Consider the following 900,986-nt stretch of genomic DNA (forward strand, 5'->3'; position numbering starts at 1 on the left):
TCAAAGTTTAATATGACACACAGAATACGAACGCAAGTGTATACATCAGATATAAAAAAAAAGAAAAACATTAAGTTAGATTATAAGTGACAAATCATATAATAAGGTTTGAAAATGCACCTTTGTTTTCTTAATATAACTTTTGTAGTTCTTATGATAAAAATCATGCACTTATTTCACCGACACGTTTTTACTAACATTGAAATAAATAAATAAAAATGACATTTAATTCGTGCATCAAAATCAGGTACTGTATACGAAAAGAAGGATAACTAGTCAACATTTTTCACTCTTTATTTTCATAAAATTATAAATTTCGCAAGTTTTAATAGCCCACCTTTATATATACTGTGTATAATTAACATGACGTTAATAATGAAGATGTGTGGGAAAGGAGAAGTGCTAGTTTTCATTGGGTTAATGACTGCCGAGGTACACTTCGGCAGTCACTGGAGAATTTATTTCTGATTGAAAACGAGGTGAAGAATTTTAAGTAAAAAAAAAAATGGAGGAAAGCCGAAAACGATAATATTGCTGTAATTCAGAGTAGGTTGACTTTATACCGTCACTGGTCCAGTCATCCATCTGCCAATGTTATTCACTGCAGACATGCATTAAAAATCAATATTTGAAAATGTCATAAAAATGTTATCGCAGAGTATCGTAAAAGATGTATCGCAATGACACATTTCAAAAGCCATCCAGTTACCATAGCAACGCCAGAACACAGAGAGCAGAAAAAAGGCAGCACATCGACGATTGGAGTAAAACGCGCGCAGCCTGGCGAAAAGTTACTTGAAATCAAATCTACGGCTTAAACATCCCACGTTTAATTTCAAAAATGACTTCCAATTCACCGGAGTAAACCACCATTTCATTTGACACCTCTTCCGCATTCTCATTCGGTATATACTGAACATCACTAAGAAAATATTCGGCATCAAAACCATTGAACGTGGGATACATTTGGAAGCACGCGAAACGACAAAACCCTCTATTCAGACACGCATGTATGGTAAGTACCGATATGTTGAACAACGATCGAAGCCAGAAAGACTTTACTATCTTCGAGAACGGCACAGGACTACGAAGAGGAGCGAACACACTCCTGGGGTTGCATACACAGAAGCTATTCCCCCAAGTACGTCTGCTATAAAGATGTTTCTATGGTTACGGCGTATAGAGTGAGCGAATGGTCTTCGACCCCCCTCTGTATGTAAGCAAGGTTATCGCAAATGAACACGTATTGACATAAGGAAAGAAGGGGGGAGGGGTGCGTAGGAATTTTCACTTAACAGCAGAGTACAATGTCATTGGATAATTTCTCACTAATAGCATTAATACTTTTCCCTACCGTCTACGGTGAAACAGATAATTCCAACCGTATCATTTTTAACTGTTCAATTATATTTTAATTGTTTATAGTTTTAATGTATTTAGTTTGGATAAGCAGGCTATTGACGCGCAATATTTGTTTGTTTATTTTTGGGTTCGGATCTTATAGAGGGCGCTAGGGGCATTTCTGGGAGTTTTTTTTTAATCACGAAGGTAATCAGGTTTCAGATGGTGATGGAAAGGTGTTTTCCACTTAAAGAAATGGGCGTGAAAAAAAAAAATAGATGTCAGGTTTTTTCTTACTGAAGACGAAAAAAAATTAGCTTAATCGAACTAGTTTGTCTTTTTTTGTGGGATTGAAAACCCAGCTATCTCTGTATGAGACCGGCTAACTCCCCTTCAGTTAAAAAGCCCTTTATTGGGATCTTCACGTTCTAGGCGGGATTCGAACCCAGATCTTTCCAGCCAAAGGATATCGTTAATGACTCAGCTATACCCAATGTTCATCGATGATGGGATGTTAAGGAAAAAGAACACCGTGAACGGTTTTTATAATAACAATAATTAAAGTTTATATTTCATTTTTAATATACATGCATGTCGACATTCGAACCGTTTTAATTATTTATATAAAGTAATTAAGCTAAGTCGAATAGGATGCAGAATTCGACAGGATATTAAGAATTACAGTTAAACAAGACAAGCGCGGAGAAATGGTGGCCAACTTTCCCTGTCATGTGTCATCTTTTCCAGGAAAGTCGTGTGTTACAGATAGTTGGAACATGCGTCATTTTTTAGCATAAAGCGTTCTCACAGCACAACAAAAACGTGGCATTCGCCATTATTTTCAAAGTCACGTGTCCTTGTCTTGGTAAATTTTATTTACCTTCCAAAACACACTGACAAAGACATAAGAATTTTTTCTTAAAAAGTTAAAAACTATATTTAGATATAGAGACAATTAAATCAGCCGATACTGGATTATTAGTAAAATTTTTATTTTTTATTTTATTTATTTTATTTTATTTTTTGTCCATAGAGGCAATCAACTGAATGTATCATAGCACGAACTTACAAGCGAACTCACACACGTTGCGTGTGTATAAGGAAATCGAACCGAGAGAATCATCAACTATAATTAATTTCACATACGCACAATACCAACCAAATATCATTCTGAAATCAAAATTTTGATTTTAGTAACGTCTGTTATATTTATCCATTGCATATAGAAATAATCGGAAAACAAAACCTTGAACCTGACCTTGTCAATTAGTTTTTGATAACTGTACCACTTATACAGAAAGGTCCAAGTTCCTTTATGCCCTGTTGACAGAAACATATCACAGAACACACAAATTATATACTATGCCATTAAAAACATCTCAAGCAAGTTCCAGACGGTTCTGACTAATAAGCTATTCATTCAAGACATTTTGAAATCGGTAATCTCAGAAACATACACGATCATTTCAACAATATATTTAATCTACATTAATTAAATGATCGTGTATGTTTCTGAGATTATTGATTTAAAAATGTCATGAATGAATGGTTTATTATCAAATTACGAAATCATGCTGAACAAATAAAAAATAACTATTGTTTATCTATAAATAATATCTATTGTTTGATGATATATAATTATTTAATATTGGTTACCAAATATTAAATAATTGAACTGTTTGTTTTATGAATTTTAGGGCAAAATGCCAAACAAATTAATACCCGCTAACAAGCATTGTTGAAGAAAATTACAAATTTGTCGATTTCACTCTGTTACCAAGGCAACCGTTGAGTTTATACAAATATTCGACAGTATTGTGTCTAATTCCAAAATTGCCCCACATAGCGTATTTATTACTTCATTCTATTCATTCCCACTGGGGAGGGGACTTTTTTTTTTTTATTTCCTTTCGCCAGACAGGACCTGTACCACGAGGCAGGCACAAATAAAGAAAGAAAAAAAAAACGAAGAGAAGGACCTAAAAATAAACTCAAAGATGAGGAGCAAGTTAAGGATGCTTGTACACATGACACTAAAGAATGCACCTTGTTTGTGAGATTCACTAAATAAGTGTACTTACATTCTTCCTCCCAATTCATGATCCTAGAAGTCGAACACTAACCAGAAAATATGTTACGAAGATTTTTCTCAATGTCTCGTCATCGGATACTCTTTAACTATTATCGCTGGGTCGCCGCTCGTTTTCACCGGAATGCACACACATTCGCATACTCCGCACACACACAAACTCCGCTGCACTCCTTCGGATGAGATACGGAACTGTAGAACTACACAGATGCGCCAAGAGCTGAAGCACAGCGAATGGTAGCGCCACCGATGGATGCGTGAGTTTGCGCATACGATCGGTCCCGAAAACTTATACTTTTCAGTGTCGGGTACGAGTGAAAGGGTGGTCACGTGACATCCTTGGACCACAAAAACGTTTGAAATAAAGTTTCTCGACGAGACTCCGTAATTCTCCAGTCACACTGCATCTTATCTGCCACTATTCTCATGGGAGTTATACTTGCCACGTGATTGCGATATAAATTTATTCACGAAGCGGCATATAAAAAATAAATACTGTAAAGCACACACACACATACAGCCAATAGCCTCAATAATTCAAAACACAACGGAAAGGACACACTTCGGATAATCAAGTGCTCCGTTAATTCGAAATATTTGATTTTTAGCTTCAGTTTCATGAATAAGCAAAAAAAAAAAAAAAAAAAAGATTTCGCACAAGTAACTAGCAACAATGAAAGAAAAACACTTCCAAGTAAAATAAAATATACAGTATGTTTTAAACATTATTGACGCAAAAATGAAAAGATTAAATATAAACCTTAAACAATGGATGGAAAGTTTGTTTACATGAAAAAAAAAAAATGAATAGAATGCTGCTATTCGGGTTAAATCATCTGTTAAACCAATACGTGAAGAACTGTTGCTTCCATCAAATGTTCTTCCTCACACTTTTATGCTGGTGGATCGGTACAAATCCTGACGTATAGCGTTTCCCTACACTTTGAAAGGATGACGTAACATGTGGCCTTCAATGATAAAAAAAAAGGAGGATTGGTCGTAATAACAAACCAACCAACCAATCAAATATAACATATCTTGGAATCAGGAATATAACCCTCCCTCAAACTTTTTCAATTCGCTTCTCAAACATAAGTGTGTCAACTGCAACCTAACCGAACTCGTCTACAATATGTTAAACCCCACTTACTTTCTTTCAATTGGATCTTCCCCCCCCCCATCCATCCATGCCACTTATTTCATATCACCTCTAAGAATCTTTTCATTTCGAAGGAGATATTTAAGTGTATCTTATATCCGAATGTGTATATCTTCAATTTTTACCATTAGTCAGTTACAAACCAACAAAACACACCAATTTTCTCAATGACTTTGGTATTCATAATTAAAAGGGGGGGCCCCGACCCTTTTCTAACTATAACACAGCTTTGAAGATACCAAAACATCAGAAGAGAAAAAGAGAAAGGAATTTAAAAAAAAAAAATTAAATTCTTTCTGCTATTTGTATACTAATGAACCACACACACAGTGTTTTCTTAGACGATCAAAAATTTTTAAAGAAAAAGGGCTTATCCTTTGAGAAATTATTGCTACTACATCACGAAGCTACTTTTCAATATTTCTCAAGTATTCTGACTAATTCCTACAACAATGACGAAGGATCGGAAAAGTTAAGAGCTTAAAATTTAACAATCTTATTCAAGACTGTTTCATGTGAATGATAGGAGTTTCCGGACAATAATTAGAGTCGCGATTAATGACCATCTTATGACAGTTGCCCTGGAGGTATTGTAAACTGTGAGTCTCTCTCATTTCTTGATTGTTTTCGGTGTGTTTCAACTGTTATAATTAAAGGCAACATAAATTGGCAAAAGATTATTACAAAATTCAGTATTAACAATGATTTGTCCAACAATCGATTAATGCGCGTCGGTATTAGTCATATTATTTTCCTTTTCAATAATTACGCAGTGGTTCTATATCGTCTGTTAACATTGTTTAGACAATGTTAACTATATTTTTGGTAAGGGGATCTCTCTCTCTCTCTCTCTATCAATCATCTATCTATCTATCAGTTATTTATCGTGAGTGAAAATACGATAGTGTTGGGATGTTTACACGTCATGTTTAAAGTTATAAAAAATATATAAATTTAACTGGATTGTGCTTATCGATTTTTAAAAGCAAACAAAAAGCATAAAGTATTAAACCATGGAATCTTTGGTTTACAAACTGTCGATTAGGTTTTGAAATAGGATTAAAGTTCGTTAGAAAAAAAACACTATTATTAGTGTAAATCTTACCCTTTCTGGAATTTTTAATGCTACGATATCAAATTATTAAAATTTCGTATTTTATAAGTTTTATCATCAGCAATTATTCACTTGAAATTTTCCTCGTAAGTCACTGCCTAACTATAAACAGTATGACTGATTAATATTATATTTTAGTGTGACTCCGACCCACGAAAGGTTGAAAAACTATAATATATTAGTCGTGGGTGGTATTCATTCAAAATTCGTCATAATCAGCATCAGAAAGTGGAACATTTACAGCAACAAAAAAAAAAACTTTGCAGCTTGAATCCTGTAGATTTGAAACAGTTTCCAAAATAACGGTTTTTCACACGACTCTTCAAACCTTTATTTGGCGAAGAGTCACAAAATGCGAGTAGAAATTTATTACTATTGATGGAATAGTCTCGCATAGCTAGTAGAATGGATGTGCTCAAGGTGAGAACAGAAACTTGTTTACAAAAGTGAAACAAGTAATTTTGTTGTGAAATATCTTAAAAAGGCAGCGGAGAGCAAAGAGTGACAGAAAAATGTAGAGAGAAAAGAGAAGTTATGAAATATTTCCTCAATTCACGAAGACGATTTCCCACACGTTGATGCTGTTTCTACGTTAAGCGATTTGCCATCTGGCAAGTTTCACCCTTGCCAGCCAACTTATCACTGAGGGTAATAAACGACTTGCTTTTTTTTTTTTTTTTCATTTTTCTTTAAAGCATATAAACCAAGTATTTCTTTAAAGCTATCGCAACCTGTGATTCTACCAGGTGGCAAGAGAAAGAACCACGAAGATTAAAAAAAAAGTAGTAAATCCACAGTAATACGGATAGCAGAAGATATTTTAAATGGTATTCTTAATAAGTGCGGTTGCTAAGCAACACATACGATAAAATGGAAATCGCGTAGATTACAAGAATTAGCTGAAGTCACGTGGTTGAAATGAAATAGCAAACTTTTCCTGAATATTTTTTTTAGCCAGAATTACATTATCAAACAAAACAATCTGGCATTTGGAGCACCTTCATTGATTTGTTCTTATATATCCTGGTTGGTACTTGTATATTTCCCCCCCCCCCTCCATTTCACTTGCATTTATTCTTTTCTGTCATTTCAACCGATAAACAAGTGTCCTTGATGACTAATAAGTCTATTTAGTTCCACCAACTTTTTTCTTCGGACTTATTAAGACATCTACTGTTTTTAGTAAACAAAATTTAAATGCTCGGTAAAACTCAATTTAAAAAAAAAAAAAAAAAAATCAGGGAGGCGGGGGGATTCTTACTTCGTTAATTTCTATCGTTGGGTCAATTGCAAGGCAATTGACCTAACGATATTAAAAAAAGCACTCTCCATTTTCACGATCTAAAATTATTAATATTTTTTTAATTCGCAATTACCACAATTAATAATTAAGTTAAATATTAAAGTAATTTCTGAAAAAAAGAATGCTACTTTAATCTAGTAACAATAATAAAAGCATCAGTGTTTTACGTTGTAACAATGAGAAAATGACTATTATCATATTTGAAGTGAATGTGTGCGTTTGTGTGTGGGGGGGGAACAATGGCCATATATTTCGTGCCTAATTTTTATCTATTGGTAGAATTAAAGGGGAAAAAAATTGGTCACACTGTCTTAGCGTAACAGCGGTTCTAAACACACACACACACACACACACACACACACACACACACACCTAATTATATGCTTCAGCTACATTACATATACTGTTTTACAAAATAAATTTGTAGTTTCTACATACAAATAATAATAATTATTATTATTATTTGTAGTTTCTACATACAAATAATAATAATAATAATAATTATTATTATTATTATTATTATTATTATTGTGCATAGCAAGCAACTATTTATCGTAAAGCATTAGGATAGTTTGTCCTCAACCCTATTTAAACGACTTTCATGTGATAAAAGAAAAAAAAAAAAATCCTACACGCCCTTGAAAACGAAACTTGGGCAGCAGACGATGTTAAATAATAATAACAAACAACAATAATAATGTTTGACCATACTAAAGTAACACAAAGACAATCGTTATAACCATAATCCTATATGACAAAAATATTCATTTTTTTTCTTTAATCAAATTGTGTGCTGACTTGAAAAATGAGCCAACTTTACATAAACCAAGTTGGTTCATTTTTCAGATTAATAATGTTATAACTGAACTTATAATATTCGTTAATTATTTATCTCTACTTTGCGATAATAAGTACTCATTGGCACTGCAATTTTTGTTCTCAATTGTCTGAAAAATACGAACTAATTGGTTGAACCTTTGCATAGATTCAGTGGAGGATGACGTGGATATGACTCAGACTGAAGATGAATAGCTACATGAGTATTTTTTTTTCTTTTTTTTTTTTTTTTTCGTATAACTTCAAGAAAATAATCAATTTTTCCTTCTCCCTGACGCAGCAGATGCAGTCCGACTTTGAAAAATCAGTTCGTTGACTGCTTGAAACGAAGTATCAGAGCCACATGACGTCAGCAAAACTTAAGGAAGGAAGAGGCCCTAGTTTCAGTGAATGTGTATAAACCTATAAACAACTCACTCTCGTGTTTGGTTCGTGCGTGCGTGTACGAGCGCGCGTGAGATAACAGATCGCTGCGGGTCACTTAGAATTTAATGTTTGGTGTGCTCACAGCTGCGCTGGACAAAATGGGCATGTCTACTTTGTAAAGCAACGAACGCGGGCATGCCTTCGCCGCTTCTGTTCTGTTTTGCATTTTTAATATTTCACGAAATAAAAAAAAAAGTCCTGTCGTGGTAAAATGCTGTCCGAGATAGTCTTGACACATCGACAGCATCTGTCATAAAAGATCAGTCGTGGGATTGTTCATTGAACTGCTTTTTGTCATTTTAAAGTAATTAACGATTTTTCTTAGTCATCCGCTGGTATTCCATAACCTTCTCCTGAATATTAAAACTCGCTTGTGCCAAAAATAGACTAAATGCAAGGCTTTTCCTCAGTCAGTTCCTGAGTTAATTTGGCACAGGCAAAGTTTTTTCCATCCCGGAAACCATTTTTTTTTAAATCCAGCAATTAAAAAAACCATTAAATAACATTTTATTATATACTGTTTAAATAAACCTGTCCTATCTATTTCTTGGGTGTGTCTAGATTCACGAATTCGATCTCCACAAGACTTTGTGTCCAGCATGCAGTAAAATCGCAGTCTGTGTGCAAAAGTTCCTTGAAATTGGATGCTTAAACTGCGCATGACTGTTAAAGAGAAATTCACCAACAGGTTACGACGTCTGTATGTCACTTTATAGGAATTTAGTATCGTTTGGGGCATTAGCCCACTATATTTAATCCGAGAACAGTTTTAAATCATAATGCTAACTCGAAATGCAATGTAACAGAAAACCACTAACCTACTGCAGGGGAAAATTGAGTTACATACTGAATAATAACTAGGTTGGCCTTGTACATTCATACTGAGTTATTTCGTTTAGAATAGAACCATAATGGTATTTATAATCCCTCTCTTTTGTCCTTTTTAATTTTATAATTTTTTATCTGCATATTTATACATAGATACATAACAGCAATACCAGTATTTTATACAGACATCTGTATCACCTCTGCTCCCTTGTAGCCAGCTTCCGAGAATTAAATGTATACCAGTACATTATTTCGATCGGGTTGACAGGCAAGAGTTGATAGCGAACCTAGTCGCCAACCAACAGAACTGCGAATTTGAATTCCCTGTGGCATGGATGTTTGTGAATATTTTAGTTGGTAGATAAATTTCATTACTGCAGTGAGAGACCATTATATTGCTTACTTATCAGAGCCTGAAGTGGCTTGAAAACAAGTTTCGTGTTTGGTTTTTAGAGCAAGGTTGCCAGATGATGTAGCCTTAAATTCGATGACGGAACTAACGTACTACAGGTATGCAATCTTATGTGGGTGGAACTGCCGTTAAAAAAAAATGGGATCCTAACTTCCGTACTTTTTAGCGGGGGGAGGCGTATATTCATATGAGGTTTTTAATCTTTTTTTTTTATTTTAATATAATTTAAAATTAATTTAAATTAATAAATTTAAATTAATTTTAATTTAAAATATAATTTAAATTTATTTGTTTATTATTTATATAAAAAATAATAAATTAAAATTAATTTAATTTTAATTTAAAATATAATTTTAATTATATTACACAGTTTCTACTAATGACAATAATTATTACATGTTATTAATAAAAATTAATGGGATAGTATATTTATTTATTCGTATGGGATCCCCCTTTCCTCCACCGTCCCTTAGGAGGGGATGGAGCCCTCTTAATGTTCTGAGGGACGAAAAACCCGAATTTCCAAGTGAAAAAACCACTCACCTCCGTATGAGACTGGCTAAACTCACCGAAAGAGACCAGATAAAGATTCCTCACATCATGGACGGGAATCGAATGAACGGGAATTTCCGATCAAAGGCTTCGTCTATACCAGGGGTCGCCAAACTTCTGTGACCGTCGACCCCTTCAAGAGTTTCTTGACTTTTTATCGACCCCCTCTATTTTACTATTACGTAATTATAACAGGATAAGCAAAAACGACGCTTGTTGGTAAATACGTCATTTTGGCTTACTTGATTGGCCTCCGTAACTATTTTCATGACCTTGCTCCATCTTACAGGTCCTATTCATGTCGCTGTTCCCACGATTCACTCTTAATTGCGTTGGCATTCAGGATGGAGGTAATCCAAGTTAACCGAATTAAATATTACTCGTACAATGATGTCTTATATTTTTCTATCGACCCCCAATCGGCCCCTGAGCCCGAATCGACCCCTAACAATGTTATATCGACCCCTGGGGATCGATATCGACCATTTTGGCGACCACTGGTCTATACCGACTGAGCTACGGAGGCTCACCGTATATTCAACACTGCATTATAATTAAAAATATTGAGATATTTATTATTTTTTTAATTTATTCTGATTTCTTAGGGCCGGGGAATGATTGCAGTCATTGAATTCGCTACTGATTTCAACGATCTCGTTTTTCTTTTTTCTCTATTTTTCCTTCTCGCTATAACAGAGCAAGAGAGAGAGAGAGAGAGAGAGAGAGAGAGAGAGAGAGAGAGAGAGAGATTGTCAAACACAGACTTCAAATTTTCAGTCTGCTTGATGACAGGCAACAAGAACACTAATGTCACCAATACGCCGCATGCTATTTTCAGAAGTGAAGTTGACAGTCCCTTCAACACCTAAGGAATATCTCCTGTACCGATGAAAGCCCATACTAAGTCAGCAATCTTTTACATGCATTAAAAAAGAGACCCGTGTTTTTAAGAATCCATTACTCTTCCAAAAATATCAGGACACTCCTACACTAAATTTTTCCCCTTTTTTGAATCTTCCCTAAATGAATATGGTTGCATGATATTATTTATTTAAAAATGAATAAATAACCAATTACTTAATACCTGGGAGAAAAAAAAAAAAAAAAAACACTGAAAGCGCTAAGCCTAAATCTGTCAGATGAATCATTGAAAGACTCATGACAATAAAAAAATGCGCGATTTAATTTTTTTTATTTCTTTACACATACACACCGTTTTAATGGCTTCCGCATCTGGGTTACCTAAATAATAATAATGATAATAATAACTGAACTAAAGCGCTAAGCCTAAATCTATCAGATGAATCATTGAACGACTCATGACAATAAGAAATACGCGATTGAAAAACTGTTTCATTTCTTTTATATATATATATATATATATATATATATATACATACACATATACATACACACAATTTTAATGGCTTTCACTTTACACAAGAAAATTGCGGTTTTGTGTGCGTGTTCTTTTAAATTTAACCGGGGAAAAATTCCATGCTGTCCGTTTCCGAAATCATAACCTAATAAACTCTAGTGCAATGTACATAGAGCGGGAATATAAAGCTTGGTAAGTATATATATTACGCTCAAGGTTATTAAATTAGATTGTGCCGTCCGTCCAGACTGCACTGCAGGCAAGCATAAGGATCACGTAACCTCGGAGAGCAATACTGGCCTGGATTTCCTCCCCTCTCTCCCTCCCCCATTCCCGTCCCATCCTTCCCCAAGAAAGGACTTCTATTAGTCGATGTTATCTCCCATGTCACAGACCTACATCAAATACACATGATAAATTAGCGTCTTCTCTAAACGAAGCATTTACTTGACTAACGTGCATACCAATAAAGGAGGGGAAAGGACTGTAATTTGAGAGTAAAATATGAATTTATTTAGTTCCATTGACAGCAAAAAAAAAATAATATTCAATACTGTAGCAAAAGCGTGTTATCTGATATTTTGTAGTCCCAAGAGAGGTAAAATGCAGACGATCAAGCACAGCACGTGCACGCCATAAAATAATGAAACGAACATGCGCTATCCTGTATATTTCCTCATCATTTATTCATACGTTAAATATTGAAGAACAAACTACATATTAAGCAAATGTAAAAACTATTTCTTAAGTTTAATCTTAAGAGGTTTAAAAGGGGTAAAATATTAGTTTCGATTTTCTAATGGCTTTTGTATTGACCTGAAACGCACACTTTAAGGAGAAAATTATAACGTCGTAAAATCACTCGTCGTTTCGTGTATGTATGTATGTATGTATGTATATATATATATATATATATATATATATATATATATTCAAAATAATGCAAAAATACGAAATCAAGACAAGATGTACTTAACTGGTCTTAAATGATCGAAACTGATTCCGTAAAAAAAAAAAAAAAAAATAAATAAATAAATAAAATAAAAACTGCATAAAATAAAAAGTTAAAATTTAGTTACAGCGCAATACTAAGGAAAGTTACATTCGCCAAAATGGCGAACCTAACTAAGTCATGTGATAAACTTTTAGGCACTTGTAAAGCAAATAAAAAAAAAAAAAAAAACTGGGGGGGTTTCTTGTTGACGGACTTTCTAAGAGCAATTTTAGTGATTTATAAATCATTGGAGTAAGGGTATTCGAAACCAACCCGACTAAATAGGGTGGTTAATTCTTATACCTTAGTGTCTATATCTATATACTGTGAGTGTTCTTTGGTCGATTTGCCTGTATGAGGAGATGAAAAACCCGATTTCGGGAAGAAAAAAATCACCTTCAGTTAAAAAGCCATAATAAAGGTTCTTCGTGTCCTAGACGGGAATCGAACCCAGGTCTTTCCGAACCCGAATGAAGTTACTGAGGCTTCAGCAAGCCAAAATGATAGCAATGGGAAATAACTTCGTGTATTTATTATAAATCGTTACGGGCTATAATTAAAGTTATGGTGACTCATTTTCATTTTGTTATATAAATAAGCGATGTTTTTAGCATGCTGAGTGTTGCATTAATAGCAATGCCTTAATCTTTTTAATATATTCTTCAGAACTTACAAATTAACGTGAAGGATTGATTAACTTTCCCGGTTTCAATGACTTCTACTTCTTTCTTCATCTTAATAGGAATGAACCTGTACAGAAACGTAACCAGACATCAAACAAAAACTGTCTGAGGAAATGTCAACATTTCTACATAACTTAATAATAAAGGGAATTACGTGAATTATTTTCGGTCGAAATGATACCTGGATGGAATTTTTCAGTAAAATTACTTTCACTAAAGTTGCTCTGTGAAAACCAAGTGTTTGTCATGTTAATACAACTAACGATGAATAGAATTTGCCTGTAAATTCTCACACCCTAGTGACTGGAGAAAACCTTTCCTGATTTATAAGTTCAAGCTGTCGACTTTAAGAAAGACAAATTAATAATGTTATAAATATTAATGAAAGCTTTCTGATGCAAATATCTATTTACTTAGAAAGAGCGAAAGAATTACCAAAGTCGAGCATTTTCTTAAATAATCTTCTCGCATCGCTTCAAATAACAAGATGTTTGTTAACCAGACGAAAATTGGGTGTTTCTACTTCGTTATTATCGCCATCTGGTGGACACTCTAGGATCGTATGATCGCCATTGCTTTTATAATTAGAAGTATGTGGGGGAAAAGGAATAATTAATTTCTACTTTATGTTAGAATTAAATTATATGTTTTAAAATTTGGAATTCAGTTAAATTTATTATTTTTTTTTAAATCTCTATATTCCTAAAATAAATCTTTATTTAGATTTCAGAAACCAACAAATACAAAAGTTGTCGAATAGGAGTTTACATTCGAATAACTTACTGTGCCAAAGTTTGTAAGGTTCGTAATGAAACCACCACAGAAAAAAGTGTTTAAGACTATTTATGTAAGCTACTGAAGACATAATACGTAATTCAAAATTAGACACACAAAAATAAAAATAATGAGTGTGTAGAAACACTAGCGATCTTCGAAACTCTTCCTTATACTCACGCTACTCATCGCTTTATTTCTCATTTAGGATGTTCTTCTATCGGGAAAATGCTAGATAATTTTATAAATACAATAAATAACTTAAATAGCTATCACTGTTTTTTTTTTTTTTTATCCAAGCAGGTCTGGTTAGCTAAGTAGATAGCGGCCCTTCTACAGCCAACAGGGTGTCGGTTCAAATCCCTTGCAGGTGTCTGGTGTGAGGCCACTCTGTTTATTGAAGATCTGAAGTGACTTGAAAGGTATCACGTTTGGTCGCTAGAGGATCCCCACTTTAGCCCACCCACAGCCGCGAAAATGTACGATGGTTTACAACCTTTCCTGGGTGGAATTTACATAAAATAATAATAATAATAATAAAAATCTTCAATCTGAATGGAGCTTCTTTCTTTGCAACATTTCAGTGGCACTGGTCGAAGCAGCCTTGACCTTTTTCACGGAGAAAAAAATACTGCACTTTCCCTAATTTAAGGGAAGATGCTTAGGTTGCACGGTAAGTTGTAATGCAAACAGGTGGTGCGGGAATAATGATCAATGCTAGGGGCATTGTCATGCTGCAAACAAGTCGATATTCCATTGAGAATACTTTATAAAAATGCAATCATAGAGAAATAATTTAAATTTTCAATTATTTCTCTATGATTGAATATTCAAGTTCTTTGTTTTCGTGTATGCTTGTGCACGTCGCTGTACGTCATTGAATGCACAAATGACATTTGATCACATGATTTAAATGTTACAAAATGCCATTAACTAGGAAGGAAAGAAATTACTGACAATCTTTATTCGAAGGTTATAAAAAAAATCTCAGACTTCAGAATTAGCAAACACCGGGGCACAAAACATCACGAAAGTTAGGTGATGACGTCACATTTAAAAAAAAAAAAAAAAACGGAAATCGTTGTAAATTTAAACAGTTCGAAGTTTGAAACTGTTCAGTCATTCTTTTAATATTCCCAAGGGCCAAAAAGTGCACACCGATTGAAGTATTTCATTTTAATTTCCCACTACGGATTATTTGAACACTGCTATCTCACTGTAACAATATACCCAAGTTGAAAGACAGAGAGAGAAAGAGAGATGCTAGTCAATCTTTGTGGATATTCTATTCTTCAGAAGATGTGCTTTCTTTATCATTGACATTTACAACTGCAATATCTATTTGCACGAAACTCTAATTCATCCATAATATATTGGCCAAGAAACTTAACAAACATTCACTATTATCTGAGTGCTTCCATCTATTGATTTTACAGTCAAGTAAACGAATAGCAAGCGACAGTGCGGCAATTTAATATGCACCAGACGAAGAAAATGTTATAAGTTTTCAGTTTATCGATTAACATTTTGTTTATTCACCCCCCCCCCCTCCTTCAACATTAATAGAATTTGAAAATGCGCTGCTTACCCGCATTTCTTAAATAAATGATTGCCATTTGAAGAAGGTTTTACTTAACCACATACGAATGCTTATTTTATCTTTTGGGTTTAGTACATCGCAGGTGACTTTTTTTTTTTTTTTTCATTTTTATGGGAGGAAAAGGAGCTTAGAGGCTACAGTACCTTCTGTTGGACAACAGAGATTAGTAGATTATCTGTAAAAAGATGGCGATTTTTGCACAAACAAGTTAAAGCGTCCGTATTATAAAACCCAAGTTTCCGGGTGAAAAAAAAACCCTATAAGACCGGCTAACTCACCTTTAGTCGAAAGAGACCAGATGAAGGTTCCTCACGTTACTGACGGGAATAGAACCCAGGTCTTTCCGACCAAAGGGCTTCGTCTATACTGGCTGAGCTACCGAGGTTACACACAGTTTACAGTCAAAATATTCGATAGGCATAAAGGGTATGGGTATGGACAGCAGGGATTTTTCTCCCCAGTTTATCTGGGATTTTTTCCTCCCGCAAGCAGGCAAATCGGTCCCTTCAACACACGCAGCTACAGCCATAGAATACACAGGGAAGCATACCCATCCCGGGGATAGGGCTAGTGGCCTTATCTCCGGGATGGGTACGACTTAAAGGGCTTAAGATAGCTCTGTAACAGGCCAGTAGGCCTAACATGTAGAAGGGAGAAGAAGAAGAAAATATAATAAAAAAATAGTACTTGCCTAGAGGAGACATGTGATCTAACAAGGGTCCTGCTCTAAGTAACAATGATGATGATAACTAAACGTCATATGAAATTCTTGCAGATGAAACAGAGACACTATATAACACAGAATGGAATGTTTAGATGAAGGGGACGAGAGACCAATTCGTCTATCTCATCGACGATTAAGACGGGTCGCAGGGAAATAGATAAATTAGATAATGGACCACCCTAGGTCTATCTCATCGACGAATTATAAAACAAGTTTAAAGAACCACCTTAATAATCTGAGTAAAAGACAACTAAAGCAGCAAGGAGTATATCAATGTTAACTCAATCACAGTCGAAAGTATTCTAAAGATATAAATAATTTTGGAATCTCTGACTGCAATGGAACTGCATGCTTGCCGACTGCGTCCAGGATGATTCCGAAATAAATTTTTATTATTTCTGATGGAGTACAAAATGTTCAGCAAATGAGAAAGACGAATTTAATAAAACGCCCCAGCAAAATTCCATATAAGATTCTGCTCAACGAAATAAAGAATACTGATATCAAATAAAATAAACAAAATTCTTTAAAGCATTTTCATCCCACTAAATGAGGTAGGCCATTGGTCTCTGCTATCCTTCGTTATTATTGGTAGTTGAATTCATTTCTGCCAACTAATTGTAAATGGATTAAAACCTCCGTACTTGGGTGGGAAGATCTGAGTTCGAATTTCGTTTAAGGAATAATGTAGATTTAGAAGACTTTTCAACTAAAGGTGAATGAGTGGATCGCATACGGTGATAGGATTTTATCGTTCTAGAAATTGTCTTTATTTTTTTCCTCCCTGCAAAACAAACCAACCGTCAAAAGAACACACGCATTGGAAAGACGTTTACTTTTTAAAATAAAAATGTATTTTACTATAGGCGCACGCACACACACACACACACACACACACACGCACACACAGAGCGCAAGCTACAAAGAAGAAATCGTAATACAGAAAATAAGCCAAAAATAGACCAACTTGGAAGGCTTCTGTGCTAAACTCTGATGGAATGCCTTTATCTACAGCAACTCTTTCCGTTTCTCGGAATTCTTCGGTGGCATTTGCCCAAATAGGGTTGACGCAAGTGAACGTCCCTGCGGTTTAACAACTGCGAAATCCATGTTGATGATCGCTAATTAGATGAGTGGTTTCAAGTTAGTGCAGACGTTACTGTCAGCGAATTTATTTCTTCAAAGCTTTTAAAAATATGCAATTATCGAAGAGGGAAAGATTTTCAAAATCATTTCTATTGAGCCATAGCACTAACAAAATGAGTTTGCTATTTAAGTATATGGAAAATGGATAGTCTCGATATAAAGGCGATGGAAATATGATGATGCAATCAATGGTTTAACAGAGAAACCAAAAGCGCGAGTGTATTGGGATATGCCACAACGTAGTACTTTAACTAAAAGATTTAAAAAAAAAAAAAATTATTGTTGTTTTATGTCACGAATCCACAGAAATATATTTTCATTATAACTTATATATTTCTTTTTTACGAAGTGCAAATTGACTGCAACAAGTATATTTTTTTAAATATTCGGTCTTAAAGTACTCCGCTACCAAACTGCACTTTAATTTTTTTTATTATTTTACTTTATTGTAATTGCCGCTATCAATTCCCAAGTTGACAGCGTCAGAACACAGATGTTGTAAGTGATTTTACATTTGTACTTTTCCGCGCGGTAGTCTTTAACCATGTCGTGCCTTCCTTAGCCTGAACTAATATAACCTCACATCATAGCACTCGAGAAATATAACTGGAGGCTTGTCCAATTGCTTCGTTAGTCACACGAACAGGAAACCTCTATCAGTAACACATTAATCTTGGACTCATCACTAAAAATGACTTTAATCCAACCGTCCTGTGAACACTGGCGAACGAAGTGTCCACACGTCAATACTAACCACACGTCGATGTTCACCAAAGGAACTCACAACACTTTCGCATGCTTCAAGTTGCATTTCTACTCACAGAACCATGTTGACGAGAAAACGATTGTGCCAATGGACTCTACAACAAATTGTTTTGATGACATGAACCGGTTTCCTAAACAAACTTTGCGTCATATTACATCTGCCTTATGTGTAAACAGTCTCTTTCTATCACTGGTACTCCGGAGGAAAACCCTTAGGTTGGACTGTCCCAGTTGTCCTCCATCTTGTGGCTAACCTTGACACAGTGGACTTGTACTCCATTCATAAGCGCGACTTCAGATAAAGGTTAACCTACATCTGTCAAAGAGACAGCTCTCTTCTTTACGTTTTTTTTCCCCCCTCTCTCTTTCTTTAAGATTTTTTAATCTTAAAATCAAAGAAAACTAACAACGCAAATCAAAGGGGATGTGAGTTAACTTTTCCTAGAAGGGGGAAAGAGAAAGATGGCAGCACATATTGGGTATACCGTTTTAAAACTGGTTTACCTTTACACATATAAAGTAATATGACCTTGAATGCAACAAGGTGTTCAAAGTTACAGAAAAGTACATCTGCCACTAATGAATGCGAAAGCATATCTTTTCAGGGATGGGGGAGAAGAAAGACATACTTGTAACTTTTAATTTGCACCCATCAAAATATACATGCAATGGAAACGAGAGTATATTTGAAGAATTTCCCCCTAAATGCAGAATAAATAGCAAGTCATTGGGAATACATCTCCAGATATGTGCAGCGATATTGTTATTGATGTTTTGGATAACAATATCGCAAGTAATCGCTTTCGCAGTGTCAATATTATAAGGATGGTCCATAGAAATCTTGCTCAGGAGAATTTCTAGAACTCTATTCTTAAGTTGTCAGTTAAACCAATCGCGAACCGCCAGCTTCACTTTTCTATACAGCTGGAAGTACTCCTTTTGAGCCTTTGTTTCAGGGACTGAGAGAGAAAAGACTCACAATGGGAATTCCAAAGTATGTGGAAATCGTTCAACATTTCTCAATTCTTCTGCTAATTTTCTGGATGATTTGTGCCAGATATTGTTGCAGAGAAGGAGTCCCACATCGAGTTTCTTTGTGATATCGCATGGTCATATTTTTCACCAATGTTCCTGCAAGCGATTCGACAAATGGTTGAAATCATGAATCTCATGCAACTGCTGTTTTCTCTGCTCTGAAACACCCTGAAAAGGGTGGCTTTTCCAGTCTGCCGAAGATGTAAAACACGTATGGTGTATGTCGTATTCTTCTAAGTCCCGTTTATAAGCATTTTTGGTTGCAGACCTCTCCCATTTGTCTCCAGCTTTCTCTGTTGAAAGCTACCCGATGCCAACATTTTGAACAAGCTAGATGAACAAGATTGTTCATCTAGCTTTTCATCCCTACAAATACATCCTCCAATTTTGATTTTAAAATCTCTTCCCTTATATTCAACACGTTTGTTTCTGTTCTTATATCTTCATTGTTTTGTTGTCTGATGCTTAGCATTAGAATTTTACGCAGGATTTTTTTTTCCACTTTGCCAAAAGACGTTCGACCTATCTGAATTATTTTTATTTCTTCACAAATGCTTATTTTCGCCTAATGTAAAAGTTATTTCCAGGTAGATTGTATTATCTTCACTTTATTAGTTGTTCTGGTTTTCATTAATATTTATCGTTTTATTTTATATACAATCCTACTTTATTTGATATCGTATTTAATTCATTCATCATTTCTTCAACCTCTGTTTTCTTGTTTGCAATTACTACAATATTAATATCAGCATATCAAAAATTTTTTTTTTTTTTTTTTTTTACTATTTTAATATTAATTAATCCTTTCGTGAATAGACCAATAAGTCCTGTAATTGCCATCATACAAGTTTCTATAAACGTACCTTTTTGGTAATGCAAAACGGAAGAGACAATGAAGTTTTGGAGAAGAAAATATTTATGGGAATAAAATGAATTTGAAGATTTTAGGGAAACTAATGATACTGGAGTCCTAACGAAAGTATATAAGATCTATGGGTGTGATCTATCACAGAAAAAACTACATCTGATCATCCTTAAACAAATCACTCGCAACTCAGTGATTCATATGTGGATCCGTTTTACAGTTCGTTTCTTCCGTAAGCGACAAGGACAAGGTAAAGAAACTGGAATTCGTTAAGTTTCCATGTTACAGAATGAAAAGAATTGGGAAAGGAAGGAGATAGTTCTCAACTTAGAATCAGCAAAAAAGAAAACTCTAGAGGATTTTCTTTTCCTGTTTTCTGATTATTCATTTTCCTGTTTATTTGATCTATTCGTTTTCCTGTTTTCTGATTATTTGATCTATTCGTTTTCCTGTTTTCTGATTATTTGATCTATTCGTTTTCCTGTTTTCTGATTATTTGATCTATTCGTTTTCCTGTTTTCTGATTATTTGATTTATTCGTTTTCCTGTTTTCTGATTATTTGATTTATTCGTTTTCCTGTTTTCTGATTATTTGATTTATTCGTTTTCCTGTTTTCTGATTTATTCGTTTTCCTGTTTTCTGATTATTTGAATTCTAAGCAATTAAGACTGCATATTTTTGTTCTCATATATTTCCGAAATATGTCGCTTAGAATAAAATAAATCTATTACTAATATAAACTGCGTATCGTCACGAAGTTCAAATAGGGTAATTTCCTTATGTACCCTCACACAGTTTAATTCTTGCACCTTTATGAATATGTGTGTGTGTCCCGCATGTCATCGAGTTCAGTGTATAGGTTACTGTCCCAAACAAGGTCATTTAGTTAATCCGTAACTAACTTCCGTGTAGGGAGGTTGATTAACTTACTGCGTTCAGGTATCAACGACCGGAAGTAAGCCCTCATCAGTACCTACCAGAGTTCCGCGTTGATAAACAAAAAAGATAGACCGGGAACAAAGATAATTGAGTTTCAGTTTTTTTATTTATTTTTATTTTTTTTACCACGAAGACGTATTTTGTTATTTCTTTCATAATTAACCTTACAGTGTGGTTTATTGATCATGTACCGCACTTCCCAGCATGCAATTGCTATTTGAAATAACATCAGTAATAAACTAATTAATTTTTTTTTCTGTTCTTTATTCACCCTGTGCATATGCAAAGAAACATTTTTTTTTTTTTGAAAGGGCGGAGAGAGAGAGAGAGAGGAATTTATTACGGATGCTAGAACGTATTTTGAATTATCTTTTTTTTTTTTTAGAAATATTTTAAATAAGTGTATTTTCAATATTTCCACAACAAAATATAAACAATCCAGACTTTGCTGCAAGAAATTTAAAAAAAAAAAAACGCAGCCAATTCATAACGATTTTATTATTAATAGCAAGCGTAGTATTCGATAGAATGCGAAGTATAGATTCATGTAGCTCCTCCATTTCAAATAGTCGCTGCCTAACAAAACCATTCGTATTGTATTAGAGAATCGACTCAATATTGATTCTTTTTTTTTTTTTTTCTGGATGTCTAGAATGCAAAGTAAATTGCAATGTTGAGTTAACCTGCTTGAAGTCAGCAGCGCTGTATCTTCCAAAACAATTGATAATCCGAATTCTATTACCATGTACATGTTATAGTAATGCATACGTTGTTGTTGTCCTATAGGAATAAAGACAGCCAAAGTAATTATTTTTCAGATTACTTCCAATGTTATTGATTTTAGATACCTTCCTATTTGAATTTGTAAAAGTCTATCTGAAATGAAAGAGCATGCGAGGTACATTGCAAAGAAAGAAAAATAAATAAAAATAATCAGATGACAAGCTTAAACTTTTTCGATATGTCTCTAATCCAACTATGTCATACATCTTTCGTTATTAAAATTCATTTGATACTTAATTTAAATGAAAATTATCGCGAGACGCAAACCTCCGAATCATTTAATCATCGCTAAAAGATTATTTTGGCTTAAATAAATATCAAATCGATCGAATCGAGTATGAAGTTGGCTCATGAAAAGAAATAGCAACGAGTGAATTTGAAAGGAATGGAAAAATGCATTATTGTTTCATGATCTGCTTAGTGTAGTAGTAGATTCAAATCATCTTAAAGTTGGACCGATAAAATTAACATTGAACTGAATTAATGCTAACATACTGAACAGTTTGATTTTCAAAACAATGCACAGTACTAAATATGTTTCGCTTCAATATTGTCTATGGTTTCTTGTCGTATATAAAACTTCACATGTAAAAAATTAAACTATAAAAATTACATGATATTATACACAGTGGCGGCTCGTGCCTTCAGATCGTGGGGGTGCTGCAACTTTCGAAATATACATGCACACTGTAAGTAACAATGTATACGTGTTTGGATAAAATATCAAAATTATGGTAAAAATTGAAAAAAAAAATTAAAAGAAAAAATATTGTTTATTATCGATAAAATTATCTAGTTTGGTATAATTCAAAATTACTTAAAAATAAAATCCATTATCATAACCCCAATAATGTTCTAAAATAAAAACTATAACAAATGTTTTGTCTTTAATGTCCAAATATTTAAAGAGACGGAGTAAACACGATAAGCACTACGAACACTCTCCTACTGGCGCAAACTGCATATAAACAACAGTGGAACTACACGACGGACAGTGCCGCATTACGCTAATAGCTCGCATCTCATTATGACGTGTATATGCTTGCGCGCGTAGCAATATGACACTGTGGTAAACACGGTGCTGCCAGCATCCTTCGACCTCTTAAGTGCTACAAGATGGATTTTTATTATTTTTTATTCAAAATAAGAGAATTATATAGGATTGTTAATGATAAAATTAAATATTACAAGCAAATATAAATAAATTAATAAATGTATTTATATATCGAGAAAAATTGGGGGTGCTGTAATTCCGTAGTGTAATCAGGGGGTGGCTCGTGCATAAGCACATCACGCACCGGATGATGACCTCTTTTATACTGTAGTTGGTTGTCATAGCATGGATATCTGAAATCCACTTACAGCTGCACTGTAACCAGAAATCGTCGCAGCACACTTTTTTTTTTCTTTTTCGAAACAGACCTTAATTGAAATATCGTTTAAGCAACAGCTGAGCTAATTGCAAAACGGTTTCAGTTTTCTAACGGTACCGTACTACCTAAATAACACGTGCATTTTTTTTTTTTTTTATTTAATCCAAGTCGTAAGGTACAGGTGTTCTTCGTCAGAAAGCTAATAAATCACCGACCTACAAGGCGATTAGCAGTTTGTTTGGAAAAAAAAAAAAAAAAAACCAGATTACAAATCACCCTTAAAACCTTACGAACAGTTCATTCGTTTTCATATTAAACCGAAGTTAAAATATTTGAATTTACGGCAGTTATTTCACAGACCGCTTTCTCCTTAATGACCGTTCCAGAGATTTGTTTGTTTTTCTCGAAAACGACGGGGAGATCGAGCGAAACGTCACCAAGTTATTGATTTAACGTGGTCATTAGCAATGTTTACAGCTTGATTACCTACTTAAACTTGCAGAGTGGAGAATGGTTCTGGCAAATAGCAGTTACCACACTACGCAGTGCATTCCACGTCACAAACAGATACTGGGTTAACTAAAACAAACAGAGAGAGAGACACAACACAGGGAAAGTTATTTCTTTTTTCTCCCCTTTTTTATGAATTAGATGAATCAAAGTGAACAAAATGTCATCAAATGCTGCCAGCTGAATCAGCTCACGAGAATTCATATCGAACCCTGAACTTTGACAACAGCTGTGATTTAAAAATGAACATCATTTTAATATTCAAGTGTAGAGCCGAAATGTATCTATCCATAAACATTTCAAAATTTAGCAGAGAGTTTGTGAGAATATAACTTTCGGCATCGAAGTTGCCTTGATTTGCACTACTTAAAAGACACGGACTCTATCCACGAGCCCGAATATTCGCCTTTTATTAGTGCTTAAATTAGCTTCCCTTTCAGGGGCGGCTCGTGCATAGGCACTGGGGAACTGCAACACTCCCAATTTTTCTCGATATATAAATATATCAATTAATTTATTTATATTTGCATGTAATATTTAATTTTATCATCAACAATCCTATACAATTCTCTTATTTTTATAAAAAATAATAAAAATCCATCTTGTAGCACTTAGGAGGGCGCTAGCAGCACTGTGTTTACCACAGTGTCATATTGCTATGCGCGCAAGCATATGCACGTCATAGTGAGATGCGAACTTTAGGACGCACCTCATTAGTTCGCACTGTCCGTCGCGCAGTTCCACTGCTGTTTATATATAGTTTGCAAATTACTATAACATTTGTTATAGTAATTTTTTAAGTAATTTTGAATTATACCAAACTGTATAATTTTGTCGATAATAAACAATATTTTTTCAAGTTTATTATTTTTTTATTTTATGATTTTTTACCATAATTTTCTTATTTTATCCAAACATGTATACACTGTACTTACATTTCGAAATGTATGTATGTATATTTCGAAAGTTGCAGCCCCCCCCCCCCCATGATTTCCAGCCGCCACTTTTCCCTGACAGTTGTTTCGAACTTGTTGATCCTCAGAGACCAGGCAGAAACCTTTGGTTTAATATCAAATTTCTATGTCAGAAAGTTGTATTTTTTCACAATCAAATATTAAAATACAGAGCTAAAAGGCTTTAATTGTTTCGCTTTGGGTTTTGATATATTTATGTTTGTAGCGAAGTTGATGGAAGACGGCTAAAAAATAATTTAAAAAAAAAAAAAAAAACAGTACAGATTATAAGAAATATTTCCCTGCAAGTGGAAGATCGGTATAGAGCGAAATGCAATGAACTAAAGAAGGCGGTTATAAAAGACAATATAGGGTAGTTAAAATCAGCAATACCCGATGAATATTATATGGTAAACACACAAAACAAGATGATCAAAAACTTCAACAAGAAATGGAACCCAACGTAGAGAACCATAAAGGAAGATAAAGGTGAAATCTTCATGAAATGAAACATGAGAGATAAGGACAAGACACTGCTCGAAGTTATATAAGACACACAGGGAAATGTGAAATTCAAAGGAGGTTCATCGATGAATTTGAATGAAATTCAGCAGTAACTGAACACATAAAAGCCCTGAGGATGATGAGATCGCGAGGAAGATGCTAAGTATGGTGGTGAGATGATGAAAGATGAACGGCATCCATGGGAAGAAAGGAAAACATCAAGAAAATCGACAGGATTAATATTAAAATCTATCCCCCCAAAAAATGAAGCAAAAATCCCACAATTCCTCTAATGGTGTGGATAAAGTAGTTTTGATCGTATTAAAAGAAAGAATAAACAAACAACTGGAAGAAAATCTAGAAGATGAATAAACGGATTCAGAAGATATAGAAGTACAATGTATCAAATATTAACGTTAGCATTTAGAAGAAAACTACATAAAAATATAAATATTCACGCCTGCTTTGTTGATTTGCAGAAAGATTCGACAACACAGATCAGAAGGCGACATGAGCTGTACTTGAATGTTATGGAGTGGAAAGGAACACACGATATATCTATCATTGAATATCAGCAATAACGCAGAAGCTCGTGAGCAATTGTGAAAGAACAGGAAGATGGTACTGAACAATAAGACACGAGGTATGGAGACTCAATAATCTATGAGCATTTTTATCATGCTTTTGGAAACAACGATGAATGTTATAAGAAAAAATTTCAATTCAGGGTATGAAGATGCTAAGATTAGCAGATAGCATAATTGCAAGAAGTATGTTGATGTTTATGTGATGTCCCAAGGTAAAATGGTGCGATAAACAGACTGAGTGCGGTCACATTTTAGCCACCAGTGGGAAAGATATAGGCAGAATATCGCAAGTTATAGGTTGCACTATATGTAGAAAAAATAGCTGAATAGATCTATTGTAAGAACGAGGTAGTTCCAATAAGCTCGTGCAAAGTTATATCGATTATAGTACTTGCATCCTACAACTTTGTGACTAATATTGTAATTTGTAAATATTTCATTGTAATTTTCATAAAATTGTCTCTTGTTTGATATTTTCTTATATATTCCCATGTAGTAATAAATAGTTTTGTAACAACATATTGCTACCTATTTTAGTTATTTACCCTAGATAAGCGTATTTTTTTACTACACAAAACAGGGGATAGCTCCAAATTTGGAAAATTCATCCAGCTCTGAGGACAAAAATAGTGCTTAAAGGTGTATATTATACGTTAGTAAGTCGTTTCAAGTAACTATCAAATAATTATTTTTTTGTAGAAGTTTTTATAAGCGTGTGGACAAATTTTCACGTCTTTTTTTTTTTTTTAATCAAGTAATAACATCAATTACTGAGATCATTTTTATTTGAGAATTAAATATATTTGAATAAAATATATTTGAAAAAAATTTTTAATATTTTTTTTAAAGTTTATATATATATATATACACGAGCGTGTATGCAAATTGTAATTTCAAACATGTTAGAGATCCATTTCTAGAAATCTTAACGCTTTTACCTATCCACTCTCCCCCCCTCGATTCACAAAATAGATCGTTCTTACCGTGATCTTCAACTTGCAAGTACAAAATGGCAGCATTTCGGTTACCGGAGAATAAAAGATGAAAATACAGTATTTGTTTTATTTGTTTACAAGTTTTTCTGATTTTATGGATGGTTAAAAATAAAAATGTTCCATTTATTTTAACGCCTTCCCTCCCAATTTTTAATACTCGTGCTTTTGTATTGTATCTATTTCTATGGTTCTTGAAACTGCATTAAGCATAAACAGCTATTAAAACAATATGCCGTGTATATTATTTTAGCTTGAACAGCTGCCTCACCGAGTTCTAATAATAGATAAGTTAACATAGTTTCCTCAAACACAATTCGTTGAATTCGTGAATTTCATTGGTCGATGTTTGTCTCGTGACAAACATCGAAAGTTCATGAATTAAGGCTGCGTTATTCATTCCTATCCGCCCACACATATGCAGAAGGAAAACTTTATTATTATTATTATTATTATTCCTGATACCTCCAAGGAGTCCGAAGACTCAAAAAAAAACTTAAAAAAAAAAAAATCTTCCCGCTTATCTTTACTTAAAGTTGCAATAAAAATGCTATTAAGAAACTTCCCTTGCTGATAAGAGTGGTGGTAACACAAGATCGGCTGTGAGAAATGCCATCAAATAATATTTTTATTAGACCTAATAACTATAATCTAGGAAAGTTATCGCTACTTTGCAACAAAAAAAAAAATCTCTCCATATAATTTTAGTTTAGGTTTAACCAACGATAATTAGAATACTTTTAACAGATAAGAATACAAAATTCACACTTAAAATTACATTTCAAGTCACTTCATGCATTTCACACGAGATGGCAGCACAACTCCGTCATGAAATCGCTTTTATAAACTTGTAGCAACTGAATATCGATAATATAAAGTTCGTACTGGCTGATATCCGCTTCCACAGCAATTAAAAAAAAAAAAATGAGGTGATCAACTCATAAGTGTGCAATGAATAGTGATAAAATTGGCAATAGTGAAAACCTTCGTTCTCAGCGAGTCAGTGCTACCTAGTTTCAACGATGAACCAATTTAAACTAGTCGACGGATGTACATATATCAATGTGGCATCCGTCGATGAGTCCTGACATAGAAGGAGCGCTCCTGTAGCGAAGTCGCAAGTCTAGTCGATATTTGCCCTTCGGTTGGAAAAGTCTGATTCCAGTCCACGAAAATCATCTTTATAAATGGTTTTTATTTATTTATTGAAGGTGAGTGATCCAGTCCTATAGTAGTCGCAAACAGACGATACTGAACAGAGTTCGTGTATTTTAAGTAGTGCAAACCAAGGCAACTCCGATGCAGAAGATTATATTCTCTTAAGGCTCTCTGATAAATTTTCGAAACTTTTTAAATATTTCTTTCTATATTTGGCTACGAAATATAGTTGGATCCATGATATCCTCGCTTTTAGCATACTAAATTGGATTTGTAATTAAAATCCTATAAGTTTTTTTTTTATTTATTTTAAAATGTAAAAAAAGAATTAAAATACAACAAATATCTCCTTATGAGCTCACTCGAATGTTTTTCATTTTTTCCGTATTGAGGTCCCAGAATGTTACATAAGTGAATTTAACGGATAGAGATAGATCAGTCATTGTCATTCAGATTATAGGAAATGTGGAGTACCCTTTGAAAGGCAGCCCATAGACGTGTAACGTGCCAGCAAGGAGAACCTTCAAATGGGACATTTATCCAGGTGTCAAAATAATAATGGTAATAATAATAATAATGTGGGCGCCAGGAAATGAGAAGAGACAAGAAACCCAGCGACGTTCTTCTTGCATAGCTGGAGGATGTATTTCTCGGATAACATAACATCAAGAAGTCTTTTCTGGAGAATAAAGGGAATGAAAGAAGTGTTTATGAACGTTGACCAGTTGTACTCAGGTATTTATTAAAAAAAAAAAAAAAAGGAGGAATAATGAGAGCCACCATTCCTATGACGAATGGTAGAATAGCATCCAAGTACAGTTTTATCGCAAGAATAATTTTCGAACATTGCCCAAGTACGCCTTAGTCCAAATGTGATCAGGATCGTACTTATACTTCTCCGAAGGTCGGCGAGGCCCGAGACGTTTGTGCATAAGTACGTCTCTAATTGTGACCGTAACTTTTATTGTAGCTAGACAAGCAAGTTTATCTCAAGGAAGCTAATTTAGTCATCACACTTTACCTTTTTTTTTTTTTTTTTCTGCCGACTTCTGCATTGACGATGTCCAGGTGGTGATTTGTTGCAATTTGGATGGATTCTTTTCACCTTCTCAGTTAATGTTGAAGTAACTTATATGTTCGTTCATCTACTCTTTCTTTCCTCTCTTCTCATATCAATCAGTCACTGACTACAAATACCATTACTGTTTTAACCAATAATATGCATTACATTTGTAGTCTTCACTTGTCAAACGATAAGGCTTGCATTACATCACTAGTTAATCTACTTCAGGTGGTTGTTTGCTTTGGATTTACGACCGAATCAACAAAGGATAGTCTGTAAACTGCGTGTATTCTTCTGGTTGTTTTTGCGGGATGAAAAATCCTTGGTTTCAGAGGAGAAATCTTTGATATCTCTGTATGGGACCAGCTAACCCAGTTTCATTTGAAATTCCCTGGTATAGGTTCTTCTTCACGTCTCTAGACGGGATTCAAACTTAGGTCTTTCCAACCAAAGGGCATCGTAGATACTGACTGAGCTACGAAAGGATCTACAAAAAAAAAAAAAAAAAAATTGTGACACTCTCTCTTTCTCTGGCTTCTTCTTTTCTTTCCTTTTTTATTTTATTTATTTTTTTTTTTTTAAGATAACAAGTAGCTTCTTCCTAAGCCTTAGTACTTGCTAATTTATCCTTCTATAGAAGGATAAGAGAGAGATTTCTGCCTTGGGGGTACGGTTAAACAAACATCACTCCAGATGTAACAATCGACCCCAAACAAAGAAAGAAAAAAAGAGGCCCTGGCCCTCCCCCTAGTCTACTACGACCGATAAAGGTCAAACGAGGTGAAGTGGAAAAACATAGTCAACAAGTGCGGGTAAATAGTGCTCACTATTGGCTAGCTTGAAAATGCTGCTACGAAAGGGGTAAAATCACACCCCGTATTGCGTTGGGCCAGACCCAAATGAATTTGATCCGTACGGTATACGCTTATTAAAGCACCTCGTAGCCCTTTTGTAGCGTGTAACAAACGGGGCCTCACATGACAAAGGAGTTTTTTTTAAAAGCACGTGCAAGATGTATGGGGGTAACCTTGAAAGAGCGATGGTTAGTTTAGGGTTAACGAACATACATGAACCGTAAAATCTCGCCGTAAGGGGTCACGCTACAGACTAATTGGACCATCTACAATCATGAACTTTTTTCTTTCCCTTTACAACTTTACCTTGATAATATGCCCATATATTATCGAGGTAAACTCCATTTGTTTATGAAAGGCGATAAACTGTTTATGAAGGACTATAATGGCATATTTCAGTAGAGACTGTGTTCAACAATTTATTAAGCTGGTATAAAGACAAACTGATTCCAGCATTAAAAAAAAATGCATAAATCAAATACTCTATTATTTTTGAACTTCAGTTTATTTTACTCTCTAAAATTATATATATATATATATATATATATATATATATATTATTTATTTATTTATTTTTTTTTTAAATAGCCAAGTAAGAATATATAAACTAATTACTAAAATCGAAAAAATTACTTCGGCCGTAAACTAAAATCAAATCAGACAAACCAGCCGCAGAACACACACGTTTTGTGTTGTGGCCTGAGCTATTTTGACGGTAATCATAAACAACAACAACTCAATGAATAATCGGATTTACAAAAAAAAAAAAAAAAATCTATCTTGTATTAAATCAAAAACATAGGGACCAGTTTCCGTTATATGGAACGATTTCTGGCCATACCCCAACCTAACTCTGAATTTATACCGAACACTGCGCAGATCTATGCTGTAATAAAGTGAAGCCACAAGCTAAGCTGACGTGACACGATGCTTCGGCAACTCTTCAACAATCTCCTTTCAGAAATTAACCCGTCAACTTCTGGCAGAGCTCGTGAATCACCACTTAATCGATCTGGAACAGCAGCTGTTTCTCGTATATCTCGAAATATTTCAAGACGCGTCCGTAAATCACTTAACGCTATTTTTTTTTTTTTTTTGAATTTTTAGAAACTCCCCTTTCACAGCCATGGTCACAAATTGTCAGAAGGTAATCAATCTCAACTCCTACCAAAAAATTTACGTAACAAATAGAAATATCGTTCTTTTCCATTTCTCCATATATATATGGAGAAATGCACTACTAGTTTCGTCTAAATCTAGACTTCATCAGATGTGAGATAAACATATAAATACCAGTAACCAATCTAAAGAAATTGGCAGAGTAACGTATCTAACACTAAAGAGAATAAAGGCTAGAGTTTAAATAGAACAATGAATTCTGACTGCATCATTATATACATGTGCGCGTATAAGGTCTCGAGAGCGCCAATATTGAATGGTGGAGTTGTTAGAGTCTGGTAAGCTGTAGCTTAGGTTGTTATTAATATGGACGGGATTGATAACTATCTCTTTAGACTCTAATCTTCTCTCTAACTCGTCACAACATCGGTGTACGTTGACAGTTTCATCCCAGAGTATCTGATGTGGAAAACCTGCATCATTTGAGTTGGCTGAACATAACACATGACTGGACAAGGCACTGGCTCGAGTTCTGTTGTAGGTAATGTCCCTCTAGTGCTCCTCTAACCGGGTTCGATAGATTTCTCCGAAGTATGGCTTACCACAATCGCAAAGAATCTTAAAAACACCAGGATAGTTAAGATTACTGTTTAGTTTTAGGACGACTTAAGATGGAACGAAGTTTAGGTAGGGTTGTGAAGAACGTCTGAATAATTTTAGCCAATTTTGGAGAAGCGAGTCTAAGGAGATAGTTATCAATCCCGTTCCATATTAATAACAACCTAAGCTACAACCTACCAGACTCTCACAGCTCCACCATTCAATATTGGCGCTCTCGAGATCTTATACGCGCGCATGTGCATAATGATGCAGTCAGAGTTCATTGTTCTATTTAAACTGTAGCCTTTATTCTCTTTAGAGTTAGATACGTTACTCTGTGTTTTTTTTTAAAAAAACAATTCCTTTAGATTGGTTGCTAGTATTTATGTTTATCTCACACCTGATGAAGTCTAGATTTAGACGAAACTAGTAGTGTAATTAAAGTTTTTATTTAAACTTCGGTTCTAGTCATTAAATTATTTTTAAATATGATATCAGATCGAGTAAATCTTCACACACACACACACACACACACACACACACACACACACACACACACACACACACACACACACACACATATATGACTGATGCAGGAAATAAACCATACATCTGCATGCATTGTATCAACTGACGATAACGTGCACATATACTCCGATTTCCCCGAGAAGGGGAAACCACGTTCCTATTGATACTGTCACCTACAGCTTTAATTAATAGGATGATACAAAAGACCTCATTTTGCAATAACAGTCAGGAATTTATAATAACATGAACGTCATGTAGTGGTTGAACTGGAGCCGTAGAGTGTTCTCAGCACAGAAAGGATGAATGCGAGATGGTGGCTGACGTGAGAAAATGATTACAAAAAGGTCTTAAAAACTAATATGGATGCTAAAGGAATTCGAAGAGATTTCTGAGTAAAAGGTGGTGTTACGCAAGAGAAAAAAAAGATGCTATTTGTCTTTCACACAACTGGGATAGCAGAAGAGGGAGAAGGTTAAAGGTGAATTGAGGTCACGATGAGACAGGAGCAAAGAATGCTTCTGTACCAACGATAAACTACATTCCGTGTCGTCCGAGGAATCAAGTCAGCGAAGTGTTTGGTGTCAGAGAACAAAGAAAGTTCGGCTCCTTCTGAGATATTCGTCACTGGCTCTACAGAACCATCTTGAGCCCATTGTGGGGGGAATAAGAGAAATGTGGGAGTGAGAAGAAAGAGAGGATAATTCACTCTAAAAAATGAATACTTCGTTACAGATCCTTTTGTGTGCGTGTTAATGTTAGTTTTCGGCTTTTTATTCCTCCCCTCCCACCATCCTCTATTCGTGTTTTCGTGAGTTACTTCTTGATCCATCAATGTCACAAATCCATTATGTATAGATAACGATTGTATATATAATGCTAAATGAATGACTTACATCGAATATGATTAATCCTTTGGATGAAATGATCCTCATCTTCTACACTTTTACGCCGACCCTTATCTGGAATTGTTTGCCTTATCATCCTGAATCCTTGAAACGCCTAACACCAATCATGTGAGTTTTTGTATTTCCTGAAATAAAAAAAAAACGATATGAAAATAATTATTAATGATAATAATCCCTTATTTATTTCTCATATGTCTAAGTTCAATATCTATTCATTTTCCGCTGAAACAAAGTCGAGTACTTAATTTGTTTTTTATAAAACGAAAAAAATTCATAGAAAAATATTTTTAATTTGAATGGCATTATCTAAGGAGAATTTCCTCACATGGATAGCACTAAGAAATGTTCTATTGTGGACGATAGATGTTTCCAATGTTTTTATGAAAAAGTCAAATCGGGAATAAGTCTCTCATCTCACCAACTTCCATGCAAACCAGTATAAATCGAGAAACCTAATAAATAGGAAGTCTATGACAAAAGAGGTTATGTTGACAATAAAGGCAATAATAACATAAAATCACTATCTTTTGGATTGCCACTGATTATATACAATTATTTCAGTAAGCAATATCATCTATTGAATACACGTATAGACTAATGTTAAGAAAGGAGAGTAGGCTGAACATCTTAAATATTAGCCTCCTCTTCTATATTTAAATTCTCGTCCCTCTCATGACCAATCTTAGGTCGTTCAGCTAGCAATGTATATTAAAAAAAATACGTATTAATATTCTGTCATTATCTTTGTTGCACTAGAATGACAACTTTTCCTTTTTATGTAGCATCATTATCGCCATCTATCGGAAGTTTCTATATTCCTTCCCACCCACCTCCAACAAGTTTTCGTTGGATTCATGAACGTTTTCATTGGATGCCTCTAAGCTTTCAGATCCCCCTGTATATCAGTAAAGCATTGAAATCGGAATTGGAAGATTACGTAAGTAAAGATTCTCCCAGAATAAATAAGTGCAGGCTTGAAGAACATAAAACAATACAATTCTTAATGGTTGATATCTATTTGGCATTTTTCCTATTTCAGCAATGCACAACATACGTGTTTATGATGATGTGATTGGGTTTAGTTCGTGCGCGCGAAGTCTTAACTTTTTTAGGTGTGTTTCATATCACATGAACTTTACCCTTCTGTAGTTCGTTAACCCTACTTCGAAACAAGTGACTGTCTGCGCAGCTGTCATAACACACACACACACACACACACAACGGACTCACGAGTCTAGAAGCTGATGAGATAATTGCAAGTGCAGTAGACGACAACGAAGGGGGACATTTCAGTTATTAGTTTTTATTAAGCCTATTAAGCAGTGATGGACAACAAAGACGGAGGAAGTAGAAGTGAGGACGGGGGGGGGGAGGGTAAGAGTATCCTGCGTCACAGACAGTCTACTGGTTAGCCGATATGGTTACTCTAAACAGCAAAGTAGCAACAACCCGTTCGCTAACAAGTTGTCAACAGATCAAGCGCTAGAACTGACATTAACCTATATAGTTAGTCACGTGGCTAACTATTATCAGAATTACTAAAGGAAAATGCGACTCTTTAAGAGATAAATAAATCGAAAAAGGCAAACAGACATTGAGAGTTGACAGTATACCCGCCTCCCTCCTCCAAGTGCCTTGGCCTGCTATGATTAATATTCATTTGAAAGAAAGAAAGAAAGAAAAAATGAGCTGGATGAAACCTAAGGAGGGTGCGCCAACTTTAAAATATAAAGAGTTACGAAGTTACTCCACCTCTTAAACTTGGGCTACACCGGGGGTAACGAACTCAAAAATTCTCCTGGCAAAATGACTAGTAAAGGTCATGAACATAAACGAATTTTAAGATGAAGAAGTAATAAAAGAGATTTTTTAAAAAAATAAGAAACGGGTGAGGTAAATTCAGTGCATCTTATGAACGCCTAATATTACAAATGTCAAAAATAAAAACTAAATATATGTAGACGACATATAATCGTAAAGAAACTAGTCTTTATGGTCACTTAATAACTCATTGGCATATCGAAAAATTAGAGAAAAATATCAAAATAATAACAAAAAAATCTAACAGAAAATAGCAAAGCTTTTACGGTAATGGAGCTGCCTCTCTATTTCAACCTAAGACTAAAATTAAGTTCTAATTTATAATTTTTTCTATGCATTCAACAATTTAATATAATATTTACCATATTTGTCTTAAGTATTATTAAACATTATATTTTATACAAATATATTATACTATACAAATATAGAAATATTAAGTATTTGTATAATACTTGTATAGCATTATTTAATATGCTACGTATTAAATAATAATTAAATAAATACTAATTAAGGTCTTTCATAATCTTTGGTCTTTGACCCAATATTATCAAAGACCTTAAATAGTATTTGGGGAGGAGACGGCAGACAACCACCGCCATCTCGCGTACTCTAACACTATATATATTATTGTCTATTGTGGATTTTCTAGAGTTATGGCATGAAAAATCCGTATTTCCGAGAGAAAAACATTACTGTGAACATTCTTAGCATGGCTCGCTTATTTCGTTCTTGCTGAAGTATCTTATTATTGCTATTGGAGATTATGTCACGTCCACTTAAACCAATAAACAAACCAAACTCTTGCTATGTAGATCGAGTGTGCCATATTATTCAAGTTATTTTGAATAACTACAAATGAAAATTTGATATTATCAGAAAAATAGTCGACGAAATGAAAATCAAAATGAAATTTTTAAAAAAAAATGAATTCGCTTTGTATTAAAGCAGGTTCTACGATTTAAACATTCACAAATAACTCATTCAATAAATAACTCATTGCATAATGTACTTTTTAAGAAGCTTTTAAAACCATTTTATTAAAACATATCCAACATAGCCGCAGCTCATAACGCATGCGTAAAGAATAGAGAAGGGAGTCGCAAAGGGGAAAATTATATTTCATATGCGCATTTGATTCCTATAATGTGTCTTTCATTTTAAAATGTATTTCTTCGATCTTCTGAATTTTAAACCACTGAGAAATAATAATAAAAAAGATAAATATTCTCTTTTTCCATCCGGTTTTCATTTATCAACTTCCGCTGTATATTTACATCAATGAACAATATATATGAATTACTTTAGACATTAGTTCCTCCCCATGATAAAATTTGTCCCTCTAATTAAACTCTTGCGGAGATGTAGGGGAGAAGAGGGAACTTATGGGATTACATCCGCAGGGTATAATATTAAGTTTAATTAATATTTCCGCCTCTGCATTGATGGGATGCTAAGGGCAACGGACGAAATCGATGACAGCAACATTTCAAGGTTACTTGGATACAATCGAAAGAAATTGGACATGTGTTAGGGAAATAAATTCAAAGCACGGCACGTGAATTGCTATAGCAGCTTGCGATTATTAGCTTCAGCCCTATTTCGAGATAAATTCTCCAAAAATTACAATCTTAAATCTGGCCTGTTCGTTATTGATACTGCAAAATTGTATTGAAATAATGCAAAGTCCACACTTCATGTGTGTTTCTGTAACTCATCCTGTTCTAAGGATTTCAAATTAATGTCTAGACAAATAAGGTGAGTGAAAAACTCGGAAAATTTTAGGAAAATGAATATAGACACGAATCAACTCACACGGCGTACGTATATACACACGAGGTCCTCCAACCAGGCAGCTCGTGCATAAGCATTGCGGAACTGCAGCACCGACAATTTTTCTCGATATATAAATATCTTTATATTTGCTTGTAATGTTTAATTTTATCATCGACAATCCTATACAATTCTCTTATTTTGTATAAAAAAATAATAAAAATCCATCTTGTAGCACTTAGGAGAGCGAAGAACTCTGGCAGCACTGTTTACCACAGTGTCATATTGCTACGCGTGCAAGCATATGCACGTCATAGTGAGATGCGAGCTATTAGCGTAATACGGCACTGTCCGTCGCGCAGTTCCACTGTTGTTTATATGCAGTTTGTGCCAGTAGTAGTGTTCGTAGTGCTTATCGTGTTTACTCCGTCTCTTTAATTATTTGGACATTACAATTAAAGGATTTCATTGTAATGACCAAAAATTGTAAATCCATTCCTTTAATTACAATTAAAGGAATGGATTGTATTTTAAGTAATTTTGAATTATACTAAACTGTATAATTTTATCGATAATAAACAATATTTTTTCATGTTTAGTTTTTTTTTTTTAATTTTTTCCATAATTTTGATATTTTATCCAAACACGTATACAGTGTACTTACAGTGTGTGTATGTATATTTCGAAAGTTGCAGCACCGTCACGATTTCAAACCACGAGCCGCCACTGCCTCCAACTATGACGTATGCTTGATACTTAGGGAAGGAGCGAATGTTTTGAATTCATATAGGATATTTACATAATTCGAGATCTCATGTGATAGCAAATGAAGTAAGGCTTAATTAAATATTACAGTAGAAAATTAAGTAAGATGAATAATTTCCTTCAACTATTTATTTTTCGATATTTTTCAGATACGTGAGATCTGACGTTATCGATTATGACTCTTCACCTGTGGAGAATAAGGAAGAACGAAAAAGCATTTATGTGTGCTATTTATACTTTTTTCTATATATCCCATAAAAATTTACATTTAATTCCCTTTATTTTTCTAAGGATGCTGCATAGTTGTAATATGCAATCTGATGTACAGCAAAGCGACTAAGGCTATAATCTATAAATTGCGCGTGTTCTTCTGACTGGCTTGCCTGTATTGCAGAATGAAAAAAACTTGCCGGTTTTGTTTGAAGTCAACTAATTTTTAGATGGCTAGGCTTCACCTCTAGATGAATGCAATTAAAACAAGTCATTTTATAATTAAATAAAATCAAATACAATTTATTTTTATGTAATTAATTTTTTTTTAAATTAAACGTTTAAATAATTGTATGATTATTGAAGGCAGAAGGAAGTGAAATTAAAGACTCCTGTAAGTGGGGAGTTATTAGTGGGAAAAAGTTTGGAAATCTCAGATATAGATGCACTTCTTTTTAATTACTTTTATGTTTTAAAGAAGTCCAATAAAGTATTGTTTGAAGAATTCTTTCTTTTTCTTTAATATAATGGTGCAGAATCTTATTCAGTCACTAAGAAATCTTATTCAGTGTAACGTAAAATTTCAATTATAAGCATTATGCATCTTCCAGAAACGAAGCTTCTACTAAAAGATTTATTTTTGCCTTGTAAGAAAGAAGACTAATTCTTTGGAATATTTTCATATATCTTAAGGTTAGGCAAAACCGTGTGAATGGACGCTTTAAATGCAAAATTCATAACTTGAAAACAGTCAGCAAAGATAAATGTATTCCGACAAAGAAAGATTCAATGAAGTCGTAATCGATGACGCTATTTTGCACTAAGACAGACTTATAAATCCCCGTGCAATTAAGGCTTAGAGAAGTTATTATTAATAAGATGTTTCTATGGTGATAATACAAAGTATGGACACTTATGATTTATTATCCTAAAGCGGAGAGGAGTTGAAGAAACAAGAACAGAATTAGAGATAATTTAATATTCTCCTAATGTCCTCTGTGATTAATGCTAAATGCCCAATGAAAATCAAAAGTTTAGCCTCGATGCACAGTGGTGCCCTCTGGCGAATTATTTAGTCTGGTAATAGGTCCAATATATGTAGAAATACATTACACTTTCTCTATATATCATTTGATTCAGTGTTCTCACGAGCTGTTTCTACCTGCACAAATATGAAATGAGGTCGCCCTGGGGTATGTTGCTCGACTGTCCGTGCAGTTGTATCGAGAAACATCAATCACTACACTTTGTCAGCATTCACAAAACCAGTTCAGTGTCTTGATTAACCCGACAGCACTGGTTCGCCTTGGCTAGCGACACTTGTTACTCACGCCAGAATGTGACTATAACGGAATTCAGTGACACACCTAAAGGAACCAAGTGTTTCGGAGTCTTCTTGTTGTTCCTTGGGCGTCTCCTTTTTGCCAACTGTTTCTTTCACCATATTTTCTTCTTTTAGTCAACTCCATTATCTCGGAGTTCTCCGTCGCCCCCATGCTAGCGTTATTCAAATAACTTTCACTGTCTTTCCTGTTCCATTTTTTCATGCCTATTCTCTTCACTGGAGGTTCCTCTTTTAAATTTTTAGGCTGAAACTTAAGGAATGCTGCTGAACACGTACATTATTCTACAATAAAGTTATAAGATATCTGTAAATATAAACGATATCTTTATTGACAGAAATTGAAAACGTGCTACACTGGCTAATAATTGTCAGAGTGAGCAAAAAAAAACTCTTCTAATTCTGGCAAAAAAAACTTGAAAGCAGCTGTGTTCAATGACATCAAAGTGTTTAAGTCGTGAATCTGTGGTCATTGCGATGTTCAGATTCTCTCCCACCCCCAACCAATAACATTCATTGTTTGTAATTACTGTTTTGTGACATGGAGCATTATCGTATTGGAAGGTGTAAGGACTAGGACCATAAGATGTGCATAGTTATCCACAACAACAATACTTAGGTCTTAGCAGTCCATGGATTACAAGTGGACCTAATCCACAATCACACATCCTTACACTTGCACCATCAAACTTCGTCGTTGGGTAAGCACACGTAAGTTAAAAAAAAACATATTTCAAGTATATTCAGACAATGCGTATTCATTACCATTAATAAAGGTTGGAGGGTTGAAGCTCGTCCATAAAAATTCATGGCATACAGTTCTCTATGTAGTATGAAAACACTTATATGATTGCATATAGATGCTCGCATCTTCAGCCAGATTCTATGAGCCTGACAACGATCCCCAAGGAGCTTCGGCTCCTGTCAATCAGTATTATAGATTTACTTGGTCGTCTATTGGGCTCGATGTCACCAGTGGATTTCCATTTCTAAGGAACGTTGATAACTGAGAACTTAATTATTGAAAACAATAATTAAGCATAATTGAATGCTTAATTATTGAGAAATGGCATGTACGGATATATTTGATAAATGAAACTTGGCTGTCATTCGCCCTTGAAATGTTTACTCTTTTTATATACTTTGTTCGCAAACAAGATCAAAATTTGATTTCCAGTGGAACCGTTTATTGTACTCACAACCGTATACTATGTTGTTACGTCTTTTCCTGTAGTCCTGATATTTCCTGTCTTTTGGTAGGATAACATATGTTCAGAGTATGTATATCGATGGTAGTGCAGAGAAGTAAGAATTTTTGTCAAGTTGGTCTTAATGCATTTGCTGTCCTGGACAAAATAGTAAATTTAATGCAACTAGGAAATTAAAAACAGATTAAAAACTGAAACACGTGCCAATGTGCCTGAGAAAAACATTGATACTTGAAAAAAATTATTGTGTAAAAAGGTTTTTTTTTATTGAAACTGACACTTTAACTTGTGATATCAGAAGGAATTTTTTAAGAAAATTTAAATATATAGTGTATGACGTTCAATTTACACTATAGATGGATCCATAAATATTTTGATGTAAATCCAACTGTCTTAAGGTTGAAACTAATTAATCATAGGATACAATGTAACATAGGATATTTATTTTCAAAGTTTTCAAAATTATGCACGATTATCATGCAAATTACTGATATAAATTCACTGTGAATAATAATAAATATCTAAACACTTATGTACAGAAGGATAACAATTAAAATCACGCAGATGAATGAGATAGTTGATAAAATATTTATTTAGATTGTTCTAAAACAATAGGTTATGAGATCAATGTATGTCAGTAAATTGTGTTCTTTTGAATTCTTTCATGTTATTCGACATGAAAAACTCAGAATTTTGAAAGGCAAACAATACTAGAACTAGAAAAGATGACAACATAATTAAAATGGCATAACAACAAACTAAATAGAGCAAATTGGATGATGTATTATTACAAATGGCGCAAAACTAAAAGTGCCTAAATCGAACTGCGTTCAATTTGTACTGCATTCGCTTGTACTCCATAAAATAAACTATGGAGTACACTCCTAGATATAAGGTGAGAAATTTGTCGTACACAAGTCATTTATTTCTTTTTGATTTCCAGAAGAAATGGCTGGATATTAAGCAACTGTACATATTATAAATTTAATCTGAAATAATAAAAAGCGATATATTATTTATTGATTGATTATTATTTTTCTCCGGAAGAATATACCACTGGTAAAATGAGTAAGCAAAATGTTCTCTGGGGGTGGTGGTGTAGCTACAAGTTATTTCTTCGCTATGATATTATAAGTGTTGAATAATTCATCTGCTTACGGTCTATCTGATACTGTACATAGATATACTGCGGAGTGCCTTTGGCAAGGGAAAGAAAAAAAAAAGAAACGTAGTTACATTTCTCATTAGATTCAGTTTTGAGAGCCAACATACTTAGAACCAATCCTGTTGTATTTAAATTGTTAAAATCAGATTTCTGCGTAAGATAACCTATAAGGATGTTGCAATGAAAGTTGATCGTTCCTCTCTACCTCATCTCGTTTTCTGCAGATAGGTTAACACGCCAGGTGGTAACCAATAGGATCAGATACTATCAAGATCCGCCTGAAGGTTGCACCATGATCGCTACTTAAGGCATTGAAGAAGGGGGACATTATTCTCATATTAGAAGAGTCAGTGCAGATCTCTCTCTCTCTCTCTCTCTCTCTCTCTCTCTATATATATATATATATATATATATATAACTCATTGAGCTTTTCTCTCTCTCTCTCATAGACGACAACAATGAAGCAGACAAAAGAAATATTTTCGAGACAAACTGTGGCCTTCATTGTGTTATTTTTCTTGCCCGCAGCATATAAGTAGCCAAGGTCAGTTATTTTGTCATACACGGCAGGTCATTTTTATTTGATTCCCAGGGGCACTGTCTCGTTTGTTTGTACGTGAGTTGACTATATGGCGATTTTAAAAACCCAGTGGAGAAAGGAAGAAAGGTCCGATTAGAGTTGGAGGAAGAAACTTGTTTTTGTCAGTAATTGCCTTAGAAGGCAAAGGGGAAAACTTTGGGAAATTTATGACTTCAGCAGTATGCAAATTGCGATATCCTTATATTATCCAGAATTCCACGATGTGGAAAGTATTAAAAGCACACACACACACACACACACACACGTACATATAGTTGCAGCTAACTCTCGACGTAACCTATATATGAATAACAGAAATCCTGAACTTAGCTAAAGTAAATTAAAATGAAATAAAAGCCTAATCTATTTCACTTTGCTATTATAAAATAGCAAGGTAGTCTTCAATAACTCAAGTTCGAGACGGTGCAACTCTTTGTACTGCAGTATAAAAAAGTACCAAAATGTCTCAAGTGATTATCCGGTGTTTATTCTCTTAGTCTGGTTATTAATGCCTCACGAATATCAGGAGAAGCATCCCCATATCATAACAGGATGATAGTAAATAATGTTCTCCTGACAGCTGCCGTACACAACCACGTCCATCTCATTTGAGGAATATGTATCGTGATTCATCACTCCATATCAAAATAACTATCCAACGATGTACTGTCTCATAACAGCGAGGTCTGCCCCAAGTAAACCAAATCAAAGCAGATTATTTTGCGAATAATCATAGTTGGGAGGAGTCCATTCCTGATGGGTTAAAAGTAAGTTGACGCTTACCACCCGTGCTGAATGTAATGTCTATGACACCCCCTTTTCTTCGCAGAGGTCGAAGCTTTGCATACTTTTTTGTTTTTTTAAACAGCCGGTCCTGAATGAAGTCAAATGTTAATATTGAAATTCTCTGGGGAATTTCAATATTAACTAAGTTATTTTTAATTAACAAAGTTAATTAAAAATAACTTTGTTTTTACTTGCGTGTTTCACATACTACACTGGACACCTTGCACCATGTTATGATAATAGTCTTGCACAAAGTGCAACACAATTATCATAACAGCTTTGGAGTTGTTGTTGTTGTTTATATCAGTAGGTGTAAGAGCGGAGTGCAAATGATTGACGTTGTCATCGCCTAATATACAAACTGAACAACTTCGGTGATGTGAAAAACAAACGCGTGGACAGATCACTCCTTATAACACATGCTTCACTTGAAGGCCAAGCAAGGGACCGGAACTGTATCTCCATGCCCTTCAGAGCCAACACGTATTTATGAAAGACTTTTCAGAATATTCTAGGATGATCAGATCACGTGACAGTGATCTGATCATCCTAAAAAGTTCTAAACGTATTCACCAAAGATTACGACTATGTGATAACGTGAAAAAATAATAAAAACACTAAAACATTAAAAAAGCTATACCAAAGCATACATGATCTAACTCCAAAATTCCTGAACTATCTTCGGCAAAGTTAATTTCTTTTGCAATTTTAGAGTTAGATATCTGATTCCATATTAATACTGCAGAAGCTGGAAAATCAGTAAATCAACCTCGCAGATTTTATTCCCAAGTTTTTGGGAATAAAATCATTCCAATCTCCGTATGAGAGAATCACACTTTCAGTTGAAAAGTCCTTATAAAGTTCCTGTGTTTAAATCTTCCCAATAACAAACTCTTATACTGGGCTTTCAGTTGAAAGTAAGTTAGTAAGTAGAAGGATATGTATCCGAGTAACTCGCGTTTTTCCACCCGCAAACAGTCAGCACACATATCTGCAGATATATTATACGAGTCATTAGGGAAATGCAATAGCGAAAGTAAGCAAGCTGTGTTAAATATCTGTAAATCTCCAATGCAGTTGGCTGACACAACACATCCTACGATGGACGAGATAAAGAAAAAGGTATTTAATATCAATTTTTTTTTTTTTTTTTTTTTGCAAAACACAGTATGGCGCATTTCTTCCCTTCCAAATATATAAGCTTATTACAGAAACAAATTTAGGTTCTTTACATATTTCAGTGATGTGCCACTTAATCACGCGTGTTAAGGGATTACCATCGATGTTGCAGAGTGCCATGGAGAGTAGAATGGCCAGATGAACACGTCCAACTTTATTAAAGGGACTATAAGTATTTATTTTTACGCATTCCTATACCAAATAAATACTTGTTTCTGTTTTTTGAATATTTAATGAAAAGTCTCCTCATGAATGTGGTATCTATAACTGCTGCCCAATCAGTATATTAGGATTGTGAAAATAAAAGGAAGGGGTTAAGAAAATAAAACACGCATATGCGCAAGAAGCTTCCGTTAATTCAGAGCGGTATTGACGATGCCCCTCAGCCACTTTTTTTTTTTTTAGAAAGACCTCGGTTCTAATCCCGCCTAAGACAAAGAACCTTTATAACGTTTTTTCCGTAATGTGAGTTAACTGTCTCATACGAAGGTGGAAAGATTTTTCTTCCAGGAAAAGAGATACGCTGGGATCCCTCCAAAGAGTCCAAACACTCATCGCGAGAAAGCAATCAATTCCACATTCTACCATCCACCACTTTATTCACCATATACACATAACGCCATTTACTTCCTATTAATAGTAATTTGTGTGTAAATTGCATGTTTTCTGGCCGATTTGGCTTCATGCTGGATGAAAAAAAAAAAAAAATCCTGCTAACACCATCAGAGATCAGTTAATTCATCTTAATTTGAATAAATAAAAACTATGAAGATTTTATTTATTCAAATTTGAAAAAAAAAAAAAAAAAAAAAACTAAAAATTCACACAAATACGAAAAATTCAAGGGCAAACTATTCTTATTTTTGTTTCAATAGCAGACTGTTGTGTAAACTAATTTCTTAGTTTACGCAACAGTATACTGCATTTGGTATACTTTGTACAGTAATATACTAATATGTACTCATTACGAAGGTCTTGCTGAAATTTCATTTATTGTCTTCTTCAGAGGGTAATCAATTTTTTACTTTTAATTGTGAAAATATTTTTATTCATAATGATTTCGTACTGGATATGCACATATATCCTGCCTTTTCATTTGCTGTGTAAAATGCTGGACAGTACACGTATTCACACTGATTTCCTCCCCCCACTCTTTCCATATCTTAATATATGCCTGACATTTAATATTTTGATTTAACATTTGATCCTTTAAGCAACAAAATTTTACTCTTGAAAATGGACTGTTATACTCACGAAACATTTTCGCAACTATAAATTTATCTCTGCAATCCAGCCATAAGGCACAGTTGTTTTCTATTGCAGTATTATGGCTATTTATTCTACATTTGTTGTGAAACCAAACCTGTATAAAACTTGCTGAAAATAAAACTAAAAATCAAAATAAAAAATGTGAAACAAAGGCAACGGAAAATTTAAACTTTTACGGTGTTATCAGTTACTAGTGCAAAGTATAAAGAAGAAAAATTAAAAAAAAAAATACAGAAGGACAAAGAATGAAAGATGGAAAAATAAATTATATATATATATATATATATATATATATATATATATATAAGACATAACACTCGCACACTAACCGGTAAAATTAGTTCGCCTTTTTGAACTCCATTAACTTTGGTGTTTACGTCTGCTGAACTAGGCCACCTGCATGTAATCTGTAGAACTACAAGCTGTTGTTTTTATTTTGTAGCTAGCGCGCACGATCGTCTGCCGCAAGTCACGTCCTGCATGTTTTATGAAAAATGTTCATCTTTCCCCCCTTTTTTTAATCATTAATCTTCCATTCTATAAGCGATATTATATATGCTCTTATTTGTTAATATAAAAATGCGCATAATGTTCATAATTACGGTAAGTATCTTTTATAGTATTATTCGCAAAACTGAATCAACCTTTTTTTAAAAAAGAAAAGGCCTAAAGGTAACTTTGCGAAATCAATCAGGAAAAAAAAAAAATTAGAGAACGTCCTCTAAGTTTACATCTTTCTTTCCTAACCAATTCTTTCCTTTCTTCGGTTCGTTTCTTGGTGGGATGCCAGAGATAATTCAGATCTGGTTTTGATTATGAAATATCACGCAGTGTTATATGGGGATGACTGCTTACTTGCATTGTTACTTACAATAGACACTCAGAATAACCTAATTTATTTATATCTAGGTAAGACATCCATTCAAAGTAACATTTATTATCGTTCGCCTCACGGCCTCTTGTCTCCTTACAAACTCCCAATCCAACCGTGCTATCACTGTTAGTCCAACGTGAAGGATATGTGACCTTTCACACGCCATGTAGCGGTGACGAATGAGACATCAAATTTATAACACGAAGACTGTGTTAAATAGTGGCGTTCTTATTTTAATTCTAGGCATACATTTTAGAAATCTCAAACCTCTGATACAAAATTGTATGCACTGATATTACAAAAGATGTCAAATATCAAACGTTTGATAAGAAACTGATTAGTATATAACATAAAACTGCAATGAGTCTTTGCACTCCCTGGAGGTGTCACGTAATAATAATAACAATTTTGATATGAAACAAAATGTGGCCTTTAAAATGTTTTTTTTTTTTCTCGGAAATTTTCGCATTGAAAAAAATTGACAATAAGTAACTGAAATAATTAACTAAAACATAATATATATCAGCACTTTAATTAAAAGTGAAAAAAAAACTTTAATTCATAACATGTTTTAGTTATTATTATTTGTGCAGGCGTGCCTCAGAGAAATTATAATTAGGACAGAGAAACTACAACTAGTTACTCGGTCATAATGGCGTAGCTGTGATTTTTCCTTCCTCTCAGCAACAAGTTTTTTTTTTTATACCCCCCCCCCCCCACTGGACCTTCTAATCTCCGAGAATTCAGAAACTTGAAATTTTGCGAGTAGTTACGCCTGCTTGCCATGTGGTTCAAGTTACATGCAAGAAGCAGGGGGATTCTATGAATTATTTCTTTATTTATTTTGTAAATGTTTTCCTTTATCGAATAATATACTACCCTAATGTTGTAGCAAAAACTGACGTAACTATGATATCTCCGATATGTCCTGATTCAGACACTTATATTTGTTCATATACATCCCAGTTACAGAAATTTTCATCAACTTTAAATGTTCTGTTGCAACAAATAAGACTAGTTGCGTTTTTATTTCGAGTATCTATGAAAGTGGCATCTGGTGGTATGTCAATTAACTTAAATATATCAACTAAAATAAAACATAGAAATAGGTCATTATCATTAAATTATCTTATTAAGTACTAACACACCTTATTAATCAAAATTTATTCTGTTAACATAATATTTTAAAAGCAACAAAATGCTCACAAACGTATTTCAAATTACATTTAAGAGGTAAAAATGCTTCACTGAAAAGAACGGAAAGCTCGTTTAGGTAGCACATACACCTACACGCGGGATACCTGTAGAAGTCACTGAAATGTTTTAATAGCCTTATAATTGGGTGGTGGGGGGGTCGTTGGCAGGTAGCAGGCTGCAATTTCCGTTTCAAGTTTGTGTTCAGAGAGCTACATAATGTCTGTCGTTATAAAATAATCAAATATATTAACACTTACCTGCGGTTTTGAGCACTGACGTTGCTGCCTACTGTAACAATATACATCCTATGCCGACTCGACAACGCGATTAGTACCTCGAACAAGTCTCGCGCTTCGCGCACTGTTAACGTCAGAATCCGACTAGCATCGCAGAGGATATTTGACTCTAGTGTTTGTGACCTTTCACACCAAGCAAGATTCACGCTGACGGTACAAAACACTTGGTCTAAGAATTCAGTAAGAGATGGCCTTCGCAAAACACAAGAAAGCTCCAAGTGAGCAAGAGGTGGGAGGAGTGGAGGGCAGGATGACAGCGGGGATTAGCGAGGGCCATCAATAACTATGCCTAGCCAACTCCACGTTATCAGCAGTGGTCCGCCGCAACTACTTGTTGGCCGCGCCGCCAGCTGTATGGCCGCTCCTCGGTGACACAGTTCGGGGCTAGTTTTTTTTTCTTTGTTTTTTTCTTTTTTTTTTTTTTATTTTAAGGGCAGTAGAGGGTGAACGTCGTGAGAGCGTTGAATTCCAATGTTTAACTGCAGCATTAAACGCCAGACACGCAGAGTCCAGCACGTCTCGTGCAAGATTTCCTTATAGTGCCCAGATATTGGTTGTGATTCTTTACTCTCGCTTTCAAGAAACTTAAACGCACCGATACTACGTAAAGAAGAAGATTAGTAATGATCGTTCCGGTGCCATGGCAACGAGGATTTGTTTTTCGCTTTAACATTCTTCTTCATTTAACAACTAAACACAGAATTAAGTAAAATGTTTTATCTGGTAAAGAACTACACTGCTTTTTCAAATTATTAGGAAATTATTTCCTATTTCCTGGACTCAATCTCGGAAAAAAAGTGTTGATTAATAGTTTAATTTCAAATGAGCCTCCGTAGTTCAATCGATATTTCGATGTTCGGTTGGAAAGACATGTGTTCGAATCTCGTATAAGCAAAGGACTTTTATAGTGGCTTTTCAGTTGAATGTCAGTTAGCCAATTAACCTACCTTACTAAAAAGTTTTCTCTCTCTCTCTCTCTCTCTCATGGAACCTCGGTGTTTTTCAACCATAACCAAATCAACCGGCCAGGAAAACACGCTCACTTGCACACAAAAAATATATTAGGCATACTATTATCCAATACACCTTACCCTACAATTACGGTTACAAAAGTTGGAGTGGGTCGTAAGCCATAAAAGCCTGTAAGTAACGTGTATCATTATTAGTCTCAAAGAGCTTTCGAAATTAAAAGTGTATTATGGCTCACTTTTTTTTTTCTTTTCTTTTAATTATTATTATTTTTTTTTAACACGGATTCTCCCTATTGATGCATAACTGAATTTTTGCTGTACGAAATCGAAAAAGTCTATTAAAATTCTTAAATTTATAAAATAAAATATTTTTTTCCCAATTTTACATTTCTTATTTTTTCCATGAGATTGCCATTGATTATATTTTTTATCAATTTAAGTTTTCTAATGTCGATAATCGATATTTTTATTATTTTAAGAATTACGCCTCGTTCTTTTGTCATTAATTTAAGTAAAAATCGGTTTTTAAGCATTAAAAGAATAACGCTTTTATTGTAAATTTTAACGGTAACTCAACATAAAAAAAAGCGTGCTTGTGTCGATGTACTCTTGGGTTGGTGTGGATACTTCTTGTGTGTTAGTGCATAGGCACTGGGAATTGCAGAACCCCCAATTTTTCTCGATATATAAATATATTAATTAATTAATTTATATTTGCTTGTAATATTTAATTTTATCATCAACAACCTATACAGTTCTCTTATTTCGTATAAAAAATAATAAAAACCCATCTTGTAGCACTTAGGAGGGCGCTAGCAGCACTGTGTTTACCACCGTGTCATGCTGCTACGCGCGCAAGCATATGCACGTCATAGTTAGATGCGAGCTATTAGCGTAATGCGGCACTGTCCGTTGCGCAGTTCCACTGTTGTTTATATGCAGTTTGCGCCCGTAGTAGGGTGTTCGTAGAGCTTATCGTGTTTACTCCTCTCTTTAAATATTTGGACATCACAATTAAAGGATTTAATTGTAATGTCCAAAAATTGTAAATCCATTCCTTTAATTGTAATTAAAGGAATGGATTTTATTTTCAAGTAATTTTGAATTATACTAAACTGTATAATTTTATCGACAATAAACAATATTTTTTCATGAAACAAAACAAGAAGAATATATTTTATTTTTTTTAAGTAATTTTGAATTATACCAAACTATATAATATTTTTAAATAAACAATATTTTTTCATGTTTAATTTTTTTATTTTTCATTTTTACCATAATTTTGATATTTTATCCAAACACGTATACACTGTACTTACAGTGTGTATGCATATTTTGAAAGTTGCAGCATCCCCACCATTTCAAGCCAGGAGTCGCCACTGTTAGTGTCCATGCTCATACACTATAAGTTTTCCGAACATTCTGTCTTTCCACAGCATTAAACTTACAATGTTTCTGCGGTTTGGAATCTCCCACAAAATAAATAAATAAATATAAATATACAAGAAAATTTTCAAAAAAAAAATCAAAACAAAAATTTCAAAAATTATTAAAATATAAAATATCGCAAAAAAAATTTCAAAAAAATCAAAACAAAAATTTCGAAAATTATCAAAATATAAAATATCGCAAAAAAAAAAAAAACACCTAAAAGTACACCCAATAAATCGAAAAAACAACAAAAATACATGTAATTAAAAAAGAAAAGGAAAAAAAAAACATCAACCAACATCCGAAAGTTTAACACCGACATGAATGATGTGTATCACTTACGGATATCCAAACCCAAACTTCTACCCATGTTACATCCTCCTTACTTTTTAAATTTTATAAACATCACAAACATTCTAATATGAAAGACAGCACAAAAATTATAGCATTTTTGCTGTTATAAAAGTTACCGCAAAAACAACGCTTCCACGTAGACTTCATCAACATTTCTGGAGTTAATAGCAACACGAATTATGTGATAAGAAACGGATATCTGCTTTTGAGATGTGGTGCTACAGATGGCTATCGAGGATATCATGTACTGAAAGGCGTACAAACGAATAGGCGTTAGAAAAGATCAGTAGAACTTTAAGGCTCCTTAAGGATATTGACAGAAGAAAGTTAAAATATTTTGGACACATTGAAAGGATGGAAGGAGGACTTCTCAGAACAGTAATAAAAGGTAAAGTACTGGAAAAAGAGGATGGGGGTAGACCGTCAATGAGATGTTTGGTGTGTGTGGAGTGACTGATCTGAGAGTTGAAGCCCCCAGAAAAGCATACATCAGGACTACATGGCGAGGCCTAGTGCGGCACATCACCGAGCATCGGAGTGACTATACGGCATCTGTGGATGCCCAGTGAACAGATGATGAATTATGTGCACCACTACTTATAGATCATGCATGATGACTTTCATAAGAAGGGAGGAACATGCGCTTTTGTGAGGTCCAGTATACCATTCAAAAGATTATCACTCCTGGAATCTCAAGATTTTGTTCCTTCATTTGCTGTTTTCCCCACTCTCCTAATTCTGATGACTATATGGACATTTTTTTTTCGGTTATCTATCTCTGAAAGTGATTCCTAATATTCTTAGTCTAATCACTCAAGCAGTGAGATAAGCTTCCTTGATATTTCAGCATTCTCATTTCCGACTGGCCCCTGGTTTTAATTCCACAGACTAAGCTGGAAGAGAAGATGAATTTGTTTACTGTTAGTAATGATCTAATTGTTAACTTATCAGAATTTCAGTTAATCCCCATCGTTCTCCCTACACCATGGACATTTTCTTCATCAGCTCTCTCTCTCTCTCTCTCTCTTTCTCTCTCTCTCTCTCTCTCTCTCTCTCACACACACACACACACACACAGTGAATGCATGCACCACTGATGTTATATCTCCTCTTTTGCAACTCCGACTACAACTTTGTCATGGTTTCTTTTCCACAGGACATCGTTCTCCCGAACAATCTCAGGTCATCCAATAGACAACAATGATGCCAGTTGGGGCGATCTTCGGAATTTTTATGCCTCTTTCCATAATTTGATTATTGCTTTTGCTCTCTTGATCGAAGTACTTGCTCTGATCTAATAACTGAAATTCTTGCCCGGATGAATCTGTTCATTCCTCGTTCCCCCCAAAATCTCCCACCCAAGACCCAAGCTTTACTGTTTAAGAAATATGCCAAAGAAATCTAAGCTAAAAATGCAGCATACACTGAATGGCTTAGGCTAAATACTACAGCCTCTTACTCAACTTACAAATGAAATTGCAAATACAGGGAAATCTAAAGCTGCCTTTGTAAGAGTTAGATCTATATTAAGCTTGCCTCCAGTTAAATAGCAGTTTAGCCTTTTGATCTCTCACGAAGGATGTTGGGCAAAACCTCCTCTGCCCTGTGCTTCTCTCTCTCTCTCTCTCTCTCTCTCTCTCTCTCTCTCTCTCTCTCTCTTGTCCTGATGGAACAATGATAACATCCCATAAAAATAAGAAGTGATCAACAGAATGATCAACGCCAGTCTTCCAACTCTTGTTTAGGCGATCAAGGCAAATCTCTCTCTCTCTCTCTCTTTCTACCATTTCACAGATATTCAAGGTATGTCTCCTCATCTTCAGACAGAAGGACATCAGAAAAATATACAAATATTTTGCTGATGCTTTGATACTAATAAGTGCCCCAGTTCAGATGAAATCCCTACATCTGTACTAAGAACTTCTGCTCCAGAATTAACATCCATCCTGTATTGCCTTTACAAGCCAACAGCATGAAAATAAGCTTTTAGTCAGCCTGTTCCTAAAATGGGAGACAACAGTCAGCCATCGAACTATCATTATTTGTCCTCACCTCAGTATACTAAAAGGTGATGGAGGAGCTCATCAATAATCCTCTTATTCACAATCCAGAGCACCATCGGTTAATTAATATATGGAATCTGCTATTCTCGTTCTGCATCAGATCTACTTGGACACACGTTTGGACAAAGGCCATGGAAAAATTTGGTGAATGTAAACGATCTTTTTTCATCCAAATTTAGAACACTGCAATTACACTCTGGATGGTTCTCCAAAAACCTCCCTCAGAAAAATAAACTGAATATCCAGAAGAGCTATTCTCTTAATAGATGAACTTTCTCTCTTTCTTATTTCTTCCAGCGGCATTCCCATAGATGCTCTATTTCTGCACTGTCTTTTTTGTAGGTCGCTACTGATCCCTCACCTCCTTTTAATCGTGTGTAAACATTGGCAGCTGTTTAACATCCATGTGCCATTCAGATCTTGATTCCTCAACCGACTTATCTCTTTCCTCATTTTATACACCATTGTCTTTTAGGACACTATTCCCAATACTGTCTTCTCTGTTACATACATACAGACAGTCTCCAAATCCCAAGAAATACATTAACAGATTCCTTTCGTCTTTCCGGTCCATACATGGCACTATCGTGGTATATGTCTTGAAAATATTATTATCTCGGAATGAAATATAATAAATAAATAAATAAAACTTGGTAAACGTTTTCTTTATGCTTTAGCATGTTATGTAATAAATGTTACAGATGGGAGAGTGTGGTATGCTAATACAAAGATAATGCCAATGCTTATGAATACCATCCAGCTATTTGATGCAGAAGAGTGATGGTCCGGGCTATTTTTCTTTTTATGGGCTCAGACCTTTGGTTGTAGCAGCTGGAGTGATCAGCACTGATGCAATACTTCTATAACGCAATGCCCACACTTTAATAATTTTACAGAAGAGATCCACGTCTTTTTCAAAATTACGATATAACAAATTCTACTCAGCTGCTATTGCAACATTTTTATCATTCCACACAGTGAAATGATTAAGGAAAACTAATAGCTGCAAAGAGTACTAATTTCGAACTATTTGAACTAGCTGGAAGATCTGCAATGTACTGCATCACTGTCTCATCCTGCAAGAGTTCGTCGATTAGTATGATGTTGAAGGAAGAATGGACCGAATTATTTACCTAATACTACCACAGGCTGATAGAGAAAAATAAAAAATATTATAAGTGTCAGAACAGAAAAATACTACTGAGAGTTAAACAATTTAGGTTTCACTCAAATATACTGTGGACCCATTACTTAGTTCACCATACTGTACTCTACACATAGCAGCCACTGAATTAGAAACTTTTATTTAATTATTATTATTATTATTATTCGTGACACCTCCAAGGAGTTCGAAGTGTCATCGCGGGAGCACACCTATTGTACAACTCTCTCTCCACCACTACACCGAACCTCTACTACCAATCATCTCCATCAATGCCATCTACCGCCCACCACCACCTCAACTAGTATTTTTTGTCCGTAAATTGCGTGTGTTCTGAAGGGCCGATTTATCTGTATGCGGAATGAAAAACTCGAGTTTCCGGGAGAAAAAACCCTGCTACCTCCGTATGAGATTGGCTAACTCACCTTCGATTGAAAAAGTGCATATAAAGATTCTTCCCGTCATAACTAAAATCGAACGTAGGCCTTTTCTAATCGAAGGGCGCAAAGTACCGTCGTTCTTCCAATTGCGCTACGGAGGATTTTAAAAAAACTTCATTGGCTAAAGCATTGCCATCTGTTACCTTCTATCTCTTTATTCTTCCTTAACCACCTTTAGCCCAAATTACAACACACACCTGTGTTTAGGTGTGTGTTGATTCCACAAGGTGTTGGAATGCATCGACGTTTACAACATAAAAGGCATTCACTGGACAGTAGTTAAAAAAAAAATCAGCTAACGCCTTTTTATTCCCGTATATATATATATAGGGAGTAGGCGAGGCCGTTTTTAGCCCTATCTAACTGGACAGTACTTTATTATTTTATTATTACGGCCAACTCCAAGGACTTACACTCATCGAGGAAGGCCCTAAACATCATATCAAGAAAAACTATTCGGTATTTACACAGTATCTTATCATACTTTGCTTTGATTTCATTTACAGTCATGGCTCCCACAACAAAATCTGGCAGCTTCTTCCACTCATTCACCACTCTCCAAGTAAAAAACCTAGTTCTAACACCCTTGCTAACTACACTCTTGCTCAGTTTCCATGGATGGCCCCTAGTTCTCCCATCACCAGACCTGTTCTGAAAAATATCCTCTGAATTAGTTTTGTAAAAATCCTTCGGTAATTTGAATGTCTCAATCATATCACACCTTTCCCGCCTATCAACCAATTTCTGTAACCCACAGATCTTCAATCCGTTCTCGTAAGGTTCATTCCATAGTCCTGCTATCATCTTGGCCACTCGCCTCTGGATCCTCCCTACCTGTTCCCCATCAAGAAGAAACCCAGGGGCCCAGATCTGGGCACAGTAGTCAAGATGGGGTCTTATCAAGGCTCGATAAAGAGGAACCATAACTTGCTTATCTCTGCTCGTCAAAGTATTTTTCAGTAACCAAGTGATCTGATTAGCTGATTTAGTCACTTTTGCTATGTACCCCCTAAACTTCAACTCCCTATCCACCAACATACCCAAATCTCCGGCTTCATCAACCTCCTGGAGTACAGTTCCACCATTGTGATATACTGCGGCTAATTTTTTCGCCTCAAAATGCATAACCTTATACTTTGCTACATTAAACTGACTTCCATTCTCATTAGCCCAGACTGCCAATCTATCCAAATCATCCAACAAAATTTTGACATCATGTGCATTCACTATTGCTCTACTCAACTTTGCATCATCAGCAAACAAATGAACAGTTCCTCTCAGATCCTTTCCTATATCGTTAATGAACAAATTATATAATAGTGGTCCAAGAACAGAATCCTGCAGCACACCACTAGTCATAGGCCGTCTTTTGGACTCTGCTCCTGAATAAACTACTCTCTGATATCTCTCCATCAACCACCCAACTATTCATCTCACCAACCCTATATGCTGCAATTTACTGATTAGAATTCCATGTGGTATCCTGTCAAAGGCCTTAGCAAAATCCAGCAGTATCACTATAAACCCTTATCCAGTTCAGCTATCACTGTATTATAAAACGTGAGCAAGTTACCGAGGCATGATTTACCCTTCACAAAATCATGCTGTCCTCCACACATTATCCCATTTTCATCAATCCATTCTTGTATTTTGCTCTTGACTGATATCTCCAAAACCTTGAAAACGATTCCTGATATGCTGATCCGTCGGTAATTTACAATAGCAGTCTTGGAACCTCCTTTATGCAATGGAACTATCTTCCCCTCTTTCCACCCCCCCTCTGGACTAACCCAGAGCTCAGACTTCAATTAAACAATATGGTCAAGGGAACTGACAATTCCTTTGCCGCTTCACGTAAGACACGAGCTGGTATACCATCCAATCCCACAGATATATTTACATTAAGGTTCTGTAATATACTATTCGACTCCATTTCATTCACTTCAATTCCTGTATCAGCTATTCGCTCTCTCATTCCTGTAATATCACAGCCTGGATGATATACTCTTGCAAAGTGTTCGCTTAGTAATGCTACTATTTCAGCTGATTCAGTTACCTCCCTGCCGTCAGTATTCCTTAGAATCATTTTGCCGTATACATTTTTTTCTTTTACTTGCAGTATATCGAAAGAACTGTTTGGGATTCACTTTAGCTTGCATTGCTAATTTCCTTTCATAATCTGCTTTTGCTTTTCTTACCACACTAGTTACCCTTCTGGCCTGTGCTTTGTACTGTTCGTGTGCCTGCAGGTCACCTTTCTCCTTAAATTTCATCCACAATTGTGCATTTTTTTGCAGCTGAAGTTTAATGGTGTGATTCATCGATTTAACTGCCATTTGATTTACTCTCCGGACTCTATGTATGCAGTGCCATTACCTCCCTCAAACGCTCCTTAACCACTTCCCATGCACTATCAACATCCAGCCTTTGTAGTTTAACATGCCATGGCACTGATCCAAGCAATCTCCTAAGCTTGTCATACTTACCAGCCTGGTAATTCCACATGTACCCTGTCTTAATTGAGAATTCCACACATGTAGCCACTTCCCAGGTGATCATTCTCACCAATTGGTGGCAATATGGTCATATTCATAATAGTCAATTTCTCAAATGCAATTACTAGGTCAAGCACTCTCGAACTCCTAGTATATTCCATTACATGCTGTCTCAGGTAGTTATCCCTTAATAACTGTATAAAATTCATTTCCTTCCTCCCATTTGTCCTCTCCTCCCTCCAATCAATGTTCCAAAAAAAAAAAAAATCAGCTAACGCCTTTTTATTCACGTATATAGGAAGTAGGCGAGGGCGTTTAGCCCTATCTAACTTTTGGAGATTGAGTGGGCAGTTCAATCTCCACTGGCAGCCAATCAGAGATAGCTGATCCAAGGCTATCACTAAAAAACTTGAGTTTACCGGAAGAAAAACCCGAGTTTCCGGGAGAAAAAACCGCTTGCCCGTGCCAGAGATCGACTAACTCAGGAACCGGTCGGAAAAAGGCTTAGAAAAATTTCTTCTAGTCGTTGACTAGATTCGAAACCAAGAAGTCTTTCTTCATGCGGTCAAGCGCCGTGGTGTGCAAACACCACATCCACTGAAATACACAGTGGATCGTGATGTATACGCGTTGTATGCCAATCAATGTTGCCTTGTTGAAATCTCCCGTAATAATTACCTCCTCTACTTATTGAGTCTATTTGCCTATACATACTGTCTTCATCATCTATTCCATCACCTGGTCTATAGCAGCACCCAACTGTAAATTTTGTTCTGCTGACCTCAATCTCACACCAGATAGCTTCAAATGTGCTATTTTCACTCTCCTGAAGTTGAACTTCTATTCTCTTTGGCTGCAGTTCATCAGCTATCATCAATAACACTCCTCCCCATTCTTTATCTCTTTGAGATTTGACGGAAGGGGACTTTGCGCCCAAATCTGTTATTCTAACATGCCCCATACATTTTGAATGGAGTTCAGATCCTGGCTTTGTGGTGACCAAGGAAGCTGGTAGATGTGGCTGTCATGCTCGTTGAACTGCTGCTGAACAATTCCTGCACGATGGACAGTAGCATTGTCATCCATGAAACAACCGTCACCTGATGGATAAAAAGTCAACAGTGCAGAATAGACTTGATCGACAACATCAGATATCCCTTGGAGGACACCTGACTTTCTAGCAATATCAGGAGACCCGTTCCGCACCATGCCACCACCTCCAGAAGCTTAAACTGTATAAGACAAGTTGAGTTCATTGCTTCATGGGGAATCTGCCAAATTCTCTGCCTACTGTTGGTACCTAACAAGGTGTACCATGACTTGTTGGACCACATGACTCAGTTTTCCAGTGTCCAGTCATAGTGTTTCTGACACCACTGTAGACGAACTTTCCGGTCTTCGCAAAAATCAGTTTTTTTCTCTATAGGCTTGCGACTGAAAATACTGATCCTTTTCAATTCCCTGTGCATTTTTTGTGCATAGTTCATAGGCAAGTTTGTGATATAAGTCGGGAACTGACTTCATTAAATGCTTCGGTCGACTGCTGCACACAGGAAACTCTGCTTAATTGTACAGGCCTTCTCACAACGGCAATCTCGTTCCTGACAAGCACTCTTAGGACCATAGTTATGCCTCCTAGACAAGCAATGTGGATTATTTTTCCACTGATTAAATAACAGGGGTATCCCACCTTTTGAGAAATCCAATCTGCTCTGCTGTTTACGTGGCTCCAGCCAGATGGGCACTCACAATTAGCCATTTGTCGAACTCGGAGAGATCCTTTGTTTGTTTGTTTTTTTAAACTGTAATTAACACTTTCGATGATTACTGACCAGCAGCATTTTTAAATCTTTGCATAGAACACGTGGTGACGTACTTGACCAAGTATTTTACATGTACGTTGCGTAAGTGACTGCGTAGTTTCATCATCATCATCAATGGCTCTAAAAGGCACTTAAGTGCCCGTGACATTCCAAGTCTCGTTGGATTTCTTAATCGTAACGAGGATAAGTGGTTAGTCGTATGCTTACAAGTAATCTTCTGTCTCAAAATTGCTTATGTTCTACTGGTTTGCCTGATTGCGAGACGAAAATCCCGAGATTCTGGGAAGAAAAACCTGCTACATCCGTATGAGATAGGCTTTTTGTTGTTGTTGTTGTTATATGCCATTCAGTCGTCTTCGACTCTTGATGATCTTGCGAACAAAGGCTCTCCAGCTCACTTGGTCTCTTATCTTTTCTTTCAGCAGTTGTTAGTTCAAGTTTTAAATATTTCTTTTTTCAGGGCGATGGTTTATCCAACTCTTTTGGATGGACCACTGCTCTGAAAAAGAAATATTAAAAAAAGTGATCAGAATAAATTTATTTATTTATTCATGTGGGGGTTCCACCCCCCGTTCCTCGACTGCCCCATAGGACTGGTGGAGTTCTCCTAATGGGCCTCACTAAGCCGGTTTACCTGCCTGTGGTATAAAAAAAAACCAGATAAACTTGGGAAAAACCTTGCTGTCTACGCCCAAGACTAACTTGGCTATGGCTGAGAATCGGCGTCGACGGGAATCGAACCGTTCTTCCCCATATGCCTGGGGAAGAACGGACGGTTCTTCCCCAGGCATATGGTTGCGAAGCGCAAAGTCACTAGGCTAACCGCGCAGACATCAGAATAAATACTGAAGCAGAGAAACTTTGTTTGTTAGACAGAAATGTTATATAGGCACAGATCGCTGGAAATGATAGCGTTCCTACCAGCTGATCTGTAGGTAGGTGTTCATTTATAGCAACCACAGTTAATCGCTTCGGCTACTAAATCATTATTATCGAATATCAAGGATGGTGCTTTTTTACAGACAGACACTAATTATACATTTTTTAAACTAATTAAATATTTATCCACCATATTTACATATACATTGGCATGAATGTACATACAATTCACTATACAATGCAGTAATACAACTCACAGTTCAATAGTAATAATAATAATGGAATGATTTTATATCAAAAAAAAAAAAATCAGCTAACACCTTTTTATTCCCGTATATACGGGAGTAGGCAAGGCCATTTAGCCCTATCTAACTTTTGGAGACTGAGTGGGCAGTTCAATCTCCACTGGTACCCAATCAGAGACAGATGGCCCAAGGCTATCACTAATTAAGCGGTACGCAGTGAAGAGAGACGGCTCAAATGTGCCGCCATCTCGTGGTCTCTAACCCTAACACAATATATTTAATGTCTGAAATAATGTGGGTTCTACGGTCGATTTTCTTGAGTTTACAGGACGAAAAACCCGAGTTTCCGGGAGGAAAAACCTGCTTGCCCGTGCCAGAGATCGACTAACTCGGGAACCGGTCGAAAAAAGGCTTAGAAAAATTTCCTCTAGTCGCCGACTAGACTCGAAACCAAGACTTCCTTCGTGCGGCCTAGCGCGGTGGTGTACAAACGCCACATCCACTGAGCTACACAGGCTCTATGATTTTATATTAATATGTATAATTTTTCTGCATTTGTCTTTTGTGTATTTTTTTTTTCAATATTTTTCAATAGATGTTGTATTTAATACAGATATTTTACATCTCTACAAAAATTCATGTACAAGTTACTAAGTACATTCTTTTTTGATGTACATATTTGTTTGTTTGGGTAGAATTTCTGCCTTCTTCCTCAAAGCCTCTGTATAGCTTCTCAGGAAGATAATACTGTAGATCGTGGGGATTTCGTGGCTTTGTTTTAATATCCGTCGCCAGCCAGGTGAATATTTAACTGCTTATATGGGCTTGGAAACTTATATATGAAGATATATGTGTATATATGTAGAAGGTTTTTACCTTGGGTGTAATATACGTTAAAGATACCAAGAATTTTTTTTGTATATAAAATATATATGACTCTTTGTATATATATATATTATCATAATTCATTTTTACTCGGTGGGAAATATTATTAAAAAGTTTTAATGACTGATACCGAGAGGTAAAGAGATGATATGGTATATTTGAAAAGATACTACTAGTTTACTAGTTTCGTTGAATTGATCAGCATCTTCAGGTATCACAATCAAAGAAATATATAAAAACTTACAGAGACTTGAAATTGCATTAACAGAACAAGTACAAAAGACAGTGGCGTGTTTGAAAACAAAATGCGAGCTTGAATTCCAAATAAACGTAGACTACGCGCTGTCACGAGTGCGCCAATACTAAACAGAGGCAATGTGTAAGTCAGAGAGATTGAAACTTAGGCTGTTGTTGATATGGGAAGAATCTAGAGAAATTTCTCTGGATTCGACAATCTTTCTCTCGAGCTCATTATAGTACACATGGATGTTAGAAGTTTGAGTGCAGTTCGCAATGTGTTGGCGGCCTTCGTCTGAGTTAACTGAAAAGAGACGTGGCTAGAGAGAGCACTGGCTCTAGTCCTGTTGTAGGAGATATCTCTACAGTGTTCTTCCAAATGTAGAAGAATGGATTTAGTAGTCTGGCCATAGCATGGCTTTCCACAATCACATAAAATCTTGTACACTCCTGGAAACTGAGTTGGTAGATGTTTCTCTTTAGGTTTACTAAGTATTGAACGAAGTTTTGGGAGCGTAGTAAAGGAAGCACTTAAGTTAAACTTCTAGAGAAGTTGTGCCAGTTTTGGTGAAAGAGAGCTGATGTGAGGCAAAGAGATTAAGGCTCTGGGGAAAGAGGGATCTTCAGAAGTAGCTGAGTGACTGGGGGAAAGAAATTTGTCAATTTTATTAGGAGAGAAACCATTATTAAACGTTTTTTTTAAGAAAAAGGAGTTCATTTTCAATTTCTGCTTCTTCTGTAAGTAAAGATTTGGCTTGGTAGCTAAGGTGGAAATAATACCACATTTTTGTGGGGGGTAGTGATGGGAGGAAGCATGAAGGTATCTGTCAATATGAAGTAGGCTTTCTAAAAATTGAGAATTTAATGCTCTCAGCACATCTGGTAAGTTTGAGGTCTAAAAAGGGAAGACAGTCATCTGATTCCAGTTCGAGGGTAAAAGAGATTTTTTCATGATACTTGTTTAGGTGGTCTAAAAATAAATTGACGTTGTAGACACCATCTTTCCAGATGAAGAAAATATCATCAATATATCATCAATTGGATTGGTGTCGAGGCTAGCTGGTGAACAGACGTGCTATCGGAGAGCTCCTGAGAGATTTGTGATTTTTGTTGATTTATTGATGTTTTGGATTCAATTTAATGGACTTAAGTGTGTAATTTTGGTATATTATTGGAGCTTTATTATCGTGGTTAGTGTACTAAAGTGTTTTATAACATAATCTATGTCGGGAAGTAGCCGCTAGATGAATTCGTAATGTGTCGTGCAAGCTCTAGATAAGATAAGTATCATTTTCAGTTATCGATACAAATTACTTAATATTATGTAGTTTTGTTTTGTTTGCCTTGCGTATTTTAGTGCGTCTGTTTTTGGTGTGTTATAACGTATAATTTGACAAAACACGTTGCAAATAAGTATGGCACTGTGCGAAGGAAAATGGCGGCCAGTAATGATGGTTCGCCATCCTTATCAAAGAACGGTAGTATAAAAGAAATGAGTCAGTGTACTAGCTGTGAAATGTACGCTTTGCAGAGTGCGGTCGGAGTGTGGTTAGATGATAATAAAGGATTGAACGTGTGTAGAAAATGAAGGGAGAATGAGGAATTGAAGTGTATTTCGGATCGTGAGTGTGATATTTTTGTCAACCTTCAGAATGAAGGAAATAGGGATATGACAAGAAACGGCAAGGTTGTACATGAAAATTGTGAGAGTGTGAATGATAGTATAAATGGTTTCTCAGAGAATAAAAAAGATGAGATAGATGCATTGAGTGAGATCGCGTTGTTGAATAGTGCGATAGAAAGAGCAAAACAGCAGCTAGAGTGCATGAACAAAAGTAGACTGAATGAACCAACCAATAATAAAAGGTATGACAGGAAAAATAGACGTATGAATGTGAACATGAACAAAATGAAGGACAGAGTGCTGTATGGAGACTCGTTAGTACGAGGTGTGTTAGTAGAGGATTTGACAAAATCGTACCAACCTGGGGCGACCATAAAGGACGTAACTGAGTCTATTAGAGAGCAAAAGGAAAGGGTGAAAGAAATGATTGTTGTGGCAGGTACGAATGATTTGAAAGGAGATAAAATGGAAATGATAGAAGACCTGAATGAATTGTTTGAGGTAGCAAAAGAAAAGAGTGAGAGAGTTAGAATGATTAGTCTTTTGCCACGGTATGACAGTGAAATGTTTAAAAGGAGGGCCATAATTGCGAATGACTTTATGCATGGGTTATGTATGACGAGTGGTGTGGAATTTGTGGATGTGTGGAGTGAGTTTGATGGGCGAAAGGATCTATATAAGATGGATGGCTTGCATTTGAATGGTTACGGTGTAAGAAGACTTGAGAAAGTGTTGCTGAATGTAGTGGATGTGCAAATTCAGGGAAACTAGATTTGTTAAGGGGGGGAGTAGATATACAGTCCTTATGGAGGCAGTTGAATGTAAGAATGAATATAATATGCAAGAGCAAATAAGGACAACAAATCTGAGTGGGATAGTTAATATAAGGCATCAAGGTAGGGTTGGGGCTAATGGGAGTCTTAAATTCATGTACACTAATACTAGGAGTATTAGGAACAAAAGAGTTTTTGGCGATGGTTGGCACTTCCAGACCACAGGTTATAGGTATTAGTGAAGCATGGCTGACTGTAGATGATATAACTAGTGGGATTGAATGTGATGGGTATAGTGTGTTCAGGAATGACAGAGAGAATAAAATGGGGGGAGGAGTATTGTTGATGATAGCTGATGAGCTCCAGCCAAGGAGAATAGAAGTTGAATTGCAGGATAGAGAAAAGAGCACATTTGAGGCCATTTGGTGTGAGATTGTGGCTAGCAGAACTAAATATACAATTGGGTGCTGCTATAGACCAGGTGATGGAAAAGATGGTGGTGACAGTATGCACAAGCAAATAGAAGAAATGGGTGGAATGAGGGTGATTATTATGGGAGATTTCAACTATGGTCGCATTGATTGGAGTGAGGAGAGGACGCACGGAAGGAAGGAACTGGATTTTATGCGGTTATTAAGGGATAACTATCTGCGACAGCATGTAATGGAAAATACTAGGGATCAGAGAGTGCTTGACCTAGTAATTACATCTGAGGATTTGGCTGTATCAAATATGACCACATTGCCACCAATCGGTGAGAGTGATCATAGGGTCTTGACTTGGGAGGTGGCTAAAGGTGTAGAATTTTCAATTAAGACAGAGTACATGTGGAATTATCGGGCTGGAAAGTATGACAAGCTTAGGAGTTTGATTTGTTCAGTGCCATGGCATGTACAACTGCAAGGACTAGAAGTTGATAGTGCATGGGAGGTAGTTAAGAAGTGCTTGCATGAAGCAATGGCTGACTGTATACCTAGAGTCCGAATAATAAATCAAGTAGGGGTTAAATGGATGAATAACACCATTAAGCTTGAGCTGCAAAAAAAGAAACAACTATGGAGGGAATTTAAGGAGAAAGGTGACCGGCAGGCACACGAACGGTATAAAGCGCAGGCCAGAAGGGTGACGAGTGTGGTAAGAAAAGCAAAAAAGGATTACGAAAGAACATTGGCCATGCAGGCTAAAGAGAATCCTAAACAGTTTTTTAGATATGTAGCAAGTAAAAGGAAAAATGTACATGGCAGATTGGTTTTAAAGAATGTCGATGGTAGGGAGGTAACTGAATCAGTTGAGATAGTTGAGTTACTGAGTGAGCACTTTGCAAGAGTATATCATCCAGGTGGTGACATTGCAGAAACGAATAAACCAGTAGATTATACGGGAATTGTGGTTAATGAAGTGGAGGTGAGTAGTCTATTGCATAACCTCAATGTCAATACATCTGTGGGATTGGATGGTATACCAGCTCGTGTTGTACGAGAAGCAGCTAAAGAATTGTCAGTACCCTTGACCATTTTGTTTAATTTGAGTCTCGGGTCTGGGTTAGTCCCGAGCGGGTGGAAAGAGGGGAAAATAGTTCCACTGCATAAGGTGGTTCCAAGACTGCTGTTTTAAATTACCGACCGATTAGCATATCAGGAATCATTGTCAAGGTCTTAGAGAAATTAGTCAAGAAAAGAATACAGGATTGGATAGATGAAAATGGGATATTGTATGGGGGACAACATGGTTTTGTGAAGGGTAGATCATGCCTCAGTAACTTGCTCACGTTTTATAACACAGTGACGGCTGAACTGGATAGGGGTAATGGGTTTACAGTGATACTACTGGACCTTGCCAAGGCCTTTGATAGGACACCACATGGAACCCTAATCAGTAAACTGGAGCAGATGGGTATAGATATAGGGTTGGTGAGATGGATAGGAGGGTGGTTGAAGGAGAGATATCAAAGAGTGGTTTATTCAGGAGTGGAGTCTAGAAGACGTCTTGTGACTAGTGGAGTGCCACAAGGCTCTGTTCTTGGACCACTGCTTTTCAATTTGTTCATCAATGATATTGGAAAGGATCTGAGAGGAAGTGTTCACTTGTTTGCTGATGATGCAAAGTTGTGTAGAGCAATTGTGAGTGCACAGGATGTCAAAATTATGCTTTAATCTTGACAATTCGAAAGATTACTTTAAGGAAGATTACTGAGGAGCACTACATAACATTGCAATGTTGCAATAAACAATTAATCCACTAATTCCATTTATTATCAAAGGAAGTAAGCAATGCCATTTTACGTCTATCTGACTTTTGGAGAAAATTTCCTCTTACTTTAACACAAATAATTGCCCCAAACTATCAATGATTTTTAAATGTCATCTGGTGAGGAGAATACGGTACAACCTACCAGCACCCTGTGTTCCCTATCAAATATTTAGTTTTTATGGAAATATACATTCATTAGTTACACTAGTAACAGTCCACATGTTTTCAGGTTCTCTTCAAATCATACACATCTCATATATCATAAATTGGTCTTTTTCCTACAATCCTGAGTGAAATTAACTTAATAATACATACAGCAAGAGTGAGGGGATATTATGAGGGAAAGTTTTTTTGCTAATGATAGTAGAAGAATTAAAGTAAAAAAAAAAAGAGTAACAGCACATCAGGGGGAAGGGGACTCAGGGGTAAGTTCATTTGAGGTTATCTAGTGTGGAACAAAGGTAAACAGCGCTAAATATATAATTGACTGCTGTATAATCTAGGGCAGTGTTTCTCAAACTTCAGATATCCGCATATCCCTTCTTAAATTTTCATTATTACCAAGTACCCAAATTAATTAATTTAAAAATTAATTAATTAATTAATTAAAAATTAAATAATTAAATCAATAAACTAATTAAAATACTAATTAAAATTAAATATCTATTTTATTTGAATTTATATGTTTACGTAAACTAAAAATAAGATTTATTTTTAAATTTTAGTTCTCTAGAGACGTCAGACGACACACTCTTATCAATTTCATTTGATCCAGATACAATATCAACGTTACATAAGGAAATGTAAAGAAGCTGCAAACATGCTTAAAATACCAACACAATACAATAAAAATCAAGGATTAATCCTCCACAATGTTTGGTCAGCTTTAATAAAAAAATATACCTCAGTCAGACCTCGGACATTATGAATGTGAACAACAGAACGGGGCATCATCCAGCATTGTTTAAATTTCAGCACTGCTTTGAATCTGAATTCTGATTTTTAATTTTATGATTAGTCAGACGGCTACAACTGTATAGCATGAACTATTACTAATAATTTTATCTTTTTTGTGTTTTAAACTTTAAGTTACCTGTTACCCTTGAAGATGTAAGTCAAACGACTTACGAAACTTTTCGGGTTTTATTCATTGTGTTTTATATAGCTTATTAAAAAAATGTGGTCTAATTACCGGAATATACCATGTGAACTTCTAAACCACAGAAACCTTCACTTACAATATCAACGTTTTCTTGTTGCTTACAGCTACTTGTATTTGCTATATTGCTCTCTTTTGGAGGTTTTATAAATCCAATCTTTAACGATCCATACGTAAGAATTGGAAAGCTAAAAAAATACTGTATTTACTCGAATATAACTCTAACTTTTTTCTCAAAATTGAAGCTAAAAAATCGTGTTGCGAGATACGTGCGGGAATTTTCGGAAACTAAAGTTTTCAGAAAAAAACTAAAAATGGTGCGACTTACCAAGAAGCTCCTACTCGCTATCACTACTTTTGGCATCGAGAACAGTTTCTTTGTGTGCATCGTCAAAGTCATCTACCCAAATAGCGTCATCTTCTTTCCCATTATTTCAAGGAAAAATTACCACTAATTTACAAAGATTTGAGATACGTAGAGCAGCGAAGAACTGCATATGATTGGTGCGGTATTAACAAAAGATCGCGCGAACCAAAAACAAATTAGCATTTCAAGAGTTGAGTTGAAATGCTAATTCCCTTCAACCGAATTCAATAATATCTGAAACACATTCACTATATATTTCTTAGTTTTAACACGATAACGACGGGGGTGGTGTCAAGCAAAACCATATGTTCCACCAGCAACATATGGTTTTGCTCGGTTATACAGCAGTTTCTGTTGAAGAGGGGGATGTGATTCATTAGTTAGTGCCGTTTTATCCCGGTTGTCTCTAATTGCATTGTTTGTTGATAAATATAATTACTCCTTTAATTATGCATAGCCGAAAATTGCCACGTACCCCTAACGACCTTTCGCGTACCCCCAGGGGTACACATACCACACTTTGAGAAACACTGATCTAAGGGTATACTGGAGAATGTAAGTAATATGTACACGCAAATTAGCATGATGAGTACAGGTCGAGTAATTATTATGGGGGATTTCAACTATGGCGACATTGATTGGGGTGGAGAAATGGTCAGAGGCAGGGAAGGCAATTTAATTTCTACAGCTGTTGAATGACAATTACCTGAAGCAAAATATAATGGAGGGAGACATGAAGTACAAGAGTTCTGGATCTGATCATTGAATCAGAGAACTTAACACCAACCAGTTTAGCCACTCTGCCTCAGCTTGGGCATAGTATAGTGATCAACTAGTCTTAACCTGGGAGATTGCCAGACAGGCAAAATTTTCTATTAAGGGATGTATGTAGAATTGCAAAGCAGGTGATTATGACAAGCTGAGGAATCAACTTTCAGCAGAGCAATGGCATAAAAATTTTGATGGGAGAGATGTTGTTGTTGAAGAAAGCAACATCTTAATGTATACATCGAGTTAGAAGGATAAATCAAGTAGGAGGTAGATGGATGAATATTATCATTAAGCAGGTGATCACACAAAGAAATGGTTATGGAGAGATTACAAAGCAAACAGTGATGAGAATGCCCTGAGAAGTATAAGCCTCAGACAAGAAGTGTGACTGGTATCAGCAGGAAAGGCTGAAGCTAATTATGAGAGAAAGCTAGCTCACAAGCCTCATAGAAACACAATGGAGTTCTTTTGTCATGTCGTAATAATAGGAGTGCTGATTATAGAAGGATGACTTTAAAAATTGCTAATGGTAGGGAGGTAATAGAACCAAACCAAATAGTTGAATTACTGAGTGAGCATTTCGCAGCGGTGTACCATCTAGGTGATGATATTGCAATGCTAGATGTGACCTTGACTAATAAGAGAACAGAGGTTGAAGAAACTGAGGTCCTTAAAATATTGCAGAACCTCAATATGAACACAGCCATGGGATTGGAGGGTATATTGGCCTGTGTATTACGAGAATGTGCAAGGGAATTATGGAGTGGAAAAAGGGCAAAATAGTCATATTGCATAAAGAATGCTCCAAGATAGAAATAGAAAATTATAGGCTAATCAACATCTCAGGAGTGGTGATTCAGGTATTGGAGAAATTAGTAAAAGAGAGAATTCAGGACTGGGTGCATAAGAATATGATACTGTGTGTGTGTATGTGCGTGTGCTCGCGCACGCACGCACGCACACACACGCACGCACGCGCACGCACACGCACACGCGCGCGCACGCACACACACACACACACACACACACACACACACACACACACACACACACACACACACACACACACACACACACACACACACACACACACACAAAGAAGTTACTAACTTACAGCAAACCAATGTAGTGGCTGGCACAGGTCAAGTAATCTGTATATTCCTTTTGAAAAGATGGTGATTGTAGTCTTTGAAGAATATTCCAAAAAAAAAAAAATACAGCTAACGCCTTTTTATTCTCTTATAGGGAGTTGGCGAGGCCGTTTAGCCCTATCTAACTTTTGGAGACTGAGTGGGCAGTTCAATCTCCACTGGCAGCCAATCAGAGATAGCTGGCCCAAGGCTATCATAATTGAGCGTCACGCAGTGAAGAGAGACACTCAACAAGTGCCACTATCTCTTGGTCCATAACCATAACACTCGTATTCAAATCAGCTAACGCCTTTTTATTCCCTTATAGCGAGAGTAAGTGAGGCAGTGTAGCCCTATTTAACTTTTGGAGACTGAGTGGGCAGTGCAATCTCCACTGGCAGCCAATCAGAGATAGCCGGCCCAAGGCTATCGCTAATTAAGTGGCACACAGTGAAGAGAGATGGCTCAACAAGTGCCGCCATCTCGTGGCCCCTAACCCTAACACAATGTTTAATGTCTGAAATAATGTGAGTTCTACGGTTTATTTTCTTGAGTTTACCGGACGAAAAACCCGAGTTTCAGTGAGAAAAAACCCGCTTGCCCGTGTCAGAGATCGACTAACTTGGGAACCAGTCGAAAAAAGCTTAGAAAAATTTCTTCTAGTTGACAACTGGATTCGAAACCAAGTCTTCCTTTGTGTGGTCAAGCCGTGGTGTGCAAACACGACATCCACTGAGCTACACATTTGGAGAATATTCACAAAATCATGTGACATGAAAATGTCAGATGATTTTGTGAAGGGCACGTCTTGCGTAGTAATTTTCTTCCTTTTTTTCTAAAGTGACAATGGTGTTAGATAAGGAAAATGGCTAATCAGTGATATTGTTAGACTTCGCAAAAGCTTCTGACAAGATTCTGCATACACCCACTGTCCAAAAAGAAACCGAACGTTTCGAAAATAGAAGAAACTAGTGGCACCACCTGTTGTATCTTTTTTGTTGTCGAAAGCGGCAACCTTCATTCGTGTTGTGTCAATCGAAGGCCACAATGAAGGCCACAGACTTGGGCATGATTGTGGACAGTGAATTGAAGTTTAGAGGATATATTGTGAAGGTAACCAAAACATCGCATCAGGTTACGTAATTCCTGAAGAACACACTGACAAGCAGGGATAATAGTGGTAATTGTCCTTATATTGTTCCGCTATATAAGGCTTTAACAAGGTCACATCTTGACTATTGTGCAAGGTAATCTGCCACGTAATCTCCCAGATTATGTGGCGATGAAGTTGTGGATAGGATCCAGATAAGAACCAAGTTTCCTTCAAAGCTAGGTCTTCTTTATTTGCCATATGCTTCTTGGCTAGTTGCTACAAAAGACTCAGGTCCCTCTAAAAATGCTGTCACTTTTCCTTACATCCAGGTCCCCTCAGTAAACATAGGCAGAACTTTAAATATATAAAATATCTGTACTGCTTTTAAACTTCGTTTGAAACTTACTACCGTTTGCGTTTTTAATGGTCATCGTCTCCCTCTCCCGTTCGTGGTATTTATAAGGTTCCTTGGTCTTTCAACTCGTCATATTATCAACAAATTAGGAGATCTGCTAACATACATCTTGGAGAACACAAGAAGTACATTCGCCGCATTGGTCAGATTGAGCTGATTATGTCTTGGATATCTTGCAAAGAATCAAAGAGAAAAACTATGATGCTTCACCACAGCATATACAAACTTGAAAACCTCTTTTCTAGAATCAGCAGCAGATTTAATAATTAACTTAATCTAACCTAACCTCCTGCCCATCAGCCAATTGTAGCCAACAGCACTTACAGAGCGACTTATGCTTCTACTCTAACTACTTTGATTTATTGTTTTGTATGTGTTATCAAATAGAAAAAATCAGCTAACGCCTTTTATTGCGATATAGTAGCCAAAGCCGTTTTAGTCCTGTCTAACTTTTGAAGACTGAGTGAGCAGTTTAAACTCCACTGCTAGTCAATCAGAGATAACTGGCCCAAGGCTATCATAAATTCAAGCGGCCGCAGTGAAGAGACAAATCAACAAGTGCCGCCATCTTGCGGTCCCTAACCCTAACACAATATTTTTATTCTCTGAAATAGCGTTTGTTCTATGGTCGATTTTCTTGAATTTATGGGAGAAAAAACCAGCCTTGCCCGTGCCAGAGAGCGACTAATTCGGGAATCTGTCGAAAAAAGGCTTAGATAAAGTTCCTCTAGTCCAGTGCTTCCAAATTTTTGGATGTCATGGCCCCATCTTTGGAAAAATTAAAATATTTCACGGTCCCTTCCAAAAAATCGTAATATACACAGCGAATATTACAAAAATCAAATTCAAATATTACATTTTTAGCATCTTACATACATTTTTGACATGGCACATTATCTCATATTTTTTATATAGATAGATATATTGTTATTGTACATTTGCAGTACAAGCACATGAAACCTAAAACGATTAGTAATATAGAAAGAATTAAAAATATAAAAGAAGTTTAATAACAATATAATGTGATGGATGTGTTTCAATACTGCTATACAAAAAGTCAATCAATATCAGGTGAAATATTTGAAACTGCAATTCTTAGATTTCTGCTTTGAAATGAAACTTATATGAATAACTATACATTTACTAATATTCATTAAGCGCCGAAATACGCAGCAGGAAGCAAAGTTTGTGAACCCGCACCAGTGTGTGATTTTTTTCCCATTAAAATATAAAAATAAACAAAAAAGAAATAATAAATAATAAAAATTAAATACGTTTCTATGAGATAAATAAATCTACTTAGTCTTAAAACATTTTCAATTTGTTTTCATTATTTCACCGCTGCCCTCAATAAAACCTACGGCCCCCTAGAGGGCCGCGGACCACAGTCTGGGAAGGGCTGCTCTAGTCGGCGACTAGAGGTTGGGGAAAGCAATGGTGAACTACCCTGTAAATATCGCACCAGGAACAATTTGTGGGCAAAGCCTACAAGGTCACCTATGATTGAAAATGACTGAATGGAAAAACCACCACACCACCATCGTCGTAAATGTCAAATTTCCCTAAAAGTGCCGTTTCTGGAGTGAATGTGTGCTATATCTAAGAGGCCCAACTTTTCCAGATATCTCAGAAAGGTTTTTGGTATTGCTCCTAAGATAGACTTATTCAAGTCTAATTGCAGACTGGGGAACTTTTTCTAAGCCTGTTTTCGACCGGTTACCAAGTTAGTTGATCTCTGACACGGACAACCAGGTTTTTTCTCTACTAAAGAAAATGGACCGAAGAACCCAGACTATTTCAGACAATAAAATATCCAGTTAAGGGAAGAATTCATCATACAACATTATTACCAGAAATCGGATCTTCATGAAGTAATCAAAAATTCTTCAATAAACCTAAGATTCAAATTTACCCTGGAAGTAAACGATAACAATTGTCTTCCTTTTCTGAATGTTGTTATTCTATGTCAACCAACAGGTATTCTATAATTCTCAGTATAGAGAAAACCAAGTCATTCTATAATAAATTTAGATTAATCCTTTATCCAAGTGTAAGCAAGCAAAGTTTTGTGCCTGAAAATATCTTCAGGACTGAGGTAAGGTGGTACATCCTTCGGAAACTCGTAGTAAAGGCGAAACAAGCTCTCATCACTCCTTGTCTCAGTATCTCCCATAATGCAAAGCACATCTCCTTGCAGACATGTATACTGACATGCATTAAGGGAAGGGCCACTACCCAGACCGTTTCGAACTTTATTGAGGTCTCGTCAGTGGCAGGCAGACCCACAGTGGTGATACTAAGGCAAAATCAATTGAGAGGTCATATTTACCTATACGAGTTGCCAACCGGTGTACCACCTTATTATTAAATTACTCTGGATTTAGAGAAAGATGTTGGAAGTTTATTTTGCACTTGGTTAGACTATAATAAATTTAGTTTAATCCTTTATCCAAGTGTAAGCAAACAAAGTTTTGCACCTGAAAATATCTTTAGGACTGAGGTAAGGTGGTACATTATTTGGCAACTCGTAGCAAAGGTGGACCAAGTTCTCATCACGTCTTGTCTCAGTATCTCCAAATTTGCACAAATTTGCCTTGATGAACATCAGGAATGCGTTTCATTTAAAGAATCCAACAAATCCAGTTTAGCAAGCCATACATTATCTACTAAACTCAGGATTTTGCAGAACAAAACCAAAGTGTTACACAAAAGATTATTACAGTTGGCAACTCATAGGTAAATATGACCTCTCCATTGCTTTTCCTTAGCATCACCAATCTGGGTCTGCCTCCCACAGACGAGACCTCAATAAAGGTCGAAACCGGTCTGGGTAGTGGCCCTTCCATTAATGCATAGCAGTATACATGTCTGCAAGGAGATGCGCTTTGCATTATGGGAGATACTGAGACAAGGAGTGATGAGAGCTTGGTCCACCTTTGCTAAGAGTTGCCAAAGGATGTACCATGTTATCTCAATCCTGAAATTATTTTCAGGTGCAAAACCTTGTTTGCTTACACTTGGATAAAGGTTTAAACTAAATTTATTATAGTCTAACTAAGTGCAAAATAAACTTCCAACAAGTCATTCTAATTAATGCATACATTGTTTCTAACTCACATCGTCACCATTGTCAAAAATATGGTGTCATCAAATCTTTATTTTACATAGCATGTAAAATATGTTCACAGGTACTCTTTTAAACAAAGATCTGTTTATTATCAGGACTGCCTTTATCTCTAATGGTTATAATACAAAACCTATGGGAAAAATAATCAACAATTACGGTCCTCGTCCTAACTGGCCTAAAGAAAAAATTACCAGAATTTGTATTCCATGTGTTAGACTTTCAGAAAAAATAGCAAGATTAGTTTGACAGATTAACTCACAAGTCTCTCTCCATCCATTTTACAAACTTAATACCTTCCTTATCTCACCTAAAGATCAATTTCCTACTCTTTCTTATCCTGGAATTCACAGAATCATCTGCTCTTGCACCTCATGGACAGTTATTATGGACAAACAGGTCGTTTTGCACAAATTTGCCTTGACGAACATTAGGAATACATTTCATTTAAAGAATCCAACAAATCCAGTTTAGCAAGCCATACATTATCTACTAAACTCAGAATTTAGCAGAACAAAACCAGTGTTACACAAAAGATATTTTCTTCTGGAAAGACTGTACAAAGAAAGCTATGAAGCACATACTCAACACCCAAACCTGAGCTAAAACGATTCCCTGAAACTTTCTCAATTTTGGAAGTTATACAATTAACACTCGCTATTCATGTGTTCCTTAATTTCTAATTAATTTTTTCCTTATAAATATAATAAATCAGCTAACGTCTTTTTTATTCCCTTATAGGGGTGGGCGAGACCGTTTTAATGCTAACTAGCTTTCGGAGATGAGTGAGCAGTTTAATCTCTACTGGCAGCCAATCAGAGATAGCTGGCCTATGTCTATCACAATTATAAGTGAGTAAACAAGCGTTGCCATTTCTTGGTACCTTTCCCTAACGCAATACGTTACTGTCTGAAATAATGTGGGTGCTACGGTCGATTTTCTTTAGTTTATGGGACGAAAACTCCGAGTTTCCTGGAGATAAAACCCGCCTGTCTGAGCCAGTGATCGACTTATTCAGGAACCGGTGGAATAAAGGCTTACAAAAAGTTCCTCCAGTCAGTGACTAGACTTGAACTTAAGTCTGTCCTAGGGCGACCAAGCGCAGACAATCTAAGCACCACTTTCACTGAGCTCAAAGAAATTAGCTAACACCTTTAATTCCCCTATAGGAAGTATACACGAGGCCGTTTTAGCCCTATCTAACTTTTGGAGAGTGAGTGGGCAATTCATTCTCCACAGGTAGCCAATTAGAGATAGCTGTCCCAGGGCTATCACTTATTTAAGCTGCCTGCATGAAGAGACGGCTCAACAAGTGGCGCCACCTCGTGCTCCTTAACCCAAACACAATATTTTTAATGTCTGAAATAGTGCAGATTCTACGATCGTTTTTCTTAAGTTTACGGGACGAGAAACGCGAGTTTCCAGAATAAAAAGCATGCTTTCCCATGCCAGAGATCGACTAACTCGGGATCCCGTCGAAAAAAAGACTTAGAAAAAGTTCCTGTAGTCCACGACTTGAACTTACCGTAAAATCTATCTTCGGGTGATTTGACACTGATGAGTGCAAACACCACTTCCACTGAGCTACACAGGCTAATTTTTCCTTTATACTTTTTAAAAAATAATTTATTAACTGAATTATTTTATTGTAATTTATTTGTTTTGAATATCTGTAAATGCAGATTGGGCTCTTCTCGTGCAGCCGCTGATGACATAATATCATGTTCTTTCAAATGAATTGTTGTTCTCTTTTTGATGTTTTCCTATAATTGTAATGACAATGGATATGAAAGTTAGCCGAAAGTTTACAAATAAAGACATAAATTTAAATGTAAGTGATTCTAGTAATAATATTTTGTGATGAATATATTCTGACAGGGTTAGGTACCAAGAGATGCCATCACTTGTTTGCCAGTCTCTTCATCGGCTGTCGTTTATAATTAGTGATAATTTGGGTCATCTATCCCTGATTAGCTACCGGTGGAAATAGAACTGCTCACTCAGTCTCCAAAAGCTATTTAGGGTTAAATAGCTTTTGGAAACTGAGTGAGACTGAGTTTTCTATAAGGGAATAAAAGGCATTAGCTGATTTTTGTTTTAATTAAAGGATAATGGACTGAATACTAATGAAAATTCTAACTTAATGAATTTGTGTTTTAATATTTCTTTCTTGTCCTTTTTCACTCTCACAATCCATAGTCAATTCAAAACTTCTCCGCAATATCCAAGCCATGGTTTACAAGTAATGATAGTCCAGATAAAATAATAATAATAACATCCTAGCATACTGAAGTGGCTTGAGATAAAAAAAAATCATATTCACTCTCAGCCTATTCTGAAACCTGCATTTAACTGCAAAAGAACCACTGACTTTGAGAGAGTTAAATGTAGCAATCATATCGCTATCTCAGATAGCACTATTCCAACACCACCTAATGAAAAACACTGATGTCGATGCAGTACCGTCGACTGGGTATAGCATAGACGCAGCCTGCCTCAATGCGCCGCTAAATAAGGGCGTTCGTTCAGCCATATTGCGGTAGGCGCCAGTGCGACAAGAGGTCGTATGTCGCCATCCTCTACCAGGAAAATATCAGAAAAATATCGCAACCCTTTAAAGGTTGAAAATTACTCCTTAACCTAAGTTTTTCCAAGATTAAACTGATTAAAAATTATTTGCGAACAGCAATGACTCAAAAAAGATTGGTTGGCCTTGCAATTATATCGATAGAGACGGACATAGCTTATAATTTAAATTTAGAAGAGCTTTTGGCTCTTTATATATTTAGTAGCTTATAAACAGTTCTATGTGTGATATCTCCGTAGAGCAAACATTTAATTAATATTAAAATGAAATCGTTTTGCATTAATGTTTCTCTTGTAATAAAAACAAAATAGCAATTGGAGATTTTCTTATATTTTTGTCTTATAATCCACTAGGGGCAATATTTAATTTTTTGACTCAGGGCGCAATCTAAGCTGGCGACGACCCTGCCTCGATGCATCATTCTTCTCTTTCAACTCCTGCACAGACAGCAAAACAAATCCTCCATGTTAGAGACAATATGCCAGACATACGACCTCTTGTGATCCTCTACCAGGAAAATATCAGAAAGACATTGTAACCCTATAAAGGTTGAAAATTTCTTCTTAACCAAGAAGGGTTTTGAACGCAACCACCAGATAGTAGTTTAGAGTATCTATTTTCATTGCAGAACTTTTTTCATTATTATTATTATTATTATTATTATTATTACGGTCAACTCCAAGGAGTCGACAGACTGAGTTCCTAACATCAGGTCAAGAACAACTATTCCACATTCACATGGTAACTATCATACCTTGCTTTGAACTCATATATGGTCATAGCATCCACAACAGATTCTGGCAGCTTATTCCACTCATTCACCACTCTCCAAGTAAAAAACCTAGCTCTAGCACCCCTGCTAACAGCGTTCTTGCTCAGCTTCCATGTATGGCCCCTAATCCTCCAACCACCAGTCCTGTTATCAAAAATATCTTCTGGATTAATCTTATAGAAACCCTTCAGTAATTTGAATGTCTCGATCATATCACCCATTTTCCGCCTATCAACAAATTTTTGCAACCCACAAATCTTCAACCTGTTCTCATAAGGTTCATTTCACAGACCTGCTATCATCTTGGTCATTCGTCTCTGGATCCTCTGCACCTCCTCCCCATCAAGAACAAACCCTGGCGCCCATATCTGGGCACAGTAGTCTAGATGGAGTCTTATCAAGGCTCGATACAGAGGAACAATAACTTGTTTGTCTCTGCTTTTTAAAGTCTTTTTCAGAAGCCAAGTGATTTGATGAGCTGATTTAGCCACTTTTGCAATGTGCCCCTAAACTTCAACTGCCTATCCACCAAACCCCCAAATCCCTGACTCCATCAATCAATTGGAGTATGGTTCCACCAATGATATACTGCTGCTAATCTTTTCACCCCAAAATGCATAACCTTACACTTTGCCAGATTAAATTGACATCCCCTTTTCCCTAGCCCAGTCCTCCAAACTATCCAAATCATGCTGCAAAATTTTGACATCCTGTGCACTCACAATTTCTCTACCCAACTTTGCATCATCAGCAAACAAATGAACACTTCCTCTCAGATCCTTTCCTATATCATTGATGAATAAATTGAAAAGCAGTGGTCCAAGAACAGAGCCCTGTGGCACACCACTAGTCACAAGACGTCTTTTAGACTCCACTCCTGAATAGACCACTTTCTAGTATCTCTGCATCAACCACCCTCCTATCCATCTCACCAACCCTATATCTATCCCCATCTGCTCCAGTTTACTGATTAGAGTTCCATGTGGTATTATGTCAAAGGCCTTGGCAATGTCCAGTAGAATCACTGTAAACCCATTATCCTTATCCAGTTCAGCTGTCACTGTGTTATAAAACGTGAGCAAGTTACTGAGGCATGATCTACCCTTCACAAAACCATGTTGTTCCCCATACAATATCCCATATTTTCATCTATCGAAACCTGTATTCTTTTCTTGACTAATTTCTCCAAGACCTTGACAATGATTCCTGATATGCTAATCGGTCGGTAATTTACAACAGCAGTCTTGGAACTTCCTTTATGGAGGGAAACTACTTTCCCCCTCTTTACACCCCCTCGGGACTAACCCAGACTCGAGACTCAAATTAAACAAAATGGTCAAAGGTACTGACAATTCTTTAGCCACTTCATGTACGACAACAGCTGGTATACCATCCAATCCCACAGATGTATTGACATTGAGGTTTTGCAATAGACTACTCACCTCCACTTCGCTCACCACAGTTCCCGTATAATCTATTGGTTCATTTATTTCTGCAATGTCACCACCTAGATGATATATTCTTGCAAAGTGCTCGCTCAGTAACTCAACTATATCAACTGATTCAGTTATCTCCCTACCATCGGCAGTCTTTAAAATCATTCTGCCATATACATTTTTTCTTTTACTTACAATATATCAAAAAATTGTTTAGGATTCTCTTTAGCCTGCATAATCAATGTTCTTTCGTAATCCTTTTTTGCTTTTCTTAACACACTCGTTACACTTCTGGCTTGCGCTTTATACCGTTCATGTGCCTGCCGGTCACCTTTCTCCTTAAATTCCCTTCACAGTTGTTTCTTTTTTTGCAGCTCAAGCTTAATTGTGTTATTCATCCATTTAACCCCTACTTGATTTATTATTCGGACTCTAGGTATACAGTCAGCCATTACTTCATGCAAACACTTCTTAACCGCCTCCCATGCACTATCCACTTCTAGCCCTTGCAGTTGTACATGCCATGGCACTGAACCAATCAAACTCCTAAGCTTGTCATACTTACCAGCCCGATAATTCCATATGTACCCTGTCTTAATTGTAAATTCCACACCTTTAGCCACCTCCCAAGTCAAGACCCTATGATCACTCTCACCAATTGGTGGCAATGTGGTCATATTAGTTACAGCCAAATCCTCAGATGCAATTACGAGGTCAAGCAGTCTCTGGCACCTAGTATTTTCCATTACATGCTGTCGCAGATAGTTATCCCTTAATAACCACATAAAATCCAATTCCTTCCTCCCGCGTGTCCTCTCCTCACTCCAATCAATGCTACCATAGTTGAAATCTCCCATAATAATTACCCTCCTTCCACTAATTTCTTCTATTTGCTTGTGCATACTATCTCCACCATCTTTTCCATCACCTGGTCTATGCAGCACCCAATTGTATATTTTGTTCTGCTAGCCACAATCTCACACCAAATGGCCTCAAATGTGCTCTTTTCTCTATCCTGCAATTCAACTTCTATTCTCCTTGGCTACAGCTCATCAGCTGTCATCAACAATACTCCTCCCCCATTTTATTCTCCCTGTCATTTCTGAACGCACTATACCCATCACATTCAATCCGTCCCACTAGCTATATGATCTACAGTCAGCCATGATTCACTAATGCCAATAACCTGTGGTCTGGAAGTGCCAACCAAGGCCAAAAATTCTTACTTCTTGTTCCAAATACTCCTAGCATTAGTATACATGAATTGCAACCCCCGTTAGCCCCATCCCTACCTTGATTCCTTATACTAACTTTCCCATTCTGATTTGTTGTCCTTATTCGCTCGGGCATGTTATACTCATTCATATGCTCAACTGCCTCCCTAAGGTCTGCATATCTACTCCCCCCCTTAATTATATGGTACTCGATAAGGATTATTATTATTATTATTCCTGATACCTCCAAGGAGTCCGAAGACTCATCGCGGGAGGACATCTTCAACTATCTCTACACCTTACCTCTACTACGAATCAACGCCATCTACCGCCCACCTCCAACACCACTAGTAATTTTTGTCTGTAAATTGCGTGTGTTTTGAAGGGCCGATTTGTATGTATGCGGGATGAAAAACCCGAGTTTCCGGGAGAAAAAACCCTGCTACCCCCCTATGAGATCGGCTAACTCACCATCGATTGAAATCGACCAGATTAAGATTCCTCCCGTCGCGACGAGAATCGAACTTAGGCCTATTCCAATCGAAGGGCGCAATGTACCGTCGTTCTTCCAATTGCGCTACGGAGGCGCTTAAATATAAATGTAAAATATGGATGTAAAAGTTTTAATTTAAATCAATAAATAAGAATGATATTACTGCTGTAGTTTTTTTTTATTATTATTATTTAAAAATATGTATTTAGTGGGTAGTTGATGGCATAGTGTAATGAGCACTATAAAGTAGGAGTAAGTAGGCAGGTTGAGTGGTGTAGGATGTCCTGCTTTGATGAATACTTGTTCCTAAAGCTCTGTTCTCAGATTTTATAGAGGTATTACGTGTTAATGATAGTAAAGAATGACTTTTTTATGTTTTTGGGCGATGAACTTCTTAAATTCAAAAAAAAAAAAAACTACTTACGATAATGTTTACATTTTTTTTATCGTTTAGGTTTTAAAATTTCTTTACTGCTTAAAATCTAAGGGATCAAAAAAAAAAAAAAAAAAAAAAAAAAAAAAGCGCCCGAAATGATAATATTAAAAGAAACTTGCTTCAGCATAACAATCCGTTTTCATTGTAAATGTTGATTGTATGAATTTATATGGTTATTTCTGCATCTGCGTTTGGGGATATATTTGACTGAATTTTCAATTGTGTGTTAATACTCGCTCTAGTGATAAGTATTAGTTTTTGAGCGTTTATTATGGGAAATTATCGACAGTTCCTAAAGCTCTGTTCTCAATGGGGAATTGATAGTACAAAGCCAGGTAGAGATTTAGGTGTACATATTCGTCAAGAGGTTGGCAAAAGATTTCATTTGGGCGAACATACTCAAATTAATGATCCTGCTGAGTGCGAGAGATTTTATCGCAGTCTTCAGAATATACTGAACAATACATATGCAAAGAGTTACCCTCGAAAAGTACTATCTACTGCTTCTGGTATGACGCTCGATGAATGTCAAGGTGCTGTGTCCACTTGGTCACTTGATTTCTGGAAAGCTGAAGAACATAGTGGTGGGTTGCGAGTGAAATTTAATCTTAATATTTTATCTCGGAAGTAGAACTTGTGAGGTGTCAGTGGTGTTAATACTTGTAGGTAGTGCCATTAATGATATTTTAGAAGCATTTGCTGTTGCAACAGTGAGAAGTGTCTCCTTTCTCCAAAGAGAAGTAATTAAAATTTAGGAAACGGCATTTGGCTGTATGCACTATTTTATCTTGAGGGAAAAAATGCATTTAGGGAATACCGACAAAAGTAATTTGACTGTTAATAAGCATACTTAGTTTTTATAGAGATATTGCATTAGTAAAAATATTTTATAAAAGAAGAAATAGGCTTTAAAAATAGGAGCTACATATAGAACACACACACACACACACACACACACATATATATATATATATATATATATATATATATATATATATATATATATATTCATTTGCATGTGTCAATCATTTGGTACACATTTGTTGCTAAATGGCATATTTACATAAAGGGGAGGTTAAAAGAATCAGTTTGTTGCAGTAAGAATGCTGATAAACTCATATATACATAAATAGAGCATGACCCTATGTTTAGGGCCTCCCTCAATTAGTAAGAACTCCATGGAGTTGCCCATATAATTCTATGTTATTTCTGTGGAGACTGGAGACTCATTATGGAAGATCCAACTAACATATTCACAGAACTCGTGTCTCTCTCCTAAAACTCATTTACAGTCAGTCACTCAACTAATTTTGACAAAGTATATTCCACTCATGCAAAAAATCTAGTCCGCACACCTTTGCTGACCACATTCTTACACAACTTCCATGGATAATCTTTAGTTCCTTCATTATTTTTCACGTATTGAAAAATTTCCTCTTTGTCGATTTTATAAAAACTGAGTTTAGTCTATCAACCAAACTTTGTTATCCATGCACTTTCGACCTATTCTCATGGGGAATATTCCACAGATCTGTCAACAGCTTGGTCACTCATCTCTGAATCTGCTCAACCACTTCGTGATTCCTAAGAAAACCAGGTACCCAAATCTGTGCTGTGCACAGTAATTTGGATGTGGCTGAATCATGTCTTATAAAGAGAGACAATAACCTCCCTATCTTGTCAGAGTTTTTCAACTTTTGCAATATACCTTCTGAACTTTTACTCCCTGTCTACCATTATGTCCCAACTTCATTAATCTCCTGCAATCCAGTACCATCAGGGTGATATGCAGTATGTAACCCTTTAAACCAGCGTAACCTTTCATTTTGCAACATGAAAATGCCAGTTATTATCTTTCACTTATGATGCTGATTTATTGAAATCATCCTGCAAGATATATAAACCACCTTTATCAACTGTTATCCTCCCTAGCTTTGTATCATCAGCAAACAACTGAATTTCTGAATACCCCCCTCCCCATCCTTAAATCTTTCGCTATATCATTGATATACTGATTAAAGAGTAGTGGCCTTAGTATAGAACCCTGAGGTAGTATTCTTCTAGTCACTCTCATTCTCTTAGATTTCACTCCACCATTTACTCCTCTGGTCGCTTGTCAGCCCCTCCCTTCTCTTATTCATGCTACCAGCTTCATATCTATTCCTATTTGCTCCAACTTTTGTAAAAGTTTTCCATATGGTATTCTGCCAAATGTCTTTGCAATGATGATGCTTTCTTTGATTTATCGTTTCAAGCATGTGGTTGTTGGCAACTTATTTAGGATAAGTTGCCAACTCTTCTTAACATCAAATATAAAATAATTTAAGATAATAATTGTAAGTTAACAACTTAAAAGGTAAAAACCTGTAATATGCTAGTACTGCAGATGGAGTCTCCCTTTATTTCTAAATACTAGAATACAATAGCTATTTTGAACAAAGTTGGTGAAATCAGTAGACCAATAGAGGAGATTTTAAAAGTTTGTAAATGTATCATACTTCACTGGGTGGACTAAAAGTTAGATAATCCAGAATCCCTGCTCTTTGAAACCAAGCTGAAACTTTATAAGCTGCCTTAGGTATCTTTTAAGCAGGACAGTGGTCTCATGCTGGTTGATGACTGTCTGAGACCTCTCCAAATCCATAGTGGGATTCAAATCCATGACTTGCTGGTTGGAGGGTGGAAGTGATATCCACTCCATCAAATGTCTGTATGTTGTAATTGGATAAATTATGGATATTTTGCTTAAAACTGTGCTGTAGTACATTCCAGCTATATTTCAGAAGCACTTTTAATATAGCATTAAAAAGCATTTAATACAGCAGCGAAACAAAGAATTTATCTTTTATATTTTTGGACTAACCAGATTTCTTAATATAATGTAAAATATTAATATCAGTATCTCCTGAGAATGTGCATTAATTAAAACCTATTCAGTTAATCTTTCTCTTGAGGAGTCACCATAGTTAATTTAAGTCTCAGCCCTGGTAGAGTTCCAAGAGAGTGGAAAGAAGGCAAAATTATTCCTTTGCATAAGGGACATTCTAAGACTACATTAGCAAATTATATATCAATCAGTAACTCAGGCTTGGTGGTAAAAGTACTAGAAAAATTGATAAAAAAGAGAATTCAAGAATGGTTAGATAAAAATATGATACTGTATGAGGGTCAACATGGTTTTGTGAACAGTCAGTCAGGCCTTAGTAATTTACTACCTTTTTACAATAGCGTAACTGCTGAGTTGGATAAAGGAAATGGCTACACGATGATTTTGCAAAAGCATTTTAAAGAATTCCAGATGGAACACTGTTATGCAAATTTGAACAAATGGGGATGGATATGACACTGGTTAAGTGAATAAGAGGATGGCTTCTGGACAAATATCAGACATAGTATATGGAGGGGAAGAATCAGCAAAAACAGGTGACTAGTGGTACCACAAGATTCAGTGCTGGGACTATTGCTATTTAATTTGTACATAAATGATATAGGAAATAACTGAAAGGAGATATTCAGTTGTTTGCTGATGATGCGAAATTAGGGATAGTTAATCAAGGCAGCATGGGGAGCATGCAGATGATTTAAATAGACTATCAGTATGTGCAAAAGTTAATGGTTAAAAATTAACAGTTAATGGGTGTCAGTTTAATGTGGAGAAATGTAAAGTTATGTATTTTGGGATAAATAGATTACAAGCCGTGTATCACATTGATGGCACTGTACTCCAGGAAATAGATGAAGCTAGAGAGTTAGTTTAATGGACATATTGCTAAAGTAGCCCATAAGATTACTTGGCTATTGAAGAACACATTAACAAGTAGAGATAAGGAATCTGGATCTACGGACCAGGCTTGAGCACAGTGATCCACATCTGGATGACTGTGCTCAAGCCTGGTCCCCTGAGTTTCTTGGGGATGAGGAAGGGATGGAGAGGATTCAGAGGTGAGTGATCGAGAAGGTGAGTGGCCTGTGGAATGTTTCCTATGAGGATAGATTGAAGGTGTGTAGATTGCAGAAGTTGGTTGATAGGAGAAAAAGAGGGGATGTGATAGAAACATTTAAGTTGCTTAAAGGGTTTTATAGGATAGATGCAGAGGAAATGTTTCAGCACTTGGCTAGAGGGACCAGAACAAAAGGGGGGGGGTCATCCCTGGACGTTGATGAAAGGTGTGGTAAGTGTGGTATTTTTTGCTTGGAGAGTGGTGAATGAGTGGAATGGGTTACCATAGTCAGTTGTGAGTGCTTTGTCTATTAATGGGTTAAAAAAGAAGTATGATAGATTGTGTGGATAGCTTGAATCTCCCACAATGAATCTTTGGACTGCATGGAGGTGCACGTGTAATAATAGTTCAGTTAACACTGACAATTGCCCTTTGGTTATGAACACCTAGGTTTTAATCTCATTCTTTAGAAATTTTTTGAAAGTGAGTTAGGTGGTGTCCTACAAAGATGGCAGGTTTTTTTTTTTTAAATTTATCATAGAAACTCTGGTTTTTCATCTTAAAACTGGTAAACTGGCTAGAACAAATGCTTCTTTTAGCCAGGAGAAGAACAAGTGGTTAATCAGAGGCATGATACACTGGCATATGAGACCAGTGATCTGCTTCGGTTGCAATTCGAAACAAAAAATTAACTTCCATTTTGAATAATTAGATTTAACGCATAGAACTTGTTTTTTAATGGATGCTGCACTAACTAGCAATGCATTTATTATTATTATTATGTGACACTTCCAAGGAGTCCAAAGACTCATCAAGGAGGGCGCCTACTCTACAACTCTTCATCTTCACCACTCAGTCCACCAATACACCTCTCCTATTGCTTCTGCCTTAGTATCGGATCTCTCCTATTGCTTCTGCCTTAGTATCTCCACTCTGGGTCTGCCTCCCACTGACGAGACCAATAAAGGTCAAAACCGGTAGGGGTAGTGGCCCTTCCCTTAATGCATAGCAGTATTCATCTCCGCAAGGAGATGTGCTGTGCATTATGGGAGATACTGAGACAAGGAGCTAAGAGCTTGATCCACCTTTGCTGTGAGTTGCCCGGTGTTGTACTACCTTACCCCAGTCCTGAAGATATTTTCAGGCACAAACTTTGTTTGCTCACACTTGGATAAAGGATTAAACTAAATTTATTATAGTTCACCAATACAGCGAACTGCATCATCTACACTGACGCCATATACTGCCCCACCACCACCACCACCACTAGTATTTTCACAGACAATCACAAATCCATACCCACAGAAGGATTTGAACCCGTAGCCTTTTGGCTGGAGAGCAGGTATGATAAAACACTTGGCCAACCAGTAGTGTCAGCAAAGTTTAAAATGTCATATACTGACTATAAAAAATTCTGAAATAACTTTTTATTCTTTTGAAATAATCTTTACTAGTAATTATACCACTTCAAATTTACTATTAAATTGCCCTCATTTATATATGTATACTAACACACTAATGATTTCACTGAGAGCATGCACATCTAATATTGTGTGACTATTTTGGATATATTGTTGATATATTTAGCACAGAGGGTACATGCCATTATGAAAAAGGACAAGTATGGATATGATCAAGAAAAATCATAAAAAAAAGGTCAATTTTATTATAGCATTTTTGTCTGGTGATTCATGTCTATAGTACATTATAAAAAATGTTCACCTGACATCTGAAGTATGAGCAGCAGTTAGCTAATGAAGCCAAAAAATAATCCTAGGGAATTCTTTTGATATGTAGCAGCAAAAAAAAAAAAAAAAAAAAAAAAAAAAAAAAAAAGAATGATTACGGAAGGATGACATTGATTGGAGAAAATGGTATAAGAACAACTGCTGTGAAAGATATATTGGAGATACTTAATGAGCAGTTCATAAAGGTCTTTCATTCTTGTGAATGTGACACCATGGAGAGTTTGAGAGCAGTTAATGATGGAGCGACTGACTGTAAGTGATCAAGAAGTATATAGGGAATTGAGCAAACCCGATGTTAATAAAGCTGTTGGACTTGATAATATAGCACTACATATTCTGAAGGAATCTACCAGGGAGTTGGCATCTGCCTTCACATATTTTTTTAATGCGAGTCTTGCACTGGGTCGAATTCCAAAGGAGGGGGGCAAGATTGTGCTGTTTCATAAGGTGATAGAACTCGAGCATCAAATTATAGGCCTATCTGTGTGTCAGTTGTTGTGGTTAAGTTGTTGAAGCTCGTGAGAACTAGGATCCAGAATTGGGTTGACAAGAATGGTAAAGGGAGATCATGTTTTAGTAATTTACTTACTTATTACAATAAGGTGAGAGCTTCCTTGGACAGAGGAAAGTGATATACAGTAGTATACTTAGATTTTGCAAAGGCTTTTGATAGATTACCGCATGGTAAGTTGATAGTCCAACTAGAGTGGATGGAGTTTGATATTAGATTAGTGCATTGGATTGGAGGCTGGCTGTCTGATAGATATCAGCAAGTTGTGTATGGGGAGTAATATCCCTGTTTAACTTGTATACATTAATGATATTGTCGAAAATTTGGATGGGGATATTTAGTTGTTTGCAGATGATGCAAAGTTGGGATGAACTATGAAGAGTAGAGATGTTGTGACCTTACAAGAAGACTTGAATAGATTGAATGAATGGGCATGGAAATGGGGATGCAAGTTCAAAATTGCAAAATGTGAGGTTTTAAAATTTGGGAAACCAAGATGGGATATAGAATTTATGCTTGGTGGGGATATATTGTTAGAGGTGGAGGAAATAAGAGATCTTTAGGTAATAGTGGATAAGGATCTGAAATTTAGGGGCACGTTGCCAAAGTTGTGAGGACAGCACAAAGAATTCTTAGAATGATCTGGAGGACATTGACTTGTAGAAGTAAGTTCTTGTTCCATTATATAAGGCTCTGATTAGGCCATACATGGACTACTGTGCACAAATTTGGTCACCTAGTTTTCAAAAGGATGGAAAAGATGTTGGAAGGGTCCAGAGATGACTTACTAAGGTGGTTTCTGATCTCTGAAATGTTGATTATGAGGAAAGGTTGAGAAGTTGCAATTTACAGAATCTAGTGGATAGGAAGAGGGATGATATGATAGAGACCTACAAGTTAGTAAGGGGTTGTTATAGGGACATTGTTGGAGAGGTTTTACAAAAAACGGTAGGAAATCAGAGGAGAACCAGAGATTATTAATATTATTACCCCAAGACCTCTTGGAGTCAAAGACTCATCTGAGAGGTCCTTTTATCATGTGCACACACACACACAGCTCATCATACTGTGCCTTGAACACATTCAAACTCCTTGCAGACACCACGCACTCAGGCAAGGCATTCCAATCATTCTCAATGAAAAAACCTGCCTCTCGCTCCCCTACTCATCCTCGGAAGCTGTATAAGTAGTGTGTGAGCATGAGATAGAGAAGCAGGATTTTTTGCATGCAGAGCAGTGAATGATTGGAAGGCCTTGTATGAGAGGATGGTGTCTGCAGAGAATTTGAGTGTGTTTAAGGTGTGGTATGATGAGCTGTGTGTATCAGGTCTTGGGATAATAATAATAATAAAAAAATGATCTCATTGAAATCAAAAACTGAGTTTATTCAACAACTTAATTGTGATGCTTGTTAAATTTCATTTCAGTTTAAATCTCAAAGACCTAAAATATAAATTTTATTTGACATCCTAAATACCAGATTTCATGAATTCCATGAAGCCAGCACATTATTATTGCAATGATTTTGTAATAATTTTGCCATCAAAAATGACCTAAAACCATAACGAAATTTATATGCAAATTTTAGTGTATGATCTAATCCTCATTCAATTACATCCAGCCACAGTATTATAGCTTTGTATAATTTCAAGAGGTTTTGTCCCTTCAAATGGTCTCTATGAAATAAATTAAGATGCCTTAACAAATCAGAGACAAGTGACCAAGACTGATGACAGGTCTATGGAATGCTCCCTGTGAGAATAGATTGAAGGTGTATGGGTTGCAAAATTTTGGTGATAGTCAGAAAAGAGGGGACATGACAGAAACTTACAAGTTATTAAAGGGGTTCTATAAGATTGACACGAAAGAAAATTTTCAATACATGATGAATAGAGCAGAACATTGCTGACTTGATGGGCGAAGCATAAATGCTTTTCATATTCCCATTTGTCTGAGGGGGGGGGGTTCTTTGAGTGGAGAGTTATTGAGCGTTAAGCTCGCCCAGGAAGGGCAGTGAGATTAGCTGTGGTCAGCTGAGCATAAGATTGACTTGGGTCTTTTGTATTTGTAGAATTCTGTTTCATTGTAGTCTGAAGCTTGCTTGATCAACGGGTTCGGATGATTGTTTGTCTTGGTGAAGAACTTGACTGCTAGATTATGGAGGAGGGATGCAATGTAGGGAGTGTTGACTTTTTTGAAGAATCTGGGAGTTTCTGATAAACCATGGGGCATCCAGAATCATTCTCAGGCATTTGTTCTGTATCCTCTGCAGTTTTTGAATATTTGTATTCGAGGTGTGGCTTCATGTAGGAGATGCATAAGTGATGACTGGGCGTATTACCATCTTGTATATGAGTAGTTTGTTCCGGATATCCAGTTTACTTCTTCTGTTGATCATAGAGTAGAGCTGGGCGATTGCTTTGGATGTCTTTGAGCTTATGTGTTTTATATGATTGGTGAATTGGAATTTTTTTGTCAAGCATGACTCTGAGGCATTTGACTTCATTTTGCCATGGGATCTTGACCTAGCAGGCGTATGTCTTCCTTGATCTGAAACTTTTTTTTGATGAACAGGATGGCTGAACTCTTCAGTGGGTTTGTTTGGATCCATCAGCCATTTCTCCAATGTGTGAATACTGTTTTGGAGTCTTTTGATAGCTAGTTTGGGACTGAGAGATCTTGCTAATAAAGCGGTATCATCCGCATATAATGCTGTGATTATTGAACTTGGATTTTGTGGAATATCAGCTATGTAGATAGAAAACAGCAGGGGAGCCAGAAGAGAGCCCTGTGGCACACCTGCCAAAATTTTGCATCTGGTTGATACGGTTTCATTTATTTTTACTTGCATGAATCTGTCTTTAAGGTAACTATCTGTGATTTTTATTAGATTAATTGGCATGTTAAATTTGATGAGTTTGTCGAGAAGACCCTGGTGCCACACCTTGTCACAAGACTTCGCAGCAGTGTGGAGGTTCCACTTGAAACCTGTGGTGATAAATTCAACCAGTCGGTGTATCTGATGTGTGGTGCTATGGTTTTTTTCTGAATCTGAACTGCTCATTAGGGATAATACCTAGTTTATCTGTTGGTGATTGAAGCCTTGTAAGGATGACTTTTTCTGCAACCTTACCTAGGCTGGACAGTAGGCTGATAGGTCTGTAGCTTTCGGGGAGTTGAGGGTTTTTTCCAATCTTTTTGATTGATGTGATGTCAGCCGTTTTCCATGCTAAGGGAAGATATTTGAATCTGATTATTGCATTTTGATAATAGTGCACAATGGCTTTTCTGGGGAGTAATTTGATTGTTCTGTTTGTGATTCCGTTTGAACCTGGAGCTTTGTTATTCAAGTGGGTTATGATATTTATAACTTCTGCTGGAGAGGTGGATGTGATGGGTTCTGCCTTCTCCTTTTGTTCTGTTATAACCTGCCTGATTCTGCGGTGAATCTTGTAGATTAAACTGATGTTTAAATTCTCGTAAGAGGGGTTACACTGAGTTTCCAAATTGTCAACCAATGCTTCTGCTTTTTCTTGGTCAGTGTGAGCTGCTCCTTTCTTGGTCTGAATTGGGGGTATGAGTTGCCTTTTAGTGTGGAGAGTTCTCAAGAATTTCCAGATGGAGTTATCCTCTGGGTTCAGATTGTTCAGTTTGGTTTCCCAATCTTGATTTCAATGTTTTTGTAGAGCTTCCCGGACTTGTCTATTTAAATTATTCAGAGCTGTTTTATCTTCTGGGGCTTTTGTGTTATGGTACCTCTTTCTGGCTCTGTTTTCCAGCCTGATCAGGTCCATAATTTCCTCAGGGATCCGACCACTGGAATGAAACACTGTGGTTTGTGTGACTGAAGTTAGTGCTTTTTTAATTTGGTAAGTTAGGTTGTTGACAGCTATATCTATCTCCTCTTTGTTATGGATAATGGGTGTTGGGCCAATGTGGTCTGAGAGAGTTTATTTGGAGAGGTTTTCCCATGATATAAAGGAGTGTGGAGGAGAGAATTGTTCTTATGTACTGATCTTGAGCAGAATGGGGTTGTGATCAGATGATAATTCGTTTAGCGTTTCCAGTTGGTATTGGTATCTGATGTTTCTAAGGACTGCGATGTCCAGTACGTCTTATCTTCCATTTGGACTGTGATGAGTGGGCTCTGTGGGTCCGGCTATAACAATAGAATTTTGTGTTGAGTAATGGTTTAGGGTGCGGCCTTTGTCATTGATTGTGGAGCTATACCAAGCTGTATGCTTGGCATTGAAATCTCCAGTCATGATGATGGAGTCTGTGGAGCCGAGAATGGAGTCCAAGTCAGATACCAGTAATGGAATGCTGGGTGGGTTGTATACTGCATAGATTTTGATACTGCCGGCATTGTTTGTATAGACTTCAACTCCTGTTATATCTAGGTTCTTGGTTTGTGGATTGGTCAGTACATTGTGGCTTATGTAGTTTTTAATGAATATGGCTGTGCCTCCTCCACTGGCAGTGAGTCTGTCTGTTTTGTACATTGCGTAGTTATGTAATTTAGGGTTATTAGCTGGTCTGAGATGTGTTTCATTTACTAGAATTATATCAGGAGTATATCTGTGAGTGAACTCTTGTAGTTCAAGGAGTTTGTTGTTCAATCTATTTGCATTCCATGCAGTTATGGTAAGGGAGTTAGGCTTATATTTCCTATTGCTCATGATTGAGGGCTGTCAGAATGGAATGGGTACCTTGAAGGAATTTCTTCATGGAGGATGGTGTAGGATTTGTTTTGCTGAATTCCTGAAGCATGGTAGCTAGTGAGGCAGTTAGAACTCATGTAAGGTTGGAGTTTGTAAATTTGTTGGAGGAAGTATTCTTGGATCATGCAGCCTCGGCATATGTTTTGGTCTTGGTTTCAGGTTGATTTCCTTTCTGAGCTGTCAATGTGGAGGTTATTTGAACTGGATGGCGATTTGCACATTTGCCCAGGGTGCCACTGCTGGGTGATGGATGAGCGGTTTTGGAAGACCCGCGGTTCTTTGGGTGTGCTATGCATCCTTTATAGATGACGCTTTCTTTCATAGAGGTTCCGTAGTAATTCTGAGGCTGCAGACAGCAGTCAGCTCATATATTTTCTTCTGGGTGTTGTCAATCTCAACGAGTACTAAAGACATTGGCCTTTTATCAGACCTGAGCATCCTACTTACTTTGATTGGGGTCAGGCTCTGGTTATTTAAATCAGCTGAGATTTCTTCTGGAGTGATTCCTTCTGTGACTCCATGTATTATCACCTTAAAGGTGATAATACATGGAGTCGCTCGGTAAAGCGAATGTATGGTAAGGAAGACTTTTGGTGTCCAGTAACCTTGTCATCTGCCTGTAGTCAGCGATGGTGGCTGACTGGATTTTGACTCCTCATCTGAGTGTTTTGCCCAGGAGTATGTGATGTTTTGCTCCCTGAGGGCTGATATGACAGAAATCCATTTCTCCTTGTCCCGTAGAATAACTGGGGGGACCTTCTCAGAGTTTTTCGGCACGTCCTGTGTGGGTGAGTCATCCTCCATAAGATCGTCTGCTGTTCTCCGTTTGTTGGAGTGCTCTTCTTGCGAGTTGTTATGACAGGGATTTTTAGATGATGGAACAGTTATCAATTCCACTTGGGTTTCTTCATCCTCTACTTCTGGATCATTTGTTTGGGCGTACAGGTTTAAATAACCTGGCCAGTCAGTCTCAAACTTTGCCATGATAAGTTTTAAACTTCTAATGACTCCTCCATGTTTAGAGTCTTAATCTGTTCCTTGATACTTTCCATACCAATCGGGAGTCTCCTGGAGTTATGTAAGGGCTATGAGAAAAACCCTCAACAACGTGGGGCAATGAGCCTATGATTCAGTTGCTTTTAGTAATTAATCAACAATGGTGATTCCAATGGCAGTTAGGCCTATCGAATCTCCCCAATTACAGTCCACTTACCTGTGATGTTAACTTGCTGTGCTTGTATATAATTCAAAAACTATAATCGCGTCTCTGCTAATTAATCTAGCAGCTACAGTACAAAACTAGTTTCACATCATACTTGCATTACAGTGGTAGTCGACTTTAAATATCCTCGATCATTCACCTCCTAAACTCAGATCCATTCAAAAACTGATGAATAGAGAACTAGTGGTCATGACCCTTGTAAGTTGTGTAAGGATGCTTAGTAAAGGTGTGTGAACTAAATTTTTTGCTTGGAGAATAATGAATGGATGAAAGGTTGCAGAAGTAGTTGAGTGTTTTACAGTGAATGAGTTTAAGCAGATAAATATTGTGCATGTTAAGATTAGTGTGGGCCTCCCATGAGGAGTCTTCTGACCCCATGGAGATATCCATATAATAATAATAATATGGATCTTAAATTATGCCACTCTCCAGACTTTGTCCCTTCCAACTTTTGGCATTTTTTTTTTCTTTCTTTCATGGTTTTGGTGATCAGCATTCATTATGAATAATTATGGCAATCTACTCTGTTAGAGAACACTTTTTAATTAGATTAAAATAATATTTGACATTTTGATCTTTATATCAAGATCATCTTCAGGAATACATACACATAAACTGCTTGGAAAGAAACCAACGGATACCATAGTGTGAGGAACAAAAAGCCATAGTGCTAATCCTAGTAAGATTTAGGATCCTGTTGCTGTGACAACTGCAGCAATCCTATGGGGCATACTTTTCACAAGTGTACGGTAGTGATCAATGGGAATTTTGATTCATTCTACCTGTAGGCATGTAATGAGATCCTTGACTGTTGTGGTCATATGTTCCTTGACCTCACCTGATTCTCCATCCCACAGATGATTAGTAGGATTGAGATCAGGACACTGGATGCCAATAAAGCGTGGTAATGTCCACATACCACGTAGTCACAGCAGCAGCCTTATGACACAGTGCATTGTCTTGCACCATGTTCCTTCGTCATGTTGCACCTAGTTCCGTAGAAATACCACAAAGTAGGAAGCATCGTATTGTCCAGAATGTTCAGATACCTCTCGGAGTTCATTGTTCATGGCATCACAAATAAAGGTCCGAAGCCAAACCAGGAAAAACAGAACCATACCATCATACTGCTGCCTCCAAATTTCATAGTTGGGGTTATGCACTCTGGTAAGAGACATTCACTGGGCATCTGTCACACCCACACCTGTCCATCTGCTCGGTAGAGGATGTAGTGTGATTCGGCACCATAACTCCAAGCTCCCACTCTACGTGCTCTATTCACCATTGAAGACGACTCTGCATGTTGGTTCGGGTATTGTTATGCTTGCATGTTAATGCTTCCATGTAAATCCATGTTGTGAGCCTTGGTTCTGAATAATTTTGTGTAGATTTGTGTTTTACTTGATGCCTAGAACTTTTCATTTAATGTGTCAACTGACAAATGGTAGTTTTTACATATTAACCTTTCTAGTACCCCATGTTCATGTTCGATGAGTGTGGTGGGCAATCCAATGTGGATAGCACTTACTACTCCCTGTACCTTTGTCTCAGTATGCTATCACTGATTGTTGACCTGGAATGGCCTAGTTTGTTAACAATTTGCTGAACAGATAAGCCTATAACATGGCATCCAATCACAGTGCCTCTTTCAAACTCCGTCAGTTCCCTTCTCGCATCCATTTCACCCAGACACAGTTGTGCACTGACTTGGGAGCATCATATTCTTCTCATTTATAGTGGCTACAAACATGTGACTTGTTACATGGCACAATGTACTTGCCTGTGGGGGGGTACCCACTGACTTCTTTCCAGGCAGTGTGTATTGGATCACAAGCTATATCAGTATATATTACCATGGGCTACTTAGTATAACTTCTTTGGTCAACTGTTGATCCTAGGTGGGGGGGGGGGTAGGAAAGTTATAAATAAATTGGTAAAACTACATTAGCAGTTGCTAGTTGTTGAGATTGGGTCCTCAGTCTCATTCAATCTTAGCAAAAATAATGGCTTAAAAGTCTGTAGGATTTTGATGGCTTGTCTGTAATGCACATAGCAACCAGAACTCCAGTTTTTCAAGCATGAATAATCCACATGTTGAATACCAGGAAGAATAAAAATTTAATCTGATAATGATCCAGTTGCTCTTGAAGAACAAATGGGACTTAAAGTAACTGGAATCTAGGAAACTACTGAGGTGTTACCAGTTTGTTTAATTACTCTTCCTCCCCACCTTACCAGAAGTCAGGCTATGGTAATAGTCAACTAAAGCATTTATACTGTGTCCCACTGTAGTGTATATGTATTCCTGAGAATGACCATGAAATAAAGATAGAAATGTTGAATATTATTTTAATTTAATTCAAGTAGGTTCTCTAATATGGTACTTTGTCTCCATAATTATTCATAATGAATTTTAGAACTAAAAAGAGCATTTGTAGGCACTTTCCATTTTAATTTGGCAGGAGGATTTGGTTATTTTTTTATCTTTATGTAGTTCAGCATTTATTTATTCTAGTGGTTTCACACTACTCCTAAAGAATAGTTTGCTTTCAAGAGTGGCAAGAGTAGAGCAGTGGCAATCATGATTGGATAAAGGAGCATGTTTGGAATTATGACCAAGAGAACTAAAATTAAGGCCATGAGGCTAATTATTTGTTAATTGCATATGTTCATCTGGCATCTTTTCCTGTTTTGTAGGATTAAAATCCTGAGTTTGCAGGATAAGTTTAAAGTGTATATCTGGATGAATGAGATTTTTATAACAAAATAAGCATTAATTTATAACTATAACACACAACTGAGACAGATAAAATCAATTAGGAAAATTGAGAACAACTTTTAGTAAGAAACATAAAAATAGATTTGTGAAAAACTTTGTTAAAAATGCAAGAAAATTGTAAAAAAAAATTATGCTAATAAGCTTTGACTAGGAAAATTCCTTACAAATATTTTGTATTAGTTATATTTTGCCTTTAATTAAAGTTTACATTTAAACATGTTTCGCAAAAGATATTCATCTACTCAAATTTGATGCAACTCAGTTTAAAAATGTCTAGTTAATGTAAAATCAAACAAGTTACTAATTCCAGATGGACCACATCTAAGAAAATTCAGGAAAATAAACAAGTAGATAACATTTACAGAATTGTGCAATAGTGCGTTCATTCCTAAGGTTTGTAAACTGACTGTATTTATGAGGATTATTTTTAAAAAAACCTGTGAATCAGGAATTATCAAAATTCATTATTAATTGTCAGGGTTGCTTAAGGGTCAAAGCTAGATAACTGATAAGAGACCTCCACATAAGAAATGTGACGAACCAACTAGGGCTGCTGACCTGATATCCACTCCTCACCTTTTGTGGTACACCCTGTTAATAGGCATCTATTTGGCACTGAACAAATGATGATAATCAGCTGACAATTTGTGATTTAGCTAACCAAATTGCACTCGGGGTATTGGTTTAAAACCAAAAGCAATGAAACATTATGGTGTTAAACAAGACCCCCCCCCCTACTGTTTTCATCAGAGAACCAGGACAAACAATGTCAGTTCTGCAATAAATTCAATATCATCAGAATTCAAGAGAACTACCATCAGTGTAAGCAGCATCAGCAGAAAGGAAGTGAAACTGGTAGAAGAGTTAGGGAAGTGTCTTCTTGACATAATCAATATTACTGAAACAAAGAAGACAAAAACAGATTTGAGACCATTATTGAGATCATTATTGCTTTAAGTATGACAACTGTATGTCATATTCCAAGTATTCGACACTAAATTAAGATCATCTTGAATGGCAGGCAATTGTCATTACTCAGGTTTTTCATCCTGCATATAGACAAATTGGGCTTCAGAATACTGGTGGTGGGCAGTAGATGGTGTCGGTGTAAATGATGATGATAGTCAAGGCCGTCGCCAGATTAGATCGTTCCCTGAGGCAAACAATTAAATATCGCCACTGATGGATTATAAGACAAAAATATAAGAAAATCTCCAATTGCTACTTTGTTTTTATTACAAGAGAAACATTAATGCAAAACGATTACATAATAATATTAATGTTTGCTCTACGGGGATATCACACAATAAAATTGTTATAAGCTCGTCTAAATTTAAATTATAAGCTATGTCCACCTCTATCGATATAGTTGCTAGACCAACCAATCTTTCTTGGATCATTGCTGTTTGCAAATAATTTTTAATCAGTTTAAGCTTGGAAAATTTCTTTCCGTACTTACTATGCTAACAGAAATTGTTAGTGTAACAACAGCACCTACTGCAATATGGCTGAACGAGCACCCTTATTAAGCCATGTCATGAAGCAGGCTGTCTCAGTGCTACACCTTGTCGACGGTACTGATGATAGTAGCGGTTCAGCATGGATGGGGTGGTGGATACAGAGAGCTGTGTGGTGGGTACCCTCCCTCAATGAGTCTTCGGACTCCTTGGAAGTGTCACAAAATAATATTAATAATTGTACTTAGTAATGTAGAACAACATCAAAAAAGGAAAATTGAACCGTGAAGTTTATTTGTGCCTATTGCCCACAGAAGATTCTATTAAAGATTCCACTACTTCCTCAATCTAACAATTAAGGAAGTAATGGAGGAATTTTTTGAGTCATTCAAAACGGCAGCTGACTTAAAGAAATAGTTGGACCTTAGAGATTTAAACAGTACAGTAGGAAATGACTGCCAGACATATTAGAAATGTTTAGAAAAAATTTGGAGAATAGGGCAAAACTAATAATGTTAAGTACCTTCTGAAGTTCTATTTAAGACGTAGACTAGTCATTACCAGTTCTGACATAAAGATGGGCATGAATTCACATCAAGCAGCTTTCAGAGGTGGATTGTAGATTCACTGTGTGTATATTATTATTATATAACACCTCCAGGGAGTTCAAAGACTCATTGAGAGAGGGCATCTACTCTACAACTCTCGGTCTCTACCACTTCCACCAACAGCAACTACCTTCATCATCTACACCAACGACCACCACTAGTATTTTCACAGGTATCCATACTCACAGCGGGATTTGAACCCACAGCCTTTATGCTGGAGAGTGGATACGCTAACTACTTGGCCAACCAGGCTGGCATATTATCAAGAAAAAAATGGATTTGAAAATAAGAGCTAAATCTTGGACAAACTCTAAAGAAAATATCAATTGATTCAGACAGGAAGGCATGTAGTAAAGTTGTTTATCCTTACAAACAACTTGACTACATGCAAAAATCCAAATTACGTGGTGGACTCAGTAAGTTAAATAGGTGGTCCTGGAAAAAAAAGCACACTTTTAAGTTCTTAGTAATTAAGTCAGCACGTGTTCTGAGAGAATGTGTAAAAGTAGCTAAACAAAAGTTATGGGATGACTTCGGTTAGAATAATAGAAGATAAAGTGGATCATGAAGATAAAAGTCGTTCAATGCAGTTCAAAGTGTCTTAAAAGAACTAAAATATATGATCTGATAATATTAGAGTCTTGCATGCAATATCTGAACTTCAGTAATTCTGAATTAAAATTCAGATATCCCACACCTAACTGGAGGGAGACCATCAATTAAAAGTTAGTAATAATGTAAACATCATGTAGTATCATAGTGTCCTGTACGTTTTTTCATCATAGTGACCCATCCAATTTTCTCACTGGATGCAAATTGCATGTAATGGTTGGCAATTCTCCAGCATCTAACCATGTAACTAATGCTGGGGGGTCCCACAAAGTTCTGTTATTTCACCCACACCGTTTCTTCTATACATCAATACACTGCTCCAGTTGACCACCAGTCCAATACACAGTTTTGCCAATGACAGTACACCACATTCTTCCTTTTCACTTGATAAACCTTACACAAAACAAACCACCACAACTTACAGAACAGTAACCTCTTCAATCCTAAATTCTGATCTCCAAACCATTCTTCAACGGGGCTTGGGTAACCTTATCAATTTCAATGCCTGCAAAACACAGTTCTGGCTTATTTCATACAAAAAACAAGAACCGTATTATCCTATCCTTACCTTTGACAACACTCAAATCTCTAGTCAAGATACAATCTCTCTCCTTGGGATTACCTTGACATCAAGGCTCTTGGCATAAGCACATTACATAAACACTTTTCCATTGCCTCCTTGGCATTCAAAAAATTAGGATTCCTCTTTTGTTCAAAGCATTACTTTATCCACAAACAGCTATTGACCTTGTACAAATCACAAATCTTCCCATCCATTAAATACTACTCGCATATCTGGAGGAGGTGTCCCTAAGAGCTCCCTAGAAATACTCAATGCAATACAGAAGAGAACAGTCAGACTGATTAATGACTCATTTCTTACCAACTCACTCCAACCACTCTTGCACAGGTGTCCCAAGCCCCATTGAAGCTTTCATCCATCTTCTATAAATATTTTCATGGTTAAATGCTCATCAGAATTATCATCAATAATTCTGCTCCCCTTTCTCTCTCTCTCTCCCTCTTCCAAATCCATTGAAACACATGCAGCTACTACCCAATATCCTTTCCCAGTCAAACTCCATACTCAGACCTTTTTCCTCCTCCTCCTTTATTCCTACTGTTGCATTGTGGAACAGGCTTCCCTCCTATGTGTTTCCCAAGGAATACAATGCACAGGCCTTCAAATTCAATGTGAACAAGTTCTGCTTTCCTAATTCTCTTCCCATACACCTTACTGGTGTACTTTAGGATAACCACCCAACCTCTCTTGTATGGGCCCGACATTAAAAAAAAAAAAGAGAAAAAAAAGCTTTCCCTTGATGGTATGCACCAGGAAGGTAAAATTCTAAAGGTAAAATTGAATGTTGATAATTTTTCATTGCGATATTTTTCTGAGGATAAGAGCAGTTACCTATACCTTTATGTTTTATTAAGGACTTGACTAAGTTAATAACTTGATTGTATAGTAGACATGGATATAGTTTGATGAATTTTCAAACTGAATTGATGCTACTATTCTATTTAGATTTCACAAGTTGTTTATTAATGATCTAGATAGAAAAATAAATAGTAAAATTAGTAAATTTACAGATCTACCGAAGTACTGTATTTTGTTTTCCCACTACAACAGGATATGCAGTGTTGGCATACGTTCTGTAAAATTCTGTATATATAAAAAAAAAAAACTATCAATGTAAAGTAGTAATCAATGATCTACAGCTATTAAAATTCAGAAGGCAGGTTCGAGATGATAATCCTCAATATCTTGTTAAATAACACCACTAACAGGAAATCACAATGGACAATAAATTATATAAGCTGTTGGTGAGGTTGTTCATCATTCTCCCCAACTGCCTAAGGTGGGTTGAGGCTACTATGAATAACCCAGGTGACCAAATCTGTGCACAGTAGTCCAGATGTGACAGAATCATAATGAATTTTACCTTTTCAAATGGTATTGTAGAATGTAGTAATAGGATTGTAGCTGTTAGAATATCATGACATTTTCTAGGGAAATTCTTTATTAACTGGTTTGACCAGAAACTAGCATAACTTAATTGAGCAATTCTAGTTGTATTTTTTTGGACTCATTTGATGATATAGCATATCTGTCATCTGCACCAGACTTTCCTTACTCTTTGATAAATTGATAGATTAGAATAATAGATTTCCAGAAATTCTCAGTAATATACATTAGAAAAGCACTATAAATTGCGTAGCTTCTTCTCCAATGGTACTGTAAATGGATGACTGATTTGACTAACCAGATACTAAAAAAAGGATAGAGAAGGTTGAGAGAAAACATTAACATGCATTGTTCTTCTACTTTACAGAGACAGTCACTATAGTATAGTTAAGAAATGTTATGGCTGCACTAGAGTTGCATCACTAATATATCATCAACTTCGAGAAAGCATTTGACAGTGTCCAACACAATAAAATGATTCAATTATTAAAAAGAATTGGATTTGATGGTGAAGACATCAGGATAATTGAAAACTTATATTGCAACTAAAAGGTATCTGTTCAAGTTGATGACATTATTACAGACTCTATTAATATCAAAAGAAGAGTAAGACAAGGATGTGTGCTGTCGCCTCTCCTTTTTAACATATACTCAGATGCCATATTTCAAAAAATCTTAAAAGGAAGAGAGGAAGGGATTAATGTAAATGATGAAATCATCAATAACATCCAATATGCTGATGACACAGCTCTACTGACTGGCATATTCATCATCATCATCATCAAATTCCTGACATGTACCCTCAAGGGATGTATAATTTTCTTCCAAATCAATCTGTTACCTGTCAAGACTAAAACATTATCAGATCTTATATTTCTATCTCTAAGGCACTTTTTACTGTATCAATCCACCTATATTATTTTCTTCCTCTTGGTCTTTTCCTGCCAACCTAGTAGAGAACACTTGTTTTGCTAATCTTTCCTCTCCCATTCTCTTTAAGTGACCATACCACCTGAGATTAGCTCTGCAACACATCCTGGATATTAACAATGTCATATTCTTTCTGAATATTCTTGTTTTCAATATGATATTGCCATTGATGCCATCTGTTCACACCCCTAATCTTTCTCAGGACTCTCATATCTGCGGTCTCTAGTTTATGATCCAGTGTTTTATTTCTAACCCAGCTCTCAGATCCATAAGTTGAAATTGGTTTGAATACACTGTCTTGTACATAGCTAATTTAGTGTTTTGGCTAATTTCTCTCTTATTCCATATAAATTTATTCAGTTAACTTGATACCATACCAGCTTTGTTGATTCTGTTGTCTATTTCCATGTTTAATTTACCATCTACACTGAAAATTGGGACTAGTAGCTGAAATTGTTTACTTGTTCTATAGGTTCTCCATTCACAATGCAGTTAATATTTTAAATGAATCTGCCTATTTTCATTGTTTTGTTATTGCTGACCTTCATACCAAATCTATTACAACAATTATTCAATTTATTCAGGGAATCTTGTAGACTTGCACAATTTATTTAGAAGTATAACATCATCCGCATAAAGTAAAGAGATGAGATTAACATGTCCAATATTGATATCAGGTTTAATACCACTTTCCTTCATAATGTGATCCATATAAATAATGAACAACAGAGGTGATAATGTACATCCTTGTCTGACACCAGATTTAATATTAAACCATATTCCTGTACTTCAATTCTAACTGCTGACTTACAACTCAAAGACTATGTATTGCTTGATTTAATGCCCCTTTGATACCATATAACTGTAGTGTGTTGAATAGCTTTTTCTCTTGGCACCTTGTCATATGCCTTTTCTAGATCTACTAAACTTAAATATGGACCTTTGTTATATTCCCATGATTTCTCAACTATTTGTCATAAAGTGAAAATCTGATCCTGACAGCCTTTATTTTGCATGAATCCACTTTGTTCTTCAGCAAGCTTCCCTTCCACAATCCTTCTCAACCGTTTCTGAAGTATACTTATCCTACAGGAACGAATGATTTGAAAGGGAAAAAAATGGCTATGAGAGAAGATTTGAAGGAATTACTTTAAGGTAGCAAAAGAGAAGAGTGAGAGAGTTAGGGTGGTGAGTCTGTTCCTTCAGTATAAAAGTGAAGAGTATAGAAGGAGGGCCAAAATTGCTAATGACTTTATGCGTGGATTATGCAGGAGGAGTGGTGTGCAATTTGTGGACTGAGTTTGATGGGCGAAAGGATTTATATAAGATGGATAGTTTACATTTGAATGGATTTGGTGTTTCCAGAAACTTGAAAAAAGGTGTTGTTGAATGAAGTGGATATGCAGAATCAGGGAAACTAGAGTTATTAAGGGGGGAGGGGGGAAGTAGATATGCAGACAGTTGAGTGTTTGAATGTGTGTAATATGCCCGAGCGAGTACAAAGGACAACAAATCAGAATGGGATAGTTAGTATAAGACATCAAAATAGGGATGGAACAAATGGGCTTCTGCAATTCATGTATACTAATGCAAGGAGTATTAGGAACAAGAAGGAAGAATTTTTGGCCTTGGTTGGCACTTCCAGGCCACAGGTTATTGGCATTAGTGAAACATGGCTGACAGAAGATATAGCTAGTGGGATTGAATGTGAGGGGTATGGTATGTTCAGTAGTGACACGGAGAATAAAATGGGGGGGGAGGGTTATTGATGATAGCTGATGAGCTACAGCCAAGGAGAATAGAAGTGGAACTGCAGGATAAAGAAAAGAGCACATTTGAGGCTAGCAGAACAAAATATACAGTTGGATGCTGCTATAGACCACGTGATGGAATAGATGGAGATAGTATGCATAAGCAAATAGAAGAAATGAGTGGAAGGAGGGTAATTATTATGGGAGATTTCAACTATGGTAACATTGATTGGAAGGAGGAGAGGACACATGGAAGAAATTGGATTTTATGCAGTTATTAAGGGATAACTATCTGCGACAGCATGTAATGGAAAATACTAGGGGTCAGAGAGTTCTTGACCTAGTAATTGCGTGTGAGAATTTGGATGTAAAGAATATGACCACGTTGCCACCAATTGGTGAGAGTGATCATAGGGTCTTGACTTGGGAGGTGGCTAAAGGTGTGAAATTTACGATTAAGACAGGGTACATATGGAATTAGGCTGATAAGTATGACAAGCTTAGGAGTATGATTGGTTCAGTGCCATGGCATGTAAAACTGCAAGGGCTGGATGTTGATAGTGCATGGGAGGTTGTTAAAAAGTGTTTGCATGAGGCAATGGCTGACTGTATACCTAGAGTCCGAATAATAAATCAAGTAGGGGTTAAATGGATGAATAATACCATTAATCTTGAGCTGCAAAAAAAGAAACAATCGTGGAGGGAATTTATGGAGAAAGGTGACTGGCAGGTACATGAACAGTATAAAGTGCAGGCCAGAAGGGTAACGAGTGTGGTAAGAAAAGCAAAAGCAGATTATGAAAGAACATTAGCCATGCAGGCTAAAAAGAGTCCCAAACGGTTTTTTCGATATGTTGCAAGTAAAGGAAAAAATGTATATGGCAGAATGATTTTAAAAAATGCCGATGATATTACCATCGGCATTTTTTAAAATCATTCTGCCATATACATTTTTTAGGGATGTAACCGAATCAGTTGATATATTTGAATTACTGAGCGAGCTTGGCAAGAGTATGTCATCCAGGTGGTGACATTGCAGGAATGAATGAACCAATAGCTTATACAGGAATTGTGGTGAATGAAGTGGAGGTGAATAGTCTATTACAAAACCTCAATGTCAATACATCTGTGGGATTGGATGGTATACCAGCTCGTGTCGTATGTGAAGTGGCTAAAGAATTGTCAATGCCCTTGACCATTTTGTTTAATTTGAGTCTCTGGTCTGTGTTAGTCCTGAGAGGGTGGAAAGAGGGGAAAATAGTTCCACTGCATAAAGCAGGTTCCAAGACTGCTGTTGTAAACTACCAACCGATCAGCATATCAGGAATTGTTGTTAAGGTCTTTGAGAAAATAGTCAAGATAAAAATACAGGATTGGATAGATGAAAATGGGATACTGTATGGGGAACAGCATGGTTTTGTGAAGGGTAGATCATGCCTTAGTAACTTCCTCACGTTTTATAACACAGTGACGGCTGAACTGGATAAGGGTAATGGGTTACCCTTATCCAGCAAGGTCCTTGCTGGATAAGGGTAATGGACCTTGCTAAGGCCTTGCTAAGGCCTTAGCAAGGACTTGCTAAGGCCTTTGACAGGATACCACATGGAATTCTAATCAGCAAACTGCAACATATGGGGATGGATATAGTGTTGCTGAGATGAATAGGAGGGTGGTTGATGGAGAGATATCAGAGAGTGGTTTATTCAGGAGTAGAATCCAAAAGACGGTCTGTGACTAGTGATGTGCTGCAGGGTCTGTTTTTGGACTACTACTTTTCAATTCGTTCATTAATGATATAGGAAAGGATCTGAGAGGAAGTGTTCATTTGTTTGCTGATGATGCAAAGTTGGGTAGAGCAATAGTGAGTGCACAGGACGTCAAACTTTTGCAAGATGATTTGAATAGTTTCGAGGAATGGGCTAAGGAGAATGGATGTCAATTTAATGTGGCAAAGTGTAAGTTTATGCATTTTTGGGTGAAAAGATTAGCAGCAGTATATCACATTGGTGGAACCATACTGCAGGAGATTGACAAGGCCAGGCATTTGGGAGTGTTGGTGGATAGGCAGTTGAAGTTTAGGGGGCACATTGCAAAAGTGGCTAAATCAGCTCATCAAATCACTTGGTTGCTGAAAAATACTTTAACAAGCAGAGACAAACAGGTTATTGTTCCTCTGTATCAAGCCTTGATAAGACCTCATCTAGACTACTGTGCCCAGATTTGGGTGCCAGGGTTCCTTCTTGATGGGTAGGAGGTGGAGAGGATCCAGAGACAAGTGACTAAGATCATAGCAGGTCTTATGAGAACAGGTTGAAGATTTGTGGGTTGCAGAAATTGGTTGATAGCTGGAAAATGGGTGATATGATTGAGACATTCAAATTACTGAAGGGTTTCTATAAGATTAATTCAGGAGATATTTTTGAGAATAGGACTAGTGGTGGGAGGACTAGGGGCCATACATGGAAGCTGAGCAAGAATGTGGTTAGCTGGGGTGCTAGGGCTAGGTTTTTTACTTGGAAAGTGGTGAATGAGTGGAATAAGCTGCCAGATCTGTTGTGGCTGCCATGACTGTGAATGAGTTCAAGGCGAGGTATGATAGATACTGTGTGAATGTCAAATAGTTGTTCTTGACATGATGTTAGGTCCTCCCTTGATGAGTCTAAGGACTCCTTGGAGTTGCCCTTAATAATAATAATCCTTGGCAAAAACAACTGGGTCCTCATTTATCTGGCGAAGCCCCAGCCGGCATGAAATTCTGTCGTGTTGTACTGTCATTTTAAATTGTAGTTTAAGTGAAATAAGAATACAATTTGTTCAGCTAAATCTCAAATCTTACCAGGAACACTCAGTAGGGAAATACCTCTGTAAGTTTTATTTCCCTTTTTCTATATGCACACTATGAGAGCTCTTCTCCAGTCATCTGGAATTTGTCTCTCTCTCCAGGCCTTCTGAACTATGCAGTGCAGTCACTGTAAGAATTTTATACCTCCATACTTGAGCATTTGTGGTCAAATATCATCTACTCCAGCTGCCTTTCCTCATTTAAGGCTTTTGATGGCTTTTTCTACTTCAAGTATGGATATGTATTCCTGATTTGCATGCCTGTTGAGTGTTTTTTTTACCACTGTGCTATCACCAATTGTTTCATTTAGCAATTTTTTGGAGTAATTGCTCCATACATCAAGAATATCTTTTTCTCCAGTTTTCATGTCACTTTTATCTGGTTTCTTTCTCTAATTCCTTTTACAGCACTCTTTCCTCCATTTCTGAGCTTTCTCAACAGCCTCCAGAACATCTTGCCTCCTTCCTTATATTATTTTCTATGTTCCTGCCAAAGTCTTCCCATGACTTTTGTTTAGCTAGGTTTACACAATGTTTAGCTTTCTTACATTTGTCGCTGTATTCTCTAAGAGCACAAGTTGACTTATTAGTCAGGAATTTTGATATGATTTCTTCTTTTCCTTCACTGCCTCTTTAACTTCCTCTGTCCACCACGGAGTTGTGATTTTTCTATCCTTGTAGACAACCTCATCACATGCCTCTCTGGCTGAATCAATCAGTGTTTTCTTCAGGACTTGCCACTGAATCTCCAATGTTTGGTTCCTGTTCTCAAACTCTTTCATTTTTTTCTTGAATAATGTTTGTGTATTTTAATCTACAGTTCATATCTGAGAACTGCTCAACTTTTATTTGCTTTAAAACTTTCTTACATGTTCTTTTCAATACAAATTTTAATTTTATCCTGCTCGAGGCTAAATGGTAATCACTTCCAATTTCTGAATCTTCGTAGCTCACTTGGTATAGACGAAGCCCTTTGGCTGGAAAGATCTGGGTTCGATTCCTGTCTGCGACGTCAGGAACCTTTATCTGGTCTCTTTCGACGAAAGGTGGGTTAGCTGGTATCATGTGGAGGTAGGGAGTTTTTTCCACTGGAAAACTCGGGTGTTTAGTCTCCCAGAACAGGCAAACCTGTCCGGTGAACATGCACGGATTAAGTTAGAAATACTTCAGACAGTCCCTACAGCCATAGGTCTGATTCATCAGTTATGCCAGTCCCGAGCCCAGTTAAAAATAGGGAGAAATTGAGATGGTGCCATACTTGCCTGTCAAGGTGGCTCATAGCTGTTGAATCATCATAGAAAATAAATATATATATATATAACTTCCAATTTCAAATCCTCTGTACATTCTAGTTTCCTGCACCAGGGAGAAAATATCGCTATCAACAATAACATAGTCAATGAGACTTTTCTTATTCCTTGCCTCTTCTCTCCATGTGAATTTGTGCACATTTTTATGTTGGAACATTATGTTAGTAATAACCAATCCATGTCCTTAGCAGAATCCAACAGGTATTTGCCATTATTATTAGCTTTGCTCTTTCTCCAAATTTTCCCAAAATATTTTTATATGTCTGACAATCATTTCCTACTCTGCTATTTAGATCCCCAACAAGGACGAACTTTTCCATTTTCATTGTGTTAGTTGCTTTCTCTAAAGTCTCAAAAAATTCCTCCACTTCTACCTTAGCAGAACCTTCTGTGGGGCTGTAGGCACAAATAGGTCTCATTGTTGAGTTCCCCATTTTCATATTTGCCTACATCACTCTATTTGATATTGCCTGCCATTCAAGAAGATTAACCTCATATTTAGTGTTGAATACTATAGCTACTCCTTTCTTTCTCTGATTGTTATTGCCTGAATATAACATTTTGTATTTATTGATCAGAAAGATCTCGCTTCTTTTTTGTTTCAGTTGATCTATTATCATGTCGATCTGGTACTTGTCGAGTTCTTCAGCTAGCTGCATTTTTTTTGCCATTCAGGCTTCTTATGTTGATTGTACTGATCTTGAACATTGATGTTGATTTGGGATGTATTTTAGCATTTGTTCCAGTAGCTGACTTTTTTGCTGTTCACCCTGGTTCCTTGGCAAAAAACAACAGGGGCCTCATTTAACTGGCAAAGCCCCAGCCGGCATGAAATTCTATTGTGTTTTTCCATCATTTTAAATTGTGGTTTAAGTGAAATAAGAATACAATTTGTTCAGCTAAATCTTAAATTGCCAGCCCATCCTCGTTCTTTCCAGGTAAATACCTAACAGGGTGCTCCATGAGGATTGAACATTAGGTCAGAAGACCTGATCGGTTCTCCACATTCCTTTAAAGGCTATGTGGTCTCCTCTCAGTTTACGGCTCTAACCCATAAACACCCCGCTGACATATTCAGGATTTTCAGAATCCTCTCGAACTAGTTAATGAAGAGAATGAGAAAATGGGATTAAGAATAAATATCATCAAAACTGAATTCATGGTCATAAGCAAGAAACCAATTAATTCAGCACTTTCTTTAAATAGGAAACAAATAGAAAGAGTGACAAAATTTAAAGATATCAAATGCTAGTTAAATGGTAAGGAAAAAAAATTTTCTCCTGATGAAATCAACATTTTGTGACTGCAGTTTAAATCTAGAGATTCGAATATGCATGATTAAGTACTAAGTATGGTCTTTACTTCTGTACGGTGCAGAAACTTCGACCTGAAAACAACATCAATTAAAAAAAAAACTTGAAGCCTTTGAAATGTGGTTATACAGACCAAGGTTAAAAATCCCTTGGATAGTAAAAACATCCAATCTAGAATTACTGGAACAAATGGGGAAATCACATAAACTTTTAGATACCATAAAAAGAAGGAAAATTGCAGTGGCATAGCTGGGGGGGGGATGCAAAGGCGGCGGTCTCCCTTCCCATAATTCTATGCATTATGGGAAGAGTCACCACCCAGACCGGTTTTGACCTTTGTTGATGTCTCATCAGTGGCAGCCAGACCCAGATGTGATACCAAGGTTGAAGTAATGCAGAAGTCATATTTTCATATACGAGTTGCCAAAAGGTGTCATACCTTATTATTAAAATACTCTGGATTAGAGATAGGTAGTTGTTGAAAGTTTTTCCACTTGGTTATATTATAAATTAAAGATAACAAGAAATTATATACTTGGTTTAATCTTTTATCCAAGTGTAAGCAAACAAAGCTTGTGCCTGAAGTATTTTCAGGACTGGGGCATGTGGTAAAGGTGGTATAACTTCACATTACTTGCCTTAGTATTAACCGAGTATATAATTTCTTGCTATCTTTAATTTATAGTATAACCAAGTGGAAAAACTTTAAACAAGTACTGGGTTGTGATCGTTCCCATAATGCATAGCATTATACATCTCCACAAGGAGATGTGCTTTGCATTATGGGATACTAAGGCAAGTAATGTGAAGTCATATACCACCTTTAGCACGAGTTGCCCAGTCCTGAAAATACTTCAGGCGCAAACTTTGTTTGCTTATGCTTGGATAAAGGATTAAACCAAGTATGTAATTTCTTGGTATCTTTAATTTATAAGATACTTCAGTTGATTATGAAAGGGAAGATAAATGGAAAAAGAGGACAAGAAAGAAGATGATCTTGGCTGGGAGACATCAGACAGTGTTCTGACACGAGCTTCAAACGACTTCAGAATGGCTGAAAATCAACCAAAATTTGCAAAGGTAGTGCCAACCTCCAATTGGAGATGGCATTTGAAGAAGAAGAATATATCATATTATTATTATTATTCAGGCCTCCATGGAGTCAAAAGACTCATCGAAGGGAGGCCCCCCCCCCTAAGAAACACAAAGTCTATCATACCACTCTTTAAACTCATTGACCGTTCTCGCTCCCACCACTCCATCAGGCAATGCATTCCACGGTTCAACCACCCTCCACACAAAGAAACCACTCCTTACCCTCTTGCTCATAGTTTCCTTTCATAACTTCCAGGGATGGCCTCTTGTCATCACTCCTTCCTGCTGTTCAACCAAGTGAAAGAACTCCCAGGTGTCAACCCTGTAACCACCTCTCAACAGTTTAAAAGTTTCAATCATATCACCTCTCCTTCTTCTATCCACCAAACTCTGCAGTCCACATTCCCTCAGCCGATCCTCATAACTATCCCTGTACAGTCCTGAAACCATCTTTGTCATCTGTCTTTGTATCCTTTCCATAGTTAATTTATCCCCTTCAAATCCTGGGGACCAAATCTGAGAACAATAGTCCAAGTGTGGTTTGATTAGAGACTTATACAACGGAATGATAACCCTCTTAACTCTGCAGGTCAGTGTCCTTCTCATAATTGCAGCAATCCTCTGTGTTACCTTCACCACCTTTGCAATACGTCCCCTAAACTTCAGGTTTCTATCAATCATCAACCCCAGATCTCTTGTCTTCCCTACTTCCTCCAGTATAACTCCTCCCATAGAGTATGCAGCATCCCATCGATGTTTCCCAAACCTCAAGACCTTTCATTTTGCTGCATTAAACTGACACCCCATTCATTTGCCCATCTATCTAGCTTATTTAAATCCTCTTGCAGGGCTACCACATCTGCACTATTATTAATAATCCTTCCCAGCTTCGCATCATCCGCAAACAACTGAATATCCCCTTGCAATCCACTGGCAATGTCATTGATATAAAGGTTAAACAATATAGGTCCTAGTACTGAGCCCTGTGGGACCCCACTTGTTAACCTTCTGCCTCCTTGAAACTGCTCCACCATATACCTCTCTGATACCTATCAGACAGCCAATCCTGAATCCAGTTAACCAATCTGACATCCAGACCCATGTGCTGCAACTTAAATATCAGCTTATCATGTGGCACCCTGTCAAATGCCTTTGCTAAGTCTAAGAAAATTGCAGTATATGCCTTTCCCTCATCTAATGTTCTTGTAACTTATTATAAAAGGCTAGCATATTGCTAAAACAAGAGCGCCCTTTCACAAATCCATGTCGACTCTCACAGATAACATTACCCTCATCTGCCCAATGCTGTATACAGTCCCTCACTACTTTCTCCAAGATCTTAACAACTACTGATGACACTCAGACTGGCCTGTAATTAGACACTTCCAGTCTGTTACCACCCTTATGCAATGGCACTATCTTACCTTCCTTCCATTCCCTGGGCACCTTTGCCGAAGCCAGACTTTCATTGAAAAGCCAGGTTAAAGGCACTGTCAGTTCCCTAGCACATTCTCTTAAAACTCGTGGTGAAATACCATCCGGTCCCACAGCTTTACTGACATCCAGAGTACTCAGTATCTGACACACTCTCCTCCTGTACCTCTAAACCTCGAACCAGCCCTATCCCTCTAGCATTAAAACTGACTCCTCTAGGATGAAATACTCCAATAAAGTGTTCATTGAACAATTCCACTATGTCCTCTGCATCAGTCACTCTATTCCCATTTTTATCCCACAATATCATTCTTCCACAGTCATTTCTCCTCCTACTGGCCACATAGCTAAAAAATTCCCTAGGATTTTCTTTGGATCTTAGGGCCAATCTCCTCTCATATTCCAGTTTCGCTTTCCGTACCACAGTAGTCACTCTTCTGGCCTGTGTCTTATATTCTTCATGCATCTTCTCTTCACCTGTCTCCTTATATCTCTTCCATAGCCTCTTTTTCGCATGCAATTCCTGTTTAATATTGTTTGTCATCTGCTTTACTCCAAATTGTGTCCTCTTCTTCATTCGTGGTATACAACTTACCATTGCTGCTAACAAATATTCTTTCACAATTTCCCACGCGCTAATGATATCCGGCCTTCCAATTCCTCCCTCCATGAAACTCCCCGAAGTTGACGTCTAAGACTATTATAATCACCTGCATTATAATTCCACATAAGTTCCCGTCTCTTTGATACTCCTGCATGTCTATTCATTTTCCAAGTCAAAACCATATGGTCACACTCTCCAACTGGTGGGAGAGATGTCATCTCAGTTATTATCAACTCTTCTGATGCTATAACTAAATCCAAAACTCTTGAACCTCTTGTTCCCTCTGTTACATGTTGCCTAAGATATTTGTCCCTCAAGAATTCTAGAAATTCCCCTATCGCTACGTGCATCTTTCTCTCTCCAATTTATACTACTGTAGTTAAAATCTCCCATAACAATTATTCTTCTTGCACTTGCCAAACTTAGCTGTCTAAACATCTCCTAGTCCCCATCCTCTGTGCTCCTGGGTCTGTAGCAACAGCCCACTAAATATCCTGTCTTGCCTACCTCTACCTCACTCCATATGCTCTCAAAATCATTTGTCTCGCTTCCTTCCAAAGCCTCCACTCTTAGAGGACATAGGTCACTACTTATGATAAGTGATGACCATGCTTTCCCCTCCTATCCTGATGAAAAATGCTATGCCCAGCGACTTCTATTCCTATTGTTATATCCCCTTCTGTCAACCACGTCTCAGTGATTGCAATAATTTTTGGCCAGGCTGATGCTATCTGCGCCACCAATTCCTCTCCCTTATTCCGGATGCTCCTGGCATTAGTATAAAGCATATAAATGCCATTGTTTCTATACCCCACATTGTCCCTTCTAGACTCCACTGGGCTCAGTGTTACCTGACATCGTCTCCCTTCTCCCAAGTATCCATACCCACAAGAGGCCACCCCTGCTATCATCCTCCCTGGGACACACTGACTCGTTCAGAACAGCAATCTCTCCAGATGCCTACGTCCTTCCTCATTCAAATGTAAACGGTCTCTCGCATACAATTCCTCTCTTTCCTCAAACGCACTCCAAGCATCCACATATACCAGTCCTCTCTTGTCACACATTCTCGCTATTATGCAATTCAATATCACCGCTCTTCTGCTGAGCTCATCATTATCATACCTAGGCAACACGCACACTATTTTTCCTCTCTCTGTCTTCTTCCGTACGGTCTCGAGCAAAAATCTCATATCTCTCGCTGCCCGACTTACATTACCACTCAAGTCATTCGTTCCTACCATCACAATCATCTCATCCACCCTTTCACCTCTCTTAATTGCCATAGCCACCCTTTCTATTGTTCCTCCTGGCAAACACTCCTCACGCATCCTATCTTGAACACCACGGATCATTGAGTCGCCATACATTATACCGCTTACCATTCCTCTCTCCTATTGTTTCCATTCTCTCCTCTTCTTTCATTCCCATAGGTCTCTCTCATTCCCTCTCCTCTACTGCTATTCTCTCTTCTAGCATTCCCATACCCCTCTCTCTCCTACTGTTTCCATCCTCTCGTCTTTTAGCATTCCCATACCTCTCTCTCTCTCTCATTCCATCTCTCCTACCGTTTCCATTCTCTCCTCTTCTAGCACTTCCATATCTCTCTCTCATTCCGTCTCTCCTACTATTTCCATCCTCTCGTCTGCTAGCATTCCCCTACCTCCCTCATTCCCTCTCTTCTACTGTTTCCATTCTCTCCTCTTCTAGCACCCCTATACCTCTCACTCATACTCTCTAAATTCTCTCTCTCCCCTGCTCTGATTTGCCTTGCATTTATCTCTTCCATTCTCCTTATCTTATCTTTCATACTTCTGCTCTCATTCACAAGACATTCCACCTCCTCTTTCAGCTCATCTATCTCCCTCTGCAGGTCAGTCACTCTTAATCTAAATTCACCTCTACCAAACAAAACCATCCTCTAAACTTTCACAGTCACTCACACCTTCCACACTATCAACTATTATTTTCTCATTCATATATATATTTTTTTCATTCTCTCCTATCACACTACTTGTCTTCCTACATTCATTCACCGTTCCTGGAGCAACAAGGTTCGGATATCGATATTTCTAATGCACTTATTTCCTCCAACTGCCTACATTTTGCGCACATACGCTCTCTGCTCTCTTTCACAAGCCACATATCCAATTCCCGAGACACATACATGCCGCAACTGTTATTAAAATAACTGTTATTAAAAATTTTTTTGTGAATGAAAATCATAATAAAATTTTTAATATAACTTGTCAGCCTGGCTAGCTGAATATCATTTCTACACCATCCAGCAAGCTATGGGTTTGAATCTTGCTATGGATACTAATGTTTGTGAATGTCTTTATGAATGAATTTCATTGTACACTGTGGGACTATCATGCTTATTGGAATACTGATTGAAAAAAGTTTTGTTTGGTCTCTATAGCAGGATTTTCAGATTATCTGATCTTTAACCCATGCATGGTATTATCAGATTATAGGTTTACAACACCTTTCATGGTGGAATTCACATTAAAAAAATTCATTTTTTTTTTAGGTGAGCGTGTCTTAGTGCTACTATAGCACTAAGTGTGTGGTGTGTGTGTGTACACACTACATACTGTAATAAGCTATAGCATTATGGCTCTGTTCAATTGTTGACCCTAGCCTGACTTCTGCAAAAGGAAAGGAATAAGAGAAAGAAAAAAAATTAGATAATAAAAAAAGTAATAATTAAATACTTAAATAAGTGGAACTAGATTGGTTGCTACTAGTTTTGATTTAATTCTATACAGAGATGCCAGATGTTAGTGTAGGGTCAGATGAATGAAAAGCATTCTCATTAAAAATCTGTGTAGGATTTGAGGTCAGTGAGAGAAGATTTTTTTTTTATGAAGAAGAGGATGTGTGAAATGAGAGAACCATGAGGAATAGCTTCATTAATAGGAAAATCTAGGTAGACATTGATGTAGTATGGAGAACCAAGTAGTGGAGTCTGCGATGTGCCCTAATGCAATGAGTTCTTGAAGGTGTTGTATAATAATATTTAATGTTATCAATAAAAGTTAATATTTCATTTAGGTTAATTCTTTTATGGCTAGAGTGCAATACAAAGTGCTTTCGTCAGGAAACCAGGATGAATAGGAAAAGCTTAGTACAGAATTGAAGATGACACTATCAGTATATAAAGTTTTATGAAATATTATTACCAGTATCACTTATATTTAATATTTTTATTTGTAAAATATTTTGCTAAATTTCAAAGCCGTTGTCAATACAGTTATAGGAAAACTCTAAAAAGAACAATTTAATTGAAAGCACTTGATATTATTTGCACCATTGGCTTTAGAAGAATAGCTCCAACTGCATTAAGATATTCAAAATAAATTACAATAAATTAATTTATTGTAATTTTTAAATATAAACAAATTTTAACCAATATTAATTTTTAAATATAAAAAAAAATTACAATAAGGAACACATGAATGATGAGTTTCAGTAGAAAAGAAATAAAGCTAGCAGAAGAATTGCAGAAATGCAACATTGATATAATGTTGCATTTAAAGAAGGCTAAAACAAGTGAGGTCCTTCTAAATATTAAGTTATTTATTCAGAATAGTAATGACAAAGAAAAGGAGTAGTTGTAGCATTTAACACCAAAGATAAACTTCTTGAATGAGAGGCAGTTTCAAGTCTAGTGGCGTGTTAGCAATTTCAAAATGGGAAATTGGAGTGTTCCACTTATTTGTACCTATAGTTCCACTAATAGAATCTATAATGAAGAAGAAAAAGGGACTGTGTGTGCGCGCACGCCCTATTAGAAAGGACAGCCAATATGGATGTGTGCGTGCGGGGGGGGGGTAAACTGATACTTGATGAAAATGTAAACAACAAAGGTTTAATAGAATTGAGTGAAAATAGTGTGACAATAATGTGGGAAAATAGTTTTGCATTAAATTAGGTGTAAGGCAGTATTGTATACCATCTCCACTTGAATTTTAAGAAAATGATATGAAGCTAAATTATATCAAACCTGTGATTGTAAAATGGTATGCATAACACTAGTTTACTATTTCAGGCTTTGAACTGTAATAGAATAAATTTTAAAACTCCATCCCAGAATTTAAGTACAATATTGGCGTTAGCTGATTTTTTAAAATTTTTTTTTATTTCTAGATGTTGATTTGCCCTTAATCAAAGAGAGAAATGACAGTTATCGAACTGCATTAAGTATAGCCTTGCTATGTGTGCTGTAGAGAGAGCAGTGTGTATTTCATGGTTCCCCCACCAATGTTTTCATGGAAGATTTTGAAAAGCATGCTCTTTACTCATCTCCTCTTAAGCCTTTCATCTGGTTAAGATGCATAGATGATGTAATCTGTATTTGACCTCATTGTCCAGACACGTTTGTGACTGGACAATGTGACCAGACACTCTTTGTGACTTCAACACAATAGTCAACATTCAGGAATCCATTTTAAGTTGGAGAAGAAAACTAATAATATTATTGCCTTAATTAGGCACCTTAGTAAAATACCTTCCTAGTGGTAACCTTTCTTTCTTTCACTGTATACAAAATTCCTACTCATGCAGACAGATATATTCACAAACTTTCCTGTCATTGCCCCCATCAACAGCATGGTGTTATAAAAACTCGAACCCAGTAGAGCCAACAAGCTTTGTTGCAGTGCAGACGTCTTTCAGCAGAACTCAGCTATATTTACCACACATTATTATTACGGGCAACTCCAGGGAGTCAACAAACTCATCGAGGGAGGCCCTAACATGTCAAGAACAACTATTCGACATTCACACGGTATCTAACACACCTTGCCTTGAACTCATTCACGGTCATGGCACCCACAACAGACTCTGGCAGCTTGTTCCACTCATTCACCACTCTCCAAGTAAAAAACCTAGCTCTAACACCCTTGCTAACCACACTCTTATCCAGCTTCTATGTATGGCTCCCTAGTCCTCCCACCACCAGTCCTATTCTCAAATATATCTTCTGAATTAATCTTATTGAAACCCTTCAGTAATATGAATGTCTCAATCGTATCACCCCCTTATCTGCCTATCAACCAATTTCTGCAACCCACAGATCTTCAACCTGTTCTCATAAGGTTTATTCCACAGACCTATCATCTTGGTCACTCGTCTCTGGATCCTCTCCACCTCCTCCGCATCAAGAAGAAACCTAGGCGCCCATATCTGGGCACAGTAGTCTAGATAGGGTCTTATCAAGGCTCGATACAGAGGAACAATAACTTGTTTGTCTCTGCTTGTTAAAGTATTTTTCAGCAACCAAGTGATTTGATGAGCTGGTTTAGCCATTTTTGTGATGTGCCCCCTAAACTTCAACTCCCTATCCACCAACATACCCAAATCCATGGCCTCATCAATCTTCTGGAGTATGGTTCCACCAATGTGATATACTGTTGCTAATCTTTTTGCCCCAAAATGCATAACCTTACACTTTGCCACGTTAAATTGACATTCATTCTCCTTAGCTCGGTCCTCCAAACTATCCAAATCATCTTGCAAAATTTTGACATCCTGTGCACTCATTATTGCCCTACCCAACTTTGCATCATCAGCAAACAAGTGAGCACTTCCTCTCAGATCCTTTCCTATATCGTTAATGAACAAATTGAAAAGTAGTGATCCAAGAACAGAACCCTGCAGCACACCACTAGTCACAGGCTGTCTTTTGGACTCTACTCCTGACTAAACCACCCTCGTATTCATCTCACCAACCTTATATCCATCCCCATATGCTGCAGTTTACTGATTAGAATTTCATTTGGTATCCTGTCAAAGGCCTTAGCAAGGTCCAGTAGAATCACTGTAAACCCATTACGCTTATCCAGTTCAGCCGTCACTGTGTTATGAAACGTGAGCAAGTTACTGAGGCATGATCTACCCTTCACAAAACCATGTGCTCCCCCATACAGTATCCCATTTTCATTTACTCAATCGTGTATTTTTCTCTTGACTAATTTCTCCAAGACCTTGACAACGATTCCTGATATGCTAATCGGTTGGTAATTTACAACAGCACCCTTGGAACCTTGTTTATGCAGTGGAACTATATTCCCCTCTTTCCACAAATGTAATATTATGTAATGGCCAGAGTCCATACAGAATCAGCAAAATACATAATCATTCCCCCCCCCCCCCTCAAAACCTTAACCTTCTCTTCAGAAGGATTTTAGTAATGCTAATCACATTTATGTTTGGAGCATATCTGAAAACATTTTAAAAGACACAAATGCTGTGCATCTTCCTTCAAACCTCACTTGAAACTGGCTACCTTTATTCTTTCCACTGAGGATTAGTTCTCTCTCTCTCTTTCTGTGTGTGTGTGTGCATGCGTGCTTGTATAGAGTTCCTTGTTCCAGCAAGTTGGCCTACTCTGGACAGACACTTAAAGATCAGCCATCATTTGCAAGGCAGAATACAAGAAATACATCTGTAATCATGACTACTGTCAGTCAGGTCTAGTAGATCATGTTTTAGATAGTCTGCTTCATACAAATAAGGAAAAAACTATCATTCTCCATCTCAGAAAATTAGTAATTAAATTACTTCAGTATAAAGAGCTAATAAGCTTCATTTCGGCAATGAAAACATTACTTAAATTAAAAGAGTATAGCAAAAAGAACTTATGTACTCTGCGAACGAGTTTTCCAAACAGGTGCAACCATTAACAGCACCTGCAACCATAAACAGGTGCAACCCCTCTGGAAATATCCACATCCCCCACCTTTGCAACGAGTTGCCCCGGTATTGTACTACGTACTAGGATCACTTGCATTGGCTAACGCTAGTGCCGCCGATACTTTATAGTTTACTATATTCGGCAAGAAACTCTCTGATTCCGATCTTTGAGTTTCTTATTCGGTTTTAAAACTATGTGGGATTTAATATCCCCTTAATTTAAGTAATGTTAGTAATTAAAGACTTTAATAATTTTCAATTATCCTCAAAAACAATCTGAATAAGAATGCCCTTCTGTGATGAGTCCTTGGAGATGTCACATTGTAATAATAATTATTATTATATAGATGCATTAAACTTTCCAAAATATCAGAAACATTAATTCTCAGAGATTCTACAGTGTGCCTGTTAAGTAATGAGATTGAGTTTTTACAGACAACCCATTGAATGAAAGTAACAAACTTGTTTATAGCTTTGACCACTAGAGGGTCATAATCGCAGGTGCAATGTTTGAGTCGGGTGACAGCAGTTTTAGCTTGGCAACCATTGAAGTAATAGTGTGGGAGTGGAGTGTGTCAGAAGTTTCATCATGGAGCAAACAGCTGTGATAAAAGTTTACTGTAAATTGTGAAAAACTGCCACAAAAGTGTACCAAGACTTAAAGATGTTTATGATGATGACTGTCTGAGCCTTGCTCAGATGTTCCGCTGGTTTTCAACATTTAAAGAGGGGAGGGAATCCCTGGATGAACCGCATTGCAAACGTTTTTGATACCGCTGGAAATATCCACTGCAAATATGTTCCTGGTGGTATTACAGTGAACGGTCAGTATTATTTAGGAGTAATGCAATGTCTGTATGCTTGCATGCCATGTGGCAGGAAAGAAAGGGAAGTGCTTTAGCCACATTGTGTGACCCAGACACTGAAGGAGGTTCTTGGTCAGGACTTCTTCCATGGCTTTGAATACCTGTACAACATGTAAACGTTGTCTGGAGTTGGAGGGAGATTATTTTGAATCTGCATAATTGAGAATTCCAAAAATAGTTCTTTGTTTTGATATAATAATTGTTGTCTCATTACTTAATAGGTGCCTTGTGTATATTACAACCAAGGTATCCAACTGGTACCCAATCTAGTTAAGTGCGTGGATAGGCTTATGTGTTCGTCACACACATGTTGAATTGGATTTAAATGGTATTGATGCATACCATTCCTGGAAGCTGTATGAGGTGAGCATGATTAGGGGGGTGAAGAATAGATTTTTTGAATGGGGAGTGGTGGTTGATTTGAATGCTTTTCCTGAGAGTGTGGGGACAGTGAATGCATTTGTTGAGAAACGATGAGCTGTGCATGTGAGAGAGACTTCCCACAATGAGTGTTCTGACTCCATGGAGGTCTGTTAATAATAATAACATGAATAGTATATCGAAAGTATAAATATATATAGATTTTTAAAAATTAATCAAATTCGAGGAACTTTATTATTATTAAATTCTTGTTTAATGGAGCCTGTGTAGCTCAGTGGATGTGGTGTTTGCACACCAAGGCGCTTGACTGCACGAAGGAAGAGTTTGTTTCGAATCTAGTCGTCGACTAGAGGAAAATTTTCTGAGCCTTTTTTCGACCGGTTCCCGAGTTAGTCGATCTCTGGCACAGGCAAGCGGATATTTTCTCTCTGAAACTCGGGTTTTTCACCCAGTGATAGCCCTGGGCCAACTATCTCTGATTGGCTGCCAGTGGAGATTGAACTGCCTGCAGTGTCTCCAAAAGTTAGATAGGGCTAAACGGCCTTGCCTACTCCCTATACGGGAATAAAAAGGCGTTAGCTGATTTTTTTTCAGCTGTATTCTTGTTTACATTTTCCTCCACTAGTTTTCTTACAATGATGATTATATAGATATTGGAGAAACATAGGATTTTGAAATCAAGAACTAAACCTAATAAACTTAGTGACAAATTTCAGAAATGGCTGATTGATTCCAGCAGGGAGAAATTAGGTAGTAGAATTCACTGCAAAGTTTCGAAATCAGAAATATATGGTGAACTGAAGAAGTTAACGAATAGTCCTAGAAAATAAGAAATGGTATTGAAAGTTCCTCTGAAGTAGGCTCCCCATGAGAATGCCGAAAAAAGTAAGCTAATCTACATGTAAATATTGCTAAATAGATTTAATCCAAACCATATTAAAAAATTTCGGAAGTCTTTCATTAAATTTTTTACCTGCATTTTTATATAGTTCTATATTTATATTGTCTTCTTGGTGTTTTCCTATTTTACATCTTCTTTATTGTATTTTTCAGTTCTAACATTGTGATACTTTCTGTGAGATCATTCTTTGTTTTATAAAATTTTATTTCATTGTTTTCATCCGTCCCCAGAATTTACAAGTAGGTCACCCATTTTCTAAATATATTGTTTGTATTTTTATCTTTAATTTTATTTCTTTATTCATGTATTTTATTACTTTATAGGTTTTGGGTTGTGTCTTATATCCGTTTCTAGGTTCTGTTACGAAATTGTTCCATCTATGTTTTTTCCTTACTCCTCGTTTTGCAATTGCAGTTTCTTTTATACTCTATTTCTGCTTCAATTGTTTTGGAATTTTGCTATTTCTGATAACTGTCCTTTTTTGTTTTTATTATGTTTTATATTTCTTTGTTCCAATCTCCTAGTCCTCTTTTTAATCGATTCGTGCTTTATTCCTAAGCTATATGTTGTTGCTTTTGTGGAAATTTGTTTCAAAGTTTCCTATTCCTCTTCTGTGTGACTTGATTCATGCGTATTTTCTATTTTTAAGTTTGTGTATTTTTGATATTGTTCTGTAACCTGGGGATCCTGTAATGAAGACATTTTGTAAACTAGGTTGATGAGAATTTTCAATTTTATGTATTTTTAGCCACTTCGGCTTAAGCCGAATTTTTGCTGATACCATATGATGATCAGAGTTTAATTCAAAGCCTGGATATACTCTTACATCTAAAATTAACTCAGCTAATTTAAAATTTACGATAATGTAGTCAGTTACTGATTTGCATTCTCTGGCTGACCAAGTATATTTATGTATTTCCTTCTGTTTAAACACTAAATTCATTATTCTCATATTATCATAAATGACAAAATCTCGCAGTCTATGACCGTTTTGATTACATATATCTTTGGCAATTTTTTTTTGTTTCCTATTCTACATTTAAATCTGCTAGTAGTAAATAGTCAGTTTTGTGTGCTCTATCTATGGCATTCTGTAGTTCTTTATAAAATATATTACTGTCATCTTCTTTTCCTTCTTCTGGTGCATATGCACCAATTGTTGTTATGTGGTCTCTTAATGTCTTGAGTTTAATTTCTATTAGTCTTTCTTTTAAATAGTTATAATATACAATATTGTTCTTTAGAGATTTATGTATAGGCTGACCATATTTCCTTGAGACAAAACCTGGACATTGGGATGGCAAAAATGGGGCAGGGTAATATTCTGCATTCATGAAAAAGTAAGACGATAAAGAAGTTTTATTACATAAACACATTATTTTTGCCAAGTTTTTTGCACCCACCAAAATTGGTGTTCGTGTTATCTGCACACAAAGCAATCATTTTTGTTTTGTAAGGCAAATTTGTCACTTCTTCAACTTCTTTCACCAGGTAAGGAAATAAAGTCTATAATTTTGTCTTGAACACCACAATTTGGCAAAAAATACAGCAAAATAATTGGAAAAAGTTTGTCTTTTTTGTTTGATGCATCTAAACTGGCTATAATGCTTTTTGTTTTATTCAAATCCTCTGTTACTTCGCCCAATATGTGTGTGGTGATAAAACATTCATAATTCCTGCTTCTGATTTGGTACGTGCTGAAGAAAATTTTGGTTCATAAATGTTATTTATCAATGTCGACAAGCAGTCATTTGCGCGAAAACTTTGGCCGTGACGCACAGTATAATAAGCAACAAGAGTTTCACTTGCTGCAATTTTATCGCTTTCACTATCACCATGTCTCACCATAAACAAGCTGATGTTTTCAACTGAAGCCAGAGTCTTTTCAGCATCCTTATGTTTCTGGCTACGTAGATTTTGGTTGATGTCGCTTCTGTCTCCATGAGCATTTGAAAAATGGACAATATGCCAACAAAGGTTGGTCGATTGGTAGAGCCTCTGCCACTAATAGCTTGAGCAAGTTTGAGCGCAGTTAGTAGTTGGACAGGATTCAATCGTTCGATGCTGTTGGCACCTCCAAGGAGTCCGAAGACTCATCGAGTGAGGAGACCTACTCTACAACTCTCCTTCTCCACAACTATATCAAACCTCTATTACCATCATCATCTACATCAACGCCATCTACTGCTCACCACCACTAATATTTTTTGTTAGTAAGTTGCGTGTGTTGTGAACGGCCGATTTGTTTGTATGCGGAATGAAAAACCCGAGTTTCCGGGAGAAAAAGCCCTTCTACCTCTGTATGAGATCGGTTAACTCGCCTTCAATTGAAAAAAAAAAAAAACATATAAAGATTCCTCCCGTCACGACGAGAATCGAAGTCAGGCCGTTTCCAGTCAAAGGGTGCAACGTGCCGTCGTTCTTCCAATTACGTTATGGAGGTGCTTATCAGCTATCAGTTATCTTATCAATTTGATAGCTGATCAGCTATCACCTATCAGTGTATATATTAATACTAAAAATAATAATTTCCAGCCAGTATCTTATTGGTAAGCGCCTGTGTAGCTCAGTGGAAGTGACGTGTGCCGTCCACAATACTAGACTGCCCGAAGAAACGGCATCGTTAGTTCACCTCTAGTTGCCTTTTTATGACCGGTTTCTGAGTTAGTGGATCTGTGGCATGGGCAAGCATTTTTTTCTCCCAGAAACTTGGGTATTTCGTTCCGCAAACTCAAGAAAATCGACTGTAGAACCCACACTATTTTCAGACAGTAAAACATAGTGATAGGATTAAGGACCACGAGATGACGGCACTTCTCAGCCGCATCTCTTCACTGGTGCTATCTATAATTAATGATATTCCTGGGCCAGCTATCTCTGGTTGGCTACCGGTGTGAGATTGTACTTCTCCCTCAGTCTCTAAAAGTTCGATAAGGCTTAAATCCTCGACTACTCCCTAAAGGAGAATAAAATACATTAGCTGATAGCTGATCATGTTAGTTGCATTCGCAGTTCATCCATATCATGATATAGCGTTTCTTTTACCTACCTATTCGTCTCCTTGACCTTCTTTACATTCACTGATTGGCATGGGCATAGCGGGTTTAACTTTTCTATCATTTTCTGATTACTAGATGGCCCGGTTTAATGTGAGCGGGAGTAACGAATCCAAAGCACATGGTGCGAATTACTTCATCCAATATGCATCTGTTATACTATCTATGGAGTCCCTACCCTTCTTTCCCCCTCTAATGCTGTTAGAGTAATCGAGAGCTAAGGGTGAATCATACATAATTTACTATTTCTTTTCATCTCATGCAATAGGAGTCTGTCTCACTTAGTAGGCTGAGACTCCAACCCACCTAGTCAGCTTGAGATGAATTGGGACCAACCCCCTCCCAGATTTCTGGAAAGGAACTCTGCAACCATACCACTTGTAATGACTTCACTCCAAAATGGGTGCTAGAAATAGAATGCTGAGTATCCTTAAGGATATTCTTCTTACTGTGCCATCTTCTATCGAAGGTCAGCGAACAAACTGCATTCTTGCGTTGATCTGAGTAGTTGTATGCTGCTCTTTCCTGTCCACGTCTTGGTGTTGTCAAACCAAGATATTCTTTTTCTTCCTCTAGTTCCTTTGCCATCAATTCTTTCTATCAAAATGGTTTATAGAAGCTGATATTTGCCGTTTCCAAAAACATCATACCTTAACCCTTATATGGCCAGGGTATGATGTTTTTCGTTTCATGATTGTTTGTATGAGATCTTTGGCTTTTCCAATGGATTTAAGACATCTTCATTGGTTATTTTTTCTGTCCATGATATCATTAGCATTCATCTATATACTTACATCTCAAAGGATTCAATTTTCAATGGTTGCCGCCTTCAGTGTCCATGTCTCAACTCCCAAAATGGACTAGACGTAACATTTCAGCATTCTGCATCTAACTTCTATGTTTAGATCTTTATTGCAGAGTAATGTTCTCCTTTTCATCAAAGACTGCCGCACAACTTCAATCTTTGTCTTTATATATGTCTTTCAGGATCTCACTTTCATTAAGCCAGCAACTAAGATATTTATACCTTAACACTTCATCGATAGTTTCTCCATTCAGTGTCAGTTTGGTTGATGAGACCATGCATTTCGTCTTGTTGATGTTTATATTTATTCCCATTCTTTGGCTTTCTATGTATACTCTATCAATGAGTTTGTCTGTAATTTTAATGGTGTCATCTGCATATCGTAGGTTGTTAACAATCTTTCCATTCCATTTCCATTTCTTCATGAATGCAGAATATTACCCTGCCCCGTTTTTGCCATCCCAATGTCCCGTTTTTGTCTCAAGGAAATATGGTCAGCGATTCCCTCTGGACATTCTTCCAATGCCTTTTTAAAGATTACCTCTAAGCACATGTTGAACAAAAGTGCTGTTAAGGGTACAAATCGTGAACTGAGATACTTTGGACACATTGAAAGAATGGAATGTAGACTTCATAACAGAAGAATAGAATATAGCTTCTGATATAAGTGGAATTCGTAAACCTTTTGTGAAGCGCCTCCGTAGCGCAATTGGAAGAACGACGGTACATTGCACCCTTCGATTGGAATAGGCCTAAGTTCGATTCTCGTCGCGACGGGAGGAATCTTTATCTGGACGATTTTAATCGAAGGTGAGTTAGCCGATCTCATACGGAGGTAGCAGGGTTTTTTTTCCCGGAAACTCGGGTTTTTCATCCCGCATACAGACAAATCGGCCCTTCAGAACACACGCAATTTACAGACATAGAATACCAGTTGTGGTGGTGGTGGTGGAAATGGGCGGTAGATGGCGTTGATGGAGACGATTTGTAGTAGAGGTTCGGTGTGTGGTTGAGACAGTTGTAGGTGTCCTTCCGCGATGAGTCTTCGGATTCCTTGGAGGTGTCAGGAATAATAATAATAATATGGTTGGATGTACGAAGTGTAGAGTGATTGGCCTTAGAAAAGCATACAGGAGGAACACATGGCGAGGATTGATGTGGTGTATAATCGAGGAGCGAAGTTACTATACGGCATCTGAGGATGTTCCATGAATGTATGGATAGATGGTTACTTTATTATAGAAGCTAAATAAAGCCAGAATCTCTCCTTTACGATGCTGGGCTTCAATAATACCTCTTAAATTCAGTATTGATAAGGTGACCAATCGTCGTCCTTTAGGGAGGACAGTCCTTTTGTAGGTTCTGTCCTTTCTCGAAAAGTTTCCTCCTTTTCGATATTTTAAATCTCTGTATTGTAGTTAATCTACAATACAATACATTTAATCTACAATATTCTGTTAATCTCTGTATTCAGAGATGCCGCGCCGAACTGTTACGCGTCATGTGACGGTACAGTTCGGAAAGACGCGATTATGAAACTCATGCGCAGGGCATAGGAGAACTTCACGTGTCTCGCACCATTGCGCACTTCACTTTGTTTACTTTATCTCTATATTATACTTCGTGTTTATTTCTAACAGAAATACGAAATTATTTCTTTCTCAGTGAATATTATACTCAGGTAAGTACAATTCACGTTTTATTAATTCAATTTTATACAACCCTGTTTTCAACACAAGTGTAAAATAATTTAAATATAGATTTAGTAAAGTTTTATCGCTTTTGTTATTAAAGTTTTAGTTTTAATTATTAATTTTATTTATCCATAATGTGCTTGCATCGTTCGTGTGGCTCTATATTTTATTTTTAATTTTTAATTTCATTTAAGGGATGGAAAAATCAAGAAAGAGGAAATGCCATTTCAACGATCAATTGAAAAAGGAATTTCCACTCCTCATATCAAAGAGAGACAACATTGTTTTCTGCAATATTTGCAGAGGAGAATTTTGTATTGCAGTTGGAGGCAGAGCAGCTATAACGAAACACTTGAACACCAACAAACATAAGCAATCATTAGATGCATCAGCTTCCAGTAGTAAAGTAACCTATTTTTTTAAAACTTCTAATTATTCTGAAGATGAAAACAGTTAGCTGTAATGGAGGGAACATTTGCATTTCATACCATAATTCACAATCAAAGTTTTCGTAGTATGGATTGTACAACTAAATTATTGAAAAACTTTCACAATGCTAAATTTTCATGTGCCAGGACAAAATGTGAGGCTATTATTAAATCCGTATTTAAAAATTACTGTGATAAAATACTTGCAGAAGACTTGAAAAATGCAGCATTTGTAACGGTTTTATCTGATGCATCAAATCATAATGAAACCAAATTGTATCCAATACTAGTAAGGTATTATAATGTTACCAAGGGCATTCAAGTAAAAATTTTAAATTTAGAATCCATTGAGAGAGAAAGAGCCTATGTAGCTCAGTGGATGTGGCACACCACTGCGCTTGGCCGCACGAAGGAAGACTTGGTTTCGAGTCTAGTCGGCGACTAGAGGAAATTTTTCTAAGCCTTTTTTCGGCCGGTTCCCGAGTTAGTCGATCTCTGGCACGGGCAAGCAGGTTTTTCCTCCCGGAAACTCGGGTTTTTCGTCCTGTAAACTCAAGAAAATCAACCGTAGAACCCACATTATTTCAGACATTAAATATATTGTGTTAGGGTTAGGGACCACGAGATGGCGGCACATTTGAGCCGTCTCTCTCTTCACTGCGTACCGCTTAATTAGTGATAGCCTTGGGCCATCTGTCTCTGATTGGGTACCAGTGGAGATTGAACTGCTCACTCAGTCTCCAAAAGTTAGATAGGACTAAATGAATAAAAAGGCGTTAGCTGATTTTTTTTTTTTTTTAGAATCCATTGAGGGCGAAACTGCTGAAATTTTGTCAAACCACCTATGCAGAGTAATAAATGAAAACAATTTGAAATCTAGAGTTGTTGCACTAACAGCTGATAATACAAACACAAATTTTGGGGCGAAGACGCAAAGGAGTGAATAATGTCTATGTAAAATTACAAGATTTACTCCTAAAAAAAATACTAGGAATAGGTTATAATGCACATATTTTGTCAAATGCAATTAACACAGCGTCATGTGCCATGCCAATTGATGTAGAAATAATAATAACGACAATTTATTTGTATTTTAGTCGTTTTACTGTTCGTGTGGCAACTTTAAAACAATTTTGTGAAGGCGCAAATGTTGAATACAAAAAACTTTTAGGATATTCAAAAGTTCGATGGCTCGCTCTAACACCTGCTATAGAGCGTGTTTTACAATTATTTGAGCCTCTCCGTTCATATTTTTTAAGTTTAGACAAATGTCCAAAAATACTGGAATCTTTTTTCAATTATGAATTATCAGAGATATTAATGTATTTTGTACATAATCAGGCATCCATTTTCCACAAAACGAGGCAAAAGATTGAAGGTGAACATATTTCAGCTACCGAAGTTAGTCTTATTTTGAACGATTTTGTCCTTCAATATAAATCACGATTTGAAGAAAAATTTATTCCTTTAATAATAAAAAGAAAATTGTCAAACTTAGAGGAATCAAATCCGGGCATAACGGAAAAGTTTACCAAAGAAGTGCAGAAGTTTTACCAAACATGTTTCCAAATATGTCGAAGAATGGTCTGAAACAAATGTTACGGGAAATAACAGTTTTCAATGGTGTTTCTTGACTTCATCGCAATTAAATTGGGCAGATATTGAAAATTGTGTTGAGTTTTTATCAAAAGAAATGCGTGATATTGAAATCGATGACAATTGTCTGTTTGAAGAAATTAGAAGACTGAATGTATATTTAAATTCTGATAAATTAGAACAATGGGAAAATCAACATGTTGAAATTGATAAAAGATGGGTGGAAATATTTAACCATTTCAAAAATGAACACATTCCATATGAAAATTTAGTTATTCTTGCTGAATTTACGTTGTGCTGCCCTGGAACTAATGCAGCAGTTGATAGAGATTTTTCAATTGGTAATGATTTTTGGACAAGTGAGAAATCAAGATTGAATGTTGATACTCTAGCTAAAAATTCAATATGAAGGATATTTCTTGCTCCGAAATTTCCAATATATTGTTAGAAAATGATATATTGACAAAAAATATTCATTCAATGGAAAAATACTCGTTTAATTAAATAATTTAAAGGGATGTAAGCATAATTAGTTTATTTTTGTTTAAAGTAATAAAATGTTTCATTTATTTACGTTGTACTTTTTTCTTAAAATTTTTCGTCCTCCTTTTCATTGTAAAAAAATTGGTCACGTTAGTATTGGCTATATCTCAACGTGATATTTATTATTATTTATTATTATTATTACCACACCAAGACCTCATGGAGTCAAAGACTCATCTCCCAGATGAGTCTTTGACTTATTTTATTATTATGATTATTACTTGACACCTCCAGAGTTTCTCAAACCTTCATTTATATATTGTAATTATGTCAATGCTATAATACATGTAGTTTTTTTTTATTTTTAATTTTATAAAATTATTTTAAAGTTTTATCTTCTTTTTAGCGATTTTTGAGGCTCTCCCCGTGATATTTTTTGTTGTTAACGATCAAGATTACAATTGCAAATAAACGATATGAGGACCAGGTGGAGTATCGGTTGCGATTCTTAGCCGCAGTTTGCAGTGCTGTGTTAGAAGTTAGCATAAATTTCTTAAGTATGTGTAAACTGTGTTAAGAAAATATTAGCTAATTTATGCGTAATTATATTGAAATTACGTTAGTTTTCGATTTTTATTACACGTAATTGCTTATTCATAGCGGTGCAAGGTGAAGTGCAGTTCATCCACGCGTATTCTGATGTACAGTTCAGTATAGTTAGTGTGATTGGTTTTATTTCATTTCGTTTATCTATGTGCAACGTCAGTCTTTTCCTGAAATAGCTTCCGCCACTCAGCTTTTGGCATAAGCTTATCCACAATCCTTCCTGCTATCCATTTTTTTTTTTTTTTTTTTCAAATTAACACTTAGTTTAGATGCTCATTGTTTACTGCATCTGGCGGATCTCTTCCTTCATCGTTCATTTGGAGTAACTTCCAACCAAAGTTTTTCCCTTCAAACTTGGAAGATTGCAGCACCATACTCCTTTCCAAAGTAACCTAACTATTCTTACTCTTTATTCATTTCTCATACTTCCATCTATGAAGAACATTTTATTGTAGTTTATTTTAAATTTAAATTATAATCAGTGGAAATTTGGGTCCAACATTAAAACCTGAAATGCCTATTGGTTGTAATTTCTTTAATATCAGCCCATTTAGTGTAGTATACTATATAGTATTCTACATGGTACAGTGGCATGCTGGAATATTCTGAGGAATGAGAATACCAGCTTTTGAAGATTATCATTATGTTATCAATTAATAACACAAATATATAATAACAAAATTCGTGAAATGATTATTATTTTGACATATACTGTATACCTTTCTTAAGGATTGGTTCACACTCCGTGGATGCTGCTACACCTGCTGCCATATTGTTGATTGAGTAATCTTTCATGTTTGAAATTGTTTCTTAGTAACACATTGTCCATCTGCCATTAGAATGCCAGATGGTCTTTAACATCCTCCCTGAGTCTCCCTTTTTTGTTTTTCTTTTCTTTTCTTCTGGATATACTGTTAATATTTCCTCTACTCTTTTGTAACTTTGACCATGGCTTTGCCTGTTTTCTTTTTCTGCAGACTATTCTTTGCCTACTCATTCGTGATTTTATATCTTTTAATACTATACTGATATTGAATCTTGCAGTCTTTATCTAAAACATGTATCCTTAATTTTGCTGGGAAAAAAAAAAAATATGGAAAATCTCCTTTGACATGAAGTTTGAATTTAATCTTCATCCCAGCTTAGTAAATAAGTAAATGCACACCTGTGAAATTATGCAAGGCTGCTATATTGTATTACAGTTTAAAATATTAAATATGCATTTAATATCACCGTTCATTTGATTAGTTGGTGTTGGTTGATTTACATTATGCCAAGGCCACTAAGACAATAAGACCATATTTTCTATAAATTGCTTGTGTTCTTAGATGGTTTGCATGATATGTAAGATGAAACAAATGAAATTTTGATGGTAAATCCCTTCCTGTTTTATTTTTGAAAACAGTTTACCTTTTTTAAAGTTTAAAATCTATTTGCTTTAAAGTAATTAAAAGAAAATTTAAAGATAAATTGAGAATCTGATTTTAAATTAGTAAATGCACACCTGGTTAGCAGAGTGTTAACATATTTGCTCCAACCAACAGGCTGCAGGTTTGAATCCTGCTGTGGGCATGAAAGAAAATTGCCAAATCTATAGTCTAACTGTATTGTATATGGACAAGAGGTTAAAGGAAAATAGAAATCTGTTGCCATGTTTCTTAGACCAGCTGGAGGTATAGTGTTTGGGAAAGACAGTGCAAGGGAGGCAATTCCAGAGGCAGGTGGAATGAAAGAGAAGGAAGCAAAGAAGGTTTAGTAGGTTTGAAACTCAACAATAAATGAATGTTGACTAGCAACTGCTTGTGCACTTACAGTTGCTCTTAACTTAGAAACGAAGAAGAAAATGGAAGAATGTTACCTACCAGTTCAGCTGTGTTGGCCTAGTTGGCTGGGTGGTTAGTGTATCTTGGTCTATGATTATGTAGAATTCTAGATTATGTAGAAATTAATAAATAATGGAAAAAACAACTTTATCCCACTCACAATACTCATGTACTGTGGGTTTATTGCCTTCCATGAGTGAGGATCACATAAAAAAGATAGAAATAGACTGTCTGTGAGAGTGAATACTGAGATCTTAAGAATAGATTTTTCTGTTTCAAATAAGGTTAATCTCCATCTTTTGGCTTAAGCATATTCTATCTATTTTCGTCAGTATTCCAAAGCCTGATTTTTTTTCTTTTTTTTTCCACATGCAATTTCTATTTTCTTGCTGCAGGATAACAACCTTACATCTACATATGGTAAAATTGGGTTAAAAAAAGTGAATGAAGCAGACATGAGGTTTATAAGTTAAAGATGCCAAGAAATTATATTCTTGGTTTTATCCTTTAAACAAGTGTTAGCAAAACAGACTTCACATCAATTGTCATAGCATTCCATAATGCAAGGCACACATCCTTACAGACATATATAATGCTATGCATTATGGGAAGGGCTGGTTTCATCTTTTATTGAGGTCTCATCAGTGGAAGCCAGACCCAGAAGAGATACCAAGGTTGAAGTAATGCAGAAGTCATATTTCCCATATATAAGTAGTTGAAAGGTGTCACATCTTATTACTAAAATACTCTAGATTAGAACTAGTTGTAGAAAATTTTTTCACTTGGCTATATTATAAGTTAAAGATGATTTCATCCTTTATCCAAATGTTAGCAAACAAAGTTTGCGCATCAACTAATTTCACGACTGACTTTAAGATTGGTTTTATCCTTTATCCAAGTTAGTTTGTGCATGAAGTAACTTCATGATTGGGCTACTTGTATATAGAGGTTAATGACTTCACATCAATTGCTTAGTATCCCATAAAGTGTCCCATAATACTGCTTTATTATTATTATATGGGCACCTCTATGGATGCCAAAGACTCGTTGCAAGAGACCCAATCTATCCACACAATCATACCTCTCCTTGAACCCATTAACAGGCAAAGCACTCACAACTGACCCTGGCAACCCATTCTGCTCATTCACAATTCTCCAAGCAAAACATATAGTCCACACACCCCTACTAACCACACCTTTATTCAACTTTCAGGGACAACTCCTTGTTCTGGTCCCTCTAGCCAAGTGCTGAAACATTTCCACTACATCTATCCTATAAAATCCTTTAAGTAATAACTTAAATGTTTCTATCATATCCCCTCTTTTTCTCTTATCAATCAACTTATGCAATCCACTCATACTTAATCTATTCTCATAGTGAACATTTCATAGGCTACTCGCCTCTAAATCTTCTCCACTGCTTCCTCATCCCCAAGAAATCCATGGAACCCGACTTGAGCAGAGTAATCCAGATGTGGGCTTATCAAGTCCTTATAAAGAGGAATAACAACCTCCTTATCTCTACTTGTTAATTTGTTCTTCAAGCCAAGAGATCCTCTGTAGCTCAGTCAGTATAGACAAAGCCCTTGGATTGGAAAGTCTTGGCTTCGATTCCGTCAGTGACATGAAGAACCTTTATCTGGTCTTATTTGACTAAAGGTGAGTTAGCCAGTCTCATACAGAGGTAGGGGATTTTTTTCGCCTGGAAATTCGAGAGTTTTTTGTCCCTTAGAACAGGCAAACCAGCCTATGAACATACAGGAATCTATAGTCATAAAATACATACTTAATCCCTGATTAGGAGGGCTCAACTTGTCCTAAGGGATGGTGGAAGAATTGGGGGGGGGGAACCTCATACAATATAAATAAATAAATAGCTATGTAATGTTATGGGTTATCTTAGCAATATGTCCTCTAAATTTTAGCTCTCTGTCTACTACCACTCCTAAATCTCTAGCTTCATGTATTTCCTAGAGTACAGTGCAGTCAATATAATATCGTACATGGCTTGTAATCTGTTTATCCCAAAATGCATAGCTGTACATTTATTCACATTAAACTGACACCCATTATCTTTTACCCATACTGACAGCCCTATTAAATTGTCCTGAAAGCTGTCCACATTGCTTTGATTGAATATTACTTTCCCTGATTTTGCATCATCAGCAAACAACTGAATATTCAAGGAAATAACCTGAATTTCTGGTTATTTCCTATATCATTTATGTACAAATTAAACAGTAATGATCACCTATTTTTGCCTCGATTCTGCCCTTCCATATATCACGTTTTGATCTGTCACTTAACCAGCGTCATATCCCTCCTCCCCATTTGTTCTAATTTGCATAACAGAGTTCCATGTTGTATTCTGTCAAATGCCTTTGCAAAATCATTGTGTAGTCATTTCCTTTATCCAACTCAGCTGTTTCTATATAATAAAAAGTTAGTAAATTACTAAGGCTTTACAGAGCCATGTTGACCTTTATACAATATCATATTTTTATTTACCTATTCATGAATTCTCTTTTTGACTAATTTTTCTAGTATTTTTTCCACCACTCCTGAGATACTGATTGGTCTATAATTTGCTACACTTATGCAAGGAAATTACTTTGCCCTCTTTCCTCTCCTTTGGAACTCTACTAGAGCTAAAGCTTAAACAGCTTAGTTAGAGGCATTGCCAGTTCCTTTGCACATTCTTGCAAAATCCTAAAATGCAAAACTTGTATATGGGAAATATTACATTATGAGGTACTAAGGCAATTGATGTGAAGTTATTAGTCTACCACCAAATCCAAAATCTCATTAATGAGGTTTTGGATTTGGTGATAGCTTCAGATGTATGTAATTGTGAATGAGATATCTACACTATTGGCTGGATCATAATGTGTTGAATTAAAAGGTGCTGGAAGGATTAGTGCAGAAAGAGAGATATATTTTAAATTGTAAGGTGGGTTATTATTAAAAACTGCATGGTCACCATACATGATCATTTGCAAAAGCAACAAATTAACAGAGTATGGAAATTAATTGCAACACATCTGAAACAAGCAATATACTTGTATATGCCAAGTTTTGAATAAGGTGGAAATGAAATGACTGAGGTGAAATTAGATATTTGTTTTGAAAAAAATTATGGAAGAGATATGAATGCAGTCACGAACTAGATGCCTGAGAAATACAAGGCTCAGGCTAAAAAAAAAAAAGTAGCAAGCATTGTAAAGAAAGTCACAATATGAGAGGAGATTGGCTAAAGAAAATCTCTATTGTGTCAATCAAGAGAAAGAATAACAGAAGGATGATGGTCGTTGTGGCAAAGTGAAACTACCAGAAGAGCTACCATAGTCATGGAGGTCACATGTGAGTATGCACATTGCACTTGGTTAAATATAGGAAGCACCGATATTAGGTTAGTTAGTAGCTCGTCGTAAGATGTAAAATTACCTTGCTGAAGGAAACCGTGATAATAACAACAACCTGATTGCTAACATCAACTGATGGATTGGACAAGAAAATTGAAAACCTGGAAATGCGATTTGAAAATAGTGACACTTTATTTAATGGTATGAATTCACAACACAGAATATTAGAAAATAATAATTATTTATTTCACTTATTTGCTAATATTTTGCTGGTATTATATCAGTTTGATATTAGCAAATAAATGAAATAATTATATTCTTATATTCTCTGTTGTGAATTAATACTGGTAAATGCACTGTCATGTACTGCCAACATTTAAGCCTTTTTACTCACTTGAAAATAGTGATTTGGAATGCATGATCATTAAATCTGAAAGAAAATAAACTAATCAAAAATTAATAATCAAATAAAAGAAATATTAAAATTGCACCATCTGAACCAGAAAGGAAAAGAAATGTAGAAAACAAAACTATGATAGCATAGGGTAAGTAAGGAAAAAAAAAGGGGTGAATGCAGAAGTAACAGTGATATGCCAGCATTATCATTTAAAATATAAAATAACATAATGGCATCGGAATTTTATCTATAATGTGATTATAGATAAAAGAAAATTCATTAATATTTATAGTCCTGAACAGTAGAAACAGAAATAAATGCATTTTATAAAGAATTACAAAAAAATTTAGATAAAACCAACAAAAAGATCATTATAGCTTGAGATTTCAATACACAAATTGGAATGAGATAATATCAGGAATATGGCTAAGATTTAACTAACCAGTTCAAAATAAAAATGGCATGAAATTATTTGTACAGACACTGAATTCAGAATAAATTGCATGTTCTACCAACATAAATAATGGAAAAATATCTTAGGAAACTTATATTTACCCATACATGAAAGATAGAAGAATGTGTGACACAGTGCCACATGTGGGAATCCAGGTGAGGATTGAAAAAGAAGAAATCAGTTGATATTTTTCTTGAATTGGGGATTGTTGTTGGGAAACACTTAATGATGAAAGTTGTTTATAGAGGACAGAAGTATATGGAATAAATCAGGAGGTGGGAGGGATGGAGCAATTACTGTGCAGTTAGAATGTTGCCTGCTTCACTTGTTTTAACAGGCCATGATTGGCTGCCAGTTTGCTAGTGTGGTGACCATGGAAGTATCTCTGGAAAAATAGAGCTGAAACAGTGCATCTGTGAGAATAGAAGTTGAAGTGAGTTGAGGAAGGGGTCATCTGTGAGCAGTGCTCTCATCTGAACATCATCAAGAATTTTTAGGGAGGTTTTAGATGCACCATCCAAAATGTGAACAGTATTCTAAGGATGGGTGGATTTGGGATTTGTATGAAGTTAATAGTTATTATGAAGTTAGGTGAAAGTAGCATCTTGAGCATAAGATAATGCCAATTTTTTAGAGATGGGGAGCTATTGATGTGATGTATTTATGCTAGGAGAGGTGAAAATAAATGTCATTCCAAGGGAGAAGATGATCCTGTCTGGTGATTTATATTACCAAGAGTAAGGGGATGCCATCTGAGATCTCTTGTGAGAGAGAGAGAGAGGCAAGACTGCATTTTGGTGGCATTGAAGATGACAAGTTATCCTTGCCTCACTGAATGATGGTATAGAAATCAGTATTTAAGGTATTGTTTCTGAGCACTACATGATTTGTTGAAAGATAATTAGGCTATAATTTCCTTTGGGTCATTCATCTCGATATCCAAAACGTACCATATAAGACAATTTCTTACCTTTCGATAATTACAATGCAACACATAAAAATTGGCGCTCATAATGCATTTTTTTTTTAAAAATCCATTTCAAAAATCGGACCAACGGACGGTGCGTTAACATGGAAGCAACCAGATGTGAGACCAAGTTGACGTTGCCATGACGTGAAGCTCTGCTGGCGTCTCAGCGACGACAACTGCCCGGCGATAGCTTTTAGCGGTGATGTGCAGCCTCAGCTAAGGCTCTAAATAGAGCCTTATTCACCAACAATAACTGCCCAGCGATAGCTTTTAGCGGTTCCCATCTCTCGTACGGGAACTTGTGCCAGATCATTGATTAGGTTAGGTTAGTGTTGGTTAAGGTGGATTTGTTTGGTCGGTTGGGTTGGGTTCGGTTAGGTTGGTTTGGTTAGTTTAGGGTAGGTTTTGTTTTGTTTGGTTAGGTACCAGTGAGATACTTTCCTCCTCCTAACCTAACCTAATTGAGTTTATAGCAATTAAGACCTAGCTATATATCGGCTGCATTTCTTCTTATTCCAGATGCTTCTCGTCATCTAAAGATCGTGCATCACAATGACGTCTATATATGTCACTTCCGTTTCTTCTTCCTTCCAGTCACGTGACTTCAAGTTGAGAAGCGATACGAGGTGCCTCTTCACGAGTGTCGTGGAATGACTTAAAGGAAATAAGACCCAATAATTAATACCATATTCCTGGTATTATCTCATTCCAATTTGTGCATTTAAATCTCAGGCTATAATGATGTGTATTATCATCAGCTAAGCTAGATAGGATTTGAGAGTAGATCATTGATGTGTAAGAAAAAGAGGTGATATTGTAGAGTGTAGACAATAGAACAGAATCCGAAGGCACCATCTACATTGGGGGAGAAGAGATCAATTAACTGCATTCAAAACATGCAAAAGATATCAGCCATGTAGTATATGCTTACTAGTTCTTGTGTCTGTCACAACTGAGTGTTGACAGGAGAATGCACTATTAGAGTTCAGAGGAAGAATGTATTGGATAGTTTCTCTAACTGAAAATTAAATCATTTAATCTGTATTTAAAAAAAACAATAACCAAGATTGCAATCCAAGAACATTTGGACTACATTACATTTTTAGGATCTGATAAGTCTTGCCTTGCTTTCCATGCCATAGACACTAGACTTCTTTGGAACCAGACTGAGATTCTTCATTCCATCAGATTTGAATATGATTGTTTGTTACTCGAACTGCGAAACCTTTTGTCATCGTCCAAACCTTAACAACTCTGATTGTATATCAAAGTTCTGGGAAGTGATTGCTCTTAACCTAATTTTTATTATTTTTTTGAAATATTGATTAGGTTATTTAATTTTTAGTTACAGAAACTATCCAACATTTTTTTAACTCCTAGTACACTCCTATCAACTCAGCTCTGACTGAGACATCAAAAGATGTGAATCACGTGATTCATATCTTTTGATTGATGTTTTGAATGTAGTTAACTGATCTTTTCTCTCCCTAATGATATCCATGTCACACTGGATGACATATATGGGAATTATGTGACATGAACATCACTAACAATAAATTCTATATTTTTCTACACGTGTAGAAAAATGTCAGTGTTTAACAACAGTCTGAGTTATACTAACTATCAAACTATCAACCATCAGTGGAGTTGGTTGATAGTTTGATAGTTGGCTTTTATCTCATTCTTTTAGGCTAGGTTGGGTTGAATATATGCTTCTGTAGAAAGCTTTTGGTATTGAAATTACATGTTTATACATAATTAATGATTTTAATAAAATAAACAAATATAACCCTACAAGTTTTGTAAGCCATTAGACTTATGTCAGGGGGCTAGTAAAAATTATATACAAAAAATACTAGAAACAATTAATTGTACTTACTAGATGTTTATCAGAACTTCACAATTGGTACATACAAATAAGCAACTAGAATAAAAAATGTTAAATTAATTACTGTATACATGGAACAGTGCTAGTTGTTTCTCTCACATTCTGTTGCTTGGTGCATGATATACATCCTAGATCCTCTGTAGTTAGATTTTTAATGAAGGCAAACCAAACTTGGTGTAGGATTAAGGCTGCCTTGGTTTTTGTTATATTGTGTGGGGATTTTTTAGCATTTCAGAGACTTCCTTGAACTTTCTTATTAAACAATTATGATCAATATAAGGCATTTTTGTTTGTTGCTAAACTACTTAATGGCTTGTGTTAATTGTATGTGATATCACGCTTGATTTATGCTGTCTTCTTCTTTTCTTGATGTCGAAAATATCATCAATGTAATGTAACCAATTGTTTTGTTCTTGTGATCAATTATTCGTCTTGAAATATGAATAAAAGTGTTTTCCATACAGTGGTTGAATAGTGTGACTGTGTCTGGTGGGAAAAGGCTTAGAAGTAGATTCACTGTCATCCCTAAGTGCATTGGTGAATGCACTTAGGGATGCATCTAATGAAAGCAGATTGCATCTAAACTAGTTAGGATGTCTCAATCTTTTACCTTTTCAGTAAAATGTAAGCTATAGTTGGCTGCAACGGAATATCTTTTTTGTGTATTTTTAATGCTCCATAAATTCTTGGGATTAAAAAAAAAAAAAAACTTCGATTATGTTACATTGATGTTTTTGTTGTTTGGTCAGGAACAGTGGATGATAATTCATTTTAAACTTTATCTGAACAGTTTAAATCCAAACATAAAATTCACTATTGGACCGGAAGATTGCAAAAAATTACTGTTCCTTGATATCCTTGAAGTAAATGAAGAAGAAAGAAAGATTGACTTTTTCCAGTATATAGAAAACCTACTGCAATTGGAAGATTTTTACATTCTGCTTCACATCATCATCCATTACAAAATATGATTAAAACATTATGAGATGGGACATACATTATGTCCAGCATATCAATTAACAGGAATAAAGAACTTTGTTACGTGAGGCATAACCTCACCCTCAGTGGTTATGAACCCATGGTGATCAACAAAATTCTTAATACACGTCTGCTACCTTACATCAAGAATGTTACAAAGTGGCAAAATTGTTCCATGTGTACAACATTAAAGTGACTTTTTTTTTTTACCATTACATAAAATTTTCTTATATCTACTAAATCCTCCATGTCATTTCATGAAAAAACCAGGCATTTGAGATTTATTGCTCTTGTGGCATTTGTTATGTAGGCCATATGGGGAGATCTGCAAGTCTGAACATGTAAAAGACATTGAGAAAATAAGAAAGTAATATCTAATATCTATAATTGTTTCTAGTCTTTTTTTTTTGTGTATGTGTGTGTGTGTGTAACTTTTGCTAGTACTTTTGACAACTTACGAAACTTATAGGATTATATTTGTTTTATGAAACTTATTACTTATCCATGAACATGTGGTCTCAATTCCAGTACTTTTCTACAGAACCGCTAAAAACCACAGAACGTTATCAGTATATGATTATTAAATATGACTTTCATACTGTCAGGTAGATGCTTTCCCTACAGGGAGCACATCCAGTCTCAAGTTCATTGCATGACCTTTGCATTTATGGTTAAGGTAGCAAAGAGAGAGGGAGGGAGGGAGGGTGTTTAGGACACATAGAATATAAGATTGGGTTTGATATACATAGGATTTTCTATGAAGGTTTATAAAAGGTAAGTCTTACTTTAGGATTTTGGTGCTTGCTTTATATAAAATGACCGATGCTGGAATAAGAGAGATGCATAGTATATGGTGATTATGTTGGATTTTGTGAAGGCATTTGATAGTGTCACATGCTGATCCAAGTTGAGAAAGATGGTAATATATAGGACATTAGCTCTGTGATAGATTCCTGCAAGTTGTATTTGAGGGTAGTGTCCCAGAAAAAAGAAGGAAAGTAATCAGTGCATGCTGTTGGGTTTTGTTCTTTGGCCATTACAGTTTAGTTTATTTGTTAGTGATAAAATTCAGGTGGTTATATAGGAGGTAGTCAGTTACTTGATGCAGAGTAAAGAAAAGTTGTAAGAAATTTCTTCAGGAAATTTGAATAAACTGGTAGCTTGGATTAATGAGTAAGGTTGCAGAGTTTTGCATGTCAGACTGTATGACTATACTACTGTAATGCATTGTTGAAACTGTGCTTCAGGAGGTAGATGAGTTTGATGTTTTGGGGGGGATGATGGCCAACCTGAAGCTTAGTAGGCATGTTGCACAACTTGTATACTACAGCATATTGCTGTTATTACAAGGAGAATATGGATAAGTAGAGATAATGAGGTATTTGTACAACTGTATAAGTTTTTGACTATTAGACCATATTTATTGTGCAAAGATGATCACTTGGTTTCTGCACTGATAAGGAACTGGCAAGGATCTACATACATGCTAAGGCAGTATCAGAACTATGGAATGTTGATTATAAGGAAAGACTGAGGGAATGTAAATTGTAGAGCATAATGAATAAACAGAGAAGACCTTCAAGGGATCACTTTAGGGTCAAAGTCAGATAATTGGAGAAGACCTCTATGTAACTTGTAAGGAATGCAGAGAACTGACATGGGCTTCTGAACTAATATAATCCACGCCTTCATATGGTGCACCCCTGTTATTATGTATCTACTAAATACTGAATGAAAGGATACGCTGGCAATTTGTGTTCTGTATTGGTTTAAACCAGAAGTAGCATGATGAAATTTCATGCCAGCTGGGAAATTGTCTGGTTAAACAAGACTGTGTTTTTGTCATGGAAGCAGAATGAACAGTGAAAAGTCAGCTGCTGGAAGAAACTCATTGTCAGCAGAATTGAATATATGCACCACCAACATTAAGTATCAGTAGAAAAAAAGTTGAACTGGTAGAATAATGAGATAAGTACCATGAAGAAGACTAAAATAGGTGAGATCATGCTAAATAATAAATGTGAGATGTTCAGGTAGCATAACCAGGGAAAAGGAACAGCAATGAACTAGGCAGTTTAAAGTAGAGTTATTAAAGAAGGCAGCTGACATAAAGAAAACAGAAAGCTGGTCTTTATTGGAGATCTAAACAGCAGGATAGAAAACGAATCTCATCATATAGAAATATTTTGGGAACATTTAGAGGAAAGGGCAGAGCTAATAATGATGGTAAGTGCTGTCTGGATTTCTGTTCAGAATACAGAGTAGTCATCAATCGCTAATACCATGTTAGGCGTAAACAAATTTGCACAGAGAAAACACACAAGAATAGTCTTATTGACTATATTATCATTGACAGTGACATCTTCACATTGGTTCAGGATAAAAGCATACAGAGCAGTGGCAGCTCGTAGTGGTGGAGCTGCAATACTACCGGCCTAAACTGCATATAAATCATGCATTACCCCCACTACGTTATCCCCACTGGGTAGCAGTTTGGTGCTGTCTGCATTGAATGCAGCTCCAGCGTTTCAATATACTAGCCAGTACTGATACCAGCGCATATCAGTACTGGCACATTTGCAAAATACAACTATTGCTACAAAATGAATTATAAAATACTATTGAGTGGTATTGTATTAGAAACAAGAAAATAACGGTTTTTTTAGATCCGTTTTAATGACAACGCTGTTAATTTGTTTGATGCATTTGGTTATAAATATTTGGTTTTAAGGATACTTGTGACATAAAGACTGAATAATATATGCACGTAAACACAAGAAAGATATTTAATTAACCAAATATTTTGGCCTGGAAATAGCAGACTATCTTCTTCTTCTTTTTTTTTTTTTTAAACTGTTCTTATAGTGCCACTGAAGATGGGCTGCTATTTCCAGACCGAAATGTTTGGTTAATTAAATATCTTGTGTTTACTTGCATATATTATTCTGTTAATTTGTGGTGTTGTTTTGTACTCAGGTAATAGCAACGTATTGGGCTGCAATGCTACCATCCCAAACTGCATGTAAATCACTTGTTACTCCCTACTGCGTTATCCCCACTAGCAGTGGCAGCTCATCCATAAGGGCTGCATTCAATGCAGTCCTTATGGATGAGCTGCCACTGCTATCACTATATAGTGGTTTGCTGCAGTCTGCAGCTCCAGCATTGAGAATACTTGCCAGTACTTGATACTAGCCCTAGATGGCACAGCACATTGACTCTTGCAAAATACAACTATTGCTTCAAAATGAATTATATAAAATACTATCGAGCAGTATTGTATCGCAAACAAAAAACTAACATTTTTTAGATAAATATATACAATTTAAGAATGATGACAATAAAACAGGAACTTTCATTCTATACTGCTGGAGCTACAGCCCTTATGGATGAGCTGCCACTGATACAGAGAATTTGAAGTGATCATGACTTAGTTTTAAGCAGGATAAAAATGAATATCACAATGAAAAAGAAATGTAAGAAACTTTTACAGGAGAACTGCAGACTCAATTATACAAACAGTATTCAAGGAAAAATGAAAACAAGAACCAAACCATGGAGACCCATTGGCAGAAAATAGTGATTGATTTAAAGAGTCATGTGGTGAAGTTGTCTGCAAGAATAGAAAAATCAAAATTGAGACTTCATGGTAGACTCAAGAAATTAGAGACAGTTCGGGAAAAGAAGAATAAAGTATATTGAAAGTTCCTAGTAAGTAAGTCGACAGATCCCCTTAGAGATACAGAAAAATGTAAGAGCTAAACAAAAATCATTGGAAGACTGGTAAAGAATATAGAAAATAAACATCAGTGATATTGTAAAATGTTCTGGAGGTTATTGAAAAACTTAAAAATGGAGGAAGGAATACAATAAAAGGAATAGATAGTGAAGGTCACCTTAAAATTGAAACTAGAGATAATCTGGATATCTGAAGTGATTACTTTGAAAGACTGTTAAATGAAACAGTGACAGAAGAGTGGTTGAAAATGTTCAAGAGAAATGCAGTCAGAAGTACTCTCAATATTTGAGGTAGAAACCTTCCAAAAACCTGAATGTGGAAAGGCAGCTGAAATAGATGATATTTGACCAGAACAAGTTTAATACTGTTTTGGATTGTTTTATTTAATAATCACTTCCCCAAATCATTTTTATCCAGACTATTTGCATTTATTTGTAATCCTTTCTATTGAAATCCAAAGCAGTGCAAACCTTAAATATCCTTTGTTGTGGTGGTTTATTATTGTTAAATAGCATGAATAGGTATAAGCTCTTAGAATTTTTAATTTAATTTTTCAGCACACAGCATAATGTTGGCAACCAGAGCTACTCAGCTGTTTGGGAGGTAAGTTTTAATATACTTATTTTATTTTTTTTTAATGTAACTCATTATTAAGAATAGTATCCTGTGGCATGTATTTATCTAGAATCAGCATTTGCTTACCTTAATCTGTTATAATCTAGTATGGATTGTCTTTGTATGATTCTGTTTTCATTTTTCGAATATCTGACATATCTTCCAGTTTTTTTATCCATTTTCCCAGTATAGTTAAGAATCTTGTTCATTTGAAATTTTTTGCAGTGTGTTAAAATTATAAAGTATTACATTTTTGGTATAGCTTCTGTAATTGCAAGTCACAGCGTACTGAGTTCTCCCTGACAATCCATAATATTGATACTTTACTGTTATCTGCTGTGGATGGAGTGAAATTTTATTCGCTATCCAAATGCAATCAAAAGATCTTCTAGAATAATATGTGATGATGCTCTATTGTTTGGAAAAACCTAGTTTGTGATTTCTGCTGCAGTAAAGGAGAAATATATTTATAAGAGCTTTTCATCTAAAGGTGGATTAGCTGGTCGCATATGGAGAGCGGCAGAATTTTCACCTCACATAATATGCAAATCATCTAGACAATACATGCAGTTCACAGTTATAATTCCTTTTTTATGGCTTATGCACGAGTGCGCATTATTATTATACCTGGACTTCCATGGAGTCCAAAGACTCATTGCAGGAGACCCAGACTATTCACACAATCTATCATACCTCTTCTTGAACCCTTTAACAGACAAAGCACTCACAACTGACTTTGGTAATGGGTTACATTCCACTCATTTACAACTCTCGAAGCAAAAAATCTAATCCTCACACCCCAATTGTCATTACTTAATATTCTACCTGTTCAGTGCATTGTCTCTCCTCTGCTTAACTTTCCTGTTCTTCCAATGCTCCTCTAGATGCCTCTTGATTTTTTGTAATTCTAGCAGCATATATCTAATATCATTATCATTCCAATCACACCTCCAGGGAGTCCAAAGACTCATCGAGGGAGGGCATCTACTCCACCACTCTTCGCCTCACTACACCACCAACCTTCATTATCTAACACCTATGCCATCTACTGCCGATTACCACCACTAGTACTTTTACAGACAACCACAACATCCATGCCCATGGCGGGATTCGAACCGCAGCCTTTTGGCTGGAGAACGGATATGCTAACGTTTTATTACCATATTGTGCTTTAATCTTGAGATTTTGGAAGTTAATTCATCTTCAGTATCCAGATGTTTCTCTTCAGCAGGACAAGCCTTTAGAGAAAGATGTTGGAAGTTTTTATTCCACTTGGTTAGACTATAATAAATTTAGTTTAATCCTTTATCCAAGTGTAAGCAAACAAAGTTTGCACCTTAAGTATCTTCAGGACTGAGGCAATTTGCGGTAAAGGTGGGCTAAGCTCCCATCACTTGTCTTAGTATCTCCCATAATGCAAAGCACATCTCCTTGCTGGCATGTATAATGCTATGCATTAAGGAAAGGGCCACTACCAAGACCAGTTTTGACCTTTGAATAATTTAATAATAAGGTGAGAGACCTTTTGGCACTGGTATAGGTAAATATGACTTCTCCATTGCATCTACCTTGGTATCACCACCTCTGGGTCAGGCTCCCACTGACGAGACCTCAATAAGCTTGAAACCGTTCTGGGTAGTGGCCCTTCCCTTAATGCATAACATTATACATGTCTGCAAGGAGATGTGCTTTGCATTATGGGAGATACTAAGACAAGGAGTGAAGAGAGCTTGATCCACCTTTACCACGAGTTACCTCAGTCCTGAAGATACTTCAGGCACAAACTTTGTTTGCTTACACTTGGATAAAGGATTAAACTAAATTTATTAAAGGATAAGCCTCCTTTGTTCTCAACTTCATTATACACATTACTGTTCTGTTTTGTTGCTGCTCTCATCTTGTACATTTTTGGCTTCATTTTACTGCACTACTTAATGTAAAATATACATTATTTTGCAATATTAATTAGTGCATTAAAATATAAAATTTACAATATTTTATTCACAAATAAAATATTGTAAAAATATTTTACATAAGAGAAAAATGTTGATGAATGTGCTTGTTGCATTCTTTTAGAAAATTGTGATTTTTCACTTTATGGAAATTGGCTTCGAGGTTTAGAGCTTCCATAACTGTCTTAGTAATGATGACCTTTGAATGGAATGATCTAGATTTGAATCTCATCTAGGATGTGAAGAGATTCAAATGTTTTCTTGAAGGTGAGTTAGCCAATTTCATACCTTGGTAGAAGGGGCTTTTAATCGTGCAAGACTGACATAGCAAGCTATGTAGACAACGTTCTGTTTTAGAATAGCATTAACCTTCTCCCGCTCACCACAAATAGTCATCACATGATTCTACTTCACCAGAAAGACATCAGAAGAATTTTGAAGTATACCAGTTTTATTCTTGTCCTGATGGTATCTCCAGAATCTTTCATACTTATTTGACATCTATCTTACAACATAGAAGCAGGCTTGCATTCACTCCATTTTAGAAAAGGGAGATATTAAAGTCAGCCATCAAAACTATCATCTGATTTCTGTCACCTCAACTTCAGTTCTTTCTCTCTAGAATAATGGGGGTCAACAGCCAACTTATTCACTATCTTTGGAGATCCTACAGCATGGATTTATCACTCCTGCTCCACAGTAGATCTCCTGGCTTACATTATCTGCCTTTGGATATAAACCACAGAAAGGTCTGGAGAAGCTTGTGTAGTCACTCTTGACATTTCCAGAGCATTTGTTTGAGTCTGATGTATTAATCTGCTTATCAAATCTCACCATCTTATGGTTTACTTTCCACCCTTTGCAGTTGAGTTGCCAGTTTTATCTTTAGTCGTTCATTGTGTGTTAGACTTTCATTCTTCAGATTTTCCTACCAGTATCAGATTACTCTAGGAATCTGTGCTTTTGCTTGCACTTGTCCTCCGTTGATTAAATAGCCTTCTCTCATTAATCTCAAATCTATAGATAGTTTTGATGAGGATTTTGCACTCCGTATACTGTATTTACTCGAATATAACTTCTCCTGACGTATATCTCGCACTCCTGACTTTACTTTACGAGAAAAGAAATTAAAAAGTTTCACATATACCTCGCACATGAAAAAGTTTAAAACTTTAAGAAATAGATAGTGAATGTTGTTATGGCAGATGCAGATATTTTGGAATTCTGTTGAAGAGAATCAGCATTTTGACTGAACAATCATAGGCTTGCCTTTCTTGTTGAGTCATGTGATCTTTTGTTAATGAAAGTGAGCCGAGATTGGATTTACTTTTAACATATAACCAAGAAGTAAATACTTTTCCTCTTCATGATTGAAATTCATGAAGAGGAAAAGTATTTACTTCTTGGTTATATGTTATCACAAATAGCTAATGCTGACAAACACCCCTCAATTTCGATATGCTGCACCAAACAACAATAACAAAAATAAGATGAAAAAAGTCTGATAATGTGCACAACTGGAAGTGAAAAATAGCAATGCATCACCATGCTTGCAATTACTGCAGATGGAAGAAAGTTGCCTCCTTACGTATATTCAAAAGGAAAACAATGCTGAAGGGGGAAATTTCCCCCTGGAATTCATGTAAGAGTTCAAGAAAAATGATGGATGGACACTACAATGATTCAAGATTGGATTAGAACAGTTTGGGACAAATAGCCAGGGGAGGCCTTATTTATTTCAACATACGGCTCTCCTCATAAGGGATAGTTTCCATAGACACTGAAATAGAAAAACTTTTGGATGAGAAGACTGATGTGGCCATTATTCCTGGTGGTCTTACACCTTGTCTACAGCCCTTGGATGTATCGCTCAACAGATCATTCAAGAACTACATAGGAAAATTCTACACGGAGTGGATGGCAGCTGGTGGCTATGACCTGACTCTGGCAGGGTAGATTAAGACACCATCATTAGAACTGTTATGCAGCTGGATTTTGAGAGCTAGGGACATGATTTCGCCAGAATTAATTGCCACGAGTTTTCTAAAAACCAGCACCTCTAATGCCCTGGATGGGAGCAAAGAAGACGCTATTTGGGTAGATGACCTTGACAATACATACGAGGAAACCGCTCTCAAAACTGGAATTAGCAAAAGTGAATAGGAGATTCTTGGTAAGTCATACCCATTTTCATTTTTTTTAAATCATGGTGATCTTATGATTCCGAAATGATAAAAGGACGAGCAATAATGAACGGTGATTTAATTTTGGGGAAAAACGTGCGAGTTATATTTATGTAAATATAAACTAAATTTATAACTGAACTTGTAGACCAAGCTTCAAGATCTTCCATAACTTGTGGCATGAACACTGTTTTCCTTGCCATTTTCCATTGACAGTGACTATTGAACTTCAGTGCTATGATATAGTCTTTTCATTGTTTGTAAGAAAATCTTGCTTCACCTCTCCTTACTTGAGATAATATCCAAATCTCCAGAAGATAAAATTTACCTTCTTTCTTGGGTTGACACATCTAGCCATTCCTGGTGTAAACACATTACATTTATATCCTCATTCCTCTAAAAAAAAAAAACTTGGTGCCCTGTTCCACTGTATCACCTGCACAACTGACAACATACTCCAAATCAGCCATCCTCACATTTAGGGTATTGCATCAAAACCTTGCACAAAATGCTTGATGCTGTTCAGATCTCTCTCTCTCTCTCTTTCTCTCTCCCCTTTTTATTTCTTGCAGACTTAGTATGGTCACTTTTCAATATTCATCTTCTGCCATATGGTATTTTTTTTGGGTATTGTTATGATGAAATTGGTACCAGCATTCCTCCACTTTAAGTTTGTAAAAATGCACATTGTTCATCATCCATCCATTTCCTGTCCAGCTTCTATACCAGTCCAACTTCTTTTCCTCTTTCTGTTTTTTTGAAGCAGCCTTCTCATACTGTTTTCTCTATGGACTGCAACCTTGAACTGTTCAAGAAACCAGATTTCTTCTTACTTTTTAATTATTTGCCCAACTATAATGCTTATGTGCTTACATATTTTGCAACCTTTTGTGTTTGGGGTTGATATATAAAGTAATTAGGTGTTTTTGATGACAGGAAGACAAATTACTTGTATATAATAAATCATTGGGTCTAAGGCATTTAGGAGAATAAACACTAAACTTGTTAATTTCATCTAAACACAGTAAATTATCAAGCATCTGGCAACAAGATATGTGGATTTAGTTATTCCAGATTCTGTAAATTATGGAATCATTTACTAGTAATCATATACAAGCAAAAATACACAGAAAAAAAAAATCAAATTTTATCTGTATATTTATGGCACTGTAAATGATTTATTAGGATTAAGAATTTTTTTATAGAAAAATTATATGATTCTTATGCTGATTATTATTATTATTTTTGTTGTTGAATGATTTGATTTTAAATCTTCCAGTACCAGGTTTGTGGCTCCATTTCTCTGTTCCTACCATAAGAAGCATACATTGCCAGATCTTCCATATGATTACAATGCTCTGGAACCTACAATTTCAGCTGAAATAATGAAACTTCATCATCAGAAACACCATGCTGCATATGTAAATAATTTGAATATTGCAGAAGAGAAATTATTGGATGCACAGGCAAAAAGTAAGCAGGTTTATTTAACTTATTTACAATGCAAATTACAAATCAGATATTTTTATCTTAGGTCTTTCTCATTGTTTTGAAAGAAATTTATTTCCTCTACCATCTATATAATTTTTAAGTATTTAGAAATACACTGCATTGCAAAAATTATACAAACCCTATAGTTTTTCTCAACTGATACATACCAGTGACAAACCACATACCACAGAAAGCACAAAGGCAAGGGATGCATATTATGAATGCTTATGCTAGGGTATGAAGAATAGGTTTAACTGACTTCCACAAGTGTTATTAGAATTGTTGCACTAAGATCAAGCATGGTTTGTGATGTTGGAGGTTTAATGGACTAAGAACAGGCACTGGGAAAAGATTAAAAAAACTTTGTTTGCCAAAAATTTATTTTTCACTTGGTTAGAGTATAATAAATTTAGTTTAATCCTTTATCCAAGTGTGAGCAAACAAAGTTTGCGCCTGAAAGTATCTTCAGGACTGGGGTAAGGTGGTACAACACCAGGGCACTCCTTGCAAAGGTGGAGCAAGCTACCAACACTCCTATCTCAGTATCTCCCATAATACAAAACACATTTCCTTGCGGATATGTCTGATGTTATGCATTAAGGGAAGGGCCACAACCCAGACTAGTTTTGACCTTTATTGAGGTCTCTTCAGTGAGAGCCAGGCCCAAAGGGCCTGGTTGGGCCTGGCTCCCACTGAAGAGACCTCAATAAAGGTCAAAACTAGTCTGGGTTGTGGCCCTTCCCTTAATGCATAACATCAGACATATCCGCAAGGAAATGTGTTTTGTATTATGGGAGATACTGAGATAGGAGTGTTGGTAGCTTGCTCCACCTTTGCAAGGAGTGCACTGGTGTTGTACCACCTTACCCCAGTCCTGAAGATACTTTCAGGTGCAAACTTTGTTTGCTCACACTTGGATAAAGGATTAAACTAAATTTATTAAACTTTGTTTGCATATATGTGGATAGTATAATTTCTTGGCAAGTTGAAATTAAAAAAACTATTTTAATTCTTCCCGTATTTTATCTCACTCAGTGTGACATCTTCAGGAAGTACAACCTAACATTTGTAACACACACACATGCAAAGGCAACACAAAACTAATCGAAACACAGTCTCCTAACTAGGTGGGGGCGCTCTCTGTGGGCACCTGTTGACAGCTTAGGATGTAAACTGGGATCTCGAAGTATTAGTGTTTCCCATATTTTGGGGAAAATGGTTCATAGAATCAATTGGAAAAAAGACCACTGTGCTCCATTGCAGTAAATTTAGGAGAGAAAGACTATTTTTGGAATCTGCAGCTGCTCTGAGAAATAAGCCTAATTTAAATAAATATGGTTGCATTACACTTCCCAAAATATGGGAAAAACACCAATACTTTGAGATTGCAGTTTACATCTTAGGCTGCCAACAGGTGCTCACAGAGAGTGGTCACCTAGTTAGGACTGTAGTCTTTTGTCCATGTTTCACTTAGTTTTGTGTTGTCTGTGTGTATATGTGTTACAAGTCTCACATTGTACTCCCTCACAATGTCTCTCTATGACTGAGATGATATATTGGAAGATATAAATAATATTTTTAGTATTGTTTCACTCCATTAAGCCTCTAACATGAGTTTCTCTGAGCACTTAAGTCTTAACACACAAATAAAAAAGCCTCATTGATTATGTTAATAGTGATATCTTCATTCCAGTTCAGGATACAAGAGTGCACACAGAATTTGAAATTGGAAGTGGCCAGTTTTAAGTAGGATAAAGCTGAATATCACATTGAAAAGAACAGTATATATATATAAAAAAAATTAAAGAATTAAAGTTGAGTAGCTTTTACAGGTAAACTGTGGACTCAGCTATACAAATGTTATTGAAGAAAGAATGAAAGTTCAAAACCATGGAACAAACATTGGAGGCTCATTGGCAAACTCTTTAGAAAATATTGATTGATTCAGCTAGGTGGGCATGTGGTGAAATTGTCTACAAGGATAGAAAAATAAGAACGCCATGGTGGACAAAAGAGTTAAAGAAGCCATCCTGGAAAAGAAGAAAGCGTGCTGAAAGCTCTTGGCAAATATGTTGGCATGTGTCCTAAAAGAATACAGAGAAAAAAGTAAGAGAGCTAAGCTATGTACGAAAGTAACTAAATAGAAGCCATTAGTAATAAAATGTCTGGGGTAATTACTTTGAAAGACCGTTAAATGTGAAACAAGCAGTGACAGAACCATAGGAGAAAATTTTCAAGAGGAATGCATACAGGAGTGCATATCAATACTTGAGGTAGAAAAAGCTGTCAAAAATTTAAAATGTGGATGGCAGCTGGAGTAGATGATATTTGACTAGAAATGCTCAAATATGGAGATATAAAACAGGTTTGCATTGGCTACACTATATAATTCCCCATGATTGGAGTATATCTCTCACAGTTGCCATTTATATTAAAAAAATAATAAAATAAAATCAATAAACTTGAATGTAAGAACTACAGAGGAATTTCTCTACTTAGTGTTCCAGGTAAGATTTATGCAAGCATACTTGAAAAGAGACTGAGGAACATTGTGGAAGAGAAACTGGCAGAAGAAAGGACAAGTTGGATTCAGGCCAAATAGATGTTATCAGGATCAGATTTTCACTTTACGACAAATAGTTGAGAAATAATGGGAATGTGACAAGGATCTGTACTTATGTATTATAGCTCTGGAAAAGATATATGACAGGGTGTCCAGGGAAAAGTTTTCTAAAACGTTACAGTTATATGGGTAAAATAAAACATTATAGGCAATACATAGTCTATATGCATTAATATATTATATACTTTATCTCTCTCACCCTATTTTGCTGTGCCATTTTTTTTTTTTTTTTTTTTTTTTGTTATCTTATTATATTATTCATCTCTACATACCATATTTATCCCACTGGCTATGCAATTTTTTTATTTTAATTTATTTTTTATTTTTTATAATTAAAGTGTGTGAGATTTTTATACTATAATAAATATGTCTGGGCCTATCCTTTGCTCCACATATGTTATTCCTCTCTTACATCCAATTGATATTTAATGACAGTCATGGAGTAAAATAACAATATATTAAATTTTTATCTCTTTTGTTGATTAGATTAATACATATTCATATCCTGGGATAGTGCATTGATGCATAAATAATTAAGCTCAATAAATTATAAAAAAAAAATACTTTAACCATTAATTTATATATAAGAGATTGTAATCACAAGAAACATTTTTATAACTAATTTTTTAAATTTTAATGTTAATGAACTCAAACAGACCTCTCTCATATCCTATTCAATAGAACCAACTACAAAATAATTCAATCAATAAATTAGCATTCAGTTCAACATGTGTGACCTCACTTCGCTCATTTTAACGTATCTGTCTTTCAACTAACCAAATTAGACGTGGAAAAAGAAGATCTCACAAACAAGAGGAATATATTACTTGAGCAGTCCAAAAGCATTTCCAATTTTCTGAGCTTTCACAGCAGATTCCAAATTTATTACTTGCCTTTAATTCAGCATGCATTTGCTGTAGAGTTCCTTATCCTTGGAGGGTAACTATTAAAAAGTTCTCCAACATTTTTTAAGCTTAACTCAGTTTGAGTAATACAGAGTACATAATTACTATACTGAATAACTTAACATAACAGAAATGGATTTCTCACAAACAACAAATTCTCACCAAACAAAACTTGTAAATATGAACATATTACACAAGACATTTATGTGAGATTTTACATATTACCCACGGCTATTTCTGAATCATATAGATGATGAATTCAGCAATTACAATTGAAAGAAATCAGGTGTAAGACAAGGAGGCACATTATCTCCACTCATATTCATCATCTATATGGATCACATTATGAAAGAAAGTGGTATTACACTTGATATTAGAAATGGAGATAGCAAACTTAGGAGTACAATAGCAGATGATATTGTACTCCTAAACAAATCCAGTGCAAGTCTCCAAGATTCTTTAACTAAATTGAATAACAGATGTAAAATTTGACATGAAAATCACCAATAAAAAGACTAAAACTGTAAAAATAGACAGGAATATAGAAAACTTTGGCTGCATTCTGAATGGAGAGACTGTAGATTAAAATATTTCAGCTATTTAGGCACAGTTTTTAGTGAAGATGGCAAGTTAAATCTGGAAATAGACAACAGAATAAGCAAGCTGGTATGGTGGGGAGACAGTTGAATAAATTCATATGGAACAAGAGAGAGAAATTAGCAAAAACCTATAATACTAGCATTATACAAGACAGTCTTCAAACCAGTTATGGATCTGAGAGTTGGGTTAGAAATAAAGCACTTGATCAAAGATTAGAGATTACAAATGTGAGAGAGAGTTCTTAGAAAAATTACGACCTGAACAGATGCCATCAATGGCAGAATCATATTAAAATGGAGACTTGACATTGTTTGCATTGAAGAATGTGTGAGCAGGACTAATCTAAGGCAGTATGGACACTTATTCATCATCTATGTGATGTAGAATGGGAGAGGAAAGATTAGCAAAACAGGTGTTTGATGCCAAAATGTCAGGAAAAAGTCCTAGAAGAAGAAGACCATGGCCTAGGTGGATTGATTTTCAGTCAGAAGTGCCTCAGAAGAACAAAATGTGACATATGACAATATTGGAGTGCTGATAGCTGATAGACTAATTTGAAGGAAAATTGTTGATAGGAGATTAATAATAATGTAAACTCAATCATATAGTGCTGCCATAATAGCCTACTCCCCCTTTTGAGGATACACATCGGGAAATTGATGGCTTTTATTTGTATTTTTTATCTTTTCTTTTATTTCTTTGTTCATATATTTTATTATTTGATAAGTTTTCAGTTGTGGCTTTGATATATCCTTTTCTATTTCTGTTACAAAATTGTTCCATCTCTGTTTTTTTCCTTCTCTTCTTAGAACAGCACTATTTCTTTTGTACTCTGTTTCTCCTTCTGTTGTCTAGGAATTTAGCCATTTTTTGAAACAGCCTTTTTTTTTTTTTTTTCATTTTATTATATTTTAAAATTCTGTGTAAGGGTCTAACTGTATAACTGAAAGGAGACCTCCACATAGCCTTTAAAAGAATGCGGAGAACCGACGACCTAATGTCCAGTCCTCACTTTCTCATAGTGCACCCTGTTAAGTCTCTACATCGATATTGAATGAATGAGGATGGCTGGCAATTTGGGATTTAGCCAACCAAATAGTATTCTCTTCTCATCAAATTCCTGATATATATATATATATATATACAGGGTGTTCGGGATAAATTTGACATATTTATAATTAATTATATTTTTCCGTAAGTTACATGTATTAACACACACTTCTCTTCATTTAAAAGTTTGGACCCTTCTTCATTCATATACAAGATGTCAGAAAGGATGGATAGCTGGAACCCACCTGAATCATGGAAGAGAATAACTTGTATCATGATGATTCGTGCCCGCCATCAAAATAAGGATATTACGACTGCTGCCCAATGCTCCCTGAATACAGTAAAAACAATCAGGCATGAACTAGAGACTTGCAATGGTGACTACGAGGATGTAGCAAGAAGAAAGATCCCTAGCAGACGATCTGATTGCGTTCGTACAGCAGAATTCCTCGCAAATCTGCAGGAACAGGTGTTGAAGAACCCTGGCATTGGAATTCGGGCTTTGTTCGTGGAGTTGCTAACTGTAGTCAAGCCCTGGATAACAAGGGTAGCCAATGGTAGGCCGTATGTATGGCAGCAGGATTCGGTCCCTTGCCACACCTCTGGGAAAAGTCAAAAATGGTTGTCTGAAAATTTCTACGACTTCACCAGTCCAAATGTTTGGCCTCCAAACTCCCCAGACCTTAACCCCATGGATTATTTTGTATGGGGCGCAGTTGAAAAAGACACCAATCGCACTTCCAGTAATACAAAAGCCCAGTTAATGGATAAAATTAAAACAGTTTTTGCGGCCCTTCCCAGGGAGACTGTAGCATCAGCTTGTTCGAGGTTCCGAAGCAGAATTGAAGCTGTGATCGATGCTAATGGTGGTTATTTTGAGTAAATCTTGTTGATAGTATTGTAATTAACTCTGCCTGTAATGTTTTTTTGTCAATTCATTAAATTTAATAGATACAAAGAAGATTTTCTTTTTCCTTACGAAACTGTCAAATTTATCCCGAACACCCTGTATATATATATATATACCCTCAAGGGGTGTACAGGATATGATAGGATGTGATGACAAATCTGTTATCTGTCAAGATTCCAACATTGTTAGATCTTATATTTCTAAGATCTAACAATGTTGGAATCTTGACAGATAACATTTCTAAGATCTAACTAAGGCACTTTTTACTATATCAATCCACCTATATCTTGGTCTTCCTCTGGTTCTTTTTCCTGCCAACCTGGCAGAGAACACTTATTTTGCTAATCTTTCCTCTCCCATTCTGTTTAAGTGACCATACCACCTGAGATAAGCTCTGCTAACACATTTCTGGATGCTAACAAAGTCAAATTCTTTCCTAATATTCTCATTTTTAATATGATATTGCCATTGATGCCATCTGTTCACGCCCCTAATCTTTCTCAGGACTCATATCTGCGGACTCAAGTAATTTAACCATTATTCTCTAACCAGCTCTCAGATCTATAAGTTAAAATTGGCTTGAACACTGTCTTGAATACGACTAATGTAGTGTTTTGGCAAATTTTTCTCTTAGTCCATATAAATTTATTCATTTGACTGCCTATCATACCAGCTTTGTTGATTCTGTTGTCTATTTCCATATTTAATTTACCATCTTCACTAAAAATCGTGCCTAAGTAGCTGAAATGTTTTACATGTTCTATAGGTTCTCCATTCACAACGCAGTTCATCTTTTCGTTATTTCTGACTATTTTTTCATTTCATTTCAGATCTTTTCATTATTTCTGCCAATCGACCAATCTTTGCCAGCAAAGATTGGTTGATTGGTAGAGCCTCTGCTAGTAATGGCTCACGCAAAAAGTTAAACAAGTTTGAGTACGGTTAGTAGTTGAAAGGGGACAATCGTTCGATACTGTTGGCACACTCTCCCTCGATGAGTCTTTGGACTCCCTGGAGGTGTCACATAATAATAATAATAATTTTCATTGTCTTTGTCTTTTTATGCTGACCTTCATACCGCATCTATTGCAGCAGTTATTCAATTTAGTCAGGGAATCTTGCAGACTTGTAGCGGATTTATTTAGAAGTATAACAGCATAAAGCAAAGAGCTGAGATTAACATCTCCAATTTTGATATCAGATATAATACCACTTTCCTTCATAATGTGATCCATATAGATAATAACAGAGGGGATAACGTACATCCTTGTCTGACACCAGATTTAACATTAAACCACCTTCCTGTACTTCTTTCAATTCTAACTGCTGACATACAACTCAAATAAAGACTAAGTGTTGCTTGATATAATGCCCCATTGATGCCATTTAACTGTAGCGTTTTGAATAGCTTCTCTTGGCACCTTGTCATATGCCCTTTTCCAGATCTACAAAACTTAAATACAGATCTTTGTTATATACCATGATTTCTCAACTATCTGTTGTAAAGTGAAAATCTGATCCTGACAGCCTCTATTTGGCCTGAATCCAGCTTGTTCTTCACCAAACTTCTCTTCCACAATCCTTCTCAACCATTTCTCAACTGTACTTGCATATGTCTTACCAGGAACACTCAGTAATGAAATACTTCTGTAATTCTCACAATCAGTTTTATTTCCATTTTTATGTATGGGTACTATGAGAGCTCTACTCCAATCATCTGAAATTTGTCCATCTGTCCAGGCCTTCTGAACTATGCAGTGCAGCCACTGTAAGACTTTTATACCTCCATACTTGAGCATTTCTGGTCAAATATCATCTACTCCTGCTGTCAACTTTAATGAATTAATATACTTTATTTGCGTTGTTAATTCCATAAGCTTATTACCAGTTATGTATGACTAACGTATAAGCCTTGCTACTAGAATTACTCCTGCTGTCTTTCCACATTTTAGGCTTTCGATGGCTTTTTCTACTTTAAGTACTGATATGTATTCCTGACTGCATGCCTGCTCAGAGTATTTTACAAGTGTGCTGTCATCACTGCTTGTTTCATTTAGCAATTTTTCGAAGTAATTATTCCATACTTCAGGATATCTTCAGGAAGAAGCTCAGCAATGAAGGAAACGGTGCTGTAAAAGGAATCTCTAATTTCTTTTACAGCACTCTTTCCTTCATTGCTGAGCTTCTTCAACAACCTCCAGAATATTTTGCCACCTTCATGATATTTATTTTCAATGTTCTTACTAAAGTCCTCCCATAACTTGCTTAGCTAGTTTTACAGAGTATTTAGCTTTCTTACATTTGTATTCTCTGAGAGCACAAACTGACTTATTTGCCAGGAACTTTTGATACGCCAGCAAAGGTTGGTCAATTGGTAGAGCCTCTGCTACTAATGGTTCATGCAAAAAGTCAATCATTCGATGCTGTTGGCACACTCTCCCTCGATGAGTCTTTGGACTCCCTGGAGATGTCACATAATAATAATAGTAACTTTTGATATGCTTTCTTCTTTTCCTTCACTGCCTGTTTAACTTCCTGTGTCTACCATTGAGTTCTGATTTTTCTATCCTTACAAACAACCTCACCACATACCTCTCTGGCTGAATCAGTCAGTGTTTTCTTCAGAGTTTGCCCCTGAATCTGCAAGGTTTGGTTCCTGTTCTCAAACTCTTTCATGTTTTCTTCAATTATGTTTGTGTATTTTAGTCCACAGTTCGCATCTGAGAGCTGCTCAACTTTTATTTGCTTTAAAACTTTCTTATGTGTTATTCTTTTCAATATGAAATTCAATTTTATCATGCTGAAGACTAAATGGTGATCACTTCTCTGTACACTCTGGTGTTCTGCAACAGGGAGAAAACATCACTATCAACAATAGCATAGTCAATGAGACTTTTATTATTCCTTGCCTCTTCTCTCCATGTGAATTTGTGCACATTTTTATGATGGAACATTGTGTTAGTAATAACCAGTCCATGTCCTGAGCAGAAATCCAATAGGTATTTGCCATTATTATTAGCTTTGCTCTTTTCTCCAAATTTTCCCAAAATATTTTTGTATGTCTGACAATCATTTCTTACTCTGCTATTTAGATCCCCAACAAGGACCAGTTTTTCCTTTTTCATTGTGTCAGTTGCTTTTTCTAAAGCCTCAAAAAATTCCTCCACTTCTACCTTAGTAGAATCTCCTTTGGGACCATAGGCACAAATAAGTTTCATTGTCCAGTTCCCCATTCTGATATTTGCCCACATCACTCTACTTGAGACTGCTTGCCATGCAAGAAGATTAGCCTCGTATTTAGTGTTGAATACTATGGCTACGTCTTCTTTTCCTTGATTGTCATTGCCTGAATATAACATTTTGTATTTATTGCTCAGAAAGATCTCACCAGATTTTGTCTTTTTTGTTTCAGTCTCCCCTATTATGTCGATTTGGTACTTATCCAATTCCTCAGCTAACTCCATTTCTTTGCGATTCAAGCTTCTTATGTTAATAGTACTGATCTTGAACTCTGGTGATATTGAGTTGGGGGTGTGTTTTCAGATTTGTTCCAGTAGCTGACTTTTCGCTATCTGCCCTGGTTCCTTGGCAAAAACAATGGGGGCCTCATTTAACTGGTGAAGCCCTAGCCGTCATGAAATTCTGTCATGTTGTACCATCATTTTAAATTGTGGGTCAGTATCCAGGTAGATTCCTAACAGGGTACACCACGAGAAGGTGAGGATTGACATTTGGTCAGAAGCCCTGATCGGTTCTCCACATTCCTTTATAGGCTGTGTGAAGGTCTTTTCTCAGTTATGTAGCTTGGCTTAAACCACAATATAAAATGATGGTACAACATGACAGAATTTCATGCCAGCTGGGGTGTAGCCTGGTTAAACAAAGCCCCCGTTGTTTTTGCCAGGGAACCAGAGCAAATAGTGAAAAGTCAGTTACTGGTTCTGTTGATAGTACCAACTCAACATCATCAGAGTTCAAGGTTGGTACTATCAACATAAGAAGCCTAAATGGCAAAGAAATGGAGTTAGCTGAGGAATTGGATAAGTACCAGATCGACATAATAGGGGAGACTGAAACAAAAAAGACAAAATCTGGTGAGATCTGTCTGAGCAATAAATACAAAATGTTATATTCAAGCAATGACAATCAAGGAAAAGAAGGAGTAGCCATACTAAATACGAGGCTAATCTTCTGGAATGGCAGGCAGTCTCAAGTAGAGTGATGTGGACAAATATCAGAATGGGGAACTGGACAATGAGACTTATTTGTGCCTACAGTCCCACAGAAGGTTCTACTAAGGTAGGAATGGAGGAATTTTTTGAGGTTTAGAGAAAGCAACTAACACAATGAAAATGGAAAAGTTGGTCCTTGTTGGGGATCTAAATAGCAGAGTAGGAAATGATTGTCAGATATATAAAAATATTTTGTGAAACTTTGAAGAAAAGAGCAGAGATAATAATAATGGTAAATACCTGTTGGATTTCTGCTCAGGATATGGTCTGGTTATTACTAACACAATGTTCCAACATAAAAATGTGCACAAATTCACATGGAGAAAAGAAGCAAGGAATAAGAAAGTCTCATTGACTATGTTATTGTTGATAGTAATGTTTTCTGCCTGGTGCAGGACACTACAGTGTACAGCGTATTTGAAATAGGAAGTGATCACCATTTAGTCTTGAGCAGGATAAAATTTAATTTCATATTGAAAAGAAGAACATGTAAGAAAGTTTTAAAATGAATAAAAGTTGAGCTACTCTCAGATGTGAACTGTAGACTAATATATGAACATTATTCAAGAAGAAATGAAAGAGTTTGAGAACAGGAAAAAACCTTGAAGATTCAGTGGCAATCCCCGAAGAAAACATTCATCGATTCAGCCAGATTGGCATGTTGTGAAGTTGTTTGCAAGGAGAGAAAAATAGAACTCTATGGTGGACACCGGACGTTAAAGAGACAGTGAAAGAAAAGAAGAAAGCATATCAAAAGTTCCTGGCAAATAAGTCAACTGGTGCTCTTTGAGAATACAGAGACAAATGTAAGAAAGCTAAACATTGTGTAAAACTAGCTAACCAAAAGTGATCGGAAGACATTGATAAGAACATTGAAAATAAATATCAAGAAGGGTGACAAGATATTCTGGAGGTTGTTGAGAAGCTCAGAAATGGAGGAAAGAGTGCTGTAAAAGGAAGTAGAGATGATAAAGGTGACATGAAAACAGGAGAAAAAGATATCTTTGAAGTATGGTGTAATTACTTTTAAAAATTGCTAAATGAAACTAGCAGTGATGACAGCACACTTTTAAAATACACTTACCAGGCATGCAGTCAGGAATACACATCAATACTTGAAGTAGAAAAAGCCATCAAAAGCCAGAAATGTGGAAAGACAGCAGGAGTAATGATATTCAACCAGAAATGCTCAAGTATTGAGGTATAAAAGTCTTACAGTGGCTGCACTGCATAGTTCAGAAGGCTTGGACAGAGGGACGAATTTCAGATGATTAGAGTCGAGCTCTCATAGTACTCATATATATATAAAAAGGGAAATAAAACTGAATGATGTGATAATTAGAGGTATTGCTCTACTGAATGTTCCTGGTAAGATTTAAGCAAGTATATTTGAGAAACGGTTGAGAAGGATTGTGGAAGGGAAGCTTGTTAAAAAAAAAACAATCTGGATTCAAGCCAAATAGAGGCTATCAGGATCAGTTTTTCACTTTATGACAAAGAGTTGAGAAATCATGGGAATATAACAAAGATTAAGTTTTGTAGATCCAGAAAAGGCATATGACAAAGTGCCAAGAGAAAAGCTATTCAAAACACTACAGTCATATGGTGTCAATGGGGCATTATATAAAGCAATACTTAGTCTTTATTTGAGTTGTAAGTCAGCAGCTAGAATTGAAAGAAGTACATTAAGATGGTTTAATGTTAAATCTGGTGTCAGACAAGGATGTACATTATCCCCCTCTGTTATTCATTATCTATATGGATCACATTATGAAGGAAAGTGGTGTTGAACTCTGAATGGTCTTCTTACTTCGTATCAGCAAATCATTCAGATTTCAACAGGTACAACTCAGCAAACTGAGTATTTAATAGTAGAAGGTACCTTGCATTTAGTTAAAATCAAATAATATTGTGTCAAAGGTGTGAAATTATAAGATAATGAAATATAACACTAAGAATGTATCAGTTTATAAAATTGTAAAGAAGTATAACAGATTGGAATTATATTGTATTGTTTAGATTTTTTTAATGAATTATGAATCAAAATTTACTATTATACAGTGCAGCTGAAATTAACTTGAACATTCCACTGAACAAAGTGTAAGAGTGGGTCCAAAGGTTTGATATGTGTTAGTGTAAGCACCTGAGGCTGCGTAATACTAGGAACAGGTATGCGTAATAACAGTTCCGTGATTCCTACCACAGAAAAAGTGCTGACATCATCGGAGATAGAGACTAACATAGCACCGCACAGGAGAGGATAGGGGGCGCTATCTGATGAATAATATAAGTGATTGCAGGAGGAGGCTTTTTTCCCCCTGGGATTTGAGGTTGTGAGGAGGCCCAATCGAGGTAGCTGTTTCCAGGCAGAACAGCGGGAGAGGATGCGTGGCAGCGGGAAGTTTGAATCGGTCAGTCCATGAAACTACGGACGGAATTCCAGCGCGACGCAGCTAACGCTTTCATTACAAGCAGGTGCTATGTCGTAGATGATCCCATAAAGTCCTCAGATGACAAAGGTAGCCATTGAGTGGATAGAGGATAGCCACTTAGCAGGATTTTAACGCTGCGTGTAATCCAAACAAGGAATCGAACCTCGGGTACTTCCACAACAATATCAACCAGCAGACCCATTCTGTAATCGAGTGAAGGTAATGTAAACGTTTGTTATTTATGTTTTGGGAGCCTGTTTGTATGAAGAAATTTAGATGCAAGAAGTATGAAATGTCAGGACAATATTAACTAGTGAACTCTTTTGATTGTTCCAGTAGGCAGATATCGAGATTGTTTAAAAGAATTTAACAGAATTTTAAAGAGAGGAATTATGAGCCATAAATTAATGATAATTTAACTCAGTGTCCCCAGATTTATAGCGGGAATTGTTATGAGTGAATTGTGTTAATGAAGATTAAGTTTAGCAATTTACTAGATATCAAATTTTGCATGCATTAGGCAGCGCCCTTGAAAGAATCAAGTTTCCTAACATTTTATGTATTTTTTATGTATGATTATGTATTACTTTTATTATATTATGATTATGTATTACTTTTATGTATGATTGTAATCTTAGCAAGAGTGAACTTATATAAGTGTATAATGTATTTTAAAGTTGTAAAATAAACATGTATTTTACCTCAAACTGAGTCTTGCCTGAGAGCGTCAACTCACCACTCTAAAATTACGAACTTGTTGCGGGAGGTAAGGTTAAGTTGAGAAGTTTTGCCACAACTATCTGAAGGAGTTAGCAGGTATTTATATATTTGGGTTATTGGAATTGTCTCCCTGAATAGTGCATTTTATTATTATAGGGCATAGACTGGCACAGTCATAAAAAAAAATACGTGTTTATGCCTAAAAAGGAGATAGGACCAAAAATCCAGGCCAGTACTTAGAGCAACTGCATAGTAAGTTTGATAGATACGATTTAAGTGAATTTGCATAAATAACGACACAACAGTGGTATTAAACCTGATATCAAAATTGGAGATGTTAATCTCAGCTCGGCTTTATGCGGTTGATGTTATACTTCTAAATAAATCTGCTAAAGTCTGCAAGAGTCCCTGGCTAAATTGAATAACTGTTATAATAGATGTGGTATGAAGATCAGCAGTAACAAGACAATGATAATAGGTCGAAGCATGGAAAATATCAACTGTATTGTGAATGGAGAATGTATAGAACAAGTAAAACATTTCAGCTACTTAGGCATTTTTAGTGAAGATGGTAAATGAAATATGCAAATAGACAACAGAATCAACAAAGCTGGTATGGTAGGAAGTCAACTGAATAAATTTATATGGAATAAGAGAGAAATTAATCAAAACACTAAATTAGCTGTATACAATATAGTGTTCAAACCAATTTTAACCTATGGATCCGAGAGCTGAGTCAGAAGTAAAACACTTGACCAAAGACTAGAGACCGTAGATCTGAGAGTCCTGAGAAGATTAGGCATGTGAACAGATGGCATCAATGGCAATATCATATTAAAAATGAGGATATTAGGAAAGAATTTGATATTGTTAGCATCCGGGAATGTGTTAGCAGAGCGTATCTCGGGTGATGTGGTCACTTAAACAGAATGGGAGAGGAAAGATTAGTAAAACAAGTGTTCTCTGTCAGGAAAAAGACCCCCTTGAGGATACCTGTCAGGAATTTGATGATGATGTGTTCTAGATATGTAGTCCTCTTTTTCTGTTCCATTTATTCTTTATTCTTAAGCTTTTTGTTTCAAATTTCATATTCCTTTATCAGTTTTCATCAGTACGATGAAGAAATTTTGTAACTGTTGTAAGCAGTTTCCATTTTTGTTATTTTTAGCCATTTTTGTTTAAATCACATTTTTGCCATTGCCATGTAATAAGTTTAATTCAGTACTTTGATATACCTTTACATCTAGGATAAACTTAACTAGCTTAAAGAAAAACTGATTTGTATCCTTTGGCTGACCATATATATTTATGTGTTAAGTTCAAAAACTAATAAGAGACAAATGTATAAATTTTTCAGTTTGTGTCTTTTTGGTTGTGCAATACTCAGGCAGGCTGTGACTCATTATTACACACCCAAAAACGGTTATGTAACTTTTTAAGCTATCTGTTGTTTTTAAAACTTTGGAAATTTCAAATTGTATGGTGTATAAAATAAGTGAATATTAATTATCCTCCATTTTTAATTATCCACTTAAAATTTTTTTTGCATGATTTTTGTATTTTTGTTGATTACAGTTAGATATTGATTTTCTTTATGTTGCTATTTTTACCTATAACAATACTAGAAGAGTAGAGGAGTGAGACTTAGGAATATCAGAATATTCCTAAGTCTCACCTCCTCTAATCTTCCACACCACCAATTTTTGTTTGTTTAAACCAGGAGGTGAAATGGTTTTGAACCAAAATAAAATGTTCTTCTCAGAACAATTCGAAAGGATTTTTTTCAGTTGTGAATTTTTTATCTATATGGATAGATAAAAGTGAAAGTGAAAGTGTGATATATTCAGTAGTGCATTTGTGTGATATTTCCTGTTGTAGGGTATTAAGGAGAAATTGAGCTCGGAACGTTGTTATCCTGTTGTCAATGGAGGTTAAGTTTTGTCCTCCATCTTTGAGAGAAGTACATAGTTTGGAGTAGTAAAGCCAGTTTGTTTTGTTCCATATGAATCGATAGATGGTTGACTTTATTTGTTTGATGAATTGCACTGGTGGCGTGAGAATCTTTAGTGTATGCCAAAGGACACTAGTGGCTATTTGGTTAACGATTATTGTTCTTCCTCTTGTGGAGGCAGAGGCTTGTATTGCTGCCCACTTTCCTAGTACTTGCTTGAAACGTTTGTTTAGTCCCAGTTCTTATCTACATAAGAGGGCATGCTTCCTAGGTAAATCCCCAGGTATTTGTTTCCCCTCTGCGGACCAGCCAGACATTGGGGAGTCGGTTCGGTTTGTCCATTTGCCACACCACAGTCCTGTGGTTTTATGTGCGTTTAGTTTGGCTCCTGAGGCTGCCTGGTATTGTTGATATGCTATTTGTATATTATGGAAGTCCTCTTCTTTGCGGGCTATAATTGTAACATCGTCAGCATATGCTGTCAGGGTTATGGTTTGGTAGGGAATTTTAGGACAGGATGCCCTAAGCAGCATGCTGAGTCTACATAAAAAGGGCTCAGTAGCAATTGTGTAAAGAAGTCAGGAAAGTGGACAGCCTTGTTTAATACCTCTGCTATATGGTACAGTTATGGTAAGCCTGTTGTTTATTTTCATGCAAAAGTGTGCCTTGCATACAACATCTTAATAGAGTGAATGATGCCTGAGCCAAAGGCTTTCAAGCAGCTGAAGAGGTATAGATGTTCAATGTGGTCGAAAGCTTTTTCTTGGTCTAATGTTACAAGACCCATTGTTTCACTGTTGTTGTTGTTGGCTATGCTTATGAGATCTCTTATGAGGTGTAAGTTTTCATGGATAGATCTTCCAGGGATGGAATAACTCTGATGCCTATTTATTATTTCGCTCATAGCGGGTTTAAGTTTGTTGGCAATGGCTTTTGATATAATTTTACAGTCGGTGTTTATGATGGAGATGGGTCTCTAGTTTCCCAATTTTATCGCATCTCCTTTCTTTGGAATGAGTTTAATCACAGATGTTGTCATATTAAGTGGGAAGCCATTGGTATTTGCGTCGACAAAAATTCTGTAGAGGATAGGTCCAAGCTGTTCCCAGAAGGACTGGTAATACTCAGTGGTGAGCCCGTCAATGCCAGGAGATCTATCTTTAGGTAAGGAGGTGCAGGCAGTTGTCAAATAGTGTAGCATAATGTGGGGTTCTGTATTTCGCCTTGTTGCTGGTGAGAGTCTTTTCACATCGGAGAGAATTATATTTGTGGCCTCCATAGATATTGAGTTGGCTTGGTATAAATTTTTATAGTACTGCAAGGTATATAACAGGATTTCGTCATGATTTTCTATGATGTTTCCACTATCTGTTGTTATAGCAAATATAGTGGTGCACTCTTGTTGGCATTTTTCTAATGAGAAGAAATACTTTGTGGGTGCATCTGTGAAGTTAACGTGTTTGCATCGTGCTCTTATTAGCGCTCCTCTTGCAGAGTGCTCTAGGTGTGAGGGTATGGTAACTTCTAGGGACCGGTATTCCTCAGATTCCTGATGATGCAATTGCTGTTGTTGTTGCAGATTTTTAAGGACTGAATGCTTATTCAAATTCCTCTGGTGACTATTTTTGGGTAAATACCCTAACTTTGGATTTAAAGAGTGACTGCCACTCAGAAATTGATTGGAAAGTAGGCATATCTCTGATGAGAGTTTCGATATAGATTTTGGAGGTTCTGAGATATTCTGTATCATGTAGTAGGCTGTTGTTAAATATCCAGTATGCTCCTCCTTTGTGTCCACTGTGTCCAGGAATGCAAATGCTCAGAACAATGGAATCATGGTCTGATGCATGAGATGGATGGTATGTGACTCTCCTGACATCGATATCGAGCCGTGCCTTGTATAGGTCACTGGTAGCACCACCTTTGGCTCTCCAGGAGAACACTTTCTCATGTGGGTGCAAGTGTCTGAAGGTATCAGTCAGCTCGAAGTTATTTATTACATCCTGGAGAAGCTGAGCTAGTGGTTGTTGTTCTTGGCATTGTTGTCTGTCCGTCGCAGGATCCAGAGTACAGTTGAAATCCCCCTGCCAGTATGATGTGGTCATTGATCTCGCTGAGATGGTTTCGGACGAACTCTAGTACCTGCACTGCAAGCTGTTCGCTTTGTGGAATGTATATATTAATGATATGTATTTTCTTTCCTGTCTGAGTTTTAATGAGTACATATATAGCACACCCAGGAAAGGTATCGATTATTTCTAATTTTAGAGTGCTGTTTTGTTGAATTCCAATGCTGACTCCTGATCCATGAAGTTGTATGGATCAGGACAGTGGTGCATGGTATATGGCCAGTTCCTCCAGTGTTGATCTGAAACTCTGCTGTTGCAATGGAAGTTTGTTTCCTGCTGCATAACTATTTCTGGCCGGCAGGCAAGGATATGCTGCAGGACCAGCCTGTTTCTCAGTGGTGTGGCACATCCTCTAGCGTTTAGAGAGAGAAGGTTTACTGAGGTGCTCATTATTTTATGATTTAGTTTTATTTTGGTGTGGTAATCCTCACTTCTTTATGGATATTTATGCTGCTGCTGAGATTCAAGCCCGTTGATCAGATAATATATTCTTTTCCTGAGATTGGTGGTTTTTCTTCCTCTTTTTCCTGCCAGAACTGTTCTTAATTCTTCCAGGTGGGTGATAAGGCCACTGATGTCGGCAGTGTAGTCATATGCTGTCAGCAGTTTTTGTGAAGAGCCTTGAACTTTTTTAAGAAAGCTCTGAAGCTGCTCATTTGTAAGTGGGCCTTCAGTGTGAGGAAGACCTGCATTTCCAGTTTCCTCTTCGTCATCTGAGGACTCAAGAAGCTCGATCTCTTCATCCCCCCCCCTCTACAGGCTGTAGGGAGGGTTCCGAAATGCTTGGAGGCAAAGATTCATTGTTGCAGCTGCGCTGGTTCGTCTTTGGCTGTTTTTTCGTTTTTGTTTCTTGCTCCTCTTCGTTATTTTTATCTTTATCAGAGTTAGTTAGTTGTCTGTGTTCTGTTTCCTTTTCTCTAGGATTGCTTTTAATCAATGTTGGTGGAGGTTCTTCCGAAAGTTGGGTTTCGTTATTGCCACCACTTGATTTTGTCTTCTCAGTATTCAACTGAGAGTTGTTTCTATGAGACTTTTGTTGATTGTTAGGGATGCTCTGTTTTTTTGGGGTTGGCTGCTTGTGATTCTCTGATCTGCTAGGGTTGGTAGTATTGTTAACCGGTTTCTCATTTTTGGGTATATAGTTATGCTCGTTTATCTTGATAAACGGGCATAACTTCCTTACATGACCTTCTTCGTGGCAGTAAAAGCATTGAGTAGCAACAATAATATAAAAGGTGTAGGGTACGCCATCTATTTCTATGTTGATTATTTTAGGCATGGAGCCGATTGTGTTGTTGCCAAAGTGTATTAGAGCCTGTCTTCTAAAGCTCTTGATGTGAGCAAATTCAGGCTTAGTTGTAGAGGCACGTAGCGTTTGGATTTTACCTGTCACTGCACCGTATTTTGAAAATAATCTGCGAAGCATTTGATGGGTTATTTCCGGTGGGACATTTGACACTATTACTTTTGTGGGAGGTAGCGTGATTGGTGAGACATTCACGTGTGCATGCTTTGATGTTTATTCCCTTTTCAATTAATGTCTCAGACCAAGATACATTGTTAAAGTATATTTGTATGGTTCTGGCAACTCTTGAAATGTCAGTTATACTTTTTGCTGGAACATGCTTCACTACTGCGTCTAGGTACTTTTCTAGTGGGATATTTTCGATTGCGAAAATTACTATTCCGTTGTCTCGGGAAATGCGGTTGGTTAGCTGTACATTTGCACGTGCGGTGGTCGTCGTCCCAGTATTAATTCGTGCGGAGGTATTAGCTACTATGTTGGCATAAGAGAGAGAGTACTGACCTTTGTCCATTGTTGTCTGGGGGGGCTGAGACTGATGTCTTTTCTTTCTGTGGAGCCGTGGCTGTCTTTTCCTTGGTTTTCGGAATCCTTAGACCTTGGACCGATTCCTGCTGAGCTCGGGCGTAGACCGGCTGCTGGTGGTGATATGCTGGGGTTTTTACTGGCCATTGCTTCAGGCGAATCCGGGGAAATGTAAGCTATCACAATTTCCCGGCACTCGAGGGCATACCATTGTAACAATAACCGAACGAACAATGAAGATTTTAAAAATTTAAAATAACAAATTTAGAAACCTAATTTTATAGTGCGATAGATCAGGTGCTTACGATTACACAGGTATAAAACTGGAAGTTGATTTAAGTATTCGACCACACAATATTCAACTTTAGGCAGGAGTGACCTTGGACACATCCGCACCCTTCCTCAGATAGATAGATAAATCCATATAGATATCCAGATAACTATCCACTTATCCATATAGGTACAATTTGTTCTTTCCTTTGAAGATATATTTCCAGATTGGAGCAAAAAATTTCACTTTCAGAAAATAATGTTCCGTTTGAAAAATGTGCACATGCATGTACATATACACTGCTTGGATAGAAGTCAATGGACAAAGTGCATTGTGCCATATAATAAGTCACGTGTTTGTAGCCAGTATAAATTATGATGCTTCCAAGTGAGTGTAACTGTGTCTGGGTGAAATAGCTGCAAGAAGGGAACACATGGAGTTAGAATGAGGCATTGTGACATCATGCCATGTTACAGGCCTATCTGTTCAGCAAATTGTTGACATATTGAGCATCCCAGGTCAACAATTAGTGATACCATATTGAGATGGAAATGCAGGGAGTCCACTGCAAGTGCATCCACCACACTCATCAAACATGACTGTAGGGTGCTATTAAAGATAATATGTAAAAACTTCCATTCATTGGCCATCATGTTGAATGTAGAGTTCTGAGCATTGACTGGAACATGAATCTGGAAAAAAAAAAAAAAAAAAAAAAATCAGAACCGAGGCGCTCAACATAGGTTTCTGTAATAGGACTTCAATATGCAAGCCCCACATTATCCAGACCAAAATGCAGCATCATCTCCAGTAGTGGAAAATGATTCATTCACTCCATAACTCCAAGCATGATTCATCATGCTTGGAGTTATGGAGTGATAATTCATGCTACACTCCTACTGAGTGGATGGATGAGTGTGGCAGATGCCCGGTGAACATCTCTTACCAGAATGCATAACCCCAACTACAAAATTTGGAGGTGGCAGCATGATAGTAAGGTCCTGGTTTATTCTTGGATCTCTGTTTGTGGTGCCACAAACATTGAACTCCAAGAGGTTTCTGAATGTTCTGGGCAATGTAGTACTATCTACTTTGTGGTGTTGCCATGGAACTGACCATTATCTCTTTCAGGAAGACAATGCATTGTGTCATAGGGCTGCTGGTGTAACTGCACACTTTGTGAACATCAGCACATCATCACCACACTTGACTGGCCTTGCCTTCTCAGAACTTTGATCTCACCCTTATTGAACATCTGTGGGATGAACTGGAGTGTCGGATGAGGTCAAGGGACATCTACCTCACAACAGTCCAGGAAGAATGGTCTGAAATTCTCATTGATCAATATCATACGCTTGTGGAAAGTATGCCCCATAGGATTGCTGCAGTCATTGCAGCGAAAGGGGAGAGTACTACATCTTATTAAAGTGGGTGCGATGGCTGTTACTTCCTCACACTATGATATTCATTGATTTCTTTCCATATACTTATATTGTTTGTATATGTGCGTGTGTGTGAGTATTTGACACAATAATGTGAACACCATTGTTATAGGGTTTAATGTTATTAGTGTATGCGCTACACTGTAAAAAAACAAAGAATACAAATATCATTATTTTTTTCTTTGTGTTCTCTAGGTTGTACGTCAGTGTAGTACAGGTTGTGCTCAGCAACAGTTAGTCTGAGCTGTAGGTGAAACTGGTGACTTGTTAGACTTCCAAAGAAGACAAATCCTGGGTTTGACTCCTTGCACTTCCATCTCAGTATAGTAAAAATCTGGTTGACCTGGGATGGCCCAGTTTGTAAACAAGTTGCCAAACAGATAGGCCTGCAACATGACATAGTATCACAGTGCCGCTTTCAAACTCTGTCAGTTCCCTTCTTGCAGCGATTTCACTCAGACATAGTTGCACTGACTTGGGAGCATTATATTTCTCCAATTTATACTGGCTACAAACACATGAATCGTTACATGTAATGATACACCTTGCCAATGGGAGTGTCCATTGACTTCTTTCCAAGCACTGTGTGTGTGTGGGGGGGGGGGGGACATGCACACAGTATATGTTTATCCCCCCCCAAAAAAAAAACAACGTTCCACATTGGAATAATTGTCTTAAGACAAAAAAAGGATTCATTCTTCAGATGTTTATTTCAACCTCTGGTTTAAACTTATTGTTCATGTTTGCTATTCCACATCCATCCCTTATCTATTCACATAAGAAGGACAGGCTTCATCCTGTGGTGCATTCACGAGCGTATGAAGCTATGTGTCCATAATTTAACCTGTTTTGGACAGACAGAACGATTGTTAGTATCCTTCTGCAGGAAGATAGGAAATGCACATGCTACTATCATTATGGCAAGTCAAAATTTGGTTTAGTCAGTTCTTCACATATAGCTAGAAGGAAAAATTGAAGTCCTGCATAGAAGCAAATTTAGATGATATCAGAAGAAATGTTGTCTCCTAATCTTAAGTATGGCTGCATTAATTTACCTAAAACCTAGATGACTGTAATTTTATTACCTTCACCATAACTCATTAGTTGCAGTAGCATAGAGCTTGTACATTAAAAGTATGAATACATTCTTAAGGAAAGATTACTGAATTCCTGCAGAATACTATAAAAAATATAGCACGCTGTGTTTCTGAAGCACAGAAATCCAAACATGATAGAGACAAATTTGGACTCTTCAAGATGTGGTGTTGGAGAAGAGTTTTGAATAATGTTGCAGAGGTTTTTTAAAAAACAGCAAGAGAGAAATTTTCAGTATTCGGATGAAGATTGAAATGGATAGGCCATAACTTAAGATATGTCAATCTGCTCATAACAGCAATTGAATGAAAACCAAAGGGAAGAAGACCATGAGAATTCCCAAGAAAAAGAACATTTATCCAGCAACTCGAAGACAAGAAGGCGATTTTATTGAGATTAGACACTTGGCAAATGACAAAGCTATTTGGAAAGAGAGAGAGGGTGAAAGATACTGTCAACCTGTTCAAATGCTTTGTGTCCCTGGTATGGTGGTTTAAATCTAGCAAATCAGCACACCTCTTTATGTGACTCCCATTCATGGAAGGTTGTAAACTACATTACATTCATATCCTGGTGAGTTAAATTTATTTTTATTATTTTTTTATATTTGTTTATTTATTTATTTTTACATAATTCAGAAACTCCTGTAGAGATCAAATGCAGTATTTTATCAAGCCATTTCAGTTTTCCTATAGTGGAGTGGTTATTTATCTCACACAAAATGAAATTCATTTTCTACCTGACGTGATGAATTCTTAGTTCATTTTATCCTGATGTGGGATTTGTACATGCCCTTAATTTTCACCGACTTCGACTGAACATTTTTCCTGTGGGAAATTTTTGGTTTGGCAATCAGTCTCATGGGAATAGGGAGCTGATTGCCAGATAATAAAAAGAAACTTGAGTCATATGGAATAACCTACTTCTCTATGGTATATGAAAGTATACTCAATCTACATAATATTGTATGTGGTAGCTGTATTTATGAATGACTTTCTATTTCTTCCTTTGCAGATGATGTGTCTACAATTATAGCATTGGGATCAGCACTTCGATTCAATGGTGGTGGACATATAAACCATTCTATCTTCTGGCAGAATCTGTCTCCTTCTGGTGGAGAGCCAAAAGGTATTGTTAATTTGCATTTTTATAGCATAGAATATTAAAAGTAATTATGTATTTTCCAAGAATGTTAAACTTTTGGAATGCTGAACTGGACTAAGGTCACAAACTATTTTCAGCTAAGATACAGACTAAATTTAAACAAAAAAATAAATAAAACTAAGCTAGCTTCCAAGATTTAACTTTGATAATTTTAGTCACTCATAGCCAGAAACAATATGAAGAAGAAAGATCATAATGCTGAACAGAATGAAGTAGAGAAATCTTAAAGAGATAAAAACAGATGTAATCAGTATTGCAAATAACTGTCTAGGATCATCACGTTGCTTAAATCATCATGCTGTGGATGGTCAGTTTCTGAATGTACAAATGAAAATGTGGTGAAAGTTATGGAAATTGTTTCCATTAACAGGTGAATAACCACTAGGCTACTCTCTATACAGCTTGGTATCGATAAGGAAATGGCCAGGTTAATCTTAGAAAGAGATTTGTTTGAGGTTTGTGCTGTGCACACATTGATACACAAACAGAGAGAGAGCACTGGGTTGCATGTCAAAATTTCATATTTCATCCATGCAGTTGATCAAGATCATGATGTGTTGCAAAGAATTGTTACCGGTGATGAAAGGTGGCATTTTCAGTTTGATCCGGAAATGAAACATCAGGGCATGGAATGTCTTCTCCCCAGCAGAAGAAAGCCAGGTTGCAAAAATCATGTGTCAAGACAATGAGTTTTTTTTTTCAATGCTGCTGGAATTGTCCATCACGAATTTGTTCCTGAGGGTACCACAGTGAACAGTCAGTATTATTTAGGAGTAATACAACATCTGTATGCCCTTTTCTGACATACATGCAGTATGTCAGAAAAGAAGTGTTCCACAACAATTGGTTTTTGTTGTGCAACAAACATGCCCATGCACTGTGCATTGCTTGTAAAGCAGTTTCTGGCTTCGAAATTGATCTGTGTGATTGAACATCCCCCCCCCCCCCCCATTCTCCAGATTTGGCTCCCACAGACTTTTCCCAAAGATGAGGCATGCCTTGAAAGGAGAGCACTTCTGTGATTTCTATGTGGAGTTGTAGGGAGATTATTTTGAATCTGTGTAATCAACAATTCCAAATATACGAGGGCTGTTCAATAAGTAATAAGACTAATTTTACTTATTTTATTAATTTCTGTTGAATAAAGAAATGTTACTGTCTGTATTAACAAAAGAGGTTGATAGGTGGCGTATACAGGCTGATGTGCCAGAGTGTCAGGTGATTAAACGCAAGCTTGTTTCGGCACGCCTATGAGCTGCGACCAGTCGTCGAAATGGAAGCGTCATTGGAACAGCGTTATGTGATTAAATTTTGTGTGCGTTTGCAAAAATCGGCATTGGACACTTTTAACATGATATGCGAAGCTTTCCACGATGAAGCAATGTCGAGGGCAAGTGTTTTTCACTGGCATAAAACTTTTAAGGAAGGAAGGCAAAATGTGTTGTACCATCATTTTTTTATTTTATTTATTATTTTGGTTTAACCAATAAGAATACAATTTGGTCGGCTAAATCCCAAATTGCCAGCCCATCCTTGTTCGTTCAATATCAAAGCAGATACCCAACAGGGTGCACCATGAGAAGGTGAGGATTGGACATTAGGTCAGAAGCCCTGGTCGGTTCTCCGCATTCCTTTAAAGGCTATGTGGAGGTCTCCTCTCAGTTATACAGCTTTGACCCTTAAGCACCCCCATGAGGATATTAGGAAAGAACTTGACATTGTCAGCATCCAGGAATGCATTAGCAGAGCTAATCTCAGGTGGTATGGTTATTTAAATAGAATGGGAGAGGAAAGATTAGCAAAACAAGTGTTCTCTGCCAGGTTGGCAGGAAAATGACCCAGAGGAAGACCAAGATATAGGTGGATTGATACGGTACAAAGTGCCTTAGACGATAGAAATATAAGATCTGATAATGTTGGAGTCTTGACAAGTAACAGACTGATTTGGAGGAAAATTGTAGATAGGAAGTTAGTAATGATGTAATTTTTTCATGTAGTACTGTCATATCCTGTACACCCCTTGAGGGTACATGGTAGGAATTTGATGATGAGGCAAAATGTGGAAGATCTTGAACGTGAGGGAAGACCTTCAACGTCCATCACAGAGACAATGATCAACACAGCAGTGATTATCATCAAGAAGGATCGCAGAATTACAGTACACCAGCTGCATGTTGTCCCTGATATTTCTGTGGGAAGTGTTCACTCAATCATGGCTGAACATTTGGGACTGAAACGTGTTTGTGCCGATGGATTCCCAAACTCTTGACACCAGAGCAAATGCAACATCAAGTGGATGTGTGCACAGAATGGAAAGAAAGACTGGAACAAGAAGGCGACAACTTCTTAAAACGCATCATTACAGCAGATGAAGCTTGGTTGTATCACTATGACCCTACAATGAAACAACAAAGCAGTGAATGGAAGCATCCGTCTTCGCCTACCCCCAAGAAAGCAAAAACTGTAAAATCGGCTGGTAAAGTTATGACCATAATGTTTTTTGACTACGAACATTGTTTACCAACACGCTGTAGAACCTGGGAATACTGTAAACGGCTCATACTATGTGGATGTTTTATGGACAATGGTACAGCACGTCAAAAGGAAGTGTCCATTGCTGAAGAATAGCTTCTTATTGCACCACGATAATGCAAGGCCACATATTGCTGATTGTGTAGTGGACGTTTTGTCCACTACACAATCAGCATCCTCCATACAGTCCTGATCTTGCGCGCCGTGCGATTTCTGGCTGTTTCCTCAGCTCAAGAAACCACTAAGAGGCTGCCATTTCAAAAGCAACAAAGCATGTGTAAAAGCTGCGGAGATGGTTTTGAAAGAACTCTCAAAAAATGGACTTTCGCATGTGTTTAAGAAGTGGACGCAATGTTGGGACAAATACATTGCGTCTCACGGTAGTTACTTCGAAAAAGACCATGTAAATGATGACGATTAAAGGTAATCTGTTTTCTGTATAAATATAGTCTTATAACTTATTGAACAGCCTCCGTAGTTCTTTGTTTTGATATAATAATTGTTGTCTCATTACTTAATAGTCACGCTGTGTACATGATATTCATTATGAAATGTTACATGAATACGTAACATCTTGTTGAGGGTACAGCTTTAAAATGGTTGTTCTGAATACCCAGACACCTGTAAGGAGATGGGCAAAGTTATTCATGTAAAAAATCTAAATACTTAGTCAAGAATCCATTGTTGCATATTCCATTTCCTGCCAACTTCATCTTACCAGTTTCATCTTTCATTGTGGATGCTTAAGAGAAATAGATTATATGCAGAAAACACAAGCCTCCCAAAACTTTCTAGATCAGCCTCTTAAAATCATCTTCCTTGCTCCTCTCAAAGATGATATTTGTGTATATGTTCATTCTGATATCCCAATTTTATTCTAATAGCAATGGGGAAGGAAGAATTATCTCTTTGCTCTCTTAATGGCATTATCCTTTCTGATAATGCCATTAAGAGAGCAAATCATTATAAAGATTATAATTTTGATTTTTTTCTTTAAATGTTGGTTTTCTCCAACCCAGATTTCTTTGAGATTTTACAGTGTACATATTCATATAGTTTTCCAATAAAATAGTTGGTAGAGATCCAGTGGACATTTCCACTGTTTTTTTTTTATCATTCCTATTCACAGAAGGTTATAAACTTAAGTACTCTGGGTGAGGCAGTGGGTTATAAATCATCCAGGATCATCTTCTAGATCAGGAGTGGGGAACCGTTTTAGTATCAAGGGTGAAAATTGCTAATGTAAAAACTTCTGCAGCTGACTGACAAATTTTTTTCTCATGCAATACTTGTAGTACTGCATGAGAAAAACAAAGTCAATCTGTTTTGACATATGGGAAAATGTCATGGTGGTAATTGGGAAGCAACCAATCAGAGAAAGTCTGAACTTTGTCCGCGAGAAATGCTCCTGATTTCTTTTTATTTTAATGGCTGGTCTCGATTTGATGGTTGCCAGATGTATGACGATCATATTTTATGTAATATAGTTATTTTTGATATTGTATATTTAAATATTTACATTTAATTATTATAAAATTCTATTTACATGTACATACGAGTACATCAGCAAAGGGGCGAATTGAAATAGACTCTCGAGCGAAATTTTGCCCACGGGCGAGGGGTTCCCCACTCCTGTTCTAGATACTAAACACAATGCTTTCTCAAGTTGTTCAGGGTCTCCAATAAGCAGGACACATCTCTCACGAGGCAATAAAATTTGTACCACCTAATATGAGAACACTTCAGGCAGTCTTAATCTCATTCCCTACTAATGATTATTCTAAGTATATGCTCTGGATGTTTCTTCAATTTAGATTTCAATGTTGATTTCTTCCCCTAAGGAGCAATGCTTAGTCATGTCTTGCCTTGTTTACTATTATAAAAATGCAAAGTGGGATAAACATCATGATTTCTGTGATCCTCCTCCCATTTCAGAAATTTACAATATTTGGTGTTGCGTCTGATTTTTTTTTTTTTTTTTTTTTTTTTGGAAAAGGGGGGGGGGATTGAAGAAAGCTGAAGAATCTCATTCAAACATCATTTCTATACTTGTTCTGAAAGTTTGTCTCTGTGTTTGGTGGAATTTGCCTGTTTTTTAATATCCTATTCACTGAGAGTTATTCTAGAAATCTGCTTCTACTCAGCCTATTCGTAAGAAGGGTGACAAATCTTTAACATCAAATTACCAGTTCTCATATTTCTTTCTGAAGAAATGTCAGCACATAAACACATGAACATTTATTAGTTTAAGTTTTTAGGTAGCTGCTATCCAAAAACCTCTCAACTAATAAATGATCACCGCTGTGGATTTTGCTACTGTTGTTCATCAGGAGATGGTTACATACGTGAACTATCATTCAGCAATAAATGATGATCAAGTTTGGAGAAACTTAATTGGTTGTTCTTGATATTTTAAAGTAAACAAATTGTGGACTTGACAATATAGTTGGTTAAAAGCACTAAAATAACCTGCATCCACTTTATTTTAACATGATCTGCATTAGTCATAATTTTGTCCAATTACATTATGTAGTTTAAGATTTAGAAAATTTCCAAACTGTATACATTTTATGTTACAGGAGACCTTCTTCAGGCCATTAACAGAGATTTTGGAAGTTTAGATAATCTTAGAACTCAAATGTCAGCAACTGCAGTTGGTGTCCAGGGTTCTGGCTGGGCATGGCTTGGATTTGATTCCAAATTAAAGAGGCTACAAATAGCCACTTGTGCTAATCAAGATCCTTTACAAGCAACTACAGGTATAAATTCTGAATTTTGCATGCATTTATCATTACTCATTATGATATGCAAAAGTTGACTTAGTGTCTAAATAGTACATAATATTTTCCTAGATGAAAAAAAGATTCAGGTATGGAATGTACACTATTTCTTGATTTAAAAAAAAAAAGCAGATGTGATTAATTTGTATTTTAGTAAGTGTCCTTTATATCATATTTCATCTAATTATGTAGGATGTAATTATAACTGATCAATAAAGAGTTCAATTTGTAATGATTTTTATGGTGAATTTTAAAATAAATTTTATTGGCAACAATTTCAAGTAGGAATGTGGGCACGTTTTAAAATGAACTTGGACAGTAAGACTTATTTGTATCTGTGGTCCCATAGAAGGTTCTATTAGGGAAGGAGTAGAGAAATTTTTTGAGTCATTAGAGAGAGAGAGAGAGAGAGAGCGAGCAGTTGACATAACAAAAAGGTACAACCTAGTCCTTGTTAGAGATCAAAATAGCAGAGTAGTTAGTAAATCCCAGACATATAGAAATGTATCTGGGAAAACTTGGAAAAAGCAAAGTGAATAATAAGTACTTTTTTTTTTAAATTTCTGTTTTGGCCATAGCCTACTCATTACTAACACCAATGGCATGAATTCATATGAAATAGCTTATTAATTATGTTGTTGTTGTTGATAGGGATATCATTACGCTAGTTCAGGATTCATTATTAGACAAGTGATTTGAAATAGGAAGTGATCGTTTCTTTTTGAGAATGATAAAACAAGTATCACATAGAAAAGAAAAACATATGGAAGTTTAAAAAGGGAATTGAAGTCGAGCAGGATTCAGAGGCTCTAGACTCAAATATGCAAACATTATTAGAGAAAAATTGAAAGTTTATAAACCTTAGACACCTGATGGCAAAATTTGGAGTTACACTGAGTCAGCCAGAGAAGCATGTGGTGAAGTTGTTTATAAAGATTAAAAAATCATAATGATAGATTGCACAGTCCTGAAAAAGAAGAAATATCAGAAGTTCCTAGCAAGTGGTGCCCTTACAGAATACATACAGAAAATAAAATATTGTGTGTAAAAGTAGCAAAACTAACATGAGAAGACCAGGAAAAATATAGATCATTATCATGAAGATGCAAAATATTTTGAAAAATTAGAAACGGAAGAGAGAGTAATAAAAAAACATTAGAGATATAAAAACTGAAGATAATGATATTCTAAATGAGATAAGCAATGGACAGAACTATGGTATTAAAAATCATCAGAAACCAGAAATGCAGCTGGAACAGATATTCAGTTAAAAATAGTGAAATACAGAGGTATAAAAGTTTGTGTAGGTGGGTGTGTTTATAACTCATTGGATATTTAATGGAATGAATGAAGACAAAGGAATGAATTAAACTACAGTTTAATGCTTCCAATATTTCATATGCCACAGAGACATTTTTTGGAGTACAGTATGAATTGTATCTTTGACACAAGTAATACGCAAAGGAAATTTAATGGACTAAAGTCTCAAGCCCTAGGAAGCCTAAGTTGTTAACTGAGTTAAGATTTCTAAAAATTACTGTTTCCTATAGCATATTCATACTTATTTAAATGAAGTTTTAAAGGCAGCTATAGATTCTACTAAAAGCCTCTCACATTTAAAGTCTATGCTGCTATGAAACAGTGGTTTTTCTTTTGATTCCACAGGCGTCTAGGGCATGGTTGATGAGATCTGACTGTCCATAGTCATGATTATAGGTGTATTTTATGTTCTTTTAATAATTATGGTGAGCCTCCGTAGCTCATTTGGTATAGACGAAGCCATTTGGTCAGAAAGACCTGGATTTGATTCCCGTCCATGATGTGAGGAACCTCTATCTGGTCTCTTTTGATTAAAGGTGAATTAGCCAGTCTCATATGGAAGTAGAGGGTTTTTCTCCAAGAAACTCGGGTTTTTTGTCTCTCAGAACAGGCAAACCGGCTAGTAGAACACACTTACAGACAAGAATAAGGGACATAGGTAACTGCCCTATCCTTGTATTATGGTTAGGAAATCTAAGGATACTTGGAAGGCCGTGGGCACTTAAGTGCCTATTAGAGTCACTTATTGATGGATGGATGAATTGGAACCAAGAACTGAGAGACAAAAGAGTTGTCATTAGTGAAAATGGATAAGGGAAGCAAGTCAGTTTAAAGTGGAACTTGAAAGCAATGCAGAGACTAGACTTTTTCCAGAATTTTAATGAGAGTATGTATGTGCGTATGTATGTATAGCATTCCTGGTTTTCAGCAAGTTGGCCTGCTCTGGGCAGAGAAGATCAGTTAACATCTCCTTGAAAGAACATAAAAAAAATGCATCTAATCATGAGTATGAACAGTCAGGACTGGCAGAATAGTGCCTTGGATATTACATAGAGAATCAATTTGGAAAAGCACAAAGCTGTATCACAGCAAATTCAAATGTAAGAAGTAATTTAAGAATCTGCAGCTGCCATTAAAAAATAGCCTTATTTAAATAAGTATGGATGTGTTATACTTCCCAAAATACTGGACTTGGTAATTCCTAGGCAATTCTTACTAGACTTCCTACTAGTGCTCACAGAGGACACTTAAGTTTGTGGATCTGGAAAAGATCTCTGACAAAGTATCAAGAGAAAAGCTGTTCAAAACAACAGTTCCATTTATATGGTATAAATATAATACGAGGGGGGGGCAAAAAGTTCTGATAAACACCTAGACAAAAATGATATTAAAGCAACTGATATAACAAGAAAGAACATACTAGTAGCAGAGTTATGAAGGTAATTTATGTTCTTATTTCTTCGTACGTTCTTTCTTGTGGTTATATCAGTTGCTTTAATATCATTTTTGTTCTATATCAGAACTTTCCAGACCACCCTCGTATTATATATATAAACTTTTTTTATGTTGCTCCCATTCCTGAAAGGTTAATGGACTAAAGTCTTGAGCAACATACAGTGCTTGGAAAAAGGATCAACAGACAAAAATGGCACTCATGAGTATTACCTCCTTTCACTGCAATGACTGCAGTAGTTATACGAGGCATACTTTCCACAAGCATATGATAGCAATCAATGGAAATTTTGAACCATTCTCCCTGTAGGCATGTAATGAGATCCTGAACTGTTGTTGGGTAGATGTCCCTTGACCTCACCCAAAGTTCCACTTTATCCTACAGATGTTCAATAAGGTTGAAATCAGGGCTCTTCGGAGGCTAGTCATGTCCATAAACCACACAGTTACAGCAGCCTTAGACATGATGCATTGTTTTGCTGAAAGAGACAGTAGTCACTTCTGTAGAAACACCACAAAGTAGGAAGCATTGCTAGAAGTATTTTTCCACTTGGTTAGACTATAAATTATATATTTAGTTTAATCCTTTATCCAAGTGCAAGCAAACGAAGTTTGCATCTGAAGTATCTTCAGGACTGGGGCAACTCGTGCAAAGGTGTACTAAGTTCGCATCACTTTACTTAGTATCCCATAATGCAAAACACATCTCCTTGCAGACATGTATAATGCTATGCATTATGGGAAGGGTCACTACCCAGACAGGTTTCGACCTTTATTGAGGTCTCTTCAGTGGGAGCCAGACCCAGAGGTGATACCAAGGTTGAAGCAATGCAGAACTCATATTTCTGTATGCCAGTTGCCAAGAGGTACTCTAGATTAGAGAAAGATGTTGGAAATCTTTTTCCACTTGTTAGACTATAAATTATATATTTAGTTCAATCCTTTATCCAAGTATAAGCAAACAAAGTTTGTACCTGAAGTATCATATCTTCAGGACTGGGGCAACTTGTGGCAAAGGCAGACTAAGTTCTCATCACTTTCCTTAGTATCCCACATAATATAAAGCACATCTCCTTGTGGATATGTATAATTGTTTGCTTACACTTGGATAAAGGATTAAGCTAAATATATAATTTATAGTTAAACCAAATGGAAAAAAGACTTCCAACATCTTTCTCTAAGCCAGAGTATTCAATAATAAGGTGTGACACCCTTTTGGCAACTGGCATATGGAAATCAGTTCTGCATTGCTTCAACCTTGGTATCACCTCTAGGTCGAAATCGGTCTGGGTAGTGACCCTTCCCATAATTCATAGCATTATACATGTCTGCAAGGAGATGTGCTTTGCATTATGGGATACTAAGGAAAGTGATGAGAACGTAGTCCACCTTTGCCATGAGTTTCCCCAGGTCCTGAAGATACTTCAGGCTCAAACTTTGTTTGCTTACACTTAGATAGAGGATTAAACTAAATATATAATTTATAGGAAGCATTGCATTGTCCAGAATGTTCGGATACCTCTCAGAGTTCAGTGTTTGTGGCACCATAAACAGAGGTCCGGGGGCCAAATCAGGACCATACCACCACCTCCACATTTCATAGTTGGTGTTACGCCTTCTGATTTTAGGTGTTCACTAGTACCTGCTGCACTCACACCTGTCCATTTGCTCAGTAGAGGGTGTATCATGATTTGGCAATGCTTTAAAAGACACAGCTTTTAAAGCTTTCATGTCTCACTGTAAATGCTCCTTGCACCACTGCATGTTGGTTCCTGTAATGTGGGGCTTCCATATTGGGGCCCTGCCATGGGAAACCTATGTTGTAAGGCTTGGTTCTGAATGGTTGTGTGTAGGTTTGTGTTCCAAACCTGCACACAACCATTCAGCATGTTGGTTTTTGGCGGTTTTTGCATATTATCATTTGCATCACTCTGTTTAACCTTGTTTCTCTTTAAGGATAAACAGGATTCCACTCTCCTCCACAGTAAGCACTCATTGTAGAAGTCATAATTCTACAAGTAGTAGAATGGCATATCATCATGTTATTACAATAATAGAGATAGATGTCACAATTTTTTTTGCAAGGAAGGAAAGTAAATTTTACTTGACCAAAAATTATATTTTTTCATCTTTGCTATACTCAGGGGAAAAAAAAAATTTGCAACTTAGGTTCCTTGCATATGTAGAGTTAAGTGACTTCTTTTTAAGTTGTTCTTTATATATTCTTGAGTGGTAAGTCACTACCCAGGTGTCATATCAAACTGTAGACTATAAGCTAAACTTGCATGCAGATGAATTAGAACAGCATTTCTCAAAGTGTGGTCTGTGACCCACTAGGCTATGTGGTTTTCCTGGTGGTCTGAGAGAAGTTCATTAGTAAATATTTTTTATCTTATTTTTAAATTTTCAGATACAGTTTAGAATGATATTAAACGTTCTTTATCATAATTCATTTAATTTCAGTATAATAGTATGCATAATATTTTGCCAAAATACACCAAGTTTTTTTTGCCAACTACTCTACAAATTTAGATTAGGGCAGCATGTAAAGTCTCCCCTCTGGTGGTAAAATATAACCTGTCAGTAAAGTGAGTATTGGGGCTAAGTGGGCTGTGTCCAAAAAGCTTGAGAAACACTGAATTAGAATATTAGTTCAGGCATGTTAGACTAATATAGTGATGGATGTGTCAGGTACAAGTAATCTGTAGCACAGGCAGTTCTAGAATAAAAAGAATATATATATATTTTATTTCTACATGATTTTGATTATCCATAATAACGAAATGACAATTTAGAAATTTATATGTGATCAGTTTATTTTTCTATGGTATATAACCAAAAGGAAGTGCCAATAAAAAACATGCACTAAAAAGCCATGTTTATTTTTTCATATTCACAGCTTTTATTATACTTGTATAAATGTATAAAATAATACTAGATTGCTTTTTTCTTTCTTTTTTCATAATATTTATCTTACCTGTCTTTATCTTATTTAGATTGATTATAAATCTATCATAACTTTTCCAACATAAAATGTCAGAAAAATTATTTTTTTTTCCTCTAAATTATTAAAGTGGTTTAAAAAGGAAGTAGTACCTTTGAATATATTCATTTATAGTAATTTTGATATTTTAATAGGACTTATTCCTCTCTTTGGAATTGATGTCTGGGAACATGCCTATTATCTGCAGTATAAGAATGTCCGTCCTGATTATGTGAATGCTATTTGGAACGTTGCTAACTGGAATGATATTACAGACAGGTTTAAAAAAGCCAAAAGTTCATAATAGAAGTCTGATTTATATGAAGCTTAAAATATATGAAACATAGTACAAAATAACTGCATTTATAATTTGTTTTTAGCACTGATAAAGAGATGAGAAGGATTTGTTAAAAAAATCTTTAATTTATGCTGTTTTAGCACTAAATCTGATCTAGCTGTGGAAAGAATAAAAATCTTGTCATTATGCATTGGTCTATTTTTTTCACTTCTAAAACTAGGTTTGTAGATTATCAAACAGAGGCAAATCTCACTATAGTATAGATGTGGGAAAGTCTTTAAATCAGTTTTATCACCTGGCACGAGACTGCCACTTTGAAGATAGTAAGTGTCTTAAAGTTCTGCGTTTGGCCTCGAGAGAGAGTATCTAATCTATAGCCTGCATTGTTAGAAACTGAATGATAAGGCATCTCTTAACCAGTGATTATAAAATATGTTTAAGTTTGAGAAAGTCTTCATTTTATCAGCTGTTATTCAGCAAGATACTCCTACTCTCTCTTTCAAAGATGATATGTTGCACCCATTTTTGGAGCCTTCCAGATGTAGGAAAGCCTGCAAGCTCTACTGTGGGCTTTCTTAGCTATAACTTTACTTGAATGTTTTAAAAATTTTGAAATGAAAAGTTTTACACAAAACATTAAATTTCACAAACTTTTACTTATTGTGAATTTATATGTGATCAGTTCATTTTTCTATGGTGTGTATGGATGAGTATATTTCTCCTTCCCCTAGTTATGGATACCCACAGAGCTAGACTGACTTGAATTTGGTGATAGGAATGAGAGCTTTAATTTTAACCACTTTTCCACAATGTGAGAATATGGAAATTTGCTTCCTACTTTTAAATATTTCTTGCAGTCTGTAGCAGTTATGGCAAAAAAAAAGTACACGAATTCTATAACTGAAACATGTTTTCTGGAAAGGGAAAAGGCTGTATTGCCTTTTAGGTTCCACATTTAAAAACAAAAGGAAAAAAATAAATACAATAAATAAAAGGTTGGTGCCTAATACAGTCAGGTTTTTTTTAAACACTACAGAGAAAGTAAACAGAGGAGAATGGAGTAACAGTCAAGCAGACAGACACCATATTGATTATCATATAAATTATATTAGCCAAGATAATTTATTATGAAATAAGGCAGAGCATCAAATAAGATTCTACTTTTGTATCAACTGAAGAAAAAAATTCTTGAAACCCCCCCCCCCCCTTTTTTTTTTAATTGCATTGCCAACCTGGTTGGTCAAGTGGTTAGCGTACTTACTCTCCAGCAAACCTATAATTTTGAATCCCGTTGAAGGCATAATGTTTATGAATATCTTTAGGTGGATATTATCACTCAGTGTGAGAACACTCTCCCATGAATTGGAAGCCTGAAGTGTCTTGAAAATCCTTGCAAGTGACACTGAGTAAGTAGGTCTAAAATAAACTCCTGTTAGTGCTTTATGTAACAGTAAGATGGGATAACCAGCTTTGAGAAGGCTGGTTACTCCATCTTGCTGTTGGACCCTTGAGTACCTCTTGGCAAATGTGAGCATTGACAAGCAGTCCACTAAATGTTTCTGTGACAAATAAAAAACTGTATGACACATGTAATGCCAAAGCTATAGCCCAGAAACCTTGAACATCAATTCATTGGTCAATTTGCCATGATACAAGGCACACAGAGCCTGTGCAAGAAGTCCTGTGCAGTAATGATATGAAGTTGGGTACTAAGTTTGCAGCTATACACAAAATCATGATTGCTTGGTCATACACCTATTTTCTGGACAATTGTGCATGTTATATGGTAGTTGTATTGCTTTTTATTTAACAGATTCAGCAACATCATCAAATAACAGTGGTAGATCAATAATATTCAACTCAGAACTGGAGTTATATACTGGGTTGAATTTTGAACATAAAGTCTTATGAGTGACTAGTTATAGCACTTAGCTGGGAACCACTATTTTGATATATATTTCCTCAGAAGAGAAATAACATTTTATTATCATTTTTCAGCAGTTATCTGAAAAAGCATTAGTAAAAAAAAATGATAAATCAACAGATATTATTCATTATTAGTATCTAATTTGATAAAGGAATCTAAGTTGCAATAAAAGTTTCACCTTATGAAAGAATTTAAGTAGAATATAGGAAAAATAGCAAAGGATAGGCTTTTAGGGTTCAGGACTAGTCAAGTGCCTCTGACTTTCACAACCTTCATTAGAAAAAAGGCAGTTAGCTTATGCCTGTTGAAAATTATTTTAAGTTGCAGTTCCACTATCCTGGGTGAAACGTTTCCCAGAATCTCAGGATTTTCATCGCTGACTCTATTAGCATAATGGAAACACCACACTATTAATAGAGACTTTCATTTTCATGCCTACAGCCTAATGTAGACATAAATTTATTGCCAGCATACTAATAAATTATATTACACAAAAAACGTGTTATCAATTTCATACAAATTAAATTGTAACACGTTTTGCAAAAGTTACAAATTTCCTAAGGACAATTATGGAATTAATGTACAGTGCTTACAGAAATGTGGAGAGACATTTCAGTATGGAATATGTCCATCTCAAACTGTGATGCAGCTCTCACAATGTCGTATCATGCTTAGCACCAAGTGATTCAGTCCTTGAGACAAACTGGTCCACTCCTTCAGAGCAAGAATAAGGCCTTGTTTATTTTCTGGAGGGGAATTTAGAGAATTTTAGATCTGGGGAGCATGCTGGTCACTCGATTTGATCAATATCCTTTGTCTCTGGAAGTAGCTCCACTGCTTGTGTATGATATGGTGTGGCATTGTCATCCATAAAAATGAATTCTTCACTTACAATCCCACAGAACAATCGAATGTGATGTTCAAGAACTTCATTGCAGTATTGTTCCAGCATTTGTAGCTCGGTGCATCCATTAAGCATAATGCCTCCCCACATCATGATCCCCAGCACTGTATCTTTCTCGTGATGGTAAACAGTACCACTCTCATGCCAGATCAAGTGTAGTCTAGAATCTGAGGAAAGACTAAAATGACTCATCTGTAAAGTCTATTCAATTTTAATGGATACACCCACTGAAAACATGCTCAAGATGAGCTGTGGATAAAGGGACACACTACAATCCTTTGGGTGCATAGGCCTACTTGTCATAGATGTCTTGCCACAGTTTGTTGAAATATCTATGTACCTGTGCTTTAATGAAGCCAACTTGCAAGCTGACCTGCCATGGTGCATCAATTACGTTTTGCTGTTATAACCAAAAATCTGTCTTCATGCTCCGTGGTAGAGCGGAGAGCACTCTCTTATCAAATGTCTGTAACAGATTCCATTGGTCTGAAATGCTGCCCCGAATCTGGATACAACACTATATGAGATTGCAAATTCTCTGGTAATTCTGTGACCTCCTTCAAGCTTTCCAATAATTCTTCTCCACATGAAATCATCTACATGATGTCTTTTAGACATTAAAAGACATTCAAGTTTGCAACTTTATCCATTCACAAAAAGTGCATACTTCAAACAAAATTTGCTTAGTGCAGCCTTTTATCCTGTTGAGTGTTACTACGTGACCCCTTTGCACGTGATTTGAACATGTACCTGCTTTCTACTCAAAATTGTCAATTATACAAATTGCCACAATCTGATTTGTCTGAATTTGCAGTTGTAATCTTCAGAAATAGTTTGTCTTAAAGTTTTGGACAGCAGTGTAGTTCTGAAAGCCAAATAAAACTTATCTTGTCAAGTTAAGAATCACTAGAGAATTACCAAAGAAAACGTTTTTTTTTTTATTATTATTTTTAATTAATTAAAATATTCTCCATTGCTTATTTCATAACTGAATGTTAGTATTCAGTAAGTACTGAAATATGTATAACTCTATTAATGTTATTGCTCATAATACACAGAAAGATGTGTCCTCTGTATCATTAGTGTTGAAATAATAATATTGTAATGTAATATTACTAAATGTAAAAGATTTCATTCATAAGCAATATTTTTATATTTATAAACAGCATTATAAAATTAAAAATATTGGTGTAATGTAATGTATGAAATAATTTGGATTCTGAAATTATGAATATACAATGTTGACCATGATTTTATTAAGTTGCAAGTCATTCATTTAAGCATTTAAATTATATCTTTAAAATGATTGGCAAAAGAAATCAAGAACTGCTGTATGCATACATGCACATACAAACACACAAAGTAGTTATTTATTTTAATTAAGGAATTCTAAAAGACTTGCAACGGATTTATTCAGAAGTATAATACCATGTGCAAAGAGCTGAGTTGAATAACTGCCACTTTTATACTTAATGTGATCCATATAGATTATGAACTTTTTTTTTCTCTTTCCTTCAATGAAACCATAGGCCAAATAATTTTGTTTCTTTGTTCAATTCCCCATTTTGATATCTGCACACAACACTACTTGACATTCAAGAAGATTAGCTTTGTGTTAAGTGTTGAATATCATGGCTGCTCCTTCCTTTATCTGATCATTGCTGCATGAATATGTTATCTTGTGGTTATTATTTAGAATTTTGCCTGTTTTCATCATCTTTGTTTCAGTAACATCAATTATGTCAACATGCTATTCCCTCTAATTATTCTCCCAATTCTACTTCCTTCCTGTTTGAAATCATAGATGTTGCGTTAGCTTACTTTTCACTGTTCATCACAGTCTGTGAAGAAGAAGACGGTGCCTTAGGAGTGGGGGGAATGTTTAATTGGTCAATGTGCCAGTGACCATGATGTTGAACCAACATTTCCTTTTGGTTTAAGCTAATACAAAATGCAAGTTTGATTGGCTAAGTCCTAAATTGCCAGCCCATCCCCATTTGTTCAGTATACAGGTGGATCTAATGGTCATGAGTGAGGACTGGATATTAGGTTAGAAACCTTCATTAGTCTCACATTCCTTAAAAGGCTATGATGTCTGGCTTTGATCCTTAAGTGACCTAAAATCATTTTTATCCTGCTCAAATATAGATACTGATCACTATCTCTTAAATCCTCTGTATTTTCTTGTATCCTGAATCATTCTGAAGATGTTACCTATTAAAAATGATATCACATTTCTTGTTTCTTATAAATTCTACATGTTCATGTTGAAGGATAATGTTAGTAATGACTAGTGTATGTCCTCCCAAACAGAAATCCAGCTGGTACCTTAACATTATTAGCAGCAGCTTTCTTCTGTTCTCAACATTTTTCTGAAAGATTTCTATATGTCTATAATTCATTTCCTACTCTGCTGCTTAGGTCTCCAACAAGAATGATGTGAAAGAAATTTCATTTTCTCCTAAGCAGATCTCCTATTGGATGACAGGCAGAAATAAGCCTCTGTCCAATTTTCTGAAATTTGATCCCATCACTCTACTTGAAATTGCTTGAAACTTCTTGAATGTATTCTCTGATTCCTTATGAGAATACATTCATATTAGATGAGGAAGCCTCTCAATTATTTAGCTTTGACCCTTAAGTTACCCACTGTAATTTTCACATCCCACATCATTTTTACTTTCAAAAAAAACTGCAGAAACTTCTGAGAGAGAAAGATTTACAATGATGGATGTTAAATAAGTGTTTAGTTAACAGGGAAGTGAGAAGTAAATTTTTCTTATGGTGAGTGAATTAGTTTGAGACTGTAGAGAAATTTTCTGTATTTTTTTTAATATTATTAATGGCTCTGGTACTACAGCAAATTAATTTAATTTTATTTTATTTGAAATATACAAGCATCATGCACTTCATATTTATTTATTTACAATTCTGTACTTGATTATAAAAATTTCTCTGACATATTTTCATTATAGAATTAGAGAGGATTTGCAATAATTTTGGTTCTAATTCAATTTCATTAATAATAAGTTGTAACAAACCAACTGCAAAATTGTCATTCAATGGAATTTGCCAGTGTTACATTACTTTCACTAATTTTCCTTATTACAGAAATAGATGCTGTTGAAAGACTTTGTTAAAAAAAACTTAAGTTGAAGAGGACTAAAACTAGAAATTTACTCTAAACAAAATTACCTCAATGAGGTTGTCTTGCATGAACAACTCTTAGGTGAATTATTTTTTAAACACATTCTTCCTATATACATAAGAGTAATATTCTGAGGTAGACCACTGAATAAATTTGAAGCTGTTGGCACGAGTATGAACTTTTGCAGCATCACTGTTATAAAAATGTTTAAAATGGATCCTATGTACATATTTACAATTTTTTTTTATCTACTCTAATAATAATTCATTGAGAGTAGGTCAAATCTTCAAAAGTGATTTTTCACATCTGTCACAAATTAAATGCATTTGGGGAAATGCAGGCGAAGAAATTAATATTATTTTGGAAGATTTAATGCCATTGTTCAGCTGAGTTTATAAATAAGGTTGCCATCCATAATAAAGACGACACAGATTATCTGGATCACAGGCTTGCTGAATAAGAAGATTGACTTGCCCATTAATACTAAGAGTAACTCCATCTTCCACTCCTTGAAGTTTTTGCCGCACTCTCATTAGTGCTCTCTCTGCTAGCCTGTTTATTTCTGTAAATGAAAGTAACTGTTAACATTGAGAAAGTTTTAAAATTAACTATGATTTTTAAACTATTATTAAATAAAATGAAAGAAAAATGTGACAAAATGTTTCATTTTTCTTATCTACTTTTATTATTTGATAAGACATCAACTTAAGGCATTTTACGCAGTTTAATCACATAAATGGAAGCCAGTTCATTAGGTAGAACATAATTGATAACAGATCCTAGCTATTTAGCAATCAAAGAATGCATGAGTAGTGAATGAAACTAATTATTGTGAGAATCACAGTAAAGATCCAGAAAGACTGAATTATTATTATGTTAAATAAATATCCATTGTTATTTTATAGTCAAGTGGGCAAAGAACGTTTGCCTTTAAGTTTCAGTGACAGACAAACAGCTTGCAAGAATGTAATCTTTGGCAACTCTTGCTGAAGACTAATTTAAAAGATTTTTTCTGCTCAGTAGTTTCTTAACATGTCTGATTTGTAAAGGCTATCAAATATCATGCTTGGAACATGTCAAAAATGTTTCTATAAGGAGGATAAAGGAATGCTAAAACTGATACTTTGAATTTTGGAATTGGATATAGATGTTGCAGCTTAGGCAATAACAGAAAACAATACAGATTTTCATATGCAGACAAAATATTAATGTAAACCAATTCTCATGGGCATATTTTCTTTTAAAAATTGGATATCATCAATTGATTATGAAGTTACTCGATGACTAGTTCTACTGACGTAACCCCACTGGTTCGGTTCTTTTCACAGACTACACAGAAACCTAAAATATTTGCAGTCTGTCTGAAAGTGATATTTTCTATACACATATTAGTTAGTGTAAAAATTAAAATAAAGAAAAAGGCTTGAAGACTTACTTCTAAGAGGTAACTCATACCAAATGTTATGTAACTGTAAGCTATTAATTACTTTTTGAAATTACTTTTCATACTGTTTTTGTTTTACTTATTTCTCAAAGCCTATGTGGAATACCAAACAAATGGATATTTATTATAATAAGGTTCAATGCCAAGTTGAAATTTAGGTTCAAAATACCACTTTAGCGAGCAAAAAATTGTTCTTTTCACATGGGCTGCTTCAACTATTCTAGGTTTCTACTTGATCGCTAAAGGGAACTGAATTTGAAACTTGTCAATTTAGTGAAATCTTTTAGTCAAAAGATTTCACTAAATTTCAAAAGGATGAATATTGATGTTTGGATTTATGCTCAAGATTATGTAGCTTTGTTAGCTGATTAGTTTCAAAACTTTAAAAGTGTACAAATTCTGGTTAGTTGAGTGATTAACTTACTCGCTCTCCAACAAACAGACTGTGAGCGTGAATCCTATTTTGGACATGGTCTGTAATTATCTTGAGGTGGGAAATGAATTTCAGTGTCTAGTGTGAGGCTACCACCACCACACTTATTAGAAGTCTGAAGTGACTTGAAAAATGTTCCATGTTTGGTGTCCAGAGAGCAGGGTTTCCAGATCATATAAAAAATTAAAAAAAAAAAAAATCCTCAGCCTATCTATGTTATTAATATACTATAGGTTTACATATTTTGTGAGTGGAAGGCATATAAAAAAAGGCATTTATTATCTTCTAATTCTTAAGTTGAAAGGAATGTTTTAAAGCTTTTTATTAGAATTTTTACTCCCCCCCCCCTCCCCAGATATATCCTCTGATTGCACTGTCCAAGTTTTCTAAGCCCTGACAGCTAACATAAAGAATAACTGTATTTATATTAGCTGTCAGGGTTTAAAAAATTAATATTGTGATAAAAAAAATTATAATTTTTTTTTATATCACAAGCACAATTTCAAAGTTACATTTTGAACAGCTCATCTGTAACAGTAATTAAAAATCTTTCCATTACTGACCCTGATAGTCTTGTTCTCCAGGCTCCTCTGTATTAATTACAGATGGTGTTTCATCTTGATGATGCTGTATAGTAGCTGCTCTTGATGGTGACATTCTCCAATCACACAGGGGATCATACAACAGAACTTCAAGAATTGTTAATAGCACTTCTTGAGATGTTCTCATTACTGCCATGGTCTTTTCACAGCATCTATAAATCACACAAAGGGCAGGCAAATGTTAACTTTACAATTCTGAGTCAACACATAGTTTAAATGTTACATTAATTGCCATTTTAAAGCTTTTAAATTGTGCGGCTGGTATAAATACTATTCATAACCACATATTTTGAATAATTCAGATAAGCTGTCCAATTATTGATAACAGTGATAAAATGTACATGGATTTTATTAGATCAGAATAATTACAGTTGACCCTTGAAGAACGCAGGTTTGAACTGTGCAGGGCCACTTATACGTGTTTTTTTTTTGAATAAATATATTGGAAATTTTTTTAGAGATTTCGACAATTTGAAAAAATTTGCAGACAAACCTGCATAGTCTAGAAATATTCGAAAAAGTTAGGTATGTCATGAATGCATAAAATATACATAAATCTATTATAAAAAAAGTTAAAATTGATCAAAACTTACACATAATAATTTCCATTCACAGTCCAGAGAAGTGTAAACAAACATAAAGATGCAATATTAAATCATAACTACATAAAATAGCTGTTAATTAGTTAAATTAATTAGTATAAAATTATAATTCATTAATTAGTGTATAGGCTAGAGTACTGTGAAGTAATTGTATCGACTGCACTAGGCTACCCTAAAGCAATCATATTGATGCTGCTTCGTTATACCTATATATGAATTTCTTTTTCACATTATCTTTTCATTTTTGATGTCTAGTGCTAGTAATATGTATGACATCTACAGTGTTTTGTATCATATAAGACAATATGATGTATTGCCTTTCAGTAAGTACTGAAAGACCTACGATTTGTCTCGTAAACATATGATGTAAATTTACGTATTGATAAATACAGTACATTTCTGTAAATGTATTTTCACCTCCTTATGACTTTCTTAATAACATACAGTGTATAATACATATAACATTTTGTATGTATTATATGTTATAATTGACTGTTTATGTAATTGTTAAGAATTCTGGTCAACAGTAGGCTATTAGTAGTTAAGTGTTTGAGGAGTCAAAAGTTATACGCAGATTTTCGAACAACACTGGGGTTGGCATTCCTAACTCCCACGTTGTTCAAGGGTCAACTGTATTAGTCTTTGCAAGCATACTTGAGAGGCACTAGTGCTTTTTGGTTGGAAAGGACTGGGTTTAGTTTCTGTTGTAGTACAAAAGGGATTTTTGCAAGGGCTATGCATCCTGAAAATAGGAATAAAGCACATGAAATTTATAGATAAAATGATTTCAGTTGCTGGCTAGTCAGTTTATTGAGACCATATGGATAAATTAGGTTTCTGCAGCAGCAGCAGCACCATTAGGGAAAATTTGTGAAAGAGCAATGATACTTCATAGTGGCCATTCTCATAAAGGAAATGGATAAATAATTATTAAATAAGAATTCTTTGTTTCATAGAGAAATGGAATGGTGAACAGCTGTTCGACGCATCTAAAACTGATTTTGAAAGTGTTCAATGCAAGAAACTTGCATCATGTCTAACTAGTAGCCGTTTCTGATCTCTCACAAAAGCTACTGGGCTAAACTTTTGTCCAACCTCACTACCATCCTTTTTTTTTTGCACTCAAAGAGTTCTATGGCATAATTAAAAAGAAAAAGCCATTCTTCTTCTTTTTACTTTTCCTCCAATTCTCACTTGACTACCATTCAAAATATAGAAATGACCTAACACAAATAGTCCATATACAGTCTGCAGGTTTTCTCGAATGTTGGAAATAATTCTAAATGAAATGAAGGCTATCAACCCCATTCCACTCAGAATCCCCAATCATTATCCAAACCTTGGTTTTCTAAGTGTGTCAAGGCAGTCTAAGAAAAAAATTCTGCATACTTCAAGTGGCTACAGACAAAGACTCCAGCTTCACACTCAACCTTTGATGCAAAAAACATGAACAAATGTGATTTTGAAAGGGAAAAATGCAGAAAGCCCACGTGCTGTTCAAATGGTAGCCAAGCCTTCTGGTCTCTTGTCAGGGCCATTGGGTGAAACCTCTGCCCTTCCAAGCTCCTCTTCCTCAGATTTTTCCATCAATGATGTAGTATCCCAGGACAAATTACTTTCCCCTTTTCTCTTCTTTATATATATAAATTCTCTCACCAATCTCAAATCCTGTTCATTATTTCACTGATGACAGCACACTCCATTCCTCTTTGTCATTTGAGGCAGTGCACAATTATTTGAAGCGTCAAGATCTTCCATGACCAAGACCTTAACAAGTTCGCTGCCAACTATGAGTATACTCATAGTTGGTAAACCAGCTACACAAGCCAGCTATGAGTATACTCGTATGATGCTTACTGCCGGCAACGAGATTACCGTACTGACCTTGAAGAAGTGAAAATGCTCGGCGTACGGGAACAGACCATGCCGAAGTAGCGTGGCAGCGAACGTGTTAAATTCTGATCTGCTTTTTATTCTTCAGCAGAACAAAAATAACCTTGTGAATGTCGGTGCTACCAAAAACCAGTCCTTATTTCTCTCAATTAAGATCTCACTGTTCTTCCCCATTACTTTTGTTAATACCAAGATTTCCAAATGTGATCAGATTTCTCTTCTTGCAATGACCTTCAGCTCCATCTTTCTCTGGCACTAATACATCTCAGTCACAGCTTCTTCAGCCTCCAGAAAACTACGTGCACTTTTGCTTAAAACATTACTTCTCAATTCTACAACTACTGGGTGTATAAATTCCAATTTTGAAATACTGTTTAATGGATGCTCCTCTTTCACAGACTCACTCTAATCACTCTCTCATACATAGAGATCTGATTTTTGCCTTTTCTATAGGGTCATGGATCATGTCCTGAACTGGTTACCATAATTTGTTCACTTTCTTCCAAGATTATAAGAACATAAGCATGACAGTCAACATCCATTTACTGTTTGGCTTCAAACCTAGTGAACCAACTTTTGCTCCTTCTCTATCATTTCATCTATCTTTAGAATCTATCTCTCTGTTTCCCTCCATAACTAAAACCCTCTGTTGTTCAAGAAACATGTTAACAGATTCCTTCTTCCTCTGTAACTTCCCTGTCTGTACAGCACTAATGTACTTGAGGTTTTGCATCCTTATATGCATGAGCAATAGATATATAAAAGAAACATTTAAGTATATATACAAAATTATTATCTATACAGAAACTAGTAATTCTAAATATACTGGAATTGCCATCTTTGAGTGCTGGTTGAAGATGACTAATGGCAGTCCAGCACTACATGGTTGGAGTGGGATGAAACTGATGGCTTGAGCAGGTGAAGGTAGTTTGGTAGTGCTTGGGATTTTCATCCCATCATTCCACTGAGATCAGGACAGAACAGCCTGGCATGATTCCTTTCATACCATGCTTTGGTATCATGGGGAGGCTTTCAGGCTTATTTCAAATTAATTCTCTAGTTGGTAATTTCTCCAAAGCCTGGATCAAAAGAGTAGATTTGGCATAGTGTAGGAATGTTACATATGATAATGATATTCCTATTGTTCTATTAGTAAAGAGTGACCAGTTTCTCTGCCTTCTATCCTTATCTGGATTCTGCCAAATTTCAGTGAGATGCCATTTGTATAATGAATTACTGTTGCCTTCCTATATTCAAAGTTTCTGTTATTTAGGTTATATCTGTATTAATAAATTCTGAATGCACCATTGATTATGTACCATTGTTTATAAATATGTTTTTGGTGGTTTTTAATTCTTTTGCAAGAGACAAATCAGCAGGACAAATAGATTTGGCTCTTTATTGTTAGACATCTTGATGGCAGAGTAAAATTATATTGATTGCATTGTTTTGTATGCAGTAAACCAAACTAATAAAGGTCATGAGAAGGTGCTGTGTAACATTTTTAAGAATGGAAGCAAGTAATTTATTTTCTCTAGTTCCATAGTGAAATGCATGTATTGATGCTTTGTGTTTAGGTGGTTAAGGAAGAAGTTGGATGTTACGTTGCTTACCACATCACAAAAAATCCAGTGTTTTCACAAAAATTCATGTTGGGAGAGGGGAGAAGCTATGCCTTCTTACTACAGGTATCATGCTGCCAATGTTTCCAGCTGCTAAGTTTTTAAAACCCAGCACCATGAATCTTATCATTAAGTCTATCACATGCTGCTTTCTTCTAATTAGGATTGCAGGAAAACAAAAAATTTTCAAACTTAGAATATTAGCTCAGTTCTAGGTAATATCATATATGCATTTAATTAATATTTATGTGAAAGAGCAGAACTTCAGATCAACCAACAGGTTACACCTATATTTAATAATTATCTTTGGTTGATTATATGTATCAGAGGATTCCACCTGCAGAATCCTTCCTTTGCAAATTTAGCCCTAATGGCTTATTATACCAAAGTAATATTTTTAGTCTGTTAATGTGTCAAGCTAGTTTGTTATGTAGAAGTGGAAAAGCCTTACCACTGTTGTGTCGTCCTCTTATGTTTTAGGGCCCCTCTTTCGTCTCTTGTACACATATATATCTCTTATTTCTTTCAATAATTCCTACTTATTACTTTCTTATCACCTTTTCAATATCATTTATCTTTTAACTTCTATCTCACTATACTTATTACTGGCTGAATCCCTGACAAGAGTGAAGTTGTTGTCTGTGAGACAAAGAAATGCAAATGGCGAATGCCTATTTCTTTTTTGTCTCAGCAAAAAAGAAAATATGGCGGATGCCTATTTTCTTTTGCTGAGACAAAAAAGAAAATATGGCGGTTCTATCTCCCTTTTCAAATTCAGAGAAAATTTATTTATTAACGCTGCACCACCCTGAATCCTAGGATATACTAACCATGTAAGACCAAGGAGTTAGAATCCAGTCAGCATTCACTCTTGTCATTTATAAATTTTAAACTTGCAGTCATGACCTGATAATATTTAATTTTCCCGCCTTTCGAGGTTTGCTATATTTTATGAGCAAATGCAGGTAGGATCTAAATACAGGCAAGACAACACTTATATTTAAACAAAACATTTTAATTGCAAGTAGAATACATATAATACAGTTTGAAACACTGAGTTAATCATTCAATAAAATTTAGGTACAGCATTAGTACTCTTACATACAGTTATTTATCCTTTCCATAAATTTCTATCTGAGAAACCTAATTAATAACATTTATCACTTAGTCTCGTTGTATCACTCTACTCGATCAAATCTCATTCTTAATATATATCAAATTCCATTCACAATCTTCTCTGACAAATCTTATCCAATTTACATATATCTCAGGCCTAATTAAGAACTCTAGTATAGCTCTCTCTCTTAAGGTACATTCATGAGACAATATTCTATTTCTTTCTTAAATCTATCACTTAACAGTTCAAAGAGTCTCTAGTAGCACATACAATAAAATCTTCTTCAATTCCATTAACTCAGTGTTTCAAACTGTATTACGTCATATAAAGACATAAAGTTTTCACCTTACCAATTTGCTGGTTTGCTACTTTAACCGCTTCACTTCACACTTTACGAATTTTCTCCATACTTCATATTGGAAGATTTCTGTAGTTTTCCACTATCATGATCTGCTGGGCTTTTTCTTTCCGACTGGTAAGCTCCCTTGGTCATTTAGTCGTAACTTCCTCGAAAACAAAGGAAACCCATGTGGAGGCTCCATACCAGCTGGACTTCCGAGGCACAGGAATACAGCAGCAGGAAAACATCTAAAAGCCCTGTGCGCAGCATTACCGCTCCTTTTAAACGGCGCGCCACTTTTCTCTTTCGTCATCTGATATCTATGTCATACGTTCTCTACGTCACACAGCACTAAGCGCCGCTCGCGGAATCCTCTCATAACTTTCGTAGCGTCATGGTGGAGGCACCATGCTACATAACAGATGTACCTGTACTCTCACTATGTGTTTCTGAAGTCGACCATTTCACACTTTGGTTATTATCTCTCCCCCAGCAAATGGTTAGTTATTTACATAGCATCTGAGACTAAGCAGCTATACACCAAATTTATAATGAAATTTCACATTACAAAATAAGATAAGATATAAAACTAAAGGTAAAATTTCTATACAAGTGCTTCTACATTTCTGATAAATCATTAATTCTTTTAAGAGAGTGATAACGATGTTAAGTCCGAGTGAAACATAATTTTCCTTAATATTCTGGTTCACTCTGACTTAACACCACATCTGTAAGTTGTTTTTTTTCTTTTTTTAAATTTTATTTCACAGATACGAGAGGTACATAAAAGAACCTGTAAGCACGTGTGGGGTACAGGTAATGGTTGGGAAAGAAGAAACTTATTGATATTTTTTTCTGCAGGTTGTAGCTGTTTATGTCTCTAAGGGAGGGATCATCTATGAGTCAAACTGCTCTCCTCTGGTAAACATTAAGAATTTTTAAGGAAGTTTTAAGTGTACCATTGCAAACATGTGAGCAGAATTCCAAGAATAGGTGGATTTGAGATTGGCACAGAGTTAGTAGCTGGGTGGATGAAAAATAGCACCTTGAGCAGAAGGAATGCCTTGTTTTTCAGACGCTGAGGAAGGTATTGATGTGCTGTGTTTATGCCAGAAGAGGCTGAAAATAAAATGTCTGTCCAAGGAGAGAGATCTAATCCTGTATAGTGATGTGTGTATTATTAAAATAAGAGTAGATGACCTGAGATCTCTTTTGTGAGAGAAATGGCAAGGCTGTATTTTGGTGACAGTGAAAGTAACTAGATTCTCCTTGCTAGTAATTAAGTATTTATGAAAGACTAGTTAATGCCTTCTAGTTGAAAAGCCCTTATAAATGTCCATACAGTTAGCAACAAAGATGCTGTCAACACTACTGAATGTGCTAAGTGCTCCTCCTTCACGACTTTTTTTAATGCCAATGTAAGTCAGGATAATATTTAGCATGATCAGTTATGTGTGTATATCCACTTCTGCTTGATTATATCATAACAATGATATAATGTATATATATATCATTGTTATGATATATATATACATTATATCATTGTTATATCATAACAATGATATAATGTATATGGAAGGTATAAATATATATCTTCCATACAGTCATATTTCATGTCATCAAGCAACAGTTAAAAATCTTAAAATCATGGTGAAGAAACTATTAGCATGTGCCACTTTATGCTACCAACAAAAATTATACAGGAAACCTCAGCTATGGAAACTGGATCCCCAAGACATAATATACAAGGAAATTCAACAGAAAATTCTGCTGGGTTATGATACGTGTACTGTGTGGTAAACATCAAACAAAACTACTGGTACAAAAAATATGCTGAATAAAGTGAATGCTGTAAATGGCAAAACATCCTAAAAGAATAATTATGCAGATTGATTAAATCAAGTGAAATTTTTATCACGTATCAGTTATTACCTCTTAAATACTCCTTCCACACCACAAATGCCCATGCCATCAACAACATCACGGGTAAGACGAAAAGGCACAGTTTCAGGAGTTGGCAGAATCTTGCCCTTTTCAAATGCTATTCCTGAATATAATTTCAGAAAAAAAAAAAAAAGATTTACACTTGAAAATTAAAGTAATAAAATTGGCTTGAAATGCTAAATATTTAAATCAGTTATGCAAAATTATTAAGAATATAGAGTACATAATGCCAGGTTCAACATTTATTCCCATATGCATAATACAAAAAGCTGAAATATAACATGAATACAGTAATTTAAAATTTGCTTTCATTTCATATGAAAAATTATCTGTGTGCAGTGCCTCTCTCTCTCTTCACACACACACAAGAAGGAAGATTAATATTTAATGATAACAAAACCAAATTTATTGTACAACAATGCTATCACATAAGTTGAACTGCAGCCTTATAACAATAATAGGATTTTTTCAAACGAAATCTTTTTAACCAAAATTGAAAAGTCCAAATTTTAGTGAAGATTCAAATTGTTAAATATACAGCACTTGCTCAGAGTACTCAACAACTTGATGTTGAGAAGTAAATATGTTAAATATATAGCGCACAATGTAATAAAAAAAGCCCATAGATAAGTGCATTGCTACTACTACGACTTCTAGAGCAGTATTAGCTGGAAATGAGTAAGACTATCTCCAGTTTTGTCCGCACATACAACAGTATTTCTGTTGTATGTGCAGACAAAGCTGGAGAAACACAAGCCTTTCTGCAGTAGAATCTTGATATCATCGATATTTTGGCAAAACCCACGACAGTTCCACCATAAAAATTTTTCTATTGTTTTGGCTTTGTAGAACTTGTCCAATTTCCAAGAGGTCTTACCCTTGTCAAGTTTATAATTATCAAAGTATGGACAGCCACTGTCCATCTCTTCCTCTGGAAAAATGTTCAATAGATCATCTGATGTGTCAAGATCATTTCATTAATTTAATTTACTTTTGGTGGATATCAAAGTATCCATTATTTTTATGGGAGTGTCTGGTGTTTTATCTTTAAGTGATATTCTTTAAATCATTTTTTTTTTTTTTTTTTTTTTTTTGACAAGTGGGTTTTCACTGAATGGGACCATTTCTCACTCCAGAAACAATAGGCTGTGTGACTGATTTGCTCCACAGAGAAGCACTCATGATTCTAAAGTTCAAGTATGATGAAATTATAAGATGGTGGAATAGACATACGAGTGTGAGTTGCTGTTTGATATTTTCTTAACTGTCACTTTTCAGCATAAGTATGGTGGAGGCTATCCTTTTTTGCATCCTTCCACTTCTGACATACATGGGAGTGAGCTGGATGACCTCCCCGACAGTTGACACATTTAGCTTTCTTTGCATGTTATAATTATCACTTCCTGATCTTTAAGTTCTGAACATATCTCCTCATCTGGAACATTGAGGAGATCTCATTCTGATACCACTACTCTAGAAAAGTTTAGTGTTTAATGAGGTGCCACTGTAATTGGTAAACACCATTTATGTTGCTTTTCATAATTTTTCTAAGTGTTTCCACAGGGATATCACAAGCTTAGTTTCTTGACTATTTTGGGAGATCCTGCCAGTCCTGAATAAAGGACTTGGCTTTTCACCTGTCATGCATGATCAGAAACACCAATATATTTATACTAGTATCTTGTCTTTTGTTTCCTATTTCTGTGATCAAATGGTATCAGGACTTGGTTAGGATCCCTAAAATATCTGAGGATGAAAAATTCATGCCCAAGAGTTTTTTTTTTTTTTTTTGTTTGTTTGTTTGGCACCAGTGCTCCCCACCCACCTCAGAGCCACATATGAATGCCCACTATCCCACAAGCAATAAATGTGGCTTGGAAGCACCTGACGTTATCCTAGCAGCACAATAAGCCTTGGGCCCTTTCTCCAGACTATGGGGTAGGAGACTTATTGCAACACCCTTGACCCTTGAAGGCAAGCCTACTAGTTGATTGACCCTGGCTAGGCCATCCAGGATTCCTCTTTCTGGATGTCCACATGGCAAATTTGGCATTATATTATCCCAGTGATGGTGGTCTGGAAGATGGGATAGTAAAAAAAACTCAACAGAAGTGGAGCAAAGACTATGTGAAGAAAAGCAAAGGAAAAGAAGAATAAAAAGGGGCCAGTACCATCACTTGGAGATTCCATCTGCCACAATCAGGTGCCACATGGAGAGGGAGGTAAATTTGTCAAATCCAGCTAACTAGATGGAAATGTGATATGTATATAAATGGATAAAACAAATCTAATGGGTGCACATGTATTCTGCAGAATGCAGTTATACAGGATTGGCTGGCTCTAGCACTGGTTTGGGTTTGGTTTATTTGGATTTATGACTGAAGCAACTCATGCTACGAAGCCAGTGTATTATGTCTATTAGTTGTGTGTGTGTTCTAATGGCTGGCTTGCATTCTTTGCAGGATGAAAACCCAGCCACTTCCATATGAGACTGGCTAACTCACTTTTGCTGCTAACAGAATGTTATACATTAATAATGTTGTGCACTTAAATACAGATATGGGAGCCAAATAAATTCTGAAAAATCAAGTAACTACTGCATTGCATCGCTTCTTAGAAACAAAATAACTAGAAAAAGAGCTTATAATTAAATATAACAGAATAACTACAAATAAAAAATTTCCAATTAAAATTTTGCATCCAAGTGAAACAATTTCCTATTTTTAATATGATAATATATTTATTATTGATCACAGTAACAAAAAATGTCTTTATACCTAATAAAATGTGTTAAAATAATGGCAAAATATGATTACAGCATGTATGAGCAAACAGAAATGATCATATCATTATGTAGCATTTATATTAATATTCACACTTACTAATTAATATTTACACTATATTAGAAACACTGTATTAAACTGTTATTTTGGATCAAATTAAAATTCATCAGCATTTTCATTATTTAGCTTAATGGTTTTACTGAACTCAACAAACAGTTAATTATGAAAACAATGATACTTTTTTAAACCTAAAAGTTCACTGGCATAAAAAGCTGCGAATAATAATTATGAAAAAATAAAAATAAAGTAGGAATGATATAAAAAAACAAAGGTAGGAAGTGTGTGTATATGTGTACACATAACACTGCAAAAATTATATAAAACCTACATTTTCTCAAATACTATATATTAGGGCAATCACATCATACAGGAAGATATAAAAGAAGAGAATGCATGCTAAATGATTGTAGCTCAGTGGAAGTGGCATTTGCATCCTCTGTGCTTGGCCACCCAAAGATAGACTTAAGTTCAAGTCTAGCTGGCGAGCGGAGAAACTTTTCTCTGAGCCTTTCTTCAACCAGTTCCTGAGTTAGTCAATCTCTGGCACAGGCTAGAGGGTATTTACCCCTGGAAACTTAGGTTTTTTGTTCCCTAAACTTGCAAAAATTGACCATAGAACCCACACTATATCAGACAATAATACAACCTGTTAGGGTTAGGTAGCAAGACATGCCAGCACATCTTTGTCAGTCTCTTCATCAGTTGCCACTTATAATTAGTGATAGTCTTGGGCCAGCTATCACTGATTGGCCACTAGTGGAGATTGAACTACACACTTGTCTCCAAAAGCTAGATAGAGTTAAAAGGCTTCGCCTACTCCCTATGAGGGAATAAAAGGTGTTAACTAGCTAGTTGAATAGTTTGGAGGCAACTCTCCTCCAGAGAGATGTTATTATCAGTTGCAACAATCAGTTCATGCAATGCGCTTGTAAATGCTCTCAACTAGAACTTCATATTCCAGAATACTATGTGAAGAAATTTATATTCTAGGTTTCCATGGAAGGGTTGCTGTGAACAAGCTAAAATACTGCCCACAATGCTTGTGGCAATATTACTTGCATGGCTCACATGTAAGTCATATGAAGTCAAAGTCAATGATGGACAGTAGACAGTAGACCAGAATAAATGAATCATGATACCTTGTCTTAAAATCAGATGGATGTGCTCAAGCATGATAACTGTCAGGAGAATGTTATTTATCAGAGTTAATCATAGGGATGCTCTCCTAGTTTGGACCACTTTTTTTAGCTTCCAAAAATATGAGTATTCATTATTATACTTATTCTGAACAATTCACTGTTGTCTATGCAGTGGTGCTTGTGTTTCTAAGAAATGATCCAGCTGAACATCATCACAATAATGCATCGTGTCATGTTGTGACAATAATATGACAATATGGGAATGCAACAGGGTTCAGGACAAGTCCTGATAAGAGCACTATCGAGAAGAATTAGAATACCAGATGAGGTTAATATGATACAGGAACATATTAATTTTTTAAAAAAATTTATTTATATATATCACTTTAAAAAAAAATTATATAAAGGCCACGAAGCCTAAAGCAATAAATGCTGTGTGGGTAAAGAACAACATAATCTGTTGTTAATGCTCTCTTGAAGTGCTGGAGGTAGAACTGCCGTGTAGTCTGTGGAGGAATATTTCATGAAGAAGACTGTTCAACAGGAATTACAATTCAATCTGGTGGAGAAACAGGCCTATATGTATCAATACTGAGTGGAATGTCCATCTAGGAGAGTAGCATCTGCAACTGCAGCCAAAGTAGTTTAATTACCATTACATGATATGCAATGGTGAATCAGTTTTGCAGGTCTCAAATTTGAATGGGTTGGTAGTGAACCCCCAGTTACACAAGGGTAACTGGGAGTTCAAAGAGATGCTGAAATGCATGTACACAAATGCCGAAATAAAGGAAAGGAGTTTTTGGCATTGGTCAGTTTAACTATGATGCCTATAAAAATTATAGGCATCAGTGAGACCTGGTTGACAAAAAAATGATATAGTTACAGGAATAGAATGTAAAAGGTATTGTATTTTCAGGGAGGATAGAGGGAATAGACAGAAGGTTACAGATGATACATGAAAAACTTCAACCAACAAAATTAAAAGTTAAAGAGGATTTTACCTTTGTGGGGGGGGATGGTTCATTTGAGGTTATATGGTGCAAGATAGAGGCCAATAGGACAAAGTATTGATGGTTGCTACTATAAACCAGGAGGTCCACAGGAAGATGTAGATGCCATGCATCAGCAGATTAGCACAATGAGTGCAAGCTGAGTAATTATTATGGAAGACTTCAACTGTGGTGGGGGAGAGATTGGAGGGAGGAAATGGGACATGGCAGGATGGAAGTGGAATGGGACCAGGGGTTTGAGAGTGTGGAATCTGTAATAGTATCAGAAGATGTGCCTATAACCAAGGTTAACTTTGCCTCCAATCAGGGAAAATGACCATGCAGTCTTGTTCTAGGAGATTGCTAAACATGTGGAATTCTCTACTGATAAAGGGTTTATATTGAACTATAAAGCTGGTAATTATGACAGACTTAGGAGGCATATTGGAGAGTGCCATGGCTTGAGAAGCTACAAGGAAAGAATGTCAGCAGGTGCATGAGAAGTTGTCAGGGATTGTTTGAGAGAAGCAATATCGGACTGCATACTAAAAGTCAGAAGGATATACCAAGTGGGGACTAAGCTAAGTGGATAAGTAGAGATACAAAGCAACAGTGTCAAAAAAAAAAACACTGGGAAGGGAATATAAAGAAAAAGGCAATCAGCATACTCATTAGTAGTACAAAGTGCGCAAGCAAGCAAGAAGGGTGACTAGTATGGTAAGAAAGGCCAAATCAGATCATGAGAGAAAATTAACTAAGCAGGCCAAAGTGTATCCAAGAGAGTTTTTTTTCATTATGTAGCGAGTAAGAGGAAAAATGACCATGGTAAGATGACTTTAACCAATGCTGATGGTAGGAAGGTGACAGAGACAAAAGAAATAGTTGGGTTGTTAAGTGATCATTTTGCAAAGGTGTATCATCCAGGTGGAGAATTTGCAGTTGCTGATGTGACAGAGATGCATATCAAAATTGAAGCAGATAAACAGAAGGTGTTCAGCACACTGAAAAGTATCAATGTGAATACAGCAGTGGGACTGGATAGAATGTCAGCCTGTGTACTATGTAAAAGTGCAAGAGAATTGGTATTGCCTCTGATTAAGTTGCTCAATCTAAGTCTCTGCTCTGACAAGGTTCCAAGGGAGCGGAAAGAGGGTAAGATAGTTTCACCACATAAAGGTGACTCCAAGACAGAAGTAGAAAATTACAGACCAATTAATATATCAGAAGTGGCGATTAAAATATTGGAAGTTGGTTAAAAATAAAATCCAGTAGTGGGCAGATGGGAATACAATACTCTATGGTGGGTAGCATGGATTTGTAAAAGATAGGTCCTACTTTAGTAATTTACTAATGTTTTACAATAGAGTGACAGCAGAATTAGATAAGGGAAGTGGCTACACTTTGATACTGCTGGACTTCAGAATATACCACATGGACAACTATTACAAATGTTGGAGCAAATGAGAATGGATATGAGGTGTGTGTTTGACAGCCAGACACTAGAGAGTAGTATTTGGTGACGTGGAATCTAGGAGAATGTGGGTGACCAGTGTAGTACCTCAGGGCTCTAGACTTGGGCCATTTCTCTTTAATTTGTATATTAATGATATAGGAAAAGATTTAAAGGGAATACCAAGCTGTTTTCTTTTATTAACTATTGCCAACCCAAGTTCAAAAACTGGGGTTGGCAATAGTTAATAAAAGCAATGTAGCTATCCTGTAGGATGATTTAAATAAAATGGCATTGTGGAGGAAGGATAATATTTGCTAATTTAATGTTGCAAAAATATAAGGTTACGCATTTGCAGTTGAAAATGTTACATACTGTATATCACATTGATGGTAATGGATTGCAGGAGATTAATGAGGCTAGGAACTTTGGGGGGGGGGATAATGGTAGATAAGGAGTGGAAGTTCAGCAGGCATATTCAGCTGACTCCTTGGAGATACTTATGTAATAATAATAATTATATATTAAGATTAGCAAAAATAAAGATTCTAGGAAAGATTTATGGAAATAAAGATTATGCAAAGCGCTCAGGTCATGAATATTTGAAACAGTTTGTGTGAGTGTGTGTGTGAGAGAGAGCATAAAACACTTAGTATTAACACCTAGTATTAACTATGGAAAATTTTCTGTGAAAAATTTTTTTCTTTCTCACATACTTTTAAAACATTTTAAATAAAATTTAATCACTGATGTCATATTATAATCTATTAATGAGATTTATGTTCAAATTTAAAAAATATATAATAAATCTTACCAAAGTCAATGTGAATAACTTCAGCAGTATGATTGTCAATCAAAATATTGTTAACATGTCTATCTCCTAATCCGAGAATATATCCAACTAAAAAGCAAAACAGGTAAGTGATCAATATTTCATTGAAAAACCTGCTTTTTTAATATCTAAGAAGATTACAATTCTGTTCATGATAAGCAACTTACTTAACAGAAACTACAGCTACAGGATTTTTACTCATGGATTTATTGTAATACTTTTAACAGCAACTACTTTTGAAACATATAACATTAATAATAACATAAATTGGTTATTTGGTTGTTTGACATGTAAAATGGGTACCATTCATTGTTGCAAAAGGTCTTGATGATTCTTGGTATAATGGAGAAGTGTATACAAGACTTCCAAATGTCATGAAGTTTGAAATCCTGGTTCCTGTTTAAGGTGCCAATACGACAATATCACCTCTGAGGATTCCTTAATTAGAAGTTTTAATTCTTTAAAACTCTTGAAGAGATTTTGTCTTCCAGATAAGCCATAGGATCAATTCATTTCATGATGATCTGAGAAAATATGTGCGGTGAAGATACGTTGAGCATAAAGGTTCTTTCCTTTTATATTCAATATCCCCAATGTTCTTTTTTTTAAGGATTTCAAAGCTTCTTCCAGTTTGTCTGAAGTAAGCTTTACCATAGGTATAAGAAATCTTGTATATTTCAGGATGTTTTTCCAGTAGAATACTGTCTTTTGACAAAGATAGAAAATTCTATAGAATGTGAATAGGTTTAAAGCAGTTCTGATATTGACTTGTTTCAGAAATTGCACCATATAACTTAAAACTTCGCCAAATGGTACCTTTATAATTTACTACCGCAAATGTACAATTTAGGTTTCTCAGAAAAGAGTAATTCATTTATTATTTTTTTTGTTGTGTGTGTGTGTGAGTTTGCTATTTTGAAGAAACTGGTGAAATAAATTAGGTTATCTTTCTTTTTTGTTTCATCTTTAATTATTCTAATAATACGATTCTCGTTAAGGCTATGATAGGGTTAGCAGAGCTACTTCTAGTAGAAATACTTCTTCTAAATAGATTGTAAAATCTATTTAGAAGAAGTATTTAGGGGAGCCAGCAGAGCAAGAAATGAATACCAGATGTAGGTCAGGTATTAATTTCCTGATCAATTTTCTTCACATTTTCATACTGAGTGATGAACTTCATTGCCCAGTGTGAGACCACTATCCCACTTATTGGAAGCTAAGAAGTGGCTTGAAAAGGTTTTGCATTTGGTCTCTAGACAGATCTGGTAAGAAACGAAAAAAAAAAATTCTTAATCCATCCACAGTATGAATGCACTATAGCTTTACACCTTATGTGTGTGGGAGTAACATAGAAAAAAAAACGTAAAATAAGATGTAAAGATGGACATTAGATCAGAAGCCCCAATTAGTTCTCTACATTACTTAAAAGGCTAGGTGTTATCCTCCCAGTTATTTAGTTTTCATCACTAAGTGTCTTCTTGTAATGCACATATAATTTCCACTGTCAACAATAGCCTGCAGCTTTCTCTGGAGACCCCTTGGAGTGACTTGGCTTTCTAGAGAGAGAGAGAGAGAGAGAGAGAACCTCTTTCCTGATGTACATTATTTGATGATTTTATGGAAGTAAATGATATATTTTATGTTATGTTCTGTTATATGTTACTCATTTCGATGCATATTTCATAATCTTCAGATATTCCATTTCAGTGTGTTTTTAAATAGTAGAGAATTTTCATTTGCATGTAACATCAGTCTTGCTTAATGAAGGTTTAAAATGGTATTAAATAAAAGTTAAATCTATATGCAACATTTTTGACAGATCCAGGATATACTAATGCACTATATGTTTTTAAACTTTTTTTTTCTGGACATTGTTATCATAAGGGGGATAAAAATATTTATGGTACCTCTGATTTATATTTTCTGTTGTTTTGTACTAATTTAATTAACTTGGTATTCAGAAATACTGCTGATACCTACAGACTACAAATAACATTTATAGAGAATTAGATTGAAGACTTCTGAACTGTTAAGCTGTTCTTACTTATGGAGCTTGTAGCTGCACTTTGGGTGTATGCACGTTGGCGTTCAAACCATGTAGCTGGATCAAGGAACTTTTCCAAAAAGAAATATCGAAATACTGGAGGGAAGTTTCTACATATTTCCAAAAATGTTTGCTTCTTCTTTGTAAATGGCTTGCGCAAAACAGCCTAAAAACAGTAGCAGTATAAAAATATTATAACATATATAAATAAAATTAGCAAGCATCTATATAGCTTAGTGTATCTAATCTTAAAAAAAAAAAAATTACTAATATGAATTTCAATATCAGTACAAGGCTTCAAAATATCTCAGCAGCGTGCAGATTTTTTTTATTTACATGACTTGCAACACTAATTTTAGATAACAGAAGTAATAACAGAAAGCAATACCAAAATATGTTATTCCAAAATGCCTAACCTTGCTTAAGTATTCTGCATGTACCTGATAATTTGAAAGGAAATCTGGTTTCTCATACCTATAAGTTAAGAACTTTGAAAATGCTGATTTTCATATTTATATCTGAAATGCTTAGGAAAATAGCAAACACTCAGAAATGAAACAAACAGTTTGTTATGGTGCATGGTTTGCTACTGCAAATTTGGGAGAAACAACAGTTCCTCCAAGACTAGAAATAAATATATTCAAAAGTACTGTTGTTGAGTGCAATAACATAAGGGTTTTATTTATTTATTTTTTTAAAGCCTTGATTTTTTTAGACCTTGACTGACAGTCCTCTCCAAGCACCACATACACAGTAGCTATGCAACTGTCAGAATTTGCATATATGGACAGAAATATATGTTGGGGAGGAGAAAGGTTAGACGACATGCAAAATTATGAAGCACTTCATACTGAATCAAATGACATCCTTGACTTCTCTTTCCTCCAGTACTACCTTCCATTTTAACTCTTTCTGTTTAGCCCTTTTCTTCTTGCCTAATTTATATCCTCCAAACTCTTTTTCTATCCATCCATGAAAGTAATCAACCCCTACAAATTAAATTATAATCTCCAATCAAGTTCTTAAAAGACCAGAATTTGCATATATAGAGAAACATATAGGTAAGGAGGAGGAGAAGGAAGTAATAGATGACATGCAAAATTAGGAAGCATTTCACATTTTGAACGAAATAATATCCTCATCTCCCCACTGCCAGAACTACTTTCCAATCACTCTTTCTATTTAGCCCTTTATTCCCCACCTAAATTTTTATTTTTTAGTCTTTTATTTATATTCCTCCTTAACAGTACCTGTTCTCTGTAATTCAAAAGACTCTAACAGTCTGTCAATTAAAACCTTCAACTTTCCTTTATCTAAAATGCTGTTCCTCTAAACATAAAGCACAGCATTAAGGCAAGCAATATGTACATTTCAATTTATTGGCACTATTTAGATATGAAAATGCTATAAGTTTAGGTTAGAAAGAAAAATGAAACACTAAAACCGAAATCTTCAGCATTTACTATAACGACTTTTAACCAAATTAGACATGAGAAAAACAATGAAGCAAATACGATCTTCCTAATGCTTGCACCAAGACAACTTGCAGAAGTTTATCATTGCTTATCATCCAAAAGAAGTAGAGTGAAAGTGTTAAATAGTTTGTATCAAGTGATGTATGCTCAATTACAAACTGCAAGAAAAGTTTTCCATGGCACCATCATAGACTCTAACAGTCTGACAGTACAATAAATTTAGTTTAATCCTTTATCCAAGTGTGAGCAAACAAAGTTTGCACCTGAAAGTATCTTCAGGACTAGGGTAAGGTGGTACAACACCAGGTCAACTCGTTGCAAAGGTGGAGCAAGATACCAACACTCCTGTCTCAGTATCTCCTATAATGCAAAACACATCTCCTTGCGAATATGTCTAATGTTATGCATTAAGGGAAGGGCCACTACCCAGACTAGTTTCGACCTTTATTGAGGTCTCTTCAATGGGAGCCAGGCCCAAGTTGAGATACCAGGCAGAAGCATTCGCAGTGTATATATACTCTAACCAAGTGAAAAATAAACTTTCAACAGTTTGACAGTACTATGCCAATCTATATTTAGAATCTATTTTAATGTTTTAAGTCAACAAACATTTTAGTGCTCTCATTAAGTTTTCAATCAATAGTTGCAGAACTACTGATTGAACTTAACTTTCTTATATTACTTTTTTTTTTTTTAAAGTAATATAAGAAAGTTAAGTTCTGCATACTAGTCAAACAAACTAACAACAACAACAAACAAACAAGTTGAAGTGAAATGCGGTTTCTTCATGAAGACTAATAAATCAAAAATGTGTTGGCTGTAATATGAGCAGTTTCAAATTAAGTGACTGAATAATCTTTCCATCAGAGCAATTGAATACTATGAATTAATCAATATTCAATTTTGGTATTCAATTGCTTTGATGTCAATGCATAAAAGAATGGAAGAAAAGAAAAGAAAAGAATGAAAAAATTGCCTATACCTTCGATTCGACTATTGGCCAGAGTGTGTTTTGTCTGTGAATCTTTGGTAAACCATAAATTCTCGGAGAACGAGCGTAGTGCGGTATCTTAGGGCCATGTAGTGACCGATTTGAGTAGCTTCTCTGTTTTCTTTTTTATTTGATTGGTAGGGTCATAGTTAACAAGTTGATATGTGCTGTTTTCAGAGACTATTAGATTCATTTTTTCCAAATAAGTAGTTCGATTTACAATAAATGTGGCACTGCCTTTATTGGCTATGCTAATTACGATGTCCGTATTTAATTTTAGTGATTTCACCGCTGTCAATTCCAATTTTGTTAGGTTTCTGGTTATTATAGAGTCCATAATTTGTGTAAAATGAATGCTGATCACTGTGTAACACTAAAGGAAAGGAAAAATTAGCCTAAACACTAAACTAGCTGTACAGAAGACAGTGTTCAAACCAATTTTAACTTATGAATCTGAGAGTTGGGTTAGAAATCAAACACTAGAGACTATAGATATGAGAGTTTTGAGAAAAATTAGGAGAGTGAACAGATGGTATAAATGGCAGAATCATACTAAAAATGCAGATATTGGAAGGAATGATCATGTTATTAGAACTAATTTAAGGTGGTATGGGCACTTAAACAGGATGGGAGAAGAAAGGTTATTTATTAGGTGTTAATATATGAAAAATATGTTAACATCTACTGATTTTAATCTAAAAAAGAACTGCTGGCTTCATCAGGTTTTAATAATCATCAAAAACAAGTCAACTAAGTGCTGAAAAGCCATTACAAGAAAAATAAATAAATTCATGTTAACAAATAAATGTGAACAAGCCAGCCAATGAGATATTTTCCTTCATGCCATGTCGTGTAGATGGGTGGAATATATTTAGTTGTTATTAAAGATGTGGAAAACAGAGACAAACCATTATGGTTTGTACTTGTTTTACATTCCAAGGTAGCAAATAACACCTATAATGGCAGGACCTGTAAAAATTGCTTAAAGGAAGAGATTTCCAATTGAATATATTGAAAATTGGCAGTGACAAAATCCTAATCCAGATATTCTCAAACTGGGAGAAAATCACTAACATAATTTTTTTTTTTTTTAAATAACGAAACCTGTGGTGAGATCATAATTAAAAGAAACACACGTATTAACCACAGTGAAAATTATTTACTTGTAAATATTTCATCCTAAGTATCTTAGGACATCATCAGTACAGTAGTTTAAACAATAATAGGAATAACATACAGTTAGGACACATGATTACAATAGAATCTCATTAAACGTGCGTAACGTGTTACAGAAGTAAAAAAAAACATAATAATAATTATTTTACACAATTTTGTATGACAATTTCCCATACTTTAGGAATAGTAAGAACGTTGTTGCGGTTTAAATTTGATCTGTGTGGTAGGGCTTCAGAACTTTCTTTATATAAACATTCACATTTATATAAAGATCTATATAAAAGTTTAGACTTTTCCCAATGGATCCTATGGCGTGGATTTTCAATTCCATGTCGAGAGAGGCCAGATTTCTGCAGTTTAAAAAGACGAATGTGGTCTTGATGTTCCGAAGTGCGTTTCTGAACAGACCTACCTGTCTGTCCAAAGTAAGACAATTTGCATGAGCATGGAATCTCATAAACACCAGGCAACATCAAAGGTGAGAGTTTGTCCTTAGGAGAAGGTAACAAGTTGTAAATTTAGTTGATAGGTTTGTAAGTAGTGACAAAATTGTATTTCTTCATAATTTTAGAAAGACGTTCGGAGATGCCTTTGACGTAAGGTATGGGAATCCTATAGACTTCTTCTTGTCTGGTTTGATGTGGCATTATTAAATCACTAGTTTCCAGAGCACACAAATTCTGCTCTTCTGAAGAATCTCTAAACCAAGAATTAGAAGTAATCAAAAATACAGCCATCCTAAATGGATATAATCCTAAAACAACTCAAAAAATCATCAGTCACTTTCCCATTCATCAAACCAGACAAGAAGAAGTCCATAGGATTCCCATACCTTACGTCAAAGGCATCTCCGAATGTCTTTCTAAAATTATGAAGAAATACAATTTTGCCATTGCTTACAAACCTATCAACCACATTTACAACTTGTTACCTTCTCCTAAGGACAAACTCTCACATTTGATGTTGCCTGGCATTTATGAGATTCCATGGTCATGCAAATTGTCTTACTTTGGACAGACAGGTAGGTCTGTTCAGAAACGCATCTCGGAACATCAAGACCATATTCGTCTTTTTAAACCGCAGAAATCTGGCCTCTCTCAACACGGAATTGAAAATCTAAGCCATAGGATCCATTGGGAAAAGTCTAAACTTTTACATAGATCTTTATGTAAACATGAACGATTATATACAGAAAGTTCTGAAGCCCTACTACACAGACCAAATTTAAACCGCAATGACATTCTTACTATTCCTAAAGTATGGGAAATTGTCATACAAAATTGTGTAAAATAATTATTATTAGTTTTTTTAAAAAATTTTTTTTTTTAAATTCTGTAACACGTTACGCACATTTAATGAGATTCTATTAATTATTATTATTATTATTATTACGGGCGACTCCAGGGAGTCCTTAGACTCATCGAGAGAGGCACTAAACATCATGTCCACACAACTATACGACATTCTCACAGTATCTATCATACCTTGCCTTGAACTCACTCACCGTCATAACACCCACAACAGATTCTGGCAGCTTATTCCACTCATTTACCACTCTAAAAGTAAACAACCCAGCTCTAACACCCATGCTAACCACACTCTTGCCCAGCTTCCATAGGTGTCCCCTAGTTCTACCAGTCCTGATCTCAAAAATATCCCCTGAATTAATCCTATAGAAACCCTTTAGCAATTTGAATGTCTCAATCATATCTCCCCTTTTCCACCTATCAACTAATTTCTGCAACCCACAAATCTTCAACCCGTTCTCATATGGTTCATTCCATAGACCCTCTATCATCTTAGTCACTCGCCTCTGGATCCTCTCCACCTCCTCCCCATCAAGAAGGAACCTAGGTGACCAAATCTGGGCACAGTAGTCGAGATGAGGTCTTATCAAGGCTCGGTACAGAGGTACAATAACTTGCTTGTCTCTGCTCATTAAGGTATTTTTCAACAACCAAGTGAGTTGAGGAGCTGATTTAGCTACTTTTGCAATGTGCCCCCTAAACTTCATCTCCCTATCCACCAACACTCCCAAGTCCCTGGCCTCATCAATCTCCTGGAGTACAGTTCCACCAATGTGGTATACTGCTGCTAATCTTTTCACTCCAAAATGCATAACCTTACATTTTGTCACATTAAATTGACATCCATTCTCCTTAGCCCAGAACTCCAATCTATCCAAGTCATCCTGCAAGATTTTGACATCTTCTGCATTCACTATCGCCCTCCCCAACTTTGCATCATCAGGGAACAAATGAACTATTCCTCTTAGATCCTTCCCTATATCGTTAATGAACAAATTAAACAGTAGTGGTCCAAGAACAGAACCCTGCGGCACACCACTAGTCACAGGCCGTCTTTTGGACTCTACTCCTGAATAAACTACTCTTTGATATCTCTCCATCAACCACCCACCTATCCATCTCACCAACCCTATATCCATTCCCATATCTTGTAGTTTACGGATTAGAATTCCATGTGGTATCCTGTCAAATGCCTTTGCCAGGTTCAGCAGTATCACTGCAAAACCCATTACCCTTATCCAGTTCAGCCGTCACCTTGTTATAAAACTTGAGCAAGTTACTGAGGCATGATCTACCCTTCACAAAGCTATGCTGTCCGCTGTACAGTATCTCATTTTCATCAATCCATTCCTGTATTTTTCCATTGACTACTTTCTCCAAGACCTTGACAACGACTCCTGATATGCTGATCGGTCAGTAATTTGCAACTGTAGTCTTGGATCCTCCTATATGCAGTGAAACTATTTTCCCCTCTTTCAACACCTTCGGGACTATACCAGACCCGAGACTCAGATTAAGCAACATGGTCAAGGGCACTGATAATTCCTTAGCCGCTTCACGCAAGACCCGTGCCGGTATACCATCCAATCCCACAGATGTATTCACATTAAGGTTCTGTAATAGACTATTCACCCCCATTTCATTCATCACAATTCCCATATAAACTAATGGTTCCTTCATTTTTTCAATGTCACCACCTGGATGATATACTTTTGCAAAGTGCTCACTCAGTAACTCCACTATATCGACTGATTCAGTGACCTCCTTACCATCATCATTCCTTAAAATAATTTTGCCGTGTACAGTTTTTTCTTGCTTGCAGCATATTGAAAGAACTGTTTGGGATTCTCTTTAGCTTGCATAGCTAGTTTCCTTTCATAATCCGCTTTTGCTTTTTTTACCACACTCGTTACTTCTGGCCTGCACTTTATACCGTTCGTGTGACTGCAGGTCACCTCTCCCTTTTTTTGCAGCTCAAGCTTAACGGTATTATTCATCCATTTAACCCCTACTTGTTTTACTATTCAGACCCTAGGTATACAATCAGCCATAACCTCCTGTAAATGCTCCTTGACCACTTCCCATGCTCTATCAACATCCAGCCCTTGCAGTTGTACATGCCATGGCACTGATCAAAGCAATCTCCTAAGTTTGTCATACTTGTCAGCACGGTAATTCCACATATACCCTGTCTTAATCAAAAATTCCACACCTTTAGCCACCTCCTAGGTCAAGACCTTATGATCACTCTCAACAATAGGTGGCAACATGGTCATATTCATTACAGTCAAATTCTGAGATGCTATTACCAGGTCAAGCGCTCTCACACCTCTAGTATTTTCAATTACATACTGTCTCAGATAGTTATCCCTTAATAATTGAATAAAATCCATTTCCTTCCTCACATGTGTCCTCTCCTTCCAATCAATGTTACCATAGTTGAAATCTCCCATAATAATTACCCTCCTTCTACTCATTTCATCAATTTGTTTATGCATACTATCTCCACCATGCGCCCTAACTGTATGTTATTCCTATTATTGTTTAAACTACTGTACTGATGATGTCCTAAGATACTTAGGATGAAATATTTACAAGTAAATAAGTTTCACTGTGGTTAATACATGTGTTTCTTTTAATTATAAAAAAAAAATTATCTCAGTGAAGGCCTCAATGCCAAACTCTGTTAATATTGGTATAATTTGAGTCACAGAGGGTTATCCAGAAGTGCAAAGGCTGCCTCATTATGACTTATGTGATCACATAGGTGTAAATTGCCTCAAATCTAAATGTTTTGACCATATAGTGCTTTCATACATCTCCAGCCATCATTCTAACCATGCTAAAAATGCTTAAGTTCTGAGAATTGCTACTACCTGCCATTTGAATACTCACTGAAAGAGCCAAAGTCACGATTGCATCGGTATCAGAGGCCAGCAAAGAGGAGTTCCTGGACCTTCCAATTCAGTCTAACAAAGAGAATACTTTCAAACAAACTCTACTTGCCACAATCACAAAACAGTCAACTAGAAATGAGTCCAGAATCCCAGAACAACTGCCTTCCTTGTAAACCATAGAAAGACTTCTTTTAAGATATATGCTTAGAGCCTGTTTTGGCATCCTATGTCTCTTTCTACCTTCAGTTTATACTTTGTTACTTCTTTTGGTAGCCTTCCATCCTCCATTCTTTGTATATGTTCTATCCAATCCATTTGGTGTTCTTTTATTTTATCATTTATTGCTTGTATTTATAATTCCTTTCTGATTTCATCATTTCAAGAAATCAATGTAACAGCTGAAGAAATAAAAGACTGCAAACACAAGAAAGTCTTTGAAAACAAGAAATTACATACGAGAAAACAGAAAAGTAACTTAGTTATCTAAGAACTAAGTATCCACATAAGATCATCAAATGATAAATTAATAATAAAAAAAAAAGACGGATAAACAGAAGAAATTAAAAGAGGTTAAAAACCAAATAAAATCTAAAAGAGTTTAAAAAAAAGGGATAAAAAATGTAGAGATAAAGATGACCATGGATCATTGCATGAGGACTCTTTGGACTCAGCAGAGTTTGTGAACTTTAATGAACCAACAAGTACACTATTGGGCTCTTTTCTCCTCCCATACTAATCTAGATGAACATTCCTTTCACTTTTTCACCTCAATAAAGATCAAAACCAATCAAGGTGTAGTGACCTTTCCCATAATGCATGACATCATATACACACATCCCTGAGAAGGGAATACTTGTAAGCTACACATTACAAGATAACACGACAACTTGATGCAAAATCAACTGGCTCTATAAGCAAGTTCCTGGTCATAAAAGTATTTTACATGAAAATTGTTTGTTTGTTCATTCCTGGGTAAAATAAGGATTAGAATATGAACCTCATTTTTTTTTTTTTTTTTTTGTCAAGTATAATTTATTAAGGAACGAGACATGACAACAATGGGAAAAGTGACTTTTTAACATCAAAAATGAACATGTTTTTGGGGGGGGGGAATGATTGTTATTTGAACAGTATCAATGTATACAGATGGAGCTGCAACAGAAATGACCAATTAGCAGAGTACACTTATTGCTAACTAAAAAGTTGTCAATATTCAATTATAGAATCATTATCCATGGATAGGCAATGGTTGCAAAACAACTCAGTGAGGATTTATATTATTTACTGCAAAGTTGCTATGAAATACAATAACTTCCCAACAGTGTATGCTTTGCATTCATGCCATTCTTCTTCATTTTTTATTTTTTTAAAATTATTGGGAATTATGTTATAATATGAGATCATCTAACTCATCATCAATTGAAATCCCATCTAGGATGGAATGCATGAAATCAAATCCAAGTCTTTCCAACTGGAGAGCACTGCTACTAACTGAGCTACACTGTTCAGCAGTAGTACTGTACATTTTTACTACTTATTGTTAACTAATTTTACTTACCGCAAGAATGTCACGGCACTTCTGAGCAGACCATTTTTTGGGAAAATATTTCTGATGTGCTCCTCCGCTAGCATGACATAAATAATTTCCAAATGACTGTGTTCCTTCACACCACTGAAGCACACCACTTCGACGAGACAGAGGTACAACCTGTGGAAGAATAGTAAAGGTAACAAATGTCAACCATGTGGCTACCTTAACAAGCTTAATTTGTATATAAAAATCAACAGTATTCTACATTAAAAACATAAATGACAAGCATTTGTCTCCACATATGCAAAATAACAAATGACATTGAAATTCATTTAACTAGAACAGCTTTCTTATACATATAGGGATGGATTGACAAATAAAGTGAAGCTCATACATGTATCTGCATTATCTACAAAATGCAAATTGTAAAGTACTGACTAATAAATGGTAATTAATAAAGGTAAGAAATCTTAAGAAGCAAGTAGGAAGTGTTTAGAGTTTATAAATAACTATGTAAGTTTCAGTTATTTAATCTATAAATGAAGTTTTTATTTAATTTTAAAGGATATTATGTAATTTGAAGTCATTGTTCAATATGAGGTCACTTAAAGGTTGAAGCTGGATAGTAGAGAGTAGGCATCCAAATATTCTATCAGGAATGCAGAGAATCAACTGGTGCTTCTAACTTAATATTCAATCCTATTGTTTCCTTACTTTGCCAATTCCTAGCAATAACTGGATGCTGAATGAATAAGAATGGGATAGCAATTTGGGATCTTGTTGACCAAACCAAAAATTTTATATCAGCAGAACCAATATATAAATAATGATGATATAACCTATGACAGCACTCTTTAGTGTTGAAGGTAATTTTAAACTAATGTTGACTGAAATTTTGGGTACACTTGTACCCTTATTTATTGACGTTTGAGAGAGTGTATGTCATTGCTGATGTTGACTCCATACATAGCCTCTCAGACTGTGTAATAAAAGTAATGAGTATCAATAGAAAATGCATAGTAGAACTGACAAAAGAATTAGAGATGTATTAAGTAGACATAATTAGTGTTATTGAAACAAAGAAGGCAAAAACAGGTGAGATATTCTAAATAATAAATACAAGATGGTATATTAAGGTAATAATAATCAGAAAAGGAGAGAGTAGCTATAGAGTTCAATATTAAAAATGAGGATAATCTTGAATGGCAAGCATCAAGTAGAGTGATGTGAGCAAATTTTAAATTGAGGAATTGGATAATGAGCCATATTTGTGTCTTTGGGGATCTACTAAGAAAGAAGTGAAGGAATTTTTTTGAATCATTAGAGATCTAAACAGGAGAATACAAAATGAATACCAGATATATAGAAATCTCATGAAAAAATTTGGATAATGAGAAAAGCTAATAATAATGATAAGGACCTGCTGGATTTGTGTTCAGGACAGGGACTAGTCATTAGTAATACCTTGTTTCAACATAAAGATTTGCACAAATTTACATAGATAGGAGATACAAGGAATAAGAAGTACCATTGACAATATTATTGTGGATAATGATATCTTCACACTGATACAAAGCACAAGGGAACACGATTTGGTTTTTTTGAGCAGAATAAGAATGAATATCAAATTAAAAAGAAAAATATGTAGGAACATTTTAAAAAGAATCAAAGCAAGGGAGAAAAGTCAGAACTCCACTGTGGACCCAAGAAGTTAAAGAGGCAGTCCTGGAACAGAAGGAATCATATCAAAAGTTCTCAGTAGTAAGTCAGCATGTGTGCTGAGAAAATACAGAGAAATATGTAAGTGGAGTAACTTTAAAAATGGAGGAAAGAATAAGTAAAGGGAATCAGAGATAATAAAGGTGGCAAAAACAAGATATTCCAAATTTTTAAAGTAATTACCTTTAAAGATTGCTAAAATGAAACAAGAAGTAATAGACAGTGGTAGAAAACATCCAAGAGGAATGTAATCATATTAATACCTGAAGTAGGAAAAAGTCTTCGAAAATTTGAAATATGGATAGGCAGCTGGAGTGGAATATTTAACCAAAAATACTTAAATATGTAGGTATAAAAGTTTTACAGTGGCTACACTGCACAATTCAGACATGATCAGAAGGTTGAATTCCAGATGATTTGAGTAGAGCTCTAATTGTTCCCATCTATAAAAAAAAGGGAATAAAGTTGAATGTGAGGAATTTCTCTAATAAATGTTCCAGGTAAGATTTATGCAAGCATACTTGAAAAGAGGTTGAGAAAAATTGTGGAAGAGAAACTTGGAGAAGAACAAGCTGGGTTCAGGAAAAACAGAGTTGTTAAGATCAGATTTTCACTTTACAACAAATAATTAAGAAATCATGAGAATATACCAAGGATCTGTACTTAAGTTTTGTAGATCTGAAAAAGGCATATGACAAAGTACCTACAGAAAATCTTTTCAAAACGCTACAATTATATCGAGTAAATGTCCCATTTACTCAATATAATATATAGAGCAATATATAGTCAATATTTAAGTTGTAAGTTAGCAGTTAGAATTAAAATAATTAAAAGCAGTACAGGAAGATGGTTTGATGTAAAATCAGGTGCAAGATAAGGATGCACATTATCTGCACTCTTGTTTGTCATCTATAAGGATGACAGACATATTATGAAAGACAGTGGCATTAAACCTGATATTAAAATTGAAGATATAAAACTTAGCTCTTTGCTTTATATAGATGATGTTGTACCTAAACAGCTGTAACAAATTTGGCATGAAAATCAGTATTAAAAAGACCAAACCTATGAAAATAGGCAGGAACATAGAAAACTTCAGCTGAATTCTCAACGAAGAACTTATAGAACAAGTAAAATATTTCAGCTTTTAGTGAAGTTGGCAAATTAAATTTGGAAATAGACAATAAAATAAGCAAAGCTGGTATGGTGGGGAGCCAGCTGAATAAATTTATATGAAATTACACAGAAATAAGCCAAAACACCAAACTAGGAGTATATAATACAGTGTTCAAATCAGTTTTAAATTATGGATCTGAGAGACAGGTTGGAAATAAAACACATGATCAAAGACTACAGACCAAATATGAGTGTTATGAAAAAAATGAGAAAATGAAGATATTAGAAAGGAACTGGACATTGTTAGCATTCAATAATTTGTGAGAAGAGCTAAGCATTTAAATAGAATGGGGAAGGAAAGGTTAGCAAAACAGCAGTTGGATACCAAGATGGCAGGAAGGAGACCCAGATGAAGACCAAGATCTAGATAGATTGATTTAATCAGAAGTGCTTTGGAAGCATGAAATGTTAGATACAACATTGGAGTGCTGATAAGTAATGGAATAATTTGGAGGAAAACAGTTGACAGAAGATTAACAATAATATAAACTTAATCATGTAGTGCTGTAATAGTAGCCTGTACACCCCTTGAGGATACTGTACATATCAGAAAATTGATGATGATGAGATGGGTTAAAAATAAAGTATTTCATCAAAGAGAAACAACACTATGAAAGTTCTAAGAAAAATTAGAGGAGTGAATGGATGGCATCAATGGCATAGTTATATTAAAAATTTCAATAACAGAAAGGAATATGACAATTTTAGCATTCAGTAATGTGTGTGCAGAACTAATCTTAAGTGGTAAATAAATAGTTAGAAAGAATGGGAAAAGAAAGGTTTAGCAAAACAGGAATCTGATGTCAGCATGGCAGGGAAAAAACAAAAACCAGAGGAAGAAACAAAATCTAGATGGATTTATACAGTTAAAATATATAGATGAAATATAACATCTGATAATATTGGAGTCCTCATAGTTCTGTGACCTAAAAAAATGTAATTATCATCTATCAGTACATTTCCTCTCTAGATTAGTACATATTAGTCACACACCTGTCAAATAGTTTGCTATCTTTCTCTCTCTGTTTTTCTCTCTCTCTACAGACAGCCAACACATATGCACACTGGAAGACACAAAATAGTCATATCATGTTAACACATATATGTAGGCCTCTTTGATCCATTTCTTTGATCTAATTCAGAGAAACATCAATAATGGTTAGTAATAATGTAAACTTTTCTTGTAGTACTACCATAGTATCCTATACACTCTTTGAGGGTACATATCACCACCTGATATGTACCCTCAAAGAAGATTTTGGAATAGATGATGATGATGATGATGGTGACAGTCAATTGGGGGGGGGGAGTCATTAATCAAAAAATTGTGGCATAGATAACTGAATTCTGCAGCAATAGAAATGGATCAAAGAGGCCTACATATATGTGTTAACATGATATGACTATTTTGTGTCTTCCAGTGTGCATATGTGTTGGCTGTATGTAGAGAGAGAGAGAGAGAGAGAGAGAGAGAGAAACAGAGAGCGAGAAAGATAGCGAACTATTTGACAGGTGTGTAACTAATATGTACTAATCTAGAGAGGAAATGTACTAATAGATGATAATTAAATTTTTTTAGATTACGGAACTAAACATGCTGATATGAATAAAATTTAAGTGAATGTTGAGAAAAATGGGAAAGGAAACCCACTGTAGACTAACTGTTGAAAGTTTTTCCACTTGGTTATATTATAAATTAAAGATGCCAAGAAATTATATTCTTGGTTTCATCCTTTATCCAAGTGTAAGCAAACAAAGTTTGCACATGAAGTAACTTCATGACAGGGCAACTTGTACATAGAGGCTAATGACTTCACATAAAGGATAAAACAAAGAATATAAATTCTTGGCACCTTTAATTTATAATATAATCAAGTGGAAAAACTTTCAACATCTATCTCTAATCCAGAGTATTTTAATAATAAGGTGTGAGACCTTTTGGCTACTTGTATATGATTGAAACATGACTTCTGCATTACTTCAACCTTGGCATCACCTCTGCATCTGGCTCCCACTGATGTGCTTTTGTGCTGAAGTGATTGCTTTCTCTGAGATATGAGTGGCTCTGCTCAGTGGTGAGGTGGGCCTGCCATCGCTGAGGGTTCTTCTCGGTGGTAGGATGAGCCTATCACTGAGTGGGACTACTGCTGAGTTAAATGATCCTTCGAGTCACTCATTGTTGGGTTATCTGAGGAATTGCACGAGTTTTTGGAAAAGTATTCCTGCACTTAAACATACCTCAATTAAGCTTGAAACCAGTCTGAGTAGTGGCCCTTCTCATAATGCATAGTATTATACATGTCTATAAGGATATGTCCATTGCATTATGGGATACTAAGGCAATTGACACGAAGTCATTAGCCTCTATATGAGTTTTCCTATCATGAAGTTACTTCATGTGCAAACTTTGTTTGCTTATACTTGGATAAAGGATGAAACCCAAAATATAATTTTTTGGCATCTTTAATTTATCACTAATTGCTTCGAATATTTTTCTCTCCCATGTAAAATATCTAGCACAAATAGTAAATATGAATAATTTTAAATGTTCTAAGAACAAACTTCATCCTTGACTCATCCAGGAACATATAGCATCTTGAGTCTGCAACTTACTCAGCCAGTTAAGTGATATTAATGGGAAGAACTGTCAATATCCTGTTAACAGTAAGAAATATATACATTATCATCATAGATTAGGAGTAGCAGAAAATATCCCTTCACAGGAGTAAGGGGAGGGTTCCAGTAGTAAACAGAAACCATTAGAAAGACGAGAGTCTGTTCGTTGAGTCAGCATCAACAATGAAGCACTCCCTGAACGACACCATTAAAGCTGTATTAATGTATGAAAAATCTGGAAGATAGTAGAATTTTAAGGCTGCCTTCATGACCATAGACTACTTTACACCCAACAACAGAGGCACTGTAATACATTACAATTTGAATATTTCCACAATTACTTGACTGCAATAATGAATTTCAATGATTTTTTTATTTATTTTTTTACACAGTCTGGAAACCCTGCTCTAGAGACTAAACAGGTAACTTTTTCAAGCCACTTCAGACCTCTAATAAGTGAGATATGGTCTCATGCCAAGTAATGAAATTAATCTCCATCACAAAAACAATCACAAATATCCATGTCTTATGGCAGGATTCAAACTTACAGGCCTGTTAGCTGGAGAGCAAGTATGTTAGCTATTTATATATATATATATATATATATATATATATATATATATATATATATATATATATATATATATATATATATATATATATATAACATATGTGTGTGTGTGTGTGAATATATATAGGACAGTAGTAAGGAGGATATGAATGAAGAAACAAAAAATTATTTTATGAGTTTGGAATTGAAATGTAAAGCAGTGTAAATTAGTTACTGTGCATGTTTTAACAGATTTAGAATAACTCGGAAGAATTACTGATGTCTGTCTGCAGAAAATGCAAACAGTAGCAAACCATGAAAGATGGATCGTTAATCAACATATTTGTTGTATACAGAGTTTCAAAAATCACATTCCCAATGCGAGAACAACAATATTCAGTGTCTGATGGATACTTGGTAACTCTGTATATATCACAAAATAGTCATTCAGAAGTATATTAATGGCTTGAGAGAGAGAAAAACTAATTTCTTGGAAGCTAAGTGGTGATACTTGTAATATGTTTACTGCAAGTATTACTACCTCAGCTTCCAAGAAATAAGGCTAAATGTATCCCATGTTGAGGAATGTCTTACATTTAAAAACAACTCAGATTTGGGTGTTGTTAAACCTAAGACTTTTTTTTTTTTTTTGATGGGTGTTGTTAAACCTAAGACTTTTTTTTTTTTTTTGATGCAAGTAATAAGGAATTATGTATGTTCTAAAAGGAAGTGTGTTTTGTACTGTGGAATATCAAAGCAATTGATGTAATCAGTATACAAGTAACTTAATCATGAAGATAATATACTTCACGTGCAAACTTTGATTGCTTACACAAAGTTAAAGGATTAAACAAGAACATAGTTTCTCTTTAATTTAACAGTGATCAGAAGTTGTCATGGATGTCAGTATGGTATAGAAATTAGAATTCTGGATTGCAGAAGTATGTTATTCTAGAAATTTGTAACTTGTATAGTGTACAGTTTGATAAATGAGAAAGAGAAGTTGCAAAAAGACAAAAGCAGACAATGAGATAGAAGCTTACTTAACAAGCCTTTGAGTCAAAAACTGATCAAATGCTCTTCAGATATTAAGCATAACCAAGTTTCTCCAGGGGTGCTTAAGAGTCAGAGATGTATAAATGAGAGGAGACCTTCACATAACCTTTAAACAAAATGCTGAGAACCGGGCTTCTGACCTAATGTCCAATCCTCATCTTCTTATGGTGCACCCTGATAGGTATCTACCTGGATACTGAACAAACGAGGATCGGCTGGCATTTGGGATTTAGCCAACCAAATTGTCTTATTAGCTTAAACCACAAATAAAATTATGGTACAACATGACAAAATTTCATGCCGGCTGGGGCATTGCCTGATTAAACAAGGCCACTGTTGTTTTCTCCAGGGAAACAGTCTGCTACTGGAACAGATCCTGAAATACGCCCCAACTCAACATCACCAGAGTTCAAGATCGGTACTATCAACATAAGAAGCCTCAATGGCAAAGAAATGGAGCTGGCTGAGGAACTGGATAAGTACTAGATTGACATCATAGGGGGTGACTGAAACAAAAAAAGACAAAAACTAGTGAGATCTTTCTGAGCAGTAAATACAAAATGTAATATTCAGGCAATAACAATCAGTAAAAAGAAGGAGTGGCTATAGTATTCAACATTAAATACAAGGCTAATCTTCTTGAATAGTAGGCAATATCAAGTAGAGTGATTTGGGCAAATATCAGAAAGGAACTGAACAATGAGACTTATTTGTGCCTATGGTCCCACAGAAGGTTCTACTAAGGTAGAAGTGGAGGAATTTTTTGAGACTTTAGAGAAAGCAACTCACACAATGAAAAAAAAAAGTTGGTCCTTGTTGGAGATCTAAATAGCAGAGTAGGAAAAAATTGTCAGACGTACGGAAATATTTTGGGAAAATTTGGAGAAAAGAGCAAAGCTAATAATAATGACAAATACCTGTTGGATTTCTGCTCAGAACATGGACTGGTTATTACTACACCATGTTCCAACATAAAAATGTGCACAAATTCACATGGAGAGAAGAGGCAAGGAATAAGAAAAGGCTCATTGACTATGTTATTGTTGATAGTGATATTCCCCCTTCCCCCCTGGTGCAGGACACCAGAGTATACAAATGATTTGAAATTCGAAGTGATCACCATTTAGTCTTGAACAGGATAAAATTGAATTTCATATTGAAAAGAACAAGTAAGAAAGTTTTAAAGTGAATAAGTTGAACAGCTCTCAGATGTGAACTGTAGACTAAAATACACAAACATTATTCAAGAAAAATTGAAAGAGTTTGAAAACAGGAACCAAACCTTGGAGATTAAGTGGCAAGTTGTGAAGAAAACGTTGATTAATTCAGCCAGAGAGGCATGTGATGAGGTTATCTGCAAGGATAGAAAAATTGAAAATGTGAGAATTACAGAGGTACTTACCTACAGGAAGTTAAAGAGGCAGTGAAGGCAAAGAAGAAGGCATATCAAAAGTTCTTGGCCAATAAGTCAGCTTGTGCACTTAGAGAATAGAGAGACAAATGTAAGAAAGCTAAACACTGTAAAACTAGCTAAACAAAAGTCATGGGAAGACTTTGGTAACAAAATTGAAAATAAATATCAGGAAGGTGGCAAAATATTGTGGATGCTGTTGAAAAAGTTCAGAAATGGAGGAAAGAGTGCTGTAAAAGGAATAAGAGATGATAAAGGTGACATGAAAACTGGAGAAAAGGATATCCTTGATATATGGAGCAATTACTTCAAAAATTGCTAAATGAAACAAGCAGTGCCAGCACAGTGGTAAAAAATACTCAACAGGCATGCAATCAGGAATAGATATCCATACTTGAATCAGAAAAAGCCTGAAATGTGCCTGGAAAGAGGGATGAATTCCAGATGATTGGAGTAGAGCTTTCATAGTAGCCATATATAAAAAGGGAAATAAAACTGAATGTGAGAATTACAGAGGTACTTGCCTCCTGAGTTTTCCTGGTAAGATTTATGGAAGTATACTTGTGGATTAAGTATATAAGAAGGATTGTGGAAGGGAAGCTTGGTGAAGAACAAGCTGGATTCAGGCCAAATAGAGGCTGTCAGGATCAGATTTTCACTTTACATCAAATAGTTGAGAAATTGTGGGAATATAACAAAGATCTGTATTTAAGTTTTGTAGATCTAGAAAAGGCATATGACAAGGTGCCAAGAGAAAAGCTATTCAAAACACTACAGTTATATGGTGTCAAAGAGACATTATATCAAGCAATACTTAGTCTCCATTTGAGTGGTAAGTCAGCAGTAAAAACTGAAGGAAGTACTGCAAAATGGTTTGATGTTAATTCTGGTGTCAGACAAGGATATACATTATCCCCTCTGTTATTCGTTATCTATATGGATCACATTATGAAGGAAAGCAGTATTAAGCCTGATATCGAAATTGGAGTTGGTAATCTAAGTTCTTTACTTTATGCAGATGATATTATACTTTTAAATATATCAAGTACAATTCTGCAAGATTCCCTGACTAAACTGAATAACTGTTGTAATAAATTTGGTATGAAAATCAGCAATAACAAGACAATGAAAATAGGCAGAAACATTGAAAATATCAATTGTATCATGAATGGAGAACCTATAGAACAAGTAAAACATTTCAGCTACTTAGGCATGATTTTTAGTGAAGATCATAAATTAAATATGGAAATAGACAACAGAATCAATAAAGCCAGTATGGTAGGAAGTCAATTGAATCAATTTATATGGAATAAGGGAGAAATTAGTCAAAACCCTAAATTAGCTGTATACAAGACAGTGTTCAAACCAATTTTAACTTATGGATCTGAGAGCTGGGTTAGAAATAAAACACTTGACTGGAGACCACAGATATGAGAGTCCTGAGAAAGATTAGGGGCATGAACGGATGGCATCAATGGAAATATCATATTAAAAACGAGGCTATTAGGAAAGAACTTGACATTATTAGCATCAAGAATGTATTAGCAGAGCTAATCTCAGGTGATAATTTCACTTAAACAGAAAATACAGAAAAAATTCTACATAAGGAATGGGAGAGGAAAGATTAGCAAAACAAATGTTCTCTGCCAGGTTGGCAGGAAAAAGACCCAGCAGAAGACCAAGATGTACGTAGAGATGTAAAGCCTTAGAAGACAGAAATGTAAGATCTGATAATGTTGGAGTCTTGACAGATAATAGATTGATTTGGAGGAAAATTGTTAATAGGAAGTTACTAATGATGTAATTTCTTCATGTAGTACTATCATACTATCCTGTACACCCCCTTGAGGGTATATGTCAAGAATTTGATGATGATGAATTTTCTCCAAACTTTTCTGTAGTATTTAATCAAAGATGTGATTGAGTAAGATGATCCTGTGGTGAATTTTTCCAGTGTTGAAAGAAACTGTTATTCCTTTTAGGAATAGGCTGGATATACACTAAATGTCAAGCTGCAGGATATCCATTGAACATTCTGAAAATGTGTATTATCACAAGGAGAAATATCTGTCAGCATCACACTATAAATAAGAGAGAGAAAAAGGCTCAAATTAAACATCCAAAATTTACAGACAAAAAATACTATTAATGGGCGTAAAATTTGCACTGTGTGTATTTGATGTATGTGATCTGTGTGTATAGATGGTTTATGTAGTGTAGACGATAGGTTGCATAGAATGGAGTGTCCTCTCATGATGAATCATTGGACTCCTTGAAGTTGACACTAATAATAATAATATAGTGTTTAAAATTAATTATAAAATATAAAATCATAAAAATCATTCTTTCTTTCTTTCTTTGCCAAGTCACATCCTGTCGCATATCTTCTTGACCCTGAAATATTTCATTGTATGGAATTAAATCATAAGCTAAGGAGAAAATACAGAAAAAATTCAGCATGTAATGAATAATAAAACTATGGAAGGTTAACACAAGAGTATATTATTTTCATACTGCAAACACTTTAAAATGCTAAAGTAAAAATTTTTTTTAATTATATAAATGCACAATTCTAAAACCAATTAATTTGAGAAGAGTGAAGTTTTATTGAAGTTTTGAAAATTTTAAAGGGTAAAAAATATTTTTTTATTTATTATCATACTTTAAATCACCTTATAAGTCCTTATTCCTAATTTACGCTTCTTAGTCTCCCTGTCCTCACCAAGCAGACAATTCATTAGATTAAACACTTGCTGCATGACAGCATCCTGTCGCATATCATCTTGACCCTGAAATATTTCATTGTATGGAATGATATAATTAAATCATAAACTAAAGAGAAAATATAGAAAAAATTTCCACAAATAAAGAAAATATACAGTATTCTTAAGGAAAAAGCTTATAATAAAAAAGACATTGCTAAAATGTTGAAATTGGTTGAGCAACAACATTTAAGGAATATTTAAGGATTGAAGATAATTCAACCTGGTTTTTATCTGGTTTTTTTTTTCCAATCCAGTGTTTAATCATGTTATGGAGTGCTTTTTTAGTGAGTATCCTTTGAGATGATGTATAAAGGATTGGAAAAAAAAAAAAGACTAGTAATTTGGTGATTATTCTGCAGATGCTTAAAACTAAAAAATGCACTACTGTGGTATAACATAAAAATCATACTGGCACTACCCAAATTAGCAATGTCCCTGTTACTGATGAAGAATTAAAATGAAGATTAAAAAGATGGTTATTGGTACAACTTCAACAGACAAGTAAGCAAGCACCACCAATGTACAAAGTTGAGATCCTACTAAATAAGGCTGTAGGAGGATTTATTTCTTAAATAAAGTGAAACTATTTAAAAAAATATTGTGTTAGGGTATTGAATCATATTCTGTGATTATTAGTTTTGTTCATGAAGTGAATCACCAAACCAGATGAAACAATGCATTTCAAACTATACCTTAACTAAATTACCATTTCTAATACAGGGAGATTGGGGGGAATAAAAGTGCATACATAATTTAGCAAAAATCTTTGTAATTATGTCAATCTATTTTAGCCTTAGCATTCTCCTTGAAGGTGCAAGATACGAAATGATGTTGATTATATGGCATATATATGCCGGCCTGGTTGGCCGAGTGGTTAGCGTATCTGCTCTCCAGCCAAAAGGCTGCGGGTTTGAATCCTACTGTGGGCTTGGATGTTTGTGATTGTCTGTGAAAATACTAGTGGTGGGTGGTGGAGATAGAGAGTTGTAGAGTAGATGCCCTCCCTCGATGAGTCTTTGGGCTCCCTGGAAGTAATATTATTATTACTGTCAAGTAATAATAATATATCTAATACAGAGGCGCTTCTCTCTGTTCTAAGTACTAGGTAATGTATGGTGAGAATTTAGCTGGTAGAGTGACAGGAGATCACAATATCAAGATTCATGGCAATAACTATAAGCCAAGTACAGTAATTGAGAGTTCCGTGACTACTGTTATTTATCAAATCAATAGGGTGAAAATTTGAACTACTGTAACTCAAGTTAAATATTACTATTTTGCTATCTATATTCGAAAGAGTGAAATGTTGACATCAATTAATGAAACAACTAAAGGGAAAAAAAAATGAAAACATTGAAAAACACCCCCAAAAAAATAATATCCCCAAAATAATCTTTCTCGTATTCCCCTAATCCTCTGCTGACAGTTCTGCAGGTGATTCTGTTCAACCATTTTGACCAAATCTGGAATAATGTGGCTGTTTCTGACACTGCTTAAGGTCTTAAGTAGTATCAGGAAAAAAAATCAACCCAAGCACACTAAAGTGAAGGGGAGGAGAAAATTTTCGAATATAGTTTATTTTTATTATTACCAGAGACCCCAGGGAGTCAGAGACTCATTGACGGAGGTCACATATCACTCACACCAGCTGTCATACGTTTCCTAGAATTCATTCACATTATCTGCATTCACCACCTTCAAAGGCCATTCCAAATCATGCACTACTTTGAGAAAAAAATTTAGTTTTCACCCCTTCTTGTCAACCTTCATTCTCAACTTCCATGGATGCCCTCCCAATCACTCCCCTACTTTCCATAAAATGAAAAATTCTATTTACTGGTATACTTCAAGAGTTTGTAGGTCTTTATTATATCATCCCTCTTTCTCCTGTCTGTTAGAATCTGTAGTCTACAAATTCTCAATCTCTTCTCATAATCTATATTCCACAGTTTGATATCTTTAAACTCTTTCATACACCTTCATATCTTTATAATTTTTATAACTGACATCATCCTCTTTTTCTTGAGAAAAAGATGACGTAGAGTGAATTTCTTGCTTAATAAGACTGCACATAAATTTCACTCTTATTCCATTTTTTCTTCAAATTCTAAGGACATTCTGATATTGCATCATTTAAGTATTTTGAAATGCTTCTCATGCACTGCCAATATCTTTACCATCTAGCAACCAATTATCATTAGATTGATCCTAGTATTCTTCTCAGATGGTCATAATTTCCTGCACTACTTCAGTATTGCAATATCTCAACAAATATATTAGAAAATATACCTAATACAATAAAAAAATGAAAATCAACAGTAATGTACTATAAAACACTAATATTATTTATTTATGAAAGAAACACAATAAAACTCACATATTTTACAGAAGTATTAAACAAAATGACCTTTTATAATATAGCTTTAACCCAATAGTTACTTCTCATATTGCTAAAGGTCTCAGAAATTTAGCACAATCAGATTAAACTGAAGGGAGAATTACAGGGGGAAGGACTTTCTATGGACACCTCTACAGTTCACATTATTTGAATGTTTGAACAATATGATCTGTTGAATAGAATTGTAAGATAAGAAGAAGATTGTTCAACCAATATTTTTACCAGATATTTGTGAATTGTTTTATCTGATTCATCTAAATAGGCTGCAAAAGAAGAACAGGAGACTGGCTGAAATTTCACGATACTTAACTCTCATTATCATTAATTGCCGAGAATGTAAATTCTCCTCTAAAATTAAAACAGTATCAGAAGGCAGCCGACCTTCTGCCTTCTCAGTAGAGCTAACTTTTTTTTACATATTTTTTTAAAAATGAGATTTGACTATAACAATATTCCTATTATTTATTTTTTTAAATTTAGATGTATATTCTTAGATATATGTCCTTATTTTTAGTCAATATTGGTAATATTGTTAAACATTAATAGTGGAATTTTCTTTATTTCTGACTGTGTTATTAAGTGTGTTGTTCAATCAAAACTATTATTAGGTGATATTGTTTCAAATGCATTCTATGTTTATGGCACTGACTAGTACAAGAAAAATGGCAGTCAAAACATTGATGCTGAATTTTTTTTTTTTATGTTGAGTCCATACACAAGAGGTTGGTTAATCAACCTATAGTATATTAGTACTGTGTATGAGTAGTGGATTGGGAAAGGAGAAACTTGTTTAAATTTGATTTAAAAGCCTATATATTGTATTCCTTGGGAAATACATAAGGGGGAAGACTGTTCCACAGTACAGCAGTAGCAGGGATGAAGAAGGAGGAAAAGAAATTTGTTTTGTGAGTTTCAAGGTGTACTGTGAAGAGATGTTGGGCAGCAGCTGAACGTGTTCCAATGGACATAGTAATGAGTTGGAGAATTATTGATGCTATTTCATATAACATCTGCCATGGAAATATTGATCCCATTCATTCATGTACCATCTTGTATCTAGGAGGCTGACTACTATGATGTGAACTCATAGTTAACTATGGGTGTAACAACATGTGGTGAGGGCCCCCATCTCTTCCACAATTTGCCAAGTATTCATGGCTAAATCCATGTGTGTGTGTATTCACATGTTCTGAGGGACGAAAAACCCTCTACTTCTATATGAGACTGGTTAACTCACCTAAGAGACCAGATAAAGGTTCCTGATGTCATAGATGGAAATCGAACCCAGGTCTTTCCAACCAAAGGGCTTTGTCGACTGAGCTATGGAGGCTCTCAGAAATATTTATAGAATACACATATTGCAGAAACCAAATGCCTGTGCAAAAGTGGAAGGAGTCAGTTGATAAGAGATGGGTTATTAATCAATGTAATTGATGGTTGTAGGTTGAAGTGATTTGTATAGAGTAAATTGGGAACTGATCAAAGGAAGGCTTAGAAAAAGTTTCTCTAGTCAGCAACTAGATTTGAACCTAGGTCTTCCTTCATGCAATCAAATGCTGTGTAGCCCACTTCCACTGGGCTACACAGGCTCTTATAGGAACAGAATGTAGCTGATATTGTATTTTCAGAGAAGAAAGAAGGAATGGTGCAGGAAGAGGGAGTGTTATTAATGATAGCTAAATAACTTCAACCAACAAAAATAGAAGATAAGGAAGATTGTACAGCTGAGGGAAATGGTTCATTTGAGGATGTCTGGTGTGACATCAAGGCCAATAGGACAAAATAAATTGTTGGTTGCTGCTATAGACCTGGAGTTCCAGAAAAAGATGTGGATGACGAGCATTGGCAGATTAGCACAATGATTGCAGGCGAAACAATTATCCCAGGAGACTTCAACTATGGGGATATAGTTTGAAAGGAGGAAAGGGCAAATGACAAAATTGAAATGGAGTTTATACAGTTATTACTAAGGAATAATTACCTGAAACAGCACATGATAGATGAGGACCATGAGTTTCAGAGTGTTGGATCTGGTAAAGAGCATCAGAAGATCTATCTATAACTACAGTAGTAACTCTGCCTCTGATCAGGGAAAATGACCATACAGACCTGTTCTGGGAAGTTGCTCAACATGTGGAATTTTAAGAAAGAAAGGGTTCATTGTAGCACTACAAAGCTGGTGATTATGACAACCTAAGGTGGCAACTTGGAACAGAGCTACGACATAAGAAGCTATATGGAATGATGTCATCAATGCATGGGAAGTGGTCAGGAATTGTTTGAGCGAGGCAGTATTAGACTGCATACCCACGGTCAGAAGGACAAACAGAGCAGGGATTAAGTGATGAGAAGCAATAAAAAAGCAAAAGCAGAAGCTACAAAAAAAGAAAGCATTCTGGAAGGAATATAAACAATAAAAGTGATCAGCATGCTAATGAGCAACTAGTATGGTAAAGCATATTTTGAAAGAAAATTAGCTAAGCAGGCCAAAGTAAAACAATAGTTTTTTTTTTCTGCATAGCAAGTAAGAGAAATAATGATTATGAAAAGATAAATTTATTCAGTGCTGATGGCAGGAAAGTGACAGAAGCTGAAGAAATAGTTCAGTTACTAAGTGATCACTTTGCAAGGGTATATCATCCAGGTGGGTTACTTTGCAATTACTTATGTGACAGAGACTGATATGAGAAGTGAGGTAGATAAACTGGAGGTACTCAGTGTATTGAAAAATATCAATGTGAATACAGCAGTGGGCCTGAATGGTATGTCAGCTTGTGTGCTATGAGAATGTGCAAGTGAACTGGTAGTGCCTTTGACATCATTGTTTAATCTAAGTCTCAGTTCTGGCAAGTTTCAAAAGATGTGGAAAGAGGGTAAGATAGTTCCATCAGATAAAGGTGGCTTCAAGACAGAAGTATCAAATTACAGACCAATTAGTATCTCTGAAGTGGTGGTTAAAGTATTGGGTGAACAGGAATATGATACTTAGGCACAGTAAAAGGTAGGTCCTGCCTCAGTAATTTATTCACATTTTATAATAAGGTGACAGTGAAATTGGATAAAGGAAACAGCTACTGATACTGCAGGCCTTTCTGCAAAGGCAACTGACAGAATACTGCATGGAAAACTATTACATAAGTTGAAGCAAATGGGAATGGATGTGAGGCTGGTGGAATGGATAGGAGTAGCTAATAGACAGACATCAGAGGGTGGTGTATGTTGGAGCGGAATCAAGGCCAATGATTAAAGTGGATTACCTCAGGGCTCTGTACCAGGACTGCTAAACTTTAATTTGTACATTAATGATATAGCAGAAAATTTGAGATATTCAGTTGCTTGATGATACAAAACTGGATATGGCAACAATTGGTAAGGTAAGGGATGAAAAGATTACATACTCTGTACCATATTGATGGTACTAGATATCAGGAAATTGATGAGGGGATCTAGGGGTGATGGTGGATAAAGATTTAAAATTCAGATGACATAATGTAAGAGTTGAAAAAATTTCCGAGGATTACTTGGCTGTTGAAGAACACGTTGACAAGTAAAGATAGTGAGGTTATTATCCCTCTTTATCAGGCATTCAGCCATATGTTGACTACTGTGCACTGATTTGGTCACCTGTGTTTCTTGGGAATCAGGAAGTGATGGAGAGGATTCAGAGACAAGTGACCAAGCTGGTTATAGGTCTACGGAATGCTTCCTATGAGGAAAGTATGTGGGTTGCAGAGTTTAGCTGACAGGCAAAGGAGAGAGGATATGACAGAAACTTATTTAATAAAGGGATTCTATAAGATTGACACAAATGAATTTTTTAATAAATGAAAAGTAGGGAGAGAACAAGGGAGTCACACTTAGAAGTTGTCTAACAGTGTGGTTAGTAGGGGTGTATGGACTAGGTTCTTTACTTGGAGAGTGGAATATATTTGGGAATAGGAGTGGGACAACTATCATTATTATTCGTCGCTTGGGATATTGGTCGCTTGGTGTCGCACTGATTAGATCGTCGGCTTGTCGAGAGCTCCTGAAAAGATTAGTATTATTTTGTGTTAACATTAGATATTTTACTAGAATTTTAAGTAGTATTGTTTGCTTTTGTTTCTTGGTGTGTCTGTGCAATTTTTGTGTGTTTTTTCTGTTATTTTAATTATTATTTTTAAGAAAAGATAGCGTACACATGGCACCGATAAAGAAAAAAATGGCGGCCAGGTGAGTTTTGATGTAAACGAATTTATGCAATGTGCTGTCTGTGAGATGTATGCCTTGCGAAGAGCGGTGGGAGTCTGGTTAGAAAGTGATAGTGGAGTTAATATGTGTAGAAAGTGTAAAGAGAATGAGGACTTCAAGCGTGTTTCGTGTGTCGAGAGTGATATCGTTAACGATAGTCAGAATGTAGAAAATGGCGGTGTGCTAGAGAATTGCGTGGTAGTGCCAGACAGGTGTGAGAGCGTCGCTGAAAGTGTAAATGAAAGTAGAAACACAGAAAGAATGGATGATTTGATCGATAATGAAAATGGTGAGATAAATGCGAGTAGCGAAATTGCCCGTTTGAATGGTGCGATACACAGAGCCAAAAGACAACTGGAGCGTATGGAAAAATGTGTGTTGAACGTACCGACAAATAACCGGCGGAAGTCTGTGACGGCAAATAATAGAATGTTCGTAAACGTCAATAAAATGAAGGAGCGAGTGCTGTATGGGGATTCGCTATTAAGAAGCGTAATAATTGAGAGTTTAACGAAGTCGTACCAGCCGGGTGCGAACATAAATGACGTCAGCGAATCTATTCGACTGCAAAAACAGAGGGTGAAAGAGATGATAATCGTGGAAGGAACGAATGATTTGAAAGAGGACAAAATGGAAATGATAGAGGATGTGAGGGAGTTGTTTGAGGTAGCAAAAGAGAAGAGTGAGAGAGTTAGGATGGTGAGTATCTTACCGCGGTATGACAGCGAAGTGTTTAGAAGGAGGGCCATAATTGCCAATGACTTTATGCGCGGGTTATGCATGGAGAGTGGTGTGGAATTTGTGGATGTGTGGAATGAGTTCGATGGGCGAAAGGACTTATATAAGATGGATGGGTTACATTTGAATGGAGTTGGTGTACGGAGACTTGAAAGAGTGTTGATGAATGATGTGGAAGTGGATGTACAGACTCAGGGAAAGTAGATTTATTAAGAGGGGGGGGAGTAGATATGCAGACTTTAGGGGGGCAGTTAAGTGTATGAATGAGTATATTATGCCCAGGCGAGTACGACGGACAACAAATCAGAATGGGATAGTTAGTATAAGGCATCAAAGTAGGGATGGGACAAATGGGCTTCTGCGATTCATGTACACTAATGCCAGGAGTATTAGGAACAAGAAGGAAGAATTTTTGGCCATGGTTGGCACTTCCAGGCCACAGGTTGTCGGTATTAGTGAAACATGGCTGACAGAAGATGATAAAGCTAGTGGGATTGAATGCGACGGGTATAGTGTGTTCAGAAGTGACAGGGTGAATAAAAAGGGGGGAGGAGTGTTATTGATGATAGCTGATGAGCTTCAGCCAAGGAGTATAGAAGTTGAACTGCAGGATGGGGAAAAAAGCACATTTGAGGCTGTTTGGTGTGAGATAGAATCTAGCAGAACAAAATATACAATTGGGTGCTGCTATAGACCGGGTGATGGAGTGGATGGTGGGGATAGTATGCATAAGCAAATAGAAGAAATGAGTGGAAGGAGGGTAATTATTATGGGTGATTTCAATTATGGTAACATTGACTGGAAAGAGGAGAGGGCACATGGGAGGAAGGAATTGCATTTTATGTGGTTATTAAGGGACAACTATCTACGGCAACATGTATTGGAAAATACCAGGGGACAGAGAATGCTGGACCTAGTAATTGCAACTGAGAATGTAGCTGTAACGAACATGACCATGTTGCCACCAATTGGTGAGAGTGACCATAAGGTCATGACTTGGGAGGTGGCTAAAGGAGTCGAATTTACAATTAAGACAGGGTACATGTGGAATTACCAGGCTGGTAAATATGACAAGCTTAGGTGTGTGCTTGGCTCAATGCCATGGCATGTAAAACTGCAAGGGCTGGATGTTGATAGTGCATGGGAGGTGGTTAAGAACTGTTTGCAGGAGGCAATGGTTGACTATATACCAAGAGTCCGAATAATAAATCAAGTAGGGGTTAAATGGATGAATAACACTATTAAGCTTGAGCTGCAAAAAAAGAAACAATTGTGGAGGGAATTTAAGGAGAAGGGTGACCATCAGGTGCAGGAACAGTATAAAGCTCAGGCCAGGATGGTAGCAAAGGTGGTAAGAAAAGCAAAAGCAGATTACGAAAGGAAATTCGCCATGCAGGCTAAAGAGAATCCCAAACAGTTTTTTCAATATGTTGCAAGTAAAAGGAAAAATGCTCATGGTAGAATGATCTTAAAAAATGCTGAGGGTAGGTAACCGAATCAGTCGATGTTGTGGAATTACTGAGCGAGCACTTTGCAAGAGTATATCATCCACGTGGTGACTTTGCAGAAATGGAAGAACCAACAGCTTATAATGGAATTGTGATGAATGAAGTAGAGGTAACTAGTCTATTACAGAACCTCAATGTCAATACATCTGTGGGATTGGATGGTATACCAGCTCGTGTCGTACGTGAAGCGGCCAAAGAATTGTCAGTGCCCTTGACCATTTTGTTTAATTTGAGCCTCAGGACTGGGTCAGTCCCAAGGGGGTGGAAAGAGGGGAAAATAGTTTCACTGCACAAAGGTGGTTCCAAGGCTGCTGTTGAAAATTACCGGCCAATCAGCATAACAGGAATCATTATCAAGGTCTTAGAGAAAATAGTCAAGAGGAAAATACAAGATTGGATAGAAGAAAATGGGATACTGTATCGGGGACAGCATGGTTTTGTGAAGGGTAGTTCATGCCTCAGTAACTTGCTCACGTATTATAACACAGTGACGGACTGTGTTATAATACGTGACCTTGCTAAGGCCTTTGACAGGATACCACATAGAATTCTAATCAGTAAATTGCAGCATATGGGAATGGACATAGGGTTGGTGAGATGGATAGGAGGGTGGTTGACGGAGAGATATCAGAAAGTGGTTTACTCAGGAGTAGAGTCCATAAGACGGCCTGTGACTAGTGGTGTGCCACAAGGATCTTGAACCACTGCTGTTTAATTTGTTCATAAATGATATAGGAAAGGATCTGAGAGGAACAGTTCATTTGTTTGCGGATGATGCGAAGTTGGGTAGGGCAATAGTGAATGCAGATGACGTCAAAATTTTGCAGGATGATTTGGATAGATTGGAGGTCTGGGCTAAGGAGAATGGATGTCAATTTAATGTGGCAAAATGTAAGGTTATGCATTTTGGGGTGAAAAGATTGGAGGCAGTTTACTGCATTGATGGAACCGTGCTCCAAGAAATTGATGAGGGGCACGAGATTTAGGAGTGTTGGTGGATAAGGAATTGAAATTTAGGGGACACATTGTAAAAGTGGCCAAATCAGCTCATCAAATCACTTGGTTGCTGAAGAATACGTTGACAAGCAGAGACAAGCAGGTTATTGTTCCTCTGTATCGAGCCTTGATAAGACCCCATCTAGACTACTGTGCTCAGATTTGGTCACCTAGGTTTCTTCTTGATGTGGAGGAGGTGGAGAGGATCCAGAGGCGAGTGACCAAGATGATAGCAGGTCTGTGGAATGAACTGTATGAGAACAGGTTGAGGATTTGTGGGTTGCAAAAATTGGTTGATAGGTGGAGGAGGGGAGATATGATTGAGACATTTAAATTACTGAAGGGTTTCTATAAAATTAATTCAGAAGATATTTTTGAGAACAGGGCTGGTTGTGGGAGGACTAGGGGACATCCATGGAAACTGGGCAAAAGTGTGGTAGTAAAGGTGTTAGAGCTGGGTTCTTTACTTTTAGAGTAGTGAATGAGTGGAATGCGCTCCCTGAGTCTGTGGTGGATGCTGTGACAGTGAATGAGTTTAAGGCGAGGTATGATAGATACTGTATGAATGTCGAATAGTTGTGATGAATATGATTTGGGGCCTCCCTCGATGAGTCTAATGACTCCCTGGAGTTGCCCGTAATAATAGTAATAATAATAGTAATATTTCCAGAAGCGGTTGTGAGTGACCCTAGTGAATAACGTTAAAGAGATGTATGATAGGTATTGTCTGAATAATGGTTAGTGTATGTCTCCCATAATGAGTCTTTAGACTCCATGGAGATACCTGTCAAAATAATATTAAAAAAGAGTTCATTTTTCCAATAAAAATTGGAAATCCCCCCCCCCACCCCCAATATTTAGAGATATATTAAAGAAAAGAACAAGCTAAAAAGAACCCAGCAATATGTAGAGAAAGTATGAACACCATCATTTTGCATCGGGTGATTGTTAACAAGGATGTTGTTCTGATGTACACAAAAAAAAATTACAATTTCATTTTCATTTAACTGTATGAGTTTTTTAATTAATAATTAGTCTGTTTTTAATTAATTGTGTGTGCACAGCTGAGTGCTTTTTTAATTATTTTATAATCATATATAAATATGCACACACTTTATCAATATATATATATATATATATACATATATATAGATAGATAGATAAAGTGTGTGTGTAGTGATAATGAAGGCTGTAAGTACCTTTGAATTTGATATGAAAAACTTTGTTTGATATAGTATGTGGAATGCATACATTGTTGAATGTGAATAGTTTATGAGAAAAGGAGATAATGGTACAAGGATATGTCAAAAGTATGTGTTGGATCAGGCTCATTGATGAGGATCATTAGTTAATGAATGCAAGCAGGATTAAGAATGGAGGAGAAAATGAAATGGTGTGGCATAGAGCAACAAATGCCAGAAGGAATGTGAGTGTGAATGGAGGTAGCAGCATGTAAGAAGGTGATAGCAGTGTGAAAGAGGTAAAACTATGTGTGTGTGTGAAAGGTTTATATGAAAATAGTAGAAAAATATAAGTTTGGTATGATGTTGAAAATATATCAGAAATTAAATGAGTTCTTCATGCCACCACATGGAATAAGAGAGACTAGAACAGTGCCTTTATTACAATTAAACAGGAGCCTACATAAAAAAGAGAATGTGTCAATTTGATATCATGAGAGGTGTGATGATGAGGGGGGGGGTTAGGGATAGAATAAAGAGTTGGTCAGGAGAGTGACTGCTATGGTGAGGAAAACAACAAAACTGGATTATGAAAGGAAGTTAGCTGAATAGCACAAGAGAAATTCAAGAAACTGTTATTGTTATGTAGGAAGTAAGAGAAAGAACAACTATGGAAAAATAACCTTAGTGAATTCAGATGGGAAGAAAATGTTATATGTACTAGACATAGCTGAGTTTCACTTTAGTATGGTATATTTTTCATGTAGATATGAATGCCAAGGGTGTATTTATGGTGGTAGGGAAGGAAACTAGGATGAAAGAATATAGGTAGATGAATTAGTAGTATATTCAAGCTATTGCAACAGCTTGATCTGAACACTGCAACAAGAACAGGATTGGATGGAATACTAGTACTAGTGCTGAAGGAATGTACAAGAGAGTTGGCAATCCCCCTGACTTGATCATTTAACTTGAGTCTCAACACATGCCTTATTCCTAATTAGTGGAAGGAATGCATGATAGTTCCATCATATAGAGATGGAGCAAAGAATGATGTAGTGAATTATAGCCTAATCAGTATCTCTGTTTTGGTCATCAGTGTACTGGAAAGGTTGATTAGAAATTGCATCCAAAGGTGAATATATAGCAGTATGATCCTCTCTAGAGGGGTAGAATGATTTTGTTAATAATAAATATTACTAAAGCAATCTGCTAATATTTCATAATAGAAAGAGAGAAGAGCAGGGCATGGGAACTGGATATACCATGAAACTTCTGTATTTTTTCAAAACAACTGAGGATTTCACATGCACAATTGTTATTCAATCTCTCATGGGCATACAAAACAGATTTGTGCCAATGATAGGAGAGTGGAAGACTGGCAGGTATCAGAAAATAATGTTTGGAGGGTAACCCAGTTGCAGAGGTCAGAAGACAGACCATATGATGGGAGCTTACTTAACAAACCTTTGTGCTACATCTGATCAAATGCCTTAGAGATATAAAGGGCAACTACTTGACCTTCCTCAAACTTTTCCATGGTATTTGTCCAAAAATGGGTGAGTGGCATAAGTAATAAAGTCCTCTGCTGATCAACAGCTTGCATAGCTGTTGATCAGCAAAACCCACAAAGGTTAAGACACTTCAAGGCAGTATAGAATTGAGTGTTAATGGTTTTCTTCATTACTTTAGAAAAGACTGAAGTGACTAAGTGAAATTCAATGTTAATTTGATAGGAGATATAAATATAGGCTAATTTTCAGGATGCAGGATAGATACTAATGGAAAAGAGAGAATAAAAAGATGGCATACAACAGGAACCAATTCTGGACAATACAAACTTTTAAAAAAAAAAAAAACAGAAATGCTATCAAGAACAAAAATCTCTTTCTAGTGAAAAATCAAAGAAAAAAAAAATCATTAAATGTTGCATATCTATGCAAGAATGTGAGAAAAAGTAAGAGCCGAGGAGATTAGTTTTCCTGTGAGTAACTATGTAATATAACCATCTGGGTGCAAAAGAGATGGAAGCAGGGTGGGGAAAAAGTTACAGACAACAGCTTTGGAAAGCATGACTATAATCATGGATATGATACACATTTCTTGCTTCTTTTAGCCCTTTCAGACACAGTTTTGGGTGTGTTGATAGTTTGTTCAGTTATTCTATTTCAGGCTTTGGTATAAACAGAAAAGAAAAATGGAGATTTTGATGAAAGCCAAATGCAATATTCCTGGTTTTTCTCTAGTACAGCCTTGCAAACTTCTTACTGAGCTTAGATAGGGGATAAAGATTTAAAGTGAAATGAGGAATAAATATTTCCAAACAATGAGAACTGCTTCAGTAATATGCTCAGTACAAATGTTTGGCAATGAAAAAAATGAGAATAGACGTCATGAAGATCTTCCCACTTGGCATTCTTATAATGTCAGACAATGAGAAGGAGAATGGCTGTGTGAAATGTTGCACCATAGAAGAAAAAATCCATGCTAAATTGTGGTTCTGAAATGCCTAAAGGGCAAACAACTTCCTTCAATAGTATATATTCAGAAAGAGTTACTAGTAAGAAAAAGATGTAGTGTTTGGTGAGTGATTAGAGTTATCTAGAGCAGCGTTTCCCAAACTATGTTCCACAGAAAGTGAATAAGTGTTGCGTGAAACATTATCAAAATTAATATGAGCCTGGAATGGTTTTAAATGATGCGACAAGTTCAAACATGTTTGAAAATCAGGCACTCCTCACTTTGCATGTGGATTGTGCTATTAAGGCCAACGCGCGCTGGCCATGACTCAGCCGCCCGAGGTTATCGACACCTCCGAGCACGAGTGAAGTATGGTGGTATCTATTCTAGGAAATGTGCGGTCACAAGCAAGGTCAATGCGATGCAGCCCAGCATGATTGTAGTGTGCACTGTCGCATTTTTGCAATGCGATACAGCCTGCTGCAGCAATAGTGTGCACTTAGCTTTACATTGAATATGAGACAAATGATACTCGACTCTAACCAAGGTGTTCCATTAAAATTTCAGGATTTATGAAGTGTTCCGTCATAGGAAAAGTTTGAGAAATCCTGATCTAGAGTATATAAGCAATTTGTGTAAGATCATTAGTGACAGAAGATGTCTTGGTGAACATTAAAATCTCCACCGAACATGATGTCAGTATTAGGAAATTTGGAATGGAGAAAAATCAACATTAAGAAATGAAATTAATTTGCTGTCTCTATCATTTTTCTAAAATCACCAACCATTCTAAACGTTAATTTCATTAACGTTTAGAATGGTTGTCATGGGAAGTTAGAATGTTTAGAATTGTTTAGAATGGGAAGTCAAAGAATGTGTAATTGGGGAAATGAAGATGAGTATTACTTGAAGAAGTAGAAAATTGAGTTTATGTTAGGAAAAGTAGATGCAGTTTTACAGACACTGAAGATGGAACTATGAGTATGTATATTTGTGATCGGGAGGTTTTTCCATATTGGCATGTAATCTGTTTTGCTTTGCTTTGATTTTCATGGTTGTTGCTTGACTCACAATTGGGAGGCATTTAGAATGTACAATAATGGCATGTAAATTATGGTCTCAGCAGCAGTAATGTGGCTGTAAACTAGTTAAAATTATTGGAAATATTAATTCTTTCCAATTTTTCTTTAAAAATGTTCAAGTCATATTAACAAAATGGCTCTTGGAATGTTATTTGCTTACCTTCACTAACTGGGTTCTTGGTTTTCCATCAGTTCCAATACACACAATCATTTTAGGTGCATTAATGCCACCAACCAATTGAAATTCTGGAATGAAACTGTAGATTCCTGATACGTTTTTGTATGCGCAACTACGATCAACCTATGAAACAAAATATGTTAAGTATATATTATATGCTTATCATAAACACATGTATGTATGTATGTATGTATACTAGGGACTATCCATCATATTTTGGATTTCTCAATGAAATCCAAATCATGAATGAATCACATCCACTTAGTGTAGGTATTCATTTTGTATTGCAGCATCTACACTATTACCTTAGCTGAAATATTAGTGTCTTCTAACAACCTAAGAGCAGTGGCGTAGAGTCTGCCCCCAGACGACACTTTTCACGTGAAATACAATTTTATTTTTCAATGATTCTTTTATTTATATTAACTTAGTAATTTTTATTACTTAATTAATAATTAGTTTTTAACAACTATACTTACAACTTAAGTATAAAGAGCTAATAAGCTTAATTTCGGCAATGAAAACATTACTTAAATTAAGGGGATATTAAATCCCACATAGTTTTAAAACCGAATAAGAAACTCAAAGATAGGAATCAGAGAGTTTCTTGCTGAATATAGTAAACTATAAAGTATCGGCGAACACTAGCGTTAGCCAATGCAAGTGATCCTAGTACATAGTACAATATAGGGCAGCTCGTTGCAAAGGAAGAAGTTGAGGAAGAAGTTCAGATCGCTATTCTTGGGTATTTTCCATAATGTAAAAACACATTTCCTAGGAAATGTATGCTGTTATTACATTATGGAGGGAGGTCACTACCCAGACCGGTTTCAGCCTTTTTTGAGGCTTCATCAGTGAGTAGCTAGACCTAATACCAAAGTGTATAGCGAAAAGAACTTATGTACTTTGCAAACGAGTTTCCCAAACAGGTGCAACCATTAAGTTACTTAAGTATAAAGAGCTAATAAGCTTCATTTCGGCAATGAAAACATTACTTAAATTAAGGGGATATTAAATCCCACATAGTTTTAAAACCGAATAAGAAACTCAAAGGTAGGAATCAGAGAGTTTCTTGCCGAATATAGTAAACTATAAAGTATCGGCGAACACTAGCGTTAGCCAATGCAAGTGATCCTAGTACATAGTACAATACTGGGCAGCTCGTTGCAAAGGTGGAGGAAGAAGTTCAGATCGCTATTCTTAGGTATTTTCCATAATGTAAAAACACATTTCCTAGGAAATGTATGCTGTTATTACATTATGGAGGGAGGTCACTACCCAGACCGGTTTCAGCCTTTTTTTGAGGCTTCATCAGTGAGTAGCTGGACCTAATACCAAAGTGTATAGCGAAAAGAACTTATGTACTTTGCGAATGAGTTTCCCAAACAGGTGCAACCATTAAGTTACTTAAGTATAAAGAGCTAATAAGCTTCATTTCGGCAATGAAAACATTACTTAAATTAAGGGGATATTAAATCCCACATAGTTTTAAAACCGAATAAGAAACTCAAAGATAGGAATCAGAGAGTTTCTTGCCTTTGCAACGAGCTGCCCAGTATTGTACTATGTACTAGGATCACTTGCATTGGCTAACGCTAGTGTTTGCCGATACTTTATAGTTTACTATATTCAGCAAGAAACTCTCTGATTCCTATCTTTGAGTTTCTTATTCGGTTTTAAAACTATGTGGGATTTAATATCCCCTTAATTTAAGTAATGTTTTCATTGCCGAAATGAAGCTTATTAGCTCTTTATACTTAAGTAACTTAATGGTTGCACCTGTTTGGGAAACTCATTCGCAAAGTACATAAGTTCTTTTCGCTATACACTTTGGTATTAGGTCTAGCTACTCACTGATGAAGCCTCAAAAAAGGCTGAAACCGGTCTGGGTAGTGACCTCCCTCCATAATGTAATAACAGCATACATTTCCTAGGAAATGTGTTTTTACATTATGGAAAATACCTAAGAATAGCGATCTGAACTTCTTCCTCCACCTTTGCAACGAGCTGCCCAGTATTGTACTATGTACTAGGATCACTTGCATTGGCTAATGCTAGTGTTCGCCGATACTTTATAGTTTACTATATTCGGCAAGAAACTCTCTGATTCCTATCTTTGAGTTTCTTATTCGGTTTTAAAACTATGTGGGATTTAATATCCCCTTAATTTAAGTATACTTACAACTAAAATAAACATAAACATAGTGTTTTAATTTATTTCCCTATATGCCGTTTTGACTTTTTTGTTGTATTTTTGGAGTGTATTGAGAGGGATGGCAAAAGCTCTATCTACGCCACTGTCTAAGAGAAATACAGAAATTACACTGTTAACATATTATATAACCATGAGATGAACTTGCTATAAGAAAAAAGAAAAGCACCAAATATGTGCATCCTATGCATTAGAATTATATGTTGACATGCAACCAAATTATGACTACCTGCCTAATATCATGCTGAGCTGCTTCCATGCATGCCCAACATAATATTAAGCAGGTGGTCATAATTTGAAGAAGATGGATAAAAAGTTTGAGTTCTCTTACAAAGTTGCAAGGACAGCTTCTATCAATGATTTCAGATCTTAAAAAGGCTAAAGAAAATTCTGAAAGGAATAAATATAAAAGATCTGATCAATCTTTATAGCACAAATACAAGAGACAGCAATTGAAAAGGGAGAGTGCATATTGTTACAGATATAATGAAAAGGTTTGCACATCAAGGTTTTGACCTGAAGTATTTTTCAAAACTTCAACTGCCCAATCTAATTTCTCATAATTTAAATGCATTGCAAACTCATAAGCCCCAGAAACATTATTCAAAAAAGGACAAAAATAGCAATTCAGCTCATATTTCCAATCCTAAATGCTTAACTATGAGGGATTTCTGAAAAGCAAGATAATGCATTTTTTTCCCTCAAGGATGTTTAATAATATGAAGCTAAAAAAATTATCACCAAGAAATAAGTAAACAAGAAGTACTTCTCCACAAAAGTCTCCAAATTTATTGATGCACTGTCCTAATGATAGATCAGTTTATCAATACCAGTACCGAAGAAGTCCATGCCCATACCCAATAGCCAACATTGCACTACCTGATGAACTTCCTCATCTGTAGGTGAAATGCCTTTCAGAAAGGTGTTTATTGAGGGAGTCGAACAAATTGAAATCTGAAAGCACTAAGTCTGGGCTGTAAGGGGGGGGGGGTATGTGTGTGTGTGTGTGTGTGTGTGTGGCAGAGTTTCCCAATGATTACAGCGCAACCACTCGCAAGTGGCATGCGCAGCATGTGGAGTAGCATTGTCGTGCACCAAAATCACGCCACTTGTCAGTGGTCTGGTCCTAGTCATGTGCATTGAATGTTGGCTTTCAGTTTGTCCAATGTTGCACAGAAAAGCTCAGCATTGACTGTTCCTCCCTTTTGCAAGAAGTCCACCAACAGAATGCCTTGGTGATCCCAGAACACTGTGGCCATGGCTTTTTTTTTTGACAGTGGGAACAGTTTTCAATTTTTTGACCACAGGAAATGAGGATGTTTCTGGGTAATGGAGTCTTGTTTGCTCAGACAAGACTCCATTGTCTTATCTGAGCAAGACTCTGGGGTAAAGTGATGGACCTATGTTTCATCTCCTGTGACTAGGTGAGCAAGAAAATCTTCACATTTGCCGCTGTATCGCAACAGATTCTCTAGACACATCACCATTCACGTTGTCTTGTGCTCCTCTGAAAATTGTCAGGACACCTAGTGGGAGCACACACCTTTTTGAAAGCCAACGACTTTATGAACAATTTTGTAAACAGTGGACTTACTAAAGTTCATCACTTGTACAATTTCACTCACTGGTCTTCAAGAACGATGTCCTTAATGCGTGAAATGTCTTTTGTCTTGCTAGATGAATGCTGTCTGTCTCGTGTCAATCTTCAAAGTCACCACAGCCCGGTTTAAATTCCCTGCACCAAAAACACACCTGCTTCTTTGACATCACCTTTTTGCCATACACAGCAACCAGTTCACAGTGAATGTAACTTAGTGAAGTCCCTTTTGCTTGCAGAAAAGAATAACTTCATAAACACCTATTTTGAACCACAATTGCACAGTAGCCTTATTTTGCAACTAGAATTAGCTGTAAGGCAACAGTAGCACCACACTGCAATGGCAGTCTTTTTGAATGTTATTAATGGGTCTATCTGTCCACCGTGTTTTATCTCATTCCTTTTCACATTTATCAAGGAAAAAAAGTGTTACCGTACTTTTTGGAAGCCCTTCATGCTTTAGTCTACAATTCAAAGACTGAAAATTTCAGCATGACTTGTAGCAACAACTGGGAATTTTTTTTTTCTGCATGTGTGTGTGTGTGTGGAGACTAGAATATAATATAGTTTGGAGAGGAAAGAGTAAAAAAAGAAATGGAATTGGAAACCTATTGATTTATCTGAGCATCTCTTTCAAATGATGACCGACCATTATAAGAAATAAATCTAAAGAAGGCCTCTAAGCTAATTTTTTAAAGATGGATACTTTTTTTCTGAATTAAAGCAAGCAGTTCTCACTTCAACTGACTGCATGTACATATGATTATAGGGGATAACTAATTTTTGTAAAGCTTAGAAGGTTTAACAACGTTTTTTTTTGAAGATTATTCTGAAGTATATTCTGAAGTAATTTGTGTGTGTGTGTGAGAGAGAGAGAGAAAAAGAGGATCTCTCATATTTGGATAATTTTTTATACTAGTTAAACATTTTTTTTTTTTTGTATTATAATTTTCCTGTCTTACTTATGAGACTAAGTTTAGTGAATGTAACAAATGAGCTTTGCTTAATAATTTTGGGAAACTAATATTCATCAATAAGTAAATAAATTTTAGATACTGAGAAAAAAAGCAAATACTCATTATAAATCTATTAGTATAGATAACAGAAATGTGTGTATATATATATATATATATATATATTTTTTTTTATACATTATTGACACTGGTCATGATTTGATGGGAAAGAAATAATTACTAAAGGTGATATACAGATCTTGCATGACGATCTAAATATACTAGTAGTTTATAATGGATGCCAAGTTGGCAGTTATTCGTCTTGATATTTGCAATTAATTCACAATACAAAGAAAATACGCAAGATATTTATTTAGTTACTTCACCATTTTTTTTATTATGCTAAGTAAATCATTGCATTTATCATTAAAATACCAAATACCTAGCCAACAGATTAAATTCTAATTGAGATATTTACAAAAATAAAATCAAGTTTACAGGGACAAAATAAATAAGATAATTTATTTAACTCCTGATATTTTGCTGAATTTAAAGCTAGCACCATGTTGTACAATCATATTTGTTTCTGGTTTAAATATGGAATGCAATTTAGTTGATTAAGCCCCATGAGATTTACTTTCTTTTAGTGCATGTGCTGTCAGTTGCCTCAATATGTAAATTACTCTTTTGATTTTGAATGGTTTTACTCTTAATCTTAAAAAGAAAAAAAAAAGCTAAACTAAAAATTAATTTGCACACAGATCGGTGTCCCATAATATTGTTTATGTACCTTATCCTCTTAACTTATTAAGAGACTAAGTCTTTGGGTGCCTTTACAAATAAAATAAATAAATAAATAAATGTGTGTGAGAGAGAGAACATAAAATCAATAGAACTATGCAAGCTCCAATATACACTTCAGATCACAACATGACAACCATCCATACATTGCTTCTTTTGATTATATAATCTAAATAGTTTTTATTCTCTTTGGACAAAATTTTGAGATTTTAGTCTTTTGTTTCAGCAGAATTTTACTCTCTTAGGCTCATACAGGAGCAATGTTAACATAGAAACTGTTTATTACTTGTGTAAGAGCAACATACATTAAATACAATTTTCATCCATCTTCAATTACTTCAGAATGATTTCACTTTTCATATAAACATGAGCATTTCATTGAAGAAATAACTAAAACAATATCAATAGCTTCAATTCACCCTTCAAACTGAGAATCTTAAATAACATAACAAGTTTAAGACTCAGAAAAATGAATTTTACTGGACCCATTTCTATATGGAAAGCAATAAAGTTGATTTTCAGTTTATGAAGAAATGGGTCCAGTTAATCTTAACTAATAAATCCTATAAAGACTAATGATACAATAAACTTCAGCCATATCTCTTTTTTAAAGATTTCCTCTCTTAGTCATTCATTACTAAACTATCTTAAAATTTCTCTTCAATTTTCATATAATGAAGACACAGAAACCACAATTCACCTTCTACCATGCTCTCTCTTTCCATTCCCACCTCTAACAGTTGATAATCTGCAACATCTATTAGCATTCTTTTTTCTTGTGCATGCTTGCAAATACAGTAAAGCAAATTATGCTAGAATCCACCACTATGCTTCCATTACTGGTTTCAATATTCTGCTTGAAATAGTGACAAAAATTTTTTTCATAGTATAGGAAAGTTATTCAGTTCTAATTTTGTCATGAAATAATCACAATTTTTAACATTTTTTCATTTGTAAGGTTTATTTATATACTGAAGTATGTTCACTTAATTATTTCCTTTATTGTTCTTTATTATTACAGCAACTACCCTGTATAATTCTGAAGGCCTGGATGTCAAATTCTAGATCATTTTATTCAGTTTTGTAATGATGACAATTTTTATAATTCTCATCAATATAAAGTTGAATAAAACTTGTGAGAATTACAGAGGAATTTTCCAACATAGTATTCCAGGTAAGATTTATGTATGCTTGAGAAGAGGCTAACAAAATTGCAAAAAAGAAACATGAGCAAGAATAAGAGTTCAGGCCAAATAGGAGTATTTGACACAATCAGATTTTTACTTCAAGACAAACAGCTGAAAATTCAGGGGAATAAAACATGTATTTAAATTTTGTAGATCTGCAAAAGAAATATGATATGCTAGGAGTATGTCAGTGCATTCTTCACCAGAGTGAAGAATGCACTGAAAAAAGAACCTATCAACCAATAATCCCTATTCTGTAATACATATTGGATTTAGAAAACAAATAGATCTACTCATGATCAGATTTTCACCATAGAACTGCAAAAAGAGCCTGGGAAAAAAAAAGACATTGATCTTTATTGTTCTATTGATTTCAAACAAGCACCCGATTCTGTTACTGAAGAAAAACTGTTCTTAAGTGTATATAATAAAAATATAGATTATGAAATTCCTAAAATACTATATATCAGAACACTAAAGTAAAGATGCAATATGGTAATATCAATGCATAATTATTGAACATGAAGAAAGGAGGGATGCAAAGCTGCCTATTCTCACCTGTAATATTTAACTTCTTTATAGAGTATCTTATTAATAATGCAGCAGAGGAAAAAAATAAAGAATAATGATAAGTGGCAAACTCACATAAGATACACTGATGACACTGTCATAATTGAGATACTCAACCTAATCTACAATATCAGATAGCAAAATTCTATTTAACTGTTTCAGTATTGTCTAATTTAGATGATACTCCAACAATTAAACATTTGAATCTCAGCAGGATGGACAATGATGGCAAAAATAATAAATTATCCATCCACTTGAAGCTCTATGATTCAATAATTATCCCACTATCTCGTTCTGTAGCTGAGATGTGGCCAATTAGAAAAGACTGCTAGCCCTTGAAATGAAATGTCTTGAGAAAATTAACATAACACACTGGACAGAATTTGAACAAATGAACTTGATAGATCACATGCAATTATGGATAATATCAAACAACAATAACAACTGAAGTGGTACAGTCACATAGTCAGAATGAATCCAGAGAGACTACTGCATCACATGTGGGTGAACTGAAGAACTGCGATACAACAAAGGAAGATGACACTGAACATAGTTATAGATGTTACAAACAAGCACAAACTTTGTAAGCCAAAAGATGATGAGGAAAATCCTGCAGAAGTCAGAAGAAATGGCAAATAACTATCCACGAGAGATCCAACATGCTTTAGAACATAAGAGATAAGAAATGTTTTGTAGTATCTCATGTATTTTGGGAAAGGTGAGGTGTATGTAGTATTTCATCTGTCTGGCAGAGGTTGTAGCCACTGGCTAAAGCATGTAGTATAGCTCTATTTGTTCCAATGCCACTGAGACAAACAGTTCTGGATTTGAGTGTTAGGCTTTAAAGACAGTTTAATGTTGGGCTAAGTAGTGAATGATTTTGTATCTTCTATTGAGTGTTCTTTGTGCATTTGACTTTGTATAAATTGAATAATGATACTGAATCATTTGAAAGAACTGTGCTTATCAATATGTCCATTAAAGGTTTAAAAAAAAAGGATAACAAAAGCAGGAGGAATCTGTTCACATTTTGTTTGAACAACTGAGGGTTGTATTCTTTGGGAAAGGTAGAGTGGGGATGGGGGCAGATTGCCCTCTTCTGGATAGAATCAAACAATCTTAGAGAGGATTTTAGTGTATCACCCCAAATATGGGAGCAAGACTGCAAATGGCTTAAGCCATACAGCTAGTCACTGATTAGTTCATAGGTATCTAGGTGGTAAGAGTTGGTTGTTGATGACCTTCTCCATAATTTTTGAGAGAAGAGAATAGAAGTGAGAGCAACTGGACGGCAGTTTGATGGTTGACTTTTATCACCTGTCTTTGGGATGGGTTGGATGTGGGCCTGTTTCCATGCTGTAGGGTTGAATGAAGAGGCAATACAGGATAGGTGTTAGTTCAGGGACACAAGTTTTCAGAGGAAAGACCACAGGTGGCACAGAGAGAGCAATTTTTGGTGGAGTGGAGAGAACTTTGGTAAGGTCATCAATGCCGGAATTGGAAGAGAAGAATGATGCCAGTAAGTTGGCCTTGTCGTTAGGTGAGGTGACTACAGTACCGTCCAGATGTGAGAGTGGTGGAAACCTGGGTAGACTAAAGTTGCACCCAATGGCCTTGGTAGGGGACCAGAAAGAGCACCTGCCATTTGGACAGGAAGAAGGTTTCCAGCATTTGGCCCTTTCAGTCTGATTTGGATTTGGTGACGATTCTTTTATGACTGTTGTGAGCTACAGAATAGGTGGGTAAGCAGCTGGAGTTTTAATATTGAGCCATCTGTGATATTGCAGAGGTTTTTTTCTTTTACTGCATTGGTACACTTTTTTTGAGAACCAAGGCTTGGATGGTGACTGTGAATTTGGAGTGGAATAAGGGATGATGGTGTTCATTCCTGTGAGGATGATTTCTGTTATTTGGTCAGAGTAGGTGTTTTTTTTTTTATCAGGAGAACTGAAGCAGTATTCAGACCATGAGAAGGAGGAATAGAAGTCACAGAGGTCATTCCATTTTGCATCCTCGTATTGCCAAAGGATACGAGACTGGTTGGTGAAGGTTGTTCTGTAGCAAAAGAAACTTGTATGAGGTTGTGATTTCAGGTACCAAGACGGGAACTGACATCCACAACATACCTGGAAGAGGAGCTCATTAGGAAGAGACCAAGTGTATTGGAAAATTGGAAGGGAGAGGTTGACAGGTATTCTGGTAGAGAGATTGATGATCTGTGATTAGGCTGCTGCTAATGGCAAATACCTCAGCATTCCTACCTGCTTGATCTGTGAAACTGCAGAAGGGAAGCCAGTTTGACTTGTGGACATTGAAGTCCCCAAGAAGAATGACCTTACTATTAGAGTATTTCGATTGTAGAAAGCCAAACTTTAGCAAGAGATAGTTGAAGAGGTCAGAGTGGTTAATGGCAGAGCACATGAAAAGAGTAGGTTGATTTGTAGGAAATTTTGGACAAAGCAGATAGGGAAGATTCAAGGTTTTGCAATCTCTGGCATGGTATGTCAGTTCTGATTAATGCATAAGTGCCACCCTTGTGGTGGGAAGAGTTGTGTTACGTTTGTTTGGACATTTGAGGCAGACAGTGGTTACTGAGGTTGTCAGTTGGGGTTCTAATAAAAACAGTAATTCTTGTTTGGGTGACTGTAGGTGGTGGTGGTGGTGCACAATGTTTATATTACTGTTCAGGCCACAGATGTTGGTGAAGTGGATAGAGGTAAAGAATTATTTAATTTCTTGTCTATAGTGAAGTATATTTTTGGATGCTGGCTGTTTAAATATTGTAAAAATGTATTTAATATATATCATTAACATAATGCATCCAGTCTAAAGGTTTGAGTATGGCTTACTAAAGAAGGAAAAAGAGGGAGGGGGGGGGGAACCTACTGCAGTCCTATGAAGTTTCTGGCATTTATCTCCTTTCCACTTAAAATAACACGAAAAATTAAATTAAATTCAAAAATATTAATGGTGGAGTGGGGTGGTTCACAGACAATTCATTTTGCGAACTATTCACCACAGAAAAAATTCGCTGAAAATGTTATTCGCTAGAAAATTGAAATGATATTGCATTGATACCGATTGAAAAGTAAATGCAGTGCAAGATAAATTTCACAAAATATAGTTTTTTATGTATTTATGTATTATTTATTTAGATTTTAATTAGATTTTCATAATATTTTTATTGTTATACAATGAAAGTAATATTTTATTGATTGGTGAGTTTCCTAATTTCTGTTGTCTTAAAAAGTTATAAATATTCTTTCTTACTTAGATACTACAGGTTCTGCTGATGGAATATTAATATTTACAAAACTGGAATAGGATGTTTTAGGGAGAAAGGGCACCATATTTAAGAATATTTATTCTGCAAACCATTCACTATTTTTATGCACACTTAGATGTGATATATATATACACACATTTTATCTGAACTAATTCAGAAGAGGAGGTGTTTCAGTTATTGAATACACATGCATTTTGAAAATGACTCCACTTTTCCTACATAAGATATGCTGCATGCTGTTATCATTTACAGAGCTAGTTTAAAATCGCAGGTGCAATTTTAAGTAATTACATTAAAGCAAATGATAATAAAATTACGTAAATGCTATCATAATGATGTAAATCAACATAAGCTTAATTGCCATCTGCGGCTGCAATACTAGTCTTTACTATTTCCTCCAATGCTAGTATTTATAGACAAAGAAATTCATCTCTCACTTAATAACAATTACAAACAACCATGCCTATTGTGAGTTTCGAATTCACAGCTCATTGGTGGGAGAGGGTACACTGCCTAGTCGGTTGTTAATGACATGATATTTCTGATTACAGTTTATTTTTGAATGATTCACAAAAGAAGTGATTAATTACGTATTTCACTTTGGGAGCATCCATCTATATCTATATATATATATATATATTTTTTTTTTTTTTTTCAGTAAAAAATACTAAATATAAAATTTCTTAGTGTCATAAAATACTAGTATTGGAGGAAAAGATAAAGACTAGTATTGAAGCCGCAGATGGCAATTTAGCTTATGCTGATTTACATCATTATGATAGCATTAATGTAATTTTATTATCATTTTCTTTAATATAATTACTCAAAATTGCACCTATGATTTTAAACTAGCTCTGCAAATGATAGCAGAATACAAGATAGGATAAAGGATGCAGGAAAAGTGCAGTGATTTTCCAAATACATGCGTATTCAATAATTGAAACACCTTACCTTCCGAATTTGTTCAGATATAAAATATATCACACCTGGATGGATGGCTAAATGCGCCGAATAGAAAGATAGTGAATGGTTAGAAGAATAAATATTCTTGAATATTGTGCCTTTTCTCCTTAACTATTAATAGAATAGTTAATAGGAATAAAAGGAATAAGTAAACAGTTCACTATAAATATTAGTTGGAAATAACTATTATTTCTAAATATTCTTAAATAAGGTCTTTTCTCCCTAACGACACTATCAATTTTTGTAAAAATGAATATTCCATCTACAGAGCCTGTAGTATGTAAGTAAGAAAGAATATTAATAACTTTATATGGAATAAAAAATTTCAGAATGCTAAATATAATCAAAATAATAAATAATACATAAAATATTTAAAAAAAATTTTTTTTTTCCACATATGGGAATGACATGAAATAGGATTTCAAATTTTCCTGTGAAGAATTTTCTCGTGATGAATTGTCCAGACACGGAGTTGGATTTAACAAGTTTGAATATCTTGTAGTGATATATTGATATATATAAAAAAACAAACAAACAAACATGAGTTATGAATTTCTGAGGATGGATTTTTTAAAACTGGTTTTGAAATTAACAGAATTTTTTAAGAATTTTTTATGAGAATTATTTTGTAAGTCCACCCCCAACTCTTTCTGAAGTTTGTAAGTGGGCTTATCTATATTGGGTACCATATATTTAAATATCCAGGGTTTTTGGAGATAGTAAGGTTTCAGAGTGCTTTTATTTGGGCCAAGAAGTAACTTTTTTTATTTATTTTTTATAGTAATTTGCAAAACTTTCCTTTTGTGTTAGTGGGGTTTCAATCTATAACCCATTAAGTTGCATGATCTTTTAAAAGATTGTAGATTTGTTTTTGTTGTATTCTGTTATAAAATATATTTTGAGAAACAGTCACATAATTACCTAGTTTATCATTATGACATTACACTTCAAGTGCTCATTGCAGGATATTACTCCACCACAATTTGTTTATGCAGCTGCTACTCACAAAAAGCTTTTGTAAACCTATAAATTAAAGATGTCAAGAAATTATTGGTTTAATCTTTTATCCAAGTGTAAGCAAACAAAGTTTGTGCAACTTGTGTATAGAGGTTAATGACTTCACATCACTTGCCTTAGTATCCTATAATGCAAAGCACATATCCTTACGTAATACTATGCATTATGGGAAGGGCCACTACCGGGACCAGTTTCGACCTTTAATGAGGTATATTAGTGGGAGCAAGACCCAGAAGTGATACCAAGGTTGAAGTAATGCAGAAGTCATATTTCCATATACGAGTAGCCAAAAGGTATCATGCCCCATCACTAAAATACTCTAGATTAGAGAGAGATATTGGACATTTTTGCACTTGGTTATACTATAAATTAAAGATGCCAAGAATTATATTCTTGGTTTAATCCTTTATCCGAATGTAAGCAAACAAAGTTTGCACATGAAGTAACTTCAGGACTGGGCAACTTGTGTAGAGAGGCTAATGACTTCACATTACATTTGCAATGTGAAGTCATTAGCTTCACTTAACATTCCTTACACATGGATAAAGGATTAAACCAAGAATATAATTTCTTGGCATCTTTAATTTCTAGTATAACCAAGTGGAAAAACTTCCAACATTTATCTGTAAACTATAGTACAATTGTACTGTGGGCAACTGTCTACACTACTTAATCCTTCATCTACATACTATGCCATATACAGCCCACTAATAATTTGTGATGTGAAGTCATTAGCTTCACTCCACATTTGCTTACACTTGGATAAAGGATTAAACCAAGAGTATAATTTCTTGGCATCCATTTTTGTCTATTAATTGCATATGTTCTATAGCTGATTTGCTTGAATGTGGAATGAAAAAAGCAAGTTTCCAGGAAAAAACCATGCTGCATCCATATGAGACTGGTTAACTCACCTTCAAAATAAAAAGTTATATAAGATTCCTCTCATCATAGCAAAAAAAAAAAAAAAAAAGTCAGGTCATATATTTCTAACTGAAGGATGTATTGTTCTATCTTTACACCTAACAATTAATCCTGCTTACAATTCAGCCTGCAGTGGAACGAAAGGAAGAACCATTAATATCAGCTTGAAGACTATAAGATAACTTTCAACCAAACAGTTAGACAATATCTTATATCCAACAGCAGAGACTGTTAGGTTAGTTCATTAAAAAAATTTTTTTAAAATATAATCTTATTTGTTTTTGTAATGCTTTATGTTCTGTAACAAGTGTTGAATTGAGTCTGAGGATGCCCGATTTAAATCCAGTAAAATTTTCTTGTGAAGTGAGAGTCAGTATCATAAAAAGTTAATATGAATAATAATCAACCAACAGCTGAGCTTTTTTCATGCACAAAAAAATTTAAACAAATGAATAATGAAGGATATAATACTTACTTTGATATCATCAGTTATAACAGACACTGATTCAAAATTTTTCAATCTCCGGATTGGTTGGTTATTTGGAATTTCATACTTCTTACCTAGATTTAAAGTATATAGGTCAAAACAATTATTTAATTCTTAATTATATACATTACATCACATGATATGATGTGTAGTACATTCTTTATCATCACTTAGACTTATCTGTCAGACTAGTCAGAGTGATGGTAAAGTGATGATAGTTGGTTCTATGCTTCCTACTTATATTAAAATACATAAGTCATATAAATTATTCAGCTCTTAATTGTATATACATTATAAAAATAGCACCATACAGGGATGATGCTAGTTGATGACACTGCAGATTAGTAATTAATGCAGAGGATAGTTGAAGTATTCAATGATGTTGAATCTTCATCATCATACAACAATTAATGTTAAAAACTGAGTACTGTGCTGTGATAAAGTTTTTCACCAAAGAAGAGCTTTCTCCAAGTACTATCAAATAGCAATTGGATGGTGTTTATGGGAAAGCTTCTCCTTCATATTCCACCATGATGGCATGGGCTAAACAGTTTTGCCTAGGAAGAGAGAGCATTGAAGATGATCCTTGTGGTGGTAAGCCTGTGGAAGTGATGACTGAGGACTGGGAAAATGTCTCTCTTGTTGAGGAGGAACTGCTCAATGACAGATAGCTGAAGCTCAAAAAAATCTCAGCAAGGTTGGGGCTTTCTATAACAACCGTCTTTTGCATGGCTCATGAGAAGCTTCACACGACAAAAGTCAGTGCAAGGTGGGTGCCCTGACTTCTTTTCTTCAGTTCAGAAGGAGCATCGTGTGACATGTTCCTGTAAGTTTTTAGAGCTTTGTCAAGGGAATCAGAGAGAAGTGCTGGAATCCATTGTCACCAGGGATGAAACCATGGTCCTTTACTATGATCCACTTTCCAAAAGGGAATTTGTGGAGTGGTGCAAACCAGGCAAAGTACAGCTGAGAAAAAAAACCCAACGTCATTCAGTCCACCAAGAAGATCATGGCAACAATTTTTTAGGATTACTGAGGAATTCTATTGATTAACTTCAAGGAAAGGAATACCGCCATGAATGCAGAATATTATGCTTCACTCCTACACAAACTGCACAATGCCATAAAGGAGAAGAGACGAGGAATGCTGATTCATGGTGTTTGCTTGCTTCACGACAATGATCCAGTCCATACAGCTATTGTTGCAGTGAAAGACTGTGGCTTCCAGGAGATTGAACACCCACCCTATAGCCCAGATCTAGCACCCAGTGACTACTACTGCTTCTTAAAACTGAAAAAACTGAAGAAAGACCTTCAAGGAAGAAATTTTGCAGATGACAATGAAGTGAAAGATGCAGTTTTAGGTCATTTTGCAAACAAAAGTACAGACTATTTTTTCAAAGGAGGCATAGAAATGTTGATTCAAAGATATGAAAAGTATGTTGAAGTAAAGGGAGATCATGTTAAAAATTGACACAGTTGTTTTCTTTCTATCACATCAGAAGCTTATGAAACTACCTTGTATATGATAACATTCTCACTTTCAGACTGTTTGGTTTAATAGCAGACATTAGCTGGCTTACTTGTTGAGAAAAATGAATATTTTATGATACTTTATATTATTATTACACCCTCCATGGAGTCGACAGACTCATCGTGGGAGGTTCATTCAACTGACAACATGTTTATCATATAGAATCTTAATACTCCATGAATTAACAACACATTCTGGTAATGCGTTCCATTCACTGACAATTCTCCATGTAAAAAATCTGCTCCTCACCACACTTTTACATAAATTCCAGAGGGGAAGAGTTAGATAATTCTTCCCCTCTCACCATCTACTCGTTTTATAATCCCCTCTGGATTAATTAGATAAAATCCTTTCACTAACTTAAATGTCTCTATTATTATTATTATTATTTGACACCTCCAGGGAGTACAAAGATTCATCGAGGGAGAGTGTGCCAACAGCATTGAATGACTAAATCCCTTCCAACTACTAACCATGCTCAAATTTGCTTAACTTTTTGCGTGAACCATTAGTAGCAGAGGCTCTACCAATCGACCAACCTCCTCCTATCCACTAAACTCTGCAATCCACATTTCTTCAACCTCTTTCCATAGTCATATTATAATTATGAACTTATAATTCAAGTTGCTCCTTTTGTAATTTTTGATATAAAGAGATAAGCAAAGCTTTTATGTCACTTAATACTCCCAATACTTCCACATGGCACTTCATTTTATGGATGTTATTTGAATGATGTTTGTATTTGGGAAAAACAAAACATTCTAAATTTACAAACATCCCTGAATAACTTCAGTGAGAGATTGCACTTCACCATCGAATATAAAGACAAAAACAGTTCGATAAATTTCCTAAAACTAATGATTACTCAATCAGGAAACAGTATTCATACAAAAATCTATCATAAACCCACTAATGTAGGAAACTACCTACACTTTGATTCCTACCACTCCTACACTGCTAAAAAATCAGTACCACTTTCTCAATTTATCAACACATATAAATATACAACAGTTCATGAAGATTTAAATTACCCATCTAAAACAAAGTTTCTTAAGCCATGCTTGCCCCAACAATTAATCAACTATGTTAATTCGATAGCCAAAATAAGAGCCACCAACCCTTGGGAGAAAGTAAATATTTCCTATAACATAAAATTTCATAAAATAATAACATAAAATTCACATAAAAACTAAGCTTAAAATTTCCATATATACAGAATATACATCAAGGTATAAGACACATATTCAAACATTCTGATTATAAAATTGTTTTTACCAGTGATTCTAAATTGTTAAATTAACTAAAAATAACAGAAAAGAAAACAATCCATGACATTCTACAGTACTGTAATGTTGTTTATCACTTCCCTTGTCAACTGAACTACAATGCTACCTATATTAGATCCATAATAAGATCCCTTCATTTCAGCTTGCAAGAGCATTAACGGGATTGTCAATATACCCATACCCGAATTTTTCAAAAGAAACTAAAAAAAATCTACCAACCAACCCCAATAGCAGCACATGTAATAGAATACAACCACATTCAAAAGTAACCATTCTTAGTTTCCAAAAAAAATGAAACAAAGTTAAGAATATCAGAAGCCATAAAAATAAAAACACATTGCAACACTGTCAATGTCTATCACTACATTATATCTGAGGTCTGGCAGCTCCCCAACAACAAAAAACTTTCAACCAATCAAAATACCTTAATGGCATTAACACAGCCTACATCATATATATTACAAAATTTATTTTTATTCTGATGATGGCTTTTGTGAAACAGCTTTATTTCATAAATCAATTTCATCTTTCATCATATATTTTTCTTTCTTATCCTTTAGAGTTTTTATGTTCTCATTTTTAATATTTTTCATTTTTAAATTTTACAAGTTTTGTAGTGTATTTACTAATCATATCGCATCATTCATCATGGGATTTATTCTCATCTTTTAATAGTATCCTATTATTTTTACACTTTCAACTCCTTTATTCATATCTGTTTTAAATTTTACAATTCGATGGCGTACAAAACTCATATAGTGGTAGCATAGCAGATTCACAGCCTTTACCTGCTCACTCTACTTTTTGTGCCTCCCCCCCTCACACACAGCAAGCAACTTTTTATCTTCTCTCATTGCATATTTCTTGCCTTTAAAATCATTTGTGCTGGCAAAAAACAATCAATACTTTAACTTCTCATCAGTGAAACTAACAGCTTCACTGACATCCTTGATCTTCACAGCCAGGAAATACACTTTCATCACATTCTCATCATAGAATCTCCACATAATATCCTCTACTAACTCCTAGTTTCTTGCTGTTTCATGCTCTCTACTTCACCTTTTCTTTTATTCTTTTTCCTACTGTGCCACATGCAAATGTTTCTCAAGCTGCTTGAGCTCACATTTTCTCCTGTAAAGGATTCCACATAAGCATGCTATTTTTCTCCTCACTACCATCTCATCATTCACTTTACCTTCAAACACTTTTTTCATACTCTCATTCATATTTTGTCCACTATTGCTCACTTCTTCCACTACATCCTCTACAGCACTTTCACTATCATACCTTAGATCATTAACATTCATCATTTCATTCTCCTGCTTAACACATCTCACATTTCTTGCACTTATGAAACATTTTTGACACACCCTCTCCCATTTCGTCTTTCTTTCATACCATAAGTCATTCATCCTTGGTAGTACATAGATTGAACATATACCACATTACATAAAATTCATTATATTAAATGCTTTGAATAAAGAAGTCTTGGCTGACACTCTTCTTGTTACACTTGTGCCATGTAAAAATACTACTGTTAACACAATATATGCAATGTGATGCAAGGTTTGTGATTATTCCTAGCCTGATGGGCTGAATGGTAAACATCTCAGCTTTCAAATCCATTAGGTCATCTATAACCTAAAGACATTCATGTTTGTGAATGTCTTTAGGTTACAGATGAAATTCCACACTCCAACTATGAGATCAACATCCTGTTACTGAAAGTGTGAAGTGGCTTGAACCAGTTTCACATTTAGCTGTTAGATCAGGTTTTCTGGATCATTTAACCCTGAGCCCACCCAGATTACTAATTGTGCTCTAGGTTTACAACCTTTCATAGGTGGGACTGATATAATATATGAATTTAATTTCAAATCAATTACAGAAATTTCATTACTGTATTCATATTAAACATTTTGTCCTATTTACCTCAACTTCACTAAATATCTTCGGCCGATGGCCAGTGGCCCCCCTCCCCCAACCCCTTAAAACCCTCTAATTATATGCAAATCCCACAAACAAAAGGCTGTAAACTTATATTACATTAGTATCATGAGTGGGTTAAGGGATAGATAATCTGGCCTGCTCTAGAGAGGAAGTATAATGCTTTTTCAAGCTATTTCAGATCTTTAATAAGTAGGATGGTAGTCCTGCATTGGATGATGAAAATCATTTATAACCTGAAGACATTCACAACCATCCATGTCCACAGCAAGTTTCAAACACACCACCTGTTAGGTGGTTGGCAAACTTGGATAAAGGATTAAACCAAGTATATAATTTCTTGGTATCTTTAATTTATAGTATAACAAAGTGAAAAAACTTCCAACAATTTTCTCTAAGACACTAACAATTCAGCCAACCAGCTGGTTTATGATATATATATATAATACTAGAATATGAACATATAATACTAAACCTTCTGTACTTTAGTGGAATATGTAATATATGACAATCTTCTAATTGATGCATTGTTTTTTTTATGAAAATGTATATTTTATTGTTCACAGAAGGTTGTGAACAATAGCATGCAACTAATGTGAGGGTTTCATTGTGAAACAATCTGGGAACTTTGCTCTTGAGCCCAAACATAGTATTTTTTTTTTTGTTTCGAGTTCTTTCAGTTCACTAATATGTAGGATGGTAGTCTCACACTGTGCTATGAAAATCAACTATGACCTAAAGATATTCACATGCCATGAGATTTGAACTCATGCACTGTAGGATAAAATAATAAAACCCAATTCATTATAGTAAGTTTACTTCATCACAGATTAATACATGCAACCAACCACATATCAAGGAAGTCTACTACAGAATCTCTTTAATGCCAAATTTAATAATCATCCTTTATGTGTTAACTGTCACCATCATTCTCAACACTCACCTGGATGGAATACACAAACTTGTTATCTCATTCTTTTTTCACCATTTATTTCTATTAAACATCCACACACAAATAAAAAACAAAATTAAATTAAAAAATTACCTAGTCTTTTTGTCTGATCATCAAGTTTGAGATATGCAATATTAATATAAGATTTGCATACAATCTCCAATTGTGATACTAACTCTTTCAAACTAGTAGTTTTCACCACATTGATTATAGCTTGAGCTGCTGCAATGCGTTCCTAAAAAGTAATAATAAAAAACAAGACTTATGTGGTTGTGAATGTTTTAATTTAGAAAATGTTTATTATATACTAAGGAATTTGAAAACTGTTAGTTATTTAGTGTGAGAGAATTTTAAATTAATTATTTGTTCTTTCAATGTCAATTTTTGTCTTTAACTGTAAATATGACACTACGAGCACACCCACACACACAGTCTATTAAGAGGAAGTGATATCTGAAAATAACTTAATAAATAAAATGATAATGCTTTTCTAAATTAAATTTTTTTTTATTTCATTAAAACTACTTGACTTTAAATCTTACCTCACCCACAACCATACTGGATGTAGATATATTAGGTTTAGATTCTAGATCGCCTTTTGGGTCTTTGTTAGCATGACAAAGAGCCAAAATAACTGGTATAGAATGATGCGGGTGATCCAGACAAATTTTCTGTATAAGCTGAAATAAATTTAGAAAATATTAAATGCCATCTGGAATAAAACTGACAATTTTTAAATTAACAAAGATTTTGTTATTGTCTAATTTTCATTTTGCATTATTAATTTGCAATTATATTTTTGATTTATGTTTTATTTTTATTTACATAAAGCAAAAAGTATGAAGTGGAGACTAATAGGATGAAAAACATGGTGTGTTGCTGCTGACCTTGTGGTTCAGTTTCTGGGGATGATGAAATGCATCACCAAATTACATTGAGGGGTACTAAATGAGTAATCATTATCAGTTATGTAAATTATTCAAACACTGATTGGGTAGCAGAGGAAAAAACTCTTGATAAAAATGAAGGAAAATTTATTGAGATGTTGCAATATTACTTTTTCAAGCATCAATTATGGATGTGACTATTTTGCCAGTACAACATGATCAGCTGGTTGCAGTGATCATGTTGTACTGACCTGGAAGGTGGCTAAGTGTATGGATATTCCAATTAGGAGAGGGTGAATACTTAACTAACTCAGATACTATGTTCAACCCTTTGGTATCAGTTATTGAATGGGAAGTTTCGAAAAGATGCATAAATAATGCAATATGTGCCCTAGAGTTTGAAGAAAAAATAGAGTAAGAGTGAAATGGATGTATAGCCTTATTAAGCAAGAGATCCATAAAAAGAAGATGGTATGGAAGGAATATCATGAGAATTAGCGTAAGATGAGTAATGACATATATAAGGATCAGGCAATGAAAGTTATCAAATATTATAAGGAAAGCTAAGTCAGAGTATGAAAAAAAAAAAAAAAGGCTGTGCAGGCTAAAGGCAACTCAAAAGAATTTTATCATTTATCATTATACAGCAAATAAAAGGAAAAAAAATGAATGTGGAAAAATAACTTTATTGAATGTAGACAATATTGTTGTGTCAGAAGCAGATGTGATTATTCAAATAATAAGTGATCACTTTGGATATCACTTTGCTAAAATATATCAACCTAGTGTATGTAACATGGTGCATGATACTACCACTACATTAAATGAAGAGACAGAGATGCATGGGAGGAGGTTCAAGAGATTTTTCATAACCTGGATAAGAATTCAACAATAGGGACAGAAGGGATAATAGCATATTTGTATAATTTGAGTCTCAGCTCAGGCAAGATCCCAAAGGAATGGAAAAAATAAATTGTGCAATGGAAGAGTGGTGCAGTAACTGATGTATCTAACTACTGATCTATCAGTATCTCTGGAGTAGTTGTGAAGATTTTAAAGAAGTTGGTAAGAACTCACATACAGTAATAGATTGAAAGACAAGCTATGCTTTGCAAGAAGCAACACAGGTTTACTAAAGGGAGATCATGCCTGAGCAATTTGCTGATATTTTAAGTTATAGCCGAGATGGATAAAGTAAAAGAATACACTATGATACTGTGGGACTTTGTCAAGGCATTTCATAATATTGCATTAATTAGAAAATAATGGGATTGGAATATAAACTATTGAACTGGGTAAGCGGGTGGCTGATGGACAGGTATCCAACCTGCCAGATTTAATGTGGGGTATCCCAGGGATCAGTCCTTGCAATATTGTTGTATAGTTTCTACATTAATTATATTAGTAAGGACAAGACAGGAAATGTTCAACTGTTTGTGCAAAGATAGTTAAGGCAATGAGATATGCAACTGATATTCTGCACTTACAGAATGATTTGAATAGGCTGGAACTGTGAACAAATGATAATAGCTATCAATTCAATGTTATTAAGTGTCAAGTTATACACTTTGGCATAATGAGATTTGAAATGGCATATTATATCAATGGAATCATGCTTGGAGAAACTGATGAGATTAGGGATCTTGAAGTTATGGTGGTAAGAATTTAAAATTCAGAGGTCACAGTAAAAATTTAAAATTCAGAGTATAACTGTGATACTGAAATGATCATTAACATGCAAGGATAAGAAATGCAATGGTTATATCAAACCTTGTAAAAAGGCTTTGATATGACCATGCCTGAATTTACTGTCGGATCTGGTTTCCTGGCCCTGGCTTCTGAGAGGATGAAGAAGCAGCAGAAAGGATGCAAAAAGAAGACTTATAAAGATGAGATCAGGATTACTGAATGTAGATTATAAGGACAAATTGTACTGCAGCATCTGGTAAACAGGAGAAAAAGGGATGATCATTCCTTACACTTCTGAAAGGTTGTTATAGGACATCAATTGATGAAAATTTTCATTATATGGAAGGTGAAGAAACAATAAGCGAGCACCTGTGAAAATTAAGTTTGTGTATGATTAAGAAAGGAATGACAGATTTTTTTTCCCCTCACAGAGTAGTGAGTGGAACAGTTTGTTTGTTATTAAAAATAGGCTGATTTTTAAGAGCAGTACCAGATTCTAAAAATAGTCTTTCTCTTCTTTATTTAGTAATGCTATCACCATCCCATATGTCTGAGGCACATCATAAAAAATATCCAGAATCTTAAAGAAATACAATCTTTGCACTACTTTCAAGCCTCAGTTAAAACTAGCTACACATCTGTTCCACTATTGATAAACTCCCTCCACTCTCAGTTCCAGGTGTATATAGAGTTCTTTCTTATAGAGTCAATCTGGCCTTGTAGACTATGCTTTGGATACAGCTCATAGCATCAACTGGAAATCATACTCCATCACAGTAAATTTAGAAGACTATTTTTAAAATCTGCTGCTGTTCAAAAAAATCAACCTAATTTGAATAAATATGGTTGCATAAAACTTCCCAAAATATGAGAAACACTAATACTTTGAGATCCCAGTTTACATCCTAGGCTACCAACAGGTGTCCATAGAGGACACTCCTCCTAGTTAGAACTCTAGTTTTTCGTTCATGTGTTTCAGTTAGTTTTGTGCTGCCTTTGTGTGTGTGTGTGTGTGTGTGTGTTACAGGTCTCATTTTGTACTCCTGACAATGTCTCTGTAACTGAGATGAGATATTGCAAGCATTAAATACTATTTTTAATCATTTCCTAGTGCTGTTTTGCTCCATTAAACTTTTATCATGAGTTTTTGGTAGGGTGCAAGTCTGGTATGGTGGTGTTCGTTGTAGTGAGAGTTGACTGTATTACCATTTAACTATGAAACAACAAAACTCTCATAGTTCCTATCTGAAAAAAGGGAATAAAGCTGAATGTGAGAATTACAGAGGAATTTATCTGCTAAGTGTTCCAGGTAAGATTTATGTAAGCATACTTGAAAAGAGGTTGAGAAAAATTGAGGAAAAGAAATTGGGAGAAGAACCAGCTGGATTCAGGTCAAACAGAGGTTGTCAGGATTAGATTTTCACTTTACAACAAATAACTGAGAAATCATGGGAATATGACAAGAATCCTTGTGCTTAAGTATTATAGATTTGAAAAAGGCATGTGACCAGGTGCCCAGTGAAAAGCTTTTCAAAATACAACAATTATATGTTGTAAATTGGACATTATACAGAGAAATGTATAGTCTATATTTAAGTTGTAAGTCAGCAGTTAGAACTGAAGGAAATGCAGGAAGATGGTTTGTTGTAAATTCAAGTGTAAGACAAGAATGCACATTATCTCCACTCTCATTCATCATCTATATGAATCACATTATGAAAGAAAGTGGTATTAAGCCTGATATCAAAATTGGTTAATCTAAGCTCTTTACTTTATGCAAATGATGTTGTACTAGGATATAAACACATCAAGTGCAAGTCTCCAAGATTCTCTAACTAAACTGAATAATAGCTGTAACAAATTTGGGATGAAAATCTGCAATAAAAAGGCTAAAAATAGGAAGGAACATAGAATACTTCAACTACATTCTGAATGAAGCCTACAGAGCCTACAAGTAAAATATTCCAGCTATTTAGGCACAGTTTTTAGTGAAGATGGCAAGTTAAATCAGAAACTGACAACAAAATAAGCAAAGCAGGTATGGTAGGGAGCCAGCAGAATAAATTTATGTGGAATAAGAGAGAAATTAGCCAAAACATCAACTATATGCAAATGCAATATGATATTGAAACCAATTTTAAGTTATGGATCTGAGAGTTGGGTTAGAAATAAACCACTTGATCAAAGTTTAGAGACTGCAGATATGAGAGTTCTGAGAAAAATTAGGGGAGGTAACAAATGGCATTAATAGCAGAATCATATTAAAAATTAAGACATTAGGAAGGAACCTGACATTGTTTGCATTTAAGAATGTGTGAGGAAATATTAGAAAAATAGGTGTTTGATGCCAAGATGGCAGGAAAAGACCCAGGTCTAGGTGGATCGATTTAATCAGTAAAGCCTTAGAAGAAAGAAATGTTAGCTATCACAATACTGGAGTGCTGACAAATAATAGACTAATTTGGAGGAAAATTGTTGAAAGGGATTATTAATAATGTAAACATTCATATGGCAGTGTCATGTTATTCTGAACACTCCTTGAGGGTACATATCAGGAAATTGATGATGATGATGACTTTTTTGGAATACTAATAATAATGCATTTGGGATATATATATATATACATATATATAAAACAGTGAAAAGTTTCCAATACAAAAAGGCATCTGGCAAGGCGATTCCCAAATTATTTACAGCTGCATTAGAGGACGTTTTTAGAAGCCTTGATTGAAAAACAAAAGGAATCAACATAAATGGAAAAAGGCTGCATGATCTGAAATTTTTGGATGAAGTTGTCCTAATAGCAGATAATCTTGAAGACTGAAAGAAAGGCTAAATCAGCTAAATGAGGCCTCCAGAGTAATTGGATTAAAAATAAATAGAGAAAAAACAAAAATAATGATGAATAAATACATAAACCAAAGAAGTGTCAAAGTTGAAAACCATGAAATAGAACAAGTTACTTCATATGTATATTTGGGCCAGCTGATTCACCTTGGATGGATGGCTTATGGGAAAATGAGAGACATATTCAGAAGTGACATCCCTTTGAGTCTAAAAAGGAAAGCTTTGAACCAGTGCATACTTCCTGCCCTAACATATGGAGGAGAAACATGGACTTTAACAGAAGCCCTAAACAAAAAGCTGAGAACAACACAACATTGAATGGAAAGAAGTATGCTAAAAATAACATTAAGAGATAGGAAAACAAATACCTGGATAAGATCTCAAACAGGTGTCACAGATATCATAAAATACATTAAGCAGGCTAAGTGAGCTGGCCATATTGCCAGATGCAATGATGGAAGATGGACTAGAAAAATAACTGAGTGGAGACCACGAAGAGGAAGACCGAGAAGAAGATGGAGGGATGAATTGGAACAAATTACAGGAGTGAGATGGATGGGAGAGGCAGAAAACTGAGTGGCCTGGAAAACCATGGGGGAGACCTTAGTCCAGCAATGGACAGAACTGAAAGGTTGAAGAAGATTTTTTTTTTTTTTGTAGAATTTTGCTTGCTTTCTATATGCTAATTAATTCATTCTTTCATTAATTTAATTCATTTCTTCTCATTCTTCACAGAAATAATGGGAATAGATTTTTTTTGTTAAATGACATGAATCTGTCTCCCTTTTATGGGATGGATGGATAATTCTAGGATAAGATTTTAATGAATAAATGCATAAAAAAAAAAATGAAATAACTGACGGTAAATCTCAATTCATTAGTAAAAGTTGCTTCATTGTTTAGCTTTTCTAGTTACGTGCAAAATTGTTGTTTTGTGTTCACACCAGATTTGAATTATGATGGTATTTGTAATAAATACATTTTATAGTTATCCAATTTCTTTAAAGGCTATAGGATCACAAAAGAACTTAATGCTAAATAAACTGACTGCAGAATAAGTTTTCTTTCATGATGATAGAAAAATAAGCTGGTCAATGATATACAAATTTACTGACAATTTTTCAAGATTAATGAAAGTAATAAATTGCAACTAACCTTTGTTAACACAGTAGAGAATGGACTGTTAGAACTCTGAGTACCCATTCTTGCTGCCAACTGATATATGAGTGGTAAAAATTTATATGTTTCAATAGTTTTAATTCCGTCCTAGAAATCAAAACAACATAAACAGTTAATGTAACTTTATAAAACTGTCAGATAGTTAAAAAAATCAAAAAACTTTTCTTAAATCATAAATATAACTGACTACAATTAATTTTCTGGATAAAAATTCTTTTTTGCAATGGCAAGTCAAACAAGTATCTATAGTACATGTAATAAAAAAAACATTTTTAGCCAAAAAATTGTAAACTATAACTTTATAAAAGGGAACATATATCAGTTAAAATATATAAATTCTTATTTTAAGTGCATGAGGACGAGTACCTTAGCACATGAAAAACTTACACAAAGTATGTAACATGCATAAAAAAATAAATAAATAAAAAAGAGCTCTTCAAGTATCCTATTAACACAAAGAATAAGAATTCTTTTTAATTGTGATTTTTTTTTCCATAAAACACTTATTTCTATTTTATAGGATGAAAAGTAAATTCAAACATGCATGGACTAATTTGTATTTCATATACTTCTATTCTTTTAGGATCTGTTTTATTTATCATTAGATTTTTCTGGTTTGGTGTTGTTCATTTTTCATTTACAAGCGATGTAATTATGATTAGAGCTCTAGAAATCCAACTTAAAATCTATTAGCCACAAAAAAATTTTAATCACATAAGGTATCAGTCTAATTTTCATAAATATTGTTAGGTGACATTTTTAAAAACTAAATGTTATGATGACAAAACAAACTAATACATTCTTTAACTACACTTTACACATAGTTATATGTAAATACCATTTCCTTTAATGTGGATTTAAAACATATGCGACAACATTCATCACAACTCATTTTGTGTTTTCTTGTATTTATTGTTCATAATGAAGGGTAACACAACACTCATCACAACTCATTTTGTGTTGTCCATGACTTATTTTTAATGGTTTTAACAACACCAAATGAACCATTTTATAAAAAAAGGTTTTATTAACTACTTATATTTTGCTGAATTTCAAATCAGCATCATCAGAGCACAACACAGCATGCATACACGACAGCGACTAAAACAATATAATTGTAACAGACAAAAGATTTCAAGTCCTATTTTGGCACCCTCTAATGTTGTAAAAAAAATAAATAAATACAGCTATGTGGGAGTTGCTCTTAAGATAACAGTCTCCCAAATTTTTGACAAATTAATGCAACCATATTTGTTCAAGTTAGGAGAATTCTTCATAGGCATGGCTGACTCAAAAAATAATTTTTCAGAATCTATAATGACTTCTAAATAGCACATTAGTTTTCTACCATCTAATCCTGTGTGAAGGAGTGTCCAAAGTATGGTCTGCCAGTCCTTACTTGACATAATAATGGTAGCGAATGTATTTTTTATGTTCTTCCAGACAGATGTTAACAGATCTTCCTGTCTGCCCATAGTAGGCCAAGTTTATCCTTAGGTGAGCAGATCAGAGTTGTTAATTTAACATGAGGTTTGACTGTGGCGCAAAGGCCATGTTTCATCAGTACTTTGGCTATCTTTTCTGATGTATTTCTGATATGGGGAATAGAAATGGTAATGTTGTGTTCCTGTGTATTAGGTGAGGGAGGGGTAATGGGGCTATGTAGTATTTTATCTATTTTGTAGGAATTGTAGCCATTGGCCACGAACATATGCCACGGATATTTGAGTTCTGTGGACAGAGCTGTATCGTTAGAAAAAATGGCTGTGACTCTGTAAGTGTTTTTAAAAATGTCATACTGTTGGACTGGATGATTCTTCCATTCTATGAAAAATTTCTTCAACATTAACCTGCTAACAACCCTTTACCAACTTAAATGTTGCAATCATATCCTCTTTCTTCCCCCTTTTCACAAGGCTTTGCAAACTTCATTCTCTCAATGCATCCTCATATCCTACATCCCAAAAATCAGTTACAGCCTTAGTCAGTCTTCTCTGGACCCTTTCCAATATATCATCATCAGCATGAAAACCAGGTAGCCAAATCTGTGCACAATATGAGGACTGATCAAGGTCTTATACAATGGAACCAGAACCTCTTTATTTTTATAAGTTAAGCTGCTCCGCATCATTACTGTAATCTGATGTGATTCATTAAAATGAAGGCCATAATTATTAATTATTTTATCAAATATTTTTTGTATTATAATCGAAATGAAAGGTTCCATATGTTCAAGGACTATGTTCTATATGTCTAATTTCCAAGATGTTGAAGGCTTACAAATTATCCCATTTGATTTAGGGAAGTATGGATAGCAGCATCCATCTCTTCTAAATAAACGTTTAATACTGATGTGTCAGGATCAGTTGGTGACTTTAGTTTATTATCTGATACAGAAGTGTCCATTTTTACTATGAGGTGGTGGTGGTTTATCTTTAAGTGATATCTTGTCATAATTTTTTAACAAGTGAGTTCTCATCAAATGGGATAATTTTGGAGTTGTTTTGGAAGCGAGACCTTAAGTGATGTGACCGATGTACTCCACAGAGAAGCACTCACAATCAAGTTTAGGTATGGTAAAATTATCAGATAGTGGAATAGACGTACAGGTTTGAATTGCTATTTTCTTAAGTGTCACATTCTCAGCATAAGAAGATTTCACAGATTGGTGTAGTGGTGGTAACTAGTTTCCTCTTTGCATTCTGATATGATATTTTTATTTTATTTTTATCTTTTGTATTTCTTTTTTATCCTTTCACCTCTGCAATTCATGGGAGTAGGGCTGGATAATCTCCCTGACAGTTGATACATCTGGCTTTCTTTACAGAGCAAGATTTATTATCATGCTCTTTACTACCACATTGAGCACAGGTGCAACCCTGCTTTTACAGATGTTGAAGGATTAGGTGTATCAAAAGTAAGGATGACGTTCTTGGTCAGAACTAGACGACCATCTCTTCATATCAGGAATGAAAGAATGATAGATCCCATTCTGATATCACTCCTTCTGAGTGTTGCTGACTAGATGTTTCCACAAGGATATCACCAGAACATAGTTTCTCGACTATTTTGGGAGATCCTACCATTCCTTATAAACCTATTTGAATTTTATTTATTTATTCATGTGGTTTTTCCCTACCCCCATCCTTGACTGCCACTTAGGACTGGTTGAGCACTCCTAATGAGGGATTAAGTACAGCAATACCTCGCATAGTCTGGCTTTGATCAGTTACCGGATTCACTATAGTCCAGTTTTAAATCCTAAATAATTAGTACACAAAATTATTTCCTTTATACATAAATGTTCGTTTTTTTCCCTTTATACAGTCAAGTCTCTTTTTGTGTGGTTTATTTTTATGGAGTTTTAAAGTTATGCGATACGATATTTCAATTTTTTTGGGGTTCCCGATTGTATATGTATGTACCTAGACTCGTGGAGAATGTAAATACGGCATTATGTTCAACGTCTTAATGTGTAAGCTATGTATAGCACGAGTAAGCAGTGGATGTTTGTGAACTTTAATGTTGAATTTGTGATAATTAAATTTTAATCATCATCATCATCAAATTCCTGCCAGGTACCCACAAGGGGTGTACAGGATATGATAGTACTACATGAAAAATATTACGTCATTACTAACTTCCTATCTGCAATTTTCCTCCAAATCAGTCTGTTTTACTTGTCAAGACTCCAACATTATCAGATCTTATATTTCTATCATCTAAGGCACTTTGTACAGTATCAATCCACCTATATCTTGGTCTTCCTCTGGGTCGTTTTCCTGCCAACCTGGCAGAGAACACTTGTTTTGCTAATCTTTCCTCACCCATTCTGTTTAGGTGACCATACCACCAGAGATTAGCTCTGCTAACGCATTCCTGGATGTTGACAATATCAAGTTCTTTCCTAATATCCTCGTTTTTAATATGATATTGCCATTGATGCCATCTGTTCATGCCTATAATCTTTTGCAGGACCCTCATATCTGCGGTCTTTGATCAAGTGTTTTACTTCTGACCCAGCTCTCAGATCCATAAGTTAAAACTGGTTTGAACACTGTCTTGTATACAGCTAATTTAGTGTTCCGACTAATTTCTCTCTTATTCCATATGAATTTATTCAATTGACTTCCCACCATACCAGCTTTGCTGATTCTGTTGTCTATTTCTAATTTACCATCTTCAGTAAAAATCATGCCTAAATAGCTAAAATGTTTTACTTGTTCCACAGGTTCTCCATTCACAATACAGTTGACATTTTCAATGATTCTGCCTATTTTCATTGTCTTTGTCTTTTTATTGCTGACCTTCATACCATATCTATTACAACAACTATTCAATTTTGTCAGAGAATCTTCCAGACTTGTAGCAGATTTATTTAGAAGTATAACATCATCCACATAAAGCAAAGAGCTGACATTAACATCTCCAATTTTCATATCATGTTTAATACCACTTTCCTTCATAATGTGATCCATATAGATAATGAATAACAGAGGGGATAACACACATCCATGTCTCACACCAGATTTAACATTAAACCATCTTCCTGTACTTCCTTCAATTCTAACTGCTGACTTACAACTCAAATAAAGACTAAGTATTGCTTGATATAATGCCCCATTGACACCATATAACTGCAGCGTATTGAATAGCTTCTCTCTTGGCACCTTGTCGTATGCCTTTTCCATATCGACAAAACTTAAATACAGATCTTTGTTATATTCCCATGCTTTCTCGACTATTTGTCATAAAGTGAAGATCTGATCCCGACAGCCACTGTTTGGCCTGAATCCAGCTTTTTCTTCACCAAGCTTTTCTTCCACAATTCTTCTCAACCGTTTCTCAAGTATACTTGCATAGATCTTGCCAGGAACACTCAGCAGGGAAATACCTCTGTAATTCTCACATTCAGTTTTATTTCCCTTTTTATATATGGGTACTATGAGAGCTCTACTCCAATCATTGGGAATTCGTCCCTCTGTCCAAGCTTTCTGAACTATGCAGTGCAGCCACTGTAAGACTTTTATACCACCATACTTCAGCATTTCTGGTCGAATATCATCTACTCCAGCTGCCTTTCCACATTTCAAGCCTTTGATGGCTTTTTCTACTTCAAGTATGGATATGTATTCCTGACTGCATGCCTGGTCAGTGTTTTTTACCACTGTGCTGTCATCACTGCTTGTTTCATTTAGCAGTTTTTCAAAGTAATTACTCCATACTTCAAGGATATCTTTTTCTCCAGTTTTCATGTCACCTTTATCATCTCGAACTCCTTTTACAGTACTCTTTCCTCCATTCCTAAGCTTCTTCAACAACCTCCAGAATATTTTGCCACCTTCTTGATATTTATTTTCTATATTCTTGCCAAAGTCCTCCCATGACTTTTGTTTAGCTAGTTTTACACAGTATTTAGCATTCTTGCATTTTTCTCTATATTCTCTAAGAGCACAAGCTGACTTATTTGACTGGAACTTTTGATATACTTTCTTCTTTTCCTTCACTGCCTCTTTAACTTCCTGTGTCCACCAGGGAGTTCTGATTTTTTTATCCTTGCAGACAACCTCACCACATGCCTCTCTGGCAGAATCAATGAATGTTTTCTTCAGAGTTTGCCACTGAATCTCCAAGGTTTGATTCCTGTTCTCAAACTCTTTCATTTTTTTTCCAATAATCTTTGTGTATTTTAGTCTACATGTCACATCTGAGAGCTGCTCAACTTTTATTTGCTTTAAAACTTTCTTACATGTTATTCTTTTCAATATGAAATTCAATTTTATCCTGCTCAAGACTAAATAGTGATCACTTCCAATTTCAAATCCTCTGTACACTCCGGCACCAGGGAGAAAACATCACTATCAACAATAACATAGTCAATGAGACTTTTCTTATTCCTAGCCTCTTCTCTCCATGTGAATTTGTGCACATTTTTATGTTGGAACATGGTGTTAGTAATAACCAGACCAGTCCATATCCTGAGCAGAAATCCAACAGATATTTGCCATTATTATTAGCTTCGCTCTTTTCTCCAAATTTTCCCAAAATATTTTTGTATTTCTCACAATCATTTCCTACTCTGCTATTTAGATCCCCAACAAGGACCAACTTTTCCTTTTTCATTGTGTTAGTTGCTTTTTCTAAAGCCTCAAAAAATTCCTCCACTTCTACCTTAGTAGAACCTTCTGTGGGACCATAGGCACAAATAAGTCTCATTGTCCAGTTCCCCATTCTCATATTTGCCCACATTACTCTGCTTGAGACTGACTGCCATTCAAGAAGATTAGCCTCGTATTTTGTGTTGAATACTATGGCTACTCCTTCTTTTCCTTGATTGTCATTGCCTGAATATAACATTTTGTATTTATTGCTCAGAAAGATCTCACTTCTTATGTTGATAGTACCGATCTTTAACTCTGGTGATGTTGAGTTGGGGTTTGTTTTCAGATTTGTTCCAGTAGCTGACTTATCGCTGTTTGCCCTGGTTCCCTGGCAAAAACAACAGAGGCATTGTTTAACCGGCGACGCCCCAGCCGGCATGAAATTTTGTCATGTTGTACCATCATTTTTTTATTTTGGTTTAACTAATAAGAATACAATTTGGTCGGCTAAATCCCAAATTGCCAGCCCATCCTCGTTCGTTTAGTATCCAAGTAGATACCCAACAGGGTGCACCACGAGAAGGTAAGGATTGGACATTAGGTCAGAAGCCCTGGTCAGTTCTCTGCATTCCTTTAAAGGCTATGTGGAGGTCTCCTCTCAGTTATACAGCTTTGACCCTTAAGCACCCGTTAAAATTAAAATTAAATTTTAATCCCATTTAAAAAAAACTATATAACTAGTGCAAAAAGAAAATGTGAAAGTGATTCTGTCACCAAGAAACGTAAAAAGACTTAACTCAAAAGCGAGGTTCTGCTTAGTCAAACGAAAATTCAAGCCAAAGCATTAAGTCTTTACAATGACTTGAAGACTATTGATGATATAGAAAACGAAGGTGAGGGAATTAGTGAAAATTTTACGGCAAATCGTAACATACATTTTTTGTTTAATTATTTTTGATAAAGACATTTGAATTTATTAATCTCGTTTTATTTATTGAAAAACAGGAGAATTTTTTTTTTTGGAATCAATTATTTTTTGTATGTATTTAGTTCCTTGATTAGTCCGATTTCAAACAGTCCGGGATATCGGTGGAACCGATTACCCGGACTATGTGAGGTACTGCTGTATGTATTTTTGACTGTAGGAGCATGTGTTCACAGGGCCGGTTGCCTGTTTTGAGGGAAGAAAAACCAGAGTTTCTGGGAGAAAAAACCTCCACCTCCATATGAGACCTGCAAACTCAACTTTAATCGAAAGAGACCAGATAAAGAATCCTCACATCATGGACGGGAATCGAACCCGAGTCTTTCCTACCAAAGAGCTTCATCTATACCAACGGAGCTATGGAGGCTCTTACCTATTTGAATAAAGAAGGGGGATATTTTCTCTATTTGCTTTTCACCTGTTGTATGGATGACCTGAAACAATGGTACATTTAAACTAGTATCACATCTTTTGTTTCTTACTGCTGTTATCAAATGATGAATCTACAGTGTCAGTATTTCGATGGGAGCTTATCTGCTATTGTTATATGTCATCTAGTCATTTTCAACTCTTGATGATCTTGTGAACAAAAGCTCTCCATCCCACTCAGTCTCTTGTCTTTTCTTTCAGCAATTGTAAGTTTTTTTTTTAAGTTGGTAATTCTTGTAGAAAGGCTTAAAGGTTGGTTATACATACTTACTAAATGACTTAAGCAAATTACAACGTAAAATAGAATATACGTTAAATTAAACTTTAATATATTTCGACTACGTCATGTTGCCATCTTCAGAGGAACTTACAATAAAGACACGTGCACGCAGGCACAAAACAGTAAATGAGAAACAAAGCGAGGAAGCTACGGTTTTCCTAAAAGTCCTGATGGTGCCTCCTAGTGGACTATGTAGGTATTCTTGGCCAATGGGCTAAAGGTCTCATGTAAGCCTCCCAAATTTGGGGCAATCTCATGCAGCCAAATTTGTTGAGGTTTGGCATGTTTCTTAGGGCTTTTTGAATTTGAAAGGGCTTTTTAGGGCTTTTTCACTTTGGAAGACTATTCATTCGATGAATAGTCTTTCAAATTTGAACTTGCTACGGTGTATTATTGTGGCTTTCTTCCACTGTATTCTGTGGCACGTATCCAGAGCATGGTCTGCAAGACCAGAGTGGCTGTATTGGTGAAACCGAATGTAATCCTTGTGATCTAAAATTCTGATATTTGCTGTCCTGCCTGTTTGGCCAAAGTAGGACAACTTACAGCTGCAAGGGACCTGGTATACACCAGGTAGGTCTTTAGTGGAGTGGATAAAGGATACCAATTTTCTATATGGTCTGTAACAAGAGGTCAAGTCATGTTTTTTTAAGATTTTGATAATTTTTTCCGAGGTGCCTCATATGTAGGGAATGGTGATGCATTTAGAGTAATCCTTGTTGTGAGGGGGGGGGAGGTTGTGGTTTACTGATTTCAATATTTTTTGGATTTTTTTTTTTTGGGGGGGGGGGAGCCATTGGCTGAGGATGTGATTTAGTTCATTGGTTAGGGCATTGTCATTTGAACAGGTTAGTTTAGCCCTGTTGTATAGTGTGTCTTAACAACTCCATATTGTTGTGAGGAGGGATGGTTGGTGAATGTATCTGCCTGTATGGATGAATTTTCTATAAACTGAGAAAACCAAGGTTCCATCAGGTTTGCGAGTGACTAGTGTGCCTAGGAAAGGGAGGCTGTTTTTCTCTTTTTCCAGGGTGAACTTGATTCTGCGGTGTTGGTTGTTTAAGTGTGTTAAGAAAGAGAGGAGTGTATCAGAGCCAAATAGCGAACACATCATCAACGTAGCGAAGCCATATGGTAGGTTTTTGTGGGGCAGAGTTTAAGGCTTTCACTTCAAAGGTCTCCATAAAGAAATTGGCAAAGGGTGGGGAGAGTGGTGAACCCATGGATGTCTCCTCTATTTGTTTGTAGAATTTTCCCTGCCAAACGAAATAGCCTGAGTTCATTGTGAACTGAAATAGGGCTGAGATATCTGGAGGAAATTTAGCTTGGATTAGCTCTAAGGTTTCCTTGAGTGGAACATTTGTGAATAAGGAGGAAACGTCAAAACTGACCATTATGTCAGTATGTTGGAGCATAAGGTTATCTATGCTGGCTTTGAAGTGGGCTGAGTTTTTTTATGTGTGATGGTGTGTTGCCAGTATAGTGTGTGTGAGCGCTTTGGCCAAATGTTTAGCTAATTTGTTTGTGAGGGAATCAATGCCATCCACTATGGGATGTAATGGCACATTTTATATAGATATAGAGTTATACAGTTTTAATTTATTAGCAACTTCTACAGGCCAAGAAGTGACCTTCTTAAAGAGCCTGTGGAGTCTTCTAATTTGTGAGTTGGTGGGATTGTATTCAATGGGGAAGGTAAGTAGCCCGATCTAATAATAGAGCATTAAGCTTACCTGTGTAGTCCGTTTGGTTGAGTACTACGGTGGCATTTCCTTTATCCGCTTTGGTGATTATTATTTCTTTGTTTTTCCTCATTTCCTGCAGCACTTTATATTCCTTATTGGATATGTTGATTTTTGGTGGTCTTGCTTTGGAGAGAACACAAGCTACATCCAGTCTAATATCGTCGGCCAGTATTTTTCTGGGAGTAGTGGTGAAGTTGTGGCCACATGAAAGCACGTTGAGTGCTTCAGGCTTCAGAGTAACTGAAGAAAGGTTGAATACCGTGTTGGTTGGAAGTTTTGGTTCGGAGGTAGAGTTATTTTTTAATTTCTCAAATTTCTCGATATGTCGACTCTGTATTTTCTCGAATTCTTTATCCTCCGCACTGCACGAGACGTCATATAAAATTGACCAAAGCTCGTGATTTAACGTGCTGGAAAGCTTTCCTTCAAGCGCCTGAATAGCTGTGTTAGCGTCAGCCAGGAGAATGCGAGTGGCGGCAATTTGTTCTCTTATGCTTGGCTTGGACGGTTATAATTTCGGAGAGCCTTTTGTGAAAAGAAACAGTGCTTGAATTTAACATAATTTGGGATTACCTGATTATCCCCACAGCATTTTAGGAAAGTCAGAGGATTCAGTTGTCTTGATAGCTTCAGCTTCATTGTACTGTATTGGTGGGCCTTGCGTGCGATGGAATCTCCGTGGATGATAGTAATTCTCGCAGAAAGGCTTAAATGTTGGTTATACATGATTACTAATAACTTAAGGAAATTACAACGTACAATAGAATATACATTAAATTAAACTTTATTATATTTCCAATATTTCGCCACACGTCATGTTGCCATCTTCAAAGGAGCTTACAATAAAGACACATACACTAAACACAGTAAATGAAAAACGAAGCAAGGAAGCTATGGTTTTCCTAAAAGTCCTGATGGTGCCCCCTAGCAGGCTATGTAGGTATTCTTGGCCATTGGGCTGAAGGGCTCCTGATATAAGTCTCCCAAATTTGGGGCAGTCTCATGCAGCCAAATTTGTTGAGGATTGGCATGTTTCTTAGAACTGAGGTCGATTCTATGAATAGTCTTCCAAATTTGAACTTGCTATGGTGTATTATTGTGGCTTTCTTCCACTGTATTCTGTGGCGTGTATCCAGACCATGGTCTGCAAGACCAGAGTGGCTGTACTGGTGAAATTTATTTAATGAAATTAAATTAATGTATATTCCATTGTATGTTGTAATTTCCTTAAATTTAGTAAGGATGTATAACCAACATTTAAGCCTTTCTACGAGAATTACTATCATCCATGGAGATTCCATCGCACGCAAAACCCACCAATATGGTAAATGAAGCTGAAACTATCAAGACAACTGAATCGTCTGACTTTCCTAAAATGCTGCCGGAATAATCAGGAAATCCCAAATTGTGTTAAATTCAAGTACTGTTTCTTTCCACAAAAGGCTCTCCAAATTTATAACTGCGCAAGCCAAGCACTGCTACGAGAACAAATTGCCGCCACTCGCATTCTCCTGGCTGACGCTAACACAGCTATTCAGGCGCTTGAAGGAAAGCTTTCCAGCACGTTAAATCATGAGCTTTGGTCAATTTTATATGACGTCTCGTGCAGTGCGGAGGATAAAGAATTCGAGAAAATACAGAGTCGACATATCAAGAAATTTGAGAAATTAAAAAATAACTCTACCTCCGAACCAAAACTTCCAACCAACACGGTAGTCAACCTTTCTTCAGTTACTCTGAAGCCTGAAGCACTCAACGTGCTTTCATGTGGCCACAACTTCACCACTACTCCCAGAAAAATACTGGCCGACGATATTAGACTGGATGTAGCTTGTGTTCTCTCCAAAGCAAGACCACCAAAAATCAACATATCCAATAAGGAATATAGTGCTGCAGGAAATGAGGAAAAACAAAGAAATAATAATCACCAAAGCAGATAAAGGAAATGCCACCGTAGTACTCAACCAAACAGACTACACAGGTAAGCTTAATGCTCTATTATTAGATTGGGCTACTTACCTTCCCCATTGAATACAATCCCACCAACTCACAAATTAGAAGACTCCACAGGCTCTTTAAGAAGGTCACTTCTTGGCCTGTAGAAGTTGCTAACAAATTAAAACTGTATAACTCTATATCTATATAAAATGTGCCATTACATCCCATAGTGGATGGCATTGATTCCCTCACAAACAAATTAGCTAAACATTTGGCCAAAGCGCTCACACACTATACTGGCAACACACCATCACACATAAAAAAACTCAGCCCACTTCAAAGCCAGCATAGATAACCTTATGCTCCAACATACTGACATAATGGTCAGTTTTGATGTTTCCTCCTTATTCACAAATGTCCCACTCAAGGAAACCTTAGAGCTAATCCAAGCTAAATTTCCTCCAGATATCTCAGCCCTATTTCAGTTCACAATGAACTCAGGCTATTTCGTTTGGCAGGGAAAATTCTACAAACAAATAGAGGGGACATCCATGGGTTCACCACTCTCCCCACCCTTGGCCAATTTCTTTATGGAGACCTTTGAAGTGAAAGCCTTAAACTCTGCCCCACAAAAACCTACCATATGGCTTCGCTACGTTGATGATGTGTTTGCTATTTGGCTCTGATACACTCCTCTCTTTCTTAACACATTTAAACAACCAACACCGCAGAATCAAGTTCACCCTGGAAAAAGAGAAAAACAGCCTCCCTTTCCTAGGCACACTAGTCACTCGCAAACCTGATGGAACCTTGGTTTTCTCAGTTTATAGAAAATTCATCCATACAGGCAGATGCATTCACCAACCATCCCTCCTCACAACAATATGGAGTTGTTAAGGCACACTATAGAACAGGGCTAAACTAACCTGTTCAAATGACAATGCCCTAACCAATGAACTAAATCACATCCTCAGCCAATGGCTACCCCCCCCCCCCCAAAAAAATCCAAAAAATATTGAAATCAGTAAACCACAACCTCCCCCCCCCCTCACAACAAGGATTACTCTAAATGCATCACCATTCCCTACATCCGAGGCACCTCTGAAAAAAATTATCAAAATCTTAAAAAAACATGACTTGACCTCTTGTTACAGACCATATAGAAAATTGGCATCCTTTATCCACTCCACTAAAGACCTACCTGGTGTATACCAGGTCCCTTGCAGCTGTAAGTTGTCCTACCTTGGCCAAACAGGCAGGATTGGTTAGGTTAGCAGAATTTCAGAACACAAGGACTACATTCGGTTTTACCAGTACAGCCATTCTGGTCTTGCAGACCATTCTCTGGATACATGCCACAGAATACGGTGGAAGAAAGCCACAATAATACACCGTAGCAAGTTCAAATTTGAAAGACTATTCATGGAATCAACCTCAGCCCTAAGAAACATGCCAAACCTCAACAAATTTAGCTGCATGAGATTGCCCCAAATTTGGGAGACTTACATCAGGTGACCTTCAGTCCAACAGCCAAGAATACCTACATAGCCCACTGGGGGCACCATCAGGACTTTTAGGAAAACCATAGCTTCCTCACTTTGTTTCTCATTTACTGTGTTTAGTGCCTGCATGTACATCTTTAATGTAAGTTCCTTTGAAGATGGCAACGTGACGTAGTCGAAATATTGGAAATATATTAAAGTTTAATTTAATGTATATTCTATTGTACATTGTAATTTCCTTAAGTTATTTAGTAAGCATTTAAGTTATTAAGTTCCTTTATGTTGTCCATCCAACTCTTGTGCATTCTTCTTCTCCTTCTCATGACCTCAATCTTTCCACATAACTGCCTTTTCCAATGATTCATCTGTTTGCATAATATGTCCAAAGTACATTAACGTGTGTTTAGTGATTATTTCCTCCAAGGAGCATTCTGTCTTTATACTGACTAAAATCATCTAATTAGTCATTCTTGCAGTCAATGGGATTCTTAATAGTCTTCACGTCCATAATTCAAATGAATCAATTCAGTTTCTGTCTTTCTTATTAATAATCTAGCTTTTACATCAATACATCACTATTGGATATACCGTTGCTTTGACAATTCTAACTTTTGTGGCCTTACTCACATCTCTATCTTTCATAATTTTTGTCAGGTTTAACATAGCTTTTTTCCCCATGACTATCCTTCTTTAAATTTCATTTGCACATTTACCATCATTTCTTATTCAGACTGCAGTAAATCAATTTACAATGATATCTATTTTATCTCCCTCTATCATAAATTCATCTAAATTGTCAGAAGCTATCACTTTTATTTTGCTGATGTTTAAATTAAGCTTGGCTTTGTAGCTTTCATACTTAACCATTAGAAACAACTACTCCAGACCTTCCTTAGTTTCTGCTATAAAGGCTGTATCATCTACATATCTTAAATTATTTATTTTTCTGCCACCAATCTTAGCCATTCTCATAATGCATTCAGTATAAATATTACAAAGATAGGGCAACAGAGTATACAACTCTGGTGAACTCCTTTTCCTGCTCAAACAGTTTGTTTTTACTGAAGCTTCTGGGTTGTTATACAGCTCTCTTAACAAGAGAATAAGATGCTCAGGTATTCCCATTGATCTCATTACAATCTACAGTCTGTTGTGATCCATGCAATTAAAAGTTTTCTTATAATCAATAAAACAGATGAATACTTCCTTCAGAAATTCTCTTGTTCTTTCTATAATTCATCTCACGTTTGCTATCAGGTTTCTAGTTCCTCTACTTCTCCTAAAGCCTGCCTGTTCTTGTGGCATTTCTCTATTCACATATGGCTCCAGCCTTTGTTGGATCATTTTCAGCATAACTTTACTCGCATGTGAAATTAAAGCAATGGTTCTATAATTCTTAGGGTCCCTTACATATTTGAGGATTAAGAATTCATGCTGAAGAGATTTTTTTTTTTTTTTTGGTTCAGTGCTAGAGCTCCCCAACCACATGGAGTTACACATGGATGACCACTCACCAACAGGCAATGACTGCACTTGAGAGTGGAAGGGCTACCCCATATGCTATACCAGCACCACAACAAGCCTTGGGTATTGTCCCTGGACTGTGGCATAGGAGACTTACTGCAACATCATTTACCTTTGCAGGCAAGCCTGCTTCCCTCCTTGTGGGGCACCACAGACAGGTGCCCCACAAGGAGGGAAGCAGGAGGTATAAATGTGGATATTATATAATGCTGCTTGTAACTCTAACAATATATATATATATATATATATATATATATATATATATATATATATAAAAGCATGCTCATTTATAAACCATTTAAATGGAAAACACAGTGAAGCTAGCAAAGGGGAACAATTCCATAATAAAAAATATCAAACAATAAACTGCAAACCTAAATAAATTCTTCAATAACACACTATAAATAATCATGGATGATAACAAAAACTTTTTCACAATTTATACATGCTAACTTTCTAAAAGATATCATATATATTGAAACAGAATTGAATAACCATGAAAAACAGAAAAGAGAAGTTTAAATTGCTTCCACCTCACTGGAAAAAAAAAAAGATTAATTATATGGATAAGAATTTAATTAAATGGCTTACTGTTGCATCGATTTGGAGAGAGGACCATTAACTAGTGGAAATAGGAAAATAAGACTAAATGGAGACAAAAGGTAAACTGTATTATAAAAGAGGCCCATTGACAGGGACACCAACCAGAAAAATACACATATATATATATATATATATACCTTAAACTCATTTCACATTTACAACCCACTTGAACAATACATTCCATCATCTGCCACTACTATATTCACAACACCCTCAAACAACTTCATGGATAATCTCTTATTTCTTCCCTCTACTTTAGGTATAATTAATATGATATTAATAAAATGTTTCACCCACTTAACTTTGCATATCTAACCAAGTTTTTTTAATCTGCATTTGCACAACCTACAGACTTCTGATATCCATAGTTACTTATCTATGGATTCTTTCTTGAGAATATTCAAAATGAAAGCCATTATTTTTTTTATTTTTTTTTCTATGTGAATCTAACCCAAAAAACTATAACCCTGAAGTCCAATGGTGGTCTGATTAAAGCCACCTATTGAGGTATATGTGTCAATGTATTCCTTAACATAGCAGCATTAATCTGTGTGATCTTTATGACTCTTGCAATGTGAATCTCATCAACCTCCTACAAGTATATTGCCTTATACTTCTACAGCCCCGAAGTGCAAAACTTTTCACTTATCATCATTAGTGAGAGACTGCTATTCATTTGTCCAAGCTGAAGTCTATTTAAATATTTCTGAAGGGACTTGACAACATCACTCCGAACTACTCTCCCTATGCACAACTCGCTGGAATCTTTCACACAACCAATCTCCTATCCATCTCATTAATTCCAATCTCCCTTCAGAGAAATCTGAAAGATTACTGGATCTGTAAAAATGTCACTGTAAAATCAAATTCAAAAAAAAAAAAAAAAAAAAAAAAATACTGTATGCGAGTTTCTGTTATCTAACATCATCATCACATTTTTCAGAGAATGAAAGGAGATTTCTAAACAACACTTTCCCTCAATAAAATCATCCTATAATACATGCTAATTAATTTTTATCTGACTCTCACTCATGAAAGGTTGTAAACAATATTCTCTCTAATTTTTGCTGGTTCATGTGCACATGAAAAATATTTTGTATGCAAGTTTCTGGTCTCAGGCTCAATATGTGCAGTAGCTTGTGATCACAATAGCAAAAGTCACAAACTTTTAAGTTGATACATGTAAAATAAGTGATAACAACTTTGTTAAAAGATTTTGGTTTACCACATTAAAACTGCTAATGTAATGTGTTTCATCTTAATGTTGCCCTTTTTTCATCTGACTATAACTTGTAAAAGTGCAAGCACTAAATTAATTTTCTTAAATCTGTAGCTACAAAAATCCATCACTATTTGCATGAGTTCAATTGACTGCACTGTCTAGACACTAAACAAATATGCTTCAGTAACTTGATGATGTCAGTATCAGTTCTCCCACACAAGCTAAAAATAACTAATGAGAGTGTACCAAGTTGGAATGGGTTAGAACAATATTGCAGTGGAGACACTGGATAAATTACTAAATAAAACAAGTAACAAGTATGATTTTCCATAAAATTCATTTTTATAGTATATTTAAAAATTAATGACTAAATTAGAAATTCTGAAAGCAAAACATTTTGTACTCGCAGTTACTAGACATGTGTGCTCCTTTTTTTGACATTGCATGGGTGCAAATGTGTGCAGCTTAGAGGGAACATTGGCTGTAAAACTATAATATATTAGTACAGGGGCGTTCAACCGGTTGATCGCGAAGCGATTTATGGTCGATCTCTTGTGTATTCCTCCTTACTTACAAATTTAATTAAAACTGAAAACATAATATTTTATTTATCATTATTTTGTATTATTTTTAATTCGCTTTAAGTGTATTGTTTATTTATTTTTCGTTACAATTGTCAAATCAGTAATTTGGTTTGATAATGAATGAAAGTAAATGAATTAATTTGGATCAGTGGAAGTCAAACAGCGAGCCGAGTGAATACGATTATAAGCAAAGTGTAAAAACTCGATTGTAGTTTAAATATTAAATATTCCAAAGCACATTACATCGATTTTTTACTTAGGTTAAGTCCCATGTGAATATTGTAAAAAAATAAACTTTGTTTGTCTCGGTATAGTTTGTATTAGATGTTTTTGTAAATAACTCTTTCGAAGCTAACTGTATATACTGCTTTAATAAGAATATGTTAGAGTGTTAAAAACAAAGGCGATGTTTTTGTCGGCAAAGCTGTACATGGCAGCATTAGAAAGATTGTTATTGAAACTTTTATGTATGAAAAAGGCTTGCAGGCTCTAAGTGTAAACATCTCCGAAGTCAGAAAGAGTTCAAACAACTTTCCGATGGCCGGCAACTTACAATCAAAAGAAAGCAGAGGAGAACAAAAGGCGTGCCGAACTTGAAACTTAAGATGAAAGACTCATACCGATTCTTTGGGGGGTTGCCAAACTTCATGTGAGGTCTCAGAGGAGGCCTAATAAGGGACTGCAGCAAGCAGAAGTCATCCCGGTTCCAGAATTGCTGTCAGAGAGGAGGCCTCCCGGTCCAGAGTCGCCGTCAGAGAGACTGCCCGGATCCACGTTGCTTGAGAGAAGAGTTTCCCGCTTCTAGAAAGGAGCTTCTCGGTTTCGGATGTCACTAGAGAGAGACTACTTCTAGGCCACAGACAAGGTTTCAAATTGCTGAAAGGAAGAGTTCCAATTGCCGGAGAAAAGTTTCCAGACCAGGTTAATGTCAGACATTCACCAGTGTGTTGTGTTGTCATTACAATTTGATGAATCAAACGACTTCACTGATATCGCTCAGTTAATGGTATTTATTCGCAAGGTATTTCAAGATTATTCAAGTAAAGAAGAACTTTTGAAAATTATACCATTATTGGTATAATTTTCAAATGGGAAAAGGCATTTTTTCAGCATTTGATGAATTTGTATCTATTACTACTGATGGTGCTCCTGCAACGATAGGTAATAAATCAGGCTTCATTTCATTATGTAAAAACGATGACAAATATCCAGATTTTTTAACGTACCCTATATTATTCATCAACAAGTACTGCGTAGTAAAAGATTAAGCACAAAAGATGCTTTGGATATTACATTTAAAATTGTAAATTCTGTTCGAGGAAAAGCCCTGCAACGGCGGTTATTTAAATTACAGGGAACTTCTGTTGTAGAATAATGTTTGCTGGCTCAGCAGAAGTCAATTTTTAGAAAGATTTCTGGTATTAATTAACGATATAAAAATTTTTCTTGATAAAAAAGTAGATATTTATCCACAATTGAGTGATAAAAGATGGTTGTTACACTTATCATTTTTAGTAGATTTCTGTACGAAATTAAGCAATTTAAATTTAGAGTTATGAGGTAGAGATAAAAATTTAATTGACATGTTCGCTATGATTTAAAAGAATTTATTCGTGAAATAGAATTAGTTGAGGAAGAAATAAATTCAAGATTTAAAGATTTTGATAAAACTGAAATGATTGTATCTTTTATTAATAATCCATTTCAAGAAAACTTGATCACAGAAATTTCAAATAAAATTAGTGGGCTGTTTGATATAAGCCAAGCTGAAGTAGAACTTGAGATAATAAACATTCAGAATAGTTTACATTTCATCATCATCATGTGTATCAAGGATTTAGGCCTAGCATGGCCTGTTCTGGCCTTAGTCGTCATCGTTGAATCTTTTAAGAGGACATCCTGGTTTTCTTTTTCCTAATGGCTTGTACTTTAAGGCTTGTTTTGGTAATCTTTCTGTTTTCATTCTTTGAATGTGTTCCATCCATTTATGTTTATATTTTCCAATTTTTTCTATTACTGGTTCTTGGTTTAATTCTTTCATAATTTCTTCATTTCTTTTGTGATCAAATAGGGTATACTTTGCAGTTTTTCTCATAAACTTCATTTCAGCTCTTATTAATCTTTGTTTGTCTTTTTGTTTTATTGTCCAGATTTCGCTTCCATACATTAAGACATAGTTTACATTTAAAATCAATAAACAATGAAGTCATTTGGAAGTATGCACATGAAAAATTCCCAATATTAACTGATATTGCGCAAAAAATTCTGTCGTGTTTTGGATCGACATACTTGTCAGAATCCACTTTTTCAAATATGACCGTCATAAAAAAGCAATTAAGAAACCAAATTACAAATGATCATTTGGATGATTGTCTGCAATTGACCACTTCTTCATATCAACTTGACTATGAAAATATTGCGAGGTCCAAACAACGCCAAATTTCACATTAATTTTTTTTTTTTTAATCAACCAGCATTTCCTGTAACTTGTGGGTTTGTAATCAATCTGTTGTTTTTTCTAACTTTGGTTTTCCAAAATAGAGAAATAAATATTTTATTCCAATATATATATATATTTTTTTTTTTTTGTTGTATTAAAATAATTAAAAGTGATAAATAAATTTTTAAAAACACAAATAAAGTTTTTAGTTGTGTATTTTTTTTAGTTGTTTATTTGTGCGTAATCAGATATCAGGTTGGGGGAAAGCTATCTATATAAGAGAGTAGATCACTGAATAACTTATATATAAGAGTAGATCGGCGAATAACTTTTTATAGAAAAGCAGCTTGCGTAGTAAAAAAGGTTGAACACCACTGCATTATTACCATGGGTGGGCTAAGTATTTTTCTCTCCTATTTTTTAATAATATTTGTTTATAATTTGTTTTTTTTCGCATTTTTAAAATTAATTTTTTACCAGATCTGGAAGTCCTGCTCTAGAAACTAAATGGGAACTTTTTAAGCCTCAAATAAACAGGGCAGTGCTGGAAGATGAAATTCATCTACCACCTGAAGTATTCGAAATTACAGCCTGTCTGCTCATTGTTGAAGAGTGGATATGCTAATCACTCAGCCAGCCAGGCTGGCAATTGCATTCTTATTCTGTTTCCATGGATGCCTTCTTCCTTTTCCATTCCTATCATGTATTAGAAAAAAAAAATCTCTTCTGTGCCTATCCTGAGATCTTAGCATGTCCAAGCCTGGTAGAACAAGTAGATGACAAATCTCTATTCTCCAACTTTATCCATTATATCAATGGATTTTTTTTTTTTTAAATATTAGTCCCACATAAGAGATTAGAGAGAAGAAAGCAATTTGCCAACCTGTTTCTTGAAGAGCTAAGGGTAGTAATCATTGAGGAAAAATAGTATGGGAAAGACTATTCCAAAGAGCAGAGGTGTAGAAAATGAAGGAGAAGGATGAGAAGTTGGTTTGATAAGTATAGATGTGGGTGTTGACCAAAAGCTGCTCATGTTCATACATGATTTAATAAAAGTGGAGAGATAGTAGTGACCAGTTCAGTGGATCAGCATCCATGGATATACTTACAGTAAAGACATAATGCAGCAACAAGAGCACCTATGGAAAAGCAACTGAAGGAGTCAGTAAGAGAGGAGTCATCAATTAGGCAAATAGCTCTTCTGAATACAATCAAACATTCTGATGAAAGTATTAGGACCAACATCAGAATGTTTGATTGTATTCAGAAGAGTGGTCCTAGGACCACCCAAAATGTAAGAACAATATTCTAAGGTTAGGCAAATTTGAGATTTATAAAATGTCATCCTAATCTTCCTTAATCTAAAAAGATTACTGGTGAAAATCTGTAACAATGTCATTGCAAAAAAAACAACAACAACAATATATTATTTTATGTATTATAAGTAAGTACCAGATTGACATAATAGGGGTGACTGAAACAAGAAAGACAAAAAACAGGTGAGATCTTTCTAAGCAACAAATACAAAATGTTATATTCTGGCAATAGCAATCAGGGAAAAGAGGGTGTAGCAATAGTATTCAACACTAAATATCAGAATAATCTTCTTGAATGGCAGGCAATATCAAGTAGAGTGATGTGGGTAAATGGACAATGAAACTTATTTGTGTTTATGGTCCCATAGAAGGTTCTACCAAGGAAGAAATGGAGGAATTTCTTGAAGCATTAGAGAAGGTAGCTGGCTCAATGAAAAAGGAAAACCTGGTCCTTGTTGGAGATCTAAACAGCAGAGAAGGAAATGATTACCAGACATATAGAAATGTTTTGGGAATATTTGGAGAAAAACACAAAGTTAAAAATAATGGAAAATGCCTACTAGATTTCTGTTCAGGACAGACATGGATTAGTTATTACTAACACCATGTTCAAACAACATGTACTAACAACATAAAAATGTGCACAAATTCACAAATGTGCAAGAAATAAGGAAAGTCTCATTATGTTATAGTTGTTAGTGATGTTTTCCCACTGGTTCAGGACACACAAGAGTATACAGAGGATTTCAAATAGGAAGTGATCACTATTTAGTTTTTAGCAGGATAAAATTAAATTTCATATGGAAAAGAAGACTGTGTAAGAAATTTTAAAAACGAATCAAGGTTGAGCAGCTTTCAGAGGTGAACTGTAGACTCAAATACACAAACATCATTGAAGAAAAAATGAAACAGTTTGAAAACAACAACCAAACTTTGGAGATTCAATGGCAAATGCTGTAGAAAACATTGATTGATTCAGCCAGAGAGGCATATAGTGAGGTTGTCTGTAAGGATAGAAAAATTAGAATTCCATGATGGATCCAGGAAGTTAAAGAAGCAGTGAAGGAAAAGAAGAAAGCATATCAAAAGTTCTAGCAAGTAAGTCAGCTTGTGCTCTTAGAGAATACAGAGAAAAAGGCAAAGCATTGCGTAAAACTAGCTAACTAAAAGTCACGGAAGACTTTAGTAAGAACATAGAAAACAAATATCAAGAAGGTGGCAAATATTCTGGAGGCTATTGAAAAAGCTTAGAAATGGAAGAAAGAGAACTGTGAAAGGAATCAGAGATGATAAAGGTTATATGAAAACTGAAGACAAGGATATTCTAGACTTTAAAAGACTGCTAAATGAAACAAGAAGTGTCAGTATGATGGTAGAAAACTCCCAATAGGAATGCAGTCAGGAATACATATCCATACTTGAAATTGAAACAGTCATAAAAAACATGAAATATGGAAAGGCTGCTAGAGTAGATGAAATTCAGCCAGAAATGCTCAAATATGGAGGTATAAATAGTTTTACAGTGGCTGCATTGCATAATTCAGAAGGCCTGGGTCAGAGGATCGAATTCCAGATAATTGGAGCACCGAGCTCTCATAGTACCCATATGTAAAAAGGGAAATAAAATTGACTGAATGAGAAAATTATAGAGGTATCTCCCTACCGAGTACTCCTGGTTAAGATTTATGCAAATATACTTGAGAAATGGCTAAGAAGAATTGTGGAAGGGAAGCTTGGTGAAGAACACATTGCATTCAGGTCACAAAAAAGAGGTTGTCAGGATCAGATTTTCACTTTAAGACAAATAGTTGAGAAATTTTGGGAATATAGCAAGGATTTGTATATAGGTTTTGTTGATCTTGAAAAGGCATATGACAAAGTGCCAAGAGGAAAGCTCTTCAAAACGCTACAGTTGTATCATGTAAATGGGACATTATATCAAGCAACACACAGTCTCTAATTAAGCTGCAAGTTAGCAGTTAGAATTGAAGGAGGTATACAAAGATGGGTTGAAGTAAAATCAGGTGGGCAACAAGTGTGTACATTATCTCCACTGTTATTCATTATCTATATGGATCACATATAAAGGAAAGTGGTATTAACTTGGTGATGTTAATTTTAGCTCTTTATTTTATGCAGATGATGTCATACTTCTGAATAAATCTAGTACAAGTCTGCAAGATTCCCTGACTAAATTGAACAACTGTTGTAATAAATTTGGTATGAAAATCAGCAATAAATGAAAATAGGTAGAAACACTAGAAACATCAACTGCATCCTGAATGATGAACCTATAGAACAAATGAAACATTTCAGTTATTTAGGCACAATTTTTAGCAAAGATAGTAAATTAAATATGGAAATAGACAACAGAATTAGTAAAAGGTGGTATGGTCGGAAGTTAGATAAATAAATTTATATGGAATCAGAAAGAAATTAGTCAAAACAGTAAATAAGCTGTATACAAGACAGTATTCAAACCAATTTTAAAATTTTAACTTATGGATATGAGAGCTGGGTTATAAAAAAACAAACATTTGATCAAAGACTGTAGACCTCTGATATGAGAGATCTGAGAAAATAGTGGATTGAACAGATGGCATCAATGGCAGTATCACATTAAAAATGAGGATATTAAGAAAGAACTTGCCATTGTTAGCAATTGGGAATGTGTTAGTAGAGCTAATCTCAGGTGGTATGGCCACTTAACAGAATGGGAGAGGGAAGATTAGGTTTTTTCTTTGCCAGATTGGCAAAGGAAAGATCCCAGAGGAATTTACTGTATCACTCCATCTACATCAAGATGTAGATGGAGTGATACAGTAAAAAAAAAGGACCTTAAAAAACAGAAATATAAGATCTGATAATACTGGAATCTTGACAGATAACAGATTAATTTGAAGAAATATTGTTGATTGGAAGTTAGCAATGGTGTAACTTTATCATGTAGTACTATATCGTAATTATTCCCCTGAGGATACATATCAGGAGTTTGATGATAATTTAGCATATTCAGTTTTTTTTTTTTTTTTTGATAAAATGAAAGGAGATTGCTAAACAACACTTTCCCTTCACAATCCCATGTTAATTAATTACAGTTCCTTTTCCATTCTTACTACTATTGTTATTGCTTACTAAATAGCTTAAGGAAATTACAATGTACAATAGAATATACATTAAAATAAATTTTAATACACTTCCAATATTTCGGCAACGTCATGCTGCCATTTTCACAGGAACTTAGAAACAAGACACGTGCATGCAAGCACGATATACAGTAAATGAGGATGAAGCAGGGAACTTACATTGCTTCACAGCCCAAACGGCCAAGACTACATTGCCCGCTAGGGGGCACCATCAGGACTTTTAGGAGAAAGAATAGCTTCCTGCTACGTCCTCATTTATTGTGTATTGTGCTTACGTGCACGTCTTGTTTCTAAGTTCTTATGAAAATGGCAACGTGATGTTGCCGAAATATTGGATGTATTAAAATTTATTTTAATGTATATTCTATTGTATGTTGTAATTTCCTTAAGCTATTTAGTAAGCATGTATAACCAATGTCTAAGCCTTTCCACGAGAATTACTATTATTATTATTTATGGACACTCTATGGAGTCAAAAGACTTATCATGGGAGACCCACTCTATCCATTCTTACTATGCATAAGAAAATCTCAGAGCCTATCCTATGCTAGCTCGTTAGTAATGCAGCATATTTCCATTCTCCAATCAACAGACTTCAGATTTGATGGCATGAATATATGGGACTGTCTTTAGGCAGTAAATGAATTTCATCATCTGGTGTAGGTGGGCCAAGCCTCAAATAATCCAGTAATGGTATTAATGAAATGTAGGTTGACAAATGTTTTGTAACACAGATTCACATTTAAAAAAAAAAGAAACACTAATTCTTTAAACTTCCTTTATTAATTCATATCTGCATCAGAGGCTGATCACTCTGAGATGAAGTCCATAGTTACTCTTAGTTCATTCGACCATATTTAATGAACTAAGATCATATCATTATGATCATCTGAAGTGTAGCCCACTAAGATGTATATATTTTTCACAGCCTGCAATTTTTTTTGGCTTTTCTACTCTGTATTCTACTCTCTGATATTTAATACTATGACATGCTTTGCATAACCTGGCATAAACTTCTTCCTTCTGTAATGATTTAATCAATTATTTTCATTAAAATAATGCAGTGTAGAAAGCAAATCTTTGGGTTAACCCTCTTATTTGTGACCTATGCACTTCTTTATGAGATTCCTATTATGGGCCTTAACCCCCCCCGTACCCAATTTTTCTTCTTCCCTTGATCAGATTTTTGATGCTTTAACCCCCTGATTCAGGTAACTATTCCTTAGACCAGTGGTCACCAAAGTGGTCAATATAACATTGTCAGGGGTCGATAGAAAAATATAAGACATCATTGTACGGGTAATTTTGAACCCAGCATTGCTAACCTTGTCAAGAGTTACGAAGGACACCCTTCACATTGACAACGTTAGTAAATTGTATACTAAGTTAATAAAAGTCTTATTTTCATATATATAAGGAAGATTGTATTATTGTTATTTTGTTATCTAAATTAAATTTTATATTTTATATATTATTTATCCCTCCTATTAAATATGTAATGTTAAATAGGACGTCAAAAACAAAAACGTATTCCTTTGATGTTAAGCCAATATAATAATATATACTATATTATACATATAATGAACACTGTAACTATAAAATAAACAATCTAAAAACTCACATAAGCATCTTTTTTGCTTGTCCTATTATAATTACGTAATAGTAAAATAGAGGGGGTCGATAAAAAAGTCAAGAAACTCTTGAAGGGGTCAGCGGTCAAAGAAGTTTGGCGACCTCTGCCTTAGACAATTCCCAGACAACACCTGAATAAGAGCTATGTACATTCTCAGTCATTTAGTCTGTGGAATGAAAAATCTAAGCTAGCTGAGATCAAAAACTTGCCACCTTCATATGAAACTACTTTTTCAATTTCAGTTGAAAAGCTCTTTTATTTCAAGATGAAGATCCTCACATCAGTGTGATGAGAACTGAATCTGCATTTTTTCTAACCAACCAACAGAGACATGTCACATCATCCATTTACTGTAATCTAGGGACTGTTGAGCTGTTTTGAATTATAGCCAAAGCAAGTAAAGCCAATGTATTTTATTTGTTAATTGTATAAATGAAAGATGCCAAGAAATTATATTCTTTGTGTCATCTTTTATCCAAGTGTAAACAAACAAAGTTTGTTTACACTTGGACATGTATAATGCTATGCATTATGGGAAGGACCACTACGCAGGCTGGTTTTGACCTTTATTGAGGTCTCATCAGTGGGAGCCAGACCCAGAAATGATACCAAGGTATCATTAAGTAATGCAAAAGTATTTTAGTCAAAAAGTGTCATACCTTATTACTAAAATACTCTGGATTAAAAATAGATGTTGAAAGTTTTTTTAGTTTTTTTTCACTTGGTTATAGTATAAATTAGAGATGCCAAGAAATTATATTCTTGGTTTCATCCTTAATCCAAGTGTAAGCAAACAAAATTTGTGTGTGTGTGAAGTCACTTCACAACTGGGATTATGTATATGTTTTATGATTGGCTGTCTGTTTTGCAGGAAGAAAACTTGAATTTCTAGGAGGTAAAGTCTGCCATCTCCATATGAGAATAGCTAACTCACCTTCAGTTGTTCCTATAAAGGTTCTTCATGTCCTAGAAAAGATTCAAACCCAGCCAAAGGGCATCAATGATTGTGAATGAGCTATAGAGGCTTGAACTCCAGGGATGTTCATTGATTGGGTTCACTATATATTAAATTTTCCATTTAGAACTTTACACAGTTTATGAAAGGACATTTCATATTACCATAAAGATTATGGATTTGCAGTAACATTTTCTATTTCATGTTATCATTTTCATATAACTTCCCTTCCAGTGTGAATTAAAATCAAAATGTTGCTTTTAATTTTTACTTATTTCTATTATGGTAACAATGAAGTTTGACTAATGCTGTTATATTAATAGTTACTTAATATTTTTTTGTTTAAACAATAATAAAATACCTCAATTAATTTATTAACTACATCACTGCCTGGATTCTGAAACCAAAGGGCTGTCAATCGAAAAATACGAATGTTATGACTATCAGTTCCTCGCAGACATTTGATATAATTAGTGATTGCCTTTTTCAAAAAGTTATTTTGATCTTGTTGTAATGAAATTACTTCTTGTTCATCAACTTGACTTTGCCTCATTAGAACTTGAATACTTTTTTTTTGACTGAACATAATAACAAAAGAAACAAATTTGAAAGAGTATTAGCATCTGTTGAGAAAATAAGTAAACAGCAAACAAAATATGCATTCTATCTTCACTAGGTATGTACAGCTGACTCTCAACTATAGTGAGTTCATTCACTATAAAAAAACTATCAAAAAGTTCTATAGCAACAATACTATGTTAAGGGAAGTTCAACAAAGAAAACTATTCCTGTGAGGTTGCTATAGTGAGAATCAACTGTATTAATAGATAAATGATACTAGTTAATTTGTTTTTAGAAAAATAAAATTTTAAAAAAATTATAAAATAAAAGAATATATATGAATGAATAAAAAATTCAAATTTGTGGTCTTGAATTTAATATTGCAATAATTAAAAATGTAGTGAATTTTGCCCATCTGAAGTATAAAATATAATTAGTTGTCTCACATTCTAAATAGAAACCACACCTCTTTGAAGCGTTGATCAAAGTGCTCTGTCATTCCAATATCTTTCTCAGGAAATGTCAATAGGATAGATTATCCCCTCCCTCCAGGAATTGGTCTATTACATAATGATGCAACAAATCAAGTAGATTCATGATCTGTTGAATGGGTGGTGAAGTTTTTTTGAAGTAGGAGAACGAAAGAGTTAATTTCTTTATGGACTGAAATGCCACTCCGATGGTTTAGCAGTGTTGTGTTAATTTTGCTCTCTAAGATTCAAATACAATCATCCCTCGACTTACATCCGGCAGGACGTAAGTCAATACATTAAATCAACAGTTATAGGGATTAGGGATTACAGTATATTAGAGATTATAGGGATGACAGTATACTTATTACTTAACTGTAATAAGTATACTGTCATTTTAATTAGTGTTTGGAGGAAGAAACATGACCTTGAACTTAGTGAAGATGTATAAGACAGATGACCTGGAGCATTATCTAGAATTAATAAAATTTTAAATTCTACATTTTATTTCACTCGCATAACAGTTGACTAAGGCATCTTCAAACAATTTTTGAGTCATCTATGACTTCTTATTGCTCCGATAATGAACTAGGAGTATGCTTTCTAATGTTTTTGAAGATTTGTGGGTTCTCACTGTGCCATATCACAAATGGTTTCAGTTTATATCCAGCCACATTACCTCCCTAATAGAATCGTAATATGGTCTTTAAGAGCTTTGAAACCAGACATAGATTTTAGCTTTTTGTTGATGAATGTCAGCTCAGGCATTTTTTTTCCAAAACAAGGACTTCTCATCCATATTAAATATTTGCTGTGGCAAATAATTTTTCTCGATAATAATTTTATCCAATTTTTCCACAAACTCTTTGGCAGCCTTCTCAGCACTTGCAGATTCCTATATGTTTTCACATTATGCAGCGCAAAACGTTGCTTGTATCTCATGAACCAACCGGAAGAAGAGTTTAATTCATAGTCATAATCGGGTTCTGATTTCTCCGTCAACACTTTTGAACTGTTGAAGAGACTTAGTGCCTTAGCAGTTATGGTCAGAGTGCTAAGGGGTATGCGCTTTTGGTTCAGGTCCTCTATCCATGATGCAAGTAGCTTTTCCATATCACCAATTGGACCTTGTTGTTGCTTCATCACTATCGTCGATTTAATGGAAGCAGATCCTTTCACAGCCTCTACGATTTTATCCTTATTTTTCAAAATGGTCATCACTGTAGAATGAGACCATCCAAAGTCATGTCCGATCACATTGATTCGCTTATCAGCTACATGTTGCTTTATAATTTGCAACTTCGTTTCAAGATCAATTGCTTGCCTCTTTTCCTGTAATTCTTCACTAGGATTTTTGATTGTGTGTGTAGGAACCATGTTGCACAAAACATCATGAAGTATTAACAATAAATACACAAATAACCCATTTCTCAAACACAAAATCAAAAGAGGAACTGTTGAAGACACGTGCCGACTGCTGAGGAAGGTTGCTGCTGAAAGCACTGTTGCCACTGTGCATGCTTTACTTTACATTTACTTGCATCTTGTTCGAAAGTATAGCCGAAACTGTTATTTATTCCCTTATGGAATCATGGACGTATCTTTGAAAATATTTAACTCGAACGGACATAAGTCAAGGGATGACTGTATACAGAAGTACTTTTTTTGTAGATTCCATATATTTATAGTGTTTGCAGTTAGTTTTTATTGTATTCATTTAACTGAGAATAGTGGAATTATCAAACACATAAGATTCTTCCATCCACTAAATAAACAGATCTCAAAATATTACACTCCCTCCACTTTAATCACTTACCTTCTCTTAAAAATTCAAAGCCAAATCAGCCTTCTCACTGATAAGTGAAGTCCAGTACTATAGGAGCTAGGATATTTGTCTTTCACCTCAGAGTACAATTCTCTGCATGGAAAATATTTTGAATTAACATGGTAGAGAGCAGAATAGTACAAGTGAGGTGAATTGCATCTGAATGGATATGACATTGAACATTTGGAAAGGCTGCTATTAGGCAAGAGAGTATTACAAAAGAGCAGGGGAAAACAGGTTTCCTTGGGATACAATGAGAGTGGAAAAGTGTGCAAATGTGCATCTATAAGTTGGCAGAGGGTGATGAAACAGAGAAACAGGATCAAACAAAACCAGAGGTATTGTATGCTGGGAAAAACCTCAGAGAAATTTATCACTCTAAGGAGGAAAGGTTGGATCATGCACTCACAAACCAGTATTACTAGTATAAGTAATCAAGGATAGTTTGCAGATCTGGATGGTTCTAAATGTGCTATATAAGAATGACAAAAATACAAGGTTTGTGGTAGTAAATGATTCAGTTTGTCCAAAAATGAATGTAATGATAAGTGAAATTTGTTGGAAGATGACATAATGACAGCAACAGAATTTGGCGATTCAGGATTTTTTGGGGAAATGCAGGAGACAATCTTGTTGATAATACAGTAGAAGAATTTATGTCCGCTCCATGCAGAGAATTGAAAAGAAAGTAGTGATAATCACTTTGATTCTGCTTGGTATGAGACTGAGGCAATCATGACAAAGGTATTAGAAAGGGTGTTATACGAGACAGGAAATGCAGAATATGATTTTTGAAATGTTCAGTTAATGAGCACAAAATAGTTAATTATTATAAATGATTTATTAACTATGGAAGTATAAAATGAAATGAGGAAAATGACATACAAAATAAATAGAATGAATTTGAGTTTTCAAGAAGTAACAGCTCTTGAGACATCCATGCTAAAGGATATACTTATTGCTTCTATTTGATAAGAGCATCAGAGAGAGTGTTTGTGAATGAAGTGTTATGTTTGCTTTACAGCAGACTCAAGAGACAGCTTAGAAAAATGTAATAAGAATATAAGAGTGAAAGATTAATTGTACTTGGGAGTTAAGGTACATTTGAGAACAGCAATGTCACATTGAATTTGAAGAGTTAGATGGTTAACTGAGTGGAAATGAAATGGATGAACAGCAAAATTAAGCAAAAATTGTGTGGATTAAAAATATATAAAGTAAGTAAAAAGCAGATAGATAAGGAAATATGAAGTGTAATTAGAAAAATGGCAAGTAGTAGAAAGAGAAGGGCAGAGTATCAGAAGAGAGTGGTGGAAACTCAAAGGAAAGGAAATTCACTAGTAGACAAAAGAATGAGTATAAAAAAGAATTACTTCATTGATGGGGGTAGCAAGGTGAAAAATGCAGAAATATAGTGGAATTACTTAATGAGCATTTTGTTTGGGTATTCATATACAAAAATGAATAACTGAAGAAAACAATGTGTCATTCCTGGAAGTTATGCAAAGGTGTAAGAACTCTCCAAGCAAAAATTTCTTGGGGAGTGTTAAAACCTTATGAAAAAGTATGATAAAACACTATGTCAATAATGGTTAGCAGATGGAGGGGAAGGCCCACATTAAGTTTTCAGATGACATGGAGATGCCCATAAAATGAATAATAATTTGAAATTAATTAATATTGGCTTTATACAAGGCACATCCAGAAAGTAAGTCCATTCTGAAATACTGTATTTTTGAATACAGTATACGATAGCACAGAGTGACTCATTAGCTGGCTGTTGATAATTTTACTTTCATTCTATTATCGTTTGTTGTCTTCTACAAATAATTTATAATGAGTGCTCTGATAAAAAATGCCGCCAGTTTCGAGGTCCATGGTGTGATATGGATTTTGTTGGCAGAAGACAATGGTGTTGCAGAAATTCACTGACAACTGTGTAAGGTTTAGGGGCCTGATGTAATGAGTGACAGCAAAGTTAGGCAATGGTATCATTGTTAAAGAAGGGCACAACAATGTTTGCAATAAAGAGTGCTGTGGCTGGCTAAGTGTGGTGGCAGATGATTTTGCAGAAAGAGTGAACACAAAGTTTACGAGATTTGTCATTTCAAAATTATGGAAGTTTCACACTCAGTCATTCATGAAACTGTGATAGAAAAGCTGGGGTATAAGAAACTGTGTGCCAGATGGGTCCCAAAAATGCTAATGATGTGCACATAAACAGCAACAAGTGGAATCAGCACAAAAATTTTTGGAGTGTTATGAAAATGAAGAAGATAAACTTTTTTCTCATATCATGACTGGTGACAAAATGTGAATTTTGTACACAACCATTGAGTCAAAACAAAATTCAAATGCAGTGGTGCCATTCACTATCTCTGAAAGCAAAAAAAATTCAGGCACTATTGGTCAAAAAAATTATGGCCACTTTTTTCTAGGACTGAAAAGGGATCTTGCTTGTTGATTTTCTTCAGCAAGGAACCACAATTAATGTTGATATGTATTGTGAAATGCTGAAGAAACTCAGATGAGCAGAAATTCATGCAGGTATGAAGAAGCTACTGTCATGATACCAAAAATGCCCGGAAGTCAATGGGACGATGTGGAAAAATAAAGTATGTAGATATTTTAGCACGTAATAATTCTTTTTCTCTCCCATTTTCTCATATATTCTGTGGAATAAACAAGGATCCTTATTTAATCCCTGTTTATTCAGTGGAATAAACAAGGATTAAATAAGCTACCCTAAGAATATTAATATGATATCTTCAAAAGACTTTGGCTAACTTGATGATATTACTGATTGCAACTAGCTTTAAATGAAAGATACCATAATCCTTTATACAATCTAGGAATAAGTATTAAAATCTAGATCTAGGAAAAAGCATTAAAATTTTTGTTAGATACAAGATAAATAAAATAATTTGGCAAAAAAATTTTTTTTTTCAGAAAAAGATGAAACTGATGTAAAAATAATCATAATTTAAAATTATGAATATTTTTACAAATTGTTTATGTTAGTATATTATTAGTTTTGGTTTTTTAACACATATTATCGGCATTTGCGATGTGCCAGTTATTGATATTATTATTATTGTCAAAAAGAAATGTAAAGCATTTGAGAAGTTGATGTATTGACTAGATTTTGATACTTATGTTACTTTCAATCCTTTTATTGTAGTTTAAAATTATTAAGTTTTGTGTTTTATAAAGCCATTCTCATTATGCTAACGGAGACGAATCAGCCATTATACCTAATTTCTTGCTTGCCACTTTCATTGAGTGCGCATACTCGCTGAGGAGTTTGATGGGTGATTGACAGCTGACAGAGAGAGTGTTCAGTATCTGGGTAACGAGGAAAAAAAAAAAAAAGAGAGCTAATGGAAGTTTAAGAATGCAGACTGGAGAAATTTTGTTCTTATGAAGTTTATAAGTTTTATGTGACAGTCGGAAGAATATTAATAGAAGATTCCAAAAAGGAATCGTAGAACTGTGAATCTTTAAACTGGAGGAGTTGAAACCATCAACAAGAATTTAGTAAATAAAAGAAGATATTGCAGTCGATGTTCTAAAAGAATGTTCGAGGAAACGCTGATTGGAACTTTTCATCTATCTTAAGGACACCAAATAATTTGTTATTTCTACTGGAAAGGGAGACGGAATTAGCTCAACTTAGATATGAAAGTTTATTTTTCACTTGGTTAGACTATAATAAATTTAGTTTAATCCTTTATCCAAGTGTGAGCAAACAAAGTTTGTGCTTGAAAGTATCTTCAGGACTGGCTGCCAGTCCTGAAGATACTTTCAAGCACAAACTTTGTTTGCTCACACTTGGATAAAGGATTAAACTAAATTTATTATAGTCTAACCAAGTGAAAAATAAAATTTCAACATCTTTCTCTCTAAATCCAGAGTAATTTAATAAAAAGGTGGCACACCTTTTGGCAACTCTAGGTAAAGATGACCTCACTATTGCTCTGCCTGGTATCTCCACTTCTGGGGCTGGCTCCCACTGAAGAGACCTCAAGAAAGGTCGAAACTAGTCTGGGTAGTGGCCCTTCCCTTAATGCATAACATTATACATATCTGCAAGGAGATGTGTTTTGCATTATGGGAAATACTGGGATAGGAGTGATGTTAGCTTGATCCACCTTTGCAACAAGTTGCCTGGTGTTGTACTATCTTACCCCAATCCTGAAGATACTTTCAGGCGTAAACTTTGTTTGTTCACACTTGGATAAAGGATTAAACTAAATTTATTATCAACTTAGATATGTTGTTTTTGAAGTAGTAGAAGAAACTTTTTTCCTCTGGTACAGTAAACTGTGTGGGAAATAGAACTGTAAGAGGTAAGAAGTATTTATACTTCAGTGAGTCAATGAGGAATAATATTGTATAATACATAAGGGTATTAAGAAAGGATCCCATGGAAAAGAAGAAGGAAATGTTAATATTTTTGGAAAAGGCCCTAACAAAGAAACTATGAACATTTTGTTATTGTGAAAACAAGTTGTTTAGTCTGGTAGATGTGATTAAGTATATGTTAAACAATCCAGTAATAGAATGAGTCAGAGAATGGATGATTTTAATATTTTTGGATAAGAAAATCTCTAGTGTAGGTTTATTTTAGAAGACCTGGGATCCAGTATTTTTTAGTTATGTAATTTTATTTCAAGTGTATATATTGTTTTAGTTTTATTAAATGTGTATATATTTTGTATTTGGTCTTGAATCAGTGATTTTCCGGATTCTAAAAGAAACAGTTAAAAGTCATTGCACCAATCGGAATTGAACCCTTGTGTAAATTAATAAATGCTCAGAATAAAAATCTTTATAAGAACAATCTCTTTACAGAGATTAATCTCTGTAAAGAGATTTCTTTTTTAAAATATATTGTTTTTAGGTAGGCCAAGATAGTAGGAGGGAAAACCATAAGTTAATTACTCTTATCCCACAAAACAGAATGTCATATTCACAGAATGATTTATTATTCAAAAAAGAACACAGAACTGCTTGTTAAAAACACAGATATATATATATAAATTCTAGGTTTGTTTCTCATGATGCATTTTTAACATTTATTTGAATCTGAATTGATAGGCTGAAGAATAAATGCTGAAAAATAATGCTAATACTTACTCCACACTCAGATTCCTTTGACTTGTTTTAATTCTTTCTGCTTCTTTTCGACTCTGCTCAATTAACTTTCTTGTGGCCTGATAATCTTCAGACTTTATATAGTTAAAACAATTCTGATACTGAGCATCAGCATATCGTGCAATAGCTAAATGAGCATCCCAAAGTGCTGTTCTTTGATTGCCACTGGTTTCTTCTAATATGTCAATAGCCTAGGGAAAGGAAAAATATAAAAATGAAACCACTAATTTTGTATTTTCTAAATGTTTGCCAAAATACTAATGAATAATAAAAGAGAATTATGAAAAATAATCTAACTTTTAAAATTCAGTCAACCACAGTTATAAAGATTATTTGTTATAAAGATTTGGGGAGAGTGACCATGAAGTGATTACCTGAGTGGTTGCTAGTAGTGTGAGAACTTCTGTGAGGCTATATGTGGAACCACAAGGCTAGTGATTATGAGAAGCTCAGGAGAATGCTTGCAGTTGTAGCATGGAATAAGGAGTTGGATGGAAAGAAGATCATAAGGTAGATGTGACATGGATGAATGAAGAGATTCAGCATATGATACAGAGGAAACAGGCATTATGGAGGCAACATAAGATGAGTAGTAATAATCAGTTCCATGAGGATTATAAAGAACAGGCAAGGAGGGCGAATCAGTTGGTAAGGGTAGCAAAAGTGAAGTATGAATGGCAGTTAGCTAATGAAGCCAAAAAAAAAAATCTCAGGGAGTTCTTTTGATATGTAGCCAGCAAAAAAAAAAAGAATGATTATGGAAGGATAACATTAAATGCAGAACATGGTATATGAACAACTGCTGTGGAGGATATAGTTGAGATATTTAATGAGCAGGTCATAAAGGTCTTTCATTCTTGTGAATGTGATATCATGGAGAATTTCAGAGCAGTGGATGATGACTAGGAGAGATTGACTGTAAACGAGCAAGAGGTGTATGGGGAGTTGAGCAAACTTGATGTTAATAAGGCCATGGACCTTGATAATATATCACCACGTATTCTGAAGGAATGTGGTGATATATATATAAAAATCCATTAAACCTCCAACATAATGTCCTCACAGCACTTAAGCCTCTACACAAGAATCCTTTGAAACTTACAGGATAACATATCACCACGTATTCTGAAGGAATGTGGCAGAGAGTTGACATCTGCCTTGACATATTTTTTTAATATTAGTCTTACACTAGGTCAAGTTTCAAAGGATTCTTGTGTAGAGGCTTAAGTGCTGTGAGGACATTATGTTGGAGGTTTAATGGATTTTTTACAACACTCAAAAAAGAATTAAAATAGAATTTAATACTTCCTATATTTTGTCCTAGTCACTAGGACATCTACGGGGATTACAAAAACAATTAATATAACATGCACATAAAAACTTACAATACTAAGCCCAACCACGTGGGTGACACTAAAGTCCTATCTAGGTGGAGCACCCTCTAAAGGCGGTAGTAGGTGGCTTGGAATGTAAGGTGGGACCTCTGGTGATGAGTTTCCCAAATCTTCGGAAGCTTAATGCAACCGTATTTGTTAAGATTTGGTTGGTTTCTGAGAACTGCTGCTGCTTCTAAGAAAAGTCTCTCTTTCTTGAATTTGCTGTGGTGGAGCATGGTGGTTTTCTTCCATGATACTCTGTGGGTGGTGTCCAAAACATGGTCAGCCAAGCCTGAATGGCCATAGTTGTGTTTAACGATGTACGACTTGTGTTCCTCCAGGCGGATGGATGCTGATCTGCCTGTCTGTCCAAAGTACGCAAGCTTACAGGAACAGGATACAATTTGTGGTTGTGGTTTGTCTTTAATCAGGTTGCTGTATTTCTAATACAGTAATGTAAATCACAAATTCAACCACTCCAGACAGTAATAAACCTCTCTTCCAAAAGGCTCAACGATGATGCCGTCAGCACCCTTTGCCTCGGCCGTAATTTTGCCGTTGCCCCGAAGGAAGTGCCGGTGCTCGATGTAATGGTTAACGTCGAATGGGGGATCGGTCGCTTACCGTCGGAGGTAGCCAACAACATCAGACTCGACGTAGCCAACATCCTCGCTCACTCTTTGCCTCCAAAAAGTAACTTATCGTATGCCCAACGCATGGCTCTCCTGAAACTATGCAAAGAAAAAAGTATCGTCATCACCAGAGCGGATAAGGGTAATGCCACAGTTGTTCTTAATACCAGTGAATACAATCGTAAAATGAACATTATCCTCCGCGATCGCGCTACCTACATCCCACTAGAACATGACCCCACAAAAACTCAAGTTAAGAAATTAAAAATCTTACTTAAAAAAGTAACCTCCTGGCCCCCTGACGTCACGAAAAAACTTAAACCTTTCCGCTCCCGTCCCCCGAATATACGGTTTACCAAAAATCCACAAACCCAATTCCCCACTCAGACCTATAGTAGATGCCACCAATGCACCTTGTTACAGACTGTCTAAACAGCTGGCCAACTCTCTGTCCCCCCTCACCGGAAATTCCGCTTCCTATATAAAAAACTCAACCCACTTTAAAGCCCTCACAGAAAATTTAACATTGAATAATACAGACATATTAGTAAGCTTTGATATCTCCTCTTTGTTTACCAATATTCCCTTAACTGACACTTTATCTCTCTTAGAAAACGTTTTTCCCTCTGACATCGTAGATCTCTTTTCCTTTGCCATCAACTCTGGGTATTTCTCTTGGAAGAACAAAATCTACAAGCAGATAGAGGGAACCGCCATGGGTTTCCCCCTTGCCAATTTCTATATGGAAGATTTTGAAAAACGAGCCAATGACTCAGCCCCACTCAAACCATCTATCTGGCTAAGATATGTAGATGATTTGTTCTCTATTTGGCCTCATGGCCCAGACACGTTAGACTCCTTCCTCAGTCATCTCAATAGCCTACATCCAAGAATCCAGTTTACTATGGAAAAGGAAAAGAACAATTGTTTACCCTTCCTAGACACCTTAGTCACACGCCTGCCTAATGATAACTTGCCTTCACTGTATACAGAAAACCCACACACACACAGGCAGATACATTCACAAACTCTCCCACCACCACCCCTCGCAACAATATGGCATCATTAAAACTCTTACCAAGAGAGCCCACAATCTTTGTTCCAGTGGAACCGCCCTCACTACTGAGCTTAACCACATACACAGAACTTTCCTCTCCAATGGCTACAGCAAACACAGTATCAAAAAAATAATCAATTCCTCCCCCATTCCCCGTCCCTCTCGTCAACAATACTTTAAAAATGCCATCACCATACCCTACATCCGTGGCACTTCGGAAAAAATAGCCAAGATACTAAAAAAATATAACCTACACACAGCATATAAGCCCTACCGCAAACTTGCTACCCTTATCCGTTCTACGAAAGATCAGCTCCCTCCTCTCTCTCTCTCTGCCTGGAGTTTACAAAGTACCCTGTTCCTGTAAGCTTGCGTACTTTGGACAGACAGGCAGATCAGCATCCATCCGCCTGGAGGAACACAAGTCGTACATCGTTAAACACAACTATGGCCATTCAAGCTTGGCTGACCATGTTTTGGACACCACCCACAGAGTATCATGGAAGAAAACCACCATGCTCCACCACAGCAAATTCAAAAAAGAGAGACTTTTCTTAGAAGCAGCAGCAGCTCTCAGAAACCAACCAAATCTTAACAAATACGGTTGCATTAAGCTTCCGAAGATTTGGGAAACACTCATCACCAGAGGTCCCACCTTACATTCCAGGCCACCTACTACCGCCCTTAGAGGGCGCTACACCTAGATAGGACTTTAGTGTCACCCACGTGGTTGGGCTTAGTATTGTAAGTTTTTGTGTGCATGTTACATTAATTGTTTTTGTAATCCCCGTAGATGTCCTAGTGACTAGGACGAAATATAGGGAGTATTAAATTCTATTTTAATTCTTTTTGAGTGTTGTAAAAAATCCATTAAACCTCCAACATAAAGTTTCAAAGGAGTGGAAGGAAGGCAAGATTGTGCTGCTTCATAAGGGAGATGATAGAACTCAAGCATCAAATTATGCACCCATCAATGTGTCAGTTGTCGTGGTTAAAATATTGGAGAAGCTGATGACAACCAGGATCCAGAATTGGATTGACAACAGTAGTATTATCTTTGATGGGCAGCATGGATTTGCTAAAGGGAGGTCATGTTTTAGTAATTTACTTACTTATTACAATAAGGTGATGGCTTCAATGAACAAAGGAGAAGGATACACAGTAGTATACTTAGATTTTGCAAAGGCTTTTTGATAGATTACTGCATGATAAGTTGATAGTTAAACTAGAGAAGATGGGGATGGATATTACACTGGTGCAATGGATTGGAGATTAGTTATCTGATGAGTATCAGCAAGTTGTGTATGGGTGAGCAGTATCCCAGAAGAGGAAAGTCACCAGTGGTGTGCCTCAATGATCTGTTTTAGGGCCACTGCTAATTAACCAGTATGTTAATAATATTGGTGAAGATTTGGATGAGGGCATTCAGTTGTTTGCAGAAGATGCTAAGTTGGGATGAACTATGAAAAGTATAGAAGATGTTGTAGCCTTACAAGAAGATTTAACTTTAGATTATTATCATCATCATCAAATTCCTGCCATGTACCCTCAAGGAGTGTACATGATATGATAGTACTACATGAAAAATTTACATCATTACTAACTTCCTATCTACAATTTTCCTCCAAATCAGTCTGTTACTTGCCAAGACTAAAACATTATCAGATCTTATATTTCTATTGTCTAAGGCACTTTCTACTGTATCAATCCACCTATATCTTGGTCTTCCTCTGGGGCGTTTTCCTGCCAACCCTGCAGAGAACACTTGTTTTGCTAAATCTTTCCTCGCCCATTCTATTCAAGTGACCATACCACCTGAGATTAGCACTGCTAATGCATTCCTGGATGCTGACAATGTCAAGTTCTTTCCTAATATCCTCGTTTTTAATATGATATTGCCATTGATGCCATCTGTTCACATCTCTAATCTTTCTCAGGACTCTCATATCTGCAGTCTCTAGTCTTTGGTCAAGTGTTTTACTTCTAACCCAGCTCTCAGATCCATAAGTTAAAATCGGTTTGAACACTGTCTTGTATACAGCTAATTTAGCGTTCTGACCAATTTCTCTCTTATTAAATATTAATTTATTCAATTGACTTCCTACCATACCAGCTTTCTTGATTCTGCTGTCTATTTCCATATTTAATTTACCATTTTCACTAAAAATCGTGCATAAGAAGCTGAAATGTTTTACTTGTTCCACAGGTTCTCCGTTCAAAATGCAGTTGACATTTTCAACGATTCTGCCTATTTTCATTGTTTTTGTCTTTTTATTGCTGACCTTCATACCAGATCTATTACAACAGTTATTCAATTTAGTCAGGGAATCTTGCAGACTTGTAGTGGATTTATTTAGAAGTATAACATCATCTGCATAAAGCAAAGAGCTGACATTAACATCTCAAATTTGGATATCATGTTTAATACCACTTTCCTTCATAATGTGATCCATATAGATAATGAATAACAGAGGGGATAATGTAGATCCTTGGAATCTTGTCTCACACCAGAGTTAACATTAAACCATCTTCCTGTACTTCCTTCAATTCTAACTGCTGACTTACAACTCAAATAAAGACTAAGTATTGCTTGATATAATGCCCCATTGACACCATATAACTGTAGCGTATTGAATAGCTTCTCTCTTGGCACCTTGTCATATGCCTTTTCCAGATCGACAAAACTTCATGCTTTCTCAACTATTTGTTATAAAGTGAAGATCTGATCTCGACAGCCTCTATTTGGCCTGAATCCAGCTTGTTCTTCCACAATTCTTCTCAACCGTTTCTCAAGTATACTTGCATATATCTTACCAGGAACACTCAGTAATGAAATGCCTCTGTAATTCTCACATTCAGTTTTATTTCCCTTTTTATATATGGGTACTATGAGAGCTCTACTCCAATCATCGGGAATTCGTCCCTCTGTCCAGGCTTTCTGAACTATGCAGTGCAGCCACTGTAAGACTCTTATACTACCATACTTCAGCATTTCTGGTCGCATCTACTCCAGCTGCCTTTCCACATTTCAAGCCTTTGGTGGCTTTTTCTACTTCAAGTATGGATATGTATTCCTGACTGCATGCCTGGTCAGTGTTTTTTTAACACTGCGCTGTCATCACTGCTTGTTTCATGTAGCAGTTTTTCAAAGTAATTACTCCGTACGTCAAGGATATCTTTTTCTCCCATTTTCATGTCACCTTTATCATCTCTAACTCATTTTACAACACTCTTTCCTTCATTTTTAAGCTTCTTCAACAACCTCCAGAATATCTTACCACCTTCTTGATATTTATTTTCTATGATTTTGCCAAAGTCCTCCCATGACTTTTATTTAGCTAGTTTTACAGTGTTTCGCTTTCTTACATTTGTCTCAGTATTCTCTAAGAGCACAAGCTGACTAGGAACTTTTGATATGCTTTCTCCTTTTCCTTCACTGCCTCTTTAACTTCCTGTGTCCACCATGGAGTTCTGATTTTTCTATCCTTGCAGACAACATCACCACATGCCTCTCTGGCTGGATCAATCAGTGTTTTCTTCAAGGCTTGCCACTGAATCTCCAAGGTTTGGTTGCTGTTCTCAAACTCTTTCATTTTTTCTTCAATAATTTTTGTGTATTTTAGTCTACAGTTCACATCTGAGAGCTGTTCAACTTATTCACTTTAAAACTTTCTTACTTGTTCTTTTCAATATGAAATTCAATTTTATCCTGCTCAAGACTAAATAGTGATCACTTCCAATTTCAAATCCTCTGTACACTCTGGTGTCCTGCACCAGGGAGAAAACATCACTATCAACAATAACATAATCAATGAGACTTTTCTTATTCCTAGCCTCTTCTCTCCATGTGAATTTGTGCACATTTTTATGTTGGAACATGGTGTTAGTAATAACCAGTCCATGTCCTGAGCAGGAATCCAACAGGTATTTGTCATTATTATTAGCTTTGCTCTTTTCTCCAAATTTTCCCAAAATATTTTTGTATGTCTGACAATCATTTTCTAGTCTGCTATTCAGATCGTCAACAAGGACCAACTTTTCCTTTTTCATTGTGTCGGCTGCTTTTTCTAAAGCCTCAAAAAATTCCTCCACTTCTACCTTAATAGAACCTTCTGTGGAACCATAGGCACAAATAAGTCTCATTGCCCAGTTCCTCACTCTCATATTTGCCCACATCACTCTACTTGAGACTGCCAGCCATTCAAGAAGATTAGTCTCATATTTAGTGTTGAATACTATGGCTACTCCTTTTCCTTGATTGTCATTTCCTGAATATAACATTTTGTATTTATTGCTCAGAAAGATCTCACCAGTTTTTGTCTTTTTTGTTTCAGTCCGATAATTATGTCGATCTGGTACTTATCTAATTCCTCAGCTAGCTTCATTTCTTTGCCATTCAGGTTTCTTATGTTGATAGTACCGATCTTTAACTCTGGTGATGTTGATTTGGGGTGTGTTTTCAGATTTGTTCCAGTAGCTGACTTTTCGCTCTGGTTCCCTGGCGGAAACGATGGGGGGCCTTGTTTAACCGGGCGACGCCCCAGCGGGTATGAAATTTTGTCATGTTGTACCATCATTTTGTATTTTGGTTTAAGCCAATAAGAATACAACTTGGGCTGCTATATCCCAAATTGCCAGCCCATCCTCGTTCGTTCAGTATCCGGGTAGATACCCAACAGGGTGCACCACGAGAAGGTGAGGATTGGACATTAGGTCAGAAGCCCTGGTCGGTTCTCCGCATTCCTTTAAAGGCTATGTGGAGGTCTCCTCTCAGTTATATAGCTTTGACTCTGAAGCATCCCGATTATTATTATTATTATTAAAATTAATATAACTAATTTAAAGAGATTTAAGTAAATATCCATGAACAACTAAAATTTAAATGGCTGCAAAAACTTGTACCTTTTCAAGATAATCTTTTATAATGCACGCTGTATTTTCGGAATGTGTCTCAGCTAACCAAGAACCTTTCACTATTAATGTTTCAGCATAAAGATCCAATAAATCCACGTTACTTTTTGCCTGCTGTATCATCAAATAAAAATGGATGAAAGCATACAATGTTTTCAAATCAATATTGCTGTTATTACTACTACAGTTACAACTATAATATAGAATTGGTTTAAAAATTTAACATAATATTTAACAGTTATTAACACTTAATTACTTACTCAGTTTACCAGAGATTTGCAATAAGAATGTAAATGAGGTATTTGTTTGAGAATTAAATGTTTTTAAAATTTTTAAAATGCAGTCAACTCTCATTATAGCAAGCACTATTATGATAATACAAAAAAAACCTCAATGTCTTGCAGTCACAAGACCATTCTAAAAGAAAATTACTAGATCAAATTACAAGTGGAGCGAGGAAATTCTGTGATAACATATGAAGACTATGAGGAACATTATCTAAGATAATAGACTACATACAGTACCCACAAAATCCTTAAAATAATTTGTATGTGTATGTGTTTGCAACAAGAGGAGAGCAGATCCCGGCATCTCTACAAAACCAATTATTTGAGATAGAGTGCAAATAATCTAAAATGAGAACAATTAAATCTAAAATTTGGGGGAAAAACCATTACAAAACAAACTTAATTAAAAAAACTTTATTAAAGAAAAAACACTCAAAGAAAAACTGCATACCCAATGCAATGCATATAAGGAAATATTCAGTAATAATTGCATTACATCCTCAAAAACATTTAATACAAGAAAGTACTAACAACAAAAAAAACACAGAAACTATGATTCTGCTATTATAAGTGAAATTTGTGACTATCAGAGCATTGGAGTGGGTGGGTAAAATAGGTTCAATAGTGTTTAGCAGTATTTATACAAGTCTGACTGGTCAGTGTCATATGTTGGCTAATTGATACTGATGTTTTTAACTGTTATATTATAAATGTTATATTAAAATACAACATTTGCAATGGCACATCATTCATCTACTGTGTGTCACACCATTGATTGAGAAACATACATGTTCTACACAGAAGAGATTTGTTTTCATGATTTGCATCTAAACTCAAAAAGCATATCAGCAAGACATCATCTTATGTGAAATATTCTGCATACTTTAAAACTGCTATACAGAACTTCAATTGCAGGGAAATGATTTTTAAGTGTCATTCCTTTTTACTAGAGTATCAGTAGATGACACACTAGAACTCCTTTTCAAAATATTTCTCCCTGATATTTACATATTCTTTAAGCACTGCCTTAAATCTGGGCATTTCAGCTGGAACAACTACCATGTTAGAGCAAAACTTTAGTTTAATATAAACCAAAATGAACACTTTACGTTCCGACCTTCATATCAAGGTCATCACCTTGATATGAAGGTGATGACCTTGATATCACCTGGAGCATACACATATATATAAAGAAACAAGCTGCACTAACAATCTACATGGTTTGCTAAAAGTTACTGACCAACCGTTACAACAATTATTGGCCTGACCTCTAGTGAAAGAAAAAAAAACCTTTACTACATCAAAGCTAGAGTCCTATTATTATCTATTAGATTACAAAATTGGGCTGGAGAGCAACATGTTTATATATATATATATATATATATATATATATATATATATATATATATAATTATGTAAGTATACATATAAATTCCAACCAATTGGTATGGAATAACTTCCAATAAAAGCTGAAAATTGCTTGGAGTCCTAAAGTATGCTGGAAACTAAGTAATGTGCCACCGAAATTCTTCGAATTTTTATGCCACCATTATTGTTGAGATTAGGGTAGTTAATCAGAATTTCACAAGCTTTTTTAAATTTCTTTCATACCAGGTTTTTGTATGATGTAAAGAGCATGATCTGAGAGGCCTGCTTCACCAAAATATACATAAAAAAGAACACAGAAGACACATTAAATATAAAGGGATTGTACGTCCAGTAGATGCAATAAACTCCAGGATGTGCCAATGGGAGGAGAGGATCCTTAGAGGAGTTGAATATGTTTTTTAATTTTATAGGTGGTTTAAAAGTGGCATTAATATTATAATGGTGTAGGATTCTACTGATTTTTTTCTGATAACCCTGTAATGTATGGAATGGCTATGGTTTTACTGTAATCTATATTCTTTTTTTATGAAGTTTTATGAAGAACTTTATTAATAGTATTTTTGTTACAGTCATTATTTATAAATGTGTTGCTAATAATCTTTAATTCTTTTTTAAGAGCTTGTTGATTAGAGCCATTTGTTATAGCTCTGTTTTTAAGGGTGTTAATGACCACAATTTTTTTGCGAGGGGTGGTGATATGAGTTAGCATGTATATATTGGCCAGTATGTGTCAGTTTGAGGTAAACCATTTAGGATAGACTGTCTGAGGGAAGACGTGGGACCAGTGTATCCAGGAACGGGAGCGACTTCTGATTTTCAATTTCAATAGTAAATTGTATGAATTCATGTTGTTTGTTCAGGTAGCTCAGTTTGTTGACTGTGTGGCCAGATAATGAAAACATCATCAACGTATCTAAGCCACACTGTAGGTTTTAGAATAACGGAATCAGAGCACTTTGCTCAAAAGCTTCCATATAAAAGTTAGCAATTGGGGTGTGTGTGGGGGGGGAGATAGTAGTGAGCCAACGGCCGTACCCTCTTTTTGTAGGTAAAATTTATTTTGCCACACGAATTAACCAGAACGTAGTACGTGGACAAAGAGGGCCGTAATTTTGGACAGAAACTTCAAAACTGACTAATAAATCATCTTTGCTGAGCGGTATGTTTTTAATTTTGTTTATAAAGTGTTGTGTGTTCTTTATATAGGAGGGGGAATGACCTACCAACTCCTTGAGTGTTGATGCTAATTTCTTGGCTAGGTGATAATTAGGGCTGTCTATTCATTCAACTATCAGCTGAAGCAGAACGTTTTGTTTATTTACTTCAGGAACACCATATATTATGGGAGAACAGGCGTAATGGGATATAAGTTTTTTAACAGTGTCTGACGGCCAAGAAGTGATGGACTTAAGTAATTTCTCAGTTTTTTCCTTTATTCTGTTAGTTGGATTATAGTTTACAAGCTGATAGGTGCTGTTATCAGAGACTAGTTGTTTCATCTGATGGATGTAAGTCGATTGATCTGTGAAGAATGACAGTAGCATTACCTTTGTCCAATTTTGTTATATCTTGATTTTACGTACAAAAAAAAAAGGTACGGCCATGGGCTCACCACTATCTCCCCCCCCCTCCAATTGCTAACTTTTATATGGAAGCTTTTGAGCAAAGTGGTTCCTTTACTCTAAAACCTACAGTGTGGCTTAGATACGTTGATGATGATGTTTTCGTTATCTGGCCACATGGTCGACAAACTTCAAATACATTCCTTAGCCACCTGAACAAACATGAATGCATACAATTTACTATTGAAATTGAAAATCAGAACTCGCTCCCATTCCTGGATACACTGGTCAACATCTTCCCTCAGGCAGTCTATTCTTCATGGTTTACCACAAACCAACACATACTGGCCAATATATACATGCTAACTCATATCACCACCCTTAGCAAAATTTGGAGTCATTAACACCCTCAAAAACAGAGCTATAACAATTTGCTCTAATCAACAAGCTCTTAAAAAAATAATTAGAGATTATTAGCAACACATTTATAAATAATGACTGTAACAAAAATACTATTAATAAAGTTCTTCATAAAACTTCATAAAAAAAAGAATATAGATTACAGTAAAATAAAACCATAGCCATTCTATACATTACAGGGTTATCAGAAAAAATCAGTAGAATCCTACACCATTATAATCTTAATGCCACTTTTAAACCACCTATAAAATTAAAAAACATATTCAACTCCTCTAAGGATCCTCTCCTCCCATTGGCACATCCTGGAGTTAATTGCATCTACTGGACGTACAATCCCTATACATGAAAAAGAACACAAAAGACACATTAAATATAACAATTTTGGTGAAGCAGGTCTCTCAGATCATGCTCTCAACACCCTACACCAAATTGATTGGAAAAGTACCTGCTCTTTACATCATACAAAAACCTGGTATGAAAGAAAATTTAAAGAAGCCTGTGAAATTCTGATTAACCACCCTAATCTCAACCATAATGGTGGCATAAAAATTCAGAATTTGGATGGCACATATTCAGCCTACTTAGTTTCCAGCATATTTTAGGACTTTAAGCAATTTTCAGCTTTTATTGGAAACTATTCCATATCAATTGGTTGGAATTTATATGTATACTTACATAGTTTATATATATATATATACTAGGGGGGGGGGGGTGCTGTCCCCCTGACGCCTATGGCACCCAACTCCCCGAGTTCCGGATGGGTAGGCCGGTTCTCCTTGAATTCTGATGACTCAAAAGGGGTCCCCCCTGGCACATACGGCACTCAATCCCCAGAGTTCTGGACTGGTAGGCCGGTTCTCTTTGAATTCAGATGACTCGAATTTTGAAGACTCAACACTCAGGGTAGCCCTGAGTTTCAAAACATTTCAAATAACTTGACAAAAAACGTTACAAAAAAAGGCTTATAATTTTATATTATAGAGTAGATATATATATATATAAACATGTCACTCTTCAGCCCAATTTAATTTTGTAACCTAATAGATAATAATAGGACTCTAGCTTTGATGTAGTAAAGGGTTTTTTTTTTTCACCAGAGGTTAGGCATATAATTGTTAATGGTCGGTCAGTAACTTTAGCAAACATGTAGATTGTAGTGCAGCTTGTTTCTTTGTATATATATATGTGTATGCTCCAGATGATGACCTTGATATGAAGGTCTAAACATCGAGTGTTCATTTTGGTTTATATTAAACTAAAGTTTTGCTCTAATACGGTAATTGTCTCCATAATTTTTCATAACGTATTTTGATCACCATGTAAGCATGAAGGAAAGGAATCAGATCTTTAAACAAACTGAAGGCATAGTAATGGATTCCATATACACGGAATTCTTTGAAACATTTTCACTAAGTTCAGATCCCTCAAGCCCAAAGTATGGCTGAGGTATATAGATGATATATCTCACATATAGATGGAAAACTTTAATAAAGATAATCCATACAGCACCTCTGAAGTACTTGGAAAGAAAAATAAAATATTAACAAGAAAAACAAATGGCATACAAATCACTCCTTCAAAAACAGAAGAAATATAGCTAATACCATAGTACAGAAAACTTATCAAGATTCTTGAGACAGATTTATTAATAAAACAGAAGAAGACATACATGGAAGACAAGACATAGCCTACAAAATATTAAGGAAATTAAACTATGAAGAAAGAGATACAGTACAAATTAGCAAAATACAGGAGAAACGATGGGTAGAACATTATAAGAATTTATGGTATGACTCAAATTTAATAACAGAAAATAATTATGAAGAAATCAGCACTGATATAGAAACAATAAAATTGGAAGAACTGAAAGAAGCAATAAGAGTATAAAAAAATAGAAAATCAACTAGATTAGATGGCATAAATACAGAGATTTGGAAATATGGTGGAGAATATTTACATCACAAATTCTTAAAATTATAAATAACTGTTGGAGGAAATGTGAGGTTCCATCAGATTAGTTAAAAGCTAAGGTTATACCTATATTTAAGAAAGGAGACAGAGATAATTGTGGAAATTAATTACAGAGGAATAAGTTTATTCAATATAGGTTACAAAATTTACAAGTCTTTTATTCAGTAAAATACTGAATAAAAGACTTGGAAATATTGCAAACAATCTACTCTCAGAAGAACAAAATGGGTTAGGACATGGAAGATCATGTATAGACAATATTTATGTGCTAAAACAAATTACTGAAAAAAAGATGAGGATTTAATTTAAAGACTAATGTCGTCTTTATAAATGATGAGAAAGCTTTTGATCAAACATACAGAGAAAAATTATGGAATATAATGAAAAAACAAGGATATCCATAGTTTTTCTCTGTATGTTTGTCTGTAAGATACAAAAATGCAGTAACAATTAGGTAATAAATTAACAGAAGAGATTGAAATAAATTAGGGTGTCAGACAGGGATGTAGCTTATCTCTAACTCTATTCAATATATATATATTGATCAGATTATTAAAATATAGAAAATAACAATAAAACAAGGTATCCAGTTAACCAGATTATCAATACAATGATGTTTAGATGATTAGATTATATTACAAGACAATGAAGATAACCTTCAAAAATCAGTTTACAAATTAAACAAAATAAGTCAACAATACAATTTAAAAATTTCACAGAAGAAAACAAAATCATGGCATTTAAAGGTCAGGATCATGTTAGATCAAAAATAGTTATAGAAAATAAAATAATAGAACAGATGACACAGTTTAATTATTTAGGCTGCATAATAACATATCTAAAAGATAAAGATATATTTAACTTATACATATTATTGGTCGTAAAATGTTAAAAGATATAAGACTTATTAATAAACTGACCATAGATATTTAATTCATACATATATTTGTACAATATTGCCTACCGGTTTTGCTAGTAACCGACTAGCTTTCTCAAGGCTTGCACAGTACAAAAAAATGATAAATGCAAAAAAGGTTTAAGAATACAAAAAACGTTAGTACCTGTTAGGTAGCTAAGGTAACACTTTTGCGTGACATGTCTGTATGAATCGTGACTTTCTACTAAGTATCATGAACACGCATTACAGGCAAACGCGTAATATGATTATTTGCGTACTGTAGTGCTGTTGGACTGAGAGAATTAATTAGATTTTTCCATGTCTCGTTCAGTATGGCCTCTTGATTTCTGTTTAGGTTGCTGCCTGTACATAGCACTACTGCTGCTTCTTTGAATAATCGATGTCTGTAATCATTATCTACATAGGGAATAGAGCTGTTATCCCAGTCTATATTGTGGTTTGAAGTTGAAAAATGATATGCTAAACCGGAGGTGAATATTCTGTTGTGATTTACATCACCAACATGTTCTTTCTGTCTTATTTCCAGGCTTTTCGAAGTTTGTAAAATGTAGGAAAGACCGCACGTGCATGGAATATTATACACACCTGGATATTTATAAAATGGAACACTGTGCTTAGGAGATCTTAGAACCTGTCTGATGCTAGTAGTTGGTTTAAATACAACCCTGATGTTATGGGCTTTTAACAATCTCGTAATTTTGGTGGAAATTGAGCCCATAAAGGGAATGACAGCTGTTGAAATTTGCTGGGAGACTGTTCTTTCTTGTTGGTTATCTTTGTATAGAAATTTGTTGATGATGTTAGGATAACCATTTTGCGATAGCGTTATAGCGATTTGGGACAGTTCTGTCTGAACTTTTTCATTGTCAGAGATAAAGTTTCTGACTCGATTTCTCAACATGTGGATGATGCTCTGTTTATGTGACCTATGATGGTTTGAAGAGTAATGTAGATATCGTCCAGTGTCCGTAGGTTTTTTGTAAATAGACAGTTTGAAATTGTTACCTTGTCTTTTAATTAGTATGTCCAAGAAGTGTAGTTGTTTTGTTTTCTACTTCTAGAGTAAATTTGATTTTATTGTGGAGTGAGTTGATTTTATTGACAAACATATGTAGGTTTTCCATGTTGTCCTGCCATATGATGAAGATATCATCCACACATCTCCACCATATTGAAGGTTTAGGAGTAATGTTGGTGAAGATTTCATTCAAATTTCTCCATGAAAAGGTCTGCACATGGCTAGGCCTTCTAATTGTTGGTATATCTTGTTGTTAACTTTGAAGAAATTTGATTGTAGGCAGTGCTTGAACAACTTTGTAATATCAGCAGTAAAGAGATCTTTGATAATGTTCATGACTTCTTCTACTGGTACATTCGTGAATAAGGATACTACGTCTAGACTGGCCATTATGTCTGTTTGTGTTATCTTCACATTTTTGAGTTTGTCAACAAACTGTTGAGAATTTTTTATGTAGGATTCTGTTTGTCTGATTTTTCCCTTAAGTAAGTTAGCTAGGTGTTTAGCTAATAGGTAAGCGGGGGAGGACCTGCCATCCACAATCGGACGAAGTGGCACTTTAGGCACCCCATACAGTCTAGGAGTAATGGGATGTGAGGATTTAAGCTTTCTTTTTTACACCAATTTCTTTCAAGTTTCTATACAAAGATAACCAACAAGAAAGAACAGTCTCCTAGCAAATTTCAACAGCTGTCATCCCCTTTATGGGCTCAATTTCCACCAAAATTGCAAGGTTGTTAAAAGCCCATAACATCAGGGTTGTATTTAAACCAACTACTAGCATCAGACAGGTTCTAAGATCTCCTAAGCACAGTGTTCCATTTTATAAATATCCAGGTGTGTATAATATTCCATGCATGTGAGGTCTTTCCTACATTGGACAAATTTTGAGAAGCCTGGAAATAAGACAGAAAGAACATGTTGGCAATGTAAATCACAACAGAACGATCACCTCCGGTTTAGCACATCACTTTTCAACTTCAAACCACAATATAGACTGGGATAACAGCTCTATGTCCTATGTAGATAATGATTACAGACATCGATTATTCAAAGACGCAGCAGTAGTGCTAAGTACAGGCAGCAACCTAAACAGAAATCAAGGGGCCATACTGAACGAGACATGGAAAAATCTAATTAATTCTCTCAGTCCAACAGCACTACGGTACACAAATAATCATATTACGCGTTTGCATATAATGCGTGTTCATGATACTTAGTAGAAAGTCACGATTCATACAGACATATCACGCGAAAGTGTTACCTTAGCCACCTAACAGGTACTAACGTTTTTTGTATTCTTAAACCTTTTTTGCATTTACCATTTTTTTGTACTGTGCAAGCCTTGAGATAGCTAGTCGGTTACTAGTGAAACCGGTAATCAATATTGTATGAACATACATACGAATTAAATATCTATGGTCAGTTTATCAATAAGTCTTATATCTATTAGATAAAGATATAGATAAGAAAATAAAGAAATTTCAGAAAATCTGTGGAAGAATTAAAAGGACACCGAATAAAAAAAAAGATGAGAAACTCATTTAAAATTTTATAAAGGACTGGCCACTCCCACTCTGTTATATGGTTCAGAAACATGGACGGTTAAAAAGAAAGATGAAAGTAAAATACGAGCTGCACAGATGAGATTTTTAAGAACAATTAAAGGATGCACAAAGTTGGACCACGTAAATGAAGACATCAGGAAAAAACTAGATATTTATAACATAAATGAAAAGATCAAGAAATATAGAGAGAAATGGAAAGAACAGCTATCTAGGATAGAAAGATATTGGCTACCAAAAGAGGTGGACAGATATAAACCAAAGAGAGAGAGAGAGAGAGAGGGGAAGACCAGTGACAAGATGGAAAAACCAGTGAAGCCAGAACAGGCAAATGCCTAATCCTTTTAGAGAAGAAGATATAGATGATGTCTTTACCATTTGGCCACATGATCCACAGGCTCTTGCCAACTTTTTATAATTCCTGAACAATATCTCCCCTCCTTTCCCTCTCTAAAATTTACTGCAGAAGAGGCTCTGGCCTTCTTGGATACTTTAGTTACAATTGGAATGGTCCACACTGGATGTCGGAAATCCACACACTCATACAGGCAAATAATTACATGTCACTTCATCTCACCATCCTGTCAGAAACTTGGGATTTTCAAAACTTTAGCTTCCAGGGAAGAAAAATTTCATCCTCAGGACCTGCATTATATCACTTACACTATTGGAACAGCATGGTTACAAGAAAAAAATCCATGACACATGGCTCTCCTGAAAGAAGATAGCAAATCCAAATTTCCCCAAACCAGACATAAATACCATATCTCTGCCAGTATTCTCAGGAGTCTACAGTATCCCATGTCAATGTGGGATTCAATACTTTGGACAGACAGGATGAACCATCACAATAAGAGAATAAAATAAATGCACAATAAGAAAATAAAATAAGAGAATAAAAAATATATTCTCAGGATCATTCTCAGACACAGCCAAGTTAGTCAGTCTTGGGAGTGGAAAGAGGGTTTTTCTCCCCAGTTTATCTGGGGTTTTTCCTCCCACAAGCAGGCAAACCGGCCCTGTGAACACACAAGCTACAGCTACAGGATATACCGGGAGGCATAGAGCTAGTCACCTTATCCTCGGGGTGGGATATGACTTAGAAGGGCTTAAGTTAGCCCCGAAACAAGCCAGTAGGCCTAATACGTAGACGGGAGAAGAAGAAGAAGAAAAAATATATTCAATATGGACAACCAAACCGATCTCAGTTTAAATCACAATGACTGTTTCTAGAAGCGGTTCATGTACTACAGAACCCAGAGGACTATAACAGAAATTATAGTTTAATTCTATCATTAATTTTGAAGCACTGTCCTATCTGCCCACCAGCATTAATCACAGAAAATTACTGCAGAGAGCACCACTGTTGCCCTCCAATACATGTGACTGTCCTTGCTCTGGAGCCCATTTTAATTTTCAATCTTTGTTGAGTAAGTTTGAATATGCCTTTGAATATTCAGAGGCATATTCAAAATGCCTTTGAATATACACACTCAACGATGACCGAAAATTAAAATAAATTTAAATAAAATAAAATATTTAAATTCCATTATCAAAAAAATCACAAACTCGAAGAAGCTATTATCTTATCCACAGAAGGATTTATTAACATTATCATTGCACTGGCATCTCCATGGAGTCTGAAGACTCAGCACAGGAGACCCAAACTATCCACACAATCTGCCGTACCTCTCCTTGAATCCATTAACAGAAAAAGCGCTAACAACTAACTCTGGCAAACCCATTCTATTAATTCAAAATTCCCCAACCAAAAAATCTAGTCCTTATGCACCTATTAACCACACTTTTACTTAACTTCCAGAAATGACCTCTTGTTCTACCCCAATTGCTAAAACATTTCCACCGCATCAATCCTATAAAACAATTTAAGTAAAGATACCATATTAAAGATGCCAAGAAATTTTATATACTTGGTTTTAATCCTTTTCCCAAGTAAGCAAAACAAGATTTTGCATGTGAAATATATTCATGTCTATATACTTGTATATAGAGGCTGATGACTTCATATCACTTGCACAAAACAAAGTTTTGTGCATGAAATATATTAACATTTGAGCTACTTGTATATAGAGGCTAATGACCTCATATCACTTGCCTTAGTATGTATCCCATAATGCAAAGCACACTCCCTTTCAGGCGTGTGCTTTGCAATGCATAATGGAAAGGGCCACTACCCAGACCGTTTCGAACTTTATTGAGGTCTCTTCAGAGGGAGACAAACACAGAAGAGTTTTGCATTATGGGATACATACTAAGGCAAGCGATATGAAGTCATTAGCTTCTATATACAAGTAGCTCAGACGTTAATATATTTCACACGCAAAACTTGGTTTTAATCCTTTTCCCAAGTAAACAAAACAAAGTATATAAAATTTCTTGCCATCTTTAATGTATATTACACCCAAGGTAAAAAACTTTCTACCATTTAAGTAACTTAAATGGTTTTATAGGATTGATTTCTATCATATCCTCTTCATTTTGCCTATCAACCAACTTCTGTACACTACACCCTCAACTTGCTTCTGAATCCTCTTCCCCACTTCCTTCTCCAAGAAACCCAGGAGACCTTAGCACAGCAATCTAGATGTGGACATATCAAAGCCTTATAAAAAGGAATAACAACTTCCATATCTCTACTTCTTAGTGTGTTGTTCAACAGCCAAGTAATCTTATGAGCTACCCTAGCAATATGTTCTCTAACTTCAACTCTCTGTCTACTACCATCCTTAAATCCCTAACTTCATCTATTTCCTGGAGTACAGTTCCATCAAGGTGGTAAACAGCTCATAATCTATTTATTCCAAAATGCATAACTATACATTTCTCCACATAACCATTATCTTTTGCCCATACTGACAGCCTATTTAAATCATCCTGCAAGCTTTCCACATCACCTGGATTCATTATTACTCTACCTAATTCTGCATCATCAGCAAGCAACTGAACATTTCCTTCCAGGTTATTTCCTATATCATCTATGTACAAATTAAACAGTAGTGGTCCTAGCACTGAATCTTGCAGCACACCACTAGTCACTAGCTTTTTTCTGGATTTGCTCCTCTATATCACTTTTTGATATCTGTCCAGCAGCCACCCTCTTATCCATATAACCAATGTCATATCCATCCCCATTTGTTCTAATTTGCATATTAGAGTTCCTTGTGGTATTCAATCAAATGCCTTTGCAAAATCCAGCAGAATCATCGTGTAGCCATTTCCTTTATCCAACTCAGCTGTCACTCTATTATAAAAAGTTAGTGAATTACTAAGATATGACCAACTGTTCACAAATATGATACCCTCATAGAGTATCATATTCTTATCTACCCATTCTTAAGTTCTCTTTTTGACCAATTTTTCCATTACGTTTACCACCACTCTTGAGATACTGATTGGTCTATAATTTGCTACTGCAATCTTAGAACTTCCTTGGAACTCTATCAGAGCTGAGACTTAAACAGCATAGTCAGAGGCATTGGAAATTTCCTTGCACATTCCTGCAAAATGTGAGCTGATATCCCACAGCTGTATTTACATTGAGATTCTGCAATATCCTAAGAACCTCCAATTCATCTACCTCTATTCCCATATAAGTCTCTGTCACATATGTCACAGCATTAACCTCACCTGTATGATATACCCTTGTAAAGTGGTCACTCAATAACTCAACTATTTTATCTGCTTTTGTAACCTCATGACCATCAGCACTCATTAAAGTTATTCTTCCATAGTCATTCTTCCTCTTACTTGCTACGTAATGAAAGAACTCTTTGAGATTTCTTTTGGTCTGCTCAGCTAGTTTCTTCCCATAATCTGATTTTGCCTTCCTTACCTGAGCCTGAGCAGTCATCTTTCTTCTTATACACCTTCCACAGCCTCTTCTTTTTCTACAGCTCGTGTTTAATGATATTACTCATACATCCAATTCCTACCTGATTAACCTTCCTTACTTTAGGTATACAATTTAATATTGCTTCCTCTAGATGCTCCTTATCCTTTCCTTGCAAGGGTTTTATGCACTAGCACAGCTTCTGGCGTCATCCTCAGCTTGTCATCATCATCACCTGTTTTATAATTCCACATATACCCCTTCTTGACAGAATATTCCTCATGTTTTACAATCTCTCAAGTCAAGACCACGTGGTCACTTTTGCCAGTCGTAGGCAATGGGTCCACTTTGATTATGGACAGCTCTTCTAATCCTATGACCAGATTCAATACTCTTGTGCCCCAAGTTCCCTCCATCACATGAAGCCCCAGGTAATTATCTCTCAGTACTGTCTGACTACAGATTCGAGACCTCGACACTTCTGTGCATGGCAGAAGAAGACAAATTCATTCCGATAATAGGATAATCAATGATGAGTGTTTATTATTACATGTCAGAAAATTAACTTTTCTTTTATGAAAATTCTAGTTTTTAAAGTGGTAACTATTTTGCTTGTACAACAGTTGGAAAATTTTACATATAAAGTATGTGATTTTGCGTGTTGTGATGAATTCGTACATTGCCTTATTCCTTTCTCCTTTTCAACATGAATTGACTCTTCTTGGCATTGTGTCAGCCAGGGTTCTTGAATATGTGGCCGACAGTAGGTATATAAATTCCATTTCCTTCCTGCCAATCTTCATAGTTGAAGTCCCCCATAATAATCACTTGACTTGCATTCATTGTACTAATTCATGACTTATGCAGGAGTGGTGTTTACCAACTTCTGCTGGGAATAATGGAAAGGAACTGTTATTGTACTTGTGGAGATAGTATTGATACTATATAGTTAACACTTGATAATGAAAATATTGCAACTATCTGCCTATACATAATGAAATAGCAACAGAGACTGTTTCCATCATATACACTGAAAATTTATCTTCCATTGAAGTCACTAACCTACTTAAAAATCAGAGTTGCTTACAAGCCCATCCAAACTCTCCCCATCTCTGAAAGACTATAGCTAGCCTCTTCTATAAAAACATTCAGGTGTTTCCAGAATTTCCAGTTTTTGTGATGTACCATACATAGGTCAGACATGCTGGAGTTTTGAAATAAGAAAGAAAGTATATATCAGTGATGTATCATATCAAATGGAAGAAAAATATGGACTTACACATCATCTGCCACATGTCACACACCATCATTTGAGATACAGCCATCATATTGTTTCACCAAGGAATCCACTCTTGTCATTCACTTACATAACTCCCTAAACTCAAAGAGCTATCATACTCGTCTAGAGCATGTAGCTCTAGATAATAGGATTTAATAAACATCCATGCCTAAGGTGGGATTCGAAACCCACAACCTGTTGGTTGGAGAGCAGATATACCATCCACTCAGTTAACCAGGCTGGTGATATTATTTAATTACAATTTTTAAAAATGGCATAAAAAAAGCATGACACAAAAATACAGTAGATTTGAAGGCTAAGAATGTAGTACAAGAAAAAATGTGATTCATGAAGCCTAATTTTTTCTGATTAGAGGTTAAATTCTAACCTCAAAGGTGTGATAAGCTGCCATGTTAGTCTGCTGAAAAGGAAGGCTTATGCAAAAGACTATCAAGCATAAAGCTCAAGCAAATCAGCACTAATCACTTATTTATGAATTAATCTTCATGAAGATCAATTCATAAATACAGGGTGTTCGGGATAAATTTGACATATTTATAATTAATTATATTTTTCCGTAAGTTACATGTATTAACACACACTTCTCTTCATTTAAAAGTTTGGACCCTTCTTCATTCATATACAAGATGTCAGAAAGGATGGATAGCTGGAACCCACCTGAATCATGGAAGAGAATAACTTGTATCATGATGATTCGTGCCCGCCATCAAAATAAGGATATTACGACTGCTGCCCAATGCTCCCTGAATACAGTAAAAACAATCAGGCATGAACTAGAGACTTGCAATGGTGACTACGAGGATGTAGCAAGAAGAAAGATCCCTAGCAGACGATCTGATTGCGTTCGTACAGCAGAATTCCTCGCAAATCTGCAGGAACAGGTGTTGAAGAACCCTGGCATTGGAATTCGGGCTTTGTTCGTGGAGTTGCTAACTGTAGTCAAGCCCTGGATAACAAGGGTAGCCAATGGTAGGCCGTATGTATGGCAGCAGGATTCGGCCCCTTGCCACACCTCTGGGAAAAGTCAAAAATGGTTGTCTGAAAATTTCTACGACTTCACCAGTCCAAATGTTTGGCCTCCAAACTCCCCAGACCTTAACCCCATGGATTATTTTGTATGGGGCGCAGTTGAAAAAGACACCAATCGCACTTCCAGTAATACAAAAGCCCAGTTAATGGATAAAATTAAAACAGTTTTTGTGGCCCTTCCCAGGGAGACTGTAGCATCAGCTTGTTTGAGGTTCCGAAGCAGAATTGAAGCTGTGATCGATGCTAATGGTGGTTATTTTGAGTAAATCTTGTTGATAGTATTGTAATTAACTCTGCCTGTAATGTTTTTTTGTCAATTCATTAAATTTAATAGATACAAAGAAGATTTTCTTTTTCCTTACGAAACTGTCAAATTTATCCCGAACACCCTGTAAGTGATTAGTGATAATTTGGTGATGAATCAATGCATGTGGTGATGAGATTAACCATTTTCATCAGAGAAATGAAATGAATTGATCTTCATGAAGATCAATTCATAAATAAGTGATTAGTGATAATTTGGTGATGAATCAACGCATGTGGTGATGAGATTAACCATTTTCATCAGAGAAACCTTTCTCAGGAGAAATAATGTTGAATCAAATTATATAAATTTTTATAATGATGGTAGTTTTATATTTAGTAGGAAAATTATTGTAAATACTCATGAACATAGCTTGCTAATTATTTTTTTTCCCCCCTTTTGAATCAAGCATAAAGTCACTAAAAATATGAAATAAAGTAAATTACAAATGTAATTTTTATTTTCCTTACTTGTGCCACTTTTTTTAAGAGAGAATTTAGAATTTGCTTGGTGGGAAGATTTTCTGATTTGCTCCAGCAGATTTTGGCTTCTTCTAATTTTGTTCGTAATGCACATTTTTCAGTTCCAATGGATAGATTACCTAGCTGGTGGACAGCTCTCTGTGCTGCCTAGAAGTTGAACAATTAAATCAGCACTAAATTTATAATAAAATACAATAAAAGTTTTTTTAAAATAAATTATAGGAATTACAGTAGTAAACATTAGTATAAATTGTGTTGTCAAAATGATGAAGACTCAAGCTGGTATGAGTTTTGCTACATATAAATGATTTATTCAAGCAATAACAATCATAGAGATGAAAAGAGTAGCATTTAATATCAAATGACTGATCAATGCTGGCAAACAAACACCATATACAAAGATAAATTTGATAGTCCACTGAGTCTAACATGTAAGGCAAAACAAGAAGATAAACTTCTTGAATGGGAGCGATGAAGCCAGATTTCAATACAGGAAACTAGATAATGCAGCATTTGTGTTGCCTAGTTCTGCTAAAGATTTCAGTAGTTAAGTAAAGGAAATTTATGTGTCACTAGACATACATACACAAAAACTGTTCCATTTTAGAGTTCTAAACAGTAGAGGAAGCCATGGAAATGGTTTGGACAAATTTAGAGATGATAGCTCGAATGGTTTAGTTGTTCAGATGAATCATGCGTGTAATATTTTTGTCAATTTTTTCAAAGTGAGCCAGTTTATTATGATTTTTTTCTATAGTGAGAGTCTGTATTTTAAGTAAATAGAGCATGTTTACTAGGAGCTATAATAAATGATCTAAATAAAGCTATGTAAGAAAAATTACAAAAATTCCGAGGTGTTCAATGTTGGTGGGAAGATGATTTCAAAGTAGGATTATTTAAAAGACTGCAGGATGATTTTTTTTTTTTTTTGGCATTCCTATTTAGTTGCTAAATCAAAAGTTATACAGGTTAATTTCAAGTCAGAAGACACAGACTCATAGCCTTCCTGGCAAACAACATTAGACTGGATGTAGTGAATGTCCTTACACAAGCAAAACCACTGAAAAGCAACTTTCCCAGCCAGGAATTAGAAGCATTACTAGAGATGAAAAATAACAATTACAAAAGCAGATAAGGGGAATGCCACATTAATTCTTAATATATGATTAAACACAAAACCTCACCCTCTACGCTTAAGGATCACTGCATCTAACTGCACAGGCTCCTTAAAAAGGTCACATCTTGGTCTGTAGAAATTACAAATAACTTTAAACCATGCAATTGCAGACCCCCCCCCCCTTCCCCAATATAAAGGCTGACAAAAATCCACAAACACAATGTGGAAATTACACCCTGTGGTTGACAATGATTCACACATATACAAACTAGCTAAACATTTAGCAAAAGTGTACACACAATATACTGGTAACACCTCTTCACATATTAAAAACTCGCCCATTTTAAGGCCAAAAAAACCTCACACTCCACTGATAAAATGGTCAGTTTTAATGTCTGCTCTCTACTGATTTTCCTCTTAAGGATACTTTACACCTTATCTACACAATTTCCTTCCAATATTCCAGCCTTGTTTAAGTTCATCATGAACTCAGGCTATTTTGTTTGGCTGAAAAAATTCTATAAACAAATAGAGGGGGACAGCCATGGAGGTTTCTACTCCCCCATCAGTGAACTTCTTGATGGAGACCTTAGAAAAAAAGCCTTAACCTCTGTCTCCCCCAACATCTTCATAACACATCTTAATAACCAACACTTCAGAATCCAGTTTACCTTGAAAAAAATAGCAGTCCTGCTAGACATCTTGATATTACTCACCAACCTAATGGATCCTGGGTATTCTCAGTTTACAGAAAATCACAGCCTAATAAGGAGAAGAGTTTGGGACTTTAGACTTGCCTTTGCTGTTCTGCTTCAGACGTACTCTATGCAGTGTTTGCATGGATATATCAATTTGTTCATTATTTCCTGATAATAGCAGTTTGACTCTGCCAAAATACTGAAAACATTAAATAAAAATTATTCTAATTAATATATAGTGTATGATATAACTTCCTTAAGTAATATTATTATGAATAACCAATGTATAAACCTTGTTACCAGGATAATTCATCAATGTAATACCCAGGTAGAGAAAAATTTATCATCAAAGCATGAGCAACTAAATGGATTCTAAGTAGACTATACACTGAGTGGCCATTTTATTAGAAACACCTCTCCATTTTCCTAAATGGGGAGCTGTTGCTAATAAAGTGGCCACTCAACATATATTGTACATGACTGTGGCTGTATGATTTATGGAAACAGAAGTGAACTATTAAAATATTGTTGGATACACAGAGATAAGAAAGCAATCAAGTCCATTATGTTTTTAAACTATTTAGAAATGAAATAAAGAAAATTTATGGCAAATGACCAGTAAACAATATTGCAAGTAATATAAAGAGTGAATGCATGTAGCTTAATGAAAATAATATTGATACTGGAGTCTTAGACAATATGGTGCTTAATAAGCATGTGGACCACAGTCGAGAATAAGTTTTAAAAGAGGTACACCGTGAGTAGACATATCAATACAAAATTAATAACGGAAAAAACTCACGTACAAAGATTATTTAATAGTATAATTTTCGCCTGTGTGTCACAGGCATCTTCAGTACATTAAGCTCAAATTACAATAACTGACAATTCCAAAAAGCGCCACCTAAGTAGCTGGTGTAAGATAACTAAAAAGGTCAAAAACTTTCCTAAAAATAAAAAATAAAAATAAAAATTAAAAAAAAAAATAAAAAATAAATACAATAAAAAGTTAGGAAAGATTAGCTGATTTGTAAAGTACTATCTCCCATAAAGGGGATAGACATAAGCCGTCGGATCTGTTTAAGTTAGGAGAATGAAGTAGAGTTTCACATGTTTCTTTATAAAGGCATTCCATGAGAAACTGACTTTTGTGAAGAACTCTTGTCTTTTTCCAATGAACTCTGTGTCTAGTGAAGATGGCATGTTCTGCAAGTCCAGACTTTTCAGGTTTAAAGTATTCAATAAAAGATTGGTGTTCTTCTAGCCGAATAGAGGCAGATCTTCCCATTTGTCCAAAATAAGATAATCCACAAGAGCACGGAATCTGGTAGACACCTGGATGATTGGATGATTAAGATGTGGAAGCTTGTCCTTAGGAGAAGTGAGAAAGGTGGAGATTTTTCTAAACGGTCGAAAGGCAACAAAAATATTCAGTGGTTTTAAAACTTTTGCTATATGTTCACTGATGCCTTGTACATAAGGGATAGTAATGCACGTTATTTCTTCTGTGTTTGAAGAGGAAGACATATTAAAACTACTCAAAGTTCTTTTAATGAAGCAATTCTTATAACCATTAGATAGAAAGGAAGAAGTTATATATTGTAGTTCTTTCTATAAAAGAACGTCTGAAGAACAAAAGGAGTGGGCCCGATGAACCAGTGTTTTAATAGTTCCTGCCTCTTGACTGGGATGGTGATGAGATTCCACATGGATATAATGGCCTGTATGAGTCTTCTTTCTATAAACTGAGAAATGTAGGTTACCATCTGGTTGGCGAAGAATTAGAAGATCTAAACAGGCTAACTGCTTATTTGATTCTACTTCTAGGGTAAACTTGATCCTAGGATGAAATGCGTTTAACTTAGTGAGAAATTGTTGAAGTTCATCCGAAGAGCCCTTCCATACAGCAAAAATGTCAACGACATATCTGAACCAATGAGTAGGTCTGGGAGAAATGTTGTCAAAGATACGTTGTTCAAAATGTTCCATTTTACAGAAAGAACTACAATATATAACTTCTTCCTTTCTATCTAATGGTTATAAGAATTGCTTCATTAAAAGAACTTTGATCAATTATAAATTTATAAATTATATATAACAGTTACAAAGTTATCAAAACATCTAATATGTGTAATTAATTGTTAATAGGATTTTGTTATAAACTTTTCTGTACCCGTGATGATGTAAGTCTTACAACTTATGAAACTTGTTGGGTTTTAATTGCTTATTTTTATTAAACTCTTTATTTACACCATAATGTGGTCTCAATGCTGAAAACTTCCCACAGAACTGCTAAACCACAGAAAGTTACGTTTATAAGTTTCATTTTGTCTATTTTCCATTTCAAAGTTTGCTCACATATCTCTACTTGAAACTACCTTCCAATCAAGAAGCTTATCTTCGTGTTTGGTGTTGAATGTTATCACAACTCCTTCCTTTCCCTGATCATTATCATTACTGCCCAAATATAACATCCTGTTACTTATTATTTGGAAAGATCTCACCTGTTTTTGTCTTCTTTGTTTTAGTGATTCTAATTATGCCCACATGGTATTTTTCCAGTTCTTCCACAAGCTTGATTTCTTTTTCATTAATATGATGGTGCAACATGTTGCACCATTCATATTATTTATGGTTTAAGCAAATAGAGAGTACAATTTGGTCAGCTAAGTCTCCAAATTGTCATCCCATTCTTGTTTGTTCAGTACCTAGTGGATACCTGCTAAGATTGTACACCGAGTGAAGGTGAGGATTCGACATTAGGTCAGAACTGCCCATCAGTTCTTCACATTCCTTGAAGGCAATGTGGAGGTCTCCTCCCAGTTATTAGGCTTTGACCCTTAAGCAAGCCCTATTTTTTTTCATCTTTGGTAAATTAGTCTTTTACTTTTAGTAAGTGTCTCCCTCATCTTTTCTTAATAAAAATTTTTGATCTTGCTAATCTGTAGAGACTACCTATATTGAAATTATTTAGTATATTTTGATCCTTGGAGAATATATTTTTCTGGTGGTTAAAATATAGTATATTTCATTATCAAGGCATTCCTTAATTCCCTTTCCAAGAGCAGATGATCACTGTGAAAGGTTGTAGATAATTAATATTCTTCTGATTTTGTTATTAAGATCATCTTTCCTCTAATAAGTTTGAATATTTGTTACTTGTTGTCAGAGTAATTCCAAACATTCACTCTCTGTTCACTTATCAACTGTTTCCAAGAAAATTTAAAGAAGCCTTGCAAATGCTTAGGATCCCTACACAATGCAATAAAAGTCAAGGCTTAATTTTATATTAAATATGGTCTACTTTCATCAAAAATTTAACTGCCACAGACCCAGGATACAACAAGCATGATACCACAGAATGTGATAACAACTACCAATGTTCCAACATGCACACAGTAACAAATTTACCATTTGTATTCTGGTTTATCAATTATATGTACCATTCATTCTCTCATTCATTATCTCTCATATTAAAATCCTTGATAAATAATACCTGACTTGTCTCTCTTTCATTGAATAACTACCCTTCAATCACTACCTCCAATATTATAACACATCCATTCTCAACTGTGGATACAAAATTAATAACGGAAAAAACTCACGTACAAAGATTATTTAATAGTATAATTTTTGCATGTGTGTCACAGGCATCTTCAGTACATTAAGCTCAAATTAAACAATAACTGACAATTCCAAAAAGCGCCACCTAAGTAGCTGGTGTAAGATAACTAAAAAGGTCAATAATTTTCCTAAAAAAAAAAAAAATTCAATACAATAAAAAGTTAGGAAAGAAAAAGTCAGGCCCAAGTGGAGATACCAGGCAGAAGCATTAGCAAGGTCATCCTATAGGAGCTGCCAAACGGTGTGCCACCTTTTTATTAAATTACTCTGGATTTAGAGAATTACCCCAGTCCTGAAGATACTTTCAGGCACAAACTTTGTTTGCACACACTTGAATAAAGGATTAAACTAAATGTATTATAGTCTGACCAAGTGAAAAATAAACTTTCAACATAGAAAAATCTAGTTACCACACATGAGTGGGGAAGCGCATTTGTTGAGTCTTGGTGATTGGCAATCTCACTGATTTCAAAATTCCTACTTATAAACAAAGAAATAAAAAAAGCAGAAATGAGCATTAAGGCTACTGCTTTAGAAATCTAATGTTTCAGAAATCCATACATATCACTTAGTAACTAGTTTGTAAATTGGTGAGATAACTTTTAAGTGACTGTTTTCATTAGATGTGTCATCATTTATATCAATGATGTCCTCAACAGTTAATTAACAATTACAGTGACTAACTGGGCGCTACTAATATCTACTAATAAATAAAAGATTTCTTAAAACACATAGACCAAATTAAGGATTTTCTTGGTCTATGTGTTTCTAGTGTTTTTGAAAAAGCTCTATTAATTTATTAACAGTTATACATGGAAATTGGAGCAGGTATAATGGCATTGGAACTAATGTGATAAGATACCAATGAATATTGGTATCTTATCACACTGGTTCCAAACTAAAGGTAATGGATTCTCTATTATCTGGGATGCTGAAAGGATAGTCTGGAGCCTTAAGTAAATCTTTTCTGAATGCTGGTCATGAATAGTAAAGAACCAAAGATTTGGCAGCATACCTTAGAGCCCTAAATAGATAACCTTCTGAATGTATAAATCCTAGTGAGGAACTAGTTCTATCAGTTAAATGCTCAATACTGCATAAAGTGAAAATACACGGTACATGAAGTGAAGCACCACCTTTGAGTAATGTAATATAGGAGATGATGAAATTATTATACCCATGAATTATGTAAAGACAAAATAAAGCAGTTAATAACATGTAATTATAGGATGGGTCAACAATTGGAAGGTTATGTAGAGATGGCCTAATTTTCAATGACATTATTACTGTTAACAGTAATAATGTCATTGAAATCTATGATGAAACATCTAGCATAGATAATTAGTTATCTATTATTTACCTATCATATTTTTCAAATTAAGTCTGGTGGTTTATTATAAAAGTAACATCACTGTACCACTCTCTTTCATCTCAGGGAATGGAGGTAAAAATGGTACAATGGTGAAACTATTCAAGATTTTGGAAACAGTAATTTTTAGACCTCCAGTCCAACAGCCAAAGATACCTACCAGCTCCTGTAAAGGGCGTGACTCTATGGTTACCAAATTTGTTATCAGTGTAATATTTTGATGGGACCTGTAATTCTGTTATCAGCTTCTAAATTTGTCTTTCAGCTTTAAATAAGGGTTTTGTTTAAAGGATATGAGGACAATATATTATATATAATTTGCATATGTTCTGATCCATTTGAATGAAAAAACTATGAAAAAAAAAAAAGCAAATCCAGTGATATGGTAAACCTTATGAAGAGGTATATAGCTCTGTTACCACTAGTTTAATCTGTCTCAACTACAATGAATTTTTATCAAAATTGATTCTGGTGTTTTACATCAACAGTAAAATTCCTTGTCATAGTGAAACTAGTCACAAATCTTTTAATATATTTTTTCCTGCAGTGGACAGTCTTTTGATTATGCCTTATGGTATCAAACCATGGGTTACTACTTAGAGTTGCAGTAAAAAAAAATGGAGAGGCCATATTTCACTGCTACTTATGATAATGTACAAACAAACATTCCTCACCTTTAGACTTTTAGCATTCAGAGACTGTCTTACAATTTCTGTCAATCCTTATGTTTCAGGGCACACAGATATTGGGATTATTATTATTATTATTAGAACTCCACGAAGTCAATGATTCATTGTGGACTATCATTTCTGCAAGTGTCATTTATTTTACAACGTACACTGTCATACATAACTCAAATGCTGTTATGCACCAGTCCTTTTCAATGAGTTCTTCAAGCTGATTCTTTTCTGACATTATTTTCTTTTTCCTGCTTTTTAAATGCACTAGCCACCCAACATCTAACTCAGTCCATCAACACACACATAAATAACCAGATAATTTTTTTGCACTCAGAAAGTTAATAACTGTTCTCTGCTTCTGAACCTGAGAGTAGAAAGCTATTTTGAAAGTAACAAATAATTATTTACTGATCATAAACAAATAAGAAAACCACAAACATCGAGTCTAGTATTATATTTCAAAAAGGAAAACATACTTCTAAATAGCCATTCTCTCTTGCTTTTTTAGCATATGTTTCCAATAATTTTGAAAGTCCTTGAATGAGGTCCATCCTTTCATGTTTTGATACCAGTTTTTGCAATATTACACACTGCAACCAAGAAGAAGGTTCTGAAAATTCAAAATCACTCTCAGGAATATAATTTTGGGATTGCCATTTATCCAGTAAGTCGGCACCAGTCAATCTGCTACAAAATAAAAAAAAAATGTATCTTAATTTATCTGAATCAAAATCAAAGATACATTTTACATGATATCAAAATCAAAAATATACCTCACATTTATCTGAATCAAAATTAAAACTAGCTCACAGGTAAATATAACAATCATGTATTTATGCATAAGGGTTGACTGAAGAAGCTCATATTATGGTTTAATGGAATGTTTTACAAAGAGATGTACAATGGCTAAGACATTCCACTTGAACTGCCCAACTCCAGAATCTGATTATAGAAAAAGAAAATAGCAATAGTCTTTCTTTTCTAGACAATTTCTTTCTTTCTTTCATTCTCAGGTTACAGAAAACCAACTCATATGGGTAGATACATTCACATCATCCAACCTCTTAACAAAACAGTATCATGAAAACTCTTGTCAACAGAGCCACCAACCCCTGTTCAAACCAGGCTTCCCTCACAGCTGAACTTGACTTTATTCACTGCTCTTTCCTTTTTTTTGGGGGGGGGGGGGGGCATTGTAACTATTGGATAGGAAAATCCAATAGTTACAATGTCCAAAAAACACTTATTCCTCTCCAACACCATCTCACATCCCTCTCAACATACAGATTGCAGTAATGCTATCACTATTTCCTATATCCATGGCACCTCAGAAAAAATGGACTTTTAAAGAAATATAATCTCTGTACTGCTTTCAAATCACATATCAAGTCAGTTATCTTTAACTCCCTTAAAGACACAACTCCCTCCACTCAGTTCCAGTGTATATAAATAAAAAAAATATTATGCTTTGCCACAGTATATACAAGTATGAAAGACTTTTCTGGAATCAGCAACTGATTTGAAAAACCAACTAAACTTCAATAAATAAGGTTGTGTTAAACTATCCAAGGTTATGGAAACAGTAATTCTTAGACCATCCCAACAGCCACAGCACCTAAAAGGGTGCTTGTCTATGATTGCCAAGTTTTTTATTTAGAATTCTGATGATTATAATAATATTTGATTGGAACCTACCAGTTTTTACATCATGCTGTTTAAAGAAATTAACAACTTAGACTAGATAATAACTAAAACTTATATATATATATATATATATATATATATATATATATATATATATATATCAGTGGCGTTGTGTGCCCATTTCTGCTGTGATATGTGCTTACATGTGGGTTATGCAACCCGCGCTACAAATTTCAAAACAGAAATGGGCACACAATTTGACCGTATGCATGGGCGTGCATCCGCAGAAAATTTTCCTGGAGGGGGGGGAGGGGAGGGAGGCAAAGCTTGGAGACAAAAAATTCAATCAATAAATGTCTTTTAGCATTTTTTGATGTAATTATTTGTCGATTTAAACAACCCATACATTATTTTCATTTTACATTGATTTTAATGATCTTTAATTCTTGGAAAAAAAAAGTATTTGAAATTAATAGTGTTTAGCACAATTTCATATATAAAAAAATTGACAGGCATATTTAATTAAAAATCAACTAATTAATTAAACCCAAAATCCTAAATTAAATTATTTCAGTTTAAAAGCAAAAATATCATAAAACTAACAAGTAAAATAATATTATTACATTATATACACTTACCTTTTAAAAATGTATTTTTCTGTTTAAATTTGTTTCACTAAAAATTTACAATTCACACTTCCACTCAGTGACTCACTGGACACAGAGGGAAAATGAACTCGGTGCTGTTCACACAGTAATGAACATTTTTTTTACAAATCAGAAAAAGATGAACTAAAAACAGGAACATGTTTTATTGCTGCAATAAAACACGTGTACTATAGCTACCCTGCCTTGTGCTGAAACAGGCCAACTCATAACAAAATTTTAAGACAGACAAAGCATCCCATGGCCAAGGGTGTAAGGTTACATATCTCAATCACTTTTACGATTATAATTTGTGGAATTCCCCCCCCCCCCCAAACTGCGGACACCCATGACTGTGTGATTGCATTTTTATCGATGTATGAAAGTTTTGAGAGTGCACTGCGCATTAGCACTAATCTTAATTGGTCCAATGCAATTAACTGCAAGATAACTTTGAATACTTCTACGTAGAGTGGGGGCACAATCTGTTTGTTTTAGAATATATTAGAAAACAACAATGAAGGAGGTGCTTAAGGGTCAAAGCTGTAAAACTGAGAGGAGACCCCCACATAGCCTTTAAAGGAATGCGGAGAACCGACCAGGGCTTCTGACCTAATGTCCAATCCTCACCTTCTCGTGGTGCACCCTGTTGGGTATCTACCTGGATACTGAACGAACGAGGATGGGCTGCCAATTTGGGATTTAGCCGACCAAATTGTATTCCTATTGGTTAAACCAAAATACAAAATGATGGTACAACATGACAAAATTTCATGAAGGCTAGGGCGTCACCTGGTTAAACAAGGCCCCCCGTTGATTTTGCCAGGGACCCAGGGCGAACAGCGAAAAGTCAGCTACTGGAACAAATCTGAAAACATACTCCAACACAACATCACCAGAGTTAAAGATCGGTACTATCAACATACGAAACCTGAATGGCAAAGACATGGAGCTAGCAGAAGAATTAGATAAGTACCAGATCGACATAATAGGGATGACTGAAACAAAAAAGACAAAAACTGGTGAGATCTTTCTGAGCAATAAATACAAAATGTTATATTCAGGCAATGACAATCAAGGAAAAGAAGGAGTAGCCATGGTATTCAACACAAAATACAAGGCTCATCTACTTGAATGGCAGTCAGTCTCATATTTGGGGAATTGCCCAGTTCCCCAAATATGAGCATGGGGAACTGGACAATGAGACTTATTTGTGCCTATGGTCCCACAGAAGGTTCTACTAAGGTAGAAGTGGAGGAATTTTTTGAGGCTCTAGAGAAAGCTAATGACACAAAGAAAAAGGAAAAGTTGGTCTTTGTTGGGGATCTAAATAGCAGAGTAGGAAATGATTGTCAGACATACTAAAATGATTTGGGAAAATTTGGAGAAAAGAGCAAAGCTAATAATAATGGCAAATACCTGTTGGATTTCTGCTCAGGACATGGACTGGTTACTACTAACACCATGTTTCAACATAAAAATGTGCACAAATTCACATGGAGAGAGGAGGCAAGGAATAAGAAAAGTCTCATTGACTATGTTATTGTTGATAGTGATGTTTTCTCCCTGGTGCAGGACAGCAGAGTGTACAGAGGATTTGAAATTGGAAGTGATCACTATTTAGTCTTGAGCAGGATAAAATTGAATTTCACATTGAAAAGAATAACACATAAGAAAGTTTCAAAGCGAATAAAAGTTGAGCAGCTCTCAGATGTGAACTGTAGATTAAAATACAAAGATTATTGAAAGAAAAATGAAAGAGTTTGAGAACAGGAACCAAACCTTGGAGATTCAGTGGCAAGCCTTGAAGAAAACCTTGATTGATTCAGCTAGAGAGGCATATGGTGAAGTTGTCTGCAAGGATAGAAAAATTAGAACTCCATGGTGGACACAGGAAGTTAATGAGGCAGTGAAGGAAAGAAGAAAGTATATCAAAAGTTCCTGGCAAATAAGCCAGCTTGTGCTCTTAGAGAATACAGAGACAAATGTAAGAAAGCTAAACATCATGTAAAACTAGCTAAACAAAAGTCATGGGAGGACTTTGGCAAGAACATAGAAAATAAATATCAAGAAGGTGACAAAATATTCTGGAGTTGTTGAAGAAGCTTAGGAATGGAGGAAAGAGTGTTGTAAAAGGAGTTCATCATCATCATCAAATTCCTGCAATGTACCCTCAAGGGGTGTACAGGATATGACAGTACTATATGAAAAAATTACATCATTATTAATTTCCTATCTACAATTTTCCTCCAAATCAGTCTGTTACTTGTCAAGACTCCAATATTATCAAATCTTATATTTCTATCGTCTAAGGCACTTTGTACCATATCAATCCAAATATATCTTGGTTTTACTCTGGGTCGTTTTCCTGCCAACCTGGCAGAGAACACTTGTTTTGCTAATCTTTCCTCTCCCATTCTATTTAAATAACCATACTACCTGAGATTAGTTCTGCTAATGCATTCCTGGATGCTGACAATGTCAAGTTCTTTCCTAATATTCTCGTTTTTAATATGATATTGCCATTGATGCCATCTGTTCACGCCTCGAATCTTTCTCAGGACTCTCATATCTGCGGTCTCTAGTCTTTGGTCAAGTGTTTTACTTCTGACCCAGCTCTCAGATCCATAAGTTAAAATCGGTTTGAACACTGTCTTGTATACAGCTAATTTAGTGTTCCGACTAATTTCTCTCTTACTCCATATGAATTTATTCAGTTGACTTCCCACCATACCAGCTTTGCTGATTCAGTTGTCTATTTCTATATTTAATTTACCATCTACAGTAAAAATCGTGCCTAAGTAGCTGAAATGTTTTACTTGTTCCACAGGTTCTCCATTCACAACACAGTTGACATTTTCAATGATTCTGCCTATTTTCATTTTCTTTGTCGTTTTATTGCTGACCTTCATATCATATCTATTACAACAGCTATTCAATTTAGTCAGAGAATCTTGCAGACTTGTAGCGGATTTATTTAGAAGTATAACATCATCCGCATAAAGCAAAGAGCTGACATTAACATCTCCAATTTTGATTATCAGGTTTAAAACCACTTTCCTTCATAATGTGATCCATATAGATAATGAATAACAGAGGGGATAACGTACATCCTTGTCTTACACCAGATTTAACATTAAACCATCTTCCAGTACTTTCTTGAATTCTAACTGCTGATTTCAACTCAAATAAAGACTAAGTATTGCTTGATATAATGCTCCATTGACACCATATAACTGCAGCGTATTGAATAGCTTCTCTCTTGGCACCTTGTCATATGCCTTTTCCAAATCGACAAAACTTAAATACAGATCATAATAAATTTAGTTTAATCCTTTATCCAAGTGTGAGCAAACAAAGTTTGCACCTGAAAGTATCTTCAGGACTGAGCTAAGGTGGTACAACACCAGGGCAACTCGTTGCAAAGGTGGAGCAAGCTACCAACACTCCTGTCTCAGTATCTCCTATAATGCAAAACACATCTCCTTGCGGATATGTCTAATGTTATGCATTAAGGGAAGGGCCACTACCTAGACTAGTTTCGACCTTTATTGAGGTCTCTTCAGTGGGAGCCAGGCCCAAGCTGAGATACCAGGCAGAAGCATTCGCAGGTCATCTCTACCTATAGGAGTTGCCAAATGGTGTGCCACCCTTTTTTAATAAATTACTCTGGATTTAGAGAAAGATGTTGAAAGTTTATTTTCACTTGGTTAGAGTATAATAAATTTAGTTTAATCCTTTATCCAAGTGTGAGCAAACAAAGTTTGCACCTGAAAGTATCTTCAGGACTGAGCTAAGGTGGTACAACACCAGGGCAACTCGTTGCAAAGGTGGAGCAAGCTACCAACACTCCTGTCTCAGTATCTCCTATAATGCAAAACACATCTCCTTGCGGATATGTCTAATGTTATGCATTAAGGGAAGGGCCACTACCTAGACTAGTTTCGACCTTTATTGAGGTCTCTTCAGTGGGAGCCAGGCCCAAGCTGAGATACCAGGCAGAAGCATTCGCAGGTCATCTCTACCTATAGGAGTTGCCAAATGGTGTGCCACCCTTTTTTAATAAATTACTCTGGATTTAGAGAAAGATGTTGAAAGTTTATTTTCACTTGGTTAGAGTATAATAAATTTAGTTTAATCCTTTATCCAAGTGTGAGCAAACAAAGTTTGCACCTGAAAGTATCTTCAGGACTGAGCTAAGGTGGTACAACACCAGGGCAACTCGTTGCAAAGGTGGAGCAAGCTACCAACACTACTGTCTCAGTATCTCCTATAATGCAAAACACATAGGAGATACTGAGACAGGAGTGTTGGTAACTTGCTCCACTTTTGCAACGAGTTGCCCTGGTGTTGTACCAACTTAGCTCAGTCCTGAAGATACTTTCAGGTGCAAACTTTGTTTGCTCACACTTGGATAAAGGATTAAACTAAATTTATTATACTCTAACCAAGTGAAAAATAAACTTTCAACATTTAAATACAGATCTTTGTTATATTCCCATGCTTTCTCGACTATTTGTCGTAAAGTGAAGATCTGATCCTGACAGCCTCTATTTGGCCTGAATCCAGCTTGTTCTTCACCAAGCTTTTCTTCCACAATTCTTCTCAACTGTTTCTCAAGTATACTTGCATAGATCTTGCCAGGAACACTCAGTAGGGAAATACCTCTGTAATTCTCACATTCAGTTTTATTTCCCTTTTTATAAATGGGTACTATGAGAGCTCTACTCCAATCATTGGGAATTCGTCCCTCTCTCCAGGCTTTCTGAACTATGCAGTGCAGCCACTGTAAGACTTTTATACCACCATATTTCAGTATTTCTGGTCGAATATCATCTACTCCTGCTGCCTTTCCACATTTCAAGCCTTTGATGGCTTTTTCTACTTCAAGTATGGATATGTATTCCTGACTGCATGCCTGGTCAGTGTTTTTTACCACTGTGCTGTCATCACTGCTTGTTTCATTTAGCAGTTTTTCAAAGTAATTACTCCATACTTCAAGGATATCTTTTTCTCCCGTTTTCATGTCACCTTTATCATCTCTAATTCCTTTTATAGCACTCTTTCCTCCATTCTTAAGCTTCTTCCATAACCTCCAGAATATTTTGCCATCTTCTTGATATTTATTTTCTATATTCTTGCCAAAGTCCTCCCATGACTTTTGTTTAGCTAGTTTTACACAGTGTTTAGCATTCTTGCATTTGTCTCTATATTCTCTAAGAGCACAAGCTGACTTATTTGACAGGAACTTTTGGTATGCTTTCTTCTTTTGCTTCACTGCCTCTTTAACTTCCTGTGTCCACCAGGGAGTTCTAATTTTTTTTATCCTTACAGACAACCTCACCACATGCCTCTCTGGCAGAATCAATCAATGTTTTCTTCAGAGTTTGCCACTGAATCTCCAAGGTTTGATTCCTGTTCTCAAACTCTTTCATTTTTCTTTCAATAATCTTTGTGTATTTTAATCTACAGTTCACATCTGAGAGCTGCGCAACTTTTATTCGCTTTAAAACTTTCTTACATGTTATTCTTTTCAATATGAGATTCAATTTTATTCTGCTCAAGATTAAATAGTGATCACTTCCAATCAGATCTTCACTTTACGACAAATAGCGGAGAAAGCATGGGAATATAATAGAGATCTGTATTTAAGTTTTGTCGATTTGGAAAAGGCATATGACTAGGTGCCAAGAGAGAAGCTGTTCAATACGCTACAGTTATATGGTGTCAATGGGGCATTATATCAAGCAATACTTGGTCTTCATTTGAGTTGTAAGTCAGCAGTTAGAATTGAAGGAAGTACAGGAAGATGGTTTAATGTTAAATCTGGTGTGAGACAAGGATGTACATTATCCCCTCTGTTATTCATTATCTATATGGATCACATGCAGATGATATTATGCTTCAAAATAAATCTACTACAAGTCTGCAAGATTCTCTGACTAAATTGAATAGCTGTTGTAATAGATATGGTATGAAGGTCAGCAATAAAAAGACAAAGACAATGAAAATAGGCAGAATCATTGAAAATGTCAACTGTGTTGTGAATGGAGAACCTGTGGAACAAGTAAAACATTTCGGCTACTTAGGCACGATGTTTAGTGAAGATGGTAAATTAAATATGGAAATAGACAACAGAATCAACAAAGCTGGTATGGCAGGAAAACAATTGAATAAATTCATATGGAATAAGAGAGAAATTAGTGGGAACACTAAATTAGCTGTATACAAGTGTGTGTTTAAACCAGTTTTAACTTATGGATCTGAGAGCTGGGTCAGAAGTAAAACACTTAACCAAAGATTAGAGACCACAGATATGAGAGTCCTGAGAAAGATTAGAGGCATGAACAGATGGCATTAATGGCAATATCATATTAAAAACGAGAATATTAGGAAAGAACTTGACATTGTCAGCATCCAGGAATGCGTTAGCAGAGCTAATGTCAGGTGGTGTGGTCACTTAAACAGAATGGGTGAGGAAAGATTAGCAAAACAAGTGTTCTCTGCCAAGTTGGCAGGAAAACGACCCAGAGGAAGACCAAGATATAGGTGGATTGATATGGTACAACGTGCCTTAGATGATAGAAATATAAGATCTGGTAATGTTGGAGTCTTGACAAGTAACAGACTGACTTGGAGGAAAATTGTAGATAGGAAGTTAGTAATGATGTAAATTTTTCATGTAGTACTATCATATCCTGTACACTCCTTGAGGGTACATGGCAGGAATTTGATGATGATGATGAAATATGAAAATATGTGAACCATCATTTATAAGACATGTAAGAATAGGAAATGAAAGGAAAGAATAAGTGTGAGTAGAAATACTTTCATTAATGGTAAACGAATTATCAATAACTAACATTTGTGATATGTGTCTCCTATAAGTTGCTGGGTAGAGAGAATAGCACAATCCTATAAAGTCTAGACATGAATAAGTGAATTTATGATGGCATAATTAAAAAAAAAATTACAAAGAGACAGAGTATGGAAGGAATAAATATAGTTTGGTGGAGCAGCGAATCATCTCGTAAAATTTGTTGCACATGTTATGTGTATTTCTCTGGTTTGTGTATATTTCACTTCATTTTCCAAGTATTTTCTTTTGTTTACTGAGACTCGGTATACATAACATTGGAATTATCCACACTTTCAGGAATCCTACATTCATTAGTGTTTTCTTTCTTCTTTTTTTTTTTTTTAGTATCAGAGGTTCTTCTGTCTTATCAATCTCACATATGCTGGTATTTTGTTGTAGATCAACAACGTCTTATAAATCACAGAATATTCATTTTTATTCAGGAATAGATAATTTTCAACTGTCTGTAGTTTTCGAAGACTAGAATAAAAATATCTCTATACCGTTAAAAAACTTTGCAACCTCAACAGATGCTATACTGCACAACAAAGAGAAAAAATAATTATTTTCTTCCTCCTAGCTTCCACTTTCAAATTTTCAGTTCCAAAATACATGTGTAACAGCTGTTTGTAATTCAGCCATTGGATACAGAAAGAGCTCAACTCATTACAAGTGACAACGTTCAATTAGATTGGTTCACGATAACCAATCACAGCCGCTAGGTGAGCTCAAAACATGAGTGCACCCAGCCTTGCCTTCTCAGTGGTTTAAAAACACCAGCTTGCTAAGAATTTGATCCACTGTGCCCTCTTTACATCTTTTCAAAGGGCGCAAAGGTGGATGCATTTTGAAAGCACACCCGGGCTATTAACGTGAATGTGACTCGTAATTGCTCCAATTAAAGGATCGAAAAGTACCCTTTTCATGTAGCATTAATGCTTCATTACTCCCGTGAAGAGGACAATGAAGCATTAGTATATTGTGTTCAATTTTAGGAATCACGCGAAGTCTGCAAACAATTAGGGGAGTCTTTTAAGGGAATAAATGCAAAAATATAATATCGGTGATACTGATATTTGATGGATGAACATCAGACACCTAGCACACCTGGAATATTCAGCCCTGATATATATCTGATTCACACATGAAAGGCCACAAAACCTATAGCACATAAGTGCCCTGTGTGAGCAAGGGGAATAGAAGAGAGAAGGAGTCTGTTCACATTTTGCTTGAATAGCTGAGGATTGTAGTCATTGGGGAAGGCAAAGTGGGGGGTGACATTGATTGGGTGACTTTTAAGGTGGACTGTAAAAGGATGTTGGTTAGCAGTGGCTCTTGTTTTAATGATATTGGTGGAGAGTGGAGGAATAACAGTAGGCCAGTTCAGCAGAGCACTGTCCATGAAAGTATCTGTAGAAAATACACACAAGACAAAACTGAATGTCTCTGAGAGAGGAATTGAAGTAGGTTTTGAGAGAGAGATCATTAATTAGCCGGATTGCCCTCTTCTGGATAGAATTGAGTAATCTTAGAGGAGTTTGGTGAACCACCCCAAATATGGGAGCAATATTCAAGGGCTGGGCAGATTTGGGCTTTGTACAGAGTTGGCAGCTGTGGAGGTATGAAGTAGTGTCTTGTGCGAAAAAGTACACCAAGTGTTTTAGAGGCTGCAGAAGCTATAGTTGAAATATGGTTGTGTCAGTAAAGATTGAAGGTGCAAGTCAGTCCAAGAAGAGAAATCTGATCATGTTTGGATATCTCAGTATTACTGAAGGTAAGGAGGAGGGATGCAAGCTCTTTCTTGCAAGAAATCAGACTGAATTGGGTTTTGGTGGCATTGAAGTTTACAAGGTGGTCCTTGTCCCACTGGGATATAGCTAGGAGATCTGAGTTCAGGTCCCTGGTCATGATAGATCTTCAGGATTCTAATACTTGAGTACTAGCAGGTAGGAACTCCGTTCCTACTTTTCATTTGATACTGTCATCAGCAAAGCTACGGATAGGATTGGAAATCTGTGAGAGCAGATTGTTTATATACAAGAGGAAGAGAATGGGTGAAAGAACAGAACCCTGGGGTACTCCTGCATTAGTGGGAAAATCTGAGGAGAGTAAGCCATCCACCATGACATGTGAGTGACCAGTGAGAAAGTTGGCGATAAAGTTGCAGAGTGAGAAAGGCAGACCATAGGATCGCAGTTTGGTGAGTAGGCTCTCGTGACAAACCCGATCCAATGCCTTTGAGATGTCGAGGGCAACCATGTGAGTTTCTAAATTTCTCCATGGCCTGAGTCCATAGGTGTATGGTGAAAGCAAGAAGATCTGCTGTAGATCACGAGTGGTGGAATCCATACTGCTGGTCACTGATCAGTTGGTATGTCTCTAGGTGGTTCAAGAGTTGGTTGTTGATGGCATTCTCCATAATTTCTGGATGGGCTGGATGCGGCCCTGTTTCCAAGTTGTCGGGTAAATACCAGTTGAATTTCATTATGGTTTCCTATATTTTGTCAAAGTTAAATTGGCATCTTCAGGGATTAATACACTGATATTAAACAGGTGTCTGCGTGGTTAGCCTAGTGGCTATGTGCTTCGCAACCATATGCCTGGGGAAGGAGTGTCCTAGGTTCGATTCCCGTCGACGACGTGAGGAGCTTAAGGATCTTCCTCAGCCATAGCCAAGTTAGAGGGTCTTGGGCGTGGACAGCAGGGTTTTTTCATCCCACAAGCAAGCAAACTGGCCCCGTGAACATACACATGGATCTAGTCATAAATACTTAATCCCCCATGAGGGAGCTCAACTCACCCCAGTAGGGACAGGGGAGAAATAGGGAGGAAACTCCATATGAATAAATAAATTAAACAGGTGCAAGCAGGCCCACTTCAGTAACAAAGAACTAGAGAGATACAGGAAGACTTGGTCTTGTAAACTATAGAATAACACATATGTCACAGTAAATAAAATCCTTCTATGTATACAGTCGCATGTTCATGGATTAAACCTAATGGGCTGAAATTAAAACTAAATTAAACGGGGTACTAAAGTCGCCGAAGAACATGGCAGGAAATTTGAGCTGTGCTGAAAAAAGTGCTTTTTTAATCTGTGAATAGTGTGACTTAATATTTATCAATGATTAATCATTAATTAATATTTTCAGGGCAAATAATGTTTTTAATCTAACAAAAATGTAACTGCATGTATAGAGGAATTCTGATGTAACACATGCACTGTGTGTGTGTGTGTGTGTGTGTGTGTGTGTGTGTGTGTGTGTGTGTGTGTGTGTGTGTGTGTGTGTGTGTGTATATTATTGTAATCAGGATTGACTCGGGATGTATACATTTATAAAAGTAAAATTTAACTGGCTAGAACCTGAGAAAGTATAACAAAAACCTTTAATAAATCACGACTAGTTTCATTGGTGTTCCGACTTCTTCAAGTGAGTAAGAAATAACATAAGACTTATAAAAATAACAAGGTAAAAAACATGGACTTTCCAGCTTAATAAAAAGAAGCAGAATAGTAACAGTCATATTTGAATAGGTGACCACGTGCTACTGTTGGCATGAGTTGAATGTGTGTATGACAGCTAATTTTAGAGCGCCAGTATTGGATTACTGCGCTATGGGAATCGGGCAAATTGTAGCTTAGATTGTTGTTGTTCAAGTGTGAAGGATCCAGAACTATTTCTTTTGATTCTATAATTCGTCTTTCAAATTCGTCCTTGCATATATATAAATTGGTTGTGCAGTCCCAATCAACTTGGTGTGGCCGTTCTTCGAGGTTAGAGTTTGCGGAGAAGAGAACATGACTGGAAAGGGCGCTCGCTCGTGTTTTACTGTAGGAGATGTCACGTCTATGTTCCTCAAGACAAAGTGGTCCTCCTTTAAGACCTATTGTGGAAGGTATTGACTCACCTACGTACAATCTGTCTAAATATCTTGCATCTTCTTTAAAACATCTAGTTGGCAATTCCTCCTCCTTCATCAAAAACTCTGAAGATTTCATCTCAAAAATAAAAAATTTAAATCTCACAGACTGACAGAATGGTGAGTTTTGACATCGTGTCTCTTTTTATGAATGTACCTACAGATGAAGGTCTGACTCTTCTTAAGGACAAGATTTCTAAGAAAATATTTGCTCTTCTAACTCACTGCATCAATTCCGACTATTTCTGCTATGAAGATAGAATATATAAACAAACTAGCGGGTTAGCTATGGGCAGTCCTCTATCGCCAGTCTTAGCTAACATTTTTTTAGAAAATTTTTAAGAGAGAGCTATTTCTATAGCTACTTTAAAACTTAAACTGTGGTTACGCTACATTGATGATGTCTTCCTTATCTGGGAACATGGTTTAGAGGAACTTTCAAAACTTCCTAAACCATTTAAATAATCAACACCAGAACATTAAATTCACATCAGAACTAGAGATTAACGGCATTCTCCCCTTCTTGGATCTAAAGATCAGTAGATTACCTGATTGTCTTAAATTTTCAATTTTTCGAAAAACCACCCACACTGATAGATATTTGCATGGCTCTTCTCATCACTTCCCTCCTCAGAAACTGGGCATCATCTCCATCCTTGCCCATTGAGCAAGATGTCTCACTTCCACAGAAGAAGACCTTCAAACAGAGCTTAACTTCCTGAAAAACACCTTCTTAAATAATGGATATTCATCTCGTAACATCACTAAACGTTTGAGACCACGCCAACAATAAACTCGACAAGAAGATGAATCCAACCCTATCACTCATATACAGTTACCATTTATCAGCTCTCTTACCCCAAAACTATCTAGGATTATGAAGAAATTCAACATAAAGACCGACTATACTACTCTGCCAAAACTTCGTTCTTTTCTGATTCGACCAAAACCAAAACACAACTAAATGCATTTTCCTGGTGTTTATAAAGTTATGTGCAACTGTGATCGACCTTATTTTGGCCAGACAGATAAATCTGTTTCACTTCGTCTTGAGGAACATAGACGTGACATCTCCTACAGTAGAACACGAGTGAACGCCGCTTCCAGTCATGTTCTCTTCTCCACAAACCCTAACCTCAAAGAACGGCCACACCAAGTTGATTGGGACTGCACAACCAATTTATATATATATGCAAGGATGAATTTGAAAGACGAATTACAGAATCAAAAGAAATAGTTCTGGACCCTTCACACTTGAACAACAATCTAAGCTACAATTTGCCTGATTCCCATAGCACAGTAATCCAATACTGCCGCTCTAAAATTAGCTGTCACACACATTCAACTCATGGCAACAGTAGCACGTGGTCACCTATTCAAATATGACTGTTACTATTCTGCTTCTTGTTTTTTACCTTGTTATTTTTATAAGTCTTATGTTATTTCTTACTCACCTGAAGAAGTCGGAACACCGATGAAACTAGTCGTGATTTATTAAAGATTTTTGTTATACTTTCTCGGGTTCTAGTCAGTTAAATTTTACTTATATATATATATACTGCTTCTATTGTTCAAATTCTTCAATGTTGTTCCTCCACACTGATGCTGTCTTACAATATGTATGACGAAATATTGGTACAAGAAATAATTTTTACTGTGGTATACATCTGCGATTTTGTAATTAAGGATCCACATGTCTCACTACACAAGAAAATTATTACTAATTTTCACTGAGAGTTTTGAGAAGACAGGTAGTATCTGATACACATTCTTTGTTCTTTCAATGTTATAATTCTAACAATGATTTTTTTTTTTTTTTAAAGCAGAAAGAAAAAGCAGTTACGAACCCAAAAATTAGAGATGCAGTATCTTCTACTATACCTAGCATCTTCAATTTACTCAGAGCCGGATATACACTATGTGCTGATTCCAAACTTGTATGCTGAAGAGAATCCATGATGGTTGAACTACATGAAGAATGTTTACAAAAAAGGCTTTTTACATTAGCAAAAAATTTCACTGACATTAAATACTTTTTTTAAAAAAAAATCTACAGAAAAATTATTTAAAGTGTATGATGAAAATTAATTCTGAAAGAAAAACAAATATATGAAAAAGGACATGAAAAAATAATGTTTCAACAAAGTAATTTTATCATTATCTCCCTAGTAAATATCATCCTCATCATCTTGTAACAGCCCCACTGCTTTTAATACCTTTCTTACAGTAAATAAGATACCAACAGTAATGACCAAAACTTGTATTTTTGCAAACTAATGAGTAACCAAAATCTAGCCTCTTGTCAACACCCATATTTAGAATGAATGCATCTCTTACATAATGCATTTCACTTTTTTTTGGCTATGTAAAGGACCCCAATTTTTAACGGCACATCTAAAGTTTGGTTGGCTCTTTGAATTTTTCAGGATTTTTTTCTTTTTCTGCTTTGCTTTATTGGGCAAGGAACTCAGTGGGATTAAAAGGTGTTGTTGATATTTTACCAAAAATTTCTCTGGGTGTGTCAGCAATCACTGTTGAATCAGCAACTGAGCATTCGTTGTGTTCAAGGATGGAGAGCGTGGATGGTATATCTGTCTGTCATTTTCTGGATTTTATCCCAGATTTCTTTTGTGTTGGTTGTTCTTGTTATGGAGGAATTATATTGGACCCAGGATTCCTTCTGACTCCAGAGGTCCAGAAGAAAGCATCAAATATTTGATGCTTTCTTCTGGGCTTCTTTGTTGTGTAACTAGATGTTTTAGGAACTGCAGTTGTGTAATAAACTCACTGCATCAATGATGAATAAAGAAGAGCTCACTGTGGCAGAATCAAATTCTGCTAATGGTGAGAAGGTGGGGCAGTCAGTTTGCTCATTTTTCCATCATGATATCCATGATGAAATGCATGGATGCTCATGCAGATAAGTGGATATCACAGGAAAGTGATCCCTCCCAAATAAGTTTTCTTCACTACGATAAAGAGCCAAGAGATTATTTTTCCTGCGGCGTAAATTAAGTTAAGGGGATAATAAATCCCTCATTATTTTAAAGCCAGATACGAAACTCGGAGATAGAAATCTATCAAAATCTAAGAGTTTCATGTCGAAGAACTATCGACGAGTCCAAGCGTAAGTCAACACCTGGGTGGTACAACACTAGGGCAATTCAGAGCAAAGGTGGAGTAAGATCCATCACTATCCTTAATATTTTTTCATAATGTAAAATGCAGCTCCTAGGTGATGTATTACTGTTTTACATTATGAGGAGAGGTCACTACCCAGACCGGTTTCGATCTTTATTGAGGTCTCATTAGCGAGTAGGTAGATCTGGATAATACCAAGGTTTAAGTGAACTGCACTCACATATACCCCTACTAACGAATTGCCAGACCGGTGTACCCATATATTATTATTACTACAATAAAGAGCCAAGAGGCTATTTTTCTGGCGGCATAAATTAAGTTAAGGGAATAATAAATCCCTCATTATTTTAAAACCGGATACGAAACTCGGAGATCGAAATCTAAGAGTTTCATGCCGAAGAACTATCGGCGAGTCCAAGCGTAAGTGAACACCAGGGTGGTACAACACTAGGGCAATTCAGAGCAAAGGTGGAGTAAGATCCATCACTATCCTTAATATTTTTTCATAATGTAAAATGCAGCTCCTAGGTGATGTATTACTGTTTTACATTATGAGGAGAGGTCACTACCCAGACCGGTTTCGATCTTTATTGAGGTCTCATTAGTGAGTAGGTAGATCTGGATAATACCAAGGTTTAAGTGAACTGCACTCACATATACCCCTACTAACGAATTGCCAGACCGGTGTACCCATATATTATTATTACTACAATAAAGAGCCAAGAGGCTATTTTTCTGGCGGCATAAATTAAGTTAAGGGAATAATAAATCCCTCATTATTTTAAAACCGGATACGAAACTCGGAGATCGAAATCTAAGAGTTTCATGCCGAAGAACTATCGGCGAGTCCAAGCGTAAGTGAACACCAGGGTGGTACAACACTAGGGCAACTCAGAGCAAAGGTGGAGCAAGCTCCATCACTATCCTTAATATTTTCTCATAATGTAAAACGCAGCTCTTAGGATACGTATTACTGTTTTACATTATGAGGAGAGGTCACTACCCAGACCGGTTTCGACCTGGATAATACCAAGGTTTAAGTGAACCGAACTTACATATACCCCTACTAACGAATTGCCAGACCGGTGTACCCAAATGATTTCGATCTCCATTTGCATATCCAGCTTTAAAATAATGAGGGATTTATTATCCCCTTAACTTAAGTTTTCTTCAGTTTCCTACTTGAAGAGTGGAAAAAGCAAGGGTGAGCAGATAGTTAAGCCTATGGCAGTGAATGTTCATATGTAAAAAGCATAGAAAGCATATGTAAGAAGGTGTTGCTTCCTGTGTTTAGAAGAGAGAAATTATTAGGGATGATAACTGCAATATGACATAATTAAGGTTATCTAGTAGATTCAGCATATTAGAGTTTTTAGTGAGAGTTAGATAGCAACTGCATCTGCAATCATATTGAGTGGGATTTGCTCAAAAGGGCTGCCCACAAAAATGGCTCCACCATGGTCAGGTCTATGCCCTGTCTTTATGAATGATGGTATTATTTTGTAATGTCAGATTGTCTCTTGACTTTGATAGAATCCGCGACAATTCCATTATAAGAATGTTTTCATTATTTCTTTCTTCTTTTTTTTTTTAGTGATATCATCTGGCTTCCTGTGTTAAATACTTCTGTTTTCACTAGCTTGGATTTTTTTTCTTTTTAGAGAATTGAGGATGGCTAGTATCCATTTTTTCTTCTTCATCAGGTAAAATATCCAAGACATCATCATCATCAAATTGTGCTTCTTCTAGAGCACTAAGTGTGTGAATTTCAGTAATAGCCTGCATTAACACTTTGCTTTATGATGATTTGCTCATATGATGCCCTTTAATTATGACCGATGCCCATTTATACTATGCTACATTCACTCATAAGACATTTTTAGCAATGTGATGTTCTCAGTTTTCATGGATTCAAAGTTTGTTTACAACATTATTGCTCATTACGTTGATATTTTGTTGTGAATTATAAACTGTTTATAATTATAATTTTATTTTATTATTTTTAATAATGGCAGATAAAAATCAAAACAAGGGAGTTGTCCTTCCAATGAAAAGAAGATGTGTAAGCCTATTACATTACATATGATTAAAATGATTAAATTTAATGATGACGATGGTGTATCGAGCAATGTAATAGGCTACAGGTTAAACTTACTGTAACAACAGTAATTACAAAGATAAAGTTCTTAGTGAAGTGAAAAGTGCTACACTAGTTAATACTACAGTTATCCAAAATGTGACAATCTTATTGCTGAAATGGAAAAACTTTTAATGGTGTAGATTGTTGACCAAATAGGTTGGCATGTTCTCTTAACCACCTTACCAGCCATTAAAGATCAAATATGGATCCTCAAAAGCTTCGTATCCATCATAAATTTCAAAGTAATATCAATGGTATTATTTTTATTAATTTATTGGAGATGTTAATGTCAGCTCTTTGCTTTATGCGGATGATGTTATACTTCTAAATAAATCCGCTACAAATCTGCAAGATTCTCTGACTAAATTGAATAGCTTTTGTAATAGATATGGTATGAAGGTCAGCAATAAAAAGACAAAGACAATGAAAATAGGCAGAATCATCGAAAATGTCAACTGCGTTGTGAATGGATAACCTGTGGAACAAGTAAAACATATCAGCTATTTAGGCACGATTTTTACTGAAGATGGTAAATTAAATATAGAAATAGACAACAGAATCAGCAAAGCTGGTATGGTGGGAAGTCAATTGAATAAATTCATATGGAATAAGAGAGAAATTAGTCGGAACACTAAATTAGCTGTATACAAGACAGTGTTCAAACCAGTTTTAACTTATGGATCTGAGAGCTGGGTCAGAAGTAAAACACTTGACCAAAGACTAGAGACCGCAGATATGAGAGTCCTGAGAAAGATTATAGGGGTGAACAGATGGCATCAATGGCATCTGTTCACCCCTATATTAAACGAATCTTTAACCAACTTCTCCAAGACATTTAACATACTTCCTTACATTTACTGGCCTATAATTCATTTTGCCATATCCACAATGAGATGATACAATATTCTAAGTACCATTAATTTATGTTGTTGTTTTTTAATCTCTCTCTCTCACACACACACACACAAAGAAGTTACTAACAGCCAACCAATGCAGTGTGTTGACAGTGGTCAAGAGAAAAGTAATCTGTTGATATTCTTTTTGAAAAGCTGGTGGTTGTAGTCTTTGGAGAATAATCAACGACAATGGCTGTACTATAGAATTGAGGTAGATGTAACGAAAGAGGAATGGGAGTAGCAGGTTGGATGAGTCAGTAATTCAACTGCAAAAGGATGTTGAGCAGCTGTTGTTCATGTTGCATAAATTTAGCAGAAACAAGGGTATGATAGAAGCAGTTCTGCTGAACTGCACATGTGGAAATATCTGTAGAAGAGACACAATGCTGAGAGTGGCCATCTGTGAGAGAGAGAGAGAGAGGAGTCATTAATTAGTTTGTTCTCTTTTGAACAGTATCAAGAACTTTCAGAGGTCTTAGGTGCATCACCAAAAATTTGAGAACAGTATTCCAAGGCAGATTTGTGATTTATACAGAGATAATAACTAGTCATGAAAATATACTGAGTGAGAAAGGATGCCTAGTTTTGGAAGTTGCAGCTGCTACAGAAATAATGTGTTTGGATACTTAACTTTCTCTCCTTGATGTCAAGGAGAGAAAGTTGTTTAAGAGAATGAGGATGAGTGAAATAATAAAGCTCTAAGGAATACCTGCATTAAGAGGAAATTCTGAAAAGAGAGAGAGAGACAGAATACTCTCTACCATTACACAAAATGAAGGGCTGGAGAGAAAATTAGCAATCCAATTACAAAGAGTGGAAGGAAGACCATAAGGTGGCAATTTTCAAAGTTCTCTATACCAAACCCTATCAAATGCCTTGTTGGAAATATCAAGTATAACAGCACAATTTTTTCTGTCTTTTCATGGCATGCGTCCCAAGATGAGTACGATGTTCAACAAAATCTGTTGTGGATCTTGACTGGCAAAATCTACATTGGTTGACAGTTTTCCAAGTGTTGAAGAAGCAGACTGTTGATATCTGGTATTAGTATACATAAAAGTGCAGTATCTTCTTAGGTCCCACAACAATTTAGACTTTGCATTGGCTGTGCCATTCAAATTCATTATCTGAGAGATTGCATTTAGTATTTTTGGACAATCCTATGCTTGCTTCATGAGTGTCTACAGACACATTCACCTGATTCCTACCTTAGTGGACCTAACTTTGCACTTCTTACTGAACGATGCTTTTGCTAGGTGCTAAACTAAAAAAAAAAAAGTGTCTTTTTTTTTTTTTTTTTTTTGTAATCAGCTCTATATTAGCTTGCTTTCATGCTCTGGAGTGGATGCCAGCCAAGTGAATAATGTGCATTAGGTCAGTCACTTCTTACAGAAAAGCATGCCTCAATTCATTTTCAGACTAGTGTTACACTTTGAGAGTAATGACTGTTACAAAACAGGGATTAAGTAAAAAATAAATTATAAAATTTTAGTATTATTGTTAAATAATACTAAAATTTGTGCATCAAGGTTGTTCAAGAGAAAAGCTTCAAGAATATGTCAAACTTACTGTGGAGAGCCTGTCTTCTCCCACCTTCAAGGTACAGCAATAAAGCAATTCTGCAGGATGGCAATCAATGACAGTGCTAATTCTGACTTTGAAAGGATTAAAAACAGAAAACTTTCTGCCTGTGCCAATGGCAATTGTGTCTTCCAATCTCTTGCAAAAGTTGCTGGGTACAATTTTTGTCCATTTGCACTCTTATTGCATATTTGCACTATTATTGTTAAATAATTCATGGTAAAATATTTTAAAACTCTGAAAAATATATACTGTCAAGATGATAAAGAATAGGTGTTAGTTTAAGAGCTTATCTCTTGAGCACAATATCCAGAACCGAGGATATTGTGCTCAATATCCTCGGTTCTGGATATATCCAATATATATCCAGAACAGAGGTTCTGGATATATGACCGTTTCAATGCATTCGATAAGTGCCAGCTGAGTATATAGAAGATTGTAGAGATGACCAGAAACCGTTTCAGGTTGTTTAGTATTCTTCTGATGTATTTTTGCTGGAAAAACTACAGGAGGCATAAAGTGCTTAGTTTCTGGTATTGCCATACCAGAAACTAAGCACTTAATTTTCCTTGGTGATCTATGCAGGGGTTGGGAGGAAAAGAGTGATGCCTGGAGATTACATAGTTCTTGTTTTCTTAGTTAGGTGTTCACTGCTTATGGTCACATATCACTGATAAAATGTATGAGTTTTTCTTCATGTCTCACAGACTGATAAACATACTAATATATAAACAGCTAACATTGTAACTTCAACTAGTATATAGGGTTAATATTAGTTGATGGCATTAACAAAAGCTTATAATGACCAGGTTTGGTAACAATGCCACTATGACTCACACACACAAACACAGGCAAATCAGTCAGGGAACACACGTGCAAATGACAGACAGAAATACTATTTGGGGGGGGAGGTAGGTGGTGTAGTGTGGATTAAGTTACAAATGGTGGGTCGTGGGGGTATATAGTGCCTTATGGCAGTGAGTCCTTAGACTCAATGGGTCTAAGTTACTTAATAACAATATTAGGTAACCATGGTATTTCACTCAGACTGACACATGATTATTGAGATATTTGCCTGATTATGTCTCACATGGGTAATCAATCATTGTTAAAATATTTCTTACCATGCTACTTCCATGTTTTCTGCAAAACTTTCTTGGTCTTTACACATCACATAATAAAGACTCTTATATAGAGACTGCTGGAATCCACTACTACAGCTATAATCAGAAATATACAAGACAGTTTAAATATGTATTTGTAAAATGTATTAGTCATTATATGTTTTGGTTCATGCATCTGAAACTTTCTCTCACATCCACACACACACACACATATGCCATAAACCTTTATAGCATATACTGGCTGAATGATTTAAATCACATAATTCAATTGCACATTGATAATAAAAAGATATGAAGGTCACAAAATTGTGCAACTTATTTTGCTAAATAGTTATTAGTTATTATTATTTTTGGCTATACTACAATCAGGTGGAGTATATATGAAGTGCAAAATGTATGAAACTAAAATAATTCAAAAATTATAAACTGAACTTGAAATCTCATGAAATGTAAAGAATTTGAAGTTACAAAACTAATTTATTACATAACTTCATCGAAAGCTGTTAAAATTTCAAAACTGTTAAAAGAAAATAAAAATTGTTTGCAATAATAAAAAAAGGAGAAAATTCATAATGTAAGAACCAATGTTTGATAACCAAAGAAAATATAACTGATGAAGGTATCAAAAAGAGTATTTATAGAGGCAGCAGTGCCTCTTCTGCTAAATTGATCCTATTAATTATCTCAAAGAGTTGAGATCAATAAATCTAGTAAGAGAAACAAAATAAAGTAAAGGTGAATGATAAAAACTGGCAAGAAGAAAAAAAAAGAAGAAAGTTTTAGAGTACATAAAAGAAGTGCTGAAGGTAATAAATGATAAACTATATAAAGGAAGAAAATAGTATGCCAAAAAAAAAAAAAAAGGGATATAGCAAGAAGGGCTCTCCACTAAGCAGAAATCACAATCAGATAATATACTTTTATCTGTGGAGAAAAGATACACCTCTCATGTGTTTATAAACTTGCAAAACAAGTTCCTACAAGACAGTCAAGGAACCTATATTATCTTGGTTTGCAAGTTAAAAAAGTGGTAACCTGATAATAATAGTCTTTACTATTATCAGGTGTCCACATGAAGTCTGAACAGACAAGTATGGTTTGGCAGTTTGGGACATAACTGACCAAACTCTATTCTGCAAACCCCACACAAATACGACAATACATTATAAATGTCATGCTGGCTGTGTTACTAATGGTTAAAAAGGGCTGATATTTTCAACAAGAACAAACAGTGAAAAGTCAACTATCAGAAAAAAAACAAAGCAAATAGGCACCATCAATGGAAAAGGAGTTACTACTCTATTATGGCTGTTCAGACACTGATTATCACTTGTTGTTTAGAGGAGGAAACACACACACACATCCAGGGATAATAATTAACCAACTAATTTCAGTTGTTAGATTATTACAACAATATTTTGCATTGGTTTCCAAGGCAAAGATATACTCAGAACATTACTGTTTCATAGGGTGAAGCAAGATGCTTTTTTATACTCCCCATTGTCTGATACCTAAGAAACAATGAAGGGGAAAAATTTATGAACTATTAGCTCGCCCTATGAAGGCAAGTGAGTTAGGTATCTTCACTTAATAATAAAATGGCTTTAGGTCTTTTACGTAGAGGTCTGTTTCAATGTAGTTTGCAGTTTGTTGCACCAGTTCACTAGGGTGTATAGGCGTTTAACACAAAGATATAAACATTAATGCTATAAGTCATATATTTCTCATATATAATTAGCAAAAAGGTGTATCATTTTATTATTAGCAACACTCGGAATAAGAGATAGTTAGTTGCAAAGTAAATTCTATTTGCCAAAAATTATATAATTGTTTAATCCTTTATCCAAGCACACAGTATGCCTGTAAAGTATCTTCATGGTTAGGCTATGTGTATAATAGATACTACTGACTTCACATCAATTGTCTTAGTATCCCACAATGCAAAACACACATCCTTTCAAATATGTACAAGGAGTACCCAAAAATAACTGGAACAAGAACTTGGTGCATACACATTTTCTAGTTACAGATGATGCTACTAGGCATTGTGAGTGTAAAGTTTTCCAAGCCAGTCTGGCAAGTGGCTTTACCCTGTGTGAACTGATTTGTTGTTCTAGCTGCTTTTTTGTTAGTGCTTATAAATAGTTTGGTAATTTTGTGATGGCTGACCACAAGGAACAGAGTGTATGCATGAAATTTTGTTTTCGTTTGGATAAAACTGCAGCTGAAACTATTGTTTTTGCTTTGGCAAAATGCAGGTCTACAAGTGGTTTTCCTGTTTCAGAAATGGGGGACATGTCAGTTGAAGACCAACCCTGATCTGGCCAACCTTCGACAAGCAGAAATGATGAAAACATCGAAAAGGTTTGCCAGGCAATCAATGAAGATCATTGAAGGACCATTAAGCAAGTTTCTGAAGACTCAAAATTTGTCACTGAGTTGGTGCCAGTGAATTTTAACAGCAAATTTGCAAATGAAACGTGTCTGCTAAATTTGTGTCTCATTTGCTTACCTCATATGCCTCATTAGAGGATAATAATTAAAAAAAAAAATTGTGAATGTTTGCTGCAATTGAGGGAGCAAGTTCTTAATGACCAGTACTTTCTTTCAAAAGTTGTAACCAGGGATGAGTCTTGGTGCTACGGTTATGATCCAGAAATAAAACAAGCAAATTCACAGAGACTCAAGAAGGTATGTCAAGTTTGATCAAATGTCAAGATTCCTTGAAAGCTTTCATGAGTAAGTTGCAAAACTGGAAGAGAAAAGTCAAGCTATAAAATGTTGAAATAATAATATAAGAGGTATATTATTACAAGATATAAGAGGTTGAAGACAAAGTGCTTTGAAAATTTATGAACAATGAAATTTTGCAGCATTTGACAGCACTGGAAAATGAATTTAGCTGATATTTTCCTGAACATAGTGATGAGGAGTTGGATTTAGTGCAAAATCCATTCCAGTTATCAGTGGAAAAAGTTCCTGAAGATCATCAAGATGAATTTCTGGAGCAAGAGGAATGAGAAATCAATCACAGAATTTTGGCCTTTGAGATGTGATAGCTACCTAAAAGTCAAGATAGAGCCATAGAAAATGTTGATGGATTTTAAAACTTGAATAAAAGTAATTTTCATATACTCATAACTAATTAATGGATTACCTCAATAAACAAAAAGTTCAAAAGAATGTTAAATAAACATGATATTGTAATGGGCAGAAAGAGCTATTCATACATTGCTTCCATTTGTGTCGACATATCTTTGTGAATCAGGCTTTTCAACTTTGATGCAAATGAAACAACAAAATAGGTTGGAGGTTGAAAATGACTTGCATTGTGCCCTTTCAAGCACTCCTCTTCATATTCAAGAATTGGTAAAGGAAAAACAATCATAGGTTTCTCGTTGAAAATATTTAAAAGTTCAAAAGAATTAGCATTCTTTTGAACTTTTTGTTTGTTGAAGAATGCTTTAGTTTAATCCATTATTTAGTTATGAATATAAGAAAATTACTTTTATTCAAGTTTTAAAATCCATCATTTTCTATGGCTACTAAATTTGTAAAACTCCACTATAAAAATAATCCCAGTAAATAAATGCATATGTACTAATATAGAAAATGAATAAAATATTTTCAATATTGTGTCCATATTATTTGAATGCACATTTTAATCAGACAATTTTGGAAAGGGGGGGGGGATGATATTCAGGCATATGGTAAAAGGGATGCATGGAGCAAAAAAGGCAGGGAACCACTGGTCTAGATAGTCGATTCGTTGAGTATGATGCAAAGTTGAATACAATGAAAAGGGACATAGCTGAGAGAGAAACCCTGTAGGTTGATTTAAATAAATTGGTAGTATGAGCAAAATAATAAGTCTAAGTTCAGGTTAGGTTAGGTTATGCATTTCGATGAGGATGTTGCAGCAAGTGAGTATTATATTAAAGATAATTTGCTACAAGTGGTTAACAAAGGTAAAGACCCAGGGGTTATGGTAAGCAGTGTCATGACATCAAACAACTGCAACATTAAAGAGAACACTAATTTGTAGGAATAAGGAAGTTATTCCCCTACTTTACAAGACTAAATCTGGGCTACTATGTTTAGAAATGAACACCTAGGTTTGGAGGAGACAACAGAAAAGATCAAGAGCAAGGAATATGGTCTTCAAAATTTCAGTAATAGACAGAAGAGAGGAGTGATAACACACACACACACACACACACACACACACACACACACACACACACACACACACACACACACACACACACACACACACACGTGCACACCAGGGTTATCCCTGGAAGCTGAGAAAAAATGTGGTTAGGAAGCATATGAGATCCATGTTTTTCTTATGGTGTGGGGTGAGAGTTTAAAATAAGCTATCAGTGAGAGTATTAAGTATATATTCAGTGAATGTGTTGAAAGAGAGATATAATAGATATTTAGGTGATCTGGAAAGGACCTTCTCTTGATGAGCTCTTGGGCTTCCTGGAGAAGCCCATATAACAATAATAGTAAGAATAATAATACTAAAGATCATTTGTATAAGTCTAGGCTAGCAAGTATTATGTGATGACAAGTAAAGTAATAATGCATTATTGCATTAAGCTGGCTGGGAAACTACTGTTCTTCTTTCTGAAAATATAAAGAAATTATATTTTAAAAATCACTTGACAACTTCTTCTGAAACAGCAGCAGGATGACTCCAAAGTCAATTTAAGGCATAGGAAATAATTAATCTTTCTTCATGAATGAATATCAGCTATGATTTGAGGTTAATTGTAAACACAATAATAATTCTCTACACAGCATGCCTCAACTACTATAGCTGCTGGCATTTCTTCTAGCATGTTTTGGGACTAGTTCTAGTCTCAAAATACTTTAAATGTACACATTTCTTATTGTATCTTTCCTAGTTTTGCCAATATTGTCCTCACAACTTTGTTCTACTGCATGTCTGCTACTTATCTCTTTTTGTTAGTTTCCAAGTGTTAAATTGTGAATGAAGAATTTTATGATTATTAATACTTCATTCATGATTTAACATGAATTGCATTTCCTGAGCTAAGTTTACTCCTAAGTAAATTGTAATTTAAACACTTACTGTTTTTTGTTCATTGAAATAATAATTGGAATTTTTTTTAGTTATTTATCTTATATAAATTCTTTATATTAACTTGTAAATGTATCCTAAGCAAACTGTAACATATGCATTTCAGTTGTTGTTACTGAAAGTGAAAGTATTTCTAAGGGACTCTGCTAATGTGATTTGATTGGCTGCTATCAGAAAACTAAGTCATTTTAAGATAGCACGTGCCTTAGCATTGGCAACTGTACAACAATCACGTGGGAATTTCATTGTAAACTGAAAGAGCGGAGAAAAACAAGTTTGAGAGGGAAAAAGAGAGAGGATTTATAAGATAGAGGAAGAAGGAACCAAAAGGAAAATGGAGAGAGTATAGGAAGATCGTGAGATGTGATCTAACCTGGGATCATACAACATAATAAAGATTTGGAAACTTGTTCCTATTTTAATGAATCTTACTTCGAACTCATATTTATTTATAGTTTCCTGTCACCTTGTAAAGGAATTTACCTGAGTGAAAGGATAATAATATGATTGAGATTTATCATAAGACAAGTTATTACGACCAAGAAAATACATTTTCCAGTCTTAACAAATAAGTTATTGAACTCAGGGATACTATAAGTTTTGTGTTGCCTATAGTGGAAGATTATCAAGAGCCTAGAAGTGTTGTAAGAGTTTTCCATAATGTGCAAGCTATGATAATCATACCGGTAAGAATATCTATTCTATAGCTAACGTGTGATAGAGTTGCTTGTGTCCGGAGAACTTGGTCAAATTTCGTGTTGCTGGAGCCAGCTAGTCAAGCTTGAATGAGTGATATTATAAAACATTTCCTTGTGAAACTAACGTAAGAAACTTCATTGAAGAATTAGTTCGTGTTTGAATGTGTTTTCTCACAATGTATATGTAAATTTAAGACTGAGCCTTTTAAAATCTATTTTAATCCTCTGATAGATATTGATGATGTCAACTGTTTGATAAAATTGAAATTTGTGATTATTCTGTGAGACTAAAAAAAGAATTAATTTTTAAGTGTTTTGCTGAATATTGTTGTTGTTTAAGGTGAAACTAAGTTGAAATCCTAACGGATGAGAATTGTGATAGCCTTATATATATGTTCTAGCAGTAAATGATGCACTCAGCTGAGTATAATCTAAATACTTTATAGAATGCATAAATTAATTTCTAATTGTATTGATCTTAATAGAGTTCTTGTTTCTTATGTAAGAATAATTTTGAGAGAGAATTAAATATCTTGTTTAACTTGATTCTTGTGCTTGCTTAATTTCAGTTTCATTGCACTGCTCATTAAAATACGAATCATGCGGGAAACCCTATGTATAAGTAAGAAAATTTCAGTCTGTAGTAAATTCACATTGCTGTTGTGCTATTTGATGATTGATTCCTTCACAATAACTGTGTGATTTCAAACACAGAGTGGCGCAGTATAATAAAAATTTTCATTATGTTTGAAAGTGGGGTCAACCAACAGCTAGCAAATATAAGGTTGGATGAAAGACAAAACCAACACAAGTCTTTGCTGCATAAGATAAAATGGGTATAAAAGTAACTTCTATTAATCAAAAGCTTACACTTAAAAGTGTCCCAAAGTAGATTACCTACACTGTTAAAAAAAGCTTTGGACCAGTGAAATTTTCCTTCATACATCCTGATCTAAACTTCCATCACTAGAACATATACTTCTCCAATATTTTAAGTTAATTCGTTATCTCCTAGCTCTTACATTTCGCATAGCTATTCTTGGGCATAGCTATTTCTTCTTTTCCTATGCCTATCTTTTCCAAACGTTTTCAGACTTTATCCCATTAAAACCAATTAAAGGTTTTTTTTATATCAAGAAATGCTATAAGTAAGTTTTTTTTCTCCATAATTTCTCTTAGTGAAAATCAAATCAACAGTTGACTGCCTTTTTTCTAAAACCAAACTGCTCTTCTCTTAGACCTTTCTCTATTTTATACTTTATTAATGTTGTCATATCCTACTGCACATCTTTCTATTATACAAGTATATACAGACACTGTATAAAAAAAAGAATACATTTAAAAGTATATAAAAAGCACATAAGACATTTACAAAAATAAAATAACTAAAATAAAATTACGACAAAACATACTTGTCTATTAGTGGAATATCCCACTGTGATGCTCGCCATGCACATTCACACTGATATTCTAAAAGTTCTGAAGATGGTTCACCCCCTTCATCTGAGATATTTCTAATATATCCCAGCTGAACATGATAGAGTCCACATTTTTGTAATGACTGAAAATAAATTAGAAAATAAATGCACTTTTCAGACAAATAAATAATCATTATTTGCTTGGATTATCAGTATTCTATGAAAAACTGTCTAGTTCATATTTTCAAAATGGAGAATGTATTACTAGTAAGGGAATAGAAATACAAAGTTCAGAAGTGTGGCAAGACTTTGGTGCTTATGATTATTCATTCTACCTCTTGAAGTATTAAGTTATGGTATTCTGTTAAGGCAAAATAAACTATGAATTTATTAGCTACAGGAATACATAAACCATATCCAAATAATTTAAGTAGTGGAATGAACCAAAACGGTTCATTCCATGTACACGGTTTAAGTTGAGGGGACAATAAGGAGTAAAATGGATGTTGTAATCTTGCAAGAGAACTTGAATAGAGTGGGTGAATGGGCAAGTGTGTGGGGATTCCAGTTCAGTGTAGCAAAGTGCAAAGTTTTAAAATTTGAGAAGCAAAGATGGGATGCAGATTATAAAATTGGTGGGGACATCTTGGAGTAGATGAAAGATTTGAGGGGTGATGCAGGATAGGGACCTGAAATTTCAGAGCCATTTTTATAAATTTATGAGAATGGCACTGGGCATTAAGGCAATGATGCAGGGAACACTGACATGTATGAATAAGGATGTTATGATTCCATTATATAAGGCTTTGATCAGACTGCACATAAATGACAGATTTGGTCATTTTGGTTTCTAAGTGATGAATGGATGTTGGAAAGAAGAATGACCAAGTTTTCTAGTCTACAGAATGTTAGGTATGAAAACAGAATGAGGAAATGTAATTTGCAGTGACCAGTAGATAGAAGGAAGAGGGACAACATGATCGAGACATATGGGGTTATTACCAGATTAATATGGATTAGACTTCGTATAGAATGAGCAGAGACAGGGGGAGAACAAGAGACCATCCCTAGAAGCAGTGTAAGGAGGGCGTTAGTAGTGGGTTTTTTTTTAATGGAAAGTGGTAGGTAGTTGAAATGCATTGCCTGAGAGTGCAGTGAGTGTGCAGATGGTGAGTGCATTTGTCATTAGTAGACCTTGGATGAGTTGTTTGACTCAACAGAGGTCTGACGATGATGTGTATTTTCCCTTCAACCTTATGGTTGGTGGGGTAAGGAGATCATTACAAAGTAAGGTGGTTTCCCATTGCCTTCCTTGCCCTACAGTAAGTGTTTATGACTGAAGACGTCATAAACACTATGTTCTCCGTCCCCTCCCCATCTCTGCTCATTCTATATGAAATCTAATCCATATTAATCTGGAAAATCTGAGTTTCAGGGCAAAAAAACCCCTCCAACACTGAATGAGACCAGTTAACTCTCCTTTAGTCAAAAATACCTGATAAAGGTTCCTTATGTCATGGACAGGAATTAAATCCAGGTCTTTCTGACGAAAGGGCTTTGTTTATACTGACAGAATTACGAGGGTTGTTTGAAAAGTTTTGTAAAAAAATAAGTTAAACACATTTTTTTTGAAAAATCACCTTTATTTCTCAACACAGTCTCCATCAAGGTCTACACATTTGGTTCAGCAAGTTTCCAATTTTTTTCATCCCATCTAAAAAAGTAGGATTTGTCAAATTGTGTAAAATAGTCATCGACAGCCTTGATGACATCCTCGTTTGAAGAAAATTTTTTCCCACCAAGCCAAATTTTTAAGTTTGGGAACAAGAAGTAGTCACATGGGACCAAGTCCGGAGAATACGGTGGATGTGGAACCAATTCAAACCTCAATTTGTGCGATTTTGCCTTTGCGATGGCCGATGTGTGGAACGGTGCATTGTCTTGATGAAAGAGCACTTATTTTTGTGCCAATCTTGGCTGTTTTTTCTTCAGTTCTTCTTTTAAACAGTTGAAAAGTGATGCATAATAGACTCCTGTTGTTGGCTTACCCTTTTCCAAATAGTCTATCTTGATAATTCCTTGGGAATCCCAAGAAACAGTGGCCATCACCTTCCCACCTGACCAAATGGTCTTGGCTTTTTTTCGGTGATCTTTCACCGGGCATTGTCCACTGTTTTGACTGTACTTGAACCAAGGTGTATAGTGGTGGATCCAAGTTTTGCCTGCAGTCACGAATCGATGCAAAAAAATCCCGCAAATTGCAGTTAAATATTGCCAAACACTGCATTGAAATGTCTTTTTACATGCGTTTCTGATCGATAGTCAACAATCGCGGCACCCATTATGCACACAGATTTTTCATGTGCAATTTTTCATGCAGGATATTATACACTTGTTCAGTTGAGATGCCTGCAATCTCATGCACTTTCACTCGGCAGTCTTTCATAACGATACCATGGATTTTGCCAATCATTTCCTTCATAGTGATCTCAGTCAAGTGTCTGGAGCATGCTTTATCTTCGATGAACTTACGACCATGTTTTAAACTCATTTATCCAAAAATAAATAGTCTTTAATATGCAGAGTCCCCATGAACTGGATGTAAGTTAGTTTTGATCTGCACGGCCATCCACTTCTTCAAATAAAAGTGTTTTATCACTGCACGAAACACGATTTTCTCCATTTTTATGAAAAATATGAACATGGTCATTTTAAATGTTTGTCAAACGAGAACTACATGTCACATGTGGCTAAAATTTCGCCAGTGGTCAGGAAAAAGATTTGTGCCAACACTGGTATGAATGAATGAATTGCATCACTGTCTATTGGAAATTTACCAAACTTTCAAACAACCCTTGTATAGAGGCTCCAATGATGATGATGATGATAATAACTTATTATTAGAGGTATTAGTTCCTTCCTAATACCTCTATTTTTAACATGCTTTTGCCACTAATGCCATCTGTTCACTCCCCTAATCTTTCTCAGAATTCTCATACTGGAGATCTCTAATCTTTGATCATGTACTTCATTTCTAACAACCCAACAATCACATCAAAACTTAAAACTGGTTTGGACACTGTCTTATATACTATTAGTTTAGTGTTCTGGCTAATTTCTCTCTTTTTCCATATAAATATATTGAACTGGCTTCCCACCATGCCAGCTTTGATTATTCTGTTGTCTATTTCCAACTTTAACTTGCCATCTTCACTTTAAAACTGTGTCTAAATAGCTGAAATATCTTACTTGTTCTATAGGTTCTCCATTCAGAATTCAACTGAAGTTTTCTGTGCTCCTGCCTATTTTTATAGTTTGTCTTTCTTCTACTTTTCATGACAAATATTGTATCGTTGTTATTCAATTTAGTCAGAGAATCCCAAAGATTTGCAAAGAGCTAAGTTTGATATCTCCAATTCTAATATCAGGTTTAATGCTACTTCCTTTTATAATGCAATCCATATAGATGATGAATAAGAGTAGAAATAATGTTGACCTTTGTCTTACAGCTGATTTAAAATCAAACCATCTTCCTGTATTTCCTTCAATTGTAACTGCTGAATTACAACTTAAATATAGACTATGTACTGTTCCATTTACTCAATATAACTGTAGTGCTTTGTAAAGATTTTCCCTGGCCACCTTGTTGTATACCTTTTCTAGATCTATAAAACTTAAGCACAGATCCTTGTTATATTTCCAGGATTTCTTAGCTGTTATAAAGTGAAAATCTGATCCTGACAACCTCTATTTGGCCTGAACACGGCTTGCAAATGTAAGTTTCTGTGGTTTGGCAGTGCTCTGTGGGAAGTTTTTGGTATTGAGACCACATTATAATATAAATAAAGATTTTAAAAATAAATCTTTATTTATATTATAATGTCCTTTCCTTCATGTTTATAGGGTGATCAAAATACATCATGAAAATTATGGAAAATTATTTCCATAAATTACAGAGAAGTTTCTCTATTAAGTATTCCAGGTAAGATTTATGCTAACATACTTAAGATGAGGCTGAGAAAAATTGTGGAAGAGAAACTTAGAGAACAACTGTGTTCAGTGGGAAGTTTTCAGTATTGAGACCATATTATAATAAACAATGAAAATTATGTATACTCCATTCATCTGGAATATGACCTTCTGACTGGCCCCTCTGAATTATGCAATGTAGTCACGTCAAAACTTTCATACCTCTATATTTAAGCATTTCTAGATGAATATCATCTATACTGTTCAATCTATATACCAGTAGTCCAGTCGTAAGATACTTCATATACAAACTTTGTTTGCATACATTTGGATAAAAGAATAAACAATATAATTTCTTGGCATGTTCAATTTAACTTAAGTAAAAAAAAAAAATTCTGCAGGTTTTTGATAGCTTTTTAGTACCTGAATATTCATATGTACTCCTTTTTTGCAGTACATATCAATATTCAGGTACTAAAAAGCTATCAAAAACTTGCAAAATTTTTTTAAAAATATTTTCTTGAATATTTTCTACTACTGTTCTGTCTACCGCTGCTTGTTTCATTGAACAGTCTGGATGTCTGGAGTAATTTCTTTGAAATTACTCCAGACATCCTTGAACCAGTGTGAAGATATCACTATCAACCATAACACAGCAATAAGGTTTTTCTTATTTCTGGTGTCCTCTCTCTACATGGTGTTAGTAATGACTAGTTCATATACTGAGCAGAAATCCAGTAGGTACTTACCATTATCATTATTACCTTTGCTCTTTTCTCCAAATTTTCCCCGAACATTCCTATATGCCTCACAGAACTCCTTTCCTGCTCTTCTGTTTAGATCTTCAACAAGAACAACCTTTTCCATTTTCTTTATGTCAACTGCCTACTCTAATGACAGACTCCCTCCTCCACTTCTTCCTCAGGAGAACCTTCTGTGGTACCATAGGCGCAAATAAGTTTCACTGTCCATTTTTTCCATTTTGATTTTTGCCCACATAACTACTTGAAATTGCCTTCCAAACAAGAAGTTTATCTTCCTGTTTGGTGTTGAATGCTATTGATATTCCTCTCTTTCCTTGAACATTGTTGCCCAAATATAACCTCCTATAGTTATTATTTACTAGGATCTCATTAGTCTTTTTTTTTTGTCTCAGTAATGTCAATTATATCCATGTCATACTTTTTCACTTCTTTTGCAAGTTCAGTTTCCTTTTCATTAGGAAAAAGTCTTAAATTACAAACTATTAGGAAAAAGAAAACCAGGACGTCCTCTTAAGAGATTCAATGATGACTTCTAAGACCAAAACAGGCCACTCTAGTATAGGCCACCTAAATCCTTGACAAGCATGATGATGATGATTTCCTTTTCATTAATATCCTTACATTAATATTTCTCACCTTCAATTCTTCTGATGTTGAATTTATTCTTCTTCTTGTAGATGTGAGTTGGAGTTTGTGTCAGTAGCTGACTTTGCGCTGTTTGCCATCCCTGAAAGAGAAACAGAAGTAAGCTTATTTAACCAGGCAATGCCTCATTCAGTATGAAATCCCATTATGTTGTACCATCATGTGTATTTCTGCTTTAAGTCAACAGAGAGTATAATTTGGTCAGCAAAGTTCCAAATTGCCAGCTGATCCTTATTTGTTCAGTACCCAGTGGATAACTACTAATGGAGTGCACCACATGAGGGTGAGGACTGGACATCTAGTCAGAAGCTCAGTAGATGATTCTCTGTATTCCTTAAAGGTGGTATAGGACTGGGAGGAGATCTCCTCCCAGCCCTATACCACACATTTTTCTTTAGGGTTGCTTAAGAGTCAAAGCCTCATAGCTGGGAGGAGATCTCCTAGAACTATACCACCTTTAAGGTAGTATAGATATGTGGCTTTGACCTTCAAGTGATCGCAAATAAAAAACCCCAAAAAAAAAAAAAATTCATAGAAAAAAACCAATATACTACCCACAGTACAAATCTTCTATAGGATTACCACCATTCATGTGGGAGTCATAAAGCAAAGTAACAAATAACAGATAATCTGATTTCACTAAGAGCCATTTTACTGTTATCTCTCAATTTTAAATGCTGATTTATTACTTACAGATAATCTAAATATCGCCTTATATATAGTGCCATTTACACCATTTAATTTTAACATTTTTAATAATTTTCCTCTTGGAGCTTTATCATATATTTTTTTTTCAAATCCTTGTTAAATTCTGAGCATGAATTCTGAACTATTTACCTGCAAGTAAAAATCTGGTCTTGACAATGTTTGGATCAAACTCAACTTTTCTTCCTTAAGTTTCTTTTTCACAACTTTTCTTATCCACTTCTCATAATTCTAGAACAATGATTAATGAAGTTCCACTATAATTTCACATTCAGTTTTTTTTTTTTTTTTACAGAATTTTTGTATGATATGGGAATCCAATTATCTGAGATTTAATCCTTGAAGAAGCCTTCCATATTAAACTGTAGAATTTCATACATTAACGGTACATCAGATAAAATAAACAAGAATACATTATTCAAAAACAGAAAAGGAAAGTAAACGAGATCACAATTGTAGTAGGTACTAACGACTTAACTAACAATACGTTCAGTATGAGAGGACATGAAAGGGTTGTTGGAAAAGGCGAGAGCGAAGAGTGAGAAAGTGAAAATCATCAGTATTTTACCTGATGATAAAAATTAATTAAGAAGAAGGACTATGATGGCAAATGATTGAATGCGTAGGCTGTGTAGAAGGAATGGATGCAAGTTTGTGGATGTGTGGAGTAAGTTTGAGGGAAGACTGGATTTGTATAAGAGGGGATGGCCTACACGTGAATGCATTTGGTATCAGGAGTCTTGAAAAACTAATAACTGGTATGAGACCTAACACAGAGAGTCAGGGAAACCAAATGGGAGGAATAGTAAGAATATGAGTGTAAGAGTGACAATGTTATATAACTATGTTAAAGATGGGAATGGGCTTTGTCATGTAAATGTTGACGAGGAGAGAATGATTTCAACTTTGTGTTCGTCTGGTTCGGACCCATCAAACATGTGCAAAGATGTCTACATGTATAAGGCACTAGAGAAGAATAGAGATCTGCAAGTTGTCCAACTGTGTCATGTAGACTGCAGACAAGAGTATACAAAAGAGCATGCAGGTAGATTATTATGTCTGTACACGAATGCTAGGAGTATCATAAATGAAGGGGTAGAGTTTGTTGCCTTAGTCAATATGTTGCGACCTTAGATTGTAGGCATTAGTGAGACCTGGCTATCAGAATCAAATATACTAACTGCTATCAAGTGTAAAGGGTACAGTATTTTTAGGAAGGATAGACAGGAGGAGGCATGCTGCTAATGATATTGGATGACTTGAATCCAGTTAGAGCTGAGATGTATGACTGTGCTACTACTACTACTACTAACAGTATTTCATGTGGCATGAGTTTGAAGCCATCTAGTGTGAGGTGGTATCTAATAAGATCAATTACATAGTGGGGTGCTGTTACAGACCTGGTGAATTGGTTGCTAGTGATAAGAAATGCATCATCAAATAGGAAAGATGAGTGTGAAAAGAGTAATCATAATGAAAGACTTTAATTATCCAAATATTGAATTGAGTAGAAATAGAATCTCATGAGAAAAACGAAAATGCATTTATTGAGCTGTAGTGGGACAACTTCCTCAAGCAGCATGTGACAGAAGGAACCCAAGGTCAAAGAGTGTTAAATTTGATTATAGTGTCAGAGGTCGTTTTAGTTAAAGAGGTAACTATTCCACCTAAGGTTGGTGACAGTGATCATGTGGTACTCACTTAGGAAGTGACTAAGTTTATGAATGTTCCATTCAGAAAAGATTACATGCTAAACTACAAAGCAGGAAATTATGACCAACTGAGGACTTACTGAGTTCAGTGGAATGGGATCGATTGCTGGATGGGAAGAATATTGACAGTGCATGGAAGCATTGAACAATACTTAAATGATGCAATATCAAAATATGTCCCAAGAGTTTGAAGAATAAATAGGGCAGGAGTCAAATGGATGTGTAATCTTATTAAGCAAGAGATTCATAAGAAAAGGATGATGTGGAAAGAATACCATTTGCATAATGATGATGTCCATTATGAAAATTATAAGCAGCAGGCTAGAATAGTCACAACTGTTATACAGAAAGCTAAGTCTGAGTATGAAAAGAACTGGCTCTGAGTGTGCTAAAGACACCCACAAGAATTCTATTGATATGCTGCAAGTAAAAGAAAGAATGAACATGAAAGAATAATTCTTCTAAATGCAGATGCCATGAGAGTTACAGATGCAGAAAAGGTTGCTCAACTAATGAGTGCCCATTTTGTTAAAAGCTATTGACATGGTGTACGTGACATTGAGCTCACTGCTACCTCTTCATTGGATGAAGAAACTCAGGTGTATGAGGATGAGGTATCAGAGCTGTTGCACAAACTGAATAAGAATTCAGCAATAGGGACTGATGGGATATCGGCATGTGTGCTAAAAGAGTGTTCAGCTGAACTGGCTATTCCTTTTACCAGGCTATTTAATATGAGTTTCAGAACAGGAAAGATTCTGCAGGAATGGAAAGAATGTATGTAATTCTATCACACAAGGGTGTCCAAAGACTGATGTATCCAGCTATCGACCAATTAGTATCTCAGACATGGTGGTGAAAATTTTGGAAAAATTGGTTAGGGCTTGCATTCAGAAATGGGTTGACAGTGAATCTCTACTTTGCAATGAGCAACATGGGTTTACTAAGGGAAAGTCATGTTTTAGCAACTTGCTCACATTCTATAACAATGTTACTGACAAGGGAAATGGATACACCATGATACTTTTGCATTTTGCTAAGGCTTTTGACAGAATACAGCATGGAAGACTGTTGCATAAATTGAAGAATATGGATTTGGATTATAAAATATTAGCGTGGATAAGAAGATGGCTGACTGATAGATGTCAAAAAGTGGTATACGAGGAATGTGAGTCTGCAAGGTTTAAGATAACAAGTGGTGTACCACAAGGATCAGTGCTTGGTCCACTGTTATTCAATCTGTACATTAATGATATTGGGAAGGATTTGACAAGCGACATACAGCTATTTGCTGATGATGCAAAGATAGGTAAGGTAATCAGAAATGCTGCTGATATGCAGTACTTGCAGAATGATTTGAATAGGCTGAAACTGTGGGCATGGGGAAATGGATGGATGTCGGTTCAATGTCAGTAAATGTAGTCATTCACTTCAGTGTGATTAGATATTCAATGTCATATTATATTGGTGGAATTATGCAAGCAATATACAGCTATTTGCTGATGATGCAAAGATAGGTAGGGTAATCAGGAATGCTGCTGATATGCAGTACTTGCAGAATGATTTGAATACGCTGGAACTGTGGGATGGGAAAACGGATGTCAGATCAATGTCAGTAAATGTCAAGTCATTCACTTCAGTGTGATTAGTATTGGTGGGATTATGTTAGAAGATAGGAAGTTGACATTCAGGGGCCATGTAGCCAAGATTGCAAATACAACTCAAAAGATAATTGCAATGCTCAAACAAACATTCACAAGTAAGGATAAGGATGTTATTTTACAAGGCCTTGATAAGGCCTCACTTGGACTATTGTGCGCAGGTCTGGTCTCCTGGTTTCCGTTGTGATTCTGATATTCTGATATAAAAACGATATCAGGATTGTGGAATACTGATTGAGAATTTGTAGACTGCAGACACTAGCAAACAGGAGAAAGAAGGTTGATATAATTGAGACTTACAAACTTCTGAAAGGGTCATACAGGATTTCAATTGATGGAATTTTTTAATTTATGGAGGGTGTGGAAAGGATGAGAGGGCATCATTGGAAGCTAAGAATGAAGGCCACCAAGAAGGGTGTGAGGGTTAGATTTTTCTCTCAGAGGGTGGTACATGACTGGAATGGATTGCCATTGGATGTTGTGAGTGCAAGCAGTGTGAATGAATTCAAGAATAAGTATGATAGCCGGTGCATGTAATATGTGGCTTCTCTCGATGAGCCCCTAACTCACTGGAGTTCTCTCTTAATAATAATAATAATACTATAGAAATACAACCTTAATGCCACCTTTAAACCTCCTGCAAAATTAAAAAACTTATTAATTTCATTTCGCGTTACCCGGTAATCAGCATTCATTTCAGACAAATTATGGAGACTATAACTGTGTTAGAACTAATTACTTTAATTTCCCGATGTTTCAACCTTCATATTAAGACCATCATCTGGAGTACACACACACACACAGATATATATATATACACACACATATACACACACAGAGAAAAGTTATATTATATTTCAAGCAGTATGCCAAAGAGACAATGATTTGCTCAACCGTTATTCTACTGGCCTGACCTCTAGTGGTTAAAAAAAACTACATCAAAGCTATATTCTATTTATAATATTATCAGAGAACAAATTCATATAGATAGATAGTTTTATTACAACAAAAGTGGTGTCCTAATTTAATATGAGAGTTGTTATATTAGAGTTAAGATCCTGGATTAATTACAATCCTATTTATAATTAACTCTTGGTCGTAAAGGTTATGTGGGTAGAATATGTGCCTTCCATATTCTTGGGATTTTTAGACCATCATTATTGTTAAGATTAGGGTGGTTGATAAGAATTTCACAGGCCTCCTTAAATTTACATTCATATCACGTTCATACGGAAAGGCATCTGTTGTTTACATCACACCAAAACGTGGTACAAATGCAAATTTAAGGAGGCCTGTGAAATTCTTATCAACCACCCTAATCTTAATTACAAACTGAATTCCATTTACCTTGCACAACTCAGCAATCTTACTATTCATTATTTCTGAGCAGCACGCTAACAACTTTTCCAAACCTTTATCTGCTGCAACAACTTCCTCAAGTCTCTATTGACATGCTTTTTTCCTCTAACTTTTTTCAACTAAGTCATTTGTGCCTACGACTACCTAATTTTGATACCTGCTCCTTCCTTTTCTGCAATTCAATTATTTGCTTCATTGTTATAGCAGGAAAGCATGTTTTGTGTACTTTATTTTCATCACACCTCTAATGATAGAGTTCCCATAGAATGATATACAACTATCCTTTGACTCTTTCTTCATAATACTAACTTACTCCTTTTCATTCTCATCAGCCAATGTTTTCTTTAGTTGTTTAATATTCTCTTCCAGATGTTTCATTTTTTCTTTTTCACTAACCCTTGCCTAACCTCTTCTACTATGGGCCTGACTCTTGCTCCCATTTCTAATCTAAAAAGACACTTTTCACATACTCATAATAAATAACTAATATAATATGTTTAATTTATACTGAAAGATATACCTGGTTGCATATTATTTTTAGAAGGTTGGGATAACAAAATATTTTGTCATCAAATACGTTTATGACAAAATATTTTTACTCATTGCTCGTCTGTTCCTCTCTCATCCATTCCAAATTTACCCAACTTTCACTTCTGATGTAAATCTTCCAATCTTGATGCTGAAGTCTCCTATCACTATTAAGATTTCTTTTTTTTTTTCCTTCTTTGTTTTGTCAATAAGGATCTTGTAGTTGCTGGTAGGAAGAATCTAATTCATCATCTTCATATGATTGATCTGGAGCAGAAATTTGGATACTTTTGAAAAAAAAAAGATAAAAGAAAACCCTTTTCTTTTCTGTTTAGCGTAATTGTTATCATTCTTGGACTGTGTAGTTATCTAACTAAGACAGAGTTCTGTAAGTGATTATTGACTATTCTGACAACTCCCTGTGCACACACCTTCTCCTGGCCACACCTTTGCCACACCTTCTACTGGCCAGTGGTTTTTGGCAATACCAATTATTCCACACTTGATCCCCTCGAGCTCTTTCCTGAAGAGGATTTCTATAATTTTGTTTAAAAAGAGTCCTTACATTCGAGGTTAAGGAGTCAGTTATTTTTTGATCGTTGTGTTGAATATTGATAGAATCCAAAATCTAGCATAATGATACTGTAACCTGGAAAATTATTGAAGTATAAATGATCAGAGTAATAACTAAGTGCAGCAAATAATGAAGTTAAAAATAGTAACATATCCAAAAGTAATAATTTTGTTAAATACTCAATGCACAATACAAAATCCAATATTATTCAACAATCTTTCGTCATTGCCAAACAAATCTGTTTTTAAATATGGAAAATTAAAGGTTTTATGTTTAGCTTACCTTCAAGATATCAGCTTGAGGTTTAACATCATGGGAAGCATTAAGATCATAAACACTTAGTACTCTGTCCCACATCTTTTGATGCAAATAGTAATTTATTTGTGTCATCTCATGATTTGGAGATATTTCATCACATCCATAAACTCCATCAGGATCTCCAATACTACTATATGCATCTAATAACAACTGGTGACCCATTCTACCATTTAATGGATTCTGAAATGTTAGAACTGACATTGTGGAAGATCCTTGGCTACTCAATTCTGAATTCTCTATTTCTGAAGTGTGTTCTTCTTCTTCTTCTTCTTCAGAAATCCTTGTTCTGTATTAATAAATAAATAATGTACTTCTAATGTTTCTATGATTAAGATACAGTTCAGATAATAATTTCTAGTATATACATTATTTTTATTTTATTTTTTTAATGTGAATCCCAAACCACAAAAGGTTGTAAACTAAATGTATATTAATACTGCAGGAGGGGTAAAGATTTTTTTCCCTATTTTTTTATTAATTACACACACACACTTTTTTTTTTTTTTTTTTTTTTTTTTTTGCAGTTGACCCTTGAATAACATGGGTTTGAACTGTGCAGGTCCACTTATATGCTGATATTTTTTCAATAAATATACTAACATTTTTTAGAGATTTGCGACAATTTGAAAAAACTGGCAGATGAACTGCATAGTTTAGAAATATAAAAAAATTAAGAAAAAGTTAGGTATGTCATGAACGCATAAAGTATACACAAATCTATTATAAAAAGTTAAAATTTATTGAAATGTATGCACACAAACCCTTACAGACTGTACATGGCTTCATTCAGAGTCGAGAGAAATGTAAACAAATGTAAAGATACAGTATTAAATCATAACTGCATAAAATTAACTATTATCAATTTAATTAATTAAATTAAATTAATTAATTAGCATGAAATAGAAAAACTTATAATGATTCATTCATTAGTGTATAGGCTAGGCTACCTACCATAAAGCAATTCTATCAATCACACTAGGCTACCATAAGCAATCATGCTGCTTCTTCATTATCAATGCATGAATCATTATGCCTATAAATAAATATGAATTTCTTTTCACATTATCTTTTCATTTTTGATTCCTAGTGTTAGTAATACGTATAACATCTACAGTGTTTTGTATCTTGTAGACAGATGAGGTACACTTACGGTATTGATGAATACAGTACTGTACTATAAATGAAATGTGTTTTCTCTTCATTATGGTTTTTTTTAATAACTTTTCTTTTTTTCTAGCTTACTTTATTGTAAGACTACAGCCCATAATACATATAACATACAAAATATGTGTTAATTGCCTGTTTATGATATTGGTAAGTTTTTGGTCAACAGTAGGCTATTAGTAGTTAAGTTTTTGGGGAGTCAAAAGTTATACATGGATTTCTGACTGCATGGGAGGGGGAGGGGTCAACGTCCCTAAACCCCCATTTTGTTCAAGGGTCAACAGTATTTATTTTTTTTTTTTTTCATAATCCAGAACTCTGCTCTAGAGATCAAACATGGAACTTTTTCAAGTCTACCTTAAGACTAATAAATATGAATGTTTCTTCAATAAGCAGGGTGGTGGTGGTCTCACAGCAGGCTATGAAATTCACCTCCCACCTAAAGCCAAACATTCATGCTTATAGCAAATTTGAACCCACAACCTATTGGTTGGAGAGTGGATAAGCTAACAATGCACCCAACCAGACTGAAATATTTAGAACATATTCAGATTATTAAATTTGCCCCTGCACTTCCATCTCTCTCTCAACTAGATATCACCACTGTTACTTAATACAAAGATAAAGCTGACCTCCTGGACATCCCTCTTTTCTTCAAATTCCTGCATAGATGACCAAAGGAAATCACCTCCTATACCGGAATCTAAACACCATATACTTTTTATAGCTTTTAGAAAGAAAATCTTCAGAAAACTACTAGATTGGATATTTAATTCTTAAACTTTATAAAACTGTACTGTGTATTAATGCCACTATAACACAGGAGAATAATGACTCAAATCTTCCTCCAATCACATCTTCATTACCTTCCCTATGTGAAGGACCAGGCTGCAGCTCTTCTGGTGTAACCTTTTTTTTTTTTTTTTTTGATGAAAATGTCCAATGCACTTTGCTTATTCTTCTTCTTTTTACCATAAATTTGTTTATAGCAAACAAGCGCATCACGTACTTTCCTTTCTACTAATAAGTAGCATTCAACATTGGGGTCCATGTCTTCAGCCATTCTGAGAACATTTCTGCAAGACCCTTCAATGTGAATTGTTTAACTACCTCTTCCTGTTTCTCTTTTCCCTCTTCCTTTTCTCATTCTTCTTCTTCTGCAACACACTGTTCCTCCAGTTCGACCAACTTTTCAGGGACACATTCTATGATTTGAACTATGTCGTCATCATTCACTTCAAGATTCAGAATGTCTGCTAGGCCCACTATTTCTTCACACAATTTACAAAGGTCTTCATTTTTTTCAAAACTTCCAAAATTGTGCACAAACCTTTTTAATGTCTTTTTCCATATGCCACTCATACATTGTGAGGTCACTTCGTCCCAAGCCACAGCGATATTTTTAATAGCATGATAAATATTGAATGCTTTCTAAAATTGCAAGAGACTCTGGTCATTTCCTTCAGTGGCAGAAATGGCTCGAGAAAAAGTGTGAAAATAAGCCTTAAACACTGCAAGAACTCTCTGATCCATCGGTTAGATCAATGAAGTAATGTTTGGAGGAAGAAACATAACCTTGATCTTGGGGTGAAGATCACCGATGTAAGGTGGATGACTTAGAGCATTATCTAGAATTAATAAAATTTTAACTACATTTTCTTTCACTCGCATAACAGTTGATTAAGGCATCCTCAATTTTTGAGTCATTCACAATTTCTTATTACTCTGATAATGAACTGAAAGAGTATGCCTTCTAAGGTTTTTGAAGGCTCGTGGATTCTCAGTGTGCCATAATCACAAATGATTTCAGTTTATATCCCGCCACATTAGTCCCTAACAGAATCGTAATAAGGTCTTTAAGAGCTTTGAAACTAGGCATAAATTTTAGCTTTTTGTGGATGAATGTCTGCTCAGGCATTTTTTTCCAAAACAAGGAGGTCTTATCCATATTAATATATTTGCTGTGGCAGATAATTTTCCTCCATAATAATTTTATTCAATTTTTCCACAAACTCCTTGGCAGTCTTCTCATTGGCACTTGCAGATTCACCATACATTTTTCACATTATGCAGTGCAAAATGCTGCTTGAATCTCAATTCAACCGGAAGAAGGGTTGAATTCATAGTCATAATCGGGCCCTGCTTTCTCCTTCAACATGTTGAAGAGACAGTGCCTTAGTGGTTATGATCCTTGTGCTAAGTAGTATGCGCTTTTGGTTCAGGTCCTCTATCCATATCACTGATAGGACCTTGTCATTGCTTTATCACTATCGTCAATTTAATGGAAGAAGATCTTTCACAGCCTCTACGATTTTATCCTTATTTTTCAAAATGATCATCACCATAGAATGAGATTGTCTGAAGTCACGTGCGATCACACTGACAGGCTCACCAGCTTCATGTGGCTTTATAACTTGTAACTTTGTTTCAAGATCAATTGCTCATCTCTTTTACTGTGATTCTTCACTATATTTTTTGATTGGGCATGTAGGGGCTATGTTGCACAAAATATCGCAAAATATTTAATGACAAATACATAAATAACCTATTTCTCAAACACAAAATCAACAGAGGAACTGTTAAAGACACATGCCAACTGCTGAGAGAGAGAATTTGCTGCTGAATGTGCTGTTACTACTGTGCATGATGCATTGTTGCTAAAGAAACCTTTTTACTTTAAGCTCACTTGCATCTTGTTTGAAAGTATAGTCGAAAATGTTATTTATTCACTTATGGGATTATGGATATATCTTCGAGAGGACGTAACTCGAACGGATGTAAGTCAAGGGACGACTGTATACCAAATCTGCTTTTATGAAAAATGGCTTTAATGAATCCTTTATCAAGAAAGCTGATAAAGAAACTGCTGAATGTGCTGTTACTACTGTGCATGATGCATTGTTGCTAAAGAAACCTTTTTACTTTAAGCTCACTTGCATCTTGTTTGAAAGTATAGTCGAAAATGTTATTTATTCCCTTATGGGATTATGGATATATCTTCGAGAGGACGTAACTCGAACGGATGTAAGTCAAGGGACGACTGTATACCAAATCTGCTTTTATGAAAAATGGCTTTAATGAATCCTTTATCAAGAAAGCCTTTAACACTCTGGGCAATCTGTCTCTAGATATCCTGAAGATATCATTCCGATTCCACTCCCATATATTAAAGGAATTTCTGAATGTACTGCTAAAGTTCTAAACCTCTTAATATTGCAGCATCCTTTCATCCTGACAGGAAATTTTCTACCTTCCTGACAGGAAGGTAGAAAATTTTCTGCCAGGATGAAAGGATGCTGCCAGGAAGATTCCTACCTTCCTTTCTTCACCTTTCTTCACTCAGCTTTCCAGGTGCCTACCAGATTCCTTGCTCCAACTGTTTGACTTACTTTGGACAGTCATCCAGTATCATGAACATGAGCGGTCTGGCCTATCAGAACATGCCAACTCGACTAAACATAGTCTTTTGGAAGAAAACTAACTTTTAAATAAAAGTAGATTCTTATAGAGCATGTTATATAAGGAGAGCTATGAAGGCAGATCTGCAGCTATCTGCCATGATGAACATAAATCTTACATCCAGTATCATGAACCTGAGCAGCCTGGCCTATCAAAACATGCCATCTTGACTAAACATAGAGTCTTTTAGTTTTCTTCCAAAAGTAGATTCCTTATAGAGCAGTTATATAAGGAGAGCTGTGAGGCTTTTCTACACCATTTTTATGCAAATTCCTGATTATTAGTCTATTTTTTTTTAATAATTGGAAATTTACTGACCATCTGTTGTCTTATTGAAATTAATTATTTTATTATAATTTTATTTTGTGTTCCATTGTTGTTATTGTACTAAGGATACCTATGATACTTTGGTAAAAATTTTACAACTGATAAATTTATTTCAAGTTTAGGTTTCTGTCTTTAATTTTCCAAGTATCCATATGACTACATATTTGTCAGTCATGTTAATACCATTTTAGTGTTTCAAAAGACTTATACTAATTAAATCAGCACTGAATAATAATTGAACTCTTTGAATTCTCACTTGTGATTTTTTCAGAAAACTCAGAAGTGAGAATAAACTTAAAATTGAACCATTTATGGATCACAATAAAAATATAAGCAAATCTGGATCCTGATTTAACTATAAATTCCATTTCATTAAAAAACATTCAAGTTTAAAAAATGCCACAGAATTTTGCATTACTGTTGTTTTATATCTTACCTCAAGTTTTCATCCCACCAGATATGAATATATAAGATAGTAGTAAAATGAGCTGAACAGAAGTGAGCAGCTTGAGCAATATAAAGAAAATTGACTTCTGGCATAAAATGGTTTCCTTGAATTACTGATCTGCTATTACTGCAAATTAAGCACAATCATATGAAATGTTTTTATAAAAAAATTCCTTTGTCATTGTCATCATGCATATTAAATGCCAAAACTTTATTAAGATAATTACATGATATAACATGCATTCGCAATTTCTAATTATGAATTACAAGTAAAGACACCAAAATACTGCAAAGGAAATATATTACAGTTGGCTAAGGCTGCCAAGAATTAACAGTACACATCAGAAAATGACAGAAAAAACTTGCCAGAGGAAGGAAATCATAGAGATATGCAATTCATTCAATATCTATCATATCATATCATTCAGTGAATTCTCTCAATACATTCAGTACGCTTTTTCAGATAATGCATTCTACTCATTTTATTGAAGAAGCTGGTGCATGCAATCTCTTCTATGAAAACCAAAATGTTTGGTTATGGATGAAGCAACCACGGATACAAGGCCAATATATTATGTCCAACTGGTTTGCTTGTTTTGTGGGAAGATGGAGGGTGGTAGTGGAAAAAAAATTAAATTAAATTAAATTAAAATAAAATAAAATGTACTCTTCATAGCAGTGACCTGACATCTATTCTTCTTAGTCCACTATAGAATGGAAAAGGATGCATTATGATTTATCCAATCAGATGAGTGAACATGATTTATTATTATTATGTGAAAGATTTAAACTGCAAAGTTTGGTAGAAGAGATGTAATGGTCTAGAGCTATGTCACCAGAATATATGACTTGGAACTTTATTTATGTGCCTCAAAGAATGAATGTTAACAAATATGCAGCATTTCTGAATAATGAATATACAGTACATAATATGATACCTATCTGATAGCTAGTCACTGATCCAACTCAGAAATCTGTTATCCAATTCCATCTGTTTCAATTTATTTACCAGATTGTCATGTGGCAGTCTATCAAAAGCTTTTGCAAAATCCAAGTACACCACTGTATAAGCATCTCCCCTGTCCAAGGTATTTGTCATCTTGTTATAGTACATAAGTAATTTAGTGAAACATCATCTCCCTTTAACAAACCCATGCTGATAACCACAGAGAATACTGCTGTTATCAGCCCAATGCTGTATCGTACCTTTCACCAATCTCTCTAGTACCTTCACCACAACTCCAGATATACAGATTGGCATATAATTTGAAGCTACAGCCTTATGACCACCTTTATGCAGTATAACAATTTTACCCTCCTTCCACTTCCTTGGAACCTGTGCTGTTGCAAGACTCTTATTAAACAGATATGCCAATGGAATGATCAAATCTCAGATTCAGGTTTTAGTCTAATTTCACTCCATGTAATCACAAAATCACAACAATAAGATTGACTGACATAGCCTGGAGTGAAAACCATAAGGAACTTCACTCGAAATTGCTTCAATACAAGATGAATGCCTTAGCATCATACAGAAAAAATGAAATCATAAATATAAAGTATAGTAGCTTTTGCAAATGAAATATATTTTAATATACGGAGAGTTATTATTCATGTGAAAGTTTATGAATAAATTTTGGTCAGTTTTGTGTAATTCTAATTCTGACTACTTTATACAAAGAGGTTGTTTTTCTAATCTATACATGAACATATAATACCTTAAGCATATCAGAATAAATTTTATAAATTAATTAACTTTATAATGTTAGAGTTCATAATTAAATTTAAAGATTAACTGATTGAAAAAAAAAGTTGCTTTATAAAAATTCATTAAGAAAACATCAACTTTTACAATAGTGTTACACTGCTAACAAATAAAGCAGAAATTAATAAATAGTGAATTGCCCATCATATGTACAATTCCATAAACATTGGTTCTACTAGTGATTTAAATTTACGGCATGCAAAATGAAAAAAAAAAATTAATAAACATTTATATAATATTTTACCTCTCACTTTGGTGGAGTCTGAGATGGTGAATTATGCTGAGCATGGTCTGCACTGATGCCCTGCATAAATATACAGGAGGCACAAACGATTCTTCTGGGGAAAAAATAATAAAATAAGAGTGAAAATGAAAGCTAAAATTCTAAAAAATTAACTTTAGATTATATTCTGAGTGCTAAATTAAGAGAACATTAAACTGAATTAGCATCAAACCATGCAATCCTAACAAAAGTGATGAAACATCTTTCCAATCTGAGGAAAATGGATGCAAAAAAGCAATGTGTAAATTTTATGGTTTACTTAAAGTCATTTTAATATGATATGCAGAATGATAAAGCAATGAGTATGTAGAAAGCGTAACTGCATTTCAGAGGAGAACAGCAGTTGCAAGACATTTGGGGAAAATGTTTACATATATAACCACCCAAATAGCCAAACAAATAAAATATATCAAAAATATAGGTTTCATATTCATGTTATTTCAATAGTATCCAAATGCTATATTAACTTAATGGGAACTTTGCATCCATGTAATTACTAACTTATTAACATGACAAGGATGATTTGGAGGTTAAACATTCCCAAGTGTACAGCCAGCTGAAGTAATTGATGTGTATAAGTCACACTGAGTTCAAGATATAAACAGAAAGGTCTAAATGACTGATTAACAGGAACAAACAAACACAGTTCGAGAATATTGATTACCTCAGCTTGTTGTCAGAGCTTAGAAATCCTAGTACTTAAGAAAAAAACAGCCACAGGCAATCAAAGTAGCGTTTCCACAACATGTAGAGAACTGCATACCATGAATTTTTACAGAAGAGGTGTAGCAACCAAGCCGTTATTAACAACAAATACACACTGTTGACTATCGTGTGTTTGTACACAGTACCTGCTGCAGAAGTAATAGGTGGAATGAACAAATCATGCAAATCAATCATGTGGAGTAACAAATGTTGAAAGTTTTTTTTCACTTGGTTATATTCAAGATGCCAAGAAATTATATTCTTAGTTTCATCCTTTATCCAAGTGTAAGCAAACAAAGTTTGTGCATGAAGTCACTTAATGACTGGGATTGCCTTAGTATTCTATAATGCAAAGCACGTATCCTTACAGACATGTATGGGAAGGGCCACTACCCAGACTGGTTTCGACCTTTATTGAGGTCTCATCAGTGGGAGCCAGACCCAGAAGAGATACAAAGGTTGAAGTAATGCAGAAGTCATATATTTCCCATATACAAGTAGTCAAAAGGTGTCACACCTTATTACTAAATACTCTTTAGATTAGAGATGGATGTTGAAAGTTTGAGAGGGGTAGTGGCCCTTCCCATAATGCACAGCATTATACATGTTTGTAAGGATATGTGCCTTGCATTATTGGATATCAAGGCAATTGATATGAAGTCATTAGCCTCTATATACAAGTAGCACAGTCGTAAAATCACTTCATGCACAAACTTTGTTTGCTTACAAGTGATAAAGTAGATAGTATCATTTGTTACTCTAAATTAAAGATGCCAAGAAACCAAGAATATAATTTCTTGGAATCTTTAATTTAGAGTAACAAATGATACTATCTCCTTTTCCAGAGACTGACAGATTTTTTTTTTGGGCTTGGAAGATGTTTGGAGAATGCTTTTTATCTGAGTGTGTTGTTCCAGTGATGAGGACTGGAAGCAGCTGTCTAATTATATAAGGTTGCTTTTCATTGTATGGTTGTAGTGAGTGGAATTAACTTATAGTTCCTATATTTGTGTTTCTGCTGTAAAGAGAGCTGTTCTCTTTGCATTGGAATGCAGAGAGAACAGCTCTCTTTACAGCAGGAGCTACTACAAGTGACTTTCACTATAGCAAACACTGCTTTATAACAAACTAGTAGTATAATAAATACTATTAGTATTTGATGACAGAGGAGTGCTTCATACTAATTCAAAAATTCTCTCTCTCTCTCAGACCTACAGCAACTTCTATGCAGCAAAGCTGTCTTCTTCCATCTAATCCTGTGTGAAGAAATATCGAAAGCATGATCTACAATTTCCAACTTGCCATAAACTAAGATAAGCTGCAGGCACGGGGACCTTTATATACTCCAGGATGTGCAAGAGAATAAAGCTAATCTTATGAATGTGTGATTTGAAAGTGATATGGAGATTATACTTGCACAGAACTTTGCCCATTTTTTCAGGGGTACCTTGAGTATAAGGGAAGGAAATAGTTTTGCTGCAATTTTGTTCGTTGCAGGAGGGATAGGTAGGGCATGCTATATTTTGTCTATATTATAGGGGTTATAGTGCCTTCACAATGCCATGAAGATACCCGATTTTATTTCAAGGGTTGTGTTGTCATTAAAACATATATCCCTGGGTCTGTGTGTGCTTTGAGGATGCCATACTTGTGGAATGGGTGGTCATGATGCTTATGTAAGTATCTTTTGTAAGTTCGTTATGATCCTTTTCTGTAGGTATAGGTATAAACAAAAAAAGGATCATAAGAAACCATTTGGTAGTCAAGTCACTAATGTATCTAATAAGGGAAGATAGTTGTTAGTTTCTTTATCCATAATGAAGCATATTTCTAGATATTGGCTGTTTAAATGTACTAAAATGTATCTAATACGTCTAGGCCATGGGAACAAATAGCAAACACATCATCTACATAGCCAACAGTTGGTTTATGTGTGGCTATGCTGAGTGCTTGGTTTTCCAGAACATTGGCTGGCAAGGGGGAGAGGAGAACCAATTACAATCCCATCCAGTTATTTGTATATTTTTCCTTTCTATGAAAAATGATCTGAATGCTTAAAATATGTATGTCACGGAGGAAATATGACTAATTAAGTCAAGGATCTCTGTCAAAGGTCATTGGTAAACAATGACACAATGTCAAACTGATCATAATGTCTGAAATTTTCAGGGCAAGATTTTTAAAATTATTATTATTTTTTTTAACATTCAGGTTTTAAACTGATAGTATTTTTAATATAATATAATCTATTTGATTATTGATAGGTGCATCATCCTTATCAACTTTGGCTATGACAATTTTTTTTGTTGTTATATAAGTTTTTTATGGCTAATATTTCTTTAGGTGGAATGCAGCATTTAGGAGGATTATATTCTGTCAGAATTCCAGCCATGTCAAAGAAAATATTGTTAGCTACTGTGGAGAGAGAGCCTATATACACCACATTCAACACTAATCATCATTTCTAAAACAGGTATTTTAGAAATCTGCCCTATATACCAGATTACAGACTGAGAACTTACTATACGAGGGTGGTCTGAAAAGTTCTCGGCCTCGACCACAAATGGCAACACTATAAGCAAGATTTTTTTTTCTAAGTTGGTACATCTGTCATAGCCATCCATATGAAATTGCAAGTTATTCTTTCAAGTAGTTTGTTTATACAGCTGTCTGAAGCAAAAGTGTTGTCTGTATCCATTGAAACGGATAAAATTGAGTATTGTGGGTTATAAAATTCTTTGTAAAAGAAGTTTTAACGCCAAAAGAAATTCATTTGAAGTTCATAAAAGTTTATGGGCAGCATTCTTCCCCTTCATTTTCGACAATTAAGAAATGAGCTGTCAAGTTTAAACATGGCTGTACAAGCCTTGAAGATGATCCATGTGAAGGGCATCCAAAAAGTGTAACAACTCCAGAAATCATTGATCAAATGCACGATATGGTATTGGATAACCGGCAAGTCCATTGCGTGAAATTGCTGAGACTATAGGCATTTCAAAAGAACATGTAAGATATATTTTGCATGAAGAATTGCATATGAAAAAGCTTTGCACAAGATGGGTGCCACGCTTGCTCACAGCAGATCAAAAACGTACTCGCATGAAAATCTCTGAACAGTGCTTGGAGCTTTTTAACAAGAATAAAAACTGATTTTGTACATCAATTTATTACTATGGATGAGACTTAGATTCACCATTACACACCAGAATCCAGTCAAAACAGTGGACAGAAGCCGGTTGTTCAGCACCAAAGAAGACAAAGTCGGTTCCATCAGCAGGAAAGATCATGGCATCGGTGTTTTGGGATGCTAAAGGCATTTTGTTTATTAATTATCCTGAAAAGGGTAAAACAATAACTGGGTAATATTATTCCGATCTTTTAACCAAACTAGACGAAAAAATTTGTGAGAAAAGACCTGGTTTGCAGAAGAAAAAATTCATCTTTCATCAGGACAATGCACCTTCTCAAAAAAAAAGTGTTTTGACAATGGGAAAATTAAGGGATCTGCACTATGAATTGTTGGAACATCCACCCTATTCCCCAAATTTGGCTCCCTCTGACTTCTATCTGTTCCCAAAAATAAAACTCTTCCTCGCTGGTTAGCGTTTTTTTTCGAATCAAGAGGTTCGATAATGGTGCTGGGATAAATGTATTAGTCTTAAGGAAGATTATGTTGAAAAATAAAAATAATTTTGAAATTATAAATTACGTTTTTCGTTGTTAGGCTGAGAACTTTTCAGACCACCCTCGTATTTTAAAAAGTATATATAAATTATTTTAAAGAAATATATATATATATATAAATATATAATATATATAGTTATATCCTGGCTCAAAGAAATTAAGCTAAAACCTTACTATGTCAAATCATCTCGAATATATAGGGTTCACAAAACTTTACAAATCTAATACTGTACTCCTCCCCATACCTTCCCAATAGACAATCCCACTTACAAACTTGCCAAACAGTTAGCAAAATCACTTATCTTCCACTCATAATTCTTCCTCCTTTATTAAAAATTCTGTCCACACGGTTAGTCTAGTGGCTTTGCGCTTCACAACCATATGCCTGGGGAAGGAGTGTCCTGGGTTCAATTCCCGTCACTGACGTGAGGAGCTTAAGGATCTTCCTCAGCCATAGCCAAGTTAGCTGGCCTCGGGCGTGGACAGTAGGGTTTTTTCCCCCAGTTTATCTGGGATGAAAGGGTTTTTTTCATCCCACAAGCAGGCAAACTGGCCCCGTGAACACACAGATCTACAGCCATAAATACTTAACCCCCTATGAGGGGGGGCTCAACTCGCCCCAATAGGGACGGGAGAGAAAAGGGAGGAAACTCCATATGAATAAATAAATTAAAAATTCTATTCCATTTAAAATCTTAATTTAAAAATATAAATATATATACAGTGGTACCTTGGATTGTGAGTAACTTGGTCTGTACGCTTTGTCTGCGAGCATCACGTGATCACAAGCCGCTCGGCATTGTGGGAAATCATCTCACACGCTTGGTCTCAGTCGGCATACCTCATTCGTATAGTCAACATTCATGCTAGCATTGTGACCACATATGTGAGCGTAAAGCATTTTTTTATTTTGTGTCCAAATGTAGTGACTGTTCTTTATTAACTGTACTACGACAATGGCCCCAAAAGAAAAGGGTTGAAATGAAAGGCTTTAAGAAGAAGGAGATAATTATGGTGGAAGTTAAGAAGGAAATCATCGGGAAGTACGAACAAGGTATGCAAGTGGCCGCCATCGCAAGATTTTATAAGAAGTCTACGTCAACGATTTGCACAGTATTAAAGAAGAAAGAAGAACTAAGGGGCTAGATGTAGCAGAAGGATTCACAAGAGTATCAAAGTAACGGCCACGTATTCTGGAAGATGTAGAAAAGTTGCTTTTGGTGTGGATAAACGAGAAGCAAGTAGCAAGTGATACTGTGACCGAGAATTTGATTTGTGAGAAGATCCTTGTACGCCGACCTCGTAAGTAAACTGTCAGGTACGTCTACAGAAAACGAAGAAGGCTTCAAGGCGAGAAGGGGATGGTTTGATGACTTTAAGAGGAGAAGTGGCATCCATAGAGTTGCGAGGCATGGAGAGGCTGCGAGTTCGGACGTAAAGGCAGCTGAGGCGTTCATTGCCGAGTTCCAGAAGCTCATGGTTTCCGAGTGTTGCCTGCCACAGCAAGTTTTTAATTGCAATGAGACAGAGCTTTTTTGGAAAAAGATGCCAAAGAGGACCTACATTACAGCAGAAGAGAATGCAATGCTTGGTCACAAGCCCATGAAAGACCGTCACACCCTCTTGCTTGGTGTTAATGCAAGTGGTGATTTCAAAGTCAAGCCCCTGCTCATGTATCATTCTGAGAATCCACGAGCCTTCAAGAAATGGAAGGTGCAGAAGAGCCAGTTAAATGTTATGTGGAGGTCCAACAGCAAGGCTTGGGTCACTCGTATCTTGTTCGTTGAGTGGATTAAGGAGGTCTTCGGTCCTGCAGTGAAGAAATACCTTTTAGAAAAAAAAATTGCCACTCAAAGTCTTGTTGGTTATGGATAATGCTCCGGCTCATCCTAAAAGCCTTGAGGACGACTTACTGGAAGAATTCGAGTTCATTAAGGTCACATTCCTTCCTCCCAACACTACTCCATTACTCCAGCCCATGGATCAACAGGTCATTTCGAACTTTAAAAAGCTTTATAACAAGGCACTATTTTAGCGATGCTTTGAGGTGACCGAAGGAACTAACCTTACCCTCTGAGAGTTTTGGAAAAATCATTTCCACATCGTAAACTGCGTCAAGATCATCGATAAAGCCTGGGATGGGGTCACCAAGAGAACCCTTAATTCTGCTTGGAGAAAACTGTGGTCTGATTGCGTCAAGAGGTTTGCTCATGAACAAGAGCTGCCAGTTGTCGATGAAATTGTGTCCTTGGGAAAGACCATGGGACTGGAGGTGAATGAGGATGACATTCAAGAGCTGGTGGAGGAACATGGCCAGGAGTTTACCACCGACGAACTGATGGATCTGTATCACGAGCAACAGCAAGAGGTTATGGAGGAGATCTCGTCTGAGGAGGAGGAGAAAAAGATGGAGACATCCCTCTCTTCAAATGAGATTAGGGAGGTGTGTAAAATGTGGGAAACAGTGCAAACTTTTGTAGAAAAGCACCATCCGAGTAAGGCTGTGGCAGTGTGAGCGATGAATCTGTTTAACGACAATGCAATGTCATATTTCCGTGAAATCCTTAAAAGGAGGCAAAAGCAAGTGTCATTGGATAGGTTCCTTGTTAAAGTCGCACAAAAAGAAAAAGAGTCAACAGATAGCAGTGATTCCGTTAGTGACAATGAAAGTCGTCCTACCCAATACAATTACTGTAATATGTAATTGTAATGTAATGTAATTAATAAATTAGATTACTTTATGTATAATACATTTAAATAATAAAAATATAAAAAAAGTATACATATATAAGGTATACGAAGGTATATGTATTTTGTGTTAATCATTTTTATATGAATATTTTTGAGTTTTGGAACGAATCATCTGAGTTTCCATTATTTCTTATGAGGAAATTTGCTTTGATATACGAGTGCTTTGGATTACAAGCACATTTCCGAAATGAATTATGCTCGCAAACCAAGGTACCATTGTATATATTATCCTGAAAAATATGGACATTATAGTAGGCTTTGAAATTACTGCATTGTTTAACACAGCCCACATTTAGACACATGCCCTGGAAAAGTTTGGAAAAATCTGTGCCCTGCAGTTGGTGTTTAGGGTGGGAAGCTCAGTAAATCTACTTCTCTTTCTTTTTTTATTTCCACTGCCTCTGTTCAACCAACTTCAGCGTTTCAAGAGAAATTCAACAGAATCACATATATATATATAATATATTTATATATGTATATTTCTGTGCTTTCGATCAGCAACATGTCTATCATAATGAACTTTAAAGTTATTTATGCTCTCTACATTCACAATGCATTCCACCCGGCCAAAACTCTCAACATAAAAAATTTACTTCTCACTCTCTTCTTCACCACATTTTTGTACAACTTACACTGATGGCCTCTCATTCTTTCCATGTTAATCTCCACTCTTTTTATAAATCCTTTAGTGTTGATGTGGTAGAATCCTTAACTAACTTGAAGTTCTCTATTATATCTCCTATTTTTTTCCTATTCACCAAACTCTAATCCGCATTCCTTCAACCATTCTGCATAAACAGCATTCCAGAGTCTCTTTATCACGTTGGTTATTGTCTTTGGACCCTCTCTAGTGTTTCCACATCACAATGAAACTTAGCAACCAAATCTGAGCACAATAATCCATGTGTGGTTGGACCAATGCCCTATATAAAGGAGGTGGTGGTGCCTCTATAGAGGCACCACCACCTCCTTATCCCTACATGTTAATGTACTTTTTATCATAGCAGCAATGTGATGTGCATTCTCCACAACACTTGCAATGTCCTCAGAACTTCAATCCACTGTCTTCCATCATCCCAAGATACCGAATCTCATCCACTTCCTGAAGTACAGTCCACCAATACAGTACATAGTCTTATATTTCGGTAACAACACCTTGCATTGTTCTATTAATACTAAAACAACAACCTCACTCATCTGTCCAAGCTAAAAGTCTATTCAAATCTTCCTGTAGAGAATTAACATCAGCAATAGTTCATAATTCTACCTAATTTTTCACCATCAGCAAAATTTAAAGATTCCCCAGTGAATCCACAATATCATTAACAAATAATATTGTTAATGATATTGGGCCCTACTATTAAGTTAAATAGTAGGGCCCAAGAACAGAACCCTGAGGCATGCCACTAGTCACCTTCCTTTTCTGAGACACTGCTCCATCATATACAACTTGCTAGTATCTTTCAGAAAGAACAGTTCATCTAACCAATCTATTATCTAATCCCATCTTCTGCAGCTTATACACCAATCTGTCATGAATCTATCTATCAAATGCAAAGTTCAAGAAAATCACAGCATACAAATCTCCATTATCCAACACTTTTTTCATTTTATCGTAAAATGTAAGTAGATCTAAAACAAGACCTACCCTTCATAAACCCATGAAGACCTTCATAGAGAATGTTATATCAATCAACCCAATCCTGTATTCTATTCCTCACCAATTTCTCCAACACATTGACTACAACTGGAGATATACAGACCAGTCTATAATTGTAAACTTCTGTCCTAGACCTATGCCTGTAGAGATATAGTATTTTGCTTTCTTTCCACTCCATTTAGGAACCTTCACTACTGCAAGATGGTCATTCAATAACTAGGTCAAGGGCATTGCTAACTCTTTTGCACATTCTTTAAAATACATGGTGATGTGTCATCCATTCCTACAGCCTTATTTGCATCTAACCAAAACTTGATACACTTCTGAATCTTTCACTTTTAATTCTCCTAACTTTGCCTCTATTTTATATGCTACATAGCATCATTCACATTAGTCAGACATATATTAATGAATTGCTCATTAAATAATTCCACTATCGTTTGCAATGGTTACTCTGCCACTATAACTATCTACCAGTGTCAACCTACCATATTTTTTTTCTCTTTTGCTTGCTACATACCAAAAAAATTTACTTGGATTAGCTTTGACCTACCTAACTGGCTAATCTCCTCTCATATCTTACCATACCTTGCCCACCCAGGGGTTTGCAAAATTCAGTGCACCTGCAACCTACTTGACATAGGGGGGAAACAGGGTGCACATCCCAATAAGAAAAGATGAACATAAATGCCACATTAAATTCTTTCACTATGGTAAAACAGGCCTGTCAGACCACACACTTCAAACATGTCACAGAATTAACTGGAAAAGTACCAAGTCCATACACCACACCAAAACCAGGTTTGAGAGAAAGCTGAAAAAAGCCTGTGAAATGCTGAAACATCATCCAAATCTAAATAAGAATGATGGATTAATAATTCCAAGAATCTGGAGGACCTATCTTCAATCCATGTAATAATTAACAACCTCAGACAGAAGAAAACCTTAATATAAGAGGACTTTAGAAATTGTTTAATGTAGTTCTGCTATAAAACTTTTTTTTTAGTCATTGGTATATTATTATACTGATATGTATGAAAAGTTTATTTTATTTTGTGAATTAATTTTTAATTTTGTATATATTTTATTTATTTTATTTTTTCCACCAGAGGTCAGGAAAGGGTAAATGATTAACAAAACATTTAGATTCATCTTACTTCTGTGTAGTGTCACGTACATATGTATGTTTTCCTGATGATGATGATCTCAATACAGAGGTTTAAATGCCAAATATTATTTTCTTAATTACAAGTAAAGTAATTATTCCAACATGTGTGTTTTTGTCACCATAAATTCTTCACTATGAATGCTGACCACAGTGTAACTTTAAAAGAAAGAATCCTCTCATATCTTACTTTTTCTTTTTTTAACTATGCTTGTCACTTTTCTGTCCTATAGTTCACAGCTTATATTCTTCATGCATCTGTTCACTACAAACTAGTTTGTACCTCCACCTCCATAACTTCTTTTGCCACACTGCTTGCTAGAATTCACTATTCCATCTCACCCCTACTTTATTTATTCACTTAACTCTTGGTATGCAGTTATGTATTGCTTGTGTCAGATACTGTCTTATCATTTCTCATGCACTGTCAACGTCTTAGCTACACAACTTATTAACTCAACATATTGATGCTAGTTGAATATGGAGCTTCACATAATCACCCACATTATAGTTCCACATATATATATACCTTCTTGATAACAACCTTTTCCATTTGACTACCTTTCAAACCAATACCACATGATCACTCTCACCAACAGGTGGCAGTGTTGATATCTATCCTGCGAGGATAACACAAAATCCAACACCTGAAAACCTTGTGTTGTTTCCATCACATGCTGCTTAAGATAGTTATCCTACAGAAACTCAATTAATTCTCCTTGTTACCTTACACTACTCTTCTTTCCAATTCACATCCCTATAATTAAAATCTCCCATTAGGATCACCTTCCTTTTTTTACTTACTAAACTAATTTGTCTAAACATTTCACAATCAGTACTCTCCACATTCCCTGGCCTATGACAACATCCTATTAGATATACTATTTGATTAATCCCAACTAGTACTACAATTTTCCACTTCCACTCTTGTAGGACAATTCCTCTGCTATGATCAGGGCTTCAGAAATACAACTTAAATCTATTAGCCACAAAAAAATTTGACTCTGACAAGATTGGTCTACTTTATACGAAAATAAGGGATGTTTTAAAAAACTAAATGTTATGATGACAAAACAAAGTACAGTAAAATCTCTCGTAACCTGCAATACCAAAACAACGGCACTTTCAAAGGTCTAAATTTAAACCAGAAATTTAAGCCTATGAGATAAGAAAATGCAATGGGCTTGCATTTTGGCAATATTTGCCGAGCAATATTCATCTATGTCAGCACATGATGTTATGAAACTTCATTGTATACACAGTGAATTTTTAAAGCTCTGGTGACAATCTTGTAAGCAGGGAGACATTCAAAATTATGTTATGTCATCACTAAGAAATTCACAACAACTTTCATGTGATAATACGTACTGTAATTTTTAAATGCTGTTTAAATTTGATTTTTTGAAATATAAAAGTATGTGTATGTGTTTTAAATTTTAAAAAATCTGCACGATTTTTGATGTTATTTATTTAATTATGGCCAGAAGATCGAAAAATACGACCAACGAACTTTGCATGCTGCAATTTCTACGGAAGTCATCACAAAACATGAACAGGTAAGTTCTCGAAATATATATTCAATTATCTGGCAAAATCTTGTATCCGGAATCAGCAAAGTCCCGTTGTTGCCGGTTAAGAAAGATTCTACTGTACTACATTTTTTAATTTTCTTTATATTGAAACATGCTTTCCTTTAATGCAACACACATTTTGCATGCCACAACTCGGTTTGTTTTCTTTCATTTATTGTTCATAATGATGTTTATATAATGTTTATCCATAAACAATCATTTAATATGAAAGACAATAAAATTCAAGACAAGACAGTAGGTTGCAATGCATGTAAAGCTTGACTCACCTTTCAGAATGTACTCAGTCTCCTGATATGGTCTTTGACTTGTCTTTTGCAAATAAATGTATTTTTTAAATAATAGTGTTTAAAAGCATTTTTGTTATGTAAAATTTTTAGTGATAGGTAGTCAAAAAGGGCATTTGACATGACAAAATTTGACATGATTGTCGAAGTTAGGAGAGCAGTAAATTCATGTTGTGAGCTGCAAAAATAAGCTTAAGACAATACTCTATTACAAATGCATAACTACTCTACTTAATAGGTGTTAGAAGAATAAGAACTATAGCTATGATACAATATTTAATTAGATTGTGCCAATTTTAATCTGTGTTTATAAATACCTGAGCCTCCATACCTCAGTCAGTATCAGTAGCGGCCGGTGGAATTTTAAATGGGGTGCTGCCTATACAAAATAATTTTAAAAAAATCTTTTTTTCCTAATTAGTAACCAATTTATTAATAAATAAATCTGTAGATTTATTTATTAATAAATTGGTTACTGATCAGGAAAAAAAATTTTGTTTAAAAATTATTTTGTATAGGCAGCCCCACTTCAAACTTCACGGGCCGCCACTGGTCAGTATAGACAAAGCCCTTTGGTCAGAAAGACATGGGTCTGATTCCCGTCCATGACTTGAGGAAAGTCATGTTTCCTTAACTCGGGTTTTTCGTCCCTCAGAACGGACAAACTGGCCAGTGGAACACACGCAATTTACAGACAAGAATCATGCCTTATCCTCGTAATACAGTTCATCCTTGGATTTCCTAACCGCTATGGGCACTTAAGTGCCTATTAAAGCCACTGATGAATGGATGGTTTATAAATACCAGTTTAATTTGTCAATGAAATCATATTCTGAGAAAAGTACAATTATTGTTATTTTTTAAATAATAGATTGTCAATTATTTTCCTTATCTCACTGCACAGCCTTCATTTGTTGCCTTTACTGCTCTCCTAATTCTGACAATCATGTTGCCCTTTTTGACTATCTATCACTAAAAATTGATTTTTTTATAAACTAATTACCCAAACTGTGAGTGTGTCCTCCTTGGGGATGTCTATAACGTAAAGTCTATAACATAAACTGACTCCTCTACTCCAACTTCACAGATCAAGCTAGAAGGGAAGCTGAATCATTTGCTATCAGTCATAACCGAACACAAACAGTCAATCTATCAACCAGAATACCAGACAATCCTCATCATTCCACTAACATACTTGACCTTTTCTTAACTAGCTTTCCCTCCAAATACACTATGGACATTTTCTCTCTCCTTGGCAATTCTGACCAAAATCTTATTCAAGTCTCCTTCTCCATAGGTCATCCTCCTCCCAGCCAATCTCAGCCTCATGCCCTATGATACTATAATTGTGCTGCTGGAATGACCTCTGGAATTTTTAAGCCACTTTTCCATAGTCAGATTACTGCTTTCATTCTCCTGATCCAAACATCTGCACTGAACTTATAACCAAATAAATCCTCACTGGAGCCTTCATTCCCCACTTCACAGCAAACCCCTGACCAGTATCCAAGCCCTAGTTCTCAAAAAAATGTGCAGAGGAATTTTTTTTTTTTGAGAATCAGGCAGTTGAAAAATGCAACTTATGTTCAATAGCTTAAATTAAAAACTTCAGCTTACACAACAGCCAGAAATGTGTAAAAAAAAGTTACAATGATTCCAAAGCAGACTTCATAAGAATGAAATGCAATAAACATGCCTCCTGCTCAAGTGGCATTCATGCCTTCTGATTCTTTGCTAAAGCTGTTGGGCATAACTTCTGCCATTCCTTGTTGCCATCTCTCAGGCATTCTGATGGCATCATGGTAATCTCACCCAAGAAAAAGGTGGACCTCTTGGCATCAGTTTTTTCCCCTGCAACTTTTGCCTAGATGATCAAAGCAAATCATCTCCCATACTACCACAAACTATCCACTGCATGCCTCCTCTGAACTTTTGGCAAAAGGACATCAAGAAACTCCTTAGTAAGGCTCCTGGTTCAGATGGTATTCCTTCGATTGTGCTCAAGACTTATATTCTGGAATTGACACATATCCTGTATTGCCTATATAAACAATAATATTCTACTAGCATCTGCCCAACAACATGGAAGCAAGCTGATATCCAGCTTGTACCCAAAAAAGGAAGACAGAAGTTAGACATCTATGGACCCATTGCTCTCACCTCAGTACTTTCAAATGCGACGGAGAAGGTTATCAGCAACCAACTTCTTCAATATCTGGAGACCAAACAATTAATTAGCACTTACCAAATATGGATTCTACCATTTTCACTCTACAGAAGACCTCCTAGAACAACGGCTATAGAAAGATTTGGAGAAAATCATGTTATTGCTTTTGATATTTCAAAGGCATCTGATTGTGTTTGTCACCGAGATCTCCTGAACTAGCTGCCATCTTATGGCCTCCCTCATGCACTCTGTGATTGGATTACCAGCTTCCTCACTGGTCATTTATTGTGTGTCATGGTGGATGGCTTACCTTAATCAGATTTTTTCTCCATCAATGTTGGAGTGCCCCAGGATTCTGTGCTCTCACTCATGCTCTTCCTTCTTTATATCAATGACCTCCTTTCTCTGATTTGAAATCCTATTCACAGTTTTGCTGACAACAGTACTCTTTATTGCTCGTCTTCATTCAATAAACCCTGTAGTAGTAGTCTAATATTCATTTATTATTTACAAGAAAAATCCTAACTCATCTCCTCACTTTTGATAATGTTCCAGTTTCCTTTCAAGATCAACTTTCTCTTCTTGGTTGACTATCACATCCAGTCTATCCTGGCACAAACATATTACTTACATAGCCTCTAAAAAGCTTGGTGTTCTTTTCCATTCTAAATATTACTTCTCTTCCTCTCAATGCCTAACACTTCATAAGTCTCAGACCCAAACAACTTGAAGTACTGTTTCCACATTTAGGGTGAAGTCCCCAATTCTAAGAATTCTATATAATATTCAGAAGAGGGCAATTCACTTAACAGATGACCCTTTCCTCAAAGATTCCATTCAGTCACTTTATCATAGGAGCTCTGTTTCAGCACTGTGCCTTTTCTATAGGTACTTTCATGGGCATTCCTCCACTTTCTTCTAACAATGAAAGAACTAGAGAAGCCACTGGCCAGCTCCAAACACACTGAAATAACTTCTCGATAGGTCTTGACCTTTCATATGCAGGGTCATCATAAAAATAAAAAAACGAGCACATTGATTTGATCAAAAATTTATTTACTGAAATGATAACTAATTTAATTCTAATGTTTTCATGATAAAACGTACTTGTTTTGAGATGTAAAACTTTCATGTTTACTCGCACATTTCAAGTGTGCAAGATTTGCTGTTTTCAAGTAAGGTGCCTTAACTATAATACATGGCAGCTCATTTTTCTCACTTCAGAATTGAAACAAAAACCAGAAGTGTCAAGCACAGTGGAGCATGCATAGAGTAAAAAAATAATACAGCAGTAATGCTGAGAGAGAAATTGAGGAGTTTTTTTTGGAACTCCACAGTGGATATTTCTATCATATAGAAAGAAAAACTTTAAGTTAAATTGCTTTATGTTACAACAATGATGAAGGACAACTGTTGAGGGAGAAAAAGATATGGCACATTGACTTTTTAATGACTGTTCATGTTTTCATAGTCTTTCACATAGAAAGAAAAATAATGTTCTGAATCTTACAAGAGATAAAAAGATGGAAGAACATGAAGATTACTGATGCATGTTATAACTTTTAAGAAAAAACTAGCAACTAAAATTGCAAGTATTTTTGTGATTCTTTAAAAGGGAAAGGATTTCAGATCCAGAAGTTTTTCATGATTATTTTTATTTCCAACTCTTCAAACATAAAATTGCTTTTTAATAAATTTATTGGCACCACCCATAATTAATAACTTGACAGTAAATGAGATGATGTTTAAAAAAAAGTGTAAAGTATGCAAAGAAAATAATATATTCTGAAGGTATACAGAATAAGGCTAAAAATTCGCTTGTCTGATAACTAACCTGTGATGAGTGGACAAGTGGATTTCTGAAACTCTGGCTATCATTAACAGTGCTAACCATCCTTACTTCACCTTGCTATCCTTTCAGAAAATTCTATATCCTACGATTCCTATGCCTGCAATATACCATCCTCATTCAACCAAGTTTCACTTATACCAAATAGCATTGGGCATACTGATTTGATCCGTTAATCCATGCTTACCATAGCAGACTATGGATTAACTGTACTATCAGTAACAATCATGTTTAGAAAAAGCCATGTCATTTGGTCATTAACCAGTCATTTAGCCTAATAATGAAGCTGAAATATTCGAAAAACACTAGATTTCATTCTCATCTCATTTTCCTTTTACCCTCTTTTACTTTGCGGTGTCGAAGGTTTATTAATCATCGGACCTCAAACAGTTCATGGGATAAGGTGGTCAGCCCTACGCCTCAGTGTATCCTATGTCCGTAGTGTTGAGTTCTCAAGGCTGGTTTGCCTGCTTTGCGAGATGAAAACCCCCAGAATAAACTGGGAAAAAAACCCTACTGTCCATGCCCAAGGCTAACTTGGCTATGGCTGAGGAAGATCCTTCAGCTCCTCACATCACCGACAGGAATCTAACCTAGGACACTCCTTCCCCAGGCATATGGTTGTGAAGCGCACAGCCACTAGGCTAACCACGTAGACACTAGATTTCATTAATATTCAGAAAAGTGGAAGTGGAGCTAAGTCAAGGTGGTAGAGTTGTCACAAACAGAATAAGAAAGGTTTGCAAACCAGGTATTTGAATCAAAGATTACAGGAAAAGAAGATTTTAAAAAAAAAATCTTCTTCTAGAGGAGATTTTTTTTTCCATGGAGAAAAACCAAGATATAGCTAGAATGATGTAGTTAGGAGTACCTTAGAATTCTGAAAATACGAGCTGATCAAACATAACTGGTCAATTTATAACATAGCCTTACTTTTAATTGGAAATAGTCAAGTAATCTTCCTTATGACTATTACAGTATTTTATAACTTCCAGCCTCCTAATTTTTTTGAGGGAACATTGTCCAGGAAATGTAAATGAAATCTTAGACTGATAAATGATTTAAATTCAGTCCAAAGCAAAATGTGTAAATGATTTTTTTTTTCCTTTTCATTTTGTCATCAAATTTCCCTTAACAGGATTAATAAAATGCTAAAGAAGATCCTTACCGTATATGTCGGCGTATAAGACAAGGCCTAAATTTTAGGCTATTTTTAGGTTTTAAGCTTATGTCGGTTGTATAAGACAACCCCCAATTTCTTCTTTCTTGTATTAATGCAATGTTAGGTATTGTTGTTATATCCATTATTTTTATATCTATGCATATCCGTTATTTTTTGCATAGCATAGATTTAGTATTTATACAAATTACCCCAATTAAAAGTGATTAGCCCCAATTTTAATTAATTATTAATTTTGTATTTTTTAAAATTTTAGGATTATTAAAATTGTTATCATTTAAAATCATGGAACCAGCAATAAAAGAAGAAAATATGAAGCTCAATTTAAAATAAGGGTAATTGAAATGGCAAAGCAAACTAATAACTATGCTGCTGCAAGAAAGTTTGACATAACCGAGAAGATGGTAAGAGAATGGAGGAAGAATGAAGATATTTTTAAAAAATTGCCAAAGAAAAAATGTGCAATAAGAACGGGGATTGCCGATGGCCACAACTGGAAAATCATGTTGCAGAATGGGTATTCGAAAAAAAGCAGAATGGTTAGCTTGTTACAAGAAATATGATTAGAGCACATGCACTAAAATGGTCAAGATTGAATCCGGATGAAAGTATAGAATTTCAAGCTACTTCAGGATGGTGTAATCATTTTATGAACAGACAAAATCTGGTAATATGACAAAAAACGAAAATTGCTCAAAAACTATCAGCAGAGCTTGACCACAAACTTACCAGTTTCCATAAATTTATTATTCAGTTTAGACAAGAACATAAATTTCTATTGTCAGCTATTGGAAATATGGATGAAACTCCTTTGAGCTTTGATATGATAAGCAATAAAACAGTGGAGTATAAAGGTAGTAAGAGTGTGCTAGTTCGAAGTACAGGTCATGAAAAAACAAGGTTTACAGTTGTGTTGTCATGTTTGGCTGATGGAACCAAGTTAAAACCAATGATCATCTTCAAACTTAAACTAAACCTAAGATAAAATTTCCTTCAGGTGTTTTTGTACATTTTCACAAAAAAAGGATGGATGGAAGAAAATGGTGTGAAATTATGGACTATCAGCAGAGCTTGACCACAAACTTACCAGTTTCCATAAATTTATTATTCAGTTTAGACAAGAACATAAATTTCTATTGTCAGCTATTGGAAATATGGATGAAACTCCTTTGAGCTTTGATATGATAAGCAATAAAACAGTGGAGTATAAAGGTAGTAAGAGTGTGCTAGTTCGAAGTACAGATCATGAAAAAACAAGGTTTACAGTTGTGTTGTCATGTTTGGCTGATGGAACCAAGTTAAAACCAATGATCATCTTCAAACTTAAACTAAACCTAAGATAAAATTTCCTTCAGGTGTTTTTGTACATTTTCACAAAAAAAGGATGGATGGAAGAAAACGGTGTGAAATTATGGACAAATAATGTGTGGAACATGCGACCAGTCGGTATAATGAAAAAACGCAGTTTATTAAAATGGGATATGTTTTGTAGTCATTTAACTGAGAATACTAAAAGTCTTCTAGAAAAAAATAACACAAAAATTGTTGTTATACCAGGTGGTTTAACTTCTATATTGCAACCACTAGACGTCTGCTTGAACAAACCATTTAAAGATCACATGCAAGAAGAGTGGAATAATTGGATGTTGACTGGTGAAAAATCATTTACAAACAGTGGATCTATGCATGCTGCATCACTTGATATGTTGTGAAATTTTGTGATCAAAGAATGGAATAAAGTAAAAGTACACTATCATTTAAAGAGTGTGGTATCTCTAATCTTATGGATGGTATGGAAGATGATCTGTTGTGGGACACAGATGACAATGAAAACGAAATCAATTCACCGGATTTGAACTGGAATCCATATGATGATCATTTAAACAATGAATCTGAAGAACTAAGTTTTAAAAGAGGTAAACCGTGAGTAGACATAACTATACAAATAAATAACGGAAAAACTCACGTAGAAATATTATTTAATAGTATAATTTTCACCTGTGTGTCACAGGCATCTTCAGTACAATTAGGCACAAAAATTAAACACTAACTGACAATTCCAAAAAGCGCCACCTAAGTAGCTGGTGTAAGATAACTAAAAAGGTCAATAACTTTCCTAAAAAAAAAAAAAAAAAAAAAAAAAAATAATAATAATAATAATAATAATAATTTAATACAATAAAAAGTTAGGAAAGATTAGCTGATTTGTAAAGTACTATCTCCCATAAAGGGGATAGACGTAAGCCGTCGGATCTGTTTAAGTTAGGAGAATGAAGTAGAGTTTCACATGCTTCTTTATAAAGGCGTTCCATGAGAAACTGACTTTTGTGAAGAACTCTTGTCTTTCTCCAATGAACTCTGTGTCTAGTGAAGATGGCATGTTCTGCAAGACCAGACTTTTCAGGTTTAAAGTATTCAATATAAGATTGGTGTTCTTCTAGCCGAATGGAGGCAGATCTTCCCGTTTGTCCGAAATAACATAATCCACAAGAGCACGGAATCTGGTAGACACCTGGATGATTAAGATGTGGAAGCTTGTCCTTTGGAGAAGCGAGAAAGGTGGAGATTTTTCTAAACGGTCGAAAGGCAACAAAAATATTCAGTGGTTTTAAAATTTTTGCTATACGTTCACTGATGCCTTGTATATAAGGGATGGTAATGCGCGTTATTTCCTCTGTGTTTGAAGAGGGAGACATATTAAATCTACTCAAAGTTCTTTTAATGAAGCAATTCTTATAGCCATTAGATAGAAAGGAAGAAGTTATATATCGTATTTCTTTCTGTAAAAGATCGTCTGTAGAACAAAAGGAGTGGGCCCGATGAACCAGTGTTTTAATAGTTCCTGCCTTTTGACTGGGATGGTGATGAGATTCCGCATGGATATAGTGGCCTGTATGAGTCTTCTTTCTATAAACTGAGAAATGTAGGTTACCATCTGGTTGGCGAAGAATTAGAAGATCTAAAAAGGCTAACTGCTTATTTGATTCTACTTCTAGGGTAAACTTGATCCTAGGATGAAATGCGTTTAACTTATTGAGAAATTGTTGAAGTTCATTAGAAGAGCCATTCCATACAGCAAAAATGTCATCGACATATCTGAACCAATGAGTAGGTCTGGGAGAAATATTGTCAAAGATACGTTGTTCAAAATGTTCCATAAAGAAATTAGAGATAGCAGGAGAGAGAGGATTACCCATTGCTGTTCCTTCAATTTGTTGATACAACTTATTTTTAAAAGAAAAATAACCAGAATTTATTACAAAATCAAATAAGTTTACAATGTCTGAAGGAAATTCCTGTTGTAGTAATTCAATACTTTCCGAAAGAGGCACATTTGTAAATAAAGAAACAACATCTAAACTGATCATGATATCAGAAACGTCCAAATGAAGATCTGAAATTTTATTTTTAAAATCCAAAGTATTTTTTATATAAGTATCAGTTCTTCTAGTTGAAGAGGAGAGTAAATTAGATAAAAATTTTGAGATTTTGTAAGTTGGGCAACCTATACAATCTACGACTGGTCTTAACGGAATGCCTGGTTTATGAACTTTTGGAAGACCATACAATCTAGGTGGACGACCGAAGAAGGTTTTAAGTTTTTTCTTTTGATCTTCATTCCATGTAGATACATTATCTATAAGAGAATTAAGTCTCTTCAATTGACTCCGGGTAGGATCCGATGTAAGAGGCCTATAAGTTGAATAGTCGCGAAGTAAAAGAGACATTTTTCTCTCATATTCCTTCCTATCTTGAATCACTACAGCCTTCCCCTTATCAGCTTTCGTAATTATTAAATTATTGTTATTCTTCAGTGATTTCAATGCTTTAAATTCAGAGTAAGAAAGATTAGGACGAGGAGGCTTGGCATGAAAAAGAATTTGTGCACATTCAAAACGTAATCTGTTGGCTGTTTTTTGGGGTAAGGATCGAATACCCCTGTCTATGTTATGAAAAAAATCCATAATAGGCACCTTATTCGGCGTAACAGCGAAATCATATCCTTTTGATAAAACAAAACGTTCACAGTCTGTTAGTGGACGTCCGGAAACATTTATGACTACTTTATCTATATCAATAGTATTATTACTGGATCTAGGTAAGCTGACTAGTGATTCAAATTTGCGTTTCAGCTTGTCACGAGAATCATTGAAAACCTTTAAGTAAGAACTCGAAGATATACGCATTACAGTAGTAAAAGTTTCAACAGTTAAATTAGATTCCAGAGCAATTTTTATATCCATAATTTCTCTATTTAAGATGGCAAGAGATTTTTTAGCTTCGTGTAGCTGAATATTTAAAAGAGACTTACTAGCTTTGAAGTAGATCCGATGAGCTTTTGGGGACCTAAAAACTTCTTTTATTTTACAACAGGTTGGAATAACCTGGGCCATCTTACATCGTTTAAGAAATATTAATCTGTTAATGCATTTGGCCTTCTTTATCAATACTTTACCGTATCTAGCAGATTGTCTGGAAATAGACTCTCCGTGAAGTCTAGCAATAAGTTTTAAAAGAGGTAAACCGTGAGTAGACATAACTATACAAATAAATAACGGAAAAACTCACGTAGAAATATTATTTAATAGTATAATTTTTGCCTGTCTGTCACAGGCATCTTCAGTACAATTAGGCACAAAAATTAAACACTAACTGACAATTCCAAAAAGCGCCACCTAAGTAGCTGGTGTAAGATAACTAAAAAGGTCAATAACTTTCCAAAAAAAAAAAAAAAAAAAAAAAAAAAAAAAAAAAAATAATAATAATAATAATAATAATAATTTAATACAATAAAAAGTTAGGAAAGATTAGCTGATTTGTAAAGTACTATCTCCCATAAAGGGGATAGACGTAAGCCGTCGGATCTGTTTAAGTTAGGAGAATGAAGTAGAGTTTCACATGCTTCTTTATAAAGGCGTTCCATAGCAAAAATTTTAAAACCACTGAATATTTTTGTTGCCTTTCGACCGTTTAGAAAAATCTCCACCTTTCTCGCTTCTCCAAAGGACAAGCTTCCACATCTTAATCATCCAGGTGTCTACCAGATTCCGTGCTCTTGTGGATTATGTTATTTCGGACAAACGGGAAGATCTGCCTCCATTCGGCTAGAAGAACACCAATCTTATATTGAATACTTTAAACCTGAAAAGTCTGGTCTTGCAGAACATGCCATCTTCACTAGACACAGAGTTCATTGGAGAAAGACAAGAGTTCTTCACAAAAGTCAGTTTCTCATGGAACGCCTTTATAAAGAAGCATGTGAAACTCTACTTCATTCTCCTAACTTAAACAGATCTGACGGCTTACGTCTATCCCCTTTATGGGAGATAGTACTTTACAAATCAGCTAATCTTTCCTAACTTTTTATTGTATTAAATTATTATTATTATTTTTTTTTTTTTTTTTTTTTTTTTTTTATTTATTTTTTTTAGGAAAGTTATTGACCTTTTTAGTTATCTTACACCAGCTACTTAGGTGGCACTTTTTGGAATTGTCAGTTAGTGTTTAATTTTTGTGCCTAATTGTACTGAAGATGCCTGTGACACACAGGCGAAAATTATACTATTAAATAATATTTCTACGTGAGTTTTTCCGTTATTTATTTGTATAATCTGAAGAACTATTCTCAACAGATGATGAAGAAAATAAGCATGAAAATTGAGGTTAATAATTATTATTTCTTTTTTAAGACTTACATCTATTGTAATATTTTAAATAAATTTATTTAACAAAAAATTAATTTGCTTTGTTTATAAACACTGCTTATTTTCTTATATAATGATGTATTGTAACTACCTAAATGTTCATCCAAGAAATTAAGCTTCCCTTTTTGTACTTGCCATATAAGACGACCCATGATTTCGAGGGGTTTACTGTAGTATTTGAAAGTCATCTTATACGCTGACATATACGGTAAATATATCAGTCAAATTACTATTATACACTTATAAATGTTAAAAATCTTACCATCATGGGATGTCTGTGAAGATGAGATGCTTTTCTCCTTCATGCTATTGCAATGTTTTTCAAAAAATAATGAAATCTGATGAGATATTATATATCGCAGTGAATCATCATCTTGTAACAAGATTGAATGGATGAGATGTGGCAGAAGTTGTTCACAAAATTTGGCCTAAAAAAAATAAAAAAGAGAGAGAGAGGCTGCATTAGGTTTTTATGCAACAAATAATTGTAAAAAAATTCACATGGTGGTTGACCAAAACAGATTTTGAAAACTCCCTTAATAGGCATTATTCACCATAAACAAATATAAATATATAATTGACCATTGAACAATGCAGGGGTTAGCATCCCCCGCATGTTGTAGTTTGAATATCTGCATATAACTTTTGACTTCCCAAAAACTTAACTATTAATAGGTTACTGTTGACCATTAGAATGGGATGTTTCATAGTTATTTATATGTATGCAAGTATATATGTTTCGAAGCCTTATCGAAACATAAACAGTCAAATAACACATTTTATATGGTATGTACGTATATATATATATATATACAGGGTGTTCGGGATAAATTTGACAGTTTCGTAAGGAAAAAGAAAATCTTCTTTGTATCTATTAAATTTAATGAATTGACAAAAAAACATTACAGGCAGAGTTAATTACAATACTATCAACAAGATTTACTCAAAATAACCACCATTAGCATCGATCACAGTCTCATCGATCACTGATGCTACAGTCTCCCTGGGAAGGGCCGCAAAAACTGTTTTAATTTTATCCATTAACTGGGCTTTTGTATTACTGGAAGTGCGATTGGTGTCTTTTTCAACTGCGCCCCATACAAAATAATCCATGGGGTTAAGGTCTGGGGAGTTTGGAGGCCAAACATTTGGACTGGTGAAGTCGTAGAAATTTTCAGACAACCATTTTTGACTTTTCCCAGAGGTGTGGCAAGGGGCCGAATCCTGCTGCCATACATACGGCCTACCATTGGCTACCCTTGTTATCCAGGGCTTGACTACAGTTAGCAACTCCACGAACAAAGCCCGAATTCCAATGCCAGGGTTCTTCAACACCTGTTCCTGCAGATTTGCGAGGAATTCTGCTGTACGAACGCAATCAGATCGTCTGCTAGGGATCTTTCTTCTTGCTACATCCTCGTAGTCACCATTGCAAGTCTCTAGTTCATGCCTGATTGTTTTTACTGTATTCAGGGAGCATTGGGCAGCAGTCGTAATATCCTTATTTTGATGGCGGGCACGAATCATCATGATACAAGTTATTCTCTTCCATGATTCAGGTGGGTTCCAGCTATCCATCCTTTCTGACATCTTGTATATGAATGAAGAAGGGTCCAAACTTTTAAATGAAGAGAAGTGTGTGTTAATACATGTAACTTACGGAAAAATATAATTAATTATAAATATGTCAAATTTATCCCGAACACCCTGTATATATATACTATATTCTTACAATGTCATCTCCAATTAGCAGGGAAGCGATCTTACACCAGACAATGAAATTCATCTCCTTAAAGACAATCACCCATATATATGCTCATTATGGAATTCAAACCCACAGACTGTTGGTTGGACACTGGATATGCTAACCATCTTGCAAACTATTCCAGAGCAATCAAGTCAGATGTAACAGTCAAATAAAAACTTAATTTATAAAACACAATAAACATATATAAAGTATGACATTATTCTACCTAAGTAGAAAATGATACAAGAAATAGGCAAATTTCTTATTGGCAGTTTGCTTGCTGTGTAAGTATACTCCACATTAAGCACTATACGAACGTTCATCAGAGTTGAAAAGAAAACACTGTGATGAGTTTGAATATATGTGTCTGTTGGATGTATGTTTGGCAGATGCTTCTGTGACAAAGACTGCATAAACTGGTGGTGTATCACAAGGAACTGTTTTCAGTGTAAGCTAAGGTCAGCTGGGATAACGAAGGATAGTGGTACAACCATCATCACTGCAGTGGACTGAAATTCCATAACCATGTTGCGTGAACAGCACAGAGAGGTCATCACTGGTGTGACCAGTAATACTTAACATATTTTATGCAATCATTGGTAGACTATACAGTTAAACAGTTCAATGAGCACAACAGTGTAGGGTATTGGTTTATAGAACAAAGATGAATGAATTTACTAAGCTTCCATGTCTTTCACAGACTTCACAAAGCATTTGTTTATAGACAGATACCAAAAAGCATTTAAAACAGTAGTTTTCATCCCAACCAATGAGAATTAATTAACTTCTAGATCTAAAATTTCTAATCTTTCACATGACATTCATATCATCTTGGATGTAACATGAAGAGAAGCAAACAATACCTGAGTATCATTTAAATGATAAAAGCATTAAAATGAAAAGCCAAAGCTGTATAAATATGAATTACTTGTTGAATAATGCTAACAGTTATTCAGTTTGACTCTACCAAGCCAATTTGAATAACTGTTCTGACAAATTTCACATGAAAATCAACAATAAAAAGATTAAAGTGTGAAAACAGATAGACAGAAAATGAACTGCATTCTCAGTTGCCTATAAAGCACATCAACATATCTTAGCTATTTAGGCACATATTTTTAACTGAAGATGGCGAAATAAATATGAAATAAATAATAGAATAAATATATGGGAAAGAATAAACAAAAAGCTAACAATATACAAAGTAACATCCAAACTAATTTTACCAAATGCATCTGAGAACTGGGTTAAAAATAAAACTGATAAAGATTTATAAGATCATGGACATGCAAGTTCTAAGAAAAACTGGAGTGAATAGATAAGATCAATGGCAGGGCCATATTAAAAATGAGAACATCAGAAGATAATTTCATACTGCTAATATTAAAAATGAAGAAACTAGAAAAAACTTGACACTGTCAATATTCAAAAATATGTCAGCAGAGTTAATTTGAGATGTTGTGCTGACTGAAAAATTAGCAAAACAAGCATTTGAAGTAAAAATGGTGGCAAAAAAAGATCTAGAAGAAGAATGAGATATAGGTGTATCACTTTCTTTAAGTGATGCAGTTTGGTGCTTTTAGAAGATAAAACATAATACTTCATCCAATCAGAGACCTGACAAATAACAGACCAAGTGGAACTAAGCTGCTGATAGGAACCTTGTTATAAAATATTGTGTTGGACTATTGTAATATTTGGTACTTTCTTGCAAGTATGCACCAGAAAATAATGATCATGAAGAAAAATCATACTTAATTCATCCACTCTAAAAAAATTAAACAGCTTATTGGATTTATCTTTATATTTAGTAAGGCTCAAGTTTTTTTTATCTCACATGCAGCAGTTTAAGTCATGAGACAGTCAGACTTAGGTTGCAGTTGTGAGCTACTTTCTCTCTTTAAGTGAATTATTATCACTTGATAAACAAATTTCAACATAAAAAGTATAATTTACCTCAACCCTGCATACTGGAATCAGTTCCTGAAAGATTTCATTCCTAGTAACACCAGTTTCTAAAAGTGAGCAAACAAGCTTTACAATCCACTGTGAGTGATTTACATGATCAGGAGACCAAAGATTAACATCATCCATCATTTCTGCAAATTCTGAGCTAGTGAAAGACTGACGGATGATTCCTGACTACAAAAAACAAATAAAAGAAAGAAAAGGATTACACACATATAAACTGCATGCACATGTGAACATGCAGAGATATAAAAGTTTCTTAGGAAAGATATATATATATAAACAACTGGTAACTGAAAACATAAAGAACTGAACCATACATGCAATTACAAAAGGCATTGTTATACACTAAAATGTTTTGTGTGTGAAAGAGAAATTTACTTTCTGTTCAAAGAGGAGCATTATGCTGTTCATAATACCAATGGTCATAAGAATCAGTAATAACAAAATGATGCATTTCCAAGAAGTAATCATAACAGAATTTCATGCTCTCACTTTATGAAGAAATTATTCATATTTTTGAAGACATCAAATATATCTTCAAAAACATATCAGTATCTATAACTATACTAAGGGTGAAATACAAATAAAAAATATAACTATACAAAGGGTGAAAGAAATGATAGTGGTGGCAGGTACAAATGATTTGAAAGGAGATAAAATGGATATGATAGAGGACCTGAAGGAATTGTTTGAGGTAGCAAAAGAGAAGAATGAGAGAGTTAGGATGGTTAGTCTGTTGCCGCGGTATGACAGTGAAGAGTTTATAAGGAGGGCCATAATTGCTAATGACTTTATGTGTGGGTTATGTAGGATGAGTGGTGTGGAATTTGTGGACGTGTGGAGCGAGTTCGATGGGCGAAAGGATCTATATAAGATGGATGGTTTGCATTTGAATGGATATGGTGTAACGAGACTTGAAAAAGTGTTGTTGAATGAAGTGGATGTGCAGAATCAGGGAAACTAGATTTATTAAGGGGGGGGGAGTAGATATACAGACCTTAGGGAGGCAGTTGAGTGTATGAATGAGTATAATATGCCCGAGCGAATAAGGACAACAAATCAAAATAGGATAGTTAGCATAAGACATCAAGGTAGGGATGGGACTAATGGGCATTTGCAATTTATGTATACTAATGCTAGGAGTATTAGGAACAAGAAGGAAGAATTTTTAGCCTTGGCCGGCGCTTCCAGACCACAGGTTATTGGCATTAGTGAAACATGGCTGACTGAAGATGATATAGTTAGTGGGATTGAATGTGAGGGGTATAGCGTGTTCAGGAGTAACAGGGAGAATAAAATGGGGGGGGGGGGGGAGTATTACTGATAGTAGCCGATGCCAAAGAGAATTGAAGTTGAATTGCATCATAGAGAAAAGAGCACATTTGAGGCCATTTGGTGTGAGATTGAGGCTAGCAGAACAAAATATACAATTGGGTGCTGCTATACACCAGGTGATGGAATAGATGGTGGAGATAGTATGCATAAGCAAATAGAAGAAATGAGTGGAAGGAGGGTAATTATTATGGGAGATTTCAACTATGGTAACATTGATTGGAAGGAGGAGAAGACATATGGGAGGAAGAAATTGGATTTTATACAGTTATTAAGGGATAACTATCTGCTACAGCATGTAATGGAAAATACTAGGGGTCAGAGAGTGCTTGACTTAGTAATTGCATCTGAGGATTAGACTGTAACGAATATGACCACATTGCCACCAACTGGTGTGAGTGATCATAGGGTCTTGACTTGGAAGGTAGTTAAAGGTGTCGAATTTACAATTAAGACAGGGTACATGTGGAATTATTGGGCTGGTAAGTATGACAAGCTTAGGAGTTTCGTTGGTTCAGTGCCATGGCATGTAAAACTGCAAACGCTGGATGTTGATAGTGCATGGGAGGCAGTTAAAAAGTGTTTGCAGGAGGCAATCGTTGATTGTATATCTAGAGTCCGAATAATAAATCAAGTAAGGATTAAAGGGATGAATAACACCATTAAGCTTGAGCTGCAAAAAAAGAATCAACTGTGAAGGGAATTTAAAGAGAAAGGTGACCTGCAAGCACATGAACAGTATAAAGCCCAGGCCAAAAGGGTAACAAGTGTGGTAAGAAAAGCAAAAGTGGATTATGAAAGAACATTAGCCATGCAGGCTAAAGAGAATCCCAAATAGTTTTTTTATACGTTGCAAGTAAAAGAAAAAATGTATACGGCATATTGATTTTAAAGAATACCGATGGTAGGGAGGTAACCGAATCAGTTGATATAGTAGAATTACTGAGTGAGCACTCTGCAAGAGTATATCATCAAGGTGGTGACATTGCAGAAATGGAAGAACAAACAGCTTATACGGGAATTGTGGTGAATGAAGTTGAGGTGAACAGTCTATTACAAAACCTCAATGTCAATTCATCTGCAGGATTGGATGGTATACCAGCTTGTGTTGTACATGAAGCAGCTAAAGAATTGTCAGTGCCTTTGACCATTTTGTTTAATTTGAGTCTCGGGTCTGGGTTAGTCCCAAGGGGTGGAAAGAGTGGAAAATAGTTCCACTGTATAAAAGAGGTTCCAAGACTGCTGTTGTAAATTACCAGCCGATCAGCATATTAGGAATTGTTGTCAAGGTCTTGGAGAAAATAGTCAAAAGGAAAATACAAGATTGGATAGATGAAAATGGGATATTGTATGGGTTTTGTGAAGGGATCTACCCTTCACAAAACCATGCCTCAGTAACTTGCTCACATTCTAAACACAGTGACGGCTGAACTGGATAAGGGTAACGGGTTTACAGTGATTCTACTGGACCTTGCTAAAGCCTTTGATAGGATACCACATGGAATTCTAATCAGTAAACTGCAGCACATGGGGATAGATATAGGGTTGGTGAGATGGATAGGAGGGTGGTTGATGGAGAGATATCAGAGAGTGGTTTATTCAGGAGTAGAGTCCAAAAGTCAGCCTGTGACAAGTGGTGTGCCATAGAGTTCTGTTCTTGGACCACTACTGTTTAATTTGTTCATTAACGATATAGGAAAGGATCTGAGAGGAACTGTGCATCTGTTTGCAGATGATGCAAAGTTCGGTAGAGCAATGGAATGCTCAGGATGTCAAAATTATGCATGATGATTTGGATAGTTTGGAGGACTGGGCTAAGGAGAATGGATGTCAATTTAATGTGGAAAAATGTAAGGTTTTGCATTTTGGGGTGAAAAGATTAGCAGCAGTATATCACATTGGTGGAACTGTACTCCAGGAGATTGAAGAAGCCAGGGATTTGGGAGTGCTGGTGGATAGGGAGTTGAAGTTTAGGGGACACATCACAAAAGTGGCAAAATCAGCTCATCAAATCACTTGGTTGTTGAAAAACACTTTAATGAGCAGAGACAAACAGGTTATTGTTCCTCTGTATCAAGCCTTGATAAGACCCCATTTAGACTACTGTGCCCAGATATAAGCACCAAGGTTTCTTCTTGATGGGGAGGAGGGGGGGGAGAGGATCCAGAGATGAGTGACCAAGATAATAGCAGGACTATGGAATGAACCGTATGAGAACAGGTTGAGGATTTGTGGGTTGCAAAAATTGGTTGATAGGCGGAAAAGGGGTGATATGATTGAGACATTCAAATTACTGAAGGGTTTCTATAAGATTAATTCAGAAGATATTTTTGAGAATAGGACTGGTAGTGGGAGGACTAGGGGCCATCCATGGAAGCTTCGTAAGAGTGTTAGAGCTAGGTTTTTTACTTGGAGAGTGGTGAATGAGTGGAATAAGCTGCCAGAGTCTATTGTGGGTGCCATGACTGTAAATGAGTTCAAGGTGAAGTATGATAGATACTGTGTGAATGTTGAATAGTTGTTCTCGACATGATGTTGTGCCTCCCTCGATGAGTCTAAGGACTCCTTGGAGTTGCCTGTAATAATAATAATACTGAACAGATAACTATACTAAATAAATACAGCTTAGCTGTATTTTTTTTAACATTCTCATATAATTTTTATACCTAAAGAAGAGCATTTTACTACTAATTAGCAACATAACAGATTGTTGCATTGCTTGATTCAGATGCAAGACTGAATTATGGCCAGCTAATAATTAGCATAAAATTTTTTTTTATTTCTTCACTTTCATAGCATTGAAGACACACTTCTTTTTTCTAAGTATGTACTAACTTTGCAGATCATACCAACAGAACTTATAAACAATCCATAGCTGGAGTAAATTATACTGTGCATTTCTGAACCTATTAGAATATAATAAATATAATTACCAATCCTAAAAAGTCATTAGAAAAAAAAAAACTTGAAATCATCATAATCCAGGCAAGGTTTATCACATATGTGAGAAATCTATTTGTGTATACACGATCAATGCAATGCAGTTTTGTATTGCAATAATGAACTACATCACTTACAATGATTACTTCATATTGTTTTCTACAGATCTGTAACAACAGTGGCTACTTGTTCAAAACTCCTACATCCTACATGAAATCACATTTTAAAGGAATATGTGCACTAGACATATTTCTAGATACTCATACAACTTACATATGTAATAAAAAAAAAATAAAATAAAATAAAAAATAATTATAAAAAAAAAATATATATATATATATATACATATATACACACACATATACACAGAGGATGATCGGTTAATAAACGTAATCCGTTCAAAGACAATGTTCGCTACCCGAATTGTTCGTTAACCTATCATCGATTTACCATAGATTTTTATGGCAATTTGATTAATTCCTTCTAGAGACCCCAAAAAATAAATAAAAAATTATATAATTTCTTACTACATTTATTTATAATAACAATAATACATGCATACACAGTGTTGAATTTTCATCAGTAATGTTTTTTTTTTTCGTTTGTGGGGCGTTAAAGAATCTGTCTAATGTCAATTGCTTTTCTCTCTTCTTCAGGATTTTTCGGAAGTGATTAATAACACTGTCGTTGTAGAGATCCCCAAGCCTATTGACCTTCTCAATCTGGCTTGGGTGCCATTTAAGACTGTTGTTCTGACATCCTCCCACTTCTTCAAAAGATCTTTAATAGCAGATGTCAGCACTGGTCCTCTTTAGTCTTCCTCTTTTTCAGAAGAAAACACATCTCACTGAGTTTCTTGGTGTTCTTAATTCAAGCATTCTTGGAGTTCTTCTGTTGTCAGATCATTTTCATGTTCCATTATGAGCTCTTCAATGTCATCTTTATTCACCTCCAATTCCAGATCTCTAGCACTTGTCACAATTTCATCCATAATTTCAGGGACATCGTCTCTGTCTCCCTGGATGTAGGATGGACACAGCTTTCGCCAAGCAGAATTCAATTGTCGTGTCATTTCGTGACTTCTGACCACGCCTTTTGAATGAGCCAGATAGCTTCAAGAATATCAAATTTTTCTTTCAAAACATTTTTAATGTCATCGTTGAGGAGAACTTGCATGCTTCAAAACACTAACGAAACAGCGCATGGATGTACAATTTCTTGAAACCCACAATAATCTCCTGATCGATTGGCTGAATCAACGAGGTGGTATTTGGAGGCAGAAACTAAACTGTCCGCCAGGGAAAGTCTTCCAGCAAATTTTCTTCAAGGTCTTTTGGGTGTTCTGGTGCATTGTCCAATAGCAACAGTGCTTTCAATGGCAATTCATTGGTCTGAAGGGGTAATCCTTGATGCTTGGGGCACAAACTTTAAACAGCCATTCTTTGAAAAGAACCTGCGTGACCCATGCCCTTTCATTCAATCTTCACATCACTGGCAGTCTTTCTTTAATTATGGAATTTTTGTTGAATGCTCTAGGATTCTCAGAGTGATAGACAAGAAGCAGTTTAAGCTTCATATCATTACTAGCGTTAGCTCCCAAAAGTAACGTCAATCGGTCTTTCATGGATTTATGCCCAGGAATATTTTTCTCATCTTTTGTGATGTAGGTACGGTTCGGCATGCGCTTCCAAAAGAAACCAGTTTCATCATAATTGAAAATTTGTTGTGGACAATATCCTTCTTTTTTAATGAATTCTTGAAATTTGAGACAGAACTTCTCAGCTTCTTCTTTATCTGAACTAGCAGACTCACCATGCATTACCACATGTTTAATGTCAGATCTCCTTCTAAACTTTGCAAACCATCCAGTGGTAGCCTTGAATTCTATCTCCTCATGTGGAGTTTGTTTCTTCAGTTCTTCAAAAATTTCTCTAGCCTTCTCTTGAATGATAGTCATACTAGTTACATCTCCTTTCATTTCCCTTTCTTTTATCCAAACTAAAAGCAATCTCTCCATTTTTTCATGGATGGCACATCTTTGTTTCTCAGATGTAATTTTTGTTACTCCTTTAGCTGCTTGAGTCTTCTTGATAATATCTTTCTTAGCTAAGATTGTGCCTACTGTTCAAGCCATACTGCCTAGCAACATCAGACATCTTCTGCCCACTCTCTACCTTGGCTATTATCTCTTGCTTAGTTTCTATGGTGAGCACAGTTCTTGACACTCCACTCTTTTTAGGTGCCATAATATTGTCAGTTTTTTTTTTAAATAAAATGTTCAGAAAAGCACTTACAAAAATTCAGAGAACAGAAATCAACTAGCGCACAAAAAGGTTATGTATACAACTGTCAAAGTCTCGTTCCAGAAACCATTCATAGATGGCAGTAAAATACATTTCTACAAATCTTACACACAGCGTCACTTCTTCTTGTGTTTGTTCTGTGAGGTGTTCGTTATCTGAACATGTGTTTGTTGTCTGAACATAAAAATCTTTCGTGAAGGTATTCGTTAACCGATCACCCACTGTGTATATATGTATGTGTGTGTATATATATATATATATATATATATATATATTGTGGAATCTAAAGAAATCATCCTCAATCCAGAACATTTCAATACTAACCTCAGTTATAATTTTTCGGATTGTCACTGCACTGTTATCCAACTTGGGCATTCACGAGATCATGAATGTGTACATGCACCTAACAGTGAAGTGATATACAGAATACCTTCAAATGTCAATACATTGGTGTTTTAATGTTTAGATATTCTCTCATATCTCAATGTTTGTTTGTATTTCTCTCGTGTAATGTACCCAATAAAATCTTCTAAGAAGACGAAACTAGTTGTGCAGTTTATTTAAAATAAAATAGATCTGCTATATTTTATTGAGATATGAGAGAATATCTAAACATTAAAACACCAATGTATTGACATTTGAAGGTGTTCTGTGTATCACTTCATTGTTAGGTGCATGTACACATTCATGATCTTGTGAATGCCCAAGTTGGATAACAGTGCAGTGACAATCTGAAAGATTATAACTGAGGTTAGTGTTGAGATGTACTGGATTGAGGATGATTTCTTTAGATTCCACAATATATATATACATATATATATACATATATATATACATATATACACAGTGGGTTAACAGATGTTAACGAACTGTTCGTTAACAGATGTTAACGAACAGGAGTGCAAACAAATCGATTTTAAACAAAACAAATTTTATCTCTTGGTTTCTAGTCATTTAATCTACTTCAAAAATATGTCTCTCAACTGAGCCAATCAGTTATATCATATATATATATATGTTAAAGATACCAAGCTATTTTAAACCAGGTTTTACTCCATAGGTTTAAAATAGCTTGGCATCTTTAACATTTATTATACCCAAGGTAAAATACTTTCTACATATATATATATATATATACAGAATTTTATTTAAAAAAAACTCCCATATATTTCATCCAATGAAACAAAAAAATACTGTTTGGTTGAGACAATAGAATAAGTTGACCTTGTTTTTTATCATGTTTAAAAGTAAATCATAAGTAAATTTTGCTTCATGAAAATGCAGTAGCAATTCTTAAAAGGATTAATATAATTGAAAAACACATAAGTACCTTTTAATTGTCCCAAAACAGTCTTTTTATTAAGGATATAGGCTATGTGCAAGCACCCACTAATACCTATCACATTAAAAAGTAAAGATGGTGACAACAACAACAATGTCCTACAATGACAGTGTGTTCCAGATACATCGAACTCAACACAGCTGCCCAGCACTGATAAATCCAACAATATTATCAAGTGTCATAGCTGTAGAGTAGACATTAAAGACACCAAAAAAGGCCTGCTAATAGTAACATGTTCACTGCATAAAAATCAATGAAACGGCACTGATTCGAATTCACTCCTTGTGAATTTGAACCAGCCTTTCTGCCCACTGCTGCACCTCTTTTTAGTAAAAAAATTTCTGAAACATGTTGAGAGCTTGGAGCATTGCTTCACTGATATCAATGAAACTTTCTCAAGCAAAATCAATTGAAGAAAAGCTAGAAAAGATCCACAATCAGTGCTTTGATGTAACACCAGCCAGCTCCACAGCCTCATCGTATTGACAATGCATGATTCGATCGACGCTGAAAAGAAAAAATACACTGACGTTATACTCAACCTTCACTGAAAGCAATGATAAGCTGAAGTTACACATCACCAAATTAATGGAAAATTATGATTTTGACTACAGAAAAATCACCAGATGCCATCACTTCAGACCTACGGACAAAAGAAGAGACAGGACAAACTTCCTGTGACACACCAGTAAGTGCATCAGAACTAATGGCAGCTGTGAACAATCTCAAAGTCAGTCTTCTCAATAGCATACATGAGCCCAGCCCTTATCTTCAGCCAGTGTGAACAACACTGACAACTTTGCCAATAATTGGAAGAAAAATGACAATGCAGTGACAAAATATCAACTATAAAAGAAGAATACCAGTGTGGATATTGAGCACTATTAATAGCAAATTTGAAAACTAAAGTACAAGTACTGCATAGGGAAAGTGTATGTTGATCAACAACAAACCCCAAAGACGTCAAGATCCACTTTCCAAGTAGACATGGTCTCAGCTCCTACCTCATCAGTGTCCACATCAACCTTCAGTCCTCAAAAACCTCACTTGCATTTCCTGACAGAAATCCAAATTTCAGCCTCTCCAAACACTACCCATCGCAACTTTCAGGCACTCTCTTTGGCTTAGGGCAGCATTTGTGCATAGTTTGCTCTGATATACCAGCCAGAGAGTATTCAACTTAGAATCTCATGACTATGATCTTTTTTGGCTGAAAATCTCTCTGCTGCACTTTGTCAAATATGTATACTGTCTATATTGCTCTCCCAGTGTCACCAACCATTCTTTGAAAGTTGATGTCCTTCAGTCCAAATTTCCTAACAGTGAGGCTATCTCCCTCAGTGATTTTAATGTCCACAACATTAAATGGGTTTCCTTCTCCAACTGCACAAACCATGCAGGTAGAGAGTTTTTGCATTATGAGAGATACTGAGATAGGAGTGATGTTAGCTTGCTCCACCTTTGCAATGAATGCCCAGGCATTCGTTGCAAAGTCTAGGCAGGATGAGATTTCTTTCCATGGGATTACCTCAACATCAAAACTCTCCTGGCATAAACACATTACAACCATTGTCTCTTCGGCATCCAAAAACTTAGGATTCCTCTTTTGCTCAAGACATTACTTTATCAATTAACCCTGTACAAATCATAAATTCATCCATCCATTGCGTACCTTTTTCCCCATCGATGGAACTACTAATGTACTATAAGTACACAGTACTAATGTACTATAGGTTGAACAAACTTCTTGTATATGAACCCAACATAATACATAATGAACATCATCAGGAAGAAAGACAGACAACTACATTCAAAAAAATGAATCATAAGAATGAGTCAAAAAATGTGCTTACTAGCTCATGTCTCTGTTGCAGCTGAGTTGACAGCATTACACTATTAGAGTTCAAAGGAGCAATTGTGAAAGTTTCTGCAGATTAAATAATGCAAATTAAATTTTTTTTTTATATAAAAAAGAATATTATCGTGAGGAGTTAAAAGTAATCAGTTTCCAAAACCCTGAGATTAGTATAGTTAGAATGGTTAAGGTTTGGACAATTTCATAGTGTTGCATATGTTTCATGGAAAAGATTGATGAAATCTGCACTTGCTGGAATGAAGAATATTGTCTTGTTCCAAAGAACTCTGTATTTACTGTCAATGGCATGAGAAGCAAGGCTGGACTTGTCAGATTTCAAAAATGCAATACAGTCTATAAAGACTGTATTGCATTGATGTTCTTGGATTCTAATCAAAGCAGAGCAACCAGTCTGTCCAAAGGAGCAAAGATGACATGAGCAGGGTGCTTGATAAACACTTGGTAAGGAGAAAGGTTATAATGTATCCTTTGTGGATGATAAGAAAGAAGACAGTTTCCAAGCTGCTCTGAAGAAAGCCTATAGATTTAATTTGCAAAGAATCCATGCTATTTGTTCAGACATTCCTTTAAAGTAAAGTACTGAAATTCTTTTCACATCGGATTGTAGACTAGTCAGCAGATGATTGGCTATGAACAATTTTCTGAATGGTAGTTTCATTGTAACCATTAGACATCACAATGCTTTTAATTTATGTAACAAAAGGAACTTGGTGAGTAGAATGCATGAACTCAATGTACAAGCCTTTAAATAGTGCCCATCTTCTGCAAAGAATGATTGTGTGTGTGTGTGTGTGTGTGTGTGTCAGAGAGAGAGAGAGAGAGGACAAGTTGCAAAAAACTGAATATTTTCAGTTTATTGAAAAATTTGAATTATTAAGGTATCTAAAAGGCTAGATGGTTGTTGGATTCTTGTTCAATAGTGAACTTGACAGGAAATTTGTGGCACCAGACCACAGAGACATCATTAATAAAACAAAGCCATATATATATATATATATATATATAAGGTTGGGGGAAAATGGTATGGAAGAATAATTGGTTTTCTGGATGCTCCATAACATAATAATCAACTAAGCAAGTGAGGGGACTGGTCATCATTGTTCCTTCAATTTATTTGAAGAACTTGTTCCTGATGCAAAATAGCCTGTAAAATAGATCCATTTAAATGACATTACAATGCCTCTAGAAAAATCAAACTGTCTAATAATGAAATCATGGTTTTGTTTGATGCAGTCTGACATCAAACTGCATCTGGAATGAAGAATACAAATATTCTTCATTCCGGCAGTTCAAATTGATTGACTTTTTTCTTTGAAACACATGAAACATTATAAAATTATCCAAACCTTAACCACTCTAATTGCATGCCAATCTCAGTCTTGGAAAGTCATCATCATCAAATTCCTGTACAGGATGTGATGGTACTACATGAAAAAAATTACATCATTACTAACTTCCTATCTACAATTTTCCTCCAAATCAGTCTGTTACTTGTCAAGACTCCAACATTATCAGATCTTATATTTCTATCGTCTAAGGCACTTTGTACCATATCAATCCACCTATATCTTGGTCTTCTCTTCCTCTGGGTCGTTTTGCTGCCAACCTGGCAGAGAACACTTGTTTTGCTAATCTTTCTTCGCCCATTCTGTTTAAGTGACCATACCGCCTGAGATTAGCTCTGCTAACACATTTCTGGATGTTGACAATGTCAAGTTCTTTCCTAATATCCTCGTTTTTAATATGATATTGCCATTGATGCCATCTGTTCATGCCTATAATCTTTCTCAGGACTCTCATATCTGCCGTCTCTAGTCTTTGGTCAAGTGTTTTACTTCTGACCCAGCTCTCAGATCCACGAGTTAAAACTGGTTTGAACACTGTCGTGTATACACCTAATTTAGTGTTGCGACTAATTTCTCTCTTATTCCATATGAATTTATTCAATTGACTACCAGCTTTGCTGATTCTGTTGTCTATTTCTATATTTAATTTACCATCTTCACTAAAAATCGTGCCTAAGTAGCTGAAATGTTTCACTTGTTCCACAGGTTCTCCATTCACAACACAGTTGACATTTTCAATGATTCTGCCTATTTTCATTGTCTTTGTATTGCTGACCTTCATACCATATCTATTACAACAGCTATTCAATTTAGTCAGAGAATCTTGCAGACTTGTAGTGGATTTATTTAGAAGTATAACATCATCTACATAAAGCAAAGAGCTGACATTAACATCTCCAATTTTGATATCATGTTTAATACCACTTTCCTTCATAATGTGATCCATATAGATAATGAATAACAGAGGGGATAATGTACATTCCTGTCTCACACCAGATTTAACATTAAACCATCTTCCTGTACTTCCTTCAATTCTAACTGCTGATTTACAACTCAAATAAAGACTAAGTATTGTTTGATATAATGCCCCATTGACACCATATAACTGTAGCGTATTGAATAGCTTCTCTCTTGGCACCTTGTCATATGCCTTTTCCAAATCGACAAAACTTAAATACAGATCTCTGTTATATTTCCATGCTTTCTCGACTATTTGTCGTAAAGTGAAGATCTGATCCTGACAGCCTCTATTTGGCCTGAATCCAGCTTGTTCTTCAGCAAGCTTTACTTCCACAATTTTTCTCAACCGTTTCTCAAGTATACTTGCACAGATCTTGCCAGGAACACTCGGTAGGGAAATACCTCTGTAATTCTCATATTCAGTTTTATTTCCCTTTTTATATATGGGTACTATGAGAGCTCTACTCCAATCATCAGGAATTCGTCCCTCTGTCCAGGCTTTCTGAACTATGCAGTGCAGCCACTGTAAGACTTTTATACCACCATACTTCAGCATTTCTGGTCGAATATCATCTACTCCAGCTGCCTTTCCACATTTCAAGCCTTTGATGGCTTTTTCTACTTGAAGTATGGATATGTATTCCTGACTGCATGCCTGGTCAGTGTTTTTTAACACTGTGCTGTCATCACTGCTCGTTTCATTTAGCAATTTTTTGAAGTAATTACTCCATACTTCAAGGATATCCTATTCTCCCGTTTTCATGTCACCTTTATCATCTCTAACTCCTTTTACAGCACTCTTTCCTCCATTCGTAAACTTCTTCAACAGCCTCCAGAATATTTTGCCACCTTCTTGATATTTATTTTCTATATTCTTGCCAAAGTCCTACCATGACTTTTGTTTAGCTAGTTTTACACAATGTTTAGCATTCTTGCATTTGTCTCTGTATTCTCTAAGAGAGCACAAGCTGACTTATTTGACAGGAACTTTTGATATGCTTTCTTCTTTTCCTTCACTGCCTCTTTAACTTCCTGTGTCCACCAGGGAGTTCTGATTTTTTTATCCTTGCAGACAACCTCACCACATGCCCCTCTGGCAGAATCAATCAATGTTTTCTTCAGAGTTTGCCACTGAATCTCCAAGGTTTGGTTCCTGTTCTCAGACTCTTTCATTTTTTCTTCAATAATCTTTGTGTATTTTAGTCTACAGTTCACATCTGAGAGCTGCTCAACTTTTATTCGCTTTAAAACTTTCTTACATGTTATTCTTTTCAATATGAAATTCAATTTTATCCTGCTCAAGACTAAATAGTGATCACTTCCAATTTCAAATCCTCTGTACACTCTGGTGTTCTGCTCCAGGGAGAAAACATCACTATCAACAATAACATAGTCAATGAGAGTTTTCTTATTCCTTGCCTCTTCTCTCCATGTGAATTTGTGCACATTTTTATGTTGGAATGTTGTGTTAGTAATAACCAGTCCATGTCCTGATCAGATATCCAACAGATATTTGCCATTATTATTAGCTTTGCTCTTTTCTCCAAATTTTCCCAAAATAGTTTGGTATGTCTCACAATCATTTCCTACTCTGCTATTTAGATCCCCAACAAGAACCAACTTTTCCTTTTTCATTGTGTTAGTTGCTTTTTCTAAAGCCTCAAAAAATTCCTCCACTTCTACCTTAGTAGAACCTTCTGTGGGACCATAGGCACAAATAAGTCTCATTGTCCAGTTCCCCATTCTCATATTTGCCCACATTACTCTACTTGAGACTGACTGCCATTCAAGAAAATTAGCCTCGTATTTTGTGTTGAATACTATGGCTACTCCTTCTTTTCCTTGATTGTCATTGCCTGAATATAACATTTTGTATTTATTGCTCAGAAAGATCTCACCAGTTTTTGTCTTTTTTGTTTCAGTCACCCCTATTATGTCGATCTGGTACTTATTTAATTCCTCAGCTAGCTCCATTTCTTTGCCATTCAGGTTTCTTATGTTGATAGTACCAATCTTTAACTCTGGTGATGTTGAGTTGGGGTTTGTTTTCAGATTCGTTCCAGTAGCTGACTTTTCACTGTTCGCCCTGGTTCCCTGGCGACACCCCAGCCGGCATGAAATTTTGTCATGTCGTACCATCATTTTTTATTTTGGTTTAACCAATAAGAATACAATTTGGTCGGCTAAATCCCAAATTGCCAGCCCATCCTCGTTTGTTCAGTATCCAAGTAGATACCCAACAGGGTGCACCACGAGAAGGTGAGGATTGGACATTAGGTCAGAAGCCCTGGTCGGTTCTCCACATTCCTTTAAAGGCTATGTGGAGGTCTTCTCTCAGTTATACAGCTTTGACCCTTAAGCACCCCCTTGGGAAGTGATTACTGTTAACTATCCACAATAATACATTTTTTAAAATTTAATTTATGTTATTTTATATGCAAAAACTTGGAGGAAATTATCCAAGTTTTTTTAAATAAAATTCTGTATTTTTTCTGCATGTGTAAGTGGTATGAGAATCTAGAAATATCTTACATAGAATGTTGACTGACAATAAGGTACAAAACCACACCATTCGTATTGAATAAATTAAAGTATGTCTGCTTTCAACTCCATTTTTAGTTATGCTCTTCTCATTTGTTCATCAACTGTTACTGAATTAATGTTTCCTATTCATTCAATGCAAAAGACCAATCTTTCATTCTTTCTTAATGTGACATACTTTGTAAAAACTTATTATCTGTGACATCTAATATTTCTGTGGTTTAGCAAACATTCATGTAACTTCCAATATGGAGACTACATGTTTCTTAATGATAATTAGTTATTAAACTAGACAATACAACCTAACAAGTTTTGGAAGTCATCAAACTAACAGCACAAGATGTATAAGAAAACTGGAAAAACAATTACAAATAACAGATTTTTCATGAACTTCAACAGTCTAGTACACATACAAAGAGTGAAAAAAAAACTTGGATTAACTAACGTGCAAGCATTTGAACAGTTGTTGCTATCATGTTCTGTGGCATAAAGAGAGTGTCATTGCCAGCTCGTGGTTGTTAGACTTTTTTTTTTTTATAAAGCCATATATACAGGGTGGTTCAAAATTCCACGTCCAAACTTTGAGCGGAGGTAGAGAACATCAAAATCAACCATATTCACATAGGAAAGTATGACCAGAAATGCCACTCAAAAATGATAGGTGGCGCTGTTCACCAGCACTCCAGATGAGTCTTTTGGGGCTTCCTCGTTCAAGCTTTCAACGGCTTACGAAGAACATGCGTCATTTTACGAACACTGAGATGGCAGACATGCACCTCGTTTACGGGTAAGCTGATGGTAATGGATGAGCCGCTGTACGAATGTATTGCGAAAGGTACCAAAACAGACATGTACCTCATTACCAAATGTTTTCGCATTTGCATCAGAATATGTGTGACTATGGATCATTCAGGGATCGCAGGCATGATAGTGGGTGGCCACAATCGATGCGAAATCCCTCCATGGAAGAGGAGGTGTTGCATGTGATGGACAATAATCAAGAGACAAGCACACATGCCATTGCCTCTGCTATAGGAGTATCTCGATCCAGTGTATTGCACGTTTTTCACTCTGAGTCCTTACATCCATTTAATCTGCAACGGGTCCAGTTACTGATGGCAGAAGATTATCCTCAACATGTGGAATTTGCACAGTGGTTTCTGCAGAAAAGTGCCGTAGACCCGGAATTTTCAACTTGTGTTTTGTTTATGGATGAAGCTTCATTTACCTGCGAAGGGGATCTTCAATCATCACAATGCTCATGTGTGGGCCCATGAGAACCCACAAGGTGTGCGATCACATGCTGCACAACAACGCTTAGCCATTAATGTATGGGCAGGTATCATTGCTGACTGTTTAGTTGGCCCATACCTGTTACCACCCCAACTGGACTCCCAGAAGTATCGAACCTTTCTGGAAGAAGTTCTGCTGGATTTACTGATCAATGTTCCAATGACTGTGCATCGGCAGATGTGGTTCCATCACGATGGAGCTCCAGCCCATTTTGTCATTTCTATGCATCAGTATTTGGACAGGTCCTTTGGGACTCGATGGATTGAACGTGGTGGATCTGTCGCATGGCTCCCATGCTCACCTGATTTATCGAGCATTGATTTCTTTCTGTGGAGGACCCTTAAAGCCATGGTGTATGAAATGCCTGTTGCCTCTGACATGGACCTCGTGGCAAGAATTGCCATCGCCGCTGCTAATATCTGGGAAACTCCAGGTATTTTCGAAAATGTACGGCAATCAATGCATTGTCGGCGTCAGGCATGCATCACTGCTAATGGTCGTAACTTTGAGCACCTGATGTGAAACCATATTATCTATCCAACTACTGTTGAACTGTTCAGTTATGCCTAATAAAGTTTTTTTACACTACTTACTGCCTTGTGTTATTTCTGCATCTTTGTGTCTCTGTTAATACCTTCTGGTGGTGTTTCCAGTCATGCTTTCCTATGTGAATATGGTTGATTTTGATGTTCTCAACCCCCCCCCCTCAAAGTTTGTATGTGGAATTTTGAACCACCCTGTGTGTGTGTATATATATATATATATATATAGTATGTAAGGATAGTGCATTTCTGAGGATTCTTTGAATTTTCTTATAAAACAGTTATGATCAATACACAGCATTTGTTTTTGCAAAAAATATTTGGTGATCTGTATTTGTTGTATAGAAAGCAATCCCAATCAGTGTTTTCTTTTCTTTTCTTCTCTACATTCTTTACATATTTAGACATGCAGATCTCTCCAGACCAATCCATCTGGCCTACATATACCACTATAAGCAATGAGTTTTATATACTGCTGGTTTCTTTATGGGAGATTTTGGTGGATGTAAGAACATAGAAATCTTATATATTGGAAAAGAAGCCACTTTAACTTTGTAATTATGAAGCAATGCTGCATTCTTGATGTAAGGAATGTGACTAAATTTTTGAAATCTTGTTTATTAGAAGGAACTGTCAGAGGCATGTCTAAAATTTTGTTAATCATGTTCAATTTGTGCCAGAGGAAGAGAGTATGCCTAATATAATGAAGGTCTTCATTCCTGCCCACCCTCCTATATGTACTAGAGATGTTGTAAGCTCTGTCCACAACATTTCCAAGTACACAATCTTGCAGTTCTGCAGTGAATTTTATATTTGGGTGCAAGCTACTCGATAACCTTTAAACTGCTCTAATTCTTTTATTATTCCTAATCAAATAATGAAAATTTCACTAATGTAACAACCAAGATTATAGTTTTTATGATATCTTTCAACAGTGTTCATTTTGAAGGGTTCCATAAAGTGATTAGCCAGGACTGGTTATGGGATGGAACCCATGGCAAGTCCTTCTGTTTGTTTTCAATATCTATACTGAAATATAAAGAATGTGTTTCATCCAATGTCTGAATAGGCTAACTGTGTCAGGAGGAAAAAAATGTCTAAAGAAGATCTACTGTGTCATCTTTAGGGACATCGCTGAATGGACTGATAACATCTAAACATGCTAGGAAGTCTGACATTTCTATTTTTAAATCTTTAACTTTTTCATTAAAATGTAAACTATTTTTCATATATGACGTAATTTTTCTAATATGTGGAGCTACCAATTGACAGATATTGTGCTAAGTTTGAGGTTGGGGAATTTCTTGCATCTATAATAGGGCATACTGGAACCTCTGGCTTATGGATGTCAGGTGCTCCATAAGCTCTTGTGACTTAAGGATGTTCTGATGTTAGAGATTTTTTGAATTCTTCTGGCTAACTGAGTAATTTTTTAATTATTTAGTTGAAAACTTTTATACTTTCATATTTGACCATTTTTGGTTTCATACCATCTACTCCAGCTGCCTTTTCACATTTCAGGTTTTTGATGCCTGCTTTTTTCATTTAGCTATCTTTAAAAGTAATTACTCCAGACATCAAAAATATCTTCATTTTACAGCACTCTTTCCTTCATTTCTAAGCTTTTTCAATATCCTCCAGAATATTTTGCCAGTTTCTGATTTTATTTTCTATGTTCTTACCAGTCTTCCCATGACTTTTCTTTTTACACACTGCTTTGTTTTCTGATATTTATCTTCGTATTCTCTCAGAACACATGCTGACTTTCAGAAACTTTCAATATGCTTTCTTCTTTCCTTGCAATCAATCTCATCACATGCTTCTCTGGTTGAATCGATAAATGTTTTCTTCATGGGTCTACATTTGAGTCTCCAAGGTTTGTGTCCTGTTGTCAATATTTTTCATTTTTCTTTAATAATATTTGTGTATTTGAGTCTACAAGTTCACCTCTGAAAGCAGTTCAAACTTTGATTCTTTTTAAAACTGTCTACATAATTAAGTTTATTAACAAAATTAATGCATTATTACTAAATTCCAATCAACAACCTTCCTCCAAATTAACATATTATTTGTCAAATTTTCTAATACTATCAAATCTTACATTTTGGTCTTCTAAAGCAGCGCTTCCCAAACTGGGGGCCATAGGTTTTGTTGAGGGGGGCCGTGAAATAATGAAAACAAATTTAAAATGTTTCAAGACTAAGTAGATTTTTTTTATCTTAAAAGATTTTAAGATTTTTTTTATCTTAATGTATTTAATTTTTATTATTTATTATTTCTTTTTTCTTATTTTTTATATTTTAATGGAAAAAAAATCACACATTGGTGCGGGTTCGCAAATGTTGCTTCCTGCGTATTTCGGCACTTAATGAATATTAGTAAATATATGCTTATTCATACAAGTTTCATTTCAAAGCAGAAATCTAAGAATTGCAGTTTCAAATATTTCACCTGATATTGACTTTTTGTGTAGCAGTGAAACACATCCATCACATTAAATTGTTATTAAACTTCTTTTATGTTATTAAGTCTTTATTACTAATCGTTTTACGTTTCATGTGTGTATACTGCAAATGTACAGTAACAATATATCTATCTATATAAAAATATGAGATAATGTGCCATGTCAAATGCGTATGCAAGATGCTAAAAATGTAATTTTTGTAATATTCACTGCGTATGTTTTGTAATGAATATAAATACAATAAATATTATAATAATATATGTCTATATTATGATCTTTTTTCGAGGGGGGCCGTGAAATATTTTAATTTTTGTAAAGGGGACCCTGACATCCAGAAGTTTGGGAAGCACTGTTCTAAGGTATGACTAACTAAGGTTACATCATTTTTAAGAAAGGAGAGATCACTATGAAAATTAGAAAGAAATAAGTTTATTAGTTTATTCCTGTATAATTTCAGGTTGACAAAGTTTGAATAAAATTCAAAATTTTGAATAAAAAACTTGGAAACATTGCAAACTCTTTGCTCTCCAAAGAACAAAACCATTTTATACAAGGAAGATCATGTACAGACAATATTTATGCCATAAAACAAATTACTGAAACAAACAAACAAACAAACAAAAGATAATTTAATTAGGAAATGCATTTTACGAGGGTGGTCTGAAAAGTTCTAGGCCTAACAATGAAAAAAAATTTATAATTTCAAAATTATTTTAATTTTTTAACATAATCTCCCTTAAGACTAATACATTTATTCCAATGATGCTCTGCGCCATTATCCCATCCCTGTAGTGGTTCTCGGTAAGATCTGCAAAATACCCCTCCACAGCTGCAATCACCTCTTGATTCAAAGAAAAACGTTGACCAGCGAGGAAGAGTTTTAGTTTTGGGAATGGACAGAAGTCAGAGGGAGCCAAATCAGGAGAATAAGGTGGATGTTCCAACAATTCATAGTGCCGACCCCTTAATTTTCCCATTGCAAAAACACTTTTGTGGGCAGGTGCATTGTCCTGTTGAAAGATGATTTTTTCTACTGCAAACCGGGGCTTTTCTCACAAATTTTTTCATCTAGTTTGGTTAAAAGATCAGAATAATATTCCCCGGTTATTGTTTTACCCTTTTGAAGATAATTAATAAACAAAATTTGTCCAGTGCACAGTGTCACAGTTTTGTACACCCATTCCACACTAGTCTTTTATATCATCTATCCATTCTCTGTATAGTCTACCTCTTCTGTTTAAACCATCCAAAATACCAAACATAAATGTCTTTATCTTTCGGTCCTCACTCATTCTACAGATGTGTCCAAATAATTGCAGCTTCCGTTTTATAATCTTCTGCATTAGATTTTGTTTTGGTTGTATCTTCTGATAGATCTCTTCATTGGTGATTTTCTTTTTTTTCCATTGATATCCCTTTTCCTTCGACCTCTTTTCCATTGATATCCCTTAAAAAGATGGTGCCTATTTTCAATTCTGATGATGGTTTAAAATTTTTCAAGAAGCTGATTTTCATATTCAAAAATCGGCAGGCTTTGTTTAACTGGATGATGGTGAGTCAGCATGAAATTAGATCATGTTATACCATCATATTTATTTGAGGTTTAAAGCTAATATAGAATAAAATTTGGTTAATTAAATCCCATATTACTAGCCATCCTGATTCATTCAGTATCCAGCTGGATACCTAATAATGAAGTCCTTATCTAATACTTTTCAGTCCTTGGCATCATGAGATGCTAAGGGCTGAACACTTGGTCAAAAGTTCCAGGCAGTACTCTGCACTTCTTCTGCTATATGGAGGTCTCTTCTCAGTTATCTGACTTTAATCCTTAGGATGATCCTTGTAATTACTTCTTAAATTACTGATAATGTCTTATAAGACATTCTTCTTCTTCTTCTTCTAGTTTTCCAATTCTTTATGAGTTTTAGCTTGCAAAACAATTTTTAGTCATTCTTTTCTTTTCTGTGCAATATTCTTCCAATTCTTAACTTTTAAAGTTGTAAGATCTTTTTGTACATTATCAATCCATTTTTTTCTTGGTCTACCTTTCTTCCTTTGTCCTAATGGTTTCCATTCAAATATTTTTTTTTTTAACTTCTTTATCTTTTTCCATTCTTTCTATATTTCCCAGCCATGCTATTCTTTGTGTCTTTATATATCTTACTATATCTTCACCATTAATTAGTTGTCCAAGTTCATTATTTGTTCTAATCTTATAAGACATTGACTTTTAGAAATTTATTCAATGCTATTATACTTCGTCAAGTTTCCTCAGATAACTTATTTTATGGGAAAAAGAAAAATTAATAATAATAGCATGAAAAACATACCTTTAATTTTAAACGATAAGGATAGAGATAACAAAATAACTTATCATTTTCCTTTTTCTCATAGGTATTTGCAAATTCATAACCTGTTTTTGTAGCCAGAGTAGCTTTGAGGACACCAGCAGCAGCAATGGCAACTTCTATCCTATTTGATGAGAAAAACAACATAAAGGTGGTTATATTATTTATTATGTTACAACAAAAAAATTTCATTATACTTCAAGCATGCCATATAAGTAATTTAGTTAATTATATGACATACTTGTTAATGCAAGACTATCTGTCAACCTGATTTTTTTTTTTTTTTGAAAAAATTTTTACAATGCAGTGATTATATGAACCAGTAGCACACTCAGGATTTAATCTTTGGGGAGGGAGGGAGCTGAGTAGACGATTTGAGAATACACACTACACATTGCATACAACCAATAACTAAGTAGTTGCAATGATCGCTAATTCATAAGTAGTATAGAAATAAAAGACACGACACAACATAAATAAAAAAATGAATTTTAATTAGGAAAAGATTTTTGGAAAATTTTTTAATGTTTTTTTTCCCTTTTTCTTTTTTTTTTTTGGGGGGGAGCACCTTGGTCCCCCTCTGGGCACACCACTGATGTGAACCATAAGGAATAAAAAATAAATCCTCTAATGCCTTTCTTAAAGGGATTAGGCAAGGCCACTTTTGCCATGAGAAAGTGGCTGTGCCTACTTCAGAAAGAGCCAACTTTCTGAAGATGTGTAGGTAGCCATCTGTGGCACCCTTAGCCTTCTCTGATAACTGGCCTGGCTATCAATGATTTCATTAGCATAATAGGGAGCAGAGACAACCGCTGTTATCTCATGGTCCCTAATACTACATATTACTGTCTCAAATAGGGCAAGTCCTATGGTCAATTTCCTTGAGTTGCAGTGCTAAAAATCCAAGTTTCTGAGAGGAACTAGATGAAAAAATGGCCTAGAAAAACTTCCACTAGCTGGCAACCAGAATCGAACTTATAATGATATTTCTTTGGGCAGTCTAGCACAATGGAAGCAAATACAATTTACACAGTTCTAGTAGCAAGGCTTATACGTTGGTCATACATAACTGGTAATTAGTTTACGGAATTAACAACGTATATAAAGTATGTTAATTAAAGGTAACTTTAATAAATAACTTCTATATTTTGGCAACGTCATGTTGCCATATTCAGGAACATAAAGATATGGTATGTGCACGCAGGCACTAACAAAAGCAAATGAGGAAGAAAGCAAGAAACTAATATTGTTCCTAAAGTCCTAATGGTGCCCTCTGGTGGGCTAATTTGGTTGACTTGGCAGTTGGGCTGAAGTTCTCAAAATGTAAGTCTCACAAATTTGGGGTAGTTTCATGCACCCAAATTTGTTGAGGCTAGGAACGTTTTTAGAGCTGCTGAAGATTCCCTGAATAATCTTTCGTATTTAAACTTGCTGCGGTGTATTATTTTTGTTTTCTTCCAACAAATTCTATGGTGGGTATCTAAGGCATGGTCTGCCAGCCCAGAGCGGCTGTACTGGTGAAACCAGATGTAGTCTTTGTGTTCTGAAATCCTGATATTTGTTGTTCTGCCTGTTTGGCCAAAGTAGGACAATTTGCAGCTGCAAGGGACCTGGTATACATCAGGTAGGTCTAGGGGAAGTGGTTGGTCTTTGGTAGAGCGGATAAGGGATGCCAACTTTTTATATGGTCTGTAACAAGAAGGTCATATTTTCTGAGGATATTGGTTATTTTCTCCAAGGTGCCCTGGATGTAGGGGATGGTGATAGATTTGGTGTAATCTTTATTGTGGAGGGGGAGGGGGGTTGTGGTTTACTGGTTTGAGTATTTTTTGGATTTTTTTGGGGTTAAAATCCAAAAGGAAGGAAGGATAAAATCTAAGGTTAATATCTAAAGGAAGGAAGGATAAAAGGATCACTTAAAGGTCAAAACCTCAACTGGGAGGACACCTCTACATCACCTTTAAGAAATATCGAGAACCAAATAATGAACCCTATTACTAGGTATCCAATGAGTACTGAACAAATTAGGAATTGCTGGCAATATGGTGCTTAGCTGACTATATTTCACTCTGAAATGGCTTAACATAATGAGATTTCATGCCAGCTGGGAGCACTGCCAAACTGCTTTTATCAGGGAAGCAGGCCAAACAGTGAGAAGTCATCTGGAACAAAATTCCAACTCATAATCTAGAAAAAGAACAAACCCAGCATCAGAAAAGTTGAAGATAGGAACATTAACATAAGAGGTATTAATGGAAATGAAATCCAACTTGCAGAAGAAATTGAAAAGTATTATGTGAACATAATTGGCATTACTAAGACAAAGAAGACTGCAAACACAAGTGAGATTGTACTAAATTATAAGTACAGGATGTTATTTTCAGGCAATAATGATCAATAGCATTCAACACCAAACATGAAGATAAAACTTCTTGATTATAAGGCAATTTCAAGTAGAGTCACATGGACAAACTTCTTCAAAATGGGGAAACGGACAATTTGTGCTTATAATCTCACAGAAGGTTCTCCTAAGGAAAAAGTGAAGGAATTTTTTTTGAGTCATTAGAGCAGGCAGCTGACAAATGGAAAAAGAGACCCTTGTTGAAGATGAAAGCAGTAGAATAGAAAAAGAATAGTACCAGCTGTATAGAAACGATTTGGGAACATTTTAAGAAAATGGCAAGGCTAATAATAAAGGCGCCACCTACTGGATTTTTGCTCAGGATATGGATTTGTCATTACTAACACCATGTTTAAACACAAAGATGTACACAAGTTCACATGGAGAGAAGACACAAGAAATATGAAATGCCTCATGAACTATATCATTATTGATAGTGACATCTTCAAGCTGGTTCAGGTGTATACAGAGGATTTGAAGGAAGTGATTATCCCTTCGTTTTAAGTAGGATAAAAATGAATATCACATGAAAAGAACAATATGTATGAAACTATTAAAAATAATTCAAGTTGAGCAGCTTTTACAGGTAAACTGTAGACTCAAGTATACAAACAATATTATGAAAAAAAAAAATCAAGCAGTTCAAAAACAAGAACAAAACTGTGGAGTCTCATTGAAAAATTTTGAGGAAAACATCGATAGATAAATCTAGGGAGGCATATGGTGAAGATGTCTGCAAGGAAAGAAAACTAAGAACAATGGTACACAAGAAGTTGAAGAAACAGTCATAGAAAAGAAGAAAGCATACCAAAAGCTGCTAGCAAATAAGTTCACAAATGCCCTAAAAGAATAAAGAGAAAATGTAAGAGCTGAGCTATGTGTGAAAGTAGCTAAACAAAGTCAGGGGAAGACTTCATTAAGAATAAATATAGAAAGTAAATATCAGGAAGTTGGTAAAATGTTCTGGAGGCTATCAAAAAAGCTTAAAATGGAAGAAAGAGTACTGTAAAAGGAATCAGAGATGATAAAAGATGACATGAAAACTGAAGATAAGGATATCCTAAATGTCTGTAGTAATTACTTTGAAAGACTGTTAAATGAAACGAGAAGTTGACACAGTAGTAGAAAATATTCAAGAGGAAAGCAACAGATCAGCATTTGAGGTCGATAAGGCCATCAAAAGCCTTAAACATGGAAAGGTAACTGGAGTAGATAATATTCAACCAGAAATGCTTAAATATTGAGGTATGAAAGGTTTGTAGTAGCTACACTGCATATTTCAGAGGGTCTAGTCAGAAGGTTGAATTCCAGATGATTGCAGTAGAGGTCTGATAGCTACTTTCAAAAATGGGAATAAAGCCAAATGTGAAAATCAGAGGGATTTCTCGAATAAGCATTCCAGGTAAGATCTATGAAAGTATACTGAGAAGAGGCTGGAAGAAAAAAAAAAAAAAGGTTAAATCCAAATACAGGTAGTCAAGATGACATTTTCACATTATTACAACAGTTGGGAATTCATGGGAATATAACAATGATCTGTACTTAAGAATTTTGTAGATCTGTCAAAGGCATACCACAAGGTGTACAGGGGAAAAGCTTTTCAAAATATTAAAATTATATCTGGTAAATGAAACATTATAAAGTGCAATACATATTCTATATTTCAGCTTGTATTGTCAGCAGTTAGAATTGAAGGAAATATAGGAAGATGATCTGATGTAAAATTTGGCATGAGACAAGAGTACCTCCACTCTTCATCGTCTATATAGATCGCATTATGAAAAAATGTGGCATTAAACCTGCTATTTGAATTGAAGATATCAATTTCAGCTCTTTACTTTATGCAGATAATCTACTCTTAAACACATCCAGTCGTAGTCTCCAGGATTCTCTAACTAAACAAAATTATAGCTGTAAAAAATTTGGCATGAAAATCAGCAACAAAAACTATGAAAATATGCAGTAATGTAGAAAACTTTAGCTGCATTCTCGACTGACAACCTGGAGAAAAAGTAAAATATTTCAGCTGTTTGGCACAAATTTTAATAAAGATTGCAAGGTTGGGTGGGATACAGAGTATACAATTAATGGAGAAATTTTGAAGGAGGTGGAGGCAATGAGAGATCTGGGAGTGATGGCAGACAAAGACTTGAAGTTTAGGGGTCACATTTCTAAAATTCTAAGAACATCCCAATGGATTATGGCAATAATGAGGAAGACATTGACATCTATAGGCAAAGAGGTTATGATTCCCTTGTATAAGGTTTTGATCATGCCACATATGGGCTACTGTGCACAGATTTGGTTGCCAGGTTTTCAGGGGGATGAGGATGTATTGGAGAAGATCCATAAGAAGTTTACTAAGTTAGTGTCAAGTCTATGGAATGTCAGATATCTGGAGAGATTGAGGGAATACAATTTGCAGAGCCTTGTGAATAGAAGAAGAAGAACAGGAGATATGACTGAGACTTAAGTTGATGAGGGGTTGTTACCAAATTAATGTGGAGAAGATACTTCATAGAGTAGAGGACAGCAAGGGTAGAACTAGAGGCCATCCATGGAGGTTGTATAAGGAGGGTGTGAGCAGTGTAAGCTGAGTGAGAAACTGGAGTTTATAACTTGAGCCACTATATGCTGCATTTTTAACCAGGATTAGCAAATTTGTTAAAAACCTAGCTAAGATAAGGGTCAGAGATTATGAGTGGCATGGGGAATAAATGTGCTCATTCCAGCAAGAATAATTTAAGTTATTAGATCAGAATAAATCCTTTGATCAGATGAGTGAAAGCAATAATCAACCATGGAAAAGAAGCATAGAAATCCTAAAGATTATCCCAATTGGCATGAGGTAATGTATGAATGAGGTATGAGGATGAGAGTGGGGAAGAAGGACAATTTGTGGATTAGGTAATGGTCATTGTTGCCAAGAGAAGAGTTGATTTCAGTGGTATTTCTGGAGAGAAAGTTGGTCAAGAAAAGATTGAAGTGTTCAGAGAATGATGAGGATTATCTGATATCTGTAGGTAGGTGAATAATTTGCATTAGATATTTATGCAAATTATATCTTTCATGCAAATCATTCACTTACCTATTACTGACAGCAATCAATTCAACTTCCATTTCGGCATGGTCTATTAAGTTAGAGAAGGGAAAGGAAAGACAGTTGGAATTATGGATGCTGAAATATCCAAGGAAAGTTATGTCTCCATTTCAGTATAATTAGACTACATATGTGATCATTTCAGAGATAGATAATAAAAAAAAAGGTCAGTATAGTCTCATCAGAATTACAAGAGCAGTAAATGCAGCAAATAATGGACAAATCGAGGCAAAGCTATCTTGAGCCAAAGCAGATCATTTAAAGGAAATTCAAAGTCTGATAAACTCATTGGCAATGGTATTAGATCTGAAAAATGTGCATGTTCAATCCTTTTTATAGAAAGCAACATGCATAATGTAATGCATGAAATATAAATTTAAACGGGCTGTTGTTGTGGAAGGTGCCACTAGAAGTTCATTGATGAATAACAGATTTGATTTGGATGCTGGTAAGTAGTTGAGCATATTATTCTTCTGGTATTAAACCCATAGATGCTGGTGAGGTGTATGTAGAAGTGTATTTTTCTTTTATAGATATTGTTGGATTTTTTTGGAGTGTTTCTTTATTTATTTCATTTTTTTGAAATTTTTGATATTTTTTGAAAATTTTTGTAGGTTTTTGTGGAGTTTTTTAACCACAGGAACAATATATTTTTTTGTTGTCTTTCATGGCAGTTGAACAGAAAAATTAATAGAGGGATAGACGACTTGTAAAGAAAACTCCCACAAAGAGAGTGTTTAGACTTCAAGTTTGACTTTGAACAGTGCCTACTGAAATCGTCTATATTCAGCCCCCTCACAATATCCCAGACACAACTAGACATTTAATAAAGAGATGTACATTAGACACAGTATAATGTTTAAATAATGACTTCACACATGTAAGCGAAAATTAAATAGAATTTATTATTCCTATATATTTTGTTCAATATGTCATGATTTTAATTCAGCGAGAAGATAGGAGAATGTATGATTGAATATGTCTGAATGAAGCTCATGACATATTGAGCAAAATATATAGTAATAGTAAATTCTATTTAGTCTTTTCTTAATGTGTTAAGCCATAATTTAAAACATTATACTACCCCAGACACAATCTGGCAGAGTAAGCAGCAGCAGTAGGATTATTTATCAGCTGATCAGGATGCCTCCCAGAGTGTGCTAACTGGTAGCTGGCCTGTGAAAGTTGCTTTACTATTGTACACTTGAACAGAAGAAGTGCTTGCTCTCGTTAAATAATTACAGTGCAAACAGCATGCCTAGCAAGGCACCAGCTGCACTGCACATAAGAAAAAAGGAAGGGAAGTGAAACTGGAGACTGTCCTCTAGAGATGAACCATTCTGATATGCAGGGTGATGGTGCAATATGCAGATATATGACTTTCATTATCTTCGTCAGACAATGAAAGTTATCTACTACCTAGAGGTCTAGTTAGCATTTCCTCCAAGTAAGGAAGGTATGCTTTTAAGGTTGGAAATACTTGCCTTGCCATAGCCCTATTTGTGGAAACAGGCTACACCACAGGCAGGGTGGAGTTGACTTGGCTGAAAGAGGCTATTTGCTGCATGTCAACAAGCAAATTAATAGTCTCCATTAGTCTGAATATGAAACAGGGAGTAAGTTTTCTTCTTCTTCCTTTCCAGTAACAGGCCAAATGGCCTATTACAGTCTCTTCCCATCTTTTCAAAGACCATCCTCTATTCCTTCTCCCTTGAGATCAATATCTTTGTATCTCTCTAGGAGTCTTCCTTCACTCATTCCTTCTGTATGTTGTTTTCATCTCTCTCTCTCTATAAAGATTGATGTAGTCTAAAACAGATATCACCTCAAGTTCCTTTAAGATGCTGCTATTTCTTTTGAAGTCTAGTCTATTATATTCAGCTGTTTTGCACATGAATCTCATTTCAGAGTTTATCAGTCTTTTTCTATCTGCTTGAGTTATGGTCCAGGCTTCTGAACTATAAGTTAGGATAGGTCTTACTATTGAGTTAAGGATTCTTATTCTTGTTTTCTTGCTTATTAAATTTGGATTGAATATCTGATTAATAGTTTTTGTTATTTCTATATAACTGGTTAATTTATGTCACGTCTTTCTCTCTTTCATAAGATAAGTGGTAGCCTATATATTTGAATGTATTAACCTGTTCCATAATATCATCGCTGATGCAAATTTTGCTTATAATAATTGAGTCTTGGCCTTTAAATGCCATGACTTTGGTTTTAGAAGTGGAGATTTTCATATTGTATGTTTTTGCTATTTCATTTAATAAAAATTTTATTTACCAACAATCAGGTTTTAATTAAATTTTTATTATCTTCAATTAGAACCTGATCGTTGACAAATAAAATTGTATCAATGTTGGTGTAATCATTTATGTAAATGCCAAAACTGGTTGTTTCCCTCCACTCTCTTATAATATTATTAATATAGATATTAAAGAGGAGTGGCAATAGACTATACCCTTGTTACACAGCTGCTTTTATGTTCTGTAATTCAGATTTTGCACAGCTATCTTTATTTTAATTTGGTTATTGTTGGTTATTGGGATTAAGTTTTTTTTATTGAGTTAGGATTCTTATTCTTAAACAGTACACATTAATTAATATTTTGATTTCAATATTCTGATATGAAAATAAAAGGGAAATAATAAAATGAAAATTAAATAAATTTTAACAGAACTTACATAAAGACTAGTCAATGAGCCAAGTAACTGCAAAGCATGAGAGTGTGGTGGGGGAGTGGAAGAAGAAATGGCCATGCAGTGAATACTGCATGTTATAGTGTAATGTATCAGCTTTACAGATCTCATTCAAAAAAGAGTGCAGGTTATAAAGGCAAAGTAAACAGTATTCATCTCATGTCTAGAACAGCCCATTAAAAGCAAAGTTTAAATGGCTGGTTGCTTGGATGTCTTTTAATCGCAAACATTCTTTTGGCCAGTTGAAAATTCCTGTTATCTCCATGTAAGACTAGTTAACACACCTTCAGGGATTCTTTGCATCCTAGGTGGGAATGGGATTCAAACCTGGATATTAAGAAATATATACAGTAGGGAACAGTGGTTCAACCCCTTTTCTGGTCTACACATTAATAAATATATATGACCTTTATTGATATTTCATTGGAGTTTTTGCTTTTCAAATGTTTGAATATATTTGAAGACGTGTTTTTATTAACATCATCCTGATACGATGTAAGTGAAGTGAAATTTATTTTTGATTAACTAAGATATGCAGAATAAAAAAAAAAAGGAAATACTTACCGTTGATCTTGTAAGTAGTCACAAAGCAAATGAAATATCATAGAATAAATTTGATAAAATGATGCTCCACCACTGGAAGAATTCTTTAAATTATATGTATCTTCACTGTAGAGAGAACTTGGCTGCAAACTGATGGTAGACAAATCCAGTGGCCCAAGTTCTTCTAAACATCGTACAGCTTCCTTTTGCACCTGTTTCAGATCATAATAAAAATAACTGAATATATCTAAAAATAATTATATGCAAAAGAAAAATGAAAATGTTCGTAGTAAAGCTTATTTAACTGGGATGGAGCTCCCCTTCAGAAATCCAAATGGTGGGCTATGTTTAAAATATGTTAATAAACATAAACTGCCAAAAACCAAGGTATTTATGAAGTTATATTTAATGTATTAGAAGGAATATAAAACTTTAACATAACATGATTTTTTAAAAATGATGTTACATGCAGTATGGAATTTGATAATGTATCAGATTTGAAATAGAATAAAATACAGAGACATTGTTAGCATCCAGAATGTGTTAGCAAAGCTAATCTCAGGTGGTATGGTCACTTAAACAGAATGGGAGAGGAAAAATTTAGCAAAACAAATGTTCTCTGCCAAGTTGGTAGGAAAAAGATCCAGAGGAAGACCAACATAAAGGTGAATTGATACAGTAAAAAGTGCCTTAAAAGAGAGAAATATAAGATCTGATAATGTTGGATTCTTGACAGGTAAGAGATGGATTTGGAGGAAAATTGTAGATAGGAAGTTAGTAATGATGTAAATTTTTCATGTAGTACCAACATATCCTGTACACCCCTTGAGAGTACATGTCAGGAATTTGATGATGATGATGATAAAGTACAGAGAAGGTTGCTTAAGGGTCAAAGCTAGATAAATGGTAGAAGACCTTCACATCACCTTCAAGGAATGCAGAGAACCAACCAGGGCTTCTAACATAATGTCCATTACTCAAGTCCATGTGGTGCTCCCTGTTAGTAGGTATCCACTGGTTACTGAATGAATAAGGATGGGCTGGCAATTTGGGACTTAGATGACCAAATTTTAAGCTCTAGTGACTTAAACCAGAAATACATACAATGGTACAACATAACAAGATTTCATGCTAGCTGGGATGTTACCCAGTTAAACAAAAGCCTCTGCTGTTTTCGTTACAGAACCAAGGCGAACATTGAAAAGTCAGTTACAGGAACAACTCCAGCTTAACATTTATAAGAAGAAGACAAACCAACTTCAGAAAAATTGAAGATAGAAACTATCAACACAAGTAGTATTAATGGAAAGGAAATCCAACTTGCACAAGAACTGGAAAATGGAAAAAGAGGTTCTTGTTAAAGATCTAAACAGCAGAGTAGGAAATGAATAGCACCAGTCATATAGAAACATTATGGGAAAATTTGGAGAAAATGGTAAGGCTAATAATAATGATAAGTACTGAATGAATTTCTGATCAGGATATTGACTAGTCATTAACATTAAATAAGAAACACAGCATAATGAGATTTCATGCCAGTTGGGTGCATTACCAGACTGTTTCAATCAGGAAACCAGGCTAAACAGTGAAAAGTCAGCTAATGGAACAAAATTTTAACATCTAGACAAAGGACAAGCACAACATCAGAAAAGCTGAAGAAAGGAATCAACATAAGTAATTTTTACTAAAATAAAGAACTAAAAGGTTTCAGTTCGATGATGCAAAATTTATAAAAATCAAGTGGATATTAGATCCAGCATTATTTCAAAGCCGAATATAGAAACTATGAGTAGTATTAATGGAAAAGAAATCCAACTTGCAGAAGAAATGGAAAAGTGTTATGTGGACGTAACTGGCATTACTAAGACAAAAACAGGTGAGATCTTACTAAATATAAGTATACGATGTTATATTCAAGCCTGGTTAGAAGGTTGAATTCCAGATGGTTTGAGGAGACATCCAATAGTTCTCATCTATTAAAAAAAAAATAAGTAAAAATAAATAGAATAAAGATGAATGTAAGAAATATAGAGAAGTTTCTCTACTAAGTGCTCTATGTAAGATTTATGCAAGCATACTTGAAAAATGGTGCTGAAAAAAATTGCAGAAGAGAAACCTGGAGAGGAACTGTTATATTTTGTCTGCAATTTTTGTCATCTTTTATCTTACTTTAAGCCTCGAGTTTCTTACTTTTGCTCACACTCTGTAATTGAACGAATTATTTGATTTCCGACTGCACCAGTTAAACTACTTATTGAGTGCGAGTTTGTAAGAATTATAAACAAAGATAAAGTAGATGCTTGTCCCCGTTGACTCTGACCTTTAAATTATATCAGTCATGGCTTAACTTTATCATTTAGAATATTATAAATACCTTCCCCTTATTAGTCAGATATATTCAGGTTTGTAGTTTTCAAATTAGTGCATTGACAAAATAGTCTCAGTGTATTGTTCACAAACTAATTTTAATCAAATCAAGAAGTCTATTTACACAATCCAATTTACATATGAATATTGGATGCAATGAAGTTTCAAGTATTAGATAGTTACAAGTAATTCTACTTTAGCTCTCCTAAAATTCTATCTTATAATCTAAACACAACTTCATGTACTCTTATACTCTTACTAGTCATGCTTACCCATTAAGCATTAAACTTGTCAAGCATATGCTCGGTCAAAAACAATTTATGTTTACTACATACAGCAATAAGATGACTCTTAGAATAGGTATTTATTCATTTACACTGATAATATTCACATTAATACAATTAACTGTGGAACAAAACACAGAATGTGATTTGTTCCAAAGTACTTGCATATCTTTCTTCATACTTACAATGAATTACACATCATATACTTCTTTCATTCACTACAGTCCTTAATTTATTCCTTTGTCTACTTGTTGAAATTCCCTTTCTTTCTTCTTTCCCGCCATTTTTCATTGTCTTCTGTCGTCAATATTCTTTTACCTTCAGACTCTAGTACTCAGCAACATGGTGGCCTCGGAAGTTCGGCGAATGCCTTTTTGATGAGCTCTTTGTGGAGACTAATTCTGACCTCCTGACGCAAGATGTTCCAGCAACAGCCAAATGCCCTCACATGGCGGTGGACCCAGGGAAGGAACAGGACTCAAAAAATAAGCCCAAGATGCTCTCCTTCGAGACATGAGAGCTTATATAGGCCCTGGACTCTGCGTAGTAATGCATGCATGACAAATTTCCATATAAGGAAATTCTCTAACATCGGGACACAATGACATCAGTTTGTGCAATACACATTTGATTAACACAGTTTTATAATAAAATTATTACATACAAAGGATTTTTGGTAATTTTATGCACAATGACAAATCTTTATATATATATTTATCTTTAGAGAAAACTTGTAAAATGAACATGATACATAGTTAATCATGTGAGATTTTACAGAACAAGCTGGGTTCAGACCAAACAGAGGTTCTTAAGAATGTCATAGGAATATAACAATGATCTCTGCTGAAATTTTATACATCTGAAAAGAATATGACAAGGTGTCCAGAGAAAAGCTTTTCAAAACACTACAATTATAGTGGATAAATAGAATATCATGCATGCAAAATACATATTCTATATTTAGGTTGTGAGTCAGCCACTTAGAAATGAAGGAAATACAGGAGGATGGCGTGACGCAACAAGTGAAACGATGCACATTATCCACTCTTATTTATTATCTATGAATTGCATTATGAAAGAATGTGGCATTGCACCTAATATTAGAACTGGAGATATCAAAATTAACTGTTTACTTTATGCAGATGATGTTGTACTCATAAACACTTCCAATGTAAATCACAAGGACTCTCTAACTAAATTGAATGTCTGCTGTAGCAAATTTGAGATGAAAATTAGCAATAAAAAGACCAAAACTATAAAAACAGGCAGGAGCATAGAAACTTCAGCAGCATTCTCAGTGGTAAAATTATAGAATAGTTAAAATCTTTCAGTTATCTAGGTACCTTTTTAGATGATGGCAAATTAAATTTGGAAATAGACAAGAGAATAGCCTGATATGATGGTGAACAGTTGAATAAATTTATGTGGAATAAGAGAGAAATCAGTCAAAACATTAAATTAGAAGTATAAGACATTGTTCAAACCAGCATTAAGTTATGAATGTCATAGTTGGATTAGAAATAAAGTACTTTATCAAAGATTAGAGACTACAGATATGACAGTTATGAGAAAAATTAGAAAAGCCTGAACAGATGGCATCAATGGCAGAATCATATTAAAAGTGAAGACATTAGGAAGGAACTTGATGTTAGCATTCAAGAATGTGTCAGTAGGGCTAATGGAAGAGAAAAGGTTAGCAAAACAGATGTCTGATGCCAAGATTCCAGAAATGAGACGTAGAGGAAGACCAAGAACTAGATGGATTAATCCAATTAGAAGTGTCTTAGAAGACAGAAATGTTAGATATGATGATATTGGAGTGCTGATAAGTAATAGACTAATTTGGAGAAAAATTTTTGATAGGAGATTAATAATAATGTAAACTTAATCATGTTGAGCTATCACCATGGCCTGTACACTACTTGGGACAAAAATAGGAGATATAATAATAATAATAATAATAAAAGACTCAAAAACCATTGATTTGAGAAGGAAAAAAAATCCCCTGAACCTTGCAAGAATGCATGACAAGTCAGTAGTATGATGGTGCACTGGCTATTTCAGAGAAATCATTCAGATAGTGGAGAATGTGAAAGCTAGATGTGAGCTTGTTATGTGCAAGTAGTGGAAAGCAATTTATTTTAGTTAACTGCAATGAGGGAGAGGTCAGATATTGTCTTTTTGTGTTTATAGCAATGCATTCAGGACCACACTTTTCGGGACCTGAGTGCTCCCTCCCTTACACAATGAATAAAGACAAAAACAATCAATATATACAAAACACATTTATTACATTTATTAAAAAAATTTATGCTAAGTAACAACACTACAAATGCTTTTTTCTAGACTTCTCTTTCGCAAATGTATCAATAATATCATCATAATTCAAATTATTCACAACATTCTTTTCAATAAATAATAGTGATAAATTTTACATTTCATCCTTTACATTTCCATTTGATGCAAAGAGTTTCGTAAATAATTTTTCTCTCTTTTAAGAAGAGAAAATGAATGTTGACCACTAGCATTATTAATGGGCATTGTTACAAAAATTTTCAGTACTGTTTCCACTTTAGGAAATGCTGATCTGAATCCATTACTTTGGAGCCCTTAAACTGGCCTGGTTGGCTGAGTGGCTAGCGTATCCAGTCTCCAGCCAAGAGGCTTCGGGTTTGAAATCTATCATGGATGTTTGTGATTGTCCTATTAATTCTGTGTGAAAAGGGCATCTGTGACCCTACCACTTCTTCTAGCAGAAGGCTTCACTCCCAAAACCGGTGAGGTATGGGAGTGACTATACGGCATCTACTGACATCAAATGTGAAAATTTTTTGAAAATTGGCACTAATTTTGGGGGGTCCTGGCTAAAGCCTCTTGTGCCTGGCACAAGAGGCTTTAGCCAGGACCCCCCAAAGCACAGTACTCTGCTTTCATTGTTTTGGAAGTCAACAATTTCAATCTTCCCAATTTGAGGGTTGTGTTTGGATTGTAGTACATAGTTAGGTATAGGGATATTAAACCACGTTAAATATTCAATTACATGTGATTTTAAAGAACACGTAATTTCTCGGTTTAAAGCCATGATGAATAATGAGTATTTGTATACATTGAAAAATTATGTTAATATGGCAGATTATTTTATATAGTACAGGTGATCAGAATTAAAGTGCAGTAATTGTCAATATTTGTAGGTTTGTGGTATACTTTAGTGCATGACAAGCAGATCTAGTTAAGGCTAACTTTAAAAAAATTATCAATTTATCTTTCTCATGTTTAATTGGGAACTATAATCTATGGCTAAAGGTGTTTAAAGAGTGTTCAGAAAAATGTAAATGCTTAACGTAAAATATTACCTTTTTTTCATAGAAAATTTATAAGTTATTTTTTTTTTACATCCAAATGTTTCATTTGATACTAATTACAGGGATGCATACAGAATAGAATCAAGAAAATTTTCTACAAAATGGAGAAATAATTCAATATGCAACTCGTTCTCAGTGATAAGATGATTAACAATCTGTCTACCTATGGACTATAAAATAAATAACTACTAATTATTCTATTCATTCATTCTTATCTTATATGAATAAATCTGTCATTATTTATGATCACATGTCTCCAAAGGTCTGTTCTTCATTTATTTTATTCTGTATATTTGTTACTGATTTTCTTCAAAATGATTGCCAAAATCATTCACAGTTTTATAGAAGATAATGTCTTGCTCATTTCATAGAACTATAATCTATTACTTGTCTGTCAAATGAGAGAGAGAGAAGTAGTAATAGTAATAGGCAGTAGTACCTTAAATTTTAAGGAGTTATTGCATACTACTTCTAATTAAGCTTGGCAAGAGAAGAGTAAATAACCTATATATTCAACCAAATCACTTGCCATATAAAAAAAATTAAAAATCTTTACATAATTTCATATTTTTGACAATGCCTAGTTTTAGAGTAAAATATATTTACTTCATAGAATAAATCTTTCAACTTTTAATTTTTTGCTCTTAACCCTTTAACTGCTGATTTTATATTCTACTGACATTGTACCATGTGCTGAATTAATTTTGCAAAATGTATAAATAAAATCAATTAAAATTCTTACTGAAGTAAGAAGTCCGAACAGCATCATACATTCTTGATATACATTGTTCACTCACAAAAATGACAATAATAGCGTTTTATAAAATTTGCATAATCAAGGGGTGTTCATTTGATTAAGCAAATTACACACATTAATTTATGTGGAATCACCAGGATCTTCTTCATCTGAAGTACATAATTCATTTAACACGGACGATTCTTCTCCCGACTCATTTGTTGTTAACAATTCATCAATTTGATCATCAGTAAGATAACGCGGATATTTACTAGTAGATGCCATACTGTGACATTACGGAAATCCCCGCAGTCACGTGGTTTATGCATTGTGCTGCATATTAGTATTATTCGTGACACCTCCAAGAAGTCCAGAGACTCAACGCAGGAGGAAACCTACAGTACAACTCTCAGTCTCTACCCGAACCTCTACTACCAATCATTCACATTAACGGCATCTACCGCCCTCCACCACAACTAGTATTTTTTGTCTGTAAATTGTGTGTGTTCTGGTTTGTCTGTATGCGGGATGAAACTCGAGGTTAAATCGATTTTTCATCGACCAAGTTAACTCGATTGTAGCAAGGTTGCCTTTTTTTTCCGCACTAGAGTTAATTCGACCATAGCAGTTAAAGGGTTAATGATATTTCTCTCCTAAACAACAATTTACAAGAGGACAACCTGGTCTTCTTTTTTCTGAATAGTTTATATCAAAGTATTTGTCTGAGCAATCTTTTTCTTTGCATTTTTTAACATATTCCATTCGATTGCATGTATACTTTTTTATATTACTGATTCTTTAGAATAGCTATTCATTTAAATAGTCCATTCTGCTGTTTATCTCATAAATTTCATTTCATCTGCTTAATATTAATTTTTGCTCATCTATCTGTTTTATTGTTCTAAATTTCATTTCCATATAGTAGTGTTGGTATACCATTGTGGAATCCCTCCAATAATAGGAAAATCCTATCAAAAATAAAGAAAAATTGGATTCCCTGTTTTCTCTCAGGTCATTCACCATTATATGAAGTGAATGACCTGAGAGAAACTTGGCAATCCAATTAGAAAGGAAGGAAGGCAGACCATAACTGAGTGAGATCGCGTTGTTGAATAGTGCGATAGAAAGAGCAAAACAGCAGCTAGAGTGCATGAACAAAAGTAGACTGAATGAACCAACCAATAATAAAAGGTATGACAGGAAAAATAGACGTATGAATGTGAACATGAACAAAATGAAGGATAGAGTGCTGTATGGAGACTCGTTAGTACGAGGTGTGTTAGTAGAGGATTTGACAAAATCGTACCAACCTGGTGCGACCATAAAGGACGTAACTGCGTCTATTAGAGAGCAAAAGGAAAGGGTGAAAGAAATGATTGTTGTGGCAGGTACGAATGATTTGAAAGGAGATAAAATGGAAATGATAGAAGACCTGAATGAATTGTTTGAGGTAGCAAAAGAAAAGAGTGAGAGAGTTAGAATGATTAGTCTTTTGCCACGGTATGACAGTGAAATGTTTAAAAGGAGGGCCATAATTGCAAATGACTTTATGCGTGGGTTATGTATGACGAGTGGTGTGGAATTTGTGGAGTGAGTTTGATGGGCGAAAGGATCTATATAAGATGGATGGCTTGCATTTGAATGGTTACGGTGTAAGAAGACTTGAGAAAGTGTTGCTGAATGTAGTGGATGTGCAAATTCAGGGAAACTAGATTTGTTAGGGGGGGGGAGTAGAGATACAGTCCTTATGGAGTCAGTTGAATGTAAGAATGAATATAATATGCCAGAGCAAATAAGGACAACAAATCTGAGTGGGATAGTTAATATAAGGCATCAAGGTAGGGTTGGGGCTAATGGGGGTCTTAAATTCATGTACACTATACTAGGAGTATTAGGAACAAGAAGGAAGAGTTTTTGGCCATGGTTGGCACATCCAGACCACAGGTTATAGGTATTAGTGAAACATGGCTGACTGTAGATGATATAACTAGTGGGATTGAATGTGATGGGTATAGTGTGTTCAGGAATGACAGAGTGAATAAAATGAGGGGAGGAGTATTGTTGATGATAGCTGATGAGCTCCAGCCAAGGAGAATAGAAGTTGAATTGCAGGATAGAGAAAAGAGCACATTTGAGGCCATTTGGTGTGAGATTGTGACTAGCAGAACTAAATATACAATTGGGTGCTGCTATAGACCAGGTGATGGAAAAGATGGTGGTGACAGTATGCACAAGCAAATAGAAGAAATGGGTGGAAGGAGGGTGATTATTATGGGAGATTTCAACTATGGTCGCATTGATTGGAGTGAGGAGAGGACACACAGGAGGAAGGAACTGGATTTTATGCGGTTATTAAGGGATAACTATCTGCAACAGCATGTAATGGAAAATACTAGGGATCAGAGAGTGCTTGACCTAGTAATTACATCTGAGGATTTGGCTGTAACAAATATGACCACATTGCCACCAATCGGTGAGAGTGATCATAGGGTCTTAACTTGGGAGGTGGCTAAAGGTGTAGAATTTTCAATTAAGACAGGGTACATGTGGAATTATCGGGCTGGAAAGTATGACAAGCTTAGGAGTTTGATTGGTTCAGTGCCATGGCATGTACAACTGCAAGGACTAGAAGTTGATAGTGCATGGGAGGTAGTTAAGAAGTGCTTGCATGAAGCAATGGCTGACTGTATACCTAGAGTCCGAATAATAAATCAAGTAGGGGTTAAATGGATGAATAACACCATTAAGCTTGAGTTGCAAAAAAAGAAACAACTATGGAGGGAATTTAAGGAGAAGGGTGACCGGCAGGCACATGAACGGTATAAAGCACAGGCCAGAAGGGTGACGAGTGTGGTAAGAAAAGCAAAAGTGGATTATGAAAGAACATTAGCCATGCAGGCTAAAGAGAATCCCAAATAGTTTTTTTATACATTGCAAGTAAAAGAAAAAATGTATACGGCATATTGATTTTAAAGAATACCGATGATAGGGAGGTAACCGAATCAGTTGATATAGTAGAATTACTGAGTGAGCACTCTGCAAGAGTATATCATCAAGGTGGTGACATTGCAGAAATGGAAGAACAAACAGCTTATACGGGAATTATGGTGAATGAAGTTGAGGTGAACAGTCTATTACAAAACCTCAATGTCAATTCATCTGCAGGATTGGATGGTATACCAGCTTGTGTTGTACATGAAGCAGCTAAAGAATTGTCAGTACCCTTGACCATTTTGTTTAATTTGAGTCTCGGGTCTGGGTTAGTCCCGAGCGGGTGGAAAGAGTGGAAAATAGTTCCACTGCATAAAGGTGGTTCCAAGACTGCTGTAGTAAATTACCGACCGATTAGCATATCAGGAATCATTGTCAAAGTCTTAGAGAAAATAGTCAAGAGGAAAATACAAGATTGGATAGAAGAAAATGGGATACTGTATCGGGGACAGCATGGTTTTGTGAAGGGTAGGTCATGCCTCAGTAACTTGCTCACGTATTATAACACAGTGACGGCTGAACTGGATAAGGGTAATGGGTTTACGGTGATTCTACTGGACCTTGCCAAGGCCTTTGACAGGATTCCACATGGAATTCTAATCAGTAAATTGCAGCATATGGGAATGGACATAGGGTTGGTGAGATGGATAGGAGGGTGGTTGACGGAGAGATATCAGAGAGTGGTTTACTCGGGAGTAGAGTCCACAAGACGGCCTGTGACTAGTGGTGTGCCACAAGGATCTGTTCTTGGACCACTGCTGTTTAATCTGTTCATAAATGATATAGGAAATGATCTGAGAGGAACAGTTCATTTGTTTGCGGATGATGCGAAGTTGGGTAGGGCAATAGTGAATGCAGATGACGTCAAAATTTTGCAGGATGATTTGGATAGATTGGAGGTCTGGGCTAAGAAGAATGGATGTCAGTTTAATGTGGCAAAATGTAAGGTTATGCATTTTGGGGTGAAAAGATTGGCGGCAGTTTACTGCATTGGTGGAACAGTGCTCCAGGAAATTGATGAGGCACGAGATTTAGGAGTGTTGGTAGATAAGGAATTGAAATTTAGGGGACACATTGCAAAAGTGACCAAAACAGCTCATCAAATCACTTGGTTGCTGAAGAATACGATGACAAGCAGGTTATTGTTCCTCTGTATCGAGCGTTGATAAGACCCCATCTAGACTACTGTGCTCAGATTTGGTCACCTAGGTTTCTTCTTGATGGGGAGGAGGTGGAGAGGATCCAGAGGCGAGTGACCAAGATGATAGCAGGTCTGTGGAATGAACCGTATGAGAACAGGTTGAGGATTTGTGGGTTGAAAAAATTGGTTGATAGGCAGAGGAGGGGAGATATGATTAAGACATTCAAATTACTGAAGGGTTTCTATAAAATTAATTCAGAAGATATTTTTGAGAACAGGGCTGGTTGTGGGAGGACTAGGGGACATCCATGGAAACTGGGCAAAAGTGTGGTTAGTAAAGGTGTTAGAGCTGGGTTCTTTACTTTTAGAGTAGTGAATGAGTGGAATGCGCTCCCTGAGTCTGTGGTGGATGCTGTGACAGTGAATGAGTTTAAGGCGAGGTATGATAGATACTGTATGAATGTCAAATAGTTGTGATGAATATGATTTGGGGCCTCCCTCGATGAGTCCAATGACTCCCTGGAGTTGCCCGTAATAATAGTAATAATAAGATGGCAATTATCTAAGAAACCCCCTGTTGCACTTGACATTTCCAAATGCCTTGGAAATATCAAGTGCAACAGAATGTTTCTCCACAAACTTTCCACACTATGTATTCAGAAGTGGATGATGTAGGTAAGGAGATCTGTTGTGCATCTTGATTGGTGAAATCCACGTTGGTGGGCACTGATTAGCTGATAGTCCACATGTCTAAGAAGTTCACTATTGAACAGATGTGAGAACAAAAGAAAAATTTGTGTGGTGCACAATGAAATACATATGAGTTAATTTTCAATCTCTCTTTCTCTCTCTATACATATATATATATATATACACACCATATTTTTCCATGTACAAGATGCCCCCATGTATAAGACCAGGGGTGGCTCATGCATAAGCACTGCGGAACTGCAGCACCCCCAATTTTTCTTGAAACATAAATATATTTATTTATTAATTTATTTATATTTGCTTGTAATATTTAATTTTTATCATCAACAATCCTATACAATTCTCTTATTTTGTATAAAAAATAATAAAAATCCATCTTGTAGCACTTAGGAGGGCAAAGGACGCTAACAGCACTGTGTTTTCCACAGTGTCACATTACTACGCGTGCAAGAATATGCACGTCATAGTGAGATGTGAGCTATTAGTATAATGCGGTAGTGTCCGTTGCACAGTTCCAGTTGTTTATATGCAGTTTACGCCAGTAGTAGAGTGTTCGTAGTGCTTATTGTGTTTACTCCCTCTCTTTAAATATTTCGACATTACAATTAAAGACATAACATTTGTTATAGCTTTTATTTTAGAACATTATTGGAGTTATGATAATGGATTTTATTTTTAAATAATTTTGAATTATACCAAACTTTTTTTTATCGATAATAAACAATATTTTTTCATGTTTAATTTTTTTTAAAAATTTTTACCATAATTTTGATATTTTATCCAAACACGTATATACACTGTACTTACAGTGTGTATGTATATTTCGAAAGTTGCAGCATCCCTATGATTTCAAGACACGAGCCACCACTGTATAAGACGAACCCTACTTTTTTGAACCCAAAATTAAGAAATCAATATTTTAAACATAACACAGAACACATTTGATATTTTTTTAAATATTCAAAGTATATTTAGTAATTAGGTAATATTTTTAAGATACATACTAAGAAATTATGAATCACCCTCAGTTCCGGGCATTTCATTTTCTTCATCACTATTAGTTCCAGACATATTACTTTCTTCAACCTCTACTGTATGACTGCTGTCTTCTGAATCACTGTCTATATATATGAGATCATCTTCAGTTCCATCCAGCATTGCTGATTCCACATTTCTTAAAGGACTTCACAACCACCTCTTGCTTGACTCCATTCCATGAGTTTAGGACCCATTTGCATACCTCAGTAATAGTTGGTTTTTTCACTCTTCCTGTCAGTGTCAAGTTATTACCTTCTTTTAGCATCCATTTATTTCCATTCTTCTTTCATCAGAACTTTGAAGGGCTTGTTGATAGAAATATCTAGTGGCTGGAGCTGACATGTAAGTCCACCAAGAATAACTGCTAGCTGTGTTTGCAAATCTGCTGCAACCCTTTTTGTCTTTTCTGTTAAATGTGCTTGGAACTGATCAAACACGAACAGAGCTGGCCTCTTCAAGAGCCCTCCTGGTCTTCTGGACCAAATCTTTGCAAACCAAATAGCCATTATCTCTTCATTCATCCAGCCGTTCTCATGAACTTGGAACAAGAACGCCAGGTGGTATGCTCTCTTTAGGATACATTTTCCTCTTAAAAATGAGCATAGAAGGCAGTTTTTGGTATACCGTCTGCACAGCATGAAAGGACAGCAGTACAGTGTGTCTTTTCATGATCACTTGTTTTGATTTCCACTTTTTTTAACCCCTTTCATATCAACAGATCTGTTGGAAAGCACATCAAAATTGAGAGGGACCTCATCCATGTTTGCAATCCGACTTAGTTCAAAAGCATATTTTTTTCCAAAGTTTTATGCCACAGGAATAAAAGTGTTGGATTTTATCCTCATAAGCTGGTGGCATTTTCTGGGCTAACTTAGTTCGTTTTCTCAAGGTCAACCCTTCTCTCCTCATGAAGTTGAAGCACCATTTTGCCTTTCCTGTGAAATCAACAATGTTCATTTCTCTTGCAAACCTTTTTGCCTCATATTGAATAAGCTTGGTTGACACACATATCCCACTCTGGCACTGCTCCATAATCAAAGTCTTAAGCCTCTGCTCCAAGTTTGGCCATTTTGCTGTTTTTTTCCTTAAGGTCCTCTTCTTTTTTTGGCATCTTGAGTAGTTGTTCTTCATGTTTTCTCCACTGTCTAATCATACACTGAGTGGGAGGAGGTCCAAACTGTCTCTCGGAAGCTTTATTTTCATTTTCTTTCGCATATTTAATGACTTTTAACTTGAATTTTGAAGAATATGACAATAGTTTTTTATTTTCGGACATTTTTATTGGCTAGTGCTCAAAATATTGTTAATGCGTTAACTTATCCCGCCAATGAGTTGCAGACGTATGAATGCTTTTAGAGTTCTGATTGGTTTATTCAGAATCAGCCGTTAATGATGTCAATTGACAGAGTTAACAAAGGCTAGTGATTGGTGGAAGCTTGTTAGATGAGAGGTACTGGCAGTTTCGCCAAGACAACCGCAGGTCTCTCAACCAGTTACCCCCCCCCCCCCCCCATGTATAAGATGACCCCCAATTTTTGGTCTAAAAATTTTAGAAAAAAGTATCGTCTTATACACGGAAAAATATGGTATATGTATCATTGTGATTGCTGAAGGCATATGGCAGGAGAGATGGCAAATATATTATTTAAAAGAGAAAGACAGTGTTAGCAGAGAAAAACTAAAACCAGCATTTTTGCTGAATATTGAGGTTAGGCAAAAACAATAGTGAAACTATTGTTTTTGCCAGAATGCAACTTTTGACTTTTTCTGACTTTTTGCCAAAAGTTAGAATGCGATAGAAAATTGTGATGTAACGCCAGATAGCATAGAGAGTGAGTTTAAAAGTGATACAGTTGATGGTGAAAGTAAAAGTACAGAGCGAGAGAATGGTTTGACTGATAAAAAAAATGAAGAGTTAGCTGCAATGAGGGAGATAGCTCGGTTGCACGGAGTATTACAGATAGCATAGGGCGAAGTGGCAGCTGGAGCGATTACAAAAATGTCTACCAGGTGGATCAGCTAACAAAAAGAAGCAAGTGCATGATAAGATACATGAGAACATGATCGGGAGTGAAAGAAAAAAGAAGCAAGTGTTATATGGTGATTCAGTAGTAAAAGGTGTAATAGATAAGAGTTTGACAAAATCGTGCTTTCCGGGAGCGAAAATTAATAATGTAAGTGAGACTATTAGAGCACAGAAGCATAAGGTGAAAGAAATGATAGTAGTGACCAGAAGATGTGATTTAAAAGATGAAATATTTGCTATGAGAGAGAGGACTTGAAAGAATTACTAGAGGTAGCAAAAGGAAAGAGTGAGAGAGTTAAGATAGTTAGTCAGTTGCCGTGGTATGACAGAGTATAGTTGACAAGGAGGGCCATAATTGCGAATGACTCTATGTGTAGGTTATGCAGGAAGAGTGGTGTGGAGTTGGTGGAATGCGTGGAGTGAGTTTGATAGGCGAAAGGACTTATACAAGAAGGATGGTTTGCATCTGAATGGATTTGGTGTTAGGAGACTGGAAAAATTGTTGCTGAATGAAGTGAAAGCCAATGTGCAGAATCAAGGAAACTAAAGCTTTTAGGGAGGGTGGAGATGCTGTTAAATAGACATGCAGACATCAGTGAGGCAGTTGACTGTAAGAATGTGCCTGAGTTAGGATGAAGGATAACAAACCAAAATGGGATAGTTAGTATAAGGCATCAAAATAGGGGTGGGGCTAGGGGACCTCTGCGCTTTATATGTACACTAATGCCAGGAGTATTTGGAATAAGGAGGAATTTTTGACCTTGGTTAGTTCTTCCTAGCCCACAGGTTATTGGCATTAGTGAGACATGGCTAACAGAAGATGATATAGTTAGTAGGATAGAATGTGAGGAGTATGGTGTGTTCAGGAAAGACAGAGAGAAAAGAATGGGGGAGAGGAGTGTTATTGATGATAGCTGATGAACTGCAGCCAAAGAGAATAGAAGTTCAACTTCAGGATAATGAAAACAGCACATTTAAGGCATCTGGTGTGAGATTGAGGTCAGCAGAACAAAATTTACATGTTGGGTGCTGCTATAGACTAGGCGATGGAATAGATGATGGAGACAGCTTGCATAGGGAAATAGACCCAATGAGTGGAGGAAAGGTAATTATTATGGGGGGGGGGGGATTTCAACTATGGTAACATTGATTGGAGGGAGGAGAGGACTAATGGGAGGAAGGAAATGAATTTTATGCAGTTACTAAGGGGATAACTACCTGAAACAGCATGTAATGACCAGCAAGAGTACTTGACCTAGTAATTACATCTGATAAACTGACTATTATGAATATGACCATATTGTCAGTCATTGGGAGTGTTCATAAGGTCTTGACCTGGGAAGTGGCTAAATGTGCGAAATTTTCAATTAAGACAGGGTACATGTGGAATTACTGGGCTGGTAAGTATGACGAGATTAGAAGATTGCTTGGATCAGTGCCATGGCATGTTAAAATGCAAGGGCTGGAAGTTGATAGTCCATGGGAAGTGGTTAAGGAGCGTTTGAGGGAGGTAATAGCTGACTGTATACCTAGAGTCCGGAGAGTAAATCAAGTGGGAGTTAAATGGATGAATAACACCATTAAGCTTGATCTGCAAAAAAAGAAACAATTGTGGATGAAATTTAAGGAGAAAGGTGACCTGCAGGCATATGAACAGTACAAAGCACAGGCCAGAAGGGTAACTAGTGTGGTAAGAAAAACAAAAGCAGATTATGAAAGTAAATTAGCAATGCTAGCTAAAGTGAAAAGAAAAATGTATACGATGAAATGATTCTAAGGAATGCCGATGGCAGGGAGGTAACTGAATCAGATGAAAATAGTAGAATTACTAAGTGAACAATTTGCAAGAGTATATCATCCAGGCTGTGATATTGCAGGAATGAGGGAACCAATGGCCGATACAGGAATTGAAGTGAATGAAATGGAGGTGAACAGTATATTACAGAACCTTAATGTAAATACATCTGTGGGATTGGATGGTATACCAGCTCGAGAAGTGAAGTGGTATTTCTTACGTGAAGTGGCAAAGGAATTGTCAGTTCCCTTGACCATACTGTTTAATTTAAGTTTCAGCTCTGGGCTAGTCCCAAGTGGATGGAAAGAGGAGAAAATAGTTCCATTGCATAAAGGAAGTTCCAAGACTGCTGTTGCAAATTACCAACTGATCAGCATATCAGGAATCATTGTCAAGGTTTTGGAGATATTAGTCAAGAGCAAAATATAGGAATGGATAGATGAAAATGGGATGGTGTATGGAGGACAGCATGGTTTTGGGAAGGGTAGATCATGTCTCAGTAACTTGCTCGTGTTTTATAATACAGTGAAGGCTGAACCGGATAAGGGTAATGGATTTACAGTGATGCTGCTGGACTTTGCTAGGATACCATATGGAATTCTAATCAGTAAACTGCAGCACATGGGGATAGATATAGGGCTGGTGAGATGGATAAGAGGGTGGTTGATGGAGAGTGATTTATTGGAGTAGAGTCCAAAAGGCAGCCTATGACAAGTGGTGTGCCACAGAGTTCTGTTCTCGGACCACTACTGTTTAATTTGTTCATTAATGATATAGGAAAGGATCTGAGAGGAACTGTGCATCTGTTTGCGGATGATGCAAAGTTGGATAGAGCAATAGTGAATGCTCAGGATGTCAAAATTTTGCAGGATGATTTGGATAGTTTGGAGGACTGGGCTAAGGAGAATGGATGTCGATTTAATGTGGAAAAATGTAAGGTTTTGCATTTTGGGGTGAAAAGATTAGCAGCAGTATATCACGTTGGTGGAACTGTACTCCAGGAGGTTGATGAAGCCAGAGATTTGCAGAGATTTGGGTGTGTTGGTGTATAGGGAGTTGAAGTTTAGGGGACACATAGCAAATGTGCAGGGACGCGCCAATAGTGTCCGGCACCTGTGTGCAAAACTTTAGTTGGCATCCCTATTCCCCCCCCCTCCAATAAAAAATCACTTTAAAAAAACGTTTTTTTTTAAGTATTTCCTCCTCTTTGGCGCCTGTGCGCGTTGCACGCATTGCACATATGGCCGGTGCAGATCACTTGGTTACTGAAGAACACTTTGACGAACAGAGATAAGCAAGTTATTGTTCCTCGTTATCGAGCTTTGATGAGACCCCATCTTAACTACTGTGCCCGGATCTGGGCCCTGGGTTTCTTCTTGATGGGGAGGAGGTAGAGAGATTCCAGAGGCGAGTGACCAAGATGATAGCTGGTCTATGGAATGAACCTTACGAGAACAGGTTGAAGATCTGTGGGTTACAGAAATTGGTTGATAGGCGGAAAAGGGGTGATATGATGAGACATTCAAATTACTGAAGGGTTTTTACAAGATTAATTCAGAGGAAATTTTTCAGAACGGGTCTGGTGATGAGGGAACTAGGGGCCATCCATGGAAACTGAGCAAGAGTGTAGTTGGCAAGGGTGTTAGAACTAGGTTTTTTACTTGGAGAGTGGTGAATGAGTGGAATAAGCTGCCAGAGTTTGTTGTGGGTGCCATAACATGTAAATGAGTTCAAAGCAAAGTATGATAGATACTGTGCGAATGCCGAATAGTTATTCTTGATATGATGTTTAGGGCCTCCCTTGATGAGTCTAAGGACTCCTTGGAGTTGCCCATAATAATAATAATAATAAAACACTCCCCTCTCTCTATTATAAAAAAATAGATTAAAAAAAATGAAAAAATACCAGATATGCTTATTTTGTTGTCTACTTTTGATTTAACTTGCCATCTTCACTAAAAAATATGCCTAAATAGCTAAAATATTTTACTTGTTCTATAGTATATCCATTCAGAATGCAGCTGAAGTTTTCTATGCTCTTGCCTAGTTTCATAGTATTATTATTTTTTCATGCCAAATTTATTACATCTTTTATTCAATTTAGTTAGGGAATCCTGAAGACTTGCACTAGATGTGTTTAGAAGTACAACAAACTTAATGCAAAGACAACAAACTTTATGCAAAGAGCTAAGTTTGACAACTCCAATTCTAATATCAGGCCTAATGCCACTTTCTTTCATAATGTTATCCATTAGATCAGGGGTTCTCAACCTTTTCCAGTGGCGTACCACTATATTTAATTCAAGATATTAGATGTACCAGTAAGGCAGGGGCTCACGTGCCACCAGTGGTACGCGTACCATAGGTTGAGAATCAATCCCTGCATTAGATGATGAAAAAGAGTGGAGATAATGTGCCTCCTTGTCTTACACCTGATTACACATCAAACCATCTTCCTGTATTTCCTTCAATTCTAACTGCTGACTGACAACTTAAATATAGACTGTGTATTACTCTGTATAATGTATTCCATTCACCTCATACAGCTGAAGTGCTTTGAAAAGTTTTTCTCTGGCTACCTTGTCATATGCCTTTTCCCAGATCTACAAAACTTGAGTACAGATCCTTGTCATATGCCTTTTCCCAGATCTACAAAACTTGAGCACAGATCCTTGTCATATTCTCAAGATTTCTCAACTGCTCGTCTAAAAGTGAAAATCTGATCTTGACAAACTCTATTTGGCCTGAACTGAGCTTGTTGTTTTCCAAGTTTCTCTTCCACAATCTTTCTTAACCTCTTTTTCAGGTATGCTTGCTTAAATCTTACCTTGAACATAGAAAAATTCCTCCATAATTTTCACATTCAACTTTATTCTCTTTTTATACAGATGGGTACTATGAGCTCTACTCCAGACATTGGGAATTTGACCTTCTGACAAGGCCCTCTAAATTATGCAGTGTAGCCACTGTAAAACTTTTATACCTCCATACTTAAGCATTTCTGGTTGAATATCATCTACTCCAGCTGCCTTTCCACATTTCAAGTTTTTTTATTTCGTGTGGCAAAAATAATTTTTGCCACACGAAATACCCGGAGCGGAGTGTGGCAAAATAATTTTTACCTACAAAAAGAAGGTATGGCCATGGGCTTACCACTTTCTCCTCCAATAGCTAACTTTTACATGGAAGACTTCGAGTAACGAGCTCTCCATTCGGCTAGCCTAAAGCCCAAAGTCTGGCTCAGATATGTGGATGATATTTTTACCATTTGGCCACGAAACATTAAGTACATTCCTAAGCCACCTGCACAACCAATGCAAACGTATCCAATTCACCATTGAAATCAAAAACAACAACTCTCTTCCTTTTCTAGACACACACGTCACACATCTTCCCTCAGGGTACATCTCCTTCACTGTTTACCGCAAACCTACACATACAGGCCAATACATACATAAAAATTTCTACCAGCATCCAACACAAAAACTAGGAGTCATCAACACCCTCAAACACAGAGCACTAACAATTTGCTCCAATGAACAAGCACTGAACCAAGAATTTGAAATTAACCAAACCTTTATAAAAAATGGCTACAATAAAAAACAGTTCACAAGATCCATCCTTCAGTTCACATAAAAATGCCATTGAAAGCAAAAAAGATTACAAGACATAGCCATACCCTACATTAGGGGCATTTCAGAAAAAAAAGATAGACGACTATTAATTCAGAAAAGATGAACACAAATGCCACATTAAATACTTCCACTATGATAAAACAGGCCTATCAGACCACACGCTCCAAATATGCCACAGAATTGACTGGAAAGGCACAAAGTCCCTACATCACACCAAAACCTGGTTTAAAAGGAAATTCAAAGAAGCTTGTGAAATGCTGAAACATTATCCAAATTTGAACAAAAATGATGGATTAATTTTTCCAAGAATGTGGAGGACCCATATAGCAACCAGAACCCCTAGACAGAAGAAAATCTCAATATGAAAGAACTTTAGAAATTGTTTAATGTAGTTCCGTTTTTTTTCTCATCAGAAGTCAGGCTAGGATAAATGATTAACAAACATTTAGATTCATTTTACTTTTATACAGTGCCGCGTTGTGTCATGTAGCTTGTAGCTTGTACATATGTATGTTTTCCTGATGATGACCTATACAGAGGTCGAAACATCAATTCTTACTTGATTAATGTTAAGTAAAGTAATTATTCTAATGTCTCCATAAATTCTTTATTATGAATCCTTATCTTTAGTTTTCATGTCACCTTTATCATATTTGATTCCTTTTACAGTACTCTTTCCTCCATTTCTAAGCTTCTTCAATAACCTTCAGAACATTTTGCAACCCTCCTGACATATATTTTCAATATTCTTACCAGTCTTCCATTGACTTTTGTTTAGCTACTTTTACACATAGCTTAGCTCTCTTACATTTTTCTGTATTCTTTTAGGGCATCTGCTGACCTATTTGCTAGGAACTTTTGGGATGCTTTCTTCTTTTCCAGGACTGCTCCTTTAACTTCTTCCACCTTATTTTTCTGTTCTTGCAGACAAGCTCATTACATACCTCCCTAGCTGAGTCAATCAATGTCTTCTACTTTTTCTTCAGAGTTTGCCACTGAGACTCCAACGATTGTTTCTTATTTTCAATCTGTTTCATTTTGCCTTCAATGTTTGTATAGTCGAGTCTACAATTTATCTGTAAAAGCTGCTCAAATTTCAATTCTTTTAAAAGCTTTCTTACATACTGTTCTTTTCAATGTGATATTCATTTTTATACTGCTTAATACTAAGTAATGGTCACTTCCAATTCTCTGTACACTTTTGTATACTGAATCAGTTTGATATCACTATCAACAATAGCATAGTAAATGAATCTTTTCTTATTTCTTGTGTCTTCTCTCTATGTGAACTTGTGCACATCTTCATGTTGAAACACAGAGTTAGTAATGACTAGTCTGTGTCCCAAGCAGAAGTCCAGTAAATACTTACCATTGTTATTAGCTTTGCCCTTTTCTCCAAATTTTCTCAAAATGCTCCTATGTCAGATGGGATTCATTTTCTTTTCTGCTGTTCAGACCTAGTAGGGACCACTTTTTTCCATTTTCTTTATGTCAGCTGCCTGTTCTAATGACTAAAAAAAAAAATTCCTCCACCTGTTCCTTAGAAGAACTTTCTGTGGTACCATAGGCACAAATAAGTTTTCTTATCCATTTCCCCATTTTGAAATTTTCCCACATAATTCTACTTGAAACTGCCTTCCAATCAAAAAGTTTATCTTTGTGTTTGGTGTTGAATGCTATTGCTACTCATTCCTTTCCTTGACCATTATTGCCTGAATATAACATCCTATACTTATTATTTAGTAATATCTCACCAGTTTTTTTGTCTTCTTGTCCACGTGTTACTTTTACAATTCTTTTGGAAGTTTGATTTCCTTTCCATTAATACTCTCTTATATTGATGGTTCCTATCTTCAGTTCTTCTGATGTTGGGTTTATTGTTCTTCTTCTAGATGTTGAGTTGGAGCCTGTTCTTGTTCGCCCTGGTTCCCTGATGAAAACAGCAGGGGCTTTGTACCCTATTGCTTTAAGCCAATAGAGAGTACAATTTGGTCAGCTAAGTTCCATATTGCCAACCCATCGTCATTCATTCAATACCCAGTAGATAACTACTAACTAGATGCACCATGTGAAGGTGAGGATTGGACATTAGGTTAGTAACCCCAGTTGGTTCTCCGCATTCCTGAAAGACAATGTGGAGGTTTCCTCCCAGTTATTTGGCTTTGACCCTTTTTTAATAAAAATCAGTACTACTACTGAATACATTTCTTTTACATTTTGTTATTTTTTATTCATATTATTCATTTATATTTTATATATTATATTAAGATTTATATATTTATTTATTTATACATAACATACTGAGTAGTTGGTTTATTCAAGTATGGAACCCATTGTTTTGTCAAAGACAATATCATGTGTCTAGTATACAATAATGGCTGACCAAGTGAGCTAAATTGGCCACCAGTATGACAGTTTGAATCGTGCCATTAGGCATAGATGCTTGTGAGAGACCCTTGTTTACTGGAGGCTCAAAGTTTCTTGAAAAAAGTTGAATGTTTTGACTCTAGAACAGAGTTTCTGGATTATCTGACCATTAGTCAACCCACAGTACTAATAAAAATGTATTATATATAGATTTACAACCTTTTTATGAGTGAAATCTATATTAAAAAAAAAAAAAACTGTGTTCATTTGAGTGCTATATAAAATGCTATATGAATAAAGGCAGATAATGAAGAGAAGTGCATAATAATTGCAATATACAAAAATAGACAAGCAGTGTGACCTAAGTGACTGAGTGCGGTATGACAGTCAGAAAAATACTAATTCAAGGATCCCATCTGGGATAAAGAAAGAACCATGAACAATGGGTGTTACAAGAACTTTTAAGCTTCCACCACTATGTGAGATTGAACAGCCAATCTCACATAGTGGTGGAAGGTTTTCCATCCTGAAAACTTGGGATTTTCATCTCTTGAAACAGGACAAACTGACCAATGAATATACACAATTAGCAAACACAGCAGGCTATACAGACAGCCAAGTTACTTACCTATTTTATGGGTTTAGAAGAAGGTAAGATGTAATATATTCTGACTGCTTAGTTTAGTCAGTTTCAATCAGAATCAATCTAGTGAATAATTTAAATGAATTCTTAGCCTTAATTAGAATTATGCTGTCACATACTTCTAATTAAATTAAACCTAGCAGTCAAAATATATTATACTTCATCTTCCTCTTAACACATAAGATAGACAAGTGACTTGAATTATGTTCCAAGTGACTAGCATTATGCTGATATATAATTCTAATTGAGACTATTTATAATTAAGCTATATTTTATAACCTTGATTAAGACAGTAATTCTACGAGAATCGACAGTAATTCTAATTAGGTTTAATCAGAATCAATTTAGTGAATAATCCAATTAATTTTTAACATTAATCAGAATTTATGCTGTTGCATGCTTTTAATAAAATTAAATCTAGTAGTCCAAATATATTACGCTCACTTTCCTCTTAACGCACAAGTAGACATTATCACTAGCTCTTTAAACATGAGATAGACAAGTGATTTGAATTATGTTCCAAGTGATTAGAATTATGCATCAGCATAATTCTAATTAAGGCTATGAGGTCATATTACTGTTAATTGTGTTCTCTGATCAATCTGAGTTTTGTGGGATGAAAAAAGTGAGTTTCGGAGAGAGGAGTGAAATCTGATTACCTTCTCTCTTTCAGTTGAAAAGTACTTGTTTATAAAGGCTTGTTGCATCTTAAACATGGTTCCAAACCCATGTTTTCCCAGTGAAGAGCAAATGTTGCATGGCCCTTGGGTGGTTTCTGGTTAAGTTGCTACTAATATTACCATACTTCAAATTATATAATATTTCATATACATCTTAATGATTATCTACCTACCTGAGGGACTCCTATAGTACACAAATGAACTAATCTGCAGAGAAGCTGGTGAAGAACACTTTTTTGTATATCTTCAGAAAATAACTGTTTTGCTGCATGACATTGCAATTAAACAAAATGAATTACTTCACTAATAAGTTACTAAAAATAAAAGCAATGCAAATTTTAATGCTGATTCCAAACAAAAACACACTAGAACTAAACTGGGATTATACCAGTTTAGAAGAAATACCAGTTGTACAAAAAAGTGCATTCATACTAAGTATTAAATTCTTGAACACACAATCACATATACATACACAATCATAAACTATTTATTAAATTCTTAAATACATGTGCATGCACACGATACACAAAAAGAAGAGCTCATCTATTATTATTATTATTACATAACACCTCCAGGGAGTCCAAAGACTCATCAAGGGACACCCACTCCACAACTTTCTGCCTCCACCACTCAATCCACCAACCCCAACTACCATCAACATTCAATCATCTACACCAATGCCATCCACCACTGACCACCACTAGTATTTTCACAGACAATCACAAACATCCATGCCCACAGCGGGATTTGAACCCACAGTCTTTTGGCTGGAGAGCAGATATGCTAACCACTCAGCCAACCAGGCCGCCATAAATTATTATTATTATTATTATTACGTGACACCTCCAGGGAGTCCAAAGATTCATCGAGGGAGGGCACCTACTCTACAACTCTCTGCCATCATCATCTACACCAATGCCATCTACTGTCCACCACTAGTATTTTTCATAGACAATCACAAACATCAATGCCCATGGTGGGATTTGAATCCACGGCCTTTTGGCTGGAGAGCAGATACGCTAATTATTCGGCCAACAACGCCGGCATTAGGACACACACAATTTATAGACAAAAATGCTAGTGGTGGTGGGCAGTAGATGCCATTGGTGTAGATGATCATGATAAATGGATGTCGTGGAGAGGGAGAGTGGTAGAGTAGGTGCCATGAAATAATAATAATTATTATTATTATATACTACTTATAATTGAGTTATTAGTTATATTATATAATTAGTTATTATTAGTTAATAATTATTATATACTAGTTTAAAAAGTTACATCAGCAATAGTTCTGAGCAAATGCTTCAAGCTATTACACAAGAGAGCCTTCTAAACAACAGGAAAGAAATCTAACTACAAAAAGAACAGCAAAAGAACTGATGTGTATGCTGAAAATATAAACCCTTGCATGGCCAATTTCTTTGAGATACTGAGGAAAAAATTGGCATGAACAAGACGTGGCAATGGCTATAATATGGATATATTAATAAAGAAATAGAAGGATTTATTTGAGCAGGAATTACAAACTAATGCAATCAAAGCAAAAATTTTGATCATCAATAACAACAGCAAATGCAGATTATGAGGTCAGAAAGATGAGGCTGTAGAACATCTAATTAGTGCCTGCAGCAAGATAGCTCAAACTGATTATAAATACAGCCATGATCAAGTGGCTAAAATAATTCATTAGCATGTATGCAAAAATATGGCTTTCCTTCTTCTGATAACTGGTGGCAGCATGAAACAGCATTGGAAAATGAAAGAACAAAAATTCTCTGGGACTTTAGAATACAAACTGATCAGCATTTGGAACTCAATAGACCTGACATCACAATTATCGAACATCAACAGGTTTGGATTATTGATATCGCTGTACCCAGTGATAACAACATTAACAACAAAGAACTGGAAAAAATGACTAAATATCAAGATCTGGCAATCTAAATTGGCCAGCTGTGGCTTACACACACCAAAGTCATTCCAATAGTGATCGGTGCACTTGATGCAATTTCAAAAAAGCAATTCAACTATATACAAGAATTAAACATCAATGAAGTGACCCCATGTGATCTACAAAACATGGCATTACTTCAAACAGTCCGTATTTCAAGACGCTACTGACAGACTATTCTTAGATTCTTGGGCAGAATCTGAATTGCTCTGTATCACCAGTCAAATTGTTGTTTGAAAGATATCTTGTTTTGACCATGTATCAATTATGTGAATAAAGTAATAATAATAATTTCATTTGAATATGTTACTGTAACTACAAATTTAGCTCAACCCTCAATCAAAATCAATCCCCTCTGAAGTCAAGAAAGTCAACTTAAAAAAAAAAGAAGTATTTATGAAAAGGTGTAAACACTTCTCAAGCTTGTGTTTGTTTGCAAAATAGTCTTACTGCCTGCCTAAAATGTTGTATCGATGATAAACATCAAGTAACTACTAATATTCTCTAAAATCACCTCACTTATCAAGATCACGTTAGCTTCAAATACAAACACAACTGTTTTTGTTGTGTTTGAATGAAGTGTATGCTTTGCTACTTCAGATGGAAAAAATGGCATATCTTTCATCAGTAAGTGATATGTCACAAAATTCTCATATATATGAGATTTTTTGATATATATATATATATATATCAAACTGACAAGTTTCATCTCCAGATGCCCCCCATGTGTGTGTGTGTGTGTGTGTGTGTGTGTGTGTGTGTGTGTGTGTGTCTGTGTGGATCCTGAGATAGCTGGAGATTTAAGTACTGACATTATTTTTTTTTAATAATGAGTAATACTGATATTGCTACTGTTATGGTATTTGTTCAACTTTCAAAGGGAAATTTATATTCTCAAAAAGGCTTTCCATTATGATGTTTCATTCTCATCATGACAAGAGGAATCTTTATATGGGGTTTATCAGTTGATCTCATACGGAAGTAGCATGGTTTTTTCTCCCAGAAACTCAGGTTTTTCATCTGGCATACAGAAAAATTGGCCTCGAGAACATACACAATTTACAGACAAAAAATACTAGCGGTGGCAATGGGCAGTAGATGACATTGGTGTAGATGATGATGATGGTAGTGGTGGTTCAGTATGGTTAGTGGACTAAATGGTGGAGACAGAGAGTTGTCGTAAAAGTAGCTGCCCTTCCTCGATGAGTCTTTGGACTCCTTGGAGGTGTCATGATAATAATACTAATAAAATATATCACTTAATTTCTTTACATGAAGTAGATAAAACATCCAGGAATAAACTGGAAATGGTTGAACAATGTGATATGTAGTGGTGTGTGCATTGTTTCTCACACATACCACAACTCAACATTCCATTTTGACGCAGCTGTGTGGAAATTCTTCGAGGACCTTAAAGACTGTTACAACAATCATCATCAGCCTCTCCCAGCCAAGTTATTCTTCACACTCTCTGTTTCCACAAATGGGGTTTGAACATGGCGAGTATTGCCGCCTTAAATGCATATATATTTCCTAGTTGTGAGGAAATACTAATTAGACCTCTAAATCATTTGTCTTTCATTACCCAGTGAAACATCACCACTTTGGTTTTGTACAGGTGTGAAATGGCTACTGACAAGTTTCATCTCCAGATGTCCCCCCCCCCTTCCACATGCAGCGTGATGATGGCCTTGCTGGGCATGCTTAATGCACCATTATTATTATTATTCAACTAGGAAGCCAGTATCTACATGATTTGAGGGTTTACAGTAATAAAACACTTTCCACAGGCTGGCTGTATGATAGTGTGCATGGGATAGAACTGTCCAAGGTCACACTTGGACCAGAGTGCACATCCTGTGAGTGAGTTATGTACACAAGTCCTTCACCCCAGTTGCATGCCCTAGCTCTATGTTTCCTGAATCAATAACTCTAATATGAAAGATAATCATACAAATATTAGCATTTTAACTATGGATAAAAAAACTCCCATAAAAAAACAACAAAAATATCAAAAAATGTGAAAAATCCAACAAAAAAAAAAAAAAAAAAAAAAGAAAGAAAGAAAAAAAAAAGCCCCCCCCCCCCTCCCCCCCAGAATAATACCAAAATTTCTTCCAATATAAAAACACTGCCACATCCATTTCACCATATGAGGCATCAATAACAAACATCACTGATATGCACCACCACTTATAGACATCAAAACCTGATCTCCTTTTCCTAACAGAACTGCAATTAGCATCCTCCATGACCACAGTCCATCTCAACTGTCCCAAAATCTTGCATCATTCCACTCTGCAAAAAGGGCGAAACGTACTCTTATAAAATCTGATATCCCATGACAAAGGCTATCCAACCTGGAATTACTGCTTTTCAATCTGCTCTGGCTCAAGATTTCCTTACTACACTTTATAGCCTTCATTTGCCACCTTTACTTGATCTCCTAACTCTAACAACCATGCTGCCCTTTTTGACTACTCATCAGTAAAAATTGATTTTAATACAAACTAGTTCCCCTGCTCCAATTTCACATATCAAGCCAGAGAGAATGCTAAATCATTTGCTATCAGTCATGATCTATCAACCAGAATACCACACAATCCTCATCAACACTCTGGAACTTTTCTTAACTAGCTCTCCTTTCCCTCTAAATACACTGTGGATGTCTGCTTTCCCCTTGGCAACTCTGACCATAACCTTATTCAAGTCTCTTCTCTACAGTGGGTTCTCTTAGAGCCAATTTCGGCCTCTAGAATTTTTATGCCTCTTTTTTTTTTTCCCATGGTCAGATTACTTTTCACTCTCTCCTGATCCAAACATCTGCACGAAGCTAATAACAGAAATAATCCTCACTGGAATGAGAGCTTCCATTTCCCACTCCACTGCAAACCCAGAAATTGTATCCAACCCTTGGTTTAAAAAAAACTCCAGATTCTTATTCAGCTTACATAACTGTCTGAAACAAGCGCAAAAAAAATTATTGATTCAAAAGCAGAATTCACAAGAATGAAATGCAATATACTTGCTTCTTCCTCAACTTGAGTCAAGTCTTCTCGTACCTCACTAAGGCTGTTTAGCATAATTTCTGCCCTTCCTTGTTCCCACCTCTCTTGCATACAGATGGTACCATGGTAACTTCACCCAAGGAAAAGGGAAGCCTTCTTCCTTTTTTTTAGGTTCTGGAAGACAAGTGAAGGAGAAGGTTAATCACCAGTTTCTTCAATACCTGGAGATTCATCAATTAATTAGTGATTACCAATATAGATTCTGCTATTCTTGTTTTAGAGCTGACCTCCTTATTAATCTCACCCACCTTTGGACACAGGCCATGGAAAGATTTGGAGAAATCCATATTGTTGCTCTTCATATTTCGAAGGCATTCAAATGCATTTGGCATTGAAGCCTCCTAAACAAGCTACCATCTTATGGCCACCCTCCTGCACTTTGTGATTGGATTGTCAGCTTCCTAACTATCGTTCATTGCATATCATGGTGGATGGCTTCCACTCATCAGATTTCTCTATTAATGTTGAAGCATCCCAGGATTCTATACTCCCACCCACATTCTTTCACCTTTACATCAATGACCTATTTCTCTCTCTCTCTTTCACTTCAAATCTAATTCAGAGTTTTGCAGATGATAGTACTACTCTTCATGTAGTACTCAAATGACAGAAGCCTCAAGATCTTCCATAACCAATAATTTAAATACTGATCTCTTCAACATCTTCAAGTGAGGTGAAGATAATTTAGTAAATTTCAATTCCATAAAAACTAAACTTGCCTTATTACCTCCAAGAAAGATAATCCTACTTCACTCCACTTAATTTTGATAATGTTCCAATTTCCTTTCAAGATTAGCTTTCCTCTTCTTGGGCTGAATGTCACAACCAATTTCTCCTAGCACAAGCCTCCTTAGCCTCTAAAAACTTCCACGTTCTTTTCCATTCAAAACATTATTTCATGTAAGAGTCTATCTTCTCTCACTGCACTCATGATTAAACATATGAAGACTTCTCCAAACAATGACAGTAACACTGCAACAAAAATGAGTCCCCCCCCAATAAACTAATCCCATCAAAAAAGTCACATCACAAACAGATAAAACATACAAACCAAGCCAGAATCTCTTCACTAAAAACTCACTTCTACATCGACTTTACTAACACCCATGGCATTAACACAAACATAAATTATGTTCACCACCACTTGCAGTCTTCCAGACCAGACATTTATTCATGACAGAAAGACTGCAAACCCAGACTGCAGTTGTTGTTGTTGTTGTTAATCTTATCCTATAGCACATTAGTGGCATGTGTAGGGGAATAGAAGAGAGGAGGAGTCTGTTCACATTTTGCTTAAACAACTGAGGGTTGTAATCTTTGGGGAAGGTAGAGTGGGGGAGAGACTGCTCCTAAGGACAGAAGTAGATGGAATGAAAGAGGAGGCAGTGAAATTGGTTTGGTGAATTTCAAGACGAACTATAAATGGGAGTTGGTTAGCAGTGGCTCTGATTTAATGATTTTGGACGAGAGTGGAGGAATAATAGTAGGCCAATTCAGCAAAGCACTGTCCACGAAAGTATCTGTAGAAGAGGCACAAGGCAGAAACTGAATGTCTGAGAGAGAGAGAGAGAGACCGAAGTGGATATTTGAGAGAGGGGAGGGATCATTAATTAGCTGGATCGTCCTCCTGATTCTGGATAGAATCAAGCAATCTTAGAGAGGATTTTGGTGCACCACCACCCTAAATATGGGAGTAATATTCCATGGCTGGGCAGATTTCGGCTTTGTGTAGAGTTAGTAGTGTGAAGGTGTTAAGTAGTGTCTTGTGCAAAAAAGTACACCAAGTTCTTTGGCAGCTGCAGAAGCTATAGTTGAAATATGGTTGTGCCAGGAAAGATCAGAGGTGCAGGTCAGTCCAAGGAGAGAAATCTGATCATGTTTGAATATCTCAGTATTAGTGAAAGTAAGAGGTAGGGATGTGAACTCTTTCTTGCAGAATATCAGACAGGACTGAGTTTTGGTGGCAATCAAACTTACAAGTTCGTCCTTGCCCCACTGGGATACAGCTAGGAGATCTGAGTTCATGTAGAGTTCATCTGAGATCAGCTGTAGATCTTGAGGGATTCTAATACTTATGTGCTACAAGGTCTGTAAAATGTAAAAGAGGAATGAAGTGTACTGTTGTCAACAAAGCTATGGATAGGATTGGAAGTCTGTGAGAGCAGGTCATTTATATACAAGAGGAAGAGAGAGTGTTGGTGAAAGAACAGAATCCTGGGATACTTCTGCATTGGTGGGGAAATCTGAGGAGAGTAAACCATCCACCATGATGCAAAGTGAGTAACCAGTAAGAAATCTGAGGAGAGTAAACCATCCACCATGATGCAAAGTGAGCAACCAGTGAGAGAGTTGGCAATCCAGTTGCAGAGTGAGGGGGGACAGACCATAAGATGCAGTTTGTTGAGTAGGCCCCTGTGCCAAACCCAATCAAATGCCTTTGAAATGTCGAGGGCAATGATGTGAGTTTCTCCAAATTTCTGCATAGCCTGTGTCCATAGGTGAGTGGTGAAAGCAAGAAGATCAGCTGTAGATTGTGAGTGGCAGAATCCATACTGCTGGTCTGTTTTGGCTCAGATCCACCTCCAATGTTCAAACTACGTTTCATGATTCTTTCTGCCTCAAGGATGGCAACATATATATATATATATATATATATATATATATATATATATATATAGGTTTCTTTGCTCCATTTGGTAACATTCATTTGTTGCATTTACTGGTCTCCAAACACTGATAACCATTCAGACCTCTTCACATTCCTTTCCATGAAATTCAACCATCTGCAATTCAGCTATCTGAATAGGGAGATCATGTAATAACAAATTTCACATTTGGCATCCATAGATGCCATATGATCACTCCTGCACCTCACTGGGTTTTGAGAGTGAAGCTTTCTGGTAGAAGAAGTGGTTGGGTCGCAGATGCCCTTTCCACACAGAGTTAGGACAATCACAAGCATCCATGCCCAGAGGGATTTGAACCAGCAGCCTCTTGGTTGGAGAGCGGATATGTTAACCACTCAGCAATGAGATCATACCAAAGACAAATGGAACTTGGTTTGAAAGTAATAATAGTGGTGGAAAAGTGTGCTGACTATGAAAGCAAGGGTAAAAAGTATGGGTCAGGTCGCAAGACTGAAGATGGTAGATGGAACACAGAATATGTGTGAAAATGTTTGTGATGGTATAATGGCAGATAGAATTGAAACAGGGGTTAAAAGTCACACAATTGAGAGAGAGAGAGAGAGAGAGCAAAAGTGTTGATCAAAAGAATAGTAATATATGGATGTAAAGAATGAAAAGTTGGTGGTAATGAGGGAGATAGCTTGGTTATGTGGAGTGATACACAGGATGAAGTGGGAGCTGCAACAAATGCAGAAACGTCGGGTGAGTGGATCAGCTGATATCAGAAAGAAAGAAGTGCAAGATAAGAGAAATGAATGCTTGACTAAGAAACAAGAAAAAAATCAAGGAGTGAGTCTGTATGGTGATTCTATCATAAGGGGTTTGATTGGTGAGAGAGTGACAAAATCATGCTTCTGAGGTGCAAAAATCAATGATACTAGTGAGGCTATTAGAGTGCAAAAAAGGGTAACGTGAAAGAGAGATGAAGTTGATCGTTTTTTTGCTGGAATGAATGATTAGAAAGGAGCAAAGTATGGCATGAGGGAAAATATGAAATAATTACTGAAACTAGCAAAAGAAAAGAGTGAGAGAGTTAAGATAGTGAGTCTGTGCAGAAGTATGACAGAGTAGAGCTGAGAAGGAGGACCATAATAGCAAATGACTTGATGTGTACATTATGCAGAAGGAATAATGTGGAGTTTGTGGATGTGGGGAGTGAGTTTGATGGACCAAAGGACTTATACAAGAAGAATGGCTTGCATCTGAATGGATATGGTGTTCAGAGTCTGGAAAAAAGAGTTGTTGAATGAAGTGAAAGTGAATATGCAGATATCAGTGAGGCAGCTGAGTATAAGAATGTGCATAAAATGCGTAAGTTAGTACCATGGTAACAAACTAGAATGGGATAGTTAGTATAAAGTGTCAGGATAGCGGTGAGCTTAAGGGACTTTTGCACTTTACGTACACTAATGCTAGGAGCATTCAGAACAAGGGGAAGAAGTTTTTGGCATTAGTTAGTTCGTGCTGACCAAAGGCATTAGTGAGATATAGCTGACAGAAGATGATATAGTTAGTGGGATAGAATGTGAAGGGTATAATGTGTTCACGGAGGAAAGAGAGAAAAGACTGGGAGAGGAGTGTTATAGATGGCAGCCAATGAACTGCAACCAAAGAGAGTAGAAGTTCAACTGCAGGCCAGTGAAAATAGCACATTTGAAGCTATCTGGTGTGAGATAGAGGCCAGTATAACAAAATATGCAGTTGGATGCTTCTATAGACCAGGGGATGGAAAAGATGATGGGGGATAGCATGCATTGGCAAATAAGCTTAATGAGTGGAGGGCAAGTAATTATTATAGGGGATTGAAACTATTGGAACATACATTGGAAAAAGGAGAGGAAACATGGGAGGAAGGAAATGGAATTTATGCAGTTACTAAGGAATAATTACCTGAGACAGCATGAGATGGAATATACTAGGGGTTAGAGAGTGCTAGATCTAGTAAATGCATTCTGATAACTTGTCTATAACCAATATGGCCACGGTTCCACCAACTGGTGAGAGTAATCATATGGTCTTGATCTCCGAGGCAGCTGAATGTCGAATTTTCAGTTAAGAGAGGGTATATGTGGAATTATGGGGCTGGGAAGTATGAAAGCTTAGGAGATTGCTTGGATTGGTGTCATGGCATGTGAAACTGCAGGGGCAGAATGTTGATAGTGCATGGGAAGTGGTAAAATAGTGTTTGCGAGAAGTAATGGCAGACTGCATACCTAGAGTCAAGAAAATAAATCAAGCAGGAGTTAAATGGATGAATACCATCATTAAGCTGGAACTGGGAAAAAAAAATTGTCAGGGAAGAAAGGCGACCAGCAGCCACATATGAGCAGTACAAAGCAGAATCCAGAAGGGTAACCAGTGTCGTAAGAAAAGCAAAAGGAGAGTATGAAAAAAAATTAGCAGTTGTAAAAATAATCATAATTTAAAATGATGAATCTTTTTACAATTATTTCTCTATGTTTGTATATTATTAGTTTCATAATACATACGATTGGCACTTGCGATGTACCCATTATTGATACTGCTGTTGTTAAAATGAAATGTAAAGCATTTAAGATTTGATGTACTTACTATATTCTGATAGTTGTAATAATTTCAGTCTTCTTTATTGTAATTCATATCTATTAAATATGTTGAGATATTTGTCATGTTTTGTGAAGACATTCTCTTCACACTAATGAGACAAAGTTACACAGAACTCTGTTATGCAAACTGGAACTGGTGATATGGATATGGCGCTGATGGACAGATACCAAAGAATAATATACGGGGGGGGGGGGGGAAACAATCCAGGAGAAAACAGGTGACTAGTGGTGCACTGTGAGGCTCTATGCTTGAACCATTAATTTTAAATTTTAATTTGTACATAAATCATACAGGGAATGATTTGAGGATAAATATGATGCACAGTTGGTTAGCATAAGAAGACAACATAAAGAGATTCATAATCAATAATATGGGCAACTGGTTTAATGTGGAAAAAGTATCAAGTTATGCATTTTGGAAGAAAAGATTACAAGCTGTGTACCACATTGATTAAAATGTATTTGGGAAATTGATGAAGCCAAGGATTTGGGGATGTTGTTTGTAGACAGATGAACAGACAAAGATAGTTCATATGATTTCTTGATTACTGAAGAATATTAACATGCAAAGATGAGGAAGTTAAGATCCCTGTTATAAGGCTTTGATATGGCCACATCTGGATTATTGTGCTCAGGTTATGATGGCTCTGCTCATCCTCCAAGAAACCTAGATGACTGACTACCTGGGTTTCTTAGGGACAAGCAGAGCAATCGAAACCCACTAAGTAGCTAAGGCACTGTCTAGGGATAGCAATAATTGAAACTCTAAAAATGAATAATTAGATATATTTTATTATTTTATATTGTATTTGTTATCTTAAATGTTTAGAATCGGCTTAATAAAGCATTCATTATAATATGCACAATCATGAACATTCAGATAGCAGTTTATTAATTGTTACTTATGGTCAATATATCAATCACTGTGGCAATATATTCAGACACAGTTTTTGCAATGATTGCTAACAATTGATTGTATATATGTAATCAATGAGTAATATAGTGTTTATTTATGTACAATATTATTAACTTTTCTAGTCCATTGCAACTAAAAAGTATTGATAGCAAAAGAATAATAAATTCAATAAAATCAACAATACAAAAAAAAAAGTTTGTAATCAAGATATGCATTTAGTGAACAGCTTTTTAGAACACTCGCATATGAATCTGATTATTAAGGCTAAATTAATTAGACACAATGAACTTACTATATATGTAAATGACAAAGAAAAATACAGCATTTAATATAAAACACTTGTATTTCATGAGTATCTCATCACATTAGAGTGAAGACAAAAAAAGAATGGACAATTAGAAGCAAGAATGGAATGACAATAGACATTATCAATGTCTATTGTCATTGAAAAAGTGCTATCTTTCTAGAGCTCTCTGGCCAGTGGCATAGCTAGGTTTATAACGCCCTTTGCAAATTCTTAGCTACATTCCTTTTTATTTAGTGTGACAATTATGATAAAAATATCCTGTCATGGGCACCCTTGTCAACAGCCCAATACCATAGCATACAGTAACTGTCTCAGTGGCATAGGAAACTGTAAACACAGTCATTAACACAGCAATAAACAAACTTCGACTACGGACAAAGCAGGCCATGGGTTGCTAGGATGTAGAAGTAAAGAGACAGTTTAAAAAGAATATTTTAGTAAATTAAAAATAAAATAAAATTATACCATTTGCATAAAATTTGATCAGGCAAGCATATTTATTCATAGCTTGATTTAGTTTACAGATTCTTTTTGACATACACTTCTCATATTCGCTTTACGTGAATAATGTATTAAATGAATATATACTCTATATATGAATTTTCTGGAAATGGTATAATTTTTTTTTTTAATTTATTAAATTCCTTATTTTAAACTATTTTTTTACTTTTGCATCCTAATAAACCATGCCCACTGGCTCTTTTACATATTGGCTAAGTTTGTTAATTACTGTGTTAATGACTATGTTTACAGTTTCTCCGAGTGTTCTAATAAAATTATGTGACAGACTGGAAACTGGTAGAAAGAAATACTTCGTAGCGCATATTGTAATTTCATTCTACTTCATGTAATTGTCTGTTCTTTTTGGATCTTCGCTCTGATCATGTGATGAGATCCAATGAATATTTTACATTCTTCTTCTTCTCCCATAGTCCTAAATGAACCGTTGGGTCATTCATGGCTGGTAGGTGATACTCTTTGCTAGCCTCCTCCAGTCGTCTCGGTCTCTTGTTCTTGATGTCAGTTGAGAAAGGGAGGAATTTGTCCATTTTTTTGATGTTATCAGTCCATTTTAATTGAGGTCGGCCCCTAAACCCTTGATCCTGGAAAGATTCCTTCTAGTGCATGCTTTGGAATGCCATTAGCCCTCTCCATGTGTCCGAACCATTTCATCTGTCTTCTTCTGATGACTGCCAGAATATTTTCCCCTTTTCTCCCATCTATTGAGTCAATCAGTTTTCGGACATTTTCATTGGTTTCGTGAGCGGTATAGGGAATTCTCAAAAGTCTTCTGTAAGTTTTCATTTCGAAAGACAGGAGTCTCCTCTCATCTTCCTTCAATAAAGTCCAGGCCTCACAACCATACAAAAGGACAGAATTCACCAAGGTGTCAATTAGTCTTAGTCTGGTTGTGATTGTTATTCTGTTATCTCCTAACAATGGTTTTAACTTCTGTAGGGCCACGGTTGCCTTGGCAATTCGGTTTTTAATGTCGGTTTTTGAACAACCATCTTGGCTCAACGTGCTTCCTAGATAAGTGAACTTCTTTACATTCTCAATTTGCTTATTGCCAATTTGTATCTTTAAGAATTCAATGTCTGATTTTGAGGTTATCATTGTTTTTTGTTTTTTGTAGGTTTATGTATAATCCATATTTTTTTAATGTTCCGAAAACACAGCTGGTTATCTCTTGTAATTCTTCTTCACTTTCTGCCAGAAGGCCAGAAGATCGATATTGTCAGCAAAATGTAAGTTATTTATTCTTAGTCCGCCAACTACTATTCCAGTGTCATATTCATAAAGAGCTTCATCTATGACATATTCCAGAAAACAATTAAAAAGAAGAGGGGACAAGATGCATCCCATCTTACCCCCCTCCGTTCTGCCAGGAACGGTTCACTGCTGTAATTTTTAATTTCAATTCAGTGTTATGTTCTAAAATTTTCCATAATGCCTCGTGCCATATTGAGTCAAAAGCTTTTTGAAGGTCTAAGAAGTTGTGACAAATTATTTTGTTATGTTCTATGTATTTTTTGCCTAGTATGTGTATTGTAAAAGTATGGTCGATTGTACTTCTGGACTTCCGGAAACCTGCTTGTTCATCTGATAGTCTGCTTTCTATTTTCTTTTCGATTCTTGAGAATAGTATTTTTAACAGGATTTTGCTTGGATGACTAATAAGGCTTATTGTTCTATAGTTGCTACATTTATTGCTGTTTCCCTTTTTAGGGATAGGTACAAGGACAGAAGTCCACCAATCAGAAGGCCAAGTCTCTGTGTTTCGTACGTCCTGGAATATATTTAGCAAGGTGTCTATGATGATGATGTCACCTCTTTTGCGTATCAGCTCCACTGTGACACCATCATTTCCCGGTGATTTTCCAATTTTTGAGGAGCTAACTGCTGCAATAACTTCTTTTAATATCGGGTAATCTCCTTCCTCCGAACCACCTGGCAAAATTCCATCCAAAATATCATCGGTCAGTTGAGGGTCCTTTTGAAAAAGCTCGGTTGCGTAACATTTCCATCTATCAATTTATTTTCTGGTTATCCGTGATAAGAGTTCCATTTTCATCTTCTATGCTCCAATTAATTGTGGTTTGGTTAACTTATTGATAATTTGAAAAGCACTTTTAGAATTATTTTTATTTAAGTCCTCTTCTATAATTTTGCATTCATCCAATATCCATAAGTTTCTAGCATGTTTGATTTCTTTTTTAATACTCTTAATATTTTTATACTGTTCTCTATTATCATCACTATTAATATGAGATTTCAAATATCTTCTTTCGTCGCATAGGTCTAAAATATTTTTGGTTATTCATGGTTTATTTATTTTCCTTTTGTATCCAAGGATTTCTTCAGCTGTCTCAGTTATCTTTTGTGAGAAGTATTTGGTTTTAGATTCAATACTATTATATTTCTTGAAGCTTGTGTCAAAAATGTGTTTTAATTTGTATTTATATAGTGTATTTATTTGGGGATCTTTTAATTTTTCTATATTATATCTTTTACGAGTTGATTTTGTAGGTAATCTTTCCCTCATTTTCATATTCACAGTTGCGATGACCATATTGTGGTCGCTGCCAATGTTGGCTCCAGGAAATGATCTGGTTCTTGTGAGGTTGATGGAGTTTTTAAATCTTGTGCTTACAAGGATAAAGTCAATTTGGTTGTGTGTTTTACTATCAGGGGAAGTCCATGTCCATCTTCTGGAAGGTTTATGGGGAAATAGAGTGTTAGTAATGGTAAGTTAATTTTGTGAGGCAAAATTGATCAATTCAAAACCTCTTTCGTTTGTCTCCGCATAGCCATACGGTCCGACAAATGGGAGATAATCCTTGCCGATGTCTGTTCCAATTTTGGCATTCCAATCGCCCTGTACAATCAAAAGGTCTTTTCTATTCACTCTGGTGATTGTTGCATTAAGTTGACCATAAAAACTCCTCTACTTCGGAGTCCTCGTGATCTGTGGTTGGAGCATAGACCTGTATTATGGTGATATTGAGTGGTTTTCCTCTCAGGCAGACTAGAGCAATTCTGCTATTGATAGGGTTGAATTCCAGGACAGAATTTCGTGATGATTTGTGTATCAAAAACCCGACACCTTCTTTTCCACTGCAGTCATATCCAGAGTAAAAAATCAAATGTCCTTCATCTGTTGTAGCTCTCCTGTTTTGGGCCATCGAATTTCACAAAGTCCCATAACAGTCCATTTATATCTTTTTAGTTCATGCTGTAGTAATTTGAGTTGACCTGATTCTAGTAGAGTCCTAATATTCCAAGTTCCGGTCATTAAATGGTTGCGGAGTCTGAATCTGGATCCAGTTTGTTTTAATTTGTAATGTTTTACATTACATTGTTTTTTTAAAAAAATTACTTAATTTACATATATAGTACGTCCATTGAGGTTTTCATGTGTACTTCTGCATGTTTTGTAGAAGAAGCATTCAGGTACATTTTTTAGCATTACATCACTTGCAATAGAAATAGAAGTTTAAGCAGATTCTTTCGAATGTCGAAATGTTTTTTTTTTATATTTAAAAAAAAAAGACTGATGCTTACAGGAAATAAATTAAGAAATCAATTCATGTAAACAACTATCTGGTGTAGCATATAAAAAATATGTGTAACTAAAAAGTGCAATTATCCAGTCAAATCAGTAATCTTTTTCCAGTATTTGTGGAATTTACAGAATTGGTTACACTTGCAGAAAACAGAAACATGAAAAAGATAAATCAGCATCCACATCCATAAGGAATTGTGCCTCCAGAAAAATGGATGCAAATTGAAAACTTCTGGTGCAGAAAAAGTTAGTGGAACTCCTATTCAACATGAAAATATATCAATTTTTACATTCATATTGACTGCACCTACAGAAGATGAGATAGAAGAGGTTGTAAAGGAAGTGGAAACTTCTGCTAAACAGGAAAAATATTTTCAACTACTGGAAGATAAAAATGTTTCAGATCCATTTCTGGCCATTAATTATAGATAATATATTATGTGATGGATTTAACAAAAAAAAAAAAAAAAAAAAGAGCTAGTTCAACTAAAATAACTTTTTCCCATTGACAAATGTTTGCAAAAGTTATCTAATGCATTTTACAGACATATTTTGAAAAACAAAGAGGTAGCTGAATGAACTTGGTTGATTTATTCTATAAAACAAATAGCGCATACAATTAAGTACTTTTTGAATTTCTTTAAAAATGACTACAGAAATTGAAAAAATCTTTCCAACACATTGCAACGTCATGAAAAGTCTCAGTTGCACATATCTAATTTTTTCAACGGGACAAGAAATGAAAACTCACTTAAAATTATAAGCTACAGATTTTGAACAGCAATATCAAATTGATGTGTAAGAAATTAAACACTGGAAAGCTTTGCTTGTCCGTTTCTTCTTCTTCTTCTTCATTCCCACTCAAGTAGCAGATTAATCTCCTCCACTGTTCTGTAAAGGCCATTTTAGGTCTGTTTAGGTCTCCCCCTTACTTCTTTTGCCTAATGGCTTCATCCCCAGCACTCTCCTTCTCACATAACTTTTATTTTGTCACGTAATACGACCAAACCACCTCAAGTCTTGATTCCCTAATCTTTCCAGATACTTGGGTTAACTTCATTGTTCCCATGCTCAGTGAGTTTTTGATCTTGTCCAACCCTGTTACACCACTTTCAAGTCTCAGCATTCAAATTTCAGTTACATCCATTCTCTTCTACCATCACTTGGTCATCTGTCAGGTCTCATTGCTATATATCAGTGTAGGTCTTACTACCATATTGTAGAGATCTTTCCTTTCAACTTACTAAACACCTTTGTATCATACAAGATACCTGAAACCTTTTCCCAATTTATCTGCCCCTAATAATTTGAACAATAGAATCCCATAATTTATCCTTTAGAGGAGCAATTCTCAAAATGTGGTCCACTGTCCAATAAAGGGCCACAGTTTTCCTAGTAGGCCGTGAGATAATTTTATTAGTAAATAATTTTTTTTTATCTTAGTTTGTAAATTTTTAGATATAGTTTAGAATATGATATATTACAAATCTATTAATTAAAAAAGTTCTTTTATATAATTCATTTTAATATAATTCTGTATAGCATGTTGCAAAGTATGAATAAGATATGAGAATACACCATTTTTTTTACTTATTTCCTTGAATTTAGGGATGGTATATAGCCTAACAGCAGCCCTGGGGATAAGGAAGTGGTGGATAGTCCTGAGGTGACTGACCATGATGGTAAGTAATGTGGAATGCTCCTTACAATGATGGAATGAGAGTTTGTGAGTTGCAAAAGATGGGTGAGAGGTGGATAAGAGGAGATATGATTATGATAAAAGGGTTTCGTAGGATTGAAGCAGAGAAAATATTTCAACACTTCGCTAGAAGAGGACCAAAGAAGGGGATCATCCCTTGAAATTGAGCAAGTGTGTTGTTAATAAGGGTGTGAGAACTAAATTTTTCACTTGGATAATTGTCAACAATTGGAATGTGTTGCTAGAGTCTATTGTAGAAGAGGCATCATAGATATCATATACATGATTTGGCTTTTCTGTGATGAGTCTCTGGACTCTATTGAGATAATCATATAATAATAATAATAATAAAAACAATGGAACCTTAAAAGTGAATTAATAAAAGGTGACTTAAAAATGAACTAATAAAACACAAATAGAGAGATGACCAAATGGTGATTATTTCTATTAGTTTGACATTAAAGATACCCATTAAGTGTACACAATCAACATACTATGGAGAAAATATCATTCATTTTCATTACAGTTTTGCATTTAAAGCTAGGTGTATTCATACATGATTCAAGGATTTCAAATGGAATAATAACATATATGTACATATAAAGTCCGGGATCAAGGGTTAAGGGCCGACCTCGATTAAAATGGACTGATAACATCAAAAAATGGACAAATTCCTCCCTTTCTCAACTGACATCAAGAACAAGAGACCGAGACAATTGGAGGAGGCTAGCAAAGAGTATCACCTACCAGCCATGAATGACCCAACGGTTCATTTAGGACTATGGGAGAAGAAAACATATAAAGTGTGTGCGCATTTATGTATACACACAAAATAAACAAAACAAAACATAGTGAATCTATCCTGTGGCTCATATGAATATCAGTGAATGGATATTCACTGATTTTCATATAAGCCAAAGGATGGATTCACTCAATGAATATTCTTTACATTCAGTTCTGATACACACGCTATGGAGTGGGAGGAGGGGGAGAGAGAGAGAGAGAGAGAGAGAGATGTAATGAAAAGCATCAAGCTTCATTTTTTAACATTTTTATTGCAAAGAAATTAATTTTCATAAAATTATTTCAACAAGTAAGTGAATGAATGTGTTTGCACTATCATCAAATAAACAATTGAATTAAATTTACCATGTAGTACCATTATATTATGCTATATAGTAAACCAAAATAAAATGCAGTAACTAGTAAATTATAATTGAAATACAACTTACTCTGCAAACCTTCAACTAGCTTTTGAATTTCACTTCTTCTTGAAACCAACTGAGAGTAAAGATGTTGCAGTTCTTCAACTCCTTTTGCATATGTTTTGGAAGAATAAAGAAATTTTTCTATTTCCTAAAATTAAATATTTAAGAATTGTAAATCAGAAAATTACTAAAAAATTCAATTTTGGGGAAAAAAATAAATATAAATATTAAGAAATAAATACCTAATGGAGAAGCACTTTGGTTTTCATATCACTTTTACTTCTAAAGTTATAAATTAATGAATTTAAGATATAAATCATTATTTAAGAAAAGCCTGTGTAGCTCAGTAGAAGTGGTGTTTGCACTCTATGGCGCTTGACCACACGACGAAAGGCGTTCAAATCTAGTCGGCAACTAGAGGAACTTTTTTCTAAGCCTTTTCTCGACCAGTTCCCAAGTTAGTCGATCTCTGGCACAGGCTAGCGGGTTTTTTCTCCTGGAAACTCGGGTTTTTCGTCTCGTTAACTCAAGAAAATCGGCCGTCGAACCCACACTATTTTCAGACATTAAAAATATTGTGTTAGGGTTAGGCACCATGAGATGGCAGCACTTGCTAGCCACCTTCTTCACTGCCTACTGATTAATTAGTGATAACCTTGAGCCAGCTATCTCTGATTGGCTACCAGTGGAGATTGAACTGTCCACTCAGTCTCCAAAAGTTAGATAGGGCTAAACGGCCTCGCCTATTCCCTATATACAGGAACAAAAAGGTGTTAGCTGATTTGATTAGATGATCATTATTTAAGTAGAAGGTAGGTGAAGAATATATTGTATTTGTGTTCTTTACAGTTCTGTTGGGTAAATTTAAATGTGACTCATTTAGATAAATTTATCCCATGTAAATTATGATAGTGTGTTAAACAGCTCTTTAAAATTCATAGTACTGGTTATTTTCCATAATTCTTAAGCCATAATTTAATTACACATTATCTTATTTTAATGAATATATAATTTGTTTTTCTTAAAACATTATATTAATAATAACTTTATACAATTTATTTAAGTTAGCAAATATATATTTAAATCAGGATATTTATTATTTTAGCATTAACCCAACTGAAAAGAGCTACAGAATTTTCAGAATTCCACATGAGGAGGGAGGGAGGGAGGGAGGGAGAGAGAGAGAGAGAGAGAGAGAGAGAGATCCTTTGTTATTTGAAATGACATTCAGTTTATCTCCTAGTTGAGAGACAACTATTAATCCTTGACTAGTCACAGCTATAGTGTACACCAAGCATGTCAAACTCAAAGGCTAATATGGGCAATAAACAAGGTTTAAATTTATTTGCATCAATAAACAAAAACTTCAATTTTCATAAAAAAGCAGGTTTATTTTGAAAAGTACAGTATAAAAAAAGAACAACGATAAAACTGATGTTTTCTCCCTGATACTTGGCATCTCTTCTCTGCTACTATCTTTCCTACTTCGGGGGAAATCTTGTTTGCAGTGATTACTTTCAAAACTGATCCAAGGTGAATGTCAGTAATTCCGGATCTGACAGGAGACTTATTTCCCTTCATAATTGTAAATAATTGCTCACACCAATAAGTACTTCCAAACATGGATATAATTTCATATGCGAATTTTCGAGTATTTTTAAATCTGGTAGGTAAATATTTGTAAAATCCAGGCATACCAACTTCACTGAATTTTGCCTTCAAATCTGAATCGCATTGGATCTCAATTACCTCCATTTGCATTTGATTAGGTACTGATTCAATATTTATTGAAAAAATCGAAGAAAACAAAGAAAACTTGTCTTCCAAAAATTTAAAATCTGCAAACCTTGTTTCAAATTCAGTTCTAAGGCTTACAATTTTTTCTGCATATTTTTGATATGATGCAGTTTCACTTAAACTTGATTTGTTCATGTTGCATGTTGGAAAGTGCGTTAAATCTTCATTTTTCAACTGCTTTTCCCAAAGAACTAGTTTACATTTGAATGCCTTAACTCGGTCACACATGTTCGTAATGATCTGATCTTTTCCTTGCAGTTTTAAATTTAAATCATATAAGTGTTTTGTTATATCAACTATGAAGGATAAATCTTGCAACCATACTGTGTCAAAAAACAGGCTTGTGTCTTTATTTTTAGTTATTAAGAACTGACATATTTCTTCTTTCAAGTCGCAGAATTGTTTAAGAATCTTCAAGCAGGATAGCCAACATACCTCGGTATAGTAAGACAAACCGGAATATTTGCTGTCTAATTCACTTAAGAAAGCAGAGAACTGTCGCTGATTTAAGCCTCGAGATTTTATGAAATTAATGATTTTTTTGATAGATGTCAACACATTTTCCATGTTTATTACTTTCGCGCATAATACTTCTTGATGTATAATGCAATGCGTATGATGAATCTTGGATCCGTCATAAATTTCACTTTGTTTTTTTTTTGCAGTAATGCCACAAAATCATTGTTTTTTCTGGTCATAGAAGGAGCTCCATCTGTAACTACAGAAGTTAATTTTGACAGAGGTAGATTGTATTTTTTGCAGAAGTTCAAAAACACAATTAAACATATCTTGTCCTGTACTAGTGTTATGCACTGGTACTAGTTCCAATAATTCCTCAAAAATGTTGAAATCCGTGTCGCAAGCATGAAGAAACACAGCTAATTGAGCTACGCCCCCAATGTCCGTACTCTCATCACAGACAATGGAAAAAGCTTCAAAACTAGATGATTTTGCTTTAATCTGAACACTTAAATTGTCTGCCAAATCAGTAATTCTTTCTGCAACTGTATTTCAAGACAAAGAGATTGTTTGAAAAGCCTTCATATTTTCAGGACAAATAATTTCTGCAGCTTTAATTAGACATTCCTTAATGAAATCACCTTCAGTAAAAGGTTTTGAGTGTTTAGCTATCAATTCCGACAAGACATAGCTTGCATGCACTACCACTTCACTTTCTGGTGATACTTTAGTAAACACGAACTGTTGTTTTTTAAGTCCCGACTTGAGCTCTTTCAAATTTTCTTGTCTCATTAATCCCTCGTAATTATCATATTTGATTTATGTTGTTCATAGCGATGATTAATGTTGTATAACTTTGGTACACTGATAACATTATTACATATTAAGCAGATATTTTATTTTTTACTTCACAGCAAAAATACTCCAATTCCCACTTTTCGTGGAAATTTCGATGTTCATTAATTTTTTGTTTATTACCATCACTGGTTTCAATAGAGACATGCTGAATATTTTAATAAAAACTGATATTTTTTCTTGAACATCAACTTACCAGACACTAAATAACTGCATAAATTAATAAGCGTAACATAAATAAACTTATTTTTCTCGTTCACCGAAAGCGAAATATTTCCTGTTGCGCACACCAAACAAGTCAGTTCAAACAAGACTGATGACTAGATGTGGGCGTGGCACGTGATAGTAGGTATATAATCGGCTGGTAGAAATAGTGGGGGAAATGGTTCCCTGCATGTAAAGGAAATGCATGCAACACGACTAAATGTAGTAATCACTTTCATTGGCAAACGTTTGTCTGGGCCACAAAAATATTCATCGCGGGCTGTGAGTTTGACACCCATGGTGTACACCAGTGGTCTCCAAAGTGGGTACGCAAGTCGATATGTGGGAGGGGGGGGGGGGGGTATGCCAAAAAAAAGTTTTATATTGATAGGAAAAAAATTAAGTAATTAATTAAAGATAAAGAATATTGCTTTCTTTCATCAATTAAACATATATCTAATATAGACAAAGACATTATAAAGATCCTGTAAACTTAAATTTGCGAGTAGCGCACATTGGGCGACTTTGCACACATAATCATCCATGGCAAAGCTGTCATTTTTTTTAAAACTAGGGACAAGACCAACTAGAGAAGGAAAATTGCTTAGTTATCCTGCTATCTACAGATGACACCACAGTTGTATTAATTATTTGACTATTATAGTAAGTTTAACGATTTTTTAGTATATATTGTTTCTGTGCAATTCCAATGCTTTTTGTGCTTACTTTTACGTTTACACTAGAAATAGTGAAGTAATATTATCAAAATTGCTTACATTTTTTAAAAGTGTTTGATATTATCAATAGTAAATGAATTATATTTAAATTTTACAAATTAATCCTCACAAAATGGATAAATGGTTAAAAAAATTTCCTCCAAAGAAACTGTGAATTGAAGATAATTATGATAGTACTTCTACATCAGACGAACAACAAGGAAAAAGATAGGATTGATTCTTCTATTCAAACAAAGTCGTTATCGGTCAAATTAAGTGATAAAAACATTAATCTGAAACTTAACAAAACCTTGCCCAAGAAAGTTCGAAATTATCAAGAAGACTACTTGAAATGGGGATTTACATCGATGATAGTCAACAATGAACCTCGGCCTACATGTGTATTGTGTCATGAGACGCTATGTAATGGAAGTATGAAACCATCATTATTAGTAAGACACTTAAAAACTAAACATCCTGAACATGAACACAAATCTTTACAATTATTTGAACGATGTTTGAAAATATGTAATTCTCAATCCAACAACTTAAAAAAATTCACTAAAATTAATAATAAATATTTGGAGGCATCTCTTGAGGTTGCATTCTTAATTGCAAAAGACCAAAAGCCACACACCATTGGGGAAACACTTGTACTCCCAACCGCCATAAAAATGGTAGAAATAATCCATGGAAAAGAATATGCAGATAAATTAAAATGTATTCCCTTATCAGCAAATACTATTGGTAGATGTAAAGAAATCATTGCAGATAATTTAAAGAAGCAACTATTAAAACAAATGACTCAATATGGGAAATTTGCTATACAGCTTGATGAAAGCACAGATGTTGCCAACATGTCTCAGTTATTGGTATTTACTAGATATTATTTTAATAATGAATTACACGAAGAACCACTTTTTTGTGAGGCAGTTCAGGAAAGATGTACAGGGGAAGATATCTTCTCAACAGTAAATAACTTCTTTGTTAAAAACAATATTTTGTGGAAAAACTGTTTAAGCATAACTAGTGATGGAGCAGCTGCTTTAATTGGTACAAAGAAAGGATTCAAAGGAAAAGTAACCGAAATAGCACCACATGTCAAATTCATTCATTGTATTATCCACAGGCAAGCTATTGCAGCAAAATAAAATGCAGCCTGATATACACAAAATACTGCAGGATGTATAGTTAATTTTAATCAATATAGTTAATTTTATAAAAATGAGGCTTTTGAATAGTAAAACATTTACAGTACTATGTCAAGAGATGGGCAGTATCCACGAAAATCTTCTATACCACACGGTGGTTCGTTAGTTATCTCGAGGAAAAGTGCTTAAGAGAGTTGTGGAACTAAAAGATGAGTTACGCATTTTCCTACTGGATAAAGATAAGAAATTTGCAGATCTTTTCAATGACGATAAGTGGTTATTAATACTATGCTACCTAGCTGATATTTTTGATAAAGTAAACATGCTTAATTTGTCTCTTCAAGGAAAAGATAACATTTTAACAATGAATGAGAAAATAACTGCATTTCGAAAGAAAATGGTGCTGTGGAGAGAGAAATTTGAAAAGGGATGTTTAGAAATGTTTCCATCTTTATCTGATTTCGTTACAAAAAATAATGTAAATGTAAAACAAACAAAAAGTCTAATATCTGCACAGTTAAAAAGTTTAGAGACATATTTTTGTAACTTATTCACAGATCTTCCTGGTGAAGAATTTCAATGGATTTTATACCCATTTGCAGAAAATGTAAAAATTGACCACCTTCCGATTATTTTTCAAGAGCAATTAATTGACATTAGATACAACACAACTTTGAAAAACGAATTTCAACAGTAATTTCTTCACAATTGGTGGATGGGACTGAAGTCTGAGTATAGCAATTTAGTAAACACAGCAAATGATGCACTCCTACCATTTGGTTCTACGTATTTATGTGAGGTATCATTTTCTGCGATGAGGTATTAAAACCAAATATTGAGATAAATTAAACTTGGAACCAGACCTTTGTATCGCAGTATCAGAAGCCATCAAACCAGAATTTCCAGAAATTAAGAAAGAAATGCAAGGCTATTGTTCACATTAAATATTGTAATAAATATGTTTGTATGCTGTTAATAATAAAAATAATGTGCAAAAATATCTAGTGTTTTTAATTATTATATGATGATACAAGGCATATTTCCTCTTTATAATACTCATTACAATAGATTTTTGCTCAATCAATTGGGGGTACGCTCTATTTATTTTTTCTGTCTTGGGGTATGCGATCAAAAAAGTTTGGAGACCACTGGTGTACACAATAAAATATCTAGCCATGCACCCAGTAAATATGAAAAAATGAACTTTTTTAAAATTTGAACATTAAAAGTAGTTCATTGTTTAATGGTGAATTTAGAACTATTTTAATATTCAACTAATTAAACATGCTTATTTGCTCTAGTTAACATCCCCACCAAAATTTATATGTGGCACTAGTGTTGCGAGTAAACACAGTGGTAGATTTGAGCTTGTTAAAAAAGTGTTTTTTAATTAGCGTATAGTGTGTCTTTTTTTTTATTGCAAATTGTGATACAATGTTTTTCAGTCTGGATACAAGTGTCCTTCAGTAGTGTTGGAATTTTTGTTGTTTATTTTGTGTTTTGCTAATTGTTTATTCTTACTGCTTCCGCTTCTGAAAATGGTGTCCACAAAGAAGCTCACATCAGCTGCATGGAAAGCTTCGGTACGATGCACATTGAGTTCTGCATTTGCATTTTTTGCAGTGGATGCATTGTGTAAACTGATATATGTATGCACCAAAAAATGTGAATGATTTGTGGACTTTTGAAAAAGTGAAAAGAAGAAAAGTATTAACATATGTGAAAAGTATCTTGATAGATCAGAGACATTAGAAATGGGAGCAAGAGTCGGGACTGTATTAGAAGAGCTTATGCAAGATGTGAAAATGAAAAGTGAAATGAAACATCTGGAAGAGGATATTAAACATCTAAAGAAGAGATTGGCTGATGAGAATGAGGAAGTCAGTATTATGTCAAAGGATAGTCGTATAACATTGTATGAGGACTCTATCATTAGAGGTGTGATGATTAATAAAGTATATAAAACATGCTTTCCTGGTAGAACAATGAAGCAAATAAATGAAATGCAGAAAAGGAAGGAGCAGGCATCAAAATTCGTGGTAGTCATGGCCACAAATGACTCAGTTGGTGAAAAAAAGAGAATGCTGATAGAGACTTGAGGAAGATGTGGCAGGTAAAAGATAATAGTGTTCGTGAAAAAGTCATTAGAATGTTGCCCAGATACGACAATGGTGAATTGAGAAGGAGAGCAGAGATAATGAATAGTAAGATGTCTGAGTTGTGTGAGGCACAGGGGGTTCAATTTGTAAATCTGTGAAGTGAATTTGAATGAAAAGTTGGAATGCTTTAAAGTTGATGGATTGCATTTGGGGTTTGGTGTTGGGCATTTAGAAAGGCTATTGTTTTCTGATGAAGGTACAGAGTCAAGAAATTAATGCAAGAAAGTAAATGATCAGAGTCTACTTGTGCAGAAGGAAAGCATAACTAAACAGATTTTGTGATAGGAGGAAGATGGATACAAGACTGAAGATGTGCTTGCAGCAGCAGAAGGTGAGGATGAAAGAGGTAGGAATGGAAATCAGAGAAAAAGTGGTTAGACCGAAGAGACAGGTGTATAGTATGGCAGTTAGAATAGAGAATGTTGGTACTGGTAGTATGGCCTGAAAGACACAGGGATTGTTATGTTTGTACACAAATGTAAGGAGTATTCGAAACAAGAGAGCTGAATTTGTTGCATTGATTGATTGAGTTAGTATGTCCAAAGATAACTGGAATAAGTGAAACTTGGTAGTCTGAGGAGTATGTGATGACAGGAACAGAAATAGAAGGATATATAACTTTCCGGAAAGATAGGAACGTGAATAGACGAATGGGAGTGGTGTTAATGATTGCAGAGGTATTGTGTCCACAAAGTGTAAAAGTTGATAGGCACAGGGCCGAATCAACACCTTCTTGGGCCCCTGGCAGGAAGAGAAATGCGAGACCCCTATTACATTTCCTAATGTTCAGTAATAATAATAAGATACTCACTGATTCTGAAGTCCCAAGTAATTCCATTGGTGGATATGAAGTTGGGTATTCGAAACAAAAATAACACAACAATTCACTCCTTCCCACCTACATGCTTCCTCATAGAAAAACTAACATTATAACGTGACTTTTCTACATTTTGATGTGGCAAAATCATGTATTAAGTCATCAAAGTTAACTAAATATATGAAGAGCCAAAGGCTTCAAATCAGCAACATACAACTTGTTTAAGTTAAGGGATATTACATCCCATATGGTTTCTTAGCCGAATAAGAAACTCAAAAGAGTTTCATGCTGAATATAGAAATTATATAAAGTTTGGCGATTCCAAGAGTAAGCAAATACCTGGATAGCAGCAACTGACCCTTAAGGTAGTGCAAGCTGAGACAACTCATAGCAAAGGTGGAGCAAGCTCCGATCACTATTCTTGATATTTACCCATAATGTGAACTTAGCTCCTAGGAGCTGTATTACTGTTCTACATTATGAGAGAAGGTCACTACCCAGACCGGTTTCAACCTTCATTGAGGTCTCATCAGTGAGTAGGTAGACCTAATTAATACCAAGTTTGTAGCGAACAGAACTTACATTCCTTCTATGAGAATTGCCAAGTGGTGTCCTAATAAATTACTAAATATATGAAGAGCCAAAGGCTTCAATTCGGTGACATATAACTTGTTTAAGTTAATATGAAACTCTTTTGAGTTTCTTATTCGGCTAAGAAACAATATGGGATGTAATATCCCTTAACTTAAACATCAAAGTTAATATTTTGTAAAATCTCATATTCAATGCTCATTAAACTTAGGTGGTTTATTGTGACTGTGCCATGCTGTTTCTTAATTCATTTGAACTATAATTTCATTTTAGTTCACAATATGAGAATGGGGCCCCCTAAAGAGCAGAGCCTCCGATGGCTGCCAGGTTCGCTGTTACTTTAAATCAGCCCTAGATAGGCACGCACAGATTTTGAATCTGTGTGGTGTGAAGTTGAAATTAACAGGCTAGTATATCTGATAGGATGCTGTTATAGGCCAGGAAACATAGAGAATACTGACTGCAAAATGTTTAGGCAAATTGGTTAGACGTAAAAAGATGATGATCCTGATGGGAGACTTTAATCATAGGAATATAGAATGGAAATAGAAGATAGTGCATGGGAACAAGAAGACTGATTTTGCTGAATTTCTGAGAGATAAATATTTTAACAAGCATGTGAGTGAAGCAACTAAAGGATTTAATGTTTTGGATTTGGAGATAACTTCACAAGATGTAGTTGTTAATGAGGTACTGACAATGCCGCCAATTGGTGAGAGTGATCAGAAGATACTTGTTTGGGAAGTGATGAAAAAAGAAAAAGTTTCTGCCAAAAATGGATATTTGTGGAAGTATAAAGTGGGTGATTATAAGGAGCTCCGTAGTCAGCATCAGTGTAAAATATCACGAGAAACAAGTTTTGTTTAATGGATTTTCACTAATTATTTTACAATTAGAATTTTGTCTAGAATAATAAAATATAAGAATGTACTAAGTAGCTGCAATAATAAAAGAATTGTAAAGATGTATATGATGTTAAAAGTACACCTGCACTAAAGAAATATTACTAAGAGCTTAAAAAGACATAAGTCGGATTAGCGCCGAGCACCAAAAAGATCATAAGGTCAAAGCCTGCAATGACGTAGGTTCATTCAATGCTCGTGGCTAATCCTGGAATGTTCCGAATTGAGAACAAAGAACTGTGATTTGAATAAAAGGGCAATACAGCACGTGGTTGGGGGCTTTTTTCGACCTGTGGCTGACTTTCTGGACTTTAGCGCAGCACCTACGAGGGCTCCTTCCGGAATAGAAGGATGATAGTTTTTCCCGCTGCCGATGACGGATGTACTTCTGCCACCTGCTTGCTCTAGGCTGCGGATAGCCACAGCAGAACTCCAATGCATAATTCGAAGGAAGACTATAAAGGATTTGACCTGATAGAAGTGGCCACGTGTATCATTAAGGAATTGCACTTTCCTCTCAGGAAATTGTTAACAAGTAAGCCCTCGTTTTATTTTGCAGTATGTGATACGATTGTGTCTAGAAATCGTAAATAGAAAGAAAGAGGCTAATTGTTAATTGGCAGCTATATGTGAACTGAATGTCTTATTTTTTTGAAGAACTTGTTTTGTTAATGTTATCTGATTCTCGGGATGCTTGATACAATATCTGAATTAACCTTTAATTAAGAAGTAAATGTAATGCAAGAGAATTAACTGTGATAACGATAACGTTCTTATAGCAATTGTGTATGCTTATGAGTTATATTTGTCCCATAGAGGATATTCTGTGATAAGTAAGATTGAGTAATTTTGCTAGTAAAAGTGTTATAATCTATGATGTTCAGATAGTGAATTAAAGTGTGATATATATGGTGCATTTTGTTTAAGTTAGTATTTAATCATTCTTTCTATGCTTTGTATCATGTCTTAGAAGTCAAAATAAATAATAAATATTTTGTTTTTACAATTGCCTGATTCTAATTCCTAAGCAAATGCACTACCCCAAAAATAATTAACGAACATGCAGGAGTAAATTATAACAGCAAATCACGACTTGCATTTTTTGGATATTTGTGTAGAAGTGCAAGATTACATTTTGTCTTCTTCTCGCCCTGACTGTTAACATAAATTAGATCAATTAAGTGTGCAGTCGGAATTAAAATAAATTTCTTAATTGATTTGTGTATGATTGCTCAGGGAGTTCCATGCCAGATAGATCTTAAAAACGAGGTCAATCTAGCAGCAGAATTAAAGGGGGGGGGGGAGAAGAAATACTAAGTAAGGAAGTAAGATAGATAGAATAATAGAAGACATGGAAAACATTACAATGGCACAGTTGGCAGGATAAAATCCACATAATAAACTTCAAGTGAAGTGGATTGGGATGGTTTTGGCTTAAGGAACAGGTAAAGTTTAGCAAGTAAGAATATTTCCTTTTTGCAAATGAAATTGAATTTATATGAATTGTGATACTACTGATTGTAAAGTAACTAGCACTAACATAAGAATGGATGACAGGGAGTTTTTTAGGAAATCCTCACCTTATTATTCCATTGTTCTCTGGGGACGAAAATGACGACATTCATTCCTATTTTGGTTTTGTAGAGGAATTAAGAAACATTGGGAGGTGGACGGACTTCCAGTTACTGATTCTCCTAAGAAACAAACTGGTTGGTAAAGCAAAGATCTTCTTAAATGCTTCCCCTATTCTTAGAGACACGTTAGAGTATTCAAAGTTTAAGGATACTTTAATATCTCAGTATTCCAACGTGAGGAACGTAAGCCCCAATCTTTGGAAGTTACAGAAATGTGGGCAAGGAAACAAAGAAAGTGTAACAGACTTCTATAATAAATTACTAACTCTTGCAAGTAGTCTGAGTGTTTCTGAAGAGGATAAGCCGCATTTAGATTGGGCAGTCTTCCATCAATTTCGATTGTGATTAAGGGAAAAACTAAAAGAAACAGCATAAAAAAAGAAAATAAAGAACTTGGAAGAGTGTTACCTTGCAGTCAGAGACAGAGAGGAAAGGCTTGGTGATATACATCCTGCCTCTATCCCCAAACAAGTACACTCTATTAAACAAGTAGGTGATTCCTCCTGTAACTCCAAAAAAGGTTCTTGATATGCTGAAAGAAAAACCCCAAGAGAAGTGGAAGGAAAGGACATAATACTAAGTAATACTAAGTAAGGAAGTAAGATAGATAGAATAATAAAAGACACAGAAAATATTATATCAGTACACTGGATAGATGAGCTGAGAAGTAAAGCTGTTGACAGTGCATGGCATTTCACAAAGCAGTATCTGACATAAGCAATGTATAACTGCATACCAAGAATTAAGTGAATAAATAGAGTAGGAGTGAAATAGATGAATTGTGAAATCAAGCAAGTTGTGCTGGAAAAGAAAATGTTATGGAGGAGGTACAAGACAGTTGATGGTGATCCATGAAGAGTATAAAGTGCAGGCTAGAAAGATGATGAATTTGGTAAAGAAAGAAAAGTTACAGTAGGAGAGGAGATTGGCTGGTCAGGCCAAGGTTAACTCAAAGAAATTTTTCTGCTATATGGCAAGCAAGAGAAAGAATAAATATGGCAGGTTAATACTGGTGGATAGTCAATGACAGAAGAAAAACCGTTGCAAAGGATATTGGGAATTATTGAACACACACTATATCAGTGTATATCGTACTGTTGCAAATAATGTGGTGCAATATATAGAAGAGAGAGGCAACTATTAGGAGAATTGGAAGTGAAAGAATCAGAGGTATGAGGGTTGTTAGAAAAGTTTGGTAAATTTCTAATAGACAGCGACACAATTTGTTCATTCATACCAGTGTCGGCACGTGTCATCATTTTCATGACCCCCTGGCAAAAATTTAGCCACATGTGATGTATGGTTCTCGTTTGGCAAACATTTAAAATGACTGTGTTCGCATTTTTCATAAAAATGGAGAAAAACTAGTTTCATGGAATGATAAAACACTTTTATTTGTGAAGAAGTTGATGGGTGCGCAGATCAAAGCCGAGTTAGATTCAGTTCATGGGGACTCTGTACTAGCATTAAAGATTATTTATTTTTAGATAAATGAGTTTAAACATGGTCGTAAGTCCATCGAAGATGAAGCGTGCTCCAGATGCCGACTGAGGTCACTACAAAGGAAACGATTGACAAAATCCATGGTATCGTTATGGAAGACCACCAAGTGAAAGTGCGTGAGACTGTTGAGATTGTAGGCATTTTAACTGAATGGGTATATAATATCCTGCATGAAAAAGCTGTGTGCACAATGGGTGCCATGATTGTTGACTGTCGATCAAAAATGCATGCGAAAAGATTTCAACGCAGTGTTTGGTGATGTTTAATCACAATTCGCAGGATTTTTTGCACTGATTTGTGACTGTAGATGAAACTTGAATCCACCACTATACACACCTGAGTCCAAGCAGCAGTCAAAACAGTGGACAATGCCCAGTGAAAGAGCACCAAAAAAAGCAAAGACCATTTTTTCAGCTGGGAAGGTGATGGCCACTGTTTGGAAAAAGGTACGACAATAACAGGAGTCTATTATGTGTTATTGTTGGACCGTTTAAAAGAAGAACCAAAGAAAAACTTCCAAGATTGGGGCACAAAAAAAGTGCTCTTTCAAGACAATGCACAGTTCCACACATCGGCCACCACAATGGCAAAATTGCATGAATTGAGGTTCAAACTGGTTCCACATCCCCCTGGACTTGGTATTCTCTGGACTTGGCCCCGTGTGACAACTTCTTGTTCCCAAACTTAAAAATTTGGCTCGGTGGGTAAACATTTTCTTTGAACGAGGATGTCATCAAGAATGTCAATGACTATTTTGCACAATTTGACAAAATTGTGCAAAATGCTGCTGGTCTAAAATATTGGAAACTCGCTGGACCAAATGTGTAGACCTCGATGGAGACTATGTTGAGAAATAAAGGTGATTTTTTCCAAAAAAATGTGTTTAACTTATTTTTTTACCAAACTTTTCAAACAACCCTCGTATATCAGGTGTTGATTGGGTTAGATGTTAATAAGGCTGTGAGAATGGATGATGATGTATCACCACGTATTCTTAAGGGATGTGCATAACAGTTAGCTATGCTCTTTACCTTCTTATTTAATGAAAGTGTTGCACTGGGTAGGGCCTAAAGAGTAGAAAGAAAGCAAAATAGTAACACTACAAGCATGGTTCAGGACAGAGGTTTCCAATTTTAGACCAGTTGTATAACTGCAGTTGTAGGTAAGGCGTTGGAGGCATTGGTTAGGAATAGAATAGAGGAGTGGGTTGATGGACATAGCATTCTTTATGATGTTCAGCAGGGATTCATAAAGTGTAGGTCTTGTTTTAGCAATTTACTTGCATTTTATAATAAGATAACAAGTGTGTTAGATAAGGAAAAATCATATACTCATATCATATCATATCGTATAATCATATTCTCGGACTTTGGAAAATTGCTTGATAGATTACCACATGATAAGTTGGTGTACAAGCTTTAGAGATGGAAACAGATAGTATATTGGTTAGATGGATCGGAGATTGGCTCTCTGAACGATATTAGCAAGTTGTGCATGATAGGTCAGAGTCTCAAAAAACGAAGTTCTTTGGGCTCCCTGCTGTTTAAAGTGTTTGTAAATGATATATCATGTTTATTGATTGGGCATCTTCAGTTGTTTGCCAATGACGCAAAGTTGGGGAGAATTATAAGTAGCACTGTTGATGTTAGTTCCCTTCAGGAAGATTTTAATAGACTTTTGACTTTGACATAGGAGTGGGGTTGTAGTTTTAATATTAATAAGTGCAAGGTGTTGCATTCTGGAGTGCAGAAATATAAGGCTGTGTACTATATTGACAGTACCAATCTACAGGAAGTGGGTGAGATTAGAGATCTGGGAGTGATGGTTGACACTAGACTGAAGTTTAGAGGACATAATGTGGAAACATTGGAGAGGGTCTAGAGACAAGTGACTAAGACAATATCAGGACTTTGGAATGCTGGCTCCAGAGAAAGGTTGAAGAAATGTGGATTGAAGAGTTTGGTAGATAGGAGGAAAAGAGGTGATATGATAAAGACATTTAAGTTAGTGAGAGGATTTAATCGGATTAATCCAGATGGGATTATAAAAAGAGTAGAAGGTGAGAGGGGAAGAACCAGAGGTCATCCCTGGAAGTTATGTGGTGAAGTGTAAAAGTGTGGTGAAGAGGGATGTGAGGAGTAGATTTTTTACATGGAGAATCGTCAGTGAATGGAACACATTACCAGAATGTGTTGTTAATGCAAGGAGTATTAAGGATTTTAAGATTTGTTATGATAAATATGTTGTCAGTTGAATGAATCTTCCACGATGAGTCTGCCAACTTCATTGGGGGTGCAATAATAATAATAATAATAATAAACAAAAATCAAACCAATTTGTGCAAATATATCTATAATGTTAAACTTACTTCCTCAAGAGATTGAGGCTTAACCTTTGTTTTTGTGCATTTATTTTTAAGTGCTTCAAAAACAGGCAAATTAGGAAGAGAACCCAGACATGAAATTTCTTCAGTAAACTGATCAGCATTTTCAATCAACAAGAACTCAAACAATGACAATATCTGAAAGGGGGGAAAATAAAATAAATAAAACATACACATATATATACATACGTATTTAAGACACACACACACACACACCTTATTAAGTAGAAAACTATGCTTTAAATCTTATATTTCAGCACTTTTTGTAATTTAAAATTTTACTGAATAAGTTAAATTATGTACTGCTGTGAATGATGCATATAAATTACCATTTCATTATGCATAAATAAGATGAAATACTTTAGCTTCCAATGTTAACTAAAGTGGAATAATATAGTACAACCATTATTAAAATAGAGAACATCCATTATTCATAAAATATCTATTATTATTTTATATATTTTATATCAAGTAGACCATCAAGGTCTAAGCATTAAAAGTTTAGAAGTTTCACAGCTTAAGAGATTATCAAGGGAACTTATGCTGAATATTTGAATTTTAATACTTGAAAGACAAAAACTCTGCAAAGAATTACAAGTAGTCCAGAAGTGGTATTTTCAAAGCCTTGCAAAGTAGGAGAATAACTTCATTTTTTCTTATAAATCAGTGTTCTCTTCGTCTGCAATTATTTGATACAATGGTCACCTTAGCAATGAGGCTTTGGCATTAACATAATAATACTTGCTTGTAATGTCCTCCTCAATGTTTATTCTCATATTATTATTGAATTGACATTCATTGTCATTTTCTCAACTCTTATAACCAGCCTGTTCAAGTAACCCTGCAGGGATTTTGCATCAGCAACAGCCTTTATCATTCTTCCCAACCTAAGAACAAATCAGTTCAAAAATCTATTCATCCAACATATCTATGGTGTACCTAAAATACAGGAGGGTGTTCCACTGATATTTATCTACCCTTCTGTCTCCATATGCAAGAAAAACATTATCTCTCTCTCTCACACACACACACACACACACACACACATATATATATATATATATATATATATATATATACACATACATAGACATTTAAATAAATTTGAGTTTGGACATCACAAGCCTCTTTGCTAATGTTCCAAGATAAGATCATACTAATCTTAGACAATATGTTTCCACCAGACACTATCATACTCTTCAAACATTGCCTAGAAAACACTTTCTACAGGTTTCATGAACTGTTATGAATGACAGTTCATGAGTGCATGAACATGAAGTTCATGAGAAGGTCACGAGTGCATCCATTTCACCACACTAGGAAAATATGTACATGGAATCATTTGAACAGTCCTCAATATGTATCATACTGAACCCAGACTGTGGCTTAGTATGTCAATGACATTTTTGTCATTTGGCCATGCTCTGAAGAAATCCTCAACAGCTTAAATCATAAAATCCAATTCACATTACAGATTAACAAAAACACATCACTTCCTCCCCTAGATTTTCTCATTTCAATAGAAAATCATGGCAAACTTTCTTTTGAAGTCTACAGAAAAAAGTTCAATACAGGAAAATATCTACATGTCACATCACATTATTCCCTGCCCAAAAACAATCAGGGCAGGAATAATGTAATGATAGGGACTTCACAATATCCAGTGATGACAATAAAAGACAAAATGACAACAAATCTTAAAGATATATCCTAACAAATGGATGCAATTGAGAAACCATCAATAACTTCTTAAATAGACCATCTCATATTCCAGTGCAAATACAGCAGCAAACAACTATAAAGATACCATTTCTTTATCCTACATAAAAATGTTACAGATAAGATAGCAAAAATTCTCAAGCCACATAACTTAAAAGTTGCCTTCATGCCACTACACAAAGGATGCATGATATTAAGCTCACAAAAACAACCCTATCCTCTCTGGGGTATGCAAAGTTTTTGGTTTTATGTATTATGTTGGATAGATAAATAGATCAATCTGGAGAATATACCAAAAATATGGAAAAGAAACAAGCATATAAGTCAGGAGTGGCATTTCAAACCACCAAAGAAAAGCATGAAATACCCTGGCAACCTACAAAAATACCATACATAGAATTCAACCACTATGTTCACAGATTTAAAGAGGCTAGCAAAATGATACAATGTCCAAACAAATGTAATAAAAACCCAGGTCTCATATTAAATCAGCTTTGGTTAGCATATATCAAAGATCTACATATTAATGAATTAAGCTTGAGAAGTTACACACCATATCAACAATGAGCCACACAATTGGCATCTTGAGACTATATTCAAGATCTGGTTTTCTGGTTTATGTCCGTTTCATCTATAACAGTTGTTAATTTAGAAATCTCTCTGTTAATAGCTTTTTTTTTCTATTGTATTTAATATTTAATCTGAATATGTACATGATAAGATGTATGAGATCAGTAAATATGCATTTTTCTTTCTAGTAAGTTGTATGTGGTGCTTGCTAAACAAGTATGGATATTTCAAGCCATGGGAACCTCAATGCATCCATTTTATTTATTATTCAGCTTAAAAAAATGATATAGTAGAAACAGATAAAAAAAAAAGATATTTACAATAAGAAAAAAAAATTATGCCTGGAACTAATTAAAATAAAATGTTTGAGGAACATTATGCCAATTGTGAAATAAATTAAAAGACTGCATTTTAATCAAACCTGAATCACAGTATTCATTTGGAAAGACAATTTTGCAGGCTATGGTAACTTCAGTACAGAATTTGTTTAAACACTACACTTAACTGGCTAAACTAAGTTTTCTAACTGTCAACCTGTCAAACCAGAAGGGCACATGCTCACTCAAACCCAAACATATAGGAGTTCTATTGCATTTGATAAATTCTGTCTCTGCTCTATGGATTTTATCCCCGAGGCAAAAAAATCTCCCAACATAAAAGAATATTTTAGTGTTTTCTTTGTTCTGAAGATAACCTTGGAAAGCCTGATAAATGCTCTCTCCATAACTTTGGACTACAAATAACCTTAATCATTAGTATTTTTTTGAAGCTTCATTCTGAAGTGAGAAAATGGTATACCTCAAACGTTGTCAAAAAGATGAAGTATTTTCTTAGAATGTCATGAATTTTTCGGATTAAAAAGACAATAACATAACATTATAAAATATAACAGTTTTATAAATTAAAATTTTTTAATTTCAGCATTTTGTTTTAATTTTAAAAACTGCTGAAAACAAATGCAATCAAATTTACAACATCTTCAATTATTAGAGTAATTATTGAAGTGTAGAGCAATAAATGTATCTAGATATTTTCAAGGCAAAATTTTGTATGACTTGTTCATTTTATAATTTGATGTAAAATGCAGGAGGAAAGGTGAAAAGAAAATTTAACGCTGAGTAGAAGTCTTTCCTACAATAATTTTATTATATTACAAGATGAATAGAGACCATTATTTTGAACATATTTATAATAAATACATTGTCAGTCTATAATTGCACGAGTGGGATGATCTTTGTGAGTTCTATATCTTATGGATTACTGTGCTTGATCATCTATCCAAACATCTGCACTACACTGAATGTATCACTGAAGCAATTCTTATTGATTTGGAAACATTCCCCATCTCTTATCTAAGCCTTGGTTCTCCAAAAAGTTTCACCAAGGCAAGAACCAGGCACATTGCAGTTATCTTCCATCGACATCTCCAGCTTCTTTTTCTGTTTATATCAAACACCAAAATGGCTACAAACTGCTGTCTAGTCTTGCCTAATCTAATGGCCATTACTTTTTTTCAATAGTGCTTCCACCTCTTCTGTGCTTGGATTGTTCATTGCCTCATTACCCAGAAAACCTAATCTCATGGCATTTCAATTTCCCTTTAATTCTTGTATAGACAGACTTTGCAAATGCCTTCCTATCATTCCTAGCAGATAATATTTGATGCCACTTTGATTTTTTTGGCAGAAAGAGAAACCCAAAACCCACCCGGTCCTGATGCCATTACACTAACACATATGCTACTTTGAATCCTCTCAACTAATAAATGATTGCCAGTATGGATTTCAAGCCTCCGTAGCTCACTCAGTATAGACAAAGCCCTAAGGATGAAAAGACCTGGGTTTGAATCCCATCTATAACGTAAGGAATCTTTATCTGGTCTCTTTTGACTAAAAGTGAGTCGTATTTTCACCCAGAAACTCAGGTTTTTCATCCCTCAGAAGGGGAAAACCAGTCCCATGAACACATATGGATCTAAACCATGAATACTTACAAAAATGTGGAAGAGATAGGGTCTTCTGGTCTCTTTTGACTAAAAGTGAGTCATTTTTTCACCCAGAAACTCAGGTTTTTCATCCCTCAGAAGGGGAAAACTGGTCCCACGAACACACATGGATCTAAACCATGAATACTTACAACAATGTGGAAGAGATAGGGTCTTCACCACATTATCTTTACACCCATAGTCAACCATGACTATGGGTATAAGGACACAGTCAACTCGGAGTCACATCATGGTAGTGAATCTCCTGGATGAAGACGATGCTTGATGATGATTAGTATTGATTTCACTCCTGTTGATCAACATTCTGGCTCACATTGCTCACCTTTGGGTAAATAGCATGAAAAAGTTTGCAGAATTCGAAGTGGTGGCTCTTGATATCTCTAAGGCATCTAATATTGAGTTTTGCAGAGAGGGCTGTGAAGTAAGCTTTTATTATATGGCCTGTCAAATGTAACTGGGTTACCATTTTTCTCTGTAGACACACATTATGTATGATGGTGGATGGATCTTTACCATCAAACTTTACAAACATTGCAAAGTTTGATGCAAAGGCCAATGTTTCATATTGGTATTTGAAATGAACTTCTCTACATTCAATACACAGTTTTGATCATGAGAGTGCACTGCATTCCTCTTTTTTGTTCCACAAGCAATGTGTTATACAATCACAAAAACTGACAGAATATTTCTACAAGCTTAAGTTTTGATCTTCAAAACACTGGAGAATGACACGGAAATTAGAATTTTATCAATTTCAATGCCATATGAGAAAATAGAGGATGCTATTCAAAATATTGGAAGAGTGAAAGACAGGGTGTTAATCGATATGGGTGGCTGGAATACCAAAATAGGAAAGGAAAGAATAAGTTCTGTTGTAGGCCCATATGGATATGGCATAAGAAATGACAGAGGTGGTAAATGTATTGAATTTTGTTTAAAACATAAATTGATAATTGAAAACATTTTTTAAAAAGAAAAATGTGGAGATCTCCTGATGGCACACATACTAATCAAATGGATTTTATTATGATCAGTCAGAAATATAGAAACAGAATAACAAATGCAAAAGTTATGCTAAGTGCTGGCTGTGGATCAGACAACAGACTTGTGAGAATTACAATAAGTATAAAGTTAAAAAAGATAACTAACAGAATTAGAACAATTAAGTGGGATAAAGATAAGTTAAATAACAGTAACACCAAGACTTTGAATTTCAGAATAATATAGCACATATAATACAGCATAATGCAAAGTAGGATTACCCCAACAAATGGATTAAGATAAAAGAATACTGACTACAGCAGTACTGATTCCCCACTCTCTTCAAAGTGCAAATTTAAAAAAACATGGATGACTCAAGAGATACTAGAACTAATGGATAAAAGAAGAACCTGTAAAAAAAACCCTAATGGAAATGAAGAATATAAAAGATTAGATAGACAAATAAAAAATAAATGTACAGAAATAAACATAGATGGATCAATAATAATTGCTTAGAAAGTAGGAAAATTAGATAAAGAAAATAACAAGCCAACATTTAAAAGATAAGAATGTTGTTATAAATCCAGAAGACAAGATACAAAGATGGAAGGAATACCTAACAGAACTCTATATTGATCACAGGCCTGGAAAACCTAGGATCAGTGTTAACTCAAATAATCCAAGAAAGAAAAAAGAAGAAAAAGTAACTGCAATAAAAGAACTACCTAATGGTAAAATGATGGGATGGAACAATAAATTACTAATGACCTCTGGAATAAATAAATAGACTAAATTCAAATAATAAAATCCTATGTACGGTCCACATTGAATTATGGATGTGAGACATGGACATATACAATATCCATAATCAGTAAATTGCAGGCCTTTGAGATATGGCTTCAGTGCTATATGAGCACTGAAGATTTCTTGGAACGAGAAAAAAACTAATGAAGAGGTAATGAAGTTAATAGGAACCAAAAGAGCACTGATGAAAGACCTTAGAAAGTGCAAATTAACCACTTTGTCAATTTATTAACTTTTTAGAACTTTTCAATTTTAACGCCAATAAAATTCAAGCCTGTTTTATATCTCAAACCAATTTTACTTTTTAACAACACCCAAATCTCTAGACAAGATGAGATTTCTCTTCTTCAGATTGCTCTGGACACAAACATCACCTCCTCAGCAGCCAAAAAATTAGATTATCTCTTTAACTCAAGGAATTACTTTACCTCTGAAAAGCTATTAATAGAAAATTAATTTTGACTCTACATATGATATATGTAGAGTTAATAGAAAAGCTATTAACCCTACATATATTATATGTAGAGTCAATAGCTTTTCTATTAACTGTATTAAATGCATCCAACCAGTGAATAGTATTTTTACATTTGAGTGGATTTGACAAAAGCTCCCTAAAAATACTTGATTCAGTATAGGAAAAGAACAATCAGGTTGATTAATGACCCATCTCTCAAATGGATGACCCAATTTCTGTTAACATTGTCCACAAATTTTTACATGGGCACCATTCACCAGAAATGATATAAATAATTCCCCCTCACTGTTCAACTCACAGAAGACATTTTTCTTCTTTTTTATTCATTCCTTCTATCTTTTGGAACAGTCTTCTTTCTTACATATTTCCTAAAGAAGGCCTTGTCACATTCAATGTTGACAAAGTCTTCTCACTTTTCTGCCCATCAAAAGTACTGCAAGTCAAAAACTTCTTATGAATGGGACAGCATTTCAATATTTCATTCAAATATGAAATGCATTCATTTGAGAAACATATGACAGGTTTCATAAAGTTCACTATACTGTGTGCAGGATAATAAATAGTACATTCACCTATGGTGCAAAAAGTTTTTTTGGGAAACATTTATGATCTCATATTCTGAAGTAAAAATTTCAACAGCAATACCTTCTCATATCATCCCTTCTCATTTCAGTAGGGGGGGGGGGAATAATGCACTAACTCTTAAACAGTGATAACAGCAAATACACCTGAGTGGCTCTTCTAATTAAGGTGCATCTAGGTGGCATGATTTTAAGCAGCAGAACTAAAACTGCAATTTTTTATTTGTTATTTTTTTCATTAGGGCATGATATTGATATGTGGCAAGTTTATTTTAGTGGAATTATACCATGAGTATCTCCTTTCTAAAAGTTTTGTGTAATTACACAAAACTTTTAGAAAGAAGATACTCATGGTATAAATCTGCAGTTTCAATGCCATTATTAATTTCTGATATTTCATAAATTAGCAAAATATATTACTAAGGAAAGAAAGAAGGAAAAATATTACCTTTTAAGGCAAGTAATTTTCATTTTGCATAGTATCTTGGCTTAGCATGTGTGTGCATAAATACAGTTAAAACTGTGTACTGCTATTTACACAGAGAACTTCAAGGGAAAAAAAAAACATCATACTAAAAATAGGAAGGATGTTTAAATTTGTGGAGGTAGTAAATACAAGAAACTTACTATTTGTTTCAAAGATGGCAATTTATCAACATATGGAAGTAGACTGCTAAATATAACTGGAAGCATAATGGCAATGTCCTAAAAGAAACGAAATACAATATATCGGATTTAATTTATCTGAAATATTTATTTTATTTAATTTACAAACACTTTTTTTGACTCTTACATTCATTTTCCATTATTAGTGCTTACCAGTATTTATACTATACAGAATTCAATTTTATACAGTGTGAAATATATATATATATATATATATATATATATATATATATATATATATATATATATATATATATACAGGGTGTCCCAAAATTCATGCAAGAAGTAATTTTAATAGAAAACACAGGTTTTTAATTAAAAATTGTAATTTCTTATTGATTCATAAAGTATACAGTATAGGGTTATGCATGGAATAGCATATCGGGTAAATGGCCTCCACGGCTTTGCTGGCACATACGCACTCTTTTGTCAAAATTTTCCATGACCGTTTTACATAAATGTGGCTGAATTTCCTTGATACAGTGCTCAATTTCCTCCTTCAAGGCGTGGATGGTCGTGGACTTGTTGGCATAAACCTTAGACTTCAAAAAACCCCAAAGAAAAAAGTCCAATGGCGTTAAGTCACATGATCTGGGCGGCCAATTCTGATCACCAAAACGGGAAATTACACAACCAGGAAATTACACAATTACACAACTCATGCAGTAATTGAATTGCTTCTCGGGCTGTATGGCATGTGGCACCGTCTTGTTGAAACCACATGTCGTCCACATCCATATCTTGCAATTTAGGCACAAAAAACTGGATTATCATGTCGCGATAGCGAGCACCATTAACTGTTATTGCCTTACCAGCTGCATTTTCGAAGAAGAATGGACCGATGATGCCTCCAGCCCAAAATCCGCACCAAACAGTGACACGTTATGGATGCATTTGTTTCTCAACAATCACTTGTGGATTTTCTGAACCCCAAATGTGACAATTATGTCGATTAACGAAGCCATCAAGGTGAAAATGAGCCTCATCGCTGAAGATGATTTTGTTCGAAAAATAACCATCCACTTGTTTTCCATAATCCATGAAAATGCATTGTTCTTTCGTGTAGTGCTCCATTTTTAATAACCCTGAACTGTCAGCTGTCACGCTGTCTTTTTTTTCTCGTTGGCAACACTTTACCGCACAAATGGCGCTAAATTTAAATCTTGCGTGAATTTTGGGACACCCTGTATATTGTCTGGAAGTTCTCGTTCCAAGCCCTCCCCATAAGAAATTCAAGCAAAGCTTATTAGAAGGCGAACGCTTTGAGGGGTTATTACTAATGTGTTCACTATCTAACACAGGGGTGGGGAACCTTTTTAGTATCAAGGGCGAAAATTGCTAATTTAAAAACTTCTGCGGGCGACTGGTAAATTTTAACTCATATATATAGTGTATGTAGTGTGCAATATATATCTTACCAGACATATGACGATCATATTATATGTAATATAGCTATTTTTGGTTTTGTATATTTAATTATTTAAATTTAAATAAATTTAAATTATTATAAAATTTTATTTACATGTACATATGAGTACATCAGCAAAGGGGCGAATTGAAATAGATCAGGCATGGGGAACCCCTCGCCCACGAGTCTAACATAATACCTTTCCTTAACAAAAACCCATAAAGATATAGGCTTGTTGGATTTTACCCTCAGACCATACAGATGATACCTACTTTAGCTTCAGAAATGTATTAATATAGTGCAAATAAGTTTTCTTCACCTTCAATTTTTTTTTTTTTTAGAAAAATGCCACACCGCGAACAAGGGTGAGATAAAGTTCTGGAGTGCACCAAACTCCTGAAAACGACTAGTTTTTCCTTGCAAACAGTAGAGGGCCATTTCAGAAGACATCACCTAAAGGGAAAATGTAATTTTTCATTCATAGTGATGGGCAAAACCATATTTGCCCATCACTATAAAAACAGTTCGTCAGGTGCTTCCACTTTGGTGGAAAATACCAAAGTATACCCCAGGACCACTGTCGAAATTATCGAGAATAACTTTGTGATTTCTCATAGAAAGTACTTTGGTATTTCACTACCTGTGGATAAAGGCTGATGATATCAAATAACTCCCCCTTCTAATTGGGTTTTGTGATCCATTTTATAGCAGTTAGTTCTACCCCTGTATAAAGCTTTTCATAGCTATGCTTTAAGAAATTTTGGCATTTAGCTGACATTCATAAACTGAGATCACGTCTAACCCTTTACTACGAAAACAGGATTCGCGATCCTTCAACCAAATAAAGTAATTTTTAACTTTAAAGTCTAATTTTTCCATCAAACTGTTGAGCTGAGTTGCTATGACCGTAATACAAATTGGTCAATATCAAGCATTGTTTCATGATTCTTCAAAGAGGATATTCATCTTTATAAATATTTATCTGAAATATTTACTGAAAAGTATTTAGGTCTGTGCACTGCTGACAACTGTGTTGGAAACAACTGTAGAATTCACATAGAAAGTTTCCAGTTTTCTCTTATTGACAATATATGGTCCAATGTAGACCCCCCCCCCCAAAAAAAGCACATGTGTGTTGAATGAATATGTTCTAGCGATTTTTTGACCCATGCCAAAGCCTTTCGACTTTGAAAGTTTGCCGTTACCTCGAGCAGGAAGTATGGGCAAACTGTTTTTTAAAAGTTCAGGAGAAATACTCTCAAACATACCCATGCAATTATGTTATAAAGAAATGGGTAGATCTCAGTGAGCACTATGAAGACAAGTCAGAAAGTATTGCAGGCTCACGTAAAACACTCATCATCCTTCATATAAGCCAGAAGTTCTGATTTCAGACAGTATTCCATGTCTAAACGATTTTCGTACCAAATCTCGAAATCTGTTAATTACCCTACACATAACATGGTATAGAATTCTAAACTCTTGTGGTTGTTGATATAAGTTTTTGCACACAGAAGGCATAAGTTGTCCTGATGGTTCTCCGTTTTGTTTTTCCCCCCTCAAAAATGTACTATTAGCCACTTCAGAAAAAAAAAAAGAAGAAAAAAAAAATATATATATATATATATAGTCTGTGAGCAGAATATGTTTATTCAAAATCTTACAGAATCTAATCCTTCACCACCCCTTCTAGAATTTGCTGCATTTTCTACATCAGCAAAATATTCTAATAAAACAGGAAAACAAAACCATACTATTGTTATTAATCGCAGACTTAATTGCTGGGAAAAACCCAACATCTACACTGTACTAATCCTTTCTTTCATAAATTAAAGATGCCAAGAAATTATATTCTTGGTTTCATCCTTTCTTCAAGTGTAAACAAAGTTTGCGCATGAAGTCACTTCATGACTGGACTACTTGTATACAGAGGCTAATGACTTCACATCAATTGCCTTAGTATCCTATAATGCAATGCACATATCCTTATGAACATGTAAAATGCTATGCATTGTGGGAAGGGCCACTACCCAGACCGATTTTGACCTTTATTGAGGTCGCGTCAGTGGGAGCCAGACCCAGAAGTGATGCAGAAGTCATATTTCCATATACAAGTAGTCAAAAGGCATCACACCTTATTACTAAAATACTCTGGATTGGAGAAAGATGTTGAAAGTTTTTCACTTAGTTATACTAAAAATTAAAGATGCCAAGATATTAGATTCTTGGTTTGATCCTTTATCCAAGTGTAATAGTATAACCAAGTGAAAAAACTTTTAACATCTGTCCAGAGTATTTTAGTACTAAAATGAGACACCTTTTGATTACTTGTATCCAGAAATACGACTTCTGCATTACTTCAACCTGTTGAATCTGGTTCTGGCTCCCACTGATGAGCAATCTCAATAAAGGTCTAAACTGGTCTGGATAGTGGCCCTTCCCACAATGCATAGCATTATACATATCCATAAGGATATGTGCATTACATTATGGGATACCAAGGCAATTAATGTGAAGTCATCTGCCTTTATATATACAAGTAGCCCAGTCATGAATTGACTTCACATGCAAACTTTGTTTACTTACACTTGGATGAAACCAAGAATATAATTTCTTGGCATCTTTAATTTATAGTATAACCAAGTGAAAAAGCTATCAATTTATAAAATTTATAAATTTATAAAATTTCATAAATTTTATAAATTTATGAATATTAATTTTATAAATGAATGTTGATGAATGTTACAGTCATCAACATTCATTTATAAAAATTATGTAGACAACTATGGTGTTATCATAAAATTCTTTAATATAACACAAACTGTATTATTTCGACCTTCATATCAACATCTGTAGTATATACACATATGAACAACAGGCTTTGTTGCAATACATATAGTATGCTAAAGTTAAACTATATGGTTAACCATTAACACTACAGGCATGACTCTGGTGAGAGAAAAAAAAAATCCTAACTACATCAAAGCTGTGTAAACTACATCAAAATCTACACGTGCATAATCTGCAGGCAGGAACTAGCTTTGGCATATGCTGCTTCTGCAAGGGCCATATTTTCACAAATCTTATAATGGCATGTTTATTGCAACTTTTTTGGTAGAATTTTTTTGTAAAATAAGAATTTGTCAAGTATTTTGATGATATTGAATACTCAAATGTAATTTGAACTGACTTCAAGTTTTATATATATATCATCATCAGCCATTGTCAATCCACTGCTGGATGAAGGCCTTTCCAAGATTACTCCAAAACTGTCTATCCATGACTCTCCTTTCCCATGTCACTTGTGCAAATCTGATAAAATCATCAATCCACCATGATTTAAGTCGACATCATGGTCATATTTCTTCTTGTGGAAACAATCCAGTACTTCTTTTATCCATCGTCGATCTTTCCTTAGAGCAATATGTGCAGCCAATTGCCACTTCAGATGTTTCATTCTTCCTATGATGTCAGAGACTTTGGTTTGATTTCTTATCGACATATTCTTTTGGTGATCCATTCTTGTGATACCAAGCATACTTCTTTCCATACTAAATTGTCATTTTATTATAATTACAGCTATTTTGCCTGCTTCAGTTTAGGAGTACCCCTGTTTAAATGTCATTGGCTATTTACTCATGGGTTCTTAGGGCATTATGAGTGTAGATGTACTAAAAAGTATATGTAGCTTAAGGAATAGAAAATTGCACATACCTTTTTCTGGGTGTTGTGGCTTTTCCTCTGTCTGCGATGTCGAGAACTGCAGAGTGTGTGTGGTGTGGGGTAGGCAGTTTGGTATAATAAGTTAGAAAAACCCGGGTTTTTTCCGTAATATATAGAAACATATACTTTTATATAGGGTGGGGAAAAAAGTGAAAGGGTTAATTTTTTAAAATAGGGAGGGGGAAGGGGAAAGGTAGTTGACGGGGTGTAGACCGTTTCGACTATTCGTGGTCATCATCGGAACATATTGGGAAAGTGGAAGCTATGTCAGGTCAGGTGGGTGCTTCAGAGGTGTTTGTGTTGTCTCCTATTGGTCGGGATTGTGACCTCAATTTAATGTTGTGAAGCTTCCAAACCTCGGAGATTATGTAGGGCCTGTGTACGTTGATCGAGTTCGCGTCACACTTTATAGCTATTGTTTCCGATATTCTGAGCATTGTTTCATTGTCTTGTCTGTCTATTATGATGGCCTTGTCTATCTGCGGGGTGTGTTTTTGTTCAAGGGCGTGAACAGCTATTTCCGTTTTTCCAGTGCTTTGTATACGATTTTTCTTTTTAATGTTGCGTTTTTTAGTGTTTAAATGTTCTGGAATAGGGATGTTACAGGGATGTAGTCTATAAATTTCCCTGCCAAAAAGACTGTGACATCACCTACACAGGTTCCACCATCAGGTCTTTATGGGCAAGACTACAAGAACACTTCCGTGACTGTAACATCCCTATTCCAGAACATTTAAACACTAAAAAACGCAACATTAAAAAGAAAAATCGTATACAAAGCACTGGAAAAACGGAAATAGCTGTTCACGCCCTTGAACAAAAACACACCCTGCAGATAGACAAGGCCATCATAATAGACAGACAAGACAATGAAACAATGCTCAGAATATCGGAAACAATAGCTATAAAGTGTGACGCGAACTCGATCAACGTACACAGGCCCTACATAATCTCCGAGGTTTGGAAGCTTCACAACATTAAATTGAGGTCACAATCCCGACCAATAGGAGACAACACAAACACCTCTGAAGCACCCACCTGACCTGACATAGCTTCCACTTTCCCAATATGTTCCAATGATGACCACGAATAGTCGAAACGGTCCACACCCCGTCAACTACCTTTCCCCTTCCCCCTCCCTATTTTAAAAAATTAACCCTTTCACTTTTTTCCCCACCCTATATAAAAGTATATGTTTCTATATATTACGGAAAAAAACCCAGGTTTTTCTAACTTATTCTACCAAACTGCCTACCCCACACCACACACACTCTGCAGCTCTCGACATCGCAGACAGAGGAAAAGCCACAACACCCAGAAAAAGGTATGTGCAATTTTCTATTCCTTAAGCTACATATACTTTTTAGTACATCTACACTCATAATGCCCTAAGAACCCATGAGTAAATAGCCAATGACATTTAAACAGGGGTACTCCTAAACTGAAGCAGGCAAAATAGCTGTAATTATAATAGTTTATAATGAGGAGTAACATGGGAGTTTTCCCAGAAATAATATACTAAATTGTCATGTTTTTAATTTTAAATTTCCTTTGCATTTAGTGTCCATGTTTCACAGCCATATGTCAATATACGAAGAATAAATTGATTAAAAGGTTTTCTCTTTGGGCATAATGGTAGTTGGCTTTTGAATATTGACTGTAATTTTCCAAATGCTTTCCATTTAAGCATCACGCACCATTTAATTCATCCAAGATATTTTGTTACATTGATATCTGTTGTCCTAAGTATACAAGGGTGGTTTGAAAAGTTCTTGGCCTAACAATGAAAAATTGAATTTATAATTTCAAAATTATTTTTATTTTTCAACATAATTTCCCTTAAAAGCCTGTGTAGCTCAGTGGATGTGGCATTTGCACACCATCGCGCTAGGCCGCACGAAGGAAGTCTTGGTTTCGAGTCTAGTCGGCGACTAGAGGAAATTTTTCTAAGCTTTTTTTCGACCGGTTCCCGAGTTAGTCGATCTCTGGCACGGGCAAGCAGGTTTTTCCTCCCGGAAACTCAGGTTTTTCGTCCTGTAAACTCAAGAAAATCGACCGTAGAACCCACATTATTTTCAGACATTAAATATATTGTGTTAGGGTTAGAGACCACGAGATGGCGGCACATTTGAGCCGTCTCTCTTCACTGCGTACCGCTTAATTAGTGATAGCCTTGGGCCATCTGTCGCTGATTGGGTACCAGTGGAGATTGAACTGCCCACTCAGTCTCCAAAAGTTAGATAGGGCTAAATGGCCTCGCCTACTCCCGTATTTACGGGAATAAAAAGGCGTTAGCTGATTTTTTTTTTTTTTTTTTTTTTTTAATTTCCCTTAAGACATTTATTCCAGCAATGCTCCAGCTCCATTATCATATCATTGTAGTGGTTCTCAGTAAGATCTGCAAAATACCCCTCTACAGCTGCAATCACCTCTTGATTCAAAGATAAACGTTGACCAGCAACAAAGAGTTTTAGTTTTCGGATCAGATAGAAGTCAGAGGAAGCCAAATCTGAGGAATAGGGTGGATGTTCCAAGTGCAGATCCCTTAATTTTCCCATTCCCAAAACACTTTTGTGGGCAGGTGCATTGTCCCGATGAAAGATGATTTTTTTTCTTCTGTAAACCGGGTCTTTTCTCACAATTTTTTCGTCTAGTCTGGTTAAAAGATCGAAATAATATTCCCCGGTTATTGTTTTACCCTTTTCAAGCAACCCAAAACACCGATGCCATGACCTTTCCTGCTGATGGAACAGACTTGGATCTGCTGTGAGCAAACGCAGCACCCATCTTGCGCAAAGCTTTTCATATGCAATTCTTCATGCAAAATATATCCTACATGTTCTTTTGAAATGCCTAAAGTTTCAGCAATTTCATGCACTTTGACTCGCCGGTCATCCAATACCATATCGTGCACTTGATCAATGATTTCTGGTATTGTGACACTTGTTGGGTACGGCCACATTTAAACTCGGCAGCCCATTTCTTAATTGTCGAAAACGAAGGAGAAGATTGCCCATAAACTTTTATGAACTTTGAATGAATTTCTGCGCAGCAGCTAGGTTCTTGTTCCTATACCCTGTTAATACCCATTAGGGGAAGCTAAAGCTGCTATCAACCAAACGCAAGTGATCGAACTAAAATGCTCCCAAATTTCTGCTCTAAAGGATCCTGCCTGGGGCCAGGCCTAAAAATAATATCATTTAATATTGAAGGTTTCTCCAGTGTCAAGCACGATCTCATTGCAAATATTTGCAGAGATAATGACTGAGATGTGCTCTGTCTGCAAGAAACTCACAGAGGAGAAGGTGCTGTAAAACCTTACATCCATGGCATGAAACTCATCAAAGAAATACCCCACGATAAATATGGTAGTGCAATATTTACAAAAGAGAACTTGATCCCATCGTCCATTGACTCAACGAACAACAGAAACATTGAGATTATTACAATCACATTTAAAAATATCTCAATCATCTCAGTCTAGAAACCACCAGAAGAAGCTTTTTCCTTCCCTGACATCCTCCTCAATAATAATGCATGCATGACTAATGTTGTATTAGGTGACTTTAACAGCCATAGTGTTAACTGGGGTTACACAAAGTCCAACAAAGATGGAGAACTTGTTGAAAAATGGACTGAAAACCTTTCTCTAAACCTGATACATAAGCCAAAACTCCCTGCATCTTTCAACAGCAGCAGACGGAAGCAAGGCTATAACCCTGACCTCATATTTGTTAGCTCAAAAATATCCAACATTTGCATTAAAAAGGTCTTAAATCCGATTCCACATACTCAACATAGACCTATAATGCTTCAATTCAACCCAGCAATTATGCCTAACATAGTTGCTTACAGACGATGATTTAATTTCCTAAAAGCTAATTGGAAGGGTTTCATGGAAGATCTCGACCACACCATAGAACATGTCCCTCTAAACCCTCAAGAGCATCCTGAATTCATAAAAACACCGAGGAAAATCTCCACCAAACACATCCCCCGAGGATGCCACACAAACTACATTCCAGGACTTTCCTGTGACATACAAGCCCAGTATGCTGATTACTTACAACACCAACCACTTCTAAGAAGAGACTATCCAAGCGGGAGAAAAATTATGCTCCAAGATGGCTCATGGAAAAAAGAAATAGAAGTCCTCCTTGATATGACCCATTGTAGCAGAAAGACATGGAACTTTATCAACAGAATTAGGAAGGATTTCACTAAGTCATATGAGCATCCCCAGTTAACAGCTAATCAAATTGTTCACCAGCTGCTGCTGCTGAATGGAAAATTCCCTAAAAAGCACACAAAAAAGAAGATACTTAGAACCCCAAGTGAGGAACAAAATATGATTAACTCAGATTTCATCATCACTGAACTCAACGCTGCCATAAACCTATTAAAACCTAGAAAATCTGCAGGTCTTAATGTCTGTAATGAACAGATTAAATATTTTGGAAACAGGACTAAAGAGTGGTTATTAAACCTATACAATACTTGCCTCAGAATCCTAAGGATATCAACTATCTGGAGGCATGCCAAAGTGGTGGCCTGTCTGAAACCAGGGAAAACTCCAACAGAAGCAAAAAATTACAGACCTATATCACTACTCAGCAGCCTCTTTAAACTCTATGAACGATTAATTTTGAATAGGCCACAACCCCTAATCGAACCCCATCTTATTGTTGAGCAGGCTGGCTTTAGACCAGGCAAATCCTGCACATCACAAATTCTCAACCTCACTCAATATATAGAAAATTGTTATGAGCAAAAATTAGCCACAGGAGCAGTCTTTGTAGATCTAACTGCAGCATATGATACCATAAACCATTTCACACTTAGAAATAAAATATATAGAATAACTAAAGACTATCGCCTTGTCCTCCTGATCCAATCATTCTTGGAAAACAGATGCTTTTACGTGGACCTGGGGGGTAGGAAGAGGTGTGGCACCTCCAAAAAATTGGCCTCCCACAGGGAAGCGTGTTATCACCATTACTTTTCAACATCTACGTCAATGATCTCCCCATTTTTCCAGGAACTAGAAATTTTATCTATGCTGATGTCCTTGCCATAGTCAATCAAAAAATTTCAAGTCCATTGAAACTACTCTATCACTTGCCTAAACAGTCTAACCACATATTATACCAGCAATCAACTAAAACCAAACCCCCTTCAAAACCCAGACTGGCCTTTTCCACCTTAACAATAAGGAAGCCAACAGGAAGCTACAGATTTCTTGGGAAGGCTGTAAAATAGAACATTCCTGGAACGCAATCTACCTCGGTGTGACTCTCGATTGCACCCTCTCATATAAAACCCACATAGAAAAAACAAAGGCAAGAAAAAATATACCAAAAAACCTTACCTCCTTCAAATGGGGTGAAGATCGTAACATACTGCAATCTTCTGCCTTGGCCCTTTGCTATTCTTCTGCTGAATATGCCCAGCATGGTCCAGATCCTGCCATGCTGAAAAACTTGATCCAGCATTGAATGAAAGCTGTCACTTAATTACAGGATGCCTGAAACCAACACCACTAAAAGACCTGTATACTTTGGCTGGTATTGCACCCCCTTCAATTTGAAGATCTGAATTCTCAGCTGATGAAAGAAGCAGCCAAATGAATGATGAAAGCCACCCACCATTCGGACAGACCGCAGTGCCCCAAAGACTAAGATCCCGACATAGTGGCAACTGTTGAACCACCTAAAAACCTCCCAGAGACAAGACTTCAACAATGGCTTACACTATATCCTGAAATAATATTGGTATTCCAACAGCTGAACATCTTCCACGTGGTGCCCACTTGGACTGGAATACTTGGAAAAGCCTCAACAGACTGAGAACGACAGAACGCTGCAAACAAAACCTCATCAAATGGGGCTATCTCACTAGACCAGACAATTGTGAGTGTGGAACAACCCAGTCCACGGAACACCTTCTTTCTTGCCCCTTTCTTCTATCATCTTGCACAAAAGAGGACCTTATATCCTGCACAGAAAGAGCAATTGATTGTGCAAGATACTGGAGGAACATCTGACCATATTGATTGTATGTAAGTTATGTATAGTTTCCTTTTTTTCATATTTAATTATTATTTCTCTGTATAATTCACCTACCAAAATCTAAGCTTGTAATGTATCCTAATTTGTTGTAAATCACGTTGTATCACTTACTTACTAACGTGCCACTTGTGTTTGGATACGAAATAAATAAATAAATATGCAATTCTTCGTGCCAAATATATCCTACATGATCTTTTGAAATGCTTATAGTCTCAGAAATTTCACGCACTTTGACTCGCCGGTCATCCAATACCATATTGTGCACTTGATCAATGATTTCTGGTATTGTTACACTTTTTGGATACGGTCACGTTTAAACTTGGCAGCCCATTTCTTAATTGTCGAAAATGAAGGAGAAGATTGTCCATGCATTTTTATGAACTTTGAATGAATTTCTTTTGGTATTATACCTTCTTTTACAAAGAATTTTATAACCACACGACACTCAATTTTATCCATTTCAAAGAATACAGACAACACTTTTGTTTCAGACAGCTGTATAAAATAAACTACTTGATAGAATAACTTACAATATTCGAATTCCCTTCTGAATCAAGAAGTTCGAATATTTCTTCTAGACATGCTGTGAATAATTTTGGAGATATTGTGTCAACCTGTCTTATACCTCTCTGTATTTCTAGAGCAGAGATGTTTCCATTGAAATGAACTGCTGCTGTTGCATTGGTGTATGCTGATTTGATGGCCCTGATGTATGGCTCCTCCACTTACTGGTTTTGTAATGTTTTAAGTATTGCACAAGTTTTTACTGAATCAAAGGCTTTCTCATAATCAATAAAACCAAGACCTAATGGTAACTGATATCCATTACACCGTTTGATAATCTGCTGTACAACTTGAATATGGTCCACTGTACTAAAGCCACCTTTTGAAAACTTGTCTGTTCTTCTGGTTGTGCTAGGACTAGAGTTGAACAAAGCCTATGAGCGAAGACTACTTTTGTAAATCACCGATAATAGACTAATGGGTTGGTAGTTCATCATATATATAAATGTTATATATATATATGTATGTAGGAAGATTGATTTACTCGGTTGATATATATTTTTTAAAAAACATTGAATGACTAGAAACCGAGAAAAATGACAACAAAGTTTAAGCTTGTATCAGCCTACTTCAGGTGCATATTACACCAATAAACATAGAAGAAAAAACTGTAAACAACACGGAAAGTTAGTGTATATATATTCAATGTAGAAACGTTGAAGTCTGTGCATTCAAAACTGTTCTCTCATTGACTTCATTGTTGGGGCATATGCATGCGTATAGCATCTCGCGAACGCCAGTATTTGATTGTAGCAATTCAGGTTGTTGTTGTTGTTGAGATGTAGAGGGTTGAGAATGATTTCTTTTGATTCTATTATCTTTCTTTCTAATTCATCCTGTCAACGGAAAATTGATCAGACTTGTCCCATAGGACTGTATGGGACAAGTCTGATCAGTTTTCTTCATTAGAATCGACCGAGAACAGAACATGACTAGACAAAGCACTGGCTCGCATTCTCCTGTAACTGACATCTCTCTTATGTTCTTCAATGCATAAGTCGATTGATTTCTCTGTTTGGCCAAAGTATGGTATATCACAGTTGCACCAAATCTGGTAAACACTGGGATATTTAAGGTTGTGATGTCCAGGTTTCGGATGGCTCACTAAGGATCGAATTTTTGGAAGAGGAGTAAATAAAGTTCTTATGTTGTATTTCCTAAGAACCGTGGCCAATTTGGGTGAGACAGAGCTTATGTATGGTATAGAAATATTACCTTTCACCCTACTGGTCTCTTCATTATTGTGAGCAGGTGGATTTAATAGGAATTTGCCAGTTGTTTTTTGTGAATAACCATTTAGTTGAAAAGTAGACCTGAGAAAATTGAGTTCCTTATTAAGTTCTATCTCATCATCAAGAAGAGAGCGAGCACGATGTCCTAGTGTAGAAATTATTCCAAACTTTTGAGGAGGATAATGATGAGAGTGACCGTGAAGATATCTGTTGGTGTGGGTAGCTTTTCTGTAAATCGAGATTTTTAATTTCTCTGAGGAACGGGTCAATTTGATGTCCAAAAGAGGAAGAGAACTATTAGCTTCAAACTCAGCCGTAAATTTTATGTTCGGATGTTGATTATTCAGATGTTCTAGGAAGTTCAGGAGAGATTCACTGCCATATATTGATGACATTTTACATTAATTCCAAATGTAAAATGTCATCAATATATCTTTTCCAAATTCTTGGTTTTAAAGGATAAGAAGAGATGGCTTTAACTTCCAGATCTTCTAAATAGATGTTCGCAAGTACAGGTGACAACGGATTACCCATAGCAAGGTCAAAATTTTGTTTATAGATGGTGTCCTGAAACTTCAAGTATCCTGATTGAATGCAATGAGTAAGGCCATGATCTTTTTAGATTATTTATCTTTGAGTAGTACAAGAACTTTGTCCGTAGGAACATTGGTAAATAAGGAGACTATATTAAAACTAGCCATTATTTCATCTTCCTTAATAATAATATCTTTTATACATGAAACAAAATCTACAGAGTTTTTAATGAAAGAGACGATGATTTACCAGAAAAACATTTAAGAGATTTAGCCAGATATTTTGAAAGGTTATATGTTGGAGAATCAATTCCGTCTACGATAGATCAAAGTGGGGTATTTTCTTTATGAATTTCAGGAAGTCCACATAATTGTGGAATAAGCAGATGGAGAGAATGAAGAGAAAGGCATATGTTTCTAGGTAGGTCAGAGGTGGTTTTCAGTAGGTCCGGTTGTGGAGTTCACGGGTGGGATCTCTCTCGAGTATCGAGTAAGTGTCACTCTGTAACAATTCCATCATCTTGTTATGATATTCATCAATGTAAAGAACAACTGTGGTGTTGTCGTTATCTGTGGGAAGAATAATTATATTTTTGTTGTTTTGTAACTTCTTAACAGCCTGTCGTTCTGATGAAGAGATATTGTCTGTAGGGGGTTTGGCATTATTGATGATGAAAACAGATTCAATGCGGAGTAGGTTTGCCTCTTGGGTAGGAAGAAAGGAGGTAGCTTTTTCGATCTTTGTAAGTAATAATTCTTTAGGAATAGATCTGGGAGATAAAACAAAAATTAGGCATTTACTGAGGACACTTTTCTCTGCATCTGAAAGATATAATTTGATTTGTTAATAAAAACTTTGTCGGGATGGAGGTGTGATTTCGAAGTAGTTGAATTTCTTTGTATTTATTTAAGGGCTTCGAATTTTTGAATAAGTTTCAGTTTATTGTCATTTTGAATTCTGGCAGCTTGAGATTGTATTGTATTATAAACAGCTTAATAAATTTAGTTTAATCCTTTATCCAAGTGTGAGCAAACAAAGTTTGCGCCTGAAAGTATCTTCAGGACTGGGTTAAGGTGGTACACACCAGGGCAACTCGTTGCAAAGGTGGAGCAAGCTACCAACACTCCTATCCTAGTATCTCCTATAATGCAAAACTCATCTCCTTGCGGATATGTCTATTGTTATGCATTAAGGGAAGGGCCACTACCCAGACCGGTTTCGACCTTTATTGAGGTCTCTTCAGTGGGAGCCAGGCCCAAGTCGAGATATCAGGCAGAAGCATTTGCAGGTCATCTCTACCTATAGGAATTGCCAATTGGTGTGCCACCCTTTTTTTAATAAATTACTCTGGATTTAGAGAAAGATGTTGAAAGTTTATTTTCCACTGAAGAGACCTCAATAAAGGTCGAAACCGGTCTGGGTAGTGGCCCTTCCCTTAATGCATAACAATAGACATATCCGCAAGGAGATGAGTTTTGCATTATAGGAGATACTAGGATAGGAGTGTTGGTAGCTTGCTCCACCTTTGCAACGAGTTGCCCTGGTGTGTACCACCTTAACCCAGTCCTGAAGATACTTTCAGGCGCAAACTTTGTTTGCTCACACTTGGATAAAGGATTAAACTAAATTTATTATACTCTAACCAAGTGGAAAATAAACTTTCAACATCTTTCTCTAAATCCAGAGTAATTTATTAAAAAAAGGGTGGCACACCAATTGGCAATTCCTATAGGTAGAGATGACCTGCAAATGCTTCTGCTTGATATCTCGACTTGGGCCTGGCTCCCACTGAAGAGACCTCAATAAAGGTCGAAACCGGTCTGGGTAGTGGCCCTTCCCTTAATGCATAACAATAGACATATCCGCAAGGAGATGAGTTTTGCATTATAGGAGATACTAGGATAGGAGTGTTGGTAGCTTGCTCCACCTTTGCAACGAGTTGCCCTGGTGTGTACCACCTTAACCCAGTCCTGAAGATACTTTCAGGCACAAACTTTGTTTGCTCACACTTGGATAAAGGATTAAACTAAATTTATTATACTCTAACCAAGTGGAAAATAAACTTTCAACATCTTTCTCTAAATCCAGAGTAATTTATTAAAAAAAGGGTGGCACACCAATTGGCAATTCCTATAGGTAGAGATGACCTGCAAATGCTTCTGCCTGATATCTCGACTTGGGCCTGGCTCCCACTGAAGAGACCTCAATAAAGGTCGAAACCTGTCTGGGTAGTGGCCCTTCCCTTAATGCATAACAATAGACATATCCGCAAGGAGATGAGTTTTGCATTATAGGAGATACTAGGATAGGAGTGTTGGTAGCTTGCTCCACCTTTGCAACGAGTTGCCCTGGTGTGTACCACCTTAACCCAGTCCTGAAGATACTTTCAGGCGCAAACTTTGTTTGCTCACACTTGGATAAAGGATTAAACTAAATTTATTATACTCTAACCAAGTGGAAAATAAACTTTCAACATCTTTCAATATAAACAGCTGTTATATGTACTTTCTGAAACTGAAAATTTGAAAGAGGATGTTAAGAGAAATTTGTTTAGTTAGCTACTATGTTTAGTGTTCCAATAAGTCTGTTTTGCTTGTATGCATGCATGCATGCAGCATAATCTTTGGGAATGGAATGTTTTTTACTAGCAAGTGTCATTCCAGTTGTCTCTAATTACAATAATTGTTGTCAAATATAATACAAAGACTGTCTATTTATTTAGTGATACAATATATTGCAAAAGTAAGTTTTTCTTACTTTTGCAATATAGTGTTTGTTGGAGGTTGGAATGTTTAGGACAGTATAGGAACATTTTTATTCCAGTCTTTGAAAACAATGGATGTAAAAATTTATCTATTCCTGAATAAAAATGAATACTTCTATATATTATAAGTGATTGATCTACAACAAAATAGTAGCATACATGAGATATCTATTAATAAGACAGAAGAGCCAATGACAAAAAAGAAAAAGAAAGAATAGTAATGAATGTAGGATATTCACAAAAGGGTGAATAATTCACATGACGATCAGAAATTATTTATTTATCCTGTTATTGGGTAAAAAGTACATACTGATCCTCAGTAAACAAGACAATTCTTAGAAAACCAAGCAAAATATAAATAATAAAAAAAAAGAAATAAATACACATAAGCACTACAAATTTTACAAGATGATTTCTTACTCCAACAACCAACATGTATTTCTGCCATGACTAAATGAATCACCTGATTAACCTGAATGATGAGCGCCACCCACTGTTCGGCCAGACCGCAGTGCCCCAAAAACTATGATCCCGACATAGCTTCCTGACAACTGTTGAACCACCTATAAACCTCCCAGAGACAAGACTTCAACAATGCTTGCACTATATCCTGAAAATAATACTGGTATTCCAACAGCTGAACATCTTCCACGTGGTGCCCACTTGGACTGGAATACTTGGAAAAGCCTAAACAGACTCCAGACGACAGGATGCTGCAAACAAAACCTCATCAAATGGGGCTACCTCACTGGCCCAGACAATTGTGGGTGTGGGACGACCCAGTCCATGGAACACCTTCTTTCTTGTCCCTTTCTTCCATCGCCTTGTGCAAACGAGGACCTTATATCCTGCACAGAAAGAGCAGTTGATTGTGCAAGATACTGGAGGAACATCTGACCATGTTTATTGTATATAAGTTATGTATAGTTTCCTTTTTTTCATATTTAATTATTATTCCCTGTATAATTCACCTACCAAATCTAAGCTGATCTCATTGTAATGTATCCTAATTTGTTGTAAATCATGTTGTACCACTTACTTACTATGTACTACTTGTGTTTGGATACGAAATAAATAAAACCTGATTAACATTATTAGTTCACTTGTGAACTAATGATGCTAGTTCACTAAGTGTAAGCCCCTCCCTATAGTTATTTATACTATGCGAACAAATCTTTTTTCCTTTCCTCATAACTTTTTTTATGCCATCACAGATGCACATATACATGTCTAGGATTTACAGGATCACGTATTATTCACTCCACCCAGCAACTTATAGGTTACACATATGATATCACAAATAATAATTATTAATAATTTGTTTGCCAGTAATGAAAATATATCTATTCACACTTGTTTTTTCTCTCCAGTAATTAATGTACAGTTACATCGATAGGACTCAAAGTGTTAACGATGTAACTGTACATTAATCGCGTGTGAACCCAGAATCCCATTGATGTATATATATTTACATTGCTAAATTAAAAATTCCGAAAATAATAATATTTGCTTGAAATTCATTATCAGACTGTTAAATTTGAACCTTCAGCTTCATTATCCATGAGGATGGTTGAATTTTACCAATAACGGAAAAAGAACTTGCTAGGATTAAATGGGATATTGTGGGTGTGGCTGAAACCCACTGGACAGGAGAAGGAGTTAAAAACCTAAATTCAGGAAAACTATTTTACACAGGCAGAGAGGATAATATACATACAGAAGGAGTCGCCATTTTAGTGAATAACAGTTTACAAAATGCAGTCATGGCCATATAACCACATGGCCCAAGAATGATCACTATTAGATTAAAAGGTAAAGAGAAAAATGTTCACTTTACAATAATTCAAATCTACGCCTCTGACCAGTCACATGAAGATGAAGAAATCGACACTTTTTTGATGAGTTGCAAGATTTAATAGACAAGCCTAATAAGAAAGATATATTAATTGTGATGGGAGATTTTAATGCCAAAATTGGGGAAGTTCACCCCAGGATGTGATGGGCAGGTTTGGAGTTGATAACAGAAATGAAAGCGGAGAAAGATTATCAGAATTTTGTAAAGCAAATAATCTATTTATCTGCAATACCTTTTTTTTTTTCCATAGACCTTCCCACAAATACACATGAACCTAACCAGATGGTACAATAAAGAACTGTATTGATTACATTTTAATTAAACGCAATTGGAAATCATCAGTGCAAAATGTTAGAACTTTAAAAACTCCAGACTTCCGACACTGACCATGAACTGCTTGCTGCAAAAATTAAATTAAAATTCAAGTACTGTAAATCATGAGTTCTTATCAACACTAATAGGAAATGAGCTTAGACAATTAACCTATGAAAATATAGAAAATACATGGAATTAAGGGTATAAAAATTGTTACGAGTACTGCAAGAAACATACTTGGTACAACATCGAGCCAAATCATGAATGGATAACCCCTGAAATTCTAAATACAGTCATACCCCGACTTATGCAAATCTGGAGTTATGAGGTTTTTTATATGTATGTATTCCTGTCCCACTTCATGCCTCACCACTAGTTCTGTCCGGTGTGTGCCGCACATGCTGGGAACAAGCAAGCACTCACATGTTTCGTGCGGTCTCCATTCATACACGATTTTTATAGTCTACAAACCTTGCGATTGTTTAATGATATGTTCTTGATAAAAATTTTATCACATAAAAAATAATAATGTCATCCAAAAGAAGCAAGTCCGATTCTTCTACAGCTAGCAAGAAAAGAAAAACATTGACTTTGGAAACAAAACTCAACATTATTAAGGATTTTGAAGGCGGAATGAAAATTTGTGAGCTAGCAAAGAAGTTCGATCTACAGGAATCCACAGTAAGAACAATCATAAAAGAAAGGTTTACAGATTTTGGAGGACATAGATTATATTGAGGAAGGAATTGTAGCCACAAGGCAAGGAATAAAAAATCATTAGCTTGCTATGAAGAAATTTTGAGTGACAAGAAAAAGACATTATGCCATCAGGCGAATCCATTAGATTTTATGAAATCATTGACATCGAAATAACTTTCTTTTTTTTTATGTACGAAAAACTACAATTATGATTATAATCTTAAAAAAAGATTATATAAAAAAATTAATTGGGACCAAAGGTTTTTGTAAACCTTTGGTCCCAATTAACTAATATTTTGCATGTTTGTATATATAAATTACATGCAAAATTATTCCCCGAGTTATGCAAATTCGACTTATGCGCTTTTTGTTGGTCCCACCTACCGTGTAACTTCGGAGTATGACTGTACTTTAGAAGAAAAAGGAGCAGCAAAGCATATATTAAATATAAAAAATACAGAAGAAAATAAACAACATTATAAGAATCTTAAAAACAAAATTGATAAAATGTGCATATCTGCTAAATATAATAGGATGGAGGAAAAAGCAAAATTGTGTGAAGAAGCTAATAAAAGAAATGACAATAAAACTGCATATAAAATTATAAAAAGAATCAACTATGATCTATAAAGATAAATCACTAACAATGAAAGATAAAAACAATCTAGAAACTGGATCAATACAAAATATTAAAACAATTTGGAAGGACTACTATCAAACATTATTTCAAAAAGAATAAGAGGAGGAAAGTATAACAGAAGAGATGATATATGAAAAGGCACCACCCATAACTGCAGCAGAAATTATAAATGCAATAAACTAAATGAAACTTTCGAAAGCTACAGGCAAAGATGAAATATCTATAGAACTCTGGAAATATGGTGGCAAGGAAGCCATTAACTTCTTAATGAAATTATTTAATCAAATTCTTTATACTGGAGTAATTCCAACTGACTGGAAAACAGGACTTATTATACCAATTCACAAAAAAAAAGAGACAAAAGAATATGTGAAAATTATAGACCCATAACAGTGTTAAGTCATAGTTATAAACTAGTCATCGAATTATACAAAAGAGAACACAGGTGCTTAGCGAAAAAATCATAGAGGAAAATAAGCGGGATTCGGGCCACATAGATCCACTATAGACCACATCTTCACCATTAATAATATAGCAGAAAAATATTGGGAATACAACCTGCCCATATACTGTTGTTTTATAGATTCAAGCAAGCATTTGATTCAGTTAACAGAAACAAATTGATCACTATCTTAAAAAACGTAAAAGTGGATTCGGATATTTCAACATTTATTACAAATTATTATGGAGACACCAAAGCTTTTAAAATGAACAACATTAAAACTGAGGATTTCAGAGTTGAGAAAGGTATAATGCAGGGTTGCCCTCTCTCACCTCAACTCCTTATCATCATCCTAGAAGAAGTCTGTAAAACCATAGCTGATGAACCAGGTGTAAAATCAATGGTACCAACATTAACCACATTGAATATGCTGATGATATCATTATCCTAGCAGATTCTAAATCACAGTTAGAAAAAACTATTAATATTCTAAATGCCCCTGTAAAACTTATGGTATGAAAATAAATCTTCATAAAACAAAAATAATGAAGATAGGTAGAGAAGAAGAAAATATTTCCATAAATCTCGAAAATCACCAGTTGGAACAAGTTAATAAATATGTTTATCTTCGTAGTCTCATTTCTAGTAACCTAAACAATACAGAAACAGTAAAATACAGGCTAACCTAGGATGGACCAGCATCAATGAACTAAATAAAATATGGAAAAATAAAAAAATCCCAACAAGTCTACAATTAAAATTATAAAAAACAATTATCATCCCCTCGGCTGCTTATGCTTCAGAAGCCTGCAGATTAACTCAACAACCAATCAAGAAACTTCACGCATTTGAAATGAAATATCTCAGAAAAATTAATAACACCCTGTAATATATTGATGATTCTTTATCTTGTAAATTTTCTAATGTTTCTTTAATTCGTGGTTTTTTTATCCTACCGGCTGCGCCATTGTAAAATATCTATGTTTGTTATTCTATCTATCTCTATCGATGTTATATTACTATTTCTTTAAACTTGACTTCTATATTTTCATCCGTTAGCTTTATTATACTTTATCATTATCCGTTACCTTTCCATATACTCAGTTAATTTTAATTCCCTTTCTCTACTTTTAGTATTCTATACTTATACCTGAGATCTCTAGAAATTTATTTGATTATTCCAGACTGCGCCACTAAAAATCTCTAATTGGCATAAGAAATTATTTATACTTCCAGTAAAGCTCCTCTATACAGTTAATTACAGTCATGGCTAATTCCTAACTTAAAATTCGTACCAAGGTTTAACTTCTTTCCGATTTACAGGATCGGATTTTATTTGAGAACAGTGCAGTTGCTAAAAAGATCAGACGGCACTTCTTATAAATAAAACAAACATTTATTCACACTAAGACAGTAATACAATGTATACACTAAAATGATGTTACTATCGTTTCCTCTCAAGGCTAAGCACAAAAATTAAAATCATATAGGACAATTCTTAGGCATGCTACAAACATCAAGGACGTAAATCATCAACCAATTAATTCTATATATATCAAATAACTATCAGCCCATTTACAATCTAGAAATTATCATGCTTTGACTAATAAAATTTCCAATTCTAACTTTCACAAAAAATTTTGTAACACTCAGTTAGCAACCAACTTCTCACACCATTACAATTCTAAATTCTATAATTTTCTTATCAGTTGTTCTAAACCATTTCAATACACTACAACGTAAGCTTAAACTTTCATTAATATCTTTTCAATTATTCTAAAACCAGATTCACTCCATGCGAATAAGTTTTCAATCTATTACATCTTTCAGTTCTAAGAATTCAGTCTATCCAAAACAGTCCTTCGCATCATAAATAAGAGAAAGTTTTTCAACAAAAAATTCAACTCACATTAATTCTTTCATAGGCACAATGTACTTAATCGTATCCTCTTTTCAGGCTTATTCTGGACCCGCCTCTATGCTAGGGCTTGCTCTATCACTTTAGACAATTCATGGAAACCGTGTTCTCCTCTGGAATTTCTCGCGGGGCTGGAGCACGATCTTTCGCCGTTGTAGGCACTAGGACGTACGGTCTGACGGTCAAAGCCTTGCCATCTTGGTCCTGGGCTGCTACTTGCTCTATAAGGTTTTGCCTCCAGTTACCCTCCACAAATTCACCTGGGATTCCATGGATCGACTTCCCCCTCTTCTCCTGGCGTCAAGTCTGCTGATGCACGATAGTCGATGATCTAGTTATTTGGCTTTTCACGGGACCCTGCGCGATGTTTTTAGACCCCAGATATTCCCGTGCAAACTTTGAATTAAGGTCTGAGATCCCCATACCTATCATGTGATAACTCCTTTCCTTCTAGAAAGTTCCGACTTCTATCTCCCTGAAATGTAGGTTAATCCCTTTTTCAGCATAGTGTAACAGCTTCTGATGTATACTGCCCCTTTGGCTATCGACTTTGACGGCGGTGTCAGACTGCTTTAGTTACAATGGGTTTCTATTCTACTCTATACCAAGTGATAACATCAAATACATTTCTGAATTCTAAGGTAATGCCCCTGAACTTCTATTTTTAGATGCTTGTTTCCTTTAATTTAGCATGTTTAATTCCTCTGGATCTCTACAGATGGGCATTTTGTATTACTTATGCAGATAATTCTAACATACTTCTGATCTCTAAGGGATTTTCTTTTGAATTACACATTTATATATCTTCTATCTACAGTATCATGTAAATTTTTCTGGGCTAATTTTATATGGGCTGATATTATTACTTACATCTATTATATAAAAGTTTACAATTCTTTGAATTTGGGATGCGACTCCTGTAAAATTGATGCAATAAAACCTTGTAAAAATTATGACGATGCATCGATTTTTACAATCCATTGGATGCAACACAAGACTAATGATCAAGTCAGAATAGATTTAAACTTCCCAGATGACATAATATATGTAGATACAATCATTAGGCATCAACTGAGATGGTTTGGTCACATCCAGAGAATGGCCACTCATAGACAGCCATATTTAGCTCTGAATGGATATATATGAAGTAAAAGAATTAGAGGCAGACCAAGAAGTACTTGGATCAAGTTGCAAAAAGAACATTCCCATCTGTCCAGCAGTAGAGTCATGACCACGATGGCTAAAGATCATAATAAGTGGAGAACTTTTCTTCTTAGTGGACTCAACCTGTTATCAAGCGGATGAAATGATAATGATGATATCGTAACGCCAGCCCATTGGCTGTGCCACGTATAATCGCACATATTCATGTTCATATTACATCATCATCAAATTCCTGACATGTACCTTCAAGGGGTGTACAGGATATGAGAGTACTACGTGAAAAATTTACATAATTACTAACTTCCTATCTACAATTTTCCTCCAAATCAGTCTGATACTTGTCAAGACTCCAACATTATTAGATCTTATATTTCTATCGTCTAAGACACTTTGTACCATATCAATCCACCTATATCTTGGTCATCCTCTGGGTTGTTTTCCTGCCAGCCTGGCAGAGAACAGTTGTTTTGCTAATTTTTCCTTGCCCATTCTGTTTTAAGTGACCATACCACCTGAGATTAGCTCTGCTAACGCATTCCTGGATGCTGACTTCAAATTCTTTCCTAATATCCTCGTTTTTAATATGATATTGCCATTGATGCCATCTGTTCATGCCTCTAATCTTTCTCAGGACTCTCATATCTGTGGTCTCTAGTCTTTGGTCAAGTGTTTTACTTCTGACTCAGCTCCCAGATCCATATGTTAAAACTGGTTTGAATACTGTCTTGTATACAGCTAATTTAGTGTTCCAACTAATTTCTGTCTTATTCCATAAAAATTTATTCAATTGACTTCCTACCATACCAGCTTTATTGATTCTGTTGTCTATTTCCATATTTAATTTACCATCTTCACTAGAAATCGTGCCTAAGTAGCTGAAATGTTTTATTTGTTCCACAGGTTGTTCCCCATTCACAACACAGTTGACATTTTCAACAATTCTACCTATTTTCATTATCTTTTTAATGCTCACCTTCATAACATATTTATTACAACAGTTATTCAATTTAGTCAGGGAATCTTACAAACTTGAAGCAGATTTATTCAGAAGTATAACATTGTCCGCATAAAGCAAAGAGCTGACATTAACATTTCAAATTCTGATATCATGTTTAATACCACTTTCCTTCATAATGTGATCTATATAGATAATGAATAACAGAGGGGATAATGTACATCCTTGTCTCACACCAGATTTAACATTAAACCATCTTCCTGTACTTCCTTCAATTCTAACTGCTGATTTATAACTCAAATAAAGACTATGTATTGCTTGATATAATGTCCCATTGACACCATATAACTGTAGCGTTTTGAATAGCTTCTCTCTTGGCACCTTGTCACATGCCTTTTCCAGATCGACAAAACTTAAATACAGATCTTTGTTATTTTCCCATGCTTTCTCAACTATTTGTCTTTAAGTGAAGATCTGATCATAACAGCCTCTATTTCGCCTGAATCCAGCTTGTTCTTCACCAAGCATTTCTTCCACAATTCTTCTCAACCATTTCTCAAGTATACTTGCATAGATCTTGCCAGGAACACTCAGTAGGGAAATACCTCTGTAATTCTCACATTCGGTTTTATTTCCCTTTTTATATATGGGTACTATGAGAGCTCTACTGCAATCAGTCATTGGGAATTCGTCCCTCTGTCCAGGCTTTCTGAAGTATGCAGTGCAGCCACTGTAAGACTTTTATACTACCATACTTCAGCATTTCTGGTCGAATATCATCTACTTCTACTGCCTTTCCACATTTCAAGCCTTTGATGGCTTTTTCTACTTTAAGTATGGATATGTATTCCTGACTGTATGCCTGTTGAGTGTTTTTTACCACTGTGCTATCACTGCTTGTTTCATTTAGCAATTTTTCAAAGTAATTACTCCATACTTCAGCGATATCTTTTTCTCCCGTTTTCATGTCACCTTTATCATCTCTAACTCCTATTACAGCACTCTTTCCTCCATTTTTAAGCTTCTTCAACAACCTCCAGAATATCTTACCACCTTCTTGATATTTATTTTCTATATTCTTGCCAAAATTCCTCCCATGATTTTTGTTTTGCTAGTTTTACACAGTGTTTAGCTTTCTTACATTTGTCTCTGTATTCTCTAAGAGCACAAGCTGACTTATTTGCCAGGAACTTTTGATATGCTTTCTTCTTTTCCTTCACTGCCTCTTTAACTTCCTGTGTCTGCCATGGAGTTCTGATTTTTCTATCCTTGCAGATAACCTCACCACATGCCTCTCTGGCAGAATCAAACAATGTTTTCTTCAGAGTTTGCCACTGAATCTCCAAGGTTTGATTCCTGTTCTCAAACTCTTTCATTTTTTCTTCAATAATCTTTGTGTATTTTAGTCTACAGTTCACATCTGAGAGCTGCTCAACTTTTATTCGCTTTAAAACTTTCTTACATGTTATTCTTTTCAATATGAAATTCAATTTTATCCTGCTCAAGACTAAATAGTGATTACTTCCAGTTTCAAATCCTCTGTACACTCTGGTGTCCTGCACCAGGGAGAAAACATCACTATCAATAATAACATAGTCAATGAGACTTTTCTTATTCCTTGCTTCTTCTCTCCATGTCAATGTGTGCACATTTTTGTTGGAACATGGTGTTAGTAATAACCAGTCCATGTTCTGAGCAGAAATCCAACAGGTATTTGCCATTATTATTAGCTTTGCTCTTTTCTCCAAATTTTCCCAAAATATTTTTGTATGTCTCACAATCATTTCCTACTCTGCTATTTAGATCCCCAACAAGGACCAACTTTTCCTTTTTCATTGTGTCAGTTGCTTTTTCTAAAGCCTCAAAAAATTCCTCCACTTCTACCTTAGTAGAACCTTCTGTGGGATAGGCACAAATAAGTCTCATTGTCCAATTCCCCATTCTGATATTACCCCACATCACTCTACTTGAGACTGCTTGCCAATCAAGAAGATTAACCTCGTATTTTGTGTTGAATACTATGGCTACTCCTTCTTTTCCTTGATTGTCATTTCCTGAATATAACATTTTGTATTTATTGCTCAGAAAGATCTCACCAGTTTTTGTCTTTTTGGTTTCAGTCACCCCTATTATGTCGATCTGGTACTTATCTAATTCTTCAGCTAGCTCCATTTCTTTGCCATTCAGGCTTCTTATGTTGATAGTACCGATCTTTAACTCTGGTGATGTTGAGTTGGGGTTTGTTTTCAGATTTGTTCCAGTAGCTGACTTTTCGCTGTTCGCCCTGGTTCCCTGGCGAAAAGAACAGGGTGGCCTTGTTTAACCAGGTGACACCCCAGCTGGGGCGTTGCATGTTTAAGCCAATAAACAATTAGTTTAAGACAATAAGAATACAATTTGGTCGGCTAAATCCCAAATTGCCAGCCTATCCTCGTTCGTTCAGTATCCAGGTAGATACCCAACAGGGTGAACCACGAGAAGGTGAGGATTGGACATTAGGTCAGAAGCCCTGATCGGTTGTCTGCATTCCTTTAAAGGCTATGTGGAGGTCTCCTCTCAGTTATACAGCTTTGACCCTTAAGCACCCCGTTTATATTACACATATTATGTATATTACACAGTCATAACTCTGGCTGCTCCAATCTAAACAATATAAGAGATTCATGACTCTCTGCATAGTGACTTGAGAGATCAGTTTGAATTTCTCTGTCACCATGGATAGACCAGGACCCAGTGGTGCCCAAAGCAGGGGTGTAAAATTGTTCTTGAGTAAACACAAATTAGAACAAATGCTCGAGGAAATACTCGATAACGAAAGATCTGAATTAGATGATTGGGCAGACAGTGATCCAGAACTAGGGAAAGCAGATCTCCCCTCAAATGTGAGCTCTGAGTCAAGCAACAACAGTGACATAGAACTTCAAACGAGGGATGACCAAATTTGAGGCCATCCAGCGAGTTGTGGTCATGATTGCACGTGAGGTCATGGCATTTCAAAAATTGAATGGCCTAATTCAATAATTTACATCTCGACTTTTGTGGCCAATAGTGGATAATTATAGTGATGTACACACCCCTATGCAAAATAATATTTTCATCATTTATATAACATCTAAGCAATATTTTGACTGAATTTGTTGAATTTTGAATACTATAGAAGTAAATATAGGTAGAAACTAATAAAAAATTAATTTTTTTATTTTTTTTCAAAAACCTTGATTTCTTGCAACCCGTTTCTGGAGCCCATACCACATGCATAACTAAAAGTTTTGTTCCAATGAATTGTCAAAGATGCTAACTAAAAGAAAAAAAAAATAAGTATTTGGATCTTCCATAGAAATACTGCACAGCAATTTTTTAAATAGAGCTAAAAATGTCAGGCCACAGGGTTCTTTAAGTCCCAGTAGGACTCCAAGTGTTAATAAGGGTTCACATATTTACACCTTTTAGTAATTCAAATATACCAATCAAATATAGTATTCTCCTTAATTACTGTTTTCTAATATATCCTAAAAGCAATCACAAAATTTCCAAGGGGCACGGTGTTTTCTCTCACCCTTCCAGACAGTTAGTGTGATGGTAAGAGAGTGATGATTGCCCCAACGTGAACGTGTTAAAACTTACAGTTTTGCTGAGATATGTTGGTGAAGTTTTTGTTATCTGGCCACATGTTTACCAAACTTTAAACACCTTCTTCAGCCACCTGAACAAACAACATGAACACATACAATTTCCCATTGAAATTGAAAATCAAAACTCATTTCCTTTCCTGAATAGACTTGTTACAAGTCTTCTCTCAGGCAGTTTATAATTTACTGATTACTGCAACCTCACAATATATGCATGCTAACTCTTACTATCATCACTCCCAACAAATTGTTATAGCTCTGTTTTTGAGGGTGTTAACAATTTGCTCAAATGAGCAAGCTCTTAAGTAAGAATTATAAATTATTAGCAACATGTTTGTAAACAATGGCTATAGCAAAAATCTATTAATAAAGTTTTTCATAAAACTACACCTAAAAATGCAAGCAATACAGATTACAGTAAAACCATAGCTATTCCATACATTAAAGTTTATCAGATAAAATAAACAGAATGCTACACCATTACAACTTCAATGCTACTTTTAAACCACCTATAAAATTAAAAAACATATTCAACTCCTCCAAGAGATCCTCTCCCCTCCTCCAATGTTTCTGCAATACTATAAAATTAACCCCCACACACATAAACACTAGGAGATAAGCCTGTCATATGGTCAGTGAACTGAATTCTTACAATTAACTTAACATTGTGTGTTTACATATTGTAATATATATGCCTGAAGCCTTGATACTTGTTTTCTTAGAATTAAAATCACACTTCTATGACATAAAATCATACAAGTGATTTTTATTAGCACAATAAAACTGTGTTCCTTGAATACACTCTTTACTACTCTTATGAAGTTGAAAGCATACAATGTCATTTCAGATATACTGACATTTATTTTATAATATTTATATAAGAATATAAAAATTTCAAATATAAAAAAATATACCTCACTGTACACTGGAAGGGCATTACAACAGGTTTCTTTGATAAGGTCCACACACAATGCAAAAATATCTTCTTCTTCTCTGATGAAAGATCTAATCAAGAGATTATTAACATTCATTAGAATTAGGATGATTGCCATAGTAAATAAATATATATATTTGAAAGATACTAATACTCAAAAAACAAAACAAACAAACAAAAAAACAGGATATTATTTTCAAAATCATGTAACAAACTTCTTTCTACTGTTCATTAAACATGACATAGAAACATTTTATAATCAAATGCAGCAAATGTAATATAAACGCCAGCCAAAATCATAGATTCTCTATTCTTGTTCTTTTTTTATCATAACAGTCTAAAACTTGATGCTCTTCAAATTCATTGCTACCATCATCAGCATTATCATCTTTTTTTTTCCCCCACAGAAAAGCAAAGTCCAAGATAATATGATAGCCTAACATGATTAACATTTAACTCCTACTTTCTCATCAACAATTTTCTTTTAAATTAAGATATTTTTCATGTCTCTAATTTGATCAGTTCCCCACCCCACACACACACACCCCATCTTCTAAAGTATCTGAATGATCAATTTAGCATTATCTTGATTCCTCAATATCTTTCCCTCGCATTTTGTCTTGAACAACATTCTTCTGATATGATCTCCAGAGTAACAAAGCAACATCAAACAGCATATTTTTATCTTTAGGGATATATTCTAACAGCAGTCTAGTCAAGATCAATTTTAGTACAGTGAACTCAGTATTATCGAAATAGCTTGGGAAATGGCATCTTCAGATAGTGGATTTTTCTGCAAACTAAAGGCTCCTAGAATGATGCTTACTGTGATGCAGAAGCATATGCTAAAGTGGTGCCATTACTCATCATATATTTGAATTTTGTTATCACAATAATATTCATTGTCTCGTCTCATCAAGTATTTCATTTAAAAAAAACCTATTCTATAATGCAGAACAAAAATTATTGACAAAAAAAAAAAGTAAGGTGCATGATATTATCATGGGGGGAAGGGAAAAAACAAGAATAGAAAGAAACCTGGAACTACACTTTTGTTCGGAATAAGAAATATTAATTTCTTAAAATGAATGTACAATGCTTATAACACGAAACAAATATTATTATTATTATGTAACACCTCCATGGAGTCCAAAGACTCGTCGAGGGAGGACATCTACTCTACAACTCTTGGTCTCCACCACTCATTCAATCCACCAACTACAACAAACTGCAACTACATCAACACCATCCACCAACACTTTCACAGACAATCACAAAAATTCATGCCCACAACGGAATTCGAACCCGCAGCCATCAGGCTGGAGAGTGGATATGCTAACCACTCAGCCAACCAGGCCGGTAAAGCACAAAATTCATATTGCATCCATCTTGCATTTAGTGAAGTAACAGCAAACCAAAGTTTGTACTGTAAAATAGGAAGTTTTTCTATACAGTACACAAATGTAAGTGATTGTGGACAACTTTGCTTATATCTGCCAATTTAATTTATTTTTTACAAATTTAATGCAATTTACTTTATGCAGTTGAAAAAAGTTTATAAAAGAAAAAAAAAAACAATATATTTCTCAATGAAATAAGAGCAAACCACAGTTTATACTAATATAAAAAAATAATTAAATTGAATTGTGATGATTCAGTGATTTCTTTCAATTTTACAACTGACAGGCGAAAATACGAAAAGAAAAAGTGAGAAAAAAATGTTCTTCTTCTCCAAATGCTTGGAGTGCATTTTTTTCCCTGCCAATTCATAATTTTTTTTTGTTTTCTATAAAAAAAAAACTGCATAAACATGGAAACTATACCTTAATTCTATAAATTTTTAACTAGGATTATGAATTCACAAAAATTAATTTAGAACAAACAACAAACTTTTTAAAACTAGGACATACACAATTAATTTGGGCTAAACAATAATTATTGTTTCATAATTATCTGTAAGAAAATTCATCATGAACAAAAAATGAATCTTCAGTGAAGTGTAATTAGCCAAATACAATATTTATGAGTACATAAATACTGTCGTCATCGTCCGGTAGCATCCTCTAGCAAGAGGGTTGCAGCAGATGGGCAGCTCTTCTCCATTTCTCTCTGTCTGTCGCCTCCACATTCTTAAACCAGTCCATTCCACGATGTCATTGAACCACTCTCTAGTTGGTCTTCCACGTCTTCTCTTCCCCTCAACTTTCCCTTTTAATATAGTTCTTGTCAGGTGTTCCAAAGAACCTCTCAGAAGATGTCCTGCAAATATGGTCTTTTTTTGCATAATATTCTTGAGCAGTGTTCTTTCCATCCCAACTCTTCTTAAAACTTCATGATTTGATATTCTGTCTGTATAGCTAATCTTTTCTATCTTTCTATAACACCACATTCCCAATGCATTAATTCTTTCCATATCTCTCTTTCTGAGTGTTCATGACTCACTTCCATAACTTGCAATACTCCAAACTGTTGCTTTAACTATTCCAACTCTAACATCTATTTTAATATTCTTGTTTATTAAAATTTTCTTCATTTCCATGAATGCCGATTTAGCTTTGCCTATTCTATTTCTAATGTCCAACTCTGAAGTTCTTTTCTCTGAGATCCAGCTACCTAAATATTGAAATCTATCCACTTCTTATTTTTCTGCCCATTATCATTATCTTGGTCTTCTTTGTGTTAATTCTTAGTCCATACTCTTTACAAGAGTTTTCAATTCTTTGAACAATTTGTTGTAATCCATTTTCACTTTCTGCCATCAACACTACATCATCCGCATATCTTAAGTTATTAATGATTCTTCCATTTATTTTTCTTCCTTCTTCTACATCCTCAAGTGCCTCTCTAAGCATCTGTTCACTATAAAGGTTAAACAATAATGGTGATAACTTGCATCCTTGTCTAACTTCTCTCTCCACTGGGAATTCTCCTGTTTCCTCTCCATTTACACATACTGATGCTGTCTGTGACCAATATAATCTCTTTAAAATTTCCAAGTCATAAGAGTCAATATTAATATTTTCTAGAATGTCAAAAAGCCTTTTATGTTTCACTGTATCAAATGCCTTTTCAAAATCTAGAAATCCCCAAAACAACTTTCCACCATGGTTTAGTGTTTTCTCCCCAATAATTCTTAGACAAGTTATAGCCTCTGTTGGTTTGGAATCCAAACTGTTCCTAATTCATTTAATTTTCAATTTTATTCTTAATTCTCACTAAAATTATTTGTGCCAGAATTTTTGCTGTGTCAGTTATAAGACTTATCGTTCTAAAATTGTTACAGTCTAAAACTCCTATCTTTTTTGGAATGGGGATAAAAATTGACTTTCTAAACTCCTCTGGTAATTCTTGTCCCTCATAAATTCCGTTAATAATTTGCCATAACACTTCCATACCCTTTTCACCTATATTTCTTATAAGTTCTATCTGTATACCATCTATTCCAGGGGATTTTCCTTCTTTCATCTTTTGAATTGCTAGATTCAATTCCTCTCTCATGATGTACAGCCTCTGCCCACTATGCTCTTTCATTTGATTTTCTCTTCTTTCTCTGTCTTCTTTTTCTATCAGAATTTCACCTCTTTCATTCTTGACTGCTCCAGTCCTTTGCATCTTTCTTCTTCCTATCATAATAATGTTTTTATTAGCACCTTTTATGTTTTCTTTCTGCCTTTGCTGCATCTAACCACTCTTCCTTTTTCTTTCTTATCTCTCTCTTTGTATCTCACTACTCAAGTCTTTATACTGCTTTTTTTTTCTCATCTGTTTTACTACCTAATAAATACTGTATCTGACTGTAATGTTTTATTACAATTTTGTACATAACCTACAATGCCCTCACCTTTTTTTTTTTTATATAATAAAAAAAAAAGTCATATTACAGTATGGAAGTTTTTCTCTTATAATATAAAAGGACCAGAAATAGAAAGTATACTGTATATAGTTTACTTTCTCTAATATCTGTGTTTAAAATTAAAGCTATATGTAAGGGATTTTTTTTTTTTTTTAAATAACGAAACCTGTGGTGCGTTCATAATTCATAATCACACGTATAAACCACAGTGAAAATTATTTAATTGTAAATATTTCATCCTAAGCATCTTAGGACATCATCAGTACAGTATTTAAACAAAATTAGGAATAACATACAGTTATGGCGCATGATTACAATAGAATCTCATGAAAACGTGCATAACGTGCTAAAGTAGTACAAAAAAAAAAAAAAAGTTAATTATTTAACACAATTTTGTATGATAATTTCCCATACTTTAGGAATAGTAAGAACGTCGTTGCGGTTTAGGTTTGGTCTGTGTAGTAGGGCTTCAGAACTTTCTTTGTATAAACGTTCATGTTTAAATAAAGATCTATGTAAAAGTTTAGCCTTTTCCCAATGGATCCTATGGTTTGGATTTTCAATTCCGTGTTGAGAGAGGCCAGATTTCTGCGGTTTAAGAAGATGAATGTGGTCTTGATGTTCCGAGATGCGTTTCTGAACAGACCTACCTGTCTGTCCAAAGTAAGATAATTTGCATGAGCATGGAATCTCATAAACACCAGGTATCATCAAGGGTGAGAATTTGTCCTTAGGAGAAGGTAATAAGTTGTAAATTTGGTTGATAGGTTTGTAAGTAGTGGCAAAATTGTATTTCTTCATAATTTTAGAAAGACGTTCTGAGATGCCTTTAACGTAAGGTATGGGAATCCTATGCACTTCTTCCTGTCTGGTTTGATGTATGCAGAAGTGACTGATGATTTTTTGAGTTGTTTTGGGATTATATCCATTTAGGATGGCTGTATTTTTGATAACTTCTAATTCTTGGTTTAAAGATTCTTCAGAGGAGTAGAATTTGTGTGCTCTGGAAACTAGTGATTTAATAATGCCAGATTTCTGAGATGGATGATGAGCAGAAGAATTGTGAATGTAGCGACCTGAGAATGTAGGCTTGCGAAAGACGGACGTGGCGATGGAACCGTCTTCTTTTCTTTGGACGTGTAAATCCAAAAAAGAGATACCCTGTGGAGATTCTTTTTCTAACGTAAAGTTGATGCGATGATGAAGAAGGTTAATTTTATCTAGAAACAGTTGTAATTCAGGTTCGGGATGATTCCAGACTGCAAATACGTCATCGACATATCTTAGCCAAATTTTTGGTTTGGGTTTAAAAGTGAATATTTTTTCCTCAAGGTGTTCTAGAAAACAAATTTGCTAGGTTTGGTGATAAAGGAGATCCCATTGCTGTTCCTTCCTCTTGCTTGTAAATTTGACCTTTCCAGGTGAAGTAACCTGATGCAATAACAAACTTGAACAATTCAACTATATCCGACGGAAATTTTTGAGTTAGTAATTCTATTGTTTCTTTATGGGGAATGTTTGTGAAGAGGGAGACAATGTCGAAGCTGATTAACAAGTCAGTTTTTGATAGTTGAATGTCTTTAATTTTTGTGTGAAACTCAGTAGAATATTTGATTGAAGAGACTGAGTGGCCTATGTGAGAGCGGAGAAGGTTAGATAAGAATCTTGATAACTTGTACGTTGGACAGCTGATACAGTCTATGACGGGTCTAAGTGGAACATTAGTTTTGTGTAGTTTAGGTAAGCCATAAATTCTAGGAGGTCTTGCATGGTATGTCTGAAGTTTTTTGATTGTTTCTTCATCTAAGGAGGAAGTTTCATTAAGTAGCTTATTTAATTTTCTGAGTTGACGATTCGTAGGATCAAAATCCAATTTGGAGTAAGTATTACGATCTCGAAGAAGTAAATTCATTTTTCGGTCATATGAATTGGTATCAAGAACCACAGTGGTATTTCCTTTATCAGCTCTAGTAATGATTAAATTTTTGTTACGTTTTAAGGAAATAATAGCTTTCAATTCCGACGGTGGGATATTTAATTCTGAAGGTTTGGCATTGTAGATCACTTTAGCTACTTCGAAACGAAGTTTGTTGGCTTCAATACTGGAGAGATGCTTGATGTTTCTTTCTATATTATGTATAAAGTCTAAATATGGGAAACACTTTGGTGAAATCGCAAATTTATGGCCTCTTGCTAGAACATTTAATTCATCTTTTGTTAGTTGACGGTTAGATAAATTGACTACCCATTTTTCCGTTGGTAATTTGTTAGTGATCTTTTTTGATCGATTTAATAGATTAAGGTATTTAATATGTAAAGCACTATTGCTTTTATCAAAAGCTTTTTTTCCCGAATTCTTTGAGGCAGTTATAATTAATTGTAGCAATTCTTGATTTAACGTATTTGACAAATCTGTTTCTAGTTCTGTAATATTTAAATTGTTTGTTGCTAGTTCATGCTTTGACACTCGTAACTGATTGAGTAGTAAGGAATGACTTGCTTTTTGATAGATTTTATGGGCACCTGGAGATTTGATGGTTTCTTTCAGTTTTGCAAAGGTTGGAATAAGATTATCACGTCTGCACTTTTTTAAAAAAGATATTCTAGCTCGTAGCTTACCCTGTTTTAATTGCAGTTTTCCTAGTAAGTTTGTCTTCTGCACTGTCATTTCCCCGTGAAGGAATAAAACTTTTTTAAATAACGAAACCTATGGTGCGTTCATAATTAGAAGAAACACACATATAAACCACAGTGAAAATTATTTAATTGTAAATATTTCATCCTAAGTATCTTAGGACATCATCAGTACAGTATTTAAACAAAATTAGGAACAACATACAGTTAGGGCACGTGATTACAATAGAATCTCATGAAAGCGTGCATAACGTGCTAAAGTAGTACAAAAAAAAAAAAAAAAAGTTAATCATTTAACACAATTTTGTATGATAATTTTTTTTTTTTTTTTTTTTTTACTACTTTAGCACGTTATGCACGTTTTCATGAGATTCTATTGTAATCATGCGCCATAACTGTATGTTATTCCTAATTTTGTTTAAATACTGTACTGATGATGTCCTAAGATACTTAGGATGAAATATTTACAATTAAATAATTTTCACTGTGGTTTATACGTGTGTTTCTTCTAATTATATGTAAGGGAATCTGTATTTCTTGCTTAAGGCAATAAATTGACTTACTGTTAGCACATCTATACATATACAGAACACATCTGAGATTACTACACAACCTGACCATGAGCGAGTTGAAACATATACTAACATTCGAAAGATTTATATCTTACTTTGCTGCAGATGAACAAAATTTCATTTAATGTTATTTTTTGTTTATCATAAACAATGACAAACCTCTCGAAAATGATTTTCTCAAATCGGGTATTACAAAATTACATTTTTGTGAATGAAAAAACTGTGATACAGGGAAGTAATTTTAATATGTACGTGCAACAAGCACATAGATATTATGCATGCATATTTAAGTAGCAGTTACAGTGCCATCTGCAACACATGCTGACACAGGTATCTCATAAGCAAATTGCTGAAAAATTACATCACAGCCACAATCATGTTAAATAACCATCCTCCCACTTATCAATCAATAAAAGTAAAATGCAAGGCACACATGTTAGTTAATACTAAGATAGTTGTAGGTAGGAAATTAATTAGAAGTTCAGATGTTGATGAGATAGGCAGGCTGTTTGTATGAAGAGAATCATGGAGGATATAGCACTGTTAAGAGAAAAAGAACCCGATGGATCAATCTAAGGAAATACCATATGCTGTATAAAATGAAGAGTTTTACTAGAGAGAAAAGCACATTTTCAAAATATACAGTTAAAAGTTCTTCAATTGCAATGTTATGTGATAAAAAAAGGCAATTCTAAGTAGTTTTTGTCTGCTACATATGTGTAAATTAACAATATAGTAAAATTTACCTGGCTTATCAATATATTAACTGCTCACTGAAATGGACAAGATTCCCCCCCCCCTCACTTTTTTAATGAATGAGTTTTGCACCCCCCTCCTGCAAAAAAGTGTAAAGATCTGGCAAATAACAATACAACTAAGCAAATAACTTAACCCCCCCCACCTTTCTTCCCATGTTTTATATACTCATTCCATCTGAATGATTTCTGCAACCATTTTTTGGTAAATAAGTCAAAGAAAATAGAAATAATGCTTTGAGAGTAGAAGAATACATTAAGAAATTAGATGACAAAAAACACAGATTGCAAAGCCCGAAAAGAAAAAGTTTCATCATCATCAAATTCCTGACATATATCCTCAAGGGGTGTAGAGGATATGATAGTACTACATGACAAATTTACGTCATTACTAACTTCTTATCTACAATTTTCCTCCAAATCAGTCTATTACCTGTCAAGACTCCAACATTATCAGATCTTATATTTCTATATTCTAAGGCACTTTTAACTGTATCAATATATCTTGGTCTTCCTCTGGGTCTTTTTCCTGCAAACAGGCGAGAGAACACTTGTTTTGCTAATCTTTCCTCTCCCAATCTGTTTAAGTGACCATACCACCTGAGATTAGATCTGCTAACACATTCCTGGATGATGACAATGTCAAATTCTTTCCTAATTTCCTCATTTTTAATATGATATTGCCATTGATATCATCTGTTCATGACCTTAATCTTTCTCAGGACTTTCATATCTGCTGTCTCTAATCTTTGGTCAAGTGTTTTACTTCTGACCCAGATCTGATCCATAAGTCAAAATTGGTTTGAACACTGTATTGAATACAGCTAATTCAGTTTGACTAATTTCTCTCTTATTAGTCAAAATTGGTTTGAACACTGTATTGAATACAGCTAATTCAGTGTTTTGACTAATTTCTCTCTTATTAGATATAAATTTATTCAGTTGACTTCCTACCACACCAGCTTTGTTGATTTTGTTGTCTATTTCCATATTTAATTTACCATCATCACTAAAAATTGTGCTTAAGTAACTGAAATGTTTTACTTGTTCTATATGTTCTCCATTCACAATGCAGCTAATATTTTCAATGCTTTTGCCTATTTTCATTGTCTCTGTCTTGTTATTGCTGACATTCATACCATATCTATTACAACAGTTATTCAATTTAGTCAGCGAATCTTGTAGACTTGTAGTGGATTTATTTAACATGATGAAGTATAACATCATCCGCATAAAGCAAAGAGCTGAGATAATAGCGCAAATTTTGATATCAGGTTTTAATACCACTTTCCTTCATAATGTGATCCACATAGATAATAAATAACAGAGGGGACAATGTACATCCTTATCTGATACCAGATTTAACATTAAACCATCTTCTGTGCTTCCTTCAATTCTAACTGCTGACTTACAACTCAAATAAAGACTAAGTATTGCTTGATATAATGCCCTAATGCTTGATATAGTGGTGAGCTATGGAAATTTTAACAAAGGGCTCGCATCGTCGAGAAGAAAAAAAAAAATGATATATGACATTACACCAATACCATATATCGCCGACTGCCACCACTAGTATTTCTAGAGACAATCACAAACATCCATTCCCACGGCGGGATGTTTGTGAACACTAATGGATGTTTGCAGGATGTTTATGAACAAAATAAATTTCTTTTGTTTGCGATAGAAGTTTTTATGACAAACAATCGATAAATAATACATAAAGATTATCTAAACACAATAATATTGAAATATGTTATATTTCTCTTTTGTTTTTTTACTTCAAGTGATAATCAGTGGTACCAATCATGGGCATTATTTTATAGTCCTATTTATTTATATGAGACTACCAAAAGTGAATTCTTATTTGTAAAATGGTAGTAACAGTAACTATAATATTTTATTTAATAAAATCACTTTCAAAACTATGAGACGATTTTACATGAAAAAAACAAACAAAAAAACTCACTGTCTGGTGCACATTTACCCAGAAAAAATTCTCTCCTTTACAGGTTAACATTTACAAATATTTACTTTAAGGAAATATTTATGAAAACAGCTGCCACATCTTATTTCCTCCTTCACGTCTTGTGTTCTTCTAGGAGGATCTATAGCCGAGTGATGATTTTCTAGAAAAGATTTGACATAGGGATTCAGATTAAATTCATTCAAAGGTTTCCCATTTATACATATTGTCATTAAATCCGAAATATGTTATAGTGAGAGAAGATCTCTTCGTCATTACAATATTATTCATCACGCTAAAAGCTTGTTCAGCTTCAGTGTTGCAAATTGCAATTGTTGCCATAATCACTTTGGCTTTTTTTTTTCAGTGTGCTGGGAATTTCATTTTGTAACTTTCCAGTCAAAGCCATTTCCACTAAATCTCTAAAATCGTTAATTTTAATTTCATATTTCAAAATAAAATTTAAAGATCTTATCTTTTTTTTCCTTCTAACTATGGACATGGAACTTCTTCCATGTTTCAGGATAACATACATTTAAAATGTTTTTGAGTTCTTCATCTTCCAAATCCTCATAATTTTCATTTATTACAAAATTTATTATAAATTTCAGTCACCATACCAAGTGACAATAACAAAAGGGAACAAGAAATGAATGACCTCAGAGCTGTACTCTTAAAAAATGGCTATAATCTTAAAGCTATCAAGAACATTTTATAAAGGCCATCTAATGTTTCAGCTCATATACAAGAAAAAGTAGAGTACAAAGGTGCAGTTTGTATGCCTTACATAAAAAATCACAGATAAAATTGTTTACATGTTAACACCATACAACCTAAAAGTTGTCTTCAGGAAGATGCCAACCATCTTCATGATGCTGAGGTCACCAAAACAACCATATTCACCACTTAATAGACCAGGTGTATATAAAAGTATTGTACAGCCTGGAAGCACTAGATTCATATGAAAGAACATATTAAAGATGTAGAGCAAATGTGAGCATACAAATCCTGCCTAGTACTCTTGGCAACTCACAAGAATGCAAGACATTGAATTCAACAGCTATGTTTGCAAATTCAAAGAGGCTGTTGAAACAACACATTCTCCAGTGCAACAAAAATCAAGACCCTATTAAACAAATTATAGTCGGTATACATAAAAGCTAAAAAACCTGAATTACATTACATTGCTGGTCTGTTTAGCTGAGTGGTTAGCGCACCTGCTTTCCAATCAAACAGGCTGCAGGTTCCAATCTTGCCATAGGCAGGGATGTTTGCGATGGTCTTTAGGTGGGAGATGAATTTCACTGTCTGGTGCAAGACCACTGCCTAGCTTAATTGGAGGCCTGATGTGACTTGAAAAAAAAGTTCCATGTTTGGTCTCTATAGCAGGAATTCCAGACTATTTAAAAAATAAATTAAAATTACCAAAAAATATATATAATTAATAAAAATAGGAAAACAAATTCTTACCTAGAATACAAAATGTATTATAGGTTTGCAATTAAATCTTTAATGAGTGGGCGCCACATTAAAAAAACAAAACAAAACAAAACAAAAACATACTACATTTCAACGGACTTTTTTTTTTAAACAATAGATGTCATGAACTTACTTTTCACACGATGGTAGAAAATTCAACATTGTATACACAATTTCTTTTATAACAAAAACAGAGCAACTTCCTAGACCTTTTTTAAGTTCTGGAAGGAGTAATTTAACAAAGAGGTTGTACATGAGAATAACACGTCTGTGTTCATACATCCTGTGTGATGAATAAAACTGCACTCTAAGGGATAACAGTATCTTCTGAATACCATCCTAAAAAAAAAAAAAAAAAAAAAAAAAAGAAAAATCCTATGATAAATTATAATCAATGCAAATTAAACAAACAAACTGTAAATAAACAAAGCACATTTATCTTCTAGAATACATTACACCAAAGAAAGAAACAGATACTATAATTTGAAAAAGACAAAATGTGGTCACTATATCCAACAGTCTTACTAGATGCAACAATTCTGCTAAAGTATACGTACAAGATATTTGTATGTGAATGTAAGAAAAATTTGTTCATTCTCCTTCGCCTTCACTTAAAGCATTAACTACTTAATTCCGAAAGAACACAGAGAATCAGTGAGAATTTGATTCCTGATACAAAACACTCCAGATAAATTCAATGGAATTAACATTGACACTACGTAAAACAGTAATGACACATTTTTTACATTATTGTCTCCAAATTTTGTTATGGACCAGAAAACATAACAGACTTTGGTGATAATCTAGAGAGGCTAAGATTTTCTGCAAAGAATTTCCTGAATGCATGTCAAGTCTTCATTAATATGATATATGATTCTGCATTAAAATATCCATATAAACAACTGTAAATAGGTGCAAATTATCGTCATAAGCAAAAGAATTAAGCTTCTAAAAATACAGTAACTAATTCATATTGTTTTACAAAAAAGTAACAATGAAAAGAGACTTATTCCTGTGAAATGCATTTCATTTCCAGGTATTTTCTCTGGAGATCAGATACTAGATACAATCAACTCTCATTATGACAAGCTTGGAACAGTCACACAAACAGTTTGTTATAACAATGTCTGCTATAATGAGAGCTGAATTTAGCTGTTAGTAGACTTCCATAGCAAGCGAGGAATGTACAGAGTGCTAACCAGGATTTCTAATTTATGTTCAATCCTTGCCTTTTCTTGATGCTCTAACTACTAAATATCCACCTGGATATTTAATAAATATAGGGCTTACCAACTCAAAGTATATTCTGTGTAGATTAAAAAGCACAAACAAATGTGATGGTATAACACACACATACAAATGCCATGCTGGCAAGTGCAGTGGCAGTTAAACAAAATCCCTTGGTTTCATACAAGAAGAAGTATAGGAATTTTTCAAGTCATTAGAGAGGGCAGCAGAGTATGAAATAAAATTGTAGATTGCAGGGTTTCTGAGAGTAACACAGGAGAAGGAAAGAAATTTATAAGAAGATAATAACTACAAACAATTATAATCAAATTTTAAATACAGTAATGTCTAAATTTCTGTCATTAGATCAGAGCAGGTGTCACGATGAGACCATGGAAATAAAGTAGAGAAGTCCCAAAGGTCATCCACTGACACTATTGTAGTGCAAGAGGATATGATGCTGAGATAAACTGAAGGAGGATAATTTGTAGAAAAGGAGACAAGGACAAGGTTATGGTCAGACTTGCCAACAGGAGAGCTAACAGTAACGTAACAGTGTATTTGGAAGAAGAGCTAGTTAAAAAAATGCTTAAGCTTTTGGTAAAATGAGGATTATTCGGAATTCTGGTGGGTAAGTGAACAATCTGTGTTAAATCATTACTGAAAGCAAACTGGTTTCTTTTTCAGTTTTGTGCTCACCAAACTGAAACTTTCAAACTGAACCAAACTTTCACGAAAAAAAAAATTATCTCAGAATTAAGTTAATTGGACTGTATGTGATCAACTCCAGAGGCAGATAGTTAAATAAGTCAGTATAGTCATCAGAGTTAGAAGAATGGCAGAGGCAACAAATGAAACCAACAGAGTTAAATAAGGAAATCTTGAGCCAAAGCAGATCATATAAAGGGAATAGTAGACTTGAGAAATGCACAAATGCCACCCTTCTTAAAAAGGCATAATGGAAGATGATCAGGCAAGTTGAGGTGATGCTGCAGAATATGCCAGATGTGGTTTAGTGATGAATAACATATCAGGTTTGGGGACATCTGTATGTGGTGAAGTGCACATCACTGATATTAGAATTAAGACCTCTGATTAAGTTAAGGGGATAATAAATCCCTCGTTATTTCAAAGCCGAGTAAGAAACTCGAAGATCGAAATCCAAGAGTTTCGGCGAGTGCAAGCAACATGCTTGGACTTGCCGAACGTTCTTTGGCATGAAACTCTTAGATTTCGATCTTCAAGTTTCTTATTCGGCTTTGAAATAATGAGGGGTTTATTATCCCCTTAACTTAATTTATGTCGCCGAAAAAACAGCCTCTTGGCTCTTTCTTGTAAGACCTCTGATGTTGGTAAAGTCAACCTAAAAAAATTTTTTATTGCATTATGCTGGATTTTTTTTAGATATATTTTTTATTTTTTGTGAAGCATTTTTTATTTAGATTTTTTTATTTTTATTTTATTTTTTTAATTTTGGTGGCTATTTTTGTGGGAGTTTAACTTCAGCAACTCTGGAATTGCCTGTAATGTTTATCATGGTTGCAAGTAAAATACAACGAAATTTAAAAGAGCAAAGAGTGAAGGACTTGGGAGTTACAACTCCCAGGAGTGCCCAGACTCCAATTCAACCATTGCCTCATACAGTATCCCCTATGCAAGCTGCTGCTGCTGTACTCAGACTACTTCCAGGCACAACCTGGCAAGGTAAGCAGCAGCAGGATTATTTGCTGCAAAGGTATCTGAACATTTTGGACAATGCAATGCTTCTTACTTTATGGTGTTTCTACAAAATTGCCTACTGTCTCTTTCAGCAAGACAATGCACCATATCATGAGGCTGCTGCTGATGTTGTGAACATGAGCATCACAACACTTGACTTGCTTCCACAGAGCCCTGATCTCAACCCTAATGAACATCTGTGAGACAAACTGGAGCATTGGGTGAGGTCAAGGGACATCTGCCCTACAACAGTCTGGGACCTCATTACAAGCCTACTGGAAGAATGGTCCTAAATTTCAATTGATTGCTATCATATAAGCTTGTGGAAAGTATGCCCTGTACGACTGCAGCAAAAGGAGGTCCTATTATTTTAACATCTTATTAAGGTGGGTGCCATGGCTGTTTGTTCGTCACACTATGGTGTCCAAGCAGTGTATTAAAACAGTATGACTTCAAAACTGCCTTTACACCTATGATAAAATTTCCATGATGCTTAGGTAACCCAAGCAAATACATTCACTTCTTAAGAAATCAGGTTTATAAAATATTCTGTAGCATGTAGCATGTTACATCAGACAAATGGGGTTTATGGGAGAAATTCTTATGAAAGAACAAAACAAGAACATATAAAAAAAAAACATATGAGTCAGTCCAAGTTACCAAGGAAAAAAGGCAGTATACTGAATTTAACAACAGAAGCTTTATTTGTTAGTCCAACTAAATCTTCAAAATGATAATATCCAACACAGCGCAATAAAAATCATGGCTTTATCCTCAACCAACTGTGGTCAGCATACATAAAAGACTTAAAATATACATAGTAGGTTATGACAAATGTCACAGCACAAATTAACAAGGAAGCATGTGTGTTTCCAACATGATATACTATCAGTTTATCAGTGACATTAATCAATGTCAATTTATGTATTAAACATCATTCTGTTACTTATGTTTTAAAATTGATATTTTGATTTATTCTTGATAAAATGTAACAAAGTGATAAGTGGCCAAATAAGTTTTTACTTTCACAGTTATAATATTAGAATCATTACAAAAAAGAATTCTTATTTCTTTCCACTAGAACCACTGGTGGGACCAGTGGCAATGTATTTATTGCCACTGGTCCAATGTATTTATCCACATCATGCAATTTGTGATGCTATTGCTACTCTTTTCTTTCTCTAATTCCTAGTCTCTGAATAAGTTATCTTATATTTATTTTTAAAAAGGTTTGCATCTATTTTTTTTTCTTCATAATTAGTAAGACCAATTATGTCGACATGGTGTTTCTGTAATTCTTTGCTAGCACTGCCTCTTTTTCACTCACTTCTAACAATAATAGTGGAAAATTTCAATTCTTTTGATTTTAAGACTGATTCAATTAAAATACTTTTCACTATTCATCTTGGACCTTGTCTAACTAGGAAACAACATTGTGTCATCTCTAATTTATTCCTTACTGAATTAGAGAAAATTCTGCATATGTTGTGCCCTGTGTAGAATGAAATATATGTTTAAATTATTTTATCATTATAAGATGTGAGGAAGCTTTATCAGGGTTTTTCAATTAAAGGTGAGTTAGCTGGTCTCATAAAGAGGCAGAAGGTTTTTCTCTCCCAGCGCAAATTAACAAGGAAGCATGTAAAAATACTCTCCCTCTGTGGGTATGTCTTTTTGCAGTGACTGGCTTTTCTGATTTTAGGGATGAAAAACTCAAGTTTCTGAGAGAGAAAAACCCTCTGCCTCTTTATGAGACCAGCTAACTCACCTTTAATTGAAAAAACGCTGATAAAGCTTCCTCACATCTTATAATGATAAAATACTGAGGAATGGCAAGTAGGCTGCATTAAATTGCACAAAAACCCCTAATTAAGAACGGATTACAAGAAATTCTTCTATCATATTTATGACAGCTTATAATCGAACTACTTTATTTTATAATTTTATCACCTCCCCAAAAAAATCCACTATTTAAATTGATGAAACTCGCTAAACTTTATTTTCAGCATAATTTCCTGCTAGTATGTGCCAGTATGAAAGAAAGTTCTTTCGTTTTTTTTTTGTTTTTTTTTACTAAGAAAACTATAGAAAGATCTGCCATATAACTAAACTGAAAAACAAATGATTGAGATTAATGCTTTCCCAATTTTTTTTAAATACTCCATAAAGGTAGTTTTTAATATGCTTAATTATCCTTTTTTTAGCTTTAGCCTACCAGACTCTTATGGCTGATTTGGGGGGGGGGGGTATGTTGAGGTCACATTCCTAGAGATATACCAGTTTGTGCAGTAAATAGAATATGTAAAAAAGGAACATAGTGTATGACATTTCCAGGCTACAAAATCCTATCTCCCCCCCCAAACTACATTCCTGCCTATTTTACCCAAGAAAAATTTTTGCCGACCTGGTTGGTCAAGTGGTTAATGTATCCACTTTCCAGCCATAAGGCTGCGGGTTTGAATCCTGCTGTAGGTATGGATGTTTGTCATTGTCTGTGAAAATACTAGTGGTAGTGGATGGTAGATGGCGTTGGTGTAGATAATGCGGTTCTCTGTAGTTAGTAGATTGAGTGTGGAGACGGAGAGTTGTAAAGCAGGTGTCCTCCCTCAATATGTTCTTGGATTCCCTGGAGGTGTCACGTAATAATAATAATAAAAATTATACAGAAAACAAAACACTTGTGTGAGGATATTCAATCTCCTCCAGAATGCATTTAAAATGCAACAGAAATTCTTATGAAGCCTCTGCATGAGCATTTGTAGCCCCCTCCCCTCATGTAACTTTAACATTATGAATTTTAATTTATTATGCAATTCAAAGAACAACCTCCTTCTTCCAGTAAAATACCTATTTCTACCACCTCCTTCTTCATTCAGTTCAATAAATAACTTCAATAAATAACTTAATGCCTGTATTACAGGGATACTGTATGAATTCATAACATCAAAAAAAAAAAAAAAAAAAAAAGCAGTATTTTTAACCACTTCATCATTCCTTCCTTCACCAATCTCCTTATAACATTGGTTTTTTTCTCTAAACTTATAGACTTGCATATTTTTTTTACTGCCATGCTTGCTGGGCTTTCGCTACAACTGGCCAATTTATAAAGTAAAATAAATTTTACTTTATAAATTTCACAAATTTATGTTTTTACTATAATTATTAAATAGCAGTTTATGCATCTAGACTTAATTCACTTATAATAATGGAAATAAAAATTGCATTTGAAATGGTGGTACAATCGCACTTCAAATTTATGGGATGGTTGGAAAAATGTTGAATAAGAACTGACAGAAAAAAAACTGCCTAAATGCTTCATTTCTGCAGAAAAATTAATAATAATGGTTTCCTACAGCTGAAAAGATTTGAATTCCATCTAATAAATGATAAATCTTTTCAGCTGAAAGGATAACCAATGTCATATGGAGGTGAAGGAATTTTTCCCCATGCGACAAGCTCAAGTTGTTCATCAACAAAACAGACACACCAGCAAGATACACAACTGGACAAGATTAACAACTGCATCATGACATTAACTTTACCCAACTTATTTAGCTGTGACAGTTATTTAGCCAAAGATGAGATCCCACTCAATGCTTCTGACTCATTTTTCCTATGAGTTACACTGGGTTGTTTTCAACATGGCAAATAAGGCTATGTGGCCAAAGTGTGTTAACTGAACTTTCCTATTGGCACAATGATGGTCATGAGACTTGACTGAAAATAGTTTCATAAGTTGTATTATATGTTTAAACGTTACTGATTACAATTTCTGCAACTACAAATCAATTCATATCCTTATATCAGTAACTTATACATCTACATATAGCCAGTTCCCGAATTCACGAGTTAATTCATTCCTAGTGTGCCCTTGTAATGTGGAAATTTATTTTCCATAGACGTAATTTGAAAAACGGGGATTACATTCTTAACAATGAAATTTCACACAACAGTAATATTAAATAAAGGACAACAAAGCAACAGTTTAAATAAATATGAGGGTGGTCTGAAAAGTTCTCCACCTTGACCATAGATGGCAATACTATTGGCAAGATTTTTTTTTCCAAGTTGGTACATCTGTCATAAGCATCCATGTGAAATTGCAAGTCATTCTATCAAGTAGTTTGTTTTATACAGCTGTCTGAAGCAAAAGTGTTGTCTGTATCCCTTGAAATGAATAAAATTGAGTATCGTGCAGTTATAAAATTCTTTGTAAAAGAAGGTTTAACGGCAAAAGAAATTCATTCGAAGTTCATAAAAGTTTATGGGCAGCACTCTTCTCCTTTGTTTTTGACAATTAAGAAATGGACTGACGAGTTTGAACGTGGCTGTACCAGCCTTGAAGATGATCCACGTAAAAGACGTCCAAAAAGTTTAACAATATCAGAAATCATTGATCAAGTGCACGATATGGTATTGGATGACTGGCGAGTCAAAGTGCATGAAACTGCTGAGACTATAGGCATTTCAAAAGGACATAGGATATATTTTGATTGAAGAATTGAAAATGAAAAAGCTTTGCACAAGATGGGTGCCGTACTTGCTCACAGCAGATAAAAAACACACTCGCATGAAAATCTCTGAACAGTGCTTGGAGCATTTTAACAAGAATAAAACTGATTTTGTGTGTCGATTTATTACTATGGATGAGACTTAGATTCACTATTACACACCAGAATCCAAACAGCAGTCAAAACAGTAGATAGAAGCCAGTGGTTCAGCGCCAAAGAAGACAAAGTCGGTTCCATCAGCAGGAAAGGTTCGTGGCATCGGTGTTTTGGGATGCTAAAGGCATTTTCTTTATTAATTGTCTTGAAAAGGGTAAAACAATAACCGGGGAATATTATTCCGATCTTTTAACCTGACTAGATGAAAAAATTTGTGAGAAAAAACCCGGTTTGCAGAAGAAAAAAATTATCTTTCATCAGAACAATGAAACCTGCCCACAAAGGTGTTTATGCAATGGGAAAATTAAGGGATCTGCACTATGAATTGTTGGAACATCCATCCTATTCCACAAATTTGGCTCTCTCTGACTTCTGTCTCTTCCCAAAACTAAAACTCTTCCTCGCTGGTCAGTATTTTTCTTTGAATCAAGACGTGATTGCAGTTGTAGAGGGGTATTTTGCAGATCTTACTGAGAACCACTACTGGGATGGGATAATGCACTGGAGCATTGCTGGAATAAATGTATTATTCTTAAGGGAAATTATGTTGAAAAATAAAAATAATTTTGAAATTATGAATTCTTTTTTTCATTGTTAGGCCGAGAACTTTTCAGACCACCCTCGTAGTTAATGTAACAATAGTTTGAGTGTGTACATGCAGTTGAAATGTTTATGTAACATTATGCAGAGAAATTTCTAACAGTCACTTCCAATTTTTTTTTCTGTTTTATGTGACTACCCATAAAAGTTTGTATATAAGTGGCCTAAGGATTTTTTTCTTCCTATTTTTATACTTTTTTTTGTATTTTTCATTGATTTTTTTTATATAGGCCAGAAACTCAGCTCTTAAGCCCAAAATGGAACTTTTTTTAAAGCCACTTCAGGCCTCGAGTAAACAGGGTGGTGGTCTAACACCAAGCAATGACATTCATCTCATGTATCATTTCGCACGTTTGCTTATGAGCTCATATTTTGTTTCCGATGTTATTCCTTTTCACTTATTTTATTAGCATCACTCATTGTAGTATTACTTCATTTTAGTATACTGTACAGTATTGAATAAATAAGGAAGCTAAATTTGAAATAAGAAAAGACAGCAAAAACAAAGAGCAACACAACCATTCTTTGTAACATCAGCATGGTAACTGCTTTATGGTATGTTAGTTGAGATGCTCTTATCTGTCTAACAAACAAATGCATGCACAGTAGTAATATGCTGTAGGTATGCACATGGTCTGAAATGACAAAGTTATGTATGTTTTGTTTGAATGTCTTGTATTTATTTATTATTATTATTAACACCAGACCTCCATGGAGTCAGAGATATATATTGCAGGAGGTACACACTATTGCACACAATGCTCATCCAACCATGCAATAAACTGATTCAATGTGTCTACATTTACAACACACTCAGGCAATGAATTCCACTCACCAACCACTCTCCATACAAAGAACCTGCTCCTCGCTCCTATACTCACACCCCTACTTATACAGTTTCGAGCGATGGCATCTTGTTCTATCCCCACTCCCATTCTATGAAAAATCTCTTCCATGTCAACCTGATAACAACCACCTGACTAGCTTATATGTCTCAATCATATCCCCCCCCCCTCTTCCTATTCACAAGGCTTTGCAATTTACATTTTCTCAATCAGTCCTCATATTCCAAATTCCAAAGACAATTGACCACTTTTGTGAATCTTCTCTGGATCCTTTCTAACATATCCTTGTCACCAAGAAAACCAAATCTGTGCACAATATGAGGCCTGATCAAGATCTTATACAATAGCATCATAACATCTTTATTTCCGCATGTCAGGGTCCTTCGCATCACTGCCATTATAAAATGTGATGTCGTCACAACTTATGCAATGCAGCCCCAGAATTTCAGGTCGTTATCCACCACCACTCCCAGCTCTCTCGTCTCCTCTACCTCCTTTAAAGTTCCCCCACTAAGTGCATATTTTGTATTCCATCGCTGCTTACCAAATTTCCAAACCTTACACTTTGCAACATTGAACTGATAATTCCACTTACCTGTCTATTAATGAAATCTATTCAAGTCCTCCTGTAAGGCCATAACATCTGCCTCACTCTGCATTGCTCTCCCTAATTTTGCATCATCTGCATATCACTAGTTAAACCCATCCCAATGTCATTAATATACAAACTGAACAATAATGGTTCCAAAACTGATCCCTGCAGCACAGCACCAATGGCCGTCCTCTTTTGGGATACTGCTTTCCTGTATACAGCTATCTGATACCTATTTGACAGCCAGTCACTGATCCAACTCAGGAGTCTGACTGGCTGTCAGATAGGTATCAGGAATTGCATATGATGGTGCAGTTATCCAATCCCATCTGTTTCAATTTATTTAACAGCTTGTCGTGTGGTAGTCTATCAAAACCTTTTGCAAAATCCAAGTACACTACTATATATGCATCTCTCCTGTCCAAGGTATTCATCACCTTGTTATAGTAAATAAGTTAGTAAAACATGATCTCCGTTTAACAAACCCATGCTGATAACCACAGAGAATACTGCAGTTATCAACCCATTTATGTATCCTACTTCTCACCAATCTCTCTCTAATACCTTCACCACAACTCCAGATATACAGATTGGCCTATAATTTGTAGCCATAGCTTTATCATTATCTTGATGCAGTAGAACAATTTTACCTTCTTTCCACTCCCTTGGAACCTGAGCTGTTGTAAGACTTATTAAACAAGCATGCCAATGCTATTGCCAAATCGCTGGAACATTCCTTTAAGACGAGTGGTGATATGTCATCAAATCCTATCGTCTTATTGATATCAAGGTTATTTATTTATTTCTTCAAATACATCGTGCTCACTCACGATTAAGCCATCCTCTCCTATGTCCTCTATACTTAAGTTCCTCACAATTCCACCCTGATGAGGATGAAACACCATTATAAATTGATCACTGAATACCTCAACAATGTCTTCTGCATCAGCTACCATTATCATCCATTAACATCATCTTACCATAATCATTCTTCCTTCTACTTGCCACATATCTAAAAAACTCTCTAGGGTTTTTCTTCACCTAATTTGCCAATTTCTGCTTATACTGCACTTTTGTTTTCCTTAATGAGCGAGTCACTCTCCTGGCTTGTTCTTTATACTCCTCATTAAACTGATGATTACTATTATTCAACTTGTACTGCCTCCAAAAGACCTTCTTCTTCTTCCAGATTTCATGCTTAAGCCCTCATTCATCCATTTTACACTTACCATATTCAGCCTTTTGGCCTCCAGAATACATTCACACATTAATGTTGCTACGTATTTCTTTGTCAGTTCCTAAGCAGCATTTATTTTCTTACTGCTGAACTTTTCATTCCATGCTATAGCTCCAACCATCTCCTAAGTTTGTCATAATCACCAGCCTTTATACTTCTGCATATCCTTTCCTCACAGAAGTGTGTATGTGGCTAGCCCAAACCCAGGTGATCACTTCATGATCGCTCTCACCAACTGGAAGAAAGTGCGAAACACCACCACTCACAATTACATCCTCTGATGAAATGATCAGATCTAAAACTCTCAACCCTTGCGTCCCCCCCTCCTTTACATGCTGTCTGAGATAGTTATCGCTCAAGAACTTGAGAAATTCATTTTCCTTATTCCCAAATGCTATCTCTTCACCATCTATCCATCAGTATCCATCTATACTGCCATAATTCAAATTGTCCATAATAATTATCCTTCCTTTCTTTATTAATCCAAGTTGTTTATACGTTTCTTCATCACCACCATCCACATTCCCTGGCCTATAGCAACATCCAATTAAATATGTCTTCGTGTCAACCTCCACTTTACATCACACTGCCTCATAACCATTGCCACTATTTCCCCTCTTTCATGGCTACCTTATGTGGATATAATTCCCCTGCTATCATCTGCAGCATTCTCCCTCCTTTCATGTCCTTTCTATCCTCATGAAAAATATTGTATCCTTCCATTTCTATTCCCATTAGGAATAGAAATGGAAGGATACATTATTCAACCTTCATTCAACCATGTTTCACTTATTCCAACGATTTTGGGGCAAATAAACTAAATCAGTGAAACCATTTCATCTCCCTTATTTCTGACACTCCTGCCATTTGTAAATAAACACAGCAACTCATTTTTAGGTCTATTACCAGTCTTACTCAAGTCATTTGTTGGTTGTGATTTCCCCACCATATCTGCCCTCGTGCAATCACCTTTATATCTGCTTACCACATATATCCATTCTATCTTAGCTAGCCAACTCGCATCCTGACCTATATTATTTCTAAGCTGATCACCCCCATACCACTACCACTTACCCATATACAGCAATAATGTACTAAAGGTTGATCAACCAATCTCTTGTGTATGGGCTGCTCAACATAAAAAAAACCACATTCACTACTTCCATCATCCACTCTCCCTATGCCATGTCTCCCTGTCCACCTAAGTCTCCTCAATACCACTCTCCTCATCTTTCACCTCATCTCCTACTTCTGATCTCTTGCTTGCATCACATACTGCAATTCCATCCAGGTACATTCACTCCAAAGCCATTTAAATGCAACCCATCACATCTGTATAATTCCATTCTTCCCTCAAACACATGCCATACATACACAAACTCTATTCTCTTCTCTTCACACAGCTATGCTAGCATACCATTCATGATTTTAGCTCTCCATCTCAACTAATCATTGTCATTCCTTGGCAATATACCAACAACCTTTCCCACTATACTGTTATCTTTCATTCTTCTCAACAATCTGATATTCGCCATTACATACTCCTATGTACACTTAAATCATTTGTTCCCATGACCACCACTAATTCTCTTGCTCATTTCCTCTTCATGTCCAACACCTGACTTATCTTGCTCATTCTCTCTCCCTCTCCTGGATAGCAGACCTTATGGAATCTCTCATTAACTAACCCTCTAACTACAGAACTCCATACACTATTTATTGCAATTTGTGCTTATATTTTTCGATTTTATTGATACCTGAAAAAAATAACTCATAAACCTGGAAGCACATAAAAAGAACACCCGAAAAAGCTGAAACTGCCACTATATATATATACAGATATCAAATTACAAGAAGCATTTTGATTTTTTTTCTTAGGCTCATCTCATCTTGATGACCATTAATTATATTATTATTATTATTATTATGATAACAGTGTCTTCATGGAGTCAGAGTCAGAAGACTTACTGTGGAAATTATAGATATTTATTAATAAAATTAAACTGGAGACCTGAATCACCTTCAAGCATGTGTTTTAAATATAAAAGGAGAAATAAAGAAATACCTGTTTTTGTCCTAGCAAACAAATCAATGACTTTTTCTGATTGCAGGCTTCCATTAAATAATCCAAAGTTGTGTGTAATGTATCTGCAGAGAAGTAAGGTGGATTTGGAAGTGGAAGGCTAAATATAGAAAAAAAAATATCCTAGTATGAATTTGGCATACCAGTTTTTAAACCAAACCAACACTATCACACTTGTTTAAAAAATGCATACTTAAAGTAATGTAACTATTTTCAATAATTTCTGTGTAAGCACCAGGACTTAACTATACATTTAATATGTGCTTTTTGAAATAGGCCTGTGTAGCTCGGTGGAAGTGGCTTTTGCATCCCTCTAGAGTAGGCCACAATAGATAGACTTAAGTTCAAGTCTAGTTGCCAACTGGAGGAACTTTTTGTAAACTTTTCTTCAACTGATTCCCAAGTTAGTTGATCTACGGCATAAGCAAGTGGTTTTTTATCCCAGAAACTCTAGAAAACCCACACAATTTCAGACAATAACATATCCTATTAGGGTTTGGTACCAAGAGATGGCAGTATCTTCATTGGCTGTCACTTATAATTAGTGATAGTTTTGGGCCAGCTATCTCTGATTGGCTACCAGTGGAGAGTGAGCTGGCCACTCAGTCTCCAAAAAGATAGACAGGTTGAAAAGGCCTTGTGTTAGCTGTATTTTTTATGCGCTTTTGAAATTGTATACATCTATTCTTAGATATCCATTTGATTGACTTTTTTTACCCATTATATTCAATTCTGGAAACTGAAATGATACATTTCTAAAGATCAAATACACCATTTTTTTTCATTTTTTTTTGTTTTCAATAAAATCAGAAACTATAAAAGTACACCAAAGTTTCATGTTGGATCAAAAAAAAAATGAACAGTTTGATTCAGCAAGAGTCAATTTTTACAACTTAACTGTACAAATGTACACTATTGTCCAAAAGCAAAGGATGAACTACATTTTTAACAGTATAGAAAAATATTTTCAAGAATACAGTCAAATGTTGACATAAATTTATTGCCAGCATACTAATAAATTATATTACACAAAAAATTGTTATAAATTTCATACAAATTAAATTTCAAGACATTTTGGCAAAAGTTACAAATTTCCTAAGGATGTAGTTAAGGAATTAATGCGCAGTGCTTACAGAAAACTATGTTGAGAAACATAGTCTTTCTTGTGGCAAACTGGCACACTCCTCTTTCAGAGCGAGGATAAAGCCTTTTGTTTTCTGGAGGGGAATTTCGAGCAGCAATGCATCTCCCTATTGTGTCTCAAATGTGTTCTATGTGGTTCAGATCTGGGGAGCATGCTGGCCACTCGATTTGATCAATATCCTTGATCTCCAGAAGTATCTCCACTGCTTGTGTACAATGTGGTGTGGCACTGTCATCAATAAAAATGAATTCCTTGCCTTCAGCATCACAGAACAATTGAACATGATGCTGAAGAACTACTCCAGAGGAATATTGTTCACCAGTCATAGTCCTTTTCTCCAGCACTTGTAGCTCAGTGCATTCATTAAGCATAATGCCTGCCCACACCATGACCCCAGCGCTGCCATATCTATCACTTTCAAGAACATTCTCATGATGGTAAGTAGTACTACTTTCACGCCAGATCAAGTGCCATCTAGAATTGGAGGAAAGACTATAACAAGTCTCATCTGTTAAGAGCACATTAGTCCATTGGTGTCTTGTGCAATTTTGATGGTGTTCTATGGGGTTCAGATCTGGGGAGCATGCTGGCCACTTGATTTGATCAATATCCTTGATCTCCAGAAGTATCTCTACTGCTTGTGTATGATGTGGTGTGGCATTGTCATCAATAAAAAACGAATTCTTCACCTAAAGCATCACAGAACAATTGAACGTGATGCTGAAGAATTCCAGAGGAATATCATTCACAGTCATAGTTCTTTTTTCCAGAACTTGTAGCTCAGTGCGTCCATTAAGCATAATGTCTCCCCACACCATATCTATCAGTTTCAAGAACATTCTCATGATGGTAAGTAGTACCACTTTCATGCCAGATCAGGTGCCATCTAGAATTGGAGGAGAGACTATAAACTCTCATCTGTAAAGAGCACACAGTCCATTGGTGTCTTGTGCAATTTTTATGGATACAACACCACTGGAAATATGCTCTGTGATGAGCTGTAGGTAAAGGGATGCAGACTACAGGCCTTTGGATATATATATATAGCCTACTTGTCACAGACATCTTACCACAGTTTGTTGAAATATTCACGTACCTGTGCTTGAATGGAGCCGACTTGCAAGCTGACCTGCCATGATGTGTCAATTACGTTTTGCTGTTATAATCAAAAATCTGTCTTCATGCTCTATGGCAGAGCGAGGGCAACCTCTTAGCAAATGTCTGAAACACATTCCATTGGTTGAAATGCTGCCCAGAGCCTAGATACAACATTATATGAGATTCTAAACTCTCTGGCAATATCGGTAATTCTGTGGCCTTCAAAACTTTCCAATAATTCTTCCCTGCATGAAATCATCTAGATGATGTGTTTGAGAATTCCAAGATATCCAAGTTTACAACTTTATTTCTTCACAAAAAGAGCTTTCTTCAAACACAATTAACTTCATGCAGCCTTTTACCTCTTATCCTGTTGAGTACTACCATGTGATCCCTTTGGATGCAATTCGATAATTTGAATGTATACCCACTTTCTACTTGAAATTGTCAGTTTCAAATGTGTCAGTACAAATTGCCACAAGCTGATTCATCTGAATTTGCAGTTTTAATGTTCAGAAATAGTGTTGGTCCTTAGATTTTGGACACCAGTGTGTGTATATATAGGTTTAAGTGATAGTTATAGTTGTTAATGTCTAATGGAAGTATACCACAGAAGAATAAAATGAAATGAGCAAAGCAAGTAAAACTGATTTTTAATTTCAATTTCCTCTGTGGTATGCTTCATTTCCATTAAACTGTTATCATCTGTTTGCTGACCAAAATCCAAGTTGTGTAATGTTTATGTGGGGCACACCATTGTTCATAGTGTTTACAAAAAAAAAAAAAAGTGCAACAACTAACTCCTTTTCATTCATGCTGGTCTATTAAGTGAGGAAAAACCTACCAGCATTACTACATTTGTTACATTTTTTGCTTGATGTATAAATTAATTAGTTCTTATATAATAATGAACAGAGTGATATCTCCTGATCTAATTAATAATCAATTTAATCAATGTATATTACATCTGCCTATCTTAAATTATTTAAGATATGCAGATGGTACACAACAAATAAAGTGGATCCACTGCAGGTATCAGAAACTAAGGAAGATCTAGAGCAGCTGATTCTGTTGGTTAAGAGGGAAAGCAAAAACGTTAGGCTTAATTTAAACATCAGCAAAACAATCGTGATGACTTCTGGCAATTTGGATGAATTTATGACTGAGAGAAATAAAATAAACATGGTTAAAAGTTATGATTTATTGCAGTCAAGAATAAGAAATTATTATCAATGCAAAAATGAAATTGAAAGAAGGATAGCTATGGGGAAAAAGCTATGTTCAACCACAAAACTTTAGAGTTAAAACAATGGTATTTCCAATATTGATATATGGATGTGAAAGCTGGATCATTAAAAAGAAAGGCAGAAAATGAACTGATTCATTTGAATTATGGACATGGAGACTATTAGGAATCACATGGATTGAAAGAATGACTAATAAGAAGATTTTAGAGAAGATAAAGACAGAATGCTCATTAGTGGGAATGATCACTAAAAAGAAATTAATGTACTTTGGACATATTATGCAAGCAGATAAATAATTAGAAAGGACAATTATCTTGATTATGTTGCAACGGTGAAGAAGATAGTGAAAGAGTTGAATAGGCAACATAAAGAACTTGCCAACTAAATCTTACATATTCTGAAAGAAAAGACAAGAGACCAAGAAAGATGGAGTGCCTCTGTTTACAAGATCACCAAGAATTTCAAAATGCAGGATTTGGTAATAGCATTAGAAAATAATATCCATAACCATGGCAAACACTTTGCCTCCAATTTGGAAAAGTGATCATGCAGTCTTCTTCTTCTGGGAGATTGCTAAACATGTGGAATTCTCAGTTAAGAAAGGGTTTATGTTGAACTGCAAAGCTGGGAATTATGATAGACATAGGAGGCAGCTTGGAGCAGTGCCATGGCTTAAGAAGCTACAAGGAGAGAATATCAGTAATCAATGGGAAGTAGTCAGGGATTGTTTGAGAGAACCAGTTGATACTGGTTCCTTGAACTTGTGTATGCTTTCTGATGAAAGCATACACAAGTTCAAGGGGATAAACCTGAATGAGTAATGATATAAAGCAGAAAAAAAAAAGCTATAAAGATATAAATTTCTATATGTATAAAGCTACAAAAAAAAAGAAAATATTGTGGAAGGAATATAAAGAAAAATATGAGCAGAATGAAGTGCAGGCAAGAAGGGTGACCACTACAGAAAGGCTAAATCGTATTACAAGAGAAAATTAGCTAAGCAGGCCAAAGTAAATACAAAAGTTGTTTCGCTATGCAAAGAGTAAGAGGAAGAATGATTATGGAATCATCATCATCACCTATTCAATGAACTACATCATATGCCATATGGTCGCTCTGCAGCTTAGTAATGTGCCACAACAGTCCTCACTAGATGGTCCTGTTGTATGCTTTTCTGGAGGCTTCAACTCTCTGAAGATCAGTCACTTTAGACACCCCAACCATCCATCCATCCATCTCATTTAGGGTCTATCCCTTCATCTTTTTCCAGGAACTTTACCTTCTATTACTGTTTTGAGAAATCCTTCAATCCTTTCAATATGGCCAAAGTATTTCAATGTTCTTCCATCAATATCCTTAAGGAGCCTTAAAGTTCTGATCCTTTCTAGCAGATAGGTAGACAAACAGATCCTCAACAACCTTGTAACATCTCAAAAGCGGCTATCCTTTTCCTATTAGACTTCTTTAGGTTCCAAGTCTCACATCCATAAGTCACTGTTGAAAAAAATGGCTGCATCCAAAATCCTCAACTTTGTTCCTGTGGAGATCCATCCTTCCAGATTTTAGACAAATTTCAGACTGTTGTTTTAGTCATTCCTAATCTTCTTCTGACATCTTCTGAACAGCAATTCTTCCCATTAATAATGAATCTCGGGTATCTGAACTTGCTGACTTCCTCATTAAGGTAGACTTGTTTCTCTGTCACATTAGTGACAATTGGATAGATATATAGATATTGGATAGATAACTAATGGATAGAGACCGATGTGACCATCGAGGTACATGAACTGAAGGTGCTCAGCATATTGAAAATATCAATGTGAATATAGTCATGGCAGTGGGTATGTCAGTCTATGTGCTACAAGAATGTCAAGAGAATTAGCAGTATTTTTGATGAAGTTGTTTAATCCAAGTCTCAACTCTGGCAAAGTTTTAAGGGGGTGGAAAGAGAATAAGACAGTTCCATTACATAAAAGTGGGTCCAAGACAGAAGTGGCAAATTATAGGCCAATTAATATCTCAGAAGTGATGGTTAAAAATTGATTAAAGGTAAAATTCAAGAATGGCTGGACAGCAATACAATACTGTACAGTAGGCAGAGTGACTTTGTAAAAGGTAGGCCCTACCTTAGTAATTTGCTCAAGGTTTATAACAGAGTGACAGAAAAATTAGATGAGGTAAATGGCTATACCATGATACTACCGATTTTACAAAGGCATCTGACAGAAAACCTGGTTCTTAAGTCTCAGTTTCAGTTAAGTATCAGTTCTGGTAGAGTTCCAATGAATTGGAAAGAGGGAAAATTATTCCTTTGCATAAAGGAGGTTCTAAGACTGCAGTAGCAAATTACAGACCAATCAGTATCTCAGGAGTGGTGGTAAAAGTACTGGAAAAATTTATCAAAAAGAGAATTCAAGAATGGGTGGATGAGATGAGACGCAACATGGCTTTGTGAAGGTTAGGTCAGCTGAGTTGGATAATGGACTTGACTACATGAGGATTCTGCTGGATTTGGCAAAGGCATTTAACAGAATACCACATGGAAATCTATTTCACAAATTAGAACAAATACCAATGGTTATAGCACTGGTTACGGGGATAAGAGGATGGCTGCTGGATAGATATAAAAAATAATATGGATGAGCAGAATGCAGATGACTAGTGGTGTTCCACAAAGTTCCATGATAGAACCACTACTGTTTAATTTTTACATAAATGATATAGGAAATAACCTGAAAGGAAATATTCAGCTGTTTGCTGATGCTGCAAAATTAGGTAGAGTAATAGTTGATTAAGGTGATGTGAAGAGCTTGCAGGATGATTTAAATAAGCTGTCAATATGGGCAAAAGAAAATGGATATCAGTTTAATGTGGAGAAATGTAAAGTTATGCATTTTGGGATAAATTTATTTGGGATAGACATTTAGGAGTGGTAGTAGACAGAGAGTTGAAGTTTAGAGGCCATACTGCTAAGATAGCTAATAAGATTACTTGGCTATTGAAGAACATACTAACAAGTATATATAAGGAAGTTGTTATTCCTTTTTATAAGACCTTGATATGTCCACAACTGGATTAATGTGCTAGGTCTGATTTCATGGGTTTCTTGGGGATGAGGAAGTGGTGAAAGGATTTAGAGGTGAGCAATCAAGATGGTAAGTGGTCTGTGGAATATTTCTATGAGGATAGATTGAGGATGTGTGGATTGCAGAAGTTGGTTGATAGGTGAAAAAGAGGAGATATGATAGAAACTTTTAAGTTACTTAAAGGCTTTTACAGGACTGATGCAGGAGAAATGTTTCAGCATTTGACTAGAGGGGGATAGAACAGAGATCATCTCTAGAAGTTGGATAAGAGTGGGCTTAAACGTAAGTTCCTGTGGAGTTCTGTGGGAAGTTTTCGATATTGAGACCACATTATGATGTAAATAAAGAGTTTAATAAAAATAAGCAATTATAACCCGACAAGTTTCATAAGTCGTAAGACTTACATCATCATCATCATCAGGGTACTGGTACAGAAAAGTTTTACACAACAAAAGCCTATTAACAATTAATTACACATATTAGATGTTTCTGATAACTTCACAACTGTTATATATAACTGATAAACCAGAATACAAACGGTAAATTCGTTACTGTATGCATGTTGATACATTGCTAGTTGTTGCTATCATATTCTGTGGTATTACACGTGTTATATCCTAGATCCATGGCAGTTAAATCTGATGAAAGCAGACCATGCTTAATGAAAAATTACCATATTTTTTGGATGATAAGACGCACCCCAAATTTATGAGACAATTTTTAGAAAAAAAAAATTTTATTATATAAAGATATTTACAAATTCTTACTTAATTTTTATTTATTGTTACAATCATTTGTATTAGCAATATTCAGTTCATCTTCACTCTTGGTACTATCACTCATCTCGTTAATGTCACCGTTCGTATTACTTTCGTCTGAACTATTGTTGTCACTCCCTTCAAAAACTGCATCATCTTCAGTACCAGTTTCTTAAATGACTTTATAATCATCTCTTCTTTCACAGCTTCCCATGAATTTTTCACCCAGGTACACACTTCTGAAATTGTTGGCCGTTTCATATGTCCTGTTGCTGTAACATCGTGATTGGCTTTGCATACATTCATTTGTTCCACTCTTCTCGCATAAAATATTTGAATGGTTTATTAATAGATCCATCCAAGGGTTGTAATTAACTTGTAAGGCCTCCAGGAATGATAGCTAATTCTGTATTCACTTCTTTTAGAAGCTTCTTGGTTGATTTTGTTTTATGCACTCTGAATTGATCCCACACTAACATCGCAGGCTTTTTAAACAACGCACCTGGACGTTTTTCCCATATCTTTTGTATCCATAATTTCATTCCTGTTTCATCCATCCATCCTTTATCTTGAACGTGGATAATAATGCCACGAGGAATTTCATCTCACGGTAACGTTTTTCTCTTGAAGATTAACATGGGGGGTAGTTTGAATCTACTGTCCGATTTGAAGGAACATCAAAAGTTAGAGGCACTTCATCCATGTTTGTAATTTGATTAAGCTCAAAGTTAAATTTCGTTCTCGCTGATATGAAAAATCTATGGAATTCTATAATTTCAGCTTCATAATCAGCCAGCATTTTTTGGGCTAGAGTGGTTTTTGTATGCATGCATAACCCGTGTGTTTTCAGAAATCTAAAGCACCAAGACGGTGATCCGGTAAAATCTAAAATTCCATTAGCAGTTGCCCATCGTTTCGCTTCGAAAATTATCATTTTCATAGAAACAGATATTCCCATGCTTCGATGATTCGTTACCCAATTTTTCATTTGTATTTCTAATTCTGGCCATTTTTGTAGGTTCGAACAGAATGTTTTCTTGTGTTTACATAGCAGTTTTAATTGTTCCTCTTGTTTTCTCCACTCACGAACCATTTTTTCTGTTGGTGATGAACCAAGATGTCTTTCTGCTGCTCTGTTTCCATATTGTTTTGCATAATTTATAAGTCATGTTATATTTCATATAACGTAATGTTATATGAAAGTATAACATTCCGTTATACTTTCATATTATATTATAACATTACGTAATGTTATATTACGTAACATTACGTGATATTATAACATAACGTAATGTTATATGAAAGTATAACATTACGTTATACTTTCATTTCATATTATAACATTACGCCACTGAAGGTAAGTACTTAGGTACTTACCTTCAGTGGCGTACTTACTAATTTTATTAACATATTGCGCCAGTAATTGAACTTCGCTAACAGCTTCGGTACAGTGTAAAGATTCGTATTTTAATGTTACCTTAGGATCATAAGACGCACCGCAATTTTAAGTCGACTTTTCTATGTAAAAAGGTGCGTCTCATGGTCTGAAAAATACGGTAAGCCTTGATTTTTACTGCATTGTGTAGGGATCCTAAGCATTTGCAAGGCTTCTTAAATTTTTTTTGTAAAACAGTTATGATCAATATATGACTTTTTTTTTTTTTGGTTGCCAAAGTACTTGGTGGCCTGTAGTATTATAGTTATGTGGAATGCCAGGCATGCTTTATGCTCTCTTCTGTTTTTGACATCTTTACATGTTCCGACATACAGATCTCTGATGACCTTCCTATCTGGCCTACATAACAAATGCCACAAGAGTAATGAATCTCATAAATGCCTGTTTTTTTTCATGGGTAATGTGGAAATTTTTATGAATGTAAGAATCTTGAGATTTTTTGTGAAGGTAAAAAAAGTCACTTTTATGTTATACTTGTAGAGCAACATGCCCACTTTGTCTGTGTTCTTCCTGCAGCCTTGAGCCATCGGCTGCAGGAAGGCCATGAAAGTGTGCGGCTGATCGGCCAGGGCATTTTGATAGCGCTGAGTGTTAAAGGACCTCAACAGACACGCTAAGAGACTTAATGTGTCACATGAGAAAGCTCCTCAAACCATCACAGAGCCACTGCCTTTTTGAACAAAGGTGACCTGACAATGGGGGACGGGGTTGATGCCACACCGCACCCTTCTGTACCGAGCTGACAGGAGGGTGCGGTGTGGCATCGACAGCATGAGACAACTGATAACTGGATTCATCAGTACATACAACTCTGTTCTACTGTGCAAAGGTCCAATTTTGATGATCCCAACACCAGGTGAGTCGCAATGCTTCATGACGCGCTGTCATCAGCTCCTGTAGTACATGGTATGCAGGATACGCCATACCATTCACTCGCTCACACTTTGGACCTCTGACATTGAAACTAAATGTGATTTGTGCTACTGTTGCCCTGTGGTGTTGGTCAGCATGAGCCTGGACAGTCTATGTTGACCCAAGTCATCAACTGCATGTAGTTGGTAAGTACAAGTGGTAAGAACCCTAGGGCTCTTAACCCTTGGATGATAGAATGACCCATCTGTACTGACCGATAATACGTCCAAGATCAAAGTCGCTAAGATTACCACATTTATCCATGTTCGTCGATTGTGATACACTACTGGGAAGCCCTAATGTCTGTCAATATATCGTCTGCATCAGGGAGGGGGGGGGGGATGCCCGTGTTTCCATCACCACTATCTCTAATGTTTTGTCCATTGAGTGTAGAATGACTCTTGTGATTACTGGTATTTTTATTATTTTCAATTATGAGTACAAGTGAGAAAGGAAAAATAAGCTGTGTTTCTTACCTGTCATGAAATAAAACACTGCCTCTTTTCTCACTTGATACATCTTCTCTTAACATAGAAAGAAGAGAAATAACTACTTCTTCTAAGTTTGTTGATAAACAGTTCTCTACTGCCTATATGGAAAATAAATTATTATAAAGAAAGATAAAAAAAAAAAAAATCACTTATGTAATTGTAAATAGAATTATAATAATTATTTCAATACTGTTGTAAGATAGTTAAGTTAATTAGGATGCAATTAGTAAAATAAAAGTATATTAATATCATATTATATTAATAGGATATTAATAATATTATTATTATTAATTGTTTCAAGAGTTCCTTTAATTGCCATCAGGCTAGTGGATGGTTATTGTGCATATTTATTAATGCCAGAATCATCAGAAGTAAAGACAAGGAGTTACTGGAATTAGTAACAATTAGTAACAAAAAATTATTAGCATTAGTGAGACCTGGATGACAGAAGAGGATATCTTTCCAGAGATAGAATGTGATGTGTACAGTGTATTTAGGGAAGATATGTAGAATAGGAAGGTGGTGTGTGTGCATATTAATGTGGAAGGTGTGTGTGGGGGGGAGAGTACTGCTTTTGGCTACAGCACTGTGTCATAATCTATAGTAATGATTGAGAACAGAAGTACTGAATAACATAGAAAAACCAAATGATTTGTGGCTATTTGGTTTGAAATTAAATACCTGAGGGACAAAATACATAATTGGTGACCAGGATCAACTGAAGAAGACTAAGAACTGCAAAGGCAAAAAATGTATACATATTCTTATATCTAGAAGAAGGAGTATCAGTGATTTCAACTATGGGAATATAAACTGGAGGAAGGAGAAAGCATGCAAGTCGAGGCAAAGAAAATTTATCGAGTTACTAAATTTACTTAAGCAGCATGTGAAAGAAGGAACTTACGTTATACAAGAATATAAGAGCTGCAATAACTTTTGAGAATCTGACACTAAATCTGGTAATGGTCATGCCTCTAATTATTGAAAGTGTTAATGACAGCAAAAAGCATGTGCGAGGTTTATTAGGTTTATTATTATTGCAAACATATTAGCTGAAACTATCAGGCCATCATCAGTACGCAAGCACATTCACATGGTGAAGCACAAACAATGGAATGTTATTTCTTTTTACAGATCTGAGCTGTGCTGGAGTGCCACCATACAACAGGTGGTTACAAAATAAAATGAAATTAAAGTAAAAATTAAATAATTATAATAAAATATTCAGAGTAAAATTCCATAACTAAAATAAATTAAAATGACATAAAAAAGGAAAAATTATTGCTTGCTATTTATCACAATGAGACTCTACCAAATCTTTGCAATGGATAGACAGTCATTTCAATTTAAGTTGGGGCATGTAGAAGTGCTTCAGCACTCTCTTTAAACAATGAATAAAATTTAAACTGACACTGATGTAACAGGAGTGTACTGGAAAAGAGGATACTGTAGTACTGCACTCTATGCTGTGCTAGACTAGATTTTTCAGACTTATGGGTGATGTAAAATAGAGGCTTTGAATAATACGTGCAAATATAAGGCAGGGAATTAGAAAAAAACTTCAAAAATCACCTTGCACCTATACCCTAGTATAAAGAAATGTATTAATGGAAAAATCAGTAAAACATGGGAATTAATCAAAAGGCACATGAAGGAAGCTATAACTAATTGCATTCTACAGTCAGGAGAATTAATTGCATCATCATAATCAAATTCCTGACATGTACCCTCAAGGGGTGTACAGGATATGATAGTACTACATGAAAAATTTACATCACTACTAACTTCTTATCTACAATTTTCCTCCAAATCAGTCTGTTACTTGTCAAGACTCCAACATTATCAGATCTTATTTTTCTATCGTCTAAGGCACTTTGTACCGTATCAATCCACCTATATCTTGGTCTTCCTCTGAGTCTTTTTATTGCCAACCTGGCAGAGAACACTTGTTTTGATAATCTTTTTTCTCCCATTCTGTTTAAGTGTTATGTTAAGTGATGTTATGTTATGATTAGCTCTGCTAACACATTACTAGATGCTAATCAAGTTCTTTCCTAATATCCTCGTTTTTAATATGAAATTGCCACTGATGCCATCTGTTCACACCACTAATCTTTCTCAGGACTCTCATATCAGTAGTCTCTAGTCTTTGATCAAGTGATTTATTTCTAACCAAACTCTCAGATGCATAACTTAAAACTGTTTTGAAAATACTGTCTTGTATACTGCTAATTCGATGTTTTGGCTAATTTCTCTCTTATTCCATAAAAATTTAATCAGGTGGATAACTACCATAACAGATATGCTTATTTTGCTGTCTATTTCCACATTTAATTTACCATCTTCACTAAAAATCATGCCTAAGTAGCTGAAATGTTTTACTTGTTCTATAGATTCTCCATTCACAATGCAATTGATATTTCCAATGCATGTGCCTATTTTCTTTGTCGTCTTGTTATTACTAATCTTTATACCATATCTATTACAACAGTTATTCAATCTAGTCAAGGAATCTTCCAGACTTGTACTGGATTTATTTAAAAGTATAACATCATCAAAGTAAAGAGCTGAGATTAACATCTCTAATATTGATATCAGGTTTAATACCATTTTGCTTCATAATGTTATCCATATAGATAATGAATAACAGAGGTGGATAATGTACATCCGTGTCTTACACCAGATTTCACATTAAGCCATCTTCCTGTAATTCCATCAATTCTAACTGCTTTGACTTACGACTCAAATAAAGATTAAGGATTGCTTGATATATAATGTCCCACTGACACCATATAACTGCAGTGCTTTGAATAGCTTTTTTCTTGACACCTTGTCATATGCTTTTTCAAAATTGACAAAACTTAAATATAGATCCTTGTTATATTTCCATGATTTCTCAACTATTTGTCGTAAAGTGAAAATCTGATCCTGACAGCTTCTATTTGACATGAATCCAGCTTGTTTTCACCAAGTTTCCCTTCCACAATCCTTCTCAGCCATTTCTTAAATATACTTGCATAAATCTTACCAGGAACACTCCGTAGGAAAATACTTCTGTAATTCTCACATCCAGTTTTATTTCCCTTTTTATATATGGGTACTATGAGAGCTCTACTCCAATCTAGGTGGAGCGCCCTCTAAGGGCGGTAGTAGGTGGCCTGGAATGTAAGGTGGGACCTCTGGTGATGAGTGTTTCCCAAATCTTCGGAAGCTTAATGCAACCATATTTGTTAAGATTTGGTTGGTTTCTGAGAGCTGCTGCTGCTTCTAAGAAAAGTCTCACTTTCTTGAATTTTCTGTTTTGGAGCATGGTGGTTTTCTTCCATGATACTTTGTGGTGGTGTCCAAAACATGGTCAGCCAAGCATGAATGGCCATAGTTGTGTTTAACGATGTACGACTTGTGTTCCTCCAGGTGGATGGATGCTGATCTGCCTGTCTGTCCAAAGTACGCAAGCTTACAGGAACAGGGTACTTTGTAAACTCCAGGCAGAGAGAGAGGAGGGAGCTGATCTTTCGTAGAACGGATAAGGGTAGCAAGTTTGCGGTAGGGCTTATATGCTGTGTGTAGGTTATACTTTTTTAGTATCTTGGCTATTTTTTCCGAAGTGCCACGGATGTAGGGTATGGTGATGGCATTTTTAAAATCTTGTTGACGAGAGGGATGGGGAAAGGGAGAGGAGTTGATTATTTTTTTGATACTGTGTTTAGTGTTTCCCAAATCTTCGGAAGCTTAATGCAACCATATTTGTTAAGATTTTATAGGAAGTATTATATTATAGGAAGTATTATATATAATAGGAAGTATTAAATTAGAGGGCGCTCCACCTAGATAGGACTTTAGTGTCACCCACATGGTTGGGCTTAGTATTGTAAGTTTTTGTGTGCATGTTACATTAATTGTTTTTGTAATCCCCGTAGATGTCCTAGTGACTAGGACGAAATATAGGAAGTATTAAATTCTATTTTAATTCTTTTTGAGTGTTGTAAAAAAATCCATTAAACCTCCAACATAATGTCCTCACAGCACTTAAGCCTCTACACAACAAAACTACTCCAATCATCTGGAATTCATCCCTCTGTCCAGGCCTTCTGAACTATGCAGTACAGCCACTGTAAAATTTTTATACCTCCATACTTAAACATTTCTGGTCAAATATCATGTACTCCAGTTGCGTTACAACATTTCAGGCTTTTGATGGCTTTTTCTACTTCATGTTAGGAAACATGAAGTAGAAAAAGTAATTCTGATTGCATGCCTGTTAAGTGTTTTTTTTTTTTAACCACTGTGCTGTCACTGATTGTTTCATTTAGCAATTTTTCGAAACAATTACTCCATACATCAAGGATATCTTTTTCTCCAGTTTTTCTGTCAGCTTTACCATCTGTAATTCCTTTTGCAGCACTTTTTCCCTCCATTTCTGAGCTTTTTCAAAAGCCTCCAGAATATCTTGACACTTTCCTGATATTTATTTTCTATGTTCTTGCCCAAGTCTTCCCATGACTTTTGTTTAGCTAGTTTTACACAGTGTTTAGATTTCGTACATTTGGCTCTGTATTTTCTAAGAGCACAAGCTGACTTATTTGCCAGGAAGTTTTGATATGCTTCCTTCTTTTCCCTCACAGCCTCTTTAACTTCCACCATGAAGTTCTGATTTTTCTATCCTGAACAGACAACCTCACCAACATGCCTCTCTGGCTGAATCAATCAACATTTTCTTCAGGATTTGCCACTGAATCTCCAAGGTTTGGTTCCTGTTCTCAAACTCTTTCATTTTTTTTCTTGAATAATGTTTGTATATTTTAGTCTACAGTTCACATCTGAGAGCTGCTCAACTTTTATTCGCTTTAAAACTTTCTTACATGTTCTTCTTTTCAATATGAAATTCAATTTTATCCTGCTCAAGAATAAATGGTGATCATTTCCAATTTCAAACTCTTTGTGCACGCTGATGTCCTGCGCCAGTGAGAAAACATCACTATCCACAATAACATGGTCAATGAGACTTTTCTTATTACTTGCATCTTCTCTATATGTAAATTTATGTAGATTTTTATGTTGGAATATTGTGTTAGTAATAACCAGTCCATGTCCTGAGCAGAAATCTAACAGGTATTTGCCATTATTATTAGCTTTGCTCTTTTCTCCAAATATTCCCAAAATAGTTTTGTATGTCTGACAATTTTTTCCTACTCTGCTATTTAGATCTCCAACAAGGACCAACTTTTTTTTTTCATTGTGTGAGTTGCGTTCTCTAAAGTCTCCAAAAAATTCCTCCACTTCTACTTTAGTAGAACCTTCTGTGGGACCATAGGCACAAATTAGTCTTATTGTCCAGTTCCCCATTCTGATATTTGCCCAAATCACTCTACTTGATATTGCCTACTATTCAAGAAGATTAGCCTTGTATTTAGTGTTGAATACTATAGCTACTCCTCCTTTTCCCAGATTGTTATTGCCTGAATATAATATTTTGTATTTACTCTTCACCAATTTTTGTCTTTTTTTTTTGTTTCAGTCATCCCTATTATGTTGATCTGGTACTTAGTACTTATTCAACACCTCAGCTAGCTCCATTTCTTTGCTATTCAGGCTTCTTATGTTGATAGTACCGATCTTGAACTCTGGTGATGTTGAGTTGGGATGTGTTTCAGGATTTGTTCCAGTAGCTGACTTTTCGCTGTTCACCCTGGTTCTCTGACGAAAACAATGGGGACTTTGTTTAACTGAACGACACCCCAGCTGACATGAAATTCTGTCATGTTGTACCATCATTTTAAATTGTGGTTTAAGCCAATAAGAATGCAATTTGGTCCGCTAAATGCCAAATTGCCAGCCCATCCTCGTTCTTTCCATATCCAGGTAGATACCTAACAGGGTACACCACAAGAAGATGAGGATTGGCTATTAAGTCAGAAGCCCTGGTGAGTTTTCCGCATTACTTTAAAGGCTATGTGGAGGTCTTCTCTCAGTTATACATCTTTGATCCTTAAGAACCCCTGAATTAATTAATTAATTCAAATTAATTTCAGTGGAGTTAAATGGAAGAAAAAAATTTAAAGGATGAGCTATATAAAATATTATGGAATAGACAGTGTGAGAAATGTGATGATGAGCATATATACTAGCAATATAAAGAATAGGATAGGTCAAGTGATATCTACAGTGAGGAAAGTGAAATCAGACTATAAACAGAAGTTACATGAATAGGTTAAAGGAAATCCAAGGAAATTCTTTCTCCCTATGGTATGTGAAAGGAAAAATGACCATAAAAAAAGACAACATCAGTGAATACTGCCAGGAGGAAGGTGTTGAATGCAGAGGAAATAGCTGAGTTATTAAGTAATCATTTGGTAAATATACATTCTTCTTCAAAGATCCATCAGTTCTCTAAAAGCTGAGGTGTACCTAGATGAAAAAATAGAAATGTAAGATAGATATACGATAGCTATTCTAAGAGTCTGGTGCAAACACAGTTGTAGATAGACTTGGATGGGATATCAAGCATGTAATGCTAAAGAATTATCTATGCCCCTATTCTGGATGTTTAACTTGATTCTCAACATGAACTTAATTTCTAATGAGTAGAATGAGATCAAAATTCCATTATAAAAGGGCAAAGCTTGAACTGATACAGCTACTTACAGACTAATTCATGTTTTCAGAGTAGATATTAAGGTATTAGAACAGGCTGGTGAAAAACCGCATCCATAGGTGGGTAGATAACACTTTGATCTATCATAGAGGATAACTTGACTTTGTTAAAGATGGTCTTCCTTAACCAATATACTGACATTTTCCAACAGAGTGACAGCACAGCTGGATAAGGATAACAAATATATCATGATACTTTTTGGATTTTACCAAGACATTTGACAGAATTCCACACAGAAAGCTACTATTCAAACTCAAAGGAGCTGGTATGAAAAACAGGCTTGTGACATGGATTTCTACCCCCCCCCCCATATATAAATGCTTTGGTCTTGCTGAATTTAAGAAGTCAGAATAAATATCAATATTTCTTAGCCAACTAAAACAAAATGTGAGTGTCTGCACTGTAAACAGTAAATTGGCAAAAAAGAATAATAAACATCAATTGGAGAGGTCTCTGAATAAACAGGGTATTAAAGAGTGATGCATGAATGCTCTGAGTCTAAGAAAATAAGGATGACAAGTGGAATATTTACAGTAAGCCTATTTATTTAAATTATCTATTAATGATGTAGAAGAAATTATTCAATTATATGTGGATGACAAAGGTGTGTCATGTGATAAGGAGCATATCTGTTACAAATCCTTGTAGGCCAACTTATTTCTTTACATTCAAGAAAAATTACATTTAAGTGCTTGATAATCCTGTTTGTCCATACAGTATAACAAGATACATAATGGTAAGAAAGAATAATTAGAGTCAACAGGTAATTCAAGAATAAGAATAGGTGATATAATTAAAAAAAATGACAACACTTTCATTCTATTCAAAATTGATAAAAAATGTATTGTTTTATAGCATTATAAATAATTAGCAATTATTATTAATAATTAGCAAATATTTTGTCATCCCACCTTCTAAAAATATACGACCAGGTATGTCTTTTTAATTCCTCTTTCAGTATAAATTAAACATTTTATATCAGTAATTTAATTTAGCTTCTGGTTGGAGATACAGGGTAGCTCCATTACCCTAATAAGCTTTACTATTTTATGTTATCATTTGATATCAGAAAATTGTGATATCAAATAACTCAATTTCAGAATATCCATATATTAGAATTTACTAATTTCTGTTATCCAATGCAACTAATTTAAGAGACAACTAATGAATTTTTCTGAGATTATCTCGAAACTCCCAGCTGGAAAATACTGTCCAAATATTGCAAGGATATGAACTGCTAGACAGCAGCAAAGTTTGCTGAAGTTTATTCAAAACATTTATCAAGGGAAATGTAGGAATGTCTGTAAAGACTCATTCTAAAAAGATCCAGCGAGTATTAATATATCTTTAAAAAACTAGCTTACTTCAGTTTACGAATGTCATTTTAACAATTTTATTATGATATTAAAACTACTCATCATCATCAAATTCCTGACATGTACCCTCAAAGGGTGTACAGGATATGATAGTACAACATGAAAAATTTACGTCATTACTAACTTCCTATCTACAATTTTCCTCCAAATCAGTCTGTTATCAGTCTGTTACTTGTCAAGACTCCAACATTATCAGATCTTGTATTTCTATCATTTAAGGCACTTTGTACCATATCAATCCACCTATATCTTGGTCTTCCTCGTGCTCATTTTCCTGCCAACCTGGCAGAGAACACTTGTTTTGCTAATCTTTCCTCGTCCATTCTGTTTAAGTGACCATACCACCTGAGATTAGCTCTGCTAACGCATTCCTGGATGCCGACAATGTCAAGTTCTTTCCTAATATCCTTGTTTTTAATATGATATTGCCATTGATGCCATCTGTTCATGCTTCTAATCTTTCTCAGGACTCTCATATCTGCGGTCTCTAGTCTTTGGTCAAGTGTTTTACTTCTGACCCAGCTCTCAGATCCATAAGTTAAAAGTTCAAAATTGTGTATTTTGAACACTGTCTTGTATACAGCTAATTTATTCTGTTGTCTATGTCCATATTTCATTTACCATCTTCTAAAAATCGTGCCAAAATAGCTGAAATGTTTTACTTGTTCCACAGGTTCCCCATTCACAACACAGTTGACATTTTCAACAATTCTACCTATTTTCATTGTCTTTGTCTTTTTAATGCTGACCTTCATACCATATCTATTACAACAGTTATTCAATTTAGTCAGGGAATCTTGCAAACTCGTAGCAGATTTATTTAGAAATATAACATCGTCTGCATAAAGCAAAGAGCTGACATTAACATCTCCAATTCTGATATCATGTTTAATACCACTTTCCTTCATAATGTGATCCATATAGATAACGAATAACAGATGGGATAATGCACATCCTTGTCTCACACCAGATTTAACATTAAACCATATTCCTGTACTTCCTCCAATTCTATCTGCTGACTTACAACTCAATAAGTATTGCTTGATATAATGCCCCAATTACACCATATAACTGTAGCGTATTGAATAGCTTCTCTCTTGGCACCTTGTCATATGCCTTTTCCAGATCAACAAAACTTAAATACAGATCTTTGTTATATTCCCATGCTTTCTCAACTATTTGTCGTAAAGTGAAGATCTGATCCTGACAGTCTCTATTTGGCCTGAATCCAGCTTGTTCTTCACCAAGCTTTTCTTCCACAATTCTTCTCAACCGTTTCTCAAGTATACTTGCATATCAGTAGGGAAATACCTCTGTAATTCTCACATTCAGTTTTATTTCCCTTTTTATATCTGGGTACTATCAGAACTCTACTCCAATCATCGGGAATTCGTCCCTCTGTCCAGGCTTTCTGAACTATGCAGTGCAGCCACTGTAAGACTTTTATACCACCATATTTCAGTATTTCTGGTCGAATATCATCTACTCCTGCTGCCTTTCCACATTTCAAGCTTTTGATGGCTTTTTCTACTTCAAGTATGGATATGTATTCCTGCCTGCATGCCTGGTCAGTGTTTTTTACCACTGTGCTATCACTGCTTGTTTCATTTAGCAATTTTTTGAAGTAATTACTCCATACTTCAAGGATATCTTTTTCTCCTGTTTTCATGTCGCATTTATCATCTCTAACTCCTTTTACAGCACTCTATCCTCCATTTCTAAGCTTCTTCGACAACCTCCAGAGTATCTTACCACCTTCTTGATATTTATTTTCAATGTTCTTGCCAAAGTCCTCCCATGACTTTTGTTTAGCTAGTTTTACACAGTGTTTCACTTTCTTACATTTGTCTCTGTATTCTCTAAGAGCAAAAGCTGACTTATTTGCCAGGAACTTTTGATATGCTTTCTTCTTTTCCTTCACTGCCTCTATAACTTCCTGTGTCCACCAGTTCTGATTTTTCTATCCTTGCAGACAACCTCACCACATGCCTCTCTGGCTGAATCAATCAGGGTTTTCTTCAAGGCTTGCCACTGAATCTCCAAGGTTTGGTTCCTGTTCTCAAACTCTTTCATTTTTTTCTTCAATAATCTTTGTGTATTTCAGTCTACAGTTCACATCTGAGAGCTGCTTAACTTTTATTCGCTTTAAAACTTTCTTATCAATTTATATATCAATTAATATCTGATATTAATATCAATTAATTACTATATCAATTTCGCAAGTATGTATTAACAACAGCGTAAAAAATTAAAACTACTCAAACTTATGATTATATATCAGTCATCGGCTAAATAGTAGTACTTAAAACGCAGAATTATTTTACTAATTATTCTCATTGTTACCTTTTTAGACAAAGTGTCTTCTAAAAGTTTGTGACATCTCATGGCTCTTTGTTGCTTTCCTTTATCACTATTTGGGCAAGAATTATTCATAGCAAACCAAGGTAAAATATGGGCTAATATAACTGGTAAACAGTCTTTCACCATATCAGCAGCATTCTGATTCTGCAATTCTGCAACAGTTTGGACACTGTTAAAATCCAGCAGTTCCATTAGTAAAGGCACTATAATTTTTGAGTGATATCTGTAAAAGATATCAAACTGTTAAACTCATACTTTAAGAAAATTAAAGTCATATATATATATATATATAAAGTGGAAGAGGAGAGTAATAAGTAATGTAAAAACATAGGCAAAACAAATTCTGAATGCTTGTTAAAGAAATTTTCAATTAAAAATAAAGATCTAAATATTTTACCGATAGAAACTAGTAAGTGAATCCCTTTCCAATAACTGAAAAGGAAACTCATCTAGAGGATATTTTTGCTGTAGCCAATCATGCAGAAAATATGATAAATGACTCTCCATAAATTTCCTCAACGATTTAAATCCCAAAGCAACAGAGAGCTCTTTCAGTACCTAGTGAGGGGAAAAAAAATTACTTAAAAATCAGTTACATATGAAGTAATTATAATTTTGAATGATATTTTAAGTGCTATTTTCCAGTAACAAACATAGAAAAATTTATGAATACTCAAATAAAATATGAAATAAGTTCTTATCAGCTCATAAATTTTATATTTCTAACTTTCAAGCTCATCTTAAAATCATTTTTACTAAAGAAAGCACTGAATTGGCAAGCAATTTCTACAAGATATCCAATCTTTAATTATGTAATGTATAATATACAATCTCACCCAGCCAAGTTAACTTCACCTTCCTGTGGTATGGCCTGTTTCTCCAAATGAGGCTCTGTTGAGGCAAGTAATGGCACGTTTAAAGCATACATGTTTAAAGCTATTTCCCTAGATGGAGGAAATAGCAATGAGACCTCAAGGTGGAAGATAACTTTCGTCAGCATGTAAAACACCCTGCCTCAAAGTTATGAAGTAACTATTGCCATGTTTCCTCTCTAGAGTAAGGTCTCCAGTTCTGTCTACTCCTTTTCTTGTTATATTCAGTGTGGGGTGGTGGCCTTGCTGGACATGCTCTCACCCAGAACAATTAGAAGAACTAATAATATCAGTTAAACATACAGGGTGTTCGGGATAAATTTGACATATTTATAATTAATTATATTTTTCCGTAAGTTACATGTATTAACACACACTTCTCTTCATTTAAAAGTTTGGACCCTTCTTCATTCATATACAAGATGTCAGAAAGGATGGATAGCTGGAACCCACCTGAATCATGGAAGAGAATAACTTGTATCATGATGATTCGTGCCCGCCATCAAAATAAGGATATTACGACTGCTGCCCAATGCTCCCTGAATACAGTAAAAACAATCAGGCATGAACTAGAGACTTGCAATGGTGACTACGAGGATGTAGCAAGAAGAAAGATCCCTAGCAGACGATCTGATTGCGTTCGTACAGCAGAATTCCTCGCAAATCTGCAGGAACAGGTGTTGAAGAACCCTGGCATTGGAATTCGGGCTTTGTTCGTGGAGTTGCTAACTGTAGTCAAGCCCTGGATAACAAGGGTAGCCAATGGTAGGCCGTATGTATGGCAGCAGGATTCGGCCCCTTGCCACACCTCTGGGAAAAGTCAAAAATGGTTGTCTGAAAATTTCTACGACTTCACCAGTCCAAATGTTTGGCCTCCAAACTCCCCAGACCTTAACCCCATGGATTATTTTGTATGGGGCGCAGTTGAAAAAGACACCAATCGCACTTCCAGTAATACAAAAGCCCAGTTAATGGATAAAATTAAAACAGTTTTTGCGGCCCTTCCCAGGGAGACTGTAGCATCAGCTTGTTCGAGGTTCCGAAGCAGAATTGAAGCTGTGATCGATGCTAATGGTGGTTATTTTGAGTAAATCTTGTTGATAGTATTGTAATTAACTCTGCCTGTAATGTTTTTTTGTCAATTCATTAAATTTAATAGATACAAAGAAGATTTTCTTTTTCCTTACGAAACTGTCAAATTTATCCCGAACACCCTGTAACTTAGTTATAATGGATGAGCTTAATGCACTGGTGGGAGAAGACATGAATGTGAAAAAAAATTTATGATATTTCTGTAAACAACATGGTCTCATAGTAACATGCTTTTTTAACTACCAAAATGAAGATGCTATACATGGAAATCACCCAGGATATGTTGCATGATACCAGATTGATTACATACCAGCCAAGAAGAGATACAGAAAACAACTCAAATGCTGCTGCTGCAGCTACTACTACTACTATCCAGGGGCTGAAATAAAGATTGACCACTCACCTGTTATTGCAAAATGTAAAACAAAATATAAGAAAATACATAGCATAAGGAGGAGAAAGTGGAATATTGAACTACTGAAGACCTCATATATATATATATATATAAAAAAAAAAAATGAATGAGGTTATAAGCTATTAAAGAGGAAAGCAGGGAAAAGGTTGACTCAGAAGAGAACTCTCTACAGTGACAGGGACTGCCCCTAAGAATAGTGATGATTTCTTCCATTTGCAGGTAGAACAATACTTGCTTGAATACCTCTTGTTTGTGACTGATTGGGGATCTTCAGGAAGATTTAAATAGACTTTTTATTTGGACAAAAGAGTGGGGTTGTAGTTTTAATATCAATAAGTGCAAGGTGTTGCATTTTGAAGTGCAGAAATATAAGGCTATGTACTATAGTGATGGTTCCATACTGCAGGAAGTGGGTGAGACCATGAAACCATATTAGAGATTTGGGAGTGATGGCTGACAGTAGACTGAAGTTTAGAGGCATATTGCTAGGGTTGCACATTGGAGTGCTGCTATGATAATATGCAAGGAAAAGGAAGTGATTGTGCCACTGTATAAGACACTGGTCAGACTTTGTGGTCAGATCTGGTCACCTGGTTTTCAATGTGATGGAGAAATTGGAGAGGGTCCAGTGACTAAGACAATATCAGGAGTTTGGAATGCCGGTTATGGATAGAGGTGGAAGAAACGTGGATTGCAGAGTTTGGTGGTTAGGAAGAAGAGAGGTGATATGATAGAGATGTTTAAGTTAGTGAGAGGATTTTATCAGATTAATCCAGAGGGGATTATAAAAAGAGTAGAAGGTGAGAGGGGAAGAACCAGAGGTCATTCCTGGAAGTTATGTAAAAGTGTAGTGAAGAGGGATGTGAGGAGTAGATTTTTTATATGGAGAATTGTCGGTGAATGGAATGCATTACCAGAATGTGTTGTTAATGCAAGGAGCATTAAGGATATTAAGATTCTATATGATAAATATGTTGTCAGATGAATGGAGTCAACCGACTCATCGTGGGAGAACCTCCCACAATGAGTCGGTTGACTCCATTAATAATAATAATTAATAATTAATAATAATAATAATAATAAAGTAGTTTCTGCAGGCTGAACACTATATAATACATGGGACCAAACATGTTGTTAACACTTGGGGAGGCTTCCCAACATGTTAGCAACTGACAAACAATCTTGCTGCTTACTCTGCCAGGTTATGCTTGGAGGGAATCTGAGTATAGCCGTTTACAAAGGAATCTGCTGAGACCATACTTGAATTGGTCTGGGCACTTCTTGTGTGGGAGTTGCAGACATGAGTTCCTTCATTCATACTTAATGCCTTTGCTCTACAACTTTTTCCAATACAAACATGAAAAAGCCACAAACATGAAAAAAATAGCATGAAAAAGTATATTGTTACTGTGGTTAAAAAAGATCTCAAACAAAAATCAACAACAAGAAAAAAAATCCAGAAAATTTCAAATACATCAAACATCATAAATACAACAAAAATTCCTACAATATCCTCTATGCAAAAAACAAAACAAAACAAAAGAGATTCTTCCACGTACTTATCCAACATCTGGAGGTTAATTTGCACCAACACTTACACAAATTTAAAACCAATCTTTTATTCATCACTGAACCACAACTGGCGTCCATTATGACTCTCCAAAACTTACCACAGTACATCATGCATGAAACCACCGAGGGGGAACGTGCCTCTGTCAAGACTGATCTCATGCCACAAGTTATATGAACAGGAATCTCCTTCATATGATCTGCTTTTGCTCAAGATTTCCTTTGCCTCATTTTGTTGTCTTCATTTGCCATCTTCACCACTTTTCTAATTGTGATGATACTGACATTTTCCCCCCTTGTAGTGATGATACTGACTTTTTCATTATCTGTCAATCAGAATTGTGGATATTGAAATATCATCAAGGAAGATTATCTCAAGTTTTTGGTGATGAAAGTTAATTTTTTTTTTCTTTTTATGATGACCCCATACATGAAAGATCACAAGACCTATAACATTATAGTTCCATGTTTGGAAAAGTGATTAGGAAGAAATGTAGCCTACTGATATGTTTCTTAAAAAGTGGAAGGTTGTATTCAGTGGAAAAAAAACTGTATGGGGAGGGGGAATTGTTCCAAAGAACAAAGGTGAACGGAATGAATGATAAGAAGTTAGTTCAATGTGTTTGAAGATGAACAGCATATGGGTATTGGCTAGTGGCTGCTCTACTTCCTACATGGTTAAGAAAAGTAGAGAAAGGAATGGTAGCAGGCCAATTCAGAGGAGCAATGCCCATGAAAGTACCTACAGAAAGGGCACAGTGCCTGAAACAACTAAAGTGATTGAAGGGAGTCTGTAAGGGAAGGGTCATCTATTGAGTGGATTATCCTCTTCCAAATATCATCAAGAATTCTCAGAGAAGTCTTGGGTGCTATAACCTGAATGTGGGAACAGTACTCCAAGATTGGTCTAAGAATTATAAATTATTAGGGGTTGAGAGGGAGCAAAGTAATTTTTAGAACAGAAAAGAACATCAAGCTTTTTAGAGGCTAAGGAGACTATATAAGTAATATGTCAGGATAAACTGGATGGACAATCAACTCAAGAAGAGAAAGTCAATCTTGAAAGGAAACTGGACCATTATCAAAAATGAGAGGGGTGAGGTAAAATTTTTCTTGCAAGTAATAAAGCAGGCTTGAAGCTTTTTTTGGCACTGAAATTTACTAAGTTGTCTTCACCTCATTTGACAATGTTGAGAAGGTCAGTGTTCAAGTCACTGGTTATGAAAGGTCTTGAGGCATCTAAATTAGGGTACTGCAGAGTTTATAGAATGAGGAACAGGAATGAAGAATAATGTCATCAGCAACGCTATGAATAGGAATATGAAGTCAGAGAATGGAGGTCATTGATGTAAAGGAAGAAGAGGAACAGGAAGTGAGAGTACAGAAACCTGGGAAGCCATCCACCATGACACACAATAAATGACCAGTGAGGAAGCTGAATATCCAATCATGTTTACTATCTTCTAAGAGTGTAGAGGAGACACCATAAGATGGCAGCTTGTACAGGAGGCTCGGTGTAGACACAACCAAATACCTTTGAAATATCAAGAGCAATAACATGAGTTTCTCCAAATCGTTTCATGGCCTGTGTCCAAAGATGAGTGAGATTAACTAGGAGGTTGACTGTAGAATGAGAATGGCAGAATCCATACTGGCAATCACTAATTAACTGTTGAGTCTCCAGGTAATGAAGAAACTGGTTGTTGATAACCTCTGTCACTTTTGAAAGTATTGAGGTGAGAGCAATGGGCCAATAGTTAAATAGCTGAGGTTTGTCTCCCTTTTCTGGGTACAGGCTGGATGTAAGGCTTGCTTCCATGCTGTTGGATAGATGTTAGTAGAATATGATAGTTTATATAGGCAATGCAGGGTGGGTGTCAATTTCAGAGTACAAGTCTTGAGCACAATGAGAGCAATACCATCTAGACCAGGAGCCTTATTGATATCAAGATTAATGAGCTTCTTGATGTCCTTTTGCCAAACGTTCAGAGGAGGTATGCAGTGGACAGTTTATGATAGTATGGGAGGTGGTTTGCTTTGATCATCCAGGCAGGAGTTGGAGGGAAAAAAACTGATGCCAAGAAGGCTTCCTTGGGTGAGGTTATGTACCATCAGAATGCAAGAGAGATGTCAACAAGGAAGGGCAGAAGTTTTGTCCAACAGCCTTAGCAAGGGACCAGAAGGCTTGACTGCAGTTGAGCAGGAGGCAATTTTATTGCATTTCATTCTTATGAAGTCTGCTTTGGAATTGTTGATAACTTCTTTACGCACGTTTCTGGCTGTTCTTTAAGTTGCATAAGAAGGTGAAGTTTTTAATTTAATAAGCTGCATTTTTATGATGGACTGCAGAGGCACATTTTTTTTGAGAACCAGAGGTTGGATATAGGTCAGGGATTTGCAATGAAGTGGGGAATGAAGGCTCTCATTCGTGTGAGGATTATTTTGGTTATTATTTTAGTGCAGGATCGGGAGAGCAAAAGCAGTAATCTAACTATGGAAAAGCAGCATAAAAATTCTTGGTCATCCCAGTTGGCAAAATTATAGTTCCATATGGTACAAGGCTATGATTGGCTGGGAGGAAGACAAATTTGTGTTAGGTCATGACTGATGGCAATTAATGATTCATCTTCCCTTCAGAATGATCTGTGAAGTTGGAGTAGGGGACCCAGTTTGTGTAATGGAAGTGTTTTTTATTGGGGAAAGGTTTTAGTGTTATTTTGGGTGGGGTGGGGCATATTTTTTATTATTTGTTCCAATTTTTTTGTTATATTTTTATATTTTTAAAATTTTTTATGAGAATTTTTTTGTATCCACAGTTAAAACGGCTAGTATTTTTATAATTGATTTTCATGTGTAGGGTGGTTGATTCAAGAAACGAAGAGTAGGGGCATGCAGCTAGGGTGAGGGACGTGTACATAATGCAGATAGAGGGAGTGCCTAGACTCCAGTCCAAGTGTGGCCTTGGACAGTGTCCCCTGTACACCATTGACCCAATCTCTCTCTCTCTCTCCAGGCACAGCCTGGCAGGGTAAGTGGCAGCAGGATTATTAAGTGCTAGCTGACAGGGAAGCCTCCACATGTTACAGAAATATACAACAAGCATTATATAACTTCTTGTTGTATATTTGTGTTTTCATCCTAATCCAGATGAAGCCACTAGCTAAAGTGGCGAAACTAGAAGGTTTTATTAAATAATTATTACGACCTATAAACCCAGCATTAGTTCTTTTTTTATTAGATATAGATTGAGCTTTCCTCCTGCATTTAATGTCATACAGTAACATGTGCTGTAATTTTCGATGTTACTTTATTTTGTTATTTTGAGTGTATACACTGAAAATGGGCTTGAAACAAGACTGAAAACTCTTCTCGTATTAAATAATCTAATTCCAATGTAAGTGAATTCTGCATATTAGCTGATTAGTTATACAGCAAAATTTGCACTTAGAAGTTTCTTTGTGTTTCTTTTTATCATTTGTGATATAGAACACAAATGATAAAAATAGTCCATAGATAAATGTTGTAATCTTTGCTTTTGAAAATGAAAATAAACAATGATGTTTCATATCCAACTAATAGTAAAACAGACATTAAAAAATGGTAAATTAATGAAAGGAAGAACAAATTTTGATATTACATAAACAAATAACTACAAATGAGAATTAGTGCTGTATAGTTGTGGCATATGTGATACCATAATTTGTGTCAGTTTTACAAAAATTAATCAGCAAAAATTTATTTCATTAGTGACTAATACGTCACTTTTTTTGGCAATTAGATACATTATGATATAATTTTGAGGAAAGAGTAATAAATGAGAATTACAGAGGAATTTTGCTACTGAACGGACCAAGTAAGATTTATGCAAGTATTCTTAAGAAAACACTAAGAAAAACTGTGGAAAAGAAACCTGAAAAAGAACAAGATGGATTCAGGCAAAATAGGGGTTGTCAGAATAAGATCTTCAGTTTAAGACAAATAATTGAAAATCATGGGGATATAACAAAGCCTCTGTATTTAAATTTTAGATCTGGAAAAAGCATATGACAAAATACCAAAAGAAAAGTTTACTGGGATTTGCTGTTTTAAGGATACTTGTGACATAAGATTTGATATATTCACATAAACACAAGAAAGATATTTATTTAACCAAATATTTCAGTCTGGAAATAGCAGACCATCTTCAGTGGTATTACAAGACCAGTTTAAAAAAACACAAGCTAGAATACTAACAATAGATCGTTAAAAATAGAACACGCCGTGTGATGTTATATCACTAAGTATGAAATGGAATATTTTGAAGTAGAGACATGATTGAAAAAAAAAAAAAAAAATTAATTAGTAATCTTGATTAGACTTTCTCAGATTTTTGATATAGATATACAGTCATTATGATTCAGGTTGGGATGATGGAGCAAGGCCTCCATGCTTTCCTTGAACAAACGTTCGAACCTATAACGGGATCTATGTAAGAGGCGAGTCCTGGACCAAAAGATGCTGTGGTCAGTTTCAATCCATCCCGTGTTGAGCCAATCCAAACTTTTCAGGTTTGTTGTGAAGAATGGAGGATTGATGTTCTTGGATTCTTTTTTCTTTGACTGAAAGCGAAACCCTCATCCTGTCAAAAAGACATGATTTTTCTATTGTTCCAAATAAGATACCATATCTAGATTTCCTAGTTAACATTGAAAGGAATCTCAATCATTCTTCTCTACTTAAGGCCAAACTTCCTCCTTCCAACATATCTCCTTCTGAAATGAAATCTTTACAGTCCTTGAGAAAATAATCACCTCATTATCAAAGCTGACAAGGGAAAAGCAACAGTAGTTATGGGCTCAGCAAATTATAGAAGAAAATTTTCTCTTTTGTTTCGAGATCGCTCCACATATCAAGAAATTGATTATAATCCAACCAACAGACAACTAAAGAAATTAAATTCTCTCTTAGATGAAGTCATCAGTTTAGATAAAGACACAATTGAAAGACTTAAAACTCATTTTGCAAGACCTCCTAGATTTTATGGCCTTCCAAAAATCCATAGGATTGACTATCCTCTTCGTCCAATAGTAGATTGTATTGATTCTCCTACTTACCATATAGCCAAATATCTAGCAAAATTATTGAAATCTTACATTGGCAACTGTAATTCTTTTTTAAAAAACTCCTCAGATTTCTTAGAAAAATTAAAAAATGCCTCATTACAACCTACAGATCTTATGGTTAGCTTTGATATAGAATCTTTATATATCAATGTACCTCTCAAGGAAACTTTAAAATTACTTGCTGACATCTTTCCTCAAGACATTATAAAACTATTCGATTTCGTAATATATTCTGGATATTTCGTATGTCAAAATAAATTTTACAGCCAAGTAGAAGGAATGGCCATGGGAAGTCCTCTTTCTCCAGCTTTAGCCAACTTTTATTTAGAACATTTAGAAAAAGTCATCTTCTCATCTCAACCATCTTTTTGGGTAAGATATATAGATGACATCTATACTATTTGGCCTCACAGCAAAAACTCTTTACCTTCTTTTTTAAACAGTATTAATTCCTTGCATCATCGTATAAAGTTTACTATGGAAATAGAAGAAAACAACCAGTTATCTTTTTTAGATGTTCTCCTCATCCGGTCACCTTCAAATATTCTTACAACTACAGTATACAGGAAACCAACGTTCACAGGTCGTTATATTCTTAAAGAATTAGCCCATCATCCATGTCAAAAAACAGGAATTATAAAATGCCTCATCAGAAGAGCCAAAACTAATTGTTCTATTTTTGATTATCTACAGAAAGAACTTTCTACTATCCAACAACACATGAAACTCAATGGCTTTTCTGAAAAAAGTACTCAACATCTTCTCAATTCTTATAATCCTCCACAAAACAACAAAGTTTCAATATGTCAAGTGCCTATTCCTTATATCTCCGGTATTTCAGAACCTATCGCAAGAATTTTAAAGAAATATGATTCAACAACTACGTATTCACCTATTAACAAATTGTCTTCTCATTTTCCTTCTACTAAAGACAAACGCTCAGCTTTATCTCTTCCTGGAGTTTATCAAATTCATTGCAACTGTGATCTCTCCTATTTTGGACAGACTGGACATTCTCTTGAAAAAAGAATCCAAGAACATCAATTCTCCATTCTTCACAACAAACCTGAAAAGTCTGGATTGGCTCAACACAGGATTGAAACTGACCACAGCATCTTTTGGTCCAGGACTCGCCTCTTACATAGATCCTGTTATAGGTTCAAACGTTTGTTCAAGGAAAGCGTGGAGGCCTTGCTCCATCATCCCAACCTGAATCGTAATGACTGTATATCTATATCAAAAATCTGGGAAAGTCTAATCAAGATTACTCATTAATTTTTTTTTTTTTTTTCAATCATGTCTCTACTTCAAAATATTCCATTTCATACATAACATCACACGGCGTGTTCTATTTTTAACGATCTACTGTAAGTATTCTAGCCTGTATTTTTTTAAACTGTTCTTGTAATACCACCGAAGATGGTCTGCTATTTCCAGACCGAAATATTTGGTTAAATAAATATCTTTCTTGTTTTTACGTGAATATATCATTCAAGCTTACTGGAATGCTACAATATATGGTGTAAACTGGAGACATTATATTCAGCAATATATAGTCCATATTTGAGTCATAAGTCAGCAGTCAGAACACAAGGTACAGGAGCTGCTTTGATAAAATCAGTTGTGAGACAAGGGTGACCACTATCTCCATTGTTACTTATCGTCTATATGGATCACATTGAAAAGGAAAGTTGAATTAGACCTGATATCAAAACTGGAGTTAATCTGAACTCTTTACTTTATAAACATGATATTCTCCCCTTAAATAAATTCAGTACATCTGTGAGATTCCATAAAACTGCTGTAATGAATCGATATGAAAATCAGGCAAGAAAAGGCAGACAATAAAAAAACAACAGGAACACTGAAAACATCAGCTGCATCATGAATGGAAAACTTATTGAAAAAAAGTAAAACATTTTAGCTATTTAAGCACAGTTTTTAGCAAAGATGCCAAATTAAATATGAAAAGCAGTTGATCAAAGATTAGAGACTACAAATAGAGTTCTGAGAAAAATTAAAGAAATGACAGAATCATATTAAAAATAAAAATATTAGGAACTTGATACTGTTAGCATTCAGGACTGTGTAAGCAGAATTAATCTACTGTAGTATGGCGATAAACAGAATGGCTGAAGAAAATTAGCAAAATGGGCATTTGATGCCAGGATGATCCACAAGAAGACACCAATATAAGTGTATTAATGTTGTTAGAAGTGCCTTAGAACAGTGCTTCCCAAACTTCTGGATGCCACGGCACCCTTTGGAAAAATTTAAATATTTCATGGCCCCCTTGAAAAAAAATCGTAACATAGACATATATTATTATAATATTTATTGTATTTATGTTCATTACAAAACATACACAGTGAATATTGCAAAAATCAAATGCAAACATTACATTTTTAGCATCTTACATACACATTTGACATGGCACATTATCTCAATTTTTATATAGATAGATATATTGTTATTGTACATTTACAGTACAAGCACATGAAACGTAAAACAATTAGTAATAAAGAAAGAATTAAAAACATAAAAGAAGTTTAATAGCAATTTAATGTGATGGATACTGCTACACCAAAAGTCAATATCAAGTGAAATCTTTGAAACTGCAATTCTTAGATTTCGGCTTTGAAATGAAATTTATACGAATAAGCATATATTTACTAATATTCATTAAGTGCCAAAATACGCAGGAAGCAAAATTTGTGAATCTGCACCAATGTGTGATTTTTTCCATTAAAATATAAAAAATAACAAAAAAGAAATAATAAATAAAAATTAATAATAAATTTAGTTTAATCCTTTATCCAAGTGTAAGCAAACAAATCTTTGCTCGGAGTTGCCTGGTGTTGAACTACCTGACCTCGGTCCTGAAGATATTTTCAGGCGCAAACTTTGTTTGCTTACACTTGGATAAAGGATTAAACTAAATTTATTATAGTCTAACCAAGTGAAAAATAAACTTCCAAAATAAAAATTAAATATGTTTCTTTTAAGATAAAAATCTACTTAGTCTTAAAACATTTAAAATTTTTTTCATTATTTCACAGCCCCCAATGGGGCCCACGGCCCACAGTTTGGAAAGCACTGCCTTAGAAGACTGAAATATCTGAAAATATTGGAGTTTCGATAAATAAAAGACTAATATGGAGGAAAACTGTATGGGAAGTTAGTAATAATGTACAGTTTTTATGTTATACTATCTTAATATTCCTGTACACCTCTTGAGGGTGCATACCAGGAATTTGATGATAATAAAACACAGAAGAATGAAAACATTAAATCTTAACAAAAATTTTTTTAAATAATTTAATTTGCGAGTACTAAAATTATACCTTGAAAATCACGATCACAGGTATTCCCACTAGTTTCCCAACTTGTAACATAGCAAAAACAGCCTGAGGTTCGCAGACAGGGCTGTGTAATGCTATAGTTGCCAAACATGTCAGTAGGCTGGCTGTCCTGTTTGCCTTCTCATCTTGTTCTTCTTCTAATTTCATCTGTTCTTTGTTCTAAATATAAAATATTATTACTTTCATATCAATATATACAATGAAATGTTTGCATAAGAGTTTAATGAATATAATAAAGAATAATGAATTCTTGATTATATTCATAATTCAATATATTTATTATATTCAATAATGAATGGATCACCACATTCAAACTTCAAGTTAGCACTATACCAGTATATCAAAGCAGTTTAATATTGCCTGCCATCTAGTGATTAAGACTGGAATGTCATACCTCTGAACCAGATTTTGCCATTTAAGTTCATCTGATAAATAGAATGCCTTACTTTTATAATTTTTCCCTCATCAGTAACATATTTGACAATACAGTACACCCAATTCTCCACTTAAAAGGTAGATTGGTTCCAGAAAAAATCATGTAAATGAAAACCGTGTAAAAAAGAATACAGTGCATATGAAAAAACAGAATGGTTCCAGATGTGAAAACCCAATATGAACAATAAGTTATTTTCAAACAAAACACACACATATATGTATATATATATATACACATCTCTTAAAGAAAATAGTGTGTGTCACCAATAAAACAGAAATTCAAAAAGGTCCAAATACATCCGTGCATATGGTTATCAGTTAAATTTCATTCGCCATCACTTTCTGACAGTAGCCACATTCTTTTGTGAGAGACTGGAATTAAATCACTACCATCACTTGAAACACTTTGACCATTCTGATCATACTGCAATGGCGAAACATTTTCTTCAGTAAAAGGAACTAAATTAGGAACCAATAATTCTGAAGGTGGTTCCTTTTACTGAAGAAAATGTTTCGCCATTGCAGTATGAACAGAATGGTCAAAGTGTTTCAAGTGATGGTAGTGATTTAATTCCAGTCTCTCACAAAAGAATGTGGCTACTGTCAGAAAGTGATGGCGAATGAAATTTAACTGATAACCATATGCACGGATTTTTTTTTTTTTTAACATGAATTCTGTAACTAATCATTGAAATCCTGTTTTGACTAAATGTTTGTATAATTCTTCATATCACACCATACATGACTTTGAACTGAAGTCATGTATGGTGCGATATGAAGAATTATACACGTTTAAACTGTTCAGATCATATGTAAGAAAATGACTGCAATTTTACTAGCCATTTGAAGCCCTTCTTTAACCACCTTACCGGCCATTAAAGATCAAATACACACCCTCAAAAGCTACGTATCCATCATATATTTCAATGTAATATCAATGGTATTACAATTTTAATATGCACTTCACATCCATGGAAATGTGGACGTATATATACGTCCTGGCTGGTAGCATGGTTAATTAATCTTGCAATGAGTAGAATCTCTTCATCATCATCACTTTTTTTCTTTTTCGTAGAGATTTTTAAGGACAGCTTCTATTATTTCATCATCACTAATAGCCTTGTCAACCATCAATTCTTCAATATCTGCATAGGAAAAAAATCATCAAATCCTTCTCCACCAACTGCATATGCTAATCTGATGATATTGGGATATTCAGTTGTATGTAAAGGTACAGGGTTTTTCTTTTTTACATATTCTGGCCAAGTAGCTTTCCAGCATGCATTTAAAGTTGATGGTTTCAATTCTGATAATACCAACTTTAGCAAGTTCGATGCAATCCAAAATAGAAAATTTCTTCCTCGCATCAATAACTGTCAGTAAATTATCCTTATCTAGTTTATCCAAAATGTATTGGAATATTCTTTGTATGTAGTAAGTTTTGAAGGTAGCAATCACGCCCTGGTCTAGTGGTTGTATTAAGGATGTTGTATTAGGTGACAGAAAACAAAATTCCACATTCAGGTGTTCTAAAACAGGATGGACAGGCACATTGTCTATAATCAATAAAACTTTAAAGTCCAGATTTTTTTCCATCAAAAAGAGTTTAACTTCTAGAACAAAACACTGATGGAACCATTCATTCAAAATTTCTTTTGTAATGCAACCTTTTTTATTTGCCTTCCAGTGCACTGATAATGTGTTAAAATCCACGTTTCATTGCCCACAGTTCTTAGAGATCAATTAATGAGTAATGGTTTTAATATACGATCTCCTGAAGCATTACTGCAAAATAATAGTCACACGATCCTTAGCTGCTTCAAAGCCACCAACACTTTTTTGTGATTTAGCTATATATGTTCTACTTGGCATTTGTCTACATTCTCTAGTGTAGAGTAATCTCTGATGTTTAAAACATCAAGGGGATTCCCCAAAATTCAAGTTTAAGTACATATGTACCGTACTAGGAAATGATAATTATAATGGAAATACCCTTTTTAACAGAACTGAATTCGAACAGAAATTTTAAAAATAAGTGCCATTTGAACCGTGTTAAATCAAAGATACAGTGTAAAAATAGAATTGCTTTTGTTATCTAAACCATTATTTCAAAATCGTGTAGGAAAAAAGCAGTATAAAAAGAGAATTAGCTATAGTCCCCACCCTAATCTGAAGTTTCATTTACCCACAGTCAACCCCGGTCCGAAAATATTAAATGGAAAAATTCAGAAATAAACAATTCCTAAGTTTTAAATTCCATGCCATTCTGAATAGTGTGATGAAATCTCACACCATCCTGCCTGAGACGTGAAGCATCCCTTTGTTCAGCATATCCATGCTGTACTATATACACTACCTGCCCATTAGACACTTAGTAGTTGTATCAGCTATCAGATCGACTGTCTCAGTCGATCTGATAACTGTGCTTGTGTTCAAGTAACCCTTACTTTACTTAATAATGGTCTCAAAGTGCAAGAGTAGTTATGCTTGCAATTCATATATGCCAAAAAGAAGCAGTAAAGGGCTTCCTTTAAGTGAGTGAAAGTTCTTGACTTCATAAGGAAAGAAAAAAAAAATCACATGCCGAGGTTGTTAAGATCCATTCACACTTCTATTAGAGTATATTGTTATAATTGTTCTATTTTATTGTCAGTTATTGTTATTTATCTCTTACTGTGCTTAATTTATAATTTAAACATTATCATAGGTATGTATAGGAAAAAACATAGGATGTGTCTTCAAGCATGGTTATGTATATGGCGAAGGGATGGAAAAAATGCTTTGGTTTCGGACCTTTTAAGTATGTCTGGGGAGGGAAAAGAAAAAGTTCTAGAACAAGACCAAATAGATTGCATATCTAATTATAAGAATAGGCTAGGTGGTAATTATGTCTATACACAAAAAATGCCAGGAGCATCAGAAACAAAGGTGTTGAGTTCATTGCTTTATTGAATATGTCGTGGCCTAAGATTGTTGGCATTAGTGAAACCTGGCTATCAGAATCAGATAGGGTTCTGATAAGGTGAGTGGGATCGAGTGTAATGGATATATTATTTTTAGGAATGACAGAAGAGGAGGAGGAGTACTACTAATGATATCAAATGACTTAAATCCAGTTAGGGTAGAAACAGAAGAAAACAATAATGGTAACAATGTCGATTGTAACAGTGCGTTTGAGTTTATCTGGTGTGAAGTGGAGGTTAACAGAATGAAACATATGGTGTTGCTACAGACTTGGCAGCTCAGTTGCAGGGGACGAAGAAATGCATCGCCAATTTAGCCTTGTGGGTACCAAATGAGTGATCATTATGGATGACTTTAATTTTCTACACATTGATTGGATAGAAGAGAAATCTCATGATAAGAAAGAAGAGGAATTTATTGAATTGTTGTGAGATAACTTTCTCAATCAACATGTGAAAGAAGGGACTCAAGATCAAAAAGTGCTGGATTTGCTCATAGCTTCAGAAGGGGTGCAAAAACTGATGTGTCTAACTACTGATCAATCAGTATCTCAAGTGTGGTAGTGAAGATTTTAGAGAAGTTGGTAAGAACTCGCATACAGAAATGGGTAGACAAACATGCTATACTCTGTAAGGAACAGCATGTTTACTAAAGGAAGGTCATGTTTTAGCAATTTGCTCATATTTTATAACAATGTTATGGCTGAGTTGGATAAAGGGAAGGGATACACTGTGATAATGTTGGATTTTTTTCTAAGACTATTTTTTTCTAAGGATAGGATACCACACGAAAGGCTGTTGCATAAACTGGAGAAAATGGGATTGGAATATAAACTCTTACTTTTGATCAGGGGATGGCTGATAGACTGATATCAAAAAAGTGGTATACCGTGGATGTAAATCTGCCAGATTTAAGGTGACCAGTGATGTACCTCATGGTTCAGTCCTTGGGCCATTATTGTTCAATCTATACATTAATGACATCAGGCAGGGTCTAACATCATATGTGTAACCGTTTGCTGATGATGTGGAGATAGGCAGGGCAATCAGATATGCTACTGATATTCAGCACTTACTTACAAAATGACTTGAATAGGCTGGAAATTTGAGTAAATGAAAATGGCTATCAGTTTAATGTTAATAAGTGTAAAGTTATGCACTTTGGCGTGATTAGAGTTCCAGCAGCATATTATGAGGTCATGCTAAAAGAAACTGAGGAGGCAAGGGATCTTGGTGTATTGGTGGATAGGAATTTGAAGTTCAAAGGTCACATAGTAAAAGTTACAAATACATTAAGTATAGTTTCTGGGAAATTTCCAATGTTACTCCTCTTAAACACTATTAATATAATTACGGCTATTATAGCCTGTTTTTGTTTAGGAGTGTCCCTTATTTTAATACATTGGCTAACATTACTCAAAAAGGGGTATATATATTTGCAAATATATATAGTTGCAAATACATATCAGGGGATAATTGTGATGTTGAAGCAAATCTTGGCATGTAAGGATAAGGAAGCCATTTTGCCTCTTTATAAGGCTTCGATAAGACTACACCTGGATTATTGTATGCATATTTGGTCTCCTGGGTTCCAAGGGGATAAAGAAGCTGTGGAAAGGGTGCAAAGAAGAGTTACAAAGATTATATCCATAATCTAAATCCCACTATCAAAAATTATGGGATTGAGATTATGAGGACAGATTGAGTGTGTGTGGATTGCAGACTCTGGTTAACAGGAGAAAGAGGGATGATATGATAGAGGTCTATAAACATTTGAATGGGTGTTATAAGATATTATCTGATGAAATTTTTCATTATATGGAAGGTGGGGGAGAGAACATGGGGGGCATCCAGGAACTTAAGTTTGTTCACAGTCAAGAAAGAGGTGAGAGCTAGGTTTTTCTCTCAGAGAGCAGTGAGCGAGTGAAATAGTTTGCCTTTAGGGATAGTGAGTGCATCTAGCGTGAATGAATTTAAGAGAAGGTATGACAGCTGGTTTGGGTGATTTATGGCCTCCCTTGATGAGTTCTCGTCTCCCTGGTAGTCTCAGAAAATAATAATAATATATATATATATATATATATATATAGGATTCGTACTATCTTCAGTTTCAGGTTTCCACTGGGGGGGTCTTAGAACATATCTTCCCCAGGATAAGGGGGACTACTGTACACCAAATTCAGTACATTAAGATGAATATATGAAAACAGGAAATATTAACCCTTTCTGCCCGAATGATTCCAACTGCAATCACTAACTTTCTGGGCTTTCATAGTCCATATTATGATTGATTCCAATTGGTATTGTACGTCGTAGTTCCATTTTTTGCTCACAGATTGCAGCTGTCTGAAAAATACTTGATACTCTTGCTTTTTTAGACCTAAAGACAAAATAAATAGAAAGAAAAAATTTTTTCACTTGGAAAAAAAAATCAGGTCAGAAAGGGTTAATATAAAGGGGTTAAGCTTCTGATAAGGAGTTGCTGAGTGAATAATTATGAATGACCTGTGCATAAGTACATAACAAATAAAGTTAGATATTCTAATAAAATAGTTGAAATTCTTTACTCACCCTAGCTGGTATGAGAAATATATTCGTAAAACTACAGAATAGATTGAGTAATGAAATGCAAAACCTGAAGTGTTTTCACAAAAAACGAATATAAACCGAAAATAAATATACTGACCAGTGTGGATTATCTTTGCAAAAACAGAAGTCTGGCTAACAAAGAATGAGAAGATATAGAAAGGAAATAGGATAGCTGTTTTCTATTTCTAGAGTCAACTGTATCCTATGAGCAGCACTGACCTTGGACACAAACTACTGAGATGTGTATAGAAAAATGTAACCTGGACTTGCAACTCTGAACTCTAAACAAATGATTCTTTGGGAAAAAAGATATATATAAGAGCATGTTCTTCTCCCAGTGTCTCTTCCACAATTTTTCTTAGCATATCTTCTCGTATACGCATGTGTATATTTTATCTGAAACGCTATGTAGAGATGGAATGACTTCTAATGGGACTATATTGATCAAGTACATATAATAAACAACTATGTTATACCAACTAGTTTCACCAACTAAGGCTGTTGGCATCTTCAGGGTACATAACTGATGTAAGGTACTAAAAAGTAAAAAACTGTTACAAACTATAATCAACCAATTCCAATTATATTAGACAAAGAAACAGAGCGCATACAATACATGCATAGAGCGTGCATGATCTCACTTGTTGTTATTTAGGAACGTGCTATAGTAGGCACTGTAATTCAGTTCTGGTGAGTTAAGAGATCTAAGAAGGGTCTTCCAGATCACGGACAAGATTAGTCCTTGGTTCCTATTAAGGTTTTGTATACAGCAGGCAACTGCTGTGGCTTCTTTAAAAATTCGGGAGCGAAAGTCCTCCTCTATGTTCATTCTTAAGAACGAACCATATCATAGAGTGGGATAGAAGCACAATTCCTTAAATAGAGGAGGACTTCCGCTCCCGAATTTTTAAAGAAGCCACAGCAGTTGCCTGCTGTATATAAAACCTTAACAGGAACCAAGGACTAATCTTGTCCGTGATCTGGAAGACCCTTCTTAGATCTCTTAACTCACCAGAACTGAATTACAGTGCCTACTATAGCACGTTCTTAAATAACAACAAGTGAGATCATGCACGCCCTATGCATGTATTGTACGTGCTCTGTTTCTTTGTCCAATATAATTGGAATCGGTTGATTATAGTTTGTAACAGTTTTTTACTTTTTAGTGCCTTACATCAGTTATGTACCCTGAAGATGCCAACAGCCTTAGATGGTGAAACTAGTTGGTATAACATAGTTGTTTATTATATGTACTTGATCAATATAGTCCCATTAGAAGTCATTCCAGAGCTTTTATGGTCAAGAAAATTAAACGTTTTTTTAACTATGTAGACATATTCCTCTGTAATTCTCACATTGTTATATTTCCATTTTAATAGATAGTAACTATGAAAGCTGATGCCAAGAGATCTGCTTTATATCAGGTTGTGCCTACAGGAAGTCAAGCCTTCTGGTCCTTTGCCAATGCTGTGCGGGTGCAACTTCTTTCCTTCCAGGTTTCCACCTCTCTCATACCCTGATAGTACAATGGTGACATCTACTAAACATAAAGCAGACCTCTTGGTATCAGCTTTCACCTCTAACTCTTGTATAGATAAACAAGGCACATCTCCCACCGTTCCACTAACTATCCATAGTATGCCTCCTGTGAAATTTTGCCAGAACAACATTAGGAAAATACTCAGCAGCCTTGATACCAATAAGTCTCCTGGTCCTGACTGTATTCCTCCAGTTGTAATAAAAGCTTGTTCTCCAGAACTCACACCAATCTTGTATTCTCTCTCTTCACAATCCCATATTCATCTGGCATCTATCCAGCATCTCAGAAGTAACCTCTTATATGGCCTTCCCCAAAAAGGGACTAAAAGTCAACTATTCAACCTTACTGCTCTGACCTCAGCACTTTCAAAAATAACAGAAAAGTTTATCAACAACCAAGATCCTTTTTAATGTATAATAAATTTAGTTTAATCCTTTATCCAAGTGTAAGCAAACAAAGTTTGCACCTGAAGTATATTCAGGACTGAGGCAACTCGTCGTAAAGGTGAACCAAGTTCTCATCACTCCTTGTCTCAGCATCTCCCATAATGCAAAGCACATCTCCTTGCAGACATGTATAATGATATGCATTAAGGGAAGGGCCACTACCCAGACCACTTTATTGAGGTCTCGTCAGTGGGAGCCAGACCCAGAAGTGGTGATACTAAGGCAGAAGCAATGGAGAAGTCATATTTACCTATACGAGTTGCCAAAAGGTGTACCACCTTATTATTAAATTACTCTGGATTTAGAGAAAGATCTTGGAAGTTTTCCTACTTGGTTAGACTATAATAAATTTAGTTTGATTAAACTAAATTTATTATAGTCTAACCAAGTGGGAAAAAACTTCCAACATTCCTTTTTAATGTCTTTATTTTTAATAAAATTTTGACATTAATAACATCTGTTCATTTATCAAAGAAAATTAGGGAAGATAATTTTCCAATCATTGATCAAGTGCTTTATTTCTAACCCAACTCTCAGATCCATAACTTAAAACTCATTTGAAAATTGTCTTGCACACTACTAGTTTCATGTTATGGCTAATTTATCCCTTATTCCATATAAATTTATTCAACTGTCTCTCCACCATACCAGTTTTACTTATTCTGTTAACCTATTTCCAAATTTAATTTGCCATCTTCACTAAAAAGTGTAATATTTTACTTGTTATATAGGTTCTCCATTCAGAATGCCTGAAGTTTTCTATGTTCCTGCCTATTTTCATAATTTTGGTCTTTTTATTGCTGATTTTTATATCAAATTTGTTAAACCACAGCTGGCAAAATAAGCTTCAAACTTCACTTGTGAATTAACAGCCATACAAACAGCTCTCAAGTTCTATCTCTCTAATCCAGTAATAAACATTACAGAAGGAATAACCATCTATAGCAACTCTAAATCTGCACTTTAAAAAATGCAGAAAAACAAAACTCACACAGGAAATTCATGAACAACTAACAACGTTAAATTCGAAAAATAAGAACTGTATACTGCAATGGATACCAGTCCATGTAAATATTGAAGGCAATGAAAGAGCAGACAGTCTAGCCAAAGAAGCAAGACAATTACCTCAAAAATTACACACACTATCACTAACTGATGCTAACTCTGTCGCCAAATTAAGATTGGTAAAACAAACACTCAAGAAGAAGAATGTAATCAGCGAAATTAATGAAAATAGAGAAATAACCACAATCATCACCAGACTAAGGATGGAACTTTTTAAAGGTATGAAAATTCAGCTGAGCAATTCTTTCTGAGCAATAAATACAAAATGTTATATTCAGGCAATAACAGGGGGTGCTTAAGGGTCAAAGCTGTATAACTGAGAGGAGACCTCCACATAGCCTTTAAAGGAATGCGGAGAACCGACCAGGGCTTCTGACCTAATGTCCAATCCTCACCTTCTCGTGGTGCACCCTGTTGGGTATCTACTTTGATACTGAACGAACGAGGATGGGCTGGCAATTTCGGATTTAGCCGACCAAATTGTATTCTTATTGGTTAAACCAAAATAAAAAATGATGGTACAACATGACAAAATTTCATGCCGGCTGGGGCGTCGCCCGGTTAAACAAGGCCCCCGTTGTTTTCGCCAGGGAACCAGGGCGAACAGCGAAAAGTCAGCTACTGGAACAAATCTGAAAACAAACCCCAACTCAACATCACCAGAGTTAAAGATCGGTACTATCAAACGTAAGAAGCCTGAATGGCAAAGAAATGGAGCTAGCTGAGGAATTAGATAAGTACCAGATCGACATAATAGGGGTGACTGAAACAAAAAAGACCAAAACTGGTGAGATCTTTCTGAGTAATAAATACAAAATGTTATATTCAGGCAATAACAATCAAGGAAAAGAAGGAGTAGCCATAGTATTCAACACAAAATACGAGGCTAATCTTCTTGAATGGCAGTCAGTCTCAAGTAGAGTAATGTGGGCAAATATGAGAATGGGGAACTGGACAATGAGACTTATTTGTGCCTATGGTCCCACAGAAGGTTCTACTAAGGTAGAAGTGGAGGAATTTTTTGAGGCTTTAGAAAAAGCAACTGACACAATGAAAAAGGAAAAGTTGGTCCTTGTTGGGGATCTAAATAGTAGAGTAGGAAATGATTGTGAGACATACAAAAATATTTTGGGAAAATTTGGAGAAAAGAGCAAAGCTAATAATAATGGCAAATATCTGTTGGATTTCTGCTCAGGACATGGACTGGTTATTACTAACACCATGTTCCAACATAAAAATGTGCACAAATTCACATGGAGAGAAGAGGCTAGGAATAAGAAAAGTCTCATTGACTATGTTATTGTTGATAGTGATGTTTTCTCCCTGGTGCAGGACACCAGAGTGTACAGAGGATTTGAAATTGGAAGTGATCACTATTTAGTCTTGAGCAGGATAAAATTGAATTTCATATTGAAAAGAATAACATGTAAGAAAGTTTTAAAGCGAATAAAAGTTGAGCAGCTCTCAGATGTAAACTGTAGACTAAAATACAGAAATATTATTGAAAAGAAAATGAAAGAGTTTGAGAACAGGAATCAAACCTTGGAGATTCAGTGGCAAACTCTGAAGGAAACATTGATTGATTCTGCCAGAGAGGCATGTGGTGAGGTTGTGTGCAAAGATAAAAAAATCAAAACTCCCTGGTGGACACAGGAAGTTAAAGAGGCAGTGAAGGAAAAGAAGAAAGCATATCAAAAGTTCCTGGCAAATAAGTCAGCTTTTACTCTTACAGAATACAGAGACAAATGTAAGAAAGCTAAACAGTGTGTAAAACTAGCTAAACAAAAGTCATGGGAGGACTTTGGCAAGAATATAGAAAATAAATATCAAGAAGGTGGCAAAATATTCTGGAGGTTGTTGAAGAAGCTTAGGAATGGAGGAAAGTGTGCTGTAAAAGGAATTAGAGATGATAAAGGTGAAATGAAAACAGGAGAAAAAGATATCCTTGAAGTATGGAGTAATTACTTTGAAAAACTGCTAAATGAAACAAGCAGTGATGACAGCACAGTGATAAAAAACACTGACCAGGCATGCAGTCAGGAATACATATCCATACTTGAAGTAGAAAAAGCCATCAAAGGCTTGAAATGTGGAAAGGCAGCAGGAGTAGATGATATTCGACCAGAAATGCTGAAGTATGGTGGTATAAGAGTCTTACAGTGGCTGCACTGCATAGTTCAGAAAGCCTGGACAGAGGGACGAATTCCCGATGATTGGAGTAGATCTCTCATAGTACCCATATATAAAAAGGGAAATAAAACTGAATGTGAGAATTACAGAGGTATTTCCCTACTGAGTGTTCCTGGCAAGATCTATGCAAGTATACTTGAGAAACGGTTGAGAAGAATTGTGGAAGAAAAGCTTGGTGAAGAACAAGCTGGATTCAGGCCAAATAGAGGCTGTCAGGATCAGATCTTCACTTTACGACAAATAGTCGAGAAAGCATGGGAATATAACAAAGATCTGTATTTAAGTTTTGTCGATTTGGAAAAGGCATATGACAAGGTGCCAAGAGAGAAGCTATTCAATACGCTGCAGTTATATGGTGTCAATGGGGCATTATATCAAGCAATACTTAGTCTTTATTTGAGTTGTGAGTCAGCAGTTAGAATTGAAGGAAGTACAGGAAGATGGTTTAATGTTAAATCTGGTGTGAGACAAGGATGTACATTATCCCCTCTGTTATTCATTATCTATATGGATCACATTATGAAGGAATGTGGTATTAAACCTGATATCAAAATTGGAGATGTTAATGTTAGCTCTTTGCTTTATGCGGATGATGTTATACTTCTAAATAAATCCGCTACAAGTCTGCAAGATTCTCTGACTAAATTGAATAGCTGTTGTAATAGATATGGTATGAAGGTCAGCAATAAAAAGACAAAGACAATGAAAATAGGCAGAATCATTGAAAATGTCAACTGTGTTGTGAATGGAGAACCTGTGGAACAAGTAAAACATTTCAGCTACTTAGGCACAATTTTTACTGAAGATGGTAAACTAAATATAGAAATAGACAACAGAATCAGCAAAGCTGGTATCGTGGGAAGTCAATTGAATAAATTCATATGGAATAAGAAAGAAATTAGTCGGAACACTAAATTAGCTGTATACAAGACTGTGTTCAAACCAATTTTAACTTATGGATCTGAGAGCTGGGTCAGAAGTAAAACACTTGACCAAAGACTAGAGACCGCAGATATGAGAGTCCTGAGAAAGATTAGAGGCGTGAACAGATGGCATGAATGGCAATATCATATTAAAAATGAGGATATTAGGAAAGAACTTGACATTGTCAGCATCCAGGAATGCGTTAGCAGAGCTAATCTCAGATGGTATGGTCACTTAAATAGAATGGGAGAGGAAAGATTAGCAAAACAAGTGTTCTCTGCCAGGTTGGAAGAAAAACGACCCAGAGGAAGACCAAGATATAGGTGGATTGATACGGTACAAAGTGCCTTAGACGATAGAAATATAAGATCTGATAATGTTGGAGTCTTGACAAGTAACAGACTGATTTGGAGGAAAATTGTAGATAGGAAGTTAGTAATGATGTAATTTTTTCATGTAGTACTGTCATATCCTGTACACCCCTTGAGGGTACATGGCAGGAATTTGATGATGATGATGATGAAAATTCAGCCAGATGGTAGTAGAAGCTAGGAATCATGCAAGAACTGTCCAGGAATTGAACTAACACCTGCCCATATCTATTCTTGTCTGGCAATTGCTGCTGCTCTACAGAAAATTGACAATAACCATAGAGAAAAGCTCTACTTCATCAAAGTTCAACAGACTGCCAAAGAAGTTCTACAGTTCCACAGCCATATCTAGAAGCTTTCAATGGACTCGACGACAGCAACAACAACAGATGGTTTACATCTCTTGATGAAAACAAAAAAAAATAATAATAATAATACTGAAAATGCTCATAATGAGTATATGCACACTATATCATCATCATCAGAAGCCACAAAATATGGGGAACTAAATTTAAGCTCTATATCAACAGCCTTTTATTCAAACTCTAGAGTGTGCTTCCTAAGAGATCAGTGCTTCACTGTTTCAGTTAAAATTTGTGTTTATACTTCTCATCTGCTTCTAGTACCCATTAATATTTTGTAATTGCATTTGTTCTCTGGAGAGTTGCTGTATTTTGCTTATTCTGCAGCAATACCAATTGAAATTTTATTTGTTTACTTGCAAAAATTTTCATTAGTTACAATTCAATTCAAGATAAATATATTCTAAAAACAACTAAGGTTCTACTTATCATGAACAAAATATATTTTTTAACATATAAACTGTTGCTATACTTCATTATTAAGATGATCCTGTATAAGTACAATGTTTCCAGCAGCATGTTCTACATTCTGATACATATTGAAAAAGATGATGCATTTAAAACTTTAAATGAAAGAAGTTTAAACTCACTTTTTCAAGAAGTTTCAAGGCTGAAAATGTAGCACTATAAACATTTTCAAAACATTTATGCTGAACAGATATTGATGCAGTTTTATCTTTGAAAAGATGTTTAATTTGATTAGCAGCATACATTCTTATTTGGTGATGTCTACTACACAGGAAGAGGATAAATTCTGTATGTACATTTTTTGTTTGTTTATTTTCTAGTTTCCAAGTTGTCCACTCTTGTTCAGGATCACACTACAAAGAGGTTAATATTAAATAAATTTACTATTATATAATCACAATATTAACAGTATAATAGTAAATATGTTTAACAATAATAATAATAATACTTCTACATTAGAAGCTTCTACCCATTTGAATACATCACAAATTCTCATGCCTCAGTGGGAATTGAACTCATAGAATTCAGACGTGTAGTTGTAGTTTTGCCAATTATTCCAATAAAGCAAGGTACTAAATAACACTGAGTAATATAATAATGATGCATTAAATGTTATTAAATGCACCAATGAAACAGTAAACATAGTAAAATAGCTAACCATTAGATATTACAAGTTTTTCAACTTGGTTATACTATAAACCAAGTGGAAAAACCAAGAAGTTATATTCTTGGTTTAATCCTTTATCCAAGTGTAAGTAAACAAAGTTTGCACATGAAGTATCTTCATGACTGGGTAACTCATACATAGAGACTAATGACTTCACATCACTTGCCTTAGTATCCCATAATGCAAAGCACATATCCTTACGGACATGTATAATGCTATGCATTATTGGAATTTATAGTATAACCAAGTGGAAAAACTTGCAACATCTGTCTCTAATAGAGAGCATTTTAGTAATAAGATGTTAACACCTTTTGTCTACTCATACATGGAAATAATACTTCTGCATTACTTCAACCTTGGTATCACTTCTGGGTCTGGCTCCCACTAATGACACCTCAATAAAGGTCAAAATCAGTCAGCGTAGTGGACCTTCCATTAACAGCATTATACATGTCTGTAAGGATATGTGCTTTGCATTGTGGGATACTAAGGCAAGTGATGTGAAGTCATTAGCCTCTATATATGAGTTGCCCAGTCATGAAGATACTTCATGCATAAACTTTGTTTGCTCACATTTGGATAAAGGATTAAACCAAGAATATAACTTCTTGGTATCTTTAATTTATAGCTAATCATTAATTTTAAACATGAAAATTTCATAAAGAATAACACAATCTATATTCAATGAGACAATCACTATAACATAGTTAAAAAAATGTAACAATTGGCTAACTGCTGAAGCCATATCGGAGGTGACAAGTATAGGAGCAAAGAATTTATTCAGGTGACCCATCCGTAAATTCAAGACAAAACGAGCTTCTAAGGATGAGTTTCATTTCTTTCTCAAGATATTGTGCTCAATCACAGATGGCATGCTGAGCCAAACCACATGATATTCCACAATGGATGTAATTTTGGTATTCATTACTCCTCTTCTCGTCAGTCACACAAAACAGCCAGTGTGACTGAAACACAAGAAGTGAATGTCAAAATGGACCTGATAAACACCTGACAAAAGAGACAGCCTGTACTTGGTGGTGACGGAAAAAATTCTGCAAGTTTGTTACGAGATACAAAGGTAGAGATATTCCAAAGTGTTTCAAAATGTGAAGATTTTTTTTTTTAAGATGATCTCCACTAAAATGCCTGAATGTACAGATTCAGAACCTTTATCCTTTGCCCAGAACCTTTGCTGGCCTGGTTGGCTGAGTGGTTAGCATATCCGCTCTCCATTCAAAAGGCTGTGAGTTCAAATCCTACTGTGGGCATGGATGTTTGTGTTGTCTGTGAAAATACTAGTCGTGGTGGTGGACAGTAGATGGTGTTGATGTAAATGATGCAGTTGGTGGATGAGGTTGAGTGGTAGAGACTGAGAGCTGTGGAGTAGGTGCCCTTCAAAAGTCTTGGACTATCTGGAGGTGTCAAATAATAATAATAATTATTATTATCTCAAAAGAAGTTGCACGGGGAGAATGTCTGCAATTATTAGTGATCAAGTGATCCTGCTATACAGCATTAGAGAAATAATTGGTGTAAACTTTGCTGAGTAGCATTTCATGATATCGTACCACTTCTGGGAAGGAAGAATGATAAGATGAGCATCTATATATGGATATGCCTGTGAAGGCTGGTGAACAGTGTAGAGAGCTAGCAATAATCACTGAGAAGTCTGAGTGAGAATAATACCAGATTTTCTCCATAGTAAATCTGGTATGAAGATAAAGATTACTGATTTTTTTGTAGGAATATATCAAATCAGACTAAGTCCAAATGGAAAAAGATCATCTAGCCAAGTAAAGTGATCTGAAGCGGTATAGCTAAAAAAAAAGGAGGTTTTCCAGACAGCAGTTAGCCAGGAGAGTGGAAAAGTATATTTGAAAACGGGTTTGAAAAAAATATTTTGAAGACTATTATTTATTTATTATTATTATTTTTTTTATTATTATTCTGGTGTCTGAATCAGAAATGATTTTTGTGAATTTTCAACTGTTTTTCAAGCCTATGTTTTGGTTTCTGAAATGAAATTTTTAAGTGAATTAACCATTTTGCAAGTTCAATAATGAAAAAATATATCAAATGTTTGTGTGTGTTCTCTGCATCAAAAACTAAATCTTGAAGCAATTTCCAATATCCAAACAATTTTGAAAAGTCATGAGAAGTGCAAATATAAATGAAACATTTTGTTACCAATGGAAATTAATAATAAGCTGTCCTGCCTTGGCCATAAGAATTGGTTCAATGCATTATGTAAGATTTTCTATTACTTTCTGGTACAGAGTTGGTGGTATCCATTCCACATTTAAAGCATTAGTAGTTCCACTAATGAAGAAACCATGCTGTTTGTTTTCATTTTGCATTCCAGTTCATTCCACTGACATTTTATCAAATTCTGCTTGAGAATCTCTGCTGGCTGATGCAATGCTCCAGTATTATATTCTTCCAACTATATGTTTACAAGTATTACTTTGTAATATGAGATATCACCATGTGTGTGATATAAGGGTTGAGACCAATAAAATTATTAATGATTAAGGGATCAAACATAACTGTCAAAGGACAACAATGCAGAACACAGCACTTATGATTCCGTGCACTACAATCTGTCAAACTAATCATGAGAAATAACACCATATCATTATACTGCCACCTCTGAACTTCATCACTGGAACAGCAAGCTTGGTTAAAAAGCATTCTCCAGGTATCTTTCATACCTAAACATCTCTATTAGCTGGCTGTGTGTGTGTGTTGTCTTATCACTCCACAGGGCCAATTTCTGATACAATGTAGCCCATCTTCTGTGTGCATTCATCCATGTCAATCAATGACAGGCATCTGTTAATGAAAGCTTGTGGACTGCAACAATTCCACAAAACTTTATGACATGCAATCTCATATAAAGAATTATGGTATTGCTTGGGATTGACTATGTCTTCAAACACAGATACTCTGAAGTTTACATTATAGGTCCTACCTGATTATATCTTGGGTTCAGACCTGGACTCCCATTTCTTCAGTACATTGCTAACTAGGAACTTGGGAATGCTTAACTGCTATATGCAATAACATGTGTAAACATTTCCTACTCTGAAATGCTGTTAACACTTTCCATGTACTTATGTACTTATTGTTTGACATGAACAAGAGAAATTATGACTTTCAAACAAAATGCTAATCTCCTTTGTGGGCTACAGAATTGTATATGACTTAGTCAAAATTTTTCTGCAACTGGAAGAGTGTTCCACGACTTTTGTAGGATAATGCATATAGAAATTCCAAAAGGAATAATATACATTTAACCTTTCAATACTTTATTCTAAATAAGTTTTAAATTTAACCTGCATAAATAATTCTAATTCCTACCTTCATTGCAGCTACAAATGTCTGAGCCAGTGAATAAGAAATCTTTTTGTTACATTTATCTTCTAAGTATCGTTTCCTGAAATATGAACAAATGAATAGAGTTTAAATAATTATTATTACATAAAATAAAAAAGTAAAATAAAATCAATTTAATGTATATTTCTAAGTTTTCAATTAGGAACAAAAGTTTCATGCAAGTTTTTTTTTTTTTAGCATTTGTTTCAAATCCTAACTTCAATACCTAATTTACGAGGGCTTCAGCATGCACACACAGTGAGTTTCAAATTATATGTCATTATTTGCCCACCATATTAAAAATTTATGTGCATGCACAAGCTATTGTTATCAGTGAATAATGGAGTATAAAGTCATGTTCAACTTAGTATATCACATGGAATATGTAGTAACTTTTTAGAGTCATCTGATAGATGTAACTTGTAAGAACCTGTTAGGTAACAGGTAAACAAACAAAATTACTTTTAAACAACTCAAACTATTTTTCCTTTAGTTTTTATCTGATAGAGAATTTTTTTTGCAAATGAAATTATGAAAAAAAACTGTTTTCATAAAATTATATGATTATAAATATAATCAATTAAAATTTAATTAAAGTTATTCACAATATATTTTTAGCAATCTAAGAAACATAGAATAAATAAATAAAAGGTAGGAGACAAGAAAGCATGATACCAGATTTCTACCTAACATCATGCTTTCCTTTTTCTCCTACCTTTTATTGTGTGCATTTCTATACACACCTCCTCACACACACACACCTCTTCCCCAAGAATCCTGTATTTGGATGAACAAATATTCAAAAACTGCAACTGTTTTGATGTGATCTGGAATTATCTTTTGCTTTAGACAGAAATTCAGCTTGTAACTTTATGATACATTAAATATTTAATACACTATAAGAGAAATTCTTACCAAAAAACATGAAGAAGATGAAGGGCAAACTGTCTATTTACTTCTAATTTTTCTGTTGCCATATCATTTTTATCACACACTAGGCATGATAACAGCTTTGATAGTATCTGAAGACATCTAACACTGACATCCTGGTCTTTGTAGAGCTTGTTCAAAATTAACCTACAAAAAAAATTTTTTGTAGGTTAATATATATATATATATGAGGGTGGTGTGAAAGGTTCTCAGCCTCGACCATAGATGGCAACACTATCAGCAAGATTTTTTTTTCTAAGTTAGTACATTTGTCATAAGCATCGATGTGAAAATGTAAGTCATTCTATAACGTACTTTGTTTTATACAGCTGTCTGAAGTAAAAGTGTCTGTATTTCTCGAAATGGATAAAATTGAGTATCGTGCATTTATAACATTCTTTGTAAAAGAAGGTTTAATGTCAAATGAAGTTAATTAGAAGTTCACAAAAAGTTTATGGGCACTCTTCAACTTCGTTTTCAACAATTAAGAAATGAGCTGCCGTGTTTAAATATTGCCATACAAGCCTTGAACCTTGAAGATGATCCAAGTAAAGGGCATCTAAAAAGTGTAACGACTCCAGAAATCATTGATCAAATGCATGATATGGTAATTGATGACCGGCAAGTCCAAGTGCGTGAAATTGCTGAGACTATAGGCATTTCAAAAGCACATGTAAGATATATTTTGCATGAAGAATTGCATATGAAAAAGCTTTGCACAAGATAGGTGCCACGCTTGCTCACAGCAGATCAAAAACGCACTCGCATGAAAATCTCTGAACAGTGCTTGGAGCTTTTTAACAAGAATAATAAATTTAGTTTAATCCTTTAATCATGTGTAAGCAAACAAAGTTTGCGCCTGAAGTATCTTCAGGACTGAGGCAACTCGTGGTAAAGGTGGACCAAGCTCTCATCACTACTTGTCTTAGTAATACTAAGACAAGTAGTGATGAGAGCTTGGTCTTAGTACTTGTCTTAGTAATACTAAGACAAGTAGTGATGAGAGCTTGGTCCACCTTTACCACGAGTTGCCTCAGTCCTGAAGATACTTCAGGCGCAAACTTTGTTTGCTTACACATGATTAAAGGATTAAACTAAATTTATTATTGTCTAACCAAGTGGAAAAAAATTTAACAAGAATAAAAACTGATTTTGTACATCAATTTATTACTATGGATGAGGCTTGGATTCACCATTGCACACCAGAATCCAAACAGCAGTCAAAACAGTGGACAGAAGCCGGTTGTTCAGCACCAAAGAAGACAAAGTTGGTTCCATCAGCAGGAAAGATCATGGCATCGGTGTTTTGGGATGCTAAAGGCATTTTGTTTATTAATTATCTTGAAAAGAATAAAACAATAACCGGGGAATATTATTCCGATCTTTTAACCAGACTAGATGAAAAAATTTGTGAGAGAAGACCCAATTTGTAGAAGAAAAAAAATCATCTTTCATCAGGACAATGCCCACAAAGGTGTTTTCGCAATGGGAAAATTAAGGGATCTGCACCATGAATTGTTGGAACATCCACCCTATTCCCCAGATTTGGCTCCTTCTGATTTCTATCTCTTCCCAAAACTAAAACTCTTCATTGCTGGTCAGCATTTTTCTTCGAGGTGATTGCAGCTGTAAAGGGGTATTTTGCAGATCTTACTGAGAACCACTACAGGGACGGGATAAAATCACTGGAGCATCGCTGGAATATATGTATTAGTCTTAAGGGAGATTATGTTGAAAAATAAAAATAATTTTGAAATTATAAATTCATTTTTTCATTGTTAGGCGGAGAACCTTTCAGACCGCCTCCGTATATAAAAAATAAATAAATAAATAAATTTTCAGCCAATTTTGCCCTCGTATATATATACATATATATATTTTTAAAAATAGATTTAATGAATTAAAAACCAAGATTACTTATAAAGATTTAATAAGAATAATACAACTAGTTTCGGCTTATAATAGCCTTCATCAAGTATTCTTAAAGGAAGAGAATAGTAATAAACATTTAAGTATCTAAAAACTGGAAAATACAGGTAAAAAATCACCACACATAATTGATACATAAAAAACATTGATATACAGATATATATTTATATGCAGAATGACTCTGTTTATGAACATGTTCTATAATTTTAATGATTTAAAACACCAAGATAATTATGAATAAACGTTTAATAAGGACACAACTAGTTTTGTTGTGTCCTTATTAAACATCAGGTGCTTAAGTACAAAGATACATACAAAAATACCAACAGAAACATTACACACGAACAACAACAACAGAGCTATCAAAAACTGTAGTTAAGTTTGAATTGGAGTCCGCGCTTCAGTGCTAGCTACATTTATACGCATGTGTGTGATCTCGTGAGAATGCCAGTACTGCATAGCAGAGCTATGCGAGTCTGGTAAATTGTAGCTAAGGTTGCCTATTCATGTGGGTAGAATCAAGGGTGATTTCTTTTGCCTCCAGGATACATCTTTCGAGTTCATTGTAACATTTGTGAATATTAGAAGTTTGATTCCAGTCTATTTGATGTTGGCGGCCTTCATCAGAGTTTACAGAGAACAAGAAATGGCTGGTGAGGGCACTGGCTCGGATTCTATTATAAGAGATGCCTCTTTTGTGCTCTTCAAGACGGAGAAAGATTGATTTATTATTTGTTGATTTATTGAGAAACTTCTATTTCACCGTCGTCAACAAACCAATGAAGATTCTAATATCCCCCAAGGGCTTACATCTCCATACCTTACATTAGTCCCTCTCTCCCAAACTGGCAAGAATTTTAGAAAAGTTCAACATCAAAACGTGGTTTCTACTTTACCAAAACTCCAATCTATCCTTAGTTAGCCTAAAGAAAAACATCACCATCTTCAGTTCCCAGGAGTATACAGAATTATTTCCAGTTGTGGTAAACCTTATTATGGACAAACTGATAAATCAATCTTTCTCCGTCTTGAAGAGCACAAAAGAGACATCTCTAATAACAGAATCTGAGCCCAGCACCCTTGCCAGCCACGTCTTGTTCGCTGTAAACTCTGATGAAGGCCCAATACCAAATAGACTGGAATCAAACCTTAGCTACAATTTACCAGACTCACATAGCTCTGCTATTCAGTACTGGCATTCTGGCGAGATCACATGCATGCATATAAATGTAGCCAGCACTGAAGCGCAGACTCCAATTCAAACTTAAGTACAGTTTTTGATAGCTCTGTTGTTGTTGTTGTTAGTGTTTCTGTTGGTCTTCTTGTATACACCTTTGTGCTTTGACACCTAATGAAGTTGGCTTACCAACGAAACTAATTGTGTCCTTATTAAACTTTTATTCTTAATAATCTCGTGTTTTAAGTCATTAAAATTATTGAACACACACACACACACACACATATATATATTTATTTATTTATTTTATTTTATTTTTTTTCCAAAAGTAATTTGAATTTATTTTTCACAAGTACTTCACATTTACCATGTTCATAATAAATATAACCAACATCGCTAGAGTACACTTCAACACTAGTAAAAAGTGCAGTGCATAATAAAGTAAGCTCGTCATCATCAAATTCCTGATACGTACTCTCAAGGGATATAGAAAATACTAAGACTACATGAAACTTTACATTACAAACTTCCTATCGACAATTATCTTTCAAATTAGTCTATTATCTGTCACGACTCCAATATCATCAGATATTAACACATACTATTTGGATTACAAGACCATAGATTTTAATACACATATATACAAAAAATGTCTACTAGTTTTGTCAAGACGAGAAGGTAAAAAACTACTAGTAAATGCAAAAAACAAAGGAATGCAGTAATGGTTAACAACATTTAGACAAAATTGGAAGGCTCGCATGACATAATATGCATGAAGTGTGAAGAGTCAGTCATTTTTACAAAGTCGCGTTACATAATTTTTGGCATAATGTAGCTCCGCTAAACTTAATGAGTTAATCAGATTTTTCCACATGTCCTTTAATATAACCCCTTAGTTACGATTAAGGTTACATCCTGTTCGTAGGACTACTGCAGCTTCTTTAAACGTTCGACAACTGTAACCCCTCTTCTATATATGACATGGGGCTGTTATCCCAATCTATTGCGTGGTTTGAAGTTGAGAAATGATGTGCCAAACCTGAGGTGTCTGTTCTGTTGTGATTGACATCTCCTACATGTTCCTTCTTTCTGATTTCTAGGCTTCTTGAAGTTGGGCCTAAGTAGGATAATCCACACATGCATGGTATGCTATAAACACCTGTATATTGGAAGAAAGCTACGTTGTCTTTAGGGGATCGTAAAAACTGTCTAGTGGTACTCGTTGGTTTAAAAACAACTCTCTGATGTTATAAGGCTTCATAATTCTAGCTATTTTTGTGGAGACTGAGCCAACACAAGGTAAGACGATGGATGGAACGTACTGAGTTGCTATACATTGTTGTTGGAGTATAATAAACTTGGTTTAATCCTTTATCCAAGTGTGAGCAAACAAAGTTTGCACCTGAAAATATTTTCAGGACTGTAGCAAGGTGGTGCAACTGTCAACTCAGAGCAAAGGTGGACCAAGCTCTCATCACTCCTTGTCTCAGTATCTCCCACCATGCAAAGCACATGTCCTTGCAGACATGTATAATGCTATGCATTGAGTGAAGGGCCATTACCCAGACCTTTATTGAGGTATCATCAGTGGGAGGCAGACTCAGAGGTGGTGACACTAAAGCAGAAGCAATAGACAGGTCATATTTACCTATACGAGTTGCCAACTGGTGTACCACCTTATTATTAAATTACTCTGGATTTAGAGAAAGATGTTGGAAGTTTATTTTGCACTTGGTTAGACTATAATAAATTTAGTTTAATCCTTTATCCAAGTGTGAGCAAACAAAATTTGCAGCTGAAAATATCTTCAGGACTATAGCAAGGTGGTGCAACTGTTAGCAACTCGGAACAAAGGTGGACAAAGCTCTCATTACTCCTTGTCTCAGTATCTCCCATCATGCAAAGTTGTTGTTGGAGATTGTTACTGTAGAGAATTTTATTGATTATGTTTTGAGGATAACCATTCTGTGATAGAGATTTAGATATAAGGGAAAGTTCAGTATGTACATCTTCTTCTGTGACTTCTTCTATGACTATATTTTGGGCTCTGTTTCTTAGCATATGTATAATGCTGCATTTCTGTGTATGGTGATGATTAGAAGAATAATGGAGATACTGTCCAGTATCTGTGGGTTTTATATATAAAATAAGTTTGATATGTTCATTCTCTTTTCTTTTAACTAGTACATCTAAAAAGAGTAGTTGACGATTGTTTTCCAATTCTAGTGTAAATTTGATTTTATGATGGAAAGAGTTAATTTTATGGAGGAACTCATGTAAGCTGTCTACTTTGTCCTTCCAGATAATGAACACATCGTCGACATATCTCCACCAGACTGATCATTTTGGTTTATTTTAGCTAGAATGTCATTTTCCAATTTCTCCATGAACAAGTCCACACATGGTGGTGACAGGGAGCTGCCCATGGCTAAGCCTTATAATTGTTGATAAACTATATTTTTAACTTTGAAGAAATTGGACTTGAGACAGTGATAGAATAGTTGTGAGACATCACTTGGAAAAAGCTCTTTTATAATCTCCATGACTTCTTCAATTGGTACATTAGTAAACAAAGAGGTAACCTCGAATGTTTAAAGAAGCTGCATTAGTCCTACGAACAGGATGTAACCTTAATTATAACCAAGGGGTTATATTAAAGGACATGTGGAAAAATCTGATTATCTCATTAAGTTTAGCAGAGCTACATTACGCCAAAAATTATGTAACATGACTTTGTAATAATGACTGACTCTTCACGCTTCATGCATATCATGTCATGCGAGCCTTCCAATTTTGTCTAACTATTGTTAACCGCTACTGCATTCCTTTGTTTTTTTGCATTTACTAGTAGTTTTTTACCTTCTCGTCTTGACAAAGCTAGTCAGTTACAGCTAGTGAAACTAGTAGACATTTTATGTATATATGTGTATTAAAACCTATGGTCTTGTAATCCAAATAGTATGTGTTAATCTTAAAAAAAGACCAAATATAACTTTCATCATGAATCATCAGATATTATATTTCAACCTTCTAAGGCAATTTTAAACAATCAATCCACCTAAGCTTGGTCATTCTTTGGGTCTTTTACCAGCCATTAAACACCACTTTTACTAACCTTTCATCTACTGGTATGTTTAAGTAACCATACAACCTGAAATTAGTCCTATTCAGACACACATGAATACTAACAATATTGGGTTCCTTCCAATTATCTTCACTTTTAATAATTCTTCCAGTGATACGATACCATCAGTTCGCTCTCTAATTTTTCTCAGGAGCCTCATATCTGTGGACTCCAGTCTTTGACCAACTGGTTTGAACACACACACACAATTGTTTTAATGTTTTGACTAATTTCTCACTAATTCCATAAAAAATTATTCATTTGATACCACCTACCATACCAGCTCTGCTAATTGTTGTCAATTCCCATATTTAATTTAACTGGCCACCTTCACCAAAAACTGTGTCAATAGCCGAAATGTTTTACTTGTTCGAAAGATTTATCACACCGATATATCAGCTGCAATGAATGTAACCGATGTTTTCATTATTCCAGACTATATTCAGTCTTTTTATTGCTGATTTTAAAACATATATTATTACAAACGTTATTCAATTCAGTTATGAAATCTTGCAGATTTGTACTGGATATATTGAAGTGTAAAACATCACTGGCATAACCATGTACATCACACTGGGTAAGAAATAAGCTAACTAACAATGTCTGCTGAGTATCTATTTTAAGGATGACGTGTTTCTTCAATTATTCAATAACTGAGTTATTGAATAATTGAAGAAACAATATATCCAGTACAAATCTGCAAGATTTCATAACTCATCATCATCATCATCATCAAATTCCTGCCATGTACCCTCAAGGGGTGTACAGGATATGACAGTACTACATGAAAAAATTACATCATTACTAACTTCCTATCTACAATTTTCCTCCAAATCAGTCTGTTACTTGTCAAGACTCCAACATCATCAGATCTTATATTTCTATCGTCTAAGGCACTTTGTACCGTATCAATCCACCTATATCTTGGTCTTCCTCTGGGTCGTTTTCCTGCCAACCTGGCAGAGAACACTTGTTTTGCTAATCTTTCCTCTCCCATTCTATTTAAGTGACCATACCATCTGAGATTAGCTCTGCTAACACATTCCTGGATGCTGACAATGTCAAATTCTTTCCTAATATCCTCATTTTTAATATGATATTGCCATTGATGCCATCTGTTCACGCCTCTAATCTTTCTCAGGACTCTCATATCTGCGGTCTCTAGTCTTTGGTCAAGTGTTTTACTTCTGACCCAGCTCTCAGATCCATAAGTTAAAATTGGTTTGAACACAGTCTTGTATACAGCTAATTTAGTGTTCCGACTAATTTCTTTCTTATTCCATATGAATTTATTCAATTGACTTCCCACGATACCAGCTCTGCTGATTCTGTTGTCTATTTCTATATTTAGTTTACCATCTTCAGTAAAAATTGTGCCTAAGTAGCTGAAATGTTTTACTTGTTCCACAGGTTCTCCATTCACAACACAGTTGACATTTTCAATGATTCTGCCTATTTTCATTGTCTTTGTCTTTTTATTGCTGACCTTCATACCATATCTATTACAACAGCTATTCAATTTAGTCAGAGAATCTTGCAGACTTGTAGCGGATTTATTTAGAAGTATAACATCATCCGCATAAAGCAAAGAGCTGACATTAACATCTCCAATTTTGATATCAGGTTTAATACCACATTCCTTCATAATGTGATCCATATAGATAATGAATAACAGAGGGGATAATGTACATCCTTGTCTCACACCAGATTTAACATTAAACCATCTTCCTGTACTTCCTTCAATTCTAACTGCTGACTCACAACTCAAATAAAGACTAAGTATTGCTTGATATAATGCCCCATTGACACCATATAACTGCAGCGTATTGAATAGCTTCTCTCTTGGCACCTTGTCATATGCCTTTTCCAAATCGACAAAACTTAAATACAGATCTTTGTTATATTCCCATGCTTTCTCGACTATTTGTCGTAAAGTGAAGATCTGATCCTGACAGCCTCTATTTGGCCTGAATCCAGCTTGTTCTTCACCAAGCTTTTCTTCCACAATTCTTCTCAACCGTTTCTCAAGTATACTTGCATAGATCTTGCCAGGAACACTCAGTAGGGAAATACCTCTGTAATTCTCACATTCAGTTTTATTTCCCTTTTTATATATGGGTACTATGAGAGATCTACTCCAATCATCGGGAATTCGTCCCTCTGTCCAGGCTTTCTGAACTATGCAGTGCAGCCACTGTAAGACTCTTATACCACCATACTTCAGCATTTCTGGTCGAATATCATCTACTCCTGCTGCCTTTCCACATTTCAAGCCTTTGATGGCTTTTTCTACTTCAAGTATGGATATGTATTCCTGACTGCATGCCTGGTCAGTGTTTTTTATCACTGTGCTGTCATCACTGCTTGTTTCATTTAGCAGTTTTTCAAAGTAATTACTCCATACTTCAAGGATATCTTTTTCTCCTGTTTTCATTTCACCTTTATCATCTCTAATTCTTTTTACAGCACTCTTTCCTCCATTCCTAAGCTTCTTCAACAACCTCCAGAATATTTTGCCACCTTCTTGATATTTATTTTCTATATTCTTGCCAAAGTCCTCCCATGACTTTTGTTTAGCTAGTTTTACACACGGTTTAGCTTTCTTACATTTGTCTCTGTATTCTGTAAGAGTAAAAGCTGACTTATTTGCCAGGAACTTTTGATATGCTTTCTTCTTTTCCTTCACTGCCTCTTTAACTTCCTGTGTCCACCAGGGAGTTTTGATTTTTTTATCTTTGCACACAACCTCACCACATGCCTCTCTGGCAGAATCAATCAATGTTTCCTTCAGAGTTTGCCACTGAATCTCCAAGGTTTGATTCCTGTTCTCAAACTCTTTCATTTTCTTTTCAATAATATTTCTGTATTTTAGTCTACAGTTTACATCTGAGAGCTGCTCAACTTTTATTCGCTTTAAAACTTTCTTACATGTTATTCTTTTCAATATGAAATTCAATTTTATCCTGCTCAAGACTAAATAGTGATCACTTCCAATTTCAAATCCTCTGTACACTCTGGTGTCCTGCACCAGGGAGAAAACATCACTATCAACAATAACATAGTCAATGAGACTTTTCTTATTCCTAGCCTCTTTTCTCCATGTGAATTTGTGCACATTTTTATGTTGGAACATGGTGTTAGTAATAACCAGTCCATGTCCTGAGCAGAAATCCAACAGATATTTGCCATTATTATTAGCTTTGCTCTTTTCTCCAAATTTTCCCAAAATATTTTTGTGTCTCACAATCATTTCCTACTCTACTATTTAGATCCCCAACAAGGACCAACTTTTCCTTTTTCATTGTGTCAGTTGCTTTTTCTAAAGCCTCAAAAAATTCCTCCACTTCTACCTTAGTAGAACCTTCTGTGGGACCATAGGCACAAATAAGTCTCATTGTCCAGTTCCCCATTCTCATATTTGCCCACATTACTCTACTTGAGACTGACTGCCATTCAAGAAGATTAGCCTCGTATTTTGTGTTGACTACTATGGCTACTCCTTCTTTTCCTTGATTGTTATTGCCTGAATATAACATTTTGTATTTATTGCTCAGAAAGATCTCACCAGTTTTGGTCTTTTTTGTTTCAGTCACCGCTATTATGTCGATCTGGTACTTATCTAATTCCTCAGCTAGCTCCATTTCTTTGCCATTCAGGCTTCTTACGTTGATAGTACCGATCTTTAACTCTGGTGATGTTGAGTTGGGGTTTGTTTTCAGATATGTTCCAGTAGCTGACTTTTCGCTGTTCGCCCTGGTTCCCTGGCGAAAACAACAGGGGCCTTGTTTAACCGGGCGACGCCCCAGCCGGCATGAAATTTTGTCATGTTGTACCATCATTTTTTATTTTGCTTTAACCAATAAGAATACAATTTGGTCGGCTAAATCCCAAATTGCCAGCCCATCCTCGTTCGTTCAGTATCAAAGTAGATACCCAACAGGGTGCACCACGAGAAGGTGAGGATTGGACATTAGGTCAGAAGCCCTGGTCGGTTCTCCGCATTCCTTTAAAGATTTCATAACTGAGTTATTCAATTCAGTTATGAAATCTTGCAGATTTGTACTGGATATATTGAAGTGTAAAACATCACTGGCATAACTCTGTACATAACACTTGGTAAGAAATAAGCTAACTAACAATGTCTGCTGAGTATCTATTTTAAGGATGAATTAGTTACCTTATGTAGAACTGGGTGTTCACAGAACATAAACTGATGTGTGCATATCATATTTTGTTATTGGTTGTATTTCATTATGACAAAATCAGCGATAATTGAAAGGCATTTATAATCACCATCATTCTCTAGTAGATGTAATAAGTAAGATTAAAAAAAAACTATTTATGACATGAAACAGAATTGATAGTCTGTAAATAAAATTCACAATTAAGTAAAATGCCTCTTTGATTTTTCTCAAACTAAAAATTCTCACTCATCACAGATGAGTGCATTTTTCAAGCCTTGCCTATAAAACAGATAAAATTCTGCATGCACACTCCAACCCTCCTGCAACCAACTTAGAGGATCACAGCAAAACCACTCCTATCTCTTATATTCAGGGTATACCAGAAGAGGTAGCTAAAATCTCTGTAAATATGATCTTCATGCTACTTTCCAACCACTCATTTAGCTAGCTACTACCTTCACCCCATTAACATCGGCCATGAAGCATTCCCCAACCTTAACATTATGGCTGCATTAATTTGTCAACAATCTGGGAAACAGCCATTCTGAGACTAGATAGTCTGACTTCTCCAAATTACTTTATGGTTATCCAAACAAAAATGATGTATATAATTTTAGATGTAATAAATATATAAGTGTGCATACTTTTATCATTTTTTACTTGGATGAATAAATTAGTTTGGGACTATTAATTTTTTTTCAATTAAAAATCATTATAAAAAAAAACAACAGCAAAGCTACTCATGGAAAGGTTCAGGTGCATTTGCCACAAATTGCCTTGCAGAAATCCTCTCAGAAACTCAGAAATGCAAGAAACACTTTCTAAAATCCCATTCAGAAGATTGATCTCTTAATGTAAATGTTAGTTTAGTCAGCTTAAGTACCCTGAAAAAATTTCATCCTGATGCTAAATAGTTATGATTTTCTTTGAGATTTTTGCGATGAACTGATAGCTGTAGTATATATATATATCCATAAGCATAACTCTCAAATAACTACAATTTTTGAGGAGGTCAGTTATTCACTGACCTCCACAAGGTAGAATATCAGGAGAATAAAACTGCAGTATATTAATATCATTGGTGAAATAAAGGTGAGTAGCTCAGGAAACACTATTCTAGAGATGAAAGTTGGAATTTTTTTTCAAGATATAGTATGCCTTCAAATAAAAAAAAAGGTGGTGGCTTATTGTAACAAGTGATAACAATTGCCTACCACCTAAAAATATTCACAAACATCCATGCCACAACAAGATTCAAACCTAGGCCTGAAGGCAGGAAAGAGAAAATTTTTTGTTTGGTTGATGGCCAAAGCAACTAAGGGTATGAGGCCTTAGTGTTCTTCATTTGCATGTGTTCTTCTGACCAGTTAGCCTGTTTTGCAGAATGAAAACCTCAAGTTTCTCAGAGGGAAAACCTGCCACCTACAAATGACATCAGCTAACATGGAAATGCTATTCATTCACTCAGCCAAGCAAACTGATCTAACATAATCATAGCATTATTCATCAAGAATTATTGTATGAGGAGATGATATTCCAGTACTTAAAGCATGATCACATATTTTAAATGCATCTGATGGCAACTTATGTATTTCAGCAAAATCTAAAAATCTCAACATTCAAAATAATTTTTGTTCCATACATTTAATCACTTTGAAAATATTAAGTATCTAATACAACTGTACTATTTAGGCTAATATACAGATATAAAAGTTGCATAAAATAGGTCTCTTACTTGAGAAGTTCCAATAATGTGTGAATATCTTCTTCATCACAACACCTCGAATCTAAAACACTTTCCATAATTTTTAAAGCCTATGAAGAAAGTAATGCATTATGGATTAAATAACTAAATATTCATTAGCATAAGACATTCAATAATTGCAAAATACATACCGAAACAAAAAGATTTCAAAGTTAATAGTGGCAGCAAAGTTTTTTTTATAATAAAGAGAAAGACCTGTTTATACTCTAAAAGTAGGTTACAAATCTAGTTTTGTAATAAGTTATAAATTATACATTTTATGCATGATGAATACAAGAATTTGTGTATTCGACAAGATAAAAATTAGACATACAGAAACATAGGTACGAGCATAATCTCACTTGATGTCTTTAAGGTAGAAGTAAATAAATTTTATTTTGAAAAAATCAAAAGTCCTGACTGATTTAAACACAATCAGCTCTTGCTATTGCAAACACCATTACAATAAATTCACTTGCTACACTAAACTACTATAAAGTACTGATAGAAGTCCTACAGACAGAATGATATTCTAACGAAAATTCACTATGGTAAAGTATCCGCTACAAAAGTGAAGTTTCAATTTATGACAGGGTTCCATTCTGATGATCTAGTCTAAGATGAAAAAGCTGTAAGTCAGAGATGATCACCATATGAACTAGAAGGATATGTTAACAATTAACATGCCTGAATGTTCAAATATGTAGGTCTGTTTTTTTTTTGTTTTGTTTTTTTGTAAAACTAATTTTAATGTTTTTTTATATTGTAACAGTATAATATACAAATTAAAACATAAAATTATTCTATACAATATGGTATTAAATAAATAATGAAACATGACTGCAGTGCATCCATGCATTTACCAGTGAAACAATCAGCTGGAACTGATTGTTTCACTGAAAAGTAATTCTTCAAAGCTGCTGCTTTATTAACTGAATAATTCATCAGAGAGGAGATCATAAAGAAATTCTTCAAATACAGCTATTGCAACAAAGAGTTCTGAGGATAGTTCATCAAATGTAACTTGTTAAAGGTATAGCCTCATCTTCTTGGGAGGTGGGGGGGAGACATTAGCAGTGGCCTTCTTTAAAAATGTGTGCCTTACATCCAACTTAGTCTGCACAGTTTACCTTTTCTTTTTTGCATAAATTCCTGAGGCAACAGAATAATAAGTTGCCTTTTAATAAGGCAACAGAATTGCCTTATTAAGAGAAATTGAAACAAATAATCATTCTTCCTTCTACCAGCCATATATTGGAAAACTCCATAGGATTTATTTTAGTGTCATTTGCTAACTGCTGCTCATACCACACTTTTGCTGCCCTTACTAAGTGAGTCACCTTCCTTGCTTACTCTCTGTACTCATGTAACTGATTATCTCCCCTCATCTTGTCACCTCCACAATGCCCTTTTTCTTCCAGATTGCAAGCTTCACCTCTTCAGTCATTTATTTTACACCTACCTTATTTAATCTCCTGACCTTTGAAATACACTCAGTCATTGCCTCTGTCAGATAATTCCTGAGTAGAGACCAAGCAGCATTGATTTCCTTCGCATACAATTCCTTATTCCATGATATCACTGCAAGCTGCCTCTGAGTTTGCCATATAGTTCCACATATAACTCTTTTTCACAAAAAGTCCTGATATGGCTAACCACCATTCAATGATCACTTCATGGTCACTTTCACAAATGAGGATGATGTGACACTTCATTTACAACAATATCTTCTGATGAGATAATCAAATCCAAGACCTTTGATCCATGTGTGGCCTCTGTTACGTACTGCTTAAGGTAGTTTTCCCTTAAAAACTCATGAAATTCATTCTCTTTGGTTCCAGGCAGGATCTCTTCATTGCAGTCTATATTACCATAATTGACATTGCACATAATAATCCCTCCATTCTTATTATCTAGACCAATTTCTCTAAACATTTCCTTCTCACTGCCTTCCACATTACCAGGTCTATAGCAACACCGTACTAATATTTCGCCCTATCCACCTCCACTTCACACCATGCTGCTTCGAAACCACTGTCAGTATTTGCTCCTTGCATTTCCACCTTAGATGGGCACAACTCCTCTGACATCATCAATAACACTCCTCCTCCCTTTTTGCTTTGTCTGTCTTCATGAAAGACTACATATCTCTCCATCTCTATTCCTGTCATCCTCGTTCAACCACATTTCACTTATACTAACAATTTTTGGGCAAATGAACTCTATCAACACTACCATTTCATTCCTGTTGTTTCAAATACTTCTAACATTTGTAAACATACACATTAGCCCATTTCTGTTTCTATAACAAGTCCCACTAACCCTAATTCTTGGACATGACTCCTCTACACTCTCCCCTGTCCATGCCTGTATATTATCTTGGAAGTTTTTTCCCACTTAGTTAGACTATAATAAAACAAATATAACAATCCTTTATCCAAGTGTAAGCAAACAAAATTTGTGACTGAAATACCTTCAGAACTGAGGCAACTCGTGGTAAAGGTGGACCAAGCTCTCATCACTCCTTGTCTTAGTATCTCCCCATAATGCAAAGCACATCTCCTTGCAGACATGTATAATGCTATGCATTAAGGGAAGGGCCACTACCCAGACCTGTATATTATCTGATATTACACCCTTCCCTAGACCAGTTCCAACCCCACATCCTTGACTGTCTTAATCCTTTCTTGTGCACTCACACATCTAATCCTGAAACCAAACTACTTAGCAGAAGAGGGTGGTGAGTTCACTATCATCAAATTAATTTAAGACAAGAGACAACAATGAAAGTAGTTTTCTTATAGGAAGTTGTAGGAATCCATGAAGGTCTGTTGTTAATAATAATAACCATAATACTTTCAACCATTTCTCAACATGCAAGTTATCGATTAGATACATGTGAAACAGTAAAACAGCAATAAAATACTGTTTTACAAATTAAATCAAGTATTTATCAATCTAGAAATACAGATAGCAATTAAACCTACCAACTGTAATTCTGCTGCATTTAGTACATTTAATCTCAAAGGGTCTACAACCATTAACATATCCTTTACAACTCTTGAGGGATGAAAATTTGTAGGAAATCTCTGAACTTCATATGCATGATGACACCAAGTACACAGGAATTCTACACATTGAAAACAAATTTTATCTTCCTCTGAGCATGCTTCAGGTGACAACAATTTTATGGTTTCTGCAAATAAAAATAAAATATTCCACAATGAAGGTTCATAAGAGCATCAAAAAAATAAAAAATAGTAAACTTAAAATTGAAAATGCTAGGTTCAAAAAATATGTGACCACATCAGATTATCTTCAGCTATGTTACTAAAACATTCATTCATTCATCAATGGTACTTAGTGTCTAACCTGCCAAGTATGCTTGGCTTCTGAAAATAGAACTGTAATAGAATAAAGTGGTTAGTATTACACTTATATATATATATATATATATATATACACACACACAGACTGCTTGGAAAGAAGTCAACAGACACCCTCATGGGCAAGGTGCATTGTACCATGTAATGAGTCAGGTGTTTATAGCCAGTATAAATTGGAGGAATACGATTCTCTTAAGTCAGTGCAACTGTGCCTAGATGAAATGACTGCAAGATGGGAACTGAGAGAGTTTGAAAGTGGTACAAATGATTTGATTGGTAACAATCAAATCATTTGTACCACTTGAAAATGTAAGGATGGATATCATCCTTACTTGAAAATGTAAGGATGAAAATGTAAGGATGGATATCAAGAGATTGTTGAGGAGATTGAAAGACAACAGTATACTAGAAAAGGTAGTCAGTGTGTTGCCGAGATATGATAGTGAGTTGATACAGTGAGTGAAGATTATTAATGGCATGCTAGTTGAGTTGTGTGGGAAGAAAGAAATTTCTTTAATGAATGTGTGAAATTAACATGAGGGACTGGATGGTGTTGTACAAAAGAGATGGGCTACATTTCAATTTAAAAAGATCTGGTGTGAGTCAGCTAGAGAAACTGTTACTGCAAGATTGTAATGACTGAAGTAAATGAAAGACCTGAGAAAGCAAGTGATGATATGGAAGAGCAGGAGAGTAGGGTAGGAGAGCTTGTTATTGGCATGAGTGAAGAGAATGGTGGGGAAGAGAACTAAGACAGGGAAATGGCGAAAGTTTCAGGGTGGACAGGGACACATACACTGTGGGATGATAGATATAGATGATGTTAGATACAGGAGTGTATGTATGAGTGTACAAGAAAGGACTGAGTGCCCATGGATGTTGGAGCAACATATAGATCTGGGGATAGGTGTAATATCAGTGATGGTATAGCAGAATTGTAGGAATGGAGGACTCATACTCGAGAAGTGGTACAAGTACAACTTGTTATAAAACCAGAAATGAGCTGGATTGTATGTATGTATGTTTACAAATACCAGCGTATTCAAATTAAGAGGAATGAAATTGTAACATTGATAGAGTACATTTGCCCAGAAATTGTTAGAATAAGTGAGACATGGTAGGATCAAAATGACATTCTGACAGAAAGAGAGGGATATGGTGTTTTTCGTGAAGAGAAATTGGGAAGATAAGGGAAAGAGTGGTAGAAGAGGAGCTAAACCTATCCAAAATCGAGATGCAAGGAGCAAATAGTGGCTGTGATGCAACAAGAAGTGCAGTAGATATTGACAGAATTGTTCTAAATATCAAGATGTAAGAGGAAGAATTTATTATAAAATATTACCAGAATCATGTTTTGTTGATGTTTGGAGTGTGTTTGAAGGAAAAAGACAGTTGTATGCTAGAGATGGACTGCATCTTAACATGGAAGGACATAAGCGATTGAAGAAGTTATTGTTTTCTGAACAGGTTGAAGTTATTGGGCAGGGAAACTAATATTGAAAAGGTTGAGTGTAAGAGAGAGAAACTTTAGCACTGATTGTGTATTTATTGATCCTTATAGGCAGAATAAATTGCATAAGAGAGGGGATAAAAATCGGCATAGGACTACGGTAGTTAGTGACTTATATATCAGTTCTAAAGCCGGTACAAGATCTAGAGGGAATCTGCAATTTTTGTATACCAATGCTAGAAGCATTCGAAATAAGAGAGAAGAATTTTTGGCATTAGTCAGTGAAATCTCACCAAAAGTTGTAGGCATTAGTGAAACTTGGCTGTCAGCAGAAGATGTGGTCACTGGAATTGAATGTGATGGGTACAGTATTTTCAGGGAGGATAGAGAAGATAGAACAGGAGGAGGAGTACTGTTGATGATAGCTGATGTGTTGCAGCCAAAGAAAGTAGTATATCATGATGATAGACATGTGAATGAGAGTTCATTTGAGGCAGTCTGGTGCGAAATAGTGACCAACGCAACCAAATATACAGTTGGATGCTGCTATAGGCCAGGGAGTACGGGGGGAGATATTGAATTCATGCATCAGCAACTTAGTGCAATGAGTGAAGGCTTAGTGATTATTATGGGGGATTTTAATTATGGTGATATCAATTGGAAGGAGGAAATATCACGTAGCAAAAAGGAAATGGAGTTCATACATCTTCTACGAGATAATTACTTGAAACAGCATGTAACTGAAGGGACACGTGGTGTGAGAGTGTTGGACCTGGTTATTGGTTCAGAGGTTATATGCATAAGTAAGGTGTCCTCGTTACCTCCAGTTGGTGAAAGCAATCATGTGGTATTGACTTGGGAGGTTGCAAAATCTGTGGATTTTTCTATTAAGAAGGGGTATGTACGGAACTACAGGTTAGGCAATTATAACAAGCTTCGGAGTGAGCTTGCAGCCATCCCATGGCAGAACATATTGCAAGGGAAAGATGTTAGCAGTGCTTGGGATAAAATCAGCGGGTATCTGAGGAAAGTAATATCAGATTGTGTCCCCATGGTCAGGAGGTCAAACAAGGCAGGCATTAGATGGATGAGCAGTAGTATCAAGCTTGAACTGCAAAAAAAGAAAATGTTATGGAGAATTTACAAGGAGAAAGGTGATCAGGACACCCATGAGCAGTACAAGGCTCAAGCTAGGAAGGTTACCAGCATAGTAAGAAAAGCTAAATCAGATTATGAGAAAACCTTAGCCAAAGAGATCAAGGGTAATCCCAAAGAGTTCTTCCGCTATGTGGCAAGTAAGAGGAAGAATGACTTCGGAAGGATAACCTTAGTGGGTGCTGATGGTATTGAGGTGACAAAATCAGATGTAATAGTCGAGTTACTGAGTGATCACTTTTCAAAAGTCTATCACCCAAGTGAGGATATCTCTATACCTATAGCAATACCTAATGTGAGAATTGAAGCTAAAGAATCAGAGGTATTAAATATATTGCAAAACTTAAATGCAAACACTGCGGTAGGCTTAGATGGAATATCAGCTCAGGTGTTGCGTGAATGTGCAAATGAATTGTCAACCCCTCTTACCTGGATATTTAATTTAAGTTTGAACTCTGGTATGGTCCCTAGGGAGTGGAAGTTAGGCAAAGTGGTTCCTTTGCATAAGGGTGGCTCTAAAACTGCGGTATTGAATTACAGACCAATCACCATCTCAGGAGTAGTGGTAAAAGTATTGGAAAAGTTGGTTAAAGACAAAATTCAAGAATGGGTGGATCAGGATATGATACTCTATAGAGGCCAACATGGTTTTGTTAAAGGTAGATCCTGCCTTAGCAATCTATTAACTATTCATAATAGAATAACAACCGAGTTGGACAAAGGAACTGGATACACAGTGGTACTTCTGGATTTTGCTAAGGCTTTTGACAGGATACCCCATAGAACACTGTTACGCAAATTGGAGCAGATGGGAATGGATATTAAATTGGTGATATGGATAGGAGAATGGCTCAGGGAGAGATACCATAAGGTGGTGTATGGAGGAGCCGAGTCCAGAATGAGGCAGGTGACCAGTGGTGTGCCTCAGGGCTCTGTGCTTGGGCCAATGTTGTTTAATTTGTATATAAATGATATAGGAAACAGCTTAAAGGGAGATATTCAGTTGTTTGCTGATGATGCAAAGTTGTGTAGTGCAATAAAAAATCAAGCTGATGTTGAAAGTTTGCAGGAGGATTTAAATAAGCTGGTAAAATGGGCAAAAGAAAATGGATGTCAGTTCAATGTGGAAAAGTGTAAAGTCATGCATTTTGGGATTAAAAGATTACCAGCTGTGTACTACATCGATGGAAAGGTACTCCAAGAGATTGATGAGGCTAGGGACTTAGGGGTATTGGTAGATAGGGAGATGAAGTTCAGAGGACACATTGCTAAGGTGTCCAAGATTGCACATAGGATTACTTGGTTGTTGAGGAACACACTGACATCCAGAGATAAAGAGGTTATTATTCCCCTTTATAAAGCATTGATACTTCCACATTTGGATTACTGTGCTCAGGTCTGGTCACCTGGATTCCTTGGAGATGAGGAGGCTGTGGAGAGGGTTCAGAGAAGAGTGACCAAGTTGGTGAGTGATATAAAAAATGCTCCCTACGTTGATAGATTGAGAGCTTGTGGATTGCAGAGATTGGTTGATAGGCGAAGAAGAGGGGATATGATAGAAACATTCAAATTACTAAAAGGTTTTTATAGGATTGATGCAGGGGAAATGTTTCAGCTGTGTGATAGTGATGGAAGAACAAGAGGTCATCTCTGGAAATTAAAGAAGAGTGTGGTTAACAAAGGTGTCAGAACAAGGTTTTTTGCCTGGAGGGTGGTGAATGAGTTGAATTCATTGCCTGACTTAGTTGTGAGCTCTTCGTCTGTAAATGAATTCAAAAAGAGATATGACAGATATTGTTTTGCTAGTTTGGGTCTCCCGCGATGAGTCTACTGACTCCATGGAGATACCCGTAATAATAATAATTTACGAGGGTAGTCTGAAAGGTTCTCAGCCTCGACCATACATGGCAACATTATGGGCAAGTTTTTTTTTTTTCTAAGTTGGTACATCTGTCATAAGCATCCATGTGAAACTGCAGGTCATTCTATCAAGTACTTTGTTTTATACAGCTCTATGAGGCAAAAGTGTTGTCTGTATCTCTTGAAATGGATAAAATTGAGTATCGTGCAGTTATAAAATTCTTTGTAAAAGAGAGTTTAACAGCAAAAGAAATTCATTCGAAGTTCATAAAAGTTTATTTTATAAACTTCGAACTCTTCTCCTTCATTTACGACAATTAAGAAATGGGCTGCCGAGTTTAAAAGTGGTCGTACCAGCCTTGAAGATGATCCACGTGAAGGATATCATATTTATTACTCATTTTGTTATGAAGATTTCAGGTAAGTGACATTAATTTAAGCTAATGCAATCTTTACGAGGGCAGTCTGAAAGGTTCTCAGCCTCGACCATACATGGCAACATTATGGGCAAGTTTTTTTTTTCTAAGTTGGTACATCTGTCATAAGCATCCATGTGAAACTGCAGGTCATTCTATCAAGTACTTTGTTTTATACAGCTCTATGAGGCAAAAGTGTTGTCTGTATCTCTTGAAATGGATAAAATTGAGTATCGTGCAATTATAAAATTCTTTGTAAAAGAGAGTTTAACAGCAAAAGAAATTCATTCGAAGTTCATAAAAGTTTATTGGCACTCTTCTCCTTCGTTTACAACAATTAAGAAATGGGATGCCGAGTTTAAACGTGGGCTTACCAGCCTTGAAGTTGATCCACGTGAAGGAGATCGTATTTATTACTCATTTTGTTATGAAGATTTCAGGTAAGTGACATAAATTTAAACTAATGCAATCTTTGGAAATCATCATCATTATCAAATTCCTCACATGTACCCTCAAGGTGTGTACAATATATGATAATACTACATGAAAAATTAACATAATTACTAACTTCCTATCTGCAATTTTCCTCCAAATCAGTCTGTTACTTGTCAAGACTCCAACATTATCTGATCTTATATTTCTATTGTCTAAGTCGCATTGTACCATATCAATCCACCTATATCTTGGTCTTCCTCTGGGTCGTTTTCCTGCCAACCTGGTAGAGAACACTTGTTTTGCTAATCTTTCCTCACCCATTCTGTTTAAGTGACCATACCACCTGGGATTAGCTCTGCAAACACATTCCTGGATGCTGACAATGTCGTTCTTTCCTAATATCCTCATTTTTAATATGATATTGCCATTAATGCCATCTGTTCATCCCTCTAATTTTTCTCAGGACTCTCATATCTGCGGTCTCTATTCTTTGATCAAGTGCTTTAATTCTGACCCAGCTCTCAGATCCATAAGTTAAAACTGGTTTGAACACTGTCTTGTATACAGCTAATTTAGTGTTTTGACTAATTTCTCTCTTATTCCATATAAATTTATTCAGTTGACGTCCTACCATACCAGCTTTGTTGATTCTGTTGTCTATTTCCATATTTATTTTACCATCTTCAGTAAAAATAGTGCCTAAGTAGATAAATGTTTTACTTGTTCCACAGGTTCCCCGTTCACAATACAATTAATATTTTCAACAATTCTACCCATTTTCATTGTCTCCGACTTTTTAATGCTGACCTTCATACCATATTTATTACAACTGTTATTCAATTTAGTCAGAGAATCTTGCAAACTTGTAGCGGATTTATTTAGAAGTATAACATCGTCAGCATAAAGCAAAGAGCTGACATTAACATCTCCAATTCTGATATCATGTTTAATACCACTTTCCTTCATAATGTGATCCATATAGATAATGAATAACAGAGGGGATAATGTACATCCTTGTCTCACACCAGATTTAACATTAAATCATCTTCCTGTACTTCCTTCAATTCGAACTGCTGACTTACAACTCAAATAAAGACCAAGTATTGCTTGATATAATGTCCCATTGACACCATATAACTGCAGCGTATTAAATAGCTTGTCTCTGGGCACCTTGTCATATGCCTTTTCCAGATTGACAAATTTAAATACAAATCTTTGTTATATTCCCATGCTTTCTCAACTATCTGTTGTAAAGTGAAGATCTGATCCTGACAGCCTCTATTTGGCCTGAATCCAGCTTGTTCTTCACCAAGCATTTCTTCCACAATTCTTCTCAACCATTTCTCAAGTATACTTGCATAGATCTTGCCAGGAACACTCAGTAGGGAAATACCTCTGATGTATTCCTGACTGTATGCCTGTGGAGTGTTTTTTACCACTCTGCTATCACTGCTTGTTTCATTTAGCAATTTTTCGAAGTAATTACTCCATACTTCAAGGATATCTTTTTCTCCTGTTTTCATGTCAACTTTATCATCTCTAACTCCTTTTACAGCACTCTTTCCTCCATTCCTAAGCTTCTTCAACAACCTCCAGAATATCTTACCACCTTCTTGATATTTATTTTCTATGTTTTTGCAAAAGTCCTCCCATGACTTTTGTTTAGCTAGTTTTACACAATGTTTCGCTTTCTTACATCTGTCTCTGTATTCTCTAAGAGCAAAAGCTGACTTATTTGCCAGGAACTTTTGATATGCTTTCTTCTTTTCCTTCACTGCCTCTTTAACTTCCTGTGTCCACCATGGAGTTCTGATTTTTCTATCCTTGCAGACAACCTCACCACATGCCTCTCTGGCTGAATCAATCAGAGTTTGCTTCAAGGCTTGCCAATGAATCTCCAAGGTTTGGTTCCTGTTCTCAAACTCTTTCATTTTTTTTTTACAATAATCTTTGTGTATTTTAGTCTACAGTTCACATCTGAGAGCTGCTCAACTTTTATTCGCTTTAAAACTTTCTTACATGTTATTCCTTTCAATATGAAATTCAATTTTATCCTGCTCAAGACTAAATAGTGATCGCCTCCAATTTCAAATCCTCTGTACACTCTGGTGTCCTGTACCAGGGAGAAAACATCACTATCAACAATAATATAGCCAATGAGAAATTTCTTATTCCTTGCCTCTTCTCTCCATGCAAATTGTGCACATTTTTGTGTTGGAACATGGTGTTAGTAATAACCAGTCCACGTCCTGAACAGAAATCCAACAGGTATTTGCCATTGTTATTAGCTTTGCTCTTTTCTCCAAATTTTCCCAAAATAGTTTTGTATGTCTGACAATCATTTCCTACTCTGCTATTTAGATCCCCAACAAGGAACAACTTTTCCTTTTTCATTGTGTCAGTTGCTTTCTCTAAAGCCTCAAAAAATTCCTCCACTTGTACCTTAGTAGACCCTTCTGTGGGACCATAGGCACAAATAAGTCTCATTGTCCAGTTCCCCGTTCTCATGTTTGACCAGATCACTCTACTTGAGACTGCCTGTCATTCAAGAAGATTAGCCTCATATTTTGTGTTGAATACTATGGCTACTCCTTCTTTTCCTTGATTGTCATTTCCTGAATATAACATTTTGTATTTATTGCTCAGAAAGATCTCACCAGTTTTTGTCCTTTTTGTTTCAGTCACCCCTATTATGTTGATCTGGTACTTATCTTATTCCTCAGCTAGCTCCATTTCTTTGCCATTCAGGCTTCTTATGTTGATAGTACCGATCTTTAACTCTGGTGATGTTGAGTTTGGGTGTGCTTTCAGATTTGTTCCAGTAGCTGACTTTTCGCTGTTTGCTCTGGTTCCCTGGCGAAAACAACGGGGGGCCCCCCTTGTTTAAGCCGGCGACGCCCCAGCCAGCATGAAATTTTGTCATGTTTTTCCATCATTTTCTATATTGGTTTAAGCCAATAAGAATACAATTTGGTCGGCTAAATCCCAAATTTCCAGCTCATCCTCATTCGTTCAATATCCAGGTAGATATCCAACAGGGTGCACCACGAGAAGGTGAGGATTGGACATTAGGTCAGAAGCCATGGTCAGTTCTCCGCATTCTTTTAAAGACTATGTGGAGGTCTCCTCTCAGCAGCTTTGACCCTTAAGCACCCCACTATATATATAAGAAAGAATGTTTATTCATGTTATCATAAATAGAATTTAGCTTGATGTAGTTTTTAAATAATTAACATTTTTTTTTCCGCTAGAGGTCATGCCAGTAGAATAACTTGTGATCAAATCATTGTTTCTCTATACATACATTTCTGCATACAGTATAGCTTACTGTATGCAATGTACCTCAGCTGGTTCTGTATATTTGTATATGCTCCAGATGATGATCTTAATATGAAGATCGAAACATCAGGAAATTAAATGAGTTATTTATAACACAGTTGTAAAGTCCATAATTTCTAAAATGACTCTCAGTGTGGGATGGCTATAAAAAAACTTTGAAAATTTATTATTGCTTGTTGAAAAAAATCACCTTTAAAAATGTTCATCATTCATTGTGACACTACCACAAATCTTTAATAAAGCAAGAAATGGAATCAAAGCATTATCTTTCAGAATATGCTTTTTGAGGAATAAAGAATGTGTTTAAATGATATAAATAGCAATATGGAAAAAAATATATAAATATGTTTTTTAAAAGAAATGTTTTTTTATCGTTTTTTTGTCTGGTTTGTGCAAACTACTGGCAGTAACTTAAAATAATTATGTTATTAATAAAGACTAAAATGCTTCTAATAAAAGCTACATGCTTACAATTGATGTAACTCACATGTCATTAGGATTAAAAAGGAGATAATTTACATTAATTTCTTTCAAATACGTATGGACTGTTACATTGTAAGTGAAATCTTATTTTTCCGAACTTTTTGTATTTGCAAAATTTTGCCAACCTAAAGTACATTTTGTGCTATGAGTATGCATTTAGTACTATGAGTGGATAATCTAGAAATCTAGTGTACAGACAAAGCATGTAATTATTCCCACTTCTGGGTATCCAATCCATACAGGATAGAAGTCTTATACAGATGAAAATCATCTACCACCTAAAAACATTCAGCAACATCCATATCACAGTGGACATACCTACAGCTAATTGATTCGAGAGTGGAAACACTATCTATTAGGCTAACCAGATAATCTGGTTATTGTCAAAAATAAGGGAAGCAGATGACAAATTAAAACATGTTTTAGACATAGCACACTATTCATTTACAGAAATGTTTCAAAAAACAAATAAATAAATGATGCAGAATGATAACATAGCATTCAAAGCACGTGCGATTTGAGATGTGATGTGAAAGTTCCATTTGATAAGATGAACTACCACAATCAAAAGTGGAAACACTATTTTTTTTTGTTTGTTTGTTTGTTTACATGAATCTCACACACAATAGGTTACACAGTGTACATTAGTGCTATGTGCAGGTAGGAGATCTCAGAAGAGAGAAAGAAAAAACATATTATTAAACAGATAGAGAGTTGTGGTTCATGGGAAATGATATGTGAGGAAGTTGTTTCAGAGGATAGGAATAGATTGAGAATAAAAGAGAGAGAGGAGCAGTTGGTTTGCTAAATTGATCTGTGAATGGATGTTAACAAAATCTCCATGAAAACGCCTGAAGATAAGATATGGCAGAAACAAAATGCCTAATAAAGTAGTCAAAAGAGCCTAAGAGAGGGATCGCCAATTAATACCTATCTTCTTGTCCATCTGGATAGCATCAAGAATTTTTACTAGGGTTTGTCTGTGCACACCCCAAATGTGAGAACATTTGGGGTATGCACAGAAAAACCTTCATTCTACGATTTGAGAGTACTTGTATAGGGTTAGCAGCTACATATATGAGAAGTAATAGCTTAAGCAGTAAAGCACAACCATAATAGAGACTGATGAGGTTATGGATGTGACATTTTCACTTTTCAGAAAATGTTAGATGTATGTCAGTCCAAGAACAGAAATTAAATGTGATAGAGAAAACCCAGTTATTATCCAAAGTTTATATACAGGAAGAAAGTGAGCAAAAAGTACACAGTTTTCCAGAATGTCCTAGCATTAGTAGGGAAATTTGAAGAGAGGAAGCCATGATAACAAGTGAAGAATGAAAAACCATAAAGAAAACTGTCCATCCAATTACAAACAATAGATAGTTTATTTAGTACACTTTGCCAGATCTAATCTAATACCTTGGAAATATCTTATAATGTGAATGCATTCAGCTCAAACTATAGCAAACACCATCATAACAAATGCAATCACTACAAACTATCAAATCTCAACCAAAACTCCATATGCAAAGCTCTTCCAAGAAAAATTTACTATGAAAAATTATTTGTACAAGTTTGCTATAAGCAAACTTGTAAAAAGTTGCAAGAATTAACTGAAACCAGAATGTAAGAGGAATCCTCTTCATTTACAATAGCCACAGGTCTGAAGGTTCTTTTAAGAAGGGAAAACAGGCAGTTAGACTAATGAAATAGAGATGTATCCAAGAAATGCTGTAGTGAATTTTCTTTAGCCCAGCTTTGGTAAGGATATAAATTGATAGCTTTTCTTAGTAAGTGAAATATAATGGCCTTTGCTAAAGTGAGACAGGACTATGTTTATTCCAATTTCTCTTGTGGTTCTATGCATTCACAGCCATTTGAGTGATGAATTGTGTTAGACATATGTATATATATTAAATATGAATACCTTTGTGAACTGAACTGTCAACCTTGGATTCAAAGTCATCATTATCACTATCATCATCCTTCTCTACAGGTAGCTGTGAACATTTTCCAGAAGTGCTCGGAGAAAGCAACTGGGCACTTATATCTTCCATTTCAATATCTGAACAATTAGTAGGTTCATTTCTACAAGTGTCGGGTTTAGCCAAAGGATTCCTGGATTTCTGAAATAAATAATCTGTCGTTTCATTATAATTTTTAAATGAAATATTATATATTTTATAACATAATGTATTATCATGAATATTATTATATTTGTGATAACGCATATTTAAACAGAAAAACAAGGTGTTTATATTTTAAAATTCAGAATGTTTAAGACTATGTAACTTTTTTAGCATATCTGCGAAATGTTTTCTTCTTTGATCCCTTTAACCGATATCTAAGTGAAAGGAAAATTACAAAATTCAAAAATAATGGGTCATAAATAGAGCATAAAAATGATGTACTATACAGTGTATGTTCTTCTTCTTCTTTAGTCCTTAACTGGCAATTGATGAAGCTTGACCTCTCAACCAATACGCTGTTGTAGGTGCAGCTGGATTCCATATATCACTCATAATACACTTCCATTCTTGGCGATCAGTGGAGACAACTCTGGCCATGTCAATGGTCAGCAGCTGGTTCTGCAGGTCATCCTTGACATGTCCAAGTCATGTTTTACTCGGTGCTGCTTCCTGAACTCTCCAGTGGGCATGTCATTCACGCCAGAGAAGCTTGTGAGGCAGCTAACTAGTGTTTATTCTGCAGACATGGCCAAACCACTGCAGTCTACGTTTTTGTATTTGTTCTTCGACAGCAGGTGAGTTGTCACAGCTTACCTAATAGTTTCATTTACAGTGCCGATCACAAAGCGAGATACCCAGGATCTGTTGCAGGCATTGCATTTGGAAGACTTCAAGCTTGTTCAAGTCTGATGCAAGTAGAGTCCATGTTTCTGCTCCATACATGAGGATTGGCATGATCAGTGTCTGGAAGAGGTGAATTTTGGTCTTGGTGGAGATGTTGGTTCTCTTCCAGAGGCACCATTTGAGTGAGACGAAAGCTTCTGTTACCTGACAATGCTACTGTGCACTTCAATGGTGAATGCGACTTTCTTATCCTGCACAAGTGACCCCAGATATAACTGAATTTATGGGCCTGCTCGATTTGGACACCATTAAGATAAACATCAGCCTGTGATCTATCTGTGGTCATAACTTTGGTTTTGTCCACATTGCTTCCAAGACTATACAGTTCAGTGGTACAGACAACATGACAGAGGATGTCGGTAGCCTCTGCATCTGTGTTGGCAAATATGACACTGCCAACTGCAATCACCAAGTCAGTCAGAAAGTTGTTTGCACTGTACTGAACTACATGTCTACGCTTCAAAGTTTCTCTCATAATGGCATCAATCACAATATTGAAAAGAAGGGGAGAAATTACATCTCCCTGATGGACTCTAGTTCAGACAGGAAAATCTTCAGATAGCTCATACATACTTCTCTAAGTATGATACAACCACTATATCATACTTAGAGAAGTTGGATGATCTTCAGTGGCACATGCTCATTTTCTAACATCTTCACAAGGCAGGCCAATGAACACAGTCAAATGTGGACTTGAAGTCAATAAAGACAATCACATTGATCAGTGTAGGCCTGATGGAACCTGAAACCTGCTTTATCCTCACAGAGCTAGTCTGTTCATGGTACTTCTGCAGCCTTGCTTGTATAACCTTCATGAATACTTTGCTGATGATTGAAAGAAGGCTGATACCATGGTAGTTCTTGCATTCCTAGATATCACCTTTCTTCAGGTTTGGTATGATAATGGCTTTTTTCCACATTGCTGGAATGCATTCCGAGCATGCCAGAAGGACATGGAGCCACTGCAGCAGGACATCTCTTGCTTTAATCGCTTCAGCAGTGACTTGATCCATTCTGGATGCCTTTCCATTCCTCAATAATCTTATTGCACTCTTCAGTTCATCAACCGTTGGTTCACCATTGAAGAATGGAATCTCTGACAGGTCAATGGGTGGTGGCCCCTGGGGTGGGTTGTGGTTATAAAGCTGCTGGAAGAATTCTTTCCACTGCTGAAGAAGGTGCTCAACAAGGGAGCTCATGAAGGTGCAGCTGCCTTCTTGATGTTGTCATTTATTGATTTGGTTTTACCACTCAGTCTCCTGAGGATCTGATATAGAGTCTGGTACTCGTGTCTGGATGCTTCTTCCAGATCAGCTGCGACATTATTCCAGTAGGCTTCACGTTCTGCCTTCACCTTCCATCTAACCTCTTTGTTCAATTGCTGGCACTGTTCGAAGTTGACATGCTTGACTTGTTTCTATTTATTCACCAGATAAAGGCACTCATCCAAAATCCATGATTGTGTCCGACAGCAGATAGGTGGACATGAATGGCAGGGCACACTCTAGGATAGACGCTGATGAACTGCTTCTCTTCTGCATCTACGGCATCCAACAGTTTGAGTACTTCAAATCTGTTTGATAAGGTAATTTAAAATTCCTGCCTGAGCACTGGATCCCTAAGAAATACCCAGTTTGGTTCAGAAAGTAGGGGGAGTCTTGTGCTTTGCCAACTTCTCTAATGAGATAGTGGTGAGAACCATAGTCAGACTCCCTCATTGCACAAACATTCTTGAGCGAAGATTGGAATCGAGATGTAGTCCAGGATGGCTGAATCCTCACCAGCTGGGTTGCACCATGTAAACTGGTGTTTATGAGGGTGTAGAAAGTAGATGTTGCCTGGATCCCTAAGAAATGCCCAGTTTGGTGTTCAGAAAGTAGGGGGAGTCTTGTGCTTTGCCCGCTGTAGCCACAGTTGTACTTTGGTATGAATGAGATAGTGGTGAGAACCACAGTCAGACTCCCTCATTGCACAAACATTCTTGAGCGAAGATTGGAATTGAGATGTAGTCCAGGATGGCTGAATCCTCACCAGCTGGGTTGCACCATGTAAACTGGTGTTTACGAGGGTGTAGAAAGTAGCTGTTGCCTACAACCGTGTTGTGTGATGCAGCGAAAAACAACAAGTGCAATCCACTATCGCTGATCTCACCATGACCAAATCTGTCCAGTGTTCCTTCTCATTCAGTCCTCTTTGCATCAACATGGGCATTGAAATCTCCAACCAGAATGGTCAGCTCAGTCTGCAGGATCATGTCCAGTCTGGAGCTGGTTGTATACTGGGGCTAGTTGTAGAAGTCATCCTTTGCTGTATCCAGGCTGGTCTCAGTTGAAGCACAGGTGAACAGGATAAGTCTTAATTGTGCTGTTGATGGTGAGAATGGCCAAACGATCTGAAACTAGCTGGAAGGTAATTATGCTTCCAGCACTGTCTGTCCACTATGAAGCTGATGCCAGCTTCCCATTTATCACCACCAGAGTAAAACAGTTTCATCGTTCTATCAATCTCTGGCAGCTGGATGGTCAGTGTATATTACATCAGAAGTAAAACAATACAGATTTGTCAACTGCACATGATAAGCACATCAGTGATTGAAAGAATAAAGTTCATTTTTTTAAATCTGCAATTAAGAAGACATATTACAAAAATACTGATGTATGATATTTTGTAGGATGTGTAACACTTTTTTACACCTGATCAGATAACAACTGTACAAATGAACAAAAAAACTTATATTTTATATATTCTAACTGCTTATTAATTTACAAATCATTGAGGCTTTATAATTCTCTGCTTTTCTGATGCACTTCATAAAATATGTTCTGATTCAGTAAGCTTTTAGATGCACATCATACACATGAATCTATATTATGCAACAATCTTAGCATTATTGGCATCACATTATGCATCTAGCTATTTGAAATCCAGCAAGTAATCTCTCATATATATCTGGCCTTCAAATCAAGTTGTCTATCCAGGACCCTGGTAAGAATATTTTATATATCTAGAATTCTTGCAAACATTTGTTAAACATTCCAGTTTCTGTATCAAACAGACCATTTACATTAGTAAAAAAGAGGATGGAATTTAATAACATTTGGAATTTAGAATAAACACAAGATATTCAAGTAGTTCAATTTTAATTCATACACGTTTGTTACCAAAAGATGGTAAAACAATCTGAACTGGATGAACTTAATAATTCTGTACCTATTACATGGAATTTAAAGAAATATGGTATGTTAAATCTCTATTAAAATTCTCACATCAATTCAATTTTGTTTATCATCACTTTCTCATTTCCCAAACTTTCAGTTTCTTTCCTGTATAATTTCTTTTCTTAGTATACATGTATGTATGTGTGTGCGTGTGTGTGTGCGTGTAGCCACATATAATGTGATCCATAGACATGATAGCAAGCACTCTTGCCTCGTACCTGATTTAACCTCATTCCTATGCTTCCTACAATTTGAACCATTCACCTTCAGTTTAAATACAAACTGTATTTTGCTCTATACAAAGTATACAGTAAATGTCGCATTTACAACATATAATTGTATATGTTAACTTATGATTAGGCTAATGACCATGCTGGTCATTATTCAAATAATGACCAGTGTGGAGTGTGGTATCTATTCTGTCACCCACAGTGGCTAATAACATTCATTTGGACATGGCTGGAATTATGAAAAATAGCAAGAACATTTCAACTAAAAAAAATCAGAACTATTCTGGTTATGTTTCATGAAAAGAACACACACACACACACACACACACACACACACACATAACATATTATCTTCTACATAGCATGCCCATAATTTGGCTATGCTTTGTAGAGGGTGTGTCTGCTATTTGGCTTCATGGCCTAGATACATTTTGTACCTTTCAGTGCATCTAAACAACAACATCCTAAAATATACTTCACAATAGAAAAAGAAGGTAACAATTGTCTCCCCTTTCTGACATGCTTATATAACTATAGGAAGGTATTTATATAATCACACCACCACCCATCTCACCAGTATGGCATGCTCAAAATACACCCACTCACACACAGAGCTAGGGCTATTTGTTCAAATGACACAGCCCTTGAAACTGAGCTCAAGTATTTCACAACACTTTTAGCCAATGGCTGCAGTCCTTGTGAAATAATTAAAATACTGCATACAACCTCCCATCCATTCTGCAACCACATAGAAGATCACAGCAAAGCTATTTCCAAACCTTATATTCAAGGTGCACCAGAAAAAATAACTGACGTTTTCCACAAAAATAATCTCAATGCCACTTTAAAACCCCTAATTCTGCTAGCTACTTTCATCCATTCCCCTAATGATCATTTCATCCTCCTGTACATGCTAGAGTGCAACATTTCCTTTTGCTTGCAATTTAGCTAACTTTGGACAGACTGGTTAACATCCACCTTGAAGAACATAAATATTACATCACAATCGTCTATATGGCAAGTCGGGACTGGTAGACCATACTCTGGATGTTTCTTCACACAGGATTAAATGGAAGAAGACATCTGTGCTACACAGAAATCAATCACTATAGGTCTTAGAGGCTATTTTTAGAATCAGCATTAGCTATGAAGCCCCCCCCCCCCCCCCCCCAGAGACAGTCATTCTAAGACCAAGCAAACTGGACTTCTCCAAATTAAATTTACGGTTATGGAGCCCCTAGAGGGCCACCTTGTAAGGACATTAGTTCTATATCAGTTATAATCCGAATTGCTTCTAAAACTACCTAGTTGAGTGTATGCTTGTCAAAGTTGTAATTTGTGTTTTGAAGATGCTGCATAGAAAATAAGTGAAATATTTTTAAGTTCAATGAATTAATTATATTTTTTTTCTCTTGATGTAGTTTATACCATGAAGCACTATTATGAACATATAACTGTAGTGCTTTGGACAATTTAATGTGATCATATACCTTTTCAGATTTACAAAACTTAAACACAGGTTCCTGTTATATTCACATGATTTCTTGATTGTTTGTCTTAAAGTAAAAACTCTTGGTCCTGCAGTATCTACAAGGTGAGTTCAAAAAAAGACTGAACTTTTACTATAAAGACTTTATTGCTCATTTTATAATATTTTAAGAACTGTTCCCTTCAAAGTATCCCCCCCCCCCACTGGCAATACACCGTTCCTAATGTTTCTTCCATTGTCGGAATGTTTCCTGGATTGCACTTTCTGTGATGGCATGCAGTTCACTTATCACATTTTCCTGAATCTCCTCTATGGTTTGGAAATGACATCCTTCTCCTTTATGATGTTCTTAAGAAAGTTTTCATTACCATTTGCATTGGTAAGCAGTTCCTGAGTGATTTCAACATGGTTCTCTCTTTCTGATCGTCAGTCAACAAACACAGCATGAATTTTTCACTGACAGAACGCACCTGAAGTTTTTCAGTCAAAATTTGATAGCAAGATCCTATGCTGATGCCCACTTTGTCAGCAACTTCTTGGACAGTTAAATGACAATTTCCACAAATCACAGCACAAACTCTCTCGACATGGTTGTCGTCTGTTGATGTGGAAGGTCGTCCAGGCCTGGGATCTTCACCGACCAATGTTCTGCCATTTTTAAAATGCTTAAACCACTCATAGTACTGTGTTTGGCTCATACAGTCCTCCCTGTATGCTTGGTTAAGCAACTGAAACGTCTCTGTAAAATTTTTACCAAGTTTGCAACAAAATTTTACACAAACACACACACACTGTTCTTTAAGCTCTTTCATTGTCACTAATCTGACGAACAGCTTGTGCACGTGCTCACTTCAGTGGATGTAACTTGATAACTAATGCTCATAACAGAATGGGGCAGATGGCAGTTTGCTGTCAAAACTTGCAGCTAAGTGTGCTCAGTAGCTGCAGCACACTCTCTGTGCTGGTTGGCATGATATTTAAAAAGTTTGGTGTTTTTTTGAATAATCCTTGTATTTGGCTTAAATCCATTAAAAACAAAACAAATTAAAAGATGCAATAAAAAAAGGAACTAAATCTAAAAGAAGAAGAAATTATAAAAAATGTAAAGATAGAGAAGATTGTGGATTGTCAAACGAAGACTCTTCAGGCTCAGAAGAGTTTATGGACTAGGAGGAACCATCTCATGCTAATAAAGGGAAAGTGAGAGATAGAATTAAAGAAAAAATAATCAGTACGATTATCATCTACATGAAAAGAAAATAATTAGCGTTGAAATCAAGAATGATAGGCATAAAATTGAAATAATGGAAAGCAACTGTAAAACATTGGAAAACAATTTACAAGAAGTAGGTTACGCAATTGCTCCTTTACAAGTTGAAGACCTCATCAGATTCCAAAATCTAGAAGTTAAAGACTTAATTGTGACACTTCAATAATCATATCATATCCTTTCTGCATTGTCTCATTAAATGTAAGAGGATTCAAAAGGCAAGTTAAAAAGAAGCTATATATATAAACTTTTGATACACCATAATATCAGGTTTTTGTTTCTCAAAGAAACATACTTCTTCAGATATAAAAACTTTCACAGATTGGAAGATTTAACAGGGCTGAAGAATACCCCCCCCCCCATCAGGTTATTCTGTAATATCCAAAGGGATGCAAAAGTGAGAATCTTGACAATAGACTGTGAATGTGTAATAAGGTTTATAAATGTTTATGCTCCATCCAATGGAACAGTTAGATGAAAATTCTTCCATAATTGCAGCCATATTTATATAGTACCCACTACATTATAGCAGCTGGAGACTAAAATTGTATTGAAAACCCCACATTAAACAAAAAAGGAGGGCACCCCCAGAAGTGGAAAAGTGGGATATGCACAGTTAAAAATATGTCTCAACAATGCTCACTAGTAGACATATGGAGGATTCGCAATCCTAATCTCCAGGCTTACACATACATGAATCCAAATATTGGTACCAATCATGATTGAATTTATTATTATTATTATTATTACGTGACATCTCCAGGGAGTCCAAGGACTCATTTCAAGAAGGCACTTTACTTCGATAAATACATCTCACTCTCTCCACTACTACTTAATTCTTCTACTATGACACTACTACCATCAACAGCAACAGTATTTTTTGTCTGTAAATTGTGTGTGTGTTTAGAAGGCCGATTTGTCTGTAAGCAGGACAAAAAACACAAGTTTCTGGAAGGAAATACCCTACTACTTCCATATGAGATTGGCTAACTCACCTTCAATTGAAAAAGCCCATATAAGGATTCCCCTTGTCACAACAAGAATCGAATCCAGGTCTTTTCCAATTGAAAGGCACAATGTTCCGCTGTTCTTCCAATGGCACTACAGAGGCACTTGTATCCCTTGTTCCTTTATAAATAGGATAATTCAGATAAAACATCCTGACATCAACATGTCAGATCATAATCTGGTTCTACTTAAATTCTGCTGTATGGAACAAACAGAGATCAGTTCTGGACCATGGGGATTTCCATCCAATTTTCCATTGATCTCTTCAACCAATTCCAGACCCTCTGTTCAAACTGGAATAATGTTACCAGGAATTAGAATATGTGGTTAAATTATAAATGAGCAGTAAAACAGAATATGATTGAACAGGGAAAGGAATAGGCTTTCCTCAAAAGAAAAAAGTTGAAGGACCTGTATAAAGAGAGAAGTTGATTCATAGTAAACCAACAGAATGGTGTAGAATGCAAAAACATCATTAAAAACATTAACACAGAGATAGAAATGAAAAGGCAGAAACAAGTAGAAGAAAGAAATTTTAAAATAAGAATACAGGAGTACTTAGCAGATAGTCCACCTGCATTCTTCAATAGACAGTTCACTAAATTCTGTGAAGAAAATACCATCGCTCAAATCTATGTTGATGGTGAAGACATGTCCACCACTCAAGACATCCTCGATGCCTTTCAAAATCACTATAAAACTCAGTTTGAAGACAATAGTACTGTAGGAAATTATAACTCTTGCAACATTAATGTCTTTCCTGTTCATATCCAAGATGAGCTCAAAAGATCCATTACAGCAGCCCATAAAGAATGTCAGATAAGAAAATCTCAACGACCTGATAGCCTAGGGACAGAACTTTACCATGAGGCCTGTGATTTTATTCTTCTCATTCAAGTTATACTGTTTAATTCTTTTCTATCCTCAGGAAACATACCAAGTGAATTTGTAGCAAGCCACACCATCCTCATTACAAAATCTAATAGAAATTAGACCATTATACCTTAATCAGCAGCTGAAAACCTATTTCTCTATCTAATAATGACCACAAGATATTTTTCCACATTATCAATAACAGGCTCAAAGTAGGAATGAGATATATGAGGGTGGTCTGAAAAGTTCTTGGCCTAACAATGAAAAAACAAATTTATAATTTCAAAAGTATTTTTATTTATCAACATAATCTCCCTTAAGACTAATACATTTATTCCAGTGATGCTCCAGTGCCATTATCCCATCCCTGTAGTGGTTCTCAGTAAGATCAGCAAAATACCCCTCTACAGCTGCAATCACTTCTTGATTCGAAGAAAAATGCTGACCAGTGACAAAGTTTTAGTTTTGGGAACAGACAGAAGTCAGAGGGAGCCAAATCTGGATGTTCCAACAATTCATAGTGCAGATCCCTTATTTTCCCATTGCTAAAACACCTTTGTAGGCAGGTGCATTGTCCTAATGAAAGATGATTTTTTTCTTCTGCAAACTGGGTCTTTTCTCATGAATTTTTTCATCTAGTCTGGTTAAAAGATCGAAATAATATTCCCCAGTTATTGTTTTACCCTTTTCAAGATAATTAATAAACAAAATGCCTTTAGTATCCCAAAACACCAATGCCATGACCTTTTCTGCATTGTTCAGAGATTTTCATGCGAGTGCGTTTTTGATCTGCTGTGAGCAAACGTGGCATCCATCTTGCACAAAGCTTTTTCATATGCAATTCTTCGTGCAAACTATATCCTACACATTCTTTTGAAATGCCTATAGTCTCAGCAATTCCACACACTTTGACTTGACGGTCATCCAATACCATATCGTGCACTTGATCAATGATTTCTGGTGTTGTTACATTTTTTGGATGTCCTTCACGTGGATCATCTTCAATGCTGGTGTATGGCAAACTCGGCAGCCCATTTCTTAATTGTCGAAAATGAAGGAGAAGAGTGCCAATAAACTTTTATGAACAGCTGTATAAAACAAACTACTTGATAGAATGACTTGCAATTTCACATGGGTACTTATGACAGATGTACCAACTTAGGGAAAAAAAAAAAAAAAAAATCTTGCTCATAGTGTTGCCATCTATGGCCGAGAACAAGAACTTTTCAGATCACCCTCTTATAATCAAAAGTACACAAGTATATGGAGTTCCAGGCTGAGCAGTAGAATTTAATCACTTTCTGCTATGTGATCTACTCCTCCTACCTAGTTAATAAGTAGACACTTTGAGGGATAACGATTCCATATACACTTTTTTTTTTTTTTTTTGGTATTTTGGAGAAATTCTACAAGATCAGTGGATTAACTGCTAATGTAGACAAGACAAAATTAAAAGTTTTTGGAAAGTGGGATCTCAGAGGCATTCTTTTTGGACTAACCTCTAAGAGAGAGAGAGAGATAGAGAGAGAGAGCCCCTCACTATACTTTCCTTCTCCACTTACTCAATATTACCAGTTCAAGAACTTATATACAAAAATATTAATACCTTAGAAGACTAGAAATTGGAGCCACTTTTCTTTTCTGCTAATGCCATAGTACTTAAAACTATAATCTTCCCTGCTCAGTTGTGCATAATAAATATTATAGACATTACAGAAAATGAAGAAAAGCAATTATATTGTAAACCTGTGCTTTTTTTGGTCCAGCTAATACCAAGCAGTTAATAAGTAATTTCTTAAACTAACAAAGAAGCATGGAGGCTTTGGGCTTCCAGTCTTAAAATTCTGCTATTCAAGCAATATAGATTCAAAAATCCTTAAAATGTTGCAGACTTTCTCTGGTATTACCTAGGTTTTCATTGTCCCCTATTGGAGTAAATGACTATACAGATCCAAAAGCTGAGAATGTTGTAGCAGTCTTAGAGTTAAACACAGAATGTTGTAGTATTCAGGCATTGACATTCTTTCCATTAATAAAAGTAAAATTTGCTATAAAGAAATCTTTAATCTCTTTTTCCAAGAACTTCTATGGTTAGGTACTGAGAATAACTTAGTTTCATAACTAGGGTGGCCAGACGTACTCCATTTTGGGGTATAATACCCCATTTACTGAATTAAATTTATAAAATACCTCTTTTGTAAAATCTTAAATGGGATACGAAAAATACAACTTTTCAGTGTTTCGGACATAATATCCATTTTTCAGTTTTCTGTACTAAATAAATATTGACTATTGCCTTTACTGGGAATGCCACCAAGTAAGCAAAATGTAAACGCTACAAATCATATAATACCAAGATCATACAATTTGAGCATTCTCAAAGACTCAAAAAACAACTTTGTATCCTACTTATATAGATTGTTATAGGATATTTATATTATGCTTACTTTGTAATGCTCAGCACCTGTCACAGGCCCGACATGAGGGGAAATACGGGCTCCCGTGGTCACTACTTGAGATCTTTTTTATTTCATTGCATTAATGTAAGGCAGAAAATTCTATAAATACTACTTTAACCCTTTTCACAGAATGTCCTCTTCATCATCATCAAATACAGAAGAAGAAAAAATACAGAGGTTGAATCAAGAGAAAAAAAAGAAGATAAAACATCAGAATTATTTCAACAAGGAGTGGCAGAAAACTTACACCTCGGTGATTAAAGGAAGAACTGTTGGTAAGGCGAAATGTTTATGGTGCAATTGTGAATTTTCCATAATAAATGGAGGTGTTTATGACCTTAAAAAGCATATGCTAAGTAATAAGCATAAAAAAGGGAAAGTATTTGCTAGTAATCCAACTTTAAATTCATTTTTTATTTCCTCGATGTCGTCATTAGTTTCGACTGAAGAACAAAAGACTGTTGCCACCGAAGCTATGTTTGTTAATCACACAGTGAAACATGCACATAGCTATTGATTATCGGATTGCATCAGTTCATTATTCAAAACATTAATTAGTGATTCAAAAATCGCTTCTCAATTGACATGCGCATGAACAAAAATATCTAAAATAATAACAAATGTTTGAGCAAAAGACTGTATATCTACAGTTGTCGAGAATTTAGGAGAAAACCAGCCATTTTCAATTGCAACAGATTCATCAAATAAAGGAAACATTAAAATGTTTCCTTTAATGTGTAGATATTTTTAGTGGAGGAGTTCAAACAAAACTTTTGAGTTTCTTTAACAGCTAGTCAGAAACTTCAAAGGATATTTCACTTTACTTACTTCAAACGTTGAAGGAGCTGAATTTAAATCCAGAACATTGTTAGTTTTTGCAGTGATAATGCTAATCTAAATTTTGGTATCAATCAGAGTGTATTTACAGAATTAAAGAAATTTAATAAGGATTTAATAGATATGGGGTGTCTTTGCCATGTCTAACACAATGCAACAAGAAAAGCTACAAGCTGTTTAGAAGTTGATATAGAATGTGTAATTTTAAAAACATATAATGAATTTAGTTCACATAGTAAAAGGTTAGAAAATTTAAAAGAACATTATGAATTTTGCGACCTAGAATATTCAGATCTAATGCGTCATGTTCCTACAAGATGGTTGTCACTCCTTCCAGCAGTAGATAGGCTAAACAAAAATTTTGAGCCAGTGAAAAACTATTTTCTATCTTTGTTTACAAGATTTTTTTTCGAACGAATTACCTGAAGTCTACCTTTCTTTCTTTTCAAATGCAGCAACCTGTGTCCAAAACGTAATTTGTAATCTAGAGCAGGATGGTCCAATTATAATAGAACTATTTAACCTAATGGCCAATCTAAGAAACTCTCTACTGCCTAAATTAAATGATCATTTTTATAGATTCGTTGCTATACAAAAATTGAAATCTTGTCACAAACCAGTAGAGGTAAATTTGTTTAAGAAAAGGGCAGACGATTTTCTGAAAACTTTAATTCAGTATATTGAAAAAAGATTTAGTTTTGAAAATAATAAGTATGAGTATCTTAATATATTCAAATTACATGAATTAGCACATTTTGATCTTTTCTTAAAAGTTATAGATTTATTTAAAATTTTCAATATTAATATTGATTTGCTATATGAAGAGTACGTCCTGTTAAAATTGTTCCATAAAAATATTGACACAAAAGAATCAAAAATATCACAGATATTTGGATAAAATTTTTAAATGCATACAATGTACCTAATATTGAAAAAATTATTAATTTTGTTTTTGCTTTGCCTCACTCAAATGCAATGAGTGAGCGAGTATTTAGCTTAATGTTCAACTCTTGGAAAAAGGATAGGAACAGATTAGACCTAAAAACTGTTGAGGGAGAATCACTGATGAAAACCAATTACAATATGTCATGCAAAGAATTTTATGCAGTTGTATTAAAAAATGAAAAATTGCTGAAAGAAATTCACTCAAATAAAAAATACTGTTAGGTAAATACTTCTCTTTTGATAAAATAAATCAGGTTTATCGAATTTATATTGTAAATGATTATGCAAAGCATATCATGAGAATATTTCTAAAAGTTTACATTAGTGTTCATAATCTTATTATAATTGTTCGTTCTTTATGTTTGATAGTGTGATTATCCCCAAGGCCAATAATGAATACCCCAAAATCTACGTATGATACCCCAAAACCAAATTTTTAATCTGGTCACCCTATTCATAACTTACTGAAGTTACAGGATATTCTAACGGGAGAGATCTTGCTTGGAGAATTGCATATGGTCTCCTTCCAGTTAATACCATCAAATGGAGGTACTTTAACATTGGAGATCCAATCTGTGACATCTTTTACCAATCAGAAGTAGAACATGCATTCTACAGCTGCCCTCTTGTCCTGCATATTTGGAACAGATTATGTCATATGTTGGGCATTTCATTACTTACAAAAGAACAGGTTATTTTTTTGCAGTACCCATCACCTATCAGAAATGGGAAGAGGATTTTGATTTTTTTATAATTATGAATTAAAATACCATTTATAGAATGTTAGAAAGAAACAGGAATTTGAAAACCAGCAATATGACATCCAAATGCTTTATAATATTGCATTGTGGAAAGTTTATTGTTCAGTCAGACGATTTTTGTATTTAGAAAGAAGCATTCTAGGAGATATCAAATTTTTGACTAGGTGGTGTAGATCACCCACATTATGCAATATTCACCTGGGGGAGATAAAATTCTGTTTATTTTTGCTATGAGAGGTTTTTTAAATGGTTCCATCATCTTAATTCAATGGGGTCTTTATGGTCAATTGCAGGAATGACTGGAGAGCACTCCCAGGCAGAGAAGGCCAACTCAAGGTGGTTAAACTCAGATAAGGCTAACCACCAAGGTATCAGTCATCTTTGCACTTTAGTTTCAATTGGTCTTTTGGTTGTTCATCTACATGAGATTGGTGAAAAAGGAAAACTGATAGCCTTTGGCTATGTGATGATATAAAAAAGCTGAGGACTTTTCTCTATCTCTCATACTATCTATCTGTCTTTTCTTTCTCCTAATACTACCAGGCTCTCTTACACCTCTATACTAACTACTCTAGGCCTATGATGACGACCCCTTTACTTTTTCACCTCAATAAACGTCAAAACTGGTCTGAGTAGTGGCCTTTCCCATAATGCATCACATATGTATATAAAGATATGTGTGTGTTGCATTATGAGATACTAAGGAAATTGATGTGAAGTCATTAGCCTCTATACACAAGTTACTTCACATGAAAATTTTGGTTTGCTTGCACTTGGATAAAGGATTAAACCCAGAATATAATTTCTTGGCATCTTTAATTTATAGTGGTACTGAGACATTGAAATTCCAGCAAGCTTGTTGACATTTGCTGTTTTTTAAACAGACAACAAGTGTTACTGACTATAAATAAAATACTTTTTATAGATTAATTGGTAAGTTGATAGAAAATACCATTAGCATTTCAACATGTAATTTTGAATCCTAAAAATGGAAAAACAACACAATGAATTCATATTCAAATTCAATGTGTTGAAATTAATTAGACTTCCTTTTCATCCAAGACAAAAAACTTTTCAATTTGTTACTCAATTATTGAATCTCAGTTACTTTCTTCTATTTTTGTTTAATAGATCTTCTTTGAATTCACATCTTTGTACCATTTTCCTATACTCTTGTTATTATTATTATTACGTGACACCTCCAAGGACTCATCGACAGAAGGTACTGTACTCTCCATCTCCACCAAACTACACAGAACTGCTACTACCATCATCATCTAAGTAGATGGCATTGTATGTAGATGATGATGCTACTACCATCATCATCTACATACAACGCCATCTACTTCCCAACACCAGTTGTCAGACATTTAAGTAGCAAATCTAATAGGTACTGTTCACTTAAGAATCAAAGATAGGCAACTGGGAAGAGACTTTCACATAGCATTTTAAGGAATGTGAATCATGAATGTGTCTCCACCAGCTGGCAGCAAAAATTTGCAAGTACTGCCAGTCATATGGTAGAACAATCCCAGAATTGAAATGTCCAAGTATGGCTTTTGTTCTTTTGATAAAAATATTCTTTGATGGCCAATATATCCAAGCTATTACTTATAGATTTTGGGATCACTGTTATCACAACAGTGTTGTGTCATTTGGAGATGAACACATACTGCAAGAAAAACTGGAAAAATACCAATAGCCTTCTGAGAATCCTTAAGATTAACTGGAAAGACAAGCGTACTGGAATTAGTGTTTTGGCTGAATCAAACTGTACTAATGCAATGATTAACCATCACCTCACCAACTCTGATCTATTAGTCATGTCACATATGACAAATAGCTATCTTCCAAAACAGATTTTCTTCTTGGAATTCAGGCAGATCCTGGAAAGAGAAGTAGTTCAATAATAACCTCAAGGCAAATTAGGGAAAAAAATGTAAATTTGACGCTGACAACCATATGTCTCTGACTCTTGATTGCTTAGATGGAGAAAAGTAGTATTCAAAATTTCTGATGCAAAACACTTTATGTGCATAGAACTAAACTTGGAAGATAGTGCCACAAAATTTCTGATGGAAATAAATATGTCATTACCTGGAAGTAACTACTGTGACAACATATGCAGTCGTGGAGACAGGCTTCTCTCCAATAACTGAGAATATCAGAAAACATGGTATGCTTAATAATCAAGCAACACCACATCCACTGAATTCAGCCACATGATACCACACTAAGTAGATGACAAAACACTATGCACATAATATATAAAACGGAATATATATATATATATATATATATATATATATATATATATATATATATATATAAAACGGAAAATTTCAAGGAAAAAATTAAATGAAACAACAGAAAAAGCAAAACATGACCCAATACACAGCATAAAACATAATTAAAAAGAAAACATCCAAGAAAAATAAATACAATATAAATTTATATAACACAGGGTAAAACAAGCAAACATACTTTCATCTATGTAAACAACATAATTTCTTGCTTTCGGATAAAATAACACGGTTTCAGTTTAGATAAAATAACACATTTTACACTCCATGGCAAAAACTGGCAGTGAAAGGCAAAAAGCTTACATGACTCCATTAAATGCCTCTCAACTGAAGAAGATTTGTAAGGAGAGCTCAATAAATCGCATTTCATGACTAATAAAGAAGCTGATAGAATTTACCCCAACAGTTAAGACTTCCTTAGCAACCATTCTGCAAGCTGTTATAATAATTGAACACTTAACTCATCAGAACACAAGATGACTTCAGTTGCTCAAGACATATTCATCAGGTTCAGAAACACAGAGCAAGAAGCCATGTAGACACTGGCAGTTTACCTTATGAATATCCTGATTGTTGACAAGCTGTATCTTATTACCACAAATACAATGTTTCTAACAGTTAAGCGAATGGAGCTTTGTGTCAACTGGCAAGCACTGAATCTGAAGAATGCACATGCACATTAAATGACTTTGAATCAAATTTCCAAATGCTCAACAAGTCAACCAAGAAACCTAGCCAAGAAACGAGGCAACCAGTATGCCCAATCACATAACATTAATGCCCTTATTGGGATCGGACATTTACCTGCCTAGTGCATTTTGAATACCAATAAAATGATATCAGCTAAATGGAATCACTGTTCCCTAATTCTGGGACAGTGATTCCATTTAGCTAATACCATTCATAAATCACAAATTTGTTGTGCACAAATATGAAACGCGCGCGCGCGCGCACGCACGCACGCACGCACACACACACACGCACACACACACACACACACAGTTGTTGGTTTATGTCACTTTGTCCATACTAATCGATATAAATTAACTTTATATCATTTTTTCCTGCTGGTGACAAAACTTTTCACCACAGATTGGGAAATGCACAATCGATGGAGTCTCTCTAAAAGAAGTCTGAAAGGTTAGTCAGTAATCCACTGAGAACCACAGAAGACTCTTTACTCTAGTTTTTCAAAGACAGAAATGCTTATCCATCCTTTCAATTAACTGCATTAAAACCTCAAACATTCAAAGAACAGAAGTAACAGTCATCGGTATGTTTGCAGGGTTCCCGCCATACCATGGGAATTCCGAAATGGAAAGATTTTTGTTCTCCCTTCGACCAACTTCTAAGTTCTTCTACACAAACGGAACATACTATATGCAGCACCCATAGCTTATCTAAGTCACCAAGTTTCATCCCAAAATACGCATAGTACACTTTTTTCACAAAATCTGTAATGTCTCTTTGTTGTTTTTTTACCACTAACTCCCCACATATGTAGCAGAAAATGTTAGGTGAATTTTTGCAACCTCTTGAAGCCATTAAAAACACCACTTAAAACACAGTTAAAGGAATAACGAATGACATCAACGCCATTACATGACACTACGTAAAAACATTAAAAAAAACGCAAACGCATTAAATTAAATCTTCACACTAACTTTGAAAATATGCCCCTTTCAGAAATATGATAACCTAAAGTTCAACTAAAGAATTACACAAGAAAATGTCTACGATAACAGGAAAGTCATCGGTTATCTCGGTGAATCAGATTCAAAGTAGCCACCTGCACTTTTATCTGCATTCCTCCCTCCCTCTCCTATTTTAAGAATGAGAAGTTTCGTGGAAATTTTTTATTTACCATAAAAAGGCACTTTAAAAAAGCACTTATACAATTAACTAGCTGTAAATAAAGGAGAATGAAAATAAATACCAATGAGCTGAATTTAAATCCAAATACTGCTAATAAAAATGATAAAATTAGAAATTGGATAAAATTCATGAGTGATGGAATTTTGTTACTATTATTTCTGATTTCAGCACTTAAAAATCTACAAGAATCAGTTATTATTTCTCAGACAACTTTTTCATCCCAGGCCTGTGTTGTCAGTCTTCCAACTCATTCCAAAGATTTCACAAATACAGTTACTCAGCATTGCTTAATGTTAATGCTCTCTGAAACTTGGCTAAATAACAATAAGTATGTTAACTTGCCTAGCTTGAATAGTGTCATGCAAAATGAGGCAAGACTCTGAACAAATCAGTGGGGTGGTCTGTTACAAGCACTTTGTTATTCAACATCTCGATATTATTAACCGACAAATGATGGGAATGTTCTGCAGGCATCAAGCTGATGGGAGATATCTGTGCTGCTGAATGTCTTTTGATTAAAGAAGAATCTGGTCAACAATAATATATTTCTCCAAACCAATCGATTGAAGATAAAGATTTCATTCATTTTCTTCTGCCTTATACCAGTAACAGTGCTGCTCATTGAAAAAAAAAAAAGAAAAAAAAAAGCACAATTGGAAGAACAATGGCACATTGCACCCTTCGATTAGAAAAGGCCTAAGTTCGATTCTTGTCATGACAGGAGGAATCTTTATACGGACTTTTTCAATTGACGTGAGTTAGTCAATCTCATGCGGAGGTGGCGGGGTTTTTTCCTTCCCGGAAACTTGGGTTTTTTCATCCCGCATACAGTCAAAATAGTCCTTCGGAACACACTCAATTTACAGACAAAAAATACTACTTGGGGTGGGCAATAGATGCCGTTGATGTGGATGATTGGTAGCAGAAGTTCGGTGTAGTGGTGGAGACAGAGTTGTACAGTAGGTGTCCTCCTGATGAGTCTTTGGACTCCTTGGAGGTGTCACAAATAATAATATATATATATATATTATCAAATACCAATGATTTGAAATGGTGTCTTCTTTAATTTTTGATTGTACTTCAATTTTTTTAGTATTGTAGCATTTTCAGAACTATGTTAAACTGAATCCATGACAAAAGATAACACATAATAAATGCATCTATTTCTTACAATGCATATATTTAAAAAAAAAAGTTTCCATGTAGTAGCAGCTTAAACATTTTTAACTGACCACTTCATTTGAAACAGAATAAGAGAAAAGTAATGTTTATTCAGTAATTATTAAATTTGTTATGTGTTTTATGTAATGTATTCTATATTTGGTTTCAAGATTTCCCTTATAAATTTATTACCTCCAGAATTATTTTGTCCAAGAAGAATTTTAACAATTCAACTGGAAATAACATGACATTCCACTCTACAATATCTGATTTTACATGGATATTTTCTTTTGATAATATCAGCATTTTGGCAAAAGCAGGTATTATAGAGTTGAGAATCTGTGTATACAGTCCTGGTTTTTCCTTATGGCTTCTGTCCCCAATACGAGCAAAGGTGTTTAAACATGCCTGAATAGACTTGAGCTCAAGTAAATGCTAAAATAAAATAAAAAGAATATTAAAAACAAACAAAAATATTAATAATAATTTTACTTTTATTTTTTGCTATTTTTTTAAATAATGCCTTTCATATAACATTTATTTCACTAATTCTTGGATAAAGATACTTCTATAAATAAAAATGTATTCATCTTTCATGTCTCAATAATAAATTTCTAAAAGGAAACAGTTCTTTATGTCACCAGTATAAAATATTAAACTTTGATTACCTTAGGGCATTTAAAAGAGTATCTAAACACAAATTAACTTAACTTAACCTGTTTCCAGTCATTAGAATTTATAAAGATCAAACAAAGTGTCTGTGGTCGCTCTCTCATACATAGCACAATATCCATGATACCCTGTGTTATCATAGGCTAGTGTTTCGAGAACCTATCTGTTTATGATACTAGTAAAAGACTGCACCACTCAAACTGAACTGAAGGTAATTGTTAGTCAAAGGAATCTGAGCATGCCACCTCAATAAATACACAATGAGAGGTACTTAGATGGGTAGTCTACAGGTATGTTAACCACGACAATCAATACTGCACACTATATTGGTATAAAGAACTCTGTCAATGGTCACATGGAGCAATGAATTAAACTGCCGCTTTTTTCAGTTGGATGGGTGAGTGTGGCTGATACCTGGTAATGCCTTATGTTGAAGTGAATAACCCTAACTGTAAAGTTTGGTTTAGGATGTCTGACAGTCCCGAGCTGCATCTCATCTCCTAGTATAAAACACTTGTGGATAATGCCATGCATCTTACACTGTGACACATTAACAAACAGATCCACATAAAAAATGAATTACATCAATAATGAGTACTCATACAACATCATTTAAAGGAATATATGTGCAAAAATTTTGGGCCTACACAGAGCCTGATTTAAATCCAACAGAACACATTTGGGATGAAATGGAAAGTGTGTGTGTGTGTCCAACAATGATACACATATCAGTGATCTTGTTAAAGAAAAACAAACCAAAATACTTGAAATACCTGACTGATATTTATCACTCACTGATGGATTCTTAGAAGGATGGAAAGTGTGATTCAATAACATATATATAATTTAGGTTTCTCTGAAATATAGTACTGGCCTGTTACTCATTTCAATATAATGTATATTAACAACAAAAGTATTTAAACAAAACTTCAGCAATTCCATTGCTAGATCCATCTTTCTGAAGGCAAAAGTATGTACGCTGAAAGATATCTGAATTAATAATTTAATATTTTTCTATATTTTTGCACAAACTGGAAGTAAAAAATTCCTTGAGCACATTCGCAGTTTTCGTACTTTCCATCATTTGTAAAGAAAACAATAACTAAATGTGATTCAATATATAAGAATAACTTTCTACTGTGATATTTCTATTTGGCAAAACCATTTGATAGGTTATTACATGAGAAGGTTTCTAAACTGCAAAAGACAAGTTGAGATAATCAGACAGTAATCAATAAAAAGGAAAATAACTCTTTATGATAATGATATTGTGAATGAATTGCAAGAGAGGCTCTTGAAGAAGTCTGGAATAGACCAGAAAAGTCACTACTTAAGCAAAGATAAGAGATTAACATATGTGAGGTTTCAGATTTTGAAATTCAGATAATGTAAGACCATATATTCTATTGGTGATAGTAGAGGAGTTGGAGGAGGCAAGGGATCATGGGATGAGGATTAACTGGAAGCTAGAGTTTAGGGACACACTGCAAGATGGTGGACTAGCTAGAAGAGCAACAGAGGTAAGTATGAGGTGATTCCATTGCAGAAATCCTGGACATAGTTTTTTTCTTCTGCTTGAATTTCAGGATAAAATTCAAGCAAAAACTTCAGAAAATGTACAAAAGCAAATATTATTCCAATAATATTATTTGCTTCTGTACCTTACATAGTACAAAATCTGACAGCCCTCAATATTTACATCAATTCCACTAAATTTCTTGCTATTATTCATATTTACTGCAATGTCATTCAATTACAACTATTTTTTTACTAGCTACAGATGTTTTTTTAAAAGAATCTACACTAAACACAATATTTATAACACTGAAAAATCTTTTACCCCCCCTTTCTTTTTAAGTATGTGAATTAATGAACGAACACCAACTAATAGCAAAATACCTTTAATTCCTTCCAATGACACTGTGTAGTGCATGCTTAGTCAACCTCAACCTGTTAATATTACAAGCTCTTTTTAAACCCCCAAACATGAGAAAACATTTAACACATTGATGCTGTGTCTGTGGACAGGTTCAGCAATAAGTTGAAGCTGGATGGTGAATGGATGTTGACTCACAGTTGTCTGTGTGTTTGCAAACTTAAGGGAAAATAGCAAAAAATAAAAAAAAATAAAAAAATAAAATAAAAAAGTGATAGCCAGTACAGTAAACCAGAACCTATGAAAATTGCTATAGAATAAGACAAAAACAGAATATCTGTGAGAAAAGGACTGATGTGTATGTGCTAAGACAAAAGTCAAAAGTCTGGAGGTGTCTGAGGGAGAAAAAGGTACAGAAGAAGTATGTTAGGTTTGTGCAGGAGATATACAGAAATGTGAAGACAAGAGTTCAGACCTGCCTGGGAGAGACAGAAAGTTTTCAAGTGACAGTTGGCTTGCATCAAGGGTCAGCATTAAGTCCATTCCTGTTTAATATTGTGATGGAGGTGGTGACGGAGGAGGCGAGAGAAGACATACCTTGGACAATGTTGTATGCAGATAACATTTCTTCTCTTGATTCTGTGTGCAGAATCAAGAGAAGTGGCAGCTAGACTGGAAAGGTGGAGGAAAGTACTGGAAGAGAGAGGTATGAGACTGAGCAGAAGTAAGACAGAGTATATATGTTGCAAAGTAGATGGCAGCCGGGAGACAGATCTGGAGCTGGAAGGAAATGTCATCAGGAAGGTTAGGGTAGATACTTAGGTTCAACAGTGAAAGAGAATGGAGAGGCTGAAAAGGAAGTGGGATGCAGGATACAAGTGGGATGGAGGAACTGGAGAGAGAGAGAGAGAGATGGCTGGAGTGCTATATGATAAGATGGTGCTGATCAATCTAAAAGGCAAAATCTACAGGACAGTAGTGAGACTAGCTATGACGTATGCTATGGAAACTGGCCCTGAGGAAAAATAACATCATTAAGTATAGGTAGCAGAGATGAGAATGCATAGGTGGATGTGTGGTGTGACCAGAAGGGATCGTCTGAGAAATGACTATGTAAGGGAAACGGTGAAAGTTACGAACTTAGGAGCGATGATATAGAAGGCAAGGTTGAGATGGTTTGGTCATGTGATGAGGAGGGAGGATGAGTAGGTCATGCAGATGAATGTGCAGGGGAGGAGGACTTGAGAATGAAGAACTTGGATGTAGTTACAGCCCAAGACAGGAGGATGTGGAGAAGACTTGTTGAGAACAGCAACCTTACTTAAGTGTGACAAGCTGCAGAAGAAGAAGAATTACTCTCATACATAAGATGCCACAGAGCCTAAGACAAATAAATGCTACATATGGGATGAGATCAAGACCAAAGTAATTGGTAAAGAGCTGGAGATTGTAGTCCTTGGGAATACTTCATGGAGAAGGCTATTCCACAGAAACTGAGCCAGATAGAATAAAAGATGACTGGGCATATCAGGTTCAGTAAGTCAGTAGTTCAACTATAAACTTCCTGTAAACTTATAAGAAATGAGGATTTATTTGGTCCCTCCCCATTTAGACTAAGAAATGGATGCATACTAGCTCTCCTGAACAACACCTGAAGGAAATATCAGAAAAAACAAATGGCCAAAGCGAGCCTGTGAGAGAGGAATTATTAATCAACAAAAGATCTCTTTTCTGAATAGTGTTAAGAATTTTTAGAGGCGTCTTAGGTGCATGAAGCAAATGTGAAAGCAATATTCCAAGGCTGGATGGATTTGAGATTTGTATAAAGCAAGCAACAGGACAGAAAATAAATAACATCTCTACCAAAAAAGAATGCTATACTGTTTGGAAGCTGAAGATGTTACAGAGGTGATGTAATTATACCAGGAGGAAAAGAGTAAGAGATAAGTCTGATAAGTGATATCTGCTCTTGACTGTTGAGTATTATGAAAGGTAAATGGAGAAGAACAAAGTTAATTTTTGCAAGAAAACAGATAAAACTGTGTTTTGTAAGCAATGAAGGCAACTAGGTTGTTGTTGTCCCAATGAAGGATGGTGTGGAGATTAGTGTTTAGCATTTATTGTAGATAATTTTGTAGCTTGAGATGTTTGAGTACTACAAGGTTTGTCATATGAGCAAGATGGAGATTGCTATCATCAGCAAAACTGTGAATAGGGTTCAATAAAGGCAAGTCATTTATATACATGAGGAAGAAGGAAGGTGAAATAACTGAGGAACACCCGTATTAACAGGAAAATAAGAAGAGGAACACCTTCCACCATTACATGTAGTGAACCTGACTCCAACTGATGAAAGCTAAATAAAAGTCAAAATCTTCTACAAAAGTCTGAGTAGTGATCCTTCCTATAATGCAATTACAATTGCAACATGGGAAGGGTCATTCCATTTATAATTGAATGACTAGTTTTCTTTCTGGCAATCCAATTACAAAAGAAGGAGGATAGACCATAAGATGGCAATTGCTGAGAAATCCTCAATGCTAGAACCTATAAAATGCCTTGGAAATGTCAAGTGCAACACCATTTCTCCATACCTTTCCATGATGTGTTCAGAGGATCCACAGAAGATTTCCTGCTGAGGCCAGGAGACCTGCTATGGATCTTGATTGGAAAAATCTATATTAGTGGATGCTGATTAGTTGATAGTTCTCCAGACATCAAAGAAACTGACTACTGATGACCTTCTCCATTATTTTGGACAACACTGAAGTGAGAGCAGTACATCAGTAGGTTGATGTTAGACAATTATCACTTTTTTTTTCTTTTGAATTAGCTGTTCAGTGGCTTGCTTTCATGTTGTAGGGTGGATGCTGAGTATAATTTAATGTACAGATGATAAAATAGATATAAAGATAATGAAATAAAAATAAAAATAAATGAAAAGTTGTCTGAAAAAAAATCTATAAACCAAGGAGTAAGACAAGGATGCCCTCTGTCTCCAACACTTTTCAATATTTACATTCATGAAATATTAATACAGTGAACACCTTAAACAATCAAGGTATAGAAATTTCCTGGAATAAAAAGAGTATGCTATTATTTGCAGATGATCAGGAAATAATATCAGATAAGGAAGACAATTTACAAAGAGCAATATATAATTTAAACATTATAGTAGAACAGTTTGGAATGAAAATTTCCATAGAAAAAACAAAAACAATGGCATATTGTGGACAAACTACAGTTAGAAGCAAATTAATTATTAATAATAAAATAATAGAACAGATAAATACTTTCAGTTATCTTGGATGTGAAATATCATATGAAGGAGAAAAAGACATCAAATTAAAAACTTCAAAACTCAAACTGTAAAAACTTTTACAGTTTATAGCCCTGATAAATAGAACAACTCAACCCAAATATAGTATAAAAAGAAACACGCTTGAAAATATACAATACTTTAGCAGTGCCCACATTATTATATGGCATAGTTAAATCTTGAACGAAAGGGTTATTATATTGTAAAATATTTCATTCAGATTTAACAGGTACAAAAAAATTCCCAGAGAAAATGCTTGTATATAGGTATAAGTGAAATTGTTGACAGAAGTAACGAAATAATCATTTAATTGTAAATTCTCCTATGTATTATATTGTTAAGTGTCCTTGTAAAACCAATAAGGGTTGGAATTTAGTGAAAGTTATGTTAACATGAAAAAATTAGATCTAAGTATACAACGAGAGAAAAGGCAAGAGAGAGAGATCCTGATGCTCAGTAATGTAGAGACTTCAATTCTTTTGCATGCAAGAAACAGTTAGTGTGCAAAATTTTGCAGATATGCTCAGTGATTGGACTTACAAAACTGAACCAGGACTTTAGTATCTAATCAACTGTTAGATTGTCTTAGCTCTGAGTAAGAATTCATGTACAGTGTGGTTTTGAATTGCTAGTTTGTTATAGCCTGATAGTTCTTGAATCTAGAATAAGATAAATGCTTGTACAAGAATTTAGTTGAATAGGATCAAGTCAGAAATTTAACTGGTAGTAGATATTGTCTCATATTGTTTATGACTAGAAGTATTAAGATTATGTCTGGTTAATCATTTTAAATTTTGTAGAAGAGATTCAGTTTTGTTAAGCGATCTTAATATTTGTACATCGTATTAGAGTAATAAATAAACCTTTCTTTTTCTTATCTAACAAATTGTCTGATCTGTGAACTCAATGCACCACTCATAAAAATAGAACCAGTGCGAGTTAAATTGTGGGGATAGCTACGACTGGAGTAAGAGTAAAGATATACAAAGTTTTTTTGTAATTGGGAAATTTAACTGCTTGATTATCGAAGAGTGTGTCATTATGAGTTAACTCCCTGACAAGGAAGATTCTCCTGTCTAAGAATTTGGATGGCGCAGCTTTAACAAACAAATTTTTTCCTATTCTGACACGGAGTTAATTCCAGATTTGTATCAAAGAAATTTGGCTCTACCCATGGGCAATTTCTTTGTCTACCAAGTTTTGCACACATGAGCAATTTAAGTAGTGGTCACATAGCAAAAAGGGTGAAAGCAAGTGTGAGAAATTATATCAAGTAATGGGGGATATTCACTAAAGATAATAATTGTAAGATTTACTAATAACAAATTATAAACACACACACACAAGGTAAGAATTTAAGTTAAAGTAAAAAAAGAGAAATTCAACAATGGCGCAGCCGACAGGATTTGATTTACTCAATTAATCAAAAAGTGGTAAATCAAAGTGAGTAGGTTTTGGGTTACGATCAGGCAATTTAGGTACAAGGAGTTTTGATAACAGAAATTGTGTAAGAAGGAAAATTATAGTGCAAACTTATATATAAGTATGGCTCATCCATCAAGTTCTTGGATAGATGATTGCGAATTCTTTAGGACCATCAACCCACAGCAAGTCTTTCTGCAATTTTCTGGGGAGGAAACTAACGACGTTTTGGCTTTCATTAGCTACGTCAAAGAATTAAGAAAGTGAGTGGACTGACTTTCAGTTCCTTATCCTGCTGTGTAGTAAACTTGTAGGGAAGCAAAGAACTTCCTATATTCCTCCCCTATCCTGAAAGAAACTCTAGAAAACTCAAAATTTAAAGAGGTACTTATTTCCCAGTTTTCAAAATTGAGAAGCTTGGGGCCAAACTTATGGAAACTGCAGAGAAGTACGCAGGACAGAGAAAGCATCACGGAATTCTATAATAGGTCGTTGACCCTTGCTAACACTCTGAGTGTCTCCAACGAGGATAAACCCCACCTAGACTGGGTGGTTTTCCACCAATTCAGGCTGGGAGTGAGACAAGAACTAAGGGAGATGGCCTATAAAAGGAAAATAACAAATATCAAAGAGTGCTACAATGCCGTGAAGGAAAAAGAGCAAATGCTCAGAGACATTAGTCCCGCATCTGCTACCAGCTATGTTAATGTCATCAAAAAGGAAAGTGATTCCATTAGTAACCCTAAGACAGAGAAAGAGTCTCACGAGAGGAAGGAAAAAACTAAGAACCTAGATAAGAGTGAAGGGGACAGAGTTGAATCAGTCAACACCAACCGATTACCAGAAGGTATAATTGACATGAATGAAGTTCGATTATTAATTAAGCAAGAAGTCAAGCGTCTGCAACAGTCCGTCATGGGCGACCTTGATGCTGTTCTAGACCAACTGGTAATGGTATCCATGAAAACTTCTGAACTATCTCTCCCTCAGACTGAAAGGACTGCTGAGATAGTACATCAGGAAGTTGAAAGACTGCAACAACCCATGCTAGACATTTTGGATACTGTGATGAAGAAGTTGGCGACATTAACAACTCAAGATACCGCAGTGTCTCCTCTGAGATCAGAGAGAGTCAATGAACGAAGTGAGAGAAGGGAACTGCCTAGGTGTTGCGCATCTTGTCCACAATTGTTTTAGCAGCAGGAGAAGATCCAGCAGAGGCAATATTGAGAAATCAAAGTCCCACATGTATGCCAACAGAGCTTGGGTGGGAGATCGATGAAAACAGATACAATCCTTGGGAATAATAGTTAAAGGAAGCATATGTGGTAAACATTGTGACGCATTGCTAGACACAGGTTCCCAGACCTCTATTATTTCAGGAGATTACTTCAAAAGGATAGAACCCTATATGAGGAGACGAATTTTATATTTTAAAAGGCCAGTAAGACTATCAGGAATTTCAGCCTCCACAATTCATGTGACCAAGTCAGCACATTTGAGAGTATACTTACCTGAATTCAATATGTATGTTTGGCATGAGTTTTTAATCCTGCCCAGGATTTCTCTCCCACACGTTAAATTGATTTTTGGTAATGATTTTCTTGTAAAGAACAAATTCTCATGCGACTACTCATGGAATGAAGTACATCTCTTGGGTAGAAGAAGAAGAATAAATAAGGAGAATCAAGGATCACTGTATTCGAACAGATATAAGAACTCACTCGACATAGAAACGCAATGCGAAGATGATGTAGAGCAGGTTGAGGGAGTTGGAGAAAGGTTACCAGGCAATCAAATTGGTTCAGAAGCGGCTGCCACCTCAAGAGTAAAAGATCATTCTAAAGCTTATTGCGCATCAGACATCATACTACCCGTTGAGCTTGGTAATGTGGAAGAAGTTTATCCAAGAGCGACTAGGATCAATTTTATTAGTATTATTAATTGGCCTAGAAAACCAAGGTACAATAGGCACGCACCACATAGCCACAACAATGGAGAATTCACCTATGGCACGAGAGAAGTACATATTAATATAAGATATGAAATAGAAAAGGGTGAATCAAGGAATTTTGTTCAGACTAGATACAACCTGAGACCCAGACAAAACAGGCAAGTCCTCTCCAGAAATTGTGCATAGATGACATAAGGGAGAAAAATTTTTCAAAGAAAAAGTTTTTTTTGGAAGGGGAAACCTTTGTTAAATCTTGAATGAAAGGGTTATTATATTGTAAAATATTTCATTCAGATTTAACAGGTACAAAAAAAATTCCCGGAGAAAATGCTTGTATATAGGTATAAGTGAAATTGTTGACAGAAGTAATGAAATAATCATTTAATTGTAAATTCTCCTATGTATTATATTGTTAAGTGTCCTTGTAAAACCGATAAGGGTTGGAATTTAGTGAGTTATGTTAACATGAGAAAGTTAGCTCTAAGTACACAACGAGATAATTGGCTTAAAGAAATGACCTCAGGCAGTCACATATGCGAGGTCCAAGTTGCACGCGTGGAGAACGCAACGAGGAGACAACAGTACTGAGTGCAAGAATTTAAGGTGCCAGCCGGAAAAGAGTGACGTAAGAGGGAGAACAGCTCAGCAAGGATATATAGTGCTTGGCCAGATAGCGATCCAGTGCGGGCATAATTATCGGTACAGCAGAAAAGCCAGCACAAACCGATCAACAGGCAGAACCACGTGGACCGAACCCAGCAGAGCAGCTTTGCCCACATCGGAAAAGGCAATTCATGATTGTAATCCCTAGTTTGTCCTACCTGAAGACAACTGACCGTAAGAGAGGGTAACAAGCCGTGTGAATTTTTCGGGAGATCGAGAGAAAAGGCAAGAGAGATCTTGATGCTTGATAATGTACAGACTTTTCAATTCTTTTGTATGCAAGAAACAGTTAGCGTGCAAAATTTTGCAGATATGCTCAGTGATTGGACTTACAAAACTGAACCAGGACTTTAGTATCTAATCAACTGTTAGATTGTCTTAGCTCTGAGTAAGAATTCATGTACAGTGTGGTTTTGAATTGCTAGTTTGTTATAGCCTGATAGTTCTTGAATCTAGAATAAGATAAATGCTTGTACAAGAATTCAGTTGAATAGGATCAAGACAGAAATTTAACTGGTAGTAGATATTGTCTCATATTGTTCATGACTAGAAGTATTAAGATTATGCCTGGTTAATCATTTTAAATTTTGTAGGAGAGATTCAGTTTTGTTAAGTGATCTTAATATTTGTACATCGTATTAGAGTAATGAATAAACCTTTCTTTTTCTTATCTAACAAATTGCCCGATCTGTGAACTCAATGCACCACTCATAAAAATAGAACCAGTGCGAGTTAAATTGTGGGGATAGCTATGACTGCAGTAATAGTAAAGATATACAAAGTTTTTTTGTAATTGGGAAATTTAATTGCTTGATTATCGAATAGTGTGTCATTCTGAGTGTTAACTCCCTGATAAGGAAGATTCTCCTGTCTAAGAATTTGAATGGGGCAGCTTTAACAAACAAATTTTTTCCTATTCTGACAAGGAGTTAATTCCAGATTTGTATCAAAGAAATTTGGCTCTAGCTGTGGGCAATTTCTTTGTCTACCAAGTTTTGCACATGTGAGCAATTTAAGTAGTAGTCACAGAAAAAGTAGTTTCACAAAAAGGGTGAAAGCAAGCGCGAGAAATTATATCAAGTAATAGGGATATTCACTAAAGATAATAATCGTAAGTTTTACTAATAACAAATTATAAACACAACAAACATACATACACAAGGTAAGAATTTAAGATAAAGTAAAAAAAAAAAAAAACAAGAGAAATTCAACAGCAGTGAAATTTGCGCAATAAACAAACAAGATAAACAAAGAATAAAAACAAGTGAAATAAGATTTATGAGAAGAACTGCAAAATGCACATTATTAGATCAAAAAAGGAATGAAGACATTTTAAAAGAACTAAAAACAAATTCAATAGAAGAAAAACTAAACAATTATAAACAGAAATGGATTGAACATGTAAAATGAATGGCCAACACCCAACAACCTAAACAAATACTAAAATATAAGCCAATTGGAAAGAGAAGGCAGGGTAGACCTGAAAAAAGGATATTGGATGGATAATGAGACCGGAACAGACCATTAAGGTCTATACTCGTAATTAGTGTTATGATGATAGTGATGATAAAGAATAGGTATTAGTTTAGGCACAACTGGTGGAATTCAATCAGGACTAGAAACCTTTTTTAGTATCCAGGTTGTTCATGATTCTACTGTTGTCATTCCAGCAGAAGGCTACAGGAAGCATGCAATTCAATATTCAAGTAAGGAAAGAGGCGATTTGTCTTTGTAATAAAACTCATGCATTATGGACAATGCAGGAGTTGAATAAGAAGAATGATACCAGTAAGTCAGTCTAATCTTTAAGAGTTTTTGAAATGCTACCAAATCTGGGTTAGAAAGAAGTGGAAGCACAGATGGGTAAAAGTTGTTTCCAGCAGCATTTGCTGGAAAAGGTGAGAAGACTCATGGCAAGGTTACTACATTTAGTCCTAACCAACTCTGACCTGGGCTCTAGTTAGAAAAATCTTCTAGCTTGAGATATTTTAGCAAAATTATATATATCTCACTTCTAAAATTTTAAAACTCTACTATTTGAATATATAATATTACTTAAAAGTTGCTCAACTTTGCAACTGCAGTACATGGAATTCTTCATAGTATGGCATGTCATACATCACTATGATATATCTACCAATAATTGTCTGGACCCCTTGTTATTTGAAGTTATGGAACATTCCAGGTTTGTTAATAACATGAAAATTAGTGTACTGATAGTAGCAAGCAGTATTTCATCGTAGCAGTTGAATGTAAGTGGTATGCCAACACGGCATGAATTCAGTGACTTTGAGAGAGTGTCACATTGGTGGCATGTCCATACATACCACTGCCACTCAACTGGAGCATCCAAAATCAATGGTTAGCAATGTGATCTACAAATGGAGATGTTCTAGCATCACTAGTGCAGAAAAAACCCCAGGGCAGCCCACAAAAATGACTGACAGGGACAAGAGGGTGTTAAAACGGATAGCATGTAAGAACCAGCTATTATCAGCACAGACCATCCACGATGAGTTCCAGAGTGCCAGTAACACCACAGTGAGCACTAATACCATACGAAAAGAACTCCATTTAATGGGTTTCCACAGAAGAGCAGCGGCACACAAGCCGAACATCACAACAACAACAACAAACAAGGCAGCTCGTCTGGCCTGATGTAAAGAGCGTGTGAGCTGGACAATTGACCAGTGAAAAACGGTACTCTGGAGCAATGAATATCAAGGTTTACCTGTTTCCAGTCTGATGGCAGGGTGTGAAGGCAGCCTGGTGAATGCTTTTTACTACAGTGTGTTGTACCCACAGTAAAGTTTGGTGGTGGAGAAGTAATGGTGTGGGGTGCATTCAGCTGGTTTGGAGTGGGACAACTGGTTGTTGTCTATTGTTCCATGAAGACAGCTCAGTACCTTGATATTCTGGATAATCAGGTGCTGCCTACACTGTGGAGGTTTTATGGAACGGATCCGTGTTGCTATCAAGATGACCATGCCCCATGCTACAAAGCTGCAGCTGTTATGGAATGGTATGAAGAGGTGGGTGTTAAACGACTGCCCTGGCCTGCAGAGTCCTGAACTCAACTCCATCAAACACCTGTAGACTAATTGGAGCAGCGATTAAGGTCCAGAGCAGCACGTCCTCAATACGTCGCCGAACTCAGTGCTGCTTTCATGGAGGAATGGAGACAAATTCCAGCTGATGTCTGCCGCACACTGGTGGAAAGTCTGCCTCAAAGGGTGCAGGAGGTGATCAAAGCCAAAGGTGGACATACTCGATATTAGGGTTTGCTTGCTGGTATCAACTGTAAACTGCTAAAGTGTCCAGACCATTATTGATAGATAGTGTACATAAGGATATCACTGATCCAAAGATTGCAGTCCTTCATGCAACAAAAAACAGGATAAAAGAGTAGTGTTCTTGAAGTTTCATTTTCCACAATGGTGAAATGGTTCTTCAGTTAAAAAATGAATCATCTATGAACCAATGCTATTTATTTTCTAGTATGTAAAGGTTAATAAATTTCAAAAACACATGACTGTTAATCAGTTAAACCTTGATATTGGAAAAATAACATGCATATATGAATGAATGATTATTAATAAATATACTAAATTGCACAGATATTATTAGATCAAGTTCAAAATAAATGTAAAAATGGAGGGTAAACTCATGTAAAAAAACCTATTTAATGTAAAATTTTCACCTAAGTGTTGTAGGCATCTTCAGTACTGGATCAGAGCGACAAATAAACAATAACAGACAATTCTAAAAAAGTACCACCTAAGTATGTAATGAAAGATAACTAAATACAGTCAATAATTTCCTAACTAAAAAAATAATAATAATAACACACACACATACATAAATAAAGTTAGGAGAGATTAGCAGATTTAAATAATAAAATCTCCCACAAATGAGATACACATAAACCATCGGATCTGTTTAAGTTAGGACAATGAAGTAAAGTTTGATATGTTTCTTTATAAAGACATTCTAAAAGGAAACACTTTTATGAAGGACTCTTGTCTTGTTCCAATAAACTCTATGTTTAGTACAAAAACCATGCACAGCGAGTCTAGGGCTACTCAGGCTCATGAAATTTATTATTATTATTATTTATTATTATTATTTTCGTGGCACCTCCAAGGAGTCCAAAGACTCATCGCGGGAGGATACTTATTGTACAACTCTCCATTTCCACCTCTACACCGAACCTCTACATCAGCACCATCTACTGCCCGCATTTAATAAAAGACTCATGTTCTTCTAGAGATGAATAAAAACAGATCTTCCAGTTTGTACAAAATATGATATCTTTTATCTCCTGCAACTACTACATCTCAAAATCCTAATATTATATCGCCATCTACTTAATCTGAAAGTGGCAGTGTACCTTTTAATTTATTAAATAAGTTTAAATAACCCTTAAGTTTCAAAAGAATTGGTTTCCATGTAGTCTTTTTTTTTACATAAATCCGTTACCCCCATGTTGTTATTTAAGTTTAATGAACAATTCATAATAGTAAAATTTTTTTACGTAAACAAGTGGTACTGACACCTCAATGTTATAGATAAATATTCCTCAGGTGATATTGACTTCCTCCATTGTGTCTTGGTAATTATTCAAGGTCCTACTATTTTAAGTAATTCATCAAAACTTTTAATGCTCATTCTGTATACTGGAAAAAAAATTTTAGGGTGATTTCTTTAATCATGAAAAATTTTATAAAATTGCCCTTTTAGCACCCTCTGACTGATAATTGGATGGACCCAATATTGATTTTTTATGCTTTTTTTCCTGCTTGCTTTTAAACACAACAACACAGCCATAACACAACGCATTTCTGTAAAATCTATTTTGAAACTGACAAAACTGCAACTGATTACTCACAAGTGAGCAAGCATACATAATATTTTGCTGCAATTACAATTTATTCAATTGCAGTGACAGAAAACTGCAAGAGCATGCATAGCCTAATACTGTAAGAATCTTTCTTTGTCTTAGCATGTTCCATAAATCTTCTGAGTAAACAAAATAGAGTTGGCATAATGTTTGTTCTGATTATTTTCTAAAGAGCTGATCAGCGGACACAACTTTTTTAGATCACAAAGTTGTTACTAAACAAACACAGGTTTTATTAATATAATGAAATGAAAAGCAAAACATGCAGGGGAAAATGTCCTCATTTCTAATACAAAAAATTAAATAAATAACAACGCACATATCATCTAGCAACATAATGCAAATTTATTTTTTTGATACTAAAATTGTTGTTCACTTTGAGGTTATATAGTAAAGATCGACCATAAAGTTCATCATTCAATTTCTCATAGGTACCATCAAAATGTATATAGGATACAAATACACCACTACATAATTAAATTTATGTTATTACTAGCAACAGTTTCCTTCAAAAGTAGTCTGTTATTTATCAGTTCTTACATTTGTCTTGAGAGTACTTAAGGGTCAAAGCTATAAAACTGAGATGAGACCTCCACATAGCCTTTAAAGGAATGTGGAGAACCAACCATGGCTTCTGACCTAATGTCCAATCCTCACCTTCTTGTGATGCATCCTGTTAGGTATCTACCAGGATACTGAACGATGGGCTGGCAATTTGGGATTCAGCCGACCAAATTGTATTCTTTTTGGTTTAAACCAAAAAAAAAAAAAATGATGGTACAACATGACAGAATTTCATTCTGGCTGGGGCGTCACCAGGTTAAACAAAGGCCCCCGTTGTTTTCACCAGGGAACCAGGGCAAACAGCAAAAAGTCAGCACATGGAACAAATACTAAAACTTACCTCGACTCAACATCACCAGAGTTCAAGATCAGTACTATCAACATAAGAAGCCTGAATGGCAAAGAAATGGAGCTAGCTGAGGAAGTGGATAAGTAACAGATCGACATAATAAGGGTGACTGAAACAAAAAAGGCAAAAACGGATGAGATCTTTCTGAGCAATAAATACAAAATGTTATATTCAAAAATGAGAATCAAGGAAAAGAAAGAGTAGCCATAGTATTCAACGCTAAATATGAGGATATTCTTCTTGAATGGCAGGCAGTCTCGAGTAGAGTGATCTGGTCAAACATGAGAACGGGGAACTGGACAATGAGACTTATTTTTGCCTATGGTCCCACAGAAGGTTCCACTAAGGTACAAGTGGAGGAATTTTTTGAGGCTTTAGAGAAAGCAACTGACACAATGAAAAAGGAAAAGTTGTTCCTTGTTGAAGATCTAAATAGCAGAGTAAGAAATGATTGTCAGACATAAAAAAATATTTTTGGGAAAATTTGGATTATTATTAGCCATTTATTATTAGCAAAGCTAATAATAATGGCAAATGCCTGTTGGATTTTTGCTCAGTACATGGACTGGTTATTACTAACACAATGTTCCAACATAAAAATGTGCACAAATTCACATGGAGAGAAGAGGCAATGAACAAGAAAAGTCTCATTGACTATGTCATTGTGATAGTGATGTTTTCTCCCTCGTGCAGGACACCAGAGTGTACAGAGGATTTGAAATTGATCACTATTTAGTCTTGAGCAGGATAAAACTGAATTTCATATTGAAAAGAATAAAAGTTGAGCAGCTTTCAGATGTGAACTGTAGACTAAAATACACAAAGATTATTGAAGAAAAAAGGAAAGAGTTTGAGAACAGGAACTAAACTTTGGAGATTCAGTGGCAAGCCTTGAAGAAAATGTTGATTAATTCAGCCAGAGAGGCATGTGGTGAGGTTGTCTGCAAGGATAGAAAACTCAGAACTCCATGGTGGACATAGGAAGTTAAAGAGGCAATGAAGGAAAGGAAGAAAGCATATCAAAAGTTCCTGGCAAATAAGTCAGCTTTTGCTCTTAGAAAATACAGAGACAAATGTAAGAAAGCTAGACACTGTGTAAAACTAGCTAAACAAAAGTCATGGGAAGACTTTGGCAAGAACATAGAAAATAAATATCAAGAAGGTGGGAGGATATTCTGGAGATCGTTAAAGAAGCTCAGAAATGAAGGAAAGAGTGCTGTAAAAGGAATTAGAGATGATAAAGATGACATGAAAATGGGAGAAATAGATATCCTAAGTATGCAGTAATTACTTCGAAAAATTGTTAAATGAAACAAGCAGTGATGACAGCACAGTGGTAAAAAACACTGACCAGGCATGCAATCAGAAATACATATCTATACTTGAAGTAGAAAAAGCCATCAAAAGCCTATGTGGAAAGTCAGCAGGAGTAGATGATATTCGACCAGAAATCCTCAAGTATGGAGGAATAAAAGTCTTACAGTGGCTGCACTGCATAGTTCAGAAGGCCTGGAAAGAGGGATGAATTCCAGATGATTGGAGTAGAGCTCTCATAGTACCCATATATAATAAGGGAAATAAAACTGATTCTCTACTGAGTGTTCCTGATAAGATATATGCAAGTATACTTGAGAAACGGTTGAGAAGGATTGTGGAAGAGAAGCTTAGTGAAAAACAAGCTGGAATCAGGTCATATAGAGGCTGTCAGGATCAGATCCTCACTTTATGACAAATAGTGGAGAAATCATCGGAATATAACAAAGATCTGAATTTAAGTTTTGTAGATCTGAAAAAGGTATATGACAAAGCACCAAGAGAGAAGCTATTCAATATGCATTTGGTGCTAATGGGGCATTATATCAAGCAATACTTAGTCTTTATTTGAGTTGTAAGTCAGCAGTTAGAATTGAAAGAAGTACAGAAAGATGGTTTAATGTTAAATTTGGTGTCAGACAAGGATGTACATTATCCCCTCTGTTATTCATTATCTATATGGATTACATTATGAAGGAAAGTGGTATTAAACCTGATATCAAAATTGGAGACAGCTCTTTGCTTTATGCAGATGATGTTATACTTCTAAATAAATTTACTATAAGTCTGCAAGATTCCCTTACTAAATTGAATAACTGAATGTAATAGATATGATATGGAGGTCAGCATTAAAAAGACAAAGACAATAAAAATAGGCAGAAACGTTGAAAATATCAACTGCATTGTGAATGCAGAACCTATAGAATAAGTAAAACATTTCAGCTACTTAGGCACAATTTTTAGTGAAGATGGAAAATTAAATATGGAAATAGACAACAGAATCAACAAAGCTGGCATGGTAGGTAGTCAACTGAATAAATTCATATCGCAGATATGAGAGTCCTGAGAAAGATTATGGGCATGAACAGATGGCCTCAATGGCAATATCATACTAAAAATGAGGATATTAGGAAAGAACTTGACACTGTCATCATCCAGGAATGCATTATCAGAGCTAATCTCTGGTGGTACGGTGTTCTCTGTCAGGTTGGCAGGAAAAAGACCCAGAGGACGACCAAGATATAGGTGGATTGATACAGTAAAAAGTGCCTTAGAAGACAATAATATAAGATCTGATAATATTGGAGTCTTGACAGGCTGATTTGGAGGAAACAGACTGATTTGGAGGAAAATTGTAGAGAGGAAGTTAGTAATGATGTAAATTTTTCATGTAGTACTATTATATCCTGTATAGCCCTTGAGGGTATATATCAAGAATTTGATGATGATGATATATTTGTCTTCAAATGAACTGTTAACTGCATCAATCCCCTAAATGTTGGTCTTTCTTCGGATCTTTTTCCAGCAATCAGAATCAAACATAAGTTTCTTTTAACCTTTCTTCTCTTTCTGTTTGTGTACTGCACCTTAAATTAACTCTACTCACAAATTCTGGAATGCTAACAATATCGAATTATTGTATTTTCATTTTTAATATGATTCCACCATTGATGTTGTCTGTTTACTTTCCGAATTTTCCTCATAACTTATGTAACTGTGGTGGCTAGTCTGTTCAACAGACTACTGACCACATTGTTTCTAATGAAACTCTCATAATGATAAAACTGGTTTAAACACCGTCTCAATTATTCCACAGAAAATTATTCAATTCTCCATCATAACCACCAGGTCTCCTTATTTTATTATCTATTTACATCTTTAGTTTACTATCTTGGTATCTATGTAATGCACTGGAAGAAAGAAAGGACATTTCTTCAATTGGAAAATTCTAATTCAATTTTTAGTATAATGTGAGCAATCTTTATAAATCTTTTCAACTGAAGGTGAGGTAGCTGGTCTGACAAAACAGAATCATTTTTTCCTGCTGGAAACTCCGATTTTTCCTTACAAAACAGACAACACACTGAGAACACATACGGTTAAAAGACAAGAATACTGAATAGTTATGCTTACGGGTAGTTGTGTAGTCTAGTCTAATCTAAGATTCCATGAAGGTATCATATAATAATAAAAATAATAATCTTCCTAAAACAGCTGAAATGTTTTACTTATTCTATCTCCATTTGAGAACACAGTTGATATTTTTGTCATTTTTATTACATACTTTATCAAAGATTTTTTTATTATATAGAATAACAATGAAGACAGCAAAGCATACTTGTTTTATACATGATTTTACAACGAACCATCTTGTTTTTTTTTGTAACAGCTGACCTAAAACTTAAGTATATAATACTTGAGTTTTAGTTTTGAACAGATTTTCTCCTGGTATCTTATTACAATACTGTAATCTGTAATTACTTCTTTTTAAATAAAAATCTGGTCATGTAAAAGCACTACAGGACATGAATTTAGTTTGTTCTTCATGCTTCTCCTCAGTCTCTTCTCAAGCAAGTTTGTTATAAATCTTACAAGAAACACTTTACAGTGGCATTCCTCTGTAATTTTGACATTCTATATTATTTCCTTTTTAATCAACAGGTACTAAAAGAGTGCTACAATTAGCTAAAGTTCACATGCTTAGACATTCCACTTTATGCAGCATAACCACTGTGTAACTTCCATACCTCCACATTTAAGCATTTCTATCAAATATCTACTCTAGCTTACCTTTCAACATTTCGTATCGGAGTCAGAAAATGTTGCTGACAGTTTTTCTGACTCCGATACGAAAACACTGTGTGAGTACACACTTTTATGTAGTTTTATCATCTTTCAGTGCTTTTACAGTATTCCTCTCTCCACTTCTAACATTGAAAATATTTTGCCACCTTGATATTTTACTGTCTATTGTCTTACCAAAGTCTTTTGCTTAGTTACTTTTACACAGAACTTTCTTATATTTTCCCCTGTATTCTCTTAGAACATCTGTAGACTTACTTCCTATGAACTTTAAATATGCATTCTTCTTTTCCAGAAATGCCACTTTAACTTTTTGAGTACACTATTATGTTTTGATTTTGATATCAATGACAAACTCAACCACATTCCTCTATAGCTGAATTGATCAACATTTCCTTCAGCGTTTGCCTATGAGTTTTCAAGGCTTGGATATTGTTTCTATAACATTTTTTTTCTTCTCTTAATTTGTATATTTGAATGTGTAAGTTACTTGAGTTTATTCTTTTAAAAACTTTTTTTTCAATATTATAAAGGGTGTCCCAAAATTCACGCAAGATTTAAATTTAGCGCCAATTATGTGGTAAAGTGTTGCCAATGAGAAAAAAAAGACAGCGTGACAGCTGACAGTTCAGGGTTATTAAAAATGGAGCGCTACACGAAAGAAAAACGCATTTTCATTGTTGAGCAATATTTTAAAAATAATGAAGGTTTGGCAGCTACAGTTCGCAATTTTCATACAAAATATGGTCGGAATAGTGATTTAACTTCATCAACTGTGAAAAGATTAATTAAAAAATTCAAGGAAACTGGATCAATTAGTGATCTTATACACTCTGGTCATCCTTCAACAAGTCGTTCAACAGAAAACATCGAAGCAGTTCGTGAGAGTGTTGCTGTCCACGTGTGTAGAGGCTTAAGTGCTGTGAGGACATCATATTGGAGGCTTAATGGATTTGTGGATGAGATAGGACTTTAGTGTCACCCACGTGGTTGGGCTTAGTATTGTTTGTTATTTGTGTATATGTTACATTAATTGTTTTTGTAATCCCCGTAGATGTCCTAGTGACTACGACGAAATATAGGAAGTATTAAATTCTATTTTAATTCTTTGCGAGTGTTGTAAAAAATCCATTAAGCCTCCAACATGAAGAGTGTTACTGAGAGTCCAGGAACATCAATTTGGCACCGTGGTCTTGAATTGGGCATTTCGAGAAGCTCTCTACAGCATATTCTCACGAAAGATTTGTATCTTTATGCTTACAAAGTTCAATTGACTCAAGAACTGAAGCCTACTGACCACACACAGCGAAGAGAGTTCGTTGAATGGATTATGGAACAACAAGTGGATGCGTATTTTTCGAACAAAATCATCTTCAGCGATGAGGCTCATTTTCATATTGATAGCTTCATTAATCGACAAAATTGTCACATTTGGGGTTCAGAAAATCCACGAGTGATTGTTGAGAAACAAATGCATCCACAACGTGTCACTGTTTGGTGCGGATTTTGGGCTGGAGGCATCATCGGTCCATTCTTCTTCGAAAATGCGGCTGGTAAGGCAATAGCAGTTAATGGTGCTCGCTATCGCGACATGATAATCCAGTTTTTTGTGCCTAAATTGCAAGATATGGGTGTGGACGACATGTGGTTTCAACAAGACGGTGCCACATGCCATACAGCCCGAGAAACAATTCAATTATTGCATGAGTCATTTCCTGGGTCATGTAATTTCCAGTCTTGAGTCTTGGTGATTAGAATTGGCCGTCCAGATCATGTGACTTAACGCCATTGGACTTTTTTCTTTGGGGTTTTTTGAAGTCTAAGGTTTATGCCAACAAGCACACGACCACCCATGCCTTGAAGGAGCAAATTGAGCACTGTATCAACAAAATTCAGCGACATTTATGCAAAACGGTCATGGAAATTTTCGACAAAAGAGTGCGTATGTGCCAGCAAAGCCGTGGAGGCCATTTACCCGATATGCTATTCCATGCATTTTAACTTATGGATCTGAGAGCTGGGTCAGAAGTAAAACACTTGACCAAAGACTAGAGACCACAGATATGAGAGTCCTGAGAAAGATTAGAGGTGTGAACAGATGGCATCAATGGCAATATCATATGAAAAATGAGGATATTAGGAAAGAACTTGACATTGTCAGCATCCAGGAATGCGTTAGCAGAGCTAATCTCAGATGGTATGGTCACTTAAATAGAATGGGAGAGGAAAGATTAGCAAAACAAGTGTTCTCTGCCAGGTTGGCAGGAAAACGACCCAGAGGAAGACCAAGATATAGGTGGATTGATACGGTACAAAGTGCCTTAGACGATAGAAATATAAGATCTGATAATGTTGGAGTCTTGACAAGTAACAGACTGATTTGGAGGAAAATTGTAGATAGGAAGTTAGTAATGATGTAAATTTTTCATGTAGTACTGTCATATCCTGTACACCCCTTGAGGGTACATGGCAGGAATTTGATGATGATGATGATGCTATTCCATGCATAACCCTATACTGTATACTTTATGAATCAATAAGAAATTACAATTTTTAATTAAAAACCTGTGTTTTCTATCAAAATTACTTCTTGCGTGAATTTTGGGACACCCTGTACTTTCTGTAATACTGTTTTTTTTAATCCTACCAAAAACCAAATGGTCTTCAGTTCATGACCATTTGGTTTTCAATCATGGCCTTTCCAGTGTTACACAGTACCAAGTGTAACACTGGAAAGGCCTGTGTAGCTCAGTGGAAGTGGCTTAGCGCTAGACCACCCGAAGAAAGACTTAAGTTCAAGTCTAGTTGAAGGAACTTTTTCTAAGCCTTTCTTCAACTGGTTGCCAAGTTATTCAATCTCTGCCAAGAGTAAGTGGGGTTTTTTTTTCTCCCATAAACTTAAGAAAATGGACTGTAGAGATCTCCAGTATATTAGACAATAACATATCCTGTTAGAGTTAGGTACCAAGAGATGGCAGCACATGTTTGTCAGTGATACATTTTTGATTTGCTACTGGTAGAGGATTAAAAGGCCTCACCAACTCCCTATAAGGGAATAAAAGGCATTAGCTGATTTTTTTTAGCTGTACCATTGGTTTAATTTTAATGTTATCAATCTAATATCAGGTTTAAAACCACTTTTCTTCAAAATATGATTTGAATAATTACCTGTAAACAGTGAGGATGGATTCTTGTTTTATACCTGTTTTTGCATGAAACCAAATTTCTGTACATCTTTCAATTCCAACAGTTGACTTTAAGTAGAGGATATATTTTTCTCTGTATAGTGTCTCATATACACTAAATAACTGGAGTATTTTCAACAACTTTTCACTTAGTACCCTATCATATGCCTTTCCCAGATTTACAAAACTTAACTACATATCCATGTTGTTGTATTCCTATGTTTATCTTAAACTAAATATAACATTCTGACAACATTTAGTCTCCAGTTTGTTCATCCTCAATTTTCTTCCCATCCATGATTTCTTTAAACTTCTTCTGTCTTTTTTTTTTTTTAAAATAGATGGGTATTATGAGGCAACACTTTCATCATCTATTTGACCTTCTTAACCAGGATTCTATATTATGCTGTATAGTAGCTACTGTCAAAATTTATACCTTCATATTTAAGCATTTCTGGTTATCATCTCTTTCAGGTGCTTTTCCACATTTCAGTTTTTGATTGCTTTTTTTCCTACTTAAAATACTAATATCTATTCCCAATTTCATTTCTTTCAAACTCAGATTTCTGGATGCATAAAGAACTATTTCATTTTAGAAGATATCTTATTCTTTATTATAGAAGACAAAAACATGCCAGAAATATCAAAAAAACACACACATTCATGAAGTAATTTAACAGTTTACCTTTAACTGGATAGTAAGTGAAGATTCCTGAAGATCTGATTTTGATAATGCTCCAAACACAAAGAGATTTTGTAATATCCTCACCATAAGGAATATCTGTTCAACTAACACAATGGGATGAAGACTCTAAGACAAAAAATTATATACGAATTTTTCAAATTTATTAAGCAATATCTTTGATAGTTTTTTTAATTTATTCTAATAAATACAATTTTATATTTTGAATCCTAAGAAATACTGCTTACTTCAATATAATATAATTTGAATTCAAATTACATTATATAATATCCAAAGATTCACCTGCAACGATCTTCCAAATCTTGCACCACCACCTCACCAGAAGAAAGTCTGATATCCAAAACTTAATTCCCTCATGGATATTTTCTCCAGAATGGAGTTATGGTCAGTAAGATATTAAATACAATCAAATATAAAGAACACTTTTGAGAGGTATGTGATGATTTGAGAGTCTGTACTTCTGCATGTATTGCAAAGAAATTCAATGTCACTAATAAAAAAAAATGCTGTATTTTAAAGTAATGGTTAAAAAGAGATTTCATTTCTGAAAACAGAATGCTATATACATATAACATTAATAATTTTTACTAATATTATATCTTCTGGTATGTCAGAAAGTTAGGCTTAATTAAAAATTTTGTAATGCTCTGGGGGGGGGAAAGAAAGTGATGATTTCTGCTTAATTAAAAAGAATTTTTAATGGTTAGAAATTCAGAAGGAGTTTTTTTAAATCCTTCAAATCCACAGTTAAGGAATTTTTAAGTAAGGATGGAGAAAAGAGCTAACAAGTCCCTATTGAAATGTAGAATGCCAGATGCAATTAAAAATTCTTTTTGAAACTTTCTCATCGACTTCTTACCATACAGCTTAGATACTATTAGCAGTGAAGGAGGTAACAAATTATTACACTAAAATATACATATTGTGGAACAGAAACATCATGTCAGGATCCTAACCTTCCTATCAAGGCAGGAATGCCATGATGGATGACGACTGCTTGTTTTTACCAAGGAAAGGAAACTTAAAATTGAACTTTTATTAATAAACTCTTGGTAATGAATCACAGAAAAGCATGTTTTATATTAGCATTTTTTCCCCCTGTATATTTCTACTTGACTTACTATAGTAAATACTTATTTCTATATGATTTAGTAGGCAATAGCTTATTCTGCCTATGTTACTAAAAAAAAAAAAAAAGGCAAAAAGTTATTGCTCAGAATAATGCACTTAAATGATTCTGGCATCTCTAAGAAAATTAATGTGAAAGTTAAAGTTGTATACTTTAAGCCAGGGTTCCCAAACTTCTTGCTAAAGTGGAGTCCTAAAGAAAGCAAAATTTTTTGCAGAGCCCCTCACAGCTCAATCTTTAAAATAAACATGAAAAAAGGAAGAAATCAATAAACACTCACCATTTTACAATTTAGTGCTCCATAAATTTAAAAAATTTAAGTTCATTTTAATGATTTCAGTGCAGTTATTGTTTTGAATTGCAGAGTTTTTCAAAGTCTGGTATGATGGATGTAACTTGTAGCATTTCATCATATTATCGATTCATTAATTAAAAAAAAAAAAGTGAATGTTTATAAACAAGATTCGTGGAGCCCGCTTTGGGTAACCTGCTTTAAGCCATGTGCTCAAGAGTAGAAGAGAATGTAATTTCCGATATGAAAATTAAAGTTCAGAATTTCTGAATTCAATAAAACTAATAGTAAACAGAAATATGTGTGTGTGTGTGTGTGTGTGTGTGTAAACAAATATATTCATGTAATATACATCTGTAATATCATCTTAGACTGGTCCCTACCATTCTATCTATCTTTCTTTCTTTTCTTCTTGCTCCTTCCCCACAATGCTATTCGAGTAATTGAGGGATAGGGGTGAATCATTCCTATTTTACTATTTCTTTTGGTCTTATGCAGTGAGAGAGTCTGCCTTCTCTCCCAGATATTTGCCTCACCTACCTAGCAGTCGAATGATGAGTAATTAAGGATTACTCATTATTAATTACTGTCCTTAATAAAAAATAAGAAACAAAAGTTTAACCTTAAACAACTCAAATCAAATACCCCTAAAAATTATTTAAAACAAATTTTGCTTCTGCTCTTTTTGAAATCTCTGCTAACTCTCTTGATCCTGATACCTCTTATCAACAGTTTTCAAAGACAGTTATTGAAGCAATGATATTAATAAATTGATTTTTTAATGATCAGTTACTGATCATTAAAAAATATTGAAAAAATACATATAACATTAAGAAATATTAAAAAATAGGGTATGATTATTCAAGTAAACTATTCGTGTGTGATGATAGCTTGGATCAACAAAATTCAGAGAAAACTGTTCCAATGATAGAATAATCACTGTTGTCTGTGACTAAAAACCATCTCATCATTATCAAATTCCTGACATGTACCCTCAAGGGGTGTACAGAATATGATAGTACTACATGAAAAATTTACATCATTACTAACATCCTATCTACAATTTTCCTCCAAATCAATCTATTACTTGTCAAGACTCCAATATCATCATTATCAGATCTTATATTTCTATCATTTAAGGCACTTTGTACCGTATCAATCCACCTATATTTTGGTCTTCCTCTGGGACTTTTTCCTACCAACCTGGCAGAGAACACTTGTTTTTCTAATCTTTCCTCTCCCATTCTGTTTAAGTGACCATACCGCCTGAGATTAGCTCTGCTAACGCATTTCTGGATGCCAACAATGTAAAGTTCTTTCCTAATATCCTCGTTTTTAATATGATATTGCCATTGATGCCATCTGTTCACGTCTCTAATCTTTCTCAGGACTCTCATATCTGCAGTCTCTAGTCTTTCGTCAAGTGTTTTACTTATGACCCAGCTCTCAGATCCATAAGTTAAAACTGGTTTCAAACTGTCCTGTATACAGCTAATTTAGTGTTCCGACTAATTTCTCTCTTATTCCATATGAATTTATTCAATTGACTTCCTACCATATCAGCTTTGTTGATTCTGTTGTTTATTTCCATATTTAATTTACCATCTTCACTAAAAATTGTGCCTAAATAGCTGAAATGTTTTACTTGTTCCACAGGTTCCCTGTTCACAACACAGTTGACATTTTCAACAATTCTACCTATTTTCATTGTCTTTGTCTTTTTAATGCTGACCTTCACACCATATCTCTTACAACAGTCATTAAATTTAGTCAGGGAATCTTGCAAACTTGTAGCGGATTTATTTAGAAGTATAACATCATCCGCATAAAGCAAAGAGCTGACATTAACATCTCCAATTCTGATATCATGTTTAATACCACTTTCCTTCATAATATGATCCATATAACAGAGGGGATAATGTACATCCTTGTCTCACACCAGAGATAACATTAAACCATCTTCCTGTACATCTTTCAATTCTAACTACTGACTTACAACTCAAATAAAGACTAAGTATTGCTTGATATAATGCCCCATTGACACCATATAACTGTAGCATATTGAATAGCTTCTCTCTTGGCACCTTGTCATATGCCTTTTCCAGATCGACAAAACATAAATACAGATCATTGTTATATTCCCATGCTTTCTCGACTATTTGTCGTAAAGTGAAGATCTGATCCTGACAGCCTCTATTTGGCCTGAATCCAGCTTGTTCTTCATCAAGCTTTTCTTCTACAATTCTTCTCAACCGTTTCTCAAGTATACTCGCATAGATCTTGCCAGGAACACTCAGAAGGGCAATACCTCTGTAATTCTCACATTCAGTTTTATTTCCCTTTTTATATATGGGCACTATTAGAGCTCTACTCCAATCATGGGGATTTCGTCCCTCTGTCCAGGCTTTCTGAACTATGCAGTGCAGCCACTGTAAGACTTTTATACCACCATACTTCAGCATTTCTGGTCGAATATCATCTACCTGCTGCCTTTCCACATTTCAAGCCTTTGATGGCTTCTTTTTACTTCAAGTATGGATATATATTCCTGACTGTATGCCTGTGGAGTGTTTTTTACCACTGTGTTATAACTGCTTGTTTCATTTAGCAATTTTTCGAAGTAATTACTCCATACTTCAAGGATATCTTTTTCTCCTGTTTTCATGTCACCTTTATCATCTCTAACTCCTTTTACAGCACTCTTTCCTACATTTCTAAGCTTCTTCAACAACCTCCAGAATATCTAACCACCTTCTTGATATTTATTTTCTATGTTCTTGCCAAAGTCCTCCCATGACTTTTGTTTAACTAGTTTTACACAATGTTTCGCTTTCTTACATTTGTCTATGTATTCTCTAAGAGCAAAAGCTGACTTATTTGCCAGGAACTTTTGATATGCTTTCTTCTTTTCTTCACTGCCTCTTTAACTTCCTGTGTCCACCATGGAGTTCTGATTTTTTTATCCTTGCAGACAACCTCACCACATACCTCTCTGGCTGAATCAATCAGAGTTTTCTTCAAGGCTTGCCACTGAATCTCCAAGGTTTGGTTTCTGTTCTCAAACTCTTTCATTTTTTCTTCAATAATCTTTATGTATTTTAGTCTACAGTTCACATCTGAGAGCTGCTCAACTTTTATTTGCTTTAAAACTTTCTTACATGTTATTCTTTTCAATATGAAATTCAACTTTATCCTGCCCAAGACTAAATAGTGATCGCTTCCAATTTCAAATCCTCTGTACACTCTGGTGTCCTGCACCAGGGAGAAAACATCACAATCAACAATAACATAGTCAATGAGACTTTTCTTATTCCTTGCCTCTTCTTTCCAAGTGAATTTTTGCACATTTTTATGTTGGAACATGGTGTTAGTAATAACCAGTCCATGTGCTGAGCAAAAATCCAACAGGTATTTGCCATTATTATTAGCTTTGCTCTTTTCTCCAAATTTTCGCAAAATATTTTTGTATATCTGACAATCATTTCCTACTCTGCTATTCAGATCATCAACAAGGACCAACATTTCCTTTTTCATTGTGTCGGCTGCTTTTTCTAAAGCGTCAAAAAATTCCTCCACTTCTACCTTAATAGAACCTTCTGTGGGACCATAGGCACAAATAAGTCTCATTGCCCAGTTCCTCATTCTCATATTTGCCCACATCACTCTACTTGAGACTGACTGCCATTCAAGAAGATTAGCCTCCTATTTTGTGTTGAATACTATGGCTACTCCTTCTTTTCCTTGATTGTCATTTCCTGAATATAACATTTTGTATTTATTGCTCAGAAAGATCTCACCAGTTTTTGTCTTTTTTGTTTCATTCACCCCTATTATGTCGATCTGGTACTTATCTAATTTCTCAGCTAGCTTCATTTCTTTGCCATTCAGGCTTCTTATGTTGATAGTACCGATCTTTAACTCTGGTGATGTTGAGTTGGGGTGTGTTTTCAGATTTGTTCCAGTAACTGACTTTTAGCTGTATGCCCTGGTTCCCTGGCAAAAACAACGGGCGGGGGGGGCCCTTGTTTAACCGGGTGACGCCCCAGCCGGCATGAAATTTTGTCATGTTATACGATCATTTTTTATTTTGGTTTAACCAATAAGAATACAATTTGGTCGGCTAAATCCCAAATTGCCAGCCCATCCTCGTTCGTTCAGTATCCAGGTAGATACTCAACAGGGTACACCACGAGAAGGTGAGGATTGGACATTAGGTCAGAAGCCCTGGTCGGCTCTCTGCATTCCTTTAAAGGCTATGTGGAGGTCTCCTCTCTACAGCTTTGACCCTTAAGCACCCCTAAAAACCATCTTAAGATCAAAATTGCAAAAATTAGCAAGAATTAACAATATTCCAATAGAGCTGCTTAAGGAAGGTGGAGAACCTATTGCTAGTGCAACAAAATTTTCCAGGCAGGTGTGTGGAACACTCAGATCTTTCCAAAAGACTGGCAAACAGTTATCCTTATTCCCATTCCAAAAAGAGGAAACATCAAAAAGTGCAATAATTTTGGGACATTTTACTCTCACATATTGCAGCAAAAATGGAATTCAATTTTTCAGACTTTCAGGCTGGATTTAGAAAGAACAGCAGTACAATTGAGCATATATTTATTCTCCGTATCATTGAAGAAAAATATGTATAAGAAAATGACGTAATGACAAATGATTTAAGTGTACATATGGAGTAAGAGCAAATATCAGTTGGTTATAGAGAAGAGTGAAAGAAAACTGTTGTGGTAAAGGTTGTCAGTGTGTTGCCGAGGCATGACAATGATGAGTTAAGAGGAGCTGAAATCATGAATGGTATGCTAGCAGAGCTGTGTGAGAAGAAGGGAGTACAGTTTGTGGATGTATGGCATGTGTTTGAGAAAAAAAATGGAATTATACAGGCATGATAAGTTGTGTTTAAATAGCTTCGGAGTGAGTGTACTGGAGAAAGTGTTGCTAGACAGAAGTACAATGTGTGCTGCATGCAAGAGATCAAAAGTAAGAGACGAAGTGAAAGATGAAGAGAGTGGTATTGAAGAGACAGAAGTGTTTGGCAGTGGAAATGATCATAGTGTGAGAGAAGAAGAGGGAACGGGAATGCAAGATGAACAGGGAAATGGGGGAGCCTTGGTGGACAGGGGGACATGGCATAGGGAGAGTGAATGTTGAAAGTAGCAGTGGGGAAGTTGAGAATGAGCAGATATATGTGGTAAGTGGTGATAAAGGTAATTGTAAGGGCAGGTGTATTGAGGAAATCACAACCAACTAGTGGCTTGGATAGGACTGATTATAGACCTAAAAATGAACTGCTGTGTTTGTTGACAAATGCCAGAAGGCAGGCATTTTTTTTTCAACTCCATTCACGATGCAGTTGATATTTTCAATACATTTTGGAAAATTATGGAGACAACTACTGTGTTTGAGTAAAACTTTAGTTTAATATAAACCAAAATCCACATTCGATGTTTCGATCTTTATATCAAGGTCATCTTCTGGAGCATATATATCCTATATACAGAGAAACAAGCTGCACTACAATCTACATGGTTTGTTAAAGTTATAGACCAATCGTTACAACAATTATTGGCCTGACCTCTGGCGAAAAAAAAAAAAAAACTTACTACATCAACACTCGAGTCCTATTATTAATATCATCTATTGGTTGTAAAATTACATTGGGAGCAACAACAAGTCTATATATGTATATTAACACCATGATTATACACATAAATTCCAACTAGTTGGTATGGAATGGTTTCCAATACTAGCTGAGGTTGCCTAGAGTCCTGAAGTATGCTAGATAATAAATATTAAGTAGGCTGAATGTGTGCTATCCAGATTCTTGGAATTTTTATGCCACCATTATTGTTGATATTTGGGTGGTTTATCAGAATTTCGCAGGCTTCCTGAAATTTTCTTTCATACTAGGTTTTTGTATGGTGTAAAGAGCGGGTACTTTTCCAGTCGATTTGGTGTAAGGTGTTGAGAGCATGATCTGAAAGGCCTGCTTCACCAAAATGGTTATATTTAATGTGTCATATGTGTTCTTTCTTACGTATAGGGATTGTACATCCTGTTTCACCAATGTATGGTAAGTTACAGGTGCAGTGGATGCAATACACTCCAGGATGTGCCAATGGGAGGAGAGGATTCTTAGAAGAGTTGAATATGTTTTTAAGTTTTTGTAGGTGGTTTAAAGGTGGCATTGAGATTATAATGGTGTAGGATTCTGTTCATTTTTTCTGATAACCCTTTAACGTATGGGATGGATATGATTTTACTGCAATCTAGATTCTTTTTCGATGATATTTTATGCAGTACTTTATTAATAGTATTTTTGTTATAGCCATTATTTATAAAGGTGTCGCTGATGATTTTTATTTCCTGTTTCAGAGCTTGCTGGTTAGAGCAAATTGTTATAGCTCTGTTTTTAAGGATGTTAATGACTCAATATTTTTGTGATGGGTGGTTGTATGAATTAGCATGTATGTATTGGCCAGTGTGTGTCAGTTTGCAGCAGACCGTGAAGGATAGAATGCCTGAAGGAAGACGTGTGACCAATGTATCCAGGAACGGGAGCGAGTTCTGATTTTCAATTTCGATAGTAAATTGTATGCATTCATGTTGTTTGCTCAGGTGGCTAAGGAATGTGTTTAACGTTTGTTGTCCATGTGGCCAGATAATGAACACATTCAACGTATCTAAGCCACACTGTAGGTTTTAGACTGGAGGAATCAAGAGCACTTTGCTCAAAAGTTTCCATATAGAAGTTAGCGATTGGGGGGGGGGGGATAGTGGTGAACCCATGGCCATACCTTCTTTTTGTAGGTAAAATTTATTTTGCCACACGAAGCAACCGGGATGTAGTACATGGACAAATGGCACACATTCTGGATGGCACACATTCAGCCTACTTCAGGACTCTAGGTAACCTCAGCTAGTATTGGAAACTATTGCATACCAACTGGTTGGAATTTATATGTATAAGCATGGTGTTAATATATACACATAGACTTGTTGCTCCCAATGTAATTTTACAACCAATAGATAATATTAATAATAGGACTCTAGCGTTGATGTAGTAAGTTTTTTTTTTTTCACCAGAGGTTAGGCCAATAATTGTTGTAACGATTGGTCAGTAATTTTAACAAACCAAGTAGATCATAGTGCAGCTTGTTTCTCTGTATATAGTATATATGCTCCAGAAGATGACCTTGATATAAAGATCGAAACATCGAATGTGGATTTTGGTTTATATTAAACTAAAGTTTTACTCAAACATGGTAGTTGTCTCCATAATTTTAAAATGTATTCGGATCACCATGTAAGCCTAAAAGAAATGATATATTCAATGTTTCTGCCTATTTTCATTGTCTTTGTCTTGTCATTGCTGATTTTCATACCGAATTTAATAGACCAGTTATATAATTTAGTCAGGGAATTTTGTAGACTTGTACTGGATTTATTTAAATGTATAATATCATCTGCATAAACTAAAGAGCGGAGATTAACATCTCCAAGTATGATATCAGTTTAATACCGCTTTCCTTCACAATGTGATCCATATAGATAATGAATAACAGAGTATAATGTACATCCTTGTCTGACACCAGATTTAACATCAAACCATCTTCCTGTACTTCCTTCAATTCTAACTGCTGAAGGTTCTACTAAGGTAGAAGTGAAGGAATTTTTTGAGGCTTTAGAAAAAAGCAACTGACACAATGAAGAAGGAAAAGTTGGTCCTTGTTGGGGATCTAAATAGCAGAGTAGGAAATGATTGTCAGACACAAAAATGTTTTGGGAAAATTTGGAGAAAAGAGCAAAGCTAATAATAATGGCAAATACCTGTTGGATTTCTGCTCAGGACATGGACTGGTTACTACTAACACCAACATAAAAATGTGCACAAATTCACATGGAGAGAAGAAGCAAGGAATAAGAAAAGTCTCATTGACTATGTTATTGTGGATAGTGATGTTTTCTCCCTGGTGCAGGACACCAGAGTGTACAGAGGATTTGAAATTGGAAGCGATCACTATTTAGTCTTGGGCAGGATAAAGTTGAATTTCATATTGAAAAGAATAACATGTAAGAAAGTTTTAAAGCAAATAAAAGTTGAGCAGCTCTCAGATGTGAACTGTAGACTAAAATACATAAAGATTATTGAAGAAAAAATGAAAGAGTTTGAGAATAGGAACCAAATGTTGGAGATTCAGTGGCAAGCCTTGAAGAAAACAGTGATTGATTCAGCCAGAGAGGCATTTGGTGAGTGTGTCTGCAAGGATAGAAAAATCAGAACTCCATGATGGACACAGGAAGTTAAAGCGGCAGTGAAGGAAAAGATAAATGTAAGAAAGCTAAACACTGCATAAAACTAGCTAAACAAAAGTCAAGGCAAGAACAATGAAAGTAAATATCAGGAAGGTGGCAAAGAGAGATGATAAAGGTGACATGAAAACTGGAGAAAAAGATATCCTTGATGTATGGAGTAATTACTTCAAAATTGCTAAATGAAACAATGCAACAAGCAGTAACAGCACAGCAGTAAAAAGGAATAGATATCCATTCTTGAAATAGTAAAAGCCATCAAAAGCCTGAAATGTGGAAAGGCAGCTAAAGTAGACGATATTCGACAAGAAATGCTCAAATATGGAGATATAAAAGTCTTCCAATGGCTGCACTGCATAGTTCAGAAGACCTGGACAGAGGACGAATTCCAGATGATTAAAGCAGAGCTCTCATAATATTCATATACCAAAGGGGAAAATAAAACTGAATGTGAGAATTACAGAGGTATTTCCCTACTGAGTGTTCCTGGTAAGATATATATGCAAGTATACTTGAGAAACAGTTGAGAAGGGAAGTAGAGTTGTGGAAGCTTGGTGAAGAAAAAGCTGGATTCAGGCCAAATAGAGGCTGTCAGGATCAGATTTTCACTTTACAACAAATAGTTGAGAAATCATGGGAATATAGCAAAGATCTATATTTAAGTTTTGTAGGCCTGCAAAAGGCATATGACAAGGTGCCAAGAGAAAAGCTATTCAAAATGATACAGTTATATGGTGTCAATGGAGCATTATATCAAACAATATTCAGTCTTTATTTGAGTTGTAAGTCAGTAGTTAGAATTGAAGGAAGTAAAAGAAGATAGTTTGATGTTAAATCTGGTTTCAGACAAGAATGTACATTATACCCTCTGTTATTCATTATCTATATGGATCACATTATGAAGGAAAGTGGTATCAAACTGATATCAAACTTGGAGATGTTAATCTCAGCTCTTTACTTTATGCAGATGATGTCATACTTTTAAATAAATCCAGGATAAGTTTGCAGTATTCCCTGACTAAATTGAATTACTACTGAAATAAATTTGGTATAAAAAATCAGCATTAAAAAGACAAAGACATTGAAAATAGGATGATGTTATACTTTTAAATGGCAATTTGGGACTAAAATCCCAAATTGTCAGCCCATTCCTTGTTCATTCAGTATTCAGGTAGATACCTAACAGGATGCACCATGAGAAGGTAAGGATTTGACATTAGGTAAGAAGCCCTGGTCCGTTCTCTACATTCCTTTAAAAGCTATGTGGAGGTCTCCTCTCAGTTATACAGCTTTAACCCCTAAGCACCCCAAGAAGAATCATATAGAGTGATATTCTTGGACTATGCAAAGCATTTGACAGATTACCACACAATAAGTTGATGTGCAAGCTGCAGAGGATGGGTATATTAGATGGATTGGAGATTGGCTCTCTGAATGATATCAGCAAGCTGTGTATGATGGAGCAGTCACAAAAAGGAGGGTACCAGTGGTGTGCCCAGGGTTCTGTTTCTTGGGCCCCAGCTATTTAACTTGTTTGGAAATGATATACCATGTGAACTGACTGGGGATATTCAGCTATGTGCTGCTGATGCAAACTTGGGGAGAATTATAAGTAGTACTGCTGATGTTAATTCCCTTCAGGAAGAACTGATTAGACTTTTGACTTGGACAAACGAGTGGAGTTGTAGTTTTAATATTAATAAGTGAAAGGTATTGCATTTTGGAGTGCAGAAATATAAAGCTCTGTACTATATTGATGGTGCTGTACTGCAGGAATTGGATTAGATTCAGATTTGGGAGTGATGGTTGATGTAGACTGAAATTTAGAGAGCATATTGCAAGTGTTGCAGAGACTGCACATTGTAGCACTGTTATGATAAGAAGTACTCTAACATGCAGGGATAACGAAGTGGTTGTGCCACTGTATAAAGCACTGGCTGGACCACACTTAGACTACTGTGCTCAGATTTGGTCACCTGGTTTTTCAATGTAATGTGAAGACACTGGAGAGGGTCTAGAGATTAGTGGCTAAGACAATATCAGGACTTTGGAATGCTGGCTATGGAGAGAGGTTGAAGAAATGTGGATTGCAGAGTTTTTTAAATAGGAAGAAAAGAGGTCATATGATAGAGATGTTTAAGTAAGTGTGGGGATATTACTGGATTAATCAAGAGAGGATTACAAAAAGAGTAGAAGGTGAGAGAGGAAGAACCAGATGTCATCCCTGGAAGTTATATAAGAGTGTGATGAAGAGGGGTGTGAGGAGTAGATTTTTTTACATGGAGAATTGTCAGTGAATGGAACACATTAGCAGAATATGTTGTTAATACAAGGAATGTTAAGGATTTTAAGATTTGGTAAGATAAATATGTTGTCAGTTGAATGAACCTCCCATGATGAGTCTGCTCACTCCATGGAGGGTGTAATAATAATAATAAACCAAATAATAATAATTCTTAAATAAAAGTAATTGTCATTATATGCTGATTGTTGCTTAAGTATCATAATTGGATATGTAAATTATATGTAAATAATTATTTTATATTTTTAAGGAATAAATAAATATTAACCAATTTTACTCATAATCAATCCATTAAAGTTAAAATGTGTATATTTTTGAATGGGAGAAGATTAGTGTGAGAGAAATGCTTTTATAAAATGATAGGCAGGTAAAAAAAAGGTTGAAAACTCCTGACATATTTCTCCAAAACAAAACTCCAATCTGACAGACTTATGTTATGCTCTGACAGTACATGCTGGAAAAGAGCTATGCTACTTCGAAGAAGCAAATATATATTTGAAAGAGATTGTCTTGACTTTACTTCTGCCTTGAAGAGCCACCCCAAACTCAAAAAAGTCTGAATAAAAAAATGCCACATATTTCAGAAACTTATTCCTCGCCTTCAGTTCAAATGCTAAGAATTTGCAATTATGCCTATAAAGTGGCCCCCTATAGGATCACAGGCTTTGTTTCATTTATCTGTGTCTATGCAACTCAGCACTGTCTTTAGCTCTCTCCCAAGTTCTTGTCAGCCAACAATCCCTAGGTTGAATGTAATTTCTACATAGATACTAGGATTGTGCTTATAAACTTAAAACTTTTTTAAGCTTCATTCCAAGTTTACAACACACAGTCTTACTTTCATCTTCTTGCACTAGTACTCAGAAACCACTGCGGATAACAACAGGACTTCAGGTATGAGATTTACTGATAAGCAATTCAAAAATTTTCATTTTCAAAAAATCAAAAATGACATACATCCTTAATTAACCTTGATATATATATAAACAATTTGGGATTTAGCTGACCAAATTGTATTCCTACTGGCTTAAACCTATATAGAAAATGATGGTACAACAGGACAAAATTTCATGCCGGCTGGAGCTTCGCCCGGTTAAACAAGGCCCCCCATTCTTTTTGCCAAGGAACCAGGACGAACAGCGCAAAGTCAGCTACTGGAACAAATCTGAAAACACACACCCCAACTCAACATCACCAGAGTTAAAGATCAGTACTATCAACATAAGAAGCCTGAATGGCAAAGAAATGGAGCTAGCTAAAGAGTTAGATAAGTACCACATCGATATAATACAGGTGACTGAAACAAAAAAGACAAAAACTGGTGAGATCTTTCTGAGCAATAAATACAAAATGTTATATTCAGGAAATGACAATCAAGGAAAAGAAGGAGTAGCCATAGTATTCAACACAAAATACGAGACTAATCTTCTTGAATGGCAGTCAGTCTCAAGTAGAGTGATGTGGGCAAATATGAGAATGAGGAACTGGGCAATGAGACTTATTTGTGCCTATGGTCCCACAGAAGGTTCTACTAAGGTAGAAGTGGAGGAATTTTTTGAGGCTTTAGAAAAAGCAACTGACACAATGAAAAAGGAAAAGTTGGTCCTTGTTGGGGATCTGAATAACAGAGTAGGAAATGATTGTCAAACATACAAAAATATTTTGCGAAAATTTGGAGAAAAGAGCAAAGCTAATAATAATGACAAATACCTGTTGGATTTCTGCTCAGCACATGGACTGAGCAGAAATCCAATTTATTACTAACACCATGTTCCAACATAAAAATGTGCACAAATTCACATGGAGAGAAGAGGCAAGGAATAAGAAAAGTCTCATTGATTATGGTATTGTTGATAGTGATGTTTTCTCCCTGGTGCAGGACACCAGAGTGTACAGAGGATTTGAAATTGGAAGCGATCATTACTTAGTCTTGAGCAGGATAAAATTGAATTTGATATTGAAAAGAATAACATGCAAGAAAGTTTTAAAGCGAATAAAAGTTGAGCAGCTCTCTGATGTGAACTGTAGACTAACATACACAAAGATTATTGAAGAAAAAATGAAAGAGTTTGAGAACTGGAATCAAACCTTGAAGATTCAGTGGCAAGCCTTGAAGAACATGAATGATTCAGCCAGAGAGGCATGTGGTGAGGTTGTCTGCAAGGATAGAAAAATCAGAATCTCCATGGTGGACACAGGAAGTTAAAGAGGCAGTGTAGGAAAAGAAGAAAGCATATCAAAAGTTCCTGGCAAATAAGTCAGCTTGTGCTCTTAGAGAATACAGAGACAAATGTAAGAAAGCGAAACACTGGCTAAACAAAAGTCATGGGAGGACTTTGGCAAGAACATAGAAAATAAATATCAAGAAGGTGGTAAGATATTCTGGAGGTTGTTGAAGAAGCTTAGAAATGAGGAAAGAGTGCTGTAAAAGGAGTTAGAGATGATAAAGGTGACATGAAAACAGGAGAAAAAGATATCCTTGAAGTATGGAGTAATTACTTCGAAAAATTGCTAAATGAAACAAGCAGTTATAGCACAGTGGTAAAAAACACTCCACAGACATACAGTCAGGAATATATATCCATACTTGAAGTAAAAAAAAAGCCATCAAAGGCTTGAAATGTGGAAAGGCAGCAGTAGATGATATTTGACCAGAAATGCTGAAGTATGGTGGTATAAAAGTCTTACAGTGGCTGCACTGCATAGTTCAGAAAGCCTGGACAGAGGGACGAATTTCCAATGATTGGAGTAGAGCTCTAATAGTACCCATATATAAAAAGAGAAATAAAACTGAATGTGAGAATTACAGAGGTATCTTCCTACTGAGTGTTCCTGGCAAGATCTATGCATGTATACTTGAGAAATGGTTGAGAAGAATTGTGGAAGAAAAGCTTGGTGAAGAACAAGCTGGGTTCAGACCAAATAGAGGCTGTTAGAATTAGATCTTCACCTTACGACAAATAGTCGAGAAAGTATGGGAATATAACAAAGATCTGTATTTAAGTTTTGTCGATCTGGAAAAGGCATATGACAAGGTGCCAAGAGAGAAGCTATTCAATACGCTACAGTTATATGGTGTCAATGGGGCATTATATCAAGCAATACTTAGTCTTTATTTGAGTTGTAAGTCAGTAGTTAGAATTGAAGGAAGTACAGGTAGATGGTTTAATGTTAAAAATGGGGTGAGACAAGGATGTACATTATCCCCTCTGTTATTCATTATTTATATGGATCACATTATGAAGGAAAGTGGTATTAAATCTGATATCAGAATTGGAGATGTTAATGTCAGCTCTTTGCTTTATGCGGATGATGTTATACTTCTAAATAAATTCGCTACAAGTCTGCAAGATTCTCTGACTAAATTGAATAACTGTTGTAAGAGATATAGTATGAAGGTCAGCATTAAAAAGACAAAGACAATGAAAATAGGTAGAATTGTTGAAAATGTCAACTGTGTTGTGAACAGGGAACCTGTGGAACAAGTAAAACATTTGAGCTACTTAGGCACGATTTTTACTGAAGATGGTAAATTAAATATGGAAATAGACAACAGAATCAGCAAAGCTGGTATGGTAGGCAGTCAATTGAATAAATTCATATGGAATAAGAGAGAAATTAGTCGGAACACTAAATTAGCTGTATACAGGACAGTGTTCAAACCAGTTTTAACTTATGGATCTGAGAGCTGGGTCAAAAGTAAAACACTTGACCAAAGACTAATGACTGCAGATATGAGAGTCCTGAGAAAGATTAGAGGCGTGAACAGATGGCATCAATGGCAATATCTTATTAAAAACAAGGATATTAGGAAAGAACTTGACATTGTCAGCATTCAGGAATGCGTTAGCAGAGCTAATCTCAGGTGGTATGGTCACTTATACAGAATGGGCAAGGAAAGATTAGCAAAACAAGTGTTCTTTGCCAGGTTGGCAGGAAAATGACCCACAGGAAGACCAAGATATAGGTAGATTGATATGGTACAAAGTGCCTTAGACGATAGAAATATAAGATCTGATAATGTTGGAGTCTTGACAAGTAACAGACTGATTTGGAGGAAAATTGTAGATAAGAAGTTAGTAATGATGTAAATTTTTCATGTAGTACTATCATATTCTGTACACCCCTTGAGGGTACATGTCAGGAATTTGATGATGATGATGATAATAATATGGAGACTGAAATTTTCATGAAAAATATAAGAATAAAAAGAGGAGTATTCAATAACAGCAGATAAATTGTGTCTTGTCAGAGTGGTGATCTATTAGGACAACATCAAATGCCAGAGCTGTTTATAACACTTTGGAATATTTGGGATGGGGGAGGGAACAAGTAGGGGTGGTGAGTTTCTTAAGTTACTTGGGACTCATAACCTGACACCACACATAATGGAAGAACAAAAGGAAGAGGAATGCTTGATATGATTATATTTCTTAGGATGTTATAGCAAATGAAATATCCATGCTGCCTCCTGTGAGTGAGATTGATGATATAGCTCTAATACTTGTAATAGTGCATTCAGTAAAAAGAGGAGATAAGTATAAGAGCAAAGCAGGAAATTATATGAGGGTTGTTTGAAAAGTTTGATAAAAAAATAAGTTGAACACATATTTTTGAAAAAAATCACGTTTATTTTTTTGGTCCACATTTGGTCCAGCGAGTTTCCAATTTTTTCATCCCATCTAAAAAGTAGGATTTGTCAAATTGAGCAAAATAGTCATTGACAGCCTTGATGACCCTCATTTGAGGAAAATTTTTTCCCACCGAGCTAAATTTTTAAGTTTGGGAACAAGAAGAAGTCAAATGGGGCCAAGTCCGGAGAATACGGTGGATGTGGAACCAATTCAAACATCGATTTGTGCAATTTTGCCATTGCGACAGCCAATGGCTGGGACGGTGCATTGTCTTGATGAATGAGCACTTTTTTTGTGTGCAATCTTGCCATTTTTTTTTTAGCTCTTCTTTTAAATAGTCCAACAATGACACATAATAGAATAGTCTATCATGGTAAGTCCTTGGGAATCCCAAGAAACAGTCACCATCACCTTCCCTGCTGACAAAACAGTCTTTGCTTTTTTTTCAGTGTTCTTTCACTGGACATTGTCCACTGTTCTGACTGCTGCTTAGACTCAGGTGTGTAGTGGTGGATCCAAGTTTCGTCTACAGTCACAAATTGGCACAAAAATTCCTACGAATTGCAATTAAACATCACCAAACATTGCATTGAAATATTTTTTTGAATGCGTTTTTGATCGACAGTCAACAATCATGGCACCCATCATGCACACAGCTTTTCATTTGTAATTTTTCGTGCAGGATATTATACACCTGTTCAGTTGAGATGCCTACAATCCCATACACTTTCACTCGGCAGTCTTCCATAACGATGCCATGGATTTTGTCAATCATTTCCTTCATAGTGACTTCAGGCGGGCATCCGGAGCACACTTCAATGGACTGACAACTATGTTTAAGCTCATTTATCGAAAATAAATAGTCTTTAATGCTGGTGCAGAGTCCCCATGAACTGCATCTAACTCAGCTTTGATCAATGCGGCCATCCACTTCTTCAAATAAAAGTGTTTTATCACTGCACAAAACTCGTTTTTCTCCATTCTCATGAAAATTGAGAACACGGTCATTTTAAATGTTTGCCAAACGAGAACTATGCGTCGTACGTGGCTAAAATTTTGCCAGGGGTCATGAAAAAGATGATAAGTTCCGACACTGGTATAGGAATGAATAAATTGTGTCGCCATCTATTGGAAATTTACCAAACTTTTCAAACAACCTTCGTAGAAAACCAAGGAATCAGCTGAAGATATATCATGGTATGAAGAACTGGGAAAAAGTTCAACAGCACTTGGAGATTAGCTCATGACCCTTTGAAAATAGCTGTATTAGACTACATTCCTTAAGCTAGGAAAATCAACATAATAAGCATATAGGGTGAATAATAAGAAATACAAGGATTTAGGGAAGAGGTATAGTAGAGAATTAGTTAGAAATGGCAAGAGGACCATAACAAGTATGGAAAGGAAGAAAATGGAATATAAAAGAAGTTAAGGGATCCAATGCACTTTATTAGGTCTGTAGCCAGCAGAAGGGACAGTGAATAATATCATGGCTAGTTGCTGGTGCTAGGCAGAGAGCAGCAGTAATATAATTGAAGGTTTATTAAATATTTTATCAATGTATCTCATGTTAAAGGAAGGGAAATAACACAGGAAGCTGATGAGCATTAATTGTTTAAGTATTCAATAAGTCTAAGGTTTAAAAATAGAAATGAATGAATCAGCAACATTACATATATTACAGGAATGTACAGTGATTTGACCCTGCAAAATGGGAAAATAAAAAATCCCCAACTGCCTTTCATTCCCAGAGGGGGTACGGAACACTTTTAGCCCAATTTTTACAAATTAGTAGGCTACTGCTCCCTTTCCTACATTATTATCCACAGTTTGGGCTCATTTCCACAGTGATTTATAGAACTTCTTGTAGATAAGATTATACGTTGGTTAGACATACTTCTAATTTTTTAGGAAATGATAATGTAAACTAAATTATTAATTATAAAAACTTTAATTCATCTTTTTCTTCTTCTTCTGCAGCTTTTCCCACTTAAGTAGGGTCGCTGTTTGTAGTGAGTCTACTCAACAACCTCTGTCTTGGGCTGTAGCCACATCCAAGTTCTTCATCCTCATGTCCTCCTCCACCATCTCCCTCCATCTCTTCTTTGGCCCATGCTTCCTCCTCCCCTGCACATCCATCTGCATGACCTTTCTTCCCACATACTCTTCCTCCCTCCTCATCACATGACCAAACCATCTCAACCTTGCCACCTGTATCTTTGCTCCTAAGTTCGTAACTTTCACCCTTCCCTTTACATGGTCATTTCTCAGACGATCCTTTCTGGTCACACAGCACATCCACCTAAGCAATCTCATCTCTGCTACCTCCATCCTGCTGATGTTATTTTTCCTCAGGACCACAGTTTCCATAGCATATGTCATAGCTGGTCTCACTACTGTCCTGTAGATTTTGCCTTTTAGATTGATCGGCATCCTCTTATCGCAGAGCACTCCAGCCAACTCTCTCTCCAGTTCCTCCATCCTGCATCCCACTTCCTTCTCAGCCTCACCATCCTCTTTCATTGTTGAATCTAAGTATCTAAAGTCACTGACCTTCCTGATGACATTTCCTTCCAGCTCCAGATCTGTCTCCTATCCTTTTTGCAACACATATATTCTATCTTCTGCTCAGTCTCATACCTCTCTCTTACAGTACTTTCCTCCAACTTTCCAGTTTAGCTGTCACTTCTCTTAATTCTGCACATAGCACGATGTCATCTGCATACAACATAGTCCAAGGTGCATCTTCTCTCACCTCCTCTGTCACCACCTCCATCACAATAATCAACAGGAACGGACTTAATGCTGACCCTTGATGCAAGCCAACTATCACTGGAAAACTTTCTGTTCTCCCAGGCAGGTCCAAACTCTTGTCTTCACATTTCTGTACATCTCCTGCACTAGCCTGACATATTTCCCTCAGACACCTCTAGACTTCCTGTCTTGCCACTCTATCATACGCTTTCTCCAGATCAATAAATACCAGATGTAGCTCCCGCTGCTTCTCTTGAAACTTTTCGATCATCTGTCGTAACCCAAAGATAGCATCTGTTGTCAATCGACCAGGCATGATGCCAAATTGCTCCTTTGCGATCCCCACCTCCTTCCTCAGTCTTCCATCAAGAACCCTCTCAAGGATTTTCATTGTGTGGGATATCAACTTTATGCCTCTGTAATTCTTACAGTCTTGCACATCCCCTTTACTCTTGTAGATGGGGGGACAAGAGTACTTTCCCTCCATTCCTCAGATATATTTTCCTGTTGAAAAACTTTATTAACAGGTCCCACAGCAGGTCAATTCCTCTCTTCTCCCAGTGCCTTCCATGCCTCCACTGGGATCCTGTCAGGGCCCACCGATTTTCCATTCTTCATCCTCTTTATGGCCTCCTTCACTTCCACTCTCTAGTGTTCTGCACCATTCCCTCATAAGGCTCCCCATCTTCTCTGTGAGTCCTTGCATTTTCTTCATTCAAAAGCCCTTCAAAGTATATTCTCCATATGTTTCTTATACACATCCCTCCTTAATACCCTTCATCCAGTCTTTGATCTGCCTCACATATATGATGTCCTACATTTTGTCAATCGATAAATCTTTCTCTATCCTTCCTTTGTTTCTAATTGATCATAAAGGTCTTGATATGCCATGGCCTTTGCCTGCGCAACAACTCTCTTGGCTTCTCACTTTTTTTCTCTGTACTCCTCTCTGTCCTCTTCCACTCTTGACTTGTCCCACTTCTGCTTTGCCTTCCTTTTAGCCGTCACTACTTCTTGTACATTATTATTCCACCACCAACCCTCCTTCTGCTCTCTAATCTTTTCGGATGTTTCACCAAGTACCTCAATTGCACAGCTTAGAATTGCTTTTGAATTATGTCTCCACCAATCTTGCACACTTTCTAGTCCATCCGAAATCCTCTCTAACACCTTCTCCCTAAAATGGTTCCTCACACTCTCTTCTTTAAGCAAAACCACTTAATTGTCTTCCTCCCATGGCGTCCATAGGTTCTTATCTTCGACTTTATTTTAAAGTCCCATTGTGGATGGCATTGATTCCCCCACATACAAATTAGCCAAAGTGCTCACGCAAATACTAACAACACACCATCACACATAAAAACTTTAATTAATAACTACCTATATTTTGGCAATGTTACATTGCCATCTTCAGAGATCAAAAACACTGATATGTGAATGCAAGCACTCACACATTGCTGCAACCTGCATTCTCTTGGCAACACCAACAAAGATATTTGTGCACTAAAGGTAAAGCTTGTCACTATGCTGAACATCGACCTTTGGATGATCCTTTCCACCGTCTTGAAAGGTTTATCAAAACAAAAATTTCAAAGAATACAATGTCGGAACATTAAAAAATTTAAAAAAGAACTCAGCTTCCAAATCTCAACTACCTTTCAACACAGTGATAAACTTATCATCCCTTACCCTAAAGCCTGAAGCAATCAGCACATGTGTGTGGCCACAACTTTGCACTATAACACCTAAAAAGATCTCTGCAGCCTTCCCAACCATATTGCCAACAATATCACACTGGATGTAACCAGTGTTCTTACCCAAGCCAAACTGCCTAAAAACAACCTAGTCAAAAGAATTCAAAGTTCTGAAAGAAATGAAAAACAACACAAAAATAATAATTACTAAAGCAGATAAGGGAAATGCCACTGTGGTTCTAAACCAATCCGATTACACAGGTAAGCTTCCCTCTTCATTTTTAGATCGGTCTACCTACCTCCCGATAGAATATGATCACACCAGCACCCAAATCAGAACACTCCATAGGCTCATTAAGAAGGTTACCTCTTGGCCCATGAAAGTGACTAACAGACTCGAGTTAAAACCTTTAACTCGACCCCCTCCTCCCAGGATATATGGACTACCAAAAATCCATAAGCAAAATGCTCCATTACGTCCCATTGTGGATGCCATTGATTCCCTCACATACAAATTAGCCAAAGTGCTCACGCAAATACTAACAACACACCTTCACACATAAAAAACTCAACCCACTTTAAAGCCAGTATAGAAAACCTCTCATTCCAACACACTGACATAATGGTCAGTTTTGATGTCTCCTCTTTATTCACCAATGTCCCACCCAACAATACCTTAGACATCATCCCAGCCAAATTTGCTCCCGATATCTCAGCCATATTTCAGTTCACCATGAACTCAGGCTATTTCATTTGACAAGGAAAATTCTACAAACTGATAGAAGGGACAGCCATGGATTCTCCACTCTCTCTTCTCTCCTGCCCAACTTCTTTTAGGTTTGAAGAAAAAGCCTTAAACTCTGCCCCACATAAACCCACTGTTTGGCTATGCTATGTAGATGATGTGTTTGCCATTTGGCTGCATGGCCTAGATACACTCCACAATTTCTCAGCACACTTAAACAATCGACACCCCAGGATCCAGTTACCTTGGTAAAGGAAAACAACAGTCTCCCTTTCCTAGACACTCTGATTACATACCAGCCTGATGGATCCCTGGCTTTCTCTGTTTACAGATAACGTACACATACAGATAAATACATTCACCAGCAGCCACACCGTTCCCACTCCCAATAATATAGGATTATAAAAACTCTATATAACAAGGCTAAATTAATCTGTTCAGACAACAATAACAATGCCCTAACTACTGAACTAAACCATATCTTTAACACCTTCTTAATTTTTGGCTACAACTCCCAAAATATATTTATCTAAATCTATCACCATTCCATATATCTGGGATACATCCAAAAAACTAACAATCCAAAGAAAATATGACCTCACAACTAGTTACAAACCAAATAAGAAATTGCCATCTCTTATCTGCTCCACCAAAGATCAGCAACTTCCCCTAGACCTACCTGGAGTATACCAGGTCCCTTGCAGTTGCAAACTGTCCTACTATGGCCAAACAGGCAGGACAGCCAATATCAGGATATACGGACACAAGGACTACATCTGGTTTCACCAATACAGCCACTAAGGACTTGCTGACCATGCATCGGACACCCACCACAGAATACGCTGGAAGAAGGCCACTTTATTACACTGCAGCAAGTACAAGTACAAAAGATTATTCCTTGAATCAGCTTCAGCTCTGTAAAACTTCCCAAACCTCAACAAATTTAGGTGCATGAGACTGCTCCAAATTTGGGAAGCTTACATTCTAAGATCATCAGCCCAACAGCCAAGACAACCCAATTTAGCCTGCTAGGGAGCACCTTTTAGGACTCTAGGACCAACTTCAGTTGCCTTTCTTCAGCCTCATTCGCTTAGTGTGAGTGCCTGTGTGCACATATCATTGTTTTGTGATCCCTAAAGATGGCAATGTAATCAGTAATTATTCATTAAACTGCCAAAATCAGTAGTTATTAATTAAAGTTTTTATAATTAATAATTTGGTTTACATTGTCATTTCCTAAAAAATTAGAAGGATTTATTGAACTATTATCGATGAGAGTACAGTAAACAAATGCCAATATTTCTTGTTTTTAACTCTAACTGTAAGTTCAACAGTAGACTTTTTCTATTTGTGAGATTAGAAACCTGAGTTTCTGAGAGGAGAAGTAAAAGAAAAAATTAATTGCCTGAAAAATGCTTTATACAAGCTCAGGCATGGGCTGAAAAAATTACTAGAAAAAGCCCCTCTTGGAGTTAACTGGAATCAAAATGGTCTTTCTTCTGGTGATCTAGAATTACTGAAAGTGAGAGAAATGGATAGTACTGTTTAATTTACATGTTCATGGTATCCAAAATGTTGCCAGGGGATACAAGATACAAGATACAAGCTCAGGCATGGGCTGAAAAAATTACTAGAAAAAGCCCCTCTTGGAGTTAACTGGAATCAAAATGGTCTTTCTTCTGGTGATCTAGAATTATTGAAAGTGAGAGAAATGGATAGTACTGTTTAATTTACATGTTCATGGTATCCAAAATGTTGCCAGGGGATATCCCCAATTCTTCAGACAGTGCAGAACTGGAGAAAGTAACAGCAGAGAATTCTGATATGTCACTTCAGGATGATATAAATGAGCTAGTACTGTGAAGTGAGAGGATAGGACTATATTTTCTATATTTTCCAAATTACACTCTAAGAAGGTAGAGGAGGGATGAGGAATCAGGGAGTAGTGGTAAACCAAGGGTGATATTTAAGGGACTACTAACAGTTGTGAAAGTCACACACTGAGGATCAGCATCACACTGAGATGGATGCTTGCAAATAAGGATAAAAATGTAACTATGCTGTATAAGGAACTAATTAGACCACAAATAATGTACATGGATCTAGTTTCCTGAATAAGGAGAGACTGAGAAGTGTAGTTTTCAGAGTTTAATGAACAGGATGACAGAAGATATGAATGCAATTAATCAACTGATTAATTGCATTCATTTGGGAAGATACACTTACCAAATAAATGTAGGGGAATTACTGTGGAGGGAAGTAGGTGATAGGAGAACAAAAGCTAATCACCTGGAAGCTATATGTGGGTGTTGTGAGTAAGGCAGTGAGAAGAAGATTCTCTCTATGGAGGATAAAATGTGCAGCTAGAGTAGGTAGAGAGTGCAATGAGAACATTCAATTTAAGGTATTATAAATATCGTTGCATGTGAATTACCTGTGATGAGGCTTATGATCCATGAAGCCTTAAAATAAGAAAAGCATGGTCAGTTAATTCATATATGGTAGTTGTTGTAGTGAGTCTATTATTTATCTGTCTGTGCTTCATTTGGTCCTGGATGATGATCGTGATATGTCTAAATGGTGACCATTCAATATTGTTTAAATAAAGTTATTTTCTTCATAAAACAGTTCACTTTTCTATTAAACTTTCAACATTTGTTGGTGAATTCAGATTTAGAGAAACATGCATAATCACTGATGTAATTTTCAGACATTAGCTGCTTCCAAATATGAACCACAGATATAATTTGGATAGATTTTGTGCTGTTAATAAAAATGATCTCAGTACTAAATTACTAACTAAAAACATAAGTAACATTCTGATGTATTTATAAATTAACAATACCTGAGAATGTGAAATAAATTCAAATATCTGACTTGAAATTTTCATAAAATGATTTTGTAATGCATCCCAAACAGATTTTATTATTCTTCCAACAAATTGAAGAGACACTTTTGGAGATAGCATGCTTTCATCTTTCTTATCACATTCAATACATGACACATCAAAAGTTCCTTGAAGCAGACTAATCTCCAATTTTCTAATCCAGGTCCATTTCTCTTGAGTATCTATGATAATAAAACAATCATTAAAAAATAAATAAATAAATAAAAAATATGATAATATATCATATGCTAATATAGATAATTAAACTTAAGAGGGTGTGCTGAAATGTTGGGATAATCACTGAAGGATTTGAAGTAGAACTATGTAACTTACACACTATTCTACAGATTCCTCACGAAGTGCTATACACTTGTTACAACACTGCTACACCATTTGCAATCCTCTTAGAAAAAATTTTTTGCCTTGTTGCACAAACCAGTCCTCAGCTGCAGATATGACTTCATCATCTGTGGTAAATTTTGTTCCTTTGACGTGCTTCTTTAAATTTGGGAATAGGCAATAGTAAGATGGGCCAGGTCTGGAGAATAGGGTGGGTGAAGCAGACATTGAAAGCCAAAGCTGTGTATTGTTTGTTGGGTTTCATGAGGAATGTGAGTAGGTGTGTTGTCGTGCAAAAGCAACATATCTCTGCTCAGTTTCCTGTGGTGCTTTTCCTTCGGTACCTCCTTCATCAGAGTTCTTGAATAAACTGCTGCTGTAACAGTTTCACCTTTTTTTGAGCTACTTGGTAAGGATTACATTATCCACATCCCAAAAGTTAATAGCAAGAACCTTTCCTGCTGACTTTTGAATTTGGAACTTCTTTGGTCATGGAGAACTTTTGTGTTTCCACTCCATTGACTGTTGTTTGGTCTCTGGGTGATAGTGACGAAGCCATGTTTCATCAAGAGTCACAATATGAGCCAAAAAATATGTACCCGATTTCTTAAAATGACCCAAAATCCCTTGAGATGACAGTACACATTCTCTCTTTTGGTCAGCATTCAAACATTTGGGAACTCACTTCGCTGAGAGCTTCTAAATCCAGATGTTGGTGGATAATGAGCCCAACTCTTTCTCTGAATATCCCAAGAGTCTTTGCAATGTTTCTGGCTGGTATTCATCTATCATCAAAGATCATGGCATGCACTGCATCAATATTTTCAGGTGCGAGCTCTGGAAAGTCTTCCTGACCTGGGGCCATCTGTTGTCTCAGGATGTCCAGTTTTAAACTTGGCTACCCATCTGTCAACTGGTGGATGTGCAGGGAAAGGTATTCATCTATCATCAAAGATCATGGCATGCACTGCATCAATATTTTTAGGTGCGAGCTCTTGAAAGTCTTCCTGACCTGGGGACATCTGTTGTCTTAGGATGTTCAGTTTTAAACTTAGCTACCCATCTGTCAACTGGTGGATATGCAGGAGCACAGTATGTATTCACCAAACTTTGTATGAGACCCTAAGGTCTCATACAAAGTTTGGTGAATCTCAGTTACAGACTTTTTTGCCAGCATGAAAAACTTGATGGTCTGCACCTCTGTGTCTTCAAATTTCTTCAAAACCTCTGACATGTCTTCTTATATATCCTGAAAGAAAAATAATAAATTATTACAATTTGATGAAACGTGGAGATTAAAGGGTTTTAAGATATGCTCTTTCTTGTGGTTATATCAGATGCGTTAATATTATTTTATTCTAGGTGTTGATTAGAACTTTTCACCCCCCCCCCCGATATTTACTTTACAGATAATGATATCATATTGAACTACTAAAAATCACAACTTGCATAATTCAATTAGCATATTAATATATATGCACACAGGTAGTGATATCTCATTCAACTGCTGATAATCACAACTTGCATAATTCAATTAGCATATTATTGCAATACAAAGAAATATTAAATTATTGCTAATTAAATGAAAAGGCAAATCGGGAATAATCTGATTAATTCATCTCATTATCAGTATCATTATCCAAGGTTTGGTTTAAATTATAGAAGGAATGACTTATATAATAGTTCCAAACAATGCACATCAGAAAAATATGCTATCATAGAAGATATGCTTTTCTGATGTGCAGAGAAGATATGCAATCACACTAATGGAATCCTTTTAAATGAATATATGTTTTACCTATAGGCTTAGCTTTAGTTTCATTTTAATTCTTGCGCATGCACGCACGCACGCACGCACACACACACACACACACACACACACACACACACACACACACACACACACAATGCTAATTGTAAGATAATAAATAAAACATTTCTTTAGAGACCAAACACTGAACTTTTTTAAGTTACTTGAGGCCTGCGGAAAGCAACATGTGGTCTTTGGCCATGTGATGAAAATTATCTATTACATGAAAACATTCGCTTAAAGAAGCATCAACAGAAAAGAGAACTAGCAGAGAAATTATAGAAATACTAGACCGATATAACTGGTGTTAACCAAGAGGACAACGATTAAAACAGGTCAACTGCTGCTGAGTAATAACTATACAGTGTTATAATTAAGGGGATAAAAATCCCTTGTTGTTTTAAAAAAAAATAGCTGTTTGGCTTTTCATATACAGTGTTATATTTGAGAAATCATCATCACAAAAAAAAAATAATAATAAAAATAAAAAAATAGCTGGCAAGCTATTTCAAGAAGAATATTGTGGACAATTTTTAAAATAGGAAATATCATCTCAGGACTTGTTTGTACATATGGCCCTAAAAGCAGATATAGAAAAAAAGGAACAGCTGGTTCTTGGTGATCTAAACCTAATGCAAGAAATAAATCTCAGACATTTAGATTTGTTTTGAGAAAATATGGAATGGTTATTCCAAGTCTTCTTCAAGACTTGGAATAACCATTACTAACCCCCATGTTCCAACATTAAGATATGCATAAACATGTATGGAGAGAACACATAAGAAATAAGAAAAGTTCTATAGACCACATAGACTACATTACTGTTAATAAGCAATATCAAAGTGGTTCAAGGGTACAAGAGTATATATATCGAGGAGACTTGAGATACGAAGTGATCACTATTTAGTTTTAAACGGGATAAAAATGAGTATGAGGAAAAGTCATTTTGGGTCATTAGAGAAGGCAGCTGATAAAGAAAATGGAAAAAGTGATCATTGTTGGAGATCTAAATAGCAGAGTAGGAAGTGAATTACAACGATATATGGAAATAGTTTGGAAAAATTTGGAGAAAAGGCAAGACTAATAATCATGGTAAGTGCCTGCTGGATTTCTGCTCAGAATATTGACTAGTCACTACTAACACCATATTCCAACATAAAGATGTCCACAAGTTCATGTAGAGAGAAAACACATGTTATTGTAATAGTAGGCATATCTTCATGATGGGTTCAGGATATGAGTGTACAGAAGTTATGTTTTAAGATGACAATTAGTCATCTTAATACAATCTCAATACAATATAAAGATGACAATTAGTCATCTTAAGACATAAATAGTACCTGTTTTCTCTCTCCGTTTTTTTTTTTTTTTTTTTTTTTTTTTTTTTTTAACATAGAGGGCACCTAACCAGGACTTTAGTCTTTGTGTTGCTCCTACAATTGTTTAACTAGTCCCATTGTTACACCAGATTGCTGTTGTCTCGTGCACTGTGACAAACTGTATTTTTGTGCTCTGAAGATGCAGGTTAGAATACCAGCAAAATATCATAAATAAGTTAATAAATAATTATTTACTTATCAGTTTGTGTTCTAATATATACTGTCAAAATTAATCAACATGTATGACGAATACATAAGCCTTTCTACACGTATTTCAAACTGCATTAATCAGATATGAATCATTTGCATACAAGCACATATAGGGAAAAAAATAGGCATGAATACAAAATTTGTTACAGATAAATAAATGTTCAATTTATAGTTGTAGTATTATCAGTGATGCAATAAATTACTACAATAGGAAATTAAGTGCATGTTATCCTATAAATTCTAGTTAAGTATGTGCACATTTATGAAGAGCTTGAGTTAAAAGGGAAAGGGGAATTTTTGAATAATCAGTATAATGCAGATGTTGTTAAACTTTCTCTGTTCATAGCACCTTTGGTGTCTCAATAATTTTTTTTTTTTTCACAACACCCCTAGGTTCTTTACACTTTGCAACTCTATGTGCTACCTTCTAGGATACTAGCATAGCATTGTTTGTTATTCATGCTTGTTTAAAAAAAATGTATCTTTTTTATTCTTTCAAATTTCAAACTGTGTGCTGCGGCACAGTTTGGAAACAGTTTGGTATAGTGAATAAATCCCCTCTCACCACCACCGTATTTGTAGTAAAACTTTTGCTTTATTACCCTAAAAAGTAAAATATCCTAAAACCTATTTCAAAAAATAAATGAGAAACTTTTTCTAAGAATTTTCAATGATCTCATATCTATTTTAACCTAAAGAAAAACCTAAAAAACAACATGCATGTGGACTGATGCAGCTATGTCTTAGAAGACCAAAATGTAAGACATGACAGTACAGAATAAATGATAAATAACAGATTAACTTTGAAGAAAAGTGATAGGACGCTAGCAATGATGTAAAGTTAATCATCTAGTATGATCACAGTATCCTGTACAGTTACCCTTTGATAGTAACTATCAGAGATTTCATGATTTTTTTTTGGTTAACACCCATTATAACAAAGTGGTGCTCAATTATTTATTTCGGTGAATAATTAATATACAAACCACTTACAAGACTGAATCAAGAAAATAAACTTATAGGAAAAAAGAGAAAAGTTCTATGCATCTTACATGCATGTCTAACAACATTTTCTCTATTTAACAAAGTTTCATTTGAGACAACAGATGCTACTGTTTGTAGCAGCTGTTGATAGTAGCAATACTATTTAGTACTACCAGCCATAATCTTTAGGTACCAATATATTCTAGCATGCTTCAATGAGCATATAACTAGTACAGCAAACTCACTATTACAAAGAATAAGTGCTGAAAGGTTATAGTGAAGGCAACATGGTATGAATGTTATTGTAAAAGGAAATTTATTTAGGTAGAAATTTATCTAGTAGTGCATATATTTTGTATTTCTCTTTTTCACCAAACAAAGATTTCCATTACTAATTATAATGAAGAACCAAAGGCTTCAATTCGGCGACATGAACTTATTTAAGTTAAGGGATATTATATCCCATATTGTTTCTTAGCCGAATAAGAAACTCAAAGAGTTTCATGCCGAATATGGAAACTATATAAAGTTCGGCGATTCCAAGCTTAAGCAAATACCTAGATAGAGGCAACTGACCCTTGAAGGTAGTGCAAGCTGAGGCAACTCATAGAAACGGTGGAGCAAGCTCCGATCACTATTCTTGATATTTACCCATAATGTGAACTTAACTCCTAGGAGCTGTATTATTGTTCAACATCATGAGAGAAGGTCACTATCCAGACCGGTTTCGACCTTTTTTGAGGTCTCATTAGTGAGTAGGTAGACCAAGTTAATACCAAGTTTGTAGCGAACAGAACTTATATCCCTTCTATGAGAATTGCCAAGAGGTGTCCTCTTAATTTCCTAATTATAATGAAGAGCCAAAGGCTTCAATTCGGTGACATGAACTTATTTAAGTTAAAGGATATTATATCCCATATTGTTTCTTAGCCGAATAAGAAACTCAAAGAGTTTCATGCTGAATATAGAAACTATATAAAGTTCGGCGATTCCAAGCATAAGCAAATGACCTCTTGGCAATTCTCATAGAAGGGATGTAAGTTCTGTTCGCTACAAACTTGGTATTATTAACTAGGTCTACCTACTCACTGATGAGACCTCAAAAAAGGTCGAAACCAGTCTGGGTAGTGACCTTCTCTCATAATGTTGAACAATAATACAACTCCTAGGAGTTAAGTTCACATTATGGGTAAATATCAAGAATAGTGATCAGAGCTTGCTCCACCCTTTCTATGAGTTGCCCCAGCTTGCACTACCTTCAAGGGTCAGTTGCTGCTCTATCCAGGTATTTGCTTACGCTTGGAATCGCCGAACTTTATATAGTTTCTATATTCGTATTTTCCACCAATACAGTGGAAAAGCAATTTACTGGTTGGATAACTGAAGGTATAATTATGAGGCTGTACTAGAAAGTGGGTGATATGACTTATAGGATTAGTTAACTGAAGATTCAGTCATGCAAGTTGGATAATTGGGAGATCACTGTATATAAAACATAACAGACATAAAAACTTACCTAATTTCAAATCTTCATTATTGTTTTGTAAAAATCCTGAGAGAAACTGTTTGCCATTGTGAAGAGAGCTTATTATGATCAAGACACTTAGCATTTCAAGCCTATCAATCTCTAGATTCTGAGCAGAAATATATATATATATATATATATATATATATATTTCTGCTCAGAATCACTTAAGAAATAATTTGCTAAAGTTTTGAAGATTGATGAGGAATCTACTCTGAAAGCGCCCTGTATATGAAAATCAAACTCACATTTAGATCTAGTTAATGTATTCGTTACATTTGGATAGCAAAGAAAGTATTTGCAATACATCAAATACATAAATTTTGCAAACTCCACTACAGCAACAAAGCAATGATTTAACTTTATGCATACTGATCACCAAAAATATAATATCTTAAATGTAATTTCAATGTTCTATAAGAAAAACTGGAAATCTAGAGAAGGGGGGGGGGGGTGAGAAAAGCTATACTGAAAGCAAGAGCAGGAGGTCTCCAGCCTAAATCACAGTGTCAACAGGTATGCAATATACTTCAACATTTAAATATACAAATGCAGATTTTTTTTTCCCCTTTGTACATACTAAAAGAGAAAAAGGAGGAAGGGGGTTGAATGCAATATAATACATGTTATATCTCAAGTAGCTAATAAAAGTAATTTCATAGAAAACTCTTTTAATAGGATATTTTATAATAAGTAAAAAGTAAGACTCCATTGTTATTAGATGTTTGTCACTTTTTATTTTATGCAATTTATTTGTATTTTATTTTTTTATTTTTAAAAAAAGACAAGCCTTATAAACTCAAGGAGCTATACAAGAATGTCTAGAGCCAGCTTTTACAAACATACCTGCAGTGGGAATTGAACCCACAACCTGCTGGTTGGAGAGTGGGCATGCTATACACCTGGCCAACCAGGTTAATGTTTACATATAAACATTAACCTGGTTGGCCAATTATCCAATACAGCAGGAAAGCTTTTTACTGGCTAGATAACTGAAGGTATAATTATATGAGGCTGTACCAGAAAGTGGGTGATATGACTGGGTTAGTTAACTGAAGATTCTGTCATTTAAAAGTTGGATAATTTAGAGATCACTGTATAAAAAACATGATAAACATAAAAACTTACCTAATTTCAAATCTTTAATATTGTTTTGTAAAAATCCTGAGAGAAACTGTTTGCCATTGCGAAGAGAGATTATTGTGATCAAGACACTAAGCATTTCAAGCTTATCAATATCTAGATTTCTAAAAGAGGGTGACAAAGTCAACCCCAGTTCTTCATTACATAACAGAAGCCAATCTAAGAGTTGCAAATTATACCAATACTTTATATTTGATGTGGAAGCACTATTAAGGGCTTTAACAGGTGCAGAAAAGTTCTTTAAATACATTCCTAATGTGTTTAGCGAAGCAGCAGAAGGACGAATGCTAGAACCTATATATCAATAAACAAAATAAATAAATATATAAATTATTATATACATTCAAATATCAACATCTGTCAAATTGCTCTTTAACATAGTATACAGGAATAATCTGCAACAGTTCAAATTTTTAATAGTTCAACATCTGTTATACTAGATGAAAAATAATACAGAGGCTGTTAATTTCACATTAATTGTCTTAGTATCCTCCATAATGTAAAGAGCTTCCTTTTGCTTCCTTCCTGCAAGCTTTTGAAATCAGATCCGATAGAATAGGGTGGTTAATCCTTATTCCTGTAGTATCCTATGTCAGTAAACTGTGTGTGTTGTCTGTTTCATGGGACAACAAGCCCAAGTTTCCAGAAGGAAATACGCTGCCATGTATGAGATCGGCTAACTCACACACTTCATTTTAGACATTTGTAGAAAATTTGCACCAAATTTAGTTCAAAATATAACATCACCTACATAAGTAGAGCAGAGTTGAATATTTAAAATTTTGATATCTGTTCTAATGCCACTGTCTTTCATAATATGATCCATATAAGTGACGAATAATAATGCAGAAAATTCCTTGTCATACTAGTGATTTCACATCAAATCACATTCCTGTGAAAATCAGCAATAACAAGACAAAAACAATGAAAATAAGCAGAAACATTAAAAATATCAACTCCATCATGAATGGAGAACCTATAGAACAAGCAAAACCTTTCAGCTACTTAGGCACAATTTTTAGTGAAGAAGGTAAATTAAATATGAAAATAGACAACAGAATAAATGTATATGGAATAAGAGAGAAATTAGTCAAAATACTAAACTAGCTATATAAAAGACAATGTTCAAACCAATTTTAACTTATGGATCTGAGAGCTGGGTTAAAAATAAAACACTTTGACCAAAGACTAGAAGCCACAGATATGAGAGTCCTGAGAAAGATTAAGGGCATGAACAGATGGCAATATCATATTAAAATCGAGGATATTAGAAAAGAACTTGACATTGTTAGCATCCAGAAATGTGTTAGATAAACTTAAACAGAATGGGAGTGGAAAGATTATCAAAACAAGTGTCCTCTGACAAGTTGGCAGGAAAAAACACCCACAGGAAGACCAAGATATAAGTGGATTGATACAGTGAAAAGTACCTCAGAAGACAGAAATATAAGATCTCATGATGTTGGAGTCTTGACAGACAACACATTGATTTGGAAAAAAATTGTTGATAGGAAGTTAGTAATAATGTAAGTTTTTCATGTAGTACTATCATAATATCCTGTAACATCCCTTGAGAGTCATTGTCAGGAATTTCATGATGATCACCTTCCTGTATCTCCAACTGAGTTGAAAGAGGTACTGCTCTGTATAATGTTCCATAACATATAATTGTATGGATAGTTTCTGTTTGGCATTTTATCATATGCCTTTTGATCTGATCCCAACAATCCTAGTTTGGAGTGAACTCATCTTCTTCTTCTTCTTCCCCACCTTTCTCTTCCAATTTTTTGTAGCTTTTTCTTAAGTAGGCTCGCTTAAATCTTACCCAGAGACGATTTAGTACAAAAATCACTCTGTAATTATCAGTCAATTTTAGGTCCCCTTTTTTAAAGATACTTATTTAAAGTAGTATGTAGTACCTATTTAAAGATAGGTACTACAATAGCACCACTCAAATCATCCAGAATTCCAACAAGGCTTTCTGAATTGTGTCACGTAAGTACCTTGTACATGTTTTATACCTTCATATCCAAATCCACTGGTCAGATATTATCTATCCCAGCTGCCTTTCTACACTTCATGTTTCAGATGGCTGCCTTCTACCTGATGAATTGATATGTACTCCTGATTGCATTCCTCATGAATATTTCCTACCATTGTTCTGTCACTGTGGTCATTTAACAATTTTTCAAAGTAATTACTCCAGACATTCAGATTTCTTAAGTTTTTATGACATGTATGTCTTCTTTGATTGCTTTCAATGTACTCTTTCCATCATTTTTAAGCTTTTTCAATAGCCTCCAGAACATTTCACCCCCCTTCCTGATATTTATTTTCTGTATTGTTCCCAAAGTCTTGAGATGAATTTTGTTTATCTGCACACAGCTGAGATGGCTTAGATTTCTCTTGTATTCTCTCAGGTCACCTGCTGACTTAATTGGCAGGAATTTTCTATATGTTTTGTTCTACTCCTGGTCTGCCTCTTTAATTTCATGAATATACCATTATGCTTCGATTTTTCTATCTTTTTGTGTTGCATTTTTCTGCTTGACTTTGATTATTTTTAAAATGTTTGTTGAACATATTTTTCTTTGCAATGTGATCACTTTCATCCTGCTAAAAAAATTAAATGATTACTATCATCATTTATGATATGATCAAATGAAATTTATGAGATGATAAAATTCACTGCACATATTCTTGTGTGGTGAATGAATAGGAAGATATTCCCCATCCACAATAACATAATCACTACCACTTTTCATATTTACTGTGTAATTTCTTCATGTGAATTTATTAACATCTTTATCTTGGAACAGAGTATTTGTGATGACTGGTCTATGTCCTGACTTCGTCCTTCTGACCAGGATTCCTGAATTATGCCATGTAAAACTTTTATACCTTCACATTTGAACATTCATTCCTAGTTGAATATTATCTACTTTGGCTTCCCTTCTGCATTTCAGGTTTCTGAGTTCTTTTTCTACCTCATGTACTCTTGACTGTTCTGTCAATGCTTTTTTTTTTTTTTCATTTAACAATCTTTTAAAATAATTATTCCAGACATCTTTATTTTCAGTTTTCATATTATCTGTGGTATCTCCGATTCCTTTTACAGTACACTTTGCTCCGTCTCTATTTATTGAAAATACTGAATTTATTCAATCTTTCAGAATATTTTACACCTTCCTCATATTTATATTCTACAGCCTTACCAAATTCTTCCCATGACACTAATTTAGCTATTATTAAACATATTAGGTTTGCATACACGTTGCTCGCATTTTTATTTGTATTCTCTCTCTCTCTCTCTCTCTCTCTGGGCATATGCAAACTCACTTGCTATCAACATATTTTCAGTATGCTCTCATTTTGTCTAGGATTTCCACTTTAACAGTTTGGATCTACCGTGAAGATTTTTTTTTTTTTAAATCCTAACAAACCACATGTTTCCCTGGCTGAATCAATCAATGTTTTCTTCAAAGTCTGCCAATAAGTCTCCAAACTTTGGTTCTTGTTTTCAAACTTTCTTTTTTTTTTTTTTTTCTTGAATAATATTTGTATATTTGAATCTATAGCTAAAATCTGAAAGATGCTCAACTTTGATTCTTTTTAAAACTTTCTTACACATTTTTCTTTTCAACATGAGATTAATTTTTATCTTTCTCAAAACTAAATGGTAATCACTTCTTATTTCTAATTCCCTGTATACTGTTGTTATCATCCTGAACCAGTTTAAAAATATCACCAATAATGTTGTCAATGAGATGTTTATTACTTGCATCTTTTCTTCATGTAAATTTGTGTACATCATCACAGTATTTGTAATGACTAGTTCCCATCCCAGAAAGAAATTCAGGTGATACTTACCATTATAATTGGTTTCGCCTTTTTTCTTCAAATTTTCCCAAAAGTTTTCTATATGTTGAATATTCATTTCCAACTCTGCTGTTTAGATCTCCAATAAGAACCAGCTTTTACTTTATGTTAGCTGCCATCTCCACTGACTCAAAAGCCTCTCCTACTTCTTCTTTAGCAGAATGGTCCATGGGATCATAGGCATAAATAAGACTCATCATACTATTTCCCAAATTTAAAATTTGCTAACATTACTCTACTTAAAATTGCTTACTGCTGAAGAAATTGTCTTTATGTTTGGTGTTAAATACTACAGTTACTCTTTCCTTATTCCGATCATAACTGCTGGAATATAATATCTTCAACTTATTCAGCAACGACTCACCATTTAAAAATAAATACTATTTAATGAATTTTACAATCAAATGACTGATATAGAAATCTTCTAATGTTTAAGTATAGCATATAATTATATATTTTCATTAAAATAAGCTACATAAAATGCAATTAAATTACTAACCTGCAGTATAAAGACTATGAAATTCTGCTCTTGGTATCACCAACTTATATGATAACATAGTAGCCAAAATTATATGCCCTTGTTCATGACACTGATTTAAGGCACAAGTCCTAGAAGATCAAATATAATATACTGTACAACTAATATGACTTGAACTTCATATTCCATTATATTATGTATGTTACCCTACACTTCCATCACCCTCATAAGGGACAGTATTAAAAATAATTTTTCAAGTGAGCACAAATGATTAATTATGGTTTAACATTGTTTAATTAGTTTAACTGTTTAAATTTCGAACTTTATTGAGATCTCGTCAGTGGGAGCCAGATCCAGAGTGATGATAAGGTTGAAGTAATGTAGCAGTAATGCAAATACTAAGGCAAGTGATGTGAAGTCATTAGCTTCAAAATATATTGCCCCAGTACTGAAAATACTTCAGGTGCAATGTTTGCTTTACACCTGGATAATGGATTAAACCGAGTATATAATTTCTTGGTATCTTTAATTTATAGTATAACCAAGTGGAAAAACTTCCAACAACTTTCTCTAATCCAGAGTATTTTAATAATAAGATGTTACACCTTTTGGCTACTTGTATATGAAAATATGACATCTGCATTACTTCAACCTTAGTATCACCTCTGGGTCTGGCTCCCACTGATGAGACCTCAATAAATCTCAGAAACCTCAAAAAGGTTGAAACTGGGCTGGGTAGTGACCCTTCCCATAATGCATAGCATTATACATACCTGTAAGGATATGTACTTTGCATTATGGGATACTAAGACAAGTGATGTGAAGTCATTAGCTTCAATATATGAGTTGCTCAGTCCTGAAAATATTTCAGGCGCAAACTTTGTTTGCTTACATTTGGATTAAACCAAGTATATAATTTCATGGTATCTTTAATTTATAGTATAACCAAGTGGAAAAACTTCCAATGACACTGCAATACTTTCAGCTGACTTCTTTCATGGTAGAAATTTCAAATTGTAGCTTTGTTTCTGTATTTAATGCAGAAATGTATGATATTCATGATAATCGATTGATGAAATATGAAATTCATGATCATCAGCATACAAGAAGCTCAGAGAATGTCCAATTTCAAATTAAAAAACACTATGATGCATTAGGAATTCCTAATTTTTATGGGGGAAAAAATTGATAACTATTACATCTTTCACTATTTGGGCCTAGAATAAACAAATAAAATGGTAGGCAACACTAAAATATATTGATGTTGATGATAACGTTATACTTTTAAATAAATCTAGTACAAGTATGCAGATTCCCAGACTAAAATGAATAACTGCTGTAATAAATTTGGTATAAAAATCAGCAATAAAAAGACAATGAAAATAAGCAGGAATACTGAAAACATAAACCACATCCTGAATGGAGAACCTATAGATTAAAACAATAAAACTTTTATTTGCAGGATTTTTAATAAAGATGACAAATTAAATATGGAAGTAGACAACAGAACACCCAAGACAACGAAGCTGGTATGGTAGGGAGTCAACTGAATAAATTTAAATGGAATAAGAGCAATTGGTTAAGATGTAAACTCTGTATACGAGATAGGGTTCAAACCAATTTTAACTTACAGATCTGAGAGCTGGGTTGAAATTAAAAAACTTTAAAGACTGGTGAGAAAAATCAGGGGATGAACAGATGGATGGCATCTGCGGCAGAATCATATTAAAAAAATGAGGATAGCAGGTAAGAATCACATTGCTAACATTCAGGAATGCATGGACAGAGAGCTACTCTAAAGATGGTATGGTCATTTAAACCAAATTCAAGTGTTCTTTGCCACAATGGTAGGAAAAAGACCCAAAGGAAGACAGAGGTGGACCCATCCAGTAAGAAGTGACTTAGGCCCAGAAGTGATGCCAAGGCTGAAGTAATGCAGAAGTCATATTTCCATATACAAGTAGTCGAAAGGTGTCACACCTTATTACTAACATACTCTGAATTAGAGATAGATGTTGAAAGTTTTTTTTTTTTTTTCTTGGTTATACTATAAATTAAAGATACCAAGAAATTATATTCTTGGTTTCATTCTTTATCCGAGTATAAGCAAACAAAGTTTGCGTGTGAAGTAACTTCACGAGGTTAATGACTTAACATTAATTGCCTTAGTATCCTATAATGCAAAGCACATATCTTTACGGACAAGTTTAATGCTATGCATAATGAGAAGGGCCACTATATGACTTTTGAAAATATTACTTCACCCTTGGCATCACTTCTGGCTCCCACTGATGAGACCTCAATAAAGGTCGAAACTGGTCTGGATAGTGGTCCTTCCCATAATGCAGAGCATTATACATGTCTGTAAAGATGTGTGCATTGCATTATGGGATACTAGAGCAATTGATGTGAAGTCATTAGCCTCTATATACAAACAGCCCAGTCATGAAGTTACTTCACATGCAAACTTTGTTTGCTTACACTTGTTAGTGTAAGTGAACAAAGTTATGGATCTTGGATAAAGGATGAAACCAAGAATATAATTTCTTGGCATCTTTAATTTATAGTATAACCAAGTGAAAAAAAACTTTCAACCTCAGTTGTATTTGCAACTTTTGCTATGTATCCTTCGAACTTCAAATTCCTATCCACCATTACACCAAGATCCCTAACCTCATTAGTTTTCAGTAGCATAACCCTGTCAATATAATATGCTGCTGTAAATCTCATCATGCCAAAGAGCATAACTTTACACTCAATAATATTAAACTGACAGCCATTTTCATTTGCCCAAATTTCTAACCTATTCAAATCATTCTGTAAGTCCTGGATATCAGTACCATCCCTGATTGCCCTCCATATCTTTGAATTATTGGCAAATAATTGCACATCTGCTGTTAGACCCTTCCTAATATCATTAATGTATAGATTGAACAACAACAGCCCAGGGACCAAACTCTGAGGTACACCACTAGTCACCTTAAATCTGGCAGATTCATACCACTTTTTGATATCTGTCTGTCAACCATCTACTTATGGAAGTCAAGAGTTTATATTCCAATTCCATATGCTCCAGTTCCATTCCTGAGCTGACACTCAAGTTATAAAAACATGTGAAAGGCCTAGCCAATTCAGCTGAACATTCCTTTAGCAAATGTGTTGATATTCCATCTGTCCCTATTGACAAATTCTTATCCAAGTTATGCAACAGCTCTTCAACCTCATTCTCATACAGCAGTAGCACTGTACACCATGTTACATCACCTGTTGATATATCTTAGCAAAGTGAGCACTCATTAATTGAACAATCTCGTTAGCTTCTGACACTAGAGTATCATCTGCATTCAGTAAAGTTATTCTTCTTCTTCCACATTCATTCTTTCTTTTGCTTGCAGCATAATGATAAAATTCTTTCGTATTGCCTTTCGCCTGTATAGCCAATTTCTTTTCATACTCTGATTTAGTTTTCTGCACAATACTCATTACTTTTCTGGGCTGTGCTTTATATATTTCATAACTCCTCTCAACTCTCATTCTCACAATATTCTTTCCACATGATCTTCTTATTGTGGATTGCTTGCTTAATAAGGTTGCACATCCATTTCACTCCCAGGGAAGCTCTAGGATACATTCAGATGCTGCCTCATTTAAGCACCTTTTCAAAGATTCCCATGAATCTTTGAAAAATCATTACTGACATTTTCCCCATTCAGTAACTGATAGTATTCTCCTAAGTTGATCACAATTGCCAGTTTTGTAGTTCAGCATACTTCCCTAAAAGCATGGAATGATCACTGTCACCACCTGGTAGTAAAATAGTCATATTCTTAACAAAGACCCCCCCTTCTCATGCTATGAACAAATCTAACACTCTTCGATCTCGAGTTCCTTCTTTCACATGCTGCTTGAGAAAGTTGTCTCTCAACAATTCAATAAAGTCCTATTCATTCTTACCATGAGATTTTTCTTCTACCCAATCAATGTTTGAATAATTAAAGTCACCTATAATGATCACTTGTTTAGTACCCATAAGGCTAAATTGGTGATGCACTTCATTGTCCCCCTGCAACTGAGCCACCAGGTCTGTAGCAACACCCCACCATATATTTCATTCTTGTAGCTTTCACTTCACATCAGATAGCCTCAAACTCACTGCTACATAGGACATTATTATCAACACTGTTTTCTTGCATTTCTACTCTAAATGGACTTAAGTCATCTGATATCATTAGCAGTACTCCCCCTTCCTCTCCTGTCTCCTCTGTCATTCCTAAAAATAGTATATTCATTGTACTCGATCTCAGTTACCATATCCAATTCTGATAGCCAGGTGTCATTAATGCGAACAATCTTAGGCCTCAATGTATTCAATACAGCAATGAATTCAACCCCTTTCTTTCTAATGCTCCTGGCATTTCTATATATATGTACATAGACATAACAAATTACCACCTAGCCTATTGTTATAATTAGTTATAATTACAACAAGGCCAAATAAATTTGCAATTTATTTGGCCTTGTTGTAGAACTTTCTCTTTTCCTTCCCCAGACATACTCAAAAGGTTTGAACCCCCCAAAGCATATATTTCCACTCCTTCTCCAGGTGCATTACCATATTCAAAGCTATTCATATCTTTATCATATTTGCATACCATCACACACATTTTCTCCATTTCTCCCTTGACGATCAAGTTTCCCTGACTCTGTGCATTAGGTCTCATTCCAATAAGTAATTTTTCCAGGTGTCTGATGCTAATTGAATTCAAGTCCAGACAGTCCCTCTTATATGAGTCTTTTCTGCCATCACACACACACATCTAAAAACTTGCATCCATTTTTTTCTACACAGCCTATTCATTGAATTATTTGCTATCATTGTCCTCCTCCTTAACTTGGTCCCATTGTATCTGGGTAGCAAACCTACAGTTTTTACTCTCTTAGGTTTCCTTCTTGCTTCTTCCAGCAGACCTTTCATATCCTCTCTCATACTATATTTGTCACAAATTAAATTATTAGTTCCTACAAGAACTACAATTTCTTTTACGTTTAGCATATCTTTAGTTTTTCACCCCTGGGAAGCTAGAAGTAGTGAGTGACTCATTATTATTATTACATTAATATTATGTTTGGATTTAGTTCTCATTAATGTATAAAACATCATAATCACCAATTTTCTGCTATATACTTGAGAGTAAACAGATATTATGGCAGTACTACATGATTTAATTTACTTTATTGTTAACTTGCTATCAACAATTTTCCTCCATTCCTCACCCATTATGTTTAAGTTGCCATGCCACCATACATTACACATACTTAAATGCTAACGGTCACAAATAAACAGATATATATATATATATATATATATATATTGAATCTATTCTATATAAATATATATAGAATAGATGCAATATACAGATGAAAAGGAATCTAAAAAAGTTTGCTAAATTCCATCACAAGTTTTACTGCCAAAGGATCCCTTATGGTAAAACTTAATGCACTGCTAACTGATGATAACAGGAGTTCTTTTAAAATTTTCATTCAAGTTTGCAATTTCAACAGTCTTTATAAAAATTCAAAAATCTTAAAAGTGAGAGAAAAAATCACATAACTGGAAGAGCAGAAAGACAGATAAAAATTCTGGAGTCACTCACCTAAATGGGAAGAATCAGCAAGTATGATTATTTTAAGCATAAATTCAAACAAATAGACCTTGCATGTAAATCATCCCTTCTAGATGAAAGAACCTGGGAGGTAGGGGGAGCTCTTCAAGTAAGTGTGTGTGTGTGTGTGTGTGTGTGTGTGTGTGTGTGTGTGTGTGTGTGTGTGTGTAATATATGTCATTGTTCACATGTGTACACAAGTATGGATATTGACATATATTACATTCTGACTAATACTCCTCTATAATTCTCATATTCAGATGTATTCCCCTTTTTCTTTTTATAAATGGGAACTATGAGAGCTCTACTCCAATCATCGAATTTGACCAACTGATCAGGACCTCTGAATTAAGCAGTGTAGCCACTGCAAAACTTTTATGATGCCATATTTGAGCATTTCAGGTTGAAGTAATTTCATCTATTCCAGCTGCCTTTTCGCATTTCAAGTTTTTGATGGCTTTTTCTTGTCTCAAGTATTGATATGTACTCCTGTTTTCATTCCTCTTGAGAATTCTGTTACTGCTTGTTTTGTTTAACAAATTTTCAAAAGGATTACTCCAGAAATCTGGGATATCCTTATCTTTAATGTGCTTGTCACCTGTATGATATCTGTATGAATAGCTTCCAGAACATTTTGCCACTTTACTGATATTCATCTTCTATAATGTGTTACCAAAGTGAATTTTGTTTAGCTAGATTTACACATAGCTTAGCTTTACATTTTTCTCTAGCTTCTTTTAGGGCATCTATTGATTTCTTTGTTAGGAATTTTTGGTATGCTTTATTCTTTTCTAGGACTGCTTCTTTAACTTCTTGCGACTACCATGGTGTTCTTATTTTTATCCTTGGGGTAAAAGATAAAAAACTTGGACCTAAATGATGGTCACTTCTAATTTCAAATCCTCTGTACACTTTTGTATCCTGATCCAGGACGAAGATATAACCATCAACAGTGACATAGTCAATGGGGGTTTTTCTTATTTCTTGTGTCTTCTTGCCACATGAAAACTTGTGCATATTTTTATGATATGGAACACGGTGTTAGTAATGCAAGCCTGAATAGAAATCTAGTAGATACTATTATTATTAGCCTTTCCCTTTACTCTGAATTTTCATAAAACATTTTTATATGCCTGGTGGGGGATTCAATGCCGAGTGCTGTTTATATCTCTAAGGACCATCTTTTCTATTTTCTTTGTCAGCTGCCTGCTCCAATGACAAATAATTCCTCCAACTCTTCCACAGGAGAACCTTTTCTGGGACCACAGACACAAATAAATTTCACTGCCTATTTCCCCACATAACTCAACTTGAAGCTGTCTTCCAATCATGAAGTTTATCTTTATGTCTGGTGTTGAATGATATCTTCTTCCTTTCCTTGATCGTTATTGCATGAATACAACATCCTATATTTATTATTTAGTAAGATCTCACTGGTTTTTGTCTTTGTCTCAGTAATGTTAATTTCCTTTTTTTTTTTTAACGTGGTTCCCACCCACAAAAGGTTAATTGCAAATCTATAGCATATTTGTACTGTGGGTGGGCTGAGGATTTTTTTTCCCTTCCTTTTAATTAATTTTTTTTATGTTTCTTTTTTGGTATTTTTTTTTTACACAGTTCAGAAATCTGCTCTAGATCAAACATGGAACTTTTTGAAGCCACTTCAGGTCTCAATAAGCAGGGATGAAATCATGGTCAATGGTCTCACAGTAGGCAATGAAATTCATCTTCCACCTATAGATAACCACAAACATCCATGCCTACAGAGAGAGATTCAAAACTGCAGCCTGTTGGTTATAGAGCAGGTATTCTAACCACTTGGCCAACCAGGCCAGCAACTGTAAAAGCAGTACTTTTACAGTTGCTGGCCTGTTTTGCACGTTTGATTTCCTTTCCATTAATACTCCTTACACTGATGGTTCTTATTTTCAATTCTTCTGATGGTGAATTCACTGTTCATCTTGGTTCCCTGACGAAAACAGTGGGAACCACGTGTAACCAGGCAACATCTCAGCCAGCATGAAATCTTATCATGTTGTGCCATCATATGTATTTGTGGTTTAAAGCCAATAGAGAGTACAATCTGGTCGACTAAGTCCCAAGTTGCCAGCCTATCCTCATTTGTTTAATACCCAACTAATGGAGTGCACTATGTGAAGGTAAAATTGGAAATAAGATCAGAAGTCCCAGTCAGTTTACTGCATTCCTTACTGGTGACATGGAAGTCTCCTCCCAATTATTTGACTTTGATCCTTAAGTGATCCCACTGTCTGAATCTACAACCCTTATTTAGTGTGAAACCACTTTGCTCTTCTGAAAGTTTCTCTGCCACAATTTTTCTTTGCCTCTTCTCAAGTATGCTTGCATAAATCTTACCAGGAGCCTCAAGTTCAGGTAAGATTTATGCCTCTACCTACTCAATAAGGAAATTCCTCTAAAGCTCTCATTGCCAGTTTTATTTCTCTTTTTATAGATGGGTACTATGAAAGCTCTACTCTAATTGTCTGGAATTCGACCTTCTGATCTTGCCTTATGAATTATGCAGTTCGGCCATTATGAAACCATGATAACTTCTGAGTTATGAGCAATTGTGGTCAAATATTATCTACTCCAGCTGCCTTGACACATTTTTTTTTCTTCATTTCCACAACTATATCTTTTAGAATCTCTAGAATTTTATTTTAGAATATCTTTTGCTTTCTGAATCCAAAATGAAGTTCCGATTTTTCTATTCATGCGAACAACTTCACTACATTATATAGATATGTGTGTGTGTGTGTGTGTGTGTGTGTGTGTGTGTGTGTGTGTGCATAGCAAAATCATGCATCTTCAGTCTTGAAGTAAGTGTCATCCACGTAGGACACTGACCTTTGTGTATTTTATGCGTATGCATTAGGCTACTTGTGCTTAAAAAATTACTGTGTTTATGAGAATACCCATGGTTTGTTCTAAATGAAAAAGAATCTAGTGATGGAACAAAAACTTAAAAGGGTTAAGAAAGTGAAGACTCTGAATGAGAACATGCAGATTCTAAATAAATGTCAAGAAGTGACATTTATTTAGAATCTGCATATGATTGCAGATTCTAAGTGCATATGGGGCCATAGGCTGCATGTTTGGGATCAATGAAAGTACCATGTGATACATAAGGAAACAAGAAACTGAGATGAGAGAGGCAATAAAGGTGGAATTCTTACTGCTAAACACACAGCTTATAAAAGTGATAAAGTGATGTTAAAAATGAAGAATACACTGCACACCGGGATCAAAGACCAGTATAAGAAAACTTGCCTGCGTACATTGGTATGATTTCCACTAAGCTCGTTCCTAACAACAGATTTAAGCAGTATCCCCCCCCCTCCCTATACCTTTGGAACCTGGGTCTCCTGGGTTCCAAAGAGATAAAGAAATTGTGGAGAGGCTGCAAAGAATATTTACAAAGATGATATCAGGATTATGGAAAGTAGATTATGAGGATAGATTACAAGTGTAAAGATTACAGGCAAGTCTGCTTCAGCTGATCATGAAGATGCTAAGGCTTACCCTGTGTAACTCAAGAAACTAACAACGAAAAGGAATATAAACCTGAACAGGTTTTCATTGCTGATGAGATGGCATTATTGTGGAAGAAGATTCCTCAGTGTACCAGCATATAGCATATGAACAGAAGAAAGCCCTAGGATTCAAAGCAGCATGAGAGACTGGGATAAGCTGCTAGTTTGCAGCAATCCAGAAGACCATATAAAGCCTGGCCTAATTTGCCCAAGAGCTCTTAGAGAACGTAACAAGAATATACTGCCTGTGTACTGGATATGGAATGCAAAAGCCTAAACAACAAAGAACCTCCTGAACTGTTTTGCCACTGCTTCATCCCAGAAGTCAATGAATACCTTGAGGAAAAGGAGCTTCCATTTAAAGTCCTCCTTGTGATGGACAATGCCCTAGGACTCAACTGCTGCACAACTATGCAAATGAAGATGTAAATGTAGTCTTTCTACTCTCTAACACTACCTCCATTATCCAACAGCTCAATAAGTGAGTAATCAAAACATTTAAGGCCAATTACATGAAGAGGTGTATGGACTGAATCATTGAGGCCATGAACAGCGATGACAACCTGAACATCATTCAATTTTAGACAGACATCACCCCAGCTGACAGTTTCTTCCTAAACGCATGATGGAAGACATAAAGGATAAGTAAAAGCCCCTGGAACTTGTGGCCTGAGGTTGTGCATGACTTCAGTCCAGACAAAGTATGAACCATTCCAGACAATCAATGCAAGAAAACCATCAAAAAAATAAAAGAGTCGATCAACATGGATTTATTAAAGTGAGGTCTTGTCTCACCAATTTGCTCTTATTTTATAATAATGTACTACAAGCAAGTTGGATAAAGGGAATAGATACACTATGATACTGTTGGACTTTGTTAAGGCATATGACAGGATACCACTTAAAAGGCTGTTTCATAAACAGCCTGTCGTGTGGTATCCTCTCAGGGAAAACAGGTTTGGAATTGAAGCTACTGTAAGGTTATGCGCTTTGACATGATGAGATTTCAAACTGCATATGACGGTGGTAGGATTATGCTTGGAAAAACTGATGAGGCTAGAAATCTTTGAGTTATGGGGATTAGAGGTAGAAGTTCAAAGGGGAAAACAGGTTTGGAATTTAAATTATTGTAAAGTTAAGCATTTTGGCATGATGAGATTTCAAACTGCATATTGGTTAGATTATGCTTGGAAAAACTGATGAGGCAAGAAATGTCTGAGTTATGGTGGATTGGAACTTGAAGTTCAAAGGTCACAAAGCAAAAAATACAAATACAACTCAGAGATAATTGCAATGTTGAAATGAACATTGACATGTATGGATATGAAGTTGTGCCTCTTTACAAGGCCATGATATGATATGAAGTTGTGCCTCTTTACAAGGTCATGATATGATATGATATGAATTGCACCTGAACTACTGTACGCAGATTTGGTCTCTTGAGTTCCAAAGAGATAAAGAAGCTATGGAAAGGCTGCAAAGAATAGTTACAAAGATGATATCTGGATTATGGAAAGTAAATTACAAGGATAGTTTAGGATATGTGGACTGTAGACATTGGCTGGCAGGAGAAAGAAGGGTGATGTGATAGAGGTCTTCTATAAATTTGTGAGAGGATGTTATAGGATATCTGTTGATGAAATTCTGTATTACATGGAAAGTGGGTAGAGGACAAGGAGGCATCCATGGAAGTTAAGTTTTGGTGTGGTTAAGGGAGTGAGAGCTAGATTTTTCTCTCAGAGAATTGTGAGTGAGAGGAACACTTTGTCTGTTGAAGCAGTAAAGTGCACCTGGTGTGAATGAGTTTAAGAGAAGTATGACAGCTGGTGTGGGCGATGTACAACTTCCCATTATAAGTGTTTGACTCCTTGGAGTATAATAATAATAATAATACTTTAGTTCACCAAATTATAAAACATGCAAGTTTTGGCCAGTAAGTTCTTTTTTTTTTTAAGAATAATGATGAATAATGAAACATTTATTGCAATAAAATTATGGTTAGTAGAACTTAAAAAAGCACTTACTTAACACTAAAATTCCAAAGTTTCTCCCAGGGAAAAGTAATGGTGTTGTTAAAATCCATTGAAGTCAGCTTTTTCTTACTTAAATGACAACGTGCACTAACAACTGCTTGACAGCAGGACAGCAGCCACTCTTGAATGTCAATTCTTTAAGAAAACAATATAGTTAATTAATGGGGCAGGAAGAAAAAAGTATGAAAAATTATCTGTATAACATAAATTGTGTTAACAGTATACAAAACATTACATGACATCTAACCTCCTAATATCTCACCTTCCCATAACTAATTTAGCAAATCAAAACTAAATATTTAAATATCCATATATTTGCAGTTTTACCAGTTATCTGCTGAACTTTAAACTTACTATTTAAAACTGGAGAAGTCCAAAAACAGTCAAAAAAAAATTCTAAATGATTCCAACATAGTTCAATATGTGTTGAGACTGTTCTATCAAGTTTACAACTTTGTACAATATATACTTTAAAAGATTTACATCTTTAGAGAGTGAAAAGTTCACACATGTAAATTTACTTTTCATGGTCACTTGCACTCAGACATTGTGTCAGAAGGATAAGGCAGTATTTTCTAATAGAAACTCAGGTTTTTCATCATCTCTTACACGCAGACTTATGAAAGAATATGCACAATTCTGTCAATTGCATATTCTTTGACAATGAAGCTAACATGTAAGGGATGATGAAATGAGCCAATAACTGAAATAGGAGATATTTAAATCCGTCCTTTTGAAACAAATAAAGAACTGAAACTTGGAAAGTTTTGAAAATAGACCAGAGAGTTTATGAGAATAATCCTCAGCAATGTAAGTTGCCTTGACTTGCACTACTTAAAAGACAGACACGAGTTTTACCCAGAAGCACACATATTCACCTCCTATTAGTGCTTTTGGTTGTAGTGGCCTGATAGCTGCTTAGAGCTATTAGTTAGTTCTAAACAGCTATCAGATTGCTTTACAGCCTACAAGTGCAGACTGTTTATATATGTTATGTGGGCAAGTGTATGGGTCTGCAGTTCATGGTTCAGATACACATAATATGCACCGACAAAATACTTTTTGAGGTAAGGATGATGCATACTCTGATTGTGAAACAGAAGACCAAAATAAAAAAGTGGCTCCTCATTATTGCTGCATACCTCATGAAGTTAATTTGTCTCAATGGATTTATGACCAGTCTATGACTTTTGTGGTGTCAATAATATGAAGGGAACCAAAATATTATGCAAGAGATTCTACTTCTGTCTGACTAATGTATATGGATGTTTTATGAAAATGTGACATATGATATCAAATACAAATTAACACTGTATCACACTGAATCTTCCAGCACCTGCATACTATCACTGCAGTATATTGCAGCAGCACCAGATGATGTGCTACTTCCATTGTAAATAGAAAGTTGCTGTCAGACAAACGCCTTCATGAAGCTATCAGCAAATCACATTTTAAAAATGATCAAAGTCAGGCAGATTTCAGAAGTGAACTGCAAACTAAAAAATGCAAATAATATTCAGGAAAAAATGAAAGAATTTGAAACAAGAATCCAACCTGGAGAATTGAGGTAGACTTTGTCTTCAAAGTCTACTCACTGTTTTTTTAAACAGTGAGTCAGCCAGATAGGCATATGGTGAAACTGTTTACATGAAGAAAACAATCAAACTACAATAACTCAAGAAGAGGATGTCCTAGGAAAGAAAACGATATATAAAAACATCCTGTACTTTGAGAGAATACAGAGAAAAACATAAGAAAAGGAAGGAATACAATAATAGTTCAAGAAAGGGAGGGGGAAAAAAAAAAGATATGGAAAAACTTTGATAAGAATCTAGAAGATGAATATGAGGAAAGTGGCATAATATTCTAGAGGCTGTTAAAGAATGAAAAAGAGTACTGTTAAAAGAATCAGAGATGATAAAGATGACATGAAAACTGGAGTAAAAATATTTTGAATGTCTGGAGTAATTCACTTGAAATATATTTAAACGAAAGAAAAATATCAAAGAACAGTAGTACATATCAATACATGAAGTAGAAAAAGCCATCAGATGTGAAATATGGAAAGGCTGCTCAAGAAGATGATGTTCGAGTACAGATGTTTAAAAACATGATGTCATAAAAGTTTTATAGTGGTTGCACAATATATAAATCATACTTGACAAGAAACCCAAGTGTAAGCAAACAAAGTTGATGTGTGAGTATATTTCACAACTAGACTACTTATATATAAAGGCTGATGACTTCACCACTACTTTAGCAATTGTTGCAAAGTCGTTGTTACCTTCAATATGTCTATTCTACAACTATAACTGGTCCAGAGTATTTTAATAATAAGGTGATACACCTTTTACATATGGAAAACATATGACTTCTGCATTAATTCAGTCTTCGTATCTTCCTGGATCTGGCCCCCACTGATGAGACTTAAATAAAGGCCAAAACTAGCTGGGTCACTGGCAAGGAAATAGCTTTATCTTTGCATGCTGTAACAGTGGTTGTGTGTGTGTGTGTGTGTGTGTGTGTGTGTGAAAGAGGGGGGGGGGGAAGTGGAAGTGCAGATGAGCAGAAGTTGCATTCAATGGCCTTTGCAGGTGAACAGAAAGGGCTCTTTCATTTGTACAAGAGATGAGTGTTCTGTTAGTGGACTTGATGAAGTTGTATTTGGATTTGATTATGGTTGTTTTACATTAATTGCATGCTTCAGCACAGGCAGAGTATGAAACTGAGTGTGTCATTGGCACTCAGCTTCTGCAATAAAAAATTCCACAGAATTTTGCATAAGAATACAAGACATTAAACTGACATCTTCAGACATGATGAAGCTTTGAAATCATGTCCCTCTTCACAAATATTCCACATGCCACAACAATAGGCACTCTAGCCCAAGAATTTCCAGAAGACATAGTGGACCTATTCAAATTTACAATTACATCAGGATACTTTGCATGGAGAGAAGAGCTATACCAACAAGCAGAAGGAACTGCTATGGATTCACTATAATCTTACCTAGTGAATTTTTATGTGGAACAACATCTGGAAGAATCTTTGCTTGACCCAAAACCATCTATTTCTCTATAATACACGGATGACATATTTGCAGTATGGAATTGAACAGAGCCAGAATTCCATTTATTTTTACAAAAAAATTAACAATCTACAACCCCGAATTAATTTCACATTAGAAAAAGAAACATCAAGTGGAATTTCCTGATGTTCATACCAATGTAACCCTGATGGATTGCTTTCTACTTTTGTCTACTGAAAATGGACCTTTACAGGACACTGTATTGACAATGCATCAGCACACCACCCATCTCAGAAATATGGCATCAAAATCCTCAGTGACCAGAGCACATAGAATTTGTTCTTCTGAAGAACTGCTCAAAAAGGAATTGGAAACCATTAAACAAACAGCTCTATTAAGTGGATTGAACCCTATAACACAAAAAATAGTTAACACCATCCAAAGACAACATCAAAGAAAAGAAGTAGAACAACTTAGGACTTCCATAACTTACATCAAAAGGTATCTCTGAACAAGTAGCAGAGATTATAAAAAAAATAGCAACTTATCGCTACAGTTAAATTATGCGTTTGACACATTATCAAATTCATAATCTGTTACCCTCTCCAAAAGACAAACTCTCAACAATGTTGCCACATGGAGTATACCGAGTCCTGCAATCTATTAGAACAGAAAGATCAATCTATAAACGTATTTCTGAACATCAAGACCATATCTAGCTCATCAAACCACCACATAAATGGGACCTGGCACACCATGGAACTGAAAACACAAACCAGAGGATCCAATGGGAAAACACTAAGGTTTTACACAGATCTATGTACAGATATGAAAGGCTATTCAAAGAAAGTACTGAAGTTCTACTTCATAAATCAAACCTTATTTGTAACAATTGCCTTACTATTCCAAAAGTTTGGGAAATTGTTATACTCAATTGTGTAAAATAGATTGTATCATAATAATTAATTATCATTTCAGCCTAATTTGTTAACTCAACAAACACAATTATTTGTACAGAGGGATTCAAATTTGGCACATATGCTATACTGTTTTATTGTTCAAATTCCTTACTGTTGTTCTTCATGCTCCCCGATGATGTAATACGATATGTGGGACAAAATATTTGTAAAATAAATATTGATGACATATGCGAATGTTTACTTATGGAAACTCCACATCCTGCTATACAAGAAAATTGTACATGAAGTTTCAAGTTTGTTAGCAAGAAGTTGTTCAATTTAAACCCAAACTAAACTTTACTTTTTTTTCTTTAAAGATCCCAATTTCAGTAATTATCAAATCATGAGTTAGTTACATGAATACATACAGATCAACAGATGTTGGTATTATAAAAAAAAATACCAACTTATTGCTACCTTCAAACCCATTATCAAATTCATAATCTGTTACCTTCTCCAAAAGACAAACTCTCAATAATGATGCCACATGGAGTATACTGAGCCCATGTTCATGCAATCTGTCATACTATGGAAGAACAGAAAGATCAATCTATAAACGTATTTCTGAACATCAAGACCACATCTAGCTCATCAAACCACCCAAATGGGGCCTGGCACACCATGGAACTGAAAACACAAACCAGAGGATCCAAGTTTTTAATTATTAAGTTGATAAAATGCTTAAAAACAACTACTAGGTAGCTGTTAGTTATTCAATGATCAATTAGCAGGAACATATTTAGATATACAATCAACTTTCACTACAGAAACACTGTTATAACAAACTATCGAAAAGTTCAGTGGAAGTCAATAACAAACAATTCCTATAGTCCCTGTGATTTTCTTTGTTACAAGAGTCAATTGTATATGGGATTTCATTTTGTACAACACATGTAACACCTCATACAGTACTGGATGTGGATTATACATAGGAGAAGAGACAGCCTGTAAAGAGCTCAATGAGCCTTTTGGAATGGTAAGGCTACAGAAACACTGTTATAACAAACTATCGAAAAGTTCAGTGGAAGTCAATAACAAACAATTCCTATAGTCCCTGTGATTTTTTTTGATACAAGAGTCAATTGTATATGGGATTTCATTTTGTACAACACATGTAACACTTCATACAGTACTGGATGTGGATTATACATAGGAGAAGAGACAGCCTGTAAAGAGCTCAATGAGCCTGTATAAATTACACAGTTTTGGTAGTGGTTTTCTCTTATATGCACAAGTGCAAGCTGAATATCATGCAACTCTGCAGTATAATTACTGAAATCAGGTGGGATCTGGTTGGAGATAGTAACATAAGAAAAAAAAAAAAAAGCAGCACAGCCACCACAGGTGTCAGTTCTTGAGCCATCAATACAGATGGGCAAGAAATCAGAGTGAGCTGCTCTGAATAAATAATAATTGCAGGTAGGCAGATGATGAAGTGCAAACCTGCCATGGAGGGATGCTGTTATGTTTGGTGTAGGCAATGTTGTCAACACTCATGCCAACAGCTTACATAGTCTCTTTAATATGCATACCAAAAGGACATATGGCAGTTTGACATGTGTGATACTGAGTTTCTCAATGCACAGAAAAGAGTTTAGTCCATGTAGGATGATCTGGAAGAGACTTTATCTTTAAGGCATAATTAAGAGATAACTGTTTCCAACTAAACAATAGAGCTGGTTCATCTGCTTCAACATAAAGACTTTGAGTGGGTGATGTGTGAAAGGCACCAGTAACTATCCATATACCCTAATGATGGATGGAATCCAACAATCACAAGTTATTCTGTCTTGCAGAACCATAAACTTGAGATCCATAATCCGGTTTTGAACATATAAGTGCACATATAAAGACAAAGCACATATTAAGATAAAGATAGAGTGCAAAGGAGAGTCAATGCTCTCTTGCACTTTTCTCTTAGTTGACAAATGTGTGAAAGGAATGTAAGTTTTTTGTCAAAGATTTTGTCAAACTGTTATTCCAGTAGCAACAGAAGCCATCTTTGGCTTCTGTTGCTACTGGAATAACAGTTTGTCTCATTCTTAATTCAGGACCTAGGTGAAGCGGTGTTTTTGATAAAAGTGTACACAGACACTTTTTTTCTGTTGAAAACCTGAACCCATTACTAAGAGCTTATAGAGAAACACAATCAATTGCTTACTGAAGTTTTCTTTCAATTACCTTCATGTTACGACAGTGACAATAAATTGTGAAGTCATCGACATATAGAGCATTGTCCACAGTGGGAGGAAGCTGTTCAGTGATTGAGTTAACTTTAATAGTCAAAAGTGTCACACTTAAGACAGAGTCTCGGGAAACACCCTGTTCTTGATGATGTGGCCAAGATAGCATACTTCCTACTGACTTGGAAAAGTTCACCCGGACAGAAAGTTTACAAGGATAAAGATTTTAAGGATACAAGTTTCTAAATGAACCAAATGGTCTAAAGTTGAATGATGTCTATGAAAGCCACATTGTATATTGGAGAGAATATCATTGCTTTCTAAAAAATACCAGAAAAGTCTTGCATTAACCATTTTCTCTAATCTAACAGATAAGCTTAGGTGTTGATGGTTATTCATTACTTATTTTTAATAGTATTAACAACACCAAACAATTTTATCAAAAGATGTTTTATTAACTGCTTATATTTCATTGTTTAATTTCAAATCAGCATCATCAGAGCACAACACAGCTAGTATACACAACAGTTCTTGGCCAACAGCTACAATCCCTACAAAATAGATAAAATACTCCATAGCCCCATTATCCCTCCCTCCCTCCCTCCCCTAATACATAGGAACACAACCCTACCATTTCTATTCCCTATGTCAGAGGTACATCAGAAAAGATAGCCAAAGTACTGATGAAACATGGCCTTTGCACCACATTCAAACCCCATGTTAAATTAGCAACTCTGATCCACTCACCTAAGGATAAACTTCACCCTCTAGCCTTTGTTTCTATTGCTGCTTTTTCAGCATTAAAAATTCAGGATATGATGTGTTGCTGAGATTCTGGCAAAATTTTCTCCCAAAGTGTCTGCAATAGCTTTTGGGAACAGCAATAACACTTACATTATGGTCTAAGGTAGACAAAAAGTGTGTTATATCTACCTTTCATTTCTGCATAAGAGGATTTCAGAACAGGTGTAGTGGTGGTTAACTTCCTTTTTGCATCCTGATATATTTTGTTCTGTTTTAATTTTTTGTATTTCTTTTTCCTCTTTCCACTTCTGACATATATGAGAGTAAGCTGGATGATCTCCCTGACAGTTTACACATTTAGCTTTATTTGCAGAGCAAGATTTGTTATCATGCTCTTTACTACCACATCAGGCACAGGAGATAGAGCCACAACAGGCAGTTTGGGAATACCCATATTTCTGACATTTAAAGAATCTTAGTGCATTAGAGATGTATGCTCTAACAGGACAGTTGAGATACCCAGCTTTTACAGATGTTAGAGACTAAGGTGTATCAAAAGTAAGGATGACATTCCTGTTGGAACCAGGTGACCAGCCTTATGTATCAGGATGCACCTCACATCTGTCACTCCCTGATCTTTAAGCTCTGAACAAATCTCCTCAACAGGAACATCAAAGAGATCCCATTCTGATATCACTCCTCTACAAGACTTGAATGTTTAATGAGGTGTTGCTGTGATTGGTATTCTACCCACTGATGCTGCTCCCAGTAGTTTCTCAGAATGCTGTTGACACAATGTTTCCACAAGGATATCACAAAATTTTTTTAATTTCTTAATCGTCTGGGGAGATCTGCCAGTCCTAAACCTTTTTGAATAAAGAAGGGTGACATTTTCCCTACTGGCTTTTCACCTCTTGTATGGATGATTAAAAACACTGATACTAGTATCATATATCTTTTGTTTCTTACTTATGTTACCAAACACTGTATCAACAGTATCAGTACTTGGTGGGACTTTGTTAGGACCCCTGAAACATTTGAAGATGAAAAATTCATGCTCAAGTGGTTTTTGGTTTGGTGCCAGAGATCTTCATCCACCCACCATGGAGCCACACTTGGAGACCCACTGACAGGAAAGCAATAATTGCACTTGGGAGTGGAACACCAGGGCTACCCCCCCCCCCCAGATGCTATACCAGCACACAGCAAGCCTTGGATCCTGACCCTGGAAATGGGGTGAAAGACTTACTGCAACACTGCTGATCCTTGCAGATAAGCCCACTAGCCAAGTGACCTTGGCCAGGTCATTCAGGACCACCCTTCTTGCCAAAGCAGAGTCCAAAATAGTGCAGGACTACCAGGATTCCCCTTTCTGGATGTCCATAGGTCACACTGCATGGAAAACATGGTGGCAGGGCATTGGATCCCAGATCACCATCACTGGGATCCAAAGAAAGGATAGTAAAAAAGACTCAGGAGAAGTAGAGTAAAGAATATGGGAAGAAAAGTAAAGAAAGACAGGAAGAATGAAAAGAGCCAGTACCATCACTGGGAGGTCCCCTCCACGATAAACAGGGAAGGGATCCAGAGGAAGATCAAGATCTAAATGGATTGATTCAGTCAGACATATCCTAGATAAACAGAATATTAGATATGACAATAATGGAGTGTTAACAAGTGGTAGATTAATTTGGAGAAAAATTGTTGATAGGATATTAGTATAATGTAAACGTAATCATGTAGTACTGTCTTGTATCTTGTACATCCCCTTAAAGGTTCACATGACAAATATGACGATATTGTGCAAGTCTGAGAAAAAGGAGGGTGACCAGTAACCAGTAGTGGTACTACAGAGTTCAGTGCTTAGGTCATTTTTTAACTTATATATTAATAATAATAGGATTGGACTGGATGTATCAGCAAATATACAAAGTTATGAAGAGTGATAAGAGACACTTGCAATAGAGAATCTTTGTTGCCTGGACAAATGACAACAAATGTCAGTTCATTGTTGCTAAGTGCAACACTGTTAAAGTAGCTACACTGCTAAATTGGTTAAATCATCACATCAAATAACTACAATATTACTTGCAGAAATAAGTTATTTTCATCACATATAAGACTCTGCTAACCCCAGCCCTTGTCTACTGTACTTACACATGGTCAACTGGAGTCTGAAGAGATGAAAAGACATAAACCAGGATATCCTCTACAACCAATCATTGTATAGAAAGGTTGTATTTGTATAGGGAGTCCTACATACAAAGTTTCTTTTGAATCTCTTCTCTCTCTCTCTCTCTCCCTTCAACAGCAACTACTTTTCTTATATCCAAAATACAAGCAATTGTACCTCAAAAATCAAGGTTTGAAACTTGATTCCACAGATTTACTAGTAAATTTTGACACAGCATCACCCTTTACTCCTGTTCCTCTAGCTGACATGCTAGAAAAGTTCCATGAGATATTTATGACCTGTTTAAGTGTTTGTCATGAACTCTATTTTATATTTTAGCTCAAATGAAAGTTTTAATGACAAACTGAACGGATAGTCATGGACTATCCAATTATCATATTCTTGCCAACTTCTATTTGAGCAGTTGGAAGAAAAAATATTCGCTTTTGATTCAAAACCTTCCTTATGGCTTCACTATATGGATGACATTTTTGCTATTTGGAACAAATCATGTCAGCAACCAGAAGTCTGCTTATAAAAAATGAATAACCTTCATCACAGAATCAAAGTCACCATGGGACTTGAAGGAAATGGGACTATATCCTTCCTGGATATCCATATAAAAAGGGAATTAAATAGTTCCTTATCAACATCCATCTATTGCAAGCCCTTTCTTCTCAGGTCAGTATACCCAACACACTTCTGCTCACCATCTCTCACAGAGATGGTGAGCAGAAGTGTATTGGTATTATTAAATATCTCCTTTTGAAAGCTCATATCATCTGTTCCTCATCTGAATTGCTTCAAAAAAAATTCTACAATCAAAGAAATTGCTATTCTCAATGGATGGTTACAACTCCAAAACAAAAGAGAACCTATGAACCATTTTTCTCTGACATCTATTAGAAGAGGTGACTCACATAGAAACTCCATCCACTTTTAAAGAAGTTCAACATACCTATCACATTCAAGCCTATTAATTCCATCAACTCAATGACATATCTGAAAGATAAAATTCAATCTCTACTGCTAATGGATTATATTCAGTTCCATGCAACTGCTATTTATTCTGTTTTGGACAAACAGGCCAATCTGTTTCTAAATGCATCACTGAACATGAATCGTACACTACCATCAAGAAATGTAACAAATCTGGTCTAGCTGAGCATGCAGTTTATGAATACTAGCCACAGGATCTCTGGGGTGAGACTAAATTATTACACAGTAGTTTCCATAAAAATTTCCATAATGTTTGTATTTATGTTTTAAAGAAAGTGCAAAATTCTTCTACATGGCTCTAATCTCAACCTCAGTGATGGACCCTCCATGCCAAAACTATAAAAAAAATCATCAAGACTATAGTTTTCATTTTCATCATCTCAGGAGTGGTGGTTAAGATACGGCAAAAATTGAAGGACAAAATTCAAGAATGTGTGGATAAGAACATGATATTCTATGGGGAATAGCCTGACTTTATGAAGAGGAAACTTTGTCTCAGTAATCTATTCACTTTCCACAATAAAGTAATCACCATGTTAAAGAAGAAAAATGACTACACCATGACATTTAGATTTTTGCAAAAGACTTGATAGTATACTGCATAGAATCCTATTAATTAAACTGGAGTAATTGGAAATGGACAAGAAACACTGATAAAAGGGCAACTGATAGGCAAATCTCAGAGAGTGGTATATGGTGAAGAGGAATCAAAGAAAGGGTAGATAACTGGTAATGTGTACACAGAACTCCTTGCATGGACTGCAACTGTTGTACCATTAATGATATTAGGAATGATTTGAGGTTGGGGGGGGGTTACCAGCTGTTTGCTAATGATGCTAAACTACAGAGAACATTATTTCATAAAAGTAATGTTAAGATTAAATTCTGGATGACTGAAGAAGAGATCTCATAGTACCCATTTATAAAACAGGAAATAAAAGGAAATGAGTACAAAAATTTATGAATGCATCCTTGAGAAGAGGCTAAGTAAAATTATGGAAAAAAAACTCTGGGAAAGAACAAAGTCAAAAGGGAATGTAATTGATCAGATTTTCACTTTAGGATAAACTGCTGTGAATTCATGGGAATATAACAAGGATTTGCAAATTCAGTAGAATGGGTGAGGAAAGATTAGCAAAAACAAGTGTTCTCTGCCAGGTTGGCAGGAAAACGACCCAGAGGAAGACAAAGAAATAGGTGGATTGATACAGTACAAAGTGCCTTAGACGATAGAAATGTAAGATCTGATAATGTTGGAATCTTGACAAGTTACAGACTGATTTGGAGGAAAATTGTAGATAGAAAGTTAGTAATGATGTAAATTTTTCATGTAGTACTATCATATCCTGTACACCCCTCGAGAGTACATGGCAGGAATTTGATGATGTAGTCCTGGAAAAGGTATATTTCAAAATTCCAACAGAAAAGGTATTCAAAACACTACAACTACATGGTGTAAATATACTGGCACTGAATCAGAAATTTTGAAGAATCAGTGGCTTCTGTATAGGCAAGTGACTGTGATTGATTGGTTCAAAGAGAGAAAGAGAGAGAGAGAGAGAGAGAAATGGGTAGGGAACAGCCTTCATTAAATACTTAGGTCAACTGCTGCACACAGGAAGTTCTGTTTGTCCACAAGCCTTCTCAAAAAAACAGAGATCTCATTCCTGAGAGACTGTCTTAGGACCACAGTTAAACTTCTTAGACAAGCAATGTGGGTTATTTATCCACTGATTAAATACCCGGGATATCTCGCCTTTTGATGGCAGTTCTTGTTGGAACTAATGATTAAGTAGCGACAAATATAGTATGAATCAGCGAGAAAGAAAAGTTAGAGAGTAAAAACTGTAGGTTTTTACTCTCTAACTTTTTTGCTACCATCATACAATTTCACACAGCAGGTAGGCTGTGTGTGAAAGAAACAGATGTGAATTTTTAGATGTGAATTACTTATTGGGATGAGACCTAATGCAGAGAGTCAGGCAAACTAGATCATTAAGGGAGGAACAGTGAAACTAGTTATTATATGTGAGTGAAAGTTCAGCTATGGAATGCAAATGTGATAAAGATATGAATGACAATAAACATGGTTATGAATCTGGTAAAAGGGTAGAAACATACACTTTGGGTCAGACCTTTTATACTTAGATTGCACATCTATAAAATAAGCACATCTAACTGAGAGGAGGCCTCCACATAGCCTTTAAAGGAATGCGGAGAACTGACCAGGGATTCTGACCTAATGTCCAATCCCCACCTTCTCGTGAACGAACGAGAATGGGCTGGCAATTTGGGATTTAGCCAACCAAATTGTATTCTTATTGGCTTAAACCACAACACAAAATGATGGTACAACATGATAGAATTTCATGCCAGCTGGGGACGTCGCCCGGTTAAACAAGGCCCCCGTTGTTTACGTCAGGGAACCAGTTGTTTTCATCAGGGCGAAAAGTCAGCATTGGTGAAAATCTTCTCCTCTATGACAAGGATATCTCTGTGTCTGTTGTTCACATACTGCCGGAGAAGTGCCTTTAATTTTATCACCCTCTGCAGCATAAGTTGCAGTGTTAGGATGTGTCCTGTAGAACTAAGATAGGCTCTCACCCCCAGGTCATCAGTTAGTACATATGACGTCATTCTCTGTGAAATGTTAATCTTTTGCAACATCACTTTTGCATTCTCACATGATTACACCGAAGGCGTGCCTTCACAGCCCTCACAAGCTGTTGTGTCCTAATGCATGGTCAACTTTCTCTTTGATGATCAGATAGGTCTTCTGTATCATTATAATTTGTCCAATACACAAACATCCTACTAATCCTGAGTGTTTTTTTAGCATGATGAAAATAACAGGTGATGAAAATAACTTGTGAAGTGCTATTACACTTCACAAGTTATTTTCATAATCTCCTCACTGCACGTTAACCCATACAGCTAGACAACTCTCTCTCTCTCTCTGTCTACACTGACATAAACATAAACATGCAAATGTTGGCTGTGCACAGCATCACTAATGGAACCGAGCTCACGCAATTCTGTGGGAAGAGTGCAGAAGTTGTAACAGTATTTATGGCAAGACTGTGTATACATAGTCTTGCCATCAGTCTACCAAACTGATGAGTTGAACCTAGAACCCAAATTCCCTTCACCATTTCCACTTTTCTTTCTTGAAAAACTAGCCCTGCATTTTGTTGGATATTTTCACCCAAGTGCCTTATACCAAAAAATTCATATGGAGTTCATCTCTCATGAACTCCACACTTTTCTACCATCAGAGTCATCCCATACATATAAATATCACATATGTTTCTCCTACAATCCACTTACTGAGTCATTTGTAATCTCAGCTCTCCTTGTCAGCTTACTCCTATCATACTGTGACAACAGTCTCACAATCATTATTCTTATACTCTTCTACTTTACTCAACAACTCTTTTATATCATCTCTCTCTCTCTCATGCTGCATTTTTCCTCTTTCAAATCATTCATCCCAACCAACACAATCATATCATCTGCTCATCATCAAATCTTTGCATCTGCAGAAAAACACACTTTCAATACTTGTCATCCCATCCCCACCCCCCCTCTAATCAAGGAATCAATATATCATTTTTTGTCCATCTCTTTACATGCCGAAAACCAAAAAGCCTCTCTCCTTTCCTGCTATTTGCCAAGTACTTTTGCAGTGTCACCAACTCTCGAGTAATATTGTGCAGCACACAAAGACCAAATTTTGAACATCATGGTGAACACTTCTTTTTTTTTCTTTTTTCTACAAAGCTTATTTCACACTTTCTCACCTCCTTCACACAACTATCACCATCTTACATTACAACACCTCCATTCTTGCCTATATTCTGCTTATCACAAGTCACTACTTGCCACATCATCCCATGTTAGAGGCTTAATGGTGTGAGACAGCACTGAGAAAGGATTAAAAATAATATATAATTCTTCCAATATTTCATCTCAGTCACTGACATGTCTTCAGGGAGTATAATGTGAGACTTGTAACACATACAAAGGCAACAAAAGGCTAAGTGAAAAAATGGGCAAAAGACCAGAACCCTAACTAGGAGGAGTACCCTCTGCTGGTCTTTGTTGGTTAATTGAAGGAAAAGGATCTAATCACAGGGTCATATAACATGCAACACCACACATTACCTTTTGTCTCTAATGTGGATTTTCTAACTACCAGAAGCAACAACCAATGTGGATTTTTCTGACCACACATAATGTTTGTTAAAACGTGAAAAAGTTACCTTATCAGAAAACATGATTGTCCTGGTCGACTCTATGAAAGTAGTGTCGTTGCAAATTCCTTATGGATGACTATATCATCTTACGTCATCTCTTGCAAGCATTGAAACTTGTAAGGATGCAATTTCAAATATTTTCACAAGACATCATGCAGTGTCGAATGACATGACTGTAATTCAGGTGATGCAGTTCGTGTCAACTTGCATGAACTTTGAACAAAGGCCTCTTGAATATGCTCAATATTTTCTTCAGATGCTTGAGGCTGCCCTGCTCCTTTCTTGTGTTCCACACTTCCAGTTTCCATAAACTTTTCATACCAAGCCCATATGGTTGACCTTGATGGGGACAATCTGTTGTAATAACTTTTAAACTTTCATATCTGATATTTTTTTTTTTTTTTTCAAATGATCTGAAAAGAAAAAAAAAATGAAAAAACTTGTCAAAACTTATTATTCAGAAAAACTTAGAGTTTTTTCTGTAAAATGGGGCAACACAAATATTTCTACACCTCCTAAAAGATAATTTTCAAACACCCTGTATAATGAATTTCTTAAAGTGGAAGTCTGTAATTCTCTAAAATTCAATCTGTTCAAATTCTTATAAATATTCCACACACCATTTTTTTTTTTTTTACTTACTGTTTACAGGACTCCATAATCTGGAATACATTGTCTAATAGAGATTCCATATCCTCTAAAGAGACTGTTTCTGGATATTTCTTCAACAATGCACACAAAAATTGCAACCTAAAAAATTTTAATTTTAATATTTAATTATATACAAAAAAGGAAGCAGGAAATAGTAATGTGGAAATATTGTACTGCTTAAAAAAATTTTTTTTCAAGAAAATAAACCAAAATAATTTTCTCTTGAATAACAATCCATTTCATAATTTCACTATTATCTATGCAGCCTCCAATCTCATAATTAAATTTGCAATGAATTGTTTATATAAATAACAAAGTTTATTGCAGTAACAAACAGAAAAGTTAAGAAAATAACCAACCATGAACCAACCTCAGCATGAACCAGTTTTGCTGCCTTAAGATCCAGTCATTTTGTCAGGATTAAGATACTGGTTCAGAAAATTTAAAGAAGACAGTTCTGCAATGATACAAGTTAAAATGGGTTAGAACACTGGTTGTATACAGTGTTTTTGACTAATTTCTCTCATATTCCATATAAATTTATTTCCTGGATTCCATATTGTACAACCTTGGATTATTCTGTTATCTAGTTCCATATTTAATTTACCTAGAAATAGTGCCTAAATATTTGATTTGTTCTATAGGTTCTCCATTCAAGATGAACCTGATGTTTTTCACTGTTCCTGCCTATTTTCATAGTCAGTCTTTTTTAGTGCTGATTTTCATACCAAATTTGTTACAGCAGTTATTCAGTTTAGTTAAGGAATCCTGCAGACTTGTACTCAATTTATTTAAAAGCATAATATCATCTACATCAAGTAATATAATCTGATAATATGATCCATATAGATGATGAATGTCAGTGGATTTTCCATCAAACTATCTTCTTGCACTTCTTCAATTCTAACTGATGATTTGCTATTTTAAATACAGATTTATGTATTTCTATGTATAATGTCCTGTTTATTCCATATAACTGTAGAGACACTTTCCTCTTAGCACCTCGTCATATGCTTTTTTCCAGATATACAAAACATAAACACTGATCCTTGATATATTCCCACGATTCCTCAGCTATCTGTTGTAAAGTGAAAATCTGATCCTGACTACCCTAGTTTGACCTGAAGCCAGCTTGTAATTCACATGTTTCTCTATTCCATAAGTTTTCTTAGCCATCTTTTCTTAGTCTTCTGAATTATGCAGTGCAGCCACTATAAAACTTTTATACCTTCATGTTTGTACATTTCTAGTTGAATATTATCTTCTTATCTTTCCATATTTTGCTTATTTAACAACTTTTTCTACCTCAAGTATTGATGTGGAATTCCCCAAATGCATTTTTCTTGAATATTTTCTGCCACTATTCTATCACTGCTTATTTCCTTTACCAATCTTTCAGAGTAATTACTCCAAATATCCAAAATGTTTTTCTTTAGTTTTTTTTATCACTTTTATTATCTCTGATTCCTTTTACAGTACTCATTCCTTCATTTCTAACTTTTTCTATAGTCTCCAGTATATTTTTGCCACCTTCCTGTTATTTCTCTTTTAATTTCAATATCCTTATTGAAGTCTTCTTATGACTTTTGTTTGGCTACTTTTACTTGGCCTAGCATTCTTATATTTTTCCTCGAGTATCTGATGTCTTATTAACCTGGCCATTTTGTTATGCTTTCTTCTTTTCCAGGACAGGACTACTTGCAACTTTTTTTTTTTTTTTTTTTTTTTTTAACTTCATGAAGTCCACCATGTCTATCCTTGCAAATAACCTCACCACATAACTCCAGGTCTGAATCAGTCAATGTTTTCTTCAAAGTTTGCCAGTGAGACTCAAAGGATTCATTGTTGTTCTCAAACGTGTTCATTTTTTTCTCTAATATTATTCTGTATATTTGAGTCTACAGTTCATCTCTGTAAGCTGCTCAGCTTGGATTCTTTTTTAAACATTTTCTTAGATATTTTTCAATATGAAATTAATTTTTATCCTGCTCAAAAGTAAATGGTGATCACTTCCTATTTTAAATCCCCTTTATACTTTTGTGTCCTAAACGAAATTGCTGTCAACAACAACAGTCAATAAGATTTTTCTAAAATATCCTTTAATCTAAACAATATGTTTTTATTTATATTTAGATGTATCTAACAATAAGTGAGACATTTTCAAGGAAATGCCCCAGTTAATATTAAGCAAAATATTGAATTAAGATATTATTTTTTTTTTACTTTTGTATTGTTAAGAAACCTTTAAAGTTTTTTTGTTCACATTTCTTATTTCCTGCATCTTCTTTCCATGTGAATTTATGCACATCTTTATCGTGGTGTTATAATGACCAGTCTTCTGAACAGAAATCCAACAGGTACTAACTATTATTATTAGCTTTGCTCTTTCTGCAAATTTTTTTTAAAGCATTTCCATATGTCCAGTATTAATTTCCTATGCTGCTGCTGTTTAGATCTCCAACAAGGACCAACTTTTCCTTAAAGTCAGCTGTCTTCTCTGATTCAAAGAATTTCGACACTTCTTCCTTAGTAGAATCCTCTGTGGGACCATAGGCACAAATGAGTTTCACTGACCAATTCTTCATTTTGATGTTTGCCCACATCACTCATTTGTACTCTTTCCTTTTGCTCATTTAGGAGAATCTCATCTGCTTTTTTTTTTTTTTGTTGTTTGTTTCAGGAACATCAATTATGTCAATAAATATATATCTCTCTAATTCTTCTGTCAGTTTTGCTTCTTTTCTTTTGATGCTGCCATCACTGATTGTGTACTTATCTTGAATTCTAGTGAATTCAATTTAAGAATTTGATCATATAAAAGTGTCAACCTTAGCATGAACAGATTGTTAGTCTTTTGAAATCCATTGTTGTTAATCTACGTTAGTTGACTGAAGATGATCTATAAGTTTTGCATTGAATTTAGGTAATATACTTTATTAACAACCTTTCTTGTGTCTACATGTAGTTTTTTTCTGTATCACAAGTAGTACCTCTAAAAACTTTTATTCGCTAAATGCTTTCTTTTGCCAAATCTGTCATATTTTGGAGTAGAAACAGTTAATAATACAGCTGATGTTTTTAATAATTTGCATTACTCTTTTATAAGTATCTAGTTATTAACCAAACTTCATATCAGATTTTGGAAAATGTTATCAGGAGCAATAGAAAATCCAAACCCATTTGTTACAAATAACATCTATAGTGTTTAATGAATAATCTGAAAGATAAATTTTATGTAACTTCATTCATTTATTTATTTTTTTTACTTATCTTCCAGAAAATGTTTTTTTAATTAGAATTTCCTTCCAAGTTTCAAAAACTACATATCAACTGCAAACAATTATATTGTCTATAAGCATTTTGACCATTTTTTAACGGTACTGGTTAATAAGCAAATCCCAGCTTATCTATTCTAATTTAATTCACATCTGGCTTCAACATATAATTTCTCATAAAAGAGAAAAGAAACCAAGAAACCAGCCTTTTAAAAACTGCTTTGTTTGCATTTGAAGATCTGATTTTGATCTCCAAAAGTATCTGAAGAATTTGAGAAGCAAAAGTATCTGATTTTCAAAAAATTAGAAATGGTCAGGTATCCCTATCATCTCTTCATAATTCTCGTGAAAAGGCTTAGACGTTGGTTATGCATTTTCACTATATTATTTCAGGAAATTACAACGTACTAGGATATACATTAAAATAAATTTTAATATATTTCTATATTTCGGCAACGTCACACTGCCATTTTCAAGAACTTAGGTACAAGATACGTGCATGCAGGCACAGCAAAACAATAAATGAGCAAGAAGTATGAAGCTATTATTTCTCCTAAAGTCCTGATGGTGCCCTCTAGCGGGCAATGTTGGTATTCTTGGGTGATTGGGCTGAAGGTCTTCTGATGTAGGTTTCCCAAATTTGAGGAAGTCTCATGCAGCCAAATTTGTTGAGGTTTGGTTCGTTTCTTAGGGCTGAAGCTGATTCTATGAAAAGCCATTCATATCTGTATTTGCTACGGTGTATTATCCTGGCTTTTTTTTCAACCATATTCTATGGCAGGTATCCAGAGCATGGTCAGCAAGACCAGAGTGGCTGTATTGGTGAAACCGGATGTAGTCCTTGTGTTCTGAAATTCTGATATTTGCTGTCCTGCCTGTTTGGCCGAAGTAGGACAGCTTACAGCTGCAAGGGACCTAGTACACACCAGGTAGGTCTAGGGGGGGGGGTCTTTTGTTGAGCGGATAAGGGATGCCAATTTTTTATATGGTTTGTAACAAGAAGTTAAGTTATGTTTTTTTAAGATTTTTGTGATTTTTTCTGAGGTGCCTCGGATATAGGGTATGGTGATGGATTTAGAGTAATCCTTGTTGTGAGGGGGAGGGGGGGGTTGTGGTTTACTGGTTTTAATATTTTTTGGATTTTTTTTTTTTGGGGGGGGGGGGTAGCCATTGGCTGAGAACGTGTTGAGGATGTGGTTTAGTTCTGTAGTTAGGGCATTGTCATTCGAGCAGATAAGTTTAGCCCTGTTGTGTAGTGTCTTAATGACTCCATATTGTTGTGAAGGGGGGGGGGGGATTGTTGGTGAATGTATCTGCCTGTATGGGTGGGTTTTCTATATACTGAGAAAACAGGTTCCATCAGGCTGGCAGGTGACTAGTGTGTCTAAGAAAGGAATGCAGTTGTTTTTTTTCCTCTTCCAGGATGAATTTGATTCTGGGGCATTGGTTGTTTAAGTGTGTTAAGAAGGAGAGGAGTGCATCGGAGCCATGTGGCCAAATAGCGAATACATCATCCACATAGCGAAGCCAAATGGTTGGTTTTTGTGGGGCAGAGTTCAAGGCTTGCTCTTCAAAAGTCTCCATATAAAAGTTGGCCAAGGGTGGGGAGAGTGGAGAACCCATGGCTGTCCCCTCTATTTGTTTGTAGAATTTTCCTTGCCAAACAAAATAGCCTGAGTTCATTGTGAACTGAAATAGGGCTGTGATATCGAGAGGAAATTTAGTTTGTATTAGCTCTAAGGATTCTTTGAGTGGGACATTTGTAAATAAGGAGGAGACATCAAAACTGACCATTATGTCAGTGTGCTTGAGTGTAAGGTTTTCTATGCATTGCCAGTATAGTGTGAGAGAGCTTTGGCCAAATGTTTTGCTAGTTTGTATGTGGGGGAACCTTGCAGCTGTAAGCTGTCCTACTTCGGCCAAACAGGCAGGACAGCAAATATCAGAATTTCAGAACACAAGGACTACATCCGGTTTCACCAATACAGCCACTCTGGTATTGCTGACCATGCTCTGGATACCTGCCATAGAATATGGTGGAAAAAAAGCCAGGATAATACACCGTAGCAAATACAGATATGAACGGCTTTTCATAGAATCAGCTTCAGCCCTAAGAAACGAACCAAACCTCAACAAATTTGGCTGCATGAGACTTCCTCAAATTTGGGAAACCTACATCAGAAGACCTTCAGCCCAATCACCCAAGAATACCAACATTGCCCGCTAGAGGGCACCATCAGGACTTTAGGAGAAATAATAGCTTCATACTTCTTGCTCATTTATTGTTTTGCTGTGCCTGCATGCACGTATCTTGTACCTAAGTTCTTGAAAATGGCAGCGTGATGTTGCCGAAATATAGAAATATATTAAAATCTATTTTAATGTATATCCTAGTACGTTGTAATTTCCTGAAATAATATAGTGAAAATGCATAACCAACGTCTAAGCCTTTCCACGAGAATTACGATAATCCATGGAGATGTTACCACACGTAAAGCACGCCATTACGGTAAATTGAAGTTGAAGCTAGCAAGACAACTGAATCGTCTCGCCTTCCTGAAGCGCTGCCGGGATAGCCAGGTAATCCCTAACTGTGTGAAATTCAAGCACCGTTTCTCCTTGCAAAAGGCACTTCGTATCTACAACCATGCCAGCCAAGCCTTACTCAGAGAACAAATTGCCGCCACTCGTCGTTTCCTGAGTGAAGCTAACTCAGCTATACAGGTACTCGAAGATGACCTTTCAAGCACCTTAAGCCACGAAATTTGGTCGATTTTATGCGACATCTCGTGCACTGCAGCGGAGAAAGAGTTTAAATTAGTCCGAGATCGACACATCAGAAAATTCGAAAATTTAAAAAAGGTTGCGATCTCAAAAACGTAACTTCCTACCAATACGGTAGTGAATCTGTCGTCACTAAGTGTGAAACCTGAAGCACTCGACACCCTTGCACGTGGCCACAACTTCACCATTGCGCCCAGAAGAATACCTGCTGAGGATATCATGATACGGATTGAACGCGGGATCCGACACCTCCCAAGCCACGTCGCCAACGATATTTGACTGGATGTAGCTTGTGTTCTGACCAAAGCCAAACCACCTAAAACCAACATGCCCAGTAAAGAAATTAAATCTCTATTAGAATTAAAGATAAACAAGAAAATAATAATCACCAAAGCTGACAAAGGGAATTCCACAGTATTGCTGAACCAAAAAGATTATACAGGTAAGCCGAAATCTCTATTGTTAGATCGTGCCACTTACCTCCCTATCGAATACAATCCCACCAACTCACAAATTAGAAAACTCCACAGGCTCCTTAAGAAGGTCACTTCTTGGCCTGTGGAAATCACCAACAAACTAAAAACCATATAACTCCATACCCCCCTGTATTTATGGACTCCCAAAAATTCACAAGGAAAATGTGCCATTACGTCCCATAGTGGATGGCATTGATTCCCCCACATACAAACTAGCAAAACATTTGGCCAAAGCTCTCTCACACTATACTGGCAACACACCTTCATACATAAAAAACTCAGCCCACTTCAAAGCCAGTACAGAAAACCTTACACTCAAGCACACTGACATAATGGTCAGTTTTGATGTCTCCTCCTTATTTACAAATGTCCCACTCAAAGAATCCTTAGAGCTAATCCAAGCTAAATTTCCTCCCGATATCACAGCCCTATTTCAGTTCACAATGAACTCAGGCTATTTTGTTTGGCAAGGAAAATTCTACAAACAAATAGAGGGGACAGCCATGGGTTCTCCACTCTCCCCACCCTTGGCCAACTTTTATATGGAGACTTTTGAAGAGCAAGCCTTGAACTCTGCCCCACAAAAACCAACCATTTGGCTTCGCTATGTAGATGATGTATTCACTATTTGGCCACATGGCTCCGATGCACTCCTCTCCTTCTTAACACACTTAAACAACCAACACCCCAGAATCAAATTCACCCTGGAAGAGGAAAAAAACAACTGCATTCCTTTCTTAGACACACTAGTCACCTGCAAGCCTGATGGAACCTTGGTTTTCTCAGTATATAGAAAATCCACCCATACAGGCAGATACATTCACCAACAATTCCTCCCCCCCCCCCTCACGACAATATGGAGTCATTAAGACACTACACAACAGGGCTAAACTTATCTGCTCGAATGACAATGCCCTAACTACAGAACTAAACCACATCCTCAACACGTTCTCAGCCAATGGCTACCCCCCCCCCAAAAAAAAAAAATCCAAAAAATATTAAAACCAGTAAACCACAACCCCCCTCCCCCCTCACAACAAGGATTACTCTAAATCCATCACCATACCCTATATCCGAGGCACCTCAGAAAAAAATCACAAAAATCTTAAAAAAACATAACTTAACTTCTTGTTACAAACCATATAAAAAATTGGCATCCCTTATCCGCTCAACAAAAGACCAACCTCCCCCCCTAGACCTACCTGGTGTGTACCAGGTCTCTTGCAGCTGTAAGCTGTCCTACTTCGGCCAAACAGGCAGGACAGCAAATATCAGAATTTCAGAACACAAGGACTACATCCGGTTTCACCAATACAGCCACTCTGGTCTTGCTGACCATGCTCTGGATACCTGCCATAGAATACGGTGGAAAAAAAAGCCAGGATAATACACCGTAGCAAATACAGATATGAAAGGCTTTTCATAGAATCAGCTTCAGCCCTAAGAAACAAACCAAACCACAACAAATTTGGCTGCATGAGACTTCCTGAAATTTGGGAAACCTACATCAGAAGACCTTCAGCCCAATCACCCAAGAATACCAACATTGCCTGCTAGAGGGCACCATCAGGACTTGAGGAGAAATAATAGCTTCATACTTCTTGCTCATTTATTGTTTTGCTGTGCCTGCGTGCACGTATCTTGTACCTAAGTTCTTGAAAATGGCAGCGTGACATTGCCGAAATATAGAAATATATTAAAATTTATTTTAATGTATATCCTAGTACGGTGTAATTTCCTGAAATAATATAGTGAAAAAACATCTCTTCACAATTTTAACTAGTTCAAAAACAAAACCTTGCATTTAATTTTTAAAATAACATACATGTTTTATCTTCTTCCAATGAAGATTAAACATGTTGAGAATAGCATACAGCAGTAAATACTATTTATGTAAAAAAGTGGTTTACTCTTAAAATATGATGAAAGTGCAGATCATAAAGCAGTGAACGTTGTTAGTTATTTCTTAGTTTTGTTTTGGAAGTTTTTTCCCACTTGGTTAGACTATAATAAATTTAGTTTAATCCTTTATCGAAGTGTAAGCAAACAAAGTTTGCGCCTGAAGTATCTTCAGGACTGAGGCAACTCGTGGTAAAGGTGGACCAAGCTCTCATCACTCCTTGTCTCAGTATCTCCCATAATGCACAGCACATCTCTTTGCAGACATGTATAATGCTATGCATTAAGGGAAGGGCCACTACCCAGACCGGTTTCGACTTTTATTGAATGTTCAAGTACAGGTCAAACTCCAAAAACTCAGCATTGTTCCTCTCAGTAACAAGCTTACCCTGCCACTGAGAAGAACTCTCATAGCCGATTGGCTCTACACCGTGGCAGGCTCACCCCACCACAGAGCAGAGCTGCTCATTTGATCATATCTCATCCGAGGGGTAACAGCAACAGCCGTGCCTCAGTTAACTTTATAGGCTACAGCATTGCCGTTCATTACCCCCCTACCCAGGATCTGGGTGATACCAACAGCCAAGCCTCGGCTAAAACTTCATGGGCTACAGCATTGCCATTCATCACCAAGCTTCCAACCAGTTTCGACCTTTATTGGAGTCTAATCAGTGGGAGCCAGACCCAGAAGTGGTGATACTAAGGCAGAAGCAATGGAGAAGTCATATTTACCAATAAGAGTTGCCAAAAGGTGTACCACCTTATTATTAAATTACTCTGGATTTAGAGAAAGATGTTGGAAGTTTTTCCCCACTTGGTTAGACTATAATAAATTTAGTTTAATCCTTTATGTACTTTGCATTATAGGAGATACTGAGACAAAGAGTGATGAGAACTTGGTCCACCTTTACCACGAGTTGTCTCAGTCCTGAAGATACTTCAGGTGCAAACTTTGTTTGCTTACACTTGGATAAAGGATTAAACTAAATTTATTATAGTCTAACCAAGTGGACAAAAACTTCCAACATCTTTCTCTAAATCTAGAGTAATTTGTTACGTCACTACTTTTTCTATTAATTCTCTATCCTTATCCCTCTCGTACCTACCAAGCTTGAAATATCTAACCTATCTCTCTGGGGCCGTTTCTCCTTTCGGAACTCTGACAAATTTGTTTGTTTTAGTTGTGCCAGCCAGAGTCCTAGCACAGAAGAATTCTTGTACAAAGAAACCTTCCCAGAGTTCAAGAATTACCTAATCTTGTTCAAGTATTAAGTGCCTATAGAAATTTCAACATGTAGTCATGGCCTTAACTTTCTAAACTTCCCTTAATTTCCCCTTATTCATAGGTCGGAACTTTTGCGAGTGGTAAAATCAGTCTCATGTTCAGACAAACTAAGGCTTACATAGAAAAAACACATTTATTAAATATCAGATTGCATACAAATAGATTTCCACACATCAAAGGTATGTCATATCAAAATTCTAATTCACTAGCTAAGCAATAAGGAACATTCTAAATATCAATTACACTATTTACATCTCTAGGTTAAATAAGTACACATTCATCATAAGACACTAATTCAAAATTCTAAGTAAAGCTTGCTAACAAAGATCCATTCACATTCAATTGAGTGTTGCATACGCTCAGACTACTAGTCCAATATGGTTAACAAGTTACTGAGCACAAAATCACTTAAGAGTTCTCTTTCTTTTCAATTAGAAATCTGTTCATCTCTATTTACTCCAATACTAACTGTTACATGAATAAGGAAATTTCCGTACATTACCATTGTCCTGAGAGGATATCGCACTTCCGTCGTCCGTCCTTTGTGGTCAGATGTCTTTCTGCTTCATTGGTTTGTGTCCACATGGAGGTTACGCTAATCGACACAAATGGCCGTTCCTTGCACTTTGCCAGACAAACGCTCGTCTACCGGATCGCTGTCGTCATCTTTGCCATCCTTCAGAGGGGGATTTTACGCTGTCTCCCATCGGTAAACTCTTACCAATGGCCCTAGTTGATGTCTGCCGTCAGCTCACATATAGCATGCTCAACTCCTTCAGCTAGCAACTGGGAAGGAGATTGCCATCTGGCAACGTCGATCGGTCAGCACCGCTTGTCCACACAAGAAACAGGAACAGAAAAAAACGGGGGTTCTCAAACCCGCATGAACTCGCTTTTTATTCTTCTTCATAGCGCCCTCTTTTCGCATTGGAGGATCTCTCATTGCGCTCTCCTACGTGGTTGCGTCACACCTCTGCTCCTTGAAGAGCGCTCTTTCCGCTGAACGCAAGTTCAGCTCGCCTTCCACAAACGCTTTTGCTTCGGGCAGTACGTCATCGTAGGCAGCTAGCTAGCAACCTTTGGACCTTTGTTTGCACTTAGACATAAATTCTTACATAGAGTATAATTTTGACTTCAATAACTTTAAACAATATAATTCTACTCAGACGTACAATTTTCTCCTCTACTTTACTTCTTTCTAAGGTAATTCTAACAGATTTTCTTTTATATTTTGCTTTCTTAACTAATAGTACAAGTATTTCTAGCTCATAATTTTTGTTTCTTGTTAAATCCTGACTGAATGACCCTTTTGATAAAAAGGTCCTCATTCAGGATCTAACAAATTTAATAATAAGATGGTACACCTTTTGGCAACTCATATAGGTAAATATGACTTCTCCATTGCTTCTGCCTTAGTATCACCACTTCTGGGTCTGGCTTCCACTGATGAGACCTCAATAAAAGTCAAACCGGTCTGGGTATTGGCACTTCCCTTAATGCATAGCATTATACATGTCTGCAAGGAGATGTGCTTTTGCATTATGGGAGATACTGAGACAAGGAGTGATGAGAGAGCTTGGTCCACCTTTACCACGAGTTGTCTCAGTCCTGAAGATACTTCAGGCACAAACTTTGTTTGCTTACACTTGGATAAAGGATTAAACTAAATTTATTAGTTTTGTTTTATTAAGACTTTTTTTTCTAATGTGAATCCTGTCCAAAAAAAGGTTGTAAATCTACCATGCATTTTAGCATTGTAGATGGACTAGGGGTCAAATAATTAAAATCCTACTCTATAGACCAATCAGAAAACTTCGAGTCTCTGATAAACAGTGTAGTAGTTTCACAATTTCAACAAAAATCATCTACATGTAGAGATTTTCACAAACATTCCTGCTACCATGGGATTCAAACCCACAGCTTGCCAGTAGGAGAGCTGGTTAGCTATCTACTCTGCCAAAGCTGTCATTATAACATATAGACATGTTTACACGAGAATATTATATTTTAATTTGCCAAATATTTCAGTCTGAAATTAACAGACTATCTTCAGTGGCTACATTTTATGGTCTACCTAAAATACACAAGACAGATATTCCTCTTCGTCCTATAGTGGACTGTATCGATTCACCTACTTATTGCATAGCCAAATATTTAGTGAAATTATTGAAATCACATATAGGCAAATCACACTCCTTTTTGAAAAACTCTTCTGATTTCCTAAATAAATTAAAAAATATCTCATTACAACTGACTGATCTTATAGTGCGCTTCGACGTAGAATCTCTATATACTAATGTACCTCTCAAAGAGACTTTACAATTACTTGCTGACATCTTTCCACAAGACATCATAAAATTATTTGATTTCGTGATGCACTCTGGATATTTCTTATGTCAAAACAAATTCTACAACCAAGTGGAAGGAACAGCCTGGGAAGTCCATTTTCACCTGCTCTAACCAACTTTTATTTGGAACATCTAGAAGACATCCTGTTCTCATCTATATTCCCTCAACAACCCTTTCGGGTGATATATATAGACAACATCTTTTCAGTGTGGCCTCATAACAGAGATTCCTTACCTTCCTTTTTAGCCAGAATCAATTCCTTGAATCCTCGTATTAAGTTTACCATGGAGATTGAAAAAAGACAACAAGTTATTCTTTTTAGACGTCGTCCTCATCCATTTACCTTCAGGTATTCTAACAACAACAGTTTATAGAAAACCCAATTTCACTGGATGTTATATTCTCAAACAATCTGCTCATCATTCTTATCAAAAAAAAAGGAATCATAAAATGTTTAATCCGACAAGCCAGAACTAATTGTTCAACTCCTCATGAATTACAGAAAGAACTTTCAAATATCAAACACCACATGAAATTAAATGGCTTCTCGGAAAAGAGTAACAACATCAGTTCGATTCTTATAAGCCAATTCAAAACAACAAAGATTCAATACATTGAGTTCCAATTCCTTATATTCCGGGATTTCAGAACCAATTTCAAGAATTCTGAAGAAATATGATTTAACAGCCACTTATATACCTATTAACAAAATATCCACCTATTTTCTCCTCTTCTAAAGATAAATGCTCAACTATGTCTCTGCCTAGTGTGTATCAAGTTCCTTGTAACTGCAATCTGTCGTACTTTGGACAAACAGGACGCTCTATAGAAAAAAGAATTCAAGAACACCAATCATACTTTCAGCAAAACAAATCCGATAAGTCTAGATTGGCTCAGCACGGAATAGAGACAAGCTACAACATCCTCTGATCCAAGACTCACCTCCTACACAGATGTCGCTATAAATTTGAATGTTTATTTAAAGAAAGTGCCAAGACCTCACTTCAACACCCTAACTTGAATCGAAATGACTGTATATCTTTATCAAAAATATCATCATCATCATTATCAAATTCCTGACATTTACCCTCAAGGGGTGTACAGGATACGATAGTACTACAAGAAAAATTTACATCATTTTCCTAGCTACAATTTTCTGCCAAATCAATCTGTTACCTGTCAAAGCTACAATATTGTCAGATCTTATATTTATATATCTATCTTCCAAGGCATTTTTTACCATATCAATCCACCTTGGTCTTCCTCTAGGTCTTTTTCTTGCCAACCTGGCAGAGAACACTTGTTTGGCTAATCTTTCCTCGCCCATTCTGTTTAAGTAACCATACCACCTGATATTAGCTCTGCTAACGCATTCCTGGATGCTGACAATGTCAAGTTCTTTCCTAATATCCTCGTTTTTAATATGATATTGCCATTGATGCCATCTGTTCATGCCCCTAATCTTTCTCAGGATTCTCATATCTGCAGTCTCTAGTCTTTGGTCAAGTGTTTTACTTCTGAAACAGCTCTCAGATCCATAAGTTAAAATTGGTTTGAACACTGTTTTGTATACAGCTAATTTCATGTTTTGACTAATTTCTCTCTTATTCCATATAAATTTATTCAGTTGACTTCCTACCATACCAGCTTTGTTAATTCTGTTGTCTATTTCCATATTTAATTTACCATCTTCACTAAAAATCGTGGCTAAGCATAGGCAGAAATTCAATGTTTCTGCCTATTTTTATAGCAGATTTTTCATATCAAATTTATTACAACACTTATTCAATTTAGTCAGGGAATATTGCAGACTTGTCATGGATTTACTCAGAAGTATAACATCACCTGCATAAAGTCAAGAGCTAAGAATAATATCACCAATTTTTATAACAGATTTAATACTACTCTCCTTCATGTGATTCATAAAGATAATGAATGTGGAGATAATACGCAACCTTGTCACACACCAGATTTAACATTACACCACCCTTCAATATATATAGTCAATTCTAATTGCTGACTTACAACTCAAATAAAGAATAAGTATTGCTTGATATAATGATCCACTGACACCATACAACTGTAGCGTTTTGAATAGCTTCTCTCTTGGCACCTTGTAATATGCCTTTTCCAGATCGACAAAAATTTAAATACAGATCTTTGTTATATTCCCATGACTTTTCAAATATTTGTCGTAAAGTGAATATCTGATCCTGACAGCCTCTATTTGGGCTGAATCCAGCTTGTTCCTCACCAAGCTTCTCTTCCACAATACTTCTCAACCATTTCTCAAGTATACTGGCATAAATTTTACCAGGAACACTCAGTAGAGAAATACCTCTGTAATTCTCACAATCAGTTTTATTTCCCTTTTTATATATGGGAACTATGAGAGCTATACTCTAATCATCTGGAATTTGTCCTTCTGTCCAGGCCCTCTGAACTATGCAGTGTAGCCAATGTAAAACTTTTATACCTCCATACTTGAGCATTACTGGTCTAATATCATCTACTCCAGCTGCCTTTCCACACATCAGACTTTTGATGGCTTTTTCAACTTCAAGCATGGATATGTATTCCTGATTGCATGCCTGGTCAGTGTTTTTTATCACTGTGCTGTCATTACTGCTAGTCTCATTTAGCAATTTTTCAAAGTAATTACCCCATACTTCAAGGATATCTTTTTCTCCAGTTTTCATATCACCTTTATCATCTCTAATTACTTTTACAGCACTCTTTCCTCCATTTCTGAGCTTTTTCAACAACCTCCAGAATATCTTGTCACCTTCTTGATATTTATTTTCTATGTTCTTACCAATGTCTTCCAACCACTTTTGTTTAGCTAGTTTTACAAAGTGTTTAGCTTTCTTACATTTGTCTCTGTATTCTCTAAGAGCATAAGCTGACTTATTTGCCAGGAACTTTTGATATGCTTTCTTCTTTTCCTCACTGCCTCTTTAACTTCCTGTGTCCATCAGGGAGTTCTGATTTTTCTATCCTTGCAGACAACCTCATCACATGCCTCTCTGGCAGAATCAATTAATAATTTCTTCAGTGCTTGCCACTGAATCTCCAAGGTTTGATTCCTGTTCTCAAACTCTTTCATTTTTTCTTGAATAATGTTTGTATATTTTAGTCTACAGTTCACATCTGAGAGCTGCTCAACTTTTATTTGTTTAAAACTTTCTTACATGTTATTCTTTTCAATATGAAATTCAATTTTATCCTGCTCAAGACTAAATAGTGATCGCTTCCAATTTCAAATCCTCTGTACACTCTAGTGTCCTGCACCAGAGAGAAAACATCACTATCAACAATAATATAGTCAATGAGACTTTTCTTATTCCTTGCCTCTTCTCTCCATGTAAATTTGTGCACATTTTTATGTTGGAACATGGTGTTAGTAATAATCTGTCCATGTCCTGAGCAGAAATCCAACAAGTATTTGCCATTATTATTAGCTTTGTTCTATTCTCCAAATTTTCCCAAAATATTTTTGTATGTATGACAATCATTTCCTACTCTGCTATTTAGATCCCCAACAAGGACCAACTTTTCATTTTTCATTGTGTCAGTTGCTTTTTCTAAAGCCTCAAAAAATTCCTTCACTTCTACCTTAGGAGAGTCTTCTGTTGGACCATAGGTACAAATAAGTTCTCATTGTCCAGTTCCCCATTCTGATATTTGCCCACATCACTCTACTTGAAATTGCCTACCATTCAAGAAGATTAGCCTCGTACTTAGTGTTGAATACTATAGCTACTCCTTCTTTTCCTTGATTGTCATTGCCTGAATATAACATTTTGCATTTATTGCTCAGAAAGAGCTCACCGGTTTTGGTCTTTTTTGTTTCAGTTACCCCTATTATGTTGATCTAGTACTTATCTAATTCCTCAACTAGCTCCATTTCTTTGCCATTCAGGCTTCTTATGTTGATAGTACCGATCTTTAACTCTGGTGATACTGAGTTGGGGTGTGTTTTACGATTTGTTCCAGTAGCTGACTTTTCGCTGTTCGCCCTGACGAAAACAACTGGTTCCCTGACATAAACAACAGGGGCCTTGTTTAACCGGGCGACGCCCCAGCCTGCATGAAATTTTATCATGTTGTACCATCATTTAATATTGTGGTTTAAGCCAATAAGAATACAATTTGGTCGGCTAAATCCAAAATTGCCAGCCCATCCTCGTTCGTTCAGTATCCAGGTAGACACCTAACAGGGTGCACCACGAGAAGGTGAGGATTGGACATTAGGTCAGAAGCCCTGGTCGGTTCTCCACATTCCTTTAAAGGCTATGTGGAGGTCTCCTCTCAGTTATACAGCTGTGACCCTTAAGCACTCCTTATCAAAAAATATGGGATAGTTTAATCAGGATAACACATTAATATATATATAATTTTTTTTTTAATTAAGACTTTTAATTCTTACATTAGTCTAATCTTATTTATAAATTAAGATTATTATATGAATTTGTGAATTAATATCTTTAATTTAATCATTACTCTGATAAAAAAATGTTTTCCTCTCTTTAATGCTTAGCGATATAACATCACGTGGCTTGCTCTACTTTTGAATGATCAATTGTTGGTATTCCACCTTGTTAAAAACGGTTCCTATGTAGCCACTGTAGATAGTCTGTTAATTTCAGACTGAAATATTTGGCAAATTAAAATATAATATTCTTCTGTAAACATGTCTATATGTTATAATCTTATTGTTACAAGTTTCCCTAAAGAATCAAAAGTTGTCATTATTTATGTAAACAAAATTTACTGTCAAAAAATACTTACAACCTGCCTCTTTCTTTTCTAAAGATAACAGCATCTCAAGTGTAGATTTTCTTTCTGGTGAATCAGTTTAAATGCTTTTAATATTTAAATTATTGAATCTATCTAAAGCTAAATAAGAAAGAAACTGGCTGTTCTCATATTTCAGAAGTAATAACATAAGTCTAATAAATTCAAAGTCATTATCAAAATCTCGATATGTTTCCTGTTGAATATCTTCACAACCAAGAGAGTTGTCTTTAATCCAAGATAATCAGACAATCATACTAGGCCACTGTAGTTGTTCTGTTGTCTTTGAGGATTTCTAATGTAACGTTTCTTCAGTTTGCTTTTGCTGATGACTCCAATCCTGATAGGCATACTGATATCAGTTGTAGTTCTCATGGTGTGTGAAAATTACAGCTATTATAATGAACTGTGAACCGTAATGTTGATTTTCTACAAGAAAAAGAATGCTTGTGTCCAAGACCAAATATTGCACAATACTTTTTTCTCAGTATTAATTTTTTTCAGGATGGAATACATCCTAAAGCATCCAGTAGAGTGTTATCTAAAAATGTGTGGGTGATGTATTTTCTTAGTTTTCTTTATTTAAAACTATTAGTCTCATCTAATTAATGATGACTACTTAATTCTCTTGAGAGAAAGAGTGTCAAAACAAAAAACTGTAAATTGGTCAGTGGTAATGAGTTGAACCCCTTAGCCTTAAAGCTACTTCTATATCTAGGTGACATAAGAGAGGGAAAGAGATTGCAGTCCAATCAGATGGATTCTGGACACCAATTGTTCAATTTCAAGTTCAATTGTAGCCTAACAATTTCACAATGTTGTACTGCATCATATACATTTCTCTAAAAGATTGTACTGGCCAGGACACTTTGAGTTGTTGTTTTTTTTTATTTTCATGCAGTTGTCTTGAAAGAGTTCTTTAATTGTGGATCAGTGTTTCCATCATAGATTAGAATTACAAATATTCCTGCCATCAAGAGAAATGAAATACAGAACATTCCCCAAAGAGTTCTCCACATCATATCATATTTAACATCAGCTTAAACCACAGGATACAACTTTATATAATTGTCTTCAAGCTATGGCATTACAATTATTGTGGTTTAGCAAAACCGTGGCACTACCACTTTCTGCTACTGGTATGCAGTCTAATATCTTTTCATCTCACACCATTTTATGTGATATTTTTGATTATTGCAAAAGAAGATGATACTGGAAGTGGTATGAAGCTATAAATATCCTTCATAAAGTTCTTAGTCTACCATTCTGATTGTAATAGGTACTGCCCAATGTGTTGAAATCCTTGGTTATAACTATTATCATATCTTGCTTATTTGTAAACACAAATTTGAGTAAAATGTTGTTCATTCTTTGCCATTTACATCTGACTTTCCCTAGATTATCCTTTTTGATGCAAGATTTACCTATTTGTGTTGCAGAGAAGGTGCAATCAGTGAAGACAGAAAATACACCTACTGTTGTTGCCTTTAGAGATGCAGCAGTTATGCAGATCAAACAAATTTCCCCCTCTCTTGCTCCATGAAAGCCACTAATAGAGGTCTAACCTTCCCATACTTTTTCTCTGATAGAATGATGAACTGCCTCTGTTTTTTTATCTCTGCTGATATGCAATACAATATTATCTAGTTAATATATATCAAATTAGGAAAAATGTGGTTTCCACAGTTTCACTAATTTTCCAATTTGTGTGGACACTGTATAACCATCATGGGAGAGTAATGCAATCAAGCAAATTCCTGAAAATACACATCAGAAAAAATCCAACAAGCTGCAAATCAGACTGCACGTGCACACACGGACACACACACGCACATAAATACACAATCTCTGTCTGAATAAAAAGTGCTTTCTTACCAAGGAATGATTCCAATGGATGCTGATAATGGCTGAATTTCTTCTTCAACTATAGACTGAATTCCTACTTGTATTTTAAGTTTTTTAGAAGGTCTTCCTGAGTGAGTAGATGATAACTGAGTTAATTCTGTATAAGATGATGCATCTGTTGAAATTTGATGATACACTTCAACAGCCACTGATATAAAGCTTGGTCGTAATGTAATTTCTCTGCTAGAAATAATAAAGCCATCTGTAAGCAAATGTACTGTATCATAAAGTCAGCAGGATATCCAATAGAGTAACACTTTTTTAAGATCTTAAACATTTAATTTATTAACAGACAGAAAATTCTGATTCTAATAATGAAAACTGAACATAAGCATATACTACATGTCTGGAATAATTACGTTGAAATAATTACTTAAACAAAAAAAAAGTAGTGACAGAACAGTAGCAGAAAAATTTCAAGAGGAATGCAGGCAGGAGTACATATCAATACGTGAGGCAGAAAATACCATCAAAAACTTGAAATGTGAAAAGGCAGCTGGAGAAGTGATGTTTGACCAAAAATTATCAAATATGGAGGTATTTGATAATTTTGCTAGTTTTGCAGTCAGTGACAATAATGTTATTCAGAGGACTTGGTAAGAAGGTCAAATTCTAGATGATTGGAGTAGAGTCCTGATAGTTCCATCTATAAAAAGGGGAATAAGGCTGAATGTGATAATTACAGAGGAATTTCTCTGCTAAGTGTTGTTCCAAGCAATATTCATGCAAGCCTACTGAGAAGAGGATGAGAAAATGGTTGAAGAGAAACTTAGAGAAGAACAAGCTGGGTTCAGGCCAAATAGAGGTTGTCAAGATCAGATTTTCACTTTCAACAAACAGCTGAGAAATCGTGGGTGATTTGGAAAAGGCATGTGACAAGGTACCCAGTGAAAAGCTTTTCAAAACACTACAATTATATGGGATAAATGAAGCATTATACAGAGCAATGTATATCAGCTGGTCTAGTTGGCTGAGTGGTTAGCATACCTGCTCTCCAACCAACAGGTTTGAATCCTGTTGGGGGCATAGATGTTTGTGATTGTCTTTAATTGGGAGATGACTTTCATCACTCCCACCATTCCACTTATTGGGGACCTGAAGTGTCATGAAAAAGTTACATTTGGTGTCTAGAGCAGGGTTTACCATGGATACGAAGTGCATATTAAAATTGTAATACCATTCATATTGCATTGAGCTATATGATGGATACGAAGTGTAGAGGCGTGATGTATTTTATCCATATTGACGGTGACGTGGTTAAGTTACATATCTGAGACCTGAGTTAGAAAACAAGCACTCAAGCAACAATTAGAGTTCTGAGAAAAATTAGGGGTCATAACATCAATGGGAATCACATTAAAAAAGAAGACATTGGGAAGGAATTTGACATTGTTAGCATTCAAGAATGTGTGAGTAGGGCTAATCTAATACGATATGGTCACTTAAACAAAACAGGAGAAGAATGGTTTACAAAATGTGTTTGATGTTAAGATGGCAGGAAAAAGACCCAAAGGAAGACCAGGGGCTAGGTGAATTGATTCAGTCAGAAGTTCCTTAAAAAACTAAAATGCAAAATCACTCAGAAAATTCTGAGTGATTAAGAATATAAAGGAAAAAACTTTTCAGGAGATGGTTATATTCCCATTTTCCCTTGTGTGTTGAATAGCCTGTAACAGCCAAGGCAGTATTAATAAATTAGCTAAGCATTTTTGATAAATGTCCATAAGTAGAAAGCAATGTGTTGGTACTAAATTTTTTACAAAATTAGAAAAATAATTAGTGAACCATATGATTTACTGAAAACAGCAAACAGCAATGCTTCTGATATTATTTTTTAATATCAATTACGGTGACAAGAGACTGTAGAATTTATAGAACATTGGTGCCATTTGTAAATAGGGATAAAGCAGATAAAACCATTTAATATTCTTTTTTGAATAGATGGGGTTGTATTCCTTGAAACCACTTCAAGAGGAAGGATGTTCCAGAGAACAGAGATAATGAAAGAGGAGGGGGTATGCTCAGTATGTTTGTAGTGGGGCATTTTGCTGCTCGCTTTACAGACTTAAGAGAAAATGAAGGAATGATGGATGCCAGTACAGTGAAGCAATGCTCATGAAAGTACCTCTAGAAACGACATCGGACAGAAACAAACTATCCACGAGACAGTTGAAACAAGACTTTGAGAGAGAAATCTGAAATTAGCCGGGCTACCTTCTTCTGAGGAACATCAAGAATTTTAGAAATGCTTTTCATGCACCATTCCAAACACTACAACACCATTCTAAGGCTGTACATATTTATATAGTTAGTAGCTGGATTGGTTAAAAGTGGCACCTTGAGAAAAAAAAGTGTGAAGGATTTTTTTATTTATTTTATTTTCGGAGGTGTGGGGGGGGGGGGGTTAGATGAAAAGAGGTGAAATTTTGTCTGGTGTTCTAGGTATTATCAGAAATTAGGACAACTGAGATCTGTTTTGAGAGAATGAAGGCACAAATGTGTTTGTTCATAATATTAAAAGTGACTAAAATTGTCCTTGCCTCAATGAAAAAGCATGGAGAACTGTTTAAGCAATGCAAACAATTTTTGTTAAATGAAGAGGAATGGAGTCCTGTTCCCAACAAAATTAGGAATAAGATTTGATTTCAGCAAGAAAATGTAATTTACGTATTTTATATGTAAGCACCTCCGTAGCGCAATTGGATGAAAGATGGTATGTTACTCCCTTTGATTGGAAAAGGCCTAAGTTTGACTCTTGTCATGAAGGAGGAATCTTTATATGGAATTTTTCAGTTGAAGGTGAGTTAACTGATCTCATGTGGAGATAGCAGGGTTTTTTCTCCCAGAAACTTGGGTTTTTCATTATGACACAAAAAATACTAGTGGTGGTGGTAGTAGTGAGCAGTAGATTGTATTGGTGTAGATGATGGAGATGAAGAGTTGTAGAGTAGGTGCTCTCCCTCAATAAGTCATTAGACTCATTGGAGGTGCCACAAAATAATAATAAGAATGTATGAAAGGAAGCATATAGGCAAAACCAGGGTTCTATCCGTTTATCACAATATGCAGATAACGAACAGAGAAAGGAACTGTCAATCAAATTTGTAAAGGTTGGCAAAGCTTAAGATGATAATCTGGTAAATATTCCTCTTTGCCAGACCAAATCAAATATTCTGGAAATGTAAGAGCGACCACACAATTATGTTTCTCCCAACCTTCCCATGGTTTGTGTCCAAAGGTGGGTGGTGATGGCTAAATCCACTGTGGATTGAGTAGCAGAATTCACTGATTAACTGGTAGGCCTCCAAGGTTGCAAAATTTTTCACTTTTAGTGATCCTCCCCGTTACCTTTTTTCTCATAAATTAAATATAGGCTCCTTTCATGCTGTAGGGTAAAAATGTTGGATAAGTATGAAAGATTGAAAGGACAATATAAGATATACATTAATTAAGAGAGACAATTTTTGAGCACAACTGAACCATCAGGACTAGAAAAAACATCAAAACTATTCAGAATTCTTCTGATTTTCTCTGAGAAAACCACAGGAGATCTGGATGTGAGAAAAGTAGAGGAATGGAAGGACAGTAGTTGTAAAACAGTTTGGCAAAGGATCAGAGAGCTCAGCTGCAATTAGCAGAAGGCAGGTTCATTGCACATGAACTTTTCAAATTCATATTTGGATTTATTGATGGGTTTTTTTTCAGCTGTTACAAACTAAACTAAACTGCATTGTGAGCTAAGTTTGTTCATAATATTTTTGTCTTGAGCCATTTGAGATGCTGACTCTTTTTTCTTTCTTTTTTTTTTCATGTCACGTTGGTGAATTAGTGAACAATCTTGGGTTGAGGTGTCACAGAGGAGGGAAAGAGGTCAGAATGGGAGAAGATGGCCTTCATTCCAAAAAAAATGATTTCATTTAATTTATCAGAGCACATGCTTGGATTATGAGATGAGGCAATAATCAAAGCATGGGAAGGAAGAGACGAAAAGGCACTAGTATAATATCACAGAATATGAAACGAGCTACTAAGAAGAAGGCTGATATTCACAATATATTTGGAAGAAAAGAGCTTATGAATAGATCAAAGGTGTTACCAGAATACTAAGGATTATTTGATATTCTGACAGCTAAGTTGACAATTTGCATTAGACTATTTAACAGCAAATACTTTGGCATTTTTTCTGGTTGATCAGAGAAACTAAAAGGGAGCTTAATTTGAATTGTAGACATTAAAACACCCAAGAAAAACTATATCATAGTTGGTGAATTTGGGTTGTAATAAAATATTGTTTCAAATAAAAATATTCAGAGGTCAGTAGTTGAAAGAATTTGGAGAGCAATAAAAAGCAGAAAATGAATGCAACAACGGGACAAGAAATTTTGACCCGAAAAAAGATCAAAAAGATGGTATTCTAGGCTTAGCATTCTCTGGCATGGGTATGTATAGATGTCAGAACTGACAAATGCTCAAGCATTCCCTTGTATACAGTTAAAGGATGGTGAATGTAGTTCATAGAAGTGAGAAGATAGTTGCTAAAGCTTCTACCAGTTGAAGTTCTGTTTAAATGTTTAAAAAATAAGTTTTGGTGTAGATATCAGTTAAAGGATGGTGCACATTGAAATTTAATCTATGTAGAGGCTACAAATATTAGTGAAGTGGATCTTTTTTTGGGATGGATTTTTGTTTATGTTTTTATGTGACTTCTGCACACAAAAGGTTGTAAACCTATAGTACATTGGTATCATGGGTGCACTAAGAACTTTTTGTCCCTATTTTTTTATTAATTTTTCTGTCCCAGAAAAATGAATACACACTTTTACAGCTCATAACTCATTAAATTTTCATTCTTTTCAGGTGTAACTGATTTGAAATAATGGCTGAAATGAGACTAAGCTTTGAGAAAAGGAAATTTATCCTAAAGTGCTACCGGAAGTGGAGTGCAAAGACAGTTTAGAAGTGGGGGCTTCAAAGAGATCCACCAACACAACTCATCATTACTTGAATTAGAGATAAATTTGAAGCAGATGGAACTGTTCAAGACATCCAAAAGAAGCATTCCATACAACCGCAGATGTCCATAAGAGAAAATGAGCTGCTGGAAACTTACCGCATCTCCAAGAAAAGCTGTTTGGAAAGCGGCTCATGAGACAGGAATTTCAAAATTGAGCATTCATCGCATTTTGAAGCATGTCCATTTGAAAAATTTTATTCCAACATTAGTCCACACCCTCAATGAAGATGATTCTGACTGGAGAGTTGAACTTTGTGAGTGGTACTTGGCAAAATGTACAGAGGATGCATAGTTTTCAAACAAAATTGTTTGGAGCAATGAGGCCACATTTAAGTTAAATGGCTCAATTAATTACCACAATTGCAGCTGCTGGGCAACAGAGAATCTGCATGTTATGATGGAACACCATGTGAACTTACCAGGGGTTACAGTGTGGTGTGGATTGCCAGCATTGGGCTTAACTGGACATTCTTTTTTGACAGCACTGTCACTGACTGGTGTCATTTATTTGAATTTGCTGCAGAAATCTGTCATGTCATGCATTCAAGAGAAGTCTGGGGGATGAGGAGTTTATTTCCAGCTAGATGGAGCACCTCCCCACTACCCATCATGATGTGTGAGCATATCTTCACAAAAATCTACTGAACAGATTGATGTAGCACTGAATATCCCCCCCCCCATGTACACCAGACCTGATGCCACTGGGACTTTTTTCCCCGTTGGGACACATCAAAGATAAGGTTTATGCAAAAAACAAGCAACAATCAATGAACTGGAAGCAGCAATTGAAAGAGAATGCGCCAAAATACTAAATGAAATCATTTCACATGTTTGCAATTCCCCTGGTCCTCGTTATCAGCAGAGCCTGGTTCAGAATGGCCATCAGTTTGAACACTTGCAATTACTTAAAAAGATTGCACATTTATCTTCTTTAATTTGGATTATAAAACTTAGATGTACATAAACAGGGACACCATGTATATATGTTATATTATTTTATATAAATTTTTTGTATTTATATATATATATATTTTATTATTATATAAGTAAACTGGATATTAAATCCAGCATTATTCCAAAGCCAAATGTAGAAACTATGAAAGTTTCATAAAAAAAAAAAGTTGACAAGAAAGCTTACAGGAATACACTCACCCGCATTCACAAGCTGCCCTAGTGTAGACCACTTAAAAGACATGAGCATTTGCCCAGGCATAAATTTGCATCGCCGAGCTGAAGCCTTTTGGCTTTGTATTTTAGTAAATACTTTTACGCACCAGCCGAGAGTTCACTTATGAAAAATACACCTCTCTGACATTTCAAGTTCCTTAGTACTGAATGAGAATTTTTGCTCTCTTAAGGTTTCTGCCTGGTCTCTGCAGAGAACCAACCAGTTTGAAACAGCTGTCAGGCCAGTGAAACCTTAGCAAAATGGACCAATAGAAGGCAAATATATGGACCATTTTGCTAAGGTTTCACTGGCCTGACAGCTGTTTCGAACTGGTTGGTTCTCTGCAGAGACCAGGCAGAAACCTTAAGAGAGCAAAAATTCTCATTCAGTACTAAGGAACTTGAAATGTCAGAGAGGTGTATTTTTCATAAGTGAACTCTCGGCTGGTGCGTAAAAGTATTTACTAAAATACAAAGCCAAAAGGCTTCAGCTCGGCGATGCAAATTTATATAGTAAAGTGGATATTAAATCCAGCATTATTTCAAAGCCAAATGTAAAAACTATGAAAGTTTCATTAAAAAAAAAAAAAAAAAAGTTGACCAGAGAGCATATGGGAATACACTCGCCGGCATTCATGAGTTGCCCTAGGTGAACCACTTAGAAGACATGAGAGCTTGCCCAAGCGGCCATATAATCACCTTCTACTGGTCCATTTTGATAAATTTGCATCGTCAAACTGAAGCCTTTTGGCTTTTTATTTTAGTAAATACTTTTATGCACCGACCGAGAGTTCGCTAAAGAAAAATACACTTCTCCGACATTACAAGTTCCTTAGTACTGAATGAGAGTTTTTGCTCTCTTAAGGTTTATCCCTGGTCTCTGAGGAGAACCAACCAGTTCGAAACAGCTGTCAGGCCAGTGAAACCTTATCAAAATGGACCAACAGAAGACGAATATATGCAAGAATACTTGAGAAAAGGTTGAGAAGAATTGTGGAAGGGAAACTTTGTGAAGAAAAGCTGGATTCAGGCCAAAACGAGGCGGCTGTCAGGATCAGATTTTCACTTTATGACAAACAGTTGAGAAATCATAGGAATATAACAAAGATCTGTATTTAAATTTTATAGACCTACAAAAGGCATATGACAAGGTGCCAAGAGAAATGCTACAGTTATGTGGTGTCAATGAGGCATTATATCAAGCAATATTTAGTCTTCATTTGAGTTGAAAGTCAGCAGTTAGAATTGAAGGAAGCACAGAAAGATGGTTTGATGTTAAATCTGGTACCAGACAAGGATGTACATTATTCCCTCTGTTATTCATTATCTATATCACATTATACCTAAAAAAATTGAAAACAATCAAATGTGAAGAATACAGAACAATCACTCTGATCAGTCAGATAGCAAAAGTTATGTTATATATCATCCTAGAAAGAAATATACATAAAATCAAAATGGAAATTAATGAAACACAATCTAATTTCCAGGAAAATAAAGGAACTAGAGAAGGACTCTTCAACATTAGAACTATTATAGAAAGATATCTGTAGAAGCAGAAAGAAATCTACTTATGTTTTATTGACTACACAAAGGCTTTTGACAATATACAACATGAACAACTAATCAAATGCATCAGAAATTTAAGAGTAGATGGTAAAGATACCAGAATACTGATAAATCTATATCGGGAACAAACTGCCTCAATAAAAATATCAAGAGAAATCTCAGAGGAATTCCCAGTAAAGAAGGGTGTCGGACAAGGCTGTGTTCTTTCTCCTATATTGTTTAACCTCTATACTGAAAATATCTTCCAGCAATTAGAAGAATTCAAAGGAGTCAGCATAGGAGGCAGGAATATAAACAACTTAAAATATGCAGATGATACAGTACTGCCAGCTGAAAATAAAAAAAGATCTTCAAAACCTACTAGAAGAGACGCTGAAGCTAAGTGAAAAATATGGACTTAATTTCAACTTCAAAAAAAACAAAACCATGCTGGTAACAAGAGAAAAAGGGAAAATACCCGATATAAATATTAAGATAAGAGGAAATACTTTAGATCAAGTAGAGAGTTATATATATTTGTGTCAACTAATTACAGATAATGGAAAGTGTGATAAGGAAATATTAAGAAGAATAGAAATTGCTACATCAACCTTCATTAGCATGAAAAACATTCTGACCTCAAGGGAAATTCACACAAAAACAAGAATTAGGCTATCCAAATGCTACGTATGATCAACACTGCTATATGGAGCAGAAAACTGGACAATATCAAAATAGTGTGAAAATAAACTAAAAGCCTTTGAGATGTGGATCCTCAGAAGAATTCTTAGTCCCATGGACTGCCAAAAAAACTAATTTAGAAATATTAGAGATGGAAATAAAGGAACTAGAGAAGGACTTAATATGGAAACTGTGGTCCTGAGGAAAAATAACATCAGCAGAATGGAGGTAGTGGAGATGAGAATGCTTAGGTGAATGTGCAGTGTGAGCAGAAAGGATCGTCTGAGAAATGACTATGTAAGGGGAACGGTGAAAGTTACGAACTTAGGAGCAAAGATACAGGAGGCTAGATTGAGATGGTTTGGTCACATGATGAGGAGGGAGGAAGAGTATGTGGGAAGAGGAAGCACAGATGGCCAAAGAGGAGATGGAGAGAGATGGTGGAGGAGGATTTGAGGATGAAGAACTTGGATGTGGCTACAGCCCAAGACAGGAGGTTGTGGAGAAGACTCACCACAAACAGTGACCCTAGAAGAAGAAGAGATGATCGGAGAAGATAGGAATCTGTTGAAAACCATTAAGAAAAGGAAAACCACCTACCTTGGTCACATATTAAGGCATGAATCCCCACAAAAAACACTTCTAGAAGCAATGATACAAGGAAAAAGAAGAAGAGGAAGACAAAAAAACAGATTGGATGCAAAATATTAAGGACTGTACCTTTTTGTCCTATGAAGAATGCAAAAAAGAAACACAAAACCGTACATGATGGAAGCTCATGGTAGTCAACCTCCTGGAAGGAGATGACATCTGACAAACAAATATCACATTATGAAAGAAAGTGGTATTAAACCTAATATCAAAATTGGATATGTTAATCTCAGCTCTTTACTTTACGCGGATGATGTTATACTTCTACATAAATCCAGTACAAGCCTGCAAGATTCCCTGACTGAATTGAATAACTGCTGTAATAGATTTGGTATGAGGTCAGCAATAACAAGGCAAAGACAATGAAAATAGGAAGAAAGATTGAAAATGTCAACTGCATTGTGAATAGAGAACCTATAGAATAAGTAAAACATTTCAGCTACTTAGGCACATTTTTTAGTGAAGATGGTAAATTAAATATGGAAATAGGCAACAGAATCAACAAAGCAGGTATGGTATGAAGACAACTGAATAAATTTATATGGAATAAGAGAGAAATTAGCCATAACATTAAATTAGCTACAAATTAGCCATAACATTAATTAGTGACAAGACAGTGTTCAAACCAATTTTAACTTATGGATCTGAGAGCTGGGTTAGAAATAAAACACTTGACCAAAGACTAGCGACCACAGATATGAGAGTTCCTGAGAAAGATTACGGATGTGAACAGATGGCATCAATGGCCATATCATATTAAAAACGAGGATATTAGGAAAGAACTTGACATTGTTAGCATACAGGAATGTGTTAACAGAGCTAATCTTTGGAGGTATTCACTTAGACAGAATGGGAGAAAAAAGATTAGGAAAAAAAAACCAAAGTAGGGTATTCCAGTCGATGGTACTATTCTCTGAGCAAAAGCCCTTGAAGTTGCTGCGAGGTTGGGGATTAATGGTTTTACTGCATCAAATGGATGGATTGATTTTCAAGACTTGTCACAATATTGTGTATAATCAAGTGTGTGTGGAGAAAGTAATAGTGTTGCAGGGGAAACTGTAAACCAGTGCAAAAATGAACTAAAGACTATTGTTCAGGACTATGAACCGAAAAATATTTTTAATGTTGATGAAATTGGGCTCTTTTATAACATTCTGCCAAATAAAACATTGTTTTAGAGGAGAGAAGTGTCACGGTGGAAAACTCAGCAAGCAGAGGGTAACTGTTTTGCTCATGGTCAATGTTGATGGATCAGAAAAATTACCTCTGCTGGTTATTGGTAAATTTAAAAAGCCAAAGTGTTTTAAGAACGTGAAAAATCTGCCTACTAAGTATGATGCCAACAGCAGAGCATGAATGACCAGCAACATCTTCACATCCACCATGCATGCTCTGGATGCTAAAATGAGGGCAAATCACTACAAAATACTATTACTGCTAGACAAATGTCCTGCACACCCTGAAGATCTGCAGCTCAGAAACATTAGATTAGTGTTCTTTCCCACTAATTGTATAAGTGAGCTTCAGTCATTGGATCTGAGTATCATCCATGCATTTAAATGGAAATATAGCAAAATGCTTGTTGAAAAAGTGTGTTTATGCATGATAATGGTATGGAATCAAAACAAATGACCATATCAATCCTTGATGCCATGCATTATGAGGCCAAAGCATGATTGCATATTACTCCTGAAACCATATCCAACTGTTTCCGGAAGGCAGGAGTTAAGTTTGTGGAAGAGGAGGAACAACTACAGGAGGAAGAAGAAGATATGTCAGAGCCCAACAACTGGTATGCGATGGATGAGTGTTCATTTCAAGACTATGTTGATGCTGGTGTGATCACATCAATGGTACCAAGTGTAGAAGACATCCTTTCCAACCACCTCGGTGAAGAAGAAGAAGAAGTGGTTGAAGAAGACTGTGATCAAGAACCTACCATTCCTACTAGTAAAGAAGCAGTGGAAGCTATCTCTGTTTTGAGGCAGTATATTGCAAGTGCATCAGGAGATGATGGGGCATTTAATGCCTTAAATACCATGGAGAGGCAAGATTTTTTTAAATAGATAAATGTAAGTAATTGTAAATTCATTTATTTTCAGTTATTAAATTTTATAATCTAGTATGTAGAGTCACATACTAGCAGTAAGTCATCTTTTAGCCTTTTTTTTTTAACGTTTTTTACATTTCCTGTTATTTACACTTTTTTCCATCAGTCCCCTGGAAAGTGTAAGAAAAGGGGTTTTACTGTATGTATATATAACATTGAACTTTTTGAGCCACTTTAGGCTTGAGGTTGTGGGCTAACACTGGGCAATGAAATTCATCTCCCACCTGAAGATGATCACAAATATCCATTTCCATAACAGAATTCCCACCTGCATCCTGCTGGTTAAAGAGCAGCTATGATAAACCACTCGACCAACCAGGCCAGCAAATTTTAGCTATCTTTTATATTTTTTTTTGCTGGACTTTTATTTTTCTTAGATTTAGAGTTGGATTTTTGTTGTTTTTCATGCTTTTTTCTTCATTTTTTAAAATAAAAAGTACACATCGCATGTGGTTGTCTAGTCGGTTTGCCTGCCACCTCTGTATGAGATTAGCTAACTCGTCTTCAGATGAAAAGTCTTGATAAAGGTTCCTTGTATCCTAGATGGGTTGCGAACCCAGTTCTTTCCATCCAAAGGACACTGTCAAAACCGACTAATCTATAGACACAGGACACCACACGAATAAGGATTAACCACCCTGTTCCATCGAATCTGTTCTGAAAGCCTGTGTGGTATAGTGTAGGGTCTATATATAACTCAGTGTAAAACAAGAGAAAGAAGAAAGAAAGAAATAAAAGATGTTTTTTCTTTATTTAGAAGCAGAGAGAGAGAGAGAGAGATACTGCAATTATTACTCACTTTACTTCAATTTTCATAGGTGGTGGATTTTTGTTACATTAGCAATTTGATCAGATTTTTGTTATTTTTCATGCTTTTTTTTTATCACCAGAATGAAACTGCTAATAAAAGGGTTCTCTTTGTGTCCTAAATCTTTTAGACTAACACCTCTTGCAGATATAACCACATAGAAAACTGAATTAATAAATAAATCAAATTTGTTTATTAGAAAAATAACATTTTGCAAACAGACCATACTGCATCTGAAAAATAGGCAATTCATGTGTTCTACTTTACATCAGTCATCATACCAGCTATGACTTTTTTATACATCAATAAATATACACATTGTCTAGTGAAATTGAAATAACACAACAAACATAACATAGCATGCTTATTTTGTTTAGGAGCACCCTCAAGTTTTGAATTTGCTTGCTTAGACCTTAGATAATGCATTTTGAAAAACATATCTTGAAATTATATTTAGGGTGGAACTGCTGTACTTCATACTCCTATCTTCATTAACCAGACAGTTTAACAGACAGTGTTATGGATAATTATTTTAAAGATTCAAGAACAGAGCTAAACAACCATAAAACAATAAGTTAAAAATGAATTAAAAACAATAAACTGTAAAAGATTAAAGGATAAAGATTAAAAATATGAAGAAATAATTAAAAACACAAGAAATGGATAAATTATTTCTCCACATTATTCATCAAATTTGAAGGAAAATGTTGATGGTAAGTTAGTAATAACTTAAACCTTTCGTGTGGTATTATCATAGTATCCCGTGCATCCCTTGTTACACATTAGGAATTCGATGACAATGAGTTAAGTATAAGCGCTGATAATCAGAAAAAAGACTGTTTGTTGCTTTGTTCAACAAGCAAAAGCTTAAAACGAGATTTCATTTATAATATTATAAATCTGGATTATGAATATTGTTGCTGATGTTAATAGAAAGCCACACACAATACAATACAATAATAATAAAAAAAAAAATACCTGATTAAACTGTAGTGATTTCAAAACATACCTAGAGGAATATTTACTTCTGTTTGAAAAATTCTGCAATTCTGTAATAATTAATTCATAAATTTTAAAAAGATGATTTTTCCACTGTGTCCAATCATGTGCAAAAGCACCTTCCTCGACAGTTCTAATACCAAGAGGATGGTGTAATGCTAACTGTATCCGAAAAAATTCCAATATTTTCTCCTGAAAAAAAAAAAAGAAAAAAAAGTTAACGACAGGTAATATTATGTATAAGTAATGATAAGTAATAATATCATTCTATGATTTTCATTGTTTCATCCATATACCACTTTCCATAAGATGAAATTAGCTCTCCCTGACTCTTTATTTATTCCTTCTCTTTTCAATGATTAAAAGTATTTTCCTTCATATATGATTTGACTCTAACTGACAATCTTCCTTTATATTATCAAACTCAACTATAATTACAGTTTCAACAAACCCTTAATGTTTTGAAATTATCAAATTATATATACAACTCAAACAGTATCCAAAAAAAAAAAAAAAGTTTAAAACTATAGCTGTAGTATACCAGAAGTACCATCTGAATATTGAATATAACTGGTTTTTCTGGTACAAAAAAATACTAAAATAGGCAATCTCCTGCTAAATAATAAATACAGTTTAGATTATATTCAGGCAACAGTGATCAGGGAAAGGAAGAATTAGCAATAGCATTTGGCACCACACACAAAATTCTTGATTGTCAGCAAATTTCAAGTAGCATAAGGGAAAATATCAAAATGAGTAATTGAATAATATGACTTATTTGTGCAAATGGATCCCAGAGATTCTACTAAGAAAGAAATAGATGAATTTTTTTTGAGTCATTAGAAAAGGCAGCTGACATAAGGAAAGTGGAAAAGCTAGTCCTTGTTGGAGATCTAAACAGTAGGAAATGGATTCCAGGCATATAGAAATGTTTTTTGGAAAATTGGAAAAAGTGCTAAGCTAATATTAATGATCATTACCAGATGGATTTCTGTTCAGCACATGGATTAGTGATAACTAGTCTATGTCCAGAACAGAACTACTTCATATGGAGAGAAAACAAGAAAAAAAGAAAAGATTTATTGACTATGCTATAGTTGATAATCATATCTTCAAACTGGTTCAAAATACAAGAGCAGACAGGGGATCTGAAATTGGAAGTCATCATTTTTAAGCAAGATAAAAATGAATATAATACTGAAAAGAAAAATATGTAAAACAGTTTTCAAGAATTAAAGTCAAGCAACTTTTAGAAGTGAACTGTAGTCAACTATAGAAATATTAATCAAGAAAAAAAAATTAAAATTTGAAGGAAAAAAACATTGGACTCTCAGTGGCAAATAGAAAAAAAACAGCTATGGAGGTATGCAGTGGGAATTGTCTGCAAGAAAAGAATAAAAGACTGGTGTAAGAATTTGGAATGGTGGTGCACCCAAAGCACCACTAATATTGCTTGATGGTATTCAGAAGACCTTACTTTGGATTGCCATCATGGAACATAATCGAAAAAACCACTTTGCTTCACTGACGCAAATACAACTACATAGGATGTTTCCTTGAATCTGCCTCTGCATGAAAAACAATAAACCAGAGTAAATTTCATCATCATTAAATTCCCGTTATGTAGCAGAATGGCAAATATAGCAACAAGCAAGAAAAATTGTGGAAGGGAAGCTTGGAGAAGAGCAAGCCAGATTCATGCCAAATAGATTTTGACAGGAATCAGAATTTCACTTTAAGACAAATAGTTCTGAAATCATAGAAGTATAAAAAGATCTATATTTAAGTTTTGTACATCTGGAAAAGGCATATGATAAGGTACCAAGAAACACGTTCATAATGCTACAGTTATATGATGAACTGGAACATTATATCAAGCAATTCTTCTTCATCTTCCTCTACGCGTTTATCCTGCTTCCACTGCAGGGTCTGCGTGTTACATTTTGATGTGATTTTTTGTTAGTACAACCCCCAACCGGCCTGTCGCCAAGCCTGCCACTGGGGGGGAGGGATGTATTTTTTGACTGTAGCAGTGTGTGTTCATGGGACCGGTTTGCCTGCTTGCAGGATGAAAAACCCCAGGTAAACTGGGGAGAAAAACCCTGCTGTCCATGCCCAAGACCAGCTAACTTGGCTATGGCTGAGAAAGATCCTTAAGCTCCTCACTTCGTAGACAGGAATCGAACCTAGGACACTCCTGCCCCAGGCATATGGTTGCGAAGCACATAGCCACTAGGCTAACCGCACGGACTAACATTATATCATTATATCAAGCAATACTTAGTCTATATTTCAGTCGTAAGTCAGCAGTTAGAATTGTAGGAAGTGGAGACAGATGGTTTTATGTTAAATCAGGTGTGAGACAAGGGTGGACATTATCTCCACTGTTATTTCATTACCTGTATGGATCACATTATGAACAAAAGTGGTATTAAACCTGATATCAGAATTGATGTTATTAATCTCAGCTCTTTACTTCATGCAGATGATGTTATACTTCTAAATAAATCCAGTACAAGTCTGCAGATTCCTTGACTAATTTGAACAATTCTTGTAATAAAGTTGATATGAACAGCAATAAAAAGAAAAAGACAATGAAAATAAGCAGAAACATTGAAAACCTCAACTGTATCCTGAATGGTGAACCTATAGAACAAGTAAAACGTTTCAGTTATTTTTTAGTGAAGATGGCAAATTAGATATGAAAATATACAACAGAATTAGTGAAGCTGGTATGGCAGGAAGTCAACTGAATAAATTTATATGGAAAAAGAGAAAAATTAGTCAAAACATTGATGTGTTGGTCTTCTGCTTTGTAGGTTTTGATAAATCATCCACATTTGCAAACATTTCTAATTTTTGTTGCTTTACCTTTTTTGTTCCACAACTCTAGCTTTTTACAAAAAGCATTATTTTATAAAACTTTTTACAAAATCACTCATTTCTAAGATATGTGTATTTTTTCCTTGAAGTTGCAGGTTAAATATACAAGAAAACCTCGCTTAATGCAAATTCGATATGCGCAATAATCAGTTAGTGCGAGTGAGTGAAATGATACTATTTCCCACTTTAAGCGAGAGATTAATCAATTAATGTGATTTTTTTTACATTTTGCAAAATTTTTTGTTGCCAATTTGCAGCGAGTGGCAGTACTTTTCGATGTAGCAGCCAGCAGGAGGCGATACTCGGCAGTTGACTCAAAGCTATCATCGCAAGTGCACGTGCAATTTTTGTTCTCTTGCTCAAAAACTTTTCCTTCCTTTTGTTTTAATTTAGATACCTATAAGGCTTTATTATATCCAACTCCTGATAAGGAAAAGAGAAAGACTGATAAAGAAAGTTGCAGTAATAAAGGAGTCGTGTGGCAGAAGATCTTATCTCACTGTGCAAATGATTTCATTGGGTTTAATAACCCAGCTGATAACATTATTAAAGAAATCAGCACAATTGAAAAAGAACCTTGGATTTAATGAACTGGATAACGAAGATGTGAGAAACTTGCTCGATTCTCATTCAGAACAGTTAAGCAAGAATGATCTCCTTCAACTAGAAGAACAGCATGCATACGAAGAAGCAGAAGAAGAAGAAGATAAGGAGTGCGAACAAGAAGAGAACGTTGCAACTAAGAAGCTAACTGGAGTAGAATCTGAGCTAGTCTTCAATCACATTGAGTATGCTAAGGAAATTTTGTTTGATACTAATTCGGATATGGAATGAAGCTTCGAAGTCTGCCAAAATCTTAATAAAGTGATCGCCAGCTATCACAAGTTGCATGACAAGATGAAAAAGACGAGTACTATTCAAACATCTTTACTTCATTTTTTGTGCAAAATAACTCAATCAAATGTTTAGACATTAAATAAAAAGTTAAGCAATTGATTTTTATTAACTTTGATGATTTTATCCTCTAATATAATATAATATAGATTTACAGATAATTTTTTTTTCAAATTTATGCTAACTGATGGATGAATTATAATGATTCCTATTGTTTATTGCAGGGTTTCCCAATGTGTTCTGCAGAAAGTGAATAAGTGTTCCGTGAGAAGTTCTCCTCGAATTTGTTATTTTAGTTTTCTAAGCATTTTTCATGAATAAATATTTTATAGTGGAAATATTCTGAGGAGAATAATATTCATGAATATGTCAAAAAGCTCAGACCCAGAATGCCTAATAACATCTGTGTAGCAAATGTTAGTGACCAAGCCATGTATTTTTAAACATAGAGGTATTCATGAATTTTCGTTAATTTTCACACATCGAAACCTTTCAACATTTCGGAAAGGGAATACCACTGTTTATGACCAGTCATAAAAATTGCCTGCAAGAGGATTATAACAATGGGTGGCGTATCCTCTGTTCTCAAAACTGAAGGAAATGACATCTGTGTAGCAAATGTCAGTGACCAAGCAGCATATTTTTAAACATGGAAATATTCATGAATTATTGTTAATTTTCACACATCGAAATCTTTCAACAATCGGGAAAGAGAATACTGCTGTTTATGACCGATCATAAAAACTGCCTGCTGCCTGCAAGCCAATTACAACAAGACGGCATACCCTCTGTTCTCAAAACTGAGGGAAATAACATCTGTGTTGCAAATGTCAGTGACAGGAAAAGAAAATTTTTCCACTGAAATTGAAGCTCAAGTAGTCTGTATTCGGTTCTCATATCTAGTAATATTGAATACTTTCTTCGCAAATTCGTATTGTAGGGTGAAAGCGCTTGTTTCGAAACCATAGTGCTGTGATTTTTTAAAAGTAATAGGCCTACAGATTGAAATTTTAATATGAATAAGAGACAAGGGATTTTGTTTAATTTTGGTATTAAGAAATCTCTTATTGAAGGTGTTTGTGATGCAACAGATAGTGAGTCATCCACCATCAGCCTACAAAGCGATCTCCAGGATGTACAAAAGGAGGGGAAAACTACCAGCACACAGGAGAAAAAGTCTGCATTCACTCGTAAGTACTTATAATAATATTATAAATTTTTGGTGATCAGAATGGGATATGTCAATGAAAATCAGCACAAATTAATTTAATCATGTTTATGTTTAATTGATGTTTAATTAATTATTAATTAATAAATAATGATCAATTATTAATTAATAATAAAATGAGCTAAATTAACAATTAATTATTAATTAATGCATTACAAGATAACCAAGGTATTCCATGAAAATTTCAGGATTTGTGAAGTGTTCCATCGTAGGAAAAGTTTGGGAAAGTCTGGTTTATTGTATTCGCTTAACACGCATTCATTGATGGATTAATGAATCACTAAATACAGGAAAACTTCGCATTAAGCAAGGTTTTCCTGTATTTAGTTTCTCAAATATGTCCACCAAGTAGCTCAATGTCATCATAAATAAGTGGTCTCTAAACTTCTCTGCTTCTTTGTGATTTTCCTCTTCCAAGAAGACTGCTATTTCATTTCTTAATTCGTAAACACACTAAACATTTTCCCTGTGATAACCATCTTGTCTCACAGTAAAATGTTCTGATCCAGCCATGTCTTTGCAAAGTTCAGAAAACAGTCTTGATTTTTAGGGTCTCATTTTTATATAATTCACCACAGTTATAACTGTTGTTAACACAATGTTTAGACTAGGACTCATTTCCTTTGCAGCAGGAGCTTCTCTATGAATCATGCAATGTGTCCAAATACATCGTGGGGATTTTTCCCTCACAAGGGCTTGTAAACTTTTAAACCTTTCAGACATAACTCGAGCACCATCAGTGCAAATTCCAACACAATTTTTCCATTGTATGTTTGCCTTGCATATAAAATCATCCAATATTTTGAATAATTCAGGTGCTGTGGCTCTTCTTTCTATTGGTTTACAAAACAATAACTCTTCAACTGCTGATAATCCATCAGTACTCAGTAAATACAAGAAAATTCTTCGAAAATGAAGTGAAATATAAATAAAACAGAGAAATAAATACACATACCAAGTACAAATTTACAAGATGATTTGCTGTTCCATCAACCCACGTGTATTCGTGCTACACCTAAATGATTCCCCTTTCTTACATTTTTTTTTTTTTTTTTAATTATGTCTTTATAAATTCACTTATGCATGTCTAGAATTTATAAGATCACATGCAATTTGCTCACCCAGCAACTTATAGGAAACACATATCACAAATGTTAATTATTAATAATTCATTTGCCAGTACTGAAAGTATTTCTACTCACACCTGTTCTTTCCTTTACATTTTCCATTCTCACATGACTTATTAATAATGATTCACATATTTACACCTTTGAGTAATTCAAATACACCAACCATATATAGCATTCTCCTTCATTACTGTTTTCTACTACAACCTAAACTTGTTCCCTGCCACCCCCCCCAAGCAGATTTGATTACAATTAAAGAACCATCACAAAAACGAAGTCCATCTGCCGAAATATAAACATAAATTTCCACTACTAACAGTGTTTTCTCTCGTCCCGTCAGATAATTAGGGTGATAGCGAGAGTGCTACAATTGGAAGAACGATCTGCCCTCAATAAGAAAAGGCCAAAGTTCGATTTCTGTCATGATAGGAGGAATCATTATGTGGAATTTTTTCAATTGAAGGTGAGTTAGCTGATCTGATACGGAGGTAGCAAGGTTTTTTCTCCGAGAAACTCAGGTTTTTCATCCTGCATACAGACAAATCAACCTTTCAGAACACATGCAATTTACAGACAAAGAATACTAGCTGTAGTGGTGGTTGTGGGCGGTAGATGGCGTTGGTGTAGATGCTTGGTAGAAGAAATTCGGTATAGTAGTGGAGACAGGGAGTTGTACAGTGGGTGTCCTCCCACGATGAGGCTTCGGACTCCTTGGAGGTGTCAATAATAATAATAATGTTAAAAGTATATTTATTCCTGATAAAGTACATAATGGTGTATAAGAAACTAGTAGAATAAAACAATTTTTATTTCATATTTTTTCATTGTGGTTTACACTGTAAATAGTCTGTCTGTTGAGGAGTAACTGCTAGCGAGGATGATGAGGAGTAGAAAATAGTACAAAAATATTTCATAATAGATTATGAATCAGCAGTTACTTTATCTTATATAGCTGTTGATTTAACACTTTAATATTAGTCACATCCACAAATGGCAGTATACTGACAGTAAATTAGTCACATGGTTAAACTAATAATTACACTATTCGTGAACGGTACTCTAGAGATCATATAATATAATGAAGTACATTGTAGTGCATAAGAAACTAGCAGAATAACACAATTTTTACTTCATATTTTTTCATTGAGGTTTACACTGGAAACAGTTCTATTAAACTGTTTCCAGTTCAATAGAACTGTTTATACACAGTTACTCCTGAATATCATGGATATTCAGGAGTAACTGCTAACAAGGATGATGATGAGCAGAAAATAGTACAAAAATCTTTCATAATGGATTATGAATCGACAGTTACTTTTTCTTATATAGCTGTTGATTTAAAATAACAATTTAAAATTTAAGATTTGTTTGTTTTTGTTTTAATATTAGTCATATCCACAAAAGGTTGTATATCGACAGTAAATCAGTAACATGGCTAAACTAATAATTAGACTTTACAATGCATAAAACGGATATTAATTAAAGGAAACTTTAATGAATACCTTCAATATTTCGGCAACGTCACGTTGCCATCTTCAAGAACATACAAATATGGTATGTGCATGCAGGCACTAATAAAAGCAAACGAGGAAGAAGGCAAGAAACTAATATTGTTCCTAAAGTCCTAATGGTGCCCCCCTAGTGGGCTAATTGGGTTGTCTTGGCCGTTGGGCTGAAGTTCTCACGATGTAAGTCTCCCAAATTTGAGGCAGTCACATGCACCCAAATTTGTTGAGGTTTGGAACGTTTTTTTATAGCTGCTGATGATTCCATGAATAATATAAGGGAAACGGATAAAGGAAACACCACGGTGGTTCTCAACAAAAAAGGACTACACAGGTAAGCTTAATGCTTTATTATTAGACCATACTACCTGCCTCCCTATTGAATATAATCCTACCAGCTCTCAGATTAGAACTCTCCATAGACTCCTTAAGAAGGTAACTTCTTGGCCTGCGGAAGTTAATAACAAACTAAACCCTATTAACTCTAGACCCCCCCCGATTATATGGACTTCCAAAAATACATAAACAAAATGTGCCATTATATCCCATAGTGGATGACATTGATTCCCCACATATAAATTAGCCAAACATTTGGCCAAAGCGCTCACACACTATACTGGCAACAAACCATCACACATAAAAAACTCAGCCCACTTCAAAGCCAGTATAGAAAACCTCTCACTCCAAAACACTGACATAATGGTCATTTGGGACGTCTCCTCCCTATTCACAAATGTCCCACTCAAGGAAACCCTATAGCTCATCCAAGTCAAATTTCCGCCCAATATCTCAGCCCTATTTCAGTTCACAATGAAAATTCTACAAACAGATAGAGGGGACATCCATGGGTTCACCACTTTCCCCACCCTTGGCCAACTTCTTTATGGAGACCTTTGAAGAGAAATTCTTAAACTCTGCCCCACAAAAACCCACTATTTGGCTTTGGTACATGGATGATGTGTTTGTTATTTGGCCACATGGCTCAGATACACTCCACTCCTTCCTAACACACTTAAACAACCAACATCCCAGGGTCCAGTTCACCTTGGAAAAAGAGGAGAACGACACCCTCCCCTTCCTAGGCACTCTAATCACTTGCCAGCCTGATGGATCTTTGGTTTTCTCTGTTTATAGAAAACCCACCCATACAGGCAGATACATTCACCAACAATTCCCCCCCTCCCCCTTCACAACAATATGGGGTTATAAAAACACTATATAACAGGGCAAAATTAATCTGCTCAGATGACGATGCCCTAACCACTGAACTAAACCACATCCTCAACACTTTCTTAGCCAATGGCTACAACCCCAAAAAAATACTAAAACCAGTAAACCACAACCCCCTCCCCCCCTTCATAATAAAGATTACACTAAATCTATCATCATCCCCTAAATCTGGAGCACCTCTGAGAAAATAACCAATATCCTCAAAAAATATGACATAACTTCTTATTATAGACCATATAAAAAGTTGGCACCCCCTTATCCACTCTACCAAAGACCAACCACTTCCCCTAGACCTACCTGGTGCATACCAGGTCCCTTGCAGCTGTAAATTGTCCTACTTTGGCCAAAAAGGCAGGACAGCAAATATCAGGATTTCAGAACACAAAGACTACATCTGGTTTCACCAGCAGTCACTCTGAGCTTACAGACCATGCCATAGAATTCGTTGGAAGAAAACTAAAATAATACACCGCAACAGTTCAAGTACGAAAGATTATTCATGGAATCATCAGCAGCTCTAAAAAATGTTCCAAACCTCAACAAAATTGGGTGCATGAGACTGCCCCAAATTTGGGAGACTTACATCGTGAGAACTTCAGCCCAATGGCCAAGAAACCCAATTAGCCCGCTAGGGGGCACCATTAGGACTTTAGGAACAATATTAGTTTCTTGCCTTCTTCCTCGTTTGCTTTTGTTAGTGCCTGCATACACATACCATATTTGTATGTTCCTGAAGATGGCAACATGACGTTGCCGAAATATTGAAGGTATTCATTGAAGTTTTCTTTAATTAATATCAGTTTTATGCGTTGTAAATTCCTTAAGTCAATTACCAGTTATGTATGACCAACGTATAAGACTTGCTACAAGAATTAATAATTAGACTATTCATGAAATGTATTCTAGAGACCATATTCTTTGTATTTCCATCTCAATGTCAACTAGGCACTTTTTTTCCCTCAATTATTTTGAATTTTCTCTAATTTTGTGAACCCTACTATAGAGACCAAACATAGTCTTTCTTGAAGCATCCAACAAACAGAAGTGGAGTGGTGGTCTCACATCTGGCAAGGAAAATCATCTACCCAGCCAGAAGGCTAAAATTTTTAGATGCATTTATGACACATATGGAATATGAGTCCATAACCTGTAGAATGAAAAGCAGTGCTATCCACCAGGCCAGCCAGGTCAATAAATGATATAAAGAAGACAGTAATATTAAGTAATGCAATAAGTTTGTTAGCATTTAACTATGTCAGTATCTGCTATTAACTATGTGCTCCCAAACATAAGATCTGCTTTAAAAAAAGTTTTAATTATTATTATTAAAAAAAAAATAAAATAAAAATAAAAAAAAAAAAAAGAGCTTGCATTTGTTTAAGAAAATCCTAAATATTTTAATGACAATCTCATCTGAATAAAGTTGTAAATCTTCTATAACATATTGGTAATGTGGATAAATCTAAGGGTTAGATATGACCAAACACGGCACTTTTCCTAAAGCTTCACCTCCAATATAAAGAGTGGTGGTCTCATAATGAATGTTGAAAATAACCTAACACCTGCCAGTGATATATAGATATCTGTGCCATGGTGAAATTCACACACACAAATTGTTGGATGGAAAGTGGAGAACTATCCATTTAATAAATATGACATTGTGCACATCTAATACATTCAAAACAAAAATAATTCTTTGCATTTCCATCTCAATACCAAATACAGTAAAACCCCGTTTTTACGTTCCCACAATTTACGTTTTCCTGCCATTTACGTCATTTTCTGTTGGTCCCTTCTTAAGGCCTATTCTCACGATGTATTGTTTTCCCGCCATTAACAACTTGACATGGACGTTATTTCCCATGATTTGCATTTTTTTTCTTGGTGGCAATACCGATTTTCAAATTGATTTCAGCAGAAATCTGTGCATTTCTGTTCTCAGGTGGCGTTGCGTTCGTTTCCGCCATCACGGTGACTTGCATGCATGCAGCAGTACTGTAGTGATGAGCGATACCATGATTTTTTAATCACAGGTACGAATTGATATTGAAGAATTTCTGCTACGTAATTTAGCATGTGAAAGTTGCTTTGCGGTGGTGGATTATCCATGTTAGGAACATGGAGAAAAAAGACAGAAAATGTATTTCGGTAGAAGAAAAGATGGCAATTCTGCAACGTGTAAATTGGCATGCCGGAACACACGTGTGCATTTAGCATAAGATCTTGGACTCTCTGTGTCCACTTTGAACACGATAGTAAAAAAACAGGTCAAGCATTGAATTGCAAAGCAATTAAATTAAATTAAATGCAAAGCAATCTGCCGCTGTGTCAAAAAACAAAATGAAAAGCAAAAACAATCAACAATTAAAGATTTTTTTAAATAGATAAATATAAGTACATTGTAAATTCATTTATTTTCAGTTATTAAATTTTGTAATCTAGTATGTAGACTCACATACTAACAGTAAGTCATCTTTTAGCCTTTTTTTTTAATGTTTTTTTACATTTCCTGCTATTTGCACTTTTTTCCATCAGTCCCCTGAAAAGTGTAAAAAAGGGGTTTTACTGTAGGTACTTTTTTTTCCCATTATTTCGAATTTTCTCGAAGTTACTTTGACACATTCTGTGAAGGCTTTTCATAATCAATAAAATAGTGTACTGCAAAATTATCTGGAAACACAAACATTAAAAATATATAATATATAAATAAAGGTAGGGAAACAAACTTTTGTTACTTCTGAAGGCTTAGCATTCCACAAACGTAGCAAAGAAAGAAGGACTGCTTCTCCAGTTTGAGATAACTGAATACGACAGTCAAAACTTGCTTGTTTATGGACTTCAACTAGAGAAGACAGAAGCTGTTCATGATAAATATTTGCCCTTTCTAACCTAAGTGAATGTAAAAAAAAAAAAAAAAATTAGAAATTTCATAAAAATCATAAAAGTGCAAAAACATCACCTACAAACTGATATTTTTAAATGTGAAATATCTCTTAATATGGCAATAGAAAAAAAATTAACTTTTTCTTTTTTTATTCAGAGATATGATTATATAATTGAACGTACTGAATGTTACCATTTTTATTATCGTAATCACTAAATTCCTGATATGACAGTAGCATATGATATTCAGTTTACACTGCTACTAACAAACCTCCAGTCAACAATTTTCCTCCAAATTAGTCTATCATTATCATCAATACTGTTGGATTCTATATTTATATCTTCTAGGGCATGGGATTTACTTAGAAGCATAAAATCATCAGCAAAGCTGAATGTTGTTTTATACACTTTTCTTCTTAATATGATTAATACACATGATAAATAAGGGTGGAGATAGTGTGCTCCTCTTGTTTCACAAACTGATTTTACATCAAACCATATTCCTACTTTCAGTTCTAATTGCTAACTTAAATATAGACTAAGGACTACTCGCTATAATGTCCAATTTACATCGTATTACTATAGGGTTTTGACAACATTCCTCTTGCCATAGGACTTATCCAAATCTACCAAACTTAAATACATATCTTTTGAAGGTGAGTTAGTCGATCTCATATGGTGATGGCAGGGTTTTTTCCTACTGGAAACGCAGGTTTTTTTCATCCTGCGTACAGGCAAATCGGCGTTCAGAACACACCGATTTCACAGACAAAAAATACTGTTCTTGGTGATGATGGGCGATAGATGCGATTGATGGTAGTAGTGTTGTCGTTGGAGAATTAAATAGTAGTGGAGAGGATGAGATGTATTTAGCGAAATAGAGTAGTGTACCCTCTCACAATGAGTCCTTGGACTTATTGTGGAGGTGTCATGTAATAATAATAATATCTTTGTTATATTACCATGATTTTGCAAATATATGTCTGAAAATGAAATGATCTGACAATACTCCTATTTTTTTTTTTTTTATCTGATCCACACATGAAAGATCACAAGACTTAAAGAAGCTGCTCACATTTTGTCTGAACAGCTGGAGGTTGTACTCTTTGGGGAAGGTAGAGTGGGGAGGCTGTTCCAGAGAAGAGAAGAAAATGGAATGAAAGAGGAGGCAGAAAGTTAGTTTAGTGAGTTTCAAGATGAACTGTAAAAAAAAAAGGTGTTGGTTATCAGTGGCAATTGTCCTAATGGTTTTGGAGAAAAGTGGAGGTATAGCCAACCCACAGTACAAATGTACAATAGGTTTACTAATAACCTTTTGTGGGTGGGAACCACATAAAAAAAAAATAACAATAATAATAGTGGCCAATTCAGAAAAGCACTATCCATAAAAGTATCTGTAGAAGAGGTGCAAGGTAGAAGTTGAATGCCTGTGAGAGAGGGATTAAAGTAGATTTGTGAGAGAGGATCATTAATTAATTGCATTGTCCCCTCTTCTGGATAGAATCAAGCAATACTAGAGAGGATTTTGATGCACCACCCCAAATATGGAAACAATATTTCATGGTTAGATGGATTTGGGATTTGTATAGAGTCAGCAGATGTGAAAGTGTGAAGTAGTGGCTTGTGCCAGGAAAGGTCAGAGGTTTAGGTCAGTTCAAGAAGGGAAATCTGGATATTAGTGAAGGTAAGGGCTGCAAACGCTTTCTTGCAAGAGATCAAACAGGACTGAATTTTTGTGGCATTGAAGTCTACAAGATTATCCTTGCCATTGGGATATAGCTAGGAGATTGGAGTTTAGGCCATTATTCGTGGTGGATCTTGAGGATCCTAATACTTGAGCACTACATTTGTAAAAGCATGGAAAGGAAGAATGAAGTGTACTGTCATCAGCAAATATATGGATAGGATTAGAAAGCTGCGAGAGGGTCATTTGTATACAAAAGGAAGAGAGAGAGAGAGAAGGTGAGAGAATGGAACTGTGGGATACTCCTGCATTGGTGAGGATATCCAAGAAGAGGAAACCATCCACCATGACACGTAATCAACAACCAGTGAGAAAGTTTATTATTCAGTTGTAGATGCAGAAGGCAGTTTGCTAAGTAGACTCCTGTGCCAAACCTGATCAAATGCCTTTGAAATGTCAAGGGCAACCATGTTAGTTTTTCCAAATTTTTCCATGGTTTGAGTCCAGAGGTGGATAGTAAAAGCTAGAAGATCAGCTGTAGATTGCAAGTGTGGAATCCATATTGCTGTTCACTGATTAGATGGTAGGTCTCTAGGTGGTTCAAGAATTGGTTGCTCATTACCTTGGCCATAATTTTAGAGAGAACAGATGTGAGAAGAATTGGAAAGTAGTTTATTGGTAGACTTTTATCACCTTTCTTTGGTATGGGCTGGATGTGGGTGTGTTTCCACATGGTAGTTGATGCCTTTCATCAGGCATTCAATTCAATCCGTAAAAGAGAACTATGGAAAACTATGGAAGAATTTGGTCATGTACTCCTTTACCCCAGTCCTGAAGATACTTTCAGGTGCAAACTTTGTTTGCTCACACTTGGATAAAGGATTAAACTAAATTTATTATAGTCTAACCAAGTGAAAAATAAACTTTCAACATCTTTCTCTAAATCCAGAGTAATTTAATAAAAAGGTGGCACACCTTTTGGCAACTCGTATAGGTAGAGATGACCTTGCTATTGCTTCTGCCTGGTATCTCCATGTCTGGACCTAGCTCCCAGTGAAGAGACCTCAATAAAGGTCGAAACTAGTCTGGGTAGTGGCCCTCCCCTTAATGCATAACATTATACATATCCACAAGGAGATGTGTTTTGCATTATGGGAGATACTGAGATAGGAGTGATGTTAGCTTGCTCCACTTTTGCAACAAGTTGCCCGGGGTTGTACTGCCTTACCTCAGTCCTGAAGATACTTTCAGCCACAAACTTTGTTTGCTCACACTTGGATAAAGGATTAAACTAAATTTATTATAGTCTAACCAAGTGAAAAATAAACTTTCAACTTCAATACATGTGCAAACTCTACCAGCTTGTCAACTACTAGCTTGAAACAAAACAAACAATAGTACAAACAGGTTCAAAAGTGAACAGTCATGGTTCTGCATGACCAGCAGTGAAAAAGCCATTCCAGGAACTGCATTGTCTTATATTGTAAGTCAAATATAAAATTTGAAATTTCAGTAATCATGGAATGCTTATAATTTATGACATGCTTAAAATCCAGTTGTGTTATTTTTATTTGATACATCATTAAAATTTTGATAGGGAGGGGAAAAAAATCAAAACTTATCTTAATCTCTAAATTCAAAATTAGATAAGTCTCCACAAAGGACTTAAACTAATAGATGCTTACCTGGATCCAGGAAATATTGAAGAAAAAAACTTTAAGAGCATTTGAGGTTGCAAATCAAAATAAAAACAGGCACTATGAATCAATCTATACAGAACTTGGGCTAAAAGTGTCCTATCCCAGTTTAATGATGGTGATAAAATCATATCACAGTAGAATTTCATCAACTCTAAAATTGGAAAAGTTTAATTAGATTAACAATATTATCAATAGTACTTTTTTTAGTTGCAAGAAATATTTTTGAAATTACTCCCTTCTAAAAAGTAACTACTTTATAAGGAGGAATAACTGATCAAAGTTAAAATGACCAGCCTCAGATTCAAAAAAAAAAAAAAAAAAACTAAATAGTATTGAATATAAGATCAGATATAAAACTTAAGGACACTCAGTTATTATGCAAACCATACTATCTCATCTTCCTTTTAACCTCTTTTACCTTGTAGTGTCGAGGGTTTATTAATGTTATATATTTGTTGTTCCTCTATTTTCTTAACTTACATACTTCTTTAATCTCTATTATCTTTTCTTGTGTGTAGCCTAACTAGATTCTACCTAGGGATATTTCCTTTTCAGATACTGGCAAATTTGTATTTATACTGCACCAGCCAGTATCCTATAACAGGAATTTATTCAAGTTCAGGGAAATATTCCTAGATTCACTGGCATACACTCTAACACACACTTAAATAGATATCAGTACTTTGCAGATCTAACACACACTTAAATAGATATCGGTACTTTGCAGTTGTGACCAATGATCTATTACTTAAACATATACATCTAAAATTTTCCTTTCCCGCTATGGTTTGAATTTTATAAGTGGTAATTTGATATCTCGAATTCAGGCATGACTCAGGCATATGCAATAAAACAAGTTTATTGGAACTAAATGACAATTACAACTAAATTGAATCAAAATACAAAAACTTCTAAATCTCTTGCTAAGTTAAATCTCATGCTAAGATAATTAAACAATTCTACATTAATCAAGTTCACCTAGACAATTGTTAATCAAATTGTTAATCACACAGAATAGAAAGCAATGACAATATTATACTAAATTAAGATCCTCTCATGCATGTTATTCATAAAGACATATTACACAACTTGTTGCTATCTCAGTTAAGGTTATCTACTAAACAAATACACTTATTACTTCAGTCACATTCAATTAGATTCGTTCCTGACAATTCCTTGTTCAACAGAATTTGCTGTCTCAAATTACGAAATCTTATCAAAGTTTCTCTAAGGATTGTCCACATTACTTAATCAAACACAAATTTCAATCTTCTATCACTTCCATAACAAATAACAAAGATCTCTACATTACCCAGTTCTTTCCGAAGGTCTATTAACTACCACGTGTTGTTCTGGTCATCCTTCGAATGGTTATCTCGGCGCCTTGCTTATGGCTACATCGTCCTTTCTACTGCTGCCAGACTTGAACTATTTTCTTCCGCAACTGAGGGTTATCTCCGCTCCTTTCCAATGGGATATCCAGCGGCTGGCACGATTTCTGCATAGGCTGAAGATTCGCGTACGGCTCCGTGTGGAATCTTGTTCAACATAATCAGGAAAACGGCCCGCTGTCCAACATCATAGAACCCTAGCTCGTCCTTTCTCCGACCACCGGTCAAGAATCCTCGAGATGAAATCAGGAACAAAAAAGCCTTGCAATATGGCGCACGTTGTCTTATATTCTACATTCTAGCACCCTCTTTTTACTGTATTCCTTTTCACACGACCCTTAGTTTTAATGCCCTTAAGATGATCCTTACTCGCCCTATTGCTGTTAGGTGCTGTCTTCGAGGAAAGTGTGCTTACGTCATTTTCCGTGTACGCTGTAGCCTCCGGTGTTACGACCGATACGTGCGTTTCAGACGCGACCTTTGCACTGTGACTCACTACCTGTCTGGCGACTTACGTTATTTGAGATAGCTTACTAGGACACAATATTTAACCTAACATTTCTTTTACATAGAATCACTAATTTGTACACAAAGTTATTTACATAGTATTACAATTCTACTAAAAGGAGATAATTCTAATTCTATTTACAATTAATAGTTTATTTCTTCTGCTCTAGTACAAATTTTTTCTCTCAGCTGATTTTTTTGACTTGTTAAATCGTGAATGAATTGTTTCCTAGTAAAGGTTCTTCATTCAGGATGTAACATTAATCATCGGACCTCAAACCATTCACAGGATAAGATGGTCAAGCCCTTCGCCCTGGTATATCCTATGCCCTGTAGTGTTGAGTTCTCAAGGCTGGTTTGCCTGCTTTGCAGGATGAAAAATTGACAAACTATACTAATATAAAACAATTTTCAATTGGTTGGTAGCAAAACAATAGAGTAGAACACACTACTTTTACTGGCATTACCAAATTAATTTCCTCCCTAAAAAACATTCCTGTTGGTACATTTAAGGAGATAAATACATACAGGATATAATAAATAAATTATAATCATAGCCTGTAGTAATTAACAAAAGTCAAACTGACATTATGTTGTAAGTTTAATGGAAAATTTACAGCACTAGGAAATTATTAAGGATTACAAATAACTCTTGTAACACACACACACACACACATAATATTTTATAATTATTTTATCAATATTCCTTTTATTTTAATATTTTATAATGAACAATAATCATGTTTATACTTGTATGAACAATAAATAAGTGTCCTGATCACTGATGATGTTAATTGAAGTGAATATGTAAGAATAAATTGTTCCTACATTCTACATATAACCAAATTATGAGGATTGAAATTCATCAATGCAGACGCAACTTCATTTTTCCCCAATCAAGTTCCCACAGCATGGTTGGCAAGAGCATGCTGAATATGTCACACAGAATCACATGCAATCTGTATGTTTGCAGATCCTGTAGGTTTGGATGCAGGGCCAAAACAAGCAAATTTCAACTAGAAAGTGCACAGTAAACATCTAGGGGATCCAAAAATGAGCAATAATGAGCAAAGAAGAGATTTTTATGTGAACTAAATATGATAATAAAGTTGAATTTCTCATCATCATCATCATCAAATTCCTGCCATGTACCCTCAAGGGGTGTACAGGATATGACAGTACTACATGAAAAAATTACATCTTTACTAACTTCCTATCTACAATTTTCCTCCAAATCAGTCTGTTGCTTGTCAAAACTCCAACATTATCAGATCTTATATTTCTATCGTCTAAGGCACTTTGTGCCGTATCAATCCACCTATATCTTGGTCTTCCTCTGGGTCGTTTTCCTGCCAACCTGGCAGAGAACACTTGTTTTGCTAATCTTTCCTCTCCCAATCTATTTAAGTGACCATACCACCTGAGATTAGCTCTGCTAACGCATTCCTGGATGCTGACAATGTCAAGTTCTTTCCTAATTTCCTCATTTTTAATATGATATTGCCATTGATGCCATCTGTTCAAGCCTCTAATCTTTCTCAGGACTCTCATATCTGCAGTCTCTAGTCTTTGGTCAAGTGTTTTACTTCTGACCCAGCTCTCAGATCCATAAGTTAAAACTGGTTTGAACACTGTCTTGTATACAGCTAATTTAGTGTTCCGACTAATTTCTCTCTTATTCCATATGAATTTATTCCATTGGCTTCCCACCATACCAGCTTTGCTGATTCTGTTGTCTATTTCTATATTTAATTTACCATCTTCAGTAAAAATCGTACCTAAGTAACTGAAATGTTTTACTTGTTCCACAGGTTCTCCATTCACAACACAGTTCACATTTTCAATGATTCTGCCTATTTTCATTGTCTTTGTCTTTTTATTGCTGACCTTCATACCATATCTATTACAACAGTTATTCAATTTAGTCAGAGAATCTTGCAGACTTGTAGCGAATTTATTTAGAAGTATAACATCATCCGCATAAAGCAAAGAGCTGACATTAACATCTCCAATTCTGATATCAGATTTAATACCACTTTCCTTCATAATGTGATCCATATAAATAATGAATAACAGAGGGGATAATGTACATCCTTGTCTCACACCAGATTTAACATTAAACCATCTTCCTGTACTTCCTTCAATTCTAACTGCTGACTCACAACTCAAATAAAGACTAAGTATTGCTTGATATAATGCCCCATTGACACCCATATAACTGCAGCGTATTGAATAGCTTCTCTCTTGGCACCTTGTCATATGCCTTTTCCAAATCGACAAAACTTAAATACAGATCTTTGTTATATTCCCATGCTTTCTCGACTATTTGTCATAAAGTGAAGATCTGATCCTGACAGCCTCTATTTGGCCTGAATCCAGCTTGTTCTTCACCAAGCTTTTCTTCCACAATTCTTCTCAACCGTTTCTCAAGTATACTCGCATAGATCTTGCCAGGAACACTCAGAAGGGAAATACCTCTGTAATTCTCACATTCAGTTTTATTTCCCTTTTTATATATGGGTACTATGAGAGCTCTACTCCAATCATCGGGAATTCGTCCCTCTGTCCAGGCTTTCTGAACTATGCAGTGCAGCCACTGTAAGACTTTTATACCACCATACTTCAGCATTTCTGGTCGAATATTATCTACTCCTGCTACCTGTCCACATTTCAAGCCTTTGATGGCTTTTTCTACTTCAAGTATGGATATGTATTCCTGACTGCATGCCTGGTCAGTGTTTTTTTATCACTGTGCTGTCATCACTGCGTGTTTCATTTAGCAGTTTTTCAAAGTAATTACTCCATACTTCAAGGATTTCTTTTTCTCCTGTTTTCATGTCACCTTTATCATCTCTAACTCCTTTTACAGGAGTTAGAGATGATATTTATTTTACACATTATTTAGTATAAACTAAACATTATTTAGTTTAGCTAGTTTTACACACTGTTTAGCTTTCTTACATTTGTCTCTGTATTCTGTAAGAGTAAAAGCTGACTTATTTGCCAGGAACTTTTGATATGCTTTCTTCTTTTCCTTCACTGCCTCTTTAACTTCCTGTGTCCACCAGAGAGTTCTGATTTTTTTATCCTTGCACACAACCTCACCACATGCCTCTCTGGCAGAATCAATCAATGTTTTCTTCAGTGTTTGCCACTGAATCTCCAAGGTTTGATTCCTGTTCTCAAACTCTTTCATTTTCTTTTCAATAATCTTTCTGTATTTTAGTCTACAGTACACATCTGAGAGCTGCTCAACTTTTATTCGCTTTAAAACTTTCTTACATGTTATTCTTTTCAATATGAAATTAAATTTTATCCTGCTCAAGACTAAATAGTGATCACTTCCAATTTCAAATCCTCTGTACACTCTGGTGTCCTGCACCAGGGAGAAAACATCACTATCAACAATAACATAGTCAATGAGACTTTTCTTATTCCTAGCCTCTTCTCTCCATGTGAATTTGTGCACATTTTTATGTTGGAACATGATGTTAGTAAAAACCAGTCCATGTCCTGAGCAGAAATCCAACAGATATTTGCTATTATTATTAGCTTTGCTCTTTTCTCCAAATTTTCCCAAAATATTTTTGTATGTCTCACAATCATTTCCTACTCTGCTATTTAGATCCCCAACAAGGACCAACTTTTCCTTTTTCATTGTGTCAGTTGCTTTTTCTAAAGCGTCAAAAAATTCCTCCACTTCTACCTTAGTAGAACCTTCTGTGGGACCATAGGCACAAATAAGTCTCATTGTCCAGTTCCCCATTCTCATATTTGCCCACATTACTCTACTTGAGACTGACTGCCATTCAAGAAGATTAGCCTCGTATTTTGTGTTGAATACTATGGCTACTCCTTCTTTTCCTTGATTGTCATTGCCTGAATATAACATTTTGTATTTATTGCTCAGAAAGATCTCACCAGTTTTTGTCTTTTTTGTTTCAGTCACCCCTATTATGTCGATCTGGTACTTATCTAATTCCTCAGCTAGCTCCATTTCTTTGCCATTCAGGCTTCTTACGTTGATAGTACCGATCTTTAACTCTGGTGATGTTGAGTTGGGGTTTGTTTTCAGATTTGTTCCAGTAGCTGACTTTTCGCTGTTCGCCCTGGTTCCCTGGCGAAAACAACGGGGGCCTTGTTTAACCGGGCGACGCCCCAGCCGGCATGAAATTTTGTCATGTTGTACCATAATTTTTTTATTTTGGTTTAACCAATAAGAATACAATTTGGTCGGCTAAATCCCAAATTGCCAGCCCATCCTCGTTCATTCAGTATCAAAGTAGATACCCAACAGGGTGCACCACGAGAAGGTGAGGATTGGACATTAGGTCAGAAGCCCTGGTCGGTTCTCCGCATTCCTTTAAAGGCTATGTGGAGGTCTCCTCTCAGTTATACAGCTTTTTAGAACTTTAACACAATTTTCTAAAGCTCCCAGAGATTTTTTATGCAAATTCCGCTCATAAAAGGTCAGAAATGTATAGTACATTAGTTATGTGAATGGGCTAAAGGTTAGATAATCCAGGAACTCTTCTGTAGAAAGCATTTTCAAGCCACTTCAGGCTTCCAATAAACAGGGTAGTGGCCTCCTGCCAGGTAAGGAAATTCCTCACTCAATTATCCATAAACATTTACACATATCATTATCACAATAGCTGTATCTGAACTCGTGGCCTGTGGTTTGGGGAGCAGAGAAGCTACCTACTCAGTCAACAAGGCAAAAGAAATAATCAATAGTTAATGGACTTTCTGTATTCTAAGTGTGAAAGGGAAAATGGGAGGGCATTAGTATGCTAATGATTTGATGAGGTTGCAACCATTAGTTATGAGAGACGATAGTATGACTGTTGATTCAGGAAGATATACGCTAACCATTTGGCCGACCTGGTTGGCTGAATGGTTAGCGTATCCGTTCTCCAGCCAAAAGGTTGCGGGTTCGAATCCCGCCGTGGGCACGGATGTTTGTGACTGTCTTTGAAAATACTAGTGGTGGTGGTGGTGGGGGGGAATAGATGGCGTTGGTGGAAAGAGAGAGCTATAGAGTAGGTGCCCTCCCTCGATGAGTCTTTGGACTCCCTGGAGGTGTTGCATAATAATAACAATATAACCCATATCTCCCCGAATCAATGTGTGTGTGTGTGTGATGGGGGTTTCCTGTAGCCTAAAAATCGGGTATATTAAGTTGGCATATGGCTAAGGTATTTAATTTAGCAAGGGAAGACTGATGAAATAGTCTGTTCTTCCTAGATGCCAGCCTGGTTGGCCGAGTCATTAGGAAGTAATGACTCGGCCAACCAGGTCGAGTTGAAATCATGCTGCAGGCATGGATGTTTGTGGTTGTCTTATCTTGTGTACTGCTATGATATAGCACAGTATGGGCTTTGCTGTCCTTGCACCCAAGGACACACACAAGTACACACTGTTTTAATAATATTAAAACAGTGTGTATTTGTGGTAACTTCTATAATGTTATCTTGGCAGTAGAAAGATTGTTGTATGTTCAGTTTTAGTTGCCTAACAGAGAAACTTTATCTGGATCTTTTTTCTGCCAGTTCTCAAGTCAGTCAGCTGATCTTTGGCACAGGCAAATGTCTCCCAACCACTCTCCTAGAAGCCCAAGTTTTTAACCCTATAACTCAAAGTGAAAAAAGAACTTATGCTATTTCAGGCAGGAATACCATTTCTCAAACACGTGGAAAGGCTTATGTGTTCACAGTACATGTTATTTATTTTTTAACAGTATAGATGACAACAAAGAAAGATAAGAAAATAATATTTATTAACTTATTTGCTGATATTTCACTGGTATTATATCCAGCATCTTCAGAGCACAAAAACAGTTTGTCACAGTATGCAAACAGTGGGACAAGTTTAAAAAAATTGTAATGGACAACATAAGGAACTAAAGTCCTAATTAGGCACCTATATATGTTGGAAAAAGAGAGAAAACAAATATCAATTAGATCTTAATTTTCCAAATTTCGGTAAATTTATACAGCCATATTTGTTGAGGTTTGGAGTATGTTTTAAAGCTTCTGTTGACTTCTATGTAACACTTTTGTTTTCCTCCAACTGATCGTGTGTGAAGAGATATCCAAGGCATGGTCTGCTAGACCCGACTTGCCATAACGATAGTGCTGGATGTATTTTTTTATGTTCACCAAGGCGGATGTCAACAGTTCTTCCTGTTTGTCCATAGTAAGACTGGTCACAAGAACAGGTCACTTCATAAACTCCTGGATGTGATAAAGAAGAGAGTTTGTTCTTAGGTGAATGGATGAGAGCTGCCAATTTGGCATAAGGTTTAAATACAGTGAATAGCTGATATTTATTGAGAACTCTAGATATCTTTTCAGATGTGCTTTGAATGTATGGGATGGTAACAATTTTGCTGCGGTCTTGTGTGATAGGCAATTAAGAGGATGTCTGGGGAACATTTATGTTTTTTGTGCTCTGAAGATGCTGGATATAATACCAGTGAAATATCAGCAAATAAGTTAATAAATATTATTTTCTTATCTTTCTATGTTTTTCTATTTCTATAACAGGAATACCATTTATTATTATTATTATGTGACACCTCCAAAGAGTCCAAAGACTCATCAAGGGAAGGAACCTACTCTACAACTCTCTGTCTCCACCACTTCATCCACCAACTACAGCAAACCGCCACTAGCATCATCACCTACACCAAGCATGCATAAAATTGAAAAGAATGTTATCGAATGTTGCTAAGTGTTCAGCTATTCAGGAGTAGGGAAAGAACTCAGCAGGAGAAAACTGTGGAGGTTCTATGCCTTCAATATATGAAAATGGAACAGAAATTAGAAAAAAAAAGTTAGAAATGGAAGACTGAGAGAGGATATCCTTTAAAAGAGAGATAAGTGAAGTTTTTGTAGTCATTAATCCTTATAGAATTTATTTCAGCTAAAGCTGAAAGGAACTTTATAATTCCTTTCATAATAAAGCTCTCCAGTTCATACAGAAAAGGTTGTTTTAAGTTTCTTAGTATGATAAGTGATTTCTAACAGTTGATATAGTTTTAGTAGTTTATGACTGTGTTATGGTGCTATTATACAAGAAATAGTTTTTATGTTAGTCTCATTGTGTGAATTTAAGAAGGAATAAAAGTTTTTGTAGGAAGCAAGAAACTGAAATTCCAGAAGTTTTACACATACAGGATAATAAATGCTGGCTTTTGAGAAATAAAAGAAAGCTGTGTAACTAGAATGTTTTTCATGTTTAGAATTGCAATGTGAAGAATACATTATGCTTGCATAAGCAGCTGATTTGTTGTTGTATATATTTGTGTTACTCAATCTCTTAATTCATTAAACTGGGGTGCAAATCTGTGTGCAAGGTTAATTAGGAGTTGAGTTTCAGTGTCCTTTTAGTTTTGAAATTAAGAGTTTAATTATTTGAAGTGTGAGAGAGTAAGTAAAAAAATGCATACTCCACACACACACACACACACACACACACACACACACACACACACACACACACAGAGTGTATATATATACTATATACACAAAGTGCACAAGATGTCTGCAGAAAGTTTACAAAACAAACTTGGAGAACTCTACTATTCCTACTACTAGTAGTAATTAATGGTGGAGACCAGCTGCCTACCAGTTTCCAAAAGTTAGGGCTAAAAGGATTTAGTCACTTCCTTTGGGGAATAGAAAAATTTTTTTATTTTATAAAAACAAAACTATGAATTCAAAAATAGGCAAAAGTAAAGCTGTACAAGTATACAACAGTTGCAGTTGTCTTCAGCAAAGGACTAAAAGTTCAAATGTCAATTTGACAAGAAAAAAATTCAGTTTATCATTGGACTTTTCAATATGTTCGTTGATAATTTGATTGCGGCTCCTGAAATTTTTAGCACAGAAAACGAATCTGGGGATTTCACTGCAAAAAGTCATAACATGATTTATAGGCATTCACACTAGATATCTGCTGTTAATTATCTGTTGGAAAATAAGGCTAAAATATAGAATGAGCATTTAGAGTGGGATATGGAATAAAGATGTTCACTCCTATAAAAATGTTTCAAAGGTGCAGTCAATTTAACTATCACAAGATTGAAATTAATAGTATAAATAAGGAAATTACAAATGAAATTATGAAGATATTTTCTTGAGGCATTATTATAATTCAAACTTAGGATTAAGAGTGACTGAATGCAGGTGTTCTGCTCAAGTAAAAAATTAGCAGCAAAGTATCATTTACAGTCCTACTGAAAGCAAAAAAAAAAGCTGCCGGAGACCAGAACATTGTTTTTCATAATAATAAACTTTCTTATAACAAAACTATTGAAATTCAAATGCATAAATATACATAAATGATATATTATATAAGATATGCCCACTTACCTCTGTACTGTACAGGATTAATATCACCACACATCTGAGGAACCAAGAGGACTTCCTTAAGTAATATATTAGTGCAATCAAATCCAAAAGCAGCACAGGTGAAGTCATCTGATAAAATTTTAAAAATGTACCTTTGAAGTACAGACCAACATAAACGAATGCCCCCTAAAAAAAATAAAAATTATATAAATACAGGTATTCCTTGATATATGCGTTGATTAATGCAGTTTTGATTAGTGCACAAAAAATTATTGTGACCATAAACATGATATATGCAGTATCAAATTTGATTAGTGCAGCCCAAAAAGTTTGAAAATAAGCAAAGCGTTAGACTTGGTCAATGAAACCGATCAGATCACGTGGTACGAGTCGTGCTCCAACGTTAGTAACTCACTCTCGGCTTCAGTCTAAGTGCTTCAATTTAACAGCAGAACATGTTGCATACAGACATATATGTATATGTATTACAGTGTACGCTTATGGCCTATCTGCATATCACGTAATTTTCAAATTATGTAAAGCATTACCCTTCATAACCATGGCCTCGAAAAAGAGGAATAAATGAACTTATTACTTTGGATACTAAAATTTACATTATTAAAAGATTTGATAATGGAAAAAGCAAAACAAACATTGGAAGAGCTCTAGGCTTTGGTGAATCAACTATACAACGAGCCATTTTAAATACAGCGACTGAGTACCGAGAACAAGACAAAGTGGCATCTGCATCTTTGAATACGCAGTGTACTAGGAATAGAAACCCATTAATGATCAAAATGGAAGATTTACTATTTCTTTGGCTAGAAGACTGTAATCAGAAGTGTATTCCCATCGACAGCAATAATCTTAGGCTGAAGGCTTTAAGACTTTTTTCTACACTTAAAGAAAACAAATATCAAGATGTGATTGCAACATTTTCTACAAGCAAAGGCTGGTTAGAAAATTTCAAATCTCGATCCAGAATGAAAAATGTAAAATTAACAGGTGAAGCAGCAAGTGTTGATAAAGATGTTGCAGCCAGATATCCAGCTGAATTAAAGAAAATAATTGAAGAAAATGGTTGCAACTGATTTGAAGTGCTCTTGGCTTTGAGAATGTCGATTCAGAAAATATTCGGGAATTATTGGAATCACATTCGAAAGACCTAAGTAATGAAGATTTTCTTGGAATCAAACATCAATAGACATATCGAAGAGTAAGAAGAAAAGAAAACTGAAGAAATGGAAGATGTATCTAAAGAAATCACTATCAAAGAACTCGAAGAATTGTTTATTGAGAAGGACAATTGCGAAGGCAAAAGAACTTACACTAGAGATAGATCCAAATGTAGAGAGAAGCATGAACGTTAGTCACGGTTTAGATAAACAAATTGATTGTTATCGAAAAATCATGGAGGAGAAATAAAAAGCTAACACTGTTCAATTTACGTTAGATAAGTTTTTTTTATAAAAAATAAATATTTAGATAAGTTTTTATGTAACAAATATGTATAAATAAAATATATACCATATATTCTGGCATATAAGTCGACATTGGAATTTTTTTAGTTTATTTGAGCTTTTATAGTATACGCGTCGTGTAAGTCGACTCAAAAAATTTCTTTAAAAATAAAAATGACAGTTTTTAAGTAAATTTTTTTTATACAGACGTCAACTACTAGGATCATAACTGCCTTTTCAGTGCTTCCATCCTTTGTTTTAGCAAAAGATATAAAATACCTAGTTGACAAAAGAAATTTTATTTCATATTGACCAGTTGACCAATAGTGAACTAAAGTGCAATGGCTCCTTTTAAAAGAATGAAATATGATGTGAGTTTTAAGTGCAAAGTGATTAAATTTGCAAAAGAAAGTACTGTGTTGCTGCGTGTCAGTTCGGAGTAAACGAAAAACTAGTTTGCGATTGGAGAAAAAATGAAACTTTAATAATGAAAATGCCAAAAAATAAGTGCGCATTACGGAAAGGAATTTGTAAGTGGTCTATTTTGGAAAATAATGCTGCGGATTGGGTTCGAGAAAATCACCAAAATGGACTCATTATAACGAGAAATAATATTCGTTTATTTGCTTTGAAGTGGGACAAAGCAAATTATAAGGACATCGAAAACTTCAAAGCTACAGTGAGTTGGTGTAGCCGTCCAAAGGAAAAATTTAGTGCTTCGAAAACCAGATACAGTAATAAAATCTTTTAAAAAATGTGCTATATCTAACAAATTAGATGGCTCGGAAGATGATTTTGTTTACAATGATGATGAAATTGGTGCTAAATCTGATGGAGAAATGGAGAAAACGAATACAATTTATATGATGATATACCGGAAGAAATTACAGAACCAGAGTACAATGAACTTTTCATACATTCGGACGGTGAAAATTAAATTTTAATTATGTAGTTATTTTCTACCTATTTTCTTTTGTAAATAAATAATTATATAACATGTAAATAATTTTGATATAAGTTGAAATATTTTTACTTATTTACCCTTTTTGTATATTGCTAATAAATTTAACAGAGCATGATACGTACTAGTTTTTTCTTGGAAAGCAATCAATTTTTGACCCAGCGTATAAATCGACCTAAAAAATTTAGTACTTTTTTTCAATACTGAAAAGTCGACTTATACGCCAGAATATACGGTAAATACATGTCACCTTAAAAAATAAATGATGTTTAAATTTTTATATTTTGCAGGATTCATTATAATTATTCTCATTAATTCTTAACATTGAATAATGCGGTGTCCATTGAGGATTAATTAACCGCATATATCAAGGGATACCTGTAAACACAGATTTATTGTCTTACTGATTTATGAGATATATCTAGAACTGGAATGTTAATAACAGTGTAATAAAAAATTCTCTGTTTACCTTTAAAGTCTCAATTCAAGTTTTAACGGTTTAATATATACCATAGTAAAACACCCCAGGAACCAAAGACCAGTTTGTTATCATGGGAGGTTTACTCTAGTAATTTCCTTGAAGAAAGCATTTGTGCAATATATCTTTTGATCAGAATGTTCAGCGGACTGTATTCCAAAATAAAAGTGCACAAGTTCACATGGAGAGAAGACACAAGAAATAAGAAAAGCATCATCAACTATGTTATTGCTGATAGTGATATCTTCATGTTCAGGATACAAGAGTGTACAAAGAATTTGAAATTGGAAGTGACCATCACTTAGTTTAAGTTTTAAGTATAAAACTGAATAGCACATTGAAAAGAACAGTATGTAAAAAAGTTTTCAAAAGAATTAAACACATCTAGTGCAAGTTTCCAGGATTCTCTAACTAAATTGAATAACAGCTGTAACAAATTTTGCATTGAAATCAGCAATAAAAGACCAAAACTATGAAAATATTACAAGAACATAGAAAACTTCAGCTGCATTCCGAAAGGAGATCCTATAGAACAATAAAATATTTCAGCTTTTATGCACGTTTTTTAGAGAAGATGGTAGGTTAAATCTGAAAATAGACAACAAAATAAGCAAATCTAGTATTGTGGGTAACAAGCTGAATAAATTTATATAGAATAAGAAAGAAATTAGCCAAAACACCAAACTAGCAGCATACAGGACAGTGCTGAAACCATTTTTAAGTTATGGATCTGAGAGTTGGGTTAGAAATAAAGCACTTGATCAAAGACTAAACACCACAGATATCAGGGTTCTGAGGAAAATTAGGGGAGTGAACTGATGGCATCAGTGACAGATTCATATTAAAAATGAAGACATTAGAAAGGAACTTGACATTATTAGCATTCAAGAATGTGTCAGCAGAGCTAATCTAAGGTGGTATGGCCACATAAATAGAATGGGTGAGGAAAGGTCAGCAAAACAGAGTTTGATGCCAAGAAGGTACGAAAGAGACCCAGAGAAAGACCAAGGTCTAGGTGGATTGATTCAATCAGAAGTGGCTTAGGAGCAGGAAATGTTAGATATGACAATATAGGACAGGGGTGGGAAACCTTTGGCACGAGTGCCAAACGTGGCACACCAACGACTTTTTTTCCGACACGCAACCAGTGCTCACCTTAATAAATAAATAGATATCCAACATCTTAGCCTAAAGGAACTTTGAGAAGTGCTGCAACCAGTAACCAAGGTTGTTAATTATGTTTCTGCATGTCCTTTGAATAAAGGACAATTTCAGAATATATTGAATGAGGTGGATTCAGTGTACAAAGGACTAATAATGTATAACAATGTTCACTGGCTTAGTCGAGGTCTTGTTCTGAAATGATTTGTTGAATGAGATAAATCTCTTTTTGACTAATCAACAAATATCTTATAAAGAAACGTATGACATCGTGTGTGGGTTTGTAAACTGATTTTTTTATGCAGATTTGTTAAGTTCAGAGAATCAGAAGAGACTGCAAAATTCATTAAGTTTCCAGTCACTATAAAACTGGATGAATTAAACTTACAAATGTTTTCGTGAATAAATATGGATGATTCTGAAATGCAGTTGATTGATTTTCAAAGTAGCTCAATTTGAATGCCGAAATTTGTTGACTTCAGAGTTGACTTGTAAAAGAGACGGGAGTAACAGAGAGAAGTGCCAAAAACGAGGTACTAAGGACATGGAATACTAATCCAGAAACTTCTGTATGTTTAAAAATCCTTGCAACAGCATTACTGTCCATTTTCGCATCTATATTCTTGTGAATCATTGTTCTCAGTGATGAACTTTGTTAAGTCTCGTAATAGGAGTAGCCTTACAGATGATTCTGAAGGTCACAAAATATAAACCTGATATAAATTATCTGTCATCAGTGATGCAGCAGCAGAAGAAATAAATAAAGCATCCACTATTTTTCTTTCTCTAGTTTTGATTTGATGTTTTCTGATAAAATGGTAAAGATTAACTTCTGTTTAATATATTATGTAGGTAAAATAACATTTTATTTTATCTGTAATTTTTATGTATTACTCGTAAGGGATTAAGAATTAATAAAAGAATATCTTTAATTTTATTTTATTGTGCTTTAGTCAAGTAAAACAATTATGAGATTGTGCACTGTAACATATTGGAAAAAAAAAACTTCAAAAAACTTACGTCTGATTGATCTTTATAAAAAAACAAAAAAATCAGAATTATTGTTTACTCTTTTGCTGATCTTAAAAATTGCATCTTTAAATATTACACATAAAGGCAAATAAAAATATTCGCCTTTATGTGTAATAAACATTATTAAATAAAAATATTTGCCTTTATGTGTAAATAACGCTAACAGGGTAGAATGACTTTTAAGTAAAAATTCCATCACTAATTTTTACATTCATTCAATCTTACATGGCTTACAATAATTATTCTTACAATATTCTTTGATTTTACCGCTCTAGTGTGATTTCTGATTATTTGAAAAGGTTCTCCCAATACTTAAAAAACACCAAATAATAATATGTTCCCCAAAATTTCAGTTGGCACATGATAAAATTTTGCATCAAAGATTTGATGATTTTAGCAAGCACTCTTAAAAAGGTTGCCCACCCCTGATATTGGAGATCTCACAAGTAATAGATTGATTTGGAGGAAAACCGTAGATAGGAGATTAATAATAATGTAAACTTAATCATTTAGTGTTGTCACAGTAACCAGAACACTACTCGTGGGTACATATTAGGAAATTGATGATGATGATTAAAGTTCAGCAGCTTTTACAGGTAAACTGTAGACAGAGCTATACAAATATTATTGAAGAAAGAATGAAACAGTTCAAAACAAGAACCAAACCTCAGAGTCTCAATAGCAAACTCTAAAGAAAACATTGACTGATTCAGCTAGGGAGACATGTAGTGAAGTTGTTTGCAAGGATAGAAAAATAATAATACCATGGTGGACACAAGTTAAAGAAACAGTCCTGAAAAAGAAGAAAGCATATTGAAAGTTCCTAGCAAATAAGTTGGCAGATGTCCTACAGAGACATTTGCTGACTCATGGGAAGACTTTGGTAAGTCAAGTAAATATCAGGAAGGTGTCAAAACATTGTTGAGGCTTTGAAAAAGCTTAGAAATGCATGTAAGAGTAATGTAAAAAGAATCAAAGATGATAAAGGTAACATGAAAACTGAAGATGTTAAATGAAACAAGCAGTGACAAAAAAACTTAGTAGAAAATTTTCAAAAGAAATGCAAACAAGAGTATATATCTCAATACTCTGTCCATCTATTCATTGGACATCATCAGATGACGTATGGTCACTCAGATGCGCACTGATGTGCCACACCAGTCTTAGCCAGGTGGTCCCGTTGTATGCTTTTCCAGAGGCTGCAATTCTTTGAAGATCAGACACCCCACCCATCGATCTCATTGATGGTCTACCCATTCCTACTTTTCCAAGGAACTTTACCATCTATTATTTGTTTTGAGAAGTCATCCTCTTTCCATCCTTTGATGGTGTCCAAAGTCCATTTGTCCATCACCCATTTGCGATGGATGATGTATGAAAGTAGATCTCCTGTTGATCGGATTCGATGGAACCATAATGGTGGTTGCTTAATAGCTGGGTACCTTCGAGGTAGAGTGGGAGTTCAGAGTTGATGGTTTTCTTCATCACTTTAGATAGGATTGAAGTGAGTGAGATAGGGCAGTAGTTAGATGGCAGTGATTTGTCACCCTTTTTAGGAATGGGTTGAATATAGACCAGCTTTGGAATATATACCAGTGGAGTAAGAGAGAGTGTGTGTGTACAGCGGTGTAGGATTGGAGTTCAGTTCTGGTGCACAGACCTTCAGGACAGGAGGAATGCCATGATCCACCTGGGGGCAACTGCTGTTAATTGTGCCCCTGTAGCACAATTGGAAGAATGGCGGTACGTTGCACTCTTCGATTAGAAAATACCTAAGTTAGATTCCCGTCGGGACGGGAGGAATCTTTATATTGACTTTTTCAATTGAAGGTGAGTTAGCCGATTTCTTACAGAAGTAGCAGGGGTTTTTTCTCCTGGAAACTTGGGTTTTTCATCCTGCATACAGACAAATTGGCCCTTCAGAACACATAATTTACAGACAAAAAATACTTGTGGTGGTGGGCAGTAGATGGCACTGATGTAGTTGATTGGTAGTAGAAGTTCGGTGTAGGGGTGGAGATGGAGAGTTGTACAGAGGTGTCCTCCCACGATGAGTCTTTAGACTCCTTGGAGGTGTGACAAATAATAATAATAATATCCTTTTGGCAAAAGGATACAGGAGGCATTGTATGTTGGGAAGTTGGAATGACTGGAGGGCATTTGCCATTGTCAGTTAGGTGTGCATTGGAGGCAAAGTGTGAAGCCAGGAAGTTAGCTTTTTCTGTGGGTGGTGTTGCAATTGAGCCATCTGTGTATGATAGAGGGGGGAATAGTGTAGGGAAAAGTTACGACCAATTACCTTGGCAAGAGACCAAAAGGCATGGATGCCATCTGAACAGGCTGCAAGCTTCCTTCTTTTTGCCCGTTCAAATTTTGTTTTAGAAGCATTGATAATTTTCTTGCATCTGTTTCAGGCTTCAGTCCTCCTTCAATAGGCATTGAAGGAGGATGGGGTTCTTGATTTGAGCCAGTTGTGGTATGCCTGATTTTTCATTTGTACAGCCTTGGCACATCTTTTGGAGATGTGCCAACGCTGTACAAATGAAAGTGCTAGTGAGGATTACTTTGGAGATACATTTGGTGCATATGTTTGGACTGGAAGACCGGAAATAATAATCCAACCATGGGAATAAAGCATAGTATCTCGGAGACTCTTCCATTTGGCACTTCATAATGCCAAACTACTCTTATGTGGGAGTGACTGTGTAAGTGTTGTTGCATGGGGAGGAGATGAGCACTAGGATGTGGTCAGAATTACCCAGGGGGCTCACTACATTCACTATATATTTGGAAGGGTCATTAGTAAGGAAGAGATCTAGGGTATTTGGGGAGTGGTTTGGGTTATCTGTTATTCTGGTTGGCTTTTGAACAATTTGTGTAAGACCATTAGTGATGGCAAATGTTTCAGCAGCTCTGCCTGCAGGATCTGTACAACTGGAAGAGGATAGCCAATTGGTGTTATGGATATTAAAATCACCTAGGAGGATGATTTCACTGTTAGGAGACTGGGACTGAAGAAAATCAACTTTTATGGGGAGGAAATGAAAGAGCTCAGAATGATTGGTGGTATTAGGAGAGCGATAGAGACAGCAGATGAATTTGACTGAGTGGGGAAGGGATGGCTTCAGCCAAAGAAGGTCGAAGTTGGACAATTCTAGGTTAGGTGCTCTCTGGCAGGGTATGTCGGAGCAGATATGTGCACAGATGCCACCCTTGGGTCAAAAGGAGTTAAACAGTGTATAGTTAGGAAGGTTGAGATGGATAGTGCTGGGGGAAGGTGAGATTTTAGTTTCTGTTAAAAAGAGTAAGTGGAGTTTGGTGGACTGCAGATGGTAGTGGACGCTATTAAGGTTGGAATTGGTAAAGTAGATAAAGTTAAAAGAAATATTTTATTTAAATTAAAATATTAATTGTCATATTATAAGAAAGGCAAATACCAAATAATATTCTAAAAGGTATCATAAGTATATATGAAAATAATCAAATACAAATAAGATTAAATTTTGAACTATCATATCCAAGAGAGATAAACCATGGAGTCTGACAGGGATGTACCCTTTCAGCAACTCATTTTAATATTTATCTAAATGAAATAATAATAAAATGGAATAAAAATTTCCATCAAGGTATTAAACTTTCTCCTACTGTGAACTTAAACACTCCCCTTTTTGCTGATGACCAAATAATAATTACAAATTCTGAAGATAACTTGTTACAGAAAGATATTATAAATTTAAATGAAATAGCCAAAGATTATGGAATGATAATATCAACAGAAAAATTAAAAACAATGGTCTTTAAAGGACAAGATCCAGTAAGAATTAAAATAGTAATATATAAGATTTTAGAACAGGTGAATAGGTGAATTCATTTAACTACCTAGGATATATGATTACATATGAAAATGAAAAAGATATAAACCTAAAAATGGCAAAAGATATTTAAAAATAACAGGTGTAATTAACTCTACATTTAAACCTAACCTAGTTCAAAAACAAACCAGTCCTATTGTATGGAAGCAAAATCTGGACAATAAGACAAAAAAACAAAAATTGCTAACAGCTGAAATGAAGTTTATGAGAAAAACTGCAAAATATACTCTATTTGACACAAATGAAATGAAGAAAGTATGAGAGAATTAAACCAGAAATCAGTAATAGAATAAATTTTAAAATATAAACATAAATGGATGGACCACATTGAAAGAATGAGAACAGAAAGATTACCAAAACAAGCCTTAAATTACAAACTACTAGAAAAAAAGAAAAACAAGACATCCTCTAAAGAGATTCAATGATGACGTCTAAGGCCATAACAGGCCACTCTAGGCCTAAATCCTTGAAAAGCATGATGATTATCAGAAACGAACCTAACAAGAAATAAAAAAAAGTAGAACTAATTTAAAATGGTTTGGTCACATAAACAGAATGGGAGATAAAACATTAAAGAAAAAGATTTCAGGGAGAGTTGGCAGGAAAAAGAACCAGTAGAAATGTAGATTAGGAATATATGAGAAGATCAAAATGGGGGGGGGGAAGTTTTATGCCAATACTGAAAAGGGCTCACGTTCTGTTCAGGATGTGAGAAAGTATGGTAGCAGGATATTGATGGATTAAATGATAGATTACACATTGCAAGGACAGTTCTGCAATAGCAAATCTATATTCATTCATTTATTTAATCATCCTGTATTTGTTTATTTAATATTAAAAATTTCTTTTTTCTTAACAGACACTAAAATTGCAAATTTCGAACTAAAGAAATGACCATTTAATTTGAACCACTGATATACAATATTTATGTTGTCTGTTGCACAAAACCATCATCATCAAATTCCTGACATTTACCCTAAAGGGGTGTACATGATATGATAGTACTACATGAAAAATTTACATCATTACTAACTTCCTACATACAACTTTCTGCCAAATCAATCTGTTACCTGTCAAAGCTACAATATTGTCAGATCTTATATTTCTATCATCTAAGGCACTTTTTATAATATCAATTCACCTATATCTTGGTCTTCCTTGAGGTCTTTTAACTGCCAACCTGGCAGAGAACAATTGTTTTGCTAATCTTTCCTCGCCCATTTGACCATACCACCTGAGATTAGCTCTGCTAATGAATTCCTGGATGCTGACAATGTCAAGTTCTTTCCTAATATCCTCATTTTTAATATGACACTGCCATTGATGCCATCTGTTCACACCTCTAATCTCCCTCAGGACTCTCATATCTGCGGTCTCTAGTCTTTGGTCAAGTGTTTTACTTCTGATCCAGCTCTCAGATCCATAAGTTAAAATTGGTTTGAACACTGTCTTGTATACAGCTAATTTAGTGTTTTGACTAATTTCTCTCTTATTCCATATAAATTTATTCAGATGACTTCCTACCATACCAGCTTTGTTGATTCTGTTGTCTATTTTCATATTTAATTTACCATGTTCACTAAAAATCGTGCCTAAGTAGCTGAAATGTTTTACTTGTTCTAAAGGTTCTCCATTCACAATGCAGATGATATTTTTAATGCTTCTGCCGATTATCATTATCTTTGTCTTTTTATTGCTAACCTTCATACCATATCTATCACAAGTTATTCAATTTAGTCAGGGAATCTTGTATACTTGTAGCAGATTTATTTAGAGGTATAACATCATCCGCATAAAGCAAGGAACTGACATTAACATCTCCAATTTTGATATCAGGTTTAATACCACTTTCCTTCATAATGTAATCCATATAGATAATAAATAACAGAGGGGATAATGTACATCCTTGTCTCACACCAGATTTAACATTAAATTATCTCCTTGTACTTCCTTCAATTCTAACTGCTGACTTACAACTCAAATAAAGACTAAGTATTGCTTGATATAATGATTCATCGACACCATGCTATCTCAACTATTTGTCGTAAAGTGAAGATCTGATCTTGACAGCCTCTATTTGGCCTGAATCCAGCTTGTTCTTCACCAAGCTTTTCTTCCACAATTCTACTCAACCGTTTCTCAAGTATACTGGCATAAATCTTACCAGGACCACTCAGTAGAAAAATAACTCTGTAATTCTCACAATCATTTTTATTTCCCTTTTTATATATGGGTACTATGAGAGCTCTACTCCAATCATCTGGAATTCGTCCTTTTGTACAGATCCTCTGAACTATGCAGTACAGCCACTGTAAAGCGTTTATACCTCCATACTTGAGCATTTCTGGTCTAATATCATCTACTCCAGCTGCCTTTCCACATTTCAGATTTTTGATGGCTTTTCTAATTCAAGTATGGATATGTATTCCTGATTGCATGCCTGGCCAGTGCTTTTTATCACTGTGCTGCCATCACTGCTGGTTTCATTTAGAAATTTTTCAAAGTAATAACTCCGTACTTCATGGATATCTTTTTCTCCAGTTTTCATATCACCTTTAATACCTCTAAGTCCTTTTACAGCACTCTTCCCTCCATTTCTGAGCTTCTTAAACAACCTCCAGGATATCTTGCCACCTTCTTGATATTTATTTTCAATGTTCTTACCAGTGTTCCCATGACTTTTGTTTAGCTAGTTTTACACAGTGTTTAGCTTTCTTACATTTGTCTCTGTATTCTTTAAGAGCACAAGCTGACTTATTTGTCAGGATTTTTCTTCAGAGCTTGCCAATGAATCTCCAAGGTTTGCTTCCTGTTCTCAAACTCTTTCATTTTTTCTTGAATAATGTTTGTCTATTTTAGCCTACAGTTCACATCTGAGAGCTGCTCAACTTTTATTCGCTTTAAAACTTTCTTACCTGTTATTCTTTTCAATATGAAATTCAATTTTATCCTGCTCAAGACTAAATAGTGATCGCTTCCAATTTCAAATCCTCTATACACTCTGGTGTCCTGCACCAGGGAGAAAATATCACTATCAACAATAACATAGTCAATGAGACTTTTCTTATTCCTTGCCTCTTCTCTCCATGTAAATTTGTGCACATTTTTATGTTGGAACATGGTGTTAGTAATAATCTGTCCATGTCCTGAGCAGAAATCCAACAAGTATTTGCCATTATTATTAGCTTTGTTCTTTTCTCCAAATTTTCCCAAAATATTTTTGTATGTATGACAATCATTTCCTACTCTGCTATTTAGATCCACAACAAGGACCAACTTTTCATTTTTCATTGTGTCAGTTGCTTTATCTAAAGCCTCAAAAAATTCCTTCACTTCTACCTTAGGAGAGTCTTCTGTTGGACCATAGGTACAAATAAGTTCTCATTGTCCAGTTCCCCATTCTGATATTTGCCCACATCACTCTACTTGAAATTGCCTGCCATTCAAGAAGATTAGCCTCGTACTTAGTGTTGAATACTATAGCTACTCCTTCTTTTCCTTGATTGTCATTGCGTGAATATAACATTTTGCATTTATTGCTCAGAAAGAGCTCACCGGTTTTGGTCTTTTTTGTTTCAGTTACCCCTATTATGTTGATCTGATACTTATCTAATTCCTCAACTAGCTCCATTTCTTTGCCATTCAGGCATCTTATGTTGATAGTACCGATCTTTAACTCTGGTGATACTGAGTTGGGGTGTGTTTTACGATTTGTTCCAGTAGCTGACTTTTCGCTGTTCGCCCTGACGAAAACAACTGGTTCCCTGACATAAACAACAGGGGCCTTGTTTAACCGGGCGACGCCCCAGCCTGCATGAAATTTTATCATGTTGTACCATCATTTAATATTGTGGTTTAAGCCAATAAGAATACAATTTGGGCTGCTATATCACAAATTGCCAGCCCATCCTCGTTCGTTCAGTATCCAGGTAGATACCTAACAGGGTGTACCACGAGAAGGTGAGGATTGGACATTAGGTCAGAAGCCCTGGTCGGTTCTCCACATTCCTTTAAAGGCTATGTGGAGGTCTCCTCTCAGTTATACAGCTTTGACCTTAAAGCACCCCGCTGCACAAAACAGTTTCTCATTTCTTTTTTTTTAAGTTCTTCTTTTAAGTTTTTTAAGTAATTGTAGATTAATAGTCAATAACAACAATTGCATGTTTCTTAATTTTAAATGATTTAATAAACACACTTTAAATGCTGGATAAAATGAAGTGCCATTATACTTTGAAAAAATAAAAATAAAATAAAACAGAGTACTTACTACTGTTGGCTTGTTTCACAACAAGCTTCATAAGTCCTGAATAAAGTTGTTTATCCATTTTTATTTTTTTTACTACAGCTGCAGTACGTTTCTTATCAGGCACATCTCTTTCACGTAATCTTTCAGTTTCCTGAAAAGCAGAATAAAAAAATACAGAAACAGTTCTGCAATAAATTATCATAAAGCATCATAAAGATGTGTATGAAACTGAAATTAACTTAAAAATATATATATAACTATGTAATACAGAAATGCTGCAAATCTCTAAAAGGAAAAAGTGCACAAATTATTCCAAAAAATAATAATAATCTATGAATGATAAACTGCATTTCCTATAATTAAATTTTATGCATTCAATAATAATTTGTATTTATTTATTTATTTTTAATACATTTCTACCAAACATTTTTTCCATCCGTGGCATATAATATTATTGGTTATGGTCTTCTCTATTTTAAATGGCAAAAGATGTCACTGTTTTATGGAAACGTCTATGGTACTGAGACCTTCAGTTACAGTTTACTTTTGTTTGATAAATTAAAAACTTGAATAACTGCAGAAATAGCTATAAATGTAAAAACACATGGACTCACTTCAACTTCCATCTCACATATGCCATGTTTCAGCTCTGTCTCTCTTCTACAGGTGGTCGCTATTTCAGTGAATTGGAAAACATTATTCCTCTATTTGATGTTGGACCTGTTAAAACAAGAGTAGCAGCTGCCCAGTACAACTGCAAACTCACTGAACCTACTTCTCCTCTTCCTCATTTATTCCATCTACCTTTGTCCTCTGGAACAGCCTTCCCATTAATGTGTTTCCCAACAGCTTTCCCCTCCAGTCCTTTAAGAAAAATGCCAATAGATTTCTTCTTTCTCAATCCTTATCTGTGCCTCACAGATGGCACTGATTTGCTATAGGTTCTTGTAACTCTCATGAGATATATATATATATATATAAATAAAATTAATAAAAATAAAATGCTTAACCCAATTGGGCATGATGCTAATGGTACTACATAGCCATTTGTGGGTAGGAGTTATATTTAAAAATACACACATGCACAGTAAGACCCTGCATTACGAGGGTGGTCTGAAAAGTTCTCAGCCTAACAATGAAAAAACAAATTTATAATTTCAAAATTATTTTTATTTTTCAATATAATCTCCCTTAAGACTAATACATTTATCACTTCTATCTCTTTTGTAAAGAGACAGAAGTCAGAGGGAGCAAATCTGGGGAATAGGGTGGATGTTCCAACAATTCATTGTACAGATTCCTTAATTTTCCCATTGTCAAAACACTTTTGTGGGCAGGTGCATTGTCCTGATGAAAGATGATTGTTTCCTTCTTCAAACAGGGTCTTTTCTCGTGAATGTTTTTGTCTAGTCTGATTAAAAGATCGGAATAATATTCCCTGGTTATTGCTTTACCCTTTTCAAGATAATTAACATACAAAATGCCTTTAGCATTTTGTTTCCATCAGCAGGAAAGGTCATGGCATTGGTGTATTGGGAACCGACTTTGTCTTCCTTGGAGCTGAACAACAGGCTTCTGTCCACTGTTTTGACTGCTGTTTGGATTCTGGTGTGTAATGGTGAATCCAAGTCTCATCCATAGTAATAAATCGACGCACAAAATCAGTTTTATTCTTGTTAAAACACTCCAAGAACTGTTCAAAGATTTTCATGCGAGTGCGTTTTTCTTCTGCCGTAAGCAAGCAGCACCCATCTTGTGCAAAGCTTTTACGTACAATTCTTTATGCAAAATATATCCTACACGTTCTTTTGAAATGCCCATAGTCTCAGCAATTTCATGCACTTTGACTCACCGGTCATCCAATACCATATCATGCACTTGATCAATGATTTCTGATGTTACACATTTTGGATGTCCTTCACGTGGATCATCTTCAAGGCTGGTACGGCCACATTTAAACTCGGCAGCCCATTTAATAGTCGAAAACGAAGGAAAAAGGTGCCCATAAACTTTTATGAACTTTGAATGAATTTCTTTTGGCGTTAAACCTTCTTTTACAAAGAATTTTATACCTGCACGATACTCAATGTTATCCATTTCAAGGGATACAGACAACACTTTTGCTTCAGACAGCTATATAAAACAAACTACTTGATCGAATGACTTGCAATTTAACATGGATGCTTATGACAGATGATAGATATACCAACTTAGGAAAAAAAAAAAAAAAAAACTTGCCGATAGTGTTGCCATCTATGGTTGAGGCCAACAACTTCTTGTGAGGGAATTGTCATTCCCTCACAAGACAAATTTTCAATTATGACCAATGCCCATTTATACAACTACATTTGCATACATAAAGTTTTAGCAATATGATGCTGCCAATAATCAACCAATGCAGTTTTCATGGACTCACAGTTGGTTGCGACATTTGCTCACTGCATCTCTTTGTGTTTCCATGTTTTGCTGCAAATTATAAACTGTTTATAATTATTATTTTACTGTCATTAATAATGGCAAATAAAAATCAAAGCAACAGTATTACTGTAGCTCCAGTAAAAGGAAGAATACTTGCAAACCTGTTTCATATTAAATCAGATACTAAGATTAAAACATGGGAACATGATGGCCATGCTACAGGCCCCTCTACCAATCCATCTGCCTGGAAAATGAGTATCGAGATGCGACCTTACATCTGTCAGGTAATGAGGAGGTGTTTCTTGCTGGAAATGTAATTGGTCGTGGTCGTCATCATCATCGTCTAATTGTTGTATTAGGTACCCTTGTAGTATGTCCAGATACACACCACCAGTAATGGTAGTCTCCGAAAAAAAGAAGGATCCATGCACTTTCTTCTTGTTTATGGCACAAAAAACATTAGCCTTTAGGGTGCTGGCATGTGGATTTTTGCTTCCTCAAATTCTACAGTTGTGAGTGTTTACTTGCCCACTTATGCAAAAAGTGCACTCGTCACTGAAAACGATTGTGTCCAAAAAAGTCCTTATTTTGTTCTACCCTGCTGATCATCGTACAGAAATCCTGGGGTATCTTCTTATTGTCATTCTTCAAATGTTGTATGAGAGTAAGTTTGTAGAGCCTTAAATGTAGATGCTGTCATAAAACATGACACACAGTCACATGTGGAATTCCAATTTCACAAGATGCCCATCTGGTTGACTTTCCAGGGCTTCTCTAGAAACTTTCCCAAACTTCTTCCACAACATCATGAGCAGCACATGACCTTCCCATTGACCTTGGATGACACAGAGAACAGTCTGTCTCCACAAAATTCTTGTGCCATGAGTAGATTGTGCCTACTTAGGAGGTTCTTTGCCGTAATGCTTGCAGAAATTCCTGTAAACTTGTGTTGCAGACTTCGTTTCCTCAAACTAAAACACATAATGTCTACTCTGCACCATCAAAAGTCACCATTTTTAAATGGTGTGACATATCACACCATTTAGTGTTGTCATTTGGTAATAAAGTAACATGATCAAAAATTGATGTTTCACTACATTATGACATTCACTCAGCTTTCCGTACGTCTTCTGAGTTATTCTCTGTTCTCCTGCAAAATTGTATACACCCTTTTGAAACACTCTGTATATGTAACAAATACTTAGTTTGCTACTAAATGGCTTAGTAGCAAAATATTTGCTATTAAAATATTTTACTACTAAAATATTTCAGCAGCAAAACATTTTAGTAGCATTTTGCTGACAAACCTATAAATCCAGGGAATCACAGGATTACACTACGTTGCCAAAAGTGTCCAGACAGTGCTACAACGTTGCAGCCAATACAGGTTCGGGGTCTCCTTTTACAGCTTTATTACCCCTTTGGGATAGGCTCTCCACTAAGTTCTGGTAAACTGCTGCTGGAATTTGTTTCCATTTCTCCTGTAATATGGTGAACAGCTAACAAGCGTTAGTTGGGCGAGTAGATCTGGCACGCAGTCTACACTCCAACTCATCCCAAAGATATTCAATAGGGTCAGGGCTTTGGGCTGGCCAGTTTAGTTCTTCCACCTCCATCTCTTCAAACCACAGAGCTAGGGCATTTACTTTGTGAGCAGGTGCATTATTGTGCTGATACAGGAAGGAGCCCTTCCAAACTGTTGCCACAGTGTGGGAAGAACAGAATTGTCCAGAATGTCATTGTAGGCATCAGCATTTAAAGATCCAGACACAGAAACCAATAGGCCCAGTCCAAACCAGAAAAACCAGCCCCAGATCATTATGCTACTGCCTCCATATTTCATGGTTGATACAAGACATTCCTGTAAGTATCATTCACAAGGCATCTGCCAGGTTTAGACATGTCTATCAGATTGCCAGATCATGTACCACAATTCATTGCTCCAGAGGACCCTCTTCTACTGATCTAGAGTGTAATAACAGTTTTGTTTGCACCATTCCAGACAATGCTAGGTATTGGTTGGTGTAATCAAGGGCTCGTGAGCAGCATTATGGAACCCAAGGGCAAACACCACTTGGAAATAGTTCTGTTACTGGCATTCATTCCAGAGCTCATGCGGAAGTCACTTGCAATGGTTGTTAAGGCTGATTGATGATTTACTAACAACAAACTTGAGAGTTTGCCGGTACCGATTTGTCAGTTTCTTGGGCCTACCAGTTCGAGGAAGGAGTTCAGTGATCCCATGACGTTTCCACTTTATGATAATCTTGCTAACAGTAGACTGGGGCATGTGCAATATGGCAGAAATCTCTCAGACTGATTGGCTGAACTTTTGAACTGAACATTCTAACTGCCTCCACTCTTTACGTCCAGTCATCCTGCTAATGCCCATTTGCCTATGCAGGTAAATAATATAGAGCTAAAAGGGGGGTGCCAGACAGTTTTGGCAACATAATGTATAGAGTTTTAATTTTTTTGAATAATTTCATGAGGCCAGGATACAACTTTCTCTAATAATTTTTGGAAATCAGTGTCAATTAGGTTGCATGTGGATCAAACTCAATCATATTCAAAGGCATTTTGATAGTAATATGTCAGTGAGAGTCAAAAAGTGAATTGAGTTCCATCATCATCATGAAATTCCTGACATGTACCCTCAAGGGGTACACAGGATATGATAGTACTACATGAAAAATTTACATCATTACTAACTTCCTATCTACAATTTACCTCCAAATCAGTCTGTTACTTGTCAAGACTCCAACATTATCAGACCTTATATTTCTATCGTCTAAGGCACTTTGTACAGTATCAATCCACCTATTTCTTTGTCTTCCTCTGGGTCGTTTTCCTGCCAACCTGCAGAGAACACTTGTTTTGCTAAACTTTCCTTGCCCATTCTGTTTAAGTGACCATACCACCTGAGATTAGCTCTGCTAATGAATTCCTGGATGCTGACAATGTCAAGTGCTTTCCTAATATCCTCGTTTTTAATATGATATTGCCATTGATGCCGCCTCTAATCTTTCTCAGGACTCTCAGATCTGCGGTCTCAAGTCTTTGGTCAAGTGTTTTACTTCTGACCCAGCTCTCAGATCCACAAGTTAAAACTGGTTTGAACACTGTATTGTATACAGCTAATTTAGTGTTCTGACTAATTTCTCTCTTATTCCATATGAATTTATTCAATTGACTTCCTACCATACCAGCTTTGTTGATTCTGTTGTCTATTTCCATATTTAATTTACCATCTTCACTAAAAATCGTGCCTAAGTAGCTGAAATGTTTTACTTGTTCCACAGGTTCCCTGTTCACAACACAGTTGACATTTTCAACAATTCTACCTATTTTTATTGTCTTTGTCTTTTTAATGCTAACCTTCATACCATATCTATTACAACAGTTATTCAATTTAGTAAGGGAATCTTGCAAACATATAGCGGATTTATTTAGAAGTATAACATCATCCGCATAAAGCAAAGAGCTGACATTAACATCTCCAATTCTGATATCATGTTTAATACCACTTTGCTTCATAATGTGATCCATATAGATAATGAATAACACAGGGGATAAAGTACATCCTTGTCTCACACCAGATTTAACATTAGACCATCTTCGTGTACTTCCTTCAATTCTAACTGCTGACTTACAACTCAAATAAAGACCAAGTATTGCTTGATATAATGCCCCATTGACACCATATAACTGTAACGTATTGAAAAGCTTCTCTCTTGGCACCTCGTCATATGCCTTTTCCAAATCGACAAAACTTAAATACAGATCTTTATTATATCCCCTGATTTCTCGACTATTTGTCTTAAAGCGAAGATCTGATCCTGACAGCCTCTATTTGGCCTGAATCCAGCTTATTCTTCACCAAGCTTTTCTTCCACAATTCTTCTCAACCATTTCTCAAGTACACTTGCATAGATCTTGGCAGAAACACTCAGTAGGGAAATACCTCTGTAATTCTCACATTCAGTTTTATTTCACTTTTTATATATGAGTACTATTAGAGCTCCACTCCAATCATTGAGAATTCATCCCTCTGTCCAGGCTTTATGAACTACTCAGTGCAGCCACTGTAAGATTTTTATACCGACATACTTCAGCATTTCTGGTCGAATATCATCTACTCCTGCTGCCTTTCCACATTTCAAGCCTTTGATGGCTTTTTCTACTTAAGTATGTATATGTATTCCTGACTGCATGCCTGTTGAGTGTTTTTTAACACTGTGCTATCACTAATTGTTTCATTTAGCAATTTTTCAAAGTAATTACTCCATATTTCGAGGATATCTTTTTCCCCTGTTTTCATGTCGCCTTTATCATCTCTAACTCCCTTTACAGCACTCTTTCCTCCATTTCTAAGCTTCTTCAACAACCTCCAGAATATCTTACCACCTTCTTGATATTTATTTTCTATGTTCTTGCCAAAGTAATCCCATGACTTTTGTTTAGCTAGTTTTACAGTGTTTCGCTTTCTTACATTTATCTCTGTATTCTCTAAGAGCAAAAGCTGACTTATTTGCCAGAAACTTGATATGCTTTCTTCTTTTCCTTCACTGCCTCTTTAACTTCCTGTGTCCACCATGCAGTTCTGATTTTTCTATCCTTGCAGACAACCTCACCACATGCCTCTCTGGCTGAATCAATCAGAGTTTTCTTCAAGGCTTGCCACTGAATCTCCAAGGTTTGGTTCCTGTTCTCAAACTCTTTCATTTTTTCTTCAATAATCTTTATGTATTTTAGTCTACAGTTCACATCTGAGAGCTGCTCAACTTTTATTTGCTTTAAAACTTTCTTACATGTTATTCTTTTCAATATGAAATTCAATTTTATCCTGCTCAAGACTAAATAGTGATCGCTTCCAATTTCAAATCCTCTGTACACTCTGGTGTCCTGCACCAGGGAGAAAATATCACTATCAACAATAACATAGTCAATGAGACTTTTCTTATTCCTTGACTCTTCTCTCCATGTGAATTTGTGCACATTTTTGTGTTGGAACATGGTGTTAGTGATAACCAGTCCATGTCCTGAGAAGAAATCCAACAGGTATTTGCCATTATTATTAGCTTTGCTCTTTTCTCCAAATTTTCCCAAAACATTTTTGTATGTCTCACAATCATTTCCTACTCTACTATTTAGATCACCAACAAGGACCAACTTTTCCTTTTTCATTGTGTCAGTTGCTTTTTCTAAAGCAACAAAAAATTCCTCCACTTCTACCTTAGTAGAACCTTTTGTGGGACCATAGGCACAAATAAGTCACATTGTCCAATTCCCCATTCTGATATTTGCCCACATCACTCTACTTGAGACTGCCTGCCATTCAAGAAGATTAGCCTCATATTTTAAAATTCTTTTTGCACTGAACAGTTGGAGGGATTTGAGAGAACCATCCAATAGTTGGCATTTAATCATGCTGAAGAGCTCATCTTGTAGCACTTGATTTTAACAAGTTGAGAATAATGTCTGCATTTCAACATACTTTGAGAAATGCAGGTCTATACAGTGATAATCATTTTGAAAATCTGCTATATTACTTTCCTGTAAGATCGATCGTTTGGTATCATTCAATTTGATATACTGGATACATGCATCTTCTGCTAAACTTTCAGATTAAAGCTGGTGTATTCCTTGAAAATGATCATGAAACATGGTTGAAATATCAATATTTTTTTAATGAGACATCTAAGAAAGAGTGTTACTTCATGTATATATAAAATGTCTATACATGCTACTAACTTGTAAGTAGAAAACAAAGACATTTTTTTCTTAATTTTTAATGTGTTAGTAGTAATCATTCCCCCCACCACACACACACACACACACACCAATATGAATCCCATCCACAAAAAAAATAAATAAACAAAATAAATAAAATAAATAAAAATACTAAGCCTCTTCAGGAGCTCTTCTCTACAGTGAAACATGATACTTTTCTAAGCTTATAGGCTCTTATTAGCATAATCATTAAAATATTTAACTTGCACTTAACTATGGAACTCACAAGAAAGTTGTTCACTGTATATTTTATTGCTACATCTCAAATTTTTTTCAATATATTTGCATTAAAGTGTCTTCTGTGGAAAGCCTGTATATAAAATTATACTGCCTAATTAATCATAAACAAATTAAAAAATCCTCTTACTGTATCTATAAATTTAGCTGTCTGATTGAAGACTTTGTCCCATATAATAACTGTACTACTTTTACTTTTTGTTTTCACCTTATCTGTGTTGTCATCAAGCAGTTTAAGAATATCAGGATCCTGCAAAAATGTTCTGAGGTATCCTGCTTGCTTCTACAGGAAAAGAAAGAAAATTCAAAATTAATTTGAATTGATAAATCACAATTAAAAGTTCAGGTTGATTTCCTAACTTTCTAAAAATTAGAGAACTACCAATTATGAACTTAATACAAAGATGAACATTGGTTTTACAGAAAAATAAGTGATTTAAAAAATGAATTTATAGAAATGTTAAGATGTTACTATCCTTAAGTGGGGAGAAGAACAAGAGAAAGTTATCTGGTTATCCATTAAGCAAAAAATTATTAACGATTACGATTACTAAACAGATTGCTACACATAACATGATTTATCTTACTAATTATACAGAAACTTAAAGTTCCTCTATAATTAGTAATATACACATCAATAAAACATCATGCAATAGTTAACTACAACTAACTAAATGAAATGTAAACTATTAACAGGAGTAGATAATATTAGACCAGAAATGCTGAAGTATGGAGGTATCAAAGTCTTACAGTGGTTGCAATGAATAGTTCAGAAGGCCTGGACAGAGGGATGAATTCCCAATGATTGGAGTAGAGCTTGCATAGTACCCATATATAAAAAGGGAACTAAAACTGAATGTGAGAATTACAGAGGTATTTCCCTACTGAGTGTTCCTGGTAAGATTGCAAGTATACTTGAGAAACAGTTGAGAAGAATTGTGGAAGAAAAGCTTGGTGAAGAACAAGCAGGATTCAGGCCAAATAGAGGCTGTCAGGATCAGATCTTCACTTTACGACAAATAGTCGAGAAATCAGTGGAATATGATAAAGATCTGTATTTAAGTTTTTTCAATCTGGAAAAGGCATATGATAAGGTGCCAAGAGCGAAGCTATTCAATACGTTACAGTTATATGGTGTCAATGTGGCATTATATCAGCTCTTTGCTTTATGCGGACGATGTTATACTTCTAAATAAATATGCTACAAGTCTGCAACATTCCCTGACTAAATTGAATAACTGTTGTAATAGATATGGTATGGAGGTCAGCAATAAAAAGACAAAGACAATTAAAATAGGCAGAATCGTCGAAAATTATTATTATTATTATTACGTGACACCTCCAGGGAGTCCAAAGACTCAATGAGGGAGGGCACCTACTCTACAACTCTGTCCCCACCACTCAAATCCACCAACTACAATGAACCACAACGACACCAATGCCATCTACTGCCAACCACTACCACCACTAGTATTTTCACAGACAATCACAAACATCCATGTCCACGGTAGGATTCGAACCCACAGTCTTTTGGCTGGAGAGCGGATATGCTACACACTTGGCCAACCAAGCCGGCAATTCCGGCTTTTATTGCTGTTGTATAACATTATTATTATTGTTATAGAAATTCATTATTTATCCATAAATATGTTGACAATTTCAAAAATGACCAGACAACTTAGAGACTGAACCTTTGGTATTGCATTATCTAAATTATAACAAACTCTGCCCTGGCATGTCACCTATTTATACACTAAATTACAAAATACATTTATATAATATAATATTTATTTGGCACAAAAAAGTCATTGTGTTTCAGTTCCCAAATGTCAACTGCATTGTGAACGGAGAGCCTGTGGAACAAGTAAAACATTTCAGCTACTTAGGCATGATTTTTAGTGAAGATGGTAAATTAAATATGGAAATAGACAACAGAATCAACAAAGCTGGAAGGGTACCATGTCAATTGAATAAATTCATATGGAATAACAGAGAAATTAGAGAAATTATACAAGACAGTGTTCAAACTAGTTTTAACTTATGGATCTGAGAGCTGGGTCAGAAGTAAAATATTTGATCAAAGACTAGAGACCACAGATATGAGAGTTCTGAGAAAGATAGGCGTGAACAGATGGCATCAATGGCAATATCATATAAAAAACGAGGAAATTTAGGAAAGAACTTGACATTGTCAGCATCCAGGAATGCATTAGCAGAGCTAATCTCAGGTGTTATGGTCACTTAAACAGAATGGACAAGGAAAGATTAACGAAACAAGTGTTGTCTGCCAGGTTGGCAGGAAAACGACCTAGAGGAAGACCAAGTTATAGGTGGATTGATACGATACGAAGTGTCTTAGACAATAGAAATATAAGATCTGATAATGTTGGAGTCTAGACAAGTAACAGACTGATTTGGATGAAAATGGTAGATAGGAAGTTAGTAATGATGTAAATTTTTCATGTAGTACTATCATATCTTCATCATCAAATTCGTGCCATGTACCCAGGGTACATGGCAGGAATTTGATGATGATTCTGCTCTTTTCTCCAAATTTTTTCAACCCATTTCTATATATCTGGCATTTATTCAACTGACATATTCTGCAGTTTAGATTTCCAAGGACCAGCTTTTTTAAAAAAAAATAAAATAAAAAAAATATCAGCTGGAAATAACTGTAAAAATCTTCTATAAGACCAGGGTACAAAAAAGTCTCACTGTGCAATTCATTTTGATGTTTGTTCACATCATTCTACTTGATAACACCTGCATTCAAGATTATCTTTGTGTTTGGTGTTAAAAAGCTATGGCTGTTCAATTCTTTCCCTTATCGTCACTGCCTGTAAATAACATCTCGTAGTTGTTTTTTTATTTTCAGCCATTTCAATTTTAGCCAGTCTCATATGGAGGTGGATTTCCTCCTGGAAACTTGGGTTTTAACTCCCACAACCAGGCAAACCAGCCAGTAGAAAACATGCAATTAATAAACAAAAGAATACTCATTGGTCAATCAAAGGACATTTGTCATTTGAGTTCATCTTGTTTCATTCCTGAATAATTAACTGCTTTTATCCAACTAGCCTGTCACATTAAGTTCTTTATTTATCCAGCTGACACACTCTTTTACCTGAAGGGTGGCATATGTATAGTACAGAATTATGTTTACTAGAGCATAGCTGAACAATGGTTTTTTCTTGCCCCTTCACAAATTCTTTTTAATCTGCCAAAGTTCACTAGTTAGGAAATGAATATGTAAAACTCCAAGATCACTCCATTTCAAAAACCATCAGCCTTTACTATACTTGGCTTTCATTTTTCCTCTGTCTTTTTTTTTTTTTTTGTGATGACTGTTTTCGAAATACAATATAAATAAGCGCCAATGTGATTACATAAAATAAACTTTGATACAGCAGTATGATTTTTGCTTTCTCTCTTTTTTTTTTACAGATTATCTTTTTTTCCAATAATTAATATACTCATATTGTTTGTTTACTTTTCATTCTAACTTACTTGAAAACTTAAATCAAGCATATTAATAATAATAATTTGCATAATGCTTCCAAGTTGTAAAATTGTCTTTTTTTTTTGCCAAAAATAAATTTTTTAAAAAAAATTAAAATGAAGCCTAAAATATCAGCCCTTCCATATGTTCAGAATAGAAATTGGGCAAATATTTCTCATTCTTCTAAGACCTATCCTCTTTACAAATTTTACCCAAACATTACAATAAGTTTCTTTTTTTTATTTCTGGCTATGTACCATGTTTCTTTTTTCATCATGTACATTTCTTTAGCAAGTTTAGTTATACCAGCTACTTCACAGTCATCTTCAGTGGAACGTTATACAATTTTTCATTCTGAAATTCTGCCATCACTCAAAACACTTGGAATTCTGTTCACATTTAATGTTAAATATTAAATACTACAGCTACTTCCTTTCTGTGATTCTTATTGTTTGACTAAATAATCTTATTATTTAAAAAGGGTTTCCCTATTTTGCTCTTTTATACCTTGATAATATTAAATATATCAACTTCGTATTACTATACTTTCTTTTCTGGCTCTTTTCAGTTGTGCTGTATACTGATGTACTGACTTTCAGTTCCATTAAGGTTATTCCTAGCTGACTTTTCACTGCCTGCCCTGGTTTTCTGAGGGAGGAAGAAGAAACTGTGCAAGTGGCATGATTTCCAAGTGTGTTGGTAATACACTGAATAGAACATATTAATTTCAATATATATTCTGGAAAATTTAGTAAAGCTAATCTCAAGCATAAAGTCTACCCTTTACATGCACTCAGTATCCAAGTAAAATCTGCAAATAAGGTACATGGTCAGTAATTGGGTTGGACTAAACAGGGTAGATATGAACTGGATGTTGGGAAGCCTAGTTTGTTCTCTGCCTTCCTTCTGGGACAACTGGAGAGTCTAATTATCTAGCTTTAACTCTTAAATAATGATAAAAAAAAATGTCATCATAAAAAAAAAGCAGGTCACACACCTGGCAAGTAACAATTTGAGTGTATACAGTTTTTCTGTTAAATGACGTAAGTGAAAATTATTAGTATGGAGTCATGGCTTTCATACAGTTGTGCAGTAAAAGATTATTAGATAAAGCAAACAACTCATTTCAGAATTTTTATCCTCTTTCATTACAATTATGCACTGCCTTCTGCAGAAATTATAACTATCTGAAACAAGGGTGATTAACACAGAAAGCAGTATCTATTCTAAAATACTTTTATTAGTGGTGAGTGATGAGATTTTGGTGCAATGTATTTTGACTGATATTAATTATCTAAAGTAAGAACCTAAAATATGATCTAAAGAACAACTTTGAAAAATGTTACAGAATATTAAATAACTAAGTTTTTATCAATATTTCCATTTATGGATGGCACATTTCTTTTGTTATTAAAAAAAAAAAAAAAAAGTCTCCTGTGCTACCTCTCTTTCTGCAACTCTTTCTGAATTTAATTGTCTCAGACATTTCAGGAATTCCTCATAAGACATGATTAAATAGAAGTTTTATCCTGAAATAAAGGAAAAAAAGAAAACAGATGTTAGTTGATACAAATTTAGATATTTTAAATGATTTTAGACATTATTTGGACTAAATGCCTTCAAGATTATATTCTCATTAATAAACAGCACAAAAACAGTTTTCAACAATGAAATACGACCATTTTAAGTTTAACCTTTTTAGTTAAAAAGGTTATCAATCTTTTCAGGTGCACATCACAAAATGTGTAAACTCCTATTAGATTTGTCTCATAAATCATCCCTACACAAGTTATTCAGCAATTCTAGCACAACAAATTTTATTTATATTTGGTATTTGGAATTCATGTAAAAATATACCATGCCTTCTCAAATTATTTTTCAGTCATATTGTTTAAAATGCAAAATGCAGTGAAATTATATACAAAGCCTGTGTAGCACAGTAGAAGTGGCGCTTGCACTCTATGGTGTTTGACTGCATGACAAAAGATTTGGGTTCAAATCTAGTCGTTTACTAGAGGAACATTTTCTAAGCCATTTCTTGACCTGTAAACTCAAGAAAATTTTACTCCAGATTAGTCTGCTATCTGTCAACATTCCAATATTATCTGATCTTATATTTCTCCCTTTTAAAGCACTTTAAAAGAGAGAAATATAAGATTTTACTGTATTAATCCACCTACAGCTTGGTCTTCTTCTGGATCTTTTTTTTCTGCAATCCTGGCAAAGAACATTTGTTTAGCTAATCTCTCCTCTCCCATTCTGTTTAAGTGGCCATACCACCTGAGATTAGCTCTGCTAACACATTCCCGAATTCTAAGAACATCAAGTTCTCTCTTAATATCATTATTTATAATATGATACTGCCATTGATGCCATCTATTCAGTCTCCTAATCTTAACAGATTGCTTGGATCAGTGCCATGGCATGTGGAACTGCAGGGACTGAATGATGATGATAGTGCATGGGAAGTGGTAAAGAAGTGTTTGTGAGAAGTAATGGCAGATGGCATTACTTCCCACAAACACTTTTGCCATTACTTCCCACAAGCACTTCTTTATGGAAGTAATGGCAGATGCCAGATCCAGTGTCAGGACAGTAAATAAAGTGGGAGTTAAATGGACGAATATCATCATTAAGCTGGAGCTGCAAAAAAAAAAAAAAAATGTGGAGGGAATTCAAGGAAAAAGGTGACCAGCAGGCAAATGAACAGTACAAAGCACAGGCCAGAAGGGTAACTAGTGTGGTAAGATTTGCAGTGTATCAAACAGTTTTTTGATACACTGCAAATAATAAAATAAAGGAATGTTTATGACAGAATGATTTTTATGAATGCCAATGGTAGGGAGGTAACTGAATCAAGCAAAATTGTAGAATTACTAAGTGAACATGTTGCAAGAGTATATTATCCGTGGAGATATTGCAGTAATGAGAGAGGCAAATACTTGGCAAAGAATGGAAACTGAGTTAAATGAAATGGAGGTGCATAGCATATTACAGAATCTTAATGTGGATACCGTGAAGGTGCTAGGGAATTGTCAGTGCATAGACCACATTGTTTAATCTAAGTCTCAGCTCTGGGTGAGTCCCCCAAGGGGATGGAAAGAGGGGAAAATAGTTTCGTTGCATAAAGGAGGCACAAAGACTGATGTAGCATATTATTGACCAATCAGCAGATCAGGAGTTATTGTCAAGGTACTGGAGAAGTTGGTCAAGAGCGAAATACAGAAATGGGATATTGTAGGGGGGACAACATCGTTTTGTGAAGGGTGGATCATTCCTCAGTAACTTGCAAACTTTTCATAATACAATGACTGCTGAGTTGAATAAAGGTAATGGGTTTACAGTGATACTGCTGGAATTTGCAAAAGCCTTTAACAGGATACCACATGGAATTCTAATCAGTAAACTGCATCACATGGAGATGGATATGGTGTTGGTGAGGTGGATAAGAAGGTAATTGATGGGGAGATATCAGAGTAGTTAATTCGGGAGTAGAGTCCAGAAGAAGCCTCTGACTAGTGGCATGCTGCAGGGCTCTATTCTTGGACCGCTACTGTTTAATTTGTACATTAATGATATAGAAAAGAATCTGAGTGGAATTGTTCAGTTGTTTGTTGATGATGCAAAGTTAAGTAGAGTAATAGTTAATACAGATGATGTTAACATTTTGCAGGATGATTTGAATAGACTGGCAGTCTAGGCAAAAGAGAATGGATATCAGTTTAATATGGCAAAGTGTAAGGTTATGCATTTTGGGGTAAAAAGATTACCAGCTGTATTATACCACAATGATGGAACTGTACCCCAGGAAATTGACGAAGCCAGAAATTTGGGAGTGTTAGTGGATAGGGAGTTAAAATTTAGAGGGAACATAGCAAAAGTAACTAAAGCAGCTCATCAAATTACTTGATTACTGAAGAATAATTTGACAAGCAGATACACGCAAGTTATTATTCCTCTTTATCGAGGCTTGATAAGACCCCAACTTGATTACTGCGTGCAGATCTGGGCACCAGGGTTTCTTGGCGATGAGGAAGAGAGGATCCAGAGATGAGTGACCAAGATGGTAGTAGATGGAATGAACCTTACGAAAACAGGTTGAAGATTTATGAGTTACAGAAACTAGTTGACAGGTGGAAAAGGGGTGATATAACTGAGACAAAAATTACTGAAGGGTTTCAAGATTAAATCAGAGGAAATTTTTCACAACAGATCTGGTGGTGGGAGAACTAGGGGCCATCCTTGGAAACTAAGTAAGAGTGTGGTTAGCAAGGGTATTAGAACTAAGTTTTTTTTTGGAGAGTGGTGAATGAGTGGAATAGATCTGTTGTGAGTGACATGACTGTGATTGAGTTCAAAGCAAAATATAAATACTGTGCAAATGTTGGATAGTGCTTAACATGATGTTTAGGGCCTCCATCAATGAGTCTAAGAACTCCATGGAATATAATAATAATACGTAATAATAATAATAATACGTTCTCCATTTAGGATGCAGTTGATGTTTTCAATTTTCCTGCCTATTTTCAATGTCTTTGTCTTTTTAATGCTGATTTTTGTACCAAATTTATTACAGTAATAATACAGTTTATTCAAGGAATACTGCAAACTTGTCCTGGATTTATTTAAAAGTATGACATCATCTGCATAAAGTAGAGCTGAGATTAACATCTCCAATTTTGATATCAGGTTTAATACTGCTTTCCTTCATAAAGTGATCCATATAGATGATGAATAGCAGTGAAGATAATGTGCACCCTTGTCGCACATCTGACTTAATATCAAACCATCTTGCTATATCTCCTTCAATTCTAACTGCTGATTTACAACTCAAATAGAAACTATGTATTGCTTGATACAATGTCCCAATTATACCATACACTGGAGCATTTTGAACACCTTTCCTCTTGGTGCCTAGTAATGTCTTTTACAAATCTACAAAATTCCAGATCCTTGTTATATTCCTGTGATTTCTCAATTATTTGTCTTATCCTGACAACCTCTGTTTGGCCTGAACCCAGCTTCTTCTTCTCCAAGCTTCTCCTCCTCCCCAAGTTTTCGTAGTCATTTCTCAAGAATACTTTCCTAAATCTTACCAGGAACACTCAGTATAAAAATTCCTTCGTAATTCTCATATTCAGATTTATTACCTTTTTTATAGATGGGTACTACGAGACTCTACTCCAATCATTTGGAAATTGACTCTCTGACTAGGCTTTCTGAGTTATGTAGTGTAGCCACTGTAAAACTTTTATACTTCCATATTTTAGCATTTCTGCTCAAATATCATCTACTTCAGCTGCCTTTCCACATTTCAGGTTTGTGACAGCTTTTTTTACTTCAAATAGAGATATATATTCTGGATGGCATCCCTGTTGAGTGTTTTCTATGACCATACTGGTCATAGAAAACACTCAACTGCGGGTTCAAATCCTGCCGTGGGCATGGATGTTTGTGATTGTCTGTGGAAATACTAGTGGTGGTGATCGGCGGTAGATGGTGTTGGTGTAGTTGCAGTCAATTGGTGGATTGTGAGTAGTGGAAGCAGAGTTGTAGAGTGGATGCCCTCCCTTAATGAGTCTTTGGACTCCCTGGAGGTGACAAATAATAATAATGTCACTGCTTGTTTCACTTAACAATCTTTCAAAATGATTACTCCATACATTTTGTGTGTGTGTGTGTGAGAGAGAGAGAGATTTTCATTTCTCTCTAATGGAGAAAGCTGACCTTTGAGGTTGTGCAAAATTAAAATTGTAAAATTAGTATTGTCTTAATGATAATGTTAGTGTCTGTGAATGGAAAGTTGTTCATCATTATGCAGAATCTGATTGTTTTCATTCCAGATGTGTTCAATTTATACTAGTTGTCACTGCATACAGTACAGAGACTACTCTAATTGTGTCCATACTTTATTTAGTGGAAGCTACTTATTTTTCTTGCATTTACATTATGGTATCTGTTGGGGAGGGGGATATTTATCACAATACATGGACATTTTCATTCATCTTCTGAAAATAGGAATAGTGAGCAAAACTCTCTGTATTCCTATTAAATAAAATTTAATCCTATTTTCCTGCGGAGGTTTCTGTGGCTAAGCAGTTCGATATAGTTACTCCGGTTTTGTGACCACGTTTATTAAAGAAAACTGTTTTTTAAACTCAACAAGTACTAAAAAACAACACCCGACAAGTTTTGTTAGTCGTCAGACTAACATCTTCAGAGGTAAAGAGAACAAAGTTTAAACACACACACTACTAGAAATTACGAAAATTAGTTCATTTGTTGGTATTGTGAACATCTAAACAGTTCGTTAAAAAAATGAATCTTGTTTAGTTTTAAAAACAGTTCTCTTTAATAAACATGTGGTCACAAAAGCGAAATAACTATATTAATCCTTCTATATTCTGACAAACACATCCGTAGAATTAAAGAAAATGTTTCCTAATTTTTGTTTGTTTATTTTAATTTTTTTTTTTATGTTGTATTTAAAATGTATTGTTCTGTGAAATTTTTGTTTCAGTTAGTGTGTGATTTTCATTTTTATTCAATGGGGAGAGCTGATTTTGAGGTAGTTCAACACTAGGACAACATGAGGTAAAGGTGGAACAAGCTATCCACACTTTGCCTTCTTCCAAATATCGGTTTAATATCTTGGGTGCCAATAGGGCTCATATCAGATATTAAATTGATAAGAACAGATAAACTCCACCTTCACCTCATGCTTCTCAGCCTGTTGGCTAAGATATTCACTTTTATCTGATGTGGGTCATAAGATATTAAACTGATTTGTGGCCTGATCTATCCCAAACAGACTTAGGTTGCATAATACCAGGCAACTCATGACAAAATGCAACCTAAGTCTCTTTGGGATACCGCTTCTTGATATTTTATATATATATATATATAGAGAGAGAGAGAGAGAGAGAGAGAGAGAGAGAGAGTGTCTGTACTCTGTTGAAATGTAAAATATATTTTTTTTTTGTGGTCAGCAGTCAAAAATGTTTGAAAAACACTCATCTAGACAGTACAGTCATTTGAAATTGTAAAGTAACTTTACAGCTAAACACATGTAGCAAAAAAATTATACCGAATTTTATTTAAAAACTGCAATATATTTCATATTTGTAAATTTAGGGACACAAAAACACACGTGTTGAAATTATTTTATTAATTACTAATAAAATAAAACTTGATGTTTCGACCCCTGTATCGGGGTCATCATCGGAAGAATACAAGTGTATAAGGAACCAAGCTACATGCTCATGCCCTGCAATATATTTCATCCAACATTATATGGACTTCATCAGAGAGACAGACCACTAACTATATTCAAAAGATGAATCACAATAATGAGTCATAAATGATGCATGGCTCATGTCTCAGTTGCAGCTGAAGAACATGATATTACACTATTAGAGTTCAAAAGAATAATATTTTAACACATGTAGCAAATATTATTTTAAAATAATAAAATAAAAAATTATTTTTATTATATTTTTTTTTTAAATATTTTTTTTAATTTTTTTTTTTATCTACAACCTCTTACAATTGTTGCATAAAACTTCCCAAATGTTGGGAAGTTTTATGCAACCATATTTATTTAAATTCGGTTGATTTCTGAGTGCCACCGCAGATTCTAAAAGCAGTCTTTTCTTTTTTGAATTTACTATGGTGGAGAATGGTATTTTTCTCCAGGAGATCCTGTAGGTTGTATCCAAAATATGGTCTGAAAGGCCAGATTGACCATAGTTGTGATTGCAGATGTATGATTTGTGTTCTTCTAAATGGATGGGTATTGATCTATCTGTCTGTCCGAAGTAAGCCAGCTTGCAGGAACAAGTACTCTATATACTCCAGGCACTGAGAGAGGAGGGAGTTGATCTTTGGTAGAACGGATAAGGGTAGTAAGCTTACAGTAGGGCTTAAATACCATGTGAATGTTGTACTTTTTTAAGGACCTGTCTATTTTTTTTCTGATGTGCCACAGATGCAGGGTATGGTGATGGCATTTCTGAAGTGCTTCTGAAGAAATGGCCAGGGAATGGGGGAGGAACTGATTATTTTTTTAATTCTATAATTGCTGTAGCCATTGGAAAGGAAAGTGTGTGTGATTGAGTTCAGCTGAAAGGGAGGTTCCACTGGAAAACAAAAATTGTGGGTTCTATTGGTTAGTTTTAATAATACCAAATTGTTGAGAGGGGTGGTAGCAGGAGAGTTTATGAATGTATCTGCCTGTGTGAGTAAGTTTTTTATATACAGAGAAGGAAGGGTTACCATTAGAAAGGAGTGTTTCTAAGGCATCTAGGAAGGGTAAACTATTGTTATTTTATTTTCCATTGTAAACTGTATTCAACAAACCAACAAACCTATCCTACTGAACATAACAAGCCACTTAGGTGAAATGCTTGCTGAACTTAAACAAACCAACCCAACTCAAGAAGCCAAAGATATCATCTTAAGGCATACACAATCACTCTTTATGGAAATTCTTAATGGATAAGTCTACTAAAAGAAAACCGAAGTCGTTACAAATTGTTTCATCGAATGCAAATGGTTTAACTATCAAATTACAGGAGCTGCAGGAGTTTGCAGCAGAAACTCAAGCAGACATCATCCTCATAAATGAAACACATCTTTGTCCAAGTGACAAAATCAGAATCAACGGCTATAACACTTACCGTACAGACAGATGCTTTGCTAGAGGTGGAGTCACTGCTATTGAGGTGACTGAGGAAGGAGTCTAATGTATCTGGGCCATGAGGCCAAATAGAGAACACATCATCTACATATCTTAGCCATATATAGAAGGTTTGAGAGGGGCTGAGTCTATGGCTCGTTTTTCAAAATTTTCCATCCATGTAAAAATTGGCAAGAGGGGATGGGGGGGAGGATCCATAGCGGTTCCTTCTGTTTGTAAATTTTGTTCTTCCAAGAAAAATAACCAGAATTGATTGCAAAGGAAAAGAGATCTAAGATATCAGAAGGAAAAAAGTTTTTTAAGAGTATTAAGGTGTCATTTAAGGGAATATTGGTAAACAATGACGTGATGTTAAAGTTTACCAATATATCTATATTATTATTATTACCCCAAGACCTCATGGAGTCAAAGCCTCATCTGGGAGGTCCTTTTATCACACACAGCTCATCATACCATGCCTTGAACACATTCAAACTCCTCGCAGACACCACACTCTCAGGCAAGGCATTCCAATCATTTACAACTCTGCACAAAAAAAACCTGCCTCTCACTCCCCTATTCACACCCTCTTTATATAGTATCCAGGGATGACCTCTGGTTCTCCCCTAATCTCCCACTATTTTCTGTAGAACTTCTCCAGCACTGATCCTATAACAACCCCTTACCAACTTGTAGGTCTCTATCATATCTCCCCTCTTCCTCCTGTCCACCAGACTCTGCAAATTACATCTTAATCTTTCCTCATACTTGACATTCCAAAGGTCAAAAACTACCTTAGTCAGTCGCCTTTGGACCCTTTCCAACATCTCTTCATCCTTCTGAAACCAGGTGACCAAATCTGGGCACAATAGTCCATGTGTGGTGCCTAATCAAAGCCTTATACAACAGAACAAGAATCTCCCTTACAACTCTGCACAAAAAAAACCTGCCTCTCACTCCCCTATTCACATCCTCTTTATACAGTATCCAGGGATGACCTCTGGTTCTCCCCTAATCTCCCACTATTTTCTGCAGAACTTCTCCAGCATTGATCCTATAACAACCCCTTACCAACTTCTACACGTCAGTGTCTTCTGCATCATTCCCAGAAGCCTTTGTGTTATCTTCACAATTTTGGCTATGTGTCCCCTAAATTTCAGATCCTTATCCACTATCACCCCCAGATCTGTTATTTCTTCCACCTCCAACAATATATCCTCACCAAGCATAAATTCTGTATCCCATCTTTGTTTTCCAAATTTTAAAACCTTACATTTTGCAACATTGAACTCACATCTCCATTTCTGTGCCCAATCACTCAATTTATTCAAGTCTTCTTGTAAGGCCACAACATCTTCACTACTCTTCATGGTTCGTCCCAACTTTGCATCATCTGCAAACAACCGAATATCTCCATCCAAATCTTCACCTATATTATTAATATACAAGTTAAACAGTAATGGCCCTAAAACAGATCCCTGAGGCACTCCACTAGTGACTTTCCTTTTCCTGGATATCACTCCCCCCATACACAACTTGTTGATACCTATCAGATAGCCAGTCTCCAATCCAATGCACTAATCTAATATCCAACCCCATCTGCTCTAGTTTGACTATCAATTTATCATGAAGTACTCTATCAAAAGCCTTTGCGAAATCTAAGTATATTACTGTGTATCCTTCTCCTCTAAGGAAACGGCCACTTTATTGTAATAAGTAGATTAAAAACATGACCTCCCTTTAGCAAATTCATGCTGTCCATCACAGATAATACCATTGTTGTCAACCCAACTCTGGATCCTAGTTCTCACAACTTAACCACAACACTTGACACACAGATAGGCCTATAGTTTGATGCTTGAGTTCGATCACCTCCTTTATGAAGTGGCACAATCTTGCCCTCCTTCCGCTCCTTAGGGACTTGACCGAGTGCAAGACTCGTTAAAAAAATATGTCAAGGCAGGTGTCAACTCCCTGGCACATTCCTTCAATATAAGTGGTGATATATTATCAAGTCCCACAGCCTTATTAACATCTAGTTTACTCAACTACCCATACACCTCTTGCTCACTTACAGTCACTCTCTCTTCCCCATCATCTACTGCTCTCAATCTCTCCATGAAGTCACATTCACAAGATTGAAAGACCGTTATGAACTGCTCATTAAGTATCTCCACCACAAACATTCTGCAACAGCTGTCTTTATACCATTTTCTCCTATCAATGTCATCCTTCCATAATCATTCTTTCTTTTGCTGGCTACATATCGAAAGAACTCCTCAGGATTCTTTTTGGCTTCATTAGCTAACTGTTGTTCATATCTCTCTTTAGCTACCCTCATCAACCAAGTCACCCTCCTTGTCTGGTCTTTGTAGACCTCATGAAATTGGTTATTTCCACTTCTCTTATGCTGCCTCCACAATGCCCTCTTTCTCTGTATCACATACTTATCTCTTTATTCATCCATCTCACACCTACCTTATTTAACCTTCTCACCCTTGGAATACATTTACACATTGCATCTACTAGATAGTTTTTGAAAATCACCCCAAACTTCATTGATCTCTTTTCCAGCTAACTCCTCATTCTATGCTACACCCATAAGCTGTCTCCTGAGCTCTTCATAATCACATCCCTTGTAGTTCCACATATACCCTTTTCTCACAGAGGTCCTCACACTGCTGGCAACCACCCAGGTAATCACATCATGGTCACTCTCACCAATTGGTGGATGATTTGACACCTCAATTATAATTACATCCTCTGATGAGATGACCAAATCCAAAACCCTCAATCCTCGCGTGCCCTCTGTTACATTTGTCTGAGGTAGTTATCCTTCAAAAACTCAAGAAACTCATTTTCTTTACTTCCAGTTGCTATCTTATCATTCCAGTCTATATTGCCATAATTAAAATCACCCATAATGATCATCCTTTTCTTATTTGCTTGGCTAATTTGATTATACATTCCATTATCACCACCATCCACATTACCTGGTCTATAACAACATCCAACCAAGTATTTGATTCCATTCACCTCAATCTCACACCATACTGCCTCAAAACCACTGGCACTATTTCCCTATCATCAATAGCACTCCCCCCCTCCCTTTTTACCCCTTCTATCCTCACGAAACACATCATACCCTTCCATCTCTATTCCTGTCAGGATGTCGTCCTCTTCCAACCATGTCTCACTTATTCCGACAATCTTTGGGTGAACAGACGCAATTAATGCAACCATTTCATTTGCCTTGTTTCTTATACTTCTAGCATTTGTATACAAACACAACAGCTCATTTCTGGATCTACAGCTAGTTCCACTGATATCACTCACTCGATGTGATCTCTCCATGCTCAACTGGGGCCATTTCCCTTTCTGCTTATTCATTTTAAAACCTTTTTCAATTCCAACTGTTTCCTCTTGATCTCAGGTCATCCCATTCCTTTCCTGTCTATACATGCTCTCACCTCCTCTCAGAGCATCCATCTTTCTCACACTGTGTACCCCCTGTCCACCCTGAGCCTCGCCGTTTCCCTGCTTCTCTTGCACACCCATTCTCTCATTTTCTATACTCATACCACTCACTTCCTCATTCATAACCACCTCTTCAATCTCTCCTGTCTTACTCTCCTGCTCTTCCACATCACTTCCCGCTTAATCTGATTCATTCTCTCTCACTCTACTAACCTTCCAGTAGCAGTCGCTCCAAGCGACTCACTCCATAACCACTCAAATACAGTCCATCGCTCCCGTACAGTTCACTTCGTCCTTCAAACTCATTCCACACTGTACTCCTGTCTCCTCACACATTTCAGCCAGCATATCATTCATAATCCTTGCTCTCCGCCTCATCTCATCACAGTCATACCTAGGCAACACACTGACTACCCTTCCTGTCACACTATTCTCTTTTATCCTTCTAAGCAGCCTCCTGATATTTGACAGTCCTCTGTCAAATCATTTGTACCGATTAAAACCATCAACTCCTTTGCTCGCTCCCTCCTCATATCCAATGCCTCAATCACTCTACTCATTTTACTGCCTGAAAAACATACCTTGTGCATCCTATCATCCAGCACACCTTTAATAATGGAGTCGCCATACAACGCCACTCACTCATCTTTCGTGTTAATGATTTGTTTTAATAGTTTTTACCCAAATTTTCTTAATTTCATTTCACATCCAATCCAATTCAACTTCCGAATCTCGCATCACATTCTCTCTATCATTCAATCTTTCTAATTTTCTAACTCTTGACCCCCTCTTTTCACTTCACTCTCGTTCATCCTTCTGTGCTTCCATACTTTCGGTCCAACATGCATCCAACTTTCGCTATCATTCATTCTTTTGATGTTTTCCACTTTCAATTCCTGCATCACGCCATTTCCAGTTTCATTCATTCTCTCAATTGCGTTTCCTTCTGCCACTCTCGCCTCACTTTCGTCCTTTTTAACATCCGTTACGGATTTTAAATCACTCGTTTTCTTTTTTACTGATTTTTTAACATTCTTTCACCTCTCTTTCACGCCATCCTTCTCTTTCGAACATGCACTCATTTTCCCTGCAACATTCTCGCTACTAACACTTTGTCATCAATTTCATATTTGTATTCATCAATTCCTTGTTCAGGTCACACTTCGCACACACACCCTCCTTCCATCCACCCTAAACATCCACAAATCATTTATGTAATCGAAAGAATACATATAGCACACCTCACACTTAATGAAACGACTGAAGTCTAAATTAAATTCATGGAATGACAAAGCTGCCACCATGATTCCTCTGCCGGTTTCTACTCTAAGGACTAATAATAACGAATTCTAATTAAGTTTAGGCAAATGAAAATCCCCCACACTTATTTAAAGTTGTATTTTCAATCAAGGTTTTAAAATGGGTAGAGTTTTTTATATAGAATGTGGTAAGACTAGTGAGGGAGGATCAGAGAGAGCCAGCTGCTTTGACAGTTTGCAGCAAGGTACATCAGTGGCATCTACTATAGATATTGGGGGGGGGGGGGGATTAGGTTTGTGGATTTTTGGTAAACTGTATATCCGAAGGGGATGAGAACTGAAGGGTTTGAATTTTTTTTGTAATGTCCATGCCAGAGGATACTTTAAGTAATTGTTTAATTTTTTTAACTTGCGTTTTTTTTGGAATCATGTTCTAGTGGGATATAGGCAGCATGATCTCAGAGAATAATCTCCATTTTTCAATTATATTCCGTGGCATTACCCTTATCTGCTCTGATGATGATACTTTGATAGTGCATAGGAAGTGATAAAAGACTGTTGAGAGAAGTAATAGCAGACTGCATACCTTGAGAGTTAGAAGGGTAAATCAAGTGAGAGTTAAATGGATTAAGCAGTAGCTTAATCCATTTAATAATTTTAATACTGATAGAGGAACTCCATCAGTATTTCATCTATCTGACTGCAGCATCTATTTCCATCTTTAATATTTGGGAGGGGGCTCCTCACTTTTTCCAAACTTTTTTTCATAATTTTAATAAATTTCTGCTAACTTTTGCAAAATATAGTTTAAAATAGTCCATCCAGATTTCAGAACCTTTTTTTTTTTTTTTTTAACTTCACTAGTCAGATTGTCTTTTATCTTTCATTTTTAGTGGTACAGGTTTGTGTGTTTTTGAAAGTTCTTTTACTGCGTTATACACTAATTTTGTATTATGATGGTTAGAGCTGCATTCTGACATATCTGCTTTTTGAATTATCCAGTTTAATTTTGCTTCTCTATATTTAGATGCAATTTTATTTTTTTTATTTTTTAGCAATTCAGGTTTACTCTGAGTAGAAAATTTTTTATTTGATGCCACAGATCTATTATTTCAGTAGCATATTTTCTTTTTATCCAAAATTCCATGTTTTCAAGAGTTAAGGTTCCCATTTTATAATTAATTATAATTACTTTTTTCATGAAATACATTTGGTGTGTTTGGAGTCTTTTAATTTTGAGATGTGTGTCAAGTCTTAGTAGTCTTTTCCCTTTTGATAGTTGTTTTGAATTTAAGCTTTATTTTTGCTGACAGATATGGATTCTCATGATGAAATTCTATTTTTTTTTAAGATTTTACATTTGAAATGATGTTTTCCATTTTTTGTTGACTAAGAAATAATCAATACAGTTTTTAGTTTTCCCATCAGGTGAGGTCCATGTATATTTATAACTATCACTATGAAAAAATGAAGTGCTATAAACTAGTCCTGTTGTCTTGCAAAATTCAAGGAATCTATTGCCCCTTTCATTTCTTTCATCAATGCCAAATTTTCCTATTACTTCTTCCATGTCCTCAGAATACTTACCTATTTTTGCACTAAAGTCTCCCATTACTATCCGCATGTATTTTCTGTTGGTACTATCAATTTCTGTTCGAAGATTTGAGAGAAATTCCTTATATTCTTCATCTCTTTGAGAATGATCTGGTGAATAAACTTGTATTACCTTAATATGTGTGTTTTTTTTTTCTTTTGCCATTAATCTCAGCAAGATTAATTCTTGAAGATACTGGAGTAATTTCCGTTAATGAATTTAAAAGATGATAGATAGATAGATATATATATATATATATATATATATATATATATATATATATATATTTACTACAATTGTTGTTCTTTCTCTATGTATACCATCTTTTCTTCCTGAGTAAAATATTCTTGCATTGTGGATATTAATGTATCCCTTGTCTGTCCAATGTGTCTCTGATATGCCTACTATACTCCACTTAAAATTCTTCTTCTAACATCTTAAGTTTTCCAGTTTTCCATAATGTTCTAATACTGATTGTTGATATATCTGTAATGTTCTTCACTCACCACTTTATACACTTCTCATCTCCCTTAAATGGTGTTTGGGGAGATGCATCGACTTCCCTGAACACAGTAACATATAAAGCATCCTGTAACTGTTTTATCCTGTTCATAGTAATTCAAAATCAGAGTATTAGAGGAAATTAGCAGTACAGGCCAAAGATAATCCCAAAGAGTTCTTTTATTATGTTGCAAGTAAAAGGAAAAATGATTGTAGGAGAATAATTTTAAAGAATGCTGATGGTAGGAAGCAGGCCCGGCTGGTGGCGTGTGTGAAGTGTGCAATATACACAGGCACCGCAAAAGAAAAGGTGCCTAAAAGATGTCAAAAAATATGAGATAAGAGTTTAAACAAACAACAAATGGTACAGAATGGTACATATAATTATGAATGTACGTCTTCTTCCGTTCGGGCACCTTCAGATCCTCCTGGAAACAACAAATAAATTCTGAAATTGTATCCTGGACCTGATTATATCACTGTAATTTTTTATTAAAATTTATGAAAATATACCTAAAATAGTTCTTTATTTTTTGATGTATCATAAATCAACTTATGATTAATTATTGAGTTCCGTGTAAAAAAAATTTGTATAAGCAGGACTAATCTGTAGGTAACATTATACTGTAAAGCGGTTTTCATTTGTTTTTCATTTCCTGTTCGTTTCATTCACACTTTATTCAAAAAAAACCTTTTTGGAAAGGCGCCGAACATTAATCGCACACACAAGAAAAAGACTAGGCGCCACCACTGGTAGGAAGGTAACTGAAGCAGACAAAATAGTTGAATTGCTAAGTGAACACTTTTCAAGAGTATATCACTCAAGCAGAGATATTGCAGTAACAAGAGGTAGATGTACTTTAGGTGCATAGGATATTGCAGAATCTTGATGGGATTAGTGAGAAGGTGCTAGGGTACTGGCAATGCCTTTAACCACATTGTTTAAGTCTCAAGATCTGGGATGGTCGCAAGGGGATGGAAAGAGGAGGAAACAATTCCATTGCATAAAGGAGACTCCAAGACTGAGGGAGCAAATTATCGACCACTCAGCATCTGAACAGGATACTATATGAGGGACAACATGGTTTTGTGAAGGGTACATTCACTTAGCAAATATTCACTGTAACTTACCTTTTATAATACAATGACAGTTGAGATGGACAAATGTGTTTAGAGTGATACTGCTGGACTTTGCAAAGGCATTCAGAATACTGCATGGAATTCTAAACAATAAATTACAGCACCTAGGGATGGATATAAAATTACTGAAGTGAGCAAAAGGGGTGATTGCTTTATGAGACTAGTGGTGTGCCACAGGACTCCGTTCTTGGGACTCTACTATTTAATTTGTATATTAATAATTAAGAAATGATATGAGAGGAACTATTCAGTTGTTTACCAGTGATGCAAAATTGGGTAGAGCAATAGTCAATAAAAATGTCAAAATTTTACAGGATGATTTAAGCAGATTAGCATTATGGATATCTGTTTAATGTGGCAAACTGTAATTTTATGCATTTGGGGGTAAAAAGATTACCAGCTGTGTACCATACTGATGAAACTGCACTCCAGGAAATTGATGAAGCCAAGAATTTGTGAGTGTTAGTGTATAGGGAGTTGAAATTTAGAAGGCATATTACAAAAGTGGCTAAAATAACTGAAATTACTTGGTTACTAGAAAAACAGCATGACGAGTGGAGATAAGCAGGTTATTATACCTCTTTATAGGCCTTGGTAAGATCCCATTTGACTACTGTGCAGAGATCTGGTCACTTAGATTTCTTAGGAATGAGAAAGAGATGGAGAAGATCCAGAGGTGAGTAACCAAGATGGTGGCAGGTCTATGGGATGCACCTTATGAGGATAGATTGAAGAATTATGGGTTACAGAAACTGTTTGATAGATGAAAAAGAGGTGATATGATTGAGACATTTAAATTACTAAAGAGTTTTTATAGGATTAATACAGGGGAAATTTTTCTTAACAGGTCTGGTGAAGAGAGCATTGTATGCCACCTTGGAAACTGTGCAAAAGCGTAGTTAATAAGGGTGCGAAAACTAGATTTTTTTTACTTGGAGAGTGGTGAATGAGTGGAATAGGTTGCCTGAGTCTGTTGTGCGTACCATAACTGTGAATGAGTTCAAAAGTATGATAGAAATTGTGCAAATGTTGGATAGTGCTGAGCATAATGTTTAGGACTTCCCTCGATGACTCTATGGTCACCATGCAGTTGCCTATATAATAATAATTATTATTATTATAAATAACCATTTCTCTCTCTTACTAACTCAATCCATTAGAATAATGCTCTTGTACCTTTCTTATGCCTGCCTTTTCCATAGTTATTTCCAAGAGTACTGCTGAACTGCTTTCCATAATATTCCACTAAACCTATAATAACAAAACAGTGCCACCAACCAATATCTACACAGTCCAACTTCAAGTCCCTAACTCAACTTTCTTCTTTTTCATTTCCTCTCCACTCCATTCTTTGGAACAGCCTTCTACTTTATTAAAAGAAGTTTTCAAAATATAGCCTTTAAATGCCATTTCTGATCATAATCTTCAATTCACAAAGTACTATAAGTCTTGCACTTTCATGTGTGAGGTTGATATATATATAACCTTACACATGAAAGCCTGCATGCAGACTTTCATGTGTATGCAGGGTTTCATTTTGTATGAAGCTTGCAACATACAAAAAGAAACAAGTTTAATTAACAACTTTACAAATATTAGATTATTGACTTTAACCTTTAAATGTAATTTATTTATTTTTAATTTATAGGATATCTGTATTAAAATTCAGATATCCCGCAGACTATCTGCTAAACTGACTGCAGAAAATCAATTTTAAGGGATACAAAGTAGAACAGTTCGGGACGACTTCCAGAATTTGGCAAGTGAGAGAAGGATCTTTGGAATGAAAGTTTAAAAATAAAAGAAGCAAACACAATCATCATAAAAGGGGGGTACTAACTGAAAATTCTCTTAGGATTATAGAATCAGTTTGAATGGCTCAAAGTAGAAATATGCTAAGACTGCAAATGTTTAAAAATTGGTCTGCTGGCCTTAACCTTTTTTTGTTAAAATGGTAGTTGCCAATTTTGCAAAAAAAAAAAAACTGCAATGTGAAAATCACACCTAATAAATGAACGAAAATCACACCTAATAAATGAACAAAGGCTACTAGTATTAGATCATAATCATCTTGCTTATTGGTTTGAAAAAGTTCCATGTTTGGCTTCTAGAGTAGGATTTCTAGACAATGTAAAAAAATAAATTGAAAAAAATACAAAAAATAAAATAAAATTGATAAAAATAGAAAAAAATCCTTAGCTGACCCACGATACAAATGTATTATAGGTTTGCAAATAACCTTTTGTGGATGAGAGCAACATAAAAACCTTCTTTCAGAATAGGAATTGGTCATTTCTAACACCATATTTCAATAAAAAAAAACTGCATAAATTCACACAGAACTAACAAAAAATGTTATCAATTATATTACTGTAAACAGGAATATCATAAGGCTTGTACAGGATATAATAGTGTAGAAGGAATATGACTCAGGAAGCAACCACAAACTACCAATCAGTGTTCAGGGGGATAAAACGAATAATGAAAAGAAAAAAAAAGTACACTAAAGTTTCACAAAGACTTGAAGATAACTCTCAATGTGAACTGCAGGCTCAAACAGTGAAATATTACTGGAGAAAAGTAAATGCATGTAAATTCAAGAATAAAACCTAAGAGAACCAACTCACATCAGAAGAGTTCAAGATTGCTACTATAAAACATAAGAAGCATCAATGGAAAAGGAATGGAATTAGCAGAACTGAATAATTACCAGATTGATATGATATGCATTACTGAAACAAAGAAGACAAAAAATAGCTGAAATTTTTCTGAGCAACAAATACAAGATGATATATTCAAGCAATAACAATAGGGAGAAAGGAGTAGCTTTAGTATTCAACACTAAACATGAGGATAATCTTGAATGGTAAGCAGTATCAAGTAGTGATGCAAGCAATGTCAGAATGGGGAACACAACATTGAGACTTATTTGAAAAGGAAAAGTTGGTCCTTCTTAGAAATCTAAACAGTAGAGTACGAAATGATTGCCATATCAGAAAATCAAGAGAAAAGAGCAAGGTAATAACAATGCTAAGTGACTGATACATTTCTATTCAGGACATTATTATTATAATGGTATCTCCATGGAGTCAAAAGACTCATCACAAGAGATCCTACATTGACACACTAACCATTATTCATACAACACCTATCATACTTCTTAAACTCGTTTCACTCACAAAGCACTCACACTTAAGCCTATCAGATACCTTCAGTCTATCCTTATAGGAAATATTCTACAAAAACCTGCAACAATCTTTGTCACCTGCTTTTGGATCCTCTTCACTACTTCATCATCAAGGAATCCAGATGACCAGATCTGTGTGCAATAGTCCGAATGTGGCCTTATTAATGTCTTATAAAGTGGAACAATAATTTTGCAATCCCTATGTCCTTCAATACTGTAATTTGATGTGGTGTGAGATTGAGACTAACAGAACAAAATGTACAGTTGGGTGCTGCTACAGACCAGGTGATGGAATAGATGATGGAGATAGTATACATAGACAAATTGATGAAATGAGCGGAAGAAGGATCATTATTATGGGGATTTCAACTATGGTAACATTGAATGGTAGGAGGAGGGGACACGTGAGAAAGGAACTGGATTTTATTCAGTTACTAAGGGATAACTATCTGAGACAGCATGTAATGGAAAATACTAGGGAGGTTCAAGAGTGCATGACCTAGTAATAGCATCTGAGAATTTGACTGTAATGAATATTGTTGACCATGTTGCCACCTATTGATGAGAGTAATCATAGGGTCTTGACCTGGGAGGTGGCTAAATGTGTGAAATTTTCGATTAAGACAGGGTACATGTGGAATTACCATGCTGTATGACAAGCTTAGGAGATTGCTTGGTTCAGAGCCATGACATGTAAAACTGCAAGGGCTGAATGTTGATAGGGCATGGGAAGTGGTCAAGGAGCATTTGCAGGAGGTTATTGCTGACTGTATACCTAGAGTCTGAATAGTAAATCAGATGGGGGTTAAATGGATGAATAACACCATTAAACTTCAGTTGCAAAAAAAGAAGCAACTGTTGAGGAAATTTAAGAGAATGGTAACCTGCAGGCACATGAACGGTATAAAGTGCAGGCCAGAAGGGTAATGAGTGTGGTAAGAAAAGCAAAAGCGGATTATGAAAGGAAATTAGCCATGCAAGCTAAAGAGAATCCCAAACGGTTCTTTCAATATGCTGCAAGTAAAAGAAAAACTGTACACGGAAGAATGATTTTAAGGAAAGCCGATAGTAGGGAGGTCACTGATTCAGTCGATATAGTGGAATTACTGAGTGAGAACTTTGCAAGAGTATATCATCCAGGTGGTGACATTGAAGGAATGAAGGAACCATTAGTTTATAGGGGAATTGTGGTGAATGAAGTGGAGGTGAATAATCTATTACAGAACCTTAATGTGAATACATCTGTGGGATTGGACGGTATACCAGCACGGGTCTTATGTGAAGCGGCTAAAGAATTGTCAGTGTCCTTGACCATATTGTTTAATCTGAGTCTCAGGTCTGGTTTAGTCCTGAAGGGATGGAAAGAGGGGATAATAGTTCCACTGCATAGAGGATCCAAGACTACTGTTGCAAATTACAGACCGATCAGCATAACAGGAGTCGTTGTCAAGGTCTTGGAGAAAGTAGTCAAGGGAAAAATACAGGAATGGATTGATGAAAATGAGATACTGTATAGGGGGACAGCATGGTTTTGTGAAGTAACTTGCTCAGGTTTTATAACACGGTGATGGCTGAACTGGATAAGGGTAATGGGTTTACAGTGATACTGCTGGACCTGGCTAAGGCTTTTGACAGGATACCCCCATGGAATTCTAATCAGTAAAATGCAGCATATGGGGATGGATATAGGGTTGGTGAGATGGATAGTAGGGTGGTTGATGGAGAGATACCAGAGAGTAGTTTACTAAGGAGTAGAGTCCAAAAGAAGGCCTGTGACTAGTGGTGTGCCACAGGGTTCTGTTCTTGGACCACTGCTGTTTAATTTGTTCATTAACAATATAGGGAAGGATCTGAGAGGAATGGTTCATTTGTTCACTGATGATGCTAAGTTGGGTAGGGCAATAGTGAATGCAGAAGATGTCAAAATTTTGCAGGATGAATTAGATAGATTGGAGGTCTGGGCTAAGGAGAATGGATGTCAATTTAATGTGGCAAAATGTAAGGGTATGCATTTTGGGGTGAAAAGATTAGCAGCAGTATATCACATTGGTGGAACTGTACTCCAGGAGATTGATGAGGCCAGGGACTTGGGAGTGTTGGTGGATAATGAGTTGAAGTTTAGGGGGCACATTGCTAAAGTGGCTAAATCAGCTCATCAAATCACTTGGATGCTGAAGAATACTTTGACAAGCAGAGATAAGCAAGTTATTGTTCCTCTGTATCGAGCTGTGATAAGACCCCATCTCGACTACTGTGCCCAGATTTGGTCACCTAGGTTTCTTCTTGATGGGGAGGAGGTTAAGAGGATTCAGAGGCGAGTGACCAAGATGACAGCAGGTCTATGGAATGAACCTTATGAAAACAGGTTGAAGATTTGTGGGTTGCAGAAATTAGTTGATAGGCGGAAAAGGGGAGATATGATTGAGACATTCAAATTGCTGAAGGGTTTCTATAGGATTAATTCAGAATATATTTTTGAGAACAGACTGGTGGTGGGAGGACAAGGGACATCCATGGAAGCTGGGAAAGAGTGTGGTTAGTAAGAGTGTTAGAGCTGGGTTTTTTACTTTTAGAGTGGTGAATGAGTGGAATAAGCTGCCAGAGTCTGTTGTGGGTGTTATGATGGTGAATGAGTTCAAGGCAAAGTATGATAGATACTGTGTGAATGTCGAATAATTGTGATGGACATGATGTTTAGGCCTCCCTCGATGAGTCTAAGGACTCCTTGGAGTCGCCCGTAATAATAATAATATTTTGAACGTGTTTGCGATATGTCCTCTAAATTTCAGTTCTCTGTCCACAATAACCCCCAAAGTCTCCTACCTCATTAACTTCTTGCAGTTCAATTCCATTAATATAGTACACAGCATGTGATCTCATCCCTTGGGGGAACCTGAAATGCTTCTTGTGGACCAACAGGCAAGAGCAGCATCTGATCCACAGGGGGAAGCTGCAAACAGCATCTGTTCGCCAATTAGAAGGAAGTTGAATAAACCATGAAGGTTGGTCATATGAGTGTCAATGCACTGACTGTAAAAACAAAACACGATTGAAATCTCATGCAATATGGAAGTGCAAAGGAAAATACATGCTGGTTCAGACATTTATCGCCTAGATAAACAAGGTCTGTGTACCTAATTGAGTAATCTGAGTTGGGTCGACAAATTAGCTACTGAAAGAAGTGCAATAAAATTAAAACCAGCAAGAGACCAGATATCAGTAGGAACACGGTTATGTTCATACTTTATGGGCTTCAGGAAAGCTAGATTACTTTGCAATGAGAAAGAGCAATACCGGTGTGACATCCTTGGATGAGAGATGCACCTGACAGAGTAAGAGGAGATGAGAGATGGAAGAATCATCTGGTCTGGCAATAGTATAAAACATGAGGTAAGAGTTGGATTTCTTCTAAGCAAAAAAGGAAGAGAAGCATTATTAGGATACAAACCAATAAATGACAGAATAATTATGGAGATTTTCAGCAAGACTATTTAATATCACAGCCAGGTCTATTCACTCACTTCAGAAAGTACTGTAGAAGAAATAAAGTTATTCTATAGGAACTGGGAAATAACCTTGAAATCAGTATCAAAGAAAGATATATGAATTATTCGAGGAAATTGGAATGCAAAGATTGGAAAGAACAATGAAGGATGGAAAAGAATAATGAAAGAATAATTTGTGACACACACATATCCAGCAAAAAGACTACAGGAAGTGGACGTGGTGGTCACCATATGAAAGAACATGCTAGACATGATACCCATAAACAAGAAATGGGCCACATCAGTTCAACAGTGTCAAACATTCTCGTAGAAAGGCTTATACGTTGGTTACACAATTATTAATTAACTTAAGGAATTCACAACGTACACTAGAATATAAATTAAATTAAACTTTAATCTATATTTCCAATATTTCGGCAACGTCACATTGCCATCTTCAAAAGAACTTAAAATAAAGACACGTGCACGCAGGCACTACATATAGTAAATGAGGATGAAGCGAGGAAGCTATTGTTTCTCCTAAAAGTCCTGACGGTGCCCCCCTAGCGGGCTATGTAGGTATTCTTGGCCATTGGGCTGAAGGTGTCCTACAATAATTCTAGGCCACCTTTGGCCTAGAATTATTGGAAAATATTGGAGTACTGTAGAATTAATCTACAATACTGTAGAATTTCTTGGGGATCAAGGTGGTGGAGAGGATTCAGAGATAAATGACCAAGCTGGTAACAGGTCTGTGGAACATTCCTTATGAGGACAGATTGAAGGTGTATGGGCTGCAGAGTTTAGCTGAGGCAGAAGAGAGGAGATATGATAGTAACTTATAAAAGGTACTAAAGGGATTCTGTCAGATTGACAAAAAAGAAAATTTTCAATAAATGAGGAGTAGCGGGAGAACAAGGGGTCATAGTTGGAAGTTGTCTAAGACGGTGGTTAGTAAGGGTGTGTGGACTAGGTTTTTTACATGAAGTGGTGAATGATTGGAATGGACTGCCAAAGGTGGTTGTGTCTGAACAGTGAATAAGTTTAAAGAGATGTATGACAGGTATTGCGTGAATAATTGGTAGTGTAGGTCTCCAGCAATGAGTATGACTCCATAGAGATACCTGTCTAAATAATATTTATTTTACATAATCAGGAAATCTTGATCTAGAGCAGGGTTTCTCAACTGGGGGTCCACAAAATTATTATTCCACAATCCCATGGAGTCAGAGATTAATCATGGGAGGTCCCTTTGTCAAACACACAGCTCATCATATCATGCCTTAAATATATTCAAATTCTCTACACACACCACACTCTCAGGCAATGCATTCCAATCATTCACAACTCTCCATGCAAAAAAACCCTGCTTCTCAATCCCTTGTGCACACCCTCCGTATACAGCTTCCTCTTGATTTCACCCCATCGCCTACCATTTTATGAAAAACTTCAGCGTTAATCCTACAACAACCTCTTACCAACTTGTAGGCTATCATATCACCCCTCTTCCTCCTATCTGCCAGATTCTGCAAAATTTCACCTTCTCAACCTTTCTTCATACTCCACATTCCAGAGACCAGATTCTGCCTCTGAATCCTTTCCAATATCTCCTCATCATTTTGAAAACCAGGTAACCAAATTTGGTTACCTGGTTTTCAAAAGTTACCTGGTTTTACCTATGCATATAATCAAGGCCTTAGACAATAAAACCAGAATCTAACTTCTGGTTCTATTGTCAAGTCAGTGTCCTCCACATCATTGCCAGAATTCGTTGTGTTGTCCTGTTCTCTAAATTTTAAGTCTTTATCCACCATCACCCCAAGATATATTTCCTCCACCTCCAACAACATAATAAACCAAGACTAAATTCTACATTCCATCTTTCTTTCCCAAATTTTAAAACCTTACATTTTGCAACATTGAAAGGGCTATATGATGATACTGCTGGATTTTGCAAAGGCATATGACAGGTAACCATATGGAACTCTGTTTACACAAACTGCAATAAATGGGGATGAATAGGAAAATGGTGATAACAGATAAAAAAAAAAAAAAAGGGTGGCTGATGAACAGATATCAAAAAGTAGTACAGATAACCCTCATATAATGCAGACATTAGGTTCCATAGAAATGCCACGTTATATAAATCGAGTTATGCAAGACACAGATCACATAGAAAAAGTAGGGTTATGTTCTGAAATTTTTTTTTTTTAAATCCTATAAACAACAATAATATATCTGACAAAAATATATTTTTATTTAATTCAGATAATTCATGTAAGTTAAGAAAATATAAACTATGAAACAAATACACAGTATAAAATTATAAAAATTACAAATTGTATGTAAACTTTGTTGCACATAATGCATAAATGTTTTAGGCAAAATAAAATAAAGTGCATATTTTAATCTTTCATAGCACGAGGATTTGAGAATCAGTTAATAAACATTGGTTTTGTCATGTAATCACCTGATGCATTACTACAAAACAATACAGTAATTCTATCTTTGGAAATTTTGAATCCAGGAACTGATCTTTTATTTTTTGAAATATAAGTGCATTTTTTTGCATTTTTTTTTTTCCAATATAACCTGGATTCATCCGCATTGAAAGCCTGGTCTGCACTATAAATGTTTATAAACTTTGAGAGCTTTTTGTTTAATAAGATTTCCATTCAAAGGAATTTTCTTTTGAGTGCAATCTTTTATCCAAATCATTAGAGATTTCTCCATTTTTCTCATTAGAATATCACATACATAAGCAATTTGCTTTGCACTTATCATTGACCCAGCAATACACTTTCTCAGATTTTATGTTCATTTTGTTTGATTGTTCGAGTTGTTGATTCATTTAAATTCAGAGTCCCTGCAACAACTTCTGGTTTTTCTCCATTTTTCAACTGATCCATGATTTTAATTTTTTCTTCGAGATAAATGAATTTTCTTTTCCATGTTGGTTTTTCCCTTTCATTGGAGTCTGTGGCCATTACTATAAAAATAACTTTTTTACATAAAAAAAGCATTACATATTAATTATGTATGTAACTCACCAGAAAATAAAGTGCTCAGCTTGAGATTAACACACTTATGATTTTTAATGCGCTTTCCTGCCAGAAAACGAAGACAATTTTCAACAATAAACACTTTACACGGTAAACAATTGATTTTTAAGTTGGCGGTGAAAAACATATGAAAAGATAAAGGGTTACTACAATTTGTAGGGCAGTGTTTTTATTGAAACAGCATTGTATGAGGGTTACTACAATTTGTAGACAGCGGTATATCGATACCACAGTGTATAAGTACCGCGTTATACAAGGGTTACATAGGTTACAAGAGTTAGATATTCACTTGTTTGCTGATGATGCAAAGTTTGCTTATTCAAAGTGATGTAGAGAGTTTTCAGGATGATTTAAATAAGTTGGCAGTATGGGCAAAACATAATGGATGTCAATTTAATGAGGAAAAAGTGAAGTTATGCATTTTGAGATAAGTTTACAAGGTGCATACACATTTAGGGAATTGTACTCAAAGAAATTGGTTTATGGTTTATTAGCTCAAAGACTGCACCTGGATATGGGAATAGTAATAGCAGAAGATAGAGAACAAGTTTAGGGGACATAGGGGCTAAAGTAGCAAGAATAGCTACCAGGATTACTTGGCTATTGAAGAACACACTAACAAGCAGAGATAAGGAAGTTGTTCATTTTTCTATATAAGGTGTTATTACATGCTCAGGTCTAGTCACCTGGGTTTCTTGGGGATGAAGAAGTGGTGGTGCAGGTTCAGCAACTGACTAAGATAGTGAGTGGTCTGCGGAATGCTCCATATGAGGATATGGAGCATCCCTATATTGAAAGATTGTGGATGACAAAAACAAGTAAAAAAAAAAAAAAGTTGGGGGGGGGACATGATGGAAACATTTAAGTTACTTAAAAGCTTTCAGAGGACTGATGCAGGGGAAATGTTTCAGTACTTAGCTAGAGGAGATAGAACAAGGGGTCGTCCCTGAAAGTTGGGTAGGAGTCAGTGGTTAAATTCAGCCAGGACCCAGAACATTTTTTTCTGTTTTGTGACTTTTCTCCCTTACCGGTAATTATGCCTACATTGTTGTATTATTATTCAACAATTGTTTACAGTTTTAAATGTGTATATAAAGTCAATATCAACAGTCATCTGATTACGAACGCTTGATGAAAGGGACAGGGAGGTTTGGAGTTTCATGTAATGTGTTATGCAGCAATTGACAAGCAAACATTATTCCAGCGTAGCATAGTGGAATTTTGACAGACTCGTAGCGATATTTTGCCTTTTCTGGTTGGAAACACTGTCAGCAACAGTCAGTAACCAACAATAGAACAGTAGATTAGTAGTTGTTTATTAGAGCTTGTGACTGTGAGAAGCACAAAGAAAATCAAGTAATATTTTTGGGTTTATGTAGGCCTACTATTTCAACTTTAGTAAGTACATTGGTACCTTTTTAAATGGAAAAATAGCTCGGATGACAGTTTGTGTGTAGTTTCTGAAGAGAAAGAAGTCTGTAACGAATCCAGATAAACACAGGATTCCCATCAGTTGCAATGCAATGATATTAATAAGTTGAACAAAAAGAAAGATTTGCCCATTTGCTGGACACTCGACCAGTGGATAGCATTCAAATACAAAGAACAATATTGTGACACCAACAAGAAATGTTGGTGTCACAATATTGTTTCATGGTTGAAAATGTTTCATCTTTGCTGACAGCAAATAGTGCTAGTCCACCAATTTCCCAGTGGGATCCTCTTCCATATGTTAAGCGATGGATGTCATCGTTTAACATATGGAAGCAAGAAACAGTGCCCTTGTTTATTGTAAAAAGAGACAGACAAATCAAAGGAAGCCCTGTGGAAACTATTGTAGACCTCCTGCAACTGTTAACTAAGGGTAAGCCCAGATATTTTTGTGCACTTTCCTTTACATTTCACTAGTTATATTTCAAATTTAATTTACTGATATGAGTAAACGCATATGTTTGTCTAACTTTATCTATTAAATGTACAGTATTATTTTACATTTTGCAGCATATTCATTCAAATATCAATATGACAATAATTGTTCAATGTTTGTTCAGTCTAAGTAAGTTAAATTAGAAATTTACTAAGGAATTTGAGTTATGTCATCATTATTGTATTTCCATTTTTTTTCTTTTCTGCATTTACGTAACAAGCTGAATAGGCCTTACCATTTTTTCATTGCTCATATAACCTAATGTTATCTTAAATTTAATTATCTTTTAATATGTTAGAAGTATTACATTAATTTATAATTTTGTATTTGTATCTGTATTAATGTTTCTGGTGGTGTGGAAGAGAAGGCCTGGTGGCTTTTAACTCCACCAGAATAAATAAATAAATAAATAAAACTAAAAAATTTTGCAGCAATCTAGCAATAGCCTCACATTTATGATCCTTACTTTAACGGCCCCAGAGCTTATTTGTTCAGAATTTAAGCACTGGTAGGAGTGTAATTAGCAAGAGCATAAGGACTAGATTTTTTGCTTAAGAGAGTGATGAATGAGTCAGTTCTGAGTGCTTTGCCTGTTAATGGTTTCAAGAATAGGTACGATAGAGATTGTGTTGATAGCTTGGGTCTCGCACGGTGAGTCCTAAGTCTCCATGGAATTGTCTGCAATAATAATAATCTAGCTTCAGTTCGGCGATGCAAAATTACATAAGCAAAGTGGATATCAGATCCAGCATTATTTCAAGGTCAAATGTAGAAACTATGAAAACCAGAAAGTAGAAACTAGATTTTTTGCTCAAGAGTGTGATGAATGAGTGGAATGAGTCAGTTGTGAGTGCTCTGTCTGTTAATGGTTTCAAGAATAGGTATGATAGATATTGTGTTGATAGCTTGGGTCTCCCACGGTGAGTCCTAAGTCTCCATGGAAGCGTCTGCAATAATAATAATCTGCAAGCAACTGAATATCCCAATTCTAATCTTCCCCAATATCATTAACATACAAATTAAACAGTAATGGTCCTAAAACAGACCCCCTGAGGCACATCACTAGTGACGTTCTTCTTGCAGGATATTACTCTTCTGCATACAACTTGTTGATACCTATCAGATAGCCAATTTCCGATCCAATGCACCAGTCTAACATCAAACACTATCTGGTAATCTATCAAAAGCCTTTGCAAAGGCTCAATATATTACTGTGTATCTATCTCTCTTTCTTACATTCAATGCTGCTGTCACCTTATTGTATTAAGCAGGTAGATTACTAAAACACAATGTCCATTTGGCAAATCCATGCTGTCTGATCAAAAATAATACCACTGTTGACAACTCACTTCCAGATCCTGGTTCTTACTAGCCTCTCCAACAGTTTAACCACAACACCTGAGACATAGATTGGTCTATAATTTGATGCTTTAGCTCCATCACCTCCCTTATGAAGTAGTAGTCTTCCCTCCCTCCCACCTTGATGCAATATAAGACACACATTAAACAAATATGCCAAGGCAGAGGTCAACTCCCTGACAGACTCTTTCAAAATATGTGGTGATATATCATCAAGTTCCACAACTCCCCATAAAACCCTGCTACCTCCATGGGGAGGTAGCAGGTTTTCTCCTGGAAACTCGGGTTTTTTCATCCCACATACAGACAAATCGGCCCTTCAAAACACATGCATAGAGAAAATTTACAGAGAAAATACTAACTGTGGTGGTGGTGGGTGTGGGCAGTAGATGGCATTGATGTAGATGATTGGAAGTGGAGATGGAGAATTATACAGTGGGCGTCCTCCTGCGATGAGTCTTCGGACTCCTTGGAGGCGTCACGAATAATAATAATAATAATAATAATAACTCTTATTTTCTCACAGTCAGTCTTTCCTCCTCCTCATGTTGCCAGGGATTCTGCAAGAGACTGTGATTCAATGAAAACTAAACATTGTGTGTGTGTGTGTCATGTAATATATAAATACATAAAGGCAATTTTTTAGGCAGAGGTTAAAAATTATTTCCAGGGTAAAAAGATTGAGAAAGACTGCTCTCTCTTGAGATTAAACATGCAACTTTCTCCAAACCATCCCAGTAAGCATGGTGGTAGTTTCACAAGACAATCATGAACATCCATGGCCACAGCGGGATTCAAATCCTCAGCCTATTAGTTTGAAGTTATGTATATGTTAACCACTCAACCAACTAGGCTGGTTAGCTAGCGTAATCTCTTGATATGCATTCTCCCTCTCTCTTCCTATCTTGTCTATTCCTCTTTCCTTATCGACTATGTCATCTTCTATTCTTATATTCCTTGAAGGATAACCTCCCATCCTTCCCTCAGTGAAATCTTAAGCATCTCACAAACTATACCTTAATCTTATCATATCTCCACCTCAAATCTTAAAACCAATACAAATAACATTTTTAATCTATGCTTCATATTCAATGTTCTGCAGTCACAATACAATTTTATTAACTAACCTCTGAACCCTGTCTGTCATTTCACTTTCCCCTAAATATCTATGTAATCAAATCTGCACACAATATTCCAAAGAGACCTGATCAATGACTTACACGTGGTACTGTTAATGGTATCTGAGTGACTTCTACAACTTTGGCTAGATGTAACGAAAGTTGAGCTCTGTTAATTATTTCATACTGAAGAGCAGTTCCTCCAAAACTTCGAAATCGTAGTTTTCTTCTTTCAGTGAATCACGTTTATTTCATTTGAACAGAGAAACATGTTCTGATCTAAAATAATAATGGAAATCGATTTATATATACAAGGAAGACGGACTTTTAGTTGTAACTATACAACATTCAAGACAGGTGCAAACCATATGGCACAACAGTGACGTCTGGGGGATCAAATGAAAATAAGAAGCAATTAAAGTTTCTGTGTTTTATTATTAACATGTGACCTCCATAGAGTCATGGACTCATCTTGGGAGGTACACACTATCGCACACAATGCTCATCCACCCATGCCTCAAACTGATTCAATGTAGTTGAATTAATTCAACTACATTCACAATGCATTCAACTCACTCCTTTGCTCACACACTCCTATACCGTTTCGAGCAGTCGCATCTTCTTGTGACCCCCCCTTCCTATTCTATGAAAAATCTATTCCATGTCGACCAGATAACCATCCCTCACTGACTTATATGGCTCAATCATACCCCCCCTCCTCCTACTATTTACAAGGCTTTGCATTTTATATTTACGTTCTCTAAATCTGTCCTCATAATCCACATACCAAAGACTGCTGACTACCTTTGTGAATCTTCTATGAACACGTTCTAACATATCCTCGTCAACACGAAAACGTAGTGACCAAATCTGTGTACAATAATCCATATGAGGCTCTTTTTTTTTATTAGAACTCGCATTCAGAAATCGGATTATGAAGAAGCTCAATGAACAGCATGAGTTTACCTAAGGGAAGGCCATCTTATGGCAACTTGATCATATTCTATAATAATGTCACAATTAACCTAGACAAGGGGAATGGAAACATCATAATACCTTTGGATTTTACTATGGCTTTTGATAGCATGCATCATGGAAGACTGTTGCATAAATTGGAAAACATGGGTTTGGATTATAAAATAGCATGGATAACAGGATGGCTGACTGACAGTTATCAAAAAGTGGTATACGGGGGATATGAGTCTGCAAAATTTAAGGTAAGCATGGTGTACCACAAGCATCTGTCTTTGGTCCACTGTTATTCAATCTCTACATTAATGACATTGGATAGGATTTGATAAGCGACATAAAGCTATTTGCTAATTATGCAAAGATAGGTAGGGTAATCAGGAATGTCTAATATGGGTACTTGCACAATGATTTGAATAGGCTGGAATTGTGGGCATACGGAACTGGCTCTCATTTCAATGATAATAAATGAACATTGGTTTGATTCGATATCCAATGTCGTATTCTATTGGTAGAATTATCTTAGAAGAAACTGATCAGGCTAGGGAACCCTGGGGTGTTAGTAGACAGGAAATTGAAGTTCAAGGGTCATATAGCAAATATGTAAATACAACTCAGAGAAAAATTGCAACGCAAAAACAAAACTTGGCATGTAAATTTAAGTTAGTAGTTTTGCTCTTTACAAGGTCCTGATAAAACCCCACTTGGACTATCACGTGCACACCTGGTCTCCTGGTTTCCATTGTGATTCTGATACAGTGGAGAGAGTGCAAAGGAGAGACAAAGTTGAAAATGATATCAGTTAGGTTTGTGTAGCTCAGTGGAAGTGATGCTTGCGTCCTCTGCGATTGGTCGCTCGTAATTAGACTTAAGTTCAAGTCTAGTCGCCAAATGGATGAACTTGTTCTAAGCCTTTCTTCGACCGGTTTGGGAGTTAGTCGATCTCTGGCAGGGACAAGCGGCTTTTTTCTCACGGAAACTCGAGTTTTTCGCCACGTAAACTCAAGAAAATCGACCTTAGTACTCAAATTATTTCAGACAGTAACATATCCTGTTAGGGTCAGGTACAATGAGAGGGCAGCACTTGTTTGCCGGTCTCTTCAACGTTAGCTGGCTATAATTAGTGATAGACATTAGACATAGCCAGCTATCTCTGATTAGCTACCGGCAGAGATTGAACTGTCCACTCAGTCTCCAAAAGCTAGATAGGGTATAAAGGCCTCGCCTACTCCCTATAAGGGAATAAAAGACGTTAATCGATTTTTTTATCAGGATTGTTGAATACTGATTATGAAGACAGATTGAGAATTTGTAGAATGCAGACACTAGGAAACAGAAAAGAGAAGGGTGATATGATTGAAATTTACAAACTTCTGAAAGTGTTATACAGGACTTCAGTTGATGCTTTTTTTATTTTATGGAGAGTGGGGAAAGGAGAAGAGGGCATCCTTGGAAGCTGAGAATGAATGCTGCTAAAAAGGGAAGTGAGGTCTAAGTTTTTTTCTCTCATAGAGTGGTGCGTAATTTGAATGGATTGCCATTGGATACTGTGTGTGTGAAAGCAATGTTAATGAATTCAAGAATAAACATGATAATTGGTGTGTGTAGTATGTAGCCTCCCTCGATGGGTGCATGACTCCCTGGAGGTCTAACTTAAAAACAACAATAATAATAGTAATAATAATTATTATTATTTAATGAAATTATAAGAAATGCAAATGAAATTCAATGCAGAAAAAAATTTATTTGCATTTCTCTTAAATTCTGAACAAAACTAATTTTGGAGATGATTTTGCTATCGCCTGTTTAAACAAAAACTAAGTGAGCAGTCAATGAAAGACTTATATAGAAATATGTATTCAAAGAAGTCCCACTTTAATGGACCAGTGGTAGAATTCTTTACTTAAATTGTGATAAAGCAACAACCATATCACTAAACTGCATATGCATCCAGGAATCTTGTAGTTAATTTCTGTCATAAATGAAAGTAGAATATTAGGGAGCACATCATAGAGACAATTGTGATACTTTGCCACTTCAAGCATATTACAAGGATGAAAACAAAATTACAGTGCCACTGAAATATGGTCCTTGCAATTCTGTTTGAAAAATTATATATATAAAATCAGTTAACGCTTATTTGTTCCCGTATAGGGAGTAGGCGGGGCCGTTGTGAGAAGTATCAATTGAAGTTTAGAATAAGCAGATTAATTGTTTTGAATTTATATCATGTTATTAAGTATAGAGCAAGAATTCGATTTTTAATACTAAAATAAAAGAACCTACTTAATTACTTCGTTTATATTAGATACTGCATGATAGCCGATAACTATTCTTCTCGAAAGAGCAGATTATACTAAAACAAAACAACCACTTAGGTAATTATAAGAATATTGCATACAACAAACTTCTTTATCCATTCTTAAATCTACCATAAACTATAATCATTACATCCCTTTGTATGCCATCTCCCAGATCATTCTCATGGAGATGGAACTGCCTACTCAGTCTCAGTCTCCAAAAGCTAGATAGGGTATAAAGGCCTCGCCTACTCCCTATGTGCCAGGAACTGCACATTTGTAAATTGCAATGTAATTGTTAATAGTGCAAGTCTCACTGACATTGACTCATTAAATCAAAGTTAGAAATTATTACTTTCCATTAACTCATGTATAGTAATTAGCTTGTTCAGTTTAGGGGAATTTCGTATTTTGTCATTGAAGTGATTGTAATTCAGATCCAGAAAACTCTGGAATTGAATCCTATCTTGTACTCGAGGAATATTGTCAAATGTTTCTGAAGTTAAGTCAAGCAAGCTAGTCTCATAGGGAGATTTCAGAGTTTTCCACCTGAAGCAAAACTATTTATAAATGCATTCGATTAAAAATCATAATATTACGTCCCAGAATATTTGTTGCTTTGTACATAATTCAAACTAACTGCAATTTTGAGTAAACGAATCACATGAAACTAAAGGCAACCACCCATTGCAATTAAAATAGGCATAGAGAAACATTACTTTTCATTTGAGAGAATATTTCTTAAAAGAAATTAAATAACAAGGGGTAGTCATCAGTTTTCAAATCTTCACAGAGATTAATATACCCGTGAATAGAGAGATGAATAACACACACCAGATTCGTTTTTAATTTCAGAGATTAATGTGTACAGGAATGTTCAATATCATTAATCTGTAAATAATCATTCATACAACATCCATTTAGCCATTCTTACTAGGTTGTTCACCGTCCGATGTTATTTGAATTCATTCACATTCATAAAAAATACACATTTCTGTTGAACTTGCTTAACCTGTAGCAAATACTAGTCGAAATATCCGATGTTTTACTATAACAGATCGACCTATTTAATTCAGCAAAGCATGTATATATTTTGTGGCAAACCATGCATAAACATATATTCACTACTTGGAAAGAAGTCATATAAGGAACAAACAGTCATAGCGCTAAACATTAAGATATATAGAACTTCCTTTCGCTGTGATAAATACAGTCCCATGGAGCATGCTTTCACAAACATATGATCAATGGGAATAATGGACCATCCTGGACAGTTTTGGGGAGGACGTCCTTAACCACACCCGACGCTCCAGTTCATCTCACAGATGTTCAGTAAGATTGATATAAGGCTCTGTGGAGACCAGTCAAGTGTGGTGATGTTTATATCCATACAACAAGAAGATACAGCAGCAGCAGCAGCCTTGTGATACGATGCACTGTCTTTGCTGAAAGAAACAAATGTCAGTTCCATAGAAACACCACAAAACAGTCCGGAAAGTTCAGATAGCTCTCGGAGTTCAATTTTGATGGCACAGCAAACAGAGATCCCAGGCCAAACGAGGAAATACAGGACAATACCATCACACTGCTAGTTTCAAATTTCATAATTGGGGTTATGCGCTTCGGTAAGAGATGTTCATCGGGTATCCACCACACCCACAACCGTCCATCTACTCGAAAGAGGGTGTTGCGTTAGTCGATACTCTATAACACAGTTTTACAAGTTTCCATTTCCTATTATACACGCTCTGTGCACCACTGTCGGCGATTCTGCATGTTGGTTCGGGTAATGAAGTGCTTGCATATGGCTGTCCTACCATAGAAACCCATTCTGCGAGCCTGGGTTTTGAAATTTTTGTGCACGTTCGTGTTCCATTCGATATCTGGAACTCAGCATTCAACGTGTTCCGACGAATGGCGGTTTTTATATATTATCCTTCGTAGCACTCTACGACCACGTTCGGTAAGTGTGGTGGGTCGTCCACTTCGATAACACTTGCAGTCGATTTCCTGTGTTTCTATCTCAGTATGGTACCAGTGACTGTTGACCTAGGAATACCAAATTTTCAACAATTTGCAGAACAGATACGCATGCAACATGGAATTCTGTCACAACACCTCTTTCAAACTTCGTCAGTCCCCTTCTCGCAGCCCTTTCACCCGAATACAGTTGTGCTGACTTAGGAGTGTTCCATTCCTACAATTAATACTGGCTAGAAACACGTAACTCCTTATATGGCGCGTTGCACCTTGCCCATGGTGGTGTCTGTTGCCTTCTTTCCTTGCTGTGTGTGTGTGTGTGTGTGTGTGTGTGGGTGGGTGGGTGGGCTTGTACATTTTACTAGAACCTTAATATAATTATACCATGACGCTACCCAACATGTAAATGCAGTTCACACATGCCATTGTTGAATATACCAGTTTCTGTTCGTGATGTTTAATTTGAAATTCATATATGCCATTGACACTAGGACGAAAATTTTATACTAATACAAATATATACGTAAGTTAAAACTTCCCTGCTGGCCGAGATTAATAAAATAGTCAGATTACCTTAGCATTTTTCATGGATCAATACATCATCGACATTCTGCCTTTTATTATGTAATCACTCTCGTCCACCTATAATCTTTTAAAGTTGATTGTAGAGCATTTGTTTTACTTGACTTAAATTATACTGGCTTGGAATTTACTTGGAATTTCCTTCGTTATTTGAACTTTATTGCTGCACTTTAAATACGACTTTCACATGACCGCAGTCAAGTGACCACAAATTATTCTTTGTTATGAATTAATTTAGAGGTAGTACTGAATTACTCTGTTTTATTCTTCAAATCAGTGTAATGGAAAAACATAATTTATTCTCTTTTATTTTGATGAGGATACTGTAGAAATTATTTTTGCATAATTCTTAAATGCTTGCATTAAAAATAATTATGTTAAATTATTATTATTCTACAGGCATCTCTATGGGGTCCACAGACTTATCGCGGGAGATCCTCTTAAAAATATAATAAATGATAATAATGAAAACATTATTTAATAATTATCAATTCCTGTACACTATCTGTCATTTTTCTCTTTAAAACGATTCACCAAAAAAGCACGCACAACTGACTCTGGCAATCTATTCCACTCGTTCACCACTCTCCAAGATAAAAAATCTAATTCTCACCTCTTTAGTAATCACACTCTAACTCAGTATCCATAGTTGACCTCTATTTTCTCACAAAATTCATGTGCTGAAATATTTCGTCCATATCATTCCTATAAACCTCCTAAGCAACTTATACGTCTCTATCATGCCTTCTTATTCTTCGACCAACGCTTATCTAACCCACAAATCTTCAATGACTCCTCATATTGAGTGTCATACAATGCTGCTGCTGCTGCTGTTTTCTCTCCTGTGAATCGGCTCCTCCTCATTCGGAGCTCGAAAAAAACTCAGATGACAAGATCTCTGCACAATAATTCAAATTACGCCCCAGGATATTTGCTGTTTTGTACATAATTCAAACTAACTGCAATTTTAAGTAAACGAATCACATGAAACTAAAGGCAACCACCATTTGCTGAAAGCCTCATAAAGTGGAATAATCACTTTCTTATTTCCGCATATCAGTGTTCTTCAATAACCAGGTAATCCTATGAGCTGTTTCAACCACGTTTGCAATAAGCATTCTCAATTTCAACTCCCTATTCACCAGCGCTTTCACCCCAATTCCCTAGCTTCACTAGTTCGTAGAGTAAGTTACATCAGTATGGTATACAAATGTAATAGTTTCACTACAAAATTAATACCTAGAACTATGCCACATTAAATTGGCGTACATTCTTTGTCCCTACTACCGGTCTGCAAAATTGTAACATAATCTTTATAGACTATTACTCTGCCTAAGTTTGCATCATCTGAAAACAAACGCATATTTCTCCTCATATCATTTCCTATAACACTAATAAACAAATTAATCAGTCATGGCCTATGTACACAGCCCCGTAGTCTGCTACTAGTCACAGGCCTTCTACAGAAGTGTGCACCAGTATAGGCTACTTACTACCTAGTATCTCTCCATCAATCAAGTGCTACATTGGATGAAGTGTAAGAGGTTCATTAAAATGAGGTTGAAGAGTTTTTGCTAACCTGGATAAGAATTTGTCAATAGGGACAGATGGAATATCAGCCCGTTTGCTACAGGAACGTTCAGCCGAATTGGCTATGCCTTTCACATGTTTGTATAACTTGGGATTCAGCTCAGGAATGATACCACACGAATGGAAAGAATGTATGATACTCCATTGTACAAGGGCGGCGCAAAAATTGATGTGTATAACTACTGACCTATCAGTATCTCTGGTGTGGTAGTGAAGATTTTAGAGTTTAGAGAAGTTGGTAAGAATTAGCATTCAGAAATGAATAGACGAATAGGTTTTCTCTGCAATGAGCTGCATGGCTTTGCTAAAGGAAACTCATGTTTTGGCAGTTTGCTCATATTTTATAACAATGTTACTGCCGAGTTGGATAAAGGGAATGGATACACTGTGATAATGGTGGATTTTTCTAAGGAATTTGAATTGTATTGGAATATAACCTCTTGACTTGCATCAGGTTCCCACATTATTTCAGACATTAAATATATTGTGTTAGGGTTAGGGACCACGAGATGGCGGCACATTTGAGCCGTCTCTCTTCACTGTGTACCGCTTAATTAGTGATAACTTTGGGCCATCTGTCTCTGATTGGGTACCAGTGGAGATTGAACTGCCCACTCAGTCTCCAAAAGTTAGATAGGGCTAAATGGCCTCGCCTACTCCCGTATACGGGAATAAAAAAAAAAAAAAAAAAAAAAAAAAGGCGTTAGCTGAATAGCTGACTTGCATCAGGGAATGGTTGACAGACAAATATCAAAAACTGGTATACAGTGGGTGTGAATCTGACAGGTTTAAGGTGACTGTCCTTGGGCCATTATTGTTCAATCTATACATTAATGACATTACGCAGGGTCTATCAGATGTGCAATTGTTTGCCGATGATAGCCAGGGCAACCAGGGAATGCTACTGATATTTAGCGCTTACAAAATGAATTGAATAGGCTGAAATTTGGGCAAACGAAAATGGCTGTCAGTTTAATGTTAATAAGCGTAAAGTTATGCACTTTGGCGTGGTTAGATTTCTATCGACATATTATATTAGCGGATTATGCTACAAGAAACTGAGGAGGCAAGGAATCTTGGCATATTGGTAGCTAGGAATTTGAAGTTCAAAGGTCACAGAGCAAAAGTTGCAAATACAACTCAGAGGATAATTGCGATGCTGAAGCGAACCCTGACATGTAATGATAAGGACGTCATTTCACCTCTTTATAAAGCTTTGATAAGACCACACCTGGATTACAGTGCGCAGATTTGGTCTTCCGAGTTCCAAGGGGATAAAGAAGCTGTGGAATGGATGCAAAGAAGAGTTTTAAAGATTATATCCGATTATGGGATTTAGATTATGAGGACAAATTGCGAGTATGTGGAAATCAGACTCTGGTTAACAGGAGAAAGAGAGGTGATATGATAGAGGTCTATAAACTTTTGAATGGATGTTATGGGATCGTGTCTGATGAAATTTTTCGTTATGTGGAAGGTGGGGAGAGAACACAGGATCATCCGTGTAAGTTAAGTTTATTCACAGTCAAGAAAGGAGTAAGACCTTGATTTTTTCCCCTCCCAGTGAGCAGTGAATGAGATGAATAATTTGTCTTTAGGGGTAGTGAGTAGATCTAGTGTAAATGAATTTAAGAGTAGGTATGGGTGATCTATAGCCCACCTAGATGAATTCTTGACTACCTGGAGGTCTCAAATAATACTTTTTTTTATTGATTTCTAAAATATTTAAATATATATATAATCTTGAGTGACATTCCAATTTATAATTTTTATAAAATTCAGCATTAAGCTGCCATATGTGGATTGTCATGAATGTACATACAATTTCACTATACAATGCAGTAATACAACTCACAGTTCAATAGTAATAATAATAATAATGGAATGATTTTATATTAATATGCATAATGTTTCTACACTTTGTCTTTTGCATTTTTTTGTTTTTTTTTATATTTTTTTATAGATTCTGTATTTAATAGATATTTTACTTCTCTACAAATATTCAGTATACAAGTTACTGAGTACATTCGTTTTAATATAATTGTTTGTTTGTTTGAGTGACATTTCTGCTTTCTTCCTCGAAGTGATGGTTCGAGGGTTTGTTTCAATGGCGGTGATTTGGTGGTTTTGTTTCAATACCCGTCGTCAGCCAGGTGTAGATTTACCTATATATATATATATGTGTGTGTGTGTGTGTGTGTGTTCAAGATACCAAGTAATTTTATATAAACTTGGTATTTAATCCAATTTCCTAAGTAAGCAAACAAACAAGTAAGTCAAGTTTGCACCTGCACGTAGTGCAAGTCTGAGGCAACTCGTGGTAAAGGTGGATTAAGTTCTGATCATTTTCCTTAGTATTTTTCCCCTAATGTAAAGCACATCCCCTGGCGGAAATGTATGATGCTATGCATTAAAGGCAATGGTCACTACCCATACCGGTTTTTTCGACTTTTTTTGAGGTCTCATCAGTGGGAGCCAGACCTGACTATGCTAAGGCTGAAGTAAAACAGAGCTTATGAATTTTACTTAAACAAGTTGCCACAAGGTGCTTTGACCTTATTAAATAAAATTCTGAGATTTTATTAAATAAAATAAGGATGAGAGATAGATGCAGGAATTTTTTTAACTTGGGTATATTATGTATTCAAGATACCAATTAATTTTATGTAAACTTGGTTTTATATATAAAATACCAAGTTTATATAAAATTACTTGGTATCTTGATTACATAATATACCCAATGCTTTTTTCCGGTTAACGTGTAAAGGCGAGTATACGCACACACGAACCGTTTACGTTTTCACGGTTTACTTTTTTGCAAGGGGGGTTGGATTTGGATATGGCGTTTTTGCGTCCTTGTAATGGTGTTTGAGAGGGGTTTGTTATAGGTTTGTGTGCGTGTGTGTGCGTGCGTACGCGTTTGTATGTGTGTGTATATGATAGAGAGTAATTTCCCTCTAACTTTCAGTCTCACTATAATATTTATATAGCGTCTGTTTCAGTTATCTGTAGGTCCCTATGTTTCTGTCGTCGAATGGCAGTTTGTTTATCATGTCAGGTATGTAGAAGTTTTGGCTGGCTTTTCCGTAGCGATTATTATACTCATAAGTTATGTAATATGTTGCTTATGGTCTTGTTATCTGATATGTTGTTCTGGTTGCTCTATAGGTTGGACTGAAGTAATGTTTTAGCATGATTGCGGAGTGGCATAAGTGTTTCACCTTAATTATTTTGTGCTCTGTCCTTGATGCTCGTATAAGTGTGAGCTGTTCTCTTTATTCCCAGAATATCAGTTTTGTCATTTTATTTTGCAATGATTGTAATCTGTTAAGTTTGTAGTCTGCGCAGAATGTGTATGATGTTGCGTATCTTAAAATGTTTTCGCATAATACTTTATAGATTTTATTTTTATGTGTGTCGGAGCAATGTCTTTTAATCGTATAGTTTGCTTGCTGTTATCCTGAGTTTGTTGTGGAGGTAGTTTGTATGGCTATTCCAACTCTTTGATCAGCATGGAAATGAAGTCCGAGATCACGTGCTGCCTTCGCCTATGTGATGGTTGTGGTTTTAGGATGAGCGCTTTGTGTGTGTATAGGAGTTTGGATGTCAGATAGTAAGATATTTAATTTCTGTGGGTAGGGTCTGGGTTTTTGAACATCATTAGCTTTGTTTTTTCAGAGTTTATATATATATATATATATATATATAGTATTTTCTTTTTATGTCTCTTAATACATTGTCTGTTATCCATGGATTCCGTCTAGGTTTGGGAGCGTTTTTTATTTTTGTTAATTCTTTGTTATATATTTTATTAAGTGTAAGTTTAAGATTAGTAAAGGGTGTCCAAAAATTCACGCAAGATTTAAATTTAGCGCCATTTGTGCGGTAAAGTGTTACCAACGAGAAAAAAAGACAGCGTGACAGCTGACAGTTCAGGGTTATTAAAAATGGAGCGCTACGCGATAGAACAACGCATTTTCATCGTTGAGCAATATTTTAAAAATAATGAAGGTTCAGTTCGCAATTTTCGTACAAAATATGGTCGGAATAGTGATTTAATTTCATCAACTGTGAAAAGATTAATTTAACAATTCAAGGAAACCGGATCAATTAGTGATCTTATACACTCTGGCCGTCGTTCAACAGAAACATCGAAGCAGTTCGTGAGAGTGTTGCTGAGAGTCCATGAACATCAATTCGGCGTGGTCTTGAATTGGGCATTTCGAGAAGCTCTCTACAGCGTATTCTCACGAAAGATTTGCATCTTTATGCTTACAAAGTTCAATTGACTCAAGAACTGAAGCCTACTGACCACACACAGCGAAGAGAGTTCGTTGAATGGATTATGTAACAACAACAAGTGGATGCTTATTTTTCGAACAAAATCATCTTCAGCGATGAGGTTCATTTTCATCTTGATGGCTTCGTTAATCGACAAAATTGTCGCATTTGGGGTTTAGAAAATCCACGAGTGATTGTTGAGAAACAAATGCATCCACAATGTGTCACTGTTTGGTGCGGATTTTGGGCTGGAGGCATCATCGGTCCATTCTTCTTCGAAAATACGGCTTCGAAAATAACAGTTAATGGTGCTCGCTATCGCGACATGATAAGCCAGTTTTTTTGTGCCTAAATTGCAAGATATGGATGTGGACGACATGCGGTTTCAACAAGACGGTGCCACATGCCATACAGCCCGAGAAACAATTCAATTACTGCATGAGTCATTTCCTGGTCGTGTAATTTCCCATTTTGGTGATCAGAATTGGCCGCCCAGATCATGTGCCTTAACGCCGTTGGACTTTTTTCTTTGGGGTTTTAAGTCTAAGGGTTATGCCAACAAGCCCATGACCACCCACGCCTTGAAGGAGGAAATTGAGCGCATTATCAACGAAATTCAGCCACATTTATACAAAACGGTCATGGAAAATTTCGACAAAAGAGTGAGTATGTGCCAGCAAAGCCGTGGAGGCCATTTACCCGATATACTATTCCATGCATAACCCTATACTGTATACTTTATGAATCAATAAGAAATTACAATTTTTAATTAAAAACCTGTGTTTTCTATCAAAATTACTTCTTGCGTGAATTTTGGGACACCCTGCAGCATTAGCAGAGGCTAAAGATGCTATATGCTTCCAGTGTGTTTTTCTGATTTCGTCGTTTACTATACTTTCGTTTAGGATGCTACGAGTATTATACTGTTTCGTTGTCTCAGTGAATTTTAAGGGTTCTGATTCAGTATGTAACTAATGCAGTGACATAATGGTGTGCCAGTTTGCATTATGACGCCTGCTGTATAGCTGTTTGGAGTCAATACAGGATGAGGTGACCTCTATAGTGCATTTTCCACTGCCTCTTCTCGTGTATACGACCGTATGGATGAGGTTATGTTATATGCTGATAAGAGATCTAGGTATTGTGCTGTGTTGTTATTTAATACCTATTATTATCAGGTATTCTGAGATGCCTTCTCCCATGGCAGAAAGCCATCTGTTTAATTCATCTAGAAATTTTGTGCTGCTTTAATTGGGTGGTCTGTATATTGTGTTTATTATCAAGGAGTTCTCTTGTTTGATATTTTTAACTTCGATGCATATATAAGCGCCTCAGTAGCGCAATTGGAAGAACGACGGTACATTGTGCCCTTCGATTGGAACAGGCCTAAGTTCGATACTCGTCGCGACGTGAGGAATCTTTATTTGGACTTTTTCGATCGAAGGTGAGTTAGCCGATCTCATACGGAGGTAGCAGGGTTTTTCTCCAGGAAAACTCGTGTTTATCATCCCGCATACAGACAAATCGGCCCTTCAGAAGACACGCAATTTACAGACAAAAAATACTAGTTGTGGTGGCAGTGGTGGGCGGTGGATGGCGTTGATGGAGATTATTGGTAGAGGTTTGGTGTAGTGGTGGAGACAGTTGTATAGTAGGTGTTCTCCCTCAATGAGTCTTCGGACTCCTTGGAGGTGTCATGAATAATAATAATAATAATATTTTCTGAAAATTCTAATTTGTTGTTTGTTTCTATTACTTCTGATTTATGTTTGCTAAATATTATTATACCACCGCCTCATTTAGTTTGTCTGCAGTGTTTGTGTTGTTGAAAGTTTGGCATTTGGTTGATGGTTGCCCCTTCGTTTGTTCTGGATACTTCTGTTACTATTAAAATATCCATGTTGTCTGTATCTTCCTTCAGATAAGTTTGCAGGTTCATTCAATATTTCTGAATGCTTCTGATATTGATAGGAAGAATAGATAGTTCTTTTGTGGAGGTAGTCACTTGTTTCCATTCTCTTATCGAGTTTAAAATGTGGCAATTGTCATGCTTCCAGGTGATTACATCTGCTTGGTGATCTGCGTTCATGTAGGTTGGTATGTTGTTCCCTTCTTTACGACTCATCAGTGTTCCTTTTAATGTGGCAGCCTGTTGAGGTCTTTTAAGGATTTTATTTGGATTGGCTTTACATCTTGTGTCTTTTTAAGGAATATTTTGCTGTCTTTTATTCATATAAATATAATACCTTCAAAATTGAAGATATTCAGATCCCTGACTACTGGATCCTGCTAGTTTTTATGAGGTTAACTTTTTTTGGGCTATTAGCGAAGCGCACCACGACGGGGAGAGGTCGGAGAAAACCTTTTCTTTTCCTTTCTTGAGGTAATCGATGTACCGACTGGATATCTGTTGATTCTATGGGAGCGCCAATTTTCTGACTTAGTTGAAACACCGTTCAGTAGCAATTTCTAGGAGACCATCTATGAGGAGATCATTTTTATACTATTGTTGATTTAGCAGTTCGTAATGTTGTTTTAAAGAATTTAGTTCTTGCTGTAGTTCCATTATTTCTTGAATTAAGTTATGCTGTCTTTCCGTCTCTCTCTCTTTAACACTGATTTTAATTTCTCAAAAGGTCTGCAATACGCCTTCTACTGAAATGTCATTAAATTTAATAAATTCCTCATATTGCTTGAATTTTTATTATAATTTCAGAGCCGAATACAGAAACTATAAAAGTTTCGTATTTGAAAGTTGATCAGAGAGTTAGCGGGAATACACTCGCCGCCATACTATGAGTTGGCCTAGCCGAACGTAATAGCAAGCACGCACCCCGAAGCGCCCATATATTCGCCTACTAGTGGTCCATTTTAATAAGGTTTAACACTGAATCTAAACCTTATTAAAATGAAACCTTATTACAATGGACCAATAGTAGGTGAATATACGGGCGCATCGCCGTGTGCTCTATTAGGTTAGGCTACGGCAACTCGTTGTGAACCGGTTATTATGCCTCGTATCAAGGTTTTGCTGGATGTATATATAGAACCTGGCTGGTAGGGAGATTAAAATGGAGTAAACGTTTATATCCTATTAATGAACAAGAATGATTTATTAACTAATTAATTTGTTTCGTTTCAAATAAATTGATGGAGTAACTTATTTATAGAAAACAACTGTATTTATACTTTTATAACTCAATTAATAATACAGATAATAAGATTTTCCACCCCTCCCCACAAAAATAAATCAATAATAATAACAATCGTTGGGTTCTTGAAATCTTTATATAGATCCTATAATATACAGCCTGTGTAGCTCTGTGGAAGTGACGTTTGCACTCTGCAGCAATAGACCGCATGAAGAAAGAGCATCGTCGGTTCGATTCTAATCGCCAACAATAGGAACCTTTCTTTGGTAAACCGTTTTTCGGTCGATTTCCGGCATGGGCAGGCAGTTTTTTCTCGTGGAAACTCGGTTTTTCGTAAACTCAAGAAAATCGACCGTAGAACCCACACTATTTCAGACATTAAAAACACTAAATAAAGATAAAGGCCACCTAGCCGTCTCTTCACTGCATTCGACTTAAATTAGTGATAGCTTTGGTTAAGCTGTCTCTGATTGGCTACCAGTGAGATTGAGCTTCCCCTAGAGTCTCCAAAAGTTAGATAGGTCTAAAACAGCCTCGCCAACTCCCTATAAGGGAAGAAACAGCGTTAGCTGTTTTTTTTTAAGATATTATTATTATTATAATCTACGTAGGGCTGCAGTAGAGTGCTCTCCAGCGATGAGGCATTAGATGTGTCACATATCAATAATAATAATAATAATAATAATAATAATAATAATAATAATAATAATCTACATAGAGCTGCCCTCTATGGGCAATTTTAAACCATGCTGTGCTCTCAAAATCTTTAATATGACTTTCACAGCATGATATTTACCTTAATGTTTAGGCACATGGTAATAACTAATTGTATTAACTTTGAAAATGCTCCCACCTCTTAAAGATTTGAGCAATCACTGATTTACTAAATAGTGTATTGTATTATATTTTCTTTAAAAAGCACTGAAACAATACATCAAGCTGATATCTTTATTAATGCAAGGGTATAATTACACAGCTGAGCAACGAACACAAATTAGCATCATGATATTAACATGACGGGCAAGCATTCACACTAAACCAGGATTATCATAAAGACACAAATTGATTATTTTATTTTTTGTCAATATATTCCGTTTGACATAAGCAATTTTGCTACTTCTTGCTGTTCCACTTTTCTTCTCAAGTCTACTTATAATAAACTTCCATGAATTCTGAAACAAACAAACATGAAATATGTATCCATAATACCTTCATAGAAAATCATAGCTCATTTATTTAATTATGTACATTTAAAGAAGGAGACAGGGAGTGAGGGATATATATCTACCAGGGGTTAAATCACAAATGCTAAATTAAATTAAATAAAGTAAATTAAAACAAGTTCTTGCCTTCTAGAAAAAATAAATATAAATCAACGTAAATGTGCGCAAGCAGCGTGAATGAAATTCTACAATAAGTATGATATCTGGGTGCGTGTAGTATGTGGCCTCCTTTGATGAGTCCCTGACTCCATGGAGGTCTCTATTAATAATAAAAATAAAATAATATAAATCAAGTGGATATTAAAACTATCTTTATTTAAAAGCCGAATGTAGGAACTATGAAAATTTCGTAAAAAAAGTTGACCAAAGAGTTAACGGGAATTCACTGCCAGGCATTCACGAGTTGCCCTAGCGCGGACCACATAGAAGACATGAGAGCTTGCCTAAGTGTCCATATAGTCGCCTCTTATTGGTACATTTTGGTAAGGTTTCACTGGCCTGACAGCTCTTTCGAACTGATTTCAGAGACCAGGCAGAAACCTAAGAGAGCAAAAACTCCCGTTTAGTACTAAGGAAGTCGAAGTGTCGGAGAAGTGTATTTTTCTTAAGAGATCTCTCATTCAGTGCGTAAAGTAGTTTATTTAGTACTTTATTTTTGCAAATACTTTATGCACCGAGCGAGAATCTCTGAGGTGAGCCAACCAGTTCGAAACAGCTGTCAGGTCAGTGAAACCTTATCAAAATGGATCAATAAAAGCGAATACATGGACGCTTAGGCAAGCGTTCATGTCTTCTATGTGGTCCGCATTAGGGCAACTCGTGAATGCCGGCCAGTGAATTCCCGTAAGCTCTCTGGTCAACTTTTTTTACGAATTTTTCATAATTTCTACATTCGGCTTTGAAATTAATGTTGGATTTAATATCCACTTGATTTATATAATTTTCCATCACTGAACTGAAGTCTTTTGGCTCTTTATTTTAGTAAATAATAAAAATAATTGTTTAGAGTACCTTAATTGCTTTTGAATATTTTTTCCTTGAATATAAATACATGTTTTTTTTTTCATATCAGTATCATCATTTAATATTATACACCGTATTTACATATATATATATTACAATAATTTTGCAGTCTATGATTATGAGGATTAGTTGAATGAGGCAGGCTAATCCCACCTACTTCGAAGCTAGGGTTAGCTTTTATGAAGAGAGTAGGATTAGCCTTCACTATTTATGCTGTTTGGTACTGTTTATGGATGGAATGTAGGCTTTGGATGCTGGTGATATGTGATGTGTATATAAGCGTTTATCAGTTGGGTGTACTGTCATGTGGGTTGTGCAACCCGCGCTACAAATTTCACGTCAATTTGACCGTATGCATGGGCGTACGTCAGCAGAAAATTTTCCATGGGAGCAAAGCTTGGCGACAAATAATTACATCAATAAATTTTTATAATTATTGATGTAATTAAATAATTACACCAATAAACATCTTTTAGAATTTTTTGATGTAATTATTTGTCGCTGTAAACTATAAATACATTATTTTCATTTTACATCGATTTTAATGATCTTTAATTCTTGGGGGGAAAAAAAGTATTCAGAATTAATATAGTTTTTAGCACAATTTCATATATAAAAAAATTGACCGGCATATTTTATTAAAAATCAACTAATTAATTAATCCCAAAATCCTAAATTAAATTATTTCAGTTTAAAAGCAAAAAAATCATAAAACTAACAAGTAAATAAATATTAAATTACATACACTTACATTTTAAAAATACATTTTTCAGTTTAAATTTGTTTCACTATAAATTTACAATTTACACTTCACTGAGAGGCTCACTAGACGCACAGGGCAAACGAACTGGGTGCTGTTCACACAGTAATGAACATTTTTTTTTACAAATTCAGAAAAAGATGAACCAAAAACAGGAACACGTGTTTTATTGCTGCAATAAAACATGTGATCTATGGCTACCACGCCTTGGACCGAAACAGGCCAACTCATAATAAAATTTTAAGACAGACAAAGAGTCCTAGGATCAAGGGTGTAAGATTACATATCAATCTCTTTTATGATTACAATTTGTGGAATTTTTTACTCGATCCTGGTGGGAAGTGCCCCGTTCCCCACCCACCCCTCCTCTCTGCGGATACCCATGACAGTGTGAATGCATTTTAATCGATGTATGAAAGTTTTGAGAGTGCATACTGTATCATGTCATGCAATTAATTGCAGGATAACTTTGAATACTTCTGCAGAGTGGGAGAACAATCTGTTTGTTTTAGGATTTATTATAAAACAACAACGAAGGTGAATGCTATATTTGGTTGGTATATTTAAAATATTCAAAGATGAAAATATGTGATCCCTTATTTATAAGACATGTAAGAATAGGAAAGAATAAGTGTGAGCAGAAACACTTTCATTAATGGTAAACGAATTATTAATAATTATAATTTGTGATATGTGTATCCTATAAGTTGCTGGGTAGAGCAAATAGCATGATCCTATAGAGTCTAAACATGAATAAGTGAATTTATGATGCCATAATTTAAAAAAAAAAAAACAACTTAAGAAGAGAGAGAAAGCATTGCAGGAATAAATATGGTTTGATGAAGCAGCAAATCATTTCGTAAATTTTGTTGAATATGTTATGTGTATTTCCCTGGTTTGTGTATATTTCGCTTCGTTTTCCAAGAATTTTATTTTGTTTACTGAGACTTAGTATACATAACATCCGATCATTATCGGAATTATCCACACTTTCGGGAACCTTACATTCATTAGTTGTTTTTTTAGTATCAGCGGTTCTTGGGTCTTATCAATCTCACATATGCTGGTATTTTGTTATAAATCAACAACGTCTTATAATATACAGAATATTCGTTTTTATTTAGGAATAGATATTTTTTTTACTGTATGTTGTTTCCGAAGACTAGAATAAAAATGTCTCTATACCGTTAAAAAACTTAAAACTTTACAACCTCAAAAGATGCTATGCTGCACAAGCAAAAGAGAAAACAATTAGCATTTTTCTCCTAACATCCACTTTCAAATTTTCAGTTCCAGAAAACATGTGTAACAGCTGTTTGTATTAAAGCCATCGGATACAGTAATTTCTCAACAATCATGACAACATTCAATTAGATTGGTTGACACAATAACCAATCACAGCCGCTAGGTGAGCTCAAAATGTTAGCTCACCCAACCTTGTCTTCTCACTGGTTTGAAAATACTAAAACGCTAAGAATTTAATCCGCTGCGTCCTCTTTACATCTTTTCGAAGGGTTCAAAGGTGTATGCATTTTGAAAGCACAACCGGGCTATTAACGCGAATGTGACGCAATGTTCACACGTCGAAAAGTGCCCTCTTCACGAAGCACTAATGCTTTATTACCTTCGTGAAGAGGACAATTAAGCATTAGATATTGTGTTCAATTTTAGGAATCGAGTGAAGTCTGTAAACAATTGGGGGGGTCTTTAACGGGAATGAATGCAAAAATATAATATCGGTGATACTGATATTTCGTGGATGAGTACCGCATACCTAGCAAATCCCGGAATATTTGCCCCTGGTGTTTATGCTATATTAACTGTGTTGGTATAGTTTCCAGAGTTCGTGTTTTAATGTTCTGTAGTTGTCTATGTGTTTTACATTTCTTGGTAGGTTGTTGAGTAGCGTGGGTAAGAGTTGTGATGGGTCGAGTTATGCGATACATGTCTACTGTTAAGATGGGTGTTGTTGAAGTAATTCCTTAGTAACATTACGTAATGTTTTAGTTTTTAATGCTCAGGACACTCTCTATCGCCAAAAGCAATTCTGATATCGGCTGTTGTGTATAAACACTCCAAATCACTGTTGAAACAATTTTCCTATGTAATGATTCTAATTTTGTTAGGTGGCTTTTTGATGTATTTGCGTAGACTATATCTGAGTAGAGATTTGCAAATACCGTGATATAGGAGTTTTTTTTTTTTTTTATGTTTGATGGAATCACGACTTTTATTTGGAAGAGTTTTGCTGCGAAGTTCTGTATGTAGGTATTCTATATGTTTTGTCCATTTAAGGTGGCAATCTGCGTAAAGCCCAAGGTATTTTGCATGTGTTATGGATGTGATTTCGGGATATTGGCAGCTATTTTTGTTCTTAATACAGTGGCATGTGTGACAGTGTAGCGATAGTGATGAGGGGCCCATGATTCTCGGATTACGTCTTGGTGCTGCTGATTATAATTTAGTTTTGGTAGAAGGAAGTTGTGATTTCATTTAGGTCTTGTTGTGCTTTGGAGAGAGCCGTGTTGATATCTGTGTTGACTGCTAGTAGCACGGTGTCATTTGCGTACTGATATATTTGGCTTCGTCTGTCCAGGTTATGAATTTCGTTAATGTATATGTTGAATAGAGTAGGTGATAATATGGCGCCTTGTGAGATATCATATTTTATTTGTATATCCCGGCTGTAATGTGTGTCTATTTTTTTTCACTTTTGTTCTGTTTGAGAGATAGTTCATGAACCAGGTATGCAGTGTTCCTCTTATTTCGACTGACTATAGTTTGGTGAGGCATGTCATGTTGAAGTGTATCAAAAGCTTTGGTTAAGTCAAGAAGTATAAGGACTGCGTACTTCTTTTCATCGAGGGCTTTGTTTATCGATGTCTTCTAATAAGCTGATATTATTTCTTTTTGTTTTCTGAAAGCCGTATTGATTTTGTGAGATAATGTTGTACTTCTGTAGTCTAGTGCGTGTTATTTTTTCAAGAATTTTTGAGATGACTTGTAGGTTAGCTATTGGCATATAGTTCTGTGTATTATTTCTTTTGTCATGTGTAAATTAGCGTAATTATCCAAGTTTTTAGTTGTTGTGGAATACTTCCAGTGGCAAATATCACGTTCACAAGTTTCAAAAGTATTGGATTTATTTGTTCAAAGTGTGTTAAAAGGTCTGTGAGTCTTATTTTGTCTATTCCTCGAGTGGTCTTTGGTTTTAGCTGTAAGAGCGCTTCCTTCAGTTCCTCTTTTGTGACATGTGGAAAATGCATAGTTTGCTATTGACGTTTTGTTGATCATTGGTAGAATATCTTTTTTGAGTTTTGTGATATTATTTCTGAAGGCGTGGTTGAATCTCCTAGTTCTTCTTGGTTCATATCCTGACCGAAGCTTTTCGCAATAAAATCTTGTGCTGAAGGGTTTTTTTTTTTTTTTTGAGTAAATAATTCGTTAAGTGTAGACTATGGAAATTTTAACAAAGGGCTCGCATCGTCAAGCAAAAAGAACGAAAAAAAAAGGCCTAACTTAGCTCTTTTAATATTTATATAGCGACTTTGTAGAGCTTCTGATAGATATGATAATTCCTGTAGGATATCAATCATTAATACTAGACCTTTTAAAAATTCCAAACTGAGAAGTCGGTTTGAAAAGCCCTTATATTTATCGTTCGATGCAAAATGCTTGCATAAAGCTGGGTAATTTCTCAACAAAGCAAGAGCTGTTCGTAAAATGCAAGCTGCTCCTCGTGGTCCAAACACACGGCCGATCTTTAAAATTTCGATACCAAGGTCTTTTGCAATCGTATTTAATTCTCGTTGATTTTTTGGTGATTGATGATAAAAACATATAATTTATCCATAAATATTTCAAAATGATTTATTTCTTTAATGTTTTTTATCGAATCGTCTAATGCTAAGTGTAAAAGAATGAGCGTAATGCTAAATCACAACGGTGGGAAATTTTTGTAGAAGTTTGATTGCAACACCTGATTTGTTTCCTAACATTACACTAATTCCATCAGAACAAAATGCAATGAAATTAATTTTTATGTAGTTATCAGAAAATCCACATGAATTTAAAGTAGCAATTACAGTAGCATTTATACATTCCAAGGTGGTATTTTCTAGTTCTACAAAATTATTAAACAAGAAGAACATGGGGGCTCGCAAATTTGAGAAAAATTTAACAAAGGGCTCGCGAGCCCCTTATAACTCACCACTGAGTGTAGCCCATGTCTTCTTCATATTGTCATGATATTCCGTGAGTTTTTGAAAGTAGCATACAGACTTTTTGCCCTACGAATTTTTGTTGTTAGTTGATTTCTCGTGTTTTTGTATAATGTTTGTAAATGAGTGGGTGACTTTTTTAGTTTTTGTCGTAGATTTTACAGTCATACTATTTAGAATGTTCTCATTTATCCATGGGTCTGTTTGCCGCCACATTTGTGTAGGCTTTGTTGCTGTTTTGTATATTTCTGGAACATTAGTTGGTGATTTATTTTGAGTAGGCATTTCCAATTTGTATTTTTTAAAAGGTTGTCGACTTTTAATATCATGGAGTAACTTTTTAATATCATGGAGTTTTGTAGAGTTTTGCGGTGTTGTGGGGAGGAGGAAGTTGCGTAATGAAACGAAGCTGAGACAAAGTAGTGATCGGAGATTTTGGTATTAATTATTGATGAGGTAAATGTATTGATGGGAGCCCGTATGTTAATAGGTCAATGCATGATTACTTTAGAGAATTGTTGAGTATTTCCTCTCTTGTTGGGGGAGGTTATGGTAGACTTTATGTTGTCCTGACAGTGTATCAAGGTATATGTTAGTGGTTGAAGAAGCATGGTCAAGAGTACTTATGTTAATTCTCCTATTTGGATGAGCTGATGTGTTGTACGAGGTTCAATGCCGCTTAGTCATGCTTCAAATTCGTGCAGAAAGTTGAGTGGATTTTTATCTGTGGGCTATATATTATGTTTAGCGTGTATTTGTCGTTATTTGTGATTGCCAATATTAGTGTTTTAACATTTTCGAAACGAGTTTGTTTTTCGCCACGTTGTATTTTCTTTGGTAACTGCCATGATTCCGCTACCTCTTTTGTTTGGTCTACATAAGGTTTAGGACTGGTAATTATTGATGTTGTATGCATACGTTTCTGTGCCATTTATTGCTACTTGGGTCAGGATTAGTACGTCTATGTAATATGTTTGTCAATGTGTAGTTGAGCAGTGTTATCAATGTAAACCAGTGTTTTTTGACAATTCTTATGTTTGTGTGTACGATGGTGAGTCGGTATTTGTCGAAATGTTGTCTGTCGATTTCTTCAAAGACTTTGAAATTTATATTTTCTGACTAGATATGTTCGCCCAGATTTCGGATCTCCATGCTATAGTTTTTAGAGATAATTTTAAATCTTGCTCTTAAAGATGGGGAGAGTGAATGTACTATATTGGTAGACAATAATAATAATTATTATTGTTATCATTATTATTATTATAAATGTAACTTAAAGTTATAATTAAACTTAAAAAAAACAGCATTAACTCAAATTAAGTGCTTCTAGTTGGCCTTATCACACTTGAAATTTTAAAATTCTTTTCTTTAGCACACACACACACACACACACATACAATATTTACTGATAGTTTACTTTCAATTCCAAAGAGGGAGTTGTAGCACGGAATAGGACAATAGGGTTTTCCTTTATCCTGCAAAGCAAAAATAAATAATAAATTAAAATAAATAAAAGCATATCTATTATTGAATAACAGTAGAAATATATATATATATATATAATAAACGTAACTTAAAGTTATAATTAAACTTTAAAAAAAAACTGCATTAACTACATTTAATCATCTAGTTGGTCTTATCGCATTTGAAATTTTAAAATTCTTAAAATTTAAATTTTTTAAAGTATACTAATCCCCCCCCCACATACACTTTTTTTTAACTTATATTGTTCAATTAGTGTACCAGTATAAGGAACAGATGCAAGTCTGTATCAATCTACCTACAAAATCTTTAATGTGTTTTTATTCTTTTCTCTTAAAATATGTAGGTATATTTCAAAAACGTATCCTTACCCCACAAGCCTTGCACGGATTCAAGACTTTGTTGCACTTGACACAACGTAGACAACCGCGATGCCATTCCTTGCCACTAAACAAGACTTTCTCAGCTGTGAAGAAAATAAAACGGAATGTCAATATGCAAGCATTCCCTTAAAGTCATAATTGCTTAATGCATCTCATTAACATTCCATTTTGAACAGGAATTTTAATTTTAAGTAGTTATCTGAATGAACCAAGAAACAATGCTACTACTCCCTTCTGATGTATAAAACTTGTTTTATTATTTTTAGTTCAATATTCTATTTCTTCCCACAAAAAAAAAAAAAAAAAAAATCAAGACACTGGATTTTTTTCAATTCATCCATCCCCAGATAAAAATCTAAGATATCTGCTAAACCAGATCAACCTATCATACCTAGAGAATGTGCAGTAATTTTATTCAAGAAACTTTAATAATCTGTAAACTATCATAATAATTAAAATAATGAACTGTTATTATTACGGGATTGTTATGTGATTAGAAGAGTAAGGGACAAGGAGAATGGTTACAAGAAAGGGGATGGAAAGCTAACTTTGCAACATCCTTTTTAAGGTGCGATTCTAAATTTAAAGTAGCAAATATTGTTTGTCTGCTACGTAAAATTTAAAATTACAATACAAAATCTATTATATTGTTTATGTACATAAATAACAGCACTGATATTATTTACATAAAATAATATTTGCTATTTTAAAATTCGTCCATAACACAATATCAATAAAAACGTACAACTATTAGCTGATAGAATATACCGGCCTAATAGGTGTGGTGCCTATGAATACGGCCTCTCCTGGAATGGACCCCCTAATTGGAATACTAAATCAGACACAAAACATTACTTTGATATAATATGTCATATCTACTGCAACGTCCAAAATATCCAACATAAGTTAACAATTTCCATTAATCTCGAGTGTTAAAATACAACTCTTCCACCTTAACATTGCCACTCTTTCAAAAATTAGCTACCAGGTAGCGCTTTGACATAAAAACAACATACACTTTCCATAAGGACTGTAAATTAGTATTTGAAACGACCTAACTGAAAATCTAATTAATTTCGCTATTAGATTAAAAATAGAATTCAAATTCTTCATTAAAATATAAACTTATTAAAATACGACAAAACTATCGAAGATATTTAAAAATATATATAATAATCTCCATCCTAACAAATGTACATGAAATATCTGTTAGCACAAGTAAACTGATCAGTAATTCTGATTAAATGAACTTACCAAAATAGACTACCTTTTCGCAACCTGGGCAGATAGACATTTGCGCTGTTTCTATTATTTGGTTCTTTTTTTGATGAGAAGTAGCAATTTCGCTGTTCAACAACCTTTCAGTTCGATCTCATGGGTTGGAATGAATAGTTTTGCTATTGTTAGACAGAGCAATTCATAGCAACAATATACGCTGCAATAATTATCACAAATACAGTATATTCACTTTAGTGAAAATAAACACCGTACCGTGTATTCGAACAATGCTTTATAAATACCTTATCTATTTAGCCAAGAAACTCCTTGAATAGTTGCATTATTGAGGGAAAAAGTACATAGCAATGACTTAAAAATTCAAATATTTTGAATACGAAAATGCAACCGTTGGTTCCATGAATAACAACCTTTTCACAAAATATCGTACACGCTGTTATACTTTATATGTGCAAATAAAGCCATTAAAGATAAAATTAGATTTTTGAGCAGAGGCAAAAATGAGAATACACATTGCGCAAGTATCAAGGATATTTGTGAAAAAAACATGTTTTTTCCCATGTTTCCACATCTCTCTCTCTTACCCAGCTGGTACAATGGTAGCTTCCAAAAATAAGGCACATTTCTTGACTTCAGTATTCTTTCAACTCCTCTTAGAGAATTTTAGCCTTGTAATTTAACTCAATTATGAATATAAGAATTCTGTTTATGCATATTAATATTTACTTTATGTAAAGTAACAATAGTTCTAACATAGAACTCTGGAGTGTCCGTCCCTAACGACATGGGTTTTAAAAGATTCTCGACCAATTCGTTAATCTCACTAATGATCATGAAGCATATTTAAAGAATTTCAAATCAGAAGATTCACGTGTGGTTTGTTTATCAAAGGATTTACTAAAATACGCCCTTGTGAACTGGAATTCAATCAGAAGGAATTTACATTTTAGTGAGTTATTGAAGAAGATAAAAATTGAAGTAATTAACCTGGTATATATCTGTTTACCACCAAGAGAAACATATTATTATTATTATTATTATTATTATTATTTGACACCTCTAGGGAGTCCAAGACTCATTGAGGGAGTGCACCTACTCTACAACTCTCCGTCCCCACCACTCAACCTCATCCCATCATCCACCAACGGCATAATCTACACCAACGCCATCTACTGTCCACCGCCAACACCAGTATTTTTATTTTCACAGATAATCACAAACATCCACGCCCACAGCAGGACTGGAACCCGCAGCCTTTTGGCTGGAGAGCAGATATGCTAACGAATTGGCCAACCAGGCCAGCACATATCATCTGTAGGAGAAAATTGTTGACTATATAAATAGTTTTCTCTTCTAGTATGTTATGAAATACAATTTTTAAGAGTGTAGGCTTATGGGAGTGACGCTTGCATCGACAGGACTATGCGGTCTGAAGAAACCCATTCACAGTTCGAATCTAGTCATTGGCTAGTGGAAAGTTTTCTAATATTTTCTTCGACCGGTTCCCTATTTAGTCGATCTCGAGCATGAGCAAGAGGCTGTTTTTCCTCTTGGATTTCGTAAATTATAAACCTCCCGTTTATAATTTGTGAAAGTCTTCGACCAGCTATCTAATTGGCTACTGATGCAGACTGAACTGCCCATTTGTCAGATGGGCAGTTCACTCCAAACGTTAGATGGGTTTAAATGGCATTGCCTACTCCATATAGGAAATAAAAGGTGTTAGCTGATTTTATTTATTTAGCAAATAATTATTTTCGTTAAGCAGTATTTGGCCTTCTGACTGACGAAGGGTTCATTAAATTCTCCTATAAACACAGCTGGATTATTCAAGTTTATTAACTGGGTATTGCTTAATTCAGTTCTGTTATACTTACTCTTTTGTACATATCAAGAAAAGCTTTCGGATTAATCTTAGCATGCTAAGCTGAGTGTGCATTCAAATGAAACCAGTGTTCACATATAACTTGTGTCTTGTAATCTCAAGAGCCATTTTGATTAATTATTAAGGATTTGATTATCCGAATAACTTCATATAGTATCACGAGATTTTAATTCCAGCTGGGGGAATTAAATATCGTGTCCCAGGTAAAACTTGCTTCTTCTCTTTTACCATCAAGGTTTTTTCAAATTTTTTTTTTTTTTTTGTAATTCCATACTTAATGCTCTCTAATCCCTCAGTGAATGCTATCACTGAGGGATTGTATAAATTCACAATTTTCATTCTAAAACCTGAATAAGTAGAAACGATATTCTTTTGAGTATCTTACATCACTTCTGTTAAATATGAAATTTTAAGCATAACCTCAATATTTTTTGAAAATCACAGTTAACACGTTTCTACAACACATATCAGCTTTACATATCAGCAGAGAGAGTGTTAAGTGTATGTACGTATTACTGTGCCTGATAAATGTTTAAATATCACTATTTGAAATCGATATTCCTAGATTTCTTAATGTTCATTCCTCAAAATAACTTTTTTTAATATTTATTTTTATTAGCTAGCCAAATATAGTATTTCGATATATGATATATCTCATAGGCGTTAACCGATGCTCGGCTATGTTTACTTTTGTGAAAATATGACTGTCCAAAACTTCAGTATATTAAAAATCAACTAACACCTTTTATTCTTGTTTGAAATAATGTGGGTTCTACGGTCGATTTTCTTGAGTTTATGGGACGAGAAACCCGAGTTTCGTAGGAAAAACCAGTTTGTCCATGCAAGAGGTCGACTGACCTGGGAACCGCTGGAAGAAAGGCTTACAAAAAGTTCCTCCAGTCGGCGACTAAAGTCGAACTTACGTCTATCTTCGGTAGGCTTATGACAGAGAATGCAAGCACCACTTACTGAGAGACACAGGCCTCCAAAACTTGAAGTAAGTCAATAATTAAAAAAAAAAACAGATATAGAATTTTTTTTTTTTTTCAAAAAGCTTGCAATTTGTCTTGAATTCTCCAGGCAACTTTGTCAAAAGACGAGGCTTTGGCGTTCATTCGGCTGCTTTAACTGGAATGTATGGTCATTTGGCAGAAATCTTTCTGTCATAGTTACAATTAACATTGCCACCATCTAGCGTCTCATAAGCTTACTTCCAACACCTGAATTGATGAACAACATAAAATCCCCTACTTCACCAAGAACGGCTCAGTCCATGCATCCTTTAGTCCTTTTTGAGAAAGATTTCAGAAGAATACGAAAAGGTTCTATCTCAAGGAACAGAGAAAATAGTCATTCATCAAGCTCTCCTCACATTTTCTTGACCTTAATTCTATTTAAAATAATAATGGAGAATTTTCAGTAATCAACTCTGTTGCTACATCTATCTCAGCGGATCCAAGGTAAAGAACGGGTTGTAGTAACTCCACGTACATGTGGTAGCTCCTTGGCATTTGTTCTGATCTGCACAACTGCTCACTTAGCTAATTACTATCTTTGAGCCTTATGGTCTGTCGTCTACGATTTTCAAATTATATTGGCAATTTCCTTTCTGATCATTCACTATATGTCAGAGTGGAGATGTATTTTTTACAGATTTCCTCATTAATTCCGAAATAGTCCAAGCTCTGGACTTTCGTCCACGTACTTTCATCTATTCATAAATAACCTCGTATTACTAATATCAAATGCTAACCATTGTTTTAACCTTAAATTAATCGATATTCCTCTTTTTTCATTACAAAAACTTTGCTTTGCTCATCTATCAAAACCACAATTTCTTCTAAATCAATACCTTAAAATAACAATTTTCAACCATTGTTGTGCCGCGAGAGGTCTTCAGGTGTGCCGCGAAATTTATGAAAACAAATTAATTGAAAGAAATAATATCGTAATTTGCGCATTTATTTATTAGTGTCTGGTCTTCCATCTTCTTGTGTGTGTAAATCAATCAAAATAATGCCTATTTTTTTGCCAGATCATCAAAAAAAAATTAAAAGAATATATTTTTAGTGTGCTGCAGAATTTTAATAATTAGTCTAGGTGTGCCGTGTTATGAAAAAGGTTGAAAATCACTGCCTGCCTTAAAACATCAATTTCCTTACCATATTTCTATTATTATTTTTTATGTTGTGCCCATACACAAGTGGTTGGTTGATCAACCTATGGTACATTAGTACCTTGAATAGGTAGTGGGTTGGGAGAGGAGGAACTTGTTTACATTTGATTTAAATGAATGTAAATTGTATTCCATGGGAAACACAGCAGGGGAGACCGTGCCACAGTGCAATAGTTGCAGGGATGAAGGAGGAGGAAAAGAAACTTGTTCTGTTTGTTTCTAGGTGTACTGTGAAGGGATGTTGAACAGCAACTGCACGTGTTCCAACGAGCTTAGTAGTGAGTGGAGGAATTATTGATGTTATTTCAGATGAGCATTTCCCATGGAAAATATTTGTAGAATATACATATTGCAGAAACCAAACATCTGTGCGAAAGTGGGGGTAGAGAGTTGGTAAGAGATGGGTCATTAATAAGTCTAATTGCTCTCCTTTGTATTGAGTCAATCATTTTGAGGGAGCTTTTAGTGACCTCACCCTATATGTGGGAGCAGTATTCAATAGCTGGGCAGATTTGTGATTTGAATAATGTTAACAGCTGTCCAGGGGTGAAGTAATGTCTTGAGCAAAAGAGAAATCCTAGTTTTTTGTGAAGCTAAGGATGCAATGGTTGTGATGTGTTTATGCCAGGAGAGGTTTGATGTGAGGGTAATTCCAAGAAGAGTAATATAATATAATAGGATGAATAGGATAATATAATAGGATGTAATATAAGAATAATAATATTATTTTATTATTATCTCAAATCATTTAATAATAATAATAGAAATATGTTAAGGAAATCAGTATTTAAGTTTATTATTATTATTATATTATTATTATTATTATTATTATTATTATTATTATTATTATTATTATTATTATTATAGAATAAGGGATAATAAGTATTATCTACCATGAGATGTCTGTTTATTTTATTTTATTTTTATGTAAACTTCGTGCGATAATGTTATATTTAGAACCATTTCCGGTTACATTTAGGCTAGAGTTTATTATTTTCGTTTTCGAAATACGTATCAGATCATATAACTAGATAGAAAATCTAAAATACTTTCATGTCTGAAATAAGCCGCCATTACGAAATGGCCGATTTCAATCCTTATCAGTAGATTTAAATCGACGTTTAATGTCTTTTAATTTTCATACATAAAAATATCGGTTTAAGTATTTATTTAAATAATTTAAATATTTATTTAAATAGCTTATTTAAAGGATTATCGGAATCAGCAGAGGATATTATATCACACACACACACACACACACACAGACACACACACACACACACACACACAGTGTAATATATAGTGTTATGAGGTGCATGTTTATGAAATTATCATCTAATTATTGTACAAACAAAATATGAATAAAAACAAAGAATTTATATAATGTGACTTGAAAAGTCCTTTCTATTTTATTAATTAATTGTGATATGAACCAAAATTCCTATTTTATGACTTTATAGCACACGATTGATATACATTTGTTATAATATTCGATCTTTTTCTAGTTGCGACGTAAAATATTGTAAGATATATTTCGAATAAATTTCTGATTATTAAAACTCGGCTAAACATGTTAATGCATTTTGCCAAGTTAGCAATACGCTGGGATTTCGAATATCGCTCTACTGCGAATATTTTTAATCTCATTCTAGTTTGAAAATTTATTAGTTATGCAAAACAACTAAGCAGCAGATTTTTAGCTGTCCAGCATCGTTTTCCTGGCCTGTTCCATAATAATGATGAAAATATCACTACACTCAGTCCAGTTGGTATTAATCGTTGATTTGCAAATTTGGGTTCCTTATCTTGAAAGCTTTTTGACTTCTTTATCACAATCGGGAAATCTGGCCATTTTGTACTTAAAATAACAACAACAACAATAATGATAATAATTAAAACAAATGATCAGTTAATATATTTGTAAACCTTCCACGATGAGTCTTTGACACCGTAAAGGTTTTTTATAATAATAATAATTTTTTTTTTTATTACATATGATAGATACATTACATACATTTGTTTACAAATGATCAGTGGCGTATTTAGGTATTTTCCGTCCCTAGGCCCGCAGAAAGTGTCGCCCCCCCTATATTAAATGAACATGTTGATTTACGTGCATAACCTATTTATATCGTAAATTCGTAATATAAATATAATTACAAAAATGAGAGCCTGAAAATTTCCGCCGCCCCTCAAAATTTGCCGCTCTAGGCCCGGGCCTATACCTCAATACGCCACTGCATATATACACACATTACATGCATTTGATTACATATTTTTCTTTTAAAAAATGCAATCAATTTTTTAAATTAAAATTATGATTAATATTGTGATTACATTTTTACAACATAGGTTACCTATTTACAACAGGTTTAATTCTGCTTCTTCTTTTTTTTTTTTTTTTTTTTTTTGGAACAACAAATTCGTACAGATTTTTTTTTCTTTCTTTTCTTTTTCCCCCCTGTATAATGTAATTTTTTTTTTATAATTTTATTGATTTCTAAAATATTTACACATATACAATGATCATCTTGAGTGACATTCTAACTTATAATGTTTACAAAATTCAGCACTAAGTGCTGCATATATGATTAATTTTCTACATTGGATTTCAATTAAAAATCTCAATTTTTGCCTCTATATTATTGTATTATGTATTTACAACACATGTTCTTCGAATATTAACAATGAAGATTGTACATAATTTTCTGTATAATGAATGACTAATATAATAATGTTAATAATAATAATAATAGTATTTTTTTTCACACTGAGAAGATTTATCATACATAGCATTTACGTATATATACATGAGACATATTTTCTGTACATTACAAAGATTCGGTACAATATGCAGATTTTTTTTTTTTAAGTTTGAGAAAGAGTGATTATACATACAAATTTCTGCATTTCTTATAAGGATTACTTGTAGATGAGTGAGGCAAGTTAATCCCACCTACTTCGAAGCTTGGGTTAGCTTTTATGAAGAGAGTGGGATTTGGCCTTCACTATTTGTGTTGTTGCTACTGTTTATGTATGGAATGTAGGTTGGATGCTAGTGATTTGTGATGTGTATATTAGTGTTAATAGTTTCTTAACTTTGTTGGTATATTTTCCAGAGTTCGTTTTTTAATGTTCTGTAATTATCTACGTGTTTTAACTTTCTTGGTAGGTTGTTGAGTTGCGTGGGTATCTGATGTGATCTCACAAAAAAACCGTATCTTGTTGAAGGGTGTGGGGGATGTAGAGAGTTGTTGTAGGTAGTGTTATACGATATGTGTCTCTGTTGTTTCGATAGGCGATGTTGAAGTAATTCCTTGTTAATGTCATGTAGTATTTCAGGTTTTTAATGCTCAGAATTCTGTGCATCGCCATGTGCTTGTCGGATATTGGTTGTTGCGTGTAAGGTGTCCAGATCACTGTTGACACGATTTTCCTGTGTAATGTTTCTAATTTTGTTAGGTGGCTGTTTGATGTATTTGCATAGACTGTTATTCCGTATCTGAGTAGGGATTCGTAGATACTGTGATATAGGAGTTTTTTTATGTTGGGTGGAATAATGTCTTTAACTTGGAAGAGTTTTGCTGCGATGATCCGGAGTTTGGTGTGTAGGTATTCTATATGTTTTGTCCATTTAAGGTGGGAATCTATATAGTGACCGAGGTATTTTGCGTGCGTTACAGGTTTGATTTCGGAACATTGGCAAGTATTTTTGTTGTTAATGCAGCGGTATGTGTGACAATGTATCGATAGTGATACAGGCGTATGATTCTTGGGTTGTGTAATATCAACATCTGTGTTTTGGTGCTGTTGATTAGAATTGCGTTTTGGTGGAAGTATGTTGTGATTTCGTTCAGGTCTTGTTGTGCTTTGCAGAGAGCTGTGTTAATGTCTGTGTGGATTGCTAGTAGTGCCGTGTCGTCTGCGTATTGAAATATTTGACTTCTTATGGATATGTTATGAACATCGTTAATGTATATGTTGAATAGAGTGGGTGATAATATGGCACCTTGAGGTACACCGTGTTTTACTTGTATACTCCGACTGTGATATGTACCTATTTTTGTTACTTGTGTTCTGTTTGAGAGGTAGTTCTTGAACCATGTATGCAGTGTTCCTCTTATACCTATTGAGTATAGTTTGGTGAGTAGTATGTCATGTTCAAGTGTGTCAAATGCTTTGGTTATGTCCAGCAGTATAAGGACGGCGTACTTGTTTTTGTCGAGAGCTTTGTGTATTGTGTCGGCGATGTCTTCTAATAAAGTAATAGTGCTTTTTGTTTTCTGAAAGCCATACTGGTTTTGTGAGATGATGTTGTACTTCTGTAAATAGTTCTGTAGTCTGGTGTGTGTTATTTTTTTTTTAAATTTTTGAGATGACTGGTAGTGTAGCTATTGGTGTGTAGTTCTGAGTATCGTTTCTTTTGCCGTGTTTGTATTTTGGCGTAATTACTGCAGTTTTTAGTTGTTGTGGAATAATGCCTGTGTCAAATATTATGTTCACGAGTTTCAAAAGTATTGGATTTATTTGTTCAAAGTGTGTTATAAGGTCTATGAGTCTTAATTTGTCTATTCCTGGAGTGGTCTCTTTGGTTTTAGTTTTAGGACTGCTTCTTTAAGTTCCTGTTTTGTTATGGGTGGAAAATACATCGTTTGTTGTTGACTTTGTGTCGGTAGTTTTTTGTTGATCGTTGGTAGTTTGTCTTTTTTGAGTTGTGTGATGTTGTTTGTGAAAGCATGGTTGAATGAGTCTGCTAGTTCTTCTTGGTTTGTGTCCTGACCGAAGCTTTTTGCAATAAAATCTTGTGCTGAAGTTTTCTTTTTTCGGGTTACTAATTCGTTGAGTGTAGCCCATGTTTGCTTAATGTTGTCGTTATATTCCATGAATTTTTGGAAGTAGTAGCGTCTTTTTGCCCTACGAATTTTTGTTGTTAGTTTATTTCTTGTGTTTTTGTATAAGGTTTATAAATGTGTGTTACTGGGTGACTTTTTAAGTTTTTTCCATAGATTTTCTTTTTCAGTAATAGTATTTAGTATGTCGTCATTTATCCATGGATTGTTGTTTGTTTGTCGCCTCGTTTGTGTAGGTTTTGTTGCTTTTTTGTATATTTCTGTGAACTTTAGTTGAAAATTCTCGTATAATGTTACAGGATCGTTTGTTTTAAGTAGGGAATTCCAGTCTGTATTTTTTACTTGGTTATCGACAATGTTCTTTAGTATGATCGATTTTTGACGACTTTTGTGGTGGTGGGAGGGGGGTAGGAAACGTAATAAAACGAAGTTGAGACAAAGTAGTGATCGGCTATTTTTACGTTAATTACTGATGATGTATATGTATGGATGGGAGCCCGTATGTTGATATGATCAATGCATGATTGTGTTAGTGAGTTATTGAGTATTTCTTCTCTTGTTGGGGAGTTAATGGTAGGGTTTATGTTTTACTGACTTAGTATATCAAGATATGTGTTAGTGGTTGAAGAAGCGTGGTCAAGAGTATTTATGTTAATGTCTCCTATTAGGATGAGCCTGTGTTGTACGCGGTTCGATGCCGCTTAGCCATGTTTCTAACTCGTGAAGAAAACTGAGTGGATTATTATCTGGGGGTCCGTATATTGTGTTTATTGTGTATTTGATACTATTGTGGCCATTTGTGAGTTCTAAAATTAGTGTTTTCGCATGTTCGAAGTGAGTTTGTTTTTCTGTCACATTGTATTTTTCTTTGATAAATGCCACAGTGCCGCCTACTCTTTTGTTTGGTCTACATAAGTTGTACGTTTGATAATTATTTATGTTGTATGCGTAAATTTCTGTGTCGTTTATTGCAACTTCGGTCAGTATTAGCGCATCTATATTTATCATGGTATAATTGAGCTGTGTTATCAATGTAAGCCAGTGTTTTTTTATACTTCTTATGTTTGTGTGTATGATAGTGAAGTTAGTGTTGGTGGGAAAGTTGTCTGACCATTTCTTCAAAGAGTCAAAGACCTTGAAGTTTATGTTGTCTGACTAGATATGTTCACCTATGTTTGAGATCTCCATTATATAGTTTTTAAATGAGTTCTAATCTTATTCTTAATGATGTAAAGAGTTAGTGATTTATATTGGTAGGCTGTGTAAGTCGGATTCACTTGTAATTATGTATACTCGAGTGTTTTCATTCTCTCAAAAATATCTGGGAATTCTTTGTCCACAGGAACTTGTAGTTTATCTCTGTTTTTGTCTTCCTTGCTTGGTATAGAAGATTTTTGAAGTATGGTGTCCAGTGTTCCGTTATATAGATTGGTGTTGGGAGTTTCTTATCAGTTAGGATCGTTGTTGTCGGCCTTGTTTTCTTGCTTGCTGTAAGAATGGAGTCTCTCAGATTTCAGTTGGTAAAACGAGCGACGATTTGTGGCGGTCTCTCTTTATTTTTTTGTGGGCCTCGGTTGATATAGGTGATATCTGTGGTTGTGATTTGAATTCCAATTTTGCTGCCGATCAGTTGCATTATATTGCTTAAGTCTTCTGCATTTCCTTTCGTTATTCCCTCAATTTGAAGTTCTTTTTTTTCTTTCTTTTTGTAGCAAGTGTTCCATTTGACACTTGAGTGTGTTTACTTTTTTCCGCAATTCTTGATTTTCGCGTTGGAGTGTTTCTTGCGTTTCTATCGCTACCGTTAATTTCGTCTTTATTTCTCGCACGGTTCCTAACATTTCTTCAGAGGTCTCGTTCTTGAACTGTATATAATGTTCATACTCCTCGAAGTTTTTGTTAATTTATTCCATGTGTGCATTTAATAAGTCTTTCACCATGAGTTTAAATGAATCAAAGTTATCTATAATTTTCGGATCCGGAAGCGGCTTACCTTGAAGTGCGTCGTTACTTTTTTTTGGTGTCTGGTCTTTGTTCTTCGTTTTCTCACGGCACTGTTGACATCGCCATTCGGTCCGTTTCACAGCTCCTTTTGCTTTCCACGTGCTTTCTGAGATCCCTGAACCGTGGAAGTGTTTTTTGTTACATCCAGAACACTGCGGCCCGTCCCCTTCATCGCTTAATGGCTTATTGATTGCATTTGTTACAGCTCATTTTGCTTGAACTTCGCTGTCTCGGTGACCTTTAGCCTTTCTTCCCGTTAGTGACTATAGTGCAACTTTTAAAATGGCGACGCCCTTTGTTCTCCGTTGGCTGGTGACTGCAGTACACTATGAACTTCCAACACTGAAAATTTGAATCTTACTTATCTGATTTTGGTAATTTGAACGTACCTGTCTTCATCGTGACTAATAGGATTAAACAGTAGCACTTTCAAGTTACAAACATTAGCTAATTAACACTTTAAACCTATAAAACCAGGAGCAGCGATACATCGTACATGCACCCGTCTGCCTACACAGCGCCCTCTGATATATTAATATAATAAAAAATATAAATGAAATAATAATAATAAAAATAATAATATGGGTTTGGATTTTTTTTTTTTTAAATTTTGGATGAGATGTAATTTCTCAGCTTTCATTCTTGAAGCTTATTTGTAATTTATCTTAGGATGATACCAGTTACAGGAAAATTCATCGAAAGACCATTCATTGAAAAGGCAATTCATCGAATGAACAATTCATCGAAAGAGAATGCGTCAAAAATGCAATTCATTGAAAAACAATTCACCGAAAATTTTAAATTTTCGATAATGTTATGGTAAAATAATCCATTTAGAAGAACAAAAAACTTAACCATGCAGACTGAGACTGCTTCTTGTACTGCAAATTATACTAATTCTGCCAAGTCAGAGAGTTTTTGTAAACCAATACATAATTTGGACATATTATTTCTTTGTCGCCCCGAATATAGCTGAACTGAAAACTGGAACGGTTCGATATTTTCTTGTAAAAGTTTCAAATAGCGAATCTGAGTAAAATTCATCCCATAAAAATTGCTGTATTGAAGTCGCATATTACTACTAGCAACAATAATAATAATGAAGCCCGCATAGTTCAGTCGGAAAAAACGAAGCTGTTTAGTTAGAAAGACCTGGATAGTTGGATCCCATTTACGCATAATTTTTATCAGTCCTGTTCTGCTAAAGGCAAGTTAGCAGGCATAATATAGATATGGCTGGGCTTTTTTCCGGAAACAGGCAAATCAATCCCATGAACAGACATGAAACAGTTATCGGACAAGAAAGACTATAGGAACCATATTGTTCTATAATTTTTCCCTATGAGAGTAGCATTGTAATCTGCTTATTCACGGTTCAGGTTTTGTTCTAAATGGATCAATTTTCTCATAACATTTTCGAAACTTTTAAATTTTCAGTGAACTGTTTTTTCGATGAATTGCATTTGCGACGAATTGTCGTTCGATGAATTGTTCATTCGATGAATTACCTTTTCGATGAATTGTCTTTCGATGAATTGCCTTTTCGATGCACTCTCCGGATACCATTATTTATTGTTTTGTTTGCTGTGTTGAGAAGTTACGAAATCAAACCTATGTTTGATAGGTTTGATTTCCACTGCAGCCGTTGATTGAGAAATTCGCACACGCCACGCACACACACACACACACACACACACATAAGATAACTTGGAATGTCTTGATGCGTCGCTGAACTGGAAGCTTGAACCAATATATTGTGTTTTCTTAAGTTTGTATGCTATTTCGGGTGCGTGTTTCTTGTTCACAGTTTGTCCTGAGAGCTCTTTTCAGGCTATCGTAGTTTGTAAGGTTTCTGTATTCAAAAGGTAATTTGTTTATCATGTATGGGATGTAGAAGTTTCGTGTGGCCTTTCCGAAGTGTTTAATATATTTCTATGTGATATACTGTAATTAGTTCTCTGAGGTATTGTTATACGGCGTAAAAACTCGATGTAGCTTAGAAATACCATAGGGCTTTACATCGATTTTTACATAGGTCAAGTTCCATGAGAATTGTAAATAACCTTGTTTGTTTCTATGATTTTTATGCTATATATTAATGTACTTAACCCTATAGGAAGTGATTGTATTTACTGTTTTAACGTCAAAAACAAAGACAATGCTTTTCCACCGGAACTTTATATAATAGCTCTATATGAAAGCGTAAGAAAGTTGTTTGCCTTTTCAGTGTATTCAGAGAAAGTTGCTTACAAGCTCTGCGCATAAACACCTCCAAAGTCAGTGCCTGAGAGATCTGAAAGGTTCAAACAAGTTTCTGCTGCCCGGCTACATACGATCAAAGAGTGCCAGTGTTTTGAAATATGAAATATAGTACGGAAGAGAACAAAGAGCGAGTCGAACTTAAAAACAAGATGAAAGAGTCATTCCGAATTCTTCGGGATTTACTACCCTTAGTGCAAGGTCCCGAGATCGCAAAATAAAACGGGATTGATCTGATCATCTAGAGGAGAGGCAGTCGAAACCACAACAGAAGACAGTTGGAATCAGAGGAGGTCAGAACCATAGCAGTGGCGACAGAGAACGAGGAGAGGCAAGGCCCCCAGTTACGAAGCAGGAGAGTCCAGGTCCAGTTGCCAATTGAGGAGAGCGGTGATCCAGTTGCCGAGAGAGCAAAGGCGAAGCAATGTTACCGAAGAGAGCGAAGCAGTCATCGGCAGTCGGCAGTTAGAAGCAGAATTTCCCGAAGTAGGATCCAGAGGAGAATTTGCATGCATGCTGAAACCTCTTGCATGTGCTATTCGAATTCCGCAGATTGCAGTCCAAAAGCCGCCAATATCCCGACGTAATACCACTGAAGCAAGATACTCCTGAAAGAAGCCTAAAACTCCAGATGAAAGAAATACCATGAAGATTTTAGTGCAAGACTCTTGACTGGATGCGCGATACAGAGCCTTTGTAAGTTCCATCCTTTTGTACAATTTCTCTTATAATCTAGGAGATATGTTATAGATGGACTGTTAAGAATTAGTTTAATAGTAATAAGAAGTGTCCATAAGGGAGTCAATTGGCATGTTAGAAGTTGATATCAAATTTGTATAAAATAACTTAACAGAGAGTTAGCTAACTCCTCTTTGCGAGTAAACTAGAAGTTTAATAAGTTGAATTTTTAAGCAGAGAGTAAATATGTTTTTGAGTTAAAGAGATTATTTAGTGTTGAAGTAAAAGGGTTCTAATTTCATGCTAAATATTTTATAGATTGGTAGAGAAAGCAATCTCCCTATTGTTTGATTCATGCATATTTCATACTAATGTAAATAAATGTGTTTTAATTATTTGTTAAAAGAGTGCTGCCTGATCTTTTATTTTATAATGCACTGTTTTTAAAAATAATCGGACTTGTGAGCGGGAAACAACTAAGGCATTAAAGCGCAGTTTAATTACTTAAGACCCACGACTGTTTATATATATTTTGTTGAAGGAATTTTCGCCAGTAAGAGAGAGAAAAATCTTCCGGACGTTTTACTGAGTCTTATGCCGATATTGAAATACTGGATGCGCAGTCTTAAGAAATAAATTTTCCAGTGTTCATAGGCATACGACTAATAAAATACGAAAGGTGGATAAACAATTGTAAGATAGAGGAAGTAGAGTAAAAAAGGAAAATATATAGAAAAAACGTGTAGAATAGTAAAGAAAATAAATAACGCATTAAACACATTCGACCTGGTTGAGACAGTTCTAGGTGTCCTCCGCGATGAGTCGAGGTATCAGGAATAATAATAATAATAATAATAATAATAATAATAATAATAATAATAATAATAATAATAATAATAATAATAATAAACAGACCGTATTATTACAACGGTATGTATTTCTGACTGTCCTGTATATGGCATCGAAAGAATGTTTCAGCAAAGCTGCATAGTGACGTAATTCTGTCAGTATTCTGTGCTCTGACATTGCATTGTATATGAAGTTATTGTGTTTTTGTTCCCAAAAGATCAGTTTTATCATTTTGTGCTGTAACGACATTAATCTCTTAATTTTGTAGGGTGCACATAAAGCATGTTGTTATAGCGTATCTTAGTATATTTTGGCATGGTGCTTGGTATATTAGTGTTTTTAGGCGTGTGGGAACCATGTCTTTTAACCTGTACAGTTTGCCACAATTATAAAAAATAAACGACTTCATTAAAAAAAGTGCATATTCAATTTTCATAAATTCCATTACACTAAGACAGAAGATTCAGAAAAATTACTGGATATTTATTACAAGCAATTTTTCCATTCTTCGATATGAAAGGCAATGAAAAATCATAAAGTTCAATCCACTGTGGAGAATGAGTATCTAAAAATTATTTTGGAGTGCAGATCCGATGAGAAAATGCAAAGATTAGAACGGAAGACATGATTAAAAAATATAATTTAGTTAACGAAATTTGCATGGCAGATAATAAAGGATGGTTCCGAAGAGAAACGGTAGTGAAGTTCATTTTGCCTTTCAATGGTAATCAACAGTTCGATGTACAATTCACATCAAGTAGTGCTTGTAAATGATTAGACATGATTCGCTAAAAAAAATCAGCTAAATCCTTTTTATTCCCGTATATATATAGGGAGTAGGCGAGACCGTTTTTAGCCCTATCTAACTTTTGGAGACTGAATGGGCAGTTCATTCTCCACTGCTACCCAATCAGAGGTAGCTGTCCCAAGGCTATCACTAATTAAGATGCACGTAGTGAAGAGTGACGGCTCAACAAGTGCCGCCATCTCGTGGAGCCTAACCCTAACACTCGTATTTAATGTCTGAAATAATGTGGGGTCGTCGGTCGATTTTCTTGAGTTTAAGGGACGAAAAACCCGAGTTCCCGGAAGAAAAAACCTGCTTGCCCGTGCCAGAGATCGACTAACTCGGGGAAACGGTCGAAAAAAAGCTTAGAAAAATTTCCTCTAGTCGCCGACTAGACTCGAAATCAAGTCTTCCTTCGAGAGGCCAAGCGCCATGGTGTGCAAACGCCACATCCACCGAGCTCCACTAATAATAATAATAATAATAATAATAATAATAACTCTTAAAAATAATTTTTATAAATGATTTCTTATTATATTACAGTAAAAATCATTTGCATCATTTATTATAAAATTTGTGGGCTTCTATAGAAAGCATCCTCAGTGTAAATCCAGACACAAGCAAACGTATCAGAAAATTCACAGTGCTAATGTGAAATGCTTAAACTCCAACACTCAACTCAAAATTGTGACGTCATTAAATAGAAGTTTAAAAAGAGAAAGAGCTCGTATAACTCAGTGAAAGTGGTACTGCCACTCAGCATGAAACAGCCCGAGGATAGACTTAAGTTCAACTCTAGTCGCCGACTAGAGAAACTTTTTCTAAGCCATTTTTCGACCTGTTCCCGATTAGCCGATCTCTGGCACGGTTAAGTGGGATTTTTCTTCCCGTGAACTCAAGAAAATCGAGCGTAGAACTCACACTATTTCAGACATTAAAATATTATACTAAGGTGAAGGACCGCCAGATGAGCCGTTTTTCCTTGCGGGTTTTTGAAATTAACCTTGGGCCAGCTATCTCTGATTGGCTACCAGTGGAGAGTTAACTGGCCACTCAGTCTCCAAAAGTTAGATAGTGCTAAAATGGCCTCGCACAGCCGACTAGCTAAAAATCTCAGCTAAAATGCGTTTGCTGATGTTTTATTTGTTATTTAGAATTTTTAAATATACTTTAAAGAATATTAAAATATATTACCCTTAGATGAAATATATAGTAAATTTCATTTTTATTTAAAAAGAATTCCATTTTAAGTTGAAATAAAATTTACTAATTAATAAATTAAAAACAATTATTATTTCTGTTTAGTAAATATATTTAATATATTAACTAAATATATTTAATAATAGGGATTTAAAGAATTCCGTCGAAATATAATGAAAGATAATGCAACTTCATTTTACTCTGAATTTTGTGGGAATCAGAAGACGCATTTGTTTCTATAGATTCCATACATATTATGCATACATATATATATATATAGTCAGAAATATTCTATATATATTCGCTAGATATCCTGCAACATTTTTTCGGTAGCAATTCGAAAGCCTTTCCGATAAGGCCCAGTTGACTGGAGACATTAACAATTGGAGTACTAGTTGTTTTTGTCCGCTTGAGCAGTCTATAAAACAGGCTCATTCCATCGAGAAAAGTTTCTTTGTATAAGGAATAAAGTCAAGGAAAAGTAAAACCTTTCCTTGACGTTATTCTTTTATCTCTGGAACTTCGTATTACGTCTCCTGGTCTTGCTTTTTAATATGACCATAGTAATGTTAGATAGTATTACTATGGTCATTTGACAGTGTTCTTAAAGAGACTGTAAAATAGTAAAATCTAGATAAAAGACCAAAAGGATAACCAAGAACAAGATAGATAAAATAATCATAGTCAAGACAGAAACATCATATTACAATGTTTCTTCACATGATACTTTAGGTAAACGTAGTTAAAATAAGTATGCAGAAAGCACTATAATTTTGTGAAAATCAAACTACGTGCACCTGTGCTGTGAAAAGTTAACCCGAACTTAAAAAACGGGGACATGGTATTGCGCTGTGGTTGGTTAGAATTTCAAAATGTAAATAAAGTTTTGGGGACAGACCTAGTAACATTAGGTCTGTTAGCTATGCTGGGTATGTCAATTTTTCAGAGGTGAAAAACTTTGAGCTCTTACATGAGGTTGACTAACTGGCTTCCATTTGAAAGTATCTTACAAAAGTTCCAGCGTCCGCGACAGAATTTAAATCCAAGTCTTCAAGTGATGAGAAAATCCTGAATGGTATTCGCTATTGCTACCCTACATGTCATGAAATAATGCTAAAAATGGATAAAATAAATTATAAATATTCTATAAATATAAATATCCTACCTTTCATTTAATCCATTTTTTCGCTAAGCAGCATAATACCAAACAAAATTACGACTCAATATATAGTCTTGCGTGATTCCGTCTCTAAAATAGAAACTGGCTTATTCCACCCTTTATTAAACATTCATGCAATGTTTAAGTGGCCATCTAAGAACCAAAAGTCAAACTTCAAATTAGAACACTGGGAGGATTCCCCGAAACTGTTTCAATTGTTCTGATGTTTGTTGTTCGTTACATTTATGACCTGATTACACAATACCATTTGGAACAACTCAGTATCAGTTCTGGAAATTTAATTCCACTCAACATCGTATTGGATTCACCCTTTCTCGCAGTACTGAAATATACAAAAATTTTCAATTTAAGTAAATTCGCAGGTATTAATTTATTGTTGTGGACTTCCTACTATAAACGAGCATCATGAACAAATACTTTTTATAATGCTTTTTATCTAATTTACGGAAAAAATCCAATTTCAACCGGTTATTTCGGTAAAGAATAAAAACTTTCTTCCAGAATTATAAGAACTACTGTAATTTAAGAGATCTACTGTCTCAGCATTTGCAAGTTTTCTTTTTATTGATATAAATTTGTGATCGTAATTGATTTATGGCTTCATACTTCCACTTCAAAAATTACTCTTTTAGATATCATGATAACAGTGACTCTCTCTCTCTCTCTCTCTCTCTCTCTCTCAGAGAATATACATATGTATATAATATGTATATTTTCTGAGAGGTGTATATCTACCCTATATATATATAAAATGATAAGCCTTTTTATGTCACGTTTTTTGAAATGTTTGGAACTCAGGGCCTACCCTGAGTGCCGAGTCTTCAAAATTCGCTTCATCAGAATTCAAGGAGAACCGGCCTATCAGTCCGGAATTCGGGGAGTTGGGCGCCGTAGCCCCACTTTTGAAGCCTCGACACTCAGGGGCTACCCTAGGCACCAGGGTAGGGGGAGGAACCCCCCCCTTTTTTGAGTCATCAGAATTCAAGGAGAACCGACCTACCTGTCTGGAACACGGGGGGCGTAGCCCCCCCTAGTATGCATATATATGTTCATCTTGCTCGCTTATAGTAGGAAGTCCACAGCAATAAGTGAATATACACACACACACACACACACACACACTGCTTGGATAGAAGTCAAGACACACCCTCATGGGCAAGGTGCATTGTGCCATGTTACGAGTCACGTGTTTCTAGCCGGTATAAATTATTATTATTATTATTATTATTTTAACGGTGTCTCCATGGAGTCAAAAGACTCATCGCGGGAGACCCGACATTGACACACTAACCATTATTTACACAATACCTGTCATACCTCTCCTTAAATTCATTCACAGTTGAAGCATTCACAACCAGTTCTGGCAAAGCATTCCACCCATTCACAACCCTCCAAGTAAAAAATCTAGTCCTAACACCCTTGTTAACCACACTCTTACACAATCTCCAGGGATGATCCCTCGTTCTCTCACATCCTGCATTGGTCTTAAGAATATCA

General features: G+C 35.4%; 4 protein-coding genes and 1 non-coding gene across 8 annotated transcripts; 2 read left to right on the plus strand and 3 right to left on the minus strand.

Moving 5' to 3' along the window:
* Nucleotides 1-80,235: 80,235 nt before the first annotated feature.
* LOC150096077 (ubiquinol-cytochrome-c reductase complex assembly factor 2) lies at nt 80,236-80,834 on the plus strand. Its single transcript, XM_090409459.1, has one exon. The coding sequence runs from the start codon at nt 80,257-80,259 to the stop codon at nt 80,614-80,616; it is 360 nt and encodes a 119-aa protein (XP_090265585.1). The 5' UTR covers nt 80,236-80,256; the 3' UTR covers nt 80,617-80,834.
* A 47,369-nt stretch (nt 80,835-128,203) lies between these two features.
* Sod2 (superoxide dismutase 2) lies at nt 128,204-183,103 on the plus strand. 3 transcript variants are annotated; one of them, XM_090409437.1, is made up of 6 exons: nt 128,204-128,297; nt 142,515-142,560; nt 147,987-148,180; nt 171,401-171,514; nt 176,662-176,841; nt 182,773-183,103. In XM_090409437.1, the coding sequence occupies exons 2-6, from the start codon at nt 142,526-142,528 to the stop codon at nt 182,919-182,921; spliced, it is 672 nt and encodes a 223-aa protein (XP_090265563.1). In that variant the 5' UTR covers nt 128,204-128,297; nt 142,515-142,525; the 3' UTR covers nt 182,922-183,103. The 3 variants fall into 3 exon arrangements, with proteins under 3 accessions (XP_090265563.1, XP_090265564.1, XP_090265565.1); XM_090409438.1 differs by lacking the exon at nt 128,204-128,297 and adding an exon at nt 128,534-128,733; XM_090409439.1 differs by lacking the exon at nt 128,204-128,297 and adding an exon at nt 128,846-129,718.
* A 143-nt stretch (nt 183,104-183,246) lies between these two features.
* On the minus strand, nt 183,247-592,691 carry tefu (Serine/threonine-protein kinase tefu). 2 transcript variants are annotated; one of them, XM_090409436.1, is made up of 38 exons: nt 592,562-592,691; nt 580,565-580,725; nt 580,150-580,390; nt 569,761-569,873; nt 559,566-559,683; nt 546,747-546,952; nt 535,338-535,428; nt 506,475-506,552; nt 498,698-498,850; nt 483,566-483,689; nt 465,228-465,319; nt 441,300-441,490; nt 432,518-432,659; nt 411,231-411,416; nt 407,790-407,955; nt 384,747-384,840; nt 382,727-382,864; nt 377,305-377,626; nt 365,100-365,248; nt 357,877-357,972; nt 350,842-350,961; nt 336,403-336,610; nt 328,427-328,585; nt 312,334-312,456; nt 304,349-304,557; nt 296,715-296,931; nt 269,927-270,037; nt 263,891-264,028; nt 263,442-263,583; nt 257,618-257,703; nt 243,615-243,755; nt 228,769-228,885; nt 217,596-217,745; nt 208,192-208,357; nt 206,130-206,216; nt 198,880-198,994; nt 191,335-191,525; nt 183,247-189,456 (listed from the first exon to the last, which is right to left on the minus strand). In XM_090409436.1, exons 1-38 carry the CDS (start codon nt 592,610-592,612, stop codon nt 189,287-189,289), a joined length of 5,562 nt encoding a protein of 1,853 aa, XP_090265562.1. In that variant the 5' UTR covers nt 592,613-592,691; the 3' UTR covers nt 183,247-189,286. The 2 variants fall into 2 exon arrangements, with proteins under 2 accessions (XP_090265562.1, XP_090265561.1); XM_090409435.1 differs by having other exon boundaries at nt 336,403-336,613.
* A 13,239-nt stretch (nt 592,692-605,930) lies between these two features.
* LOC150096080 (serine-protein kinase ATM-like) lies at nt 605,931-856,549 on the minus strand. The gene is made up of 23 exons (XM_090409613.1): nt 856,450-856,549; nt 827,098-827,183; nt 822,283-822,435; nt 813,726-813,855; nt 800,516-800,680; nt 790,225-790,390; nt 786,699-786,861; nt 775,116-775,297; nt 762,098-762,310; nt 743,349-743,456; nt 728,356-728,499; nt 717,136-717,245; nt 712,743-713,051; nt 705,326-705,549; nt 680,594-680,719; nt 657,081-657,323; nt 637,514-637,712; nt 626,050-626,258; nt 623,054-623,133; nt 610,890-611,051; nt 609,960-610,035; nt 606,055-606,285; nt 605,931-605,993 (listed from the first exon to the last, which is right to left on the minus strand). The coding sequence occupies exons 2-23, from the start codon at nt 827,161-827,163 to the stop codon at nt 605,931-605,933; spliced, it is 3,522 nt and encodes a 1,173-aa protein (XP_090265739.1). The 5' UTR covers nt 827,164-827,183; nt 856,450-856,549.
* On the minus strand, nt 832,202-832,400 carry LOC150096081 (U2 spliceosomal RNA). The gene has a single exon (XR_016550025.1). It is a non-coding gene; the product is annotated as a U2 spliceosomal RNA (small nuclear RNA).
* Nucleotides 856,550-900,986: the final 44,437 nt, after the last annotated feature.

Source organism: Typopeltis vanoorti, chromosome 19 (assembly GCF_054136105.1).
Source record: "Typopeltis vanoorti isolate ZY-2024b chromosome 19, IOZ_Tvanoo_1.0, whole genome shotgun sequence".
Lineage (NCBI taxonomy): Eukaryota > Metazoa > Arthropoda > Arachnida > Uropygi > Thelyphonidae > Typopeltis > Typopeltis vanoorti.

Excerpts from the sequence above, each read along its gene's own strand:
- Sod2 (XM_090409437.1), top strand. The coding sequence starts at position 142,526 with ATGTTGGCAACCAGAGCTACTCAGCTGTTTGGGAG. Across the intron at positions 142,561-147,986 it reads GCTACTCAGCTGTTTGGGAG|TACCAGGTTTGTGGCTCCAT; the intron begins GTAAGTTTTAAT and ends TAAATCTTCCAG. Across the intron at positions 148,181-171,400 it reads ATTGGATGCACAGGCAAAAA|ATGATGTGTCTACAATTATA; the intron begins GTAAGCAGGTTT and ends CTTCCTTTGCAG.
- tefu (XM_090409435.1), bottom strand. The coding sequence starts at position 592,612 with ATGTTACAAGTTGGGAAACTAGTGGGAATACCTGTGATCGTGATTTTC. Across the intron at positions 465,320-483,565 it reads GCTAGTTGAAGGTTTGCAGA|CAAAACAGTTATTTTCTGAA; the intron begins GTAAGTTGTATT and ends AATGTCATGCAG. Across the intron at positions 296,932-304,348 it reads CAAAGGAATCTGAGTGTGGA|TCAAAAAAAAAGTATTCAAG; the intron begins GTAAGTATTAGC and ends TATTATGTTCAG.
- LOC150096080 (XM_090409613.1), bottom strand. The coding sequence starts at position 827,163 with ATGTCTTATGAGGAATTCCTGAAATGTCTGAGACAATTAAATTCAGAA. Across the intron at positions 786,862-790,224 it reads TCAATATTTCCTGGATCCAG|GTTAGAAAGGGCAAATATTT; the intron begins GTAAGCATCTAT and ends ACATTCACTTAG. Across the intron at positions 775,298-786,698 it reads AGCCTTCAGAAGTAACAAAA|GAGAAAATATTGGAATTTTT; the intron begins GTTTGTTTCCCT and ends TTTTTTTTTCAG.
- LOC150096077 (XM_090409459.1), top strand. The coding sequence starts at position 80,257 with ATGGGAAATTATCGACAGTTCCTAAAGCTCTGTTCTCAATGGGGAATT.